Source organism: Ambystoma mexicanum, chromosome 4q (assembly GCF_040938575.1).
Source record: "Ambystoma mexicanum isolate Mex_15411 chromosome 4q, UKY_AmexF1_1, whole genome shotgun sequence".
Lineage (NCBI taxonomy): Eukaryota > Metazoa > Chordata > Amphibia > Caudata > Ambystomatidae > Ambystoma > Ambystoma mexicanum.
The window spans coordinates 123,564,409-124,423,872 of record NC_090928.1 but is presented as its reverse complement, the minus strand read 5'-3'; the positions used below and the strand labels follow the sequence as shown (position 1 = coordinate 124,423,872).

The 859,464-nt window shown below is 45.2% G+C and overlaps 1 protein-coding gene across 1 annotated transcript; it reads left to right on the top strand.

Moving 5' to 3' along the window:
* Positions 1-220,196: 220,196 nt before the first annotated feature.
* OPN3 (opsin 3) lies at positions 220,197-735,592 on the top strand. The gene is made up of 4 exons (XM_069607650.1): positions 220,197-220,987; positions 579,763-580,082; positions 672,798-673,049; positions 731,186-735,592. The coding sequence occupies exons 1-4, from the start codon at positions 220,666-220,668 to the stop codon at positions 731,447-731,449; spliced, it is 1,158 nt and encodes a 385-aa protein (XP_069463751.1). The 5' UTR covers positions 220,197-220,665; the 3' UTR covers positions 731,450-735,592.
* Positions 735,593-859,464: the final 123,872 nt, after the last annotated feature.

Sequence of the window (859,464 nt, the reverse complement as noted above, 5' to 3'; positions counted from 1 at the left end):
GTTCACACCTGAAGGGGAGATGACGGTTATTAGAGCAAGCTCCGTGCTGCAGCCAAGTTACTGTCCTCTCTATGCTTAATGGAGTGCAGGGAATGCATAATGGCCTGCGAATTCCGAAATGGAGCGTGTGCCATCTCACCAGTGCATGGCCGCACTTGTGCCAGCAAACACAGGCCGCAACCTGCAGTCAGGATCTCGATTCGACGTCACAAGATCCTAAATGACAGCACCTGCTAAGTCAGGTGTTGAGGCGAGGAACACACAAGAGGCCAAATGAAAAGTGAAGTTCTTATTCTTCTATAGCGGATTACATGGAATCGGAGGCTTTGCTATTGGGTCCTGGGGGAGGGGCGTGGTAGGGGTGAAGGGGCTATTGCCCCGCATATCTTTTGGTTTTAGCCCCTGATACAAGCTCAGGGGCTACAACCAAAAGGCTAGCTAGTCCCTGAGTCCCGACAGTCGCGACATTAGCGTAGCCCTGGATGTTTTCCAGGACTAGCAACACTCCTGCATGCCACCACCACGCGGCCACATCCCACTTCCTTCCACCTGCGGTTGTGGCATGATGTCTCAATGAATAGAAAAATTGTACTGTATATTTTAATTTGGTGCCTAGACTTTACACTCCTAGATAGGATCAACAGAAGGAACATTGAGACGGTCCCCATTTCTCAGCCTAGCCTGCACTATAGTATAGAAGGTAGATTTGAGAAAATCAGCACTATTCCAAAGGAATGATTTTAATGAGACTCCAAGCAACATCACTAAACTTTATGAAAGCTCAATCAGTGTCTTGATATTCTCTTGAACATTTTATAGTTTTAATGTAGAACATGCGTTCCAGGCTCCGCTCTTAATCAAGTGCTGAAACAAAAAATATATTTCTTGTTCACCCACTAGTGTTTACATACCCTCTCTCTCCTCTCACCTTCCTCCCTAACCCGTTACATGTCACTGAACCACTCCCCACCTCTTTGCACACCTATCTGTCTTCTCACCACTCACTAGACCCCTTTCATCTCTTCTAACTCCACCCCTCCTCTGTAGTCATGCGATACCACTCTCTCGGCGTCGATCTCTTACCCCTGCCTTAACCTCCTCCGTCTTCACCACTACTCCAAATACACGTTCTCCACCCCTCACATCACATATACCCTCTCTCTCACTTTCACTCTATCTATAAATCCCCCTTCACTTCTACCTATCTTACTCTTTCCCCCACTCACCTTTTACACAGACCCTCCTCGCACTGCAAGACAAACACAACCGTTACCACTCTCTGTCCCAAATACCTCACCTGCCCTCGCCCCAATTCTGACACCAACTCTTCAGAATTCCTCTCCTCTGTCCGTCCTCTGTCTGGTCCCTCGGTCCACCATCACATATCCTGAACTCACCCCGCCACCCTCATTCTACCTCTCATTTTATCTCCTTTTATTCTCTGGTCCTGTTGGTTATTATCATCACAAGACGAGTGCAGTTGGACTCTAGAGACCGAATAGAGGTCGATGAAATTGGTAGTAACAGGCCTCAGGATGACGCTGCTCTAGCGGATGCCTTGTAAAAATATGAAGACACCTTGACCCCTAAACAGAAGCCAGCTAACAGTGTGACTGTTAATGACAACCAAGACCCTAAGACTTTCACAATCCTACCTCGGTAACCATCAGGTCTCTTAAAATTGCTACGCTCCATATTACCTCTACGAGTACTTGAATCAGATTATTTTTATTTTGTGGAGCCGCTTGATACCCCAACCCAAATTTGACACAAATTCATTGCAAAACGGAAGAAACGGCTGCACTGATTCGTGCACATCAAACCAGGTTCTTTGACCTGGGCTATGAACTGGACACAGAAGAAGGGGTCAAATTGACTGAAGAACAACAAAAAGCACAAAAACGAATGGAGTGGGTTAGTACTTTCAGCGGTCCGTCTGAAAAAAAAGGCCACAGTGAAATCGTACAGGGTGACGTCAGAGGAATATTGAAGTGGCTTCTTGACGCGGTAACGGTAGAAGGCGCAGCTGAAGCCTGATTATGTCTGCTGGCAACCTGGAACACACGTGGTTTGGTCCATCTTCTTCATGAATCAGGTTCTCTGGGCCTGCTCCAATCTAAAGACATGTTTGTGCTGCAAGAATGTTGGTTCACCAACGTCCTCCATATTGAGGCCTACCAAATATAACAAAAGTTGGCCAATAAAGGGATCAAAGGGCGTCCTTATGGAGGTCAGGTCATAGGAGTTAGAATTACATGAATGCCAGCCTTATTGGAACTCTTAAAGCGGACTCTAATGTTCTTGCGGTTATTGTTAGTACGTTCACCAGTAACGATCAACTAGTCATTATTAATATAAATGCCCCTGCTGGATGAGAGCACACAGAAGACATTATGGAAACAGTCTCTAAATTATTCTTAAAAGGGACTGAAATGTGGCGTAATGTGCCAATAGCAATTTTTGGGGACCTTAACGCACGTTGTGTATCTAGAAATTAATTCCCAGAAACAGAGCATATCAGTGGTAAAAGCATCTTGCTGCAGGTCAGTCCCAACGCACTGGGGAAATTAGGAAATTAGGGTATCAATTCTACCATGAATGGCGGTATTGTATGTTGAATGGAAGAACATCAGGTGTCCGGGGTAATGCACGTGGAGAAGTAAGAATGAAGTAGCCCCACTAGATCATGCTTGTGCTAATCGTCTGACAGCCACAGTAAAAGACCTACATGCAGAATTAAAAGCATATGGTGATCGTTCTGCTCCTACACTAAGCATAGCAGGCTGGCGGCCAAAAGACTTGAAAGAAAAAATTGGTGGGCCTCATTAAGAGTCAGGCAGAAAATCACGAGATAAATCCTCCAAAAAATAGCCCTGAGGAATTACTGTTACCGCCACTTGGTCAGGCGGAATTTCCGCCTGATGACAAGTGGTGGTAGCAGTGTAATTCCCCATTTATTTTGGGTGCAATGGACCCAATGGGGCTTTTTTTGCAGAGTTACCTCGACTGTAATTCCGCCAAATCTGCAGAATCTTCAGCATTGAGTGGGAAAATTTACCTCCAGGGTTTTGCTGGAGGTGAATCCTCCACTCAAAACACAAACTCATCATTTGGCATACTGGTAAAATTGGCAGTAACTCATTTACCGCTAATTTTACGGCTTACCTCCTAACTTGTAATGAGGCTGCGTGATCTAAACGTCAATCATGGAGTGAACAAGATTATTTGGACTAGCAAAAACGTGGAAAAAGCTAGAAATCTAGCAAAGAGCATGACACTGGGAAAGATTGAGTATCTCTCAGGATTAACTGCGGAAGGTCTTGACTCGTGGCTAAAGCAAACTATTGGAGACATAGCTATGCAAAAAGGGCGCTATAAAATATTTGAAAATCAAAACACACACTTTGCCTTCCATAGGGATGTTAGAGATAAAAAAAAGAGAGAAATGCGCAAGGCCATCCGTGAAATCAAGACAGACGGCTCCATGACTCTTCATAAAACCAAACTAATTCATTAAATCAAAAACCCAATACAGGCGATGGGTTAAATAGTGCCACCATTCCTGTAAAAATGCAAAGTGGCAGAAATTAGTGGCTGTGCTCAATACTGGACATTTCAAGAATATATGGAAGGTTCCGGGCAGATATAAATCGACAAAAGATCATCTTGTCGTAAATTCCATCAGCAAAGATCAGTGGACGTAAGATATAAGACAGAACTTTACATGGGAGAAAGAGATAGACTATATAGATGGTGCTGTGAAGGAGGCCTTAAATATATCCATAGATAGACAAGGGATACTCAGAAAAATAGTGAAACTGAAAAGCTTTCCGTCACCAGGCCCAAATGGCCTAGCCAATCTAGCATTAAAGAACGATCCTGAAATATGGGCAACGCTGCTTCAGACGCTATACATAAGGCATGCAGGGAAGGAAAAATGAAAGAGTCATGGCGACAATCCTTACTTGTACCTGTGTACAAGAAAGGTAACCGATCTGACCCCGCTAACTTTAGATGACTGTCTGTGCTTGATATTACAGGAACAATTTTCGGCTCCTTCCTATTAGACGAATGGCACCATGGGTGAACACTGAAGGTGTTGGCATGTTCTAAACTGGTTTTAGGCAAGGCTGAGGGGCGACACTCAATTTAAGGCTGGTAGACAGAATGATACAGTGTGCAAACAAATGGAACACAGGCCTCTACATTGTACTGGTCGATTTCCGAGCTGCTTTCGATAAGGTCGACGGAGGAACATTATAGATAAAGTTAGAACAGCTTCGCTGTCCAGAAAGCCTATTGAGAGCAATTTGGATGTTGCATGGAAAAGCAGCATTCAAATTAGATTGGACAGCAGGGGCGGCCATCAAGCAACCAAACAGCACCAATATGAAAGTGAAGCAGGGATGCCTGCTGGCCCCCCTGCTGTTTAATATCTATTTAGTTGAACTACTAGAGGACTTAAGTAAAGCCACAAACTGCCCTCCACGAGTAAATGGTACTAAAGTTGTCTATCCACCATATGCAAATGATTTGATTATTTTTGATTGTACATTTTCTGGAATAAAAAGGTAAATGACAGAACTGTTTAAGTACACGGATAATAACGGGTTGGTCATTAACCTAGAGAAAACCAAAATGGTGTACATATAATCACAGAAAAGTAAATAAACAGACTCGACATGGCTGGGAACAACATTGAATATGTGAGTAGTTAAATACTTGGGGGTTGAAATAACATTCAAAGGAGACTATGGTGAATTTATAACCACTAAACATAGGAAATCTACAATACTTATATCTATAATAGCCAAGTTTACAGGTGAAACTTCCAGTTTCAGTCTTGCAGGGGTACTACTTTGATACAAAGTGTTTTTGTCCTGTGATGCTATACGGACTAGCGGCCTTGGTCATGAAAGATTTGACTTGACAGAAGACAATAAAAGAAAAATTCTGGAGGAAGATATTTGGAGTTGGGCCCTCAGTCTCAATCGAATTATTGAGACTGGAGTTGGGGTTAATATCATTCCCCGCCACTGTTATTAAGAAAAGATGTCTAATTTACATCAAATATAGAACGAGATGAATTTGTTCTTTGTTAGAACTATTGGGGTTGTCATCAAATGAAATGGACAAATATAGCAAATTGGCCAGGATGTCCTTCAATGAATTTCAATGTAAGATACGTTGGAAAAATGAATATCATGTGTTGCAAAAATCTTTCATTAAAAAACACCGGTTGAGACAGGGCATATAACTAGCCACATATTGCTAAGTTGAACTGTTACAATGAAAGGGAATCGTGCATACGTTCAAAAAGCCCCAGAGCTACTTAATGCTGTCACCTGCAAGCTCCTTAATGAGATTTATGTTACTATTGTGCATACATAGATTGCCAGTATTGACAGTCATTGGTCCTGAGCTTGGCATACCGGATGTTGCCAGGTATTGTCGTATGCGTAAATTCACCAACATGAGGGAAACTATTATACATGTGATAACAGAATGTAAATCAAAAGGGCCAATATACATGTGCGCCGTAGGCAGATTTGTTCATCGTTATGATAGCAAATGAGAGCCAGCTTTCTGGTAGTATTGCCTAAACTAAAACAGAAGCCTGCACATCGCACTTCAAGTATGGCAGAGGGCACTTGATTCTATGAAGGCGCCCAGGAACTAATGTACTGTAATGGCCATTACGCTCTTTGTAAACTCTTAAAAATGACTATGAATATACACGTTTCATAAGCAGATAATGAATTGAACATTTTAATAATCAGAACCACACTTTCATTTATTTATTTTTAAATATCTGAAATTGAGGACTTTTACATTGGACTTAAACAAGTATGTGATGTTGTGATGTTGGGTCCTTTTAGGTTTCCTCTTTTGTTAGACATGGAGCCCAGCTTTGCACACTAGTGTGCACTCTGTCCATCATTTAGCTTCCGGCTCACAGGTAAAGTCGCAACTGGGTCTCTGACCCCTTGAAAGTAAGCATCTCGGCACCACTGTGGTCTCACGAGATCTCGCGGCATAGTGCGGATTCCCACGTGAAGCGGCCAAGAAGGATTACGAAGGCGCCATCAACGCGAAGCAGTCGGCTCCCGAAGCTCCTCTTTTAAAAGGACACAGAGTTTGCCACAGAGCCTGGATGTCAACCCTATAGCCTTTCATCTGCAGGCTATAGACATCCTGTGGACTCATTTACCAGTTATGCCTATTAGTGCAAAAGAAGAATAAAGAAAGCCTGTTGCTACCAGTTACCGTGTCCCTGATTATTATACAACATATTTGGCGATGAGGACGGGATACTGACACCCACACATCATCATGCAAAGAGCAACGCCTCCCCCGCCGTTCCTGCAAACACTAGGTAAGGTAGGCCTGCCATCCCATGGCCTAAATGGGAACTTCTATTCACGACACATGTGGAGTCACTAGGAGGTGCGAGGTATACCGCTGCGAGGCACAGAGCAATGTTATTGAATGCCCTCGGAGTGGAAGGGCAACAAGTATTCAGAGGCCTTACGCCCAAAGCAGGTGGTGAGAACAACGATGTGAACAAGGAGGCTGTGAGAATAATTGTGAAGCAGTTTGCCAGCAATGAAAACACGGTGCTGCACAGGATTCTATTCCATGGACGCAAACAAGAAGCGCCAGAGCCCGTGGACATTATGTAACCAAGTTAAGGGAACTAGAATTATGTAACCAAGTTAAGGGAACTAGACGCACTGTGCAACTTCGGAAATAATGCAGAAGGTATGATATGAGACATGTTAACGGTCCACACCAACAGCAGGAAGGTGCAAGATAAGTTTAGAACTCCAGCTAGACACGGCTGTAGAGATAGCGAGGGCTGTAGAAGAGACCACGGGCCAAAAAAGAGTTTGCAGGCAGCTCTGCCCCAGCAGAAGTCCAGGGGATCACCCATAAAAACAGAAAAGAAAAGCAAGGGACTGATGCAAGAGAAGGGAAGTGGGGAAGGAGGGAGCCGCTAAAGTACCACAGCTGCACCAGCACCAAACACCTAGCCAATGACAGAGAATGTCCAGCGAGGGACAAAGAGTGCTCTTTATGCAAAAAAGGGACACTTTGCTTTGGTTTGCATGTGGCGCAACAAAGAAGTGACATCCATAAATACAGAACACAACGTGGAAGCCGATTCCTTGTCAGAAAAAGAAGGGAGACCCACGATGTTGATGGTGAACAGTTCACGAGACAGAACGTAGAAGCTCTAATGCACAATCAGGGTAAACGGCAGAGTGATGGCAGACTCAGGCTCAGATTTGACCATCTTATCCTTACACACATAAAAAGAAATGATGGGAACCGACAGAGTGGAAGTACTTAGCATGTGACACAAGCCCACCGTGTTTGAAGGTGCGGCAGTGAACATGTTAAGGTACATAAAGGGTGTTGTGGAGTTCAAAGGAAGAGAGACCATGACTAGAGTATAATAGTTCAGAGAAGGCCCAGCCGTCCTAGGAGGAGAAGACCAAGCAAAACTCAAGATCAAACTAGATCCCAGCACGGAAGATCAGATATTGACAGTCAATACAGGAGGAGTGCTGGTAGTCAAAGAAGACTTCCCAAGATTGTTTTTTGGAGGGACCAGGGAAAATCAAGAACTTTGTTCACAGAATAATACTCAAGGACAACGCTGTCCCTGTCAAGCAGAGCAACCGCCAGGGATATGAAGGCACCAACTTCATACACGTGTCCCAATAATAATAATACACCCCGTCAGGGAATAAGACCAAGAGATAGGTCGCTAGGATAACAAAGTTTATATAATATAGAAAGTCCCAGCAAAGAACTCTGCTGCCCGAGAGCGCTCTGGCAAAAATTATACAAGCAGCACATTATAAAAGACAAACGCATCATCACTGACAATTTTAGTCTAAGGCACATGTCACGTTGCTGGTTGGTGGGGAACATATGGATGCAACTGCTCCATAGGGGATGCCGGGCGCCTATTGGCTGCTACTTGCCAGTCGATCTTGGTCCACGTGGGTCAGCTGGACTCATCATCGCAGTGAAGTTCAGTTCATGCAGGCATTACATTTCTAGCTGATCTGAACTAAATACCAGGAACTGACAATTTATGAACAATGGCACATAGGTGAGCATCACATAAGAGGCGGTTTTATGAAGACCGAAAATAATATATGGACATGCCGATCCCCACATTCAGGGCTTCATTTGTACTGCAGTTCCCGCACCCAGGGGTCTGGCCAGGGGGCTTGATCTACTGCCTACTTTCCGTGGTGCCTCATGATATGAGCAGACATGTGTTGCCATTGAGAGAATATATTTCTGCCTAGGATTAAGTCTATGGTGGTTGTTCTGGAATGGTCAAAGCGAGGAGGTTAGATGTTTATCAGCAGGAAAAGGATTCGGGGATCGGGACCGGTGGGCTCTGGCCTGGCGGGGTGGGGGTTGAGGGGGTGTGGGCAGTTTAGTGGAGATGGATGGGCATTTGTGCTGAGGCCTGTTTCTGTCTCACGCTCTCCGCAGAGCACATTCTTTGAGAAATTATACTGGGTAATTGCAACATTGAGAGAACAGGGAACGGATGAGCTTCCCTGAGAACAAGGCTTGTATGGAGCTGGCTGTCGGAGAGGCTGGGGGTGTGAGTGCTGCAGCCTCAGAGTGGTGATTTTTGACCTAATGAAAGATGGCGTCTAGGCATAATATACAATAGAGCTTTAGTACAAATTCAGTACAAAGACATAGGTGAGGTTATTCATCTAATTTTCTAGGTTATAGACTCTTTGCGTGTGTCAGATGGGGAGTGTTCTTTCTCCTTTTGGCTTACCCATGTATCTTATGGCTAGGGGGGTGGGATAGGATAATTTCCTTCCCAACATTCCCCCCTTTCGTTACTCCTACAATAACAAATACCCTCCCCCAGTATTTCTATGTTCATGAGACCTTCTTTCTGCTTCCTCCCAAGCAGGGCTACCTTTTATGGGCATCCACCCGCCACATACACTTCAAGCTTTACCCATGTCGTGCATATTCTTCAGGAGTACAAGTCATATATATATATATATATACACATCCCCTCTCCCCATCCAAGTCTACCCACACCTCTTTTTAATTTTCAAGGTCCTGTGGTTGTGCAATAGTTGTGTGGTAATAATTGTCCAACTCATCCCCATTGTGGTATACTGCTACCATTCGGTATTTGGGCTTGTCAATTTCTCCTGTTTGTATTTGTGCTTCTTGAGTATCATGAGGCACCCTATTACTATTTATATTTCCAATGGTCACCATCATCAATGCACTACTGCTTTTGTACGCCATCGGGGACCAAACTGGCACACACAAAAGATCAGCATGATAAACATGATGACAGGATCAGCATCTTCATAATTGTCCCAAGCCATGAGGGTACCCAGCTGAACGCCATGTTGATCCAGTCATCTTCCTGCACTCCGGCCTCCTTTTTCATTTTGGCGCTCCACTCATGTACTGCTGCTATCACGTGTGATGGTGTCCCATTATCAGCATCTTCAGAAGGTACGAACATGCAACATGAATTCCCAATCTTTTTACAAACGCCGCCCTCCATAGCTGTGAGGAGGTCGAGGGCGTAGTGGTTCTGCATCGTCATTAGTCGGAGTGCCCTTAGTTTCACCTTGATGACGTTAAATCCTTCTTCTGTGTCATTCACCAACTGGATCAGCTCCCACCTGACAATCTGGAGCCATTTGGCATTTGCCCTTGTTTGAACACTGATCATGAGAGAAACAAAACATGTCTCTGCTGAGTTGAAAAGTTTGTATTCATTTGGAATCTGTGCAAGCAAATCAGATGACTCTTGGGACAGGTAGTTTGAGGAGTGTTTTCTCCAGAACAGACGATCATGCCGCTCATCTTCTGACAGTATTCGAAAGATGGGGAGGTGGTGCTGTTGGTAGTGACTCTGTCGTTCTGGGTGATTTTTGTCCCTCTACAGTCACAGCTTCCCCCTTTAGGTGCTCCTCGGGTACGACCAGCAGCATGGAATGCAGTGTTGCAAGAGCGCAATAGCCCCTCCAGGATGGTGGGAGGTGCAGGTACCCTTCTTGCCGCAAACCCAGTAATAGTCCATTAGCGCTGCAGTTCCTTTTGGAAGGTTTGGAATAATGATCGTTCTGTTGCAGTGTTTGTTTGAGCCCATTGATACTTTCCTTCGACATAGAAACAAAGTTCATAACTTTATTCTTACAGTAGCTTGATCGGTTTCTCAAGAGCAGTGACCCACATTAATTTTGTGATATGTTCTGTCTATACGTGCTCACATGTTTTTTCTACAAAGTCCAGTTTTTCATCAGAAAGGACCCAGATCCCCTCTGCTTTGCACATAAAGGTCGATTCATCCCACTTATTTTCTGAAAAACTTGTGCCATCAATAGCCAGCAACGGCTCTTTGAAACATTTATTGTCTTTTGATCCCATCATGCATTTTCTGTCGCCTGGCGGAAGAAGCTTCATTTTAACTGCGCGTGCCTGAAAGGTGCCCTTTATCCTACCTAGTGCAAGGTGGATGAGACATTGTGATTCTACTAAGGGTACTTCTTGCGGTACTAGAACCATGGGCACCCCAGATGCATGTGGTATTAAAGAGCACATGTAGCAACTCTCATTGGTGGGTCGCCTTCCCGTCGCACTCATGTCTGAGTACCAACTGTTAGATTACCCAGAATGGCGAAGGTTCTTTACTTTGTCTAATCCTAAACCATGATAGGCATCATATTTGTACTGGCATGTCTGCCTTCTCCTACTATTATGCAGGAGAGATTGTCGCTTTCCTGTCAATCTTCTGCATTCTATGTCATTGTTGCCTAGTGATCTTTGTACATTAGATGGTAATAACTGAACCATTAAGCTGCTACACAGTGTGGATTGGGAGCCGCTACACAGTGTATAAGTGGTAGCAAGCATTGTAGGTTGTTTGCTATGCAGTGGGAAAACCTCAGTATTCACATTAACTTGTTGATATATCAAAGTGGGGAAAAAGGTACTGGGTGTGGCACTGGGAACTGGGGTCAGTAACACAAGACCTTTTATCAAACATTGAGGTAGACATGTTAGGTTGTGAGGTAGTTTGCTGAACTGTAAACATGGTAGGGGGTGGCAGCATAACATTTGGAGAAACAGGTATACTTTCAGTCACATTATATGCAGATAGAAAAACATTTGGGGTTACTTTTGTTACATTTTTGTGTAAACTTGTTAAATTCAATGACATGTTGCTGCTGAACACCCACTTGACCCCAAATAAAAGATGTTCTCCAATAAATCCCCAAACTAAACATAAGGATCACAAATAATATAGCACTAAAGTACAACCCGCAGTGATAATTATATGTGCGGGTTGCACCCATTCTATTCTTACTGCTATCTAACTGAACAGTTGTTTTCAGTGGCATCAACTCCAACATCGTTGTACCTAGAGAGAGGGGTAACATGGGGTGGCCATTAATAGGACTGTAGATGGGATATGAAAAAGAGAGGGGAGAGAGAGAGAGTATGTCAATTTGTTAACATTGCTTCTCTCCTTTAAAACAGTTTCTCTGAAAATAGTGAACACATCACTTATCGTCCTCATGTTCTGGATGGACCGTGGCAGTTGTTTGGCTCTCATATTGAGTGTGCTTTCACCTTGTGCTTTTCTGATATCTGAAAGATGGATCCAGTACCACAGTCCCGTCACCTTTACAGCAATAGATAACTTCATATAGCCCATGGAATCTGAGAGTTCCATTTGCAGACAGAACTCTGCACATACACTAATTCTCCTGGAATTAGAGGTCGTGCAATGCCATTTTCTGTTGGGGTCCCAGTGGTTGTTTCCCCATTTACAGTGATTGGCGGTGCAATGTGTTTTGATATGCATCTTATGGCTCAGTGAGTTATGTTAGGTACTCTTTGAACTCTTCCCTGAGTACTGTAGCTGCTTGATGGGCATCAGAAGCTCTCCTTACTGGAGACAGTGGCATTTGCATGCGTCTACCAGTTACTATTTCATAAGGGGACAGGTGGTGGTCCTTACTAGGCTGTGTGCGTAGTTGAAATAGTGCCAGGGGCAGACAATACACCCAATTATTCTTAAGGGAAGTACATAGTTTCGATAATCTGGTTTTGAGCAGGCCATTTATTTTCTCCTCCATTCCATTCGCTTGCGGGTGGTAAATTGAACACATTTTGTGTTTTATTCCCAGCATTAGTGTCATTTCTTTAAAGAGCTTGTTGAAAAAATGGGTTCCATTGTCTGATCGAATGCCCCCACATACTCCCCATTGTGGGGAATACCTCTCTTACTAGGAACTTGGCAGCACACTTTGCATATGGGTGGGCACAGGGTCCTGCTTCCACCCATCTAGAAAAGGGACACACCACCACAATTAAATATCTGGCACCATTTCATCTTTCTCCCATGTCTGCATAATCTATATGCAGTTCCGTAAAAAGGCCCTACAGGTCGCGGCAGGGTGCCACGCATTGTTCTTAAGGTCAACCCTGTACCGAATACTTGGCACGTGGTGCACTGAAACACCATCTTGTTGAGGTACTCTTGGAGGTTTGGAATAAAAAATCTTCCTGGAGATCGGCAGCTATGTGTTGTTTCGAACTTTGTGTGAGAACATTTAGTTGTTCTAATGCTACATATAACAGGTCGATGGGCATGACAACTTTCCCTGTTGTGTTCTGTCTTCATAATAAATCCATGGGGGATTGGGTGCGCCCTCGTTTGAGCCACACTTCTTGTTCTGCTGCTGGTGCCCTTCTTTGTCATCCTATCACTTGTGCAATGGGTAATGCATTGTGACCGTCCTCTTTGGGCCCTTTTGCTTTGCTTACTAGAATACATTCTGTGCTCATGGGTAGTGGGAGAGACCGTTTCCCAAAGATATTTTGTCTCTGTTTTGTGTGTGTGCTTGGCACTTCACTATTGCTACTACAGAGGGTTGTGCAAGGGCGTCAATCAATTTATTTAGTAATTCTGCATGTTGAACTAGGGACCCATCGGCTCTCCTAAATCTCTCCTTCATCGTGATAGTCCAGCGTGTACCGTTGTGGTTGCATATGCCGAGCCTCAATAGATCATCACAGAGCACCCTTTTGCTGCATGGAGTGCTTCAATCACTGCTATGAGCTGTGCTGTGTGTGCAGAATAGTGAATGGGGTTCGTTTTCATATTTTCCTTCCTCCATCCTTACTACTGCAGCCCCTACATGTTTTTCACCTGTTTCTTGGTCAATGGACGCTGACCCATCAACGAAGAACACTTCTCCCTCCTCTAAGGCATATTTTCTTGCCTTGGGAAGGTCATCTCCTTCTCCCTCGTATTTGGCACAGTCATATTCTTGCATGTCTTGGACGGTGCATGGCTCTACATTGAACAAGGCAGGGTTTACTTCTTACACATTACCACATGTATATTTGGACTGGACAGTATTAGTTCATACGCTGATGCTCTTTGTGTAGTGAGGGTGGATTTTGATCTTTCTAGTATTGCAAACAGGGAGTGTTCAACATAGATGTTGACAATAGCAGCCCATGACAATTGTCAAACTTTTTTCAATAGCAAAGGTGGCTGCTGCAAGAGCCTGTTTGCACGCAAATTGGCCTTGCATTACTGAATCGAGTGTGCCACTGTAATAGGCGAGTGGCTTGTGACCCATTGAACTTTTCTGTGTTAATACTGCTGTCATGAGCGTGCCGTTGGAATGTGAACAAAGATAAAACTCCTGATCATAATCAGGTGTTGCTAGGACTGGGGCTGTGGAGATCAAATCTTTGAAGCCATTGAATGCTGTTTTCATTTCTGCTGTCCAGATGATATGCATTTTTTCCTTCTGTGCCTCTTTTAGTCCTTGCAAGAGAGGCCTTGTGTATGCTGCACAATTAAGAATCCATGCTCTACAGTAATTGCAGAGTCCTAGAACCTTCTACATGTTTTTCACTGTGTTTGGTTTGACAGAGGCCTGCACTGTTGATGATCTGTCAGGAATTATTATTTTACTATCTTTTGAAATTAATTGGCCCAAATACAGGACCCCTGACAAACAGTACTGCAGTTTTTTCTTGTCTACCTTGTGCCCTTTTTGTGCGAGGAGTTGGAGGATGGCAATGAAATCTCTTCGACAACTTTCTTCACTCTCACTGCACATTAATAAATCATCTACATATTGAATGATGGCACTCAGAACCTGAATATTGCCAAGATCATCATGCAATATCCTGTTGAATATGCTTGGACTTTCGCAAAAACCCTGGGGCAAACGGCGGTGTTAATACCTTCTCCCACTCAGGGTAAAGGCTGTGGTATACTGTGATTCTGGGTCAAGGGGCACCGAGAAAAAGGCATTTTTCAGGTCCACCACAGTGAAGTGGGTGGCCTGTTTTGGGATGCTGCACAAAATGGAGTTAGGGTTAGGGGCAATAGGAAACTCTTTTTGGACAATATCATTGAGGGGGCAGAGGTCCAGGATCATACACCAACTCCCCCCTGTCGCTTTCTTAATGGGGTACACAGCCGTGTTGCATGGGGAGGAAGAGGGGACAATGATGCCTTGCTGTAGGAGTGCTCGTAATGTCTTTTGAATCCCTTCCTCAGCCTCTCTAGAGAGGGGGTATTGCTTCACTCTGGGCAGTATAGCGCCTGGTTTAAGTGTTTTCTTTACTGGAGCCACTTCTCTTAGTAACCCCACATCATGGAGGTTAGTGGTCCACAGATGGGACCTGGTGTATATCTGTCTTGTAAAAGGGCAGTGGTCGGCTGATGATAGGCATGAGGGGGCTTGGCACCTTTCTGTACTGTACCATAATATCACACGAAATACTGATTTCTAGCACAATCTCCCCGTCATTGTTGTCATCAGCGAACAACTCTTCGTCAGTTAAATCACGCAATGGTATATTAGGGTCAATACACAGTACTGTGCGCCACTCACACCCATGAATATCAGTTCCAATTACAATTCTTTTAGCAGACACTTGCACCCCTTCCAAATCTAAAGACAGGATGGTACCAGCCACTATTTCTGGGGTCGCCACAGGGCGAAAGACAAAATCAGAGGGCATCCTACATTCGTTCCTCGTGAGTTCTGGCACTGCTTTGGCCAGCACCCTAATCCCATATATAAACATATCAGGATTTACTGGTACCCCTCTCACTCTTATTTTGTTGGCCACAGTGTCTATTAACAACATTGCCCTGAAGGGGCACAATCCTGGGGTGGAGCAAACAATCCCCCTTTCAGTGAATGATATGGTCATGTTTGATTTGCTGAGTAAGTCTCTTCCCAATAGGTTGACAGGGGAACTTTCGCAATACAATAAGGGTGCTCCTAGCACCTTCCCTCCTGTTTTAGCATCCAAATCTTCTGTGTAAGGAACCGTGACCACAGCCACAGAGAATCCCTGCATATCAAGAGTTTGGCCAGATAACAGAAAATCGTCTTCGCAAATGCATGATTTCTCCACCCCTGAGTCCACCATGAAGATAAACTGTTTGTTTCTTATCTCTGCCCCATCAGTAGTTCCTCTTCTGGATGCAAGGTAGTGGATAGTACCGGACATGCAAGTGCTCTCTGTGGGCTGTCCTAATCGGGATATGTGTCTGTCCCTGGGCAAGAGAAGATGTTCCCTTCGAGCATGCATGCTCCTTGATAAGGTGCAGGTGCACCATTTGGGGAGGTGGCAAAAGGGTTATTGTTTCTCATCATTTGTTGGGAAAGGCAGTTCTGGGGTTATTGCATCATGTGCGGTGGGTGACTGAGCATACTATAGCCAGGCGTCGTTGAGGTTGCTGTGTATACAGTAGAGGTGTCTCATATGTTCCCTGTACAGGTGCCTGTGGGCTTCCTGGGTGGGGGTTTCCATACTGTTGTTGGTGATAGTAAGGTTGATTATATTGGTAGTTCCCTCCATGCCTGCTGCGGCATTCCCGTGCAAAGGGCCCCCACCTCCCGCAGGCCCACCATTTCCCTTGGCTCCCTCACCTGGGGCCCTGTACTCCGAATCCTCCTCCCCTCTGCCCCGAGACCCACCTCGTCCTCTTGCTGGTCTTCCTTGCCATTGGGGACCCATGTATTGTTGCTTTCCTCCCCACTGTTCTTGCCCATTGTATGCCCACACCACTGCCATTCTCGCTTGTGTGGCTACAGAGACACCCCTCACATCCCTCATCTGTTCTGGGGGTGGCGCTGCTGTTACAGCCACCATCTTCACTAGTGTTGTCTGCACGAGTTTCGCTTCCTCCGCTAAACTCCTCTGAATAGTTACTTTTTCTCTTTCTTTGATCCTCCTGCAATGATGTACTATAATGCTTTGAATTTCAGGACAACCCTTGGCTTCTATTCCTGTGATTTTGTCAAGGGCCTTCTGTGCTTCCTTTGGCAGTCCTCGCTTTATAATGAAATAAAATATGGAGGTGGACTGGTCCCACGAAGTACCTGTCTCTGCGTGCCACATCTCTTGAACCCAGAAAATAAACTGCGCAGCATCATCCTCGCCCCCCATGGTGCATTGCATTATGGAGTGCAAATCGGGGTTATCAGGGAAGGTCCTCCGCAGTGCATTCCAAACTTGTGCTTGAACATTATTGAATGATGCCCTGTCATGGGTGTCATTACTTATAGTCACACCCAGATAACCTGCTTTTACCCACACTGATTCTGCTTGATCCCCAACTGCAGACACCAAGAGGCTCTTAATATCTCCTACTATGGTAAGGGTCACCCCTGCTGTGTTTTTCTCAAACCCATATATCCATTTCCCTGTGCCCACCGTAAGCGGAGGGAGGGACTTAAGGAGGTTGTTTTCATCCATTTGTGCCCACAGAACATAATGGGGCCACCCAGCTCCCTTGTGGATGAGGGGCATTTGCAGTTTTGATTTCACCTTTCCACTCGTCCCCCAGTTCCTTTCCTTTTGGCTACGGCCATCCACCCAAGCCTGCTTCTGAGCTTTCCCTCCCATGCATCCACCACTCTGGGGGGTAGTCCATTGCACCTATTGTACTCCTCCTACTGCACCCTCTTCTGCCTCAGCAAAGTCAATCCTGTACTCTTCATCCCTTACCGATCCCACATTCTCATATGCCAAACTATCTGTTTCTCCTTCCATCTCCACCCTCACTGCCTGTATCGGCGCACTGTCAATCCTGAAGAGAAAATCCCTGAATTTCCATTCATCTTCTGGAAGGGGAGGGGTGGCACTCAGGGGTCGTGGCCCACTCGCTGGTGCTCTAGCTGCTTCGCACGTGGCTCGCAATTGTGCCAATTCTGTGCGGGTGGACGCCCATGCCACCTCAATATCCCTAGCACTTACTGCAGTGTGGGTGGGGGTTGTGGTCGATGGGTCATAGGGCGGAGGTGGGGCTGTGCTCGACGTTGCATGTGCACTTCCCCCTGACACATAAGTTGGATTTGAGTACCCCCTCTGCCCGCCGTGTGAACTTTGGATATATTTTCTTGGGCTCCTCCTCCACCTCCTCTTTCTCTCCCACACCGCCTGCCATCACGTTAATGTTTCTGGCCCCTTCTGCCTTTTATCTGTGGAGGGTGCTTCTTCAAACATCTGCCACAGATCTAATATCTCCCTTCTATTTTGTAACTGTTTCCCCTTATACTTAACTGTCAGATAAGGGGACAAGTGATCTAATGTTCCCTTATCAAAGGACCCATCTTCTGGCCAATCATGAGATAGTCCCTCCCCCTTTGTTTCTGTAACCCACTGTCTGTGGTACTTTCTGATACGTTCACTGTACAGGGGGAGGTGTTTACACATGTGGGATAGTTAAAATAATAACCACTACTTATTCCCGAGCCCTGTAATTATATGGGGCTCCTTCTTTGTCTCCGTATTGTATTCTCTGCACTGGTCGAGATAGTGAAATGTGGCCTCCTAGCCCCTCTCGGGGTAGGTTCCCGTTTCTACTCTTTATAGTCTCTCCACTCCTCTAATAAAAAAGAATAACAAATGGCCATATAAAAAAGAAAGTGCTTTACCTCACCTAATCACCCATTTCACTTGTATTCACCTCCAGCGTGTTCTCTTCAATCACACTGCTCTGTATCCCTTAAAACCCCAGCGTTTGTTTCTCCTTGCAATTTATACTAAGTGCCTGTGTTCTTCCAAAATCCTCAGTTTGCCATTAACCCACACCACCTGGGCCTTTCCCAGGGGCCGCACCCGGCTCCAAGCAGCAGGGTCTTCGCAACGCCAGGACCCACACAAACCGCTTCTTCTGCATACGCGTTTTAGAGGGACTGGTCAGCTATAGGTGGCCGCAGCCTTGCCAGAGAGGGCCTGGATCTCGCTGGTGGGCTAAGGAAATCACGCTAAAAGGGCACCAAATGAAGGCACCGATCTCACACACGTGTCCCAATAATAATAATAATAATAATAATAATAATACACCCCATCAGGAAATAAGACCAAGAGATAGGTTGCAAAGATAACAAAGTTTATATAATATAGAAAGCTCCAGCAAAGAACTCTGCTGCCCGAGAGCGCTCTGCCAAAAATGACATGGGCAGCACACTATAAAAGACAAATGCATCATCACTGATGATTTTAGTCTTAGGCAGATGTCACGTTGCTGGTTGTTGGGGAACATATGGATGCGACTGCTCCTTAGGGGATGCCAGGCGCCTATTGGCGGCAGCATCCAAGTTGATCCTGGTGCACGTGGGTCAACTGGACTCATCATCGCAGTGAAGGTCAGTTCATGCAGGCGTTACATGTTTAACTAATCTAAACTAAGCAAAAGGAACTGAACATTTATGAACAATGGCATATACCTGAGCATCACATAAAAGAACGAGTTACTTACCAACTGGTAACGGTCTTTCGACTGGATGTTCCTCCAGCGTATTCCTCATCTTTGACGCGTAGTGTCCAGCATTCGGCTGCTTCGGAAAGAAATTTCAGCAGAGGGCGCCCTGCGTCAATGGCATTGAGTCGATGTCCCTCGAAGGTCTCCGTCGAGGGTGACGTCATTGGGTGTTATAAGTAACACGCATGTTGCCCGTTGGCCTCAGTTCTGTTTTTCCCCTCTTTGTTTATCGAAATTGCCTGTTAGTGCAGGCAGGCAGTACTCAGCATTGTTGGCACAAAAGCTGCAATAGCATGGGAAATTCTACAGAGGGGGAGGATGGGAGGGCGATGAGGAATACTTTGGAGGAACATCCAGTCGAAAGAACATTACCAGTGGGTAAGTAACTTGTTCTTCAAATAGATTGTGTCCTCCAATGTATTCCTCATCTTTGACAGACTCCCAACGCAGTATACAAGACTGGAGGAGCGTGGAGAACTTAGATTTAGCAATTTTCACAGGGCAGAATAAATTACTGCCTTCCCAAAAGTGATGTCATTTGTGTGGGAAGTATCCAAGCAATAATGCTTGGTAAATGTGGGCAACAATGACCATGTTGCAGCATCACAGATGTTTTTAATGAGGACTCCCCTTTGCAAGGCTGTGGAAGAGGCCATGGCCCTGGTGGAGTGTGCCCGCAAACCCCCTGATGGGTCCTTGCCCGCCAGTTTGTAACATTCTGAAATCGTCAAGATGATCGACCTCGACAAAAGTCTGTTTTGAAACAGCTGTTAGGGAGAATTCTCTGTTTAGGCTGAATTTCCTAACCTAGTGAGTCCCCCAGCAGCTTTGCTGGATTTCTGGAGTTTGTTTTTTCCATCCTGCCAAGAGTGAGACTCTTTTCCTCCCACTCTTGGACATGAATGTGTGTAATTCCTTTGAATGTCAATGTGTTCTATGGGCTGTGGGGTCTTTCACTCCATAGGGTCTCATATGTTTTTCTATGTGTGATACACCGCACCCTACGTGCCGTAACACTGGGGCGTCCTAGCGGACCTCCACCATAGACTCCATACCTGGGGACTGACTACTGTCTCCCCGGGCATGTAAAGTCACCATTGGCTTTACTAGACCTAAATTTACTAACAGAACTAGTACAAACCATCTTATTGTGAACGTGCTAGTAAGGGTAATTCGATTACTCCTGGGTCTGTTACTCGAGGGGGCACTGTCCCGTCCCCCCTCGTCGAGTTTTGGCTGGTGACAGTGGAAACTACTTGTTATGTTCGACCCCGAACATAACCCTATAGGATTCGTCCCATTGTTAGAGATTGATACTTTTCCTCGTTAATCTCTAACGTGGTCTACTTATCTTAAATAAGTTTATCGGATGGTATTTTCTGCCAGAACTCGGTTTTTAAAATGGCGTCTGTGATTGTCTCTGTGACTCCTAAACCAAAGGTTGAGCCCTTTGTTCCACTTTTGGTGGGCCTCTGTACAGAGACCCTCAAAAGTGGTGCCATTCTGTCTGGGTTACACAGGGGTGTGGGAGGGGGTTTAGGCACCCTGGACCGAGTTGCCTTGCCAACTCCGGTCGCACTCTGGTGTGATTGGCCCAAGTGGTGAGCCTCCCCGCTCACCACTTAGCGAGTGTTGATTGACAGCTAGGTTGAATGAATGGGGGTTTTCTGCATAAAAGCAGGGCTTTTGGGACTGGATCTTCAGAAGTCGCCACAGGACATAAGAATCCGACGAGGGTAACGCTGAGCCGACCTGCACGACGACACCTCCGGTGGAGCCCTGTGGAACCGACTCACCACTTCCCGACGACAGAGGAGATCTCCCTGCCGGAGAATCTCTTCCCCTGACTGGTGGGAACAACCAGTCCCCTTTGCTTTTTCTTCGCCTCAGGACGCAGTGGTCGAATTGCCAGTGCAGAACACCTTGGCAACCGGATAGCCACTACCCCTGTACCGCGACCAAAAGGTGGTGCCTTGTGACGGAGCACTCCGCGGCTGGTCTCTTCCCTGGTGGTGCACCGGACTTCACTTTTCTTCGACAACGAGATCATCTCTACTCTTAGCAAAGACCCGACGTGCATCCACCACCAGGAACAACTGCCCCCGCCAGAGCCGTCTTTACACAAACAAGGTACCGTGTCCACCTGGCTTCCCTTTCGATCGGTTCGAGTGAGGTGTCTTAATCCTCTCCTTTCCGTCGGGTCGTCTCCAAGCTTTCTCACGTATTGTTCTGAACTGGTTCAATCTGCCGATAACAATTTGCTACAAAGACTCGAACGCATTTCCTCTAGAGACTTTTTGGGACATATCGCCTTGCCTCTCTCCGAGTGGGCCTGGCCTCTGAACTTTATGATCTATTGTGGTTCTTGCCTTCTTGCCTTGCATTTTTCCCGTGAAGTATTGAACTGTGTTGATTTCATAACCTGCTTCTTTTTCTCTCCCGTCCTAACTAATATTAGAGTGCCATCTAGGTTGAGGCATACACCTTTATCTGCAAATAAGTGATACTGGTAGAACCTAGACTTGTCGAAATATTGTTAGGGGGATTGATCGTTTCTTCTTCGTAGAGTAATTGTGATTGAAGTGTTTGCCGTTATAGTGCCATAGTGTTTTTCATAGATGTTCCGTTATAAATAAATACCTTAATATCTTTACACTGAGTCTCGTTGCATGTTTGCTTGTCTTACTGTGAAGAATTGCCCTATCTTGTATACTCCACATACTGCTTAACTCTTCTTGAGGGAAGTCTGACTGCTCAGCCACAGCTACCAAGTGAATCTGTGTGGTACAGACTGCTACCAAGTGGGTTTACTGCCAAACACCTGTAGTCCTAAATCTTTTGCAGTGGTCCCAGAGGGAATTGCACAGGTTTCCGCCTAACACTGGTGTACAGCGGTGGGATTTGTATCGAGTATACAGTTTAGAGTGCTTTTTCGACACTTTAGGATAACTAACCACAAAGCTAGCACTAAAAAGCAACTTTCAAAAACATATCTACGATGGAAACTCACAGTCAAGAATCCTTGTCAGCTGAAAATACTGAGAGTTTGCGAGCTCTCTGTAGGCAAGAGAATCTTTCTGTAAGAGGCAAGAAGTTAGAATTAATAGAGAGATTGCTGGCGAACCAAAGTCTGGGTACTGGTTCAGAGGAACCAATTTCTCCAGCAAATGTAGATAACAGTGATGGTGTTGATCTGAATCGTAATTCTGATGATAGCGATGAAGAGGCTGACGAGGACGGAGAGGCTAACGAAACTGTCTCCCCTGCTCCTCTACCTGCCTTACCAGCTGTGCCTACGGGGCCCATACCAGGTTCCACAAGTAACCCTGCTTATTTTGAACTTGAAAAAATGAAGCTCGAATTAGAATACAAACGGTTCTTGGCTCAATCTGAACGAAACCAAGAGCTCGAGTTCAGACGGATGATTGCCCAGGCTGAGCAGAAGCAAGCTGAGTTAAGAGGTGGGCAGTCATAATGTCGACAGTCAAAATGTCGACAGTCAAAATTTCGAAAAATAAATGTCGAAAAAAATAATGTCGACAAACAAAAATGTCGACATTTTTTCGATATTTTTTCGAAATTTTGTATTTATTGTATGAATAAATAAATAAATATATATAACTAAGATGTGTTGGGTATGAGGGGTGGGGGGTGTGGGGGGTGGCAGGGGGTCTTTGGTGAGAGGGGGGTTGGGGGGGACCCCCCCAATAGTAAATGATACTCTTTTGGTTATTTATTTATTGAAAAATAAATAAATAAATAAATAAATAAATATATAATTAGAATGTGTTGAGTATGAGGGGTGGGAGGGTGGTGGTGGGGGGTGTGGGGGGGTGGCAGGGGGGTGTTGGGTGAGTGGGGGTTGGGGGGACCCCCCCCAATAGTAAATGATACTCTTTTTGGTTATTTATTTATTGAAAAAATAAATAAATAAATAAATATATAATTAGAGTGTGTTTAGTATGAGGGGTGGGAGGGTGGTGGTGGGGAGTGTGGGGGGGGTGGCAGGGGGGTGTTGGGTGAGATGTTGATAGTTCTAAGTGACATTTTTTTGTCGACATTTTTTTTTCTAAAAAATGACTTTTTCCATTCTAAGTATAGGATGTCGACATTATTGTTTTCGAAAAAAAAATTTCGACATTTTTGTTTGTCGACATTTTTTTTTCGACATTATGACTATAAACCGAGTTAAGACTCAGGGAAATAGAACTTAATCACGAGTTAGAAATGAAAAAGTTGTCTATAGAAAATGCTTCTCTCTCCTCTGGTTCCTCTAGGAGCTCCAGTCCCAAAAGACCCCGGATGCCGAAGGAATTAGTGGGTATGTATGAACCGAGATTGGATGTGTTGGATTGGTTAAAACTGTTTGAGTACAATCATGGGCTCCAGGACATCACCGGGAATGATTTACTTCCCTGGTTGTTCTCTAGGCTCCCTCCTTTTGCGACTGATGTGGTAATGGAGTTGGGGGAGGCGGATAAGACGGATTACGAAAGTGTGAAACTAGCTTTAATAGCTAGATTCGGGAAGACCCCTTCCCACCCTCAAAAAGCATGATGGTACCCCTTGGGCTGCCTGGGTGAGTGAAGGGTTGAAAAACGTAGAGAGATGGATTAAGGGTTACAAAGTGAACACTTATGAGGGTATGAAGAATCTTTTTATGTTGGAGTCGATTTATGATGCATGTTCTCCTGAGCTCAGACAGCACTTGGCTGATTCGAAGGAATTGGATTCCCGGACGCTAGCTAAGGCTGCTGACTTATGGGTTGCCAACAGGGTTACTCATAAGGATTCTGGGGCAACTCAGAAAAAGGATGAGGGAAAACAGCCTAAAAAAGACTCAAAAGAGAATTCGAATAACTCAAATTCCAAAGAGGGCCCCAAACAAAACCAGAAGGGTAAGCCACCGGGAAAACCACAGCAGAATAGTGTGTCTTCTGGTGCCAAACCGGAAGGAGGTCAGAACAAGCCACCATTCCAAAAAGCATTCGGTAAATGCTTTGTTTGTGGCTCGACTGACCACGTGAAAGGAGATCCCAGATGTAAGGGTAAACCTTCAGGGGTCCAGCTTGTCTCCTTAGCCTTCGCTCCAGAGGAGGAAGTCCAAATGGCAAGTGGAAACTTTCTACTGCTAGCTGACGAACCCATTGGAGTCTCAGCCAGCGTTTCTTTAGTATCTCTGGGGTTGTGGGAACAACAGAATTTAGATGTTTATAATTCTATCCCCGATAATACCAAAGAGTATTATAAGGACAGTGTCCAGGTGAATGGTCAGGAGACTCCTGCCATTAGGGACACTGGGGCCAGCATAACTGTGGTGGATAAATCGTTTTTTCAGGCCGAGGATGTTGCTAAGCCACCCAAACGCTTCACCAAGTTAGATGGAGGGCCTGTGCAGATGCTTCCCCAATTACCAGTTCTCATCCAGTGTAACGACATGACTGTGAAGATACCTGTCAGCATGCAGAGTGAGGTACCAGGACGCATACTGTTGGGTAACGATTTGAAAACTCTCGGAGTTGTATCGCATACTCCCAGACCTCCTAGTAAACGGTTACAGGAGCTAACCAGACCCGCAAGAGAGAGGACCATGCGTGGTACTCTCCAGGAGATGATGAAGAAAGAAATCACTCCTGCTCCACTGGAATTATCGGCAGCTGTCTCCAAGAAATCAGAAGCGAGAGGGAAACCTAAGACTTCTATCCCGAAACCAGCAGCCAGCATTTCAGTGCAGCCAACACGGACTTCCCCGCGGTTGTCCAAAATTACACCCGTAGCTCCACCTCCAGCTGAGGCTGAGAGGGAGGTACAACCCTGTGTGGTATAATTAGACTCTGAGGAAGAGCTAATAGAAGGCCAGGAACTCATTGGAGATCTGGATCCTGTTGACCATCCTGAGCTGCAGTCTTTACTGGCAGAAGGTGGACCCAGCAGGGCAGACTTCAGTAAGGGACAGAGAGAATGTCCAACTCTGGAAGGTCTTCGCCACCAGGCAGAAGCTCAGGCTGAAGGGCAAGAGCCTGGGAAATACAGGTTGCACTGGGAAGATGGCCTCTTCTACAGTGAACTGACCGAGTCTGCACCTGGAGACTACAAACGACTTGTAGTACCCCAAGGGAACAGACCACAGTTCTTGCAGTTAGCCCACGAGATTCCTTTGGCTGGTCACTTGAGTTTCAAGAAGACTAAGGAAAGGCTCTCTCTCTACTTCTATTGGCCAAAGATGGGGGCCGAAGTAGAAAAACACTGCAGGAGCTGCCACACCTGCCAGGCCTCTGGTAAGGTTGGCTCCAAGATTGTGGCACTTTTAGTGCCTCTCCCAGTTGTGGGAGTCCCATTTGAGAGAGTAGGGATTGACATTGTTGGTCCCCTTGATCCTCCAACCTCCTCAGGCAACAGGTTTATACTTGTTGTAGTAGACCATGCTACTAGGTATCCTGAGGCAATTCCTATGAGGACTGTTACACCTCCGGCTGTGGCTAAGGCCCTCCTTGGTATTTTTTACTAGGGTCAGGTTTCCTAAGGAAGTAATCTCTGACAGGGGGTCAAACTTTATGTCCCACTACATGAAAGCCATGTGGAAAACCTGTGGAGTTACTTACAAGTTCTCAACAGTTTACCACCCACAAACCAATGGGTTGGTAGAACAGTTCAACCGAACCATGAAGAGCATGATAGGTGCTTTAGAAGAACCCCTTAAGCGTAAGTGGGACCTTCTACTGCCATGCCTTCTCTTTGCTTATAGAGAAGTCCCTCAGGAGGGAGTAGGTTACTCTCCCTTCGAACTTCTCTATGGTCATCCCGTCAGAGGTCCATTGGCCCTGATTAAGGAGGGGTTGGAGAGTGCTCCTTCCCCCAAGCCAGTCAGAGTGACTGACTACATGATAGGTCTCCGGAGGAGAATGTCGCACATGATGACGGAAGCAAGCGATAACTTGAAAGCTGGACAAGCATTGGTCAAGCACTGGCACGATCAAAAGGCTAACATGGTTGAGTTCGCTCAAGACCAGCTCGTTCTCGTTATGATCCCAACAAGGCAGAGGGCCTTGCAAGATAAGTGGATGGGACCCTTCAGAGTTGTGGGTAAACTCGGAGAGGTTAACTATCTGGTGGACTTGGGCAATCCCAAGGAGGCTCCGACCGTCTTCCACACCAACCGCCTCAAAGCGGATGTCTCACGACCTGATGTAGGAGCGTTGCTTCTAGCATCATCCGAGGAAGAAGAAGAGAGTGAAGCTCTTCCGGATCTCCTCAGAGGCTTACCTTTAGACGAACAAATTGAAGGAGTAAATCTCTCCTCCAATCTGACACCCGAGCAACAAGAAGAGTGCAAATCCATGTTGAATCAGTTTGCCTCTATGTCCTCACTTTCACCAGGCTTGACCCCTTGGGGCCAGCATGACATACTCACTGGTGACTGTCTGCCAGTCAAAAGCAGAGGATACAGAATGTCAGAAAACGTACAAACCCACATCAAAGGTGAGGTCAGCAAGATGCTTGATCTCGGGGTAATAGAGCCCTCTACTAGTCCATGGTCTAGCCCAGTTGTGTTAGTACCAAAGGCCAGATCTAAAGAGCTTAGATTCTGCGTGGATTATAGAGCTCTTAATGCAGTCACCAAGACTGATGCCCACCCTTTGCCAAGAACAGATGAGTTGGTGGATAAACCTGGCGCCGCCAAGTTCCTCAGCACATTTGACTTGACGTGAGGCTATTGGCAGATAGCCCTGACAGACCATGCCAAGGAGAAAACTGCATTGTCTACCCCCGTTGGCTTATACCAGTTTAAGGTAATGCCTTTCGGATTGAAGAATGCACCTGCTTCGTTTCAACGGATGGTAAACCAGGTTCTGAATGGGATGGAGGACCTCTGCATGGCATACTTGGATGACATCCCAGTGTTCAGCAATTCCTGGGAAGAACATGTAACCCACCTGAGAGATGTTTTGCAGGCTCTTGGACGAGCCAATCTGACCATAAAGGCGAGTAAATGCCAAATTGGACAGAGTAAGGTAGTCTACCTTGGACATGAGGTAGGAGGTGGAGAAATAAGGCCTTTGCTCAGTAAGATTGAAGCTGTGCAAAATTGGACAACACCTACTACTCAAACCCAAGTGAGAGCCTTCCTAGGCCTCACTGGGTATTACAGGAATTTCATAGAGAACTATGGGACCACAGCTTCTCCACTGAATGTCATCTCCTCGCCCAAATTTCCTAAAAAAGTTAAATGGAACGAGGAGTGCAATCAGGCTTTTGAAAACCTGAAAAAGGCTCTTTGCCAAGCCCCAGTACTCAGAGCTCCTGATTACCGCCAACACTTCATTGTGCAGACAGATGCTTCAAATGTAGGGATAGGTGCCGTACTCAGTCAACTGGATGGGAAAGGTGGGGAGCACCCCGTTTGCTTCATCAGCCGCAAGCTGAAGGATCCTGAAACAAGGTGGGCAACAATTGAAAGAGAGTGCTTTGCTATCGTGTGGGCTCTGAAAAAGTTTAGGCCGTACTTGTATGGTTCCACTTTTGTCATTCAGACTGACCACCAACCCTTGAGATGGTTAATGCAAATGAAAGGGGAAAACCCAAAACTATTGAGATGGTCGATCTGCCTGCAAGGGTTTGATTTCACCATTGAGCACAGGTCAGGATGTCACCTCCAAAATGCTGATGGTCTCTCTAGGATGTATGTCATCGACTAGAGGTATGAGATTCATCCAGGAGTGGATTAAATCCTCCTGTCCCTTAGTCTGGGGGGGGGGCGAGTGTCAGGGAGAATTCTCTGTTTAGGCTGAATTTCCTAACCTAGTGAGTCCCCCAGCAGCTTTGCTGGATTTCTGGAGTTTGTTTTTTCCATCCTGCCAAGAGTGAGACTCTTTTCCTCCCACTCTTGGACATGAATGTGTGACATGAATGTGTGTAATTCCTTTGAATGTCAATATGTTCTATGGGCGATGGGGTCTTTTACTCCATTGGCCAACTTCAGTGCCTTACTCCCAGTTGAAAATACCTTCCGTGCCCATCCATCCAGGCGCCTGTCGTCCCTATCAGGAGGGATGGTATGGTATGTTGCCTTGTTCGAGGTAGCTGTGCCTGCCTGGACCACCAGACTCTCTGGAGTAGGATGTTTGGACAGGTAGCCGGGGTCGCTACTGGAAGGGCAGTATTTTCTTGTAAGGGACTTGTGCACCGCAGGATTGGCTTCCGGGGTCTCCCAATTCTTGGCCACTCTTTTCTGCAGAGCCACATGGAAGGGTAACATAGGATCTGTAGGAGGACCTTGGTCTAAAATGTTGGTCAGATCATCCTGATCAAACTGTACTGGGGGCCTTGCCCAGCCCAGGTACTCCACCACTCTGGACATCAGTTGCCGGTATGAGGAGCCAGTGTGCTCTCCTGGCTCTGGCCTGCCTAACTCCAATTCAGGAGAGGTGTCAATGCTGCCGGCATTATGCAATGTGTCACAGAGATCTTGGATCTTGCTCTCCTTTGGTATCAGGCATTCAGGGACCTTGGGAGTTCCATACTGAAGCCCAAAAGGCCATCCTCCCCATCTGATTGTTCTTCCTCCTCAAAAATGGATGAGAGGGACTTAAAAAAATCCTTCTTTGGCAGACGAGTAAAGATTTTTTCACTGGTCTCGAAGGCGTCGACGTAGATTTTACTTTAGCCTTCTTGTGAGGCTCCCCCGGCCCTGGGTGTTGAACCATCACAATAGGTACCATTGTTGTCAACTGTTTCGGCGTTGAAGGCTCCGTCGTTGACGTCAACAATGGTGTTGATGGCTTAGAGAGCCTAGATGGCGTTGACGACTCATCAGGCGCCTTCGACGGTTTTGGCGCCGAGGGCCTCGAGGGTTTTGCCGTCTTCGAATGTGTTGATGATCTCGAACGCTCGCCATGTCTCGACTGATTCTTGTTCAATCAAGGCCTCAATGGCTCTGAAGGCGAATCATGCCGTCCACCCGGGCTCGACGGCACCCGAGTTTCGGGTCAAGACCGCTCCTTGCTGGCTTCCACAGAAGGCGCAGACGGAATTTTAACCAGTGTTTCAAAAATGGTTAGCATTTCTACATGGAATGCTTCCCACTCCGCAGGCGTCAAGTTTTTTGAAGGGCATTTCCCCCACTCGGGGGTGACGCCTGATGAGGATGACGAGGAAGGCGACCGATGGTGCCTACTCCTCAATCGCTTCATCGAGGACAAAGAATGGCGGGAACCACTTTGGGACCGTGAGCGCTTTTTACGCCGAGGAGAGTCTCCTCTCGATTCGGCGGTCGAAGAACGATCAGGTCGGGACTTATGGGATTTTTATACTTTCCCTATCTATAACTTCCCCTTTCGTTCCCACAAGGCCTTCCCTGTCATAGCTTGGCACTTGGAACAGGAATTGTTGTTGTGGCCCTCGCCCAGGTACCACAGACATAGATGATGCAGATCCGTGATGGACATCATGGAGCCGCACTCATTGCATTTTTTTAATCTAGAACGTGGGGTCATCGGTGTTGAACATGAAGACATTTTCGAGGTAACTGCGCAATTGAGGTAACTACGCAACAAACTGTATTAGGCGCCGAGTTTCAAAGCAAACACATTTACGGAAAAACAGAACAGAGGCCAACGGGCGACGTGCGTGCTACTTATAACACATGATGACGTCACCCTTGATGGAGACCTTCGAGGGACATCGACTAGATGCCATCGATGCAGGGCACCCTATGCTGACGTTTTTTCACGCAGCAGCCGAATGCTGCCCACTACGTGTCAAAGACGAGGAATACGTTCGAGGACACAATCCTTTCGAAGGGGGTCTTACAAAGACAGAGAGTAACATATGGACATGCCAATCCCCACATTCAGGGCTTCATTTATACTGCAGTTCCTGCACCCAAGGGTCTCGCCTGGGGGCTTGATCTACTGCCTACTTTCCCTGGTGCGTCATGCTACGATCAGACATGAGTTGCCATTGAGAGAATATATTGCTACCCATGATTTGGTCTATGGTGTGTGTTCTGGAATGGTCAAGGCGAGGGGGTTAGATGCTTATCAGCATGAAAAGGATTGGGAGGTCGGGACTGGTGGGCTCGGGCCTGGTGGGGTGGGGGTTGAGAGGGCACGGGCAGTTTAGTGGAGAAGGATGCAGATTTGTGCTTGGGCCCGTTTCTGTCTCACGCTGTCCGCAGAGCACATTGTTTTAGAAACGATACTATGTAATTGCAATATTGAGAGGACAGGGAATGGATGAGTTTCCATGGGAACATGTGGAGCTGGCCTGATGTGTGGAAGGCTTGCACCCTCTGCAGGAGAGGCCGGGGGTGCGAGTGCCGCAGCCTCACAGAGTGGGGATTTTTGGGCCTAGTAAAAGATGCCTTATAGGCATAATACAGAATGGAGTTTTAGTACGAAGCCATAGGCAAGGTTATTCATCTAATTCACTATGTTACAGGCTCTTTGCGCGTATCAGATGGGGAGTAGTTTTTCTCCTTTCGACTTACCCACGTATCTTGTGGCTAGTGGGGTGGGATAGGATCATTTCCTTCCCAACATATACACTAAAAAATCAACTCAGCAAGATGTTGAAAAAGGGCACCAACGAGGAAGTGGCAGCCTCAGAGTGGCTAAACCCGGTTGTGCTGATAAAAAAACAAAACTCAGAAGACTTGAGGCTTTGCATTGACCTCCGCAGCCTCAACCTGGAGATTACTGCAGACAACTACCCCCTCCCCAGTATAAATGAACTCATGATGAAAGAGGCTAAAGTGTTTTCAAAACTAGACATGAGGAATGCGTATCATCAGATCCATCTCCACAAAGACTCCAGGCCCTTCACAGCATTCATCCCCCCATTTGGGAAGTTCCAGTTCACCAAGAAGCCTTTCGGCCTATCATCAGCAACCTCAGCATTCTACCATATGATGGACTCACTACTGTGAGATATAGGTAATGTCTCCTACTTCCAGGACGACATACTGGTGTATGCCAATGATGAGGACACACATGATGTCACACTGAGAAAAGTTCTCACCAAATTACAGAATGCGGGGGTGATTCTAAGATATGGGAAGTGCGTCTTGAAAGCACAAGAAGTCGAATACCTGGGATACAATATATCCGCTAGAGGAATCAGCCCTAAACAAAACCTGATGCAGGCCATTATCAAAGCTCCAGAGCCTGCCAGCAAAGACGAAGTAAGATTGTTTCAGGGACTTGAAGAATACTATGCCAAGTTCATCCCAAGGAGCAGAGTTCACCTGGTCTGAAGCCCAGAAGGAGGCTTTGGAAATCATAAAAGGAAGGATAATAGAAGCCCCCTGCCTACAGCAATTCAATCCTGCATGGGACACGGTCATCACCACAGGTGCTGTCATGATCACTGCTTCCAAGGAGCCAGGACCAGCCCAACGTCCTTGGAAGCAGGCCCCTAATCCTAAGCCTAGGCACCAGCCGGTCCCTACTGGGACCTTTTGGACCTTGTCCTGGTGCCGGTGGCACCAGGCTCATCAAAGCCATCGGTCCCGGCACTGGAAGCGCCGGGCTCATAATATGTGTGAAGATGCTTGGGTGGACTTACCTGCAGCAGACCATGCTGCTTACTTACCAGCTACATAGGAATCCTCTGTAAGCCGGAACTATTTTCTTACCTGGGTGGGGCAAGCTCCACGCCCTGGATACAACACTGGAACTCTTCTGGAACAGGAACTCTTTTCTTACCTAGGCGGGGCCGTGGAGGAAGACGCCTCATCACTCCTAGGCTATTTAAACCACACCCGATTGATGAAGCGTGCTTTGCGTTATTCTGCATCTGCAGCAGAACGCTCACCGAGTCTGTTCCAGCTTTTCTTCTTCCGATCCTGTACCTGCAAGAACAATACTTACCATTCCAGTATCCAGTCTTCAGCAGCGCCTGTAAAAGACAAGAAACAACAGGTTAGCACAACGACTTCACATGCAACGCATTCCTTACCTGGTCCATCGGCAGCGACCATTTCTTCACGCTGCACCTCCGCCTGTGGAGACAAAAGCATAGTTATTACTTACCGGCAATCCACGAATTCCGGATGTTTTCAACACTGCAACCCAGCATCTGAAAGACAAAAGAAGAGACATTAGACAGGTATTTACTTACGCCCATCGCGCTCTCCACAATAGAGCGCCTGCAACCACTCTGGCGTTTTCCATCACCTCTTCAGCACAAACTCACAGCTGTGAAGGAAAGAGACAGTTAAAGCGCTTGCATATACTCACGCATTTCCAAGCGCTTCTTTCCAAGGCTCTGGCTCCAGCTTTGGCTCTCTTCTTACCATCTTCTAACGCTAGAGCCCTGCAAAACAAATAGAACAAAGCATTATTCCGAGCCCTGTTCAATACTTACGTGTCCACGCACCTAAAGACTATATGGACTAAAAGGTGTCCGGAAACTCACCGCTCGTGCTGTTAACGGCGGTTGCGATCCTCTGATGTTAAGAGGCCTACATGTCACCCAGTGAAGGAACTGGCAACGGCACCCTGCACCAGACGCAGATGGAGAGCCCAGCATTCACCTATCTAAGGTGAGCACGTTTACCTGGGGGCTCTACGGAGAAGCTTAGACGAAAGAGAGAGAGAGAGAGAGAGAGAGAAGGACACTCAATTGCCCAGATCTTTAACCCCATATATTCTTTCATCTGCAGAAATCTCACCCTTCGAGTTCGACACACAGTGCGAAGAGGCTCAGCCCCAGAAGCCAATCGAGTCCTGCACATCACTTTTCGAGTCACAGACTCCTTCCTGCCTAGACCAGCGCCTCCGTGGGAATCAGGTGAGCGTTACAGAACGCGAAGCCCACCACAAAACTCCTACCGAGGCGCAATGGAAACCTCGGACACAGACCAACTGGCCCGATTGCTTGGGGAACTAAGAGCAGAGGTACATGCAGCTCGTCAGGAAACAAACTCTATGAGAAGAGAGCTGATAATATCCAAGGAGCGAACGGAGGACCTCGCTAGGCAATTACTACAAACACAGGCAGGACAGACTCCTTTGCCCGCTCCAGGAGTAAGTTACCCTTCAGCATCTTCAAATCCAGTGCAAATCAATCTACCCGGTAATGTGCCTTTGGCTCCACCCGAACGCTTTTCTGGTGACGCAAAGAAATTTGCAGTGTTTATCAACCAGTGCCGCCTGCACTTCTTATGTCGCCCAGCTGCCTTTCCAACAGACCAGACCAAGGTGGCCTTCGTGCTTTCTTATCTCATTGGCAGTGCCGCAGATTGGTCGATCCCTTTGGTCACTCAGGATGATCCGGTCCTTCACGATTTTCAGGCCTTCCAGTCCAGCATGGAGAAACTGTTCGCAAGACATGCCCAGGGGCAGGCCTTGGACAATGAACTCCTTTCGTTACGACAGGGTAATCAAGACCTCTTGACTTATATTGCCTCATTCAATAGAATTATAGTGGAAACTCAATGGCCGGAGGATAAAAGAATAAGGCTTTTCTACAGAGGCCTGCGTGGAGAGCTCAAGGATGTGTTAGCTCAAATTGTGAATCCTCCACAAGAATGCTCAGACTATATTGACTTAGTTGTCCAATTAGACCACCGATTACAGAACAGGAAGGCTGATCGTTCCAAATTTGATACCCGAGTATTTGCTAAACCACAGACCTCTACTAGGGGATCCGACACCGTGGAACCCATGCAACTAGGGGGCATGAAAGGACCTTTAACTCAAAAGGAGCGGGAAAGAAGAAGACAGCTGCAATTATGCCTCTATTGCGGAAACTCGGGGCACTTTCTTCGAGACTGCCCAGTAAAACCAGCTAAGAAGGCTGTAGGAGCCGCAGATACCTGTACCCAAAATTCTGAGCAGGGAAACGACCTAGCCCGACAAGTGTAGAGGTCCTCTTGCCGAGCGTTAAAATCTGTCCCGTGACCTCGCATTTCGTGGTGCCTATGGTCCTCATTAGCCCAGAACGTCCGGATCGTTTGCATGCAATTGAAGCTTACATTGACAGCGGAGCAATCGGTAATTATGTGTACCGTGAAATGGTATCAAGGATGAATCTACCTCTTGTCCCTAAGGCAGTAAAAGACGTCATTACTACAGTGGATGGCACGGAGATAGCCTCCGGACCAGTAACGCATGCCACCCAAGAAGTGACGTTAGTGAGCCAAGATGGACACCGGGAGAAAATCGTGTTCGATGTGATCAAGGCCCCTCAGTTCCAGATCATTCTGGGAATTCCTTGGTTAGAGAAGCACAATCCTCAGATCGATTGGCGTGCAAAGACGGTTCAGTTTCCAGAATGTTTTACCACTTGTTATCCTCGGCCTGATGTTTCACTGGCAGCGATCTCTTCCGAGGTTCCCACATTACCTCCCGAATACCAGGAATTCCAAGACGTCTTTCGGAAGGACCAAGCTAACACCCTGCCTCCTCATAGGTCCTACGACTGTCAAATAGACCTGATACCCGGAACAACTCCTCCTTGTAGTAGGATTTATGCCCTCACCGAGCCAGAGAATCTTCACCTCAGACAATATCTGGACCAATACCTAGCTAACAGGTTTATCCGTCCTTCAAAATCTCCAGCTTCCTCGGCTTTGTTCTGCATTCCGAAAAAGGAAGGAGACCTTAGGACTTGCATAGATTACCGCGCCCTGAATCAAATCACCGTTAAAAACAGATACCCGTTACCTTTGATCCCTGAACTCCTGGACCAAGTCAAAGACGCATGTATTTATACAAAGTTGGATCTCAGAGGAGCCTACCACTTGGTACGAATAAAAGAGGGCGATGAATGGAAGACGGCATTCCGCACCAAGTATGGGCTGTTCGAATATCAAGTGATGCCCTTTGGACTTTGTAACGCTCCTGCCGCTTTTCAGTATTTTATGAGCGATGTCCTTAGAGAACTCATAGATGTGTGTGTTGTTGTCTACATTGATGACATCCTCGTCTATTCATCATCTGAAGAGGAACACCAGAGACACGTCAAAGAGGTTCTCGAGAGATTGCGTCAACATAACCTTTTTGCTAAGCTTGAAAAATGCGTTTTCAACGTAACTGAAGTTGAGTTCCTGGGATTCATATTGTCACCTGACAGAGTCCATATGGAGTCGATGCAATCATTAAGTGGCCATCACCAACCTCTGTAAAAGGAGTTCAAAGCATGTTAGGCTTCGCTAACTTTTACTGCAGATTCAATCCTGAATTCTCTCGGATAGTCCAGCCCATCACCGCTCTGTTAAAGAAGAACAAACGTTTTGAGTGGTCTACTGAAGCAGAACAGGCTTTTCAGGACTTAAAAGCTAAATTCATTTCTGCACCTGTTCTAAAACATCCTCGCCCAGAACTCCCCTACATTGTGGAAACGGATGCTTCTAGTCTTGCTATGGGGGCAGTTTTATCACAAAGAGATCCGGTCACACACCAATTACATCCTGTAGCCTTTTGGTCCTGCAAATTCTCGGCTCCCGAGATCAACTATTCAATTACAGACAAGGAACATTTAGCCATCAGATCGGCCTTTAAAGCCTGGCGGCATTATCTTTTGGGAGCCAGACACACAGTCACCGTAATGACTGATCACCGCAATTTACAATATCTGAAGACAGCCAAAGCTCAGTCTTCCAGACAGCTTCGCTGGGCTCTGTTTCTGGCTGAGTTTGACTTTATAATTACTTATCGACCAGGCAGTAAAAACGGAAAAGCAGATGCTCTCTCCCGGATGGGAGTAAATGAACATTTGACCAATCCAGAACCAATACCCATAATCCCAGAACAAAGGATTTTGGGTTTGGTCAGCGTTCAATCCTTTGAAGACATCAAGACTACAGTCAAATCACTCCTAAATCCGGCCGATTTGCAGGACTGGCAATTAAAGGGAAAAGAATTCCCAGTGAATCAAGACCTACCATATTTCCGAGGACGATTGTACTTGCCCTGTGAGAAAATACAAAAACAAGTAATCTCCTGTTATCACGACTCTCTAATGGAGGGTCACCCTGGCATTACCAAAACCATGGAAAAGATCAAAAGACATTTCTGGTGGCCATCATGGAAGAAGGATATTAGAGACTTTGTAATCTCCTGTGGTGTGTGTGCCCAGAATAAAAGTCAGAAGGAGAAACCAGCCGGCCTATTACACCCATTAGACATCCCTCCCTGTCCATGGCATACCCTGTCCATGGATTTCATCACGGACTTACCTCCATGCTCAGGGTATAATACCATTTTAGTAGTCGTGGATCTATTCTCCAAGATGGCTCACTTCATTCCCCTGAAGGGCCTACCTTCAGCTTCAGTATTGGCCCGAGAATTCTTAGAAAACATCGTTCGGTTACACGGTTTTCCCTCGGTTTTGGTCTCCGATAGGGGAAGTCAATTCATCTCCCACTTTTGGCAAAGTTGCTGTCGTCTAGCCCAAATTGATGTAAGACTTTCAACCAGTCACCATCCCCAAACTGACGGACAAACCGAGAGGACAAATCAGACTTTAGAGCAATATCTACGTTGCATGCTCCAACAAACTGAAAACCCTTAAAGGATATTCTTTGGATCGCTGAATACGCTTACAACAATTCGACTCATTCTGGAACCGGGAAGACTCCCTTCTTCCTATTGTACGGACACCATCCTAGAACCTCTAACCTGGATCCTCCCCAAGAATTCGAAACACCTGCTGTGGATTACTTGCACTCGGAGATCACTCGTGCTTTTAAGGAAGCCACTGCCCATCTGCAAAGAGCTAAAGCTCAATTCAAAAAAGGAGCAGATCGACACCGTAAAGAGGCCCCTCACTACGCAGTAGGAGACCAGGTCTGGTTATCCACTAAGCACCTGCCTCTAAAAGGACCCCGCACCTTCATCCCAAGATACCTTGGACCCTATCTCATCTCTGCCATAGTTAATCCGGTGGCTGTCAAATTGGAATTACCTGCGCATATGAAAATACATCCAGTCTTTCATGTCTCCTTATTAAAACCAGTACAACCAGGAACCCGATTGACTAAACTCCCAGAACCTGTTTTGGTAGAAGGAGAACTTGAATTCGAAGTAAAGAACATCCTAGACTCCAAAATCACCAAATCTAAATTATATTACCTGATTGATTGGAAAGGATACGGCCCCCAGGAAAGATCTTGGGAACCCTCAGAATATGTCCACGCACCTCGTCTGGTCAAGAAATTCCATCTGAATCACCCCGACAAGCCAAAACCCCCGGAGAAGACACGCTTAGGAGGGGCCTTGAGGGGGGGTTCTGTCATGATCACTGCTTCCAAGGAGCCAGGACCAGCCCAACGTCCTTGGAAGCAGGCCCCTAATCCTATGCCTAGACACCAGCCGGTCCCTACTGGGACCTTTTGGACCTTGTCCTGGCGCCGGTGGCACCAGGCTCATCAAAGCCATCGGTCCCGGCACTGGAAGCGCCGGGCTCATAATATGTGTGAAGATGCTTGGGTGGACTTACCTGCAGCAGACCATGCTGCTTACTTACCAGCTACATAGGAATCCTCTGTAAGCCAGAACTATTTTCTTACCTGGGTGGGGCAAGCTCCACGCCCTGGATACAACACTGGAACTCTTCTGGAACAGGAACTCTTTTCTTACCTAGGCGGGGCCGTGGAGAAAGACGCCTCATCACTCATAGGCTATTTAAACCACACCCGATTGATGAAGCGTGCTTCGCGTTATTCTGCATCTGCAGCAGAACGCTCACCGAGTCTGTTCCAGCTTTTCTTCTTCCGATCCTCTACCTGCAAGAACAATACTTACCATTCCAGTATCCAGTCTTCAGCAGCGCCTGTAAAAGACAAGAAACAACAGGTTAGCACGACGACTTCACATGCAACGCATTCCTTCCCTGGTCCATCGGCAGCGACCATTTCTTCATGCGCACCTCCGCCTGTGGAGACAAAAGCATAGTTATTACTTACCGGCAATCCGAGAATTCCGGATGTTTTCAACACTGCAACCCAGCATCTGAAAGACAAAAGAAGAGACATTAGACAGGTATTTACTTACGCCCATCACGCTCTCCACAACAGAGCGCCTGCAACCACTCCGGCGTTTTCCATCACCTCTTCAGCACAAACTCACAGCTATGAAGGAAAGAGACAGTTAAAGCGCTTGCATATACTCACGCATTTCCAAGCGCTTCTTTCCAAGGCTCTGGCTCCAGCTTTGGCTCTCTTCTTACCATCTTCTAACGCTAGAGCCCTGCAAAACAAATAGAACAAAGCATTATTCCGAGCCCTGTTCAATACTTACGTGTCCACGCACCTAAAGACTATATGGACTAAAAGGTGTCCGGAAACTCACCGCTCGTGCTGTTAACGGCGATTGCGATCCTCTGATGTTAAAAGGCCTACATTTCACCCAGTGAAGGAACTGGCAACGGCACCCTGCACCAGACGCAGATGGAGAGCCCAGCATTCACCTATCTAAGGTGAGCACGTTTACCTGGGGGCTCTACGGAGAAGCTTAGACGAAAGAGAGAGAGAGAGAGAGAGAGAAGGACACTCAATTGCCCATATCTTTAACCCCATATATTCTTTCATCTGCAGAAATCTCACCCTTCGAGTTCGACACACCTTGCGAAGAGGCTCAGCCCCAGAAGCCAATCGAGTCCTGCACATCACTTTTCGAGTCACAGACTCCTTCCTGCCTAGACCAGCGCCTCCGTGGGAATCAGGTGAGCGTTACACTCACCCAGAGAAAAGGTGATACTGAACATGTGGTATCATAGCCTCCAAAGCCCTATCCAAAGCTGAGATGAACTACTACACTGTTGAATAGGAGATGTTAGCCTGTGCCTGGGCGGTAGAACATTTTAAGACTTACATATGGGGTACCAAATTCAAATTGGTTACTGACCAGAAGCACCTGATCCACATGCTCAGCCCAGGGGCAACAAAGTCGTCCACACCCGCTTAGCGTGCATTGCGACAAAACTTCAGGAGTATTCGTTCGAGATAACCCACATAGCCAGCTGGAAGAATGCCCAAGTGAACTACATGTCTAGGCTCCCAATAACAAAGATAGCGCCACCTCGTTCCTCAAGGACAAGCGTATCGTCCCATCCATCCAAGACCTGAGATGTCGAGAGTTCCTTGAGATGAGTGAAGCTCACTGGAACGAGGAGGACAGTTGAGACCCCACCATGGAGAGGGTCAGAGAATGTGTCAGGAGTGGGGGGCCAGAAGAAGGAGCCATTCCAGAAGGCATGATGCCCGACTGGAAGGTGGCGGAAGAAATATGAGAGGCAGAAGGACTGAATCTCAAGGGCGACCAAGTAACACCTCCTACGGGAATGAGAAGGGTCATCCTGTGCATAGCCCACTCAGGGCATTTTGGGAACTCTATGACACACCGGTGAGTAAGAGAATCATACTGGTGGCCAGCGATGGATCAGGACATTCGCTCTATGATTGAGAGATGTCACGAATGCAGGAACAGTGATAAACATTTAAAGACCAGACGGCCCCCCATGATTCCCTCAGAGATCCCTGAAGCAGTCTGGCACAAAGTAGGATTGGATTTCATCGGTACGTTAGAAGTGATGGCTCCAGAGCATCGGTATGGAATAGTAATGGTAGACCATCTGTCAAAATGGGTAGAGGAGGAATTTGTCCCCAATATCACTATCGCAACAGTTATAGAAGTTCTCACATCCATCTTTCAGAGAGGAGGTCCACCAAAAGATATTTTATTTTATCACAGGTAACGTAGTTCAACTAGTCTCATGGGAGATGGAGTCATTTATTCAGAGACACAACATAAGGCAAAGGAAGGCTGCGTTGTACCACCCCGAGGCAAATGTACTGGTTGAGAGGGCCAACAGGTTTATCAAGGGGGTAATCCAGGTAGCAATGGCATCAGGAATGGATCCCCTGAAAACCGTCAAGGAGGCCCTAGCAGCCCACAGATTAACCTCAAATGGTGTCATCTAGGTATTGCCCTTTAGGGGGAGAAGAGCAGCGTCCACACTGGTACTGCCGTGGTTGACAAAGGTAAAAGAAGATGATGAAGTAAGCATGGAAGAGGTTGTCTGGATGTTGGAAAGTAACGAAGCAAGAATGATGGAATGGGGCAACCGGAGAAGATCGACCCAGGGTTGTGATGTCAGGGAAGGAGACTGGATCAAAATGTGGGTACACTATAAGGATCAAACGACTTAGCAAGCCCATAAGGGTGATACACAGAGGAACTAATCACAACCGCACAGAAAATAGTCGCATGTGGAACATGGAACGCATGACAATGTTTGAGAAGCAACAGACCACTAAGGAAACGCAAGATGAGACTCATTCTGGAAACTGCAAAGACCGTGATGCAAGGAAAGAACAAGAGCGAGAAGCATCAGCGGACGAGGTCATAGCAAATGAGTCCGAAAGCAAAATGCCAAAGTGTCTTGTGGAACAATAAAAGCACCGAACGCAGCCGGGACGAAAGCGGGTCATCCTAGAAGAGATCACAGAAGACCAGTTAAGTATGATGACTTTATCATGGAATTGACATTGTTGTTTCCCAAAGGGAGGTGTGTAGAGACCTTGCGAGATCTCGGCACTACCGTAGTCTTGCAAGATCTTGCGGCAATGCTCGGATTCCCAGGCAAAGCAGCCAAGCAGGATTACGAAGGTGCAATCGACATGGAGCAGTCGGCTCCCGACGTTCCTCTTCATTAAACAACGCACTGCCTGCCTTGCACCTGCAGGCTATAGACACCCTGTGGACTCATTTACCAGCTATGCCTGTTTGTGCAAAAGAAGAATAAAGAAAGCCTGTTGCTACCAGTTACTGTGTCCCCGATTATTATACAACACCCTCCCTGCTCCTGCCTGCCGCCCGCCCTCCTTCCTTCCCTGTTATTGGGCCTTCTGCTGTGATAGCACCTTCAAGGTCCTTAGACTCTGTGACCTACACAGAGCCTCATTTAGCTTCCAGCCTGCAGGTAAAATTGCATCTGGGTCTCTGATCCTCTTGAAAGTTAGGTTTAGCTGTGGTTTTGTTAGGCATCCAGCACAGCTTTGCGCACTAGCGTGCACTGGTCCCTCTGCCTCCCTTCCTTGTTGACTCTCTCTGCTCTCATCTACCACCTGCCCCCTTTCCCTGTGATTGGGTCTTAGCTCCTTATCACACAACCCTCCAGGGCAGCCCCTCTGCCCATGCAGCTCCTGCGGTGAAAGACCGTGAGGCAAAGGACAGCTTCAGAAGAAGCAGCTCCAGACCGTGTTGGCCCGTGTTAGCCTGAGGAGCCGGCAGCCATCAACTGGCAGTGACAGATAAGGTGGGTGTGGTCTAGACAGGGGGACCAGCAATCAGTGTTCCCCATTAGACTGTCCGACCCAATGTTATCTTATCCTTTATCTAATAGCATTTAACCTGACTGAGTAGCTAGCGTGATTGTATGAGTTAGCCCTATCTCGCATTTAGCCTCATTATGTAAGTTAGCCATGTCTCGCATTTAGCCTGATTGTGTAAGTTAGCCATATCTCGCATTTAGCTTGATTGTCTAAATGAGAGATATGGATAACTTACACAGAGTGTCTAGCCAGCGATGTCTCCATGCCTAAAGGTGCTGCATTTACTGTTGTGGCCTCTACCCCGGTGTCCCAAATCAAAGTGTTATTGCATGGTGTTATTGCATGCATGGAGGTATTGATCTGACTGCTGTGCCCCTCCTTAGGCCTTTAACCCTCTATCCAGGTGTCCTTGGTCTGGGATTGCTTCATTTACTGCTTTAGCTCTCTAACCAGGTGTGCCAAATCAAATAATTGTTGCATTGACTGTTGTGCCCCTCTTTGGGCCTTTCTCCCTCTGTGGGGGTGTCCAGAGTTTGGGGTTGATACATTTACTGCTGTGGCCCTCTACCCAGGTGTCCCAAATTTATTGCATTGACTGTTGTGCCCTCTTTAGGCCTTTCTCCCTCTTTCCAGGTGTTCCAGGTCTAAGGTAGCTGCATTTACTGTTGTGGCCCTCTAACCAGGTAACCCAAAATCATAGTCATGTTGCATTTACTGTTGTGGGCCCCTTCAGGCCTTTCGCCCTCTATCCAGGTGTCCCAGATCGAAGTGCTTTTGTGTTGACGGTTGTGAAACCCTTTGGACCTTCGCCCTCTATACAGGTGTCCAAATTCTAGGTGTGACTGCATTCACTGCTGTGCCCTTTCTTTAGGACCTTCTCCCTCTAGACAGGTGTCCCAAATCTAGACGTCACTGCTTTGACTGTTCTACCCCTCTTTAGGCCCCTCTCACTCTGTCTAGGTGTCCCAATTCTAGGTATGACTGCATTGTCTGTTGTGCCCCATAACCCCCCTCCCTCTAACCAGATATCCCAAGTCTAGATGTTACTGCATTTATTGTTGAACCCCACACAGTCCTTTGTATCTAAGTTTCAGGGGCCCACAATTCCCGGCAGCTAAGGTGCACTTTGAGCAATCACTCTTATCTCTAACCAGATATTTCCACCCACTACGGGTTCGTACATTGGCACCATAAAGAAAAGACCATCAAAAGGAACGAGCCATGAGGGTTTACTACCCCTCGTTCAACAACCACAGCCAAAGGACCCCATGATAAATAAAAAAACAGATGTGAACCAGAAAGGAAAGAACAATAAACAAACTCAACCACAGAGGTCTTTCAATCGAGGTCTCAACTATCTACAACCTCACCAACTACAAGCAACAACTAACCACTAACAGTGAAGACTAAATCCCAAGGACCAGGAAACACACCAATCCAAAGAGAACGCCCACTCAAAGGAACACAACCAACAACCCAAACACCATGCCTCACCCCAAGAAAGACAAAGAAGCCAAAACAGACAACAGGAATAATAAGAAAACCAAACCTCTTGGGAAGGTGCCAACCAGCATGATCCCACAACTCTGAACAACTTGATGGAAAATTTGACAAATAGCGCAGACGGCCCGAGGTGACACACAAATAACAGAGCAAAGACAGACTAAACCTCTCGCTACCTCTCCACATATGACTGCGTGATAAGCAAAAACCGCCCAGCAACAACAAACTGACAGCCAACAAGTGTTACGAATGCAGACCCTACCAGGACACCTAACACAACATGACAACAAAATAACTGCCCCAAACTGGTCTACACCATGTGCAATACCCCAATCAGAGTCTGGGACAAGCGGAATCCATCACCCTCTACACGCTCTACTTCACCAAAGATTGGAACAATGGACGGTACCTACACAGTTTACTACCCGGAACAAACAAAAACCAACCAGCCCCACCATAAACCTTATCATGCTACTCAACGAAGAGACTGATAACCAAAGAACCACACTGCCCAACAGGTTCAACCAGTAAAAATCCACCAGCAACAGAAACCCAACTGACAACGCACAGGCCGAACAAACAATACAAACAACAACCCTAAAGGAAAATCAAAAAACAACACTAGCCTCCTCAATGTTAGATCCATAACAAAACACTCAATAGAAACCTATGACTTTCTAAGCGAATGAGGCACAGACATGCTCCTTCTCACAGAAACCTGGTTATCAGACAACTATAAAGCCATCACTAACGAAGCAATACTGGACAATTATAAATTAAAACATGCCAACAGAGAAAACCAAAGAGGAGGCGGAATCGCAATCGTACACAAAGAACACATCGAAGCATCTCAACTCATCACAACCAACGCAGAAGACTATGAATCCCTCCTCATCAAGATAGAACACAATGACCAAACCAGCATAGTATTCCTTCTGATCTACAGACCACCTTTTTACAACCCCAACTTTGCAACGAAACTAGCGGCCGTATCCTATCAGACCAAAAGACAACCTAATCATACTGGGAGAGTTCAACATATGGTTAAAAAAAGAAAACAAGTCCACAGAAAAAGCTCGCCCTGAGCACTCCTGGAAACATGGCATTTCAAGCAAATAGTAAATGGATCCACCCACAACGCTGGACACAACCTGGATGCAATTTTCTGCAGGGAAGGACTGTGTGGATCCGCACCAACCACACCAACGGTATGGAGCAACCACTACTTAATACCATTCTACGTCACATCCCAAACCGGTTTACCAGTCAGAAAGGAAATACTCCATACCAGCAAGAAAAGAAACCGGAAAATCCTAGACCGAGAGGCCCTAAGAAACCTTCTAAAATCAACTCTTCTGAGTGAAACAGAACCCACCGAAACAACCATAGACACAGGAGACACAGGAGAAGATACACTCAATAAATGGATCACCAAGGCCCTTGGCCAACTGGCACCAGCAAAAAACATTCAAAGCAACACCCAAAAAAACTGGCAGCAAAATGGTTCACAGAGGAACTGAAGGAACTAGAAAAAAAAACCCCGCAAAGTGGAAAAAAGAAGGAGAGAACAATACACCCAACGAGACAAAATAAAATACCAAAGACAATGCAAACTATACAAATCCACAGTACTCAAAGCAACAAAGTTCTACTACACCACAAGAATAGAATTGGCAAACAATCTACATAAATAACTCTTAAAAATCATCAGAGAGATAAAAAAAACCTTCTTCCTGCAAGGATTCCATCATGCCAACACAAGCACTTTGTTACAACATCACCAACCAGCTGAGATCAAAAAAAGATACATTCCAGGAGACCATCAACCTAGCTGAGGCAACTACAACCACGACTGCCGGATAACAGACACCGGGGTGAAACACTGATTACAGCAAAACTCACCTGCCTAGAACCAATCACAGAAGAAACGTTCACCACAATGATCAAGGACACCAACCTTGCAGGATCCCCAAGGGACCCCTGGACCCATGACATGTTCAAAGGAATTCTCAACCACAGAACTCTGGCAACACACTTCCAGAATCTAATGAATCTATCACTCAAAAGAGGAATAGTACCATCCTCCTTCAAATCAGCATACATTAAACCACTGATAAAAAAGGAGTCCGAAAGCGCAGAAGACCGATATCCAACCTGCCCAGCACAGCAAAGATTTTGGAGAACCATGTGTACAAAATCCTTCTTAAATATGTCAAAAATATGTCTACTATGTGAAGCTGTTGGCACACCTGAAACCTATTATGTCCCAGGATAACGCCGAAACCATAGCAAGAGCTATCATCTGCTTAAAGATATACTATTGTAGTAGTACTCTGGTGGGCCTCTGTAAAACAGACATAAACAGACTCCAAGTTGTCCAGAATAGAGCGGTCCGAGCGGTCGTTGGACTCTCTCACCGGGACCATGTTTCAGCTGCAAGGCGGGCTCTGCATTGGCTCCCAGTGGAAGCACGAATTTGCTTCCGCCTTTTGGTCATCACTTTTAAATGCAGATCCGGCCTTCTGCCCCTGTATTTGCAAAACCTTATCTTTAAAAAGGTTAATAGCAGATCCCTCCAATCTAATAACCAGAATATGTTAGTTATACCCAGATGTAGATTGAATAAGGTCGAAAATGGAGCCTTTGTTTCAGTATCCATGAAAACAAAATTTGTTTTCATGGATACTGAAAACCAATTGGGAGCTTTTGAAAATTGATCCACTACTTGCGCAGCTCTTTGAGGAAACACTGATTTTTGCATACAAAAAAGTAAAGCAGTAGAAGACTACCTAATCAGAGATGACCACATTGAAGGGAAACAGCAAAGGATTGTTCACAAGGGAACTCTTCGATGTAACAATTGTCAGCATTGTAATAATTTGATAAAGGGGAGTATCATTAACCATCCTAACACCGGAAAACAATTGTAGACTTGGCTAGATGTTATGATGTCAATATAACAAGGCATTATTCGACTCAGTTGGGGACAAGTAACTAAAGCTGATATCATAATTGCTACATGCAACTAATAATATTAATGATCATGTACAGCACTGAGCACACCATCAGAAGTAAGTCAGCAGTGAACATAGATCGGGACAGATCGTCTTACATAGTAGGTGAGAACCAATCAAAGCAGATATTATCACACCTTCTCTTGTATGGAGATTACAGCAAGAGTGACTGATAGTAGTAGTTTAGATTGCTGCTAAGAATCTCCAAATAATTCCTTACTTCTTTACCGTAGTAAACCAACTCATTGTTTTCAACATAACAGGGAGATTTAAGTTGAATGGAAATTCATAGAGAGGGTTTTATCTCGACCCATTTGAAACAGTATATCCTGTTCGATTCATTCTTGTTATAAATCAAAGAAAAAATTACTTTTTCACCAAAATTATTTTTTCATTAAAGCAAAGGTAGTGTGTATTGAATCAATAGGGGCGTAATATAAGTCACACTGATGCCAATATCAAAGAGAATGGGGCGATTCATGAAAACCCAGGCTGTCAGTTTAACCATTCCAATGTGGCCTTGTGATAAATACATTCAAGAATCCCTTATCGCACCAGATGTTGGATTGGCTTTCTGCGTCATGTGATAGTAATGCCGTAATTTAAAATGCTGATGCAGGACGGGAGGCTGTTTTACAGACGCCTCCCTGATCTTGCATCAGGCATTTGAATAATTCCAGGCAAAGTGAGAAATTAAGCATTCTTTTCAAATGCAATGCGATACAGTGACGCAGTAGTATATTATGTACGGATGTGGTCAATAACTATCCGTTGTTCGTCACTCTGTTTTACTTACAGGTATGATGTTAGAGAGAGGGAGTGATATGGTGCGTAGTATCAGATAGAAAAAGCACCATCTGGCCATTTACCATCCTGAAGCAGGTCAGTTCAAGGGTAACAATGAGATCAATATTGTGCTCTGCACAAATGACACATGATTGGTGAAGTCTCTGCAGTGGATAAGAGACTGGATTTACATTTTTTCAGCACTTCAACTGGAGAACTGGTTGGGGCAGGTGTAGAACTGGGCAGACAACTTGGATATTCCCCACCTTGAATCACGTTAGTCTAAGGAAATAATTTCACTTGTGCTTCGTCCAATGTATTTAATGTGTTAATAAAGAGGGAGTTGCAGAAAGTGAGAGATTTAATTTACACTTTTACAGTCCTCTAGTTGGTGAATCTTTTCAATCAATTGAAGAATCGACCATTCATTATAAGAACGGACAGGTTAGTACTCTGGCATTTAGGATTAGATAGAATGAACTATGACAGAACAGTGAAAGAAGTTGATGGACACTTTTCTTTTATGTCCTGTTTAGATTATAAGAATAGATAACATACAAACTTGAAGAAGGGACAGAAGGTCCCGAAACGCGTAGTGTGGCGTCAACAGCAGGCACCTCATCGAGAAACATTAGTTTTGCTGATGTGGTATTGCTTGTAATCGACACAGAGCTGTTATGTATGCTCAAATTGCACATGTATAATTACTTTGATGTATGATATGATTAAATTGAAATGTCATGTTTTGATGCTATCTCTTCCGTACAATGATTTGAGAAGAGGAGTAGTTGAATTTATTTAACTCTCATGTGTATATGAATTGACTATTCATCCATGAAGAATTGATTTGATATATATAAACATTTCCTTATGTGGAATCAATTGAAGCGTTTTTCTTTTTCTTTTTGACATATGGAATTCATGAGAAATTGTGAAAGGGGTTGATTCAGACCTCTTGAGAGTGACTGGGTTTTCATCAGTGAGTCTGATGAATTTAGATAACATGCCCTTCATCTGCTCACATAGGGCAGGGACACATCCCCTGTACTATGCAATCATACGTGTGATTGTTCAGTATATGGTATTGGTTCTGGTGTTTTTCTTATAGGGTCCTATATATCTAACCATGTTACCCCTTTATCTATTCTTGATTGTCTTGAAAACCCATATGCACCTTCTTCTCACGTCTTCCTATTTTGTTTCCTTTCCTCGTCTGACATTATTATGCCCTAACTCGTATGACTATTGTCCTCTTCCACATCCTCAAGATCTAACGCACTTAAGGATATAGTTCTATGATCATTTATTCTGATGTCATCTAAGCTTCCTCCTGTTCCTTTAAAGGATGCTCCTTGTTCGCCCTCTTGAGTTCTATACCCTTCCTTATTTCTCATTTATCTATATAGTTTCCCCATCCTTGTTCCTCTAGTCTGTTTTTTCTTTTCTCCATGTATGATCCTCACCACCTTCCATGGGACGGTTGTGACCCGTTCTCTTCTTTGGTTTGCTCTTGCTTTTTTATGGGTATCATGCTTACATGCCATATATATTCAATCTCATAATCTTTAAATCCCCTACTTCTGTTCATATCTTCCTCCCTTATCCTTATTTCCCTTAATTCCTCTTCCTCTCGCCTTCTTTGTAACCTATGTGCTTTCAATCTTTGGGCTTCTATTTCTTCTCATTTCTCTTCTTCTAGCCTCTCCTTCTCCCTTTTTGACTCATATTCTTTGTTCTTACCTTTGCTTACATTCCTTGTCTCTTTCTTGTTTGTATAACCTCTCATCTTCCTTCTCTTTCGCCTTCTTGTCTTGCTCTTCACTTTCTTCTCTTTCTCTTCTCTTTCTCAAACTCCACCAATACCTTTGTCATCTAGTTTAAGTAATATTTGTCCTCCCATCCATTTGTTCTGTACTATTGTTGTACCCTTAGCTGTATCTTTTATTTTCCTTTGTTTCTCTGCCTCTTCTTCTATCTCTATCTGTTTGTTCTATTTATCCTTTTTCTCATCACACTGTTTACTTTCATCGTGTTTTCTGCATAATCTTGGCTGTATTTCTTGGCAGTGTTCTGCATAGATGTATGAGAGGTGTTTCTTCCATTACGACAAGTCGATTCAGAGTGTCAATACTTACTCACATTTTTTCTTACTTCCAAATTAATTAAATATATAATTTCAATATATTTGAGTAGGCAGGCACCATCAATAGCCACTCAATTCAAGCAGATCATTATATTTTCCCTACCTTTCTTTATTTTTTTTTTAAACAAAATGGATTTGACACCTTTTCTAGCTCTTTCGTTTACACCTTCCGTTAATAATTTTTATATCGTGGTTGGTTATTTAATATCTTCAAGCTGTCTTTTTTACTTCTATTTTGCTTTCGTCTAATTCTAGCTTTTTGGTTGACGTCAATCCTTTGTCAAAAAAGTGTAATGAAAAAAATAGTTATTTATTTGTTTGCGCTATTCTTTCTTTGTTGATGTTGTTCGTTTTAAACATGTTCTCTTTTATACTATCACATTATACCCTTTACATATGTTGTGCACTTCCAATATATATATATATATATATATATATATATATATATATATATATTCACTAAAAAAAAAAACTTTGTTAAGGGGACGTTATGGTTAAGTTGCCCTACTGAAAACCTGTGCAATTCACTAAAAAAACTTTACAAACGTGAGATTATGGTTCAAAGTAAAACCGAAAACCCTCTGAAATTCGCCAGTTATGGTAGGCTAAGCAACCATACCTGCCCGCCCCACTGTGCACTGCTAACACTAACACCCAGGACATGAAAGATGGCATCACAAATGTCATTGATGACATCACTGATGATATCACATGTGCATGTACTTTTCATGAAAAGTCTGCGCAAAGGAGTCTTATTATAATGTTGATAAAAGAACTGTCAAGGGTCATTGGAATAGATGACATGAGCTATGTGTAGCCCCTTTGTTTTTGTTCACTGCTATTTATATATATATATAAAACATGAATATATATATATATGTGTTCAGCAAAAAAACTATTTTAAAGGGATGTTATGTTTCAAAGTAAAACCAAAAATCCCTTGACATTCGCTAGTTATGGTAAGCTAAGCAACCATAACTCGCGCCACCTACGTGCATTGCTAAGACTAATGCCAAGGACATCAAAGATGACATCACAAATGTCATTGATGACATCACTGATGACATCACATGTGCATGTACTTTTCATGAAAAGTCTGCGCAAAGGAGTCTTATTATAATGTTGATAAAAGAACTGTCAAGGGTCATTGGAATAGATGACATGAGCTATGTGGTGCATTAAGCAATGCATTGACATAAATAGCATTCTATTATGAAGTTCTTTACAGTGTAATAATGTAGTCATGTATAGACATAAGCATTGTATGCAGCATACATGATGAAGGTGCAATATTCATAATCTTCCCAGGTTAAATAGTGAAATGGTAAATGCTTTCTTATTAGAGTTTTGTGTACTGTGCAATATGTTATAAATAGGTAATGAAAAGCACTTCCTATATAATTTCATTATTACACAAAAAACACATAGACATAAGAACAAATACAAAAATGAGTATATACAGTGAAAGTGAAGTACGCAAAAAAGCAGCAGTAGAAATTGTTCATAACCTACCTGATTATTTTTATACACAGAAATGATTGTTCTGCTTCAAACCTACTACTTCCCTATTAATAACTATCACATGATGTGACTGCACCCTAAAGAGAATAATGCAAATACAAATATGAGCATATCCACAGAAAGTACAGTAATAAAAAAAACAGCAGACCAATAAGAAAATGTTGATAACCTTACTGATTGTCTTCACACACAGAAAGCATTGGTATCTTTCCATAGAACAACAGCGCGCATGCGCATGTCCGTTACTCTGCATTTGCTGTCCAGTGGGCACCCATGTCCCTCACGGATGTGTTCAGGATGTCATCATGTGACCGCACCCATGCTGAGCATGTGGACTAATTTGCGCAGTTTGTCTGCTTCCGCAACATTTCAAAAGAACTTATACAAACATGGGAAATTATTTTATAGTATAAAATCACCATTTCACATGTCCCATACAATGGCCCTTTTTTTTCGCAATGCTTTTGAGTGATTAATATGGTCATGAGCTGCACCCCTCTACCCCTATAAATGGCCACACCCCGAGCTCAGCTTCATTGTGTTTCTGGCTATAGCAGATTGAGTTGTGCTGCCTTTACTGCTGTAGCGAACCTTAGTCGACTAATTCTTATGGCATCCATGGCTACTGTTGCTTCATTAGCCTCAGCACCACCCCCAGACCCTCCACCGCCACCACCTCCCCAAGGGCCTGCAGAGGGAAATACAGGTGAGGATGTGGAGAGCGAGGAAGAAAAGGAAGAAGAGAATGTGGTGGAGGAACTACGCACTCCAATCACTCGCTGGGAGTCGTGGGTGTGGCGGTTGTTTACCGTTTATGGGAATGTACCAAAAGCATGTGCGAACCAGGTCAGGTGTAACCAGTTCAAGTTGGTGCTGAGTCGCGGGAGACCTGGTGTGTACAGCTTTGGTACAACAACCATGAAGCGAAACCTAACTTTGTTCCACAGTGCGGACATTCAAAAGGTGGTGCCATGTGAAGAACGTAGTAGATTGAGTTCCTCCACAGCATCCTCTGTGTCTGATCCTCTCACCACAAGAGACACTCCTGTGGGGAAGCGTATCCCTCCAGCTGCCTTACAAGCCATTCGGGATGCTGTTGACCCTTACCTTTCGAGAGTCACAATATTGTGTATGTACTGCGATGCAGTACTCTGCAGGGGGGAGAGTCTTCAAAGGGCTTTTGAGGCTACGGTCACGGAGCACCAGAAGAACTGCCCCCTACCTAAGTAAAGGCCACCCTACATCTTTCTCTCTCCACCTGCCCTTTCTTATCCCCGTGCTTGGTGTCCCTTCCTTACCCTCCTTTGCACTCCTCTCCTAGTGTGTCGTGTGCTCAAAAGAAAACTGGAAAACAAAAATTACAAAAAAGGCTCTTTTCAGAGCCACCTTTCTCACTTTAACAATAGAACTATCAAGTGACCGTTGTAGGCCCCCGTGCATTTTTTAAAAAGTGAGCAGACAGTCGTAGGACGCTCAAAAATGGAGGGTGCAAGCGGAGCAAAACCAATGCACTTTTCGCTGGGAGTAAGTGGTGGCTCTGAAAAGAAACTTTCGGTGGTGTTTTGTGTGTTGCAAGATTGGAAAAAACTGATTTCCAAATAGGTGACTATGAATCAAAAAAGGTTGCAATGCATTTTGTACATCGCGAAGAAAAATCTGATTGCCAGCATATGTGAGATGGACTCCATCTCTGTGAAAAATGAAAGTGCTGCGAAATAAAATGTATTCATTGTGGAATGAGGACATCCCAACATCTCTTAGAAAGGCACAAACAGCCTTATTAACATTGTGCCTCGCTTTCTCCATTTGTGGACCAAATGCAGAAGAACGCAGCCATATTTGTCTTTGTGAAATACGGGAAAAAACTATTTGCCAATTTGGAAACATTTAAATAAAAAGAAGAAAATCCCAAGTTGAGACTGCGCCCAGTTTGTTGAACAAGTGTTTTATTGTATGGATGCCCTTTACGATGACACATGTTTCGGTCCCTCTTGGACCTTTTTCAAATCAGGGCTAGTTTTAAATATGAATCAAACAAAAATAAGTGGTCGCAAAATTTTGAAAATAAGTTCCAAATTAATATGAAAACATGGAAAAATGAAGGTCACAAAAAATGTTCATTCACATGTTAAACCATTTGCAACAAAAAAGTAGATGAATCGGAACAAGCCATAAAAAGTAGCAACAGTTAATAAATCCAAGTAAACAAAAATACCAGATAAAAAATGGATTGGGGAAAAGGGAGGATTGATGGGGGTCAAGAGAAAGGCAAAACCACATTTTCGTTAGTCAATGTTACATGTAGTGTCACATCATCAATCAAGAAAAATTAAATGTAGGTTGTCTCTTTTTACCTTATTTTCGTATATACTACCCCTTAGGGTTAAAGCCAATAGTAGTCTCTCTTCAAGTCTCGGGTTAGATCCCTTCATAAAAAATACAAATCAAACAAATATATCACCTCCAATTGTATGTGTCAAATCACCATAGATATCACTCATACTACGAGATATTGTAAATTGATGAACGAGATAGTATAGATGAATAAACTCAAATATCTGTTACTTAGACTGCCTTATTCATAATACTGTGTGTATCTGTCTATTTTATACATAGGTTTGTGAGAAAGTAATCACCTTTCATTATCATTCTGTTCTTTGTTGACTCAGTTTATGGCTTCAAAAGTGTTCTGACAAACTAAAACTGTGCACGCATGATTCGCTGCGCACGGCAAACAATAGCAAAGTTGCCGAGCGTCTGAAAGTCAATTCCGAGGACATGGCAAGTCAATCTATCCAGCGCAGCGTGTGCTACACTTGGGATGGTCTCTTACCTGTCAGCCTGGTTCTCGCGTCTAATCGCGTGCGGTGACTTCTCCTGAGGGGAAAGCGGCTGCGCTTAGCCCTTCATTAGTGTATTCTAGTTGTCATGGAAACAGATCCTTGCTCTGGTCCATTTTCTTTTTTCTGTGTAACAGCATCTTTCCTGTGTTAACATGGCGGCCATTTTAAGCTAGTGTTTGTATCATTACACTGATTCATTGCGTACATGTTTCTTGCTGTATTTACAATCTCTCTTGATATATTAACAATAAGTGTTGGTAGTGTATTAGTTCTAAATGGAAGTCACCATAATATTTCTACACGCAACCTTATTGAACAATCCTTGTTACTTACAATTACGTAGTTGTTGTGCATATTTTTTAGATGGGTTCCGGTCTCATTTAATAAATATGATTAAAGCAAGCAACAGCTTAAGATTCACTGTCTACTAACATTGATTTAAGTGATATCACTCACTACGAGTAGCAATACGAGCATTACAATTCTCATAATGAGATAAACTGCTACGGTGTCGTACTGAAATGATGCGGTTTTCACTTGGCTAAACCACTCCCCAAGGGGACGCGACCGCATTGAATTTGTTCTAGAGAAAAGAACATCTCTTAATTATTTCTGAAAAAGATGTCGCCATGTTAGACCTGACCAGCATAGCCAAGCTCTCTTAAGAAACTACAATTTGGAAACATGTCCATGACCTTCGTAAGTCCGTCCTTCATTGCAAATTGCAAAGAAATTCCAGAGACATGGGGCCTCATTACGACCCAGGTGGAGGACCATGGTGCTATTAGCACCATGGTCCATGCCGGTGTCTGCCATGACGGAATGGGGAATTAGCACCCCATTCCGAGGTTGGTGGGGCGGTAATTCCCCATGCCGCCATGTCCCTTCCCCATTCCCATTTTTGCCCCATACTCAATGGGAATGGGGTAGGCGCTAAAAACGGTACTGCAAATTGCGGTACCGTTATTAGCACCAAAAAACCAGCCATTAAGGTCGGGTTCCGCGAAGGGACCTTGTAATCAGGCGTTAAGGGTTTAATGGCGCCAAAACCTTTTACAGCGCTGTTAAACCCTTAACGCCAGGGTCGTAATGAGGCCCATGGCCTAAACTGTTTCCTCCGCAATGAATGTTAATTATATCTGGATGAAGCTCTTCTGTAAAGTAGCACAGAGAGGTACCAAGTCCAGCCACCTCATTCCACGCACGCCGTGCCAGTACACTTCCACATGAGGAAATCTAAGATCTGCAGATAGACTGCAACTTTCTGCATGCACCTTCCACCAATGTATCCATGAGTCTCCCAAAATCCAGATACTCTGTTTTCGAGCACACAGAGCCATGGCTGTCTGGTCTCCTGTCAGGGAAAAGACGTTCTCACTAAATTTCTTCATTCAGAATACACCCACTGAGCTTTACTGACCAATCCCTACCTTCGCACGTTCTCATTTGCATGCGTTTCCACCCCAGAATCCCTGTTGGTAATACGCGCTGCCTGCAAACTACCGGCATGTCCGCGGACACGTAGAGGATCAGAGCGTGACGACTGTACATTTAAATATTATTCCCCTTTTCCCCTTTAAGGGGGGCTCTTAAAAGAGCCGTTTATTTTTGTTTTTTGGGCAGATGCCTTACAGACACCTGTTATTTCGTTTTTTTGATATTTTTTCTTCTTTTCTTCTTACTTTACTCCTACAATCATTACAGGACCTTCTCCAAAGCAAGCCTTACATTCCAAAAGAACTTGGCATTTCCCAAAGAAGATGACACAACACCATCTGCTTCAAAATAAGCCGCATTACTGGGAACAATGTTCTTGTGGATGCAGAAAAACATACCAGCTCGTAACATGAAAGCACGCATGCCGCGATTGATGTTACACCTCCCAATACTTTGATCAGGACAGAAAACAGAACTGTTGTCCCATTTTACTCTAGGGTGTAACCCAGAAAAAAATACTTTTGCAGTTGGAAAGATGTTCATGACTGCTTGAACCAACTGTTCCAAATCTTCCAACAAAGTACATGAACTCACATAGCCCAAATGGCAAGCATCGCAGTGCAAAATTACCACATGGGGAGTGGTCATCCTACGCATGTCTCTGCAAACTTGGAGAATTGCCGCAACACTGCGATCAGTCTCAGCGCTCCACACCACCTCCACTCCTCTCACATCGAAATTGTGTGCCACATGCCTACTTTCGGAATAGTGCTGTAAAACATGGACAAAGACATCTCCAAGCACCAAAACCCTCACTCTCTCCACCTCTGCCATCTTCCGTATACGCACCGTCTTTCGACACAAATGAGCATTGTAAACCTCTGATTTGCTGATGCCTACAGTCCCCTTTCCATGTTGGATTTGCTGTAGAACCCGTATGTGACACGCCCTACCCGCGGACAAGCGTTGTCTACGGCGGCACGTAACTGTTAGACAGTCCTTCTACCCTTTCCAAATCACTCGCAAATCCATTCCCTCATTGGACACAGCTAAGCAGTCACACAACCATCCACCAATCACATTCAACATCTCTACATCTAAGTCCGTCATCAAAATTTCGCACTTCAAATGTACTTTAGATCACTCTGAATGCAAGTCGCATATCAATGCAAAGCACCTACTTCAAAAACTACTGTGCAAGTGTAACAGATTTCTACGTACAGCTCCATGCATGAGCACATGCATGAGTATAAAGTACAGGTATGCATATTATAATCAGAGAACATGTGCAACCCTTATGAGTTCACTCAAACAAACTAATGACACTAAATCTGCATAGCCAATACATACCAACGCTCCCCCTTTAAGTGCAAGACTTCCAATTTTTCATTGACAAACAGCACTACTTCTTACTGTCTCCCGCATAACCTATACATATGTAACAACCCTCCCTATTTAGCGTGAAACTTAATTTTCCATTAGAAAATGTCAGTTTTTTACTGTTTACCGCGTACTTTAATGCTACTTCCAATGCGATCGTATGAGAAAAATAAACATTCCCGATTGCTGTGGTGACATCTCCCTCTGAGGGTCTCCCGATTTTTCGGATTCGTACTTATAATATGAAAGTAGTGAAATTTTTTCCATGTACTAGAATGACCTATCACTTACAAACCTCTCTGCTATGGACAACACAGCTTAAAAAAAAACAAGGCATTTTCATAAACTAAATATTGTACTCATTTGCAAATCACGTTCAACTAACATACTGCAAATAACATACAAAGGCAGCACATAGTGAATTGAAATGCACACATGCACTGTGTTGAGATATCAAAGGAGAATACTCAGACGAAAGATGCAAAATTAAAGTGTACAGTAACATCACTGCTTTAAACACACAAAGTTACTAACTTCTTTTTACAATCGCAGTGAAGACTACTCTCCTGAAAATCAACAGCATCTACACTGCAAACGACATATTCGAAGAAACCTGGTAATTCTTCAGAAAAAAGTAAGTACAGTACTACCTTTATGTTGTTACTGTTCCTCAAAGAGACTGTGTGGGTTATTTATTTAATTAGTGCACCAAAACAAACATTGATTTCTGAATCTTTCTACCCACAAATCCCCATTTATTAAACAAAGAATAACAGGCAGAATGGCTCACAAATCCCTGTGTTTTTGGAGCTCAAATAACATACAGAAGCCTTAGAATGTTAGTACTAGAAAACAAATAGCTGTTTCAATTTTATACCATTACATTTACTATTAATGCTTCTCCTCACCACTAGCTCACTTTGTACTCTTATATGAAGCACAAATCATTGTAACAGCCCAATGCACATTCACACACCACCACAAAGAGCTTCCCCATCAAGCTCATGCACGCATGCACACAGCACACATACATTGTACAACAGACCAAACCATGCCTTCTTTTTTTCAACAGACCCCCAAGAATGCCTACCAAAAAGCAACTCCGTAGAAAGGAACACAGAAATAGAGGAAATGAAAATAAAAGTGTCCAAAGTAAGCATCCATCTGTAGCAGAGTTTGTAGAGAACCTTGGAACAAAACAGCTAATACAGTCGTTTAGCGCAACAAAGGAAGCTTCAGCTACCGAAACTTTACCTCCTCCAGCAAAATGTGGCACGAAACACAAAACGCTTCACAAAAAATCGGCTACCAGTACTGCTAACAATGCTCCTATTAATCCTGATATAGTAACAAGAACCCATAGTAAAAAAGTATTTTTGCAAAATGTTTCACCACGGAGTCCTTCAGAATCTAATAAGACGAGGACCGAAATAATCCTCAACCCTTAAAACCTACCGTAGAAAATGAATCCTACAAGCTCTCGTGGACAGTGCAATCCTTCTCAAAAGGAAGTTGTTTATAAATAGGATGAAACCACTAACAAAACTAAGTACTAAACTACAAAAGCAATTTATCAATAAACGGAATGTCAACAAAAATAACTTCTTACATATTTGTGGAGGTGAATGGAGTCACACAACAACCACAGAACCATATTTTAATGAAGAAGCATACAAACAAAATCAAACAAACACAATTGCCATCCATAGCAGTGGACAAGGGTATGAAAAAATCAATAATGCCATTATGGAACAAGAAACACTGCTTACAAAAGTATCCCCTGAAAAATCAGAATTACCTCTCGATTCGACTGAACCAGATCGTCCAGTATACAAATGGCCGTGCACGTCAATGAGTGACATTCCTAACAAATCTTTCAAATCTTTACGTCAGTTCCTCAATCAGTATATGAAAGGTAAAGACAAAATTAAAATGAAAGTACTGCAAAATATGGATATCTGTCCAGTGCGCAAATACACAGGAATACAAGGACATTCATTAGCCTGCATTTCAGGACCTATTTGCAAAGCACCTTCCATGATATCAAAAGGATATAAATACATCATTCAAATGTAAGAAATCTAGTGTATAAAATATACTATGCTAAAAGTCCAGCTTTAGAATTAGCCAATTTAAATAACACTCTTCTGCATGGTACACCCAAATACCTACAAGAAGAAATCGACCGTATCCTGAGAAAATATTTTGAAAGTGAAAGCCACTTACAAAATGCAATAGTTTTAGAACAGACTAGCAACAATTCTGCACATAGCAACCTTCTATGACACACATACAAAAAAGAAATACTAATATTTAAAAGTGCATCGGCTGAAGTACCAAACCATGTGTGTGTGTGTTGCCGCAGAACGTTTCACAAAAGGAACACCAAAAATATAGACATAACATACAAAATAGAAGACAATGAAGATTCCAAATGGTTTGAATTAGCTCTCTACCTTTTAGGAGAAAACAAATACCAAATAAGTGAATCCCTAATATGTTGCAGGCACTGCACTACAAAACTGGACAACAACCAAACTGCTTCACGTGCTATCACAAATAATTTGGAATTGTTCCCACTACCAAAACCCCTGCAACAACTCAATTTGTATGAGAGCATCATAATTCAAACAGTTCACCCATTTCAAGCAATTATACGCCTTAAACAAAAACAGCAAAATTACCTCCCTCTGAATTGGTGAAAGGCATTTGTGGCAAAGTAGTTTATTTGCCATTAGATCTAACAGAAAATGTAAACACTCTTGGAGTGCAACGTCCAATAGAGCATTCTTTAATTGTCTTGGTAAATGGTGTACCAACAAAAGACAAAACAATTTGGCAACAACTGGTGGACTTACATAAAGTTAGACAAGCCTTGCAATATCTAAAAGACAATAACGAATACTACAAAGAAATAAATATTGAAGAAAGCTTAAGGGAAACAGAAATAATTCAAGAGTCATCAGAAACTGGTCAATTTGAACTTATGGATCCTGCTGCAGTATCCACTCTTTTGGAACATTACACAATTCATCCATTGCATTCCAATGAAAGCATAGATGATGCACTAGAAACTGACCAAATGCGACAAACCAAAGGGTCACCAATGAGCATATGGGAAAAAAATATAGAAGCATGTGCTTTTCCACTGCTATTTCCTACTGGCAAAGGCGGAAGATACGATGATAGACCCACTTAGATTACGGCATCAGAATACCGCTCATTACGAATGTATTCGCAAGATCCCAGATTTAGACAAAATGTGGAATAACCCTATGTTACGGAGTTGGTCACATTTTGAAATCTGGAACCCACTTTCAAAATATGTCAGCTACGCAATTAATACAAAAACTACAAGAAAAAGATGAGGTTTTACAATCAAGTATAACAAATTTGTTTGCAAACATGCGTGGTACAAAAGAATACTGGTTCAGATGGCATGGAGACGTACGTTGTATGATCAGAAACCTTGGACCACCAACTTGGTTTGTTACACTAAGTTGTACAGAATATGCATGGGAAGATTTACATGAGTTCCTACGCATATCAAACAACAACAAAACCAACATAGATATATTAACACCTGGAGAACTTTGCTCTCTAGATCCAGTTAATCGGTCAAGATATTTCTATCATCGTTTCATTGCAATGCTACACTTTATTTGTAATGAAACTGTTCCTCCCCTCGGAGAAGTGCAACACTTCTTTTGGAGAAAAGTATACCAAGCGAGAGGAGCACCACATATTCACATCCTTTTATGGATCAAAGGTATACCTAAATTTGGCCACGACAGTGATGCCACTGTTTTGGAGTTCATCCAAAAATATGTCACTTGTGAAATCCCTTCACAACGGAGACATAGTGACCTGCATGGACAGATTTTACAATTTCAAAGACACAAATATGGCAAATATTGTCATCGCTAATACAAAAGCAAAGGGAAATACTACACCAAATGCCGCTTTGGTTTCCCTAGGTGAAGTGAACAACTTCATGTTGTCAGTTCGACATGGTGTTAAAGGTTAATCACCTAAGAACACGTATTACATAAAAAGAACAGAAGAATCAAAATATATCAATGATTACAATACAATCATTGCCCTCTTATGGAATGAAAGCATAGATGTGCAGTACATTGCAGACAATTCCACTGCAGTTGCACGATATGTTACAGCCTACTTAACAAAAGCAGAAAAACAGAGCTTCAAGACCTCTGGGATGACCTATCAGCAGAGAAAACACTATCTCATAAATCGTACAGCCTAGGCATAAAAATGCTCTCTCATAGAGAATGTGGCGCCTATGAAGTGGCAGATCGTTTAACCGGTACTGCTTTGTATGGGAAATCAGACAACATAGTATGGCTAAGTCTTGGTCCTGCTAAATCTAGAAAAAGAGTTCTGAAATCATATGAGGACATAGAAACAATTGCCAGAAATGATCCCAACAGCCAAGACATTTTAAAAAACGATTTACTGGACACATACTATCCAAACAGGAGTAGCACTTTGGAAAGCATATGTCTATACCACATAGCTCAAAACTTTGCATACAAAAATAATATAAAACCCGATGAAAGCAAAGGTAGATATAGAGTGACAGATTGTGAAGGCAGTTTAGTGAAACTTACCAAACAAAACTTAATTAATCGTGTTAAATTGTCATTAAAAACTCCTCAATAGAAAGAACTATATAATATGTCTCTGCTATAACTTTTTGAACCATGGAGAAAAGAGGAAGAGATACTAGATAACTATGACTGCTATGAAGATGCTTTCAAAGCAAATGAAAGCGCTATCACCGATGTGAACTTTACGCAGTACAAAACAATGTTGCACAATGAACAGCAACACGAAGAAGAACTTCAGGGCCAACTAGATAAGGACACTTCTGACAGTAGTCAACCTTCTGTAACAGGAAGCCAAGAACCACTAGGACAGCCACTAATAGAAAATGAGGCAGAATTAGCTATGACAGAAGTGGAAAACACCATGTGTCACTATGAAGAAGATATAGAAGACTTAACTGTACTACAAGCAAAACGTAACAAAGATCAGCGCACCATTTTTGAAAAAGTAACAAAACAAATTGCACATGGTGTACAACACAAAAATAAAGAATGTACCTGCCAAAATTACAAACCTATACTGCTGTACGTCAGTGGTGAAGCTGGATCAGAAAAAACATTCTTAATCAAAATCATCAGCAAGTTCCTTCAACAACTGACAAACAACAAACTGTCAGCTGTTGTAACAGCACCCACAGATTTAGCTGCCTACAACATAGGCGGTGTCACTTTACACCGATTATTACTCCTTCCAGTAGAACACCAAAAGAAATGAGACTATTACAAACTTTCTGCAGAAGCTGCATTGGAACTACGCAGAGTATTAAAACAAATTAAATTGCTAATAATAGATGAAGTGAGCATGGTCTCCAACCTAATGTTGGCTTTGATTCACCTCAGATTGCAAGAAGTACTTAAAACAAACTACGAAGAACTCTTTGCAGGGAAACGCATTATCGTTTTCGTAGATCTTCTACAATAGACACCAGTGAAAGGTGAACCTATTTTTAAAACCTTAGGACACAAACTCTGCCGTAAAACTGTTGGCAGCATAGGAAATGTCAACCTTTGGCAACATTTCCAATACAGAGAATTAACAGAAAACATGTGGCAATCTGCAGATCTCACTTATGCCAACATTTTAAAATATTAGAGTTGGTGTACTATCTCAAGAAGCACAAGTAATATTGTAAAACCGGCACATTCATGCACTTTATGGCGATAACGCATGTGCTACTGATGTTATGGAACAATTAGCGCGCAAAAATGTCAATTGTATGGCCTTAATGCCAACTCTTGCAAGCTGTTTCAAATTCAATGAAACAATGTTAAAAAAAAGAAATGCAACCAATAATGGAAATTTGCGCCACAGACAAACTAGACGTACATGGTATGACACTACCCATGTGTGAGCAAGCCACAACAAGACTAAATACCTTAGAAAATTCAATCTCCAACACAGCTGGGTTGGAAAAAATATTAAAATTATCCTTAAATTGTACAGTAATGCTTAAACTTAACCTTGATGTGGAGCAAGGGCTAGTTAATGGGGCACTGGATACAGTTGTTGGCTTTCAAACATACCCACGTGACAACAACATTCAGTTTGTCATTATTCGCTTTGACAAACTTTCAGAAGTGAAAAGTATAGGGCGCTCAACTGCTCGATTCCTTCTCTTCAAAGACATGTATGTACGTAGAGAACTATTTTCTCTAACTCTTGCATATGCAGTCACCATTCATAAATCCCAAGGTCTTTCCCTAGACAAAGCACTGATAGATATAGGAAACACAGTGTTTAAAGAAGGCATGAGCTACGTAGCACTATCACGCTTATGTACACTTGACGGTCTATTTCTGATCAACTTTGATGCAAGTAAACTTAACGCTGATATTCCTTGCATATTAGAGTACAATAGATTGTGTTCACTGTACACCCCCCATCTGAAACAATATCCTATTCCAGAAAAAGAAAAACGTGGTAAAAGAAAACTAATTCAAACAGAAATGCAACAGAATCTGACGAAATCCTTCAAAGAAAACAAAAGAAGCTAAAACTTAATCAATTACCACAAGCAAAGAAGAACCTATTAGGGAAAGTAAATCAGGTATTTCTTCAAAGAAGGAACAAAAACTCTGAAAAAAGCACTAAGAGACAGAACTAGCTGGTCCATTCAAATTTTCAAATGAAACTGGTGTAAATTGCTATGCAAATGTAGCAATGAATATTCTATTTCAATTGCCATCAATTGTTAACACTATTTACTTACACAGTACAGAGCAATTGTGTTTGAAAATGTTAGTCCTTCATAGAAATGCAACAAACAATCCTGACTACATGTACAGTGTTCTCGGAATAAGACAAGAATTGGAATACTGTACTGGAATGGTGAGATTCACTATAAACTCACAAGAAGATCCACAAGAATTTCTAATGTACTTACTACAAGTACTGGAAAACAAAACCATACCTATAAATGAAATCTTCCAGATTTCATACATGTGGAAACATACATGCACTCTTTGTAACAATGTGATACAGGAACAAATCCCAAATGAGCGATTTGTGTATGTATCCATACTTAATTGTGAATCCATTCAATTTCAGCAACTTGTACAGAATGCAAACCATGGCAGATTATGTACTATGTGCAATTCAGACAATCGCTCTACCTTACTGTTACAAACACATAGTAACTACATAATACTTATGCTCCTATGTTATAATGCAGATGGTACCAAAAGCAGCTGCAAGCTGACTGGATTCACACACGGTCAAGTGTCACTTGGAAAGAAAACCTTTACAACAATAGGTATAATCTACCACGCAGGAGCTACAACCAATGCAGTTCACTACACTGCATACATTAAAAAGAAATGTGGATGGTTCGAATGAAATGATAGCACCATTACTCTAAAGCAGAGATTGCCAGCTAATCTTACAAATGCGTACTTAATCTTCTTAAAGCCAAAAAGTAATAACTAATGTGTACTTCAACATTACCAAAAAATCAAGTAAAAGACTATAAACAGTTAGAATACGCCAACAGGTATCTAACTGTTGTTAAAAATCTGCAACAAGGCAACAGACATAACATTAATCAGAAAGAACAAGGAAACACTCAAAGGAAACAAAGAAATAGTTTGTAGCATAGCAAATAAAGGTTTTTTTTAATCCGACAAGGATTTGTTTTCCCCAGACCCAAGGATTAGAAAAACAAACACAGAAACTGAGCAAAATGCACAGTACACTGGTTTGGAAACTAAATATGAGGGTAAAAAAAAGCTAAACTGTCTATTATACAATGTAAAAAGTCTTCATAAAATACAAACACTAACATGCTCTTTTCTTTTGTCACAGAAATTAAAAAAGGATATTTTCGCCAAGTACTAAAGTCAAGTAAGAAATATATGGATTCTGAACAAAGTAAACAGTAAGTATAATTACAGTCATGTCATACATATTCAAATCTACACGTCTAATCTATGGCAGTAATATGGTGCAGTGGCTATAGGCTGGGCCTAGCGTCTTGGATGTATAACCTACCACCTACACCCTACCGCCAAGCAACCAAGACTATAGGTCCTACCCACAACCATCGCAGCATATCAAAACCATGGTGCTTGTAATTTCACTACTTATAAGTTTACTCTTGGGTGCGTGGTCTGCAGCCATGCACCTAAGACGCTGTGTCGTGCACACAACCACCGCACCACAGCACACCCATATTCACTTATAACCTCACTGCTTATGACTTCAGTCTTGGGTGCATGGTCTTTGGCCATGCACCCAAGACTCTGGGTCCTGGCAAGAACCACCACAGCATATCGCACCAATTGTGGCTTCTAACTTCACTACGTATAAAGTTGGGTTTGGGAGCATGGCCTTTGGCCATGCACCCAAAACGCTACGCCCTCCCCACAACCACCTGAATGATGTTTGATAGTACGAGTGTACCTATACCTTTAATATGCTGCAGTAGTTGTGGCCACAGGCTACAGTCTTGGGTGTAAGGCTATAGGTTTTTCAATGTATGTGTATGCAGTATATAAAATCCATAGTAGCTGATAACTGCAGTGCTTATAACTTTGTTCTTTGGCCATGCACCAAGCACTCTACGTCCTGGCCACAACTTCCACACCATATCACACCCATTGTGGCTTGTAACTACACTATGTATAAATGTGCTGTTGAGTGCATGGCCTTTGTATCCATGACTGCAAGCCCTCCCCACAGCAACCTGAGTGATGTTCAATACTACGAGAGTATCTATAGCTGTGATATGCTGCAGTGGTTGTGGCCAGGGCCTAAAGTCTTAGGTGTATGTCCTTTGGCCATGCACCCAAGACTCTACACACTCTCCACAACCATCTGATGGATAAGCAATACTACAGGTGTATCCATTGCTGTGACATGCTGCAGTGGTTGTGGCCAGGGCCTAGAGTCTTGGAAGTATGGCCTACAGCCTACGGCCTACGGCCATGCACCCAAGACTCTAAGCCTTGGCCACAACCACCGCAGCATATGACACCAATGGTCGCTTATAAATCATTAGCACACCCATAGAATGAAGCATTATAACTGTAGCATGTACTCAATTTGTACCCAGGACTTTAGGCCCTGCCCACACCTATCAGATACATAATCAAATGTATGGGTGTGATGTTTGAATGTCATATGCTGCAGTGGTTGTGGGCAGGCTCTACACTCTTGGGTGTATGGCCTACAGCCTGCATCCATGCACCTAAAAGTCTATGTCCTGTCCACAACCACTGCAATATATAAAAACCATTTTGGTTTATAACTTTAGAGCTTACACGTTTGTTCTTGGGTGCAGGCCCTCCCCACAACCACCTGAGTGATGTGCTGTAAAACGGGTGTAGCTATAGGTGTGGTATGCTGCAGTGGTTGTGGCCAGAGGCTAGCCTCCTAGCTGCATGTCCATAGATATTGCAATGTATGGGTGTGCAGTGGCTTATACCTATATCCATGGCCTATGGCCATGCATCCAAGACTCTAGGCCCTGGCCACAACCACTGCAGCATGTCACACCCATGGCACCATACAAATCAATAGCACACCCATAGGACAAAATAATTTAATTACGGCATGTACTCAATTTCAATGTTCACTAACACCACGCATGTCCTTAGAACAGTCTCAAGTTGCCTGCGACAGCACAGACTGAAATACTACCCTTATGAGACCCCTCATTTTCTGTACTTACAAACATCCCGAACAAGGCGGGCATAGGGAATATATCATTAACAGCTACCACCTGAACAAATTCAGTTTTTCACCCATCTCTTACTGTCTGAACCTCCTCAAGCACTCTGACACAGCAAAACAGTTTTCGAGATAGCATTTTGCTGCTGGTCGCTGCTGCGCTGTCGGCGGATCTAAGATGTCGGGCGCATCTAAACAATCGGCTAACACGGCTCACTGCAGCCAATCGGCAGAGATGTCGCGTATCACGCGTTTATGGTACCAGACCCTTAGCCGGTCAGTATCTTGTCCGCGGTGGCTACGGTGGCTGTGTAATATGTGTATATTTATATACATATATATATATATATATATATATATATATATATAAAAAACGCCTAACTAATTGAAGGTTTTTAATTCATTTTTTGTTTGCTGTGTTTGTTTCTCTCGGAAACACTAATAAAGGAAGATGGTATTTTGAAGAAACTTGTATCCAGATCTTTATCATGATCGCCGCAGAGAGTGCAACTCGATTTGCATGATCAAAAGTCAGTGCTAAGAAAGCAAATTACATATATTACACGGCCTGCGGTAGCGGCCGTGTAGTTATGGTTAAGTTGCTAAACCCATAGGAAGAGCACTTTTTCGGCAGCTTATAACTTCGCTCCCCCAGGAGAAATCCGCACCAAACTTTGCACAAAAAAAAGTATATGGCCTGCTCTGAATTTTTTCTGAAAGTTTGATGAGGTTTCGTGCAGGGAGGCGAAAGTTATAGGGGGGGGTCCCAAAAAACATTTTTATTCCCATAGACTGAATAGGGAAAAACTTTGCGCACGGCTACAGGCCTTACGGCTGGATGGATTTTCACCAAAATTTGCAGCAGGAGTGGGGGCTTGGTCCAGAAAGCGTGCTTTTGTGCGTTTGGTGGAAATCGGACCAGTACTTTTGTTGCAAAGTACTGAAATGTACGTCCGAAAAAAATTGTATTTGTATTTGTATTTGTTTTATTTGTAACTCGCACCATCAGGCTTGTGCAAGGGCGCAACTTGTACAAGGTTACATACAGAGAATATATACATCCATAATTTAAACAGAGCTCGTATATACATACATCATTTTAAGCAAGGATACTCAACGAATCAATATACATAATTTACAAAGCCAGTGTTTGACCTGAGACATAGGGACAAGAGTGTACAACAGGCGGGATCAGTGGTTCAATGCTAGCAGGGCTGTGGTGTACAGAACATGTCTCAGTGCAGATTGAAGAGCCATGATTTCGTTTTGGACTTGAATGAGTTAAAGGAATCTTCAGATCTAATGGTGATAGGGAGGGCATTCCATACCTTGGAGGCAAGGACAGGGAAGCTTGTGCCACCCGCTTTTTGGAGTTTGAACCTGGGGATCGAGAGACAGTGGGTCTGGGCGGTTCTTTGAGGTCGGGTAGGCGCATGGCGGGATATCCGACTGCAGAGGTACGGGGGGCCTTGTTAGCCAGGCATTTGTGCGTGAGGGCAAGGGTTTTCAGTGAGATTCTCTGCCTGACGGATAGCCACTGTAGATTGGATCTGGATTAAGAGATGTGGTGGTTTCGAGGGATGTTTAGGGAAGCTCTGATAGCGTTGTTCTGGGTGATTTGTAATTTATTCATGTTCTCTTGGCTAGTTCCTAAGTAGAGGGCGCTACCATAGTCAATTTTGGAGATAATGAGTGTTCTGGCTAGTGTGACACTATTCGTAGTAGTCAGAAACGGCCTGCAGGCTTCAATGAGTTTACAGGTGTATGCAGAGGCTGATCTGACTGCATTAGTTTGACGAGATAAGGATAGAGTGGCGTCAAGGTAAAAGTCTAAGGTTTTTGTGTCTTTCGAAACTTGGATGGTATTGCCATCAATGATAAACGACTGGTAGGCAGTACCCTTAGGAGGGGGCATACTGTAATAAACACCATCCAGATGAGGACACAGCGCGGCGATCTGGCGGCACAATACCGGTCTCCTTCCTGTAACATAGTGGATTTCAGTACTGCAGGCGGCGGACTAGTGTTGCAAGCAGTGACTGACCTACCCACGGCCACACCCCCTGACGCATGCAACGCTTATCAGGAGATGACGACTGCAGTTCCACGCGTTGCTACTCTCCACAGAGTCCAGTTACGCTTCGTGAGTTTGTTTACTAACTGCTTACTACTACTCCTTACCATACCTTAGAATTATCTTTCTTTTACATCCGTCCTGATAGTCACTTTAACCCTTTTTCTGACTTTCGTCCCAACCTTCTCTCAGCCATCTGGAAAGGAATCCCTTCTCCGCTCCAGAATACTTTCGCCAGCACAGAGTGGCAGCGACACCTCCTTTGACAACAAACGCTCGCTGATCGGGTATGTCTCTTCGTATTCTCCCAATCCGCTCTCTTTTCGCAATGCGGTGAGAATCTTGTGGCTTCATATATAGATCTCCTTCACTGTTTTCCTACAGGCAAAAGCTTCAATTCATCCACAAGGGAGGCAATTCTCTTAGCTTTTCATTCCGACCCGCGTTTGGAACAGATCTCTTTCCACCATCCTTCTCGGAGGGTAAGATTCCCCAAGAGGTTCTCTAGGAATTTAGTTCAAGTTCCCTCTTCTACCCGGTTCTTACTCCTCTGCTTATTTTACAGTCTCTTGGTCAGTTCCTACTAGCACCCTGGGTCTGAGATCTGGGGCCACGCCTTTCCTCTTTTGGAGCATATCTTTTGCCAGATCTGGGTAAGCCTCCCAGTTCCTCCTTCTTCTACTCCATTCTTGATTATATGAATCTGTTTGTGGGTTAAACTTAAAATGTCCTCTTATGTTGTTGCCCATTTCCAATAGTCCTTACTGACTGCATGAAGATCATTTATCACATTGATAAGTAACATCCGTATCATCCAGATCATCCCTGGGGAGCTGTTATCAGGAAACCTCAAACCCTAGCAGCTCTTCCCGGCACAGGGTTTTTTCCCCTACGGGGGTTTTCCCTGGAGGGCTCACCCATGGCTGGACTTTGTAGTTCCGGTCAGCGGAGAGACCTCTAGGTATTTCCCCATTCTCATCCTATTCAGAGGAGAAGTCCCAAGGAAAAGATTCAGGTAGGTGTTTCCTATTTTTTTGTTCAGGCCGTGCCAAAATATTTGTTTGATAATTATTACAGTTAGCAACGCCCAAAAAAGGGAAAGTATTTTGACATGGCTTGGACATATCTAGGTGACACCTAGAGTAGGATGATCAGCAAATCCAGCAGCTAATAGCTGCGGTACAAGCTTTAAGAAGTTCAGACCCTCAAGCAGGAAAATGCTACACTATTGCAGAATCAGCAGCAGGCAGCCCAACAGGCTGCCCAGCAACAAGTTGCACAACAGCAGGCTGTACAGCAGGCTGCAAGCGGGAGGATCCCTCAGTGTTCGGAGGTTCCCCCTGGGGCTCTACCAGGGGGAAAGTCTGATGGGAACCCTCATCGGGTAAAGGAATTTCTCGATGCTTGCACCGTACAGTTTGCTTTCAAACATGCTTTTTTTCATAATGATAGGGACCGGGTTGGTTATATGATTTCTCAAATTTCGGGACCAGCCTTAGCTTGGGCCACCCCATTGGTTACTTCCAATAATCAAATTCTTGACTCGTACACAGCATTCAGTAACAGCTTCCGAACCATGTTCGCTAGGCAGGAAATAAGGGTGGCCTCTCAAGAACATTTGCTAGATCTCAAGCAAGGGAACCAAGACATACTAACCTACATCACCCGGTTTAAACAGATGGCTAGCGAGACAGCATGGTCTGACGATGCCCAGGTTACAATATTCCGTAGAGGTCTGTCAGAGGAGCTAAAAGATGAGTTCTCCAGGGTACCTCGCCCATCATCTTTGGCAGAATTAGTGGCGCTGGTTATGCAGTTGGATTATAGAATTCAAGAACGGAACAATGAGAGATGAAAAGGCAGAGTCTTACGCCCTTTTCCTTCTCAGTCCTCATCGGCCACTAACAAACCCAGTACAGAAGAACCTATGCAATTGGGAACCACTACTCCTCGAGGTCCTTTATCCGCAGAGGAGCATACCCGGAGGAGAACCAATAACTTGTGCATGTATTGCGGAGCACATACTCATGTGGTACAAGATTGTCCCGTCGCTCCCCCTAGAAAGTCGGGAAACGCCAGCGCCCGGCCGTAGGAGGAACCACGGTTCGGGAACCCTCTCTAGTTTCAGGTTCCTCACACAAATTGCAATATTTCCTTTGTCTCGATTCCTCTCCGACCTATATGTTGGTTCTTAAAGGAACTTTAAGATTCGGAGAACATTTCCTTCCCGAGATCTCAGCATTGGTGGACAGTGGAGCCGCTGGTAATTTCGTTGACTACTAATGGGCTAGACAAAAGAACATACCCCGCTCTGCGAAGCCCGAACCAATTCCTGTCGAGACTGTGGGCGGGAGTCCTCTTATCTCTGGCCCAATTATGAGTCAGACTAATCCTTTGACTATGTCAATATCCTCTCATCATGAAATCATAACTCTGGACATGCCGCCCACTATCCCATTATATTAGGGTTGCCTTGGTTAAGAAAACACAACCCTTTTATTAATTGGACGGCAGGATCCCTTTTCTTAGGGTCGGAGTTCTGTGTGGGTCACTGTATCGGAGACCGAGAAAGAAAATAGAAGCTCCAAAATTCTCAGTCCTAGAGAGTCCGAGGACTAAGATGGTCAGCTACATATCAGGTTTACCGAAGGAATATCAGAATAACGCTGACATTTTTTCTACCTCAGAATATACAAAGCTACCACCTCATCGTCGCGATGATTGCGCCATTGAGCTGGTTCCTGCACAGCCTCTCCGATTTTGGTAGAATGTATATTCTCTCTAACACCAAGAAAGAAGTATTTCGAGAATATTTAAACACTCGTTTAAAGAACGGGTTGATTACTGAGTCCACATCCCCGGCGGCAGCATCATTATTCTTTATTCCAAAGAAGAATTCTTCAGAGCTTAGACCCGGTATAGACTACTTGGGCCTTAACAAGATCACCATTCCGGACAAATATCCAATGCCCCTAATTCCGGATATATTAGAAGCCGTCCAAGGGGCCAAGATATACACCAAACTTGATCTGAAAGGGGCATATCATTTAATACGAATTAGACAAGGAGACGAATGGAAAACTGCATTCAGGACTCCATTTGGACACTATCAATACCAAGTGATGCCCTTTGGTCTTTCGAACGCCCCGGCAGTTTTCCAGAGGTTCATGGACCATCTCTTCTCCGACCTTCTCCTTCATTCAGTTATCGTCTATCTTGACGATATTTTGGTTTTCTCAGACAATCTTCCAGATCACAAATCCCAGGTCCAGGAAGTCCTTAGCAGACTATGCCGGAACCATTTATACTGCAATATGGAGAAGTGTGTGTTTCATCAACCACAGGTGACTTATTTGGGGTACATATTGTCTGCTCAAGGTATTGCGATGGACCCGGAGAAGGTCTCTGCCGTCAAAGATTGGCCAGTACCCACAAGCTGTAAGGAGATCCAGAGATTTGTGGGATTTTCTAATTTCTACAGGCGATTTATTCCAAATTTCTCCTCCCTTACACAACCCTTGACTAATCTACTAAAGAAAGGTGTTCAGTTTGACTGGACCAAGATCACTCAAGAATCTTTTGAGGAATTAAAGAATCGGTTTACCACCGCTCCAATACTGAAGACTCTAAATCAAAATCAGGGTTTTATCATCGAGACTGATGCCTCCCAACATGCTGTAGGAGCAGTCTTGCTACAACAAGACGACCAGGGCCAAGAACGACCTATCGCATACTTGTCTAAAATACTATCCCCTTCCGAATGGAACTATACTGTCTTGGAAAAAGAACTTCTGGCTATCAAAAGAGCGTTCGAAGAATGGAGACATTTATTATTAGGGGCTGTCATTCCAGTGGAAGTTAGAACAGACCACCACAACCTGCGCATTTTACAATATGCGCAAACATGCAAAAGCAGACAGGCTCGGTGGGCTCACTTTTTCTCCCCTTTCCGGATCTCCTTCTCGTTTATTCCTGGGAAGTACAATTTGCAGGCGGATGCCCTGTCTAGGAAGGACCCTACTCCCTCAAGCCTCTTCCGATCAGAACCCATCTTTTCTTGCTCCACGTTGAAAGTAAGCAAACCCTTCGAGTTTGTGACACGTCTGGAACAACAGTCTGGACCGGCGGTGTTGAAGAAACTTTCTCCCGCCTAACAGAAGACGCTGACCAGAAAGGAGGGTTGCTATTTCCATGGTCTCCAGGTTTACGTACCTACAAAGACTCTACAGAAGGAAGTGTTGAAATGGTGTCATGATTCCAAAACTTCGGGACACCGAGGACGCATTACCACCCGAGAATTGATCTCCCGCTATTTCTGGTGGCCGGCGATAAGAAGGGACGTGCAACAATATGTCGATTCTTGTCCTATGTGTCTTCAGACTAAGAGTCCCCGTCAAAATCCTGTAGGGACATTAGTAAAGATGCCTTTACCCTCGATAACATGGCAAATTATCTCCACTGATTTCATGGTAGATCTACCTCCCTCGGCCATTATGGTAACTATTGACACCTTCACTAAAATGGCACATTTCAAGCCACTAAAGGGACTTCCATCCGCAGCTCAAATGGCTCGGAAGTTTATTGACACAATATTTACCAGGCATGGATTACCGGAAGTCATCATCTCTGATCGAGGGTCACAGTACACATCAAGATATTGGAAGCAGATTTGTAAGATCTTAGGAATCACGCGAGCTTTAAGTTCTGGGTATCATCCCCAAACCAATGCAGACTGATAGACTCAACCAGACCTTGGAAGGTTATTTGAGAAATTACATCTCAGCTGCTCAAGATAATTGGTCAGAGTTATTACCACTGGCAGAATTTGCATACAATAATTCTTATCATTCCTCACTCAAAACCTCACCATTTTTCTGTTCATATGGATTCCATCCGACCGCATTCCCCAAGAACAAACACTCGGATGTCAAATTCCCTGACGTAGAACAGCTGATGGTACAAATTCATGATGGTCATCTCGCTGCCACAAAAGCTCTCACGGAGTCTCAAGAAAGAGTGAAGAAGTTTGCTGATCGCCTCCAGACCCCAGCTCCGGTTATCAAACCTGGTGACTGGGTTTGGTTATCCTCTCGTTTTCTCCCCAGACATCTTCGGCCCTCAAAACTTTCACCGAGATACCTGGGTCCATTTCCAATGGTGGCAGCTATGGGTCCAGCCGCCTTCAAACTTAAACTACCAAGGACCTGGTCCAGAATTCATCCTGTGTTCCATGTAGCCCAATTAAAACCAGATTTCCGGAGCACATTTCATCTGAATATTTCGGTATGTCCTCCCCCTTTACGAGGGTACTCAGGTTCAGAATATGAGGTATCAGGAATTTATGACTCCAGATTTCACCATGGGAGATTACAGTACCTGGTTGATTGGAAGGGGTACTCCCCTTCGGACCGAACCTGGGAATCACAAAAGGCTGTTCATGCCCCTAAACTTGTACGTTCTTTTCATTTGAAGCATCCTAATAAGCCTGGGGGCAGTACCCTTAGGAGGGGGGATACTGTAATAAACACCATCCAGATGAGGACACAGCGCGGCGATCTGGCGGCGCAATACCAGTCTCCTTCCTGTAACATGGTGGATTTCAGTACTGCAGGCGGCGGACTAGTGTTGCAAGCAGTGACTGACCTACCCATGGCCACACCCCCCAACGCACGCAATGCTTATCAGGAGACGGCGACGGCAGTTCAACGCGTTGCTACTCTCCACAGAGTCCAGTTACGCTTCGTGAGTTTGTTTCCTAACTGCTTACTACTACTCCTTACCATACCTTAGAATTATCTTTCTTTTACATCCGTCCTGATAGTCACTTTAACCCTTTGTCTGACTTTTGTCCCAACCTTCTCTCAGCCATCTGGAAAGGAATCCTTCTCCGCTCCAGAATACTTTTGCCAGCACAGCGTGGCAGAGACGCCTCCTTTGACAACAAACGCTCGCCGATCGGGTACGTCTCTTCGTATTCTCCCGATCCGCTCTCTCTTCGCAATGCGGTGAGAATCTTGTGGCTTCATATATAGATCTCCTTCACTGTTTTCCTACAGGCAAAAGCTTCAATTCATCCACAAGGGAGGCAATTCTCTTAGCTATTCATTCCGACCCGCGTTCGGAACAGATCTCTTTCCACCATCCTTCTCCGAGGGTAAGATTCCCTAAGAAGTTCTCTAGGAATTTAGTTCAAGTTCCCTCTTCTACCCGGTTCTTACTCCTCTGCTTATTTTACAGTCTCTTGGTCAGTTCCTACTAGCACCCTGGGTCTGAGATCTGGGGCCACGCCTTTCCTCTTTCGGAGCATATCTTTTGCCAGATCTGGGTAAGCCTCCCAGTTCCTCCTTCTTCTACTCCATTCTTGATTATATGAATGTGTTTGTGGGTTAAACTTAAAATGTCCTCTTATGTTGTTGCCCATTTCCAGTAGTCCTCACTGACTGCATGAAGATCATTCATCACATTGAGAAGTAACATCCGTATCATCCAGATCATCCCTGGGGAGCTGTTATCAGGAAACCTCGAACCCTAGCAGCTCTTCCCGGCACATGGTTTTTTCCCCTAAGGGGGTTTTCCCTGGAGGGCTCACCCCTGGCTGGACCTTGTAGTTCTGGTCAGCGGAGGGACCTCTAGGTATTTCCCCATTCTCATCCTATTCAGAGGAGAAGTCCCAAGGAAAAGATTCAGGTAGGTGTTTCCTATTTTTTTGTTCAGGCCGTGCCAAAATATTTGGGTGATAATTATTACAGACGGCTCTAGTTTGCTAAGGCGTTGTGAGGTGCCCAGGATAAGGAGCTCCGTCTTGTTGTCATTGAGACATAGCTGGTTTTGGGCCATCCAGGCTTGGATGACCAGGTAGACATCATTGAGGGCCTTGGTGTCACCTAGGTAGATGGGAATGAATATCTGAGTATCAGATAGTGATATCTGGGTGCGTGGTACGGCATGCTGTCAGTGAGCAGTGGACGCAGCCGGTGGTTGGCTGGAGGGAAGCGTGCTGTGCGTCAAAGTTTTTGGGAAACCCTGCCATGGTGTGTTGGAGGATAGTGTTGTGCTGTGTGTGGCAAGGTTGTAAGAGGTAGTGTGCGCGGCTGGGCCTCTTGTACGTAGAATTGTGTCTACTGAAATTAGAAGCATGCTGTGTGTCAAACATTTTGAGAAACAGTGCCATGGTGTATCGGAGCATAGTGTTGTTGTGTGTGTGGAAAGGTTGTAAGAGATAGGGTGCGCGGCTGGCCATCTTGTACGTAGGATCGTGCGCACTGAAATTAGTAGTTATATATGGCTCCGCTCTGGCATCCCATTTTGCTGGTCGGGCGCGGGCGAGATGGTGATTGTACTGCAGTGGCCGGTGACGGCATGTGTCAGAAAAGATAGCTATGACGGCGGCATGTTGTGTGGGAGGACAATGCAGCGGCAAAAGGGCCTGAAGACTATAGTACACAGAATGAGGTGTGTGCAAGAAGGTATGGAAAGAGGGCGCGAGTGAGCAGCGCTTTGTGTGAGAAATGTTACCAGAAGAGGAGGGTGGTGTGCCAGTGGTATTGGCGCACAGTATGGCTATGGGCGGTTACCTGAGTAGGCAAGACACTTGTGTGGAGCTTGCAGGGAGCCTTCAGTGTGGCATGGGTGCTACAGGGGTGGTGTGTTTATGTGAAGAGTGGTGGGAGGCACATTCGGAAAAGGGGAGAGCATTGCACAAGACAATACCATTTAAAGAGGTGGTGCCCTATGCTGTGAGAGGTAATGCAGTAGTGCCTATCCTGGCTGCAGGCATAGGAGAGGAAGGTATGTCCACTGCCTGAAAATGTATGTGCTGTGGTTCAAAGTAGGTGTCGCTTTGTTGGTTTGTGTGTGATTGTATGGGTGTGGTGATTGGTGGAACAACGTAAGTTGTAGATGTGTGTGGATGGAGAATTTCCACTGAGCAGTCCTGCAGTGTGTCATGTCAAGTGGTTCAAAGAAGGTGGTGCATTGTTGGTTTGAGTGTGGTTGTATGGGTGTGGTGATTGGTGTAAAAACGTACAGTTGTAGATGTGTGTGGGTGGAGATGTTCCATTGAGCAGTCCTCCAGTCTGTGTACTGCATGCTGCAATGGGGTACTGTACATATCGATGCCGTTATGGTGGTACTGGTTCTTATATGTGGTTCTCTAGTGTGCATTGCCCAGATTAGTAAGTGCTGGACATTGCAATTCAGCATTGCTTGTGTGCACGTAGGGCAGTGTTCATAGCAGGCAAAATTTTGTGCAGAATGTGCTGCTAAGGTGCCATATTTGCAATGCTTTGTGATTGCAAGTGGATAGTGGTGCAAAGCACAGACATATGTGTGTGCTACACAGTAAGTGGAATACGTGTCCTTGGATCCCTGCATTGCGGTGCGGTGGTTAGTTGGAAGTGCTGGAGGCTATGTTGCCTTTGTCATTTGGGAACATGCGTACACGGTGGCCTGCATGGCTCTGTTAAGGTGTGGTGGGTGTGGGTAAGGCCTAGACTGTTGGGGGCATGGCCAAAGGCCATAGGCCTTATGCCATGTACCCAGCAGGTTAGGCCTTTATGAGTGGCAGTAGAACAAAATATTGCCATACAGTTGTAAGTCGGTATGCATTTGAAGTAAGGTGCACAGAATGGCTGCAGGGGACATTGTAGAATTGGGTGAACAGCACAAGTGAGGTGGTATGCGTTTATTTCCATATGGTGCTCAGCATAGCCCCCATTGAACAATAGGGCGGCAAATCGCTGCAATTGCGTTTGCTATGAGTAGGCCGTTCTAAGAGGCTTGCTTGACGAAGTGTTTGAACACATTTTCCCTTCAAAGGAAGTTTTAAGCATGAGAAAGTTGCAATGTGGAAGTGATCAGCAGCAGAAAGGTACAATATGGACAATGTACATAACTACGCATATACCGTTTCGCACAGGCAGCACAACATCATGGAGCGATGCATGTGCAGATGGGGTCAGGGTGAAAGTTGCCTGTGCTCATTGCAAATGGGGAGTGCATTACACATGATAGGAGGAGTGCAACATGGGTTGCGTTAGGGTGTGCTGTGTGTGGTGTTGGGCTAGCGGGTAGGGAGGGTAGAGCAATGGCAGAAGGGGCCTCATAGTCACTGGGAGCTATGCGCGATATTTAAGGGCAGGAGACAGTTATTGGAGGTCGTGCCCTACTGTTGTAGATGCGTCACAGAGGGTGGAGAGTAGAAGGTGGTAGATTTGAAAAGAGACTGTTGCAGTAGTGCAGCCTACACATGAGTACAGTTTTGTAGATAATAATGTGTTGTGCAGTTGCAGTTGCTTGGAACCGTATATTGCATGGTGCTGTTGGTGACATACATTGGACAATGTGTGTGGGCGATGGGGTAGTGAATAGAACATTTTGTCGCATTGTGGTCAGGAAAGCAGAGAGATCCTGTTTCGCTATTGGAAGGTATGATATGGATAAAAAGGAAGGTTCAACACACATGGCACTGAAGTGCCACTTGAGGGTAGGGGATGGAGAACAAAGAGGCATGCTTGTAAAGAACGTAACGGTGGGTGTGTGTCACATATTGTGCCCACAGGCACTTGTAGCACACTAGAAACCATACTGTAGAAAAGGTGTTCGTAGCGCAATTTGCTGGTGATGGGTGCTTACGCGGAGGACAGTGGATGCAGTAAGCGTGCATTTTTGCAGTAACTTTTGTAATGCAGATGGTGTGCACTGAGAGTACAGTAGCAGGCTGATTTTGTAATGATTCCTACGAAGTGTTGTGTACAGCAAACATTGTAGCATGCTAACGTCTTGCCTGCCATTGGTGAAATTGTGTGTGCCTATTTACGTGTATGCATTGAGGTAGCTGCGGAGAAAAGGTAGTGGAAAGGGAAGATGGACTGGTTGTACTTTACTTGGGTGTGGCTCTCGTGGTGTTTTGAGCACCGCACGTGCCACTATCTGCCCTTCTCACCATGCTGGCCAATGGCCATCGGACTGTTGGGATTATCCAATCAGGTACAGTGAGAGTGCTTCACAGGAGGGGGCGGTGATAATGTTGGACATTATACAGTGCGTAGTGAGGATGGCTGACATGGAGACAGCCATTGTCTGGACTTTCAGTGATGCCTTCGTGATAGATCAGCGCAAGTATGCCCTGGAAAGAAACCTTGCTGCTAATGTCACCTTGCAAGGAGTGGACGCCTTGTGGAACACTGTGTAGGAGCACAGTTTTGCCGATATGAATGCACTTTGCAAAGACTTACCCACTTTTGGTAAAGCAGATGTTGTCTGCACCCACTATTTCGGCATGCATATGCATTATGTGGGTTGCAAAGGTTTGTTTTGTCGACTGAGGAGCTTTGAAAATCCAGTGAAGTGGCTTTCCCCCCCTGCGAAGGTGCTTTTCACATCCATAAAACTATGAACAGCATGGGACACTGCTCCTGGATGTTGGTCGGAGCCTGATGCAGGAAGGTGTCTCATTAACAGAAGCATGTACAATTTTAGGTCAGGAACTGCAATGGAAAACCGCAGTTCTCTCAAGAAAAAAGCATTTATCCCATTGGTAATGCTGTGTTGTTTGTCCATCTAAAAGATGCACTTAAGAAAGTACTGTACCAATGTACGCACAAGGAAACAAACAAGTAAATGGTATCTGAAAGAGAAGGTGTTTCTCTACAAGCAATTAAAAAAAAAAAGCTTTCTTCAGAGGCGCCTCCTAGAACAGCTTTACCCTACCCTGCTTGCAAATTATTTCACTGCACGCACATGCAGTTGGAAAGCCACATCCGGGGACTTTAAGGAATGGCGCCCATGAAAATGGAACTGTACAGGCAAAGGGATTGCGCAACAGCGTTTGTGGCCGTGGTGTGTACAAAGAAGCCTGTTGTACAGAAGTAATACTGTTAAATAGACAGCTCTTCATTGTCATTGATGGAAGAATGTACAACTTTTTACCAGTATGCAATGACGCCGTGCTGTAAAGAGCACACTGGAAAGGGAAGAAGGAATGTGTGTGTTTCATTCAAACGAGGGAGTCGCCATCCTTGGGTACACGCAAGTGCGTCTACTCCCTTTCTCTGCAAGCGACAAATGAAATTGGGACAAAGGGGAGTACCGTTGCAGCGGGTGTGGGTGCCATCAAGGGCCATTTATAATTTTCTCCACTGGTGTGCGTAGCCAGGCACAGTGACATGGTTGCAGTGAATATAGTATACAAAAAGGTTTCAAACCTTCTTTTTGTGGTGGTGGGTGCTCATGTGGATGAATGTGGATGCACTCCTGTTGCAATTTTGTACTACCTTTTATACTGCACATGCTGTGCAGTGACAGCACAGTAGCAGGTTGATTTTGTAATGGTATCTGTGAAGTGTTGTCTACAACAAACTGTGTTGCATGCTATCGTCTTCCATGGCATTGGTGGAATCGTGTGCGCGCATCTACTGGTATGGAATGTGGTAACAGCAGAGAAAAGGTGGTAGAAAGGGAAGACAGACTGCTCCTGGTTTACTGGGGTGTGGTCCTCACCATGTTCTGAGCACCGCACGTGCCACAATGTGTCCTTCTTACCGTGTTGGCATGGCATGGGACTGTGAGAATTATCCAATCAGGTGCTGTGGGTGTGGTTCATAGGAAAGGGCGTTAAAAATGTTCTGCATTGCACAGTGCGTAGTCAGGATGGCTGACATTGCGAAATGCATAGAGTGGACTTTTGGTGATGCCTTCGTGATAAATCTGCACAAGCATGCCCTGGAAAGAAAATTTCAGCTTGGAAGGAGTGGACGCATTGTGGAACGCTGTGTACGAGCGCAGTTTTTCTGACATGCATGCACTTTGCACTTTTGGTACAGCAGATGTTGTGGTCATCCACCACGGGGGCATGCATATGGGTTACGTGCATTGTGAAGGTTTATTTCGTCGACTGAGGTGGTTGCTGAATCTAGTGAAGTCTCATTTTGCCACTGCAAAGGTGCTTTTCTCTTCCATAACTCCACAAAAAGTATGGGGCACTGCTCCTGGATGTTGTTTGGAAGACAAGGCAGGAAGGTGTCTCACTAACAGTAGCATGCACACTTTTGCGTCTGGTGACATCATTAGTTGTGGAAATGCTGACTTTTTTAAAGACAATGGCATTTCTTTGTGGCCCACTGGTAATGCAGTGTTGTTTGCCCGTCTAGAAGAAGCAGTGAAGAATGTACTATAAGATTGTCCGCACAATAAAAGAGAAAAGCAAATAGTATCCTAAGGAGAAGGTGTTTTGCTGCAAGGTTGCAAACAAATTAAAAATTGTTTTTTGAGAGCCGCCTCCTACAACAAACTTTCCGTACCCTGGTTGGAAGTTCTTCCCCCATGGTTGCACGCACTTTCAAAGCCACATACGGGGACTTTGAGGATGGTGGCCATGGAAATGGGACTGTACAGCCACAGGGATTGCGCAACAGCATTTGTGGTTGTGGTATATACGCAGAGGCCTGTTGTACACAACTAATACTGTTAAATGGACAGCTCTTCATTGTCATTGGTGGAAGCGACTGCAACTTTTCACCACAAAGCAATGCCGCCGTGCTGTAAAAAAACACAATGGAAAGGCAAGAAGGAATGTGTGTGCTTCATTTAAACGAGGCTGTCCCGCCCTTGGTTACACGCATGTGAGTATACTCCCTTTTTCTGGAAGTTACCAATGGCAATGCGAGAACGGGAACTATGGCTGCTGCGGGTGCCACCAAGGCCCCGTCATAATTTTCGCCACTAGTGTGCGTACCTTGGCACAGTGACATGGCTGGTACTAGTTGCAGATGCACTGTATGTGAGCAGATGTGGTGCAGCATTATTTGCAGAGCGAACCTATGTGCCGTAATCCGCTGCTGAAAAAAGATGTAAACGCATTACACAGTACTTCAACGGTGTGCCTTTTGGCTGGATTGTTGTGGTCATTTTTCACCCGGCAAGCGGCCGTACAGTTTTTGCAAACATACATGCCTGTGAAATGGGACATAGCGATGTATTTATAAGACAGCCCTTTTAAAAAAATACTGTGTTCATTCCTCTACCCTATGCTTTGCCGCTGTCTGAGAGTCCGGCTCATGTCCCCGAAATGACGGTCCACGCGCACTATAGGTGTGGTCGGCTGGCACTGCTGTCATCATGCAGCTCGAAAGCCACATCCAGGGACTTTCAGGATAGCAGCTATGGGAATGGGACTGTACAGGCAGCGGGATTGTGCAACTACGTTTCTGGCTGCAGTGTGTATGCAGAGTGCTGTTGTAAACAAGTAATACTGTCACATGGAGATCTCTTCAATGTTATTGGTGGAAGCGTTCGCAACTTTTTACGAATAGGCAATGTCGCTATGCTGCAAAGAAGACACTGCAAAGGGAAAAAGTACTGTTTCACATTCATCCGAACAAGGCCATCGCCGTCCTTGGGTAAACACATGTGTGTACACTCACTTTTTCTGCAAGCTACCTATAACATTTGGACAATGCGAAGTGTTGCTGCTGCGGGTGTGGGTGAGAGGAAGGGCGGTTCATAATGTTCTCCTCTACTGTGTGTACTCAGCCAGAGCAAAATGGTTGCTGGTAGTTGCAGATGCAATGTACGCTACCACTTTTAGCCATTCCAGCATTGCGACAAGTGAAATACATCCTATTTTTTTTACAAATGGTTTGAAGAGACACTCTCTTACCCCAGCCTAGCCAGGCCTGTAACATGTATTTGTCACACACTGCTGATGAACATTCAGAGGCCTCCCGCAGTGTTTGTGTACCGTGTGCAGTTTGACAGATTGTGTAGGACACAGAGTGATGTCTTATGAAAGTCGCCAATGCACTTCGCACAGACCCCCACCAGTGTATTTGTATCTTTTGAGGTCTCAGTGAGTATGTAGGGAAGTTAGTGCTGTGTTCTTTGAGCCTCTATGCACCTTTCACAAACCCCTAATACTGTATCTTTTCCTTGTGAGATGACATTGGCTGTGTAGCAAGCTGAGCGGTACATTATGTTTCATTAATTTTTTTATTTATGTATTTGGATTTGTAATGTGTCCTACCAGCCCAAGGGCATTGAGGCCTCATTACGACTGAGGCGGAATGGGTTAACGGGCTCCACTAAAGGAGGCAGACCCGTTAAACCCGTTCTGCCTCATTACAAGCTCCCCTCGCGGGACCCGGTAAGTAACGCCTGGTCAAACTCGTAATCGGGCCGTTGTTTTCACCCTCTCCCATTCCTTTTGAGCCCTATGGGGGCTCAGATGGGAATGGGGAAGGTCCGGGCCCGGGTTCCTGGAGGGAGGAATTACCAGGCCCTCCGAAATCGGAATGGCCCATTAATTCCCCATTCAGGGGACCCGGACCCTGACTCGATTTCAGCGGCAGCCATGCCGCCAATAGCGACATGGCTACCGCCGAAGTCGTAATGAGGCCCATTGTCTTAGTGACATGAACTTGTCTTGGTTACATAGGGATACTTGGGTTATGGTTACAGTGTTACAATCTTATAAAGACCTTATACACAATCCAATCCTTTAACCACTCGGAAGACACAAGAGTACAATCAATGTAAAAAAGAAAAGCAAGTTTACAGCATTATCTGTCCTAACAATGAAACTCCTGCTCATGGCCACCAAGGAAAGAAGTATCTCCTTATTCCCCTCCATGAAAGAAAGATTATATTATAAAACCCATTCAATTCAACTACTACAAAAAGCTTTGCTACATTGTGTGGTGAAATTATAAAACACACTTCCACATCATAAATAGCATAAATCAACATAGGAGGACTTTTCACCACCTGAAGCTCCACACTTTGTGGTAAAACACGTGTTAAGGACTATGGGTTGACTAACTAAGGATTCTTTTGTGGAATGATTTTGATGCAGACTGTTTAATTACAGATTGTCCCACAAATTGTTGTGCTTGTTTGCCAGTAGTTGGTGTGGGCGTCTAATGTTGCTCCCGCTAACTGTTGGGTGTTAAGGTAGGCAGGCCCTTCTCTGCTACAAGTAGCATCTACACTGCTGCCAGCTCTCCTGATTGATTTTGGAACCCTGTATTGTATGTTTGCGTATACTTTGGGCATATTTTAGTGATGCTTACTTAATACAATGTAACATTACAGTTTGTCACACCAAGTATATGTGTTTTTTTTTTTTTAAATGTAGGCTGAGGCCTCTACATTACAAAATCTATTTGACCTCAAGGTACACTTTGATATTTTAAAAAGTTACTGACTTTTCCTACTGAGTACACTATTATATCTTTCTTTACTTGCTCGTCTTTACTCCCTGACATGTAGATTGTTTTACCAAGACCATTTGTAATGGTTCATTCGTCCAGAAGTAGTATATGTGTCGTTCTCTCATACATTATTCACTAGGTTTCATTCAGTTCTACAAATCTAAAGTCACTGGTGAATTACATTGTTGTTCTCGATATGTTTGACGAGGAAGTTGCATTGTGGTGATGAATAAAGTGGTGACAGTGCACACGTCACTGATTTGCTACATGCCTCCATTATGATGGGTGACAGTATATGGGATGCAGCACATCAGGCAGTACGCGATGTTTTGAAGGCCATATGCCAACTGAGGCCATTTCCTGTGATGTCTTAAGGTGAGACGTCATGTGACATAATGTCCTGTGATGCTATGGCCTGTTGTTTCATCAGGTGCAGTTCATGTGGGTTCATTTTCGGTTAAGTCATCAATACGGTAGGTACAATTTTTGAAACTTTACCATTCCTACACATTTTTTGGCACACATTGTTGCCATGTCTGCTTTTGGACGACAGTCCGTTGGACGCCTTTTGCCTGGACAGCATTGTGCGCATGTGCATGGGTGTACTATGTACACCGTTGCAATTTTCTACAGAGTAATAGAGCACCGCACATGCACCAACCATTTTGGGAACATGATGACTACTTGTAGGGTACACCAGGTGGGATGCTTTTATGCATAGCTATCTGTAGGACATGGGTGGACGCTCCGCCCACATTAACATTCTTTCGCATATGCTCCACATTTCTCATGTTATGAGGGCACAGAGGAACACATACACATGCCTGTACTTGCACTACGCAGAAACGTCTGTTCTTGCATGCATTGGTAGGTGGTGGACAACATGCTAACATGTGGAGCCTGCTGACGGTGTACGGATGCATCCGTTGTCATTGTGGGTAGTCTGTAGGACACCTATCTTTTGGTTAATTACAAGCATTGCAAGGACGACTGTGTGCCGCAGAGTGAACGCCATTTGACGAAAAAAAGCATACCAACCAAACACTTAGCTCCATTACCATTATTAACATTCTCTTTTCCACATTCCACAACCCGACAGGCAAGGGAAGGGGTAGCAACACTGCATACTTACTGTGGGGAAATGTGGATTTGCAGACCTTGGTTGTTAGGGCAGAAGAGATTGAAGTGTCACTGGCACGTCTCCCATTACACGATTTTTGAGGGGATGGCGGACTGCAACATGGGGAAGAAATACACATGCAGGTGTGCCACTGCCATTTCATTGTGATCAAAACATTTCTTTGTACGCAACTTGTAAGGCGGCACAATTGTTGCCTATTGTTTTCACTTTGCACTCCAGCCTTTCCATTTCCGTACTTAGACAGTTTATTTCTTTTGCTATGTGCACATCTTGTTGTGGAAGGGTTGTGCCGTCTACTGCCTTGCTTTCCTTTCCAATATGCTTTCTTACCAAACACAGAATCTGGTTGCTGTAAATGCAGCAATATACAGTCCACAATGTACGCTTCAAACTACAGTGATAGCAATGGGGTTACTGTACAAAGTAATTCTGTTATGAGGCACATTTGTTTCCTGCCACTCGAAGGTGCTTGCCATTGCTGCGTTACAAAAAGACACCTTATACATATGTAATGTTGCACAATGCAACATCAGTGCGATCACTAGAAAAAGTTCTGCTTCACTACTACATTGTACTGAGGTTGTCCTCTTACCTCCTGCCATTCGTGACTCTGTCCGTTACTTCTTTGCTTGCATGTACGGTAACTGTGCAGAACGATTGGTCAAGGCCAACTTTAATTATGTTGTTGATGCATTCCCTCAAGTTGTCTTCCCAATGACCTCCTCCCATTTGCTTTGTACGTACACAATTTGTAAACCAACTCTGTTTTTGCTTGCCATTGCTCGCCACGGTGCTCTTTGCATATATATTTTTGCGTTTGGTGCTTACTACCAATATGTTAGAGAGTAGCTGCCTTCCTTAGCAGGATGGATGCCACCCAATGTTCGCAAACAGATGTATAGTCCGCGAGTGCTGTCTGCATTAACATTCTGCCAGCACTTTCACTATGTTGCACATTTGTTCTTTACAAACTAAGGGTATCCTGCTAAAAAGCAATGAAATTCACTGGCAAAAAACTTTGTTACAGGAACGTTATGGTAAAGTTGCACAAGCAAAAACCTATGCAATTCAATGGACAACCGTTGTTATAGGGACGTTATGGTTACAGGTAAAACTGAAAAAAAAATTAAATTCTCAATTTATGGTAAACTAAGCAACCATAACTCGTGCCACCAGTGTGCACTGCAAGAACTAACACCTATGACATCAAAGATGCCATCACAAATCACATTCATGACATCATTGATGACATCACATGTGTGGCTCCCTCTTTTTTCATCACTGGTGCTCTTCTTCACTAACAGTCAGGAACTAACAATTCAAAAGGGTTTATCTTGGTGTACGGCATCCTTCTCATATGTTCTTACACTACTTTCCTTATGGTACACTCACATCATATGATATGATACATACACATTTAGGGGAACAAGATAGTGTACAACACTGCCATGATTTCTGTGCATGAAGATAATCAGTTATATTATGGCCATGTTTCTGCTCATACTGCTCCTTTTTTGCTTACTTTAATTTCCCTGTGTATGCTCATGTTTATATGCAGTAGTGCACTTATGTAGTTATTAAGGCAATGGTTACTACTTCTTCCATGCCTCACAGTACCCGAAACTGTAAAACTAAAGCATTCATGATTTCACTATATAAAATGGGAAGATTTTCAAGATAACACCTGTATAGGGCATGGTGCGGACAATGGGTACGGTTTACATGAGTTGTTTATGTTGTGCAAAGAAGTCTGGAATGCAATGGTGTGTGTAGCAATGCATTGCTCAATAAACTACTTATCTCATGATGGCTCTTCCAATGATGTTTCATAGTTTCCTGCCACCATTACCATACCAATCCCTTGTGGAGGCTTCCCATGATAACTAAATGCACATGTGATGTCATCAGTGATGTCATGAATGAGATTTGTGATGGCCTCTTGGATGTCAAGGGTGTTAGCCCTTGCAGTGCACACTGGTGGTGCGAGTTATGGTTACCTAGTTTTGGGGGGTTTTGGTTTTACCTGTAACCATAACGTCCCTATAACAACGGTTGTCCATTGAATTGCATAAAATAGTATATGGGCCACTCTGAATTATTTTGCAAAGTTTGGAGATGTTTGGGCCAGGGGGGGCAAAGTTATAGGGGGGGTCCCAAAACGTCTTTATTTCCCCATAGACTGAATGGGGGGATGACTTTGTGCACGGCTACAGGTGAAACCGCTGGACGGATTTTGAGGAAATCTGCGGCAGGTACAGGGGCTTGGTCCAGAAAGCGTGCTTTTGTAAATTTGTTCACCATCCGTGCAGTATGTTTCTTTATAATTATCAAAAAGTAGGTCTGAAATAATTAGTGATATCTATGTTCGCTCCGCGGTCACACTTCCCTGTTCGGTCGACGAACAAGATACCGATTGGCTAGGGGGCTGGTGTCATGACCGCGGACACGCGACGTCTCTGCCCATTGGTTGCTGCGAGATGTGTTCTGTGTCAGATGGTTTGGATGCGCCCGACATCTTGGATCCGTGGAAAGCAGAGCAACAAGCAGCATTCAAAGGCTTTTTTCATGAAACTATTTTGCTGTGTCCCAGAGCATTGGGAAAGGTTCAGACAGTAAGACATGGGTGATAAATGCATTTTTTGTTAGGTCGTCATGATGTAATTTCTATGGACACCTTGTACGCACAGTAAATGTGGGGTGTGATAACGATAGCACTTCAGTCCATGTAGTGGGCAGGGAATTTGTAACACTTCAGACCATGTAGTGGACAGGAAATGTGTAACTGTTGAAATCACACGCATATTGGTAGGCAACATTGAAATTGACAACATGCCGTGAATGCATTATTTTTTCCAATGGCTATTATATTCATTTGTACGCCACCATGGGTGGCACATGATACGGTGGTTGTGGCCAGGGGCTAGAGTCTTAAGATATGGGTGATCAATGCATTTGTTCTGGGGGTCGGTCGTCATGATGTAATTTCTATGGATATCTTGTACGCACAGTAAACTTATACCTACTTAATGACGTATGTTCTATGGCCTCTTTTTACGCACAGAAAAGGAGGGGTCCAATAAGGCCAGTATTTCAGCCTGTGCAGTGCACAGGGGAGTTGTTACATTTGTAAGGACACGTGTGGTGTTAGGGAACATTGAAATTGACAACATGCCGTGAATGCATTTTTTTTTCCAATGGCTATTATTATATTCATTCGTATGCCGCCATGGGTGGCACATGCTACGGTGGTTGTGGCCAGGGTCTAGAGTCTTGGATGCATGGCCGTCGGCCGAAGGTCTTACTTCCAAGACTGTAGGCCCTGGCCACAACCACGGCCGCATGTGCCACCCATGCATACACCCGTAGTGTTGCATTTTGATTGGCAAGTTGTGGGGAGTGCATGCAGTCTTGGGTGCATGGCAGAAGGCCATGCAACCAAGAAGAAAGTGGTACGTACTAGACTTGGAAGACACTGCACACCCATCCCATGTAAGATCTACAGACATACATCTAGGAGGGAAGCCTCTGGGCAGAGGTACAGAAGGATAACACACCTATAGAAAAACCCCAACTACAACATATCACCAAGGTGGTTGTGGGGAGACCCTGCACTCTTGGGTGCATGGCTAAAGCCCATGCTCGCAAGACTGAAGTCATAAGCAGTGGAGTTACAAGTCAATATGGGTGTGGTGGAATGTGCTAGTTGTGTTGATGCCCTAGTGTTTTAACTTCATGGCTGCAGACGATGGTCCGAAAAGTAAATTTATAAGCAGCTAATTTACAAGGACCACGGTTTCCATATGCACCGTTGTTTGTGGATAGGAACTATACTCTTTGTACCTTGGTTGTAAGGTGTAGGTGGTAGGTTACTCACTGAAGATGGAAGGGCAGCCTACAGGCACTGCAGCATATTAGTACCATATATTAGACGTGTAGATTCCCACGTGTAGAAAATAGCTGCCAATATACTTACTCCTTACTTTGTTCAGAATCCACATACTTTTTTTTAATTGGTTATCGTACTTGGCGGAAGTATCACTTTTTCCATTTCTCTGATGAAAGAAAAAGGTGTGTTAGCGTTTGCATTTTTTTAATTTACTTCATTGCATAATAGACAGTTAATGTTTTTTTTTAACCCTCATATTTAGTTTACAAACCAGTGTACTGTGCATTGCGCTCAGTGTCTGTGTTTGCTTTTCTAATCCTTGGGTCTGGGGAAAATAATCCTTGTCAGATTAAAAAAAACCTTCATTTCCTATGGTACTAAGTACTTCATTTTTTCCTTTCAGTGTTATCTTCATCTTTCTGATCATTGTTATGTTTGTTGCCTTCCTGCCCATTTTTAACAACAGTTAGATACTTATAGGCGTATTCTAACTGTGCATTTGTTCCTACAGATTTGTGATACTCATTCATTTGTGTCGTTGTTATATTCTGTTTCCTTCATCTTTCCCATTAATGTTTTCTTTGTTGCCTTCCTGCCTATTTTTAACAACTGTTAGATACCTATAGGCGTATTCTATCTGTGCATTTGTTCCTACAGATTTGTGATACTCATTCATTTGTGTCGTCGTTATATTCTGTTTCCTTCATCTTTCCCATTAATGTTTTCTTTGTAGCCTTCCTGACGATTTTTAACAACTGTTAGATACCTATAGGCGTATTCTACCTGTGCATTTGTTTCCAACGATCTGTGATAATCATTTATTTGTGTCATTCTTCTATCCTGTTGGGTAGTTAGATACCTGTGGGCGTATTCTAACTGTTTGTAGTCTTTCACATACTTTGTTGACAATCTTGAAGTACACATTATTTCGTAAATTTTGGCTTCATGAACATTAAATACGCATTTGTTAGGTTAGCTGGCAACCTCTGCTTTAGAGTAATGGTGCTATCATTACATTCAAACCATCCAGAATTCTTTTTAATGTATGCAGTGTAGTGACCTGCATTGGTTGTAGCTCCTGCATGGTAGATTATTCCTACTGTTGTGAAGGTTTTCTTTCCAAGTAACACTTGACCGTGTGTGAATCCAGTCAGTTTGCAGTTGTTTTTGGTGCCATCTGCATTATAACGTAGAAGCATAAGTATTATGTAGGCACTATGTGATTGTATCAGTAAGGTGGAGCAATTGTCTGAATTGCAAATAATACATAATCTGCCACGGTTTGCATTTTGTACAAGTTGCTGAAATGGAATGCTCTCACTATTTGGTATGGAAACATACACAAATCGCTCATTTGGGATTTCTTCCTGTATCACTTTGCTACAGAGAGTGCATGTATGTTTCCACATGTACGAAATTTGGAAAATTTCATTTACAAGTATGCTTTTGTTTTCCAATACTAATAGTACGTACATTAGAAATTCTTGTGGATCTTCTTGTGAGTTTATAGTGAATCTCACCATTCCAGCACAGTCGTCCAATTATTGCCTTGCTCCATAAACACTGTATCTGTTGTCAGGATTGCTTGTTGCATTTCTATGCAGCACTAACATTTGCAAACACAATTGGTCTGTACTGTGCAGGTAACTATTGTTAACAATTGGAGGCAATTGAAATAGAATATTCATTGCTACATTTGCATAGCAACTTACCCCACTTTCATTTGTAAATTTGAATGGGCCAGCAGGTTCTGTATCTGAGTGCATTTTTTTTTCTTGGCCGAAGTGCCTGGTTTACATTCCCTAGTAGGTTCTTCTATGTTTGCGGCAATTGATGAAACTTTAACTTCTTTTCTTTTCTTTGCTGAATTTGCTGTTGCATTCTGTTGCATTTCTGTTTCATGTACTTTTCTTTTACCACGTTTCACTTTATCTGGAACAGGGTATTGTTTCAGATGAGGGGTATACAGTGAACGCAATCTATTGTATTCTAGAATGCAAGGAATATCAGCTTTGACTTTACTTGACTTGACTTTGACTTTACTTGAATCAAAGTTTATTGGCAATAGACCGTCAAGTGTATGTATGTGATAATGCTACGTAGCTCATGCCTTCCTTAAACACTGTGTTTCCTATATCTATCAATGCTTTCTCTAGGGTAAGACCTTGGAATTTATGAATGGTAACTTCTAATGCAAGAGTTAGAGAAAATGGCTCTCTACGTACATACATGTCTTTGAAGAGAAGGAATCGAGCAATTAAGCGCCCTGTCACGGCTCCAAAGTCCAGGTGCAGGAGTGGTGCGAACCAACTACCCCACTACGGTCTGGGCACCTGCAAGTCAATGCTCATACAGGCCTCTGAGACCCTAGCAGGGAAAGAGGGTTAGGATCTCGTTGGTTGGATAGGTCTCGAACAGCGGGTAACCGGATAGAGGGTTAGGAAAGGGAAAGTGGACAGGCAAGGGAACATATGGGAAAAAACAACAACGATAATATTCACACAATTCCCCCCACACATTCACACAGTGCTTTACAAATAGCTTTGATACAAAAGAGGCACTTAGCTCTGTGTGTGAGTGCTGGCCTCCTACCTGCGCAATCTCTGGTCTGGAACTCGGAGCAGTTCAAATGCTGCAAGAGAGTTTTAGTATTAGCGACCTGTGTTACTTCACATAGGCACAATACAAACCATAAGACACACAACAGTGAGGCATGCCAGCAAGCACATGCACATTCAGGGTTATCCGCTCACAGAGCGTAACAGTGTTCAAGAACTGACAAGAGCTGAGTGCCCGATTACGTTAAGGGATTCAGAGCATGTGGCCCAAGTTCGCCGCACGTGGCTTAAAAAGAATAAGATCCATCATGCTGCCAAAGTTTTGCCACACGTGGCTTGAAATCAAAAGCACTCCATGCTGCCCACGTTTTGCCGCACGTGGCTGTGCTCAAAAGCTCTCTGTGCTGCCAATGTTTGCCGCACGTGGCTGAAAGTAAGCTGGGTAAATAAACGCTGCGCGCGTTAGTCTTAATGCTGCATGCGAACCAAAACCGTGTTGCTTAAATACAACAGAACGCGGTTAGAGACTTAGCTTTGCCCTCCACAGGGGACGTGATGTGGCTGGGCGGTGCCCCCTCCGCGTGCCCCATAGAGGGTTGGGACCCCCAACGCTTTCCTTTCGCTTCCGTGGTCTCCCCCTGTAGCTGCGCATCTAATTCCCCTGCGCGCTTGTTCGCCGGGAGTTTGCTGCACTTATCTGCTAAGAGCGAGTGGCCGGAATGCTGGTTCCTTGGGGCGTGGCCCCTCGCGTGATCCCTGTCGGCAGGAGCTCCGGTGGATGCGTCCGTTCCGGTCGGAAGCTTAAGCACAAGCCCTGTGCCTTTGTCCTTCACGCATGCGCGTGCGCAAGCCCCTCTCAGCCTGGGAATGAAAAAGTAGTTCCCGCCCTGGAGGCTGCTGGGAATCGTGGTCCGTAGGCTTTTCTGCCTGCAAAAAGGATAGAAAAGCCTCCTATAAGGCTGGAGGCTGTTCCTTTGGGTTTGTCTTGTTCTGGGTTCCTTTCTCCTGCGCCTGGGGCTCCTCACTGAGCCCTGATTCCCCCTTCTAACAACCCTGTACCCCGACACGCCCTATCCTTTTCACTTCTGAAACTTTATCAAAGCGAATATTTACAAACTGAATGTTGCTATCACGTGGGTATGATTGAAAGCCAACAACTGTGCCCAGTGCTCCATTAACTAGCCCTTGCTCTACATCAAGGTTACATTTAAGCCTTACTTTAATGATAATTTCAATATTTCTTCGAACCCAGCTGTGTTGGAGATTGAATTTTCTAAACTATTTAATCTTGTTGTGGCTTGCTCACACATGGGTACTGTCATACAATGTACGTCTATTTTGTCTGTGGCACTAATTTCTATTATTGTTTGCATTTCTTTCTTTAACATTGTTTCATTGAATTTGAAACAGCTTGCAAGAGTTGGCATTAAGGCCATACAATTGACATTTTTGTGCGCTATTTGTTCCAAAACATCAGTTGCACATGCATTATCGCCATAAAGTGCATGTATATGCCGGTTTTTCAATACAGCTTGTGCTTCTTGCCATAATACACCAACTCTAATACTTTGCCACATGTTCTCAGTTAATTCTCTGTATTGGAAATGTTGCCAAAGGTTAACATTACCTATGCTACCAACAGTTTTCTGGCAGAGTTTGTGGCCTAAGGTTTTAAAAATCGGTTCACCTTTCACTGGTGACAATTGTAGAAGATCTCTGAAAATGATAATGTGTTTCCCTGCAAAGAGTTCTTCGTTATTATTTTTAAGTACTTCTTGCAATCTGAGATTAATCAAAGCCAACATTAGGTTGGACACCATGCTCACTTCATCTCTTAGTAGCATTTTCATTTGTTTCAATACTCTACGTAATTCCATTGCAGCTTCTGCAGAAAGTTTGTAGTAGTCTAATTTATTTTGATGCTCTACTGGAAGCAGTAGTAATAGGTGTAAAGTCACACCGCCTATGTTGCAGGCAGCTAAACCTGTGGGGGCTGTTACAACAGCTGACAGTTTGTTGTTTGTCAATTGTTGAAGGAACTTGCTGATGATTTTGATTAAGAATGTTTTCCCTGATCCAGCTTCACCACTGACGTACAGCAGTATAGGTTTGTAATTTTGGCAGGTACATTCTTTATTTTCATGTTGTACACCATGTACAATTTGTTTTGTTACATCTTCAAAAATGGTGCGCTGATCATTGTTAAGTTTTGCTTGTTGTACAGTTAAGACTTCTGTATCTTCTTGATACTGATACATGGTGTTTTCTACTTCTGCCATGGCTACTTCAGCCTCATTTGCTATTAGTGGTTGTCCTAATGGTTCTTGACTTCCTGTTACAGAAGGTTGACTACTGTCGGAAGAGTCTTTATCTAGTTGGTCCTGAAGTTCTTCTTCCTGTTGCTGCTCATTGTGTAACATTGTTTTGTACTGCATAAAGTTCACATCGGTGATAGTGCTTTAATTTGCTTTGAAAGCATCTTCATAGCACTCATAATTATCTGGTATGTCTTCCTCTTTTCTCCATGGTTTGAAAAGTTGTAACAGAGACATGTAATATAGTTCTTTCTGTTGAGGAGTTTTTAATGACAATTTCACATGATTAATTAAGCTTTGATTGTTAAGTTTCACTAAGCTCGCTTCACAATCGGTCACTCTATATCTACTTTTGCTTTCATCAGGTTTTACATTATTTTTGTATGCAAAGTTTGTGGTATAGACACATGCTTTCCAGAGTGGCACTCCTATTTGGCTAGTATGTGTCCAGTAAATTGTTTTTTAGAATGTCTTGGCTGTTGGGATCATTTCTGGCAATTGTTTCTATGTCCTCAATGATTTTAGCACTCTTTTTCTAGATTTTGCAGGACCAAGACTGAGCCATACTATGTTGTCTGATTTTCCATACAAAGCAGTGCCAGTTAAACGATCTGCTGCTTCATAGGCCCCACATTCTCTATGAGAGAGCATTCTCTATGAGAGAGCATTTTTATGCCTAGGCTGTGATAATGTTTTGTCTGATGCTAGGTCATCCCAGAGGTCTTGAAGCTCTGTTTTTTTCTGCTTTTGTTAAGTAGGCTGTAACATATCGTGCAACAGCAGTTGAATTGTCTGCAATGTACTGCACATATATGTTTGCATTCCATAATAGGGCAATGATTGCATTGTAATCATTGATATATTTTGATTCTTCCCTTCTTTTTATGTAATACGTGTTTTGTTTTTATAGGTGATTTACCTTTAACACAATGTCGAACTGAAGACATGAAGTTGTTTACTCCACCTGTTTCTGTAACTCGTGTAGGGAAACCAAAGCGGCATTTGGTGTAGTATTTATCTTTTTTTTAATATTTGCAGGGATAATATTTGCCACATTTGTGTCTTTGAAATTGTAAAATCTGCCCATGCATCTCACTATGTGTCTGTTGTGAAGGGATTTCACATGTGACATATTTTTGGATAAACTGCAAAACAGTGCTATCACTGTTGTGCCCCAATTTCGGTGCACCTTTGATCCATAACAGCATGTGAATATGTGGTGCTCCTCTCGCTTGATATTCTTTTCTCCAAAAGAAGTGTTGCACTTCTCCAAGGGGAGGAACAGTTTTATTGCAAATAAAGTGTAGCATTGCAATGAAAAGATGATGGAAATATCTTGAGAAATTAACTGGATCTAGAGAGCAAAGTTCTCCAGGTGTTAATATATCTATGTTATTTTTGTTGCTGTTTGCTATGCATAGGAACTCATGCAAATCTTCCCATGCATATTGTGCACAACTTAGCGTAACAAACCAAGTTGGTGGTCCAAGGTTTCTGATCATGCAACGCACATCTCCGTGACGTCTGAACCAGTATTCCTTTGTACCATGCATGTTTGCAAACAAATGTGTTATACTTGATTGTAAAATCTCATCTTTTTCTTGTACTTTTTGTAATAACTGCATAGCTGACATATTTTGAAAGTGCGTTCCAGTTTTAAAAATGTGTGCAACTCAATAACATAGTGTTGCTAATTCACTTTCATAGAGTAAGTGGAATATGTATTCCACATTTTGTCTAAATCTGGGATCGTGCAAATACATTCGTAATGAGCAGTATTCTGATGCCCCAATCTGAGTGGGTCTATCATCGTATCTTCCACCTTTGCCAGTAGGAAATAGCAGTGGAAACGCACATGCTTCTATACTTTTTTCCCCAAATACTCATTGGTGACCCTTTGGTTTGTCGCATTTGGTAAGTTTCTAGTGTATCATCTATGCTTTCATTGGAATGCAATGGATGAATTGTGTAATGGTCCAAAAGAGTGGATACTGTAGCTGGATCCAGAAGTTTGAATTGTCCAGTTTCTGATGGCTCTTGAATTATTTCAGTTCTTTGCCTTAAGCTTTCATCAATATTCATTTCCTTGTAGTACTCATTATTGTCTTTTAGATATTGCAATGCTTGTCTAACTTTGTGTAAGTCCACTAATTGTTGCCAAATTTGTTTCTCCTTTGTTGGTATTCCATTTACCAAGACTATTAAAGAATGCTCTATTGAACGTTCCACTCCTAGAGTGTGTACATTTTCTGTTAGATCTAATGGCAAGTAAACTACTTTGCCACGAATGCCTTTCACCAATTCAGAGGAAGGTAATTTTGCTGTTTTGGATGAAGGTGTATAATTGCTTGAAATAGGTGACCTGTTTGAATTATTATGCTCTGCTACAAATTGAGCTGTTGCAGGATTTTTGGTGATGGAAACAATTCCAAATTATTTGTAATAGCACATGAAGGAGTGTGGTTGTTGTCCAATTTTGCAGTACAGCAACTGCAACATATTAGGCGTTCAGTTATTTCATATTTGTTTTCAGCTAAAAGGTACAAAGCTAATTCAAACCATTTAGAGTCTTCATTGTTTTCTATTGTGTATGCTATGTCCACATTTTTTGTGTTCCTTTTGTAAAACGTTCTGCGGCAACACACACACACATGATTTGGTACTTCAGCCGATGACCTTTTAAATTTTACTATTTCTTTTCTGTATGTGTGTAATAGAAGGTTTCTATGTGCAGAATTGTCGCTACTATGTTCTAAAACTGTTGCATTTTCTACGTGGCTCTCACTTCCAAAATACTTTTTCTGAATACGGTCCATTTCTTCTTGTAAGTATTTGGGTGTACCATGCAGAAGAGTGGTATTTAAATTGCCTAATTCTGAAGCCGGACTTTTTGCATGGCATATTCTATGCACTAAATTTCTTACATTGCAATGATGTACTGATATTCTTTTGATATCATGCAAGGTACTTTTGCAAATAGGCCCAGAAATGCAGGCTAATGAATGTCCTTTTAGTCCTGTGTCTTTCCGCACTGCATAAATATCCATATTTTGCAGCACTTTCATTTTACTTTTGTCTTTACCTTTTACATATTGATTGAGTAACTGACGTAAAGATGTGAAAGCTTTGTTTGGAATGGCACACATTGATGTGCGCAGCCATTTGTATACTGGATGGTGCGGTTCTGCTGAATCGAGTGGTAATTCTGAGTTTTCAGGAGATAGTGTATAAGCAGTGTTTCTTGTTCCATGATGGTAGGATTGATTTTCTCATACCCTCGTCCACTGCTATGGATGGCAATTGTGTTTGTTTGATTTTGTTTGTATGCTTCTTCATTAAAATTTGGCTCTGTGGTTGTTGTGTGACTCCATTCACCACCACAAACATGCAAGAAATTATTTTTATTCACATTCCGTTTATTGCTGAGGATCTTTTGTAGTTTGGTACTTAGTTTTGTTAGTGCTTTCATCCTATTTAACACTAATATGAACAACTTCCTTTTGAGAAGGATTGCACTGTCCACAAGTGCTTGTAGAATTTACTCTCTACGGTACGTTTTAAGGGGTGAGGATGATTTTGTTCCTCTTCTTAGTAGATTCTGAAGGACTCTGTGACGAAACATTTTTGCTAAAATATTTTTTTTTCTCTGTGTTCTTCTTACGAGGATTATTAGTAACATTGTTAGCTGTACTGGCAGCCATTTTTCTGACAACATTTCTGTGTTTTGTGACACTTTCTGATGGAGGAGGTACAGTTTCGGTAGTTGAGACTTGCTTTATTATGTTACCCAACTGCATTAGCTGGTTTTTTACCAAGATTCTCTACAAACTCTAATACAGGTGGATGCTTACATTGGGCACCTTTATTATTCTTTGCTCTAATTCTGCGTTCCTTTCTACAGAGTTGCTTTTTGGTAGGCATTCTTTGGTGTCTGTTGAGAAAAAAAATAAACTTTGGTCTGTTGTCCAATGTATGTGTGCAGTGTGCATGGATGCATAAGTCTGATGGGGAAGCTCTTTGTCATTGTGTGTCAACGTACAGTGAACAATCATTTGGTAAGGCTACTTTACTGTTTGTATACTACTACAATGTGCTTCAGATGAGAGTACAAAGTGGCCTACTTGTGACGAGAACCATTATTAATAACCGAAATGCCAAAAACTTGCAACAGCAACTTCTTTTCACAATATAACCTTCTAAGGATTACCTATGTTATTTCAGTACCAAACACAGGGATTTGTCAGCCATTCTGCCTGTTCTTTGTTGAATAAATGGATATTTGTAGGTAGAATGGTTTACAAATCAATGCTTACTTTGGTGCCCAAAATAAACAAATAACCCACGCAGCCTCTTTAAGGAGTAGTTACAATATAAAGGTTGTACTGTACTTACTTTTTTGTGCAAGATGACCAGGTTTCTTCGGATATGTCATCTGCAGTGTAGATGCTGTTGATTCTCAGGAGAGTAGTCTTCACTGCGAATTAAAAAAACAAAAACAATTACTTTGTGTGTTTGCAGCAGTGATGATACTGCAGACATTACTTGTGCTTCTTTTGTCAGAGGACTGAACTTTCATATTTCAACCCAGTGCACATGCACATTTCACTTCATTCTGTGCAGTCTCTGCATAGTACTTGCAATATGGTACTTGAAAGTCCTTCAAAATAACTAATTCTTTTAAGGGTATTGATAAGATTTAGAGTTTAGATGAAACTGTGTAAACACCTTGACTCTCCCAGTCTCCCTCCAACACCACACAACAAAAAGGAAACTTCCTACCTGGTCTTCAATTAGTGGAATGAGGCTATCAGGAGTTCACCTGTTACACCTTCCCTCCGCCTCTAACTCGGCAAAGGAAGGATGTGGCAGGGAAACCCTTAGTGAAGGAAAAAAACCCTGTGTCGCTTGAGAGCGTTGAGTGGATCGGAATTCAAGCCCTCTGCTACCGCTTCGCGATGGAAATGTTAGTCGTGCAGCTATTTCCGAAGTTTCTTCAATAGTTCGCCGATTGCTAAGCCGACTCTCGGAGGAGGGTTTGTAGAGAGGTTTGGAACCGGCGGGAACTTTGGAAGAGGAAGAAAACAAGGTCAGTGCTCTATTTTATGTAGAAAAGACGGGTTGTCTGAGTGTGTAAGAGTTTTGACTCAACCTACCCCGTCTGAGTATGCAGGTGGATGTGAAAGGTGATTTCCGGAATGAATGATGGGAGATGTAGTTTGGAGATTCCTATTCAATATACATGAAGGGAAAGTAAAGAAAGGTAAGTATAGCACGGGGCTTCTTGATTGAAGAAATATGAATCGAATGGAGAACCTACGGGCAGTGAGCGGTTCAGAAGGCGACTTCACCAGTAATGAGTCTTTGAATGTTATGAAGTGACAGCGCTTGATAACAGTCAGCCTGTGAAAGAGGAAAGATGAAAAGACAAGCAGGTTTCAATAAAGGGAGGAGGTGGAAGGTAGGAACCAATTTGGAAGTGAAATTCCAGTATTTCTCCTAAGCGAAGACTTACGGAGCGTGACCACTAAGAACAGTAGCAACGCGCTGAGTCTTCCATTCCGGTGGTTTAAGTACCGTGATCGACTCACAAGGCGGAGTTTCCTCAATGGCTGGAATGGGTTCTAGACCGTCCACTCCATTACGCGACGCCATCTTGGGGGTGACGGTGTGAATGGATGGCATGAAGCGCCATCGGCGTAGAAAGGACCACCGTTGAGAACGGTTCGTAACAGTATGCCCCCTGCCAAAGGAGGCGGCACCCGGTCTACCCGGGTGCCGGCGATAGAAGGCCCGAATCAAACGCGGAGCATGCACCGCAGAGGCGGGCTCCCAGGATCTCTCAGCCGGCGAATAGCCCTTCCAATCGACCAGAAATTGTAGAGACCCCCTGTGAAAACGTGCATCACATATATCCGATACCTCATATTCTGGACCGGAACTTCGAAGTATCGCAGGGGGTGTACCGGCAGGGACAAGATGAAAACGATTACGAACATCTGGTTTCAGTTGGGAGACATGGAAAGTAGGGTGAATCCTGCTACATGACTTGGGTAGCTCCAATTTGAATGCCGCTAGTCCCTTCCGCTCCAACACTTTAAAGGGTCCAAAGTATTTAGGGGACAGTTTAGAAGGGATGAGTCTTCGAGGCAAAAACTTTCCGGCCAACCATACACGATCCCCTATGGCAAGAGGAGGATCCTTGGATCTGTGTTTGTCCGTCTGTGCCTTGCTTCTATCCTGTGCAACCTTTTAGGCTTCCAATGCCCTTTGGTGTCCTTGACGAACAGAGTCCGAAAGCTTCCCCAAGCTTGGGAAGATTGAGGAAGAAGGAGAGACTGATGGAAATACGGAAGGGTGAAAGCCATAAGTACAGTAAAAAGGACTGACTTTGGTGGCCGAATGCACAGCATTATTATATGCAAATTCTGCAAGAGGTAACAGGTCTTTCCAATTGTCTTGTGCCGCCGAAATATAGCATCTGAGGTATCCCTCTAGCGTCTGATTCAGGCGTTCCGTTTGTCCGTTAGTTTGCGGGTGGAAGCCCGAGCTCAGAGCACGTGAGATACCCAAAGTTTTACACAAATGTTTCCAGAACTTGGAGGTGAACTGGGGACCCCGATCAGAGATAATCGTTTTGGGAAGACCATGTAAAGAGAAGATGCGATCCAAAAAGACCTGGGCCATTCGTAGGGCAGAAGGTACAGATGGAAGGGGGATGAAATGTGCCATTTTAGTTAGTGAATCCACAGTGACCATAATGGTGGAACAATGATCCGATTCGGGAAGGTCCACGATAAAGTCTGTGGATATGATTTGCCAGGGTCTATTGGGTAGTGGCATTTGCACTAATTTCCCCACAGGAGGTCTGCGAGGAATTTTAGTCTGTAGACAAATCGCACAAGAAGCTATATATTCCCGTACATCCTCCTTAACCGTGGCCCACCAAAAATGTCTGAGGATCAGTTCTATGGTATTGGAGATTCCTCTGTGCCCAGCGATCCGTGAATCGTGGCATAGTCGTAGTACCTCCAATTGAAGGGTTTCATTTGGGATGAATAGTCTATCTCCTTTAAACAGGAGACCGTTATCAACAGACAACTCGTGCTGAGTGATAACGTCTGGATTGACCGTCAACATCCTCTGTGTCTGATCATGGATCTTCTGCATAAAAAGATGTATGACTGGAATGAACTTAGCCATGGGGAATAAGGGCTCTGGTTTAAAGCTTTTATGATCCTTGCCCTCCCGTCGAGATAGAGCATCTGCCTTCAAATTACTTCTCCCGGGAATGAAGGTGAAAGTAATTCGGAACGGTGAGAAGAAATGAGCCCATCGAGCTTGGCGGCTATTGCATGTTTGAGCATACTGTAAGGTTCGTAAATTTTGGTGATCTGTCCTTACTTCGATCGAGTGTTTCGCTCCCAAAAGCAGATGTCGCCACTCCTCAAAAGCTCTTTTTATAGCCAGGAGCTCCTTCTCCAAGACTGTATAGTTGAGTTCTGCTTGAGTGAGGGTTTTTGACAAATAGGCGACGGGTCTTTCCAGATTCTGTGCATCCGGTTGTAATAGTACTGCTCCTAGTGCCGAATGGGAAGCATCTGATTCTACTATAAATGGTCTTTTTTGATCAGGAACAGCTAGAATGGGTGCTCTAATGAATATAGATTTCAAAGCGTTAAAAGAGGTCTGGGTTTCGGGAGTCCAAACAAATGGGACCCCTTTCTTGAGCAGATGTGTCAGTGATTGAGAAAGAGAAGAGAAGTGTGGAATAAACCGTCTATAAAAGTTGGCGAATCCCAAAAACCTCTGTATATCCTTGATGGACTTGGGGGATGGCCAGTCTCTAATGGCGGAGATCTTTGTCGGGTCCATAGAGATTCCTTGCGGTGAAAGGACATACCCCAAGTAAGTGACAGAAGACTGATGGAATTCACACTTTTCTAATTTATAAAATAGATGGTTATCTTGTAGACGGGAAAGGACCCTTTTGACATGTTGAACGTGTGTAGCTTCATCGGGAGAAAAGACCAGGATATCGTCCAGATATACGATGACATAATGTAGTAATATATCTGCGAACAAGTGGTCCATGAACCTTTGAAACACCGCGGGAGCGTTGGTAAGGCCAAAGGGCATGACTTGGTACTGATAGTGACCAAAAGGGGTGCGAAAGGCTGTCTTCCACTCATCCCCAGATTTTATGCGTATTAAGTGGTAGGCTCCCCTGAGGTCTAGTTTAGTGTAAATCTGTGCACCCCTGACCGCCTCCAATATGTCAGGGATTAAGGGCATAGGGTACCGGTCTGGGACTGTAATCTTGTTCAACCCCCGATAATCTATGCATGGGCGAAGTTCGGTAGAGCCTTTTTTTGGAATAAAAAACAAAGAAGCTGCTGCCGGGGAATTTGACTCGGTAATCAACCCATTCCGTACATGTGTGTGGAGGTACTCCTTCAATACTTCCTTTTCTTTGGCAGAAAGTATATACATTCTCCCAAAGGGGAGAGGACTGTCAGGGATTAAATCGATAGCGCAATCATCTCTGCGGTGTGGTGGAAGAGAGGAGTACTCTGTCTGTGTAAAGACTTCCTGAAATTGTTGGTAAACAGGGGGAAGAATCTTCACCTGATGGACCCCTTGGTGGGACATGTATGGGTTTAAGGACGGGTTGTTTGACCCTAAACAGTGTTGAACACAGTGTTCTGAGCCTAGGAACAAAGTACCGGCAGTCCAATTTATGTAAGGATTGTGTTTCCTCAACCAAGGCAATCCGAGGATTAACGGGTAATGGGCTGTCTTGATAATGTCTAATACCAGAGATTCCTGGTGATTAGAAACGCCCAACTTTAACGGGCCAGTATGATTAGTAATGGGTCCAGAGGTTAAGGGGCTACCATCCACGCTTTCCACTGGGATGGCTATGGGTTTTGCTTCTCTCGGAATATCATGTCGTGCTGCCCATATGTCGTCAATAAAATTCCCTGCAGCTCCGCTGTCTATGAGAGCAGACACTCTTTGAAGCTGTATGTTGTTCCAGGATAGGGTAACTTCTAACACAATCATGGCGCTGTTGGGGACAGGATCGGGATCCGAGTGAATGGTCATTAGGGAACCAGTAACTGTCAAAGAGCCCTGAACCGTGGTTCCCCTCACGGCCGGGCGCTGGCGTTTCCCGACTTTCTTTTGGGAGTAAGAGGACACTCTTTTACAGTATGTGTACTAGCCCCACAATACATGCACAAATTTAACGATTTTCTTCTGTACCTTTCTTCTGGAGAAAGAGGACCTCTAGTGTAACCTAATTGCATCGGTTCTTCTGACACTGAAGTCTTGGGTAGAGGGACTGTTCCTTCAGAAAAGGCTTTTTGTGAACGAACCTTGCGTCGCTCTCGGTGTCTTTCCTGGAGGCGATAGTCTATTTGCATCGTTAAGGCAATAAATTCTGTTAAGTTGTGGGGACGGGGAATACGTGATACTTCGTCCTTTAGGTCTTCAGATAACCCTTGTCGATATATGGTTACGAGAGCGTCGTCCGCCCAGGAAGTGTCGGCGGACATCTGCTTAAACCTAGTAATGTATGTCAAGAGGTCCTGACTTCCCTGTTTAAGGTCCAACAGACTCTCTTGTGAGGCTATTGTGATTTCTTGCCTGCTAAACATGCTTTTGACACTGTTGCAAAAGGCGGGATACGAGTCCAGAATCGGGTTATTATTGGTAACAAGGGGGGTCGCCCATGCTAGTGCTGCGCCCGTCATATGGGCGATCATATGGCCTACCTTGTCGCGATCCGTGGGAAAAAAGGCCGTCTTAAAGGCAAACTGAACTGTGCAAGCCTCTAGGTATTCCTTAACTGCATGTGGATTTCCATCGAATTTACCGAAAGGAAGAGGACCCGGAGGCACCTCTGAGCTATGGGCAGACCGACCCACCTGTTGTCGTAATATTTGGTTTTCCTGTCTAAGCTGCTGGACCTCCCCTGAAAGGGTTTGTACAGCCGACATCAACTGTTGGACCTGTTGCTCCATATTGCTCTGTGGTGAGGTAGAGTACTCTAAGAGAGCCAAAACGCTACCCAGTCACCCTTATCGGGCGTTGCTATCTGATAAGATTTAGAGTTTAGATGAAACTGTGTAAACACCTTGACTCTCCCAGTCTCCCTCCAACACCACACAACAAAAAGGAAACTTCCTACCTGGTCTTCAATTAGTGGAATGAGGCTATCAGGAGTTCACCTGTTACACCTTCCCTCCGCCTCTAACTCGGCAAAGGAAGGATGTGGCAGGGAAACCCTTAGTGAAGGAAAAAAACCCTGTGTCGCTTGAGAGCGTTGAGTGGATCGGAATTCAAGCCCTCTGCTGCCGCTTCGCGATGGAAATGTTAGTCGTGCAGCTATTTCCGAAGTTTCTTCAATAGTTCGCCGATTGCTAAGCCGACTCTCGGAGGAGGGTTTGTAGAGAGGTTTGGAACCGGCGGGAACTTTGGAAGAGGAAGAAAACAAGGTCAGTGCTCTATTTTATGTAGAAAAGACGGGTTGTCTGAGTGTGTAAGAGTTTTGACTCAACCTACCCCGTCTGAGTATGCAGGTGGATGTGAAAGGTGATTTCCGGAATGAATGATGGGAGATGTAGTTTGGAGATTCCTATTCAATATACATGAAGGGAAAGTAAAGAAAGGTAAGTATAGCACGGGGCTTCTTGATTGAAGAAATATGAATCGAATGGAGAACCTACGGGCAGTGAGCGGTTCAGAAGGCGACTTCACCAGTAATGAGTCTTTGAATGTTATGAAGTGACAGCGCTTGATAACAGTCAGCCTGTGAAAGAGGAAAGATGAAAAGACAAGCAGGTTTCAATAAAGGGAGGAGGTGGAAGGTAGGAACCAATTTGGAAGTGAAATTCCAGTATTTCTCCTAAGCGAAGACTTACGGAGCGTGACCACTAAGAACAGTAGCAACGCGCTGAGTCTTCCATTCCGGTGGTTTAAGTACCGTGATCGACTCACAAGGCGGAGTTTCCTCAATGGCTGGATTGGGTTCTAGACCGTCCACTCCATTACGCGACGCCATCTTGGGGGTGACGGTGTGAATGGATGGCATGAAGCGCCATCGGCGTAGAAAGGACCACCGTTGAGAACGGTTCGTAACAGGTATGGAAATGCCTTGTTCTTTACAAAGTGTACTATACATAGGGGAGAGGTTTCTAGGCGATAGGGCAAAGTACTTGATGGGGAAACATTTTGTACTTGTTAATGAAAAGCATGATGTCGGAAAATCGGGAGACCCTCAGAAGGAAATGTCAGCACTACAATCGGGAGCGCTTACTATTCTCGTACGATCACATTGCAAGTAGCATTGCTGTAGGCCATACAGAGTACAGAAGTCTGATATTTTCACATACAAAATTCAGGTCTGCCCTAAATAGGCATGCTTGCAACGTATGTACAGGTTATGCGGAAGACAGTAAGCAGTCGTGCGATTTGTGAATGACAAATCGGCAATCTTGCACTTCAAAGGGAGAGCGTTGTTATGTATTCCCTATGGACATTTAGCAGCATTATTCTGTCTAATTGAAATTGTAAGGCTTCCACATGTTCTCTGATTAAAATATACATACCTGTACTCTATACTGATGCATGTGGACATGTATGGAGCTGTAAGTAGAAATTTGCAATCCTTGCACAGTAGCTTGTGAAGTAGGTGCTTTGCAATGGTATGCGACTTCCATTCAGAATCATTGACAGTAATTTTGAAGTGTGCAATGTTGATGACGGAGTTAAAATCAGCGATGTTCTATGTGATTGGTGGATGATTGTGCGACCGCTTAGTTGTGTCCAATGAGGGACTCACTTTGGTACCGCTGCAGAAAGGGTGGAAGAACTGGGTAAGAGTTACTTGCCGCACATAGGCAACGCTTGTCTGCTGGTAGGGCGTGTCACATAGGGTTTCTACAGCAAATCCTGCACGGAAAGGCGACTGTAGGCATCAGCCAATCTGATGTTCACATTACTCTTTTGTGTGCAAAGACGGTGCACACACTGAAGATGGCAGAGGTGGAGAGGGTCAGGGTTTTGATGCTTGGAGACATTTGTGTGCAAGGCTTACAACACTATGCCGAGAGTAGGCATGTGGCACACCATTTCGATGTGCGAGGAGTGGAGGTGGTGTGGAGCGCTGACACTGATGCCAATGCTGCAGCAATTCTGCAAGTTTGTAGAGACATGCGTAGAATGACCACTCCTCATGTGGTAATTTTGCACTACGGTGCTTGCCATTTGGGATACCTGACTTCACGTACTTTGTTGGCAGATTTGGCACAGTTGGTTGAAGCACTCATGACCATCTTCCCAACAACTAAAGTCATTTTTCCAGCTTTACTCCCGAGAGTACAATGAAACCACACTTCTGTTTTCTGTCCAGATCAAAGCATCGGGAGGTGTATCATCAATCTTGGCATGCGTGCATTTATGCTACGAGTTGGTATGTTTTTTTGTAGCCATGATAACATTGCTCCAAGCAATTTGCATTACTTTGAAGGAGATGGTGTTGCGCTATCTTCTTTGGGAAATTTGATGTTCTTTTGGAACGTAAGGCTTGCTTTAGAGAAGGTTCTGTAATATTTGCAAGAGTAAAGCAAGGACAAAAATACAAAAAAATACATAAAATACCAGATGTCTGTACGGTATCTGGCTAAAAATAAACAAAAACCGTCTCTTTTCAGAGCCTACCTTAAAGGGGAAAAAGGGGAATAGTACTTTAATGTACCGTCGTCACGCTCTGATCCTGTACATGTCCACGAACATGGGGGTAGTAAGCAGCCAGCACATATCACTACCGGGGATTCAAGGGTGGAGCCGCATGTAAATGAGAATGAGCAGAGCTAGGGATTGGTCCATAAAGTTCAGTAGGTGTGTTCTGACCGACGTACTTTAGTAAGACCGTCTTCTCCGTCACAGGAGACCACACAGCCATGGCTTTCCATGCTCGAAAACAGATTATCTGGATTTTGGGAGACTCATGGATACATTGGTTGAAGGTGCATGCAGAAAGCTACGGTTTATCTACAAATCTCGGATTTCCACATGCGGAAGTACACTGGCATGGCGTGCGTGGTATGAGATGGCTAGACTTGGTACCTCTTTGTGTTACTTTACTGACAGAGCGTCCTCAAGATATACTGATCATTCATTGTGGAGGAAACAGTTTAGGCCGTGTATCTGGAATTTCTTTGCAATTTGCAATGAAGGAAGGACTCGCGAAGCTCATGGACATGTTTCCAAATTGTCAAATACTTTTTTCCCGTATTGCCCAAAATATGGCTGCGTTCTTCTGCGTTTGGTCCACAAATGGAGAAAGCAAGACGCAATGTGAATAAGGCAGAGATGTTGGCATGTCCTCTTTCCACAATGAAAACATTTTGTTTCGCAGCACTTTCATTTTCCGCAGAGATGGAGTCCATCTCACATATGCTGGCAATCAGATTTTTATTCGCAATGTACAAAATGCATTGCGACCTCTTTTGCAATCACACTAACCTATCTGACAATCCCCTTTCCCCAATCCACTGTTTTTGACCCACACAACACACCACCGAAAGGCTCTTTTCCGAGCCGCCACTTATTCCCAACATACACTTTATTGCGTTTGCTCCGCTTGCACCCTCCCTTTTTTCCTCTACAACTGTCCGCAAACTTTTTCAGAACTCCGCAGGGATCTACGGCCGTCACTTCATAGTTCTATTGTTATACTGAGAAAGGTGGCTCTGAAAAGAGCCTTTCCTGTAATTTTTGTTGTTTTACGTTCATTGCTTAACAGCACACGGCACACTAGGAGAAGAGGCGAAAGGAGGGTGAGGAAGGGACACCAGCCACGGGGATAAAAAAGGGCAACTGAACAGAGAAAGATTTAGGGTGAGCTTTATTTAGGTAAGAAGCAGATCTTATGGTGCTCGGTGACTGCAGCCTCAAAAGCACTTTGAAAACTCTCCCCACTGCAGAGTATTGCGTCACAATACGTGCACACTACTGTCATCTTTGAAAGGTAAGGGTCAACAGCATTGCGAATGGCTTATGAGGCAGCTGGAGGGAGGCGCTCCCCCACAGGAGTGTCTCTTGTGGTGGGAGGATCGGATACCGAGGATGCAGTGGAGGAACTCAAACGACTACGCTCTTCACATGGCACCACCTTGCGAATGTCCGCAGTGTGGAACAAAGTGAGGTGTTGCTTCATGTTTGTCGTACCAAAACTGTACGCTCCAAATCTCCCGCGACTCAACACCACCTCGCACTGGTTACACTTCACCAGGTTCGCACATGCTTTTGGTACTTTCCCATAAACGGAAAACAACCGCCACACCCATGACTCCCGCCGAGTGCTCCTAGTGCAGAGTTCCTCCACTTCATTCTCTTCCTCCTCTTCTCTACATCCTCACCCATATATCTCTCTGCAGGCCCTTGGTGAGGTGGTGGTGGTGGTGGCGGGTTTGGGGGTGGTGCAGAGGCTAATGACCCAACAGCAGCCATGGAAGCCATACTGATTAGTTTCCTTTTGGTCACTACAGCAGTAAAGACAACACATCTCAATCTGCTATAGCTAGAAGGACAATGAAGATACGCTCAGGGGTGTGCCTCGTGACAGTCTTCATCCCTACAAAGCGGTACACACATTTTACAGAGCAAGTCCTAAGGTGGCCTATTGTTTGGGATGTGTGAAATTACATTTTTACACTCTACAATACTTTGCCTTGTGTCTACAAGTTCATTTGTATTGTTGCGGAAGCAGACGAACCGCGGAAATTAGTCCTCACGCTCAGCGTAGGTGCGGTCACATGAGGACGTCCTTAACACATCCGCCCCAGTAATGAAAGTCCCCTGGACAGCAAATGCAAAGAATCAAACGTGCGCATGGGCACAAGTGTCCTACGGACAGTGTTCGGGTTCTCAAACTACTTCAAAGTGTGACACAAGTGAGACGGACAGTTAAGAACAGGCGCGATGTTCGCAATACTTACGTTTCTACTGCGCATGTGCATGCATGCTATGTTCACTGTACGGACATTTCCAGTGTCCTTAGGAGAAAGTTCCAGTTGCCTACGAACTTGCCGGTCACTGTGCCTGTTCTGCAGACGGCACCATTTTGGCTGCGCCCGAAACGGACCGCTATATTGTCCTTCACACACTCCCATTTTCCTCATTTACACCCATTCCGGACATCTGGTGTGTTCTACGAACATGTATTATCTCGTTTCCAAGCGGTACGCCGAGGTAGTATATCCTTTGGACACCCCTTTCTGTTTATGTATGCACAATTTCAACAGATGGTGCAGTCACACATCACATCCGTCTTACTTGACATTAGACAGCACCCACATTCCATTCCTTGTTGATAGGTCGAACAGGCGCGCTGTTCGTGAACATTTTACGTCTTTTTAAAAATAAATTCTACACACAAGCTCTTTCACTACAACTACTGTACAAAAACATTTCAAACACACACACACACACACACACACACATCAATATGAAGAAATAGCGGGGGAAGCGGACACTGAAACAAATATGGGGGAATTAGGATTCAACACGGGCTGGTTATGAGGAGAAGATTTGTGAGGGGAAAAGGGATGGGTATTTCGTCAAAACGTCTATTTTCCTGTTCAAGGTTTGGGGATGGTTAACTAGGGAATGGAGAAGCAGGGCAGGTGCAGGTGGGGCAATGATTACGAACCTTTCCTCTCTCACAGTCCTCCACAAACTCCCGTAAACTTTGAAAATTGTCGTTCAATATGTCCATTTTCTGCTCTATCCTTTTTATCCTGTTTTCTTCTGTCTCATTTGTTGCCCTTTCTTCTTTTCTTCCTGGTCCGTTAAAAAAATAATACATAAGTTGAATGCCTCTAAAATACTGGTCACTATTTTGCATATGCAGAGCACTCTGTACCATTATTGTCGCCGTCTTCAGACATTTCCTCATGTGGGAAATACTCCTCCAGCCACTCCAAAGTACTAGCCATTTCTGAGTCAAAACAATAGAAAGAAATTATTATTTCTGCACCGCATACCACAAAAAAAACATCACCCATATAAAAAAAATAGCCTGCACTTACTCTTTTGCTGTAATGTCCCTTCGTCCTACTGTGTCCGTCCACTGTCGTTCCAGGCTGCCGCGTTTCTGTGAAGTGAATACGCTGGAGGCATCCTTTCTTTTTTATGGTACCATCCACTTTATTCTACATGGTTATTAAATGTGTAATTTTCTTTTCCCAGCTTCAGGTTTCCATATTTACTTATTACTACTTATAATATCTCTATGTCCTTCTTCTACGTTGCACATTTTTTGTGTAAGACAATAGTATATTTTCAGCTATCCCCCGCCTCTTTGGGTAATGTTGATCCTGTCCAACCACATCCGCAAACAGGCGCTCAGTCCGTCCCTTTCCAATATCAATAGGGAGGGGGGTTCTCTATGTTCTGTCTTAAATGTATGTCAAGTACGTAGATTACAACTCATCTCTCTCAAAATCACATGATTACAGTGTATATTCTGCTCAACGACTTCATTGCCACAATTTCATGCTTAAGTTCCACCTTCCAAAAACCTATACAATTCCCTACAAAAAAGAATTTGTTACAGGGGCGTTATGGTTAAGTTGCCCTCCCAAAAACCAGTGAAATTCACTACAAAAAAAACTTTGTTGAGGGGACGTTATGATGATATGATATGATATGGCATTTATAACGCGCCTATACACAAGTCTTTGAAGGCGCAACGAGGCGGGGGGGAACAAGGGGAGACAGACAAATGATCCTACTAGGCCAGGTGTCATTCAGATCGCGCAAGTGCAGGGTGGTGGGGAAGCGAAAAGTGCAAGGGGGAAAGGGAGAGGAGAAGTGCAGTACAGGTTTAGTAGAACAAGATCAATAATAAGGGCAGCTGGTTGCAAGTGCAAGATAAGTGCAGACAAGTGCTGGGAGGAGGGGCTGTAGGGATACAGAGACAGTCCCACAGTGCAGGGGTTGCCAGGTAGGCAGTGCAGGGGAGAGTGGCAGGGCCACGGACCGGGGTAGGTGAGTGGCCCAGTTGCAGATTCAGTGCAGTTTCAGTAATATTAACAGTGGAGAGGGGGAGAGAAAGCGGAGGCAAAGAGGAAGGTTTTGATGTGCTTCCGGAACCGGAGATGGTTCTCTTCAAGTTTCAGGGAGGCAGGAAGGCTGTTCCAGAGGGAGGCCCCTGCAGTGGAGAGAGATCTACTCCCAACTTGTTGCTTGGAGAAGCGGCTGACCCTGATGGAGTTGGAGGTGGATGAGCGAAGAGCTCAAGAAGGAAGATATTTAGGAAGAGAGAGTTGAAGGTTTTTTGGCCCGAGGCCCCGGAAGGCCTTGTGGACAATGCAGAGGGTTTTGAACTTAATCCTCGCAGCCACTGGGAGCCAGTGTAGCGATTTCAGTCCTGGAGAGATACGGTCCCTGGGCTTGAGGCCAAGGACAAGTCTCGCAGTCCTGTTCTGGATGAGTTGCAAAGGGCGGAGAGTAGGGGCAGGCAGATTCAGATAGAGGCTGTAACAGTAGTCCAGCTTTGGGAGAACCAGGGCTCTAGAGACAGTGAGCTTCTGGGGGAAGGAGAGGAAAGGAAGGATACCTCTGAGGAAGTGAAGCTGGTAGTGTGACTTCTTAGAGACGTCAGATATGTGATGAGAGAAAGAGAGTGTGGAGTCAAAGATGACCCCAAGGTTTTTAGCCTTGCGGGTAGGAGCAGGAAGAGGGCCAAGAGAAGCTGGCCAGAGAGCTGCAGGGAAGGAGGGAGTGGGTGTGCCGATGAGTAGAATCTCAGTCTTACTGGCATTAAGGCAGAGGTCATTGGCGGCACACCATTCCTGGATAGCAGAAAGACAGTCAGAGATGAGGGAAGGAGAAGAGGAGGCCGAGGGTAGCCTGAAAATGAGCTGGGTATCATCCGCATAGCACTGAAAATTGGGGCAGAGAGCGGCGATGCGGTGGGCAAGAAGTGCCAAGTACTGGTTGAACAGCCAGGGAGAGAGGTTAGATCCCTGGGGGACACCAAAGGTAGAGAAAAAGATGTCAGAGAGGAAGGACCCCAGTTAGACCTGGGAGGGTCGATTGGAGAGGAAAGATGACAGCCATGCCAGAGCCTGACCAGTGATACCCAGGTTATCACGGAGAAGGTTGAGCAGGATGGTATGGTTGACAGTATCAAAGGCAGAGGAGAGATCAAGCAAAATGAGAACACAAGGAGTGTTTGAGTCAAGGTTCGAGAGCAGGTTCTCACGGATGTTCAGGAGAGCAGTTTCCTCGCTTCTGGCAGCTCTGAAGCCAGACTGATGGTCGTGAAGACTACAAACAGATTCAGCATGGAGATTAAGCTGGGAGATGGCCAGTTTCTCCAGGTGCTTGCCCAGAAAGGGAGTGATAGAGATTGGGCGATAGTTAGCCGGGCAGGAGGGGTCGGAGGAGGGTTTCTTAAGAAGGGGGTGCACAAGGGAGGGCTTGAGGGGGGATAGGAAGACTCCAGAGGCGAAGGAGTGATTGCAGAAGTCAGCCAGAGCAGGAGCCAAGGAGTCGATGTGGTCCTTGATGGTTTTGGAGGAGCATTGGTTGACCTGTTTTGACGAGACATAGATCGGACCTGTCTCGAAACCTCGTCAGCAGAAAAAAGGGGAAAGGCAGAGAAGGAGGGAGGCGGGGTGGCTGCAGAAGGGCCAGAGGAAGAGCAGGGAATAGAGGGGGAGAGGTGATATGAGGAGAGTGAGGACAGGATGTCCTGAGTTTTTTAAATTAAGTGAGAGGCCAGTGCCGTGCAGAGGTCCTGGGAGGGGACAGGGCCGGTAGAGACTGCAGCAGGGTTGGCAAGCTCATTGCAGATTTTAAAGAGTTCAGCCGAACGGAGAGCCGGTATTGCCTTTGGAGTAGGCGGCAGGCCAGTTTGTCAGAGGATGCACATGAAGCACGCCATTTCCTCTCTGCCACCCTGCACTTGCTTTTAAGGGTGACGAGATCCGAGTCATACCAGGAGTTACGTTTGGCTTTGGGCTTCAGTCGGATTCTCATGACAGGGGCAAGGATATCAAGAGTATCAGATATAGCAGAGTGAAGCGTGGAGAGGGCTGTGTCAGGGTTGGAGTCAGCCGAAGGGGGACGGGGGGCGAGAAGGTGGCAGCGAAAGCCTCAACTGACACGCTCTTCATTGGTCGGATGACCGAGAAGGAGGGTGGCAGTGATGAGGGTGGCTTTGCCTGTGGGGTAGGGAAGGTGAGGTGGGAGGATAGGAGAAAGTGATCACTCCAGGAGAGAGGAGTGGAGAGAGGGACAGAGAGGGGAAGGTCAGAAGAGATCAGAGCATCAAGATTGTGCCCTGCAGAATGAGTCGGCCCAGACGGGAGAATAGAGAGTGAAAGAGCGTCACAGAGGTCGCGAAAGAGTACAGAGGGGGGACCGGAGGCATCCAGGTGGATGTTGAAGTCACCAAGAAAGAGGAGTTGAGTGGTTGAGGACAGGAGTGAGGAGGAGAGGTCCGCCCACTCACAGAGGAAGGAGTAAATATGACCAGGTGGTCGATAGATAGTAGCCATGGTAAGGGACTGGCTATTAGAGAGAGAGAGTCGGCAGACAAGGCATTCAAAAGAGGAGTAGGTCTGCGTAGGAGTGACAGTGGCAGGAATCCACTCAGGGAAGATAAGGGCCACACCCCCCCCCAGCACGGTTGGGCCTGGGCACGGAGAGGATCTTGTAGCCGTCAGGTAGGAGTGTGTCAAAGCTGGTGGCAGAGCTGGCTGTGAACCATGTCTCGGTGAGACTGAGGATGTCAAGGTCCAGTTCCTCAAGAAGGCAACAGATGTCAGAGGAATGTTTGACTGCAGAGCTAGAGTTAAGAGTGGCAATGTGGAGAAGATTGCCAGCCTTGAAGGATTTCCGGGGAGGGGTACAGATCAGAGGTACGCCCTGCGGAGGTGAAGAAGGAGCACAAGAGGGAGCAGGGAGGGAGGGTGGAGGCAAGGTAGCCGATGACAGAGGAGGGGGGACAGCAGGCGATGAAAGGAAGTTGATGAGGCGCGGGAAGCGACTATCAAAGAGGTGAAGGTTGACCTGAGGGCCTTGGACCAAGACGGTCCCATTAGCGTAGACATTAATAATGGCCTTAGAAGAGTGGAAGGAGGCCAGGAGGACATCCCAGCGGGTGCCACCATATTGGGAGAAGAGGAGAAAGGAGAGAGCACAGAGACCATATGAAGGGTCCATAGGTCAGGCGAAGGCACGAAAAAGAGGATGTCAATGAGAGTTTCCTTGGAGGAGGCACTGGTGTAGGTGTCAGCGATAGGGAGGCCTGGGTTGGAGACCAGGATGTCCTTTTTAAACTTTTTCCTGCCAGATTACGTGAGGAGAGCAGGATAGTCAATGGAGAAGCAGTTAGAGAAGAGAGGCGAGATAGAGAGCACCATGGAATAGGAGGGGGGGGGAATAGACGAGAGCAAGCGGAAAGGGAGTGAGTGGCAAGCCCTAGTTTACCACATATCAGAACACAGTAACACAGTAATGCGTATATGGTACCCAGTGGAGAGGCCACCTAAGTTTGAGAATCCTGCTAGGGGGAAAAAAGCCCTAGTTTACCACATATCAGAACACAGTAACACAGTAATGCATATTTGGTACCCAGTGGAGAGGCCACCTAAGTTTGAGAATCCTGCGAGGGGGGAAAAAAGCCCTAGTTTACCACATATCAGAACACAGTAACACAGTAATGCGTATTTGGTACCCAGTGGAGAGGCCACCTAAGTTTGAGAATCCTGCAAGGGGGGGAAAAGCCATAGTTTACCACATATCAGTACACAGTATTGCGTATTTGGTACCCAGTGGAGAGGCCACCTAAGTTTGAGAATCCTGCGAGGGGGGAAAAAAGCCCTAGTTTACCACATATCAGAACACAGTAACACAGTAATGCGTATTTGGTACCCAGTGGAGAGGCCACCTAAGTTTGAAAACTTATGGTTAAGTTGCTCTCCCAAAAACCAGTGAAATTCACAACAAAAAAAACTTTGTTGAGGGGACGTTATGGTTAAGTTGCCCTAACAGAAACCTGTACACTTCACTAAAAAAATACTGTCCTCCTCCCCTTTATGCTTCAAATTAAAACCGAAAAACCCCTGATATTCGCCAGTTATGGTAAAGTAAGCCCCCAACCCTGCCACCACCCCTGTGCACTGCTAACACTAACACCCAGACCATGAAAGATGCCATCTCAAATGTGAATGCTGACATCAATGACGACATCACTTGTTTAGCCCCATTCTTTTCCTTCCCTGCCATACATATATATGTGCATTCAGTCAAAAAAATTCACTAAAGGAATATTATACTTCACAGTGCAACTAAACACCACTGCACATTCCCCCATTATAGTAAGCTAAGCAACCATAACTCGCACCATCAATGTGCACTGGTAAGACTAACACCTAGGACATCAAAGATGACATCACAAATATCATTGAGCCTGGTTCACTACCACTGTTTGACATATAACGTTCTCTGGGTTTCTTCCAAGTACTAGTACGAGGAAGATGATGACCCCTGTACTCAGCCTGATCATTTTTCGCAATTGGTTTTATCCCGGGGATATCTCTTATGCCCCAACATGGTTCTATACCACCCCTCAGGGTCTCATTACGGTTTTTCGCACTGTCCCTTGCTTCATATAGCACTTTTCCATTCATTATCACAGTTCGATTTAAAGCTTCATTGAAGCCGAAGGACTTGCTTATTATTCATGCTTTGTGGGCTGCTTCTGTCTCCAGCACCCAGCTTCTCCATGTTTCTCTTGTCAGCTCTTGGCCTCTCTTGGGTTCCCTCACTGGCTTTCATCCTCCCGGTGCTTCTCTTGCTGGCTCCTAGTGTCTGTGGGCTCCTCCTACTGTCTTTTGGTGGCTCTGGGCTTCTCTCGTTGGCTCTCAGCTTCTCTAGGCTTTTCTTGCCCCTTGAAGTCAGGTGGCGGTTCCACAGCCCTGGGTCCCTCACAGGTACAGCTGTACCTTCTACTGATCGCCCGCTCACAGCCACATACCTGCTTCTCCTGCCGTGGTCCGATGGTGTCAGCGGCGTGCTCCACTGGGACGTTTATGTTGGCTGCTCAGCGTCCTCGTCTCCTTCGGTCCCTGTTCTCTGCATGGGAGCTCTCTCCAACATGTGGTTCCTCCAGGGTGGATCATACCCTGCAAGAAGTCCTTCCTCTCTTTGGATCTTTTAACGGTCCAGGTGTGAGCTGGTATGTTTGTTTTGGTTCCACGGAGGGCTCTTCATTCCTCCTTTATTCTTCCTTAGTCAGTATTTGCAAAGCCACAATTTTCCCTACTCTTCCTCATCACAGTATGGTTTTTCTCACACTCCTAAGTAGGTCTACAATGTATAAAGTAATTATGAGCAGAAATAATGGGTGTAGAGGATGAGAATGTTGTGGTCCTAGCAGTGTGTGGGGATGTGCCTCTAGGGGTAGAGTGGTCATTCTCATACTGTGTTCTCACTTGATAGTCTTCACCGCTGAGTATCACCCATAGGGAGACTATTGGGTAGCAGCCTCACCTTCCAGGCCCCATGAGGGGGAGTAGCGACAATACTGAAGGATGTGTTACATACCCTTCCCCTAATGTCACTGGCTTCCTCATCTTGTAAGGAAATCAATGATCGTTTCACTTTCTGTGTTCCACAGAAAAATAGAAGGTTTGAAGACTGAGGAACCAGCTATCACACAGGCGTTTGTGTCTTTGCGGATGCTTAACCACGTAAGAGGGGCATGATCAGTGATCAACCTAAATTGCCTTCCTGCTAGATAATACTTTAGGTATCCCACCACCCACTTGATTGCTAAGGCCTGTAGCTCGATGGCAGAGCAATTACGCTCTCTAGGGAATCGTTTTTTGGGAAAAATACAGAACAGGATGCTCAACCCCTTCGTATTCTTTTGACAACACTGCTCCAAGTTCCACTTTCGGGGTATCCGTCTGCAGGAGGAATTCTTTTTCGAAATGAGGGACTTTTAATACCGGTTCATTACATGAGATGGCTTTTAAGGTGTTAAAGCAAGCCTGATCTTCCTTTTGCCATTTTAGTTTCTGGGGTTTGGTATTCTTCAGTTTATCCTTTAAAGTGGTAGTAATGGTGGAATAGTTGGGGATAAATCTTCGGTAATACCCCGCTAATCCTAAAAAGGCTCTTAAATCCCACTTGGTCTTCGGTACTGGAGTTTCCTGTACTGCCTGGATTTTCTTTGTCTGTGGTTGGGCCAGGCCGTTTCCCACAAAGAACCCCAGATAATGCACTGCCGACTGTGCAAGATGGCACTTTTTGGGTTTCACTGTGAGACACACCTCTCTCAATGCTTGGACTACATTGTGGATATGGACAATATGCTCTCCCCAAGTTCTACTATGCATAACAATATCGTACAAATAGGTGTCACAAAGCTCAAACAAAGGACAAAGGACTTGATCCATGAGCCGCTGGAATGTGTCGGGCCCCATAGAGTCCAAAGGGGAGGACTTTGAAATGAAATTGACCTCTAGGGGTGGAAAAATCAGTCTTCTCTCGGTCTGCTGGATTAAACAGCACCTGCCAATAGTTGTTAGTGAGATCAATCTTGGAGAGATATACTGCATTTCCCAGCCGATCGATCATCTCATATATCCTTGGCTGGGGATAGTTGTGAAAATTAGTTACTGTTTTGAGTCTTCTAAAATCATTGCAGAACATCCACAACTGATCTGGCTTTGCCAATACTCTGGCCAATAGTCTGACTTAGCCACCAGACTATTGGCGATGACCAGGGACTTTGAGCGGGTTCGATGATATCTGAAGACAGCATCTTTTCCACCTACTGAATGACTTTTTCTTTCCAGATCTCAAGTTAATAACCTTTCCAGGCAGAGTGCGGATGAAATGACAGACATTTTGCACTTTCCTTGGTTCTTCAATAAAGCCATCAGGAAAACAACTTGTGAGTTTGTGTATATCTCTTTGTTGGAACAAGGGTATGTCTGATAGTGTAAGCCCATAATTCTCAGCTTCTTCAGATAGGCGCCTGGCCATTACAACTGAGGTTTGCTCTACAGGGTCCTCTTTTCACAAATTAATGTGATATATCAGAGTCTTATTTCTACGATCAGGTTGGGCACCACAACAATTACATGGTCTGGTTGATTCTACCACTTTGTATGGCCCATGCCAGCTATGTAAGATTTTATTTTCCAAAGTGGAAACAATATCAGATCTTCCTGCCCGATGGAAAACAAACAGGCTACTGTTCTCTTATCATAATTGACCTTTTGTTGATCCTCTGCTCTGGACAGATGGAAATGCACACTATTCCTCACAAGCAACACATGCTTTTTGATTCTTTGAGCTCTTTTAGGTAACCATACAATAGACTCGTCCCTTTCTTCATATGTCTCCCTCAGCATATCAAGTACGTCCCGTGGAGGTCTTCTGTACAAGAGTTTAAATGTGGAGAATACTAGGGAGGTTTGTAGGGCATTCCTGATTGAGAATAGGGCCAATGGGATCATCATGTCACAATTTCTACTGTCCGCCTCTAAAAGTTTAATGCTCTGATGGGTCTTATTAAATGTTCTACTTAGCCATCTATCTGTGGATGATATACAGAAGTAAAACTGATTCTGCACATGCAAACTCTTGCTCCTTACCCCTGCTCTGCGGGCTGCTTCTCTCTCAGACTCCCAGCTTTTCTGCATTTCTCTTGGTGGCTCTCAGCAGTTCTCAGCTTCTCTAGGCTTCTCTCGCTGGCTCTGAGCTTCTCCGGGCATCTCTCGCCAGCTTTCGACTTATCTGGGCTTCTCTTGCTAGCTCTCTTCTTCTATGGGCTTCTCTCGCCCCTAGAAGTCGTGCAGTGATTCCACAGCCCCGGGTCCCGGCTTTTAGTGACGGCCCGTGGACACTTTGACTTTCAGTCACGGGCCGTCACTAATTGCGCCAACTCACCTATATGTGTATCAAGTTCACCTGACAGGTCTCAGGCTGCCTCACTCTTCCGTGCATAGAACTACTAACTACATGGAAAGGGGAGAGGACTTTGAATAATGCAGACGACGCTACCACTGTAAACTAGGAGGCACCCATGGAAAGGGGAGAGGACTTTGAATAATGCAGACGACGCTGCCACTGTAAACTAGGAGGCACCCATTTTGATGCCCCCTTAAGCCCTGAGGAATGTGGTCTACCCACTGAATACCACAGAAACCGGTCGGCTACTGGGAGACCTGACCTAGTGCTCAGGAAACAAGCACAGGCAGGGTCTTCCTTACTAGGACCCTCAAAAACAAACATCAACAGCCCTACAAGATTCTTCAATGCTCAGATGCAAAACGGGAACTTACTGGAGAATATAATGTACACTCTGCAGTCTTTTAAGAAACAGACTTGCACCTGCCTGACGGAGAAAGCTCATTAAAGTCTATAGAATTTCATCCGGACAGTGGCAGACACATAAATAGCCCAGAATGGCTTAATATGTGTGTTTTTAGCACGACAGAGTGCACCAACTTACAATTGTAAGTCCAGTAAAAGATATGTACCCATCCTAACCCACCCTAACAAAGAAACTGAGTTCCACAGGGGTTGATGCTTGCCACTACAGCGGTTCGAGTCGACAGACAACGTTCAAAGTGGCAATCTTGGGGGCATCGATGTGCAGGCCGGTGAGGCGGCTGTTCAATGGTTAGCCAGGTCCAGCTGTGGTTGCAACCCCTCGTCAGAGTCGGCATGTAACACAGCAGTTATTCTGCATCGAGCAGTTGATTCGAGGCTAGCATGAGATGGGTTCAGCTAGTGTACGATGCAGCGTCAAGCTGGTTCGAAGTACAGGCAATAGTTTGGATTGGTGGAGAAGCGCAAAACCCAGCACCAGCATCTTCCCTCTTGTTCCAGATGCAGTGAACATGGAGCAACCAGTTTGGCTCGGCAGAACAGGGAGATTCAGCTGGCCTGGTCCTCAGGCTGCTGCGAGGGTCACTCAGGGGGACTCGACAACAGGATGGTTCCGTTCAGGGTCAGCTCTCCCAGGTTTAGGAGATTCCAGTGAAGTGTGGCAGGTTCATTTCTACAGCAAAGGTTACTCCCAATGTGCCCACGCAGTGGATAGCGGGCAGATCTTTCTTCTGCCTTGGACAACTCTCTATTCATGTCAGGCTGAAGGCTTTGAAAAGTGCAACTTTTCCAAATGAAGTCCAATGAGTTCTTTTCAGGTGCTTCAGAGCAAATCTTTGCGCCTTGAGAGGATATCTTAGATGATCTCTGAGAAGGGGTGGGAGACTCCTTCTTTTAAAGGCAAGCATCCCCAGGTGAATGGACTAAATCTAGCCTGCCTTAGTGGTCCAATCCATGCTATTGAACGGAATGGACTTTGCCCTTCTCATGACTCAACCAAAAGTGCTTTGCTCTAGAGGAAGTGGAGGGGACAGAAAAGAGAAAGCGAGACAGAGAGAAACAAAATGGTGGAAGTCTCCTTCCATTGACCAAAGCACTCCTGCCCACTCCATCATTCCTGCCCACTTCCCTTCTCACAGGGGCAAAGGCCTTTAAAGATGCAGCACCCTGGTGCAAGGCTCCTTATTTTGAATGGGTGTGCTCCTTTGATACCTGCCTGCTGTGGGGCTTTCTCTGGAGGAAGGTGTTACCTGCCTACACAAAAAGTAGAAAGAAGAGGTCTGGTCCTCCAGGTTCCTGTCCTAACATTTGGCATTCTCCACGCAGCGCACCAGAATACACATCACCTTCCACAGCAGAGCTGACTCACAGAAGCTGACACGTGTAGTATCAATTGGGTTGTGGCGGCCAAGATTATACCATGTAAGATGCCTAAACTCAGGCATAGCTTTATTTTAGCGTTTACCCTGCCACCATCATGGGTTACTTATGATCATTGTAGTTTTGGTACAGGAGGGCATATCGTAAATGCTGCTCTTGCGCTGCAGAGACTTGGCTATAGCTGCGGCTGTCGAATTGGCATCTTGAGACTTTTGAACCTGCTCTACGTCACAAGTAGAGCAGGCACTGTGGATCAGGCTACTGATACAGCAGGGCAGAAGCATACTATGCTTTTGGCATGGAGTTGATGAAATGGGGAATCTGGTAAACAGATTACCCCTTTGGAGATGGAATTGCCCGCATCATTTTCTGCATTAATACCAAAATTAAAGACAGGGCTTTCCCCCTTGCCAGGTGGCAATTTCTCAGACCTCCATTCCTATTTCATTAACTATGCTGGAAATCACAACAAATGACAAGGATCAAATGTGTTTTTGTAGGTAACATCAGTGCTTTAAATGGGCCGCGCTAACCAGTCCTCAGTACCTGCACTTCTTATTCTTGGCTATGTTGAGGGCTGGAACTTCAAGCTTGACAGTGCTGGTACTCAACGTTGCCAACCACCCCATATTTCCTAATCCCACACACCTCAGCTGTTCAAAGCCTTTCCAACCCGACGTTCACACTTTGTCCTGTGAAACCTCAAAGCAGAGGGAAGAACAACCCGTTCCTCTTAAGTTTTGCTTTGTGTCAATAAAGCATTATAAGAAGGGCGATGAGAGGTTGATAGTTCCAGAACAAGGTTACCTGGGGAAGGACTATAGGCCATTAAGAGGAGCGAACGGGGTGATAATAAAATGGAGAGAAAAATAACGTTGCATTCTGTGTGAAAGAAAGACTTGAGACGATGACATTGCAGTGCTTTGCATTTTCTTTCACTGTGCATACAGTTTTAAAACCCATTTGCTTTCACTATGAAAATTGTTTTAAAAACTCATACACTTGTGTAGGCTTTTACTAATCTAGTCAGGTTAGGTAAAATAAAGCTAGAATCCGTTTTTTGTTCCACATGTGTCTAAAACGATTTATATAATTAGTGCCTTATGTAATTTGTTTACTTTTAAATGCATTCTATAAAACTAGCATTTCATCTTTTCAAGCCAAACTTTAACACATATTTACATAACTATATATGGGAAGACATGTTGCCAAGTGCTTACATTTCTGACTGGCCACATATCCTGGTTTCCACACTTAAGCAAAGTGTGTGATCCTCGGCAAACCATATTATCTCACTCTGCCTTTCCCTCCATAACAATGGGCCAGATTTAGGGGGTCATTTTCCAATCTCTCAAATAAAAAACACGTGTAAATGAGTTACGCGTGTTTTTTACCTCGTTTGCCACTTATGGGGATTTCCAAGACCGTGGCTGGCTCTGGTGGGCCCCCAGGATGAAACGTACATGTCCACCACCCCATCTGCTACACCTTCCAAAAATGTAGGCAAATCTGGCAGCATCCGATTCTGATGATGGCATATTCGATTAGATTCTTACGGAATCTGTGAGCACTTAACAACTGGTAAAAGCTGGTGAATTCCATAGGAACTCATGTCAAGTACATACATGGAAGGAGGTATTTACGACTGCACTACCAAGTTCAAACAATGCACTGTAACTTGGTCAGCCAGAATTTCCATTTATCTGCGCTTTGTGGTGCAAGCAATCAAAAAGATATGTCCCTTACACTCATTATTCCCTGCAATACCACAGTCCGCAATCCTAATGTGCCATGCAAGGCTGGGGAAGCAAAACTCCCCTAGCCTTGCATGACCCTTTGGGCATGCACGCGGGTACAGAAACCTGTAAAGTGAACTACAATTCCCTTGAACATTTAAAGCCAGCACAGGAGAGCTCCCTCAGCTGCTTACTGCAGCTGAGGGAGTGCTTAGCCCATTAGGCAGACCATCCACCTTATCGCAATTTCAAGATCCTGCTAAATGCTGGAAAACGGCAGTTTTTGAAAAAACACCCACAAAAATTGTCGTTTTTACTAAAACGGCCGTTTATTTAAAAAAAAACAACCACCACCAAGGGGCCAGGTCACCTCAGATTCTAATATTGAACTAGATGTTGCAACGTTGAAACTAAGAATAGGAAATGTATGCATTAAGAATTTAGGAGCTTGTCCATTTGTAATTGTGCCCCTCTAGGTTAGCTCTGGTTGACTAAATGTTGAGAATAGGTTGTGACTATTTTGATGATTCGTGTTGATTGCAGCAGCGTACGTGTATATTGGCACAATGATTGTTGATACCTTCGGTCCCTATTTAAGACCGTCGGCATATACATTTTGCAAATTTGCACATTTTACTTGCGGATTTGCACATATAAAAACACTTTTGTACATGTTTACAACATGTTTATGTGCATTTTCACACATTGTGGATTGTTTATTTATCGATTGATTTAATTGAAATTAAAAAATATATATATATATATTATTAAATGAATCGTTATTGAGTATTTGCCTGTCACGGTCCTCCACTACTACTTGAGCCCCTATGAAACTAAACTCATTTTGTACTGTGAAGCATCACTTTCTATGATCTGCTGGTCTGACACTCCTCATGTACATCTGAACTGCACCTCTTGTATCCCTAACTCTGCTGCCCTCACTGGGATCTTGTTTTGGGCCTACTTTTTTCTGCTCTTGTTTGGCTGTTAGGCCGCCTGGTGATTTCTGTCGTGCACTGTGCATTTCTGCCCCTCTTCCTTCCCTGTGCATCATTTTGATTCCCCCCCTCACCTCTATGATGCTATCTATCTCTCCTATCTATTCCAATGCATCTCCATCACCTATCCTCCCTCTCTCGAAGTCTGGAAGGAAGAAATTTAAGAAGGCTCTCGTGGCCTCTAAACCTGGTCTGCCCATAGTCGGCACCTACGTCAAGGCTTCCTCCTGGTAGACTGTCACTGACATTCTCTTTTTGTGCCTTATCCTGACGTATGGACTCCCCATATGCTTTCTGCCCCTCCCCTTTTTCTTCAAGACCCATTAATGGCGCAACCAGATTGCAAGTGCTCTTGGCACATTTCTCATCATTCAGGTGCATCATCAATGTCCATCGCAATGGCACGAACATGGCCCAGAGCTCTCTGCCCTAACTCCTCCTCCTTGACAGGCGTTTACTGTCTCTTTTCAGCTTCCCCCCACCCTCTTCTATCCCCACTCCTTCCCCTGCTCTAGTTGTGGTACCCCGCCCCTGTACCCCACCTTGGAAAACATTCACAGGTGGCAACCAGCTTCACTTAGCTACCCTCAATACTTGCTCCACTGTCAAACACTCTTCAGAGATCTGTCTACTCCTTGAAGACCTTGACCTTGATGTCCTTGCTCTCACTGAGATATCATTCAAGCCCAGCTCTGTCACTGGGTTTGACACCCTTCTTCCTGAGGGCTGCCAGATAATGTCCATTCCAAGGCCCACACGATCTGGTGGTGGGGTGGCCCTAATTTTCCCTCAGTGGAGAACAGCCACCGTCATTCCCACTCAATCCTATTCCTCCTTCCTTCGAATGCCTCATCTGTAGGCTCTCTGTCTCTCCTACCCTCTCCCTGGCTCTCACCACCATCTACAGTCCCCCAGGACCTACCCCTTTTCCTCTCTGACTGTGCAGACCTCTCCTCCTCGCTTCTCTCCTCCCCAATCGTCTCTTCCTTGGGGATTTCAACATCCAACTTGACTCTGAGGATTTGGCCTTTATACTCTTTTGTGACCTCTGCGACTCTCTTTCCCTCAAAATTCTTCCCTCTACCCAACCCACTCTGCCGGACACACCTTGGATGCTCTCATCTCAAGAGACATCCCTCTCTCCAAACCTCTAACTACTTCTCTCTCCTGGACTGACCACTCTCTCCTCTCCTCCCACCTTGAGCTCTCTGGTCCCGAGACAATGCCTCTGCCTGCACTGCCAGTCTCCTTCTCCGTCATTCGACCAATGAAACGTGTCAGTCACAGCATTTGCCGCTACCTTCATTCCTCCTCCCACGCCTACCTTTGACTCTCCTACTGACTCTGCTCTGGCTCACTTCATCTCTCCATCTCTAACACCCTGGACATCCTTGCCCCTGTCATAAGGATCTGTATTAAACCTGCTACCAAATGAAACTCTTGGTATGACTCTGACTTGGCAGCTTTGAAAAGCAAGTGCAAAGCTGCTGAGCGGAAATGGCAGGCCTCAGGTACATCCTCTGACAAACTGGCATGCTGCCTGCTCCAAAGTCATTATCGTCTCGCTATCCGCTCCAAGAAGTCGGCTCATGTCCAAGCCTGCATCACTGGAGCCACCAACAACATGGCTGAACTTTTCAAAATCTGCCAGGAACTTGCCAATCCTTTTGCACTATCCTCCTCCCCTCTTCCCTCCCAGGCCCTCTGCACTGTGCTGGCCTCCCACTTCTCCACCAAAAATCAGGACATCCAGTCCTCACTGTCCTCTACTCCTCTCCTCACCCCCCTCTTCTCTTGCCTCCCTTGCCCTCGCAATACTCTCCTCCTTCTCTCCCATTGCACTGGATGAGGTCTGCAGAGTAGTCCGCTCTATGAAAATCTCCTCTAAACAGGTGCTCCCCTGCTCTTCCAGAACCATCAAGGACAACATCTCCCCATCGCCCCTTCCTTACCTGACCTTTGTAATCACTAATTTAGCACTGGCCCTTTCCCACAACTCCTCAAGCACTCTCTTGTGCACCCTCTCCTAAAAAGCCATCTGCAAACCCTTCATGCCCGGCTAACTATCGTCCTATCTCTATCACCCCTTTCTTGGGCAAACTCATGGAGAAGTTGGTCATTCCCCAACTGACCCACCACACCGAATCAGCTGGGTGCCTCTATGACCAGCAGTCTGGTTTCAGATCGTCCAGAGGCACAGAAACTGCTCTCCTGCACACCCGTGAAGACCTTCTCTCGTATCTGGATTCAAACCCTCCATCTGTTCTGATCCTTCTCGATCTACTGCCTTTGAGACTGTCAATCACTTGATCTCCACCAGCTCTCCTCACTTCCAGTGCTATGCTGTGCTATGCTGATGACAGAGAGTTCTCCTTTAGGCTTCCATCCTCTTCCACCTCTCCTTCCTCTCTCATACCGGACTGCCTGACTGCTATCCAGAAGTTGTGCTCTGCTAACAATCTCTGACTTAATGCCAGTAGGAAAGAGATCCTTCTCATTGGGATGCCTGCTCCCTATTTCCCGCCCACCCGCTAGCAACACTCCTTGGGTCCCCTCCCCTCACCAACTCCTTCTCTGCTTACATCATAGTCCAACTTTCAGCTCCACCGCCTCAGAGGCATTCTGTCTTTCCTCACATTCGCCCAGAAGCTCAATGTCTCCATAGCTGTAGCTCTCTCTAGGCTGGAATACTACACCAGACTCTTCCTCAATCTACCTCTTTCCTCCCGTTTCCCTCTTCAACTAATCCAGACTAGAGCTGCAAGACATATCCTTGGCCTCAAGCCCAGGGGCTGCATCTCTCCAGCCCTAAATTCTCTCCACTGGCTTCCGGTGACCGCAAGGATCAAATTCAAGATCCTCTGCATCATCCACAAGGCTGTCTGCAGACCGTGACCTCTCTACGTCCAGCAATCTCTCCCTAAATACCTCCTTGCTAGATTTGTTTGGTCCTCTAACTCCAACACTCTGTAGGTCAGACTTTTCTCCAAGCAGAGAGTGGGAGGTAGATCCCTTTACTCAGCAGGAGCTGCCCTCTGGAATGGCCTACCTGTGCCCCTCAGTCTTGAGCTGGATTTCTTTAAATTCTGGAAACTTCTCAAGACTTTCCTGTTCTCCTCCTCCTTCCCCCTCCCCCTCCCTTGCTAATGCCCCTCTGCTGCTGCAACTGGTGCCTGGTCCCTTATGAGTCTACCGGGAGTCCGATGCTCCTTGGCAAGTCTCCCACAGCATCCCTAATCAGCGCTTCCCATTGGGCGCTGTGAAAAATCAACTTTCGCAGCACCAGTGGTCCAGGGATGAATATCGGTTTCTAAACCATCAATCAACCCCACACCTCTAGTACACCAGAAGGCATCCAAACAGATTGGAATACAAGTGAATTATAAGACCTCCTTGTCCAATTGTGCTAACGTAGACGGAACGGCAGCCTTATCTCTGCAAGGTTGTGGATCATTGGTTAGTTTCAACACAGTGAAAATACAATTATTACCAAATGATAAAAAGGACTGTCCAGTCAAGGTTGTATAAAAATATCTACTTTATTATTACTACAACAGACAGTTCTAGCACACTACAAGATACAACCCTCCCTGTAAAGAAACACAGAGGACAGACAGTTTCACAAAGGAAAGGGATTCATTCTGGATACTGACAGGAGGGTTGTTGGTAAAGTAATTAGTCTTATTTTTCAAGGTTGTTTGGTTCCAGCACCAAGGGGGCAAAGGGTCGTAACTGTCTATAGTGGCCTTCGGAGAAGGACCGGGGGCAGAACCACAATGTACCTGGTGCTGAAGAAGCTCTTGGTACTCGACAGCGCTGAGGCACTGCCAGGGTGCTTTGCAGCCTTTGAGACAGAGTTAGTGGCAGGAGACAGCTTTGGGTACTAGGCGGCAGGCCATTTGGCAAGCGAGGCTGGATGGATGTCTGCAGGCTGTCTGACGCAGCAGCTCGGGCCAAGAATCGTCTGTGCTGGTTGGCGGATATGGAATGCTGGTCGAGGCGTCTCGGACAGCTCTGGTGACTGCGGCGTGACAACAGTCAGCAGTGCAGCCGGATGCGGTTCAAGGACTTTTCTGTCTCGAAAATGTCCTTAAAAGATGCACGCTGGATGATGCTTATGTGGCACTCCTCCTAGCTTCTTCGCAGGGCTCGTTTCCTTTCAAGGCAGATGGCCCAAAGCTCATTAGGGTGTTTGAGGGAATGGCCTTTTCCTTAGTTCAGATACTCTCTGGCACTTCCCAGCTAGGAAGCTTGCTGGCAGAACCTAGCAGGGTATGCTGTGTGCTGGCTGGGTACCGGTTCTGGGGTTGCTGGATGGGTCCTCTGAGTCCAGGATCTCCCTCTGTTCCCTAAGAGATGTTTAGGGGCAGGATCTTGCTTCCCTCTTGGAACTCTTGGCCTTCCGTCACTGGTGGAAGAGGTAAGGTAAACTTTACCTTCAGCCGGGGTCCAAATTATTCCTCCTTCTTCCTCCTTTCGAAGTCTTCAGATGATCTGCAAAGTGAGGGGTTCAGCCCTCTTTTAAAGCCATGTGGGCCACAGTGATTGGTGCAGGCTAAGCCTATCTCAATGAACCAATCCTGGGTCCCCACCAACAAACTTCTGTTATGCATGCGGTCAGGACCAGGGTGCTCGGAAACAGGACAGACAAGGGGTGACAACATATACCTAGGTCTCAACCATCTTCCTGTCCGTTGTAGATCAAAGTGTCTCCCTGGTTAACTGAGCCCTCTGTGACTCTTGATTTAAGTGCAGGCTTCCCTTGAAGTATGTGCTGGGAGCAAAATTCCTGTCCCTCCAAAATCACATCCTTCATCCCTCTGAAAGAGGTCTGCTCTGCAGAGACACCTGTGGTAACTGCTAGACCCAGACAGGCCATTTACTGTCTATGAAATAAAGAGAGGTGGGAACTAGCTTCAAGTTGGCACATTGCATACCAAAGGGGTATTAGTCCTACCTTTCTTGTCCATTCCGGCAACCAAGCCCTTCAAGCTTGCTTCAATTATCTCTAATTAGTATGCACTGCCACCAGCTGGAGGACAAAGGAAATGCAGATCCATGGAGCCTTGGATATATAAATTAGGCTGTTCATGGCTGGAGGAAAGTACGTCTTCCCCCTTCTGGAGATGCTTTGATGGACCCGGGGCTGTCACATTCCAGCTGAATATGACAGGAGAAGACAGCGCCTGTTGGCTGCGTCTTCCTGGAGTACATGTGACTATGCGTTTTGTGCAGGAAGTAGATGAACGGTGTGTGCAATGGCCTCACATATTTCTCTGAGGCTGATCTCCCATCATTCATTTTCATTATTTAAAAAATCAAAAATGTGCAGGAGAACATACTCTCCCCATGTGGATGGTCGAATTCCTCGCGGCAGCCTTCCCGGACTAACCTGAAATCTATCCCAACCTGTCCATCGCACTTGTTTCCCTACTCCTTTCTCCCCTGGTACTTACATTTGTGTCTCTCCTCGGCACTTGCTCAGCTCCATGGGTCCCCCACTCGTGCACTTCACCCCCTACCCCCTATTCCCTTCCCAGACCTGCACCTCTACCTCCACCCTCCCCTGCAGACGTTAACTCCGCACCTACACAGTAATAACATCACAAGGCCTAGTATGACCGTTACTGTTTTCCTATGTCCCAATCTGCCTTTGTTTTGCCCTGTGGCACCCGGAAACACTTGTGTACAGGTGAATTTCTCCATTTTGTGTTCACTCAATTCACTGCGACTACAAACATAAAGAAAGCACAGCGTGCCTGCTGATACTATAATTTTCGAAATGAAATTACAGCTTTGCTCCCCCGCTGGAAAACAAATTTGGCGGTTTCAATAGCTTATGTATTCGCCCTGTGGATGAACTGCGCTGTACAGTGTAGAGATCACACGGAAAAATTAAGAGAGGTGATTACCTTGGTCCGAAAAAAGCTCACTGCAGGATCCCCAACATCATATAGCTTGTTCCCAGACAGGATAACATGCGCTAAGAAGAGCCAGGCAGTAATCCCAAAGAAGGCTGCCTGCGTAGTCAAAAGACAATGGCCTCATTGGTGACCTATGTTCGGTTACATACAGCCCTGTTTTTTGCCCCAGGCTGAGCGGGCGATGGCCGGGGCAGCGAGCTAAATATGTCAGGAGGTTGGGGGCACAGTAAGGGGCCCACCCAGAAAGCTGCTTCCGATCTTGCTGGACAACAGATTAAGCAGCCTGCTGTGCCGGTGAATGCTCCTTTGTCATGTGCGGCTGGCTGATCTCTGCCGCCTGCAATGTGTTCGGAATATGCAAAGGAATGAATATTCCAAACGGAGCATGGGAGAAGCTCTGAAGACACACCCCATGCCCCTCATTCTTTTTGCTGACAGCCTTTTAAGTGGGGCAATTTATAAGTGATGGCTCATTTAAAAGGCCATGGTTTTGTTAGAGCATGTGCTTAACATGTCAGTGTTAAGAACTGAACATGGGTCATTTTTATTCACCAGGCCAGCACAAGTATCAGTTAGCTGATCAAACCTATGCATTCTTCAAAGGGAATTAACGTGCCACACATAAAAGTTTATAAATATTTACTTTATGTTCATGTCTCTATATTTGACACACCAAAACATATCTTTTTTTTCTATATTACTTTTTAGTTGCATATGGCGCATCCCTGGGAAGGTCAACTGTCATTTTCATGCTTGAGTATTCTAGTGGCTGCTTTGGGATATCGACTAAATTCATCAGCTTAGCAGCAAAGGTCTTTTAATTTTCTAAACAAGCCAACCACTGCCTAGCACGCACACCAGCTGGCACCTCAATGTGACTTTGCAACTTTATTAGGAAAGCAGAGTTCACTGTGTGTCACTATGCAGATAGTAGTCCATGGCAAATCAATGCAGTGATGTGTGTAGCAATGTTTTGTGCACTGCCCAATCACCACCCTGTTGGTTAATGGCGTCTTATGTGATGCTCCCTGGAATGTTTTGTGTATGTGACTCTTATGAGCATGCCATACTGTGCCCACACTTAAAACACATAAAGCAATCAAAGAGGTTGCCTCAAATTGTACATCCACTAGGCCAAACGCCCTTTCTACGCTGCCATGCAATGATTTTCACCAGCTGCAGGCCAGCACTGATAAGAGAGGCTAATGCCTGCTCTGACTGAGCATGTGCCTGCTCTTTTTTGCTGAAATAACCCCTGAGGTCTGCATAATAGTGAGGAGATAGCGGCTGAGGAACTGTGGACCCTCTACCATGCATTAGAAGCCTGTTCTGTTTCAAATGCTTCATCAGCTAATTACTGGTGTGTGGGGTGCATTTAAAGGTCCCAAAAAGAAGTCCCTTGCACATGAATGGCAGGATTTTAAACACTGAAACAGAAACTGCCTGTCTTTGTTTTTGTTTTTCAAGTAAAATTAAAGAGCCATGTGGAAAGGGGCCTACCTGTCACTACCAGTGGCGGGAGACAGCTTTGGGAACTAGGCGGCAGGCCATTTGGCAAGCGAGGCTGGATGGATGTCTGCAGGCTGTCTGACGCAGCAGCTCGGGCCAAGAATCGTCTGTGCTGGTTGGCGGATATGGAATGCTGGTCGAGGCGTCTCGGACAGCTCTGGTGACTGCGGCGTGACAACAGTCAGCAGTGCAGCCGGATGCGGTTCAAGGACTTTTCTGTCTCGAAAATGTCCTTAAAAGATGCACGCTGGATGATGCTTATGTGGCACTCCTCCTAGCTTCTTCGCAGGGCTCGTTTCCTTTCAAGGCAGATGGCCCAAAGCTCAGGAGGGTGTTTGAGGGAATGGCCTTTTCCTTAGTTCAGATACTCTCTGGCACTTCCCAGCTAGGAAGCTTGCTGGCAGAACCTAGCAGGGTATGCTGTGTGCTGGCTGGGTACCGGCGCTGGGGTTGCTGGATGGGTCCTCTGAGACCAGGATCTCCCTCTGTTCCCTAAGAGATGTTTAGGGGCAGGATCTTGCTTCCCTCTTGGAACTCTTGGCCTTCCGTCACTGGTGGAAGAGGTAAGGTAAACTTTACCTTCAGCTGGGGTCCAAATTATTCCTCCTTCTTACTCCTTTCGAAGTCTTCAGATGATCTGCAAAGTGAGGGGTTCAGCCCTCTTTTAAAGCCATGTGGGCCACAGTGATTGGTGCAGGCTAAGCCTATCTTAATGAACCAATCCTGGGTCCCCACCAACAAACTTCTGTTATGCATGCGGTCAGGACCAGGATGCTCGGAAACAGGACAGACAAGGGGTGACAACATATACCTAGGTCTCAACCATCTTCCTGTCCGTTGTAGATCAAAGTGTCTCCCTGGTTAACTGAGCCCTCTGTGACTCTTGATTTAAGTGCAGGCTTCCCTTGAAGTATGTGCTGGGAGCACAATTCCTGTCCCTCCAAAATCACATCCTTCATCCCTCTGAAAGAGGTCTGCTCTGCAGAGACACCTGTGGTAACTGCTAGACCCAGACAGGCCATTCACTGTCTATGAAATAAAGAGAGGTGGGAACTAGCTTCAAGTTGACACATTGCATACCAAAGGGGTGTTAGTCCTACCTTTCTTGTCCATTCCGGCAACCAAGCCCTTCAAGCTTGATTCAATTATCTCTAATTAGTATGCACTGCCACCAGCTGGAGGACAAAGGAAATGCAGATCCATGGAGCCTTGGATATATAAATTAGGCTGTTCATGGCTGGAGGAAAGTACGTCTTCCCCCTTCTGGAGATGCTTTGATGGACCCGGGGCTGTCACATTCCAGCTGAATATGACAGGAGAAGACAGCGCCTGTTGGCTGCGTCTTCCTGGAGTACATGTGACTATGCGTTTTGTGCAGGAAGTAGATGAACGGTGTGTGCAATGGCCTCACATATTTCTCTGAGGCTGATCTCCCATCATTCATTTTCATTATTTAAAAAATCAAAAATGTGCAGGAGAACATACTCTCCCCATGTGGATGGTCGAATTCCTCGCGGCAGCCTTCCCGGACTAACCTGAAATCTATCCCAACCTGTCCATCGCACTTGTTTCCCTACTCCTTTCTCCCCTGGTACTTACATTTGTGTCTCTCCTCGGCACTTGCTCAGCTCCATGGGTCCCCCACTCGTGCACTTCACCCCCTACCCCCTATTCCCTTCCCAGACCTGCACCTCTACCTCCACCCTCCCCTGCAGACGTTAACTCCGCACCTACACAGTAATAACATCACAAGGCCTAGTATGACCGTTACTGTTTTCCTATGTCCCAATCTGCCTTTGTTTTGCCCTGTGGCACCCGGAAACACTTGTGTACAGGTGAATTTCTCCATTTTGTGTTCACTCAATTCACTGCGACTACAAACATAAAGAAAGCACAGCGTGCTTGCTGATACTATAATTTTCGAAATGAAATTACAGCTTTGCTCCCCCGCTGGAAAACAAATTTGGCGGTTTCAATAGCTTATGTATTCGCCCTGTGGATGAACTGCGCTGTACAGTGTAGAGATCACACGGAAAAATTAAGAGAGGTGATTACCTTGGTCCGAAAAAAGCTCACTGCAGGATCCCCAACATCATATAGCTTGTTCCCAGACAGGATAACATGCGCTAAGAAGAGCCAGGCAGTAATCCCAAAGAAGGCTGCCTGCGTAGTCAAAAGACAATGGCCTCATTGGTGACCTATGTTCGGTTACATACAGCCCTGTTTTTTGCCCCAGGCTGAGCGGGCGATGGCCGGGGCAGCGAGCTAAATATGTCAGGAGGTTGGGGGCACAGTAAGGGGCCCACCCAGAAAGCTGCTTCCGATCTTGCTGGACAACAGATTAAGCAGCCTGCTGTGCCGGTGAATGCTCCTTTGTCATGTGCGGCTGGCTGATCTCTGCCGCCTGCAATGTGTTCGGAATATGCAAAGGAATGAATATTCCAAACGGAGCATGGGAGAAGCTCTGAAGACACACCCCATGCCCCTCATTCTTTTTGCTGACAGCCTTTTAAGTGGGGCAATTTATAAGTGATGGCTCATTTAAAAGGCCATGGTTTTGTTAGAGCATGTGCTTAACATGTCAGTGTTAAGAACTGAACATGGGTCATTTTTATTCACCAGGCCAGCACAAGTATCAGTTAGCTGATCAAACCTATGCATTCTTCAAAGGGAATTAACGTGCCACACATAAAAGTTTATAAATATTTACTTTATGTTCATGTCTCTATATTTGACACACCAAAACATATCTTTTTTTTCTATATTACTTTTTAGTTGCATATGGCGCATCCCTGGGAAGGTCAACTGTCATTTTCATGCTTGAGTATTCTAGTGGCTGCTTTGGGATATCGACTAAATTCATCAGCTTAGCAGCAAAGGTCTTTTAATTTTCTAAACAAGCCAACCACTGCCTAGCACGCACACCAGCTGGCACCTCAATGTGACTTTGCAACTTTATTAGGAAAGCAGAGTTCACTGTGTGTCACTATGCAGATAGTAGTCCATGGCAAATCAATGCAGTGATGTGTGTAGCAATGTTTTGTGCACTGCCCAATCACCACCCTGTTGGTTAATGGCGTCTTATGTGATGCTCCCTGGAATGTTTTGTGTATGTGACTCTTATGAGCATGCCATACTGTGCCCACACTTAAAACACATAAAGCAATCAAAGAGGTTGCCTCAAATTGTACATCCACTAGGCCAAACGCCCTTTCTACGCTGCCATGCAATGATTTTCACCAGCTGCAGGCCAGCACTGATAAGAGAGGCTAATGCCTGCTCTGACTGAGCATGTGCCTGCTCTTTTTTGCTGAAATAACCCCTGAGGTCTGCATAATAGTGAGGAGATAGCGGCTGAGGAACTGTGGACCCTCTACCATGCATTAGAAGCCTGTTCTGTTTCAAATGCTTCATCAGCTAATTACTGGTGTGTGGGGTGCATTTAAAGGTCCCAAAAAGAAGTCCCTTGCACATGAATGGCAGGATTTTAAACACTGAAACAGAAACTGCCTGTCTTTGTTTTTGTTTTTCAAGTAAAATTAAAGAGCCATGTGGAAAGGGGCCTACCTGTCACTACCAGTGGCGGGAGACAGCTTTGGGAACTAGGCGGCAGGCCATTTGGCAAGCGAGGCTGGATGGATGTCTGCAGGCTGTCTGACGCAGCAGCTCGGGCCAAGAATCGTCTGTGCTGGTTGGCGGATATGGAATGCTGGTCGAGGCGTCTCGGACAGCTCTGGTGACTGCGGCGTGACAACAGTCAGCAGTGCAGCCGGATGCGGTTCAAGGACTTTTCTGTCTCGAAAATGTCCTTAAAAGATGCACGCTGGATGATGCTTATGTGGCACTCCTCCTAGCTTCTTCGCAGGGCTCGTTTCCTTTCAAGGCAGATGGCCCAAAGCTCAGGAGGGTGTTTGAGGGAATGGCCTTTTCCTTAGTTCAGATACTCTCTGGCACTTCCCAGCTAGGAAGCTTGCTGGCAGAACCTAGCAGGGTATGCTGTGTGCTGGCTGGGTACCGGCGCTGGGGTTGCTGGATGGGTCCTCTGAGACCAGGATCTCCCTCTGTTCCCTAAGAGATGTTTAGGGGCAGGATCTTGCTTCCCTCTTGGAACTCTTGGCCTTCCGTCACTGGTGGAAGAGGTAAGGTAAACTTTACCTTCAGCTGGGGTCCAAATTATTCCTCCTTCTTACTCCTTTCGAAGTCTTCAGATGATCTGCAAAGTGAGGGGTTCAGCCCTCTTTTAAAGCCATGTGGGCCACAGTGATTGGTGCAGGCTAAGCCTATCTTAATGAACCAATCCTGGGTCCCCACCAACAAACTTCTGTTATGCATGCGGTCAGGACCAGGATGCTCGGAAACAGGACAGACAAGGGGTGACAACATATACCTAGGTCTCAACCATCTTCCTGTCCGTTGTAGATCAAAGTGTCTCCCTGGTTAACTGAGCCCTCTGTGACTCTTGATTTAAGTGCAGGCTTCCCTTGAAGTATGTGCTGGGAGCACAATTCCTGTCCCTCCAAAATCACATCCTTCATCCCTCTGAAAGAGGTCTGCTCTGCAGAGACACCTGTGGTAACTGCTAGACCCAGACAGGCCATTCACTGTCTATGAAATAAAGAGAGGTGGGAACTAGCTTCAAGTTGACACATTGCATACCAAAGGGGTGTTAGTCCTACCTTTCTTGTCCATTCCGGCAACCAAGCCCTTCAAGCTTGATTCAATTATCTCTAATTAGTATGCACTGCCACCAGCTGGAGGACAAAGGAAATGCAGATCCATGGAGCCTTGGATATATAAATTAGGCTGTTCATGGCTGGAGGAAAGTACGTCTTCCCCCTTCTGGAGATGCTTTGATGGACCCGGGGCTGTCACATTCCAGCTGAATATGACAGGAGAAGACAGCGCCTGTTGGCTGCGTCTTCCTGGAGTACATGTGACTATGCGTTTTGTGCAGGAAGTAGATGAACGGTGTGTGCAATGGCCTCACATATTTCTCTGAGGCTGATCTCCCATCATTCATTTTTTTTCATTATTTAAAAAATCAAAAATGTGCAGGAGAACGTACTCTCCCCATGTGGATGGTCGAATTCCTCGCGGCAGCCTTCCCGGACTAACCTGAAATCTATCCCAACCTGTCCATCGCACTTGTTTCCCTACTCCTTTCTCCCCTGGTACTTACATTTGTGTCTCTCCTCGGCACTTGCTCAGCTCCATGGGTCCCCCACTCGTGCACTTCACCCGCTACCCCCTATTCCCTTCCCAGACCTGCACCTCTACCTCCACCCTCCCCTGCAGACGTTAACTCCGCACTTACACAGTAATAACATCACAAGGCCTAGTATGACCGTTACTGTTTTCCTATGTCCCAATCTGCCTTTGTTTTGCCCTGTGGCACCCGGAAACACTTGTGTACAGGTGAATTTCTCCATTTTGTGTTCACTCAATTCACTGCGACTACAAACATAAAGAAAGCACAGCGTGCCTGCTGATACTATAATTTTCGAAATGAAATTACAGCTTTGCTCCCCCGCTGGAAAACAAATTTGGCGGTTTCAATAGCTTATTTATTCGCCCTGTGGATGAACTGCGCTGTACAGTGTAGAGATCACACGGAAAAATTAAGAGAGGTGATTACCTTGGTCCGAAAAAAGCTCACTGCAGGATCCCCAACATCATATAGCTTGTTCCCAGACAGGATAACATGCGCTAAGAAGAGCCAGGCAGTAATCCCAAAGAAGGCTGCCTGCGTAGTCAAAAGACAATGGCCTCATTGGTGACCTATGTTCGGTTACATACAGCCCTGTTTTTTGCCCCAGGCTGAGCGGGCGATGGCCGGGGCAGCAAGCTAAATATGTCAGGAGGTCAGAGGCACAGTAAGGGGCCCACCCAGAAAGCTGCTCCCGATCTTGCTGGACAACAGATTAAGCAGCCTGCTGTGCCGGTGAATGCTCCTTTGTCATGTGCGGCTGGCTGATCTCTGCCGACTGCAATGTGTTCGGAATATGCAAAGGAATGAATATTCCAAACGGAGCATGGGAGAAGCTCTTAAGACACACCCCATGCCCCTCATTCTTTTTGCTGACAGCCTTTTAAGTGGGGCAATTTATAAGTGATGGCTCATTTAAAAGGCCATGGTTTTGTTAGAGCATGTGCTTAACATGTCAGTGTTAAGAACTGAACATGGGTCATTTTTATTCACCAGGCCAGCACAAGTATCAGTTAGCTGATCAAACCTATGCATTCTTCAAAGGGAATTAAAGTGCCACACATAAAAGTTTATAAATATTTACTTTATGTTCATGTCTCTATATTTGACACACCAAAACATATCTTTTTTTTCTATATTACTTTTTAGTTGCATATGGCGCATCCCTGGGAAGGTCAACTGTCATTTTCATGCTTGAGTATTCTAGTGGCTGCTTTGGGATATCGACTAAATTCATCAGCTTAGCAGCAAAGGTCTTTTAATTTTCTAAACAAGCCAACCACTGCCTAGCACGCACACCAGATGGCACCTCAATGTGACTTTGCAACTTTATTAGGAAAGCAGAGTTCACTGTGTGTCACTATGCAGATAGTAGTCCATGGCAAATCAATGCAGTGATGTGTGTAGCAATGTTTTGTGCACTGCCCAATCACCACCCTGTTGGTTAATGGCGTCTATGTGATGCTCCCTGGAATGTTTTGTGTATGTGACTCTGATGAGCATGCCATACTGTGCCCACACTTAAAACACATAAAGCAATCAAAGAGGTTGCCTCAAATTGTACATCCACTAGGCCAAACGCCCTTTCTACGCTGCCATGCAATGATTTTCACCAGCTGCAGGACAGCACTGATAAGAGAGGCTAATGCCTGCTCTGATTGAGCATGTGCCTGCTCTTTTTTGCTGAAATAACCCCTGAGGTCTGCATAATAGTGAGGAGATAGCGGCTGAGGAACTGTGGACCCTCTACCATGCATTAAAAGCCTGTTCTGTTTCAAATGCTTCATCAGCTAATTACTGGTGTGTGGGGTGCATTTAAAGGTCCCAAAAAGAAGTCCCTTGCACATGAATGGCAGGATTTTAAACACTGAAACAGAAACGGCCTGTCTTTGTTTTTGTTTTTCAAGTACAATTAAAGAGCCATGTGGAAAGGGGCCTACCTGTCATTACCAATGGATAAGAAGCATTTTTTTTTATTGTAAAACTTCAGCTTGATAAATTCGATTAAGCTTTTGTTACATTACAGAAATAGATTCTCGTCTCATTCCTAATAGAACCAAAATCGGTTTTAACAGACGAAGTTAGACTATGATGATAAGAAGTCAGAGAAAGGAAACATATGTTTTGACATATCCTTAGTTACTCACGAAGTTCAGTTAGAAACTGACTTTAAGACTTCATCAAGGAAATTACTTAGACTACAGGAAAGCTTGATGTTGTGACCTGCTACAACATGTTCCCACCAATCATCAAGCACATAGATTTGTGGTTTAAACTCATTTAGATGCACTTCGCGAAGAGCAGTCAACATTGGGCATGTTGTCGCTAGATGCTTTAAAGTCTCGACTTCGGCCGATTTGCAGAATCGGCAAGTGTTGGTGACTGTTTCTTTATTCTTACGCAACCAAAGCATTTCATTTGTGTTTAAAGCGTTCAATCGGAATCTCAAAAACTGCGCCCTGTGATGACGAGATGGACAGTTCGTAAGATATTTTGGTTGACAATGTAATTTAACCAACCCTCTGGAAGTAGGCAAAGTAGATTTGAGAGCTAGACGACTGTTGTAGGTTGTAATCCAGTCCCATCTTGCTAGCTTCTTTTTAGCGTGTTGTGGGCAATGGATTAGCTCTTCTTCCGATATACTTGCTTCATCCATGATTGCATTTAATTTAAGCTTCCATGACTGGATAAGGGAATAGTCGACGGATTCTTTTACCATTCCGAAGATGTTATATGGCGGAATGGAGGAGCCAAGTTGCAGTTTGGGTAAGGTGGATAAAGATTTCCAAACAATTGTCATATAAATTGAGTTCAAGGCTAGCTCGTATCTCAAGGCTGACATGGAAATATAATTTGGAAGGCCCAGAACACACCTCCAAAATTTTCCTTCCAATTTATTCCATAGATTGTGATTGACATTAAAGGCTGCTTCACCGCCGAAGGTAAGTGTTGGAATTACCTTTTGAAGGTAGAACATTACTACGGGGGTAATGGAAAATTTCCCGTAGTCCTTGTTAATTTTAGCAGCTTGTTTTATCCACCAAATCGCTAGTCCAGGCAGCTTCGCAGACCGAATCGTTAACCATTACGCCTAGATAACGGATCGACTTAACAACATTTAGACCCTTTTTTTCAATAAACCATCTGAAGGACCTGTCCTTCTTTGACATGATTCGTCCGATACACATGATTTTTGTTTTCTCTGCATTTAGGCAGAATTCGTTTGCAGTTAGAAACTCATGTAGGCGAGAAATAAGATGATGTAGGCTAATTTGAGTCTGATCGACCAACACTATGTCGTCTGCATAGACCAGATGGTTAACAAAGGATCCGTTTAACTTAGGAGGAAAGCAATGGACAGACTTTAGCCACTCCGGTAGATCAGCTAGAAAGAGTTTGAAAAGATCTGCTGCAAGGGGACAGCCTTGTTTGACGCCTTTGAATGTTCTTATTGATTCAGTGAGGTCGCCTTGTGAGTTCACTCTTATTTGAATGGAAGTGTTAGAGTGCAGGGCGATAATGGGTTCTAACAAGTGATCTGGGCATTGCCAAGAACGTAATTTAGCCCATAATTTGCTGCGGTTGATGGCATCGAATGCTTGTCGAAGGTCGACAAATGCGAAGATTTTTTTTTTCGCCTCCATTGCTGACAACTTTAAAATTGACAAGATTGTGAGATTCACACCGGGACCTACATGTTTCGTAAAGCCTGTTTGACGGCAGTCAAATTTACCAGCTGAGAGCACCCAGTTCACCAGCCGTTGGCGCAAGAAGGATTTCCGATGGTATCGAGAAGGGCAATCGGACGATAGTTCGCAGGATCAGCCCGACTGCCCTTCTTATATATAGGGACTACAATTGCTTTTGACCAAGAGGAAGGAAGCGTTCTACTATTTGTAATCTGGAAAAACAGCTTGTTTATGAATTTGGCCCAGTGTACTCTGTGCTTTTTGAGCATAAGATTTGAAATTTGGTCTGGTCCAGCAGCTCTCGAATTCTTCAGCTTAGATATTGCACATTAAAGCTCTTTGCAGGAAGGTGTAATGTCCCAAATAGAAGTTGACACATCGATCAGCGTAGATTCTTCGCATGCAGGTTTTTCATAGATTGAAGTAAAGTATTCTCGCCATTTGTTACTTGTGATTTCATTAGAGATTGATGGAGTAGATTTGGAGCGGCCCTTATTCAAAATGGCCCAGATTTCACGTGTGTTTTTAAGTGCTAATAACTTTAGCATTGTTTCCGCTCAACCTTGATCAATAATGGTGGAGTGTGATCTTAGCCAATTTCGATATATTTGCCGCCGTTCCTTGACTTTCCTTGCCTTTCAGCATGGGTCACTCAGCTCTCTTTTGATTAGTCGAAGATCTTTCCTTAGTAGTTCTTTTGCCGATGCTATTTCAGCACTGTAAAGATGTTTCGGCGATGACCCAAAAATTCTTAGATTAGAAATGTTCAAGGTATGATCCATCAGCAAAGGCGTATATTCTAGTATCTGGAGTGCATTTATACTTTGGCTTAGAGAAGCGATTGCAGATCTGTTGGTTACCAGTCGGTTTCCTGCAGCATTCATTTGTAGTTGGAAGGAATCATTTGTTGATGTATTGCAATGCTCTTCATGCCGAACAAACCACAGCAGGTTGTGATCGCTAAATGACATTGGCTGCACGTTGAAGGAAATGGCTTTGGCGAAAAGATCCATCGAGGCCCAGATTTAGTCAAGAGTACTTGTTTGCGACATACTATGCCACGTCGGGTTCGGTGGAAGGTCACCTTTTATTGATCCATTCAACATCTGACAATTGCGTTTTAAGAGATCACTGGACCAAGTTTGGCCTCTAGAAATAACATCGTTATCAGGAAGCCGGACATTTAACTTGGTAGATGGATCAAATTTAAACCAACTGCAATTAAGGTTGCCACAAATAATCACTGAGACGTTGTCATAGGCTAAAAAGGTATGGTCGATTTTGTTTAATACCGAGTTGATGAAAGATGCTGATGAAATCATTGCAGGGTTCCAGTATCCGTTAATTATTAACAGGTTTGAAAAGGTGGTTCTTAGAGATAATTTGATCAAAGTACTTTGCACAAAAGGATTTGGGTTTGAAGAAGCTACAAACGACCACCAATTCTGGATTTTCAAAAGTGTTATCAATCCTGCAAAGGGGCGGCCCTTGGGGTTTTTACCAGCCGGGTTTATCAAAATGGTGAACACGTTTTCCAAAGGTTCTTGGAATGTATTGAACAGATGCATAAATCCTCGCGTATTCCATGACAATAAGATTAGTTCTTGTTATATGACATTGGCTCATTGCTATTTACGTGGTCCATTTGGGAATCTTCTCACGTTGTTAGCCCTTCTTTCAAATGACTGATGTGTGGCGGCATCTAAAATGTCAGGTGATGAGGCTAGAGATTGGCGCAAGGCTGATCGTTGAGCGGCCCTGTGTCTTTCTTCTTGGTTGAAATTTGCCTTTAAAGATGGAACGGATCTCGTGGCAAGCGGTTCAAGAGTGAGATCAAAACCATAAAGCAGGAGATCCTCATTTGCGTGGCGTAACATGTTTTTCACCGCAACAGATGAAATATGAAGAAGAACTTGGTCGGATGACATTTCGGTTAAGTATTCCACAATTTTGATATCGTCTGATGAGATGGCCCGCAATGGTGGAATACATGCAAATAATTTTTAAATATTTGCTCAATTTAGATTAACTTCGTTGCCATCCGAATTAATATTCTGAAGGCGAAGTTTCCACTTACAAGATGGATTCTCATGATTAACAGGTCTGGAGGCTCGCTGGACTTGAGGCAATCGCGATTTTAACTGATTCAGCATGTGTTTAGGATTTAGCTTTGAGCATGGAAGTTGCTGAGGAGCCTTCTTGATCGGAGCAGAAAGTTGTTGTACATTGGGTACTGCTAGCGGTATCCTCAGGGTTTCACTAGCCTCTAAACTCTTCGTCATCGGTGACCCGCTTGATTTGACAGCTTGTGCTTCAATAGAAGCATTAATGGAGCTGCCAATGTCAACCGAATAGGTCCATAGATTGCATAAGTCGATGGGAAGATCTGAGGTGACATTACCAATAGAGGTGTTGTTAGATGCTATTCGCTGACGTTTTGCTGGAATCCTTGAAGGTCGCAGTGGAGCTCCTGTTTTCCTCGAAGGTTCGTTGATGGCAGTGGTTTTCGCAGAGGTTGTATGAGCTGGTCGAATGAACAGACTTGTCTTCTTCGGCGTCGTAATGTTTCTTATACATTTTTTTACCTTTTGTTGTATTTGTTTCGGGGGTATACTTTTTTTCCTGGGTTGCTGAGCTTGTTTTCCAGATGTTTTTTTCAATTTAATTTCAGGATTTATGGTGATGGTTTTTGCAGGGCCTTTAAATATATTGAAAGAGTTCGCTGATGTAGAAATTTGAACAGGTGTGCTTCCTTGAATCGGGGTCTCGGTTGATGTGAGGCTAATCGCTTGAGAAACGAGGCCTTGAGCATTCAAGTTAGGATTCAGATCCTCATGAGTGGCGGACGTGGAGCTCACTATTGGGTCGAACTTGATCGGCTTTTTAGCAGCTGTAGCAAGGGCAACCAAAACTTGTGGATGTGGGGTTCCAAGTGAATTGTCTCGTGTGTTAGAAGATCCCCGCGAGGAAATAGTAGCATTTTTCCGCATTCATTTCACTGATTCCAGTAAGCCCTCCATTAGGGAGTCATTCTGGCAATGATGACGTGCAGCTAGATCGCTCAGCCTGTCTTGCCATCTCGCTGCATTTTCAGCATTGGACACCATTTGGGCTTGCAAGAAACTTGAGAAATGATCGAGTTTGTCAATTTTTGCCGTTAGATTAGAGATTGCAGTGCCTTGATCGCTTTTTGTCCCTATCAGAGATTCAAAAATGTTTGTGAATGGAGCTAGGGCAACAGGAGAGGCAGCTAAAACATTGTTGTGTATCTGTGAAAGCGCTTCAATTGAAATGCCAAGCGGTTGTGGTACAAAGTCGTGGGGTGGCGAAGAACAAACTGAACTTTCCAAGTTATAGTGCGGGTTGAAGGTGGAGACATTTTTGCCATGATTTGACACTTGAGTTTCTTCTCCAAACTGAGGCAGCGTGAGAAGCGGGGTGCTAGCATTCAGCATGGAGTTCGTACGCAAAGGAGGAATGGTGGAGGTGCGTTTTGCCTTGAGCTCGGCGACTCTTTGCAGGCGATTAGCCCGAGCAATCGCACTCCGGTCAGGCTGAATAGGAGGTGGATTGAATTCATGAACCAAGGGCCGAGGAGTGCGAGGTGGATGAGCATCTATGGACTGTTCATTAGCGCTCGACGTGAAGAATCGACCAGCGTCAGGTGCTTGGCATGCCAAAGCACTGTCATTATCAGGTTCAGTACATTCAAATGCAGCTCCTAGAGCAGCTCGACCTGCTGCGTTTAGTCTGCTGAGATCAGTTAGGGAACAGATTGAGTTGGTTGGAGGCAAGAGACTTGGAACAGTAACAGAGGGCCTCATTTCGTTTTTTCCGTCAGCTGAAACAGTCTGGGGGCAGCACAAATGAGCAGAAAAACAGCAAGAGGTTTTTTCCTGGAACAAAAGATCTTTGGCAGTAAAAGGGCGAGTAGAAACAGAAGTAGGCATGAGCAGCCGTTGAGCCTCCAAAGGTTGTTTGGGAATCAGTGAAGGCGCCGAATTGTTGTCCACAACAAGGTTAGAGATCTTTAAAAGTTCTTCATCAGTAACTAGATGCGACACAAGTCTTTTATCTGTAGATGAGACAACAAAGTTTGTAGAATTATTGATCTTTGAAGACGCAGTTGCTAGAGAGACAGCTTGCATCAGTTGTTGTGGAGCAGGTGCCTGGTCGTCAAGCCATTGAACTGGAATAAAGACAGGAGTACTAGATGCACCCAATAGGTCATCCTTGGCCACTCTACAGACTAGCAGTTCTGTTTCCCCGACGTGTGTGCTAGAAGGCTGTTCGCAGTCGAAAACTCAATTGCAATCAGGATTAATAGCGGAAGCACTCGAGGAACAGGGATTTTCAGGATGGACTGCTAGAATGGCAGAATGGACAATAGGCAAAGCAGATGGAATTGAGACATCCAATACTAAGCATCGCTCCTCGAAATGCGACGAAGCTGGGTGCAGTGAAGAGATTGTAGTCACAGTCATTGTTAAATCATTCGCAGCCAAAAGCGTGCGTCCAGTCGCTTTGCTTACCTAGGGTCCAACTGCTGCTTTCATCATGGACCAAGGATTTGGCGTGCGCCGTTGCTGCGAAGATTTTTTCCGGGTTAATGGGCCGTCTACAGACAAAGTCATTGCTCACGCCACCGCCGTCCAAAAGGGAGAGCAGGCGGACAGAGAGAGCAGTAGAGCGGGGGAGCAGGCTAGGAGCAGACTGGGGCAGACTGGGACTCAGCTCCTTGACTCCGCACCGCACTCCGCGCTCTGAACGTGTTTTTAAACACAGGAGCCAATGGAGATAGAAACAGGACTGGACGTGCATCTCCTCTCAGGACAGCAGAACGTGGAGACTGGGGCAGGCTGGGACTCAGCTCCTTGACTCCGCGCCGCGCTCCGCGCTCTGAAGGTGTTTTTAAACACAGGAGCCAATGGAGATAGAAACAGGACTGGACGTGCAGCTCCTCTCAGGACAGAAGAACGTGGAGACTGGGGCAGACTGGGACTCAGCTCCTTGACTCCGCGCATTTAATTTACAAAAGAAGGAGAAATCACAGATCCCTGTCACATGGAAAACAGGATTTTTAAAGATTGAAAACAAAAACAGCCTGCACATGTGTGTGCAAATAAAAACGGTTTGAAAAAGTAAAAACGAAAGAATATCACTACTCACAGAAAAATTTCAGGAAAACAAAACATGATGTGTGGGTTGACAAAAAGTAATGTATATTATGTTTCACCCACAAACTCCAGTGACATTTGAAGAGCCTCGAGCAAACATTTGAGCGAAACTTGATTCTAACTACGACAGTTTCCACATAGCCAACAACACCATTATCGTTCCAAAGAAAGTTAAGACATTAGGAGTAGTTCTTGATGAAAAACTCTCCATGAAATCTCATGTTTCCAGCATTAAATCCAGCTGTGGTCTAATGAACAAGAGAATAAAATATATTCGACCATTCATCTCAGAAGAGAACTGTGCTCTTTTGTCCACTGTCCTGGTTAATTCAAGATTGGCCTATTGTAACAGTCTCTTAGCGGGCACCTCAGTCTCTAATATCCGATCTCTACACGTGGCGCAGAATAATGCCGTGCGTAACATTTTCAATCAGTCTCGTAATACACACATTTCCACCTTCAGGAAAAAACTCCACTGGCTTCAGTCAAACAGTGCAACACATAAGATGCTTACCACGACCCACAAATGCCTCAGTCTAAGCAGCCCCATCTATCTGGCATTCCGCATTAGCACCAAACCCAATGTGGGGAACCTTCGCTCTTCCTCTGCGATCATTCTCAAACATCCTAAATTCAGGACAGCCAAATTTGGAGGTACTATCCTTGATGCTCAGGGTCCCCCTCTTTGGAACACACTTCCAGCAAGGATGCGGCAGATAAAAAGCTATACTGTGTTCAAACGTGCTATAAAGACTCACTTCTTCAACTTGGAATAATCTGACTCTTCTATCCTTCTGTCTTCATGCCTGTTGTGTTCGTCCTTGTTTTGTTCTGTGTGCGCCCTGAGGCCTGCGGGAATGTTGGCACGTTACAAAAATTAATATAAATAAATAAATATACTTTGTCTTCCTGAAAAAAATGTCAGCCCAATAAAGACCCTTTTTGCTGGCTGTGGGCAAAACTTCACAAGGACATCTCCCACTTCCAGCCTGGATGTCACATCTCCCATCTAATGACCAACCGCAATAAAAATGTCCTGCAAAAATCATTGAAATTCAATGTTCTCCAGACCTGCTGGCTCTGAAAGCATGGACTTCAAGAAAAGTCACCCGTGGCTGGAGCACGACTAATATGTATGAAAATGCGGGCACCCACTTCAGAGAGCAAGCTTCCAATGCAAAGGAGACTGATAACGGTAGTGAAAACAAATGGCAGGAAGCAGGAGCAGGACCATTTTTGCCACATGAAGATTCACAATTTAAAAGGACTATTATCGTTTAGGCTGTTTTCTCAGCCATAATAAGGCGGGTGAATTTCATCTATGTGCCATTTTTTATGTAATTTCCAGGCGATTTGGGGGATATAAAATGTACCTACCTGTGACTCTGGGAACTGTAATAGCCAGTTAAACTAGGTTTCTGGCTGATCTGACCATGTTCCAAATGTGAGAGTTGGTCAGCGGGTGGCAGATGAAATTAAGGATATGCTTAATAATTTGCATATTCATAACTGTTATGCTTTTTATGGAAATGGCAGAAAGATGCCACATGGCAGTGCTACATGAGACAGATTTGGTGGTCGGTTTATCTAATTCCCCATGATTAGCGGAGACAAAAAATGTGTTTAGTATGGCAGTTGCTAGTAAAATTATGAATTTGTGATACAGGACTAGTTTTTGCCAAAAAGTTGAAAGGAGAACAAAGGATGATGACAAATGGAGCATGCCATATGTTGGTCCAGATGCCTAAACCAATCCTGACTTGGAGGCTAGGTTTGGGAGGAGAGAGATGGCAGGGATTATTGCAGGGTACTTCCCCAAGATTCTTAAATTGGTGGTGTCATTGCTGCTATATAAGGGGGACCGCACTAGGACAGAGGGACAGAAAAAGGAGAAAGACAGGAGCACAACTGGACTACCGCCTGCTCCAAAGGCAACACCAGCTCTCTGTCCACACCAAGAAGAGCCCACATCCAAGTCTGCGTGTCTGCGGCATCTAACAACTCGGCAAACTCTTTAAAATCTGCAAGGAGCTGGCCAATCCTGCTGCAGTCTCTACCTCTCCTGTATCCTCCCAGGCCCTGTGCACGGCCCTGGCTTCTCATTTTAACTCTAAAATTCAGGACATCCTGTCCTCTGTCTTCCTCTCCCCCTTCTCCCTCTACTCCCTGCTCTTCCTCTGGCCCTTCTTCAGCCACCTGCCCTCCCTCCTTCTCTGCCTTTCCCCTGTTCTCCCCAGATGAGGTTTCTAGACAAGTCCAATCTATGAAAGTCTCGTCAAAACAGGTTCACCCCTGTTCCTCCAAAACCATCAAGGACCACTGACACCATGGCTCCTGCCCTGGCAGACTTCTGCAACCATACCTTTGCCACTGGAGTCTCCCCTTCCCCCCTAAAGCATTCCCTTGTACACCCTCTTCTTAAGAAACCCTCTGCTGACCCTTCCTGCCCGGCAAACTATCGCCCAATCACCATCACTCCTTTGCTGGGCAAACTCCTTGAAAAACTGGCCATCTCCCGGCTTAATCTTCACACTGAATATGTTGGTTGTCTCCATGACCATCAGTCTGGCTTCGGAGCTTCCAAGAACATGGAAACGGCTCTCCTGAACATCCATGAAGATCTGTTCTCCAACCTTGATTCCAACACCCCCTGTTTCCTCATCTTACTCAATCTCTCTTCTGCCTTTGACATGATCAACCATGTCATCCTGCTTAACCATCTCTGTGACAACATGGGTATCACCGATCAGGCCCTGGCCTGGCTGACTTCTTTCCTCTCTGATCGACCCTCCCAGGTCCAACTTGGGTCCTTCCTTTCATTTATCTTTATCTTTATCTGTGGTGTTCCCCAGGGGTCTAACCTCTCTCCTTGGCTCTTCAACCAATACCTGGCACTTCTTGCCCACCACATTGCCGCTCTCTTTCCCAACTTTCAGTGCTATGCGGATGACACAACTCATTTTCAGGCTCCCCTCTGCCACCTCTTCTTCTTCTCTCATCTCTGACTGTCTGTCTGCTATCCAGGAATGGTGTGCCGCAAATGATCTCTGCCTTAATGCCAGTAAGACCGAGATTCTCCTCATCGGCCCCCCTGCTCCCTCCATTCCTGTCACTCTCTGGCCGGCCTCTCTTGGCCCTCTCCCTGCTCCCACCTGTGAGGCTAAAAACATTGGGGTCAGCTTTAATTCCACACTCTCCTTCTCTCCTCACTCTAAGAAGTCACACTACCAGCTGAACCTCCTCGGAGGTATTCTTCCTTTCCTCTCCTTCCCCAGAAGCTCACTGTCTCCAGAGCTCTTGTTCTCTCTAGGCTTGACTATTGCAACAGCCGCTTTCTAAATCTGCCTGCTTCTACTCTTCGCCTTCTGCAACTCATCCAAAACAGGACTGTGAGACTTGTCCTTGGCCTCAAGCCCAGGAATCTTATCCCTCCAGGACTAAAATCCCTTCACTAGCTCCCAGTGGCGGCGAGGATTCAGTTCAAAACCCTCTGAATTGTCCACAAAGCCTTCTGGGGCCTGGTGCCTCATTACCTTTTAAGACGAAGGCAACCCTTCCCCCCTTAAACTGAATGCAGTGGAGACAGACCCCCTACCCCTTAAACCGAGCGTAGAAAGCTTGGTGGGTTGATTAATGCCTTCAAATGTGCAGAAAACTAGAAATCATAGTGCTTTGCAGCAATAACGTCAGAATGTTTTATATATAATGAAAGGCATAGTAAGTAGTACATGATAAGTATATGTACTAAAAAAACTAGGTTTGAAACGGATTAGGTGTCAAGATATAACCAAAAACAGGGTAATCCACCATTTTGTGAGTCATGATGACACCAGTGGAGATCTTTTTTATAAAAAAGTTCAAATAAAGGACAAAGGAGAGGGCTCAGAGTGACTAGAACCAGTTTAGACTAGGCTAGAGTGCCAAATGAGTCGGTCGACTGGCAGAATAGGTCAGCCAATCACAAGCAGAAATAGGAACAGCTCATTGATCAGGCCATATGAGTTAACGAATCATAGATAGGAAGGGGTTGTCTTTATGACTAAACCATTAGCTCACCTCCCTAGAACTGTATATAAAGGGGACTGAATTCAGTGTTAAAGAGCAGAGTTCCTGAGATGTCCAAGATGTATGAAGTGTACCTGTCTGCTGGAGAAATAAAGCCTGATGTCTTCTTGAACCAAGCCTTAGTGTCCTGTTTGTTCCAGTGTCTCTTCCGGACCCTACAGATGCCAAGACCCAGCAGATGTTTTTTTTTGGGACCTCCAATACATTTGGCAAACCAAGCCAGGACCTGAGCTAATGTCTCCAGGACTGACGGACCAAGGGAACATGAGGTAATCCCATAATGTCCTGCCTGGATGGGGGTTAAGAATGGAATAGGAATACAGGTGGGGGAGGGCAGGCTGCAGTTGCCCTAGCCTGTAGAAGAGAAGAGACATGCAGGCATGACAGTATGGCAGAAGGCCTTGGCACTAGGCTAGTGAAGGGGACTATTTATGTTTGGCAAATTTCCAAGATAAATTATTTTAAAGTCCAGTTTTAAAAGAATTCCAAGAAATAAAAAAATAAAAAGAGTGAAAATCAAAGGTTCGTCAAAACATTTTAATTACTTATTTAAAAATCCATGTTCGGGAGAAGCAAATATATTTTTTTTTCTTCAATTTTTCAAGAATAAAATTAAAAGTCACCTTTGAGAGACATCTCTTAGAAAAAATTGTGTTTTGAGGTATTTTTTTAACGGCTTTCAGAAACAACTTTAGTCACTCATGGGGAACCCCTCTAAGAAAAATTATTTGTTGATGGTCTTTTTCAGACACAAGATTCACCAATTATAGGGAGCCTCCCTAAGATTTTTGTTTTTAAAAGAGTCATGTTTTTAAGTGTTATATAAGTAGTTTAGAAAAAGTAACACAGAATGGGAATTAACTCAAGACATTGAGCGTTAGGAGTTATTGAGATATTGGGCCTCATTACAAGTACACCGGTCTGGGACTTAACGCCGCCGGTATAACATACCGGCACCGTTTCCGCATCCGCCTAATCATGACCTGCGGACCCGGAAACAGCACCACCTTCAACCGGCACCGCGGAGTTTAAACTCCCGTAAACTCCACCTGCACGGAAACCCCTCCGTTACCGGCAATACTAAACACCGCGAGCATCACAAGTAGCGCAGACATGGAAACACCGCCAGAAAAATGCCGTTAAAACCGTGATCACGGCAGCGGTACCGCCGCCACCGCGAACATGACGTTAAACAGTGCCTGGTGACCTGAATTAGGGCACAGGTGCACCAAATCAGCCCAGCTGGACTCAGCAGGCCACTGGGAGCCTACAAAAGGGCCACACCCAGGCCAACTCAAAACAGAACCATGCAGGCAGCAGCTCTAGTAGCATTGGGACTGGGCCTACTCAACCAACAGGCAGCACTGAACATGATGGCAGTAATGTTGCAGAGGAGGAGACGGAGGCATAGGAGGTGCAGGCGGCAACCAGCCAACCCTGTACCCATCGCAAACCCCATTGTCCAGCAGGCACCACCCCGCAGGCAGCCTGCAATACCACGCATCAGGGCCTCACCCTGGAACCTTACCGCAGGACAGATCCACACATCATACCGGCTGGACCGTCCAACAATCCTGTATGTCACTGCCATGATAGAGGACGACATCAGCAGCCACAAAGACACCCCCACCACCACCACCCCTCCTGAAGGTAGTGTCTGTTCTGCATTTTCTTGGCACCGGTACCTATCAACACACAGTTGGTGAGCTGCACGGCCTATCACAACCCTGTTTCTCCAAAATCCTGGTACAGGTACTGGATGCCCTGTTGCGCCCGTCTTCACTGGGCTGTACAGCAGTGATCCGCCAGATCTGCTCAAACAGCAGAACCGGGCCTTCAGTAGTCCAAATGTCCTCTCAATCATGCCACATGTGTGGACATGTGCCCTGTTGTATGCCTCTTCATGCCTGTTCCTTGGCCTACGTACAGGCGTCATCAGCGATGGCGTGAGTGCATATCCAGCATCACCTACATGGGATGGAGATGTGGGGGACATGTCAGTGTTTGTAGTATCATGTCTTCATCAGATGCATTGCAATCTTGTGTCATTGTTCATTCATTCATATGTAGCATGCAGTGGTTGGACCGGTGGGTGGTTCTGTTCTTTGGTCATCGTAGAGCACGTTGGCAACTGGACATTGACCAAAGCATTGGTGTGCATGTGTACTCTGCCCTGCGGGTGACATTGGCTTGTAAGTATGGCATTCTGCAGTGATGTGCATACATGGCAGAGTCAGTCCACTGTGATGATGTAGTCGATGCAGGACGTCTCATGTACAGGCATCATGTGCATTGGAAGGGCAGTGTTGCATATTGTGGGTGGGGGTTTGCAGTGACTCCAGGTGTATGTGCCAGCAGCAGTTCAGACTGTGTGTGTCATGTGGCAGGGTGTGTACGGGGACACCGTGGAAACCTGCCATGTGTTGCTTTGTGATGTTTGGGTTCTGCTGTCTATTAAGTTGATGGGCGGGGGGTGATGTATGTGCAGTCGCAGTTGCACACTCACATTGCTCATTGCCCTGGACACACACACTCACCACTTCCACAGGGCCGGTGCATTGGCAGCTGTACTCACCCAATAGCCATGTGCTTTGTCCAGCATAGTGTTCCATGTACCATGGCAATGTGGAATTCCGCAGTACCATTGAGTCATGTGTTGAGCCCGGGAAACATGCGCAGCAATGTGTTATCACTTGCGTGGCATCACATACCATCTGTACATTCAGTGAGTGGTACTGTTTCCTATTGCGGAACACCATCTCGATTGCACGTGGTACTGTCAGCTCAATGTGGCTGCAGTCGACTGCACCTATGCAATTTGGCATGCCTGCTATGGCATGGAAGGCCAACTTGGTGGCAATTACCTGGGGGAGGGTACGCGGTAGGGCAATCTACCATGCTGCACAATCTGTGCCTGCGCAGGAACATTCCAATGCCCCCAGACGCAGATGATGAAGATGGGGATGGAGACGGAGACAGAGACGGGGATGGGGATGGGGATAGGATGGCACAACCTCCTCCTGGGGGTCCACTAGATGGACAACGAGCACAGGATGCACTGATTCGCATTTACTTTTGAGAGACAGCACATTCACAGCATTGCATGGATATGGTGATGCCACTAAATGAATTGTTGTACTGCAAATGAAATGATGGATGTCCACTCATGTATGTTTTTTTTCAAATGATGATATATTGATGAAATCACAACAGGGAAGGAGGTGCAATGGTTAGGGAAGCTGTACACCCGTGCCCACCCACGACCCAAATGTATCCACCCCCAACCAGGCCCCAATACACAAACCCCCTATTGGACCTCTCCCACCACCCAAACGTACCCACCCCCAACCAGGCCCTAATACACAAACCCCCTATTGGACCTCCTCCACCACCCAAACGTACCCACCCCCTCACACCCTTCTAGCCCACATGTGTCCTGCAGTGCCCGACACACATGCCATCATTTCTGTGTGCGCTTCTGCGCTTGTGCATCCTTGCCCGAGAGCCCCGTTAGCCGACTCGAGCGCCTCCGTGGACTGGCAGTGGTGGAGCTGGATGGGTTGGTGGTATTGGATGGCACAGAATCTGGAATAGGTGGCATATGTGCAAGATTTGCCTGTTGGCCAATCAAGATGGAATCAAGAATCCCCGAGGTGTTGTCATTGCCCTCCCGCACATGGCGTGCCAGGGTGACTATAGTGCTGGCAAAGCGTCCAATGGACCTTGAGAGGCGACGTACAGATGTGCTGTAGCACTCCCTCTGCAGCCTAGATTCCTCGAACTGCCTCTCCACCAGCTGGGTGAGGGAAGCCATCTGCTCCTCCATCCGCTGCATGCAGGAATTTAGCTCTGCCATTGAGGGGGTAAGTGACCTCATAGGACTGTGGAGTGATGTGGGGCTGAACTCCAGCTGATAAAACGATTCCAAGTCATCAAGGGTGGGCACCTCCCTCTGTGGCCCTGTATCAGACTGCACGGCCAGGGAACTGTTGTCACTAAATGCTGCCTATACGGCAGTGCAGATGTTTTCTGTGGTGGGTTGCATTGGCATGATGGGTTCCCGTGTCACCTGTGTTGCATCAGGCAGCGTGGAGACGGTGGAGATGTTGGTGATGGTGGCCGGCACATGTGTTGCAGTTGCTACTGGGGGCAGAGATGTCGAACTGCTGGCAGCATTCTCCTGGGCAGGGGCACTGGCTTGCACACATGCAGGAGCTGATTGCCTGGGCTGTTGTGCAGTATCACTGTCACTTGATACAGCTGTGGGGACACAGAGGGCATGAAATTAGTTATGTGGTGGTGCCTGCATCATGCGGGTTGATCATTTAATGGTAGCATACATGCATCAGCTTGTTGCCGGAAATGCATTGTAGTGATATGGGTCACCATCTGGATCATGATGGTGTCCGTTGGCCCAGTCATGCACTGCCTGTGGGAGGAAGGGGTGTTCATGGGTCCTTTGGCCCAGTCATGCACTGCCTGGGGGTGGGGGGGGGTTGTTAATGGGTCCTTTGGCCCAGTCATGCACTGCCTGGGGGGGGTTGTTAATGGGTCCTTTGGCCCAGTCATGCACTGCCTGGGGGAAAGGGGGTTGTTAATGGGTCCTTTGGACCACTCCTGGCCTCAACATAAACTCATATGGCATTCATATTTGCGCACTTACCAGCATCTGCAGGTGGACTCACTCCTGCCTCAGCCTCCCCGATCCCATGGATGCCCTCAAGGTGGAGGACACTGCTGCAGCGCTCCTCCCATGTTTGTAGACAGAGTGGGGAAGGGGGTCCTCCACCTGTCCTGCTGCTGCATTGGCGGTGTGTGGAGATCAGGTTCCGCACCCTCAGCCTGAGGTCGTCCCACCGCTTGTGGCAGTCCTTTACGCTCCTTACAGTCATGCCCACAGCGGTGCACTTGTGTGCTGCTTCCGCCCACACTTCCTTCCTCTGCTGCTGTGTAGCACGCCGTTGATCGGCACTGAACAGCATGTCAGCATGCTCCACTATGTGCTCGACCAGAACAGTTAGCTCCGCCTCACTAAAGCGATGTTTGCTCTGCCTCTGGGCTGGAATCCTGGCAGACATGCTGGTGGTCCCTTTTGGCTTATCACAGTGTGGATTCTGCTTGTGCTGACTCTGGATGGCAATGGATTGTGCTTTATATGATGGCCGCCTCTCTGTTTCCTGTTTTGGCGATCATGGTGTTTCCGGTTCCGTGTCCGTGGTGACGGTGGAGGACACAGGTTTTAGGCTACTTGTGGTGCCGCTATGTCCATTTCCTTGGGTGTTTCCGTGGCGGCAGTTACACCTTTTCCGCTTCCGTGTGGTGCACGTGACTGACAGCACGTGATCGGCCGGTCTTTCCGCAACCTTGTGGACACGGAAACTTTGTTACCGCCGCCGCGGAATTACCGCAGTCCAGACCGGAAAAGTTGTAATGAGGCCCATTGACTTGAGTGTGGCCAAGCAATATATGAGGAAAAATAGTTGTGAGGTGTAGCCAAGCTATGAGGATATGCCCTGTTGCTAGACATTAAAGAGTGCTAGCAGAAGCTTTAAAATCAGAGCCCTTTTACAAGGGACATGTAGGACACGAGATTTATTTAAAGACTTTCTTGAAGGAATTTGTTATGTTCCAATCGGAGCAGAATATAGAGGGCAAGACGAGTCCAAAGAGAGGATTGTGAGGTGCACATATATGTGGCTGGCCAAGTCATTTTGTTGTCTGTTTTGTTTATTTGTTGTGTTTTATGTCAATATGTGTGCACTGTCATTATTGTTTATGACTTGAGAAAGAAAAAATGCATTTTAAATGGATTTTTAAAATTAGCATTGTTCCAAGAATTAAAAGTGATCAAATATAAAAATAATTCTGAGATAAATACTATAGATCAAATTAAAGAGATGTGTGTTGTTTTTAGGTTAAAAAAGGCAAACCTTAGTGATACAAATAGAAAATACTTGGAAGAAACTGCTTCCCTTTAAGCCTTCATATAAAATTGAAGCCCAGCAACTCTGGAGTTAATTTCTTGATTTGATAACACTAGACAAAGTGATTTATGACATGCACCTCATGCGATAGAAAACCAAGTTGAGTTTGATGAAAATAAAGTAGCTGAAAGATAGGACTGGAAGTGGTTTTTAAAATAAAAATGGATGATGATGAAAGAATGCATGGGCACTTTGAAAAAGCGCTGTGATAGAGAAAATTTCATCAGATAGAAAGTTAAATCCTTCATATTTATGATATAAGCATCTCTAGGGCTTGGAAAAAAAATAAAATGTCTAACAACATAAATCTGCATTGAAGTTTCTTTTAAATTAGAGATAAGAACCATGAAATAGGGAGCTGCAAGTATGCAAATCAGCTCCTGTGTAAAAAATAAAAGGGATTTACTATTGATAAATGTGTAGGCACTTTTGAAAAGCCCTGCGGTATAAAATTGAAAGTAGACAGATAATTTAATTCTTTACATTAATGAGGTCAGACCCTTTAGGAATCTGATAGGCTTTGAACAAAATAGAATCACATTCTATTTACAGGAGATCTTGAGCAGAGAAAAGGTTTAAAATTATGAAGTGCGTAGCTTGGAAAAGATCCAAGACATCCGATTGCTAAAAGAATGCATCTGTTTTATCGACCTAAGCAGTGGAAATGAGATAAAGGAGGGGTGCGCGGCACTGCAATAGGAAGGAATGTCAGTTTTGTTTCAAGAAGAAGCTAGCCTTTTTAAAATGGACTGAGATGTTGACAAAATTGGTGTCTTTTAATGAGAAAACTTGTATCGATGGAGCACTGGCTTAGAAAATATGTGTGTTGTGCTTTAAGCATGACAGGCTATGTGGCGTTATGTATTGAAAGTGATCAGGGAAAAAAAGCATGTCATTTTTTTGGCTTTGAGGAAAATATGTTGCCACAAGTTAAAAATGGTTTGTGATAAGACATTTGCACAACTGTAGGCAACATAATCAAAGAAAGCTTGTATATATAAACAGCTTGCAAAGGCCACAGCTGATTACATTTGAGAGCGATATAGCTGAAATTTAAATTGTGTGTTTCTGTGTAGAATACAGTAAAAAGCAAGCCAATGTGCTAATTGATGGTACTTGGACCAAACACACTAAAATAAGTTATGGGAAGTGACAGTAATTTATGAGAAAAAACATTATTTGACAAACGTTTTTGAGATAGACATGACAAATTTGGAAAAATATTAAAATACAGGTCAAAAAGAAATATGTAGGAATATTGAGATTCTTGTAGTATGCAAGCAGGAATAAAAACAGCAATTATATTATATTATGCCCTTGGGCAAAAGCTGAGGCAAAACACAAAGGAGAAATAGTGATATTACTGGACAGGAATGCCGTAATACCACACTATGGTACGGCCTTGAGAAAGAAAAAAAAAGTCTGCCAAGTTAAAACTGGCTCATGTTAAGAGAGAATAAAGGAATACAGCATTCGCCATCGTGGGCGCAAATTATTAAGTGAACCTAACAGCTTGCGAAGGACATAGCTGAGAAAAACGAAGTAATGGGAAGAGTTACAAATCACGTGCAAGTGAATGAACCACTGATAGGCTGTTGAGTCAAAAGCGTGCACCAATGCATAGTGAAAATAAGAAAGGTTTTTGTTTTGCCTTAAATAGCCAGGACAGAGCAACCTGACAGTCTGACTTTGAAGGGTATTTTTGAGGATGGTCAGATTTAAATGCCTTTTTGTATTTTGGGCATTAGAAGAACTGGCACAGCCAGAACTCTTTAAAAGGCAACCTTATGAGTGTGAGGAAGTTGCCATCTCCTGGGAGAAAAATTGAGATCAGTGCAAGGTAGAAGGCAAAGCCATTGCCCTCGCTACAAACAGACAGATAATGAGAAATTAGAATGAGGTGGGGCTTCATAGTTTCTCTTGCCAGAGAAAGGGCGAACCAGATCACAGTATGTACATTAATCCCAGATGAGTAAGAGTAAATTAAGGTGCAAACTCCCAAGTTTTTGACTTCTAGCGCTGAGAAGTGGATGCATGTACGAGGAAAAGTTCCAGAAAGAGGCACATTAGCTACAGAAGACAGCAAAGGTCCTCTAGCTGTGGGGACAAAAAAATGATGACAGTTGGTCAAAGGGAAGACATTTAAGCATTACTGTTCATAATGGAGCGCTGTGCAAATCATTAAAGTGTGGTAGTCTTGAAAGCGTTTATAGTGCTGTGTCCAGATATGCCAGATGGGGGAGCTATTAGAAATACCAGAGGTTGTCAGAGCTTATGCTGACATAACCTAAGGAATTAGTGGACCTGGAAATAAGGTCATGATTAGAGATGCAGTTGACCCTTGTGCATTAAACACAGGCTTCTGCAAGAAAGGAAATACACAGAAAATAATGCAAAAGAATTGTTGAATTACACCAAGGGAAGAGTAATGGGAGTAGTAGAGGCAAATCGAATTCACAGTGAGCAGTACCATAAAATGGCGGAGGCTTCTAGGATAGAGGCATCCAAAATAGTTAGGGACATTTTCAGTGTAACACGGGTGAGTTCTAAAAATATGCAGAAAGACAATCAAAATATGCAGAATGGACAGATTAGGAGCCTTCCTCTTCTGCATTGCACATGAGGTATGTTAGAACCTTTTTTGCATACATGTGTGGAAGCCTAAGATTTGTGCAGAATGAACAACCTTTAAGAAAAGGGACAGCATGCCCCTTAGTGTACAGCTGACAAATAAAGGAAGGCTTTGATGAATGAGAGAAGGGGTACAGATAGACTCCAGTTCAAAAATGCTAAAACTATATTGAGGAAATATTCTTGTTGCCATATGCAAATGGAACCGATATAATAAAATATGCACATACAGAGACTCATATTAGGGTGGGCCTTGTGAGCACTACAGGGGGATCATTGGACCCAGTAATAAGGGGTCACTCCCCTTGTAATTAGAGATGACAGCCGCTGAATATGCCATTATGAGCGCTGACAGCATGATGATAAGATTTGGTGTTTTATTTATTTTGCATTTTTTAAAGGACTTGCATAGCCCAGGGGAATCGAGGCTCTGAATGATTTTGTGACATAATGTAGTGATCATGCAAGGTTTTTTTCTGGTTAGGAAAAAGATGAGGGTAGGATGGTATCTCCAAGCGCTGCTATCTCTGAGGGGATTGTGTTAAAACTGGCGATCAAATAGTCAGACATAGAAAAGAGAATTCTGCCATAGGTGCAGCGGAAAGCACTGGCAGAAAGTGAGCAAGTCATGGTTGTTGGTATTTTGAGAACTCTTATGATAAACCTCAGGGATAAGGGAAGAGATAGTGGCAGTAGGGAAGATTTTCCTTTCTGACGGTTCTTTGAGAAGCAATCTGGGTAATAGACTTAGAGATGCAGGTGCCGCTGGGGTAAAGCGCACAGTTAATAAAGATGTTTGAGGTATTGACAAAATATATGCCTACCGTCTTGCCTTTCATTATAGGTTGCTGAATTAGTGACGCTGATTGTCGCGCCAGAGAAATCTTGTAGACTAGGAAGTAATGATGTACAGTGGCCCCGCCTATGTGACGTCGACAGTACGTGCAGACCAGCACGCTGGAAAAGGAGGGGCTACCTCAGAGCGGGCGGCACTCCTGTGCAGCATGCAGCATTATTGAATAGACCCATGGAAGCGAGCACTACAACTCCCAGTAGTCAGTATAATAGGGTTATAGGACACCTACACTGTTTGAGTATGATAAGAAAAAAGAACCCCACTGCAATCAGTGCGAGGAGCGGTTAGGGGTTGAATAGAGAACATGTTATATTTTGTGTAAATAAAGTGCATCTCATGCAAAATTAATTTACTGCAGAGGACAAGTAAGTGAGATCACATGCAGACTCAGCAATGTGTAAACACAAAATGCATGAAGACACATAGGAATAAAAGGTATTAGCTTAAAAAGAAGGAATGCCTTTGAACAAACAGAGGAATGCATGCGTTCACAGTTGGACAGCCTCATAGAGTGACCTGATGCATTCAGAATTATTAGTGGCACTAGGTTTTACAGGTGCAAAAGAAGTAATATGGCAAAGAGAGAACAATTTCCATGAAGCAAAGACAGAAAAGTGGTAAATGAATATTAAAAGGCTGAGGATGTCTTTTTGAAGATTATAAATGTAGTGTTGTTTAAAGAAAAATGTGCAGGATTGGAGGACAGTGTGTCATGCCTAGCTTTGGTGTAGTTGTAACAGGCACCTGCCAGTGATTAAGGAAAGGATTGGATGACAAAGCCTGAGCTTGATTTGTATTTGTATTTTATTTATTTGTAAAGCGCAGCCGAGCCCTGGGGCAATTGGGCGCTGAATCTTACATGTTACACAGGCATAAACTATACAAGCACTCGGAAATTACACATACATAAAATATACAACAATCCAGTCTGTTAACATATATGGTAGCAAAATACAGATTATTATACAGTTTGAAAGCAGCTACATATATACAAGCAGTGGCAATTGAATAAAGGAATTGATTTATATTGTCTTATATTGCGGATGGATTGTGGTCTTGCTCATAGAACCAGGCTTTAACCTTGCTACGGAATAGTGTAAAGGACGGTTCCTCTCTTATGGAGATAGGTAAAGTATTCCACTTCTTTGTACCAAGCACTGGGAAGCTGGCTCCGCCTGCACATTGTTGGTTGAATCGTGGGATGACAACACAGTGCGATTGCGTTGTTCTAGTGGGTTGTGTCGATGTATGACGTGAGAAGGTGTCCAATAGATAAATGGGGGCCTGGTTGTGGAGACACTTATGGGTAGGTGAGAGAGACTTTAGGCCTATTCTCTGCTTAACGTTGAGCCATTTTATGTTCTGTATAGGTCTGTATAGTTGTGGTGATGTGCCGTTTCCATGCTGATCTGATTGCATTATTTTGCATAACTTGCATTTTGTTCATATTTTGTTGGGATGTATCCCGGTAGAGCGCATTGCAGTAGTCGAGCTTAGATAATACTAAGGCTCTTGCTACTGAGATGCAGTTAGTTGTATTCAGGTACGGATGGCAGGCTGTAATGAGCTTGCATGTATAGGCTTTGGAGGATGCTAATGCATTAGTCTGTCTCGTAAGTGTGATTGCTGAGTCAATGTATATTCGTAAAGTTTTCATATCGTTGGCTACTTTGATGGTGTTACCGTTGATGTTAAAGGAGTTGAAGAGGGTCCCCAATTTGGTCAGTTTAGATGGTGAGCCAAGGAGTAGTAATTCGGTTTTGTCGTCGTAAGAACTAAACCGTGCTATGATGTTGTTTAGGTAATCAAAGAAAAGCGTGTTTTGTTTTGTTCTGAGAAACTCACCATTTGAGCATGGGTGCATCCATAGTGATATGTGTAGGGCAAAAAAGGCACAACAAGATATTTCTAATAAGAGATCAAAAGGTTTTATTGTTGCAACAAAAGCACAGTATGACCTAGTGAAAAAGTGATGAGCGCATAGGATACATTCAGTCTCAGACCACAGATATTTGTGAACAAAAAGGAGGGGACAGATGACCTCCATGAAATTAGAAACTGTCCTAGAGCAAGGAAACATAGCAGATGATTAAGGAATAAAAAAATAAAAATAGAATCATGAAGGACAGTAATGGTTTGTATAAAACGATTTAGGTTAAATAGCGTCAGAGATGATGATATACCTAGATAAGGCTTAATGGTGAATGAAGTGGTGCTTTCCATAGGAAACATCAGACATTAAAAGGAAAGGAAACATCATAGTATACATGACAATAATGTAACAAGGATAAATGAAAAAAGATTGGAAAAAGTGTTATAAACATTGGGTAGACTTTGGGCCTTTCTGGCATAGCTCCATAAAAATGAATTAAGAAAAGCTGAAAATAAATCTATTCTAAACAGTATAAAAGTAAGGAGCTTAGTTTAAAAAATGGACAGCATTTGGATGAAAAAAGAAAATTAAATACATATTGTCACGACTCGCTCCCTTCGCTCCCGTTCCCACCACTTGGGGGCATGATTTGGGGTTTATTCCCTACTGGACTTTTCCTCCGAACCTTATGCTACAGTGCTGTGATGAATTGGGAGCGCTAAATCCCTATTTTCCAAGCTACTTCCCTTCCGGATCCATTCCAGGTTTTTGGCAGCCAGCATGCTTCTTTAACCAAATGACTATGCTTCCCAGAATGCCTGGCCCACTGCTTCACCTCCACCCTTGCAGGACAAGGTTGGGTGGAGGATAGGCAACACCTGTGGCTGCAGGTGCAGCAATCAGCACACCTGAGGCGTGTGCTCGTTAAGCAGCTTTAAAAGCCTCAGTTTACTTCAGTCCAGCGCTGGTCATTGTTGCAGTGTTCCTGTTGTGACTAGTCCCTTGTTCCTTGTTCCTAGCTTTTGTGCCTAGTTCCTAGTTCCTGTTTCTTGTTCCTCGGCCTTGGATTTCGGATTCATGTGCTAAATTTATTTCTGCTCCCTAGATTCCCTTTCTGTCTTCCTCTGTTTGCAGGCAGCATTTCTCAGTGTTTTCCCCTTTTAGATGCAGCCCAGTTTGTCTGTGTTCTATATTTCTTTGACTTTGTCCTTTGCTGCTGTAAACCTTTATGCCTTAGCCTTCCTCTTAGATTAGCTTCCAGTCTTTTCCTTGGAGGGGTGGGGGAAGTTTGCCTTGGTAATTTTGTTTTTCCCTGCTCCTGTTCCTTATTTTCTCTTGGAATCCATTCCATATTTTCCCTTGCACTTCTGCATTTATTTCCCATTTGATTATTAGGTGTGGTGTGCTGTTGTAGCTAGCTCCTGTGTGAATGTTGTGAATGCCTATGTTTTCCTCACTATTCTGTAATCACTTTTCCAATTTAGGTATTTAGTTATCATCCCATTGCTGTTATAGCCTTTCTGGGTCCCAGTTTGATCAACAGGGTTCGTGGGCTTGCTGACAGTCAAGAGGTTTTTCTCGTCCTCGTGAGTACTGTTTTTTAGTTCCCTTATTTAATACAATCAAGAGTGTTAGTTCACAGATCCTGTCATTGCTTGCCCTCTACGTGGGTTTAGTGCTGTCAGTACCTGTAACAGCAATTGGGGTTAAGGCGCTTGCCGACTTTCCTCGCGGTCAGGTGCTTACCCCACATCCCTTTTCATATATTGGTTTTGTTGTCACACTCTATTTGCACTCCTGGGTTTTAGCATACATGAGTCTTGGTTCCTGTGTGCACGTAGTTTAATTCAAGGCTATTCACTGTGTGATTTAGTGCACATATCCCTTGCCATATTCGCTGCCTTTGTACTCGCCTGACTAATCTTGATACATATATATATATTTATATTAATATATATAAATATATAAATCATTAAAAAATAAATTAAAGAGAAGAATGAATAAAGAAATGATTGGCTGCATGAAGAAATGGATAGGGAATTAAATAGGAAACATATAATGAGAAAAAACTTAAAATGTACAACAAAAAAACAGCACCAATGAGGATTCCTAGCCGACATTGAAAAATGGAATGAAATATGGAACACCAGAAAAGAGGTGTGGTTGAGTTGACTAAAATTGGGTTAACCAGACAAGGAATATTGTATACTGAGCCAATTTAAGAAGAAAATACAAAAGTAAGATACCATTTTTAAAATATTTGTAATGATTTCGGTTTATGTTACAGATAAAAGTTGTGGATTTTGCATGAAAACAAGAGGAATGTCTACATGGCCTTAAAATAGGGAGAAAACGAAAAAAAAAGGAGGTAAGTACTAGTTCACACTAAAAGGGTGTGGACACACAGTTGATCATTACTGAAGAATAAGAGGATCCAGGTGAGTAACAGAAAAAGAGGTAGAAAGAGACAGTGGGCCTCATTACGACCCTGCGGAACGGGTTAAATGGCGCCGTAAAAGGTGACGGTGCCGTTCAACCCGTTCTGCCAAATTACGAGGTCCCCTCGCGGGACACGTTAAGCACGCCTGGAAAAACCAGGCGTGCTTACCGGGTCCCGCGAGGGGAAGAGGGAGCAAACAACGGGCCATCTCGTTATGGCCCGTTGTTTGCTCCCTCTCTCATTCCCATTCAGCCCTATGTGGGCTGAAATGGGAATGGGGAAGGACTGTGTCCGGGTCCTTGAGGGAGGAATTACTGGGCCATCCGAACTTGGAAAGGCCTGGTAAATCCTCATTCCGAGGACCCGGACACGGATGCGATTTCGGCGGCAGCCATGCCGCCAATAGCGGCATGGATACCGGCCAAACTCGTAATGAGGGCCAGTGTCTTTAAGTGTGTAGGCATTTTCCCAACATAGGTGCAATCAGGTGTGAAGAGAGTAGAAAATAGATGAAAGCATGGCCACTTCAGACAAACGCAGAACATAGAAGTCAAATTGAAGGTGAGTAATTGTTTTTGTGATTATGGTGCCAAAAGGGCTTGATTTTGCGAGAGAATAAAGATGTCTATAATAGGCAAACACTGTAGTTTTATGATAAATATGAAGGCACGTAGCAAGAATTCGGTCCTATAGTCTAGAAAAACAAGGGTAGACTAGATTAAGTATAGTGGGATAATTGAAGAGATATTGTGCAGCAAACACTTCTGTTTGTCTCAACAGGATGAAAGCAAAGCACAGAAGAAAACACCATGGCCTGACGAAATCGGGAGAAAGATGGAGAACCAAAGGCATGAAGAAGTTATTGCTGAGGAGGAAGTATTTACAGCATAGCTGAATCAAGAATATACTGCTGAGCAGAATGAAGCACATGCAGCAAAGCAGAAACGCAGATTGAGTATAGGCCCTGACATTGAATAAGGGGTCAAAAATAGTATTGTTGTGGTGCAACAATAAGTTAGGGAAGGCCCATAAGTTAACGTGCTGAAAAAAGATAGAATGGGATCTGGAAAGCATTTTTTGTTAGCAGCAAGGAGGAAGGGGTTTAGGCTAGGAAGAACCACAAACCCCTTGCCAGTCCCAGAATGACCTTTGTCTTTATTTTGATTTTCTGTAGGCAACAGGGATCCCTGAGAGCCATCCTCGTTTGCTACGGATGTGCCTAGAACATGGAAAAGAGGAAGACACCCTTCTTTTAATGTCTTTTCAATGTGTTTATTTGTTTGTTATTTTTGTCTCCCTGATTTAAATGTGTCAACCTTAGGAGAAAATGTGTCCCCCGAAGGACGAATATTGTTAACGAGAACACCCAGATGTCATAAGAGCAGAGGAACATGAGGAGATTATCTGTTTATTGAGAACATATAGATTCCAGCAGGCTGACCATACAGTAGAGTGTGTATAAAAATATTGGAGAAAAGTAGTTCTTTCAATACATGAAAACCAAAATATATATGTAAAGTTTTTCTAGGAGGCATGGACATTAAAAAAATAAGATAAAATGTAGTTTGTTTAGAAGGCAGGTAAAGGTTGCCAGAATATGCAACCAAGGGTTTTAAGGGAATGGGTTGACAGGAAATGTGCTAAAAATAGAGACATGTTTATTTTTCAAAAGGAAACTCATTCCGTTTTTATATTACAAGTCTACAATGAGAAAGATATATGGCTCAGAAAATTGGCCACTTCAAAGCAGAGCGAGATCACAGAGGAACCCAGCTACATGCCCGAATTCCATTGACACATGAGTCCACAGTTGTTTCTGCAGGAAAAACTCCCCCATCCTTGTGTTCCCTTGCTAAAAGTGCCCCCATGTTGAATGGACAGCTAATGTTTTGTGAAAGAAAAAAAGACACTGATAAATAAAAGGACTGGCCTTTGCATTAAGGACCCAAGGCCTTCCTGCAAGGCAGCTCTAAAGGAAGGACAAAGTCGACAGGACACAGACGGTCCACAGAGCCAAACCGAGATGAGTCTGGTGGAAGTTTTGAACTTTATGAAGTTTAAGAAAATGTATGGATAGCACAATTGGAGCAAGGAAGATGTTGTGGGGTGGAAGTAGCAGAAAGGATGTGGACAATAAGCCACAATATGGCTAAAATGTATGCAGATGATGGGCTGTTGGGTTACCTCAAGTAGTGACTATCTCTCAAAAAAGGCATAGTGGCTATGAAATTATCTCAGGCATATAGTTAGTTTAAAGTAAACTGGGGAATGGAGGTAGGGCTCAAATAAAAGTAGCTTAGGGATACACATGTTTTTAGACTAGGAGAGCATAATGTGTTAGTACTGACGTTGTAGGAATGTGTTAGGATACTTCTTAGATTAAAGGAAATTACCTATAGAAAAGGATGAATAGGCCAGAAATGTGTAGGTACATTGAGAATTAAGGAGGGTAGACATGGGTGTGGTTGTAAGTATTGAGTAACAACTAAATACTTTACAAGATGGGGGAGTGAAGAGGAAGGCTACCCCTTCCCCTTAAACTGAATGCAGTGGAGATAGTCCCCCCCCCTTAAACCGAGCGTAAAAAGCTTGGTGGGGTGATTAATGCCTTCATATGTGCAGAAAACTAGAAATCATAGTGCTTTGCAGCTAAAGCGCTCTGAAACCCGAGTTATGTTTATAAAGTCAGAATGTTTTAAATAATAAAAGGCATAGTAAGTAGTACATGATAGTATATGTACTAAAGAAACTAGGTTTGAAACGGATTAGGTGTCAAGCTACACCCAAAAACAGGGTAATCCACCATTTTGTGAGGTCAGGTGATTACTAAAATGGTGGATTGCTGAGAGTCATGATGACACCAGTGGAGATTTTTTTTTATAAAAAGAGTTTAAGTAAAGGACAAAGGAGGGGGCTCGGAGTGACTAGAACAAGTTTAGACTAGGCTCGATTGCCAGGTGAGTCAGTCGAGTGGCAGAATAGGTCAGCTAATCACAAGCAGAAATAGGAACAGCTCATTGATCAGGTCAAATGAGTTAACAAATCATAGATAGGAAGGGGTTGTCTTTATGACTAAACCATTAGCTCACCTAACTAGAACTGTATATAATGGGGACTGAATTCAGTGTTAAAGAGCAGAGTTCCTGAGATGTACAAGATGTATGAAGTGTACCCGTCTGCTGGAGAAATAAAGCCTGATGTCTTCTTGAACCAAGCCTGAGTTCATGTTTGTTCCAGTGTCTCTTCCTGGTCCTGGAGATGCCAAGGCCAAGCAGATGGGGGTTTTTGGGACCTCCAATACATGTTCAACTCTCTCTTTCTAAATATCTTCCTTCTCAAGCTCTCCGCACATCCACCTCCAACTCTCACAGGGTCAGTCGCTTCTCCAAGCAACGAGTTGGTAGTTGTAATGCTCACCTGGTATCCACGGGGCGCCACCCAGTCTGACTGCTTCCGTCCTTGCACCCCTTCCCTTGGACTGTTTGGCTGGAGACCAGGTCTGAAAACACAGGAGGTAGGTTAAGCTTGAGTGTCTCCTTCAACCCAGAACCCACCTCCCTCATAGGCCAAAAGACCCCTTAGTGCACTTCTGACCTTGCTTTTGATAAGGTGCGCTCTCTGTCCTGGCGCCAGTGCAGGGGTGCGTTGAGGATGGGCAGGTTGCTGCCTAGTTGCTTCACTGGTGCAGGCCCTTCAGAGTCCAGACCAGCTGCGACTCCATTCGTCAGGTAAGTCTTGCTTTTACAGTTTGTTCTTTATTTTGCAATTGTCTCCATCAATGTCTTTCCTTTGTAGGTGCAGATTAATTTCTCGTGATGTTGTGCTGCCTGAGTTGTGCACAAGATGGTAAGTGAGCGCGGAGCGCGGCGCTATGTGTCTTTTGTGCTAACCTGTTTATTGTCCTTCTTTGCAGGCTTAATGCTGATCCGGACTGGGCGTGCCGAAAAGATGGAGAGCGGTGAGTAGTGTTGAGCAAACCACCTACTGGCACTCGTTCAATGCAGGTAAGCGAGAGCCTTTGCTGTTTTAGACGTGAAGAATAAATGCTTACTAATGCTGCTTCTCTGTCTCTTTTTCTCCAGGTTGCGGTTTCCTTGATGGAGCGAGGTACGTCGAGATGCTGGATTACTAGAGCAGAGTATGAGAGCAGGGCTCGCTAAAAGGTAAGCGAATGCTAACGGTGGAGGAAGATTCCAGCAGACCGTGGTGAACATCACGCTGCGACTAGCAGAGCAACGTGAAGCATGTTCGGCAACTTGGCCATGGCTTATATAGCCTGCAGGTTTCCCAGGTGCCTCTGGGCCTGACCACACCTAAAATGCTAGACCGCATGGCTCAGTTATGGAACTGAGCCATGTGGAGGCATCCATGTTGTAAAAATGCCATTATGTACCCCAATTCACTGACTTTCCACATGAGTCTGGCGCCAAAGGCGCCAGGACTGACTCCAAGAGAGTCTGGGGGGACATGACAAGGACCTTGAGGCCCTGATGGAGGTTCCTGGTGCAATCCAGATGACCTGATGGCCAAGGCCAGGGGCAGGAGTCATGACAGCACTCCCCCCCCCCCAGGCCCCTCTCAGGATGGTTCTCGCATCTGGTCCGGGCTTGGTGAGATAATCACGAGGTAAACGCTGTATCAGGCGTGGCACATGGATGTAATCACAGGGTTCCCATGTCCTGTCCTGTGGGCCACACCCCTTCCAGTCCACTAAATAGTATAACTTCTTTCTGACATAATTTGAGTCCAGGATATTTTTAACCTAAAACTCTGGTTTTTCATTGACCATTACCGGTTCAGGCGGAATGGTTACTCGTGTTCCTGGTTGAACTGGTTTTAAGAGAGGCACATGGAACACAGTATGAATATACATGTTAGCCGGCAAGGCCAATTTAACTGCAGCTGGGTTTATAATAGCTTTGATGGTAAAAGGTCCTAAAGATCATGAGCGAAATGCCTGGGTTCCCTTTATAGGCACATGTTTTGAGGCTAACCAAACTTCGTCTCCCGCTTGGTAGTTTGGGGCCCTCTCACGATGTTGATCTGCGTATTTCTTTTGGCAATCCTTGGCTAGACGTAGGTGTTTGACGGCACTTGTGAAGGCCTGAGAAATGATAGTGTGCAAGGTATTAATAACCAGCATTTCCAGAGTCGTTGGATCGTCCAGTTCGGAAGTGCATGGGTGTCTGCCATATATTGTGAAAAATGAGGTCTGTCCTGTACTGCCGTGCAGGGAATTGTTATACGCATACTCCGCTACCCACAGCAAGTCCTTCCAATTTCCTTCCACTTGATGTAGCATGCAGCGCAGGTATTGTTCGAGCGTTTGGTTCTTTCTTTCTGTTTGGTCATCCATTTGGGGGTGGTGGCTAGTGGATAGTCTGATGTCAATTTGAGCCATTGAAGAGCATTTTCTCACGAAGTTGGACACAAATTGGGTACCTCGATCAGAGATCAGCACAGACGGGAACCCATGAAGGCGTATGATGTGCTCGAGGAATACCTTGGCCAGGCTGGACGCATTCGGGAGACCTTTAAACGGCAGGAAATGGGCCATTTTTTAAAACAAGTCTACAACCACTAGGATGGTATTGTATCCCTGACTGGATGGTAATTCGGTATTAAAGTCAAGAGATAAAGTATGCCAGGCTGCTGGCGGAATCTCCAGTGGTCTGAGGAGCCCAGGGGGTTTCTGCTTAGATGATTTATTTTGTGCGCATACGCTGCAAGAGATGGTGAATTGAATAACATCCTTACACCACGTGGGCCACCAGTAACTTCGCTTTACCTTGGCTAGAGTTTTAGCAATTCCAAGGTGGCCTTCAACTAAGGAGTCATGATATCCTGAGATGACCTAGACCTGAAGCTTTTTCTTGGGTAAAAAGAAACGTTTTCTGAAATACGGTAGTTGGTCCTTGATTGTACAGGTTCTCCCCAAGAATCCCATTCTTGTACCAACTCGGGAGTCATCTTGTGTTGGATCAACTGCCGCCATTCGTCCTGAGTCATCGTGGTTGTAATGCCTAGGAGCTTATCACTCGGGATGATAGCTACAGGATTGGGGGTCGTGTATAGTAGTTCATCCGTACCCATGCAGGAAAGGGCGTCAGCTTTTCCGTTTTTTGCTCTCTGGGTCAAAAAGTGATCACATAATCGTATTCCGTGAAGAAAAGGAAAGGGCCCAGCGTAACTGTCGTGAGGATTGGGCCTTGGCAGTTTTTAGGCATTGCAGATTTTGGTGGTCTGTTATCACAGTGATAGTATGCCTGGCACCAAGAAGATAGTGTCGTCAGGCCTTGAAGGCTGATTTGATGGCTAGGAGCTCCTTGTCCGTGATAGCGTAACTGAGTTCAGGTGGTGAAAACTTACGGGGCCAGAAGGCTACAGGGTGCAGCTGGCCAGTTTGTGGTTCCCTTTGCGAGAGAACTGCGCCCATTGCCATGCTGGAGGCGTCTGTTTCCACCACATACGGTAGATCCGGACAAGGGTGCTGTAAGATCGGGGCAGAAGTGAATCTTACCTTGAGTTCTTGGAAGGCCTTTTCTGCCTCTTCCGTCCACTGGAACTTCTTGTTGCACTTTCTCAATAACGATGTGATTGGATGCACTATTTGAGAAAATCCTGGCATAAATCGGCGGTAAACATTTGCAAAGCCCAACATGCTCTGGATTCCTTTGAATGAATTTGGGGCTGGCCAGTTTAGAATGGCATCAACCTTATGTGCATCCATTCGGATTCCTTTCGGAGTGAGGATGAAGCTGAGGAACTCCACCTCAGTGACATGAAATAAAAAAAAATTGAGTTTGGCATAGAGATGATACTGGCGGAGTTTCGCAAGGATGAAACGAACATGCTTCACGTGGTCTTGTTTCGAGGCCGAGTATACCAGGATATCGTCTATGTAGAGCAGAGCACAGACATCAGTCAGCTCTCTCAGGACATCGTTCAAGAAATACTGGAATGCAGCGGGGGCATTGCAAAGGCCAAGTGGCATTACCTGGTATTCGTACATGCTATATTTGGTGCGAAACGGACGAGATGATATGCACCTCAAAGGTCCAATTTTTGTATAGATTTGGGCATCATTTTTAACAGTGATTTGGTTCAGTGCACGAAAGTCGATGCAAGTCCTCAAATCTCCTTCCTTCTTCGGTACGAAGAATAGGGGGGATGCTGCCGGTGACTTCGAGGGGTGTATAAAACCATTAGCCAGGTATTGCTCAAGGTAGGCTTTCAAATGTTGATTCTCTGGTTCCGTAAGTGCATAGATTCGACTACAAGGGATTTGGGCTCCTTGTACCAGATCAATTTGGCAATCATAGGGCCTGTGTGGCGGCAAGGTTTTAGCTTGTTCCTTTTGAAACACATCCTGAAAGTCCTGATTTTCACTCGGTAGAGTACCGATCACATCCAGGGATATTGCTGCGGTTCCACAGGCTGATGGGCTGGCAGTTGTTGACTTTCTTCCATTGTGATAGCAGGTGCGGATACAGCCTTTGGAAAAGACCAGTTATTGAGCATGCCAAACTATAAGTGGATTGTGTGCAACCAACCACGGCATCCCAAGGATCAACCGGAACTGAGGCGCCTTGATGAGGTAGGGGGGCAGGGATTGAACCCAGAGAGGCCCCCGGTCCCTACCCCACAGGGGGCACCAGATGAGCCCAAGGAAGTTCCGGTCCCGACGCCGCAAGGGACACCAGTAGTCCCAGTGCCCCAAGGAGCGCCAATGGTAGCGACGCTGCAAGGCGCGACGGTAGCTCCAAACATAGGGGCAGGGGCAACAACAACGGCGGCAGCGGTAGAGAATGAGGCACCACTCATGATGAAATTTGGCAGGCCAACCATGGGTAAAGACGCACAGGGCAGGTCAATGAAAGCGATGGCCTGGTACATAAATGACAAGGTGAAGGAAAACATTTGGAGAAAAGAGTTCATCGATATATTTACATTATTAGATTGCCAAAAAAGGGGGATGAATGTAGCAGTCGAAGACATGAAAGAAGATGAAAAGAGTTTACTCAAAAAGGGGCCAGTAGTGATGAACTTCGATAATTGGATGTCGGCCTTTACCATAATGTCGACAATCCTATTACAGAAATTCCCGGAGGACGGGGTAGCGTTAGTTGCTTATCAACAGAGGGTGCTGAAGGTCCACGCAGCATTTGGTGGGGACGCATGGCTAGAGTACGACCATGAGTTCAGAAAGGAGATGGACTGCTTCCCGGACATGGGCTGGGACGAAGAAAACTTTAACCTCTACATTTTCAATGTGCTGAAAGAAAAATCGGATTCCAAGGAGCGGAATACAGGCGGACAGCAGAGAAGGCAGTACTGGCAGAGCGATTACAAGACAGATTATAGATCTAGTAACAGAAGATACAACTCCAGGTACGACAGATATAGGGAACAGAGTTTTTGGAGCAGAAATTACGGGCCTCAGAGAGGATGGCAGAGCAGCCTGCCCCCAACAACACAAGGTGTGGGCAGTGGGAGCCCGGGTACGGCTCGAACAGAACCAGGGCAATGTAGGAGCTTTGAAAAAGGGGTACCATGCAGCTAGGGGTGGAAGTGCAAATTCAGCCACAAATGCGAGAGATGCAAAGGCGACCACAGCAGCTCCAATTGCACAAGGGCCGCAGCCCCGAGCAACAGAAGAGACGAGACACGGAAATAAGAACTGGGGCAGGAAAGGAGCTATGCCGGTAAAGATCGAGAGGATGGAAAGGTGGCTCCGAGATTACCCCGATCAAGAAGCGGCAGAGCAGATTAGGCGAGGCTTTAGGGAGGGGTTTAATATCCTGTTCACCGGCCAAGAAGCGCAAGACATTCCCAGGAATCTGAAATCAGCAATCGAAAACAGAGAGATAGTGACCAAGAAGATCAGGAAGGAAGTAGAACTAGGGAGGGTGGAGGGCCCATTCAGGGCCCTACCCTTTGAAGAATTCTTGTGCTCTCCGCTAGGGCTGGTGCCGAAGAAAGAGGAAGGGGAATACAGGTTGATACACCACCTATTCTACCCCCGGGGGCATCAGTGAACATCGGCATTGCTCAGAGCGAAGCAACAGTAACATATTCAGATTTCGAAGAGGCAGTGGAATTGGTCAGAAAAGCAGGGGAAGGGGCATGGATGGCGAAAGCAGACATTAAATCGACATTTCGCCTTTTGCCAGTCAACAGCGGATCACAAAAATGGCTATGTATGCATTGGGAGGGGGAATACTTCATCGACAAGTGCCTCCCAATGGGGTGTGCCATCTCATGCGCATATTTCGAGAGGGTGAGTTCGTTTTTACAATGGGCAGTGGCACAGGAGATGAGGGAGTCCATGATGGTGCATTACCTAGATGATTTTTTATTCGTCGGCCCCAAAGGGGCAGACATGTGCAAGGCAACACTGGACAAATTCGTAGAAATAACGAGTGAGTGGGGCATTCCTCTGGCAGATGAGAAAATGACGGGACCAACACAGGTGATCCAATTTCTAGGTATAGAAATCGACTCGAACAGGGGAAGGTGTCGGATCCCAGAGGACAAAGTGACAGAGCTACTCAAGACAATACAGGAGGTACGAGGAAGAAACAAGGCAACCGTGAAGGAATTGCAAGCACTGGCAGGAAAACTGAACTTCGCAGGAAGAGTCATACCGCAGGGAAAGGTGTTCCAGAGAAGGATCGAGCTGAAGACAAGAGGTGCTACCAAAGGGCACCACAGGGTCAGGTTAGGAGGGGGAATCAGGAGAGACTTGGAAGTCTGGGCCGATTTTTTGGAAAACTTCAGGGGTACAGTGATATGGCGCTCGCCAGTGAACGAGGAAGGTAGAAGAGTGTTATTCACTGGTGCAGCCGGTGGCTTTGGTTTTGGAGCAATACTGGGGAGAAAATGGTGTGCAGATGAGTGGCCGGAATCATGGCAGGTGGCGGAATGGACAAAGAACATAACGCTACTAGAGCTCTTCCCAATATGGGTCGCGTTATGCGCATGGGGGAAGGAGCTAGGCAATAAGGAGTTGGCGGTATGGTCGGACAACATGGCAGTAGTGCATGTGTTAAATAAGGGAAGTGCATCATGCAGTATAGTGTTGGAATTGGTGAGGGCAATCACACTGGAAAGCCTAAAATTAAATACATGCATAAAAGCGAGGCATATCGCAGGGGAAGAAAATGTGGTGGCTGATGCAATCTCTCGTTTTCAGTGGGAGAGATTCAGGGAGCAGAGACCGGACGCCGGCAAGGAAAAAACGCCCACGCCACGAAAGGCATGGGTCCCATTGGAGGCACTAGAAAGGAAAGCACGGTTGGCCTCAAGGTCGACTCAAAAGTGGTGGAAGAAGAGCGGGAAAAGGAAAGGGTCATAGACAAGCTGACCAAGAATGCCCTGACATACAAGACGGGTAAGCAGTACGCAAAGAGTGTAAAAGATGTGTTGTTGGAAACAGGTGTAAAAGTGGTGGAAAAAATATCGACGGAAAAAATCCGTGAATTTCTGGAAGGGGCATTTGCCAAAGGTAAAAAGAAAAGCTGGGCAGCAGCGCACCTAGAGGCGGTGGCATATACCGCAAAAGTGGCAGGCATACCGGACCCGACTGACAGCGATAGGATAAAATATGCAATGAGGGGATGGGCGAAGTTAGAGGGGAAGAAGCCAGATAGCAGAAGGCCGGTCAATTTTGGGAAGTTGATAATGTTACTGAAAGTGCTATCAAATACATGCAGCAGCACATACAAAACTGCGCTGTTCAGGGCAGCATTTGGGCTAGCATATTATGGGGGAATAGGGGAACTGTAGCCAGGAATACGGTGGCAGGAGACGGCCTGGCGAGGAAAGACATCAGTATGGGTGACAAAGGGGTGTCGATAATGCTAAGGAAATCTAAGACAGACCAAACAGGGAGGGGGAGAGCTATAGATTTCAATTGCATCAGAGAGAAGGACCACTGTCCCAGATGCATCACCAGGGAATTTTTAGATCTGCGACCAGAAATTGACGGGCAGTTATTGATACATAGGGACGGCAGCGCGCTCAGCAGGTACCGGTTTCCGGCGGTATTGAAGCAAGCGGTGGCAAAGGCGGGATGGGATCCAGCCGAGTTTGGGACACACTCTTTCAGGATAGGGGAAGCAACCTCTGCGTGGGCGGGAGGCCTGGGAGCGAAGGGGGTGAAACGAATTGGGGGTTGGAAGTTGCAATGTTTTGCAAAGCTGCCCGTTCCATGGATTTCTTGTCTTCACACACAGCGTTCACGTACGTTGCTATATTTTACGGTGACCCGCTGCGCAGTGATCCAACAAGTGATAGAAACCAAAACAGAAAAAAACGACATCGCAGTATTGACAGAATAGAATGCAAGAAGCTTAAATAAACCGACTATTAAAAAAATCGAAATAACGCATTTGAAGTAGGCTGCACAGATAAATAAAAAAACACCTGCAAAAAGGGCAGCAGAATGTCGCCCCCTTACACTAAAGGACAGTGAGATAGGAGGCAGGACACATCATCTCTCCTCCTTATTTAAGTGTTTGATTTTACTGCAAGACATTTCTTGGGAAAAGTGTAACACTGACAGTTTGTTTTCTTTTTGAGGCAATTTTAGGAGTTGCCCAAAACAAAGAGCGATGAGAATGTGGTGGGGCCCGCTCCCGGGTCACCGGAGCAGGACACGCAGATGTCGGGATCACCAGACAGATACCTTTGGGGCTGGGCTCACGCAGCCAACATTCAGCAGGGGGCACCCTTCACGCCCCGGTTTACCGGGGCAGGCCACCGTGACTGGGTGCACCCAGCACACTGCAACCACGGCTTTGGGGGCACCCAGGCAGGGGTTCTCCCAGCAGCCGTGATCACACGCCGAGTCCATTCACCAGGGACGGTGTTGCCCAGCAGGGGCACCGTCCGGATCCCGGGCCACGTGGCAGGTCTTGGGCATACTGCATGGCACCAGCATGGTGCTTCACACACGACCCTGGAGTCAGCTCTTGGTTCGACTAACTAGCCGGTTACCACCAGTGACCATGATGCAGTTCCTGGGAACTACCATTCTCCCTAGGAGGGGTGACATGCAACACTCCTTTTTCATAACAACAAATCAAAACACAAAACCACACTGCACACAATAGTACTAGGAATACACATACCACTAGTCTTCACGTCTTTAGGGGCCCAGGTTACTCACGGGGTGACAGTTCAGGTTGGTGAATTACTGGTGACACGTTGGGAAAATTTACCCCTGCAAACACACCTTTTATTAACCTGGGTGAGGTGACCTGGCCCCACTGACAACCCTCACCGTTCGCACCGGCATCCCCCACTACAAACACACCCCCATAGGAGCACATTTCAAGCAATCTTTTGGCCGGGCCAGTCTCAGTCTGCAGGCTCTGCGCTTTGATGTGTACGATTGCAGGGCCCCCAAACGACCAGTCTGACCTCCACTGCAGTGTTTTCAGGGCAGTTCGTAATTCAAGGGCTGGTAAAGCCACACCTGAGAGCGCCAGGGGCCACCTCGGCCATCGAGAGGATGGAACCCTACAGTGCTTCCTCCCTTTCCACCATCAGGAGGCGCTGCTCTCATCAAGTGGGGTCACAAGGGTAGTCCCCCTGCCCCCCGAGACTCCAGAAGGATGACCTGGGCCAGCGGCAGATGAACAGGCAAGCCAGGGTACCCCGGATAGGGAAGCCAGGGTATCCTGTGGTCCTGATGGCGTGAAGGGGGCGGGCTGGGTGACCAGCACTCCCCAGACTCTTACAGAGGTGTTCTTCCTCCATGCGGCAGACACTGCGTTCCTTCTTGTGGGCACCAGGCGGGCCGTGCTAACAGAACACGGAGCTCTGGTCCACCCACAGCCTCCACACACAGATGGGCCTCCAGCAGCTTGCACATACCCACGGGCCCATCCTGTCCTCGTCGCCATTGGGGTGGGATCCGCTCCCGGGTCACCGGAGCGGGCCACAGAGATGTGGGGATCACCCCGACGGATACATTTGGGGCTGCACTCACGCAGCCGACATTCAGCAGGGGGCACCCTGCACGCCCCGGTTCACCAGGGCAGGCCACCATGACTGGGGGCACCCAGAACACTGCGGCCCTGGCTCTGGGGGCACCCAGGCGGGGGTTCTTCCAGCAGCCATGATCACACGGCAAGTCCATTCACCAGGGACGGCGTTGCCCAACAGGGGCACCATCCGGATGCCGGGCCACATGGCAGACCTTGGACATACTGCTTGGCACTAGCATTGTGCTTCACACATGACACAGGAGTCAGCTCTTGGTTCGAGTAAGGAGCCGGAAACCGCTCATTCTTTTTATAGTTTGGTACCATGTGACCATGATGCACTTCCTGGGAGCTATCATTCTCCCCAGGAGGGGTGACATGCAACAGAGAAGACGCACAGTTTGAAAGTTTCTCAGAGGACCCCCAAGTGTGTTTCAAGGCAATGCTAGTATCATAGATGTCAATTCACCAAAATGCCTGAGGTAGCAGGGGTGATACCACATTTTGATGACATCAGGGGAAGTGACATTTCATGACCTCTGATCCTGATGTGCCGCGAGTGTCCTTTCACCCTGACAGCATCACAGGAATTGACATTGCAAATATAAAAAATACTTAAATCACATCCATTTACCCCATACTCTGATAGAGAGCGTGATCACGGGACCAATCTGGAGGGTGTGCAATCATAACACCATCATGTGCCAGCCTGGTGTCTTTTCAGCCACTCATGTTCTGATGCTAGCACTGTCCATGCCAGCCAGTCTGTAATTGTGGAGAACTGCAATCTGACATGGGTCTAGAAGGCCTGTTTCTAAACTTAAATTATCAATAAAAAGTGATGCAGGTAATTTCACTTCAGAAATGGTGCTGAGCTAAACAGACCCCCCTTTCAATAAGCTCCATGCCAAAAGCATAGTGACACAAGTGCCTTGCTGCATCAGTCTCCTGATCTGCAGCACCTTCTCACCAATAGCACAGAACGGGTTCAAAGGTCACAAGTACCCCCTTTTCAGCTGGAGTGCCAGCAAAGTCATTTCAGCCCAGAGGCTGCATTTAAAATAAATCTGCACCTCTGTCCCAAAACCACAACATTATGATGAACTACTAACCTGGGGGAATTTTAGGGCCTCATCCTGAGTTGGGCGAAACGGTAAAATGCTGCGATAACAATATTGCTGCTTCCTTTACTACTCCGCCCAATCTCGAGTTGGGAGGAAAGTGGGAGTTTTACCTCCAGCTTTTTGCTGGAGGAAAAATCTGCCCTTCCCGCCTGTTTTCGGCACTAATAGCGCTGAGAAACCCACCCAATGGGGATGGAGATTTGCCTCCCCACCACAACTTGGGATCCAGTGCAAATTGCACCAGACTGAGTTGCGGTAACGCTTATAGCATTGGGCGGTATCCCAATGCAATTACCACTGGGATACCGCCCCACTCAGGATGACGCCCCTAATCTTTAAGCATAAGTCATATTCTGGTTGGGGTATGGTGGCTGGTAATTCGCATAATTATTAAAGCCACACCTGATTTGTACCATACATATGTCAAAACTGTGAGCCCAGGCCAACCATGGACAGGCTCTGTGTATTCTCCCTAGCTGGCTGTCTCTGTTGTTCTCAGCATGACAACAGCCAAAGGGTGAGCCTCTCTTAATACTTTGTGAGGTCAGGTAACACCACTCTCCAGCATGATGCCCCTGCAACAGGAGCTGTCCTGGGAAATAGGAATCAAAGAGCACACCCAAAAGGACTAGCCTCACACCAGGGTGTTGCATTCCAAAGGGCCTTTGATGCTATGGGCTTGAGAAAGGGCGTTGCTGGTACGGTGTTGGTGTAGTCAGAGGGAGCACATCAAAGATGGAGAAGGATTCCACCACATTATTTCTCTCTGTACTTCTTCTTCCCCCTTCCTTTCTGCCTCCTCTTCCTTTAGCATAAAGCATTTTGGTTATGATGCAAGTAGGCAAAGACTACTTGTCAAGAGGACAAAGATTGGATCCCATAAAGCAGAATTCCTTTTGTCCATTCACCTGGGGACCTTTGCTTATAAAATAGCGTGCCTTCGAGCCCATTTGTGATTCATTCCTGGACTGCAAGAAGAATTCATTTGGACCTCTTTTGGGACAGTTGATTCTTCTAGAGCCCTCTGCCATTGAGGTACAGATTGAGTGTTCCACGGCAGAGGCAAGCTCTGCTTCCTACCGATTCCCACGTTACATTGGGGTTGAACTGCTACTGGAGCAAGACCTAACTCTCTGCCAGCTTCAGTCGAACCCAGGACCTCACTAGAGGTGAAGGGCTCCTGTGAGGTGTTAGCCAGCCTCCCCGCGTTGGAAGAAAGAGAACAAGGACTCTTGGCCTGAGCCCCTGGATTGGGATTTACAGCAACTGAAGAAGGCAAGCAACTGGTCTCCTGCATTTCTGATGCGTCAAACTGCAAAAAAACATTTGTAGACTATGTTTAAATGCATTCAGACCAAAGGTACCGGCGGTATTGCCTTTGGCACTTCTTCAAACTCTTTGAACCACTGTTGTTGCATCCTCAAACCAGTTTTATGCTGCACCACACCGGCTGAGCACGTTATTGCCTCAGCTCGTACGAGAAGATTGCAGCTGCAGAAGAATTCAAACTGCTGCGTCACAAGCATGTGTCTCGAACCCCCACCATCTTCGACCATTGTTGGAACACCGAACCGACCTAAGTAGCCCCATCAAGCCACTTCATTAGATCACTGCATAAATCTACCACTAGCCTCACTTTGAACCCAACCCGATGCCTGCTCCCAGTCAGGATCACCAGGAGTTGCAGCATCTGAACCAGAGTTGAACCACTTGCACAACTAAAGGAATCCTGGTCAATTCTGTTGAACCACCAAGCAATGATTACGCTACTATGGAGTACCACAGCCCTATTTAAACATAGAAAAAAAGAGGGGGTGAGGCATGCACTTTAGTTCCCAGTTTTGTATACCTGATGCAAGTAGTAACAGGGTTAAATCCCATCAATGATCAAGTAATAACAGGATTGAATCCTATCTGCTGCAGTTCAGTTGCTCTTCTCCTCCAGGTGCTTTCATGTCTCTTACAATCTTCAGGGAGGCAGTCTTTTCAGGTGTTACTAATTAGTCTCAATTTAGGTCTCAGGGAATTCTGGTAGATGTAGTCACTTCAGGTAACCAGGAACCAACTCCCCTCCAATAGCACAATTTCTTCCCATAATATGGGAAAGAATTGTGCTTTTGGAGGGGAGTTGGTTCCTGGTCACCTGAATTGAAAAAAACGTGCTATCCCTACAGCTACCAGAATTATTTGAGACTGAAATCGAAACTAATCAGTAGCACCTGAAAAGAAAGACTGCCTCCCTGAAGATTGTTAGAGACATGAAAGTGCTTGGAGGAGAAGATGAACTACTGCAGCAGATATACATGACTCTGAACTAGAGTGCGCGCCTCACCTTCCTTTTTCTATTTAAATATAGGGAGGCTCATAAGGATATACTTGAGTAGGAGGGGTGCAAAAATATGCTAGGATTTCAACATGAAAAAAAATCTGTTTACCACCTAGGTCTTGATGACCATTGGCTGAATACTTGTAGAACAGCCCCTATGCACACATCTATGCTACCCAGGGAACTGCAAGATAACTCTTTATTTGAAGATATGTCAAAGAGTTTGAGCAGCCCACTTATATCCCATTATTGGGATTGTACATATAGGCATGGATTGAGCAATACTTGGATTATTCGGGACCTAGGTTAGCTCGCTCATTCGTTTTTAAATTCAAGGCAGGTATCTGCCATTTTCATTCAGAGTTAACTAAGGGAAAAGTGGGACAGATTTGTGTACGTATTGTGATAACATAAGAGTAAATGTAATACATGTTTTATTATTCTGTCCTAGTTATTATTATTTAAGGAAATATTATTTTAAAACTTTTTTTATGGAGGCCAACCTACATAGCCACATTGCAGCCTTTATGTATTGTAAACAAACTGAGTACATAGCGTTAAACCTAGCGGTGATTAGATATGCATACAAAGTGTTGATAATAAGGATGCAAGTAGTACAAAAGTTATCATAACAGTAGACTACTTCTAACACAAGGTATGCTGGTCTCTTAAATGTATACTTGTGTTCTTTAAAAGTATTAATCTAATTGTTTCTTTTGATATCTTTTATTTAAATCTGTACAGCACACGCACATGGCAATTTAGAAATTGCACCTGTGTATGGTATTGTCCTCTTAGAGATATTGTGTAGAAATATGTTATCCTTTTGACACAATGGATGTACTTGTATGAGGCGTTTTGTAATTTTTTGCCCAATTATTATTTTATTTTTATAGTCCTAATGGGACTATTAGAACATATATTGAATCTTGACAAATGATGTATTTTAAAAGATTCTTTGTTTTTTTTTTTAGACTCTATTGTTAGTATTGTAAGTGTATATGATGACATGTTTACTTTTTGGAAACATTTCTGAAATAAATATAACATTGATTTGTTCACGAGGAGAGGAAATCGCTGACGGGCCCATAGGTCAGCGCTCACACTCTAGAACTTGTAAGACAAGATAGCTGCACCATGTGAGGACAGGGGGTGCAGGATTCACTTACTCTGACACGACTCAATAACAAGGACTCAGTAGTTTGGCAAAGGGAAGTCCGTTTAATGATACATACATCAAACAGGGAAACAAATGGGAATCAGCTGTAGTGCGATCACCGGTCTCGCTCCGACTTCCACGAACTTCAGTTGATCAACAATTTTTATAGGCACAAATCGTCATCATTGACGTCTAATTTCTATAAAAAAATCATCATGAAATATAATTGGTTAGGAAAGGTAACTTAAATATAGGTGTTATATCTGTATATGATAATGGAGCATGTGGATTGGATAACTCTTATCGGGTGGGCGTCTATGCCCATCCCTCTATATCACATGTGATTGACGTCACTACAAGTACAACGTCTCATTGGCTACAGTGTCTATAGGACCCTAGATTACATGGTCCATTGTGACTGGGCAAGTTACACCCCTAAACATAAATCTCCACTTTAATTAGCAGCATGCAGAATAGACACTCCTGAGCCTGGTGTCCCAAGTTTCACCCTACCTCCCTTCCATCAATCAGTGTTTTAGGTCGACGTGTCAATTAGTTGGCTAGGGATGGCCTCAAAACTGTAGACTCTTATCGGGAAAAGTTATGGCATCCTCGGGTCCTGGATGACATCAGGTGATGGTACTTCTTCGCGCCTGGCTGGTCACGCGTTAGTTCACCATGAATCTGCTTCAGCTTCCAGCTTTTAGTGCATTTAATTCTTTGTCGGCCTAGCCACCTGCATGGGCCCCCCTTATCTTGACCTTCATAAGGCAGGCTGGTATGCTCTGAAGTTGGAGTCTTGTGAGCTGACGCTCTCCTCCCCTTCTCCGGTTGACTTCGATTTCCTAGGCATGAGCCGCTCTTTGTTGAGTTTCGATTCCGCTCCTTCTCTTGCCTTTGGGTGGGTTTCGAAACTTGGCCTGGCAGGCCTCTGGCCGCCTGGGTACCTTTTCTGCTTTTACAAAATGGAGTCGCACTTGTATAATGTGCCTTATTAAGGTAGATATACGGTTGGCGCTAGCCGCTCTATCTTCTACTAAGCATTGCAAGCAATATCGATTTCTTAGCATCTTGCGTTTCAAGCCTATTTACACACATTTAACAGGACGGTTGCTTCCATCTGGTCTCGTAACACTGTTTCCTGGTGTTGTAACTTTGTCTCCTCTCTGTGCCTATTCCATTCAATTTCATAGTTACTCGCACTGGCGTGTTATCTTCGATAGCTGCTCTTGTTCATTCTCGAATCTGTTCAGGCCCTTGTGTCATTTCCACTGGCCTTCCGTTAAGGCTTTTGGGGTCTCTCCGTGGACCGTGTGTAGGTACTCCTCATTTCGTATCACGGGCTGGTATGGCTGTCTGATAGGGTACCGTGCTGCCCAGGGTTGTCTGGTTATGGGTGCTTCAGCCGGTATGGATCTTCTGATGTATACTGGGCAGAGTCCCACTGCAGCTCTTTGTAGGTTCATTTGCTCTTCATACATCACATACCTTGGCGAGCACGTTCCTGGTACCTCGAAATGAGGAGAAGGGGTGCGGGCCATGTCTGGGACCTCCTTTACACTCCCCCCCCCTCTGGTCGGTTCATCCTTTGCATTCATTTCTTTCACTTCTTCAGTGTCATGCTCATCGTCCTCTGCGTTGCTACATGATGGCGTGAATGTGTGAGCCTTTGGAGTCCATATTTTTATCACTCCCTTCAAACTCCCTGCTGTCTTCACATGTTCGTCTTTGTTCCACGTCATTAGCTGACATTGTCCATTCGGGCTGCAGTAGATCCATTTTCCCTTTTACCTTCTTCGTTTCTTAGGGTATGTTAACTTTGTTCCTTCTGGCGCAAATTTGCTGGCCTTCACAAAGTCTCTTATCTCTTCATCAGTCAGGTCTCTGGGCTTCCATCCTGGTTCGACATCAACCATTATTTTCATCCCTATGGCTTTCTTCGCAGTTTTCTGGCACTGTGACATGATTATCTTGAATACCATTGCTAGTAGAGCTCCCAGAAACTTGAATATATCAGCCATCCATTGTGGGACCCACGAGAATAGGTCTCCAAACCAGCTGTCATCATCTACTTCATCACTTTCATCGATCATCTGGTTTTTTAGGCTTGTCAGCATGCTTATAGCCTCTGTTAGGGTTCAGTTTTCTTCATCGTGTGATGGTATGAATGTGCAACATGATTCTCCGATTTTTGCACAAACACCTCCATCCATTGCTGTGATCATGTCAAGCACATATCTGTTTTGGAGGATCATCAGTCTGTTTGCTCTCAGCTCTTCTTTGATCGCGTTGAATCCTTATATAGTGGTATTGATGGTCTGCAATAACTCCCATCTGGTTATCTGCAACCATTTAGCATTTACTCCAACTTGGATGTGGGGCAGGAGCAGTGTTGTGAATACTGTTGAGGTGAGGCTGAACAGCCTGTGTTCGTACGGGATTGCATGGAATGCCTCTTCTGATTTGAGAGAAAAGTAATTTTCCCTCTTCATCCTGGATATCAGTTCCACAGATGATCTTCTTAAATGAGCATCTGCTTTCAGGAAACTGTCCAACTTCAGGTAATTTTTAGGGATCATTAGTGCAGGAACGTGGACGTTCACTAGTGTGCATATGCCTCCCCAGTTTTTCGGTAGTCTTATGTATGCCTTGGCTCCACACGCCCAGTAATGGTCCATAATAACTGCGTTTCATTGTGTCATTCCCAGGGCTTCAAAGATTTGTCCGCAGTTTTGATTCTCTCCCATCTTCCATGTGCCATTGTTTCTGATACATAGTTTCGGGCTCTCCAGTGGCACTATCTAAAGGGGTCCCCCTCTATCTTCGACCCATGTTAGCAACTGTACTAGCTGTGGCCACAGAGGTTTGCATAACCGCTGCAAATTCTCAATTGCTTCCTTGCATGCTCCAAGGACCATCCATGCTTGGCAGATTACTACTCCGTCCTCCCATCCGTCTATGGAGACCATTGACCCCCAGATCTGCATTTGGCCTCTGTTTTTCCACATATGAGCCTCTTCTGCAGTCTTCCCTTGAACTTTCAGTCTTGAGTTTATTTCCCATCTTATCCCAGATCCTTGGACACCAGGGTTCTCGTACCTGATCACATGATTTCTGGTGTGCGCTCGGTTACTTTTATATCCTGGACGTAGCCATCTTCATCCGGGTAATCCTTTTCGTTGGCCCATATCAACGAGGCGTCTCTTCCCATAAATTGTCCTCTGGTGTTGCTAGCTGCATGTGACATACAGTGTGCTGTAGGGACATCAATTTCTACAGCCACGAAGATCTTGGACTTTCCCCATGCTGTATGGTAGGAGTGCACAGACGAAGCATTCTCCTTCTGACTGCCTTCGTCCTACTTCCTTCATGTGTTGGTACCATATGTTATTTCCGAGATGGGCTGTGCTGTCCAGGTAGTCATTAAGTTCATTGTTATCTTCATGAGGGCTTCTCTTGATTCTCAGCGTTCTTCTGTAGTTTGCTATGACTACGTCACTGAATGCATCTGTGCAGCTTTTCCACTTCAGGTATCTCGATGGAGCAGACTGCCTTGACTGCATCACTGTGGTAGGAGGGGGATTTGTGCTTCCTTTCCTTCCCCTTTTGCAGTCTGCCATAGACTTCCCATAACCACCATTGGTTTATCAACCTCCCAACTTGTGGCTGTGCTGTAGGCCTGCGCCTTGTTCCTTGAGTTGGAGCAGGTGTGCTTGCAGTTATAGTTTCTGTTTTTCAGCTCCTCGTGTAGTTTCTTTGCTTGGACTATAAATGGGAACAAATACTCTATTAACTTGTGGGTCTTCTCTGGGAGTTCTTTTGTGGCCACTTCTGTTTTTTTGAGGGATCTTGCTATTCCCTCGTTCTTTGGCATTTCACTTGGCTTTTCTTGGTTATCTCCGCTATTCTCTGGAATTGAAAGTTCGGCAGGCAGTCTCTCCTTTTCTGCTGCCTTCGTTGGAGGCCTTGTAGCCATTGACACTTGCCCTTTGTTGTGTGCATTCTGAGTGTGGGTGCGTGCCGTGGCCAGTGCTACATTATCATTCATACCATGCTGACCCGGTCTCCAGCCTTTTCTCTCATTCACCACCTCGTGTGTATATGTATCACTGCTAATTATATTCAATTTTACATCATTTGCTTCACCATTAGCTTTTCTTGGAACTGGAATCACTATGTAGGGTCTGGGTGCTTTTGTAGGCCCCAGATGTTCATTATCTGGTGGGTGCACTGATAGGGGGACACTTTGTGCACCAATAAAGAAAGCAGTTCTGATTGTTAACAATAGAAAACCAATATATGATCACATTGCATATGCACATAATCGTTCTGAGTGAAAGTTTGCAGCATTTTCTTCCAGGAAGGTGGGGGCGCCCTTCTGTTCGGGGTAAAACCAAGTTACTGTTCTGGGCCCCCATTTCGAATGAGTTCATAGTCAGTTATTTATTCCTTCTTTTGCTTTGGTCTCACAGTTCGAAAGTTTATTACTACTACAGTGTCGAGTGCTTTCAGTGTCCCCCCTCTTGTGGGTGATGGCAGTCTCTGGGTATGTAGCACAGTTCTGTTCACTAGACTATGGAAAAAGGTTAGGCTATCAACTCTGGTACATCACGTCCATCTAAGCATATCAATACTAGGTGAGGTCCCAGTACAGGCCTCGAATTTGCTTTGGTTCTGAGGACGTGCTGGAAACAGTTCAAATGTGAAAAATAAAACAGTGGAACTGCTACAAAATCACACAAAATGAAATGTTGCAAGAATAAAAGAAAAAAGAAAAACAAAAGCGAACATGAAAAATAAAAATAAAAAAGTAAAAATAAAATAAAACTGAATGTGTGGCTAAAATAGGAAAGGATGAGCTACTCGTACAAAAATAAAGTTGTAAAATTAGGAACAAAAATAAAAATAAAAATATGGAAAAATAGAAAACGAGTCAAAATCGCAAAAATAAGATGTTATACCAACAGCAACAAAAATAAAAGCAGACGTCAATATATGAAAAAATAGGAAAAAAATAGAAGGATGCAGAGCAGGGAAAAATACGATGGCGAAGTTCTTTTGTCTGCTCCTTTCGTTCGGTCTCTTGGCGACAAGTTGAGGAACAGTGTCCCTCTTCTCCATCTGCTCCACAGTGAAATGAGGACGACAAAGTTCTATTTTGGATTTCCTCCTTCTAAGGCTCTCCTCAGCAGTGGATGTCCATAATTGCTTCTTAGTTGCGCTGCAATAGCCCTCAGGAGCCGGTTCAGTTGCGCGTTTTTTGCTGGATTACTGAGGAATGCGGGTATGTCAACATTGCTGGGTCTACCCACTAGTTCTGGAAAGTTTTCAATGAGGTGGAAGAAGACCTGGAATGCGTATCTGCTGTCTTCTGGTGTCAACGACATTTGCTCTTGTTTTCCAGTCTCTAGATCACAGGCCTTTTTGCTATGTTAACAGTTTTTGTCACCTCAATCTGTCCCTCGGCGAAAGGTCTCACTGGAATCTCCTAAGGAATTCCCGCTGGAAGTTGGACAGCTCCACCTGGAGCATGATGCCATGGAGAAGGGTCTTCATGTGTAGGAAATTGACTGGATCTCTGTGGAAGGTGGCAACATCAACTTCAGCAGGTCTTCCCACCATTTCTGGATAGTCTGTGACTAGTCTAATCAGGACGTTGTGGGCGAGCTGGGTGTCAGCGGGAGACAGGGACATCTGCCTTACTTTGCTGGGGCCTTATCACAAGCCTTTCTTTTGTCGCGAACAGTTTTTCCCACTTTCCGGCTGCGTGGATTGCTATGACGTAGTTGAGCTTATACCACACTTGGTTTAAAAAATAATTTTTTCTCGGATCTCTGATGAAGGTTAGGGTGTCTGTGGTTCTCCCAACCGCTCCTGGGCATTCCTCTATGATCCAGAAGAATAGGGTGTAAGTCAACTCATCTATGATCACATGAGGTGGTAGCATTTGTCTTTTGTTCGCTGTGCTCGGGAAAACTCGGTGAAGACCTCTGTGATGACAGTTAGCAGTTGCCGGATTACCTTCTTGTTTGCAGGATCTCGAATAAAGTCTGTGACACTGGCTCCTCTCCCTATGAGTGACGGGTATGATAACACCACGAGTTGAAAGTAGGTTAGCACATCCCACTTGAGATTTCTGCTGGAATGTACCATGAATTCTGCAATTAAAGTCTCGATATTGGTTGCTTCAGGATACTGCGTTGCACTCTCAGGTAAGGTTTTGATTACAATCTAATCAGGGTCTTGATTCTTGTATCACTTTGGGCATTTTGTGCTTTCAACAGTTCATTTTATCAATGTTGTTGTGGCTTTGATTGTGCTTCCCTTTACCCTGCAACTGGGATGTACAGAGTGTTTGTTATGTCCTTATCCCCCTTTTTTTTCAGGGGAACTGTCCAATTTTAAGCTACAATTTCGCACAAAAGTTGTCTTTGTTTTGCTGCTCATGCGTCCTTTTTCCTCGTCATCGATCTTGTATGTACTTGCTGAGGTTCTTCTCCTTTGTCTGTAGATTCTTTGGAGTTGGGTGCAGCAGGAGGGCTCTCTCCTACAAAGGGCTTGATGTCATTTAGGAAGATCCAGGCTCTCCTGCCCTTGAGCTTGACAGCGGATGGGGTGCAGTCCTCGACAATAAACGGGCCATTAAACCTTGGCTCGTTCCATTTTTTCTTGTAAAGTTTCTCACGAGGACGCTGCCTCCAGCGAAGATGAGGGGTGCACACAGGCTGTGAGTTGCATCTGCATCAGCACTATCTGTTGTGGTTTGTGCTGTGCTGTCCCCTTTCCGCCGTTGCTGCAGCTGGCCTGAAATGACAGATGCGCTGGATGTGAGACAGTCCAGATAGGCTTTCATCTCTTCTCCTAGAACCTCCCTAGTCGGCTGGGCATCAAATCTAGCTGTCTCGGGGGCAAGAGGGGTATTCATCCTTCTACCAGTAACTATCTCGTGCGGCGTGAGGTGATGGTCGGAGCCTGGTTGGTTCCGAAGTGCATACAATGCCAATGGTAGACAGTGCAGCCATCCCTTCCTTAATGTGAGCTTCAACTTGGCTATCCTTTCCTTAAGTAAGCCGTTGATTCCTTCACCTATCCCATTCCCCTCTCGATGATATGCCGACGAGAACCTGTGCCTTATACCAAGCAACAAGTTAATCTGTTCAAATATTGAGTTTACAAAATGGGCCCCATTATCGGATCTCATCACTTCGCACACCTCCCCCTCTAGAGAACACTTCCCTCACCAGACATTTTGTGGCACAGGTTGCATCGGGGTGTGTACAGGGACCTGCTTCTACCCATCTTGAAAAGGGACACACCACCACAATGAAATACCTGCACCCATTACACACCTGAATCATATCGACATAATCGATATGCAGGTGCTGGAAAGGTCCATTTGGTCTGGGGATGACTCCCCTCACTACTTTTAATGTGCGCCCAGTGGTGAATTGCTGGCAGGCAATGCAGTTTACCGCAAAAAAAAGCAACATGCTCCGCTAAATTCAATGTGAACCAGTCTTCTGCGAGCGTTGCAGCAAGATTTTCCTTTGACATGTGTATGGGGTAGTGAAGCTGTTCCAACGCTACCTTTAGGAGGGTGACAGGCATTACCTGTTTACCAGTGCTGTCTTGCCTCCACAATCCGTCAGAGGGGTTTAAAGAACACCTTCAACGCTTCCATAAATTCTTCTCCTCCCGAGGTGCCTCCCCTTGGAGCTCCATTAGCTGAGTTTACCCCATATTGCTATAGGCCTCTGGAGTGGCTTGTGCTATCATCATTCTTTCATGGGTACGTGCCACCTCCACATCCATGATTGTTTCAGTTTTGGATGCCATACACTTGGCATCCCTATCCGCTTCATGATTTCCACGTGACACGAAATCTGCCCCCTTGGTATGAGTGACGCATTTTACGACCGCTATGCCCACTGGGAGCTGTAGTGCTTTTATCAGCCTGTCCAATAAGGCTTCGTGCTGCACTGGCGTGTCGTCTGCTCGGAGGTAGCCCCTCCTTTTCCAGCGCGCTAGTCCTGCGTGCACTGTAGATGTCACATAGGCGGAGTCACTGTACACTGTTACTTCCTGGTCTGCATGATTCCCAATGGCGAGTATCAATGCCACTAGCTCTGCAGCCTGTGCCGAATAATGAGATGGGATTCGTGCACTGACAAGTACATGGAACTCTCCATCTGTTATGTGTTTGATCACGGCCACGCCTGTATACCTTTGTCCGTCTTCTTGGTCAATTCTTGAAGACCCGTCAATAAAGACGATCTCTCCACATGCCAGGGCATTTTCTTTTATCTCATCATAGAATTCCTCATAGTTCGCACAGTCGTGCACTGGTTATTCCTCGGTGACTGGCTCAGCTATGAACGTAGCAGGGTTCACAGTTTTGCACCGCACTATTTTGATCGATGGATTAGAGAAAATCACCTCATAGGCTGATGCTCTCTGAGAAGTCAGCGTGCCCTTTGGCTTCTCTACTATGGCGAACAGTGAGTGCTCAACATATGTCATGGAGCACCCCATCACAATCGATGACGCCTTCTCGAAGGCGAACGCGGCAGCAGCTAGATTTTGCTCGCAAGGGAAGTGGCCCTTCATGACAGGGTCCAGACTCCCGCTGTAATATGCTAGGGGCTTGTACCCCAACGAGGTTCGTTGTGCGAGCACTGCTGTCATAAAATTACCATCAGTATGAGAGAACAGATAGAATTCCTCCGCATAATTAGGAATCCCGAGAACTTGGGCCTTACAAATTGCCCCTTTGATTTCTGTAAACCCCTTCTCCATTTCTTCATTCCACTCAATTTCTTCTCGTGTTGCCTGGGCCTTTTTAAGGGCCTGTAGCAAGGGCTTAGTGTACGAGCTGTAGTCAAAGACCCATGCTCGGACATAATTGCACAGGCCTAAGAAGCTTTGCATTTGTTTTATCGTGCGCGGCTTGGCCGTGTTGATGATAGCTTCAGCCCTTTCTGGGGTTACCTTCTTCCCCTCATGTGAGATCAGTTGACCTATGTACAACACCTCCTGTTGGCAGTACTGCAACTTTTCCTTGTCAACCTTGTACCCCTTCTCAGCCAGTATAGTCAATAGCTGGACAGAATCGCGCCTGCATTGCTCTTCAGTGGTGCTGCAGATCAGAATGTCATCTACATACTGCAAAACAACACTGTCCACCGCGATACTGCTTAGGTCCATTTGCAGGACCCTGTTGAAAATGGATGGAGACTCCCAGTACCCCTGTGGCAACCTCGTACTTTTCAGGCGTATTTGTCTGAAAGTAAATGACGTCAGGTCTTGTGAGTCACGGTGCAATGGAATCGAGAAAAACGCATTTTTCAAATCGGTCACCGTGAAATATTTTGCCTCAGTGGGTATGTTGCACAAAATTGTGGAGGGGTTTGGGACTAGAGGGAACTCGGCTTTGACTATGTCATTCAATGCTCGTAAATCCTGGATTTAACGCCAGGGCCCTCCCTTTGATTTCTTGACTGGATAAATCACTGTGTTGCAAGGTGATTCTGACGTCACTAGGATGCCTTGCTCCATCATGGCGGAGATAGTCTTCGCGATTCCTTCATCTGCCTCTCTGGACATGGGATATTGTCGCGCTCGTGGTAAAATTGCTCCTGGTTTTAATTTGATTTTCACTTCAACCTCCCCTTTCAGGAGACCTACATCATAGGGCCCAGTAGTCCATACTGTGGCAGGCACTTGGGCCATGTCATTATCAAAGTATTCTGGACGTTTTAGTGCGAACATCATTCTCTGTGGTACCTCCCTTCTGATCATTTTGACCCAAAATATGAGACTCACTTCCACTCTTGTCTCTTCTAGGCCAGGGTGTTCTTCGAACAGATCTTCATCGGTGACGTCAGTCACTCGATACCCTTCTTCGATGGCGACAATCGCACACTAAAGTCTGCCCTCATCGTCATATCCTTCAACTAATACCACTTGTCCTCGCACTGCGGCAGATTGTATCATTAAGGGAAATACTTGTCCCTCCTCTTCGTGCATGGGTATTCTTGGTCTGAATAGAAACTCATCAGGGGCTCTCATAGTTTTGTCTGCGAGGCCTGGCAATCCCACCATAAGCACTCGTACGCCATATGCGAAACCTTCAGGCTCCAGTGGTATAGCTCTCACAGCTGCACGTCCAGAGTATGCTCTAATGAATTTGCACACATTTGAATAATGCATTCCTGGGGTGGAGCACACTATGCCATCCTCGGTAAATGAGATGATCATGTTTAGTTTAGTCATCAGGTCCCGACCGAAATATTTACTGTGGTCTGATGCGAATACCATAGAGGTACATTCATTTTGTGCTCTCCCACTGAGACTGGGAGTGCATCTGTTAAGGGAACTCTACTATGAGCTCCAGTGAAACTCTGGGTATCTATGGCCTCACCGGACAAGGAAAATTTGCCTTCTCGTATGCACGAATGCTTTGCACCCGTGTCAACTAGGAAGGAATATTCTTTACCCCCCTATGGTGACATTCACGCTAGGTTCCCTATTAGGGTCTGGTGTCACTGATGGGATAGAACACATCAGGGTCTCCCGTGAGCTGTCCTACTTTATGTATAGGTTCGGCCCACTGTACACTTGTGGGTTTCCCCCATTTCCAGGGTTAATTCCCCCGCCGGGATTATTGCCCTGAGCCATCTGCGGCGATGCCTGCTGGGGTTGTCCGTGTGGCACATTCCCCATCTTCAGTGGCTGAACCACTTGCTGTGCACCTTGCTGCAAGCCAACCGCCTGCTGCTGCACGGTATCATTTTGTGCACTGCCCTGTTGCGGGGTAGCAGGTAGATTCACCCCGCCTGCCCCCATCCCTTGGTTGTTTTGCCATATGCTTTGGCTTCTGCACATGCGCGCCACGTGTCCTGTCACTCCACACAGCCAACATACTGACGGTGGTCGGGCCATCTGTCCATCTAGCGTAGCTGGACTGCCCATCTGTGCGTTCTGGACACCACCTTGAACATTTTGAAAACCTCCTTGGTTACCTCGAAACCCTCCCCGATTAATCTGCCATCTTCTTCCTCCAAAACCTCTTCCCCTCGGGTAAAATCCCGTGCTACCTTGATTATTTTGCGAGCGTTTAGTTGCTTGCTGTATGCTTGGTTCGGCCAGGCTGGTGAGCATTGCTCCCTCGAGAGCATACTTCGAGAGCTTCTTTTGCACCAGCTTTGCTTCCTCCCCCTTACGCGTTGCCTCCTTTTTGAGATTCTTTTCTTGCAGCAATCTGCAATAATGTGCAAATGTCGACTGGATTTCGGCCCATGGTTTAGCTTCTATTCCTACCAATTTCTTGAGCTGTTTTTGCACCGGTTCTGGTAACCCTTGGCACAATATATGATAGAATACAGGGATGGATTTTGTCCAAGATTCATGCGTTTCGAGCACCCACGCATCTTGAAAATTCTGGATATAAAGCAACGGATCCTCTGACTCTTTCATTTTGAGAGTCATTATCGCTCCCATATCAGACATGTCTGGATAGAGCGTACGCAGCGCTTTCCACACTGCTGCTCTACAGTTATTGAATGGCGCTCCATCATGGGAGGTGTCAGTTAGGGTTACCCTAGGGTAGCCTGCCCGTTTCCATACATCATCAGCTCTTTCACCCAGTATGGCAATTAGGAGGCCCTTAATGTCCCCTATAGCTAAGGTGACACCCCCTGTCATTTTCTCTAACTCATGTATCCACTTTCCGGCCCCCGATGTCAGCATTGGAAGCTTATTTTTTAGGGTTCTCTCGGTCCATGTGTGGCTATTGAATATATTGTGGTCTTGCTCCCCCCTTTTCTAGCAACGGGAATTGGAAAGCAAAGTCCTCCTTCTCTTTCCCCATAGTTCTCCGGTCTACCGCCGGGGTTACGTGCCCACCTTGCCGTCTGCCTGGCAATGCCCTTAACCTGTCTGCATAGGCAGGCGCCGATGCCCCCCTCTGACTGCGGGGTGTTTCTTCATGTCGACTGGATTGTCCAGCGGACTTCAGTATCCTACTTGCGGACCCGCTAGCATCTGACCATTGTACCTCTCGGTCCCTTGGGAGCCGTTTTTCACACCGTCTCTCTTCGTCATATGTCACTTCCTCCTTTTCCCTACCGGAGTCAGACCCTGAATACTCCCAGTTTATGCAACTTCTTGCATCTTCTTCGTTCTGCCCAATCTCTAGCCTTTCTAGGGACAGTCCCCTGCTCCCACTACTTCGGGTGACATCCTCAGTGTCATACAGCAGAGTGCTCTCTAAGCGCTTATCCTGCCTTCCCCCTTGAGAAATTAGTTCCAGCCTCATCTCATCATAAATGTTATCAATCGTTTTCCCGATGCTTCTGGTGTCGAAGTCATCTTCAATATTTGTCCCGCTTGTACTTGGTACCGCATCGCTTGCAGGAAAGAATTCTTTTATGTCTTCCCATTCTACAACAGGATTGGGTTTTTTTTTGGGTTCATTGTAAAGATTCTAAATCTCATGCCCTCTGTCTGTACTTACGTTCCGCTTCCTCATCTATTTCCTTTTGCTTCTTTGCTGCTTCTCTAGCCTTATCTACTTCCCTCATCCGTTCATTTCTACGTTCTTTTGCCCTTCTACTTTCCTCTTCTTCCCACTTCTTTACCTTCCTTTCTTGCACTCTCCTTTCTTCCTCTAACTTTAGCATATTCTGCCTGTACTTCTCATAGGCTGCGCATTGTATGCGACTGAGCGGTATTCCTTGCTCTTCGCGATATAGTTGTTCTCGCCTCAACTTATTCTTCTTTCTTATCCTCTCGTCTCTCATATCCTTTTCTTTCTCCTTTTCCTTTCTCAGCACCTCATCAGACCATTCCCTCGGTCTTATGTCATCACTCCCTCTACCATCAAGTTTTAGCAATATCTGACCTCCCATCCACTCGTCCTTTGTGAATGCTAACTCGCTACTACCTTTCTGCTTCTTTCCCTCTCTCTCTCAAGAGATGTACTACTCTGTACCTGATCCTTCCCTTCATCACCACGTCTCTCCTTGTCCCTCGGGACTACGGAGGCAAGATTACTTTCCTGCCTTTTTTCTTTGATGTCATCACCACTGCATGCAGGCGACTCACATGCCGGGTTGCTGTATCCCGTGGCTGCCTTAAGTTCTCTTACCGGGTAAAGACCCTCTGACTTACTCCCTTCGATTACTGGTTCAGGTGGGGCAGGTGGCGCGGTAGGCATCTCACCCTTCTCTGTACATACATTTAATATCCAATCTGCAGGTGGTTCTTCCACCTTCGTTTCTTCAAACATTTTCCACAGTTCCAGCACAGCAAGACGTTTCTCTAGCTTTTTACCAGTATATGCGGCATGTAGGAAGGTGGTCATGTGCTGTAAAACAGCCTTAGAGAGTGACCCGTTCTGGGGCCACAGCATAAACATCTTATTTGCAGTGCCCTTAACCCACTCCTGGCTATATTTTGTCAGCTTTGTTGCATTGCTTGCATAAACGCGCATGCGGGGTAACTTCCTCCATTCTTAATTCCATCACCAATCAATAACTATATAGTTCTTTTACTCTTTTAATAGTATGAGCGAGCACCAAATACGCAAGCTCCAATCCAATCTTTTCCTACCAAATTTTATACCAACAATTTACTCAAAACTCATCAATTCAGTGGCGATTCCCTCTCAGTTACAGAATCGCGTAAATCCAAAATGCATTTTAAACAATCACCAATACAATTATTTTACATTTGACATACAACAGAACATATATGACAGACGTTTGACAGACTAGACAGACACCAGCTGGTTATACGTATATACCTGCCTTCTAATTAATAACCCGTCATGGGATTTGAACGAACCCCCTTATTATGTCTTTAAAAGTAATCGTAATCTAATCATCCCCCCTCTGTGGGCTCTGGGTTCATGTTCCTTCTGACCACTCTTTAAAGCGCAGGAACAAGGAGAATCTTTACGTTTTTTTCTCAGGTGCCCCCCTGATATTCCTTACGTTTTATTCTCTCGGGTGCCCCCCGGTATTCTTTACGTTTTACTTCACATTCCCCCCTGATTTACGTTTTTACTTCAGGTGCCCCCCTGATTTACATTTTATTTCTTATGCTCGAGTCATTAACCCCTATATATATATATACACAGTCTTCTCTACTTCTAACTATTTTATTGTTTCTCCACCACCCTCCGTTACCTTTCCTTTGCTGGCTCTAATGCCTACACGACATTTGCCAGAGTAACGAGTTTACTGTTTCACTCACCGATCGCATCGTTTCCTCTCTGGAACTTCGGGATCACCGCCTCTTCCTCTTCCTGCTTTTAAGGTTTTCGTCCGATCCACTGCCCGTGGGAATGAGAAGGGTTATGCTTGGAAAGGCGGGTTCCTTCAGACCCACTGCAGTTTTTTTGAAGTTTTTATTCTATCATTGTCCACGGGAAGCTTCTCAGTCTACTCAGCCAGAATGGCGAAAAGACTCGTGATCTTACCGAAGGCCCAGAGTTACTTTGTGCCTTCATTCTAAGGGTGTCTTACACTATATCAATCGATCATCTATAATCGATGGCCGAAACCATCCTCTGCTACCAAGTGTTCATGAGGAGAGGAAACCACTGACGGGCCCATAGGTCAGCGCTCACCCTCTAGAACTTGTAAGATAAGATAGCTGCACCATGTGAGGACAGAGGGTGCAGGATTCACTTACTCCGACACGACGCAATAACGAGGACTCAGTAGTTTGGCAAAGGGAAGTCTGTTTAATGATATATACATCAAACAGGGAAACAAATGGGAATCATCTGTAGTGCGATCACCGGTCTCGCTCCGACTTCCACGAACTTAGTTGAACAACAATTTTTATAGGCACAAATCGTCATTATTGACGTCTAATTTCTATAATAAAATCATCATGCAATATAATTGGTTAGGAAAGGTAACTTAAATATAGGTGTTATATCTGTATATGATGATGGGACATGTGGATTGGCTAACTCTTATCGGGTGGGCGTCTACGCCCATCCCTCTATATCACACGTGATTGACGTCACTACAAGTACGACGTCTCATTGGTTACAGTGTCTATAGGACCCTAGATTACATGGTCCATTGTGATTGGGCAACACCCCCAAAATATATTTCTCCACTTTAATTAGCAGCATGCAGAATAGACACTCCTGAGCCTAGTGTCCCAAGTTTCACCCTGCCTCCCTTCCATCAATCAGTGTTTTTGGGGCGACGTGTCAATTAGTTGGCATGGGATGGCCTCGAAACTGTAGACTCTTATCGGGAAAAGTTATGGCATCCTCGGGTCCTGGATGACATCAGGCGATGGTACTTCTTCGCGCCTGGCTGGTCACGTGTTAGTTCACCATGAATCTGCTTCAGTTTCCAGCTTTTAGTGCATTTAATTCTGTGTCGGCCTAGCCACCTGCATGGGCCTCCCTTATCTTGACCTTCATGGGGCAGGCTGGTATGCTCTGAAGTTGGAGTCTTGTGAGCTGACGCTCTCCTCCCCTTCTCCGGTTGACCTTGATTTCCTAGGCATGAGCCGCTCTTTGTTGAGTTTCGATTCCGCTCTTTCTCTTGCCTTTGGCTGGGTTTCGAAACTTGGCCTGGCAGGCCTCTGGCCACCTGGGTACCTTTTCTGCTTTTACAAAATGGAGTCGCACTTGTATAATGTGCCTTATTGAGGTAGATATACGTTTGGCGCTAGCTGCTGTATATCTTCTACTAAGCATTGCAAGCAATATCGATTTCTTAGCATCAAGCCTATTTACACACGTTTAACAGGACGGTTGCTTCCATCTGGTCTCGTAACACTGTTTCCTGGCGTTGTAACATTGTCTCCTCTCTGTGCCTATTCCATTCAATTTCATATTTACTCGCACTGGCGTGTTATCTTCGATAGCTGCTCTTGTTCATTCTCGAATCTGTTCAGGCCCTTGTGTCATTTCCACTGGCCTTCCGTTAAGGCTTTTGGGGTCTCTTTGTGGACCGTGTGTAGGTACTCCTCATTTCGTATCAGCGGCTTGTATGGCTGTCTGATAGGGTACTGTGCTGCCCAGGGTTGTCTGGTTATGGGTGCTTCAGCCGGTATGGATCTTCTGATGTATACTGGGCAGAGTCCCACTGCAGCTCTTTGTAGGTTACTTTGCTCATCATACGTCACATACCTTGGTGAGCGCGTTCCTCGTACCTCGAAATGAGGGGGAAGGGGTGCAGGCCATGTCTGGGTCCTCCTTCACAGATTGATTGATTAAGCTACTGTTGGAAGGCTCTAGTTCGCCTGCTCCATTTTTAGGGCCCTAGAAACTGGTTAAGTCCCACTTTTGCACTAGTTTCATCAAGAAGCATATCCTTTTGAACATCGTGGTGATTTATTGCCTTTTTTCTCCCTGCCAAGTTTCCACAGTGCTGGCCTTTTTACATTGTGCATTTATCTGTCTTCCTTTACAGGGGTGGGCATTTGTTAGTGTTTTCTAGTATAGTATTCTTTCATGTATATGGGGGCGTGTACATGATTTGAATGCAAGTAGTTGTTGATATTCCCTGACACAAGGAATTGGGAATTGTGTAAACCGAAGAAAACAAGCTTTGGCAAGTGCCCAAAGAATGGAAAGAACTGTGCAAACTGAAAGAATAAGCAGTGGCAAAAGCCTTAAAAATATTTGAAAGTATACCAAGTGGCAAAACAAGTCTTGAGAAAGTATCAAGAGGAAAACCCAATACCACTGTGAAGCTGAAACAGTGGTAGTGTAACTGTGAAGAAGAAGCAAGTAAGGTGTGTTGGTTGCATCACCTGTAATAGGTGGACAGGGTGGTCCAACAACTGCACCTGAACCGAGTACACATATCTAAAGGAAACGCAACATAATTCACTCATAAGCTTGTGTTTGACTGCCAAGAAGAAACGTGGGTGATTTGATATTATTGAACTGAACTTTTGTGATATTGGTGAAATTGATGAAAGACAAAGCTGCCAGAAATTCAGAAAAGTATTCTGAGGAATTGTATTGGTTTTTCGAACATTGAGAGACTTGAAAGCGTGGGGAAGGGAACCGCTCTTTTTGACAAAGTGAACCATCCTGAATCTTGGGGAAGGGAAAACCCCTTTTCCAACCACAAGCGGGAAAAAGCTCTGAACTTCTTTTTGAACACTTCTCATTTTGACGTTGACATCCCTACACATTATATTCAAGTATTTGTGAGGGCAAGTATAGGTTTTGGCCACAGACAGATATTTGCTTTGGACTTCCTGACAAAGACTATCCTTAGTTTCAGTTAGGTAGCGAAATCCTACCTCAGCATTGGGCAGGTTAGGCATTTTCCCAACCCTCTCTTATTTGAATAACAGTTTATGATCAGCGTTTTATTCAGTTTTCTGTGTCTGCTTCTTGGGGCCTTTACGGAAGTTTAAACACTACTCATGTTTGTGCTCTTGTAATTTCTTCTCACTGGCTGAGTGTAGTGTTACAGTTTTACGCCTTCCTGTCATCTATTCATCTAACAGGGCTCTTTTCACCAGCTGAAAACGGAAGTCGCACATTGCGCTTCATGAGACACATCCCTTTTGAGTTCGGGCACAGATCTGTGCCCTTGCCACTATTCTACTGACCTTTGTTTCGGAGGTCACAAGGACTGTGTTTGGGGTGGCAAGGAAAGAGCAATGGATAGTAGCTTGTACCCTGCATTACCCAAATTACACCCCTGGCTAGTATGGCTGAATGACAGCAAGCATAGCGCACAGCATCACTTATCTCGCCTCTAATCTAGTGGGGTGGCTTGTCACTTGATGGAAGTGGCATTGCTAAGGTTTTATTTCTTTACCAGTTTTAGTTTGGTGAACAGGATCTCAGTAAAACAAGCCAACTGCATTTTTCAGAAGAGGGGATAGGGGAACATAGAAAACACGGGTGATGTGCATCCATTGTTGAATGCCGTCTTCCATTCTTCACATTCCATGCTATAGTTTTTGCTCACACTAGATGGTGCTAAAGAGCCATGCAGAAGTCAGAACTAAAATGGGTAACCACCAGAATTCAGACTCTTCACACATGAACACTCTGATTCAAGAAAATAGATAATAAGATTTAGATATCTTTATGTTGATTAATGCTTATTGTGTTAATGTCAACTTACAAAATATACTAACTGCGGGAAAGACATTCATATTGCCGATTTTATTATAATTGATTGTCTAGGTAAAAAATGCATGCATTTTTATTACTGAGACCAACCACATTGGTTGCTGTACAATCCTAGGGCACAGACACCTAGTCATGGCACTGTAATGTGCAACAGCAACCAACATAGGGTTAATCAAAGCACTCTTCTCCCTAACATTATCAGAGATCAGCAATGTGTGGATGATAATATCCTAGTGTTTATGTCTTTCTTTAAATGCTGATGGATCCAATGTTTGGTCACTGACAGTGAGGGTATGATCACCGACTATAGAAACAAGCACTGACAAAGCTAATAGTTGTGGCTATTAGAAACACATTTGTATCATGTCTTTGGGTGCTCACTCCATTTGTTAGCTGCTGCCATCATATAGCCAGGAAGTACCATCCTGTCAGTTAGTGACAATGTTTTCCTGGTTCTCATATGCCGGGTATTGTTGCCATGTTCCAGGAAATTCCATTGTAATGGTGCAGATAAATGTGCCAGTTCCAAATTCTACCCCTCCCTCTCCTCATTACTGTAAACATGAGAAAGAGTATAAACAGGCCAAGCTACCCCGTGAGTCTAGGGGTGAGAATCAAGCTGAGGCAAAGTATATAAAACAGTTAAACCATTAAATGCACTTATATCTGTCATAAAGAATTAGTTAGGTTGAACGACACAAGTAGAGAACTAATATGGGCTAAGGAATGTACAAGTAATATGCTGAAAATAACATAGATTCCTGCATACCAAGAGAGTGACTCACTACATTGGTTGGGCAGATGGGTAGGTAAGGGCGCTGCATACACGGGCAGAGTAATCAACGTATGACAGATGGTTTCCATGTAATAATGTCCCAACAAAAATGTCTCCCGACCAAAAAATAAATAAAAATAATTTAAAAAAAAGAAATGCCATTTTTTGCAGAAACATTACTACATTGAACATACGGGGGACACTGAACAAGTGGGGGACACCCCAGCCAGCCCCAATTTTTTTTCTTTTTACAATGGGAGCAGGGGACATCCCTGCAACCCATCCCCATACATAAAGTCTCCTTATATAATGTCGCCAATGGCTCTTCCCGGCGACATTATGTATGGGGACATTATGTATGCGGACATTATTACCCGATACCTGACAGATGTACAAGGTGAATGTGAAACAAACTAACGTCCAGATAAGTCACCAACATTGAGGCGTAAGTGCAGAAGTACAGCCATTTTCTCAACATCGAGGCCGGAGCAGGCCCAAGAATTAGCAACAGTATTAGAATCCAAGATGCTGACAACAGATCTATTTTGGAAGCTTTTGAAGCCTGAATATATAGCAGTGCACAGTGAGCACATAGGTCAGAATGCCAAGAAGGGAGTTGTGTATTAGCAGAACCTAGACAGAAGATAACAGTTCCCAGAACACAAATCAGTAGCCTCCCAAGTTAATTAAATTAATAGAAGCACAGACAGCCATGGATGTCCAGGTGCATGAAAATATTATGCCAAAATACGTTACAGAGAGTATATGAAGCGAGGCCCAAGTGGTGACAAGAAATACAACATACACTAGAATTAGCTCAAAAGTCACATAAATAGGAAAACATTCTTTCTTCGACACAGTCCTCTAACAAGTAGCCCCTGAGAAAACTTGCCATTCATTATGAAATGAGCAGAGATGAAACACCTGCCGAACTCCCTAGCACACAGACACAAGATGACACACAAGGCCATGTACAAAGAGAAGGGAAGCCTCATCGCCTGGGAATGACAAGGAGTTGTTTTAATTGGAATTATGACAGCACATCAACTTCTCTCCCCCACCTTATGTCTTTGACTCGTATCGTGACGGCTGTCAAGATGTCCAAGGTTGGCGAGCAAACTGCCAACCAATAGGAATCCCTTATGTTACACCGCCTATGATGAATCATGCCAACCAATTCATTATCAATATGATGATGTTATTGAAGTATTATCTAAAGTAGGTTGGGCCCAGGAGTAGCCATCAGATATGTGTAACCCAATCATAGAACTAACACCAATATACCCTATATGTAGTTTACAATGTTAACCAATCAAATTGTTTTCATACTTTTTGTAATTGACACTGTATTATGACGACACAGATGACGTCTCTTTTGTTTAAAAACCCCTCAAATATATTATAATGTTGAGAGCTGAATGGATACTTTCCCGGCCGAGTTCAGTGCTTTGAATAAACATTGGGTTTTCCTATGCACTTTAAGTACTCCATTATTGAGTATTGCTTTACTAGTGTGGACTCACACCCTGGCCAAGTATTGCAATTAAATGTGAACCATTGTCATATAATTCTATGGGACTGAAAACATTGTCAAGGATACGTGTAGTTAACAGAGCAGTGCCAGGTTCTGATATTGCCTGCTAGTCCTGACAGATTATTTTATGTCCATTTAGCTAAGAATAGCCAGGATAAGCTATGCCCAGTGTGACAAATCCCAGGGTATTGTGATATCTTCCATGGGGGAGGCCCCTTTCCATGGGGCCAGTGAGGATAGGCCGCTACCCGATAGTCCCCCTGGGGGTGTACACAGCGGGTGGATCTCACGGGAGGGGAAATCCTTCATGGGATTGGGGACAATGGCCATGGAAGAACACAATATTTATTCACCCCTTTGGTGTCCCCACCTTCCTTAACCCCCACGCAAGTCCCTCTGGCCCCCCATACCACATAGCAGTGGCCATCCTTAATAAGACTGGAATAAAACAGAGGGAAACTCATCCTGATGCAAAAATGTATGTGATGAGGAAGCTGAGGCAAGGAGGCGAAGGCCACCGCGGAAACCAACACACGCGCTGCAGCTGCCCAAAGACCAGTCTGATGGTAAAAAGGGAAGAAGGACTCCTTCCCACGCCGAGAAGCCAGCCCTGGAGGAATTGGGAGAGAGAAACTGGTTCCATACTGAGGAACCTGACGAATGGAGACCGGGACAGAGACATTCACAAGTACCCGAGAGGTCCTAACGAGGCAGACCCGACCGGTGGCAGGGACACAGGAAGACAGACCAGCAAAAACTGCCCAGGTACAAAGACGTGGGGAGCCAAAAAGTGATAGGGAGATCCTGGAGCTTCTGAGCTGGGAGAAGGGAAATGTTGAAAGCGGGTGGAATGGAGAAGCTTTGTTCCCCCTCCAGAAGAGCCCGGAGACTGGCCTGAGACTTCGCAAAGGTAGGGAAAGGGCCGGACCAGTCATAGGGGCATTGAGGGAGCTCAGAAACCTAATGAAAACATCCTGCAGATCCCAATAGGGCAAAAGTGTTCCTATACAATTTAATAGAAACCTTATAGAAACACCCCAAAGATTACAAGGGGATGAAAAAGGAAGCATACAAATAGAATCAAACAAATAAGAAAATCCCGAAAAGCACAAGAGTGTGAGAAAGAGAATATACAATATAATACAAACTGTGTGAAGCTGATAAATAAGCCTTAGGGGTACAAGGGACTAACAGAAGAGGCATACAGACAGATTCGAACATTGAGAGTACACCTGGATGGGGCAGTACCAGGCAGGTGAATATATCAGGTCTGTCCAGGTGGACAATAGGTAACGAAGGGACAAGGATCCCGCCAAGACTAAGGAACAGGTTCTGGGACCCAGATGAAAATGGACAAAGGCCACCAGTGGAAAGCATAAGGGTCAAGGACCCACCACAATAATACAGTAAGAATTATAACCAGTGGGCTAGAGACCAAAAACATAAATATCTTTTGAACTTAAAGTTGCGGAAATCAAGTCTGACAGGCGAATAGACCAGACTTGGCGTACCATTGGATAGGTCTACAGTGAGGTCTGGCAAGTTAGTGAATCAGACCTCACAAGATACTGGAAATGATTATTGTGTGCTGAAGACTGGGGATGAGGAGGTCCCGTGAGGATTTGAAGAACTTTGTTTTGTGGATAAGTGGAACCAGGCAACCATGGGGGATGGGAACCCCGTCAGGGAAAGGTGGGGACCCCATTAGGAGAGATGCACTATTCTTCCTTTTCTGGGTAGGAATACCTCATAATTCCTAAATTCTTGATGGCTTGTTGTTGCCATACAAATTCCCCCCCTTGTGAAATACAGAAATCCATTCCTACAAATTACTCTAGACAGAAGTCCATTCATACTTCCTGCACACATAATAGACGCCTAATATCTCCTGTATCTAATGAATTTTTAAATAAAAATCCTAAACAGTATCACTTTGAGAATCCTAAAAACTCTACGGACTCCAACTTCCATAAAGCCGCAGGTACTAAGACGAGGAGGAGGATGAAGGAGTTAATGCAGACTGAGAGAAACACAAAGTTAATCAGGTGAACTAGTCATTTTGATGCAGCCAGAATGTGCAGGCAACATTCAAAAATGGTGCCCACACTCAAAAATAAGAAAGAGCTGTAGATAGAAGCAGAGCCGCAGAGATAAGCAGTGCTGGGTGGACCACACTGGCATTTTAAGGAAGAGGCTCACAAATACATATTGGCATGGCGCGAGGCCAGGAGAGACACAGCGGGCACTGTGGGAGTACCGCCAGCAGTAGCAGAGCTACTGGAGCCACAGTCGTGCCGAGAAGCAGTAGTCTTGCCAGCGGGTGAATGTGAAAGGGTCAGGAATGCTGGAGTAAGGTCTGCAGTGTGAGGGAGGCCGTCCAAGAGAGGAATCTTCTAAGCAGCAATGTGACACAGGTCAGGAACGCTGCAAGACACTGATGAGTCTGCGCAGAGATTCAATGGGGACACTGGGGCGTAATGACAGGCATGTAAACAAATGAGGATATTTGAATACCGACCAAGTAAAGTACAAAGACAGAACTTGAACAAGTCACCATGTATGAAATGTCAATGGGGGGAAAGTTGGAGCAAGTGTTACCACAAGCAAATAAATACTAATGAACATTTTAAAAAGCCAAACTTGAACAATTCCCCATGCAAGAGATGTCACGGTGGGGAAAGTTGGAACAAGTAGTAGCTCAAGCCAATGAAGTCTACGCCCAGTGAAATAATACAACTGTGCTATATTGAAAGACATTGCAACCGAGGAGGAGTCCTGGTTAAAGGAGCACATCAGGCAGTGGGCATTTTGGGGAAAGATACCCGACACAGAAGTATACCAGGGGGTATGCAAAACCCCAGAAAGGGATTCCTGACAGCGGAGTATATCAGGCAATCCACTCAATGTATATGGAGGTATAAGACATTGTGGCTAGATACCTGGCATGGAGTATAGCAAGCGATCTAAGAAGTTGAAGAAAGAAAGTCCTGGTAGTCAGAACACCAGGCACTCAAAGATATTTAAGAAGTTTAAAATTATAGGAAGATACCTGGCAGGAGAGCATACCAGGGGATCGAAAGAGCCTTCTAACGATTCCTGGCAGGTGGAGTACACCAGGAGATCCACTAAAGCCACAGAAAGAAACTTAATTACTTTTCAGAACACTTGGTAGAAAAGCATACAAGAGACTCTTGGAAAGTAGGCATTTGAAGTTGTAAAGTTGAACAAAGACCTTTTTCATGCTGAGAACAAAATACCTAGCAGAGAGGTGTACTCAAGAGACCTGAAGAGCTCACAGGATGATTCCTCATGGACAAGTTCATCAAGTGAATCCACCAAGATATCTAAAGAGGCTAAAGAGAATCTTATATGGAACATGGATAGCTCAGGGGCAATGTGCTTGCCTTGGAAGCAAGACAACACGAAGCAACACAGGTTTGATCCCTGGGTCTGCGCTTAGAAACCTCTGGGTATTAAGTGTGTTATAAAAAACAGTTATTATAATTATAACATCTTAATTGAACAAGATCCATCTTTTTAATGAACTCAGTGCAAAGAAAGTCTGGGATGAGCCGAATGGTATGAGACATATTGTTTGCACAGGAACTTGCTGAGACCAGCATAAAGAGCCAAAATGAATTGTTGTTTGAAAGAAAACCTTTTGTCATCCTGCCTAAATAACAAGTCCCTGGATGCAAGGGTTTCTGGATCCAAGGGCCTCATTACAAGCATGGCGCTGTGAGAAAAATGGGCAGTAATTTAATTGCTGCTAATTTTCCCGCACCGCCATACTACGAGTGGGGGATTTGCCTCCAGCATTATGTTGGAGGTAAATCTTCCCGCTTTCTGATGAAAATTGTCAAAATCGGCTAATTACCACAGCGATAATTCTGCTGACGGTAATTCTGCCAAAAATGCCCCACCCAGTCTAATCAGCCACATTATGAGTTGGATGGTAAGTGGTAAAATTGGGTGTAACTGAGTTACTGCCAATTGTACCACTATGCCAAATTTTAGGTTTGGTTTTGAGTGGAGGATTTACCTCCAGGAATACCCTTGAGGTAGATCTCGCACTAAATGCCGAAAAATCAGCAGAATTGGCAGAATTACTGCAGTGATAATTCCACCACAGTCAGTCCGGAAAAAAAACAACATTGGGTACAATGGACCCAAAGTAAATGGGGAATTACACTGCCACCACCACTTGTAATCAGGTGGAAATTCCACGTGACCAAGTGACGGTAACAAGAATTGCTTAGGGCAATTTTTTGTTGGATTTACCTCTGAATTTCCACCTATCTCGTAATGAGGTCCATTGGACTCTATAAAAATGGGGATTAACTCTGCCACTGCCACTTGCAATCCAGCAGTATTTCCTCCTTACCAAGTGGCAGTAACAGTCATTCTGTTGGGTGGTATCCCGGCAGATTTACTGCCGGAATAGCGCCTAACTCATAATGAGGCCCTATTTTGTTGCACGTTTTGCTAAACATAGATCAGAGACATTTCCTTGCACCCTCGGTTGTTCATTTCAGTGTGAGTGTCAGATTAGTATACTTTTGGACACTAGGATAGGTTATACATTTTGACGACTTGACACAGACGGATCTTTAGTTTTAGTTTCCGAGGCAAGGAAACTCTCTTTCGGATAGGGACAAAGAGGCCTTTGTCCATCACTTTTTTTTAATAAAGATGTCGGATAATGAAAATATATCAACATTGTGTCCGCTTCTCATTTCTGGCCCCCTCACATGTGATGTCAGGAGTGGGATTGGATTCAGTTGACACAAACTGGGGATCCCACATGAGTATAATAAATACTAGCCTGACATGTGTTACATCTGGTGAAGAGTGGAATAGCAATACCCCTTCCTACTAATGGGTCTAGTACCCAAGAAACAGAGACAGTCTCCATTCCTTTAACATCTGTATCTGAAGAGAAACCTAACCAGGTTATTTTCTCTGCCAGTAGATTGGAATATTTTAGAAAAGACCAAGAGACCTTTATTCCTGTATACTCTAACGTAAGCGTTGTCTTCCAATTGTTATCTAGCCAAGCCATGTTAGCAGCTAGAAAAACTGTGGAAAGCAACATTTGCCATCTTTTCTGTCCCCAAGACTATCTGATACCTGGAAAAGATAAAATGATAGTTTCTGTGCAGTTGAGGAAAAATTGCCCTATTAGTTTGTCCCTCTAAGCTATCCCCTGTAAAGAGGAAAGGTTAATTGATACCCCTTCTTTCTTGTGGAGAAGAACTGATGTTCTATGTGGAAAATAACACCCCAGACTTTTTTTTCTCTATCCTTTAATAAGGGAAACAGATAAAGAAGGGAACCAAATCTCTCAATGTGTCCACATCTTTGAAAGTGTTTTCTTAAAGAAAAGGAAAGTCTGAAATCAGTGCATACATGGTCTGGTGTCGGAAGTGGCCGTTCATTTGCATTTCCCTCCTGCTGCTGTGGCTTGATGCCTGAACATATTGGATGCCTGGACGCATTGACACCTGAACGCCAAGAGGTGCGTTACTCCGAGGATCACGGGTGCACGATTGCATGGGTGCCGGACCCTTGCCTTTCCCGGAGGTCCGGAGGATAGAAGCGGAGAACGGCAGAGCAGGAAATGCAGTGAGGATATCCTGCCGGTGGCAAGCAGTGAGCAGGAGTGCTCAGAGCGGCATAACAGAGTGTGCTCCCAACTGGGGAGTAATATTGCGGTGAGCAGTGAGCATTGCCTATTGGCAACAAACAAACCAAAAAAAATAAAATTAAAAAAAGAGTTAAAAACCTCAACACGCTGAGAGGCAGCTGTCTGTTGGGGGACTAATAGCAGCCTGACGGAGAGCTCGCCAAAGGCTCTCATATCTTTTGTGCGTAGTCCCCAGTCTAGCTGCTCACACCAGTGTACCGCTTGAGTCATCATTACGCACTTGTTTGCTTTCGTTTCCCCCAACGGGAAATATGTTAATATAAAAAGAGTGCACTGAGCATTCTGTAGGGTGTATTAAAGAACAGCACTAGGCTTTTTAGTCATCATTTGTCTTGACCTGGTAGAGTCCAAAGCCATAGTCCTACCTGATTGGGCTTATCTAATTTGCCCTGAACCAAGGGGTTAACCCCCAATCGCAGCTGCAGCCACAGTTGGTACCCGAACCAAGCAGCGAGTAAATTCCGCACCCTGCAGTGGAATGGATTAGTCGACAGGTAAAAACTGTGTGGGTAGGGGCACTGGTTATAGGCTCAGCATCTTGGAGAAGGGGAGAGGACACTAAGTAGTTCCCATGTAGGGGGCAAGTAATGTCTGTGATTGAAATACTGGCCTAAGAAGGTAGTAGGCAGAGTGAACTACCATCTGTTTGTGGCTGAATGCTTGTGCAAACCTGCTGCTGTAGGAAACATGATATGACGGAATCTAAAATGCTGTAATCTAAGAAGCACAGAGGAGATGCCCTTAGATGAATTTATGGAAAACAATCGTTTAGCCCACGAGAGTGGGGACTTTGGGAAGATCACAGCGTTTTTCCCCTCAGCATCGCAGAGCACTTTTAGTGAAGCCGTAAAGGTGGGTCATCATATTGCCGATACATCAATGATATGTTCAGTCACGGATTATTTCGATGGAATTGAAATATCTCGCTCTGGGCTACAGGACGCAGAAAAATGAGAGAGTGCATTGTTTAACGTAGGATAGCACAGGGGCAATGTGCTGGTCTTGGAAGCAAGACCACGCAGAGCAACAGAGGTTCAAATCCCAGATCCGCACTTAGAAACCCAACTCTGGTATTAAGCGTGTTATAAAAACCCAATAAAAGAAATTAAAATATGCATCAGTTTGGAAGAACAGATATCGGCCCTGGAGGCTTCGTCGTCACTAAATGCCAGATTAACTGAGTCCCTGAGAATGCTTGATCTTGAGGCTCATCTGACCAGCAATGGGGTAAGGGATGAGTCTGGGGGCACTGGTAACTGCCCACCCTCACAAGTGTTCTGTAAATTGGCAGATACGGGAAGACGCCATAAGAAATGGAGACAGCCCACCAGTGGCACTAAATTTGGTTTTGCAATCCTTCATGTGCTTATATGACGCTGTAGTAGGGGAAGTCAGAGCGAATTGTGGGGATCTCGAGCTAAAAGATCTTTTTTTTAAACGCAACTTTACGAGTCTACATGACAAAAGAAGATCAGTGAACTTAAGTAAGACTCTCCCCAGTGTACACAAGGAGACACAAACCAACGCAGTGAAGAGCGAGACTACTACACAGGTCTTGGTGAATGATAGGGAGGGACGTTGGAGTGTGCTCCTCAGGCGCAGGGTGGGGAGAGAATGAAAAAGCCCAAGAATCGTAAAGGTGCGAGGCAAAAGCAGACTACGTCATCACAAAACATTTGAGAAATATCGTAAATGTATCCGTTAAAACAGCTCCTACTGATTCACTGACAAGGAAAGTAACATTGGCTAACCAAAACATAATTGTAACAGAAGATTCACAGATCCTGTCAACATCAAGGGTGGGCCGAAAAAAGGGCAACGGTAATAAATCCAATGCAGATAGTAATGTAAGCCAAGAGGTCCCAGTGAATGCAGTAGTGTGTAAAACAAAGCAGTTAACACAAAGGAAGAAAGGGAAAAAAGTGGGTAGGGGAGCCAACAGGAAAGTAGGTCAGGCAAGTCCAGTCATTCATAGGAAGTGTTGTCTCCTATCACTAACGGTAGAGGGGAGCCTATAAACACACCTATGATCGAATGTGTTTGTGCATGCAAGGCGGGGGCTAGGGTCCATCACACAAGTACCACCAATTTAAAATCTTCTATTGAAAGAAGCGCAGGATGGGTGCATTTGAGGAAAGGTGAATATCAAGGGTGGGTAAGGCAGCAGGGCAAACGTGGGATGCCCAAATTGGGGGAAAATAGCCATACCTCAGCAACATTGTCCCCTTTGATTTTTTAATCATTATTTGAAGAGGAGAGAGATACTCCACTGAATTGAGCTAGAGTACTGCAGCTCTTCTGTGCCATTAATGGGTTGAGTACGGTGGCCTCTTTGGATATTAAGTTTGTTCATTTATTTGGTAAAAGGAGGATGGGGAAGTGTGTAGTTCACGGATATTCAAAGGTGATTGAGAAATTGATCTATGCTAATCAGGAGGAACTACTGATAAGGGGGTATGAATGCTACTATGCCAAGAACAACGATATAGGTGGGAGATTGTGTGGACAGCCAGGGGGGGGGTTGCAGAAAAAAATGAATATAAAGTGTTCCATCACACAGGATGGACAGAGGCAGGTCCACCTGGACAAGTGAAGGTAAGTCCCCGTTTACGCTCATGCCAGAATGAATACAACCTGCTAGGGAAATAGGCTAAGAGAAAGTTTGCAAGGATAACAAGGTTTAATTGTACAGAATACAATATATCATCAAGGACTCTGCTGCTCGAGAATGTTCTGGCAGCGCCTGCATGAACAATACAATATAAGGGCACAAAGCATAATTAGTGACATAATTTCATACAGTCAAAATATGCAAGCCTGGCTGGTGAGGCCCTATGTATGGACCTGCTCCATAGGGGATGTCAGGCTGCAATTGGTCCACGTTCTACTCTGTCAGTCCCCAAGTGGCTCAGCTGTGCTCATCTCTCTGCAGAGTGAAGGTCAGGTCTCTCATAAGTTACATTGTAAAAACTGTTATGATACGCTAAGCCTAATACTACATCACTATGGCATGCACCTTGGAGGCTTGGGCTGGTGCCAAGGGAAGGGAGGAAGAAAAACAGCCACACTGACCCACACATTCTGTACTTTGTTGATACCACTCCTTTCGCACCCAGGTCTTCCACCCTCGTTTTGAGCTATAAATTATTCCTCCCTGTACCTCGTGTTATAAATGAAGTTTTTATGTGCTGAGGTGAAACAGTCGCTCAGGCTTAGATCTTTTATGGCCAGTAGGTTTACATTTTGGGCTGGGGTCATTCACTATGTTAGAATGCAAAGGTGTGGGTATCAGGTCAGTGGTGTCAGCCGTGGCTCTGGGTAGGCGTTGAGACTGATCCAAGAGAGGACCTGGTTAGGCGCCCTCTTCCCGTGCTCCGAGGGACCATCGAGCACCGCTAACCTTCGCCGAAGCGCCCTAGAAGTCAGACCCTCGAAAGGCTGCCGACCGGAGACTGGGACTGCCGAGGAGAACAAAGATCAGCACCGGACATTCCGTCCACGTCGTCGACCAGGGTTCGCAAGTTTGCTGTAACCGCTGGAAGCCCGTCGAAGCCGTGTTGCCCAGAAGCGGGGACTGTTTGATGCCGTGCCGCTGACGACCGGAGCCACGCGCTCCTCTGCCTAGGCCTTTGAATTCACAGACACGCTCGTCTGCACCGCCTTATCCCGCCGCAGAAGGCCAGGTCGTCGACGCACCAAGGAGCATCCGCCGGTGGGTTTCCCACCACCCAATGACCATAGAGACGCCGGACGACTCGACGCCCTTGCTGGGCCACAGTTCTTCACAAGCTCTTTGCGGTCCTGAACTATCGACATCCAGGTGCCCGGCACGCCTCTTCCTTGTAGGATGTCTCTGCTTCGTCGCCGACAACCAAGCAGTTGGTTAGAACAATTGGCAGAATACTGGCCTCTACCGTTAAATACAGTTAATTATATAAAGACTGTGTTTTAACTTATACAATGTGTGGACATTCCTTTGTGGGGGCTTGGGGACTACACTGTACTTAAGAACCAGCCAGCATCACCTCCTGAGAAGCTAGGCCTTGATTGCTCGTCCATTGCTACCTAAATACCCTCCAATCTTTACAATTCCCACCTAGATGGGCTGGTTTAAGAACAAATTGCATCACCTACGCAGATGACCTGATCTTATTGGATTTCACCCCGGCAGGGATTACAGAGATCATTGAATGGGATAACAATGGATCTAAGCATCAATAAACTAGAGATAAATCTGACAAAATCCTTTGTAGTAACAATAAGTAATAAAAAGGAAACATTGTGTGTGGTCAATTAACAAAACGCAAGTGGCAGAATTTAAGAACTTTAAAGTACTTGGGCTCTCGTTTTCCATTGTTGATTCACTGAAAGTAAAAAAAGAGAGCATGGAGACCAAGGTGCGATCTTGCACAACGTAAAAAAGGTCATAAAAAGTAGAATGTGTGCATTTTCTCTGATCCCCCTAATATAGTTTTATCGACTGAAAGGGTCCTCTATGGTGTTATATGGTACAGAATTGATACATTTCACTAGTAGGAAATTTTTATCCATCTTGGAGGATAGGGTTTTGAAAGAGGTGTTGGGTCTGCCTAGCTCTACGCCCATAAGTATAATACACTCAGGACTGGCTCTTCAGTCATGGTGGGCACAAAATTTGAAGCAATGCCCGTTTTCATATATTAAGGTGATCAACATGCAAAGACCCAATTTGGGGGCATATTTAGGTGAGATTGTAGATGGTGGGCCTAACATCTTTCTTCAGAACTATAAGAAGCGCTGTATACATTTTATGGATGGATCATGTATTTTGAGTACAGATTCCCAAGTAGTTATGAAAAGTAAAATCAAACAATGGGACATGATTAAAGATTTAGAAGATTTCAACAGAATTAAGTGTAATAATGCACTTTATTATACTCCAATGAAGGACATTAGACTTTTTTTTTTTTTAATATATTTTTATTGGTTTGTTCAACCTTTAAAAAACAAAAGACAAAAAGGACATCACATATAAAATTCATTTGATTTGCTTCCCTCCCTCTTTCTCTCCCTCCACCATTTCATCGTAGCAGCTCATTTGACATTTCCATCATATCATATTGAGGGATAGTATCATGGCAACTACCAAAGAGTTCAAGACTTTACTTGCACCAGATTTATATATTGATCGTCTAGACGTCCTTTTACTTCCCGAAGAAAATTTGTTAGTGCAAATAAAACTGCTCTATTGGATCCCTCAAATAACACTGCCCACCAATCATCAGCCGTCATATATCGATGCTCATTAATCAGCCCTCCAAAGTGGATTTGCCTTTGATGTTGGAAGAATTGGCAGAACAGCGTTAGATGTTTTAAGGTCTCCTTATCTTTGTTACAGAAGCTACACCTTAGATCGATGATCGCGCCGTTCGCCCATCTGTTCATATGCTCCTTTGTTTTTAGCATGTTTAGCCTAAACTGCATATATAAGGATCTTGCATGGTGATCTGGAAACAGAGTTAGATAAGTGAGCCTCTGATGATATGCTTTGGCTTCTCCTGGGACCTCTTGCATTAAAGTTGAGTTGGCTCTTAGGTCGCAGGTTTTAATCCAATCAGCTCTCCAGATTTTAATTTTTGCCAGCTCAGGCGTCTCAGATAACGTTGTAACAGGAATGTCAAACTCCTTTAAGAGTGTTACACAAAGGAGGTTCCATTGAAATAAAATCGTATGTTCTTTAGCAGTATCAGGCCTATGTAGTATTTGAAATTGGCTCACTGGGTTTTTTAGCATTGTTTTCCTAAAGAGATTCAATAGGTTCCAGCTGACTCTTGCATTTATTGAAATGAGGCCCAATTCATATCGGAGACAAACCGTCGAGGTACCTTTAGGAAGTTGTAGAACTCGCGTCCAGAATATATTTTCAAGTGAGTTCCACAGATCACTAGAACAGCCAAATGCGTTTTCACCTCCATAAATTAAAGCAGGTACCACTTTTTGTTGGTAAAATTCTATTACTGGTTTTAGGGAGAACTTTCCAAATTTTGTATTTATTCGGATTGCTTGACAAGCCATCTGTCGGCATTTGTTCTTAGCCAATTCTGCCCAAGGTGCATCATTTCTACTGGCACTGATCTTCATACCCAAATATGTCGAGTTTTTTACAATCTGAAGCTGTTCATTACCAAGACGCCATCTGTTCTTTATCCGTCGAGTGCTGCGGCCTTGCAGTTTTTCCAGGATTAAAATTTCGCATTTTTGTTTGTTGATTCTAAGGCCGTTATCTGTGGTATAACTGTCGAGACAATTTAGTTTCCTCTGCAGACCTATAGGAGTCAGATCGACTAGAATAAGATCGTCAGCATAGACCAAGTAGTTAATCGGCGAGCCGTGTAGTTTCGGAGGAAATGTTGTTACACCAGTGAATGCCTCATTTATATCAGATATAAAGAGGTTGAAAATACTCGCTGCCAAAGGGCAGCCTTGTTTCACACCCTTTTGTGTACTGATGGGAGCAGATAATGTGCCTTTAGTGTCCAAGCGGATCTGTATAGTGGTATCCGTGTGTAATTCTCGAATTGCTTCCACTAGACTTAGGGGGCAGTTCCATCTAGTGAGTTTCTCCCATAACAGCTCTCTGTCTATGCTGTCAAACGCATGGGACAAATCTATCAGCGCCAAGTAGATCTTTGTGTTAGTTCTGATTGCTTCCATCTTTATGAGGTTCAACATCAGCAGATTCAAGCCGCATCCCACTCCCTTTACAAACCCTGCTTGTCTGGGGTCTACATGGTTGTTATCTTTAGCCCATTTTAGCAATTTCTGTTGCAAAAGAGTAGCATAAATCTTTCCCAACACGTCAAGCAGAGCTATGGGCCGATAATTTTTTGGATTCAGACGGTCTCCCTTTTTAAAGATTGGGACAACTACTGCACATTTCCAAGACTTTGGGGTTGATCGACTCGCGATGACTCGGTCAAACAGAGTAACACAGAATTCCGTCCATAGCGCTGGAGTTTTTTTCAGTGTGTAATTTGTTAGGCCATCAGGGCCGGGCGCTCTCGAGTCGTGTACATTTTTGATTATATTCAAAATGTCACTTCTCTCAAACGCAATGTCCCACTTGTTTGCCATCGTAGGTACCCAAGATGATACGTGTTTGTCGCTGCCAAATAGTTCTTTGAAAAAGGTCGACCACTCAACTTCGGTTACTGCTATGGCTTGAAGAGCTTGCTGTGGAGCCATAAAGTTATTTATCAATTTCCAGTATGCTGCTGAATTTTTACTGGTCATTTTTCGCAGCATTTCTTCTGCGTCATTTTGATGCATAATTGCTGCATGTGATTTAAGCCACTTTCGGTATTTGGCCTTGATCGCTCTTTTACTCTCTTTTGGGTTGTCGATGTGAGAACCTTTGAGTTTTCTTAGATCTTGTCTCATTTCTCTTTTGCGTTGCATAATGGAAATGTCAAATTTGTGTTTTGGGCGAAACTCGGCGTGTTTTTGCTTACGATTATGTTCCTCAAAATTAGTCAGAAGGTTTTGGTATTCCAGAGATTTGACAGTATGTTGAAAGGCATTGGAGATAGCCGCTACTTCAGAATCCAAGAGATTTAAACGAATTCTACTAGACCCAGTACACACCACAAATGGCCAGCAGATCTGCTCGCTCACACCGGGGTGGTACATTGATAATTTTACCATATCGTGGTCGCTGTGTTGCATTTTAATGACTTCCAATTTCGTTGCTCTCTTGTGGATATTTTCAGTCACAAATATGTAATCAATGACCGATTTTTGATTTTTTCTTCTCCACGTAGGGCATGCTGGAATATCGCCAATCGTTTGCCCATTAAGCATGTGTAAGCCTCTAAGCTCTAGTTCCAAACACCATTGAGCTGCCGCTTGTTCTCGTTTGCAGTCTCCTCTCTTCTTTTCCTCAATTTGTATAATCTCTGGAATACAGACACAATTTAGATCTCCACATACAATTAGATCTAACGGTTGCTCCTTTGTAAGTAGTTCATCGATCAACGTTGTTACAGTATCGATAAAATTACGCCCTTCGTTGCGTTTATGGTTCCAATATACATTGATAATGTGCAAGCATGCTTCTTTGTTTGTTTCTTTCTGGTAAACGCCAATGGCAGAAGTCTGGATAAATGGTGAGGGATTATCTGAGTTGAGAATCCGGAATCCAACACCTTTCCTCACCGCCAGGAGGAGTCCGGCCATCGGCCTTCCCTGTGTTTGTTTTATAGCGGGATTAATAGCAATTTCAAATCCTTCCAACAACGGACTTTGAGAGAGCCATGTTTCTTGTAGACACAGAATGTCCAATTCTGAGGCCCATGTTGTTTCAAAAAGATGCATAAAGCCTCTGGTGTTCCAAGAGCCTATATTACATATATTGGTACTTCTCGATTCCTGGCGTTATGCCATTGGATCAGCATTTAAGGTTTTGGCCAACCAGGACCAATCGTCGTGTTTGTTTGCGGTACTGCCAGGGTTCCTTTCATTATCTCGTGTGATAGATGAATTTGTCACTCCATTAACTGTAATTCTTATCTGATCACATCCCTCTTGATGAGTTGCTGGATTCCATGTTCTCGGCGGACTAAACACTTGGCTTGCCTTTGGTTGATTCTCGGAGCTATTCACCAGATCTTGCGTAGGACTTTTATTCGCGTTAATCAATGGTCTACTACGAGACTTTTCTTGAGAGTTTTCAAGCCGCACATTATCGGCGTTGGTTATGTCAAATCCTAAGGACATCAGTACAGAACCGGCATCCAGTAGTGCATCTGCTATAATCTTAGAATGCAAGTGTAAGATCACAGCGTCAGTTTTTTTTTCATTCGGAAATTCTACAATTTTTAAGTCTTCAGACGTTATCGCACGAAGACTAGGAATCAGTTGACATAACCGCAACACGTTATATCGATTTAATATTAGGTCATCAGAAGTTTCTATGCGTTCTAGTATTAGACGGTGAGATGCTTGACGCGTCTCTGTTTGGTGTGTTTTCTCTGTAATCATCGGTTTTTGAAGGTGTTTTATAGAACGGTTCATCCACACTGCTTGATTTTTATTTTTGTCTATGGTCGTAGGTATTTTATACCCAACGTTACTTACCAATTGGTCCCTGATAGGTGCCACCTGTGACGGGCTTGTAGAAATTTGCAACGATTTGGCCATGGTAGGTGGATCAGACCTGACTTTCAGGCCAAGACACGGGCCCTTTATACGGAATTTAGCATCAAGCATCCGTCTTTTTTCGTCCAAGGTCACAAAATGGGCGCTCTGCAGATCCTCAACTGTGTTTTGAACCGGAGTTGTTTTGATCAATTTACAGGTTCTAGATGTTCCTTCGCACGCTTTCTCGTTAGTAGGCCTATGTTGACTAAGCTTAGAAAATGAGGTACAAGAACTCTTGCCCTCTTCGTGTTGACTAAGCTTCACAGGTGAGGTACAAGAGTTCTTAACTTCTTCCTGGGATGAAATATCGGGCATATCAGAGTCAATGTAGGAAGGAGCAGCCAAGCCTAATTTGAGTCCATCTAGCGACGATACCATAGGCCTATCTCTTGTGGTATGATCTGCCTCATCATACACAGATACATTCAGTAAGTCGTCGGAGCCATCACTGGCACAGATTGATGTCTCTTTGAGATCTAATTGCATGGATTTTGTTAAGCTTGCAACCTTCTTATTTCTGCTAGTGGAGTCTGTAGTGATGGCTCTGTTGACAGTTACATTGACAGTTTTGATGTTGCGTAAAAATCTTCGAGCGTCAGTTCCTCTTCTCGCCTTCCTTATGGGCTGGTTTTTGGATTTTTTAAGTGAATTATCTGTAGTTTGTTTGTTAGGTGCAGAAAGATTTTGTGCGGCACTTGGTTTCTTGAAGATGTCGTAGATTGCAGACACAGGATTTGCCCTTGAAGGTGAAACCCTCGGTTGCAGTTGTGAACCAAGCGAATCTTGATTGATGGTCAACTTAGAGGTTGATGCTTCTTGGGAATTTTGTAGTGCCAGGTTCGTAACTGCTTGACTCTCTTTTAGGGCAGTTGCAAATGGGGTTCTAGGCTGGCATTCTCCACCCGCAGTGGTAGCAACCTGCAGATTTGTAGCCGTTCTCCTAAGTTTCTCTGTTGTCTCAGGTGACAAAGTGAGGTCTATTGAATTTATGGTGGCGATACGAGTCACAGAATGCTCTGGCGATTCCTTATTGCTTACAGTAGGCTCTTTTTGCTCGTTAACAGGCCCACATAATATATTGGCAGCAGTAGTGTTGTCGCTTCCATCTTCGATCCTCTCAGGTGGGTTGGATAGTGAACCCCTTTTGTTGCAACATGAGGATCTTAACATAACTTGTGACTTATTCTCTTGTGTTACAGCATTGGAGGAGCCTAACCTCTGGTGTCCGTATTCTTTTTTTTGCTGTTGAAAGATACTCAGCGCTTCTTTAGCTACTTCTGCTAGAAGTTTTTTATCTAAATTTGCATTTTTAGCATGATCTAGTAATGTTTCAAGTGCCCAATCTGTTTTTTTGTGTAGCTCTTGTAACACTTCTTTACAATGGAGGTTTTTGTTTTCCATGCTCCCCAATTTGTGATTCATGTCAGTAACCACCGTAGAGAGCTCTTTTATATTGTCGTTAAGGTTCTCGTACATTTTAATGAAAGGTGCAATGGAAATAGCCATGGAGGAGATTATAGTTGCTTGTAGGTCCTTGGTATACTGAGCAGATCTGGGGCCTGCTGTATTTCTGGAGTCCGGTGGTGGTATTCTCCTACCACCGTGTGTCGATCTTCGAATCTTGGGGTATGATCGTTCCATTATGGATGAATCCGTTGAGCTTTGATCAGATGAGGAATCCATTGTACAAACGGTATCTTCGTTAACATGCCTTGGCGTTAGGACTGTAACTGGCGACCTCGTTGTATTACTAGGCTCTGTCACACTTCTTTTCAGTTTCTTATTTTGTGAGCAGCTCAAACTGGGGGATAAGCTCCCCCCTAGCCTCCTTCGTTTATTCAGGGAGCTTGACCTCAGAGTTAGCAGTATGGGTTGCGTGGTAGAGGGGCACATCCCCGAGCCAGAGTAATTTCTTGTAGAGTCCTTTGTCGTCAGATTACCGGTTGTACTGACACCATTTGTGTTGTTTTTAACAGCTCTTTCTTTGTTTAGGCGAGTAAGGTCCAGGAGCAATTTGTTAGCTACCTCAAGTGAGTTTCTTCTTTCCGCTCCTATTGTGAGTTTTGCAGTGGCAGGGCTCAGTGTAGAAAGAGGCAGGGCGCCACTCAAGATAATATTTCGCCCTAGCTCCGTGCCCCTCTCTTCAACTTGTCGTGCTACAGGACACATAGGCTCCTAGGTCTCACACATGACTTCGCTCATAAGTACTTCTGGTTCTCCAAACGGAAAGGCCTCTTTGTTGAAATGAGCTGCAGAGATGTCAGGATTTCCTGGTGAGTCCAAGGCACTGTAGAACCCTGATCGAGGTGACTCGTGGGTTATAATTGACTGTCCATTCGCAGACAGACTGATGGTTCCGGGAGGGTTGTAAAAAAGCCCGGAAACCAACTGTGAGTCACTCGACACAGTCACGGCGTCTGGGGCCCCGCCAGATGCGCATCGCTCTCTGCGCAAGCAAGACTGTTGCGAGACCGGATCCTTCGAGACAGTCGGAGACGGAGACGATCCCTCCGTTCGCCCAGCACGGGCCGCTTTACGCGGAGCAACCATCCCGACCCCGGGCGACTCCAGACGTCCCGCAAAGGCAGGGACCTCCAAATCAGCAACGGAGACTTCACCGTCTTCACCATTCACGCCATCCACATTGTCAACGGCGCCGCAGTCAGCATCATCAACACACCCATCGCACCCACAAGCCCGGCCGGTTTCTTCGACCATCAACAAGGTAGCGGGCAGCGATGAATGCATACAGGAGACGGGGGTTTGAGGTATCTCAATGCTTTTGCTGATGCAATTATTATGTGTAGCACAGTATTTATGCTGAGAATCACTCACCTCTATCCCCGATGCAGCTCGTACAAAAGAGCATCGTCTTGATGGTGATAAAGGTGGTGCTGTAGCAGCTGCCGCAATGTCCACACCTCGAGCATCGTGAGTCAGTGCATTCACGGCAAGGATCCCGGGGCTATCCACGGAAACAGTCTTTTCTGCAGGAGAGGTCAGTTTTCGTTGAGCGCGTGTTTCGCGCATTGTCCCACTGAGGCTGTGACTGCCAATTAGATGTCGGACCAAGAGGACCAAGAGGACTGCACCCCACCACTCCTCCGATCCTCTGACTCCGCGCCCGCTCCGCGGGGGGACTGAGTTTTTGTAGATAGACACTCCCTCAGTTAACGATAGACAGGGTAGACAGACTCCGCTCCACTCTCCACAGCTCCTCAGACTCTGCCCTGACTCCGCGCCCGCTCCGCGGGGGGACTGAGTTTCTGTAGATAGACACTCCCTCAGTTAACGATAGACAGGGTAGACAGACTCCGCTCCACTCTCCACAGCTCCTCAGACTCTGCCCTGACTCCGCGCCCGCTGCGCGGGGGGACTGAGTTTTTGTAGATAGACACTCCCTCAGTTAACGATAGACAGGGTAGACAGACTCCGCTCCACTCTCCACAGCTCCTCAGACTCTGCCCTGACTTTACCAAAGAAAGTTCCCGGCACAGAAGTTTTGCAGGTGCTACTTCAAATTTAGACTAAATTGCCTACGAACATTGGAAAGCATTGGTCCGAGTCTGGGTATACCAAAGGAATTGCAGAAATGTCGACTGTGTAAAACTGAGGATGTCAAGACTTTGAAACATGTGGTAATGAAATGTCCTTCGACTGCTTCGGATCGGATATAATTTCAAGGGTTCTTTGTGCATTCGCCTTTGGCAGTGGTTTTTACAGACTTTTGGGATAGACCAATGACAACATCACAAGTCTTGCTAATTCTAGCCTTAGTGACATTTTTTACAAAGATTTTTAATGATTTACAGACAAGTGATTACAGGTGGCGAAGATATGCTTTCGAGTTTAGCTACGTGTTAACTGATAATGTGGGTTTTTTAGAAAAATGTTAAGATGGGTCCGGCATTTGGTGAAATTTTAAAATGAGTGCGGGTTTTATAATCTTAATTGTATGAAAGATATTAAATGAATTTTGTTTATGAATAATTTGGATAAAAGATATTTTATATACTAAAAACACAAATTAAAAAAATCCCAATGTGTCCACATCTTTGAAAGGGTTTTCTCAAAGAAAAGTAAAGCCTGAAATAAAAGAAACTGTTGTCTCATATTCTGAGGAAGAATCAGATTCCGCTTGGGAAGAATATGAGTCTAATGTAAACGAACGTTGTTTAGAACTGGGATGTGTATTTGCGGGAGTTTAAGACACCTTGCATGCTGTTGTCCATCTCGTAGGTCAGAAATCTCTAATTTGTCAGCAGAGCAGCACCACACTTTTGATACTGGATTCACCTGTGAAAGCACTGTATCTTTTCATTCTAGAGAAACAGCGCCTGTAAGGGGCTCAATACTGTATTCGGTAGCAGGGACATAAACCTTTACAAAGTCCAAGTTGTTTTACATGGAAAGATCATTTGGGCCCAATTGGATAAAGGGTATAGAGTATGATATGATATGATAAGCCATGTATAACGCACCTGTACACAAGTGTTTCTATAAGAGCTGACTTACTTCCCCAGAGATGGAACTCAACTGGACAAAAGGACATAGGGTGTATTCATGGACATAAAGAGAGACATCTACAAACTCAAATCCCTATTACGATTCTGGGAAAGAGTAGATTTATTGGTGGCTGTAATTTCCAACCATGAGACACAGTGGAGCCAACCAGTTCAAGTGCTGAGCAGATGAAAGCTGTGTGAGGAAGACTACTCATGGCGGGAAGACCAGAAGCCAGTGCAGGGCACCTGGGCATTTGGCGGTAGAAGAAGGCCTTGAGACACTTCCCGGAGTCCCGTGCGAAGCAGAGAAGCCCAGCTGGAACTGGAGGAAGCTAACACTAATAACCGGTGAGTCGACGCTGGGACAAGGAACACCGGGACGTATTGGCGAGCACACCACATGCGAGAAATTGAGCAAAATAGAATGGAGAAAGAAAGATGGTAGTTTGTGCATGTGTGTGTACTGCTTGTGGAGGGGTGTGCTTTTGTGTGTACACTGCCCTTAGGGGTGTGTGTGGGGGGGGATCTATGTACATGCAATGCTGGGTGGTGAGTGGGCAGTGCGTTTGTAGAATGCTAGAACCACGGAGTTTGTGCAGTGGTAGAGGTTCGTTGTGGGTGTAATGCTCTTGATGTGTTCAGTGCTCGTGGCAGTCTGTGTGTGTAAGTGCAGGATGGCAGTGCGTGCGTGCGTGTGTGTGTGAACGCTGCAAATGCACCTCACGTTAGGATCAGTAAAACTGTGAGCCCAGCTGCCTCTTGGGTTAGAGGCGCGTGGGTGCTGATTATCTGTCTTCTGAAATCGTTTTGCAATGAAGATGAGTGACAAGACCCTAACATTTATGTTTCCCATAAAGAAGATATGGTGCAGGAAATAACACGTTGCTCAATACCAGTTTCACACTGCCCCTGTATGCCACACATTACTATGAAAATGTCCACACTGTACCAGTAAACCATATATTACCACAGTCAGTTGAGTGCTTAGCTAGAATGCCATCAAGTGTATACCCGTTTACTTTTAAACCCGTCAACTGATTTACCTGGATGAGATCCAAGGGTAAGGGGAAGGTAAAGTAGACGAGGAGCTCGACGAGGAGAGATTGGGGGACGAGGGGACTGAATACAGAGATGGCAAAGAAGACAACAGAAGGCATGGCACAGAAAGGAGAGTACAAGAGGAAACGTAGAACGGGATAGACAGGACAATTTTGGATAGAATAGAAAGGGCGGAGAAGGGAATGATAAAAGAGAGAATGGCAGATCCGGAAGAAATGGGAAGACATTGAAATCAAAGAGGGAATGGCAATGAGAACAAGTCTGGGACAAGCAGAGCACGTCGCTAAAACGACAAACTTAAGTTACACTAATGGGGGAGGAGGAGGCGGTTGACGGTTAAGGAGGGAGGGGGGGTTGTCAGTTTAGCCCATTTCCCCATCTCCGCGTGTATCAGCTGCTGCAGAAGACGCACACCATTTACTCCAGGGGAGCAGGCAGAGCGGAACCCGGTCCGCTCCCCCACCCCTCCTGCGGTGATTCTGCCGGCGCTACTGCAGCGTGTCGCGGAAGGTCCCGTCGGCAGGATGTGAGGGGCAGCCCCGCAGCCATGCCGCAGGGGCTGAACGGCAGCGCCGACGGCAGGGCGCCCTCCGAGCCCAAGTTCAGTCCCGGGGCTTACGAGCTGCTGGCTCTGGCAGCCGCCACCATCGGCGTGGTGGGCGTGCTCAGCAACCTGCTGGTGCTGGTGGTCTACTGCAAGTTCAGGCGCCTGCGGACGCCCACCAACCTCCTGCTGCTCAACATCAGCCTCAGCGACCTGCTGGTGTCCGTCTTCGGGGTCAGCCTCACGTTCCTGTCCTGCCTGCGGGGCCACTGGGCCTGGGACTGGGCGGGCTGCATCTGGGACGGCTTCAGCAACAGCCTCTTCGGTAGGTGGCGCCCTGCAACCGCGCGCGCTATCTCCGCCAGCGCGCGTTATCTCCGCCACCTGAGGGTGAGAAAAGGCTCTACTCCAGAGGCGCAGCTGCAGGGGTGATGCTGCTGTAGGTGTTCTCTGAAAACGTAAACGCAATGCACAGATGTAAGCCAGCACCTGATAGCAATTAGGGGCTATGGGAAGGGAGCAGACATTGCTGCGCAGCCAACAGTGTGTACTATAAATTGCATTTCCACAGTAAAGTGCTTTCACGTCTCTGCAAACAGTAAAAGGTCCACATTGTGGACTTATTGTGGACCCAGATAATTGAAAAAAAAATGCGTGCTCAACTTGGCATTTCCATCCTTCAATGCCATGGGCTGGTTTTACGAAGGCACGTGTCGAAACTGGGCATTAACTTACTGCCTTATTTTGGGGGAGGTGAGTCTGTTTTGTCCTTGTCCGAACTAAACGCTGCAAAGGGTTGAACTGCCGTGGTCTTTATTTGATAAGAACCTAAAATGGGGTGTACAATACTTAAAGAAAACGGCCGCACACAGAACCGCGCATCCAAATGATGCCTCAAAGCTGCCTTGCATTAACACACACCCTCCATGAGCACCCCTTGCACGCAGGGCAACCCTTTCTCGCGAAATGTAGGGCTTTCCATTATTAATAGTGGTCTTGAATAAAAACAGGATCCAGAAAAGCACAGCTATGTTGAGGGCTGGGCAGGCGAACAGCGTATATGCAACACCATATGTTATCATCAAAAAGCGATTAAAAAGCTGACTTTTTATTTAGAATAAAACAATATCTGCACATAGTGATGCTCCTGAAAAATAAAACCAACATGACACGGAGACCACCGGTCTTGTGAGCGATATATAGAATTGTGAATGAATAAAAAAAGTTGTCCCACTCTTCTCATTGTCATCATAGACAATAAAAATAAGTAACAGCACATGCCAGGGCGCAGATAGAGCAAAGGTCAGGGGCAGATAACAGTATTAAGCACTTTAGGGTCTTCATAAAGTTATAAGCAGAGTTACCTTTTCTGCTTCTTCACCCCACCCTAGTCAGGCCTGTGAATACACAAGGCAATTCCCAACTCAAGTGGGTCACACGGCAATGAACACAATCAAAGCAAAGCTTAATAGGAGATGGCAAATAACGCAGTTTGTAATCTTCATGAGGATGGTGGGTGAAGGAGAAAGCCGAATAGCAGAGTTGGTGTTATGATAAGATAATGATATGATATGGCATTCATAACGCGCCTATACACAAGTGTTTCAAGGCGCAACGAGGCAAAGGGGATCGCGCAAGTGCATGGGAATGGGGGAAAAAGGAAAAGTGCGTGGGGGGAAGGGAGAGGGGAAAGTGCAGTACATGGGAAAGTGGAATAAATAAGATAAATAAAACGGCCAGCTGGTGGCAAGTGCAAGGAAGTGCAGACATAAGTGCCGGTAGGGTGGACTGTAGGGTTACAGAAAAACGGTCCCCAGGTGCGGGGTTGCCAGGGAGGCAGTGCAGGTGGGCAATTGACGGGGCCTGGGCCAGAGATCAGAAAGGGTGGCCAGGTAACCAGTGCAGTGATGTATGTCGGTATCTGTCTTTTATCTTTCTTACAAAACGAGATGGGGGGAAAAGGAGCAGCATGACAAAATTATCCCCCCTCGTTGAGGAGCCAAAGCTGGAAATGAGACCACCGTTCTTATGGAAATCTGATCTGAACATTATGTGCTTCCTTTCTCCTCTTTCCTGCCTATTTATGGGCACCCGGCGGGGGTTGAGATGTGGGGTCGCTGGTCTGGTGGAGGCGGAGGTATATCCAGCTGAACAGGATGCCCCGGTGTTCTCTTTCCATAATATAAAGGTTTGTCAAAGTCCATGAATTTATCACCTCAAATGCACAACACAATTCTAGAACACGTTTATGCTGACATACATTGTGTGGTAAATATCAGATGGAGAAAACGCAACCAACTGAAGAACAAAAGCACTTTTTGAAAAGTTTTGGTTGTATCTAGCCCTTTATGTGGGATAAGTAATCGGCGGAGGCGCAAACAAATTCACAAAATAATATTTCTAGGTGGGGCCTAAGAAATTTGAGGCACACTCTACATATGTCAAGTAGCTAGGTAACATTTGAAAGACATGTTATGTTATCTTATTTTTGTATGGGCCCTCCTACTATATGTAATGGCGTTGAAGCGTTGTAGGAAGCATGGCCCTTTGGCAGACCGTGGTCTGAAAGATGATGGAGAGGAGTACCACAACGCATGCAGCAGAAATGCTACTTTAGGAACTGTATAGAAAGTCAGAGATGGTTAGTGTGGAGATGTCGGAAGCCGAAGAGTCGATAAAGAAGAGACATCAGAGTGTAGTGAAGATGTTAGAGACTATGTGATAATTAGACTGATTTCTTTTTTTTGTAGGATTTAGCTTTAGGTTATAGGGTGCAGCTCTGTGGGAGGAATGTATTGCGGGAATAAAATGTTCATGAACTCGCGGGGCAACTGTGAACAGTTGTGGGCTCTGCTATACGTTACATGCACTGTACAAGCATATGTGACAGCTGGACCATGTTTTATTGTGGGACTCAACTGTATGCTATGGGGCAGAGTGATACATACAGTGTACATGTACAGTGAATGATATGCAGTCACATGCAATAGATATTTAGCATAGCCTTTACCTTGACTCGGCAGTGCTTTACAAGGGTCACAATTCTAGATTTCCCAATGCCTAAACATCCACTGTTCTACAACAATCCTCTCGAAACAATGTCATTAATTATTAAGTGTTGTTGGCCACAAACGTTTCCCACAATAGTTGTTCCCTATTTTATCATGTTTTCCCCCCTCACCCCATGGTTGTTACCAAGCCAGGTTAGTGTGCAATTTAACTAAAAACAGGTGTTCTGACCTCTCTAAAAATAGAATCCAGGACCAGTTCATAAGTGTACGTTCAAAACATTTCAAATGTGGCATTTGCTCTTGGAATTTTTCTTGATGTAAGGCAACTCATGCAGGTGCATTTCCGTTTCTCCATAATGTCAGCACAACCACACAATATAGTGATGTAACAGTTTGAGAGGCCACCCTCAACACAGGGAGTTCCTTCCCTCCCCAAGCTAAGTGCCACACAATCAACGGTGTAATGTTAGTTCTTTATTCAGCCCTATCTCCAATTCTTGTCATACCCCTTGGATCCCTCACCCTGAGCTACCAATGAGCCAAGAACCAGGCCGGTATACAAGAAATGTTTTTGTATTTATTTGAATGATAAATAATGGAGATCACACTAAATCGACACACACCACCTTCTTGATGGCTCACAATTAAACTTCTTGTTACACAAATAAATCACACAAGTTGGTTTGGAAACACAAATCACAATTCTTTACTTTCTACAGATTTCACTTCAACAAATGAAACTCATCTATGAACAAAATCAATTAGATATGCAATGTGGTGCAATTGCTTCAGAAGTTTGGTTTACAGATTGGTACAAATGCATATGGCAATTGTGATTTCACCCATACTTTTTTTCTTTAAAATAAACACATGGGCCCTCATTACGACCCTGGCGGAAATCGAAAAACGATGGCGGAAATGCAATACCGCCATCGAATAGCGCTCGGTGCGATTATGACCCGTCACCGTAAAGTACGATGCCATTAGCGACACCGTAGTGAACGCCAACGCTAACTGCACCAAGTACGCGCACGCGCGCCATGCCAAACCGTAATTACCAAATCAAAAGGAGGACTATTTTTAGGGTAATGCAACTGTGTGTTGCCCAATTTCGTTTTCACACTAATAATAACAACACAGTCCTATCGATTGTAGAGGGTTTGACAAAGAAAAGCCAATATGCCTAATTGCGCTTTCCGAATAGTCTCTTAATGCACTTGTGTTGTGCTAAAAGACACATGCTCCACCGCTTTGGCTTTGGCATGTGTTGGCTGCCCCCCAGATGAAGATAAACATTAATTTTATTGGATTTTCTCTGGGTAGGCAGGTGCAAATACAAGTTAGTTAAAATTGTGAAGAGTTTTCTTCAACGACAGTCTCTCTTGAGGTAGGTCACCTCGGATTGAGAAGGGGTCCCTGAATGCTTTTAACAGGGTAGCCTCAAATTGAACGAACTAGAACTGTGCGGTACGTGTTATGCACTAGGTTAGAGTCGTTCTCTTAGCCGACCGGTTTCTGTGGTGCAAATAAGTGGGCCACATTCATCAGGGCTTGTGCAGGGCATCTGCATGTGTGCCTGCTGTTAGTCTCATGGGGCAGCACTGTCTGCGTATCTTAACGTCCTCTCCCTGTAGGGGTGACAGGAGGGGAGGGGGAGAGAGAAAGGGAGAGCAGCGGTAAATATCACATGCTGTCAATTCAAGCTATTAGAAGACATTGCACTGGTGTGTCAGGAGGGGGAAAAGAAGGCTTACCCGCTCCGTGTGTCTGGTGGCTTAATCAAGAACGGTGAGACGGCCCGATACCTGGGGGCCAAAGGACAACAATTATTATTGTCTAGTTTGATGTCTGAGTACATCGGATCGGAAAAAAGTCAGTACAAAACGTTACTTATTCTTCTAACCAAATTGAGTAGTTTTCCTGTCTAGTGCGACACGCGCTCGGCGTTGTCGCTACACATTTAGCAAACATATTTCTAACAAGCTTCAGTACATCCCGGATGCCCACGAAGGCGTGACATCAGTGGGAGAGGGAGTGGCTAACCCGGGTGGGCCACAAGGGGCTTACCTCTGAGCAGAGTTCAGTCCGTTTCACGAGCCGTGCGCGAGAGGGTTGAGTCTTCGCGGGCCGTGTGACTACACTATTTATGTTGCCATGGGTTGGCGCGTGGTCACGTGATCACGCGTGCCTGACTCTGGGATGGCCGTCCACAGAGGGAGGCTGCGGCCATCACCAGGTCAGGCACCGCGGACCGCGGGTCCCCAGGAACTTAACATCAAATGTTATGAGTGGGAAAAATCCCCGATTTTCATCATGAATCTTGCTGCTGGTGCCTGCATGTACCATCCTAAGCAGCCATTCATACATACAGCACTCATCACGAGCACAATCAGGAGCGCCAGTCCAGAGTACATCAAAGTCAATCAGTCACAATGAAAGTTAAATTAAACAAAACAGTTTGGCACTTTGATTCATAACGTGGCCAGAGTTTGCCAACTAGTTGCTTCATTCAGTCCGTCTTTATCTGTTTTGAGCCGGAAGATCCAGAGTTGTTCACGTTTGAACAGTAGATTCTGTAGGTTCCCGCCTCTTGTGGGGATAGACACTTTTTCAATTATTGTCCATGTGAAGTCTGCCGAGGTGTGTTTTCTTAGTGCGGATACAGGATCTATGTTCTGCATGTGACAAACGCTACATAGGCATGACAACACGCCCTATAAAAACACGCCTTGCAGAACATAGATCCTGTATCCGCACTAAGAAGATCACGGCACCCATGGTAGAACACTTTCTAGCTGCTAAACACACCTCGGCAGACTTCACATGGACAATAATTGAAAAAGTGTCTATCCCCACAAGAGGCGGGAACCTACAGAATCTACTGTTCAAACGTGAACAACTCTGGATCTTCCGGCTCAAAACAGATAAAGACGGACTGAATGAAGCAATTAGTTGGCAAACTCTGGCCACGTTATGAATCAAAGTGCCAAACTGTTTTGTTTAATTTAACTTTCATTGTGACTGATTGACTTTGATGTACTCTGGACTGGCACTCCTGATTGTGCTCGTGATGAGTGCTGTATGTATGAATGGCTGCTTAGGATGGTACATGCAGGCACCAGCAGCAAGATTCATGATGAAAATCGGGGATTTTTCCCACTCATAACATTTGATGTTAAGTTCCTGGGGACCCGCGGTCCGCGGTGCCTGACCTGGTGATGGCCGCAGCCTCCCTCTGTGGACGGCCATCCCAGAGTCAGGCACGCGTGATCACGTGACCACGCGCCAACCCATGGCAACATAAATAGTGTAGTCACACGGCCCGCGAAGACTCAACCCTCTCGCGCACGGCTCGTGAAACGGACTGAACTCTGCTCAGAGGTAAGCCCCTTGTGGCCCACCCGGGTTAGCCACTCCCTCTCCCACTGATGTCACGCCTTCGTGGGCATCCGGGATGTACTGAAGCTTGTTAGAAATATGTTTGCTAAATGTGTAGCGACAACGCCGAGCGCGTGTCGCACTAGACAGGAAAACTACTCAATTTGGTTAGAAGAATAAGTAACGTTTTGTACTGACTTTTTTCCGATCCGATGTACTCAGACATCAAACTAGACAATAATAATTGTTGTCCTTTGGCCCCCAGGTATCGGGCCGTCTCACCGTTCTTGATTAAGCCACCAGATCACACGGAGCGGGTAAGCCTTCTTTTCCCCCTCCTGACACACCAGTGCAATGTCTTCTAATAGCTTGAATTGACAGCATGTGATATTTACCGCTGCTCTCCCTTTCTCTCTCCCCCTCCCCTCCTGTCACCCCTACAGGGAGAGGACGTTAAGATACGCAGACAGTGCTGCCCCATGAGACTAACAGCAGGCACACATGCAGATGCCCTGCACAAGCCCTGATGAATGTGGCCCACTTATTTGCACCACAGAAACCGGTCGGCTAAGAGAACGACTCTAACCTAGTGCATAACACGTACCGCACAGTTCTAGTTCGTTCAATTTGAGGCTACCCTGTTAAAAGCATTCAGGGACCCCTTCTCAATCCGAGGTGACCTACCTCAAGAGAGACTGTCGTTGAAGAAAACTCTTCACAATTTTAACTAACTTGTATTTGCACCTGCCTACCCAGAGAAAATCCAATTAATGTTTATCTTCATCTGGGGGGCAGCCAACACATGCCAAAGCCAAAGCGGTGGAGCATGTGTCTTTTAGCACAACACAAGTGCATTAAGAGACTATTCGGAAAAGCGCAATTAGGCATATTGGCTTTTCTTTGTCAAACCCTCTAAAACCGTAATTACCACCATGGCGTAATGGTACGCGAATTCCGATCCAAGCGGACATGTACCTAACGCCATCAAGCATGGCGGAAAGTACCATTCCGCCATGGTGAGAAGTACGGCTTCGCGAATCAACCATAAACGGCCCTACTGAGTGCCTGTACACCACTCCCTGGCCACATTGCACAACTCCTCGTAGGTGCAATGAAGACACAAATGCAACCAGTGAAATGTACAAGCCACCCATGCATGCCAACGAACAAATGAATCTAGGGGCTCCAAGTGCCTTGTGAGTGGCCATCCATTTATGCCATGGCACCATTGCCGCACTGATGCAGCACAGGCATGTGAAGGTTCAAGTACAGCAACATGAGCAGAAAAATGAGACAAACAAAAACAGGCCCCCCATCGACTGACACCAGTGTAAGGCAACATACAAAGCAGTATCCTGAGGGAGACTGCACCAGCCCTGTACTCCTGCCAGTAAACCAACCAACCATCAGCATAAGCATGGACCACACAAGTTGGCAGAGTGACTGAGCAGCCAGGCACATCTCAAGAGGGGCCAATGGGAGCTGCAGGGCACAGATGGCACGAATACAGAAGCTATTCCAATGGACATGACCTCAGTCTCCCTCCAAGAAACGCACGCAAACACAGGCACCTGTGACCAGCCATATTCAGATAATCACATCATTCCACCAATCCACCTGGCTGACCGGCATCTGTTACACAAAAGCAAATCCCCCGCCCATGAGCAGGACATCATTAAAACAGTCACAATGGTAGCCCCTATCCCTGACCACACTGGGCTTCGTAGGCAAACGCGGCCAGTACAGTACCACGCAACTATGCTCAGAAGCCGGAACCCAATGCAGATCTTCTCACAAAACATCGCACCACAAATAGGAATATGCTACATTACTTGCAAAGAAGAACGCTACACGGTTAAAATCAGAATAGACATTTAATGCACCACAAAATCACCAAGCCCATACAGCCATTAGGTCATGAACCCCAAAATACATTTCATCATTGTGGGCTGCATCCGCAATAAATGACCAGCTTCTTCTTGTGTGACGCCCTGTTCCTTCATGGTACACAGGGGCTACATTCACGTTCAAAAAGGCAACATGGAAGCGCCTAGAACCGCAGGGCCGTCCCATTAGGTAGGCACTAGTCCAGCTGAAAGCTCGAAATGTTGCTCCTAGCCACTAGTACTGCGTAAGGGCATGTGGCCCATTGGCGATCGTCCCATAAGATCGTAATGGTGCTCCACTGATTAACTCGAAGCAGCAGGTGCCGGGAGTAAAAGCCATCTGCAGGAGTGGCATACAGATGGCAGCGGCAAAAGGGGAGGAGATACCTGTCACCCAAATGAAATGAAAAAGAATAGTAGGCCATCAGAACTTGATTCGTATTACTCACTTCAATGATCACACTAAATCTACAGCCATATGCATGCTAGCCCACTCCAAAGGATTATTCCCACCCAAAAATCACTTGCGAATCATAACTATAAAAATCGAGCTGGAAACACTATTACACACGAGTGCTTGTGTGCATGCGTCTGTCAAAACAGAATCCATTCGATGGGATTAGTAACGTGCATAGACACAAGTGTATGAAGGCGCGTCGAGACAGGGAGGGTACAACAAGGGCAGATAGACGATGGTCCCACTATGGCAGCTCTGCATCACATAGCGCAGGGGAGGTGGATAGATTCCAAAAAGCCCTGTACATGGCAAACTCTCCATTAAATCATCTGTCCATGCATCCATACATCATTTCCTCATCCCGGTATGAAAACGCCTGATTATTTACTCACATCACATGTGAAATTTCCATTGAGTCTGTGCGTAATGCAGTCTGCAAAATCCACTGTGCTCCAGGCCGGGATTCCAGTGTTGTGAAGTAAGATGTATTTGGGAACGTCCTGCCTCATCGTCCACTACGCTATTGCGCATCCCATACTATTCATATCAATCGTTGCATTCTCGCCATGGCCCCTGTCCCAAGGACACTAAACAATAGAACGTTATATTTGCAGTCAGACCTGTGGGCGTCTCCTCGCCGCTAGCTGAAGACCGAAAGCGCCGTCCTTCGAAAACCTCATTTGCAACATCACGTCGAAAAGGCATCTGTGACCGCTTGAAATCACAAATTCATCCATGTAGTGCGGCATTGTGTGTAAATGCAAACTGGCTTCACTCACAAATGGGACGCCCCGCCCATCGGTGAACCGCGGTACAGTGCTGCATGAGGGTCCACCGTTAATCGAGTACTACATTCCACTGACCCTTCACAAGTTTGTTCTCGACTGCAAAGATAGTATGTGAAACAATGGGACCATAGCAGAATGAACATATGAACCAATATTTCACTGCCATCGGGATCATATACATGATTGTAATAGCAAGATGGCATGCGTCAAATTGCAGCGTTGTGTGCGGGACATGCTCGCCCAAAGGGGATTGCAGCTTGCACATGTGGAATGAATCACCACAGGTGGAGGCAATACAGCTTGAAAACACATAAATTGCACACCCAACCCCCTCCCACACCCACACCAAAATGCTACCGGCAGGACTAGCGATGTTGGCCCTGGGGGACCTGATTGCACTGCAAGTACTCCAACTTCAAGAAGAAGACGAACAGCAACTACTACAACAACCGGCCGCACAGAGGAGACGCAGGAGGAGGAGGAGGGCAAGGCAGGGCCAGCAAGGCCCGCCAGCACAGCCACTACCACCACACAGGCAGCCCGCAATCCCACGCCTCCGAGCACATCCGTTCGACCTCACGGATGAGCAGATCCACACCCTCTACCGTTTGGACCGGGACACCATAACCGCCATTGTGGATATGACACAGGCTGACCTTGTCAGCATGATAGATAGCCCAACCGCCATTCCACCCCTACTGAAGGTGGTGTCTGTACTCCACTTCCTGGCCACAGGCACCTACCAGCACACAGTCGGACAGTTGCATGGCATTTCACAGCCAGTGTTCTCACGGACACTATTGCAAGTGCTCGATGCCCTCCTGAAGCACGCAAACGACTACATCTCTCTACCACGCTCGGAGCAGGAAATTACAAACACAAAAGTGGGATTCCATGCACTTGGCGGCATACCGGGTTGCATTGGTGCCATCGACTGCACCCATGTGGAATTGGTCGTCTCGCATGCCATGGAGGCCCAGTACCGCAACCGAAAACAATTTCATTCTCTGAATGTACAAATGGTGTGTGACTCCAACAGGATCATTACACATTGTTGTGCACGATTTCCTGGATCAACCCATGATTCTATGGTTTTGAGGAACTCTACAATACCACGCTACATGGAGCGACACGCAGGGAACAGATCCTGGCTACTCGGTGAGTCTCATTTCATGCATGATAATGTGGGGTATGTGATGCGGCAATGACCTGGCAGGAAGGGGAGGCCGTACGTAGCAATGTCATTCCACAAACATCCTTTATTGTCCACATACAGGTGATGCCGGGTATCCACTGAAGAGATGGCTCCTTACACCACTCCGGAACCCACAGAACCAGCATGAGGAGGACTACAACCATGCCCACTCACGTACCCGTGTAGTCATAGAGCAGGCATTCGGCCTACTGAAGACTCGTTTCCGCTGCCTCAGCAGGTCTGGCGGGGCACTCCTGTACCGCCATGTGAAGGTGGCAAAGATGGTCATGGCATGTGTCATGCTACAAAACATGTGCGTACGTAGAAATGTGCCCATGCCCCCTGACGCAGAACTGCAAGCACCTGTAGATGGTCATGATGAGGGTGGGGATGTGGCAGCACCTCCAGGAGTCCGCGAGGCACAGGAGGGCCGAGACATTCGTCAGATTCTCATAGATTCATGCTTCTAGCACTCACGCCTGGTGGCTGATACATGGACACGGGACTTGTGGCACTGTGTGTGTCTGGAACATGCACAATATGGACTGTACGCCTATAATGGCCTCGTACACAAAGATCAATGTCCACACATCTCATTGGATGATAGTGAAATGTTTATCGCATATGTGAAATTATGTTACACACCCCATCGACCCGCCACCCAAGTAAGCCCAACACACCCCCTCCACCCTCCTACCTCCCCCCCCGAACACAAGTGTCCAAAGATGCTCATTGTCAGTGGGCAGAGGCTATTGCAAGCCCCCTCTCCGGGTATCAGGGGCACCCCTGCCTGTGGAGCGCAGGTTCCTCCCAGATCTACGTTGGGGGCTGCCCTGGACGGAACTTGCAACGGATGATGTCTCTGCCTGCTCACGCCCATGCATGTCCCTAAGGGTTTGTGAGAGCTCAGAGAGCACACGGCGCACAGCGGCAAGTTCAGCACATACGTCTTTGGACGTCGCATGCAGTTCCCCCCTCAGGCTCTCGGTGCTTCTCTCCATTTGTACTCTCAGGCTCTCGGTGCTTCTCTCCATTTGTACTCTCAGGCTCTCGGTGCTTCTCTCCATTTGTGCCCTTAGTGTCTCTGTACTTCTCTCCATTTCTGCCCTAAGTGTCTCAGTAGATGTTTCTATGGCTGACTTAGTACCCCCACATTCATCAGCATGGTCCTTGAGGAGCGTGGCCAGTTGCTGCTGTTGCACGATCACCTGGTCGAGGGACTGTTGCCTCTGCTGGGCCATGGCCATTTGCGGTGGTGTCACAGAGGGGCTGGTCACCTCATGTTGCCTTGCCACAGGGCTTGTGGGGGATGGCCAGTCGTCGTCTTGTGGGTGCCCCTGCGTGGTATCCTCATGGTGTAGGGGATGGAACAAACAGGGGGATTGAGACAGGTCATGGATGGATCTTACTTCGACATCCCCGTTTTCTGTGTCGGAGCATGCTGCCATTAATGCAGTGTCACCTATGGTGCTGCTGCCACCAGAAGCAGTGCCTTCTGTGGCATCCATTGGGGGGACCTGTGGTGGTGCTGTTGTGGGCATGCTGGCTGCTGGGGTGCCTGTTGAAGTTCCCTCCTGTGTGCTGTCACTTGATTTGTGCTGCTGCCGTGTCTTGATGCGTGCAGCTGAGGTGGAGGGTCTTTGGCCGTTGGTCTTGGCCCTCTTTGCAGGTGTGCTGGTAGGGGTGTCCTGGAGCTCGTCGTTTGAATCGGACCCTGTGGTGGAGTAAAGGAGGGCGAGCGTTATTAATGGGTCTGTTGAAATTGGAATGGCAATGTATCACATGCATTGGGGTGGTACCTGAGGGTGATTTGGGTCGGGGCCTTGGAGGTGGTTTCATTTTTGTGTGGATTGAGGATGCAGTTGTTTTGCAGCCTGCAGTTAGGGTGTGCATGCTGCACGTGTAGAGGGTGTTTTTAGGGTTTTTAATTATTTATGTATTTATTGTGAGTTTTAAAGTGCGCTATCAGGCCAATGTATGTGGACGTTCTCCTGGACATGTGTTACTGTTGCACTATGTGGACACATGGTACTTCACATGATTGGACATTGTGGATTTAGCATTGTTTTATTTGGCCCACCTACCTGATTCTTCGGATGTCTGCACTCCTTTCTCCATCCCTCCGACTCCCTCTATACTCTCCATTCCAATGGTGGAGGCACAGATTTCTTCCCAGGGGGTCAACTTGATGGGTGATTCCGATCCTCCCCCGGTAGCTGTGGCAATGTTTCGGTTGGCAGAAAGTATGCTCCGGACGCGTATCCGCAGGTCGTCCCATCGCTTTCTGCATTGCTGTGGGTTGCGGGGTGCGGTCCCCACCGCACTTACCCGCTGTGCCACCAGGGCCCATATGGCCTTCTTGTTCGCAAGTGCCGTCCTGGTCATTTGCGTCGAGAAGACGACGGCAGCATTCTCCTGGAGGGTCTCTGTGAGCACGGTGAGTTCCTCACGGGAGAAGTGGACCTGCCGCTTGCGGTCGCACGCTTTTTTTGCTACTTTTCCCATTGTTATTGTTTTCACTAGGGTGGATGACGGGTTGTGATGTGTCTCAGGGTAGTATTTTTAATGGTTGTGTGGGAATTCTGATTTTATAGGTGTACGGCGTGCTGTTTCCCGTTCCAAGACCATGTTTTTACTTCCGTTTCCGTATATTTATGGTCACCGTACTTTCCGATTGCCGCTCATTACGGTGACCGCTAAGATGGGTGGCGGAATTGCACCTAGGGCGCCGTACGACGGCGGTGGGGGGCGTTTTGGGGACATTTCCGCCATCGTGGACATTGCACTTCCGCCATGGAGTAGTGCTCGTGCCCGATGGGTCGGAATTAGCCGCACTTTGCTCCGTCGTGCAATGGCGGAAACGCTATTTACGCTGTGGCGGTCAGGTCAGTCACTTTCCGCCAGGGTCGTAATGAGGGCCATGGTGTTTTAGCAGTTGGTTTCTCAGAACCCCCCACCCCCTATTTTGGTCTGTGTTGGGAAAGTCGGACGGTAAAATTGGGATGAATTAAGAATTTTGGATTTCAGACCCCCGTCCACTTAAAGGCTTGTGTTTGGGAAGCTGGACCGAAACAAAGGGATAATTTGGGATTTCAGATCCCCCCTCCATGTAACGGCCTGTGTTGGGAAGCTGGACAGAAACCATTGGGATGATTGTTTAAGAATTTAGCATTTCAGACCCCATCCACTTAAAGACCTTTGTTGGGTAAACTGGGCAGATCAAAATTGCGATGATTTGAGAATTTTGGACTTCAGACCCCCTTCCACTTAAAGGCCTGTTTTGGAGAAGCTAGACCCATAGGATTACTCAATTAAATTACAGTCTACAGTTTATAGGGCACACTGGGAATGAGCTTTGTTAATTTCAAATTTTAATAAAAATCACCCCCTGGTGTTATGCCAAAAGGAATTCATTAAATTCATATTTTTAGTTAAATAGGCTAAGGAGATATACAGGTTTGCCTCCCCCAGGCCCCCCCACCACCCCAAGCCACTATAAAGAGAAAGGATTTAAGGCAAGCAGACTCCCCCCACCTATGGCTTCAATTGCCTCAATCCTACTTACATTTAAAACCTTTGTTTAACATTCAGGAAAGCCAGCTCTTATGTTATATTATCTGAGACAGATTTATAAAGCCTACGTACACCTGGGGGCACCATGGTGCTGAGAGTAGAGGAGGAGCAGAAGGGACTTGAAGAGCAGTGTTTTGAGTGATCGCCGGAAAGAGAGATGATCAGTAGCAGCATGCAGCGTAAACAGGAGTTTATTCCAGGACCTTGCGGCCACCACAGAGAAAGCATGTTGTCCCATCCCAGCCAGCCTGATATGAGGAACCAGAAGCCATAGGGCAGACTGGGAACGGAGGGCGCATGAGGGTACATATTGGGAGAACAGCTGCATTTCATGACCGTCTTGGAGGATAGGACAGGGGTCTGGTCATCCCACTCTCAAGGATGGTCCCCAGATCTTCGCCCTCAGGCCTATTCCGCATTGTAGACCTCACCAGAAATCGACCGTTCCCCCAAATGCAATATCAGCAATCTCCTCTGGTGTCTCTGGCTGTCAGATGGTAATTTTCATCAGTTCTGTCTGTTTTTCTCATAGTGCATCCATTTTATATACCAGTGATGACACCATCAAGATTTCAGTATTGGGCAGGTGCTTTACAAGAATTCCCACAACCAGGATTGGACAGTTACCCCTCTCTCTACCCCCAAGTCCATCATCTCTCTAAGGATTGGTTTAGGAGTCTAGAGCAGACGTATGCCAATTGTTCTTTGAAATTCCCCCCTTGTTTTTCTTACGTCAACTTTAGCCAAAAAGTAGCTATGTGGCAAAACCTTCGGATTTACTAGTAACTGCCATAATACATATATTTTCTGATTTAGATAATCGTGGGGAACTTATTAAAACGACAGCCATTTCTGCATCATGTTGCACGGCTGTGTGGCAATTTTCCGTCAATTACACAAAAAGCATAATAATTATGAACATGTAATTTACTCTTCAAATACCTAATTTTACCTACCACCAGTCAGCCAACGCTTAAACAAGGGCATGTGCAGAGCAGTCAGGAACACCTTTTAGCTCACCAGTACAATTCCCTAAATCACAGGTGGAGGAATTTTATTTCAACAAAAGCACCTGAAAATGATCTAAAAAATGAAACAGAAATCAAAGCAGTATGACGTTTGATTGCTTAGAAAATGCTTAAGATATGATAGTCCATTTTAAACTAATAGGAAATCTTTATGTTATACAAAAGTGGGCTCCCCTTCCTCCAGGCCATTTTCCATCCATGGCCAACATGTGACCAGAGCTTGCTGGGCTGTGTTTTTATTAGTCTCTTTGTTGTTTATAGTTGTTAGGTTCCAGATCGTTAATGGGGGATGCATTTGCTAGACAGAGATCTCCCACTGCAGATAATGAGTTAGTCTGGCCCTTTAATGTCACAAGGCCCTGCTGCCATATGGCACCCTGTCCTCTTATCTAAAGGGGACCACCATACCGATCTGAAAAACCTTCTATTTCTTGTATTTCTTTCAGAGTTTCGCCTTGATTGCAGCCCCTGTTTTCACAACGCCTCCCTACATTCCAGTCATGCACCAGCTAGGCCATTTGCCCTGGCCAGAAATGAGCGTTCAGAGACACCAAGTCTGAGGAAAGTTTGTTTTGAACACCTCTTGAGAGGCCACATTTTATTGCAGTTGTAAATAGTGGGGATGCACAAACCAGGCTTGCAGTGGGGGAAGAAAAAGCCAGGTTTGGAGTGGGGGAAGCCTTTTTGAATTATGCCCAACAACAAGCCAAAAGGGTCTGCCTCAGGTCTAAATGAAATGTTCATGTGACCCATGGAAACAAAGTTTTTCTTTTCAATTGTTGCCGGTATTTTGCATATGAAGCATAATATACATTACATCTTGTTAACACACACCAAGGAAGGGCCTCATTACGAGTTTGGAGGCAGCCATGCCCTAAATAAGGGCATGGCTGCCTCCAAAATCAGGTCCGGGTTCCTTGAATGAGGAATTACTGGGCCATTCCAACCCGGCAATTCCTCATTCAAAAAATCCAACCCCATTCCCATTTGCGCCCCCATAGGGCTCGATCGGAATTGGGAGGGGGCTTATAACGGTGTCACGCCGCGCGCTCGCTCGCGGGCGCCACTTACTTGTCCTGGGGTCCCTGGTCCACGGCCGCAGCGGTCTCCTCCTTCATGGAGACTATACCCGCGGTGGCGTCTTTCCTCACGCCGACCTGCGGTTCGGATGGGCGCCGTGGACGCCGCCATCTTGCGAGGATCTGCGCATGCGCGGATCGTCAGTGTTTCGACGTCCCGCGCATGCGCAGTGTCGGAACATGCGTTCCAAGCCTCACTTTGACCCTGAGCTATAAAAGGGCACCGCATACACAGGGACGACGCGTCTCAACGCGGTTGTTACTGTGTATGCGCTGCTGGAGTCCTGGCACTTGTTGTCCAGTCCTCCAGTTTCCTGTTCTATCCTTTTCTGCCCAATTCTGCCTCATTTCCTTATTCCAGTCTTGCTTCCTGGTCCTCCTACTCTTTCTGCTCCTTCATTCTGATACCTTGTCCTTCCCTGGGTTACGGTAGAGTAGGTTATCTCTGGGTTCCTAGTTGTAGTGGGAATCTCCTGTCAGTTCTGCCTTATTACAGTTGCCTCCCTTTGCCTGTCTTGTGTCCTGCCGGTACCTGTGCCTTACTGCCTTTTGGGAGTTCCTGAGTTCAGTCCTGTTATCTTCGGTGATTTCATCAAGCCTTCTCAGCCAGTGGAAACACTGTCCCGACGTCACGCAAATTCTGAGAAGTGCCACCCGTGGCGTTGGGAGTTGGTTCAGTGCCGTCCTGTGTTAACTCACCAGGAGGGGATTGGACTAATTTCTCGCGTTACCCATTCATCGGCCATCATACATCGACATACTGGCAACCTCAACTCCACGGTCTACAAGAAGCAGAGGTAACTCACGATCTCGTGAAGATTCGTTTAACAGATTGAGACGCCTATCCCTCAGTCCCGACATGGACGACATGCAGGAACTACGTGAAGAAATGCGTACCATGCGCCTGGAAATGACCACTCTCCGCCAGGAAAACAACACTCTGAGACAAGCATTGGATCGGTGTTTGGCTAATCCCGCACAACCTGCCACACCGCCTGAGAACTCCATGGCTTACACCACTCCGATGAAGTATGATGGTGATCCGCGTCGAGTGGCTGAGTTCTGTACTCACTGTCGGATCCATTTCCAATTCAGGTCTACACATTTTTCTCAAGACAAAGCTAAGATCGGGTATATCCTTGGAAATCTAACTGGCAATGCACTCGCCTGGGCCGCACCTTTGGTCTCTACCAACAGTCCTCTGTTGGCCGATTTCGCTGCCTTCGAGAAAGCCTTTTTGGATGTCTTCAAACCGCCCAATTTGGCAGCCATGGCCCAGAATCAATTAATGGAGATCAAGCAAGGGTCAGGTGACATAATCCACTACATCAGTCGGTTTCGACAACTAGCAACTGATCCACAATGGCCCGAAATCACTCAAAAAACCTTTTTTCGTCGGGGACTACGAGAGGAGTACAAAGACTAATTGCTGCACATTCCGGAGCTAGAAACGCTGCCAGCATTGGTGGAACAAGTCTTACGCATTGACCACAGGTTAACCGAACGACGGAGTGAACGCTGCAGATCTGACAGGTATCAACCAATTCTTCCAGCACAGAACTCTGGATCGGCTGTTTCTATCGATGTAGCTCCAGAACCCATGCAGTTGGGTGCCGTCAGAGGTCCGTTATCCGAGACTGAAAAGAAAAGAAGACGACAGAAGAACTTGTGCATGTATTGCGGTGGTTCTGGTCATTTTCTAGGTACCTGTCCGTTACGTCCTCTGAAGAAACAGGAAAACTAACAGGCCCGTTGTTTCAGGCGAAGGCAGCAGCGGGCCGCCCTTTTGAATCCGTCCTTCCCCCCATGAACTCAGTACCCTTGTTGATTCTGAAAGTCGGTGTTGCTTGGCTTGGAAAGTGTGTGAAGACCTGGGCCCTTTTGGACTGCGGAGCATCTGGCAACTACATTGATGCTTCGTTCGCAATTACCAATGGAATCCGTTTACACAACAAGGAACGACCAACGGTGGTTGAGGTAATCGATGGCTCTACTTTGTCTTCTGGTCCGGTTTGCCAACACTCCGATCCCTTGTGGCTCTCAGTGGAAGGGCATCTCGAACGTATTTCATTGGACGTCATCAAGTCTCCTTCATTTCCGGTGGTGTTGGGTTTACCATGGCTGTTGTATCACAATCCCCAGGTTGACTGGACCGCTCGCTCCTTGGTGTTCTCTTCGACACGTTGTCCTAGTGACTGTGTAATTCACGAAACCTTTCCTGCAATTTTGGAGTCCCTCAATCCTGCTGATGTATCTGCTCGTTTATGTGCCACTCAATTGGTTCCTCATGAATATGCCGGATACCACAAGGCGTTCTCCAAGCCTGAGGACATACCACTACCACCCCATAGGCACTTTGATTGTTCCATTGACGTTCTGCCTGGTGCGATCATTCCCCACGGCAAGATCTATTCGTTGACTCACTTCGAGAAGGGCATACTACAGGAGTATATTACGGATTGCCTCAACAAGGGCTATATAGTGCCGTCCAAATCCCCTGCAGGATTCCCGTTGTTCTTTGTCAAGAAGAAAGAGGGCACTTTGCGTCCTTGTATCGACTACCGTCAACTAAACGAGATCACGAGGAAGGACAGGTACCCGTTACCACTCATCCGGGACATCATCGAATCCCTGAAATCAGCACAGATCTTCACCAAGCTGGATCTAAGAGGGGCCTATCACTTGGTGCGAATTAAGAAGGGAGATGAGTGGAAGACGGCCTTCAAAACACCTATTGGTCACTTCGAATACAGGGTGATGCCGTTTGGCCTCTGCAACGCCCCGGCAGTCTTCCAACGGTTCATGGACGATGTCTTTTCTGACCTTATCGGAATATCTGTCTGGGTTTACCTTGACGATATTCTGTTTTTTTCTGACACTCATACTGCACACGTGGCGCATGTACAGGACGTCCTCCGTAGATTGATACACAACGGTCTGTATGCCAAAATCGAGAAGTGCCAATTTCATAGGGAGAGCATGGAGTTTCTGGGTTACGTGATCAGCAACACAGGAGTACAGATGGATCCCGCAAAACTGCAAGCTATTCAAGAATGGAAATCGCCACATGGCGTGAAGTCACTTCAAAGGTTCTTGGGCTTTGCCAACTTTTATCGGCGTTTCATTCCACGCTTCTCTCAACTGGCCAACAGTTTAACCCACCTGACCAGTACCAAGGTGCCGTTTCTCTGGGACACGCAGGCCGAGGAGGCATTCCAGGAATTAAAAAGATCATTCATGTCGGCTCCTGTTCTTAGACATCCAGATGATGTAAAACCGTTTGTGGTTGAAACAGACGCCTCGGACTACGCAATTGGGGCGGTCCTACTACAGCAAGATACAATCACGGGAATAGAGCACCCGGTGGCGTATTACTCGAGGAAGTTGTCAGTGAGTGAGAGAAACTACGCAGTGATAGAAAAGGAATTACTGGCGATAAAGGCTGCCTTCGAGGAATGGCGACATCACTTGCTGGGTGGGAGGTACCCGGTGGTGGTTCGCACGGATCACCGTAATCTACAGTTCTTGCGCTCTTTACAATGCAGAACCTCCCGTCATGCTCGTTGGGCCTTCTTCTTTTCACAGTTCGATTTCACCGTCACGTACATTCCTTGTTCCCAGAACACTAAGGCTGATGCCTTGTCTCGGTCTCTGGAAAATAACGTTGAAGGTGTCAAGGAACCGGAACCTTTGATAGCGTCCAAACATTTCCTATCGATGGTGACTCCCCAGCTCCAACAGTTTACTGAGGCCACACGAACGGATCCCTCAAGAACACAGATACTACAACGTGCTGACATCAGGGAACGTGATGGCTTATTGTTCTTCAAGGATCGTCTGTACGTCCCCACATTGGAACTCCAGAAAATCGTTTTACAGAATTGTCATGATTCCGTCGTTTGCGGTCACCGTGGAGTCCGTACAACACAAGAACTGGTTGCACGACAGTACTGGTGGCCTGGATGGGCTACAATGGTAAAGCAATACGTGGACTCTTGCCCGGTATGTGCCCAGACCAAGATTCCTCGCAAAAGACCCATTGGTCTTCTGAAGCCCACGCCAACGCCTCCGTACCCTTGGCATACCATCGCCACGGATTTCATCGTTGACCTGCCCCTGTCTGGTGGCTTCACGTGTATAATGGTGGTGGTGGATTGTTTCACCAAGACAGCTCATTTCTTGCCCTTTCCTAAGCTGCCCACTGCATCCCAGATGGCACGATGTTTTCTACACGAGGTGTATCGCCTTCATGGTCTTCCGGAGAAGATATTGTCTGACCGAGGCTCTCAATACATCTCTTACTTTTGGGGCCAACTGTGTCGGCATTTGGACATCCAGCGAGCCCTGAGTTCCGGCTATCATCCGCAGACTAATGGACAGACGGAGCGTACCAATCAGACCCTTGAGCAATACCTACGTTGTTATGCCAATGCTACCCAAGACAACTGGTCGGAGTGGTTGGACACCGCGGAAGCAGCTTACAACAACGCTGTTCATTCCGCTACCGGACTCAGCCCTTTTTATTGCTCTACCGGTCTTCATCCTCGACTGCTGCCTATTCATCCAACATCTTCCAGCGCCGTTCCATCTGCAGATGCCCTGGTGTCCCTGATTCGCGATCAACATCGTCTGGCGGCCGGTACCTTGGCAGCGGCACAAGCACATATGAAGGAGCAGGCTGACAGGAGACGGAGCCCTGAGCCTGTCCTTCATGTTGGAGACATGGTTTGGCTGTCCTCCAAGAATCTACCAGTACGCAACTTACCTGTGAAACTAGCCCCCCGCTTTTTTGGTCCCTTTCGCATCACAGGGCGTATTTCACCTGTTGCCTTTCGTTTATCTTTGCCCCGCTCTTGGAGGATCCATCCTGTCTTTCATGTTTCCCTTTTGAAGCCCTACGTGCCCGATGTTATGGGTCGTACCTGTTCCCGTCCTGCCCCGGTCTTGGTTCGGGGGGTTCCTGAATTCGAGGTGCAAGAGATATGTGATTCACGGATTTGGCGAGGTGCTCTGCAGCTTCTGGTCAGCTGGAAGGGTTATCCTGCTTGTGACCGTACTTGGGAACCGCGCTCCTTCGTGCATGCACCGCGCCTGGTTCGGGACTTCTATCTCCGCTACCCTTGGAAACCCGGTGCTCCGGGGTTGTCCGGGAGGGGGTATGGTGTCACGCCGCGCGCTCGCTCGCGGGCGCCACTTACTTGTCCTGGGGTCCCTGGTCCACGGCTGCAGCGGTCTCCTCCTTCATGGAGACTATACCCGCGGTGGCGTCTTTCCTCACGCCGACCTGCGGTTCGGATGGGCGCCGTGGACGCCGCCATCTTGCGAGGATCTGCGCATGCGCGGATCGTCAGTGTTTCGACGTCCCGCGCATGCGCAGTGTCGGAACATGCGTTCCAAGCCTCGCTTTGACCCTGAGCTATAAAAGGGGACCGCATACACAGGGACGACGCGTCTCAACGCGGTTGTTACTGTGTAGGCGCTGCTGGAGTCCTGGCACTTGTTGTCCAGTCCTCCAGTTTCCTGTTCTATCCTTTTCTGCCCAATTCTGCCTCATTTCCTTATTCCAGTCTTGCTTCCTGGTCCTCCTACTCTTTCTGCTCCTTCATTCTGATACCTTGTCCTTCCCTGGGTTACGGTAGAGTAGGTTATCTCTGGGTTCCTAGTTGTAGTGGGAATCTCCTGTCAGTTCTGCCTTCTTACAGTTGCCTCCCTTTGCCTGTCTTGTGTCCTGCCGGTACCTGTGCCTTACTGCCTTTTGGGAGTTCCTGAGTTCAGTCCTGTTATCTTCGGTGATTTCATCAAGCCTTCTCAGCCAGTGGAAACACTGTCCCGACGTCACGCAAATTCTGAGAAGTGCCACCCGTGGCGTTGGGAGTTGGTTCAGTGCCGTCCTGTGTTAACTCACCAGGAGGGGATTGGACTAATTTCTCACGTTACCCATTCATCGGCCATCATACATCGACATACTGGCAACCTCAACTCCACGGTCTACAAGAAGCAGAGGTAACTCACGATCTCGTGAAGATTCGTTTAACAAACGGGCCCGTTATTAGCTCCCTGGTCCCCTTGTGGGACCCGCAAAGGACGTCTGGTCTGACCAGACGTTCAGAGCAGGTCCCGCAAGGGAACCTCGTTATAGGGTGGAATGGGTTTACCGGCACCGGCACCATTACCGGCGCCGTTAAACCCATTCCGTCCACCTCGTAATGAGGCCCCAAGTCTTTTCCCTGTCATCTTTAGGTTAGCAGGGGAACATTTTTCTCATGTCTTGCTTTCAAACTGCAAATGCACAAACAAAGCCATTTTGGTGTCCATGTTTAAAAATCCTGCTTGCCACATGAAAGACACCTTTGATTACACCCCACATGCCCCCCACCTGTTCTTCCATGTTTCGTTCATGGGGAAGAGTGGGGCAGAGTGCGGTTTTCATCCAAAGTCCCCTTTCTTTTTTTTTCTTCATATTTTTCTTTCTGTTGGAGCCTGCCTCAATTTCCCTCATTAGGGAGTGGGCACTCCATTCTCCCCTTCTGTCTTTGGATTCAGGGGTGTAGCATAGCACCCCCTTTCCTTTCTTCTTCCTGGGGTCCCTTTGGTCCTTCCAGGACTCCCCTCTTGCCTCCAGGCTGGAATTGAATTAAGTTAATTATCAAGCAAATAGAAACAAAAAAGGTGCAGTACTTTTATACAACATATTTCCTTGGACGATTTACAGAGAATTGACAAGAACAACAACAACATACAATTATAACACAATACATTTTCACCATTTCACTAAACCTTATTTATTGATCTTCTTTCTCTTTACAAGGAGCACTAAGTTAATTATGCCCGGTATATATATCTTAGTTTCCATTTGATTTTTTTCATCCTTCCTTTTCATTCCTCAGATGATTCCTCCGCTCGACTTTCATTTGGGTCGTCGTGGATGACAGCTTTCCAAATGATTTATGTGGACCCGTTTTCTTCTGTCTGTTCTCCTTTTGGGATACAGATCTTGTAGGCAACAGGTGATATTTTATCTACAATTTCAAAGGCACCACACCAAGATGGGTGAAACTTCTGTAACTTGGTCTGATTCCTTTGAAAATTGTACCGGTTTACCTTGACACCTACTTCATACTTTTCTTGGTGGTCTTTAGATCGTAATAGGCCTTCATTCCTTCAGCCGACTTTTCTAAATCGTGCCGAGCATAAGCAAAAGCATGCTGGAGGTGCTTCCTTAAATTTTTTATGTAATCATGAGTAGTGGGCGCATTTATCAGTCTTCGCCTGGGTTCTGTAGAGCAGATGCTGGGTTGACACCTTTTTTCATCCAGTCACAAGCTCAAATGGAGACATCTTTGTTGCTGAAGATGATGTACACCTAATGCCCATACGGACCAGCAGTGATCAGATGTCCCAACTGGGTCCTGAGTCTGCCTCAAACTTCTTTAAAATGCTCACATTGTATCTCTCTACCCTGCCACTTGAGGCCTTGCAGTAGGCAATGTGGAGTTTTCTTTTTACCCCTAGAATCTACCACATCTTTGCCATCACCGCACCCATAAAAGGGCTTCCTCGGTACAACTCAATCATTTGGGGGAGGCCGAAACGAGAGAAGATGTGGTTGATCATTAGTGCAGCAGCTGTCTACACCATACAATCGTACTGGAAGACACTCTACCCACTTTGTGAACAAGCATGTCACAGTCAACATGTACTTGTTTCTTCTAGAGGAGCAAATCACTGGCCCGATGAAGTCGACTTGCAAATCTGACCAATGCAGTGTAATTCCCCTTTTTTGTAGGGGAGCTATGTGCGTGAGTGAACCGGGTTGAAATTGAGAACACACAAGACACTCCTGTGTCAAGGTCCTGTCCCATGCGTGGCAAGTGGGCAACCTTGCGCAAGATTTCTAATGTCATATGAAATCCCCTATGACTGGCGCAGGCCGTGTCATGGGAGTGGTTGAACACCAGGCTTCGGAATGAGGTGGGTACCACCCATTGGCCACAGCCGGATAGGGCTCTCCTTACCAACAAAACATCTTGAATCCAGAACATCTTGGAAAACTTCAACACCCAGAGATCCTCTTTACCAGTGCAATCTGACTCTGTTAGAGGAAAACTCGCAGGGTCTTCAACGTGTTGATAGAATTTTCCAATTATCAGGTCCTCTTTCTGCGCAGTGATCAAATCTGCATCTGGGGTATCTTTACTCAACTGGGCAGTCGAGAGTTCCCTATTTGCACAAGTTTGTGACCTGGTGACATCAGCAACTTGGATTTCCCCCAACAGGGATTACGTTTCTATGAAATCCCCCTGTAGAGCTCTGGTTTTAGCCAGCTGGTCAGCCAGTTCAGTCCCAGTCTTATCTGGCCCCTTTATTTCTGAATTACCTCTTATCCTCTTCCAATAGATGGTCATCTCATTAGAGGTCACCAGATTGTCAATTGACGGGATCAGTTTGGCATGTTCTAAGGGTTTATTGTTGGCACAAAGTATGCCTCAATTCTTCCAGTTAATCAGGTGCTCTACAAACCCTTTACTGACATAATCAGAGTTTGTAATTAGGACCAGTTCCTTGAGTTGGTGGTGCACTGCAGTGAGACTGGCTTAATGAATGGTCATCAACTCTGCAACCAAACTACTTTGGGATCCTATTTTGTAACCAGAAGTGGGTTCCGCAAGGCATAAAATAAGCAGTGTCTCATAGAAATTTACTATGCAATTCTGTAGGTTTCTTAATGAAATTGACATTTGTGCAGCAAAGATCGCTATTTAAGTTAGCCTGTTCAATGAAAGCAAAGCTCATCCTGCATTCCTCTCTTGCTCTCTGCTCTCTCCACCCTCTTTTCTCTGTTCACTTCCAGTTCAAAGGGGCTAAAGGAGAGAGAGTGCAGCAGTAATCATCTCCTCCAGTAGTAATTGGGATGATACTTTTATTAAGCTAGACCAGTATGTGTTAAAAAGAAATGTAAGCTAGTCATGCAATTCTATTCCTAAAAATGTAAGTTGTGACATAATACATACAGTATTGCTACTGTAAAACACTGCCCTGTCTCAATGTTTTACAGTAAAGTTTAGGTTAGTGTATCTAAGTCTCATAGTGTAAACCGGAGCTCATTCTTTTGGGGAAGATGCATCACATTGACGAGTGAACACCTTTGAAAATGTACTTGATCACTGGGCCTAATGCTTTTGATGGCAAACCTAGATCTGTGACCTGCTGGTTGCAAACATCTGTGCAACTGGTGCTCAACCCTGAGCTGATCCCATGCTCCTTGACATTCTATCTTATCACCATGTTGCTTTATACCAGCTATCCTTAAAATGAGATAGAAACATGCTACAATATTCAACATAGTTTGCCCTGTTCTCTGCCTGCTATACCATCCACTCTGCTCAATTTCTTATTTTATTTCCTCTTACATAATGAACACACAAATCAAAATAGATGTTACACAAAGTAGTAATCAATCGTTCATCCAGTCTGTAAATCTACAGATCCACTGCAATACCATACACTGTAGTTGGCCTCCAGCGCTCGCTTTGCTTTATGATTATGAATGAATTATATATTAGCACCTGCGGGAGAGAGCTGGCCTAACTGTTTTAAGAGCCTTTTATCATATCTGTTTTATGCAGCTAACATTTGACATTTTACAGACACTCATACAGGGTTTGCAAAGTCTACTTGCATAGTCAAGTAGATTTTATGATGAATGAGTACTGTTTGAAGGGAATGTTTGAAACTTATGTAACATTTACTTTGCAGTAAATGTCAAATAAAATATTCACTGTGAATGGCTGGCCTCTGGATGGCAGCAGTGTGCCAAACATAAACTAGGTTTGTGGTGACCTGCACCATTTTACAGAAAGCACATTTACATTTTTTGTCATCCATTGCTTTGGGTTAAGTGCGTTTCTTTTAGGTTGAGCAGATAAACTAAGTTGCTTGACCTGCAGGTCTAGCAGAATTTTAAAGAATTTGCAGGGCCTGACTCATCTCACATCTTACTTCAGCGGTACACAAAAATGCTGTATTGATGATCATTTTATGTCTTGGGTACAAATAACGTCTGCCGACATTAAAAATATTAGTAAAACATTGCTAATCAAATGGGTTTGTTTGTTAATCAAGAAATGTTTAATTAGCAAACTCTGCTAATCAATTTTTGAAACCGAATTTATGCCTTGGTTCCATGGTATCATTCACTGTGGCATTCCCGATGCCAGCCACTAGTTATTTTTCCCAGTTGTTATCAACATGGTAGCAGCACCCATCCACATAAACTGTGGGTATGCCCTGACACGTGTCTTCTTCATAGACCTTGTGTGGGGAAGTTACGAATGCCTCTATGTCATTATTGAGACAGTTTTCTTGAGCACAATCATGCAAGCCCGCCAACCCTTGCGCTAGGGGACTCTTCTTGTTTTGGCCATATCTGACCTCCACAGGAAAGCTCTGCCTGGACAGAATCTAAGAAGTTACTTTGGAATTACTGATGTTCCCCGTCCGGGTAATGTCACTTTGGAGATATTGCAAGGGTTGGTGAGGAGCCTCTATAATGATGTGCTCCCCTGGATGAACGGCAAGTCTTTTTTCAACACCGAGACCGTGGCCAGGAGTGCCTTCTTGCAGTCATAGAATTTTTCCTCCACAGAGGACAAAGTAGTGGTCGCATATGAGATGACTTTGTTCAGCATGTTGTGCTTTTGATACATCGCTGTAAGGCAAGTATTTGAGAACCCTGTCTCCATGAAGAACCTCTTGTTCTTTATGTGGTAAGCCAAACAAGGAGCCTGAGGAAGGCTTCTTTTCAGTTGTTTAACTGCTTAGGCTTGTTCCGGACCCCACTGTTGCTTGACTCTGGTCTTTAATAAATGGACCAAAGTTCTAGTGACCGCTGCATAGTCTTCAATGAACTTCCGACTATAATTAGTGAGTCCAAGAAGGCTTCTTAATTCTCGCAGAGTAGTAGGGTCTTGTAATTTCAATAAGGCTTCACCTTCTTCGCCTGGGGATTAAGAACCTCAAGGGTGATTTGTTCCCTAAGAAGTTCACTCGGGTCTTACACCACTGTGCCTTCTGAAAGGACAGTTTTGCTCTGGCTTTCTGCAACTAGTTTAGAACATAGCGGATTTCTGCTATATGTTCCTCCACTGTTTAGCTCTTGATCATTCACATAGATCAGGTTTCCCCTTTCACCCATGTTTGGCATGGCCTTATGTAGGAAGATGTTGAACTCCATTGCTAGAGTTTATCTGTCCAAAGAGGGTTTGGGTTCACGTGTACTGCTGCCCCCGAAGGTAAAGGCTAGCATGTACTGGTCTTCCCTATTCACGGGTACTGTCCAGTAGCCATTCGTCAGGTCAATTGCAGTGTACCACTTTGATGCATGGATCTGTGCCAACCCTTTATCGATGTAGGGAAGCGGCCATCTTGACATGTGGACCTGTTTGTTCAACTCCCTCACATCTGCACATAGTCTCCATTGGCAGTTTGGTTTGAGTATCCCCAGTACCGGATTGTTGAAGGTACTGTCGGTCGGACAAATTATCCCACGGATTCTAAGTTCTTAATAATCTCTGTGAGTGACTCCATGGATGCGAGAGGTAACCAGTATTGTTTCACAAATACAGGAGCCATCTTGGGTCCTGTGGGTATAGTGATGAATGAATCGATGTGCGTCCACAGTCATATGAGTCCACTGAAAAAGATATCTTGGAATTCCAGAAAGACCTGTTTCAGCTTTTGTTTTTGCTTCTCAGTCTCACAGGCATCAGCAAGATGGATCCTTTCCTCGACCATCTGCTTGAAACCTGGAAAGACCTCAGGCTTGGCAATTTCAGCGGTATCATCCAGTTGGGTGGAGAGATCTCTTTTGATGGTGTTGACCTGAACATTAGCTTCCAGGGATTCTAGGTAGTGGTCCTTGACTCTGAACACCACCTCCTGCCTCCTGATGTCACAGTTCACCTCTTCCACCGCGTAGGGGCAGGAAGAGTACACCAAGAAATTCCTGCATACCTAGTAAAAATCTTTTCTGGAGGAATACCGTCGCTGAGGTCAAAACCGTTGTTTGGGATTCATGACGTCATTACCAAAAACAATAGAATAATGTTGGGCATCTGCGCCCAAAGTGATACTTCGAGGGTCGCTCTTATCCACCAATATTCGAATGGTATTGTGATCTATGTCTACTAGAGGTGTCAGATTTAAATACAAATATTGTTGGAGGGGGGGGCTTGGCTAACCGCCATGTGAAGAGGACGTTTGCTCCGCGCGCTCTGCCTGATGCGACCATCATAAGCTGCCATTAACTACATTTTTTGGGGGTCCTGAAGCCCACAAACCGCCTCACCGAGGGCTGATACCCTGCTGCTTCTGCGGGCCAACTCCCGTGGTTCAGAGTGACCGGCTTCGCCTTATAGACCGTGCGACACGATCCGGCGGATCAGAGCGAAAATGGCGGCTCCCTCACCCAGCACGGCGCAGCGGCCCGCACTCTAAGGCTGCATCCGCGCCGCAACACCCAAGCTGCCAGATGGGAGAAGACCCCTCCGTCGTACAAGAGCGCCCAGCCAGACCGACGAGGGGGACCTGCGAAGCACTCGAGTGGCCGGGTGCGCGATCGAGAAGAGGCGTAACCAGGACGCGGAGCCCTCCCTGATACGAGCTGGACACGTGCGCTACCCACCGCGGAACCGTGAGCCTGGGTGTCGGAGAATCCTCGAGGTGAGCGGGGGGGACAAATCCAACTGCTATATACCGGCTGCCACCGCCGGGCCACGAGAGCGCCCCCCCCTCCCTCTTCCACCCTACATAGGCACGGTGTCCCCCTCCACGAAGCGCCCAGCGAACGCAGTGGTGGCTCGCCAGCCGGTCCCAACCACTACTCCCGATACCCAGAGGAACGGCCCCGACGCACACTGACGAACACTGCCGGGCTATCTATCTGGGCCTCCGGAGCGGCCCATAACATACTGCCGCCCTCTATCGCTGCTCCCGTCTGGACCGAGCCGCACAACGGCTCAACCACTGGAGCGGGCACTGGGAATTTACGGCCTCTCCGCCTCATCACACCTTGACCACCCCTAGACCAGCGAAGCGCCTGTGGTCCAGTTGATATGTCCACCAAAGGGGCAAGGGCCAAGCAACGCCAGACCACCATTGATACCTTCACGGCGGTGGGGCCCACAGTGCCTGAGACCATGAACGGGGCACACGCCGCAGATCTACTCGACCCCTCAGGGCCACCAACTGAACCAAGCAACACACAGATCCTCGAGGCCATCAAACAATCTCAAAAGGCCGTGGAACATAAAATTGACGCAGTCGCCATAGACTTGAGCCTCCTACGCCAAGACTTCCGCTCTTTGGCCAGCAGGACAGATACGCTGGAAGCCCATGTCCGCGAAAACATCGAAGCCAAAACTGTGCTCCTCAAAGATGTAGATGCACTCCAACAGAAAGTGAAAAACCTGGAAGACAGGGCCGAGGAGGCAGAAGGGCGCGCACGCCATAACAACATTCGCCTTCTGGGCCTCCCTGAGGGCATCGAGGGATCGGACCCCACGAACTTCATCGAAAACCTCCTATTACAGGAGATAGGTGCAGAGAAACTCTCCCAAGGTTTCACAATCGAAAGGGCTCATCGATCCCTCACCTCGAAACCCCCCCCCTGGCAACCCACCCAGACCAGTGATTGCAAAGGTACTTAATTACAGGGACCGTGAAACCATTCTCGCCTTCTCGCGATCAGGCCGCCAGATCTGCAGGGGCTCAGCCAAAATATCCATCTACCCGGACTATACTTTTCAGGTCCAAATGAAGAGGGCACTGTTTATACACACCAAAGCTAGACTGAAGTCTGCCGGTCTACGCTACATGCTCCTATACCCCTCCAGATTGAAGGTGATACGCAACAACAAATCCTACCTCTTAGATACCCCTGCCGAAGCTCGGGACTGGATGGACAGCGAGCAGATCCCAGACATCGAAGTTAAAAGGCGACAACCATGCTGAGCCTCGTCCCTCAATGGCTATACCTTGCCCCAATGTCTCTCAGGGGCCCCACCAAGGAACGACTACACACACACACTGCAGCTGACTCGATCCCTCGAAACGAGACGCCCGGACGAACACTCTCCTACCCCCGGAATCTCTTTCTTGTTAAGGGTACTTAGATACCCGCCCGTAGGGCACCATGCGACCGATTCTCGGTGTAAAGGAGCGGAAACGGGACTGTCATATTGAGGGAGACCTCGATCGACCTGGTTTATGTTTGCGACGTTCAAAGTTATGGGGGGGAGGTAAAAAGGGAGTTGGCACAGAAGTTAGGTGCCGGAATCGGGAAAAACCAAGACCACCAACAACCTTCGTAGACAGCACGAATGATGCACCTTCCCTATGCTGGATGAGATTGCAATTATCGGAGCTGAAGTCAAAAGACGCAGGAACCCCAATTGGGACCCACATCCACAAACCACCTAGACCTCAAACGAGCCCCACGCGCCTCTCGCCACATGCAATGCCTCCAGGTAAGCCTGAAATAGAGACTGGAACCCCTGATTCCCATGGCTGACTCGATAAAAATCATGACGTGGAACGTCAGGGGCATGAATAGCTTCGTGAAGCAACGCCGCATACTCACCTACATCAAAAGAAGTAAAACCAGAATAGCCCTACTTCAAGAAACGCACCTAACGTCGGACAAACTGAAGGCATTGGCCAAAGCATGGCACGGAACTCTGATGGGATCCTCCTACTCCTCTTATGCCAAAGGTGTCCTAATTTGGGTAGACCCCTCTATCCCCTTCCGGTTAGTAAGCTCCAAAGTAGACGACGAGGGTAGGATGGCACTAGCCTGCAGCACAATCGAAGGTAGGGAGATATGCCTAGTTAGCACCTATGCACCCAACCACAACGCAACAGCCTTCTTTCATTCCCTATATTCACATCTCAGCCCTTACAGGGACCAAACCATGATATGGGGAGGCGACCACAACTGCACCCTAGACCCTCAGAAAGACAGGTCAGATGATAAGCATACACGCCCTTCTCCGCCGGCCAAAATACTGTCCAGGCTGTTACAGCAGTTACAACTCCGAGACTTGTGGAGAGAACAACACCCAGACCTGCGAGATTTCTCCTTTTACTCCCCCCACACACTGTCCACACTAGGCTAGACTACCTTTTCGTAAGCCTAGAACAACAGGCAATGTTTGGCGGGGCTCAGTACCTGCCCAGGGTGCTGTCCGATCATTCCCCACTACTGGCCGCCTGGGAGGTCTACCCGCCTAGACCCCCTGTCCCCACCTGGAGACTTAGAGCTGAGGCCCTCCATGACACAGCCCTCCGCGAACACATTGTGGACAAGACGGAGGACTATTGGGAAAGAAACCTCATTAGTGTCAAATACATAAGCACCGCCTGGGAGGCATACAAAGTGGTCATGAGGGGTGAGATTATTGCAGCCATGGGTGGAGCACTAAGGTCTGTTACTTCCTCCCTAGAACACTCAGAGAGGGAGCTGGGTGAACTGGAAGGTAGATTAGACTCATCCCCAGAACACTTACAGAAAGTTATTGACCTAAAACAAACCTGCCTTACGCACTGGGAGTCCCTGGGAAGGCTGAGCTACGCCAAACACATTGAACGAACCCATGCCCTAGGTGATAAACCCGGTAAACTCCTGGCTTGGCTATACAAGAGGGAGACCCCCAGAACACCCATTTGCCAAGTACTCAAACCAGACGGCTCCTTAGTGCATACCCAGATAGAAATGAACTCTGTGTTCTCCTACTTTTACGGCAAACTATACGCCAAACCCCCGCCCATGGCCGACTCCGGCATTGAGGATGTCCTGGACGACATCGACCTTCCCAGGCTCGATCCTCAAATGACGGACATCCTAGACAAGCCCATCACCCCAGATGAGGTCAAGGTAATCATCAGATCGATCCCGGCCGGAAAATCCCCTGGCTCTGATGGCCTTCTCGGGGAATTTTATAAATTGTATGAAGAGACCCTGGCCCCACTGTTGGTGCAAGTGTTTAATGAAGCTTACGAGCGTGGTGCCCTCCCTGACTCCATGAGGGAAGCTGTAATTATCCCCCTCCTGAAACCCGGTAAAGATGGATCGCACTGCGGTTCCTACAGGCCCCTCTCCATGTTAAACGTTGATTGCAAGATCCTAACTTCCCTGCTAGCGAATAGACTGCGAAGGGTGATCCCCCACCTGATCCATCAGGACCAAACCGGCTATGTGCCCGGACGCTCCATAACAGAGAACCTGCGCAGGTTGCATCACATCATGTACAGCACGGAACAGAGGCTTCAGAAATACGCGGTTGCGTCACTTGACGCCACCAAGGCCTTTGATTCAGTGCGTTGGGAATGGCTATATGCCACTATGACTAGAATGGGAATCGGACCCGCCTTCCTGAAATGGACCCGGCTAGTCTACACCAACCCCACCGCTAGGGTGCACACAAACAGGACCTTCTCAGACAAATGGTCCCTGCACAGGGCTGCCCGTCAGGGCTGCCCACTCTCGCCGATGTTATACATCATTGCCACCGAACCCCTAGCCGCGTACCTCAGACAAGAATACGGAGATGGGGGCATTGTAATAGACGGAGTGACCCACTTCGTCTCTATGTACGCGGACGATACATTATTGTACCTACACAACCCCGAACACCTCCTGCCCTACATTTTAGAAACCTTGGACGGATTTAGCAAATACACGGGAATCCAAATTAACAAGGACAAATCCTGCCTCTACCCTCTAGCTGCACTGTATAAGGAAGACCCAAGGTCCCTTCCCCCCCTTGACCTAAAATGGCAAGTGACCTCCTTTAGGTACCTGGGAATCACTATACACCGGGACCCATACACAGAACATATATTCAACACGATAAGAGCCAAAGACACTCTTGAAAAATCTATGGAATTCTGGTTCAAGCTCCCGCTCTCGTTGGCCGGAAGAGCAGGTCTCCTCAAAATGGTTGCACTCCCCCGCTTACTTTACAATTTTACAAATGTTCCCTACAATATTCCCCCCTCCTTTTTCAGAAACATCAATAAACTATGTAGACGGTTTCTCTGGCAGGGAGGCAGACATAGGGTGGCGCTGGACACACTCCAAAGACCCTACGAGAGAGGGGGAATTAAAGTCCCCAACTTCGAATTGTACTATATTGCAAGCCAACTAAGGCATGTGATGCGATGGATGGCCGACGAGATCTCCACAGACACCAGGCTCCTCCAACCAGCATTGCCCAATCTGCTCCTAAGGGATCTACTCTGGGTCCAGAACAGACTCCGACAGCCCTTCCCATACCTAATCAAACTTGGAATAAAGCTCTGGAACAGAGCATGCAAAACAGTGGGGTCAGCTGATCCCTACTCCCCACAAATCCCCATCGCAGCAGTTATGGCCAACCAGCCGTGGGGCTCTCTTGAATCGCGCGCCCAGTGGGAACCCTACGGAGTGGCTACCCTAGGAGACCTAACACGAGACCAAGAGATCATACCCTTCCCCGATCTCACTGAGACCACGGGATTACCTGCTGGGCAATTCTTGCTCCATAGGGCAGTGATACAAGCCATAATGGTTAGATGGCCAGAGGCTACTACCCCAAAGACGGAAAACAAGGTCATAGAAACATTGTTAAATACAGCCGAAGGTGGCCATGAAACCTCGCGACTTTACAAAACCCTACTTCAGGGCACGACAAGCAACAAGCTCAAAAGCAAAGTAAAATGGGAAACCGAACTAGGCCAGGACTTTGCGGATGAAGAATGGGAGAAAAAAATCCAATACCACAAGAAAGTTTCTAGGAATGCCCGTTTGCAGCTCATTCAATTATACATCACCAACAGAACCTACCTAACACCTGAGGCCATATCTAAATTCAAGGGGGCTGAGGCCCAAGTATGCCCCAAATGTAAGGAGCCTAGGGCAGGAATGACGCATATGTTTTGGGGTTGCCCAGAGATACGCAATTTCTGGACACAGGTACAGGAGAGGGTGGTGGACGCAGATATTGAACTAGAAGTGAATAACCCCGCAGCCTGCATCTTGGGCAGATGCAAACTTAACTACAAAAATAAGCCTCTAAACAAACTCAAAGATCTGATATACATAACTGCGAAGAGACGCATAGCCATGGGATGGAAGAGCCAAAGGGCCCCGATCGAGGCACAGTGGTGGGGGGACCTTACGAAATGGATAACGGCTGAGACTGGCGCATGGGAAACGGCAATCCTCGAACAGAGGCTGGACTCCAGTGGGGAACTGCATCGCTGGGTGGCGTTAACAGTGCTGCTACTTCATCCTAACAATACGGACGATACCTCGGACGGTTCGGACTGTCCTAGCCATCAACCCGGTGCAATGAGAATGGACGATAATGTTGACTGTGGTCTTGAGTTGGGGGGGAAGGGTAATTCTGTTGATTTACGTTAAATATTACAAGTGATGCCGACTATGTTTGTTATACTGTCAAAACCAATAAAGAAATTAAAAAAAAAAAAAAAAAAACATTGATGTTGGAGATGGGAATTCAAATTTAGATAGGCGTCCTGATGTTTCAGGTTCTGTCCTCAGGTAATTTTGAGGGCAATGGTAAATTGTTGCATCTGTCCTGGAAAGGTAACCATTTCTTGCACCTGAAATTCAACCACATAAGACGGCAATAGAGCTCACTGGAATGCTTTTTCGGTGTTGTCAAAGCCCATGGGGTTAACCCCCCAGTCGGGACGGGGCTTTATTACTAATTAGGTCTAAATTGATTGCAAATTGATTGAGAATGTCACTGCCCAGAAAAAAAAAGGCAGAAGGGACATCTCTCACAACCTAACAATTATGCTCTCTTCTTTTGTTGTAATTGGTAATGTTCAGCATACACCGGCTATGCAGGAGATGTTTGAAATTTGTGGTTTCCAGACCTACTTCCCATTTGTCAATCAATTTAAATGTGGGAATGGTCTGATCTTTGGGGAGTTTCCTGAATAATCCTTCACTGATAAAGCTCCTTCCATTATTCATGCATACTCTGACAAGCACCAGTTCATCCCCCTCATTTAACTGAATGGGGAAAAACAACTGTTCGCGATTTTTCTAAATGTCTGTCAGACTTTGAGTGGGTTCTTCCTTATCAGATTTCATGGGACTCAAGGTGCCTTCTGGTTTTGGACTGGTGTAAAATATTAGGGTGTTCCATTCCAGGGTGGATTGCCACTCAAAACTGGGAGGAAGATAGATTGATTTTCAAGAATGGAGAAGGGTTCTCATCACCAGTTTCTTCTCAAAAGAGGTGACAGTGATGTCTGGGACTTGGTTATTCTTGAGATGGAATTCTACTTTCTCAGAAAGTTGATCAATTAAATGACAATTACCATTCCTGCTTACATAATTGGCACTCATTTTAAATTGTATAGGCCTGTTAGTCTGGGTCTAGAGGACCTTGTTTACAAAGGTGATCAGAGCTGATAACCTCCTCAGGTGATCGTTCCACAGTAAAAAAGGTGTACCCTCTTGAGTCACGACTATCACCGGATGTTTCAGTCAATGTCGCCCCATTTTTATTTCTAGATCTGTACTCCCTTTGACGGAAATGTCATTACCATCAAAATGTTGGGGATGTCCTGGAAGTGGTGTGAGGGTAATTTGGTGGCCCCCATCCTGTCCTGAATTGAGTTGGTCAAATGCTTTTTGGAGAGGAGGGTTGCTTGAGATCTAGATTCCACTAGACCTAATAATTCACATTGACCCTGCACCTTGACCAGTGCATAAAATCGGCCTTCTGTCTCCTCTCGGGTGCAAGAAAGTGAGTTATTTGCCAGCCCAGTGGTCATTTCCTTGTTATTGAACTCTGGCACTGTGTGATCTTGGGCAATTTTCTGTGTCGGAGATCAGGAATCTGTGAAAAATCTTTTACAACTAACAATGGGTGGTTTTGGGGAGTCCTCTTTCTCCTCCGATTCTTTGCTATGCCCCTTTCCCTTGGTGCAGTTCTCAGGACCTGTTTTGGGGAAGGACACATCTGTTTCTTTTCTATCTGGCACGCCTTTTGGGTTGAAGAATTTCTTGATCTGAGTCGGTTTCCATAATTACCGTGTCCCACTCAGTTTTTTTAGGACACATTATTTTTTGGGAGGGATCCCCCCATTTCTGAAAGAGAAGGTCAGATTTCCTGAGTCCTCCAGGGACTCTTCTCTCTCAAAGAGGATAATCTTGAGCTCTTCCATAAAGTGGGTTTTTCTTTGGCCTCTTTGACTTACCCTTTGCTCTTTGGGTTCTAACATTTCGGGGGTAGAAGAGTCACTTTCAGGCTGAGAGGTTTTTAGGGGTTCTGTTTGGGTGAGAAAGGAACCTTCCTCTAGGGCTTGACATCTCCCCTCCACCCAGGACCCATCCTCAGGAACCTGTGGTTTGTTAGATGTTTCCTACCATCATTTCCCCCCTGGAGCATCAGACCTGGGTGTTGGGGAATTCTGGGAAGTAAGGTTAGGATGAGAGTTGGACTGAGCCCTCAACATGTTCCCCAGATCATCGGTCAGTTGCTGGACCTGACGCTCCAGCTGCAAAACCTTTTCTGGGTTGTAGAAATGTCTTGAGTCGCATCTCTGCTGCCCCTGAAAAGGGTAACTGTCCCTTCTCCCAGAGTAGCTCGGGTACTGGAAATTTCCCGATGATTTTCTCCCTGAATCTCCCCTCCCCCAGGTTCAGGGATCTATTGTCCTGGAACCGGTGAGATAGAGGAGGATTATTTTGGAAGTTCTGGTTTGGGGGATATCTGGGGAAAAAGTTCAGATTGGGAGGTGGAGTGATACTTCCCTCCTGAGGCAAGTTTGCAGAGAAGTTTCCTGGGGCAGTACTTATATGATTTCCCCTATCCCCAGGATTTGCTTGTTAGCCGTATACCTAGCTCTTACATAGGTGGCAAGATCTGAGGTATCAGTGTTCTGGGCCCCTGCCTGACTGCCATTCGGTTGGGGGGTTCCTTCTGCCTTCCAGTTTGCTTATTGGCAGGAGGGTTACTTTTAGCCCTTCCTGTCTCCAGATCCAATGGGGGGGTAGTTTTTACCTCTGCCACCTTAGCAGCAGGGTGTTAGATGGTTTTGGGGGTGTTTTTATTCTCAGTGGGCTTCTGGACCTCATAGATCCTGGTGGCCTGTTCAGTCACACAATCCAGGTCCTGTCCCCCTGAAAGTCATGTACCAACTGAGTCATGTATTTGGGGAACGCATGGAAATATGTAGTTTTGGACTCCCTACTATTTGCGTTCACCCGCCGGGAAGTCTGAGAAAATGTACGCTTTAGGCCCTGCACAAACTCCCTAGACGCCTGATCCTCCCCACATTATAAATTATTTTCAGCCTTATGGCCCTCTACTGGGTTCCTATGTGTGGAAAAATGTTTCAAAATGTCTGCCTTATTGGTGGAACATTTATAATGATTCTGGTCCCGTAAAGAAACTGGAGTACTCTGCAGAGAATGTCCATTTCACAAATTCATGCAATTCACGTCATTTTTTATTCCAAATGAGGATATCATTTGTTCATACAATTCTAGATGTTCCCACACTGAATACTAATTTGGTCCCTAACAAAACCTTTGCACTGTTTCCCTGTCTTTTTCTTCCTCTGCACCTGAGTCTATTCACCTTTTGACTCAGAACTGCCACTGGTGCTCCCTTCCCTGTCATCTAGGCGGTCCCTATCTCGATGAGACTGGGAATATCTCCCAGAACCACAGGGTCTGGACTCCTCTCGCCTTGACCAAAGTGAACTCTAAGGGTCAGTCTGCCTGTAGTTAATTTTAGGCCCAGGATAGAACCCAGTTTCCTCATCCTTCCTTCCTGGTAGTCTGGGGAATCCCCCCCTTTCACCTGAATGTACAGAGTTTTTAGAATGTCCTTCCTAGGCTGAGGGTCTGGCTTTTTTTCTTCAGCGAAGCGGGCAAGGTGATCTCTTTGTAGACTCATCCTCAGCCAATCTAACTCCCTGACTTGCTCATCATAGGAGTTTTCATGGTCTGAAGTAATTACCGTATTGCTTTTAGTCTCCTAGGACACGCTGGTCCAGCTCCCTTCCCTACTGTATGGTAGATATGGATGCTCATCAAGATCAGACAAGGACTGGCCTTCTGGATCAATTGGACCAAAGCTGGGTAAGTCCAACTGCATCATGATCCCCTGTTCTTTATAAAAAGCATGCATGAGGTAAGTTTTTACCTGCGAGGTTGTAAATGATTGGCCTGAGGCCCCTGATCAGAGAGGCATCTCACCTCGATCAGTAGGCCTTGTCCCATATCCTGATTGGTCAGGGTGCCCCAAAGCCTTTTTGTCATTCTCAATTTCCTTTGTGAGACTCTCACACCTGCTTCTCTCTGTCCTTATTTTCTGTTGATATTCAGAGAGCTGTCTTTTTAATTCTGACACTAAGGTCTGATTAGTGTCAAGCACCCTGCTCTGAGCTACCAACCAATCTTTTGTTTGCTGCACCCCATGCCGAAGTGCTTCATTGTCCCTCTGTGAGCCTTGTAAGATGTGTGCATATTCAAGGCGCTTTTCCTTCAGGAGACTAATCTCTTTCATCCCTACAATTCGCTGTCTCTGATAATTCAACTTTTTCTCACACGCCCTACTAGCTCATTCCTTTCTTCGCTAATTCTGGTCAGTTCCTGAAAACCTGACTGATCCTCTTTCAATGTGAATATGTCTTCATCGTGAATGTGTCTTGGTCTTTGACCAGTTATAAATTCCAATGTTTCAGAATATCTACATTCTGCTGTATTTCATTAAACTCCTTTTGTGAGTCCATCTCTTTAATAATGAACTGATTATTTTCCCTTTCCAAGGTCTTGATTTGTTGCTTGAAGCCCATAATGTCATCCACCAACCCTCTATTATGACCAATCTGGTCATTCAATTGGGAATGCAGGCGACTTACAGTGTCTGCACCCTCACTGGGTGCATTATGCAGTGCAGCAGACTCTCTCTCGCTCTCTGCACTGTGTGTTTCAGCTCATCCTTTAGCAGTACAATTAGCCTTTCTTGTTGCAACTCAAAATCTTTGCTCTGCTGCACTTTATCTCCAAGCTGTGTGAGTTGTTTCTGAGCCTGTTTCCAGGCCTCAGTCTGCTTCATCACATCAACCTCCTCATTCTGCAATATTTCCTCAAGTAATTGCACATGTACATATAAGTGAGCTGTAAGCTGAGCCGTTTGGGTCAGTTCCTCATGAGCATTCTGGGTCATGTAAAATGCCTCTAATGCTTTGTGCAAAATCCCACCAATAAGCCAAATGTCAGTGCTCACTGAGGTGACCTATTGTACCATTTTAGCCTGCCAGCTCCCGGCTTCGCCCTCACTCCATTCACCCCGAATGAATAGCTTAGCCAGGAAATGCTTCCTGGCATCACACAACCCTATGGGAGTCGTTTTAAAATGGCTTTTTGCAATGTGTGTAGAACTTTCTCTGAGCAGTGACACAAATCACCTTGTTACTGCTTGATTTCCACTCACAATGCTAAATCAAAAATCAATTCCTACTCAATCTTAATTTTTCACCTATGCACCACCCTGGAACTCACGGTTCAAGTCCTCACAGCACTTTAACAACACAAAGATGACTTTCCCTCCACCTTAATGCAATTACATCAAAATGAATAGTCTGTCACAAGGCACCTGTCATGAGTCAAAAATGGCCAGCCAAACCCTGACCGAGCCTCCAATTTGTAACTGTTTATGGAGAGGCCACCCTTAACACATTTCCCTCCCCAAATAAGGTGTCACCCAACAAACTGTTTGTCATTTATTTATTCAGCAGAAGCTCCAATTCATCTCAAACCCTTTGGATCCCTCCCCCTGAGCTACCAGTGAGCCAAGAACCAGGCCGGTGTGCAGGAAATATATTTGTATTTATTTGAATGATAAAAAATGGAGATCATAATAAATCGATATATGCCACCTTCTTCGTGGCTCACAATTAAACTTCTTGTTACACAAATAAATCACACAATTTGGTTGAGAAACACAAATCACAATTCTTTACTTTCTACAGATTTCACTTGGTCAGTGAACAAAATCAATTACATATGCAATGTGGTGAAATTTTAATTTTCCTGCACGCTTAAGAGGCTAGCAGTTTGGTTTACAGATTGGTACAAATGCATATGAAAATTATGATTTCACCCCCATCTTTTTCCTTAAAATAATTAACAGTTGGTTTTTGAAACTTCCCCCCCCCCCCCGCCGCCTCCCTGATTTGATCTGTGTTGGGGATGTCAGACAGAAACCTTGGGATGATTTAAGAATGTTGGTTTTCAGACCCACCTCCACTTAAAGGCCCGTGTTGGGGAAGCTGGACAGAGATACATAGGGTTGATTTGACAATTTGGGATTTCATACCCCCTCCAATTAAAGGCCTGTGTTGGGGAATCTGGGCATACAAATATTGGGATGATTTGAGAATTTCAGATTTCAGAACCGCGTCCACTTAAAGGCCTGCATTGGGGAAGCTGGACCCATAGGATTACAAAATTAAATTACAGTCTATATATTTCAGCGCACACTGGGAATGAGATTTGTTATTTTCAAATTTTAACATAAATCACTCTGTGGTGTTCTGTCAAAGGGGAATTCATGACATTAATATTTTTAGTTAAATAGGTTGAGGATCTATTCTACACAGTTTTGCCCCACGTCCCCCACCCAGAGTAAAGGGAAAGGTTTGAAGGCAAACAGACTCCACCCACCTTTAGTTACATTTGGCTCAATTCTACTTACATTTAAACCTTTGTTTAAAGTTCAGGAAAGCCAGCTGCATTTCAGGACCCTCATGTGTGACAGTGCAGGGGTCTGGTCACATCACTCTCAAGGATGGTCCCCAGCTCTTCGCCATAGGGTCCAGTGAGCTTTTTAGGCCTCCCCAGCAATAGACAGCTCTAACCAGATGCAATCTCAGTAATCTCCTCTTGTGTCTCGCTCCGGCTGTCAGATGGTCATTTTCAGCAGCTCTCTGTTGTTCTCTTATAGTGCATCCACTTTATATACCAGTGATGACACCATCAATATTTCTATATATGGCAGTGCCCTGCAAGAATTCCTGCAATCAGGATTGGATAGTTACCCTTCTCTCTACCCCTAAATCCAGGATCTTTCTAGGAATTGGTTTAAAAGTCTAGAGCAGACATATGGCAATTTCTCTTGAAATTCCCTTTTTTTCATTATGTCAATGTTAGCCAAAAAGTAGCTATGTGGCAAAACCTCCGGATTTACTAGTAACTGCCATAATATAAATGTATTTTCTGATTCAGCTAATCATGGCTAATTTAATAAAACAACAGCCATTTCCGCATTATGTTGCACGACCATGTGGCAATTTTCTGCCGTTTGCACAAAAAAGCATAATAATTATGAACATGTAATTTACTCTTCAAATACCTAGTTTTACCCCACGCCAGTCTGCCAACGCTTAAATCCAGGACATGACCAGAGTAGCCAGGAACATCTTTTAGCTTGCCATTATAATTGACTAAGTTGCAGGTAGATCAATGTTATTTCAACAAAATCACCCGGGAATTATCTAAAAAATGACACATAAATCAAGGCAGTATGACTTTTGGTTGCTGAGAAAATGCATAAGTTATAATAGTCCATTTTAAACTAATAGGAAATCTTTGTTATGCAAATTCAGGCTCCACTTCCTCAAGGCCATTTGCCATCCAGGGCCTGCATTTGACCAGAACTTCCTGGACAGCACTTTTATTAGTGTCTTTGTTGTTTGAAGTTGGTAGGCTGCAGATCATTAATGGGGGGATGCATTTTCTACACAGAGATCTCCCACTGCAGATAATGAGCTAGGCCGCCCTGTGATGTCACAAGGCCCTGCTGCCATATGGCATCCTGTCACCTTATCTGAAGGGGACCACCATTCCAATGTGAAAAATCTTCTATTTCTTGCCTTTCTTTCTGAGGTCTGCCTTGATTGCAGACCCTGTATTCACAACTCCTCCCTACAGTCCAGTGATGCACCAGCTAGGCCATTCACCCTGCCCAGAAATTAGTTTTCAGGGACACCAAGTCTGAGGAAAGTTTGTTTTCAACATCTCTTAGTAGGCCACATTTTACTGCAGTTGTAAATAGTGGAGATGCACAAACCAGGCTTGCAGTGGGGGAAGCAAAAGCCAGGCTTGCACTGGGGAAGCCTTTGTGTAGTATGCCCAACAACAAGCCACAAGGGACTGCCTCGGGTCTAAATGAAATCTTCATGTGACCCATGGAAACAACGTTTTTCTTTTCAATTGTTGTCGGTATTATGCATGTGAAGTATAATATACATTACATCTTGTTAACACACACTAAGTCTTCTCCCTGACATCTTTAGGTTAGCAGGGGAACATTTTTCTCATGTCTTGATTTCAAACTGCAAATGCACAAACAAAGCCATTTTGCTGTCAATGTTTGAAAATCCTGCTCTCCACGTGAAAGACCCATTTGATTACAACGCACATGTCCCCCTCAACCTGTTCTTCCATGAGCAGGCCAGAGTGGGCTTTTCACCCAAAGTCCCTTTTCTTTTTTTTCTTTTTTCTTCTAAAAGGGTCTGCCTCAGGCCTAAATGAAATCTTCATGTGACCGATGACAACAAAGTTTATCTTTTCAATTGTTGCCGGTATTTTGCATGTGAAGCACAAAATACATTACATCTTGTTAACACACATGAAGTGCCTCATTACGAAGTTGTCAGTATCCTGGCGGTAGAGCCGCCAGAATACCGGCAAATGGAGAAACCGTTTCTGGCACTCGGGTCAGCAGTATTGCTGCCGGATTCCGAGTGCCGGAATGATGGTGTAAATCCACATTCATGGAGTACCATATGACTTCATGAGGGGATTTGCCATCATTACCCGTAATGAGGGATTTATTTGCGGCTAGGGCGGCTGGATTATTGCGGTAAAAAGTGCCAGTATCCACGAATACCGCACGTTTTTTACCAGACCACCCAACTTATAATGAGGCCCAAAGTCTTTTCCCTGACATCTTTAGGGTAGCAGGGGAACATTTTTCTCATGTCTTGCTTTCAAACTGCAAATGCACAATCAAAGCCATTTTGATGTCAATGTTTGAAAATCCTGCTCTCCACATGAAAGGGGCCTTTGATTACACCCCACAGTGACTGGGTTAGTAATCACCTCTAAGTCGGAGTAAGCAGTAGTTTAACTTAAAATTCGATTTGTAGTTTTGCTTTTCCCATTATAAAACTCAGACTACAAATCAGGACTGGATTCACACCTACAGATTAGAATAGATCTTGTTGATAACTATAAATCATGAGAATCTGAAAGAATGCCGAAATTGTGAATCCTTGATGGGGTTAGGTAAAGTAGCAATTTTATTATTATTGTGATTTAGTTTTACATTAAAACCTTACACAAAGGGAGGATAAATAAGGCCACTATCTTTTCATTCCATTTAGAATCAATGCAGAGACCTTCACATTGGCAATGGTATATGCACCAAACTCGGGGGCAGGACGGGTTCCTTTGAATGACGCTGTGCAATCTAGAGGAAGTGGCAGAGGCAAATATCATTCTCACAGGACACTTCAACATTGCCTGGGCTCCGGGGGTTGATCGCAGTGGGACGGGGCAGGCAACACAGGGCTCCCCCCTTTCAGAAGCTATGGGACAAGCTCAAGGGGATGGGTCTTGTAGATGGATGGTGCATGTGTATTGGGTCAGAAACAGGATTTACATATTACTCTGTGGAAATATAGACAGGAGACAGGCAGATGATGAAAGTATATTTATTCTTGGTAAGGCAGAAAACTTCTCAAGGTAACAAAATAAACAAGTCCTTCCGGTTTGCTTCACCGGTGTCTTGGCTTCACAGAGTATGCTGGCCTTAGTCCCAGCTTGGTTCTATCCCTTAGTATCTGATAGGCCCACCACTCTGACTCTCCCTCCTCTCTCTTCCGGATATCCTGTGGAAAGAGAACGAACTCCCATCAGAATGGCTTGGCGCGCTTTTATCATAACAGCTGGGCTCAGGGCCTCACCAATCACTGAGCGTCCAGCCTAGCCCCCTTTCTATTGGTTCATGAGGCTTTGACCCACCTCCCTTAAAGGACGCCGTCCCGGCGTATTGCCATTCCCCTTTAAGCAATGGAAGACCCTCGCGTCGGTCACATGCCCGTGGCCGCGCCAAGTAGGGGCATGGTCGGCTGCTGGGTGGTTCCCTCCCGCTATGGTTAGTCCTGGGGTTGCCATGAGGAGCATGGCGGTGGCGGGTCGGCCGCTTCTCCCTTCGCTCACCCCCATCCGGGCAGGCCTGAAGACAAGGTAAGCCAAGTGCGGCGTCACCGGTACCGTCGGAAGCGGGTTCCCCACCCGCTTCTGTAGCTGAGTAAATGGACGGGACCTGCCAGGAGGTCCCGTTACTATAGATCCCTGTGTTCCTGGGACCGGGTGCGTACGGTCACCCATTATTTCCAGGCAGCCCAACTATGGGTAATAAAACAGTGGTTTTCGGTGGAGGACAAGAAACAATGGGCATGTATGGACCGGGCTGTCATAGAGGCCCCTCCAGCTGAGGTTTTGTGGTTGGGCAAACCAGATAGACTGGCTTGTATGCTTGCCTCGCAGATCACAGTGCTGGTTGGGAAAGTGTGGCATATTCTAGTGACCCGAGGGGGGATCATGACTATTCCTGGTGCGTTCATACCATTATTTGGCATTCTGCAATTTACCCCAGGAATGGAAGGGAAGGCCTTCGAGTGGTGGAGGAAGGTGGCTGGCTGCCTGCGACTTAGAGACCTGTTGCAGGGACAAAAGGTTGAATCCTTCGCGCAGTGCAAACTGCACTTCGGCCTGCTAGAAAGGGATAGATTTCAGTACTATAAGTTGCACCACTGGGCAACACATCCATTCAACAAAATGGTAGCTAATAAACAACTCACCGCATTTGAGACTTTTATCACTACCCAGACTGGGGATGCACACTTTGTCTCATCTATATACAAAGTATATGAGAATGTAGGGGTAGGTATCTTGCCCTATATGGGGAAGTGGGAGGAAATTCTGGGTCGGCAAATTGCACGTGAAGAATGGGAACTTTTGTGGGGCAACATTCCCAGACTTACCCGATCCATACAACAGAGGGAAACTTGGTATAAAATACACCTTCAATGGCATTACACCCCAGTAACATTGCAAATGATGTATTCAGAGGTGTCGCTAACCTGCTGTAGGGAATGCAGGGGGTGAGGGGACTGGGGTCATATCTGGTGGACCTGTCCGGTCCTACAACCCTTTTGGGATCAAGTACAAACCTTAATCAAAGAGATGGTGAATCCCAACCCAAACCTGGGGATTGGAATCTGCACATTGGTGCTATGGAAGAAGGACATAGCACCACAAGGAAAAGTCCAACTCAAAGCTTGCATGGTTCTTATAGTAGCAGCTCTACTAGTGGTGGCCAGAAAATGGAATGGCAAGGAGGTTCCCACGGTCCATGAGTGGCTATCTAAGATCTGGTTCATCCTGTCGATGGAGTGGGTAACTTGCAATATTCAAGGGGACTAAATGAAATCTTTGGGAAGATTGGGGCATGGTGTTAACGTACCTGTGTGGCGACTTTCGCTATCAGATATGCCCACACCATCTGAGACTACTGGATATTGTGTAATCATCCTAAGGAGAGCAGAAGTGTCACCGGAAGATGTCTACTGAATGAGTGCAGGGGGGCGGCTCCGGGAAAGGACAGGGGTGTCAGGGAGTTCAAGGTGGGGCAGAAGGGTGAACTTTGTTGTGATATGTTTGCAAAATGGCCAATAAAGACAAGGCAAACATTTTGCGATTTTGCATAATGTTGTTTACTGGAAAGTGCTAAAAGCAAAGATAAATAAGGTTAACTTTGAATAACTAGAGAAAAGAACATTCTGAACGTGCACCACATACCTCCAGGTGCTGTCAATCTCAATAATTTCCATGCCTAAATGAAAACACCTGATGTCGACACCTCCTCCTCTTGTTTGCCCATCTGGAAAGCTTCTCAAACAGGTTGAAAATGCAAACCATTTTTCCAGAAATTGATCCTTCTATGACTGAACATACAATCCTCCAAGCAGCTAGGTCACTCCGCTGACAGCCTTCGGAACAAGTTGGCTATGAAGAAAGATAACAAAGAGAGCAGAAGTAGCAGGTTGAGCAATAAGACTTAGAATTCAGGAATAGTGGGGGGGGGGGGGGTGAAGTGGTACAATCTCACACACACCCACAGACTCACCAAAAGCCAGTTAGTCAGGATAGAACAAAAGTCCTATTTTATTAGGCCCTAATACAATTGCCTTAGAAGCAGCCCTACATATAAGTGGTGTATCGGCCAATTTTACTCCATAGAAATAGGCCAATACTCCCAAAAATATATAGCGGGTAGTAAAAATACCCCCAATATAAAATAGGAAACAGACACATAGAGCCTTGTGGTCCCTGCTTTCACCCACAAAGCTCCATGAATATGTTTGAAGAAATAGTGTGCATAATACCACAGGAAGAAACTACTATTATTATTGCCTGATAGGAAAAAAGTAAACGTGTATCTTTTTTTTCAAAAAATGTTTTATTTTACATACTGTGGGAAATGACAAGTGCATGAACATAGTAATCACAGTTAAAGAGACATGATGATGGAGTCTTACAAAATTACATGAATTATGTGTGCATAGAAAGGCCCAACATCTTAACACCCCATCGCCCCATTTGTGTGTTCGACACCTTCAACCCTTTTGTCGCCCTCCAACCAAACATTGTTACAGCAACGCAAAATGCAGCCTAAGCGGGGGTCTAGCCTCCATTGCTGGGTAGTTGTCTGCAAAATCGATCAAAGGCTTCAATACTGTAATATATTTGCCATACCGCCCTTTGCACAATACAGTAATTCTGTCTGTGACATGATGTCCCATATTTTTACCCAGCACATTTGAACCTCTGGGAAGTCTATGGACTTCGAATTTTGGGCAATAGTCAACTTTTCTGGAGAAGATGCCCAATCAGAGCAGCCATTGGGCCCATCAAGGGGAATAACCCATCACACGTGGCACCGAGCAATACCACCCAGGGAGTCATGGGACGAGACAACCCTGTAATGTTATTGATTTTACATCGCACCTCCTTCCAGATGAGACCCACCTTCCCTCATGTCCACACCATATGAAAGAGAAAACCCACAGCGGCGCAACCACGCCAACAAAAACGTTTATCTTTCAATGTTATGAATAGCAAGGTGCAAAGAAATGACTACTACAAAAACATTTCTGTTTTCCAGTTAAAACAAATGTTTTCTTGCTTATAGGGTACTGCCATTTGGAATTGTACATACATTGTTACTCCCTAAAAAATCATTGTACTCCCAACTAAGCCCCTGATTCATGGAATTATTTGCGCGTAAAATTCAGATTTGCGTGCCATTCTGCCCGAAAATCCCCATACCTCAAACAGGGATTTCCGGGCAGAATGGCACGCAAATCTGTGTTTTACGCGCAGTTAATTCCATGAATCAGGCTGTAAATAGGGAGTAAAAGACTCCCCCTTCCAAATCTTATCTAGAGCACTGCTTAGAAGCATATATGCATTTACCATAGGGGTTCGCACCTTACTTTTTAAATCAGTAGGATAATTCAGTCACGGACCACAAGCAACTGTTTAAACTGAAGAAAGTTTATTTTATTTATTTATTTTATTTGTTTCGGTTTATATAAACCTTTACAAAATATATAAAAGAGACATTAGTTTACAAATTAAAAATCTCAATTTTTCCAAAATTAGTTTCTGTTATTTAAAAACTTCAAAACTCAAAACTTTAAAAAGATGAGAAATCAAGCTCAAAATAGGATACATAATACATAATAAACACCATTCAAATATAAAATCGTACACAAAAAGTTATATATAAACAAGTCAGGCTTCATAAGAACCCCTCAAGTTAAAAACTTATGCTATTCAAGCACACACAACTTTTTAAAAAATGTGAGAGTTCTAATTTTTAGTGACAATGATTTTCCATGTAGCATTTCACACCATAGCAGGTCCAGATTTACACAAGAAGTATCATTCACAAATTGCTCAAAATACTCTATTCTTTTTGGCAGGAGCTTTGGGAATATCAATATCACATGATATAGATTTTCTCTTTCCTCGTCTACAAGGCAAACCTACAAAATTTGTCTTCCCCCAAGTCGGAATATCGAATATTTCTAATTTCCTGGGTGTTCATCACATTGGCTCTGAATCGCATAATGCGATTCCGAATCTTACAATCAGGATATTTAAGAATGTACGATTCGGGTTCCAGTAGCCATTTAAGGAATGACACAACTTGAGCATATAAGTGTGAGTTTAGAAGTGTCACATTGTTACCCACCCAGTCAAAAGCTTTTATCAAGGATTTCACTTTTGTAGGATTGTCGATCAGAATTTGTATTGATAGGCCCAGGTTCAATAACATTCGCTCAACACCTTTTGTCAGCTCACGAAAAAAGTGACCATCTTTATCCTGTACAATACAACTATATAATTGATTGCTTCTACAGGTCAAATATTTTCTTAATAAGGCAGCTTTTTCCACAACATACAGCTTTCCAAGGAAGACAGACAAAGCTTGTATCGTACGATTTCAAATGGAATGCTTTTTGGCATAAAAAACAGTACATTTCGCCATATTCAATTACCTTTTAGGTGTTGTATTAAAGATTCAGGTATAAATTCAAATCCAAATCCATAGCTTATCCTTGGAATTATTTTCTTAGTGTAAAACTCAATACAGGCATACACTGAAAATTTACCATATTTCCTTTCTATGATTTTGAATTGCTTGGAAGCCACAATAGCTTTCTGTTTCAAGCAATTGTTAATAAAGTTGTTAGATGGCGTGCTTGTAAATGTAAAACCCAGAAATGTCAATGTTTTTTGTTGTTTAAGTCTAAAGCCATCACAATTCCACATAAATCCTGCAGTTTTCTTATTACTTGTAACCAGATTTATATCACTGATTTTGCGGCATTTATTTTTTGTTTTAGTTCCTTTGTGAACAAGACAAATGCATTAATCAGTCTCTGTAGCCCAATCTTTGTTGTATCAAGGAAAACAAAATCATCTGCGTATGCGCACCATTGTACTTTCAAATTATTCAATTTCAGAGAGACAAGCCCCTTCCCGTCCAAGTATTGTCCAACCACAGAGACATACAGGTTAAATAATATTGCAGCAAGTTCCCAGCCCTGCTTTAGACCATTAGCGACCCCAATAGCATTTGACATGAGACCATTGCTGTTTTACCTTAAGCTTATCGAAGTGTTACTATGTAGGTTAACCAGTATTGCAAGTAAATCACTGTTTATACCCAGCTTCGACAGTCTTTGCCATAATGATGGTCTATCGACCATATCGAAAGCTGCCGACACGTCCATTGAGTGCACCTTGCCCCTTAACATGTACGTTTCCTTGTAGCTGAGTCAGGAGCAGTACCCTTTCCAAGCCAATTTGTCTAATATCTAATATGTCATTGTCATCTATCCAAGTGAGTAGCCTTTCAAGCACAATAGATGAAAAAATCTTAGCGTCAGCATTCATTAATGAAATTGGGCAATAATTGTTGGGGCAGATTCTATTTCCTTTCTTGAATATTACTACTATGTATGACATGAGCCATGAGTTTGGTATTGTCATCTTATCGAGTACATCAGAAAATAAAAGATGTAAAATGCGGGCCCATAAATCAACATTATCTTTCAAAGTTTTAAATGAAAAATTGTTGGGGCCTGGTGTTCTAGAGGCCTTTGACTTGCATATATGTCATTTTATATTCGCGAAAGCAGTGTCTAAATTCCACTTAATACATCATATCCTATCCCAATTAAATTCCATAGATATAGTTTGATTATACAGTTTACCAAAATGTGTTGCCCAATCCGCAGCATTTATTGGATTTAAGGAAAGCTGTTGTGTTTTTTCTGTTGTGTTTATTAGTAACCAAAAGGATCGAGGGTTGGAATCTCTCATTGTGTGGAACAGGGCTTCAGCGTCTTTCTGCTGAATGACAACACAATGGTTTATAGCCCAATTCTTATAACTCTGTCTGCACGCTTTTTTTTGTGTTCTAGCTTTTTCTGCGTCTAGTTTTTATTATTTTATTTTGCGGCGTTCTCTATTTCTAAGAGATTTACGCAATTTGGTTTCAACATCGTAGTTATGCTTGTGAGCAAAAACATTTTTCCTCCTCATCAAATCTTTCTCACAATGTTTACGCATCCAGATGACAGTCAAAGTTATCAGCTGTATAAATGTTGAGATTTCCTTCCAAGGGTAAAGACTCATATTCAAACATCATCAATTTATTAAACTCTACAGTTTTACCACTGTTTCATTTCACTCGTGTGCCTTTGACAATAATTTCAATGTTTTCGCTTTTTACAGTACATTTTTCGCCTTTTTAGCCATGGCAAAATTGCATGGTCACTTTGAATAGAGGGAAGAACCTCCAAATGCCCATGCTAAAGTATGTCTCTGTGCTTACAAGCATGTAATCAATAATGGAGGATACCCCTCTTGCAGCCCAAGTTGGTTTGTCATTATACAGGATATTCAGTCCCCAACTTTCAGCAAGCGTCAACCATAGGCTACCTCGATATTTTTTAAATTTTTTATTAATTTTACTTTTGCGCAGAGTAGGTGATGCCCAAACCATGCCTACATTATTTGGGTCACAGTCGGCGTTCACATCTCCCGCCAAAATTATTGAGCTATTTGGGTGCAACCATACCCAATCATCTATTAACTGGTCTAATTTGGAGATTGCCAATTCAAGTAAACTGTCAGCATATTCACAGACATTCCAATAGATGTTGGCCACCATTAGGTGTATTGGTAAAACTTCAGTTGAAATTAGTATAGTAACCACCATAATTCAGTCCATAATATGACTTTCAGATTCCACTTTTAGGGAATCATCGTTTCGCATAGAGAAGGCAAGATCTCCCTTTGGGCGACCTATGTTACCAGCTTTTGCATAAATATAACTTGTCTCAAAGCCATCACAATACAGAGACCCTGCGGCCCAAGTTTCCTGTAACAGAATTATGTCATGAGAGGCAAGAGAGTCACATACCTTCTTATTTATGGCAAGATTTGAACTACCCCTTGTGTTCCATAAGGCTATGGTAATATTGGATAAAAAGATAAAAGTTCAAGAACAGTTGTAAATTGTAGTAAGTGAAGAAACAATACATGCAACACAATCACCCTCCCATGTAAAATAAGGCCCCTTACACTTCAAAAGTCCTTCCCTGATAAAGTGAGTGGACCTAGGGCCCGTTGGGATTACTAGTCTCAAGAATACTTCTTTACAGACAGCCAAGAGTCTTTTGAAGCAGAGAAACACGTTTTGGTAAGTCCAACAGACTGGTAAAAGAGTTCAAAAGTAGCAGAAAATAAGTTCAGTACCAGATTTTAGGGGTCCTATATCAATCCTACCCCACCAGGGGAAACCCATGGGATGGGGGAGTTTCTTGGTCAGTACACTACTGTGACTACCTTCTGGTGTGTAGGTTTCAACGAGTTGACACTTGCCCCATGACTTGGGACGAACTGAGGGTCACAGTCCTCCAGGTGCCTCGAAGATCGACACCCTTCAAAATACAGCCGCTGGGTCTCAGTGGAACAACTGAGATTGCGACACTGGCAACTTTGAACACAGCCCCCACTCAAAGGCAAGAGGGAAGAACACAAGCCTTAAATCTCTGAATCTTGGTAAAATAACCAGAAAGCTCAGACTTAAGTAGTGCCCCAACCTTCACAAGTGAGACAATTCCCAACCAGGGGATGAGAGTCCTGTGGGAGAGGTCTGTGTAAGGCGCTTCTTTTGCCACACCTGAACTGACTCTTAACCCTTGCCTCTACCCACCTTTCTGTGATATGTAACGATGACAGCTCAATTATTCAGGCTCGGCTGTGCTGAAATTGCAGGAAAACACCAAAAGCAAACCTCTGTTTGATCTGGTGAATCTCCCTGAAGTAGAACCTGTATTCGGAAAATAGTTCCTCGCTGGAACGAAGAGCCCAAACAAAGTAGCATTAATTAGATGCCTTCTACCTCTAACACATCTCATGAGATAGAGACGGGGAAACAGGGAGAGAATCTAGGTCCCTCCTTGAGAGATGATACCACTGCAGCTATCAAGGGGGACATTGAAAAACATGCTATTGGAACTGAAACAGTGCATTCTTCTTTCTCAAAAAAGAGTGGTAGAAATGAAGAATGGTCTATGTGAGCAGGGCTATCGACAAGACATTTTATACAAAAGAATGCAACATTTACAGGAATATAACATGCTCTTGGCACACAAAGCAGACAATGTAGAAAAAAGGCCCCTCAGAAACAATATCCGAGGGGTATTCCAATTGCAATACAGGTGGCTGATCTGGCAAGCTACATACGAGAACTCTTTGAAGATCTCTAATGAGAAGAAGCCCAGTCCTCTTTAATATTTGACAAAACCCACAGGGTCTTCTTGTAATATCAGTAACTGAAAAATGTGATCCCAGATGTACTCACAAGGATTCATTATTTTTATATCAAGGGCCAAATCATGCTTAATGAAACCGTCTAAAACAGGATAACATTTCATTCAATTGGGGCCACCCCAGTTGCTCCCATAAAGCTACCTGGGCCCTAATCAAACTTATACATTGTTTCTTTTCAACAAGTATAGAATGCAATGTATAAGTTTGATTAGGGCCGAGGTAGCTTTATTACCTTACTCTGATTTACAATAGCCTAGCACAGGGGTCTGCAATCTTTTGCTCTACAGATGTTTCGGACTACATCTCCCATCGCCCCTAACCAGCATAGTCAATAGCCATATATCGTGGGATTTGTAGTCCGAAACATCTGGAGAGCCAAAGGTTGCAGACCCCTAGCCTAGCAGGAACGAGTTGATTGTTTTTTTATTAATACTTTGCTATGAAGATGTACCTTGTTTGGAGCTTTTATCAGTTGGATAGCACTTTGTGCTTCTCTTGTGTCCTTTTGTCTCTTTTCTTGGGCTCAGTGAGATAAAATGTCTGTATTTAATGTTGTGGTTTGATGGGGAGAATGCAGTTAAATGTTTATGTCCCTACAGGGGCTGATCGCTGCTTTACACCCAGACTGTAAAGCAGAGTGACATGGTAAAAATCAATTTCTATCACTATGGCAACACTTGGTGGGAGATGCATTAAGGTATGTAGAAACAAAACCTATTTAGGTGTTCTGTTCTTGAGATCACTTTATAGAGTTAAAGCCTCCATTTTAAATCAGTGCCAGTAAGAGCAAAGTTGAGCAATTGTCGATGGCAAATATAGGTCATGACATTTCAGAAAGTGTATTGAAAGGGCATAACGAGAACACCAAATGTCTGCCGTTCTGTTTGCATCCCAGAGGAGTCAGCAGACGTGAATTGATTTTTTTAGTTTAATTTTTCTATGAGCAATAGATCACTACGAAGTTATTTGAGAAAGAGGGAAAAAGGATTTGGTGAAGACAGAACCTATTTCCGTTTGGCATAGGTGGAGAGTAAGGGCTTAGATGTACTGGAATCATTCGTGGTATAGGAAATAAGAATTACTGCAGCACTCTTTTATCAGAAATAAGAATTACTGCTGCACTCTTTTATCAGAAATAAGAATTACTGCAGCACTCTTTTATCATCGCAGTATGCCACCCGTTGTTAATTGAAAACCGGTAGGGGGGTTGTTTTGGGATGGTGAAAGGCAATGCAGAGCAGAAACCACTGCTTCTTGTGAACAGGGCCTTTTTAAGCACTTTTGGGGACTGGGGCACGGACACCTTTTGGAGCCCTTGCATTGAACAAAAGGAATTAATGGATTCAATATCTGGTTTGGCACAACCCCCATTGTGATCACAACCCATAACTTGATATGCTGTCTCGCAGCTATCAAAATAAGCATGGGTACTCCCTTTTTAGTCCCTTTCCCCTCTTGATTCTTGCTGTAATCAGAATGATAGACAAGTAGCAGTCTATGATGAGGGTACTTGTGTTCTAGAAAAGGTACGCAACACTTTTCATCAATAGCAGCCACAAGGTAGGTATACCAGCCATAGTATAAATGCGGGACACATAAGATCATTTGAAAAAATCTGGAGCGCGGCTGGGATCACGATGGTCGGGGACTTATATGTGGGAGGTCGCTTTGTACGGTGGGAGGATTTGAAAGCCGTAACAGGAGACGGTTCATTTAATGTGCCGCAATACCTCCGAATGTGAGCGGCATATCAATCCCTGCGGCCAGATGAACCTTCAACACATGCATGTCTGTCACACATTCAGACGACATTCACTGTTAAAAAAAAAGTTTTTCCATGCTACACAAGCTAGTGCAAACTCCGGCGCGATTGGTTCGCTCCAAATGATGCCATGATCTTCGAACACAGATCACGGACACACAGTGGAAGGCTATATGTGCCAGATATTCTCTCTGGCCGGCCTCCCTTGGCTCTGTGCGTTCACCTACCAACGAGGCAAAAAATCTGGGGGTCATCTTTGACTTCACTCTCTCCTTATCGTCTCACATTGCGGACATCTCTTAAAAGTCCCACTTCCAACTGCACCTTCTTGGAGGTATTCTACCTTTTCTCACCTTTCCCCAGAGGCTCACTGCCTCCAGAGCCCTAGTCCGCTCTGGGCTGGACTACTGCAACAGCCTCTTTCTCAACCTGCCCTCTTCTACCCTCCGTCCTCTTCAACTCATCCAGAACAGAACCGCAAGTCTTATCCTTGGCCTCAAGCCCAGGGACTGCATCTCTCTGGCGCTGAAATCCCTTCACTGGCTCCTCATGGCTGCAAGGATTAAGTTCAAGACCCTTTACATTATCCACAAGGCTTTCATCAGCCATTTGCCCTCTCCATTGCAATGTTCTCTTCCTAAATACTCTCCTTCCCGAGCCCGCTGCACGTCTTCCTCCAGCTCTCTGTGGGTGAGACGCTTCTCCAAGCAGAGACTTGGGAGATATGTATCCACTGCAGGTGCCTCCCTCTAGAACAGCCTCCCTGCCTCTCCCCGTCTTGAGCTGGATCCCCTTAAGTTACGGAAACTCCTCTTTGCCTCCTCCTTCTCTCTACCTCTCCCCTGCTAACCACCTCTTTCTGCTCTATCGCTTTCTCTCCTCTACTTCTGCTCAGTTTTGCTGACGGGCTGCCTGGTGTAGCATCAGATCCTCACAGGCCCCCGGGCCTTGCACTTGCCGCAGCACTGTTCGCTTCTGTTACGACCCATGAGAGTGGTATATCTCTGCACTTAACCCATGTTCTGACAGAACTGGGCGCACTTTGTCCCTACTGCCCGCCCTCACGCACTTCCTGTTGTGTTCACCTGTATGATCTGAATATACCATGCCTAGTAAAAGCATTTGTCTTGTCTTCCCTATGTCTTTCCTTCCCATGCATGGTTGCGATTTGAAACACTTGCGTATAAGCGCATAATAAATAATCAATCAATCAATCAATCAAAGGGTTTCTCTTTGAACTCTAAATATAGGCTTATACACTTCAAGATGCTTAACAGATTGTACTTCCCCCCCATCAAGACTAGCTTGGTTTCAGACTAATGGGCTATGAGAATGCCCTAGGTGTAAGGTAGAGAATGCAATCCTGTTACACATGCTGGAGCTATGTCCCAAACTACAAGAATATTGGTGTGCTGTTACTGACACATTATCTTATATACTTGGTCAGCAGTTCAATGTATCAGTGCTGGAGGTCGTGTTAGGCTACACTAGGAAGATGGAGGTTGCTAATCGCAGATTCCTAAATGTAGACTTACTTATTGCCAAGAGGGCGATTCTAATGATGTGGATGCATAGTACACCACCCAAATATGAACAATAGCGGTCCGATATCACCTAGGCAAATGACAAGGCAGAACTATGCATTACTTTGTTGCCAAGTAGCGGGCGTCCCAAAGACTGTTGGACTCACATCCGTGCACATCTGGCCAGAGGTGACTCTCCGGCTTAGTAATGTTTGTGCTTTGCTCCAGATGTTCTGTGCTCTATGCAACCTAATGTGGATTGTGCAAATGTACCATCATGCATGGTTTTTTTTGTCCTACTGATTTGAATTTTTTCTCTATTGCTGTGTCCTTATTAGAATATCTGTAACGCACAAAGTGCTAATAAACAAAAATAAAAAATAAATGAGGGACGCAGATTGTGGAGTGAAAGATATGAAAAAGGAGCACATAATCCAGAATAGACAGACAACTCAGATTAGCAGCCTCCCAGAATGCAAACGTGCTCAAGCATGGACACAGAAGACCAATTGGAAGCAAGTTGAAAGCTAAACGTACCATAGAATTGATAATGGATGAAGAGGAGAAGCTACCAAGAAGGTTTCCATATCCAGACAGACTGAAATTAGAAGATGGTGTGCAAAATATCAATGCCCACTAGTCTCATAGAGGAAACAACACCATAGCCAGTGAAACCATGGATGAAGCTTTTTGAAGATCGTACGCTGAGAACAAAATCACTCTGAAGAGTGATTATTTTTGAAAGTTTAGGGAGTGGCAATTTTACAAGTTAGGCAATACAAGATTAAATGTAATTCCCAGTATCAGACATTGGTAAAGAGGTGAAGCTGGGATGTGCGCCCACTCGACAATTTCTACATGGAAACACTTTCTTTTCCTGTTGTTACCATGAACTAAGATAATTCCATTTTATAGACCTGACTTGGACACTACACAAATCACCTAACCCAACATAACATTTAAAAAAAATAATATAATGACACATGCTTTATTGTCTCCATCATCAAGGGAAGTATATAAGTTCCATGTGCTAATTGATGTGATCTTAATAGATTCCATCTGGGTTTCTCTTTTGTATTTAAAGCTTTAAATACTTCTGTGATATCTGGTCCATTCTTTTCTGTCTAGAACTCCTTTCACCCCAATGAACTACATAAAACGAAAGATCAGGTAAACGGCTCAACATTTCTACCGGCATGTGAGACAGCAACCCTTTCCTCAGAAGACAGCACAGTAATTTCAGCAATAAAAGATGATTTGTCCAGGATCACTGTATTGTCTGTTGGCAAAGTCATGACACAAGGATGAACATTATGGTTCCACCGTGTTTCCCTTGGATTTTTAATCATCTAAGACGTTGTCCTCATCACTGGAGGTGGCTGCCTACGTTTTACAACACCCCATCTGAACAAACCAATTTCTAGACCTTCCCTATACTGATGCTATGTTAGTAAATAGCAACCCCATGGCCGATAGGAGCACCGATTGTGCTACAAAACAAAGTACATATACATGCAGGTTTATCAACTTCGGCCCTGCTGGAATTTGGTATTGTAATCTTGCATATGAACACAGAATGCTGCAATGAGTGCTTAACACACAGAGCAATATTTTGAACAATCACAGCAATCACATTTATCAATATGCTTTTTAACTGTGGCTATTGCACACGATCAATAAAGTTTGGTTATAAGTCAAAGGATCGAATCAAAAGGATCAAAATACAATAGGGTCGAATCAAAAGGACTGAAAACAAAAGGGTTGATTTATTTTATTTTATTTTTTTGGGGGGGTCCTCCCACAAACCCCCGTTTTTGTGGTAAAAAACACTTATTTTTCCTATACAGAAACCCCAAAAAATATATATATTTAAAAAAAAAATTCGACCCTTTTGTTTTAGGTCCTATTGAATCAACCTTATGGCATTCAATCCTTTTGGATTCGAACCTTTGACCGGACACCATATAATTCCACAGGAAGGTGAGAATGCTACACGAGTTGTGCTGCAGTGAACACACAAACTATGTATACCACAGGGAACACAGAAAGCCTTACAGGATGAATTGATCAGAGGAGCATGTACTTGTCAACAATAGACAGGTTTAAAGCCTTCGCAGCATGCCATAAAAATCCTGACCTGTGTTAAGTTTGGTGAACAATGGGAACTGACTTCTTGAGATTAGGCAGCCTTATAGGACCCCCCTCCAAGGTGGGGGCCCTCGGCAAGTGCCCCTTTTGCCCTCCTATAAATAAGTCTCGGCTTGTGAACGGCTGTCAGCTGTCATTCTGAGCATGCAAGCTAATGTTTCCTTATTATCTGATTTTATTAAAGATGCCATTTTGGTCACATACCACAAAGTACAAGACATCTTTTCAGCTGAGTTGTAACTGGCCAAGCACAAGACTTATGCAGTCTCGAAAAGTTAGCAACAAAAAAGCATGTTGTTTTTGGCGTGCTGGCGAAATTACTTACCTGAATGATGAATTCTGTGATTGTTTCTGATAATTAGTAGGATTTTATCGAATTGGATTACTTCCTGGCATATATGAGGGTGCGCTGTTTTAGAGTACTGAATTGTAACTGAAGGGCTATATAATATAATGAGCAATACACATCTGATGAAGAAAAGTAAAAACAAGGCAATGGGTTAACTCCCAATGAGGACACCTTCTAAAATAGTGATTGGAGTATCAGCCAACACTCCAAACATTGTACTGATTTACTTTCCTAGTCCTCATTTGGAGCACTGTTTGAACCTGGATCGGGAGATTTCTGGCTCTTGTGGTTTATGAAGTTTTATCCTAGTCGATAGCCTAGTTTTTACCACAGTGCATATCCTAGTTGATCATAGACCCACTTATGCCAGTCGTTTTGCTTGTCTGTTGAATATTGCCTCACTCTTTGAGAGCTGTGATTGTAGTTTGTAGTTTAGATTGTATATCTCCTGCCTTCGATCCAAATTCCTTGCACCTGGCACCTCCACTGTATCTGCCTATCTACCTGTCGGCAACACCTACAGCAAATAAAGAATAATCCCCTTTTTGCATGTACGACTGTGTAGTCAATTATTTGTGGTAAGTCCATCACCTGCACTCTTTTTGGCACAAACGAAACTGCTGCCAGTTTTACTGCATGCTGAGTTCCTACTGTGGAGGTGAAGTGGAGAATTGTCCTCTAGGATAGGATACAGGATAGGATATAGTTGGGAAATCTTTCATGTTATCTACACAAATCGCGGCATTGTAAAGATGGACATATCTCTCATGGCAAATCCGTCAAAATCCCCATTTTATTTTTGTATTTTTTTTTTATTTATTGTGCATTAGCCAAAGTATGACTTTTTACACTGTTCTTTACATATAAAACATTTTGCAAAAAGAAAATTCCAAAAAAAAACAGACAACAATGCATATTTTATCTAAAAACATTTGAACCAATATCTAAGAGATAAATAACGAGAAAAAAAAATGAAAAAAGATTAGAACTAAAACATTACTAAAACTTACAACTCTAATCCCGGTTCCCTTTGATAGTTATCTAGCTTTAGATCTCTCATTAGTCTTACCATTTCTGCTGTTAGGAAAGTTTCAGTACCAGAAGAAGCTCTGGACCAAAATTCCTCCGTATCTAACCAGCTGATATCGTTTACAAATCTTCTCAATCTCGAAATTCTCATCTCCATTGTACCAGTACACTTAATTACCAGATGTTTTAGTGTTTGACATTCATTGGCATCACATTTTATACAACAGTTCCCAGATTGAATCAGATCTCTGGCTGATTGGATTTCCAGAGTAGGTAGTAAATTAAGTCTAAACCTCAGAAAGATATCCCTGGAGCATGGGATTGAGTCCTATGAACTCCAAAAATGGAGATTTGTATTTGTATTTATTCGTTTATATAGTGCTTTACACCAAAGCGCTCCACAATTGAACAACTTAATACATGAAACATAAGCAATATAACAGAAGAAGCAAATTACAATATGAATCAGTCAACAAAACAGTAAGAAGAGCAATTAACTGAAGGGAATGGGGAGAGTAGAGCAGTGGGACTGTGTGGGAGGGGGAGGGGTGAGGAGGAGAAGGAGGGAAGGGGAAAAGGTGAGAGTGGGGAGGTGGGGGAGGGGAGGGAGCTATTCAAGAGGAAAGATAAAGGAGGGAGGGGAAGCAGGAAGGGGAAGGGGTTTCAAGGAGGAGAATGGATAAGGAGATATTTAAGGGAGGTGCGGAATGAGGAGAAGGTAGTGGTAGTGCGGATTGCGAGAGGTAGGGAGTTCCAGTGCAGGGGGGCTGGGAGTTGGAAGGAGCGGAAACGGGAGGGGGCATAAGGGGACAGAGGTACAGTGAGAAGGAAATGGTCACCTGAACGAAGGGAATGGGAGGGAGAGTAGAAAGAGACAGGGAGGAGAGATAAGAGGGAGCACGACCATGGAGAGATTTGAAAACAAGGCAGAGAAAGTGAACATTTTTTTACAACTTTATTTAACTTTGCACACAGATTATGCAGTTACATTTGCGACATTCAATTTCAGTGATCATAATACATGTATTGGCCGATTTTACATTACATTTACATCCTCAGGGGGTGGTAGCTCTGCTAGATACTGTTTGTACCGTGTCCATATATTTCTGGGTATAGAGGTGGTCATTATGATATGATATGATATGATATGGCATTTGTAGCGCGCCTATACACAAGTGTACACATTACTGACTCTATATACAGTTCTTCGGTGTCATTAGCCCACAACATGTCTCTGTTCCAGTCCTCTACTGTTGGCGGGCGAGCGTTTTTCCACCTCATCAGAATGACCCTTTTTGCTAACGGCAAACTTAAATTGAGCAGTTTTCGCCAAGTTGGGTTCATTTTCCCAATCGCCCCCAATATACACAACTGCGGTGTCCATTCGACCGGTTGGTCCGCCATCTTATCCAGAGCTCCACAGACCCCGGCCCAGTATTGACTTAGTTCTACACAGTCCCACAGCATTTGGTATATATTAGCATTTTCAGAATTGCATCTTGGGCAGTTGCCAGAGAGAGTGGGATATAGACGCTTGAGTTTCACTGGCGTGTAGTGGGTTCTATGGATAATTTTATAGTGTATCACTTTGAATCTCGAATTGCAGGATACCAGCTTAGTCAGTGCACAGATCTGGGACCAATCCTGTTCTTCTATCGGCTGGTCCAGATCTCGCTCCCAGCCGGCCTTTGCGGTGTGGGGTGTTTTCGGGCGTGTTAGCATTATGGTTTTGTAGAGAGTGGAGGCCGTAACCTTCTGAGTCCCCCCGTGAATTTGTAACCAAGGCCCATGTTTATTTCGGGTTTGTTTGGGAATGATGGGTAGATCCGTTGTGTGGTTGTTGCAACCTTGTCGATTGCTGTCTGTGTGCGTTTGTGTTTCCTACCGTGTCTTTAATCTCATCCCACTCCACAAACTGTTTGTCCCGAAACATCTGTCCCCATTGTGTGATTCCTTTGGCAGTCCAGTGCATTGCCACTGCACTGTCTAAGGGGAAGGGTGTGTGGGGGTCGCCCCATATTGGCATGCTCGGGTGGCATAGTTTGCCGGCTGCAAACATATCATTTATTTTGGCCCATGCAGTGATTGTGACATTGGATGGATGCATAGTGTTATATCGTTTAGGTGTGGGCCTAGTGATTTTCTGTAGGGCCAGTATCGCTTCCTGTTCCCTCGCGGGAGGGGGTGGGGGGCCAGGGTTGAGGAAGCATGTAGCCCAGTCGGCAGCATAATGTGCCTGCGCTGCCAGGTAATACAATTCCACGTCGGGAGCCATTAGGCCGCCTCTGGGATGCGTATCTGTTAGCACCATCCAGCTCAGCCTCGAGTGGCCTCCCCATACAAACGCTATGCATGCACTATTAATTTTGGAGAATAGTGTGCGACCCGGCCACACCGGTACTGTACTGAACAGATAGAAAAGCTTAGGCAGAATGATCATTTTAATTAATGCTATCCTACCCATCATTGATATTGGAAGGGCATTCCAGCGCTTTATTTTGATGCAAAGTGCGTCTGCCAGTGAGGTGTAGTTTAGTGTTCGGGAGAGTTGAGCGGATCTGGCGACTGCCGCACCTAGATAAACAATGTGTAATGGGCTAGAAAGTGAAATTTAAATTGGGAGTGAAATGGAAGCCAGCCAAGTGAAGAGAGGGAAGTAGAGATGGAGTCACAGGAGGTAAGGAGACAGAGGGTACGGACAGCAGAATGTTAGATAGATTTGAGGGGGGCGAGATGAAAGCAGGTAGTCCAAAGAATAAGGAAGAGCAGTAGAAGAGGCGGGAGAAGATAAGGGAGGAGATTAAAAGTTTGGTAGCATGGAAAGTGAGAGAGGGGCAGACTTTGCGAATATTAAAGAGGTGGTAGCGACAGGCACGAGAAGGGAGAGAGATATGGTGGGAGAAAGAGAGAGAGGATTCAAAGTGAATGCCTATGTTACGAGCATGGAGAGAGATAGGGAGATTAGTGGGAGGAAACTGAATGAAAGGTGGAGGAGAGGGAGGGGGAAGAGAGTTGGAGGGAAAGAATACGACTTCAGTCTTGTCAGTGTTAAGGGAGAGAAAGCGGGAAGACATCCAGTTCTTTATGGCAGTAAGGCAGGAAGAAAGTTTTAGGTGGAGGTCAGTTGAGAAGGAAGAGAAAGAAAGGAAGAGTTGAGTGTCATCAGCATAGAAATGGAGGGAGGTGTATAGAGAGAAGAGGAAAGGTCCAAGTACCGAACCTTGAGGTACGCCATATTCTAGAGGTTGGGTTGGAGAGGACCGGCCAACCTAGGAGACAGTAAAAGAGCGGGAAGAGAGGTAAGAGGATAGCCAGTTAAGAACAGAGCCTTTGAACCCAAAGGAAGAAAGAGTGTGGAGAAGAAGGGGATGATCGACAGTGTCGAAGGCAGCAGAGAGGTCAAGGAGAACAAGGATAGAGGATTGTTTTGAGTGTCGAGCAGAGAGGAGGGAGTTAAGGATGTCGGTGAGAGCAGTTTCAGGAGAGTGTTTAGGACGGAAGCCAGGAGGGGGGTAGAAGAGAGAGATTGGTGACAAAGAATGAGAGCTGAGAGTAGGCAAGGCGCTCGAGAAGCTTAAAGAGGAATGGAAGAAGAGAGATAGGGCGGAAGTTAGAGGTGAGAAGGGGATCAGCAGAAGGTTTTTTCAAAATAGGGATGATCGTGGCGTGCTTAAAAGCAGAGGGAAAGGTGGCTGAGGAAAGACAGATGTTGAAGAAGGAAGTGAGGTAGGGAATAAGAAGAGGGTAGATCTTAGGGATAAAAAGGGATGGGAGAGGGTCGGTTGGGGCGGATGTGGGGTGGGCTTTGGAGAGGAGGGTGGAGACTTCAGAGGGGGAGATAGGTGAGAAGTAGGACATGCAGGATGAGGGAGGGGGGAGGAGAAGAGGGGAAATCCGAGGAGCAGTTGTTTTTTTGCCAAAGGGTAAGAATCTTGGAGGAGAAGAAGCTAGCGAAGTCAGAGGGAGAAAGTGTAGAAGAGGATTAGGGGTCAGGGGTGAGAGGGGAGGGAAGTCGAGAGAGTGCTTGGAAGATACAGCGAGGGTGGGAGGCTTGGGAGTGGAGAACGTTAGAGTAGTAGGAGCATTTAGCCGAGGCAAGACAAGAGTCAAAGAGAGTGTGGTAAGAGAAATATGAGGTTTGGTTGGAAAGCGAAGGAGTTTTGTGCCAGAGTCTCTCCAGACGTCGGAGAAGGCGCTGCATAGAGAGGAGCTGAGGCGTGAGCCACGGTTGAGAGGGTTTCCGGGTTGGACGGAAGAAAGAAGGGGGTAGAGTTGATCAAGAGAAGAAGAAATAGAAGAGGAAAGAGTGGAAAGAGCATCATTGGCTTACAATGAAGAGAAGTCTTGGAGAGAGGGGAGAGAAGGAGAGCAAGTGTCAATAAAAAAGGGAAGGATCAAAGTTGCAGAAGTCACGCCATGAGAAGACGGGAGGAGAGGGCCTAGTAGAAGAGGAATGTGGAAGGGGAGTAAGGGAGAAGGAGATTAAGGCATGATTGGAGAGATAGACAGGACGAGTAGAGACTGGGTAAGAGGGGTAGGAAGAATTGAAGATGAGGTCTAGAGTGGAGCCAGAGGAAGGAGTGGGGGAAGAAGAAAAGGGGGAAAGGAGGTAGGAGTCAAGGATGGAGGAGAGGGATGAGGAATGAGGGGGAGAAGGGAGGTGAAGATTAAAGTCGCCAAGTACAGTTAGAGGAGAGGGGGAGGGAGAGATGAACGAGAGGAGGTGATCGAGATCTTTATAGAAGGAAGAAAGAGGGCAAGGGGGTCGGTAGATGATTAGAAAGGAAATGGGGTGAGGAGAGGAGAAAGATTTATAAAGAAATTCGAAGGAAGGGAAAGAAGGAAGAGATGGTGAGAAGGTAGAGGAAAGGTATTTGGGGTGGTAGAGGAGGCCAATACCTCCGCCACGGCCAGTAGCGCGAGATATATGGGAGAAGGAGGACGAGGAGGTAGTTAGGGAAGCGGGGACAGAAGTGTTATGAGGGGATCCAGGTTTCAGTTAGACATAGGAAATGAAGGTTGAGACGAAAGAATATGCCTAGAACTGCTGCGGTCTTGTTGCAGATGGATCTGGCGTTCCAGAGTGCCATATTCATGAGGCTGGAATGATGAGTGGTGGGGGGTTAAAGAAGATTAGGACGTTGAGAGAGGGTAGGTATGTAACAGGAGGGTGTCCAGTCATTTGGTCGACTACAAACTGGTCGACTGCAATTTGGTCGACGTCATTTGGTCGAAAACCAAATGGTCGAATTTTTTTTTTTTTATTTATATATGTGTTTTGTGGGTTTTCGTGTTAAAAAAAAAAAAGAAAGAAAAAAAGGGGGTTGGGGGGGGACCCCCCCAAAAAAAAAAAAAAAGGGGGTAAAAAAAAAAAAAAAAAAATTCGACCATTTGGTTTTCGACCAAATTGATTCGACCAGTTGTCCAGTCGACCAATTGATTTCGACCAAATGACTGGCAACCTAACAGGAGGAGTGGGGGAGGGGATTGAAGAGGGGACTGGGCATGAGGAGGGAAAAGGAGCGTGAGTAGGAGGGAGAGGGGAAGGTGGGGTGAGTGAAAGAGGGGGGAGGGAAGAGAGGGTGGTGAAACGGAGGAGTCAGTGATACGAGGAGCTATGATGGTCCGTTGCTGTTGAGACTTATGATGGCGAGAACAGGGACCAGTGTAGCATCTCCTAGTAGAGTCGGTGCTAGTGTAGGAGAGAAAGGAGGCTCAGATTGGTACTCAGCTTGCTACTCAGTATGGTACTCAGTTTGGTACGTAGCAAGCAGAGAGTCAGGGTACGCAAGATCAGGGGCAGGCAGCGAGAAGTGGATGGGAACAGGTTGGGAAGGAGGTTGGAAGACGTGAGCTGCAGACTGTATGGGAGGTGGCAGAGAGACAGGGCGCACTAGAACAGGGGTAGGCTAAGAGGAGTGGTAGGGACCAAGTTAGGAAGGAGGTGGGAAAGGCCCAGTTGCAGAGCCTGACGGGTGGGTAGGAGGCAGGCAGGGAGTTGGTAGTATTGGTTGTGCCCAAAGCTGGAAAGTAGGTGGGAAAAGACTCAGCTGTGGAGACTGTGAGGTAAGTGGCAGGGAAGGAAAGGATAGGGCAAGAGCTGGAACAGTTTGCACGTGCCAGGTTAAACCCGGTAAGGGGGTGGAGGTTTGGTAGCAGAGACTGTGTGCTAGGGTGAAAGGCGGGAGCGGGGAGGGCTGGGTCTGGGGTCGTGACCGTGATATTGGATGATCACGCTTAAATGAGGAAGGGGGAGGAGGACTAGCAGCAGGGGCTGAGCAGCAGGAGGTAGGCAAGTGTGATTCTTGCTGGGCCTGTATTGAAGGGGCAGCGTGGGGGGGTCTAGTAGGAGGGACTGTGTAGTAGGTGGCAGGTGAGTGCCTGGGAGGAGGAGGTCCAGACAGCGGAGAGGGTAGGCGGGCGTCCCAAATAGTCAGGAGAGTAAAGTGGGCAGCTGGATGGGAGGAGGCTGTGCCGGGGGAAGCTAGGATCAGCCAACGTGTGGTCCACAATGGCTCTGACGTGGACAATGGTTTAGCCGCAGGCAGTAGAGGAGGCAAGACCGGTCCAGGTGCAGAATGTAGCAGCTCCTGCCGCTGTCCGATGGGAGCCCCCAGCAGTCACGCCTGGCACGGGGTGCGGGAAGCAGACGTGGGGCCTAGAATGGCGCTGCCGTGGACAACGGTACAGCCGCAGGCAGTAGAGGAGGCAAGATCGGTCCAGGTGCAGAATGTAGCAGCTCCTGTCGATGTCAGGTGGGAGCCCTCAGCAGTCACGCCTGGCTAAGGGTGCGGGAAGCAGCACCTCACTTTACAGCAAGATGGTGGCCCCGGGCAGCAGAGGCAGGCCAGAAGACACAGCAGGTGGAACGCCGCTGCAGCCGGAAGCTCCGGACCAGGAGCACAGGCCCCCAGCAGGAAAGGCAGACGGAGGCCCCAGGCCGGAATGGAGGCACCAGGCAGCAAGCACCTGCCGCCACGGATAGAAGTCCCAGGACCCGCCGCCGCAGATTGAAGTCCAGAGCCGATATGGAGGCGCAGTCAGCAGGCATCCGTCGCCGCAGGCGGAAGCCCTGGGCCCAGGGTGGAGGCCTCAGGCAGCTGAGGCAGGCGGGCTGACGCTGCGATCCTGAGCAGCCGCCCCTGCCCCCGAGCGGGGAGGGCCACAGGCGGAGGCACAGGGTCTAAGATGAAGGCACTGGGTCCAGTTGAGGCGGGCAGGAAGACACCACTATCCCGGGTAGCCGCGCCGGCCGCCGAGCGGGAAGGGCAGCAGCGGGGGCCGAGCAGGAAACTGCCGAGGACACAGGCGGAGGATCAGTCGCTGAGTCAGAGTTGGGGGCCCACACCACAGCCCGCGGGACACAGAAGGTGGGGAGGCACACAGGATCAGGATGGACTCGCTGACGACAGAGCAGGAGGAGGCCTCCCCGAGGGGTGAACCAGGTCCAGCTGAAGGCAGATCCGATTCCTGATGAAATCGCTGTCGGAGGGGCCCCCGGAGTCAAGAAGCAGGATCGGAGAGAGGTAGGGTGTAAAATTGCTGTTGTTATTGTTTTGTTTTATGAAAGATTCAGCCTGATGTGAGGAAGCACCGGTTCAGGCCGCCAAGCTTCTGCGCCCCCTGCTGGTTAAGAGATGAACACTACTTTACCACAACTCGTAATCATGCAGTAAATCTGTAGGACTGAGTGGCAGAAAACCTGTAATGAGGGAATTCTTTGTGAAATGCCATTGCATTATTTGTCTTACACCCTTATTTGAGTGATTGAAAAAGTTTTTGTTACTTTTTCCACATCCGCTTTATTCTCCAATGATTTCCTGCATAGTGCGGGAACCTTGTGCTGAAACTCTAACCATGGACAGAAATGTTTTTCTCTGAGCAGGAAATCTGATACCCTCTCTGGGAAATCCATCCATTACATTCCATTTGAACGACAGCCACAATGTTAATCATAGAGGCCACCATTACTGATCTCAGATCCGCATAGATCAATTTGTTAAGGATTTCAATCAGGCGACACACCTTGGTCTCAGCCTGGTATGCGGCATATAACTGAAATGCTTATCTTTTTATCTTGATTCAATATTGAGATGCTACACCACTCATATCACACCCCCTTTTCAAATACCCCATCACAATGGACCATGAACCAGGCTGGTTGGTAAAATACAATATTTATCTATTTATTTTAAAAATAAATCATACACTTTTAATATGGGCAGCAATCACCAATGGGGTGATAATAACATTGAGAAGGTGAGCAATGCACTCGGTTTAACTTACTAGTGGAACATATAGACAGTACAGCAGAATAGGAGCACTTTTGGTTTAGGTAAGATAGCACTTAAGTTAGAATTTCCCCCGGCAATGTTCCCTCAACCCACAAATAATCCATTCTGAGTGGATAAACAGAAACCGCAGGTAATCGGGAATTACAAAGAGGAAAAAGAATTCAAATCTGACCTTCCCTCCCCAAAAAACAGAGAAAAAGGGATTTTAAACCCCTTGCAATGTGATAAAATGACACTCGGAAATGGACAAATAAATAATGACTGTGGGTTACAAACCTTGAAGCAAATATATTTCCTCACTAAATGAACAATGCAAAGACACTAATAATCACAAATAATGGTTTCCCTAAAGCATACAGTTCGAAAGTGAGTGGCAAGTTTAAAACATGTTGCAGCAAAATGACATGTGGGAAAGTTGCATTTTTTTCTATTCCCGCCTAAAATTACCCAAATGATTTTTAATAAAAATGGGTGAAATACACTGATTTGATGTGATTACTATGTAAGTGAAATTAGGTCTCTAGCTGGTAAATTGAGTGAGTTATGCAAGATAGAGTGAGATTCGCTTTTTGGAAAATAGAGTAGTGAAAAGAGGAATCGGTTTTAAAATTGAAAGGCAAATCTTACTTAAACTAGATTTAATGGCTAAGAAAAGAGGAACGCCACAAGTGAATATAAAAAGTTACGCTGCAGTTGTAACCCTTCACGCAGTGTACCCCTTTTTTTAAGGGAAAATGAATTTATTTAAACACAATATCGCTAATGACTTCAAGGGCAGAATTGCAAGAATGATTGTGACAGTTTGAACAAGGTATCAGGCTGAGGATACTGTGATTTAGAGAGTGGGATAAGGACAAAGACACGATAGGCTATGGGTTTAGGTGGGGCGGCAATTGATACTCACAGTCCACTTTTTAGTTTTTTGATTTTTGGACAGTCAACAGTTCTGGTCATTACACGGCAGGGCGCCTGGCAAACAGCTGGGCAGTTCTGGTCACCGGGTAGCACTTCTGCACTGGCAATTCTGGTCACTGGATACTACAGGTCAGCTGGATGGCACAGGTACCTCTGGATGCAGTTAGTGAGATTCAAGGCTTTCCCCTTTGGGGGAAATCAGGAAGAGTGTGTGTCTGTGGGTTTGTGTGTCCAGAGTCTTGTCAGGGACTCTTATTTATAATGCCTAATGACATCATCACAGTATATGACTGGGGCAGGCTTAACTAAACCCGCCTCTAACAACAAGATTGGACAAGGGTGCTAGTCTCCGCCTCCCTCTCAGTTGGTTGGATTTCAGGAAAATGATGTCCGATTTATGGTGTGAGTTTTACAATGTCCAAAAACCTCCCACAGTTATTTTAACTAAAATCCGATTTTGCCACAAACATACATTTATACAATTGCAATCTCTTAGCAAAATATATACACAGATATATACACAGATTACATATTTTCTGCACCACATTGCAGTCCAATCCTCCAATCTGTGAGACATTGTTTCGCCATTGACCAGTTTTTTGCGCTTTTCAATGGGATTTATATTACTCAAGATTCTATCACTTTATACATGGATGTGGATGATCATCAGGGATGCATGTACAAAAGTTTGCATTTGTAACATGGACGCTTTTCATGTAATCCGCCATATTCTCCCATCTCTGTTCCCAAGGTGTCAGTGAATTCTACCATGTCTTAAAAGAAAGCCCAAAAATTCACTTTTACACAGCGAAAATTCTACATTTTTACAAAGGGGGTCATCATGGCCCTGGCGTTAAGGGTTTAACGGCGCAGTAAAAGGTGTCGGCGCCGTTAAACCCATAACGCCTGATTATGAGGTCCCTTTGCGGGACCCGACCTTAACGGCTGGTCTTACCAGCCGTTAAAGTAGCATGCCGCAAAGGAACCTCGGTGCTAATTACAGTACCGCAATTTGCGGTACCGTACTTAGCGCCTTCCCCAGTCCCATTGAGCCCTATTGGGCGAAAATAGGAATGGGGAAGGGCCATGGTGAAATACCGCCCCGCCAACCTTGGAATGGGGCGGTATTTCCCCATTTCACTATGGCGGACTCTTTACAACACCCGCACCAACCATGGTGCTAATAGCGCCATGGTTTAGCGCTGGTGTTGTGATGAGGGCCAAAGTCTTGCTGTTTCATCCTGTCTGAATTGTGCTTGGCAGTACGGTGCAGCCATCTTTTTGTTGCTGCCAAAACACGGTTTTTGAGGTCCCGTTGTGCACAGGAACCAGCGCAGCCAGGTTGCTGTTTCTTGCGCAAATGCAGCTTGGTGATGTGGTGAAATACTGTTCAGTGGGTCAATATATCCCGCACACCCCCACCCCCGACTTCTTCCGAACTTCCAAGTTGAGGGAGAGTCAGGCCAGTGGGATTTCTTCATGGGACAAAGCAGGATCAGTCAGGTATAAGTCCCTCTTCCATCGGAGAGCGGTGCGTCACGCCCCTCTCGCTGCCTCTGGTTGGAACGTGGAATGACACCCCCTGCTTCCTCTTGGATCTTCCTCTGTGGTGTTGAGCGACCAACCCAGATTTCCTTGGGTTTCTTCTTTGCAGTTCCCCAAGGAGGTCCTCCTTGGTAGTGATGGTGCAACCAGTACAAATCTATGAAAGAGAATACAGACCGGTTACCACCATTTCCTACTAACTGCCCACCAATCGGGTTGACAGCAGCGGGATATACAGGCATTCAATGATGGCAATTAATAATGAAGAAAAATACTCCCCGTTACATAATTATACCAAAAACTCTATCTGTCCCCTTCTGGTTCTTTTTTTTCTTATTCTCATGTTTCAGATGTCTCCTCTATTTGATTCTCTCTGGGCTCCTCAATTTGTTGCAAAGTGTGCCTAGGGTGAAAACTCTTAAGATGATTAATATGGACCCATTTCTCTTCTGTAAATTCGCCTTTGGGGATGTGGATTCTGTAGGCTAGGCCTGAGATGGTGCCTTCTTCTCCATTTTTTAACTTCAATTTCCTACGGTAGCACTGGGGCTGACTTTAGGACTGCAAGGGCCCTGAGATTTACGCTCCAGTTGGGACTGGTCTTGGCAATGACTGGGATCCAAATTAATCTCGAGTCGGTTGAGGATGTGACTGCCCATGTAAAAAGCGGAAGGAACACCTTGCACAACCCAACAATTGTGTTCTATGCTTTTGTCACCACTAGAAATTTTTATCATGGAACTGCTAAGCAGAAGATATTTGGAATGGGGAATTTCCAGGCCCCATACCCATTGACAAACTGACTCCGCAGCTGGCAGGGTCTGGTCTTTTGGGAGTTTAATGAATAATACTTCAATGATGAAGCTTTCTTCGCTATTCAAGTCAACTCTGGCGAGGACAGACTCCTTCCCGTTATTTAACTGAACCGGGAAGAAGAGCTGGTCGCACTTCTTCTGAATGCCAGCTACAGTTGGTGCTGGTTTTGTTATCAATTTTGGCTATAGAAATGGGATTTTCAGATTGTGAATTGGTATAGAATTTCAAAGTATTTCATTCCAGTGTGGAATTCCACTTGAAACTGGAAGGAAGGTTGATTTTCAGGAATGGAGAGGAGTTCCCATCACCAGTTTGTTGTCCTATAGCAATTAAGGTCACGTTAGGTATTTGGTTATTCTGGAAATGAAACTCAGTATGATCAGGTTTTTGTTCAACCATGTGGCATGTGCCATTTAAACTAACATGGTTGACACTCTATTTCAATTTTATTGGCCTGTTAGTCTGAGTCCAGAGGACCTTGTTCACACAGTATATTAGGGGGGACAACCTATGCAGGATGTCATTCCCAGTAGACAGGGGTTTCCCTCTGGAGCCACGACTATGACCGGGTGCTTCATCTTGTGTCACCCTACTTTAATTTCCAGCTCTGCAGTCCCCTCGGCAGGAATTTCATTCCCATCGAAGTTCTGGAGTTGTCCAGGAAGAGGGGTGAGAGGGATCTGGTATCTTTCCCCCTTCTTGAATTTAGCTGATCAAAGGCCCTTTTTGACAGAAGAGTGCCTTGGGATCTAGCGTCCACCAGTGCTGGAATTGCACATTGCCCCTGCACTTGGACGGAGGCGTAGAATCTACCTTCTTTCTCCTCCAATGGGCAAAGGTAATGGGCATTCTGAGTGGTCAATTTCCTTATTTTAGACTCTGACACAGGGGTAGTTTGGGCATACTTCTGTGTGGGAGTTTGGGCATCTGAAAGAAAATGTTTACATTCTGCTGTTTGGGGAGTTTCGAGCTCCCCTTTTTCTGATTCGGGGGTTCCCCCCTTTTTGGAGGCAGTCGACAGAATTGGTTTGGTACGTTTGGGAATCCTCTTGTGCTGGTTCTGGGCTGCCCCCTCCTTCTAGGAGGCAGTCCCCAGAATTGATTTGGGAAGGTTGAGAATCCTCATTTTCTGATTCTGGGCTGCCACCCCCTTTTTGGAGGCAGTCACCTGAATCGGTTTGTGAGGTTTAGGATCCCTCTGTTACCATTGGGTTTCCTAAAGGCTCATTCTGGGGTTCAATAATGGGCAATTCTGACTCAGTCCCCACATCTACCCAGTCTTCATGTAAATCTCTTGGGGCTCGTTTTTCTTTGGGAGGAGTTCCCCCGTCCCTGAAGGAGAAGATCTTTTTCCCCGAATCCTCTAAGGATTCTTCCCCTTCAAATTAGAGGACACTAACTTCCTCCAAAAAATTGGTCTTTTTGAGTTCTCTATTTCTCCTACCCACCCTCATTTCCTTGGGTTGCAGATTTTCAGGGGAAGGAGATTTTTGTTCCGGGTCCTGGGTGTCCAGGGGTTTTTAATGAGTAAGGAAGGATGCTTCCTCTAGGGCTTTACACCCCCCTTACTCTGTGCCTCCTCCTCTGGAACTGGTGACTTGTCGGAGTTCTCTCCCCGTCATTGTTATGGGGTACCAGACCCTTGGTTTGTGGGGTTCTGAGCTGCCATGTTCATCTGAGGGTTCTGTTGAGCCCTCAACATGCGACTCAGATCCTGGGTAAGGTTTTAGACCTGGCATTGCAGTTGGGAATCCCGTTCTGGCTGGTACAGGGGTCTCTGGTCAACCCTAGGTGGATCCGGAAGGGTAACTATCCCTTGTCTCGTAGTACCCTGGATATTGTGAATTTTGGTAACCATCCACCCTTGGCCTCCCCTCTCCCGGATTGGGTTGTCTGGGTTCCTGAAATCGGGGAATGAAAGGAGGGTTGTCCTAGAGGTTGGGGTTTTGTAAGTATCGGGGGAAGAAACTTAACCCAGTATTTGGGATTTGGGGAATTCCTGCCCTCCTGGGGGAAGTTAGAAGGGAAGTTTTGCAGGCAGTCCTTACCTGATTGGATCCCCCCCTTGGGCTGGGCGAGTCCATACATACCCCAGGATTGGTCTGTTGCCCTTGTATCGGGGGCTGATATAATCAGGGAAGTTAGGGGTCCCATTGGTGGGATTATCTCCCTGACTACCACTTTTTGTGATTGGCTTGAAGGCCTCCTGAGTCTTGGATTTTGCTGACTTTGTGCAGGTGTATTTTTAGGCTCCCCCATATCTAAGTCTACAATCAGGGCAACCTTCACCTCCGCCACCCTAGCAGCAGCAGGGGTGTTGGCTGGTTTGGGGTTTTTATTCAGATTTTTATTTTCTGCAGGTTTTTGGACCTCATACAGGCGGGTCGTCTGCTCTATGACCCAGGCCAGCAATCTTTTCTCATGGAAGTCCCTCACCAGCTGGGTCATAATGTACTTGGGGAGTGCATGAATGAAGGTGGTTACAAACTCCCTGCTATCCGTGCGCACCCTCCTAGTAATTTGTGCGAAGGCGCTCTCGTGGGGAATGATCTTCCCCGTACTGCCGATTGTAAGCCGCTTTGCGAGCCTCCTGGGGGTTTCTGTGGGCGGAAAAGTGTTTCAAGATGGCTGCCCTATAGGTGGAGCATCTTGAATGGTTCTGGTCCTCCAGTCCCGCAAAGAAACTGCAGTACTCAGGGGAGAATGTCCATTTTACATACTATATGCAGTTCTGGTTGTCTGTCATATGAAAAGTGTCCATCATCTGCTCATAGAGTTCTAAGTGTTCCCATACAAAATATTTTGCATTTTTATCGTATGGGGTTATGATACTCCTAATGGCCTTAATCTGCCTAATGGGGTCTTTTGTCATGACTCTCTTGAGTTTGTTTGCCTTCTTTGGCTTAGTCACCCAAGTCCACTCGCCCTCAGACTCAGAGGCGCTACTACTTGAGGTCCCCTCATGATCACCATCCCGTATTCTGTGAGCTTGAGAGGGGCTCTCAGAATGGTGGGGCCTAGTTTCTCTGCTCCTGTGGGGCACAGGAGAGTAGGCTTCTGACTCCTCCACACTGCCTGACTCCTCCACAGGGTTGGCAGATTATTCCCCCCAGTGCCCTAATTGGGTAGAGGCCTTCAAGATGCTCTTTTTGGGCCTCATTTCATTGGGGTTTTCATGGAATTGGACCAACTGGTCCCTTGGAGAGTAATACTTCTGTGGATCTAGTCTCCTGACCCTCCCCTCATAGGAGACTTCCTTGTAAGATACATCAACCTTCCTGTTTCGGTATCTATACAGGGACGCCCATCCATCAATTTCTGGGTGGCGCTCACCTGTCAGTTCCATCATGCTAAACCTATTGAATTCTGATGACCTCATGGTTTCCGGCTCATGTGAACCGGCAGCCATGAAGTCGACATTGCACAAAGTGTGAAATGGGTTTGAGTCCCTTAGTACAGAGGTCCTTATGCTATGATCAGGGGTTGCCCTGTCCCTCTCTACCTGTTCAGGGTCCCTCCAGTTCGGATTAAATCTAGCACCCTCTTCCAACGTTGCTAGTTTCTCCTTTTTGCCCCCTACTTCTTGATATTAGGCAAAGATCTTAGCCTTTTGCTCAGCTATCAAGGCTTTACTGGTCTCTATGACCCGCTCTTGCGCTGCCACGGTTTGTGGAGCTCATTATTCTTTTCACAGAGAGCCTCATTGTCTCTCTGGGCTTCCTGCATGGTTTGGAAATCATGAGACAATTTCTGTTGCAGGAGACTTACCTCCTTGGTTTTTGCATCTTTGGCCTGGGTGTTCTCTTCCAGAGCACCTTCTACCAGTCTGGCGTGCTCCAGTAGATTCCCATACTCTGTTTTGTGTTCATTTAGTTTCTAGTGGGCTAACTCACTTCCCTGTAACTCTATTTTCAATTTGCTTACTTCCTGCCTTAGGGCGTCTTTCTCCTGATTTAGGGTGCTGCTCTTTTCAGCCAGTTCCTCCCTTTGTTTCCTATTGGTATTGAATTTCTGGCGCTCTTCATCACATTCTGCTTGAGAGTGGAGGTCTCTCATAATTAATTTATTATTTTCTTCTTTAAATTTTTCCACCTGGTCTTGCAACATGGTTATTTGTCCTGAGCAGGCCCTGTTATAGGTTAATTGTTTTCCTGACACTCTAGTCTTTATGCGTCTAATTGGGCCTCTTGATCTGCATTATTTTGCTGTTGGAGAGCCAGATCTTCTTTTAATTTTATGATATCATTTCCAGATTCTATCTCCAACTCTTGGCTCTTCTGTATTTTTTGTTCTACTAAATCTAGATCAGTCTGGATTTTATTTAATATTTCAGATTGATTCTGCGCTAGAATGGTGTTTTCCTCATGCCTTTCCCGCATCACTCCCATGTGGCGATACATGTAGGCCATGATTCTGGAAATTTTGCTTTGCTCCTCTTTAATTTATGTGGTCATATATAGCTCACTCAGTGCTTGGTGTAATAGGCCAACGTCCTGCCACATATCCAGGTGCATGGCGGTGACCTGTTGTGTTATTTCTTGTAGCCAGACTTTTTTATCCTGTTCTGGCCACTGACCTCTGACAAATAGCTTGTGCAGAAGGTGCTCCCTAGCCATATTGATTTCTACTATGGTCATTTTGGACATGCTTGTTCTTTATTAATTCTTTATTTATTTATTTATTTATGTAAGGGTAACCTGTATTCTATTGTTTTTCTATTTTGGGGTTCATTTTAGTTTTACTTTTAGACACAGGCCTGGTACTTAAAGTATTTGTTTTGGGGAGGCACTTGTACAGTGTAACCCAGTATTCCCACCACACAAAGTATTACTACCCTGCAGGTTAGTCTGCTGTGTTAGACTGTCACGGGTGGCAACCAAACTCAATCCCGGACTCAAACCCCCAAATTTGTTAAGGATTTCAATCAGGCGACACACCTTGTCTCAGCCTGGTATGCGGCGCACAACTGAAATGCTTATCTTTTTATCTTGATTCAATACTGAGATCGTACACCACTCATATCACACACCCTTTTGAAATACCTCGGGTAACAATGGACTATGAACCCGGCGGGTTGGTAATATACAATATTTATTTATTTATTTTAAAAAGAAATCATATACTTTTAATATGGGCAGCAGTCACCAATGCGATGATAATAACAATGAGAAGGTGAGCAATGCACTGGGTTTAACTTACCAGTGGAACGTATGATAGGTTATTTATAATGCGATATCATATGATAGGTTATTTATAATGCGCTTAATACCCATAGGTTTCTAAGCGCAGACCCGGGGATCGAACCTGTGTTGCTCCATGTCGTCTTGCTTCCAAGGTGATCATGTTGCCGCTGAGCTATCCTCCCGAGACCGCATATATACACAGCACAGCAGAATAGGAGCACTTTTTGTGTAGGTAAGATAGCACTTAAGTTAGAATTTCCCCTTGCAATGTTCCCTCAACCCACAAATAATTCTGAGTGGATAAACAGAAGTAACAGGTAATCAGGAATGACCAATAGGAAACAGAATTCAAATCTGACCTTCCCTCCCCAAATAACAGAGAAAGACTGATTTTAAACCCCTTGCAATGTGATAAAATGTCACTCGGAAATGGACAAATAAAAATGAACGTGGGTTAAAAACCTTGAAGCAAATATATTTCCTCACTAAATCAACAATGCAAAGACACTAATAATCACAAAGAATGGTTTCCCAAAATCATACAGTTCGAAAATGAGTGGCAAATTTAAAACTTGTTGCAGCAAAATGAAATGTGTGAAAGTTGCATTTTTTTCTATTCCTGCCTAAAATTACCCAAACGATTTTTAATAAAAACGGGTGAAATACACTAAATACACAAAATATAGCTATAGATCACAGGTACAATATGGAAGTGAAAGTAAGTCTCTAGCTGGTAAATTGAGTAAGTTATGCAAGATAGAGTGAGGTTTGTTTTTAGGAAAATAGAGCAGTGAAAAGAGGAATCGGTTTTCAAACTGAAAGGCAAATCTTACTTAAACTCGATTTAATGGCTAAGAAAAGAGGAACGCCACTGGTGAATATCAAAAGTTACACTGCAGTTGTAACCCTTCATGCAGTGCACCCCTTTTCTTAAGGGAAAATTAATTTATTTAAACACAATATCGCTAATTAGCGCGCACCAAGGAAGTCCCAAGAAGTCCTGCTTGGCCCGACTCTCTGTCTCCTGTGTCCTGGCGAAATACTTGCAGCGTTTTTTTTATTTGTGGATTACAGCCTTCTTCTGCTCCTACCTACCCTTACCAGAAGGTGATATCAATATAAGGACCTAAGGACTTACGAAGTATAATTGTTAGAAGTATTCTAACGTTATTATTTCTTTTCTATACGATACTGCACGTATCACGCCCATAAATACAGGAATGCGCGCGCACCAAGCAAGTCCCAAGAAGTCCCGCTTAGCCGCGCCGACGCGGTGACTAGGTGGACTTGGTTAATGAGATTTGACTTTATCTCCTTGTTTTTCTTGTTTAAATTCTTGTTTCTATTATACTTTCTGATCCTTAGAATTTGAACTCCAGACTATATGTTTGTTTCTGTTTGTTTCTGTGACCTTTGAAAGTCACGTGATTGCTGCTTTCACTGCCTGCCTACCCAATATTACACTTCCTCGGGAGGTGCCCGGTGCAAGTCCAGCCATTGTGTGATACAATATACTGTCAAAGTTGTAGTGACAGGTCGTAGTGGTGTGTATACTACCTTGTGTGAGGACCAACCTTACTATGTCCCGTTCAATTTACACCCTAATGTCTGGGATGACTAACATGCCCGAGACTCTGAATGGGGCAAGAAACATAGATATACCCCCTGTGTGTGACAAATTAACTAAAAGCGTGGAAAAGAAGAAACGTGCCACTCGGACCTCCTCAAAAAGTATCACGTTAACGCCAGTCAATCAGAATACCCCATTGAATTGTGACATCCGTGCATTCTATGAGAAAAAAAGCGCACTGATGTTACCTAGCCATAATCCCTTACCTACAATTGACCCCATTTCATCAAACTCTAATACAGAGACAATACAGAGTGCAAATGCTAATAATTCCAGCATGCATGGTGGGGTTCCACTTGTGACTATTTTGGATCAAACCATCTTAACAATACCACAGACCCCCATAAAAGGTAATCAGCGGAAAATAACTTTTTCTATAATTCAGGAAGAGGCCAAAGCGGCCAATGATCAAATGGAGGAAATTGAGAATGCCGTAGAAATTATTGATAAAAAAACGACTACCACCCCTATGGCGGATATTTCATTAGATGCTAGCAATGGTGACCTTGAAAGCTTGAGGGTGTCAAATATCACTGATTATAATCTTCCATGTTCAATGGTCTCTATTAGACACACTGTTGATGACTTATACATTCAGCCCACCCCATGGCGCTGCCTAGTAATTGACAAAGTTGGTGAAGTTGATAGCAATTTTGCCCTCATAGAAATTACATTGGGGGCAGTTAACACTACCATGGCCAGCCTTTATAAGCTTTTTGAAACCTTAGACAAAAAGCTTACTTTACAATCAGAAAAAATTGAACAAATTATGGAATGGATGAGAAATGTTTCCCCTGATTCATTACATGTCGATACAAACGAGCTCATGCAAGATAGAATAACAGCAATAAAACAAAAGGTTGCGTGTATCAACTACCATTCTAATGCAACACTCACAGCAGCTTTACCAACCTTCTCTAAGGTGATACGACCTGTAGAGGTGGTGGATGAATCGAATACAAAAAATAATGAGTTATGGGTCAGCATAGACTCTCAGATTGAAGCAGTGAATGCTGAAGTAGGGCACTTTGATGTGTTTTCCCAACAAACTCATAATAACAAAAATCGCAAAACTTTTCCAGCTAAAAAAACAAAAGTAACAACACAAAAAGCAACCTCTGCTGTAAAGACAAAGAAGATCAATAGAGGTAATGTACAATTACTAGTCAGCCCACATGTAGTACCAACTAAAACAGGGGTATCTACATCTATGAATTCTCTGCCTCCAAGTGTCGATTTAACAAACACAACACAGAATTCAGCTAGAGTCGATTTAACAATTTCGACACAGAATCCATCGCCCGTGGTGGCGGTGAGCACGGAATCGACCAATTCAATTCATCCTGGAATCACTAATGGGCAACCAGCTCCGATCCCACCTTTTGTTCATGAACCATTAAATATGCTGGTAAAACTGTTAGAGAACAAAATAACAGACCTTAATCGGCCTCTCATCATTCTACATGTGGAATCTAGGTTGGACAAGCAAGGCCAAGTAGTTGTCCCCAACATGACCACCAATGATACTTCCAGTTCCAAATCTGACTTGGGTTGTGAAGATTGCATGACCGCAATTAAATCTGCTGTCGATGCTTATCTATTACAACGCATCTCAGAGGCTATTCTGCGAATTATACCTTCTGATATAAGGCCGACTCCATGTATCTCCCAAGAAGGCGTAAAACGAGTTACTTACGCACAAAGTGTCAATCAGGAGGCCCTGAGAGAATTTATTAAAAACTGTAATAAAACCAAAAATAATAATAACTTTCGGGGTCCTCCCAGTAAAGGGGAGACAAAAAAAAGACCTGATGGCAGCTTGTCCTCTCATACTAAGCCTGGTGATAAAAGAAACAAAAACAGAAATAATTTTGATGCCTTCCACACATTAATAATGAAATGTTGCGATGCACCATTCGAGAAATACGACTTATGTCACTCAAGCATCTTAAACATTTTTGGGGAAGTAAATGTATTGGAAGATCTAACCTCGAGCGATTTTGACCAAGTTCAATTTCTCTGTGAGAGAAACTTGTCAATAGTTCGACTGTGGATCAAATCGGGTTTGGTTCGAAACACAATATGGAAGGGAAAAATGGACCTCTTCAAGATGGGTTTCCTTATCGCTCAAGACCCTGATCGGATGGTCCTACATGAAATGAGTTTGCCTAATCCTGATGCTGCTTTTGAGCCTGAGTGCCAATGTCCATATTGTGATAAGGCAGCTAACAAACAACAAGTAAATACCTCTAGATCACAATCATAACCATTAAGTAAAATATTCAATGAAGAACTCTCCCTAGCAAGTTGGAACACAAGAGGGTCTTCACATCTACAGTGGGCCCAGGATGAAGATTTAAACTGTTTTGGCATAGTTGCACTACAGGAAACTTGGATGTTGGAAGACCCTGTATGGGATGATCATGAACTTGTTCTGTTACCTGCTGTATCCGCAATCAAAGATAGACCAACCTCTGGCCTGCTAGTAGCAGTAAAATCTAGCAGAGGTCTACAGATTACAGCCTGGATGACCCCAAATAACTTTATACAATTGGTGAGAATCATTTATGCAAATCTAACTTATGCTCTCATCAATCTGTATCGTAAACCCGGCAGGGATTACAGATGATACTTTTCATAATCATATGTCTAATCTATTGGAAGAAATTGCCAAAGATAAAACCATCTCTGCGACCCTGTTGGTGGGAGACCTAAATCTCAGCTGATTTTGGAGACAGAAAGAGAAATCAAAACTTGATAACCAAAGATGGTCCTCCTTTATGGAAGACGCAAACCTAAGAATGACAAATGGTGCCATCACGGGAGACATTCCAGCAAGCCATACCTGGGAAAGAGGCGAGTCAACATCAACGATCGATTACATCTTTATGAGCGAAAATATTTTTATAACTGACAATAAATTTGAAGTTAGAAAACAATCCAAGAGTGATCATCATATACTATCATTACACTGGATAGTTCTAAATGTACAAATCAGTAAACCATCAAAATGGTCAAAACAAATATTAGTAGTGAATAATTCTAGAACTCGGTTTCAATGGTCTGTTGATAATTTAGACTCTTTGAATGCTCTACTTATGCATCGTCAAAAAGCTCATGATTTTAGCTCATACATAGACATTATAGATACATTTAGGAACATTCAACCTAACTATAGCAATCAACCTAACTCACATAATCACAGGTTTGACCCCCTCCTCCAACAGAGGAAAGTAGTTTATAGGAGAGACATGCGCAGAGCGTGCGCTTTGACGGGGCCACAACATGACAAGGCTATTAAAACCATAAAATGTCTATATCGCAACTGGACACGTGCCAGAAAAGCAAAATTATTCCAGGCAGATAGCGAATTATTTATGTCAGCCTGCAATAATAAAAATTCTGCACAGGTCTGGGAACTATTAAATAAATGTAATGCAAGGAGCCAAGTTGACCTTCAGGTAAGCGGAGTCACTGAGGCTCAATGTCTCTTGCACTTCTCACGACTTTATGCTGATAATCAAATGGACAATTTTACGTATGTAAACAGAGCCTCATACTGGAATATAGAGTGCTCAGAAGACATTCTTAGAGAATTTATTCTGAAATCTTCATCTTCCCGAGCGGCAGGTCCGGATGGGTTGTCTAATTACATGTTTAAACAAAACCCTAGTCCGTGAGCAACTATTTTGTATAACACCTTTCAGCATATTTTATCCACTAAAAGCCTTCCAAAGTCTTGGTGCACACCTTTAATTGTACCGATTTTCAAAAAGGGGCTTGAAAGGATCCCAAAAGCTATCGCTCCATTGCATTGCTAGGTGCTCCCGGCAAACTTTTCTCACCACTAGTGTTAAGAGAATTCAATGCTTGGACTATTCGAGCAAATCAACAGGACCCACATCAGACGGGCTTTGTTGCTGGGTTGGGCACCACTGTAAATCTTATTACTCTTAATGCCATCAAAACTCAGGCTCAGGTGACTAAGCAACCCATTTATTTCGCATTTGTTGACCTGCATGCCGCCTTTGACTCCGTATCTAGAGTCAAATTGATTGCAAAACTAATAGAGGCCGATTGTCCAGCATTGCTATGTGATATTATTCATGATCTACATACAGACACTTCTGTGCTGATTAGATTAACATCTAGAGGCTTGCTATCAACTGCTATCATGACTGCTAGAGGGATGAAGCAGGGATGCATCCTAGCTTCAGCCCTCTTCAATTTTTTTCTTAAGGATGTCAAAGGAGCCTTTGAGGATGTGAGAGCAGACTCTCCCAAAATGAATGGTGTCGAACTCAAAGCATTGTGGTACGCAGATGACCTAGTATTGGTCTCTAAGACACCTAGCTGACTACAGAACTTGTTAGTGGCTTTATGGAACTATTTTAGTGCTAATGAATTGGTTGTTAATTTGAAAAAAAGTGTGTATTATGCTCCTAGAAGCACTCAAAGAAATAAGCTGGATTGGAAAATTGAGAATACCAATCTTGAGGTAGTCCCCAATTATGTTTATTTAGGTCTTATATTCGATGGCCTTCCATCAGCACACTCACAATTGCGGAAAATTTAACAGAAGCTGACCTCAGCTATAACTCAGACCAGACTCATTTCATATAAGTACGGAACATTTACCATTAAATCTGCAATAACATTTTGGATTCACAAGGTAACAGCTACCTTGTTATATGGCTTAGAAACACAAAAAGTCATCCAAGCATCTTTTCTGAACCAATTAGAAGCTAAATATTGGAGAATGACCCTTCCACATTCACAGGGTGTTCCGGGTCCTTAGCTGAGATATGAGCTGGGGTTAACTTCTTTATTGGCCATGTATAACTGGCACATGTGCAGCTTGTTTCGAAAATGTTTGCTTTCAACTGCGAATGCTTCAACGTTGGCAACCGTTTCTCAATATTTGTTATCCTCGCAACGTGAATTTCCAAAACTTTGGTCCAAATACATCATCTCTGTCATGGTCTTTGCCGACATTACGATTGATGTTCTAATTACCAATCCTGACCGAACGAAAAACAAATTGTACATGATGGACTGGATAAACACAAGATCTCTTTGCCTTAAGTATAAGGACTTCAACAATCAATGGGTTGGCCCTAAGAGATATCGTGACATAGAACCCTATCTCTGTAGAACCCCAACCCCAGCCCTGAGAAGTGCAATCCTGCGGCTTCGATTTAACCTATGGCCAACACGTGAGATTCAAGCCCGTAGAAAAATAGTGTTGATGAAAACTGGTGTCGCTTTTGTGCTGACCATAATATTAAAGAAACCTTAGAACATGTGGTAGTAGATTGCACAGCACTTATGGAGCTTAGACAAATGCATTTTATCAAACATATCAACTATCTTGCATTGATGAAGCCTGAAAATAGATGGATAGCAACAATTGCTACCAGAATAATGAGCATTCGAATAGCGACCATCAATCTTTTGAATGCGCTGAAATAAGATGCATAGTTATGTACAGATTTTGAGAAAAACAGGAGTTTAAAGAATCTTATAAATATATGAGCTGATAACAGATCATAATTTCTTTTAGTGATCGTTTTTAACATTTGTAAACTGAAGAAAATACTTAAATCTATTATGATAATTACTTTCTTTTCCTTTTCTTTTAATTGATTCTTACTGATTGTACTTTTATAAATAATGTGTATTGAGGATATGAAGTTTCTAACTTTTTTGTAAATTCATCTTGTCATTTTTGGCTGTGTTTATTTGCTCTCTCTTTTCTTCTGTAATCTAAGTTGGTTATGTATTTACTGATATATTGTGTAAAGTTGTTCTCGTTTTGTTTTTAAATAATGTTTCACTTTTGATTCATGTAATAATTGAAAAAGTTGATTTATTTCAGCTAAATTCAATTAAAAAAATATTATATATATATCGCTAATGACTTAGGATCTATGCAAGACAGAAATGAAGAGAAATGGGGCGCTAACACTAGAAGTCAAGGACAGGATTGCAAGAATGATTGTGACAGTTTGAACATGGTATCAGGCCAGGGATAGGGTGACTTGGAGAGTGGGATAAGGACAAGGACAAGATAGGCTATGAGTTTAGGTGGGGTGGCAATTGATACTCCCAATCCACTTTTTCATTTTTGGATTTTGGACAGTCAACAGTTCTGGTCATTACACGGCAGGGCGCCTGGCAAACAGCTGGGCAGTTCTGGTCACCGGGTAGCACTTCTGGACTGGCAATTCTGGTCACTGTATACTACAGGTCAGCTGGATGGCACAGGTACCTCTGGATGCAGTTAGTGGGATCCACAGCTTTCCCCTTTGGGGGAAATCCTGAAGAGTGTGTGTCTGTGGGTTTGTGTGTCTAGAGTCTTGTCAGGGACTCTTATTTATAATGCCTAATGACATCATCACAGTATATGACTGGGGCAGGCTTAACTAAACCTGCCTCTAACAACAAGATTGGACAAGAGTGCTAGTCTCCGCCTCGCTCTCAGTTGGTTGGATTTCAGGAAAATGATGTCAGATTTATGGTGTGAGTTTTACAATGTCCAAAAACCTCCCACAGTTATTTTAACTAAAATCCGATTTAGCCACAAACATACATTTATACAATGGCAATGTCTTAGCAAATTATATACACAGATTACAAGATTCTATCACTTTATACATGGATGTGGATGATCATCAGGGATGCATGTACAAAAATGTGCATTTGCAACATGGACGCTTTTCTTGTAATCCGCCATATTCTCCCATCTCTGTTCCCAAGGTGTCAGTGAATTCTTCCAAGTCTTAAAAGAAAGCCCAAAAATTCACTTTTACACTGCCTTACAAGTCTTGAGCATTGAATTCTCTTAACCTAGTTGAGATAAAAGTCTTTAAAGTGTATTTACGAAACAGTCTTTGGAACCAAAAGGCAGTCCATTGTCACTATATCATTTATATCACCTTCCTCCAACTGCAACCAACTGTCATTTCCTTCAGGCAAGGTTGGGGTTTCTCATCTTGATTGGAGGTTTTATTGCCCCTTCACACTTTCAACTGCCTTGCCCTGGGAGTCCCATTGTCAGTGGGTTTCTGTAGACTAGATTCTTTCCCACCCTGTAACTATCAGTGAGTTGTTAGTCTCTGCTGAGAGTTTATGGTGTGGCTACCTTCCTCAGGGGGAAGTTTCAGGGCTGACAACTGGAATAGCTGGTTTTTGAGAGCTTGCAAATTCAGCCCATGTGTTTTAAACTCTTTATTTTCTTATTTTGGGTCCTGACTTAAAACAAACCTGTGAAAGAAAATAACCCATTTATGTATTTTCACCAGCAACAAAGCCCCTTTACATTGCTAAGTAAGCAGGCTTTCATTCAACAATTTATATTTAAACCGGACATTTGTTTTTTTTTCAGTCAGCAAAGCCCATTTTTACACATGTTGAAAACTGCTAACATTTCTTTAAATTCGGTTTCGCAGCTCCCTCAGATTCCCACACTGTCTTTGCAGCTATAGACATTTCCCTGAATTTAGGAGTTTTATCTGAAGCATAGATACATTGACACTGACCTGGCTCAAAGAGTTAAAGTCTCTTTGAACTGCTGAGCCTGGATACTTTTGGAAAGACATAAACACGTGTTCCGTGCAAGTGAAAGTGAAGTTGCTTATTGATTTCTCTCAGAGTTGGTTTGACTGGGCCTGTCACTCAGGAATTATGGCTGGTTTTGGTTAAGCACAGTGAAATATCCTGGGCATGACAGGGCCTTTTTAATCACAGTGGTTTCAGAATGGAATTAGCATCAAAGCAGCATTTCTAAATTGTGAAAAGTTTCATTTTGAAGGGGAATTTTGGGTTTTCAGCAAAGCAGTGCTGCCTTGTCACTTCATTCCATTTATGTTTCAGAACACACTGGCACGCTCCTTCAGTGTGTCCCTTTGTTCCATCCTGCCTGAAATGAGCTTGGCAGGACGGTGCAGCCATCTTTTTGTTGCTGCCAAAACGCAGTTTTGAGGTCCTGGTGCGCACAGGAACCAGCACAGTCAGGTTGCCGTTTCTTGTGCAAATGCAGCTTGGCGATGTGGTGAAATACTGTTGAGTGGGTCAATATATCACACAATAGGTTTGGAATGGTTTCCGGTGTATGAATAGGTGGTCCTCCCGGATTCCGAAGTCTGTAACCACTCTGTGCAGACAATCCTAAAAATATGGTGGCAAGGAACCTAACCACGCAGGTGGGTACAGCCAAACTCTTTCTCCACTTTCAATTAAATAAGGCCGAAATACAAACATTGAAAAAGGCCACAATTTTTGTATGTTTTATACTAGCTGTTCCCGGCGTAACATGTGCCATTCCAGCATATCTTAAAGGTCAGGATCGGTCAGTAATTCATAGGGTCACTTCTGTCCCCCGTCTTAAATATCTGAATTACCACAGATCGCCTCCAGGAAGGGGACGTTGTTCCCTGTGACTTATTAATGGTCATTGACAAGGCAAAACATATAGGAAACTTTCTTCTTTTGAATTTGAAAGGCATATTTGTATCAGATGGAATGAGAGGTATGCGCTGTATGAGAACAGTGTCTACGTTTATTCCATCAATTACATGAGCCTCTATGATGCGTCTTTGTAGACGCATAATTGTTACCCTTGTTCCATTGCAGAGCACCCGTCATGGCATAAGATTCTGTACTAGCATAATTACAGCACCTACTTTTAGTTTTAGCTTGTGAGGAGGCATTCATCCTACAGTGTCACGTTCTTTAGAAACTGAACGTTGAGCCGGTAATTAACTGTTCATTGACACTGTAACCGCCGGGCACTGTGTGAAGAGAAGTGGGGCTGGAAAGAAGTAACTGCAAATTATTCTGAATGTTTACGATGGTGGAAGTTGAAGGTGACTGCGTAGGACAGTGCTCATTCTGTTTGTTAAAATGATTTCTGTTGTTGAAGTGGAAGGGCACACAGAGGTGCACTTTGCAATTTAGACAGCAGAGGGCAACCTAGCACTGATAAATTGCACCAACTGAGTACGGAAACATACCTACGTATTTGTATATATATATATATATATAAATGTTACAATTTGTGTCAACAGATAGGCCAGTGTAACCTTTAAAATAATTCTTCAGCCGAAAAGTTATTCTCAACACTCCTGAAATCAATGTAGCATTGCTCTATTTGCAGACATCATTTTTCATTTGTGTTTGTCACAAATGAGATGGCCCTTGTGGGTACCAAACCGCTCTGGTTTTCGGGATATCGAACATGGTGATTTCCTTAAAATGGTTCACTGATGTCGATGAACCAAAATGTCATGGGTAGTGTAAGAAACATCACCTGTTCAATGACATCACAGGAAGTGATGTTATGTGATCTTTTACAGGATGTATATTCATGTACACAAAAATTGCCATTTTTGTAAGAGTAATAAAATAACAAAATGTTACTTAAGTAGACCAAAGGTTATTTTAGTCACCAAACAAATGAACTAGAATGCTTTCTTGATATACCAGGCCTGCATCTACCATATGCCCATTGTAGCCTAAGATGTACAAGTACTGCCATTTTATGACACTCATATCTACACTGCCTAGGTACAGGGACTATATGCAAGGTACAACCCCACACATGCAGGTGCGTTCATTGTATACCAAGTGCAGCCACAATTATCCATAATGCCTTCCTATGACAGGTAACGCCTTATATAGCATTCAGTCCTCATAGTCAAGGCAAAACGTCACAGATTCAGATGCTGCCATAATACACAAAGTACATCCCGAAAAGTCCAATTTCTAACAACTTATGACAAATAAAGCCTTGCATGCCTGATATAGGCCCTCATTACGACCCTGGCGGAAAGTGACTGACCGGAGCGCCACAGCGTAAATAGCGTTTCCGCCATTGCACGAAGGAGCAAAGTGCGGCCCATCCTGACCCATCGGGCACGAGCACCACGCCACGGCGGAAGTGCAAAGTCCGCGATGGCGGAAATGACCCCAAAACGGCCCACACCGCCGCCCTACGGCGCCCTAGGTGCAATACCGCCACCCCTCTTAGCGGTCACCGCAGTGTGCGCCTACCGGAAAGTACGGTGACCGGAAATATACGGAAACGGAAGTTAAAACATGGGCCCGGAACGGGAAACATCCCGCCGTACACCTATAAAAACACTAAAACCACACAACCACTAAAATCACTACCCTGAAACACACCCCAACCCGTCACCCACCCTAGCGAAACCAAGAAAAATGGGAAAAGTAGCGAAGAAAGCGTGCGACCGCAAGCGGCAGGTCCACTTCTCCCGTGAGGAACTCACCGTGCTAACAGAGACCCTCCAGGAGAATGCTGCCGTCGTCTTCTCCACGCAAATGACCAGAACGGCACTTGCAAACAAGAAGACCATATGGGCTCTTGTGGCACAGCGGGTAAGTGCGGTGGGGACCGCACCCCGCACCCCACAGCAATGCCGCAAGCGATGGGACGACCTGCGGATACGCGTCCGCAGCATACTGTCTGCCAACCGCAACATTGCCACAGCCACCGGGGGAGGTCCTGAATCACCCATCAAGTTGACCCCCTGGGAAGAAATCTGTGCCTCCACCATCGGAATGGAGAGCATAGAGGGAGTCGGAGGGATGGAGAAAGGAGTGCAGACATCCGAAGATTCAGGTAGGTGGCCCAGATAAAACAATGCCAAATCCACACAGTCCATCCATGTGAAGTACCATGCGTCCACATAGTGCAACAGAAACACATGTCCAGGAGAACGTCCACACACATCGGCCTGATAGCGCACGTTAAAACCCACAATAAATACATAAATAATTAAAAACCCCTAATACACGCACTACACGTGCAGCAGGCACACCCAAACTGCAGGCTGCCAAACAACTGCACCCTCACTCCACACACAAATGAAAGCACCTCCAAGGCCCCGACCCAAATCACCCTCAGGTACCACCCCAAAGCATGTGATACAATGCCATTCCAATTCCCACAGACCCATCAATAACCCTCGCCCTCCTTTACTCCACCACAGGGTCCGATCCAAACGACGAGCTACAGGACACCCCTACCAGCACACCTGCAAAGAGGGCCAAGACCAACGGCCAGAGACCCTCCACCTCAGCTGCACGCATCAAGACACGGCAGCAGCACAAATCAGGTGGCAGCACAGAGGAGGGAACATCAACAGGCACCCCAGCAGCCAGCATGGCCACAACACCACCACCACAGGTCCCCCCAATGGATGCCACAGAAGGCACTGCCTCTGGTGGCAGCAGCACCATAGGTGACACCCCATTGATGGCAGCATGCTCGGACACAGAAAACGGGGATGTCGAGGTCAGATCCATCCATGACCTGTCCCAATCCCCCTGTCTGTCCCATCCCGTACAACATGAGGATACCACGCAGGTGCAGCCACAAGACGACGACTGGCCATCCCCCACAAGCCCTGTGGCAAGGCAACATGAGGACAACAGCCCCTCTGTGACACCCCCGCAAATGGCCATGGCCCAGCAGAGGCAACAGTCCCTCGACAAGTTAATCGTCCAACAGCAGCAAATGGCCACACTCCTCAAGGACCATGCCGATGAATGTGGGGGCACTAAGGCAGACATAGAAACATCAACTGAGACACTTAGGGCAGAAATGGAGAGAGGTACAGAGACGCTAAGGGCACAAATGGAGAGTAGCACCGAGAGTCTGAGAGTCCAAATGGAGAGTAGCACCGAGAGCCTGAGAGTCCAAATGGAGAGTAGCACCGAGAGCCTGAGAGTCCAAATGGAGAGAAGCACCGAGAGCCTGAGGGGGGAACTGCATGCGACGTCCAAAGACGTATGTGCCGAACTTGCCGCAGTGCGCCGTGTGCTCACTGAGCTCTCGCAAACCCTTAGGGACATGCATGGACGTGAGCAGGCATACACATCATCCGTTGCAAGTTCCGTCCAGGGCAGCCCCCAACGTAGATCTGGAAGGAACCTGCGCTCCACAGGCAGGGGTGCCCCTGATACCCGCAGAGGGGGCTTGCAATAGCGACAGCCCACTGACAATGAGCATCTTTGGACACTGGTGTTCGGGGGGGAGGTAGGAGGGTGGAGGGGGTGTGTTGGGCTCACTTGGGTGGCGGGTCGATAGGGTGTTCAACATGATATCACATATGCCATAAAAAGTGCACGATCAACCAATGAGATGTGTGGACATTGATCTTTGTGTACTAGGCCATCATAGGCGTACAGTCCATATTGTGCATGTCCCAGACACACGCAGTGCCACGAGTCCCGTGTCCATGTATCAGCCACCAGGCGTGAGTGCTAGAAGCATACATCAATGAGATGCTGACGAATGTCACGGGCCTCCGGTGCCTCGCAGACTCCATGAGGTGCTGCCACATCCCCACCCTCATCATGACCATCATCAGGTGCTTGCAGTTCTGCGTCAGGGGGCATGGGCACATTTCTACGTACGCACATGTTGTGGAGCATGACACATGCCATCACCATCTTTGCAACCTTCTCATGGCGGTACAGGAGTGCCCCGCCAGACCTGCTGAGGCAGCGGAAACGAGTCTTCAGTAGGCCGAATGCCTGTTCTATGACTACACGGGTACGTGAGTGAGCATGGTTGTAGTCCTCCTCATGCTGGTCCCGTGGGTTCCGGACTGGTGTGAGGAGCCATCTCTTCAGTGGATATCCAGCATCACCTGTATGTGGACGAGAAACGTATGATGTGGAATGCCATTGATACGTACGCACACCCCCCCCCCCCTTCCTGCCAGGTCATTGCCAATTCACATACCCCACATCATCATGCATGTAATGAGACTCACCGAGTAGCCATGATCTGTTCCCTGCGTGTCGCTCCATGTAGCGTGGTATTGTAGAGTTCCTCAAGACCATAGAATCATGGGTTGATCCAGGGAATCGGGCACAACAATGTGTAATTATCCTGTTGGAGTCACACACCATTTGTACATTCAGGGAATGAAATTGTTTTCGGTTGCGGTACTGGGCCTCCATGGCATGTGGGACGACCAATTCAACATGGGTGCAGTCGATGGCACCAATGCAACCCGGTATGCCGCCAAGTGCATGGAATCCCACTTTCGTGTTAGTAATTTCCTGCTCCGAGCGTGGTAGGGAGATGTAGTCGTCTGCGTGCTGCAGGAGGGCATCGAGCACTTGCAATAGTGTCCGTGAGAACAGTGGCTGAGAAATGCCATGCAACTGTCCGACTGTGTGCTGGTAGGTGCCTGTGGCCAGGAAGTGTAGTACAGACACCACCTTCAGTAGGGGTGGGATGGCGGTTGGGCTATCTATCATGCTGACAAGGTCAGCCTGTGTCATTTCCACAATGGCGGCTATGGTGTCCCGGTCCAAACGGTAGAGGGTGTGGATCTGCTCATCAGTGAGGTTGAATGGATGTGCTCGGAGGCGTGGGATTGCGGGCTGCCTGCGTGGTGGTAGTGGCTGTGCTGGCGGCCCTTGCTGGCCCTGCCTTGGCCTCCTCCTCCTCCTGCGTCTCCTCCGTGCGGCTGGTTGTAGATGGTGTTCGTCTTCTTCTTGGAGTCGGAGCACTTGCAGTGCTATCAGGTCCCCCAGGGCCAACATCGCGAGTCCTGCCGGTAGCATTTCGGTGTGGTTGTGGGAGGAGGCTGGCTGTGCAATTTATGTGTATTCAGGCTGTATGGCCTCCACCTGTGGTGATTAATTCCACCTGTGCAAACTGCTCTCCCCTTTGGCCGAGCACGTCCCGCGCACAACGCTGCAATTCGGGGAATGGTATCTTGCTATTGCAATCATGTATTTGTACCCGATGGCCGTGTAAGATTGGTTGATATGTTCATTCTGCTGTGGTCCCATTGTTTCCCATACTATCTGTGCAGTCGCGAACAGACTTGTGAAGGGTCAGTGGAACGTAGTACTCGAGTAACGGTGGGCCCTCATGCATCACTGTACCGAGTTGCAACGACGGGCGGGGCGTCCCATTTGTGGGTGAAGGCAGTTGCCATTTTCACACACAGCCGCACTCGATTGAATAATTAGTGATTTCAAACGGCCACAGATGCCTTTTCGACGTGATGTTGCAAATGAGGAATTCGAAGGGCGGCGCTTTCGGTTTCCAGCTAGCGGCGAGGAGATGCCCACAGGTCTGACTGCAAATATAACGTTCTATTGTTCAGTGTCCTTGAGACAGGGCCCATGGCGAGGGAGCAATGATTGATATGAATAGTTTGGGATGCGCAATAGCTACGTGGGCGATGAGGCCGGCCGTTCCCAGATACATGTTACTTCACAACACTGGAATTACGGCCTGGGGCACTGTGGATTTAGCAGGCTGCATAACGCACAGACTCAATGGATGTTTCTAATGTCATGTGAGTAAATAATCAGGCGTTTTGGTCCCGGGATGGGGGAATGATGAATGGATGCATGGGCAGGTGATTTGATACAGAGTTTGCCATGTACAGGGCTTCTTGGGATCTTTCCGCCTCCCCTACGCTATGTGATGCAGGGCTGCCTTAGTGGGACCATCGTCTATCTGGCCTTGTTGAGCCCTCCCTGTCTCGAGGCGCACTCAGACACTTGTGTCCATGCACGTTGACATTCCCATCTGATGGAATCTGTTTTGACAGACGCATGCACAGGTACACTCGTTTGTGATGGTGTTTGCACCTCGATATAGATGGTTATGAGTCGCAAGTGGTTTTGGGGTGGTGATGATCCTTTTGAGTGGGCTAGCATGCATATGGCTGTGGATTTCGTGTGATCATTGAAGTGAGTTGTTTGAATGTAGTTCTGATGGCCATTCTGTTCTTTTTCTGTTCTTTTGGTTGACAGGTATCTCCTCCCCTTTTGCCACTGCCATCTGTATGCCACTCCTGCAGATGGGGTTTACTCCCGACACCTGCTGCTTCGTGTTAATCAGTGGAGCAGCATTACGATCTTATGGGACGATCGCCAATGGCCCACATGCCCTTACGCAGTACTGGTGGCTCGGAGCAACATTTCGGCCTTTCAGCTGGACTAGTGCCTCCCCATTGGGACGGCCCTGCGGTTCTGTGCGCTTCCATGTTGCCTTTTCGTACGTGAATGTGGCTCTGTGTACCATGGGGGAACAGGGCGACACACAGGTAGTGGCTGGTCATTTCTTGCGGATGCAGCCCACGATGGTGATTAGTGTTTTGGAGTTCATGGCCTGATGGCTGTATGGGCTTGGTGACTTTGATGTGCATTAAATTTCTATTCTGATTTGGCCCGTGTAGCGTTTTTCTTTGCAAGTGATGTGGCATATGCCGATTTGGGGGGCGATGAGTTGCGTGGTACTGTGCTGGGCGCGTTTGCCTACGAAGCCCAGTGAGGTCAGGGATGGGGGCTGCCAATATGACTGTTTGAATGTTGTCATGCTCAGGGGCGGGGGATTGGGTTTTGTGTAACAGATGCCGGTCAGCCAGGTGGACTGGTGGAATGATGTGATTTTCGGGATATTGCTGGTCTCAGGTGCCTGTGTTAGCATGCGTTTCTTGGTGGGGGACTGTGGTCATGTCCATTGGGATGGCTTCTGTATTCGTGCCATCTGTGCCCTGCAGCTCCCATTGGCCCCTCTTGTGTTTCTTTTGTTCGTTGCCATGCATGGGTGACTTGTACATTTCAATGGTTGCATTGTGACTTCATTGCACCTACGGGGAGTTGTACTTTGTGGGCAGGGAGCGGTGTACAGGCACTCAGTGGGGCCGTTTACGGTTGATTCGCGATGCCGTACTTCTCGCCATGGCGGAATGGTACATTACGCCATGCCTGATGGCGTTAGGTACATGTCCGCTAGGGTCGGAATTGGCGTACCCTTGCGCCATGGTGGTGTTTGCGGTTTGGCATGGCGCGCGCGCGCGTGCTTGGTGCAGTTAGCGTTGGCGTTCACTACGGTGTCACTAATGGCTTCGTACTTTGCGGTGACGGGTCATAGTCGCACCGAGCGCTATTCGATGGCGGTATTGCATTTCCGCCATCGTTTTTCGATTTCCGCAAGGGTCGTAATGAGGGCCATAGTCATCAAATGCAAGGTAAAGTCGCACAGACCCAGGTCTTTCACTAGCGATGACATCTATTGGAATTATTTATTCGATATTTTGCATAGTGCAACCATATAGAGAAAACTACTTTTGAGGGCCTTGGATTGGTGTGGGAGTCGGGGAAAATGAGTATATCACATCTACCTGGTTCTTGGGTTGAAGTCCTGAGAGAAATGTGCCCAAGGCAAGTAAGTGCATGTGACAGCGCGCAGTAATCACCTGCCAGCACACTTATTTATTTATGTATTCATTTATTTATTTATTTATAATGCCCCAACAGCTCACGGGCATCAGGGCGCAATGAAAACACAATGAGACACAACGAAAAACACAGGACAATAAGCAATTTGAAATATCGCGTGTTAAGGGGCAGAACTAGAACAGGTGTTCAAGGAGTTACCTAAACAGGAAAGTTTTCAAGACTTCTTTAGGCCTTAGAAGAAGTCCTTGGGGTGGCAAGCCCATGATTAAGGACCCACGTGATCCTTGGAGAGAAACCTATGCTTTTGGGGGAATGGGACGGTGAGGGAGCAGGTGCAGTGGTGGTACAAGATTTAACCTAATAGATGTGCAAGAGGCCAAGAGTAGGCCTGTGGAAGGAGATGGGCCAACTGTCAGTGGACAGGATTATCTGCCTGTTTAAAAAGGGGGAGGGGTACCAAATGATAGAGAGATCTGTGAAAGCTGTGACAGCTTTCTGAAATAGCAGGGCCTTGAGAGATTTCTTGAAGAGGAGGTGGTTTAATCGAGTGTTCTGTCTTGGGTGAAACGATTCAGCTTTGCAAAAAGTAACACAGCAACAGGTCTGTAGAATGATTGCAGTATTTCTTGTTATCAAGCATATTTCACTGAACCTCAGCAAGCGAAGTGCTTGCACGCCAATTCAACAGTTTGAGTTGGGCCTCTCCATTAATGGAGCAGTCCCAATTGCTCCAACTGTGACGCCTCCTTTCTTCTTCTGTTTGGATTTTGGAACAAATCTAAAACAGTACAGTGCACTGCTAATATTTCAATAATGTTCAAAGACTTGTTGAAACATAATGTAAAGAAAATGCATACAATTAAGTCCTTTTTAGGTGCTCAGGGACTAGGCCTCCTAGCATGTAACACCTCATAAACAATCTTTCATCAAGCTCAATTTGGCTATTTGGGAACTCTGTGCAGTGCAGACAAATCGAGAAAACCTCTTCCAAACTCGTTTAAATAAATACGCCGCATTGTTACTATATTTATTTAAACTAATTTCGAACAGATTTTTTCGTTTTGTGTCTAAGGAGTTCCCAATAAGCCAAATTGGGTTTGATGAAAGATAGACTACAGAATACAGAGAAGGCCCATGTTGGCTGATTTTGAGTGCCTGACTGGAGTAGTCGCTGTCAATTTTTCAGTGATGTATTTGGGATGGTATAGCCAAATAGCTCTGTGTATGGTACAAAGGAGTTGAGTTCTACACTTTGCTTGATTGCGAGCCAATCGATGCTTTCTTTGGCTGGTGAATGTAGTTGTTCCTTTTTAAACCGGGGATCACCCTGGACGCTTTATTCTGTACTAGCTGCATTTGACTGAGCATGACTATTCTAGCCTGGACAGAATGAGTGTCCAGATTATTTTACCTTTGTGATGGAAGTCCAGAAAGGGCAGTCAGTATCTGTATGAGTTTGCAGAGATGGATATGGGCACTGCTCGCTACCACATTTATGTGTTAGCGAAAAGACAGCTTTTAGTGAAACACTGCCAGGTTTCTAACAGTTTTAGCAAGCATAGGGGGCTATCCATTGTCAAGGGGCATTGTAGTGACAGGTTCATCGGTTCACAGACACTCCATATCATGATCTCTGCTTTAGTACCGTTCAGGCTGAATAAGCTCTGGATCATCCATTCTTTGATGTGTTTCAGGCAGGATGGAGGGACAGTGTGGTTGGTTTCTCCCTTATCTCAATGGATCAGGAATGGACAATCACCCACATAGAGCCGGAATAAGATGGTGATGGATTCCAACACAGATGGAAGAGGTCTTATGTACACAATAGGCCTGAACCATGGGAGACTTCGAAATGTTGGTGGTGCAGGGTGGAGGAATAGTTTCTGACAGTTTCCTGGCTCTTGCCATCTGTGAGGATTATAGATATCCAGGCTAAGGCTATTCTGGATAGCCACTTGTAATGCTCTAGCTGATGATCAGGGTGTTGTGGTCCACAGTGTCATAGGCCGCTCGGTTTTAGTAGGATGAGGTCTGCAGGATGATTCTAGTCTGATGCTTTCAGACGTTCTTCTCCTATGTTTGTAGCTTGATCTCTTTGTCTCTGGTAACTTTGAGCCCAGATAGTTGGTTGTGGAAGAGGTTATGCATTTTGTTCTTTTTTTGGAGTTCAGTCAAAATGTTGGCTTCAAAAGCTAACTTTGAAATGGAGCTGTAGTTGGTTAAGATATTGGGGTCATTGTCCGGCTTCTTCAGAATGAGGGTGTTTTTTGCTGTCATCAAAGCTAGGGGGATCTTTCCAGACATTAGGGAGAAATTGGTAAGAGGTGCGCTAAGAGAATTTAGATAGGCGACAGGGCATGTGTAGGTGTCACTGGAAGATGCCTTTCGTGTGTTGGCTGTGTCGATCAATTCATTATCGGAGATCTGTACAGAGGTGGAGAATCTAGAGGTTGTTGCGGGTTGTTGAAATGATATCCAATGTGATGTGTTTAAGTAGTAAGTCTAATTATGATTTTTTTTTATCTGTCCAGAAAAGTGGGTACTGATCTTACCTGACCAATTTCCAGTGACTGGGTTTGATTGTTGGTGTGTAGAGAACGTTGAATAATTATTTTGATTTTGTTTTTGGCCTCTATGATTCTGGTCTCTAGGTAGTCTTTCTTCTCCGAGGAGGACTTTGGTACCCTCTTGCATGGATCAGGATCTTGGCTTAGTTTGATATTTGACGGACACTTTTGGGTTTTCTTCCTTGTCTCTTGAAAGCATTCAGTTCCTTGTCAACCCATTGGATTGACTCTTTGATACCTGACTTATGTTTAGTTTTGGTGATGGGGTCAAAAGAGTGCAGTGCTCTCTCTGTCTCATTGTGGTGGGAATTCAGCCATTCATCTTATGTCGAAAAAGTATCTCATGCCAGGTATAGTTATCGTGTAAACTACAGCTTAACCCTTTAAGTGCTCACGGCACATATATGTATCCTACTATATAGAGGAAATCATTGAAGGCTTGCACTTAAGATAGTCTGCTCTACCATAAGGGCCCTTCAGAGCTGCATGTCACCATCCACTGGGAAGGCTGAGATTCTCCGGCAGAGAGACTCCTCCTCAACCCGTGGGTAGGACTGTGGGGCCAAGCACACGCTCCAGCATTAGGACGTGGAGTCTGGTGGCATGAGGCACATGCTGGCCCTGGTGCTCGGGTGACAGTGCTACTGCCCCAGCCTTCTGTTCCTCACAGAACTATCAACTTCCTGGAGATGCAGTGAAGGCAGGAAGAGGGGTTCCCCTACCCAGTCTCTCGCTTGGTTCATGCAAAGCCCCTCTGTGGCAATGGATGGGAGCATTGGAATACTCATGGACCGTTCAGAGCCATGCTTGGTTTCTGTTCTTGGTGCAGCCTCTGCACCACCTAAGCCAGGGGCTGCAAAAAAGGCGGCTGGCATACCCTGCAATGGATCTACTTCTATGGAAATGACCATCCTCGATATTTACGTTTTGACCCTTAGTGACCTTCGAGGGTTATGTTATCCATTTTCTGTACAACGTACAGTGCTACATTCACCCAAGGGCATCGTGGCACTACGAAGACTTATGGACAGCAAAGACATCCAGCCAGGAAACATTTTCAAAAATGTGGGGGCTCAAAGGCGATTCGGGTGCATTGCTCTCCTCTGTTTAACGGATGATGCAGGAATGAATAGGATTGTCCTGGGTAACAGTGGTGTTACCTGTGAGCAGAACAATGTGTGCATTCACTCTATCTGGGTTTATCAAAGGCCGTGGTGCTAGGAAGTTCACCATTGTTTGTGCGTAGGATATGACGCTTTCAACAGCCTTCGTACCTGTGTGACATTAGTGACTGCATTAACTCTCTTCCTGTGAACCAACATTCCGGCACCCATTTATACTCATCGCCATAACTCATTTATTGTCTGGCCGCAGCATTTTGCAACATGACATGCATTAACATTCATTTCATATCCTAAAAACCTTTGACATCATAAATAAAAATAGCATTTCTGAAACATCCCAAGAAGGGTTAGAGCAACCTCACTTAGCATGTGATCAGCAAGATGAGACAGTCGGTAAACAACTGTTCTGTGTTCACCCCAACACCTCTGACTGAATGTGTATTCTGTGAAACCACCTTCTTCGTCTGTCATGATGTGTTTAGGAGAATAAAGCCAGCAGTAACCTCTAACTATATGGAGCCACATTTTCCACGGACCATCTCTTAGGCACATTCTACACATGGCACTGTAGTTATCGCCTGGGCAGTACCGAACTGTAATCCGTAATCAAACTGTAAATAATGACCATGATTGTATCGTATCTTTGCATGAAAATTTCTCTAATGTTTGCACAATTTATTACTAATTGCCACAGATGTCTGCAACCTCGCCATGATACCCTAGGGTCTGGGCGTGTAACAAATAAATAAATAAATACCTATGTTCCACCATGTGTTATGGGGGAGTTGAGAGGCTAGTAGAGAAGTCTGTGCAGCCTCAACACTGATGCTTGATGTCACCTCTCAAAAATGTTGTTCGAAACATCCAGTCTATGTCTGCAGATAGAGACAATCCTGCACTTGTCATGTGGGCCATGTGTGAGAGGTGTAAACATGGCGAGCCACATATGAGCACTAGAGTTTGTGTTTCTGCAGGTACAAGGTGCGGACTACCCTGTTCATATTTATTGTTTGAGATAGAATAAGTTTTGAACAAGTGTAACTTTGAGCGTGCGGAAGGAGTTGACATTTTCAAGCCATCTCTCTATTGACAAATAACACTGATGCCCTGAGGTTTCCTCTTGTGACAAAAAATCTAACAACAAATTGCGAACAGCGGTGCCTGGATTTCATACTACTTGTAAAGCCATCCTGCCCAAGGCCTGGTTGTAATCTGCGGAAGAGGGAGGTTCAGAAAGGGTGGTGGTGACGGATAACGCCTATCCCTGTTTCCAATTCTTTGGGCCTCATTAGAAGTATGGCGGCCCGGAAATAAGGGTGCTGTTAGTAAAGTACCGGCACACTTTCCGGACCACTATACTACGACGATGCAGGTACGGGCTACCGATTTTCAGGCCCCTACCAGTATGGTTGTCACGGAAGCACTGGCACCATTACCAACATAGACGGTGCTTCCGTGTCCCCATTTCCATGGAGCCCTATCACCGCCGCCACTTGGGATATCCCAATGGCACTGTGACAGGGTTGCCGGAAACCCGCTGCATACCGGCAGATTTTCCGTAGACCCCCGTAATGGGGGCCTTTGTGTGCGCCACATGAAGTCTTCAGCCGCATTCATATCCTGGAAGCGGTACTGGCATAGCAACGTTCTGGGAGCACTGGGAAACTACAGCGGCTTTCCCTGGTGGCAAGACTGGCTTATCGAATTTTCTAAAGGCACTGTAAAAGTTGCACAGAGATTTTCTGGGCACTGTGCTGGTGTAGCATTTTGCTGGGTGCATTGTGAAACATGGCACCTTTCTAGGTATTGCATATCAATATTCTGACGACACTGTAATACTTATATGGAAAGTTTTTGGTATAGTGTTACAACTAGCATGACCATATAACTGCTCGGGTACCACTGGTATTTGATTGTTGAAACGTCCATAGGACAAAGGAAATTGGCATCACGACTCTCCAGATGGAATGTAGAAACTAACATGACCATGTTGATAACGAGGATACAACTCAGTGGCATTGTAGAAAGCGGCATGAGAATTTTCTGGAGGTTGTGTTAAAATGTGCATAACAAAAGTGCAACACTGGCAGGTATTTCTAAATTATCCTGGAAACGTGAATCGAATAGAGTCATTATATGTCATTGAATGGAGTTTTTACGTTTCATTAAGCATTTTAGTGGCTGATGTGAACGCCTGCTGTAAAGAAATTAATCATCAAAATGAATTCCAAGTGTGCTATACTTGTCCATAGCCCAGAAAGTTCCGAAAGCAAGGACGGATCCAGTAAGTAAGACTTCAAACTGATGTGACGCCTACTGTTGTGGTATGGCATTGAACACCCTAAACACCCGTTGCAGCATTACGGCAGATATAGGATTATTTCTTATATCCTCTCCAGGCCAAATATCACAGAACATAGATAGATTTTTTTAGCAAAAGTGATGAAGTGGGGTTTGACCATTCCTGCACTTAGAGAAGCCTCGGACATAAACAAGTTTAGTAAAAACAATAGCCTATGAAACTTTTGCAGCATATACAAGTTCAGCTCTGTGTTGCATGTATCTTCGATATGTAGACGATCCGAGGATCCGCTGCGTATCATAACATTTTACCGAGAATAGATCCACATGGTCGGATGAAATTTTCACTCTGATATTATGGCTGGTCTTTATGCATCACACTTTCTCCGCATTTGCCCATTGTTGGGTGAGACCCAGACTAAAGTCTCTTTTGCCAGTCTTGCACATTTTTGGTGTCCGGTCCAGAAGGGATCCCTGTGCATTTCTGATGTGCTTCACTCACTCAAGCGGGAGAGGCGCAACACCAAGCATCAGCCTGCATAATTAGAACTCATGAACAGAATTATATCACTTAAGCAGCACACAATATGCAGCAATCTGCATTTGATTTGAATTTCTTGAACGTCCAACAGATTAAAAATAAAGTCAGTGTATTTAAAATTATTGTTACTCTTTGATTTGAACTGAGATCAGTTTGTATGTTTGTACATTAATGCTTACCTTTTTCATGCGATGATGTGCTTCTTTAAAACCGTTTCTTATTGCAAATAAAGGTGTTCAACCTTACTTTCCCTCCTGGAGTCCAGCCATCACTTCAGTTTATGTCATTCTCAAACCCTGACTATTTATGGCACCCTAGAAAAACAACCTATTTAAGTAGTCAAACAGTGTTTTAAACTCAATGAATGGATGACGAATTTGGCAATCTATACATATATATACAATCAAATGCAGCTTTAAACACAGTTGATCATACCTATATTTGATTTTAACACCACTGGTTGCTGATCACAATATATTTTCAGATACCAACCAGGCTTTAATGCGTGTCAGCAATAGACCTGTATTGTTCATAGTATTCTGAAGAAACAATATGGCACAATAGTGCCTATGGCTGTCTATTGTCACCTAATATTCTCTCAAACAATTCCTGTTTGTTTCCACACGGTTTAAACACTATTCTGCTAATTGCCAGAATTGCATAGCGTCTGGAGCCGCACCTAGCAGTTCTTCAATGCTTGCCTCTGCATTGCCTCCTTTTTTGCTTTATGAATAACTTGCATGTCTCTCTAAATCCCTTACTGCTAGCATTGAACGTTATGAGGAGCTATCAGCCCTCCTTACTAACTTAGCCAACTTGAATTTCCTCTCTGCAAAATGATCATCGAATAATGACAATATTTCTGTGTTTTTTACCCTTGGGTTACACTTAGTGGTTACAAGTTGTTCCTTCAAATACATTGAGCATCTTATTGTTATCTGGGTCCCCTCAGCTCTTTATCCAGAACCAATTTCACAGAATTAGTCGACCCAATCATTTTTTGTAGAATATCCTCCAAGTTCAAATAATATCCTTCACCCCCTCATATGTTTCATTCCAGAATAGAGGCCCCCTTTGCAGGTTAGCTCTCCAAAAAAGTAGATAAAAATGTAGTCTAAAAGATAAGAACATCAGGACACGATCACTATCAACCAACAGATACACTTCAAAATCAAAAACACAACCCCAGGGTTTAAAATATGGGTTCATGGGGCAGGAGCTGGAAGTAGCTCCTGGGTGTCAGGATTTCCCTCATACCAGGAGTTACTCATCATGACCCAGGAGCTACTAACGTCCAGCCTCATTATTGGAGTGCCTGAAAGATTGAGGAACTTGCTTTTTTTCCTCAAATATGGCATGCACCCAAAAATTCACATTGCTCGACCCCTCCTTCTAATTCTTTGTTGCTAAGTCGTGTACTGTTATTTATGCATGTATTAATTGTGTACTTCAGTTAAAACAATACTTTTCACACATTGAATTCATTTCTCTACAACTTTCCATCAACATTAAGATTAGAATTACAAAGAATTTAAAAATAAGATAAAAACAACTTACTAACATCGCATAATTCATAATTTATCTTCTATAAGATAAAAACAACTTACTAACATCGCATGATTCATAATTTATTTTCTTATACATGTAAGGTTACATAATCGCCAGCACACCCAGGATAAGACAGTACTAAAGTGCAAACATGATGACATACAAGACCCACTTATCATAGTACATTTCCTACATGGGTAGGCCTACTGAATAAATAAAACACAAGATAAAAGAATAGTGAAGTGCACAGAGTAAATAGATAAAAGTATTGCAGGAAAACAATTCCTGAGAGACTCACGGGCCACATAAATCGCAAACAATTAATAATCATCACCAAATAGCTATTGCAAGGGCCACCGTTGACTCGCATAATACAATATGCCCAAAACATTCCAATTCTAGTCTCCTGAGGACTTTAAAAATATGCCCAAGTGTCCCCAAAGCAATCCCTTCAAAGCTACACATTAAGGGAAGAGGTGATGTAGAGATTCCAAACCCAGATAACAAAAACAGCAGTTTCTATCTTCAGTCACTTTCCCGTGTCTTGACCCCATCACCTGTCTAGTAGGAAACAAATAAAGTTTAAGACGGAGCATTATGACTCTACATTTCCTGGAGGGTTTTTTTGTGTAAGGGCTGAGATAGAGTTATAACTCTTTACATCACAAATAAAGTGCCTACACATCGTATATGAAGAGAGCGTATCTCTATTTTCAATCCAATCCAGTTCATAAAGATGTTTCTTGACTTTAAGTGGAGAATAGATAATATCTTCCATTACACCTATTCAGAACAAAATATTCACACATACATCCATCCACCTTGTCAGGGAACTACATTTCTGAGCGATCATCACAGCCCTTAATTTATTAAAAAGGGTACCGTTAGGGGTGCTATCAGCCCTTTATAGAGTTGCGACCTTCTCCATTGAATCATGGCTTGCATAGATGTAAGACCTTAGATGTGTCTAATGGCGGCTACTAGGGTACCCTGGGGTAGGGACAAGACATTGCACCATATGTTACCTTCTTACCTTGCCCAATTCCCTTCAACCTCCAAGGTTTTAGCCCCATGTATAATTTTGGGGACTATTTTTTGGCAGCAGTATTAAAAGACTTACTAAGGTTTTTTTTTTTTTAAAGGGTTTCAAATGAAACACATGTCTTTGTTGATAGTTAACTCCAAGTCCAAATTCATTAAGTAGTTGTTCTGTATGTATTGTGCTCTAATGGTGACTGTTCCTGTTGAATCCTCTGTCTCTTGCCTTGTTGCTTTACCTGTTTTCACTCTTAACATTCTCTTTACATTACTTAACCTTGTATTTATTTTACATTTCTTCTCTTTTAATTCTTCCATCTTGTTGCTACCTCCCATTTAGTCTTCACCCACCTTTGCTGCTACTTCAGAACTCTGCCACTGCATGTGTCACTGCACTCTTATCTGTTACTGTCTCTTTACTGCCACACATTTTTTCTCTGCTGCCACCTTTCTCTGTGATGCAACCATTCTCTCTCTTTCTCCCTGTTGCACTACATAGTTTGCAACAAATCTAACTTCCAAATGAGATGCAACTAATACTTTGTGTCCAGTAGATCTGACCAACCATGCTTTGCAGGTTTTCTAGAGGTTTACTATTGCAGCTTGTATGCAGATTCCCATCATATACTTAATGTCAGATGGGTATATTTGCATGGCACGAGGTGCCTGGGGAGGCAAAAGTAGTTCCTGGTAGCTGTTGATATCAAGCTAACTAGGCTCTTCTAGGCCCTATCCCAGTCAATTACTCCAAGCACCCTGCAATTTCAAACCCTGCAACCCCATGACCCCATCTCCACCATAGCAGAATCATGCTCCCAACTGTCCTCCCCTCCCCATGCGTGTAACCTTGGTCTTCATATTGACCCTCTCCTCTCTCTATCTCACCACATTTCTCTTACTGCCAAGTCTTGTCGCTTCCACCTTTACAACATTTGTAAAATTCGACGACTCCTAACCTTTAACGCTACTAAACTCTTAATTACCTCCCTCATCTTCTCCAGACTTTTCTACTGTTCCTCCCTTTTCTTTGGACTCCCATCCTCTCACCTCTCCCCACTCAAATCTGTCTACCACTCCGCCATCCGCTCCCTCTGCCTTCTCTCGCCTCTTGACTCCATCTCCTCTTCTCTCAGCTCTCTAGGCTGGCTCTCTTTTCACTCGGAGCTCAAATTCAAGTTCCTCTGTCTTGTCTTCAAATCCATCTATGGTCTTGCCCCCCCTACCTTTCCTCCATTCTTACTTTCTATACCACTTCTCATTCTCTTCGCTCTGCTAATCTTTTCCTACTCTCTCCTCTTCCACCACCCTTAGCCCCCTCCCGCTTCCACTCTTTCCAACTCCTCGCTCCCTTCCACTGGAACCGCCTCCCCTTCCACATCAGCTCTTCTGCATCCTACCCTTCCTTTCGCTCTTCTCTAAAATCTTATCTTTTCCATTCCCCTCCCTAACACCTTTCGCTTCCTCTCCTACTTCTCCCTCCGCCTCATGCCTCACCTCTTACTCCTGTACTTCCTTACCATCTCCATCCTCTCTACTCCCTTCTACCCTACCTCCGGCTCTTATCTAGTCTTATTCTCTCCTCTCTTCTTCCTCACACCCTCTCGCCTCCCCTCTTACTTCTGCGTCTACCTCCACTCATACCTCCCATCCCCTCTCACACCTATGTCCCTCTCCACTCCCTCCTCACCTCAGCAATAATGTAAATTATTCCTTATACTGTTTTCAAGTTGTGATTCAATTGCCATTTTATGCTTGTTGTATTTGTTCTTGTTCTCATGTAAAACACTTTGGATTAAGGGCTTTATAAATTCAATAAAATACAAATACAAATACAAATGCTAACTCTGATTGAAACGTCAGACACACTGGGACGTCAGAGGTGTCCATTAATTTATGGGGCTGTACTTTCCCTTTATGAAGGAGAGGTGCCTTTAGCCTTGTGGATCTCTTTATCTGATCAGGCTTGACCAGCTCTGACATCCACTAATTCCAATCTACCTCCACCATTGCCTTCAACAATAGGTGTTCATTGGGAGACCAATTACGAAAAATGGAATGTGCAAGTTGGTGTCTACCATGTAAGAACATCTACGAAGTGGAGGGCTCATGATCTTTATGTATTTCAATATTCTCCAAATGAATGGATCTTCTATTGGAATGCCCGAAGGCAACGATGCAAGGAGATAGCTAACCTATAAAGATGAACTCTCCTATACGCAGCTCTTGGCTGTCAAAAGATTAACTATACAGACTTGGTCAACTTGAATGGGAGGTCTACTCCTTTGTAAACACCAGCTAACCCAGCTTTTCCAGGCAGAGCTTTAAGATCGAATCGTATTCAGCACCCACAGGTTTTTGATCCATGTAGTAGCCTCCTTTCAAAATTCCCTCGGATGCCCACCTGTTCCCGAAATTCTTCAATCCAGAAGAATCATGTTTTAAGGCAGAACCGTTTGGTATAGTTCCCTTCTTGAGTCTTCTACAGTGTTGGTGGCTAATGGGATGAACCCTAGTGAGAAATGAATAGTATGTTCCTGGATCCCTCTTCTGGCAAAATGTGTCTATTGCTAAGGCAAGAGTGTCTGAGTTCCAGATGAAGTATTGAGATAGCTTAATGTTGAGTCATGCGACAAAAGGGTCTAGAACAAAGAGACGCAGGCTTTCGGACGTAGAGCAAAGATGTGTCTTTAAAGGTGTTCATCTGTACCAGTCAACATCCATCGTGTGAATCCCTGAATGCCATTCTGCATGCCTCTTGAGCTACAGAGGAAGATGAAACTCCCAGAATACAATGACCAAATCTCTCAAATGCTGAGATCCCCTAACCTCCAGCTTTATGATATGTGTGACTGTCGACAATTCTCAGCTGAACTGTACATTGAAAATACCCTTTTGCAAAACTCAGTTCTGTAAAGGATCCTGCAAGAATCTCTAAACAGTTTATATGCAATTGGGATTACTGATGAGACCAACTCATGCCAGTGGAATTCTGGTCGCACCACAAAAGCCATTTTCGGTTCATCCCTAGTTCGTCTCCTAGAATCAGACGCCTACAAGTCAGGTATCTGATTCTAGGAGACAAACTGGAATCACCGTTCCATGTGATTTAACGAAATAGTAATTCTGTCCTTACTTCCGACGGAAGAAGGATCACATTTCGATGGTGTAAATTTGTCTATACATGGGACATATGTAATCTTTGAAATGCTCTGTAATGTAATGTAGCTGGTACTATTGCCTGACTAGAGGCTGAGTGTAGGCCTATTATTCCGAAGAACCTTATTTTATGTAATGTGTCTTCCCTTTTCATAAACTAAGACTCCCTCCCAGCCCTCAACACATTATGTAGAAGATTTTTAGAAAAATGAATCTTGCAAAGGTGCTCGTAGTAATGACTTGGCTTGCAATCCAACTTTTAATCTGTGATGCTATAGATGCACACATAGATCACTCGTGAAGATAGAACCTTGCTTCAGTGGTAGCCTGGGTGACTGTGTTATTCATTTTATTCCGCAGAGATAAATAGCACCTGGAGTCCATTCATTTCTATAGGTATTTAACAATGTACTGGGCTACTATTAGCATATTTAAGCAAGGCTATAGTTGAGAAAATGACAGCAAGGCTAAGATTAGTCTGGCATGTCTGTGTAGGTCCCTCTGTGTAGGCTGGCATCTGTCTATCCTATTATCCTGTCAGACTATCCTCCCTCTGAGTGACAAAGCTGTCATTTGCAGTCCCTTGAATCAGCTGGGTTTTGGATTATTCTCCCCTGGTCCAGTGCCGGATTAGACACTGGGCTCTAGTGTCTCCTCTTTTCTGTTTATATCTTGCTTGTGAACTTTGATTTGTGGCTTCTCTTCTCCAGTCCCTGCCCTTCTACTTTTTTTTTCCTTTCTTCCCCTTCGGTAAGGACTATTGACAGAAGTAGGCAGAAGATATATGAAACAGAATGAGCATGATAACCCATCACAACTCAGGGATTCTCTAATTTTGAATGATTCCATTGGGCAAAAACATCTTATAACAATTCTTCTTCTTATTCCTGGACTGCAATCGGTTACCTTACACCAGGTAATACTCTTAGAGTGCTCATTGGCGGTTAGGTTGGGAACCCGCAGAGTAGGCATATTGATATTTAAATTTACACCAACTCCTCGTGGGATATATCACACGTAATGTCTTATAGAAACTTGAAACATATGAATAAAGAAATGTGTACAGTTCTCAAGTTTTTCGAAATTATAGCACACCTAATATTATTAACTCCTATTTTAAATGTAATGATCTAGATGTTCATGAGATTCACAGAAGACAAAATATCAAACCTTTACTTAGACTTCAGTGCACATGATGTACGGGCCTCCGGCGTGATAGATTCGCTACACAAGGTGGGAGTCTCTCTGGCTGCAGTGGAGAGTGGAGGCTGCTCAACCTGGGGTCGTCTGATCGCTGCACAAGCATTCAATTTGCTAAGAGCTGTGATCGGGACTAGGGATGGGCCCCTTGTCTGTAGAGTAAGTGCCAGCAGGTTCCCCAGCGATCCCTCCCCTCCCCTTCCTGGTCCTCTCGTGGGACTCAATTAGGGTCAATATTAGCTTTTTTATGGCTTCCAGTTCGGTGAGCACCCGTGCACAGGAGCAGACCCCCACATTGTGAGCCCCCTTTTGTGATTGACAGAGGCAGGGTTGACTTCCATAGGTAGGTGGCTTCTGGGCCCTCAGTGGGGTCAGATGGAGAAAGGAACTAGTCCCTGCCAGCGCTGCCAGCATGTTCTCACTAGAGGTGCTGCTTTTGGAGCTAAGCTCGATTGCTCCGTCAGTCTCCATATCCATGAGGTCCATGGGCAAGGAGAGCAAGAACAAGCAAAGGAAGATCAGGGATGGAGCCCAGTACAGGCAGGGTAACGGGAGCTGAACATAGACTCTGTTGTGGGGAACTGGGATGGGGTGAGGGGCTGACACCTAGAGCTGGAGCCAATGTGGTGGCAAGAGCATCGCAGACCTCCATGGTTCCAGGGCCAGAAACAATGGTTGTGAAAAAGGTGTCTAGGTTCCTTGTGATAGCAGGCTCACCTTGCAGCACAGCAGGAATTGGCACAGGTGAAGGGGGAGGACGGTGTTAAGTCCACCTCTTCCATTGCAGGTCTTCTGGAGTTACTAGGGACCAAAATTAGCAGGATGGTTGAGCACTCGCCCCAAAGCACTGTTGTCCTCCTCCTTCCAGCCAGATACCCGGCTTTCACCCAGCTCAGTCTCACCTCTCTGACCATGTAGTGCAATGCGAGGTGGGCAGGCCTTCCAATCAGGCCCTGCTGGTCCGCTGACACCCCCCACGGGACTCGAACACCCCACATCCTTGACCCGCAGGCTTCACCCTGCCAGACTGTAGCTGCAGCCGAAATATGGAAGGAAGCATGGCTTCAGGTCCAGATATCGTGGCCCTCCTGTGCCAAGACAAGAAAACAGAAGCTGGAGCCGAACGCCAACACCCCACACCCTTGACCCGTAGGCTTCCTAAACCCCAAAGATTTGCCAGTTATGTTTTTTTAAGGTGAGTAAAAACATATCCAAGGTACTAAAATTCAAGTTGCAATCTACTAGCCAGCCATAAAAAGGTCACTCACAAACTCAATTCCATACATACACACAGCGCACACTTTTTACTCGCCAGTAGTCAAATATCCCTAGCCAATGGCTAGTGACAAGTGCACATTTTTAACCCTGCATCATAAACACATGTATACAATCACAGTTAGGTGTCCATTTTAGACATCTGCCATACCTTAGAATGAATACAGTTATAGGTAAATACTGTTACAATGACTTAAATTAATTTGCAAAAAAGACCTTTAATAGAGGCCTTATAACATTTTTAAGTCCAACCCTAACCTAAGCGTTCAACAGAGTTCAAGGTAATTTGTCATGCACCAGCCCTGGAAGATAGCTTACCGTTGGAAGTACTACTAACATGGAATCCATTAGCAAAACCAACGGTCTAGCTTATTTCAAGATGGCCGACGGAACCTATAACTGGCTGATCAAACTAGCTCACGGCGCGTTGTATCGTATGTGTACCTGCGCTGCCAGTCTCTTACAGCGACTAGCTTTACTCCGTCTCCCGTATTACTTTGCTTTGCCTTTCCTGTTCCTTGCCACTCGCGGTGTCTAATGGTTTTCAGGTAAGGTGATCGGGGACTTTTCTACTTTCGACTTTCGACTTTCGCTTTCACTACGCGTTCCCTTTCTCCACGCGTTTTCCTTGTACTTGTCTCTCTCTGCAACCCAATTAGTCTCCGCCGTCATATCCCTCTCTAGTGTCGGGAGACTTCTATCTTTACTCTGTTCTATCCTAATTTTCGTGTTTCCTCTATTGTTACCTTTTCTGTTCAATTCATGCCTGCATCGTTACCTCTGTGCAGAATCTTTCACGGAAGTCCGCAATACCGTTTAATCCTGCTGCCCCCTACACCGGGTCCAGAAGGCTCCAGCAACCAGCCTCTTCTATTTACATCGGAGCTTCGCGTCTGTGGTGTAAGCAGACCAGATTCCCCACTTCTGCAAGTCTTCTGGTTTATCATCGGACCTTCCCATTACAACAGTCTTGGAATCCATCGGGGTTTTTTCTGCCAACCGGATTTTTCCCCGTTTTTAGGGCATGCTCCTCGGGTTACCTCCGGATCTGTACTATATTCAGACCATGGAGGCGGCCGAGCGAGCGCGACCCTACTTACGTCAAAAAAAGGAGAAGAAGCCTGGACAAGGGACGAAGATAAAGACCAAGAAGAAGAGCTCAATCAGGGTAGAGGAAGTACCTGAGCATACAGATGAGGAGGAGTCAGGGGAGGAGGAGAGCCCGTCTGACATAATTAGCCAGGTTCTGGCTACGTTTGGGGAGTTTGAAGAGTTGGTCAAAGTTCCCCCATAGTGAGTAAGGTTCTCAATGCGGTAGGCAGTGCTTTAATCAGAGACACTTGTCTCAATATATCGAAAAAAGGTTTGTTTCAAAGGAAGGTGGCAGCATACACTCCTGGTTGTCTAGGGGAATCCCAGAAAGGGTCCATATACCCAGGTGCCACCACCAAAGGTAAAGCAAGGGTAGCTGAAAGAAAGGACTTCAGAAACAGGTATGCACACCAGCTCCTCAAGCCCACTTCAACATGACCAATGACCCTGAGATTGTCTGGGCCATTGGTTACCACTGCTCCCACCCTAGGTTGTGGCATTGGAGGTCCACGATGGCAGAGCAGAGGATTCTTCTTTTGAGAATTATGCTGTGTCTGGTGGTTTGGCATTTGTGGTCTCTATCAGCAACCTAAGGGTTCCGTAGCTCACTAGGCTGGATTGGGTTGAAGATGGGCCTATTGTTCTGATCTCACGCATTGGATGACCCACAGGATGCCACAGATGAGATGAGCTGATGTGGTGACCATGCACAGGGTCTGCAGGCACAAAGACAAAGGGACTTGGGTTCCAGCAAGTTTATTCTTCTTGGCAGGAAGCAGCAGATATTTGATGATCAGTACCGGCGAGCAACAAGAGGCCACTCAGGTTCTCATAGCACCAGGCTGCATGAAGCCAAACAACAAAATGGCTCCCTATTTCTGATGATGGGTGCCAGTTACAGGACCACTACTCTTTATATCTCGTTTATGGTGATGCAGGGCTATTTTGGGACCAAGAGCTGAAAGGAGTGAGGCACTGAGAATGTTTCTGCTGTCTGTGAAAGAGTAGAGCTTTGTCTTGTGGTGGATGGCTTGGCCCAAGGTTTTTTCAGCAGCATCCCACTGCACCATCTCATGTGCCAGATACTTGACTTCAGTTGTTAAAAAATTAATAGCTCCAGACCTGGTCTTGTGTACATTCTGGGCTAGGGAGAGCGCAGTCCATCTATCGGGGTACCTGAAACATTCAAACTATGGGTGGCTGTCTAATCAGCAACAGCCAGATCAGTATAGTCGTGACCTCACATGTTTAGAATGAGTAGTGCAGCTGTCTGCAGCCCCTTGCCTAGTACAAACTAGTTTGAGTCACACAAGACCAGGTCCTGGCCTCTGGCCAGAGCCCTTTAAGAGAGTGACCATATATGTAATGTTGTGTCCCTACCTGGTATGAAGACAAGCATGTACCAAAAAGGCAGAGCTTTAACAACCTGGCAAGCCATTTTGAGCACTGTATTGAATAAAGGGTTGTGTTAAATCTAGGAAGTAAAATCCCCCTACTCAACACAAAATCTTTCTCCACCAGTAAGGGAAAATCATATGTTTCTATAAAGGAGATAAGATTAGACAAATAATTTTACTAGACCCTTCAATCCAAAAAGAAAATCCCTGATTATCCGGCGAATGAAGTCTGTAAAAAATAGACTGTAAGCTATAAAGTAGCAAAAAAAGAAGGTAGAAATTTAATTAGAACAATATGAGTTCAAAGATAAAAACCTAAAGAGACCCAAACAAACATAAGAACACAGTGGAGCAAATGGAATAGTACCTAGACTTTTCGCTAAAAACTCATATCGTGATTACACAAACACAAAAGACATGTAATTAAAACAATAAACATTCTGCATGTGTTGTCAAAAGAATTCCCAACATGTTTCTGTTCTTCCAAAGCCTCAAACGGGTGAACATTCTTCAGGGGAAAACCTTCTGTAATATATGTTGCAGACTGCTTCAACACTGCGAGTAATGGGTCGATTTTCACATCACCAGAAAAGGATGTACCTAAAATACAATAAATGTGAAGGATCTTAAGGAAGGGGCCAAAAAATACTAAATATATACACCCATACTATGGTACAAGTTTCTGTAGCATGGGGGACCAAAGGTAAGACCAAACAAATACCATCTACCTCACTTATAGTTCTAAAAATGAACTACTTAATTACCTTCACTGTGTAATTTCTTCAGGGGTATGCTGGCAGTTAAGGCTACATAACAAAACACCAATCACTAGGTGCATCTATTGTTACAATCGGTGCATCAATTCCGCCCCAATATTCGGTCACGGGTACTGTAGAGACAAAAAACCAAATCACCCGCTTTAATACGAGTAAGAGCTGGCAATCATCTGGAATATAAAGATATAAACATGGACAAAGAATTAATCCCATGCGTTACCTTGAGTCAAAATACCGAGCTGACGATGGAGCAATTCACGGAAGTAAGCATGGCATCCCAAACTGCAAAGTATTCAATGGTTCGTGTCTAAGTCACCTAAAATACAAGTGGCAACAAACAACCTTAAGTACTTATTGCCCGCTGTAGAAGGATACCTTATCACCAACCTCAAATAAAGGTAGTAACACCTGTATGTAGTGCCTCCAACGTTGTGTACTGATATGAAGCGCCACACGTCACCTATGTCATGCAACCACCTGTGCTGGAAAGGTGAATATATCGACATGTATTTATAATTGCACAAGTGCGGAACCCAGTTAGATCAAACAGGCAAGCTAGGACACAGAGGCTGATAAAAAACAAATCACCCAGCAAACGTGCATTCTCCTTAAAGCACAAGCAACATGTCTGCAAAAGAGAACGTGGCGTGACTCAGTCAGAAGAGAACCCACAGAACGCTACGTAAACAGATTACATACGTACTTACCACATACGAGCGGCGGGGGAACAACATCACATCTAGTTCAGTCAGATGCGCCCTGCATGTCTAGAACACAGAAGTGTTGCCGGAGATCGACATCAATGAAGGACTAGTCCATTAAATCGGAAATGCCCGATATAAACAAAGGACTAAAAAAAGGGGAGACTACAACTAAGGCTGCAAGACAGCGTTGAAAAAACGCCGAAGAAACATCGAAAAAACGTATGCTATGGAAGTGTTCTTCTCGAAGACAGAAATACTCGGTACACAGAGCAATTAACATAGTCAAGAAAAGGCAAATGCAGGGAGGTCAAATTTGGTAAAACGAGCCCATGAAGCAAATTGAAGCAACCTGCACACTGCAGAGTACATTGTGGTATCCATAGCAACATCAAATGGTAAAGCTGCAGCCCCCAAAAATATGTCTAAATTTAAGTTATTCACATCCAAAAAATTAATGTGAGTAATCAAGGGAACATTATCATTTGAAAATAGCCTAATTATTCAATTTTTTAGAACAAATTCTTTTTGCACAAATATGGAAGATTATACAAAGGCAAGTATGATAAAACATACAAAGTTTGCAAAAGACCCAATCATATTAACACTTGATATCTTAAAATGGACATTCAAATTAAATTGACACAATTACAATCAATTGCCTCATTCAAACCAACTTTATGGCTCTGTAATTTAAAAATCATCTTTTGTTCAAAATTGAGTAACTTGCGATCTATCTCCTGTTTGCTCCCTCCAGTGATCTTTTTCAAAATGAACCATGTAAAATCTGTATGTGAGTGTTCTTTTTCCAAAAAATGCTTTACCAATGGGGCAGTAGTTATCTTGTTCTCAATGCAACTGCGGTGTTCAATCATTCGTACTCGACACATTCTATTTGTTTTGCCTATATATTGTAAGCCACAAGGGCACATGATCAAATGTATGACATTACAACTATTGCAATTTGTCATTTCATTAAAATTCCATACCAAATCTGGTAGAATTTGAAAAGTCCTCTTCTCTTCTGTCTGTGCACACATACTGCATTTCCCACATGGAAAATGACCCTCAATTTCAGGTAAACCCCACAAAGTAGTTAGTCGTGCTTGTTTCCACTGAGTTTCAGTTATGTCATTGCGGATGAGCATATTACGTAGAATCTGGCTTTTCTTAAAAGCGACCAATGGTGGTAGCACTTTTTTGCCATAATTCGCTTTCTTCCAAGCTTTGTTAATAAGCGTTTTGATTTTATAAGACAGATTGGAAAACGTGTTCACGAACACTGTACCAATCTCTCTAACTTCTCTCTGAGTTTTTTCTAGCAGTGCTTCCTGATTCGTATTATAGGCCCTCTTAGAAGAGGTTCTAATCACACGTGGGGGATACCCCTTGGTCAATAGTTTCTGAGTCAAGATATTGGCACTCTTGCTATAATCTTCCTTACAGCTGCTATTCCTCTTTAACCTAAGAAATTGCCGGAAAGGAAGATTCATTTTCATGTGTTTAGCATGATGACTGTTAAAGTTAAGAAGGGCGTTTTTGTCAGTGGCCTTACTATAAGGTTTGACTTTCAGAGACCCCATAGAGTGGTAGATCGTAATGTCCAAAAAAGTGATTTTGCTTTCAGTAATGCATTTGGTGAATTTCAAAAAATGGTTTTGTAGATTCAACCAATCTACAAAACCATTGGCCTCTTCCAAAGAGCCGTCCCATATAATGAGAACATCGTCAATATATCGAAACCACTTCCTCAGTTGATGAAAAAAGGGGTTAGTAGCCTGATATATGACAGATTTTTCAAAAAATTCCACGTATAGGTTAGCCAAATTTGGGGCCATGGCTGCCCCCATGGCAGTGCCCTCAATTTGTTGGAAATACTTCCCTTGAAACTGAAAGAAATTTTTGGTGAGTGCAGGTTCAGTGCACCACAGAATAAAACCATTACTCAGTGGGTGCCCATCTTGTCTGCCCAACTAAATTTCCTCTACGACCTCCAGTGTGGCTTTTTGGGGGATCATGGTGTAAAGGGACTGTATGTCCAGACTGATGAGTAAAGTTTGACCATATACAAATGGTAAATTCTCTATCTTCACAATGGCATCTGTCGTGTCTATAAGGTAACTCTGCATCTTGCATACAAAGGGTCTTAAATAAAAATCCACAAATTTGGACAATGGTTCCAAGATGGAGTTGACCCCAGACACAATGGGGCGACCCGGGGGGTGTACCAAATTCTTGTGGATTTTAGGTAAGATGTAAAATACTGGTACTCTTCCATTTTGCCTAGTCACATATTCATATTCCTGTCTACTGATCATTTCTGATTCAAAAGCACTTTGGGCTTTTCCTTTTATAGCCTCCATAAGTGCTTTCGATGGATCTTCTGATAGACGTAGGTAACAAGTTTCATCAGCTAACAGTCTGTCATATTCAGTGATATAATCACACCGATTCATCAACACAATTGCCCCACCTTTATCAGCTTGTCTAATCACTAAAGATCTATTTTTTGCCAATTTCATAGTAAGGGCTTTTTGGGTACTGTTAAAGTTAGAATTTGTAGACCTATCCTGATTTTCCAATTTTTTCACTTCAGTCATGACCTGGCGTTCAAACACCAAGGACTCCGGTGAAAACGAGTGAGAGGGGGCATTAAAGGATGACAGATTACGAAGACCACTAAGATTGTTGCTGGTGTATTCCTGTTCTTCACTAAAATATTAATTGAGATGGATTTTTCTCATGAAAGCCTGGAATTCAATCCTAAATTCAAAAGGATCGTGGAACTTTGTAGTGACAAAATTCAAAAATGTGTTCAAAATGGCCTCATATTCCTTACTCAGAGTATAGCTAGATAAGTTAATCACCACTGATTCCTGGATCGGCTCCTCGTTCGGATTTGATTGTCCCAATCCCCTCGGTTCAGGCCTTGCCCTAAAAAAGACATCCTCTGGCGTTGTTGATTGGACCCTCTTTGGCCTCTCCCTCTGCCCCTGTTGGTATGCTGCTGTGGATCGGGGGCATTTGCTCCTGTACTGCCATCATCGCTAGAGCTATATGAAGTGTCTCGAAAATGGACACGTCTAGAGGTCTTTTGTGTCTAGAAGGTGTTACCAAATTTAAAGCCATCAACCACATATGGGAAAGCCTTTTTATGATTAAAGTTGGACAGGTCTTTTCTCATCCTTTTCACTCTCTTTAGAGTTGTATCATTTTTAAAATCTATTAACCCTTTTAGATGTTGCTCTAATTTTACCTTAAATGCATCTAAGTCCATATCTTTCTTCAGTTCTTCTTGAACTTTATTAATGTCAATTTCAATTTGTTTAGACACCTCATTTGCTGTGTCGATGATCAACACCAGCCAGTCCCGGCCACATTTATTTGAAATATAACTCCACTTGATCCTGAACTCCTTGTTGTCCAAGAATAGGTGGGGTTCATTTCTGACAATTAGACCGTGTGGGAGAGCTTGGTTTTTTAAATATTCGAGCATAATAGCCCATGCATGTAAGATGAAGAGGTGGTCTCTAATTTTGTAATTAAAGTTATGTAAATAACTAATTGTTACAATAATAAAAAAAAAAAAATAGCCCATGTAGCTCGGTACATATGAGCCGTTTCCTCAGTTGGATGGACTCATCCAACTGGTCATTGTTATTGTTGGTAGCTTAATTTTCATTTGAACCTGATAGGACTGACAAGGAATCCAATAGTTTTTTAACATAGTCCTCGCTGTAAGCTAGGCATTTATCTGAAGGAGTGGCCATCGCGTCTGTATCTCACCAAGTGCCTCTGTACCCAACCGAATATTGGTTATTAAATACCTACAAGACCACAAGAGCCTCAAAAAGCTGTGTTAAATCTAGGAAGTAAAATCCCCCTACTCAACACAAAATCTCCACCAGTAGGGGAAAATCATATGTTTCTATAAAGGAGATAAGATTAGACAAATAATTTTACTAGACCCTTCAATCCAAAAAGAAAATCCCTGATTATCCGGCGAACGAAGTCTGTAAAAAATAGACGATAAGCTATAAAGTAGCAAAAATAGAAGGTAGAAATTTAATTAGAGCAATATGAGTTCAAAGATAAAAACCTAAAAAGACCCAAACAAACATAAGAACACAGTGGAGCAAATGGAATAGTACCTAGACTTTTCATCTAAAAACTCATAACGTGATTACACAAACACAAAAGACATGTAATTAAAACAATAAACATTCTGCATGTGTTGTCAAAATAATTCCCAACATGTTTCTGTTCTTCCAAAGCCTCAAACAGGTGAACATTCTTCAGGGGAAAACTTTCTGTAATATATGTTGCAGACTGCTTCAACACTGCGAGTAATGGGTCGATTTTCACATCACCAGAAAAGGATGTACCTAAAATACAATAAATGGGAAGGATCTTAAGGACGGGGCCAAAACATACTAAATATATACACCCATACTATGGTACAAGTTTCTGTAGCATGGGGGACCAAAGGTAAGACCAAACAAATACCATCTACCTCACTTGTAGTTCTAAAAATGAACTACTTAATTACCTTCGCTGTGTAATTTCTTCAGGGGTATGCTGGCAGTTAAAGCTACACCACAAAACACCACTCACTAGGTGCATCTAGCACGTACCTCTAGCCCTGCACTCCGATGCCCCCTCTTTCCTCATGTCTGCACAGACTGCATCAACACTGCTCTGCATTAAGCACTGATTTTAGGCTGTGCTGCTGCGTTTCCCAGTGTTTAAAGTAGCTTTAACTGCCAGCATACCACTGAAGAAATTACACAGTGAAGGTAATTAAGTAGTCACAAAACAGAAGACATGCTAGGGATACCATTGAAATGTGTGGGAAAGCTGCACAAAAGAAACATGTTTTACTTCATTCTTTGTTGTTGTTTTTTTCTTTGGGTTTCTTTGGTGTATGCATCAACATAAAAAATCTATTAAGAGTTTTGGGCCTGTCACTGGCGCCCATCATCAGGAGTAGGGAGTCCTTTTGTTGCTTTGGTTTCATGCAGCCTGATGCAATGAACCCCCCTGTGCACTCTTGTTGCTTTTAGGTCAAGGACATCAAATATCTGCTGGGCATCAAATATTCCTGCTGGAATTTCACATCCACCTTCGCCCTATGAATCTTTGTAAGCACCAAATTTCTTTAAACTGAACAAATCAGCCATTCCTGATAGAATATAAACATGACACTATTGAGTTCAAACATCTCAAATAACACTGTAACATAGACAAATCACCCTTCGACCATACCTGTCCCATAGAACAGCCTAACGCATACATGCCAACATTATCGATTCCATTTAGGAGATGCTAATCCAATGGTCTTAACGTTTGCATTTTGGGAATTGTAGTCCTATATTTTTAATGTAGAAATCCAGGACTACAAGCCTCAGAATGCAAACGTTAAAACCATTGGACTAGCATCTCCTGAATGTAATTCTCACTCAAGAATAGGCCATTCTTTCATTGTGGTGATCTGATAGGAGGGATGATGGTAGCAGGTAGGGGACATTGTGATATTCTCTCAATTGTATATTTGTCCTGGAGTCTGGAAGGCACATTCAAGACAGACAGAGTGTGGTGCCTAAACACACCAGTTCTGCATGACAGGGGTAAATAATTAAAAGTAAGTTGCAGGAAAAGATGATGTTCTTCTTTGACATCAACAGTTTTTTTTAACTTTCTAGCTATCCAATGGGTAGCCTTGATGGTGACGGTTAAGGAGCGCATAATCAAAAAGTGTTTACAAACGTCGCCCGGATATACCGTCTTTGAGCTTGCGTTTTTCCAAATGATGGGCAATGTTGTTCGAGTCCCGAGGCTAGCCGGTTGGCAGTTGTTCCATCCTCTGTGTTTTTGGATAGTCAGTGCATATCCTCAAGATCTACAAGCGGCTGGAAGTGGCTGGGATGTGTGTGACAAGTACATTGTGGCCGGTTGACATGCATGTTTTGAAAGGGATTGGGCACAAGCCAGTGGTGCCATCATCGCCTTTCTTTTTTCACCTGGTCATCGAACATCTGCCTATCTTGAAAGGCCAAAGTGAGAATATTAAGGGTTTTGTAACTAACTCAGGAGAAGAATGGTTTCTGTTATATGTGGATCATGTTGTGCTAGGGGTCTTCCAGCCTTATGTTTCATGCTATGACCTTTGGTGGCAAAGCTGTGGCAAAGCGCTGCAAAGCACAATCTGGGCAGGGTGCTGGCACCTCAGGACCTGGAGGAGACTGAGGAGAGGCTCTAATCATGCTCAACCACTAACACCTGCTCCCTTTACTCAAATAGACCTTTGGTGGCGATCTGTGGTCTAGGACGAGGAGTCCAGGTTCACTCCAGCTTTTCTCTCAAGTTACAACGGTGACTGCCGTTGGCCCCCCTCAGGTGGGGGCTGTGTGTTACCTGTAAGATACCTCTCTCAGTAATCACCTCCGGGGTCGGTGGCTGCACTATACACAACGCAACAGAACAACAGAAACAATTCCGAGAGTGGAGTGGAGAAGACCAGAAATTAAGATCAGGTAACAAGGTGGCTTGCAGATGGACTAGGGCACATCCCCGCAAGCCACTCAGGCGTTCTCCTTTGGTTCCACAGGACCCAGAAATTCACTGCCATAAACAAGCACGGGATCTTAACCCTGCAGTGCAGGATTTGTACCCCAGGATTCGGGAGGGAATATTACACTGCCGAATTTGGAGGGTTGGTCAAAGGGAGTCATTGGGCCTCATTACAAGTGTGGCGGTCCGGAAACAAGGGTGCTGGTATGCTTAGCGGCACCCTTGTTTCCAGACTGCCACACTACGAGTCTACCTGCCAGGGCCGCTGCGCCCGACAGGTCTGACCCTGCTGACACATCGAGCCCAATAGGCTGAATCGTCATGGAAGCAGAAGCACTGTTAGCAATGGTGCAGACACTTCTGTCTCCCAACTCCCATTGAGTCCTATAGGACTCTATGGGAATGGGGAGTAACACAATCTGGCACCAGACTTCACGCGCCGCCGGGACTTGTAATGTCCCGGTGGCACAAAGGAGTCAGGCGCCAAATTCAGTGTTACGGGGTTGGTGGCAACCCGCCGGTTTCACCAATGGGTTACTGCCAACCTCTGAGGCATCGAGTCACTGTGAACCTAACGGACCAAACAGTCCCATTCCTGTTTTTATGTTCACTATCTGCATACCCCCAGCTTTTTCTTTCCTGTTCTTTCACCACCAATGCCGAGGGCCACATGGGCTTTTGTAGGTATTGTTGTACCAGGCCTGATTGTTTGTTGACCTTTTGACATGCTTTGTTGCACTCATTTGTTATCTATTAACTTTGTATTGCTAACCTCAGCGTTTTAGTATATATTTCATAATGATATCCTCTCTGAAATCGCACATGCCAGCATGGTCAAACGCAAAGCAACTGACCAGCAAAGCGGGGGTGGTGGGATGGGAGGAAAACGCTAAATAACTCGGATGGGGCATATGCATCAGTATAAATCCACAGTGGCAGGTGGCTCGGAGAAGAGATCTACTACGACACCAGGACTGGTAGTGGGACACTTTTCTTAAAAAGGCAGTCTGTTTTCTTGAAGTCCAAATAACCCAAGCCAAGAACTGTATTGCCAGGGGGTGGGGGGAATGTCAGATGCAGGCCCCAAACTGTTCCAAATTGGTCCTGCTCAGGCAACGCATCACAAGGAGCCTACTCTGTGTCCACGGGAAGGAACACCAGGACAACTCCTGGGCTGCCAGAAATGAAATCATGCTCTGTAAACAATGGCCAGGGTAATCGCTCTACTTCCGCCAATGTGTTAACAAGTATGGCTATGCTGTAAACAATTAAATCACACAAAGCAAATGACGGCCAGAGTAGTCTTTCCAATCTAGCAAATACTCCTTCACAAAAAGAAACCTACCCCGTATACAGCTACAGGAAAAGGCTCACCCTTATCGAGAGCCAAATTCTAAACATTAATGAGATCTGAAAGATAATTGAAACTATGGTGGATAAGATAATGGTGTACTGGCAGAATAAGCCCACTGAACCATTGCCTCTGAGCACTAACACACCACTGTGGCAACAGGGGCCCCCCAATATACTAGTATGGCTGATAAAGTGGTGAAATTATCATGTGAAGGGGACATACCAGTCACAATGCCACACAAGATTGACACTTATATAATAGATCTTGCGGTACCAGTAGCGCAATTAAAGAGACTTATAAGACATATTCCTGCCATCGGGACCTGGGGGAAATGGAGAGTGTAGCACCATCAGAGAGGCAAGCCAATTTTTGTCTCAATTTACCCCCCAAGTGGTGCCAATGGTGGGGATGCTTACAAATGTACACAAGCTTTACGATCCAAATTCAGAGAATACTGTCTCACTTTTGAATAAGGTGATATATTTTATTAAATCGACTTTTAGTCTTAGTGTGCAAAGGGGGTCATATTGGGTAGGTACGAATAGGAAAAGCTTTTCGGGGATTGTTTTGACATTTAGAAACTCAACACTTGTCTGTAAAGAACTCTGTAAGGGTAATCCCGAATGCCAGGGTCGATTAGACTAAGCTTCTTCTATATACCTCCTTGGTCCCAGGACAGTTACCAACCCAGGCATCAATACTTACCACCACAAGAGCAATCAGCAGTTGGCAAAGATCTGAACATTCCAAAATACGAGATCAGGGTATAAATGTCCAGCACAGAAACAAGTATGTAGGTCTGTAAGCCTTAGAGGGGTGGACTGACTGACAGGTCCAAACTCTACTCTCCTCAACCCAGCCTCCCCTGACCATAGGCTAGTACCTTTTAAACAGTGTACCACTCTGAACATGTTGGGAGAGACATCACTGGTCCCTGTCTCCAGGTTTGTGCTTCTCCCAATTAAACCACTCACTACGCCGCTCATGGTCGCTAAAATGCAGAGAGACACCTGCAGTACCGTACCAGAAAGACATGAGGGACGAGGCAAGCACACTCAAAATCATAGCTGGAACATTGCTGGCCTTAAGGGTAGGGCAAGCAATTCTGATTGGTGGAATTGTATCATCCAAAACCAGATTCTTATGTTCCAAGAAACCTGAGACATCAACCTGGTCCATATCCAAGGATTTATGCTTCACTCAGTCCCCGCGTCAGGCTTAGCACCAAGGCCAGGCCCTCGGGTATCCTTACCATATATCTCTCAACTAGTCCAGCAGTATCTGAAATATGCCCTATGAGGTTGGCTCCAAATCTTCTTTTTATACGCCTCAAGTTGAGAGTCAGACAGAGCTTGGCCTGGTGAATTTTTATAACAAAAAAGTAGGCAAGACGTTGCTTGCATTATTCAACTTACTAAAAGAAATCATGGACCCCCTACTCAGACACAGTCTAATTACCCCATTATCGTGGGTGGTGATTTTAACATAGTACTCTGCATGCGGGATGATTTATTACAAGATAGCGAAGTGGAAGTGGCTATGTGTCTACCAAAAGCCAACTTGGTGGACCTGGCCAATTCAGAGAGTGCCCTATTAATGTGGGAGATACTACTTGAGACAGGCTTCAGAGCAGTACATGGGAGGACTGCTTCTTCCTCGTTGGGTATTTGCAAACGGCAAAATCGGAGCATGATTGATACCTGTCCCATGGTGGGTTAATATATGTGGTTTTGAGATTATAGAATGGAGGGAACGTGATCATAACCCCTTGTACTCACCTGGGCCTGGGACTATGGGGCTGCCCCTCTATAAAACCCCTTAGTTCTTGCAATAATCTAACAAAAACAGGATTCAGGGAAGTCAGGTGGGCACCTGCCAACAAAACCTCCCTACAGAAGGCGACTATGTGCTCCTTTAGAGAGGAGATACTTACATGTTTGCAAACATAGATGCTTTTTCCTGCATAATTATGAATTGTGTCAAGATATTCTGAGTACCATGTCCCAACATAGTGAGGGCCAATAGAGTAAGGAGATCCTGCCTCTCCCAGCCCTGTAAGAACAAGAGGAAAGCCTTAATGCTTGCCGTAAAATGCCAGCCCCCTGACATTAGTCATATCAGAGACAGGAGGCTTGACTTTAAATAAGAATTATCAACGAGAAATGTTGATATTGCGAATGAGAGGTGGAATAGGCTCTTTGTTGCGGCAGGTCAAAACAAAAGTAAGGACTTTTGGTCCATGGTGTTAGAAATACTAAAGAATTAGACTTGGCAGTGAGGGAATTCCCAGAGATTCACATCTCGTAAAGGGCATGGATATACCACTCCCGAGTTCTGCATCTCTGTGGAATCGCTAGTCCCGAAATATATGAGTTGAGACATTTGGGGCGCATGGATGTGCTGTGCACCTTCACTGAGGATGAGGTGCATCGTGTGATATCGAGACAAAAGCCTTATAAATCACTGGGGTTTGATGGTGTCCCTAACAATATCTTTCTAAGTCGGTCTGAAATATGGACACCAGCCCTAGTACAATTTTCAAAACACTCATCACTTTGAAAACATTGCCATCGAGTAAGCACACTGGAATTGTAGTGCCTATATTTAAAAAGGGAAAATGTGCGGACCCATGTTATTACCGTCTGGTTACTTTACTAGACGGTTCGTTTTAGTTATTTGCAGGAATTCTCGGGTTGAGGACAACAATGTGCTGTCTACAGCCAACTGGCATTTAGGCCAGGAACTGCTACTATCTTTCAGGGTTTGAAACTCTGCCTGAGCCTGGCTAAGTAAGTTAAAATTCTGGCCGTTCCTGTCTGCGTGGCCTTTATGGCTCTGAGTTATGCCTTTGACCATGTAGACAGAAACTGCTGTGGAGAACACGGAGTGAAATGGATGTGCCATGCCCCTTCTCACAAATGATTGTGGCTCTTCGCAATCCAGAGTACAGTGCATTACAGCACGAGTGGCGAGCTCAGTGAAGAAATAATGGTGGGAAAAGCATCCGGCAAGGGTGCGTTCTGGCCCCCTCTTATTTAATTTATAAATCAACTTACTTGGAGAGCAACTACTCACCTTAAAGTTTGACGTCCCAAGGTGCAATGGTCTGAAATTACATGTACTAAGCTACGCAGACAATTCAGTTTTAAATACAACCACACCAAAATCACTTCAATTCTTGGTTGATGGGTACACAGCATATATGACTAATAGGGGGCTTAGAGTGAACATGAGGAAGTGCCAAATAATGTGTGTTTCACGGAGAAGGACGCCCACACCAAGGAGCTGCTGGAACGGGCCCTTACTTGAGGTGTGTAACAAATGTGACTACCTCGGCCTACGATTCAATGCAAAGTTGACCTGGGAGGCCCATATACTGAAATCAGTGACAAAAATCAGTCATTCAACTGAACACATAGTGACTATATAGGTAAAGCAGTAGTGGCTGGGACGATTGGCTGCGAAATATGGAGATACACTAACTTAACCTCCCTTCAAATAGCAGAAAATGATTGATACGAAGGCTACTCTCCGTCCCCTAGTCTACCTCCATTTATACATCCAATCTGTAGTCTGGACTGATGTATCTTTCGGATATGGTTAAATCCAGAACTATTCTATTTTGGCACAACCTTTGGTCAGATAGAGGGGAGAATTTAACTAAGTTTCTGGTTAACAACCTATTGTCATTAAGTAGCTTGAGCAAGGTCGACTGGCTCATCTACGTCAAGTCGTTTTTACATAAGGTAGGCCTGGTAACCTGTTTCATTGATCATGAGACACTGACTAGGATTCCCAAAAAGATTTTAAATTTCAACATTCCGCAGTTTATGGCAGACACAAGGTGAGGCGAGATGCTGGCTAGCGCACAGGCTAGAACATACCTCCCACTCAGACCCATGAGCGGATTGCCACGGTACCTCACTTTTGTGACTAATCAACATCACAGGATTCTGCTTAACAGAGTGAGGATGGATGTCCTGTCATTGGCAGTGCACACTTCAAGATAGAAAGCAGAGCTACTCAATGCTGAGCTTTTGATGCTATAGAAAATCTGGCTATATTTATTCTGTTTTGTCCGATCTATGCAGATATTCAAAATAACTGGTTGATATGCATCCTCTGGGAAAGTGGGCTAAGACATTTCAGACCTGCAATCACCTTCCGACTCTTGTGTTTGGAGGTGAGAGTTGCCTTTCGCCCTGGGTTACTGTCTAAGCAGGACATTGACATGAAGAACCAAGATAATCTGGCCTGCTGCAGAGTAATAGCAGTTGTCCATCATGATTAAAATATATGCAAACCACTTCTTGCTCCCGATTTGATGAGACAATCCTAGTCCTAACTTTTAGAAAGTAGAAACATTTCCTAGGTCGTTTGTATTTACACACCAGCAACAGATTGTAAAGTATAATGTCAGGCTGATAATTGCACTTAACTACTTTGTTAATATCAACACTGTTGGCTATATTTAATATCCAATATTGAGCTTCTGGAGATCCAAAATGCACACTAAGGGCCTATTTGGGTTACAAGATCCTCGCTGACAACCAATACAATATCTGTTAACACAAAAAGAGAGAGGAAAAACACTGACATATCTTGGAAAACGACGAAGTGGCATGTATTACTAAAATATTTGATACACCCAGAAAAAAGGAATTTGAATAATATCTTTGGGAGAAAATGATAAATACGCGCTTACGCCATTCTTTTCTTTATAAAACCCAATGAAATTGGGAATAATCAGGTGGTGGGCGTAAGTGTGGCAATAAACCAGCCATTTTTTCAACCCGATTTTTTTAAATGTATGGTTAAGGAGCAGGCAGAATAAAGTTAATGGGAAATCAGCATCAGTTGCGTATTGTGTAATAGATAACACATACAATGTTTCCTAAAATATCATTTTTTAATTCACACACAAGTATCAAAAAGGATTTAAAAAACACATATACACGACATAGCAATATACAATGATAAAAAAATTCATATTCCACCTCACACAATCAAGTTAACAATTACTTGAAATCGCAAACACAGTAGCAACTCAATTGTTCTTGCTTTCTACTGTGTTGATATAGCCCAATTTATATAAGTTTCTGTCCTTATTGCTGTAAATGGCGGGACATTCTTCAGGGGCAGAAATTTGACTTGTACTGTTAGTAGATTTCTTGTCATTCCTCTACACATCAGACTCCTCTATCTACGGGTACATACAAAAACAGAAACACATTACTACGTGGGCGTCTTAGGTTTTAATTAATAAACCTAGCCAAACCCTAATCACCAATAGGGAGGACAAGTATACACTTAGTAATATACCAGAAATGTGAACTTGTAGGGATAAATGTCTTCAAGTTCCTAAACAATTCCAAATCTTGTTTTTCACCTTTCTAGTAGAATGGACAATTCACTCTCATGGACCAAACCTACAACCAATTAGAAAACAAATGCTTACAGTAGTGCACAAAGGTGAATATTCAGCAGTTTCTTAACCCTGTCACCAACAGTTAACAATGGACATACATTTTAGCCTCACCCATAACAATGGAGAAAGGGCTCTTCTTGATGTCAAAAGGTATAGAATCCTCTCTTGAATCGAATGACGAAAAAATCTTCAAAACTGTAGTTCCATGGTTACATGACTCATTTTTGATTTCTACAGTCACAAGGGTATGGTAAAACAAAAAGCTCAATGAATATAGTTTCTATCATTGCTGATAAGCCTGCATATATTTCAGCTCACTTCAAACCCTTCCCTTAATTAGTATTGTTTAAAAGTTGTCAAATGTGTCAAAAGGCCTGTCCTTATTCTGAAACTGTCTAACTTCAAGTAGGTTCCTTTCTCTTTATTCCAGGCCAAACCACTACCACCCTAAGCATCAGAAAATCTGTAGTACCATACATACTCCACATTAGCCCAATGCTCCACATAGTGCTCAAAGTGTCAACACACCATTAGATTTAATCTCTCACGTCAGCCTTGCTCTTACCTATAACTGGTGTGGCACTGTGATTCGAATACAGCGTCTAACCACAACCTCTGTCCACGAACGTCTGTTTGGTAATACAGACGCGTAGGTATGCGTAACGTAATGAAGTCATCACGCTATGCATAACGTGATGACATCACGCGTCACCGCGTCCGCAATTCCCACAAGTACTACGACACCAAAGATGCACAAAAAAATGTACAAAAAATGGATTTCAGGAATGCCACCTAATCCTATGTTGATCTTTTCAACAGATTGCAACACATCTTCAAAATTTCGTTATGCATCACAGTTGCAACACGCTCATGTAAATGTACATGACGCAGAATACCATTCCTTATATCTATTGTGCAGTTACAGTTACACTTGATGAAAAGCATGTAAACAAAAGAAAACCCACTACTTTGGCAAACAATGTAAGTTACAATTATTTCATAATCATCAACAGCTGCCCCATGATCATTTTTACAGGCAGGACAATTATAAGGGACTACATAGGAAATTACCTGTCAGGAAGTGCAGCACTTATTTAATATTGTGCCACTCAATATTTTCATTTAGCCCTATTTCTGCGTCTTAAACGCAATAGCAGCACCAGAGCTGACTATGAAGAGGGGGCCAATATATTAATGGACAAACTGATTGATAGAGGATACCCTGTGAAAATTGTTAAATAGTCTGCAAAACGTGCCTTCAATAATAATCGCGAGGCTCTTTTTGAAAAGAAAAGTAAAGACAAGCACGAGACTCCGCTGGTGTTTGTCAATACCTTTAGTAAGGTCTCCTACAAAGTTAAGAACATTATTTGTAGGAATTGGAAAAAGACCATGACCATTCCTCTTCTTCTGGTGGCATGTAAAAAGAGTACTAACATTCGCGATTTAGTAATGAAAAATGACATTCAGAAGACCAGCAATATCGAGGCCACACAAAGTACACGGTGGGGGTTACCTCGAGTAGTGGGACATCACCCCTGTGGTGATTGTGTAATGTGCCCTCTGACATGCAAAATGACCTCTGTACATCTGGGTTTGAATACAGAATGGTCTTGCAACTGTAATGCATAACGAAATTTTGAAGATGTGTTGCAATCTGTTGAAAAGATCAACATAGGATTAGGTGGCATTCCTGAAATCCATTTTTTGTAAAAAATTTTGTGCATCTTTGGTGTCGTAGTACTTGTGGGAATTGCGGACGCGGTGACGCGTGACGTCATCACGTTATGCGTAGCGTGATGATGTCATTACGTTATGCATACCTACGCGTCTGCATTACCAAACAGATGTTCGTGGACAGAGGTTGTAGTTAGACGCTGTATTCGAATCACGGTGTTACACCAGTTATAGGTAAGAGCAAGGCTGACATGAGAGATTTACAGGGTAATTCATAGAATTTCGCAGAAAAGTGTCGCAAGCGGCTGGCGCAGAGTGTCCGCGTGCGATTGACTGCGCCAGGCACGTGCGATAAAACCGATTTCCGCGCACAGCGTATTCATGGAATTCATGCTCCCAAACCAGCCGTGGCGCAGAGTATCGCAGCGACCCTGCAGCAGCGCCATTAACGCCCCCAAGAACGCCCTCGCGCAAGGAAAAGCCTGCAAAATCGCTAAATCATCGCAAAGGGCTGCGCTAACCCTGGACCAGTTTACAGGGCAGCCAAACAAGGAACGCAAAGCGGGTAACGTGCATATCAGGGGTACACGTGAAGTCATACACGCGATTAGCCAGGGTACGTGTATTACAGGGGTACGCGGGAAGTTTAACACGCGATTAGCCAGGGTACGTGTATTACAGGGGTACGCGGGAAGTTTAACACGCGATTAGCCAGGGTAAGTGTATTACAGGGGTACGCGGGAAGTTTAACACGCGATTAGCCAGGGTAAGTGTATTACAGGGGTACGCGGGAAGTTTAACACGCGATTGGCCAGGGTACGTGTATTACAGGGGTACGCGGGAAGTTTAACACGCGATTAGCCAGGGTAAGTGTATTACAGGGGTACGCGGGAAGTTTAACACGCGATTAGCCAGGGTACGTGTATTACAGGGGTATGCGGGAAGTTTAACACGCGATTGGCTAGGGTACGTGTATTACAGGGGTACGCGGGAAGTTTAACACGCGATTGGCCAGGGTACGTGTATTACAGGGGTACGCGGGAAGTTTAACACGCGATTGGCTAGGGTACGTGTATTACAGGGGTACGCGGGAAGTTTAACACGCGATTGGCCAGGGTACGTGTATTACAGGGGTACGCGGGAAGTTTAACACGCGATTGGCTAGGGTACGTGTATTACAGGGGTACGCGGGAAGTTTAACACGCGATTAGCCAGGGTAAGTGTATTACAGGGGTACGCGGGAAGTTTAACACGCGATTAGCCAGGGTAAGTGTATTACATGGGTACGCGGGAAGTTCAACACGCGATTAGCCAGGGTACGTGTATTACAGGGGTACGCGGGAAGTTTAACACGCGATTGGCCAGGGTACGTGTATTACAGGGGTACACGTGAAGTCATACACGCGATTAGCCAGGGTACGTGTATTACAGGGGTACGCGGGAAGTTCAACACGCGATTGGCCAGGGTACGTGTATTACAGGGGTACACGTGAAGTCATACACGCGATTAGCCAGGGTACGTGTATTACAGGGGTACACGTGAAGTCATACACGCGATTGGCCAGGGTACGTGTATTACAGGGGTACGCGGGAAGTTTAACATGCGATTAGCCAGGGTAAGTGTATTACAGGGGTACACGTGAAGTCATACATGCGATTAGCCAGGGTACGAGTATTACAGGGGTACGCGGGAAGTTTAACACGCGATTGGCCAGGGTACGTGTATTACAGGGGTACGCGGGAAGTTTAACACGCGATTAGCCAGGGTACGTGTATTACAGGGGTACGCGGGAAGTTTAACACGCGATTGGCTAGGGTACGTGTATTACAGGGGTACGCGGGAAGTTTAACACGCGATTGGCCAGGGTACGTGTATTACAGGGGTACGCGGGAAGTTTAACACGCGATTGGCCAGGGTACGTGTATTACAGGGGTACGCGGGAAGTTTAACACGCGATTGGCTAGGGTACGTGTATTACAGGGGTACGCGGGAAGTTTAACACGCGATTGGCCAGGGTACGTGTATTACAGGGGTACGCGGGAAGTTTAACACGCGATTGGCTAGGGTACTTGTATTACAGGGGTACGCGGGAAGTTTAACACGCGATTGGCCAGGGTACGTGTATTACAGGGGTACGCGTGAAGTTATACACGCGATTAGCCAGGGTACGTGTATTACAGGGGTGCGTGGGAATCATCACACGCGATTAGGCTGGGTGGGTCCTCACAGGTGTTCCCTGTACACCTTCCACGGCCCCTGCAGGCAGCCTACAAAACAGGGGACTACCCTGCACACCTGCTCATGTCCCCCTGCACCCCCACCCCCCCAGCAGTGCAGGGGCAGCCTCCACCAGGCCCCCACTCATGTCCCCCACCACCCCCACCCTCCCGCCACCAGGGGCAGCCTCCACCAGGCCTCCACCCATGTCTCCCACCACCCCCACCCCCCGCCACCAGTGGCACTCTCCACCAAGCCCCCACCCATGTCTCCCACCACCCCCACCAGTGCAGGGGCACCCTCCACCAGGCCCCCACCCATGTCTCCCAACACCCCCACCCACCAGCACTGTGGGGCACGTGGCCAGCAGGCAGTCAGGCAGCAGCAGATGGCAGGTGGGAGCGTGCTCAGGGCTCTGGGGGGCAGTAATTTCGCCTCCTGGCCAGGAGCGTGGTCTCTCGTGTGTGAACGCGTGGACAGCCTGATAGGTAGTGAAATCCCACACGTCAGCAAAGGCCCTTAGCGCGTAAACCCGTCAACAGCATATGCGCGCCTATAGTCACCTGCACGTGCAGGAAATTGTTGCGTGACACGTCCCAGTGTCAAAGCGTGTGATTGGTGAAAATGGATGTACACGTAGAAGTGACAAAGCGTGTGATTGGTGAAAATGGATCTACACGCAGGAGTGACAAAGCGTGTGATTGGTGAACGTACACGCCGCGTAAGTGACGCTGTACGTGTGGGCCTGTATATAAGGTACATGTAGAACACCATTTCCTTGTACGTGCTTTTCGTGGAGAGCGAGTGGGTGAAATCTGTACTTCTTGTCGTTTCACACGCGATTTACTTCACGGCGTTTCCAGTTCGTATTCCCTGTTACCTCTGACAGCTTTTTCTCTTTTTTCTCTTTTACTGGTTTACCTGGGCCTGTTCCCTCAAACAGTGTCCCCTTCTACTGTTGTCCTGTCTTCTCAGACAGCGTACACATCTTCTTTTGGCGGGGGTTTAGCCAGCCAAACGTGCTCATTCTTCACGCTCTTTTACCTGGCAGACGGTGAGTCACGCACGTATCCAACTTCTGTGCTTGCCCCGTGTGTTGCCTACCCCTTCAGAGGTCATTCTAGGCTGCGTGTGACACGCATACGTTCATTCTTGTGTTACTGGGTGCCACAGCGTAGTGCAGGTTTTTCTTTCTGCACACGTGGTCTAGGAGGGGTTGCGTGCACATCATCTCCCTTTTTTGGGCCTCCTGTGCGTTGCGTGACCCGTCATCTTTCCCCAGGGGTTACAATCAGCCGTGCTAGAGCACTAGGGTACAATTACCATCTGGTACCCAACCCCTTTGACCCCCAATTGCCCAGGACAATTGTCTACAGCCACTCCCATACGCACATTAATATCAGTGCCATGGCTGGGAGGCGAGGATTCCGTAAGGGTGGCAAAGGTGGAAGAGCCACAAGTGGTGGCCGTGGTGGATCCGGTAGGGGACGTGGTCGTAACTTGCAGGGTAAGCCTGTCCCCCCATGTGTGGAGGACCAGTCAAGGGCACCCATCATCCCCCCCCTCCCCCCTCCCGTTGAGGCTGAAGTGGCTGACACCATCCATGCTCAGCCCTTGTTGGACCAGCCCATTGTGGCACCAGACCTGGCTGACTCCATGGCTGACTTCCAGGTCAGCAGGGCTACGACACGTGCGCTGGTGCACGTTGATGCCATCATGCCACGTGGATCTGGGGCAGCAAGGTCATCCGCTGCACCAAGGAGGCAGGGCGGAGTGGCTGCAGGGGCAGCTGCGGCTCCATCCACCCCAGCCCTCACACACCCAGCCAGGACAGTGTCGGTCCTAGTCCATGCTGCTGACATTCCCCCTGACACCATCACACTCGAGCCAATGCCTGCACCAACTCCCATGCTGAGTGTGCAATCCCACACTCCTGATACAGAGTCCACCAGGGCTCCTGCCCCTAGTGTCCAGAGCGGCGCAGGACACTCAGGATCACCACCACCTTCCAAGCGGAAGAGGAAGAGTGCTCGTCCGGCACAGGCTGATGCCCCAGACACGGCTACACAGTCCGGCCCGTCCAGGAAGCCCAGCTTCACGGATGACGAACTGAATGCACTTGTCGAGTATGTGTCCGGACATGACAACGAGATGGTCATTGTTGCAGGATCCAAGACCACACCTGCACAACGCCAGGCACACTGGCAGACCGTTGCGGACATCGTAAGTGCCCTTGGAATCGTGAGGCGCACAGCCAATGATTGCTATAAGCGCTGGAATGACCTAAAGCGCAGGGCAAAGAGTAAGCTGGCCTCAAGTCATGCCGCAACTCTAGTGACTGGAGGTGGGTCTCCAGTAGTAGACATGGAACTCACTCCACATGAGTCAGTCGCTGGGACCTACGTCACGGAGGAACAGATCCAAGGCGTGGGAGATCTGGCTGATTACGAGGCATTGTCCGGTGAGTGCACATGCATGTGTGTGTCATACATGTGCATGGTGTGTGTGTGAGGGCTTCTGTTTGGGTGCCAGGTGAGAGTGTGTGCGCCTCAGTCGTATGGGTCAGCCATGTGCTTCATGCAATACTTCCTGCGCAGCTGCATTTGGCCATAGCAGTATCCCTTCTGCCAACAGTAGACATCTAGCACAACTGCACGCCAGTTGCCCTTGAAGTGTCACCTTGACACAACAGATTTGCTTATTTTTCACTGTTCATTCAGTCAGTTTGTTTGCATTCCACCACTTTCACTAGGCATGTCGCTGTCCACTAGTCACATGTCTGACATGGGTATGGTAAAGGGGAGTGACTTTGTTACCTGGATATCATTTGTACACACATGTCCCTGTGCAATTTGACCATTACAGACTGGCAGCTCCATGTGAAAAATCTGACCTGTTAGAATCAGAAAAGCTATTACATGCGGGAACTGGACTGAATGAATAGGTGCTGCCCTCCTCTCCATCTTCACTCAATAGCAATGGTACATGCCATCTGTGTGATGGCATGTGTGTTTCACCTGCCAATCACAGGCCAATGTGTGATGCCACTGCCAGGCAGCATGCAGAAAATTTGTTCATCTTCCATCTTGGTGTCATCAGTGTGTGCCGTTTGCCTGCACTTCATACGCAGTGAGGGTGCATGCATGGGAGGGTTTTAGTCATGTGGGACATGTCAATCAAGTACTGGTTCTCTTGCTTCTCAGCCCTCAATGTGTGCCATGGTGCTAATGCCTGTTTCCATTACTTTGTTTTCATGTCTTTGCAGGGGAAGACGCACCTGATACTGCTGGGGTTGTGGAGATGGTGCAGACCCAGGAGGTGTCCCAGGGCCGACCAACCACCAGTGAGGGACGTGGTGTGGTGGTGGGGGAGAACCCACAAGTGCTGCAGGTCGTGCTCTCAAGGGGTGTCTCTGGCTGCACCTCCCCCGAGCTGTACTCAGGTGTTGATTCGGATGAGACCTACGTGCCGTCGCTGGTGAGTGTTCCAGGGAGGGATTCTGTTCTGTCTCACCCACCTGCACCAGGGTCAGTACCCTCCATGGGGATGTCAGTGTTGGCAGCTACGCCTTCGGTGGTTACGGATGCAGGGTCACACTCCGCGACATCTGATCCTGTTCCTGGGCCAGCAGATCAGAGGGGGAATGCAGTCCTGCAGCCTCAGGCAGTGCCGGCACAGCAAGGCGCAGTTCGCCTTGCCCCAGACAGGTGTGGTGCCCGCCGACGTGGTGGCCGTACGCCACCTGGCAATACCGCATGGGAGCAATCCATTTACGGTATGGCTACCCAACAGGCTGCATCATCCGAGATGATGGCTCAGGCCATGGATAGGGTGGCCACTTCCATTGTCCCCCCAGAAAGGCTGATGGAGCGACTAGAGCAGGCAACTGACTCCATCTGCCAGTCACACAGGGAGGACATGTTGGGGTCCAACAGGGACAGGCGGGCGGCACTGGCGACTCTGCAGGAGGCCATCTCCATTGAGTCCCAGGGCCACAGGGAAGCCCTGAGGCAGGAGCTCCTACACCTCAGGACGACTCTTGTTGAGCTTGAGGCTTCAACACACCAAAGGACAGAACAGCAGCTGGAGCGTCTCACCCGTACGCTCTCAGCTGAGATGCAGGCAACGAGGGCGGAGGTCCGGGCATCCCGTGAGTTGTTGCATGGGGACCTCCGCACACTCATCCTCCAGAACCAGACCTACCACACCCGCATGCTTGCAGCCATGGAGGAGCAGACTAGGGCCTTGCGTGGGCTGCCTCCCATAGTGCAACCACCTCCGGATGCAGCTGCACAGGGTGATAATAGCGACAGCAGTGACACTCCCACAATAGGGTAGCCGTGTGGGCCATGAGCCCATGGAGGTGTTTTATTTTCCCAGGATCCACGCAGGTGGGTTCTGGTGTGCATCCTGTCCTCGGACCTCCTGGGTGGCCTCCCCAACCCCCCCGGGCCCATCAATGGCCATTTTTGATTGTTTCTTATTTTTATTTTGATTTTGATTTCTTTTATTCCCAATTTTTTTGGGAGGATCTGTTGGCTCCGATCTGTTGGCTCCGATCTGTTGGCTCCGATCTGTTGGCTCCGATCTGTTGGCTTCCGTGGTTCCTGTGGGCATACGCTGCATTGTGGCTGGGCACATGCAGGCTTGTAATGTATTTGGTTCAGATGCTTGGGTTTGAGTCACACACACCCCTCCTGCTTCCCGTTTCCATGGGCTTGCAAAGGGTGTGCCCAAGTGACAGTGAATTACACAGTGACGTTGGACTCCCATGAGCTGTGTGGCCAGTCTGTAGTCGATACTGTGTATACATTCATAGTGCATATTGCTGTTGTGTTGTACACTGCATGTTGCATTGATGTGTAACTCTTCTTCTGTGTCTACCTCCCAATTTGCAGGTCCCTTCCTCAAGTCCACACAAGGACCTCAAGTCTGGCGATGGGGACCATGTTGGCAGCAGTGCACCTACAACTCTACATGGCGCCAACACTGCACAGTTGGTAGTGGTGGGAGTGCAGGCATTTCCAGGTGGTGAGACTACTAATATGTTACATTTTTGATGTCATGTTTATGGTACTACGTGCTCAAGTATGTTGTTGGTCCGGCATTGCTGTGAGCATTTCAGGTGTTGCAGGTTTCTAATAGTGCCACTGTACATAGTGAGAGTGATGTCATGTTGTGGGGATTACTTTGTTTACCTGCAATTAGCATGACATGGCACGGTGTGTCGTGTGGCAGTGCTGGGGTGTGGGGGTGGTGGGAGACATGAGTTGGACATGGGTGGGGGCCTGGTGGAGGGTGACCCTGCACTGCTGGGGGGTGGGGTGGTGGGTGACATGAGTGGGGGCCTGGTGGAGGGTGCCCCTGGTGGCTGGGGTGTGGGGGTGGTGGGAGACATGTGTTGGACATGGGTGGGGGCCTGCTGGCAGGTGCCCCACAGTGCTGGGGGGTGGGGGTGGTGGGAGACATGAGTTGGACATGGGTGGGGGCCTGCCGGCAGGTGCCCCACAGTGCTGGGGTGTGGGGGTGGTGGGAGACATGAGTTGGACATGGGTGGGGGCCTGGTGGAGGGTGACCCTGCACTGCTGGGGGGTGGGATGGTGGGAGATATGAGTTGGACATGGGTGGGGGCCTGCTGGCAGGTGCCCCACAGTGCTGGGGGGTGGGGGTGGTGGGAGACATGAGTTGGACATGGGTGGGGGCCTGCTGGCAGGTGCCCCACAGTGCTGGGGTGTGGGGGGGGTGGGAGACATGAGTTGGACATGGGTGGGGGCCTGCTGGCAGGTGCCCCACAGTGCTGGGGGGTGGGGGTGCAAGGGGACATGAGTTGGTGTTCATTAGTTCAAGGAGACATGTGCCTTTGCTGGGGGGCATGCCCATGGTGGGTGGGCTGCCTGCGGGACATGACCAGGGATGCAGGGTAGTCCCCTGTGGTGTGGCCTGCCTGCAGGGGCCGTGGAGGGTGTACAGGGTACACCTGGGAGGACCCACACTGTGAAATCACATGTGGAACTTCCCGCGCACCCCTGAAATACACGCGCCCAGGCTGTTCGCGTGTGGAAATTCCCGCGCACCCCTGAAATACACGCGCCTAGGCTATTCGCGTGTGGAACTTCCCGCGCACCCCTGCAATACACGCGCCCAGGCTGTTCGCGTGTGGAACTTCCCCCGCACCCCTGAAATACACGCGCCCAGGCTGTTCGCGTGTGGAAATTCCCGCGCACCCGCGCACCCCTGCAATACACGCGCCCAGGCTGTTCGCGTGTGGAACTTCCCCCGCACCCCTGAAATACACGCGCCCAGGCTGTTCGTGTGTGGAAATTCCCGCGCACCCCTGAAATACACGCGCCCAGTCTGTTCGCGTGTGGAACTTCCCGCGCACCCCTGGAATACACGCGCCCAGGCTATTCGCGTGTGGAACTTCCCGCGCACCCCTGGAATACACGCGCCCAGCCTATTCACGTGTGGAACTTCCCGCGCACCCCAGAAATACACGTAGCCCGCTCCCCCAGACCCGATCGCGTGTGAAACTTCACGCGAACCCCTGTGATGCACGTACCCTGCTGAAATCGCGTGTTAGACTTCCCGCGCACCCCGGTATACACGCACACGTATTTTTTGTCAGCGGGTGTCCGTGTTTGTGGGTACCCCTTTGCACGTCTTTGTTCCTGGAGGGCCACAGTATGGGACATTCATCATGGCAGTATATAGGTGCGATTAGTTGGCGCACCTTTTGGCGCACATTTCTTACAGCCGCAGAGACGCTACCGCCTGCTTTCTTGTGGCGGTTGTGTTTGTGCCTGTGCGCTGGTTTGAGCGTGCGCTTTTTTCCCCTATTCTATTCCATGAATACGTGTTGTAGGCGAGCGTGTGGGCGTTCCGCGCACTTGTGCCCTGTACTTCCCCCGTGACGCCCACGTTTTGGCAAGTTGTTCCCCATTCCGAGTGTTACGCCCGTGTTCCGCCTACTTTTGTTGCGTGCGCCGCGCTATGTGCGATTTTCGCTGTGGCCTGTGCGATTTTCGCAGTGACCTGGCGCACGCTGTTAGATGGCCTGTGCGCTAACGTGCGCCGCACACTTTTTATCGCACATCCGCTGGTTTTCTCGCGCACGGCCTTCCATGAATCGACGTGCGCTGCTTTTCGTGCGATTTTCGCACGTTCACTGCGATTTTCGCTATTCCACTGCGATTCGCACGTTTTTGCCCACTTGCGCCGCGCTAATTATTCCATGAATCGGCCTGTAAATCTAATGGTGTGCTGACACTGAGCACTATCTGGAGCATTGGGCTAATGTGGAGTATGTATGGTACTACAGATTTTCTGATGCTTAGGGTGGTAGTGGTTTGGCCTGGAATAAAGAGAAAGGAACCTACTTGAAGTTAGACAGTTTCAGAATAAGGACGGGCCTTTTGACACATTTGACACATTTGAGAACTTTTAAACAATACTAATTAAGGGAAGGGTTTGAAGTGAGCTGAAATATATGCAGGCTTATCAGCAATGATAGAGACTATATTCATTGAGCTTTTTGTTTTACCATACCCTTGTGACTGTAGAAATCAAAAGTGAGTCATGTAACCATGGAACTACAGTTTTGAAGATGTTTTCGTCATACGATTCAAGAGAGGATTCTATACCTTTTGCCATCAAGAAGAGCCCTTTCTCCATTGTTATGGGTGAGGCTAAAATGTATGTCCATTGTTAACTGCTGGTGACAGGGTTAAGAAACTGGTGAATATTCACCTTTGTGCACTATTGTAAGCATTTGTTTTCTAATTGGTTGTAGGTTTGGTCCATGAGAGTGTATTGTCCATTCTACTAGAAAGGTGAAGAACAAGATTTGGAATTGTTTAGGAACTTGAAGACATTTATCCCTACAAGTTCACGTTTCAGGTATATTACTAAGTGTATACTTGTCCTACCTATTGGTGATTAGGGTTTGGCTAGGTTTATTAATTAAAACCTAAGATGCGCACGTAGTAATGTGTTTGTTTTTGTATGTACCCGTAGATAGAGGAGTCTGATGTGTAGAGCAATGACAAGAAATCTACTAACAGCACAAGTCAAATTTCTGCCCCTGAAGAATGTCCCGCCATTTACAGCAATAAGGACAGAAACTTATATAAGTTGGGCTATATCAACACAGTAGAAAGCAAGAAAAATTGAGTTGCTACTGTGTTTGTGATTTCAAGTAATTGTTAACTTGATTGTGTGAGGTGGAATATGAATTTTTTATCATTGTATATTGCTATGTCATGTATATGTGTTTTTTAAATGCTTTTTGATACTTGTGTGTGAATTAAAAAATGATATTTTAGGAAACATTGTATGTGTTATCTATTACACAATATGCAGCCTATATTTGCTAATGGTTGTGTGTAGACACCTGATGTCATATGGTACAATATGTTGTGTTTTTCTTGTATCCCTTCCTTTGGTTGAATATAAAGATTGTATCCTCACTTGGTAGGAGGGATCATCACCACATTGTGGGGCAACCCTGGAAAGAAATATGAAATCAGCATCAGTACCTTATTAAGTGTGTTTTAGTGTTTTTTTGACTAACGAGGCAATATCTTTGAAGTCATTAAAGATTGCATTAGGGAAAGTTCTTTCCCTGTCCCTCCTTGGATAGGTGGCTCATCACCTCCATATAGGGGCTGCAGTGTTTACATACACAGGGGGAAATTAGCACTTTGTAGGAACATCTAGCTTAGGTTTTGCAAGATACGTCAGTGGTTTTTCCTCTCTCTTTCTGTGTTAACGCACTTCAGGAGGTCCACCACAATGATTTGTGCAGTTCTCTAGGTCTTAATGTTCATCAATTTTGTATTTTTAAGGTTATTTTGAAATTGTGTATTGATCAATTTCCCTTGACTGTCTATTTGAACATGCAGAGGAATTTTAAACGCTCCTTCTGTGCATTGTATCACTGTTTTGGAATTTTTACAGAGGATGTTTCATTTTTATATGTGAATCTTTTATGGCGGTGCCCATTGCAGTAAAGATTATGAATTGAATGTTTCATGTCCTCTGCTACTGAATATTTTGGAGGATTGTAGAAGGGGATCTAGTTATAAATTCAACTGGAGCAAAAGAAGCCTGTTCCCCTTCAATGTCTGCAGCTATAGAGGAGTTTTTGCATTGCATCATTTTGAATGTGCCAAGGAATATCGGGATCAACCTGCCGTGAAGCTATTAAGAGATGGGGGTGAACTAAACGCTGGTAATGTAGTGGGTAAGGGGCAACTTTAAGAAATGGAGGAAGTGGAATTTGTCCCCCTGGGTGAAGGTGAATACTCTCAGAATGCGAGTCCTTCCTTGCTTCTTGTACTGTTTCAGCTCCTAGTGTGTCCTTCCCCCACAGAAGTAACGGTAGCAAAGCTAAGGTCTGTTTCATGTGTTCCTCAGGGGGCTTTGTAAAGGGGATACCTTTTTTATTTCTATCTTGTATAGGGAAAGGAAAGGCAGTCTCTTTGGGAGGCCAGATCTAACAATCTTTCATGCTGCCGGCACACTCTCGAACATGCTACGGCTAGCCCACACCAGTAAAGAAGCTGCCCATAACCCTGACTCGTACGATAATGGCCTGCGGAATGTTTTTGGGATAGGGTTGATGTAACCTTTTTTACACATCAAGGTAACTGTATGGGTGAATCCAATAATAGCCCAAAATTATCACAAACTTTTCTGGCGGACATTGATAGCTGGAGGTCTCTTGAAGATAGGACATACTTGATCTGGCTGAGACTTATTGGACTTTGAATTTTTGAAATTCAATTGTAAGCTGGTGGAGCAGTTGTGTCCACATTATTATATACTGGTCAACATTGTATCTAAGGAGTCTAAACTGGTAGAATTAATAGCTCTCTCTTTTCGAAGCTTCAGGTCTACCATGTGGCTCCCTGCCTCCACAATGTAAAGGTTATTGCTCTGTGGTGGTCTACAAGCCTGAAGAAGATCGTTGAAGGCTCTCATGGGGTGAGGCACTTAGTTAAATGAATGAATTAATTAATTAATAATAGCTTATTTCGTAAAACATATCCATGAAACCAATACAAAATCTAAAATGGCATTTGATTAATATAAACAGTTAAACAATTGTAAATATACAGACACCTTCAAGCAGTCAAAGCAGGTGCGTATTAAATTGTTACGCTCCATAAAAATATAAATGTAAGTTGGGTGAACAAAAAATAATATATAATAAATACAATGTCTGTTTTATACTTATGGAGCAAATACAGGTGAAATATTGCCATGTATGTATATATTCCTATTTTTCCATGTACACAGATGGCACCAAAGCAATTGATTTATTCTTCAAAGAACACATATCTTTCTGCTTCTCTCCATTGTTTAACATTCTCTGCATTAAAGATGGTAATTAGGTACTTCCAAAGTGGGAATTTATAGAGGACACAAACAAACAGAACGTGTAATCGATCCTCCACATTTGCCTTGCTGCAGGGACATGTAGGCTGCTTTACTGGAGGGTACTTGCTAATCCAGTCTTTTCCCAGTAAAGCTACTGGGAATCTATTAGCCTACGTCTGAACAGCATACTTCGTATTTGTGAGCTTTCGACCACTGGGTACAATTCTCAGTTATATAGTACAACTCCATATCAAGATACTGCATTATTGACACCTTAGTCTTTTCTGTGTCTAATCTGCTTGAGACTTTCCTTGCAAGATAGGTCTCAACTAGGGCAATAAGATCAAACGTTCCTTCTACAAATTGTTGAGTATCTGTTGGCAGCGCAAAAAGGTTAATTCTTTTTTAATATATTGCAGCCACAGGCTACAAAAAGCCACATCTGAGGTCATTGAATCCCATATTATCCTGTGTGTAAGATGAAATGTCTTTTTTTTCAAAGCCTTATCCACAGTTTAATGGGACTTCCATTAATTGTAACAGCAATGTATACTAGATTGGGATCATAATGTAGCAAAAATCTATGGGCACCCTCCACAACACCAACCAAACTAAGTAAAAAGCCCTTTTCTTTTTTTGTTGGACCTGGGCATTTAGGTACCCCCAAACCTCAGCTCCATAAATTCCACTTGGTACAGCTTTTGCTCTATAGATGGATACAACTGGATTCATAGTAAGACCACCAAATTCATGTCCATATGTCACTATCATTCCATTAGTACCTGGCTCATTGGCCCTCGCCGAGTCATTACCAGCCCGACAAAGCCCTTTCCTGCGGTGCAATCAATGTTCGAATGGCTGCTATGGAAAGGGAGAAGGGACTTTGTGTAGTCCCTTCTCCCTGTACCATGCCAGCCAACTTCTTTGTTAACTTTTTTCCCTGCTTTTTAATGGCCACCATGTAAAGGGAAAATGGACTACCTGTAGTCCCTTCTCCCTTTCCATGGTGGCCATCTTCTTTGTTTACTTTTTTTTAACTATTGTGAATGGCCACCATGGAAAGGGAGAACGGACTACATATCCTGTTCCATGGTGACCATTTTTTTATTTTATTTTTCAGTTGCTCAATGCCGGAGTGTCTGACAACTGAAAAAGAAGCTATCAGTACCCCAATCTAATGGGCCAGAGTACTAATAGCAATAAGCCCCTCACTGGGGGTGGCCATTAGCCCCTCTTTTTGATTCCCCGGGACCTGCGTCAAGGCCCTAGCAAAGTGGTAATGGCCCCCCAGCTCGGGGCTTATTGCTTAATTAACCTGTGCCATTATTATTGCAGCAACATCCAACTGCGCTCCTAAATTCATCTGAGAACACATTCCCTAAAAAATTGCTCAGCGCGATTTAATTTACTACCATCAGCATGAATAGGATTTTTACATATACTGGCCTATGCACGTAGGAGTGATTTGTGCAATATTTAGCTACAGCTCACGTTCGTCTATGTATGACACACACCCATTTATTGGTTTCTTAAGGGCTCTAGAAGTGTGTATTATTAGCACTACGTTATATGCATAGGATAAAAGACAAATATTTGTTGCCACAATTTTAAGGCAATAGTTCATTTATTTAATTCATTGGGCAAAGAACGTACATTGAGATTAAACAATAATGGTGCCAGTATGCATTCCTGTCTAACCCCTCCTGTGGATGGAAATTCATTTGTCCGACCATTTGCTTGTCTATAGATAACCCTTGCAGCTAAATCCTCATGAAGTGTGAGTAATAATTTTAAAAGTGCATACAGCATTCCTAGATCGTTCCATTGCTTCCATAATTTTTGCCGGTTCGCATAAGCAAAAGCAGAGCTCAGATCCATAAAACCTGAATAAACAGGGGTCTTATCCAATGATATGTTTATCGAGACAGAGTCTCAAGTTTAATATTTGTTCTACCGTACCTACCCGTTTAACGAAAACAGTACTGTTCTTCACAAAAAATACCATTTAACCTTGCCCAGTCTAGTATTTTAGTGTATATTATTATGCCAAACTATTTGGCAGTGGAATCACTTAGTTCTATAGGACGGTAACAACAGGGGCCGATCTATCCCCCTTCTTATAGAATGGCAAAATAACCACCATCGTCCAACTTATAGGAATTCTCCAACCTTGCAAAATTCCAGATATTTTTGTGAAGACTGGGTCCCATATGGTGCAATTTTGTTTAAATAACTTTCAAAATCATGTCTGGCCCAAGGGCTTTCCTGTTGGCCATCCCGAATAACAGTGTCTGTACCGCGTTGCACATCATCATATAAAAAGAGCTGCTTTTCTTTCATGCTGCTGCCTTACTTTCCCCATTAGCAAGCCTAACACGCATTGGCAAAGGCAATAGTTTTGATGTTTACTGCTGTTCTTAGCATTTTGCCTTTATAGGCACCAGGGTGCAATGAGGAGAGTGCAGCGTTTCAACATGGGATGTAATAAGGGGTGCAAGTTTACAAGAGAATGGAAAGGGGAATAGAGCAAGGGAGGAAGCCACTGATAGCTCAGTTAGCCCCTATGCAAATGCCTTGGCTTGTTGTTTGGTTTATTTGGGAGGGGGGAATTCAAGGAACGTGTCCAATTGGTGTTACGATAAGGGTGGTGGATGGGTAGGAATGGGTTGAATGTTGGAAACGAAAAGCAGCACTTGGTGGATGTTGGATGCAGAATGGCGCTTAGATTATGTACACTTGGTTAGGCGCTTCCGCTCTTGTCAGGTATGACTTCATTACATGGAAATGTAAGAAGGAACTACATTTATTAGCTGGAAGGCTCAGAGCCTGGGGCACCCAATTAAAGCTTGCAAGATACTGGCGTATGTGCAGAAACACTGAGCTCGAGTATTATTTCTGCAGCAGACACATGCAGTGACCGCCCAGGCTACCACTTTGGCTAGAGCTTGGGGATCATAGATTCTATCCCTCTTTTTCGTCATGAGTCAGCGGAGTGATGACCCTGATACATAAGACATTAAGACTGGCACGCAAGGCTGCTATGTTATTGTACATGATAAGCTAAATCATGTGGAAGTTCTATTGTGAATGTCTATGGTCCCAATATAGATTACCCAATGGCAGTAGTGATCTGGGCAAGGGACGTAAACACCATCCTCGATATAGCATTGGACCACTCTGGCAGAGTGAATAGAACACTATCAAATACGGCACACGCTATAGTGAAGGGAATGGAGGAGGGAAATGACTTGGATGTTTGAGAGCCCTACATGCAGATAATAGGGAATACACATGTTATTCCTCAGTGCACGATATGCACTCTAGTATTGATTTGCAGATAGTGATGAATGAGCACAAGTGGCTGATTGCAAGAATCCTTGGAGATTCCAACCAGCTGCACTATCAGGCTCAGCATTCTCGATCAATATGTATGATCAGATCACTCCGTTTTTCGAAAACAATGTAGACTTGGTCTTATACATTGCCTCTGTCTGGCAGGCATTTAAAGTATTCATTTGCGGCATTGCTGTGTCGCCCGAGTTCGGAATTCGAAAATCCATACGTAAAGATATCCGCAACGAGGAAGGGTGCCTCAAAGAGCTCGAAACTAGCTATTCTTGGGGGCCTATGCCCCAGGTGCAGGTCAATATGATAATGGAGCTGCACACCTTCTGAGAAACAGCACAAAGGGGACTGAATATTCTCATTAGACCGAACATGGATTGGCATTATGGCGAGGCCGATAGGCCAAGAAAGCTGTTAGTAGCGTTTTACAAATACTATTTGGACCTCTATAGCCCACCACAGGCAATACCGGATACCTAAATGTTGCAGTTTCTAGATGACATTCCAATTCCCCTCCTCTCTAGTGAAGCTAGTTTACTGCTGGAAAATCCTATGTCACTGGAGGAAAGAAACTGTGATTTGGGACCTACCCAATGGTAATGCCCTGGGGTCCGATGGGCTGGGACCGGAATTCTACTGGCCCCATATTTATTGCAGCAATGGAAAGAATCTCTGTTGAAAGGTATGCAGCCCGAATCATTGCGAGAAGCCATAATATTACTCCTTTGAAAGCCTGACAAACCTGCCGATGACTGCGGGTCATATCGTCCCCTACCCCTTATTAATGTAGTCATCAAAAACTATGCTATGGTAATTACTGCCTATGTTCCTGCCCCTTATGCCACATTTAATACACCCAGACAAATCTACAACCCTTAGACTGTTTAACGTGATGTCTCACCTGGACCCAGAGGCACAAGCAACAGCTATATCTCTAGACATGCAGAAGACCTTTGACTCTGTTTCATGGACGTTACTATTCAAAGTCCTTGTGAAATATGGCGTTGGTCCCAAGCCTGGACCAAACTGCTACTCACACAACCATTCGCCAGGGTTTGAACGAATGGGGTGCTAACCGCGATCTGTCACCTAGCCAGGGGCACGAGGCAAGGCTGCCCTTTTTCCCCTGTTACTATTGTGAAGGTGGCGGAACCCATGGCCAATGCTATTAGATACACGTTAACAAACAAGAGATTAGAGTGGTAGGCACCCACAAAATAATATCACTCTATGCGGATGACATCCTGTTATTTGTGAGAGATCCAGCACGCAATGTAGAACCCATACTCTTAGAGGTGTCCACTTTCAGCAGATGTTCAGGGCTACATACTAACAAAGCCAAGTCAGAGGTATTCCCCCTGGGCTGGTGACACGGTCAAGTATTAGGCATAACATTCCCATACCTAAACAACTATGCATTTGACTACCGTTATGGCACTCACATGACCCGGTTTAGGTTGACATTGACTAGATGGAGCAGGTTGCCAATGTCACTAATGGGCAGAGTGTCGCTACTAAAAATGTTTGTGTTTCCAAAGTTACTGTATATGTTTCTAAACATCAAAAAATTAGTCATGGGTGCCCCTCTATGAGAACGAACACGGCAAAAATTGCCTGTTCTATTGGATGGTACCCACTCTAGAGTCCGCAGCCACATTTGGTACTCTTGTTCAGAAGGGAATTGCCAGTGCATTTCGATGGTGGACTGCCCATGTGGGCGGGACAAATACTGAAATGCAAATGGGTATTTCCCATCTGTGAAAGGTACAGTGAGCTAAGGTGTGGCTGCAGACTCTCGAGTGGGAACCATCCCAAAGAACAGGTCAATGGGCCGTGTTCGTTCTCGCAGAGGGGCACCCATGGACTATTTTTTGTGTATGTTTCTAAACATCCCTTTTTGGCCAGGTAGAGCTTTTTTTTTATTAACTTGTATGTCTTAGTTCTGAGTTTGTATGGACTCCATGTCTACTCAGGTTGAAATGGGCTACACTGGTATTCCCTTATTCAGCTGGGGCCCTCTCGACACCAGGCTATGAGCTATAATACGTAGTTGCGCAGGCGCAATTTGCTGCACACTGATACAGGGACATAGCGACACCCCTGCATGTTAGGCTAGAGAGAGGGACAGTGAGTGAAGTTAGGGTACAAACTCTACTGTTTAGCAGCTGCTACAAGCCAGACAACTTTTAGACCAAGTGGGAGCCACACGTCTTGAATGGAAGAAACTATTTCACCTTATGGGAGTCCTCACTCCCTATGATAGAGACGTGCCACTGTGGTGCAATTCTTTCCTAAATCCCACCGTGGGCAGCAAGCTCAGCTAAACACAGCAGACTGCTCGGTTTCATACATGGGGCAATATGTTTTTAGAGGGACATTTTGGTGACTGGGGCAGTGTTAGCACAAGGGTAGGTTAAGGACCGCTGCAATTACTGTATTATCAGTGCATGCGAGTGGCATTCAGGGCATACTAGCCCTCGTTCCAACCAAACCTACTCCTCACACATGTTTAACATGCATAGTCAAGTCAGTAGGGACATTGAGAGGGATATCTACCTTGTACGGGCTGGTACAGCAAAACACACCCAAACTCAAATGGAGTAGTGACCTACAGATGGAGCCCACTGATGCACCTTCACCCCGCACGCTACCCTCACCATCCTGTGAGGCCAAACACCTTGGGGTCATCTTCGGCTCTGCTCTCTCCTTAATCCCCTCACATCCTGGACCTTGCCAAGAACACTTCATTCTCCCTTTCCTCACCTTCCCCCAGAAGCTCAATGTCTCCAGAGCTCTGGTCCTCTCTAGGCTGGACTACTGCAACAGCCTCTTCCTCAATCTCCCCCTCTGCTCCACTTATCCTTTGCCTCAAGCCCAGGGACATATCTCTTCAGCCCTAAAATGCCTTCACTGGTTACCTGGGGTTGCAAGGATCAAAGTCAAGACCCTCTGCATTATCCACAAGGCTATCTTGGAGCCTGGGACAATGCTTTCTCCAACTTTCCCTCCCTAAATGCTCCCCCTGCTAGAGCCCTCTCCTCCTCTAATTCCGCCTTTGTGATTGTCAAACGTTTCTCTAAGTCAAGAGTGGGGGGCATGGGCTCTCTTCAGCTGGTGCCTCCCTTTGGAACAGCCTCCTTCCTTCTCTGGCTTGAGCCGGACTACCTTAAATTCTGGAAACTTCTCAAAACTCTGCTTTTCAATACCTCTCCCTTCCTTTGTAATCACCCCATTGCCGCTGTGACCTGGTGGCCTGGTCCTCATGAATCTTACAGGATACCAGGCCCTCTACCCAGTCCACACAGCACTGCCCCCCCACAATGGCATTGCCCCTGGGGGCCCCTGCTTGGCTGCTGTGCATCCTACCCTTGGGATTCACCTTCCCCAGCACTTAGCCTGAGGACTCCTCCTTGGCTTCCCTGGCACCCCCTCCCCCCCAAGCCCACCAGCACTTGCCCACTCCTTGCCCACCCCTATTCCCCTTGCCTCCCCATCCATCCCTTTCTCCTGCTCTTCTCCTCACTGCACTTCCACGTCCAAATGCCACAAGGCCTAGTAGGACCACGATTGTGAATGTGCTGGTTTTGACAATGTTATTCATTCCCCTTGTTCCCTACCCACTTAGCCTTGTGGCACCTGGAAACACAATACTGTTGTATAGGCGCCTTGCACATGCGCAATAAATAAATAAATGGACACACATATGTGCATTAACAAAAAATCTGTCCTTTAACTCCAGGTTTAGGCTTGTTCAGTTTGAAGTTCTTAACCAACTACAGTGTTCTGGGCAGACTGAAACTATTCAACCCTGTGGACGAGGGAATATGCCTAAGGTGTCGGGCACCGAATGCAAATCTATTGCGCATTTTCTGGTTGTGCTCAGAGTTCGGGAACTTTTGATGAAAAGTGTGTAGAATATGTCAGTAAGTACGGATTTTCAAGTCTCAGTAACTCCCTGCACGTGCCTGCTTGGTGCCATGGGTAAAATGTCTATAGTGAATTTGGGCTTACTGCGCGCTAAGTGCTGCATTCTGCTAAAATGGAGGGGCGCCCCGCCCTGAAACAATGTGGATGTCCAGAATGATATGGGCCAATGACATGGAAGAACGGTATGTCACTCTGCTACCGACAAACAGTCGCCTCAAGGATATTTGGCCGGCCTTTCGGACCTACCTGCGTGGCCTAGTGAATGAGGAACAAAGTCATGAGGGGTTCCTGTCCAATGGGACACAATAGCCTTAACCATGACTAAAACGGGTTGGACAGCCCTACACTATGTTCTCCATTTTGTCGATTTCTGTAACCTTGATTATTACTTTGGTCAGTAATGTAGACTGTTACACCAAGTGCAAAATAAAGAAAGTTTTTAATAATTGATTTATTTGCCTCTGGATCTTTCATTATTCAATTCAGTATTTTATAAGCAACGTCCTCTTCCTTAATTATCTGTGCAAGTCCAGAGAAATCTTCAATTTTTAGATTAAACTCTCCCCAATCAGAAACATTGTATTGTTCATTTGTGTGTTCGAAAAAAAGATACTAAGGGCCTGTTTTACAAAGCGCTTTCCAATGGGACTGTCCCATTGTAAAATGCTTTTGTAAATCAGGACCCTAGTGTATTGTTTTAAAGCATTATATGGGGGCCTAGTTTGCTGCCTTGATTTGCATCATAAAAATCAGAAATGCTCCCACTATTTTTCAGTCTTATAAAAGCAACCAACAATATATTGTATACAAATACCCATTTGCTTTGCTTAAATAGCCTGTTGCTGATAAAGGCCATTAACCACCCTTTGTTCCTCCGCTAGGAAATGTTGTTGCTGTGGAAAATATATATATTTGGATATTTATAACGCACTTAATACCCAGAGGTTTCTAAGTGGGGACCCAGGGATCGAACCTGTGGTCCGAACCGGTGTTGCTCTGTGTCATCTTGCTTCCAAAGCGAGCACGTTGCCCATAAGCTACCCTCCCAAGACAATGATCTAAACTAAAACCATCTAAATGAATGTGCTCTGTAGCCCAGGTCTTCCGAAACATTATATCCAAATTCTTGGATACAGGCAACAAAGCGTTAAACTGACCCTTTAGCCCAGCTATATTCCACAAGACAGCGTTTATAAACTCATTAGAACTATGTGACGCAGCTAAACCTCCTTTGGTTGGACGATGGAGCAGCACATGATTATATATAGGCCCCCTTGCTAGAGTGGACATTTTGAAATGGGGAGTCAAGCTCATCAATGCCCTCTCTAAAACACTTGGGTTTATATCAGTACTGTCAGCTGAAGCAAGTGCAATATTCGTACTTTGTGAAGCCATTGGGTTGGTATTTACAGGAAATGGCCTTCCCTTAGACATTGTGCAATGCATGGTGGATACCAATCTTCATTGAGGTGGTGTTGGTTTGCACCATTATTCAAAAGGATTGCTATTATAGCTTCAGAAAAACGGTCGAATTTGTTCCAAAATAAATTGGGTAACCTTGGATCGGCAAAGGTGACACTTATCCAACCCCCCCAGATTAAACACAGTCGGAGAGAATGCGTAACAAAGGGAAAATTTTACTTGAGGCACCCAAGATGGTGATGACCAGATAGTTATGGAGCAACCTAGATAATGTTCTTTTGTAAGTGTTCTTATTCCCATGAAACGGCCCTTAAAATGTGCAAATAAAATTTTGTTTACGTCAAGTAGACCTTGATTCATGGGTTTATGCTCCGTAGGCCCATAATCCCTCCGGTTGTTATATGATTTAGTAATTTAGGTGTACACTATATGGTATAATCTGAAGTTCCTGAGAGGATGGAAATGCTGGGCCTGCCAGTCTGATCATTGCTGGTGTTGAAGTTTGGTCCCAGGGACTCTGAGACTCTGACTCTTCTTTGGGAATGTTACATGGTCAGAGTCTATGGGGAGGTTTTGGGGCGTGTTGATTTTTTATTTATTTTATTACATTTGTTATTTGATATCGTCCTGGGTGGTTTGCATTGACCATCTCCCGCTGGTGGTGCTCCTACACTACCCAGGTGGCAAATGCAGTTTGTTTTGATCTCAAAGGTTGTGGCTGTTGAGGAAGCTCACAGTAGCTAGCTCTGTGAGAGTGTGCATTTGTAAGTCATGGCGTCAGCCTGCAGTGGAGACTGATACTTGAATTCAGCTTCTCTCCAAGCAGGAAAAGTTTCATGGGGAGTATGATCTGAACGCCATGAAGCAGTTTTGGGTCCCTTTCTTTACCATTTATGGTCAATGGGCCTGATGAAGCACATTGATCATGGACATTCCGGGTGTTTCATCCTGGTGTTCCAGATATGATTTTGAAGTGGGAGTATTTTAGTCTTAGTTCTTTTAGCACCTGTTTTTAAAGTTGGGAGTATAATTATATTTTTAGGGGGCAAACAAAGTTAATCCACATCCCCCCCATGGGAGTATTTTATAAGCAAGGTCAAATGTTTTAAGTTTTTGCATTTTTTTTTTCATTACATCTATTTATTCATGCACAATAAATGATGCATGTTTACCTTTTTGTATCAAACAATAATAATAGTAGTTTCTTTCTGATACTACTGGTCCAAACATATCTATGTAGCTGTGGGGGTGAAAGAAGGGGCACAAGGTTGCATGTGCCTGTGTCCATATTTGGTTGGGAGTATGTGTACTCCCTATTTTTTGCGAGTATTTGCCTATTTTAGGGTGTAAATGTATCTGATGCACCCCATATCTGTAGTGCCGGCCTCCCCTGATCGTACTTCATCTTGTCGCATAGACCTCCTCTGCTGTCTGCTCTGCCGGTTCCCACCTTTTCCTTGTAAGGGTGGGTCATTTAGGGGGATTCTATTAAAATTGTTATCCGTTTTGCTTAAGTGTTTTAGACTCATATTATATTACATTTTCAGACGTTAAGCACATTTGTTTTTACATATATATATTTCTTATTGTACATGTTATGCGGCCACTAATTCTTCCTTGCCACAATGTGCTGTAACTTTTGATTTATTCAATAAAGCATGTTGGAAAAAAAACGTGTTTCGTCTGAGTCCAACCACCTTGTCTGCCTGTGCCACAGCCCGCTTACCTCCCAAAATTAGGAGAGTTTAAAACAGAGAACACTATCTGAACGGAGTGCTGTAGAAATATTTAAAAAGCCGGGCCCCTTCTGTTTTGCATGGAAGCCTTTAGGGGCAGTTTGGCTTCCAGTGTTGACCTATGGGCACGTTTTACAGGCTCACTCATAGAGCGCTGGGGGGGGGGGGTTCAGAATGTGCATTGACACGAGTTCCAAACTTGCACAGACTGCACTCTCCGCGGCCACTGATGTATTTGGATTTGGATTTTATTGAATTTATATAGCCCTTTACTCCAAAGTGCTTTATATGAGAACAAGTAGCATACAGCAAGCATAAGATGACAATTGAACCACAACCTGAAAACAGTATAAAGAACAATTTACAATAATGCAAAGGTGAGGAGGGTGTAAGGAGGGGAGAGGTGTGCAAGGGAGTAGTAGATGTTAGAGGAGGTAAGAACGGGGGAAGGAGGGAGTGCAGGAATGTGAGGGAAGAAGATAGGAAAAAGTGAGACTTGATGCCAGCAGGGGGAAGGGAGGAAGGAGGTATATGGGAGGTAGAAGGAGGTAGGCGTAATGTAATGGGCATTTGTATAGCGCCTCTCACCATTGGTATGGTCTCAACGTGCTGGTATCAAGAAGCTAATAACAAAAGATAGAATAATTATGATTGTGGCACGCAGCCCCAGTTTTGTTGTCCACGCCCTTCTCAAGGCACCTTCAGGACCTTCACCTGCATATATGTACAGTATGTAGGCGTGTGTTGTTTCACTTTTGCAGACTGGGAATTGAGGAGGCAGAAGTCACCAGTATAAACGTCTTGCATTCCCTCCTCTGGGTTCTTCCTTAGGTTATGTGCCTGTTGTGCCCTGTTCCTTATCGGGAAGAAGGATGGCTTGATCCCACTTTGGCTTCTATGGAGTATTTCACAGAACTAAAAGAAAGAACAATCAACTGGGTTCGGGGTGCCCTTGACATAGTGATACACTGAGGAAGCCCCTTATATGGCCTCTGACCCATTTCTCCTTCCGTCGATGTGCACACCCCAAACATTGCTGAATTATGTAGACCACATTTTCTGGTAAAGAAACTGCAATTGACCTTTCACCCCCAGCGAGCATGGGCGTCCGCCGGCAAATGGCTGTAGTCCCCAAACTGCTGTTGAATCTGGATGGGGATGACAGGGATTCAGTGTTCAGGTTTCGAGACTAGGGAACTTACTTCATTTGTATATCAGAGTGACGAGGGATCTCAGTAATAGGGGTGCACTCGTAGGGGTGCACTCGTAGTATGCCCCTGGCCTCAGAGCATAATATATACATTAATTCATCAACAAAGATAAAACGCCACTTTTGGGAGTAAACAGGCTGCATTTTATTGGAGAATTTTACAGCACTATTGACGGGGACCCAATAGTTCTTTTACATCTTGCATCATTGGTTACCATGACCTCACCCGCTAGCAGCCCTTCCGACCCGCCAGATGCCTGTTGGCCTACTGGCTGGCTGAGCTACTCTAGGGTTACTCGTATAAAATCGAATGTCCAGACGGACAGTGCAAATGCCCAAGACTGGGCTAAAAATCCACCCAATGGGCAGCCGAAAGGGCCACCCCCAATGTCCTCGACTGCTTGGCCTATTGGATGCGAGTGGACCCCTCACCTGCAACCCGGGAAGCAAATTTGTGGCTCCTGTTCATGTAACATTTTGGTCATGGTCTGAACATTTCATATAATGCATTGTGTAGGTCCCCGTCCACAACACTGCCATCCATAAAATGCAACTGAACTACTTATCAAAAGTGGGTCGGGTTGGTTGGATCATTTTTGGGATCGCTACAGCCAGGAAAAGCTTGGGAGAAAGAACGCGGCAGGAAAGCAAGAGGAGGGTTGCAGGGGCGGACCCACCTATATACCTGGTCCCCTCCGCCCCCACCGGATGCAGGTAAGGACTGGTCCAGTATCCCCTGTTGCTGAGCCCCGCCCCTCTCCTCCCTCAGAAGTCCCACTAAGTGAATGAGCCACCGCCATGACCCACGCGGCAGCCCCTAATGGCGTCGCTCCTGTAGGCCCATGGCAGCGCCTCAAATTCTGCTCTCTAATTAAAACCTGTCTATGTGTCCGTTTTCATAATAACGAGTGTCTTTCTTATTGCTGTTCTAAGCCTCTACTCAGAGCCAAAATACCGCAAATTGAATGATGCGCTTTATAAACACAAATCAATAGACCCGCAAAGAGATAGAAATAAGGTCTGAGCTACAGGTAACCACGTGGGACGCACAGTTTCCCCACCCGGACCCTTTAATGTCCAAAAATAAATGGTTCCATGCCAGTGATACTCCTGCCCTTCCTCAAGCCTCTCGGGCTTTTTAGGCTCTATTCGAACTCTCCGGATTAAGCTGTGCACCCTTGTCGCTCTTCCAGTCATAACTGCTGAACCCATATGCATGCATTAGTATTGGCCGAACCCCAAGCCCTCTCCTGTAATAATAGGCTCACAACTTGTGTCCAGTGTTGGCAATAAAAGGCCGTAGGATTTTATTGTACAGATATGGTTATGGCAATACACAATATCACATATCATAATGATATCATACTTTTGGGCACCGGGTCCTGAGGTTACCCCCTCTGACCCGTGCCGCCACACGCGGGCAGGTTGGGCGGCTGACCGTGTTCCCCCAGAAGTATGCCCTAGAGACAGCCCCTTTAGGCGAGGGTCGCATTGATTTCCCAAAAGAAATGCTCCATGCCCTGGTTAGATAAATGGGTGTCGTTGTGTAAAAAGAGGTCCGGGTTGCCTAGTGTAATGGCTGGGTGTTTTATGAATCCTGTTCTCTTGATGTACAGAATCTCTCTATTCCCCTGTTCAATTTTCTTCTGGAGATGTCTACAGATTTGTAGCAGTTGGCCCCTAGCCATTTCTTTCTTGGTAGGATGGCTGAGAAGTATATTTCTGTATCCCTCCAGTTGTGCGAAATGCCTGCTAGGGAAGAGCAGATTTCTTCGGATAGAATTTGTCTACCCATGTTGACTAGGTTGTTACCCCCTAGATGGATGATCAGGAATTCTGGGGAGTCCCTGTATGCCACTAGTTCTGCTAGTGTTTTGTGGATGTCGGCCCACCGTAGGCCTCTGTATCCCCACCATGAAGTGATGGTGTTTCTGAAAGGTGGCCCTTCTTTGGTCTCTTCTGCCCATCTGCCTGTCCTGAAGACGAATGAGTGGCCGACTATCCATGCTGATCGGAGTGTGGTCCTCACTTCGCCTGTCGTTTCAGTTGTGGTCTGATATATCTTTTGTAATAGTCTGACTTCCATCCCCCTATGGTTTTTAGTTGTTGCGGTGCTAGGCCCCCCTGCCATGCTGCAGTGGCAGCACCTATCCTGAAGGAGTGGGTGCCAAAGCATTTGGGGTCCCACCCTGCTTTGCTGATTGCTTTCATCAGCACCCCTTTAAATTGGTAGCGGCTTAGTGCCGATGAAATCTTTGTGGATTAAGAAACTCCCCCCCACTTTGGGTCGTTGTGCGTAATAGAGGTTAGAGATGCAAACCGGACAGTTTGTTGCTTCATCAATGCAACAAATGTTGATGGTTCTTTTAGCACCTGTTTTTGACTGTTGCATTTCTATGTTAACACTCTCCTGTCTTACCCTGACCTCCATGACACCCAAGCCGTTTGTGACCTTGGTGCTGGAAGCAATGAGTTATCCTACCCGGAAATCCCCAAAGTAGGCTACAAAAAAAGCTGTTTTGAATAACATTGTAATATCGGGGATGATAAGAAGACATCTGGATACAGGTAAAGCCAGGAGACCAGTATATATATATAAAGTAAGTTTATTGCTTAGTTACAGGGCTAGTTAGTAGAAAGGCAGGGAGAGAAATAGATGACATCCTTTCAGTAAGGTACTCCCATCCTGTGTCACCAACTGTAGCTCTTGGAACTCTTAGGTCCCATAACATTCCATGTGACATAGCTGTATTCTACTAGCAGCACTGTATGCACACAGTGCAGATAGAGAACTACAATACTACACATCTCCCTCTCTTCAATTGAACATACAAACAAGATATCACAACCCAGGCATTCAGAGACAATTAAAATTACGCACTCCTGCACATCTGTAAAACCTATACAACATTCTCAACCAAGGAAGCGTATCCACATTCACGTAACTAACAATCAAACCAATCAAGTACACCAATCACCACTATCCATCTCAGAAACACCTGTCATTTGCGCCATCCAGTGTTATTTCACATACACACCCTGCCATAGAAACACTGAAAAGTAGGAAAGGACAGAAAAGAAAACTCACAAAACAAAGATCACATTAACACAACACACCTGGGAAAGAACAGCGCGTGAAGAAAATGAACACTGACAGAGCCCGGTCAGATCTGAATCCAGGAGCAAATAGATCTTTCAAATGTATATATTCAAAAAGTTGCATGCGTATACGTAACATTCATGTCCATTTAAACACCATCCAAATACCAACCTGACACAAATCATGTATTCCATGGCAACAGAACGATGCTGTGCCACTAATATTGCACTTTTACATGGCATCAGAACGATGCTGTGCCACTGTGCCTTTACAATATCATGTATTCCATGGTACAGAACGATGCTGTGCCACTAATGTTGCACTATTACATGGCATCAGAACTATGGATGCTGTGCCACTAGGCCTTTATAATATCATGTATTCCATGGTACAGAACGATGCTGTGCCACTAATGTTGCACTTTTAGACAGATAGATAACTACAATACTACAAACATTATCTCGTATGGGTGCCAACATATGGCTTCCAACTGGCTTGCTATCCGCACAAGTTTGTTGAAATCAAGGGGTCGGCGGGTGTCCACTTGGGGACCCTCTATACTGCCCCATCCTTTCATTGCATAGGAGATGAGGACGTTCTGGGTGGGGTCTGAATCGCCCCGCATTTTTGTAAAATATGAAATTGCCACCAGGTGTCTTTTTGCCCAATGTCTTTTGAACCCTTGTTCCCGAGCCCATTTTAAAAATACTTCTATGTCTTTAATCGTTATTAATTCTACATGGTTTAAACCTGTGGCTTTACATACTGTCTGCAAACACTTACTGTACTGTGTTGCGGTGGTGCTTGCCACTGCTCTCTCTGCCATTTCCGTTAGGAAACCTGCAAGGTTGTTGGCACCCGTTGATGATGTGCCTGATTCTTGTTGGGCATCCCGGCCTGGGCTCTCTGGCGCTGGCGTTGATGCAAATGTGTTGTTGGCGCCCGTTTCAGAGGTGCCTGGTTTCTGTTGGTCATCCCGGCCTGCGCTCTCTGGTGCTGGCGTTGTTGCCAATGTGTTTTTGGCACCCGTTTTAGAGGTGCCTGGTTTTCGTTGGGCATCCCGGCCTGTGCTCTCTGGCGCTGGCGTTGATGCCATTATTCTTGTCTTCCCATTATTGTCGAGCATTCTGCTGGTATTGGCGTCATCTGTTCTTGGCCGTGTGGTGCTAGCTCTCGGAATCTTGTCCACTGGAAGCGAGATAAAGCATCAGCAATGTTATTATCTGCCCCTGAAATTTGCTTCGCTTTGACTACAATGTTTACTTGTAGTGTGACTGTTGTAATGGCTCATAATACTTTCAGCACTAAAGGGCATTTTGTAGACCTTCTGTTTAAGGAGCCCACTACAGCCATGTTGTCGCACCAGATCAAAAGTTATGTATTCGCTAGTTGCCTGCCCCAGATGTGTAAAGTTAGCCAGATGGGAAATATTTCTAGGAGGGTGATGTTTTTTGTCCACCCTGCTGGTTGCCATGAATTGGGCCAGTGTCCTGCCACCCATTCAGAGTCTAGTATGGCTCCAAAACCCTTGCTCCCGGCTGCATCGGTGAATAGGACCCTCTTTGTCTAGGTATTTAAAGGCGTTCGCCAAAGTAAAGTCCCGTTGAACTCTCTGAGGAACTTTGCCCATGTTTTTAGGTCCTGTTTAACCTCTTTGCCTAGCCGGATGTGCAAGTGTGGTTTGGTGAATGATTTGATTTTGAACTCTAGGCTTCTGGAAAATATCCTCCCTTGGGGTATTATTCTGGATGCGAATTTGAGACTGCCTGCTAGGGATTGTATTTCTTTTACTGTCTCCTTATCTTTCGTTATCAGGTTTTGTATTTTTAACAAAAGTTCTGTTATTTTTGTTTTGGGCATTTTGCAGAGCCCCTTTGCTGAGTCTATTTCGATGCCCAGGAAAATTATGCTGGTGTCTGGCTTGGTGGTTTTCCCCTTTGCCAGGGGAATTCCCCATTGGGCGGCCATGTGTTCCAGTTTTGCTAAAGCCCTGCCGCATTCACCAGAGTTTGGTGGTCCCATTACCATGAAGTCATCGAGGTAATGTACTATTTTTGTCCCTGGTCTCTGCTTTTGGATAGCCCATTGAAAAAAGGAACTGAATTGCTCAAATAGTGCACAGGATACTGCGCACCCCATGGGGAGGCATCTGTCTACATAGAATTTGTTGTTAAAAGTGAAACTTAGCCACTGCTGTGAATCTGGGTGGACTGACAAAAGTCTAAAAGCGGATTCAATGTCCAGCTTTGGCCATCAGGGCGTTTCTGCCACACTCCTGTATGAGTCTTACCGCCTCTTGGAAATGTGTGTAAGATACGGCGGATTCCGTGTGTGTGGGATGCCGTTGTTTAAAGTTTGGCATTTGGGGTAGGAAAGATGATGGATTAGCCTCATTTTTCCAGGTTCTTTTTTGGGGACCAGGCCTAGTGGGGATATTAAATAGTTATTCAATGGCATGCAGTCCCAGGGACCTGCTATCCTGCCTAGTTGCAGTTCTTTTTTTATTTTTGTTTCCACTATCTGGGAGTTGCCCCTGGCTGACTTTAGGTTCATCGGGACGGTCTGTGACCCTGTGCCCTTAAATGAGATGGAAAAACCCTTGGTGAAACCCTGCCATATTGCCATGCTGGTTTCCTTGTCTGGGTAGTTGTTAAGGGCTTCTCTAAAATTGCCCGGATTGATGGGCGTTCGTCCTGGTTCTAAAATTGGGGTATCATTCTTTCTTGGCTGGTAGTCTGGTGCAGTTGCTTGCTGCATGGTCACCATTGCAGTTTGTGCAGGTGTGTTTGTACCAGCATTCTTTGCCCCATGTACACTGGTTTTTCCCAAAATTTCTGCATGGGATGTTGGATTTGGCAGCTTGATGTTTGTTCTGTCTGTGGGCATTATTTTTAGCCGACCCGGGCTGGTTCTTCTGAAAGGGCTGCTCCCCTTTCTTGGATTTATCATTATCGTTGGACTTGCTTCCCTGAGTGTTTTTGTTATTTTTGGAGGAAGAATGCGTGATATCTTCCTCCAGTGGGGGCTCGGCGTTGACAGTGTATAAGTCGTTCTGGACCGCATCCCACTCAATGGCAGGCCTTTCTGACATGCTCCTCCTGAATCTGATATCATATGCTAGCCATGTCTTTCCCCTCTGGGTTACTTTTACTTCCCTTATTTTATCAACGTATGCCCAGATTTTCCTACCATCCATGGGGAATTTTTCATCGTATATTGTTGCTAAAATGGCAAAAGCTTGTAACCAGTTGTCCCAGTTTTGTTCCACCTGGGCATTTCTGGCAATAGCTTTTTCTTCTATCTTTTTGGGATCCCTGAAAGCATCTTTACCTTTGCACTGGGCTTCTATTAAAGAAAAGATTTCTATGAATTCCTTGGCCCATATGGCTTCTTTGATTGTGGTATCAATGTTCCATGCCAGGCATCTTTTGTATCTATTTAATATCTCTGTTTGGAAAGATTTCATTTTTTGCTCTAACTGTGCATTACAGATTGTTACAATGTCTGTTGTACTGCTGCCGGGTGTCCCTGTCCTGCCCCATGTTGTCTGCAATAGGGGTTGCCTGTGCTTTTGAAGCACCTGCTGGGTCTGTTGATGGAGCTGTTGGGGCTGTTGCATTTATTGCTGTGGGTGCTACTGGCACCAGCTGTACCTGCTGTGGCTGGGTAGCTGTAGTTGGCTTCACTGGGGTGTTGACTATCGTTAGTGCAGGTTCTAGTGCCATGGTGGAGTTTGGGGCCCCAGGTTCCCTTGTGGGTGGTGTCTGTTTCCCCCTTACTTCTAGCATTAATTGCTGCAATTCCGCTACATTCTCGCATAGGTTTGACAATTTTTGTTACCTTTTTTGGTGCCTTCTGATAGTTTTCTCTTTTTTGCTGGTGCAATGCCCTCCTCTTGGCTGGGTGGCCTGGCAATTCCTTCCCTGGGTAGGCTGTACATGTTTTCTCTAGCCCATGTCCATCCGTAGTGCTCTGCTGCTTCAATGGCTGCTAACAACTGTGGTGATTTGGGCTTTTGTACCGGTGTTGCGGGTGCCTGTGCTTTCCGTTTGGGCCCCATGCTCCTTTTTGGCCTGTTCTGGAGAAAGGAAAAAACGTTTTACCAAGGTTTAGGGCTGTTATCGGCGTGCTCTTTTGAGCTTGTTCTATTTGTTGCCCGTGTTGGGTAACTGGTGGCTGATGCCCTCGTGTTGCTAGCATATGTTTTCTGCTAGCTCTTTTTGCTAAAGGAAATGTATTTCCATTTGTTAAATCTATGGAGGGTTCAAGAAAAATGTCTCCTTTTGCCCACCATGTGTGGTGCTTATTTTAAATAAATGGGCAGCCACCAGAATTGTTTCCTGTGTCACTGATATTTAAAATAAATGGTTTTGATGTGGGGACGCCCGAGTAAAATTATAGAAAATTATTTTTTTAGTCTGTAGTATTTGGGCCCCGCCGGGATTGAACTTGCGATAGCAGGCTCTGCGTTGATGTCAAAGCGAGCTCTCGGCTTGCTGTGCTACTTGGCTGGCTGTGAATCAGCCTGAATTTATCACTGGGTTGTGTTATCCTGACAGCCTGCCTTGCGGCGGGGAGGCTTAGACAAAAACGGAACAAAACAAAATTGTATCTCTTCCCGGACGCGAGTGTCTACTTTTCTTCCCTCATAGTCCCCAGCGCAGCGGCTTACCTGAAAGCTGTTGAAACTGATGCCGTCCGCGCTGGCCTGCTCGGGTGCCTCTCTTTCCTTCGCTCGAATGGATTTGAAGGTTTCAAGCGGCACACGTCCTTGTTTTTGTTTTGGAAATGCTTGCCGCTCGCTTGTCCATTATGCAGAGATGTTGAAACTGACGCCGTCCGCACTGGCTGCTCGGATGCCTCTTCTTCCTTCGTTAAGGCTGCAAAGCAATGTTTTGAACAGTAACAATGTTCAGGAAGGAAAAAGACGCTGCGGAGTACAGCGAACTTTCTTAAGATTTGCTAAAGTAGCAAAAGGGATTTGGAAGACACTGAGTAAACAGTGAACCTCCTGTTTGCTTTGGTCCCCGTTCAGGGTCCACAAACAGATTGTGTTTACTCAGAGCATGCTGCTCTTATTTATAGTACCCAGGGAGGCCCTGGGTCTTTGTTATGTATGTAGTGGGGGCTGTTGTTGTCGCAGCCCCGGCCGGATAGCCGACTGTCTGGCCCCCTGGTGGGGCAGGTCTTTGAACCTGGGCCCTGCCTGACGGTTGGTTTCCTCATGGTGCTTAGCACCTTGCTGTTTGGAGGAAGGGTGAGGTGACTGTTCACACCTCACCCTTCCATGTCTTTGTGCTGCAGAGACTGCGTGTCTCTGTAGCTGGGGGGAGGAGAGGAGCAGGCACAGATAAGGTTGGGGCTGCCCTTCTCCCAGCTGCTGATGGTAACAGCAGTTACCCTGCCTCGCTTTTGGGATGCCCTGCAGCATTGCCCATAATCCCTTCAGAAAAAAACCCCATGCCACGAGCATGTTTTGCAGTCTGGAGCATGAACTCCTGGCGCTCCTCTGAAGCATCACTTCACTTCTTTTGCAGGCAGCAGATGGCAGAGCCTCGGAGCTCACACGATTTCTCGCCGTTAGTTCCTTCGTCTGAAACACACGTGACCCGTCACTCGCCCTCCCTCCCCGCCTTCTCTTTCCCTTTTCAAGATTAGTGTGCTCGCACCGTGTGTGCCCTCCACAATGCAGGCTCTGAAAAGGGAACATCCATACTTCTAATTGGGCTTCATTTTTAATTGGATAAACTGGTGCATGCAGACAGATTGTCACGGGACACACAGAGGCAAACAGAAATCTGCGCTAACGTGAACATGTTTTCCCACGCTGAGCCTGGCGCCCGATGTTCTATTCTGTCTGCCATCCATTCGGGGAGGGATGCAGCGGACTGGAGGCCGTGTTCTTTGCTGTACCGATTGATAAAGGAAGGGTAGGATGATGTGTTGTCCCAGGTGTGTGTGTATCACAATAACAACAGAAAATAAAACGTGGAAGGAATTGTGTGGACTCAGGAGTGGAAATGGAAACCATTAAATCCAAACGCAAAACTCCTTTGTACTACTTCAGGTCCTCTTTGTGTTTTGTGAGTGGCCTAGTTAAGTTTCCACATTTGCATTATTTAAAAATGTCTGATAGCAACCTTATTGCCTTTCTTTTTATGAATGAACATCCCTTTATTCGGTCCCTTCTGGGATGCTTTCCTTACCCGGGTTAAAGAGCTATTCCAGGGGTGTCACACAGCAGCAGGAGGGACCAGGCCCCTGGCCTGGAGTCCCTTCATGTGGCCCTCCTCATGGACAGTGCACATGTGCTCGTGCGGGAGAGAGCAAAGGCTGCAGTGTTTTCAGCTCCCGCGCCATGGAGTAAAGAGGCTGTCGCCTGCCGCTGATTCTCGGCAGATCATCTTGGAGCAGCACCTCCAGAGGAAAAGCCAAAAAACTGAACGGGGTGCATCAGTAAAGCAAGATAAACAATGCAGTGACGAGCGAAAATGCAACCCACAAAACGCATGGCTAGTAAGACACTCGGAGTGATGCGGTATGCCCAGCAGGGATGGGCTTGGTGCTAACCCAATTGTTGCATGGCACCCCTCCTGGGAGCATGGTAGCTCCCAGGATGTTGTAATGGGTCACGTGGCAGTAGCCACATGAATAACTTAATAAAAGATACGAGCCGCTTCCGGCTCATCAGTCGAACCAACAAAGGCTCCGGTGTCGTTCATGTCATGCGCCACACCACGTGCAGTAGGGCCGAAGACGGGGCCCAGCACAAGGAAGGTGCCCCTGCTGGGCAACGCCGTCCCATGGGATATGGAAGCCATGTGGCCATGGCTGTTGTGGTGACCCCGACCTGGGTGCCCCCAGAGCCAAGGCCGTCATGGGCTGGGTGCCCCCAGCCACGAGGATCTCTCCAGTGGTAAGGAGCGAGTAGGGTGACCCCCGCTCTATTTTTCCGCGGCGTGACTGCTGCCCACAATGACTGTGTCGGGTGCTCCCGACGTGCCCATGGGGCCTGCCCGGTGGTCCAGGGAGGGCCCCCAAAAATGGCGACGAGGTATCCGGACCCTGAGGGGATGCAGGCTGCTGGAGGCCCGTCTTCCGGTGTTTGGATGCGGCGTCGGCCGCTCTGCAGGTGGCTTAGGGCCCCGTGCCCTTTCGTGTCATGGGCCGCCTGGTGCTTGCAGGAGACCCTGCAGCGGTGGCTGAAAGAAGAAGTGGTGGTGGCCGCAAGAAGAACGGGAGAGAGGTGAGCTGCCCCTCCCCCACCCGCGGGCCGCGTAACATGAAGCGGCTAGGCCTGCGCGGTTTTTGGTTTCAGGTATGGCATCGGAGCGATGCCGGCCGCGTAGCCTGCTGCCCCTCCCTCACCGAGAGGTGGAAGATGCGGGTCGTCGCCCGCGGTGGGGAGGGGAGGTGCATGCTCCCAAGAAGAAAAGGAGCAGCATCCGCCGCGTGAGGAGGGAAATCTGCCCCCACGGGGACGAAGGAACATGCGAGCGGCTGCACCCCCATGAAGAGGGCCACCCCATGAAGAAATGAGCGGCACCCGCCGCAAAAGGAAGGGTGAGTTGGCCCTCCTCCACCCGTGGGCCGTGCTGGGCGGGAGCCATGGCTGCCGTGCTGGTCGAGAGGTGTAGGGGCTGCCAAACAGCTGAGGCGGCCCCCCACGCGAGGTGGGTTCAAATTCAACTGGGCCTGCGCAAAAAAACAAAAACAAAAAAAAAACAAAGGTAACGGAGCACTCCCATGGCCCGCTAGGAACAATGGGAGGTGGTGTGGCCTTCCAACGACTGGGCCCGGCGGTGATCCATGACAGCATCTTGCCCGAAATAATGAAGAGGGCTGCGGTGGCACACGGAACAACAAAGTTTCGAGTGTCTCGGCCGCAGCAAGAGGGGCGAGGCCGATGAATACCCGGGCCTGCCAGGGTGAAATGGTCAATGGAGACCACGACAGAAAGGGAGGTGCTGCAGGTGACCACCCAACGCTGTGGAAATGGGGGAGAAGGGGACAACTTTATCCCGCAGCGCTTCCGCCACCCTCTACTAGAACGGAGCGCTACGCTGGTCGGCTGGGCGCCCACTCAAAAGGACCCGCAGCCCCCCAGCTACCCAGGGTGTCAGTTCAGGGTTGGGCTAATCTCAAAAGACTGGATAGGGCCATGCGACCAGTGCTACCCGCAGGTGGACACGGCTGGGGAACATCAATGAGCCTGGTGCGGAAAAGGGAGCGCCCGTCGACGATACACCCACCCTGCCATCGTGCTACCCGAGTCTTCCTGCAACCACCCGGAGATCAGACTGGGGTGGCGCCCTGGCGTTCCCAGGTACAGCGCTGCCTGCCCTGAACATGTAGCTGGCCCGTCATGGCCACGCCAGCAGCCTGCCATACTATCTGCCTCTACCAGCGAAGGACTAGGCCGATGTGGCCCCTGATGACCCCAGGTGCGGCTTTGCCGGTTTTCTCTTTGTGTGACTCTGGTGTGGCTGTCCGAAGTGAATATTGGTGAGGACTCAAGCTGGCCTCCTGCAACTCCACGATGGCAGAAGAGGGACATTGTCACCGACATCCCCATGAAGACTCGAGCCTGCAGACATGGACTTGCTTAAAATGGCCCGTCGGTGGGAAATGTAAAGTAGTGCCAGTAGCTCTCATCAGTGTTTTGTGATAGTAGAACCACTCACCAGGGTTAATAAAGGGTGTGAAAAACTAGTAGAGTGGTTACAGTAGTATTAGTGTGTGGTTGTGTTGGGGTTTTTGGGGTTTTGTTTTGTTGTTATGAAAAAGGAGGAGTGTTGCATGGCAACCCTCCTGGGAGCATGGTAGCTCTGAGGATGTTGTAATGGGTCACGTGGCATTAGCCACGTGACCAACTTAATAAAAGATAAAAGCTGCTTCCGGCTCGTCAGTCGAACCAACAAAGGCTCTGGTGTCGTTCATGTCATGCGCCATGCTGGCGCCACACTGCGTGCTGTAGGCCCGAGGACGGGACGGGGCCCAGCACAAGGATGGTGCCCCTGCTGGGCAACGCCGTCCCGTGGGGTATGGAAGCCATGTGACCATGGCTGTTGTGGCGACACTGGCCTGGAGACCCTGGCCTGGTGACGCACATTCTATTGTCCGCGGCGTGACCGCTGCCCACAATGACTGTGTCGGGTACTCCCAACTTGCCCATGGGGCCTGCCCGGTGGTCCAGGGAGGGCCACCAACACCAAACATCCCCTACTTATTAGAAGTAGTCCATTTTGTACTTTGTCAGGGTATTATAACTGCAGTACGGGGTACGGAATGACATGTATACCCCGACGACAAGTGAGAAACAATGCAAATAGTATCTCGTTCCACTATGCTATTTATTATATTCGGAAGGGTGAAATAAATAATATTTTATCAAGATTTATTGTGCATTTTTTAAACCAGTGTTGCTCTAGTCTAGATTGGTGATAGATTTCTTAAGGCCTACACGTGTTTCATTCATTGAGCTTCCTCAGGGCCAATGTTGCATATCTCATTGTAGGTATATATTTCTCCGTTTAGCCAGTCATCTACTTGTATCTGCCGGCACTCAAGGAGTGGTGTAATATTGTGCCAATACAATTAATGGTTCGTTGTTAGAATTGTTAAATATGTTTTGTCATGCTCCAATCCTCTATACCTGTTATTACGCTGATAAGTGTGTTTCAGACGATTGAAATATCTGTTAGTGGAACCACTGTATGCGGTTATACACCTGGGTGCACTTATATATGCAATGGATACTACATGTTACAGGTATCCAATAGAGCCATCCACTGTAATGCTTTCGTGCATGTATGTACCTATAAGTACATTATGGATATGATATAATAAGTCATTTTTAATGCGCCTGTACACAAGTGTTTCTCATGTCGAGTCTTCAATGGTCTGCCGCTGCCGTAGACCTAGGGCGTATACAAGTGCACCCAGGTATATAACCACATACAGTGGGGGTTTTTGTTCCTTGAGCCTTCTTAGTTGTGTCTTATAGTTGACGCAACTATTGGCAGGAGTGTGTAATGAGAGGGGAGATGGCTATGAGGAGGGATACACAGCTGCTATTGGATCTAACAATTAGAGGAGCCATTTTGGAACAGAACGTTCCCAGCCTAACCCAATGGTAACCAAATGGGATTTTTTTCTAACTTGAAGCCGCAAACCCCTACATTATTGGTTTTATCAAGCTCCTTATTTTTGGTTTTATCAAGCTCATTATTATTTATTAGGCACCAACAGTGAAGCTGTTTAGCCTAATGTCATTATATGCACTCCCTTCAGCCCACCGATGTGGAAAATCTCCCTGCCGTTTGATTCAATGCTGAAATCACAGCTGCCATTGCATCCTATGGGCAGAGGGCTCCCATTTTCCAGCAGCCAGTGCAAGTGCTGGAAAGGAACCGTAGGAGCTGCTGAATGCCTTGTACATGCATGCAGGGGTAAATAAGGGGTGCTGAAAAACCTGTGCAATCAGTTTTTGCAATATTGATTAGGCATGTGGGCGTTATGGAAGTACTCTGTCAACTTAAAGCAGATTTTAAGATGGTGACGTCATCGTCTGAAAGCGCTGTGAGATTCATAAAAGTCACTTAAATATGGTTTGTATATGTGACAATTGCTCGTTAATGCTTAAAAATGTGTGCTACGCACACCCCAGATGTCTTTTTACTATGTCTATACTTAATGGGCAATGGTACATCTCAGAAAGCGCTGTAAATTCATAGATAGTACTTAAGCAGCTTGTGCATACATGATAACTACTTTTTAATGCTGGAAAATGTGAGCTGGTTTGTCAATGCACTCTATTACTTTAATTCTAGACATATCAAAAAGACGACCTTTCACTGCAGTAAATGGAAGCCTTTTCTATATGGCTATGATTCATGTAATAGTGTAGAAGACTTAACTTAGACACGTTTTTAAGCATGAACCCGTACATACATGGGCAATATATAAGTACTCTGTCAGATTATATCTTGTTTTGATTTGGGGGCGTGCCCATCTCAGAATGCCCTGCACATTCAGCAAGTGTACTTAAATATTGCATGTCTAACTAGTAAATGCAGAACAAAGCTTACACCTGTGTGCGAGCCAGGCTATGCATATTATTACACTTACCATAGACATAGTAAAAAAGATCTACCCAGTGGACAGAGGTATTTGAACTGTGTCTAGACGTAATGCATTGATGTGCATAACCCACATTGAAAATGTGTTAAAGATGTGTAATGCTTGTACTAGGTGTTGGGGACAACTGTGGTTATATGTTGAGAAAATGTGGGCAGGTGATGATTGTTGGCACAAGCCGTTTCAGGGCAAGAAGGTGAATGATGCGTTATTAACTGATCCTGAGCAGTGAGTCACAAACATTCCTTTTATAGATGACTGCTGCATTCACTATCGAGCCGCATGAAAACATCGTACTGACTCTCCTTGGCTGCTCGAAGAATGTATGGTGGGTTTCAGGGCCGGGCTTTGGGCAGGGTGGGCCGCCATTAGACACAGGACGCCATTAGCCCACTGCCACACCAGCTCAGGGGAGTCTTCCAATGCCTGCACCGAGCTGGCGTAGTGGGAGATGGCGCGGCAGCGCCCGCTTCGCATCAGCAACCTATTGAGATGATTACCTCCCCGCTCCGACGTGAGCAAGGTGGTTTTCATTACAATAGGGTGCTCACCCATTAGCATGAGCGCCCTACTCCAGTGATTAACTCCCTGATCAGGTGCCAGAGTGGGAGTTAAAAAAAATTGCCACCCCCGCCAACTTTTTCTTTAACCGCCCGGGATGCTGCCGCCTCTAAGGCCAGCAATTGTGGGTGTGTCTGCAGGTCACTTGCAGCGGCCGGTGAGTGAAACCAGGATTAGACGTCCGCTCTTCGAGAGGAAGTGCAGCTGTTGCTGTGTTTTCGGCATGTCTGGATTTACAAAATTAAAGTGCTCTGTTGAAATGATGAACACTTAGCAATCTTAGACAGCATATAAAATTCTGGCTAGTTTATGGAAACGTGTGTTTGCCTCTGTATGCTAGGCACTGTTCACCAGGACGGGGGAGGGATGAGGAAGGGGGCTTCTGACTCTGCTGAGCCAAAAAAAATCCTGCCCAATGCTACTGCATCTCCATATCCCAGATGAGATAGAGTATGAGACACACACAAGGAGCAAGGTGACTCTGCTGTTTATTAGACAAAACGGCAGGGATGGGTCAAGGAGCGTACGCGTTCGTCCTGACACACACAATCGTGGGGCTCGCAGGCCCTTTTTACTGTATTATGACGCACTACTTGCGTCACTTCAGAAAGTTAACAAAAAAACCTATCGCCACTCTTAATTGGTTGCTCGAGTGGTAGGGTTAGTATAGCACACATATAGAGAACGATGTTAGTGGACAAAGGGTAGTCAGGTGGTATATCTGGGTTGTCCCTACAATTAGATACATGAAAATTGTTACATGAAGACTCCTGGGGATTGGTTAACATTACTGGCGTCAGTGATAAGAGCCCCATGTTCTGATTGGTGCGCCCGTGAGCTTCCCAGCCTGGGACCACCGCTGTTCCCAGCTCTCGGTTTACCTGCAAGGTGCAACAATGTTTCACTATGGGTACGTGCAGACAATGTGAGGATTTATTCATAGCTGGAAGGCTGACCGCTCCCACTGTCGCAGATGTCCATTGAGCCTTTCATGTGTATCTGCCTGTGTCCCGTAGCGAGAGATCCAGACGCCTCTTCTCTCCTGGGTTTGGCATCTCGTCAGGTTCGGCTTGGTCACGTGGGGAGGGACCGTGAAAGAGGCAAAATTCTGCACAATTAATATTGTTTTTCCACTGCACGTCTGGTTTAATTTGCCGGTGTGACTTTAACGTTGGTGCGCGGAGTACGAGGTTGCAACATCGTGCCTTTGATGATTTGTTCTTGGAATGTGGGTTTGCAACATTGCGACCTTGGCTGGTTGCTCCACCGGGCTCTTTCTGCAGGGTCAGCAACCTGACTCTTGCTTTGTTAATGTCCACGGGAGCTCTTGTTTGAGGCCTACTCGGGCCTGGTGCATAAGTAGTCCGTTTGGTGCATAGGTGCTTTAGGTTATAGTAGCATATAGTTCCATGATCAGTATCGTGTCTCCATTATACCTCTCATGGTGGTAACGGGTTTCAAGAGAAGCGTGAGCAAGCTTTATAGATGAGTTCATGACGCGTCTTGCGTTTCTGCATTCTGAAAGCCTATGTAAAAATAATAAAGATGCACGTCCGTGAATATGCCTGTCGCCTAAGTCATAGCACTGAGTATATTCTGCGTGTAGATCGGTGTGGGAATGTCCAGTGTGTATATTTGTACAGATGTGCTTCCCGTTGTCTAGGTCGTCATGGCATCTCTAACGACGTGTAGATTTTAGTCTAGTTGATCCGTGCCGCAGGTGTCGGCATGGCCAGTGCGGGCTGCTGGGCAGGCAGATGGACACATCCGTATGTTCCTGTACCAGGGTATCTGGTCGTCTGGTAAATGGACAAACTCTTCTCGCGGCGGGTGTCTGGGTCGTGACCCTCTAGGCCAAGCGCGAGAGGTGAAGGACGGGAGCCTGGTCTTCCATTCTCCCACTTCAGTCCCCCCTCTGGTCGACTTGTCGACCACAAACATATCCTTCTCGTTATCTCCTCTTACTCGCCATATCTTAGTTATCCCTCCGAGATGTCCATAATGGTTTACATGATCTTCAAATGACCAATACATATATTCACAGGTTCCTCCAGGAGTACAGTATACCCATCTTCCTATGTAGCTCCTGGGGTTTCTTGGGTTCTCGACCTTCACTGATGGTGGGTCTAGATGGTTGGTGATGATTTGGGTGCGCAACTTCTCCCTCTCCTGTATTATCACACCTGTATGCTGGCCGTCATCTGCTGGCATCAAGGGGTGCATTCCCACCATTTCCAGCAACTCGTCAGTAGTACGTGCCTTCCGGGCCTTCCAAAATCTAATTATGATCAGCGTAGCTCCAGCCAAAATAGTACAACCCACTATTATTTTCAGTCCATCTGACAGCCAGGATGGCATCCATGACCATAATAGTGAAAACCAGCTCTTATCCTTGTTTACACCGTTACTTTCATCCATCATTTTGTAGTGCATCTGGGCCAATTGTGAGACTGCTTCTGTCAGTGTACCATTGTCAGCATCGTTGGCAGGTATGAACGTGCAGCATGATTGTCCTATCTTTGCACAAACTCCTCCTTCCATTGCTGTGAGAAGGTCCAATACATATCTGTTCTGGAGTACTACCATCCTTACAGCTCGCAGCTCCTCTTTTATTGCGTTAAACCCATTTACTGTAGAATTTATGGTCATCATTAGTTCCCATCTAGTTATTTGGAGCCATTTTGCGTTTGCGTAAGCCTGCAGTCCCGGGTGTATTATTGAGGAGAAGAACATTGCTGCTCTGCTGAATAGTCTGTGTTCTGGCGGTATTGATGTTAGTGCCGTTTCCGACCTTCCCCACAGGTAATTTCCTGTCAGTGGCTCTCCTTGTCTTTTTCTTCTATTTAGGACAGTATCATTGCTGTTGGTCCTGTTCCCTTGCTCCTCCTGAAGTGGTGCAGATCTCTTTCTTCTCTTATCCCCTTCATCCATTTTAGGAAATTTCGCCACATTGACGTGCTTCTTAGGTACCACTAGTGATGGTACATTGACGTGTACCATTGTGCACACACCATTCCACAGGGGGGGCAGTGTATGGTATGCCTTTTCTCCACAGGCCCAATAATGGTCCATTATTACTGCTGTTCCCGCTCCCCCCTCAGGTAACTCCATCACACTTGCACAATTGGTGTTATATCCTACATCCACCTCTCCTTTATGCTGGTAGCATACCTTGGGCGCAGTCAACGGTAGTATTGTTATTGGGTCTTCATCTTCTTCTACCCACGTGAGCATTGGTACATACTTGATCCACGTCGTCCAACATCGGTGATTGTGTGTCTCGATGGTTGAGATAGTTTCTTTTGTTACCATGTTGCTGCCAATCACTCCTATTTCCCAGCTGTTGTCCAGATACACCTTTCCTGTTATCGTCACCAGCGGCCTCTCCCAGCATCCTTGTTTACCCGGAACTTCAGTGGCGTACCAATCACATGGTAGATACTGCAGTGTTACTTTCTTTGTTTCTCCTTTTGCAGGGCCACTTGTTATGTATTTGAATGCTTCAGCATGTAAACTGGTCTTGTGATAACTCAAATAGGTCTTGAGGAAGTTGTTTTCATATGGGTATGAGTCTCGTGTTTTCCATGTCATGTGCACTACTGTTCCTTGGAATCTTCCTTTCGTTTGGAACAGTGCCAAGTATATTATGCACTGTGCTGTCTTTTCATCTATTTCTGTGGCAACAAATGTTCGTGAAGCACTCATGGCGTATGGTATTAATGAGCAAACGTAGCAGCTATCCTCAGTTGTCTGCTTACCAATGCGGGTCATGTGTTGGTACCATATGTTGTTTGTGACGTGTGCTGAATCTTGTATATAATTATCAATACCTTTATTGTCTGAGTATGTGCTGCGTTTAACTCTATTTTGCTTGGGTGCAATGTTACTATTACCACCTGACGTAACACCTGTTGCAGCAGGGAACGGGGGTATATTAGGTTTGGGTGCAGCAATAAAATTGATAGCATAGCTGTACTGCCAGACAGAGGCAGCCAAGAACCCGGTGATCATAAAAATCCCTATTATTTTTATTACATATGCTAATCTCACCGGCATTTTGCTCTTACCTTGCTGCAGTCCTGGCAGCGTATTCTTGCGACGTTAAAGTTGCCCGCCTAAAAATTCTCAAAATGCTTGTTATTAAATGTTAGTTTTGTTTCCTTTAAGCTCTCCCTATCAAATAGTCATTCAGTGCCCAGGCGAAGAGCTGCTCCCACGCTACTCTAAGTGATCGGTCTCTTAGGACCGGCAAGTATGGGCGGAGGTGGGGCATGGAATATTCTATGGCCAGGAGGAAGGCTGTGTAGTAGACACGTACCCTTCTCCTTTTTAGGTATGTTGGCCTTTTTATTTCGTATACAAATTGGTGTGACAATTCTTCTGGGTAGTTATCGTCTGGGAGTACCATCTACGCCTGGACAGTGAACTTGTTAGTTAGCTTTTTCTTGACAATACAATATTACGCAGTTCCTGTATGTGCGAGAGAAAAAAAAGAGAACATTCACGTGTTTACATGTGTATTTGTGCAGGCAATGTCTTTCAGTTTAAGTTATAACTGTACTTGGGAGTCAATGGGCGGGGGGTTTGGGCTCAGATGGCGGAAGTATTTTTACTCTTTGAACGTGTGACCATGGGGTGGGCAGTATGGGGATCACCCCTTTCTTCGTCAGTTATTGTCTCCGGGGTAGCTGGGTGGTGGCACGGTAAGGGAACAATTGGGTCGTTGTCTGTGGTGGGACTTCCTTCCGCTGTCGGGGATGTTGTTGCTGTTCTTCCAATGGACCTGTCGTTGGCGCTGGGGCGGGTCTGCAGTTTGTAGATCTTTACATCATGTAGGTGGTTCCAGGCACGCTTGTCCTTTAGTTTTACTGCTCTTGTTGATACGTCCTCTACCAGATGGGGGCCAGTGAACCTCTTATCGTTCCATTTTCTATTGTAATTGCGAAGTAGCACGTGGTCACCTTTGGCAAGTTTGCACAAGTTCTCCTTTTCCAATTCTGTACTTGCGCCTTCCTCTTGATTGCTGGTAGACCCGCCCCGTGTGCGCTCGAGCTGTTGAGACACAAACACAACACTAGTAATCAAAGAAGACACATATTGATACATTTCATCACCTAACACACTCGCTGAACTTTCGTGGTCAGTGAATGCCCTTGACGTTGGCGTTAGGGGAAGGCGCATTTGACGTCCAGTAACCACCTCGTGAGGGGTGAGGTGGTGGTCGGACCCTGGCCTATTCCTTAATTCAAATAGGGCTAACGGGAGGCAATACAACCAACTTTTCTTTGTTGTTTGTTGTATCTTTGCAATTGCTTCCTTCAATAAGCCATTCAGGCGTTCACATACACCGTTAGCCTGTGGGTGGTATGCACATGCAAATTTGTGTTTTATGCTCAGCAGGGATGTGATATGCTGGAACATTTCGTTTGCGAAATGCGGGCCATTGTCTGATCTTAACACCTCGCACACTCCCCACCTGGGGAAGACCTCCCTTACTAGGAATTTGGCTGCTCTAAATGCATCTGGGTGTGAACAGGGCCCTGCTTCAATCCACCTAGAAAATGGGCATACTACTACAATCATATACCTATTACCTTGACATATGTTGATCATATCAACATAGTCAATGTGAAGGTGCCGAAAAGGTCCCTCTGGCCGGGGTATGGTACCTCTTATCACTTTTAGGGTATGACCGGCCGTAAACTGTTGACATGTGAGACAATTGCTGATAAAATTTGACACATGAGAATTTAACTCAGGACAGAACCAATCTTCTCTAATTCGTGCTGTAATTATTTCCTTGCCTGTATGGGCTGGGTGATGTAATTGGCTCAGGGCGGTATTTAAGAGTGCCAACGGTATTACAACTTTCCCAGTGCCACCCTGGCGCCATAGTGCGTCGGTTGGTGACATTGTACATCCTCTTTTTACCCATATTTCTTTTTCGGCCATTGGTGCAGCCGCTTGTAGCTCCATAATCTGTGTGGCTGGGAGATGGGTGTACCCTTCTCTTATTAACATCTCCCTAGCCATTCCCCTCCCTCTCCCTCTCTGTGAGTCTGTGGGGTTCCATATCTCACCAAAGTAGGCAGCATATTTCGCATGTGCGTCTGCTGCTGCATTCCCTTTTGAGACGTGGTCTTCACCATTGGTGTGTGCGGTGCATTTGACTAGGGCTAGTTCTTGGGGGTCGTTTATTACTTCAATTAGTTCAGCCAACAAGAGGGCATGTTGCACTGGAGTGCCATCAGCTCTCCTAAACCCTCTTCTTCTCCATTTTGATAGCCCTGAGTGGACAGTGGATGTAACATATGCACTATCGGAATATATGGTTACTCGTTTGTCAAAACTTTCCTTCAATGCCAATATTAGTGCAACCAGTTCCGCGGCTTGAGCAGAGTAATGCTGCGGTAATTGTACACACTTCATAGCCCCACACACCGGCGCCTCCATCATTTTTACTACTGCTGCCCCAGTCCTCCGTATCCCATCTCCTTGATCAATAGTTGATGACCCATCAATAAACAAAAGCTCACCTCCCTCTAGTGCGTTTTCTTCAACTTTTCTAGTACATGAGTACATTTCAGTTATTTGGGTGCAGTCGTGGGCGTAATCTCCCTCCTCAATTACTTCTGCTAGGAACCTTGCAGGGTTAACCGTGCTACATCTAACAATTGCTAGTTCAGCTCTAGACAAAATGATCTCATAACCTGATGCCCTCTGTGTCGTTAGTGTGGACTTGGGTTTATTCAATATTGCAAATAGTGCATGTTCCACAAACAGTGTAGTTGGACACCCCATGGTTATTGCTGATGCTTTTTACACTGCAAAAGCAGCTGCAGCGAGACCTTGTTCGCAAGGGAAGTGGCCTAACATCACAGGGTCTAAGTGACCGCTGTAAAATGCTACTGGTTTATAGCCCATGCTCGTTTTTTGGGCCAATACTGCTTTCATCACTGCTGAGTCGCAATGTGAAAATATAAAAAAGCGTCGCTCATAGTCTGGGGATGCCAGTACTGGAGCAGTTGATATCGCGTCTTTCAATTCGTCAAAGGCCTCCCTCATTTCCATAGTCCACCCCAACTTTTTCTCCCCTTTATTGGCTTCCCTCAAACCCTCAAGCAGGGGTCCTATGTATGAACTGTAATCAAATACCCATGCTCTACAGTAGTTGCACAGCCCCAGAAACTGCTGTAGTTCTCTAACAGTCTGTGGCATGGGAGTGCTTGAAATGGCCTGTGCTCTTTGTGGTGCAATCTTTCTTCCATGTTGGGATATCAGTTGGCTAATGTAAAGTACCTGTTCCTGACAGTATTGTATCTTTTCCATGTCTACCTTATACCCCTTTTCAGCCAATATCGTCAACATTTTTAAGGAGTCCTCTCTACATTTACTTTCGTTTGTACTGCAAATTATTATGTCATCCACATACTGTAACACTGTGCTTTCCACCTCAACGTTACCCAAATCCATTTGTATTACTCTATTGAAAATTGAGGGTGATTCACAATACCCCTGTGGTAATCTGGTATGTTTCCACTTTGTATTTCGGTAAGTGAAGCTTGTCAAATCTTGTGAGTCTGGGTGTAATGGTATTGAGAAAAAAGCATTTTTAAGGTCAATCACTGTAAATCGTGATGCTTCTGCTGGAATGCCACACAATATTGTTGCCGGGTTTTCTGTTACTGGATACTCTGCTTCTACTATGTTGTTCAAGGGCCTGAGGTCCTGTATGAAGCGCCAAGACCCCCCTTTAGCCTTGCGCACCGGGTACACAGCCGTGTTACATGGTGATTCTGAGGGGACCAATATGCCATTGTTTATTAGGGCCGTTATGGTTTCATATATGCCCTCATCTGCCTCTTTTGACAATGGGTACTGTTTCACTCTTGGTAGTATGGCACCTTTTTTCAATTTTATCCTTACACCCCCTATGCTTTTTATGCATCCCACGTCATAAGGGCTAATAGTCCATAATGATTTGGGCACCTTTGACATATCCTCCTTAAAGAATGGGACTGGGGTGCATGCGGGTGCCTCAAGTGCCATTGCAATTTTCTGTGCTATTTGTTTGTGAGCCACTCTTAGCCACATTTCTACACTCATCATGAACACCATTTCACCTTCCTCCTTTTCTTCTGAGAACAGCTCTTCATCTGACACCTGGGTCAGCCTACATCCTTCTGCTAGTGCTATCACTGCCCTCCATGCTCTCCCTTCTTTATCTTGGGCGTGCACAGCAACATAATCAGCTGTTGCAATAATGCTCTCGATGTCCATTACAAACACCTTTCCTTCTGGTTCATTAACAGGTGTTTCTGGTCGGAACAGATAGGCTGCTGGCCTCCTCCATATTTTCCCTTCTATCCCTGGCATCCATGCAAATGCCATGTCTGTGCCATACTGGAATAGCTCGCCATCTACTGGCTCCGCCCTAATCGCTGTCTGTCCACAGTATGCTTGCATAATCTGTCGTGCTGCGAGCATGTTAATCCCTGGAGTAGAGCAAATTATGCCATCTTCTGTAAAGGAGATCGTCATATTCAACCTGTTCATTATGTCCCTCCCCAGTATATTTACTGGTGAGGCACTATAATACAAAAGTGGAACCGACAGATCATAATCTCCAATAGATAAGGGAACGTTATCAGTAAAGGGAACCAACCCTTTAGCCCCAGAAAATCCTTGGGTGTTCATGGCTTCGCCTGACATCTTAAATTTACCTTCCCTTATGCAAGACCGGGTTGCCCCGGTGTCAACAAGGAATGATAATTTTTTGTCACCTATCGTTACCTCTATGCGTGGCTCCTCCGCACTATTAGGTGTTACTGACAGGATGGGACACACCAAGGCCGTCTGTGGGCTGTCCTATTGGGGGTACAATGATTGGCCATTCCCTGTGTAAGGGTTGTGTCCCAACACCGTCACCCTACCCAATTGCGTTTGTTGAGTTTGGGGTGGTTGTATTAGCGCTACTTGTTGTTGTGGCAGTGGCTGTTGTTTTGTTATTTGTTGTTGTGGCAGTGAATATGTTTGTGGCTGCTGTTGTGTTGTTTGTTGTTGTTGGTCACTTCCTTGTTGTAACATCTGCTGTTGTTGTATGCCCTGCTGTTCTTGTGAGGTCCTAGGTTGTGCTTGTTCATTCCATGCTGGTGTTCCTGGCCTGACCCTACACGTACGTGACATGTGTCCTAATAGTCCGCAACTCCAACACACGGGTGGTTCCCTGCTTTGCCATGGGAAGCTCCCTGTGTTGTCCTGATATACGGGTTGCCCTGTGGGGTAGGAATTTCTAAGTCCCCCCGCCTGCTGTTGGGTATTATATCCGTATCCTCTCCCTCTCATAAATCCTCCTCTCCCCCTGTTATAACTATAATACCCAGCTCCTTGCATTGGGTACCCTCCTCCCATGTTTGGTGCGTGTAATTGCAGAGGCGGCACTTGCTGTATTACACTTTGTGGAGGTGCTATTTGAGCGGGATCTTGTGCAGCCACTACTTGTGTGGGGCTTTGGGTCATTGGTGTGGGCGTAGTTATTAGTGCCCCTTCCATTGTGTATTTAGTAAGTTTTTTCTGTACTAGTTTGGCCTCTTCTGTTTTCCTGTCCTCTTCCTTTTGTTTCATTTTTCCTTGCCATGTCCTGCAGTGATGTACTATAGTCAGTTGTATTTCTGGCCATGGTTTTGCTTCCATTCCCACTACTTTCTTTAGTTGTTTCTGAACTCCTTCTGGGAGCCCTTGTACTAGTATATGATAAAATATGGCTGGTGTTTTGTCCCATTGTTCTCTAGTTTCCATGCGCCACTTCTCTTGAATATCCTGGATATAATCAACAGGATCCTCATTCTCACGCATCTTACGGGAAGTAATTGCTCCTATGTCTGATGTGTCTGGGTACTGCACTCTCAGTGCCTGCCATAGCGCATGTCTGCAGTTTGCAAATGGTGCCCCATCATGCGATGTGTTCGTTATTGTTACCCCATGGAATCCCGCTCTCTTCCAAATGTCATCCGCTCTATCCCCTAATATTGATATTAACAGGCCCTTCACATCTCCTACTGCTAGTTTCTGTCCTGCGGTGTGTTTTTCCATTTCATATATCCACTTACCCGCACCTCCGCTTAGTGATGGGAGCCTACATTTTATATTTTCTTTATCCGTATGCTTCCAAGGTACATACTGTGGTCTAACCCCTCCTCTCTCCAACAGTGGCATTAAATTGTGTCTTGTGTCCCCCCTTACGTTCCATAATATCGAGTCCTCACACCCCTCCTCTTCTCCCGTTTCCTTTATCTCTTCAAGTTCATCCTTATTACCCCTGCTCCTAACTCCTTCTTCGTCCTTTCGCCTTTTTTCGTCATTTCCTGTGTTTAATGTGGGCATGTTTATTTGTCTGTCTTGCCTGCGACTAGGGAGGTCTCTAAGCCGACATGCATAGGGAGTCAGTTCGTCCATAAAGGGCGCAAGCTTTATTGTGCGCAGCGAGCGTGCGGCGGTTGAGCATGTAGGGTGCGATGGAGGAGGGCGTGATGGAGATGGGGATGGTGTGGCTTCATGGGTTTGTTTTTCCACTAGTTCTTTCACCCCCTCCTCACTTCTCTCCAGCTCCTCCCTTCTCCTACTGATCCATGGCGAGTCTATGTTTGTTCGAGTTAAGTATAGCTTAACTAAGCTTTCCCTTTCACTCTTTCTTCCTCCCCTCTCTACTCCTTCTTCCTCCTCACTGCAAAAATCAGTCATAAATGGTATCCCCCACTCTGCCTTTTTCCCTTTTACTGTTACTGTTTCTAAGTCTATTAGGTCCATTTCTCCTCTTCCTCTGTTACCAACTGCTCCCCCTAGTGCTGATGTTGTTGCTACTTCTCTACTTCTATATACATCCCCCCATTTTTCACTCTCCCTACTCCTCCCTTCTCTTTCCCCTTCACTCCTCTCCTCCATCTCCCTACTATTTTCCTCCCTTTTCCTTTTTAATTCCTCCATCACTTCGTTGCTCATCTGTTCCAATATTCTTTCATCCTCTTTCTTCCTTTCCCATTTCACCCTTTCTCTTTCTATTACTTTCCCCTCTTCATATTTCTTAGCTGTCTCTGATAGTACCCTCTTCCTCCATATTGCCATTTCCTTTTCCTTTTCTTCTTCCTCCTTCTTCTTTTCTCTCAGCACTACTCTTGACACCCTGTCTGCTGCTGCTTTTACCCTTTCAGCTTCTCTCCTTTGCTCCTCATTTCGTTCCCTTAATTTTTCCAATTCATCCTTACCTTCTTTCCTTTTCCTCACTCTCTCTCTTTCCTCCCTCTCAAGCTGTTTGATCAATTCATTCTGCTCATCCCTTAGCTTTGCTAATCTTTCCTCCAAAATCTCTTCCTTTTGTCGTAATAGCTCCTCCCCCCTCATCTCACTCTCTCTTGTACTATCCTCGTCTGTTCTCTTTACTACCTCCCTCTCTTCTCCAGTTAGTGAACCTCGTAATTTTAATAATATCTGTGCAGCTACCCACTCATCATTTCCTATCTCTACAGTCTGCTCTTCTCCAATCCTCCCCTCCCCCACTGTCACCTTCCTATGAGCCACATATGGTGGAGGGCTGTATGCCGGGTTCGAGTATCCTTCAGCCGCCCTTAACTGTCCTTCTATTTCTCCTAATTCTCTTAAAGGGTACAACCCTCCTCCCTCTGTTTTCACTCCTGGAGTTATGGGTATCTCATTGCTCGGTTCCTTTTTTATGTCGTCTGATTTATCAATCTTTTCTCCTCCCTGTCCTCCGTTCCCCGTATTCTTTGTGCTTTCACACCCCTTTTCCCCATCCGTTCCTTCTTTCTTAATCTCCTTTTCTTCCGGTGTTTCCCCCATAGTGAACATTCCATTTGGTCCTGGTCGGGACCCCTGGAACATCCTCCATAAGTTAAACACCTCCACATGGCTTGCCAACTTCTTCCCCTTGTATGTATTGTGCAGATGGTTTAGCAGTGAATGTTGGGCATATGGATCGAAACTACCATTAGGCGGCCATGGTGTCAACATTTTGTTATCCGTCCCCTGGGTCCACTCTATGCTGTACTTAATTAATTTCTCCCTATGGGGTGGCAGTGTGGTGCATATGTGTTGTAGTGGGGTAGTGAGGGTGTTCCCCCACCCTCCCGACCCAGCCCCGTATGACATAGTGGTGCTCCACTTGTTACCTTTCCCTTCACTAGCAGTTTATAATATACAACCTTATATTGTTTACCTGGCCCCGTAAGTGTGGGGACTTCCGACAATCCTTTGACAAATTATGCAATAATAATAATTAAAAAAAATAATAATAAAAACAAATATATATGTATATATGTATGATGTTATATTGTATATTCCTTCCCCTACGGCCCCCTGCGGCCGAAGCGCACGCAGCCCCCCACGGCTGCGTACCCCTTACGACGATCTTATACAGTCGTCCTGTTTCCCCGTTCTCCTCCCCCTTTTACACTTGCCGTGGCCGGCGTTCTCCGTGCACAGCCACGCCCCTTTCCCCTTCTCCTCTTTCGATCCACTCGTTTATCGTTTATCTCCGTATCCGCTCCTTTATCATGTTTCTCTTCCCCACCACTCTCAAACCCAAAGTTCCTTGTGCTCGCGATATCCTATTAAATCCCTACTGGTGACGTCACCGATTTCTTCGAGCTACTGGTACATTCCTATTATGTTCTTTAAGTTCAAAATACACTTGCAATCTACCCCGCTAACCCTACAGCTGTCTTCCTGTCTCTCCTGGAACAAGGTAATCAAATCAATAATACAATCGGACTGCGCACGCTCCGTCGCCTCGCTTGTGATACGCCCCTCAACAGGAGGGCTTAACCAGCCAATTATCTTCTGTATTGGGCAACTAGGCAACTAGCTACCGTCTACAGGGAAACGTCATCTACTTATCGAGTTTCTTGCTCGAACAATAGGGATCCTCGTCTACTCATTGATCAATAAATGCCAAATCGTAGGAAACCACACACACCCACCCTCACACGTAGTCGCGACGTAGGCCAATCAGTGTCTTACGGGCGGCCGCACGTGATGTTTTCGTGCTCCGCCCCCCTCTTTCCCGTGACGTAGCCGATTGCTTTCGCACTCGTTTCGCTACCATTCATTCCATTAGCAACACTAAGTTGTTAGACCTTCGCCGCGCATCTGTACAACACCTCCCTCCTCCCTTATTTACTTCCTCCCCCTCCCTCACAATTTCGCATTGCTCGTTGTGCGTGTCATGCTCACCAAGTTCTCTCGATGCAGGGCCGCTCGACTGCGTGCACCCCTCCAAGCGGCTCGCCACCTCCCCTCGTCTGGACCACGTCTGGACACTCGCCAACCGCGGGCGGGATACTTCTCAACCGGCTCCCGAGGGCCAATATCCGGATTGCGCTGTCCGGTCTTCTCGCAGCTCCGCGATGGTCCTGTAGTCCTCAGAAGGGGGCAACGGCAGAGGGGGCCGCGCCGCCGGGCCTCCTCGCAACGGGAGTGCCTGGAAAAAGTAAAAATAAAAAGTCGATCTTAAACAGATCTCAGCAGTGCCTCCAACTTGTCGGGGGGAAGTTCTGCCGGGGTCGGCCGGGCCGTCCGCAGACCTCCAGGCAGGGAGGCCCCAACTCCTCCCGTGTATATCCCAGATGAGATAGAGTATGAGACACACACAAGGAGCAAGGTGACTCTGCTGTTTATTAGACAAAACGGCAGGGATGGGTCAAGGAGCGTACGCGTTCGTCCTGACACACACAATCGTGGGGCTCGCAGGCCCTTTTTACTGTATTATGACGCACTACTTGCGTCACTTCAGAAAGTTAACAAAAAAACCTATCGCCACTCTTAATTGGTTGCTCGAGTGGTAGGGTTAGTATAGCACACATATAGAGAACGATGTTAGTGGACAAAGGGTAGTCAGGTGGTATATCTAGGTTGTCCCTACAATTAGATACATGAAAATTGTTACATGAAGACTCCTGGGGATTGGTTAACATTACTGGCGTCAGTGATAAGAGCCCCATGTTCTGATTGGTGCGCCCGTGAGCTTCCCAGCCTGGGACCACCGCTGTTCCCAGCTCTCGGTGTACCTGCAAGGTGCAACAATGTTTCACTATGGGTACGTGCAGACAATGTGAGGATTTATTCATAGCTGGAAGGCTGACCGCTCCCACTGTCGCAGATGTCCATTGAGCCTTTCATGTGTATCTGCCTGTGTCCCGTAGCGAGAGATCCAGACGCCTCTTCTCTCCTGGGTTTGGCATCTCGTCAGGTTCGGCTTGGTCACGTGGGGAGGGACCGTGAAAGAGGCAAAATTCTGCACAATTAATATTGTTTTTCCACTGCACGTCTGGTTTAATTTGCCGGTGTGACTTTAACGTTGGTGCGCGGAGTACGAGGTTGCAACATCATGCCTTTGATGATTTGTTCTTGGAATGTGGGTTTGCAACATTGCGACCTTGGCTGGTTGCTCCACCGGGCTCTTTCTGCAGGATCAGCAACCTGACTCTTGCTTTGTTAATGTCCACGGGAGCTCTTGTTTGAGGCCTACTCGGGCCTGGTGCATAAGTAGTCCGTTTGGTGCATAGGTGCTTTAGGTTATAGTAGCATATAGTTCCATGATCAGTATCGTGTCTCCATTACACCTCTCATGGTGGTAACGGGTTTCAAGAGAAGCGTGAGCAAGCTTTATAGATGAGTTCATGACGCGTCTTGCGTTTCTGCATTCTGAAAGCCTATGTAAAAATAATAAAGATGCACGTCCGTGAATATGCCTGTCGCCTAAGTCATAGCACTGAGTATATTCTTCGTGTAGATCGGTGTGGGAATGTCCAGTGTGTATATTTGTACAGATGTGCTTCCCGTTGTCTAGGTCGTCATGGCATCTCTAACGACGTGTAGATTTTAGTCTAGTTGATCCGTGCCGCAGGTGTCGGCATGGCCAGTGCGGGCTGCTGGGCAGGCAGATGGACACATCCGTATGTTCCTGTACCAGGGTATCTGGTCGTCTGGTAAATGGACAAACTCTTCTCGCGGCGGGTGTCTGGGTCATGACCCTCTAGGCCAAGCGCGAGAGGTGAAGGACGGGAGCCTGGTCTTCCATTCTCCCACTTCACCCTCTAACAGGTGCTGACAGAATATGGTGCCAAAACAGCAGTCAGTCGCCCCTGCGGTTTTACAAGCACCCCTTTGAGCTTGTCACGCCGCTGAGTGAAACAAGCATATTACCAAACATTTGATTTATATTTACTTCTTTAGTGAACGTTGGTTTTTTTTAATAGCTTGGACCTGACATGTCATCCAGGAAGATTGCGCAAAGAGTTTTTTAAAGATTGTGTGGGTAAAGAGTCGAACATTTCTCGTTGGTTAGAGCTTAGTGCACTTGCTGTTAATGTGATTACAAGTAAGGGTGAGTTTGTAAAGTTGGCCTTTTCCGCCATTGCACATTCTTATTTTGGAATACAGCAATGTGTTCTTAAGCATTAGCACCCTGAGCGGAGGAGCCAGCCAATCAGGAGGCTAGGAACGTGGGCTTGAACCGCTGGTACAAGCCGGCGTTCCAGGCCGCCTGATGGCCGGCTCTCCCCGCCGCCATCTTCCCCTCTCACCCTCCGTTTCTTTTGTTTTATCAACCCCCACACCCCAACTTACCTTATGGTGGCCATCTTGAAAAAGGATTTTCTTTCCTACAGCGGGAAGACATGCGCGTCCTGCTGTTGGAAGGAAAATCCTTTTTTTTAGCACCCCGGGTTATCGCTTCCCGCAACCCGGGTTGCTAATGCTTTCATCCCACGTTCCAGGGGCTGGAACGGGGGATAACGCCCCAGAGCCCTCGTTATCCACTCTCACTTCACTGAAGCCGATAAATCGGGCTGCCGGGCCGTTATCCCCTGTACCAGCCCCTGGAATGGGGGATGAATGCCACAGTAAAACCTGGACAGCAATGGTTTGCAGACACGCACAGAATACACATCTTGCAGCAATAGCTGCCCCCCTAGTCCCCTTCGCTCCCATTAGATTCTGAGACATCAGATGACTGTATATGTTGATGGTAAATAATCTTGAGAAAAATGCCTTTGAGGCTGCTCCTGCAATGGATGTATGCACATGGAAATTGCACCCTTGATAACTGCGGCTACATTTTGCAGTTTTTTTTTCTGCTCTGACCTATGCCGATAGTGTCAGCATCTTCTGCTATGTTTGGGTGCTCGCCGCCTGGTTCTAATGGCAACCTCAGAAGACCTAGCGCCTTTGTGGAGAACTGTGGCATGGTTGGGAAGGGCCATGACAGAATGACAGGGCTGCATTCATGCAAATAATTTTGCACCCCACCTAATGAGTGGGGGTCGGCGCATTGAGACTTTGGAGACTTCTTCCCATGAAAACTTCAAGGGCCCGATTCATGTAAATATTTACGTGGAAAATCGGGGATTTGTGTGTCAATCTACGTGCCAATCTGCATGCATATCCCCGTTCGGCGATTCATGGAACCGAATGCGCAGGTCCTTTACGGGACTGCAAGAATTCCACACAGGCCCCGAACGTCTCACCAAATGGCCGAATGCCACATGCGAGACACCACACAGAGCGTGGGCGAGGACTGCGCAGAGGGCAGAGTAGGGGCCTGAACTCAGAAAATGAGGAAGAACAAGGGAACAAGGGCAGGCAGTCCATAGCACACCCACAAATGCGAACGGGAATGCATATTCATGGATGTGACCACGCAATCTCTCGCCTGCGAAATGACAATGCAAATCCCTTGATCTTGTTTGCATGTCGTATTCAGGGGTGTGTGTAGCTGCTTGTCTACACAGGATACTTGACTCCAATGCTGATCTAAAAATAATGGCTGCAGGAGTCCTCTTCTTATCCTAAAACCTGGCTGGAAGCAAGTCCCCAATGGTAAGGATCTGCACCATTAAAACTCCCATCAGTGGTCCAATCATGGACCACTGTGGGTTTCACTCATGCCACACACGTAGGCTCTCAGGCACCACGGATGTGAAGTGGGACCAGACAGTCCTACCTTTTCCTGGGCCAAGCACAAACAAAGGCATCACTAGCCCATGAAAGCAGCAGCTTTCCAGGGAAAGTGCATGACCTTACATGGGATTTCCTGGACTGAGAAGGCAGGAAGGAGGGCAGACAACAATATGGTCTAAGTACAAGAAAAAAACCATGTGGCACAGCCATTTTAGGGCACTAGCCACCTTTAGTAGCCATATGCAGTAAACACGAATCCGCACACTAGAAATAACGCAGAAATGTAATTGCTGCCACCAGCTTGTCCTTAGTCACATATAAAAGTAACCAAAAATTACCAAAAAGGTAAAAAGAGGAAAGGGAAACTTAGTTTCCAAGTACTGATAGTCTGAAGGACTGATCAGTTTCCCCATACCAAAAGGAGCAAAAGGCCAGGGTAGTGAAGCTGAAAGTCAGGACAGGTTCGGAAACAAAAGCAAAAAGTGTGGTTTCATGGAATATGGAGGGAAAGTTGCTAAAAGAGAAATATTTCCTAACCGGGAGTGATACACCTCCCCTCGTCTGAGTTATCCTGCTGCAAGCACATTAGAAAGGGGACAGTGATTTAACAAAGTGACACGACTACCCATACTCCTCTTCTAATGGCTAGAAGAGTAGACTGAGCGATTTCCAATTCAATGGACGTTGTGGGTCCCTGGTGAATTATCATGGCACTTTTACCCTCTCCTCCTTTACCCTCCTTGCCCTTATATTGCCTTTCAACAGTATTTTGGGGAGGTCTTGAAAAGTACATAAATCATAATAGATATATATATACATTCCTTATAGAAATATGTTCAGCAAAAAGATTGATTGTAGGGTTAGTTTGCCCTATCTTGAATGGAAGCCTACACATACCAGAATGGAATTCAGCATGAGGCAAAACAATGGCCTCTGTTTTTGAGTCTTAAAAATACATTCACAAAAAACAAACAAGAAAACATCATTTGTGAACATTGATTGTTTTTCATTGCACTGCAAAGGTATGCTTCATATATGATGTGAGGAAAATATAACATTCTGCAAAAACTGCTTTTAGACGTGTCAACCTCACATGAAAATAAATGGGTTTACAACGTTGTGACATATTGCAATTGTCATGGCAGAAGATATCGATTTGGATGGCTAAGTGGTGCTTTGGGCATCTGATTGCAGTACTTAGCCCTGAAACTTAAGGTTTTGTAGAAAATGGTTGCTCGAATGAGCAATCTATTATAACTAGTGTCCATTTAAATGCTCCACATCTCGGGAGGATAGCGCAGGGGCAACACGCTCGCCTTGGAAGCAAGACGACACGCAGCAACACAGGTTCGATCCCTGGGTCCGCACTTAGAATCCTATGGGTATTAAGCGTGTTATAAATAACCTATCATGGCATGCCCTGTAAGAAAGAGTGCGTTAAGTGCTGCTTCTGCTTTGCACTGTCTGCTGGGCGGCAGGAGTGGTCTGGGGAGAGGATTTATCTCCCAGCAGTGATGGTAAAATCTCACCAGCACAGGAAGGAGGAAAAGAGCCTCATGCCTGAAAGCAGCAGAGCCCCCACTACAAAATACACACTGTAATAGTTGGTATGCACGTGGTCTCTCTGAGTACAGAGAACTGGGTGACCAGACTGCTCCGAGCTAGCTACTTTGCATAACATTACAGTGCATTGTGGGAGCATAGTAATGACCACTGATTTGACAAATATGACTGACTGTGATAGTAATTCAAGCATGAAACCATTCTGGGCACATAACGTTCTCTGGGCTTGCTGCTCATTTGATTTGTCACAACACTTAACCTAACAAGAACATGTTTTCAAACACATACTTCTTTGGCCAGCTTCATACTTCAGGTACAGGCTGTCTCACCTCTCAAATGTTCTGTTCCACAGATGCACGCAGTTTGTAGATACATCACAAGGAACATGGCTGTCCAGTTTTTCTTAGAAGAAAACTGGGGGAGTCCTGCAACACCCTGGTTCAGGGGCAGTTTTTGAAGGCTGCCGCGGCTCTGCCCTGGCTGGTTGACATATCTCACCAACTATATGACCCACCTCAAAATAGATGCTGTATAAAGTAAGCGTTAAACAATTAGGATGCTGCGCTCTCCTAAGTTGACTTATGTTTATCCACTATTTCAAAAGGAAAAGGAATGCATCCACTAAAGCTACAATAGTCTGGTCATTGGGACACTCAACCCAACTCGAAAAATACACAATAATCATTGGACAGCATGTGCCAATGTTTCGCCCTACTCAGCTTTTTTGAGGTCGTTAAGAAAATCTGTTATTAGTGGTCATTTGCTCAACCCCTGAATACATTATTGGAAGATGATTTCTCTGTTAGAGTTGTGGGGGGGGGGGGAGAGAAATTGAAAAGATGTTTTTAGAATACTGGTAAAATATAATATATTATTAAATTGATACCACATGTACAGTTTTATATATCCATCTTCCTTGGCATTTTCATGAATTGCATTTGAATATGAATTTTAGGCAGTGGCCCCTTATACACATGAATAGAGCAATTCTAGTATTTTAATTTAAAGCCGCATCTAACATTGCTTTGTCACTAACTACTGATGATCTGGCTTGGGACATCCACCCTGCACCCATTCCATCAACGCTCGACCAGAGAGTGACTACATTTTACAATCTATCTACTATATTGGACACTCGTGTCACATTACCAGCTTATATCCATGTGTTCCCAAACTCTATCAGCTACATTGTGCACCAATTGTGCAACCTTGCTAAAAAAGGTGACACGACCTCCATAGTATTAGTGTTCTTAAAAGCTTCACAAAAGAGAGGTGCACTAAGTGGCAAGCCAGTTAAAGGCTTCTATAAATGCATGAACTGTACAATGTGCAAATATGCCCTAAACAATGTACACATGTATGTGACACCAGATAAACAGACCATTGAGATTAAGGACCTAATTAATTGCAGAACCAAATCTGTCTTCTATATCATTATATGTGTCTGCAATAAAATGTATGTTGGTTTCGCATCAGAGAGCACCTAAACATGTCAATCACAACAGGGAGATGGCTCTCCATACAAGACCATTGGGACACGTGGCATCAGTTGGATAACAAGGAGGAAACGAAGTTTATTGGTGTAAAACACATCCATCCAAACAAAAGACTCAGGGACCCTGAAATAATAGGTTGAGACTGCGACTTTGGTTTTTTGGACAAATGAGATTGTGACTCATGTTTTGATGAAATGTATACTGCAAATGAATCCATCTTAAGATTGTTCTAAAATGGATGCACAATAAGACTATTTGTGTCCCTCCCTTTTTCTTTATATAAGTAATCCACAGCGCAAAGGCGCAGGACCAATTTGCATATCAAAATAGATGCGGTTCACTTTGGCGGGAAGAACAGCCTGGTGTTCCTGTGTGTTTCCTGGCGGTCCACCATAGATCAGAATCAGGAAGTCAGTCTCGCAGGTCAACTGCGTATATGGTCTGATTTGAGTAAATGTTTCTTCAACTTCACGGGAGCGTATGGCTTGTCAGTACGTCAAAGCATAAGAGTGACTCAACACTAGTAAACACAGGTTCAAGCCTGTCTTGGCCGTGTGTCACGAAATAAACCCTCCCCGTAACAAAGTCTCCCCTGGCGAATGTGACTGACTGGGCAGGCACGTTGCCTCGTCATGGTGGTTGGCATTCAATTCCTTGGCACCAAAGATGTATTTTCCATGTTGATCTGAATGCTTTCAAAATGCAATGTGGGGCTGGTCATTTCCCTCCCAACCCTATCATTATCTCTGGGATACGATATATACCATTCTAGCCAAATCATGCATTTGTTTTGTCACTGAACCTAGGCGAAGTGCAAATGTGTTTACCTTGCTTGATATATTTGAATGAGTGACCATGTTGGAAAGCAAGTACATACATGAATGCTCGCGTCTACCGTGTGGGAGCACCGATCCGGGCACTCGTCATTACTGACAGATGGCATTTAGTTGTCAATAGCTGTCTTCTGCCACAAGCCAAACGCATGCTTCATTAACAATTATTCATTGGAGATATTTGCAGCTCTGACCGCCGTACACGTATCTGCGACAAACGTATTATTTCAACCTATTTTACCTGAATCTTCATTTAAACGACGTCGCAAGTCATGAAACGGGTATTGCTTGATTGCACTAAATTGCAAATTGCGTTTGCTCTCAATGCTTTTTCCGCGCTGTGCCTTTCTGATGTGCAATCAATATGAAAGAAACCTCTGATTAACGGATGCCCTTGAGAGGTGTGCACCCATAGAAGGTGGAAAGGGACGAGCGCGCGGCCACCTCTCTCGAAGCACGTGCTGCACGCCCGGCGTGCCTGGGCGTCGCTCGTTCCTCCAAGGGTCGCAGTCCATTACGTGTTTCTGACGCGGCTGTTGCCCTTGATTGGACTCCCAGCTTAACAGCTTAATTAACCAAAGGTCACGCAGTAAACACCGTGTGCAATCAGTCGAGGATTTTTATAGCCAGGGCAAGCAGCAGTGACCGCCCAACGCAACTCAATGAGCCAAAGTCTTGGAAGATATTTTGGCCGCATTTATTGAAAAGCATTGTAAGCAAACCCCACGGTATAAGATAACAGGGGACGTTTTACATTGTTCACACATCACTTTACTGACCTCATTATGAGTATGGTGCTAATGGTAAAATATGGTATTTTGAATGACACTTGTTTTTAAAATAACACCTAATGCTAAGGCTGGGATCTCATGTGATATTTACTGCACGGGGTGCATATGGGTAATCGTATGGGCCTCATTATGAGTGTCCTGGTCGGGTAAAAATGCCCGAAAAACGGCCGGTTATACCGGATCCGGCATTTTTACTGGACTGGCACATTCAGAGTTTGCTGTTAGGGGAAGTGGACTACCGGCTTACCTGAAGTGCGGAAAGATCAGACCCCTACCAGCAAAGAATTGCCCCTGTCACCGGCAGCAGTAGTACTGGTGCCAGTGATAGGGGCAAGCCCATTCCATGGAGTCCAGCCGGACTCCATGGAATGGGAACTTACCACCGTTGCTAGCACCCGTAATATCCAGGTAACACCGGGATATCGGAGTAGCGGTAAGGTGAGTTTGCAGGTAACCCGACTGTAGCACCCGCGTGTTACCGGCAAACTCGTAATGAGGGCCTATGACTTAATTTCCATGTACTCCATGCAGTAAACAACCAATGGAAATTACAGTGGTTCATTTCATCTCGGTCAATACACTGAAAAACACTGATTCGTTTTTTTAATTTGGGGGAGTCCCCCCAAGCACCCTGATTTTCCACCCTTCTAACTCCACCCCAACCCCATCCTGACCCATTTTAACCCCTTACTCCACTACTCTTTATATATTTATTTAATGGTGGCTGTGTTTTTCAGTGTTATTGTCCGCAGTGAAATGTACCACTCTCTGAAATGTTTTAGATAAATTGACTGGGTAGCGTTTTTACTGTTACCATCTTACTCATAACGAGTTCCTAAGTCTATTTAGTTGCATACATATCATGAAACCATCCAGCAACTCCATTTATTTTCTTTTTGTTTGATTGTTCATAGCGCAAATCTAGCTTCAGAGCAGCAAAGCGCTTTACAACACGTGGAAGCCAGCACTGGGCATAGTGTTTTTGGACTGTTGTTGGAAGGTCGGAATAACGTGGATTTAGTCATGCGAGAGGTATTAATAATGCCATGATGGCCTTATCGGTTTTAAACTGAGCCCATTGGTTTGTTAGTAATGCAGGAGAATCCCTGCCCTCGCACTCCCAATGGTAACATGATGTGACGTTTTTATCCCCGCGATTCACCCCACCACCCGTTACCCCTGCAGTCCTAAAATGACTAGGCCATGGACCGCTGATACCTGGACAGCAAAAGGATGGGCCATATTTAAGGTGGAAAATATTCTATGTATGGGTAAGGAAAGCTAGTGATGGAGTATTTAAGGGATAGGAGTATGAGAAAAAGTCTGGAGTCAGCACTGCAACTATCCCTGGTGAACCGGCAATGAAGAGACTGATCCAGGTTATCCTGGATCTTTAGAAACATGCCTTCTTGTGCCAGCCAGTTGAAAAAACTTTAGTTAAGGGGCAGTTAAAGTGATCAGATTTAACTTAACAAAATGTGAAATTCAGAGGACGCGGGAAGTGATGATCATCTCACATCGGTGTCCCCCCGTTTCAAAGCCCATGAACACATACATAACAGATGGTATTCACAATGACAAACAAAATTAGAGGCCAGCAAGATAGCTCAATGAGTTGAGCGTGCGCTGCAGCAATCTGTGTGTGATCTGCAGGTCGTAGGTTTGAATCCTAGTGAGGTAAACTCAGCCTTTAATCCTTCCGAGGTCAATAAATGCGTACCAACCACAGTAGGGTGATATTGTATGTATATGTATTCTATGTAAGCACTTAGGCATGTGCTATATAAATAACACATCATTAGATCCCAGTGATCCTCAACGGTGGAGATGCGAGTTAAGATGATCATCACTTCCCACATCTGCTGAATTTCAAGGGCTTTTGTTGCATTTTATCTGATCACCTTAACCAAGGTGTTTTCAAGGAATATATATATAGAGAGATATAGAAATAGACAAGAGAATCCTTCTGCCTTCCCTGGAAACACTCAGGTGATCTGGTCCATGCAATCGGGCTGGTTGAGAAACTCCATAGAGCTCAAAGGTTAGGGGGTATTGTCATGTCCTGGTGGAGACACTGTGCACAGTGTAGCTACTCTGCAAGTTGGCCCATTAGCAGATGGAAGGGAAATCTTTTTCAGGAAGAGTCAGGAAGTTCGGCCAACTGCTAAGTGTCCAACACAGAAATGATGAAACAGAGAAGATAAGGAGCAAGGCTTTGCCAGGCAGGCAGGCAGGAAGAGATTGGGAATGCTGGTGGCTAAAGGCATTTCCTACAGCAGCTGATTGGAGGGTTCCTCAAAGGCACACTCCTACTTGTGGATCGAGACAAGAGAGCAGTGAGAGTGGAGAGATGTCGATGTACACCTGCACCTAGAGTGAGAGCGGAGTTGGGAAGTTGAGGAAGAACAATGAGACTCTGAGTCAGGAGTCTAGGAGAACAGAGAAGAAGCCTAAAGAGTAATGCTGAAAATATAAATCTGGAGAAGGAGGCCCAAGACACCATAGAAAATGTAAAGTAAGAAAGATAACACTGTACGAAATGTTACATGCTAGGATATTGATTTCCAATGCCTAGAGTGAACAAAGATATGATATGAACATAAGATATGTGTGAAATGATACCTTGAGAAAGACAACGATATGCGACATGTTACAAACTGCATAGATTTAGAAAGTAAAATAGTTACCCCAGAAGGTTGAGAGGTGTAAGGATCATGAAAGCTCTGCTCCACCTATCTGGAGGGCTTTTCCTGGGAATATATGATGGTAATGTTCGTGTTTCGTGAAGGAATGCATAGTCAACCTTGCACAACCTTAAGTGTTGAAGGACCTTTCGTCTTTTTACAGGATTCTCCAAATCCGTAATATTCTATGTTCCAAAAGGTAAAAATAAATCTATACCATTACCTAAAACTTTGCTTAAAAGCACTGTAGTTCTAAAATAAAGACACTTTGGTCTTTTAATACACTTTGGGATTGCGTAATAGGCCTTGACCTGCAAGACAGCTATTAAATGTGATCTATCAAATTGCAAAGGAGATCCATACTTCTCTGTATGTGACTCGTTTGAAGACATGACCCTCCAAAAAATAATTTTGCAACGAAAATGTTGCAACCTCACAAATGTGCATAAACAGACACAATAAACAACAATGAAACCAACATAAACATTCAGTCCCGCTGTGGAACAGTGAAGTCCATTCACTGGAACTGTTGGTTGTCGAGATAAAGCCACGTAAATTGCCGGCACCTAAGAAATCAAAGATAAGTAAAGTGCATTCAAGTCACTGATAGTCTTAGGTGGAGTTGGCCGGAGAGGGAGCTGGAGGGCTTAGGAGATCTGTAGTTTTTCCTTTGGAATTTGCTTGGTGAACGTCCTCTTATCCAGTTGCATAGGTAGGGGATACTTTTCTTTTCCTCGATTATGATCTTTTGTGAGCTTGTGCAGAAGCACCTTGGACGAAGCTCATGTGCAGAATGGAATTACCATAATAAATGACCTGAGACCCAAATAACCGGACAGACTCAAAGAATAAAGCAAAGTACTACTTTATTGGCAGCTCAAATAAATTAAGGAAATCTGGTGATCATAAAAGGTGCAGCTCACACACTCTCATCTAGGTTTCGATTACACAAAGGCTGTATACTTCGATGTATGTCAGCTATGATGTCATATGTGGCAAACAGCAAAATCGGTGGGAGGGTTTGGTTAGGGGAACATATTTACTTATGTATACATGTCAATAACATTACTGACTGCCCCTTATCTGGTGGGCACGCCTGGAACTACTTCCAAATACGCATAATATTGATTATGAAAAATAATAATAGTGGATTGGCCTTTGCAACACTGCATATCATGCCGCTACATAGCCACTCATGATTGGTTGGCACACTCTCCCAACCTCGGACATTCGGCTCGCTAGCAGCATGTGAACAGAAAGAAACCCAGGTGCAGGGAACAACATCAGACCACTGCCCACTTTGGTCAGTTAGCCTACCATCTCCACTATCTTGACTGTGGATTAATGAATCGACCTTGTTCTCAAGTCTTGCACCACGTGTCAGTAGGCCAACGAATCTGTCAATTTCGAGCTGTTATTTACTGCCATTTGATTTAATTATGCTGGGTGCTATTATTTCTCTTGGCCCCTGGAGACTTGGTAGCTCTGTCTTACATGTGCTTTCTTCACCCTTGATTTTCCAATACTTGGCGCTTGCAGATGTTTTAGTTTCTGCTTAATCTAAGAGAAATGTGCCCTTTTTTCATAGCTTATCCTGGTTAACTCCATTTGTACTTTCCAAATAAGTAAAACAGATATTCTTTGCTCCTTGCATGGAGCTGTTTTCTGCAGCGTTTCAAATCTGTGCCCCTGGTTTGTCTCTGAGGTTATTTTGACACAATCTGACGTCCATCTTTCCATTATGGCCGCTTTCCTCATGTTATAATTTCTACTGCAGCAAGCTTCTATTTATCTCATCTACCTTTGCGTTTCTGCATATATACATTCACTACTCGTCTGCTTGCTTATCTTCCTATATATGGTTTCTTCATCTTTGCATACATGTTTTTCTTGTTACTTTAATTACATAATCATTCTTTAAGCATTTGCATATCGTTTCAGTACGTCTTAGTATCTTCTCTTCATGACGTCACTTTACTCTGGTCTGACTTCTTTTACAGCTCTTCTATGTCCAATGGTGTATGCCGACATCCTTCCATCACATCAGTGCGAGGGTTCATTCGAGTACGGTTGTCTGAGTGCATAGCATCTCTCGTATCTTCGATACGGTATTGGGATAATACTTGGTGTCATGCACAGAGTTTTCCTGCTATTCTTCCAGTATGACGGAGGTGAGGGCGCGAGCACAAGAGATAACGTCAGCTGCTTTTGTACAAGCTGACCATCGATTTTATGATCCCATTTTCAAGGTTGAACTTCCCAACTTATCCGATGTGAAGTTCTTTGTTGCAGCAAAAACCCAGAAGTTAGAACTCTCAACTTGATGTAGTGCTCCAAGGAATTGCAAAAAGTACATTGCAGTTTGAGATTCTTTGGAATTATGTCAGCCATTTTAGATTGTTAAATAGAAGACAGCAGGATATTTAAGATAGTTCTTCAGGGTAGATCCTTTTGATGCACCAAATACTCTTTTGAAGGTGCATTGACTAGCCACCAACTCAGATGAGAAGCCATTAAACAATAACATGGAAGAGCCTGTATATTTCACATTTGGTGCAGCTCTATAGGCATTAAGACTTTCTTGTTTGTGTTGAAAGTTCAAGATAGGCGTTATGATAGGCTGTGGTCTTGAAGATTTCTCCGGTTTGTGCCCTTGTGTTCGATTACACTATAACAATTTCATCTGTCACTTGAACTCTTAAGAGCATCCCTTAAAATGTGTTTTCTGAAGGCAATAGCATGTTGCACCTCTTCCCCTTCAGACACACCAACCAGGTGTAGATTTGCACCTACAACTGCATAATGTTCTATTTTCCTGCTCATCAATCTTTTCCCGACATTATTTAGATCCCACAGACAGCAATGTCCAGCTCTTTATTCATTATATTATGATTCTTTTTATAAATTTGAGTAGGATTTGTAAAGTGCGTTCGCCCAAAGGCATCTAAGTGCCAGGCTGTAAAACCAGCAGAGGCAAGGATAGAGGACAATACTGTGCATTAGAAAAGTAGGGTTAATTTCCTGCAAGATTTCAAGAGGTTGTTGATGGCCCAGATATACTCAGGGAGCTCATGCCACAGTTTGAATACAAAGAGCCAAAAGGAATTTGGCATTGCTCTGCCCTGCTTGGCCACAGGGGGCATAATGAGGAATGTATTAGCTGAATGGTGGGCTCAACCGGGACAATACCATTTAAATGTAACTCTTTGATGAAGGGGGAGCAGCCTGTGAAATACCTTTAATACCAGAGTCACGGCCTTGACTTTGACAGGCTAGTGAACCAATGCAGCTTCCTTAAGGTTGGAGTGATGTGGGCATGACAAGGAGTACTGGTGACACTATGTGCATCGGTTTTCACAATTACTTGAAGATGTTCAGGCCCCCGGGCAACGAGCATTGTAAAAGTCCAATATACACCCAAAGATGGCTCTGACAATGACAGCACCATAATATTCAGAAAGGGGAGAGGCCTTATTTGCCTGAATAGCATAGGATGGCAGCTTGATGGAGAAGCAATTGCTTTAGCTTGGGGCATCATGGTAAGCAATAGATCAAAAAGACATCGCAAGGATTTCACAGAATTTGTAACTGAATCTTATTACCATTTACAATGTTTTGATAAAAATGTAAGATCCGGCTATAATCCTTTATAGTGGATATCAGCAGGGATTCCATTTTCATCTGGTCGAAAGAACGCCAGTTGGCCCCATCCATGTTCAAAATGTTTATTACAAAAATACAATTGTGAAGGACATCACGAGACTGGTTATCCTCAATAGCACTAATCCTTCTTTAGTTATCTTTTACTTTACCTGTTGGAGCATTTTTGTATTTTTCCTTTAATGTTCTCCTTCAATGCTGTCACATTCTAATTTGAGGTGTCTAGGCATTTGTTCTTGTACTGCATTTCAGCAATAGGTTTTACCATTTGTGCTTGATTTTAATCTGCCTCCATCCTGCCCTGCAAGTGAAATCAGTATCACCTAGAAGCATTTGCCAGATGCCAGACAAGGCAGATTGGTGAATTCTGTTGCTCCTCCAGGAATGTAGCTGGCCGTCTCAAACCGAGAAAGTAACCAAAGTGTCCAATCACAATCTTATATATAATGGACTAGGGCTATCCTATCGAGGTATAACATGATTGGTAGATTATAGCATCAGCGCTGTGTTAGGGGAGACTCAGAGAGGTATTGCCCTATGCATTCAACAACAAAAGACAGATAAGCAAGATAACCAAAATGGAAAAAGATCAGAATACATTTCCATCCCAGAATATGTATTTTCAACAGTAGAATTAACTGAATTTCATGTTGGCTGTGCTCATCTCAAAGGTGCATTGGGCCCAACCACCAGCACATTGCAGAACGGTGATAGGCACCCCAAGCGAAGGCTGCAAAGCCTGCGCACTGCCACTTCTGCCCACCGAGCGGGCTGAGGGTCACTCCCAGGATGAGGATCCAGAGAGCATGTCTCTACTGCAGGAAATTATGGAGTCCAGCATCCCCCGTCAGCACCTTTGCAGTCAGAGGATCAGACCAGCCCTCTGGATCACTCCCAAAAGTATCCCCCGGGAGGTTCGGCGTCCACTGCCGACACTTGAACAGGCATTCAAGCACCAGGCTACATCTCTGTGCCCTGGGGAACGCAGGTCATATTGCTCTTCTGTACATACTTCATTGGACACAGCAGGCCGCATCCTCCTCCTATGCCGCGACTGTGTCACCCACTTCCCACACACATATAATAAGGTAGCAAATTTGGATCAGCAGTAGGAGTTCCTATCAATATAATTCCCCTCCAACTGACATCTAAGATCATACGGATATCTTGTTCGGGCACCGAGGCATCCTCCTTGATATGAAGCGAAAGTCTCCTAAATATGTTTTGAACTACGATCTATTTACAGATAGAATCAAAACCAACACAAATAACAAGGTATACCATAGACAATGTCACAATTCTGATTTCGTTCAGCAGTGACAAACGACTCCTAACAGATACTGAAGTGAGCCTACAACAGAACACATTGGGCCTCATTACTAGTTTGCCGGTCCTGAAACAAGAGTCACCGGCACCCTTGTTTCCGGACTGGCAATCTACGTGTTGGCCTGCCATGGCCGCTGGGCCCGACAGGTCTGACCTTGCCGGGCGCAGCAGCCACGCTAGGCAGACGCTTCACAGAAGCACTGGCACCATTAAGACCGGTGCTAGCGCTTCCGAATACCCACTCCCATAGAGTCTACGCAATGGGGACTTACATTTTACCAGCGCCTGACTTCCTGGGCCGCCGGAAGTCAGACACCGGTAAAATGTTATGTGTCGGGAGGCAACCAGCCATTAGCACCGTCAGGGTTACCGCCAAACTCGTAATGAGGCCCATTGACCTTAGAGGAAACCAAGTCTGCAAGGCTCTTGGCTTACCTAGATCACAGTGGCAGATGCATTAACACACTGAGAAAACTCAGTGTGTTAATGCACATTGAGAAAACTATTGTCAGTACTGTTTGGATCTGTTAAGATTGTTTCTGAGCTTTGAATGTTGTATCTTACTTTCTTCAGCTTACCTGATAAAGCCCTCTCAGCATAACCTGACAGTCTACTTGTCCAGGAGAAACTCAAACGTGGTATCTATTTGCCAGAAAGAAGATGCAATCGTAAAGCTGTCCTGACACGATGAGCTGCCTGATGGCACCCTAATTTAGTCTGTCACCATGCCCTTCCCCTCTGAGGATGACAGCAAGTTGCGTAATGCTTGCTTCCAGGAGACCCATTCACCAGACGTGGGCTTACTATTCACTACCAATTGAACTACGAGGAACCTAATTACACACAACAGGAGCTAAACGACGCATGTCACCCCTACATATTTGTCATGTCTTGTCCCCCAAGCGTCGGCCCAATGGAACATGGGTTCCACACAAATAACACAGACATACAAGGTAAAGATCAGGCAGGAACTGCCGCTTTATTCTTGTGTACTCTCTCTCTCTCTCTCTCTCTCCCTCTCTCTCTCTCTCTCTGACTACGGTCACATTATCGTTCCGGATTCGTCGTGCCTCCCGCATCACGTGACAGTTCTGGGGAAGGTCACCACATTACATCTTTGAGCCTCGAATTTGTAATATGCTCATGCAATGAACATTGTCCATTTTAGGGAATGAGTGGCAAGAGATGAGCAAATCAGGTGTGAGAAAGTCACATTTGGTGACCCGGGATGCCCAACCTTCAAATACCAACTGAGGGTGAATGCCAAAATTACAGATTTGGGACATAGATACATTAGAAGAAATTAACAGTATACAGGATACACGTGAAGGTGGAGGCTCTCTCCCAAGACCATGTAAATGTTTCAATAAGTATCTCAGAATAGGAAAATTACCTTCAGAGAAACAACCTTTGCAGGCTGGAAAAGAGAACCATGTAGGATTTCTCCATACGGTGCTCCCTATTTTACGTAACCTGCCTCACGTGACTCATCATACTCCGGAGAGGACACATGCGTCCCCCACACTCAAACCCTCCCCACAGCCCCAGAGCTTTAATATTACGGTTTCTACGTTTTAAGGAAAGGCAGTAATATGGAAGATCGAGAGAAGATGAGAGCTAAAATCGTGTTTTGCTTACGGATTGAGCCTGGGATACTCCAAGTTAGCCTATTATAGGCTTATATAGAATGATCTAAGCATCTATGCTTAAAATTTTGGAAAAGGTAACTATAGCGGCAAGACATTATTTTGAGGAGTCGATCGTGACGAATTACATTGCTTGACATAACTCTCAGGTGAGACTGGTATTTGAACCTTATTCGACCAAGGTAACTCAACACAGCACTGTATTCACCTTCTAGTGACCGAGCAATCCAATAAGGTGAAATACATTGGTATCACTGAATAGGCCTTGAAAACGACCAGGAGGTCAAAACACGTGTCGGCTGTGCTGCAGTACTAATATGTGGAATAAACCACATTTCTAATACTATAGAACTGTGTGATCATATATTTTGGTTACAAATCAACTCATAATCAGAGCGCAAGTTGTCCTCCCTGCTCTTCAATTTTTTATGTTAATACATTGCTTCACAATATGACAACCACGGACCCAAACATGTCTTACATATTATCGTGATGTCACCTGTCAATATTAAATATAAATATATTGCATTCGTGGCTCTTTGCAAGCAGCCATGTCAAAATGTTAAGTAGCATTTACCTTCAGAAGCCCTTGTTACAGAGCACACATTGTAAAATGTGCACAAACTCACTCGCATCACAAGTACTTAGTCACCAACATGTTACTTGTGCACTAACATTATCAACTCCCAACCACCTCACACTTTTGAACTTCTTAGTCCTAAATGCCCTGATTGGGCGTGGTCCTCGTTGCACCTACGTATAAATGTGCATTTAACTATAAGTCCTTGGTGCACTTACGCACCTTCAACTGCAATATCTTAAAATATTAACACCCAACACCCGTCCGTTTGAGAAACACTCTCATGCACTATACTCGTCACCACCTTATATACAGCAAGGTTTGCATACACCCGTGGCTTTGTTTATATATTTTACTGTCTGTGCCCTTGCCGCTTCCATTTTGCTTTTCTATTTCTAGAGCAGTTTCATTGGATGACCCCATGGACGACTGCGAAGGTGACATGGACGAAATTAAAGCTCATGCAATGAGTTGTCAGGTTAAGACTGCAAGTTAGTATGTTAAAAGGATTAAAGTTTGGTCCAGGATAAGGAAGAGCGGGGAAGGTGTGGTTTTGATCCAAGAAATGTGCTTGAGGCAGGATGCCTTGTGGCTTCTGAGGAAGGGGGGATTTATTAGGGAATACTCATGTGCGTTTTTGTTTAAATCGAGTGTCTTGTCTGGTATTCTCATTAAGAGATTGAGAAGTGATGCCTAATGAATTGTTAAAAAAAATTAGCGAAGGACTGTGATTGTGTATATTAAGGTAGAGGGTGTTCATTTTACTTTCGCACATGTATGGTGCCTCAATACAAGGCACAAACATTTTCTGTTTGATTTGCATGTCGATGGGAACCCAACACGTGCTGATAGGTGATGATTTCAACATAGCATTCATTAGACCAGTGCAGGGAATGGGCCGGGACAAGACAGAGAGTTGCCCCGGCCAATAATGTTGTGCAGGAGAGCTGCTCCGTTCCCCAGAGCCAGCCCATGACTCACCCAGGGACCAGCACACGACTCTACAAGGTCCTAGGCCTCAATGAGCAGACCGCTTTCAGAAGACGCGGCATTGCTGCTGAGTATTCTGAAAGCGGTCTGCTCGTTGCTTTGTACGCAAGAGTAGCCCGTTTTTCAACTAACTTTCAGAACACTCTGCACTGCAGCCAGAAACTACCAAAGCCATTATTTACTTAAAAGGGCTTCTCACTGAATCACTATAAGACATGTTTAACATTTAAAATTGTGGACATTATGATGTTCCCATAATGCTCTTTGCTTTTATGCAAATCGCTAGGATCGGGTTCTATGAAGAGGCCTTGTGTTGCGTAACCTGGCCGAGGGCCATGCCCCTTGGCCCACCCCCTCAAACCCACAGCCACGCCCCTCCAAAGAGGTGACGGTTCCCCCAATACAGTTTTTCCATTTAAAGCACTGATTAGAACCCAAGATAGATAGAACAGAAGCAGGAGGATACTAGGACTGCATATATAATGAAAACGCGTCAAGACTACTTGCTAAATTTGACTTGGGGGGGGGGGTGTCTGGAGAACTCTACATCAAAAGATAAGAGAATATATGTGCTTTTCAGGCATACGCTCGAGCTTCTCCTGAATAAACTTAATTCTAGTGGCTAAACCAATGTTCCTTGAGGTTGCCAAAGTGGATATGAAGCTTGTATCATCTTTAAATCCTGCTGCATCACCTACAAGGCTATCGACCTCAAGTCCCCCCACCTACCTCACTGAGAAACTCAGCATCTCCAGAGGCCTATGATCCACCAAGAAGTAAGAACATGTACAAACGTGCCACTGCAGGAAGGAAAGAACCAGAGGACAGGCCTTTTCTGTCTATGCCCCAAGACTCTGGAACCCTCATCCCTGTGAACATCAGACTCACTCCCTCACCTTTTTACAGTTTGGGAAGGAACTCAAGACCCTCCTCTTCAAGGAATGGCTCTTCCATAACACCTAGGTCCGCACACCTTGAACACCCTGGCATAACTTAGACTGTGTGATCTACACCCCACTCGTTTCTCCCCTGGTTGCTTGTAGATCCCTTGCTCCCATTTGCCCACCCTCCTCCTCACATGTTGTTAGCTCCCCAGTCCCCATTTCTCTGTTTCCTTCACCATGTTATTCCACCTATGCCATTATTTCAGTAGAGAGAAGGGGCAGAGAGTGCTAAGGCATTGAAGAACCCGAGATAGAATACTTGACGCCTGCTGGATGCATACATCTTTGAGAGCTTAGGAGTGGATGTGAAACATTTCTAGTGAGGAAGGTTGAACAGCATTGGTACTGCAGTTTGTTAGGTATTGTGGCGATATAGCAAGCATATATTTAGCACAGTGATTAAAGAAAATAGAGGAGTCCCAGATCCTCCTGTCAATTTGAACAAGGAATTTGTCACAAGGAAAGAGGACATCTCAGATAATTTAAAAGATGTTTACTCTGCTTTATATATTTTGTAGGGAAAAGCTACCGGGAAGGGCATGTGTGAATACTTGAGGGGTTGAGTTGAATACAGTGATAAGGCGGCTCCCAAGTTAAAAAAACAAGATTAGCATTTTTGAAATAAGGGAAGGTCGGAGGGGACTGAAAATGGGAACGCCACTGGGTCCAGCTGGCTTTTTTTCACACAGGATATTAAGTGTAGCTACTTGGCTGGGAAATTGTGCGATTTATATAACGATGTTCAGGAAAATAAAGTTAAGAGGTCCTCTATGGAGCAAGCCCTTCTCACTGTTATCCCCAGAGTAAGTAAGGACAAATCACACTGTAATTAATGCAGACCAATGCCTGGGTAAGTTTATCACACCCAGTGTGGCTTTATCAGGGGCAGCATCAAATATCAGGGCATTCCTGGACTCCCTAGATTTGCATAGGAAATCTGACAAGGTGATGATGACGATCAGCAAAGATGGTGAGAAAGCCTTTGATACAGTAACCTGAAGACGTCTCTGGAAATGGTTGTTTAGATTTGGCTTTCCAAGGTCCTTCATGGACACAATCAACTGAAGAGACACATGATTACAACCAGGATAATCTCATGAGAATTCGACCTTTACCCCCATAGGAGACAGACACATCATTTTTAGCCACTATTGTATGCCCTGCCCATAGAATCCCTTCTACAGAAGCTACATCACAATGAGAATATACATGAAACAGTGTGAGGGAGAAATGGTAAAGTACACACATATGTGGATGGTATCTTGGTTTTGCTGACCAACACAAAAGATTGTATTTCTTGACTACTGGAAGAACTACATGAATATGGAAGTGTATCTGCCTATATACATATTGAAACTTATGGGAGCAATGCCAATTTCAAAGACATGTCGCAATGAGCATCTAGGTGTTTTAGATGATTGTTGTGGCTTTAGATGAGTCAAGGATGGCTTAAGGGCCTTGGGAATTGAGATGAGGAAGGACCCAAAAACAGCTCTGGAACATAATACAGCAGGGGTCATTGAAGAGGTTAGACTAAACTTCACACAATGATCTTAATAAACATTAGTCTCTGTGGGAAGGTGAACCTGATAATGATGAGCATGCTTCCAAAATTGATCAGATGTGTATCACTGAGAATAAGTAAGAAATTGTTGGGTGTATATCACAAAAGGATGGAGAAATTCATGGAGGGTTAAGTAAAAGGTTGAGATTTTCTTGTATTAATCTAAAGGGAAATAAGGATTTGGAAGAGGAAGACCTTCTCGGAGGTGGAGCACTGAATTTTAGCTGTGCTATTGCTGTCATCGCATTAAAAGGCAATGGGCCTCATTACAAGTTTGGAGGCAGCCATGCCCTTAATAAGGGCATGGCTGCCTCCAAACTCTGGTCCGGGTCCATCGTCCCTGAATGGGGAACCACCAGGCCATTCTGACTTTGGAGTGCCCGGTATTTCCCCATTCAAGGAACCCGGACCTGGACCATCCCCATTCCCATCTGAGCCATCATATGGCTCAATGGGAATGGGGAGCATGGTAACAACAGGCCCGTTAATGACGGGCCCGTTGTTAGCATGCTGGTCCACTCGCGGGACCCGCAAAGGACGTCTGGTCTGACCAGATTTCCAGAGCGGGTCCCGCGAGGGGAACTCGTAATGAGGCGGTACGGGGTTAACAGCGCTGACACCTTTACCGGCGCCGTTAACCCCTTACCGCTTCACTTGTAATGAGGCCCAATATTTGGCAGAAAGAATTCAGAATGGAAGTCTTTTAACTTATGGCATCCATTTGTGTATTGGGCCAGTAAATGACTGCCCATCTAGGGATGGCGTTGTCTTGTTTATAACAGGTGAAACACATTTGTTCTTTCATGCCTTGATTACTGTAACACATTTGTCTCTTCTTGGGGATACCTACAGACCTCATGCTTCAATTACAAGGGAACCAGAACAAAGCTAAGAGACTTATCCTGGGGCACAAACCAAGGGATCACATCAAAACTGCCCCTCTCATTTTGAGACCCTGTCAAAGCGCATCAACTTTAAAATGCTCTTCTTCCATCGATTGTGCAAAAACACAGAACCTTCCTATTTCAAGGGAGGATGTACGTGGCACCTCACATTTTCCTGCTCTCTCCCATCCTTTCTAACATACTCATTTTCATCAATCAGTGTGACGATAGCCTGTACTGATTGTCCTTGAAATAGGCCACATACTCTTCATAAGGCTCGATGCACTAAACATTGTGCTATTTGAGGTGGCATTTCTCTTGGAATTAACCTGAGAGTGCCATTAGCATGTGGGATGGGGGAACAGATATAACAGCAATCTGTAGGCCTCCCCCTTCCTACCTCTCATGTAGTTATACCACATATTGTCTGAGTCAGGGCAATGCACATCTACGATACTGTCATAAACAATACCTTCATTTTCAAAAAACCTTGTTGCTCAGTAGCCCTTTTCTTCCTGGGCACTGGTACATCATAAGGCCTCATGTCAATGATTGCTACCTTATCAACATTTGAATTCCTACCCTCCAACCCCCACCCACACAATTCTTATTACACATAGACAAAGACACAAAAAAGAGAGAAAAACAACAGACAAATATACGCCATAGCATTATTTTTCCTGTGTGCTGCTCTCTGGATGACTGAAGAAAAATCATTGTCCATTTGTCCACGATGTCACCCTAATCTAAAGAATTTCACAAGTCTGGTAAAGGTACTCATCTTTTTAGTTCATGGGTTGGTTTCCACTAGGGTCTTGCTCTTGCGGATGTGGGTTGGTGCTGGTGTCCCATTTAACATCCAACAGATGAATCCAACACTTCTAACCTTCCACCTTCACAAGCACTGGCTCAGCTAAGAATGTCACGGGATTGACTGTGTGGCACCTTACTAGGAGAATGGAAGCTTTAGATAATATTACCTCATGCCCGATGCTCTATGCTTGGTAAGGGTTAACTTGGACATTTCCAAGATCATAGAACCTGCATGCTCCACTTATGAGTTTTCCGGGAAGCCCGTTTTAATGGTTGAAGAATTCTGGATGGCAAAAGCGCTGCTGCTAAAGCTTGCTCAGGAGGAAAATTACCCTGCATCACTGAATCTAAATGTCCACTATAATAGGCTTAAAGGCTTGTGACCAGGGCCATTTGCTGCATGAGAACACTTGCCCATTAGAATGTGAAAACAGAAAAAAATGTTTCTGATAGTCCAGTGTTGCCAAGACTGGAGCATTACTGATCGCAGCCAAGTGCTCCTGGAAACATGTAATCATTTCCTCTGTCCAGTTTATCTGACCCTTCACTTTTTGCACTTCTTTAAGTCCTTGAAATAAGGGTCCTGTGTAGCTAGAGTAGTCGAAGATCCATGATGTACAGTATTTGCAGAACCCTAAGAATTGTTGCATTTGCTTATTTTATTTTTTAATACTGTGTTTTTGTTTATAAAAAACTTTTCATACCTTCAATGAAAATGACGTACAAAATAAAAACATATCACAAAGTAAATACACCCAACTAAACGAAACAAAATAGAAAGTTTCCACCATCTTCATTTAAAATCATTCATGACGTGAATCACTAAGCAAATACCCTAGCAACTGTACAACTTGACAGAAACATTTCATTGCAAGGAAAGCGTCTTCAAATCAATACGTGTAAATCATGGACAGAGTGTTGTACCAGTATACATGCTTCTTTAACAACTCAAAGCCCACTCTTTTTGATTGCCTATATGAAACATGACAAAAATGTACTCAGCTACAACACAGTTCATTCTTTGTAATAATTCATTATCAATTTTAAAAAGTAGCCATCCCAAAGCACACATAAATGATTTGTGAGGATTGTTCATACATTTGACCCATAACACTTCCCGTGATATCTCCGTATTCATTACATTTTTATCCCCCAAAAAGGCAATTCTGTCATTCTCAAAAGGGTTGCAATAAATGAGCAACAGCTTGATGGATTTTTTTTGCAAAGTTACATTGCAAAAGCAACATCCCTCAACATTAAAGGAAAGCCACTGACCAATGCGTTCTTTACAGTGTAACTGAATCATGCGAAACCGCATGTATATATCACATATTTTTGCATCGGGAAAACACTCAACATACATCAATCTTGGTAACCTTTTATGCATGTGTAAAGCAAATTCCTGGTAGAATAACTAAGAGCCAATTTCTTCCTGGGAATCAACCCAATCCATCTGATATAACTTTTTTTTGGAATATCCCAAACGTGTGATCAGATCTTCTTTCGTGATGTTAATGCGTTGTAACGCATAATCCATTATTTTTTTGAAAAGATTAACTGATTGTGGATTCTGTGTAGCCAACATCCTCGAGAATTCCACATAGATGGAATTTCGGGGGGATCCAACATTTTGGCATATGCATTTAGTTGACGCCACAAGAATCAAGCTGATAGGCTCGAGAGACAAAGTTCTATGTGTATGCAAGCATTTGGCACAGAGTTAGCCAACCCCAAAATTTGCTTCCATGGGCGAGCTTGAAGAGCATTAAGAATACAGTCAATGTCATGAAGACCTAATTCTAGATTATATAGAAGTACCGCTTCAATCTTTAATAGATCTAATTGAATCGCAGGACTTAAAGAGAATTTGTAGTATTTTTGATAGACTATCCTTAATTGAGAAATCAAGGGTCTCATTTTTGCTACCAAGGAATCGTGCCAGTGTTTTTTGGAGAAGTCATTTGTGACATCAAAGCATAAATACTTGAGCACAGATATTTTTTCCAACGTGATATTGTTAATTGTCCAGAAGAAGCACTGAATTTTTTTCCCTCCAGATAAATTAATATCTTTGATTTTCCTACGTTGGGACGTAAATTATGGTCAAAAGCAAAGGAAGAAAAAGCCTGGAGTTTGTTATCAAATAAGAGGATATCATCTGCGTAAGTAAGTCAATGTATTTTCAGATGACCAAGCTTCACAGGAAAACATATGTGAGTCCAAATAGATTCAATATCAACCAGGTACTAATTGAACAGGGTTGAATCAAGGTTACAACATTGCTTCACACCTGTACAAGTAAGAATATTATCTGTTACATCACCTTGATTATTGATACGAATTTTGAAGTATGCTTCCGTGTGTAATAGAGCCAATAGCCGAATGATGGTCTCAGGGAATCTCAACTTTAGCAGGTTAGTCCACAGTATATCGCAAATTATGCAGTCAAATGCGGAGCATAGATCTGGAGAGGCCATATAAATTGTGCCCATTGCATTTTTCTTGCAAGAGTATAACAAATGTGATAGCACAGTGGCATTAATTGCCATGCCCATTTGCTTGCGAAAACCCATTTTATTCTGTGAAAGAATATCATGGCATTTTATATGTTTTTCCATTTCTTGAAGTAAAAGTATGGAAAAAACTTTGTAGGAGGTATCCATTAAAGCTATGGGCCTATAATTTCTAAGATCTGCAGAATTACCTTTTTTATGAATCGGAACAATAAGAGCTGTGTGCCAAGAGTAAGGGATGGTACCTGTACTGAAGATGTTTTCAAATTTGAAGACCAAGATCCGGACCCAAAATGGTGCATCAATTTTTAAGGCACATGCCGGGATGCCATTGGGCCCTGAGGCCATAGAGAAGTGAAGTTTACCTATGGCCCAGATAATGTTATCAATGGACCAAGTGAGACGTGGTAAATCATTTAATTTCTTTATACTAAAATGTTGAAATTGAAACTGATTGGGGAGTTTAAAGGTTTCAGAAATTAATACAGACCTTGCATTTACAGAGAGGCTATTAGGCATGTTCCTGTCAGTCGTACCAGAACCAGGATTTTTAAACATCTTCCAAATGAATTTTGTGTCATGTTTACATAAATATTTAACTATTTTTTGATTGTCATGAAGATGTATTAAATAACGGTGACTTCTACGGACATGTCTGTACTTCTGCAAGATCTACTTCTTCATTGCAGTGTATTTGCCCACTGAAATCTTTTGTCCTGCCAGGTGTCTCAAATCGTTATGTTTGTGTTTATTTTAAACAGCTATATGTGGGTTAAAGAAATGAAGATGTTGTCTCTGCCTGTTTTGAAAGAAATCAGACAACCATTCCAAGCTTTCACGTATGATATCGTTGTTGAAGCTTTCCAAATAAGCATAATCTTGGACAGAATATCGCACCACAGGATCATATAATATTGTCATGCACAAACTATCAACAAGTTTCTGACATAGAAATTTATTCCAACGAATTGTGCTCGGGAGACACTCCATTTCAACCAAAGCCAATTCTGGAATAGTATTAAGATGGACCCATGTCAACTCTAAATTAATTGCTATAAGACAATGATCGCTATTGCCCATATCAATCGACATAATTGGAGAACAAAGTGTCATCAGTTTGGCAGAGATGACAAACTTATCAATTGTTGAAAATGAGTGTTCCCTCTGTCATGTGTATTGTAGAGTGTTTGGGTTAAACCTGACAACATTCATGTTCCAAGCACGAAAATAGTAATTCCAGTGCTGTCCATGCGCTAATGCTTTTTGCTCACTATGAGAGCCCTTGTAGGCATTACATTCGCTCATCTCACCTTTACAATTGGCATTAAAATCACCTCCAACAATAATGCCCACATAGTTGTTACATATGACAGCATTTTCAAATATCGAGTCTAAAATGTCCATAAGTGCAGCCAGGTTATGCTTATGTGGGTTTAAGTATAAGGTGACCAAAATCAGTTTTTCTTTACCCCCCCTCATTCATTGCCATAGCAATAGCAAGAATGTTACTAGAGGAGTAGAAAACCGACGTACAAGCATTGATGCTATTATTCACTAATATTGCTAGACCCCCATCGGTCACCCCAGCCCTTGTTTAGTAGCAGGACTGGAGAAAATGGTGTATCCACTTACGGTCATATACTTTAAGAACATAGTCTCTTGTAAATTAATAATGGCTGGACTGTCAAATAAAGAATAAGACTTTATAGTCATAAAGAAGTTGTGACCACCCACATACATTCCGAGAATGCACTTGAATAGTTCTATGGCTACTGTGGATGTTTGTCTGGTGCAATGATTGTTAAGGCATTGACTAAATTGTCTATCCAGGACCAATCCTTGACATTGGAGACAATAGCAGCTAATTGGACAATGGCGTCAGAAGTCACGACAGATGACACATCAACATTACTTAGGTTGACGGAAGGAATTTCTGGCTTTGGTGTTACATAGTTCAAGAACTGTTGGGCCTGTTTTTCATCATATAACAAACACAGATGCAACCCCAGGGCTGAAAAATCTTGCTGGAATTCCCAAATCTGTTTTAAGACAATGAATGATGATATTTTACAGATCATTCTATAATTATTATTAACATTTGCTAATCCCACCCATTCAACATCATGGAATGCAGTCGTCTAAGCATGGGGATTTTTAAAAAAGTTTTAAATATGAATTCACAATTCAAACGTGCATTGCCATGAATAGCAGGGACACTTATCCAGCCCAGTACAGTAGAGGGATTGTGTAGCAATGAAGCGTTGTCGTGGTTTTCTATGGAAGACCCATCCTTTTCTACCCTCAGTTCCACTCCCTGTCCAGTCTCTTCCAGCTCAGATGAACCAGCAGGAGGTTTAGCCTCTATAATATTGTGTTCGTCCTGAGGTAGCATAAGGTCATTGCCTTTTAGTTTCACATCTTGTGGTTTAACCCAATGACTCTGACTATCTGAGTTTGGCATTTTTAGTTGGTCTCAAAGGACCTGTGGTAGAGTTCCTAGGTCTGTACCATTGGTCTGCCGTAAGATCTTGGTAGAAACAACCAAGGCGGACAGTTGTGTTTGTTTGCATCCTAATGCTTCTACAGAAATTAAAGTTTTTTTTTGGTGCACTTGCAGGTTTCCCATCACCAGTTGGCACTAAACTCGCTGTTGTTTTACCCTGATTTTGTGTGTTTGTTGGTTATTTTTTTGTGAGTTACCTATTGCCTTTATATTACTGCACCATAGATTACCATAGATTACTGTTAGCTTGAGGGTGTTAAATTGCAAAGCTTGCTTGCTTTCTGCATTTAGTTGATCCAAGCTAAAGCTCCTTCTTCCAAATTGTGCAATTCATTGTCACTCACTACAATAACAGGAGTTTCTGTGCAGTGTTGGAAAGTACTACCTGACTTTTTAAAGGTATTTTTTTGTTGGTAATGTAAGCCAGTTTATTTGTTTTAGAGCCCTTTGATGTAACTGTCTCTGTTTACGAGATATAAAACATCCCTCCCTATTTCATATGCTTAACATTAACTGGCTGTGTTGTGTTTTTCACTGCAACTGCTCTCTCTGGCATCACTTTCCTTACTACTGGTGATATTATTTTCCCTAAATACACTACCTCTGGCTGACAGTACTGCAGTTTCTCTTTGTCCACCTTGGACCACCCCTTGTCAGTGGGCAGAGTGTGAATTGTTATTGCTGTGTCTTTGGCACTGCTCCTCTTAAGTGCTACACACTAAACAATCATCCATGTACTAGATCCCCATGCTTGCCACATATACATTCCCCAAATCCATCTGTACCACCCTATTAAAAATACTAGGGGATTCACAATAACTCTGCGATTACCTCATGTGCTGGAATCGTTGTGCACGATACGTGAACGCAGTGAGATATTGAGAATCGGTGTGCAAGGGAACTGGGATAAATGCATTTTTTTAAATCAATCACAGTGAAGTAGTTGGCTCCAGTGAGAACATTTTAAAGAATGGTAGCAGGATTTGGAAACGCTGGAAACTCGGCCTCAACAATATTATTCAAAAGGTGAAAATCCTGTACCATCCTCCAACTAGAACCCACAGGATATATGGCATTATTACACAGGGACACTGATGGTTGTATTATACTTTGCTGCCACAACGCCACAATAGTAGCATAGATCCCTTTATCAGCCACCCTTGACATGGGGTATTGTCTCACTCAGGGCAATATCGCACCTGGCTTTAGCTTTATCTGCTTTATCTGCTTTGCCCCTATGCTCTTCAATAATCCCACATCATGGGGATTACTGGTCCACAAGTGCCTAGGTACTTTATCCAAATCCTCCTGCAAATTGGGCAAAGTGGCTTCAACAATAGACCTAATCTGTGGCGTCTCTCTATGCTCAGTTGTAATCTGGAAAGTTATACAGATCTCAAATACCATCTCTCCTGTGTCCTCAGCATCCTCGAACAACTGCTCATCGTACACCCACCTTAATGAAAACGTTGGATCTATGCACAGAACTGTGCACCATTCCGCTTCTTTCTCGTCTGTGTCCAAAGAATCTACCTTGTCCTTTCTCGTAATCACTGATTCTAGATGCAAAGCAATAACAGTACCTGGCACTTTTTCTTGTGGCACAGCAGGATGAAAATAAAAACCCAGCAGGCATGCACAGTGCTTCATCTCTAATCCCTGGCACCCATCCTAGCACTATTGTCACCCTGATGAGAAACTGATCTGGATGTACAGGCACCCACCGCACTGTTCTATCACTGTAGCATACACGCATAAGTGCTATTATCCTAGCAGGATACAAACCTGTGTCGAGCATACTATACATTCCTCTGGGAATGAGATCATCATATTTAGTTTACTAAGGACGTCTCTGCTCAAGAGATTCACTTGAGTATCTGCACAATACAACAAAGTAGCTGATAAATCATGTGTACTTACTGTAATAGGTAGAGCCTCTGTGCAATGAACTGTGAGAAATCTGGCAACATCGTCACTGATTCTCTGGAGGGAAGGTTCTCTTATATGGCCAGGGTAAGGCAGAAGCTACCTAATTCTGACCCTGGGGGTGGCTATCTGCGGGAGGACCACATGGGGGAAGACAAACTCTAGAGAGGCAGGAAAATACTGGATCAAAATAATTCTGCAGCCATAATTCCTAATGAGACCCATAGGCCTTTACAACATGCCTGTATGGCTTATTGTGGTGTAGAGGAAGAATTCCCATGTTTTCTCAACCAAACACCTTGTTTCCCTCCCCCCTGTTTAGTACTGAAATGAGGAAGAGGGGTGATGCAATGAAGATGAGGAGAAGCAGTAAGCCAACGCCATGTTGTAGTCTGGGGAAAAAGTTAACCAATGCCGGGAAGTTTAAAATTGCCACAGCTGACTTGAATGTAGGATAGTGGCAGGGAATTAAGCTGTTGGCAACTTGTTCTGGCACTGGCCAGAAATGAGGCTGACACGAATGGCGTGCATGGAGACCAAGCTGAAAGAAGTTCACCCCTTTATGGCCATTGGCAGCTGGAGCCACCTGGAGCAGATAAAGACAAAGCGAGAGCTAACCGGCTGACAGGACGCACGCCCAGTCAGCAGACTGAAGGGGAAGAAGAAGGAAAGATATGAGGAATGCCAAAGCTGCCCGGTAAACCCAGGGAGAGCGAATGGGTTACCGGGCTGCTTGAGGGTGAAATTAACAGCGTGAGAGAGACCAATTAAAACTAGTAAAGAAACTGATGCAAATGCGAACAATGTTAAGAAAGGGTTGGTGGCCTAATACTGCAAAAGAGGAATTGATATAAATGTGAACTGTTTTAAGAAAGCGGCGGTGACACAATAGTTCAAAAGAGAAGTTGAAACAAATACGAACTTTGTTAAGAAAGTGTCAGTGAATCAATATTGGAAAAGTATTTTTTTGTGAATGTAAGAGTGTGAATGGAGAACGGAAAAGCCCTGGCAGGTTAATGAACCAGGCAAACAGTGAGACTGGAACTCAAACTCAGGAGAGGAAGATAAAACGCTGTGATATCCTGGCAGGAGAGTAAACCAGGAGTGAGAAGTAAACTGAACATGTGGAACAGTGAATATCCTGACAGGAGAGTAAATCAGGAGTTAGAAGAGAAGTGAATCTGATATTGAGTAACAGTGATAAAGGAATTCAAAAGTTAAGAATCATACCCCTTTTAAGGATCAATAAGAAAGTTGAAAATACCCTGGCAGGAGAGTATACCAGGGGAAGAAAGAGGAACAGTGAATGATAAAGGGAAGGACCGTATCCATTGTTAAGCTAATGGAGCTACAGAGGCTGAGAAAATTAACATTCAAAAGAACTGTGTATTTACAGGGAACTCAAGGAAAGATTCATCCTCATAGAGTAACGTTCAACTGTGTTAAAGAAGTGTTGAATATTGCAACCAGAAGGAATCACAGGAAAGTGGTATTTTCCTTACAACTGTGAAAATATAACAATTGGGAGAAAAGTGAAATGCCAGGGAGGAGCACCCCCTTTTGTTTGGAACAGTAGAACATTGTGGACCTTTGTACGAAGGCACCAGATAGACAGCGTAAGACTCAAAGAAACCTAGGCGAAGTGGGGATCCCTTTCTCTGGTGGAACCTTTATTCCTTTTCTATTCTGCACCTTAAAACTTCATACTCAGAACTTTGAGAGAAAGCTACAAGTGCATATCTTACAGAAATTTCCTTATACACATTATATTGAGTTTAGAGTCTAAGGGTCAGTTTAGGGTTTCTGGACACAGGACAGAGGACATTTGTTTGTTTAACATCCTGACATAGACGTTCATTAGTTTTGTTGAGGCAGGCAAACCCCTCTTAAACTTGGGGACCGGTAAGATTTCCCCAACCCCTCCTATTATTATTTTGACAATAAAAGTCCTATTTCAAACTGATACTGGTTACTGTGTCCAGGTTTTACTCTTGGTCCCTTGCAAGACCGACATAATTTCCCCAGAGAATCCCTGCTTGTACATCATCTCTATTGACACATGAAACTTACCTTCTTTGATGCAAGATTTAGTTGCCCCTGTATCGACCATGAAAGTAAATGTGTGGTCTCCTATCATCACACCTACCTGAGTTCCTCTTCCGGGTTAATCCGGGTTAGTAGTGACTGACAGGGCTGGACAGATCAGAGCTCTCTGTGGGCTGTCCTATTCAAGATATGTGCTCGTACCCAGGAGCGGGAAAGGATTGCCCCCTAAGACACTTGCTCCGATATAGTGCATCACCGTACCTTTAGGTAGCCATTTTTATACCATGATTGTATGGGTGCCTGTTCTGGTACTGCTAGCTGTTGTGTGTAGATCTGTGCAGCCTCAGGTGCGGGATACTGAACTACCCATGTCTGCTGAGAAACAGATGCTGGGGCATATGGCATAGTTGGGGGCTGCATTTGTGCCGAGGGATGATACACAAACCTAACTGCTGATCTGTTTGGGTTAACCCAAGAATCATAAAAATATGGTGATTTACTCCTGCAATCCTGCGATAAATATCCCATCTTTCAACAATGACATCCAAACGGACCTCCAAACTGACCTCCAAATTGTCCACCAAACCTAGGCTTCCTCTTCTCCTCTGAAAACTTCCCATCTCCCTTCTCTCTGTAACGAATCTGTATACCCAGTCCCGTGCCATATTCTGTTTGTTGTGACTTTGCTATCCGTACTGTCCTTCAGGCTCTATTTACGACAAGCCTGCAGTCTTCAAGAAGGCTTTCTATAAGGACGGCAAAACTCTTGATACCATGGTACTCTAACTACATAGTTATCCTAAAGTCCCATGTGTCCACTTCACAAGTTTACTGCATCCCCCTACAGTAGTCTTCTCCATCGAAGAAAAAAAAAAAACTTCCCTCTTGTTTAGGGCCAAAACAACATATTCTCTCACTTATGAACACACAGCTCCTCAGAATTCAATTCTATGTGCTACAAAGATGTACCCCACATGATGTCATTGCAACTACACTGTTGCTCATTATATCGCTACATGATGCAAACTAAAATGTATTTAAAACTCATACAGAGTAACATATACACTGAATCTCCAAACTACACAGAACACACACTAATTGCAACATTACAACATTTAAACAAGCCACGCCGTTGATAAATACAACTTACCTAAACCTCTTTCCCCTAGCAGGGCACTGTACGTGCATCCCAACATGATGCATGCAGAGGAATGGAAATCAGGTTTAGGTTTTGTAGTTGGCCTTGAGTCACCCAGTCACAATGCTGGCACAATACAAACTCCCAGCTGAATGGAATCATGCAATCCCTATGTCAGCGCATCACCACATGGTAATAAAAATGCCCATGAGAGTGGGAAAGGTGTTGAAGACAGGCATTGGAGGAATAGTGAGCAGAAGCATGTCTTGTGGTACAGCGAGTAGGCTATAGCTGTAAATCAGGTGGTGGAGAGGTATAAGGAGGTTTCAGAAGAGATGGTGAAGAAAGTGGCATAGGAAAACAGGTGGATTAGGGTGAGGGGAACTATCACATAGAGATGAAGGAGAGCACTACTGGAGGAAAGAAAGTGGGCATGAACAAGAGGAATGAGAGAAGGTGAAGGAGGGCAAGGGACAATATCAGAAGCAAGAAGAAAGATATTTAGCAGAACAGGAGGTAAAAACGTGTGACTAGAAAGATGAGGTGAAGACAGCAAGAAGGTGGAGAAGAACATCAGAGAGTTGGTGACAAGAAAACTAAAGAGGAGTAGAGACAGTTGTGTCATGAAGAATAGTGAGGGAAAGATTTAGAGTAGAAAAGCTAAGGGGTAGGAGAGGGGCAAAGCATTGCGAGCCGGAAAGGAAGGAGGACAATTCTCTGGAGGGTAAGGAGGAGATAAAAGATAAGGACGGTGAAACATTTAAGGATGAGGAGATGCCCAAGGGAAGGGCTAAGGGTTTTGGGAGGAACTCTGGGAGGGCCTGCAACCAGGACAAACAGGATTCATTGGCAAACCAAGGGTTTATTGTGATTTGAGATAAATCCACATACGTCTGACAACTAGCCTTTGTACAGACAGGCTCCAGGGTCCAAGAGTTTTGGTGCCGGGTTCACGTGCAAAGGAGAATGGCATCCTGACAAGTGCATCGAAAGACAAGCAACCAATCAGATCAGCCAAGAAAGCAGTGGTTAGCCATTGAAACCCCAATAGACTGTGTGCATTTGTTTACAATATTTGGCATTGTCTAGTGGAGAGAGGGAAGTACTGTCCGACTGTTATTCTTCAGAAAGCCTGGCCTCATTATATTGATTTGAGTTTCCAAATATGTTTTTACCGTTCTACCAAAACCTTATAATTTATGTTTCTTAATAAAGACCCTTAAACCTTGGAACCTCTTGCCTTTGAATTGTATGTTGATCCCCTGCCGTGATATTTGGCACAATTACGCGTATGGTATTCGGAATCAGCGGCAATGGGAATGATTTATGTCATTAAGTGAAAAACCAGTCAAGGCGTCAGAGGAACAAGGGGCTAACCAAGCACAGGCGGGGATTCGTACATTCAGGAAAGTTGGGAGATTTAATTCGAGATTAGATTGGCCCATCAGAGTAATCTTCCACCTTTTGCGTGCCAGGCTGGACTACTACTACAAAGAATAGCGAGGGGGGAAAGGAGGTGAGAAGGAGAAACAGCCGATGCGAGAGACCAGCCGATAAGACACAAAAGAGACATGCAAGAGTGTTGTGAGGGCTGTATCTTAGACGCTGGCAGCGACCAGACACATATGCAGAGAGAAGACCACTTGATGAGGGATAAATCTGAGACTGTGTCAGGGACGAGATCCGGGGGATAAGAGGGCTGGTAAAAGACCGTAGGCCTGCTGGACATTTATCTCAGAGACTCACAATGACCAAACTTGAGAAATATGTAGAACCCCCTTGAATTAACACTGTCTTGCAAAAGAAATCTCTAAGCGAAAACATTTTCTCCTGTCCTATTATGCACAAATTCATGCATCATAATATATCATTAATTTACATGTCACACTGTAATGCAGCACGGACGTTGGAAATGCTCCATGTGTTAAGCACCATTGGAACCAAAGACGCGCGTAAAAGCGACATTCGACAGTTGTCTCTCCAACATGAACAGCTACACTAGCATCTACAAAATGGCATGCACAACAACCAAGCTTTTGGCATGATGCACACTTAATGCAACAGGGAGGAGTTTACAGACAGCAAGGACCCTTCATATATTGATGTAAGTGCAGGCAGAGAGTTAAAGCTTTCTCTTACCAGGCCTAAAAATCAAAGAAAAGATGGTGCCTGATTTACAAAGCATTTCTCGTGCCAGAAATGCATTTGTGTCCAGAACAATGCAAAATTGAACAATTTCAAATTGCATCCGATTCACAAAACTCTCAAATGGCTTTTTTGTGATCAGACGTAATGCGACTAAATGGGCGCGAGGGTGTGTGTACCTGAGGACACTTTGGGTCTTATTGCAAGGTTGGCAGTAACTGACCAGTGCCAGCGGCATGTTGTCGCCAACCCAGTAAAACTGTTTCCATTGCCTGAGATCCTGGTGCCACCGGGACATTACAAGTACCGGCGGCCAGGGATGTCAGGAGGCAGAAAATGTTGTGCCCCATTTCCGTGGAGTCCCATGGGAAAGGTTTCACAGAAGCACCGGCACTGTTGTCAGCGGTGCCGGTGCTTCCATGGCAACCCTGCCTGCTGGGGCAGATGCGTCCGCCATGTTAGACATGCCAGGCGCATCTGCTCCAGCAGGCAGAGTTGTAGTCTGCCAGTCCGGAAAGGGTGCCGGTATGTTGCTACCGACACCCATGTTCCCGGACCGGCAGACTTTCACTTTGTACGCTCAAAATGGATATCTCTGGGTGTGTGCCAAAGAATGCACACTGCAAAAGATGTTTCACACCATGATCCAACACCGATTCACAGGCAAATAAGAAAATGAGTGCCTGATTTAAAAAAAAAAAATTTCAATCGCACTTTCCCATGTGAAAACATGTTTGCAAATCAGGCCCTTGATTTTCCCCCTCATAGTTTTATATCCCTTTCAGGGATAATGTTTTTATCCCTGAATTGTAAAATAATGTTTTTTTTAAAAAACTTTTTGCCTCCACCTATTATTCTTGACTTCCTGGGACTTGATCCTATTTTTTGTGTGAATTATATGTAGCTGGATGTGGCCAGTGAGGTCGGTGCACGTGTGAATCTCTGCGCATGCGCAGTTTGCGGGAGGCTGCATTCAGGTGAAGTAGACACCTGGCTCACTTTTAGCCCGCAATCAAATCTCTTTATAAATTTGCCAATTTCATTGAAATACTCTATAAAAAGACTGCACACTAACATCCGGTGGTTTCTCTTTTGGGGATTAATCGATGCGCTCCAGCGCACTCTTACTTTGCAGTGGCCTCTTCCTTGCTCTCCTCCTGTCACATGGGGGTAAGGCCTCATTACAAGTTATCCAGTAACAGTAAAGCAGGCTTTATTTGAGAATGCTGCCTGTTTTGATAATCCGCGCTATTAGGGTTTCCGCACCTATATGCTAAAATAAATACCTCCATTTAAAACATCCTTAAATGCAAATTTAGCGGCCAGATTTTGAAAGGGTTGTGAATACGTTAAGGAAGCAACCAGTGGCAGCAATACAAATCTATGGCCATACACAACTAATAACATAAACAATGCCACAACCTGCATACACATGGAATCTGACGGATACCAGACGAGACAAGCACTAAGTTAATTGGAATGGTGAAGAGTAAATGCTTTGTTTGTGCGACACATGCAATGACACACAATTTACATGAATTATCTTGGTCGTTTTTCAACCAAAAAAAGTATTTGCAAATCTGTAAATACAATCATGACTGTAATGGTGTCTTTTATGTTAAAGGTTACTGTTGCCTGGCAGCCACCCCCTGAAACTGGTCCTTATTAACAAAGGTACCTACAAACAAACAGAATAAGTTCCAGCCTTCAAGTGAATCAGAAAATAGCCACAACATATGCACATCTATATAGAAAACAATACATTAATTTTCAGGAGGTGTCTCTAAACTTACTGGTGCATTTTGTGTAAAAGGGTCTAGTTGTCTACCAGCCACTAACCAGTAAACCCTCTGAACTAGCCTTGGCGAACAAAGGTATCTTTGAGCAATCGTACAAAGCTCTCACAGGTCAGAAAAAATAATTAGGAAATGCAGAGGTACAAGGTCATCCTTGACCTCTCAGCAGTATTGACACAGTATTGACACCAGACACTCACTGACAACCTACATTGCTGCATGGGGATCAGCGAGATCATCCTCAGTAGGTTCAAACCGTACCTTTCTAATCGCCACCAGTTTGTGCACATGGATTCCCCAAAATCATCAACTCTACTCATCTCTTGGGAGTCCCGCAAGGACCCTTCCTCACCCGCTGATTTTACAATCTCTACATGGAGCCACCTGAAACCCTCCTTGCGCTATACAACAACCACATCCCCCAAAACAAAGTTGACATGCAGCTCTACCTCAAGATATCTCCATGGAAGTCATCCGCAGGCGCAAGGCCTTCCTCTCTTTGATCCATTGGTGGATGTCCAGTGCTTACCTGAAGCTCACCCCCTACAAGACTGAATTCCTACTCCTGACCACCAACACCCGGACTTCAAAACCTGGCTCTACTATGCACCTCAAGGGCTTCACACCCCATCTGGCCCCCTGTCCCAAGTCCATTGGGTTTGACATCGACAGACACCTTTCTTTCAAACAGCACATAGCAAGGGCGACACAAACGGTTTGTACCAACCTTGTCTCCAGTGAAAAATCAACCCTTCATCCCAGAAAACAACTTCAGATCTGCTGTCCAAGCCTTAGTCCTCTCCCATCTGGATGCTGGCATAAGGGCATTCCCTTTTGGAAGGCCTTCCGTCAACTACCCTGACTCCCCTAAGATGCCAAATGAGAGGGACAAAATAAATGGTGTGCCACAAAGGTTTGGGGGACAAACACCCTTGTCCCCCCTAAAATTACACCCATGGCACCAAGCATTTGCTTTTTGAGGGGAGGAAAACAGCATAGCACACAGGACCCCGACGTTAGTGACTGACTTTGTCAGGCTCTTCCTGCAAAAACACATGTAAATCTGTATTCCTCTTCATTTCAGGGAGCACTAGCCGAGCTCTTATCGAATTCTTTGCTTTTGTAAACCCTTGTACTGGCCAAACAATGCTTTCCAAATGTAGTTTTTCATCCTTTGTAGATCTAACTGAGCTGGGTGGAGCCAGACCTCGTTCCAGACATAAAATAAGCTACTTCTTTCCTCCAATGTGCACTTAATAAAGGCATGGTTCTTACAACATCATTGCACCAAACAAACTGCATCAACACCCTCCTTATTTCTTTTCATCCTCATGAGTTGTTATCATTTATTCTGGTCATCCAGCTCTGTCCCCAAATCTGTGTTTTCCCTCTTAGTTTGCATTGTTTTTGCTCGCATCCACTTTTAGTTTGACTTCTCATCTTGCATAACCATTGACTTGTCATAATTGATAAGAAGGTAAATATCAGTGGAGTTGATCTCCAGTTTAGTTAAAATTCTCTGCAGAAATAACACTGTCTTGCCCAGCCATATAATATCACCTGCGTAAAATAAATTAGTATAGATGGGGTAAACTGACTCAATGTTGCGTGATTAGCCTGATGTTAGTCAGTGCCCTCACCATGTTGGCTGTCATTTTGTTTGTTTATTTATTTGTTTGTTTATTTATTTATAATGCGCTCCAGACCCACAGGTTACCAGGCGCAGCAAAAAAGTATATGCAAAGCTTACAATGTTACATGAATAAAATTTACAATGAATACAATTTACAGTATTGAATAAAATTTACAATATTACATAAATGTATAGTTACAAACTTACAGTGTGTTAAGTAGTTACCATGTACACTCAGAAATGTGCAGAAGTATACATACAATGTTAAAACAGTTATAGGTATAATGAAGGTAGCTGATAGTCTCTATGTGCAATTGAGAGAGGTTAGGCGTACAGTGGAGTGGAATCATATACAGTGTCTAGGCATTGTTAGCATTAATGTGTTTAATGAAGTTCCTTCTGAGGTGTGAGAGAGGTTGGTCTGCTCTTAGGTTAGGTGGCGAAGCGTTCCACAGGTTGGCAGCTCTCACAGGGAAGCTGGTACCACCAATTTGGGCAAGTCTGAATCTGGATACTACCAGGCAGTTGGAAGTAGCAATTCTTGTAGGTCTATTGGACGTTTTTCTTTTTATTTTGTCCGTCAAGTAACTGGGGGCAGCATTGTTGAGAGCCTTATGAGTTAAGGAGATCATTTTTAGATGGATTTTATTGTCGGTAGAGAGCCATTTGTGTTGGCGCCTAATAGAGGAGATATGCTCCCTTTTCTTTATGCCGAGTGGAGCTCTAAGAGCATTATTTTGTAATGTTTGGAGTATTTGGGTAGTGGCTTTGTTGGCACCACTATAGAGGGCATTGCAGTAATCGAGTCGGGAAAGTATTAGGGCTCTCGCCAGGATTACACAACTGTTATTGGATAAGATGGCTTACCTGCTCTTATCAGTTTGCAGGTGTAGGCTGTGGTAGAGGCAAGGGAGTTAACCTGATTAGTGAAAGACATGGTAGAATCGAGGTAAAAACCAAGTGTTTTTACTTCCCTCGAGACTTTGATCACATTTCCATCAATACTGAAAGCAGAGTAGTCCGGGCTCAGTTTGTTAATGTTGGCTTGTGTGCCCAGAATGATCAGCTCTGTCTTATCATCATTCAGGCAGAGACCATGGATTGCCATCCATGCCTGAATGATAAGATACACTCTGTTCACCAACTCTCTGTCCTTGCTATGATCCCCAGAAATCGGGAAGAGAATCTGTGTATCATCTGCATAGTTGCTGTAGGTGATACCTAGATTATCCAGATTATCGAACAGAGGTTTGGTGAAAATATTGTATAGGGTAGGGGAGACGCAGGATCCCTGAGGGACTCCGCATGTGATAGGTATAGGGTCTGCTGCTGCCGATGGGGAAAAATCTCTCATAGTTCTCTCACTCAGAAAAGATTCTATCCAACTGATGACTTGTGTGGAGAAGTGAGCGGCAGTGTCCAAATGTTTACAAAGGGCCTTATGGTCGACAAGATCGAAGGCAGCTGAGAGATCTAGTAAGAGGAGGAGAGCTGTCTTGCCTTGATCTCTCAGTTCGTCTATTTGGGTCTTTAAATCGATAAGGGCAGTTTCCGTTCCGTGTAATGGGCGGAAGCCAGATTGTCTAGTTCCTAGTAGCTTATGCAGTTCAAGGTGTTTTCGAATCTGCGTATAGGCCACTTTGTCCAAGATCTTCAGAAGAAATGGAACTGTGGTAATTGGACGGTAATTAGTAGGGATAAGAGGGTCTAATGTCTGCTTTTTGAGCAGCGGGAGTAGGCAAGATTGTTTTAGGTTAGCAGGGATGATGCCTTTGGAGAAGGACGCGTTAACAAGTTTGGAGATAAAAGGTGATAAATCTCTGGCAGCGTCTTTATTAGCTGTGCTGGGCAGATGTCACCTTTGCAGTTGGATGGTTTAAGGGTGAGGATGATTTTCTCTACCTCTAGTGTAGTGGTTTTGGTGAAGGAGAATTTACTAGTTTGGGGATAGTGGGTGGCATTAGTTGGTGGCATAGGCCGATTAGCGAGGTTGAGCAAGTCTTTTTTTTGTTGGATTTTGTTTTGGAGGGTATTTATTTTGTTAGCTAGGGCATGTTGAATATCTGTGCACCAGGTCTGGTCCTTAGTGCAAGTGTCTGGTATGGCAATGGGTGATTCAAGTTCCTTCAGTATGGAGAAGAGTTCCTTCATGCTTGAATTACAGTTGGCAATACGATCGTTAGAAGAGTTCCTCTTTGCCAGGCAAACTTCCTTTTTGTAGTGGCGTGAGATGGATGTTAGGTTGGCCTTATTCTCATTGGTTGGGCATAGTTTCCAGTTAGATTCACATTTTCTCTTAGTAAGGCGTAGGGCCTTAAGTTCAGGTGTAAACCATTTTGTTTAGGTGGGCTTTGGGTTTAATTGTGCGCATTTTAAGTGGGGCAATTTTGTCCATAGTCTAAGTCATTATTTTGTTATACTCATGAATGAGAGTACTGGGGTCTAAGTTGAAAGGTAATGCATTTAACGTGGGGAGGATGGCAGGTATGACATTGTTTATTGTCATGTTCTTCTTGTTTCTGGTCAGGCACGATGGTGCCGTGGGAACAACTATGGGGGATGGTCGGGAAGTTAAGAGGTTGAAGGAGTGGTCGGTCCATGATAAAGGCGAGATGGACGAGATGGCTGCTGTACAGTTGGAGTCGGCGACCCAATCTAGTATTCTGCCCTTCGTGTGGGTAGGATGATTGACTTGTTGGGAGAGTCCTAGCGAGTTAATGGCATTGGCAATGGTCGAGGCATGCGTGTCCGCTTGGTCGTTAAATCCTAGGTTGAAGTCCCCTAGTACCAGCAGTTGTGAATTGGTTTTAGCATTGTTGGTTAGTAGCATATGCAGATCCTCTTCAAAGGTCCCAAGCGGGCCTGGAGGTCTGTAGATTAGGTGAATGGTTAAGGATTGAGTATTATTTATGATGAGTTTTGCGGTGAGGGCTTCACAGGATTGATAGGTTTGGGAAGGGTTTAGCCTTAGTGATAGATTCGATTTGGAAATAATGGCAATTCCACCTCCGCGAGTGCCCTCTCGGTCTTGCCTGCATATGGTATAGCTGTTAGGGATGGCCAACATGAGTGACAGGCCTGCTGCCTTGTGTAGCCAGGTCTCAGTTATTGCAATGAAGTCCAAATTTGCCTCAGTGATTAAATCAGCTATGTCGAGGGCATGGGCGACTAATGACCTAGCATTGAGAAGCGCTCCTTTGTAGGAGTGACCCTTAGTTTCTGCTTTAAATTGTGTAAGATTTGCAATACATTTAGCACTAGATTTTGTCTTAGATTTAGGTATTTGTAGGTTCATTGTGGCTGAGGTGGTATTGGAAACATCACAATCCTTATCAATGTAGGGTTTCATTTCACGTTTTGTAAGAGGGAGGAGTCGTCTGGGAATCTCGTGAAGTTTGTTGAGTCTAGCTCGTAGTTTATTATTTCTATCGTATGTTTAGCTAGGCTAGGAGTCATAGGCTGGCATAGCCTGGTGTTTAGGATCAGAGTAGACAGGAGTGTTGGTGGTAGTGTCAGTCGATAGGAGCGAGAAGGGTACTAGTCCACCTAGGGGCACCCCTGTATGGCTGACCTGATTACTGGAGACATGGAGTATGGCAGTGGCCATGATGCAGTAGATGCTAAGTAAACTTGACATTATTCAGGGCTATCACTTAATTGGGAAGGTAGGAGACGTGCGAGGTAGGTGTTTCTATAGTGGGGAGAGGTAACCTAGTTGTGAGGTTAGGCTATGTGGGCAGGTGGGTAGAGGCAAAGGCCGGGCCTGTTAATGACAGTCTGACCAATCTGAGGCGACTATTCACCTATGTGCTAGACGAGGCAAAGTTAGTACTGACTAAACACTTTAGAGCAGGCTAAAAGTGACTGTGCACCTATGTGCTAGACAGGCAAAGGTAGTACTGACTAGGCGCATAAGATCAGGCTAAGAGCGACTGTGCACCTATGTGCTAGACAAGGCAAAGGTAGTACTGACTAAACACATTGGATCAGGCTCAGAGCGACTGTGCACCTATGTGCTAGACAGGCAAAGGTATTACTGACTAAGCACTTTAGAGCAGGCTAAAAGCGACTGTGCACCTATGTGCTTGAGACAGTAGCAGTATCAGGGCTTGCTAAAGACCTTACAGGCATGCTAAATACTGCTGTATATAAAACGAATGCATGATATAGACAATGACATTGAAAGAGACATGGCAGTGCTGTGTTTAAATATAGTATAAGTTGCTAAACATTATAGCGTTTGGAGCGTTGAAGTACATGTTCACTAGTAAGTACACACATCCGTGCCTCGGGCGGAACACATATGGGGTACAGACAAGATAGTGCAGTAGGAGTAGCACGCTATGCTTAGTAGATATAGAGTGAGTCACTGGTGTGAGTGAAAAGGGCTTGTAGTATCATACAGTGTGAAATACCATTTGGAATTGTTTAAGGATTGCACCAGGGGAGCTTAGACCTGAACAGTCCGCAGCATGGCACGCTCGGTCAGCTCAGTCAGGTGCCTTTCTTCCTGTGCCTTCCTTCGTGGGCCGGCGCTCGCCAGCCGGCGAGGATGATTGGCTAGTTGTTAAAACTGGCTGCCAATCACAATGCTCCTGAGACCGAGGCACTGGCTGGGGAGGGTGCATGAGCCCTGGGCGGCCATCATGAAGTGTGCAGGGTCCTTGTGGTGCACAATGGCGGCTGCACTTAAGATTGTCCACAGATTCCGTTGTAAGATGTCACAGTTCCAGAGGGCAGAGTGAATGACAAGTTCATATGGGCTCATTAGAAGTACAGTAAAGATGTTGGTAAAGTGGTGTTAATTGCATTATGCCACTTTATCACCACCCTACTGCACCTACACACTACAGGTCTGAAGGTAAAGTGTACCTCCAGTCTTTTGCAGGAGGTAAATCCTCCACTTTACCCTCAAAACTCAGCGCATTTACTATGCAGTTAATGCCTCTCACAGTAAATCTGTTGAAAATCCCCAAGGAGTTCTATGCACTCAAAAAATTGGGATTTAAACCGCCTTACTACTATTTGTTATACAGTGGTAATGCCACTGGACCGAGTGGTCGTAATTGTAAACGAATTTGGCAATAATTCCATAGATTACCGCCAAACTCATGATGAGGCCCATATGTGTGTACATTCCTGATTGTTTGATGTTAGGTACATAAAACTGATTTGGTGTTGGCAATGTTTTTATGCGAAGATCTGACACATAGGGCCTCATTACGACCCTGGCGCTCCCGTAATGAAGGGGGCCGGTAAAGGACCGGCCCCCTTCATTACGGGAGTGCCAATTACAAGTTTCCCTTTGCGGGACCTGGATCAGACGTCTGGCACAACCAGATATATTTTTCCGGGTCCCACGAGGGGAAGAAGGAGGTAACAATGGGATACTTGTAATGTGCCCGTTGTTACCTCCCTGCCCATTCCCATTGAGCCCTATGGGGGCTCAAAGAGGAATGGGGAATAGTTCCTGCAAGGAGGATTTACCGGTTCCTCCTATGTCGGAATGACCCAGTAAGTCCCCATTGCAGGAACCCGGTAATGGAGCCCGGTTTGGAGGCAGCCATGGTGCTAATAGCGCCATGGCTGCCTCCAAACTCGTAATGAGGCCCATAGTTTATAAAAGGTTGCTTTGCATAGAGGCATGATATATCTGCGCATGCATGGTGACTACGTGGCCTTGCCTTGTGATAGGAATTTTGTTTTGTCTGCTCTGTATATTTATGACATTTTAGTTCAGCAGCTTGTTTCACAAACGACAGAAAAGAACAACAGCCATTTAATTAAAACAAAATTCATGTGTGTTACTCATAAACAAAGCCAAGTGTGATATGTAAATTACACATTTAATCTCAACATCTTATACAGCTGTAGGTTGCTTAAATTCTGATACATAAATGACCAAGTATAAAGATATTCAGAGTCAAGGTGTGAATACACGGTGTGGACATGGAAATAATAAATGTAATTACACACGTTAAATTATCCATCTATGTATATAAAACGCATCGGTATGTTTTGGTACTCAGCTGATGCAATTCATCACTTTTAGGTTGCCCTCTGCTGTCCAAATGGCAAAGTGCACCTCTGTGTGCACTTCCACTTCAACAACAGCTGCCATTTTAAAAAACAGAATGAGCATGGTTCTACGTTGTCCCCTTCTTTTTTAAATTTTTATTTTTTTTTATTTTTATTGGCTTATACAAACCTTTAAAAAAGAGAAAGCAAACAATCAAAACAGCGAAAGAGATAAAAACAATTGGCCTTCACAGGTGTTGCAAGAAGTCATTCAATGTCGGTATCACAATCAGTGTGTGTCATCACCACGCTTGTCTGTTGCGCATAAGATAAACATGCCTCAGGATTGTTGCTATCCCAGGTTAATTCTGTAAGTCCTGGAGTGCTGAGAAACACACTGATTCAGAGTCTTATGCTTTCCGAGTCTGTATTTCCAAACATTTCTCTATGTCAGGGGTGCACAACTGATTTTGACAGAGGGCCGAAAGTACCTTACATGAGGGCTATAGTGGGCCGAAAAGTAAAAGTGGGCGGGCGGTAGGCGAGACATGTCAGGAGGCTTTTTAAACCCCCAATTTGTATTAAACACATGGAAAAAGAATATGTTTTTGAGGGGTAAGGATTTTTATTGCATTTGAAACATACATTTTGTACTACACATTTTCCATTGTTATCATTTATTTCGATTTAGTTATTGTATATCGTCTGTTTAATTAAATTTTATATATACTTTATTGACCCTTGATTGGACATTCTGTTATTTTGGACTGCTATAGTTTGCTGTTTGGGTTGCTCAAGAGGAGTATGGCCGTCGTTGAGTCAGGGTTCCTCAAAGAAGCAAAGGATGTACATCTCCTAACTGTGCCTGTTTTAGCTTTATTATTGAGTTCACTCTTGGAGTGCAACACTATGCCCCATGGCTCCCACCCCCAACCAAACACTATGCCCCATGGCCCCCTCACCCCCAACCAAAAACTATGACCCATGTCCCCCTCACCCCCAACCAAACACTATGACCCATGTCCCCCTCACCCCCAACCAAACACTATGCCCCATGGCCCCCTCACCCCCAACCAAACACTATGCCCCATGGATCCCACCCCCAACCAAACACTATGCCCCCTGTCCCTCACCCCCAAGCAACCACTATGCCCCATGGCTCCCACCCCCAACCAGACACTATGCCCCATTGCCCCCTCACCCTCAACCAAACACTATGGCCCATGGCTCCCACCCCCAACCAGACACTATGCCCCATTGCCCCCTCACCCTCAACCAAACACTATGGCCCATGGCTCCCACCCCCAACCAAACGCTATGCCCCATGGCCCCCACGCCTCAAGCAAACACTATGCCCCATGCCCCCCTCACCTCCAAGCAAACACTATGCCCCTTGGCTCCCACCCCCAACCAAACACTATGCCCCATGGCCCCCACGCCTCAAGCAAACACTATGCCCCCTGTCCCTCACCTCCAACCAAACACTATGCCCCATGGCTCCCACCCCCAACCAAACACTATGCCCCCTGTCCCTCACCTCCAACCAAACACTATGCCCCAAGGCTCCCACCCCCAACCAAACACTATGCCCCATGGCCCTCTCATCCCCAACCAAACACTATGCCCCATGGCTCCCACCCCCAACCAAATACTATGCCCCCTGTCCCTCACCCCCCAAGCAAACACTATGCCCCCTGTCCCTCACCCCCAATCAAACACTATGCCCCATGGCCCCCTAAACCCCCAACCAAACACTATGCCCCATGGCCCCCTCATCCCCAACCAAACACTATGCCCCAAACACACTCAGGCACGCACCCATACAGACCCGAACCCCCAAATCAGCACTCTCAAACATGCACCCATATAGACCAAAACCCCCCCAACTCAGCACACAAACTCTGAAGCATGCACCCATACATGCATCTCAACATACACAACACAAACATACAAAAACAAACATTCATGCACACCCGAACCCCCCACCCCTCAACTCAGCACACACACTCTCAAACATGCACCCATACAGACCCGAACCCCCCACCCCCTAATCAGCACACTCTCAAACATGCACCCATACAGACCCGAACCCCCCACCCCCAACTCAGCACACAAACTCTCAAGCATGCACCCATACAGACCCAAACCCCCCAACTCAACACACAAACTCTGAAGCATGCACCCATACATGCAATTCAACATACACAACACGAACATTCAAAAACAAACATTCATGCACATCCGACACCCCCCACCCCCCATCTCAACATACACAACACAAACACTCAAAAACAAACATTCATACACATCCGACGCACCCCCCCACACCCCCATCTCAACATACACAACACAAACACTCAAAAACAAACATTCATACACATCCGACATGCCCCCCACCCCCCATATCAACATACACAAAACAAACACTCAAAAACAAACATTCATAAACATCCGACACACCCCCCCACCCCCCATATCAACATACACAACACACTCAAAAACAAACATTCATACACATCCAACACGCCCCCCCACCCCCATCTCAACATACACAACACAAACACTCAAAAACAAACATTCATACACATCCGACACCCCCCCACCCCCATCTCAACATACACAACACAAACACTCAAAAACAAACATTCATACAAATCTGACACGCCCCCCACCCCCATCTCAACATACACAACACAAACACTCAAAAACAAACATTCATACACATCCGACACGCCCCCCCCACCCTCCATCTCAACATACACAACACAAACACTCAAAAACAAACATTCATACACATCCGACACGTCCCCCACCCCCCATCTCAACATACACAAACACTCAAAAACAAACATTCATACACATCCGACACGCCCCCCACCCCCCATCTCAACATACACAACACAAACACTCAAAAACAAACATTCATACACATCCGACACGTCCCCCACCCCCCATCTCAACATACACAAACACTCAAAAACAAACATTCATACACATCCGACACGCCCCCCACCCCCCATCTCAACATACACAACACAAACAATCAAAAACAAACATTCATACACATCCGACACGCCCCCCACCCCCATCTCAACATACACAACACAAACACTCAAAAACAAACATTCATACACATCCGACACCCCCCCGCCCCCATCTCAACATACACAACACAAACACTCAAAAACAAATATTCATACACATCCGACACCCCCCCACCACCCATCTCAACATACACAACACAAACACTCAAAATCAAACATTCATACACATCTGACACGCCACCAACCCCCCATCTCAACATACACAACACAAACATACAGCAGAACAGACTCGACACACAAACACAAACACACAGACACAGACCACTTACCGGACGTGCCTGAAGGCAGGTAAGCTGGAACGCTGGCGAGGTGAGTGGTACTACGGCTGGTGTGGCCAGCAAGGCTGAAATGCCTTCCGGCATCAAGCCTTACTGGCCACGCCAGCCGTAGTGCTGGCCCTCCATTGGTGCAGCACACACGCACTTCGTGGCTCGTAGGAGTGATGTGGTGCGTGTGTGCTGAGCCAATGAGGGCCAGTGTTTTGTCCGGCCCAGAAGACAACAAAGACTTTCCTAATGGAGGGCGGCCGATGCTGCTTGCGGGCCGCACGGGCCATCTTTGTGCCTTGCGGGCCGGAAAAAACAGCATGGCGGGCCGCAACTGGCCCGCAGGCCGTATGTTGTGCACCCATGCTTTATGTCATCCAAGAGGAGGGTTAATGCAAAAGTCATTTTTTTATTCGTTCCATAGAACATTAATTGCCACCACTGCTCCAGATCCCTCGTTGAGTAGCCTTCCATCAGTTTGCCAAGATGTTTGGTTCTCACTGCTTGGAGGGAGGGGCAAAATAACGTAAGGTGTTTTAATGATTCTTCATTAGTGATACATAGTCGGCACGTTGTGTTCGTCTTACCAAAGCCTGCCCAATGAATTGTTCTGTCTTTGGTCTTGAACAAATTCAGGCGAAAGCGCAGACAGATGGATCTGCTGTGAAAGTCTGGAAATAAGGCCACGTAGTTTTGCAGACAATTATATGCTCTACTTTCGCTTGGCACCTCTTTCATTGAATTCAGGCATCTTCTTTTTTCTCCAGTTAGGATCCAGTCCTGTTTCCATATTATTTCCTTTACCGCATCTGGGTTTTCTTGGAGAGTTTTCACGTCTGTAGCATGCATTTCTAAGATTTCCTCACATCTTTTATGCCATAATGACAATAGGGACTCTGGATTCCCACTGCCAGAGTTGTGTATAATTCTGAACTGAGGAATTGCATCTTTCATGGTGGTTTTTCTAAACAATGACAGGGTGTTCCTGCTAATGCATGCTTGGATGGAGATCAAACTTAGTTCGTGTCGATTGCATACTGAGGGAGTGCCTTTAGGCATCTGGAGGACTTTTGCCCAGAAGATGTTTTCCAGAGTTGACCACAGATTGTCTGGGCAGCCAAAGGCATTCTCATCTCCGAATATTAGCGCTGGGATGACTTTCTGCTGGTAGAACATTATCACTGGCTTCAAAGAAAATTTCCCATATTTTGTATTCAATATTGTAGCCTGACACGCGAATTGTCGACACCTGGCTTTGGCATTCTCTGCCCAAGGGCCATCATTTATTTTTGCACTGATCTGCATGCCAAGGTATCTAGTAGCTTTGACCGTGCTCAGGCATTCTGTTCCGCGGTGCCATTTGAATTTTTTTGTTTAGTCCACGCTGCCCTGCCTGCAAATTTTGCAGTGTTGGAATTTCGTTCTTGGCGTTGTTTATTTGCAGGCCATTGTTATTCACATAACTTTGCAGTGCGTCCATTTTCCGCTGGAGGCCGATCGGGGTGGTATCCAACAAGATCAAGTCGTCAGCGTATAGCATCCAGCTTAGCACAGACCCATGAATTTTTGGAGAGAAGAATCAAGGTCCTTCTATTGTGATGCCAATGTCCGATAGGAACAGTTTGAAGATTATGGAGGTTAAGGGGCATCCTTGCTTTACGCTGCAATAGGTGTTAATAACATCTGTTAGAGTTCCACTTTGGTCTAGGCAGACCTTGATGGTAGTCTCAGTGTGGAGTTCTTTGATAGCAGCTAAAATGCTTGCAGGACAGCCCCAATTCTGCAACTTTGTCCAGAGTAATTCTCGGTCGATGGTATCAAAAGCATGTGAAAAGTCAATTAGGGCTAGGTAGATCTTTTTTCCCGTTCTTATGGCCTCCATTTTCAGCAGATTTATTAGCAAGAGATTTAGTCCACACCCAACTCCCTTCACGAAGCCAGTCTGTCCACATCCATATGTCCGCTTTCTGTGGACCAGTCTAGTTTATGTTGCAACATCATAGCGTATACTTTCCCCAGCACATCCACTCCTTCAACACCAGGATTACCAAGGCCAGCTCTAGTTTCGAAGGAACTCTTTGAGATCCTCAAAGAGTTGCAAAACCCCCTCCCCAACCACATTCCTGGTCCATATTGACAAATCTTGGTGTTCGAACATCCAATCAGCCCTCTCCAGCAAAACTGACAAACTGAAAGACAAACGCTCAGCAAAAAAACTACAGCTCTTGGCCAAACCTACCACCCCTATACTTCTACCCCGACACCCAATATCCCTCACCTCGCGAGTTAAAATTCTCTCCAGTAACAACAGATGAGATTGTCAAAACGATCCAACATCTCAAACCTTCAAACTGAAAGGAGATGAATGGCCAGCCCATATAGTCAAACTATGTGCAGGCACTCTTGCACCTTCCTTATCTGATTTCGTCAATGCCTCCTTTGCCTCCAACACTGTCCTGACTTGCCTCAAAGCAGCTTTGGTCTCCCCCCTCATCATGAAATCCACCATAGATCCTTCCCTCCCCACCAACTACTGGCTCATCACCACAGTACCCTTCAGCCTCAGAATTCTGGATTGCATAGCCTATACTCAGATCCAAACCCACTTTGAACATTACCAACTACTCAGATCCAGACAATCTGGATTCCGTCCTAAGCACAACACAGAAACTGCCCTGTTGGATCTCAAATTCCAACTTGACAGTTTCCGTGGTTCGGACAATATCGCCATCCTACTTGTCCTCGAGCTTTCAGCAACCATTGACCTCGTTGGTCACGATATCCTTTGCCAACACCTCCAGTAAAATGTCCACTTGTTCCACGATGCAGCACTATGGATCAAATCCTTTTTAATCGATCGCACCTCCAGGGTATTCATTGGAGATGCTACTGAAGATCCCATCCCAGTCCCGTTCGGGGTCCCTCCGGGCTGTTGTATCTCCCCGGCCCTCTATAACACACCAAACCACTTTAAGACCACCTTGAGGCACTCAGCATCTACTACACCAACTTTGCAGATGACGCCCAAATCCTGCTCCCTATCACAGGGAACTACACCCAAGATGTTTAATCTATCAATCTGACTGAGAGCAACATCCAGAATTGGATGGCCTTCCACAACCTGTGCCTCAATGATAAGAAAACCAAGGTGCTCACTGTAGGATTGCCTCACTGCTTACACTCCCTGGATCTCTCCTACTCCTACTTTCCCATTGATGGCACCACCATCCAGGTGTCCAAGTTTGTCAAGATGCTCAGCATCTACATCGACGCTGAACTCAACAAGCCCCATCAGGTAAATGTGCTGGCCTCTTCTACAGACTACATGGCTAAACTCGTTGCCCTGAGCAGAAAATTCCTTTCTCCAGCTAAATGCCTGACTCTTGCACGTACTATTATATGCAGCAAACTGGACTCCTGCAATGTACTTTTATCTGGCACTTCCTCAAGAACCTCTCCAAACTACAACTGCTTCAAAATGAAGCCCTAATGGCAGCATTGGGCCGAAAACTCACTGACTAAATATCTGCCTCAAGAAGAGAGGCACACTGGCTACTCATCAAAGCAAGAATCGAATCCGAAACTATGGCAATAACGCACCATGTTTGCACAAGAACACCCCCTCGTACCTGATCCCCTGCATCTCAGCTAAAACAGATGTGTGCCCACTCCGCTACTCCTCCATCCTCTCTCTTCAAACACCCAGATCCAATCTGAAACGAGCTGGGGGATCTAGCTTCTGTGCCACTATGCCTATCCTGTGGAATGCTCTCTCCACCTACATCAGGAATTAACCCTCACACCTCACCTTCAGAACACCCTTGAAACCCTGATTTAACAAATATGACTAACATGTACTTATGTTGACTTGTTTGACTTTTCTTCACACCCTTTAGCATGTACAAGCGCTGTGATACCTCCAGGGTTTGTGCACTACACAAATGCATCAATAAATAAATAATAAATCACTTACAAACTTCTCTAGGGAATTTAAAAACTCCATCAACTGGCTAATACCAGAATGCCAGTAAACATTTACTATAAGAACTTTTACATGTTTACCTTGAGCCAAAAAATCAACAGAAATTCCCAGGCGCCTTTCGTATGGGGAATTCTCTTCAAACCTTCTCTATAAGATGGGATTTTATCGCTATCAGTAAAACCCCCAAGAGTCTACCACCTTTACTTTCCTCAGCCTGACTAAATACTTAAATCCATCCAGAATTGGTCGATTTAATAGCCACGTTTCCTGGAGTCGTATAATGGTGTAACTCATTAACATAACACCCAGTTCGACATTTGAAAATAGGTGGGAATTACCCTGGGAGTTCCACAAAATAATTTTTATGCCATCATTAAAAATGTGGTTGATTAACTGATTGCACTTGAGCCTTATTATTCAAAGATCTACTGATCCATGAATAGTCTTCCTCAACTTCTGTATTTTTTTGTGTGACTGTACGAATACAAGGTATACACTGTTTATATGGAAACTTTTATATAGAATGAACATATATCGAATATTTTACATTGAAAAATGCTATAGTGAATGCATTTAGGGTGGTGTAAAGGATTAAATATTTTTCAAAAGCGGTCGGAATGGGTTTTTAGGGGTGGGAAATGGCAGTTTGTGGGGAGACCCCCACCCCAAAAAAAAAAAAAGTAATCTCACTATAAACTTGAGTGCTATTATCTTTAACCACGAAATTATCAATAGGACTATCTGACCGCTGATTGGCAACAGGAGGTTGTGTACTCCTTGGGAAACCCTCCAGGGGAAAAAACCCAAACGAGATGCTTCAGAGATTAAACAAAGCCACGTAGAGCGTCTTCACCATGTACCAGTAAAGCGAGGCAGCAGCGAGGCAGTGTGAGCACAAGGAATGCGCAAACAGTTGAAATGGCAAACAGTAGACTGGGAGAGCAGGAACGAGGCAAAGGAAGCACCACAACAGCAACAGGATGCAGAAGGAGAAGAACAAGAGAACAGGCAGCACAGAGAAAGAATGAAGGGAAGAAAGGCACAGGAAGCATCGGAGTTCAAGGGAGAAGCGACGCGCAGGACTCACTGGCTCCGTTCTCCAAATCCGATTCTGTACTAGGTCCGACATGCGTTGTACATGGCGCCATCTTGGAAATCAACTAGACTGTTGTTTCTTTTGGGAGTTCTAATAGAACATTTGTGCCATTTTATGGCTGCAGTGAGGAGGAAATTAACTGGACTTCTCTTCTGTCTATGCCATACAGACCAGGTAGTGTGGGATGTTTTTACCCATGCATCCAAGCCCTACCATAAAACTGTGCAGTACTGGCATGGAAAACATCATGATGGCCAGAACGCCCCAGAGAGTGCACAGGGAAAACATGAAGAATAGGCTGCCACCCATTTTTGCCTATGTTGAGAGCACAGGAGGGCACTGCCTAAAACCACCATTGGGCTACACACACTAGCCTGAAACCAATGGGAATGGCAATGCTGATTGCCAAAAAGCAACTCAGAACTGTGAGGAATTCATTTTCTTAATCCCAAAAATGGTTGCAATACCGGCACTCACCACTATCAGAAAGCCGGCGTTTTAAAACCACCAGACTTTTGTGTAAAACTGAACAGAGGAACCCAAACCAGACCAAGGAAAGACTTGCTAAGAGGTGGATACAATGTAAAACTATATTCTGAAATGACTTGAAGGAAGTAATTATTTAATGTATAGTTAAAAATTGTAAGTCTGATTTAAACTGGGAACTAAAGTGACATTTAGCTGAATTCTGCCTGACAACTACCCCCGACAGGAGAAACCTGCTCAGCCACTCTTCCCAGGCCTAGCTGCATCCTGCTTCCCCACCAAAAGGAGTTGACACCTCTTTGATTAGATTGGGGAGGGGCACCACAGGAGGTTGAACAAAGCCTTGTCCTGGACTCAGGCAAATGTTATATTGGGGGGGCTGTAAAGTGGCTTCCTCTTGGGAGAAGTGGGAGGAGAAGTGCCTCTGGGAGCCACCCGAGCTGGAGGTGGCGGCAGACAGAAGCTTCCCCCATGTGCTTTGGAACCTAAACCACACCCATCTGGGCCAGAGCATAATTTTAAAAAAGATGGATAATTCATAGTGAGGACTTGTCAGAATTATATAAGTAATATCATTATTCTTGTGCTTTTTCTGTGCACGTTTTAAGAGGCGTTAGGACTCTGTGGTGTATTCTGGGGGGTTGCTAGCGGAAAATAGGGTCTTACTCCAAATGTCTGCATGTTAAAAATCTGACACTTCATCAATTATTGTCCATACTCCTTGCACACATGTGTGGAATTTTTGGTAAATGTCCGATATTGGTAAACCAGTCAAAAAGCACAAAATGTTGTCATTTTTGAATGCAAGCCCCCAGGAAGAGCAGAGGCGGACAAGCATGGACCACAAGGAATATACAATGTGTACATGTAATTTCAACAAATTGTGTATCTGGGAAATCTGTATTTGAATCAAATATAGATTTGTGGGCAAATTGACCAGGGGAGGATCCTCTGACCCATAAACAGACCTCATCATGATGACAATCCATTTCCTTCCCCCAATCAGGGGAGAGGGGAGAATTGGGCCAATGACAAGTAGAGAGGGGCAGGCTCAGTTATGCCACGCACACACCCACTTCCAAAACACATAAAAAGAGACTGCTGGGACAGGTAGAGAGATTCAATTCCATTTTCTGCGGGACGCTCTGCCGGGAGACTCCAGACTTCACATCCATCAATCTTCAGAGACCAGAAATGTACTTCAGAACTTAAAGCAAGGGCCTAAACCCACAAACTGAGAACTCTTCTCAGCAGGCCTCAGCATCATTAAAATCATTTGCAAACTATTCCACAGCCGGGCGAGCTGTCTGAATTCTTTTGCCAATAACTTTTGCCAGTACTCAGAAAGCAGTGTTACATCCAGAATCCACTTGATCCGGACAGGAAAGCACAGCAGTATCCAGAACCAGAGGCCGCTGTATCCAGAGAGGCTAGACCAGCAGAGCAGAGCTGACCCAGACCGCTGTGAGCAGAACCAGAGATCCGGATCGCTGTGAGCAGAACCGGTGCCTGATTGACCCGCCGAGCAGACAGAACCACCGCCGGACGTGTTGACCAGATCCGTGACGAGGCCTAGTTCAAATTTATATTGTGAGTACCTAGCAGAACTGTGCAGAACCAATCTCTTGGTTAAAATAATTATAATCCAAACTATTTTAACCTAATTAGAAGAGCCTCCTAGAAATCGTGTCATCTGTCATTTTTAAAGCTGCACACTGTCACCTGTCGATTCTGCAGCTGCAAGCTGTCACCTGTCATTTTGAGTTTTACTTTAAATCCGAAAATCTACCTTTATTAAATCGTCCGTATCTCTGGAACCGTTTGGGCTAGGAACGAAATGTAGCTTTCATTTTAAAGCTATGATTCTAGGCTTTCCAATGACCTAGAAACGACTTCCTACTCCTATACTTTTTCCGCAATCGCGATTTACGCACTCGCGAAATTTACAGCGATTTGCGATTTTGGCTCAATTTCTCCACTTGTCAAAATAGCAGCTCCATTCTTTCCTTTGTTGAAAATCCGTTTGCAACCTGGTAATAACTCATAGAGCATTGCTAAAGTGAGCCTGAACTAATACCAACAAGCATCTCTCACTCACCCTGAATCTCTAGAGGGAATAAAAATCAGTTAGCACATTTTGCCATCACATTTAAAAGCATTTTGGGCCTGTGTTTCAAACTTCTACCTGTTTCCTCTAAGCTTGCTGGGGGGGGAACTGAATTCCGTATTGTATTTGATTGTATTCCCGAAGACTATGTGTGTTACTTCCATCTCCTTGCATTGCATATAGGGGGGGGGGTGAATTGCCACCAGGGGAAAAGTGATTACATTGTCTTTTGTTGAAGCCATATCAAGTTATTTTCTGTACTGCATTTCATTCATCATTGCGTTTCCTTGAACCATATAAAGCATTCTTTCCCACCTTATTCTTCTGTTCCTATTCATAAGTTACCTCTTGCTGATTACTGCTCATATTCACAAGTGTAATATCCATTATCCATTTATTTATAGAAGTGTGATATATATATATATATATATATATATATATATATATGTATATATATATATATATATATTGTTTAAATGTTCAAATAAACCTTTTAATTTGCAAAACAAATCTACTTCTTGGCTCAGTGGGGTCAGAGGGATTCTAAGAGGGGGGTGTTATACAAGGGTTGTCATCCAGAGTACTGAACTGGACATAAAAATACATCAATAAGGGTTTTCCTCAGCATCCCAGACTAGGCATTGACTTAGCTGTAGTGTTGATTGAATATCGCTTACAGTAGGCCCTCATCTCATGACAATAATATCGTAGCCCAGCCATCTTATTGCAAACGATTCGCTTTGGATAACATCATATACAATACCTGATGCACTATCCATAGTGACAAGATCGAGCCTTCTATCTATAAACTCAACCATTGCTATATCTAAAATTTGGAATTTCAGAGAACAGGGCCAAGATGTTCTCATATCCAAGGGGACTGGACACTTATCCCTTAGTACGTACTCCAAAAACAACGTATTCGGACTACTTTCTGATGGTTCCCCTTGAGTAGTATTGTACATACGATTGTCGCCCTGAATCAGAGGGGCCACTCACCTCGGTGCTGGCACTTCCTGGAATTCCAAGGAAGAACATAAAGCCCCATGTAATATACTAAAAGGCTTGCCTTTCCCCTGTTCTAATGATGTACCGTCCTCTCAATACAAAACAGATGCATTATGAAATCCAGACATCCCAAACCCTTGATTATCTGCAGGAGCTTTAGCATTGGCACCTTATATAAGCAAATCCTTATTTATACCACAACCCGTGTGCAAGATACAATGGGGTTTGCCATTCCCCTTATTACTCAAACCAATGCCCACATTATGCAGTGATTTAGAAACAATTTCTGCTGTTCATACTGACGTCGTAAAATCAGCTCCAATTCAGATTGAAGTTTTCCTCCTAATTCTTGTATTAGTGACTTGATATCACTCCCCATGAGGTCACTTGGAATTCGGCGATCGGACCTCCCAGAAGTGTTCTTCTGTACTATTTCCCCTTGTATTTATACCACTGGGTCAGCAGCTTTATGAACACTCAAATTATGCACAACTTTCCTCAGGAGCAATTGTGTATTCTCTTTTTGTGGCTACTACCCAGAGGATTTGTTCTTCGTAGACTTATCATTTATTGGTTGCGGATTTACCTTCTGAGTGTTGGTAATGTCAATCACAATTGGTCTTGTGACAGGTTGAGATCCAGAAATATCAAAAACCGAGACGGCTCGGGGTGGATCCAACCCCAGGATTTACAACAGAAAGGACCACACTCAGATTTACATTATTGGTCTCTGACTAGCCACTTGAACTGATGACTTGTTTATTATGTGGATACATTTATTGATCAGCCACCCTTTCATGCTCTTTAGCTATTACAGACAATCGCCCATTGTTTGTATTCCAGGACACTGTCCTTCCTTTATGATACTGGGTGATGGTAAATAACAGCCCGGGATCAGCACCTGATAGAAATAACTTCAAAGTACTACAGTCATAACCCCTGGAGCCCATGTTCACCACAATAGGTAGTTCCTTCATACCTTTCACCTTGTGTGGATACTCCACAACACCCCTTTCTCCAAATTGGAACCAAAATGCTCACAGTTGAATATTTTCTCCAGACTTTTCACCACTTGCTCCAACAAGACAGAGTGTTGCTTTACTTCTTCATGAATTTGCTTATACAAGGCCACAAACTCTGTTAATAAACAGTTAAGGGCAATTATAGCAGAAGCGTTATGATCTTTACCCTGTGCTGTGATGTTAAACTCTCACTGTTGGGACCTGGGAGTTGATATGGAAGAGCATTCACTGTCCTCGCTATCATCACTGTCTACTTCTCTGAATATCGGTGAAGTGTCAATATAACGATCTGTGTCATGACCAGAAATCTGACTAGTGGATATATCCAGTCGGTCTATATCCAAAATGGAATTTCTTTCAAATAGGGGCTTACTAAGTCTTTTTTCAATGGCTCAAAAAACAAAGTGATTTTAGCAGCGACCATATTTTTCCCAGTCTCTTTTGACAATGCACCAAGACCACTCGTTGATGGAATGGCATCATCCATAAGAGAAGATGGTAGGGGAAGTTCCCTAGCCCTCTCCAATTGCTGTTCCAGGTGGGAAATCATAGTGGGCTGCAAGCCGGCACAATATTTACTTCTCTGTTCATACATGAAGAGAGTTGTAGCATGCAAGAAAGCAGCAAAAGTCCAATTACTCCTTGCGTTATTTAGTAGCCAATTGTCTTAGCTGCTACTTTGCTTAACTTGATTTCACATATAAAATACACTGCTCTTGTCACAGCCTTCTGCTCTCCAAACGCCAAACCATGAATTAATGAGGATTGTGGAACACAAATCCAACTAGGCACAATGATGGCTCAAAGCAGCAAATAAAGAAGCTAATACCAAACAGTCCCAGCTATTCCCGAGCCGTAAGTACTGCTTCACTTCCCTCTTACCCATTTTCACCACCCTCACTTATGACGGCAATCAACGTTCTTAACATCTAGGCTCTGTGTAATCTTAACTCCTCGGGTACTATGGCATGAGTCAGCGGTCTATGGACTGCACTCGCCAGCACTCCTCGCTCACGCTACGCGTGAGGTGCTGATGTTAAATAGACTTAATTAGCCGATCATTGTATTGTTATACCCTAGGGAAGTTCCATCACTCTCCAGAAGAAACTATCCGCTCCTTTCTGCAAGTAACTACAGAAAAGTCTGTGATCACCTGTGCGAAAGAAAGGAAAAAGGGTTTGAGGACAGAGGGAGAAAAAGGCTAACAAAAGGGTCTCATCACTCCACCTTGCGGCATTCCACATCATATTAAGTGCAGAAGGAGATTAGGAGTATCTCTGGGAGAATGAGGCCTTTCCCAGGTCTGAAACCTGAAGCTTTGAAAAACGGACGACCATGTGCCACAGAACAGCTCACAGTGGACGTAGGACAACAGCTCACAGTGGATGTAGGACAACAGCTCACAGTGGAAGTAGGACTCGGTGACTCCGCCAGGGGTTAGGAGTAAACAAAATGCCATGGTAGGATAGCTCAGGGGCAACATGCTCCCCTTGGAATCAAGACAACGTGGAGCAACACAGGTTTGATCCCGGGGTCCGTGCTTAGAAACCTCTGGGTATTAAGCGTGTTATAAATAACCGATTGCAATTACTACTCATTTATGCAAGCGTCCCTGTTGCTGCTCCTCGGGTCATCGGCTGCAGTCAATAATATGCCGTGCAAATACCAAAGGCTACGGCAGCGCAGGAAGCAATTGACCTCCACATTGGAAAACGACTCGTGCACATTTTAAATTCTGTAAAATAAATAATTCCTGCCTATGAATTTGAAAGTCGAACCTGGGAACATTAAACATGTATTACTCGCCTGCAAAACAAACATATCTCCGAAAACCGAAGGCGGCTCTCCTCATCAGATGTACGGATGGCCTTTGATTCCTGCACCCCTTTTTGCACCAAGGGATTTTTATAATTGAGTTGGCGCGAGCCTCAGCCTTTCATGACGGCCAATTTCTTCCTCCATTCCTCAGGCCTTCTCGCCGGAGACTTGCCTTTCTTTCAAAGCGTGTCTTTGAAGTTGACGTAATCGCGTCAGCCTTTGGCGGCAAAGCCTTCTGTGGGAATCAGAGCACTAAGCCAGTGCCAGTTCAGAGCGGAACCGAATACAAATGCTCAGCGTACATTAAAAGACCGTCTGCGTCCTTGGGCGGGTGTGGGGCCATGGGTTCGAGGTCATCTTTGTAGAAGCCGTGAAAACAACGGCTCCTTCGCCACGGTAGGGAGGGTACAGATGACGGAACTAGTGTATGGAAATATGGGGTGAACCGTGAACATGCATGAGTTCGGTTTCGAGTCTCCCTGCAGAAATTCTCACGGTTCAGCTACTCGGATCAGGGGAAACAGTGAAAAGAACACATTTGAATCTATTTTCTCTCTCTCATAACACATATCTATAATATTAGTTTCGTATTTTGTAATCAAACACTGGCTTTATTTACTGTATTCTTTTTCAAAACGTACCAATATTCGCACTATTAATCTGGTGTATTTAACATCTGGCCTTTTGCAATTACTAGGCTTCTGTAAAAAATAAAAAAAAACATCTTTAAAAAAAAATATTCAGTGCTACCCCATCTGGGGAAGCCTGCAGCCTGAAAAATAAACATAAACACCATGAACAGGGCCATGTGGACAAAATAGAAAAAATACTCCAGATGCTCGCTGATGCTGGAAACTGACCCAGCCCTTCTGGCCTCTGGGACCCTTACACCAAAGGAAACTGGACATATTTAAGGCAGTTGTTCCATGCATGAAGGGTCAGTATATGAATGTTAGTGCCCACCATAAATGGATTAGAAATGGTTATACAGCAGTGGAAGACCCACGAGCCTTCAAGCGAAACAGAAGTGCTGATGTTGTCAAGACATGAATTTAATCTTTTTTATTACAATCATTTTTTTTCAGGATGGTTCCAAATGGTTCTGGATGATTCAAAGAAGAAGTGGTGGGAGACCCCTTATTTTATAGAAAAAAAAGTCGGCAAGCAGGTGTACTAAAGCTAGCCTGCTTTAGGGGTCCAATCCCTGCTCTTGAAATGAGTGAATTTTGCCCTTACGATGTCACACCCAAAGAGCTTTGCTCCAGAGGAAGTGAAGGGAACAGGAAAGAGAAACAGAAGGAATCCTGATGGCAGGACCGTGCCTGCTCATCCTAACTCTGCCCCCCCTGCTCTGCTTGCAGTCTGTGTGCTTTAGCGGCGGAGGCACGCAAAAGGTAGCACTCTCGGAATTACAGCTTTTTGTGCAGCAGTCGCAGGTGTGACCTTTTGTGCACGACCCATAGACATAGAAGACCACTCTCAACATGATCAAAGGCCTTTAGAAATGCAGCACCCTGGTGTGAGGCCTATCTATCTGTGAATGGGTGTGCCTTTTGGTTTCTGTTCCCATGCCAGCGTCCTTTAGAGTGGCTGTCCTGGGGGCAAGGGTGTTACCTACCCTTCGAAAGGAACAAAGAGAAGCAGTCACTCAAGGCTAGTGCTGTCAGTGGACAGGGGTGGTCCTTGGCTGCGAGCAGTACACATAATCCTTCCATTGCACATGTGCAAAATCAATTAACTATGGCTGTGATAACTCTGAAAGATGCTGGCCACCATACCCTAACTCGGGTATGGCTTATATTTGCAGTTTCATGAGCCACCAAGACAACATCTTCAGAGTTATGTCATTTTTGGAACAGGGGTGCATATTTTAAATGCAGTCCCAGCCCTGTGGAGACATGGGTGTCACTGCAGTTGTTAAGATGGCACATGTGGCCTCTGAACCTGCTCTCTGCCACTGGTAGAGCAGGTACTGTGAATCAGGATACTGATGCAGCAAGTCACAATCACAAACTATGCTTTTGGAATGGCGCTTATGAAAGGGGAATCTGATTAGCCGATGTCCCTTTCAGAGATGGAATTACCCACATCATTCTATTATTTAATAAAAATCAAGAAAGCTAGGGATTTCATGCCCTTTCCAGATGATAATTCACCAACTTTGAAACTACATTGCGGCGTCACGCAGCACCACCAGGTAATTTCTTTTTCTTTTAAATGAAACACTCTTAGCACCCGCATAGGAAACTACACAGGTGCTAATGATGATATCACCCTTGGCGGCCGGCTGACCCTTTACTTTGCTTCACTCTAGCCCTTAACAAGGGGGGCGGGCCATTACCAATAGGATCCCCTGCCTCCGCCTCAGGTCTTATTGCTGCATTATACATAACTATAACTAAAACTAACACATAAACCCTGCATACCTACACACTAAATAAACATCCATATAAAGACATATCAAACTATAACTAACAAAAACTAACATTATATGACATTGCTGCAGTCAGCCACCCCTTCTGAGTACCTGCTGTGCTGTCCTGGTGGATGTAGGTCTGCTCTTGCACAAGGTGGAAAATGCACTGCCCTATTGGAGTCATAGGTCTTTTGGTAGGTGGTGCCCCGTCCGCCACATGGGGCACCACATCATGGTGCTCATGCCTGTTAACTTCTGGGTGGCTCTGTCCACCACGTGGGGCCACACAATCACCACCACACAACTTGCGCCATCGAAAAATCTTTCTAAGGCAGCCCCATCAGCCAAGTAGGGCCACCTACTCACTGCCGTGCCCCGTGGTAAACATTGGTCTTCTTTAGCAGCCCCATGCCCAGGTGACCCCTCTCCACTCATCACCATAGCCTGTGGTGTTGCTCTTGGCATTCTTAAGCGGCCACCATGCCATTGGGGGGCTACCTGCATCACCATTCCCCACTGCAGCACGTTTTTTTCCTCTGGTGGCATCCCTGTTGAGTGGGGACGCCGTCAACATTCACTGCTACGCCCGCAGCCCCTGAGTTGTATTGTGGGTCCCACCCACTTTTTTTCCTGTGCAGGAATAGCCGCACACTTCTCAGGGCTCTGGCCAGCATGCTCCTCTATTCATCTGGCTGCCCAAACAGAGGCAGTCCAGGACTTTCGATTCACTGCCCCGCCCAATGTGTTTGGGCAGACTTCGGGTCCCTGTGCCTTCTCTTCACATTTTGGGCCTCACCTGGCAAACACGGCTTGGGATGATGTATCTTTTGGGCCAGCCCTGCTTCACTGCAGGGCAGGCCGACAGGGGACACGGCCGGGGTTGCCTGGTCCGGGCTGCCCTGAACACACAACACCTGCTAGGTGGCTGTTTTTCTCCCTGGACAGCCACACGCATGTAGTCTTGGGATTTTACTGCCAGGGGTGACTCTGTCTGGTCCCCAGGTGGGCCAACAGCACAAACAACTCGGGCTTCTCTCTGCACGCAGCAAGGGCCCACAGTAGATGCCGGGCCACCTTACACTCATGGCTCAGTTCAGTTAAAGTTATTAGGTCTTAGGAGGCCGCTCAATGCCACAGTCCCCCACCCCAGAGAGCAGTCGACATGCCTCCCCTTCTGCTTCCCCTTTCCTTCATTGGTCTTTTATTTTCTAACAATCTCCTCCTAGAGCGTTCTCTCTCCCCTGTCCCTCCCACTCCTGGGAAGGGGAGCTTCTGTGTCCATTGTTCTCCTTTTTCTTTTCACCTTCCATCCACCCTCTTGGTGGATGGTTCATTCCAGGTAAGTCTTATTAGGAAAAAGCACACATAACACTAAACACACATACACTACTGTAAATAAAATTATTTTCTCTACATCCTGTTGCCTGTTGTCTGTGTGCTTATTTCTATATTTCCCTCAGGGACAAACATGTAGCCCTAACCTACCAGGACCAAATTGAGCCACAGGCTACCTCAGCCGTTGTGATAGAGTTCTTGGCATGCTATGGAGTCCGTCATATTTCCAGAAAGGACAACGTCTACCATAAAGTGCCAAGGTATTAGACCATTTTTTATGGCTGCTCCAGGTTGTACTGATGGACTTTGCTCTTAAGGAGTCTCTTCCGTTTCCCGGTATTGCTGGATCATTGATCACTTTCAAGTGCTTAGAATTATTATTCCATAGAGCAGGGCCTTGTGTGTTGGTATCAGCGTAATCCCAGATCGGTATGCAGTAATAACATTTCTGCAAAAATGTTGCCTTGGCAAAAATGCTATGGTTTGTCCCGGTAAAGGTGTACCCCATTATACCATTTAAGGGGAGCAGGGGTTGCGGGGGTGTCCCCCGCACCCTTTACATGGATTGCAGCAGCAAAACCACAGCCTTTTTGCCACAATTTTTTTTTAAACAGCCATTTTTGCCGCGATTTTAACACATGGAACCCCCAGATCTTGTTCTTGTTTCCTGTTCCCAGAGTCACATTAATTACCCCATGCTCTTTACAGTACTAACGCCATGTCGAAGTTCTCCATGAGCTGTTTCTGAGGTTGAAGAACAGCTGTGGGCGTAGTCATTTTGCCTTACCTCGCCACCACCCTGAAATGGACATGTCATGGAATGGGAATATATTACAGGCTAAACTGTGTTTTCCTGCCCTTAAACCTTAAAGTAGTGACACATATCATGGTTACTTATGTTATTTGATCTCCAAACCAGGGGTTACCTCATAATTTGGAAATACTAACATGTCCTGGTAGAAATGTACATATGAAGGGGAGTCGGGTGGGGTCCTAAACTCAGAATGTATTATTGCAAGTGTGGAATATGCAGTATTTTACACTGTGCCTTCTTCGAAACTGCTGACCTTTTAAAATGAGGCCACCGAATCTTGATTTGAATCTAATGTTATTAGAAGCAAAATGATACAAATAAAGATGAAAAGAAAATCTACTGCATGTTAAATATAATCATACATTGCTATAGGTCTCTGAAATAGTTTGAATAACAACTTATTTATGAGGACAGTGTTTCTTTATTGTGACATAGTTGATGAATAAAACTTTCCATAAATGTTTTCAACACATTATAAAATAATTACACGATGTTTAATAGATTAAGCATTTTGCCATACGTATACCAAGAACAATTCTTAAGATCTGCTGTCCACTCAAAGGGCATGTCAAGAAAAGGTCCTATTAAGCCTTTCTAAATGGTCTACAGAGCGACTAAAATGGACCTTTCTTAAAGATCGTTTTACTACAACCTATAAAAAGATGTTTCAACCTTTCCATGTGACCATTTCCACTCAAAATCTACATACCCTTTACAGTATAGGAATATTTGACCACCCCTCAGAAGATCAAACAATTCTAGCCAATGTAATCAATATTTCATAATGATACGACACAGTTGGTGGTCTGGAAATTTATACATATACGTATGGAGTCACTTGTAAAATGGGTAAACACTTACATATTCAGTTAATTAAGGTTTAGATGCTAAAGAGTTACAATCATTTGCTAAATCCAATTTATGGGCTTTTTCTTTTTAGAGATTGATTTTAGCGCTAAGGCTAGTTTGCGCGCTGGGATCATAATCAATCTTTCCAAAGAAATCATAACATTCAGAAGCAAACAGCATGAGAATTTGCAATTTTCTCATTTCCTAAGGTCTCTTCTATGATGTGTAAATATGTATTTGCTTCTGTTTGTTTCATTTTCAATAGGAACACAGCTTTCCTAATAACTGTAACCCGTTCTAATGATATGACACTTAATTCTACACGTATTAATTGAATAGCCGTTGATGGGGCATCCACAAAAGCTGGTTTCCAAAAATGCCCTCCAAACTCTTAAGCTTTATAGAGTAGTATCTAACCTTGCCTAAATCCCATGCGGAATAGGGGGATCATTTTCTGTTGATATGCCTTCATCCTAGGGATAAGCAGTTTCCCCAATTCTGTGATATTGACGTACAGGAAGGGGACCAACTTTTACTTTTGTTTCTCATTTGCTCTTAACAAATTTGATCTGAAATCAGCCATACACCTAAATATAAAAATCCTTCACTGTGTCAAGCTTTTTTTCCACCTAAGTACCAGTCAAATTATTTCATTTTGCATGTATTCCCAAAATCATGATATATTCAGTACGATTGCCAGCTATTTGTCCTCTTCCACTCTGGCTTTCCCTTTAAAATGGCGAAGTCTTGTCTTGAATACTTTAGTAGAAGCCGACATTTCCCTACAGTTCCTAATTGAAAATCCAACACGTGCTAAAGCAAAATACTATCAATGGGACTGGACCCAGAACTATGATCTTTGCAGAAAATATAGAGATTTTAATACCAAGATTTTTGGTATTAAACGCATGGGTCAAGCGGCTGGATACCTGTTGAAATGCCCTTCGGCGAAAATTCGGAACAAGCTGTTGCGTTTTAGGATGAATTTATGGACTATGGGGGAAGTGCTAGTGAGGCGCAAGATTATTCCTTCCGATGTAAATTTTTGTCGATTCTGTGAATTTCATAGTGTGAGAGAAACTCTGCAACATGTGATAATATCTTGCCCCAAGTTGAAGTAGCTTCGGGCTAAACGTTTTGCAAACTTGTTGAATTTGCATATGGAACGGCATGAATTTGAGGCATGGAGCATTTTATTTAATAGTGCCAGATTTTCGGTCATAAAGGCCTTGGTACAGTTTTTGGAAATTATTTTACCTAGTGAAATTAATTTATAATCATTTTGAGCCATGAATATATTTGTAAATACCTGCTGTTATGCACATAGGAAATCATTTGATTTGTATTAGACATCAAGTTTTTATAAATTGTGTATATGATCTTTTTGTTTTTAAATTACTCCTTTGTCTCTTATCATGTTCCAAACTGTAAATGTGTATTTGTGTTTTTATTCTGTTATTATGTAATTTTGAAAAGTTGATTGATTTCAGCATTGGCATATGCTAGCCAAATGATATATATGTAAATTCTAATGTTGTGGGAAACCATTGTGTAGCAGCTAATTCTAATACTAAATGTAAAATATTTAGATTAAATTGCAAAGCACTAATACGACGCCTTTTTTTCAAGCCACGATTCATGTTTATTTATTGGGTAAGGTGACACTCCGCATTTTAACTAACTGGAACGACAGTGTTGGTTTGGAGACACATGGTAAAGACAGTGTCAGTTAAGCAATTAAACTATATGCTTCATTTATTAAAGAACCATTGGCAGAGCGAATCGTGCTGGCCTTTGATTTTACAATATGTTTTTTGTTTTGTGAGTGAATGTTGTGTTTGTGCAAACACTAGCAAAGGCACAGTTAGATTCTCATTCTGTTTCCTCTGACTGTCCACTATAACTCGCATACCTGCAGGGCACTGTGTCTCTTGTGAGCTGGAGTCAGAAAGGCCCAGCCAGGATGAGGCGGTCATCAATCATGGCGGCCATGAGCCCTCTGGCCTTTTGTGGGGGTGTAGTTGATGAAAGCGGATCTGGGCAGCGAGAAAAACTGCAGGGTGGAGTAGCCAGATCCTCTGGGCAGGTGCTCACAGATAAATCAAACAACACAGCATAAAGGTAGGCACACTGTGTAAAGTACACAAGACCTAGTTTTGGGAAGTTGCCTGCCACTACTGTAGATGAAGTCTGAACTGTGCTGGGCCCGAGACATATACATGCATATTCACGCTACAGGCACTGACCGGCCCACCCTCAGTGGCTGCACCTTCCTCATTGTGAAATTAGCTACTGAGAGGCAATTCCGGCTGGGGGATCACTACACGAAGGCCAATGTAAGCTGCTAATCTATCTATGTAGCATTAGATAGGCATGATTGAGAGCTAGAGCCTGGTCTCATACAGAAAGGATGTGACCAATCAGTTTGGGCTGGACTGGCCCTTTTGGGGTGGGATCTAGCCTGATTTGAATATGGTTTTTCCCCTTTTGCAATGGTTTGGCAGGCGAGGAACGAAGGTTTGGAGGGTTGTCCAGAGCAATGCCAGAGGTTAAGATTAATTCTAAACCTTCCAGCCATAACCCCTTTCGTTTTCCTATAGTCCTCCTGAGTGGGACGGCTATGCACAGATGTGGATCCCGTGTGGCTGGGACTAGGGACCCAAGCTACTCCTCAGTTATGAGGCCCAACAAGGCTGAAACATGTCTGAAGATGCTTGTGGGCTCGAGCAGAAGGGATGTGACCAGGCAGTTTGGGCTAGACTGCCCCTTTGAAGGTGGGGTCAAGCCTAGTTTGCATATGGTTTTCCCCCTTTTGCAATGGCTTGGCAGGCGAAGAATGATGGTCTGGAGGGTTGCCCAGAGCAATGCCAGAGGTTAAGATTACTTCTAAACCTTCCAGCCATCACCCCTTTTGTTTTGCGATAAGAGCTAGAGAACACCAGGTTTACTAAGTGGGAGTTGCTCTGCACCACTAAGCGAAAACAGTAGGACCACAACATCTATCCGACAGAGAGCCATTTGTGACTATTTTGTGGGGATTATGGGAACTAGAAGAGTGCTACATCAGTGTCTAACATGCAACTGATTTCATACAGAAAAGAAAATACACTGGCACATAATAACTTAGCGTTGCTTATTATTACCTCATTAATCGATCTCGGAAGGATGAAAGGCTGAGTTTGGCCCTGCTGGGATTCAAACCTTCGTCAGCAGGCTCTGCACAGATGTCAAAGCGAGCGCTCTACTCGCTGTGCTATCGGACCGGCTTGACTAGTGCCTTTGCATCAGTATGATAGAGTCCTTCTTTTAATTAATCTCTTGCTTTTACATAGTTACATTGACATTTTTCATAAAAATTGGCAATTTGTATATGTGGCATTTTATACTTTATATCTAAATATTTCAATTGTGCGGTTGAATCAATATGTTATGTATTGCTTTTAAATGTGAAGGTACGTTTTCCAAAAAAAAGTCTTAATTGTATTTTATGAATGCATGAAACGTTTACATTTTAATATATCACAGTGAATAAATAAATAATGTATTGTTTATTGTTTCATTTTTCTACCAATGTATGCATACCAAAGTTGGGGAAGTAGTTTTGAAGATGCCAATTGAATCGTAAATGTATTCTAACTTCAACTCCCATAAGCCCTTTGAATTGAATTTCTTGTGTTGAGCTGTTAGGAGTGGTAGTCCAAAACATTTGGAAAATGCTGATAAAAAGTGACAGTTGCGGTTTGTTCCCCGACAACACATCGGAGAGATCATGTGTATCATGCCCCCAGCCTTGTGGTCTGTGAGCACTGTTTTTTCCAGTGGCCACACTTATTTTTGCCCTTGTCATGTCACAGCCACCAACACATTCCGCCCCATTCTCATGCACTGTTACTTAGATAGAGTACAGCTGAGGAGGTGGCCTAAACCTTTTCTCCCTTATTAGCTTGATTACCCCCCCCCCCCAACTGCCCTCATACACTACATGCTCAAATTCTTTCGCCTGTGACTGTTTTTAGAGAAAAGCGGTACATGCTCTAGACTTGAAACTTCCTCCTTTGGCATCGACTTTAGTAATTGCACCTAGTGGATGGTGTTGGGCGATACATTATGGAACTTGTGAGGCCGCAGGCAACATAGACTTTACCCATCCCCCTCTAAGGACGGCTACTATTCTGCATGTACATACACAGACCAGCCAGCGCCTTTTACCCCAAAGTGAGGAAAGGTCAAGACCAGGCCTGACACAAAACTCTCTCTCAATAGCCCTTTCATTTGTAAAACAGCTGTACCCAGTGAATCATAGATTGATTGAGCACTCTCTCCCCTCTCCCTCTCTCTCTCACACTCTCTGCATTCCCTTTCTCTCGCTGGTTCTCTCTGTTTCACTCATTGCCTCTGCTCCCTCTGTATGGTTGAGAATTGCCTTGTCAGGTGCATGTTTGCTAGAGCCACCTCAGCCGTTGCTGACAGCGGTCAGTTGGTGGGCGGATGCTATTTGTTTTACAAAACGCGGCTATTGCAAAAAACAAAAGAGGACATTATGTAACTGTACTGACATTGCAAACTAGCTCTTTATAAGAATGAACAATATTCAGATGTAGTGATGACTTCCAGGATATATTTGTCATAAGAACTGTATACTTCTATTACTGTGCATATCACATTATCAAAACTTAGAATAACCATATAAATGTTTTCATTTATATAAAGGATACATACATATGTGTATTATTTATATACTATTAATATATTTTGTTTATTTTTTAATGCATTTATTTATTTTTATAATTATATTAAATATAACTCTCACTTTGTATTTACTAATATATTGTTATATATTATTTATACCAAGGATACATAATACCACAGCCACAGACTGCAACATTTGGCTGACGCTACGTGCCTTCTAATATCAAGACGTCGCGGAAGGATAGCTCAGTGACAACGTGCTCGCCTTGGATGCAAGGTGACACGACGCAACACACGTTCGATCCTTGGGTCAGCGCTTAAAAACCTCTCGGTATTTAAGCGTGTTATAAATACGCAACTAAGACAAAAACAATCATGCAACAAAAAAAATTAAAAAACTATTCTTGTAACAGCGCCTCGATGCCCGCGGGCTGTGTGAGCGCTTTAAAAAAGCAAAATAAACGATTAATACCAGCACTCCTTACACTATACATCTGCCTGATTGGTTCGTCCCACTTTATTATGTACTGTACAGTACACAATTTAATGATCACTTCCTGGTTGCGTCAATATATTTACTATAAACAGTAAGAAAAGTTAAACTGTGTGTTTTATATGATGATGGGGGTGGGGGGTTCCCGGTTGTGTGTAATATGTGCCAATATGCCCAATGAATTTTGTGACATGTAATCCCCTAAAGATAAAGACGGAAATGAATCTGTGAGTGCCTGTGTCAAATAAAAACAAGAAAAGAAGAACATACTAATGGAAATATGTACTTAAAACAGCAGCCTGACCTCGTATGTGCTGAAAAGGACTGCCTTGTCAAACTCCAATAATAATTCGCATAGCACTACGAACCCTCAGGCATCTGAGGCTGCCCACAGCGTGTGGTGCTCATTTATCGACCTCGGAAGAATGAAAAGCTGAAGCCCCTGCCGGGCTTCGAACCTGCGTAGGCAGGTTCTGCACGAATGTCAAAGCATGCTCGCTGTGCTATCTGACCTGCACTGCAGGGGTGGCATTCATCTGCACTCATTCCCATCTTTTTTTTATTTACTCCCACAAAAAATGAAACGCATGGCAAAAAAAGCATGTGCAAAGTGAAATCAATACATACATAATAAGTAAATGCCTCCATGTTTAATTACCTTTTACTGCACTGCTTCAAAAGAACAATGGCGGCGCGAAACAAGGGACCACTTGATATAGGCGTCAGGCAGTTGATGAGGCGTTCACTTAGTTGATTAGGCAGACACTTGGTTCGCATCCGGGCTCCTACCTTATGCGTGCACCCTGTAGCTATTCAACCCTGCCCACAGCTATTTCAGAGAACATGAAGCACCCGAGTGCCTATATGCAAAGGGCACCACATCACACTCTCCTCCTCGCCAGGTGCTTGCAGCCAAGCCCAGTGCATGACGATGTGGGTGTTTACACAACCATTGAATGGCAAAGCGCCCCCTTGCGGTGACATTGTAAACATTGTCTCGGAAAGGTTGCGCTCTGCCTTTATCAGAGTTAAATTAGGACCAAGATGGCGCCTAGAAATGTTGGTTAGCTTGCTGATTCGGGTGATTTAAAAAAAAACACGATTTGTACACATGTTGCTCTCAAGTACTGTAGGCCGAAATAGATATGCGAGACAGATGATCAACCTCAATTTATTTTCAAGAGCAGGCCTAAAGAAGGAAAAACTGAATGTAGTGAAAGTCAGACCACCAAGACTGCATTGGCAATGTTGGACCAGTCCAGGAAAGATCTAGTTCTGGCTAGTCCAAAAATGTTCTGGGACAATCTTCTGGGGAAACATGCTTCCACAAAATAAAAATACAGGAAAGAGCATCCCTGGGCATACAAAGCCAGACCAGGGACCATTGAAACCAGAAAGGAACTCCGAGCCTTTGGTGTCCGGTTGTTCGCTCACAACATGACTCTAACAGAGTAGAGGCACCTCCTCATGAACATGGAGAACCCAGGGGGCAAAGGATTGCCACTGTTGATGGACCTGTACAAACTGAACCAATATATGGTTGCAGACCACTGCCCCTTATCCAGCATCACTGACCTAAACTTGCTAGATCATTCTAGAAAGTCAACCCAGTCAGCATTTGCCAACCGGTTCAGCCGCACAATTCTCCCAAACCACTGCATTTTCAGTGTTCCAAACGTTAATTGCGCACCTTTTCAAGGAAGTATCTCGTGTGGTTTACTGTTAGGGCAACATAATAGTCTACGGATAATTGCAATTGAGACATGATGTAGCACTACACAAATGGCAGACCAGCAGACTTACGTTGCCATGTAGTAAGCTTTCATCCCCACAGCATCAAGTTGGGGATTTAAGGTATTCCATTGGAGACAAAAGCATCCAACCCAAAAACAGTTTATTCTGCGCCATCTGGGATGATCTAAGCCATTAAATTAAACAAGGTGTTAGCAGAGACTGGGCTCACCCATCTACAGCTCAGAAAAGAAGATGAGAATGGGCAATGCTGCAGGGCCGCCTAAAGCGAGGCAGGGTAACTGCTGGTACCATCCGGCAAGCATGGGAGAGGGGCAGCTACCTCCCCCCCCAAGCCTGCTCCCCTCTCCTCCACAACACAGAGACATGCGGTCTCTCCTCACTACAAAGCACAGGAAGGGTGAGGTGTGAACAACACATCGCCCTTCCACAAAGCAACAGGGTGCTAATCACCCAGAGGAAACCAACAGCAGGCAGGAAGGAGTACAAAGACCTGCCCCCCCCACCTGGGGGGCCAGACAGTTGGCTACAGCTGGTCTGGGGGCTGGGCCAGCCCCCACAGCTACACAACAAAGACCCAGGGTCAGCCCTGAGTCTTATATAAGAGCTGCACAGCTCTCAGAAAAATACAAACTGGTTGTGGACCCTGAACGGGGACCCAAACAGTCAGGAGGTTCGCCGTTCACTCAGCTTCCTCCACTCCCTTCTTCTTTCTTGGAAGTTTGCTGTTTACTCAGCATCTTTTTGTTGGGCAGCCCTATCTTTCAAAATTCGCTTTAATCATAGCGTCTTTTTTCATACAAGAAAATGGCCCTGTTCGAAAGAATCTCTGGTCGATAGAGCGGCGAGCAGAAGGGCGCGGGGAGCCCTATCCGGAACGCACGACGAAGCCAGAAAGCAGGACTCTGCATCGTTAAGCCAAGAAAGCGGCGAGAGAAAACAAACAAGCAGCCCAACGCAGGGGGCGTGTCAATTTCAAGTAAGTCTGAGCCCCTGTGTTGGGTTGCGAGTAAAACCGAAAGCTTTCAGGCATGAAACATTCGAATTTAACATACCTTTGGCAACTGGCCAAACAGAGCTTATGGCAGACAGCAACCCCACATTTCTCTGCCAGCGAGGCAGGATCAAAAGGTTTAATTTCAAACAAGCAATTTTACAAATCAGTCAGTGGTGGGAGATTGACTTTGTTAAGAATACTGGTAGCTAATTTTGCAAATACAGCGCAGGCTCCACATTGACCCACTGTTATTAAGCGCACCGCATGCAAAACCACATTAAAGTTTAATCAGACAAAAGCAGATGTCTCTCACGAGCACAAGGGTTGTCAGAGCGGCATAGAGCCAAGGCAAACGGGCGGTGAGCACGAGGTCGTGATTTCAGATCCTCCAAGCAGGTGTGCTTTTATTTTCAAATGAGCAACATGCATGTTGTATCTGGCCCCTATGCCTACGCAGGCACACGCACACAGACACGAACCGAAAGAACATGCGGGACGCGATGCTGCTTGCTCCACGTCCCAGCGGCAACTGCCGCACGGACGCACTTTATTCAACCACGCATGCGCTGGACCATAACGAGGCCCGCGCATGCGCACCAACAAACTGGGACGTCACATCCCTTTTTAACTTTAACCAAAACAAATTAAACAGCTAGGCGTGCCTCCTTCCCGCCCGCCGGGTACCCGGGTGGGCGGACATATGACCACCTGAGAGTCTCACCTTGCATCGCTCAGCTCAGTCACATGAGTCCAGGACATAGTCCTTGAGATGCCCGGGCAATCGCCGCTCGCGGCGGATCGGGTACCTTGGTGATGCGGGAGGTTGAGTCGAATCCTCACGTTCAGGTCTCGGGGAGTCCCTGCCCTGCTCGCCCTCCTGATCTCCTGGCGGACCATCCTGCCCTACGCCTTCCTCTGATGTCCCATTTTCAGTCGGTCTTTCAATGCGTTTGAAGAACGACCGGTTGCGCGTGACTGTTCCTCGGTCGCAGGCTGCCGTCACCATGGTGCCCTTAACATGCGTTACCTTCCACGGGCGCGGCTCGAAGGGCAGGGACAACTTCCCCTCGGGGTGCCTGTTCCTGACCAACACTGTGTCCCCCACTCGCACCTCCTTTTCTTGCAGACCCCTTCTTTCACTTTCTTTGTCGTTGCGCCTGGCCTGTTCTTCCCTGACACCATCATTGTCTATTACTCCGGGCAGACGGCCTTCCTCTTCCGGTAGCATTCCCCTCGGGCATCGCCCAAATAGTGCCTCGGCTGGAGCCACTCTCGTGGACTGGTGGGGCGTCGTGCGGTATTCTCTCAGAAACTCCACGAGCCTCCTCTCCAGGTCTTCACCGCCACAGGCGGAGATCCTCAGGACCTTGTTAAGAGTCCGCATCATTCTCTCGGCCTCGCCGTTGGCCCGCGGCCAGAGCGGGGACACCTGGCGATGCCGGATCCCCCTTTCTCGGAGGTAAGTTGCAAATTGGCTGCCTGTGAACGGTGGCCCATTGTCCGAGCACAGGAGGTCTGGGAATCCATGGGTGGCAAACATTTTATCTAATGCCTTCGTTGCGAACTCTGTCGCCGTCGACTGTACCACCTCCACCTCGGGGTACCTGGACCATTGGTCCACTGCCACCAGAAAGTACATTCCCCGACCAGTCGAGCCAAAATCCACATGGACTGTTTCCCATGGTCTGCAGTTACTCTCCATCGACCTTATCGGCGGAGCTCTGTCTCCCGGGGCCGCTGCTTGACATGCGATACACCTCCTCACGAAACTCTCCACTCGCCCCTCCAAGTCCGGGAACCATACTTTGTGTCTCAGCCGAGCCTTCATTTTGACAATCCCCTGATGGCCGAAGTGGGCTAGTTCGAGGACCCTTGACCTCAGTGCCCGTGGGATGACGATTTGCCGCCCTCGAAGTATAAGCCCATCGTCCGCGACTGAGAGTTCATCCTTCACCTTCCAGAGCACTCGGAGGTCGCTCTGAGCCTCCGCTTGACGGCGGGAGTTGTCGTGAAGCACTTCCCTCCACTCGCCGCTCCTCACGGCATTCTTGACAATGGTAAACACCTTGTCCTTGGAGCATTCCGTTGCCATCTCAAGTCTCGATATTGCCATCGGAAGAGACCCTTCCACCACCTGACACAAAAGCCCATGGCATTCATTCGCCCCAATGTCGGTGACAGAGCTCTCCTTGCTGGGGTGGCGCGACAGGTAGTCGGCCGGGTTGTTCGTGCCTGGTCGGTATACGAGTTTCACCCCGTACTCCATCGGGGCTAGCATCCACCTTTCGATCCTGGGGGGCGGCTTGGACGACCCCCCAGCCAGTATGGGCAGGAGCGGCTTGTGGTCAGTTACCACCACGACAGGTTTGCCCAGTATGTACAACCGGAAATGGCGACAGCCCCACAAGATGGCTAACGCTTCCCGTTCAATCTGTGAGTATCTCATTTCCGTGTCCGAAAAGGCCTTACTCCCATAGGCGATGGGGCGCATGTCCCCACGTTCGTCAGGTTGCAGTAGCACCGCCCCTACTCCCACTGGACTCGCATCAACCACCACCTCTGATTCCACTTTGGGGTTGAAGTATGCCATGGTGTCCCCATCGGATAGGGCATTTTTCAGAGTCTGGAATGCCTCCTGCTCACTGGCTCCCCATTTCCACACAGCGTCGTTCCTCGTTAGCACTCTGAGTGGTTCCGCCAGCGACGCTAGCCCCTTGATGAAACGTCCACAATAGGTCACCATCCCCAGGAAGCTCCTCACTTCTGTAGGGGACTGCGGGGGGGCAGCTTCCTTAATGTCCTTCACTTTGGCTGGGTCGGGCGACACACCGGCCGCGTGGAAGATGAACCCAAAGAAACCAATACGGTCCTTGAAGAACTCGCATTTTTGTCGATGAAGGGTGAGCCCTAAGTTCTTCAACCTCAGGAGCGTGTCCTCCAACCTCTTCATGTGCTCCCGTTCAGAGTCCGCAAAGACTAAAATGTCGTCGCTCATGTTCAGCACCCCTTTTAGGCCAGCCAAAGCCCCTCTAATGGTGTTCTGGAAAACTTCGGCAGCCGGTGAGATGCCGAAGCTCAGTCGTTTGAATTGGAAGAGGCCGTCATGCGTCGTAAAAGTAGTTATGAACCTGGAGTCCGGGTGTAGTTCGAGCTGATGGTAGCCCGCTCGTAGGTCCAACTTCGAGAATACTCTCGCCCCCTGAAGCTCTCCGATAATGTCATCTAGTGTGGGTGTAATGTGCCTCTCCCTCTTAATTGCAGTGTTTGGGAGGCGCATGTCTATGCAGATCCTCACACCCAGGGCGTCGGCCCCTCCACTCTCTCAATGATGTCCATCTCTACTAGTGACCGGAGTTCCTCCTCCACCTTTTCCCTTAGGTGGAACGGGATCCTGCGGTGCTTGAGGGCTGTCGGTCTGATGGACTCGTCGATATGCAGGCGCACTGGGGGTGCTTTAAGTTTCCCTATGCCCTCGAAGATGCCCGAGAACCTGTCCAATAGTGTCTCAATGTTTATCTGGTATACACCATACGCAAAATGAACCAAATTGAGGGCCTCCGACACCGCGCAACTGAGAAGCGAGTGAGGGCTCACGTCTGTGACAAAGAACTTTGCCTTGATGGTACTATCCCCCTTCGACACAGGTGACACGAACACACCCTTGAGTGGCAGTGGGGTGTCTCCTCCAAAAGTAAATATCTTTGCCATGGACTTGTCCAGTGCCGGCGGGCCTGGAAGTTTCAGGTAATCTTCCTCTGCCAGCACGCACACAGAGGCTCCTGTGTCTATGAGTATCTGAGTCGGCACACCCAATATGTCCACCACACACCTGGGTTGCCTCCTCCGTTTGTTTTCCGAGACAATGTTAGAGATGAAGAACACCTCTTCTTCGTCCTCCTCCTCTTCTTCCTCTTCCTCCGCGAGTTGTAGCCTCTGTATCTCCTGTTCGAGGGCTGCAATACTGCGTTGCCTTCTGAACCCGCCGCCTCTCATTCTCGCGGGGCCTCTCTGGGCGGGTACAGGGGCCAGTGCGCGGCACATGCGAGCATAGTGCCCTAGTCCATTGCACCGTCCACACGACCTCGTCTTGGCGGGGCACTCCTCTGCATGTGGCAGGTCATATCCGCAATCTGGACAAATCGACCCAGGCGTGGACGGATGCCTGTTCTCTGATGCCTTCGGGGCCCACTTCTCCTTCAGCTTTGTTCTTTTGGAAACGGCAAAAGCCTCCTCCCTTGCATTCGGCCTGACCGCCGCGTCCATGCTAGCACCTCTGGATTCCGCTAGCTCATATGTCCTTCCACTGTCTAGTATCTGCTGCAGTGACCACCCCGGCTCCCTCAGCACTTGCCGCCGCAATTTGCCTGAGCTGCAGCCCTGGAGCACCTGGTTCCTTATCATCAGCTCGTCGTTGTCCCAGCGACACGTGCTGGCTACCAATCGCAGTCTGGCACAGAATTGATCGAGAGATTCTTCTTCCCTTTGCTACTCTCTGCAGAATAGGAACCTTTCGTAGTCGACATTTGACTGTGGGATGAAATGGTTTTCAAGCGCGGTCTTGACAGTGTCATACGTTACCACTGGTAGGGCGAGTGATTCATAGATGCGCATAATGTCCAGGCCAGCTGAATATAGAAGGGTCGCCCTTTTTGCGTCGTCATTCGAAGTCCCAGTCGCAGTAAAGTACATTTCCAACTTCTTGACCCATAGGAGCCACCTGGGTCCCAGCTTGGACGGGGGCCCTGACATGTCAAACTCCTGCATGGGCAGCAGCGATCCCTGTTGTGTCCTCACCACTCTTGTCGCCACTTCCGTTTCATCCTCGCTGCTTGTCATCTTCACAGGTCGCACAGGCACCTCTCGGGGTGATAGAGGCCGCAAACCTGGCTGGTGTGCTCTTCGACGTACCTTCTGCTGTGGTCAGCCGCTCTGTCCGGCTTTTTTTTTTTTTTGGATTGTCCCCAGGTTGCTGGGGACAATCAAGAGTTCCAAAAATTTCCTTCGTGGGAGCGCACGAGCACCTTTGCAGGCCGCTACTGCCTCGAGGCGAAAAAACGTTCGCACTCAATCCGCGTCGTGCACTTGCGTGCCGACGATGTGTATAGTGCGCCCACATCCGTTGGGCGAACGCTGTGGCAACGATCCCGCCTCGTCGCCAGTTGTTGTATCTGGCCCCTAGGCCCACGCAGGCACACGCACACAGACACGAACCAAAAGAACATGCGGGACGCGATGCTGCTTGCTCCGCGTCCCAGCGGCAACTGCCGCACGGACGCACTTTATTCAACCACGCATGCGCGGGACCATAACGAGGCCCGCGCATGCGCACCAACAAACTGGGACGTCACAATGCACTTGCAAGCCCCACGTGTCGTGCGGCAAAATGAATTTTAGGCATTGCATAAAGTAAAGGACAAATAGAAAGTTAAATGTGATATCTGCCAGGCGGCGACAAATACATCAGACAACATACTTTACGGACGGGATTGTTGTTTATTTAAATAGTGTTGGTATAGAACTAATCAGCAAATAACATCGGGAAGCATATTTTCACAATGCCATGTATCACTGAGCTCGGGCACCAACGAGTTTAGTTTACAAAAACTAGAGATGACAAAGAGCTGTGCGGATAGCTCATCAGCTGGTCCGATAGCACAGGGAGTAGAGCGCCGGCGTTTGACATCGGTGCTGGACCTGCTGAAGGAGGTTCGACCTGCTGAAGGAGGTTCGAATCCCGCAGGGTCAAACTCAGCCCCCCCCCACCCCGGAATAAGATAAAACGCAGGAACAATAGCTTTCAAAGCCCACACCTGCACAGTGCAAACATTAAAAGTATAAATCCCTGGTTACGCGGGACAGCCAATGCGCACAAGCTGAATGGTCATTTTCTTTTCCCCGTTAGGCAGTGCGAAACAAGGGGCAAATAAAATTGACAAAGTAGTCATACCTTGCCAGGCTACGGGGTAACAAACATGAAGCTCATGTAAATAAAATTTTTAACACTCTGCACAAAGAACAGAGACCCTGAAGCTCCCCAGGCACAACATCAACCAGTTGCCCAAAACGGGCAACAACATAACAATTCTGCTTTGGTCGGTCCGATTAGCACAGCGAGTAAAATGCTCGTCTTCGGCAGCTGTGCACAGCCTGCTGACGCAGTTTCGAATCCCGGCAGGGCCAAACTCAGCCTTTCATCCTTCCAAGGGCAACGAGCACCACACACTGTGGGTAATAATAAGCAGCGCTCGGATACCTGAGGTTTCGTAGTGTGATATACATGCTAAATGTATTGTCATTTATTTCAATCTTATGGGGCAACAAGCAAACCGTACATGAAGGTTTCAATTTTCTGGCAAAAACAGCTGTTTTCGTTTATAGCCGGCCAGACAGCACAGTGAATAGAGCGTACTTTGACATCCGTGCATAGCCTGGTGATGCAGTTTTGAATCCCGGCAGGGCCAAAATCAGCCTTCCATCCTCTCTGAGGTTAATAACTGAACACCACACACTGTGGGCTATAATAAGCAGCGCTCAGATTCCCGAGGCCTCGTAGCGCTATTTAAAGGCACATTATTATTACACAAAGTAAATTGCTCGCACTCAAACAGGCAAAAAATAATGGCTCCCAAATGAAAACTCATCGACAGCAGTACAGAACCCTTGGTTACAGTTTTCAAATCCTGGCAGGTTACAAAAATACGTATACAGTCTAGTATTTGCCGTGGCCCCCACCGCCCCTGAACAGGCTGGTGAGGGGCAACCATATCAGAGGAAGTACAAATCCGATAATCAAACCAAGAATAATCACACACAGAAAATTAGTTTCTGGTACAAACAATGCAAATCAGTGTAACCAGTCATGAGACAAGTTTATATCGAGAACTCAGTACCCTGATACGGGGCACAACAAGGCATGGAACATGCCACCCAAAACAGGGGTAGGCCACGGACAGCACGCAACAAGACAAATTACCACAAAAACTTGCACAAGCACTACAAATCAAGGTAAACAGCCAGGAGACAAGTTATATCTACAACACGGGGCACAACAAGGTGTGGAGCATGCCAGCCAACAACAGGGGCAGGCCATGGACAGCACGCAACAAGCCAAATTACAAACAAACAAAGCAGTTTCTCGAATTGCCAAAATGTTGCAGCACAGGCAGCGCCAAGACACAAGCCTCCTGCATAACACAGGAAGTTTGAGAGTGGAGCAAGGGACAAGACGATACCTTGGACCTTAGAAAAGAATTGTGAAACCACCTGTACAAAAGCCAACATAAGCACTAAAAATGTTGTACACCCGGACAGATCATACTGGCACAGTTTTGAAGCCTGGCAGAGACAACAGACAAGCCAATGCATATCAGCATCAGCCTGAAAGAAGGCCACAAGGCCACAAAAAAGGAGAACCCATTGTAAGGGATCTCCAACTAAAAACAGCTATCCAAAATGGAGCTGGCCAAATATTTGTGTATAGGCAGAATAAACACAGAACCCTGAACGGGGTCCAAAACAACACACAACTAAGGAAAACCTGTACTCAGGGGACCCGGTTGCAACAGCATTACTAAAGTAGTGCAACAGAGCCAGACCACGGGCACGGAAGGGGGCAACAACAATACGACAAAAGAGCACAGAAGCATCTAGGACATCGGGGGCTATCGGTAAGGTGCCAGGCGAAGAAGGGGCGATGACACCAAAGCCACCACGGCAAGGTAGGTAAGATAGCACCCACTCAGGGCACCAGAAGACACAGATCCCGCACACCTACCAATGGTCACAACCAGCCATGGTCCCCAAGGAGACACACATGCAGGCAGACGAACGGCGAGCCAGCCCCACAAACAGTTCAAAAAGCTGAAACAAACAGCTAGGACAGGACAGGCACCTAACAGTCAGGTAGCATAACAAGAAGAACGCTTTGCAGCCTCAACTCACACTAGAGTGTGGTTCCAGAGCCCAGCCCATACCAAACACAGCCCCACCCCAGGGGCAATAATAAATACGCAGAACCAAAGTGAGAGCCGAACTATTACAACAAAACCCAGAAACTAAGGCACCAACAAGCGAGAAGTGTTCCAGACCACCGGGATGCCCCGCAACATGCAGGTAGTACTCAAGCGGATTAACAGTTTTCCCAGCTGCTGGAGGTGGCCGAGACTGGAACAGAACAGCATGAACACAGGTAGCAGGACAAACAAACACAAACCAGGGGCCAGAATAAATGCCCAGGCTTGTCGCTAAGGGCAGCCAAGGCAACAGATAGAGGATATATTTCCAAAAATACAGTCACACCTCCCAAAACGGTACAGCGAGTCAGACAGCACAGCAAGTAGAGCGTGCACCTTGACATCGGGGAAGAGCCTGCTGACGCAAGGTCGAACCCCGGCAGGGCCGAACTCGGCCTTTCATTATCCCCAAGGTCGATAAAATGAGCACCACACACCGTGGGAAATCAGCAGCGCTCAGATGCCTGAGGGCCCATAGGGCCATGGAAGTAACAAAACCAAAACATGCGATGCAAATGTGTCCAGAACAGAATAGAGAAGGAAAACAAAAGAGGTAGCAGAACATACAAGAAGAAAAGGGGTATGTTGTAAGGGAAAAAACATTAATACATGGGTAGCATCACAAATCAGGCTGACAGTACACCAAGATGCCAGAGAATAAGGTAACACAGCCTACCAGGCAGCAAAAATACGCGGAGGAAAATACAAGCGAGAAACAGAAGAACGTAAAAATCCAAACAACCAAGGGCTGAGGCCTGAAAACTGCAAGTAGCACTGAACCCAAAAACGGGTTCTACAAAAATAATAAGCAGTGAGGAACAAACACCACACAACACAACAGCCCGACACCCGAGGGCAGAGGCCAGAGTGCTACAAGTAGCACAGAACCTGAAAACAGGTTCAACAAAATTAGGATGCAGTGGGGAACAAACACCACACAGCACAACAGGTCAACGCCAGAGGGCCGGGGGCAGGGTGCCACAAACGGCACCGAACCTCAAAACAGGTTCAACATAATTAATAAGCAGTGCAGAATAAACACCGCGCGACACAACTGGCCAACGCCTAAGGGCGGGGGCCAGAGTGCTAAAAGTAGCACAGAACCGGAAAGCAGGTTCAACAAAATTAATAAGCAGTGGGGGAAAAGCACCACACAGCACATTACAACGGGCCAACACGCCCGGGGGTGAAGGCCAGGGAGCTACAGTGCAGCTCGGAACCAAAAGGCAGGTACAAAACCACCTCTTGTCAATAAACATGAGCAAAGCAGGGGCGGACCATCCCTTGGAAAACCTGTGAAATTTCACAATGGTTACCGAACCTCGGGGCACAGAGGGGAGCTACCCCACCAAGTAAGATACAGTTACCTTGGCCATCGGAAACATGTTCCAGGGTCCAATATGGACAATTACTCCCTGGGCTCCACCCCCTGTTCACAAATCCACCCCTACAATGTTTCTAAGATAAATAATCGGGCCAACGCCACAAAGGGCTGGGGCCACGCTGCCAGACGCCTCAAACCATAAAGCTTTTAAAAATAGATACACAGGCCAACGCCACAAAGGCCGGGGCCAGAAGGCAGCTAAACTACAGATTAATGTAAACTGTTTGGGTTTTGAGCAAACACTGGAAAACGGGAACGAAACGGGGCTCCCGGGAACATACGCAAACACTAGCAAAAGGTTTGGAATCAAAATATAAAACAGAGACAGCGTAGGGGCCATAAGGGTCCCGCAAACTGGGCCATATTAAGCACGGCACCAGGTACGATCAAAGGAATAGGCAAACTAAGGGGAACAGAAAGGCAGCTAGGACAAAGCAAGTAACAACTTTTGGGGGAAACCCGGACAGCTGTGAACCCATCCAGGTTGTGGCGGCACGGGCCAGAGGGGGTAACCTCAGGATCCGGTGCCCAAAAGTATGATATTTTTAGGATATGCGATTATTGTTATTGTTTCCATAACCATATCTGTAACAATAAAATCCTACGGCCTTTTATTGCCAACACTTGACAAACGTGTGGTGTAACCTTTCCCTGGGGAGGGAAAGGGTCCCGGCAGCCCACAACCACCGTTACGAAAAGCACTGAGGTAAGTTGCGTGCATATGGGTCCAGCAGTTATAATGCCTGACTTGCCGCCAGGCTCCATAAAGTGCAAGAAGGAGATTTGGCCAAAGTTAAACTGGTTAAAAAAAGAAGAACACAAACAGAGAAAGGCTATCCAAGTATGGCGGTCCCATTAGACTCATAAAGATCAGTTGAAACATTGCCACACTTAAGAATAGGGGAAAGTGGAATGCCAGACCACAGTGGAAAACGGGGCTCCCCAGCACGCAAATCCGGAAGTGTGGCATGGATGAAGTGCACTAAGTACCGATGAACAGAACATGATGGTCCAGGACAATATTTTACCGTAAAGTGGCATTACCATATCACAGTGAAAGGCCAGAAAGGAGAACTGAAATCTCACACAGAGGAAGCACACCAGTGTTAAGAAGAAGAAACACAAACTCAAGATTTTATCGCAAAGGAACTGAAGCACAAACAAGGCAACGGCCAACCGAACAGCATGGCCACAAGAAGAAAGCTCACATCCGATACGTTAGATGATTTTGCACTTTATTGACTTCCTTCCACCTCTTCCCTTTTAAGCAGCAGGGTGAGATTTTTATTTTGTAAATATTTTATATATTTGTGATATTTAATAATGTGCCACTTATTTATTTATTTGTTTGTTTATTTATATACAGGAAGAACATGGGTCTTTTGATCACAAAAGAGCGTACAATAGATAAGAAATCAGATTTGACGGGAAGCAGTGAGCTTCTTACAATGGGGTGAGTTTGGGGGACTTTCTGACCAGGTTGTGGCGGGGAGTAAATGGAACAGTCACCGGGGACAATACATAAGTGGACATACATAGATTAAGGACAATCAACATTGGCCATTTTTAAGTGGAGGTAGTCAGTACGGGCAGCTGTGCTCGAGGTGTCGCCGTGATGGTGAAGTGCTAGAATGGAGGCAGAGGAAGTGTGCGACAGATGCAGGTGAGAGATGAGGGAAAAATGTTAGCTAGCAGGCAGATGAGAGGTAGGTTGTGGTCTGTTTCCCGATGTCCTGGGTAAGAGAATTCCATGCTAGTGGAGCAAGAAGAGAGAAAGAGCGGAAGTGAGAGGAAGCACAGGGAGGGCGAGGAGCTACAAGTGTAGGCGAGGATGCAGAGCAGAAATTACGAGAAGGCTCATAGAGTTGGATATTGGCAGATAGAGTGGTGCCTTACCATGGACATTTTGTGAACCTGGAAAAGAGATTTAAATCTGCCCTGTTTTGCATCATCAGCCATCCAGCCTGGTGATGGTACGAGGAAGTAGGTGTGACGTGAAGTACTTTAAAGAGAGTCCTGGTAGCGAAGTTAATAATCTTGTCGAGAGGATAGAAAGCATAGCTGGCTAGACCAAAGAGGATGTTGGCACAGTATTCCTGTTTAGAGAAGAGAATAGTGGTTAAGAGATGCTTGATGGTGTTGAAAGGAAGGAGGTGCCTGATTTTCCTAATATTTAGGAGGTTGAGGCGAGCTGCTGTTCCAGTTTTGAAGATGAAAGTAGAGAATGTGTGAGAAGGGTCATCCAGTATTTAATGGCAGACAGACAGTCAGAAATGTTTATAGAAAGATCAGAGAGTTCAGGAAAATAGAAGAAGATTGGGGTGTTGTGCCCAAAGAGTTGATTTGAGAAACCGAAGGAGAGATTCGTGCTGCAAGAGCAAAGGTGTAGAGTTTCAAGAGGAGCAGAGCCAAGATGGAGCCTTGTGAAACAGCAACAGTTAGAGGAGTGAGTTGAGAGGTGTTGTTGCTCCAGGAGACAAAACATTGGCGAGGTGCAAAGTAGGACTCAATCCAGGCAAGGGCTTGATCGCGAATCCCATGAAGAAAGAGCTTATTAGGGAGATCAGAGTGATCGACAGTGCCAAAGGCAGCAGACAGGTCAAGGAGAATTAGGATAGAGGACAGATTTGAGTGCTTAGCAGAGGCGATGAAATTGGACACATTTATGAGAGCACTTTCCGTGGAGTGACAGGAGTGGAAACCTGCTTGTACGGGGTCTTGAAGGTTGTGGATGTCTAAGAAATTGATAAGATGGTTGAACACAACCCTTATGAGCACTTTAGAGGAGTGCGGAAGGAGAAACACAGGGCAAAAGTTAGTTGGTAGGTTTGGGTCAGCCCCTTGCTTTTTTAGGAGAGGGACGACAGTGGTTGTTTTAAAAACAGAGCGAAAGCAAACAGAGTCGAAAGACAGGTTGAAGAGTTGAGCGAGGCGAGAGCTCACGAAGGAGGCAACAGGCTAGACTAGCTGAGGACCAAGATGGTACCATGGGGCACAAGAGGGGTTAGTCTTCATCAATAGGGAAAACACTTTGTCAGTATTAGTCTGACCTAAAGTGGGAGATGCAGGTAGAGGATGATGCTAGAGTAGGCAGTGTCAAGTGTAGGGGGAGGGAGTGTGAAGAAGGTCAGGAGAGAGTGTCTAATTTTGAAGACTTGTGCAGCGAGGTATTCAGCTAGGTCATTAGCTGTGGGAGTGGAGTTGATAGTCATAGACTTGGGAGGAGTGAGGGGTGAGTTTAGGATGAACTGTAGCTGGCGAGGATGTTTGGAGTGAGAGTCAATGAGGGTTAGGTAGAATTCACTTTGAGATCTATCAAGAGTGGACTTGAAAGAGTTCAGGGCAGAGAGGTAGTGTTGTAGGTCCCCATGCAAGTGGGTACGCCTCCATTTGCACAGCAGCCGACACATGTCTGTGTAGAGAGAGCGTATGAATGGAGTGACAGTAAGCAGTGGGAAGTGAGAGGAGAATGATACATGTAGTAGGGATTGGAAGCTGGAGAAGGCAGTGTTTGTGGAAGAGGTATCAGGTGTGAAGAATGAGAGTGAGAACTGTAGGTCGGAGAGAAAGGGGGGAATGGTAAAAGGTTTAAATGTCCTTTTGGTAATAGGTGTAGCAAGTGGTGAGGAAAGGTCAGGAGGTGGAAAGGTGATGTGTTGGAAACAATTGAATGATCAGATATGGATGGTGTGGCAGTAGTATTAGAGGCTCAGGGAGAGGTGGAGGTGAATAAGAGATCCAAAAAGGGTACCCCTGTGTGGTCAGGTAGGTTATGGATAGAGTGGAGAGCAAGGTCACTAAGAAATTACTGAAGTTCAGATTTCCGAGAAGTGTTTGGAGAGGGAACGATAAAGTCATCTAAGAGAATGAGGTGATGTTTAGTGGAAAGGAAATCAAGGATCATCAAAGAATGGTCCGGTGGGGCTCGGAGGGCAATATATGAAGATGATGTGAACCAAGTGAGGCAGAGCAATAGCAGAGAGGGTGAATTAGAAAGAGGTAGGAGAGAACGTGGCATTGAAGATTTGTGAGGCATTGAGGTGAGAAGAGAGTAGGTGTCTGACGCCTCCACCTCTGCCAGTCAGTTGAGGAGAGTGAACGGAGGATAGTTTGGAGTCATGTAGGGCTGAGAAGGAGAGCTGGAGTGAAAGTAGCCAGTGATAAAGGACGTTCTGTTGCACACAGACTGAGCATTCCAGGGTGCAATGTTCAGTAGATCAGAAGTGTAGAAAAGTTGAGTCTCAGAGGAAGAGAGGCGAGGTGGATAGGTGTTAGAGGCGGTATGGTTAGCTTGTCAGCTTTATTTGTTGGAAGTAGATGGAAGAGACATGGACTAGTCAGAGTTTTGAGTTGGGAGTTTTATAATAGGTAGAGGAAAGGAGGAAGTTGTAGCGTGATTGGAGAAAGCATGGGAAGAGGTGAGTAGGAGGAGCAGCAGGAGGAGCATGAGTGAATGCATAAGTTAGTAGCACAGTGTGGAGAGACAGTACAGTGATTAGGTAGCTTTGGGTACTCACAGGTGCAACAGGGAGAAAGGCAAAAGCAAAGGCTCATAGGCTAAGAGGCAAAGAGGCTCACATATTCACACATATTGATTCAAATAACAGATGAGTACAGCGGGCAGCAGAAGCAAACAATCACAGTACCGAGCAAGTAGTAACGATCTTCAGGGCATCCTGATCTGCTCCCTTCCTAGCATATTCCCGTCATCCCGGCTCCTCCCCTCTCCCCAGGCAATAGCATTCAAGTAAGTGAAAGCAACGTATGTTGTGAGAACTACGTGAACTGAGCGTGCGAAATAGGGATGGTTCGGCCGCGCCATGGCAACTGCAGCACTGCAGCTTTCAGTACCGGTGACTGCACATGTAAGGAACAAACATAGAAGAAACATAAAGTAGCCTTTCCACCCTGCAAGAGGTTTCATACTTATATGCGAGCTCCTTGTATATTCTGAACTTGTACGTACTATATATACAATATATCCAAAATACATGTTCCTTGGGGCACCTCTGCTGATATTTTCGGTATACTGGCTTTCAAGAGCCACAGAAGGTCCTACCCAATATTCTGATCAGCAGTACTCATTAAATATGCGATTTCTGTGGAACGGCCTATACGGCAAATCGTAGTAAGCATGAAACACGTTGTGGATTGATCTTGGTAAAAAAAGTAAATGAAAACCGGTTCTGTCTCCTTCATCCCTTTCACCTGAATGAGTAATGCAGAAATAGTTGCCCTTTGATTGAAATTTCATTTGGAAATGTGGGCTTTGATGGCTCTCTGGCAGGTACAATCTGTCACGCCTACGCATGTAATCATCTCACAGCGTTTCTCATTTACTCACAAAAGCGTGACGCCCCACATCCACAGCATTCGCACGTTATTAGTTTATATTACAATCTCACCTTGTTTCCTTGCAGCCTTCTCAGTAATCTGAAAAGCCTCCACTTGCTCCACACATCAAAATAAAGTACAAACCGAATTGTCCTTGTTAATTGTCAGGCAGACAAAACAAATTGTTCTGCTGAAAACCTAACAGGGTATGAATGTCGCAAAATGAGGCAACTTTGAAGTTATTTTCTGAACAATTATAGAGGTTGTCACAGCATTGCATCTGCAAATACTTTTTCTAGCTCTTCTTACGCTAGGCTTTAGGTTGTCCAACTCCGGGCAACGAGGGCCGTAATCCTGACGGGTTTTTAGGATATCCTTCATTAATATTCATGAGAATAAATGTGCATTCATTTAGAATCATTGTCTGCAAATGTTTCTCATGAACATTACTGAGGGGTATCCTGAAAACCAGTTATGGATCCTGCCCTTGAGGCCTGGAGTTGGACAACCATACGGCTGGCACGCCTGCCCTTCCAAAATGTACAATGCAATGCCTACAACACGTCCCAGCTATTCTCCAATTCCTGGTCCTAGGCATCTGTATAAGTCAGGCTGATTTGACACCCTAGGGAGTCCTTGACACGTTTGTCTTTGATCCTCTATAGTCTTACGTCATAAAAAGCACTGTGTGCCATACACACTGGGCCTCATTATAACGTTGCCGGTGACGGCCAGCACCGTTAATACTGTCCCGCCGCATTATGAGTTCTGCTCGGGGGTTCCTGACAGCCCGCCAGGTCTTACCTGGCGGGCTGTGCGGTACCCGCAAGCAGAACTCGTGATTGCACCATTATCAATGGTGCTGGTGCAACCATGCTCCCCACCCCCATTCTGCCCTATGGGGTAGAATGGGGATCGGGAGCCCGGCATTACCGCCACCCGCGAATGGGCAATTACCAGCCCATTTATCTTGTAATGTTATTGCCCAATCGCAGGAGGCGGTGCTGGTAGCGAGCATGGCAGTAGCCGTGCCTGCCATACAGGCACGGCTACCGCCATGCTCGTAATGAGGCCCACTGACTTGAACTGGACAATAGGGCTCCAAGCTTCACCCCACTGATGAGGCCCAACAACGCTGAAAAATGTCTGGGGTTGTTTGTATTTCTGTGCAGAGAGGACCTGGCCTAGCAGTTTGGGCTGGGCTGCTCCCATTGGTGGCAGTAACTGACGGTGCTCAGATGAGCTAAAAACGGTGGTACGGAATGTTGCCTAGAGCAATGGCAGTGGTTGAGATTTATTCAAAGCCTTCCGCCCATCACTTCTTTTATACATGCTGCAAAAGGGTTGGATGAGCTGCCTGCCAGCTGATCTTAACTCCCGAAGACCACTTCAGCTTTAGGAAGAAGCTAACAGCCATACTTTCACACGCGTGCCGGCTGCACGGACCTCTCAAGTAACCGGTGTAAGAAGGCCAAAAACTGTGGAGGCTTTGCGATCCTCAAGTGACATGTAGCATAAAGAAAACAGGTTCACTCACAAGGAAACTAGGGAGAGCAAATGGGAAACGGGCACAGAGCAACCTTTAAGCAAAGTAAAAGGCCCAGTAAAGTACCGCTTTGAGTTGGGAAGTGGAACATTGTGGTAAAAGCCAGGTTAGCTGTATATATTTCACATTAAGGGCCTGATTTACAAAAATGTTTTTAAATGGGAAAGTCACATTGTAAACATTTTTGAAAATTGGGCTTTAAGTCTTTTTTCCCTGGGCTGATCAGCACCTTTGAGGTTCTGTCAAACCTTCGTATATGATCAGAGTATGTGACAATATGCCAACTGTTTAAAACCTGGAAAATCAATGTTATGCCATTGAACCCGGCATATTGAGGATTGCTATAAATTCAGTGAAGCCCTTAGACTTCTTTCTTTTTATTGACGACGTTCTCCCCATTTAAAGACGATCTACCTCCATTTATTTAATGCATCCAATATGTATTTGTTATTTTCTGGACAGTTGTATATAGTGTCCTTCCCCCAAAGGCATGTAGATGATGAGAAGGACCACCCGACTGATCCATTGTGGCCCATTTTAGGTTCTGATAATCATTGTCTTGTCACATGAGGCTTAAAGGTAAATGCCAGGTATGTTTTTGTTGCCCCAGCCATTTTTTTCTTCCTACAGAAGAAGCACGATGGCCATTTTTAAAAGAAGAGAAGCCGAGTGAAAAGGGGGCTCGAAGTACCCCTTTCGTGAGGAGGTTTGTGGATTGGAGACAGTAGGTCCGTTAAGAATACCAGTGAACAAGGTGATCCCCCTGAGTGGAGAATGCAGGAGAGAGTCTGCCAGGTGACCACACCGAGCCTGTGTATTCCATTGATGATGAGAGAGCAGGCCCTGCCAGGTGGTTAAGGAACCATAGATCACCAGTGGAAGACTGGTGTCAACAAGACCATGAGGCTGCGTGATACTAGTTCCAAACATGAGGGAAGCCAGGAACATGTTTGCTGGAGGGAGAGGGGGAAAGAACACCAAGACAAGCGGCAAGGTCACGCCACCATACTGCAGAGCCAACTGAGAAAGCACCCTCAACGAACACCAAAACAAGTGGCAAGGTCACCCCACCATACTGCAAAGCCAACTGAGAAAGCACCCTCAACGAACACCAAAAAAAGTGGCAAGGCCACCCCACCATACTACAGAGCCAACTGAGAAAGCACCCTCAATGAACACCAAAACAAGTGGTAAGGCCACCCCACCATACTGGAGAGCCAACTGAGAAAGCACCCTTAAATGAACACCAAAACAGGTGGCAAAGCCACAACACGCTACTGCAGACCCAACTGAGAAAGCACCCTCAACGAACACCAAAACAAGTGGCAAGGCCACACCAACATACTGAAGAGCCAACTGCGAAAAGCGCCCTCAATGAACACCAAAACAAGTGGCAAGGCCACCCCACCATAATGCAGAGCCAACTGAGAAACCACCCTCAACGAACACCAAAACAAGTGGTAAGGCCACCCCACCATACTGCAGAGCCAACTGAGAAAGCACCCTTAAACGAACACCAAAACAGGTGGCAAAGCCACAACACCCTACTGCAGACCCAACTGAGAAAGCACCCTCAACGAACACCAAAACAAGTGGCAAGGTCACACCAACATACTGAAGAGTCAACTGCGAAAAGCGCCCTCAACGAACACCAAAACAAGTGGCAAGGCCACCCCAACATACAACAGAGACAACTGAGAAAGCGCCCTCAACGAACACCAAATCAAGTGGCAAGGTCACCCCACCATACTGCAGAGCCAACTGAAAAAGCACCCTCAACGAACACCAAAACAGGTGGCAAGGCCACCCCAACATACTGCAGAGCCAACTGAGAAAGCACCCTCAATGAACACCAAAACAAGTGGAAAGGTCACCCCACCATACTGCAGGGGCAACTGACAAAGCACCCTCAACTGGAATTGAAAAGTTCACCAACTAACCCTGAGAGCAAGGATAAAAGTTCAAAGCAAAGGGAGAGTAGGAGAGACTCCCAAATGTCAAGGATATAAAGTCGAATGACTGAGAGAAACCCAAAGCACCTTGAGCCAAACAAGCTCGAGTGTGGCATTGACAAGCTGTGCGCACTGAATGCTGGGATATATGCCTCTAGGCCACTATCAAAAGGCTGATGTTGCAGAGGGCCACTTGCTGAAGGCCACCCTCTGCAAGGCTATTCCCTCTCACTGTTGTGAATGAGGTTTTTTGGGGCGCTCTTTAGTCATTGCGCTTCCTCCTAGTGGGTTGCAGTCTCCAAAAGTAATGAGACAGATGCTATTTATGCCACATACGTAAAGCTGGTCAATGGCGTTGAGTATTTCCGTAGCACCTTGACCAACCCAGTCACCTTTAGACACAATGCTGGCTCCTGGGGAAATGACTTCTAAAGTATGATATGATGCTTATTTATAACGCGCTTAATACCCAGAGGTTTCTAAGCGGGGCGCGGGGATCGAACCTGTCCAGACGTACACATTGCCCCTGAGCTATCCTGCCGAGACTAGTAACAGCGAGAGGCCACTCACACCAGTTGCTTTGCTTAGAAATAGGAGCTGTGATACGGCTCGAGAAGGCCTCCGATGCTGAGGCCCGTGCTAGGGTATTTTCAGCAGGGGTTTAACCACTGCAATTAACAGTTAGGAACTACACCCGAGCTAAGTGACGCGTTGGAATAATGCTGTGATCTCACGGGTCGAAGTGTAAAGAAAAAAAAAGTAGGGGAACAGTGTTCCCAAATGCCTTGGCCCCTCCTCATAGTCCCCATGCACAGACCCCACATTCAACACCACTTATCCCCACCACCCACCCCAAAATTCAACTCCCGTACCTGGGTCCTTCCTTGCCTACACGCCACGGACAGCGTTTTACCACAGTACTATCAAGGTTGAAGAAACACAACACGCAGTTAGAGTACCAGTATTGCCCACACAGCATACAGCTTTATGCACCCATTCGCACCTCTGAAAGGACGGGGCCATGACCGCAGCAACACACACACCCCTCCTATCATTTAAATGCATCACTGCCACATCCAGCTTTTTGGCTTGGGAAGTAGAGTTAGTTATGGTCCATGCAGTTTGTTCAAATAAATGGAGAGAAACTAGCACCTGTGAGATAGCGCATGCGATGTGACAGTGACTTGTAACCGGCAGGTCTCTAGTTCGAATCTACAGCAGGGGAAAAAAGCAACAACAAAATGCAAAGTTAGCCTACAATGCCGTCCTGGAATAGTGTTCCCTGACACAAAAGGAAGGGAATGCTAGTGTAAGGGAACGTCGTACACTTTAGTTTCCAACTTTCCACCCGCTGTGGAATAAGTGGGAAAATGTTCATTGACGTCTCTGCGAGAAAGACGAGACAAAGAGCTGTAACATTCTTGTAAAACCGAGTTGTAAACGAGCTGCAGTGCACTCAAGGAGGAGAAATTAGTGGGTCTTATATGATGAGGGGATTTGCTCAGAGGTGACGGGCCCACACTGCGGGTAACGGCCTGCTGCCCAGGTTAAGGGCCCGAGCAAAGCGAGGGTCCCTTAACGAGGGTGGCGGCCCATTCATTACCCACAGGGTGGCCCAGCCCCACAGGGTCATATCATCGCCATAAGCACCCGTGATGGGTGTGATTTTAAAAAAAAAAAAAGGAAAGTATTGTCTTTCGGTGAACGGGACGCCTCACAGCGTCCGTTTCATGGAGAGAAAATACTGTACCAATATGAATAGAAAGGTGGGGCTTCATATGGAGCCCCTCTTCTATTTCCATGGTGGCCAGAGTGGGGACGGGAGCCGCAGCAGCTGCGTGGCGGACTCGCTCCTAACAGGTAAGTGAAATTGGGGGAAGGGATTTAAAAAAAAGCGGGGTAATTGGGGGCAGGGGGAGCTGGCCGTCAGGCGGCATAGCAAGCGGGCTTTCACTGGTAGTGTCAGCCCGTGTTCCAAGCAACCTGATTGGCTGGCTCCCACATCCAGGGTGCTAATTGTCTGTGAGGATCAGGGCCTGCCTTAGAAGCCGTAGTGAGCCTGGTCAGCAAATCCAAAATGTGACACCGCTCCCTTCCCCCGCATGCCCCTAGTTATGCGGCAGGGGTGGAGTGGAGCCCCACATTTTTCAAAAAACACTGCAGGGGGCCTATTATTAAATGCGCACCACTCCGGAAAGCGGAGCGCATTTAATTTCGATAGGGTGCCTACCGCGCCTTCTCCCACCAATCCAGCTCGGTGGAGACCTTGAAAGACTTCCCCGAGCTGCTGTGGCAGGGGTCAAACAGCAGGGTGCCCTGGGCAGCCGCACAGCCTGCCCTGCACTAAGGCCGGCTCTGGTGATGATTCAAGGGGCTAGAAAACTCAATCGTGCTGATCTTTTCCTGAAAAAACAATTGCCAGGTTATCTGCCAATAGCTGGGAAGTGACCCAGGGACCTGACTAACTAAGTCTTAAATTATTCTGAATAGATCTTTGGTTAAGTTCGGAGCCTGTTCAATTTTGTCTACAAATAACATTTTTTTGCAGATAGAATAGACAATTTATAGTGTTTACGTGTCTTCTATTTGTTATTTTATCTCTGTGGGGCTGAAGGCCTTCTCCATTTCCTTTCCAGCCTTCTGGTTTTCCCATGGATTCAGTTTAATTTAGTGGAAAACCATTATTGATGAAGGCTTTCGTCTTTTTGGTCTCTTCTGGTTTTTTGGACGCAATGGTTCCATTCATATTCATGACTGAGGTTTCTAGTGATGTAAGAATGTCCAATGGGGCATTAAGATGGTTAAGCTCATAATTTAAAATACTCAGTAATGTTTTTATCAATTTCCTTGAAAACGAGGTCTACGGCCGAGCTGCAGTCTCTTTTGCGGATGATAGAGTACTGCAGTCTTTTAAATTGGTGAGCCACAGGGCGGATAATACAAACATCTAAATGATCAAAGCAAGAGAAGAGCTGAGGTCCCTTAACTAAGATCCCGGGAGTGGCGTGCAGTGTGTGTGGCAATAGTGATCAGGTGCACTAGGGCTAGATCTTTGCATGAATCTGAACGATTTCCAGTTTCAGGGACAGTTTCCTGGTCTAACCGTGAGTTGCAATAGCTGAGCACTAGTAAACAAGAATGTTGCACTAATAGTTTGATCGATATTTCAGCATATGTGTCTACAAAGCACATTTTGGTGGTTCAAGCTTTATATATTGTGAGTATTCCAATAATATTTTTGTCAGAAAGAAGTTAATGTTCTGAAGACGGTACATAGGAGGGTGGAATTTTGTAACAGCAAAGAGGCTTTGTAAATGAAAGCAACCCCACCATCCCTCTTTCCTGTGTGTGTTGAAGTGAAAGCGTTATACTTCAGTGATAACAAGTTCATTACCAAATGTACATTGTCAGATTGTCACCTGAGAACCTTTTTTTAGGCACATGACTAATAAATGAGCATACCTCTTTTTTTTTGTTTACCCCAGATCTAGAATTTGAAAAAAAGATATTATGTTAGTAACCAGAACATTTAAAGGATACAGGTCTACAGATGTCATTTCTGGTTTAAAGGGCTAGATGGGAGTGAAACATGTACAGTGATCTACAGAGATGGGATGATATAAAATGCTCGTTTTTAATGTCTGAATCATTTCCCTAGATGGAAGATAATACGCTGAAAAGGGATTACCGATATCAGAGGGTTAAAGCATACAGTTTGGGTGTGAAAAGGCAGTACTCCGGGCCTCTGGTCTTGCTCTGGAACAGTCATGCTTGCCTCTGCCATGCACCCAAATCACCCTTCCAGTTCTGTGGCTGTGCAGTGAGGCATGTCGGCGTGTACAATTAGAAGTAAACGCTGCCTGGCAGGCTCGCATGTCAGGCAGCGTTTAATCACTTTGCATCTAGTGCTAAAGTGCAGGGCAAAAGGAGGCGCACAGCCACCACTGCACATTTGCATTCTGTCGTGCAAATGATGAGAAGTTGGTGGCTGGGACCTGGCTATGCCTGAGTGCAAATGTACCGGGTCCCCGCCACCAAATTACTCAATGGAGCAACATAAGCTCCATGATGGTAATTGGAATAATGGATTTGGAACTGTGGTGGTGAAACACAACATGTTGGTTTAGTAGTGAGTAAAGTACACAAAACAGGTTATTAAATGAAATGCGGTTTTACTTTGTGACATTTAGATACCAAAGTTGTCTATATACGATAAGCATTTTAACTCTAAACTTGGTCAAACTGGAATAGTTTCAGAAGGCGCTTGCATTAGATGCACTTTTAAAGTGAACGGTTTAACTTTAAAAATAAAAATAAATATCATGGTTTAGCTTTACCTTTGGTGTGTTAGGTTGGGCTATAATGTCCCATTGGGCGAGATTTTGCTCAGAAATTGCATTGCAGTTTTTTTCAGTGCAGACAGATGCTTTCTGTTGATTCCCCGGCTGCTTCTGAAATCAGAATGTCAGGAGTGCAGTCAGTACCAGTTGATATTGACTGCATTCCAAACATTCTGATTGCTTGAGAGAGGAGGTCAATAACGATGCCCACGTGGTAACATCAAATATGACCGCTCCATTGACAAAGCAGACATGCAAAATTGTAAATGCTTTCCCGGGGTTCAAAGGTGAATGTGCGTGCACCAGCAACATTTTTGTTTTCCTTCTTTGTAAGGCAAATAGCAGTCTCTTCCACTGTATCTTGATAAATTGAGAAGTGAACCTCAAAACTGGAGCGGCAGAGTACCTTATAATGTTGCAATGGTGGTGATGTATATTGACAGGGAATTTCCTGGTGTCGAATAGAGTTAGTGATTTTGATCAATGCTAATACAATATATTCTCAATAAGTTGTTGTTATATGTGTTGAGGTCAAATCCGATCCAATCACTTGACACATAGAAGAATATGGCTGTTCTGAGGTGTCCTTTTTATGTCGATTGAATTCGAGCTGTTTTGGAGGCATCGTTTTCTCTGGACCTGTCTTTCCTGTCTTACCTTTAGTTCCTCTTTAAGTCTTACTATCTCCTCTCTATTTAGTTTCTCTGTCATGGATATTTGTAATCTCGGATACCTACCCTCACAATGTTCACTCCCTCTTAGGCATGTTGCTGAAAACTAATTACACCAGCCATGGGCAAGCTTTAGCCATAACCTACATGTGCCATTTTCTTCTTACCGGCAGTGTAGCATTTGAAGGCCACCCCTAACATGGTCTCCTGTATCAAGCTGTGTATAAGCTTATATCCGCTTGAAGGCATTTCATAACCAGAGCATTTGTAGTTTACAGGTTTGAACATTGCATGGCTGTGTGCATTGTGATGGGTGTGCACAAGCTATGCAGTGCCTTTAAAGTGTGTGCGGGAGAGAGGCGGTTAATTGCCAATCATATTCATCTTCAAATGCAATCATAACTGCAAAGTGATTCTGATTGCGTGGCCCCAACTTGGAATACAAATGTAGGTGGCACATCGGCGAAGGCATGAAGGTTTCTTGTAGATAAAAGTTTGCAATGGGGACCAGTGTTTTTAAAAAACAATATAAAATGACTCCCAATTCTTAGTCTTTGATAAGATTTTGTTTGCCAACCCAGTATTAGTTTCTATTCCCTCAATAATTCTTGGTCATTGATTAGACTTCGTTAACCAACATGTATTGGACTTGGTAATTTCAGTGATGCTTAGGGCTTGAATAGAGTTTGCTCTTACACATGTACTGAACTTTGTTACTGTAGTGATGCATAGACTTTGAATGGCTGTTCCTTTTGAACAGATATAAGATTTGGTTATCTTAATATTTGGTCGTCTTGGCCCGCAACATTGGCCTTCATTTCTTAGCATGCAATCAAGGTTCAGGTTTTGTTTTATATTCTGTCCAAGATTGGGCTTTGGACTACTGGGCCCACATTTATCAATGATCTCCTAGCTCCCAAAACCCCTGCTTGATCAGGCTTTGGATGTTGGACTTCATTTCCCAGCATGCAATCAGGGTTCAAGACTCTTTTATACGTTCTCCTAGTTTAGCATTTTTTGTTATCAAAGCATGCATTTTTCACAGTTTGTGTTTGACTTGTAGAATAGTATTTCATTTTGCACCATGAAATTACATTCTGTTTCGTACAATCTTTTATTATTCACAATTGTCTGATTGTTCATTCGGGGTATTAAACCTTGTTCCCACTTTACCATGCACTTGTTTTTTGGGACTTTGCCTCAGGCACTCTGCAGAATGAGAATGTCCCACATCCCTCTCTTGTCTTTCTCCTCCTCTTGTCTCCCTGTTTGCCTTTGTTGCCTCCTCCTTTCTCTGTGGCTCTCCTGCCACCTTCACTACTCAGTTATTTGCTCCTCTCACTATTAGACAAACAGACCTATGTCTGTGTCTAGTTTCTCCTCTCTCTGGCCCTTCTTTAGTGTCTCATTTCACTTCTCACAGACTCTTTGCCCATATTTCACAGTCAGCTCACTCTACTCCTCCTGGTCTCTTCATCTGCACACCAGGTCAAAACTTCTCTCATCATGCTGCCTTCTCCTCATTAGTGTCTTTTGCTCAGCAGCCTCACACTGCTCCTTCCGCCAACAATTCAGGTCTTGCAAACACTTGCCTGGTGAAATATGGTTCATCGGCTCCTCTGCCACTCATGGCCTTCATGTCCAGATTCTCTGAAAGGTTGGTGGCTTTGTGGGCCCAGTCGTGGGCTCAGTCGCATGAAAACCAACCTGGATAACAAACTCAGAATGTCTTGCATATCATTTCCCTAGAGTGTGCACTCATCACACTTTAGCCCCCAACCTGACCTAACTCTAATGTATTCAATTGAAGGGGAAACAAGACTACCACTCCCATAATACTTTGTTGCAGAAATGAGATCAGCACTGAAACATGCAGCACGCCCTCAGATTGCCTTAATATTGTCCATAGTGTCAATGAGGGGACAGATGAACAAAGGCGAGTCACATGTAAGCCGGAGTAGCCAGTGGAGTGCTTATTTATCAATGAATAGATGGGTAGAAGAGCAGCATTTGGATGTGCTACTGCGGGGCAACTGCAGAAAGTGCACAGTGAGAGAGTCATTGACAAAGCAACAAATACACAATTGTGAAGAACATTGGTGGATGTGCTGCAGCATTAGCAATTGTTAAAAAACATGGTTAACACTTACTGAATACTCCATGGGCTTGATTCACAGAAGCATTTTATAACGGCGCAATCCCATTGGAAAATGCTCTGTGAATCAGGTGTTATATGTCTATGGGTGTTCAATAGTGTTTTCTTAAACAGATTTGTAGATTTGTGTGGGAATTAATACTATTTTGGGACAGTGCTTATATTTATATATAGTTGAGTGAAACTGAAAGTAAAGTTACCATCACAGTTTCAGTATAATATCTGTCTAAATAAATATAGTACTGGTTACAAAATGCACAAAAGAATTACCTGTTGAAGAAGTGGGTGTGAAAATAAATATTTTCCATGCACAGTCCTTACTGACCACTGCAAAATACTGTTTTCACCTCACCACTACCCCAAAATTAGCATCTGGTAAAAGAGCAATGGTTGACAAGAGGGGACTGAACTTGGTAAACTGTTTGAATTCTCTTCTGAAGATGCCTTTCTACACTAGGGGTCACCTATGAGCACTGGTAATCAAGGCAGGATAAAACATGGTACTTTTTGGATTCAGTTTAATTGTGACTTTCTACAGCCTCAACCAGTTCCCCTAATCTACCCATTCCCTGCTAATTACTCCTGGGATGAAGACTGATGAGTGAGGAGCACTACTGTGGAGTGAGGAGATGTGAGGAGAGTAATGAGTTATTCCTAAAATGGCCACTGGCAATGCCCATTTTAGGGAATCCTCATTTCTTCTTATTAGACATCATTTTCAATCTGCAAATAATCTCCCCAGTCATCCCACATGAGTTTTTATTAATATTCCTTATGGGTGAGGAAGAGTGAAAAATGAGACCACTGCCCATTTTAGAATATCCTCTTATATCTGCCTCATGCCTGCTTCTTCCTCGTCACCCTTCATCTTGACTCATTATTGTTCATAATCCTCATTGTTTCCTTCGCACCCCTCAGTCCCCCTCCTCTCTCATAAATCTTGATTCTTATTCCTGAGTTCTCACTATTTATCACTAAGGATAAGAGTGATGAGTGAGAATGAGTGAGGTGTGAGAAGGTACCGCGAGATGCAGAAATGTGATGCTGTAATCTTGGAACTCGACTGAAGTGCAGCTCCGTTCCTCTGTTTCCCTCTTATATCTTGCACACTTTCTGCTCTGGGGATCGTTGTCAAGGTTCAAGGTGTAGGAAATCCTGTGTTTATTAGCAGATCTTAAAGAGCACGAAAAACATGCAAGCTTTATATTAAACAAAACTGTGGTGTGGTGCAGTGTTTCTGAGAAGCCTTGGGCAGAAAATATACCATTATCTTCCATGTTGAGAGAGATATGATTGAGCCTGAGTGAGGTTGATAGTGAAGTTGGAGCCGAGGCTGACATGGAGTGGGAGTTGCTGGTGAGGAGGTAAGTGACAAGGAAGAAAAAGTGCATTGACATATTAAGCTTGATGCTCAATGGCCTGGAAAAAGAGGAACTCTGTGGAGGCATCAGACACTGATCTGCTCAGAGTGAGGTGCCACCCACTTATGCTGCAAAACTCTGCTACAAAGAAGATGCTGAAGAATAGGTGCGCGTTCACTGACCAGGCGGTGCAGCCTGTAAGGAGGACGGGTTCCTGAGAGCGCAGAAGACTGGTGAGCGCGTGGAAAGGGAGCAATGGAAAAAATCAGACCAACTCGAATACAGTGAATGTAGCCAACGATGATTGAGAGTTTATAATTATAATTGCTCTTTTTTTAGTTTTTTATAGTGAAGGAGAATCGCCATTGGGGCCACAGAATCCACCACGAAGAGCACTGTGCGTATGGGCACAGTTAAACAAGAGACTTCAATGCTTTTACACATATATAGTCCTAAAACAAGCATGTGTCTAGAGAAAGCATAGTAAGAGACTTAAATACTTCTTTAAAGCTGTGCAAGGAAATCAAATTTTCCAAAGCAAGTCTAAGAAAGCGTAAAAGAGAATATCGTAAGAGACATGAAACTTCAAGGTTGGACAATTAAGTTTACTTTCCCAAGATAGGTCTGGCAAAGAGTATGTGGTGGAAGTGTTTTAATGTTGAGACAAGAATTCTTCAAGTAGCTAATTAACATCTAACAACTAAGACCACACTGAAAAGGTCCAATCTTATCAAGAGCTAAGCAGCAATAGGGCCTCATTACGAGTCACCCGGTCTGGAAATAACGGTGGCGGTAAATCCACCGCCACCATTGTTTCCGGACCGGGTGATCTCGAGCTCTGCAGGCGGGAGGTGTCATTCCCGCCAGGTCTGACCTGGCGGGTTTAACACCGCCCGCCTGCAGGCGGACCTGGAAACACCAGCACCATCACGAGATGGTGCCGGTGTTTCCACTTCTCCATTCCCATTGAGTCCTATTGGACTCAATGGGAATGGGGATTTACCGAATTTCGCCTCCGGAATTCCCGGGGCACCGGGGTCGTAATGCCCCGGCAATTCCAGGAATCACAGAGGCAGAATGGTAATACGAGTCCGGCGGTAACCTGCCGGAATTTCAGGCACGGTCACCGCCATACTCGTAAGGAGGCCCATAGTCTTGTAAGAAAACATGTTTTACTGCAAGAGACAATTTTAAAGTAAGCACCGTCGAATCACATACTGAATCTGATTCTGACAATTCATTCCAAGATATGCAGAGAATTGGAGCCTTGTTAAACAACCACAAAGCATTGTTGTTGAAAGTGACGTTTTAACAATAAAAAAGAGACATTGGGCCTCATTAGAAGCTTGCCAGTCTGGAAATAGTGTTGCTGGTATATCCGTACCGGCACCTTTTCCCAGACCGGTGTATTCTGAGTTGCGACGCCGTTATCACCGGCATCGCAAGGGACCCACCGCGCCCGGCAACACCATTGTCGCTATCTCCAGAGACATGCGGCAGCCGTGCCTGTGATACCAACATGGCGAAAGTGGACATTCTGAGGTGCACGGACATGCAACCACCGGCATGGACATGCCAGTAACAATGTGAAAATGATGCAGGAAACACTGGCATCGCGGAATAGGCGTTAAGTGGCTACTGGTGTGTAGAAACATGCCACAGGTGATCAAAATGAGCACAGTTGGACCTAATGGGCTGTTCCACAGCACAAAATGACCACTCCCACACCGCTTCCAGAACCACAATGCTAGCATTAGCTGTAGCAGTAGTGGAGATGGAGGACATGCCTGCAGAGCTACTGATTGAAGAGGCAGTGAGGCGGAGGATGCAGCGAAGGAGCATGAGGAGGAAGGAGGCCCTCATGGCCCAGCAAATCCCCAATGTCCAGCAGGTTGTACCCTGTAGGCAGCCACCAATCCATCGTCTAAGGGCCACCCCATTCAACCTGACCCCTGCTCAGATCCACACCCTGTACTGGCTAGACAGGGACATCATCACCACCATAGTGGACCTAATACATGATGACCTGGTGAGCCTCATTAATATCTGGACAGCCATTGCTGAAGGTAGTGTCTGTGCTACACTTTTTTTGCCACAGTCACATACCAGCACACAGTGGGGCAGTTGCATGGTATCTCCCAACCCTGCTTCTCCCATGTGCTCTTCCAGGTGCTCGATGCACTCCTGTCACAAGTACGGGACCGTATCAGCTTACCACGGACTGGTGAGGAGGTGAATGCCACAAAAATAGCATTCCATGCACTTACAGGCATGCCTAATGTAATTGGTGCGGTGAACTGCACACATGTGGAGCTGGTGGTCAGACATGATGTGGAGGTAGTGTACCGCAACAGGAAGCTGTACCATTCCCTCAATGTACAGATGGTTGTGATGCCCGCCTACTCATCACACATTGCTGTGCAAGATTCCCAGGCTCTACACATGACTCCATGGTGCTGCAGAACATCACGCTGCCCCGGTACATGGCACGACACGCTGGACATCATACCTGTCTCCTGTGTGAGTCTAACTACAAGGCCATGTGGAATGTTGAATTGGGGAGGGCAGTGAACAGCATAGCATACCTGGCTGCTGGGTGAGTCTAACTACAAGGCCATGTGGAGTGTTAAATGGGGGGCAGTGAACAGCAGCGCATACTTGGCTGCTCAGTGAGTCTAACTACAAGGCCATGTGGAGTGTAGAAAAAATGGCCCAGTATGACACCCATGACCAGTGGATCTGCACGCTGCATGCATTAATCCCTCATAACTCCTACTGAAAATTCCTGATACAATTACCAAATCCCTGTGAAAGTGCACAGAGGCCAGATAGGTCATTAAAAGGCAAAGGTAGATGAGGACTAAGAGCAAGGAATATCATTACCCACAATTGTAACAATAATAAACCTCACACATTGAAGGGGACATGACCCTACTCAGCGTTGCAAGGGCATGTAATGTGCACGTGTGTAGGTGCAATTGAAGGTGAAACACAGTAGTAGCATGCCAGAACGCAAGACCTTGACAGCTGTGTCTCCTTGTATAACTGCATCTATTTGGTCCAGCAATGAACCAAAACTACATGTACCAGAATGCACCAAATCATAGTGACAATGATAGGCAAATACACAGTCAAAGAAAAACACAACACATGATGCTCAGCCAGAGAATCCAGAAGCTGCCACCCCACAAACACCTGTGGATGCACACACATTTGACAGACGCACTGCCTGTTAGTATCCGTGTCATGTCTTCAAAAGTAATACCTGCAAATGGAATGCTTTTATACCAAAACCTCTGAATTGGGAACATTCTTCACTACCACTAATAGATGATTTCAAGGTGGCAGGGTCACCCAATCCACCATTCCACACCCCAAAATACCCCCCTCTATAGGAAATATTTAACCTTTTACCCCACACACACATATTTAATCAATATGCCCTTTGTCATATGGGTTACGATATCAAAGCATGTCTATATAAAGGATTCGTAATTAAAACTGCACACCGGTACTACCACTAAATCACAAATGCATACCATTCAAATGCTAAAAGTACTGTTGTACCAGGACATATAGTTGATTTTCATATATGACACATTAATGACTTTTACATCCATTTGTCTGGTTCCAGGTCTTAAAATTGCAGCAAAAATGTCTGTGAATACAAAATATTGCAGCAAAAATGCTGTGGTTTTTTGCGCCACAATCATGTAAATGATGCGGGGGACACCCCTGCAACCCCAGGACCCATTATACCATTCACAGACAAGATTACCTCTAACAATTTCCCAGCAACTGAAACCAGCAACTGATTATACCATTTAAAGGTGGCGGGGGACACCCCCATAGCCCCTGCTCCCCTTAAATGGTATAATGGGGTACACCTTTACCGGGTCAAACCACCGCATTTTTGCTGCAATTTGTGTACTGCAACATTTTTGCCACGATTTTTTTACCTGATTTTTTGTGTCAGTTGCTGGGAAATTGTTAGAGGTAATCTTGTCTGTGAATGGTCCATGTGAATGCAACAGCACAACACACACCCCACACGCATCCTGACAAAGTTCCCTTCTGGTACACGAAAAAGAATTATGTGATCTAAACTCAATTCTGCCTGTACATGTTAGTCTTCTCAATTTAACACTATACAGCCTGTGCCAACATGGAATGACTAGGAAATTGGCATGTACCCTTTCTGTTGATCCCTTGCAGATGATCCTGGATATCCCCTGATGCCATAGCTAATGACCCCCGTCAGGCAACCCCACAACAGGCACAAACAGAAGTACAACCGTGCCCATGTACACACTCGCTGCACCATCGAGCAGACATTTGGCCTGTTAAAGGCCAGGTTCCGCTGCGTCAGCAGATAGGGGGGAGCCCTCATGTACAGCCCTGAGAAGGTGGGAAAATTTATTCTGGCATGTGCCATGTTGCACAACAAGTGCATCAGGTGCAATTTCCCCTGGCCCCCGACATGGACATGCTGCCACCGGAGGCTGAGGATGAGACTGATGAGGAGGAGGAGAATGCCCAGCGCTATGTTGGCAATGATGGACGTGCCATATGTGCAGACCTTATACACCACTACTTTTGAGCACCTGCTACACACACAGCACTGGACATCGAGCACACTGGGCACTGGACACTGTACATAAATAAATGCACTGACGCTGAAAGATCAATGTCCAGTCATGATTTTGTTTTGAACACCATATATATGGTGAGAAAAATTACTATTTAAATTTCTGATAGGCCTTAACTACCTCGAGAATCCCATCCAACTATCCCTCCCCAACTATCCCAGCCCACAACCCCTCCCCAACTATCCTTCCCCACAGCCCCGGCCCAACTAGCCCTCCCCACACAGAGTCTGTGTCCTATTTTCATCCATGTTTATGTGGTGGGGTGCGGACTTCTTACGAGTGAGTCAGCCGCAGCGATCTACGCCTTGGGCTGCTTTGTTGTGAACCTGTGGGAGTGTTGCTTGAGGATGGTGCCAGTGGCATGAGCATGTGCCGTTGTTCAGCAAGTGTCTGCACCAACACGGCCATGGACTCAACCAGGGTTCAGATTGACCCATTCCCCTGCCTCACACGCCATGCCAGATGGTATATGCCTTGTGTGGTTCGGCCCAGCATCCCTGCGGTCCTCCTGGAGGTGTTCTGTAGTGTCTCACGCATGAGCCGGGCCTCCTCCAGGTATTGTTGCACCATTGTACGCATTAGCATTGGGGCTACAAGGTGTGTGATATGACATTGGGCTTACGGGGACTCACCAGCCTCAGTGAATGAGACATCTCCAGCCTCGATGCTAAATGGGAAATCATATTGTGCCTCCTTTCTCATATATATTGGCCTAAGCCCAGTCGCTCTGCGAAGAAAACCACGCTTCAAAAGTTCCGATTTTGGATCGACTTCGCCGCCATTTTAGGATCATCTGCCATTTTGATTTCTGTTCAAATGTAACTCTGTGTTCTAAAATGGTGGACTGTGTTTCCAACTTGTAACCAAGCCTTCCCGACCCTTGCACCTAGTTAATGTTTAGACTGGGTAAAGAGACCTTGTCCCATACCGGACTTGTGGTTTTAGGATTGTCTGCACCAATAAGCCTCATCCACGAACATACATCGAAGACAATACAAAGCAAATGTCGAACGTGGACACTGGCTCAACAGCATTGTGAAGGGGAATGTGCTAAGGCTTACTGATAAATCCTGGAATACACTGTTGCCATTGTAACTTGTTTGAATGTAAACCAAAGATAATCCGTGTGCATATTGTTGTATAAGCCAGAAGTGAACTCGGCACAAACTGTAGACCCCTGATTATTAACCTGCAGAGGGGCTGGACATCATTACTGAAATTGTATAAATGTACGAATGTCCAGATGTCCAGTACCTCTCACTTCTCACACTGAAGGGCTGGTATTCGCTGTGATGTAGTGAGGGCCAGATAGCTATCTGATTTTGTTTCTTTGTAACTGTGCAGTATTAAAGATCTGTGAATCTTTATAAACCTGTGTTTGGTGTATTTCCTGTTGTGGTACTCAGCCTCGATATTTCCTCTTACTTTTACAGATGGCGCCCGAATAGGGACCCTCAAGATTGATGCCATCTCATTGAAGATTGACGCGGCTATTGGACCGGGATTGGACGGTGAAAAAGGGGGCCCCTTTCTTGGATGAGAAGCGATACCTTAACAGTACTGCACAACCCGATCCCTGGACGGTGAGCCCGCGGTCCAAGACGGCATCTTGACGAGGTTCCATATATCAAGGCAGGCAGTTTTGCCGAAATCACCAACCACGTGGTTCCTTTGTGTCCTTAGATATCCGATCGGACCTCCTTTGTCCTTTGATCAGGTGAGTCGTGACCCGATTCTTAAGTATCCTCATAATGTTTTGTTGGGGTATTGTACTCGCGAGCACAATTATTGACCAGGTAAAACCAGTAATCTAATATGCCTGAGAAATTGTCTGCCTGCTTCAGGGCGTTATTCTGTAGTAACAGACAATCGTTGGAATTAACTATGTACTGTAAGCACGGCATTGGTAGTATAGCGTTTAATGATATTTGGCACAGACAAACTAGACATGCTTCCGAACTTTAGTGCCCAACCAATGGTAGTTTTGAAACTCCTCATATAGAATATTTAGAGTCTATATTATTAAAGAAAAAGGCTAGACCTGCAGCATTTGATGTATTACAGAATTGGAAAAAAGAAGCTATGCAGCAACTTAAAAGTTGAGACCACGAGAAGCTCCGTGAGGCCCTGGGAAATGCAGGCAACTGTGCCGCGGAAGCCATCGACTGGATATCCTCTTTTTTGGATGACAGAAAATCCAAAATCACCTGGGGTGGACATTCTTCTGGCACGAATCCAGTGGATTGTGGCGTCCCTCAAGGTGCTAGCTTCTCCCCTCTCCTATTCAATTTATATATCCGTGGCCTCTGTGCCCTTCTTTCACAGTTGGATATTTATTTTACCAATTTCGCAGACGATACTCAACTTATTATAGAACTCAGTGGAGACTACACCACAGACAACAACAGACTCTCAGCAATCTATAATACTATAGAAAGCTGGATGAAAGCCCACTGGATGTGTCTGAATAGTTCAAAAACAGAACTTATGACATTCGGATCTTCAAAAGCCTTATCCAATGTAGGCCCAGCCTACTCATCATTTCTTATCAAGGACTCTAGCATCACGGTCCTAACTAAGGTGAAAACACTTGGCATATACCTGCAATCCTCATTAGGAGCAGACGCTCAAGTCGCTTTTCTCAAAAAGAACTGCCAATACCACCAGAGATTACTACGCCGCATTAGGCCATATCTCAACGCTACAAATTGCACCACCATTGCTAGAGGCACGATATTGTCCCGACTGGATTATGGGAATGCGCTGATGCTCGGTTCAAGTAAATCTTGCATTAAACAATGCCAGATCATCCAGAATAACACTGTTAGAACTATTACCGGGAAGTCCAAGCGCGAGCACATCATCCATGACCGAATAAGCCTTCACTGGCTCGGCATTGAGGAGCGTATTAAATTCAAATCCCTGACACTTGTCCACCGCTGTCTTTTTGGCACGGCTCCTACATACCTAGAGAAGGAATTTCTTTGGTACGAACCAAGCCGCTGTCTTAGATCAGCAAAAAAAGGGCTACTCAAAGTTAGCCACACCAGAGTCAAAGCTACTGGACTCGGGAGAGCCTTCCCCACCAAAGCTATTGCTGTCCGGAATGGAAGATTCCGCTAATTCCCGTTCCTCCCCACTCTCCTCACCTGATTCAAAATCCTCCAGTTGCAGTTGTCGGTGAGATAGATAATCCTTCTCCTTTTTATGTAGAACGTATCTGTCTCGAGAGGAAGCCACAGTGAACGCTAAAGTTTAGCAAACCTGGGGCCCCCTTCCCGAGTCCAGACAAAGCGAAGGGAAAAAGCCAATTAAGGCAGAAAAAACCCTTCAAGGAGTGTGGCGGCTGGAGGGGATCCGGAGCCAGGAGTGGTAATGGCGTACTTGTGGCAGACGGAGCTCCAACGTAGAGAAGAACCCGGAGTGGAAGGAAGGCACTGGAGAACCAGCCGGGAGAAAAACTCCAACTGTAAACTAGGGCCGCAGATAGAAAGTGCAGCCGAAGGTAAGGCAGGAAAGTAGAGAGGCGGAAAGGCAGTCCAAGGCAGGCGGACCGAAGGTAGAGAGAAGAGTACCGAAGCGGTCGAGGCTGGAAAACTAGCGTGTTAACCCAAAGGAAGCGAGCTAGCGCAATGAAGTGGGGTTGCAACGCGGCGATCGCTGGGAGAGAAGGAAAGAAATACTCGCCAGCGGCGCCATGTTGAAAAACCACTAGACCGCAGGGTGCGTAACAGAAAATCACGTAGCGGAACCTCCGCACGTCCTACCAGCGCGTAACCGCCAACGCGGATACAAACGCCAAACAGGACGGCGAGTGACAGTATGCCCCCTCCTAGAGCGTAGGACCCCCGGCTTAAAGGGGAAACGGGCATGAAATTGAGCCAACAACCGAGGGGCATGAATGTTGGAAGCTGGTTCCCACGAGTCCTCCGACCTAGGGTAACCCTTCCAGGACACCAAATACTCCAACCGACCACGGTAGTGGCGGGAGTCGCGTAAAGTAGATACTTCATATTCCATGGAGGAATCCACCTGAGGAAAGGGCTGATCGGGAACAGCTCTCTGGTGGACGTCCGGAATGAAAGGCTTGAGAAGAGAGGCATGGAAGACAGGATGAATGCGGTGGAGGTAAGAAGGTAGTTTAAGTCGAAAGGAAACAGGATTTATTTTGGAAAGTATGGGAAAAGGACCCAAAAAGCGAGGAGAGAGTTTGGAAGGGTGAACCCATCGCGGCAAGAACCTGGTGGACAACCAGACCTTGTCCCCTTCCTTCCATTCAGGGCAAGGCCTACGATGTTTGTCCGCTTGGGTTTTGTTGTATTGACGACTCTTTTCCAAACATCTTTTGGCAGTGACGTGGGCATCAGAAATAGACTGCAGTACCTCTTCAGCCGTCGGGGAATTGGTGGGCGACGGAATGTAAGGAAGAAGAGATCTTGGGTGTACTCCATAGGTGCAAAAGAAAGGAGAGAGTCCAATGGCTGTATGAAATGAGTTATTATAAGTAAACTCTGCCGTAGGGAGCAAAGATACCCAATTGTCCTGAAGACGATTGCTGTAGCACCTAAGGTACTGTTCCAATGTGGCGTTAAGACGCTCAGTTTGACCGTTGGTCTGAGGGTGGAACCCAGACGACAGAGCACGTTCCATACCAAGACGAGAACAAAGAGCCTTCCAAAACTTAGAAATGAATTGGCTGCCACGATCCGAGATGATCTTGTCAGGAAGACCATGGAGACGGAAGATATCCTGGGCGAAAACCTCAGCCATCTCGGTAGCGGTTGGAAGACCAGGCAATGGGGAAAAGTGAGCCAATTTAGTCATGGTGTCAACTGTAACCATAATACATGAGCAGGAGTTGGAAACAGGAAGTTCCACAATGAAATCCGTAGAAAGCAAGCCCCAAGGGCGAGAGGGTACCTCAGGTTGGGTGAGAAGACCCAAGGGTTTGCCAGTGATGGACTTCGTCATGGCACAAACCGGACAACTGAGTATGTAATCCTCTACATCCTTTTTGAGTTCCGGCCAAAAAAAAGAACGAGCGATAGATTCTGTAGTATTAAGCTTCCCTCGATGACCTGCAGTGAGTGAATCATGACACCAGTTTATGATCTTCAGACGTAGTGGACCGGAAGGTATGTATAAGCGGTGGTGGAGGAATAGCAGACCCTCCTTCTTGCTGTAGGATCTCTCTCCTCTGAGTAGTGGAACAGTCCCTTCCGAAGCAACACCAGCACGAACCTCTTCCAAAAAGGTTTTAGCAACTGTTAAGATCCTATTCCTGTGGAACATCGGCTCTGGGGTATGTCTTTTTTCTTCGCCTATGGGACCCTTCCGAGAGAGAGCATCCGCAAGAGTATTGTTTGAACCAGGCAAGTAGGTAATTTGCAGATCGTATTGAGCAAAGAAATATGCCCAGCGAGCCTGCCTGGAGTTGACACATTCCATATTCTGAAGGACCTTGAGATTCTTATGGTCCGTTCTGATGATAACGGTCTGCCTTGCTCCCATCAATAGATGTCGCCAGGTCTCACAAGCTTGTTTTATGGCCAGCAATTCTTTTTCCAGTACGGAGTAGTTGAGTTGGCTGGGATTCAACGTCTTGGATAGGTAGCAAATGGGGTGCTCTCGTTCCTCGAAAACTTGTAGCAGCACCGCTCCAATGGCCATGGCCGAGGCATCAGTTTCGACAAGGAACTGTCTATTCTGGTCGGGATGGCGCAAAATGGGAGCAGTACAAAAGAGGTTCTTGAGATTGTGAAAGCTCTGTTCTGCTTCCGAAGTCCAGCTAAAGGGATTGTTGGTCTTCTTGAGTAAAGAAGTAATAGGGAGAACAACTTCAGAAAAGTTTGAGATGAATGAGCGATAGAAATTAGAGAGCCCTAGAAACCTTTGGACCTCCTTGATTGAAGTAGGAGAAGGCCAGTCCAGAATAGCTGATACTTTGCTGGGATCCATGGCGATACCTCTTTCAGAAAGGTGATACCCTAAATAGGGCACTGAGGTAGCCGCAAAAATACATTTCTCTGGTTTGACAAGAAGTTGGTTGTCTTTAAGTCTTCCCAGAACCCTTTGTACATGAATTTTGTGATCCTCTAGAGTGCCGGAAAATATCAGAATGTCGTCCAGGTATATGATCATGGAGACAGACAATAAGTCTGAAAACATCCGATCCATAAACCGTTGAAAAACAGCAGGAGCATTAACCAAACCAAAAGGCATGACGCGGTACTCAAATAAGCCAAAAGGAGTGCGAAAAGCGGTCTTCCATTCGTCTCCTTTGGCGATGCGTAACAGATGATAAGCGTTTCTGAGGTCTAATTTAGTGAACCAACGTGCACCTTGAACAGCTTCGATGATCTCATGAATTAAAGGCATAGGATACCGATCCCGGATGGTAACTTTGTTGAGACCCCGGTAATCGATACAAGGACGCAAGTCAGTAGAGTCCCTCTTTTTAACAAAGAACAAAGAAGCTCCGGCAGGAGATTTGGAAGATTGAATGAGCCCATTCTGAACATTGGCATCAAGATAATCTCTTAGAACCTTTCTTTCTGCTTGAGTTAAAGAGAACATCCTACAGAAGGGAACCAATGCATTTGGTTCTAAGTCTATGGTACAATCTTCTGGTCTATGGGGAGGTAAAGTCGCTGGTTTTTTCTCGACAAACACCTCCAAGTATGGGGAACAGTACAGGGGTAGAGCATGAACCCCAGACAGCTGTGTGGTAGACCCCGTAACAACCTGAGGAAGACCGTCGTCAGAAAAACAGTTGAGTTTGCAATAGGAGGAACAAAACTGTAGTTGGTTATCCGCCCAATTGACATGGGGATTATGCTTCCTGAGCCATGTTATGCCAAGAATAACCGGGAAATGGGCAGCTCGAATAATGTCGAACCGGATAGTCTCGGTATGTTGAAATATGGTCACCGATAGATCTTCAGTGGTGTGAGTTATGGGTCCTGAAGAAAGAGGAGAACCATCGACCCCTTCAACTTTTTGATCTTCTTTACGAGGTAAGGTGCGAAGACCCATTCTTTTTGTCCAGATGACGTCGACAAAATTTCCGGCGGCCCCGCAGTCCAGAAGCGCGAGGCACTCAACCGCTCTGCCGTTGAACTTGATAGTAACGGGTAGAACCATAAGCCTGGAATCCTCGGGGATGTAAGGAGCCGAAATTGAGAGAGAAACATAGGGACTGGTGAATGAGTCCGAAGCCCCTCGGAACCAGGTCCCTACTGGCGCCGAGGGAAACCGTTTCCCTGACGTTTCTGAGGAAGAACAGAACATTCCTTCAGGAGATGTTGATCCGACCCACAATAGGCACATAGACCCTTTTCCTTCCTTCTTCTTCTTTCTGCAGTAGAAAGAGGTCCTCTTGTAGATCCAATCTGCATGGGTTCATCTGAGGTGTGGGAAGGAGAGGAGGAGATAGAGGACGGGGCGGAATCAGAAATATGATCAGTAGTTCGTTGTTTACGGCGTTCTGACCGTCGCTCCTGCAGTCTATATTCAATCTGTAAGGCTGCGGAAAGTAAATCAGAAAAAGAAGGTTGTCTGGAAGATCTGGCGAGTTCGTCTTTGATTTCTTCCTTGAGGCCTCGCCGGAATATGGCAAATTGTGCCTGTTCAGACCACCCAGCACCCGAAGCCAATCTCTTGAATTCTGAAATGTACGATAGAACATCCGATGACCCTTGACGGATATCCAGCAGGTCTTCGCAGGCAGTGTAGGTCAGTTCGGGTCTCTCAAAGGTTTGCTGCAACAGGGTCTGAAAACCCGCAAAATCATGTAGGATGGGATTAGATCCGGTAACCAGCGGAGTAGCCCATGCCAGGGCATTGCCGGTCATGTTAGATATCATGAATCCGATCTTAGTCTGGTCGGTAGCAAAAAGCCGGGGCCTGAAAGTGAAATATACTAAACAGGCCTCCAAAAATTCTTTTACTTTTTTAGGAGTTCCATCGAACTTCCCAGCCGAAAGAGCCATAACGGGGAGTTCTGGGGATTGAGGTTCACGGGCAGTAATCATCTGTTTCAAGACCACATTCTCTGCCTTCACATTTTGTAACTCTTGGGATAATCCCTGGACAGCCTTCCATAGTTCTTGTATTTGATCTTCTGCCGACATTTCTTCTGGTTGGCGTTGCAATCTGTCCGGAATGGAAGATTCCGCTAATTCCCGTTCCTCCCCACTCTCCTCACCTGATTCAAAATCCTCCAGTTGCAGTTGTCGGTGAGATAGATAATCCTTCTCCTTTTTATGTAGAACGTATCTGTCTCGAGAGGAAGCCACAGTGAACGCTAAAGTTTAGCAAACCTGGGGCCCCCTTCCCGAGTCCAGACAAAGCGAAGGGAAAAAGCCAATTAAGGCAGAAAAAACCCTTCAAGGAGTGTGGCGGCTGGAGGGGATCCGGAGCCAGGAGTGGTAATGGCGTACTTGTGGCAGACGGAGCTCCAACGTAGAGAAGAACCCGGAGTGGAAGGAAGGCACTCGAGAACCAGCCGGGAGAAAAACTCCAACTGTAAACTAGGGCCGCAGATAGAAAGTGCAGCCGAAGGTAAGGCAGGAAAGTAGAGAGGCGGAAAGGCAGTCCAAGGCAGGCGGACCGAAGGTAGAGAGAAGAGTACCGAAGCGGTCGAGGCTGGAAAACTAGCGTGTTAACCCAAAGGAAGCGAGCTAGCGCAATGAAGTGGGGTTGCAACGCGGCGATCGCTGGGAGAGAAGGAAAGAAATACTCGCCAGCGGCGCCATGTTGAAAAACCACTAGACCGCAGGGTGCGTAACAGAAAATCACGTAGCGGAACCTCCGCACGTCCTACCAGCGCGTAACCGCCAACGCGGATACAAACGCCAAACAGGACGGCGAGTGACAATTGCATTCTGGAACGAGCTTCCTGAGAAACTCAGATTAGAAAGTAGCTACTCGCTATTTAGGAAGCAGCTGAAAACTCTACTCTTTCGATAATTCGTTACATATTCAGCATGGACTCCTTTGAGTCCCCTGTCCTCCCTTTTCATGTTGTCCTGTGATCTATCCTCTTGTGTGGTTGTCGCGCCCTGATGCTTGCGAGCTTCGGCGCGTTATAAATATATAAATAAATAAATAAATAAATAAATAAATAAATAAATAAATAAAAGTAGAGAGAAACATGCGCGCCGTCACATGTCCAACGCCGAAAAAGCGTTGTTGTACGATCAAACTAAACAGTCTGAGTCAGTTAGAAATATGGATAGGGCTTTTTCACTCGGTATTCAGAAAATCTATCCGTCTAAAGACTTTCATGTGTCTGATGAGTTGATTGACAAACTTCTAAATGAACGAAGGCCTGGTGCCACTGCGCCACCTCCGTATGTACCTATTCCTGGTGTTTTGCCTCTTCCTGCTGTTGTTCCTCCTCCCGTAGTAATTCCTGCTCCTCCTATCGTTCCTCCTAATGTTCCTCTTCCTCCGGTTGTTGTTCCTCCTCCAATCGTTGCTCTTCCACCTGCTCCTCCACATTTGTCTGCTGTTACGGGTTTGGTAGATTTGTCTTCTGCACCAGTGATAGCACCTTTGTTACCGATTGTACAAGATTTGTCTACTCTTTCTCTTCCAAGTGGTTCTGTCCCACTTGTAGTTGATAAGGGAGCGGGATCAAAGATTGTAACTCATAATACTGTGTCTAAAGAGAGAAAGCACGAATTGACTGCATGGGCCAAACAATGCATGGAGAGGGGTGAACAAGCTGATGTTTTCGCCACACTCTCTAATCTAGACAGTTTTCCTGAGAAAAATGTTTTCATCGAAGGGTTGGGAATTCATTTATGTGTAATGTGGAACAGATTAGATGATATAGATCTCCCACAAGAGTTGAGGGATCTGAATGTTTTAGCATATTCAAGAGATACTGCGGAGAAAGTATATGAGCATGTCAAGAGGGTTTTTGAGTATAGAAGGGAGTTAGAAAAGTTACAGAATGAAGACATTGATGGTGATAGTTTGGGCGCTATGTTTGTACAGAAAAGGTTCCCTCCTTGTTGTAAATCGATAAATGAGGAAACACGTATTTGCACAAAGGATGCGATTAGATGGATTTCAGACATGTCGATATCTTCTGTAGAAGTATATGAGACGTACAGTCAGTATACGCCAGAAATGCAGAGGAAAGTGATACAGGTAATGGTAGAATACCTGCACGATGAATGCATAAAAAGAAAGATTTGTTGTCCCGCAGAATTATTGAATATCTACAAGAGAGCTTTTTCGTCTGTCACTCCTTCAGCTGCTTTAGCGCTCGATTTAGTTCTGTTGCTCAGTAAGTGTCCAGAGTTTCCTATCTCTCAGTTGCCTATGAGAGAGGTTCCGCCGACATTTGTCCCAAAAGTTGAGATTCCAGCTAATGCCGGAACAGGCGCAGCTGCCTATGACATTCCTGCACATTGTGTCGTTCTCAAGGCAGGGAGTGAACACCATTAAACAATCCATTCCCGATATTAGGAAGAATCCGACAGGGTTCTATAAAGAGATAGAATCTGTCTTGCAGTCATCAGTATTTACTCTGAGCGACGTAGATCTGTTATTTCCCGTGCTCCTACCTGTTGATTTGTGGAAACAAATTAGGACGGTAGACGATGTAGCAGGGTAAGGAGACACATGGGTTAATATAGTTCGATTAGATAGAGAAAGGCCAGCTGGTGAGAGACCGCCACAGGTAATACTAACTTTAACTGATAGAATAGTGACAAAACTAAAAGCTATAATTCCTGAAAGAAGGATTATTTGGGGCAAACTTGCTGCTTGTCTCCAAGGGAAGTCTGAGGGTGCTACCGAATTCTTTAATCAGTTCGAACAAGTATTTTCAGATTTCAGTGGACAAGATTTGAGCACAGAGTCCTGTTTCCATGCCTGAACTCACTCTCTGCAACACGGCACTGCAGCTGGAGCTCCTTGGACCTGATCCCGACCTGCAGGAGCAGCGGGCATCCAGCACCAAGGCCTCTCTCCTAATGCCTGAATTTAGGTAAGCGCTGATTGCGTAGCGCCGCCTCAACCACATTTTATTTTGAAATGTTGCATCTGCATCAGCAGCGGAAGCGTTTCATTGCCCAAGCAAGGGCAGGGTAATCCGCTGCCTGTTTACAGCTATTCGCTGTCTTTGAAAGAAAATGGGCATTGGAGTATACGAGGTACTTCACAGCTTTAAAATGGCCGACCGATTCCTGATGTCTGCCTACATTACCTACTGAGGCCCGAGCAAGCCTTCCTGATTGGCTGCCCCTGCCTATTTGTCCTCCCATTTGGCGCCGACAGGCGAAGCCGGCCCACTTTACTCAAGGCCCACTGCAAACAAGGCCATCTCCCGTTTCCATGCCTGCTACCTGCCACCTGCCAGAACCCCTGGTCCTCTTACACACGACCGTCAAGGTAACCTTGCACCACAGCTTACTGTACCATAGTGACATTATCCGTCAGTCTCTGTTACAATCTTACCTGAACTCTGTTGCAAATGACTTCTGCCCCAATTTATCTTCAATCTGCTCAACCTTGTCTGCCATGGGCATCGATCTTTTATAAATACAAATGCTAATACCTGCACTCTGTTGCTTACGCCCATTGCGCACTGATAGTACATCAGCATGCTAGCACTGCTATGCCTTGCATCCCTCCAAGACCTACAGTATCCTGATGCTGCCTTAGTGTATTTTAAACTTACTTGTGCATCGCCGCTTTTCTGGTGCGCCATCTGAGTACTTTAGCCCACTTGTGATGTCTCTAATCTTGGTGCTGCCATGTGTATTGTAGCCTACCTTCAATGCCCAAATCTAGATGCTGCCCTGTGTATTTTAGCTTAACTGTGACGCCTTGTGATGCCCTGTGATGCCTCTAATCTAGGTGCTGCCATGTGTATTGTAGCCTACCTTCGATGCCCAAATCTAGATGCTGCCCTATGCATTTTAGCTTAACTGTGATGCCTTGTGATGCCTCTAATCTAGGTGCTGCCATGTGTATTGTAGCCTACATTTGATGCCCAAATCTAGATGCTGCCCTGTGCATTTTAGCTTAACTGTGACGCCTCGTGATGCCCTGTGATGCCTCTAATCTAGGTGCTGCCATGTGTATTGTAGCCTACCTTCGATGCCAAAATCTAGATGCTGCCCTATGCATTTTAGCTTAACTGTGATGCCTTGTGATGCCTCTAATCTAGGTGCTGCCATGTGTATTGTAGCCTACCTTTGATGCCCAAATCTAGATGCTGCCCTGTGCATTTTAGCTTAACTGTGATGCCTGTGATGCCCCACTGAAGTATATAGGCACGCTAGCCCTGATTAAGACTGCCAAAATTTGGTGCTAAAGCATCAGCATAATTGTACCTCAGTCCCTACTGGGTCAGTCTAATATACCTGCCACTGTGTCCTTTTCGCCCAACATGCGCACCCTCCAGACCTGCCTCCTATATACATCCTGGTCCTTAGCCTGGACCATTCTAACCATCACCACAATAATGGCCCTCACCAACCTTACCCCTTGCAATCTGCAAGAGAGAAACTTGCGACTTAGAGCTAGGTTGCCACGACTTTATGACACCAAAAATAAAAGAACCAGTCCACCAGTACCCACACGTACCTCTACTGCCATTAATCCTAACTTCCTAGCCTCAGCGACGGTAAATCGTCCTGAACCACAAGGTGACCCATATCACAAACAGAGGAGACCCAACCACCCTAGTCCCAGATTTGCCAAAGATACCACTACAACTCCTACATTATCAGGAACCCTTATTAATGCTAGGTCCCTTATAGCACACAATACTGAAATAGCTGATATACTGGCTATGGACAACTTAGATATCCTTGCTGTTTCTGAAACCTTGCTCCATGATGCAGCTGGCCCTGCCCTCATGACTGCCATATCGGACAATTACAATATCCTAAGAGTCGACCGGCCTAACACTAGAGGAGGCGGCCTGGCCATCATAACCAAAACGCAGCTAGCTGCTAGGCTTACCCCACACCCAGCAATCACATTGTGCGAACTTCTCTCAGCTAAAATACCGATCTCCAACAATAGCACTCTAACGATACTTCTAGTGTACAGACCACCAGGCCCACTAGGCAACTTTGAGGAAGACCTATCCAGTCTCCTCACTAATAGCATTAAAGACTCCACCCAGCTCCTTTTACTAGGTGACTTTAACCTGGGCTTTAATGATGCTGAGGACAAACAAGCCCAATCTATCCAATCCATTTTAGTCAATCATGACATTACTCAAAAAGTCCTAGCTCCTACACACATAAAAGGGCGCACACTAGACTGAATAGCTAACCATAACTGTGACATCACCATCTCGAGTATTCTACCTCAAATATGGACGGACCACTACCTTATATGCTTTACAGCCAGCATAGAGCCTCCCAAACCTAACAAGAATAAAATAGCATCCCCATGCCAACGAGAAGCAAAAAAGAAATCACGGCTGAAAAACTACTCCCACTACTCCTACCAGCTCTCACTGCCAGCTCCAGTGAATCTAACCCTAGCGAGTTAGTTGAGTCATTTAACAACTCCATGGCCAAAGCTCTAGACTTGATTGCCCCTATCAAATTCCATAAAACTAAACGTGAAGCTCACCTTAATTCATGGTTCACTCCCCAACTCAAAGAAATGTGCATCCATAAACGCAAACTCCAAGCTATCTGGAGGCACACTCCTTCTGCTGACAATAAAACCACACTTGCCAACTTTGCCAAAAGATAAAAGAAGGAAATAACTCAAACTAAAAAAGATTCATTCAACGAAAGAATCAGTAAAGCCAACTCGAACTCCAAAGAACTCTTCACTATTCTCCGAGAACTGGAAAACCCAATTGCCCCTACAGACAATGTCCCCAAGGACAAATCTTGGTGCACCAGCATCCAAAATGCCCTAGCAAATAAAATCACAACCCTTCAATCTAAAATTGCTAAGAAAAAAGCTTCCCTGAGCCCTAGTGAAGCTCACACCACCCCACTAAAAGAGATACCCAGCACATCCACCCAAAGCAATGGTAAACCCTTCAGGTTTACCAACATCTCTATACTGGAAACTGAAAAGGTCATTCTATCCCTTAAACCATCGAACTACCAAGGCGATAGTTGCCCTGCGCAAATCATCAAGGATGCAGCCAGAGATTTAGCACCCTTCATCTCGAAACTAATCAACGCCTCTTTCAATACGAGTACGGTACCCACAAACCTTAAAGAATCTTGGGTACTGCCCCAACTCAAAAAACAGTCACTTGACCCAGCAATCCCCACTAACTATAGGCCCATTACCACGGTCCCATTTCTCCTTAAAATCATCGATGGAGTAGCCTACCTCCAGATCCAAAACTATCTGGAGTCACACCAACTATTAGGTTCACGGCAATCTGGCTTCAGACCACTTCACGGTACTGAAACGGCCCTAATCGACCTCAAGACACAAATCGACGAGTTGAAGGATAAAGGTAGTACAGCTATGCTCCTCCTCCTTGACCTATCAGCGGCCTTTGACCTGGTGGATCATGCAGTATTATGCAACCACTTAGCGTCTGCTGCCCATTTCTCAAGTGAAGCTATAGCATGGGTACAATCCTTCCTAGCTAACTGTACGATGAGAGTGTTCTTCCCTGTAGCTGCAGTGGACCCAATCCATATCACTTGTGGTGTCCCACAAGGCTCATGTGTCTCCCCGACAATGTATAATATCTTTACTAAGCCACTCTTCGACAAACTTGACAGATAAGGGGTAACCTATACTAATTACGCAGATGATATGCAGATTCTCATACCACTATCAGGCAACTTTGTCGAAGACACAGCTTTAGTAAACAAAATTTACCTCCTCATTCAGGCATGGATGGCCTCCCACGGCCTATGCCTAAATGACGACAAAACAGAGATACTGATCTTGGGCTCCGACTCCAACCTTAAAAAACTGAGTCCCAACTATCGCAATTTCATCATAGATGGTAACACAATCAAGGTGGCAACCGAGGTAAAAAAACTAGGCTTTTACCTTGACTCAACTCTATCCCTCAAAAAACAAGTTAATACCTTGGCATCCTCTACAGCGTACACCTGTAAATTAATCAGGACCTTTAGACCTTACCTCTCCAAAACTAACTGCATCACGCTAGCTAACGTATTAGTAATGTCGAAGCTGGACTATTGCAATGCCCTCTATGCAGGAGCTAATAAAACTATCATAAATAAATTGCAAATCCTTCAAAACAACGCTCTTAGAGCAGCCCTTCACATACCCGTAGAGCACATATTTCCAACATCAGGAAAGACCACCACTGGCTAAAAATCAGCGACAGAGTCCTCCTCAAGACACTATCTCTCACCCACAAAGGGCTCAACAACACAGCACCCCCCTACATCTCGGCCAGACTGACCAGAAAATCGTCCAGCCACCACACTAGGGCTACTAACCACCTCCTGCTAGAAACCCCTAGATTTAGACGATCCAAAGCGGGCGGAGCAAGCCTCCCTGTCAGAGCTGCCCAGGCTTGGAATGCACTGCCCACTGCATTGAGAGCTAACCTACCCTACTCCAGCTTTAGATATAAGGTAAAAAACTGGCTCTGGTCCAACGACAACTAATTTTCGCTGTACTTAACGGCCGTGATACTCCTGAAACCCATTCTAAGACTATTCTGCTTTTACCCTTTTTACCTTTTTGTATATACGTACTTTCAATACTGTAACATGTCAGTTCTCATTTTAACTGCTTGTATTGACATGTATGCACTGTACTGACATGTTTCTTATCCTCTGTATGCAACCTAAGCTTAAGTATCCTTGTACCTACTGCGCCCGGCTACCCCAGGGTTTTGTGCGCATTATCAAATAATAAACATAAACATAAACAGAGTCGGGAAAATGACTTTTTGTAGATACATTTGTGCGTGGATTGTTGCCTGACATCCAATCGCAAATTATGTCTTCTGAGAGCGCTTGGCAAGCTAAGTCTCAGTCTGAAGTGTTGCATGTGGCTCAGTACTATGAGAACCGTGTCAATAACGAAAAAGAGAGAATTGAAAAAAGAAAGGGAGACTTGAAAACTAAAGTTCTATTACAACAAATTGTTAGAGGCCCTAGAGGGTGTAATTCGCAATTTAGGGGACAATATGCTCCACAGGGAAATGTGCCGTTGGGCCCTGTAAACGTGAACCAATGTGCTTATTGCAGACACGAGGGTCATTGGTGAGCACAATGTCTGATCCTCCAACAGAGGTCGAATAATGCATTTGGTAACATGGGTAGATGATCCAGAGGCCGCTTTGGGGCAGGGGGTCCTGGTAGAAGTCAGTTTTCTCAAAATTTGCAACCCATTTCACAGGATAATCAGTCTCCAAGTGTGGGTAATAGAAACATTTTTGATCATCTTTCTCTGAAGACCTTCCTGTTGATGACATTCTGTTTCGCTAGGATTGCCCGAAGCAGGATTTGGAACCAACGCCTATTCCCATTAATCAGAAAGGTCCCTACGTTGAGATGATAGTGGGAAATAGGAAACATCTATTCTTGATAGATACAGGAGCACAGAAGTCTTCTATTGACCATTCACGGGTTCCAAACATTCCACTGTCAGGGCAAACCAATGTTTCTGTAGGCTTTTCTGGCACACCAGTGGTCTGTCCGGTTTCTTCGCTGGTACCGATTACATTAGGTCCATTCATGGACCACTGTCCATTTCTTTTGACTACGAACTGTGGAGAGAATTTATTGGGGTTGAATCTGTTGAAAGCATTAAATGCAGCAATTCATTGTTCTTCGGATGGAGTGCGTTTGACGATTTCACCACAGCAACTTTCTGTCTCTCAGTTCTTGACTAGACCTTTGCCGCCAGAATTTAGTGATGTTCCGGAGTGTTTGTGGGCAATTGATGACAATGATGTTGGTTTTCTACAAATTGAGCCTGTTAAGATAATTTTGAAACATGGAGTAAAGTTGCCACGTATTCCTCAGTATAAGATTTCGGTTGATGGTGAGAAAGCTTTGAAGTGCATAGTCTCCGATTTTGTACATCGTGGGGTAATTGAGGAAATTGCAGGTAGTTTGTGCAATAGTCCGATTTTGCCCATGTACAAGAAAGGCGATAATGCAATTCCTTTTCTTTTCATCATTGATTTACGTGCCATCAATAAGATTGTTGCTCCGCAATTTCCTATTGTGCCTGATGTGATGACAATACTAACCATGATTCCGGCTTCTTCTACTCACTTTAGTTTTGTAGATCTTAAGAATGCTTTCTTTAGCATTCCTATACACAAGGATAGCAGATATCTGTTCGCGTTCACCTTAGGGGGACGCTCGTTTACATTTACCCGTGCGCCGCAAGGTTACACAGAAAGTCCGAGCATCTATAATAGGGCTTTGAAAGAGCAGCTTGATGCACTCGAGTTAACTACCACTTGTACATTGCTTCAATACGTAGATGATCTTCTTTTAGCTGCTGACTCAGAAAGTGCCTTTAAGGAGGGCATTGTGTTGTTGCTTATTCACCTAGCAAAACATGGGCACAAAGATTCACTCAAAAAGTTTCAGTATTGTCGACAGGAGGTCGCCTATTTAGGCTATCTCCTGTCAAAGGAGGGAGGAAGGTTGACGCCTGAACGGATAAAAATCGTTTTTAGTATGTCTGTCCCAAATACACAGAAGGAAATCAGAGCCTTGATAGGAATGGCTTCTTACTGTAGGCAGTGGATCCCAAACTTCTCGTTAACGATTAAACCAATGTTGGCTTTGACGAAGAAGGGCATTTCTTCGCCATTGCCATGGAACTTGGAACACCAGCAAGCGTTTGATCTGCTCAAGACTGCACTGTGTTCAGCACCAGTTTTGGGCACACCAAATTATGAAAAGGCCTTCGTGGTGTATGTGCATGAACGTGATGGATGTGCTTTGGCTGTATTAACGCAGGAACATGGAGGGAAGAATAGGCCGTGCGGCTACTTTTCTTCCGCCCTTCATCCTGTTGCATGCGCTTTGCCAAGATGTTTGAGAGCTGTCGCTGCCGCATCTATAAAACAGAGCGAGGTATGGTCCTAGGCCATGCTTTAACCCTGATGGTACCTCACTCTGTAGATGTTCTATTAAACAGAACACAAACGCAACACCTCACCTCCGCACGATTAACGAGATACAAATTGATCTTGTTTGCACCACACATTAAAATTCAGAGGTGTTGCGTTCTGAATCCGCTGAACTTTTACCTCTCCCGCAAGGTACTGCTTGCAGTGACGAAGCGTCACATGACTGCCTCTACACCACACAGCAAGAGACTAAAGGCAGAATCGATTTGAAAGATACTTCTTTGAATAATCCACAAGGGGAGCAGCTGTTTTGTGATGGCTCCTGTTTCAAACCTCCGGATGGTACATCCACAGCTCCTTATGCAATCACCCCATTGAGCACGATTGTGGAAACCAAGAGAATCACACATAACTCTGCGCAGGCCGCAGAGATTATAGCATTGACTCGAGCTTGTGAACTTTCCGAAGGGCTTAGAGTAAATATATATACACTGATAGCCAGTATGCTTTTGGGGTGGTTCACAACATTCGGTAGACTTTGGGAAGAACCAGGTTTCTTGACCTCACATGGAACTAAGATCCAATATGGCTCCTTGATAGTACGGTTACTATCAGCGCTTGCACTCCCCACTCAGTTAGCAATCATGAAATGCGCAGCGCATCAGAAAATCATAGATGATGTGGGAAAAGGGAATGCTTTCGCTGACCAGATAGCCAAACAGACTGCCACTGATCTCTATTCAGAAATGTATACTGCAAGGGAAGCCACGAATGTTTGTACTTTGGATGAGGCTATAGAATCTGTAAAGAGTATTCAAGCTGATGCCACATTAGAAGAATCTAAACAATGGGCTGAGGGTTTGGCAAGATTGGATGATGACGGGTGTTGGCTGGACAAGTTAGAAGGGAAATGGTTGCTGCCAGATGCGTACATTACAATGATGGTCGCAATGGCTCAGGGTCCCACCCACATTTGTGCGAGGAAGGTTACCAAAATGTTACAAAATGTCTGGGTGAATGATAAAATCTCCAAAACAGCTGAACGTTTTGTTCAGAGCTGTATGACCTGTCTACAGCATAATATGGGAAAGGCAACATCGACTCCTAGGGGTAGTTTGGGCCCACCGTCTGTCCCCTTTGAGGTCATACATTTTGATTTCATTGAAATGGAGCGTTGCAATAACTACACGTATGTCTTGGTTGTTATCTGCACCTTTAGTAAATGGGTTGAAGCCTTTCCTGTTAAAGATGCCACAGCAATGACAACGGCGAAAACCATGCTTAAGGAATATTTTCCTAGGTTTGGTTTGCCAAGGGTCATCTTGTCGGACAATGGTCCACATTTTATCTCTGCTGTAATTCTATAGATATGCGCGGGATTACAGATCAATAAACGGTTCCATTCGGCTAGACATGCTCAAATTGCTGGTTTGGTAGAGAGACACAACGGAATCATAAAAAACAAACTTGCTAAGACGTGTGACGGCACCAAACTTAAATGGCCCGATGCCTTAACGTTCGTGTTATTATCAATGAGAACAACCCCACAGACTAAGACTGGGCTCTCCCCTTTTGAGGTGGTTATGGGTAGGCCAGCTAACATTTGGAATCTGCCTAAGCCGAAATATTTGCGGGACATTGAACATGTACTTCTTTCCGATTACTGTGACCGTTTAACTAAAAATCTGTATTTGATTTATCGACAGGTGCGAGAAGCCCTCCCACTCAAGTCCGAGGGCCCAGGTCACAGCATACGGCCTGGTAGCTGGGCGCTGATCAAATCATTCGAAAGAGCATCCTGTCTCGCACCGTGTTGGAGGGGCCCACATCAGGTCTTCTTGGCCACACAGACAGCCGTACGAGTGAGCAGACGAAAGCATTGGACCCACGCGTCGCATGTCAAGAGGATTCCCTTCCCTTTGCCACACGATACAGAAGAAACAGAAATCCCTACATGCACTGCTCCCAGCGATCACGAAGCATTGAACAGCATCAAGAGTGTTTTGGAGACTCTCCCTGAGCCCGTGGGGCCTGGGGAAACAGCTACTTTATCTCCACACTCTCCTACGGATCCTTTTTCGCCATTGTTAAATTCTGTCGCAAATCCACCACTTCCATCAGGAAGCAACGACACGTTGTTCGCAGATCACGCAGTACCAGGAGTCACAAGGTACGATCTGCATCCACGGAGCTAGACTTACTGCACGGTTCGGCTGTGTCACCAGGAAAAATCATCGTAGGGCTTGTCTTTTTGCCCTGTTCTTTTGCACGTAAGGAATTCGGTTGGCTAGGGTTAGGGAAGAACTAAGAAAACGCGCAATCAGGACATCACCAGCAAATAAACTCTGGAGTGTTTAGTTTGAAGAAACAATGCCTGCAATCGCTCCCACTCGTGTGGAACAAATAAGTGACTGTGTGCCCGATCGTAACAATGGGCAATCGAATGCATGGTCTCAGAGAACGTATTGTTGTCTTGTGATTATGTTAACCGGCTTCACAATAGTAATTGCCTTAGGATTTTGGTATTTGGAAGAAGTACATCCGCTTAAAATTCTTTTGGCCACTGAAAATGTACCTACTGCCTCTACACCTTTCGTGCATCTGCACACTCTATCTCCTAGAGACTCTCAGCACAGACAGAGTTACCACAACAACACTTTATTACTCATAATGAATGCCACACATGTCATTTTTAATAGGTCTAATTGTTGGATCTGCTCACATTTACCGCAACACAGAGACAAGGGGTTGGGCTGGTATATTCATCCTTTACCTTTGACTACTGCATGCTATGTTTCTTTAAGGGCACTATTCTTTGTCCGATGGAACGATAGCATCTCAGGGAACATCGATGGAACGAATTTGAATGATTCTGAGAAACGATTTCTAATGCCCCTGGGATGCTCACTCTTTGCGAATAGGAGCAAGCTTAATGTTGCTTCTATTAGGCCTTCTGATAGACTGTCTCGTCCTTTTCAATCTCTGATCTCTTTCAAGATGGCTCCTATAGGCAATAGGGATGCCACGCCCCCTTCCTACACTGTTAACCACAGCCCCGATTCAGTTTCCTTCTGCATACAGAGGAATGGTACTCAGTCAATGGGTGATGTCAAGGGCTGCACCAACGTTGCGAACTTGACCAGTGAGGACAGACCTTTGTATGTAGGCGAACCTGTCTACTTTGTTTGCGGTAATGAAGCTTTCCCATGGCTACCTAGGGATTGGCAGGGAACCTGTTATTTAGGGATTCTGTTAAACGGGGTATTCATAGCAAGCACCATAGATATCTCTAAGGCTCGTCCAAGGCGGGACGAGAATGGCGATACTTCAGCACAAGCTCTGGGTGACGTAGCGAAATCCTTTGTACCTTTTGGGGGGCAAATATTGAACTCTGAGGATATCAGAAGACTAGCGAGAGTACTGCAGAGGACCATCAACCGGACCACTGACATACTCTATAACATGACTTTAGAACAGAAAGCGATAAGGTTAGTGGCACTTCAGAACCAGATGGCATTAGACGTCATCCTGGTTGAGCGTGGTGCAGTATGTAAATTAGTGGGGTCCGCTTGTTGTGTTTTGGTGCCAGATTCCTCCCAACTATCTTTAAGGCAATACAAAATCTGCATGTCCTTAGTTCAGAAGTGCATGTTCCCGAGGGAAACTGGGATCTTAGCGCTTGGTTCTGGGACTTCTAACGATCTTGGGGATGGAAGTTACTTTCAGTCTTGCTGGTTACTTTAGGTATTCTGTTGTTTTTCTGTTGCTGTATACAGTGTCTTCCTGGCATGTGTTCGGTGTTAGGAGGATGTTGTGCACAGGCGATAGAGTCGTTAGGACAAAAGGTACGTGCCCCAGAGAGAATGACAAATGAATTTATGTTGAAAGAAATTTCTGTTTCTGACCTTATGGCGATCAATATCTCCGATGATAGTGACTCAGGGTGTATGGACATTGAGACGTGGAGTTACTCGTAAAGTGACTAGAAGTTGTTTAGCGCTTGGCTTAGGCCAAAAGGAGGGTTTGTTAAATGGAAAATCATATTGTGCCTCCTTTCTCATATATATTGGCCTAAGACCAGTCGCTCTGCAAAGAAAACCGCGTTTCAAAAGTTCTGATTTTGGATCGACTTTGCCACCATTTTAGGATCATCCGCCATTTTGATTTCTGTTCAAATGTAACTCTTTGTTCTAAAATGGTGGACTGTGCTTCCAACTTGTAACCGAGCCTTCCCGACCCTTGCACCTAGTTAATGTTTAAACTGTCCGCGGGCCGAATGTTTAGACTGGGTAAAGAGACCTTGTCCGATACCTGACTTGTGGTTTTAGGATTGTCTGCACCAATAAGCCTCATCCACGAACATACATCGAAGACAATACAAAGCAAATGTCGAACGTGGACACTGGCTGAACTGCATTGTGAAGGGGAATGTGCTAAGGCTTACTGCTAAATCCTGGAATACACTGTTGCCACTGTAACTTGTTTGAATGTAAACCAAAGATAATCTGTGTGCATATTGTTGTATAAGCCAGAAGTGAACTCGGCACGACCTCTAAACCACTGATTATTAACTTGCAGAGGGGCTGGACATCATTACTGAAATTGTATAAATGTACGAATGTCCAGATGTCCAGTACCTCTCACTTCTCACACTGAAGGGCTGGTATTCGCTGTGATGTAGTGAGGGCCAGATAGCTATCTGATTTTGTTTCTTTGTAACTGTGCAGTATTAAAGATCTGTGAATCTTTATAAGCCTGTGTTTGGTGTATTTCTTTTTGTGGTACTCAGCCTCGATATTTCCTCTTGCTTTTAAATTGACATCTCCAACTCCCTCGATCGACTCCATGCTCAGAACGTGGTCTTTACCACACCGGTAAAGACCCCGCTCCGAGACTCCTCAGAGCAAGAGGCTGCTATCTTCCCTCACAGGATCAAGGTAAGTGCGATCTTGTCCTGCGTCCCCTGCACCTTTCCAACACCCCTAAACCCCTTTTCCAAATCTACAACCCACCCTACCCCCACTTACCTTGTGCTTCCACGTCCCTCATAGGCTCTGGGAAAACTAGTGTTACTGGCACAGCCCCGATCCGGCAATGGCCACCATGGAAAGGGAGAAGGGACTACATGTAGTTCCCTTCTCCCCGATCCATGGTGGGCATCTTGATTTGTAGTTTTTATCTAGAGCTGAGAGACGGCAAACATGTTTCTCAACCCAAGATAAAAACATTTCCCCCAGGGCTATCGTTAAGGCCCTTGTGAAGAACTGAGGCCGTGGCGTATTACCAGGCCGATAATGCCCCCCATACTCAGGGTTTATTGCTTAATAAGGGCCTGATTTATAAAAGCGTTTCTCCATGTGAATAGTCAATTGAAACACGCTTTGTGAATCAGGCATCATGTTTCTAAAACAAGTAGGGCAAAATCCCACCCTCCTCGATGCATTATATCCTGATAAAACAAAGACCCTTTAGCATTCATTATTTTTAGGGTCTCCCAAATGAATACCTCATTTGTTGACATTTGATATTGATTGTTGCACGACTTCTGTCCTTTATGCCAAATGGCAAGAACGCTATCTAAGCCAGTTGTCTAGTGGTATTTTAACAAGTGGTCTTCATCAATCATGTATATCTGAAATCTGCTTGATTCTGAAGAAGTTTTTAAGGCAGTGTTAGAGTTCACTAGGGAGACTATGTTTAAACCATACGGCTAAAATCATGTATGCTGTCATTCTTCTGTGAAGGTTGCAGAAATGGTCCTCCTTTTCCAAGCCTAGTACGTATCTAGCTCTATTTAGTTTGGCCAACCCTACAGTGATGGGTGATGCATCTACATCGTTTGCATTTGTAGTGAAGGAACACACTGGGCCTGATTTACAAAACCGTTTCTCAATGGGAAAACCTCATTGAAAAACTTTGTAAATCAGGGACACGGTATTCAATCAATCCTTTTATAGGTTTATTATTTTATATCTGTGTGCTTTTTAAAAAAAACACTGTTTTAGATATTTTCTATATTGTTTCCTCCATTTGTTTATACTAGATTACGTTGGGGCAAAACTATCATTATCAAATAGAACAATAACTTCTTAACATTTTAGAGGTGGCGCGACAGCTGTTTTCTGATGTGAGTACATTCCCAGGAAACCTACCTGATCCAAATCGACTGTATACTACTGCCAGGCCTCAAGAGTTACAGAATTCCCAAAGATGTTTCTAAGATTTGCATGTGAGACTGAAATTCCTAAGTGCCAGTCGGTGCAATCCTTTTGTGTGATCATGCAAGAATGAGGCGATATTCCCTGAGGTGGCGGGCCCACCCTATGGCTAATGGCCCGCCGCCCAAGTTAAGGGCCTGAGCGAAGAAGAATGTGTTTGTTACCCCTGAATTCCTATGAATCCTCTTGTACAGTTTCTAAAAATACACTTAAGAATCATGGTAGAAATCAGATCTAGCCTGTACCATTTCCCTTAAAACATTTGTTTCTTGCCGGGTAGAAGTTATGATATTCAGTAGTTGATGGGTGTCCTACCCATTCAAGTACAGAAGAAACATTTTCTTGAATATAGGTTAGGAATTTTTAAGTTTTTAATTAGGTGAGTGGGTACGATAAAGAAGCCTATGGCCAAACCTCCTGGCAAACCCTGTGGCCAGCGTCTTGAAACCGAAGAGCAGCTTAGTTATGAAATGGTGAGGAGAGGACAGAGCAGACTGATAAAATCATTATGCATCATAGATGGGATACTATGTGCTAAGGATGCAGGTATCCTCCTGTTAGTACATCTTTTGGAACAGTCCCTTAGACACAGCCAATCAGAAACAAGAATTCAGAGCAAAGTTCAAGCACTAGCTGTTGGTATTTGCTCTGAAGTTTCATTCACGACCTGTTGAGCAAAATAGAAGGCTAACCATGATGTATCTTTCTGTTCCTCTGCTGGGCCCTACCTTGACCAACCTGTATCCCTGTTTCGCCTGCCGACATTGCTCTTCGGGTCTCGCTGGCTCCAGATGTCCACTCTGAAAAGCCATCCAGAGTCTGACCCCACCCCTTCCGCATATCGTGTCCTTCCTCGTCTCACAGCCTGCCAAGCTGCTTCCTACTGGTGTCACTGTCCATGGTGAGCGTCGGTTGCCATAGCAATCCACCCCTCGTTGGCAATGGCGCCCTTTCTGGCAACTGCTTTCCACACTCGAATCACGCACAGATATCCACCGCCTTTCCAAACAGGTTTCAATATCCTTTGCACCATTAATGGGCTTCGCTCAGGAGACTTAAATTCACCTTTGTGGGCACCTAAGGCCTGGGAATTCTGCCCTCTGCGGGGACTAAAGCTTAATTGAGGGTGATGCATATACACTTTTTCTCTTTCAAAAACAAAAATTTTGATAGGCGAGTGAGTGTTTTGTTAGGAGTTATGAATTGTTGCCTTGCTTGTAAATTATTTTGAGAAATGATCATTTACATTGTCTGCATGACGTTCTTGCTGTTTTAAGGCTTTGCAGTACTTAATAAATTGCTACTAATATTTTAACATGTCTTCTTCATATGTACATCAGTTTGTACTAAATGAGCCAGTCATTCAGCATCCTCGTTTTCTTTGCTACCGGCATTTGTCCAATGCTTGCCATTACAGTTTCAGCCGAGTGCAGAAAAGTATTGCACAGCTGATTTACAGACCTAGACTTTACAGGTGAAGCAGGTCCTGTCCAGTTATTGTTCGGGCCAGATTAAGATCCCCAGTAATTGCCTGAAGTTCTCCGTCCATACAGAGACGTTTTTATGGGAAGGCAAAATGGACATTTGCCCTGGGCCCCCACATAGGAGGGGGGCCCCACAAGGCTGCCTGACCCAAAGAAGTAAGATTCCGTTGTTTACCAGACTTAAATAGCAGATGTCAGGATATTTGATGGCATGCTACTGAGGCTGTAAACCTATTGCCTGTTTGTTTTGACAAGTACATTCTGCCTTGATCAATTCATCATGTGATGCTTTCTGTGTTCACTGTGGCATACATAGTTTGTGTGTTCCGTATGGCACAACTCCTGTAGCATTCTTTCCTTTCTGTGGGAATTATGTTGACCATGTGCAATAGCCAAAATAAAAAAACATATTGAAAAATTGAGTGCCACCATGGTTCAGTGGTTAGCTCAGTGTGTTAAGCACTCATTGCAGAGATATGTGTTCATATGCAAGATTAGAATAGCACAGTCCTGCAAGGCCAACTCAGCCTTTCCTTGGTCTGAGGTTGATAAATCTGCCTGCATATGTACTTGGTTTTGTAGCACAACAGGTGCTATTATCAGCAATGTACCTGCACCAGATAGGGGTTGCTATCAAAACTAACATGTCATCCGTATGGTGAAGTTCTAGAAATTGGCTTGTTCAGATGGGGTGTTGTCAAACCTAGGCAATCACCTCCAACGATGGCCATTAATTGTTAGTCCAAGAGGTGAATAAATATCCAAATTCAAGATTGTAGAACCAAAACGTTCATGCTCGTATCATGGCTTTGCCAGCAGACGATACAGTGATCCTACTCAAATCATCTAATATCTCTTATATTACTGTGCTGCCTTCTGTGTGGTTTGCCTTCTCGCATGCTGGTGGCATCGTTTAGCCCATTACTTGATCTTTCTTATGGAGGCCATTTGAGTGGAAGGGGAGGTAGACAGAAGAGAGCAGACCAGATGTTACAGGTCTCAGGCAAGCATATTTCAAGGTCTGCTCGTTTGACACAAAAACACTTTGTTTTTTGTAAAATTCAAAGGTTTTTCTGCATGTTTATAAATGACAATTTCACAAGCCGGTGTTTTGGAAGTATTTAAACTTTAAAATACAAAAGACAAACCCAGATTAAATCTGTTAGATTGTTATGCTGGTACTTATATACTTCCCTTGATGACGGGATCCCATTTTATGTAACACCCTTCTATAATATTTTGTTTTAAAAAATGGTCATGTTTGGTAATGTGATTTGTGTACTTTCCAAGTCAGTTTTACAAAATTATATTATTTTAGTTCATGATGAGAACTGGAAAAGAAAGTGTTCAAATGCAGAAATTGCAGAGGTGGCACAAATCGAAGCTGCACCCCTTAACCAACGTGTGCCCTGGCCATCTCATTTAATCTTGTTTTGTATTGCCTAATCTCTCAAAATTGCCAGACCCTAAACCTTTCAAAATTGTCAGCCCTTCAGAGTGATTTTCTTCTTGGTATGATTTTCAAAAAAGCCTCACTCATGGTTTCACTGGCTATAGTGTTACTTCCACTAGAATAGTGAGCATTGATATATTGCACAACACAGGCACTTGTTCTTTGGATCTCTAGTGGCAGCACTATTTGTAAACCATGTCCCACTTCTAATGTCAGTCTGTCTGGATACAGACACCTGCCTGGTAGCGTTTAATCGGCATCCACTATGTATGCACTGGGATGTGTAGCTTTCTCCTTCCTTCCAATTGGTCTCCACTATCCATGCTTGATCACTTTTGCATTCTGTGAGGCCAGTAAGGTGAGTTCTCTGTCTATTCTGGGTTACATGTACATTTTAAACTCGGTCCTGCATCAATACGACAGGCTGGATACCTTCCTGGATGCTATTGATAAAGTCTCCTGTATCTATACTAGAACAGAAGAAACCTCCTCGTGGACTCCCAATGTTGGCCTTCAAATTCCAATTGTTTATCATTCTGATTAGAGCAAAAAAGAAGAGGGTGAGGGGGACTTAAAGGAGCAAACATGCTTATTTAGAATGCTGCAAGGCAGCATATCAACCTATGGGATGTGATCGCAACGAGGGGAGCGGGGGGCGAAAAGATATTCTTGATCACTTAGTTCTTTTGGTTTGGTGGAGGGGGGCCCCAAACATGTCCGTGCCCAGGGCCCCAAAAGTGATTAAGATGGCACTGCGTCCATAGTTCTCAGGCCATACTGAGATGGGTTGATGGACAATTGCTTCCATACAATGTTAGAGAAAACGCAAGCGAATCAGATAGTTGTGTGCTACATTTTCTGTATGAGGCAAGCGAGCAATGTCAAATTCATTTTGTCAGTGTCTATTTTGTTCAAGAACTGTCTATAACACAGACAATGCAGTGTGGCTTCTCTAGATTTCCACCATACAGAGAGGATAGCATCCTGCTGCCAAAACTCATCAATTCATGTGCATTCTAGTATTCCAACGAGAAGGGCCCATGTGTACAACATATTTCAGCTGTATATGTGTCGAGATGCTCTAGATTAACTCTTTTTCAACAAGTCACTCGTTATATATTCCCCGGGCAAAACAAGTGGAAATAGATCTGGCAAGAATTGTGTTTATTGCATTAGAAGCTTCCCTCTTGCATGAAACCGAAGCAAAATCTGTTTCATAAGCAACCAATTTCAAATGTCTGTCTTCTGACAAGGACACTTCTGTTGTCCACTATGGTAAAGTATAGATTAGGGTACCACCATGCAAAACATACCGGGCCAAATTGACAAAAAAAACCTGCTAAAATCACGCAAAGTGGGTAGAGCGAGAAAGAACATTGTGCCGACGGAAAGATTAGCGCTGGGAGCCAATTCATGGAATTAAATGCACGCATAAACCTGCAGCACAAAGCATAATTAGTAGCAGCCAGAATGCCCCAAACACTTCCCCATTACAAACCGAACATAGAAGTGTCGAACAACCTTTGCGCCGGACCCATAGAAGAAAGCAATCAGGGATTGCTTACCAGCAATCACCATTAGTTCCACTCCTGCGAACGACAAATCCTCGTCCCAGCACCCCCGCTAAACTGTGCTCAAGGCCCCTAACTCAAAGCAGCACCCATGTACCCACACTAAACTGCGCCTCAGACCCCTAACTTAAATCAATACCCACGTGCCCACACTAAACTGCATCTCAGACCCCTAACTTAAAGCAGTACCTGCGTACCCAAACTAAACTGTGCCTCGGGCCCCTAACTTAATTTAGCACCCGCATATACCTGCTAAACTGCGCCTCGGCCCCTTAACCTAAAACAGAACTCAAGTACCCACACAGAACTGCGCATCAGCCCCTTAACTTAAAGCAGAACCTGTGTATCCACACTAAACTGCGCCTCAGCCCCCCAACTTAAAGCAGCATCCCATAGTCCACCTTCGACCCAGTCCCCCACTGACCTGTCCCCCAAACCCTGAAACCAAGGAGGCACCCACAAGTCTGCCCTCGTCCCAGTCCCCCCAACCCCCGAACCCACAGCAGCATCCACAAATCGCACCAATCCCAGTCCCCCCACTGACCTGTGCCCTAACTCTTGAACCCAAGGTAGCACCCACAAGCCTGACTTCATCCCAGTCCCCCACTGACCTGTGCCCCCAAACCCTGAAACCAAGGTGGCACCCACAAGTCCTCCCTCGTCCTAAGCCACCCACTGATCTGTGCCTCAACAACCAAGGCCCAGTTCACTGTGGAGCACTTACCTTCCGCAAGACCGTTCGCCTGTTTCTTCCATGAACCACACCTGGCAGACATCCTCCTCCATTAAAAGAAATGCTGGTGTATCCAGGACAGTGCCCTCTTCCATGGTGTCCCCTTGGATCACACTCAGCTGCACAACATCAGCCAACCATTTTGTTGCTGCAGCTCCACCTTGCTCCCCTGTAAGTACAGGTGACATAGTCCACACGTGAGGTGTGTGGCCCAGTGAATCAGAGTTAGACAACCTCCCTCCTCCTCATCCCCAATGCAAATAAGCCATACTCCAGATGCCTCAAACATCCCTGCACTGGAGAACATCTGGCCAGGTACCTAAACAAATGTGTACCCATCTACAATAAGAGACCCACAGTTTATTCTGAATAATACCTCCCATCACAAAATGTATACCCTCATCACCACCAGTAGACGCAAAATTCAAATCGTGCTCCACCACCACTCATACACCAAAAGCAAACGTGCAATGGCCCTGCACCATAAATGGCATCAGTCAACCATAGTGTGCCAACCACACCCTTGTGACGCTCACTTCCCTACTTGCAAAACATATGTCTACATGGCCATATGGGTTAGTCAGTCACAGTAATTCCACCATGCCTACCACAAACAACCCCCAAATGATTCAACACCTATGAAAGCATTTACAAAAGACGTGTGATGCCGATCATAGCATATATTTTTGACACACCCATGTACAGCATGTATAGAAATTACCAACATGCCTGTACTGGAAAGCACAGAAGTAGCTAAGCAACAGATGTGCATGACAAATACGTCAAACACATGCACACATGTAATCTCCCCACATCTACCAATTTCCACATGCGTACATTTGCCATGAAGGCATCAAACCAAGCATCACACTCACCTGAAGCATGCACACAGTCCCACAGCAAATAGGCCAGAACCAATATAATCAATAAAGCATGCCCTAAACCCACATGAAAGCCATAGGGTATACTTACTTGTAGATCATGTTTAAACAAAAGGTGCACATGGACAAAACTCAAAAGTAGAAAGAGGCGGCAAACGGTGGTAGTGAATGTTAAAATGGAAATGTATTCATCAACAACTATGTACAAAAATCATTAAAAACATTTTGCGTTGAGGAAATAAATATAAACAAAAGAAAACCTATATCTAAAGAACTATATACATCAGGTGCTGGGCTAGTCCATGGAAATGTCAGCAACGCCTGTGCCAAGGCCGACTCCCCATCAACATCTGCCTCCTGCAGGCGGGCCTCTATTGTTTCCTGGAGGGCATGCAGAGCCTCCCTCAAATGACACTCAATCTCCTCTGATGCCCTGCAACAATCCTCCAGAATGGCAGCCCGTGCCTGCCCAACCATCTCCTCGACCTCGAACATAGTACATTGATGTCTGCCCACATGCACAGGACAACAATCATTTCACATCACAAACACAATGAAACACTGTCCCAAGTGTATCCAGCAAGCAGGGCCATGGAAAGGGCACCTGGCTACATGTGTCCATAGAACCATAGGCACATCTCCACCAAACCACATCTACCAAAGTGCACCCGTGACAGTCCAACATGTAAACAAACAACACGTACATGCACTCATAGCTGAGGATCAAGCAGCAATGCTCTTGCTCCCAACATACACAAATGTCTTGATGACATACCATGGATGCCCCACATTCAGTGGCCTGAATGGTCCCAATATAGATCCGGAGCAAAACAATAACCTAGCTCAATTCATGCATACCCATGCAGGACATACACAATCTGTGGAAACGTTTGCTCTGTGAGTACTTAGCAGCAACTTGGATACATGCCTGGAGGTCAAGGTTCTCTCTCTCCAGGACTCGCAGGTGGAGGGATGACACCCAATGGCAACCTGTATGGTGCATCTCCATGGTGCCACCTGCCTCAAGGGCCGCCTTCACCTGGCTCCGGATCCTGAGGTCCTTTCAGCACTTTTTCGTGTGACCCACTGTATGGACAGCTACCCCCTCCTCGTCGATGGAAGCTGTGATGTTCACCCAGATCTCTTGATGGCCACACGCTCCAAGTTGCTTCTGTGGCATGAAGAGGGCATCATAATGGGCCAGGACCTGGTAACCTAGGATGTCAACTTCACCAGCTGATAAGTTGACAGCCCTCAGCATTGCCTTGGGGGTGCTGGTGGATGGTGCAGACATTGTGCCCCTGAGGCTGGTGTTGTGAAGCTGGACCCTGAATATATGTACTGTCGAGCTGTGGTGGTGGTAGATTGAGGTAGACACCTAGCCTGACAGGAGTGGCACCAATGAACATGCTGAGGGGGAATATCCGGCACTCCAAAGCAGTGCTAGTAAGCAGCCAGTGACACACTACCAGGCAGCAGGATATGTTGAAGTTTGGAGGCAAAATCAGGATGGAACAGGTAAGATATGGCAAGAGCCAGGAGCTTGAGCAAGGCACCGGTTTCTCTAGTAATGCACGAGGCAGCAGCAACAAAATCAGAGGAAAGGCACTACACGTGTAAACATTGCACCGCACACAGCGCATTACCCTCATAACACTGTTGTCAAAACTTGCAACCCTGGTTCCCTTTTCCAACTCCTCCTCACCTGAATCTCCGTCGAATCCTTCTCGGAGTTCCGTCTTCTCTTTCTTTTGTGTCTTTCTGATTTCTTTACTCCTTCTTTGATGCAAGTACGGGCGTGACTCCCCGGAGGCCAACGTGACCGGATAGGAACCAAATCCCAGGAGCCAACTCACTGATCCAGGGAAAAAGCCGTAGGCTGAAAAAACCCTGTGTGAATGGTCTTCTTCAGGATGGATAGAAAAGTAGAAGTGAGTCCAGTTCCTTCTTCGGTGTAGATGATCGAGTAGCCGGTGGTGCCGAAGGTACTGAGGCACAAATAGAAGCACAGGAAACTGGTCAGAAGGTAGAAGAACGCCAAGGCAGCGATACCACGAACTGATGAATAGTAGACTAGAAAGCCTTTAATAAGGAGAAGAAACTCCAGGCGGAAGAATTGGAGAGAGTAGAAAAGAAATGGCAGTCAGGAAGAAAGTTAAACCAGGTAAAAGCAGGAAGGAAAGGTACAGGGGCTGAGGAGTTAAGAACAAACCTCAAAGTGCGATTAACAGGGATCAAACCTTTAAGAGAAAAAAAAGCTACCCAAAATAGTATGTTTACCTCTGTGTAAGATAGTGAATGAAGAGAGAGGTAAAGCAACAGGAAGCAATAACAGATAGCGAAATATTCAGCAACACAGCGCTGGAAAGGTACGAAAGTACTAAGATACAACGCATCGGAACACTGGTGCGTTGTGCGTAAATACGTGCTGGCGGCCATCTTGGATGATGCATAGACCGCAACACTAAGTTTCCAGCATCCATGTTAGGTGTACTTCCATCGGTTCCAAACCTTCCAAGGTCGATGCATTACAACTGTATATAATGTGCATTCCCTTGCATAAGTGGTGGCGGCCATATTTGAGGTTTGCAACATGCATTTTCGGGGTATAATGAGCTTTTCCTGGGGTGTGCAGAGGCAGACATTATAAGGGGATGCAACATGCATTTCCTGGCATGCATGGTGCCAGAGACTGGTAAGGGGTTGCATGTGGATTTTGCACCAAGATTTACGGGTTGCTTGCTCGAACTGCACCATGAGTGGGAGGGCTGGCTCAGTGGAGAGGACAAAGAAGAGGGCAGAAGAAGGATCCACCTGCTAAATGTGGTGGTCAGCTGGCAGCTGCCCCTGTACCCCTATGGTCCACTAGGGGCAAGAGGGGCCAGCCTGCAAAGCAGGAAGGGGCAGCACACCACAAAGAAGCGCAGCTCAAGGAGAAGGGGTCACCAAGGAAGAAGCGCTTTTCAGATGAGGAGCTAACAATCCTCACTGATTACACTGCTCAACACAAGTTAGACCTGTAACCTTGGGTTGTCAGTGCCCTTCCTGTGACCCAGCAGTGGAAATTTTGACAGGAGGTCACAGATCATATCAAAGCCTGCTGTGTGGAGAGGCGCACTGCAGAAGAAGTCCACAAGAAGATGTCGGACCTCATGTGACAGACCAAGGCGAAGATCTGCAGCAATGTGGTCTCTTCCCAGGCTACTGGAGGCGGAACACCACATGTGTTATGTTATGTTAATTGAACTTATAAAGCGCAACTTACACCTGGAGGCATCATGGTGCATGTGGACGAGCTGACTCCATTTGAAGAGGTTGCCATTGGACTCATAAGCAGTGAGCAGGTGGTTGGCATGGGAAGCATGTACACCTATGCAGCCACATCAGGTGAGTGCCATGTTTGCATGTCATGTGTGCATCCATCTATGCAGGATATGCTGTCAAATGATGTGGTAAAGTTGGCTGGGCTCCTCCTCCTAATCCATATTTAGGAACTGCAGTAATACTACCATGGTCACTTCCATCACATGTTGTGCATTCCTGGAGGTGGATGCTTGGTTGCTTGGTATCATTGGTTGACATTGATCTCACAGTACACATCACTGTATACAGAATGTTACTGCTTTTGCAATACACCTAGGTTTGGCAACGGCATGCAAGACACATCTCATTGGACACGCTCACATTGTCAGACCTGTGGATAGTTTGTTTGTTTGTTTGTTTATTATTTAGTATAGCGCTCCAGACCCATGGGTAAAATGGGCGTTTAAGGACAGGTTACATAATTACAGTATATATCGAATTTTTTTTGCAGTTATACAATTGTGGCGGTAATATGCCATATGCAGTATATACAAGCAGGTAGTTAGATTTCACGGTTAAACATTTCAAGGTATGTACAATATATACAGTTAGTAATGAGATTAGTCTATCTAAGGATTGCCTTCTCCAAAAGCCAACTAATGACTAATTTTCTGAACAATTGGAAGGATTTGGTCAATTTAATATTCAGCGGTAAGTTGTTCCAAAGTTGAGGGGAAAGGACAGTGAAGCTCGAGCCCCCAGCTCTTTTGGCGGTAAATCTAGGCACGGTGAGGCAGAGAGTATTGGAGGATCTAGTGATTCTAGTGCTAGGTTTTAAAGTGAGTTTGTTGGTGAGGTACGGGGGGCTAGGTGGTTTAGAGCTTTATAGGTGAGGCAGAGGGTTTTTAAGTCAATTTTTTGTTGAATGGATAACCATTTGCAAGATTTTCTTATGTGGGAGATGTGCTCTCTACTGGGAATATTTAATGCTTCTCTCAGCGCATTGTTTTGGAGGATCTGAAGTTTATTGATTATAGCTTGGTTGGCACCAAGGTAGAGGCTATTGCAGTAGTCAAGCTTCGATTGTATGAGGGCCCTAGTCAGAGTGAGGCAGCTGTTCGTAGATAGAAAAGGTCTGCAGGCGCTGATTAGTTTTCCAGTGTAGGCAGTGGCTGAGGCGGTCATATTAACTTGTTTGGAGAGGTTGGTGCTGGCGTGGAGGTAGAAGCCTAAGGTTTTCACATTTTTCACGACTGGGATGATGTTGCCATCTATGGTGAAGTTGGAGTAGTCAGGGCTAAGTTTCTGTAGCTTATTCCGGGATCTGACTAGGAGGAGCTCAGTCTTCTCATCATTCAGGCAAAGGCCGTGTGTGGCCATCCATGCCTGAATGATGGCGAAGATTTCGTTAATCCTGGTAGCGTCTGTGTTGTAGTTGCCAGTGATGGTGAGGAGTACCTGGGTGTCATCTGCGTAGTTGGTGTAGGTGACACCCAGATGGTCCAGTTTATCAAAGAGAGGCTTTGTAAAGATGTTATAGAGGGTGGGGGAGACACAGGACCCTTGTGGGACACCACAGGTGATGGGGATGGGGTCTGCTGCAGCCACAGATGAGAAGACCCTCATGGTTCTGTTGGCTAGGAAGGATTGTATCCACATGACAGCAGAGGGGGAGAAGTGGGCAGCAGATGAGAGGAGTATTTTGTGGTCAACCAGGTCGAAGGCTGATGAGAGGTCCAGAAGGAGTAGGATAGCTGCTTTGTTTTTGTCCTTGATGTCATCAATCTGACTTTTGAGGTCAACAAGGGCGATTTCTGTTCCGTGTTGAGGACGAAAGCCAGATTGACGCAGGCCTAGCAGTTGATTGGACTCTAAGTAATCTTGAATTTGCAGGTAGGCAACTCTGTCGAGAATGTTTAGCAGGAAGGGGACCGTGGTGATAGGCCTGTAGTTGGTCGGAATGGCAGGGTCGAGAGACTGTTTTTTTTAGAAGGGGGAGAACCCATGACTGTTTCAAATTGTTAAGTACAGAATTGGTCGAGAAGGATAGGTTTACTAGTTTGGAGATGAAGGGGGCTAGGTCTCGCACAGCATCTTTGATGATCTGGGCGGGGCAGCTGTCCCCTTTGCAATTAGAGGGTTTGAGGGATGCTATGATTTTTTGGATCTCGGGTAAAATGACCATTTTAAATGTTAAGCCGGAAGTGTTGTTGGTCGGGGTAGGTGTGCTAAGTATGAAGGCGTTATTGTTTGAGAGTTGTAGTCTTTTGGACTCAATTTTGTTTTGAAAACCAATGATTTTGTTAGCCAGGGCATTTTGGATGCTGGTGCACCATGGCTTGTCTTTCACGCAAGTATCGGTTGGAGGGTTGGGATTTTCTAATTCCTTCAGGATGGTGAAGAGTTCTTTAGCAGAGGATTGGGCATTGTTTATTCTAACATTGTAGGCTTCCTTTTTAGTGCAGATTATCTCTTTCTTGTAGTGGGAGGAGATGGTCATGAGATTGGATTTGTTTTCTACTGAGGGGTTAGTTTTCCATAGGTTTTCCATTTTGGCTTTCTTTTTCCTAAGAGTTTTAAGTTCCGGTGTGTACCAAGAGTTCAAATGAGCTCTAGGTTTACCTTTGCATAGCTTTAGTGGGGCAACGGCATCAATGGCGCTAGTTAGGGCATCATTGTAGGTGTTGACTAGAAGGTTAAGGTTGGCGGTGGCTGGGAGTGTATTTAGGAGGGGGAGGATCAGTGGTGTGAGGGTCTCTGCAGTGATGTTGCATTGTGAACGCAAATTAGGACGCACACGGAATTACACCAAGGTATAGATGTCGGCAGAGTCATCCATTCACTGGCTCTGGCCGCAAGAAGACATGGATGAGCGACAATGTCAGTGCAAAGATGCATGAGGGTTTGTTCCAGACAGTACTTGAAGTGGCAAGCCAAGAGATGTTTGTGTGATGTCCATTCCACATGTGGCGTGTCAATGGTTCAGTGGCCATCTAAATGCACACTGGTTATTTCCATGTCACACTCTCCTCACACAGGTTGAGATGCATGTGAGCATGGCTAACCATATATCTGGACTGTTAGGGGAATGTGGCGAAGGGGGTGATGGGGTTTATGGCAACACATATGCCTGCATGCAGGTTGGGACAGATGTAGAGGTGACACTCCCACATGTTGCAAGTAGACAGGGTTGAGGTAGAGTAGTAGCTCAGCATGATGCACAGGCCTCCATCCGTCCACTGGTAGCACTTCCACTTACAGACATTTCTGTATATATGCATGTTCTCCTACTCCTCCACACCATGACATGATTCAGGGCCTATTAATCACCAGCATGATTGCACAGGTCATCTAATGTCGGTCACCTGTGTCTTTCAAGTTATAGTGTTCCCAATTTCAATATGTGATATATGTGTGGCTGGCCCTATTGTGGCTGTATGCATTGTAATTGACAAATGCATGTTCTGCCAGGTAATTCTGCCTCTGAGTATTGTTATCTGCCTTTGTACAGGTGATGACGCAGCAGATGAGGAGGAGGAGGAGCATGAGGCACAACCACCCACCAGTGCGGCCCGGGTGCTGTGCCCAGTGAGAATCCCCTCATGCTGCAGAGCATCATCAGCAGGCCTGTAGACACTTCCGCTGATGATGCCAAATCTGATGTGGATGGCATACTGAACGATATGGTGGAGGGTCCACCACTGAGTAGTCTGGATACCATGGAGTTCCTTGAGTTCCTTGAGGCTGCTGAGTCTGAGGAGGAGAGCCAGGATACCCTGTCCCTGGCAGTCGGAAACCCTGCATCAATGGTGGATTCAGTGTCTGCAAGAATGCCCTCACCCATAATGGAACCAGCAGCGGAGGCTGGTGTCAATAGGAGGATTGCAGACTGCCAGCCAATGACAGCGCACTCACTGCGATGGACCCAGGCTTTGGAATACCAGCTTAGTAGGTCAAACACACATGGTAGATGTGTGCCTGCCAGACACTCAGAGTAGGAGGAGGAGTTGCTGGGTGCAAGTGCCCAACAGGGTGAGGTCTTGAAGGAGATGGTCAGGGCATCCATCGCCTGAATGAAAATGTAATCTCTTCAAATGCTGCACACACTAACGAACTTTGCCTCCCAGGAGGGGAGAGTGGAAATGCAACAACTGAGGCAGGCAATTCGCGAGGATGGCTCAGCTCTCAGGCAATCCCTGCAAGATGAGTTTTTGGTCTCCAGGGACCACCAGCAGCAGGTAAAGGACACCTTGAGGGAAACACTGCATGTGGAGATGTGGCCTCAAGGGAATCCCGCGGTCATGGTACGGAAGCCAAGAGTAAACCATCCCGTCCAAAGTGGGCGATATATTATTTTTTTCCTCGTCCTAGGTGGACTGTGCCATTATTAATTTTCTCTCATGTCAGGGCCATTGCCCTCTTAAGGGCATTTCAAGCTGGAGGACAGGACATGTGACCATGCTCAGTGGAATCTACTGGAGCACGTTCCATTCCACATTTATGTGTATATGTGCAGTCTGTATGACTGACTCCTTTAGTTGTTGCAAAAGAATGTCCTATGTTATTTCAGGTATCTTGCCTCATCCAGGACCCCCTAGCTTCCTATGTCCACCCAAGTCTCCATCCTTCTGCTGGACATGGGCCGTCCTGGCACCAATGCTGAGGCCCAGTGTTAGGTTGGGGTGGTGAGGGATTCACAGCTGTACCAGAAGGTAAGGGTTTGCACTGTAAATCTTGTTAATGGCTGGTGACATATGCATCCCAATAGTGGCATGATGGTGGCACACGTAGGATTTGCATGGATGATGTGATTTGGTGATGCTTTGGTGAGCGTCATTTTCACTGAAGATGTGAGTTGGCCTACATGACGGTGTGTGTGCATGTCTCCTTGATCAGCTATACATGTGCTTTGGGTTGCTGGTTGCACATCCACATCTTGCTGCTTGGAGAAAGTCTTCTCAGAATGTTCCTTTGCACATGCGTTTGGTGAGGGCTGATGCAGGAGCTTCATTTTTTGAGTGGCATTCAATTTGCACTCCTGTCAGGTCAGCCTTGCATGTCGTCTCCTTCCGTGTATCCTGTCCAGTGCCACTCACTGATTAGGGGTGGACTGGCCTATTTGGTACTCTGGTAATTTCAACAGTAGGCCTCTGCACCCTGGGCCTCATTTGTGTGGTGTTTCCACATTTTTCATGGGAATCGGGCTGGCCCTGTTGTTGAAGTGTGATATGGGGTCCCTTTGGTTATCATTTCCAGGGCCTCTTTTGGTTCTGAGTAAATCCCTGTCCATGTTGCATGGTCATGCAAAACACTTCACTGTCTCATTCAACATAAGTGGATGACGCAGTTGACATGTATGCATGTGATTGATGCATCTAGTATGTGGTGCATTGTTGGTGAGGTGCAGGTGGCAGATGCCAGTATGTCCTTCTCATGTGTCATGTTGATGATGTGTTCCCATTAATATGGTCAAAACTGTTCAGGGAGAAGGGTGTGGTACCTTACCTTTTTATTTATGTCTGTGTATCCTGTGGTTGGCTAGTTTGTTTTCTGGTATTCCTGGAGAGCACCTTCATGATTGGACAGGGGACATGTTGAGAGTATCAGAGACATGCATTTAGAGGCGGTGGGTGCGCAGTTGTTGATTTTCCCCTTTGCAGTAGCATGTACATGGCCGTGGTGTGGGGAGGTGGGCAGGAGCAGCAGCAATGGTCCGGAGGGAGACATCATCATCATCAAGATGGCCGTCAGGTGAGCCCTTTCTTGCACTTGCTAGATGCCACTCAGGGGAGCACATGGTAGAGTGACATTGTCCCTGCAGATGGCTTTACTCTGTTTAGGATTATGTGCCTGTGACAAGGATACTTTTATTTCCAATTGCTATGGCTGTTGGTGTTTTGTGCACTTGATGTGATGGATGTCGATAGGTGGCATTGTGGTTTATGTGTTATGGGGCACAAACAGTTTACATCTCACAGACACACATTCTCAGGTTGTTGTTGTGGGCAAGCTGGATTGGTCCAATTGCATCATTGACGCTCACCATTGAAGTGCAACAGGGATGTGGCTCCACTGTGTGTGCTCCACAGGGGTTGCAGTTCAGTTGAAGTATGTTTGTACAACCTGCTTGCGTGTGTCCTGTCCCTGTGCCTTTTGGTTACTATGGGAATGGGTGGTGCCTGTGGATGAGGGTGGTGGCCCTCCTGCAGCTCTGCTGCTATGCCACTGCAAACTCACAGTATTCCTTGTATACAAACAAATTGTTTAATAAACAGTTCAATTTAATTAAAAAAGTGATTATTTAGTGGGATAACCAAAAACCTTTATTGTATACTATATTAGCATGTGAATTGATGTATTGCTCTTATAAAATTACAAAAAATCATGTTAAATCTATTAGTGTATGATATTAATTGTGTTCCAATGACAATTAGTGGCTCAATCAGTCTGGAATACTAGCTGCAACTAGATTCATGTACTGCAGTTCACACATGGTTCGCACCATGGCTGATTTTGTTTTCTGCCTTTGTCCTTGCTCAGAGCCTCCTATATATTTCATACATTATATATTCACAACATGTCCATAATATGCATAATATGCGAGTCATTCCAAATAGAATATTGTTATAACAATTGGATCCCAAATTAAAAGAAATAAAGAAAAGGAAAAGATGAATGATTAGGAAAAATGTAAACCGATTCGTATGAATAAATCTAATCCTTTAAATGTGTTTACATATTTGGTTTTGTTAAACATTTGCATTTTCATCTCTCAATTATGGCAAACAATTTCTTTTACTATTGACTATGTGTGACCTTTTATACTGTTGGTTTATATAATCTATCTATTACCTTCTAACTACGTAACAGAAGTCACATCAAATAATCATTACAATTTACCTGGTATAAATCCGTCTGCATTAATTTTCAGGTACAATGAATGATTCTGTAGTGTGGATTTGGATATGGCAATGCAAACCACCACACTACAGTTTCAGGCACAAATGAGGGAACATAAGATAGATTTATATATTTCTAAGGATAAACTATATTAATCATCATAAAAAGAAGTAATACATCTAAAATTGAAGGATTATGATAATTTTTCTCTGCAATTTTAATGACAAGAAGACAAATATTAAGATAAACAGACACTTTTGACAATTGCTATAATAATTACATGAGCTTGAGATTTATGAGGGCAAACCTAACTGTTGATCTATTTAATTGGTTTCTTCCACAGCATACAATACTTCATCAACAAATTAAGGTTTCAATAATTATCATATAAACTATCCTGCCTAGCACCATTGTCAAAATAGCATTTTATTTATTTATTCTATTTTATTTTATTACATTTATTACACGCACAGACCTGGGGGTATCACGAGGTGATTACATTGGAAATGGAATATACATAGTTACATTTGCATAGATATTGTGAAACATTGTTATGAAATGGAAGTTGGATGTAGTTACACAGAGAGAGAAGTGTGAGAGGTTGGCAGAATATAAGAAGTAGATAGGGAAGTATGTACATATAGAGCAATATTGCTTCAAGGCTGAGGCTGAATAGAGCTGGGCAAGAAGATATGTCTATAGGCAGGCTAAAATTTGTTAAAGAGCCAGGTTTTAATATTTTTTTGAATTTGGGGAAAGAATCTTCCTTTTTAATATGAGTAGGAAGTGAATTCCAATGTTTAGGGGCAAGGACTTGGAATCTACCTCCTCCTGCTCTAGCACATTTGAAGCGGGGGATCTCGTTGTTGGATCTTTGCACCCGGGTGGGTTTCTTTTTCTTAATGGCATTGTTAAGGTAGATGGGGGCTTTGCTAGCAAGGCATTTGTGAGTAACACATACAGGGTAATTCATGGATTATTTGCGCCGAAAAAAAGGGATTTGTGCACCATTCTGCCCGCAAATCCCTGTTTAACAAATGGGGATTTGCGGGCAGAATGGCGCACAAATCCCGTTTTTTTTCGGCGCAAATAATCCATGAATTACCCCCGTAGTATTTTGAATAATATTCTTGCCTTGGTGGGCAGCCAATGTGCTTCTCTCCTAATGTTAGTGATGTGATCAGCTTTGTTTATGCCTAAGGCAGCTCATAGTGCTTTATTTTGCATGAGTTGGAGTTTGACGAGATTGTTCTTTGAAGTTCCTAACAGTAGCGCGTTGCAATAATCCAGCTTCGAGAGTATTAGTGCTCTTGCTAGGGTGATGCAGTTAGTTGGTGTTAGAAATTGGCGACTTAATACGATACGTTTAGATGTGTACGACGTGGATGAGGAGAGTGATGAGATATGTTTGTCATAGAAAGGTTGGCATCTAGGTGGACTCCTAATGTTTTGACATGTTTGAGGACTGGGATCATAGAGCCATCTATGTTGATTGCTGAGTAGACTGCCTGGAGAGTAGGGGTGTCACGGTATTGGTTTTATAGAGGCATGATAACCTTCTTGCCAAATGACGGTATATCATGGTTATCGCGGTATAGCAGGTGGAGTTAACTAATCTTGCCAAATATTTTCTTAAAGGTCATAAATTGTCAGCATTTTTAAACTTGTCTCTGCACATTTTTAGCAGATCCTCCAGCAATCTAAGGTGGCTGCAGATTTGGTTCTTCTTGAGGCTCGCTCTTTGATCGCCTTGAATGAAAAAATTACTAGTGGAAGTGTTAAAATGCACATTTTGAGCAATGAGCTTGCTGCTCAGTCACAGGTCATCACTTTGAAAATCAGCCTCGACCTGCATTATTTTGGAACCACGTGGCATGGGCATCAGGACCCCTCGCTGCGATCAGTCATAAAAGTTTGTTTTGATAACGCTTTATCCCATTAAAGGGAGAAAAGTCACTCATGTGAGATCTGAAAGCCCATGTCATTGTGTTTCTTTTGTCAAAATGTCATAGCCAACACACTCACCGAAAGGTTGCATATTGATGAAATCACTATAGCTTGTTTACCATCTGCCTGGTGTATTATAAAGGTCTGATGTTGGAGTCACCACTGACCATGTAATCCTAACAGGACAGTGTTCAGTGGGCGCTGTTGATTTCTTTCTTGATTTTTTCAATACATGTTCATTTACCTTATTAAAGATAGTGTCACAAAAACCTTTTGAAAATGACAAAGTTAAAATGCATATTGGCACAAATATGGCCTAGACCGCCACATCACCACAGCCCCATCATTACCATTTTCCCCAGGTCTGAGCGCATTGGAACCACCAGGGGAAGAGGCGGGCCCCAACGGAAGACAGGAAAAACAGGCAGTTAACAATTCATGTTATAAAGTTCATGAGCACACACACACACACACACACAAACATACCCTGTTAGAATAAAAGAAGATAGAAAGATGGGATATGGGCCTTACATAATAGGAAGGCTGGTTTTAAGAAGTGTTGATATTTTGAGATCATACATTTGCAGGAGGTTTGAGGAGAGGGCAGACTGAGTGAGAGCAGAAGTTCAAAAGTTTAAGAGAAGAGGAAGTTGGATGAGGATGGTGAGAGGAGGGCGAGGAGAATGACAACAAAGGTGAGGAGGAGGATAGGACTAGAGGAGGAGAGTGCCTGGAGTGGGTGGGAGAACAACCATGTGGCAATGCATCAAGACGGTGAAGGTGAAGCTGAAGGACAGAGAGGAGGAGTCGAAGGGAATAGATGGTCCCAAAACCTCAAGCATGTGTTGGGGATTTAAAAAGGCATGGGAGAGTTGCCTGGTGAGTGCGAGAGCCATGGTGAGTACTAGAGAAAGGACTCTGCAGCATAGAGGTAGCGAGAGGCACAGAGAAAAGGCAGTGGAAACTAGGATGTGGCCTCCATTTTGCTTGAGGCTCTGGACCTTGGATTCTGGCAAGCCTTCAGCTGTCATTCTGATGCTGATACCATGGGAGGAAATCATCCCACCATGCTCAAGCTACAAAAGACCCAGTCGCGAAAGCAGGAAGACCAAGAAGGGCTCTTCAACCCAAGACTGTGAGTGGCAGGTGAGAGCAAAAAAGATTTCCCTACAGAAAAATGTTGAGAGATATTTCCATTTGAGTTCTTTACAGTTTTCTCTTCCTTTTTGACAATCTTGTAAACACAGCAATACACTCTTTTGAACTTCAATTCAGGTCTTGTGCCTTTTCTGGAAACCACTCATATTCGTGCCAGCTATCTTTGCACAAAACATACATTATTTAAAAAAAAGGTTTTGTGTCAGGTCATCAAGAATGTGTGATGTTATTTCCTTTTGAACTGTCGCTATGCCTTCTACTACATTGTCACACACCAATATTAATGTCTTTCAATCATACTGCACAAATATAATGACCATTGGTACATCTAATTTGTCACTGGAGCTTTCTAATTCCTGCATAGGCAATTAATAGTCCCAAGCATCTGCAATTATCTTAGCTTGCAAACAAATTGCAATCGATATGTGTCCTTGATCAGAGCCATGCATAGGGCCTCATCACGAGTTGGGCTGTATCCCGGCTATTATACCGCCCAACTGTAATAGCATTAGCGCCCATCGTTCTGGCGCTATTACTGCCGGATCATGAGTTGGGCGTTAACTGTAAATCCCCATTGCCCATTGGGTCCTTAGGATACAATGGGGAATCTTCAGTGCTAATACCGCACGCTAATACAGGGTGCTAAATGGGATTTTCACCTACAGAAAAAAGCTGGAAGAAATGCAGCCCATTTAGGGCACCAACTTGTGATAGGGCCATCCCTTAAATGCAGCAGTAATACTGTTATGGCCACATTTAAGGGCTATAGCCCAACTCGTGATGAAGCCCATGGTCATTGCTGGACAGAAAGTGAGGAACCTAATTTGCTGCATGTAAAACCTGCCAAGTTTCTTCAAGATGTCTAACATTGTTCCTAATAATGACATCAACCCATGAAGTCCTTTGAGACAGATGACGAGATTGGAGCATCCTTCAAGATACGCATATATAACTTCCATGACCTCAAACCACAGGCATCGATCAAATGTCACAAATTGAACATCCACTTTTAATCTTTCCGATTCTGTGCAGAGGAACTGTAACGTAGTGTACACACAGCCATAAGTTGCTGGATTGATGGCAGTCATTGCCAAGAAGCAAGTTAACAGTTTACTTGTATTCTACACGAGAGCCTATGGATTAACAATTGAGGGGCTGGAAGTAATTGGGGTGCATTCGATGTTCTTCATGCTAGAAACAATTATTGGTTAGGCATATCGTCGGGCGACATGGACCTAAAAAGAAGTATCTTCTGCAGACACGTGATTTCTCAGATTAAGTACTTGCTTATCATTTTAAAAGAAGGCTCCTGCTGTAATGTTCCTGTAGTGTTCAGGATGTTTCCCACCCCATGGAAAACATGGTGGCCATCATGGGTAGATTTGTGGTCCACAATGTCAGATGCCCTTCTGAAAAACCTCATATAGCTATAAGGGGATTTATATTACGATTCAAGATTACCCGCTGTTGAAATCGTTGTACCTCATCATAAGAAATGCTGAACCCTAATCTGATCATCTAGTCTATAATCAGCCTTGTGCCAAAGTCAACAAGCAGCTCAAGTTCACTTCTTAGTGGAATTGGGTAAATGAATGACTTTGGTCTTGATGCTGTCAGTGGAAAGTGGCCCATGGAAAACTTCTTTGATATGGTCCTCTATGTGGTGATGCACAATAATCTTTTGAAAACCGTAAAAAGATATTCCTGTTTTTAAACAGCTTAGTTTCTATTTCGGTTACTCTAGCTGTTACTACCAAATAATTTCACTCGGGTTCAGGTTGTTCAATTCTCTTTTGCACATGGTAGCCCAAATGTTCCATGTCATTTCATCAGTGGAATAAATATTGTTGTGACCAACATTTATTTTCTATTACGAAACAGCAATCCCAATATATTCTAGGACTGGTATTGTTACATAACCAAACTCCAGTCCTGGTATATGTGGGGAATGTGCTCAATAGTCAGAGAAAAAACATTGTTCTCCCTACCATATTTTTTCCGGACGATATTATGATATAACTGAATACCAATCCCCAGATGATAGTATGAACTGCATGTTTGAGATTAACAGATTATTCATACATTCCAAAGAAGAAAAGATAGGTTTGCCTCCAGACTGAACTATTAATATATGCTATACATAAGTAACGATATAAGGCTGATGGCATTATGCAAATAATCAAAGTAACTGTACATGCATTTTCTCCGTCAATGTTTGAGCAGTTTGCAGATTTCTAAAAATGCTATTTATTCACTGTGTTTGTTGGATGTCAAAATCCTCTCGAAGGCATGAGTGTCTCCTGATTCATTACTTTGATGGAATTGCCTCCTCGGTCCTAAAATTTAAGCTGCATAGCCAATGGCACTGAACATCTGTGACAGGCATGATAATCAAGCGCAGAAAAAGTGCTTGCGCTTCACCATTTCTCGCTTCAACTTTCTTTATTATTGTGTCGCGAAACCGGCGAGTTTCCAGCATGCTTAATTCAGAAGTAGCTTTCTTTTTAAGTAGCAGTAATTGCATTACTCCAAAACAGATAACTGTCTTTGGACGAATGGTGGATCCGAACATAGAAGCGGGCTATTTGGGTGCTTGCCTTTCCAATATTACCTTGTGCTTTTGCTTTCTGATCCCTTTTCATATTTATAGGATTGGTGTAATGGTCTTTCAAACTTTGATAGGAACAGTGGGAATGCGGATCAGCAAACCATGGATTATATCCCTGTGTATATGCTTGATTTAATAATGCCTTGTATGCCTTCGACAGTTTGCTACACACAATTTGTGCCGTGCTTGTTTTTTCAGAACGAAAAGGTGCTAATTTTAAATAAAATGTTAATTGCAAGCAGGGGACCACCGAGATTAGAATAAAAAAATTAGTCATGGGCGCCCCTCTATCAGAACAAACACGCCAAAAATGGCCTGTTCTTTGGGAAGGTACCCACTCTAGAGTCTGCAGCCGCACTTTAGCTCACTGTACCTTTAACAAATGTGAAATGGCCATTTGCATATCAGTTTTTATCCCACCCAAATGGGCAGTCCAGCAACAAAATGCTATCCCTTCTGAACAAAAGTACCAACAGCAACCCATTACAAGTGTTTCAGCCTTGTTGGGCATCATCAGTGAGGTGGAGCTGTGCCTCTCCGAGCAGAGTGAGCAAGGGGTCCACATCTGGATGACCCTGGGACACTCAGCTTCACCTCAGTGAGGAGACCCAACAAGGCCGAAACACATGTCTGGGGTTGCAGATGGTACTCTTGTTCAGAGGAGAATTGCCTACTATGTCTACTATGTCTTTTGGGACATGCTCAATCTCTTGCTCTCTCCTCCAATCTCCCTCAAACTAGTCTACACTCTGCAGTCCCCAGCTCCTACTCCAAAACCCACTCTGTCAGACTCAGCCCTTTGGTTTTTATACAGCTGTGTGCCATATCCCTCGGCCAGGCCCCCCTCTATGGGTCTGCACCGGTTTTCTGCAATTGGGAGGGGCTGTGATAGGTTGCCTTTAATTGGCTCACCTGAATATATTTTTCAGTTTATGGCAGGGACCAATCCTTTACCCGGCCTGCCCACCATCTTGGAATGCATTCCCCCTCTCCTTCTGCTAGAAAGCACAGCCTGTCAGCTTTATAGCCTTCCTGGCTGCTCAGCATGTGGTATAGAGCTTTGTAAATCATTTAATAGTGAGTCTGATACTTCAGGGTGTAGACACGATGCTTATGTGTCTTCAAATTAGAAGTTTATTTCCCTTGCAAGTAAAAATGTTGCTGTTCAACAGAGGCGTTGCTAGGTGGGGTTGGGGGCTATAGCCCCAGGTGTTTTGGTTGTAGCCCCGGATAGACTCTCAGGGACTACAATCAAAAGGCTATAGTTAGCTCCGAATCCCACCAGTCTCGACATTAGCTTATCCCCTGATCTTTTCCAGACCTAGCAACACCCCTGCAGTTAAACAACAGATAGGCACGTGGTATCTCTCGGAGCAAAACTTCTTTGGGTGCTTGAAGTGGAGTTTTTCTACAGCAGACCTCTCAGCAACAGTAACAGTGGCTGTGTGATGGGTTTCTTTGTTTCAAACCCGGAAGTCTTTTCTCTTGGAAGGCTGGATTCTGCTTCCTTAAAAGGATAGTAGCTATAGAGTAACTAGCTTCAGTGGAAGCTAAAGCGCTTTGAGGTCGGAGAGAGCCTGATATCTTATATCCCATTTCGCCTCCACTTTCCAGGAAGTCCACCTGCCCTGACTTGGGGCATAAGTGGTGATAACCAGGGGATCCTCCCCATACCAGCACTGGCCCCTCGGGCTATCATCTGCTAGCCCCAGGAGAGGTTTGGGGAAGACCCCCGCCCCTTGGTAACCCCACTGGATGTCACTAGAGTGGGACAGTGGGCATTCTCATGCATAGTCGCACCAGGGAACAAGGGAAGACTTGCTGATGGGCAGATGGGCACTGGGGTCTCAATTTTTATCTGGCGGAAAATAAAAATCATACGTAAACATGTGCACATGCTGTTTTCGTTCCTTCAGATTATCAAAGGTTTGCATGGTGGAGTGAGGGCGGGGAGTGGAATTACAGCTTTTGTCATCTCCAGTCGCTCCACCACACAAATCTGCCTGCATTACCAGCAGCATCTGATTTTCATGCTGGTGCTAATGCTCTGGATTCCTTTGGAATCTGCCTCCTTTCAGCACCTGCTGAAAGCAGGCAGATTCATCTAGGGTAAAAGCTGCCTGTTGTGCGTAAATGGCAAGTGACATTTACACTATTTTTGCTATGAATTAGAAACACAATTTCACCTATTTGTACACCTTTTTTTTGCACTTCATAATACAAATGAAAAAAATTGCCTGGGGGGACCTTTGATGTACATAAAGTGAAAATGTAAGGGGCCCACTCAATGCAATTTAAGAAAATGATCTTCTTGAACATTTACACATTTGCAAAAGTTCTCTCAAATATCCGAGCAGCTGTACTCTGGCTGCAGACTAGCTCCTCATACACAAGTGGCAAGCTGCTGCACTCTGACCTTTCCGGTGTGTTGTTAGTGCAGTACCCTAAACTTTCAGATTCTTCTGCTAGTCTAGCCAACGCTGAAATAAAATTGTAATGGGCAAAGGATAGAATATCCCGGGAGGATAGCTCAGCGGCAACGTGCTCGTCTTGGAAACAAGACAACACGAAGCAACACAGGTTCGTTCCCCGGGTCCGCGCTTAGAAACCTTTGGGTATTAAATACGCAACTAAGTCATATTCCTGTAACAGCACCTTGATGCCCCCAGGCTGTGTGAGCAATTTATAAAAGCAAAAAAAATAAATATAATGATAAGCAGAGGTTAAATACTGCAAATTGCACCTATGTTACTTCAACCAACTTTTCCTTACAACTGTCTTCCCTCTTTGGATACGTATGATGTAATAGAATAGTGATGCTTCAAGATATACACAAAAATCACAACGGTACTAAACACTTACCCGACAATAAACTCTGCATGCATATTTCAGCAAAATGATATCAATATTTTATGGTATAACTTTTTTTCCTGCCTACTCCTTTTTAATAATTGCTCAATATGTGTCAATAGAACGCAAGTTATTTACTGTAAATCAAGAATTGTTTTGTGTAAATCAGTTGAGGATTAAGGCCTGCGTCTGTTCATAAGAGCATGCGCAATGATTAGAAGATGTATTTGTTATAAACCCAATATCAGTTGATCAAGCAACTTGAAACTTCTAAGGACCACCTTTGTGGTAACCTCCCAGCATTTATTTTCTCTGGGCCTGGTTCGTGGAATTTTTTGCACGGTTCAAAGTGACTTTGCATTGCTCAAAGGGGACTTTGCACTGCCAATACAAGCCATGATTCATGGAACTGTGCAAAGTGTATTTTTGCAGTGCAGCGGGATCTCAGGCCATGGTGGATCTATTTAGGCAAGCCCCCAAATGCTGCTCTAAAAGCTTCTGTTCTGATTGCTTGATAGCCTTTGTGATGTGTGTGGATCTGTGTGAAAATCCTACATCGATCACTGTGAATGCAAAAATATCGCATTTTTTTATACAACAACATTATGCGAAGGGGGATGAACCCCCACATCTCCCCACTTTAATGAGTCCCTTAAGCCGACCCCCATTTATATTTTCACATATTTTTGCTGTAAAGCATTCAATATTTCCGCATTTGCAGTGATGGTCTGCACAGTAATGGGGAGATACCGAAGTGTGTATCTCTGAATTAGTTTAAGGCTGGAACTGCATGTGTGGGAACAAACTCAAAGGGCTCTTTAGGGCATATTCGGTGGGATGGACATTGCACTTTCCTAGCACAAGTGCTGCACTGAAGTCGACTCTCCCTCTACTACTTTCAGGTATCGACTCAGCTTTTCATGCTTTCATTTAAACCACATCACCGGGTCTTACACAATTTCTGTCTCAAGTAACCCTTTTACGGATGCTAGAGTAAGGCAACCCATTCAACATATCAAAAATATATTGAGGTTGAGGCAGAGACGTCATATCACCAAAATGCCAGGGGTGGCAGAAGTGACATCACACGACTCTTGACCTCCTGCTGACATCACCAGAAGTGATGTAATTTCACCCGCCCCCGAAGTGACATCACAGGAAGTGATGGGTAACGACCTTCAGATTTTTTAGATGCATCTAGCACCCTTGTTTCCAGGTGCTCTCATTTCAGCCAAATATAAGAACCGAGTCACAGAGGGAGGCATGATTTGTCCACGATTACACATTTGGGGAATGCCATTTTCCATATTCGACGTGGGGTCTATATGTAACACATCAAAATGCAGCATTTCTGACAGGCTAACCGAAATCTGGAGCGCGCTACAGCTAGTGTGTGAAACATCTGTAGATCAATGGACACAGAAGTAGGTTTTAGCTGTGGTGTCGCTGTATTAAACAAGCCAAAACTGACCTAGGGAGGCAGAGGCGTGTGCTGCTGTTTAACCAGGAGAAACAACCCTTTTATCGCCTGCATTTGTCCTACTTCAGCAATATGTACTTTGTCAGTTACTTGCATACTTTCCACAAAAAGAAAAAAAGTTGACGGACAGTAAAGATGTAATTGTGTACTATTGTAACCACTGCGTTTCTGAATGAACACATGACATATTGTGTGAATCTTTTTAATAACTTTGCTCGCTGGCACTGGTCCAAGAGCTGGAGACAGGCGCAGCTCCTGAATAAAGTTCATGGCGAGGTCTGCATTGCCAATCATGGTTTACTGAACCAACCACTCTGTGAAGGTGGGTGGGAGGCGCATCAGCACGCATTAATCGGTCCTTTTAATTGCATATGATATTAAACCAAAAAAGTCTGCTGCCACAATTGCCCCATTCTTTGTAGAAAAAATCATTTACTTAGCAGCAAGCTGTCAGTTTGCTTCACTAAAATGTGTTAGGAACCAAACATGTGGATGTTGTCTGCCTTAGGCAATGGTGCGGAATGATTTTCTTCTACTTTTCATGAATATTTAACAGCTGTTGCATTTTTTAGTTGCAAACACAGCATCGAAGAAGACCCCAAAGAGCTGCACGCATTTGTTATTGTTGTGATGAGCGGATGGGTGGGCCGCCACATCAAAACCATCCTTTCCACTTCCTGTACAGTTCAGATTGTATACACAGACACCAAATAATTTGGTGACACAAAATAATTGAGACACTAGGACTTTAAGGTAGCTAGGATTCTATTGGTAAAGAGGGAGAGTAAAGACCCTGATACAGCATCTCAAGCCATGTGTCCCAGAGGGTCATCTCCAGACCTGAACCTGGCTGTAAAAACGCATATGCCCCACAGTTTAACCCCAAAAGGAAGCGTTGGCATAGTTTACCAGTCGGTCCAGAAAACCAATGCATTGCTTATCCTGCTTCCATTATTCCTACTAAATCCAACTCCTTTTTTGAATGCCTCATATGTAGGCTTGGGGTATCGCCTAATCTCTCTCACCCTCGCCACCATCTACAGACCCCCTGGCCCTACCTTCCTCTTCCTCTCTGAATAGGACGACCTTGCCCCTTTCAACCTCTTCTTCCAAACTCCTCCTCCTTGGTGACTTCAGCATCCACCTCGAATCTCTTGAATCATCCACCTCTCAGTTCCAAGTCTTCTGTGACTCCCACTCTCTCACTATTCTTCCTTCCGACCGACTCACTCTGCATGTCACACTCTCGATACCCTTATCTCTGATGACATCCGTATCTCTAATCCGGTCACCACCCCCCTCTCCTGGTCTGACCACTCTCTCCTTTCCTCCCACTTGGGACCCCTTGGCCCTCTTTCAGATCCACCCCCTGCACTGCCAGACTCCTTCGCCATCATTCGACTGATGATGCGAGTGTCAGTTGCTGCTTTTGCCTTCACCTTCATCCCCCCTCCCACCTTCACTCCTGACTCTCCCTCTGACTCTGTCCCTTCTAACTTGCACCTTGCCATCTCTAACACCATTGACATTCTTTCCCTTGCCATGAGGAGCCGCCTAAAACCTGCCACCAAGAACAACAGCGGGTATCACTTAGCATTTCTGAAACGCAAGTGCAAAGTTGCTGAACGTAAGTGGCAGACCTTGGGCTTATCCTCTGATAAACCGGCTTGCTGTCTGCTCCAAAGGAAATATTGCTTCTCTATCCTTTCCAAGAAGCAGGCCCACATTGAAGCCTGCATCTCTGGAGCCACTAACAACGTGGACAAACTCTTCATAATCTGCAAAGAACTCACCAATCCACTTGCAGTCTCCACCTCTCGCTTCCCTTCCCAGGCTCTCTGCACTGCCCTGACCTCCCACTTCACATCCAAAACTCAGGACATCCTGCCCTCCCTCTCCTCTACCCACATCTCCTCCCCAAAGCCTTCTCCCCGGCGTCCCTTGACCCCCCTCCTTCAACCTCCTTCACTCTCCTGCCTCCTGCCCATAGCACTGGATGAGGTCTCTAAAGTGGTCTGCTCTATGAAGGCCTCCTCCAAACAGGTGCTCCCCTGCTCCTCCAGAACCATTAAAGACGACATCTCCTCTCTCGCCCGGCCCTGCTGACTTCTGCAACCATTCCTTTGTCACTGTCTCTTTCCCTCTATCCCTCAAGCACCCCTGTGTGCACCCTCTCCTAAAAAGAAATCTGCTGACCCCTCATACCCGGCTAACTATCGCCCTATCTTTACTACCGCCTTCGTGGGTAAACTCTTGAAAAAGTTGGTCCTACTCCAACTGACCCTCCACACTGACCTTGTTGGCTGCCTTCATGACCATCAATCTGGATTCCGGGCATCCAGAGGCACAGAAACTGCTCTCCTGAACACCAGTGAAACCATGTTTGCAAATCTTGACTCTAACCTCTCCTGCTGTACTCATTCTCCTCGATCTTTCCTCTGCCTTTGACATGGTTAACCATTCCATCCTCATAAAATGACTACGTGACACCCTCGGCATCACTAACCAGGCACTGGATTGGCTGACCTCTTTCTTCACTAAACACCTTCCCAGCTGCAACGGGGACCTTTCTCCTCCACCACCACCCTTTCTACCTGTGGCATTCCCAGGGTTCTATCCTATCGCCATGGCTCTTCAATATCTACCTTTCCCCCCTTGCTCACCTGATCCTCTCCTCCTCTCCTGATTAACAGTGTTATTTTGATGACACATAGCTTTCCTTCAAACTTCCCTCTACCTCCCCCTCACTCATCCCAGGCAGTCTGTCCGCCATTGAGGCATGGTGTGCAGCAAATTATCTCTGTCTCAATGCCAGTAAAACAGAGATCCTCCTTATCGGGACACCTGTGCCCTCTTTTCCTGCTACCCTCTGGCCACCCTCTTTGGGCCCTCTACCTCCACCATCTTGTGAGGCCGAAAACCTCTGGGCCATCTTCATCTCCTCTCTCTCCTTCAGCCCTCACACCATGGGCCTTAACAAGAAGTCCCACTTTCAGCTCCACCTCCTCAAAGGCATTCTTCCTTTTCTCACCTTCCCCCAGAAGCTCAATGTCTCCAGAGCTCTGGTCCTGTCCAGGCTGGACTATTGCAACAGCCTCTTTCTCAATCTCCCTCTCTCCTCCCTTCGCCCCCTCAAGCTAATCCCGAAGAGGGCTGCTAGACTTATCCGTGGCTGCAAGGATCAAATTGAAGACCCTCTACATCATCCACAAGGCCTTCTGGGCCCTGGGACCACACTTTCTCCAACTTTCCCTCACTAAATACTCCCCTGCTAGAGCCCTAGGCTCCTCTAATTCCAACTCCCTGACTGTCAAACTCTCCTCCAAGTACAGAGTGGGAGACAGGTCTCTCTCCTCAGCTGGTGCCTCCGTTTGGAACAGCCTCCCTGTCCCTCTCAGACTTGAACCCGACCTCCTTAAATTCTGGAAACTGCTCAAAACATTGCTCTTCTCAACCTCTTTCCCTTCCCTGTTAATCACCCCACTGCCACTGTGAATGATGGCCTGATCCTCATGAATCATACAGGATCCCAGACCCTTCCTGCCAGTCAATACCAGCACCCCTCCCCACTACACTGCCCTGCGGCCCCTCTTGGTGGCACCATACCCGCTCCATGAGAGTCACCTGTGCCAGCACTTAGCCTGAGGTTCTCCCATCGGCTCCCCTTAGCACTTCCCTCCCGGGCCCTCCCCCAGTACATGACCACTCCTCCTCCCGTTCCATCCCCTTCCCCTGCACTTCTCCTCAATGCACTTGCAGGGCCGATTGCCACAAGGCCTAGTAGGACCACAAATGTATATTACTGTTTGCTATTGCTTTTATTTCCCCTGTTCTCGCCCCATTTAACCTTATGGCACTTTGAAACACAATTCTGCTGTATGAAGCACCTTACAAATGCTCAATAAAATAAAAATAAATAAAATCCTGCCCGATTCCTCCAGCTCTGGAGAAAATAACTGCTTCCACACAGGGGGGGAGGGGGGAGTGCAGTGAAGTAGATGGAAGGATGTGTATGGAAGCGACCCACGTGACAACCTATCACAACCGTTTTGGGTTTCTGTTAGCACGTGGCTGGGACTGCCAGTGATATCAGGCCAGCATTCCTCAGAAGATGTTCTGCAGTCAGCTGTCCCCGTCCTAGTCTGGAAAGAGTGTCTTCCATAATGTTTGTGGTGCCGGCCATCTAGCACAAACTGATGGGCAATGATATCCTGCCTCTGACTTTTGCCACAAAGGGAGGTGCAGCCACCATCAGGTTTGCCCTGGAAACGCACCTTCCTGCTTTTCTGAGAGCCAACTGCATCTTTTCTTTCAATCGTTATCTGCACTAGGCCTGCTGATTTGAGTGCGGGTTTCATAGTTACTCTTGGTCTTTGACCTTTCATCGCCTCTTTTACTTGTAGGCAATCACGGAGGCGGTAATTCATTCCGGGTGCGGCGGCAGCCTGCCGGTTTTTCCGGCACAGCTACTGCCTGACTCGTAATGAGGCCCAATGAATCCCTTCCCGGCCCTTGCAAACTTCTGGGGACATATAATAATGGTTGCCATTTACAAGAAGGGCTTTAATTATATTGAGGCACCAGTGGTGAATTTGAGCATCCACTTCTTTCTCTGGCTAATCTGAAATCCTTCCAGTCTGCGAGAAAGGGGGTGGCCGGTGCAAGTGCAGGCAAATGCCGGAAGCAGCCTCATCACTTAGTGTTTGCAAAGGATGAGCAGTCCTAAAGAGCTGTAGGAAAGGCATTTTCTGGGGGAGCCACAGGCCTTTTTACTATTGTAACAGTGTGGGTGATTCTGCTCACCATTTCCTCTCTGTTTCCCCAGATCATGATAGATTCCTTGCACTTTCTTGCATACATCATTCAATGTGTGTAGAGCAAGTCAAGAAGGCTCCTTCATCTTACACACCACCAATTGTCTTCTGTGTTGGGGCTAGTATCATGACATCAATAACAGTGAGGGATGTGGGGGGGGGGGTGGCTGCCCAAAGTCTCCTAAAATGGCTGCTTCCCAGAGCTGATGAAAGAACCAAGCCAGCTAGGCTGATACCTAGGACAACAGCCAGCAGAGGGCGTCAAAGAGAGTGCCTCAACCAATTATTTCACTAAAGGCAAAGCAATCACTCAACTCTTAACATGGAGTGTCATTAAAGCAATAGAGTGTCTATCAATTAATCTTTCATCTGCAAAGTTTACAGAGGCCCTTCTAATCGAAGAGTAAAGAAAAGTAAAACATTTTCAGCCCTTAGCTTTGATGATTATACTTTACTTTACTTTATAACATTTGTAATGCGCAGCCATAGACCCATGGGTGTGAGGGCGCGGACAAAGGACAAACGTAACAAGAAACAGGCAGTGGATATCCTGAGGCAGTGAGTTACCGGAGAAAAGGATATCAGATGAATGCTAATTAAAGAGGAAGGTTTTAAGACCCTTTTTAAAATTACTCAAGACTGAGGGGTTTCTCAGGTGACTGGGCAGGGCATTCCAAAGCGCTGAGGCCAGAAACACAAAGGCACCCAACGGGGCTTTTTTGGTTTTAAATCTTGGCTGGTTAAGGAGGTTATGATTGTTAGAACGCACATTACTAATGCAGAGTTTTTTTTATATGTACCTTTGTAAATATGGGGGCATCGTGACCTTAAGACATTTAAAGGTGATGACCAAAAGTCTAAAGGATATCCGACCGAGAGGTATTTGACTGAATATATTTTGATGCGACAGAATTCATTGGTTCAGTATGCATAATAGAACCAGTGCTCAATACAAGGCTTTATAACTTATACAATATGAACAAAGGACCCCTGCCTTCCTTATGCAGAATTGCCTTTCTTGGTAGTCAGCGTGTTGGATTGTAGGAGCCACTGATTTTGGGTAAGGTAAACCCTGGAGGTATTTCCTGCTTGCCCTTGGCAATGAGATTCATTCAAATAATCTATTTCTCTAGTAAAGTTTGTTAATTCTGGATGTTTCTTTTGTTTCTTGTTAATTTAACTGGACTAGTAAAACATTGAATTACTCTGTAAAACAATTGTAAATAAAATTTTAAATTGCCATTCAGTCTATAATATTTTGTGTCTAAAATGGATTATGCCAGAGCAGGCCTTGAAAAATCTTTAAAATCCTGCCAGACCTGCAAGGCGAGTAACTCAGTTTATCTACTGAACCGAGAGAAATGCACTCGCCCCATGAACTGGATGGGATCATATTTTGTGTTTATTGGACAAAACATGGTGATGAATGAAAGAGCATTACCAGCACCTTTAAAACCCACACAGAAGTGCCCTAGATGTGTCCATCAAATAGAAATATGCTCACAATAGATGTGGAGTATGTGTGTGTGGGCCTGGCCTAAGAGGGTGACCACACTGAATAACAATGTTTGAGGGCCACAGAAAAAAACACAGCTGTGCTTGGCATGTGTGGATGCCACGCTAACTTGTCTAGACAAACATGAACTGCATGTATATGCTATTATAAATGTACCAACATTAACGTCATGTGCACACAATTTCACTTGTCCTTAAGAATCTTTTTAGGTTATCTTCATTCAGAGATGTGATTATTCAAGCCTTGTGGTGCAAACTAATGTTTGTCTCCTCCCTCCCTCCCTTTACTTGTCCCCCCCCCCCCTCCAGCACTATTTGAAATGTCGTCAGGCCTAGTACGATAGTAGCTTGTTTTGTTCCTCTACCTCCTTTCTCCTCCCCCCTCCCTCACCTCTTGTGAATCCCCGGCTCTACCAGAAATGTCGTCAGGCCTAGTACGGTAGTCGACTGTCTGTTTCCCATTTCCTTCCTATCTGTGTTTTAGCTCTTGCACTACCTGAAATGTTGTCAGGCCGACTACGATAGTTAATTTCACATTCTTGTTGTTCATGACCTAGAAGAATGTCATTGTAATTTCCTTTGTTCCCTCCCTTGCCATGAAGCGCTTTGAAACACATTGTATATAGGAGCTATATAAATAAACTATCATATCATATCATCTGTTTCGATTGCTTGAACATCAGTCTTCTGCAAATTTCCTAATACCCCATTTTAACACAAATGAAAAATGCTAAACGGAAAGTGCCTACAAATTTCAAAGACTAGATGTTTCCACATTAATTTCACACAATTCAGCCCCTGTTTAACAATATACATGCAAGTTGCTTCCAATACCCATGCTGGTAATAAACACTTCTAGGCGCACCATTTCATCATGCACTTGGTGCAATGAAGGACACTACCACATTATCTTTCTGATGTAAAAAGGCTCCAAAATATTCCCTGCAGAAGAGCCTCACATGCTAGATCAGTGCCCTCCTCCTCACACCCCTACCTTATTAGTCGTCCCTCTCCCCCCCACGTTGCCACTCCTGAGCAAAGGCTACTTTCTACAAGTTGGTTCCTTCTCCACAGCGGGCCATACCTTGTTGGATGTCACTGGGTCCAGAGGTAGAATTTGAGGAATCTGATGTATATAGGTCTGGTTTTGATGCAATGGCAGCAAGGTCAGCAAGGTGATTCCGCTGCGGGGCCCAGTGCTCTTTATCACATGCAGCTTTCCTAATCATAGCACCGCCCTCCTCTCAGTATGGATGGACTGTCTCCTCAGTCCAGGGGCAGACATGTGGGCATATCTGCGCTTGTGTTACTCCATCTGACCTTGCATTTCACATCTCACTGCCTGCTTGACTTTCAGTTCCATTTGCCCAAACTCTGGTTTCTTAAGTGGCCAGTTGTTTCCCTTATACACTCCTCTCTATATGTCAGGTGTTCCCATGAGTGCCTATAAATCATTAGCATACTGCTCAGCAGAAGATGTATTACCTCTCTTCCCGGAGCAACTCAGCATCCAGTGTTTCTCAATGTTGATCGCTGAGCAAACAAACATCTCAAAATGGAGCACTTGCCCACAGGGCAAAAAAGATCACGTTGGCTAATATTGAGCCTTTGATCATGGACCGCTTAGTAAACTTTCATACTGAGATGTCTCCACAAAATATGGCTATAGAACTGACAGATAACCTGGCGTACATCTCTGATAAACTAGCCCCCCTTAAACTGAAAAAGATCAAGGTTAACGAGCATAAAAGTGAGGCTTGGTTCACGGATGACCTTAGAACCAAAAAAACGGAGGTTAGGAAAGCTTACTTTGCATGGAAAAAGGAGCATCACTCAGGGTTAGTGGTCAAGTATAAGATCTCCGTACGTGAATATAAAAAGTTGATTCTGGAAGCTAAAAAAGAATTCCATAATGGCTGAATAAGTAAAAGCTAAATCTGACACGAGGGAAATCTTTAAGATTTTAAAGGAACAGGAAACTACTCCGATCTCGCCTGATTCTCTAGTTAAAACTGACGCAGAATGGTGTCAAAAGATACAAAAAGGTTTACATAATAAACTTCATAAAATCAGAGCAACCATGCTCGAAAAAAGGGAATCAATCATTGATGCTGGTGGGGCTCTAACTGAAGGTTTCACGCGTGACCCGTCAGTCCCCCAGTTCAACTTTCACTCTATCACAGAAAGTGAGCTGTTAAAAATCAAAGAGCATATGAAACCGTCACAATGGTGATGCTTGCTCTTCCATGATTATAAAAACATGACCACCGCAGCTTATTAAAGCAATCTGTAATTTTATAAATGCCTCTCTTAAAGCAAGTAGTGTACCAAACGAATTAAAAGCAACCATGGTTACCCCCATTCTAAAAAAACCGTGACTGCCAATGGATAATCTGCAAAATTTCCGACCCATTTCCAACACACCCTTCTTACTTAAGATTTTGAATAGAGTGGCCTACAGTCAACTCGCAGAGCACCTTGACCTTTATTACATCCTCCATCCAAATCAGTCGGGATTCAGGAAGAAATATGGGACTGAAACCTTGTTATTAGAACTGAAATCTAAATTAATGGGGGAAATGGATAGAAGTGGCCTCTCCCTGATAATCTCTCTAGATCAATCAGCGGCCTTTGATTTGGTTGAGCATTCGATCTTTATTCCAAGACTACAAGAGGTGGCTAACCTCTCGGACTCAGCAGCCCGGTGGATCGCCTCTTTCCTGGAGAATAGAACAAGTAGAGTTTGCTCGGCCTCCGCTGAAGCTAGTCCACTTTCCGTTCTTTATGGGGTCCCACAAGGGGCAAGTTTGTCCCCATGTCTGTATAACCTGTTCATGACCCCATTCTTCTTTATGTTACAGGAGGAGGGGGTCGTGTTCTCTAATTATGCAGATGACACTCAATGTGTTATCAAGTTATCAGGACATCACAAAAAGGATGAGGCGGAGGTGAATAGAGTTTTTGCCCTCATTGAAAAATGGATGTTGGATAATTTTCTAGCTCTTAATCGCAGTAAGACTGAGCTGCTAATAGTCGGCAGCTCTAAGGCGATTAGTAAGTTGAGTCAAGAATATAGCTCCTTTAAATTGGGGGAGGATATCATTATTCCCTTATCAAAAACAAACATTTTAGGAGTAACTCTCGACTCGACTTTAAGCATGAAAGATCATGTCTCATCAGTGGTGGCAGGGGTAGTCTATTATATCAGACTCTTGGCTCATTTGAGGCCAATGATCTCGCAGGAAAGCGCTGAGACCATAGCCAGGGCAATTATAGGTGCTAAATTGGACTATTGTTGTAGCCTCCTGCTGGGCATCAACAAAAGAGAGCTGCAAAGATTGCAGGTAGCACAGAATTGGGCGGTCAGAGTTGTTCTTAGACTCCCAAGGCATAGCCATGTAACTGTGGCGAGACGCTCATTACACTGGCTACCTATTGAAGCCAGGATTAATTTTAGAGTACTGGTTATAGTTTTCAAATGCCGGCTACAAGTAATGCCTGAATATTTACAACAGCACATAATTTCAAAGAGTAATGTAAGATCTTTGAGATCCGACTTCACTAATCAAATCATACAGCCAAGATGTAAAACAATGAAGGCGGAAAAGGGCGCATTTATGGTGAAGGCCCCCGCGATGTAGAATAATCTTCCTATCAGCTTGAGGAGTCACTATTCCCTCGCATCTTTCTAGAAGGAACTGAAGACTTTATTTGTTTCATCTACTGTACTCACGGATTTCTCCAATAGACTGCATCATACTACAGGGAATAGTGGAATAATTTACCGAGGATGCTCTGATCCTCACCTCTAAGCCTGTCCTCATATGTGCTGTATGTCTTTTCGTTGTCTGCGCCTTTATGCCCTAGGGTCAATAGCGCGCATAACAAATGAAATGTAATGTAATGTAAGGTTGAGTACAATGAAAATGTTACCAGAATCTCTTAAAGCTATTTCACAATGTTGAGTGGATTTGGATATCTGGATATTACATTATCTGTTTGCATAATAACAGATAGGTCCACCTCATGACATTAGTATCAAAACAAGAAAGCTCACTCAAAAACCATTTTGTCTAGACATAAAAGGTTCTTGACCTTAGTGACTAAACACTTTGCACTTAATGTGTGTCCAAACCAACACTTTCTGGAAATGATTGCTGAATATGTACCTCACTGGACTGGATGCTAATCTTTAAATATTACCTGTTAGTTTAACTGCGTCTGTTAAAGGTATATTTTCTGCATTTAAACTGCACATCTATTTTGCTATTTGAAACCTGTCATATATTGTGGGATTTGATAGTGGATGGAATGTGTCTTTTAATGAATGATTAGAGAGAAAAATGCCACGACCCATGTAGAGAGATATTTCATTTTGTTTTCATAGAAAAACTCTGTTGATTGTAAAGTGACATTTCAGAGAAGTGTAAAACGCCTTTATATGCCTGAAAGTGAGAAATGTACATTCTCTTGAATATGTACTGGTGTTCTGTGTTAACTGTCAACTTTGTTTCCATGTGGGCTGTTTAACCTGGGTTTCATTTTCACTGAAATGAAAGGAATCGTTTCAAACAAACTACGCCATTTTGTGCGCTGCTAAAATTATCCCTGTGTGTGTACCTCAAAATGGAAGCATTTAGTGTAGTCGCTTAAAATGGGGATCTCGGTGTCCCTAAATCAAACAAAACAATACTATGATGTATTGTTGACAGCTATCGCCCCTCCCTTAGGTCACACAGTTGTCTGGCCCGTCAGATAGAGAAAACCTCATGATTTTCTCTCTGAGAAGAGAGAGACGGAGCTGACCAGGGAAGGAATCCTCCCTCAGCCGGGCCTGTCAGAATTTTACACAGGCCTTCCCTCTGAAGATACCTTCACGGGGCATCTTTCGTGGAGGTAATAAAGGTCACATGTTTAATGAGCTGAGGGGTTTTTGAATGGCTTATTAGATACCGTTGTCACAGGCAATTTTAAATGAAGTAATTTATTCTCCAAGGCCATGTCTTCATGTGTGCCAGTCACACAGGGAGCTAAATATAGCCAACGTTTGCCTCAAGGACTTATCTCCGGCTACAGGCAACCCAACCTGGGGTGCTTAGTACAGTGAAAGGTGAACTGTTTCCCGCGCTGTAGTAGAAGAACAGGGAAGAAAAAACAAAAAGAAAACTGTATCAGAGAGCACATCAGTCTACCCACAGTGACAGATCTTCAGAAGGAGAGTCACACAGAGAGAGAAGTGTCCATTTGTATGGACTGGGGCCCACATAGAGAAACGGTCTGCCCATGAAGGTACTGGTGCAGTAAAGAGTACAAATGAGAAGCCATCGCACATAATTCTGAGAGTAGAGACATTTATGGAATAGGCAGACCTGGGGCTTCTCATTGAGGACATTTCTTTTATATATAGAGCTATATGGATTGCAATGTCACCCGCTGTGGTACTCTAATGCCCTTGGTGCCATAGAAAGAAAGGTGGCCTAATCAGAACCATTGAATTGTCAGCACATGTGCCGCCTTCTCGCTCCGCTGCACAGTTAAGGAAGAGGACTCCCCATATTTTGGAAGTCTATCATCCCAGCGTGCCTGACTTCAAATAGGAGAAGATTGTTGGGCAATTTCGCCGGCTCGTGAGGGAGGCCGGTATATGTCAGGCTCTGGCATGGCTGACCTCTTTCCTTTCCGGTCGACCCTCCCAGGTCCAAATGGGCTCCTTCCTCTCTGACATCTTTTACTCCACCTGTGGTGTCCCCCAGGGATCCAACCTCTCTCCCTGGCTTTTCAACCAGTATCTGGCACTCCTTGCCCACCGCATCGCCGCTCTCTGCCCCCACTTTCAGTGCTATGCGGACGATACCCAGCTCATTTTCAGGCTACCCTCGGCCTCCTCCTCTCCTTCCCTCATCTCCGACTGTCTGTCTGCTATCCAGGAATGGTGTGCCGCCAATGACCTCTGCCTTAACGCCAGTAAGACTGAGATTCTACTCATCGGCACACCCACTCCCTCCTTTCCTGCAGCTCTCTGGCCGGCCTCCCTTGGCCCCCTTCCTGCCCCTACCTGCAAAGCTAAAAACCTCGGGGTCATCTTCGACTCCACACTCTCCTTCTCTCCTCATATATCTGACGTCTCTAAGAAGTCACACTACCAGCTGCACCTCCTCAGAGGTATTCTTCCCTTCCTCTCCTTCCCCCAGAAGCTCACTGTCTCCCGAGCCCTGGTTCTCTCAAGGCTGGACTACTGTAACAGCCTCTATCTTAATCTGCCTGCCTCCACTCTCCGCCCTCTGCAACTTATCCAGAACAGAACTGCGAGACTTGTCCTTGGCCTCAAGCCCAGGGACCGTATCTCTCCAGGACTGAAATCTCTTCACTGGCTCCCAGTGGCTGCGAGGATTAAGTTCAAAACCCTCTGCATTGTCCACAAGGCCTTCTGGGGCCTGGGGCCTAAATACCTTCAACTCTCTCTTCCTAAATATCTGCCTTCACGAGCCCTTCGCTCATCCGTCTCCAACTCCCTCATGGTCAGCCGCTTCTCGAAGCAACGAGCTGGGGGTAGATCTCTCTCCGCAGCAGGGGCCTCCCTCTGGAACAGCCTTCCTGCCTCCCTGAAACTTGAGGAGAACCATCTCCGGTTCCGGAAGCACCTCAAAACCTTCCTCTTCGCTTCTGCCTTCTCTCTCCCTCTCCCTTGCTAAACCTGCTAAACTCCCCACTGAAGTCTGCACTAAACCTGCATCTGGGCCACTCTGTGACCTCGGTCCAGGGCCCAGCCACTCTCCACTTGCACTGCCTCCCTGGCTCCTCCTGCACTGTGGGACTGTCACTGCATCCCTACAGCCCCCTTCCCAGCACTTGCTCTGCACTTACCTCGCACTTGCCACCAGCTGGCCCTTTTATTTATTATTTATTATTTATTATTTTATTACGCTACTTACCTTGTACTGCACTTTCCCCCCCCACCTCCTCCCCCTGCACTTTCTCCTTTTCCCCTTACCTCTGCACTTGCACGATCTGAATGACACCTGGCCTAGTAGGATCGTTTGTCTGTCTTCCCCTTGTTTCCCTCCCTCCCTGCCTCGTCGCGCCTTGAAACACTTGTGTATAGGCGCGTTACAAATACCATATCATATCATATCATATCATATAGCCCTCCCTCGTCCCTCTGATCTGATGATTGAATGTGTACTATGCCTCGTGTGTTTTAAACTCTGTTTCTATGCTTATTGATTTTTACCATTAATTGCTGTGTTGATCGTGTTAGGGTTGTGTCATGTTAAGCTAGATTCAATTGATTTACCTGCAACTCTGTCTGTCTGTTCTACAGAAGCTGCTTAGTCTTTCCCCTCTTCTGTGCATGTCGTGCTAGCCGTAAAACTAACTTTCACATCAATTTTGTAGTTTCCTGTCCCTCTTATTTTGCAACCAGGTGCGTGAGTGCTGGTGCGTGAGAGGGACCGGTCTGTGCCAGTATACATAGCCCTCCCTCCTCACTATGATCTGATGATTGAATGTGTACTGTGCCTCGTGTGTTTTAAACTATGTTTTTATGCTTATTGATTTTTTAACATTAATTGCTGTGTTGTTTGTGTTAGGTTCATGTTAGGTTTCGCTAGATTCAATTGATTTCCCTGCAACTCTGTCTATCCACTCTACAGAGGCTGCTTAGTCTTTCCCCTCTTCTCTGCAGATCGCGCTAGCCGCGAAACTACATTTCCCATCTATTTTGTAGTTTCCTGTCCCTCTTAGTTCACAACCAGGCACTGGAGCGCTGGCGCGTGAGGGAGGCCATACTGTGCCGGTCTGTACTTGGTCCACTCTGCCTTGCCAGGGGCCTCTACAGTCCTTGCCCTTCGCTTACCTCTCAACGGTCTAGGTTGAACTTTTAGACTTCCAAATATCATTATTGCGATTGATGCTTTAGCTACTCACTATTACTGACTGCCCTGCTCGCTTGGTTTATACTAACAATTTTACCATGACTTCCTCTGTTGCGAAGAATACCCCAAACCCTTGTCTGTGTGTTGGACTTCTGAATATGCAGTCTTTGGTCAAACACGCAGACAAGCTCTCTGTTCTCATCTGTACCCAAAAACTTGATGTTCTTTGTCTTACAGAGACTTGGCTCTCTGATGTCACCAATCATGCCGCCATGGCCGCTACTCTGCCAGGCTACCAGCTGTTTCGTACAGACCGGGACTACGGTAGGGGTGGAGGCACAGCTATCATTATCAAAAACACTCTTACCTTCTATAGATGCTACTGTATGCCTATTGATGAATGCCAGCATACTGTTAAAAAATCACTATTGATTGTAACACCACTATTTGCATCTTTAATATCTACCGCCCTCCTACGGTTATGCCACTGTTTGAGGAACAGATTCTCATGTTACTTGGCAACCATATTAAAACCACTTCTTATGTCATTGTTCTGGGGGATTTCAACCTTTGGGCCTCTCACTCGGATGATAACCAAGCTGTCAATTTTGCTCAGTCTTTTGAAGCCACTGGCCAACAACACATTAAGATCCCACCCATAAAGATGATCATATTCTAGACTCGGTTCTCTCTCAGTTCCCAATCTTAAGCAATGTTGACATCATGACCTGCCCTTGGTCTGATCACAGATTTATCTCCTTCTTTTTGGACCTGCCTGGTAAAGTTACTAGGCTTAACCTGTTGAAATGTCCATAAGGAACTACCATAAAATTACACCTCTGGCTGTCTCAGAACTAGCCTCTCCTTTGCTAGCTAACCTCTTATTTTCTTATTGTATGGGTACCCTTGTTGATCAATACAATGAGATTATTTCCACTATTATGAACACACTCGCCCCTCCATCTGTTAAAATAGGTAAAACTGACATTTTGGGAAAATCCTGGTTCTCAGAGGAAATCCTGACTTTTGGAACACTCAAGAGACAAAAACAACAGGCATGGCGGAAAAACACCAATGACTGCACCTTTGCTCTGTGTCGTAAGGTGGCGGCTGATTACAAGACTGCCATTACGGCTGCCAAACGAGACTTTTACGATGAATGCATCAAATCTGCTAATTCTTCTCGCAAATAACTTTTTACTATCCTCAGTGAATTCGAAGGGGAGGATAATCCTTACACTGCCTTGGTTTAGAGTGACCAATGTGGTTCCAACATGGAACAGGGCTTTAGTGATAAACTGAACTCTCATTGCAATAAGATTGCAATACTGCGCTCCCCTCCTTCCTGGCCCATTAATACTATTCCCAGCTCTGCACGCCATACTCTACCCCCTGTCTTCACTATTCCTGTCTTTAACTTTAGAGAGATCAGTGAGGCTGATCTTTCTGACATTGTCTATCATCTTAAGCCTTCCACATGTCCTGATGAAATCTGCCCCCCTTCTAAAATTAAAGAATGCTTTGCATGCCTGGCCCCTTTGGTTATGCTCCTGGTCAACTCCTCTTTCGCTAGCTCCACTGTCCCTGACTCACTGAAAAAGGTGTGGATCTCTCCTGTGATTAAAAAGGCCGAGGGAACACTTAGAGGACTGCAGTCCACATGATAAGGAGCTGCAGAAGACAAGAGCCTGCAAGGCTCATACTCTGCTAGATGGCAGAAGATTGGCGCTACACAGAAGAGGGCTTTCAGGAGGCACAAAAAACTGATTACAGTGAAGGTGCAGCCACTGAAAAAGAGAAAAGAAGAGTACAAAGAGTAAAACGACTTTACTGACTCTGAATCATCAAGAAAGGTCAGTGGGCGTGCCAAGACACCTGGCTCAGGTAATTTAGGCACACAGCACATTAGAGATGTCTGAATTCGAGTGGAGCGAGGAGGAGCAGTCTCAGGACCTCGCTGCCAGCTTTAAGCAAGTGCTAGGAAGCTCCCTTGTTGATGCAGTAGCAGAGGGCGTCAGACCCTTACAGGAGAGGTTGGAGACACTGGAAGCTATGCTTTCACAGCCTAGTAGCAGCACCAAAGACTGGAAGCGCATGCCCATGGATCCCTTGAAGGAGGGACACAAGGGGAGTACACTATCCCTCAAGAGGAAATCCTCTGACGACCCCCAGGGCTCTTTGGAAGGGGCAGCAGGGAAGGCCCCAGAGGTGCCTGACGCGTTTGCGAAGCTTAAAGAGGCGTATCTGCAACGGCAGGCAGTACGACACCTCATGACTCCCTCTCCAGGGGATGAGAATACTGGAGAAGACCCTGGCTCAGAAGATGAGCAGGTTGACGATCAGGCCTCACAGGAAGACGAAGAGGTCGAGGATGAGGACTGGGCAAAACCCAGTGGGGGCAAAAGAGCACGAAAGGAGAAGCATCTCCTGGAGCCGCAGGATGATATGTTCGACCCAGATAGCATATGGAAACCGAGGTCCACCGAGTGGCAACCATCCCCCGAGTAGCACAATACATGGCAGCAAGACTTCGTAAGCCTTTAGACAAGGAGGTGAGACAACGACTACGGGCTGAGTGTCCATGCCCAGACCTTCTGGGAAAAGTAGCGGAAGCCCCCGAGCTCGATCCGAAGATGCTGACATTTATGTCAAAAACAAGTAAAGATCCCCGCAAAGGCATTGATAGATCCTGGAAAAGCTGCCAGGAAAAAGTATTAGACTTGGCAGGCCCTCTCGCAAAATCAAGGACCTGGCGGAGAGGGCAAAGGACACGGGGGAAGAAGTCGACCCTGAGGTTCTCGCGGGATGGGCGCAGAGAGCAGTCTGCCTGCTCGGGAATGCAAATTGTGCCATTGCCTCTGAGAGAAGGAAGGGCCTCTTACTCAAAATAGATTCAAAGCTCAGCGACCTCTCATCGTATGAAACGGGAGAAGGAGCCCAGGGCCTCCTGTTTGGACAGACCTTTGGGAAGGAGATGGGCCGTTTCGTAGGAACATACGCTTCTCTCGAGAAGGCCCAGGCGTCCATCCGCAAAATATTCCCGAGTAGGGTTTTTGGAGGGACCGGCCGCTACAGAGGTCGTGCAGCCAGTCGCAGTCAAGGAGGGAAAAGACCTCAGAACCCCAGAGCACACTACTGGGAGAACAAGAGCCAGGATACATTCTTCCCGTCCAGAGGGAGATTCCTGAGAGGCCGCAGGTCCAGAGGATCAGGACGAGGTCAAGGATTTACGCTAGGTGAGAGCGGCTCAGTATCCTCCGGTAGGTGGGAGGACACGCATGTTTTTAGAGCGTTGGCGCGAGATTTCAAGCGATTCTTGGATATTGCAGACCATCAGAGGTCTGCGACTAGATTTCATAGAGACCCCAGTTCAGCCGAACAGGCCGTAGAGTCAGAGACTAGCGCAAGCGGAACAAGCACTTCTAGACAGCGAGATAGCGCAGTTAGTTCACAAGCAGGCGATAGAGAGATGCGAGACGTCACCCAGGTTTGTGAGCAATATGTTCCTGGCGCACAGGAAAGAAAAGGTGCGCCCAGTTATAAATCTCAAAGAGCTGAACGGTTGGGTCATATATCGCCACTTCAAGATGGAGGGCATACACCAGCTCAGGGACTCCCTAAGAGAAGCAGACTGGCTGACGCGTTTAGATCTGAAGGACGTGTATCTCACGGTCCCCGTACTCAAGGAGTACAGACCATACCTAGCGTTCCGTTGGCACGGTCAGTTCTGGCAATTCAAGACAATGCCATTCGGACTGGCTTCAGCTCCCTGGGCATTCACAAGCTGATGAAACCAGTAGCGGCAGCGATCAGCCAGAGGGGCGTCAGATTGATCATCTATCTGGACGACCTCTTACTACTAGCGGAAGATCGAGAAGTGCTAATATACCAAACGAGATGGGTACAAGACCTTCTGGTCTCGCTTGGATTTCTAGTGAACATAGAGAAATCCAATACCATACCAGCTCAGAGGTTAGACTTTCTGGGGTTTGTGCTAGACACAAAGAAGGCGACTCTGGAGTTGCCAGCTCGAAAGCTAAAAGACATAAAGAGGGAGATCAGATTATGTCTTGAGAAACGACGGATATCCCTCAGGACATTGGCGAGGATAGTTGGGCTATTAGCAGCATCTATTCAGGCCATATTCCCGGGGCCCCTGCAGTACCGGGCCCTGCAGAGACTGAAGATAAAACATCTACAACAGGGTCTGAAGTATCACCAGCAGGTACCTCTAGATCAAGACTCCATTACGGAACTAGATTGGTGGTTAAAGAATATGGACGCTTGGAATGGGCGAGACAAGCCAGACCTGATAATAGAATCACACGCCAGCCAGAAGGGTTGGGGAGCTAGATGTGGGACCTTACAGACCGGGGGCAAATGGAGCGAAGAGGAGCTCCGTCTTCACATAAATTGTCTGGAGCTCCTGGCAGGATCTTTCGCGATCAAGGCCTTCACAAGAGGAAGAGTGAAATCCTGTGTGCTGCTGAAGATGGACAACATTTCAGAGGTACGGTACATAAATCACTTAGGCAGCACGAGGTCCAAGATGCTAGCAGAGCTAGCGAAAGATTTCTGGCACTTTTGCCTTCAGTCAAAGACGTCAGTGACAGCAGAGTACCTGCCAGGTACACTGAACGTGGTAGCAGACTGGAACTCTCGCTACCTGACAGACTCCAGTGATTGGAGACTAGACCCAGCAGTGTTTCAGAAGCTGGACAGGAGATGGGACCATTGCGTATGGACCTTTTCGCCTCTCGGCTCAACGCTCAGACGAGCCTCTATTACAGTTGGAAGCTGGATCCGGGAGCCCAAGGAACAGATGCTTTTCTGCAGGAGTGGGCAGGAGGCCCGCATTACGCTTTCCCTCCCTTCGCGATGTTGAGCAGAGTTCTAGCGAAATGTCGGAGGGAGAAAGCGGAACTGGTGTTAGTAGCACCCTGGTGGAAGTCACAAGTGTGGTTTCCAATGCTAATGGAGCTAGTAGTGGATGTACCCCGTGTCCTCCCCGAAGGAGAGCGACTGATCACGGACCCAGCTGGGTCGTGTCATCCTCTGAGAGCGAGAGGGACACGCCCGCTAGTCGCGTGCAGGATATCAGGAGACCCTGGGCCCTGCCAGGAATTTCGGCGCAAGCTGCTCAGCTTATTGCAGAATCCTGGGCTCCTTCCACTAGGAGGAGCTACGACGCAGCATGGGCAAAATGGACAAGCTGGTGCAAGAACAGGTGTTCATCCCGTTTCAGCATCTGTAGTGGAAATTCTGAATTTCTTAGCGAACCTATTGCAGAACGGTAGAGCTTTCCGTACGATAGGAGTACACAGATCAGCTATATCAGCGGGACATATGCCAATAGAAGGGGTACCAGCAGGAGAGCATCCAGCAGTAGTGAGACTCATCAGAGGAGCGAAATTCAGAGTGCCACCAGTGCCCAGATATAATACGACATGGGACGTGGCGACAGTATTACGATTATTATCAGATTGGCCAGCAAACAAATACCTTTCTCTTAAACAGCTATCAGGTAAGCTAGCTATGCTTTTATGTCTGATTTCATGCTAACGAGTGTCAGACGTTAAAGCTCTAGAGATTAACAGACGGTCCTTCGGACCGGAAGGAGTCACATTCTCCATAGCCAGGAGAACTAAGACGGGCACATCCACAGTGCATTATCCTTATTTTCCGAACAATTCTAAATGGTGCGTGGCACGATGTATTAAAGAATACGAGAACAGAACAGCAGAGAATAGAGCAGCTAATACTACTCAGTTGTTAATAGCGCGTAGGAAACCCTATCACGCAGTGGCATCAGCTACCATAGCTAGATGGGTAAAAGAGGTCATGCATGCAGCAGGTGTGAATGTAGACACGTATGGAGCACATTCAGTGAGAGAAGCAATGGCAACGTCAGCCGCGAGAGCAGGAGTGCCCTTGAGTGAGATAATGCTAGCAGGAGACTGGTCAAGCGATCGTACATTTAAAGAGTTATACTTTAAGCCAGCGGAGAGTTTGGCTAGTACGGTGTTGGGGAAGCTTTGAACAAGCATAATGCTTGCGTCCAGTCTTGTCATAGAATGTAGATTACCCCTGCTATATGCGCAGGGAGTATTAATTCTATTAAAGACTAAGGAGGCGAGCATTAAATTCCCACCCGAGTGATGTACTGTATATAAAATGTTGATGCATTATATGAGTAAGTACACTAGATACGCACCACCCTAAGATTTCCTATTATGTTTTTCATAGGGGAAGATCAGAAGAATAGTTGAAGACAGTGTCGTAGCTGAAACTATCAGGAGGCCGGGAGTTCACCGGCAGTTGAGTTTAAAGTTCAGAGGAGCCTTCGCACCGTTGGCGAGGATCAGTTAATGGACATGAGAGACTATCAGAGCGAGTAAAAGCAGAGGAGTCCAGGCACAGGAAGTGGGTTGTGACTGGTGGAAAGAGCATGGACTACAGAGACTCGTGGATGTTGTAGTTTGAAAAAAAAAATGTTGTTTTACATTTTTCATGGTTTATATGTGTTTTGTTGAACTGCTGAAGAGTAGAATTAAATGAAGATGAAGCATAATGCTCGCCTCCTTAGTCTTTAATAGAATTAATACTCCCTGCACAGATAGCATGGGTAATCTACATTCTGGGAGGCAGCCCCATTATTCGCTCCCAGTGGAGGCCTGAACTTCAGAACAGATAGTCACCAGTGGCATTACTTTCCCTAGACCTCCCCTGATGGTTTAACAAGCGCATGTGCGTGGAAAGGAGTGTGCCTGTCTCCAGTTTACCTACATGCTGCTCTCTTCTCTTCGGAATATACACACGAAGCGCAGAAACACCTTACGCATAGAGCGGGGTGTGAAACAGCCCTCGCAGTCTTGTATGGTATCTATTCCTACACGACTTCCTACATTAGTTTATGGTGCTGGGACAAAATACACTGACCAGTGTAGCCATCACATACCAGGGATGCAGGAATCGCGTATCTGAAAATCCATTCACATGGTTTCTCTGGGATACAGCCATTGCATGCCATCACATGCTATGAGTGCTGCAATCATATACCAGAGACGCCACTATCATAAACAACCACACTCCCGTTTTATACAAGGCACCGCCATCATGTGATATGGGTGCACTGATGGAGAGAAGGGTGGTCAAATGCCAGTGGTCTAGGCATCACATGCCAGCGGTGCACTGATATTCTAACATTTGCCACAGCTGTACAGTTGCCATTATATATACTACGTTGAGACACCGCACACAAGGGTCCCAGCCATGACATTACAGGGATATATTCCCATCACATGAGTGCTCACAATAGGTTCCAAGGTTGGCCCCCATCCCATGGCATCAGTTGAGTCATATGCCAGGTGAGCATGCTCCATATGTCAGGAGAGCAGTCATCAGCCTTGTATGCTCATTGTTTCTAATCATACCTAACTAAGGGTGTCAGAGCTGGTGCATGAGAGTTTTATAAGGTTAAAACAAAATGTTGACAGAAGAGTTTGTTGGAGTGGCAAGTGAAGAGTGGGGCCTGCATGTGCAGGGTTCGAAATTAAGATTGGATCAGCACTTAAAGCATCTTCTGCGTATGATATGATATGATAGGTTAGGTTATTTATAACATGCTTAATACCCAGAGGTTTCTAAGCGCGGGCCCGGGGATCGAACCTTTATTGCTCCATGTCATCTTGCTTCCAAGGCGAGTATGTTGCCATTGAGCTATCCCCCTGAGACCCGAGGTATCCCATATTAACCATTAACCAGTGACCAGGCTGAAGAACAAGGAGCTAGTACATAGCGTTGTGCGTATCTAACTTCCACATAAGATGCAAACTTATTATTTTGTCATTGGTTATTAACCCTTAAGCTTTACGTGTCCTATAGATTGGACCTAATATTTATTTATAAATTGTCCCAAAAGTTCAATTCACATAGGTGTGTTTGTTTGGGATCAGTTGGGCTAGGGAGACAAAAGTATCTCCTTGTAGCTGTTGGTGTCAAGATAACCAGGCTCTTCTATCCTAAATAGCTCCCAGCTCCCCTCGATTTCGTACCCTGGTGTGTGAAGGTACTGGGGAACACACTTTGGGCAGGGATTTTGATGGTTGGCGATACATGGGAAGCAGCAAAATGGCTTTCTGCCTCCAGTGGCAAAAATCCTTGCACAGGCCATTCCTCCTGCCTGCCACACATGCCTCTGCTCAGGGTACGCACCTGGAGCCCAGGAGGGTTGGTGACAGTTTGTCTTTTTGCACCTTCTCAGTGCTTATTGCGGCTCCAGTGATCCACACAACACCGGTCGATTATTGATGAAGGTTAATACTGTGCTGTCTGCATCAGAATGAGTACAGAACAGAGAGGTTTTACATTTTGAAAGGGGTATCAAAAAAGCTGATTTGTAGTTTGTACTAAATATCAAGCAAGATGAACCCAGCAGATAAAACGCCCTCTTGAAATACGTCGGTACATTTTGCACATGGTGACCTAATATTGTTTCACAACCTTGGCGGCAACCATTTTGTATCAGGGCAAAATGGGTTACCACAGAAAGGCATTTGCTTGTAGCTAGCAAAGGAGCACATTTAAACTTTCATTTTGACATTTTGTAAACGTATGTATTGCCAGTAATACAGTCCAATGCTTCTTGAGAAGCAAGTGTCAAAATGGCAGCCATTCTAAGCAATGATTTATGATGCAATCTTTCATCTATCACTTTTTCCCCGGTTTCAGCAAAAATGCTCCTTGTGCGCAGTAAATTATCAGCAGGCGATGTGTGAGCCAACTTCTGTTCTTTGATGCCAAAAAATACCAATTAATTGATTGTGTGCTGCATTTACTTAAGCCTAATTGTAAGGTGCGTTCACACAATATACATGAAGAAAAAAGATGTCTGCCTAGATGAATCAGACCGTCCTCCATTTTGGCTTACACTGGAAGATGTCGACAGACTGTCATTGTGTCTTGCAGGCATTGTCTCCATCACGACGCTGACGGTTCTGGCCTACGAGCGCTACATTCGGGTCGTGCAAGCCCGAGTAGTGGACTTCTCCTGGTCGTGGCGGGCCATCACCTACATCTGGCTCTACTCCTTGGCTTGGACCTGCGCCCCCCTCGTGGGGTGGAATAGGTACACTCTGGAAATCCACGGACTCGGCTGCTCGGTGGACTGGCGCTCCCGAGACCCCAACGACGCCTCCTTCGTGCTTTTCTTCTTTCTTGCCTGCCTGGTGGCCCCCGTGGGAGTGATGGTCTATTGTTATGGGCATATTCTCTATGCAATCCGACTGGTGAGTCCTTCCACTGTTTCTGTAATGATTGTTGCTCTGGGGCTCTTTACAGCGGCTAATTGATTTCAATGTTGCTTATTCTTTTTTTTGTATTTTAATTGTTGCTATATGAAATGTATTCTTAATAATTTGGTTACCTTGTTTTTTCATTATTCTTTTAATTTTGTTGTAGATTTGTGAAAAGTACATAATGAACTATAACACAATCAAAAAAATACAAAAAACAATAGCTAATCTGAAAGCCGAACAAGCGGCAAGTGAGTTAAAACATGTTTACTAACACTATTTCTTGAATGGGACTGGGCTTTGTGCCTTCTATCCATGTCCTTAGCGGTAGTAGGATTCTGCTCTTAACTAAAGGTAAACCTATCGCAATAGCAGCGGTTTCGGGTTGCCGGGTCTAGCCTTTTGCATCTGTCTTATCTAAAACAGCCACAGAAGGTCATTGCGCCCCAATGAACCATTGTGCGGACATTTGCAATCAGGAACAATGGGCATGAGAAGCACCGCATACTGCACTGCACACATGGCGATGAACAGTACATGCTTGCCCATCAAAGGGCATTGGAGGGATGTGATCTCTTCTCTTAGCAGGCATGCCAAGGCAGGTGGCACACTCTGCGCCCTATGCAACCTTTTTAGGAATATCATGGGAACCTCCATGTAGAGTCTGCCATCAGAGCATGCTGGTTGCAAAGAGTGGGATTCATGTCCAATGGTCCCAACAGAAAGTGCCGAGGCAAAGGAGGTGGCATGTGAGGGGCTGAGGGGAAGTGAGTAAGTAATACTGCCACCCTGGGTGGTCCGAGGTGGGAGGAGAATGGAAGGAAAGAGATGTTTCAAGTCTGCGGTGTATCACGCATTGGAATTATTGCAGGCCCTTGTCAGCTTCTGGCCTATTAAAAGGAACCAGATATGTATCCCTTGCAATTCCAGTCGGACTCATTCATAGTGCCGCACACACCGGCGCCTCAAGCTCACAGGAACACCTTATCCACTCTGTCTAATGGCGAGAAAAATATGCAATGAGCAAGGAAACATTACATCATCATATGCAGAGGACTGTTCCATTTCAACAGGAAAACGTGCATTACATACACAGTTCAGAGCTTATTTTCCAAAGAGCGCTTTCTAATCATAGTTGGGCCTATTCCACATTGAAGCAAAAAACACCCAGAGGACTATTTCCAGAAAATTACCTTCTGTTTCTTTATCTCCAGGATGCACAACCTGAAACATGCTGCAAAACCATTAGTGCGTGTGATCATGCTAACGTTTGCACGCATGTATGTTCTTTGTTTCTATCAAAGGTACTTCCGATTGTATGCCCTGACACAATGCATTACTGTTATTCTGTTAATTGTCTGAGCAGTTCTTTAAGTGGGATGTAAGGGGTGTGTGTGTGTGTGTCAGCCACCCTGGCATAATTATGGATGGCTGCTGATTTATAGCTATGTCATGTGCGAGTTCAAACTCACCATTGCTGAATTGCATAACTGCTGAACCCATATGCATGCATTAGTAATGGCCGAACCCCAAACCCTCTCCCATAATGATAGGCTCACAACTTGTATCAAGTGTTGGCAATAAAAGGCCGTAGGATTTTATTGTACAGATATGGGTTATGGCAATAACAATATCACATATCATGATGGTATCATACTTTTGGGCACCGGGTCCTGAGGTTACCCCCTGGTCCAGAGGTTTACTCTGAGCATGCTGCTCTCATTTATAGGACCCAAGGAGGCCCTCGGTCTTTGTTGTGTATGTGTTGGGGGCTGCTGTTGTCGCAGCCCCCGGCCGGATAGTCGACTGTCTGACCCCCTGGTGGGGGCAGATCTTTTGAACCTGGGCCCTGCCTGACGGTTGTTTTCCTTATGGCGCTTAGCACCTTGCTGTTTGGAGGAAGGGTGAGATGACTGTTCGCACCTTACCCTTCCGTGGCTTTTGGGCTGCCGAGACTGCGTGTCTCTGTAGCTGTGGGGAGGAGAGGAGCAGGCACAGGGAGATTGGGACAGCCCCTCTCCCAGCTGCCGATGGTAACAGCAGTTACCCTGCCTCGCTTGTGGGATGCCCATGCAGCATTGCCCATAACTGCTGAACCCATATGCATGCATTAGTAATGGCTGAACCCCAAACCCTCTCCCATAATGATAGGCTCACAACTTGTATCAAGTGTTGGCAATAAAAGGCCGTAGGATTTTATTGTACAGATATGGGTTATGGCAATAACAATATCACATATCTTGATGGTATCATACTTTTGGGCACCAGGTCCTGAGGTTACTCCCTCGGACCCGTGCCGCCACACACGGGCAGGTTGCCGGCTGACCGTGTTCCCCCAAGAGTATGCCCTAGAGACAGCCCCTGTGAGCAAGTGTTGTATTGATTTCCCGAAAGAAATGCTCCATGCCCTGGCTTGACAGATGGGTCCCGTCGTGGAGAAAAAGGTCTGGGTTGCCTAGTGTAATTGCTGGGTGTTTTATGAAACCCAGTCCTCTAGTCATACAGAATCTCTCTATCGTCCTGTTCAGTTTTCTTCTGGATGAGTACCGAAATGTTAATCCTTGTGGATTAAAAAACTCCCCCCCCCCACTTTGGGTCGTTGTGCGTAATAGAGGTTGGTGATGCAAACCGGGCAGTTTGTTGCTTCATCGATGCAACAAATGTTGATGGTTCTTTTTGCACCTGTTTTTGACTGTTGCATTTCTATGTTAACACTCTCCTGTCTCACCCTGATTACCATGACGCCCAGACCGTTTGTGGCCTTGGTGCTGGAAGCGATGAGTTCTCCTACCCGGAAAGCCCTGAAGTAGGCTAGGAAAAAGGCTGTTTTAAATAATATTATCTCGTATGGGTGCCAACATATGGCTTCCAACTGGCTTGCTATCTGCACCAGTTTGCTGAAATCAAGCAGTCGGCGGGTGTCCACTTGAGGACCCTCTATTCTGCCCCATCCCTTCATTGCATAAGAGATGAGGGTGTTCTGGGTGGGGTCTGAATCGCCCCGTATTTTTGTAAAGTATGAAATTGCCGCCAGGTGTCTTTTAGCCCAATCCCTTTTGAAACCTTGTTCCCGAGCCCATTTTAAAAATACTTCTATATCTTTAATCGTTATTAGTTCTACGTGGTTTGCACCTGTGGCCTTAAATACTGTTTGCAAACACTTACTGTACTGTGTTGCAGTAGTGCTTGCCACTGCCCTCTATGCGATCTCCGTTAGGAAGCCTGTGAGGTTGTTGGCACACGTTGTTGATGTGCCTGATTCTCGTTGGGCATCCCGGCCTGGGCTCTCAGGCGCTGGCGTTGATGCCAATGTGTTGCTGGCACCCCTTTTAGAGGTGCCTGCTTTGTATTGGTCATCCCGGCCTGCACTTTCTGGTGCTGGCCTTGATGCCAATGTGTTGTTGGCACCTGTTTTAGAGGTGCCTACTTTGTATTGGTCATCCCGGCCTGCACTCTGTGGTGCTGGCATTGATGCCAATGTGTTGTTGGCACCTGTTTTAGAGGTGCCGGTTTTCGTTGGGCATCCCGGCCTGTGCTCTCTGGCGTTGGCATTGATGCCGTTATCCTTGTCTTCCCATTATTGTCCTGCATTCTGCTGGTATTGGCATCATCTGTTCTTGGGCGTGCGGCGCTAGCTCTCGGAATCTTGTCCACTGGAAACGAGATAAGGCATCAGCAATGTTATTATCTGCCCCTGAAATGTGCTTCGCTTTGAGTGCAACGTTTACTTGTAGTGTGACTGTTGTAATGGCTCGTAATACTTTCAGTACTAAAGGATATTTTGTAGACCTTCTGTTTATGGAGCCCACTAGAGCCATGTTATCGCACCAGATCAAAGGTTCCGTATTTGCTAGTCGCCTGCCCCAGATGTGTAATGTTAGCCAGATGGGAAATATTTCTAGAAGGGTGATGTTTCTTGTCCACCCTGCTGCTTGCCATGAATTGGGCCAGTGTCCTGCCACCCATTCGGAGTCTAGTATGGCTCCAAACCCCTTGCTCCAAGCTGCGTCGGTGTATAGGACCCTGTTTGACCGGGTATTTAAAGGCGTTCGCCAAAGTAAAGACCCGTTGAAATCTCTGAGGAATTTTCCCCATGTTTCCAGGTCTTGTTTCACCTCTCTGCCTAGCCGGATATGCAAGTGTGGTTTGGTGAGTGATTTGATTTTGAACTCCAGGCTTCTGGAAAATATCCTCCCTTGGGGTATTATTTTGGATGCGAAATTGAGGCTGCCTGCTAAGGATTGTATTTCCTTTACAGTCCCCTTTTCTCTCATTATCAGGTTTTGTATTTTAGCCAGGAGTTCTGATATTTTTGTTTTGGGATTCTGCAGAGCCCCTTTGCTGAGTCTATTTCGATGCCCAGAAAAATTATGTTTGTGTCTGGTTTGGTGATTTTTTCGCTCGCTAGGGGAATTCCCCACTGTGCGGCCATGTGCTCCAGTTCTGCTAAAGCCCGGCCGCATTCCTCGGAGTTTGATGGCCCTATGACCATGAAATCGTCTAGGTAATGCACTATTTTTGTCCCTGGTCTCTGCTTTAGGAAAACCCATTGGAAAAAGGAACTGAATTGCTCAAATAGTGCACAGGATACTGCGCACCCCATGGGGAGGCATCTATCTACGTAGAATTTGTTGTTAAAAGTGAAACCTAGCCACTGCTGTGACTCTGGGTGGACTGGTAAGAGTCTGAAAGCAGATTCGATGTACAGCTTGGCCATCAAGGCGTTTCTGCCGCACTCTTGTATGAGCCTTACCACCTCTTGGAAATGCTTGTAAAATACAGGGGATTCTGTGTGTGGGATGCCCTCATTTAAAGACTGGCCTTTAGGGTAGGAGAGGTGATGGATTAGCCTCATTTTTCCGGGTTCTTTTTTGGGGACCAGGCCTAGTGGAGATATTAAATAGTCCTTTAAAGGCATGGCGTCCCAGGGACCAGATACCCTGCCCAGTTGCAGTTCTTTCTTGATTTTGGTTTCTACTATCTGGGAGTTGTCCCTGGCTGACTTTAGGTTCATCGGGATGTATTGTGACCCAATGCCCTTAAATGGGATGGAAAAACCTTTGGTGAAACCCTGCCATAGTATCCTTCTGGTTTCCTTGTCTGGGTAGCTGTTTAGGGCGTCCCTAAAATTGCCCGGATTGATGGGCGTTCGTCCTGGTTCTAAAATTGGGATATCATTCTTTCTTGGCTGGTAGTCTGGTGCAATTGCTTGCTGCATGGTCGCCGTTGCAGTTTGTGCAGGCATGTTTGTACCAGCATTCTTTGCCCCATGTACACTGGTTTTTCCCAAAATTTCTGCATGGGATGTTGGATTTGACAGTCTGCTGTTTGTTCTGTCTGTGGGCATTATTTTTAGCCGCCCAAGGCTGGTTCCTCCGAAAGGGCTGCTCCCCTTTTTTGGATTTATCATTGTCATGGGATTTGCTTACTTGCAAATTTTTGCTATTTTTGGTAGAAGAATGCATGGTATCTTCTTCCTGGGGAGGTTCGACGTTGAGGGTGTATAAATCGTTCTGGACTTCATCCCACTCAATGGCCAGCCTTTCTGACATGCTCCTCCTAAATCTGATGTCGTATGCAAGCCATGTCATCCCCCTCTGTGTTACTTTTACTTCCCTTATTTTATCAATGTATGCCCAGATCTTCCTACAATCCATGGGGAATTTTTCTTCATATATTGTTGCTAAGATGGCAAAGGCCTGTAACCTGTTGTCCCAGTTTTGTTCGACCTGGGCGTTTCTGGCAATAGCTTTTTCTTCTATTTTTATGGGGTCTCTGAAAGCGTCTTTCCCTTTGTGTTGGGCTTCTATTAGGAAAACGATTTCTATAAATTCTTTGGCCCATATGGCTTCTTTGATTGTGGTATCAATGTTTCATGCCAGGCATCTTTTGTATCTATTTAATATCTCTGTTTGGAAAGATTTCATTTTTTGGTCTAATTGTGCATTACAGATTGTTACAATGTCAGTTGTATTGCTGCCGGGTGTCCCTGTCGCGCCCGTGTTTTCTGTGCCTGGGGTTGCCCATGCTTTTAGGGCACCTGCTGAATCTGTTGCTAGAGTTGTGGAGGCTGTTGTATTTATAGCTGTGGGTGCTATTGGCAACTGCTGTACTTGTTGTGGCGGGATTGCTGTAGGTAGTGCTACGGGGGGGTTGACAACCGTTATTGTAGGTTCTATTGCGATGGTAGGGTTTGAGGCCCCAGGTTCCCTTGTGGGCGGTGTCTGTTTCCCCCTTATTTCTACCATTAGTTGCTGTAATTCCGCTACATTCTCGCTAAGTTTTGACAATTTTTTGGTACCTTTTCTGGTGCCTTTGGATACCTTTCTCCTTTTTAATGGTGCAGAAACCTCCTCCTGGCTGGGTGGGCTGGTAATTCCTTCCCTGGGTAGGCCGTACATGTTTTCTCTAACCCATGCCCATCCGTAGTGCTCTGCCACTTCAATGGCTGCTAGCAATTGTGGTGATTTGGGCTTCTGCACCGGTGTTGGGGGTGCCCGTGCTTTCCATTTGGGCCCCATGGTCTTCTATGCCTGCTATAGGAAAAGGAAAAAAGTTTTATCAAGGAGTTAGACTGTTGTTATCGGTGAGATCTTTGCGCCTGTTCTATTTGTTGCCGGTGCTGGGTAATTGTTGACTGGTGCCTTCTTGACCGGGTTCAAAGAAAATTGTCTCTTAGTGTCCACTTGTGCGGTGTTTATTTTTTTTAAAATTGGGCAGCCCCTAGGCTTGATTCACTGGATTTAAATAATTGGTTTCGCTGTGAGGTCGCCCTGCAATATTACAGAAATTATTTTAAATCTGCAGTATTTGGGCCCGCCGAGCTTGAAACTGTGTTTGCAAGCTCTGCGTGGCTGTCAAGAAAAGACGAGCTCCCGGCTTGCCGTGCTACCAAGCTGGCTTGTGACTCTGCCCGAGTTTAAAACTGGCTTGTGTTATCTTGCCCCGCCTGCCTTATAATGCGGGGGTTCCGGTCCACTGTAATAAAATGTATCTCTTCCGGACACAAATGTCTATTTTTCCTCCCTCGTAGCCCCAGCGCAGTGGCTCACCTGTAAGTTGTTGAATCGGTCAACGTCCGCGCCGTGCTGTTCGGGTGCCTCTCTCTCCTTCATTCACACTGGTTTTGGGGATGATTCCGCAGCACGCGTCTTTGTTTGTTTTGTTTTGGACACGCTCGCCGCTCGCTTTTTCCTCTATGCCGAGATGTTGAGATTGACAGCGTCTGCGCTAGCCGTTCAGTTGCCATTTCTTCCTTCGTTAAGGCTGCATTGCAATTGCTTTGAACAGTACAATGTTCAGGAAGGAAAAAAAGACACTGCGATGTACAGCAAACTTCAAGAATTGCTAAAGAAGCAAGAAGATTTGGAAGACACTGAGTAAACAGTGAACCTCCTGTTTGCTTGGGTCCCCGTTCAGGGTCCACAAACAGATTGTGTTTACTCTGAGCATGCTGCTCTCATTTATAGGACCCAGGTTAGCCCTGGGTCTTTGTTGTGTATGTGGTGGGGGCTGCTGTTGTCGCAGCCCCCGGCCGGATAGCCGACTGTCTGACCCCCTGGTGGGGGCAGATCTTTTGAACCTGGGCCCTGCCTGACGGTTGTTTTCCTTATGGCGCTTAGCACCTTGCTGTTTGGAGGAAGGGTGAGATGACTGTTCGCACCTTTCCCTTCCGTGGCTTTTGTGCTGCCAAGTCTGCCTGTCTCTGTAGCTGGGGGGAGGAGAGGAGCAGGCACGGGGAGGTTGGGGCTGCCCCTCTCCCAGCTGCCGATGGTAACAGCAGTTACCCTGCCTCGCTTGTGGGATGCCCATGCAGCATTGCCCAGGATGGTTTGGTGTTATGGTGGTTACACTAGATGCTTTTATGACCAGTCCTCCTGTAAAGCTGTGGTTGCATTCTAAGTTAAATATGCATTGGTTGAAACTGTAGCAGCCCAGTCTTCACATACTGATGAGACTTGATATGAAATATCTCATGTGTTATGTTGTTCAGTGTACAATTTCATTATGTTTTGTATTTTGCAATATTGCCTTTTATAGACAATACACTATAAGTGTCCCCAGTCCATATAACGGCGTTGTGGTTGTATAATATCCCCTTGATGTTCATGACCCTTTCAGCTAAACATCAAATGCAGTCACAAAGTGCTGCTACTTAGTAATCACTCATGTGTAAAGAAGGTGCTGATTCAGTGCCAGACAGTGAGGCACGCCTACCAACTGAGGGAATAAATGGGGCAGGCAGAGACACCTCCTAGGGAGAGGAAAGCGTAGGAAGTTGGGGCACTGTAGTTATCTCGCTCTCTCTCTCTTTCTCACTCACACTTTCTATCTCTCTTACTCTTTCTCTCTCTCACTCTCTTTCTCTCTATCTCCCTCACACTCTTACACACACATTTTTTTACTCACACTCACTCACTCGCACACATTCACACTCAATCACACTCTCTCTCCCTCACACTCTTAACACACACACTCACTCAAACTCACTCACACTCACCCACACTCGTTCTCTCTCTCTCTCTCTCTCTCCCTCTGTCTCTCTTTCTATCTCTTCTCTCTCTCTCTCCTTGCATTCAACTTAGAGAGGGATCCCTTTTGTATTACAATGACATGAGGGCACTCGTAGGAACCAGCATTAGGAAGGGAAAGCCACAGGTAAACAAACACTACGCAGGACTCCAGGTTGGGTACTAACTATCCTGATAGTCTGCATCATACACGTGTCCAGTGCACTACAGTTAAACGAGGGGGGAAGCTGGACCCAAGCTGCTCGTCTCCAGCAGACCAGAATCGCTGAGACAGCAGCGGGGAACATGATCAAGGCCAGCAAACCAGTCTCACGGTTGCTAACGAGAGCTGGGGAATTTGGCCTGATTCATACACACACCATCACGACGGTCTCAAATATCCCATTAGCTAGCAGACATGGGAACAGGGAGGAGGACTGGAACCGCATGCCTCAAAGAACCAATCAGACGGTAAGTTCCGACATCCATGGGAAGTAACAAGCCCTCACAGAGCACATTACAAAGTTCATGAAGGTCGCTATCTTGCAGGTGCTGTGTGAATGTCTCCCTTCCCACTAGTTCAGGGTGTCCCGTATCCTGTCCGCTGTGGACCAATGGCAGGCTAATAAAGAACCGAAGGTCAGCACAAATGTTTTCATTAATTGCAAAACTGTTTGCAAGAGGAGTGGGAAAGCAATGTGGCCCCACATGGGGAGGAAATGAGCTAAGTGAAGGCAGAACTGCTTGCTGGAATCCTTCCACGAAGGTTGAAGTGCAACAGTTTCTAACATTATATACATTGATGTTCTCTCTATGCCAGTTTGTCAGGTCTCATCACCTGATACACATGAATGGGCAATATTGGAAGGAGCTTCTCCAGATACTGGTCTATTCATTGCATGGTCCTCCAAGAAATTAAGCAAGATTGGTCCTCTCTTTGAATGTCCTCGGGTTAGCTAGGGTAGCTGCGGTGAAGCACCCAATGCAAAGGTTATGTGGGGCATCAGATACACAATACAACACTTCATAACAACAAACATTTCACTTTTTCTGTGTTTAAGTAAGTACCATTCATACCTATAAAGCCAGGTAAGCAATTCACTTTGACTAACAAAATTGAAGGTTTAGGAATATGGCCTTAATCACCCATCCAAGGGCTGGAATGGATGGTAATGGCCCTGGGATGTTGCCACTCATTCCAGCCTTTGGAATGGGTGGTTAACGCCATTAGCCCCCGTCCCATGGGCTGGGATGGGGCTAATTTAAAGTATTTTCGTTCTGTGAACGTGTCACCTCGCAGCATCCTGTTCACAGAACGAAAACACTTTTCAAAGATGGCCACCACCGAATGGGAAGTGGAGGCTCTGTACGGAGCCCCTCTTCCATTTGCATAGCGGCCAAACCGAAGCAAAGTGGAAGGCGCAGCAGCAATCATGTAAGTGGGGAAAGAGAATTACAAAAATAAGGGAATGGAGAGTGGGGATGATCTCAGGCGGGCGAACCGGTCGTCAGGCAGAGTGGAAAGAGGGCTGAGAACACCAGTTTCAGCCCACATTCCTGGCCACCTGATTGGCTGGCCCCCTCCCACAGGGTGCTAATAGTCTTTAGATCAATGTGTTATATCATATTATGTTTATTTGTATAGCGTGAAAGCCCACAGTCATCATGGTGCTTACATAAATACAAACAAGAAGACAAGTTGGAAAGAGACTACCTGATCAATTCTACCCTAAGAAGAGAGTTTTTAAGCATTTCCTAAAAATGGGATGGCGTTTCTCCTTAAGCAGGTCAATTGGCAGTTCATTCCATGCCTCTGCGACCAATACTGGGTAGGATCTGCCATTCTCTCTTGCTCTTTTGAAGCGCGGAATTGTGAGCTGTCAAGCATCACTAGACTGTAGAATTCGATGAGGCTTATAGAGTTCCAATTTCTCTTCAAGTAGTCAGAGGAATCTCCAAATAGACAGTTATGTCCCAGAGTGAAAATTATGAATCGTACTCCCACCGCTACCGGGAGCCAGTGAAGTTCTTTGCAAGCCTTAGATACCGGTTCTCTCTTGGAGGTATTGCAGAGAATTCTAACTGTATCATTCTGAATGTTCTGCCGTCTCCTCAGACATTCTTTACTGGCCCCCTAGGAGGGAATTACAATAATCAAGTTGTGGCATATTAATTGACCGGACCAGTATTTCACAATTTTTCTGGTTTACTAGCGAGTTAATCTGCCAAAGGACCTTGATGTAATAGTATGGGTTTTTCACCACATAATTCATGTGGGAATCCGCGTTCAATGCGTTCAATGATGCTTCCATAAATATCTGTTTGGTTTTCACCTTCTCAACGACTGGAATGACGTCCTTCAGTTTCAAACCTTTTTATATGCACAAGTCAGATTTGCCCTGGCTTGCATGGATCCATACACCCTGAGCTCGGTTTTTGAGCTATTCAAGCAGAGCCAGTTGGTTGTCATCCAGTCTTTGATAGCCCTGTATACTTGGTTGAGTTTCCCTAAACCCTGAGCATAAACACAGCTGAGTTCCATTGTCAACTGTATGTCATCAGTATAGCTAGTAAATTATAAGCTGAGCTATTCCATTTTGACACACAGTGGTTTAATGTAAATATTAAAATATGACGGGGAAAAACAAGCACCTTGTGGCACCCCATAGAATATCGGAGATGATTCCGATGAGGCGTTCCCCAGCAAATCCTGGATTTCCTTCCAATAAGGAAGAAATCCATCCACTCAATCACATTCTGCGAGCAATTACCACTATCCGCAAGTGTATTTAGTAGCCGGTTATAATGAAGCAGATCAAAGGCTACTGATAAATCAAGAAGGATCAGCAGACCCATAGTACCCTTTTCCAGCATAGCATCTGTGTTTGAAGATCCAGAAGTGTGATCTCAGTATGTAATGACTATGAAAACCGGATTGCTTTGTATATAACATTTTGGAGGCTTCTACTGTATCATAGCAACTTCATCTATTATCTTAAGCAAAAAGGCAGCATTAGTGATTGGCCTAAGATTGGATGCCTCCTTAGGATCTAGGACAGGCTTTTTAACAAGAGGTTTCACCACAACCTCTTTAATCGAGGTTGGGACTGATCTGTGATTGAATGAGGCATTCACAAATCTCATAAAGAATGGTGCAAAGACTTCCCCATTTTCCAGGATAATTTTGGAGGGTAAAGTATCTCCAGAGCAGGTAGTAGGGTGCATGTCCTTGAAGGTTCCCCAGGGATGCAACATTTCTCCCTGGCTCTTTAACAACTACCTTGCTGCGCTTGCACACCTCATAGCCACCTTCTCCCCAAACTTCCAGTGTTATGCAGATGACACATAACTCTTCTTAAAACTTACCTCCTGCATCATTCCTGGCTGCCTATCTGCCCTCCAGTCCTGGTGCACTTCCAATGATCTCTGCCTCAACACCTTATGCTGACCGCCGTTATCCTGAATGAGGGGCACACACTTCTCCTCTTCTAAGCTAGCCACAACTTGTGGTTGCCTATTGTATACCATAACAGTCTCAGGACAACATAATCCTTCATATTACTCCAGAGATGTATGTATAATAGATGTGATTACAGGTGCCTGCATATTAAATGCAACATCCGCCATACATTTAATTTCCAAGCCCACTAACCGATTTTCAGTATAACGCTGTACTATGGCTTCACGACGCAATCTTTGTGTGGCTAACAACGTTGTTACTGCCAGGTGCTGTTCCATGATGCTGGCTCCAGATACACAATGTATGCGATCCAAGGCTCAAAATGTGCGCAGCCCGGCGGGCAGGGAAACTGGCAAGTATATGCGCATCTGTACGTGTACTTGTGCAGACATGCTAAGCCCTGACACGACGGCGCTGACGCGCCTGACCCAAGAATATATACACACACGGACTGGGGATTTGTAGTTCGAAAAGCGCATGTAGTGCAACAGTCACTTTAAGGCTTAGAATGGCCTTTTCAGAGCGCATAAATGCAACAACGAAAGCTAGCTTACAACAATCACAATTTTTAAAAATAGGATCTACATATGTTAAAAAGATGTTTTCTCAATGACTAAAACCAGTTTGTAAAATCAGACAATCACAGAATAAGGTGCCTATACAGATGTAAAGTGGTGTAGTGCAGTGAGGAGGGCAACAAACAGCTATGGGTTGTAAGGTAATCAGCAATGCAGGGGCACCAACAAATCATTGTTCTTCTATTCACGCTTCAATTTAAAGTTGGCCTAACACTAGAGTTGTGGTTTTAACGGTCACTGTAGGTGTGCAGTGTTCACAAAGGAACAACGACCCTTTAAAGAGGCACCTGGTTTCTACTTGAATTTGTCTTGCGTGACTGTGGACCACTTTGTATAGGAACCCACACTTTACCAAAAGGAGCACATTTAGTGGGTTGAGAAGAGTTATTTCTTGCTACAATTCATCGTGTGGGCCTGTTCTGCTAATAAACATGTTATTTGGTTGAAGTTGCGGTTCAGGCTCTTCTACAGTTTCACACTCTGCCTTTGAACAGAGTTCACATTGTTGCCACGCAGTGTTCAGGTGAATCCTGCACGCTACAATACAGTGAATGGTCTGGTTCTGATCAAATATATAGAACTTCAGTTTAACTGGTTTGTGGTTCCTTCTTATATGAGCCCAACGATCTACTTTGGATTCTTGTCTCCGAATGATTGGTATGGTATTGTTTATTTATAAAGCGCCTATACACAGGCATGTGTTTCAAAGCGCTCAAGGAGGGTGAGAACATGGGGCGAAAAATAACAGTCGCTTAGAGCCCTTGAAATTCTGAGACGATAGTAGTCTTCACATGTGGAGTAAGTGCGTAGAATCCATTTAACAGTTTGAAATATTGCAAATAGGCCTGACAGCGATTCTGCAGATTTTACCAGTGCAATTAAGGAGTGGAGATAATGGAGGACAGGCAGACAATCTTTGGCACAGAGCATATGGATCGTGCAAGTGCTCAGACGGTAACAGAGAGGGGGAGGTCCAAGTGCACCCAGTCAGTGGAGACTGTGGTAAGTGCAGAGAGAGACACTCTCTAATGTTAATTCTCAATTGCATTGAGTGTGGGCGGGGTCTAGGGCCCTGAGGCAAGTGCGAAAGAGGACTGGTGGGTGCCAGGGACCAGTGAGACTCTGAGGTAAACCAGGTGGCCAGTCAGCAAGCTGTAAAGGAAAAGGAGGGAGAGAGGGAAAGAGAAGAGAGCTGGGTTAGCAGGGTAGAGAGAGAGAGAGAAGGAAGAGGAAAAGAGGAAGGTCTTGAGGAGTTTCCGGAACTTAAGAAGATCAGGCTCAAGACAGAGGGTGGCAGGGAGGCTATTCCAGATGGAGGCACATGCTGAGGATAAGGATCTCCCTCCAAATCTCTGCTTGGAGAACCGGCTCACTCGCAGAAAGTTGGAGGAATATGCGTGGAGGGCTCGAGAGGAACAGCATTTCGGTAGGCAGCGTTGCAGGTAGGTAGGTCCCAGGCCCCAGAAAGCCTTGTGAATAATGCAGAGGGTCTTGAACTTGATCGTTGCAGCCACGGGGAGCCAGTGAAGGGATTTCAGCGCTGGAGAGATACAGTCCCTGCGCTTGAGGCCAAGGATAAGTCTTGCGGCTCTGTTCTGGATGAGTTGCAGAGGGTGCAGGGCCGAAGAAGGGAGGTTGAGGAAAAGGCTGTTTCAATAGTCCAGCCTAGAGAGAACAAGGGCTCTGGAGACAGTGAGCCACTAGGGGAAGGTGGGAAATGGTAGAGTACCTCTGTGGAGGTGTAGCTGATAGTTAGACTTTTTAGAGATGTCAGAAATGTGAGAGGAGAAGGAGAGAGTGGAGTCAAACATTACCCCAAGGTTTCTTGCTTCGCAGGTGGGTGTGGGCACAGGGCTAAGGCAGGCCAGCCATAGTGAAAGTGGGAAAGCGGGAGCAGGGGTTCTAATGCAAATGATCTCAGTCTTACTGGCGTTGATGCAGAGGTCATTTGCAGCACACCATGACCGAATAACAGACAGTCAGATATAAGCAAGGAGGAGGAGACTGAGGGTAGCCTGAAAGATAGTTGTGTGTCATCCGCGTAACACTGAAAGTTAGAGGTGAAAGTGATGATCACACGTGCCAGGGCAGCCATGGAGATGTTGAAGAACCAGGGGGATAGGTTAGATCCTTGGGAAATGCCACAGGTAGAGAGAGCTATAGTCGAGAGAAAGGCTTTGAATTCTACCTGGGATGCGGGGTCGGAGAGAAAGGAGGTTAACCACGCCAGAGCCTGACCAGTGATTCCCAGGGTGTCACAGAGACGTGCGATCAGGATGTTGTGGTTAACTGTGTGAAAGGCAGAGGAGAGGTCAAGGAGAATGAGGACAGAGGGCGTGTTAGTGTCAAGATTTGAGAGCAGGTCTTCACAGGTGTTCAGAAGAGCAGTTTCCGTGCCTCTGGACGCTCTAAAGCCAGATTGATGGTCATGGAAGCAACCAATAGATTCAGTGTGGATGCTGAGTGTGGATAGCTCAGAGGCAACGCGCTCGCCTTGGAAGCAAGACGACGCGGTGCAACACAGGTTCACAGGTTCAAACCCCGGGTCAGCACTTAGAATCCTCTGAGTATTAAGCGCGTTAGAAATAACCAATTACAATCACTTGTGGTCGGCTTTTCCCACAGAGTTCTGATAAAGAATTAGAGGGCCAACATTCCATACTTTATGAGAGCAAAAAGTGAGGTAGCTGTTTTCCATTTAGCAGCGAGTGGAAAAGCTGCCATAGGAAGTAATGGAAAGTGGTGTGTTTTTCCACCAGCATGGCGTCCAGGGCTGCCACAGTTTCTGATGGAATGTTTGCCTTCTAGTTCTTTAAATCTGTGGATTTTTCGGAGATCTTTCTGCTCGGTTCAAACATTCAAAGTGTTCTTGTCACAATTGCATCATGTTTCATCTGCAAAATCCTCTGAAGTGTTCTAACGGCAGTCTCGGTGATTCTGCAAATCTCCACTTCTCTTTTGTCGCAGGAGTAGGCTGAAGGGATGCCTGAAGGATACTGACCATAGGTTAAACATCCTTAAACATATTGTAGGAAATCAGTCAATCAGTCAATCAAAATAGCTTTATTTCAACGAAACAAACCATTCATACAATCATAAATACTATACAGTTTTCAAGGTAACTCAAATAAGTCATATACACATTAAAATCGATGTAATATTAATAAACAAACGTCTGTGTGATAGTATACGAACACTGGAACAGAGTGTGAAGCACAAATGAGTGTATTTAAATTCTATTCGGCCACCTCTCGAGGCAGTAGGCGGGTTCCTATCAAGTAAAGTGCATTAGTAATGGATGCATTTGCAATAGAATCGATGGAGGGAGGATATAATTTGCAGTCAAACCCCTTACGAATTATCGGGAGGAAATAAAAAGCAATACAATGAAGTGCAGAAGTTAAATTGTTATTCCCGATTCCATCAGTCACTCACATTTACTGACATAAGTCTTAAAACCATCAAGAAATACAAGCCTTGGCTATTCCAGAATGATTTAACATGATTGGAGCAAATCAGAAAGAGATCGCTTCTGGAGTACGTGCGATGTTCAGGGGAGGACTAATCACTTACTGTTTTCTCACTTATAATTATACATACCTACTCCCGAGTGGCACAAATAACTCAGAGTGATCTTAGAGAGGATGCTGCACCAGGTTAAAATCTCCCACCGTAATACGCTTGACTTTTCCTTTTTGTTTCAGTCTTGTCGGGGACTTGTAAATAAAGGTTGGTGTTTTTGTATAGGGGCTTATATCAGCGTGTGTCAACTGGATCTCCCCATTCCTTCCCCCCCATCAAGGCCTACCTGCCTTTTTTATTATTTTTATTATTATGAAATGTATTGAGCACTGACCTAGCCGGAAGAACACTGTGAGCAAAGCAGAGATACAAGGGAGTGGGAAGTTAACAACATGGGAGGGGAAGGGCAGGCAATTTGGCAGCAATGTGTACCTACAAGCAACCTGTGGAGACAACAGTGGGGAGAAGATCACCTAGTCTCAGGTATGGTGGTGTGTGTGTGGACCCAGGTGCTAGGGAAAATCCATTTCTTTAAGAGGAGGGTCTTGAGCTCCTTCCTCAGTGGTCGAAGTGAGCGGGTGTAGTCGGGAGCGGTGCTACTCTACTTTTTTAAATTACGTTTACTGTTCCTATACTTTTATTTTAAAAAGAAACCGTTCTGGAATGTTTTTTAAAAAAAAATAAAAGTGTAGGAAGAAGTTGAAACTTGCACTTTCAGTGCACTACACTGAAAGTTCCCTTAAAAAGCAGGTGAATGTGTTTTGGGTTTGTATTGTGTGTGGGAGGGGGTGTGGTGATGAAGTTTGTGGGGAGTGGGTTCAGGCCAGCAGGGAACATAGTTCCACTACTTCTTTTCGTACACTTCAACCACAGTCCTTCCTGAAATGTAGAAGTGAGTGAGCGAGATTTGTGTTGGCTGGAAGGAGGTTCCAAAGTCTCAGGCTATAGAAAGAGAAGGCTGGTCTTTTGATTCTTTCTTTCCTTCCTGCACTGGCAGCATTCAGGTCTGCACATGTCCTTGTGGTGGATTGTAGGCCTTTGGAGATGCTGAGTTTCTTAGTGAGGTAACTCGGAGGACATCAGGGGCGACAACCTCGTAGCTGATGTTGCAGGATTTCAAGATGATTTATGCTTGCAGTGGGAGGCAATGCAGCTCGAGGAGAGTTGGCGTGATTTGGTCGAATTTGCAGAGTCCTTTGAGTCTTGCTGTAGCATGCAGCATACATATCCTCAAAGAGTCTCTGCAATACTGGCCATCATTATCTCCCGTCTAGTTTGCGCCAACTCCCTTCATCTTAAAGTCCGAGCATGTCAGCTCAAGAAACTCCAACAAATCCAAAACTCAACAGCCAGGCTACTCCTTTCCCTCTCGCCCAGAGAATATATCACCCCCGCCCTCAGAGTACTACACTGGCTCCCAATCAGCCTACGAGCAACCTTCAAAGCCATGTGCATCACACTCGAGCTCTCCATAATACGGGACCAGAGTTTCTACAGGAAAGGATCATCCATTAGCAACCCCCCAGAAACCTCAGATCGTGATCAGCTTTCCTCCTCGCTTTCCCCTTTACCAAATTTTGGGGTGGTCAGTAAATGTCCCAATGAGAAAGAGGGCTTCACATTGCACACGCCATATTGGTGACTGGGGGAATGGCAATGTTGATGCACGGTTGCAATTTTACATGTATCTAGTGTAGGTAATAGCAATGGGATATGTGTTACTTTTAGTGTTACTTTGTGTTTAAATTGATACATTTTAGCAAGATAGATGTAAAAACCTCTGATGAAATATAAATGCAGTATAGATATGTTGTGCCATGAAGTGCCTAGAAACTGGGCAACAAGGAGCTTCATAATGCACATGCAAGAAAGGAGATTTGTCATGAAGAAGCCACTGTGAAGAGGATGTGGTAGTTTTAAACATGCATGCACCGACATACATAAATGGGGGTCTCAAGGGACATATGTTTCCAACAGTTTGGGGTACATGGTGAATATGTTCAAATCTGTATGCCATGTGCTCTTTCATAGGTTGGGCCGGTCCTGCAACCAGGGTTTGCAGGGTGAAGTCTATGTGACTGAGAAAACTGGTTTAGGAAGGTTGAAGGCTGAGAAAGGACCACGAGCAGCTGCAACAATATCAGATGGTCAGCCACAAGCAGGCTCTGGGATTTTATGGTTTAGCACAATTGCGGAACAGAGATGCAATCGTGCATGGAAGCTTGTTATCCATTGTCCAGGGGAATCCAGCCATCTGTTTGTGGATGAGTAATAAACCTGGGGTAAAGGGACACCTAAGGGCAGAGCGGACCAATACTTTATGGGTTTCTATTATTTTCTCAGGTTGTGTCCGGAGGCCATGCATGTTGAATTGCTAGCCGTTTAGATTAGCGTGGAACAAGGACGCCAGCAAGTCTGGGGGGGGGGGTGAGATAGTTATCACCAGTTCAAAGTAACTTTTGAAGTGTTCTAGCAAACCATGTACATCACGTCCGGAGTTAGGAGGTCACAGGCTAGCTGGAACTTGTAATGAATTATGTTTGCATGTGAATGTGTAACTATGTGATGATGTCATGACCTACCACAAAAGACTTCAGAAAAAGGGGTGTGCTACGAATAAGAGCTGCTGATGACAGCTAAATAAATGTGACAATGAGAATGTGAGAATTAGAGAAGAGTGAAATTCTTTTGTATAGATTTAACCCTGCAATAGCACCAATTCTAGTCATGACAATTGCTGCAACCAGAAAACCAGCCATTCTTCGCCCCTTCCTTTTCTTAGAATGGGATGAGTTTATGAAAGTCTTCTCTAATTGCAATAGGATCTCTCTCTTACTGCTCTTTGAGCACCTTCCTTGCAGATCTGCACCTATTCTTTCACTTTGGCAGATTTAACCTCATATGCATTAAGTAACTTTTCCAAGGCCAGTTCTGGATTCAGGCTAGTATACACATTCTGGTACGACAACCTTACAAGAATGAAACCTGGGCCTTCTTCAACTACAACCCCAGCTGCAGGTCCCGGTACTACCAGTACTTGACAGTTCACTGGCTCATCACATATCGAGGTTACTAATAATACCACAGTTAAAATGTTTTTGAATAGCAATTTAGTCAATGGTTGTGTCATTTCTACATAATCTTCAAAACATTTCCTGCTGTAACTTGTCATTCCTAACAAACTCTTTAGGCCCTTTGGATTGGTGGGATCTTTTAATTTCGGAATAGCTTCAACCTTTTTCTTTTATGGGTTTAAACTTTGCTCTGTCACCTCATGTCCCAAGAAACGTACCCTTCTACACCACTGCACTTTCTGTAAAAACACCTTTGCCCCAGCCTTTTGCAACTGGCAGAGCACATGTCTAATTTCATTGAAGTGACTTTGTCTTTATTCTTGATCAGGACATCTCAGCTGCATCTGGGAGTGCTTTGCTCAGAAATATCCCAAACTCACTCCCACTATTGATGTTACCGAGCAGAGTACGATTCCATGCATACTCTAGTCGGTTAAACGAAAAGGCTAATAGATTTTGTATGTCTTCAGCTAGTGGCACGCACCAGTACTCTGCTGTATGATCCAAAGTGGTAAATACCTTTGACCCTTGAATATGTGCAAGACCTTGATCAATGAATGGAAGTGGCCACCTTGACACAGGCACCCTCTTATTTAATTCATATCTTTCTGGGGTGTTTCCAATCACTGGGTTATTTAGATCAACAGTGTATTGTGATTCCTGAACTGCCATCCCTAATGCTGTACCTTCTTCCGAATTAATGTCTTGCACTCCTCGTTATTCACCAGTTTTCGAATGGGGACATCCCCAATCTCTACTAATGGTTTATATTCACATTCTAACCCCTTCTGTCTCATGGATTCATTGAGACACACACATGCGTTGGAGCCTTTCACCTGTTGTCCCTTCCTGTACTTGAATGCTATTGTAAATTGTCTTGTGAAAGCAGAAATTATAACATCCTTATTTACTTGAAGCTCTATTGTATATTGCATCATTTGAGCACAATGATAAGCTTGTCTTCTGTTCTCAAATCCAGTTGCTGCTCCACCAAGTCTAGACCAAATCTTTTGATTCAAGAAATCTAAAACCACACACATTCTGTGCATGATGTCATTTCCTAGATAGAATTTAGCTTTGGTTCCATCTACAATCAAAGGTTGTGGTGAATGCTTTTGGAACCTATTGTGATTCTCAACATGCATCTCCCACAATTCTTTGCCCCAAATCAGGGCCATCTATACCAAAAATGTGTGGATTTTTAATCTTAAAACTTGGTATCTCTTCTCTGTCAAGCATTTGTTTAAATGCATGTTCATTAATGAAACTCCTTTCCTGCTCTAGATCCAACATTGCTTCCATCAGTTCTGGATGCCCATTCACATGCACAGGAATCCAGGCATGACCTTCTTTCATGCGTATTTCTGCAATTGTTGAGATGTATTTGTCCTGATCTGACTCTGTAGCAATATTTTGTTTGCAGTTTTCCTCACTTAGATAAAAACGCAATGTGTTTTCATCTATCTGCATTTGCCAGTTTTTCTTGGAGTCCAAGAAGATCTCTTAAGATCGCTTTGGTACACAGCCATTCTGAAGATATACCTCCACTGCACTCTCTGTTCTAGCAATGGTGTGGCATTCCTTTGCCCTGCTACTCTTGCTTATTACTTTTTAGGTTTCAGGGGTTTCTTTGCCAAAGACCACAATACCCCGTTTACCACATCAATGAGAGGTGACATTCTCTAATTGCAATTTGTCCCTAAAAGAAATGGTGTCTATTCAATGGGTGTGACCACCACCTCCTGTTTTATTCTATGCTTCCCTACCTTGATGTCAAATTCAGTGACACCTTTCACTGGTATTTCTTCTCTATTGCAATCATACACAAGGCCTTCAATCTGTCTCAACTTCAGCATGTCTTGTGGGGGATCTCCCTTCATGTATGCTGTCCAATAATTTCCTTGACATCACGGTTGTCTGCGCGCCTGTGTCAATCATTGCAAATATATTCCACCTCTCTTCAATAGCAATAGGGGCATAATACCTGTCCTTACATTCTTCAAGTATGCACAGGAAGTGTGAATTGTTACTGATTTCAGGGCTTATTTTCCCTAGGCCTTCCTGACGTCTTGCCAGGCAAAAGGGCATATGAAATGACATTTCACCCCCCTTTTTGGCCATCACTTTTTCATTACTTTTGTTTAGTTTTCTGTTTTAAGAATTGACTCACAGCTTTTCCACTTACTTGCCCCCCTTCTATCTCGGGACCACCAAAGTTCTCCCCCCATTCCTCTTCTGTTTTTCCGCCATCACCTGGATCTCTTTAACTTACCTCCACTCTGGAACCCAATGGTTGTGTATTTTCATTAGTATTGTGTGGCAGAACATCAGTTTCTGGTGTGTGACACTTACCTTTTTATTGTACTGTACCTGTCATTTCTGCCTCATGGAACACCGGTGGCTCGCAATATTCCTCAGGAAATTCATTTGCATCTGACCTTTGCAACATTTTCATTTCTGCGGAGATATGATCACTATTAGAACTGTCAGGCATTGCAATCTCTTCATTTGTTTTTTATACGTTCTCCTATCATCTCATTTGTTTCACTTTGCATGCCATTTTTAAACTGTCTTTTGATTCTTTGTTCTTTGGGCTCTTTCTGTGTATTTCTCTTTTGTTCTTTCTCATTTTCACACTTGTGAATGGTTTGGTTCAACTCTAAATTAAACCACCCCCTTTCTTTTGTGTGTTTTGATTTTCTATGTCATTATTACTCACTTGTTTTCTTACTTTTATATCACTAGGCAATTCTATTTGTTCATCTCTTGGTAAATCATTGTCATATGTACTTTCATTGTGGGGAGCCTGACTAAGTAGTCATTTGTTGCTACTTTGTGCAATGTCACTCTTGTGACACTCTGCACACTCACTCAGCTGCTGGTTCTGCACTGCGCACAGCTTGCTCAGACATCTTGACCTGTGCCTCCAAGCTCTGGAACCTGTCGATATCCGTAAGCACATTCCTCTGTGCTCCAGGCCAGTATTGGTTGAATTCACATTTATCAGGCCTGTTTTGGCTGCTTTCAGGAGACTGGTCCCTTTTTGTGTTTTCCCTGCATTCCCAAGAAGCAGGGGGTGTGGAGCGCAGTTTGAACGTCCTCTGTCCAACATCAACCTGTGGAGAGGACTGAACATAAGGGCAGGAGGCATAGGTCACATTCTCTCTCACATTTGACTGAAATTGTTCTCTTTGTTGATTTCTATTTTCAATTAACCTTTCTACATACCTTTGTCGTGCCTGATTGTCATATACCATTGTGGCAGGGACCAACCTTCTCTGGACCCCCAATTCCTGGTATGGCCGGTTATACATCTGATTATGGGTGTTATTTGACCCTAGCATATCATAGCAAAATACCACTTTTGGCAAAATACCAAGTTACAGAGGACTAATGTACAAGCTTCTGTCGCTGGAGTGTGTGGATTGAAACACCATGCCTGGGGTGATGCATCCTTCCCTTGCTTGGCCATGCCCCTCTGGTTATCTGGTGTGTCACTTTTTATCTGTGCTGTCTCCCAGACTTTTTTTTCTAGAACTGCAGGGGCTGAGTCTTTAGATTTTTGTGATTTGGATACTTTATTTCTAACCTCACCGCTCTCATGAGAGATTATTTCATCGATTCAGTGGCCTGTTCAGGAATCCATTATAAGCTTTGATCCCCAGTGAATTCATGGGCGAGTTGTGAAACCACATCCCGTTGCAATCCATAGAAACAAGTGATCTTGAACTCTGCTGAATGAATGTCACAGCCAGATCAAAACGTGAGAATGCTCTTGCCGGTTTTGCAAGAACTGGTACGGCGGCTCATCTAGTTGAGACGTCATACTGTATGCTGCCTTTTTGGCATCTTGGATGGAGCGATAAGGTGAGATGTTTCCTAATTTCTCTTTCAATGTCCTCCCATGATAAACTCCTCTGTTTATCATGGGCTATATATAAAGCTAGAAGAGGAGGGGTCCATTGTGAGGTGGAAAAATCTATCGTATTGCATGCTAGGGATTTCAAGTATCTGAAAAAGCTCAGACACACTCTGGAGGTGTTCCACAATGGATATACCTGATCCTTTTTGAATGGTCTAATCGAACTCTTCATACTCTCTATGCATATGTCTACATAATGTACACTAAAAATTACACACTGTTAAATAATGAGTGTTGATCCCTGTGGCCTGGGGCTGCACACATTCAGATAAGTGACCTTCTGCACACGTCAAATGTTTTGGATTACCTCTTGCATCAGCCCTACATAAGATCTTCAATGAGAGTGCTATGTGATATTCTATTAAAGTAACACCATAAGGCCTAATTTTCCCTTTCGCTATGGGGATCCCTACCTATATTACTAATTTAGGTGCTATTTTGTCAGTTGTGAGTGTCCTAAAGAAATAGGTCTGTTGTCCAAAAGCTTTACTATATGACCCTGCTGCTTAAGAAGACTAACTATGGTCAGGAAAAGGACTCCTTTCCCGTGAGGATACCTCTAGTACCAGTCTTTAATATTGAATGCGGAAATAGTCTCTCAGGACTTCTCTGATCAGTCTTTTAAGTTCCTCAATTGTGTTCTTGAGTTTTCCTTGGTTTCCTGGATTCCCCTTTGGGGTTTCTTTATTAGCTCTACATTCCTAGCTCTGGATCTCAGTATCCTCGTGATAGACAAACTTGTAACAGTTACAATTATCTTGTTCACTTTGACCTTGTGGCTGGCTTGATCTTCTAGACCTTCCGAGCTCTGGTTTATCTCTGTCTCTCTCTTTATTAATGTCTTTGTCTTTTACAAAATTATGACATAATTCAGTTTTCCCAGGGAAATTTTATATATTAGTGTTCAAGGTTTCAGCAATCTTCTCTCTTGCTTCGAAATCTTTATAGCTACTGTTTCAGCGTTAACGTCATTTCATAGCTTCTACTGCGACGAGTTTACTCTGTGGTATAATGATCTTGTACAGGATGAGGAGTTATCATTCTCTTTTCCAAGAGTATTTTTATATATTGGGTTTCTCTCACTGTTCAATTTTTCAAAAATAATTTCTCTTGATTCATAATCTTGGTTGCTACTTTGTTTCAAAATTAACTTCGTTTCATAATTTATACTGTGCTGAGTTAACTGAGTGTCATAATGATTCCCTTGAATCCCCCCGGGCTTCCCGCTCTCCCTGTTACCTTCTTTCACAGAGGGGAACGTACTCGGAAGCCTTCTTCCTTGGGAGCTCTCTCTGATTGCTGGCGCTCCCGGCGTCTTCCCTTCTCTGGCATTCGTCTCCTTTTCTCCTTCCCTTTCAGTACGGTGTCGCAGTGTTTGGCTGCTTGCCGGTGCACACCATGAACTTCTCCTGCAGGTGGTATCGGAGATGTTATGTGGACCAGCTGTCCACCAGGTACTTCTCGGCATGGTCTCGTCACCACCTCTTCCTGGGATTTGCTGTTGCCTGCTTCTCGTGTTGCGGGTCCTCTGCCAGTCTGGGGTCCTGTCCTGCAATCTCTAACGAGTTTGAAACTCCTCCTCTTCTTGGTTCCAGGCGTCTTCAGAAGTTGAGTACTTTGGGGTCTCCTCCAGCTTTTGCATGCCGTCGTCTCTCTCTCTCTCTCCTCTTCTCGTGAACACACACTATTTAACTTCCTTGTCTCCATGAATGGGACATTCTGAGTTAAAGGGACCCATTTGCATACAATACGATATTCATTAGGAGTTGCTTGGTCCCAGGTCTGATACTCTGTAGTTTCTGACATTTGAAACGCTCCATGTATGCTATGTGTTTACAGCTTGAAGGAGTTCCTCATGGGAACGGGAGTCCTTGTCCCCAAAGAGGAATCTCTCCTGGTGAGGTCCCACTTGCCTCTACCCCTAGGAAGTGTATTGTGGAGTGGGCTCACCTCGCTAGAATCACAGGAAGCGGCTCCCCCTTGGGAAGAAGGGACAAATTCCCTCAATTCATCACATCATTCAAAAGAGTTGTAGTTCCAAAACATCTTGCGACCCACATGCAGTATCTTCATACCGTACTTCCCTGGATTTGGTATGCATACAGGACATACAGTTTATCTATTAATGTTTAATAATCTAAAGTGTTCAAGTGATGTTTGATAATCTCAACAGACATTACTTTTTTCCATTTCCCAGCAAGTTTTGTTTTTATGTTGATTCAAAAAGATATTGCTGGTTTTGATCTATAATAAATAAATATATGCATGCTGAAAGTAGTTTGTGTTCACCCCAGGGTAGTTCTATCTGTGAAGGTTGTTGTGTGGGGGCAACAGTCAGTTCAGTTGTGCAGGGTGTCGATGCGAGAATAAGTGGAACAGTAGAGTAGAGTGTAGATTCACCCTTCACGGGAAAGGCATTGCAGTGTTGCAGTGCAAAGTCACCTTAATTACCCATGATTGTCTGAAAACTGTAAGGGCAGTATGATTCATTCACTCTGGCAGACATGTGGGAGAGGGGAGAAAAATACCTGGTTCACCCTCACTGCTTTTGTTTCCTTGCCCTCTGGGCTTTGCATTATGTGCTCTAACAGACATAACTCTGTCACATGTGAAATGGTGGGGAAAGCGAGGGGAGTGAAGGAGGAGAGCCTCAGCTGAAGAGTGCTTTTGAACATAGGTGAGCCATGGAGGGGAGGTTCAATAGAAAGTGATAATTGCTTCTGTGTATCGTATCCTCAGGTCAGTAGGATAGCTCAGGTGTAACGTTATTTGTCTTGGAAGCAAGACAACGCATAGCAACACATGTTCGAAAACTGGGCTCACGCTTAGAAACTGGTCCACGGTATTAAGCACGTTGTAAAAGAACAATTACAATTTTTTTTTAAACAATTATATGGATGCCTCCCTTAATTTGTCTGCAAGCTCAAAGACCTGTGTGTTTTGTGTATACACCAATATGCCCGGTGCACTTTGGGGCATGTACCAAAGGGAGGTGCAGAAATACATCTGTGAGAGTTTGTATCTCATAAAAACAAGACATAGTAAACGCCCTAATGTGATGAATAGACTACTGTTCTGCAGGAGTACAAGGGTGAGTAGAGGACAAAACATCCACTCAGCCCTCACACTTACAAAAACCAAGAGCCAACACAGTCATAAAGGTAAAACAGAACCAGTCCAGTTGTGTACCTCTTTTGCCTTTTGTGGTAACATAGGCTAAGGGAAGGCTATACTCTTGAGAGGAGTGTGATTCAGTAGTGACACACACAGCAAAATATTACAGCTGAACATAAAGGGAATGTACAATCGAGGTTCTATAAAAATATATATACTTTAATTAAACACACCATCTGCAAGAAAACTAGGTAGAAAAACTGTACAAAAGCATACATCTATGGAAAGGACAGAGAACGGGTAGGAATAGAGAGACAGCAACACTCTGGGCAAGATTAAAGGGGTAAAAAAGACAATTTCAACAAACAGAATGTTCTTTTTAAAAGGATATTTCATGGGAACAAGGTGCACCAAATGGACCAAGGGGGCAGTTAGGGGTCAATAGTACCTTCTTGGCAGTTCAACTACAGCGAACCAGGCTGTTTGGTGCTATTCGTGTTGTTCGAGGCTGTGCAATGGTCATGGTGTCCTAGATGGGAAGCAGTGTCGAGCAGCGGTCAAACTGATCTTATTGTTGTTTGACAGTGTTGCAGGGAGATGAGAGGATTGTGAGGGCCACCAGAGTCTATTCGATGGTCCGTTCAAAGAAGCTGGTGACTGGATATGCTGGGCAACCGGTAGGGTTCAATAAAATGCTCCAGGTGATGTAAATTGTGAGGGCCACCAGGGTCAGTTCGATGGTTGAGTAGAAGGTGATGGCAACTGAATTTGCAGCTTTGGTTGTAGTGGTTAGATGCAGTGTCCGATGATCGGGCATCGAAGATCCACCAGGGTCAGTTTGGCTGGGATACCAGTCAGCAGCATAGATGCTGGTGGAATCAGCAGCAGTCCGGCAATGGCAAATGCAACAAAAAAGATTTGTATTTCAAGCCAAGGCAATGATGTGATCAGCCAGTGGAAAAGAGGTCTGAATAAACAGTTTGAGCTCAAAAAGCTTGGTGGGTGCCAAAGGCAGCTGCGGAGAGTGCTGCTGGTTCAAAATGCAGTGTACCTCGCTCAACGATCACTTAACCTGTTTGCAGCGAGGAGGCAGAGGGCTCTGACCTGTCTTGGCTCTCTGGATGTGGATGTTGTGAGTCCCACACAGGGGCATCGGGGACAAGTTCAGTCCAACTTCTCTGGCTCCCAGGAAGGGAGGTCTGTGCATACCCAGAAGCTTCCTTCACCAAGTTGAGGCCCTGGCAGCAGTGTTGCTGGCAGAGAAGCAGGTCTTGTTCTACCAGCAGTTCACCCACTATGTGCCCGGCAATAGGTAAGGAACAGAGATCACCTCTCCCTTGGATGCTCTTCGTCACCTCACTGGTGGAAGGTTCTGGAACGTCAACACTCCCAAGTGGTGTAAGACCCCTTCTTTTGAAGGCAAAATCCTGTAGGTGATTGCACTAAAGTTAGCCTGCTTTAGGGGTCCAATCCCTGCACTGACATCACACCCAAAGTGCTTTGCTCTAGAGGAAGTAGAGGGGCAGGAAAGAGAGAGAAAGAGGCAGAGAAAAGCAAGATGGTAGGCATCTTCCCCTACTGTACATGGTTCCCTTGTCTACACTAACCCCACCCCCTGCCTTCTCACTGGGATCACAGGCATTTAGAAATGCCCTCCTTGCTATTTGGCTACCCCCTTTGAATGGGAGTATTCCTTTGAAGCTATGGCTCAGGACAATTTCAGGCAGCGTGGCTATCTCAGGAGGAGGGTCTTACCTATCCTCACAAAGAGATCAAAGAAGAGGCCTGGCCATACATGTTCCTATCCTGTCATTTGGCATGGGCAGTCTGCCTGACCAGAATGCACATCACCTTCCACAGCTGAGCTTGCTCACAGGAGCTGACACATGTTATCAAATTGGATGTGGCTGCAATGATCATGAGTAGTGCCATGCACCATTCCTTAATCATGGACTATTCATGAACATCATAGATTTGGTAGAGGGTTGCACATATTGAATGCAGCCCCTTTGCTGCAGAGACTTAGCTGTCACTGTGGCTGTGAAATGGGCAATTGTGACCCTTGAACCTGCTCTGTGCCACTAGTAGAGCAGGCACTGCAGACTAGGAGATTGATGCAGGAAGGCACAGATACACACAATGCTTTTTGCATGGAGCTTACGAAAGGGGAATCTGATCAGCAGATTAGCCTTTCAGAGGTGTAATTACTCACATAATTGTATTAATTAAGAAAAATATAATAAAGTCTGGAATTTCACACACTTGTCAGATGGCAATTCCTCACACTAATAACTAATAACAATAGGTGTTAAAAGAAACAGCGTGGCATACATTAAAAAAAAAATAATAAACAAGTAAAAGCAAAGAACATATTAAAGCAATCATCAAATAAATTGATAACACCAGTGTAAAATGTACTTTTTAATGAAAGCATTCAAAATAACAAAGGCCTACTGGATTGTAACATGGGGCACAGTTAATTTAGGGGTCACCCTACTGAGGAGTTGCTCAGCCGGTAAATGCGGCACACACCACGTTTGAATTCTGTTCCCCAAACCATCCCGGATATAATTGGTAGGTGCTCAACCTCACATCCATTGCTGTTACAGAGAGCGATGTGGGCCTCCGTTTTTATGTGCATGGGATGACGCCTATGTCACACTCTCCTCATCAAAGCCCAGTAGTTGATGGTGCTGAGCATCCAGGAACATTCTAGTGCTTGAAATGATAAACAGTAACTCAGAAGGCTGTGTTTGGAATTCATCGGACATAAGTTGAACCCAAAAACGTTTTGAGGCTGTGATGCTGTGGCGGCTCATTTGAGCAATAACTAGAAAGTGATATGTGCAAATGTGGCCATAATATTTATCTATATATTGAGTGCATCAGCATAATATGCATAAAAGATCAACTATATAAACTGACTTTAACAAATTAATAAGGAGATGATATCCTTAATCCTTGTGCTCTGAAACACTTGTGTACGAGCGCGATACACATAAAATATCATATCATATCATATCAATCATGTTTGCTAGTCCCCTGGAAACGTGTGTAGTTTATCCATCCATTTTTCTCATACATAATTTTCATACATATTTTTTCTCTACACTATGACCAGTACCTTTGCTAGTTGATTCAAGTCAAGTCAATAAAAAGTTAATTTCGGAAAAGTATATATTTTCATAAACACTAGAAACATAAAAACATTCAAATGCAATATCATATCATGCATACAAACTATAAATGTAATTCATAAAAATAATTAACAATGAATCAAACATATATTTGAATTAGGCACTTGATCTGGATAAAAAGATAAGTTTCAGACCACATGCCAGTGAGACCATTCCTTATGTGCATTGCATTGGTTAACAATTTTGTCAGTGCCCATGATGCCGCTTTATGATTGGGCCAAAGCAGATAAATAAATGGCTGACGGCACAGACAAATATTACGATTCATCAAAAGAGTATTGTGTTTTCAAAAGCGAATATTTCTCTTAAAAAAAATTATACATAAACAGAACTCTCTGCCTGGTATAGCTGGACAGAAAGAACGAAATGCTGTTGCTGTATCATCTTGCCTACTGAGCTTAGAGCCCTTTGGGTAGCATGCATGGAATGGATGGGATGCAGAATAACTCTGACACCAAATAATCGAACCAACTCAGGAAGATGGCGAAGTTTGCTGTTAATATCAATTGTCTAAAACAGGGAGTCACAACGGACATCAACGGATGTTCGCTCGAGTCTCTCTGTTAATTTCACATAAAAACACATTTAAATACTAAATATGCGTCATACCTGAGATCATACTATATGGCAAATGAGAAAAACCTATGAAAGGCTGTGATAGGCTCAAGGGGAGCATCTAAGTATACTTTCTCTAAGGGGTGGGATTATGATTGGATATCTACTGTCAGGTGGACAGTTTATGCCTACCTCTAGTGCAAGTCATCTTCAACACTATTAAATACACAATATATCATTGGCTCTCAAACTATAAGGCCCTTTGTTATATGGCCCTCTACAATTGGTTGGCACGCTTGTGCCATGTCTGGAACATCTGGTTCACTTAGCAGCACATCAGCTCATACAAAGGTGCCAGGAGGTGGGCTTGAATTTACCTCCCCATCCAATTAGCCCAACGTCTCTCATCACCCATGCCTTCTGCCATGAAGATTGTCTTTGAACTTGGCCTTGCAAAGTATTATTTTCTGTGGAAATAAAAGAGAGTGCAAGCATGCACTATCGCTGTTCTGAAACTCTAAGCTCAGCTGTATTTCCATCCTTTGCTCACATGACAGGAGACCATGATTTGGACTATTCTGCAGCATTGTAATGTCTTAAATGAATAAAACGTGGCCTTTTTCACTCGTTTTCATATTTCTTCAGGGAGTTCTTCCCTTAGATTGTTGTCTCTTTGGGAATACATTTGATAGGGTTTTCTCAGAGGGTACCTTCTTTTAAATATTTGTTGTGTTATGGTCACAACCACAGGTGTCAAGTATGGCACAATCTCAGGCTTCAAACACACAGGAGGTAGGAGGCGGGATTTCCTGCAGAGTCATGCAGCTGCTCCTCTACACTCCTCCTCTTTACCAGTTTCCACATCTTGATACTTTCTCTTGAAGTGTTTCTTTGGAGTCCAGATCTTCATCACCCATCTCAGGGTGCTGGCTGATTTGACATGTTCATCCACACTCCAGGTCATGTACCTACATTGCTCATTTAGATTATCTTTGGATACATGAACTTTGTTGCCTCAGGTGCCACAATGCTGGCCACTATGTATTCTCTGAAATCCTTGGGTCCAAACCCTGATTCAACATCAATCATGATCTTCATTCTTACTGATTTCTTTGCTGTCCTTTTACATTGGCAATTATTATCTTGATCACACAGAATCCAAACATCACCATGACTACTACTGCTCCAAGAAACCTGAAGATATTCACCATCCACTGAGTAATCCATGAGAATATGGACGCAAACAAACTGTCATCTATAATGTCTCGGCTTCCATCTGATTATGCAGGTTCATCAACAAAGTTATGGCCTCTGTCAAGGTCCCATTCTCGCCATCATTAGAAGGTATGAATATGCAACATGATGGCTTGATTTTGGCACAAACTCCTCCTTCCATCTCTCTGATCTGTAGGGTCATCAGTCGAATGGCCCTCAATTCTTTCTTGATAGCAATTAACCCCTTTGTGGTGGTGTTGATTGTCTGCAGAAGCTCCCATCTGGTAAATTTGCAACCATTTCACATTGTCAAGTGTCTGGATCCCAGGCATGAAGATAGTTGTGAATGCTGAAGCAGTATTGCTGAACAACCTGTGTTCATAAGGAATAGAGTCATATGCGTCTATTGATTTGGCTGAGAAGTAATTCCCTCTCTTGGATTGATTGAAAAATTCACGCGATCTTCTCCTTCTTAAATGAGCATCTACCTTTGGATTTCTCCAATGTTCAGGTCACTCTGAGGAATCACTAATGCTAGAACATGGATGAGCACCAAGGAACACGTTCCTCCCCAATCCTTGGGCAGCTTCATGTAGGCACGAGGCCCGCAAGCCTAATTTTGATCCATCAGTACGGCTGTCCCTGCTCCCATTCTGGAAACGTCAACTGTAGTTTTGCAGCCTATGTTATCTCCCAGACACTTCTTTCCTTCTCTACAGAAGCACAGTGTCTGATTTGCAAATGGAATCACAACCATTGGACCTGGTTCATCTTCTACCCATGTCAGCAGTTTGGCTTACTTGGCCCATGGCTTTAAACATCCATTGTTTACTCTCTGTACCTCTTGCACATATTCTGACTTCAGTAGATGAGCTGCACAGGACATCAGTCCTCCTTTCCATCCCTTCTTGGATTTCACCTGTCATAGTCTAAGACTTGAGTTTGTTCCCAGCATCCAGGCAAACCAGCTATCTCTGTTCTATAAGGGCGTTCCATTCTCTTCATGTCCTTCATGACCACCTCTTCCTGTCCTTCTGCAGGATACAGAAGCATCTTGCTCTCCATACAGGTTGCTTTTCCATCTGTGAAGTCTTGATATAATCATCCAGAAACGTAAATTACCATTTCGATCTCCAACGCAGATAGTCCAACTTCCCTGGAATTGTCATCTGGTCATACATGCTGCAAGATGAACGAGGCATCTGGCATCATGCTCTGGAACTTCTCTGGAGATTAAAGTTTGCACTGCAATCAAGGCATAGGGTATGAGAGCACAGACATAGCAACTCTCCTTAGATGTTCTCTTTGCCACCTTTCTCATGTGCTGATACCACGTTATTACCCAAGTGTGCTGTATTTTTTAGATAGATATTTTTCCCCTCATTATCTTCCTCTGCACTTCTTTTATTTCTCCCATATGTAAAAATGTGTGTAATACTCATGAAGCAAATCAAAAGCAGTTCTCCGGACAGGGGGAACCTTGAGGACCCCTGTGCCAGTGAAAGTAAGTAAATGAAAAGCAGTTCTCGTGTTCTCGTGTTCTCGTAGAAGGTGGAACTATAAGGGCCTCTACCTTGGTGTACTAGTATGATAGAGACTGTGAAAGAGGAGAAATAGAAAGACAAAGATACACCAAAACATAGTCAATATGTAAATGCAGAAATATACCATTTGGTCAAGGTATTACTCCTCTAAATGTTCTTAGTGTATGTCCAGCAGTAAACCTTTGACACACAATGCAGTTCACTATAAATAGTGCAACCTGTTCCAACAAATATGGTATGAACCAGTCTTCTGCAATTGTAGCAGTAAGACTCGCCCTAGTTACATGCACGGGGTAATGCAGCTGTTCAAGTTTGACTTACAATAATACTACTGGCATCACCGGCTTTCCAGTGCTATCCTGTCACCATAATACTTCAGTGGGGGATGAAGAACACCCCCTTTGTTTGCATAATTCCTGCTCGTCCTGTGGTGCATTCCCTTGTATCTCTATTAATTGGGTTATTGACAATTTATTAAACCCTTCTTGCATCAACATGGTTGTGACTACTTTATCCTTAATCTTCTCAGTGTCAAAACTCAAAATATCTGGGGAATATGCTACCCTTCTGGCCTATTTGTCTGCGGCTTTGTTCCCACAAGAGATGAAATCTGTTTGCTTAGTGTGAGCGGAGCATTTAACGACCACTATGACCACTGAGAGTTGTAATGCCTTAATGAGCCTATCCAATAAGAATGCGTGCTAGACTGGAGTGCCGTCCACACAGAGGTAGCCCCTCCTTTTCCAACATGCTAATCCTGCATGTACGGTTGACGTCACATAGAAGGATTCACTGTACACCGTTACATCCTGCTCTTCGTGTTTCTCGAGTGCGACAATAAGCACTACCAAGTCTGCAGCTTGTGTCGAAAAGTGAGACGTAGTCTTGCACTTGCCACAACTTCAAATTCTCCATTTAACCTGTGTCTCACTACTGCTTTCCCTGAATGCCTTTCCCTACGAGTCTGATCAATTTCCGAAGAACAATCAATAAAGAGAATTTTCCCTCCTGACAAAGCATTTTCTTTAACACGGGTTATATCATCATAAAATTAAACATAATTTGCACAGTCGTGCATATGTTCACATTCCTTCACTGGCTCATCTATAAACGTGGCAGGATTCACTATTTTGCATCTTACAATCTTAATCGTTGGATTCAAAATCATTACCTCAGAAGCTGAAGCTCTTTGGGATGTCAATGTGCCTTTGGGTTTCTCTAAAATGGCAAACAGAGCATGCTCCATGGCGAGAGTCATAGAGCAGCCCATGACAATACTTGTAGTCTTCTCAATGCGAACATGGCAGCTGCCAATGACTGTTCGCAAGGCAAACGTCCTCTCATAACTGGGTCTAAAATCCCACTGTAATATGCTAAAGGCTTGTACCCCAATGTGGTTCTCTGTGTAAGCACTGATGTCTTGACTGTCCCATTTGTGTGCAAAAACAGATAATATTCTCCGGCATAATTGGGAATTCCCAAAACAGGGGCCTTACAAATTGCTTTTTTCAGTTCCTCAAATAGTTCGTCCATTTCTTCAGTACATTCTATTTTTACTTTATCCAGTATGCTGTCTTTAAAGCTTGCAAAGGGAGTCTTGTGTATGAACTGTAATCAAACACCCAGGCTCTAACATAGTTGCATAACCCCAGAAACTGTTGCATATGTTTCACTGTATTTGGCTTCGAGGTTTTCATAATTGCTCAGCTCTTTCAGGTGTCACTTTCTTTCCTTCATGTGAAATCACCTGCTCTATGTACAACACCACTTCTTGGCAGTATTGTAACTTCTCTTTGTCTACTTTATATCCCTTATCTGCTAGAATAGTCATCAACTGAATAGAATCTTGTCTGCACTCATCCTCTGTGATGCTACAAATTAACAAAATAAAATGTCATCCATGTACTGTATCACAGTACTCTTAATATCAATATTGCCTAAAGCCATCTGCAGGACTCTGTTAACTTTCGATTGGGACTCACAGTATCTTTGGGGCAAATGAGTATGTTTCAGTCGAGTTTGGCGAAATGTAAAGGAGTCTTTGTGCAACGAGATTGAGAAAAACACATTTTTCAAATTGATCACCGTAAAATATTGAGCTTCCACTAGGATACTGCATAGTATTGTTGCCGGATTAGGAACTAAAAGAAACTATGCATCTACAATCTGATTAATCAGTCTCGTATCTTGTATAAATCTCCATGACCCTCCTTTAGATCTTTTGATCGGATACACTGTGGTGTTACACGATGAAACAAGGTATTCTGGTGCCATCGGAATCATCAGTGCTCTAATAATCTGAAATATACCCTCATCAGCCTCTCGAGACATGGGGTACTGTCATGATTGAGGTAAAATTGCTCCTGGCTTCAGCTTTATTTTAACTTCCCCTATCCCCTTTAATAAACCTACATCTTAAGGGCCTGTGGTCCAGAGGACATTTGGCACCTTCTCCAAGTCTTCCTGAAAATCTGCTGGACCTTGCTGCATTATTGCCATTCGCTGTGGAACTTCCCCCTTCTCTATCCGTATCCAGTATGTGATGATCATAAAGAACACCACTTCATCATCTGTTTGATCTTCCCTAAACATGTTGTCATCAGTGATGTCAGTCAATGTGTACCCTTCATCGATGGCTATTATTGTTCTCCATGGTCTACCCTCATCATCTACTCCTTCAAGCATTACAATTTCCCTTAGTACTATGACTGCTTCAATTCTATGGGGATAGTCTGTCCCTCCCCCTCTTCGTCCATCGGTACTCGCGGTCTGAACAAAAACTCATCAGGTATCCTCACAATTCTTCCCACTAAGCCAGGTAGCCATGTCAGTAGAATGCTCACTCCATATAGAAAAACCTCTGGATCTACTGGAACTCCTCTCAGAGCCACTTGCCCTGTGAATGCCAGTATAAATTCGACCATATGTAGGAACACACTATTCCTTGATCAGTGAATGAAATTGTTATGTTAAATTTTTTCATTATCTTCCCAAAATGTTAACTGGTGTCTGTCATAAATATAACAAGAGAGCAGACATGGCACACTCTCCTATAGAGACTGGTAATTCATCAGTAAATGGAACTCAACTCGTAGATCCAGAGAACCCTTGAGCATTCCTGGCAATTCCCAACATTGGATATTTTCCCTCTCGTATACATGAACGAGTAGCCCAAGTGTCTACAAGAAAAGAAAAGGATTTGCCTCCTATCGTCACATCGTCCCTTGGTTCCTCTTGGGGGTCTGGTGTCACAGATAGTACTGAACACATCAAGACACACTGTGAGCTGTCCTATTGTGGGTACAGGCTCATCCCCGTCCCTGTGAAAAGAATTCCTCCTACCACAGTGACACCTCCTATTCTGGGTGTCAGTACTTTTCCTGTGTTTGCATACTGTTGTGTCTGCATGGGGGTCTCTTGTGACTGCCCTTTGTGTGGATTCATCTCCACTCGCTCTTGCTGCTGTACCTGCTGTACACGCCGCACTTCTATCTGATCTTGGGCAAACCCTTCCCTAGTTTGTGTGCTATATGCTGGAGGATAAGCTGTCCCCCTTTTTGAGAATTGACCATTCTGTGCATTCCCTTGGCACCCAAATATGCATGCAATGTGCCCTGTCATCCCAAGTCCAACATACTGGGGGTGTTCGTCTGACAAGTCCCCCTTGGTTAAATCCTCCCTGAATATTCTGATTCTCATTCTGTGTATTCTGAAACCCACCTTGAATATTTTGGAATACTCCTATTCCTCTATAGCCCATACCTCTGCCTCGTGGCATGAACTCACATCCATCTTGGTCCATTGGCGCTGATTATTCGCCTGTGATGTATCCATTGCTTCCTGCATTCCCAATCATTCTCTGCTTGTCAATACCTCCCCTTCTATGGCGAATTTTGATAATTTCTTCTGAATTAACTTGGCTTCCTCGATTTTCCTAGCCTCATCTTTCTTCCTATTTTCCTCTTGCAACAACCGTGATGCACTATCGTCAACTATATCTCAGTCCAAGGTTTCGCTTCCATTCCCACTTGTTTCTTAATCTGCCTCTGTACTGGCTCAGGCAACCCCTGACATAAATTGTGGTAAAATAATACCACTGTTTTTTCCCATGCCACGCAAGTTTCAAGTTGCCATTTCTCTTGAATATCCTGAATGTAAGAAATAGGTATTCATCTTCCTTCATCCTACGTGTCATAATTGCACCCATATCTGATGTGTCTGGATGCTGTACCCTGAGAGCCCTCCACACATCTGCTCTACAATTGTTAAACAGCGCTCTCTCATGTGCTGTGTTTTGTGCTGTCACACTCGAATACCCTGCTCTTCTCCATACGTCATCAGCTCTCTCCCTAGGAATGGCGCCTACATCTGCGCCCATGGAATATACTGTGGTCTTTCTCCCCCTTTTTCGAATAAGGGAAACTGCATAAACCCCAACCCACAGTCGGTTCCGATCGTCAGTCTATCCATGGTGGGGATGATCATCCCTGTCCATCTCCTTGCTGGTAGAGACCTTAATCTGCTCACATATGGTGGTGATTCTCCCTTCTCACTATACGATCGTCCTCGTTCTAGATGTGCTATGGGATCTGGCATCCTGTGCTTAGGTTGTTCCAAATCTGACCATTTTACTTCTTTATCTAACTGCAGGCTTCCTTCAGGGGCAAATGCGCTCCCCCCTCCTACCTCGAGGATGAACTCCCTATCCTCGGCTGACATTTCTTGTCCCCAACTAGTGTGACTATCATCCCCTTCACATTTGTCTAGGTTCAGTCTGCTTCGGGACAACACTCTATGTTCATGACTGAATGGAATTTCTTCTTTGCTTCATGACTGAAATGCTACAGATTGATCCCTCCTCCCTCGACTTCCATTGTTGCTACCTTCCTTTAATTCTTGATAGACCTTATTGATCCTATCCCTGATGCTTCCTACATCAAAGTTTTCTTCTTCCAATACTACTCTAGTTACCCCTGATGTTGCTTCCTTTATCGGAAGGAACTTCTGTTCTATCCCATCGTATTGCTGGGCTTGGCCTTACTGGTTCTTTACGAACAACACGGGCATCGAGATCCCACTGTCTTCTCCCTCAGTCTATTTCTTCATCCTGTTCACTTTGTTTTCTCACCTCCCATCTAATTCTGTCCTTCTCTTGCCTTCGTTCTTCCCTCCTTACTCATTCCCTTCTTTCCTTCATCTATGTATTCTTTTGTCCCTTAATGTTTGCGCTTATTCCTCTTCTCTCTTTCTTTCTCTTCTCTCCCTGTCTTCTATCGCTCTCTGCCTATTGTAAAACTTTCTTTGTTCTTCTGCCCTTTCTTCTTTTTTCTCTTCCTACTCCTGATACATCTGTTCACGTCACTGTCTGTTCTTCCTTTTCTGCTTGTCTTCTTTCAATCTCTACTCTCATTCTTTGGCCCTTCTGTCTTGCTCATCCTTATCTTCTCTTTGCCTAACTTCCTTGATGCTTTTCCCATCTATTTTAAGTAATATCTGTCCACCCATCCATTCGTTCTGCACGAGAGCTATCTTGTCAGCTTTATTCTTCTCTCCTTTCCATCTCATAATCTTCCTTTCTATTTCTGTTGTTATATTCAACCGCTCACTCTTTTCTTCTTTGTCCTGGTTGATCTTACAGATCTCTTCTTTTCTTTTATTCTCCTGTGTACTATCATCGCTGCTATAAGCGGGTGGTTCGTATATTGGATTACTATTCCCAGTCGGAGGGCTCAATAGCTTCCAACTTAGGCTGACTAAGCATCCACTCCTCAGGTGGCGGATCTTCCCTCTCTTCCTGGTACATTTTCCACAGCTCTAGAATTGCTAATCTTTTCTCTAATTTCTTCCCTGTGTACGCAGCGTGCAAGTATGTGGTCATGTGTTGCAATACTGCTTTTTATAGCGATCCCCCTTGTGGCCATGGCATGAACATCTTATCTGCTGTGTCTTTCACCCATTCCGCACTATACTGTTTGAGCTTGGGCATGTGCTTTGGCAGTATCTTGCATCAGTGCATGAGAGGAGTGCCTCCCATAATGACAAGTCTCAATTGACTGTCAATACTTACCAGATTTGTAAAATAAACCTTATATTTTTTGCTTAAATCATTACTTTTTCAACTCTTTAAAACAACAAATATGAGCACACACCATCAATTGCCGCTCAAGCGTCTAATTTCTCAATTAGCTATCTCTACCTCTGGTTTGGTACCAACCTCTTCACTACGTGGTTACTATAGCTTCTCAACCTTTCTCAATGACTTCACAATTTCTAACGCTCTTCTATATTTCTACTCAACAAACAGCATGCAGACTAGTCAACTTTACACATTAATTAAAACCCTGTGATCATATTCTCTTTCTCTCGCCTTTTCTTATACCCCATACATGGTTTGAGACATCATCTTACATGAACCTGTTCATGCATTATATATTTCACTCTACTCCAGTGGGAGTTTTAGACATCGCCTTCTGAGCTCCCTTGAGCTAGGACTCAAGGCACAATATTTCCCATTACTCAAAAATTATCACAACCCCATCCCCTTAATTTGCCATTCCCCTTAGTCTAATCACCATTCGCTTGTCAATCGACTTGAGGCCTTTGGTATCGACTCCCCCTCCAATTGGCCACTTTGCCTTCTGTCCGCAGAGCGCCCGTGGAATCCGGGCAAGGATTTCATCAAAGGGGGAACTGCCCACCGTCTTGGTTTCTCTTGCAAGTTTATTTCTATTCGGCCAATCTCCACAGGAAACCCTGCAATCTTTTGCTTAGTGGTGGAGGATGCTCGATCATCCGAAACTCTGGAGACATACTAGTTTGGATCTTTTAAACATCTGCAGTGCTACCACGTGAGCTTAGAGCCCTTTGGGTAGTGTGCATGCAATGGATGGGATGTAGAATAACCCTGACACCAAATAATCAAACTAACTCAGGAAAATGGCAAAGTTTGCTGTTTTAATATCAATTGTCTAAAACAGGGAGTTACAACGGACATCAACAGACGTTTGCTCGAGTCTCTCGGTTACTTTCACATAAAAACACATTTCTATACCAGAAATTCATCATACGTGACATCATACTACGTGGCAAATGAGAAAAACCTATGAAAGGCTGTGATAGGCTTAAGGGGATCATCTAAGTATACTTTCTATAAGGTGTGGGGTTATGATTGGCTATCTACTGTCAGGTGGACAACTTATACCTACCACTAGTGCAAGTCATCTTCAACGCTATTAAGCACACAATATATCATTGGCTCTCAAACTATAAGGCCCTTCGTTGTATAGCCCTCTACAATTGGTTGGCACGCTTGTGACATGCCTGGAACATTTGGTTCACTTAGCAGCACGTAAGCTCATACCCAGGTGCCAGGAGGTGGACTTGAATTTACCTTCCCACCCAATTAGCCCAACGTCTCTCATCACCCATCTTTTCTGCCATGAAGATTGTCTTGAACTTGGCCTTGCAGAGTATTATTGTCTGTGAAAATATACAGACGTGCGAGCATGCACTATCGCTGTTCTAGAACTCCAAGCTCAAAACTATTTCCATCCTTGGCTCACGTGACAGGAGATTATGATTTGGACTATTTTGCAGCATTTTAATGTCTTAAATCAATAAAACTTGACACACTTAATGTTCTTTCATTGCACTTTAACAAGGGATGATTCAGCTTCTCATCTTTGCCGACATCAAGAAGCGATTACCGGCCTTGGCTGCTTTGACTTTGATACCAGACCAAACAGCCTCACCAGTCGTATCCCCGATCTCAGCTAATTCCTCTTGTGAGTCACAGTTCTTGAATTTTCTTCCCCAATGGTCTGGGCTTACTAAATTCATGACACTGATGTTCAGCTTCTATATAATGGCGTCTTCACCTGCAGTCTATTCACTACGTATAGCCAGCTTCTAAGATCACTTAGTCTACTTGCATTGCTGCATCTGTACAATTATTGAACGGCTTGCATTTTCTGCAGTGCATCACACACGTGCAATCTTCTCTTCATATGTGAAAGTTTACTAGATTCTTAACTTTGTCATCAGTTTCTAAAAAGTCCATGCATTCTCTTCAGCCAGTATCCTCAGTGTGTCACGTTCCTCTCTCGTGACATCACCAGCTCCTTTTTCACTAATTTTCATATTTCTTAAGGGAGTTCCGGCCTCAGATTGCCATCTCTTCTGGAATTCATTTGATAGGGTTTTCTCAGAGGGTACCTTCTTTCAAATATTCATTGTGGTATGGTCACAACCGTTTGGCACAATCTCAGGCTTCCAACATACAGGAGTAGGGTGGCAGGGATCTCATGCAGAGGGGTGCAGCTGCTCCTCTACACTACTCTGCCAGATTTGTCGTCTAGTGTTCAGTTTAAGACAGCAAAAATGAAGTCTTGTAAGTTGGCATTGGTTCATTATTGTAAGGTTGCGGGTCGATGGGACTGGAAACTGCTGAAAGTGCTAAGTTAAAGGGGTTATGCAATTCAATTGATTCTCCAGCCATTTTAAAAATGCTTTCAATGTTGCTTAGTTTTTAAAATCAATTAAATCTTCATTTGGGTACAATGGGCAAAGAGGAAGCTTGCACCATGTGCAATACCGTATGATCATAATATAGCCATGGGATTTTCATGCCTTGATCAGAATTTATCAGGTTACTCATGATCAAAATATTAAGCTCAGCATTCTTGTTAGCTGCAGTCCTAAGGGAGAGTGCCACTGGTGAAAACCTGATAGGATCTTCTCTATATCGAAGAGCAGCTTCTATGTGTACGACGGGCATTGGGACAGGGCTTGGGAGTGCCAGTAGCTTCCTACTTAAATTATTCTGAAACTTTTGGAGGCCAACCACACCTTAATGTCCCCAAAAGACCCATCCCATGTAATGTGACTTACTTAGCTTTGTCTTCATACGTACACATCATCATCTCAAATGGTTGTGCCTTGAAACTATTGGCGAACAATAACATTCCCCGAATAGCCTGGACTATTCTTGTAGCCTGCTTCTTTACAGGTAGTTGTCTTAGTAAGTTGATCGGACAAGCGGAGGCACAAGTAGTCATAAACATAGATGTTTTCGATAATCACTCACCCAAACAAGAGGTCCAATGCCTTGCTGTAGATTTTTTTTTACCAAATAACAGGACTACAGACTTTCTCGGGTTGACAGAAAGACCCCTATCACTTATATAAGTTGGGTTTGTATTGGTTAGTTCGTGTACAGAATTTGCAGTCCTGGCTAGCAGAATGCTATCGTCACGATAGGTATTTTAAGGACTTTTTGCGTAACGTCAGTTGATGTGTCGCACAATGACATCAATTTATAAAGAGGTTGCAACTTTGCACTCGCCACTCGCGTTTGGCGAGGAGGAAGTCTATTGGGAGAGGTGAGGATTTCTGGCCATGTGAAAAGGCTGCTGACGGTCTCTGTAAAAGAAACTACGAGGGCTGATGTATTGCCTGGCATGGTGTCCTAAGTCTCCCTAGCAGGGCGACAGTGAAAAGAAAACTAAACGTGAAAGATATACAGCCATGCGCAATTGCTTTAGCAAGTAAAAAGAAAAAAAAAGAAATGTAGCAAATATTCTTTGTTTGTATGTTTACCAAGCGTGGGGCTCGGGCCAGTGGTTCACACAGAAAATGCTGTGGCAAAGGAGGTGGTACGTGACGGCTGGGGGAAGAGAGTAAGAAATAATCCTATAATGGATGGTCTGAGGTGGGAGGAGATTGGAAGGAAAGAGATGTTTGAAGTCTGCAGTGTATTACACATTTCGATTATTACAGACTCTTGCCAGCTCTTGGCCTATTAAAAGGAACCAGATATGTATTCTTTTCAATTCCAGTGGGGACTTATCCATAGTAACATACACACTGGCCCCTTAAACTCACAGGAACACCTTATCCACTCTGAATAATGGAGAGAAAAATATGCAATAAGCAAACATGAAATCATATTAGTACACGGCGAGGGACAATGAGCTTGTTATAAGCAAGCTCACCAGCCCTCGCTGGGTCGTTACCAGCCCGACAAAGCCTTTGGACTGGTCGCAGCCGCATCCTCAGTGCTATGGAAAGGGAGAAGGGACTACATCTAGTCCCTTCTCACATCTAGTCCCTTCTCCCCGTTCCCTAGCGGCCATCTTTTTTGTTTACTTTTTTCTTTTTTTTTCAATGGCTGCAATGGAAAGGTAGAAGGGACTACTTATAGTCCCTTCTCCCCATTCCGTTGGGGCGGCTATTTTTTGTTCATATGCTAGACGCCACAGGAATCTCACAACTTACAAAATACACTATTAGTACCCTGGTCTTATAAGCTGGGATACTAACAGCAAAAAGCCCCAAGCTGAGGGGGCATAATCACTTCAGGTAATGCCCTGGGGCCTGTGTTAAGGAAAGCCCTCGCTTTGCTCTGGTCTGTAACTATGGGCCACGGGGTATTACCTGAAGCAGTAATGCCCCCCAGCTCGGGGCTTATTGCTTAAATATGTCGAAGCTTGTTTCATTTCAACAGGAAAATCTGCATCAATTGCACAGTTCAGCGCTTATATGTACATTATTTAAACATGATTAACATTACTTTCCTTGTTTAACACTGCGACAGGATGCAGCACATCTTCTCTGCTTTTACTACTGGATTGTGAAGTCAAATATGTACTTTTCACGGTTGGTGTCAGGCAAGCTTCAACTGTTGTGAGGTTTGGTGAACATTTGCTTTCGTTATGCAGTGACCTTCGTTCAGGGAAGCGACTTTTAATGCGGAGATTTCCACTTGAAATTTGACACACGTATATCAATATGATATCTGCATTACGGGGTAATCGGACCCATTTATATTTAAGATAATCAAGTTCGCACATTAAGGAGGTTGGCCTCCTGTAATGTTAATGTAAAGTGATGATAGTTTGAGACCTGGTAAGAACTCTCTTATGTATGGCCGGCCTTCAAAATGTAAACACTAAGTCCGCTTTCTATTTCTGCACATTACAAGGAAACACCAAAGAGGCTATATACAAATGACAAAACTTAAATATTATAAGGCACCATGAAATCAGTTGGAGATTACCCCAAGACAGAATTCTAAAGGTGCTCACGAATGAACTATTTGCATTTTCTTTAGGAATATATATTTGTAACTGTATGAAAACTATTTTCTTGGGCCTTGAGAAAGAATATCATATATCCGTTTGTACCTTCGAGTGCAACAACTGCAAAACCATGATTCAAGCCCTTGGATTGGGCAGTGTGAAGCATAAGCATGATAGTCTTCATTGGTAGTTTTGAAGAATGACGTGTTGCGTAGGGACACATTGGGCCTCATTATAAATGTGGCGGTCACGGTATGAACGGTACCGGTACGGCACTAGCACGTTCATACCGGACCACCGCATTACGAGTTCTGCTCGCGGGTTCCTGACAGCCCGCCAGGTCTTACCAGCATGCAAGGCTGGGGCGTTTGATTCATCAGCTGAGCATGGCCCATTGGGGAAGCAGGCAGGGGTACTGCTGATCGAAAGGTGCACGCATTCCTGCGCATTTAGGACTATGTGACCTGTGAGATTAAGTGGTGTCTAGTCAAATGGTCGACAGACAAATGGTCGACACAATTTGGTCGACAGGTCAAATGATCTAATTTTTTTTTTAGTTATATATATTTTTTTAGGTTTTCGTTTAGGGAAAAAAAGTGGTTTTTAGCAGAAAAAAGGGAGTTGGGGGGACCCCCACAAAAAAAAGTGAAAAAACCAAAAAGAAATTCAATCATTTCATTTGACCTGTTGACCTTTTGGTGTCGACCATTTAGATTCGATCATTTGACCTACAACCAGAGTAAGTCACTCGGCTCCCACACGCATGTCAATCTGGATATATGTTCTGAATGTGGCATGCCACGGCACGAAGGGTCAAACATGCACAGTGCTACACTGGACACTTTACAGTGGCATGGCATTTTTTTCCACCACAGGTGTATTTTCTTATATGGTAATGTTGGCACATAATTTATGATTGTTCATTTACAACATGCTTTTCTAAGCACGGAATCGGGATTTGAACCTGTGTTGCGCTGCATTGTCTGTGTTCCGCTGCATTGTCTTGCTTTCAAGACAAACGCGTTGCCCCTTAGCTACCCTTCCTCCCTGCTGGTGCAGCTTGCATGGACACAACCAGCGTGAACATTTTGTTTACATTTTAATACTGGGATTTTATGCTGGCAAAGGCATCATGAAAATGAGTTGTAAAATGCTCCTGTGCACTATTGGTGATTTGCATACGTCGGATTGTTTCCTGTGCGACCGTACACAACTGACTACAACCGTGTGGTTTTCCAGCCAGGCTTTCACAGAAAGCGTGCTGTGCAATTCACCCTTATAACCCATCAGTTCTCAGGGGGAACTAATCTATTCTTTTTATGGCACTGGCTATAATGAAATTAATGTTTAATTAAATTGAAACAAGGTGATTAATAGAAAATGTGCTATATCATCTATTTCTCTGTGCACAAAATGCGTTTTCAATGTAATTGAGTCTGAAGAGGAGAGTTAAAAAGAAATAGATATGTCATCATTAATATTATGATCTTGTGTGGGTCCGCTCTGGAACGGCAGATACATTTGGGAACTAAAAGCTCTCTTGTGTTTTGTGCCATAATCGGAAAGCCAGCGGGACTCTCATCATCTTGTTGACTGCACAGGAAATTATATTCTGAGTGTTTAAATGTCCGATTTAAACAGCACTGTGAATTGCGTTGAATGTGGATGTTATGTGAGCATATTAAGCAGAGCAATGTATTTTTCTGAAAAGAAAATCAACAGGTGCAGTGTACATGCCCATTTCATTTTTTAGCCTTTTTAAAGCGCTCACACAGCCCGTGAGCATCGAGGGGCTGTTACAGAAAATGGTTGCGTAATTGTTTTTGTTGTTGTCTTAGCTGCGTATATTTATAATGCGCTTAAATACCCAGAGGTTTCTAAGCGCAGCCCCGGGATCGAACCTGTGTTGTCTTGTGTACAAGGCAAACACGTTGCCACTGAGCTATCCTCCCATGGGTCCATTGCTATCTTTCTTGAATGTTAGCTGGCAGAGCTTGCCAATGCAGATTTGAATGCGTATTTCACTGCAAGAGGTTTTTTGAGGATTTGGTTTAGTTATATTCATGCATATCAAATATTGCACCTGATTTTGATTAATAAAGAGTAGCTGTGGTAATATTTGTAGGTGTGGTTTGTTGAATTTCATGATAATTCAACTCTTTCATGAATTAAGAGGAGTACTGTATCATTTGCACTTTAACAACAGTGCCTAAACACAAAGGCCCTCATTACGACCCTGGCGGAAAGGGCTTTACGCCGGCGTAAAGCATGGCGTACCTTTCCGCCTGACTACGAGTTCCCGTAGCGCCATGGTGATTTTTACGCCTGCTTTTTGCAGGTGGAAAAATCCATGGCGCTACGGGACTTGTTGTTAATTACGCCACCGTAATTTACGGTGGCGTAATTAACGCCTTCCCCACTCCCATTATACCCTATGGGGCAAAAATGGGAATGGGGAAGGGTAAATGGGGATTGGGGACTTACCGCCCGCCAAGGTCGGAATGGGGCGGTAAGTCCGCCAACCACCATGGCGGAGTTGGCAGCTTAGCGCCATGGACCATGATGCAAATTGCACCATGGTTCTCCGCCAGGGTCGTAATGAGGGCCAAAGTGTAGACACATGGGCCCTCATTTCGAGTCCAGCGGTAGCCGTGCCATACAACCGCCAGACCCATAGCAAATTACCGGCACCGGACTTGCCGGATTTAGTGGGGCATTACAACCCTGGTGGTCCGGTAAATCCAGCGCCGACAATTCTGTTAATCCCCATTCCCAGGCGAATGGGGACTGCGGAAACACCTGCACCATGTGGTAATGATGCCGGTGTTTCCGTGCACCTCTGCAGGCGAGTGCTATTCCGCTCACCAGGTCAGACCTTGCGGGCGGTACGGCACTGCCCCCAAATCTCGTAGTTTGCCGGTCTGGAAAACGGTGCCGGTACGGTTTTACCAGCACTGTTAAATCCGGACCGGCAACCATTACAGTTATCGAATCAGGTGATCGTCAAAAAGAAACCTGCATAACACTTGTTTCTTTCTCGCACTGCTCACATTTGCAACCCAAGTGAATGCCAGCTTGCTTGTGTTAACACTCAGCACTCATTTCAAGTTTGGCAGTTTAAGAAAAAAGTGGCGGTGATACTGTTACCAGCACTTTTTTTGATATTAGCGGAATGACTGCTGTTTTTGCCACACCACCAAATTATAATTCTTTGTCAAATTTTACCACTGGCTGCATTACCCTGTGGTAAATCCACCGATCTTTGGGGGTAGATTGGTGGATTCACCTTCAACTTGTTGTGACGTAGCATTTTTTATTAATGCCAAAGTCAACAGGAGTATGTCCTTATGTGGTTACACTGCCATATATTGGCAGAGCCAGTGTGGGCATGTTTTCATATAGTATCATTACTGGCATTATGTGCAAAGCAAACATGAGTATGGATATACTGGTATATATTGGTGCAGCCATAATGGACATGTGTTGGCACTGTCAGCAGAAACACATTTGTATACTGACATATATTATGGGCAAGGACATCATGAAAATACTTTGGGGAAATGATCCTGTGCATTGTTGCTGACTTGTGGATTTTTGATTTGGAGTTACCTTACAAAACTAATTGCCAACTGTCTGTCATTTTACCCAATTTTTCACAGAATCTTTGCTGTATAATGCGCCATTTTATCCCATTATTCAAAAATATATCTTTGGGGGAGCCCATAAAAAAGACCCTTTGGTTGCTTAAGGCTTTCTCGCTCAGCTTGGTTGCTGACATATTTTTAGGAAACGTTTATACCCCTGCAATAAACTAATTCAACAACCACCGCTGGGTGAGTGGCTGGTTGGTGAATGGGTATGAATGTGTACATGCAAGACTTGGGCCAAGGCAAAGGGCATTGGCGCATAGGTGTTTTTGTTCATGTTTTGCTGGCATCCTTGGGCAAAGCCAACTTGATGAATGTTATTACATGGTGTAGGGTTTGGGTGGGGGTTTTCTAACACAATGGGGCAGGCAGACTGGACAATTTCTTTCAGTGGCATTGTATTATTACTCACATGAAGGGCAAGGCCAGCTTGATTCTAGATTCAACATTCTTACATGGGGAGGGTGTCAGCACTTGTGCAATCAGCAGGTAAAGGTCTTCTTACTGGGGCATTGCATTTTGTACCTGGTGTTAAGAGCTAAGTCAACATGATGGATGTTCTCACATGGTGGGTGGAAGTAGTTGCGCAGACAAACAAGGAAAGTGTTCCTTACGGTAGCATTGCATGTCTTACTGGCATTGAGGACAAAGTCGACATGAACATTATTCTTGGGTGGTGGTGCAGAGTTGGCCAACCATTTGCACTGCATCAACATGTTTTCTTCGTGTGGCAGGAGATTTTTACTGGCACTACGGGCAAAGCCAAAGAGAGAACATGGGGATACTGGCAGAGTCATGTTTTCTTATGGTATCAACGTATCATTACTGTGCGTAATATTACTGGCCACGTACAGAGTCGGTGTGTACATTTGGGTGCCAGGACTCAGGAGGCGGGCACAGCCCCTTATTTTATTATGCATCTTTCACCTAGTGCAGTGTGTGAGGTGCCCATGCAGCAGCATGACCATCATTGGCATGACATATGCGTTGTGATCCCGGCTGGCCCCTACTGTGGTGCAGCCTGGTCTTTGTTGCTGTGCTTGTGGTGGGGGGAGTTGGCCCTCAGCATGGCTCTCGGGAGGGGGGGTGTTCCGGGGGGTTCTCCATATTTTGCGTTACGCCACTGCCCAATGTAGCCTCCGCTTAGAATTGAAGGGCTATCTCCACCCTAAACAAATATACTGTTTCTCGCTGTGCCAGGTCACACCTGCATAGCCCATGTATGTGATGGCACCAGTGAGCGATGGCATCAAGCTGCATGAGGAATGAAGGCACTGCTTTGCTGTATTCAGGAGATAGTACTCCAAAGGCAAAGTCCTTACTCACAGCAGCACCGAGGACAGGAGCAGCACGTTTTTCCCTGCATCCTTCTGTGCAGTCGTGGGATATTTTGACCAGGCAATCCTCTCACACATACCCTGTAAGCGAAGGGCGCACGCATGCAAAGAGGGTAAAATAGAGCAACAGCTCAAGAGACACAATTCATCAAGAAGTCAAACTGTCCACCACGGTGGTTTCGTGTTTAATTCAGTTTGGTGACAGATCAAAATAACCAGTAAAAATAAAGAGGATCTACTTGAAGGGTGCATAATATTGATTAATTAAAAATATAGCCAAGAATGGCTATTTTAAAGTGCAATCCAAAATAACATAAAGATGCTTTGGGCCTAATTTACAAAAATGTTTTAACATGGGAAAGTCCCATTGAAAACATTTTTGTAAATCCGTCCCTATGCGTTTTACATTCCCCTAAACTAACCATGTCCATGCTCAGAGCATGGAACGGTGCTTCTGACAACGGAAAATAATTCTGGGCCTGATTTACAGCGTGTTTTTCAATGGGAGTTTCCCATTGAAAAACGAGTTTGTTAATCAGGCCCCGAGTCCTCCATGCTCGTTGACTGCATGATATTTACATGTTGCACTCATCATTGATGTACGAAAAGGAAGCCAACTTCCAATCCATTATATTTGCACTTTAATGTTCGCTCTTGTAAAGATGCACTTGCCCAAGTCTCACGTATTTTATTTTTAAACCCAAGTAGTATCCAATGCCACCTCAGGGAACAGTAACAAATGCAAAGAAAATTTGTTGGTGTCCTCACAACATGTTTGCTAATTGACGAAAAGAAAGGGCCGCTTTGTCCAATGCACTTGATTTTGTATATATTCTCTTGAAACATGTCACCGGGTGAATCACACATTTAATGACCTCAATGGGAACATTGTTTCAAGTAAAATATCATGTGTAGCACCTTACACAATCACCCATCCGTACAAAAGAACTAAAAATATGCAACATTTGCAATGACCATATTTCTTATGAGTACAAGTGTATATGCCCTACTCCTGCCCCCTTTGTACCAAACCCTACTCCATAGAAATGTCCAAGTGTATAAATCACGTTTTAATGCACGGGTCTAAATCCTCACCAATATTTCCAATATACTCTCAGATAACCTAAAAAACTCATCACAAGCCCTCCTACTAGATTTGAACCTGGGCTTTAATGATCACAAGGACGCACAAGCCATAAACATAGCCAATGTCCTTTCAGAGCTCGGCTCGGGATTACCCAAAAAGTGACACAGTTTACCCACGAGAAAGGCCGAACACTCGATTGGGTAGCCGAGCATAACTGCAACACGACCATCACTTCCATTAATCATCAAACCTGGACAGATCAGGCTCTCATAACCTTTGCGATCTATGCTAAAATCCTCCCTCCACAAAATAATCCCATAGCACCTCCTACGCTAACAAGAAATAAAAAAAATATAACAGACAGGCTACTATCGTTAATTCTCCCTACTTTAAACTCGCTACCTGACAATTTTGATCCCTCCACATTAGTAAACGAATTTAACACAGTCATGGCCAACTCCCTGGACACTATTGCCCCCTTAAAAATGAGGAACAGCAAACCTAGAGCACATTTAAATGCCTGGTTCACCCCTTACCTAAAATCACTAAGGAAAGCAAAACGCAAATGCAAATCCTTGTGGAGACTAACACCATCCGAGGCGAACAAGGCCACCCTCATTAATATTGCAACTACATACAAAAATTAAATTCGACGAGCAAAAAAGGAAAGTTTTGACAACAGAATAATTCAAGCCAAATCAGGTACCAAAGAGCTCTTTACTACACTTAAATAACTGGAGAACCCAATCACGGTACATGACAACTGTATTGAAAACAAAACATGGTGCTCTAACATTCAAAATGCCCTTTGTGACAAAATGACCACTTGCCAAGTTAAAATTGATAAGACAAAAATGAATATACCCCCAACTACCACCCAACCTGACAACTCTCATATCACTGCCAACCCAAAACCTGGATTTAGATTTAATTTCTCTAAAGTGTCCATACTTGAGGTGGAAAAAATAATATTATCTCTTAAACTATCTAACTGCAGAGGCGACAATTGCCCGGCACAAATAATAAAAGACGCCGCAAAAGACCTGTCACCATTTATCGCAAAACTTATCAATGCTTCTTTCTCCTCAGGAACCATACCTAGTAACCTCAAGGAATGGTGCATCCTCCCACTCCTTAAGAAGCAATCACTCGACCCAGCCATACCCGCAAATTACAGGCCTATCACTACGGTGCCATTCCTTCTAAAGATATTAGACAGAGTGGCATACGTACAGATTCAAAAATTCTTGGAATAACTTCAACTCCTAGGTACATGGCAATCAGGTTTCAGACCGCAGCACGGGACCGAAACATCACTTAGTGATCTTAAAACTCAGGTTGATGAGCTGAGAGACCATGGGAAGCCTGCACTGTTTCTCCTCCTACCTGGATCTCGCAGCAGCATTTGACCTGGTGGATCATAAAGTGCTCTGCAACCATCTAGAATCAGCAGCACATTTTTCACACCAAGCTATAGCTTGGATTAAATAATTTCTAAGTGAAAGAACCATGAGGATCTTCTCTACCTCAGCAGCTGCAGACCCTGCTCCCATCACGTGCGGTGTACCCCAGGGCAAATGCGTTTCCCCCACGATGTATAACATTTTTACTAAGCCCCTCTTTGATGATCTGGAACTTCTGGGTGTAAGCTACACTAATTATGCAGATGACACCCAGATTCTCATCCCACTTTCTGGAGATTACAAACAGGATTTGATCTTGGTGAACAGGATATACCTCATCATCCAGGCATGGATGGCACTTCATGGTCTATGCCTGAATGATGACAAAAAGGAGCTCATCATACTGGGGACAACCCCAAACATTAAGAAATTGAGCCAGGACTACACAGCATTCATCATAGAGAGTCACACTATTAAAGTAGCCAAAGAGGTAAAAACACTAGGTTTTTACCTTGACTCCTGCCTTACCATGGCAAAACAGGTAAATGCATGGCATCAGCCACAGCCTACTCGTGTAGGTTGATCAGATCAGCCAAACTATACCTTTCCACAACTAGCTGCACCATTCTGGCAAGAGCACTTTCATTAGCGAAACTAGATTACTGCAATGCTCTCTACTTGGGATCTAACAAATATATCACTCAGAAATTGCAAATACTGCAAAACAATGCCCTCAGAGTAGCATTAGGAATCTCTAAAAGAGAACATATATCTACAATTAGAAGACAATCCAACTGGCTATCCACTGTGGACAAAATTAAACTTAAAACAGCATCCCTAATGTTTAAATGTCTCAACAACCTTGCACCAAAATACTTGACAGAGAAATTCCAAAGAAGAAACTCAATCATACCTACGAGAACAGCCTACGCCAATTGCCTTTCAGAACCCCACTTTAGAATGACCAAAGCTGGAGTGAACAGCTTCCCTGTCAAAGCGGCTCAACTGTGGAATTCACTCCCGCCGACCATAAGAACTGACCAATCCTACTCACACTTTAGATCAAATATTATCAATTGGCTTAAAGGAAATGACCAGTAAGCCTAGTTTATTCGCCAACTGCCTGTTTTTACACAACTCTACCCTGCTTGACTAATGTAAATTCATACCTGCAATACGGAAATGTGTATGTACCAAGTGTTTTTATATTTATCTGTATCTATGTAAATATGTAATTCTGTAACATGTAAGCTTAAAGTATCCTTGTCCTCGCGCCCTGATCCTTCGGGTCAGGCGTGCACTATAAATAAATAAACAAACAAACACACAAAGAAGAAACGAAATATTAGTTAATGGGCATAGCAATAATGTGTTATGAGTGGCAACTCAATCAATTTCTTATAAGTTCACTATAAATGTGGCCTTCCAGCCATTGTTGGCCTCAAGATCACCCTTTGTCTGCGTTCCAAAACACTCATAGTAATCTCAGAGGTAAGTGCCCATGTGTAACCAGTATATCACACTGAGAGACAGCTGACCTGTATATCCCACTAAGTTGTAGTATTATAGATCGTGTGTGGTCACTCAATTAGATCCTTGTAGTTGTGGAATCTCTGTCTGCAACAAAATTGCTGTATAAAAACAATGAAATCAAATACATATGTAAGGTGTATCAACTGTGAGACTCCCATACATTGATGTAATGTGACTTGTTCCAAATAGACCGACCTTCCTTAAGATGTCTTTTTCAGCCGCTATATTTGCTCTCTATTAGATTTATGTATCATATTCCAGCTAACAATAATAGAGTAGCTAAGCGTCTTGAGGATGATTACCCTATTGTTAAATGTCTAACATGTTACTATCATTGTAGTTCAGCTGCTTAACTCTACATTCATATTCTACAGGGTGCTAGGTTAGGGACTCCTTTTGCCGTGTTCAGCGTGCTGCATATAATCTTTTTTTTAAAAAATTGTATTTGGTTAAAATAACCTTTTACATCCAAAAACAACCATAACTCATCAAGAGAGTCTAGATGAAACCGAGGAGCTCATTACGTAACTCTTTTTTTAAAACCATTTTGAATAAAACACCCTGTCAGGATTCTAATTCCTTTCACCACCTCACAATAATCACAGTGGCCAACATTGTGGTTGTTTGTTGATATAGTACTAGTGACGTCACGCGTTAGAGCGTACGATATCAGACGTTGTATATGTAAGAGTTTTGTCGTGTATTCTAAATGCGCTAATGTGTAGAGCATAAACATATCGGGTAGGACAATTGTCTAATATGTTTTGGGAAACTATATCTTTAATTTACCTAAAAGTACCAACCCTGGATGGCATGGAAAGGCTTCTCCCATTACCTCTGAGATGGAATCGATCACTAAGTGCCAAAATGCATGAACCCAACGTTTATGTTTGGAAGTGCGTGCAAGGTCATATACCTTCTGTACCAAAGTATGTATGCAATTTCCTATACTGTTTGCACATCGATGACCTCTTGGATTTCAGCCCCAAATCTCTTCAATCTTGCTCAGATGGTGATTTGCCTAAATCTTTATGCCACGTCCTTGTGAAAGACCGCTCAGTTACATGTTGGGGTGACACGCCAATATCAAATATGTATAATGTCCCCTGTCTGTTTCTGTCCATGTAATGAATGTATTAAGGATTGTTAACGGTTCTGATGGCAGCCTTCCTGGTGTTCCTCTGCATAACCCAGTGTCTGACATGTAGGTATTGGCAATGTTCATTTTCTCGCAACTGAAAATACTATTTACAAACTTTAAATTTAGGATTATCATCTAATGGTGTAAATGGTAAAGGTATCCAGATCAACCACTGAGAGGATGCCTCTGTGGCCCACATTTCTAGGACGATTGTTTGTCAGATTTCAGGTTGCACCAATCCTCTTTTATCCTCAGCTGGGCCACTTTGTGGAATGTATGCGATTCAGGGCATTGCAGAACCCCCAGTCAGTTAGGCTCAACAGATTTTCTTGAAAGCTCTAGCTTTCTTACCACCCAAAATAATTAAATGTAGTGTGTTTTTTTATAGTTTGTGTTGGTCTTTTACAAGTGTAGGCAAAGCATCTCCATTAAGTCAAATAAGTTCCCCTACAATATAATAATGTCCACCCCAGAGTCCTTTGTGAATGTCGCTATCACTTGGGTGGGAAATACCGTTGTCTAAGCCTATGCATGTCTTTTTGCATCAAGTGGGTTACCTCTATGAGGACAATATCAACTCCATTGTTTATACATTGTTGGGTTCTCGTATTGGGAGAATCAAGCCTCCTGATATTGAAAAAGAAACAAATCTTGATTATGTGATAGCTAAGTATCGTATGACCTTCTTATTTGGACCCCTTCTAGGAATCCACATATCCACTACAGAGGGCATGCCCACTCCCCTCCCAAGTCCCCTCTCCAGCAGCGTATTCCCTCCACCTCAACATAGGATAAATAATTGGTAGGCAGTGATTTTACCAAATTTTAAAAAACAAACAACATAATTATCTAAACATTTTTACCGAAAAAAATACTGATTTCCTAAAAATATAAACATGTGGGGTGAGGTAAATGGTTAAACTGGGTGGGGAGGTGGTTGGGGTGGGATTATATATGAAGAGAAACAGGAGAATTGGGGGAACCTCAAATAAAAAATTAAAAAATAGGTATTTTTTTATTTTGGTAAACATGTTTAGTTAAAAAGTTTTTCTTTTTTCGTTCAGTAAAATCACATGTAACCGATAAAATCCAACCATCTGACCAGCATGGACACTCCTTCAAACCAGAGACTCATCTCTTGAATCATAAAAGATTGTAACATGCTCTGAAGAGATCTTGGACAGTGCAAGGAAAAAAAAGCAAAAAGCAAAAATATTGCTCTATATATATTGAATTGACAGCTCTCTGAAGGAATCAGCTGCTTAACATTTCTATCAATAACTATTTACCCAATGATGCTCAGAAGAAGGTCTAATCAATGACCATTTGGTAATCTTCTACTGGTTGTCTGTCTTAAACTAGTTTGACACTTGTTGTGAATCGCTTTATTAACCACCACATTTCATATTTGCTTTTTCACTGATGGGTACCTGGACAACCCCATATGTACTCTAAGAGCTCTGTGACTAAGTGTCAGCAGGGTCAAAAAGAAATAGACTGTGAACAGTGAATAGTATTTCTTAGTCATCGGTCTAACCTCCCCAATTGTATTAAATTCAGTTTTCATTTACCACAGTCATTGTTCATGGGGTCATCTGGACTGAAGGGGGCTCCTGTTAAACAGCTCTCATCATCAGCCAACTAAGTATCATTCATAATGATAAGACGCATCACTTAGATTTCCTGTGCGTCTCTTTTCCCCAGCATCCATGTCTTTCATTTCCCGTTTCCCGGTGACCAGATTCCTTTCCATTCTTTTCCATTCTAGCTTTGGCCTCTTAATTCCAGTGGCGTTCACTTCCTTTCTGTTTTTGATCTCCAGCAATGTACAGGCTTGTTGCATTATAAATAATGAAGGACGGCAATCTTGATATCCTAACTGCAACATCCATTTGAATTTAATTTGGAAATTGAAATTGACCACATTCTGTGACTGCCCTTAGTAACTTGTCTTTGAAAGAGTAGCTGTGAAGTTGAAAGTATATCTGGGATGGGCTTGTTTGCAGCAAGGCAGCACCTACCAAACCATGTTTGCCCTATCCAGTTCCATAGTCTCGGTTGATTCCTCCTGTACAAGCTCTGTGAAAAACAAGTCTGCAACAAGCCTGTGAGGTCTGTTCCCTTTACATTTTCCTTAAGGTACTTTAGATGGGAAGTCCTTCATCACAACCAATTCTCTGTATCTTCACATTTTCGGAGCAATCTAAGACAGTCTGTTGTAATGAGTGCAACTCTTTGTTACCTTGGGAATTTTGTCAGCAATGTCATCCACTAGTTCCTTAGCTGTGCTACTTGGTCACCCAATGAGGCTATTTCTGTTCAGTGATGTGTCTTGACACCTGCTTCTTTAGTTCTGGCAGTTCTTTTGATAGGCTGAACTGAAATTCCCATAAGCAAGCCATCAAATGCTCTGTTGTGAAAGTGATGGAGTTCTGGGTACAGCAATCTGAGTTTGCTGCATCTGCCATGGTTGATTGTTTTGAAGGGCTCTGCATGGATTGTACATACAGTCCCATGCTCCCTGTTTGTGAACCTTTTTGTTTTTCTAGCTCATAAGAGTTCATGGGGGCAGAGGACAGACTTTAATCCACTCAATGTTTATTTTTTGGTGACCAATTCCATCAACACTTTACCTTTCCTGTCGTCCCCTACCACCTCTTTCAAATTGTTTGTTTCAATCCGTCAATTACGTTGCAATTGTTGGTTAACTCTAAAGGTACAGATCTCCAATGGGACCCAGATGAACTCAGCCTGGAGCCGAAACCCCAGAGTTCCTGTTCTCAGGAAGCTTTCTGGCATCTGTGGGTTCATTCTGAGGCTCAGGACAGGAACATAAAGGAACAGACCTGGATGGCTTTCTCAGAAGTCTTTTTTTTGCAGGTTACAAGATTGTTCAGAAAAAAGCACACATCAGTTCTGCCATCAACCTGCTTATATAGGCCTTTTTCAATGATGCAATGCCCTCATGCAAAATCAGAGCACTTATCTGAAAGGTCCTCTTAGACAGAGAATAGCCCTCCCTATCTTTTGATTGGGTGGCTTATTTGTTACTCACCAAGCCCACATTAGTTCATACTTAGCAAACACTTGCTGACTGACACATAAACTGATAGGCTATTGTAAACCTGGCTGAACACAATAACATCGTTCTTCATCTTCTGCCAAGAACAATTATAATCACATCACTTGTCAGTACTAATCTACTCTCAAGGCCTTGCCAAGGTCTAGTCAGTGTCTCATACCTTGGAGAAATATATATAAGCTCAATTATGCTGCCAAGAAATGCAGCTTTTCTGTTCAAATTGGTAGCTTCCCTGCCTTTATCTGACCTCTGTCTGCTTTCCTTGCCAAATTCCAAAATCAACCTCCTCGATGTACTTATCTTACTGTGAAATGCTGCCAAAGAATATTATCAGCATGATTCAGGACTTTTCCAATAGACACCTGGCTGAGAAGTGGACACCATTTTGTGTTTGGCATCCATTTTAAAATATATCCCAGTCTGCCTTCTGTGCTACCAAACAGGGAGTCATAATGTAATTTTAAGCATTTTCTCACTTTGTAACACATTTGTATGACATATCTTTATATAGTCATGATCTACATGTGATACTTGAAGCACCCTTCACTATCTGAGTCATTTAGCCCAAGTATACGCTGTGACAAAATAAGGTACTATAATCCTGATTTTTGTAATAATGGAACCATTGATCTACCTATCATGTTATCTGTGCTCAAAATAAGGGGGCCGGCGAGGCCTGGCAGCCCTATACACTATTCTTTTCTAGAAGAGCATTGATCTGCATACCCCTGTCTTTCTAACAAGTTATTCTTCTGAACCTGTTCTTAAATCCAAGGGTGTAAGCCACCCTGAGAAGTTTAACAAACACATCTTTAAGCATTTGTACAGCCTGTCCTGGAAGGAAAAGTTCAAGATTGTGACAAAAGAAATGTTCAGAGGTTTATTGAAGGCTTTGGTTGTTTTTATGATGGAAAAAGGGTTTCTGCAAGTTGCCCAGCGCATCCATATGATATAGCCCTACAGGACAAAAAGGAGTTCAGAAGGAATATCAGGGCTGCTTGGGGGAAAGGGGCCAAAATCCACTGTGTAACGAGGAAATAAGGAAGCTAAAACAAACCTTCAAAAATTGGTGTAAGAGCCACAAACATATTCAATCAACTCCAACTCCAAAGGGAATGAGAAATGATGCTGACAACGTTAGTGGAAAAGACCTCCTGTAACTTTTGGGAACTGATCAATAAGAGTATTAATCCATATGACCAGGTACAAACTAATCTGATTTCAGAAGGCTCTTGGGTGAAGCATTTTGGAGAGTTACAAAGTGTATTAAATGAGCACTATTCTCACTCGCAATATGAAGCTTCGTGGTCATTATCCTTTCATATAATCTTAATTGAGAATATTATTAGAAAAGCCGCAAATTCCCAAGCAGCTGGCCCGAGTGACGTGACAAATGCCTTAATGAAAATGAAGGTTGAACTTTGGCACAGATTTTGTTTGTATTATTTAGGGCAGTTATCGAGGCTAGACATTTTCCAAACTCTGGGAGTCAGTCGATAGTTGTTAGAATATATAAAAAGGGCGACAGATGTGATTGACTAAGAGAATAAAGTTGTTGCCTCTTTTATTTTGGGGGAGCAGGATGCCTGCGCGGTGACAGATGGCCATTTGCAGAAATTCTAAATTGGTTTTTGTAGGGGGATATCTACTACACTTAATGGTTTCACCATTAGATGCCTTAAAGAATGGTCTTGGAGTAAATGTGCTCCCACTATTTTTGCTGCAACGATTGGCTACTCCCAGGCTTTCGACTTAGTAACCCAATCTTTAGTGTGGAAAAAACTGCAGGACTGGAAAATCCCAGTGCCACTTCTTTCTATGCTAACAAGGCTCCATGAGAAAGTCTGCTGCAGGTACAACCTTTGACTAGGACTATCCCTACTATGAGAGGTTTGAGACAGGGGTGTGTCCTCACCCTGTGCCTCTTAAATCTATACCTGGAAAACTTGGGAGAGTGTCTGGGTAGTGCAGCTTTGCCCCACCACAAATTGCTAGTCTTGCAATACCCTATTTGACATATGCAGATGATGTGTTTTTGATTGATAAAACCCACATAGGTAGGCATCTATCCAGTGCTTCTCGCCACACAAAAATGAAGTAGTGATAAATGAGACAAAAATTAACATCACCCGCTTTGTGGGTAATGCAGGAAAAGAAGTTGGTTCTAGATGGAAAGTTGGGCTCCAGATGTTGGTCCTAGAAGCCTTGATTATGTACCTAGGCTTATTCATCAACTCTAGCCCATCACATAAAGAATATTATTGCTCAATCGGTGGAGAAGTTCGATCAATATGTGTCACAGATGAAAAAGATCTGTGTTAAATACTGTTGATTTTCCATAACACCTGTGATTAATTTTTACACAATGAATGTGGTTCAACCATTATTATGTGATATGGAAACGGCCCAGGTTACATGATCTATGGATTGGGGATATTTGGAAGCTAGATTGTGGCATAAGCTTTTGAGGCTTCCTGACTGTGTACCAGTTGATACATTATGTTTCGAATTAGGTTTAACATTGCTAAAGTATTTGTTATCTATATTGGAAAATGTTGACCCTCTAAAGAAATGTAATGGTCTATATGGATGGTTTGTTGTACGCTTACCTTGCCAAAGTTATGTGGACTGTCAGGTCAGTACCAGTAATAAACAAATTAAAGATGGAGTGGTGACAATATTAGCTGACTGTAACCTCTAGGTAGTGGAGCTAATTTGCGATCCAATGAGGGTAAAAAAGAAACTGCTTTACTCTGATTGGATCTGCCCAACTGATAGAGTGAATTCATACAAACTATATTAAAAACGGTCATTGGTAGACAAAAGAAGAGTCACACTGGCACTTTACATGAAAAAAAGTTCCCAAATTCTTATACGAGGACTCCGTTTCTGAGAGTTCGATGACATGTTTTACATACAGGTGAGGTATTGCAAAAGCGCTTCCCTAATAATGTTTCTGCAAGGGAGTGTGGCTGCTATAATAGATTTTGGGCCTGATTCAGAGAAGCATTTCATAATGGTGTAATCCCATTGGAAAATGCTCTGTGAATCAGGCCCAATGTGTTCTTCAAACAGGATTTCATGTAATCATTGAATGTGAAACCTTGCGACCATTGTGAAAAGAGCAGTGGGCTGGCTATGTACTGCCGGATTTTCAGTATTTCCATGTCTTCGAATTTTGTGACTGGTCTGACATGTAGTGTGATTAAACTACCTGAGGCATCTGGGCTCATTAAATTAAGTATTTAAATAACATTGACTGCAAGGTTGGAACCATAATTGCACTTTACTGTAAGCATAGGCACCTTAAATTCGAGAAGGATTGGTTTTTGAACTGCACCTTATTCTAAGCATAGACACTTTAAATTTGAGGATCTGGTTTTTAAGTAGTGTATAAAAATGCACTTTTGTCATGCAAGTGCACACTCGAATGAAAATGGAAGGGTGTGGGTTAAGATCAATGATTGCATTTTATCTACAGAATTCGTTTTTTAATTCAGGAAGGATCTGTGTGCCAAATTTTGTATACAAATGTACTTTAGATAGGTGTACAATTCGTAAGGACATAAAGAATGACTGGACCTCGATCTATGCATTTGCACTTTAAATCCTTAAAAGATTGAATGTTTGGTATTGTGTAAAAACTGCACTTTGTATTTGTTTTGGAAGTGTTACAAGATTATGAATTTTTATTTGTATTTTTATTTTTATTTAAGAAGATTGAGGGAAGGGTCATCAAGAAAACAGGATTGTTTAGGATTTTAATAATTCTTGGGAATGTGTTTTGAACAATTTTGTGCGTTCAAATGTGTATTTATGTCATCCCGACTTATCTTCCTGTTATTAATGTGATTGGTGTAATTGGAGTGTTTGCGCAAGGTTGTTTTACACAAGAATACAAGAAAATGAACTGCTGTTTTGTGAAAGCGGAACATTGCAGTTCTATTATTCCAGTATCTGATGGTGTTATTTAATTGACATCTTGTCACTGTGATATGGGAAGGTCTATAATGCTGTAATTTGTCTCTGCTATTGGAATTGTGCTGTTTGTAACTCTGCTCCCATCTCTCCAGTCAATAATGCACTGAGAGCGCAACAGCCTCACCCTGCAGCAAAAACCCACACTCAACCCAGACCACCTGGCCATGTGATGCCCATTGGACCGCACACTGTGTATGGAAACTGTAATTCACATATAATTTTTTTAATTAGATGAATTAAGATATTGCTGCTGACACATTTAATGAGTATCTAGCGAAGTAAGAAAATAAAAGCACTGTACCTATCATACATAAGCGGCGTCACGCTCTCTCTCTTTCGTAACAATACCCAGAGTCAGTTTTAGGACTCTTTTTTTAAATTAAAATATTGGTGTTTCGAACGAAACACTAAGAAGTGTAGAAAAATGATCACAATAGTTTGAATATTCATAAATGTTTCATACTTGCATATAAAATCTCTTAATATAGCAAGTTGAGAATATAAGAAATAATGATGACACTCAAATGTAACAGATTGTTGTATTATGAGTGGCAAACACAGTATTTTACACCTAAAATAAAGTACCATTTCAAATTTAGAGAACATTTATTGATGCCCCTTCCCATAAGAACAGACTCTGCCACACGTGCACCCTACCTATAACCCTTGGGTATAACCCTATGTTCAGCCGCACATTTTACCTGTAATCCTTGGGTACAACCCCCATGTACAGCCATACACGATTCCTGTAACCCTTAGCTGCACCCGTTATGTTGAACCATACACCCTACCTATAACCCTTGGGTGCACCCCCTATGTACAGCTGTACACGTACCTATAATCCTTGGGTGCACCCTTTATATACAGCCGTACACCTTGCCTGCAATCCTTGTGTGCAACCCCTATGTACAGTCATTCACCCTACTTGTAATCTATGGGTGCACCCCTATGTACAGCCATACAGCCTACCTTTAATCCATGGGTGCACCCCCTATGTACAGCCGTACACCCTACCTATAATCCTTGGGTGCACCCTCTACAGCCGTACACCTTGCCTACAATCCTTGAGTGCACCCCCTATGTACAGTTGTACAGCCTACCTGTAATCCATGGGTGCACCCCCTATGTACAGCCGTACACCCTACCTGTAATCCTTGGGTGCACCCCCTATGTACAACCGTACAGCCTACCTGTAATACATGGGTGCACCCCCTATGTACAGCCGTACACCCTACCTGTAATCCTTCGGTGCACCCCCGGCATTCGAGTAATTAACAATACCATCTTTTTGTATATTGATCCCAATTCCAGCTGTCCCAACTCTATCCTGAATCAGGGCCTGTGCTCCAAACACAGGGCACACCCTACAACAGTATGATTTAGTAATATATGCAGGAAGTGCGGTTTCCCTTGCCAGCTGCCCCAATTCTATTCCAAATCAGGGCCGATGTCCCTATTACAGGGCACACCCTAGAACAGTATGGCTTAGTAATATAAGCAGGCAGTGCGGTTTCCATCATTTTTTTGATGCCAGGGCCACATGATAGGTAGGTAAGCATGCAGTTACTACTTTTCTAAAAATCCTTCCCATCACAATTCCAATGATTCTTTGCCCTCCAATATGGATAGGCAGCCCCTCCGAGTGTAGGGCCCTGCAGACTTACATTAGAAATAAGCACTTTCTCCCGACCTTGGCTGAATCTGCATTATGCCAGAAAATGACGGCCAAAATGATGACAGTCTGACGACAGTCTCACAAATGACGACAGTCTCACAGCGTTAGAGTTACGTAATTTTTTTGAATAATTTTTCCTGCATTTAAATCTCGCACGGCGGAGAAATTAAATCCCTTAATTAGGTAATCTTGGTCTGGCCCAGCTACAAGAGCCTTTGAGTTCCTTGTAAAATCCTTCAAACACACGACACCATGTTGCCATGGCAGCATGTCCAAACGCAAGGTCATGTGATAGAACGTACAATCACATGTTCGAGCGGACGCTATTTCAACTCACAGCGCGAACAACACGGCGTTGCTGAGCATTCTCGTCTGCCGGAGCCCACTTGTTCCAAGACGTCCAGTCGGCGGCTGCCAGTGGAATAATACCTCCTGTTTGCTTCAGGTAAGTGGAATCGTGTTGTGTGACTTTGGCCATAGGCTGCCCTGCCTTAAGCCAGGGGAGGTCTACCATTTCTTAGATCTCCTAGTGTCCAGTAATAATACATAACGCCACAGTAATTGGGGTCCTAGTTATCCCATTTAACCTATGGCTTATTTTAACATGTTGTTTTGAAACAACTATGAGCTGGGGTCTCAGCCATCCCACTTAATCTATGGGATATTTTAACATGTTGTCTCCCAAACACCTGTGAGGATATTGCATGGTAGAATTATTGTGACCATAATGAGTACACTATTTCAAAAATTCATGTCCATCCAAATTTATATAGCCTTGTGATTGGTTCTTTAGCTGTCTTGTTATTTAGGGACATGAAAGACCTGTGTGGCCCAGTTTTGGATTTCCATAGGTGCCAGTACATCCACCCCTTGATTTGTGTCATCAATTGGACACATTACGTAAGATTTGCTGACTTGAAATTTTAGATATATGTGGATGGTTCCAACCTTGTTATGTATATAATTATATTAACACTTGACAGGGTGGAGCCCTACTGTGAGCTCAGCATAACCATGTGCAGGAACCAGCTTCGGGACTCTGTTAATTCGAACAAACAAGCCAACCAAGTTAAAAATAAAAATAAAAGGTAGCCATGGATAGCCTTCCTTTTTCCAAGCTAAGGTCAGTCACCACCACTTCAGCATCTCTCTGCATGAGTGTAGTAAGTCCGAGCACGGAGTAAGGGATGATACTGAGGTTGCCTGTACAACCTTGCACTAATTCGGCCAACCTGAGGCACAGTAGAGGGGCTGCCATCACTTGTTCTAATTGTAACATCGAGTAACTATGTGGCCATCAGTTTCTGACTACTTTCTGCAACAATTAAGCCAGCCGGGGCTAGTAGACATCCTTTGTTCAAATGTTGGTGTCGGTTCTGTCCATGACCTGTTTCCACTTGACTTTAGGACATCAACTCAAGATGGTAGCACTTTTCCTGTCTGACTCCTATGGTCCACCTCAGAGAGTTTCACTCGGGGTGGCAGCAGGCTGTTGTTTTTGTTTATCAAATGATTTTTAATGATGTTATATATTTTTCTTGATTTGGTTTTAATATATCGTTTCATGTTGTCATCAAAATATAGGGGATTCATGAGTTTGTGTTTCCCTTTCCTTTTTGTAGAATGTAAATTTAATCTCCTGATGAAGACGTCACTATAATAAAGTACATACGTTGAAACCGGTAGAGTGAAACTTGTGATGAGGTCGTGGTGGGAGACTTCTGGGACCCATCACAACCTTTCGGCCACCTGTATTATTTACTGTGGTCCAACATATTGATCTCACATTCTTTCTATAAATAATCCACTTGATGAATTATATGTCATGATTTTTTATAGATTTTATATCTTACACCCATTGGTGCATGGCACGAGTGAGGTGCTGTCTGATGGATGTATGTGGATGAATGCCTGAACGATTGAATAGTATGAATTTTATTAATTAGATGTGTTCTTAAAAAGTTTCTTCCTGCTATGTAAATTGTTGCCATAAATGCAGATTAAATCATGATTTGACTCATATATTTAAACTTTATCAGGTCTAATAAAAATCCTTGATACCAAACCTTTAAATTGTATCCTCTGGATGTCTTTCCGTGATTAATTGTTATATTAATACCCTTACCCAGAGTGTGGGGTCCTCTGTGACTTTCAGAAAAATATAATATAAATAAGCATTATGAGTGGCAAACACAGTATTTTAAACCTAAAATAAAGTATCATGTCAAATTTAGAGAACATTTATTGATGCCCCTTCCCATAAGAACAGACTCTGCCACACGCACACCCTACCTATAACCCTTGGGTATAACCCTATGTTCAGCCGCACATTTTACCTGTAATCCTTGGGTACAACACTGATGTACAGCCATACACGATTCCTGTAACCCTTAGCTGCACCCGTTATGTAGGGCCATACACCCTACCTATAACCCTTGGGCGCACCCCCTATGTACAGCTGTACACGTACCTGTAATCCATGGGTGCACCCCCTATGTACAGCCGTACACCCTACCTGTAATCCTTGGGTGCACCCCCTATGTACAGTCATACACCCTACCTATAATCATTGGGTGCACCCTCTACAACGTACACCTTGCCTATAATCCTTGGGTGCACCCCCTATGTACAGTCATACACCCTACCTATAATCATTGGGTGCACCCTCTACAACGTACACCTTGCCTGCAATCCTTGTGTGCACCCCCTATGTACAGTCGTACACCCTACTTGTAATCTATGGGTGCAGCCCTATGTACAGCCGTACAGCCTACCTGTAATCTATGGGTGCACCCCTTATGTACAGCCGTACACCCTACCTGTAATCCTTGGGTGCACCCCCTATGTACAGTCATATACCCTACCTGTAATCTATGGGTGCACCCCTACGTACAGCCGTTCAGCCTACCTATAATCCTTGGGTGCACCCCCAATGTGCAGCCGTACAGCCTACCTGTAATCCATGGGTGCACCCCCTATGTACAGCCGTAGAGCCTACCTGTAAACTATGGGTGCACCCCCTACGTACAGCCGTACAGCCTACCTGTAATACATGGGTGCACCCCCAATGTGCAGCCGTACAGCCTACCTGTAATCCATGGGTGCACCCCCTATGTACAGCCGTACAGCCTACCTGTAAACTATGGGTGCACCCCTACGTACAGCCGTACAGCCTACCTATAATCCTTGGGTGCACCCCCAATGTGCAGCCTTGCACCCTACATGTAACCCTTGGATGCACCCACTCTGTATAGCCATACCGCTGCTTCCAAACCAGGTTCAACCTTTAGAATCCCATTAAGACATACGTACAATTGAAGTCCCAATCAAATATTAACTATGGGGTATCAGTACCTCTGTCAAGCTTCAGTGACATGTAAGCATTTAAGGCTGCATCAGTTTTAGGGGCCAATTTACTAATCCAAGTGGGAGCAGACAAATAGCGTGAGACCTGGAGTGTTTTGACACCTGGCGGCAGGTCCTGCGTGATATACAAAGACATGAAACGTGTTGGAAACGCGCTGCTCGAGGTTATTTCATTTGAATAATTTTTCAGTTGGTAAATTCGCGCGCTAGGACGAGAAGTGCCTGGGGGAAAGGAGCCAGCAGCTCAGAAATGTCAGCAGTTTTAATGGGCTTCATTTGCAAGTAATGTTGAGCCAGTAAAATGGTGCCTGGAATTCGATCGATGTTTTCTCAGCTGTGAAGGGAATGTGCATTATTTATTGAGATTTGCTTTGAAAATGGGTTTCTGTGCACATTTTTATAAGAACAAGTCGGTATAGCGCTAAACACTCCTGGCTCCAACATTGCACAGTTAGATGAATGCCTGTCATTCAGGGTAGCAGGGGTTTCACAGCCATGCATCCTCGCCCCATCTAAGGGGTTCAGACCGGATGCTCGTTGATGAGGGATTAAAGAATGAAAACATGTTCTCACTTGGCACCGTGTGTCACTGCAGGGATTTCCTTAGACTTAAATGTGAACCGAGTCCCCCCACTTTTGCAGGGACGTTATGTCACCAAAATGCCAGGGGTAGGGGAAGTGACATCACACGACCCTTGACCTCTGATTACATCACCGGAATTGATGTAATTTGACAGGCACCACGAAGTGACATCACGGGAAGCGATGGAACACAAACTTTCACCCCTTGTCAAAAAGGTAGTGGCATCACATATCACTGTTCCCAAGGATATTATGAGAAATATGGTTACAATATCACTGTAATGTGATATACATTTCATACATGAATAATTCTCCATATGTATCGTTAATTCCAATGTGTACAGGCCTATACTACCAAATTACTGTGAATGCAAGCAGACTTCCAAGGCCAAATGATAATGATGTGTTATTACATAGCACTTACGCTTAAGCGCTTTATATAGAACAAATGTACATACAATATCACCCAAACTGTGTTGGTACTCATTTATCGACCTCAGAATGATGAAAGGCTGAGTTGGCTTTGCCGGGATTCAAACCTGCAGATTGCACACTCATCACAGCAGCAAGCGCCCAACCCACTGAGCTATTTTACCAGCTATAGCTATATCACCAGCTATAGTAAAATGAACAATTACATGTCTAAAGGTTGTCAAAGTCAAAAAGCAAATAACACTCTGTAGAGGATACCATTAAACTGGTAACTGAGATTTAACAGCAGGCCAGTTAATCTGCAGGTCTAGTGCAAAGCTGGACTGCTGTCAAGCCTGCGTGGATCTAGTTTTCAGGCTTCAGAGGTTGGCAACATACATACCATTGGGAGGGTTCACGACTGTGTATTAAAGAATTTAGAGTAGCGGAGGGAAAGTAGCGCACTCACACAGTATCCCGTATTCTGGGCACTCGTTATGTCATACATGCAAACAAACATGCCAGGGAGATAGGAAAGATAGACACATTACAACAAAGCATTAATTGTGGCAACATGATGTCAAGGGCAACTTGATGTGCTATGGTCAAACATTTTTACACTGTACACAAGATTTTAGGCACAAGGATTTTGTCAAGTGGCCGAGGACACTGAGATGGAATATCTTGAGATGATTGTAATAGCGACAGCGGCATAAAAACAACATGCTATAACTGCAACTTGCAAAAAGCAAATTACATCGTCCGAAATTGATGTTTATAAATGTGTTTTGGACGTTTTTGATTGCATTGTGAATTTGAGGTGTTTAAGAACAGACTAAATCAGTGACTCGCCCCCTGAAATAAACCTTTAATGAGTCTAGCAATTATTGTATAGAATTCCAGAAAGACAAATTATTTGTTTTTCCTATTCTTTCTTATTTAGGGTCACTGCTCAAAGTATTACACTTGTGAACCCCCCCCCCCCCTGTTTTTCTTTTTTAAGAGGCCTGAACAAGAAAGCCAGCCACTCCAGAAACAAAGAGCCACACAGTGCTACTCACATTCCAGGAGCTTCCATAAGAAAAACGTAAAAACTTTTTTTTTCTTTTTTAGGAGTAGCAAGAGAGATCTCAGGGGTCGCAGCTGCGACCCCCGGTGTCCCCAAATGACATCCATGCACTTTTGCATCCCTCTGGATCCAGGCGCTGGAAGGTTAAAAAATATAAACCAAAAGAGAAAAATCAGAAAGCTTGTAGTGGTGTGTCAAGATTTAAACAGGATGTTTTACTGGTGTGTCAAATAGTAAATATTGCATTACACAGGTGAAGCCTGACCTGATTGGAGATTGAGCCGGTATTGACCTTTAAGAGGCGGATCGTTTGTACAATGCATGCATGTGTTAATCTAAGGACACACATGACAGCTGGAGGTACGGCCTTAACTGACCCAAAGTGGTCCATTCACATGTGTCTCGTTAGGTATGGCTGAGTACAGCTTTATCTGCTTGCCATCGCTTTTGGAGATACGTATTAGAGGGACCCCGGGGTCAATCAGCAACATTGTGATGCAGAACGCATACCTCCTAGCAAATGCCTTATATAGTGTCGTACATTTTGAAGGCGTGAGTGGAACTTTTTAAGTTTGGGAGATTTGTTGAATGTTGCTCTTAAGGGCATGTTTATATGGAGTATGGTACAATGATGGGCTTTCCATAACAATCAGTTGCTCCGTGGTGCTGAGAGTGTCTTTTTTTGGGCCACTGCATCTTAAAGAAAGCAATATGTTCAGAGGCACCATCTTGGAAGGCAAGGGCAGGCATAACGCAAATATATCACAGCATGCTCCAGGATGTGGCCTATGTTGGAGCCGGGAATGGCTGAGTCTTCCTATCGTGCAAAGGTTGGTGGGAGGCCTTAGGCAGTGGCACTGTGGCCTGGGTAAGTGTGTGCTGCCATCCTTTGTTGTTTCTGTGTGCATGTTTTGCCATCTGTTTGTGTACATGTGTGTATGCTGCCATTCTATGTTGTGTGTGTGTGTGCTGGTTCATTGTTCCTGGGTGGGTTGTGAGTGTCTTTGCTGCCATCCGTTATTGTGTATGTGTGTGGGTGGGTGGCTATCCATTGTTGTTGTTGCTGTACATGTATGTGTATGTCTGCTGCCCTTTGTTCTTTATTTTGTGTGTGTATGTGCTCTATCAGTTGTCTTTACTGTGTGTGTCTGATGCCATCCATTCTTCTTGGTGTGTGTGTGTATGTGTGTGCATGCATGCTGCCAACTGCTGCTGTTCTTTTATGTTCCTGAGTGGTGCCATCTGCTGTTGTGTGTGCTTCTTAGCCCGTGCGCTGTGTGGTCTCTGGGGGCCTGGGGCTCGACTCCTGCGCATTAGCGGTGTGACATTGAATTTACAGGCACATGTTTCAGTACACAGGATTCGTGGCCCAGATGCACAGAATGAGAAGGGCAGATTTAGGTGGTTATTATTATTCTAACCTTATTATCGGGCATGTTATGCCTTTATGGGGACCTAATATTAGCTGTGATGAGTATTGGGTGTTGTCCACTACTAGATGGATCAGAGTGACATTGATTGGGCAAATGTGATGGGCTGTTGTGAGCCTGGCTGTTCCATTTAGTATGTGTTTACAAAAATTAATAAACATTATTATTTAATCAATAACTCGAGAGCTTAAGGCATACGATCCATAGATGGTATCGTTTTAAAATAGGGGTGTATTGAGGGCACAAGCTTTTTTTCTGTATTGGTGTCAGCTATTGCACATATATATATAGGGTGGGGGTGGGGGGGCTGGGGTTGGTGATTTTATTTATACAGTTGTTTGCTAAGAGTACTGTATTTCTGTACTACCTTAGTGCTACGTCTGAGCAGTGTGCCATCTATTTGTAACGGTTTCCAGTCATTTTTTCGAATACAAAAGTTTAGAAAGGCAAACTTTCGAATCTTTTTTTTTTAAATACAAAAGTTTCGAATGACAATTTAATTGAAAAACATTTGAAAGTTTGCCCTTCGAAACTTGGGTTAGGGATAGGGTTAGGGTTGGGGCTTGGGTTAGAGTTGGGGTTGGGAGGGTGGCGTGGGGTTTGAAGAGTCTGGGGGGGTACCCCCCAATATATACTAAAACCTTAAAAGGTTAGATGGAGCTGTCCAGTGCTGAAATTACAGGTCTGGGCAGCTCCATGTAACGTTTCAAAGTAAAAGAAAAAGGCATTTTAATGCCAATATACACAAATAACTTTGAAATGTTACATGGAGCTGTCCAGACCTGTAATTTCAGCACTGGACAGCTCCATGTAACGTTTCAACGTTACAAACAAAACAGCATTGAAATGCTACTTTTAACATTAAAATTGCATTTCAATTGAAACCAATCCATGACTATTGTTGACGGATTGGTTTAGAAAGAAATGCACTTTTGCATGTTAAAAATAGTATGTCGAGCCTTTTGTTTTTGAAACATTTGTTTCAAACCTTTTGTTTTTCAAATCTTTTTATTCAAAACTTTGACCATAAACCATTTGTAACTAGTACCAGTGTTATCTGGTTGACTCATGCCCTGGTAGGGCTTGGGTTCTTACCTCTCTCGTTTCCTCTTTCTGATCTCTTTTCTCTTCCTACTATTCTATACTGATCACACTTATTTGTTGATCCTAACTAAGATTGGCAGCATGAATTCTAGATCTGTAAATCATCTTAACTTTGTTTCATGCAATGTTAATGGCCTAAAACTGTTGTGAAATGGACAAAAATCTTATCTTATTTGAGATAAACTTCATGTGACATTGCTTTCATCCAAGAGACACATCTGGACTGTAAAGAAGCTGAAAAACTTCAACAGGGATGGGTTGGTAAAATCTTTTTCTCGACCTATTCGACTAGTAAAAGAGGCGTTTCAATGCTCATTAAGAAACATCTGCCTTTATCAGTCCTCTCAAGTAAAGCAGACAAAGAAGGAATCATTGTCTGTGTTTTGATCAAAGTACAAGATACAACAATGCTTTTATGCAATGTGTATGCACCCAATTTGGATTACCCCCTCTTCTTCCATGAGCTTGCACAATTGCTTCAAAGCTATGATGTTAATGCAATTGTGTTAGCTGGTGATTTTAACCAGGTGTTGGAACCAGCATTAGATCACTCAAATGGTGACTTTACGCATATCCCAAAGAAGAGCAGGAGATCTTTAGAATGTCTGATGAATTAATTCAATCTGCCTGACATATGGCGCTTAGAACACCCGTCTGATAGAGACTACAGCTTTCACTCATTGTGTCATGATACCTATTCCCGCATTTACTTTTTCTTAACCTCGGGCCAAGTGACCTCCAGCTGTTTTGATTCAAGTATTGGGCTCATTACCTTATCAGACCACGCACATGTATCCCTACATCTTACCTTGCAACATACTCTGATTAAATCATCTAGATGGAGAATGAATTCTAACATTTTGCAAAACGAACAGATTAGAGATCAAATTGTGGAAGAAATTAAGGACTTCATTCAAATTAATAGGACTGATGATGTTGCACAGCCTGAGAAGCAATGAAATGTTTTATCCGTGGTGTGCGAATGTCAAAAACTGGCAAACAAAGGAAATTAAAGGCCAAAGAAATTCAAAGGTTGTCTGCAGAGGCTAAGCATCTAGACAATTGCTTTGCTGCTAGCCGAGATGAAGGAACCAAGTCTCAATTGAAGAAAGCAAAATTTGAATTGAATAAATGAATATCCTACCAGGTAGACTATGCCTTATTCAGGCAGAGAATTAACTACTTTGAGAATGGGGAATAAGCAGGCAAACTCCTGGCACACAGACTGAAAGTAGCCGAAAGTGATCGCTTTATTACTGCAATTGGAGATCCGAGTAATGTCTTGAAAACACAACGAAAAGAAATAAACATATTGTTCCATAACATCTATGAAAAACGTTACAAATCAGAATAGACTTTTGAGAATATTGTGATAGAAAACTTCCTGAATTCATTGGACTTGTCCCAACTGTCAGATGACCAAGCGGCGAGTCATGAAGAGAGATTGGAATTTGAAGAAATTTGTCTGGCCATTTCTAAACTTACTGTGGGCAAATCGCCTGGTACAGATGGATTGCCTGAAGAGTTTTATAAGATCCTACCTGATTCCGCTCTACAACTTATTTGTGATGTTTATAACAATGCTTTTGAGACTAACTCCATGCCAGACACGATGCAGCATGCTTTAATAATGGTCCTGAAGAAGAAAGATAGATCTGTTACAAGATATGAAAACTACAGGCCAATCAGTCTAATTAATACTGACTGTAAGATTCTAGCAAAGCCTTTAGCTGTGAAATTGGAAACAGTTATACCATCGTTAGTGGCAGGTTGGCTTTGTCACTGGGAGTGCTGTGACTGACAACGTGAGACGCCTGTTATTATCAATTGAGCAAGGACATAGACAACCAGTTGCCGCTGCAGTAATCTCACTGGACGCCGAGAAGGCGTTTAATCGTGTGGAATGGGCCTTCTTGTTCTCGTGCTTGGACAAGATGAAATTTAGCCAGGACTTTAAGCGTTGGGTACAACTGTTATACAGAAATCCATCTGCAAGTGTACTTTCAAATGGCCTAATTTCCAACTTCATAGGGGTACCAGATAAGGCTGCCCGCTTTCGCCATTATTATTCATTTTATCGCTGGAGCCATTGGCAGTATTATTGCGAGCTGTTGACAGTCTTCAACTAGTAATTGGGAATGATCATGAACATCTAATATAGTTCTACACAGATGATCTACTGGTGGCCCTACTGGTGGCCCTACAGGATCCAGCGAATTGCATACCTTACATGATGCAAGATATCCAGCAATTCTCTGTAGTTTCTGGTTAAAAAGTGAATTGGAGTAAGTCTGAAATCCTCCCAGTAAACAATATCTGCCTGCGACACAGCTGTGCTCAATTCCAGTTCCAGTTCGCCTGGTGTCCAGAAAAGATTAAATATCTGGGTATTTGAATCGGTCCTGAGGGGATCAAGTTGCCAACAATGAATCCTGAAATGAGCATACCGAAACTCAAATCTGACCTAGATAGATGGGGACTTTTGAAACTGTCCACATGGGGGAAGAACAATTGTATAAAAATGAACCTGGCACCACATGTAAATTATATTTTATCTATGCTTCCCATCATAATACCAGGACATCTTTTCAAGGAAATTGACAGAATCATGCAAAAGTTAATTTGGGATGGGAAGCCACCAAGACTTGCAGCTCCCTTTAAAGCAAGGGGGAATGAATTTACCGAACTTCGTCGACTACCAATTGTCATTTGAAACTCACCATCTATGTAAGATCCTTGACACAGGTGAGGAGCAAACAAAACATTTAGCTTGGGAGTACAGTCCAGTGTCGCAGTTAGATCCCAAAGCTTTACTGACCACCAAGAAAAAAACATCTAAAGGGATTAATCCAGTGACTGAATTTTTGCAAGACTGTTGGCGTGATATTTCTAAACGCTTGAGTACGGAGCCTTACTTGTTCCCTGCTACCTCCATCTTGCTTAACCCGGCTCTGAAATCTCTAGGAAAAGTCCTATTTTGGCCACAATGGTTTTTAACAGGCATAAAATACCTTAAAGATCTGATTGAAGGTTGCAAATGGATATCATATGCACAATTAAGCCGGTCATTTAACATGACTGGTTGCACATTTGCAAAATGTAGGAGATTAAAGAACATTGTTATAGCAAGTTTGATGTGTCTCAACTTGCGGCTCAGAATGTCACCTGGTCAACTCTACAAACCTGAAAAAGCTCATCTCATCCTTCAACTACAATGTATGGAGTCTTAAAGGCTTGCCGTAAAGGAAACCAGAGGTTGCCAGCCATATGGGCTGAAGAGCTGGGGGAAGATGTTGGTCTGAAATGTTGGCAACGGTGCTGTGGAAATACGTTCCTAATGAGTTTGGACTGGGGCCTTAGAGCCTCGCAGACAAAGCTACTTTTTCGATCTTACTAGACGCCCATAAGGTTGTTCAAAAGATACCTTCTGGAGAACAAACTTTGTTGGAAATGTAAAACTGTGAGAGGCACCCTCTGTCATTTGATATGGTTTTGCCCAAAGACTAAAACGTTTTGGGAGGGTGTCTGTGAGAGGTTAGGTTTGGTTCTGTGTTGTACAGTCCCTATGACTGCCTCTCTACTGGTTCTGGGAGATGTGCCTCTGATGGAGGAAATCTCATTCAGCACAAAGATTTAGCTTCTCCGCGCTTGCATGGTCGCAAAGAAAATTATATTAAGATCTTGGAAATCGAACAGCTTCTTTTATATAGATGACTGGGTGGAAGAGCTGCTCACCAGCTCCACCTATGAGAAAGTTATCCACAAACAAGCGGGAAACATTGATACGTTTTGGGATATATGGGGAAGCTTCCTCAACGTGTATGGGTGATGTGTGAGTTAAATTTGTATAATCCTGTTTCCTGGAAGATTTCATTACCATTATCTTATGATTCACTATGCTTTTTTCCTGTACATACCATGGATCTAATATCCAAGTTAAAGTGTGATGCTTTCCATAATTCAAGTATCTGATTGTAGAAATTATTTGAATTCACTATCTGCAACTTTTTACTGACTTTCTTTATTTTCTTTTTCCTTCTGCCTTTCTCTTCTTTCCCTTGACTCCATTAGTTAGATTGTATTGGTTAGTTCATTATTGTTATTATCCAGTTGTATGGTATGCTTCTGTTATATTTTAATGCTGAGTATTTGACTGGTTATTGTTATATTGTATTTGTTTGTATTGCAAAATAAAAATACTATTAATCGGAGTGTGGGCAGCTGCTGTGATCCATGGATGGAGTGTGTGTGTGTGTGTGAGTGGGTGTGTGGTAGTCTATTCTGCCATGCATTGCTGTTATGTATGTGTATCTCTTCTGCTGTTCTTTATGGTGTGTGTGTGTGTGTGTGTGTGTGTGTGTGTGTGTGTGTGTACATCCATCCGTTGTTGTTGTCTGTGTTTGTACGTGTGCTGCCATATGTTGTGTGTATGTGGCACCATCAGTTGCTAGTGTATCTCTGTGTGCATCGACATGGCGTGTGTGTTTGTGTGCCTGTGTGTGCAATTTGTTGTTGCTTTTTGAGTGTGTGCTCCAATCAGTTGCTGTTGGTGGTGTGTTTGCGGACATCTGACACTCCTGCTGCCCCTGCCGTACATAGTCTGCATTTCAGGAAAGTGTGCAGTGCAACTTTCTATGCTGTACATTTTTGTGTACAGTGAAAGCTTGCAGTGCCGCTACCTTGCTGTACTTGTTTGTGCGTGTGGGAAGGGATATATAGCTTTTGGTCAAATCATACTGACTAACTGAAGCGATTATCTACATGGGATATGGGGACTTCCCACAGCGTAGGATATTTTCTCTAGTGGTGGATATCATTCATGTTTTCCCACAGGAAAAAAAACATGTTTACCTGTGGAATGGAGGTTCTATTCTATATAGCTCGACACGTGTTCTTCCACATTGACATGCCTCTGTGGGCTGATTCACAACTCAGAATGTAACTGTAGGCATGCATGACCAAAGCCAGAGAATCTGATTGGCTGCCTTTCTAAACAAATGTGTGCAATTTAGATTTACAAAGTGACAGATTTTAAATGGCCAATATTCGAAAAATTCGATCAGTCAACATGAACAATCAGCATTGATTAAATCAGTCCCCAAACCAATCACATGTTTATATCCAGCCCTTTCAATCTAAAACTAGTAAAGAGCTTGCACCTCTTACCTCCTCCCACCTCCACTCGCTCTTCAACCTCTCTCTAGCCACAGGAATCGTCCCTGGCTACTATAAAATAGCCACTGTCATTCTCCTCAAGAAACCCACTGCTGACCCTCACAATCACTCCTTCCATCGACATGTTTCCCTCCTGTCCCATCACTCCAAAATCCTTGAGCGAGGTTTCTTCAACCACATTGATTCATTCAGTTCACTTCTACACCAGCTCCTCCACCTTTTCCCCTTTCATGCCTTCCTGAGCCTCTAATCCATCATCCAGTCTCATCTTAATGATCTTCATGACTTTGCTCCTCCCTGCCACTACTAAATGTTCAATCATACTACTCCTTTGCCTCTCTGACAGGCAAAGCACTTTGACACTAGAACCCATGGCAGGAAGTGTTATACAAATGCAAGATAACATAACATCAGCAGCGGCCTCGAGGGCCACTCATGATGGGTCTTACTTGAATGGCCTCTTATCTCTCTGACCTTTCTTTCTCCATCTCCTAGAACTCTTAACACCTGGTCTCCCACATCCTTTTCTGTGGGTGTCCCTGATGTTTTGTCCTTGGCTCGCTCATCTTTACACTCTACACCACCTTCCTGGGCAAGCTAATCTCATGCTTTAGATTCCACAACCAGCTCTTCGCTGCCACTCCAACTTACCCTGGTCCATCCCTCCCTGGTAGATCCTACTCCTCTGTTTCTGTTGCAAAGATGTAAATCTCGTTTGCTTTTTATGATTATTACCAATTGTCATGGCACTAGGCTCGGAGAGTCTGGTCTACATTAGGTCTGCTCCCTTGTAGATGTCTCAGGTTTATGTTGCATCATTTTACCCCCTCCCCAAATGGTTACTCGGTCTCAGATAACTTGATCCTATTGTAAAGGCGTTCTAACCAGAGTTTGCCTTCTGTTCGAAATACCACTGCATATTCAACAAATTCAAATATACGCAGCATCGATGTGATTCAAAATGATAGGGTTGATATCATTGAGTGGGCAACATGTGGCAAATGTGAGAAATATTAATACCAATACTCCAGTTTGTAAGATGACCAAGTCAGAACACACCTACAAAGGTTGAAATAGAGAGTCCAGAACATTATTCAAATACAATTCACAAAGAGCAAGCGGGGGAACGGCCCACTTCCAGATGATCTGAGTATCACAAGGGTGACAAGGCGGATCAGGATGCAGGCTGATTGAGCATTCGCAAGGCTCTTTAACTGGTACGTTACCATATTCGCGAGGAACTGTCCTGAGTAGAATGTTAAACTATGGATTGGCATTTGCAACACTGGAGAGTTGCCCAGATTCAAGTATCAACACGTAAGGGAAGGAGCGAGAATGCAGTCCACCTTTTGTTTTGAAGACGGGTGGTGCAGTATGTTGGAGCAAGATGCAACCCAAACAGAACTGCAGGGTTAATGCGTAGGTTATCACATTTATATTTATAAAAGTGAAAATGTGTGGGTTTGTCTCTGGGTTTATGGCTTGGTGAAGCGTTGTTCCTTATACAATTCCACACTGTTTCACCAATCTGCACCAAATTTTGCATAGTTACCTGGTAGGACCATCTGGCTACATTACATGTGGTCACCCTACCCTTTTCCCCGATTTCAGCACAAGTCAAAATTTGTTTGTGGGATTGTGGCTTGGCAAAACCTTCCTCATACAATTCAGCACTGTTTCACCAACATGCATCACATTTTGTGTAGTTACCTGTTAGGATCCTCCAAACATTACTGGCTACATAACATTTGGACACCCACCCCTTTCACCGGATTTCAGCACCTTCGCACATGAGACAGTTGCCTGAAATTGACGAAACATCAATGTGGTCGTAGAAGGACCGGTCTTCAACCCTGGAATGCATGGGTTCTGGAACATTTGCACCAAAATGCACCGCAATAAACTGTACCACGCCAGGGTGAGGCAACAGGTGGGGAGAGAGTACAGTAGGTCCGACTATGCAGCAGCACACCAACTCTCGCCTCCCCCCAACGTCTGCTCCAGAGTATGTCAGTCAGCCACACACGCACATTCTCAGTGAAGTTTACTTCAGAGTGCAAAGCACACTAGGCAATAAGCAAATCGGAACAGCGGCCTACAGGATCATTAATTTTCAACAATTGATTATAGTGTTGCCCTGTCTGTCCACAGAACCCGTTCGAAGAACCTGTACTTTTTGCCAGTAAATAATAAATGAAATGTAAACTCCTGTTTAAACAATTATAAACTGAAACTCCAATAGTAACCAACTAGCAAGAGTCATTCATTTTGTTGGAGGGAACCTAAAGGATATAATCCCATATGAAATATCTAATCCTCATCAGATATATTGTAGAAATGGAGAATTTAAAGACACAGGGCCTCATTACACGGTAGGCGGTAAGTGTTTACCGGTACTGGTAAACACTTACCGCCTTACTACGAGGTCCCTTTGCGGGTTGGCACATTAATGCCTGCTTTTAGCAGGCGTTACAAAATGAACCCGCAAAGGGACCGGGGTGCTAATTACGGTACCGCAATTTGCGGTACCATAATTAGCGCCTTCCCCATTCCCGTTATGCCCTATGGGGCTCAAATGGGGAAGGGCAATGGAGGAAGGAGGAATTACCGCCTGACCAACCCTGGAATAGGGCAGTAATTCCCCTTTCCTCCAAGGCGGTACCGGTAAATTACCGGCATGAACCATTGCGCTAATAGCGCCATGGTTTACCGCCTACCGTGTAATGAGGCCCACAGACCGATGTAAATTTGTAAAGTGTGCAACAGCCTGTAGGCATCGTGGCGCTAGTTACAGAGAGTGAGCAAAACATAGTCATATGTTCAATTTTTACATTAGATAATTTTTCAATGCATTTCAGGAATTTACAGTTACATTTACATTCTAAGAGGTTGTAAGAGACATAGGGTGGCCAGAAATAATCAGGGTAGAGGGTAGGAGTCAGTTGAAAAGGGAAGTTTTCACATTTTTTTCGGAAGGCAGGGAGGGAAGTTTCGGCTCTGAGGGTTGTGGATAGCGAGTTCCAGAGTTTGTCTGCAATGTACAGGAAACCTATCCTGCCTGCTTTAGCCCTGTTGATGTGGGGGGTGATGAGTTGATTGATGTAACAGGTTCTTGTAGGTCGAGAGGAAGTGGTTCTGGATATCCGTTCTGATAGATATGAGGGTGCAGTGAAGTTGAGGCATTTGTGAGTGATGGTGAGGATTTTAAAGGTAATGCGGTCTTTGACAGGGAGCCAATGAACTGCCTGCCTGGCTTGTGAGATGTGGTCCCTTATGGGGATGCTCAGAGCTGCTCTTAGGGCATTGTTTTGGCTGATTTGGAGTCTGTTTAAGGTTTAAGTTTAAGTTTAAGTTTTATTTTTATTTTTTATTGAAACTACTGAACTGTGGCCAGTGAAATGTGGCTCTGTGCTTCTGAAGTGACTGGCTTTCTTGTTCAGACCTCCTAAAAAAAAAAAAGGGGTTGGGGGTTCCACAGGTGTAACAGTTTGAGAAGTGCTCCTAAATAAGAAAGAATAGGAATAACATATAATTTATTTTTCTAGAATTCTATACATTCAGTGCTAGACTCATTAAAGGTTTATTTCAGGCACACATCTGGGGTGAGTCACTGATTTAGTCTGTTCTTAAACACCTCAAATTCACAATGCAGACACAAACTTCCAAAAAGCATTTGGAGCAGAATAAGCATACATTTCGGACTATGTATTTTGATGTTCGCAAGTTGCAGTTATAGCATGTTTTTTTCTGCTGTTGCCTCTATTAAGATCATCACAAGACATTCCATCTCAGTGTCCTCGGTCACTTGACAAAATCCTTCTGCCTAAAAGTGTGCAGTGTAGAAATGTTGGACCATGGCACATAAAGAGGCCCTTGATTTCATTGTGCCACAATTCATGCTTTGTTGTAATGTGTCTATCTTCCCCATCTCCCTGGCATGCTGTTCAGGATGTTTGTTTGCATGTATGAGGTAACGAGTGCCTAGAGTACAGGATGCCGCGTGAGTGCGCTGCTTTCCCTGCGCTAGTCTAAATCCTTTAATAGACAGTTATGTACCCTCCCAATGGTATGTATTTTGCTACCCTCTGAAGCCTGAAAAGGAGATCCACGCAGGCTTGATGTGTGGCCAGTGTGGCACCAGACCTGCAGATGTACTGGCCTGCTATTAAATCGAAGTTACCAGTTTAATGGTATCCACTACAGAGTGTAATTTGCTTTCTGACTTTTGAGAACATTGAAACATGGAATTGCTTTTTTTAATGTAGCCAGTAAAATAGCTATAGCCGGTAAGATAGCTCAGTGTGCTGAGTGCCCACTGCTGGTGTGTGTGTGTGTGTGTGTGTGTGTGTGTGTGTGCGCGCGCCAGCGCCACATGTTGCAGGTTTCGAATCCTGGCAAGCCAGCTCAGCCTTTCATCCTTCTGAGGTTGATAAATGAGTACCAACACAGGTTGCGTGATATGTATGTATATTTGTTCTATCTAAAGCTCTTAAGGGTAAGTGTTTATAATAACACATCATAATCATTTGACCTTAGACATCTGCTTGCATTCACAGTCATTTGGAAATATGGTCCTATACACACTGATATTAACGATCCCTATGGTGATTCATTCTTGTATGAAATGTATGTCACACTACAGTGATATCATAACCATATTTTTCGTAGCGTACTTGGGAACAATGCTATGTGATGCCACTTCCGGTTTTGTCGAGGGGTGAACTTGTGTTCCATTGCTTCCTGTGATGGCACTTTGGGGTGGAGTCAAATTACATCACTTCCAGTGATGTCATCAGAGGTCAAGTGTTGTATGATGTCACTTCCGCTAACCCTGGCATTTTGGTGAAATGACATCCCTGGACACCTTTCCTCTGTTGTGGCATGCATTGTTTCTAGCATAGATTGTTATTTGTTGTGGGTTTCCACCAAATTAACCGATGAACGCTTGTTTATCTCTATTTGAGGTAATCAGGAGTTTGGATATAATGGACGAATGTGCATGTTAGGCCTTCATTCTCGAGTTGCTCAATGATTCACGTCTTCCTTCGTCACATCTCTTCCAGCAGCGTTCAGACACGAGCTGACAGCCAAACCCTCCAGGCCCCGAACTGTCCACCATGACCAGGGCTTGTTTAAGATTGCAGGCAGTGGAAGTTGCGTTTCCTGCAAAAGCCTCTTTTTCGCGTTATCTTATATCTTAAAATGTTCCCACTGGACACAATCCCGAGAGAAACCTGCCTGCATCAGGACATGTTCTCATTTCATACATGCCAACATTCTGTGACCAAAAATCTGTAGGAATCTTAAAGTTTCAAAAATAGTCAGTCGAGGAGGTAATGATAGGAATAGGGCGTGTCAGCAGCCCATTGTCATTGAATGAGCCCGCCGCCCCGGGTGCATTCAATGACAATGAGGCGCCTGCCACGCCTTCTGCCATCACGCCAGCTCGGGGGAGCCCTTGAAAGACTCACCAGAGTTGACGTGGTGGGGGGGCTAATGGCGCCTTTTGTGAAAGGCACTCGCGGCGGAGGGGCGCCTTTAGCCCACCGCAGTGGACGCCTTTTACATCAAAGGCCTGCATGCTGCGCCTTCTCCCGCTACGGCAGCTCGGGGAAGTCCTTGAAAGACTCCCCCGAGCTGGCGTGGTGGGGGGCTAATGGCGCCTTTGACCAAAAGGCACACGCGGTGGAGGGGCGCTTTTAGCCCACCGCCGTGGGTGCCTTTGACATTAAAAGCCTGCATGCTGCGCCTTCTCCCGCTACGCCAGCTCGGGAGAAGTCCTTGAAAGACTCCCCGAGCTGGCGTGGTGGGGGGCTAATGGCGCCTTTTGCCAAAGGCACCCGCGGGGGAAGGGCGCTTTTAGCCCACCGCCGTGGGTGCCTTTGACATTAACAGCCTGCATGCCGCGCCTTCTCCCGCTACACCAGCTCGGGGAAGTCCTTGAAAGACTCCCCGAGTTGGCGTGGTGGGGGGCTAATGGCGCCTTTTGCCAAAGGCACCCGAGGCGGAAGGGCGCTTTTAGCCCACCGCCGTGGGTGCCTTTGACATTAAAAGCCTGCATGCCGCGCCTTCTCCCGCTACGCCAGCTCGGGGAAGTCCTTGAAAGACTCCCCGAGTTGGCGTGGTGGGGGGCTAATGGCGCCTTTTGCCAAAGGCACCCGCGGCGGAAGGGCGCTTTTAGCCCACCGCCGTGGGTGCCTTTGACATTAAAAGCCTGCATGCCTGGCATTCTCCCGGTACGCCAGCTCGGGGGAGCCCTTGAAAGACTCCCTGAGCTGGTATGGGCAAAAAAAAAAAATGTAAAAAAAAAAAAAATGATTTTTTTTTTTTTTTTTTTTTTACAAAAAAAAATCGGTATTTGATGTCAAAAAATCGGTAGGCGGTAGGACTGCTTAAAAAGCGGTATCCTACCGCCTAAATCGGTAGGGTTGGCAAGTATGTCATTTGTGCTCTCTTTTACATGCATTTTCCTGCAGGGAACACTTTTCAAGATCTTTATCCAGGGGCTGAAGATGCAGTGAGACTCTGGCGTTTTACGTGGGCACTTGTTGGGCCAAGGATAATCAAATGACCGAATGCTGATGTAGGTATGCGCTGTGTTCTGGCTTCCCTATGATGCTGGCTTCCTCCCAAGGCCTGGTTGGGGAGAGGGAGGGAGGTTTGGGGGGGGTGCGAGGACCATCCTATCAAGCAACGGGAGCCCATTTTTTTATAATCTCGCCTGCGAGGTAAACTTACCTAGAGTTCCTGGGCCCAATTCATGGATTTGTTTGCCCGGTTCAAAGTGACTTTGCACTGCCGACACAAACCTTGATTTATGGAACTGTGCAAAGTCAGGGCAAAGTTCATGTTCTACTGCAAAAATGACTGCACTTAATTTGCACTGCAAAAATACGTTGCACAGTTCCATGAATCAGGGTTTGTGTCAGCTGTGAAAAGTCACTTTTCAGCAGTGCAAAGTCACTTTGAACAGTCCAAAAAAATTCCATGAATTGGGCTCTAAATACATTATTTATTAATGTACTCATTCATGCGCTCACTTGTTTAATTAGCCAGGCATTCATTCCTTGTCTAAATCATGTGTTCAGTCGCTCGTCCCTTCAATCACGTGCTCGTGTACACCTTCGGTTGCTTATTCATTTACTCATGCGCTCTCTCTTTTTTTCACTTGTTTATTTACTAATTAATTCATGCATGCCTTCATCAATAAAGGAATGCAAGCGCCCATTCACCTAGTCATTAATTCTGTAATGCATTAATTTATTTCGTCAGGGGGCTCGTAGCGAGTACTTCTGAAAGGTGGCTCTAAACCTCTGGACGAGTATGCTCGTACTCTGTGCATAGGCAGCCATAATCGCCCAGCAGGCAATGCATGCGTCTGTTAATTCACTCCTCGTTTCCTCCTCTCAGGCGCTCATTCGTATTGAAGTCCTTTGCTCAGAATGCACAAGGCAAGCCTCTGGCTCCACAATCCCAAGTCCCCCGGGGGCCCCCGCGTTATCTGCTCATTGCAGACAGCACCTGCAGGCACTCAATGCTAACACAGGTACACGTTCAAGCTTTGGGGAGCGGACGTGTGAGAGGCGGAAGCTTCAGCAATTCAGCAATTGAATGCATTGACAGAGTCTTACGGGTCCTACAATCCAGGTGGGGTGCTCATTTCAGAACTGAGGTACAGTAGTGGAGGGAGGGTAACAGACGTCCCGATTTTGCCTGGACTGTCCCGGGATTGGGACCTCTGTCCCCCTGAGAGTTTTTATGATTTAAAAACCCTGTCCCGATTTTGGGCAAGGGGAGAGTGAGGGAACAGTGACAGTCCCCCCTTTTTTTGTTTTTGTGTTTAATCACAAACAATTATCGACTATATAAACAGTATTAGATGCTATTTTAAGAAACCTATATCTGTTTGTAGCATATGTTATCCCCTACAAATCTCTAACAGGACTCCAGCCTCCTTGAATATAGATATTCCTCGAATGCATGCTTTAAAAGATTCCCATACAGATACTATCAGGGAATTGATGTTGTATTAAACGCGTAATAGTCTTCAATCGTCTCCCGCGCAGTCTGCCTAAATATGGATCTGCCAATGCCAGGGCCTTATAGTCTCCACAGAACGAGTTTAGCCAGTTCTGTTGGCAACGTCGAAAAAAGTTTGAGAGGACTGTGATCAGAAAGCATTCTGGAAAGACTTTTACATTCAATAATCTGTGTCAGCGCATTGACTCGAAACAGCTAAAGCGATGCTGAACCATGTAGACTGGAGTAGTGTGTACATTTCCTTACCTCTGGATATATACGCAGCCACATGTTTGCCATGTTATAGAATTCCATGAATTGCTCCACTGCTTCAGCGTCTTTCAGACCTCCCGTACTATCCTTACTCCATTCCGTTACCAGGTTGAAATCACCCATCCAGATAGTAAGTATTATGGCCCGTTTCGCTAATAGTTTTGCTATATCTTCCCAGAAAGTCTACATTCAGTAGGAACAAACACATTAAACAGCGTACCGCCGGCTATCCCCTTGTCTACTTGTACATGCATATATACTGACCTTCAGTGTCTTCTCCATCTTCTTTTGGAGTAAAATTCAAGGATGCATGAATTAACATGTCTCTGGGGGTCATTAAGAGATTGCTGGTAAGCCGGTAGTACCGGCAGCTTACCTGCAATCACTGCTTACTGTTTACGCCACCCGATATCCTGATATTACAGGATATTCTTTGCGGCGGAGTAACGCTAACTTCCCATTCCCATGGAGTCGATGGAGGGAATGGGAACCCTGAAGCACTGGCACGGTTGTTAATGGTGCTTCAGTGAATCATCTGCCAGTAGGGGCATGAACTACCGGCAGGTCAGGCCTGCCGGTAGTTCACTGCCAAAAGCACCAAAGGGCACAACGGAAATTGTTATATCCAGCTATTACTTTCCTCCCGTTAAATTCAACAGTTTTATCACACAAGAACGGGTATGGGAGTATGTATCTATTATTACAAGATGATGTATAGATAAGGGACAGACCTCTCACTATACCTTTTAGATAGGCGGTACACCACCGTTCTTCCTAGGGAAAGCTCGCCTTGACATGGTCAGGGTGTGCTTCCAATTAGGGACAGTTACTATCTGTGTGTCGCGTAGACAGTAGTTGGGTGAGCTTGCACTCACCAGTGATTTTTAATGAGCTCTTAAACCACATTTATCCCTATCGCAGGTTAAGATGTCTGAACTACTCCTCATCGGCGTTACACGTCTCGTCAATTCCAAGTATTCTGCTTGGGAGAATTGGGCTTAATTGAAACTTCCGCATATTGCTTTGCTCATTCTGGGTTTGTGAAAAAATATTGTCTTGCCGTTATATACAATTCAGAGCTTGGATGGGTTCATCCTTATCCATTGTGTTTTCTTGTCCCCTGTGTGCGTTTCAACACATGCCTCCGGGTTGTTTGTGCGCTTTATAAATGAAAGAAATAAATAAATTAGCATTCCAAATTGCTTTGCAAGTTTTCTGAACACTGGGGCTAAAGTAAGGGAAACATTTTAGTTCTGTATTATCAAATATGGCACTGTTACATAGGAAACCCAAATCAATTCTCTTAGTCCAGGAAGGTGCATTGAAATAACTAAACAGTGGTCAGCATGGTCACTCCCCAGGAAGTATTACATCTCATGGTCGGTTTAGAGGTCAGTGTTTCTCGTGGATGTTCAAATTGGTCCAAAACAAAAGTTCTCTCCCTCTCCGTTCTTGTTAATCCCGAGTTTTAGTCCCTCTGGCAGCTGACCCCAACACAGCAATTGTTGGGGTATGTGCAGGATGGTTTAAGCAAATTAAAGAATTCCTGGTAAAGTTGAGACTTCCTCAGTCTCAGTCTTTCAGCAAAAGTCTCATTCTAGAGTGTGCAGTTTTCTTGGCTGTGTTCTTCTAAAGCTGGGGGTGGTGAGAAGGTCCAAGCATGCACTGGAGTCCAAAGATCATTCTATAGGAGGAGTCCTACTGGAGCTGGGTTTCCTTCCAGTCCTGGAGCTACGGAAAGACAGAAGGCAACTCTGTACTGTCTGTGAGGTTGCATCTGGGGCTTTTGATGCCTCCCGCCGCCAAGATCTTGGGTCTCTAGCTCTCCAACCCCAACATCCCTCCTCCCTGCCTTCTCATTTAGAGCTCACATGTAGGGGTTTCTTCTCTAATGCCTCTCTTCAGGCTGTTATGTCTTTTTCATACCTTTTTGCAATTCTGCCATGTGTTCATTCCTCCAATTCCATTCCTCGCGTACCTTGAAAGCGTGCAGTACATTTTTCCCTCGCTCGCCACAGTCCTTCATTCCCCCTCCTCCTTTACCTCCTCCTCACCTCCCTTTAAAATTATTTCCCTCTTGGATACTCCAAGTACATGTTTCTGTGCTACCTCCTCTTTTACTCGCTGTGCTAACATCTCCTTAACGTCTCTTAACCTCTCTCCATTAACGTCTCTCACCAACTTCTCCTGGCTTAGTCTATCTCACCACCTCCTTCTCTCCTTGCATTCCCTCTTCCTTAGTCTCCCATGACACTGCCTTCTTTATTTCTCTTATCAATTCCTCCTTCTGTGTCTCCTCTATACTTTGTGTCAATTTCGCTCCTTGATGTACTGGGTCTCTCTCCAGCTTCCTGTTTTTTTTCTTCTTTACAATCTCTGGAGTCTTCCTCGGCCCAGCCTCGGTCTTGACATCCCCAGCCTGAGTCGTTCTTCCCGAGCCGGCTGTTTGTTCCCCATCCCAGGTCTTCCTCTCCCCAGTCTCCTCAGTCTTCCTCACCCTAGTTTCGTGGTTCTTTTTTTTACCCCAGCCTCGGAGGTCTATCTTCCCCAGACTCATTAATCTACTTCTCTTAGGCCCCAGGTTCTAATTTCCCACAACCCCCAGGTTCTTCTTCCCCCAGACTCCTGGTCTGCTTATCACCAGCCTCCTGGTTCTACTCACACCCATTCCCCAGAATCTCTCCTACAGGCTTCTATCTCTTCCTTAGCCCCGCCTCCTGCGCCTCCTGCTCCTGTTCCTGACTCTCACTGCCTTCTAACACAGGTCCTTCTTTTAACAGGGCTTTGAACCCACCTCCTGGCCTAAGGGAACTCAGTTGTGTCTCCTTATGCAATGGGAATGAGGATTGTCTGGTAGAACCTGCCCATGGGGGTGACATGCTGTTCTGATCTAGGACTTGGGAATTCGCTAGCTTTCCCCATAGGTGGTCCTTCTTCCGTTTGTCTCTGACCCTATCATTAGGGTAGACTCCCTTAGCCTAACTGCTCTTAGGTGTATAATATTATGACATGACTGGCTGATTGCTTTTCAACTGTCCAGACCTAGTTCAGGTAGTGCCACACATGATTTTAGCACCACCATGCCAGTGTGTCCCGCTCTGTGAGACTGCCCCTCCTCAATTGCTTTAAAGTGACAGTAGCTTCTAAGCCGGTAAGCCCCTGCCTCCAATATGGGGCAAAGTGGGGTTGTCAGGGGATAGCCAGGGGCCCTCCTCATTCTGCCACAGGCCCAACGTCATGTGGCTGGTGATGGCACCCAACCCCCTTGGCACCCCCGCCATTCACCATCAAGGTCAGGCATGGGATTTCATCACATCACCCAAGTAGGAAATCGTCCATCTTCTGGCCTTCTTCCCTTTTGATTTCAGAGTGAGGAGTAGGACCCTGTTTGGATTTTAGCTTGAATAAGGTTTGGTATGGTCTTTGCTAAACATAGACCCTGCGGATTGCTTACATGCTCCATTTGATACAGAAAGAGCACACATTATACAGTGGCCTGGTTTCTAGGTGTGACTCTCTGGATCCATTCATCTAATTTGTGTTGACTGATGTATATGCCTTTTCTCAGGATGCCCTGTGCACAGTTCGTTTTAGCCATCTCGCCTTGACATGACCCATGCTCACACCAAAGCGTGTCGGGTGATTATTTGCTAGATAGAGAATGATGCTTTGAGCTATCTCAGAAAATCTGTACTAAAATGTGTTAACTTCATATGGCTCTCCAACCAAAGGTTTTAACCAAGAATTATCCCTGTGCTCCTGACTCCCCTCACTGGGGGAGGGAGCTGTGGGGAGTTGCGTGCGGCGGGGGCATTTGTTTGTGCACATGAGGTAACATGGTATTCAATGCAAGACTTTAACATGACTTCAGTGCCTCAAACTAACATAAAGAAAGTGTCAGAAGGCACACTTGGTGAGGATATTTGTATTACACTTGTAGCACATTTACAACGGTATCCGTATAAACGATTGAATAAAAGAAAATGAAGAAATGACCGAATTTGTTTACCTTTTTATTTCGAAATTCTTAGGTTTTAAGAAAATATAGGTGTGAGGTGGAGGTTTGATGGGGGGAGGGGTTGCCCTCTGCATTATTAGAAAAAGAAAATTCAGTCATTTCTCCTTTCAAATGTTTAAATTCGTTCTTTTCATGGTAAACCTTTACAACTGCAATTAAGTCATTAACTTTCAGCAGACTGCTTAGAAATAACACAGGTAGGCCAACATTTGATGTTGTAGATTGGCAGCGCTAGCTTGAAGAGATCCTTGGAGGATGTGTTTTGAGAGGGGTGGGGGCAGGTAGTGGGTGGGAATGGCCATGGGGATAAGCATGGCCATGAGCAGTTGCCGGGTTGCCACCGGACTCAGAATGAATTACCGGCGCCTGACTTCCCGGTGTCACCGGGCTATTCCAAGTCTGGCGGCCGGGAAGTCAGGCACCAGCAATTTCGTTAATCCCCATTCCCACAGAGTCCTGTAGGACTCAATAGGTATGGGGACACGGCGCACCGTTAACAGTACCAGTGCTCCCGTGACAAGTCTGCCTACCGTGGCCGCTGCACCCGGTAGGGTCAGACCTGTCGGCACAGCGCTCCAGCAGGCAGACTTGTAGTATGCCGGTCCAGAAACAACAGTGCCAGTAAGCCTAGCAGCACTGTTGTTTCCGGACCTGCAAACTTATAATGAGGCCCAGTGGGTGGGGTAAATGTCCAGACAACACCCAAAAGCTAGCTGTCCATCCTTGCAAATCATCTCCCTTCTTGCTGTTCTCCAATGCAATGGTTTCGGCTTATAGGTAAGGCTTAAGCGGCACCTAATACCTAGCACTAAAAATTGATATGCACGTTCATCTCCAACAGGATGAATTGCATCTCCAAGCAAATGAAAGGAGGCAGACTTGAGGCAGAAAGTATTAGGGGGGTCTGCTGCATGAGTGGCATGGTAGGAAGCTAGCAGCTCTAAGGAATGAACCAAAAATGTAGAAGCGGTTAAAGCGGACTAAGTCTAAACTGCGCTTTTGCACATCCAAAACTAGGGATGAACTAGGGATGAATCTGCGGGCCAAATCCTTGGGTATAGTTTTTCAATGTGGAGTGGATTTTTCACTAAGCTGAATCAATCGGAAGATAATATTTAATTGTCCTGGATGTCAACAAACATGAATGTGTGGGGTTTGAGCAGGCACTCTGAGCCATATGCTCTGGAAATGCCACAGGATCCTACCAGCAAGCAACAGGTAGAGTTGGCATGGTACTGGAGGAGCCACTCATGCATTGGCTGGGCACAGGACATCATCCACATCTGGCTATTTGAATTATTTGTATTTGGGTGGTATGTAGATCTAACCCAGCTTGGAAGCAGTGGAGCACTGCACATGTCATTCAAGGTAACATATGAGGAATAGAGGGGGTTTACAATATGTTGCACAGGATTGTGTTGGCCATTTGAGTGGGATGTGATTCACGAAGTCTAGGTGGCACGTAGGCATTGATTGAAGAGCAAGGTCTTGCCAGAACTACTAGAGCATTGGTGCAATCTGGATTGGCACTGGGATGGTGTTGTAGTAGGTGGGGTGCATATCAAGAGAATGATTGCTTTTGTTTTTTTTCTTTCCATGCCAGTTTTATCTTAAGCCTAGTGATGGCCTAGCTCCTGGAGGAGCGTGTTCCACCTGAGCTGCAATTTGTCCACTAGGTAGACAGTTGTGCGAGCTGTGGTTGTCTTGTAGGGAATGGAGGCAGTTTTTAAGACTGTTCTGGCTGAGGTAGGAAGTCAGTGCAGCCCCCTTCGTATTGGACAAATGTGGTCAAATGTTTTGTTACCTGTTGTGTCATGCCACAACGAGCTGAGCGGCCCTTGGTGGGACAAGGTGCGTCACCGGAACGTAGGTGAGAAGGGCATTTCCCCAACTGATGTTGGAGATTACTAGGGCCTGGACTGTGGTTCTGACTCGGGTTGAAGGCAGGTTTCTATCTTCCCAAGGAGGATTAGTTGGCGGTTTAGGCCTTTTTGTTGAGATATTGTCGGTCTACAGTGAATCCAAGTGATGCGGCAGTCTGGGCCGGATAAGGTGTGAAGTCTTCAAAGTGCATGGTGATGGGTGACAGAACAAAGTCCGTCTTTGTGGGGTTGTGCTTCAGGTACGTGCTTGTAATCCCGGCTTGTCTGGAGGCTAGGTAGTTCCTGAGGTGAGAGATGTCCTGGGTACAACTGGCATTTAGGTATTATTGGGTATCATCCATGTATTGGTGGAGTGTGAAGTTGGGGTCATTGGGAAGTGATTCCCAATTACTCCATGTACATATACAAAGATTACTGGAGAGAGTAGTGAGCCGTGTGGGACAACACAGGTGAACGAGCGTCCGTCTGACCTGAAATCGAACATCTGAACAGCTTAGTGCCTGTCCAAGAGGTAGGTTGTGAACAAGTTGAGAACGGTGCCAAAGAAGCCCCTTATTTTTGATGAGTTGGTGGTCGGTGTGAGCTTGACAACCGTATTGAGCCAGCACCGAGGACAAGGACCAGTGCGCTTGTATTTTCATTGCCTTGAATTAATGAATATCATCCATGACCTGGACGGTGACTGTTTCAGCACTACATATTGGTATGAGCCCAGATTGATAATCACTGAGCAGGCCATATTCATTATTCTGATCATGTAGTTGGTTGGTAAATGCCTTCTCACTGATGAGTTTTCAATTCCATGCAAGGTTAGTGGTCGTTGTTAGTCTGCAAGATCCTCTGCTTCCAAGGTGTTTTTTTTTTAAAGAGGCCAGAATAGTCCTGTTTTTATGGATCGTCTGAAGATTCCTGGCAAGAGTGAGGCATTTACTATTTGGAGGGGGTGGGTAAAGGATGGTAGGGGGAAAGGCATCAACTATGTGTGTGTTGGCTTAAGTGGCACAACGTTTTCCAAGGGCCCTGCTGACTGCTGGGAAAGTCCATTAGATATGAAAATCACAGGGAACAAAAATAGTGTCATGAACTAGATTCAGGCGGCGCTAGGCCCGTTAAGATGCAAAAAAAAGGAACGTTTGATTGGCCGGACAGGAGTGAGATGTTTCATGTGGTAGAGGTTGCATTCACTGAGCAATACAATTTGGGTTAAATACTCAAACACCAGCGCAAATAAAAAAGTGACCAAAGGATGGTTTTTCTTTTATTTGTGCCAGTTTCAGAAGCGCACAGTTAATTCTCAAAGGTGACCTGCGCATTTCAGGGGGGGCTGGGGGAAGCAGTAGAACAGATGCTATGATCTGCACCCTTGCATACATAGTCGGGATACCACTTTCAGGCTCGCAGAACATTAACAGATAGAGGACCAAAAAGGGCGTTAACGCATCTCAAAACTTGCGCCAAAACTGATGTTGAGAATCTGGCCAATTCATTCTGAATGGTGGGGCTAACCCCTCCCCTCATTTCTTGTTTCTGTGTGCTTTGTAGTCGATACATTAACTGTTAATAACACACTGCATAACACAGGTTTCTCACTATTGGCTGTGATTATGGACCTGCTGCCTGTCTCTACTACCTTTTTTCTTGCTTGGACTAGAATGGAAACATTTAAAAAATAATTAAATAAACAATGATGTTGCCCAAATAAGTATCTGATAATATTAGGGAATGTCATTGGTTGCCTAGCCACATAATATGTTGACATTCTTTTAGAGCAACAGTTAAAGGAATATTTTATCCCATGATCAAACTTTTTAGACTAACAGAATCACGGAAGATGGTGGGGTCAATGCATGCGGGATGCCGGTGCGGCATGTGGTCTTTCGGTAAACCGGAGACTGATATTATTTGCATACAGGTCCGATCAGGGGCAGGAACAGTTGGTCCTATTAATCACACCCTTGTTGTGGAATTTTGTGCCGAAAAAATCCCAGCCTTGAGAAGTACCTAGACAAGGTCGAAACCCGTGTTGGCATTTGGGCACTTGGGCATTTTGATTTTGAAACCCCACTTATGGGGTGTTTTTATTTGTTTTTGGACTATGGAATAAACAATTTCACAGAACTGAAGCAATCACCCATTCGCATTCGTGGGAGAGAATACACAACCACAGAAACTGCTAGTTCTCATCCGTATGCAGTTTTTATAACAAAAATGTTATGCAGAATGAACATATATCGAATCTTTAATAATGAAAAATGTTATGAAGAAGGCACTTAGGGGTGGGGCAAAGGGTTAACTCTTGTGGGGAAACGGGTAGGGTGGGGTTTTAGGGGCAGTAAACAAGTGATTGGATGGGACGCCCCCAGCCACCAAAAGAAAAAAAATGGGTATATTTTTCGTTATAAAAGTTTTGTTATAAGTGCATTCTTCATAAAATGTTTTGTTATAAAGACATGTAACCGTTATCATCATTCAAATCTAACAATAAGCCATAGGGCTTTGACATCTATGGGCAAGCGCTTGTTGGAGGTGCCTTAGTTCTCAATATTGTAGAATCACGTCTCACTAAGAGAAAAATATCAAGGTCAAGAGGGCAATGTGCACGTTTTCCTTCCTGGGCTTTCCGAATCCCCAAAATCGTTAACTTGATGTGACAACGAGCTCTCACGGAAATGTGGGATTTTCCTCCTAAGACCCATTCAAGTTTGCCTTGTGTCCCCTCTACAGCTGCGCTGCGTCCAGGACCTCCAGACTCTTCAAGTCATCCGAATTCTGAGATATGAAAAGAAAGTGGCCAAGATGTGCTTCCTGATGATCTCCACCTTCCTCCTCTGCTGGACGCCCTACGCCGTGGTCTCGCTCCTGGTGGCCACCGCTCACGGCAACCTCGTCACTCCCACGGCCGCCATTGTGCCGTCCTTCTTCGCCAAATCCAGCACCGCGTACAATCCAGTTATTTACATCTTCATGAGCAGAAAGGTACTGTTTTATTCATGGTACTCCTGGGAGCAGTGCAGCGGGGGGTGGGGGAGAGGGGTTTGCAGGGGAGGGGCTTGTGAAGCACAGACTGAGCCTTTTTTAGAAAGGGAAATAGGCTGTCCAGTATTTTCCACTGTTATACATGCAAGTTGTGAGTAGAAACGTTGTCGAAGTGAGAGAGAGAAACTCATACAGCATGATTGATTCAATTCCCTGCATTAAAGAAATGGGTCACGCGCACACGCCGCTGCCTCTTTGGATCCATGTGCAGCAAGGTGAGAGGCCTGCCAGTTAACACTAGAGACGGCTGAGCGGTTAACCAGGTCACCCTCAGCCATCTACAGTAAGTACGTTATAGGAACTGTGAATGGCCAAGATTTTTAAAAGGTGCAGTGCTCCAGATGAGATTTTGAAGTGGGAGTATTTTACTCGAGTTTTTAAAGTTTTGAGTAAAATTATTTTTTTAGGGAGTAAAAATGTAAATCCAATTCCCAATGGGAGTATTTTATAAGCAAGTAAAACTAAGTGTTGTAAGAATGTAGTTGTGCCTTCAGCCAATTGATTTACGAGCAACGATAAGCAATGTCTACCTATGTCTACCTACAACTAGTTTAAACTTCAAAATATTCCAATGGTCATTTCATAGGGCACCCAGATTGCTACTGTTTAATGAGACAGTACTGATCACGCATGGCCAGATGGGGGAACCATGTTGATGTTAACTTCCAGCACACACGTGGTGTTTTCCACAGGGTAGGGCACCGCATAACTTTGTTTCACATCCCAAGCAGAAGTTTAGTTTAATATGCATATAGAAAGCCTGTCTGTGTGAGCTGCTGTTGACATTTTCACCATCCACACTTGCATTGCCCAAAACTCCTGGCTAAATGTGTGGGATTGCTGTACCTAAGTATGCACGCTTTATGGGTGTTCTTGCCTAATTGATCTGTGACACACATAGAGGTTTCATTGTTTCTTTCCCTCATTTTTACAAAGTGTCTAACGTGTTGGTGTGTCTTTTTTAGCCACAGTGCAAAAGCACCTCCTTTTGAATAGAGGACAAACTTCGCAAGTGGCAATCAAAGCTGCAAAATGGCCACACTTAAAGTCACTGTTGGCTTTCCAACAACTACCACTTTGTATTCTGACCATGTCATTTAGCAGCCCTACTAACAAACACATGCCTACGGCCAGCAGGCAAGCTTTGATGGCAAGGAAGCCAGGGCTGGATCAAGATTTATTTTCATTTATTTATTGGACATTTGTATGGTGCCTATACACAAGTGTTTCTAGGCGCCACAAGATGGAAACATGAGAAAAAGAATAACAGTGAGGGATGCTCCTACTAGGTCTTGTGACATTCGGATCATGCAAGTGCAGCAAGAATATGTGCAGTTGGGAAGGGAAGGTCACGGAGGAAGGTAAGTGAGAAGGAGAAAGGGGTGGAGAAGTGCAAGAAGGATGGGGGGAAAGTGCTGGTAGGGGTGCTGTGGTAGAGTGGATGAAGAGGGCCCGGCCCCGGTAATGGCTCATAAGGGTCCAGGCACCAGTCACAGCGGCAAGGGGAGGGATTAGCAGGGGAGAAGGTAGGAGGAGGTGAAAAGGAAAGTCTTGAGAAGTTTCCAGAACTTAAGGAGATCCAGTTAAAGTCTGAGAGGGGTGGGGAGGCCGTTCAGAGGGAGGCTCCTGCCAAAGAAAGAGCTCTACCCCCCACTCTTTGCTTGGAGAAGCGTCTGATCTGCAGAGAGTTGGAGCTAGCAGGGAGGTATTTAGGACGAGACAGCTTGATGTAGATGGATGACATATGGATGATGCAGAAGGTCTTGAATTTGACCCTATCAGCAACTGGGAGCCAGTGGAGAGATTTTAGGGCAGAGAGACGCGGTTCCTCGGCTTGAGGCCACGAATAAGTCTTGCACCCCTATTCTGGATTAGGTGAAGGGAGGAAAGAGGGAGCTTGAGAAAGAGGCCGTTGCAGTAGTCCAGCCTAGAGAAAACCAGGCCTCTGGAGCCATTGAGCTTCTGGGGATAGGTGAGGAAAGGGAGGATGCCTCTGAGGAGATGGAGCAGAAAGTTGGGATTCTTGGCAAGGTCCGTGATGAGAGGAGAGGAAGTAGTTGAAGAGGATCCCCAGGTCTTTTGCCTCACAGTTGGATGAGAGGAGGGGGCCCAAGGAGGGCGGCCAGAGGGAGAGAGGGAAGGCGGGAGCAGGCGTCCCAATGAGAAGGATCTAAGTCCTACTGGCTTTAAGGCAGAGATCATTTGCAGAACACCATGCATACATAGCTGTCAGTCAGTCGGGGATGAGCGAAGAAGAAGAGGAGGAGGTAGCTGAGGGAAGCTTCAAGGAGAGCTGTGTGCCATCTGCATAGCACTGTAAGTGATTAGAGAAGGTGGAGATCAGGTGGGCCAGAGGGGCAATGTAAATGTTGAAGAGCGACAGCGATAGGAGAGAACCCTGAGGAACGCTGCAGGCAGAAAATGAGGAGGAGGAGGAGGAGGAAAGGAAAGGGCCCAGTTGCACTTGGGCTGGGCAGTTAGAATGGAAGGAGGTCAGCTAGTCTAGTGCCGGTCCACAATGCTGAGGGTATCAGTCAGTTTATGAGGATGGTGTGATTGACCATGTCAAAGGCAGAGGAAAGATCGAGGTGGATCAGGCCAGAGCGAGAGTTGGACTCAAATTAGAGATCGGGTATTCACAGTGGTTCTGGAGAGCAGTTTCCTTGTCTCTGGCTGCTCTGAAACCAGATTGGTGGTCATGGAGTCAACCAACAGGTTCAATGTGGAGGGTCAGTTGGTGGGATGACCAACTTCTCCTGGAGTTTGCCCAAGAAATGGGTGATGGAGATATGGTGATAGTTAGCAGGGGAGGAAGGGTTGGCAGACTGCCTTTTTAGGAGAGGGTGCACAAGGGAGTGCTTGAGGGGTTGAGGGAAAGAGCCAGTGGCGAAGGAATGGTTGTCCCATGACATGCATCAACTTGGCAGCCATTGTCAATATAAAAAGCTACAGTTTTGCTAATGCAGTGCCACTCTTGCCATTGTTCCATCCAAATGTGGTGCTGTGAACTGAGTTATGAGGCTGTTCTCTTCTTTTTTTTTTAACACTATATGATTGTTTCCTTTTAAAATAGAGAACATTGCTGTGTGTTTGAGCCCTAATTCCCTGGCCTGATTTTTCTTTTTATATCGGGGGCACCCAGTGAATTATTTTGGGGGGAAATAGGATTCAATTCCAAAGAATCCTTCTGGTATGGTGTTGGTGTGTGTAGTTTTATTTTCCATAATTTGCTTCAGCCTTTTTTGTGTGGCATGAACATTCTTCCTCCTCCACCTGTGACTGCCGCTTTTGGGAAGGGGACAGGACCTTCCCGCCTCCCAGGCGCTTTAGAATAAGGCAAATGCGTCATTAGTAATGTAAGAGACCGGGGGCAGGGGGCTGCCCTCATCGGCTTCCACAGAATTATATTTATTGTGTATCTCATAGGTGTAGTATGCATGCAGGAACAGCAGCCATCTTAGTTATTAGCAGCCATTTTGTGGCACACCGTTTTAATGTGTCGAGGCAGTCAGCACGCCAGGCCTAGGCCGCAAACTTTAGCAAAGGAATATGTTGCATCCCAAACACTGATGAGAAAGCCCAGAACTGCACGGGTCCATAAAACCATTAATTTCCTAAAATGTTGCCAACCTTCGCCCCCTGGGAAGAATGTGCCCGGCAAGGCCATGGGAGGATGGCTGAGTGCCTGTGAACAGTGCAATCCCATGAGAAGAAGGGCACCGGCCTCCAACCCCAAAAGCCCCAATCCTAAATTATAGCAACCAACTGCTGTGGCTTTAGGACTTCTGAATTCAATTTAACCAGATAACCCCCGGACCACTGACCATAAACCTGCTGGACCCCCGATCGTTCAAAAGATCAGAAGGCAGGGCCTTCTTGCCTTCATTCCCAGGTCACATGATTTGTGCTGCAAGGTACAGGGAGTGATGAAATTATAGCCCAGAATGAGGGTGGGAGACCTTGGAGGAATGCCGGCCTGTCTGGGAGTGAGAGATGTGTGTGTGACTTAGTATGACCTCCGCTAGCCCCCGGGGCCCCTATCTGCATCGTGCCGGGTACCCTATTGCATAGAGATAGATGTGTCTTTCGTAGTTAGTAATATAATTGTTACTTGACCATCGGCTGACCAAAGATGACTACAACATCGCCCACGTTGAAGAAGAAGATGGACGGACGAAGCTGAGACCAATGCCCTGGCATCCTCTTTGCAGCGGGTGACCTGTTTGTAGGGCTTCCCCAACCAGCAGTGCAGTTTTCTACTATATGTAATGATGTCGCTCATGACGCTTTGTACCGTTATAATGTACTGCACATGCTGCTGTTGCCAGAATGTTCCACGGCAGCAGAATTCTTTGTCAGCGCTTTTTTCCTCTTGTATGGAAATAAAACTTGTTATCTTTGCAAGAAGTGTTCTGGGCCTTTTTCCCTAGTGGGTTGTATTTGTATTGGTGTGAGCGTCTAGGGGTTTTCTTAAGCCCCCAATCTCTGCCTTCCAGCCTCCTCCCTCTCCCACCTTAACTTCTGTCTGCTACCGTTCCCCTCCACCACCCATCCCTTCATGTTTGCCCCTTAGTATTCTTATTGTCATAAAAACCATTTCTTTTAGTCTGACTTGTGATGGTCTGGTTAAATTCCATCCCGCCTCTGTTGAAAAGAACCCCAAAATGGCCTAAAGCCAATTGGATATGGCCATGCACTTGTAACCTTCTTCCGAAGTGTCACCAAGGGGACAGCGATCAGTGATCCGGGCAAGTCAGGAAGGCAGTGCAAGCTGAGCTTTACTTTGGGGATACGGTACAGGGTACTGGGAGAAGGTGCATCAAATGTGCGCCAGGAGCCAGAGGGTAGAGTCAAACTGCCGATTTATGGTAGTGGTTGGCCAAAGTACGATAGAGACAAAAAACATTTTTAATCGGTTTTTATAATGTACTTCATGCTGGATTTCTGCAAACCGGGTACTTAGCACTTTCTTGTTGTCAAGACCAGCACTGTTGCCCCTGAGCTACGCTCACGGCCCAAGGACTAGGGACATTATTTAGAAATGCTATGGAGTAACTCTGTAAAACGGTGTCAGGGATGGAATAAGTTAAAGTGGGGTCTTCCAGGTGCTCCCTGCACCATAAAATATGATGTACCAGCAGCATAACATTCTCAGAGCTAATCTGATCAGTCTCTGTCCCTCCAGGGAGTGCCCTATTTAAATAAACTAAGTCCAAAAGTGAAAGCAACAGAAATGTCTCGACCTATTCTTCTTAACATGTCCTATAAGGTTCTGGCAACCCCTTTGCCTATAAATGTTGAGGAACGTCCTCTGTAAATGTTCAGTTGTAATATAAAACAACATACAGTTGTGGTCTTCCACCTGGTTTTCTTCTTTTTCTGAATAATCTTTTCATTCAGGCCTCTGGCTTTCAGGTAGGTTTGCTCCTTCACAATTCTGTTAGACCTCTCCTTTGCCCTCTTATTCGCGGCTTTCAAGTTCCTTAGATCTCACCACAGCCTCTGACTCTCAACTCGGGTCCCTCCTTGATTCTAGAACTCACTCTGCTACAGATGCAGTCTGAACAGAGAGCTCCCGCCCTATAGTGATCGTTGGCTTGAAATACACCCCCTAAAAAAAAATGAACATGGCCACCCCTAAGATGAAATACAGGTCCCCTAGCCCCAAGCTGAACAACTATCGCGGCTGATCTTCCACGGCCCTCGAACAAGTACCAATTCCAGAGACGGAGACTGATGAGTCTTTTAGTGCAGAGATCTTCCGGTTACAACCCTACAAGAAAGGTCTGAGGTAAGAGGAGCATTAAATATGCTTGAGGTGCGAATAGACACAGTGGATCAGAAACTACACAACTTGAAAACAGAATGTCAAGTTGCCACGTGGGTCTGGAAGATTGTCTTAAAGCATTTAAAGGAGCAAGCTTTGACACAGAAACTTTGTGCCAAAAACATGCTAATTGAATGAAAAATAAAATAATTAAAAAAAACCTAGCCTTAAGGGTGTGCAAGATAGTATGCAAAACTACCCAATTGTGGACACAACCTAAGCAGTAATCGACCTATTGAAAGTACAACTATCACCGAAAGAGGAAATCAATATCGCCTTCAGAGTGTGTAAAAGAAGCAAATGTAATCGACCGAAGGCACATATTTCATTTTCACTAATTTCTACTAAGAAATGGGTCCTAAGGGAAACAGTCCGTTTCTAATTAATTGACTGAAAGGGTGCCCAGTTTACAAGATTTCAAGAACGACAATAGAGATCTTACATTAATGCGAGGATCTTGGCGAAGCGAGAAAAATAGCACTGGAGCTTAAAATTAAAAAACGTTTCTCAAGCCGGGCAGCTTTGAAAACCTACACACTAACTGGCATATAGATTTGTAAACCCCCCCTGAGGAGGCTTTGCACATTACCAATTACAAGAGAAAGAGGAAACTTACCCTGTCACAATAAATATATGACGAAGAGAGAAATAAGACATTGTCCAGGGTTATACTGTGTTTAATTCGGCATACTTCAAATCGCTTGTAGTCTTGTATCTATGAATAGCTAATTGATGTTGTGTATTTGATGGGAATGCTTTGTTTGACTGTGGAAGATGGGTGTTGTGCTGTGCTGTCCCTTGTGGTGGCTACGGACACCATTCACCAACTGAGCCAACCAACATTTACAAGATAGTGAACTTGAAAATGACAGCACAACTTAATGGTATTACTGTTTAAATGTTAGGGATTACTACACAAAATAGTGCCAGCCCGTGAGGACCTTTACCTGATCAGACCATGTGCAATGAGCCCTTGTTTAGTGACGCGGGCCTGAGTCTAGGAGGAACACATCCCTGAATCCTGCAGGGAGTGGGCTGGTGGACAGGACGATGGCAGCAGAGCCTTGTCCTCGCTGTTGAAGGGAGCATCGAGCGGGAAGACAGAAAGGCACCCTCCACCTTCCACTGGAACCGGCGCTGAGGAAATAGGGTGGAACGTGTCAAGTGGCAGAACTTACCCCAATGTTCAGCGCACGCTGGAAACTTGGGGCTTCTGGAAATTACCGACTGGATTTGGGCCTAGCAGGACTGGACCTCTTAGCGTTCAGGTATGGGCGCAAACCTCTCCTGCTGGCAGGGCTATGATATGATATATGGCATTTATAACGCGCCTATACACAAGTGTTTCAAGGCACGACGAGGCAAGGGAGCGAGAACAGAGGGAAGACAGACACCGATCCTACTAGGCCAGGTGTCATTCAGATTGCGCAAGTGCATGGGAAGGAGGAAGTGGGAAAGGGTGGGGGCAAGGCGGAGGGGACAGTGCAGTACATGGGATAATAGAATAAATAAACAATAAGAAAAAGTACGGCCACAGGTGGCAAGTGCAAGGGTAAGTGCAGACAACAGGTGTCAAGTCCTGCTGGTGGGACTGTAGGGATACAGAAACAGTCCACAAGTGCAGGATTTGCCAGGAAGGCAGTGCAGGTGTGCAACTGGCGGAGTGTTACGGACTTGGTCTTGATGGTCGTGTAGATTAGTAAGCCTCCGTCCCCAAGTACCACACAGACAACGAGATATTCAGTGTCTGTGCAGTCTTTGAGGCCACAGGATTTTTTGTGAGCCGTCAGGTCTGGAACCGGGAACAGCCAGAAGGACCCCTGGAGCACTGCAAGGCAATAAGTGACTATCAAAACAATGTGCGTGTTGTACAATAATACCCAGCAAGGAAAAGAGCCCCGCTTACCTAGTGTATAGGAAATGACACCCAGATGGATAGTGGGGCCCTGGACGGGGCTTGGTGTGCGAGACTCTGTGGATGGGCGCACACCGAGGTTTGAGGCAATCCAGGTTATGCAGCCAGGCGAACGCCTTGCAGAGGCCGGTGGCCAAGAATACCAAAACACAACGAAATCCGTGAGGCAATCCAAATCCAAGTCCGAGGTCGAAAAAATATGCAAAGCCAAAGTTCAAAGGTGCCAGAGGAGTAGACAAATCAATCCAGTAGACAAATCCGAGGTCGTGACAGAGTTCAAGCCAAAGTTCACAAATGCCAAGGGTTAGACAAAAGCAATCCAGTAGAAAATCCGAGGCCGTGACAGATCGTAGGAGCAAGGGTCAAAACAAGGAACAAGAGCCGTACAGTACTGAAAGAGTTCAGCTGTGAAGCAACGCTTCCGTGTTCCTGGCCGCATTTGAATCCTTGAGAGAAATCATGTGATGCGTGTCACGTGATGCGGAAGCGTTGTCGCCACGTGACTCCTGGTAGTGCTCGCCCCCTCACGTGATGCGTGATCGTGTTGGCCCTCTCACGTGACGGTCGTTGCAAACGATGTGGATTGTTACGGGCTGCCAGTGGGAGTCTCCATTGTGCTTTCCAGCGCTGGGATGGCCGGTAAACCCCTGTTCCAAACAGTGTCCTGGTATGGCAGGTAAGATGATGCAGTCTCCGACTGCCAGAGTGCATAAACGGGATCCCCTGATGGATTTTGGCAGAGACCTGGCGTGCGGAGGGAGCAGGGAGAGGGTGTGCGGGAGAAAGCGTGACACGGAGGAGGGGAACTGAGCCCGAGATCAGCAGGGGGCCAGGTATCCAGTGCAGTTTCAGTTTCAGCCACAAAGTCAGCAGCGGAGAGGAGGAGAAAAAGCAGAAGCAAAGAGAAAGGTTTTGAGGTGCTTCCGGAACCGGAGATGATTCTCCTCAAGTTTCAGAGAGGCTGTTCCAGAGGGAGGCCCCAGCCGAAGAAAGAGATCTACCACCAACTTGTTGCGTGGAGAAGTGAGTGACCCTGAGGGAGTTGGAGGCGGATGAGCGAAGAGCTTGAGAAGGAAGATATTTAGGAAGAGAGACATGAAGGTAATGAGGCCCCAGAAGGCCTTGTGGACAATGCAGAGGGTTTTGAATTTAATCCTCGCAGCCACTGGGAGCCAATGGAGAGATTTCAGTCCTGGAGAGATACGATCCCTGGGCTTGAGGCCAAGGACAAGTCTCGTAGTCCTGTTCTGGATGAGTTGCAGAGGACGGAGAGTAGAAGCAGGCAGATTTAGAAAGAGGCTGTTGCAGTAGTCCAGCCTAGAGAGAACCAGAGCTCTGGAGACAGTGAGCTTCTCGGGGAAGGAGAGGAAAGGAAGAATACCTTTGAGGAGGTGCAGCTGGCAGTGTGACTTCTTAGAGACGTCAGAGATGTGAGGAGAGTGTGGAGTCGAAGATGAACCAATCGGCCACATGCTTTTTTCAGGAGTCCTCCCACTTTTTTCAGAGGACACCTTGATATGCAAATTTCTGGTGACGCCACATTCAATTGGTATGTTAATGAGTACCCCCACTTTTTTTTTTTAGGACTTGACCCCTGCCTGCTAACAAACCATACCCATGCAGAAAGATATATCCGATAGACAGAAATTATAGGCTGTCCTGTGACCATGCTACATTTGTTTTGGGGCAAACTCAGAGGTACCATATATTCGGTCTGTTTGAAAAACAATGAAAGGCGGTGCTGGGATACTGAACCTCACGCGGGGTGATGACTAGCTGAACTACTGGATGCACTTACAATACAGACCGCCCACTAATTTGATAATTGACAAACCATAACTGGGTGTAAATATGTTCTGGACATTACTTGCATTAAGGTAGGTAGATGGAATACATTCAAAGGACTGAACCAATAACAATAATCACTTGGGAAGCACAGGTCGTCTCATAGGGCAGGGTTTCCCTCGGTGAGCTGCATTTACTTTAAAGAGCAATTCATACCCCAGCCTAGCTGGCTGAGCACAGATTCTAGCAAACTATTATAACCTTTTATTTCATGCACACCTGATCCAAACTTGTATCTTGCAAGAATCAATACATCTATACAACATTGTAGCTGAGTATGTATTATATTCCATTGTTATATGCAATTGTATATAATAGTTCAGTATTACCGTAATTTTGTTAGTGACAGCAAACTTTACAACTGAGTTTACAGGAGCCATGTCTAAGCTATCAAGGGAAACCATAGAAACACCTGAAGGCTATTAAAAATAGTGTCGTGGAACGTTAATGGCTTTAGTCTTCCTATAAAGAGGAAGACTGTCCCACTATCCCTGAAGTGCATTCATGTGGACGTTGCAGTTCGAAAAGAAGATGGCTTGGTGGGCTAAACACTCGTTGCTGTGACCTGTGTTTGATCTGCAGGTCGCAGGTTCAAATCCCGGCAAGGTTGACTCTGCCTTTCATCCTTACAAAAGGTCGATAAAGTGAGTATCAATTGGGTAATAACAATAATAATATATGTGCTATGTAAAGCTCTTTCGATCAAGGTGTTATATATTAAAATATTAATTATTGTTGATTGATGAGGAAGGTGGGTATTGATAGGTACAGTGCAGACACTGGGAAACAAAAAGGAGCCAGCATATTACCTCCCAAGTACCATCATGCAAATTATATCAATGATGTATGGCAAAAGGGGGCAGTTGGTTCAGTCAATATTGGAGGTTGAGACCCTCACAATGTGTAATGCATACTTGCCGAGGTCATTAAGAAAAACCTCCAAGCAATCAACCGCACACGACTTCAACCCAGCCATCTCGACCACCGAACCGATGACAGGGTTTGAATAGGAAGCCTGTCAACCATGAAATCCTGGAAAGGGGCGACAGATGTTTGGTAGTTACAGAACCCCATAACCTATGAGTGTACGCACTACTTTGATAGACAATGCTCCAACTGAAGGATAAGCTATTTTCTGACTGAAAAAGACACAACCCACTTTGCATTCGGCATAGATATAGAAGAAATACTCAAAACTGATCATGCGGCAATAGAAGTGCCATTGAGAACAGTGATATCAAAGAGTGCAAAAAGAAAGAAGTCGCCGGAAAGAAGCAAGGTGGTTGCAGTTTCTCACTGCCTCAAGGCAGAGCTTTTACTGTTTTGCCTATCCATATCTCCTTTTAACAATCTTTATCTGCTTATTGTGTATTGCCCTTCTGGAGATGACACATCATTTTCTGTTGGTTTTGGTGACCTGATCAGCGACCTTCAGTTGAAACATGGTTCGCTTTGTTTCCTTGGGGATTCCAGTGTTGGGGCTGATGTTGCCTCGAATATTCGCACAGCCACTTTGGTGCAGCTGTTGGGTGACCTTAGTTTAATACAGCACGTGCATGGCTCCACACACTCTTTGGGTCACGCTTTGGGCCTCATCTTTGAACCAATTGGCTTGATTAAAGTGCATGCCACATTGCCTTTGGTTTGATCGGATCACTTTTTGATCCCTTTCACAGTTTGTTGTGCTGTTCCATTGAATGATCCCCCTCAACAGCACGTGCCTATTGTGACTGGAGACGGGTGGATCGTACTAGAATCTCCTCTCAGATTCATGATAGTCTATCCATATTATCATCTACAGACACCTCTATTGACCCTCTGACAGTTCTCCAAGCAGCCTTTGATGTGGCAGCTGAAGTGATTGCACCTTTAACAAAGTTGACCAAACCCGGTAGGCGCTCTGGCCCAGGATATACCTCTGACCTTCGGGTGCAGGATCCTATGTATAAAGAGGCAGAACATTTCGACCAATAAGGGGGCTGAGCAACGGATCCATGCCCCCCTTCTATTCCCCCTACAGTATTTTTCATCCTTTGCAGCAGTTTGGGAGCAGCTTATTCTGGATGGAATGGTATGGTATGGTATTGTTTATTTATATAGCGCCTATACACAGGCAAAGGTTTGAAAGCACTCAAGGAGGGTGTGAGCATGGGAAAAAAAACAACAGTCGCTCAGAGCCCTTGAAATTCTGAGCTGTTAATAGTCTGCACAGGCAGAGTAAGTGCGTGAAAATACATTTAAGAGTTGGGATACAGCAAATAGGCCGGACAGCGATTATGCAGTTTTAACAGTGCAATTAGGGGGTGATGACAAGGGAGGAGAGACAGACGATCTTCAGGAATGGTGCATGCGGATCGATCAAGTGCATAGAGGGTCATAGGGAGGGGAAAGGATCAAGAGCACCCGGTCGGTTGAGACTGGGGTAAGTGTAGAGAGAGCCACTCTCTTGGTTAATTTCTCAGTGCATTGAGGGTGGCTGAGGTGTAGGGCCCTGAGGCAAGCGCGAGAGAGGACTGGCGGGGGTGCCGGGGACTAATGAGACTCTGAGGTACACAAGGCGGCCAGTCAGTATGATGTTAGGAAGAGGCATGGGAGTGAAAGAACAGATAACTAGGTTAGCAGGGTAGGGGGGGAGAGAAGGAAGAGGAGAAGATGAAGGTCTTGAGGAGTTTCTGGAATTTAAGGAGATCAGGCTCAAGACGGAGGGCGGCAGGGAGGCTATTCCAGAGGGAGGCTATTCCAGAGGGAGGCAGCTGCTGAGGATAAGGATCTCCCTCCAATCTCACTTGCAGAAGGTTGGAGGTAGATGAGCGGAGGGCTCGTGAGGGACAGTATTGAGGCAGACAGTGTTGCACGTAGGTAGGTCCCAGGCCCCAGAACAATGCAAAGGGTCTTGAATTTGATCCTTGCAGCCACAGGGAGCCAGTGAAGGGATTACAGCACTGGAGAGATGCAGTCCCTGGGCTTGAGGACAAGCATAAGTTTTGCTGTTCTGTTCTGGATGAGTTGCAGAAGCCACAGCACAGAGAACCAGGGCTCTGGAGACAGTGAGCCTCGGGGGAAAGTGAGAAAAGGTAGAGGTGTAGCTGATAGACTTTTTAGAGATGTCTGAAATGTGAGAGGAGAAGGAAAGAGTGGAGTTAAAGATGACCCATAGTTGTTTTGCTTCGCAGGTGGGTGCGGGTGCAGGACCAACGGAGGCCAGCCAGAGTGAAAGTGTGAAATCAGGAGCAGGGGTCCCAATGCGACCAATCTCAGTCTTAGTAGTGTTGAGTCAGAGGTCGTTTGCAGCACACCATGACTCAATAGCGGACAGACAGTCAGATATGAGCGAGGAGGAGGCGGCTGAGGGGAACCTGAAAGATAGTGGCATGTCATCCACGTAGCACTGGAAGTTAGAGGTGAAAGTGGCAATCACCCATGCCAGGGCAGCCATATAGACATTGAAGAACCAGTGGTATAGGTTAGATCCCTGGGGAACGCCACAGGTTGAGAGAGTTATAGTCGAGTGAAAGGCTCAGAGTTTCACCTGGGATGGGCGGTCAGAGAGGAAGGAGGTTAACCATGCCAGAGCCTGACCTGTGATTCCCAGGGTGTCACGGAGATGTGCGATCAGGATGTTGTGGTTAACCATGTCAAAGGCAGAGGAGAGGTCAAGGTGAATGGGGATAAAAGGGGTGTTAGAGGCAAAATTTGAGAGCAGGTGTTCAAAAGAGCAGATTCCAATGCCTCTGGATGCTCTAAAGCCAGATTGATGGTCATGGAAGCAACCAATAGATTCAGTGTGGAGGGTCAGCTGAGAGATAGCCAGTTTCTCCAGGAGTTTTCCCAGGAAAGGAGTGTTGGCGATAGGGTGGTAATTTGCTGGAATGGAGGGATCGGCAGAGGTTTTTTTGAGCAGAGGGTGCACAAGGGAGTGATTCAGGGCAGTTGAGAACTCGAGTGGAAAAGGAGAGATTGCAGAGATCAGCCAAGGCTAGGGCGGGGGAGTCACTATTGTCTTTAATGGTTTTGGAGGGGCAGGAGTACACCTGTTTTGGATAAAGCCTTCATAGATCAGACTTGTGTGGTGACCTCATCAGGTGTGTCAGGGGAGAGACAAGAGAGGGTAAGTGGAGGGGGGTCAAGGAGGCTCCAGTGTTGGTGTATGTTGTGGGGTGGAAGAAAGGGTGGAAAGGATGTCTTGGGTTTTTGTTGTGAAGTATGCGGCCAGGGCTGAGCATTGGTCCTGAGTGGGTGTGATAGAAGAAGAGGCTGCTGCAGGATTGGCTGGTTCCTTGCAGACTGTCAAGGAGTTCCCCCTTCTCACCTGGGTCCGTTCTTTGATGGAGACCTTGGTCGCTGCCTTCTTGCGGACGGTCCTGGTTTAACTAAGGCTGCTCGAGTCTCTTCCGACTCCAGGGCGCGTTCAGTTCCGGGAACGCGTAGTCCAGGAATCCAAGAATCTAGGATGAATGCAACTAGCACACGAGTCCAGGAAACAGGAAGAAAGGAAGGGGCAAGGAGTGGGTAGGTGCACAAGGACAGAGAAAGAATACCGCGAGCTACGGATCACATGTCTGATGGCTACTTGCATAGCATTGAGACGCGCGGAGCCGCGAAAGGCGTGGTCTATAAATAGAGTACGTTACGTCCAGCGCATGGAGCGTGAAAGGGTCTTAGCGCTGGGCGACCATGTTGGCAGTATTAGAAAATGCAAGCCCCGTTGAGACAAGGACCAGGAGGTCCAAAAGGGGCGTGTTCTGAAGTTCATGACAGCATGCCTCCTCTGAAGACCTTTTCCTCCAGGTTTGCCCGGGTGAATGAGGTGAAATCTTCTGAGCAAGCAAGGGGCCTTGATGTTAGAGATAGGTTCCCAGGTTCTTTCACTAGGAGGGTATCCTTTCCATTCAACCAGGTATTGAAGCTGGCCCCGTTTATACCTGGAATCGCAAATTCAGGACACCTCATATTCCAGTTGATTGTCGACCAGCAGAGGAGGAGGTCTACTGGATTTCCGGGAGGACGGAATGTAGGGTTTCAGTGAGGATGTATGAAAAACTGGATTAATTCTTTTCCAGGAGTCGCGTAGCTGGATCCGGTATGAGACAGGGTTAATCATTTCCTTGATGGGAAATGGCCCATAGTACCGTGGGGCCAATTTGTTTGGTCGTAGGTGTCGGGGTAGTAGTTTTGATGACAACCACACCCGGTCACCGACTGCATAAGAAGGGCCTGGTCTTCTTTTGGAATCCGCATATCTCTTGGTCTGTGATCTGGCCTTTTCTAAGTATTTCTTGGCCTCCTGGTGTATGTTGATGAGGGTTTCGATCCAGGAGTCAACAGTAGGTACTGGTGTAGGATGAGGAAGTACAGATGGTAAAACCGATGGATGGAACCCTTGATTACAATGAAAAGGGCTGGTCTGGAGCGCTGAGTGGTCGGAATTGTTGTAAGCGAATTCCACAACGGGTATCAGGAGCGACCAGTCATCCTGGACCTTGGTGGCGAAGCATCGAAGATACTGTTCCAGGGTCTGATTCGCACGTCTCTGGCTCTGTTGGTTTGAGGGTGATATCCCGAAGAGAGGGCACGTTGAATTCCTAGAATCCGGCAGAGATGTTTCCATAATTGAGAAATGTATTGAGGTCCTCGATCAGATATGATCTTGGAAGAAAGTCCATGCAGGCGGAATATGTGTTCCAGAAATATTCCAGCTAGTTCCGAAGAGGATGGTAGTTTACAGAGCGGTGTAAAATGAGCCATGTGAGTGAACAGACCTATGGTGACCATGATAGCAGTATATCCTCGGGACGGTGGTAATTCTACTATGAAGTCGGTGGCGATGATTTCTCATGGCAGTGCAGGCTGCAGAAGAAGACCCGCCGGTTTCTTGTTAACATGCTTATTTTGAGCACAGACTACACACGTTTGGACGTAGTGCTGTACGTCAGATTTCATTCTAGGCCACCAGAACTGTCTCTGTATGAGACAGAGGGTATTGGTGATGCCACGATGCCCGGAGTGAGGTGTTATGACAGAGGTTTATTATTCTCTGTTGTAACTTCTGTGTAGGAATGAGCAGTGCATTGTCCTTGAATAAATATCCTTGCTTGGCCTTTAAATTCCACTGGTTTTCCTTGAGATGTCCTTCCACAACCCAGAGGATTGGGTTTGCGCTCGGATTTCTTCCAGGAGGTTGACTGCTTGAGCTACGAAGATCGTGGGGGAAAACATCTTAGGATATCCTTTATCTTCAGTGGTTACATAGTCAGGGCGTCGAGACAAAGCATCAGCAATCAGGTTATGTGATCCAGGGACATGAGTGATGTGGACCTGGTACTGGGCAAAAAAGTAGGCCCAACGTGCCTGACGACTATTCCTAAACTCCAATGACTGTAGAATCTGAAGGTTCCGATGGTCCTTACGGACTTGGACAGGATGTCTAGCTCCCAGGAGTAGGTGTCGCCATTCAGTGAATGCTTGGCGGATGGCTAACGGTTCTTTTTCCAGGACGGAATGGTGTGTTTCCCTTGGAGTTAGGGTTTGTGAAAGATAAGCAATGGGGTGTTCCAGCTTGTCCTCTAATTTCTGTTTTAATACTGCTCCTATAGCATAATTAGAGGCATCTGTTTCCACTAGAAATGGCCGGCTTGTGTCGGGTTGGGCCAAAATAGGAGCTTGTGTAAACACGGCCTTCAAACGCTGGAACGCAGTGTCTTGCGGTGTTGACCAGATAAAAGGGGTATCCTTCTTTAAGAGAGCCATGATCGGTTGAACAATCTCGGAAAAGGTGGGTATGAATTTCCGATAGAAATTGGCTAGTCCTAGGAAGGATTGGACTTGTTTCACGGACGTGGGAGCTGACCACGCCAAAATGGCTTTTACCTTTGATGGATTCATTCTAATTCCCTCTAGACTAAGGATGAAACCAAGGTAGTGAACAGAAGTAACGTGAAACAAGCATTTTTCAGGTTTGGCTAAGAGTTGGTGTTCACGAAGTCTTTGTAGTACTGCCTTTACATGTTCTTCATGCTTTAAAGTGTCCTTGGAAAATATCAGTATGTCGTCCAGATAAACAATGACGAGGAGAAACAACTTGTCAGAGAACACCCTATCCATAAAACGTTGGAACATTGCCGGCCATTAGCTAGTCCAAATGGCATGACCAGGTATTCGTAATGGCCAAAGGGTGTTCTAAAGGCGGTTTTCCACTCGTCTCCTTCCCGGATACGGATCAAATGGTAGGCACCCCGGAGATCCAACTTGGTGAATATTACCGCGCCTCTCACGGCTTCCAAGATATCCGATATCAAGGGTAGTGGGTACCGGTCTTTGAGGGTGCATTGATTTAGGCTGCGATAATCGAGGCAGGGTCTGAGTTCCTGGGTATCCTTTTTGGGGACAAAGAATAACGAAGCACCTGCTGAAGATTTTATGGTGCTGTTTTCAAGGTTGGTGTCCAGGTATTCTTTGAGGGCCTTTTTCTCAGGATCTGAAAGGATAAACATCCTGCCGAAGGGAATCACTGCTGAGGGATCTGTTTCAATTGCGCAGTCTTCAGGTCTGTGTGGGGGTAAGGCCTGGACTATGGCAGTCGAAAATACATCTGCGTATCCTTAGTAGGCCTCAGGGACTTGTATGATATTGGAAACCATAAGTGGTGTTTTTTTTTATCTTTAGATGGTTCCTTAGGGGGTGTTGACGAAGGTTCCAGGAATAGACAGTGAGTCATACAAAACTCTGAGCCTAGGAATAGTGATCCTGCTGTCCAGTTGATATACGGATTGTGTTTCTGTAACCGGGGAATACCCAATACCATGGGGTAGTGGGCTGACTTAATGATATCGAATCTAATCAGCTCTTGATGATGATTTATTGAGAGTTGGATCTCCTTGGTCTGCAGGCTTATGGGCCCTGAACTGAGGGGTGTTCCATCAATGGCCTCCACCGGCTGCATGGTACTTCATGCCTCGTAAGGTATTTGGTGACTGGCAACCCACTCTTGATCAATGAAGATCCCCATAGCTCCGCAGTCTACCAAGGCCAAAATAGAATAGGTCTTGTTCTTGGAGGATGATAGAAATGCCTGGAGAATGACCAGTTTGTTTTGTCCAGGAGAGTTCAAGGATGGAATTGATGTGGAGCAAACATCTCTCTCCCGAAGCTCTGCTCCATCTAGGATCTGGAACTGGCGTTTCCCGAACGCCGAGGAGGTGCTAGAGGACATTCCTTAACCAAATGTTTGTCCGAAGCACAATACATACACAAGCCCATATGGATCCTTCTCAACCTTTCTTGCGGTGATATGGGTCCACGGAAGGCTCCAATCTGCATGGGTTCTGGTTCTGTGACTGAGCTTTGGTTTGTGTCCATTCTGACTGTGCTTTCACAGGACATTTTGGATGAATTTCCCCTGTACTTCTTCTTTTCAGCCTTCCTTTCCTGGATGCAGAAGTCTATTTGGATGGCTAGGTCCATTAGTGCCTGGAATGAGTTTGGTCGACCCACTCTGGCCAGTTCATCCTTTATTTCATCGTTCAGTCCTCTCCTGAACAGGGTGAAACTCACCTCAGAGGACCAATCGGCTTCCTTGGCCAATTGTTTAAATCGGGTTACATAAGTGAGCATATCCTGGGAGCTCTGTTGAAAGTCTAACACACGTTCCTGGGCACTATAGACCTGCTCAGGACGGTCAAACATGTTTTTAAGGGCCTGTATGAACCCCCTCATAATCATCCAGGAGGGCATCGCCGGAGTTAACGAGGGGTGTAGCCCAGGTCAAAGCATTGCCGGAAAGGTGGGATATAATGAAACTCACCTTAGCCCTGGGATTCGAAAAGTAATAGGGCTTGAATGTAAAGTGGACCAGGCATGAATCCAGGAATCCGTGAAGGTTTTTGCCGAACCATCATATTTGACAACAATGCCGCCCAACAGGACACCTTCTTTAGTGGCAGTATCCCGGGATAGGACCAATTGTTTGAGTGCAGCGTTTTCCGCCTTTAGGTTTTGAACCTCGGTTGAAAGTTCCTGCATGCCTCGCATAAGGTCCTGAACGGCGGCCTCCATGCCATTATCAAGTTCGGTCGGGTGGCGTCTCAAACTGTCAAGGCGTTCCCCCCTTCTCACGTGGGTCCATTCTTTGATGGAGTCCTTGGTCGCTGCCTTCTTGCGGACGGTCCTGGTTTTAACTTAGGCTACTCGAGTCTCTTCCAACTCCAGGGCGCGTTCAGTTCCGGGAACACGGAGTCCAGGAATCCAAGAATCTAGGATGAGTGCAACTAGCACACGAGTCCAGGAAACAGGAAGAAAGGAAGGGGCAAGGAGCAGGTAGGTGCACAAGGACAGAGAAAGAATACCGTGAGCCACGGATCACACGTCTGATGGCTACTTGCAATAGCATTGAGACGCGCAGAGCCGCGGAAGGCATGGTCTATAGAGTACGTTACGTCCAGCGCATGAAGCGATGAAGGGTCTTAGCGCTGGGCGACCATGTTGGGAGTATTAGAGAATGCAAGCCCCGTTGAGACAAGGACCAGGAGGTCCAAAAGGGGCGTGTTCTGAAGTTCATGACACAGACTTTGAAAAGTGTGGCTGTGTTCTTTGATGCCGCAGAGATGCAGGCTTAAATAAAGGCTCTTTTTTTGGTACAGATGCAGAGTTGATAATGCCTTTGAAGGATGTGGCAGGCCAGTTTGTCAGATGGTACGCCCGACGCATTCCATTTCCACTCAGCTGCCCTACACTTGCGTTTAAGGGCAGCCAAGTCTGAGTCATACCAAGAGTTGCACTTTTTGTAAGGCTTCAGTCAGACCCACATGACAGGAGCAAGAGTGTCAAGAGTGTTGGAGTTAGAGAGATTGAGGTTAGCGAGGGCTGTGTCAGGGTGGGAGTCAGCCGGAGTAAAAGGTGGAGGAGAGTAGGAGGAGGCAAAGGCAGCCACTGTCACTTTTTTCATGGCTCTGGTGACTTTGAACCTAAGGGGCTGTGCCGGATGTATTGCTGCAAGAGGAGAGAAGAGCTTCAGGTGTGTAGTGAGAAAAGAGTGGTCAGTCCACGAGAGGGAGGTAGTGAGAGGGGTAGAGAGAGGGATGTCAGTAGAGATGAGGGCATCAAGGTGTGGCCTGCGGTGTGTGTGGGGCCAGTGGGTAGGATAGAAAGGGCGAGAGAGTGGCAAAGGTTGGGGAAAGGACCTGAGGAGTCAGAGTGTTCATATCACCCATACAGGTCTTCTACAACTTCTGTGACTTGTGGGGTCCCCTAGGGCTCTGCAGTATCTCCTCTTTTATTTAACATCTATGTCAGGCCCCAGGCGGAGCTGATCCGCTCTCATGCGTGTTGTTTCTATTTGTATGCAGATGACACCCATCTATTTTGAGAGTGGACCAAAATCCAGCTGACTCTGCCAGGTGTTTGAGAACGTGCCTTGTATCCATCCGCATCTGGATGAGCACCAGATGGCTTATGCTCAATGGCGAGAAGTCTGAGGTTATGGTCATTGGTGCACTGGGTCAGAGTCAGGCATGGACCTCATACCTCTAGCCTACTAGGCTAGGGAAGATGCCATTGCCTGATTCCCAATACAATCTTTGCATTGATTGTATTGAGTGACTACATTTTTATTTAAATAACTTTTTTCTGGCTACATTTTCACATGACTACATTTTCCGCCTGGGGACATTTTCACATATAACCATGTAAACCTAAGCATGTGGAAATCAACGTACGTGAGCAAGATGGAGGTTCAAAGGTGTCAAACCTGTTTCTGGTTTGACTAAATGCAGTGAGCTGCACCTCAATCAACTATGCTGCTGCAAGAGAGCTTCCAATATTAAAAAAGTAGCATGCTCCGCTGGCCAGTGGCGGAGAACAGGTGAATGCCATCGCCCCAGTGAAATATGTGCTGCACAGAATTAATGCCCAGATGCAGAACTCGGCCAGGACTGAACTAAGGCCCAACATGGCAGGCATGAATGCAATGGTGTCTGAGACCTACACAAAGTCATGGTCCATGGCAGTTAGTTGGCAGAGCTGACCCTTCCATGAATCCATCTAGTCAACTTTAGAAACAAAGGACTCAAAGCAGTGTCTCCAAGAATGAGTGGCATAATGAGGAAAGGTCAATGAAGGTAAAAAAAGAACTGTTACCAGGAGCAAAAGCAAGACAGGAATAAAATAAGCCCCCATGGAGGAAGAAAAGGAGCACAAACTAATGGAAGCCAGGCCAAAATATATCCGAAAAACAAGGTGCAGTAAGCCGAGGCATATGATCTAAGGGAACTAGGCATGCACTGACAGAAAATATACAACCTGTTGAGACAACTTGTTGAGACTCGCTTAGCTTTTAGATACCTACCTTCTGGTTTATACTGGTGCCTCTGCTCTAAATAACCCAGAAAGGGAACTGCCATCTTGTAATTGGTTCACTTATTCAGATTGGAAGTCCATGTGGCAATGGAGAGGGAATAGGAGGGAGAGCTCATTGGCCCACTCTTTGAAGAACATGTTTGCTACTCTGCCACTGCCCTGTGATATAGGAAGATTGTGATTATTAAGAGCCTGGCCCCGTACCTCAATTATGTACCTTAAAGATATTCTATGCCATTTTGTCTGACTTGGCCCTTTGATTTGCATCCTTATGCTGCAGACTATATGGGCTCATCGTCTTCAGCGGTTTCATGCCTGTGCCATCAACAGCAGGCCAATCCTCCATCACTGGTTCCTCTCTCCTGCAGTTCTGCGTGTGGAAATAAGAGGCAAGTAGAGAAGTGTTTCACACAAATGCCCCTCCCTGAGTCCCACTTGCAGGAATCAGCCCTACCGGGCCATGAGTTTCTCTTAATTCTACCAGGCCATGGGTTTCTCTTAATTCTACCGGGCTATGAGTTTTTCTTAATTCTACCGGGCCATGAACTTCTCTTAATTCTACCGGGCCATGAGTTTCATTCAGAGCCCCAGAGTACAATCTCTGCTACATTTGGGAACTCTTAATTAGGTACCCTCATACTCTATTAAGGGCTAGGGATCTTCACTGCCACCATGGGCTAGAAGAGACAGTAGCAGTGCAGGCTCTCATTTTTTGTTGACGCACAAGTCACCCATGCATACCTGCAAGGCACTGTGCCTGCATGCAGATGACTGACCGCTGGTGCTCTGCACTTCACTCTTGGTCACTCCATAATGTGAGGTAGGGCACTGCCCCAACCCCAACATGAGCAGGCCACCACTCATGTCCACCAATCTCAGATTGTCCCTCACCAGCTTCAGCTTGAATATCGCTTCTGATTTTGCCTCATCAGCCCCTTGCCTGGATAGTCCCCAGTGAGTTAATCTACATCAACCTACACTCAAATTTCGTCACTATTTCTGCTGAAATTAGCAATCCCCTAAACAAAACCTTTGACAATTCCACAACAGCGCATGTTTTGAGCCCCCTCATTAGTCCCAAAAAGTATTTCATCAGGTCAGTCATAAAATCTCTAGGGGGCATAACTCCAAGTACCAAATAGGTGGTAACACCAGGTGGCAGAGAGGTGCAGGTTGGAGGTTTTAAGAACAGGAGTTGAAGGTGGAACAGAGTTAAAGGTGTAACAGGAGGTGAAGGTGGTATAAAGGAGGAGAAGGTTGTAAGAAAAGGCAGTGAAGGTGTAACAGAGGTGAAGGTGTAACAGGAAGTTGAGGTGGTATAGAGGAGAGGAGAAAGTTCTAAGAACAGGAAGTGAAGGTGGTATAGAGGAGGAGAAGGTTGTAAAATCAGCAGGTGAAGGTGCAACAGGTGGAGGTGTGACAGGAAGTGATGGTGGTACAGAGGAGAGGAGAAGGTTGTAAGACTAGGAGGAGAAGGTGGAACAGAGGTGGAGGTGTAACAGGAGGTGAAGGTGGTACAGAGGAGAGTAGAAGTTTGTAAGACCAGGAGCTGAAGGTGGAACAGCGGTGAAGCTGTAATAGGGGTGAAGGTGGTATAGAGGAGGAAAAGGTTGTAAAAACAGCAAGTGAAGGTGTAACAGGTGGAGGTGTAACAGGAGGTGAAGGTGGTATAGAGGAGAGGAGAAGGTTGTAAAACCAGGAGGAGAAGGTGGAACAGGGGTGGTGCTGTAACAGGAGGTGAATTTGGTATAGAGGAGGAGAAGGTTGTAAAAGCAGCAGGTGAAGGTGTAACAGGTGGAGGTGTAACAGGAGGTGATGGTGGTATAGAGGAGAGGAGAAGGTTGTAAGACCAGGAGGAGAAGGTGGAACAGAGGTGGAGCTGTAACAGGAGGTGAAGGTGGTATAGAGGAGAGGAGAAGGTTGTAAAACCAGGAGGAGAAGGTGGAACAGAGGAGGTGCTGTAACAGGAGGTGAAGGTGGTATAGAGGAGGAGAAGGTTGTAAAAGCAGCAGGTGAAGGTGTAACAGGTGGAGGTGTAACAGGAGGTGATGGTGGTATAGAGGAGAGGAGAAGGTTGTAAGACCAGGAGGAGAAGGTGGAACAGAGGTGGAGCTGTAACAGGAGGTGAAGGTGGTATAGAGGAGGAGAAGATTGTAAAAACAGCAGGTGAAGGTGTAACAGGTCGAGGTGTAACAGGAGTTGAAGGTGGTATAGAGGAGAGGAGAACGTTGTAAGACCAGGAGGTGAAGGTGTAACAGAGATGGAGGTGTACATAGAGAAGGAGAAGATGGTATTGAGAAGGAGGTGAGAACAACTTGATGAAGGTGGTACAGAGGAAGAGGCAGTGACAGGAGGTGAAAGTGGTGTTGAACAGGAGGGAGTGGTAACAGCAAGAGGTGAAGGTGGGTCAGAGGATGGTAACAGGAGGAGGTGAAGGTGGTCAGAGGAGGAGGTGACAACAGGCAGTGAGCGCAAGGTTGAGAAGAAGCAGGAGAGCAGCCCCTGCGTTGGAAAGAACAGGACGTTTCGAGCTGGCCAGGCCAGCCCTTGGCAGGACCAGAGGGTGGGAGAAGGAATGAGGATGGGGCAAGGAGGATAGGATCAGATCAGAGAGGGGAGCGTGGAAGAACCAGGAGGAGTCCGCACAGGCTTAAAGGGTTACTTCTCCACCTCTCGGTGATGTCTACTCCTTTGGACCCGTTTACTTGCCAGGCAGTCCTGGGGTTCTGGTCCCCATAAAGCCCACAGGTAATCAGTCAACTAAAGAAGGCTTTGGGAACACCCCTATGCTTAAGGCCGAGGGTACTGAAAAGGGGTGATGGAACCCGTTTGGTAACTGTAAAGGAACTGGGAAGGACTTTCAAGGGACTACAGGAAGCCTGGAAGGCCAATGGTTACCAGGGAGGACATTTTGAGACGTGCAGAGATACAGAGGTTAAATTTAGACTCAGGGCAAGAACCTTGCTGACACATTTGGGTTTTGGGGAAGACCCTGTTTTCTTTACGTTTACACAATCGCTAAATATTCCCCTGAGTAAAGGCTTAAAGCAGGAACATCCGGTTTTGATATGCTTCTTAGTCTCAGGCAGCCCCGTGACTATGCTTAATTGAGTACCTTAGGAAAATTGAGAAGATAGGAACACCAGTTTTACAGAGCAGTCTTAACTGTGCTTGCACGCGAACGCTACATTAAAACAGTGTGCTGCATTGAGTGTTTTTTCGTGAGAGGTCACAGAACACTGAGTCTGTTTCCAGTTTTGACTTAGAAAGGGGGAGCATTCCATACAAACAGGCTCCGATTTCGCGGAGTGCAGCTGTGTGCTGAAGTGTGTTTTTGTGTTCTCGTGGACCCTGGACAGCAGCAAGCGAAATTTGAATTACAACCCCAGAAATTAGTGTGGGAGGCAGCGTGGCAGACTGCGATCATTACCGAGATTGGCAGAGCTGTCCTGGAAGTCGGAAACTACAAGTTCTCTGCACCCAAAGTTTCAATCACTGTTATGCCGCGATTTGCTGGGAAAGTGAGGTTGCAAGTGAGGCAGTCACATTCAGTCTACAGCAGAGGCCGGTGAGAGGAAACAGTCTGCCATGGGTTGCGGGTTCCCACCTTCTGACAGAGGAATGCTGTACACGCACACGGCGTAGACCTGCAGAACTTGCCGCATTTCATTGACGAATAAGCCGGTAAGCCTCGTTGCTGGGGCGGATGTATTAAATTTGGTGTCTCTGAAGTGCAGCTCGTTCTGTGACTTATTCAGGATTGGTGACATTTATTGGAAAGCATTTCAGAATTGCCTGTGACTATAACTCTATAAAAGGTACCTTAACCCGCTGATTTAAATCTGCAATATGGCAAAAACATGCACTAAGAAGCAAAGCGCAAATGATGCTGACAAAAAACACCACGTTAAATCATGCTGGCACTGGAATGGAGGGCGAGCAAGACTCTGAATTGCAGGCTTGTGATGACTGTATGTTGGTTGACATGATTAGGCAGCAGGAAGAGCCAGCGGGTTACCCGCCTGTATTAAACACATATGTAAAGCCAGCTTGCCCAGCATGCTGTAACCCACACCTCCACAAGGTATCTTCGATTAAAATCGCTGCATATTTTAAAAAAGCGATCCATCACACCATGGTGAGGGGAGTATGGACTAACATACAGAAGACGACATTCCGGATACAGCTATTCTGGCGTAATGCGAGAGATAGAAACTAATGTGAGGGAGGGGGAGAATCTAATTGACCTATCTAAAATCGAACATCCTGGGACTGATCGTTTGATCATACTGGACCCAATGCATGAATCAGAGAATGACTTTGAGGGGCAAGGCAGGCTGGTCATGGGCAGAAGACAGCACCATATTAGAAGGAGCAGGACCGTGTCTCCTGTGGACTTGGAATATACAGACATGGGAGAAGCAGTGAGAAACTTGAGTCTAGGAGTTAGGGATGAAAACTCGGAGCCTATGCGAATGCTATAGAATTCACCAGTGTTATATTGAAGCTCTGACTCAAGTGCTTTGGCGTCTCTTTCTTCTTACCAAGTCCCAGGGATAATGCGGAAACTATCTCTTCAGACGAGGAGCTCAAATGATCCACATACATCACTGGAGGCATTGAACGTTGCATTACCCTCCCTAATGAAATTATATGAGTCAATGGAGGCAGAAATACTGGAACAATCCATTTTATGAACATCTGTAGCCACAAAAGTGGCATGGACGGAGGGTTTCCTGATGACCTCATGTACAAATGATACATTTTTGAAGCAAAAATGTAATGAAGCCACCCAACCAAAAGCTGCCAGTGTGCATGTTGTCAAATCTGGTCCCTTAAACAGGGATGTATCATTGATGGAGGTGTTGGAAAGTACAACAGGAGACGTTCCAACTGAAGCGCATCAAAGAGGGACTTAGCAAAGTCAAGAGGGGGGTGACCAGGAAGGGCCCGGGAACAGCCTGTGGATGGCTGTGAAAGATACTCAAGGAGGTAGAGAGTACATAGTGGAAGACACCTATCCCATCTTTATTCAACAGGGGAAGAGGAAATCTAAAGACATTTCTGAGGTTGCTTCATCTTCCAGAGACCAAGGGAGGAGAAGAGGCTCGACAACTGACATTTGAGGATAAAAGAAGAAACAGAAACTGAAGAATATTCAAACGTTCTAAGTAGTGGAAGGAAGCAGGGAACTTGACAATACAGACCTGGGGGACCTCTCAGTTTACTCATCATTGTCACCGTTGTATCGAACCCTGATCTCAAGCAATGTTTCTCATCCTGATGACTCTATGCCAAATAAAGGGTTTTTATTAAATGCAAATGTATTGTAATCATTCTCAGTGAAAAATTGCCAACAAATGAATGTCAAGAAGTCCAATGTTAGATCATAAAGGCTTCAACATCAAATACAACGAAATATTTTCAATGGCAGACTCAGAACTAACAAGTTGTCTGTGTAGACTCCTATACATACCTGGGCTTTACTATGAATACGAACAGTAGAGACTTGCATAATATTTCTATCTTGAAATTGAAGGCCCGTCCTCTAGCGTCGCAGGGGATGGCTATCCATAAGAAATATGGCCGATATTCTTTGACCCAGTCCTACTATTTCATAAGCTCAAAGTGATCCCCACCCCTAAAACAATCTGGAAAAGGATAGAAGCCCTATGCCGGAACAAAGTGTTATCACTTCTGAACTCTATTCCAATCCAGAACGGCACGTGACGGATGCACCGGCCCCATTAATGAATGGTGCCGGTGCATCCGTCCTCCCCATTCCCATTCGAGTCCAATGGGACTCGAATGGGAATGGGGAGTACTTTTTTTCCGGCGCCCGGCAATAGGGAATTGCGGGACCGCCGGGGATGTAATGCCCAAGTAGTCCCCATTGACGGGTGCCAGAAGAAAAATTACTCTGGCGGCAGCTGTGTCGTTATTATGGAAAGAAAAAAAAGAAGAAAAGAACAGAAAAGGAACATTAAATAGAAAATGTATGCTTCTGCTTGGTATAATTTTAACGCGATCCTAATCTAGAGATACGATGATTTTTGATGCTGCTGATTGTTCTTTTTCTTTTTGTTCTGTTTTTCTTTACATGACCGGTAATGGACTGAAACTGAAACACTGTTGTCTAAAATGTCTATTTTTAATTGGTAAATAAGTATTTCCAAAAGGTTTGATTCAAGTCAAAACGCAATAAAAAATGTTTTAAAAAAAGTTTGTTTTATTTGACCATGTTTCATGCACAGACCTGTATTTGAAATTAGAGGAACGTGCTTGAGAACTACCTTTAATCGATGCCATTGTGGCCATGCCACATTAGCAATGTGCATTAACATGTTTTTCTGTGCCTGTCATTTGAATGCAATGGCATTGAAAGTGCTGTGCGGGGCAATCAATACAGTGTGAAACTGTGCTGCTGCCTAATTCTTGCATTGGGATGATAGTGGCATTACAGTGGTATCAATTGAAAGTTCTGAACACAAAGGATGGGATTCAATTAGGTGCTGCAGGACAGCAGTACAGATCTAAGGGATGGGAGGCATAAGGGTTGAAACCACTGCTCCAACTGGGGTTACATGAACAGTGAACTTGCCAACAAGAATGTACGCTCACTTTCAACAATGTGTGCGACAAACTACATTTACGGGAGAAAACAATGACCACATTTGATGCAACAAAATCAATGCATATATAGCAAATAAATAACATGGTTTAATACTTAATATTACTGAACTAGACACTTGTCCACATTTCTTTTCGAATTATCTCAGAAACTTCACGCACCTGTGTGGATGCTCAAAGGCCACTTGTCACTAATGAAATGTAATTTACATCATAAAAAATAGGACCGTTTGCACCCATACCTGAAACTACTTCACACCTGCTCTGAGCCGTCAGGTTCATATGTATTAAGGGTTTCTAGCATCGTTTCACAATTTCTGCAATCATTTGCTCTGAGCACGCTGGCGTTTGTGTGTGTTCACGGGACATCCTGCATTCATTCTTTATTTATTAATCGGATGATGTAGTTTGGTGTGTCTGAGGTAAGAGAAAAAACATACAAATATTTCACCTTGTGCTTAGTACCTGTGGATTCCTGTCCGAGCGTACTCGGAAGGTCTTTGAAGCAGGTCAGAGGTGCCCTATCCCCTTAATGTGACGGAGTGAGCCGGGGAGGGGGGGGGGTTTAGGGGGGGGCTCATGCACATTTGGTTGAGGAATGAGTCAGGGACGCTATATCACCTTTATTAGCATACCACACACACAGGTTGGGTTCGGAATACACTGCCAAGGAGCAGGCTATCAGCGCTAGCCCAAGATTCATTCATTCATTTTGTAATTTGTTATAGCGCCTTTCACCATAATTGTGGTGCCAACGTGATTTTGGTTGAACAACCTTCAGAAAGACCAGGGTCCAGAAATTTGGGAAAGGTTTGGGACTTGCTATTATGCCTGTGTACATTTCACACATTATAGTTATGTGAGGGTGGCCAAGACCCTGGTAGTCACCCGTGTCTAAATGGACTGTGTATGGGGTCAGTGGTGGAATACTATGGACTAAGTTGGGATTGTGTTTAGGAAGATAGTTATGTGGTTAGCTACAGTTCGAATTTTTGTGGCTAAAAGTAGCTTCATTCTTGTGGCAGAGGTGATGTGCAAGAGCGTGTGTTTTACATGTCTGTGCATGATGGATGAGTGAAGCTGTGCCTTCCAATAAGCAGTGAAGATGCGGTGTGCGAGGGCATAATAGGTTCATTCTACAAACAATAAAGCACAGCTCAGCGCGTAGCCATGCCTACATCCGCTAGGCCATCCAGACTAGCCTATACCAACATGATCACCAAGCCCATTACACGCAGTGCGTGCAGGGGGCTCCAACTTCCCAGCCATTGCTGCCACCCACTGGAACGCCCTACCCTCGCATATCAGGGGAATCGACTCCCCCCTAGCGTCCCGCAAAGCCATCAAAACAAGACTATTTGCCTAACTGATATCTGTTAATTAATTCCTAAGCTCTTACTTTGTACACTACTGTAACCAAATATGAACACCCCCAACTGTACTTTGTAACTTAGCGCATATGTTGTAACCAAGTAACCGCTTGTCTTAATTGTAATCCTGCTTACGTACACTTTCTTGTAAAAAGCGCTTCAATGCCTTTGGGCTGTAGTGCGCTCTACATTTGTAAAAAATAAAATAAATAGAATAAATAATATGACCCGAGCGGCGGAGGCATTACAGACTCAGGTAATGCCCCGGGGCTCATAGTTATAGGCCCGAGCAAAGCGAGTGCCTTAGCGAAGGCCCCGTGGCATTGCCTGAGTCGGTAATTCCCCCGCCGCAAGGGTCATATAGCTATTAGTACTCCGGTCCGCAATATCTGCGTGACCGGGCACTAAAAGCATGTATTTCTGGCCCAGAAAAAACAAACAAAAAGAAATGACCAAGAAAATGAGTCCGTTTTCCCTTTTCTTGGCGGCCATCTGGAGCGGACACGCTGGGAACAGAAGTGACCATGGTACACTGTTACTTATTCGGGCAGGCACATTCCTACTTGAAAGAAAAGGTTACACACAATATCACAGGCGCCATTTAAGAACAGAGGCATTGGGGCAAATTACATGCCCTCTATCCAAACGTGAAAATGGCCTAGGCCGGGCATTCCCAGTGAAAGCAGCCCAGATTTGGAACAGCCTACCAATGCAATTGAGGCAAGAGAAGAACGACACAGCTTTTAGGAAAGCATTGAAAACAAATATGTTCAAGTAAAGGAATTGACTACTAGAAATAGGCAGCAACTGATGTCCTGTAAATGATGTGTGTCCGTGTCTAAATGTGCGTGCCCTGATGCCCGAGGGCTCCGGCGTGATACAAATAAATAAATACATAATAATAATAAGTGCTTTAAGGGTCCCCATGGAGAGGTGCAAGAGTTGCCTGTTGAGGGCGGGCAGCAGGTAAGTGCATGGGCGAAGATATCCCAAGAAGAGGGAAGCCAACTGCCCAACAGGTAAGTGCAATCCACCCAAAGGCAGGTGTGAGCCCAGATGGCAGTGCAGGGGGGTTGCTGGTGGTGACTGGGCAGAACCACCCGGCATGCTGGTGTGGGACAGAGGGCAGTGTCTGCAGGTGCTGGTGATGATTGGGCAGAAGACCAGGAACCAATTGGACTCTTGAGATACCGGGCCACCAATCTCAGTAGCATAGGGGAATATTAGCAGGAGGAGGGGGAGAGGGAAGGAGGAGAAGAGAACTTTTTTCTGAACTTGATGTGGTCCAGTTCAAGGCAGAGAGAGAGAGGGAGACTGTTCCATAGGAGGGAGCCAGCTGTGGAGAGAGATCTGTCCCAGCCATCTTCTTGGAGAAACGTTTGATCAGCAGAGGATTGGAGCCAGAGGATCAAAGGGATCTCGAAGGAGAGTATTTAGTGAGAGAGAGCTGCAGGTAGCGTGGTCCCAGGCCCCAAACAGCCTTGTGGATTACCTAAAGGGTCTTGAACTTGAACCTTGCAGCAACTAGGAGCCAGTGGAGCAATTTTAGAGCTGGAGAGATACGGTCCCAGGGCTTGAGGCCAAGGATAAGTTTTGCAGCCCTGTTCTGGATTAGTTGAAGACAGAGGCAGGTTGAGTAAGTGGCTGTTACAGTGATGCAGCCTGGAGAGGACCAGAGCTTTAGTGACATTGAGCTTCTGGTGGGAAGGTGAGGAAAGGGAGAATGCCTCTTACGAGGGGAAGTTGAAAGTGGACCTTCTTGGCAAGGTCCAAGATGTGAGGAGTAAATGAGAGAGAGGAGTCGAAGATGAACCCAAGATTTCTGGCCGCATTGGAAGGAGATGAGCCCATAGAGGTTGGCCAGAGCTCAGGAGGGAGATGGGGAGCAGGTGTCCCAATAGGAAGAATCCCAGTCTTACTGCCATTAAGAGAGAGACCATTGGAGGCACATCAAGACAGAATAGCAGACAGGCAGTCAGGGATGGTAGAGCAGGAAGGGGGAGAGGAAGAGGGGAGCTTGAAGAAGAGTTGTGTGTCATCTGCTTAACACTGGAAATGAGGAGAGAAGGCAGAGATCAGGTGAGCAAGAGGTGTAAGGTAGATGTTGAAAAACCAAGGCGAGAGGGTAGAGCCCTGGGGAACACCACATGTAGAGAGGGTGGTGGTGGAGGAAAAGGAGCCCAGAAGCACCTCGGAAGGGCGGCCAGTGAGGAAGAAGGTCAACCAATCCAGCGCACGCTCGGAGATACCAAGTGTATCTTGGAACCGCTTTATGACGCTTGAATGATTAACCATGGCAAAGTTGGAAGAGAGGTCAAGGAGAATGAGAACAGCAGGAGAGTTAGAGTCAGGAAATGCAAGCAGGAGAGCAGTTTCTGTACCTCTGGATGCTCAGAATCCAGATTGATGGGCATGTAAACAACCAAGGAGCTCAGTGTGTTGGATCAGTTGGGGGGAGACCAACTTCTGTAGGAGATGCGTGGTTGGTCCAGGGGCTACTGACAATTGAATTGAGATTGTATCTGCCCCATGGATCTAAAATCACTTTGAGAGCCAGCCTTCCATCTCATAGCCCAATTCCCCCTTGTTCCAGAACCCAAGGGAGCTTGAATTCAGTTATGGGTATGGAACAACTCCCGCTGGTGCAAGCTCCTTTAGCCTGTTTTGTGACCAAAGAGTCCCTCTTAGAGAATGAAAATCTGGAGCAGATCGATAACTACCAGCTAACCTTGAGGGGGTTGGATCATACCCGTGGGCTATTATGTAGGGTTTTATCTTGGAACATAGCCAGGGCTAAAATGCACCTCGTTGATAGATTGCCACCAGTTCCTCAAGGGGTTTAACATTATTTATCTCCAGGAAACGTGGGACATGGATGACTTAGATATTCAAGAGTATTTGTCTTTCAACATTAATGCCCAAAATACGGCAAGAGGCTGACCCTCTGGGGGCCTTTTTATTTGGTGGAGGCTAGCCTCAATTCAGAGATTGAGAATGTTGATAAAGGTTCGGTCGTTTTTGCAACAGTTGGTAATCAAAATCCCTGATCGCTATCCTTGGCTCTTATTTAATGTATACAATCGACCTGAGGCAAAAAAGGCCTCTGCCACTATTTCAATCCTAGAGTAATGTGCTACCAACTGGGAACACACAAAAGGTGGAAGATTTGGGTTGACTGTATTGGGGGACTTTAATCTGCAGCTGGAACCTATAGGAAAACTAGAAGGCTTATGGGATGATGCGGACGAGGCTTGGTGAATAGGCCTAGTCGACCCATATCCTCCAAAAAGGATCCAAGGTAGCGCACCTGATATGACTCGAAGTTAATTTAATTTCAGGGCTACATCCCTGTAATGGTCAATTTCCTTTAGACCAACCTGAGAAGGACACATACGCAGGCCCTAAGGGTAGTTGTAAGATTCGATTACATCCATACCCTCCTCTTAGATTGGCCCCAGATTAGCGATTTTCAGGTAATAAACTGACATGAAAGTGACCACAAGCCTATTGGAATGACTTTGAAGGATGGCATTTTACCTGTCCACCCAAATCATTTTGTCACCTCAGACTTAACTGTAATGGGAAATGCCCGTCGCTCAATCAGATGGACCAAAATATTGGAAAATGATTTGATTTTTAATATGTATGAATCAGTTCTCAAGTACATTGCGTGTATGTGTTCTCAAGAATGTTTGGATTACGGGATGATTCTCAAATTTGAGGAACTACTGATTATAATATAGCCTTTTGTCACTGGTACCAAGCCAGCAATCAAAAAGAGTGCAAAGAAGAAGGAACTTTGGTATGATAGAGAATGCAGAGAGACCAAACAGGCCCTAGTTCTTTATTTAAATTTGCAGCTCTCAATAGATGGGGCCCATCTGCAAACTTTGAGAGCAGTCTATAGGAGTTTAGTGAAGGCAAAAAAGAAAGATGTTTTTATTGATAAATGGACTCCCTGCTAGTCGCTGCTAAAACTGGTCACTCCACTTGATTCTGCAGTCTCATTCCTGACAAGGAGCTAAGAGGCGATACTTCTCTCCAGACTTGGGTCATCCCGAAAATGTGGAGGGAGTATTTTGAATCCTTGTATAAGAATCCGGGTCCGCTTGAGACCGTAGGACAACCAATAGCCAGTAGTTCCGAGGGCTCATGTGGCAATGGGGCCCCATGTTTACAGTTCTCTGCAAAGTATATGGAGGATGTATTGGAATCCCAAAAGTTGGGGAAAGCAGTTGGGCCAGATAAAATCCCATAAGACCTGTTTAAGGAAGAGCTAACAATATGGGCCCTGGTCCTAACAAGAGTTGTTAATGCTATGTCTGCTATGAGAAAAATATCTGTCTCTCGGAGGACCGCTGAGATCGTCCCAATCTATAAAAAAGGAGGTAGGGAGAATCCTACAAACTGCCGTCCGACCTCCCCTTTGGACATCTGTGGGATGTATTTACCCATGCATCCAAGCCATACCTCAAAACTGTGCAGTACTGACATGGAAAACATCATGATGGCCAGAGCTTCCCAGAAAATGCACAGGGAAATGCATGAAGAATAGGCTGCCATTCATTTTTGCCGATGTTATGGGCACAGAAGGACACTGCCTAAAACCACCATTGGACTACCCGCACAGTAGTCTGAAACCATTGGGAATGGCAATGCTGATTGCCAAATGCACGCAACAGGTCACTGAAACAGGGTCAGATATATATAGAGATCAGGGTCCATTACATGTGGCCCTGAGTGAACTATACATGGCCCCTAAGGCCAAAGATGAACACAATAAGATTGCCAGGATAGCAGCATACCTGTACCTATATATGGGAGACATGCAGGATAGATGTGCTGAAAGCCAAAATCTGGCAAATAGGCAACAGATGGCATTACAGAAGGCCCAATCTGATCTGGACTCTTCTGAGCAGAGGCTGCAGAGGAGCCAGGAGGCAGAAAATAATAGTAGGCAATATAGCATTAAAATAAAAGAGGATATGGGCATCCTACAACAGGAAAAGACAGACCAGGATACCCGATTTCTGGCCCTGCAGAAGGAGCACCAAGACAGTTTGGACTCCTTACTGCAGAACCAGAAAAAGCTGGAGCAACAGATCAATTTCAACAGGGCATGCACAGAGCAGGTAGCCACCCTGCAAATCCAACTAGACAGAGAGAAAGAGGAGAGCAACAAACTAATTTTGAAAGACCTAGATACCCAGGCAGAGTTTGATCAGGAGCGCCAGAAAGCCGGCGCCTTCCAAAGGCAAAGGGACGACCTGGCGGCACAAATGCAGACTCTTAGTCAGGAAAGAGACGCCATAGGCCAGGAAGTCTGCCACTTAAAAAGAAAAATGGAAGAAAATCACCTGGCCCACCAGGGACTGGGTGACCTCCAAAAAGAAAACCAGAACTTGGTAGAGCACACCAGAAGGGTGGAGGATGCTCTAGCAAGAAAGGAGCAGGCCAATAGGGACACAGCTCAGGAGGTAACCCTCCTGCAGCAAAGACTGGCCCAGTTCTCCAGGACCAACCAGGAAGCACAGAGGGAAAATGAGGCCCTCTGTCAACACAATGATAGGCTCCAACAACAGGTAGCGATGCAGGAGAGACTGATAGAGTCGAGTAAGGCCTTAACAGAGGAACTGAAAGCACAAATGCAGGCTCTTGCATTGCAACAGGGAGCAGGGGCGGATAGAGATGAGGTCCGCTGGGAAAGAGAGACTCCTGACCATAACCGCAGGAGCCCTAACACCAGGGGCCTTCATCTCCCCCAGTCCCTGGACTCTACCACCCCCATGTCCCCTGGCGCACATGAGCACAGGGCCACAGGGATGGCAGATTACTATCCAGCTAAGAGTATGGGGCTCATAGGCCAGTACCACTCAGGAATGGAGGGGTGGGCATCCGGGTATGGGCACCCAAGTACAGTACAGTTCAATGGGGAACCCCAGGAGAGTAGGTCCATTAAGGGCATCCTGAAAACCTCTGCCCAGTTAGGTCAGTGGAGGGGGTACCCATCAAATCCTGGCAGCAAGGAGGAATCTGAAGACTCCTCTGAACTGCGCAGGACACAGGAGACCAGGTCCCCACATTCTGCCAGCCATTCCCAGGCTCGCAGAATCCGGGAAAACCTGGAAGAACAGACGGGAACCTCTGGGAGCAGTGCCTCTGAGTCCGAGGAAGAATGGACAAGGGTTACCCGAACCAAAAAGGCCAATAAGGCAAAAAGGGCCTTGCTTAAGGACCCCTTAAAGCAGATTAAGGCGATCAGGAGCGTCATCACGCCTTACCATAAGAACGCTAAGTATTCTGTTTGGGAGCACTTAGAGTTGTTTGAACAAATGATGGAGACTTTCCATTTGAAGGACAGCCAAAGCTGGATTCAATATGTAAAGTGGACCTTCTCCCCGGAATACTCCAGTTTCTTTGCGGGGCTGGAGGACCAAAATCATTTAAGATGGTCCACCTATAAGGCGGCCATCCTGAAACATTTTTCTGTTCACAGAAATCCTCAAGAGGCTCGCAAGGCGGCCTACAATTTGCAATGTGGGGAGGATCAGGCCCCACGAGAATTTGTGCAGGAGTTAAAGCGTGCTTTTGCGCAAACCACCAGAAGGGTGCGCACAGATAGTAGAGAGTTTGTCAATACATTTTTCCATGCCTTGCCCAAATATATAATGACCCAGCTCGTGAGAGATTTTCATGAGAAAAGATCTTTAGACTGGGTCATTGAACAGGCTACCCGGATCTATGAGGTGCAGAAGCCCATAGAAAATAAAAGCAATGCCCAGAAAAACCCCAAAGCCAACAGCACCCCTGCTGCTGTCAAGGTGGCAGAGGTAAAGGTCACCCCCGTTTTGGATTTGGAGATGGGGGGGGGGGCCTAAAAACCTGCCTGCACCTAATAATGCTAGGCCCAGAAGGTCTTCGGGCCAGTCAGACAGGGAGCCAAGGAGGCAGCCCCACAAATGGGGTCCCTCGCTCTCCTGATTATGTAAGTCCCCGTTACAAGGGAAATCGACCCATCCTGGGTTATGTGTGGACTCCTCCAGCCCAAGGGGGGGGGATCCAGCCAAGCACCTAACCCAGGGAACTTCCCTCCAAACTTCACACAGGAGGGCAGAAATGTACCAAACCCTGGGCAGAACTTTTTCCCCAGATATCCACCCGACTTTCAGCCCCAAAACCATCCATCCTTCTTTCCCCAATTCCCTGAGCCCAGACCACTGAATCCGGGAGAGGGGAGGCCAAGGGTGGAGGGGTACCCAAATCTTCCCAACCAGGGGTACTACCAAAGAAGGGACAGCTACCCTTCCCGGGATGAGCGGGTTTCCCAGTTAGAGCGCCAGGTTCAAAACATGGCGCGGGATCTGGGTCACATACTGAGGGCTCAGCAGAACCCTCAGATGGGCGTGCCGGCGCAGAACGCACCCAACTCTGGACCTGGTGCTCCAGAACAATGACGGGGGCAGCACCCCGATAACTCACCGGTTCCCAGGGAGGAGGCACAAAGGGAAGGGGGGTGTAAAGCCTTGGAGGAAGCTTCCTTCCTCACTTGTAAACAGCCCCTGGAAACCCAGGAACCGGAAACGAAATCTCTTGCCCCTGAAAGTCTGCCTCCTAAGGAGCAGAGGGGGGGTAGGAGAAACAAAAGACCCAAACAGACTCAGTTTGAGGAGGAGGTACAGATCTTCCAATTTGAGGGAGAGGGATCCTCAGAGGATCCTGAGAAAAGGATCTTCTCCTTCAGAGAGGGGGGAACTCCTCCCAAAGAAAAATGGGTCCCTAGGGATGCAAATCCAGACTGGGGAGATGTGGAGACTGAGCTACCGCCGCCCACCATCTCATCCCAGAACCAACAGCAAGAAAATCCCCTGGTTCAAACCCATCCTGGTGACTGCCTCCAAAAAGGGGGGGGCGGCCCAGAACCGGAACCAGGGGAACCCACAATGGCTCTGATCTCCAGTTGCCAACTTTTTCTTTCAGATTCCCAAGGCTCTCCACAGAATTCTGCCCAAAATTCTTCTCTCGCGATGTCCAAAACCAGAAAGTTAGCCCACCAGTTGTCCAAAAATGTACATTATCTGTGCCCCCTTGAGGAGAAGGAGGGAAGATATTATGCCCCGGTACAAGTACAGGGGCAGGGTACAATCTCGGCACTGGTGGACACTGGATCTCAAGCTACCCTTCTGTCCAGAAGGGCCTTTGATGAACTGAATGCAGGAAGGGGAGAGAATTACCAAATTCCTCTCACCTCACTTCCTGGACAACTCCAGAACTTTGACGGGAAGGAAATTCCCGTCGAGGGGACGGCAGACTTGGACATTAAGATCGGGCGACACAAGTTGAAACACCCGGTCATAGTTGTGACCCCAGAGGGCACCCCTTGTTTACTAGGAAATGACCTCCTGAGAAGGTTGTCACCCCTAATAGATTGCGTAAACAAGGTCCTCTGGACCCAGACTAGCCGACCAATAAAATTAAAACAGAGTGTCAACCATGTTAGTTTAAACGGCACATGCCACATGGTTGAACAAAAATCTGACCAAGTAGAATTTCACTTCCAGAATAGCCAAATTCCAGACGTGACAGTAATAGCAGTAGGACAACAGACTGGTGATGGGGGGGTCCTCTCTATTTCTGAAAATTAACCTTCCTTCCAGTCTAAAGTGGTATTCCACGCTGGAAGGAAACACTCTGAAATTCTATACTAATCCACAATCAGAAACTCCCACTCCTATAGTCCAGAAAGATGTGAAATCAGCTCAGAGCCTGGCTGATATTCAGCAAATTGGTGAGCAGTTGTTCATCCCTGTTCAGTTAAATGATGGGAAGGACTCTGTTCTCGCTCGAGTGTGTGTGAACAACGGTAAGAGCTTCATCAGCGAAGCCATGTTTCGCCAACTCCCAAAAGATCCAGCCATTCCCACCTTCAAACTGATAGACAAATGGGAAATGGACCTGGAAGCACCCAATTCAAAACATCTCCTGCCAAGCAGGTGTATGCTCAAAATCTCCATTGGCAACAAGAGCATAGTCCACAATTGTTGGGTCGTGCGAGACGTCCCTGCCGCCTTTTACTTAGGCAGTGACATTCTCAATCGCTTTGCCATTAGTTTGGACCTAATAAACTTCAAAGCTTGGTCCCGATTAGCGGATAATCCCATGGGCTTTGATGATCCAGAAAAAGCATTTAGGTCAGCTCAATTGCTACCTTATGCAGTTGAAATTCAGGTAAAAGAGGAAGTCACCATCCCAGAAAGGACTCGACTATTCTCCCTGGAAGTGAAAGTTAAAAGGGGACAAGAGTTGAAAAACCCTGATGCTTACATACATCTAAATGCTTCTCTCCAACAGCAAGGGTTGGGGGTAAACCCAACTCCATTAGTCAACCTAGAACGTGACACCATTCCAATAGAGGTGGATAACAGCGACTTAAAGAGTGTTACTCTAGCCGCAGGCACCATTATTGGAATGGCGGTTGATGACCGACATTTCTCCATTGATCTTGTAAATGAACTGTTAGGACCAATCTAAGGACTGTGTTGACAGTGACAGTGAGGACAATACAACACCAGACAGGATTTTTACCCGGCATGGGGGGAACTTCCTGGTGTACACTTCCTGCCCTTATGGTAAGGAAGATGTGACGTGTGACTTCAGGAGGGATGAGGTGATTTTCCAGGTCCATGAGGGCTACCTTTCCCACCTGAAGCCTCCGGTCCAAATCAGCACTCTGACCAGGGACTTCTCCACCCAGCTGGAGGAGGCCGCTGAAATAGCCAAACCAGAAGTCTTTCCAGGCTTCAGGCAGATGGTGGAAGAGAGAGTCAACCTAGCTGATGCCTGTGTGACTCTGGAACAAAAGCAAAAGTTGAAACAAGTTTTCTTGGATTTCCAAGATCTCTTTGCGGTAGACTCATATGACTGTGGTCGCACTGACATCCACACAACAACAATCCCCACGGACCCTGGCATGACTCCTGTGTTTGTGAAGCAATATCGCTTGCCTCTCGCCTCAATGGAGTCCCTTACTGAAATAATTAAGAACCTTGAGTCCCGGGGAATAATCCGTCCAGTCCACAGCACCTTCAATAATCCGGTGCTGGGAATATTAAAGCCAAACGGCCAGTGGAGACTCTGCGCCGACCTTAGGGAGCTCAACAAACGGGTCCATACTTCCCGATGGCCTCTGCCCTACATTGACCAAGGGCTGGCCCAGATTCAGGGGTCACAGGTATTCACTGCAATAGACCTGACCAATGGATACTGGACCGTGCCTGTCAGCAGGGAGGACCAATACAAACTGGCTTTTACCTTTGGGGGCCAGCAGTACACATGGACCCGGACTCCCTTCGGATACCTCAACTCCGGCAATGAATTCAACATTTTTCTACACAAGGCCATGCCCGACTTGGGTGCAAGGGGTAACCTGGCTTATGTAGATGATGTCCTCATCAAAAGCTCAACTGTTGAGGAACACATAGCGGAGATCCGTTATGTTCTGACACAGTTGAGGGCCGCCGGAGCAAAACTTTCCTTTCAGAAAGCACAGTGGTGTAAAACCCGTGTTAACTTCTTGGGCCATGAGATTACTCCTCAGGGTCTCTGTCCCCAGGAAAAGAAAGTGGAAGCACTTCAGAAACTGAAAGACCCCACAACTCTGCGGGAACTAAGGAGCCTCCTTGGACTGACTAATTACAGCAGAAAGTTCATTGAGGGCTACGCAGAGATCACCAGACCCCTGATTCATCTCCTGAAAGGGGGGGTCAAGTGGGAATGGGGTCCAGAACAAGCCGAGGCAGTAAAACAACTCAAAAGAAGCCTCTCACAAGCGCCCTGCCTAGCTTACCCTGTCAGAAACAAGGAGTTCTTCCTGGAGACGGGGTTCTCTAATACGTGCTTGACGGCAGTATTATACCAAAAGCATGACAAGGTCAATAAAGTAATCTCCTATGCGAGCAAAACTTTATCCTCTGTGGAGGAAAAATTCAACGATTGTGAGAAGGCACTCCTGGCAACGGTGTGGGCATTGAAGAATTACCGCCCGTTTATCCAGGGGGAACACATCATAGTGGAGACTCCACACCAGCCTCTGCAATATCTCCAAAGTGACAGAATCCGGGCCGGAAATGTGAGTAATTCCCGAATTACTTCCTGGATTCTGTCAATGCAAGGCTTTCCTGTGGAGGTCAGATATGGCCAAAACAAGAAGAGTCCCCTCGCGCAAGGTCTGGCTGACTTGCATGATTGTGCCAGAGAAAACTGTCTCGAGGACGAAAGTCTAAAAATAAAGGACAACATGGAGGCATACCTTAATTCCCCCCACAAAGTCTTTGAAGAAGACAAGTGTGAGGGAATGCCCACTGTGTATGTGGATGGATGCTCTTACCATGTTGACACCATAGGGGAGAAAGAACTGGTGGCTGGCGTAGGGAATGCATGGGTGAATGAGTCCCCAGAACCCTCCGCTGGATACAAAATTGGTCCCCGAAGTAGTCAGGTGGCAGAATTGATGGCTGTGCATCAGGCCATCCTCACTGCTGTCCAGCATCAACTCCGCGAACTGGTCATAATCACAGATTCGGATTATGTACGGAACGGGTTCGTGGAGCACCTGGTTAATTGGAAAACCAGAGGCATGTTAGGTGCTAACAACAAACCCTTGAAACATGGGAAGTTGATCCAAAACATTGATGATCTGGTCACATCGAATGGGATGACCATCTACTGGAAAAAGATCAAGGGTCATTCCAAAGTAGAGGGACCAGACAAAACTGGAAATGACTTAGCTGATCAGCTGGCCAAAACCGGGGCCATCCAAGGGGATCTAATTGAGATTGAGTCCCTGTTGGGGGAAATCCAGGTCACTGCCATCACTAGGTCCCAGACAAATGCTCACAACGACCTTTCAATTGCACAATGGAGTAAGGAGACCCCTGATGCTGATTTGATTACTGCTCAGAAGGGGGATCCAATAATTGGTAAATTTTACCAGCACCTTGAGGACCCTGAGAACTTCCCCTGACGGATACCGATTACATTGGGAAAGAGGACCTAAGAGTGTTGATGAAATGTTCCGAATCCAAGACGGTTTGTTGGTAAGGAAATCCAAAGCTGGCCACGATCAGTGGGTGGTTCCTACCTCATTCCGAAGCCTGATGTTAAGTCACGCCCATGATGCGGCCACCGCCGGTCATAGGGGGTTTCACACAACACTGGAAATCTTAAGAGAGGTTGCATACTGGCCACACATGGGCCAGGACCTCAACCAATATTTGAAGGGTTGTCTTGTGTGTGCACAATTTCAGCCGACATCCCTCACACACCGGGCGCCTTTACAAAAGAGGGGAATGACACTGCCATGGTCAGATTTACAAATCGACTTTGTAGGCCCCGTGGTTCGCTCGGCTAGGGGGAATAAGTACATGTTGACCGTCACATGCTTGTTTACCAAGTGGGTGGAATGTCTCCCAGCCCCAAATTGCAAGGCAGAAACTGCAGCTGCCTTGATGATTAACCACATCTTTTCCCGTTTTGGTCTACCTCAAAGGATTGAGTCAGACAGAGGTAGCCACTTCACCAGTGAAGTAATGACAAAGATGTGGGAGATACTGGGGGTCAAGAGAAAGCTGCATATTGCTTATAGACCAGCTTCTTCTGGGGCAGTAGAGAGATATAACCGGACAATTGTGAGCATATTAAAGAAGTTTGTGGCAGATTCTGGGCCAAGTTGGGATATCCGATTACCTCTGGTCCTAATGGCCATCAGATCTACCCCTTCATCTGCAACCAAAATGTCACCATTTGAGTTGATGACTGGGCGCAAGATGGTGCTTCCTCAGCATTTGCTCTATAAGACCCAAGAGCAGACACTGATAAATGCCTCCACTACTCATGAGTATGTAGAGAATTTAAGGAAACACCTCCAACATGCTTTTGCTTATGCTCAGCGGAATCTAGAAAGATCAGCTGATAGCATGAAGACCCACTATGACCTGAAAACTTCCAGGAAGGAATATCAGGTGGGAGACCGGGTCTATCTATACAACTTCCAAAGGAACCAGGCCAAGCAGCGAAAATTTTTGCCTACATGGAAGGGACCACTCGAGATCATAGACAAGATCTCCCCTGTGGCCTACAAAATCCACATCCCCAAAGGCGGTTCGGCAGAGGGGGAAGACAAGTGGGTCCACATAAACCAGTTGAAATGTTGCCATCCCAGGCACACTCTGCAACAACTGGAGGAATCCTCTGGAATCCTAGCGGGTACTGTATCAGACTAATTCAGTTCCAATCATAAAACATACCACATCTAGTCTCTAAAATATTGTGATTTGCATGAAACTGTCTCTTAGTTATACTGTTTTTTTTTTTTCAAAATAAGAATGTAATGTTTCGTGATGATGAAATGCATATGCTGCCCCACTATCTCAACGGTGGTGGAAAAACGTCTATGAATAGGTATTGCCGCTCTTCCTTTGTCGTCCTAGGAGAAAGAAAACCTGAAGACGGGCCAAGGAGGATGATACGGAGACCGGGAACGAAGATCCAATGGGCCCAGTGGACCGCCCAATATTCCCATCAGGACCGGCGAGGAGAACTGATCGATCAGTACCGGATGGAGGAAAAGATGCTGAACTGTGCCATCTATTGGAAGAAGATGAGGAAACATCCCAGATCTTGCGAGTCCCATCAGTGAAACCGAATGGCCATCGCAAGAGGGGGGCTTGTGGGATGTATTTACCCATGCATCCGAGCCATACCTCAAAACTGTGCAGTACTGACATGGAAAACATCATGATGGCCAGAGCTTCCCAGAAAATGCACAGGGAAATGCATGAAGAATAGGCTGCCATTCATTTTTGCCGATGTTATGGGCACAGAAGGACACTGCCTAAAACCACCATTGGACTACCCGCACAGTAGTCTGAAACCATTGGGAATGGCAATGCTGATTGCCAAATGCAACCTAGAATTGTGGGGAATTCATTTTCTTAAATCCCAAAAATGGGTGCAGTACCAGTACTCACCACTATCCAAAAGCCGGCAGTTTAAAACCACTCTGTGTTTCTCTGAAGGCAAGCCAAAGTGCCTATTTCAAACATTGCAATATGTGCAAAATATTCACTGAACACCAGCAGACATTTGGTAGAATGGAGTTTTGTGTGCCTACAAAATCTGGGAAATGAAGAGCCCAGGGCTGCGCTGTGGATTTCAGCAGTTTAAGTTGCATTGGACTGAAAGACACTACAAATCTAAATGTTCAAATTGACTGAGTGACCTACTTTTGAGTGTCACATAGGTTGAAATTGTTTAAATGTCATAGTTTTAAACTTAGAATCAGCCTTCTAGCTGCATATGTAAAAAAATGTCTTGACTTAGACTGGGGAACAAAAAGTGACATTTTATCTGAAACCTGGCTTAAGGAATTTGATTTTGCTTGGCAGCTACCCCCATCAGCAGTGAAACTTGAGTCACCACTGTGTTCCCAGGCCAACCTTCCTTTTGCTGCCCCCACTAAGGATATGCCATCTATCTGATAATTGAATTACCTGTGCTCTGCAAGAGAGTGAACAAAGCCCTCTTCACTCAGGCAAAGGTTTTTATTACCGCAGTCGTAAAATGTAGCTTCCTCTTGGCAAGAGCTGGGAGGAGCACTGCCTGTGAGAGCAAGCTGGCTTGGCAGAAACTGGAAAGACTGGTTTCTATACCATGTGACCTGGGAAACCACACCCCTTTGGAGCCAGAACATAACTTTAAAAAGATGAATAACTCATAGAGCGGACATGTGAAAATTTTATAAATGATACCATAATTCTTGTGATTTTTCTGCCCACATTTTAAGAGGTTTTTCGACCCGGTGGCGTGTTCAGGGGGGTTTTAGCGGAAAAGTGGATATAACTCTAAATGTATGCATGTTAAAAATCTGAAACTTCATCAGTTAATGTCCGTACTCCCTGCACACATGTATGTAAAGTTGGGTCAATGTCAGAAATTGCAAAATCAGTTAAAAAGGGAAATATGTGCCATTTCTGAATGCAAGCTCCCAGGAAGAGCAGAGTTTGAACAGGGTATACCTCCTGTAATGCATGATGGGTGCAAATGAATTTAAAACAATATGTACCTCTGCAAATATGTATTTGTTTCAAATCTAGATTTGTGTGTAAGTTGACAGGAGGAGTGGACTTTCTGCAGGCTGTAAATTGACATCACTCTGACCCAACCTAGCTCCCCCAATCAAATGATAAATGGAAGTTTGACCAATTAGAAGCTGAGAGAGAGGTAGGGTCAGTGATGCTAGAACACACCCACATTCTAAACACATAAAAGCAGACAGACAGGACAGATAGGGACTTTTCAAAATCCATCTGCCGCTGGAAGCTCTGCCGGAAAAATCCATACTTTACCTCCATCAAACCTCCAGAAAGCCAAACTAGAGACTTCAATCTATCCAGAACTAAGAGACCAGACCAGAGAGAAAGCAGTGCTGTACCCAGAGAGACCCAGACCAGCAGAGAGCTGACCCAGATCACTGTGAAGTGCAGAGGCCAGACCAGACCAGAGTCCAGTCTAAAACCCTGACCAGATCCGTGATGAGGCCCATTTCACTCAAGAATATAGTGTGAGTACCTAGAAAACTGTGCAGAACCAATCTCCTAGTTAAAATAATATAATTCAATCCATTTTTAACCTAAGTAGAACTGCATCTTAGCAATTGTGTTATCCTGCCATCATGTTTAACGCTGAAAAAGTGTGCGTTTAAAATTTCAAATCTGAAAAACGACCTTTATTCAATCGTTCATATCTCCGCAACCGTTTGTGCTAGAGACTTGCAATAACTTTTATTTGAAAGCTTAGAATCTTAGCTTTGAATCGCACCTAGAACCGCATTCCTACCCCTTATAGTTTTACCGCAATCGCGGAACACGCATCCGCGAATTTTGCCGCGATTTGCAAATTTCTTCACATGTAAAAACTGCTGCTGCTTGCCTTCCATTTGCCAGAAATTCGTTTAACCTGCTAACTATCCCTGCATCATTGCTAGTGTGAGCCTGGACTAATATTAACTAGATACCACTCACCCTGAACCTCTGAAAGGGGAATTAAAAGCAATTTAGCATATTTTTTAATTCATTGCCAGCACATATCAAAGCAATTTGGGCCTGTGTTTTCAAAACTCCTATCTGTGTTTTAAACTTCTGTTGTCTAAGCTTGCCGGGGTGAACTGAATCACATTTGATTGCATTTCTGAGAACTGTGTGTTTCCTTCCATTTCCTTGCCTTGCATCAAGGGGGGGAGGGGATTGCCAGAGAAAAGTGATTACATTGTTTTGTTGAAATCATATTGAGTATTTCTATACTGCATTTCATTCATTGAATATTGCATCCACCTGAGCTTACATAAAGCATTCTGTACCACCTTCTTCTTTTGTTCCTATTCACCTGTGTGCTATCTTATCCATTTCATGTCAACTCATTAGTGATTATAAGAAGTGTGTTAGTGCCAGATTCTCCGTTGTTAATCTTCATCATATCAGATTAAGTGTGCTATTCAATTATTAATTTATTATAAAGTGTGATATATATATTTTAATTTATCAAATAAACCTTTTAAACTTGCAAAACAGAACTACTTCTTGGCTCAGTGGGGTCAGGGGGATTCCAAGAGAAGGGTGTTATATAGGGGTAGTCATCCAGAACGCATGAACTGGACCTAAAGATATATCCATAAGGGTTTTCATTCAGTATTCTAGACTAGGCGTTGACTTAGCTGTAGTGCTGAATTGAATCCTCTTACACATCACAGGGAAGCTGTTTGCAGAGGCCCTGGTAAAAAAAACTTCCAGGAATGGGTAGACAGGGAAGGCCTACTTAGCCATCTACAGGCATGCTTCAGAGTTCTGTGGACCGGGGATTTCATTTGTTCTTCATTACTCAGAAACACCTTGCATTATCCAAGAGCAAACTGTATGCAGTTTTTGTTGACTTAAGAACTGCATTTGACAGTGTCCTGAGGAGGTTGTTATGGGATATATTATTGTCCAAGAACATCCCTGAGACACTGCTTACGCCAATCCAGCTATTATAAACTTGCAACTCAGCCACAGTACGATGGAGTTTAGCAGCAGATGTGACCGCACCCTTTCCGTTGGACAGAGGTTTCCACCAGGGATGTCATTTAGCCCATTATTCTTCAGTACTTACATCAATACTGTTATTGAAGAACTGAGCCAGCATAACTTTCACTTTCTGCCGCTGGGGAGCAGCAAGTTCCCAGCACTGCTTTTTGCAGATGATGCTGTTCTTCTGTCCAGGTCAGTCCAAGTGGCTGCAAGGGCACCTGCTGTTAAAACTGATATAATATTGTTTCGTCCTTATTGTATATGTTGGCCTATCCCCAGTCGCTCTGCGAGGAAATCCGCATCGCAAGGTCATAACCTTTAGTTAATCGAGCCTCCATTGTAGGTTAAAGCCGCCATTTTAGTTAGTCGTGCAAAGTCACCCTGTGGCCTAAAATGGCCGACCTGTGTTCTCTTGTTCTTGCTTAACCTCTTCAACCTCTGTAGGCGACTTAATGTCCAGCCTGCCTGCAGGCTACATGTTAGGGTCATGTAGACCTTGTCCTTTGTTGACCTCGGGATCAGGGGATTACTTGAATCAGCGATGTTAACCTACAAGTATATAAGAACAATAACGCTATTTAAACATGACATGCAAAACATCTGTTTGGCCTGCCTTGAAACAAATGTGTAAAGAGTGTAAAGTTAAACCCAGAGAATAATAGTGCTTGTTAGTAAATGTATTAAGAAGTAAACCGCATGCACGAGATATGTAAATTAGGAATGAACCTGGCGCAAACCCTAGCCCAGTACATGATTAACTTGTAGGAGGCTGGACATCGTTATGAAGAAACTGTATAAATATGCTGATGTCCAGCTAGCAATTCCTGTTCATTGCTCACATTGAACCTTCTGGTGGTCTCTGTGAAGTACTGACGGCCAAATAGCTGTTTGTGTACTTTGTTTCGTAAACTGTTCAGTATTGCAATAAAGATTCTGGGAATCTTTATAAGGCCGTGTTGGTGTATTTCTCTTTGCATGGCGTAAAAGCCTTAATATTGTATTTTCTGATTCCAAAGATGGCGCCTGAATAGGGACCCTCAAGATTGACTTCGTCTCGTTGAAGGTTGGCTAGGCTATCGGACCGGGATCGGACGGTGCCAACAAAACGGCCCCTCTGGATAAGAAGCGAATTCCTCGACAGAACAGCACGATCTGATCCCTGAACGGTGAGCTGTAGCCCGAGACAACGTCTTGACGAGGGTCCTATATCGAGGAGGGTAAATTTTATGAAATCACCAGACACGTGGGTCCTTAGAATTGTTCTTAGTAACCCGATCAGCCTCCCAGTCCTTTGGTCAGGTCAATCGTGACCCGATTCTTAATTTAACCCTGACAATTTGAATTTGGCGCATTGTACTCGCGAGCACAATTATTTGACCAGGTAACACCAGAATTCTGATATGCCTGGGAAATTGTCTGCCTGCTTCAGGGCATTATTCCGCAGCGACAGACAATCGTTGGAAGATAGCCATCCCGCACCACAGGAGGGGTCGCCCGCATGTAGTATGTACTGTAAGAAAGGCTTTGGTAGTATAGCATTTAATGATATTTGGCACAGACAGACCAGACATAACTCTAATCTTCGGTGGCCAACCAATGGTAGCTTTGAAATCCCTCATATAGAATATCTAGAGTCTGCATTGGTAAAGAAAAAGGCTAGACCTGCAGCATTTGACGCATTGCACAGTTGGAAAACAGAAGCTTTGCAGCAACAAAAAAGTGGAAGAAACATATGCATCGACATATGACGAATGCCGAAAAGGCGCTGTTATATGATCAAAATAAGCGATTGGAAGTAAGGAACTTGGACAGAGCGTTTCAATTAGGCATTCAGAAAATTTACCCTTCAAAAGATTTTCATACGTCCGATGAATTGATTAACAAACTTTTGCATGAACGAAGGCCCGATGCCTCTGCCCCACCCCCGTACGTCCCTCCTCCTGATGCTTGGCCCCTTCCTGTCGTTATTCCTCCTCCTATAGTTCCCCCGGTCCTTCCTATTGTTCTTCCTGCTCTTCTTCCAACCGTTGCTCCTTTGCCTGCCCCCTTGCTTCCACCTATTGACATTCAGAATGTGCCTACTCTTCCTTTTCCAAGTGATTCTGCATTGCTTGTAGTAGACCAGGGAACGGGATCGAGGGTTGTGACTCGTAATACTGTGTCCCCAAATAAAAAGAATTAATTAATTGCTTGGGCTAAACATTGTATGGAGAAGGGTGAACAAGCTGATGTTTTTTCCACACTCAAAAATCTGAAAAGTATTCCTGAAAAAAATGTTTTTATTGAAGGGTTAGGAATTCAATTGAGCATAATGTGGAATAGATTAAACATAGAGGTCAATACATTCCACAGGGAAGTATGCCCCTGGCGCCGGTAACCATTAACCAGTGTGCCTATTGTCGACAGGAAGGTCACTGGCACGCACAATGTCCGACCTTGCAGCAAAGGTCATTTGGGAACATGGGTAGACGATCCAGAGGTCGCCCAGGTGCAGGGGGCCCTGGCAGAGGTCAGTTTGAGCCAGAATCACAGCAACCTTCTTCACAGGATAAACAAGTTTCGAATGTGGATAATAGAAACATTTTTGTTCATCCTTCTGCATCGTACCTCTCTGAAGAGCTTCCTTTTGACGACATTCTGTTTTCGTTAGATTGCCCGAAGCAGGATTTGGAACCAACGGCTATTCCAGTTCATCTGAAAGGTCCCTACATTGAGATGGCGGTGGGAAATAGGAAGCATCTATTTTTAGTAGATACGGGAGCACAAAAGTGTTCCATTGACCATTCACGGGTTCCAAACATTCCCGTCAGGGCAGTCCAACATCTCCGTAGGGTTTTCAGGCACACCTGTAGTTTGTCCAGTCTCTTTGCCGGTACCGATAACAGTGGGTCCCTTCACGGAGCAGTGTCCATTTCTTCTTACTACAAACTGTGGGGAGAATTTGCTGGGGTTAAATTTGCTGAAGGAATTGAATGCAGTAATATATTGCTCCTCGGACGGAGTTTGGTTAACAATTTCACCTCTGCAATCACTCGCCTCTCAGTTTTTGACTCGACCTTTACCGCCAGAATTTAGTAACATTACGGAATGCTTATGGGCAATTGATGATAATGATGTGGGCATTCTTCAAATTGAACCTGTTAAAATTATCCTGAAGCATGGAGTAAAATTGCCTCGCATTCCACAATATAAGATCTCAGTTGAAGGCGAACAGGCTTTGAAATGTATAGTTTCTGATTTTGTACATCGTGGAGTAATTTAGGAAATTACAGGTAGTTTGTGTAACAGCCCGATTTTGCCAGTATATAAAAAAGGTGATAATGCGATTCCTTTTCGGTTTATAATTGATTTATGTGCTATTAACAAAATTGTGGCTCCTCAATTTCCCATTGTACCTGATGTTACAATGATACTAACTATGATTCCGGCTTCTGCCACTCACTTTAGCGTTGTTTACCTCAAAAATGTGTTTTTCAGTATTCCTATACACAAGTATAGTAGGTATTTGTTTGTGTTTACCCTAGGTGGATGCTCGTTCACATTCACTCGTGCACCAGAAGGGTACACTGAGAGTCCAAGTATTTATAGTAGAGCATTGAAAGAGCAACTCGATACTCTCGAGTTGCCTACTACTTGCACGTTACTACAGTATGTAGATGATCTCCTCTTGGCTCCTGATTCTGAGAGTGTCTGTAAAGGAGGCACCAGGTTGTTGCTTTGTCATCTGGCAAAACATGGCCACAAAGCTTCACTCAAAAAATTCCAATATTGTTGTCAGGAGGTCACCTATTGAGGCTATCTCCTGTCAAAGGAGGGAAGAAGGCTGACACCTGAACGAATAAAAACTATTTCTGGCATGTCTGTCCCAAATATGCAGAAGGAAGTTAGAGCCCTGATAGGTATGGCTTCTTACTGTAGATTGTGGATCCCTAACTTTTCGTTAACGATTAAACCAATGCTGGCTTTGACAAAGAAGGGCATTTCTTTGCCATTGCCATGGACTTTGGAACACCAGACAGCATTTGATTTGCTCAAAACCGCGCTGTGTTCCAAATTATGAAAAGGCCTTCGTGTTGTATGTGCATGAACGTGATGGATGTGCTTTGTCTGTGTTAACGCAGGAACATGGAGGGAAGAATAGGCCATGCGGCTATTTCTCATCCGTCCTTGATCCTGTTGCATGCGCTTTGCCGAGATGTTTGAGAGCTGTCACTGCTGCTGCTACGTCTGTAAAACAGAGCGAGGGAATGGTCCTGGGTCATGCGTTAACCCTAATGGTACCTCACTCTGTAGATATTTTATTAAATAGAACTCAAACGCAACACCTTACTTCTGCATGATTGACAAGATACGAATTGATCTTGTTTGCTCCCCACATTCAAATTCAGAGGTGTTGTGTATTAAATCCGGCTGAACTTTTACCTGTCCCGCAAGATACTGTTGATGGTGACGAAACGTCACACGATTGCATTTACACTACAGAACAAGAGACTAAAGGTAGAATCAATTTGAAAGACAGGCCTTTGAATAGTCCACAAGGAGAGCTATTTTGAGATGGCTCCTGTTTCAAACTTCCAAATGGTACATCCACGGCTGCTTATGCCGTCACTACCTTAACCACGATTGTGGAAACCAAAAGAATCATGCATAATTCCGCGCAGGCCGCAGAAATTCTAGTATTAACTCGAGCTTGTGAACTTTCCGAAGGGCTTACAGTAAATATATATACTGACAGTCAGTATGCCTTTGGGGTAGTTCACAACTTCGGTAGGCTTTGGAAAGAACGGGGTTTCTTGACCTCACATGGCACAAAAATACAGCACGGCACTTTAATAGTGCGATTTACTTTCAGCGCTCGCACTCCCAGTTAGCCATTGTTAAATGTACAGCACATCAAAAGATTACAGATGATATAGGAAAAGGGAATGCTTTCGCTGATCAGATAGCTAAACAAACTGCCACTGATTTTAGTTCAGAAATGTATGCTGTAAGGGAAACTGTAAATGTTTGTACTTTTGGTGAAAGTATCGATTCTGTAAAAGACATTCAAGCAGATGCTACTGCAGAGGAGAACAAGAAATGGGTCGAGGGTGCAGGGAGATTGGATGGTGATGGGTGTTGGGTGGATAATGTTGAAGAAAAAGGGTTACTCTCTGACGCCTACATTACAATAATGGTCATTATGGCTCATGGTCCGACCCATGTCTGTGCGCGTAAACTGACTAAAATGTTACAGAGTGTATGGGCCAGTGATAAAATGTTCAAAATTGCGGAGCGCTTTGTCCAAGGGTGCATGGTCTGCTTGCAGCACAATGTAGGAAAAGGTACCTCGACTCCTAGAGGAAGTTTCGCTTCACTTTCTGTTCCGTTTGAGGCCATCCACTTTGATTTTATTGAGATGGAACTTTGCAACAATCTTAAATATGTACTGGTTGTCATTTGTGCATTTAGCAAGTGGGTTGAGGCCTTCCCTGTTAGAGATGCAACAGCCATAACCACGGCAAAAACTCTGTTGAAAGAGTTCTTTCCTACGTTCGGGCTGCCAAGAGCCATCTGGTCGGATAATGGGCCACACTTTATCGCTGCTGTAATCCTACAAATATGCGAGGGATTGCAGATTGATAAACGGTTCCATTCGGCCAGACATGCCCAAAGTGCCGGATTAGTGGAAAGGCACAACAGCATTATAAAGAACAAGCTCGCTAAGACGTGTGCTGGCACCAAGTTAAAATGGCCGGACACCTTACCAATTGTGTTGCTGTCGATGAGAACAAACCCTCAAACTAAGACTCGGCTCTCTCCCTTTGAGGTGGTAATGGGGAGGCCTGCTAACATTTGGGGTATGCCAAAGAGTCACTCATTGCGGGATATAGAGAATGTGCTTCTTTCATATTACTGTAACCAGTTGACTAAAAATCTATTTTCAATTTATCACCAGGTGCGAGAGGCTTTACCTGTACGATACGAGGGTCCCGGTCACAGTCTATGACCAGGGGACTGGATCCTCACGAAAGTTTTCGAAAGGTCGTCTTGCTTTGCACCTCGGTGGAGGGGTCCCGACCAGGTCCTGCTAGTCACCCAGACTGCGGTGCGGGTAGCAGGACGGAAGAACTGGATACATGCAACACACACCAAACGGATCCCGCAGCCCGTGCCATACGATACAGAAGACACAGAATCCCTTTCCAATGCTGTAACCAATGTGCCCGAAACAGCAACAACCGACAAGAGAGTATTGGAGACCGTTCCAGAGTTTGTAAGGCCAGACAAAACGGCCATCTTGCCTCCGCACTCTCCAACAGTGGTACTTCCGGATCATCCATTTTCTGATCCCATTTCCGTTCACTCGCCACCCCCAGTGGGAAGTGACGACATACTGTTTTCTGACCTTTCAGCACCGGAAATTGTGAAATATAATTTACGTCCAAGAAGATAGAGGTACGGCCCAGTTTGACTGTGCGATTGAAGAAATCATTTGAGGGCTTGCCTTTTGGCCCGACTGTACGAAAAGATTCTATTTGCTAAGGGTTGTGGGAAAGACATTAAGAAGACGCGCGACTGGAGTCACCAGCAAACGAACAATTGGTGTTTTTCGATTGAAGACTACGATGCCTGCACCCGCTACCACTCGTACTGAACTTTTAGATACATATGTGACTAGCAGAGACAATGATCAAGCTTGTAAGGGGACCCTGAAAATGTATTGCCTTTTTGTAATAATAAAGTTTTTTTGTAACTATTGGTTTTGGGTTATGGTACCTGGAAGAAGCATATCCGCTAGAGAACTTTTTACCTGTTGAAAATGTATCTGTTATACCCACTCCTTTCCGTGCAATTGCTGGATCTGCTTGCATTTACTGCAACATGGGGATAAGGGGCTAGGTTGGTACATTCATCCTTTACCTTTGACAACTCCTTGTTATGCTTCTCTTAGAGCACTATTCGTTGGCCGTTGGAATGACAGCATCTCAGGGAGCTTTGATGGTACAAATTTGAATAGTTTTGAAAAACGTGTTTTGATGCCCCTGGGATGCTCGCTGTTTGCAAATAGGAGTAAGCCAAATGCTGCTTCTGTTAGGCCCTCTGATAGATTGTCTCGTCCTTTTCAGTCTTTGATCTCTTTCAAAATGGCTCCTATAGGCAATAGGGATGCCACGCCTCCATCTTATTCTGTTAACCATAGCCCCGATTCAGTTTCCTTCTGCATACAGAGGAATGGAACACGGTCAATGGGTGATTTTAGAAGATGCGCCAACGTTGCGAATTTGACTAGTGAGAACAGACCTATGTATGTAGGTGAACCTGTCTATTTCTTTTGCGGTAATGTGGCATTTCCATGGTTGCCCAGGGATTGGCAAGGAACCTGCTATTTAGGGATTTTATTACCTGGGGTATTTATTGCCAGTGCTGCAGAAATTTCAAAGACTCGTCCACGACAAGATGTGAAGGGGGATACTCCAGTGCAAACTCTAGGAGACATCATGAAATCCTTTGTGCCATTTTTTGGGCAAATTATGAATTCAGAAGATATCAGGGGACTGGCGAGAGTACTGGAGAAAACCATCAACCGGACCACTGACATACTCTATAATATGACGTTAGAACAGTGTCAGAAATCCTCGGCAAATGCTTGACCACGTAGTGTAGCCGAAGATATCTTCCCAACAATGTCACTGACTGGCCGCCAAATATCGGACAGACTGAGACATTCTTTGAAAGATGGAAATCCACGAAAATCCAGAGGAAAACCAGAGGACGCCCCAAGGGTTAAACAGCAAGGGATGTCAGCCAACTCCGGTAACCTATAGAAAAAAACCCTGTTTAATTATCAGCACAATGCAAGGCAACAGTCTTAGAGTACTAAGTATTAGAACCAACCTTATAAGGTAGGAACACAGGAGCCGGTAAGAGGTACAAGGAAATCTATCCTCCAAAATTCATGGACAAAGTAAGCAAAGACAAATATGATAAGAGGAGTAAATCCTACACCTTCGAGTGAACGATGTATATAGTGTATGATGTGCCTTACCATGGAACCCCAGGAAGACAGCAAGAGAGGTTAATCAAGAGATGCCGTACCCAAGTAGCAACAGCCGAACTGTGCCCGACGACACGAGGACACCTTCGTAGAGTCACCAGTTCCAGATTGAGAACCCGACGAAACGAGGACGCACAGGCAATACACCCAAAGAAGTCTCTATTCCAAGGTGTATGTCTGGGGGAAACGGTAAAGGGCTGAAGTAACGCTGGGATACAGGCACCTTGCTTGAAAGGTCGTAGTGAAGAGAAGGTCAAACAGGTCCGGTACACTTGATCCGTAGGAAGCACAGAAAACACTGCACAATACGAGCAGCACACGAAGCAGACAAGGAAGAAGCCAGGCAGTCCAGGAAAACGTTCCGAGGTCGAGGAGCCAGAAACCCAAAATAATTCAGGCAAACAAGGCAGACAAGGACAAGGCAGGGACAAATTCAAAAAACGAAATCCAGGGTCAATCAAGGCAGCAGAAATCCAAACAGTTTTCAAAGCAGGAAACAAGGCGCACTTCCGCGTTAATCAGAAGCGCTGAATCCAAGGCAAACGGGAACTAAATAAGACCAAGTCACATGACAGGAATTCAAACGTGATGACGAAAACATCACGGGCGCCACAGTTTCCAGGCCAACCGCCAGGAACGCCCGTAACGTCCCATATGTTGAGCCTTCTGGGAAATGTAGTGTACGTTAGCACTATGTGTAAAACGGTGCAGGTTCTTATGCAGAATGAGGCGTTTGGCATTTACGTGAGACCTTGGTGTGAAAAGAGTATGTTTCCTGCTATATTGCGAGGTATCTAGTAGCTTAGCAGAGCCCCTTAAACCCTGTGTGCGTGAACGGAGCTTAGTGGTAGATGGATTCCTAACAAACAGAAAGCGATAAGATTAGTAGCTCTTCAGAACCGGATGGCATTAGATGTCATTCTGGCAGAGAGTGGAGGAGTATGTAAATTAGTGGGGTCCCCTTGCTGCGTTTACATACCAGACTCCTCTCCAACGATCTTTAGGGCGATCCAAAATCTACATGTTCTTAGTTCGGAAGTACATGCTCCTGAGGGAAACTGGGAACTTAGTGCATGGTTTTGGGACCTCCTACGGTCGTGGGGATGGAAGTTGTTTTCGACCCTGCTGATTATCTTGGGTAGTTTTCTATTCCTTTGTTGTTGTATACAGTGTCTCCCTGGTATATATTCGGTATTAGGGGGGTGTTGCATGCAAGCAACAAGTGTATTAGGGCATAAAATATATGCCCCATACAAGGTTTCTAAGGAGTATGTGTTGAAAGAAACTCTAGTGTCAGATCTGATGGCAATAGATATGTCTGATAATCATTCGGGGTGTATGGACGTTGAAATGTGGAGTTAGTCGAAAAGTGATTGGAAGTATTTTAGCACTTGGCATAGGCCAAAAGGAGGGTTTGTTAAAACTGATATAATATTGTTTCGTCCTTATTGTATATGTTGGCCTATGCCCAGTCTCTCTACGAGGAAATCTGCATCGCAAGGTCATAACCTTTAGTTAATCGAGCCTCCATTTTAGGTTAAAGCCGCCATTTTAGTTAGTCGTGCAAAGTCACCCTGTGGCCTAAAATGGCCGACCTGTGTTCTCTTGTTCTTACTTAACCCCTTCAACCTCTGTAGGTGACTTAATGTCCAACCTGCCTGCAGGCTACATGTTAGGGTCGTGTTGACCTTGTCCTTTGTTGACCTCGGGATCAGGGGATTACTTGAATCAGCGATGTTATCCTACAAGTATATAAGAACAATAACGCTATTTAAACATGACATGCGAAACATCTGTTTGACCTGCATTGAAACAAATGTGTAAAGAGTGTAAAGTTAAACCCAGAGAATAATAGTGCTTGTTAGTAAATGTATTAAGAAGTAAACCGCATGCACGAGATATGTAAATTAGGAATGATCCTGGCGCGAACCCTAGCCCAGTACATGATTAACTTGTAGGAGGCTGGACATCGTTATGAAGAAACTGTATAAATATGCTGATGTCCAGCTAGCAATTCCTGTTCACTGCTCACATTAAAGCCTTAATATTGTATTTTCTGATTCCACACTGCGAGCAGAACTCCTAGTATGACTGTACGGTAGCAATGGTGCCGGTAGTGATACCGCTGCCGTTGTTGCCTTACCGCCATACTTGTAATGAGTTCCAATACCAGAACAGCAAAATCCGAGAAACAGGTCAGTAGGACCATGACACAGATCCAGAATGCATGGAAGCCAGCAAGAGTCGACTGCCGAAGTCCAGGATCACTAGTGACAGGAAGAACCTCTTTGAGATGCGATAAAGCATTTAGCACATTCGTTTCTACTTCCACTTGTACTGTATAATCACAAACGGACAGGGGAATGTAACCCACCAGAGCATGAAGCTTTCTGACATCGTAGCCTACCTTGCTTTTGTGTAATGTAGTCACCTATGACTATAGTGCTCAGTCAAACCCAAAGCAAAATGTCGGATAAGCACTGCACTCGGCTATGTGCTGAAAAATCGAGTGTTGGTCAATAAATGTTTGCTTCTACATGAAGTGGACAGAAACCCATACAAGGTGTAGAGAGGGGCAATAATCACATTAGAGAAAGGAATCAGGGGTGGTAAAGAAGAAATGTGTACTAGGTGCCTGTAGCCCAAGTTAGTGGTCCAGAGCTGCAGGCAAGGGTCTCCAACAAGGACGACAGTCACCAAACACACAGTAGAGCTTTCTGATAAGGGCTCTAATCATATTCCAGCTTGTAGAGAGGGGCACAGGAAAGCCTCACTGAGAGCATCAGTGGTGGAACTGTCCGTCTTTTTACCCAGTGCCCACTGTGGGTGCGGGTGTGCACAAATCACAAAGGAAAGCTTGGATCGCAGCCTGCTTATAAAGTCTCTTTGAGCCGGCATTGCAACCTTTCTGATTGGCTATAGAGCTGGACACAGTAAGAAGATCAAAAGAGACACTGGGAATACAGTCTTCTGGTTGTGGTTAGAGCCTGCATTTCACACTTTCTGATTGGCTATAGTGCTGGATACAGAGAGAAGGACAAGAGAGAAAAAGGGAATGCAGTCTTCTGGTGGTGGCTGGAGCCTGCATTTCAGCCTTTATGACCTTCCATGGAAAAAAAAACATGCTCTAATTTGTATTCTGACTCTACATGAATAGATCTCCATGAAAGCCTTTGCATGTACTTCGTGACAGGAAAAGACATCCGTGGCACTCTTGGAATAGCTCTGTACGAAAACTAGCAACATAAATTGGAAAGCACATTTACTAACATGTTTTATCTCTAATTCAACTAAGTCCCTTTTGTTAACGTCCTAGTGAATGTTTCCTTACTTTCTAGTTTAATACCATGACAATATGCTGGACGTGTAAAAAAAAAAAGAGAATGGCATCAGTGTTTCTTTGCGGAATATTTCAGAAAGGTGTACCATTATTTGATTGATCTGAGGCAGCTGCCCCTTACTCTTCCTTGTGTGAACTCCAAGGTTTGATTCATGGAGATAATATAACAATGGGCTGCTGCAGGTGACTCCCTTTTAACTTAGCCAATAGGTATTGTGTGGGCTTAAACGTGGCATTGGGGCATGTACAGTGTAAACATTGTGTTTGGGAAGTCAAATGTACTTTGGTCATTATTGCCATGACCTCTACTTCTACTGGGCATTAAACCTGATAGCCGAGTGCAGTGGTCTTCAAACTGTAAGGCTGTCCCAGGGAGGGGGGGGCGCAGGAGGGGGCTGAAGTATGTCCAGGGGGCGCAAGGCTCTTCCAGAATGGAGTACGGCAGCTGCTTTTAATATGAAATATAGGTAGCTATGGAATTTGGGGGCCCAGCAACAATATTTGTACTCAAGGCGGGCCCAGAATAGAAATGTTACCACTGGCCTAGTGGCACCCTGCCCCCACAATTGAACTTTTCCTTTATGTCTGAACCTCAGAATAGATGTATATCGTATCATAATTGTGTATTTTTTATTTATATTTCAGTTTCGGCGATGCCTTAGGCAGCTCATGTGTTTCCGTCTGCTAAGATTCCAACGGACCCTAAAGAGCAAGCCTACCATTCGGAACGACCGGCCCATTCGACCGATCGTTATGTCGCAGAAAGTCGCCGACCGACCAAAGAAGAAAGTGACTTTCAGTTCGTCCTCCATCATTTTTATAATAGAAAGTGACGACACACGACAAGTTGACGAGCTTACTAGGACCAATGGCGCCAAGGTGAATGTGATTCAAGTAAGACCTGTGTAGACTACGGGAACCGAAAGGATCAACCACTAAACTTGACACTACTCAGGGTTCTAAAAATAAACTTGGAAGAACTAACTGTGGTATGAAGGAAAGAAACTACCTATTTCAAAAAATCTAATTATTCCGCTTCGACATGTCAACATGACCTGTATTCTATGGGCCTAATTCACAGAAGTGTTTTATAATCGCAAAACCCCATTGGAAAACGCTGTGTGAATCAGGGCCTGCGCCTCACCAGCATTCTGTATTGTAGACAGGAAATTAAGGAGAACATTTAAGAGATGATACTCGTCTGTTGCCGCAAATAAATTGGAACATCTATCTGCAATGGTGAGCCATAACATTGTCTTAAAGCACACATGTGACATTGGTGCCCAAAGAATTATATTTTACTGAGAAAAAGTACGAATTTGAGACCTTTCCAACTGGATCGACACTTTCATAGATCAGGATCCATTTTGTACAAATGCGATAGAGTGAATAAAGAAGCAACATATTATTGAACAAAATATAGAGTGTCTTTCCATAAAATGAAAATGCAGGATTATTCCTTTTATTTTCTTCATGCAAAACGTCACACTAGGTGCAAACAGGTAATAACACAAATGCAACCCCTCCTAAGGTCGCGGCCACCCTGTACCATCAATGATAGCTGGCTGAGGGGTAGATGATGGCTCTCCGTGGATGCGCCGTGGTTGAGTCCGCTGACACTGTCGCTTCCCGTGGACCGAGGTACTCCTAATGCTGGAGCCTTAGACCTGAGGCATTTGTGGCACAGGATCAGTATTCCGCTGCCTTGGAGAACAAGGGGTCTTGAGGGTAGACACAGTGGTTCCCCCTTACACTTTACTTGAATCACTGGATCCTGGGACCTTTGCACTACCCTGCCTTTGCCCAGATTCCCAAATGAACATCTGCTTGTCCAGAGCTCAGGACCGTTGCAGGCTCCCTGCTGCAGAATGGTAGAGAGGAGCAGGCGATGAGTGCTTGGGAGAGTGATTTGGTACAGCCATCTGGAAGCCAGAGCTCAAGTCTGTTGCAGGCTCCCTGCTACAGAATGGTAGAGAGGAGCGGGCGATGAGTGCTTGGGAGAGTGATTTGGCAAAGCCACCTGGCAGTCAGACGGCTACAGGCTCCAGCCGATTGTGGACCCGTGCTCAACCACGCATACCTGTATGAATTGAGGAGAGGGCACTGGAAATGAGAGGGCTTGAATTGGTTCTACTCTTCCATTACGGTGATCTTAACTTTACTGCAAAATTGTTGAGGATTTGAAGTAAGCCATACACGTTTTTCACGGCACCTTGGTTCGCAGATACACCCCCAATGACATTAAAAAAATCTGACTTCTTTATCCCGGAAATCACTCCAAGGAGAGGAGACTGGGCAGATGCTGGTTCTCTTCACTCCTCCTCCACTTTGGGCCATGGTGTCATGGGGCTACTCTATTAGAAAGAGAAAAGGACCTCTAAAACGGACACCAAGTAAAACAAGCCGAATAAGACTGTGCCGAAACTGGAAGACCAGGTGGACAAGATGGAAGACATTGCAACCATCTTGCAGATAAGTTAATTAGAACACAAAGATGGGATGAAGGATTTGAAGGGTTGCTGCAAGCTCTGGCAGAGATATTGCACTACACTTAATGTTGATGGGCCGTACTATCTGACTAGCCCTCACCATCTGTCAAAGGCTTGCTGCCAGGGGAGGGGGAGTGCACGAGTCTTGAAAAGCAGTTGCTCCCGATGACAAATGTCAAACTCGGTGGTGACGTGGGCAGCAGGCTGATTTTCAAGTGAGACTAAAATCCTGGAACTATGCCCAAGTATTGAAAATAGGGAACTGTTTTCTTCCCTGATGTGAGTGGAATTACACACCGAAGGGACCATGAAACTGTGAGGCAAGCAATCCTAGAGCAGAGTTTGAGGAACACCTTGCCCTTTCCACTGAAAATTAGACTGAAGAGAGAGGCTTTGGTGTGTGTCACAGCTGAGCAATCAACAGAAACCATGTATACATGCACTGACCTTCCTTTTATTTTGTACAACACAAGATGGATCAGGTTATGACTGAGCTGAAGGATGGATTTAGGGAATTGAAAACCAGCCGCCTTTCTTTAGGACTATGGTCCTCAGTCCTTCCCTCTCCTCAGTTTAAACTTGAAACAGTCACTGAGTATCTGGGATTTATAGTGTTACACACTTCTTTCTTCTCTTTCATCAGATCCTTCCTGGTTGTTGCCTGGTAGCCTTAGGCTTTCTGATAGGGTAGTGGATCAGACCACATTCGCAGACAGGATGATGCTAGGGTTTTATCAGATTTCCTTCAATTGGTGAAATGTATCAACTGGTCTGTTGGCTTTAGAAGCCCCTCCACAAGTAGGTAGACTTTCTTAGGAGCCAGATTATGGGGGTCTGCTTTCTTTCTCCTGGTGTCTCTCCATCCATCTCTTTGTATTTCCCACCTCCTTCTTCCTAATTGCTTCTCTTTCTTTGTCTCGTTATCCCTCCCTCCACCCTCTAAGGATGCTTCCTTGTATCTCCTCTGTCCTCGTCCTTCCCCTACTCCATCCTTCTCTCTTCCGCCTCTCTGCCCCTATTCCTGTTTCCATTTCTCTACTCCCGCTCACACTCCCATCCTTCTTTTATTTTCTTTCTCTTTTCATCCTCCGCCTCCATTTTTCCTCTCCTTTTTCTTTGTGATCTTCTCCATTATTTCTCCTGCTCTATTTTGTCTGCACTCTTTTGCTCTTTAAAGTCTCCAACCTCCTCTCCTCTACTTTCACGCATTCACCCCCTCCATTCCACTGATTCGCTTCCCCTGCTTTCACTCGTCACTCCTTGTAACACTCTTCTTCCTCCCTGAAACTCCCTTTCTGCTTCTCTCTCTCTTTTCCACTGCGTTACCACTCTGTGGTGCTCTCCTTCACCTCACCTCTCTCTTTCTCCTCTCCACGTACTGGCTGACCCACCATGTGCTATTCTTCTGCACTGATTGCCTCACCTTCAACTCCGTACTCGGGACACCTAAAACCCACCCTGGAATTTTGCAACAGTATCCTTACATACAGGACTGGGGCAGAGCTGTGTGAATGTGCAATTGCCTACATGTATGTATGTGTTTCAATCATGACCATGGATTGGTTTGCAACTACAGGGACTACCAATGCTCCATTCTATTTGGATTGGGGAGTGGATAACCCTACGGCTCTGTTCCCAGTCATTACACCACTTCTGTCCACCATTTTGAAATCACTAAGATCTGAATATGACTGCACCCTGAGGGTTGCCGGGAATTCCTGTTAAATTCTCTGCAAAACACAACTTTCCACATCCCTCAGAAGCTTATGGTTTCCCGCAAGTGAGTAAACTCAACGCCTGTGACATGTTCTATGAGCAGCTCTTGCAAACTTCTGTTCCAGAATAATGATCGGCTTCCTGTGGGCATAACCTGGCCCATGGGCTCCCGCGCCAGTGCACCCATGAGTGGCTCTATTCTGAGTCATATAAAATATTGATAGCGCCATCATTGTTTTCAGGGTCTACTATGGTATTTCTGTCAAGGGACCTTGCTACACCCCCGAAGAGAGGAATGAAATGAGGACCAAGGGCATCCCCTTGCATTTCCTCAGAGACCTCCCTCATAAAGCAGTTAATAGAACCCAGGCACAGGATCACCCCAGTTAGTTTCAAGGCCTGGCCAAAGAGAAGGACCTTTTGGTCTGACTAAACAGGAGACCCAGGAAGCTCATTCCTCACCTTACCAGGTGCCGTCTTTCACATGTGAGGCGGGTTCTCGTAGGCCTGGTGTGGGGTGGATGAAGATGAGTGCGGGTGTAATAGGGTGTTCATTTTCATTGTATGAGATTGCTAACTGTTGGCGTTCTTATTTTATGCTGTCAAAGGCTGTACATCATCTGTGAAGAGCTTCTGAGCCTGGCCAATGTCATATCTGGGATTCATTGTGTGCTTGATGTATTAGAGAAGATTTTGGCCACCCCTATAATTCCTGTATGAAACATCCTCTTCCAGAGAAGGTGGGTGTTCTTGTTGAAAATTCTTAGAAATGTTTTTCTATTGGTGGGAATTTCACGCATCGAGTGAATACATTCCATGATTAGATGTCAATAAAAGATAAAGATATTCTAAATTGAGTGAATCTTTCTTATCAGCCAACACAGGTCAGTGCACAGAAAGTGAGCACAGCGGCTAATGGGAACAAGACACTGTCGTTATGGTAACCATAGTTGGTATCTCATACCAGTGGCAGCTTCCTAATTTTCCACACGAATCTGCCCCAGAAGAGTACGACCTGATGGTTTCCGGGATTGGATCAACCTGATAACCTCACATCTATGACACTAAGATGTCATAGGACCGCGGCAGTGCAGCATGCATGTTTTCTATGCATCCCAATGAGGGCTGCCCTCACGCCTTCCCTGGGGAAGCAGTGCTCCCCTCTCTGCTAGCTCACTCTCGGTCTCACCAGGTAGCTGATAATCACTGAAATGCCTTAAGTTCAATTCTTTGTTCATCTCCAAAACCCCTGTCTTCCTGGTAAGAGTTTCAAGCCTCAAAGGTCGAAACCGCAGCAACCAAAGCACATCTCTTCGTTTGATAGCCACATTCAGCTTCCTGGCCCACACTTCTGCGTCAGAGTTCCTCTTTGTGGCGCTGCCCGATGATGGGGCGCGCACACGCCGGCGTGACGTTGCACGCCGTCGCGTGCAGCATAAATAAACGGGGCGTTTCCCGGCCGCATCAGGGCGATCGGGAAACCGGAACCAACCGGACGTGTGAGCGTGAGTCCTTGGGGGTCCGGGGCTTACGAGCAACACGGGGGGGGCACCAGTAACCCCCAACAGTGGCGACGAGTGGGGGAGACGATGCCTGGGCCCGGCGGTGAACATTTCTGCAATTTTTCCATCCTGTAGTGGGAATTCTCTAGGAGTGCTGCATCAGTGACATATCCATGTTTCCTCACTCTCCAGTTATCAGAAACGTGTCACACACACAACGCCAAGAGCACATGGCTGAGGGGTGCCATGTCATTTCATGGCAGGGTGTTTTTTCGCAGGGTTTTTTACCACAGATTTTTTTACAACAAAAACTCATCACATTTTTTATTTTTTTATTTTAGGGGGGTTCCCCCATCACCCCATTCCCTTTAATTGTGTATATATTCCCGAACACCCACACCCAATTTATATATTTTTCTAACCCCCCCAAAAAAATTAGATGAATTTTTTCATTAAAAAATACACGGTAAAAAATACCTGCGACAAAACATCCCGCGATGAAAGGACGTCGTACCGGCTGAGAACCCCTCCTTATGTTTTCCAAAACCTCTAGCCTGGCTTCCAATTTCATAATGCTGCTCCTAATTGTGCACCTTTTGAAATCCTCTTTTTTATCCAGGGAAGCAAAAGACTCTTTACTGTGTTTTTAAGATGAGGTGCTCGTCTATACCTTCTTAATAACATGCTTCACCACCATCGCTTTACCCAATAGGTTTTACAGCTTTGCTGCTATGATGTTCACTGCTACTTCTATAGTACCAGTCAGAAGACTTGTATCTGAGTGGAAAGCATGATAGATTAGAGAAGGGCCATCTTGCCGCTCCTCATCTGAGTCCTTGACAGACTCTTCCGGCTGCTTTATTCGATCCTGGCCATGTGCCTGATATAAACAGTCTGTCATTTCCTTCTTCTATTTCCTCGTAGCTTCAAAGGCTATCCCCATTTCAAGATGGCAACCACAAATATGAAACCAATTCCTTGGAGAAAACACACATAAAAACAAACACGAAAACACACACACGCACCAAGACCATACCTTAGGGGTTGTAGTGAGCAGGTTGACCCTTGTCCTACCACACATGTTTTCATCCCTGGTTGGTAAGAGGGGGGGCAGGGTGTGAAAGGAGAGGGAGGTGGTGAACGTGGGAGCAAAGGCATAAAAGGGGGAGACAGGGAGAGTGAGAGGATGAACGGGAGAGCCAGGGGGCGAAAGAAGCAGCAATGGCCGGCAATGGGAAGTAAGTGGGCAGAATTGGGGGTAACGGGCTGAAAAGGGAAGTGGGGGAACAAAGGAGAGCGGGGAGGTGAAAGAGGGAGCAAGGGCGAGTGAAGTGGCTGAATGGGGAGCGAGAGGGGTGACATATGGAGCAAGGGGGAGTGAGGGTGTGAACAGGTGAAAGGTTGAGCAAGGTAGAATTACAGGGTGAAATGGGAGTAAACGGGGTAAAAGGGTGATAAAGGAGGTGAAGGGAGAGCAAGGGTGTGAAAAGGGGCAACGAAGGAGAACAAGGGAGGGTGACAAGATGAAAAAGGGAGAGTGGGGGTGTGTAAAAAGCGAGCAAGGGAGAGCGTCCACATTCAAACACCCTCAGTCCCCCTTTGGTCCCCTCACTTGCCTTCATTTTTCCTTTCACCCCCGTGCCCACACGTTCACCACCACACGCTAACTGAACCCACTCACTCCCCCTTCACTCCCCCTGGCAAGGTTTCAGGTTGAAAGATGAAGAGTCCCTGAGATGCTGCCGCCATGTCACAGATGGACACTTAAATGAGGGGAAACTGTGTGAGGGCATGTTTCAATGCAATGTGCGTGTGTGTCTGCAAGACATTTGGAATGCGCGTGTGCATGCATGGCTGATATTGGGAAAGAGTGGCTGTGCACGTTCGAGTATGCGAGCAATTCAGTCCGCTTTTCATGTGAGGCCTCAAGAGAGTTGGAAGGAGTGGGCTTGGGACTGAAAGAGATTGAGGCTTTTGGCCTGTGTGGGTGCGTCATGGGTGTTGTCTGTAACGAGTGTGTAGGTTCGGGGAAAGAGGTCTAGGGATTGATTCACAGAAGGTTTTCATATGGGATTGCACCATTCTAAAACTCTTCTGTGAATCAGGCCCCTAGTGACTGCCAGGCGTCAAGCAGTCAGTGAAGAGGAAACAAGAAGCAGCCAAAACAGGAAGATACAAATGGGTGCCTGCATTGGGCCGGCGGCAACCACGCGCTGGCAACTGGGGAGAGAGATCGGAGACGGAATCCACATGTCTTCGAACAGGTGCATTGCTGTCATTGTTTTGATCCCATGTCTGGTACTTGCCCACCCTCCCCTCCCCCTGGCACTTTTCCTCTCCCCTCTCTCCTGCACTTGCGCGATCTGAATGACACAAAGCCTAGTAAGATCTTGTCTTTGTTCCCCCTCTTTTTCCCTTCCCTTGCCTCGTCGCGCCTTGAAACACGTGTGTATTGGCGTGTTATAAATGCCATATCATATCATGGATGTCATCATTTAGATGTCGTCGATTATAAGAGGGGTCGAATTCTAAGCAGTGCAACGCGATAGCCAAGTTATGGTTTCTTTACAAACTGTAACAGGACATGTGTAGGGGTTTGTTCTTTTGTGCTCCAGTCATAACATCCCTTGAACAACATTTATTTCAGTTTTCTTTAGGGCAGCCTAACCATTGCATCCTTATAAAATGTTATCACATATATGTTATTTAGCATCTCTCTATATTTTTGAACCTCTGCACATTTAATGGTGTCTTTTACACTGTCAAAAGAACTTTCATAACAAATATATTATTGTACGAGTTCAGTTTCTTGGCATCATGGTAGAAATACCTGAAAAAGACAATAGTATTTCAGTAAAACATAAAGACTATTGCAGGGAATTGGTTTCAGGATGGCTTTAACGTAAGCGTTCTTGGGAAATGTAGTCCTTGAAAGCAGGATTATTTATGAAGGATGACATATAAAAGGCCAAACACGGGGGTACATTCACACTGCGCAAATATCACAATATTGATGCTGCGAGAACCGCAGGTGATTTATTGTATAGTTAGTTAGCTTGTTAATGGTTGTAGATTATTCAACTGTGGTGGATTGAGCCGTATACCCACAACCACATTCACCTGCTGCATTTTGTTGACCTTTGCGTAACATACTATATTTGGGCAGTTACATTTGTGTGAATTAGCGCTCCGGTGTCGAGTCTTTTCCTGCTCATATCTAATGAATTGACAAATAAACAGTATACAGACATTTCCAGACAGCACGTTCTTCTGCTTAATGATTTATAGAGCTCAGTTCGTATCCTTTCTTTTGAGGGACACAAGGCCTCTGGCAAATGTCCTAAAGGTCCTCTCCTTGTTGGGGCACTCATTTTCGCTGTTACTTACTTCCCTCTTCCGGGCCCAAGCAGCCCTCCCCTCTGTTACATTTACCCTCACATACCGTCACACAGACCTCACAGTATTGCGGTACGGTTAAAAAATGCCAGTCCAAATGATGGCTACCTGCACTATATACAGTTAAAAGATGCCATTCCAAATGATGGCTACCCACACTTTGTACAGTTATAAGATGCCATTCCAAATGATGGCTACCCACAGTTTATACAGTTAAAAGATGCCAGTTCAAATGATGGCTACCCACACTTTGTACAGTTAAAAGATGCCATTCCAAAAGATGGCTACACACACTTTGTAAGGTTAAAAGATGCCATTCCAAATTATGGCTATCCACACTTTGTACAGCGCTCCACTGCTCTTGAGCTAGGTCTGCACTTTAAACAATAAAATCAAAATACAATAAAATAAACACCCTCACATGGGGATCAAAGTCGCACTCTCTTTCTCTCTCCGTTGTAGCTGTAGCACACCCCTCTTTTGGGCCACGGGCTCCCCTCCCTCTTACTAGAGCACACCTCTGCTCTGGGGTTAAGGGGCTGTCCTCTTCAGTTACACATCCCTTCTACTGGTGATCAAGCCACTCTCTCTCTTACTACTTCTCAACCTCTTCTCTTGGATCAGGGGTCTCTTTCTTCTGGTCTCAAGGGGCCTTATTCCTCCTCACTGGAGTGTACCCCTCTTCTGGGGTCCCAAGGGCTACCCTCGTCCTCACAGGAACACATCGCTATTGTGAGGTTCACAGGGGTTATTCTCTACCTCAATGAAGCAAACCTCTCATCTGCGATTCAGGGGAATGTTCTCCCCCTCACAGGAGTACACCCCTCTTTTGGAGTTCAAGATGCTCTTACCCCTCACTTGAGCACACTCCTCTTCTTGGGTTAAAGGGGCTCTTCACCCCCTCACTGGTGCAAACACCTTGTAAGGTGTTGAAGGGCTTCTTCTGCCACTCACTGGAGCCCACCTGTCATAAACTGAGGTCCCAGATAAACGTACACCTTCTTCCCCAAGTACCGGCCAGAGAAAAGCAAGGAGAATCTCTGGCCAGAAATTGGGACAAAATGTGAGACAGGATACAGCACCGCCAGGTACTCGGCAGCTAGATGAAAACAGGGAATTAGTTACACATATCTTTAACTATATATACATGTAACCCCCCCCACCCCCGTATACATACCATACCTGATCCATCAACAGACAAGCCTTGAAGTGATGAATACTTGCCAGGGGTTGTCAACCAATCCACTATGAGGCAAACCGAACCGAACCCGAGCGGTCTCACCAAAGTTCCAGGTAGAAAACAGTTCCACTGGGTCCAATGTTCCAAAAAATCCAGGGAATGTCCAAGAGAGTTCCAAAAGCAGGCTTCCAGGGTCAAAATCCAGGTAATCCAATATCTAGAAAAACAGCCACTTCACCACAACCAACAGGGAAAAAACAGCAGCAATCCAAATAATGCCAGAGCCAAAAATACAGAAGCCAGGAGGTCAAAACACACATACAGAAACAAGCGCCAGCTGCAACAACAGCTAAGAAGCAAAGGTGGTCAAATGCTGGTCGCTTAAATAATGCCGGAAGGCTTTCTGGTAGATCATGTGGCATGGTAAAATCACATGACCTTGTTGCCGTGCCGTCGATGATCTGCGTGTTGCCCATCATCCTTGAGGCGCCATTGGCAACCTGCATGCGTGTTGTCGTTGGTGACTGGAGGAGGGATACCAGCATGCTGGTTTCCACTGTGGGTCCCTCTGCAGTCCAGGGAAAGGTCGCTGCAACCACCGTAAAACCCTGGTGGTCTCGTGAAAGAGTGCTATGTGCAGCACGGGACAACGGGCAGAGTACAGGAGGGCCGCCATACGCGACCGTCTGCTAAATTCGTGCCACCACCCCACTTCAGGCTCATGGGGTTCCCCCTCTCTTTTACTATCCATCTTTGTCAACAACTCCTCTCCTCATCTCCAAGCTCAGAGACACTGTCTGTGGCTCTAATCCTCATTTGTAAAGTCTTTATTGTCCTCCCATTGGCTACAGCAAACATTTCAAATTGATTAGTTAATTAACTTTCCATTCCAAAACAGAAGATGGAAGTCTTTAAAAGACTTGCTGTCATTTACAAAAGAAATTCTTTACGTTTGTTTCCCATGCAGGAGCTCGTATTTGCCTACTACTCTACACCTACTGCGCCTCATGCTGACCCCTACACAGAAGTCAATTCTGTGCTTTCTGGTGTTGAAAAGCCATCACAATGGAAAGGAAAACCTTTACGAAGTTCCCACTTGTGCCAAATCATATGTCCTTTGGGAATGGGAAAGGAAGTATTTAAATGCTTAAATGCTGCAACTGCATGGAGTGAGAAAACTATTCTTCTACACAAGCGCTGCTGCTAAAATGTGGGGTTGGGATAAGGTTGATTTGTTTTTTCCTTTGAGGAGCCTCGCCTGTTGACACAGGGGTCACTCTGGATGTGAAAGTGTTTTCCCATGCTATGGGCCTAATTACAAGTTTGGCAAAGCGGGAATAAAGTGGTGGAATCCTGTTACCGCCACTTTTCCCGCACTGCCAAACTACAAGTTTGCTGGTGGGTTGGCCTGATTTGCCTCGATCCAAGAGCTGGAACTAACTCAGGCCCCCCACCGGCAACAAACGGCCGGTATTACCGCCAATCCCCTCATGGAGTCCTGACTCCATGGAATGGGGATTAACCTACTGTTGCCGGCACCGGTAATATGCCAGTAATTCTAGCATATCAGGTGTCAGTAATGGTAGGTCTGTTTGGTGGTATCCACCGGATTTACCGTCGGATACCACCAAACCTATGAGGGTCCATATCTTTTTCTGAATCCATGAAAGTCATTCCAGAATCTGCCCTAAATTTGGGATTTCTAAATATGATGCATTTCAGGAGATGAAGTACTGAATACCCTGCTTCTTTGGTACCTAGTAGTTCCTAAATAGTTGCTCTCTCAGTGGTTTTGGGAAAAAATCAGTGCTATCCCATCAGTCCTACTCTTAGGTAGCACTGGGGACTGGATGCGAAGTTGCCATGTGACTTTGTCAGAACAGACATTAACCTTCTGACTCATCTGCCTTAACTCAGATTATGATTATTGAGCATATTCGTTTTTTAACAATTTGTATTCTGTCCTGTTTGTTGTTGGCAGGTATTTCAATTTCATGGTAAGGCCTTTAAAACTCTTTTCCTACTAAGAGAATATCCTAAATATATCCATTTACAGGCCGATTCATGGAATTAATGTGCACCGAAAATCACAGCGCAAGCATGTGAAAGCGTGCGAATCGCAGCGCAAGTGCTAAAAAGCGCAGCACAAACATGCCAAAGCACATCGATTGATGGAAGGCTCTGCGCGTGTAAATCCTGGGATGTGCGCTAAAATCGTGGGTGGCGCACGCCGGCGCACACGTCATCAAACGGCATGCGCTATGCGCACAGCGAAAGCGCACATAGCGTGGCGCACACAACAAAAGTGGGCGGAACACAGAGTGTAACACGCAGAATGGGGAAGAACGTGAGAAAATGTGGGCGTCACGGGGGAAGTACAGGAGGTAAATGCGCAGAACGCCCACATGCGTGCCTACAACACGTATTCATGGAATCGAACAGGGGAAACGCGTGTGCCAAAAAACACGCGCTAATCCGGAAACACGTACGCCAACAGGAAACAGGCGTATGCGGCCCCGCGCAGCATAAAAGTGTGCACAAACAACAAACAAGCTCAGACGCTACGATGAATATACCGTTCCTCGCAGCAGTGGTCGTGGGACACCGCAGGAGGAGGATAGTCAGGCCCAGAATTTTTACATCCAGGACCAGCCTTTTTGGGATGCCTGATAACCAAGTGTATGGGAGGTACAGGTTTCCACCACACATAATACTCGACCTGGTGAGTGAGTGAGTGGGAGGATGACCGCACATCACCTACCCTGTGCTCCCAAGCACTGAGCCCCTTGGAAAAGGTGCTCAATGTACTGCACTTCTTGGCCACTAGTTCATTTCAGCGGACAAGTGCCATAGTGGGGGTGGGGGGTGTCACAGGCCACGCAGTCACGCTGCCTACACCAGGTGTTGGCCATCATGGCTGCACGCTCCCCAGTCCGCAGGCACATATACATGCCCAGAACACCTGCAGAAAGGCAGGCTGCCGTCCAGGACTTTTACGGGGTGGCACACTTCCCCAAAGTGCTAGGTGCCATTGATTGCACCCATGTGGCTCTACGTCCTCCCAGGGCAACTGAGCACATCTATAGAAACCGCAAGCACTGGCATTCTATCAACGTGCAGGTAGTATGTGATGTCAAGGGAATCATCACCTCAGTATATGCCAACTATCCAGGGTCCACTCATGACAGTTTCATTTTCAGAATGTCACCCCTAAACCGGGACCTAGAAGCTGGGCGGTATGACGATACATGGCTGCTTGGTGAGTATAAATGCCTCTGCACATGCATGCATGTCAGATACTGAGTAATGGGCCTGATCAGGACTTTGGCGGTAACTCCGGCGGTATTACCGCCAGCGGTATTAGCCCTACTGCCAAACTCCCCGGCGCTAATAGCGCCGGATCACGAGTTCGGCAGTAATGTAATTCCCCGTTCCCCATTGAGCCCATTCGGGAATGCCCCATTCCCCATTGGGCTCAATGGGGAAAATTCACACTCTTACCGGCGGCGGATTTCCCGCTGGCGGTAATAGCATGAATTTTCGGCGGATTTCCCCCCAGCCACGAGCTGGGGCGAAATCCGCCAAAGTCCTGATTTGGCGGACCCTTAAATCTGGCAGTAATAGCACGACCGCCAGATTTAAGGGTTACCGCCAAAGTCGTGATGAGGCCCAATGTCACAACCCCACTAATGAGATCCATCATCCCCTCCCCAGGGGACAGTGCTTACCCTCTGAGCACCCACATGATGACGCCAATTCGGAACACCACCACATCACCTGCAGTAAGATACAACACAGCCCATATTGCAACCCGGGGCATAGTGGAGTGCACATTCGGAGTGCTCAAGGCACTCTTTCGCTCCCTTGACTGCTCTGGTGGGCAGCTGCTATACGCACCCCCAGTAGTGTGCAGGATCATAGTGGCAGCATGTGTCCTGCACAACGTTGCAACCCGCCGGGGCCTGCCGGTGGACATGGTGGTGCCCCCACATCCCCAACCACATGCACGGCCGCTGCGCATGAGAGGGGAAAGGGCACGTGGTGAGGCAGCCCGTACCCAGCTGGTGGCTAATTACTTCACCTAAAATCACAACCCTGTGGAGTGCACACAGCCCTGGCACATACCAGCAGACAATCGATGATGACATAAGGGACAGTCAACTGTCACAACCATACCAGCCTGAGATTGGTCACCTGGAAGTGTTACATTGTGTGCATCCCTACCTACTTAAAGACAACCAATGCTGTGTGACAAAAGACACACATTCATGCTGCATGAATGACTAACCCCTTGCAAAATACAACATGAAAATAGTGCCATGTCACCCAACCCCTCCCCATCTCAGCTACCCAACACACCATGGCATGTCATGCAATGTGAAAGCAACCAAATGAATGCACAACACATGACACAAGTGTCACAAAGTGCACTGTCCCAAACGTAAACAGGCCACAGACAATATGCTCCCAGTAATCAATCAGAAACAGCACACATGAACAAATACTTACCCGCAACACAATACAGCAACACAGGAGGAAACAGTGGAAAAATATGACAGTACAAAATCAAAGTAGTGCAAGTCTCACAACCTGAATAAGCCAGCACATCGACCCCTTCCAACTCCAGAGTGTTGCTGTCAGGCAAATGTGTCAGGGTACTGCATACAACATGAACTGCATCTGCAAAGGAGACGGCCTTGTGAAGACATGAAGAAGGTACATGTGAATAAGGAGAAAGACATGGATGCACAAGCACATATCAATACACCATGCAGTGTTCAATCCAACAACAATCCCCACTAGGGATGTCCACATAGGTTTGACTACAGACTGCCCACACAGCTCATGGGAGCCCAATGCCACAGTGTAAGTCACTGTCACCTGGTCACACCCTTTGCAAGCCCATTGAAAGGGGAAGCAGGAGGGTTTTGTGTGTCAGGAACCCAAGCATCTAACCCAAAGACAGGACTAGCCTGCATGTGCCCAGCTGAAATACACAGTGGATGCCCACGGGAGCCACACAATGCAACACACTGTAAAAAAAAAAATACAAAAATCAAAAATGGCCATGTGTGGACCTGGGCGGGGGGAGGCCACCCAGGAGGTTCGAGGACAGGGTGCACCCCAACACCCACCTGCATGGATATTTTGCGAAAAACAAATACCTCCATGGGCACATGGCCTGCACGGCTACGCTAATGTGGGAGAAATGCTGTCGCTCTCTTCACCCTCTGCTGCTACATCAGGAGGTAGAGGTGCTATGGGAGGCAGCCCACGCAAAGCCCTGGTATGGTCCTCCATGGCATCAAGCATGCAGGTCTGGAAGGTCTGGTTCTGGAGGATGATAGTACGGAGATCCCCATGCAGCACCTCACAGATTGCCTGCATTTCTGCATGCATGGCCTCGCGTGATGCCCGGATCTCCTCACTGGTTGCCTGGAGCTCAGCTGAGAGCAAACATGTGAGCTGCTCCAGCTGCTGTTCTGTCCTAAAATTTCGGGAAGCCTCAAGTTCACCCAGAGTCTCCCTGAGGAAATGGAGTTCTAACCTCAGGGCTTCCCTGTGGCCCTGGGACTTTACACATATGGCTTTGCGCAGAGTCTCCAGTGCCACCCGTCGGTCCCTGTTGGACGCCAACATGTCCTCCCTGTGTGATTGGCAAACGGAATCTGTTGCCTGCTGTTGGAGCTCCATCTGCCTTTCAGGGGGGAGAATGGAAGTGGCCACCCTCTCCATTGCCTGAGCCATAATTTCAACCGATGCTCCCTGTTGTACTGCTATACCGTACATGGAGTTTTCCCATACAGTATTGCCTGGTGGCGTACGGCTGCCACGTCAGCGGGTACCACACCTGTTTGGGGCAAGGCAATCTGCACCTTGCTGTGCTGGCACTGCCTGAGGCTGCAGGAATGCATTCCCCCTCTGATCTGCTGGCCCAGGAACAGGATCAGATGTTGTGGTGTGTGACCCTGCATCCGTAACCGCCAAAGGCGGAGTTACCAACACTGACATCCCCATAGAGGGGTCTACCCCCCGTGCAGGTGGGTTGGACAGAACAGCATCCCTGCCAGAAACACTCACCTGCAACGGCACATAAGTCTCACTGTCCGATTCAGCACCTGAATCATAGAGGTCTGGGGAGGTGCACCCAGAGACACCCGTGGACAGTATGGTCTGCAGGAGGATTGGGTTTTCACCCACCACCACCCCACGTCCTCCACTGGTGCCCGGTCGTGGCTGAGATTCCTCCTGGTTCTGCACCATCTCCTCCACTTCAACAGCATCAAGTGCCTCATCACCTGGAAAAACATGAAAGACAACAAATGGAAACAGGCATGAGCACCATAGCACACACATAGGCCTGACAAGCCAGAGATCCAGTACATGAATTACACATGTCCCACATGACTATAACCCTGGCATGCATGCACTGTCAATGAGTTGGAAGGGGAGGCAAAAAGCAGACACTGAGGACTCCAAGATGGAAAAGCAACACATGTGCTGCATGCTGGATGGCACTGGCATCACACATTAGCCTGTGAGTGGCATGGCCAATCCACATACATGAAACATGCCAGCACACAGATGGCATGTAGCATAGCCATGGTACATTTGAAAAGTACAGCCATATGTTAGTGAATGAGTACTGTCACCCATCCATGTGAGATGGACATGATGAGATCAAAAATTCCAAATAGTGTGACAAAATATGCATGTGCCACACACTGCAACACATCCAGTGTACAATTATACAGTGATGGCAGGCAGATGGATACATCAATGGTTGGTCACTTCAATATGACAGGAAACGACAATTGTGTTTCACATTCAATCAGGCCCCAAAAATTAATGTGAGCAGACCCTTACTCAATCAGCCTGAATGGTCAAATCATTCCCATAACAAGGTAATACATGTCGGCCATTGTGGGGTGTAATATATGACAGAAGCATGTCACATATGTGGCATTAGGGCTGAAAAATGCGTTGCAAAAATGGGAGGATTGAAACAATCAGGCTGAATGAACACTGAACATTCTGAACAATGTTGTTGCAAGATGACAGTTCAAGGGGAACTGCAGTAATGTGGTGCTAATTGGCTACTGCGGTCAGAAGGGATACTGTCATACCCAAATCCAAGGGCAGTGAATGGTTTGGAGGAAGCACATGGGTGACCCATACCACTCAGGTGCATACACCCTCACCTGGCACTCAATCAGAACACGTCACCCAAGCAACATACACATGGATTACACACGCATGCATGGGCACTCACCGGACAATGCTTCGTAATCTGGTAGGTCTCCCTCGCCTTGGATCTGTTCCTCTGTGATGAGGGTTCCAGCAACAGACTCATGTTCAGTGAGTTGGTCATCCTCTGGTGGAGACCCACCGCCAGTCACCAGAGTAGAGGCATGATTTGAAGCCAGCTTGTTCTTTGCTCTGCGTTTCAGGTCATTCCACCGCTTGTAGCAATCATCAGCTGTGCGCCTCACAAATCCAAGGGCACTAATGTGGTCCGCGATGCTCTGCCAGTGGGCCCTATGTTGACCAGGCATAGTCTTGCACCCTGCAGTCACAACCATTTTGCGGCTATGTGCCAACACATAGGCCACAAGTGCATCAAATTCTGCGTCATTAAAGCTAGGCTTCCTTGACGTGCCAGAGTGTGTAGCCGTGTCTGGGGTCTCAGCCTGTAGTGCTAGAGCACCCTTCTTCTTCTTCTTGGAAGGTGGTGCAGATCCTGAGTGGCTTACGCCGCTCTGGACAGTAGGGGCAGAAGCAGAGGTGGACTGGGTACTTGAAGCCTGTAAAGGCACAATGACCAAAGGTCTTGGTGCAGGCATTGGCTGCAGGGTGATGTTGGCAGGGCCAACGTCAGTGTGATGGACCTGGACCAACACTGTCCCGGCTGGGAGTGGATTGAGCTGCAGCTGCCCCTGCAGCCTCACCACCCTGGCTACTTGGGGCAGCAGATGACATTGCTGCCCCAGATCCACGTGGCCTGGTGACAGCAACTTTCACCGCCACACGTGGCTTAGACTTGATGACCTGGAAGTCAGCCTGGGAGTCATCCTGTGCCGGTTCAGTTGACAAAATGGACCGGTCCAACAAGGGCTGAGCTGGGATGGTGTCAGCTACGTTTCCCACAACCATTGGGGGGGGGCATAGGTGGCCCTGATTGGTCCTCCACACACGGGGCTCTAGGGGCACCCTGCAAATCCTGGCCACGTTCCCCTACCGCGCCCACCACGCCCACCTCTTTGAGATCGGCCACCTTTGCCTCCCTTAGTGCTTGGTCGCCTCCCAACCATGGCACTGATGTTGTTGTGCGTATGGGAGTTGCAGTAAACAATTGTCCTGGGCAATTGGGGTGAAAAGGGTAGGGTATTAGATGGAATTTGTACCCTAGTGCTCTAGCAAGGCTGTCTGTGACCCCTGGGGGAAGATGACGGGTCACGCAATGAACAGGCACCCCAAAAACAAAAGTACACATGCACGCAACCCCTAGTAGACGACGTGCGTGGAAAAATTAACCTGCACTATGCTGTGGCACCCAGAAACACAAAAATAAGCATACGCATGTTACACGCAACCTACAATGACCTCTGAAGGGGTACGCGACACACGGGGGCAACCACAGTTGGAAAATACATGCGCGACTCACCGTCTGCCTTGAAAAAGAATGTGAGAAGACGCGCGTGTGCACGTTGGCAACACCCCCGCCAAAACAAGAAAAGAACGCAGTATGAGGAAACAGGGAATACGAACTGGAAACGTTGTGAAGTAATCGCGTGTGAACCGACAAGAAGTACAAGAATCACCCGCTCGCTCTCCACAAAAAGCACATACAAGAAAATAGCATGATACTCATACCATTTAAGCCAGACCACACATGCAACATCACTTACGCGCTAAGGCCCTTTCCTCCAATATCACTCCATATCAAGCTGGCCACGCAAAAACACACGGAAGACCACACTCCGGCCCAAAAGGCCATTTTCCTGCTCCCAAGAGCCCCAAGCACGCTCCCACCTGCCATCTGCTGCTGCTTGCCCACTGCTCACGTGCCCTGCTATTGGTGCTTGCACGTCAGCCATCTGCAGGGGTCCAGTTGCTGTGTCCACCCCTGCTGGAACAGAAGACTCCCGACTGGGATACCATCGCTCCACAGCCCAGCCCCAGGACCCAGTTGCCCACCCACGCCTGCCTCGGGGGTTGCCATGTCGGGCCAAACACCATCCGAGACCACTGGCAACCCCCAGCCAGAGAGGCAGAGGGCCACCAGCTTCAGTGAGAAGGAAGTTGGTGTCCTGGTGGAGCATGTCCTGAGGCATTATGATGCCCTCTTCACACCATCGCGTGCTGACAAGGAAGGACGGAAGAGGATCTGGATGGACATCGTGGGTGCCATCAACGCAGAGGGGGTGGCACCCTGAAACCTGAGACACGTCCAGAAGCGCTGGGAGGACTACAAGTCCAGGAACCTCAGGAAGGCCCGGCGCCTCTTAGAGGCAGAGGATGCAGCGGGGCGCCGGGGCCAGCTTACCAACCAGCAGATGAGGATCCTGGAGCACATTCGCCCAGTGCTTCACCACCAGATCCTCAGGATGCAGGCCCGTCTGGAGTCGAACGGTAAGTGGCCATGCATTGCTGTGTGAAACAGGGCATGTTGCAGTGTGCTGGTAGTCAGCTACTTGCCTGTATGTGTAACATAGGCTGTCAAGCTTATAAGGGAATAGGGGTCTCAATCCCCTCTTCCGAACCACAGAAGCCAAATAGATTGACCCCTCCTAACGTGGTTGGCACGGGCGCCTGAAGACTGATATCACAGGAAGCCACGTGGCAGCCAATGGGGGGAAGATGGAGTTAGGGAAAAGGGGATGGAGTGACAAAGGAAAGGAGGGGAACATACACAAGCAAATACATACAATACAGCGATATTCCTGAACCTGAAACTCTATTTCCTGAACGCCTAACCTGACCTCCAATACCTGTAATGAACTTGTTACATATGAATCATAATAGCTCTTTAAACTCCACTTTGCACCTCATAGAATACAAGCGGATAACCTAGAATATAGACTTGGAACATAACATATGGATTGAACATAACGTAGGACTTGGACAGTCATTTCTTGAACGCACATAGATTTGCTTACAAGCTAAATGGCACAAACAAAAGGGTGTCCCTTTTTATGAAGACACGAGACACATGGCCCGTCGGGCACAATGAAGCCACAAACAATGATTTAGGAAAAAAGACACACATGAACATGCCCTTGTACGGTGTGGGCCCATGCGTGTTCTTTACATAGTCCTTCCCAGTGCCCAGTTTTATCCGTTCAGAGTTTTATAGCATGTTTCTACACATGGCGTGTCTAATGCATGGCACGTATCTTAGGGCGTGTTACCTCACACACCCACGACAACGTTGAAGTAGTCAATTAATAAACGAGTAAGCATATAGCGACTCCAGAATATGAAAACACTTAACTGATGGTCCGGATGCCTCACAAGGACATCCGGACCCTGAAGAGCGATGCCCAAAGCTTATGGGAGCCCACTTCACCGCCGCAACCCGTGGTTGTTCAGCTGTTCCTCGCTGCCCGGGGAAACTCCAAGAGTCCTTCGGCATCTGAGAATTTCTGCATGCCTGCTCCTAAGCTGCCGTCGCCCGTGCTAACAATCATTAATTACCTGGACCGAGGCACGGGCGGCGGCGAGTTTTAACCATTGCTGCTAATTAGCAGCTGTTGTAGCGCGCGATAGAAGAACTACACTTCTCCCACGCCTCATGGGAAATGGAGTTTATCGCCTCTTGCAAAGCAAGAAGCGGCGACCAGAAGCTTTCCTCAGATTCCTGACATAGGCCATATATGGATGTGTGTGTGCCGGGACATCATGGTAGTGCATGTGAGACCAGTAATGCGTGAACCACATGGATGGTGTATGTGTTCCAATGAGACATGGGGAGCTGCATGCGGAATGCACACATGAATGCATGCCAGTCCCTGTTCTTGGACATGGGTGGTGAGTGAGAGATGGGTGCTGCTCTCATGTACGTGTATGGTGTGCATGTCTGTGTGTCTGAGAAGCCTGTGTGTGACTTTGAAATGACATGGATGCATGACACATGTCCGTGACAATGTGTAGATTCACTCATGCAGTCTGGTCACCGTTGTATCCACTGAGTCTGTGGTGTACGAGCCATGATGCATGACCCGCCGGTGATGTGTGTGCATGGGGTAAGTGTGAACCATGATGCATGTGAGTTTTAAGGCAACATTTTGGTTAAAAGAGGCCCTTGTACATGGATGATGATGTTGATTGCAAGCGCCGTGCCTGTTTCTGCATGTGTGTTGCGTGCATTTAACAAAGTGTTGTGGAGGGACAGGATGGAAGTGACATTTGACAGTGCCACTCATGTGTTATTGCTTCGTGTCTAGGGGGATATTGTACTGTTGTTACATCTAGACAGGGATGGCGGGTTTGGAACTGCTGGCGCTTTGGTCTGCCATAACGTTCCAATCACGTTCTTCACTCTTACCTGTATCGCACTAGTTGTTGCACATACACGTAACCGGAAGTATTTATTCCACCACTTCCGGGTTGCGAGCGCGTTGCAACGTTTCTGGTTTCTCCTGTGGTGTTGCTTTTGCTCTCCCTCACCTTCCTTGTACCTTCCTCTGTTTCCCCCGTTATCCCTAATCTTCTCTTGCCCCTTCTGCCGCCTTCAGTTCTCCTCTTCCTCTACCTTTCCCACCTCTTTACTTCTTCTTTTTCCCTCTTTCCCGTTTTTCTCCCTTCCCAACCGGTATCTCGTTATCGGCACTACTCCACTCAACCTTGCCTTCCCGCTCACTGTGTACCAGGACCCAGTCTGCTCTACGGATTGCCTTTGTCTAACCCTTGCTTCCACGTTTACCGTTGTGTACAGAACTCTGCCTGTTTGCCGGACTGCCTCTGCCTAGCCCTTGGTGCATCTTGTTCGCTACACCTTCTTGCTTGTTGGTACCTTCGTTAGCACCACCCTTCAGTGGCGCCCTCATTCCTGGAACCTCCATCCACACCAGACGCCAGCTACTCGAGTCGGTACCTCATTCGCTTGGATTTGACCTCTTCGGGGTTTTTTGTGCCTTCACTTTTTCCCCGTTCTTGGTGACTCCGGAAGGGTTCCCCTGTTACACCCTTATGTGGTGGCACGGTGGCATCCTTCCGGGGACGTCCAAATCTTCACAAAAAAAAGGAGAGACCTTCAGACTCCAAGAAAGAGAAATCCAAGAAGAAGGTAGAAGGTGAGGAGTCGGGGGAGGAGGGTGAACCGGAATTGTCCAGCGAAGAAGAAGATATTACAGACTATCGTGATAGTTTGCAACACCCACAAATACCTGAGATGGCTACGCCCCAGCAGGTACAGGAATTGGTAGCTGCGGTCCAAGCCTGAACCTGGAAGTACAGAATCTCAAGGCCGCTAACACAACTTTACAACAGCGAATGACGGAAAGAGAACGTCCCTCTACAGACTTACCACCACTTCCCTTGGTTTCGGGCAAGTTTGACGGCTTGCCCAAAACAGTGAAAGAATTTCTAGACGCCTGCAACCTCCACTTTTTGTTTCGTCCTCAAACCTTTGCTTCCGACCATGCCAAGGTTGTTGGTACCTTCGTTAGCACCACCCTTCAGTGGCACCCTCATTCCTGGAACCTCCATCCACACCAGACACCAGCTACTCGAGTCGGAACCTCATTCCCTTCGATTTTACCTCTTCGGGGTTTTTGTGCCTTCGGCTTTTTCCCCGTTCTTGGTGACTCCGGAAGGGTTCCCCCCGTTACACCCTTATATGGTGGCACGGTGGCATCCTTCCGGGGACGTCCAAATCTTCACAAGAAAAAGGAGAGACCTTCAGACTCCAAGAAAGGGAAATCCAAGAAGAAGGTAGAAGGTGAGGAGTCGGGGGAGGGGTGTGAACCGGAATTGTCCAGCGAAGAAGAAGATATTAGACTATCGTGATAACTGTACCCTGATGCTTGTGTTCTATGTCTCCCTCTACGCAGCGTCGAGTGAAGAAGAGGGCGGAGACGGCGCTGTGGAGCCAAGCGGCGGGGATGCCTCCACCGGGCTGCGACGCAAGGCCCAGACACCCTCACAGGAATTTCCATCATCCGGGAGCGAGGGGACTGGTGCCGCGTCTGCCACTACGGCTGTAGCGGAAGGGCCAGGTGAGCCCCCACAGGGGCTTGCAATGGCGGAAGATGGTGCAGAGACATCCAGGTTGGTGTTCTCCACAGAGGAGGAGGAGCCTGCTACTGAGCCGCACATGGGGCCTGGTGGGGTTAGTACCACTGGTGCAAGTGGTGCAGTCCAGGGCCAGGGTCAGGAGGCAGCACAGGTCACCACAGAGGGGCCTGTGCATGTCGCTGTCCTTGACCCTGTGACTGCACCACCATGCACCAGCAGGGATGCCCCGTCCCAGGCCCGTCCGCAGGGAGGGGGAGGCCCACGTCATCTGTCTCTCCACTACCTGCACACGAGGAGTCCCATGACCGTATGGGCTCCGTCCTGATTGGTGTCACGTTGCGCATGCGTGACATTCGTGATGACATGCGTGCTTCCTTGGGGGAGCACGCACAACATCACGAAGAGCAGCGTCGTGACGTGGCACTGTTGGGAGGGGCCCTGGTCGGTGGGTTCCTACATGTGTCGCGCACTCTGGCGGACCTCTCCTCCTCTGTGGAGACTATGCGCCAGTCATTCTCCCTGCCGTCTTCCGGCCCAGATTCCACCAGGGCCCTCTGTGGACCTGGCCTGACCAACACAGCCAGCTTGGTGGAGATCCCATCCCTGCCACAGTCGGAAGTCAGCGGTCCAGCAGGGGTCGACACCACAACAACTGGAGACCAGCAGATGGAGGATGTGCAGGCATCATCGGACAGGGCACATGGACAGCAGCAGCAGCAGCAGCAGCAGGCTCTAGGTGGGAGCAATGATGGCTCGGGGCCATCGACATCAGAGGGGCAGGCATCGGCCAGAGGGCAGGAGGACCCTGGAATGGGTGTGTCTTCCGTGTAGCTGCGGTCGGGCCGGCGTATGGATTCGGAGCGGCGTCGGGCAGAAGAGGCACGGCTCACAATGGTCAGGGTGGAGAACTCCACGCGGAGGGCACTGAGCGGGCCGAGTGCCTCGAAGCTATTCTCAGGGAGTTGGAGTCCAACGTGGCATCGTCCCTGCGAACCCTTGGGGCCATGGAAGAGGACCGCCTCCAGGACATTGACCAGGAGTTGGATGATGCCCTGGCCTGGGACATTGGAATGTGAGCCGTCGGACTAGCCTGCCGCCATTGTAAATAGTTTTTAGTGTTAGGTTTCCTTTTCGTTTTCATTTCTTTTGGGGTGATTGTACTATGCCCCACACTTTTGTATATAGTTCTTTTCTTAGGTAGTTTTTTAGATAGGTTTAATTTCTTTCGTTGGGCTCATGGACCCTTTCAAAATTGATTGTACATAGTTTGGCTTTGGGTTTATGTGTGCATTTTCTTTGAATTTCACCATGGAGCAGTGGATTTTCATTTTTTACGTTTCCTTTGGATTTGTTTTGGTGGACAATGATTTTGGACCATTTTTCTTCTGGATTTATTTGGATTGCATCTACATTTCATTTTTCATATTTTTGGACATGCATTTCATTTAATTTTTGTATTATTTTTTTGACTTTAATTTCATTACATTGATTTTGTTAATAATACATTTTGATATTTTAATTCTATGTGTGGGATTCGCTCATTGGGTTCATGCATGTCAAATTGTGGTTTTGCACAATCTATGGCAAACAGTGTGTGTGTGTGACCGACATGTGTTGATGTACATGGTTGACTTTTGATTTGTGTCGTGACATAGGCATGTCGGTGTGTGGTGGATTGGTGAAATCATTGCATGTCAAAACTGGGGTGGCGTGCTGTGGAATTGTGGTGCACATGAGGGCCATGATTGTGCAGCTTCCTTTCGTGTTGCAGGGGGACATGAGTCGGGGTCTACTGGCAGGTGACCCTCAATGCTGGGTGGATGGGGGTGCTGGGGGACATAAGTCAGTGCTCACTTGTGCATGGTGACATGTGGCCTGGCTGGGGGGCTTCAGCAGGGTGGATGGGATGCCTGTGGGGCATGGCCAGGGGTGCAGTGTGTACCCCTGTGTTGGGGTCTGACTGCAGGCCCTGGGGAGGGGGTAGAGGGCACACCTGGGAGGACACACACTGCCAATTCGTTGGGGCACCCCCGAAATACACGTACCCCACTCGCACAGGGCCAATTGCATGTGAAACTTCCCACGCACCCCCAAAATACACGTACCCCGCTCGCACAGGGCCAATCACGTGTGAAACTTCCTGCGCACCCCCGAAATACACGTACCCCACTCGCACAGGGCCAATCGCGTGTGAAACTTCCCACGCACCCCGGAAATACCCGTACCCCACTCGCACAGGGCCAATCGCATGTGAAAATTCCCTCACACCCCCAAAATACATGTACCCCGCTCGCACAGGGCCAATCGCGTGTGAAACTTCCTGTGCACCCCCGAAATACACGTACCCCACTCGCAGAGGGCCAATCGCATGTGAAACGTCCCACGCAGCCCCGAAATACATGTACCCCGCTCGCACAGAGCCAATCGCGTGTGAAACTTCCCCCGCACCCACGAAATACACGTACCCCGTTCGCAGAGGGCCAATCGCATGTGAAACTTCCCACGCACCCCAGAAATACACGTACCCTGCTCGCACAGGGCCATTCGTGTGTGAAACTTCCCGCGCACCCCCGAAATACACGTACCCCGCTCGCAGAGGGCCAATCGCGTGTGAAACTTCCCACGCACCCCAGAAATACACGTACCCTGCTTGCACAGGGCCATTCGCGTGTGAAACTTCCCGCGCACCCCCGAAATACACGTACCCCGCTCGCAGAGGGCCAATCGCGTGTGAAACTTCCTGTGCACCCCGGAAATACACATACCCCACTCGCACAGGGCCAATCACGTGTAAAACTTCCTGTGCACCCCAGAAATACACATACCCCAATCGCACAGGGCAAATCGCGTGTGAAACTTCCCACGCACCCCAGAAATACACGTACCCCGCTCGCACAGGGCCAATCGCGTGTAAAACTTCCCTGCACCCCGGAAATACACATACCCCGCTCGCACAGGGCCAATCACGTGTAAAACTTCCCACGCACCCCGGAAATACACGTACCCTGCTCACAGAGGGCCAATCGCGTGTGAAACTTCGCATGCACCCCAGAAATACACGTACCCTGCTCGCACAGGGCCAATCGTGTGTGAAACTTCCCGCGCACCTCGGAAATACACGTACCTCTCTCGCACAGGGCCAATCACGTGTCAAACTTCCCACGCACCCCAGAAATACACGTAACCCGCTCGCACAGGGCCAATCACGTTTGAAACTTCCCGCGCACCCCCGAAATACACATACACCACTCGCACAGGGCTAATCGTGTGTGAAACTTCCCGCGCACCCCCGAAATACACGTACCCTGCTGGCAGAGGGCCAATCGCGTGTGAAACTTCCCGCGCACCCCAGAAATACATGTACCCCGCTCGCACAGGACCAATCGCGTGTAAAACTTCCCACGCAACACGGTACGTGTATTTGGAGGGGTGCGCAGGGATTTTTACAGACTTTTTTGTGATTGGGGGGCTGTATGCTGGTCCACTGGCCTGTGCGCCATGTACGGGATTTGTGCGCTGTTCATGGTGCACGGAGAGGGGCTGGGGGTGTAACTGGTGCTGCTGCAGGGTCGCTGCGCCACGACTGGTTTTGGATGTTAAAATCCATGAATACGCTGTGCGCGGAAATTGATTTTGGCGCACGCGGCTCGCGCTGACTGCCGCACGCTCACACTGTGCGCCAGCTGCATGCACCACTTGTGCGCTGAATTCTATGAATTACCCCCTTATTGTTTTCAGTTAACTTATCGACTGCCTCATACATACCACACTCTCGGTGTTAAAGGGTTTTAACTCCTTACCTAATTACACTTGATGCTAGTGACTTTTCATTTGAAACGTCTTGCCACAAATAGTAATGTACTTTCTTACTGCCATGGATATCATTGACAGCTTCAAACTGAACACCAATATTAGCATTCCATAAACTAAGGATAATTTGAGAATAATCGTTAATATACATAGCTGCAGAGCCACGTTGTAATTTATAAAATCATTTTAGAGTTTTCCACTTTAAATGATGCTCAAGAACTGACAGGTTATCATTACATGTAGTTTATCGGTTTGCTTCAAAGGCTATCCAAAGCCACACCTTTTTGCAAAAGCATTCATGACTTGTATAGGTGTGTTTATTGCATGATTTACATCTTTGTTTTTGGACTGCTATTCATTTATTGTGAAGGTCTGAATTTCACTCCTTATTTGGGATGGCTCAAGCGATATATATTTACATTTTGACTGTTTGATTTTCAGCGTCATGACCAAATGGTGGAGCCTGTTCTTTCTATAAAGCCATGTAAATGTGATTGTTATTCTTTCCTCCAAAAGTAATGTGTGACAGGACCTCGGAGTGAACATGTAGTATTTACTATAACATGAAACATTTGCCAAAAGTGGAATCTGGATTAAAAATCTCTAGATACATTTACAGGATCTAAAGCACTGTGCTTATTTTAGGAAGGTCTTTATTTGCAATTGTGGGTACATGTGTGAGTGGGTGAGTTGTGCGGATATCTGAGAGTGAGTGCATGTATGTGTGGTAGTCTATTCATTAATCCCAAGTATACTCTGAACAAATGCGTGCTACAAACTATCTTGGAGGTCGTAAATGATGTAACAGGTAGCAAAGCTCAGCATATCGTCCGTGTCAGTATTCGCATGCACCACTCATATTATCTAAAATGTTTATAAAGCTGATTTCTAAAGTGTGAACTTTATATTGTACCTGTGCTGCTAAAATAGATGCTGTCATGATTATTTATTTGTCTCCCTGTATTTAATGAATGAGCTATACCATAGCACATGTAGCAAGTACACTTTCGTATAGTAAGCAGAATGTGTAATGATGGTTTAATCTAAAGCATAGATGTACAGAATACATACAGTTTACTCGGTATTCTGGGGGAGAAATTACTTCATGTCTGTCAACTAATCTACCTCCACCAGCAGTTGGGAGTGATCGAGAGAATGCTGTTCCTTCCAAATGTTTCTCCCAAACACTTAACATTTCACCTTTTGCCTTTTGTATTGGATAAAGTTCAACAGAATGACCAATTATTTTTTAGACTCCATTTTCTATGTTTTAAGTTTTTTTTTAGTCAAAACATTATTTTGGTCTAAAATGAGTTTATTTAAAGTGACAGAAATGTGTTCCTTAGGGGAATATTGTCCTAGTTTGAAAGTTGTTTTTATTAACTATTTTGGGGGCAGTCGGTTGGAAGTGGCCGAGCAGGACAGTCCGGCTCGGTGCGGCTTCATGATCTGTTGCCTTGTGTTGCGTTACACTGTTCCATGCCGCAGGCCTATGTTTCCCATCTCATCTATCAACTGCTTTCCCGTAGCAGAGGTGAGGCGGTCTACAGGGGTTGAGGAAGTGAAACAGGTAAGTTGAGTTTTATATCTGTGTTGGAATTCTGGCGTGTTCACGGTATGCCCTTTGCTAATGTTGAGGGTGGTTCTTACTTTCACTACGTACATCCATTGGAAGGTGTGAAAGGTAGGGAGGTTAAGGAGCAGTAGCTCCCTTCCCTTATGACCCAGTTTTGATTGTATTTTTTTTTGTTGCCCCGACTATGAAAACATCATCACGGTTTGCAGGTTATGTTAGGTTTGAAAAAGCTGCCTATCTAGCTGTCTGATTGTTCAGGTGCAATTAAACTGTTAGCTTGTTATCCTTCCATTATATCATTGTGTTTCTCCTATGATTACTGTGCAAGTGGAGGTGATTGTTGTACAGCTGCAACCTATCTTATTTTGTCACCATGGCCAAGGGAAAAGCTTAGATCTGTCCAATAGGGGCAGAATGCACCAAACAACATTGATATGGGTTACATGGACTGTTTCCTAAAACAAGTTGTGAGAGAAGTAGAGGTCCTGCTCTCCTAAGTGGAGAAGAACAGTCTCATAACCACTCAAAGCCTTGAACTACTGGGGAAAGCTGCTGCAGCTATTGGAAGCGTTTAAGGAACTCCACAAGTCAATATGAACTTCCATCCGCTAAATGAGGACGGTCGACTCCAAAATAGGCCAGGCCTCCGAGCATCCACCTGACAAGTCCGAGATCACAATGGGGCAACAGGATGGCATTTCTGACCCCGAAGGAAAGGCTATCAGTGCAGAGGATGCACCAGATAGCCAATCAATCGCACCCTTGTCCTCTGCCAAGGGCGGCTAGGTCTCCAAAAGACGTATGAGTCTTGGCAGGCTGAGTGGGTGTAAGACTAGTGGATCTGTGAACCAAAATAGCATCATTTCTGTGTTCTACAGAAGTTGCCCATCACCAAGGAAGCTACGAGTCTAGTACTTTCTGAACTAATGAGGGAGTCCTTCGTTGTAAAATCATTAGATCTTGTAATGTCTTTGCTTATGGCCCTTGTTGATGAAGTGAATGTTATGTTAAAGATGTTAAAGCAAGCTACTTGGAAGACATAGGTGCCAGCAATCAAGAAGCTACTTCCAAAGGTGAGACCCACGCAGCCGTGTATGTAGGGCAGGATTGTGGCATGGAAAGGAGTGATCAGGCAAGAGACAGCAGCAGTATTGGGTGTAGCAACATATGGGGATTTCAAGAGAGTGCTTGCGGGTGGGGAGAGGGGACTGCATCAGGGCAAGCTAGGAATCACAAGGGAGAGTGATGCCTCTATCATGGTGTGCAAGAATTTCCCTCTGACCACTGGCTGTCACTGTCTATGTAATCATGGTGTTGGAGAGAGATGACTGGATGGCACCCCGGGCCGGTTGCTAATGTAAATCCAGACTATTGAAGTTCGACCTAGGAACTTGAGACTACTTAGAATTTCCCTTTTCTTAGGGATCTGTTATACTCTGACTATTTTCATCAGGAACAAGATAGAATCTACCAATAATCCTAATTTCTTTGTTTTACCATGAAAGGGAGTTGGGGAATGCAACCTTCCACCGCATTAGTTGAGCCAAGGATTGGATTGCAAAAGTGTAAAGTAGGATGCTAGAATGCCTCAATGCCTTTACAATTTCAGCATCCACAAAAAAAACTTTCACTCTTGATGTCAGGTTTAGATCCTAGCAGTTAGCAAGCATCAAGCTCTTAAACATGGCTCCAAGATCAATAGCTCCCATCGTAGCTCTGAAGTGATCCCAGTAAACCATAAATACATTCTCTGTCCTGTTTGGTAGTGCAGAAACAATGTCATCCCTTGAATGAAGCCCATTAGGCCATAGTCAGTGCGTCTGGACACGATGGGGCTCCGTCTACAGGAAAGCATTATGTATAAGGCATTTGCATCAGTCTTAATCAGGGTGATAAGCCTGAACGTGCCAACGTCTTTATGTTTTTATTTGGTTCTATGATAACCTACAATGATGGACTCTAGACAGTGAATGTGTTACTGAATCTGATTCATGAAAGTGATTCAAGAGTTCTGTCACTAAGTCATCAGTTGCAGACCCAGGGATGGGGGATCCAGAAGGCTATGAGGGCCAGGTAAGGACACCTGCCAAGTAATACTGACATTAGCAGTGGTTTTCTTCGGAAACCCCATAGTCTCTATCGCTTCACCCAGCCTTCTTAGCCAAATCACCTTAGTCAAAACCTACCCCTTTGTGAGCCTGCAAAGCTGCATACAGTTTGAAACAGGGAAGTAGACTTTGAACAGGGACTGCGAGCTAGAGTCAGGAAATACTGTTCAGTTGAAATCAGAACCAGTGATCTGCTGGTCTCTCTGTGGGACCGCTAATGAGCTTACCAACATGGTAGAGAAGCAAGAGCTTAGAACATCCGAAGGACATGTCGGCGAGTCAGAAACACCTGCGGTGAACATGAGGGACCATGGAAAACTCAGGTGATCACAATGGCTGGCCCATCTAACTCCAAGATGGCAGGAAGTCCATTTATGTGTTCTGACCATGCAGCCCAGACCAAACACCAGTGGTCACAGTAAGGGAGGGAACTAGCACTCCAATCGGGAATTTCCTGGGAACAAGTAGCAATAGATGTGGGAATTAGGACGGCATCCAAAGGAGAGAGAGTGTGTGAAGCGAGAGGTCAGAGAGGTTGGACGAGGAGCAGAAGTGGAAAAGCAGCAGGAAGAGGTTAGTATTGAAGGAGGAAAATATCTAAGAGGAAGAGGAGAAGAAATGAGTAAGGGAGAGATTGCCAGCAGATAATGGAAAGAGAAAGCGGAGAAATGAGTGTAAGAGTAAGAAGGTGGAGAAATATGGGTATTAAGTGAAAATTCAATAGACCTATTTAGGAAGATCGTTCTAAGACCGCGCAGAGCAGTTGTTCTAAATCTAACTGGCACGTCTCGGCCGCACACGAGTCCGCGCAGGGGCAGACAGACGCGGTGGGGACAGCCGGGAGAAGACGGAAGTCGGTTGTGAGGTGAGTGTGTGTCTCTGTGCCTGTGTGTCTGTTTGTATGCTGTGTGTGTTTCTGTGTGTTTGAAAGTATGCATGTATATGTCTGTGAGGGGGTGGGCCGGCAGGTTTATGGTGCAGAGAGGGCACAGGATTACAGACGGATTTGTGGGGAGAAACCCCCGATTTTATTGATTGATAGATTGATATTTTATTTCTATCGCGCTTGTACACAAGTGTTTCAGAGCGCGACAAGGCATAGGAGGGGAACAGGGGAGAACAAAACAGCGATCTTACTAGGCCCAGTGACATTGAGAACGCGCAAGTGCATGGGAGAGGGGGGAGGGGAAAAGTGCATGGAAGGGGGAGAGGTGGAAAGTGCGAAGCAGAGGAAAAACAGATAAATAACAATATATAAATAATAAAGGCAACAAACAGTGGTAATGCAGCCAGCAATTTGCAAGTGCTAGGTTTAAGGTAGCAGACAGGTAGGTCTGATAAGTACAGGAAGAAAAAGGGGGGACTGTATGGGTACAGATACAGACCCCAGTGCAAGGGGTGGCCCGGAGGCAGTGCGGGAGGATGGCAGGATGAGCAGGTACCTGGGCCCAAAAGACAGAGGGTGGCCAGGTGCACGGTGCCAAGAGAGAACAGATCAGCAGGGGAGAGGGGGAGTGAAGGCAGAAGAAAAGAGGAAGGTCTTGAGGTGCTTCCGAAACCAGAGATGGTTCTCCTCAAGGAAGGTCTTGAGGTGCTTCCGGAACTGGAGATGGTTCTCCTCAGCGGGAGTTTTATTTTCAGGGGAGTGGGGGGCTGAATAGTATTATAATTTGAATATTAAAGGCCGCACCAAATCGAAATATGAGATAAAAGCTAAAGAAGTTTAATGGCTTTTGTGTGGGCATGTCTTACTGGGGGAATGGACCCAAAACCTGTTGTTTGGAAGAGGTCAGAGGTGAAAAGGAGAAGAGATGCCTGTACCGATGAGGGGTAGAAAGCACAGTAACCCCTTGAACTTGCTTACACTCTTTGGCTGGGGTGCCAGTCACTGCAACCTGACAATCCACCTAGAACAGAAAGGGAAGAAATAGACTGTTAATGTTTGAACCCCAAGGCACTAGGGCTGTGGTCTCCTATGCTGTTCAACACACTTGAGATCTGGGTAGCTTCCTCGTTTAACCTAAAATAGAAGGGGGCTGGCCTGGAACCCTTGAAACTACCAGGACCTTTAAGTGACTTCTTGTCAACCACCTAGTAATAATAATAATTTGGCATTTATATAGCGCTACGAAACCTCAAGTTTCTGGTCCCCTAATGGGGCAGGCTAGTTGTTTGCTTGGTGCTTGCACCGGACCTGGCAGAGCAAGTTCATTTTCATGGCTAACCCTGGTGAGTTAAAGGCTGAATCAACAGATCTCGCCTCGAAACAGAAAAACCCAGGTTCGAGAAAAATGGATGATTGATGACTATTGAATGTCACATAAAGGGCCATGGCAACCACTAGGGCAATACAGTGCCAACTACAAACTGTTCTAGATTAGGAAACGTTCAGGATAATTGGACCACGTTAGATCAGAGTTTGAAAATCTCACTCATTCGATTGTATTTTCCTTAAACCTCTGTGCTGCTATTTTGAGACACGGCCCTTTTTTTGTTAGAGCTACTCCCTTTTTGGATCCCATAGGCCTTACTCCAACTTCTGTGTTTTGAATAAGAAAAGGAGAGTGGCAACCACCGGCTCAGTCTCGAGTATTCCATTGACTATCTGGTCTGTTACAGTTCCCATAGGTCCAAAATATCTTCAAGAAATGACGACTCAATCCTTCCAGAAGGTTTCCGAAATTTGATCACGTGAAGTATTTCATCCTCACAGATGGGAAGCTGTGCTCCTCTATGTTCTAGCTGGTGTAACGGGTTCCTCTTCATTCTAAGCTCGAAAGCCAACAAATGTCCAGACTTACTTATTTTTTCATAACATGTCTTAATGAGGTTACGGGAGTCGAATCTCACTTAGCTAATGGATAAATATTGAATTGTTTATTTCATTTAGAACATTTTCTATAGCATAGTGAAAGCCAGATTATTCCTTCCATTTGGCGGCTCAGCACGAAAAGGGCCATTTTTATTGTCATATGTGTACTCTTGAAAGGCAAAGACAAATCTAAACACAAGAATAGTGCATAAAAAAGCCCTGCAACACACCAGAGACTGAAGCCAGAGTCCAGTCGCTGGGTATCTAACAAATTGTGGGGGAACCTCAGCAATATCCACACACAGGGTAAGGGCCAGATACAGTTAAACATGTCTATGACCTAAGAAATAAATGGAGAGAAAATTGAGCAACAATGACAAAGAGAGGATGGTGGGCAAAGAAAGTCTGCGCCTGGTAGGAACATTCCAGGCACCTCATATGATACATATTCACAATAGAAAGGAAGTGAATTTACAGAAGGTGGTTACGTAGCAGACCATGACCAATTTTATAATGTCTATAATGGATCTCAAGGGTAAATGCTATGTCAAGATGAAATATATCCGCTTAGAATCCCCTTGTGGGGATGGAGAATGCATGGAGCGATGGGCGGAGATACATTTGGACTGAAGTGAAAAGTGGTTGCTATGGTCCTTAATGTGACCGTCAATATTCATCAATCATCCATTCTTCTCGAACCTGGGTTTTTATGTTTCGAGGCGAGATCTGTTGATTCAGCCTTTAACTCACCAGGTTTAGCCATGAAAACGAACTTGCTCTGCCAGGTCCGGTGCAAGCACTAGGCAAACAACTAGGTTGCCCCCTTAGGGCACCAGCCAGCAGTGCCCACTGAAAAGCAGGTTGTCGCTCTGATGTAATGAAATGTAACAAAAAGATTTAATCTTAGCAGAAGTAAATTGGTTTCAGGATCCCTACTTTCGAATACGGGGTGCCCCCCTACAAACCAGAGTGCTCACAGGTACAGATGGTTCTCTTTTCCATTCCCCTCTGCAGTTGAAGGAGTGCAATGTCTTGTTGAGACCTGGTTTTGGGCTGATGCGCCACAGGGTCTGGCTGTAAAGGGTTCCATGCAGCCACCGTAGGGTGAAACGTTGATAAAATAACAATGTCAGGTCCAGGTTTTCACCTCAGGCAGTTCAGAGGCCCAACAACTTCCTGGACTTCTGGAGGCATTGCCTGGGTCACCCACAGCAGACATCTCACACGTATGTGCAGGAGAGTGAGAAAGATGGACAGAGAAGGGCCTCGTGCACATACAGCAATATGGGTCTAAGTTCCTTTGTCCACAAAGATTTGGATTGGGGGGGACAGCTGTGATTGCAGTGAGCATGAACACGCTGATTGATATTTATCACAGCTTTGTAAGCACTGCTTAAATTGTTGTAGGGTTTGCTCTCAACCTGAAGCATATGTACTGATGCAATAAAAAAAAACTGCATAATAAATATAAACTTTTTTCCACATAAAGTACTTTTATGTTGCAATATCCAGGTAAAGTCACACGTGTAAGCATTGGCCTGCATTTGGCGAAGAAAAGCTGCCCAGTTTATTTTGAAAGCTATACAGAATGTTTTCTGTGACAACTGTCCAAGCATTTCTGCACCATGCTGCTCAGTTGCTGCCCTGGTGTGTTTCTCCAGTGCAGGTTACACAGCCAAGCTGAGCATGGTCTGTGGGAAGGTGTGCATGTTGAGGGTAAATGCACAGCACTCAACCTACCTATAGTTGTAAATGCTGGTCCAAATTAAACGTCCATTGAAAGACATCAATCTAAATGAGCATGTCGAGGGTCAGTCCAGGAAACTGGTTTGATGATTGAAAAGTAGGGTCGCTTAGAACCAAGGCCAAAACAGCCAATATGCCAGTCAGGTGATAATGAATAATGTGGGCACTGAAGGCGCTTTGCCCGTAGTGCTCTCATGCTTCAAAGGACCATGTGTTTCAGCTGAGCTGCTGCGCCCCGCAGTCTGTGGGCTGCCCTCGTAGCGTACCCGCTCAGCCAGACCATCCGGGGAATGACAGGGGGAACTTTCTGCACCAGCCAATGCCTACAGCCCCATTACTCCTTTTAGCAAGTGAGTAATTTTTAATAATGCAGATCTACAGCTTCGTTAAGTGTCCTATTTCCACCCACCTCACCCTGCCCCCCAGCATCTCTACTTAAAAGAGATACCTGCAGAGAGAGGTTGCCAATAGTGATGCAGGAACAGTTTTGTCTGTGCAGTGGAGCCTTTGTGTTCACCTCTTACCCAAGCAAAAGCATGGTCTTCTTCAGGGAGGGGGACGCGTGAAAGCAGGGTGGCTTGGGATGTGTGGGAACCTGGAGGCTATATGAGAGCCAGCACCAATCCTGTGCCTGTTTTTTGCAAAGGCAACGTACACTGGCCATGTTCATTTTGTGCCCTTTCTGTGTGTGTCAGGGGAGTTTGCACGGGCCTTCCTCTTGCTGTAGATGTACACATTTTTTTTTTTTAATGTTTTGTTTGGTTTTACAAACTTCATTTATATTCTCACACAATTTTATCTAGATCAATTATGATAATGCGACAGTTTCTTTTACGTTTTTACATGCAATTAAGTCTCTTTTGTGATCTCTATCCAAAATTTAATTACTGTGATAATGAGCCATTTGTCCTTTCCTTGTAGCAATTGTGCCCATCTCTCTTCTGTCGTCATTTTTTTCTGCGAAATCTTAAAAAAGTCTCTGTATAATTCTCTTTTTTCTTTCAATGCTGGGCAAATCATAATCAGGTGAAATAGGGTCTCTTTTTCTTCCTGTTTTCTACAAAATCGACATGCGGGAGATATATTAGCTTGTTTGTCGATCATCGCTAAATAGTCTCGTGTTGGTAAAATGTTGAGTCGAAACCGCAGAAAGAGATCACGGATCTTAGTATCTGGAAATTGTTGTAAGTATTGGGGAAGTTCGTTGAGTGATCTTACTTCATTTCCGCCTTTAAGATGTCGTTTATAGCCTGTTTGGAGCTCTATGGTCTTTATCCAGTCATTTGTTTTTAGTTTTCGTTTCGCCTGTTGTGGTCTTTTTGTCAGCATTTCATCCGTGATTTCTTGTAACTGCATTTTCTTTTTTATTTCCGCAGTCCATTTTGAAAATGCTGATACTTGCATTGCTTGTTTTTTTTCTGTTAAAATTTCTAGTGATGGAATCTTATCCTCAGATATTATTTTTCTATACAAATCCATCTGCTTCCATAGCACTATGGATTGTATGGATTGTAGTCCCAATTCGAATCTAATTCTGACTGTTGGAAATGTTTTAGGAAGAGCTAACGTCTTTCGCCAGTATATTCCTTCAATATAAGACCATTTGATTGCTTCCTGGTTGACTAGGGTTTCACTTGCATAGGTTAGTATCAGAATTACTTTTTGTTTATATAGCAAAGTTGTTGCTTTAGCCGAATATGTTCCATATTTCAAGTGGAAAAAGTGCCCTTGTTTTGCCAGGGATCTCGCTTTCCCTTCAATATGTTCCTTCCATTCGTTTTCATTCTTCGAAGGGTTAATCAAGGCACCCAAGTATTTTATTGTCTTCGTTGTATTAATTACTTGACTTTTTAACATGAGTTTTCTGTTTTGTTGAGTTTTTGTCTTGTGTTGATAATTTCATCACTTTTGTTTTGTCAGTGTTGATTTGTAAATCATTTTCCACCATATATTCTTGTGCTTTGTCCAAAGTTTGTTGTAATCCTTTCACAGTTTTATCGAGAATGATGATATCGTCAGCGTATATTAGTGTTTGTATTGGTTCGCTGTTAATTTTAGGTGGATTTGCTTTGGTATTTTGGATTTTTTCTCCAAAGTCATTTGTATAGAGGTTATATAAGCATGCTGCTAGGGGACATCCTTGCTTTAACCCATTCCAAGTTGGGATGGATTCAGTGACGGTTCCTTCAGATGTAAATCGTACTCGGACAGATGTATTTGCATACAGTTTTTTTTATTGGATTTAGGATGTTGGAAGGACAGCCCCATGAGTTTAATTTGATCCAAAGTTTGTTCCTGTTCACGGAGTCAAACACCATCTTTAAGTCTATGAAGAGAGCATACATTTGTTGGTTTCTGGTAAATGCTTCTGTTTTTAAGATGTTCAATAACAAAAGATTTACGTTCGTTCCAATCTTAGTTACAAAGCCTGTTTGTCTTTTTGCTTGTTTTCCGTTGATTGCTGCCCAGTTATTAAGCTTTTTTTGATAACCTGCAAAAAGCTTTCCCAGGGGATCTAGAAGAGCTATTGGTCTATAATTACCTGGGTTTTTTCTATCACCTGCTTTGAAGATCGGAATCAAGATGGCAGTTGTCCAGGTATCAGGGATTTCCTTTGTCTTTTCCATGATTTGGAACAGATGGAGTAGAAACTTGCCCACATTTCTGGAGCTGCATTGAGCGTTGTATTTGAATGTCCATCTGGGCCTGGGGCTCTGGACGAATTTAGAGCGTTGATGGTATTTATAACTTCTTCTTCATCCCAATTAAGGTTCCACAATGAAATATCCTTTTCGATCTCTTTGATCAACTTCTGCTCTTTGTTCTCATACAGTCCTGAATAATGCTTGACCCATAAAGTGGACTCTACTTCTTGAATCATCGTTTGTTGTTTTGATGCATTGTTCATCATTGACCAAAGATATCTCATATTTTTTAATTGGAGTGTGGCAAGAATTGCTTCCGCATCTTTTTGTTTCATCATTGCCTTGTTCGATTTGAAACAATTGCTGTATTTTTGTTTTTCTTTTCTGATTAGATTTTTATAGTCTGGTTCTTTCATTTTTTTCCAATTGTCACAATCTTTTCTGGTGTTGCTGTTTTGTTTGTTTAATTTCACTGTTATACTGGTGTTTGTGTATATGGTTTGATGTATAGTTGGGCTTTGAGTTGGCCTTTTTATATTTTTCTAGTATCCAGGCCTAGTTCAATTTTACTCGATCTTTCAGAACCACATTTTCCAATAGAGTGAGTATTTCTGGTACTTGGTGTTGTTGAATTCGAAGTTTATTCAGCCCATTTGTGACTTCAAGAGCTGGTAAATCTATGCGATCAGCTTCCTTCCTTTTTGCCGTCCAAGTGATAGATATTTGGTGGTGATCACTTGCAATGTGTGGTAAATTATTGGTGGCTGTTATTAGTTTCTGTAAACTCACTGAAGTGAATATATAATCAATTATGTTCGCATAAGGTGATATTGCGGATTCTCATTTCTTTCTTCCATTTTCTTGCACAGCTTGTCATTTCTTGTGTGTTACATTTGTCCCCTCTTTTATTGAATAGGTGTATATTGAGATCTCCTACAATGATAAATTCATTGTTGCTATTGGCCAGAGTGATGTAATCAATTTCATTGCATACCGAACCAATTAGTTTGTCATCATTAATTGCTGTCAGATTCCAGTAGATGTTAAAAACTGATATACACCCGGATTTCGTGGACTGTGTCAAGTTGTCTTCGTCACCATCCACATTAATGGTGATGTATTGAGCCCATGGATGTATATTTTTTCTCGCTACTATTGACCATGAAGGAATGTTTTTCATTAAAATCATCATTCCTGATGCAGGCCGACCTAGAATCGAAGTTATTGCAGGATTCCTCCAAGTTATGTATCCCTCACACCGGACCTCTTCTGCCAACCATGTTTCTTGCAGACAGATTTTTTCTGAATCTGCCAGGGTTAGTGAAGCATCTTCTAGGAGGTGTTTATTTCCTCGCGTATTCCATGAGGTTAAAGATATTTTATTTAGCTGATCTTCTTGCTTTTTTGGTTGTTATAAGTATGTTTTTTTCATTTCTTGGCTTTGATATACTCTTCTAAATTCCGGTCTTAATGTTGGAGAACTCTTCGGTTCTCTCCCATTTTTGCCTCTGTTTGTTTGCTCTATTTTTCTCTCTTTTTGGATTTGATCTGAGCGCGCTATATTCTTGGATTTTTTTTCCACCATGCATCTTGTTACAAAGATTTCTTCTGTATTAAATCCTAGTTTTCCTAATTGGTAATTCATTGCAAGTACACGTTGCCTAATTTCTTCAGAGTAGAAATCAATATTCACTTCCTCCATATGGTTTTTATTTGGGAAGATGATTACTTCAATATCATCAGTTCTGATTGACTTCAGTTGGGGTATCGCTTTTGAATAACCATAAAATATTAGGTCTGTTGAGCATCACTGGTGTTTCTGTGGATGTCGTCATTTGAAATAGTGCTATTCTGTAAGCATACGTAGAACTCCGTGGGTTATAGAATTTTGGTCTTGTGATTGATGGACTTCCAGAAAGCACAGATCTTTCGTTTCCTCTTGTTCCCTCTTGTACTGCTGCGGATAACCACATTTCATCATTCGATACAACTGAGTATGTAAGTGATAGATTATTCGTCTGAGCCTTGTGTGTTGCTTGTAGTGTCCATGGTTGTATCATCGCATTCATCTATGATTATTAATGCACCGTCTTGTGAATTTATGGAGGATAGATTACTTTCTGACAAATCTTCGCTTATCACTATCTCTCCAGCAATTGGCAGAGTTTTTTGTTTGTTTGATGTGTCCTGCTTAATTTCTGCTAATAACTCATCCAGTGGTTCAGTCTGGATGTTATTATCTTTTTGAGGTATAGTTGTCAAGTTCTTGATTGTTGGTAATTTCACCTTCTGTCCCTGTTGCACCGTATTTTTAGTAGTATCTCATTGTTTGGTTGTTTGGGTCTTTTCACTTAACGATTTTTTGAACTGTTTGCATTTTACACAGGAATGCACGGGAACCCATTTGCGTTTTCTTAATGGTTTTTGATTGATTTATTTGGCAAGCTTTGGTCTACTGTCCCTCGTTTGGACAAATCAAAAATGTCAAAGAGAGTACATATTGGTGATTCGATATTGCCTGAAATTGACGGGACTGGAATGTCACAAAGGTCAATAGAAAAATTTTGCATTTCATATGGTGTTGTTTGATCAGAATTCATGACCTCCATTCTTTCTTCAGTTTGTGTTTCTTTAGCCAGAGGTGATATTTGGGCCAGTATTTGTGTTTGTTTTTTGCTTTGTCGTCTATCAGCTTTTTTATTATAGTAGACAGTTTCCATCAAGTTTTGTTTGTCTATGCGATCTACTCTTGCCATGTCTGTTAATCTTGTTTGCCACATCCTGGAAGTTTCAGCTTCATATTTCAGTCTTTCTTGTATGGTCTTTGTGAAAGATTCAAGCTGCGTTTGTTTAGTCATTATCATTGCAAGCAGGGGTACTTGATCTTTTGTTGCGTCAACCATATATTCCTGTATTTTTAGGAAAGTGATCATTGCATTTGAAAGTACTGCTACCAAGGTGTTCTGTAGGTCTAGCATCGTGGTCGGCACTCTATATGGAGATTTGGACATATTCCTTAAAGACTCATCTTTCGTACTCATAGATTAGGATTTAGAATCCTCTGTTCTTTGGTTCTTTGTACGGTTGCAAGGTGTTTCTAAATGTATCTTTAGCAGGCTCTGCTTTCCTTTAGGTATGATCGGTGTAGATGTGTTAATCTGTTTATTTTGAGCAGGTGTAAGGACTCCATTAAACACTTCTGCTCTTTTTTCTTGGGAATCCATTATTGCATCTATTTCTGTGATATCAAGCGACAGCCTTGCTATTTGAATGGGTAAAGATTTGGTATAGTCATCATTAATGGAGTCTGTAGGATAGTATGTTGAATGCCATTGCTGTTTCGCTATCCTGGCTCTTCCCTGAAGTGTTGGAGTGAAAGTGGTATCTTCAGATTTGGCTTTTTGTAATTTTTTATTTGGTGTTCTAGTTTGCTGTTGGATTGTCGGTACTGGAATGTCAAGTGGTGAGTTATCCGGATGCACTTTCTCTGTAGTTGGTAATTGAGAGATCCCGCTATTGGTTTTGTAGGATTTGATGTCTGGCTGTATTGGTAACCTATTACCCTCTTTGTCCTTAGCTGGTGGTATAGTTACAGTAGGTAACCCCGTTGTCAGGTCTGTAGCATCTTTAGTAGTGTTATGATCTTGCTCTGCCATATTACCATCCGTAGTCATGAATGCCTTTGTTGGCTGCTCGCCCAGTTTCTCTTTTATGACTGTGTATTTTATGGGTGTCTCATTAATTGTGTATTGGCCATTTCTCACATTTTTGCTTTTAGTGGGTGTGCTAGGTTTTGGAATCATCTCTGGCCGGTGTGTGATTTTGTTAACTAAGGCTACTGACTCTTCAAGTTTCTCTTGTAGTCTTGTATGGGCTTTGGTCACTTCCATTTAGAAGGGGTAAATAACCTTTGTATATAGAGTAGTTTTAACAAACACTTCAGGATGTCTTTATGTTTCTGTTTTACTTCTATACACTTACCGGTAAATCCCATCGATCCCAGCCGTTAACAGCAGATAACAGCGCGCCCTTTCCTCTACGCGGGCTTCACGCTGCAAGGGTCGCACTGTTATGATTTTAAAGGCTGATCAGGGGGCGTGGCTTCCAAGGACACGTGATCCAATCACGTGACAGTGCAAATCGTCCTGCAGCTCCCGCTCGCCTCAACTGCTGTCGGCTTGCTCAAGCGGACAGGCTTATGCGAATCGGAGTGGGTGAAGTAAAGAGAGTCTTTGAGAGATCTTTCAGGTGAGAACAAGCAGTTTATGAGTGTCCCAACTGTACAGCAGATAACAGCGCGCCCTTTCCTCCACGCTGGCTTCACGCCGCAAGGGTCGCGCTGTTATGATTTTAAAGGCTGCTCAGGGGGCGTGGCTTCCAGGGACACGTGATCCAATCACGTGACAGTGCAAATCGTCCTGCAGCTCCCACTCGCCTCAACTGCTGTCGGCTTGCTCAAGCGGACAGGCTTATGCGAATCGGAGCGGGTGAAGTAAAGAGACTCTTTCAGAGATCTTTCAGGTGAGAACAAGCAGCTTATGAGTGTCCCAGCCGTACAGCAGATAACAGCGCGCCCTTTCCTCCACGCGGGCTTCACGCCGCAAGGGTCGCGCTGTTATGATTTTAAAGGCTGATCAGGGGGCGTGGCTTCCAAGGACATGTCATCCAATCACGTGACAGTGCAAATCGTCCTGCAGCTCCCGCTCACCTCAACTGCTGTCGGCTTGCTCAAGCGGACAGGCTTGCGCGAATCAGAGCGGGTGAAGTAAAGAGAGTCTTTCAGAGATCTTTCAGGTGAGAACAAGCAGTTTATGAGTGTCCCAGCCGTACAGCAGATAACAGCGCACCCTTTCCTCCATGTGGGCTTCATTTGTGAGGGAAGTTTGCAGTAGCCCAACCGTGTTGTTGTGGCAACCTTCTCTTTGAAAGGCCTGTTTGTGCAACCCTAGGTTGGGCTCCACTTTATAGATGCGGCTGTGCTGCGGAAAGCTTGCACTGGCCTGCTCATGCTGTACCAATACCCGTATGTGAGGGAAGCTTGCACCGGAGCTGTCAGTGCTGCATCTGTTTCTGCAGGAAGAATGCACTGACCATGCCCAGGCTGTCGCTTGACCTGCTCATGCTGTATCGTCAGGGATGCTTGCTCTTACCTGCCATATACGTTTCTGATGCAAGCTTGCATTCACCCCATCTTCCAATGAAGATAGCAATGTGATGAATCAACTTCCGGGGCACCAGTGTTCCAGGGATGAATATTGGTCTCTAAACCATCCATCAACCCCACACCTCTAGTACCCCAGAACGGATCCAAACAGATTGGAATACAAGTAAATTAATTATTATACCTTGTCCAATTTTGGTAATGTGGACGGAACGGCAGGCTAATCTCTGCAAGGTCGTGGATCATTGGTTAGTTGTAATACAGTGAAAATACAATTATTACACAATGATAAAAGGGACTGTCCAGTCAAGGTTGTATACACATATCTACTTTATTATTACTACAACAGACAGTTCTAGCACACTACATATACGACCACCCTGTAAAGGAACACAGAGGACAAAGAGTTTCACGAAGGAAAGGGGATGCACTCTGGATATAGACAGGAGGGTAGTTGGTAAAGTAATCAGTCTTACAGTTCAAGTCTATTTGGTTCCAGCACCAAGGGGGCCAAGGGTCATAACTGTCTCTAGGGGCCTTCGGAGAAGGACCAGGGGGCAGAACCACAATGTATCAGGTGCTGAAGAAGTTCTTGGTGCTCAACAGCATCAAGGCAGTTCCAGGGCACTTTGCAGCCCTTGAGACAGAGTTAGTGGCGGGAGACAGCTGCGGGTACCAGGCAGCAGGCAGTTCGGCAAGCAAGGCTGGACAGATATCTGCAGGCTGTCAAGCACGGTGGCTCAGGGCCAAGAATCGTTGTCTCTGTGCTGGTTGGCGGATCTGGAATGCTGGTCGAGGCAGCTCGGACGGCTCTTGTGACTGCGGCATGACAACAGTCAGTGGTGCCGCCGGATGCGGCTCGATGACTCGACTGTTTCGAAAATGTCCTTAAAAGATGGACACTGGATGATGCTTGTGTGGCACTCCTCCTAGCTTCTATGCAGGTCTTGTGTCCTTTCAAGGCGGATGGCCCAAAGCTCACAAGAGTGATTACAGGCAACAGCCTTGTCCTTAGTGCAGATACTCTCCAGCACTTCCCACCAAGGAAGCTTGCTGGCAGAATCTAGCAGGGCATGCTGTGTGCTGGCTGGGTACTGGTTCTGGAGCTGCTCTACGGGTTCTTTGGGTCCGGTATCTCCCTCGGTTCCCTGGAAGATGTTTAGGGGCGGGATATTGCTTACCTCTTGGAACTCCTGTCCTTCCTTCACTGGCCGAAGATGTAAGATAGACTGTACCTTCAGCTGAGTCCTCCTTCTTACTCCTTTCGAAGTTTTCAGATCATCTGCTAAGTGAGGGGTTCAGCCTTCTTTTAAAGCACAACAGGCCCCAGAGATTGGTGCAGGCAAAGCCTACCTTAATGGACCAATCTTGGGTCCCCACCAACAATCTTCTGTTATGCATGAGGTCAGGACCAACGTGCTCGGCAACAGGACAGACAAGGAGTGACAACATATACCTAAGTCCCACCCATCTTCCTGTCTGTTGTAGATCAAAGTGTCTCTCTGGTTAAAAGTCTCTCTCTGGTTAACTGAGCCCCCTGTGACTCTTGATTAAAGTACAGGCTTCCTTTGAAGTATGTGCTGAGAGCAGACTTCCTGTCTCTCCCAAATCACATTGTTCTTCCCTCTGAAAGGGGACTGCTCTGCAGGGACACCTGCGATAACTGGACCCAGACAGGCCATTCACTGCCTTTCATACAGAGAGGTGGGAACTAGCTTCAAGTTGACACATTGCATACCAAAGGGGTGTTAGTCCCGCCTTTCCTGTTGTTTATTCCGGCAACCAAGCCCCTTCAGGCTTGCTTCAATTATCTCTCATTAGAATGCAATGCCACCAGCCAGAGGACAAAGGAAATGCAGATCCATGGAGCCTTTGATATTTAAATTAGGCTGCTCTCTCCTGGAGGAAGGAGTGCCTTCCCCCTTCTGGAGGTGCTTTGATGTACACAATCACATTCAAGTTGAATAGGACAGGGGTAGATGGCGCCAGTAGGCTGTTTTTCCCATGAGTACATGTGACTATGCGTTTTGTGCAGCAAGCAGATGGACTGTGTGCGGAATGGCCTCACACAGTCCTTGGAGGTTGATCTCACATCATTCATTTTCATTTATAAAAAAATCAAAAAGCCCAGGCGAGCGCACTCTCCCCTTGCGGATGGTCGAATTCCTAACAAGCAGTGTGTGCCTATGTGTGTTTGTTACCATGTTATTAAAAGAATGTTTAAAGGATGATGGGGAAGAGGATGTAAATGTTGCGTGGGGTCAGAGACTACGAGCTTGTTGTGGTAGATGGTGGAAAAATTACCTTAACGTGGGCGGCAAAGCATCTTTGCACTTACCAATGCCTTTTAAACTGCCAAAATTACTCACATGCCATCTAATCATTTGAATTCAGCTCACAAAATTCAGTAAATGTATCTCTAACTGAAATCCATTCCTGATATATCTTAACAGAAAAATAAATGAAGCTTGCAGTTAGAAGCAGGTACAGTGCTTCAGTTTCTGGTCTTATATCTTGAGGTGTCCATTTACATGAGCTCCAGAAAAGCTTCTTTTGTGTGCTTTCATTTATTATCAATTTCTCCCATCCATAAGGTGTTCTGCAATTCATCCATCTAGTCTCTGGTGTTCATGCTCTCGTGCTCTGTGCATTGTAACACATATCCCTGGGCAGTCATGTTAGGATGCTGCATGTTCTGCAAGGCTTTGGGGGACTCTTTATGCAGTTTCCTTTCCTATCCCCTCCTCCCATTCATAATGTGCTGTGTGATGAAGTCATCCGCCTTCCTTTTCGTCTCCCCAGGCACTGCATTTCTATTAAAAAAGATCATTGTACCGTCAATTTAGACGGGTTATATTTATTAACTTTTTACCACTTATGGATGTGCTTCGTGTGTGTTGCGCAACCACCACCAAACACACAAAAACGTTGGTATTGGTCAACCCATGTCCCGATCTTCTTTGTCTTACTCCGCCTGATGAGATTCCTCAAGGCATCATCCTTCTCGCATTTCATTCTCTATTTTTTCATTTTCCCTTTCTTAATGTTCTCATCTCTTTTCTATCCTTCCTTCTCCTTACCCTGTTTTTAAAACAGATGTCTCCCTCTCTCTTCCTTCTGGACCTGGGAGTGATATTTGGAAATACAGCACTGTCATTGGCACGTGTGAGATAGTGTGAGGGATCAGACTACTAGAAACATGGGCCTTTGTTTTACACGTCTTTGGGAGGCCTGTTCACTGAGCCTAATGGTCAAGCTCAGCCTAAAGTCCATGCCCACCGAAACCCTATCGAGGCACTAAGGGAAATGCAGGGAGTTACCTGCAAGTGCCTGATCCATGTTGCACAGTGTGTGCAATCTATCTCTTTGGTGCGGAGGGAGGAGGAGAGAATAGATATGCGCATGTGCAACCGTCTGTCATCCAATATGGGATGGTTTGCCTCACTTAACCTTCTAGGACTAAGACAATCGGGTTTCAGACCACTTCATGGCACAGAAAATGCACTAATTGATTTGAAAAAGCAAATTGACCAACTCAAAGACAACAGAAAATGTGCCCTTATGCTTTTATTAGACCTATCAGCTGCCTTTTTGGTTTGGTAGACCACAAAGTGCTTTGCAAACACTTGTCCACTGCGGCCAATTTCTCCCAAGCAGCTACAGATTGGATCCTATCCTTTCTTAACAACAGGTCAATGAGAGTCTTCTCCCAGTCTGCCGCTGCTGACCCGTCTCCTATTACTTGTGGTGTCCCACAAGGCTCATGCGTTTCACCAACCATGTATAATATATTTACCAAGCCTTTGTTTGACGACTTGGATCATCTGGGTGTCACCTACACCAATTACGCAATGACACCCAGATACTCCTACCCCTCTCGGGTGATTACGAGACACACTTGGCTCTGGTCAACAAAATATATCATCCAGGCTTGGATGGCAGCCCACGGCCTTTACTTAAATGATGACAAGACAAAGTTCTTCCTGTTAGGAGCCCCGGCTAACCTGAACAAACTTGGCTGTCAATACACCTCATTCAATATTGATGGCATCAACATCAAATGGCTTCACATTGTATTGCACCAGTGCCAACATTGCTTGATTATTGTACTGTATCCTGTTTCGCTTATCATTTATTGTATGACAACTGTTATAGTTCACTGTGTGTAACTATCTTTTTGTGTGCAACTGAATCTTCTTTGCAATGTACTGCAATGCGCCCAGATACCTACGGGTGAGATGTGCTTTCCAAATTAATCACCAAACAAACAAACTAGTGCATGCATTGCTGTGTTGTATTAGGTTATTCCATGCCTGCAGCTTCCTGCAATGCTTGCAAAGCTGTATGTCCTGCTATATCTGTGGCATTTTGTGGTGTTTGACGACTTTGTTCTGTGACTAACAGATCTGTTTCATCCTCATGCCCTGGCCGTCGCCCATGTGCCTTTATGCACACCTGGCAGCCAGTATTGGTTCAAGCTCACTGGGGCTAATTTTTTACTAACACGTCATTCATTGAGCGTATCACCAACATGCGTACTTACATGCATTTTGATCTCCTCTGTGTAATTGTTGTTCGCACTACAACGTGCAAAATAATGTGTGTTAAAATGAGTAGATCAGGGATAACATGAATTTTTGCACCAGCAAGTGCAGGAAGTGTAAATGCTGCTCGGCTTTTATTCATGACATAGCGGGAAGCCTTTACAATCGAATCCTATGGAACATGCATTTCATTTTGGCGGTCTGAGCAGAATGGCGGGAAGTGGATATCCCATTCCATGCCCACATTTCACCTGCCAAAGCATCCCAAATCCCCCGGTGAGGACTGTGTAACCATCTGACACTGAAGGGAGAAGAGAGTTTCAACCAAAAGAAAAGACCGGGCTCTCGAATTGTAGCTGGAGCAGAAAAGTCAGTCTTGCTCTAGGGAGGGAGGAAGGCTGACAGAGAAGTGGGGTTATTCTCAATAGGCACCTCCAAAGACAACACTACAATGGCATACTAAAAAAGGCCACACATCTAATAGCTATGAAGAAAAAATAAGTACTCAGGTTATACATAATACAAAGTAAAAGCACAGTGTAATTATAAAAACAGTAAGGCTAAGTTAAGACCCAACCCACTTCAAACACTTACATTTAGACATGCTACATATAGAGTTTGAAAGATGGGTAGAGAAGGCAACGCTCTACAATGAAAAGATAATAGCGATAATTTGTTTTTTATGTAACCCTTTAATCTAAAGCGCTTTACATAGGACATATTTACATAAATTGCTATAATTACACTATCGAATTTGGTACTCATTTAATAGACCTTGGGCGGATGAAAGGCTGAGTTGGCCTTGCCAGGATTCAGACCTGCGACCTACAGACCAAACACAGATCACAGGAACAAGCATGCATTAATAGCATCATATTCAGAAATTAGTCACAGGATTGCTCCTACACTCTTGTTAGCACTAAATAATGTGGATAATGCCATATCCAGTCTTTTTGCAGCAATTAGCTTCCTATGGTATTTTTTTTACTGCCACTTTTTTACTAAATGTTTGCTGTGGAAATGCAGAGGGGCGGGGGTTGGTGATGCAATATGGTAGGGGTAGTTGGTGGGGGTAGGTGGTGATAAAGGGATGGATGGGGTTATAGAACCGGATAATACATATGCACAATACACAGTTGTTTAGCTCCAAGGGTGAGGAAGCAGTGATATGATGTGATATGATAAGTCATTTATAATGCGCCTGTGCACAAGTGTTTCTAGGCGCAACAGTTCAAATAAGCCAGGAGGCTACCAAAGGTCAGGTTACACTTAAGTCTGATAAATTCATATTTCATTGAAAATACATTAGCAATACCACGGGGCTCGGCTGTCACTGGAACATTGCTTCATTAACCCTCAACAGGCGCAACCTTCAACAGGCCGCAACTTGAGGCTGCCTCACTGTCACTCCTTCCTCCTGCATGCCCGCGCCACAACTGGACCTCTCTCTCCTGAAGGCGCCAACGATCCTGCTGACCCAGCACCTAATGGGCCTGGGCCTGATCTTTTCGCCGCTGGTGCTTCCAATAGTGAGCTGCCTGGAACTGAAGCGGAGACCCACCCTAGCTGGTCCAACCTGTGCTGCACACACTGTTGATGCGGCTCCTGAGGCCTGCTCCTCTCCAGGACCTCCATTCCGCCACGTCCCCTTCACGCTTTTCTACCACACGGTCGACCCCGGGTCCACGCAGTGGGCAATTTGTACGTAGGAAGGCACCTTGTGCACCAACCTCCTCAGCACTGTAGCCACGATTGGAATATTTCACGGCTTGCAAAGACAACCTACACGTCAAATGGTACTACAACTAGCACTGTTTCTCTCTTCTGCGTCCCACACACTTTGTTGTCGCTGAGTCGTTAGCGGGAGCCCCCCGACCCCAGCTGGGCCTGCGCCCTCCTCACAAAACCATCCTACTCACCAACCCGCCACCACTACACCTGGACCCATCCTAGCGGTGATGCCGGGCATATCTAAGGGCGCAGCCCAGGGGGCACCATGAACAGGTTTACTAAAATGGTCCCACGGGCTGAGCCAGCCCGTGCCTCATCCTCACAAGACGATCCTGAGCTGGACCCTCACCAAGTGGTTGTAACGCTGGATCGTACCTCACTCATGGAATCCATGGCCAAGAATTTTGCTTCCTTCCATGAAAAACTCGATGACATAAACGCCAATGTTGCCTCCCTAAAACACGCATGGACCAGGCGGGATCGAGGATCACCGAGGCCGAAAACAGAATCTCGGTCAACGAAGATGGTATTCACGCGCTCCAAGACACTGTGGCCTCCCTATCCCGTGACATGAAAAGTGTTAAGGCAAAGTGTGACGATTTAGAGTCTCGCTCCCGCAGGAATAACCTGCGCATCATCGGGGTTCCTGAGAATGCCCTCAAAGGGCGGATGGAGGACGCTGTGGAGAAACTACTTAAAGACCTGCTGGATAATCCTGCGCTCTCACCATACTTCACAGTGGAGCGGGCTCACCGGGCCCTGTCACCGTGCCCCAGACCATGCGACATCCCCAGACCCATCATCGCCAAGATACTCAATTATCGCGACAGAGACCTCATCCTCCGCCTGTCGCGGGAAAAGGGAGACCTGCGGTTCGAGGCCCACACTGTCAGAATCTTTCCAGATTTTTCATTGGCGGTGCAGCAGGAGAGGCGCCAATTCCTCTGCGTTAAGAAGCTACTGAGGGAGCGCAACATCCCCTACGCCATCCTGTTCCCGGCGCGGATAAAAATCACTCATAATGGCAAACTATACTTCTTCACTGTCCCACACGAAGCGGTGAAGTTCATCGAATTACATATACCACTCCATGGGCCGGGGGGCGACCGTGCCGAGGACAACTAACCACAAGCAGTGCGGCCCACATTGTTACATCATACCTACTGAACCTCGCTTTAAAATGTGTCGATGGCAACATCATTGAGTCTACTCAGCAGCTATGGCCTCTATCACAAGTATTTGGTCCGTGGACTAGCTCCCAAATGCTATGCACTGCCTTGTTCCCCTCTGTGGTTCTTGGAGCTTGCCCTGGGGGCCTACCCCTTCCTGCAATATCGACCAACCAGGGGATCCCCTCTGACTCCAGAGGCCATTTGCAACACCCGTTTACCGCGACATCACAAGCGGGACAGCACAAGCTGCCCAGCACCAAGTTCATAATGCCGGCCGCACGGCACCAGCGCTCCCCGCTGCAGTTGCAATGTTTACTCTTGATTTCATGTTGCTCTTCCTTATGTCTGGCCCCTGTTGGGCTGGGATTCTGGCCTCTCCACGTTGGAGCTGGCCCTCCGTCCGCTGTCTCATGGTTGAAACAGGCCCGAAGGGCGGCACTTATGTTTTGGGGTGGGTGGTCTCAACTGCATGTTGGGGTTGGGCAGTGAGGGTGGGGGGTGGCACAGGTGGGGCTCAGTTAATAGTAAAAGACATGGCAGAGGGTTACACAACATCAACTCAATATAGCTACACATACGACGATCGCAATTGGTGGAAAGGTAATGAATACTGCTGCAGGGATGTCCCATAAGGTCACACTGTGGCCCTTAATATAATGACATGGAATGTCTGCGGTCTGAGTAACTTCACTAAGGCCCGCAGGATAACTGCCTATGCCCAGAGGCATGGCATTCAGATTCTCCTCCTCCAAGAAACTCATGCCCAGGGGCGCTTAGCGACATGCCTCGCCCCGACCTGGGGCAACAATAGATACTATACGAAATACTCAACTCAATCCAGGGGGGTCCTAACTCTAATTCATAAGTCAGTTCAGTTCTCGTTGCGAACCAGCCATATTAACCCCAAAGGCAGATATGTAATACTCCACTGCTCACTAGCTAATATGGAATGCCTCCTTGTGAACACATATGCCCCGAACTTCGATTCCCCAGAATTCTTTGATGCCATCACCACTATGCTCCTGAAGTATATTGGTATTCCCATAATATGGGGCAGAGACATGAACTTAATCCTAGATAACGGACTAGACAGATCCGGAGCGGCCCGCAGAGCCTCATCACGCGCGGCCCATAGATTACACGCACACATGGCCACACTGGGAATCAGAGATGTATGGAGAGCTCTCAACCGACAAACCAGAGAGTACACTTTCTACTCATCGGTACATGATAGCCTCTCCAGGATAGATCTTTTCCTCGTATCGGGCTGCATGGTGGGCAGGACCATAGAGACTAAGATATTGCCCCGCACAATGTCGGATCACTCGCCGGTAATACTCCGTATAACACTAGGCCAGGATCAGCCTCCCCACTCCTCCAGGAGATTTAAATCCGAGGCCCTCCAAGACATAGGGGGTCATTCCGAGTAGGGCGGTAAGGGTTAACGGTCACCGGTAATGAGACCGGTGCCGTTAAACCCTTACCGCCCTATTCCGAGTTCCTTTTGTGGGTCGGTACTTAACGCCTGCTTTTTGCAGGCGTTAAAAAACAAACCCTCAAAGGGACCTTGGAGGTAATTACGGTACCGTAATTTACTGTACCTTAATTACCTCCTTCCCCATTCCCATTGAGCCCTATGGGGGCAAAAATGGGAATGGGGAAGGGCCCATGGTGAATGGGGAATTACTGCCCCGCCAACCTTGGAATGGGGCGGTAATTCCGCCATTCACCATGGCGGAGTTGGAAAAATACCGGCGTCAACCATGGCGCTAATAGCGCCATGGTTAACGCAAGGGTCGTAATGAGGCCCATAGTCTTCAGAGCCGATATTTTAGCTGACATTAACACCTTTTTCGAATGCAATAACAGGCATGACACCTCAGATGGCGTTCGTTGGGAGGCCTTCAAGGTCTTCATCAGGGGGATGTGCATCTCCAGGGAGGCTGGGGTCCTTAAAGTTATAAAAAATAGCTTGCAGTTGTCGGAGGCGAAGTTAAAAGAACTTGAGAGGGAGTATGCCTCTGCCCCCTCCCGATCCTACTGGCACAGATCAGAGCGGAACTAGAAACATTCGAGACTCATGCTCAGAGGGAAGTCCATTACTATGCCCGTCCTGTAGCAGCCAGGAAATATGGTGAGGGGGACAGGCCGGGTAAGACACTATCCAGACTGGTCCATGCAGAGGGGGGCAGGAATCGCATTGAATGTGTTAAAGACACGAATGGCGTCTTGTGTTGGTCCGACCAAAACATCCTTGAGACTTTCACCGCGTTTTACACGACCCTGTATGGCCCTCAGCAAGAACACAACCTACAAGACAAAGATGCCCTGCTAGACCAAATCCCCATGACCCTCCTCTCCCGCGCAACCAGCGACCAACTTGAGGCTCCTTTTACTCTGGACGAGATAACTACGGTCATCTCAGATTGCCCTAGGGGCAAGGCACCAGGCCCGGATGACCTCACTTCTGAGTTTTATCGGGAACATGTGGCCATCCTGGCACCCAGACTCCTAGAGGTGTGGAACGAGTCACTAAGGCTGAACTCCCTGCCCCAGTCCATGCGCGAGGCGCTTATAACCGTATTACCCAAGCCAGGCAAACCGCTGGACGAATGTGGCTCCTACAGACCCCTCTACTTAATTAACACTGACACGAAAATATTTGCTAAGGTTATTGCTAATAGATTTCTCCCCATTATGACCCACCTAGTTCACCCCGACCAAAGTGGTTTTGTGCCCGGCAGATCCACTACCCTAAACATCCGTCACTTATTTAACGTCTTGTCCAGAATTGACCCCAATGCCAACGCCGTGGCGGTCACTCTTGATGCCCAGAAGGCATTCGACATGGTGTCGTGGCAATAAATGTGGGCGGTGCTTCACAAAATGGGAATTGGTCCACACATGAGATCGTACATCAAACTGCTCTACACAAGCCCCGTAGCCAGAGTCCTACTCAACTCCAGGGCCTCCTCCCCTTTCGCTCTTCATAGAGGTACCCACCAGGGCTGTCCGTTCTCCCCGATACTCTTTGCGCTTGCTATTGAACCCATGGCTGACAATGTTAGGGACAAAACACATGCAAAGGTGCCTTAGGGATAACCCCGAGATCACTTCACTATATGCGGACGACGTGCTTCTCTATGTCAGAGACCCCACTGCCCACCTGGACCAGATATTAAGAGACATAACTAAAATTGGCACCTTCTCAGACTTTTCCATAAATTATGCTAAATCTGAAATCTTCCCGCTTACACCAACCATCACTGGTCACCGAAGGGCATCAGATACCTCGGGGTGCAGGTGTCCCTCACTAAAGCCTCACTATTGGCTGACAACTACGTGACTGGGGCGCAGCTTGCAGAGGTCCGAATGTTAAAATGGCACAGTCTCCCGCTCTCCTTGTCGGGTAGACTGTCTTTAATCAAAATGATAATCGTCCCCAGACTCCTCTACGTCTTCGCTAATGTGCCAATCTGGCCTGGAAAACACTACTTCAAGAATCTGCACACTGCATGCGCCCAATTTCTGTGGCACTCGGGCGCAGTTCGTAAGAAGTGGCAGCATATGACTCTCCCGTATGAGAGGGGGGGCTTCACTGCCCCCGACTTTGCTAAGTACTGGACAGCCGCGTAGGCCCAGCACGCCACATACTGGTACACGTTCACTGACCCTCCCCCACACGTGAAACTCGAACATCTAGCAAGTGAAGGGGTCAACATCCTCTCCCTCATACTCCATCACACATTTCATGCGGACGACCCGGCTGACCCCGTAGTGGCTACAACCTTGGCTTGGAAGCGAATATTGCAGACACAACCTGGCCACCAACCGTACTACAAATGGCTGCCCATCTGGCAGTTCCCAGGCCTCAGCCCTACACATGATAAACTTCTAATGAAACACTGGCACGACTTGTACTACCGGGCCCTGACTGACTTTTACCCTGAAGGGAAGTTTATCACCCCGCAGATGTGGCGCCCCGGTCACTCCGGCACCGCGCTGGAACTACTGCAATACTTTAGTTTGAGGGCGGCGTTCCGTGCCTGGTGGCCCTCATACCCTGATGAACCCCAGGACTCACCAAAGATCCACTACATATCCAACTCGGCCGGGGCTAGGGGGTTAGTGTCTTCGCTGTACAAAATACTGATGGCTGACCCCAAAAATATGCCACCTACGGCACAGGACGCTTGGGGCGGCGAGCTGGGTCTTCCCATTACTGACGCAATGTGGAAGAAAATGTGCATGCAGACTTGAACCACCTCTCTAAATGCCAGACATAGGTGCATACAATATAAACTCCTGAATAGATTATACTACACACCGCACAGATTGGACAGGTTTGCACACACCCAGGCTCGCACATGCCCCAGATGTAAATCTCCAGCTGCTGACCACATACATATGTTCTGGTCCTGCGATGCGCTGTGCCCATACTATAAAGCCATAACTGATGCTCTCTCAGAAATTACTGCGCTCCACATCCCCCTGGAACCACTAGCCGTACTGTTCGGCCTGTGGGATAGCCCTGAATTGAGGAAGGTATCCAGGTTCTTGAATGTTGCCACAATAGTAGCAAAAAAAAACATACTACAATGTTGGAAGCGTCGACCCCCCCCTTCGTTTGAGATGTGGTTGAAGGCTCTCACCTGGACACAAACATGCGAGGAGGACTACATCAATATCCTCCCGCTGACCTCCCGCCCCAAGAATGTTTGGACGGAATTCTGCACTTATCTGAATAATAAGGATGACTTGGAACTGCTGCCTTCCCCCTCTCCTGGTGAAGTAAACTAGCCTGTTGTTGAACCGCATGATCATGTATAATTTGTATGCCTGCCCCTGCTGGTATTTCCCAAGTATTGCATTACCACCCATGTATCTGCTATGTATCGTTTATCTCTCCTTGCCTTGCGCATTGTGTTGATTGTCTGTTCTCTCGCCATGCCAATGAAGAAAAGGTTAAAAGAAAGAAAATACATTAGCAATTAATGATACACTGTAACTCCAAAGGCAAAAGTGTAATATAAAGATTTTGAAAAGTAGAATACATCAGTGGTAATAGCTAAAACTAAAAGTATTGGTGGAAAATTCCAGGAACCGAGGGGTACCCAAGAAAAATATGACTGTCTGGATAAGTACCATAGAATGCCATTTTGTAACAGTTCTTGGTGATGGTAAAAAAGGCCTCATAGGAAACAACGGAACAAAGTCTGAAGGCAGACCAGGGCAGGGCTGGACTGCCCCACTGGGACATCCCCTGGTAGGCCTCTGGGCATGGGGCCTCTTTGGCGCAGAAGGATACAAAGCGTGAGTATCGCATGAATCCACCTGGGTGGCTCCATTGAATTGGCTGCCTGCCGGCTGCCACCACCGACAGCACTCTGATGCTGGCACTACGGCTGCACATTTCTTTTTTCTTCCCAGCAGAGCTGAGAGCTGGGCATGGGCAGCTGGGCTGCGCGCCTATGCATGAGGGCCTCGGCACTGGGGAACTGAAACCGCAAGTGTCCTGCGCACACACATTGTGCAGCAGCGCAGGCCAGGGGCGGGTCAGACGGAGGCAGCAGCCGGGCATTGCAGGCAAAGTCAAGTGTTTGGTGTGCGGTGCCACTGCCAGGGCAGCAGCAGTGAGGCTTCGGCTATATGGCATGTGATGTCGAAGGTAAGATAGACCGACGCTTTATTCTACTGTCATTACTGTGTTTTGATTGTGATGATTGAACAATGAGATATAGTAATGAGGACCATTTCAAAGCTTTTCACTCGCCTCATTCACAGTATCAAAGCACACCCCATTCACAGCCCTCTTCAAAATCTCAGAATATACTGTATTCGGGGATTACCTCATTCACAACCCCAAGACGTACCATAGTCATTACTTCGGCGTTAAACCTTCACGGCCACCAGCGCTCCCCCCGTTCACAGCATTCAAAGCTCACCTTATTCGCAGCTGCAAAGCTAGCTTTATGAACAGCGCTCAGAGTCAGAGCTCACTTTATTCACTGCCCCCAGAACTCACCTAATTCACGGTACCAGTAGCTCACCATAATCACAGTCAGCAAAGTTAACTTTATTTACAGACTCCAGTCCTCACTGTTTTTACAGCCCCAGAGCTCGCCCTTTCACAGCTTCCAGAGCTCACCGTATTCGCATATTTAGAGATCCGCTTGTTCACAGTGTTCCGAGCTCACCTTATGCACATAATCGAGAGCTCCCCCAGTCACAGCCTCCAGAGGTCACCTTATTCACTGCTCCGGGTGGTACCGCGGTCACGTAATCCACTGCTCATATAAGACACAGATCCAGAGGCCACCTTATTCATAGCCCACAGACCTCCCCCTTTTCACATTACCCAAAGCTCACCCAATTCAGGGACTCCAGACTTGCCTTATTTACGGCTCCAGAGCTCCCCTGGTCAGCCAGTCTGTGCACACAGTACCGGTGACCACCAAGCAGCGCAATGAGTAGCCATCTGCCCCCAAGGAAGATCCACGGGTGCCATAATTCCATAGCTCACCACATACTTCATTCACAGTCCCAGAGTTCACCCGCTACCAGCCTCAGAGGGCACCGCATTCGCAGTCGCACAGCTGGCTGGAAGCACTGTTCACAGCCCCGGAACAGACATTCATTCATAGCTTTGCAGATAACCCATTTACAGCCCCCAGAGTTCACTGTAGTCACCACCCCAGATCTAACCCTTTCACTGCCTCCTGGAGTCACCCCGTTCACAGCTCCCCAAGTTCACTGTATTCACACCATCAAGACCTCAGATTCCCACCTCCCCTTACTCACAGCTTCTAGATCGCACACACCTTATTCACAGACCCGCCGTTCACGTCATTCACAGCCTCCGGAGCTCATCTCAAGAGCTCACCTTATTTACAGTCCACTGTATTCACAATCCCAGAAATGTCCTCATTCACAGCCCCAGAACGCACTTTATTCCTAGCCTAATAGCTCCCTTTAATTAATCCCCCAGAGTGCATTGTATTCACATCCCCCAGAGACCACCTTATTCACAGATCTCACCGTATTAACTTCACAGCCCAGGAGCTTACATAATTCACATTATACATGCTCACTGTATTCCCAGTCACAGAACTTTCCACATTAACAGCACCTGACCTCACCTTATTCACAGCCTCCAAAGCTGACCTTATTCACAGCACTCAGAGCTCACCTTATCCACAGCCTTCATAGCTCACCTTATTCACCGGTGGTCCACTGCTCTGCTCATTCAGAGCCTCCTGTGCTCATCTTATTCACAGGTGGTCCACTGCTCAGCTCATTCACAGCCTCTAGACTCACCTTATTCACAACACTCTGAGTTCACCTTATTCACAGCCTCCAGAGCTGACCTTATTCACAGCACTCATAGCTCACCTTATCCACAACTTCCAGACTATTCACAGGTGGTCCACTGCTCAGCTCATTCGCAGCCTCCAGAGCTCACCTTATTCACAGCCTCCAGAGCTCACCTTATTCACAGCACTCAGAGCTCACCTTATTCACAGCCTCCAGAGCTCAGTTTATTCACAGGTGGTCCACTGCTCAGCTCATTCACTGCCGTCAGAGTTTATTTTATATACAGTCCCATAGTTTACCTGATTCATATCACCCAGAGTTCACTGTTTTCAGAGTTTCAGAACTTTCCTCATTCACAGAGTCCAGACCTTCCCTTATTCACAGACCCCTAAAAATCTCACCTTAGTCCCATCCACAGAGATCACCTTATTCACAGCGCTAAAGCCCACTTTATTCACAGACCCCAGAGCTGACCCTTTTCGATGGTCCGCTATTTCTAATTCACAGCCAAAGTGATTACTTTATTCACTTCAACACTCACTGTATCACTTCACGCTCATTCATGGACCCAGAACGTCCCTCGCCCTGAGCCCCAGAGCGCACTTTACTCTAGCACGATAGCTTCACGTATTCCCAGGTCCAGAGCCCACCTTATTGGCAGTGCATACATTATTCACGTCATCCTGGGTTATATGTATTCAGAGTCCCAGAGATTGCCTCATTCACTGTATCACCTTGTCCTTCGCTCATCTCATTCCCACCATCCTGAGCTTGCCTCATTCACAGCCTCCAGAGCACACAGTCTTCAATGCTCCAGAGCCTAATGCATTCACGGCACCCAGAACCCACAGTATTCACATCATCTGTACCTCAACCTATCCACAGCCTCCAAAGCACACCTCAATCACGCCCCCAGGGCAGTAGCAGATTTATGGCAAAGGGCACCTTAGGCAAGATTGATAGAAGGCTGGAAGGTGGAATTTGGAATGGGAGGGGTTAAGGGCTATCACTAGTGCGACATGAATTAAGTTTAGGGGCACATGTTTCATGCTCTTTAATCTTACTGCAGATGACCCTGCGAGTGCACTGCCTACAGTCATGCACATTTTAGATTGATCTTTACGTTTGTGGACCCACCCTGAAGTATCATACACACGTGCCTGACTCTGTTTGCAATGGCATTTCCCTTGGTTATGGCAGTGAACAGATTTTGGAAGGTACCAAGGTATTAACTTAGACTTTTAATCCACTAATTCTTTCTGTCAGAGTTTTGCTAGCTTCCAATAATATCCTATCAACAGTATTTTACTATTGTGATCATTTTCTTTTTATGGGCTTAAAATGCTATGGTAGCTTACTTCCAATGTCAGTGAACAACATTTTTGCCATGCTTTCAGTTCTCCTTTTCATATGTGAGACACTTCGGAATTTTGTCCCTAAGTTTACAGAATGCAATGTTTCGCTCTTTTTTTCACAATTTTCCTTGCGTGTGGTGTTTTGGGATTTTGTGTCTGAGTTCCTACAAATCAGCGGTTCATGTCATACTTTTTCAATTTCGTTTTTCAAATGTGAAAGACTTTGGAATTCTGTACCAGAGAGGTCCCAGAATTCAACATTTCACAATTGCTTCTATTCTTTTTCTTTGAATTCAAGACTCTTTGGGATTTCCTACCACATTTCCCCAAATGCAGCATTTGTTTGTGGTTTATCCCCTCAACTCAAAGGGTTTCTGCTGTTTCTGTTTTTCCACTTCAAGCTCTGGCAAAGACTATCCGTCTGCTTATCCTCTGATTCCAAGGATACCTCAGCAAGTTTTCATTTGGGTGTCTCTCATGAAGACCTGGTAGACAAGCCCTTGTATGCTTCTTTCAGCGTTTGGTTACGTGTCAGACTTCTTAGTATACCTTTTGGACTTGTGTTGCATCTGTCCTTGCTCCCATTTCTCCAGCTTAAGGGCAGGTCTGCAGAGTCTACGTCTGCATGCCTTCCTCTGTGACCATTCAACGCTGACATCACACCTCAAACTCGGCAGCATCTCCCAGCTTCCACTTCCCGGACATTCCCTAGTATGGCTAGTCAACCACCTCCTCTCTGATCAATCTAATGCCCACTCAGTTGTAAATGGCAATTCTTTCCTTTTGTGACAGACTGTTTGCGTAGTACCCAAGGGCGAGGGTTTTGATAAAATGTGATGCAAATTGTGCATTTTAAAGAATATTTATTCAACAACACTCGTCAAAACCACTAGCTTCATGGTGAAGTAACTCATTAAACTGGCCCACAATTACCAAAATAGGAAGTTGGTAGGCAAAGGTCATCTGTTGTAACGACAAACAGCACTGAACTGGACGTCCCACTAACGCTGCACTGCATCATGTGCCCCTCTAGCAAAGGTCTGAACCACTCATCGCAGTCAACTCTTCCAGGCACTGTATGAGAGAGCATATGGTTTTTATTGTTGTTTGTGCACAGCCGAGAAGTGTGTTGCAGAGTGTGTGTGAACTGTGACGTCACATAGACAACGTTTTGTAGGGGTTTGGGCCAGTGAACCTTCATTAATTTTCTTTTTAATTTCTTAGCAGGATTTCGTGCAACCCTGATTGTCTCCTTGCCTGTGCTTCTCGTTCATCGGTGATGCCTGCACTCCGAGGTCTGAGGTAACTGCTGGTGGCACAATTTTCTGATAACGTGCCTGTAACATAACTGCTCAAACACAGATTGCGGTGTACACCAATGAATATTTCTGAAGGTATGCCTATGCATTTTTCAAACTAAACTGGCTCGTTACTAATCACATTGCGCTCCCAATTGCTGTCATTTATATTGAACTCTAGCATTACCATGGATGGGTATTTTTTCTTTGGAAAGCAAAGCCCAATATTGCCTTTCAAAATTGCGATGTTGCTCCATAATCATCAAGGCAAGCAGCAGAATAATGTGCTAATTGACAGCATCATGTGTGTGTAGGATCTGCCAGCAGACATGGGAAAATCATTTTCAGACAAGTATAAAGTTATGTTCTAAATTACCTTTATATAGGAAGCATTTTTAACTGTATGTGCCCACAGCATTGCATCCATGCAATTTAGATCAAGTTTGCTAACGTGCATATACGTTAGACATGGTTCTTTGTTAATGTCATGACCAGCCATTTTTAACATTAACATAAAAATGTAAGTCATGCAAGCAAACCCATAGCTTTGGGAGGAGGTTGCAATAATGCGATGAGGAAATTAAGGGAAAATAGAGAGGGGGGATAAGTGGGTGGATGGATAGTTGGGTACGTTAGTGGGTACATGAATGAGTGTGGAAGTGTCTGAGCATTGTGAAGGCATCATGAAGTAATACACAGCACAGACAACAGATTTAGCTTTCTAATCTCACGCTTTATTTTTACTTCAAAGTGGGTTGTTGGAGTTAGGCCTAACTTGCTGCATACGAAGGTGGGATTTCCCTACCTAAAGAAAACTAAGGATAGTCTGTGTCAGTATGTCCAAATCAAGATTCTGTGTCCAAAACATGTACTTGCCCTCACAACTAACTTCATCCACTGTGTATGGATGTCAGCAGCAAAAATAGTGTTAAAAAACAAAGAATTTCGAGCTTCGTCTAGCTCTTGGCTTGCACACTCAGCTTTCCCTTAGCCAAATTCAGAACAGTATATGCACGAAGCCCAGTCAGGACAGCTGTCCTGAGTGACCAACCAATAACAGACTTGATTGTAATACTTGTTTTGTTATAAGTAACCAAAACATGTAAGCTTTTTGATTACATAAATGTTGTTTTACATTGATAGATTTCATCATGGATAAAAAATGCGATGATGACAGGAAAAGAAAATAAGTTAAAGGAGGAGATGAGAAAGAACGTGAGAAGAAAAGGAAAATTAGAAAAAGAGGCAGGCCAATATCAAAAAGTAAGTGACATATTTATGTCAACAAAATGTGTCTGTCCTCAGGAAGATCCCACACCCGAAAGCAGCTGTTCTGTCAAAATTACCACTGAAACTAAAGTTGGAGGTACAGGACAGGGTGATGAAAGAATTGAAATAGATGCTTCAACTTTTGAATGTTTCCAAGAAAGTACAAGCTGAGGAAGTAGAGTGTGATAATGTTGATGTACTGGCTGAATATGAGTCAGCTGAAAATGTTGAGGGAAAACAGTGGTTCGTCAGGGCATCATCAGAAACCCGAATTGCCTTTTTAGAATTCCATCCATGTCAACCAGAAGACCTTCCAATTCATTTCAATACAAAACAATGATATCAACATAAAGATGGGGGACGACGGCAGTGGTTGACTCATTCATGCAAGGCTACTGCTTTTCTCTGCATGGTGTGTCTTGCATTTAGCAGAAACACAGACAAAAGTGCTTTCATTGAAGGATGCATTGACGAGAAGCATATTACCAAAGAATTGATGAGCATGAACGAAGCAACCTACAAAACAATAGTTCAACCTCTTTCTTTACGAGATCAAAGAATGCTGATATTTTTAGCTGTCTTTCAAAAACAAAAACCTGCAAAACAAGAGGAAGTAAAAAGGAAATGGGCCATTCTGGAGCGTGTGGTGGAAACAATTAAACTTATTGTCAAAAGAGGTTTCAGCTATCGGGCAACAATTGAGCAGCCCATACCTTAGAAGATGAATGTTTGGATTATGCAATTTTCTGGAAATTCTTCTTCTGAACAAATTTGATAATTTACTAAAAAGTCACCTGAAGGGTCGGAAAACTTAGTACAAAACGACATGACCGTGTGAAGGGTAATAAAGGGCGTAACAGCCTGGTTACACTGATTTCAAAAACTACTGTTAACATCATTGATATTATTTCATCATTATGGAAAAAAGGAATTGCTGAAGAAATCAGAGAAGCTAGAATGTTCTCAATACAGCTGGATACAACAAGGACATAAATGCTTTAGATCAGTGCTCTATTGTAATTAGATACATTACGGCTGTTGTTCACGAGTGTCTTATATCTCTAGTAAACTGTGCATCAACCACTTGGAAAGCTATGTGTGATCTGTAGGTGTGGTCTGGTCTGCGATGAACTGCAGTCAGTGGATATTGATGTATAAAACTGTGTTGGTAATTCAACAGACGGAGCCTCCAACATGCAAGGGCAGTGCAATGGCTTTACAAAATGGCTGAGCAGCAAAGCTCTAGGCCAAATTCATGTATGGTGCTAGGCACATGTACTTAATCTAGTAATGTTGGAGGTCACAAAAGTGGCTATAGCTGCAATTACGCTGTTTGGCCTGTTGAATTCATGTGGCCTATTTATTTGTGAATCATAACTTTCATTGAACTTTTGACATGACAAATGCCAACAGGATAAATTTTGTTCAATATCTGTAATGGAAACAAGATGGTGGGAAAAAGATGCAGCACTTACTAAAATGTTTGGTTCATACAATGACCCAACTCGTGCAATGTTTGTTGATGTTGTGGAAACGATGCTGGAGTTAGCCAAATCGGATGCCTTCAATGAACATACTAGGTACAAAGCTGAAGCATATGCAAAGTCACTAATTTCATTCCGTACTGTTTTGACTGCTCACATGTATCTTTTTATTTTTTTAAATACCTTTATCTCTATACTTACAAACACAAGGTTTGGATGTGCTACAGGCATATCAAATGTTAAATGAAACCATAGAAAGACTACACACGCACAGGGTCATAATTTTAACGATATAATGGATGCAACAAGGAAGTTCATAATTTGGGCAAATGACAAGCTGGAGGAAAGGGAATGTGAAGTTCAATTCGAAGAAGACTTCCCAGTGTCTCGAGTCCGTCGAAACAAGGTGATGCCTGGTGAAACTGCAGCTGATGTACCTACCGTGTTACCCAGTAATACATTCAGAGTTGAAGTGTACAATATTGCGATGGACAAGCTGATTACAAGTCTGCAGAGCCAGTTCACTACCCATGGTCAGCTCTTTGCAGATTGTACATGTTTGGACACCGTAAACTTTCAGAAGATCTGGCAGATCCTTCCAAGTAATGCCCTGGCTCGACTAAGCAGTTTGCTGACCCAATTGGATTCAGAAGCATCCACTGAAACATTACAGACTGAACTGATTGATTTTGCATCAAAATGGAACAGACTCAAAATGTCTCTTGATAAAGAATATATATGAAATGTATGCACAAGAAGAGGATGCCCATTGTCATCTCAATTATTCAAACTGAAGAAGGTGACGATCCTGAGGACATAGACAAAAGTACAACATGCAAGATGTGCAAGAATTGCATAGCCTGTTGCTATAATGTGCTACGAAGATTCAAAATGTACAGTCAAGCCTATAGATTACTTTCTAATGCCTACAAGCTTACACTGAGATTATCCTGCTCTCAGGTGGCATGTGAAAGGTCATTTTCAAAGCTCAAGTACATCTTGAACAGACTTCGCAGTTCCCTTACTCAGCTTCATTTGGAAGCCTTTATGTTTGTCACTTGAAAAAGATGCTTTGATGACACTTAACAATGATGAAATCATTGATCATTTGGCCTCCAAAAGTAGCTTGTTACAAGGGATGTTAATGATTTAATATGTATTATTTAATATTTGCTGCTCCGCAGTCCTACAGTTTTCATTGATGTGTAGTATTTAAAAATAAAAACTGTAATATGTTCAATTTAATTATCTTTCAAAATCTCATTTGGAAGCCTTTATGCTGATGGTAAGGGTAAAGTGATGCTTAGTCACTTGGCAGTGATATCCCCATTTACCTGTTGCTTTGAAGGTAGAATCTTACAGGAGATACTGAATATTAGTTATTTATTATTAGCTGGTTTACAGTTAGTCTGCAGTTTTCACAGATTTCTGTTACTTAATAAAAACATTTGTTACAATCCATGCTTTATTTGATATGTTTCTTACGTTTATTGAGACGGATATTGCACTCGTGGTTTGTCCATCTATCACTGAAGATCTACTTTGCGAGATCATGAATTTAGCTAAACCAAGATTTATTTGAATCCATATAGGATTTAAACATGGTTTAAATGCACTACGTTGGACTCATTTTATTCAACATCTTCTTGGGAGATACTCACAATCCCCTCATAGAAGGGTTGGGCTCCCACTCTGTGCTCGCTCCTACAGTGAAATATTCCAGGACCACTTTTGGTTCCAGTCCAGCCCTGGACCAGGGTTTGGTGAAAAGGGGATTATACCAAAATAAAGAATGGAAACATTTCAAAGCACAAAATATTGAATTTCATTTTTACTATATATATATATATATATATATATATATATATATATATATCCAATATTTTCACTCCGACTACACGGAGTGATGTTGAGCCGCACTCACGGAGTGGAATTCCCAAATGCAGACTCCTGGCTCAAAACCACATGCTGCACCGTAATCCAAATGGAGTAAAAAGTTATAGCTTTATTTATCAAAAATGAGTTTAAAAACAATTACATTTGAAAAACTTTGCAACCCTCGCCCAGCCTAGCAAAGGCGCTCCCCAGATGACACGTTTCGCTACACCTTGTAGCTTGGTCACATGATCTTGTTCACATTCTAGACACACCTTTATTAGATTCCCCCTTGTACCACGTGGTGAGCATAGAAACAAATCAGGGACTAATTTGAGACCACACCGTTCTACCTAAGACTTGCTTTCAGGTATTTTTCACTATATTATAGTTACGTGGGCAGCACTATTTCTCCTCATGTGATGATCATCTGCATTATTGGATGCTAAATACAACCGCATACATTATAACAAGAATATTAATGTGTAATGCATATTAGCGTCTTACACGCATCAGTCATGCTCTTTTGCGTTTAAGAACGACACCAAATATATCAGTCTGCATTATGCTGTTTGCAGAGGAAAATAGTGCTGCCTTGTGTGTCTGAAAAATGCAGTTATCTCTGTTGTCACAATAATCTGACATAGTAATTCCAGCAATATCTATGGTGGTCACGGACAGGAGAGAGTGTGATAGTCCTAGAATGTATTTACCTATAAACTATGGTCCTCCCTGACCCATCTGGTTGCAGTTATGAGTACTGGGTCACCAATAGCTAACATACAGGGACCATTCAATTACGTGGCATATCCTGTGTACCTGCTTGTCTCATTCATGTGACGAGTTCAACGTTCTTCATGTAAGTTAGAACTTATGAGTTCGGGACCCCATATCCTGATTGCATGGTATTCAATGAGACTAAAAATATTTAAGGTTCTCATATCACTTCACTAATAATTCTTCATGTCTAATATAAAGTGCATAGTGCGTTTGCTCTCTCTAATGCCCACTCTGAACTGGAGTCGCCAGATGTATTCACAACTGATTTTAAGTTTGTAGCCCACTATGGGGCCCAATGCCCATATCCCCAATGCGGGGGGAATAAATATCCGGAATCCTACAGGGTGTCTAGTGTTACTACTAAAAGGCTCTCTGCCAACTGCAGGAGTAATAAAAATGTTACAAGAACAATGATAATCCACACAGTGTGAGAGAAATAGGCTATCCAGCATTACCAAACTGCAGTAATTAATTCCAACTTCGCAGGAGACAGCACACAATTGTGCGTAATTTCTCTGGTTAAGCAAAAAGTATATATCACCAGTACATGACTTGGTTCCTATGATTATTCACCCAAAAATGTATACTGCTCCTCATCAACATTATGTCCTAGAGGAATCTTGCTCTCGAAGTCAATAATGTAACGTGTTTCACATTGTCTCAATTGTTTCTCTCTATCTCCTCCCCTCAACCCGATGTTAATTTGCTGTAGTCCCATAAATGAGAAATCACAAAGCTTCCCTTCATGCTTCTCCCAAAAATGTTTGGCTATAGGGTATGCAAAGTCACGATTTTTAATCGCTCTGATATGCTGTTGGATATGTATTTTCAATTTGCACTTAGTGCTGCCAATGTACCATTTCTTGCAAGGGCATTTGAGTGCATACACTATGTACTCTGATTCACATGTGATTCTTTCAGTGATAGTGATGGTTTTCTTAAGTACAGGGTGTATATAACTTGAACACTCATCTGCAAATGTGCATATCTTGCATCTTGTGCATTTGTAGAAACCCTTGTTCCTACAATTTAGCCATGTCGATCGACTTGGAGTTGTTTCAGGTGTCATGTAGCTGCTGACCAATCTGTTTTTAATGGATTGACACTTTCGGAATGCAAAGTTAGGGTATATATAGATAGATATATATAGGAAAGTCCATTTGAACCAAGTCACACAGTGCTACTTTATACATAGCTTAATAAACCCAGTACAGACATTTGCAAAGCTGCTGGAACAACTACATACCGGGTTTCACCTGAAAAATAGGATAGTCCATTTGAGCCAAGTCACACATTCCACAACGCCACCTAGTAGTCATCGCTGGAAGTTCACCTCCAGTTCTGAGCCGAAAAAGCAAGTCATTGTGGGTATGCAAATTAGCTCAAATGCAAACCTTTTTCCCCAGGATTTTTTTGTATTTGGATTATTCAAAACCTTTACAAAAACCTCTTAAAACATTGATAGAATCCATACACAAAACTGTAAATACAAGGAAATCTTCATAACATAAAGCAGTATGTTCGGCTTTCAAATTATATTTTAAAATTAATGACATAGATCCGTAAAAAGCCAGAGAGGTTCTACCCCACAGGTGCAGAGAAGGCCGTAATCTGCACCAGGGGACTATAGAGAAGCCATCAAGAAGGGTTCCAGTGCAAGGTTTGAGTCCTGGCAGCCCCAGGAAGAACCCGGAAGCCAAGGCACAAAAGGCGGCGCACAGAAGCATTATGTGCTGTGTGTCGGGTTTCCAGGTTCAAGGTTCACAGAGGCAGCCGTAACCTGCAGCAGGTAATTTGGGAGCACGGGTGGCTGAAGGGGAGAAGAGCAGCAGAGTGGGGAAATGGGTGGGGGAGGGACTGGGAACAAAAGACAGCCCTGGCGGTGCAGCCTTTTCAACCTGGAAACACCACCAGCCTCTTGGACCTAGATACGAAGGAAGGAAGCACAGCAGCAATCCTGACATTGTAAGACAAGGACAGAATGCAGATGACGGGGACCTGCAGAACCAGTGGTCGAAGTCTATGAAGAGAAGTAGTGGACCTGTGTTCCTTGCTGGCCTACTCCAGCTCCCCACATACCCCATCACCACGCCCCCTCCCATGCGCAATCCAAACCCCCAAACAAACGCACCTGCTGTCTATGGGAATGTTCAGTTTTCTGCACTGTAGTGCAAGATGCAACTTCTTGCTACACTTTTATTTTAAAACTACACTATTCTGGAATGGTTTCTTTTGAAAATAAAAGTTGGAAACAATCAAAGTAATGAAAAAAGTAGAGGAGCACCGCTCCCGCCCACTTCGACCGCTGTGCAGAACACAATGCCCATGGATCCTGGGGACCGCTGAGAGTAGATAACGTGAACCCAGGGCCAAGAAGAAGGTACACAATTGCAGTTCCTGAAAACATGGTGTTTGAATGGGGAAACAACCCGGTGAGAAGAAGACTTAATTTGTAGGTTAAGTTGCAGGACCGATCACCGAGGGGCTTGAACTCCAGACCAACAACCACCCCAGTTATCCAAAGGAAGAAGAAACTACCTTCAAAGGAGTAGAACCCATCATCCATGAGTGAAAACAACAGTGGAGATGGCCTGGGAAAGGCAGAGGAACCCAGCCAAGCAGTTTCCGCTGCTCAAGCAGATTTCAGGCCGCCAGCTAGCAGAACTCGGTCCCACAATGTGAACACATCGAAGGCAACTCAGGATTGCCCAAACAAACAACAGAGGCCGGATAGTGGTCTCCCACAACATTTCTCGAAGGCAGCAGCTTCTTACTTCAAGATACACAACCAAGACCCCAACATGGAGACCTGCATTAAAATGGCTTACAGACATATCCAGTATGGAGCTCAAAGCCCATCCGATGTGGAGGACCAGAAGGAGGAGGAGAAACACCCAGGAAGCATATCCAGCAAGCAGCTGTCACTCACAGGACCTCATCCTAGAAATGCAGCAGCAACAGTTGTGTGGGAAACGCTCCAGCAGGTAAGTAATCCTGCAGAATCCCATCAGGAGGCCAGTAGAATTAAGACCGGGTTGAGGTTTATCCTTATGCCCTACATCCCATGAGCACCTAAACAACAGAGGGTGCAGGGCTTTACTGAAAGGCTGCCCGTGTGGGCACAACAGCCATTTAAGGCCTGCCTCATGGGTTCATTAAACAAAGAAAACCCCTAAAAACAAATTGGATTAGAGCAGGGCTTAGAAAAATACATTAGTCCCACAATGGCTACCCATTACCAATGTGCTAAATCGGCTTGAACCCTTGATGGAGCTAAAACTAAATTTCACATCATATAGTTTGGCAACTGTCATACACCCGCACATAGCACTTTCTTTACAGTATTTTAATTTGCATATAAAACATTATTGTATGCATGTTATTGTGGATTATATAATGATTGTTTATTGACATATTTAGCTTTTTAGTGTCTTATGTTTAAACGTAGTGTATGATGATTCTACACATATTGATATTTGTTTGGTTGTTAGGCATTTTTGCCATATAAATTCCCTTTCAGTGATTGAGTTGCAAATGTACATGGAACCTGTTAACACGGGGAGCGTTTCACTCTGTACCTGTGACATGCTAGAAAGGACCAGAAGATGACAAAACAAGAAGCGCCTCTCACTTGCCAATTACTTCCAGGTCAAACAGATACGTAATGCGTTGTGCATATCACCAATTACAAGGTGTCAGGATAGAGGTCAATTCTTTTTAGAAAGAGGAACGGAAAGTGGACTGAGCAATGCTAACATGGACTGTCATGTTTTGTGTGACCGTTGCAGGTGAGTTTTTTTTTTAATTGAATGATTCTGTAGTATCTTTTCTTCCACACAGAGCAGTGACGTATGCAACTCCATCGGTGGTGAAGGTGGCTGGCAGAAAGACCTGGATACGCGTTTTGGATGCCGGTGTGGACAAAAGCACCAACCCCACTCCATGAGAAGAAAAGTGGGGAGAAACGAAGGAAGTAATAGTGTTTTCAACTCGTCTTTCACCTCACTGCATTTCTTTCAACAAAAAATACAGTTTTTCTTCCTAATCACAGCTAAAGATATCAAGAGGGGAAATGAAGAGAAGAATGTTGTATTTTGCTTTGTTCCTTCTGTTTCTATCCTCTCTTTTTAAATTGATTATTTTTAATTGGGGTTTTATAGATGCTATTAAAAGTATCATGATTGTTTTAGAAAATGTTAGTATGTATAGGATTAGAATTAAAAGCAGGGACATCATTTGGGGGTCACCAGCGGTCGCAACTCCGTCCGGCACTATCAGCGTCGGATCCCGAGCTGTGGTAAGGCTGTAATTCCCCATTTTGCTAAGAGTCCATACGACTCTATGGGGCTTTTTGGTGCTATTACCACCGGCTGTAATAGCACCGGCAGTAATAGCACTGAAAATGGACGGAACGCTGGAGATTTAATTCCAGCTCCAGCTTTCCTCCCAAACTCGGGATTGGGCGGAGTGGTAATGCGTTACAGCTGCATTTCGTCTGCTCCGCCCAACCTCTGATGAGGCCGTATGTATTTTGCTTTTCACAAGTTGCAGTTATAGCATGTTGTTTTTCTGCCGTTGTTTCTGTTACGATCATCACAAGACATTCCATCTCAGTGTCCTCAGTCACTTGACAAAATCCTTGTGCCTAAAAGCTTGTGTACAGTGTAGAAATGCTTGAATTTAGCACATAAAGTGGCCCTTGATTTCATTGTGCCACAATGAGTGCCATGTTCTAATGTGTCTATGTTCCCTATCTCCCTGGCATGCTGTTCAGGATGTTTGTTTGCATGTATGAGGTAATGAGTGCCCAGAGTACGGGATGCCGTGTGAGTGCGCTGCTTTCCCTGCGATACTCTAAATTCTTTAATACACTGTTATGAACCCTCCCAAAGGCATGTATTTTGCCAACCTCTGAAATCTGAAAAGTAGATCCATGCAGGCTTGACATGTGGCTAACTTTGCACCAGCAGATGAACTGGCCTGCTGTTGATGTCAGTTACAAGTTTAATGGTATCCACTAGAGTGTCATTTGCTTTCTGACATGTAATTGCTCATTTTACTATAGTCTTTAAGATAGTTATAGCCGGTAAGATAACTCAGTGAGTTGAGCACTGGCTGCTGCAATGTGTATTTGATCTGCAGGTTTGAATCCAGACAAGACCAACTCAGCCTTTCATCCTTCTGAGGTCGATAAATGAGTACCAACACAGGTTGGGTGATATTATATGTATATTTGTTCTACATAAAGCAGTTAAGCGTAAGCGCTATGCACTGTATAACAACACATCATTATCATTTGGCCTTGAACGTCTGCTTGCATTCAGGTCATTTGGAAATATGGGCCTATACACACTGATATTAACGATGCATGTGGTGATTCACTCTTGTATGAAGTGTATATCACATTACAGTGATATCATAACCATATTTTTCGTAGTGTACTTAGGAACAATGCTATGTGATGGCACTTCCTGTTCTGTTGAGGACTGAAAGGTTGTGTTCCATTGCTTCCCATGATGTCACTTCAGGCTGGGGTCAAATGACATCACTTCCTGAGAGGTCAAGTGTCGTTTGATTTCACTTTCACTACCCCTGGCATTTTGGTGAAATGAGGTCCCCGAATAAAAAAAGGGATTTCTGACTCAGAACTGTATCTTAAAAGCATTAGGGCTGAGCCTCATACTGATACTGACAATGTGTGCTATTAAAACATGCAAATGGTGGGAAGAGAGAGTGCAGATGACCCCCGTTATGTGTGCTCATTAATACAGCACACTGCCAGCCCACCAAAGCCTTTTGTCCCAAAGGAAATACCACCAGACATAACACAATGCATGGTTCATTTGGCGTTATACCGGCTTAGGGGAATGTTCAAGAGTCGCACAGCTCGGATACAATGGGTGCAGGAGTGTGAAGGGTTCTATGTCCATTCATCCCATATTTATTTTTGTGGAGTTTTTTGCTGAAATAATTTAGCAGAAAAAAACTCATCACATTTCTTTTTTTTAATTAGGGGGTTGCCCCCCAAACCACCCCTTCCCTTTTATTTATTCTCTATGCTTCCAGCATCCCTGCCCCTTATATGCCTTTACCCACCCCGCCACCCCCATATTTTTCTATGAGTTTTTTTTTGGCCAAACGTTTTCAGCAAAAAACTCAATAAAAAAAAAACAGGTGGTGAATGAACATTGTACTGGGTGTGGTGGCACAGGATGGCGGTTACATAGGAAGAAAGGAGATGGCTGAAAATTAAGAAACAAAGATTATAATAGACTGCTATCAAAGAGAGGGGGCTAGGAAGGGGGAATTAATTGTTTCAACACCACACTACATTTATTGCATAGATAAGGACACGGGTAGGGTAAAACCTTGATGCATGCAAAGGGCACACATGGATTAGGTGGTTCAATATACTACCAACATGAGTCGGTAGAGCAGTTAATTGGGTGTAGAGCAATGGGATTGGTGAGGGAAGAGAGCGAAAAAGTGCATCAAGTTAACAAAAATGCTGTGGCATATGGGACAATAATGTTAATTTTTTGAAATAGCTTAACCAGAAAAAGAAACCAGCGCCAATACATGCACTTACTAAGCCTTCTTTATGTTTCAGAGTGTTGGGCTCCTACGATATAGGAGAAAACACTGTGAGTTGATGCACTATCTTCAGGGTCCTACGAGGTGGGACTTCGTTCCTACGAGGTGGGAAGGCCCTTTTAACGCACCCTCGCTTTTGCTGAACTACCACCACATTGGCAAGGAACATATACTTTTGTCACTTTACATTCTCCAACTTGTGTTGTGCCGAAATCCAATCTTATCCCATTTAACAAACATCAAGCCATTAAAGAACACTACCGCACATATACTAGTAGGCCACTGGAAGTGCAAAGCAATATGAGCAACATGACCTTATCAAGAAAAAGAAGAAATGCCACTTTGCAAAGGAATAAGCGAAATAATTACTTCTCACAGGAGTCATCAGACAGGCTAAAGGAAAGGCCAGAGGAATTGTATCTTTTTTCAAAGACTGCTACATTTTTCACATCTATACTTGCTCCCAGACTGCAGGCAATGCTAACTGGCTGCAGATCACCCACTGGGAGCTTATGCAGTTGGCTAACGGCACGGACAGGGGCTTGAATTCGATTAAAGAGGAGCTTGGGGCCATGAGATTGACCACCCTGCAGAATAGGTATGTTCTGGACTTGATGACGTCCATGAGAGGGGGTGTGTGCTAAAATCGGGATAAGCTCCAGCAAAAGATGCCGATAACACCAGCCTGACTGATGCCATAACCGAGTTGAACAACAAAATTAGCGCAATCTATGGGCCCTTCCGCCCATTGCACACCACTCAAGACTAAAGAAGGGTAAATAGATATCTGAATATATTGTTTAGAAACAGGTACATAATTCATGTAAAAAAAAAATGTATTGATACATCTTCAAGGTTAGGATGTTCTGGTATGAAGGGCAGGAATGTGTTAATTGGTGCAAAGGAAGCAGCCCCTGCCAGACAAGCGGGTGCCATTTAAGGCGAGAGGCCAATGACTGCACAAAAGGTCCAAGGACACGACATGGTATTATTGCCAATTTATAAAGTTAGCGTGTGAGCACAGCGCCCCCAGTATTGTGAAAAGCCCTGTTTTTGTGAGGTAACTGCCTTGGTAGTTTGAAGAAAATAGATGAAATGTAATTCAAGCAGTGGTGCCTCGACTTGGATGTTTTTCAAAAAGATAGCTAGAAGGCCATGTTGTACGTGCTCGCAACTTTTATCAAGATGCGAGTGGCACAAAATGCAGGTGCAGGGTGTGGCAAACAAATAAACTCAATTATAATGTTCCGGGGGGGCTCAGCGAAATATCTGTCCTCCCTATTGTTTCCCACATTCTCATTGGCCAGATCTCGGTGGGACGCGAATGCTCAAAATTATCCAAAAGTGCTATGATCCAATTAGTATAGACCTATTTTGTCACAAATATCTTTGTATGGGCCAACCAATAAGAACACGGGCCAAACAATAAATGAAGTTGTGGTATGGGGTGGAAATTTTTCGAGGAGGCAAGGGTGGACTGTGAATGACTGGACGTGATGTATGGAGCTACATTTGGTTTTTGTGATGTGTAGCCAACTATATTGTTAGGTTTTTGAATTATTGTAACACTTATCAAATATGTTAAACCTGTGGTTTCACCTTTAAATTGTGTAGCCGTGAAGGGGCGTGCTGAGATGATGTTCAGTTTTCAGATTTTATGCTTTCTGCTCTCTCCCGACTGTTCCAGAAATAAAGCACTGTTCTTTCTGCAGTTTGTGTACTCTATTTTTGAGCATGCAAACAAAGGGGGGTCTGGGAATCTCTCTACCAGCACGAACACAGCCCAATGACCTGTTCTTGGGTGAATAACCCCTGGGAGAGACTCTACCAAGTCTTTAGCTCACTGTCCTTTTCACAGAGAAGACATTTCCCCGCATATCAGCCTTTGTCCTGCCCAGGGGCAGTCCAGCGCCGAAATGCTAGGCAATTCTCGTCTGAACAAGAGTACCATCAGTAACCCCATACACGTGTTTCAGCCTTGTTGGGCATCATCAGTGAGGTGAAACTGTTGCCTCTCTAAGAACAGTGAGCAAGGGGTCCATGTCTGGATTGCCCTGTTAACTTAGGGTGAAACCCAAAGTTAATGTATGCAAACAAAGGGGGGTCTGGGAATCTCTCTACCAGCACGAACACAGCCCAATGACCTGTTCTTGGGTGAATAACCCCTGGGAGAGACTCTACCAAGTCTTTAGCTCACTGTCCTTTTCACAGAGAAGAAATTTCCCCGCATATCAGCCTTTGTCCTGCCCAGGGGCAGTCCAGCGCCGAAATGCTAGGCAATTCTCCTCTGAACAAGAGTACCATCAGTAACCCCATAGACGTGTTTCAGCCTTGTTGGGCATCATCAGTGAGGTGAAACTGTTGCCTCTCTAAGAACAGTGAGCAAGTGCCCCTGGGCAGGACAAAGGCTGATATGCGGGGAAATTTCTTCTCTGTGAAAAGGACAGTGAGCTAAAGACTTGGTAGAGTCTCTCCCAGGGGTTATTCACCCAAGAACAGTTCATTGGGCTGTGTTCGTGCTGGTAGAGAGATTCCCAGACCCCCTTTGTTTGCATACATTAACTTTGGGTTTCACCCTAAGTCAACAGGGCAATCCAGACGTGGACCCCTTGCTCACTGTTCTTAGAGAGGCAACAGTTTCACCTCACTGATGATGCCCAACAAGGCTGAAACACGTGTATGGGGTTACTGATGGTACTCTTGTTCAGAGGAGAATTGCCTAGCATTTCGGCGCTGGACTGCCCCTGGGCAGGACAAAGGCTGATATGCGGGGAAATTTCTTCTCTGTGAAAAGGACAGTGAGCTAAAGACTTGGTAGAGTCTCTCCCAGGGGTTATTCACCCAAGAACAGGTCATTGGGCTGTGTTCGTGCTGGTAGAGAGATTCCCAGACCCCCCTTTGTTTGCATACATTAACTTTGGGTTTCACCCTAAGTTAACAGGGCAATCCAGACGTGGACCCCTTGCTCACTGTTCTTAGAGAGGCAACAGTTTCACCTCACTGATGATGGCCAACAAGGCTGAAACACGTGTATGGGGTTACTGATGGTACTCTTGTTCAGAGGAGAATTGCCTAGCATTTCGGCGCTGGACTGCCCCTGGGCAGGACAAAGGCTGATATGCGGGGAAATTTCTTCTCTGTGAAAAGGACAGTGAGCTAAAGACTTGGTAGAGTCTCTCCCAGGGGTTATTCACCCAAGAACAGGTCATTGGGCTGTGTTCGTGCTGGTAGAGAGATTCCCAGACCCCCCTTTGTTTGCATACATTAACTTTGGGTTTCACCCTAAGTTAACAGGGCAATCCAGACGTGGACCCCTTGCTCACTGTTCTTAGAGAGGCAAAAGTTTCACCTCACTGATGATGCCCAACAAGGCTGAAACACGTGTATGGGGTTACTGATGGTACACGTGTTCAGAGGAGAATTGCCTAGCATTTCGGCGCTGGACTGCTCCTGGGCAGGACAAAGGCTGATATGCGGGGAAATTTCTTCTCTGTGAAAAGGACAGTGAGCTAAAGACTTGGTAGAGTCTCTCCCAGGGGTTATTCACCCAAGAACAGGTCATTGGGCTGTGTTCGTGCTGGTAGAGAGATTCCCAGACCCCCCTTTGTTTGCAGCTATTTTTGAGCATGTTGTCTCCTATTTTTGGGTTGTTCTGGGATGCGGTTCTCCTGTACATTATGTTCCGGTCGTGCGTAACATTTGCAGTTTCACCACTAACAACCTTGGAGTGCAGGTCAATGCACGCCGAGCACTCTATGTCGCTGTCACGACTCACTCCCTTCGCTCCCGTTCCCACCACTTCGGGGCATGAATTGGGGTTTATTCCCTACTGGACCTTTCCTCCGAACCTTATGCTACAGTGCTGTGATGAATTGGGAGCGCTAAATCCCTATTTTCCAAGCTACTTCCCTTCCAGATCCATTCCAAGTTTTTGGCAGCCAGCATGCTTCTTTAATCCAATGACTATGCTTCCCGGAATGCCTGCCCACTGCTTCACCTCCACCCTTCCAGGACAAGGTTAGGTGGAGGATAGGCAACACCTGTGGCTGCAGGTGCAGCAATCAGCACACCTGAGGCGTATGCTCGTCAAGCAGCTTTAAAAGCCTCAGTTTGGTTCAGTCCAGCGCTGGTCATTGATGCAGTGCCCCTGTTTGTGACTGGTCCCTTGTTCCTGGTGCTCAGCTTTTTGCCTAGTTCCAAGTTTCTATTTTCTTGTTCCTTAAACCTGGATTTTGAATTTTTTGTGCTTAATTGATTTCTGCTTCCTAGATTCCCTTTCTGTCTTCCTCTGTTTGCAGGCAGCATTTCTCAGTGCTTTCCCTTTTTGATGCAGCCCAGTTTGTCTGTGTTCTATATCTCTTTGACTTTGTCCTTTGCTGCTGTAAACCTTGATGCCTTAGCCTTCCTCTTTAGATTAGCTTCCTGTCTTTTTCCTTGGATGGGTGGGGGAAGTTTGCATTGGTAATTTCGTTTTCCCTGCTCCTGTTCCTTACTTTCTCTTGGAATCCATTCCATGTTTTCCCTTGCACTTCTGCATTTATTTCCCATTGATTATTAGGTGTGGTGTGCTTTTGTAGCTAGCTCCTGTGTGAAAGCCTATGTTTTCCTCACTATTCTGTAATCACTATTCCTACTTGCCCCTTGTCTTGAGTCTTATGTATTTAGTTATCCTTCCATTGCTGTTATAGCCTTTCTGGGTCCCTGTTTGAGCAACAGGGTCCGTGGGCTTGCTGACATTCAAGAGGTATTTCTCGTCCTCGTGAGTACTGTTTTTAAGTTCCCTTATTTAATACCATCAAGAGTGTTAGTTCACAGATCCTGTCGTTGCTTGCCCTCTACGTGGGCTTAGCGCTGTCAGTACCTGTAACAGCAATTGGGGGTACGGCGCTTGCCGACTCTCCTTGCAGTCATAAGAAGCTTCTAAGTGGTTACCCCACATCCCTTTTCATATATTTGTATTGTTGTCACACTCTATTTGCACTCCTGGGTTTTAGCATACATGAGTCGTGGTTCCTGTGTGCACGTAGTTTGGTTCAAGGCGATTCACTGTGTGATTTTGTGCACATTTCTCTTGCCATATTCGCTGCTTTTGTACTCACCTGACAGAATGACCAGCCCACTATTCCCATTGAATATGGCAAGTTTAAGAAAGAAAGGCAGCAAGGTCTCTAACAAGTTTGTACAGAAAGCTTCCCCTACATTTACCTGTGACAATCAAATCACTAGTCCTGACTTAAATGAACTCCTTGTCACGAATGGGCATTTACGTGCAGAGTATTTTTCCCACAGGATAGCCCATCTTACATTGCCTGATCCCAGTTCTGTCTTTTATTCTGATCCAGATTCTATGTCAGCACAAGGTTTAGCAGCAGGAAACAACACACTGTTAGACCTATTACATAAGAGTACCTCTGTTGTTGAACCCCATGATTCCAGTTGTGCTTCACCTCAGATTGAACAGTTTCATGATACAAAAATAAAGAATGGAGGGGTTCCTTGCATAACTTCCGTTTTCTACCCTCAGTCTAAAGCATACTCCTTTGCACAAGTACATACTGTAGTCCCTAATGCCAATAGGCCTGAGGTCAATAGTTTGCTTAAGGGAAACACAGACCAAGTTGGTAAGAGAAAGTATAAATCACAGAACCTGCAAGCAGTAGATGACAATGTACAATCGGTGCACATCCAGATTGCTAGTGCAGGATCCAGCCCTGATTCCACCATGCCTACCCCTGTGCCTACTGATAGTGATGTACAGTTAATGCAGGGCATGCTAAAAGCTAAGCTTGAGGAGTTAAGACAAGAATTCATTTCTTTACAAGAGGAGAATAAAACCTTGCAGTCTTTACTGAATACACCTCAGACTTTATCCGTTGATGTTGATGAAGTGAACACTGTTCAGCCCCTGAGTACAGAGACTTTGGTAAACCATGATATTTGTCAATATGTAAGATCTTTTGGTAGTGAAAGCCTTTCTTCTAGCACAGCGCTTAATCTGGGCAAAGTTTCTGACAATTGTCCTGCTGTTTGTCAGGGATTGCAGTTAGCTGCAGATTTACTAGGCACTCCTTTACCTAAGGTTTCCAGTGTAGCAGCTCGTCATAACCCTAAGTTAGCACACAGGCAAGCATCTGATTTCCAAACACAATCCACAATGGTGGCATACACAGATTCAGTCACTACAGTAGGCTTAGGCCCTGCTCTGATTGATACATCTGCTGAGACTGAAGTAGATGTTCAAGCTGATGTGGAAAATGATGTTACCTCTGGGTTCACTCTTCCTTCTGCCAATTCTGATCACAACGAACGGTCAGAGACAGTACAGATTTCATGTTCTGATGGACTCATTCCACAGTATACAGAACCAAAAACCCAGCAGGCGATTCCTGAACTGTTGATTGTTAATCTGCCACTTTCAGAAGTTAAGACAGAGGAATGGACAATTGACAAAATCCTGATTAACAGAGACTTTACTATGGTGATTCCACTGGTTGAATTTGACTTTTACAAAGAAAGAGACTCTGTGTCACCCACTAAGGAAAGTGACTGCAAGGGTACAGCTCAGTCTTTGGTTACTGGTGCCAAGGAGTCTGCTGCCCTAAAGATGTCCTCCATTCCTGAGCCACAAATGTGTCTGTCAACTTCTGAGATTTCTGTCTGTCCTCCTATAACCATTGACTATTCTATGATCCAATCCACAGCCCTGCAGTCATCTTTGGCACACGTGTCTTCAATCAATGAACCGCTGCCATGTCTGCCATTTACTCAAGAGCCTCCACCATGCACGTGGTCAGTCCCAAAGACCTTGACATGTTTGTATTCAGCTACCGAGATTGCTCCAGCTTGCATGCCTTCAGCCTCAAAGTTTCCTCTGGCCTGCCTGTCTTCAGCTACAGTGGCTCATCCAGCAGATCATCCTTCAGCCATAGAGCCTCCGGTAGTCCATCATGAGTGCATGTGTTCAGTCCCAGAGCCTACTGCTTGTTTTCCTTCAGTTCATGAAACACCTGTATCCTGCCTAGCCTCAATGCCAATATCAGAGGTATACCTGTCTACACCATCAGATCCTGCTGTATTTTCTACTGCTCCAGAGATTCCTCCTGAATCCCAACCATTTACTGCCGATGAACGTCCAGCCTGCCTTTCTTATGCTTCAGGGGGATCACCAGAATGCCTGCCTTTTACACAAGACGATTCTCCCAACTGCTTCACTTTAGCATCAGAGCCTCCTGAATATGCAGCATCAGAGTTTGAGATTTTTGCCAGCTCCCACTTCGGAGTCATCAAGCTGGACCAAGTGACGGGTCAGAACCACTCACCTGGGTGTGCACAGGGGGTGGTGCAGACCGGCATATTACCTGCAGGACTTGTGCAACAGAATTCCGCCAAGAAGCACCAGTTGGGTGCTAGTAGCCAAAGGAAGGGAATGACTGCTGCAGTTCAAAATGTGCCTTTTATTGCTCCTGCTGGGAGTGTGCCTGATGTACCAAGTACTGCGTCTATCACTCCTATCAGTTTTCCAAACGTCCCTGCTGTTGTATCCCATGCGCTACAAAGTGGCTACATGACTGTCACCAGGAGTACCAGCCTCGTACAACCCAGTGGACTTCCAGGCCTCCAAGGCATAGAACATGTGCAGTCAAACCTTAGTCACTTTCAACCACGAGCCTTTTCCCAGATGGATGACAGAAGAAAATCCAAACCTCTACCTCAGCCGCCACCTTCTTTAATTGCTGAACATAAACATTTCCTGAAACCTCCCGCATGTCCACTCTCGGCAGAAAGGCTAACAGAGCTTCTACCATTGTCTAATGCGTGTTGCACTAGCCTGCCTCCCTCCTCAAAAACGTATAAGTGTCCACTCCCAGTGACTGAGTTTCAACTCAGCTTCAGATCCTGCAAGTCCTTCATGCCTTTCTTCGACCCATGAGTATCTTCCTCACCAGACACCTGCCTATGACTCTTCTAGACTGCAGCCTGATTCTATGCATTCCAGTCCATCTGCCTTTGCCCACAGGCTATTTCCATCAGTGCCACCTCCAAAGAAAAAGCACTACTATCATGGAAAGAAGATATCTCGTGCGGGTGGCGGGCACCAGAAGACGGCCGTGGGAGGGGGTATACTGTCACGACTTACTCCCTTCGCTCCCGTTCCCACCACTTGGGGGCATGAATTTGGGTTTATTCCCTATTGGACCTTTCCTCCGAACCTTATGCTACAGTGCTGTTATGAATTGGGAGCGCTAAATCCCTATTTTCAAAGCTACTTCCCTTCCAGATCCATTCCAGGTTTTTGGCAGCCAGCATGCTTCTTTAATCCAATGACTATGCTTCCCAGAATGCCTGGCCCACTGCTTCACCTCGACCCTTTCAGGACAAGGGTGGGTGGAGGATAGGCAACACCTGTGGCTGCAGGTGCAGCAATCAGCACACCTGAGGCGTGTGCTCGTTAAGCAGCTTTAAAACCCTCAGTTTACTTCAGTCCAGCGCTGGTCATTGATGCAGTGCCCCTGTTTGTGACTGGTCCATTGTTCCTGGTGCTCAGCTTTTTGCCTAGTTCCAAGTTTCTATTTTCTTGTTCCTTAACCCTGGATTTCGAATTTATTGTGCTTAATTGATTTCTGCTTCCTAGATTCCCTTTCTGTCTTACTCTGTTTGCAGGCAGCATTTCTCAGTGCTTTCCCTTTTTGATGCAGCCCAGTTTGTCTGTGTTCTATATTTCTTTGACTTTGTCCTTTGCTGCTGTAAACCTTGATGCCTTAGCCTTCCTGTTTAGATTAGCTTCCTGCCTTTTTCCTTGGATGGTGGGGGAAGTTTGCCTTGGTAATTTCGTTTTCCCTGCTCCTGTTCCTTGCTTTCTCTTGGAATCCATTCCATGTTTTCCCTTGCACTTCTGCATTTATTTCCCATTGATTATTAGGTGTGGTGTGCTGTTGTAACTAGCTCCTGTGTGAATGTCTATGTTTTCCCCACTATTCTGTAATCCCTATTCTTACTTGCCCCTTGTTTTGAGTCTTATGCATTTAGTTATCCTCCCATTGCTGTTATAGCCTTCCTGGGTCACTGTTTGATCAACAGGGTTCGTGGGCTTGATGACATTCAAGAGGTATTTCTCGTCCTCGTGAGTACTGTTTTTAAGTTCCCTTATTTAATACCATCAAGAGTGTTAGTTCACAGATCCTGTCGTTGCTTGCCCTCTACGTGGGTTTAGCGCTGTCAGTACCTGTAACAGCAATTGGGGGTAAGGCGCTTGCCGACTTTCCTTGCAGTCATAAGGAGCTTCTAAGTGGTTACCCCACATCCCTTTTCATATATTTGTATTGTTGTCACACTCTATTTGCACCCCTGGGTTTTAGCATACATGAGTCTTGGTTCCTGTGTGCATGTTGTTTGATTCAAGGCTATTCACTATGTCATTTTGTGCACATTTCCCTTGCCATATTCACTGCCTTTATACTCATCTCACAGCCACATTCCAAAATGTCATGTCACTTTCTGATACTACAGAGGTCATAGCTCTCCATAAAGATAGACAGCGTGAGAGCTCCAACGCGATTGGGCAGCAACTGTTCAGGGAAAATGGAACGAAGATCTGGAGACCTCAATTAATAGCTCAGGTATGGCTGTTCACTCCCCATAGTAAGTGAGGCAAAATGTCAATACAGGGGTTGCGCTCGAATCTAGGGCAGCCAAGTTAAGTTTACAGTTATAATCAGAAAATACAGTTTGAGCCCCTCTCCACTCGGATAGCTCACACCGTTTGCCGCAGCACTATGAAATATTCATGACACCTGAAGCTCCAGGTGCTTTTCACCTTTTCAGACAGTATTCTCGGCATAACGGTTCGCAGCGCTGCAGTCAACACTTTAAAGGCACTCTTTTGCTTTCTCATGCTATGTGCAGACACTGTCAGACAGATTAATCGTTGCCTTGAAAGCAAAACGTAAGTGAACTCAGTGGCGCAGCAGAAGTATTTTCTTACTGGAAGCTTCCAAACCAGTAAAGCTAACAGAAGTCACTGATCTTTCCTTCTGATTACTGAGGCTGGGCGGAAATTTGTGGGGGATGGTGGGTGTCTTGCTTGACTTTGGTCCCCTCCACAGCATGCTTGAGGCTATTTTAGGACAAACTCGTCGCTGGTGTTGTAGTTAAAACAGCTTTTCTTGACTCAAGCAGACTCGGCAGGTAAAGGAACAATTCTTTATTACATCACGTTTCAGGAAAACCAGGTTACTCTTAGGCTAAGATGTTACACAAGAAGAGACATCCACCAGTTCATCCTCAGGCACTCACAGCTCAGGTCTAAATGACTCTCTTGGTACCATACACACACCACACTCATACATCATTCTCCGAGCTGTTATTCATTCAGATGCACCAATATTCGACAAGCAGGCACGGAGGACCAGTGATACAAGTAAAACAATATGACCGATACTCTTATCTCACTCGCCCCTTCTGGCACCGCAGAATGTGAAACTCTTTTGGAGCCCATATTTAAGAAACATGAGTTTGGTTTATCTGTCTCAGGAATGGTTCCTCATGCGGAGGGTACATGTTTTGATCTTAACATCCTGTATGTGCTCGGTCTGGTCTCTTGGGAGTTGTTCAGGGTCATGCCTGTTTAGCACTTGGAGAGGAAACCACGTGGTAATGGTAGATGTGGTAGGTGTCGCCAGTGCCTTCTCCTGTAATGGCAGCTAGGAAAAGGCAGCCAGTTTAGGGGGGGTTTGGGTGCTTGAGTTCTCTCAACTAGTTGCTCTTAGGAGTGTACTAGGTTTTTTCATTTAGGGGACGGAAAGTAATGTGGATGTCTCTTCACCCCTCCTCCATTTCCGATGATTTGCTTGCCCTTCACTCTGTATTCTTGTAGGGTGTGGTTCTTCGTTTGTTGATATAGAACAGATTACTTTAGATATTGTGCTGTTAATTGCTTTCCGATGCAATACGTATGGTCTTCCTAAGCCATCAGTGTAAGGCTAAATCAGCGGATTTGTTTAGTGATTTCTGAAGCCTACAAGCTCTCGTAGGTCCTCTCACTTCAATCGCACTTGCAAGATTTAAGTGCAGTGTTTTATGCCTGTGACCAGAAGTGATAGGGTTGCCTCTAGTGTATGTTAGTAAGGTAGCCACATGGGCTATCCCATTGCATTTCTGGACTCTTCACCTTTCGCAGGTTGCAACCTCAAGAGCCTCCTTTGTGACACCCAAGTCTGAGTTTATGGATAATGGGCCTGTTATTTCCATTCGTTAACAGGAGAACATACGGTTTTGCAGGAATTGCTTGTGTTTATGTACCTTTCTTCCTACTGACTGGAACATGTATTGGTATGCTCCCTTCACTTCGCCTATGAAACTTACCCTACACTTACTGAGTCTGCCTTCACTTTCCATGACATTTACTTTGTTATACACTTACTTCTTTGTGCCTTTACTTCGTCTGCATCTTCAAATTGTTGAAGGGGCAATGCATGCAGGTTAGGTTAGCTAAAGGTTAAGGTTGGGGTCAGGTGTCATAGGGGGGTAGAATATAGGGTAAAAAAAAGAAGAGGGCGAACACGTGGTCTCCCCCTGTAATGACAAAGTGAATGTTAGGAGAAGTGAAAGACAGAAGAAGTAGAGGTATGGATAAGTATATGTAACTATGTGAATGTATGGCAAAGTGATGGCAGGGGAAATCAAGACATACATCCTATCATGTCCTAGTTGCTTTATTCAGTATGTCCTCGTTTAGTGAGGGATGTGATGAGCTAGGGACACTATAGTAATGATTGGATGCATTGTGTAGTCACCATTGCACAGACTGTCTTCATTCATCAAATCATCTGTGACCTGCCAATCATTATTGCAGGTAAAACACAACATTTTTCATCTCTCTTTTTGTAATTGACATCAGGAGTGGAGAAGGGCCAAAGAGAGGTACAGGCTCTAGCGAGGTGAGTTCTGTTTCACTTTTCTTGTTAACGTTGTGTCAGGAGTTCAGGGAGCCCACGTTTAGTGAGTGATGTGAGGAGGGCAGAGACCCTGTGTAATAGAGATTATCCAGTTTAGTTTAAGATAAATGATTGTGGATTATTTTCACTGTGATTTGTATGTCAATATTTCATGCACACAGGAAAATGATGTCCATTATATCTTCTGGGATAGCATTTATAACTGGTTCCCTTGCATGGCTTGGCACATTATGTAAAGTGGTTTCTTTAGGATTGTCATTTTCTTTCTCAATTAGTTGGTGACAAGCTGTTTTAGTCACTGCTTCAGTCATGCGATACAACTATTTGTCTACTCTACATCTATTGTTTCCCTGTGGTGCAAAAGTTTAAGGTGGGATCACACATTATTTGCTGTATGGATACGCTCTTGTCTTCAGTTGCAGACCTGCCATTGAAGTATTGAATATATCATGCGTTTGCTGCATTCCCCAAATTAATGTAATAATTTCTTCTGAAAACAGTACTGGTAAATGTACCAATTCAACTGATTACATTCAAATTTTCCTTGCACTACTTTGGAGTGGGTAGTTATAGTCCAACTGTTTGAAATTTCACCTGCCACTGCAATAAGGTCCCCTGCAGGAGTGTGGCTAAGCCGCAATTTTGCAAGTAGTCATGAGTTATTCTGAAGCCTGAGAAGTGACTGCGCTGTGGAGGACAGTGTAAACTACGAGGGCCACAAGGTCAAAACCAGACTTCAGCACAAGAAAACCTAGTTATCAATATTTTCTTTTTTTAAAAATTGATTTATGGTTTCAAGTAAACCTTTATCAAACATCCAAATTATAGTTATCAATATATATGCCGGTTATGTGGAGATAACAAAGTTGAATCCCTGGATCACATAATGATAGAATGTGAAAGTTTAAACAGTATTAGAAATAAAATGATGAAATCCTATAGTAATTGTTTTAATTGTGATGACCCAAAAGTATTGTGGACAATGTTTATGGACGGGAATGATGAGAATTTCATCTATTATATGACTAGATTTTACAGGAAATCTACTGAAATATTTGATATATATGACCTTTGAGGTGCATGACTCCCAACAGTGTTTCTTTTTTATATTGTGAAGATGTTGTCCTCTTCTCTGATCAATTGTAAACCAAACATAAGATGTGATTTTAATTTCTAATAGACTTGGTTTTATCAGTTTTTAATGGATGCATATATGTGTTTTATGTATTACTGTATGTACCTTATACATTTTCTATTGCAAACATTGTTGGTTTTATGTGGTATATACAAAGCTTATAGCTGTATGTATATTAATAAAATTGAAAGTTATCAATATATCAGGCAGGCACCTCAACAGTACAGAAACATCTGGTTTACAAAAAGGTCTTAATGTTGTACCTGCATAGAGCTCCAGCCTTTTCAACACCAAAGTAAAACAATTTAAGTTCTCTCGCAAACTCAAACTTCGAGTATTGTTTTCTAAATTGGAAGAGAACAGGGCAAGAGAGATGTCTCTGGATGACAGCGAGTTTGTTGAGTTCACGCCTAAGAGTAGGTTATAGTGCCTTCCGTCGACAATTTTTAACAAGACTATCTTGAATGGCCGCTCCAACATATCTTTCAAGAGACCCAATTAGCAAAACCTTAAACACGAGGTGTACTCAAAAACACTTTTCAGTGATGAAAATATAAATTTCAGACCGGCAGAAGAAGGAAGAGCCCTGGGTATACTTAATACCGAAGACTAAGAGGGTGAATATTTAAGACGACTTTCAGATCTATGACTTATATGAAACTTGACTCTGATCAAACCAACAGCATTTTTAGCTAACATCAAAGAATCACTAAGGATAGCAGAGAATTTGGATTGGATCAATGACAACACTAAAACATTTCTCTTCAGTTAACATCCCAAAGTACCTACTTTTTATTTATTGCCCTAAAAACACAAGTAACTGGCTAACCCACCAGGGAGACCGATAGTGACTGCCAATGACAGCTTATTACAAACACTAGGAATCTATATTGGCTTCTATACAACCACTCATACAGAAGTCTCAGACTTACATAAAGGGCGTGGCACACTTTTTGCAGATATTGACCACATGCAAAATTGATGATAGTCATACTCTATGTCCTATTAATGTCAAAAGCCTTTATACGCCTATTCCGCACAATTTAGGTTTAGAAGCTGTGGAATGCATATTGCTAAAAGAGAATTATATAAGAGCATCCAAGAAGTACATTATGACTCTTCATATTCATTTCACAAAATACATATTTCAGGTATAGCAAACAATTTTACTGACAAACATCTGGTACCTCATACGTGAATTGCATCATACTAAAATCTGAGATGGAACATGTATTGACACATCTGGTTTGGCAGAAATATCTAGGCTGTTGGTGCAGGTATATCAATGACATATTTGGTATCTGGACAGGCTCTGGGACAGTCCTAGAATGTTTTCTTCATATATATATATATATACATATATATATATATATATGAATGAGATAAACCACCACATACAATTTACAACCAGGGTAGATGATCCAGCCATACATATTTTGGATGTTGAAATTATCCCCAGCGAATCAGGTTTATATACAACCATATAGATTAAACTCACAGACTGGAACAATCAAATACATTGCCTGAGGTTCCATCCCCCCAGTCTCATCAAGCATCTACCGTACAGTCAACTTCTTAGGGTGAAATGGATGGTTAGCAACAACGTCAAGTGTTATGAGAAGATGCAATGCATGGCTCAGGAATTTAGTGACAGGGGTTATCACAATGAAGAAAAATTGATGCCATTGTGTGCCATTTTTCATTAACCGATGATGGCTCCTATTCTGGGTTATCTTTTTGGACCGCATATGGTCATTCCCGGTGTACGTCACGGTCTGTAACATAATGATGTCAAGACATCATTAAGTTACGTGGGCATGGCATCCGCGCACCATTTTTACACTAAATGTAGGCATTTAAATGGGAACACAGAATCTCTTGCAATCAAAAACCGGACGGCTGCAACAGCTACAAATTGTTTGGGGATGCTTTTCTGCTAGTGGATCGGCTTGCATATATGCTGTTATTTTAAGGGTACACATTTATGGTTTCATTTTCTACCCACACACAGCAACATTGTGGAGAGTGAATTGCTCCATCAGTCCATGGAGCTGTACCGCACCAGTCACTTAATTGTGAAACAGGCCCAATTGTATTTATTTTTCTGCTCTGACTTTAACAAGTAGGGGTACTTTAGTTGTTTTGATCATTGTGATACATTTTATACATGTTCATGTTTCTCTATGCTATCCTTCGACCAGCATGAATAGTATGCTTGTTCCGCTCTATTGACACAGTACAGATGATTCAGATTGTGAATAAGAAATATTGCAGGTATGACCACTAATATTTAACTGTTTTGCAGCTCCAAGAGATGTTCTGTTACATGATCTAATGTTGTTCTTTGTATCTTTTCTACTGTTCTTTGTGTCTTCTCTCCACTGTCAGAAATACATTGGCATAATTGATGCCATCTGCATCTGTTTCTCTCACAGTTATGCATATTAAATAATTGAATCATCAATGTTATGAATTGGTTTGCCATTTCTTCAGTTCTTATGAATTCCTGTGAATACATATCAGTACACAGCATATATTACATTTATGTTTCTTTAACTTTGTGCCTATAAAAGGGGTCGTTCTAGGGCTCAAAAGGTGATTACGCAGTATTCAGAGAGCTTCTCAGGGTATTATTGGTCTAACTACCAATAAATCCCACACCAAATATTTATGAGAAGGATCATTGAGATAATTATTGGCTTCCTATTTTACAAAAGGACATTTCCAAACAGGAAACAAAGTTGTAATTTGCACTCCAGTCCAGACACTCAATCAAGTAAAGACAAAGTTGTGTCATCTTTGAAACCACACTGGTGGCTTCCCTAGGTGTCAGTTAATGTTTGATCTACCCTCAGAAGACCTTTCTCAAGACTACTATTTGGAGGAGGGTGAAGTGGTAAATACTTAATGTGCCATCATTTTTTAAAGCAACATTATATTTTTGGTGATTTCTGTCAGAATCCGCACTTGGAAAGTATGGCATTATTGGAAACACTAGTTCCGTTATCAGAACACCGTTTCTCGGTCTAGTCCTCATTCAACATGGCTGCCATGAGTATAAATTCAGGCCCCTCCCACGGCTCTGCGCGTTGTATCTGTCTTTTCGACTCCAGTGCAGCCGCTGCTTACTCCGCTGAGTAATATATCTCTTGTGTTTTCCCTTGTCATTGTTCACCTTCCCCTTGCGGGCTTTCTTTCCCGTCATCCTTGTTTTTTTCTTCTTCTCGGTTGGCATCATCCTGCTGATCCCCCTTTTTGGCTCTCCTATTCTTTCTGACGGCGTCTAGCCGTTTCTCCTTCGTCCTCGTATTCTAGTCCTGTCGGCTCCCCTCAGCCGTTCTTGCTTCCCCGTTTCGCTCTGTCGATTCAGGCTTTTCTTCGCGACTCTACCGCGATTCCTCCTTTTAGTATTCTTAGCGTTCTGGCACTATTTGGTACATTCTTTCTATTCTTTGACCTTGCTGCCACTGATACTATCACTTTCTGCTTCTTTCTGATATTCTACTTCCTGGGACGGACCTTACTGTCTCTGCTGTTTTTACTTACCGCAACTCAAACTCTGAATCACACGAAGAACCTACCTGCAGCGTTCTCTATCTTCAGATTTCATTTCTACTTATCGCCTCATCGAAGAATCACTGTTCTGTTACTACTGACTCAATTCCTAATTTGTTTGTTCGCAATCCATTGAGTTCTGGTCCAGTGGTTATACTACAGCCTTCCTTATTTATCCACAGACTCCAACCATTTGCAAAGACAATTGGATACCAGAGTTTTTTGTTGCCACTCTGCTTTTTCCCTGGTTTTTGGGGTTTGGCTCCTCGGGGTTCCCCAAAGGCAAGTACCAATCCCTGCCAAGGTGGCGTCCGAGGGAGCCAGACCCTACTTACACAACAGGAAGGATAGAAGATTAAAGGAAAGGCAGACGCAAGACATCCGGAAACCCCGTAAGAAGACCACATCAAACACCAAGGACAGTTCATCTGAAGGACCAGGTGAGGAGGAGCCTTGGGAGGGAAAGCATAATCTTGACAATTTCTAATAATGTTAATGTCTGCAACGTTTATGATTCAGAGGTGACCCAGCAAAAATACCTACACATTTGGAAAACCTATTTATTAGTTTATCCCATTATGGATGTGATTTAATTAAGTTCAAAAATGAATTTTGTAAAGTGTCATGTACAGATTCTGACATTCATCATACTACATATTTGTGGATTTATTAAGCGCTTAAATACAATATGAGGTATTGATCTGACCACAAAATATAAAGTAGATAAATGCAAGTGCCACAAATCAATTTCAAAAGTGCATGTCCCTACTGAAAGTCCATATAGGCAATATGAAATCATGCATATACAAATCTAGATAAAGTGAAAGTCTACCAAAAATCTGTCTTCCATTTCCTACAGTATTTTGGTCTGAGATATCAGTGTGTCACACGACCAATACCACAGTAAAAACCCTGCATTGATCAACTGCAAAAATTGAATTTGATCACTTACATTGCCCTTTCACCCCTGTTGCTAAATGTCTCCTACCCTATTGTACCTATAATCTTTCCTATTTATGTTAAGTATAAATACCTACCTTAATGAAAAGACAAATAAAAAAAAGCTCATAACAAAAATCTGAACTCCTCAAGAAAAAATAAAATTCTTAATGCCAATCGTTCTTGGTAACCACTTGCTAGTTCTCTAAATGTCAGAATCATGGAGAAAAGTCTCATTTTGCAAAAAGGTCCAATCTTTATTTTTCCCCTTCTGCAAGTTAATATCTCCTCTCTGTGCTCCTGGAAAATGAATGGCTGACGGATAGTGTGTATCTGCACATTGAGTCCCTTTTGCCTGCTCTTGTGTACTTATTTTTATTTTTCAAATTGTGCTTTCAATATGCAGTTTGTTGCCAGGACAGATGAGTGCATGTTCCGTATAAACAGTATCTCAAATCAGAAAATGGAGGATTGTATGTTTGTAATCATGTACCTTGTTCCAAAATTCAGGTTTCTGAAAAATACCTGAAATCACCACATGTAAAATAGTTGTGTGTTTTTTTTCAATAGCTAAATTGCTGTCAAGTTTCCTTTCAGTTATTATGAAGGGAAACCTACCCTTCACATTTTCTGTCATTATTATGCAATATTATACATTTCCGTATTTGTCAGATTCGACAGATCTCATTAGCTTGTTTGTTGTACTTTGTTAGGAAGCAAACCTTGGTGTCCTTTCATGAATGCCTGTTTGCAGCAGGAAGACTGTTAGTTAGTGATAAGTCATTAATTGACTTTGTCCAGGGCTTTATTCATTGTCCATCTAGGATTTCCTCTCTTTAGAAATCTCCTGTACATTTTTGTGGTTTCCTTATTGGAGCATAAAAGGTGAGTTGTGACCGCTTTTTGCACGTAGAAATCAATTTCATGGAGTTTAAGCACATTTCCAGCCTGTTATGCATCTTTATGCGGATGTAAAGATAACCGATTTTCTTGCAGGCTTTCAGGACAATTGCTGATTTAATGAATTTCTCTTCGAATAGTTAATATTTTTTTTTATTCATCTTCTTCACCTTTCCAAATAATCAATACATCATCAATGTTGCTATAAGAATACCATGCCAGGTTTTGACCAAAATGCAGCACTGAGGATGAACCGGGTCATGCTTTTGCAGAAAAGATTCCACAGAGCAACTTTCCATGGCTTCAGTGCTACACAATCAGAGCAGGAGGGGTTGACGAGGCACTGTATGCGACGGATGAAGAACTTGAGGCAGAACACGGCCAAGGGTCAAGTGGGTATCATTTGCAGGATAAAACCCCAATAAATAGCCTGCAGTCTTGGTGGTGAGCAAATAAAACATCAATCCTCTAGAACAAACTGCACGTTACTGTAAATGGTCTGACTGAGGGAGACCCTGGTAGCTGGACCTAGTGAGCCACGAATGGCATGGTCACCGGAATGGCACGATGAAGTGCAACAGTGGAGAACATTTGAATATATCAGATGGTGGTATTGGAAGATAGCTAATTCATGACCATGGCATGGGAGCAATGCAAAGTCCCTAGCATACCTGGCCCCTAACAATCTATACCAAATTGCTGCTTTGGTAGAACACCCCCAGATATTGTAAAGAGGCCAGGTGGCCAGGGAGCTAGATGAAATGGTATGAATCCAATGAAGCCATCACGGATTCTCTGGTGGTGACCTCCTCCCATGTTGTCAGGGCATGACACCCGCTACCTGATCTTGACCCTAGGGGCGGTTATATGAAGGAGGATCACATGGAAGGAGACAACTACCAGGGATATGTCATGACTTCACTGGAGGAGCCACAGTGCTCCCCCATGCACCCCTGACTCTTCACTCTGGATTTCCTCTTTTTGGCCTTCGTCCTTGGTTTCTCTTCCGGTACCTTCTATGAAGGTAAAAAATCTTGGAGTGATTATGTTGGCTGGTCTGTCCATGGCGGTCCAAGTGTCTTCAGTATGCCAGCAGGGGCACTTTCAACTTAAGATCTTAAGGAAAGTGCTCCATCTGATCCCAGCAATACTGTGTCCACCTGTAGTAGCAGCTTGATTCTGAGCAGGCGGGATTACTGCAATTCCCTGTATCTGGCACAACCCAAGGGTCTGGTTGGCAGGCTACAGCGCCTCCAGAATCTGGCAGCTAGGGTGACAACGGGTACCCCTTAGGGATCCCATATATCCCCTGTATTGCGCTGCCTCCACTGGCTTCCTGTGGTGCAGGGTATTCAGTTTAAGGCACTCTGTATTGTGCACTGGGCTCTGCATGGTCAAAGTGCAGAGTACTTGTGTGTGAAATGTGAGCCCTATGTTCCTAACCGCCTATTGCGGTCAGCTTCTGCTGGCCTGCTCTGCATACCCTCCTTCCGCCATTCTCGGCTAGGGGGTTGTGTTTTTTCTGTCACAGCGTCACAGTTATGGAATAGTCTTCCGTCTGCTATAAAACTATTGTCCAATCATCTTGCCTTCCAAAATCTTTGAAAACCCATCTCTTCTGAATCACCTGCTACGGGTCTGTTGTGCCTTCGTGCTCTAGCGCCAAGATGCCTTTGGGTGAATGTGCGCTATATAAATAGCCATAACATAACATGAGGAAGGCCCTCTGATACCCAAGTTCTTAATAGCCTGTTGTCATTCTAGTCAGCCCCCATCTTTCCTCCAAACACCCACAACTCACACACAACATCTTTTGTACTTGATGTGCCTTTTTGTGAAATCCATGAAGAAAACAATCCAAGAGTTAAAAGCCCAAAGAAAGTTTTGGACTTCAACTCCAATAACCACTCAGGTATGAGACGAGGAGGAGGACAAGGGAGTTTTGTGCAATTGACTAGTTTTTTTTCCATACCTACAAATGAGCGGGACATAAAAAAATGGCAACCGCACTATGGAAGAGAGAGGTGCAGCAAGAGGTGCAAAAGGAGACCTTGCCATGCACGCTAAGGCTTCTGAACGCAAGACACTGCGAGAGAGCTGGTGAAGCAGAGAAGGCTGTCGGGACAGGGGAGAGATGCCGTGTGTGAGCAAGGAAGGATGTGGAGATGCCAGGAGCAGTGCAGAAGCTCCTGGACGTCGGGCCAAATGAGAGGACAGCAGTCTTCACCCCAGGCCATGATGGAAAGTTGGCATGTGAAAGGGGAGATGCGCTGGATGTCAGAGAAGCGTCTGCACACTCTAAACTGGAAGACGGGTGGAGAAGATATACCGCAAAAGCAGGAGCCGCATCAGAGACGCTAAGAGGAAACTAGTGAATCTGCCCAAAGCAGCTGGGGACCCTGGGATGTTCTGCCAAGCACACTAACAAGTGATTGAATGGTACAAGATTGCTAATGCAGAAAATATACAAAGGCAACGTTTTTTTGAATGCAGTTAAGGCAACGTACAAATCAAATTCAGCACCCAATAAGAAGAATGTTTGATGCAGAAAAAATACAAAGGCAACATTTGTTTGAACGCAGTCAAGACAAAGTACAAATGCAAGATTCAAGAAGAATGTTTGAATGCAGACAAGACAAAGTATAAAGGCAAACCCCAATCAAATACAGATGCATGAGTTGTCAATGTGGGGGGAAAAGTTTGAGCAAGTACATTTCAGCAAATATTACCAGAGACAGATATAACAAGCACCATATGGTTTTTGCTGAAGTGGTATCAAGGAATTGTGAAACACAAAAGAAGTCCTCGCAGCCGAGTATACCAGGCAGCTGAAAATTGTATAAAGAGTCCTAGCAGGGAAGTTTACCAGGTAATCTGCAAAGATACAGGAACCTTTATAAAAAGACGATTGGGGTGTTCCGACAAGCGCGGCAACAAGTTATTGAATGGTACAACATTGCTAATGCAGAAAAGTTACAAAGGCAAAGTTTGTTTGAATGCAGTCAAGGCAAAGTTTGTTCAAATGCAGCCAAGGCAGAGTACAAAGGCAAGATTCAAAAAGAAGAATGTTTGAACTCAGACAAAAGTATAATGGCAAACCCTAATCAAATACAGATGCATGAGATGTCACAGTGGGGGAGAAGTTTGAGCAAGTGCATTTGAGCAAATATTACCAGGGACAGATATACCAAGCCCCACAAAGTGTATTCCAAAGTGGTATCAAGGAAGTGTGAAACACATAAGAAGTCCTGGCAGGCAGTTGAAATTGTACAAAGATTCCTGGCAGGAGAGTACACTAGGTGATCTGAACACTCTAAAGAGATGTCCAGGAAGGCGAGTACACCAGGCAGCTGAGAATGATTTAAAGATTCCTGGTAGGGATGTATAACAGGTAATCTGCAAAGATACAAGAACCTTTATAAAAAGACGGTTACAGAACTTTTTGTTTCAACAGAACTTTGTGAGTCCAGTGAAGACACAAAGGAACTGCTAGCCAAAGAGACATTTTGCCATCTTGTTTAAGAATGCAGGGGAAGGGGACCACTTTTCGGATCCAAGGGTCATTACCTTGGAGAACATTTTCATTGGAGTCATTCTGATTTTTTGGTTTTGAACACTTGTTCTAACATCTACTTAAAGACATTTCCTTACAGCTTTTGTTGTTTGTTTATGAGGGTAAGGATAGGTTGTTTGGACACAAAGATGACTTTTCAGTTACTGACATCCTGACACAGACAGATTCTTAGTTTCAGTTTGAAGGTAGGAAAGTTCTTCTTTAGAATAGGGCTAGAGGAGCGTTTTTTGAAACCAACAACCTTGTGCCCGTCCCTCATTTCTGACTCCTCACAGAGAGTTTTGTGGATTGCTCTCAGAAGTGGGAGACTCCTGAGGTGGAGAAAGAGCCAAACTGGGGAAAGCCATGGCCTCCATAATCCAGTCCACAAAGGGAGAAGCTGCCCTGAACCAAGTTTCATATTGAAGCATGGGAGACGGCCAGGTACCTGTGAGGCACACACCCATGTGCTGGTGCGGTGGAGAGAAGGGAAGAAAATGGCTGGATAGGAAGGCCTGCAGCTTGGAAAAAGACATTCTATGCCGATCGGGGGGCAGCTCTGTTGCACACTGCTACATTTCAGAAGAGAGTAGTTCAGAGGGTCAAGAGGATGAGTTATATGGAGACAAAGGAAAAAGACAGGGAAAGGAGAGCTCACTCAAATCTACTTTTCATTGTGCAAATAAATTCACGACTTCAAGACTCTGTGTATTGCATGATGGGTGGGAGAAAGAAAGGGAGGGACTCTCCTGAGCATCATACAGTGCTGAATTTCTGGGAGAGTATGAGACAAAAGGTGTGATGTGTCGGCCCTTAAAGTTGGAGTCCAAACAGTTTCAATTGGGTGTAACAGAGGGCATATATCAAGTAGCTACGACAAGGCGCTAGAGCCCCAGGCTTTTTATGATTGCTAAAAGAGCTGTTTTGGTGAAGTGGGCAAGTGTAGAGCCACCTTCCACCCACAGTTGATAAATACGTCATGGGTATTGACAAACAAGGAATGTATAAAGAAGCGGTATAAGACCTGTGATGAGGTTCCCTGTCTGTTTCTAGGTACTGCTAAAGGGGTAACTCAGGAGGCTGGTTACCACCGCAAGCCAGTGAGTGTTGGTCCCTGGCAGGGTCCCCTTGTCACCCTCCCTTGGTCCATATCACAGGGCAGGGGACAATCACAGTGCTCCAATGTTGGACCATACTGGTGACCTTGAATCTCCCCCATACCCAGCCAGTTACAGCAGGACACCTTTGGTAGCTTTGACCCTTCCCAGACCCGTACAACAAAAATGTGTGGGTCCTGGTAGTGAGCCTTCTCCACAAGTGAGAGCCTGACGCTCTCTCTAGGTACGCAACAAAACTTCAGTGAAGGAAAACAAACACTTTGATTTATCCCTAATCAATTTCAATAATGCAACATTAGTAGTGTTTGTCCAGATCCTGTTGAAATTCCAACAGTATCAGGAAAGTTATTTCAAAGCCATGAAGATATGCTCGGTGAACTCCAGAGATGCATTTATTATGCAAAGTTAACAATTAATTGTCACCCGGAAGAGCATTTCCTCACTGCTGATACAATGTTTCAAATTCCCCATGAGTAAACACTCTCTGTAAATTCAGAGAGTTTGGAACGCTTACCAAGTTTTTCTTCAGTGCACAGTTCACATACTGAGGCAACATTGAAGCAGGATTCTGTGCAAGCAAAACTAAAGATGGGTTGGAAGGGCAGGTGAAATCAAAGTTGGCATGCAGGCTAAATAGAGTTTTAGTCCAGCCTCCTAAGTGAGGTGGGATGCACCCATCAGGAGCAGCCACAACCGACTCTACCCACAATTACCAAAAAAAGGTACATCCATGTATTACAGTACCAGCTCAGGGAGGGCACTATAAAACCCAGGAAGTCCAGTCAACCAGTGTGGTTTGAATTTTGGAGTGGTTGAAGATTGGAGAGAGTTGAAGAAATTGGATCTGTAGAGACCAAGAAGGCTTTTGAAGAGGCAGCAGGAGTACTAAGATATCAGGTTGGGGGTGCTAAAATCAGGAGTTCAGGTGGGGTGGCAATATCAAGACGGGCTGGTAATCACGAGGATGCAGTGATGCCAAAGAGATCGATAGAGGTAGTAACATCAGGTAGAAAGGAAGGTAGTACAGAGAAGAGAGCCGAGGCAACATCAGGTGGTGACAGTGATAGAGGGTAGGTGGAAATGGTAAGATCAGGTGGCGATGGTGGTACAGTGGAAGTGGTAACCTCAAGTGTCAAAGGTGGTACAGAAGGAAATGGTGTTAAGCTGGAGGTGGTATAATCAGGAGAAGAAGGTGGTGCTTCTGATGTAGTATCATCAGGAATTGAAGTTGAGCAGAAGTGTTGGTAGCATAAAGAGAGAAGATTGTTGTGACAACCACAGTAGATTTAGAGAGTGGAAAGTCAGAATTGTATGGCAGGAGAAAAGGTGAAGGATAAGAGCAGTGAATATTTAAAAAGTAGAGAAAGGTTTTGATGGGCCAGGTAATCCCTATGCAAGGTCAGATGATTGGAGGAGGAATGAGAGTGTGCCTGTGAGCTTACAACCGGGTCAGAGATGCGAGAAGGGAAGAATCAGGAGGGATCATTGTTAAGGCAGTCCTCAAGGAACACCTCACCACTTCTCACTGCCGACTTCTCTCAGTGACTCATCTGCTGTCAAGGCGATGCCCTTGAATTAGTTTTGTAATGCAGAACCCCAGAAAGCCTGCAACTAGACACCTGAAGAAGGGCTAGAGAAACCCTAGAGTCTGCAATGCCCAACAAACTGAGAGGGGCGTGGGAATCCCTTTCGAACTCTAAGATTGGAAGTGACATTTGTGGAGCCAGAGATGCCAAGAGCCTGAGTTGACCACAATGGACTGTGTGGGACATAACAGGGATGGAGACCCCATTCGGACAAAGGAGAAACTATACTGACACATATAGGAATTTGTGAAAATCCTAATTTAAATTGACACCTTTTTGTAAATATTCCCTAAATAAAGGTATTTAACTTGAAATGCGGTCTTGCTCCTCATTAACTTTGCCGGAAAATGGTAAAAGTGCTGGTGAAACTGTTTACTGGCACTTTTCCAGATAGCAACTCACCTGGAACTACCAGTGCTGGTGTTTCCGGCAATGTAAATACCGGCAACGCAGGAAAACTGTGCCAGTAATACCGGCACAATGGCATTACGAGAATGGATTTGCCGTATTACCGGCAGAAATATGCCGGTATTACTGGCAAAACCAAGGCAAAGATAACATCACCTCAGAGCAGCCCGTAAATGGACACAGGTGAGGGGAAATAAGGCCACTGGTGCACCCAATCCACTCAGGTGCACCCAATATACAAAGGAACCTTAATTAAGAACCTCCTTCTCCAAGAACTTTTTCCAACACAACCATGCTACCACTCATTGCCGCTACCATGGACCTGCAGCTGCTCCATGCTGATAGGAGGCCAGGGAAAGGAGGAGGAGGAACATGAGGATGGGGATACAGTTGATTGTAGTGCGTGAGCGAAAATGAGCTAAAACATGGTGCCGGTGCGCTGCCATTTTGGACATTCACTTCCAAACCACAATGAAAATCTACATTTCCCGCTAGCTCAATAAGAAGGCAGACATGTATTCGGCAGAGTTTGTGATATTTTAGTGTGAAGTAGATGAGCTCACTGTGTAGGATAGTTTTGCATTGCTCGTGCAAGGACGAGTCAGGAGGGGAGGCAGAGATGTGCAGGTGTGCTGATAAGGGGCGCTGGGAACGAGAGCACGAGAGCATGAGCTGGGTTTTTCAACTGTCTGGATTTTTCCACTCTAAGAGTGCCTCCAATGCTTGCTGTGTTTCACTTCGGCCTGGGGCATTCAGTAACCTATGGAAGGCAGAGACGTTGACCCAAAAAGAGGAGCGGTAGAATCCACTAAGGCAGTTGACGTTTCAGATGAAGGAAAAGTCTCACTGAGAGGGAGGATGCTGCATTCCAGACCCCGTTAGTTGATGTGATCTCTCTGCCTACCTGCTTTGGGACTTTGCAGTGTTTCTTTGGGCCAGATGAAGCTTTTCTCCACAGCTGCACTAACGGTGATGTATTAACTTATATCTATGTCTATGTATATGTATCTATGTGCATTTATTCTATTGTTTTGTGTATGCTTGTGAAGTATGAATAAAGGGCCTGTAAAGAGCCAACTATATTCCAACTATTGGCCTAAGTGTACATCATTACCTTCCTGAATCCGAGAACTTTAATTCTGTGTAATAGTGTGAGTAGTTATTCTAAGGTTTCTACACGTGTTTGGAAAGCAAAACATAGTGGGGCTGTAAACAAGATACTTGTGAGGTAATTGATTCCAAGTACCAAACGAAACTGAAGCTTGGACACAGAAAGGCAATTTTCTGTTTTTTCATGTTTGTCTTTGAGGTTTGATAGGGGACTTGAAAAATCCATCCAAACAATGAGTTCCTAGTTTAGGAAAAAGGGAACCTCCTCAGTTGGAGACTGTCCCAAAGTGATGATCCCCGGGTGAACAAATGACAAACTTGCACAGTCTTGGGCGTGTATTGCAAGTTTGAGCGAACCATGCGATACGAGTATAGGAGAGGCAAGTCCGGCCAACGTTGCGGCTTGCTTGCAACAGGTATTTGTAGAAAAGGGAAAGGAGTGCTCAGCTTAAGGCAGAAGAGGTTGGATTGTGCTGCATGTGTTTAGAAAGATGCATCAGCACAGTGCAGAATTGCAGGTGAATGTCTAAAAGTTAGGAAAAGAGTTGGCTACAAAGAAACAGATTGCGTTAATGCAGCAACTTCAGATGACATTTTATCATGATAAGGCAGACAAATTCAGGCTGTGGCCGAGCGAGCTGCTGTAAGAGTTGCACGATATAAATATCGAAAGAGAAGCGGGAGAGTGAATACCCAAAAGGTGGCAACAGTAATCGCATTCACAGGGGTCGATTGGGTTCCTGACAAATGGAACAGAGAAGTATTTGACAGTACTAGTACGGAGAGTGGTTCAGACAGGGAAACACTGTCTAAAGCAGAGCCTGACAGAAAGGCGGTGACCGCTAAGCTGGTTACACGTAGAAGAGCAGGACCACATCTGTAAAATCTGGGGGGTGGTTTAGTGGATTTAACGACGTTGGAGGATTATTCTCAACAAGAGATTGGGGAAATTATCAATTGATTGAAAGAGTTGGCTGGTGAGTCTCTGTTATTGTGGATGGTTAGATTTTTTGATGGAGGGGCAGCAGGCCTTCTCATAGATTCAACAGATTCACCACGATTTTTGCCCTTGTCCCATGAAACAAATATTCAGGACGTATTGCGTGTAGAGCCACCTCCTGATGCCCTGGGGCAAGATACAAAACTTTATTTGCTACAGTTAGCTGATCAAGGGTGTAAGTGCAAATACCTGATTACGTCAAATTGGCCTAGTGAGGAGAAGAGGTGGTATATTTTGAGAGAGGCAATCCAAAGTCTTAGTGAGCATGCTATGAAGGAAGCCATCCATATTGATGATCCAGAACATATGGGGATGGTGGAGTTGTCAGTTTCAGTCCGAAATTCAATCATTCATACTGCTCCGCCGGCTTTTAAAAATGTAATTAGGACATTGCTGGTGGGGATGACAGGTAAATTAACAAATGAAGTGGTTGATGCATTCAGACAATAAGCAGACCTGGGAAAATGGGACAAAATTGAAGAAAAACCCAGAGAGAGATAGAGAGAGACAGAGAGGTGCAGTGACAGACGAACCCCGGAAAAGAGGTCCGACAGTAGGGATTCTTGCGTTTCGAGAAAGGACATGTTCTTAGCACTACTGAATGATGCGGTGCCATGGAAAAGAAATCGATGGGATTGAAACCTGAGAAATGTATCAGCTGTATAAAAAACAAGGGTTTGATGGGAAAGAGCGGTCCAAGCAAGTGAAAAGGCAGGATGTGAAGAAGCGAGCTGGGGATACTTCCCCTTATGCGACACCTGAGTAGGAGGTGGATGAGCGGGCCATGGAGACACCTTCACCATATCAGCCGACTTACGCTGATCTGAGAAAAGTGGTGAGTGCGATGTTGGAGACAGAGTCCAAATACATGCATTCAAAATAGGAATAGGATTGTGGTCCAACTCCGGTAGCGTCTGAGCGGATTAAGGTAGACAGACGGCCTTATGTTAATGTGAAACTTTTTTGGCAATCAGGAAATACACAGGAGGTTCGAGCTTTGATAGATACCATGGCAGAGGCCTCCTTGATTCATGGTAATCATTTAAGATTTAATGGCAGACATTTTAGCATTACTGGACTGGGAGGAAAAGCAACACCTGACGCTCAGACGAAGGTTGACATGAAAATAGGTCATTTGAAAAGACACAAATATCAAGTGTTAATTGTTCCAATATCTGAATACCTCATTGGTTTTTATATTTTGGAAGGGTTGGCTCTAAGACTTGGAGGTAAGACTTATCAGTTTGGGTAAGTGCATTGACGTGTACACCTGTCATTGTGGGTCAATTGAAAATGCCCCGAGTGCATTTGGCCAAGAAACATATGTCAGTGAAGCAATATCGCATTCTTGGGGGGCATAAGGAAATCTCAGATACTATCAAGGGATATGTTGAAGCGGGCAAGCTTCGTCCTGTAACTACAGCTTGAAAAATCCGGTCTGGCTGGTTAAAAAAACAGATGGAAGTTACAGAATGATTGTGGATTATCGCAAGTTGAATAAGTACACTCCTCCATTAAAACCCACAGTCCTAGATGCCGTTACTCTAATCGAGAATATGCAGAGGTTTTAGGGAACTTGGTATGCGGTGAAAGATTGCAGAAGAGTGTCAGGAGCAGTTTGCAGTTTCATGGAATGGATGGCAGTATAACTTTCAACGTTTGCCTATGGAATACGTGCACAGTCTGACTATTTGTCACCGGCTGGTGGCAGAACATTCAGACAAGATACCGTGCAAACGTGATTTACAGATTTTGCACTATATTGATGGCATTTTGATACAAGGAAAAGATGAGCAAAGTGTGCAGAAGCACCTAGAAGTAATCATTGAATGACTGAGAAAGGAAGGATGAGAAATTAATGAGACTAAAATTCAAGGTCCAGCAGAGACCGTCATCTTTTTAGGAATTCAATGGCACAATGGTCATCATCAGATAGTGCCGAAGGCTGAACAAAAGATTCTTGAGTTTACCATAGCCGTGAATAAAAAACAAGCTCAGCAATTCATAGGCTTGTTTGGGTTTCAGAGACAGCATATACCACATTTAGGACAGATTTTGCCCCACCCGCCCTACAAAGTAAAACAAAAGAAATTGGATTGTGAATGGGGTGAGGAGCAAGAGAAAGCATTTAAATTAGCAAAAGATACCATGCAGCGAGTGCTTGATTTGTGGCCGTTGAAGGCAGGTGAAGTTGAATTGAATGTGTCTGTACATGAGAATTACGCCGATTGGAGCTTGTGGCAAAAACAGGACAGATAACATGTGCCTTTGGGATTTTGGAGTTGTAAGTTACCTGAAGCTGGTGACAGATACACTCTGTTTGAAAAGCAGTTGCTGGCATTCTGTTGGGCACTTGTGGATACAGTGCAAATGACAGTGGGTCATGATGTATTTATCCGACCAGAAATTCTGATCATGCAATGTGTACTGAGCTCTCCTAAGACCTTGCCATGCAAATAGACTTCCGTATCCAGGAAAGAAAGGCTGAAAAGAAGAAATCCAGGGGAAATCCTTCCAAGGTGTCCTATGAGAGCACCGTCAGAACGGACACAAACCCAGGCTCAGTCACAGAACCAGAACCCATGCAGATAGGAGCCTTCCGTGGACCCATACCCCCGCAAGAAAGGATTCATACGGGGTTGTGTATGTATTGTGCTTCGGACAAACATTTGGATAGTGAATGTCCTCTAGCCCCCCCTCGGCGTTCGGGAAATACCAGCTCCCAATCCTAGATGGACCAGAGCTTCAGGAGAGAGATGTTTGCTCCACATCAATTCCATCCTTGAACTCTCCTGGACAAAACAAATTGGTCATCCTACAGGCATTTCTATCACCCTCCAAGAGCAAGACCTATCCCATTTTGGCCTTGGTAGACTGCGGCGCTATGGGGATCTTCATTGATCATGATTGGGTTGCTAGTCACCAGATTCCGTACAAGACACGAAGTACCTTGCAGCCTGTGGAAGCCATTGACAGAAGACCCCTCACTTCAGGGCCCATAAGCCTGCAGACCAAGGAGATCCAGCTCTCAATAAATCACCATCAAGAGCAGATTAGGTTCGACATCATTAAGTCAGCCCACTACCCCATGGTATTGGGTATGCCCTGGTTACAAAAACACAATCCGTATATCAACTGGACAGCAGGATCACTATTCCTAGGCTCAGAGTTTTGTATGTCTCACTGTCTATTCCTGGAACCTTCATTAACACCACCTAAGGAACCGCATAAAGACCAAGAAACACCACTCCAATATCATACAAGTCCCTGAGGCCTACCAAGGTTACGCTGATGTGTTTTTTCAACTGCCATAGTCCAGGCGTTACCCCCACACAGGCCTGAAGACTGCGCAATAGAAACGGAACCCTCAGCAGTGATTCCTTTCGGCAGGATGTTCATCCTTTCTGAACCCGAGAAAAAGGCCCCCAAAAAATACCGGGATACCAACCTTGAAAATGGCACCATAAGACCTTCAAAATCTCCAACAGGTGCTTCGTTATTCTTTGTTCCCAAAAAGGATACCCAGGAACTCAGACCCTGCCTCGATTATCATGGCCTAAATCAATGCACCTTCAAAGACCGATACCCACTACCCTTGATTTCAGATATCCTGGAAGCCCTAAGAGGCGCGGTAATATTCACCAAGTTGGATCGCCGGGGTCCCTATCATTCGATCCGTATCCGGGAAGGAGACGAGTGGAAAACCACCTTTAGAACACCCTTTGGCCATTACGAATACCTGGTCATGCCCTTTGGACTAGCTAATGCCCCGGCAGTCTTCCAACGTTTTATGGATAGGGTGTTCTCTGACATGTTGTTCCTCTTCGTCATTGTATATCTGGATGACACATTGATCTTTTCCAAGGACCCTCAAAAGCATGAAGAACACGTAAAGGCAGTACTACAAAGACTCTGTGAACACCAACTCTTAGCCAAACCCGAAAAATGCTTGTTTCACGTTACCTCTGTTCACTACCTAGGATTTATCCTTAGCCCAGAGGGAATTGCTATGAACCCTTTAAAGGTAAAGGCTATTTTGGCATGGCCTGCTCCTACATCCGTGAAACAAGTTCAATCCTTCCTGTGGCTTGCCAATTTCTACCGAAAGTTTATATCCACCTTTTCCGAGATTGTTCAACCGATCGTTGCTCTCTTAAAGAAGGACCCCCTTTTATCTGGTCCACACAGCAAGACACACCGTTCCAGCGTTTGAAGACCGAGATTACACAAGCTCCTATCTTAGCCCAACCCGACATAAGCCGATAATTTCTAGTGGAAACGGATGCCTCTAATTACGCCATAGGAGCAGTGTTGAAACAGAAATTAGAAGATAAGCTGGAACACCCCATTGCTTATCTTTCACGAACCCTGACTCAGAGTGAAACACACTACTCCGTCCTGGAAAAGGAATTGTTAGCCATCTGCCAAGCATTCACTGAATGGCGGCATCTACTTCTGGGAGCTAGACATCCAGTCCAAGTCCCTACGGACCATCGGAATCTTGAGATTCTACAGTCATTGGAATGTAGAAATAGTCATCAGGCGCGTTGGGCCTACTTTTTTGCCCAGTACCAGTTCCACATCACTCATGTTCCCGGATCACATAACCTGATTGCTGACGCCTTGTCTCGACGTCCTGATTACATAACCACTGAAGATAAGGCATATCCTAAGATGTTTTCCCCCACAATCTTCGTAGCTCAAGCAGTCAACCTCCTGGAAGAAATCAGAGTGCAAACCCATTCCTCTGAGTTATGGAAGGATGTGTCAAGGAAAAACCAATGAAATCTAAGAGCCAAGGAAGGATATTTATTCAAGGACAATGCACTGCTCATTCCAACACAGAAATTACAACAGAAAATAATAAACCTCTGTCATGACACACTTCACTCTGGGCATCGTGGCATCAGCAATACCCTCCGTCTTATACAGAGACAGTTCTGGTGGCCTAAAATGAAGACTGACGTACAGCAGTACCTCCAAGCTTGCGTTGTCTGTGCTCAAAATAAGCATGATAACAAGAGACCGACGGGTCTTCTACTGCAACCAACACTGCCAAATAGGCCATGGGAATTCATTGCTACGGACTTCATTGTGGAACTACCACCATCTTGAGGATACACTACTATCATGGTTACCATAGACTTGTTCACGCATATGGCTCATTTTACGCCCCTCAGTAAACTACCATCCTTCTCCGAACTAGCTGGAATCCTTCTGGAACACATATTCCGCCTGCATGGACTTCCTTCCAAGATCATATCTGATAGAGGACCTCAATACGTCTCACAATTCTGGAAACATCTCTGTCGAGTTCTCGGAATTCAACGTGCCCTCTCTTCAGGGTGTTACCCCCAAACCAACGGAGCCACAGAACGTGCGAATCAGACTCTGGGACAGTATCTTCTATGTTTCGCCACCAAGGTCCAGGATAACTGGTCACTCCTGATACCCGTTGCTGAATTCGCCTACAACAACTCCGAACATTCAGCGCTCAAAACCAGTCCTTTTTATTGTAGTCAAGGGTTCCATCCATCGGTTTTACCCTCTGTTCTTCCTCATTCTACACCGGTACCTACTGTTGACTCCTGCATCGAAACCTTCGTCAACATACACCAGGAGGCCAAGGAATACTTAGAGAAGGCCAGAACGCAGACCAAGAGATATGCGGATTCCAAAAGAAGACCAGGCCCCTCTTATGCAGTCGGTGGCCAAGTATGGTTGTCATCAAATTACTACCCCGACATCTACGACCAAACAAATTGGCCCCCCGGTACTATGGTCCATTTCCCATCAAGGAAATTATTAACCCTGTCTCATACCGGATCAAACTACCAGACTCCTGGAAGAAAATTCATCCACTTTTTCATACCTCCTTATTGAAACCCTACATTCCATCCTCCCGGAACTCCTGTAGACCTCCTCCTCTGCTGGTCGACAACCAACTGGAATATGAGGTATCCCGGATTTGCAATTCCAGGTATAAACGGGGCCAGCTTCAATACCTGGTTGAATGGAAAGGATACCCTCCTAGTGAAAGAACCTGGGAACCTATTTCTAATATCAAGGCTCCTTGGTTGCTCAGAAGATTTCACCTCATACACCCAGGCAAACCTGGAGGAAAGGGTCTTTGGAGGAGGCATGCTGTCATGAACTACAGAACACGTCCCTTTTGGACTTCCTGGTCCTTGTCACAACGGGGCGTGCACTCCATAATACTCCCAACATGGTCGTCCAGCGTGAAACCCCTTTCTCGCTCCACACGCTGGACGTAACGTATTCTATTAATAGACCACGCCTTTGCGGCTCCGCGCGTCTCAATGCCATTGCAAAGTAGCGATCCGACGTGTGTCCCGTAGCTCGCGGTATTGTTTTCTTGTACCTGTCTATCTACCCATTCCTTGCCCCTTCCTTTCCTCCTATTTTCTGGACTCGTGTGCTAGTTGCACCTTTCTAATTCCCCAGATTTCTGGATCTGCGTCCCAGAAACTGAACGCACTCTGGAGTCGGAAGAGACTCGGGCAGCCTTCTTCAAAACCAGGTCCATCCGCAAGAAGGCAGCAACCAAGGACTACAGCAAAGAACGGACCCAGGTGAGAAGGGGGGGGAACTCCTTGACATGCCTGGGGATCTAGCTCCTTACCAAGCGACAACAGAATCCGCAGGGGTAGATTTGCATGCTAATGAAGAGATCAGACTTGAACTTAGAGGGATCGGTGTTTTTGACACAGGAATTGGAGTACGAATTCCATCAAAGCATATGGGATTGATTGACCCTAGATCTGGATTAGCATTGAAAGGGATCCAGGTGCTGGGAGGTATTGTGGATACAGACTACCAAGGAGAAATTAAAGTGATTTTGACTAACAGCAGAGAGAAAATGTGGCCAATTCACAAAGGTGACAGTGTGGTTCAATGGATCATTGTACCTGTGAACTTATCAAAAGTGAAAAAAGGAGAGCCTCCCACTGTGGTAACTACATGTGGGGACAGTGGTTTTGGCTTACCTGAATGATGTACAACGCTGATATCTTGTTTTTTCTGAAATCTTGTTTTCAGACCCTGTGCATGGTTGGTGCGATTGTGGGGCTGTGTGGAGTCCGTTCAGGGGGGGGGGGGGTTTGTGGACATGCAAAGAAGAGTGGCAAGTGTCTCCATTGTGCAACCTACTCTGGCGATCCAGATGTGGACTGGCAGCCATGACATCACAGCGTTACCTGAGACCAGAGCGGCAACGAGATACTGAATGTTTTCAAGGAGACGACATGGTCATAGGGGTGATGTTTTGCCTTCCTCCACGACAATTGTTTCTTTTCTATGACATAGTTATTCTTCTACTGTCACACAATTTGAGAACATGTGGGCGAATCTTGACTGTCGAGTGTTGAACATCTCACACTTTTGCTTGGCTGATGTTCATGATGCTTTGGATCTGATTTCCACTTGTCTTGTGGCCATGCTGATGCCAGCTCCTGTGCTGGGACTCATTTTTGGAGTACGGCATAATGATTCCTTCGTTGAGGACTCGGATGTCAGAAATTCTTTTTTCCGTTTAAAAGTACTGCATGTTCTGTCGTGAAACTGATCACAAATGGAGAAATATGATGCAAATTGTCGCCTACGATATTGCTCCAGCTGATGTGTGCTATACATTGACTTTTGATCTTCAGCGCATTGGCAATTGCTAGCAATTGAACTTAACGAATGGGAAGAGTAGAAATGATTTTGAGAAGCGATTATGTGTGCAATCTAATAGCGCATGTAATGATGTTTCAAATGATATGATGTGTAATTTTACTGCGATAGCTGCCAGTCATCTTCAACATGTGAAACTTCCAACAGGTTGGCTGTTTTCCTGTGGGAACATCACATACACCTACATTCCTGCGAATATTTCTGGTGGACCATGTACTTTAACGCAGCTTGGACTGATGAGGTTTCCTTTAAAGCCTTCGATTCATCAAGCTAAACATTATTCTGTTGGTCATGTTGGCCTTTCACTAGACTGTATTTCTAATGTGCATTTGTTATCTGAACCTGAGGTTTTAGCACTTGCATTTTCTTTGGTGGGCGTATGGAGCGGTTATAAATCTTTGATTAAATTAGCAAGCTCTTGATCATTTGCTTTTGAAGCATAATTTGGGATGCAATGCTGGGAAGGGATGTGCTGTTTTGATTTAAGTGACCATTCCCGTTCTATTGAGAAACATATTAGCAATTTGAATGACCTGATTTCCCAAATCACTCAGGATCAGAGCGGTAGCTGGTGTGATCAATTATTTTCTTGGATTCCTGATGCATTTCATTACGTTTTTGTTTGTATTTTCATGATTAGTTTGATTTTGGTTATTTGCTGTGGTTGTATTGCCTGTATTCCCAATTTATTAGGGATGTTTCGTCGGTTTTTGAAACCGTCATTTGTTTCACTGGGCTAAGGAAGCTAAATGTCCAAGGGTGGATTGTAGTGCGTGCGCGAAAATGAGCTAAAACATGGCACTGGTGCTCTGCCATTTTGTATATTCACTTCCGAACCACAATGAAAGCCTTTGTTTACTGTGAGCTCAGTTAGAAGGCAGATATGTATTCTGCAACGTTTGCAATATTTTAGTGCGAAGTAGATGAGCTCACTGCATAGGATAGCTTTGCATTGCTCGTTCAATGACGAGTCAGGAGGGGAGGCAGAAATGTGCAGGTGTGCTGATAAGGAGCGCTGGGAAAGAGAGCATGAGCTGCGTTTTTCGACTGTCTGGATTTTTCCACTCCTCCAATGCTTGCTGTCTGTCATTGCGACCGAGGGCATTCGGTAACCTATGGAAGGCGGAGACTCTGACCTAATAAGAGGAGCAATAGAATCCACTAAGGCAGTTGGAGTTCCAGGTGAAGGAAAAGTCTTGCTGAGATTAAGGACACTCTGTTCCAGACCCCATTAGTTGATGTGATCTCTCTGCCTACCTACTTTGGGACTTTGCAGTGTTGCTTCGGGTAAGATGAAGGTGTTCTTACAGCTGCACTGATGGTGATGTATTAACTTATATCTTTGTCTATGTATATGTATTTATGCGTAACAAGTTGCATTTATTCTATTGTTTTTTGTATGCTTATGAAGTATGAATAAAGGGCCTGTAAAGAGCCAACTATATTCAAACGATTGGTCTAAGTGTACATCATGGTATCAGCATAATTGACCTAAAAACATTTGATCTAATTTTTTTAACCTTTTTTTGGGTGAAATGTAATTAAATATATAGATGGGGGTGGATAAGGGTAAAGATTAGGTTGAGGGGAAGTGTGGAAGCGTGGAAGGGTTTGCTGGGGTCCCCCCCCTGCCTTTCAGACTGAAAAAAGGTCAGAAGCTCGATCAAATGTGATTAGGTCAAATTATTTAGGTCAAATAAACCCAAACCTACATCAGTGTTTTCCTGAGTCCAAGAACTTTCATCCTGTGTAATAGTGTGAGTAGTTATTCTAAGGTTTCTACATGTGCTTGGAAAGCAAAACAGTGATGCAGGTGGTGAGATGGAGGTGTGCTGTGATCCCTCGCACAAGGGCCACACCCTGGGCCCTCACAGACAGCCAGATACAGACCCTGTACCACCTAAACAGGGAGACCATTCATGACTTCCTGACCCTTATCCAAGATGACATTGAGAGCAGGATTTGCATCAGGATAGATATGGAGCACCTCTGTTGAAGCTGGTGTCGGTCCTGCACTTCCTGGCCAGTAGCAAGTTCCAGCACTCTGTGAGGCAACTGCATGGCATTTTGCGTCCTGCCTTCTCCAGAGTGCTGTTGCAGGCACTGCAGGCCCTCCTGCGCCATGTGGGCCAGCACATCACCCTCCTCACCAGCCAGGCCCAGGTAAACATCACCAAGGCCCGCTTCCATGCGATTGTAGGCATGTCCAATGTGTTGGCAGCATTGGAGTGCACTCACATAGAGCTGTGGGCCCCAACATCTCGGAGGAGGTCTACAGAAACCTGAAGCAGTTCCATTGCCTCAATGTTCAGGTGAGCTGTGATGCCAACCTGACCATCATGCACTACTGTGGCCAGTTCCGAGGATCAACCCACGACTCCATGGTCCTGCGGAACAGCACCCTGCTGGCTTACATGGCGTGTCACGGAGGAAAAAGGACCTATATATTGGGTGAGTACATGTACATTTATGGCTACATTGCAGCATGGGTCACAGGCAAGGGGGTGACTGTCACAAATGATCTGGCAAGCACCCTGCACATGCAGGACCAACCAGCGCACGCCTCCATTGAGATGCCACAACACACAGGAGTACCACATGACTGGAGATGTAGCAGCCACTGACCAGGTGTTACGCTCACCTGCTCTATGCAGAGGCGTTGCGGCACGATTGCAGACCTACCTGAACTTGCATCACCCCCTTCAGGCCTCTCCCTCAGTACGAAAGCTGTGAGCGGTGGTACGTGGTGATACTGCTCCTGTGTGGAGATAAGAGTGTGTGAGTGCGCCAATCTGTGATTGATGTACCTCTCAAACTCTTCACCCCAAAGTACGGTTTCTGTGAGCATACGCCGGCCCATAAAGCTCACCTGTGAATTATGGAAGATAAGCTCTCCGTCCTGCTACTTCGGGCAGGGGCACGTCGAATGGGATGTAGTTCCTTCACTGATCCCTTATAAGGATTAGTGCAGTCCAGCTGCGACTATGCTTCTCCTTATGATTGGTAAGTCTTTCTTGAGCTCTTGTGATGCTGTTCGTTCTCTTTAATGTCTTTATTTGTTGCTCCTATATATGCCGCAATAATTTCTCTCTTCTGTTTTCTTCCCTTAGATGGAAATGCGGCCTCCATGCAGCTGTGAGACGCGGCCAGATGGAAAATGGATGCTACCACAATGTTCGACAGCAGGTAAGTGATGGTTTAAGGAAAAGCACGAAGTATGGCGAAGCGCAACCTTAAACTGACTGTGTTTTCGATGTCTAACCTTGTCTTATGTTTTTCCTTACAGGCGCTGCTGTCGACGATGGAGCGTGTCGTGCTGCGGTGCCAACATGAAGATTAAGGATGAATACTTGGTTCGCCGAAGAGATGTACAGTTAAGAACAGCTTCCCCCAGTTGGTAAGTATGCTGGCAGGAAGCAGGATGTCCAGGAAGCAGGATATTCAAAGGTAAGTCTGACCTCAGGCGACGGTGAGTGTTATGCTGCTTGCAAGTGCAGAATAACGCAAAGCATCTGTCTTGAGGATCGGGGCAGCTTATATAGCTAAGATCGTGGGCATGCCCATTAGGGCCGGCTTACCAGCCACACCGTGCCACTCCTAGAGAGTGAGCAGGTGCGAAGGCAATCTATTAGCAGCCACACCCAAGAATACACTTGGGGCTGCTTAATGGATGGAATGTTCAAGGTTAATGCATCCTGCTTAATGGATGGAATGTTCAAGGTTAAAGCATCTGAAGTGCTATGTCCATAATAAAAGCCTTTTGGTGTTAAATGGATGTTCTTGTTTACTTTTGTTCATGAGCCTGTCGCCAAAGGCGCCAGGACAGTGTCCACCCAGGTCTCCTGTGCATGCAACCCCTGCATGCCTGTGCCCCTGACTTCATGACCATGACACCAGGACATTTCAAACTCAATAGAACATCCACATGTAATGCACTAAAGGTACCCAATTGAACCTCCCCCCTTCCAATGCCAGTGAATCTGCAGTATAGGAAACCTAGGGCCATGAGATGTATGTCCTGGTAAGACATGGGGTATGCATGCAGAGACTGACCATTGAGATTCTGCTGTCACAGGCAACACCATTGCTGAGCAACATTACTCACACGTGTCCTTACCCTTGCAGGTGACTCAGGATACCTGCTGCTTCCATGGCTGATGACCGCTCTGAGGGATCCCAAGACGCAGGAGAAACTGGCATAAAACAGGGTGCATGCGAGGAACAGGGTGACCATCAAGAGGACCTTCAGGCTCTTGAACGCAAGTTTCAAATGGACAGGCCAGAGAAGTTTGAGCAGATAGTCCTGGTCTGTGCAATGTTGCATAACATCTGCATCAGACGCAACATACCCCTGCCCCCATATCTGGACATTCCTCTGCCAGAGGATGATGATGATGATGATGCAGCAGCACCAGCTGGTTCCATGCATGTGCACTTGGAGGCCAGGGATGGGTGCATGGCTGTCCAGAAATCATACATACCTTTTTCTGAGTACCCCTTTCATTCTGCACTCCCCTTGAACCTTACTGCATATGATGGGTACACACGATAAATACTTGCACCAAAATAAGGAATGCCTACACATTGCTTCATGTGAAAACTATGTATTGAAATATAAATGCAAAAACCAACACCCTGCGCCCCCGCCCCCTCCAGAAACATCCCCATCCCATTCCCCACACACTCCGCTCCCCACACCCCCTACCCACACCCCCTCGACATCCCTACGCCCCCCTCCCCACACCCATCTCTCTCACTCCTCACTTCTGTCCTCCATTACCCTCTCCCCAAACACTCCAAACACCCCAAACTCACAAAGTGAAAGATAGTGTCACGCCATGCGCCATTTTCTCTGCCTCTTTGTCACAGGGCCCTTGGCTGGCCCGCGTTTCGAGGAAATCCGCTGAGAGTGGCGCCTTGGGCTGCTCTGCTGAAAGCTCCCAGGGGCAGTAATGGTTGATGGTGGGTCAGACCCCTGGGCCTGCAAGGGTGACCTGCAGGGTGTCTGAGAGGGACTCTGCCATGGCGGAGATCCCCTCATTCACATCCCAAATCCTTTGTGCCAGCATGAGCAGGGCAGCACTGGTATGGCCTTAAAGCCTGTGCGCTCCTGTGGCTGCTGGCCTGGATGCACTTCCACAGCAACCACAGCTCACAGCTGTGCAAGATCCGTCATTGCGCCGTGCCGGTCCTCCATTGCACGGAGCTGCACAATCATGTCCCGATTGTTGGGCATTAGTGGGGGAATGGGGTTGTGCAATGCTGCTGAGCTGAACGACGGGTCGATAGGGTGTGTGGTCATCCTCCTCCTCCATGTTGTACCTGTCATGATAGGGCAGTGGCTGGTATGCCAATGGGGTTATGGAGGGCACAGCAGGGATGGTGGGGCCACTGACCACAGGTGTGGTGTTGCCCGCAGTGGGTGATGGTGATGTTGTCACAGCTGGCACAGCAGGAGGTGGTGGTGGTGGTGCTGTTTGCACAGCTGGCAGTAGTGGTGGTGTCATCGCTGGCACAGCAGAAGGTGGTGCTAGTGAAGGAGGTGGCAGTGCTACGGCCATCCCAGGTCTGCCCGCACATGCTAAGCTTGACGATGGTCCAGCCGCGTCACTATCAGAGGATGTGCCTGTTGGGGTGAGATGAGCATGCTGTCAACCTGGGTCTTCGCACTGGACCGCCTCCCTATGAGCCTCTCTGTGCACAAGACGAACGGAATCTGCACAACATTACCATTTCCAGTTCAGTCATCTTTTCTGTGTGGATACACAATACCAGTGTACTCCCGCGTTGAAATACCTTGTTTATAATTTAAAAATGGTGGTTACAGTGGAGAATATAGCGCATGTTATGTTTGTTTGGGTCTTTTCAGAGAGAAGGCTAATACGGTCAAAGCAGACACAATAAGAGTGTTTACATATTCGAAATGTGGTGATCGTCTGTCTAAATTGTAGGACTATCAGGTATGGTGGATTGTGTAGGTGTGACATAACCTTAGACACTAATGGTCGAAATATATAATAGGGACCATGCCGGTCTAACGTGGTGCCAATTGATAATTGAGTGTTATTGATTTATTTAGAAAGAAGCCAGCAGTCTGAGGCAGTCCGAGTCAAGCAATATGACCAACAGTGTTAAGAATTACTGAAGATTACCTACAGTATTTTGGTGTTTCATTATTAGTGTGTTATTGGTGGAAGGAGACAAATATTTGTATGTTATCAACCCTGAAGAATGTCTGGTATTGATTAGAAAGGACTGAAAACATGTTGAGTACAAACTGAATTAATTTCAGGTTTACGTTAATAGAGGCAGATAGCCCAGGTTTACTAGAGTTTATGATTGTTGCATCCGCCCTGCGTCCCACTATGCGGTGACGCAGGGTGTCTAAATAAAAGCCCCACCTCCGTGGAGAGGAGGCAGTTCCGGGGCAGTGAGATCAGCTACGTATTTGTGTGTGTTATTAGCTCCCCCTGGAGCTGCGCAACTGAGGCCTACCTCCGTGGCCTCGAACACTCTGTCTGCCGGCCGCCGCAGTGCCGGGAAAGAACATCACACTGGCGACGAGGGACGCGAGACCCAAGGCTCATGCACAACGCACCATCAGCTGCTTGCTGCAGTAGCGACACCCACAATTTTTGGAAACCCCACAAAACCCCGCCCAACCCAAAGAAATATATATTTTTTTCTTTTTCCATACGCTCGTTTCGCTGAACTGCATGGCTATAGGGAACTGCCAACATTGACTCTTGACATCTAGGGGTCAGAAGTAACACGCGGCATGACGCTGGAAGGCCCCACACGCGGCAAGCACGGATGATCGCAGCAACCAGGCATTTTCAAGCACCTGGGGAAAGGAAGCAGACCCATCCACGCCCAGCACGTGAATTCACATGAAAAGGGCACTACAGACCCCTGCAGCTACGCACCAAGGTGAGGCAGAAGACCCTGTTAGGAGAAAGTGAGGCCCTGCAATGGCGAACGGCACATCCACCCCCAGGCCCGGCACGCCATCTAGACTTGCTGCAAATTTATCGTTGTCCACACCGCAAGCCCGCCCACAAGGTGGCTCCTCTGTAATGATACAGCCGTTTGACCCATTTACTGATCCATCGTCCGTTCGGCCCCCGGTGGCAACTATGGATCCAAAAATTTGAAATGGCAATGGAATGTAAGGATATCACTACCACCAGGAAAATGAGATCGTACCTGTTGCTAAATGTGGGGGATGAAGTGCTACGTATTTTTAACTCGCTAACCATCGATGATCGCCAGGACATTTACCAGCAAGCGAAGGATGCCTTGATGGCCCATTTTCTCCCACAACTCAATCCTGATTACGAAACATTTATATTTTGTACCACTATTCAAGCAGAAGAGGAGACCTTCGATGCCATCTCAGAAAACTGTCAATACCCTGCGAGTTCACGGACATTGAGAAAGAAATTCAGAGACAGCTCATTAACGGCATCCAATCAGAGAAACTGAGAAGGATGGTACTGAGTGAAAGAGGCATTTCGTTAATACGCATATTTGAATTGGGTCGTCAGAGAGAGCTAGCACACGCCAGAGCAGCTCACATGGGCACTACACTTCAAAAACTATAGCCTGCCCTCACGACGGCCATGGTAGCCCAAGTCACCAATCGACAAGTGAGGAATGAGACTGGTGGAAACTGCCCGGAACAAGGGACCACATGCGGCGCATGTGGCAGGTAGGACCACTATGGCAAAGTGTTCCGGTCGTCAGGTGCCCAACAACTAACACCACAAAATGCCCAAGAGAAAGGTGGGGGCAAGAAAAAGAAACAGGCTAGTGCCCGACGAGTGGAGACAACAAATTCCTCGACTGAGGAAGAAGGGGATGACACGACCGGGGCCCAACAGGAGTCCGTCAAGGAACAATGGAAAAAAGGGAGGTCAGCCCTTAATCATGGACATGCCACGCCAAGGAAAGGACTCAGGAGGCGTAAGTGCCAGGTCACAATCCAAAACCAGCAAATTTGGATGACCATAGACACGGGGGCATCCGTAAATGTCATGCCCATGAGCACATTTCAGATGCTGCAGCCACAACCGAACCAGAAGGATACAGAAATTTTGCTGTTTGCATAGGGGTGCAAGAAACCCTTACCCGTGGTCGGCAGGTTCCGCACTACCCTCAGACACGGCGAAACCATGTTACCGTCCAAGATCTACGTGGTGAACGCGGGCATTGAATGTCTCCTGAGTGGTGATGCGGTGGAAGACTTAGGACTGGTAAGCTTCATCTGCGAAGTAAAGGACTCACAAGTTGAGAAGCTCCTAGGAGAATATCCCAACCTGCTAAAAGGGATAGGATGTTTAAAGGGAAAATCGATCAGACTCCACATTGACGAGTCGGTCCAGCCAAAAGCCGTAAGACACAGGAGGACCCCATTCCACATGCGAGAACAAGTGGAAAAAGAACTTAGAGCGCTGGAGAAGGCTGGCATAATAGAAGAAGTAACAGGACCCACGCCATGGGTTTCCTCGATGGTGGTCACAAAAAAACCAAAACAGCCTGGAAAAGTTCGAATCTGTATAGATATGCGTCTACCAAACGCCGCCATCAAGCGGGAACACCACATTACGCCGACACTGGACAAAATCATGGCCGACCTCATGGGGTCAAAGATATTCTCTAAAGTGGACCTCAAAGCAGGCTATCATCAGCTGAAGTTACACAGGGAATCCCGATACATAACCACTTTTTCAACACACATTGGCTTGCGAAGATACAAGCGCCTGAGTTTTGGGATCTCCTCAGCTGCCGAGGTATTTCAACAGACGATTCAAGAGGTCATCCGGGGCATACCAGGTGTCCCAAATGTGAGTGACGACATCCTGATCCATGCCAACGACAGAGAAGAACACATGAAGAGGCTGCACATGCTCCTTGGCAGACTAGAAGGAGCAGGACTAACCATTCACAAAGAGAAATGTGAATTCCTCAGAACCGAGATATCCTTTTTTGGCTACACGTTCAGCAGTACTGGCATTTCACCGGACCCCCAGAAGGTCGCAGACATCCAGGCCGCAAGTCCACCCACCACGCCGACCGAAGTGCGCAGTTTCTTGGAGATGGCCACGTACTGTGGGAGGTTCATCCAAAATTTGGCCACACTGTTGGAACCACTTCGAGAACTTACCAAGGTCAACGCAAAGTGGGAATGGGGGCAGGTGTGCCAGGAGGCCTTTGAAAACATCAAAGAGTCACTGTCAACAGACACCAAAATGGCATACTATGACACCACGCTCCCTACTGAACTATATGTGGACGCCAGCCCAGTAGGCCTAGTGGCCATCCTCACACAGGTGACAAAAGAGGGTGAGCAAAGGCCAATTGCATACGCATCCAGAGCTCTCACGATGACAGAGCAGCGGTATTCCCACATTGAGAAGGAGGCGATAGCTGTACTATGGGGATGTCGCCATTTCCATCTTTACCTGTATGGCAGAAGGTTCACAACATATACAGACCACAAACCATTACTGCCCATTTTCATGGGCACATCCTCCCACCCGCCAGCCAGAATTGCCAAATGGCTATAACACCTCTAACAATACAATTTCGAACTGGCCTATCAGCCGAGAAGCGGAAATCCAGCAGATTTTCTCTCAAGGGACCCTCAGGCGGCGACTCAACAGGAAGTGCAGGTAGCAGAGGAGACGGAGGAACATATCTGCCAGGTGGTGCACACCATGAGACCAAAGGTCGTCGGCATCGACGACATCGCAGAAGAAACTCACAAAGGCCCGTGCTGCAACTTGATAAAGGACACTATTATGTCAGGGGAATGGAAGTCATTCATGAAGAACACCCATAAAAGGACAACGGAAGCAAAGGTGTTCCTCACAGGGATGTTCACCATACGGCAGGACCTATCCATCACGGAACAGGGGCTACTACTCAGGGGAAATGGAATCATCATCCCACCAAGCCTCCAGGACAGAATAGTGGCACTAGCCCATGAGGGCCACCAAGGAATGGCACGGACAAAAGCTTGCATGCGGCATCGAGTGTGGTTCCTGCAGATAGACGAGAAAGTCGAGAGACTGATTAACACCTGTCTACCATGCCAAATAACCGGAGCTCTACCTGACCCAGAGCCGATTCAATCAGCGGTGCGAGGACTTGGCAGACGCAATAAGCATCGACTTTTGAAAGCTGCAAGAAGGCATTCACCTCCTAGTGGCAATTGATGACCACTCCCAATACCCCTAAGTCGAGATTGTAAACCTCACGGCAGCGGAGGTGGTTATCCCTGCAATTGAGAAAATGTTTGCGGCGCATGGACTGCCCACAAGAATCAAGAGTGGCAATGGCCCACCATTCCAAGGGGAGGAGTTCAAACAATACCTGCAAGAACTAAACATACGTTACCATCACATTATGCCAAGATGGCCACAGCCGAATGGGGAAGTGGAACAATTTATGAGGACACTTAACAAGGTCCTGAGGCTATCAAGAGCAAATGCTAGTCCTTGGCAAGTTGACCTATATCGATTTTTGCGAAACTATAGGGTCACACCTCACAGCACGACTGGCGTCCCACCGGCAGACCTGATGTTTGGCACAGTCATAAAGTCTTCCATACCATACCACCCCAGCAGAAGCCCGGACAGGATTGACAATGAGCGAACAGAAGAAAGGAGAACAGGAGCCAACGCGCACATGAGTGCCAAGAGAAGGGCGAAACAATCCAACCACCGGGTGGGTGACCAGGTGGTCATGCTGCGAAATCCGACAAAATCCAAGTTGGACTCTCTCTATGAGGCCGTCCATTGGACCGTCAGTAAGGTACAAGGAACCATGATAACCGTACAAAGAGGACACCGAAAAGTGACACGAAACACGTCGTGGTTTAAGGCCGTGCCAAGAAACCTATGGACCGACGGGGACTGTCCCCAAGAAGACGACCACCTGCCGAATGATGAAGAACCTGAGCACCCGCATGGCGGAGAAGAAGCGGATGACAGAATGTGGGAGCTGTGGAATGAACCAGAAATGGGTGAGCCGGACACTGAAGGTGAGACACCCAGTGAGACAGTGGGGCCTAGCTCCAGGCATGGGGATATGGTATGAGAAGTGCCACCAAGCTGCCAGCTCGGCTCAAAGACTATGTGTGGTAATCAGCCCCATGAGGACTCTAATAAGGAGAGGCACCCTATTTGTAGTTCGAGTATTCGCAAATGTATGTGACATGTTTTGTTAATTTGATTTGGGTTAAAATAAAGGAGGAATTTTGTATCCGCCCTGCGTCCCGCTATGCGGTGATGCGGTGATGCAGGGTATGTAAATAAAAGCCCCTCCCCCACGGAGAGGAGGCAGTTCCGGGGCAGTGAGACCAGCTGCGTGTGTGTGTGTTATTAGCTCCCGCTGGAGCTGCGCAAATGAGGGCTACCTCCGCGGCCTTGAACACTCTGTCCCCCGGCCGCCGCTGTGCCGGGACAGAACATCACAATGATGTCAGTTTGAGACAGTAGTACTGAATATTTGTCAAATGTTTGGATGTATGTAATTGTATGACCTCCTTTTTTTATACGTTTTTTGAGAAGTGTGGGCACTTCTTTAAAATGTGTAATTACATGCTTTACATTTGTAAAATGTTTTATGAAAATCTTTTTGATATGGATATTTGTATAAAAATGAAAGCATTTTTTGGAATATTGTGTATAATGCTGTTTGAATAGGCCCCTCTGCAAGAATATTGCCTTTTCTGTTTATATTTTACTTATAACATCACAGTAGCTGACTGCAGTAATGTCCTTCTCCCTCTGCTGTCCGCTCCAACTGACTCTCTCCTTGCCCTTTCCAGATCCTTCCCTACAGCATTCCTGGATTCCTGGATTCAATCACTAACATTCCACTGCAGACTGTTCTGTACAGATTCCACCAGTATATAACTATGCATCACACCTCCTTTCCTTTGGACTGCTTGAACAAATAGGACTGTTTTGCAAAGCTAATGCTTGGGGAATGGGAACAGAGGAGAGGTAAGGGAGGGGCTGGGAGAAGACGGAGGAAGGAATGGGGAATGGTGAACATATGAAACAGTTCAAAAAAGTTAACCGCACAGTGGTGCAGTATGGGGAGCTTCAGCACCAAACACGATAGGGAGATCATGACCTACCCAACTCTCACCACTCTTCCTTTATTCCAAACATCACCTCCTTCCAGCCGCACAGCTCCCCACAATCTCTCTCAATTATTTTGGGTCCAGAAAACCTAGGGTCACATTTCTTAATCTTGCTAGGAAGCTTTATTTTAACCCTATCCCCAGGAATCAGCTCTCAATCCCTACACCCAAACCTGACATCGTACTTCAGTTTGGTGGCTTCACCACATTTTTCATCCTTTCTCCAACACGCTTCACACCGGTAACAACCACCTTGGAATGATTCAACCAACCAGGTGTTAAGTGTGTTGGGTTTGTGACCCCTCATAAATTTGAATGGGGAAATCCCTAGTGGTAGTGTGCAGAGTCAGATCCCTCAGCCAATATCCATTGTTCAGTACTGACAACCTCACACCATCCATGACAATACGGTTGAATCCCTCCACACATCCATTGCTCTGAGGATGGTACAAAGTATTTCTCTTATGCACCACACCTTTAGCCTTGAGCCATGCCTGAAACTCCATCGACACAAACTGCAGATCATTATCACTCAGTAGCTGTGCCAGAAATCCCTCTCCACAGAACATATTCTCTAGAATTTTGATTATGTTCCTAGAGGTGAGATCCCTAACAACCCCTAACTCAGGCCACCTGGATAAGAGATACATCACCACCACAACATAGCTTTCTCTACAGCCAGAAAAATTAAAAGGACTAAGGAGATCTATTGCTACTGTACTGCATGGAACCTTAGGCTCTTGTGGAACAACCATGGGTGGAACCCTAGTTTCCAGAACTTTGTAGCTATTCCAACACTCCTCATGCACCTTGACACGCACCTCAATAAAGTCATCCATATGCGGCAACCAAAAATCCATGTGAATCACTGTCTTGCCCATATTGCCTCTATGCTGCAAATTGAAAAAACAATAATGGGCCTCATTACGAGTCCGGTGGTAACCGAGGCGATAAAACCACCTGGTTACCGCAGGACTCATATTACCATTCCGCCTCCGTGACTCCTGGAAATACCAGGGCATTACGACCCTGGTGTCCCGGGAATTCCAGAGGTGGAATTCGGTAAAAACCCCATTCCCATTGAGTCCAACAGGACTGAATGGGAATGGGGAAGTGGAAACACCGGCACCATCTTGTGATGGTGCCGGTGTTTCCACGTCCGCCTGCAGGTGGACGGTGTTAAACCCGCCAGGTCAGACCTGGCGGGAACATCACCTACCGCCTGTAGGAGTCGGGATCGGGCGGTCCGGAATTAACAGTGGCAGCAGGTTTACCGCCACTGTTATTTCCGGACCGCCCGACCTGTAATAAGGCCCAGTGTCTCTCCTCCCACGTGGAACCAGTAGCCTTTGTCCTCCCACTCTGTTGGTGATAGCTTCATCAGGGTACAGTATCTGTAGAGTGAAGTTGGGTGCCCACCCCCATAATTGGCCCAGGAAAGGGAGGGGCAAAGGCAGGGAAGGGGCAGGAGGGCATAAGGGAGAAGAAGTGATCTTTGCAGAACTTTCTATTGGGAGGTAAGAAGACCACATTTAATGGGGAATGTGACAACAGAGGGGAGCTGAGGGTAAGGTCCTGTCCTTATGGTCCAGAGTGATTTTAAAGGACCCAATTTCTGCCTTTTTCTTCTAGAACATTTTTGAACATTGACAATGTTAAGTGCCTGAAACACTCCTGCTCATTTACCCAGAATGCCATACTACAACAGACTGCATTTTCTGTGTTTTCTTGACAGGGATTAGATTTGCTAGTATTTTTAGTTAGTATAATGCATTTTGTTGTTTGGTTATAAGTCTATATTTCTAGTCAATCTTGATTGGACATTCATTTTGGCACCATTGTACGTAAAGTGTTGGGTTGCTGCCTGTCATCCGTCTCTACTATCCATGGAGGTGAAGGAGGTACACCTTCCAGGCTGAACCTGTTTCACTGTAATGATTGGGATCCCTGCTAGCTTAGTATTAGTGTGGGGATGAGTAGTCAGCTTAAACACTACTCACCTATTAAACCTTGCTAAATCTTGAATTCACAATGGATACTAACCTCTTCGTCAAGACCCACATCTCAGAAAATCACAAAATTCCTAGACCAGCTCGCTCTTAACACAAAATGAAAAGGTCCATACCTGACTACAGAACCTTCCTCTAAGTCCTTGTCCTGCTTGCTGGTGTCCCAGTCCAGTTTTGACTTCTTTGAGTCTCATCCAGCTTGCTGAACATCATCCAGTTATCAAAGAAAGGCAATCACATCCTTCAAGAGCAGCATTAGCTAAACCTCCAAATCCACATCACTTTTAAGTTACACCCTGCCTCACCTGCAAGGCAACAACAACCAGGACATCCTTACACCGAGCCAGAGCACCTACTGGGGATAATCCTCCACAAGTGGGGAATCTAAAAATAGAGCAGAGGATGCACTCTTTTAGATGCTCAATTTCCGGAACTGGCTGATTCTCAAAGGTGACTGGATCATTCCCAGGGGAAATTGCTGCACCAGAGATTATGGGCTACCATCTCCCCTTCCATACTTAAGTGTTGGGGACTTGCTCCTGACACCAATGTACTGCAGGCTCCTAACACCCACCTGGTTGGCTGAAAATACATTTTACTGTATCAGGTCCTTTAAAGGCCAGGCATTGTAAAATGACAGCAAAACAAAAAGCATGTCTACCCCTGCTTGAGGGGGAGAAACACCAGTGGGATAGAAGCGACCCATACATTAGCTGTTCCACATAAAAATAAATGAAATACAAGGTCAGGAATGCCCCAGTTGTACATTGTGCACCTGACTGCGCCTGTTTCAAAAAAAATATCCATTCCAACACTGATCACTGGATCCAGGGCACACATCCTACCTCGTCACCCAACCCCCCCCCCCCCCCCCCGGCCACATTGCCCTGGTAATATTGTAGCCACACATCTCAAAACCATTTATCTGTAGTTTTACACATATGAACACAAAGTAAGATGGCTCTATTAGTTGACAAAGTAGACTGAAGCAACAAAAAGACGAGAAACTAACCCAGCAGCCTAAGTAGCATGTATGGTAAAAACAAAGAAATGAACGTGTGATTCTAATCAACAAGGCAATAACGAAACAACCCCACTAGGACAGCGAACTATTATTTTGTATTTTATTTGTTTTGGTTAATAAAACCTTTACAAAAATAAGTACATTGAAAGAAGCAATAAAACTAAATTGATTTCAGCAAAATACTTTCAGCAACTCTTTGTAGTTCATAGTTCATATTTCTTTTACAAATGTGTCCATTACGAGGATTCACCATAATAAAATATATAGTCAGAAATGAGTACCTACAACTTAACCTTGCATCTCCAAAATAGATTACATACCACTGATAAAAAATCGCATTACTGCCAGATTTATTGCGACTGATTTAGCATGTACATGTCCCACCATAATTGGTCTGGATAAACCCGTTCAGGGTTCAGTATACATCTTTTTAAATATTTAATTTGCTGCCCTCTAAGGACTTCACATTCAGTCCACAAATGAGATAGCGTTTCCCTAGAGTCTGTCGTATTGCAGAAACGGCAAATCATCATTTCTTCACTTAAATCCCCTCTTACAGATTTGTATTTGTATTTATTTGATTTATAAAATGCCTTACGCCAAAGCGCTGTACATGGAACAACATAATACAAAAAACATGAAGAATAAAACTGTTGAAGCATTACAATGTGAATCAATCAAACTACAAAACAGTGATTAACTGAAGGGGAGGGAAGAAAGGGGGATGGGACAGGTTGGGGGGAGTGGAGGAAGAGGGTAGGAGGAGGAAAGGGAGGGAAGAAGAGGGGGGCTAGGGGAGGGGAAGGGATAGAGTCAGGGAAAAAAGTGAAGAAGGGGGAAGTAGAAGGGGGTAGGGGTTTCAAGGAGGAGGATGGAGAAGGAGAGATTTAAGGGAAGTGCGGAATTAAGTGAAGGTGGGGGAAGAACGGATAGCAAGTGGAAGGGAGTTCCAGTGTAGAGGAGCTAATAGCTGGAAGGAGCGAAAACGGGAGAAAGCACAGGGGGTGGAGGGTGAAGTGAGAAGGAAATGGTCGGTGGACCAAAGGGAACGGGAGGGGGAGTAGAAGGAGAGAAGGGAGGAGAGATAAGGAGGGGCAAGACCATGGATAGATTTGAAGACAAGGCAGAGAAATTGAAATTTAAGTTGGGAGTGAAAAGGAAGCCAGCCAAGGTAGGAGAGAGAGGAAGAGATGGAATCACGGGAGGTAAGGAGAGAGAGGGTGCGGACAGCAAAGTGGTAAATGGATTTAAGAGGGGCAAGGTGAGAAGTAGGAAGTCCAAAGGGTTAGGTAGAGCAGTAGAAGAGCGGGAGAAGATGAGGGAGGAGATTAAGAGTTTAGTAGCGTGGAAAATGAGAGAGGAGCGGATTTTGCAAATGTTGAAGAGGTGGAAGCGGCAGGAGCGAGAAGTAAGGGAAATGTGTTGGGAGAAGGAGAGAGAGGAGTCGAAGAGAACGCCTAAATTACGAGCCTGAGGAGAGATGGTTAGATTGGATGGAGGGAAGTGAATGAAAGGGGGAGGAGAGGGAGGGGGAAGAGTGTTAGAGGGAAAGAATAGATAAGATCTTTTTTGTCTGGAGTACATTTAGTCTAAAATGCATAACATTTTTTGCACATTTTCTTATTGAGAAAACGTTTTAGGTAGGGCTCAGGACAGCCTATTAATTTTTGACAGGAGATAAGACAAAATGTGAATATAGCTTCATCCCCATTACTGCTCATCAGTCACAGCCTAGCCATTGTACTGGAGCAGCCTTTTTTACTTTAGCAGGGGGGTGTAAAAGAGTTTATACTGCAACCCCCAACTTTAGTAGCAATGAAAGACATTCTTCATGGAGTTTATAAACAAAGCCCTCTTGTGAGACTCCATCCCTTACCCACTAGCACATATAAGTATTCCATCGAGCTCACATATAATTTCTGATAGAGACTCAGTCTCCTCCATTCCACCAAATTTTGTTTTGATTGTAAACCCAATTCGTATCTGTTTGCAGATAATGGCACACACTTAGGTAAACAATACAAGACCGACCGCCAGAGCAGAACTTCGTATTTGTGCTTCTCACTTACGGCCCAAGAGGCAAACAATTCAAGGCAATAACACAGACGGTGGATGATCTTTGAATAGTAAAACCATATTGTCAGGATCATAGTAAATGTTCCATATTTCACATTTATTTTTTTCATTTCTGTGACTTGTTTAAGAGCTTTGTCCCTCAAACACTTTCAATAAAATTACTTTTTTGGTGATAAAATAATAGGACATCCCAAATAGTTAATTTACTTCTTCACGTCAATCTTATATTATTCAAAACCCAATTGAAGCCAATCGGACATGTATGTTTACTCAATCTCATGAAAATAGTCTTTTGCGGGTTTATATTTAGATGATTTGCCTCTATATACCTGTTAAAGGCTGTTATTAGTCTTTGGAGCCCAGTTGGAGTTTGGTCTATTAATAAAATAGGCAGACCAGCAAATTCTTCGGCCCTCGATCTTCGGAGGTGCAAAAGAGGCACCATCTAGTACATCACCCACGTCTGTCACATATAGATTAAATAAGGCGGAACAAATATACAGGCTTGGCGTAGTGCATTGTGTGTGCGTGAAGTATTAGATAGCAACCCCTTCTTGTTCATACGTATCTGGATTTTTGACCCTTTGTGTAAGTGGATTCGAATGGAGAGCAGTCCCCCCGGTAAACCAAACATATTCAATTTTGCCCATATTGTGTTGCTATCAACCAGGTCGAACGCGAGGGGTAGATCCATGGAGGCCACATATATTGGTACAGAGTTGTCCTTCCAGGCTAACTGTTGTAGGACACATAAGAGAAGGCCATCACAATCAGTGCCCATTTGCTTCCTGTTGCATAGATACAATGCCATTAATCGTACTCCATTCTTCTACATTTTTTAGAACCAGGGTTGCAAACAATTTTCGAATCTGCAGCTAGCAGTGCTATCGGGAGATAGTTCAATGGGGAACCCATATCACCCTTCTTGTAAATAGGTACTACATATGACATTTTCAGGTTGTGTCGATGACCTGGTTATAACTATATCTTTGAATAGGAGCTATAGAGCTCTGGACCAGAGGTCTATGTTATTTTCTAAGGTTGCATTCGTAAGTTGATTTGGTCCCACAGCTCTAGATGAGCTGGCCTTACAAATTAAATCCCCAAAATCCTTTATTGTAAACTTCAGGTCCCAGGCACAGGCCTCTAGAGCTGCAACTTCAGGGAATTGGAGTTCCTCCCTCCCATATATATTCCCAAAGTGCGCTACCCAATCACTTTCCGATATGGGATTACATTGCACTGAGGACTGACTGCACTCAAAAGCATTTACAAGAAGCCAGAAATGTCTAGAACTGCCATCTTTCAAAACAGCCATCATGTTTTCCCCATCACTTAGATACATACTGGCTCGATGGGCTTTGATCCAGTTTTTCTGTTTTTATTTTTCCTTAAGTATTTCTTTTTGTTTTATATTCTTACAGCCTGGTATTTTAGCAATAAACCGAATCCCTCTCCGGCAGGATTTTTTCATGTTCTGTACCATAACATCAAACTTATGTTTATGCACTTTGTTAACATGGGTCGTTCCAATCTCTTTCATTGATTCATTAATTAAATCATACACATACGGTCCGAAAGAGCTATGGGTATATACCAATAGCTTCCTATCCAGAGTCAAACTCACAAAGTCATTCAGAAGGAGAGCATTTAGTTTACAGACATTACCCTCATACCAAGTGACTCGCAATCTCTTGCTATTCACATTCACAGGAATAGTATAATGTTTCAATGTTCTACCACAATCCACTGGACAAAGGATAGCCTTTAGCATCTTATGGTCGCTAAACCCTGTAGAGACGTAAACTCCTCCACCTGATCTACAAGGCCCTTTGTTATAAATATATAGTCTATGCTTGAGCTTCGTTTCCCATCCGACCATTTAACTGCACTCATGCTATGTCTGTACGATCATTTACCATGTATAGTCCCCAACTCAACAGCCTGTTAAGCCAAATTTGACCTTAGAGCCTCTTTCTATTGCCCATAAGCCCACCTAAAGTGTCGGAGGACGTAGTTAACAAGGCCTCTGATGTATGCTGTGATCCTAACTGTAGGTGGTTATAGTCTATTATGTTAGAGGGAGAACATTCAGCGTTAAGATTGCCTACAATTATTATCTGTCCCCCGGTGTGCTCACCAGCCAGTGAACAATCATCCAACTCAGCTCTCTTAATGTATGACTTAGATTCGACATTGGATTCCAGTATATATTGACCAACAGAATATACTGACGTGGAAACTTAGATTCTGCCTCCAACACAACTGCTAACACTCATTGGATCACTTTTGTGAAAGTGGTAAATCACTTTTGGGCCCCACCCATTTCTGACTTCAACTAATAATATTCCCCCTGGCCAACCTCTTGCACCCTTGGTTGCAGGTTCAACCCTTATATCATACCCATCCAGACTCAGGGTGGTGGGAGGGAAATCAGCCATGTTTCTTGCAAGCAAATTATAGTAAATTGACTGAGTTGGTGACATAATTTAGAACAGGCGCATAGATTAGAGATCCCTCTGGAGTTCCATGATATCACCGAAAATATTTGATGCGGGCTAAAGTTACTTTTTTAGACATTGCAGCTGGGAAATGGACTCTCTCAGACATAATGCTAACCATCTCCAATTCCGATCGTCCTCTATAGACTGTCTGGTTACAGTCCCTCCATTCCGAATCATACACCTCTACCCACCATCTGGTACACTCATACGTCTGTTGCAAATGCTCATGCTGCACATTACTAAACCAAGCACTGAAAGTAAGCAAATCACAGTCCAACTTATTGAAGTTGGAGACCTCCGATAATAGGGCTTGATAAACCACTCAAGAGTGAAAATTCAGCCTAACGTTGTCATATATTTCTGGGTGAATGAAATCTACCAATTTAATATCTGAAGACGTAATAAGTCTGAGGGGTGGGATCTCATTCAGTAGGGCTAACACTCTCCACCTACTTAAGGAATCTGGCCCTCCACAGCCAAACATATAGTATAATACCAGACTAGGATCAAACCCGGAAAGCAAGACTGTCTCAATTGAACGGAGCTTAATGTACTATTAAAGACCGACTTATATAACCCACTTTTCCCAGGGGAGGCCAAATGAGTCAACTGAAACGACTCAGGTTGTCCCGCAAAATCTGGGTGGTTCCCTCTGGGTCTTCTGATTATCAACGGTGATGGATGTTGCACAGTGGGCCTCCCCTGGTCCCACTTGAAGCATCTCTCCAGTCTCAACCAGTGAATCTAGTTGTGAGGAAGGCAAAGAGCCCAGAGTGATTTTTTCTCCTGTGACCTTCCACAAAACTAGCCCCTGGTTCAGCTTCATTAACTGAGAGCCTACCCTTACTTCCTCTAACAACTGTCCCAACACCCCCTCCTTTCCCCCACCTGACATGGGGGGGGGAATCAGTTGTTGCCCACTGCTCCATCATTTTCCTAAAGGTAGATCTAACCATCTCATCCATAAACATATTTGAAGAAGCTTCTCCCTCTGTCACCCTCAGACTGGTTTCCCACCCCCTCTGTATCTCCTTGCTGCCAATTGCTGTCTCACCCAACTCCACTGGGGTGGTGTCAGATGTGTACTCCAACCTTCAGCCCACTCCTGAGTCATGTGCCCCCGCTCTGGCTGCCCCTTATTTTTACAGAAGAGGTTATATAACTTTGTACCAGCACTATCCTTTGGAGCCCCACTCCCTATCTTAAAGAAATGTTTCATTCTCTTATGTTTCATAACGCTGGAGAGGTCTCATTGACTTGGTTGATTTTATTTGGTGAATTACAGCTATTGCCATCCTCACTTGACAGCAAACAGTCCAGATTTACAATGTCCAAGGTATTGGTTATCTCATTTCTCGCCATCTTTCTCCATGAGTTTCTAGGTGGTTTATTAGTTCCCTTACGC

Excerpts from the sequence above, each read along its gene's own strand:
- OPN3 (XM_069607650.1), top strand. The coding sequence starts at position 220,666 with ATGCCGCAGGGGCTGAACGGCAGCGCCGACGGCAGGGCGCCCTCCGAG. Across the intron at positions 220,988-579,762 it reads CTTCAGCAACAGCCTCTTCG|GCATTGTCTCCATCACGACG; the intron begins GTAGGTGGCGCC and ends TGTGTCTTGCAG. Across the intron at positions 580,083-672,797 it reads TTCTCTATGCAATCCGACTG|CTGCGCTGCGTCCAGGACCT; the intron begins GTGAGTCCTTCC and ends TCCCCTCTACAG.